The sequence below is a fragment of the Phyllobates terribilis genome, unplaced genomic scaffold (genome assembly GCF_046119375.1).
Source record: "Phyllobates terribilis strain yellow unplaced genomic scaffold, ASM4611937v1 Scaffold_13__5_contigs__length_258822181, whole genome shotgun sequence".
Taxonomy (NCBI): Eukaryota; Metazoa; Chordata; class Amphibia; order Anura; family Dendrobatidae; genus Phyllobates; species Phyllobates terribilis.
Window position 1 is genome coordinate 134,284,646 of NW_027362773.1, and position 1,153,433 is coordinate 135,438,078.

The following is a 1,153,433-nucleotide window of genomic DNA, read 5'->3' on the forward strand; positions in this document are numbered from 1 at the left end:
ATACTCCTGAATGTCAAAGAGTGATCAGCTTAACAGCAATTACTGTATTTGCAAAGTCAATATTTGCCCAGAAAATGAACTTTAACCACCAAAACACATTTCAACATCATTGCAGTCCTGCCTTAAAAGGAGCAGCTAACATCGTTTTAGTGATTGATCCATTAACACAGGTGTGGGTGTTGATGAGGACAGGGCTGGCGATCAATCAGTCATGATTAAGTAAGAATGACATCACTGGACACTTTAAAAGGAGGCTGGTTCTTGGTATCATTGTTTCTCTTCAGTTAACCATGGTTATCTCTAAAGAAACACGTGCAGCCATCATTGCACTGCACAAAAATGGCCTAACAGGGAAGAGTATCGCAGCTACCAAGATTGCACCTCAGTCAACAATCTATTGCATCATCAAGAACTTCAAAGAGAGAGCTTCCATTGTTGTCAAAAAGGCTCCAGGGCACCCAAGAAAGACCAGCAAGTGCCAGGACTGTATCTTAAAACTGTTTCAGCTGCGGGATCGGACTACCAGCAGTGCCGAGCTTGCTCAGGAATGGCAGCAGGCTGGTGTGAGTGCTTCTGCACGCACTGTGAGGTGGAGACTCTTTGAGCAAGGGCTGGTTTCAAGGAGGGCAGCAAAGAAGCCACTTCTCTCCAGAAAAAACATCAGGGACCGACTGATATTCTGCAAAAGGTACAGGGAGTGGACTGCTGAGGACTGGGGCAAAGTCATTTTCTCTGATGAATCCCCTTTTCGATTGTTTGGGACATCTGGAAAACAGCTTATTCGGAGAAGAAGAGGTGAGCGCTACCACCAGTCTTGTCTCATGCCAACTGTAAAGCATCCTGAAACCATTCATGTGTGGGGTTGCTTCTCAGCCAAGGGAATCGGCTCACTCACAGTCTTGCCTAAAAACACAGCCATGAATAAAGAATGGTACCAGAATGTCCTCCAAGAGCAACTTCTCCCAACCGTCCAAGAGCAGTTTGGCTCCCAACAATGCCTTTTCCAACATGATGGAGCACCTTGCCATAAAGCAAAGGTGATAACTAAATGGCTCATTGAACAAAACCTAGAGATTTTGGGTCCATGGCCTGGAAACTCCCCAGATCTTAATCCCATTGAGAACTTGTGGTCAATCATCAAGAGACGGGTGGACAAACAAAAACCAACAAATTCTGGCAAAATGCAAGCATTGATTATGCAAGAATGGACTGCTATCAGTCAGGATTTGGTCCAAAAGTTGATTGAGAGCATGCCAGAGATAATTACAGAGGTCTTGAAGAAGAAGGGGCAACACTGCAAATATTGACTTGCTGCATTAACTCATTCTAACTGTCAATATAACCTATTGGTACTCATAATATGATTGCAATTATATTTCTGCATGTGATATAAGCATCAGACAAACACTAATAAAAACCAGAGGCCAGCAGATCATGTGAAAATATAATTTTGGTGTCATTCTCAATACTTTTGGCCATGACTGTATATAGTTGCCCGTCGGGGCACCATAAACTGAAACTGTTACTGTATATAGTCCCCGTTGGGACCAGCAAGTGTGAACTGTTTACCCGTTTAACCCCTAAATCCCACTGACCGAGGACTGAGAGCGGTCATTCCTCCCCAATACCTGGCCGAGGACTGAGAGCGGCCATACCCCTGTAAATAGTTGCGCGTCCTAAAGCGCCCCCTACCGGTTTTATAGGAAAACCAGTTTTTCTAAGAGACTGTCGCACTTTTCCCGGACACCCGTTGCACAGTGTCCGGAGGAGGAGGAACCAGAAACAAGAGACGACGAGAATGTTATATGAAAAGTTTTATATATATATAATGTTTTATATGTTTATAAAAATTTGTATGTTTTGGTGATGTTTTATGTCTTACAGCCCGAGGACGTGCTGTGATTTATCAGGGGGGAATGTAGCACCCTGAGGATTCGGCTGCTACAGGGGTATTGCACCTCAACCCAGAGGTGTGATATTCCACTCCCGGGTAAGGATGGAGTGTGGAACTGAGCTCGGTAGGCTGCATGCACTACACACATCCCATTTCCGAGGAGCAGACCGACGGTACTCCCACTTAGAAATGTGCAGGTACGACCGAGTCTGTTCCTGGCTGGAGTGGGAGGGGGGTGGAACATCCCAAGTAGTGTAGGGGCAGATAGGGGGAGCAGCCTGGGTAAAGATAGGAGCTCATTGGGTGCTGGTCACCTGAGCTCACACATAGAGGGTGTATATAAGGTGGGCACCATCAAAGAACAGGGTCAGTCTGTCAGCCTTTGCAGAGGAGTCACAGGAAGAGGAGCAGAGCAGATCCAGAGAGAGAGAGAGGAGAAAGAAAGAGAGACCCAGAGAGGGGACAAAGAGAGGACTCTAAGAACCCAAATTCAATCCCCGGGTGAAGAGTCGGCATTAGGGTACCGGAACCCAAGCTGGTGGGGGCAAAAACACACCCCAGCCAGAGACCGGAGGCCGTGGGCAGCGTCTGCCACGGCCACCCACCACATCCACCACGAAGGCATACCACACGGAGGGTCAGGGAACCCAAGGCCAAGGGTCACCCAACAGAAGGCCCGAGGGAGCTGGACCTGGGTGGATCACTAGTGGGGACGGCCAGAGAAAGGACAGAAGGAGAGCTCAGGGTCACGCTCCGGACTCGCTTGGGGGTTGGCTGGATCCAGGACCTGGTGGACGCAGCACGGCTCGGGAGGTCACTTGAAGCTGGAGTGACCGGAACATCAGCAGTGAGTAAATACCCTAAACTGCACAACCCGACTCTGTCTTCATTTTACATCTACGCTGCACCACCACAACCCCCATCCTCTGCACCTGACCCCCTGAGGCTATACCCCACCCGTTGGGGGTTATACCACCAAAAGCTGCACCTACACCATCAGCCTCAGCGGACCCTGCTGCAGCGGCGGCCATAGTGACCGCAATACAACGGGTGGCGTAGTCGACAATAAAGAACTTATAACATCTGTAGGACTGCCACGTACAACTGAGTTTGACACCCTGGGCACGGGCCGGGTCACAGCCACTCGGAAGACTACAACTCCCATCTGATCCGGCTCCGGATATTCCCACTAACGAATATGGCCCAGGGGGCGCGTCATATACGTCTTCCTCATTCTGTTGCTGACCAATCATAAAGAGGCAGCAACAAACTAGGGAAAGAAGAATGTCCCACAATAGCAGTTATAAACAGTCTGCTCTCCTCACTGCAGAGTGACGGCATGTGCTTTAGCACAGCAGACCTGAGTGTGATTATTCAACAGCTCTCATCTATCATCTCTTGCAGTCAGTCTGGGAGGAGGGGGAGTGCTGCAAAGGTGAGTCTCATTACAAACACTTCTAGTAGCTGTCTTCACATAGTGCTGCCTGCTTTGCCAATCAGCATGTATCCACATACCAAGGTAAAAAGAACATACTCCCACCATAGATTAGAGCAGGCTCTCTGTGAGACATAATGAAACAGTCTGGTCTCCTACCTACAGAGTAATTACATGCGCCAAAGTACAGCAGATCTAAGTGTGATTAACAGCTTTCATCTCCAGCAGGCAGTGTGGGGAGAGGGACAGTACAGCAAAGTTTGCAGCACTATACTTGCTTTGGCAATTTGATCCTGCTAGTAATGTTCATTTGAATTTGAGAGGAGAGCTACTGAAAGTTTTTGTAATGAAACTGAACTTCTGCAGCACTGCCCCTCCCCCTAAGCTGACTGTCAGAGATGAGAGCTGAAAGCTGTTAGTTAATCACACTCAGCTCTACTGTGCTCCAGCACATGTCATCACACTGCAGTGATGAGAGCAGACTATTTGTCAATATATGTCTCACACTGCGACTGAGTTATGATTGGACAGCATCAGAAAAAGGAAGAAGTACATGCCTCCAGTGAAATCTCTCTGGCAATGCCCACTTGGGTTTAAAAAAGATAACTGTTTAAGTGCCAAATACTTTGATTGCTAATATCTCCACAACAAAGAGGCAAAATTAAAAGAAAAAAATGTTTTATTCTGCTCTGCAGTGCCTATTACATTGTGCAGCCAGTTCAACGTGAAAAATTTGGTGAAAAAGTCCTCTTTAAATTATCATATATCAACATATAGTACATCTCATTTCATAATAAGCCAATGCACCAGTCAGTATATTTTTTGAAGGTTGGAAGGTGAGAAGAAACTGGGGTACTAATAGAAAATGCATGTGAGTATGGAGAGATCATACGTACTGTGCAAGATATCATCGTGGTCATAGAAGATCCAAAATGAATTCTTAGTTATTAGTGTCAACCAATTAACCACAGCTGCTTTGTAGATCATAAACCTCTACTGGTTTCATAAATCAACCATGTTTAGCATTCACTGCTGAAACTTCTTAGCCGGTTTTATTTTTGGGATTCTGAAACCTCCACCAATGTCCCGATAAACTATTGGTTTCTCAAAGGAAAAATACAAAGAATACTCACAACCAAAAGCATTTATCCAGTGGATAGCTGAGAAATGTGACATTTGCTTTTAACAGGGTTGCAAACTGTGTTCTAAGCATCCTATTGCCAGAGAGCTACACATTCCGCTTGTTTAGCTGTTCCATCTGTTTCGAGCGACTGTAATTTACATCAATGAGTGCGTGCACAACAGGTTAGTGGTGCTGAAAGTTGATGAGAAGAGTTAGCTAAAGGGTCAAGTTGAGCTTGTAAGAGGACATAAAGGCCTCTATTTCATGCCACGCAGGTTTAATTGATGAGGGCAAGTGACTAGGTTGAAGCTTATGTAGCACCCTGAGGATTCGGCTGCTACAGGGGTATTGCACCTCAACCCAGAGGTGTGATATTCCACTCCCGGGTAAGGATGGAGTGTGGAACTGAGCTCAGTCAGCTGCATGCACTACACACATCCCATTTCCGGAGGGCAGACCAACGGTACTCCCACTTAGAAATGTGCAGGTACGACCGAGTCTGTCCTTGGCTGGAGTGGGAGGGGGGTGGTACATCCCAGTAGTGTAGGGGCAGATAGGGGGAGCAGCCTGGGTAAAGTTAGGAGCTCATTGGGTGCTGGTCACCTGAGCTCACACATCGAGGGAGTATTTAAGGTGGGCACCATCTAAGATCAGGGTCAGTCAGCCACAGTCAGTCTGCCACAGTCAGTCTGTGAGAAGTCAGAGAGAGACATCAGTCTTTGCAGAGGAGTGGAAGAGAGCAGAGGAGCAGAGCAGCCCCAGAGCAAGAGAGAGAGAGGAGAAAGAAAGACCCAGAGGGGGAGAAAGAAGGAACTCTGAGAACCCAAATACAAACACAGGGTGAAGAGTTGGCAACAGGGTACCGGATCCCAAACTGGTGGGGGCTACAGCATACCTCAGCCAGAGACCGGAGGCCGTGGGCAGCATCTGCCACGGCCACCCACCATATCCACCCGGAAGGCAGACCACGCGTAGGATCAGGGAACCCAGAGTCAAGGGTTACCAACAGAAGGCCCGAGGGAGCCGGACATAGGTGGATCCCTGGTGGGGAAGGCCAGAGACGAGGACAGGACAGAAAGGGAGCTCAGAACCACGCTCCAGAACTACTTGGGGGTTGGCCGAGTCCAGGACCTGGTGGACGCAGCACGGCTCGGGTGGTCACTCAAGGCCGGAGTGACCGGAACATCTGCAGTAAGTAAAGAACCCTGAACTGCACAACCCGACTCTGACTCTCATTACCATCATCCCTGCACTTCCACAACCACCATCCTCTGCACCTGACCCCCTGAGGCTATACCCCTCCCGTTGGGGGTTATACTACCTAAGCTGCACAAACACCATCAGCCTCAGCGGACCCTGCTGCAGCGGCGGCCGAAGTGACCGCAATTCAACGGGTGGCGTAGTCGACACAAAAGAACATCTAGAAACATCATAAGGACTGCCACACACTGAGCTTGACACCCTGGGCACGGACCGGGTCACAGCCACTCGGAGACTACAACCCCCATCTGATCCGGCTCCGGGTATCCCCAACAACACTGGCCCAGGGGGCGCGTCAACTTTGGCGTAGTCGGCAGGATTACGTGCCCGCAACAACCGGGTACTGCGTGCCTGAAGAAAAGTTCATCGTTACCTTAAAAAGAAGTCTCCTGCCGGTTCCGGAGGGTCCCCGCCATCGGGCCCCATCACAGGTCGTTTCCCGCCGGTTGTCCGCCATTTGCAGCTTTTTCCCGCCATCCATGGAGTTTCCCGCCACTGGGAGACGATTCCCGCCATTTCCAAAGATTTCCCGCCTTGGAAAAGCGGACGCCATTATGGGCGTGCCAGAGGGTGGCAAAAGGCCACCTCCCATCGTGGGCCAGGTCGAAGAATGGCGCCAAAAGCGGAAACCGCGCCCACCAACAGAGACTGTGATGCTGGAAGTGTCCATCAGCGTGAGAGAACTGCCCCTGGAACTGAAGTTGCCCCGGGACCACCCTCGATGTGGGCGGAGACAGAAGAAGAGAACAAAGATGGGTGTCGCTTGGAGCAGTCTGGAGAGAGTGCACCCGGAGACAAGAAGCCTGGAGCAGAGTCCAGAAAGAGCCTACCCGGAGATGGAGGGAGAGCCAGGCAGCACCGACCCAGCGGTCAGGAGCCTGATGCGGGCCGCCACTCCAGGCAGCACCGACCCAGTGGTCAGGAGCCTGTTGCCGGTCGCCACTCCAGAAGGCCTGCTGGAGACAACGAGAGGAGAGCAGAGCAGCACCGACCCGTTGGTCAGGAGCCTGCTAGAAGCAACGACCCCACTAGGCTTAGTGGAGGTCCTAACACAGCTCCCCCGAGATCGGGAGTGTGCACAGACTGTGCTGGAGGGCCTCGCACGGAGGATGGCCCGGGTGCAGCGAGAGACGTTAGCGGAGTGGAGCCGAGAGATGGCCCAGCAGACAAGAATCCGTCAGCGGAGCACGCCACCCGAGACGAGGAGACAGACCGCCTCTGAGGATGGCGCAGGAGGACTGAAGGCCGGAGACGGCGCCGAGAAGGGAGCCGAACGAAAGGAGGCAGGTAAAGGGGACGTCTCTACCCCAAAACGGGAAACCGCATACCTGCCCCAGCTCCCCGTCGCAGAGCCCGAAGTACCCCCTGCCGTGCCCGTAACCGCAACGTCACCGCCACAGACTAGGCCTCAACCGGAAGCCGCAGCCGCGACCCCTGTGACGTCACACGCCTCGACCCCGAGCGTGACCAAGCAGGAAGTACCACCAGCCTGGTCGCAGGGCCTAGTACCCCCGGGCGCCGCAATACCAACAGCGCCCCCTACCTCCGCGGAGCCACCAGCCTGGTCGCAGGGCCAAGTAGCCCAGGGCGCCGCCGTCCTTACGGTGCCCTTCACTTTCCAGGTGCCCCAGGCCTGGCCGCAAGGCCTGGTTAACCCGGGCGCCGCTACCACCACGGCGCCCATAACACCTAAAGTACCGCACCTGGGTGAGGACCTGTTCGCCCAGCATACGTGCCCGGATGGGCCGCCCTTCGTATGGCCCCAGGAATACATCCAGCTGGAGCTGCAAAAAGCAAGGGCCATGTGCGAACCCCTGATCCCGGCTCCAAAGCCCATAAAGAGGATCTCGCCCCCGCTAGAAGAGACCCAGTTTGAGTGGGACCCCACCGGAGAAGACCTTATGGGGTTCACTCAGGAGACTCGGGCAGCCGCAGCGGAGCGTGCAGAGTGCTGCCGCCAGCAGCTCGAGGTCTTTGAGAGGGAGCGGAGAGAGAGGCGGGTCCGGGAACAACAAGCCCAAATAAGGAGCGCAGAGCAGAAGAGCCGGACCAGGAGAAACCCCCGTGCAGCGCATGGTCCCCGTACCATCGGGACTGTGATAAAGTTCAATCTGCAGCATGGGTGGGGTTTCATCAGGGATCACCGCACCCCAGGCGACGTCTTCGTGACCAGGAGAGACGTTGAGTCCCACCTACCGGAGGGACACAGAGGTCGTGACCTGTATTTAGGGGACGAGGTCACCTTCACCCGGCACAAGTGTGCCAAAGGACCCTACGCCCTCCATGTGCATCGCCTGACGGAGGAGGAGCTGCGGTGTGAGGAGGAGCAAGAGGACCCGGACGGGTCTGAAACTGAAACTGTCCACAAAGAAAGAGCAGGAGGACGCCGTCGTTGAGTACGGTAGTATAGAGACTGTATATAGTTGCCCGTCGGGGCACAGTGAACCGTTGCTGCTAATATAGTCCCCGTTGGGACCAGAGAACTGAACTGTTAACCCCGTGTGTCCCATTTCCCCACTGACCGAGGACTGAGAGCGGTCAATCCTCCCTAATACCTGGCCGAGGACTGAGAGCGGCCATATCCTTTTGTATATAGTTGCGCTTCCTAAAGCGCCCCCTACCGGTTTTATAGGAAACCGTGTTTTTTCAAGAGACTGTCGCACTTTACCCGGTCACAAGTTGCACCGTGACCGGAGGTACCAGAGACAGGAATGTTTACAGGAATGTTATTTATATGAAAAGTTTATTGCTGATAATATATGTGATGTTTTATATGTTTTATATGTTTATGTTTATGAAAAAAAATTTTATGTTTTGGATGTTGTTTATATCTTGCAGCCCGAGGACGTGCTGTGATTTACCAGGGGGGAATGTAGCACCCTGAGGATTCGGCTGCTACAGGGGTATTGCACCTCAACCCAGAAGTGTGATATTCCACTCCCGGGTAAGGATGGAGTGTGGAACTGAGCTCAGTCAGCTGCATGCACTACACACATCCCATTTCCGGAGGGCAGACCAACGGTACTCCCACTTAGAAATGTGCAGGTACGACCGAGTCTGTCCTTGGCTGGAGTGGGAGGGGGGTGGTACATCCCAGTAGTGTAGGGGCAGATAGGGGGAGCAGCCTGGGTAAAGTTAGGAGCTCATTGGGTGCTGGTCACCTGAGCTCACACATAGAGGGAGTATTTAAGGTGGGCACCATCTAAGATCAGGGTCAGTCAGCCACAGTCAGTCTGCCACAGTCAGTCTGTGAGAAGTCAGAGAGAGACATCAGTCTTTGCAGAGGAGTGGAAGAGAGCAGAGGAGCAGAGCAGCCCCAGAGCAAGAGAGAGAGAGGAGAAAGAAAGACCCAGAGGGGGAGAAAGAAGGAACTCTGAGAACCCAAATACAAACACAGGGTGAAGAGTTGGCAACAGGGTACCGGATCCCAAACTGGTGGGGGCTACAGCATACCTCAGCCAGAGACCGGAGGCCGTGGGCAGCATCTGCCACGGCCACCCACCATATCCACCCGGAAGGCAGACCACGCGTAGGGTCAGGGAACCCAGAGTCAAGGGTTACCAACAGAAGGCCCGAGGGAGCCGGACATAGGTGGATCCCTGGTGGGGAAGGCCAGAGACGAGGACAGGACAGAAAGGGAGCTCAGAACCACGCTCCAGAACTACTTGGGGGTTGGCCGAGTCCAGGACCTGGTGGACGCAGCACGGCTCGGGTGGTCACTCAAGGCCGGAGTGACCGGAACATCTGCAGTAAGTAAAGAACCCTGAACTGCACAACCCGACTCTGACTCTCATTACCATCATCCCTGCACTTCCACAACCACCATCCTCTGCACCTGACCCCCTGAGGCTATACCCCTCCCGTTGGGGGTTATACTACCTAAGCTGCACAAACACCATCAGCCTCAGCGGACCCTGCTGCAGCGGCGGCCGAAGTGACCGCAATTCAACGGGTGGCGTAGTCGACACAAAAGAACATCTAGAAACATCATAAGGACTGCCACACACTGAGCTTGACACCCTGGGCACGGACCGGGTCACAGCCACTCGGAGACTACAACCCCCATCTGATCCGGCTCCGGGTATCCCCAACAACACTGGCCCAGGGGGCGCGTCACTTACAAAGGTTGCGATGGAGTAAAATGGGGGAAGAGGACACTTGTCAATTGTTGTGCTTACTAGGGATTACAGAGGGGAAATTAATCTCAGTGAACTGTCCTGGACATGAAAAGAATGAAGAAAGAATGAAGGAAGAATAGCCATGTCAGGGTAAGAGGTCATTGGGTTGAGGATGATCCTCAGAAGTAACTGGAGAGAGTAGGACCTGAGTGTGATCCACTGCAGTGAAAAATAAACCAGCAAGAGAGATATCCTGAAGTATTGAGGACTGTTGTGCGAAAGGGGCATAGAGTGTCTCTCCTCTGAGGTCCGTGTACTGTCAGTAGAAGCCCAGAGACTATAAAGCATGAGGAATCAGACTAGACTTTCTGCTCAAAAAGTCTACAGAAGCAAGGATTAGGTGGGAAAAGCTGCCCTGATGGTAAGAAAACAGCCCCTAAGCAAGTGAGATCTGGGAGAGTTGAGTGGAGGAACTGCCATGCCATCGCCTTAGCGTGAGTGACTTGATGCTGTGAAGAGAGCACTGATAGTATGGTGGAAAAAATGAACAATCTGTTTGTTTCTTCCTTCGGCCTCATTCAGAACAAATGGTACGCAAATAGGCACAGAGACATGTCCATTTTATATACTTGAGTCACAGATCAAAAATAAACATACAAGTCTATGGGTCCGTGAAAATCACAGACAGCACAGATTGCCATACATATGCAGTCCTTCATTAACATTGTAATGGATAGGAGAAGTTTTTTAAGTTTCCTTATTTTAAAAATCACTGATGAAACATTAATAGTAAAAATTGACACATGGACCAAATACTGATAAAAATTGGATCCAAAACCATGATGAAACTTGAACTGTTTTTTGCTTACCAGAAAAGTCACTTACGCCTGAATGAGTCCTTTATCTAAAAAAATTCTTAAAGGATTGGTTCAGAGAATCAGAACCTAAAATGTCCTTTCTAAATATTTATCTTTACACCCTAATCACTGTTGTAATTAGCTTTATATCATACACTTCTCCCTATCTATCTAATCAGTAGATGTGTTTTTATTACTTCACTTTCTCTGACGTTTCGTTTGAGAGGCATGTCAAACAGGACATCACAGGAGCCTGGGCTGCACTCACTTCCCTGCAGCGTCCATTACAGCTTCTGGAACAGGACGTCATTAGGGGGCGGTGCTGCAGTTACTTACTACAGTTTCATGCATCACCGCCCTCTGAAGCTGTCCCAGATCCATGAACACTGCATGAGAGATGAGTGCAGCGCCGGCACTCTGCTTCAATCTCTGCTGCTGACAAGACATCATCTAGGGGTGGAGACAGAAGCAGTGAGTGACACCCCACAGCATCTATCACCTCCCTCCAGCAAATCGTCATCAAGGGGCGATGATAAAAACAGTGCTTCTATCTCTGTCCCCTGGAGATGTCTTGTTATACAGTTAGGAGATGCTGTGGCGGAGATAGAAGCAGAGTTCAGGTGCTATGGTCACCTCTCCACCCATCGCAGCATCTATCACCATGGACCTAAGACATCTTCAGGGAACAGCATTGCAAGAAACTGTAGTAAGTAACAGCAGCACCGCCCCTGATGACATCCTGTTCCAGGAGTGGCGATGGAAGCTGGGTGGAGTGAGTGCAACCTCAGCATTTAGGGATTAACTACTGTATATAGGGAAAGTGTATGACATTTTATAATGAAGCTAATTACAAAAGTGATTAGTGTGTAAAAATAGATATTTTAGAAAGGACATTTTTAGGTACTAGACCACTCTTTTAAGACAGTGCCTCTGATTGAAATAAATAGCTTGTTTTAAACTTTCTGACTGTCTCTTGTACATTATTGTTTGTGCCTTTCTCTCTCTGGAGACCTTCTCAAACAATTTGACCTGTGTCATTGTTGGGGTGTAGCACACCATCCAGCACACCCCCCCCAATGCTATATTCATCACACAAATGAAGTCAAAAGCAAAAACATGACCAACACTTCATTCAAACTTCTCTTTGAATGGTTTGCCCATCGAGCAATGGATTGGAGTGTCCCATGGTTCAGACACTCATCAATCTAACATTTTTAGTCCATCCTGTTAAAATTGTGGATCCCAGTTTCACTATTTAGCAGAAAGCATTCGGTAGCAGTGTCCTGAACCCTACTATAGATCTCATTTCTGTCCTTAATTCTTCACCTTATTTATTGTTTTTTCCCAATAGTTATATTTTACGAGATGAATTGATATATCTTACAAAGCTAAAAGAGTTTTTGATGGTCTATTCTGAAGATAAGTCATCAATGTTTGCTGGTTGAGGTCTGGACTCTAGTTGATCAGCAGAGGGTAGGGCCAACGATACTCTTTATCTGCTACACCTGACACAGTGACCCCTATATATATATATGGCTGTGTCTGGTTCTATCGATTAGCCCCATACACATAAATGAGCGCCCCTTTACTATTTGGGAAGTGTCCAAGTTATGGGGATAAAAATAGTCTCTTTATGTAGAAGTCCAGAAAACTTATTTAAAACTAGTAATATTAGGTAATGTTATTTTAAATCATGTTTTTTGAACAGACTGAAGAACTAACTGAAGATCACACAGAATTCCTAGCTCAGGTCATTACATCTCACACAAACTATTGAGCAATAAGGACTTTTTACATACAGTACAGACCAAACGTTTGGACACACCTTCTCATTTAAAGATTTTTCTCTATTTTCATGACTATGAAAATTGTACATTCACACTGAAGGCATCAAAACTATGAATTAACACATGTGGAATTATATACTTAACAAAAAAGTGTGAAACAACTGAAAATATGTCTTATATTCTAGGTTCTTCAAAGTAGCCACCTTTTGCTTTGATGACTGCTTTGCACACTCTTGGCATTCTCTTGATGAGCTGAGAAGGTGTGTCCAAACTTTTGGTCTGTACTGTAAGTGCCATTTTATGGAAAAAAAACATTCTTTCCGGGTTTGAATCCACACCCCTGAAACACACAATGAGCTTATTATTATTTCCAGTACTGGAAGGTCAGCTAGACAGTATATACACAAAAAAAGAATATGTCCACAGATAAGGTTGTGAATACATATTTACTTTAATATGTGTGTATATATAAGTAAGGATATGTAGATGTATATTTTTGATAGTGATACTCTGCATTGCATTGTCATCCAACCCACAAAGTATTCCAAATGATAACGTGTATTGTAGGTTCACCAGATTTCCCATCCTGTACAGTTCGAAGAAACATTAATGGCTACTGGCACAAAGATTGGCAAACGGGATTTTTTAAAGGGGTGGGAACCATAACCTTTCCAATGTTCAATATTCTTTTTTGCCATGCGTGCATTTGGAATCTCATTGGTCTTATTTTCAGGCTTTATAGGTTTCTCCTGATTTAGAAAATTAATTAATAGATATGTTAAATGTTAATAAAATTGTTGTGCATAAAAAGCAAAAAAGAATTGAATTCTTGGTTTATAAGATGCATATAATCAGCATTGAGTTCCTAAACGTCTCCTGTTTCTTATTCTGGAGCACCATTAAATTTAAAATTTGCATTGTGCTGTTCCTAATTCACTGACTAATAAATTTAACTTATTATTTAATATATATCCGAATTTTTTTGTTAGGTGATTTTTTTTTCAATTTTAATTAGAATACTATTAAATGTTATATTTTATTATTGCTCCAATTAGATTAGACAGTGAATTATCATTGAGCTTTTCCTCTGTTATTTTTCCTTGAAAATATGATTAAAAAAAAAGTGTTATTACTCCTGCATTCAGGACCATGTTTTAACTTTCACATCTAGCATGTACTTTCAGGTGCTAATTTCAACCCAAATACAATATAAGTTCCTATCAATTTATTATTTTTTTTAAGGGTAGGGGAAGATCGCGGTATATTCTCTCAACCAAGATGAGATGCAAATGACACTCTGATCAAACTCTGATCCGATGTCAGCATAGTGTGATCGGATTCTCTTGGATGAGAGACTTGGAGAACACTGTGAGGAGAAGATGGAAATCAAAATGTCTTTGTCTTCTCCATTCTGCCAGTGTGCAGAAATCGGACTGCACTCGGATGTCATCTGAGTGCAGTTCAACGATTTCCACTGACTCATTGACTGGCATGGCCAAGTGTGATTCGAATATTAGATCAAACTCGGGCATGCAACAAGGAAAAAATTGTCCCAATAGAATAATATTGGTACAAGTGCGATCCTATGTTTTGTCGGAACATACTCGGACATAAATTATGGTGGAGCGAGCGAGTAAAGTACTACTTAACATATGCATCAGATCGGTGTGGACTCCTGGTCCTGAGACCCCCCCAGAGATTGTTCAACAACTATAAGGTACTGCTCAACAACCAAAACTGATGATCTTCTGCCTTAGTACACGCACAGAGGGCTGTATGGGCGTAATGGAAAGTCTATGATTCTGTACACAGAGTGAAGAACGGGCTCACATGACCTGATTCACTACAGTATTATGCCAGAATTCTGGTTTAAAACACTTTAATAAACCACAATATTTTTGCACAACTCGGAAGTTGCCCAAACATATTGCAACATTTGACATTTACACTCCAGACTCGCCCAATTATGCCAATATGGGCATAGCATGGACAGGACATTGGCAGGACAGAGTGTGGCTACGCCTGACCGTCAACTTTATGTAAAGTCACGAAAAGTCACTGACTGGAGTACATTTCGGGCGATGTTAACAGATGCAACTAATTCATTAAGTGGCACCTACCTCTTAATGAATTATGTGCATTGCACTCCACTGAGTGCCTTCATTAAGACTCACAGGCACAACGCAAAGCCAATGTTAATGAACTGGCCCCATAGACTTTCTCAGGCAGAAGCTCAGTATTTCAGCCGGCATAGCAAAGTACTGCACAGCGTCTTTTTGAGCGATGGCTGGGGGTCCCATCCTGGGAGCATGTGTAATAGAAAATGTATGAGCCCATTCTCTACTCTATATACAGGTTAATAGGCTTTCTATTGAGCCCATACATTAGCTCTGTGCTTCTACTTACTGACCAGCGTACTGCAAAACTGGTTTTCTAGCCACCCATGGTGGTCCTAGGACCTGAACACCCACCAATCTGCTGCGCCTGTTAGGCAATACGTAGGATTTTAAAAAAAAAAATGATAGATACTATTTAAGAAGGTTATAGGAAGTTTCGCCCCCAGCAGTTCGCTCCCAGCAATTTGCCCCCAGCAGTTCGCCCCCATCTGTCCGCCCCCAGGTACATTTCGCCCCCGCACATTTCGCCCCCAGGAAGATTCGCCCCCGCACGTTTCGCCCCTGCACGTTTCGCCCCCGCATGGGGGCGAACTGGGGGCGATATGTGCGGGGGTGAGATGTGCGGGGGCAAAACATCCTGGGGGCCAAATGCTGGGGACGAAATGTGCGGGGGCGAAATGTACCCGAGGGCGAATTACTGGGGGCGAACTGCTGGGGACGAAACATCCAATTCTCATTTAAGAAATCAGAGTTTTTGACAGATACGACAGCATCATGACCACATAAAATGACCATTCTGCACATTCCTACATAAGCTGCTATAGACTCTCATTGATGCTGTGGCTCAGTAATTATATCTAGCAAATATGACCAGACCTGCCATTCAATACAGTACTAAGCCTCTGCTTTTATAGAAAATTCACTACAGAATGGTGAAAAGACCATTAGCTCCCACATCTGCAGCAATGTTCAACACAGGAAACCTATTCCCATAAACACTAATGTATTCGAAGGGAAAAGTCTGAAGCCCTCCACAATATAAGATAAGACTAAACCTGGAAAATTCATGGAACCTGGAAAACCCTGGAAAATTCATCAAATTTTCTAAGTTGGAGCTATACTTGCCCCTTTGAAAAAAAAAACAGTAGACTTAAATGAGTTGTCCAGGCTTGGGGTACAAGTCTTCAGTCACTTTATGTGACTGGAGACTCAAGAATGCTCACAATGTGCACAGTGCTCGCTGTTAGGATTCTCCGCTGATGATGCTGGGGGCGGGCAGGTGCTCGACCTTATGTGATATGAATACATGCGGTCACGTGAAGATTAGATGTGCGCAGCATTGCTCAATACAAGTGAATTGAGCGAGGCCAGACACGTCTAGTTGGCATGTGGCCGGAAGTATGGAGAATACTGATAGCATGCACTGTGCGCGCTGTGAGGATTCATACGTAACTCCAAGTCTGGACAACAGCTTTCAAAGCAGATTGCTCCTTACCCAGCTTACAAATCTATATAGCTATTAGAAGTGAGATACAATGACCTGCGAAAGTATTCACCCCCTATGTTTTTTTACATATGTTGTTACATTACAACCTGTGTTTAAATATTTTTGTAATCCGATTTGTGTGTGATGCATCAACACTAAATAGTCTAAGTTGTTGAAGTGAAGTGAGAAAAATATAAGCATAAATTAAATTTATGGGATCAAATAACTAAAAATTGGCATGTGCATATGTATTCACCCCTTTTGCTATGAAGCCCCTAAAAATTTTTGGTGCAGGCAATTACCTTTATAAGTCACATGCTTAGTGAAAGGAAGTCCACCTGTGTGTAATCTAAGTGTCACATGGTCTGTTAGTATATACACTTTACCTTTTCTGAAAGGCCACAATTGCTTTAACACCATTAATGGGGTTGTCCGGTCAAAAGTGATAAGTCTACAATCACTCTGTGTGACTGCAGACTTATGAATCCCCCCAGAGTAGGCACTGTGCCCAGCTGGGATTCACCAGTATGAGACCCAGGACCGGAGGCTATGTATAGGTTATACATATCCAGGCCATTCAGCACCGCCTTGCTCCATACACTTGTATGGAACGAGGCTACGCCCTGTCTAGTGACGTGGATGGCCAGTGGATATGTCTGACTAGATCCGCGGCCTTGCTCAGTACAAATGTATAGAGAGCGAGGCCACGCCCACTGGCCAGGGGTATGTATAACATATACATAGCCTTGTTTACCGGGTCTCCTACTGGCGAATCCCCTCAGTACACAGTGCCTGCGCTGGGGGGATTCATAAGTGTGCAGTCATACAGAGTGACTGCAGACTTATCACTTTTGACTAGAGATGAGCGTTGTTCTACTCGAACTGTTCGCCAATCTCAAATTCGAGCTGTTTTGGGCGGTGTTCGAGCCGTTCGGCGAACACGAACAATTTGAGAAAAATTCGGCTGTTCGAGGTTATGTTCGATAACTGTTCGTGCACCAAAATCATAACTGGATTTTTTCTCAGTAATGATGAAAATTAATGTTAATACGCAGTTTGAGTGTACAGCGGGGCGGGGGGAGGGGCAGGGGATGGATCTCTGCAGGAACAATGAAGATCTCCATTTTTTTTTCTCTTTCCCGCATTTGCAGTGGGGAGGTGCAATCTGTCAGCCTATCAGCAGCGCACACACGGAGCGAAGTGCTTTTTTTCACACAAGCAAGGGCATGTGTGATTGGCAGTGTATGTCACATGTCCTTGCCCTATAAGACCAAGCCATTTTCCCCGTCGCCACCATTTTCTCACTGCTGCAGCTGCGTGTTAGACGGCACCGCTGTTGCTGTGTGCGCTATACCTTGTTAATTTCAAGCCAATTTTCGCACAAATATACAGATAGCTTGGGAGTAGGGAATAGTTGTGATTGCAGTCCTTTTAAGGACTAGGTTACAGCATTTCCTACGACTTTTATGAGGGAGGTCTGTGCTCTTAAATAGATAGATTGTGGGAGTAAAGACTAATTGTAATTGCAGTCCTTTTCAGGACTAGGTTACATGAGTTCCTATCAGTTTTTGCCAGGCAGGTCTGTGCCAGTGCTGTGCAAGTTTTTTTCACAGCATTTGGCTGAATCTAGCAAAGCTAATCCTTTTTGGCCTATTGCAGAGTGTGTTAGTCAGTGGAGTAGCCTATCTGTGTTGCAAGATATAACACCTGTGTATAGAATACCAATTTTTTTACTGCACCTAGTGAAGTAAAATCTTTTGGGCATAGCATCATTCTATTAGTCCATCTATACTGACCTCCATCAGGTTGCAAATTAAAACTAATTTTTATCTGCATCTACAGTACCTCTGAAAAAATATTTGGGCTTCTAGCAGTGTGTGGGACTTGTTCTATTAGTCCATCTATACTGACCTCCATCAGGTTGCAAACTGAATATATTTTTTTCTGCATCTACCTCTGAAAAAATATTGGGCTTCTAGCTGTGTGTGGGTCTTGTTCTATTAATCCATCTATACTGACCTCCATCAGGTTGCAAACTGAATATATTTTTTTCTGCATCTACCTCTGAAAAAATATTTGGCCTTCTAGTAGTGTGTCGGACTTTCTCTATTAGTCCATCTATACTGACCTCCATCAGGTTGCAAAATGAATATAATTTTTTTCTGCATCTAGCTCTGAAAAAATATTTGGCCTTCTAGTAGTGTGTCGGACTTTCTCTATTAGTCCATCTATACTGACCTCCATCAGGTTGCAAATTAAAACTAATTTTTATCTGCATCTACAGTACCTCTGAAAAAATATTTGGGCTTCTAGCTGTGTGTGGGACTTGTTGCATTAGTCCATCTATACTGACCTCCATCAGGTTGCAAACTGAATATATTTTTTTCTGCATCTACCTCTGAAAAAATATTTAGCCTTCTAGTAGTGTGTCGGACTTTCTCTATTAGTCCATCTATACTGACCTCCATCAGGTTGCAAATTAAAAATAATTTTTATCTGCATCTACAGTACCTCTGAAAAAATATTTGGGCTTCTAGCTGTGTGCGGGACTTGTTGTGTTAGTCCATCTATACTGACCTCCATCAGGTTGCAAACTGAATATATTTTTTTCTGCATCTACCTCTGAAAAAATATTTGGCCTTCTAGTAGTGTGTCGGACTTTCTCTATTAGTCCATCTATACTGACCTCCATCAGGTTGCAAATTAAAACTAATTTTTATCTGCATCTACAGTACCTCTGAAAAAATATTTGGGCTTCTAGCAGTGTGTGGGACTTGTTCTATTAGTCCATCTATACTGACCTCCATCAGGTTGCAAACTGAATATATTTTTTTCTGCATCTACCTCTGAAAAAATATTGGGCTTCTAGCTGTGTGTGGGTCTTGTTCTATTAATCCATCTATACTGACCTCCATCAGGTTGCAAACTGAATATATTTTTTTCTGCATCTACCTCTGAAAAAATATTTGGCCTTCTAGTAGTGTGTCGGACTTTCTCTATTAGTCCATCTATACTGACCTCCATCAGGTTGCAAACTGAATATAATTTTTTTTTGCATCTAGCTCTGAAAAAATATTTGGCCTTCTAGTAGTGTGTCGGACTTTCTCTATTAGTCCATCTATACTGACCTCCATCAGGTTGCAAATGAAAACTAATTTTTATCTGCATCTACAGTACCTCTGAAAAAATATTTGGGCTTCTAGCAGTGTGTGGGACTTGTTCTATTAGTCCATCTATACTGACCTCCATCAGGTTGCAAACTGAATATATTTTTTTCTGCATCTACCTCTGAAAAAATATTGGGCTTCTAGCTGTGTGTGGGTCTTGTTCTATTAATCCATCTATACTGACCTCCATCAGGTTGCAAACTGAATATAATTTTTTTCTGCATCTAGCTCTGAAAAAATATTTGGCCTTCTAGTAGTGTGTCGGACTTTCTCTATTAGTCCATCTATACTGACCTCCATCAGGTTGCAAATTAAAACTAATTTTTATCTGCATCTACAGTACCCCTGAAAAAATATTTGGGCTTCTAGCTGTGTGTGGGACTTGTTGTATTAGTCCATCTATACTGACCTCCATCAGGTTGCAAACTGAATATATTTTTTTCTGCATCTACCTCTGAAAAAATATTTGGCCTTCTAGTAGTGTGTCGGACTTTCTCTATTAGTCCATCTATACTGACCTCCATCAGGTTGCAAATTAAAACTAATTTTTATCTGCATCTACAGTACCTCTGAAAAAATATTTGGGCTTCTAGCAGTGTGTGGGACTTGTTCTATTAGTCCATCTATACTGACCTCCATCAGGTTGCAAACTGAATATATTTTTTTCTGCATCTACCTCTGAAAAAATATTGGGCTTCTAGCTGTGTGTGGGTCTTGTTCTATTAATCCATCTATACTGACCTCCATCAGGTTGCAAACTGAATATATTTTTTTCTGCATCTACCTCTGAAAAAATATTTGGCCTTCTAGTAGTGTGTCGGACTTTCTCTATTAGTCCATCTATACTGACCTCCATCAGGTTGCAAATTCAAAATAATTTTTTTCTGCATCTAACCCAGCCAATAGTTTTGGCCTAATACCACAGTTTGGCCACTCAGCTCTGCTCGGTTACCATCCATTGTTTTTTTGTGCAAACAACTCCAGAGTTGTGAATTAGTTAACCACCAAAATGAGTGGAAAAAGGCCTGCTGCTGGTGGAAAGGGGAATAGGCGTGTTGGGAAGGGGAAAAAAGGTTGTGTCCGTGGGGTAGGTGTTAAAGCAACAGTAACATCTGCAGAAGAAAGACCATCTTCCAGCCAAACTAAAATGTCTACTTCTTTTAGCGGACAATGTGATAAGATCCCTTTCTTACGGCCACGCCAATCGCTACAAATTCCAGATGAGGCACAAAAACAGCAGGTGCTTCAACGGATATCAAGTGCTCCTTTAAGTGGGCTCTCCTCCACATCAACTTCAACATCACAAATACTCCAGTCCTCAAAGGTGTCACCCAAATCGCACTTGCTTCCTCAGAGCTCCCAAATCTCCAGCTGCCCGTCTGAGTATGAGGTAGAACGGATGGTTGAGTCTGCAGAGCTTTTTACTCATACTATAGCCTGGGAATCAGAGGTTGACTCCAGCGCTTCTGTGAATCCAGACGAGGAAATGATCTGCACTGATGCCCAGAATCTTTATGAGTCGGATCCAGGACCAGACGCAGAAGGTTCTGACCATAATGTAGACCCTCATTCCCAAACTGTAACTCCTGTTGGTGGAGACAATGAGGAAGACGATGATAAGACTCAAATACCTGATTGGAGCGACAACTTTAGTTTTTTGTCAGGGCAGGAACAGGTTGGCTCTGAGGACGACGGGTGTGATAACGCACAGGGTGATGATGATGAGGTCGGAGATCCCACTTACTGTCAACCCACAGTCAGCCAAGAGATGAGGTCAGCAGAGGAGGTGGAGGAAGATGCTAGTGACGACGAGGTCAGGTTGCGCCTTCCTGGACAGAGACGTAGTACTGGAAGCACGTCAACAACTGCATCCTCAAACACAACTCTGCCTCTCACCACAAGTCGTGGTGGCTCTTCAGGTCGCATGGGTGCTAAGCCTTGCATAGCCTGGGCATTTTTTCAGATCGATAAAGATGACCCAACTCGTGTTATCTGTAACATTTGTCAGCAAAAGCTAAGTAGAGGCCAAAAAATACATAGTTTGAGTACTTCATGCATGAACCGGCACATGGACATGAAGCATAAGTTGCAGTGGGAAGCTCAGTGTGCTACAATGCGGCCTAGCTGGCCGGGCCAACCACCGTCTGCCATATCTTGTGCATCCGCGGCCTCTTCATCCTCTGTGACTGGGGGGACAGCAGTCACACCTGTTTTGGGGCGCAGACCTGCCACCTCTTTACCCGCAACAGCCAGCGTGATTGGCAGGTCATCATTTTCTTTGGAGGTGGTAACACCAGCTGGTGTTGAGCGCTGTCCGACATCGATAGCACCACCTTTGGATGAAGGCAACCTAACATGTCCGCCTGCATCTTCCTCACAGACCGGCAGTTTGCCGGGGACACCCTTATCAACCCCGTCTAAGCACAATAGCCAGCCCTCGGTCCCTCAGATGTGGACAAGTAAAAGACCATTTCCTCCTAGCCATGAGAAAGCTAAGAGGTTGAATTTCACCATCTGCAAGCTCTTGGCTACAGAAATGCTGCCTTTCCGCCTGGTGGACACAGAGGATTTTCGAGACCTTATGTCCGTCGCAGTGCCCCAGTACCAGATGCCCAGTCGGCACTACTTCTCAAAGAAAGGTGTGCCTGCGCTCCACCAGCATGTCGCACACAACATCACCGCTTCTTTGAGAAACTCTGTGTGTGACAGGGTGCATTTCACCACAGACACTTGGACGAGTAGGCATGGACAGGGGCGTTACATGTCGCTGACTGGGCACTGGGTAACTATGGTGACAGCAGGACAAGGGGCTGCTGTCCAAGTCTTGCCGTCCCCACGAGTTGTGCGTCAATCCTCTTTATGTCAAAGTTCCTCCACTGCTTCTGCCTCCTCAACCTCCTCTCGGTCTTCCACCTGCACCCAAAGCCTGTCTGGTCATGCCACAAGCTTTCTAACTGCGCAGAAGGGATCCTGCACACCTCCTTACTATGCTGGCAGTAGGGCTCAACGTCATCAGGCGGTTTTTACATTGAAATGTCTGGGAAATGTGAGTCACACAGCTGAGGAGTTGTGGTCAGCTCTGGAGAACCAATTTCATGAATGGTTGTCTCCACTGGACCTGAAACCAGGGAAGGCCGTGTGCGACAATGCTGCAAACCTGGGTGCGGCCCTTCGCCGGGGCAATGTCACACACGTGCCTTGTATGGCTCACGTGTTGAACCTGGTTGTCCAGCAATTTTTAGCCCACTATCCCAGACTAGATGGCCTTCTGCAGAGGGCACGGTCGCTGTGTGCTCACTTCCGCCGTTCGCATCCCGCAGCTCAGCGACTTACATCTCTACAGAAGTCGTTGGGCCTGCCACTTCACCGGCTAAAATGCGATGTGCCTACCCGGTGGAATTCAACTCTGCACATGTTGCAGCGACTGTGGCAGCACCGACAAGCCCTGGTGCAATACGTTCTGACGTATAGCCTGGGCCAACGAGATTCAGAGGTGGGGCAAATCACGCTGGAGGAGTGGTCTCAGATCAGGGACCTATGCACCCTTCTGCACAGTTTTGAAATGGCGACGAAGATGTTTAGTGCTGACGATGCCATTATCAGCATGACTATTCCGGTGATTTACATGCTGGAGCACATGTTAAACAGAATTCGGAGTCAGGTGGTGGCACAAGAGGAGGTGGAGGAAGTAGAGGAGGAGGAGTTGTATGCGGAAGGGCTAACATCTGCAAGGTCCAGAAGGTCGGCAGCACCAAGGCGGCAGGCATGTGAGGGTGGGGGAGATGGTTTTACCAGGGCGCATGGTAGCAGCCAAACTAGTGAGGAAGGTGCAGGAGCCCAGGAAGAAGTGGAGGACGAACTGATGGAAGACTCATCAGATGAGGGAGACCTTGATCACATTTCTGTTGTGCGAGGTTGGGGGGAGAGGACAGAGGAAGGAAGCATGATTGTTACCTTGCCACCAACACAACAGGGACTTGGTGCTCCTGGATGCGCAACACACATGAGTGCCTTCTTGCTGCACTACCTGCAACATGACCCTCGAATTGTGAGAATTAGAAATAATCCTGACTACTGGGTTGCCACACTGTTAGATCCCCGGTACAAAAGTAAATTTGCAGAAATTATTCCTGCCGTAGAAAGGGATGCACGCATGCAGGAGTATCAGCAGAGACTGTTGAAGAATCTTACATGTGCTTTTCCACAAAATACCAGTGGTGCACGTAGTGAATCTCACAGTTCCAACTTGCCAACCGTGGGACCGTCAAGTGTTCAGCACTCAAACCGTAACAGAACCACAGTATCTGCTGGTAACATCAATTTTGCGGAATCATTTCACCACTTTTTTAGCCCATCCTTTGCAAGGCCACAGGAGACAAGAAGTCTGACACATAGTCAACGCCTAGAGACGATGGTACAGGAGTATCTCCAAGTAAACATTGAAGCCACGACTGTGTCACTGGACCCTTGCTCTTTTTGGGCTTCCAATCTGGATAAATGGCCGGAGCTAGCCACTTACGCCTTGGAGATCTTGTCATGCCCCGCAGCCAGCGTTCTGTCTGAACGTGTGTTCAGCGCTGCTGGTGGTGTGCTGACAGATAAGCGCACGCGGCTCTCCACTGATAATGTAGACAGACTCACGTTCATAAAGATGAACAAATCATGGATCCGAAACGACTTTTCTACCCCTGTGTCATCCTGGGGAGAGTAAAAGCTTGATGATTGGTTAAAATCACCCTACCAAACGTTTTAAGCTTTCAAATTACTAATCATGTTTATCTGTATCTTGACTGGAAAATAATTTGGGCTTTGTAGCAGTGTGCAGCACTGATCCTATTAGGCCATCTATAATAAGCTCCACCAGATTTAAAATTAAAAATAATTTTTAGCTGCATCTAGCCCGGAAAATAATTTTGGGGCTCCGAGATGCGCAAGACACATAAGTGCCTTCTTGCTGCACTACCTGCAGCATGACCCTCATATTGTCAGAATTCGAAGTAATCATGACTACTGGGTTGCCACACTCTTAGATCCCCCAAACTTTTCGATCAACCTTTTCATTTTAATAAAGACCAAAAAAATGGTCATTTTTGAAATTATAAGCATTAGCAGGTTGTTAGAAACTGAAATCAAACAGTTTTCAACTCAAAACTTTATTCTAGGTGATGTTACATTTTCACATAGGACCCCTTGTTCGAAAGGAGCTTCTGAACTCTCTCGTCCATTGAATTTGTCAGGTTTTGGATGGTTTCTGCTTCAATTGTTTTGCATGAGGACAGAATACCCTCCCAGAGCTGTTGCTTAGATGTGAACTGCCTCCCGCCATCATAGACACTCCTTTTAATGATGCTCCAAAGGTTCTGAATGGGGTAGAGGTCAGGGGAGCATGGGGGTCACACCATAAGTTTGTCCCCTTTTATGCCCATATCAGCCAGAGATGCAGATGTTTTATGTGCAGCATGAGATGGTGCATTATCATGCAGAAAAATGATCTTGCTGTGAAATACACGGTTCTTCTTCTTGAACCATGGCAGGAAGTGCTGTTTGAGAAAATCCACATACATTATGGAGTTCATCTTTAGCGCCTTCAGGGATCCTAAAGGGGCCGACAATCTCTCTCCCCATGATTCCAGCCCAAAACATTACTCCACCTCCTCCTTGTTGGCGCTGTAGCCGTGTTTGCGTGGGGTGTCCATCAACCAGCCATCCTCCACTCCATCCATCTGGACCATCGAGCGCTGCACGGCACTCATCCGTGAACAAAACAGTTTTGAAATCAGTCTTCATGTAATGTTTGGCCCACTGGAGCCGTTTCTGCTTGTGTGAAGTGGATAGAGGAGGTCGACAGGATGGCGTATGCACAGCTGCAAACCTCTGAAGGACCCTGCATCTTGTTGTTCGGGGGACGTTGGAGGCACAAGCAGCTTCAAAAACTTGTCTGCTGCAATGACAAGGCTTTTTTGCCGCTGCTCTTTCAACCTGACGTAATTGCCTGTAGGAAAGAGTCCTCAATTTGCCCTTATCAGCACGCACACGTGTGTACTGTGAATCAGCTACATACTTCTTGATTGCCAAGACACTTCATCCTGATCATCGCACAATGTTGATTGTAGTCATGCCTTGACCTAAATACTCCACAATTTGTTGCTTCTCAGCAGCCGACACATCCTTTTTCTTTCCCATTTTGGCAGAAAATGTAGGCTGCTTAATAATGTGAGAGAGCCTTCTTAAGTAGTCTTGCCTTTCATTGGACACACCTGCCAAACTAATTAGCACAGGTGTCTGCAATTGCTTACAGTGATATAAAGAGCCCTGACACACATCACCATCAATGAGTTTAACTGACAAACAAACAAATTCTTCCCTTATCACTCCTAAACACTTTTTGCATAATAATTTGGAACGCGGTGTACATGTGCTTTTCCACAAAACACCAGCGGTTCACGTAGTGAATCTTACAGTTCTAACTTGCCAACCGTGGTCTGTATGGAATTGTTCAATAAAGGGCCCAAAATTAAGATAACATAGATGGGAGAGGTCTCTATGAATAGGAATTCCTAAGTATTTGATACCCTGTGAGGGCCAGGCAAAGGGAAAGTTGGACTGGATGGAATCCTATATGGATTTGGGGAGGGAGACATCGAGGGCCTCAGACTTCGCTGCATTGATTTTAAAATTTTACCATGTAACAAAGTGATCTATTTCAGCCATAACAGCATGGATGGATATATGTGATTGAGTGATATATACTAGGACATCATCAGCAAATAGAGAGCACTTGTACTCGGTGCCTCCCACCTCAATCCACCTAATATTGGGGTTATGGCGAATTGATGAGAGCAGGTGCTCCGTCACTAGGATGTATAAGAGAGGGGACAGAGGACATCCCTGCCTTGTCCCATTGGTGATTGTGAAAGGTGATGAAAATGTTCTGACGCACCCCCTGGGCCTTGGGACACCCGGAGCCGGACCCTTTTTGGTGGATGCTGGTGGTTGTAGTCTTCGTGGCGGCGACCCGGTTCCGTGGCTCAGGGCGGTCAAACCAGTGGCGGAACTATTTATGTGGTTTTGATGTTTAAATGTCCGACTACGCCACCCGTGGATTGCGGTCAGAGTGAACCGCCGCTACAGGGCAGACCGCTGAGGCTGGTGTTGTGGGTGCAGCAGAGCGTAGCATAACTCCCCACGGGAGGAGTATAGCCTCAGGGCAATGTATGCGGAGGATGGGGGTGATGGTGCAGGGCAGCAGCAGTAACGACACGGAGTCAGTGATGCAGTCCAGGGCCTTTACTCACAGTTCTTATTATCCAGACCACGTCTGCAGGTAACGGCTGCCCACGTCGTACTGTGCTCACCAGGTGAGGGGCTCAGACAACTCCCAGATAACTTTGGAGCACTTCACAGAACCCCCTTTGTGTGTCCTTTGTCTGGCCTTTCTTACCAACACTTCTGTCCGGCTGCCTCGGGCCTCCTCTTGGTAAACTTGGCGCCAGTTTCCCTGACCCTATGTGGTGCCTTCCTAGCGGGTGTAGCGAGGGGCTGCGCCACATAAAATGTCAGAGCCTCCGGTTTCTAGCTGAGGGTCGTTTCCTGCCTCCACTTGTTCGGGGACCGGTCTCCCCCTTTGGCCTGACCCCTCCACGCAGGTGGATTCGGGCGTGCGGTGGTGACTCGCCCGTCCGCACCCCTGGGATCCCTTCATTCCTCGTTCCTGGAGCCTTCTCCGCTCCTCTTCCTTCCTTCTCCCTCTTCCAGGCCTGGGCCTCTGTTACTAGGCCCGCCTCCGGAGCAGAGCTCATGCAGAGCCCCTGCTCCCTGCCACTTCTGCTCAGACTTCTCTGCACTGAACTAAGATGGTGCCCACCTTTTATACTCCCTTCTCAATGCACCCAGGAACTGCTTCCTCCCTGCTCCTGCACTACAGGGTTCCCCTTCCTCAGTGTTCCCTCCCCCCACTCCAGCCAGGGACAGGGACTGTCGTGCCCATCTCAGGGGCATATTGGTCGCCCTGCCCCACGGCAATGTGGTGTAATGCATGCAGGTGTCGGGTCCTGATCCACACTCCATCCTTACCTGAGAGTGAGATATCACACCTCTGGGTGAGGTGCAATACGTCTGTAGCAACCGAGCCCTCAGGGTGCTACAGTTCCATTTATCTTCAGCCTAGGTGACGTATTGCGATACAGGGCCGTGATTTTGGCTATAAAAGGGTCCCCTAGACCCCTACCCCAAGCTTTTTAAGAGAATCATATATGGCGTGCCAGGAGACTCTATGGAATGCTTTCTCAGCATCCAACGAGAGTATCTAATTACAAATTTTTAACTGCATCTAGCCCAGGAAATACTTTGTGCCTAGTAGCAGTGTCTGCTAGTCAGCGGATTATCCCGGCTGTTAAGCAAGCTACACCACCTGTAGTTTAGACACTTAATTTTTTCAAAGGAAATGCTTCGGGACCATGGGATACTCAGTGAAGAGCATCAGGAGGCACCCCAAGGCATAGGGGCTGGGACTGGCAGTAGGATGCCTTGCGGTGGACAGCCGAGCTCGATCCTTATAAAAGCTTTTTAACTGCAGCAGCTTTAGTGGACGCTACTGGAGCTGGAATTACGCGGCTGCTGGCATGAGACTTGCCCTCCAATAGATCCTTGTAAATGGATTTAAAGTGTATTCATTCAAATTAGAGAGACAATTTAAATTAAAAAGCTTAGAGCTGCCTCCACCACAGGGGGGCTCGCTCGACCCACCAGCGGACAGGCACCAGTATTGGGAGAGGGGTGCTGGCCATCAGGGTTCACCGCGGCTCTGGCACAAACCCGGCGACACGGAGGTGGCACAGGCAGGAGCGAACTGGCCGTGTCGGCTTCTCACTTTTTGGATTTTAGAAGGGCATGACATGCCTATATCTGTGTCTCCCCCTCCTTTTACTCCTCCACCTCTTTTATTTTCGCATGACTATATGTACTTGTCACTTTTCCATGTGTTAGTTGTGTCTTCTGAGCAGTTTGTCAGCTTTTGGACACCTTTGAAGGTGTTTTCTATGTGTTTCTATGTGTTTTTGTTTGCCTGCCATTGGTTTTAACGGTGTTCGAAGGTGTTCGACGAACAGTTCGACGAACAGTTCGGCGAACACACGGGTGTTCGACGAACCGAACTCGAACACTACGGGGGTGGCTCAACACTACTTTTGACTAGACAACCACTTTAAGCAAGAGGCACCACTAACCAAACACCACCATGAAGACCAAGGAGATCTCCAAACAAATCAAGGACAAAGTTGTTGAGAAGTATAAATCAGGTTTGGGTTATAAAAAAAATATCCCAATCCCTGATGATCCCCGGAGCACCATCCAATCCATTATCATCAAATGGAAAGAAGATGGTAACACACCTGCCAAGAGAGGGATGCCCACCAAAACTCTCAGCCTGAGCAAGGAGGGTTTTAATCAGAGAGGCAGCACAGAGACCAAAGATAACCCTGAAGGAGCTGCAGAGTTCCCAAGCAGAGACTGGAGTAACTGTCCATATGACCACAATAAGAAATACACTCCATAGAGGTGGCCTTTATTGAAATGTAGGCAGAAAAAAGCCTTTACTTACACAGAGAAATTGTAAGGCTCGTTTTGAGTTTGCCAAAAAACATGTGGGAGACTTACCAAATGTATGGAGGAAGGTGCTGTGGTCAGATGAGACCAAATTTTAACTTTTTTTCCACCAAGGTAAACGTTATGTCTGGCGCCAAGCCAACACAGCTCATCAACCAAGGAACACCATACCTACAGTGAAACATGTTGGTGGAAGCATAATGCTGTGGGGATATTTTTTGGTAGCACGGACAGGAAAAATGTGGAAGTCGAGGGGAAGATGGATGGTGCGAAATACAGGAATATTTTTGAGCAAAACCTGTTAAGTCTGTCAGTGATTTAAGAGTGGGACAGAGGTTCACCTTCCAACAAGACAATGACCCAAAGCATACTGCTAAAGCAACACTCGATTGGTTTAAGGGGAAATGTGTAAATGTTTTGGAATAGCCTAGTCAAAGCCCAGACATTAATCCAATTGAGAATCTGTGGTCAGATGTGAAGATCGCTGTTCACCAGAGGAAACCATCTAACTTGAAGGAGCCGGAGCAGTTTTGCCTTAAGGAATGAGCAAAGATCACAGTGGCAAGATGTGGAAAGCTCATAGAGACTTATCCAAAGTGACTTACAGCTGTAATTGTCACAAAAGGAGGCTCTACAAAGTACTAACTTTAGGGGGGTAAATAGTTATGCACACTGAAGTTTTCAGTTATTTAAATGTTCACAGTTGTAGGCATGTTCTTTATCATTTATATATCTATCATCTATCTGTCTATTATCTATATATCACTTATCTATCTATCTATGTACCTTGCTATCATCTATCAAGCTATCTATCATCCATCTATTAATCTATTGTCTATTTACCTATCTACTGATCATTTTTTCTATCTATCTATCTATCTATCTATCTATCTATCTATATTATCCATTTGATAGTGGTGCAGTATATTTCATAATTTTGTACTATAAAATTTATAATATAAAAGTATCACAAATTAACAAAGAGTTAACAACGATGTATGTATTAGGCGAAATCAATACAGATAAGGGCACAATCTATTTCCACAGACCATGATATTCATGTGAAGGAGGCATGCACATAACCAAACACACACAGGCATACAGTATACAGTCCACACCTTATTCCAGCATCCTCCTGTACACCTGCAACTTGAGGAAAAAACTGCAGCTCCACCCTTATTACCTGTGTGGAGCAATCCTGGCACAGTGCCATGTTGCTTTTACAAGTGTATATAAAGATCACCATCAGACTGACCATCCCGTTCCTTGCCTCTCCTCCACTGTAGTGCCACAGCTACTAAGAAGATGGGAACCTTCCATAGGGTCCCGCTGTGGATCCTACTGGTCATATTGGGCCCATTGAATGGTAAGTATTTATTCTAGGGAAAAATAATAATTATTCTTTATAACTGAAGACATTAACTGTAAACATTACATTTTCCAATCACTTTTTTAAAAATGTTCTATTTTAAAGTTTATGTATCATAAATCTTTCTGTATATGGAAAAATTTCAGAAATTTGAAATCTTTTGAAAGAGTACAGGTTCCAATATATCTATATATAAAACTGCCAGGGCTGTCAAATATTAGGTTATATGTATTTTATTATTGCATAAGAAGCATTAACTATAGATTCTGCTATTCTATTATTCATCATTCATTATTTATTATTATTCTACCTCAATTTCTAACCGTATATGACAGATATATGTGTATCGTTTGTCTATTGTATCATTTAAACATTTTAACTATATCTAAAATGGGAGGATATTTTTAGTTTTTTTTTCCAGTAAATCTGTGTAGAATTATAATAAATTGCGTGTTATAAAATAGGAAAAAACTTTTTGCTTGTGTGTACAGTTCATGGACCAACCCCGTAAGAGTTTTTATAGCAAAGGACAGGAGAAATAAACATTATAATATTAATAAAGAATAGATCTTAATAAATCAATCCTTACAATTGAATAATAAACCATTCATCAAACGGTCCATCTGCGTCTTTAAAGCAATGATAACACCAAGTGACTGAGCTCAGCAGAAATCTCAGTGAAATTGCATCTTATTTCCAAGCAACAGGAGCTCGGAAAACAGGTGTATCATTACATCCCAGAGCATCTAGACATGGCTTATAGGAAATAAAATGTGCAATATTGAGAGGTTTTTTTCTACATCTTTTGCGCAAGAGAAAATGAGAAAATCAGAAAACTTAAGTGTGTTCAGATTTGATCTTCAAACTGTTTAGATAACAATGAGATTGTAAGCAGATTGCAGATTGGTTTTACATGTGAGCTACCCATATTCCTTAAAGTTTTCTCTTATAGCTTCTTTATTTGGCAAAATACAATGTTTTGGATGAATAATACTAATAAGAGGTTCTTGTTCACTTAGGTTAGGTTCACACATACAGTGCTTTCTGTCGAGCACTATATTAAGGATTCTGTGGGAATCCCCCCAAAAAACTGTACATTGCCCCAATGGAGACATTTACTGAAATAAAGCCGATGGAGTCACTGCATAGCCCCCCCCCCCCCCCCCTCTGGCAATATTAGACTTTTTTGACATACAGAAAATGTGGTTGGACAAAGAAGCATACTGTCAGAATGGAGGCTTCGCCAGCTTTATCTAAGTGAATGGCATAGTTGAGGCTATGTAGGTGAATAGCACAGTTGGGACTATGTAGGTGAATAGCACAATTGGGGCTATGTAAGTGAATGGCACAGTTGGGGCTATGTAGGGGAATGGCAGAGTTGGGGATATGGAAGTGAATATCACAGTTGGGGCTATGTAGATGATAGCAAAGTTAGGGCTATGTAGGGGAATGGCACAGTTGGGGCTATGTAGATGATAGCACAGTTGGGGCTATGTAGGGGAATGGCACAGTTGGGGATATGTAGATGATAGCACAGTAGGGGCTACTTAGGGGAATGGCACAGTTGGGGGTATGGAAGTGAATATCAAATTTGGGGCTATGTAGATGATAGCACAGTTATGGCTATGTAGGGGAATGGCACAGTTGGGGCTATGTAGATGATAGCACAGTTGGGGCTATGTAGATGATAGCACAGTAGGGGCTACTTAGGGGAATGGCACAGTTGGGGGGCTATGGAAGTGAATATCAAAGTTGGGGCTATGTAGATGATAGCACAGTTAGGGCTATGTAGGGGAATGGCACAGTTTGGGCTAGGTAGGGGAATGGCACAGTTGGGGCTATGTAGGGGAATGGCACAGTTTGGGCTATGCCTGATTTCCCATCGGAATCCAATAGTTTGGGGATTCCGGCAGTCACTCTGCCGTAGTTCTTGACAGAGAGCTTTGGATAAGTGTCAACCTACCCTTATAGTTGCATGGTTAGACATAGGTCCATCATGTGCACTCTAAAATATGTTATTTAAGACTAGCCAAATATTTGTTTGCATATGTTGAAACTTACAGGAATATATTATAGATCCTTTAAAGTGGGGAATACTAAACTCTATCACCGGAGATAAACACAGATTCAAGAAGAAGGGAAATAAAAAAAATCATGATTTTTTCCTTTGTTCTCCCTATTCTCAAATTTGCTACATCTAAGATAGGCATGATTGACAGCAGCGTGAACACTAAAAATCTCTATTGTTTTTCATTTTTTTTTAATGCTAGATTGAAAACCCATCGTACTTTAGTATACAGGCTAGTAATGTAACATATATGTAACATATATTTTTTTTCTTAATTTTACTAATATATGTAGTTGCAACAAGCTATAAGCCTTAATAAACTTGATATTTGATATTCATTTTATGGTTAACGTTAATCAGTTCTAGACAATGAATCTGCAACATGTCTTTCTTTCTTAAATCCCATTTTGTTAAACGCATCTTTATTTTTTTTTTTCTAGCTCAGGATTATGGAGACTACCATGTCGATGAGACAATTGACTACGACATTCATGAGACAATGCAAGGGCAGCAACATCAAGAGCAACCAACCAGTAAGTGTTAGTTATCAATATCATATACTAATATATTTATCAAACCAATGGTTACAAAATAGTACACCATGCCAACTTGTTAGAATAGATCCTGGCAGATATATGTGAACCATCAATGATACTGACACCAAACATTATACATTGCTCTCCTAACGTCATCTCTAATTATTTGTAGTTTTGTTAACTGGACCTCCAAGAATATCAGTGATCCCCGTGGCATCAAACACTATAGTGAGAGGTAAGTCAATGAGCTTATATTAATACTCTGAAAGTATGCTAGAAAATTGTTAAACTCCCATTATACATTTTCTATACAAAGTCATATAAACTATAGAGGCGAGTGCTATGGGGGCCCTTGGGAGAGAGGGCAGAGTCAAGGTAGTCCCCATTTCCTTTGATATTGAGTTTTGAGACCCTGTGAAGGAAACCTATAAAGAAGTCTTCCCTATAGAAACTAAACAAAAGTTATGGAAATGGTTGAGGAGACCTACTAAGCACCAAACTCTTCCATGTTATCATGAGCAAGCATCATAAGGGGTACCCTACTTATTTACTGCTTCCTCTAAGTACAGCATATCTCTCCTACCATTATGTAAGTTATCAGAATGTCATTGGTGCTCATGCTGAACTGATGCATCAATTTTTTCCATTATTCTGCTTACTCGTATAAATATGTTAACTGCAATCATAGTTATATTATTCTTTTTACTTGCAGCTGTCAACAAAGCTCACAATAACAGAGTTTGCAGCACCTGGGGGAACTTCCATTTCAAGAACTTTGATGGAGACATATTCTACTTCCCCGGTACTTGTAACTATGTCTATGCATCTCACTGTCATAGCACATATGAGGACTTCAACATCCAAATCCGTCGTACTGTTGTGGACAACACTCCGGTCATTGACAAGATCACCATGAAACTTGATGGACTTGCAGTGCAGATCAATCGCAATACCGTCTCAGTAAATGGACAAGAGTGAGTGACCTTATTAATCTAGTGTGTTAATGAAAAATTAGAAATAATACGAATGTTATGTTTTTTATTAACGGCTGATCTCCTATTCTTGTACAGAGTCCAGCTGCCTTTCAGTGGTTCTGGCATTCAGATTGAGAAACATGGTGTATATCTTTCACTGACCTCCAAACTTGGTCTGGTCTTCATGTGGAACGATGATGATAGTCTACTGGTAAGAGCATTTAAGTGATATATTGACATATCTTCACCATTGTACAAGGTGGACAGGTGTAGAAGTCCTCTAATATTATGTTCCTAACAAGATCTTTTATTTTTTCCTTTTCATGCAGCTGGAACTGGATGAAAAGTATTCCAACCAGACCTGTGGGTTGTGTGGGGATTTCAACGGCATCTCTATCCACAATGAGTTCATTTCCAATGGTTAGATTTTATGTTCTCTATTATAACATGTTTGCATTATACATTATTTGTCAAGCAATATCTTAAAGGGGTTGTCTGGACTTAAACTACAAGTCTTCAGTCACTCTATGTCACTGCACGCTGTGAGGATTCTCCAGTGCCGGCACCGGGAGAGGTTATGTGACCCCAGGTATGTGATGTGCATACTCCCAGCCACATTCCAACTAGACATGCACGGTTTCACTCAATGCAAGTGTATTGAGCAAGGTCGGAAACAGTCTAGTCAGAATGTGGCAGGGAGTATGCATATCGCATACTTGTGGCCACATTACAACTGCTCCTGGCACCATATAATCCTCACAACTTGCAGTGCACGTGATGGGAGGATGCACAAGTCTGCATACACATAGAGTGACTGAAGACTTGTAGATTAAGACTAAACAACCCCTTTAATATATGTAGATTACTTCCACCCATCAATATTAATTTGTGGAACTGATACAGAGTCTACCACGCATTAAGCAATTCCAGTCCTACACATGGCAAGTTTGGATTCATCTTATAATAAATCATGTCTGTAGGAATGCAAATCACAGAATCCCAGTTTGGAAATCTCCAGAAGTTGGATGGACCCACAGAACAATGCCATGATGTGCCTCCCATACCCAAGAGCAACTGTACTGATTATGTAAGTAGAGGATCATAGCCATGGCTTTTGTAGGAAAGCAAAACATCCATTGCTAAAAGTATGAATGAAAATGTTCTACAGATGCTCTGTCTGTATGGGCGTCATAGAGGGATGTTCATTCTTAGGACCATTTCTATTAGCTGCAATAAAAGTCTACAGTATTCTCCTTGCGTAGGTGATATTGCAAATTTTCTTCCACCTTAAAATGAGCAAATAATATACTAAGTTTTATATTATACATTTGGAGCTCGTGTAACAGCATAAATGATTTTTGAAACAATTCAGTCACATTGACTTTTTAGAAGTCTTTAAGAGCCTGTTTTTGTTTATGATAGGAGAACATCTGCGAGTCGATTCTTCTGGGTGGAGCATTCTCGAAATGCCATTCAGTGGTGGCAGTCGATCAATACATTGAAGCTTGTGTGCAAGACCTGTGCCGGTGTAGTAGCAAAACTGTTGCTCTTTGCTTGTGTGACTCATTTGCTGAGTACTCAAGGCAATGTGCTCATGCTGGAGCTGAACCAGAGAACTGGAGAAATAAAGATTTGTGCCGTAAGTGTCTTCTACAGTTGTGTTTTTACTGATACAAGAATTTTGTACAATGTGTGCAAAAACCATGGTAATGGAGGTCACAGTTGTGAATGCTCTGACCTTGCTCATTAGGTACAAGGGACTATATCATTTACAATGTCCCTAATATAACACTTTTTTTTCCTTTCAGCTAAAACATGTCCATACAACATGCAGTACCAGGAATGTGGATCTCCATGTTCAGACACTTGCACCAACCCAGAGAGAAGTACTTTATGCGAAAATCACTGCTTAGAAGGTTGTTTCTGCCCTCCAGGTATGTATTTTCTATATTAGAAAGGACAAGGTATTAACATAGTAGCTACAAACCTTTTACAATGGGGGATCACCTGCCTTCCTATCGAATCTGAGAAACTATTTCATGCCTAATCCTAAAGTGACAGCATTAGAGCTGAGTGGAACTTGCAAAATTCAAATTCATCAGATCACGTGGATTTTCCTGGGAAATTCGCAGCAAGGTTATTCTCTGAAAATTGAATATCCCTTATTATACATAATAAATCTAAGATGTAGAAAACACGGCTCACCTCTCCGACCCCTCCACTCCTCACCGTACCCCGTATGGTCTTTTGCATATCTTCTTATCACCTGCGCCAAGTGCTGAAACCCTGGGCCTCTGCTCAGTAGGCTAAGTCTTCTGAATCTGATGAGCCTAGTGACATTTCTACACAAGTGTGTGTAAGGATATGACATCATGACGTCACAATGTGTGCCGTGACATGTGCAGAAACATCCAGGACCACATCAGAGTCAGAAGTCTTGGCCTAGCGTCAAGAGGCCCATGGTTTTATAACCCGGTGGTGAGAAGATGCGCCAAGGACCGAATGCGGAACAGTGAAGAGCAGAAGGGCTGGAGAGGTGAGCAGTAAGATGAGTATAAGTATTTTTTTTTTTCATTTTTACCTTTTGATGGCCCTTTACGTTAGAAGCAAATTACAAAAAAATTCTGCATTTTGGTAAATGCGGATTTTTAGAATATTCAAGTAGAATTCAATTCCACTTGAATATATTTCCTCATTTCTCATATTTAAGGTTGCTGTCTTTTGGAGAACCCCTAACTATATTCTACGGAACCCTAATTGACTACATAGAACCCAGTTTGAAAAGAAATTGACCTCCTCTTAGGAAAAATCAACTCATTTTGCTGTTTGTTATAGGGACCATATTTGATGACATCAATAACTCCGGTTGTGTCCCACTTGAACAATGCTCATGTACATTCAACAGTAACAGCTACGCTGCAGGAACATCGTACAGCACGACCTGCAGCACTTGGTGAGTGTATAATATGGCTTAAAGAGGTCGTCCACTACTTTTTCATTGATGACCTATCCTTAGGTCATAGGTCATCAATGTCTGATGTCTATCCTAAGGATAGGTCATCAATGAAAAAGTAGTGGACAACCTATTTAATAACAAAAAATGTGCAAATAATGTGCAGATTAAAAGTTGGATTGAAATGATCCATAAGGCCATACTATCATGTTATCCAGTTTCCTGTGCCAAACAAATGGTGTCCAAATAGTCACCGCTATGAGCTGGATATTTACAGACAACGGTATCAGCGGAGAGATGCCCTTTTACCAAATGGGTGGTGTTGTCATATGAGTTTGCAGCCAATCATAATATTAGCATGCACTCAGATTAATAACAACACCCTTCAATCAAACATTAAGTGATTAAGTGCAAACTCCTCTCTTTGATTAATAGATAAGTAATATGACATTCAGGGCTTGTAAGACATCGCCTCCCTGATATGCATTGTTCACAGCTTGGCTCTAATCTTTTGAGTGTTGACTTTGGCTTAGAGAGATAAGAACTTGTTCTTGGAGATTGTCAACTTTTGCTTTACCTCTCTATACATTTTGGAAGGAGGCCACCTAAACCACCAAACGTTATTTAATACTAAAGTCTAGCTCGCTATACCAAAACATGACAGCATTTTAATTCCTGTTATTTATTTTTGATGCTCCTTTCGTCTGGGTCCTCAGGGCAATTGTGTATAAATTCAGAGTCACTATGTTAGCAGTCCGTTAACATAGCAGATCATTTAACGGCACATTCCGTCCAGTTAACCAATTAAAATCATATTCTTTATTTAAAAAAAATATAACAAATAAAAAAATGGCTCCAAATCCACATAATGAGGATGTAGATGTCAAGCTTGGATAAACATGGGTAGGCAGACATTGATTTTCCTTTACTTTCTTTGGTGCCTAAATAATATCTTTCAAGAGTCAATAACGTTGTTTTAGGGCTTGTTGCGTCTTTCTTCATTTTTTTTTTGACGTAGGAAAAATGCAGCATTTTACAATCCCAGCCAAGTGATTGAGATTTCTAAAATCTCAGGCACATGTTGCTTGTTATTTTCCTTCCCGATTTGAACCTTTAAAGTGTTTTTTTCAAATTTTCAACATGTCAATTCTTTTAGCGTTTTTGCAGGGTTTTTTCACTCATTGATATGAATGGGAAAAAAGCATAAGTAAAAGTGCGTAAAAAAGCAAGCAAAAACACATAAAAAACATGCATATTTTATGCACTGTTTTTCCTGCCAACATACTATAGGTCTGAAGGTGTCCTTATAGTGCCCAAACTTCTATACTACCAATCAGTGACAAGTATTTAAAGCATCCAAATTCTAAAGAATGGTGCTTTACAGTACCTAATAAAAACATTGCTATACGAAGCCCGAAAAAGCTGATGTAGCACATCCACTTTCGGCAGCATTTTTACAATGCAAATTTATTAGCAACAAGCCAGGATGGGATCAAAAACACAAAATACTGCATTATGGCCTTTACTTTAGGGAATCTAATATCTTTTGTATAAATGGTGCAGTTGGGGCCCCAGAATTATTTAACTTTCCCCCATCAAAACTAAACCAAAAACATCAACTCTTCTCCATTCCCTTATGAGTTATTACTAGCAATTGCTGTAAATGGAATAGTTCTTAAAATATTCCAACATTTTATTGTCTTCTGTCCTTTATAACCTCACAACAAATCTCATTGTGAGTCAATATATATTAAATCAATCAGATACATTCCGGTGACTCCTGCATTCTTTTCATCATTTTCACACCCCCTGATATGCAGTTTGCAGCCTGATACAAGATTCAGATTTTTTGCTTGTGGGAATATCTCTCCCAGTAATACAAACTGGGTGTAAACTCTAACACTCCATTTATTTCCTCTTCTTATGCTTTCCTCCTTTCCTACAGCCTGTTTTCTCTCTCCTCTCTGAGACTGTACATTCTTTCTCCCCTCTCCTCACTGTGGGGATCTGTGTACAGCCTGCTACCCTTACCTGCTGCTATCTCTGACACTGAGAGAAGAGAATTAAGAGAAAATATAGAGAGCTATCACAACCAGAATCGGGAGCTCTGACAGATTTGTAAAAAATTTTCTTAATATTCAGCTAAATAAAGGACTTACAGACTGTTGCAGTAAAAAGTTGGTTAACTATGCATTTAGGTATGTGCAAAGGTATGCAGAGCCATTAAAGAGTACCTTTTGTTCCAAAAACCCACCAAGACAGGCTCTTCTATATGTATTTTAGACAAGCTGTCTATTATTTTATATCGATGTGACACTGGATCTTAATACGATCACTTATATTTTGTGCAGTGTGTGCACAGGAGGAAAGTGGAACTGCAATAACTTGCCATGCCCTGCAACCTGCTCTATTGATGGAGGATCACACATTACAACTTATGATCAAAGTCACTACGACATACACGGAGACTGTAACTACGTGCTGACAAAGGTGCGGCAAGACAATCAGCGACTAGCTTGTTTAAGAGCAACATAATTATGTTATGGAATTGACAATATACTGATGATACATCCAATCTATCTATCTATCTATCTATCTATCTATCTATCTACCCATCTATCTATCCATCCATCTATCTATCCATATATCTATCTATCTATCCATCCATCTATCTATCCATATATCTATCTATCCATATATCTATCTATCGATCTATCTCTCTATCCATATATCTATCCATATCTATCTATTATCTATATATCTAGCTATACATCTCATATCTATCTATCTATGCATTTCCTATTTATCTCTCTATCTCAAATCTATTATTTATCCATATATCTATTTATCCATATCTATCTATTATCTATATATCTTTCTACCATCTCCTATCTATCTATCTATCTATCTATCTATCATCTATCTATCCATATATCTATCTATTATCTATCTATCCATATATCTATCGATCTATCTCCCTATCCATATATCTATCCATATCTATCTATTATCTATATATCTAGCTATCCATCTCCTATCTATCTATCTATCTATCTATCTATCTATCTATCTATCTATGCATCTCCTATTTATCTCTTTATCTATCTATCTATCTATCTATCTATCTATCTAATCTATCTATCTATGTTCTGTAACATTGAATATCAATTTTCTCCATTCAGGACTGCAATGGAATTTCTTTTACCATACTGACAGAGCTGCGTAAATGTGGTCTGACCGAAAGTGAGACTTGTCTTAAGAGTGCTACCATTATCCTTAATGGAGGAGAAACAGTAAGTAATAGTCAAGCTGGGTTTCCTAGAATCTAATAAAATGTATATCTCTGTGTTCTGGACACACAACCACAATATTGCTTGAACGCTTATTTTCACTATTGTTACATAAATCCCACTGTAACCAATATTGATTGATTTTCAGCGTTGCTGTTGCTATTACCACTATGTAGAGCCTATATACTGTATATTGCTCATTTGCTATTTTTTAAAATGTGTGTAATTAAAGTATTATTTCTAAAGCATATATTTCTAGTGAATGCCGTTACTTGAGAGTGACCTGACCTTTGTGTCCCCCAGTGATTGCTATGATTAAGGGTATGCAGAACTGACAGCATGTCAGATGCTTATGGAAGCCCACATGTTGTGAAAGAACTGCAATATAGCCCCTTAGTACAGCAACTTACTGTATATGTCCAATGTTCTACTTTGTAGGCTAGGGACCTTTAATAGTCACTGATTATTAATTTTTAGAAGGATATTGTTAATGTATCTTCTTCATCACCCCTCTCCTATCTTCTTACCCAAACAGATCATTGTAATCAAGCCTTGTGGTAGCGTCTTTATAAACCAGATCTATACTCAGCTGCCGGTATCTGCAGGTAGGATATCACATTGAAATTATTTGTTATTTGGTGATAGTTTTGGTCATATAATCTGCCAAGTTTTATAAATTGTACCACCTTTTATTGCAGCCAATGCAACCATCTTCAGACCTTCATCTTTCTACATTGTTGTTGAGACATCCTTAGGAGTACAAGTGGTGGCTCAGCTGACTCCATTTATGCAGGTTTATGTGGTGATGAACCCAACATTCAAGGGTCAGACATGCGGTAGGTTTGACTTTCCTTCAATGATCTCACCTTTGCAATCGTTTTATGGATGAAGTTCTTCTTATAAGATGTTCATCTTCTTAGGTCTGTGTGGAAACTTCAATGACAAGCAGTCAGACGACTTCCAGACCATCAATGGTGTCATTGAAGGCACAGCTGCATCCTTTGCCAACACATGGAAGACCCAAGCAGATTGTCCAAATGTTAAGAACGTCTATGAAGATCCTTGCTCTCTGAGTGTTGAAAATGGTAAGATTGGCTTCAATTAATTTAGTTGCTAATGAGGAAACTGTGGTTACAGCTGAATTTTGAAGTAATATTGTCTTATATTTGATATTTTCCTAAACTACAGAGCAATATGCCCAACATTGGTGCGGTCTTATATCTGATCCATCTGGTCCATTTGCTGCCTGCCATGCTATTGTCAATCCGCAGGTTTACCAACAGGTAAGGTTATCTAATTTGCATGTATGACAAATGGAAAATTGCATTCTTGCTCATTTACGAGGAGGTCGTAAAAATATAAATAATTTACTATCATCAATAACTATGGTTTCGTTTTTCTCAGAATTGTATGTTTGACACTTGTAACTGTGAGAAAAGTGAAGCATGCATGTGTGCATCCTTGTCATCATATGTCCATGCCTGTGCAATCAAAGGAGTCATATTGACCAATTGGAGAAGTGATGTCTGCAGTAAGTCTTTAAGAAATAAATATATTGTATGTGCTTAGAAATATAAAGAGATTAATGGCTTGATATACCAATTCTCAAAGGAATCAGACTCCATTCTATACATTAAAAACAGCACTACTTTTTTCCCGTAAGGTAGCTAAGTTCCATTAATTAATCAAATAAGTGTTAATCCAATTTAATAAAAAAAAACAGACAAAGGTATACTGTATATACACAATAAATATTTTATTGAGATACACAACTACACATTAAAAATAAAATTTAAAAGTTAATAGTAAAAACAAGGAACAATGAAAGCAAAGGGAGGCCGATGAGAGACAGAGAAATATGAAAATAAGATTGCAACACAAAGGCTAGCTACCAGATGACAAAATACTACCAAGGAGTAATGATAACAGGTGTGTATAGGCACAAAGATGATTACAATACAATTCGGTGAGTTAGGTATATAGAAATTAGGTGCAATGTAGTGAATAAAAAAATAAAATCAAAAGAGAAAAAATAACGATGCAATATAATCAGACAGACCCCCAAAAATAACAATAGAATGTGTCACCACATCAGACTCCAACACAGACCCCGACGCACGTTTCAACCCTACTTCATCTGGGGGTCAAAGCGTTAAGTCCCCTTAATGTGTTGAGTGTTGAGCTGCAGTATGAAACACAACTTACAGAGGTGCTGTTTTGGGAAAAAAAGCAGATTAGTTTCATCAAAAAATTCTTACAGAAACTTCTTGAAACTGAATGATTCACATTAACCTTAACTTCTATTAATAATATATAGAATTTAATTTTCATATATATTATCCATTTTTAATAACACTTTTTCATACACAGCTAAATATATGAACAACTGCCCCAAAACATTGAGCTACACCTACTCTACCAGTACTTGCCAACCCACATGCCGATCCCTGAGTGAGCCTGATATCACCTGTAACATCAAATTTACCCCTGTGGATGGCTGCACTTGTGCCAAAGACTTCTACATGGATGACAGCGGCAAATGTGTTCCTGCCGAAGCTTGCCCATGTTACTTTAAAGGTTCCCCTGTACCTTCTGGAGAAGTTGCCCATGACAATGGGATCATGTGGTGAGTGTGACTAACCATACAGATGAGCATTTTACACCATTTATAATACAACTACTGCATCTATAAAAATATAATTTTAATATTCTCTTATTTACAGCACTTGCAATCTGGGAAAACTCACCTGCATTGGAACAGTTAAACCATGTAAGAACATTAATTTATCAACTTCCTTCTAGTTATAAATATACTATCCTGCACATGGGACATGGGAAATTTCCCCCTCTATATATAACAATCAATAGGGGGGAACTTGCACTAGCTTTTCTTTTATTAAAAAATCCTCAATGCATGGTTCTTCTCACATTATAACAAAAAAGTGCATTTTTTTTTCAAATTCCGGGAGTTAACGGGTAGAGATCAGCTAACCCAAACTTCAAAGTTCGTTGTTCGTATTGGAGACTTAGTTTTAGTGCAAAACTCCAAACACGGACTTCTCCCGAAAGTTCTTTCCAAAATGTTTGGAGGTCTGGGGGAAGTTGAGGGATGAGAGAGAGAGATCCAAAGTTCGGATCTCGATTGTTTTCAATGGGGTTCAGGTTCTGTTCAAGGTCTGGTGCAGTTCTGGTACCCAAACGGAACTTTGTCCTAAAATTCGTGTCGGGTACCAGAATGCAAGCTTCCACGGGTTCGCTCATCCCTATTAATAGGTAGTGGTTGGTCTCCACCTTTTCAAAAGGTTTATTAATACTGAAGTCAGAAAATAGTAAAAATTTTGACGCAAATCTACACTTTCGAGCAGCCTTTGTAAAATTAGTTTTCTGATCTTAGAGCATTCCAAAGGTATGTGTTAGTGGACTTCAGTGCTTTTTTTATAATGGTGTATGAAATATCAATTATAATCAACCTACCTGGTAGATTTTCTGCCATAGCCCTGTATATGAATACAATGGCCAGAACATAAATGCTTTCTGGCACCCCACTTTTACCCTGGTGCTCCACCACTGTTGTATTATTCTCATGAATCTCCTTATTATTCTATTACATTTCTCATTATCATTCTAATTTATTTCACATTTTTATCTCATTGGAATACTTATCTGTATCTTGTGTTTTCAGCTTGTACTGCTCCTATGGTTTATTTTGATTGCAAAAATGCTTCAGTGGGTACGAAGGGTGCGGAATGCCAGAAGAGCTGTCAGACCTTGGACATGGCTTGTGTGAGTATTTCTGACAGATGAGATGCAGAAAAAAAATTAAATATGCAACATAATAAATACATAAAGTTCCTAATAAGGAAATAATCCACTTTATTTAAATGTAAGACATCTAATGAGGTCAGTACTTCATTTTTATGGTACAGAACTTCAATCAGTCTATAAAACCAAAAAGTTCATTTAGAATGTTCTCTCTGCCTGCGGTCACCACTAGAGGGAGCTTAATAGCTAACTGCATACTGTTTTATTAATGAATTCAATGTATGAGTGGTATGATGGAAAGGAGGCATCCATGCTGTCTAAATGATATCATCAATAAGAATTATTTTATGTTAGAGCACTGAGATTATGGCACTAACTAAGCCAGGATGTTGGAGGATTTGTTGAATGATTAAAAGTGGTTTAGATGCCTTTACAAGTTATGTGTTCGAGATTAATGGAGATGGGTGCTTGATCCATATTATACCTGCTATGATAATTAAACACATTTTTTATATATATTTTACAGTACAGTGCAAAATGCGTATCCGGATGTGTGTGTCCTTCAGGACTGGTCTCAGATGGCAAAGGCAAGTGCATCAATGAAGATGAGTGCCCATGTATTCACAATGATGCCACATATCAACCTGGCGAGAAGATTAAGATGAAATGCAATACTTGGTAGGAGAATTCATTTCTGGTCAATAATAAACAACCCTTACCAAACCTTAATATTTAAAAGTCTGTGAAAAGTGTAATTTCTATTTTTTTCTATATGTTAATAGTACCTGCAAAGACCGTATGTGGGAATGTACCAAGGACCCCTGCCTTGCTACTTGTGCTGTGTATGGTGATGGACATTATATTACCTTTGATGGAAAACGCTACAGCTTTAATGGAGACTGTGAATATACACTTGCCCAGGTAAAATAAACTGCATGACATGAGTCAGTTGAAGCATATATATTTGTGCTCATTAATTTGCTCATTATTGATGTCTATATTGTGAATTTTAGGATCATTGTGGCAAAGATGATAGCAGCAACACCTTCAGAGTTATCACTGAGAACATTCCATGTGGAACCACTGGAACCACTTGTTCTAAAAGCATTAAAGTCTTCCTGGGGGTAAGAAATTAATATTTAGATATATTAAGAACTATTACCCAGATCTAAGGACTTCATAGAGAAGGTACACCCACTAGGGTTCCCTTTCGACATAGATTCTCCCACAGCCTGGACATGACCCATCAATAAATTTTATGGAAAGACATTCTTACAGTACTATCATCCTGAACTGGCAAAACCAGATGGTCTCCAAGCTTTCCAAGATTTAGATCTGTGTGATCAGTTGATTGCCATCTTAATCAAAAGGGTTGTTGGGACTGTCATGAGACATCTCCTTTAGCGGAAGGGTTGTTTGTATGGATTGTCATGAACTAGAAATGAATTTTCCATTTGCAGACCTTTGAGTTAATTCTTACTGAGGAGCACATTGAAGTGGTAGAACGAGGCATCGGAGGAGTCGTTCCATACAAAGTCAGGCATATGGGTATTTACCTGGTAATTGAAGCTGATAATGGCCTCATCCTCATGTGGGACAGAAAGACCAGCATTTTCATCAAGCTCAGTAAAGACTTTGAGGTAAAACTTTCCTATACATTCCGCTTTGATTGCTTATTTTTCTTTTCTCCATATGAAGAACAATATAGACTGAGTTGTAGAATGTCAACGTTAATGATTTAAACATAACAAATTGTATATATCAATATCACAGGGTAAAGTTTGTGGTCTATGTGGAAACTACGATGGAGATGGAAACAATGACTTCACCACAAGAAGTCAGTCTGTGGTTGGAGATGTTACAGAGTTTGGAAACAGCTGGAAGATGTCACAAACATGCCCTGATGCCAAAGAACCCAAAGATGCCTGCAGTGCCAACCCCTACAGGAAATCCTGGTCACAGAAACAATGTAGTATCATCAACAGTAAAGCCTTTTCTGCCTGCCATGCTCAGGTATGAGCTCACTAGTATTTCAATTATTTATTTTCATTCTTAACATGTATGGAGATGTTTTCCATTTCTATTGCATATTGTGATATACTTTTCATAATGTTGGCAAACTCTACTCCGTAGATCACCTAACTTCAGCAGAATGTTCTTATTTATCACTAAATCAAAGTTGAACTTTGAAAACTCTGGAGAAGAGAATACAGTGATGCATAACTTGCAGTCAGAACAAGCTCACTGATGATTTCAGCCAGCTATGCATTGTAATACACTAAGGTTTTAGAGACTTAAAAGTCCCAAATTTTTCCGAAAACCCTATTGAAAAAATACCAAAGAGGTGGTAGGAAAAAACTTAAACACACACGAGGAAATTATAAATAAGAGAATACTAGAATTTACATCAATGTTTCACTGCCTAAATCAAATATAATTCTCAATTAAAAATAAAATATAATTTATTATTTTTTCAGATTGACCCCTCAAAGTACTATGAAGCTTGTGTAACAGATTCTTGCGCTTGTGATTCTGGTGGAGATTGTGAATGTTTCTGTACAGCGGTGGCAGCTTACGCCCAGGCATGCGGAGAATTTGGAATTTGTGTTAGCTGGAGATCCCCCAACATCTGTCGTGAGTAGCATAATTATACACAATGTCATGTTCTAGTTAGCCATTTTTCAGGGTCGTAAGTTTCCCTGGAATTTATGATAATTTATGTATAAATATTTTTATAGTTATGTGCTTATTTATATGTAAACCAAGATTTTTGCTTTGCTTTCTAGCTCTTTTCTGCGATTATTACAACCCTGAAGGAGAGTGCGAGTGGCACTACAAACCTTGTGGAGCTCCATGCATGAAGACCTGTAGGAACCCAAGTGGAAGATGTATGCACGATCTTTCTGGTTTAGAAGGTATGAGAACATCTCCCATTTCAACCATAATGTTGATAGAATATGAAGTTATTTTCGAGTTTACATAAATGCATTTTTGGGCCAACAGGTAATCTAGAGTATAATTTCAAAACAGAAAGCTATGACACTGCTTATCTCAAGGAAAAAAACAAAGTCAAAATGCAACTGATCATATCCTTGATTTCCTCCAGTTTTATGGCAGACCACATAATATAAAAATGTTAGAAAATCCATTGATAATGGAAAAATCTAAAACCTATGTCCAGCATTATCACATGATGAAGATGGTGTCTACCCGATCCCCTTTCTTGGTAATCTAACAATATCTATTTTCTCGTAACTCACTAGGATGTTACCCAAGTTGTCCAGCAGTGAAACCATTCTTCGATGAGGAAGACATGGAGTGTGTGGCTCAGTGTGGCTGCTATGATGATAAAGAAAATCACTACAAAGTTGGACAAGATGTACCTACCACTGAGAACTGTAAGACCTGGTAAGTGATCCGGCTGACAGTTTATTGAAAAAAGGACAATATTACTGTGGAGATTTTATAGATTGGAACTTATATGTACTTTATACCTCACATCTTCTAAAGTATCTCTACCTACTCACATTCTTAAAAAATTCTGAATTTTTCTATCTACAGCACATGCAGTATGTCAGGAGTAGAATGCAAGTACCAGAAAGAAGGTAAATGTTCATTTCTATATAAAAATATGCAAATAACTATGTGAATTATGCCAATATATATATATGTATATATATATATATATATATATATATATATATATATCTAATATATATTGGATATTCCATTGTATATATTGAAAGATATAGTAATAATTTCCCATTTATATTTTTTCTATAAAGCACTTTTTTCATCTGAAAAGGTCCACATTATTTAAGCTGTTATTTTCTTAGTATATCTAAATATATCCTTGTAGTGCATAGAGCTGATTTTCTGGTACATAGTTCCAAATTCAATGATAATGTTCTGCCTGCAGCCTTCACTTAACCCAATAATGAGACAGTATTCTGTAAGCTTAGATTCTCCCCCTAGTGGTGACTTCAAGCAGCGAGAATCTTGTGAATTAACTCTCAGTGTTTGGAGCTCTGTATCAGGAAAACAGCTGCACTCTATAGATATAATCATGTGGTAATCCTAGCTTCCTTGATATAAAGATACATTTATCTATAATTGTTGAATCACATACTGTATATGTCATTATTTTTTTCTATAGGTTCGGTTATTCATTCATTTCCCAGAATTTATATGGTGCTAAAAATTTTCCTATAATCTACACATTCATTTTATTCACTTCAAAGCTAAAAATCCAATTACCCTAAATCACAAATACTTTAAGGGATTGTATATAGTGGTATAAAGAGAGAGAAAAAAAACAATAATTGCCTCCTGGACTTGTGCTGCTCTTCTGTGCTCAACACAATGTTCTCCACTGGACTCCTGAATTCCTCTTCTGGAGGAACGCAGTGCTTTCCAGGCTTGGATGAAATGTGAAGGCTGCAACCAATCAGTAGTTGCTGATTGGTTGCACCAGTCTTTTAACATCTCCAGCTGGAAGAGGAGGCCAGGATTTATGGTTGGCTGATTTAAAGATACCATTAAATGACCTCCAGTTGCCTTCCATGTAGCTGATCGTTGGTCAACGACCATGGCTGGCCCATCTTTATCTGCTCTTTGTCTTAAAATTCTGTTTATGAGTTATTTATAAATTTCATTGATGTATTACCAATTCTATTCACATTCTGTTTTTACAGCATGCCATTGTGAATACCATGGTAAAATGTATAAATACAATGATGTTATTTACAACACCACTGATGGCCTTGGAGGTTGTATGAGTGCGATCTGCAGGGAAAATGGCACCATTTACAGAGATATTCATGATGACTGCCATGTTACTACAACCACACCCTTTACCTTTTCCTCAACGCACTCCTCTACTACTACGGGTATAGTATTGAATCTCTTTTAAATATCCAAATTTTTTCATGAATACTGATGTTCTGTAAAACAGATTAATTATGCCAAAATATATCTGAACTTATTAATCTTCTTGCATAATTAACTGGTCTAACAAAGCCAGTGGTGGGCATAGCAAACAAATTGTAGTTTTTTTTTCATGGGCCAGAGTTTAAAGTAACAGAAGCTAAATAATTTTTACTCAAGTTTTCTTGGTAATTATTTATTTTTATTACAATAGTACAGTATAGCTTTCTATCTCTTTCTACTTATCTTTCATTTGATTTTTAAATTTATCTCTATATTTTAAAGTTTAATTTATACCTTTTTGTCTATAGGGACAACACATTTGAGTACAATATGTGTCAAAGAGGTCTGCGCATGGTCACAGTGGTTTGATGCCAGTTACCCTAAAGAAGGAATGGATAATGGAGATTTTGACACCTATGAAAATATAAAACATAAGGGATTTTCTATATGTAGTCATCCACAAGATATTCAGTGCAGAGCTGAGAGGTTCCCTGACACACCATTAGCAGAACTTGAGCAAGTTGTTCAGTGCAATGTGTCATTTGGACTAATTTGTTTAAATAAGCAACAGCTACCTCCTATCTGCTATAACTATCAAATCAGAGTTATGTGTTGTAACTTTGAAAAGTGTAATACAACACATCCTACAACTCCCACAACAACTACAATTACAACGGAAACACCTTCAACCACACAGCCAACTACCACAAAAGTGATAACACATCCTACAACAACACCATCTACAACAACAGTGACAACAACTTCCTCTCCAACTACCCCTCCAACCACATCTAATACTCCAACTCCAGTAGTATGTCAACCAAAATGTACATGGACAAAGTGGATTGATGTCCATTTTCCAGGAATTGGTAAAGATGAAGGAGATATTGAGACTTATGAAAATATCAGGGCAGCGGGACACAAACTTTGCTCAAAGCCTGATGGCTTACAATGCAGATCAGAGAAATTCCCAGAAACACCAATTGGTCAAATTGGGCAAGTGGTTCAATGCAATCTTACTTCTGGTCTTATTTGCAAAAATGAAGAACAAGATGGCGATTTCAAGGTATGCCTCAATTATCAAATAAAAGTGCTGTGCTGTGATGACTACAGACACTGTGAGCAGTCAACAACGCCAGCATCAACAACTACATTGTCTACTACTACTGAAACCACAACAACATCAACTACAGTTTCCACAACAACACCTGAAACAACTACAACAGCTAGTACAACTCCAACTCCTGTTGAGACTACAACCACTTCAACAACAACTGAAACAACTACTACTCCTTCCACAACTACTACCACCACAACTCCTGAAACCACTACTACTCCAACGACAACACCTGAAACTACTACAACATCAAAGACAACTACATCTCCAACAACAACTACTACATCCACTCCTGTGACCACAACCACTTCAACAACAACTGAAACAACCACAACTCCTTCCACAACTACTACAGAAACCACCACTACTCCAACAACACCAGAAACAACCACAACACCAGAGACTACTACACCAAAAACCACTACAACACCAACTACTACCACTACTACAACTACTCCAGTGCCACCAACTACAACAGAAACCACAACTACTACAACCACCACCACACCTACAACAACAAGCCCAACTACTACCACTACTACTACAACTACTCCAGTGCCTCCAACTACTACAGAAACCACAACTACAACTACCACCACCACACCTATTACTACAACAACCCCAACTACTACCACTACTACTACAACAACTCCAGTGCCTCCAACTACAACAGAAACCACAACTACAACCACCACCACACCTACAACAACAACACCACCACCAACTACTACCACTACTACTACAACTACTCCAGTTCCTCCAACTACAACAGAAACCACAACTACAACCACCACCACCACACCTACTACCACAACACCACCAACTACTACCACAACTACTCCTGGTTGCCAAGCACAATGCAAGTGGACAAAGTGGATTGATGTTGATTCTCCTACTTCTGGACTGGATGGAGGAGATAAAGAAACGTTTGAGAACATAATTGCTAAAGGCAAACAAGTCTGTAAACATCCAACAAATATTGAATGTAGAGCTGAAGATTTCCCAGAAATCAGTATTGATAATGTTGGACAGATAGTTCAGTGTGATGCCAATGTTGGTTTGGTGTGCAACAATAAAGACCAAACTGGAAAAGTTAAGCAATGCTATAATTACCAGATAAAGGTCTTATGTTGTGATGACTATAGTCATTGCAGCACAACTGCTCCTCCAACAACAACACCTACAACCACTTCAACAACAACAACCACCACCACACCTACAACAACTCCAACTACTACAACTACTCCAGTGCCTCCAACTACAACAGAAACCACAACTACAACCACCACCACACCAACTACTACAACAACCCCAACTACTACCACTACTACAGCAACTACTCCAGTGCCTCCAACTACAACAGAAACCACAACTACAACCACCACCACACCTACTACAACAACACCACCACCAACTACTACCACAACTGCTCCAGTGCCTCCAACTACAACAGAAACTACAACTACAACCACCACCACACCTACTACTACAACAACCCCAACTACTACCACTACTACTACAACTACTCCAGTGCCTCCAACTACAACAGAAACCACAACTACAACCACCACCACACCTACAACAACAACACCACCACCAACTACTACCACTACTACTACAACTACTCCAGTGCCTCCAACTACAACAGAAACCACAACTACAACCACCACCACACCTACTACTACAACACCACCAACTACTACCACCACTACTCCTACAACTCCATCAACAGGTTGCCAAGCACAATGCAAGTGGACAAAGTGGATTGATGTTGATTCTCCTACTTCTGGACTTGATGGAGGAGATAAAGAAACCTTTGAGAACATAATTGCTAAAGGCAAACAAATCTGTAAACATCCAACAAATATTGAATGTAGAGCTGAAGATTTCCCAGAAATCAGTATTGATAATGTTGGACAGATAGTTCAGTGTGATGCCAATGTTGGTTTGGTGTGCAACAATAAAGACCAAACTGGAAAAGTTAAGCAATGCTATAATTACCAGATAAAGGTCTTATGTTGTGATGACTACAGTCATTGCAGCACAACTCCTCCTCCAACAACAACACCTACAACCACTTCAACAACAACAACCACCACCACAGCTACAACAACTCCAACTACTACAACTACTCCAGTGCCTCCAACTACAACAGAAACCACAACTACAACCACCACAACACCAACTACTACAACAACCCCAACTACTACCACTACTACTGCAACTACTCCAGTGCCTCCAACTACAACAGAAACCACAACTACAACCACAACCACACCTACTACAACAACACCACCACCAACTACTACCACTACTACTACAACTACTCCAGTGCCTCCAACTACAACAGAAACCACAACTACAACCACCACCACACCTTCTACTACAACACCACCAACTACTACCACCACTACTCCTACAACTCCATCAACAGGTTGCCAAGCACAATGCAAGTGGACAAAGTGGATTGATGTTGATTCTCCTACTTCTGGACTTGATGGAGGAGATAAAGAAACCTTTGAGAACATAATTGCTAAAGGCAAACAAATCTGTAAACATCCAACAAATATTGAATGCAGAGCTGAAGATTTCCCAGAAATCAGTATTGATAATGTTGGACAGATAGTTCAGTGTGATGCCAATGTTGGTTTGGTGTGCAACAATAAAGACCAAACTGGAAAAGTTAAGCAATGCTATAATTACCAGATAAAGGTCTTATGTTGTGATGACTACAGTCATTGCAGCACAACTCCTCCTCCAACAACAACACCTACAACCACTTCAACAACAACAACCACCACCACACCTACAACAACTCCAACTACTACAACTACTCCAGTGCCTCCAACTACAACAGAAACCTCAACTACTACCACCACCACACCAACTACTACAACAACCCCAACTACTACCACTACTACTGCAACTACTCCAGTGCCTCCAACTACAACAGAAACCACAACTACAACCACAACCACACCTACTACAACAACACCACCACCAACTACTACCACTACTACTACAACTACTCCAGTGCCTCCAACTACAACAGAAACCACAACTACAACCACCACCACACCTTCTACTACAACACCACCAACTACTACCACCACTACTCCTACAACTCCATCAACAGGTTGCCAAGCACAATGCAAGTGGACAAAGTGGATTGATGTTGATTCTCCTACTTCTGGACTTGATGGAGGAGATAAAGAAACCTTTGAGAACATAATTGCTAAAGGCAAACAAATCTGTAAACATCCAACAAATATTGAATGCAGAGCTGAAGATTTCCCAGATATCAGTATTGATAATGTTGGGCAGATAGTTCATTGTGATGCCAATGTTGGTTTGGTGTGCAACAATAAAGACCAAACTGGAAACGTTAAGCAATGCTATAATTACCAGATAAAGGTCCTTTGTTGTGACGACTACAGTCATTGCAGCACAGCTCCTCCTCCAACAACAGCTACAACCACCACCACCTTACCTACAACCACTACTACTACTACTCCAGTGCCAACAACTACAACAGAAACTACAACCACTACCACTATACCTACTACTACTACTACTACTACAACAACAACAACAACAACACCTACTACTACAACTACTACAGTCCCACCAACTACAACAGAAACTACAACCACCACACCTACTACTACTACAACAACACCAACTACTACCACAACTCCATCAACTGGTTGCCAAGCACAATGCAAGTGGACAAAGTGGATTGATGTTGATAGTCCTACTTCTGGACTTGATGGAGGAGATAAAGAAACATTTGAGAACATAATGGCTAAAGGCAAACAAATCTGTAAACATCCAACAAATATTGAATGTAGAGCTGAAGATTTCCCAGAAATCAGTATTGATAATGTTGGACAGATAGTTCAGTGTGATGCTAATGTTGGTTTGGTGTGCAACAACAAAGACCAAATTGGAGAAGTTAAGCAATGCTATAATTACCAAATAAAGGTCTTATGTTGTGATGACTACAGTCATTGCAGCACAGCTCCTCCTCCAACAACATCTACAACAACACCAACTACTACCACTACTACAACTACTCCAGTGCCAACAACTACAACAGAAACCACAACTACAACCACCACCACAACAACAACAGAAACAACTACTACAAAACCTCCAACAACAACTGAGACTACGCCAACACAGACTACAAAATGTTTCTGCCATGTTGAAAATGTTGAAAGTAAAACCAAATACTTTTTACCAGGTAAGTGTAATGTTTTTTATTGCTTTGATTGATTCAACATATTGATAATTATGTTCTTAACACTTAGTTCCATCTCTTATTAAAATTTTCTTTTTCCTTCTTTTTTTTTCTTTTTTTTAGGTGAAATCATCTATAACAAGACTGATGCAGAAGGGTGCTACTTCTATGCAAAGTGCAATGACCATTGTGAAGCTGAAAGACACAAAGGACCTTGTATAGTTACAACAACTGTTAAATCCACCACAACCACGGTACCTACAACAACATCCACAAGTATTTCAACACCTACACCTGAAAAAACAACTACCACAACTACAATTGTTACAACACCGAAAGAAGGTTGCCCACCTAAGAAGGTAACAATGTTAGCTTAACTAATATCAGCTGTTTTATATGAACAACATAAGGTTACAAAACAATGAGATACAGCACCTCTCTTTTTCATAATCTGTTTCTGGTAATACAATCCTTTTCAGGTAAAATTGTCAATACGAGACATAATCCATTGACAAGAGTGATGTTATTTTGCCTATTTGCAGACAACGACGTCAATAGCACTTTACATTTTTGAGGAGCTGAAGTATTGAGAACAAATTGTATTTATTTGACCTAATTGGGAACAACTGAATTATTCAAATTTTTCTGTTTCATTGTATTTCACATTATCTAGACTAGAGAAACATGGATGATTAATAACTGTACAAAGGCCACATGCCATGGAAATAATGTTGTTACCATCGAGCCAGTGACTTGTCCGAAATTAAAGCCACTGTCCTGTGCTAACGGATTCCCCCCTGTGGAAAAGAAAACCGCAGATGGATGCTGTTCATATTACGAATGCGAATGTGAGTTTTACAAAACGCTCATTTTCCATGAAAGTAATATTATTGATAAGAAAAATTCATAAGACAGTTTACACCAGCGATCTAGAGGCTCTTTGTAAGGGAACCATAACTGCAAGGTTAGATCTGCTTTCAAATCAATTTTACTAATAACCTAATAACAAAATAACCAAGGGTTTAATGAAAGCTCCAAAAGACCTTATTACTCCATGGTGAAAAGAGTTTAGGGTAAATTATTATTAATGTGATTAGGCATCCAAAGCCAATTAGAAATTATATTATGTTTTTGTTTAAAGAAAGATATGAGATTTTATTATTAGACATAAATGTTTAATGATCTCAATCTAATTTCGTTCTTTTTGACTTCTAATAGGTGTGTGTAGCGGATGGGGTGACCCTCATTACATCACCTTTGATGGCACCTATTACACTTTCCTGGACAATTGTACATATGTTCTTGTGCAGCAGATTACTCCCAAATATGACAACTTCCGGGTCCTTGTTGACAACTACTTCTGTGATGCTGAAGATGGTTTATCCTGTCCACAATCTATCTTGATTTACTATAAATCTACTGAAATTGTCTTGACCCGTATGATGTACCAAGGAAGAATGAAAAACAGGGTAAGAGAGTGATAGAGACGCAAGTCATGATTCAAAATTTCCTACACCACCAACTAACAACTCCCAGAATATCCATGTCTATATGGCCTGGAACTATCGTATGTTACGTTGCGACCACATTGACTATTATCTATTCGCCGCTTTACAATTTCCATCCTTTGTCAACAGATTAGATTCAATAACGACTGGGTAACTCCAGGGTTCACCAAGGATGGCATTACTATATCCAGCGCTGGCATTAACATGAATGTGGAGATCCCAGAAATTGATGCATTCATCTCATTCAGTGGCATGATCTTTGTTATTAAACTGCCATTCAGTAAATTTGGCTACAACACTGAAGGACAGTGTGGTACGTGATATTTGGGATATTGTAAAGACTTTTTTTTAGCTTTAGATATATATCTCCAAAAAACCAGCAGACAAGAGCATTAACATATATTTCACATTGTGTTCCAACTTAGGTACTTGCTCAAACAACAGCACCGAAGACTGCAGATTGCCAAGTGGTGAGATAGTGAAAGATTGCTCCAAGATGGCTAACCACTGGAAGGTCAATGTAACAGGCCAGCCATATTGTTATACGCCTCCACCAACAACACCACCGCTTCACCCTACTCCACCTCCAACATGTCCACCATCAGAAATTTGTGATATCATCTTAAGCGAGTAAGTTGGAAAGTAGTTGTTCACTACATTTTGTATCATACAAATATAATAAAAATAATGCTCCTTTTATGTGTCTTCAAACTTTTCGGGTAGGTATGAAAAATTCAATTTTTTTTTCATACATGTCAACACTCTTGTCCACCGGTTGAGTCTGGTATTACAACTTAAAGAATAAACATAGTTTTAATTTTTATTTCATAAATCAAGAGTACCCTTGAAACAAACCATTCTTGCAATATATCTAATCACAGAATTTTGCCTCTTTCACCAAATGGGACTGATCTTTAACTCTTAGCTCATGGGTAATTTCTGTATTCAATAAAGACAAATTGTCCTATTACTGAGATAAGAGATGACAGTTGCTGCTCATAAAATTCTATGGAGAAGGAAGAGGGAGGAGCTAGAGGCAGAAACAGAAATTCTGCTGCAAGTTCTCCTGACAGTTGCACTTTAAGCAAATGGACTTAGCTGCAATGCTAATGTACATAATGGATTATATGCTATAATACTGGTAACTAAATCCAATCTAGTAATATACATTTAATAATATACATCTTTTCTTCTAATTTTAAAGGGTCTTTGCTGACTGTCACAAAATTATTAATCCAAATCACTACCATGAAGCATGTGCCTTTGATGCCTGTCGTATGCAGCATAACTCTGAGCCAACGGCGTGTTCCAGTTTGGAAATTTATGCCTCTTTGTGCTCTGCCAATGGAATCTGTGTGGACTGGAGAGACAAAACTAAAGGACATTGTCGTACGTTTTTTTCATTTTTTTTTTATTTAATATGATTTGCAACCACAAGGGAAGATTTATAAAAAATCAGTTTAAAGGAAAATATTTTAATAATTCCTGACCAATGAGATTGTACTTGTATTTGTTTTTCCCTTATTATAATGTCTTATCAACTGAATTGGTTTCGAGCACCAATTTTTCATGTTTTTTTCTTTGCACTGGTATATACTGTATCTCCTTCGTTGTGTCTTTGCTTAATTATAATACTCATAGCATTTTAGATAATTGGAAATATCAGTTGTTGTACATTGTACAGATTATAATCTAATTTGCTCTTTTTTGCCTGAAATATAGCATACACTTGCCCTGCTGGAAAGGTGTACGACCCTTGTGGACCAGTACATGTCAAGACCTGTGACAACAAGTAAGAATTCTTTAAAAAAAATCTCTTTATATTATTCCGCAGATATAAAATGTAAAATGATTCATTTGATCTGTAAATGAGTTAAGGTTTTAGGGAATGATTCATCACTTACCATTTTATGAGTACATATGTGAGTCATTGAGCGCAATCCCTTGGTTGGAAACCTCCCTCTATTGAAAAAGGTTGTCTGGGACTTTAAAATTGATAGCCTATTATTAGGATAGAGCATCAACATTTGATCGCTGAGGGTGCGACATCAGGTAGACCCGCCAATTAGCAATTCCTGGTGTCGGAGGCAGCCCAAACTACACAACATTTATCCGTTGACTGTATAGTGCAAGAACAATATATGGGCCCATAAATGTCCCATAGGTCATTGTAAAGCACAATTCCACCTTCTTTGGACTTGGAAATGGGCCCCCTTAGTTTCTGGACCCATAAGGTTGCACCAACAGTATGTCCACCCCTGGGCTGGACACAACTTCCCCTAGCAATAACTGTAATAGCTGGGGATTACGAGGCAAGACGCACACCAATGAATAAATCTCCAAGTTTGGTCAATGTATAAATTATATGATCTTCATGGGACATCCCCTTTAAGACTTAGATGACGGATTAACATTTAGTAAAGTATGAGACATATGTACATTTATATTTTTACTGTCATTGCAGAGAAGTTCAGAACTCTGAGTTTGACCAAACTGAAGGCTGTTTCTGTCCCAAAGGATCCACACTGTTCAACTCTTACACCGATGTCTGCGTTAATACTTGCTGTATGTATCTACAAGTACAATCACTGAAATGCTTATTAAAAATTATTGGGGAAAAAAACATTTTTAAATAATCCAGATCTATACATTAACACATATTCTGATAGTATACGTTGTGAGTGAATTAAAACTAATATTACAAATTAATTTTTCTATCTCATATTGTGCATATGGGGAATCATAGAGCACAAAAACTTGGCTAGGAGAGTAAAATATTGGAAAGATGTACAGTATAGCTCAAATGGGAAAAAGGGTAAAATACTAATTATATTTCCAAAATATATATTTATATACCTGAGTGCAGAGGTATCAGGTGGCCAAAAAATAATTCTGCATAGTCATAAAAATGCCTGATTATGATTACAGCTGTAATGTCATGTTCTGAATGTTATTAGCGGGAGTCCACCTAAAGTCCAAACTGCACAAACTAGTAAGGTATATGCTCATGCTGAAAACTAAAAAAAAATTGTAGCACATTGTTCTAAAATATTTTTGATGACAAAAAAATTAATGTGTTTTTTTCCTTTTATCTTCCAGCTTGCGTTGGCCCTGAAGGAATGCCCGTAAACGTGAGTGTCATATAATCGTTTTATAAACTGAAATGACAAAGAAACAGCCAAGAAAAAGAGGAGATAAAACAAAAAGCAAGCCCAGATAGCATATACAGATGGTACCCAGAATAATCGAAAAGAAGTTGAAATTAAAGGCAGTGTGCTCACTATTTCCTGAAGGGAGGGTCTCATCTTCTTAAATAGGCAAAATTGCAAAGTGCTTATAAACACAACTTTGCAATTTACCGCTTATACATTTTCTACCTTCTCAAGAATGGAATGTTATAACATGTCATGGTTTGGCTCTTGTTGACTAGGTTACTGGCCACTGCTGCTGGCAGTCAGTGGTGGCCAGATTGCTAGGCAAGGAGTGCAGTGCTATAAAGCTTTCAAGCTCTGCTCTGAAGCTAGCTCTGATCCGAGTTTAATCAGTGTCAGCTTAGTGTGATCCGATTCTCTCGGATGAGATAATTGTAGCACGGGTGTGGAGAAGACGGAGAACAAAAATTTTCCATCTTTTCCATTCTGTGAGTCCGCAGAAATCAGTGTCACCCGAATGCAGTTTGATGTTTAACACGCACCCATAGACATGAATGGGTGAAAGGCATCTGATTTGCACTGCAATTCACAGCATGCTGCAATTTTTTTCTTCTTATGCCGAATCGGCATGAGAAAAAAAATGCTGATCAGCACTGCCCCATAGAATAACATTGGTCTGAGTGCTATCCGATAAAACATCGTATAGCGCTCATCTGATGTATACGCTCTTGTGAGTAAGCCCTCAAAGAGGCATGGAAAAATCAAAGCTATTAGAAAGGTTCCAGGGCGATAAGCTGATTACAAAGTGTCTCACTGCTAGGACCACCATTGATCATCTGTAATCTGCAGCGAAACCTGACAATTTAATTTGTCTGCAGCACCACTAGTGGGGAAAATAGGTATTACACAGTGTTCATCACACAGTTCTGTCTGGGTTACGCAGATTAGTACAGAACCTCCAAAGAGAGAGAGATGTTAAATGTGAAAGATTATCCACTGACTATGAGATAAGGACCCTGAATAAAGGACCTTTTTTAATTCACAATATATAAATGTGAGTTTAATAAATGTGTGTTTAATCTGGATAATCATTCTCAAAATTCTCAGTTCACTGACTATAATCAAGATAGATTTTCCCATTACTGAGAAAGAAAATGAATGTCGGTGTCTGCCTCTAGCTCCTCCTCCACCTCCTCCTTTCTCCATAGAGTTTCAAAAGCACCAACAGTAATTTCCTGTGTCAGTTATATGAAAATTTAATTTTACTGAATACATATTTTACAAATTATACCCATGAATTGAGAGTAAACGATCAGTCCAGGAGGAAAAAAAAAGCAGATTTCACTGATAAAATGTATTACAAAGTTTCTTACTATCCTGTGCACTATTGATTAATGAAATAATTAATGATGACCTTGTTTTATATCACATGAAAACAATTACTGTGCCTTCGTGTTCACAGCCTGGAGAGACCTGGACAAGCCAATGCAAGCAATGTACATGTGAAAAGAACTCTCTTACTGTCCAGTGTCAGCCATTGACATGTCCTCCATTAGTTGACTTATCTTGTGAAAGGGATGGATTCATCACCAAGGAGAGACCAAATCCCGACCAGCCATGTTGCATGATAAATGAATGCAGTAAGTAAAATATTCATAACATTTCTTGACAGCTGAATGATTTCTTGATATGGAGTCGGACTCAACCATCTCTCTGTCTGTAGTATGTAACATCAGCTACTGTATGGAGAAGGAGAAGAAGTGTCCTCTAGGATTTGAGAGTGCCCCCGTGCTGTTGGAAGGTGAATGCTGCCCATCACTTAGCTGCAGTAAGTGCCACAGATCACTACATAATGTTTTTGCCAGGTTTCTATATCTTATACTGTTTTAGTGGTGAAGAAGCTCCTTTTCTTTATATATTGATTTTAATTGAAACGTTTCGATCTTCTAAAACAGATGCAACAGCGGTCTGTGTGTACGAGGACAACACGTACAAAGTAAGTGCAAAAATTGAACCTTTTAACATCTGAAATTAAAGAATAAAGTCATAGTTGGAGAAAAATAAATTAATCTGTTTTTTTTTTTTTTTTAATCTTTTTATAGCCTGGAACAAAAATCCCACATACCAAAAAAGAATGCACGGACTGTTCTTGCACCCATGACATAGATCGAGACACCTTACTATACAAAGTCGCATGTGAACCTATAAAATGCAAAACGGACTGTGGAGCGGTCAGTACCATAATTACAAATGTCCTTATCTATTCCCAACTGACTCTACATGGGCATCGTATTTAAGTGCATTTAATATTTACCAATTATTTTGCATCTTTTAGGGAATGGAACTCGTACATTCTGAAGATGATTGCTGTGGCAAATGTGTGCCTAATGCTTGTATAATGAACGGCAAAGACAACTCCACAATCATTTTGAAGGTATTCTAATTCATAAATACTCCAAAATGTGAACTTTTTTGCTGTCACTAGAAGCAATTTACTGCATTAGGATTTATAGCGTTTTATCAATGAAGGACTGAAGTGAATTTTGTGATCTTAGCTAGAATAGGTCACCCCCCATTAAACCCATTGCCATCCAAACCAACCAGGATGTTAACCATTAAAACCTTCAGTATTAGGCTAGGTGCAGACAACTGTGTCTTCTCTCATCCAAGAAAATAGGGTCAATTATGCAAATCACACTCTGATCATAGTGGGATCCTATTCTCTCGGATGAGGAAAAGATGGATAAAAAAATGTCTGCATCTTCTCCATTCCGTCAGTCGGTGGAAATCTAACTTTACTCATTTGTCATCTGAGTGCAGTCGGATGTTTTCCACACGCTCATTGACTTGCATGGCCAAGTGCATCCGAATATTGGATTAAACTTGCAGTGATTTTTTCCTCGGATCGGCTTGGTCCAAGGCAAGATTTTTGCTTGTGCACTTCACCATAGACTAACACTGATCTGAGTGAGATATATTATACTGATGAGAGCTGAAAAGCCTATAATTAAATGGGTTGTCTGGGACTTTAACATTGATGACCTATTCTTATAATAGGTTATCAATGTCTGATCTGTCGGGGTGCAACACCCGACATCTCCCACCGATCTACTGATTTTTGTGTTAGGAGCAGCTGATACTGCTCAGTTACGGATCTGATCAACTCTATCGATGGATAGTGGCCACGGTCGCATACTACACATCTAACCCCAATTGAATTGAATAGGGGGTGGATGTGAAGTACCTGTCCAGACCACTATACAGTAGACAGAGCTGTGCAGCTCCATAGCTGAGCAGTTTTGGCCACAGCCGACACCCAAAACAGATGATCGGCGGGAGTACTGACTGTCACACCCCCAACGATCATACAATGATGACCTACGCTAAGGATAGGATAATCAGTGTTAAAGTTACGGACAACCCCTTTAAATCTATAATTGGTACTCTATAAAAGCCTTTGAATTTATAGGTTGTAATTCTGCTATATATCTCTACATCTATTGACTACAGATGGTCACAGGAGAACAAAAAACAATTATCTTGAAGGAATTGTTCAAGTTAACATACTGATGACTTATCTATAGTATGAGATTAGTGGGGCTCCAGTATCCCCACAATCAGCTGATATCTGATCTGGCACTTGAATGGGAAATACTCTGCAGCACTCGGCCTACAGATTGTTCATCCATAAAGTCTCAATGGCTCAGGTTCGAGCCGAAGGTCGATAAAAAAACATTGGCCACTAAACAATGCACTTGAGCTGTGGTTTTCCACTCCGTACACTGCTATTATCTGGCTGTTGGTAGGAAAGCTATAATTGATTGTCGGGGGCGTCAACTGCTAAGTCCACCACCGTTCTCATCATGATGACATATCCCAGAGGAAATATATAAATATGTTAGTCCTAGACAACGCTTTTAATTTTGAATGCTCCATTTTGAGCACACATTTGGATTTCTAAAATTCTTAAATCTGATTAATATCTCATTTCACTGTGTATTTACAGCCTGGTGACACATGGAGCACTCCTGATAAACCATGTGTAAAGATTGAGTGCGACCACATTGAAGATCAGTATGTGCCTGTGGAATCCAGAACAGTTTGTGCCATTGAAGATTGTGAACAGGTACGATCAATTTAGTATTAGAACCTCTCTAAATCACAATGACCATGCGAAAAGAAGAGAGAAAAGAAGCACCAATTTTTTTTTTATTATTAAATGTTGGGATTTATTCACCCAAACTTTAGAGACATACTGAAGCTTGGGGAATAAATCACAACTCAACCTTGAAGTTTGGAGGGCTTTTCCTTTCCCCGAATATGCATTATTTGGGGATCTGAGTCAACCCTTGGAAGTTCTGCACCCAACTAAGTAGGACAAGTTTATAGTACTAGTCCCTCCTCACTTTCTTTGCAATAACACTGACCTATAGACTTTACAAACTACATAAATATCTTGTTCACCAGGGCTCCGTATACCAGATTGCTCCAGGCGAATGTTGTGGAAGCTGTGTAAAGGAGGCTTGTGTGATCCATCTGAGTGACAACACAACCAGAACTTTGAAGGTATTTTCAATATATACATTTCAATATATGATTTTTTTTGCTCAAAGTATGTTTTATAAATGAAACTTAAAAATTATGTTCTGCTCCTGAAACCTTGATATTGCTTTCTCCTGTGCTCATTGTCTATTATGGAAAATGCATTTTGTGTGACCTTCCAAAACAAAAAAGTCATAAATTCATTCTGCTACTGTATTCTACGTTAATACACTAGACATATGGACATTAGCAGTATGTAGTTTTATATCATTTTGTGCACAAATCTAAGGATGTGCTAAATTAATAATGATACTATTTAACTACTTTTCAGCCTGAAGAAAAGTATGTTCCACCAGAAGATAAGTGCATCACCTACACCTGTTCCAGCACCTATGATGTTGAGAAGAAAAGCATTTCATGCATACCTCTCGATCCCTCCAAGTGTATTGAGGTTTGTTCATCTTTATAGTCATATTTTCTTATGTAATCAAAATTAATTTTGATTAAAAAGGAAGTATGGAGTGTCCCAGATTCATCATCCATGAGGTTTTTTTTAGTCATCTTTCTTTTTTGCCTTGTGGTATTCACAGGCTTTTTTTTGCTCCAAGTTTTTAAAAAAACGCAAACGGGTTTATAAAATTAGCGCAAAGTCAAAAAAGGTCTTTCCTGTAATTGACCATACTTGTGACTTTTTTTGAGCAAAAAAAAGTTGCATCTTTTTCAAAATGTCTCAAAAGATGCAGCTTTTGAGAAAATGCTTAAAACGACACCAGGGAGTTAATGGACTAGAGTTGCACCAAATTTTGCGACTTTTTAAAAAGTCACAAATGATGAATCAGCCGAAAACATCTGTAATCACTAAACTCCACCCATAAAGCGGAAAGCAAAAAAAACAAACAGGCGAGCACGGATAAACTAGACTTGTAAAAAGACACAAATCGAATAAAGAATTGGGGGCAAACAATAAAAAAAAGGCGTAAAACACACAAAAATAGACAAACAAAAAGCAATAATGAATATTCTTGTCATTTCACATGACTTTTCACCATGAACTGTTGTGTCTGTTCATATATGACATTTATCACCATTAATTTTCCAGCTTCATTGTTTTAAAAATCTAAAAAGTGCTAACACTGTTTTCTGATTAAATGGTTAATTTGTTTTTATAGTCGTTAAAGCTCTTTTTTCCAGTACAGAGCATGGAATCCCATAAATAGACACAGAGGTTTATAAGCAAATTTTATTTTTTATGCAAAAAAAAAACACCCTATGCTCCCTTTATTGACAATATAGGGATCCAGATATTTAGCATTTATCTCGGTGTCTGTATCGGCATTTTGAACTTTGTATTGAAAAACAAAGTTTCAACAGAAAAGGAAATTTAAGTTATTAAACAACGAATAACGTTGGTCTGAGATGTTAAAAGTTGCACGTTCATTTTGGGTGATTTTTCTTTGTTTTAATGAAAAATACATAAATGCATCTTCATTTTGATCTATGTGTTTGTTATGCAGGGTACTATCGAGTCTGATGGCTGCTGTGAACATTGCAAACGTAAGTAATTTCTTTTCAGTCCTTCAAGTCTTTAATAATCAGTTTTGTTCCAGTAGTGTATTTGTGCTAAATAAGCATTATATAGTATAAAGCTTTATAGTAAAGAGCATAAGGGTAACAAAATGATCTTACAAAAAGAGAATAAGCCCTGCCCCAAGGTACTTCACAGCTTTACTTGTACAGTTAGAATTTTGCACAAATTAGACAAAAACACTTAAATAAATTACTGTTACCTTTTTTATAACACTTTTTTATGCAATAATAATCACTGCAAAAAGCATAACAATAGGAACTACTGACACTTGCTGCTTTATAAAGCAGTTATACCAATGCTTTTAAAACTGAACTACTGTAATACTTTCATGTTAGTAATCATATTCACATTCCTATTAAAGCTGCCCTGTCTGGATGTGAGGTTCATAAACAATCCGAGCGTGTCAGGACCAGCACTTGCGAATCAGACCAGGTTGTGGAGCTGTCCTTCTGTGGTGGAGCCTGTATGACATCTTCTATGTAAGTTGAAAGTGTTGATAATGTTAATCCTTCACATCTATAACTTTGTAAGCCATTATGGTGGCAAGGAGACATACAATATCTATGTGCAGGGAGACATATCAATGTGCAAGGAGACATATCTATGTGCAAGGAGACATATCTATGTGCAAGGAGACATACAATATCTATGTGCAGGGAGACATATCAATGTGCAAGTAGACATATCTATGTGCAGGGAGACATATCAATGTGCAAGGAGACATCAATGTGCACGGAGACATATCTATGTATAATGAGACATATCAATGTGTAAGGAGACATATCTATGTGCAGGGAGACATATCTATGTGCAAGGAGACATACAATATCTATGTGCAGGGAGACATATCAATGTGCAAGGAGACATATCTAAGTGCAAGGAGACATATCTATGTGCAAGGAGACATACAATATCTATGTGCAAGGAGACATATCAATGTGCAAGGAGACATTTATGTGCAGTGAGACATATTAATGTGCAAGGAGACATCAATGTTCATGGAGATATATCTATGTGCAAGGAGACATATCTATGTATAAGGAGACATATCAATGTGTAAGGAGACATATCTATGTGCAAGGAGACATATCTATGTGCAAGGAGACATACAATATCTATGTGCAGGGAGACATATCAATGTGCAAGGAGACATATCTATGTATAAGGAGACATATCAATGTGCAAGGAGACATATCTATGTGCAATGCAACATATCTATGTGCAAGGAGACATACAATATCTATGTGCAGGGAGACATATCAATGTGCAAGGAGACATATCTATGTGCAAGGAGACATATCTATGTGCAAGGAGACATGCAATATCTATGTGCAAGGAGACATATCAATGTGCAAGGAGACATTTATGTGCAGTGAGACATATTAATGTGCAAGGAGACATCAATGTTCATGGAGATATATCTATGTGCAAGGAGACATATCTATGTATAAGGAGACATATCAATGTGTAAGGAGACATATCTATGTGCAAGGAGACATATCTATGTGCAAGGAGACATACAATATCTATGTGCAGGGAGACATATCAATGTGCAAGGAGACATATCTATGTATAAGGAGACATATCAATGTGCAAGGAGACATATCTATGTGCAATGCAACATATCTATGTGCAAGGAGACATACAATATCTATGTGCAGGGAGACATATCTATTTGCAAGGAGACATATCTATGTATAAGGAGACATATCAATGTGTAAGGAGACATATCTATGTGGAAGGAGACATATCTATGTGCAAGGAGACATATCTATGTGCAAGGAGAGAAACAGTATTCATCTGCAAGGGGAATTACAGTATTTATGTGCAAGGACTGGAGACATTTATATGTATAAGGAGACGTATCATTGTGCAAGGAGACATGTCGATTTGCAAGGAGACACAGTATTTATGTGCAAGAAGACATATCTATGTATAAGTAGACATATCAATGTGCAAGGAGACATACAGTATCCATGTGCAAAAATACATATTTATGTGCAAGGAGACATACAGTATTTATGTGCAAGGAGACATATCTATTTGCAAGGAGACATATCCATGTGCAAAGAGACATACAGTACTTATCTGCAAGAAGAGTTTCAGTATTTATTTGCAAGGAGACTTATCTATGTACAAGGAGACTTATCTATGTACAAGGAGACATATCTATGTGCAAGGAGACATACAGTATCTAGGTACAAGGAGACATATCTATGTATAAGAAGACATACAGCACCTATGTGAAAGGACACATACAGTAACTATGTGCAAGGAGACATATCTATGTGCAAAGAGACATACAGTACCTATGTGCAAGGAGACATCCAGTACCTACGTGCAAGGAGACATACAATATTTATGTGCAAAGAGACATATCTATGTGCAAGGAGACATATCTATGTGCAAGGAGACATATCTATGTATAAGGAGACATACAGTATCTATGTGTAAGGAAACATATCTATAGTTGTCCTTGGGTTTACTCTAGACAGTTGTCTACATGTGATGTTTGAAGATATTTTCAATCTCTTTATACCCAGAACTTTTGCATGGTGCCATCCTGAGTTACCTTAGATCAGATCATAACTTTGACCTGGACAATCATGGTAGCATTTCTAAAATGTATCCTCTTTGCACAGATATTCTGCTGAGGCAAACATGATGGAGCACAAGTGCAGCTGTTGTCAGGAAGTGAAGACCAGCAAACGGGAAGTAAACCTGAAATGTCTGGATGGAACCAGCACTGTCTATACCTACATATATGCAGAGGAGTGCGGCTGTACCCACACTGAATGCCAAAGTGATGTCCAGACCTCCAGCGCACAGCAACATCAACAGGTCGAGAGTAAAGAGGACCTCCACCAGGACCTCCAGAGTCATCAAACCAACTAAATGACAGTATCAATCTAGCTAAATGAATTACACTGAATCAGAACTTTAATATGAACTCTGACTGAATATTTTATGTAACATCCGAATACTCTGGAAAACTAAACTCTACCAATGGGCTTCTAATGACCACGCTTTGCTTTTTGACTGCCAAGATCTCTTCATCGAAGCCTCCAACTTCTACTTACCTCTACGTATCGCAGGGCTTTTGGCAAATGAGCTAATTCTTGAGATTAAATAGTTTAAACCTGTAATTTTGCACAATAATATTATGTAAAACCTATTTCCCATACATTGGAATTGAACTTGAGTACACAGGTTATCATATTTTAACTCCTCGATAGTCATTCTAAAAAATATTACAGCAGATACTCCAATACTACATACAGATTGCTTTTAATCTCTAGGACACAATATATATTGTATAGACGTATCTCTAAAAAGATACTGACAGAAGGTTCATCTTCAGGTCCATGTAAGCATTTCATTATATGAAGGCAAATCTATTGCTGCTCTATGTCGTCCTGTTTACAGAATAACCAAATTAATTAAAGTTACTTAATTTATCTGCAATTAGCTAATAGGAAAATATGTAGGACTGTGTTATTTTTTTACTTTTATTGAATGTTTTGATGCATGGATGTCAGATTCTTGTTTTTTTTATTTTTATTTCTAAAGCTAAGATCTTTAATCTATTTATTGTATTTGGTTGGAGATTTCTGACATGTACGGTATCTGTTTTCTTTGTTCTTTTGCCATTGGTATTAGAGAATTATGAGTTATTGTATTGCCAGAGTATGAAATATGATTTCAATTAAAAATCTTTTAAGCATTTTAGAAAGCTTCTGAGTTTGGTTTTATGGCCAGTTCAAGTGCAAAAATATAAAAAAAAGCAAAAAAGGTGCAATAAATATTAGTATTTGAATGTTTATTGCAGTTTCACTATGTAGTTATCAAAATACTGCACATGGACCCCTTAGGCTCGATATTACCATCACATAGGTACCCGATAACCCACTCTAAGACTGACAACAGATTCACATATTTCACATTAAATGAGGAGCTGCTTTATCGGGTCACTATGTCACGGGTGTGTCAGATGTGCAGACAGTCACCCTGCAGTTGGTTTCAGAAGATCTCTTCGTTTGGCCTTACAGACACCTTCTTAGCTGTTTCACTCTAGTACTCAGCTGTTAGAACCCTCCTGTTTGTTTTTTCCATCTTGTGTTTTGCGGTCACGTGACCATCTTCCTTTATATTCCAGATCCCCCCTTCTGGCTGTGCTGGACTTCAGTGTTTGACTGTTTCTCTAGCCAGGTGCTTCTGTGCCTTTCTCTGTCAGTTTGCTTGGTCCTTCTGGGACCTCTAGTACTTTTTGTCAGTTTGTCTTTTTGTGTTCTGCAATTGCTTTTCTGTTTAGGAGGTGTCCCATTTTTGTCCCAGTCCTTAGTACTTTTAGGGACCCCTCCCGTTATGCTATAGGTCTTCTTTCAGACTAGCCGAGGACTAAGGCAGGTCTGTTCGCTAGGAACAGGCAGCCCGCTACATTGAAGGGATTCAGCTTAGTCTTACTGTAGGGACAGCTTTCCACTATCTTTCCTTAGTTCATGTTGCAGATCATAACATCAGCGGCTCCCTCCTTCCTGCTCTAATTGACATACTGGCCTGGGTGTTTAAATAGTTTCACTTTGCAGCAGGAAGGTGTCGGTGATATTCACATGTTTCCTTGTGAAGGCTTGGAGATGTTCTTACTTCCTCTCTGGTGCAAAGAGGACGTGTGTGCTTTCTCTCTGAAATCGGCTCAAGCTAAGTTACTTTCCCCCGTGTCTGTCTACCTTGTTGTCTTTAGTTGTTAGTGGGGACTGACTAGTGCTTATCCCCCCTTCTCTAGCCAGGGCCTAGCTCTAGGGAAATACAGGGTTTTAGGTTTCTGTGCGGTGATTAGTGAGGAACCATTATAGGGACGTTAGGGGAGATAGGGTGATATCAGATCAGCCTAGGAGGTCTCCACTCCCCCTTTCCCTAGTGTCTGGGCTCCCTTCCCCTCATCCTTTCGTGTTGCACTTAGTCGTTCCCACACCTTTCGTGACAAAGACTCAATGACTGTAAAGGACATATTGATACTCATATTATTCCCTAAAGGTACTGCCTCTTGGGAAGAATACCTTCATTATATGACTTAGAATATGCCATGATATCTGAGCCATACAGAGGTACAAAATAGGCCCATAGCCATCTATAAAATAGAATAATAACATAGCAACATGGGCGAACTTGAACAAACTAGCCTTGAATGGGTTTCTAGTTCTCCTGGTCTTTACGTCTGGCTATCAAATAAACTCTTAAGCATTTAAGAGCACATCCAAATGGATGTGATGTCACATAGATGGACATTATTAATGTATAGGGCCACAAAGGAGGACATTATTTATTCATGGGTTCATAAATAGGGCAAATTATTATTGCACTGGACCACAAAAGGGAGCTTTATTAATGCTTGGGACCACAAAAGGGGCTTTATTAATGCTTGGGACCACAAAGGGGGCATTATTAACTTATGGAAGCATGATATTGGGACATTAGTTATGTATGGGACCACAAATGGGGGTAATCAACTCAATATGATGTCAGAAAGGGGGGCATTATTACTCTATGGGGGAACAAAGTGGGGTATTTTTAATGTATTGAACTAAAAAGGCTGGCATACTTCACGTTTGACTCAATAGCGGATATTACTACTGCATAGGGGCCACAAGGGTGCATGCATACTGTATGAGGTCACAAATAAAGACACTACTACTATGTGGGGGCATAAAAGGTGGACATTATAGTATTGGTGCCAAGAGGTAGCAATACTATTTTATGTGGGAATAAAGAGGAATTTAACTATTGTATAGGGGCCATAAGACAGGATATACATAGTTACATAAGTTGTAAAAGATATAGGTTCAGCAGGTTAATCTTTATTCACCTGAAAGGGAACCTGACACGTAAAAAAAATGCTATTAACCTGCAGATGTGAGCTTAATCTCTTGTTAATAGAGTTCAAAAGCTGCCCAGCACCCTTTACTGAAAGCCTCGCAGCCAGGAGGAAATTAACTTTATTCCCATGTACTTCATGTGCTCCATATGGCCTCTGGTATATAGCATGTGCCCCACGTAGCCACTGATATTCTGCATGTGCCCCACATAGGTTCTAATATACAGCATGTGCCCCAAGTAGCCTCTGGTATACAGCATGTGCCCCATGTAGCCTCTGATGTACAGCATGAGCCCCACATTGCCCACCTATACACAGCATGAGCCCCACATAGCCTTTTATATACAGTATGTACCCCACATAGCCTCTGATATACAGCATGAGCCCCACATAACCAACTTATATACAGCATGAGCCACACATAGCCTCTTATATACAGCATGACCTCCATATAGCCAGTGATATACAGCATATGCCCCACATAGTCTCTTATATACAGTATGAGCCCCACATAGCCTCTTATATACAGCATGAGCCCCACAAAGCCTCTTATACACAGTATGAGCCCAACAAAGCCTTTTATATACAGCATGTGCCCCATGTAGCTCCTTATGTACAGTATGAGCCCCATATTGCCTCTTATATACAGCATGAGCCCCACATAGCCTTTTATATACAGCATGTGCCCCATGTAGCCCCTTATATACAGTATGAGCTCCACATTGCCTCTTATATAAAGCACTAGATGGTGGCCCGATTCTAATGCATCGACTATTCTAGAATAAGTATGCGGCCGACCGGGCGCGACTAATCAGCGAAGCAGTATTTAAATTGGTTGTGCACTACTTTAAATGAACCCCCCAATGTATCCCCCCGGGGCCCCTAATGAATTTTGGAGGACCGGGGAGCGAGGCCGCCGGTCGGGATACTTCTGCTGCGAGCAGCCGGGAAATGACCAGCTAGCACAGGGTGAGCGTGTGAGGGAGATGACCGGCTAGCACAGGGTGAGGGTGAGCAGGTGACGGTGTGCATGTGAGGGTGAGCATGTGAGCGTGTGTGTGTGAGCGTGTGCGGGTGTGAGCATGTGAGGGTGAGCGTGTGAGGGTGAGCGTGTGAGCGTGTGGGGGTGACCGTGTAAGGGTGAGCGTGTGCGGGTGTGAGGGTGAGCGGGTGTGAGGGTGAGCATGTGAGGGTGAGTGTGTGAGGGTGAGCGTGTGAGGGTGAGCGTGGGAGCGTGTGAGGGTGAGAGTGTGAGAGTGTGAGGGTGAGCATGTGGTCGTGACCATGTGAGGGTGACCATGTGAGCGTGTGAGGGTGAGCGTGTGATGGTGAGATTGTGAGGGTGAGATTGTGAGGGTGAGATTGTGAGGGTGAGATTGTGAGGGTGAGATTGTGAGGGTGAGCGTGTGGTCGTGAGCGTGTGAGGGTGAGCATGTGAGGATGAGCGTGTAAGGGTGAGCTTGTGGTCGTGAGCGTGTGAGCGCGTGAGGGTGAGCATGTGAGGATGAACATGTGAGGGGGTGAGGGTGTGAGGGTGAGAGTGTGAGTGTCTGTGGGTGTGCGTGTGAGCGGGTGAGGGTGAGCGTGTAAGAGTGAGCATGTGAGGGTGAGAGCGTCTGAGGGTGTGCGTGTGAGGGGGTGAGGGTGAGCTGGTGAGGGTGAGCGGGAGAGTGGGAGGGTGAGCATGTGAGGGTGAGCGTGTGAGGGTGTGCGTGTGAGGGTGTGCATGTGAGGGTGATCGGGTGAGAGTGAGGGTGAGCATGTGAGGGTGAGCGTGTGAGGGTGAGCGGATAAGGGTGAGCGGGTAAGGGTGAGCGGGTGAGGGTGAGCATGTGAGGGTGAGCGTGTGAGGGTGAGCGTGTGAGGGTGAGAGGGTGAGCGGGTGAGGATGAGCGTGTGAGGGTGAGATGGTGGGAGGGTGAGCGGGTGAGGGTGATCGGGGGAGGGTGAGCATGTGAGGGTGAGCGTGTGAGGGTTAGCGGGTGAGGGTGAGCGTGTGAGGGTGAGCGTGTGAGGGTGAGTGTGTGAGGGTGAGGGTATGCGTGTGAGGGTGTGCATGTGAGGGTGTGTGTGTGAGGGTGTGCGTGTGAGGATGAGCGTGTGAGAGTGAGGGTGAGCATCTGAGGGTGAGCGTGTGAGAGTGAGGGTGAGCGTCTGAGGGTGAGCGTGTGAGAGTAAGGGTGAGCGTCTGAGGGTGAGTGTCTGAGGGTGAGCGTGTGAGAGTGAGGGTGAGCATCTGAGGATGAGCGTGTGAGAGTGAGGGTGAGCGTCTGAGGGTGAGCGTCTGAGGGTGAGAGCATCTGAGGGTGAGCATGTGCGGGTGTGCGTGTGAGGGTGAGCGTGTGAGGGTGTGCGTAGGAGCGTCTGAGGGTGAGCGTGTGAGGGTGAGCGTTTGAGGGTGAGCGTCTGAGTGTGAGCGCCTGAGAGTGTGAGGGTGAGCGTGTGAGGGTGAGCGGGTGAGGGTGAGCGTGTGGAGGTGTGTGTGAGTGTCTGAGGGTGAGCATCTGAGGGCGAGCGTCTGAGGGTGAGAGGGTGAGCAGGTGAGGGTGTGCGTGTGAGGGTGAGCGTGTGCGTGTGGAGGTGTGCGAGGGTGAGCGTCTGAGGGTGAGTGTCTGAGGGTGAGTGTGTGAGGGTGAGAGGGTGAGCGGGTGAGGGTGTGCGTGTGAGGGTGAGCGTAGGAGCGTCTGAGGGTGAGCGTTTGAGGGTGAGAATCTGGGGGTGAGCGTGTGAGGGTGAGCGTTTGAGGGTGAGCGGGTGAGGGTGAGCGTCTGAGGGTGTGAGCGTCTGAGGGTGAGCATCTGAGGGTGAGCGTCTGAGGATGAGCGTGAGGGTGAGCGTGTGAGGGTGAGCGTTTGATTGTGTGAGCGTCTGAGGGTGAGCGTCTGAGGGTGAGCGTCTGAGGGTGAGCGTGTGTGCGTGTGAGGGTGAGCGTGTGAGGGTGAGCGTAGGAGCGACTGAGGGTGAGAGTGTGAGGGTGAGCGTCTGAGCGTGAGCGTCTGAGCGTGTGAGGGTGAGCGTGTGAGGGTGAGCGGGTGAGGGTGAGCGTGTGAAGGTGTGTGTGTGAGCGTCTGAGGGTGAGCTCTCTGAGGGTCAGCGTCTGAGGGTGAGCATCTGAGGGTGAGCGTGTGAGAGTGTGAGCGTGTGAGGGTGAGCGTTTGAGGGTGAGATGGTGGGAGGGTGAGTGGGTGAGGGTGAGCGGGGGAGGGTGAGCATGTGAGGGTGATCGTGTGAGGGTGAGCGTCTGAGCGTGTGAGGGTGAGCGTGTGAGGGTGAGCGTGTGAGGGTGAGCGGGTGAGGGTGAGCGTGTGGAGGTGTGTGTGTGAGCGTCTGAGGGTGAGCGTCTGAGGGTGAGCTCTCTGAGGGTGAGCGTCTGAGGGTGAGCGCGTGAGGGTGTGTGTGTGAGGGTGCGCGTGTGCGTGTGGAGGTGTGCGAGGGTGAGCGTCTGAGGGTGAGCGTCTGAGGGTCAGCGTCTGAGGGTGAGCGTCTGAGCGTGAGCGTCTGAGCGTGTGAGGGTGAGCGTGTGAGGGTGAGCGGGTGAGGGTGAGCGTGTGAAGGTGTGTGTGTGAGCGTCTGAGGGTGAGCTCTCTGAGGGTCAGCGTCTGAGGGTGAGCATCTGAGGGTGAGCGTGTGAGAGTGTGAGCGTGTGAGGGTGAGCGTTTGAGGGTGAGCAGGTGAGGTTGTGCATGTGAGGGTGAGCGTGTGGAGGTGTGCGTGTGAGGGTGAGCGTGTGAGCATGTGAGGGTGACCGTGTGAGGGTGTGAGGGTGAGCGTGTGCAGGTTTGAGGGTGTGCGTATGAGGGTGTGCGTGTGAGGGTGTGCGTGTGAGGGTGAGCGGGTGAAGGCGAGCGTGGAAGCGTGTAAGGGTGAGCGTGGGAGCGTGTGAGGGTGAACGTGTGCGGGTGAGGGGGTGAGGGTGTGCGTGTGAGGGTGAGCATGTGAGGGTGAGCGTGTGAGAATGAGCGTGTGAGGGTGAGCGTGTGAGGGTGAGATGGTGGGAGGGTGAGTGGGTGAGGGTGAGCGGGGGAGGGTGAGCATGTGAGGGTGATCGTGTGAGGGTGAGCGTCTGAGCGTGTGAGGGTGAGCGTGTGAGGTTGAGCGTGTGAGGGTGAGCGGGTGAGGGTGAGCGTGTGGAGGTGTGTGTGTGAGCGTCTGAGGGTGAGCGTCTGAGGGTGAGCTCTCTGAGGGTGAGCGTCTGAGGGTGAGCGCGTGAGGGTGTGTGTGTGAGGGTGCGCGTGTGCGTGTGGAGGTGTGCGAGGGTGAGCGTCTGAGGGTGAGCGTCTGAGGGTCAGCGTCTGAGGGTGAGCATCTGAGGGTGAGCGTGTGAGGGTGAGAGGGTGAGCGGGTGAGGGTGTGCGTGTGAGGGTGAGCGTAGGAGCGTCTGATGGTGAGCGTCTGAGGGTGAGAGTCTGAGGGTGAGCGTGAGGGTGAGCGTGTGAGGTTGTGCATGTGAGGGTGACCGTGTGTGTGTGGAGGTGTGCGTGTGAGGATGAGCGTGTGAGCATGTGAGGGTGACCGTGTGAGGGTGTGAGGGTGAGCGTGTGCAGGTTTGAGGGTGTGCGTATGAGGGTGTGCGTGTGAGGGTGTGCGTGTGAGGGTGAGCGGGTGAAGGCGAGCGTGGAAGCGTGTAAGGGTGAGCGTGGGAGCGTGTGAGGGTGAACGTGTGCGGGTGAGGGGGTGAGGGTGTGCGTGTGAGGGTGAGCATGTGAGGGTGAGCGTGTGAGAATGAGCGTGTGAGGGTGAGCGTGTGGAGGTGTGCGTGTGAGGGTGAGCGTGTGAGCATGTGAGGGTGACCGTGTGAGGGTGTGAGGGTGAGCGTGTGCAGGTTTGAGGGTGTGCGTATGAGGGTGTGCGTGTGAGGGTGTGCGTGTGAGGGTGAGCGGGTGAAGGCGAGCGTGGAAGCGTGTAAGGGTGAGCGTGGGAGCGTGTGAGGGTGAACGTGTGCGGGTGAGGGGGTGAGGGTGTGCGTGTGAGGGTGAGCATGTGAGGGTGAGCGTGTGAGAATGAGCGTGTGAGGGTGAGCGTGTGAGGGTGAGATGGTGGGAGGGTGAGTGGGTGAGGGTGAGCGGGGGAGGGTGAGCATGTGAGGGTGATCGTGTGAGGGTGAGCGTCTGAGCGTGTGAGGGTGAGCGTGTGAGGGTGAGCGTGTGAGGGTGAGCGGGTGAGGGTGAGCGTGTGGAGGTGTGTGTGTGAGCGTCTGAGGGTGAGCGTCTGAGGGTGAGCTCTCTGAGGGTGAGCGTCTGAGGGTGAGCGCGTGAGGGTGTGTGTGTGAGGGTGCGCGTGTGCGTGTGGAGGTGTGCGAGGGTGAGCGTCTGAGGGTGAGCGTCTGAGGGTCAGCGTCTGAGGGTGAGCATCTGAGGGTGAGCGTGTGAGGGTGAGAGGGTGAGCGGGTGAGGGTGTGCGTGTGAGGGTGAGCGTAGGAGCGTCTGATGGTGAGCGTCTGAGGGTGAGAGTCTGAGGGTGAGCGTGAGGGTGAGCGTGTGAGGTTGTGCATGTGAGGGTGACCGTGTGTGTGTGGAGGTGTGCGTGTGAGGATGAGCGTGTGAGCATGTGAGGGTGACCGTGTGAGGGCGTGAGGGTGAGCGTGTGCAGGTTTGAGGGTGTGCGTGTGAGGGTGTGCGTATGAGGGTGTGCATGTGAGGGTGTGCGTGTGAGGGTGAGCGGGTGAGGGTGAGCGTGGAAGCATGTGAGGGTGAGCGTGGGAGCGTGTGAGGGTGAACGTGTGCGGGTGAGGGGGTGAGGGTGTGCGTGTGTGGGTGAGCGTGTGAGGGTGAGATGGTGGGAGGGTGAGCGGGTGAGGGTTAGCGGGTGAGGGTGAGCGTGTGAGGGTGAGCGTGTGAGGGTGAGTGTGTGAGGGTGAGGGTATGCGTGTGAGGGTGTGCATGTGAGGGTGTGTGTGTGAGGGTTTGCGTGTGAGGATGAGCGTGTGAGAGTGAGGGTGAGCATCTGAGGGTGAGCGTGTGAGAGTGAGGGTGAGTGTCTGAGGGTGAGCGTGTGAGAGTGAGGGTGAGCATCTGAGGATGAGCGTGTGAGAGTGAGGGTGAGCGTCTGAGGGTGAGCGTCTGAGGGTGAGTGTCTGAGGGTGAGCATGTGAGAGTGAGGGTGAGCGTCTGAGGGTGAGCGTCTGAGGGTGTGAGCATCTGAGGGTGAGCATGTGCGGGTGTGCGTGTGAGGGTGAGCGTGTGAGGGTGTGCGTAGGAGCATCTGAGGGTGAGCGTCTGAGTGTGAGCGCCTGAGCGTGTGAGGGTGAGCGTGTGAGGGTGAGCGGGTGAGGGTGAGCGTGTGGAGGTGTGTGTGAGTGTCTGAGGGTGAGCATCTGAGGGCGAGCGTCTGAGGGTGAGAGGGTGAGCAGGTGAGGGTGTGCGTGTGAGGGTGAGCGTGTGCGTGTGGAGGTGTGCGAGGGTGAGCGTCTGAGGGTGAGTGTCTGAGGGTGAGTGTGTGAGGGTGAGAGGGTGAGCGGGTGAGGGTGTGCGTGTGAGGGTGAGCGTAGGAGAGTCTGAGGGTGAGCGTCTGAGGGTGAGAATCTGAGGGTCTGAGTGTGAGCGCCTGAGCGTGTGAGGGTGAGCGTGTGAGGGTGAGCGGGTGAGGGTGAGCGTGTGGAGGTGTGTGTGAGTGTCTGAGGGTGAGCATCTGAGGGCGAGCGTCTGAGGGTGAGAGGGTGAGCAGGTGAGGGTGAGCGTTTGAGGGTGAGCGGGTGAGGGTGAGCGTCTGAGGGTGTGAGCGTCTGAGGGTGAGCGTGAGGGTGAGCGTGTGAGGGTGAGCGTTTGATTGTGTGAGCGTCTGAGGGTGAGCGTCTGAGGGTGAGCGTGTGTGCGTGTGAGGGTGAGCGTGTGAGGGTGAGCGTAGGAGCGACTGAGGGTGAGAGTGTGAGGGTGAGCGTCTGAGCGTGTGAGGGTGAGCGTGTGAGGGTGAGCGGGTGAGGGTGAGCGTGTGAAGGTGTGTGTGTGAGCGTCTGAGGGTGAGCATCTGAGGGTGAGCTCTCTGAGGGTCAGCGTCTGAGGGTGAGCATCTGAGGGTGAGCGTGTGAGAGTGTGAGTGTGAGCGTGTGAGGGTGAGCGTTTGAGGGTGAGCAGGTGAGGTTGTGCATGTGAGGGTGAGCGTGTGGAGGTGTGCGTGTGAGGGTGAGCGTGTGAGCATGTGAGGGTGACCGTGTGAGGGTGAGCGTGTGCAGGTTTGAGGGTGTGCGTGTGAGGGTGTGCGTGTGAGGGTGTGCGTGTGAGGGTGAACGGGTGAGGGCGAGCGTGGAAGCGTGTAAGGGTGAGCGTGGGAGCGTGTGAGGGTGAACGTGTGCGGGTGAGGGGGTGAGGGTGTGCGTGTGAGGGTGAGCATGTGAGGGTGAGCGTGTGAGAATGAGCGTGTGAGGGTGAGGGTGAGATGGTGGGAGGGTGAGCGGGTGAGGGTGAGCGGGGGAGGGTGAGCATGTGAGGGTGATCGTGCGAGGGTGAGCGTCTGAGCGTGTGAGGGTGAGCGGGTGAGGGTGAGCGTGTGGAGGTGTGTGTGTGAGCGTCTGAGGGTGAGCGTCTGAGGGTGAGCTCTCTGAGGGTGAGCGTCTGAGGGTGAGCGTCTGAGGGTGAGAGGGTGAGCGCGTGAGGGTGTGTGTGTGAGGGTGCGCGTGTGCGTGTGGAGGTGTGCGAGGGTGAGCGTCTGAGGGTCAGCGTCTGAGAATGAGCATCTGAGGATGAGGGTGAGCATCTGAGGATGAGCGTGTGAGGGTGAGAGGGTGAGCGGGTGAGGGTGTGCATGTGAGGGTGAGCGTAGGAGCGTCTGAGGGTGAGCATCTGAGGGTGAGAGTCTGAGGGTGAGCGTGAGGGTGAGCGTGTGAGGTTGTGCATGTGAGGGTGACCGTGTGTGTGTGGAGGTGTGCGTGTGAGGGTGAGCGTGTGAGCATGTGAGGGTGACCGTGTGAGGGCGTGAGGGTGAGCGTGTGCAGGTTTGAGGGTGTGCGTGTGAGGGTGCGCGTATGAGGGTGTGCGTGTGAGGGTGTGCGTGTGAGGGTGAGCGGGTGAGGGTGAGTGTGGAAGCATGCGAGGGTGAGCGTGGGAGCGTGTGAGGGTGAACGTGTGCGGGTGAGGGGGTGAGGGTGTGCGTGTGTGGGTGAGCATGTGAGGGTGAGCGTGTGAGAATGAGCGTGTGAGGGTGAGCGTGTGAGGGTGAGATGGTGGGAGGGTGAGCGGGTGAGGGTGAGCGGGGGAGGGTGAGCATGTGAGGGTGATCGTGTGAGGGTGAGCGTCTGAGCGTGTGAGGGTGAGCGTGTGAGGGTGAGCGGGTGAGGGTGAGCGTGTGGAGGTGTGTGTGTGAGCGTCTGAGGGTGAGCGTCTGAGGGTGAGCTCTCTGAGGGTGAGCGTCTGAGGGTGAGCATCTGAGGGTGAGAGGGTGAGCGCGTGAGGGTGTGTGTGTGAGGGTGCGCGTGTGCGTGTGGAGGTGTGCGAGGGTGAGCGTCTGAGGGTGAGCGTCTGAGGGTCAGCGTCTGAGGGTGAGCATTTGAGGGTGAGCGTGTGAGGGTGAGAGGGTGAGCGGGTGAGGGTGTGCGTGTGAGGGTGAGCGTAGGAGCCTCTGAGGGTGAGTGTCTGAGGGTGAGCGTCTGAGGGTGAGAGTCTGAGGGTGAGCGTGAGGGTGAGCGTGTGAGCTTGTGCATGTGAGGGTGACCGTGTGTGTGTGGAGGTGTGCGTGTGAGGGTGAGCGTGTGAGCATGTGAGGGTGACCGTGTGAGGGTGTGAGGGTGAGCGTGTGCAGGTTTGAGGGTGTGCGTGTGAGGGTGTGCGTATGAGGGTGTGCGTGTGAGGGTGTGCGTGTGAGGGTGAGCGGGTGAGGGTGAGCGTGGAAGCATGTGAGGGTGAGCATGGGAGCGTGTGAGGGTGAACGTGTGCGGGTGAGGGGGTGAGGGTGTGCGTGTGAGGGTGAGCATGTGAGGGTGAGCGTGTGAGAATGAGCGTGTGAGGGTGAGCGTGTGAGGGTGAGATGGTGGGAGGGTGAGGGTCTGAGGGTGAGCGTCTGAGGGTGTGAGCGTCTGAGCGTGTGAGGGTGAGCGTGTGAGGGTGAGCGGGCGAGGGTGAGCGTGTGGAGGTGTCTGTGTGAGCGTCTGAGGGTGAACATCTGAGGGTGAGCGTCTGAGGGTGAGAGGGTGAGGGTGTGCGTGTGAGGGTGAGCGTGTGCGTGTGGAGGTGTGCGAGGGTGAGCGTCTGAGGGTGAGCGTGTGAGAGTGAGAGGGTGAGCGGGTGAGGGTGTGCGTGTGAGGGTGAGCGAAGGAGCAACTGAGGGTGAGCGTCTGAGGGTGAGCGTCTGAGGGTGAGCGTGAGGGTGAGCGTGTGAGGGTGAGTGTGTGAGGGTGAGCGTGTGAGGGTGAGCGTGTGAGGGTCAGCGTTTGAGGGTGAGCGGGTGAGGGTGAGCGTCTGAGGGTCTGAGCGTGACCGTGTGTGCATGTGAGGGTGAGCGTGTGAGGGTGAGCGTAGGAGAGTCTGAGGGTGAGCGTGTGAGGGTCTGAGCGTGAGCGTCTGAGCGTGTGAGGGTGAGTGTGTGAGGGTGAGCGGGTGAGGGTGAGCGCCTGAGGGTGAGCGGGTGAGGGTGTGCATGTGAGGGTGAGCGTGTGCGTGTGGAGGTGTGCGAGGGTGAGAGTCTGAGGGTGAGCGTCTGAAGGTGAGCGTGAGGGTGAGCGGGTGAGGGTGAGCGTGTGAGGGTGAGCGTGTGAGGGTGAGCGTTTGAGGGTGAGCGAGTGAGTGTGAGCGTCTGAGCATCTGAGGGTGAGCGTGTGTGCGTGTGAGGGTGAGCGTGTGAGGGTGAGCGTAGGAGCGACTGAGGGTGAGCGTGTGAGGGTCTGAGCGTGAGCGTCTGAGCGTGTGAGGGTGAGCGTGTGAGGGTGAGCGGGTGAGGGTGAGCATGTGGAGGTGTGTGTGTGAGCGTCTGAGGGTGAGCGTCTGAGGGTGAGCGTCTGAGGGTGAGCGCCTGAGGGTGAGAGGGTGAGCGGGTGAGGGTGTGCGTGTGAGGGTGAGCGTGTGCGTGTGGAGGTGTGCGAGGGTGAGCATCTGAGGGTGAGCGTCTGAGGGTGAGCGTGAGGGTGAGCGTCTGAGCGTGTGAGGGTGAGCGTGTGAGGGTGAGCGTAGGAGCGACTGAGGGTGAGCGTGTGAGGGTCTGAGCGTGAGCGTCTGAGCGTCTGAGGGTGAGCGTGTGAGGGTGAGCGGGTGAGGGTGAGCGTGTGGAGGTGTGTGTGTGAGCGTCTGAGGGTGAGCGTCTGAGGGTGAGCGTCTGAGGGTGAGCGCCTGAGGGTGAGAGGGTGGGCGCTTGAGGGTGTGCGTGTGAGGTTGAGCGTGTGCGTGTGGAGGTGTGCGAGGGTGAGCGTCTGAGGGTGAGCATCTGAGGATGAGCGTGTGAGGGTGAGAGGGTGAGCGGGTGAGGGTGTGCGTGTGAGGGTGAGCGTAGGAGCGTCTGGCGGTGAGCGTCTGAGGGTTAGAGTCTGATGGTGAGAGTCTGAGGGTGAGCGTGTGAGGGTTAGCGTGTGAGGGTGAGCGTTTGAGGGTGAGCGGGTGAGGGTGTGCGTGTGAGGGTGAGCGTGTGAGCATGTGAGGGTGACCATGTGAGGGTGTGAGGGTGAGCGTGTGCAGGTATGAGGGTGTGCGTGTGAGGGTGTGCGTGTGCGGGTGTGCATGTGAGGGTGAGCGGGTGAGGGTGAGCATGGGAGCATGTGAGGGTGAGCGTGTGTGCGTGTGAGGGTGTGCGTGTGAGGGTGTGCGTGTGCGGCTGTGCGTGTGAGGGTGAGCGGATGAGGGTGACCATGGGAGCGTCTGAGGGTGAGCGTGTGTGCGTGTGAGGGTGAGCGTGTGAGGGTGAGCGTAGGAGCGACTGAGGGTGAGCGTGTGAGGGTGAGCGTCTGAGGGTGAGCGTCTGAGTGTGAGCGTCTGAGCGTGTGAGGGTGAGCGTGTGGAGGTATGTTTGAGTGTCTGAGGGTGAGCATCTGAGGGCGAGCGTCTGAGGGTGAGAGGGTGAGCGCGTGAGGGTGTGCGTGTGAGGTTGAGCGTGTGCGTGTGGAGGTGTGCGAGGGTGAGCGTCTGAGGGTGAGTGTGAGGGTGAGTGTGTGAGGGTGAGAGGGTGAGCGGGTGAGGGTGTGCGTGTGAGAGTGAGCGTAGGAGCGTCTGAGGGTGTGAGCGTCTGAGCGTGTGAGGGTGAGCGCGTGAGGGTGAGCGGGTGAGGGTGAGCGTGTGGAGGTGTGTGTGTGAGCGTCTGAGGGTGAGTGTCTGAGGGTGAGTGTGATCGTGTGAGGGTAAGTGGGTGAGGGTGAGGGTCTGAGGGTGAGCGTCTGAGGGTGTGAGCGTCTGAGCGTGTGAGGGTGAGCGTGTGAGGGTGAGCGGGTGAGGGTGAGCGTGTGGAGGTGTGTGTGTGAGCGTCTGAGGGTGAGCATCTGAGGGTGAGCGTCTGAGGGTGAGCGTCTGAGGGTGAGAGGGTGAGCGGGTGAGGGTGTGCGTGTGAGCGTGTGCGTGTGGAGGTGTGCGAGGGTGAGCGTCTTAGGGTGAGCGTGTGAAGGTGAGAGGGTGAGCGTGTGAGGGTGAGCGTGTGAGGGAGAGCGTTTGAGGGTGAGCAGGTGAGGGTGAGCGTCTGAGGGTCTGAGCGTCTGAGGGTGAGCGTGTGTGCGTGTGAGGGTGAGCGTAGGAGCGACTGAGGGTGAGCGTGTGAGGGTGAGAGTCTGAGCGTGAGCGTCTGAGCGTGTGAGGGTGAGCTGGTGAGGGTGAGCGTGTGGAGGTGTGTGTGTGAGCGTGTGAGGGTTAGAGGGTGAGCGGGTGAGGGTGTGCGTGTGAGGGTGAGCGTAGGAGCGTCTGAGGGTGAGCGTCTGAGGGTGAGACTCAGGGTGAGCGTGAGAGGGTGAGCGTGTGAGGGTGAGTGTGTGAGGGTGAGCGTTTGAGGGTGAGCGTGTGAGGGTGAGCGTGTGTGTGTGGAGGTGTGCGTGTGAGGGTGAGCGTGTGAGCATGTGAGGGTGACCATGTGAGGGTGTGAGGGTGAGCGTGTGCAGGTATGAGGGTGTGCGTGTGAGGGTGTGCATGTGCGGGTGTGCGTGTGAGGGTGAGCGGGTGAGGGTGAGTATGGGAGCGTGTGAGGGTGAGCGTGTGTGAGTGTGAGGGTGTGCGTGTGAGGGTGTGCATGTGTGCGTGTGAGGGTGAGCGGGTGAGGGTGAACATGGGAGCGTCTGAGGGTGAGCGTGTGTGCGTGTGAGGGTGAGCGTGTGAGGGTGAGCGTATGAGCGACTGAGGGTAAGCGTGTGAAGCTGAGCGTCTGAGCGTGAGCGTCTGAGCGTGTGAGGGTGAGCGTGTGAGGGTGTGCATGTCAGGGTGAGAGGTTGAGGGTGAGCGGATGAGGGTGAGCGAGTGAGGGTGAGCGTGGGAGTGTGTGAGGGTGAGCGTGGGAGTGTGTGAGGGTGAGCGTGTGAGGGTGTGCGTGTGAGGGTGAGCATCTGAGGGTGAGCGTGTGAGGATGAGCGTGTGAGGGTGAGCGTCTGAGGGTGAGCGTGTGAGGGTGAGCATCTGAGGGTGAGCGTCTGAGGGTGTGAGGATGAGGGTGAGCGTGTGAGGGTGTGCGTGTGAGAGTGTGCGTGTGAGGGTGAGCGTGTGATGGTGAGGGTGTGAGTGTGCGGGTGTACGTGTGCGGGTGTGCTTGTGAGGCTGAGCGTGTGAGAGTGAGCCGCTAACGGCCGCCATCTTTTCCTGAAATCCCGCGTCGCTGATTGGCCGCGGCCGGACCAATCAGCGACGTGGGATTTCCTGGACAGAAGGACAGACAGACAGATGGGATAAGACAATTATATATATTAGATGAGCCCCATATAGCTTCTTATATACAGTACTAGATGGTGGCCCGATTCGAACGCATCGGGTATTCTAGAATATGTATGCGGCCGACCGGGCGCAATGAGCAGAACGTTGTTTAAATTTGGCGCCAATCTCGCTGATTGGTCGCGGTCGGCCGGCAGACGCGATCAATCAGCAGAGTGTTGTTTACATTTGGCGCCAATCTCGCTGACTGGTCGCGGTCGGCCGGCCACCGCGACCAATCAGCAAAGCGGCGTTTAAATTTGCCGCCTATATCGCTGATTGTTCGCGGCCGGCCACCGCGACCAATCAGCAGAGCGGCGTTTAAATTTGGTGCCAATCTCGCTGATTGGTCGCGGTCGGCCGGCAGACGCGATCAATCAGCAGAGTGTTGTTTACATTTGGCGCCAATCTCGCTGATTGGACGCGGTCGGCCGGCAGACGCGACCAATCAGCACAGTGGTGTTTAAATTTGGCGCCAATCTCGCTGACTGGTCGCAGTCGGCCGGCCACTGCGACCAATCAGTAAAGCGGCGTTTAAATTTGCCGCCTATATCGCTGATTGTTCGCGGCCGGCCACCGCGACCAATCAGCAGAGCGGCATTTAAATTTGGCGCCAATCTCGCTGATTGGTCGCGGTCGGCCGGCAGACGCGATCAATCAGCAGAGCGTTGTTTACATTTGGCGCCAATCTCGCTGATTGGACGCGGTCGGCCGGCAGACGCGACCAATCAGCACAGTGGTGTTTAAATTTGGCGCCAATCTCGCTGACTGGTCGCGGTCGGCCGGCCACCGCGACCAATCAGCAAAGCGGCGTTTAAATTTGCCGCCTATATTGCTGATTGTTCGCGGCCGGCCACCGCAACCAATCAGCAGAGCGGCATTTAAATTTGGCGCCAGTCTCGCTGATTGGTCGCGGTCGGCTGGCAGCCGCGACCAATCAGCAGAGCGTTGTTTAAATTTGCCGCCCATCTCGCTGATTGGTCGCGGTCAGCCGGCCGCTACCCATCAGCACAGCGGTGTTTAAATTTGCCGCCCATCTCGCTGATTGGTTGCGGTCGGCCACCGCGACCAATCAGCGTCGTATTAGTGTGGGCCCGGGAGCGGCGCTGCTTGTGCGGCTCCGTATTAGTGGGGTGCGGCGCTGCCTGTGCGGCTCCTTCTGCTGCGAGAAGCCGGGAGATGAGCGACTGCTCGCAGCAGAAGCATCCCGACAGGCGGCGCCGCTCCCCGGTCCTCCGTTAAAACTTGCTGTCGGGAGATCAGCGGGCCAAGCCGCTGATCTTCCGACGTTAGCCGCATGGAGGTCAGCGGCGCCGGTTGGGGTAGTTGTGCTGCTAGCGGCGCTCATCTCCCCGCTGCATCGCCGCTGACCTCCGTCCCGCAGATGAGCCACTAACGGCCGCCATCTTTTTTCAGAAATCCCGCGGCGCTGATTGGCCGCTGCCGGACCAATGAGCGACGCGGGATTTCCAGGACAGACAGACAGACAGACAGACAGACGGGATAAGACAATTATATAGTAGATGAGCCCCATATAACCTCTTATATACAGCATATGCCCCATGTAGCTTCTTATATACAGCATGAGCCCCTCCTATATATACAGTATGAGCCCTACACAGTCTCCCATACAAATATCTCATACACATGAAAAAAAAAAATGACAACACATACTCACTTTGCACCTGTTTCCCCTGCGCTTTGCCTCTGCTCTCTCCGATGCCCTGCCTCTCCACAGTGCACAGCTGACGCCATTAAATGTCGTCATTGTGACTGCTGGCTCACACACTCATTAGTGGAAGATGGAGCCAGCGGCACCGTCCTCCATCAATGTATTCACCGCCGTCCGCATCCAAATGATGCGGAGAGCAGTGCCAGCGAGCAGCGGCGGCAGATAGATGGCTAGTGGGGGAGGGCACGGTGCAGCCCATGGGCCACGGTTTCAGCTCTTCTGCCACACTTTGCCCAGGTCTGTCTTAATGGATTTAAATATTTTTATTGATATTTTTAATATGTAGTATAATTGGCAAATTGCAATACATCAACTTTCCACTATAGGGCAGTCTTGGAAAGATTTTAACCGATATATTCTCTTTGTCAGATCTGCACTCGGCTCCCTCAGTAGCTGCTAAAGTGGAATTTTATGACAAGTACAGTACAGCCAATGCTTAATATGGGAGAAACACCCCATGGTTCATCATGGCTACGCTGGATACCGTTGAGTAGCATTGGGTAAGGATGGAAGATCCTCTTATTAGGAGATACAGTTGCGGTGTGCCCTTAAGAGTTGATGCACTGAGTTGCTGAAGACATGGCTGAGTTATCAGTGAGAGCAATAACATACGTGCACTACCCCCTAATATTGTGCAGAGAGCATATTAGGTTCTTATATTTTGCCAGTAAAGCTTAGACATATACAGTCACAGCAAACAGGCAAAAGAAGGAAGAAGCTGTGCAACAAAGCAGAAAAACCCTGTGACTTAGCTAACTAGCAAGTGGGAGTAAGGTGCACTGACTACTATGGTGTGCAGCCCCAGGGCTTTAGAAAGGGCAAGAGAGAAGAATGTAGGGATCTCCAGCCTGATGTACCTGCCGGTGTAGTGGGTCCCACATGTCGGAGACCAACCCACCAGCAAGGAAGTACCAGAATTACTAAGAGAAAGATTTGGCACTAGTTTTGAGCGCAAGTGATTGCAACTCGAGTTTTCATCGGGTGTTCGGATATGCACAAAATATCGCAGGTGCTCGAGTGACATGCTCGACTTCCCGCCCCGCATGTTTTGTGGCTGTGTAGAACGAGCAAAAAAGCTTGTAAAAGAACTTCAACATGACGTTTCAGGGATGGAGCGAGACTGCCATCTACTGGCCAGAGACAGTAAAGCGGAACCAAAATATACAAAGGAAGTTGCAGGGAGTGCAGATTCAGAGGCTGGACCCGATCAGGTGACTTCCAGGAAGGAGTTCAGAGAGATACGAGGCCAGCGCGCCAAACCTGAGGGGTCTTTGGCGCCAAGCAGCAGAGAGGAGCAGACGTGCTCCCTGCGTCCTGAGAAACCCCGCGTGACAGGCCAAATCCAGAGGCCTGAGAGGTGCTCCAGCCGGGCACCGGTAAAAGAACTCCGGATCCCTCACAGTTGTGACTCGAGTGCTGTGCCTGCTGAGGATACTAGGAACCTGATCGCGGTGCTGAGTGAGTTCGCGGAACTCGACGTCGCCCGCCGACAGACAAGGCCTGGACCCCCCTATCCAAGGCTCGAGAGACTGCCTCCAACAGCCAAGCAGAGAGGAGCTGCATACGTGAGCAGGGCCGTCACTTCCACTGCTCACCCACGGTACCGGGGACAATTGGGTTTAAGTACTCAGGTTGGGAGGGGGACGGTTGGGGCTAAAGTAGCACAACGTGATTTAATTGAATTCATCCGGAAAGAGACTCACAGCCTAGCGGGAATAACTGGTGACCCCCGCTAGGGCCAAATTCACGGTTAAAGAACTTGTGTGGTGCTTCTCATGCTTGAGGGCATCACCTTACTTTAAGAGACTGCGCCTTATTTTAAGAGACTGCGCCTTATTTTAAGAGACTGCGCCTTACTTTGAGAAATTTCGTATTTTTCTGATATTTCAAACCACTGTTCATTACCCTTGTTGCTAATCCCTTGTTTCAGTATACCTGTTGTATAAAACTGTTTACAAACATCTCTGACTGTTCTCGCCTTGTGTCTCTGTGCGTTGCATTCCGGCACCTGCATTACATTTGGCGTAGTCGGCAGGATGCAACATTCAGATGCAGAGATGGCGGATCAGTCTGTGGCTGGGTCCGGCCGGAGCCATATACCCCTGGGGGCTATGCTCAGGCATCTTCCCAAGTTTACGGGGGATGGCATGTCACTTTGAGACTGGGCAGAAAGACTGAGAAGTATGCTACGTATGTATCCCCTTGACCCTCTAGCCCAGGCGGAGCTGGCCCTCCTAACCCTTGATGGAGAGGCCCGACAGACTGTGATGTGCCGCCCACCTGGGGACCGTGACACCGTGGATAAAGTGATAAAAATTCTAGAGGACATGCACGGTGACACTACAGATTTGGGACACTTGCGCTTACGGTTGTTTCAGCGGGTCCAAGGGGAAAATGAGACAGTAAATCAGTATGTTAATGCATTACAGGAAGTGACGGCCCATATCACTAAGAAAACTCGAGATGGGAACCGAGGACTGGGACCATTGGATGAGGTGTTGCGTGACCAACTGATTGCTGGCTTGAAAGACCCTTCCCTGAGGCAGATCCTGAAGGAACAGCTGCGATTGAGCCCTGATATGGGCTTCCTGGAGGTAGGGGCTGAAGCTAGAGTCCTGGAGAGAGAAGTTCCTGTTCTCAAAGCCACAGTTAGAAGTCATGAGGCAATTGCTCCTGGATTCACCAACCAAGAGCCTGATTGGGTACGGGAAATACGTCAGGAAATTCGAGACATTCGGGGTGAGCTGAATTCTATTAGGAAGACTCCTACTGCCCCCTTGCCGACGGACCGTACTGCTCAACGCGGACGGAGACCAGAACGAGAAAGACGTTCCTATCTGGCCCCAGCACGACATGTACCCGACCTATCGGCAGAACGAGGACCGGAGTGCTGGACCTGCGGAGGTAGGGGGCATATCTCCAAAGACTGTCCCAACCGAGAAAGGAGGAGGAGGGGACAGCCGTTAAACTAAAATGCCCCACGGCTTCAGAGAGTAGAAGAGGGAGCTCTGAAGACATTGTCTCCGAGAGGCCCATTATCTGGGCTGAATTCAATGGGCAGCGGATCCGCTGTTTGATGGACACCGGGTCTCAAGTGACCACTATGCCTGAGACGTACTTCCAAAGTCACTTTCCTGAAGTCGCTCGTTCCTGCCGGGAACCCACTGTCAAGCTGGTGGCAGCTAATCAACTACCTATCCCAGTAGCGGGAGTAGTATGGATGTCCGTGCGGGCATGTGGAAAGGACCTCGGTCGAAAAGGGATTGTACTGACCACCGGGCCCGGAGGCGATGGGCCCATTGTAACCCTGGGCATGAATGTGCTGAAAGAAGTCGGACAGTTCCTGGCTGAGGGCTGTAGCAAAAACAACTGGACCCGCGCCACTCGAGACCCAGCTAACAAGAGAGTGTTCCAGCACCTCGTGCGGGTCAGTCAGATTCAAAAGTTGCCCACTACCTCCCAGTACCTTGGTAAGGTATCGATACCGCCCGAAGCCACAATGACACTGCCGGTGGGACAGACTGTACTCACTTTGCCGGTGCTGGCACATGTGTCCTTAGAGGGCGTGGACATTCAAGTTGAACCAATGGAGGGAGAAGAAGCGCCCTCTGGACTCCTGATTGCTCGAACTCTGGCCACCGTGCGGCACGGTCGAGTACCCGTGCGCTGCATCAATTTAAGTGGCACCAGTTTACAGTTGTTGCCCCGACAAGAGGTGGCGCGAGTGTGCGTAATGCCGGAGGCCCTTACTAGAGCTGACGCTATAGGGCTGGCACCTGTGGAAGGAAAACCATGGACCCTAGAGGTGTCCCTCAATAGCCAGGAACATGGAAGAGAACCGTTGGCTGGACACCACCTCCTGGAAGAAATGGAAGCTAACCCGACTGAGTTTTCTGCTGGACAAGTAAGGCAGATCGAACAACTTCTACAGCGATATCAGGGAGTGTTTGCACAGCATGAAGATGATTTCGGGTGCACTCGGGACATTCAGCACGAAATACCCACCGGAAATACTGCTCCCATCCGAGAGAGATATCGGCAGATCCCGCCTCAAATGTACCAGGAGGTGAAAGAGCTGTTGGCCCACATGTTGCGGAACGGTGTGATCCATGAAAGCCAGAGCCCCTGGGCAGCTCCGATCGTGCTGGTCCGAAAGAAGGACGGTACCCTGAGATTCTGCGTAGACTATCGGAAGCTGAATGCCTGTACAGTGCGGGACTCCTATCCACTCCCCCGAAGAGTCTCTATCTGCACTATCGAGCGCCAAATTCTTCTCCTCCCTCGACCTGGCCAGTGGCTATTGGCAGGTCCCAGTAGCTGAGAAGGATCGTCCGAAGACAGCTTTTGTTCTCCCTATGGGCCTGTTTGAGTTCAATCGAATGCCGTTTGGACTAACAAATGCGCCAGGAACCTTCCAACGGCTGATGGAGAGATGCTTGGGGGACCTCAACTTTGAAGCCACTTTAATATATCTGGCAGATATAATTATCTATTCCGCAACGTTTGAGGATCATCTCCGCCGATTGGAACAAGTGTTAGAACGGCTACAAAGGCATGGCCTGAAAATTAAGCCTCGTAAGTGTCGTCTCTTCAAACGAGAAATTGAATATCTGGGGCACACTGTGTCCAGTGCAGGGGTGCACCCCACTGCGGAGAAAGTAGCTGCCGTGCAGAAGTGGCCCACGCCCGCCAATCTAAGGGAACTAAGGGCATTCCTGGGGCTCGCTGGATACTACCGCAGATTCAATAAAGACTTCGCTAAGATTGCGAACCCGCTCAATGAATTGCTGAGAGGAACAGCCGGGGGAGCCAAGCGGCAGCCCATTCAGTGGGGCCCACGACAAGAAGAGGCATTCCGAGCATTGAAAATGGCGCTAACAGATGCCCCGATTCTGGCCTATGCTGACTTTTCGCAGCCGTTCATGTTGTACACTGATGGAAGCTTGCATGGGCTGGGAGCAGTGCTGGCTCAAGTACAAGGAGGGAAAGAGCGAGTGATCGAGTATGCCAGCCGGTCACTCCGAGATACGGAGAAGAATCCGGACAACTACAGTTCGTTTAAGCTGGAGCTATTGGCACTGGTGTGGGCCATGACCGAGAAGTTTGCTGAGTACCTGTCAGGGTCAGAAGTGCAAGTGCGGACAGATAACAACCCTTTGGCCCACTTGGAGAATGCCAAACTGGGCGCGTTAGAACAGCGGTGGGTCGCAAGGATGTCCAAATTCCAGTATAAAATCGCCTATCGGTCCAAGGCCCTGAACACACATGCAGATGCCCTGTCCCAGGTCACTCAGGCGGGGCCGAAGAAGGACAGAGATGAGAAGCTCGAAGGCGACGAGATCCCGGATTTCAGCCAGTTCGCCGCTGCTGTGGTCGACGCCCAAGAGACCAGAGGGGAGCCGAGGCCCACTCAGATTCTGGGCCGTTCAAGAGACGAATGGATACATCTGCAGCAATCCGACCCGGAGCTAGCAAAGTTGAGAGAATGGGTCGCCCTTAATCAGAGACCCGACCAGGAAACCAGAGCCGCTTCACTTCCAACTACCCTACAAATCCTAGGCCAGTGGGAGAGGCTCCTCCTGAAGGACGGCTTGCTATGCCGAAGAATCCAGCTGCCTCGAGAGTTTGATGTTACCTGGCAAGTGGTAGTTCCAGGAGCGCTAGTAACACAGCTAGCCCAAGAAGCTCATAGAAGAGGTGCTCACTTCGGAGTAGAAAAGACCTTCCGGTGGTTGCAACGGCTGGTGTATTGGCCTCAACTGCGACAAGAAGTCGAGGGGGTCTGCCGAACATGTCGCCAGTGTGAGTTCAACAAGCCCCCGGAGCAAAGAGCTCCCATTCAGACCATCCGAACTTCTGCCCCCTTGGAAGTCTTGATGATTGACTACTTGATGGTAGGAACTTCATACAACGGTTATGGACACTGTTTAGTCATGACTGATCACTTCACCAAGTTTGCAGTAGTGACGCCCACTAAAGATCAGACGGCAGAAGCCGCAGCCAAGGCCATCTGTCAAGATTTCATCCGGATTTATGGGTGCCCGAAGCGAATACATTCTGACCAGGGGGCCTGCTTCCAAGGACGAGTGATGGATGAGCTATACCGCATCTATGGGATCGACCGTTCCCGGACAACGCCCCACCACCCGCAAGGGAACGGTGCATGCGAGCGCTTTAACCGAACCCTGTTGCAAATGTTGTGAACACTGGAAGCGGACAAAAAGATGAAGTGGCCCGAATTCGTGTCCGAGCTGGTGTGGGTGTATAATAATCGAGTTTATGCAACCACCGGCTACACACCCTACTTGTTGCTGTTTGGAAGAAGTGGCCGAGAAATCACCGAACTGGAGCTAGACTCAGAAGACCCCGGTCCGGGCAGTAGCCCAAGTACCTGGATTCGAGAACACCAGCGTCGACTCCATACCGTGAGAAGACTGGTTGCTCAGAAGTTTCAGGAAGTAGAGCATGCAGTTCGGCCCCCGACCACAGGTGGATCGCTTCAGCCAGGAGACCAGGAGTGCTGGTGAGGGCTAAACGATTTGGGAGTAAGCTGGACCATCGTTGGGAGGCAATACCATATCGGGTGATGAAGAAGGTTCACCCAGACAACCCCGTCTACGAGGTTAGGCCCGAAGGGGATGACGCCGCGACATCCAGGGTGTTGCACCGTAATATGTTGCGACCTTGCTCCTCTGAAGCAGAAGTCTGTAACAGGGCTGGGCCCTCAGACGTGTTGGCTGAAGTGCCACATACAGGAACCTTGGGGGATGAAGAAGGATGGGCCACAATGCAGTTGGGCCCGTCAGAACCGTTGGTGCCACTCCCGAGTGGAAGTCAGAATGAGTCAGGAAATGATTTGCAATCCCCAGTAGTTGATTCCTCGGATCTCCCGGAGTCTCCTCCGCAAGAAGAGCCCCGCAGAACTGAGCGGGCTAATGCTGGAATTCCTCCTAACCGGTATGCTCAGGAAGAGTTTATCTGGTCTCGAATCCAACAGAAAACGCAGGAGTGTGCCCAACTCCTGTCTGAGCTTGCACTGCCTGGAAGGAGACATCAATTCTGAGAGGAGTCCACTCGCCCGAGGACTGGCGAGCAAAAAGGAGGGAGGAATGTAGAAAGAGCAAAAAAGCTTGTAAAAGAACTTCAACATGACGTTTCAGGGATGGAGCGAGACTGCCATCTACTGGCCAGAGACAGTAAAGCGGAACCAAAATATACAAAGGAAGTTGCAGGGAGGGCAGATTCAGAGGCTGGACCCGATCAGGTGACTTCCAGGAAGGAGTTCAGAGAGATAAGAGGCCAGCGCGCCAAACCTGAGGGGTCTTTGGCGCCAAGCAGCAGAGAGGAGCAGACGTGCTCCCTGCGTCCTGAGAAACCCCGCGTGACAGGCCAAATCCAGAGGCCTGAGAGGTGCTCCAGCCGGGCACCGGTAAAAGAGCTCCGGATCCCTCACAGTTGTGACTCGAGTGCTGTGCCTGCTGAGGATACTAGGAACCTGATCGCGGAACTGAGTGAGTTCGCGGAACCCGACGTCGCCCGCCGACAGACGAGGCCTGGACCCCCCTATCCAAGGCTCGAGAGACTGCCTCCAACAGCCAAGCAGAGAGGAGCTGCATACGTGAGCAGGGCCGTCACTTCCACTGCTCACCCACGGTACCGGGGACAATTGGGTTTAAGTACTCAGGTTGGGAGGGGAACGGTTGGGGCTAAAGTAGCACAACGTGATTTAATTGAATTTATCCGGAAAGAGACTCACGGCCTAGCGGGAATAACCGGTGACCCCCGCTAGGGCCAAATTCACGGTTAAAGAACTTGTGTGGTGCTTCTCGTGCTTGAGGGCATCACCTTACTTTAAGAGACTGCGCCTTATTTTAAGTGACTGCGCCTTATTTTAAGAGACTGCGCCTTACTTTGAGAAATTTCGTATTTTTCTGATATTTCAAACCACTGTTCATTACCCTTGTTGCTAATCCCTTGTTTCAGTATACCTGTTGTATAAAACTGTTTACAAACATCTCTGACTGTTCTCGCCTTGTGTCTCTGTGCGTTGCATTCCGGCACCTGCATTACAGCTGTTTGACAGCAAAATAACATGCGGGGATTGCCTGCCATACACAGGCAATCCCCCCATGTTTTTTAAATTTCTAACAGCCGCGAAATAAGCGGGACGAGTAGTCAAGCATGTCACCCAAGCACCCGATGCAAAAAGTAGCGAGCACTTGCATTCAACACTATTTTGCACCACAAATTGGAGCATAGAGGCTTATTCCTGTAAAAGAAAAAAAAAGTGCACACATTCACTGGGGAAAAATTAGTTGCCATAATTGATAGCCTTTTTCTTGATTATGAAGATTGTCTCACCAGAGGAGTCTTAATGCCTAGGTGTGAAGAAGAGTGCTATGCTAGCAATGGCTGGAGACTGATGCCTATGTGTAAGGGTAGGCAGTGAGAGTGTGCAATTTGCCAGACAAAGCTACTACAGGGCGCTGCTGCAAAGAGAGGTGACTTTGAGGATTGGCTATGACCAGCACTTTGAAAAAGCCTAGACTGATAATCTGCTCTAGGTGGCAGATTCCCGGTGGGCCGCTCTTTCTGACATCACAGTGGCACTTCCCTGGTAAATTCATTCACTTTGCCATGAGTTGCTGGAAGTGCATAGGAAGGGCCAAGGGGAAAAGGCCTAGCTAGGCAGCAATACATTGGAGAAAAAGTCAAAAGAAACTAAACTATGGAGCGGATGGGTGAAGCTTAACACAAAAGATGAGGTTCAATGGCAGCCCCAGCAGGGCTTAGTGCCAGAAGAGATTCTGAACACAGATGCATATGGCCTGCCAGAATCCTGCCTGCCAGTTGCCAAAGAATAGAAGTCTACAAAGAAAGTAGGTGAGTATAATGCTGTTTCATGATGTTCACAAATGTGAGTGTTAGTTGTAGTCCATTTTAAGAGTGAAATAATCATTTTGTGCAAATTTTGCATGCCATGTATCTAATGTATCAATGCCATCAGTGTGCAGTCTATGTCCTATGTGTTACTGGCATGTTCTATAAATTTCTAGTGAGTTAATCAGCTGGTATGATATTTGTCCAATGTATGAGTGGTGTATACAGTACATGTCCAATTTGTGTGTTTCAGGAGTAGTATACATCCACTGTGAGCAGTGAGTGAGTGGCGTGAGCAGTATACAGTATGTGCAGCTGGTGAGTGGTGTGTGTCATTATAGTCAATGTGTGAATGGTTTAGGCTGGACATGCCCAGTGTGTGAGTGTCATGTGCAGTATTTGTCCTGTGTATGAGTGGTGTGTAATATATGTCCTGTGTGTGCCTGGTGTGTGCAATGTGTGAGTGGCAATTGCAGTATATGTTCAGTCTGTGAATGGTATATGAGATATATGTCCAGTGTTTAGATAGCATGTGTAATATATGTCCAGTGTGTGCATGATGTGCACTGTGTGTAGTACATGTGACGCGCCCCCTGGGCCAGTGTTGTTGGGGATACCCGGAGCCGGATCAGATGGGGGTTGTAGTCTCCGAGTGGCTGTGACCCGGTCCGTGCCCAGGGTGTCAAGCTCAGTGTGTGGCAGTCCTTACTGATGTTACTAAAGTTCTTTATGTCGACTACGCCACCCGTTGGATTGCGGTCACTACGGCCGCCGCTGCAGCAGGGTCCGCTGAGGCTGATGGTGTTTGTGCAGCTTAGGTGGTATAACCCCCAACGGGAGGGGTATAGCCTCAGGGGGTCAGGTGCAGAGGATGGTGGTTGTGGAAGTGCAGGGATGATGGTAATGAGAGTCAGAGTCGGGTTGTGCAGTTCAGGGTTCTTTACTTACTGCAGATGTTCCGGTCACTCCGGCCTTGAGTGACCACCCGAGCCGTGCTGCGTCCACCAGGTCCTGGACTAGGCCAACCCCCAAGTAGTTCTGGAGCGTGGTTCTGAGCTCCCGTTCTGTCCTGTCCTCGTCTCTGGCCTTCCCCACCAGGGATCCACCTAAGTCCGGCTCCCTCGGGCCTCTTGTTGGCGAACCCTTGCCTCTGGGTTCCCTGACCCTATGCGTGGTCTGCCTTCTGGGTGGATATGGTGGGTGGCCGTGGCAGATGCTGCCCACGGCCTCCGGTCTCTGGCTGAGGTATGCTGTAGCCCCCACCAGTTTGGGATCCGGTACCCTGTTGCCAACTCTTCACCCTCTGGTCTAATTTGGGCTCTTGGAGTTCCTTCTTTCTCCCCCTCTGGGTCTTTCTTTCTCCTCTCTCACTCTTGCCTTGGGGATGCTCTGCTCCTCTGCTTTCCTCCACTGCTCTGCAAAAAACTGACAGACTGACCAGCCTTCTACAAAAGACTCCTCTGCAAAAGACCCTGTCCTAAGATGGTGCCCACCTTATATACTCCCTCTATGTGTGAGCTCAGGTGACCAGCACCCAATGAGCTCCTAGCTTTACCCAGGCTGCTCCCCCTATCTGCCCCTACACTACTGGGATGTACCACCCCCCTCCCACTCCAGCCAGGAACAGACTCGGTCGTACCTGCACATTTCTAAGTGGGAGTACCGTTGGTCTGCTCCTCGGAAATGGGATATGTGTAGTGCATGCAGCTAACTGAGCTCAGTTCCACACTCCATCCTTACCCGGGAGTGGAATACCACACCTCTGGGTTGAGGTGCAATACCCCTGTAGCAGCCGAATCCTCAGGGTGCTACATTCCCCCCTGGTAAATCACAGCACGTCCTCGGGCTGTAAGATATAAACAACATCCAAAACATACAATTTTTGCATAAACAACATAATAAAACATATAAAACAACATATATTAGCAGCATCATAAAACTTTTCATATTAACATTCTTGTCTTCTGGTACCTCCGGTCACGGTGCAACTTGTGACCGGGTAAAGTGCGACAGTCTCTTGAAGAAAAATCAGTTCTTCTATAAAACCAGTAGGGGGCGCTTTAGGAAGCGCAACTATATACAAGGGAAGGTATGGCCGCTCTCAGTCCTCGGCCAGGTATTAGGAAAGGGATGACCGCTCTCAGTCCTCGGCCAGGTATTAGGAAAGGGAATAGGGACACACGGGGTTAACAGTTCAGTTCTCTGGTCCCAACGGGGACTTTATTAGCTGCAACGGTTCACTGTGCCCCGACGGGCAACTATATACAGTCTCTATACTACCGTACTCAACGACGGCGTCCTCCTGCTCTTTCTTTGTGATTGGTTCCAGGTTCTGGTTCAGACCCGTCTGGGTCCTCTTGCTCCTCCTCACACCGCAGCTCCTCCTCCGTCAGGCGATGCACATGGAGGGCGTAGGGTCCTTTGGCACACTTGTGCCGGGTGAAGGTGACCTCGTCCCCTATATAAAGGTCACGACCTCTGTGTCCCTCCAGTAGGTGGGACTCAACGTCTCTTCTTGTCACGAAGACGTCGCCTGGGGTGCGGTGATCTCTGATGAAACCCCACCCGTGCTGCATATTAAACTTGATCACAGTCCCGGTGGAAGGGGGACCATGGGCTGCACGGGGACTCCTCCTGGCCCGGCTCTTCTGCTCCGCGCTCTTTATTTGGGCTTGTTGTTCCCGGACCCGCCTCTCTCTCCGCTCCCTCTCAAAGACCTCGAGCTGCTGGCGGCAGCACTCTGCACGCTCCGCTGCAGCTGCCCAGGTCTCCTGAGTGAACCCCATGAGGTCTTCTCCGGTGGGATCCCACTCAAACTGGGTCTCTTCTAGCGGGGGTGAGGTCCTCTTTACAGGCTTCGGAGCCGGAATCAGGGGCTCGCACATGGGCCTTGCTTTTTGCAGCTCCAGCTGGATGTATTCCTGGGGCCATACGAAGGGCTGCCCATCCGGGCACGTATGCTGGGCGAACAGGTCCTCACCCAGGTGCGGTACTTTAGGTGTTATGGGCGCCGTGGTGGTAGCGGCGCCCGGGTTAACCAGGCCTTGCGACCAGGCCTGGGGCACCTTGAAAGTAAAGGGCACCGTAAGAACGGCGGCGCCCTGTGTTACTTGGCCCTGCGACCAGGCCGGGGGATCCGCGGAGGTAGGGGGCGCTGTTGGTATTGCGGCGCCCGGGGGTACTAGGCCTTGCGACCAGGCCGATGGTACTTCCTGCTTGGCCACGCTCGGGGTCGAGGCGTGTGACGTCACAGGGGTCGCGGCTTCCGTTTGAGGCCTAGTCTGCGGCGGTGACGTTGCAGCGACGGGCACGGCAGGGGGTACTTCGGGCTCTGCGACGGGGAGCTGGGGCAGGTACGCGGTTTCCCGGTTTGGGGTAGAGACGTCCCCTTTACCTGCCTCCTTTCGTTCGGCTCCCTTCTCGGCGCCGTCTCCGGCCTTCAGTCCTCCAGCGCCATCCTCAGAGGCGGTCTGTCTCCTCGTCTCGGGTGGCGTGCTCCGCTGACGGGTTCTTGTCTGCTGGGCCATCTCACGGCTCCATTCTGCTAACGTCTCTCGCTGCACCCGGGCCATCCTCCGTGCGAGGCCCTCCAACGCGGTCTGTGCACACTCCCGGTCTCGGGGGAGCTGTGCCAAGACCTCCACTAAGCCTAGTGGGGTCGTTGCTTCTAGCAGGCTCCTGACCAACGGGTCGGTGCTGCTCTGCTCTCCTCCCGTTGTCTCCAGCAGGCCTTCTGGAGTGGCGACCGGCAACAGGCTCCTGACCACTGGGTCGGTGCTGCCTGGAGTGGCGGCCCGCATCAGGCTCCTGACCGCTGGATCGGTGCTGCCTGGCTCTCCCTCCATCTCCGGGTAGGCTCTTTCTGGACTCTGCTCCAGGCTTCTTGTCTCCGGGTGCGCTCTCTCCAGACTGCTCCAGGCGACACCCATCTTTGTTCTCTTGTTCTCAGTCCTCCCACTTCGAGGGCGGTCCCGGGGCCACTTGGTGATTGTCAGCTCCAGGGGCAGTTCTTTCACGCTGACAGACACCTCTAGCATCACAGTCTCTGTTGGTGGGGGCGGTTTCCACTTTTGGCGCCATTTTCGGTCCTGGCCCACGATGGGAGGCGGCCTCTTGCCACCCTCTGGCACTCCCATAATGGCGTCCGCTCTTCCAAGGCGGGAAACCTTTGGAAATGGCGGGAATCGTCTCCCAGTGGCGGGAAACTCTGCAGATGGCGGGAAAAAGCTGTTAATGGCGGACAACCGGCGGGAATCGACCTGTGATGGAGTCCGATGGCGGGGACCCTCCGGAACCGGCAGGAGACTTCTTTTTGAGGTAAACTTGTTCTTTTCTTCAGGCACGCAGTACCCGGGTGTTGCGGGCACGTTATCCTGCCGACTACGCCAAAGTTGACGCGCCCCCTGGGCCACTGTTGTTGGGGATACCCGGAGCCGGATCAGATGGGGGTTGTAGTCTCCGAGTGGCTGTGACCCGGTCCGTGCCCAGGGTGTCAAGCTCAGTGTGTGGCAGTCCTTACTGATGTTACTAAAGTTCTTTATGTCGACTACGCCACCCGTTGGATTGCGGTCACTACGGCCGCCGCTGCAGCAGGGTCCGCTGAGGCTGATGGTGTTTGTGCAGCTTAGGTGGTATAACCCCCAACGGGAGGGGTATAGCCTCAGGGGGTCAGGTGCAGAGGATGGTGGTTGTGGAAGTGCAGGGATGATGGTAATGAGAGTCAGAGTCGGGTTGTGCAGTTCAGGGTTCTTTACTTACTGCAGATGTTCCGGTCACTCCGGCCTTGAGTGACCACCCGAGCCGTGCTGCGTCCACCAGGTCCTGGACTCGGCCAACCCCCAAGTAGTTCTGGAGCGTGGTTCTGAGCTCCCGTTCTGTCCTGTCCTCGTCTCTGGCCTTCCCCACCAGGGATCCACCTAAGTCCGGCTCCCTCGGGCCTCTTGTTGGCGAACCCTTGCCTCTGGGTTCCCTGACCCTATGCGTGGTCTGCCTTCTGGGTGGATATGGTGGGTGGCCGTGGCAGATGCTGCCCACGGCCTCCGGTCTCTGGCTGAGGTATGCTGTAGCCCCCACCAGTTTGGGATCCGGTACCCTGTTGCCAACTCTTCACCCTCTGGTCTAATTTGGGCTCTTGGAGTTCCTTCTTTCTCCCCCTCTGGGTCTTTCTTTCTCCTCTCTCACTCTTGCCTTGGGGCTGCTCTGCTCCTCTGCTTTCCTCCACTGCTCTGCAAAAGACTGACAGACTGACCAGCCTTCTACAAAAGACTCCTCTGCAAAAGACCCTGTCCTAAGATGGTGCCCACCTTATATACTCCCTCTATGTGTGAGCTCAGGTGACCAGCACCCAATGAGCTCCTAGCTTTACCCAGGCTGCTCCCCCTATCTGCCCCTACACTACTGGGATGTACCACCCCCCTCCCACTCCAGCCAGGAACAGACTCAGTCGTACCTGCACATTTCTAAGTGGGAGTACCGTTGGTCTGCTCCTCGGAAATGGGATGTGTGTAGTGCATGCAGCTAACTGAGCTCAGTTCCACACTCCATCCTTACCCGGGAGTGGAATACCACACCTCTGGGTTGAGGTGCAATACCCCTGTAGCAGCCGAATCCTCAGGGTGCTACACATGTCCTGTGTATGAGCGGTGTATGTCCTGTGTGTGAATGGTGTGCACTGTGTGTAATACGTGTCCTGTGTATGAGCGATATACTGTACGTCCAGTGTATGAATGGTGTACACAATGTGTGGTATTTGTCCAGTGTGTAAGCGATATATGACCAGTGTGTGCGTGATGTGCACTGTGTGTAGTATATGTCCTGTATATGAGCGGTGTATGTCCACTGTGTGCATGATGTGCACTGTGTGAAGTATATGTCCTGTATATGAGCGGTGTATGTCCAGTGTGTGCGTGATGTGCACTGTGTGTAGTACATGTCCTGTGTATGAGCGGTGTATGTCCAGTGTGTGCATGATGTGCACTGTGTGTAGTACATGTCCTGTGTATGAGCGGTGTATGTCCAGTGTGTGCATGATGTGCACTGTGTGAAGTATATGTCCTGTATATGAGCGGTGTATGTCCAGTGTGTGCGTGATGTGCACTGTGTGTAGTACATGTCCTGTGTATGAGCGGTGTATGTCCAGTGTGTGTGACTCGCCCCCTGGGCCTGTGTTGTTGCTGCTGTGCAGGGGGAATACCCGGAGCCGGATCGCTGGGGGTTGTAGTTCTCCGTGGCGGTGACCCGGTCCGTGCCCAGGGTGGTCAAACCAGTGGCAGTCTACTTGTATTGGAATAAGTGTCCGACTACGCCACCCGTGGATTGCGGTCAGTGGGGACCGCCGCTGCACTGCAGACCGCTGAGGCTGATGTTGTTTGTGCAGCTGAGTATGGGATGACTCCCCACGGTAGGAGTATTGCCTCAGGGCAGCTAGTGTGGATGATGGTGGTAGTGATGTTGCGAGTGTCCCAGTACTGATGGTGCTGGTGCGGCGATGAAACACAGAGACTTGTGGTGCAGTTTCCAAAGCTTTACTCACTGTTGTTGTTCAGATCACTTCGGCCAGCAGTGACCGCCCGAGCCGTGCTGCGTCCACCAGGTGAGGGACTCGGTCAACTCCCAGGCAATTCCAGAGTGCGGTTCAGAGCTCCCCTCTCTTCCTTTCTACTGGCCGTCCTCACCAGTGACCCACCTTTGTCCAGCTTCCTCGGGCCTTCTGTTGGTGAAACCTCTCTCCGGTTTCCCTGACCCTATGCGGTATGCCTTTCTGGTGGATGTGTGACACCCCAGGGGTCTGGTTGCCACAGTGATAGAGATATTACGTCTGAGAGCAGGTGGGAGGTCCTTTGGTCAGGGATCCTGTGCATGCCACACCTCCTGCCCAGTCTTGGGAGGGGAAGGACTTCCCCTATATAAACCCGGGGCTGAGGCAGAGTTAGTGAGAAAGAAGACAGAACAAGAGTAGAGAAGAGAAGTAGCATAGCAAGAAACATCAGGAGCTCTGTGGGGAGCAGTGTTACAACGAGTCAGGGGCTGGCAGCTGCAGAGCTCGCCCTGACTGAGAAGATTTCTTACCGGACCCGGAGTCCGAGGCTGTGGGGACTAACTCCTACCCAGCAGCAGAAACCGTCCGGCAGAGGATTTCAGGTCCTCTGGCCAAGAAGCCCGAAGGCACGGTCACACGCGTGGGACCAGCACCGCCATCGTGGAGCGGAAGCCATTAGAAGGCCCCGAGTCACCGGCCATACGGGTGAGCACCACACGGTACACTCAGGGACGTGGGCTACTTATTCCCGCCTCTAGCAAGGTAGCCAGAAGAGTACAGTTAGTTGGGAAGGCCTACAACTCCGCCTGGCCAGGGGAGATCCCATCTGCTCAAGGACTGACCAGGCCCCTATCACTAGCAAGTACTCCGGGAGGGTCTATCTTTGTCACCAGTAAATACCCTGAACTGCACCGCACCGTCTCTGAGTGGTTCCTGCTACCCCCATCATCCACGTCGGCTGCCCTGAGGCCATACCCCTCCCGTTGGGGGTTATACCATCCATGCTGCACCATCCTTCCACCGGCCTCAGCGGTCTGCCCTGCAGCGGCAGCTCCATAGCTGCATTCAACGGGTGGCGTAGTCACCAACCATCTACTGCTAGTACATCGCCGCTCAGTTTGACTCCCTGGGCACGGACCGGGTCGCCGCCACGAGACTACAACCCTCAAGAGATCCGGCTCCGGGTAAGCTCCCGCGTGCGCAACGCAGCGCGACACAGGCCCAGGGGCGCGTCAACTTTGGCGTAGTCGGCAGGATCTCGTGCCCGCAACCACCGGGTACTGCGTGCCTGAAAAGCAAAGACTGTTCAAACTTACCAGTGGTGAAGATTCCCGCTATCCGTGGAGGTTTCCCGCCATCCGGCGCCATCTTCGACCTTCTTCCCGCCATCCGTGGAGTTTTCCCGCCATTGGACGCCATCTTGAGGACGCCGCGCGGGAAGAAGAGGGGCGTGGACTCCGAAAGCGCGCGAGAACTGAAGCCCCGCCTCACGTCCGGACGTTGCGTAAGGTCCTGGAAGGAGCCCAGCAGACGCCGACGTCACCGGAGCGCGACGGAAGGTCCTCAACCCTGACGATCCACTGCGGAGCCGCGGCCTACGGAACAGGATCATCGCAAGGTAGGCCACGGTCCACTAGGGGGGAGGAAGATGTCGGATACGGAGGAGAGCTTCACTGCCTCAACCCCCGCCAGCGCCACCGCTGCTGCAGTTATGCCCTTCACCATGCCCTATATCCCGGGAGCAGCTTGGCTACCCCAGTACTCAGGGGAGTCACATACCCTGCATGACTTTAGAGAAAAGCTGGATAGCCTCTTCCAGGTGTACCCCCTCACAGAAGAGCAAAAAGTGAGCATCCTGGTGGCCCAACTAACCGGGGCAGCCAAAAGGGAAGTAAAATCCTGGCCACCTGGGAGGAAGACTGTCGCAGGGATACTAACCCGGCTGAAGGACAACTTTGATACCCGCACCTCAGCCGAGATTAAGCTTAGATTCTACGGGTGCAAGCAGCGAGCGCATGAGAGTATAAGGGACTATGCACTAAACCTACAAGAGGCCCTGAGGGCCATAAAGCAGACCGACCCTGATGGGGTGGGAAACGAGGACAGGCTGTTGACTGAACAATTTATAGAGGGTTTATATTGCAATGCCCACCGAACCCAGTTGCGGGCAATGGCCTTACAGGATCCCCATCTGGACTTTGCACAGTTCAAGGACAGAGCCATCCGGGTGCTCCGAGAACCGGCACCGGGTGGCGTTGTGACCCACAGGCGCCCAGCTATCACTTACCACCAGGAGGCGGCGCCCTTGTCGGCAGGGCCTGTGGGAGCTGATGCGCAGGCTTTGGACAATGACTCGGCTCCAGACCTACGCCATCAGGTCCAAGAGCTAGCTAAGAGCGTTGCTGCGCTAACCCGAACTGTGGAGTCTTTACAGGTTTCCACCCCAGGGAAGATCCAGCTGGCATCCGGACCGGAGGACATCCCGTGGCGTCGACCAAGGAGGACCCCACCGGCCAGAGGAAGACCCAGTGACCGATACAGCGAGGACGGACGACCCATCTGCCGCCGCTGCAATCAACCCGGACATATGGAAAGGTACTGTTCTTTAAACGGGCACAACCTGGGGTAGAGGGCCAACCCCCAGGAAAAAGATCACCAGGCCCATCGAACTGGCGCGACAGATATGTGGGAGGACGTCCAGTCTTGCCTGTGGTACTGGATGGCATTCCCATGAGTGCCCTACTGGACACCGGGTCACAGGTCACCACCATCCCGTACGTGCTCTTTAAGCAGTACTGGAATGACTCGGATATTACCCGCTACCCTGACGACGACTTGAGTATCATCGCCAGCAATGGCCAGCCCGTGCCACAGATCGGATTTAAAGAGGTGACCATCAAAATCGGTAGAGTCGAACTGGCAGCACAGGGACTGATCATTGTAGACATTGACAAACATGAGAGCCACCCAAAAATAACTCTAGGAACTAATGTAATTGAAAATTGTCTTGCAGAGGTGATTTTCCTTCTACAGCAGGTTGCCAAGAACGCCAGCTCCGGCGAGCAGCGAGTGCTCCAGAAAGAGATCCGGGCACTGATGCGACGGCAACAGGTGGAACTCTCCGGCGGTGAGATTGGTAGCGTAAGAATGTGTGACCCTTTCCCTATTGCCATGCCCCCAAAAAGTGAAATGATGATTTGGTGCCGGGCAGCTATTGGTCTGAGAGGTAGAGATTACCAGGCAATGGTAGAACCAGTTTACTCAGACAGTAGGCCCACCATTTTGACAGCACGGGGGGTGGTCAATGTACGCCATGGGAGGGTGCCCGTTCGCATAATCAATATCGGGGAGAGGGAAGTGTACCTGCCCCGGTATGCCACGCTAGCAAAATTATATACCATCAACCAAAACTCTATACAGTCTGTGGAACCCTTGCCTCTATCTCACCCGGAGGAAGATAACGGCTCTAAGAAAGTAATGGAGGATTGGTGTCAGCAACTACATTTGGGAACTGACTCCACTCCCTCCCACCAGAAACAGGGAGTCTACCGGGTGGTTCGAGAGTATGAGAGAGTGTTTAGTAAACACCCGTTAGACTTCGGGCGAGTCAAGGGGGTAGAACACCGCATCCCCACGGGAGATCATCCTCCCATAAAAGAGAGGTATCGACCCGTACCCCCTGCACATTACCAACACGCCAAGGGGATGCTTAGAGACATGAAGGAGGCTGGGGTAATCCGGGATAGCTGTAGCCCCTGGGCAGCCCCGCTAGTTTTAGTCAAAAAGAAAGACAACACCATGAGGATGTGTGTAGATTACCGGAAAATCAACCGTATCACACACAAGGATGCGTACCCCTTACCAAGGATAGAGGAGTCATTGGCTGCTTTAAGGTCTGCTAACTTCTTCTCTACCTTGGATCTCACTAGCGGGTACTGGCAGGTTCCTGTAGCAGAGGCGGACCGGGAGAAGACCGCATTCACCACCCCGATGGGACTTAGCGAGTTCACCTGCATGCCGTTCGGACTCTGCAACGCCCCAGGAACCTTCCAACGATTAATGGAGTGCTGTCTGGGCCACAGAAACTTCGAGACGGTCCTGTTGTACCTGGACGATGTCATCGTATACTCCAAAACTTATGAGGACCACCTGAAACACCTGGCGGAGGTGTTCGAAGCTCTGGCGAGTTACGGCCTAAAGGTGAAACCCTCCAAGTGTCACCTCCTGAAACCAAAGGTGCAGTACCTGGGACACGTGGTGAGCGCTGACGGAGTGGCTCCCGACCCCGATAAGATCACCGCAATTAAGGGATGGCCAAGCCCCTCCAGCGTAAAAGAAGTGCGGCAGTTCCTCGGGTTGGTAGGCTACTACCGAAGGTTTATTCCCGGTTTTACCAAAAAGGCAGCGCCTATGCAGGACCTCCTGATAGGCCAGTCCCGGAAGGCCAAGAACCAGAAGCCGCCCTTCAAATGGGAAGAGCTAGAAGAAGAGTCCTTCCGCCAGCTGAAGATGGCCCTCACGGGGGATGAAATCTTGGCGTACCCGGATTATAGCCAGCCCTTCATCCTCTACACCGACGCCAGTAACATCGGGCTAGGAGCCGTACTGTCCCAGATCCAGCAGGGGAAGGAACGAGTAATCGCCTACGCCAGCCGAAAACTGCGACCCACCGAAAGGAACCCCGAGAATTATAGCTCATTTAAGCTAGAGTTCCTGGCCGTGGTATGGGCAGTCACTGAGCGCTTTAAGCATTACCTTGCTTCTTCCCGGTTCACCGTGTACACGGATAACAACCCGTTGACACACCTGGACACGGCAAGACTCGGTGCCCTGGAGCAGAGGTGGATGGCCCGTCTGTCCAACTACGAGTTCATAATCAAATACCGGGCAGGGCGCTCCAATACTAACGCGGACGCCCTGTCCAGGATGCCCAACCTGCCGGACGAAGGAGAAGATCCGGAGGGACTGGAAGAAATTGAACTCCCTGCGTTCCACCGTCATGGGACTATCCAGTATTCCCACCGGGTAAGGAGTAAGCAGGCTGCTACGTTGAACCCCTTACCTCACTACAACTGGGCGGAAACGCAAGACAGCGACCCTGCCGTCCGACTGGTGAAGGAGATGCTGACTCGGCCGGAGGCTCGCCTTGAACCAGACGCTCCGGAGGAAGCCAAACAACTATGGGCAGAGAAGAGTCGACTGTTCCTTTACAAAGGGAAGTTGTGCCGCAGAATGGTTAACTCCCGGACACATGAATTACTCTGGCAAGTAGTGGTGCCACGAAGAGACGCAGCCATGGTGATGGAGGCATACCACGACGGAGCTGGACACTTCGGGTGGAAGAAGCTGGAGTTCCTGCTGCGCGAGCGATTCCACTGGGTAGGCATGAGGGGAACCATTGAGAAGTGGTGCAGAGACTGTGGCCCGTGCAACCTGAGAAGGAAGGACCGCGCCAGCCAGAAGACTCCCCTGCAGTCCATCGTCACCCGGCAACCGTTGGAACTGGTAGCCTTGGATCATGTAAAACTGACCCCAAGCAGAAGTGGCTACGTCTACGCGTTAACCATCGTGGATCATTACTCCCGGTTTCTGGTTGTCGTCCCCGTCAAGGACTTAACGGCTCAAACAGCAGCTAGAGCCTTCCAGCAGCACTTTTGCCGTCCACACGGGTACCCGGACCAAGTGCTGACGGACCAGGGACCTGCCTTTGAAGCGGAAGTCTTCCAGGAATTCTGCAATCTGTATGGCTGCCGGAAGATAAGGACGACACCCTACCATCCGCAGACTAATGGACTTTGTGAAAAAATGAACCAGGTGGTAATGGATCTTCTAAAAACGTTGCCCCTGGAAGAACGCAGTCTGTGGCCTGAAAAGTTGCCCGATCTGGTGGACCTATACAACCACATCCCGGTAGGTTCCACCAACTGTACCCCGGCTTACCTAATGAGGGCAAGACCTGGTAAGTTACCTGTTGACCTGGAAATGGGAGTCCTGATACCCGAGGACACTTCACCAGAAACAGATTGGGACACAGAGAGGCAGCAGCAGTACCGGAGAGTACAGGAGAGCGTGGAGCGAAGTCTCTGTCAGGCTAGGGAAAGACAAGAGAAAACTTACAACCAGTATGCTCCCGCTGTTCCCCTGGTACCCGGAGAGCAGGTCTTGAAGAGGAAGAGACGGCTCCACAAGTTGGACGACCAGTGGGAGAAGGACCCGTACACCGTACTGCCCTCAAGCCACGAAAACCCGAAGGTCTGTACCATCAGTAAAGACGGAGGGGAAACCACAGCCATTGTATCCCGGGACCACCTGAAGAAGTGTCCCGAACAACTGAGGAACCCTGAAGAGGAACAAGAAGACCATCGACCCGTAGAGGAAAGGGAAGATATGGTTAGTACCGTGCTCGGGGACTTCCCTCGGTCTTGGACTCAAGTCAGTGGTGCAGTTGTGGTACCCGTACTCACTTTCCTCCAACCATCATCCCAAGAACCTACGGAGCAACCGGTAGAGCTGGAAGAACAGCCGGTCCAGGAGGCAGAAGACTCTACACAAGCAGACCCGGAAAATCAACCCTCTGCTTATAGTGAGCCTGCCATACCACTAGTGAGCCAGAGGGCCCATAGACAGCTGCCCAGTTTACCCATGACAGCTCCTACACCCTGCAGTTCAGGGCCAGACAGTCAGCTCCGTCGGTCCACTAGGGCCAATAGAGGCCAGCTACCCGCACGTTGGAGGATCTAAATGTTTAAGCTATCTTATAATGTTTACTTGTTTATAGTTGCTTGTGTATAATTTTGTGTTTCTAGTTCTTTTTAGGAGTCCTTGGTGGATTTACCGGGAATCCTTGTACATAGTTGGAGCGTAACCCAGGATGGACTAAAGACTGTTAAGGACTCGGGGCAGGACAGGCCCCTACCTGGTTACGTCTCCCTGTTTTGGTGAAATGGACACCTTGCTTTTCAAAACTGCACCCGGTTGCGGACACGCCGTAACCATCTTATGTGTTTTTCTTATTGTATTGTTATTGTTATACCTTGTTATGTTTTTCTAAAAAAAAAAAATATATATGTTTAGTCCCGGAGTACTAAATTTCACTAGGGGGGAATGTGACACCCCAGGGGTCTGGTTGCCACAGTGATAGAGATATTACGTCTGAGAGCAGGTGGGAGGTCCTTTGGTCAGGGATCCTGTGCATGCCACACCTCCTGCCCAGTCTTGGGAGGGGAAGGACTTCCCCTATATAAACCCGGGGCTGAGGCAGAGTTAGTGAGAAAGAAGACAGAACAAGAGTAGAGAAGAGAAGTAGCATAGCAAGAAACATCAGGAGCTCTGTGGGGAGCAGTGTTACAACGAGTCAGGGGCTGGCAGCTGCAGAGCTCGCCCTGACTGAGAAGATTTCTTACCGGACCCGGAGTCCGAGGCTGTGGGGACTAACTCCTACCCAGCAGCAGAAACCGTCCGGCAGAGGATTTCAGGTCCTCTGGCCAAGAAGCCCGAAGGCACGGTCACACGCGTGGGACCAGCACCGCCATCGTGGAGCGGAAGCCATTAGAAGGCCCCGAGTCACCGGCCATACGGGTGAGCACCACACGGTACACTCAGGGACGTGGGCTACTTATTCCCGCCTCTAGCAAGGTAGCCAGAAGAGTACAGTTAGTTGGGAAGGCCTACAACTCCGCCTGGCCAGGGGAGATCCCATCTGCTCAAGGACTGACCAGGCCCCTATCACTAGCAAGTACTCCGGGAGGGTCTATCTTTGTCACCAGTAAAGACCCTGAACTACACCGCACCGTCTCTGAGTGGTTCCTGCTACCCCCATCATCCACGTCGGCTGCCCTGAGGCCATACCCCTCCCGTTGGGGGTTATACCATCCACGCTGCACCATCCCTCCACCGGCCTCAGCGGTCTGCCCTGCAGCGGCAGCTCCATAGCTGCATTCAACCGGTGGCGTAGTCACCAACCATCTACTGCTAGTACATCGCCGCTCAGTTTGACTCCCTGGGCACGGACCGGGTCGCCGCCACGAGACTACAACCCTCAAGAGATCCGGCTCCGGGTAAGCTCCCGCGTGCGCAACGCAGCGCGACACAGGCCCAGGGGCGCGTCAGATGTAGTGAGGGGTCGCACCAAGATGTGGTGACAACCTCCGGTTTTGGCTGAGGATTAGTCGCCTCCACCAATTTGGGTTCCGGTACCCTATTCTGCCAACCCTTCACCCAGTATCTCCTCTGGGAATATGGGGTTCCTTCGGTCCTCGTGTCTCTGGGCCTTTCTCTGTGTTCCTCGCCTCCTTTCTCCTCTGTTTCAGTTCCTTTCTTACTCTCCTTGCTGTTCCTTCTCTTCTCTCCCTCTCTGCTGTCTCAGGCCTCTACTCCAGGCCTGGCTCTGGAGCTGGGCCCAGACTGAGCCACAGCTCCCTGTCAGCCCTCTCTGGCTGAGCTCCTCTCTGAACTGACCACTGACCTAAGATGGTGCCCACCTTATATACCTCCTTCTGACGCCCGAGCCCAGGTGACTTGCAACCAATGGGAGTGGAATATCACACCTCTGGTTTGAGGTGCAATACCCCTGTAGCAGCCGAGTCCTCGGGGTGCTACATGTGCATGATGTGCACTGTGTGTAGTACATGTTCTGTGTATGAGCGGTGTATCTCCAGTGTTTGAATGGTGTGCACTGTGTGTAGTATATGTCCTGTATATGAGCGGTGTATGTCCAGTGTGTGCATGATGTGCACTGTGTGTAGTATATGTCCTGTGTATGAGCGGTGTATGTCCAGTGTGTGCATGATGTGCACTGTGTGTAGTACATGTCCTGTGTATGAGCGGTGTATGTCCAGTGTGTGCATGATGTGCACAATGTGTGGTATATGTCCAGCGTGTGAGCGATATATGACCAATGTGTGCGTGATGTGCACTGTGTGAAGTATATGTCCTGTATATGAGCTATATATGACCAGTATGTGCGTGATGTACACTGTGTGTAGTACATGTCTTGTGTATGAGCGGTGTATGTCCACTGTGTGAATGGTGTGCACTATGTGTAGTATATGTCCTGGGTATGAGCGCTATACTGTATGTCCAGTGTATGAATGGTGTGCACAATGTGTGGTATATGTCGAGTGTGTGGTCGGTATATGTCCAGTGTATGAATGATGTGCACTGTGTGTAGTATATGTCCTGTATATGAGCGGTGTATGTCCAGTGTTTGAATGGTGTGCACTATGTGTAGTACATGTCTTGTGTATGAGCGCTATACTGTATGTCCAGTGTATGAATGGTGTGCACAATGTGTGGTATATGTCCAGTGTGTGATCGGTATATGTCCAGTGTATGAATGATGTGCACTGTGTGTAGTATATGTCCTGTATATGAGCGGTGTATGTCCAGTGTGTGAATGGTGTGCACAGTGTGTAGTATATGTCCTGTGTATGAGTGGTATAAGTCGAGTGTGTGCATGATGTGCACTGTGTGTAGTACATGTCCAGTATATGAGCGGTGTATGTCCAATGTGTGAATGGTGTGCACTGTGTGTAGTACGTGTCCTGTGTATGAGCGGTGTATGTCCAGTGTGTGGATGGTGTGCACTATGTGTAGTACGTGTCCTGTGTATGAGCGATATACTGTATGTGCAGTGTATGAATGGTGTGCACAATGTGTTGTATTTGTCCAGTGTGTGAGCGATATATGACCAGTGTGTGCGTGATGTGCACTGTGTGTAGTATATGTCCTGTATATGAGCGGTGTATGTCCAGTGTGTGCATGATGTGCACTGTGTGTAGTACATGTCTTGTGTATGAGCGGTGTATGTCCAGTGTGTGAATGGTGTGCAATATGTGTTGTACGTGTCCTGTGTATGAGCGATATACTGTATGTGCAGTGTATGAATGGTGTACACAATGTGTGGTATTTGTCCAGTGTGTGAGCGATATATGACCAGTGTGTGCGTGATATGCACTGTGTGTAGTATATGTCCTGTATATGAGCGGTGTATGTCCAGTGTGTGCGTGATGTGCACTATGTGTAGTATATGGCCTGTATATGAGCGGTGTATGTCCAGTGTGTGCGTGATGTGCACTGTGTGAAGTATATGTCCTGTGTATGAGCGGTGTATGTCCAGTGTGTGCATGATGTGCACTATGTGTAGTATATGGCCTGTATATGAGCGGTGTATGTCCAGTGTGTGCGTGATGTGCACTGTGTGTAGTACATGTCTTGTGTATGAGCGGTGTATGTCCAGTGTGTGAATGGTGTGCACTGTGTGAAGTATATGTCCTGTGTATGAGCGGTGTATGTCCAGTGTGTGCATGATGTGCACTGTGTGTAGTATATGTCCTGTGTATGAGCGGTGTATGTCCAGTGTGTGCATGATGTGCACTGTGTGTAGTACATGTCCTGTGTATGAGCGGTTTATGTCCAGTGTGTGCATGATGTGCACAATGTGTGGTATATGTCCAGCGTGTGAGCGATATATGACCAGTGTGTGCGTGATGTGCACTGTGTGTAGTATATGTCCTGTATATGAGCTATATATGACCAGTGTGTGCGTGATGTACACTGTGTGTAGTACATGTCTTGTGTATGAGCGGTGTATGTCCACTGTGTGAATGGTGTGCACTATGTGTAGTATATGTCCTGGGTATGAGCGCTATACTGTATGTCCAGTGTATGAATGGTGTGCACAATGTGTGGTATATGTCGAGTGTGTGGTCGGTATATGTCCAGTGTATGAATGATGTGCACTGTGTGTAGTATATATCCTGTATATGAGCGGTGTATGTCCAGTGTTTGAATGGTGTGCACTATGTGTAGTACATGTCTTGTGTATGAGCGCTATACTGTATGTCCAGTGTATGAATGGTGTGCACAATGTGTGGTATATGTCCAGTGTGTGATCGGTATATGTCCAGTGTATGAATGATGTGGACTGTGTGTAGTATATGTCCTGTATATGAGAGGTGTATGTCCAGTGTGTGAATGGTGTGCACAGTGTGTAGTATATGTCCTGTGTATGAGTGGTATAAGTCGAGTGTGTGCATGATGTGCACTGTGTGTAGTACATGTCCAGTATATGAGCGGTGTATGTCCAATGTGTGAATGGTGTGCACTGTGTGTAGTACGTGTCCTGTGTATGAGCGGTGTATGTCCTGTGTGTGGATGGTGTGCACTATGTGTAGTACGTGTCCTGTGTATGAGCGATATACTGTATGTGCAGTGTATGAATGGTGTGCACAATGTGTTGTATTTGTCCAGTGTGTGAGCGATATATGACCAGTGTGTGCGTGATGTGCACTGTGTGTAGTACATGTCTTGTGTATGAGCGGTGTATGTCCAGTGTGTGAATGGTGTGCACTATGTGTTGTACATGTCCTGTGTATGAGCGATATACTGTATGTGCAGTGTATGAATGGTGTACACAATGTGTGGTATTTGTCCAGTGTGTGAGCGATATATGACCAGTGTGTGCGTGATGTGCACTGTGTGTAGTATATGTCCTGTATATGAGCGGTGTATGTCCAGTGTGTGCATGATGTGCACTATGTGTAGTATATGTCCTGTATATGAGCGGTGTATGTCCAGTGTGTGCATGATGTGCACAGTGTGTGGTATATGTCCAGCGTGTGAGCTGTGTATGTCCAGTGTGTGCATGATGTGCACTGTGTGTAGTATATGTCCTGTATATGAGCGGTGTATGTCCAGTGTGTGAATGGTGTGCACTGTGTGTAGTATATGTCCTGTATATGAGCGGTGTATGTCCAGTGTGTGAATGGTGTGCACAGTGTGTAGTATATGTCCTGTGTATGAGTGGTATAAGTCGAGTGTGTGCATGATGTGCACTGTGTGTAGTACATGTCCTGTGTATGAGCTGTGTATGTCCAATGTGTGAATGGTGTGCACTGTGTGTAGTACGTGTCCTGTGTATGAGCGGTGTATGTCCTGTGTGTGGATGGTGTGCACTATGTGTAGTACGTGTCCTGTGTATGAGCGATATACTGTATGTGCAGTGTATTAATGGTGTGCACAATGTGTTGTATTTGTCCAATGTGTGAGCGATATATGACCAGTGTGTGCGTGATGTGCACTGTGTGTAGTATATGTCCTGTATATGAGCGGTGTATGTCCAGTGTGTGCATGATGTGCACTATGTGTAGTATATGGCCTGTATATGAGCGGTGTATGTCCAGTGTGTGCGTGATGTGCACTGTGTGTAGTACATGTCTTGTGTATGAGCGGTGTATGTCCAGTGTGTGAATGGTGTGCACTGTGTGAAGTATATGTCCTGTGTATGAGCGGTGTATGTCCAGTGTGTGCATGATGTGCACTGTGTGTAGTATATGTCCTGTGTATGAGCGGTGTATGTCCAGTGTGTGCATGATGTGCACTGTGTGTAGTACATGTCCTGTGTATGAGCGGTGTATGTCCAGTGTATGAATGGTGTGCACTGTGTGAAGTATATGTCCTGTGTATGAGCGGTGTATGTCCAGTGTGTGCATGATGTGCACTGTGTGTAGTATATGTCCTGTGTATGAGCGGTGTATGTCCAGTGTGTGCATGATGTGCACTGTGTGTAGTACATGTCCTGTGTATGAGCGGTGTATGTCCAGTGTGTGAATGGTGTGCACTGTGTGAAGTATATGTCCTGTGTATGAGCGGTGTATGTCCAGTGTGTGCATGATGTGCACTGTGTGTAGTATATGTCCTGTATATGAGCGGTGTATGTCCAGTGTGTGCATGATGTGCACTATGTGTAGTATATGGCCTGTATATGAGCGGTGTATGTCCAGTGTGTGCGTGATGTGCACTGTGTGTAGTACATGTCTTGTGTATGAGCGGTGTATGTCCAGTGTGTGAATGGTGTGCACTGTGTGAAGTATATGTCCTGTGTATGAGCGGTGTATGTCCAGTGTGTGCATGATGTGCACTATGTGTAGTATATGTCCTGTATATGAGCGGTGTATGTCCAGTGTGTGCATGATGTGCACAATGTGTGGTATATGTCCAGCGTGTGAGCGATATAAGACCAGTGTGTGCGTGATGTGCACTGTGTGAAGTATATGTCCTGTATATGAGCTATATATGACCAGTGTGTGCGTGATGTACACTGTGTGTAGTACATGTCTTGTGTATGAGCGGTGTATGTCCACTGTGTGAATGGTGTGCACTATGTGTAGTATATGTCCTGGGTATGAGCGCTATACTGTATGTCCAGTGTATGAATGGTGTGCACAATGTGTGGTATATGTCCAGTGTGTGATCGGTATATGTCCAGTGTATGAATGATGTGCACTGTGTGTAGTATATATCCTGTATATGAGCGGTGTATGTCCAGTGTTTGAATGGTGTGCACTATGTGTAGTACATGTCTTGTGTATGAGCGCTATACTGTATGTCCAGTGTATGAATGGTGTGCACAATGTGTGGTATATGTCCAGTGTGTGATCGGTATATGTCCAGTGTATGAATGATGTGCACTGTGTGTAGTATATGTCCTGTATATGAGCGGTGTATGTCCAGTGTGTGAATGGTGTGCACTGTGTGTAGTATATGTCCTGTATATGAGCGGTGTATGTCCAGTGTGTGAATGGTGTGCACAGTGTGTAGTATATGTCCTGTGTATGAGTGGTATAAGTCGAGTGTGTGCATGATGTGCACTGTGTGTAGTACATGTCCTGTGTATGAGCGGTGTATGTCCTGTGTGTGGATGGTGTGCACTGTGCGTAGTACATGTCTTGTGTATGAGCGGTGTATGTCCTGTGTGTGGATGGTGTGCACTATGTGTAGTATGTGTCCTGTGTATGAGCGATATACTGTATGTGCAGTGTATGAATGGTGTGCACAATGTGTTGTATTTGTCCAGTGTGTGAGCGATATATGACCAGTGTGTGCGTGATGTGCACTGTGTGTAGTACATGTCTTGTGTATGAGCGGTGTATGTCCAGTGTGTGAATGGTGTGCACTATGTGTTGTACGTGTCCTGTGTATGAGCGATATACTGTATGTGCAGTGTATGAATGGTGTACACAATGTGTGGTATTTGTCCAGTGTGTGAGCGATATATGACCAGTGTGTGCATGATGTGCACTATGTGTAGTATATGTCCTGTATATGAGCGGTGTATGTCCAGTGTGTGCATGATGTGCACAATGTGTGGTATATGTCCAGCGTGTGAGCGATATATGACCAGTGTGTGCATGATGTGCACTGTGTGTAGTACATGTCCTGTGTATGAGCGGTGTATGTCCAGTGTGTGCATGATGTGCACTGTGTGTAGTACATGTCCTGTGTATGAGCGGTGTATGTCCAGTGTGTGCATGATGTGCACAGTGTGTGGTATATGTCCAGCGTGTGAGCTGTGTATGTCCAGTGTTTGAATGGTGTGCACTGTGTGTAGTATATGTCCTGTATATGAGCGGTGTATGTCCAGTGTGTGAATGGTGTGCACTGTGTGTAGTATATGTCCTGTGTATGAGCGCTATACTGTATGTCCAGTATATGAATGGTGTGCACAATGTGTGGTATATGTCCAATGTGTGATCGGTATATGTGACGCGCCCCCTGGGCCAGTGCTGTAGGGGATACCCGGAGCCGGATCTCGATGGGGGTAGTAGTCCTTGTGGCGGTGACCCGGTCCGTGCCCAGGGTGTCAAACTAAGTGGCAGTCTATGGCAGTAGATGTTAACTTGATTGTCGACTACGCCACCCGTTGAGTGCGGCTTTGAAGCCGCCGCTGCAGAGCAGTCCACTGAGGCCGGTGGTATATGTGCAGCAGTGATGGTATAACCCCCAACGGGAGGGGTATGGCCTCAGGGCAGCAGGTGTAGATGATGGGGGTTGTGCTGATGCAGCAAGAAGATTCAGAGTCAGGAGATGCAGTTCAGGGTTTTTACTTACTGGTGTTCTCTTGGTCACTCTGGCCTTGAGTGACCACCCGAGCCGTGCTGCGTCCACCAGGTCCTGGACTCGGCCAACCCCCAGGCAATTCCGGAGCATGGTCCTGAGCTCCTTTCTGACTCTCCCTTCCTCTGGCCGTTCCCACCAGGGATCCACTTTTGGCCGGCTCCCTCGGGTCTCTTGGTGGTCAAGCCTCCTCTGGGCTCCCTGACCCTATGCTCGGTGTGCCTTTCTAGTGGATTTGGTGAGGGTCGTGGCAGATCCTGCCCACAACCTCCGGTTCCTGGTTAAGGTTCGTTTTGGCCTCTGCCAGCTTGGGTTCCGGTACCCTTGTTCGCCAACCCCTCACCCTTCTGTCCTTATTCTGGGATCTTGGGGTTCCTTCTTGTTTCCTCTCTGGGTCCTTCTCACTCCTCTCTCTCTCTCTGCAGGCCTTGCTCTGGAGCTGGGCCCAGCCGGAGCCACAGCTCCCTGTCAGCCCTCCTGGCTGAGCTCCTCTGCTCTTCTCCTCCTGCCTGAACTGAACCCTGTTCTAAGATGGTGCCCACCTTATATACTCCCTCTATGTGTGAGCTCAGGTGACCAGCACCCAATGAGCTCCTATCTTTACCCAGACTACTCCCCCTATCTGCCCCTACACTACTGGGATGTTCCACCCCCCTCCCACTCCAGCCAGGGACAGACGCTGACGTACCTGCACATAAACTGGTGGGAGTACCGTCGTTCTGTCCCCCGGAAATGGGATGTATGTAGTGCATGCAGCCTACTAGCTCAGTTCCACACTCCATCCTTACCCGGGAGTGGAATACCACACCTCTGGCTTGAGGTGTAATACCCCTGTAGCAGCCGAATCCTCAGGGTGCTACATTCCCCCCTGGTAAATCACAGCACGTCCTCGGGCTGTAAAAGAGCAAAAACATCCACAAACATACAATTTTTTTTTTTTTCAAATCATCATAAACATATAAAACATTATATATATCATAAAACTTTTCATATAAAACTTTTCATATTAAACATTCTTGTCCTCTGGCCACTGGTGCAAATTGTGACCAGGTAAGTGCCACAGTCTCTGGTAGAAAAAACAGTTTCCTATAAAACCGGTAGAGGGCACTTTAGGAAGCGCAACTATATACAAGGGGAGGTATGGCCGCTCTCAGTCCTCGACCAGTGGGGAAAAGGGAAGGAATGACCGCTCTCAGTCCTCGGTCAGTGGGAAGAAGGGACACACTGGAACAGTTCACACTTGTCCCAACGGGGAACTCATTTTAATTAAGCAGCATGGCATATACCCATACGGGTAACTATATACAGTTTCAGTTCACCTCTTAATGGTGACGATGCCCTCCTGCTCCTTCCTGAGGGTAGGCTTCAGACCCGTCCGGGTCCTCTTGACCTTCCTCACACCGCAACTCCTCTTCCGTCAGGCGATGTACATGAAGTGCATAGGGTCCTTTGGCACACTGGTGCCGGGTAAAGGTGACCTCATCACCCAGGTAAAGGTCACGACCTCTGTGTCCCTCCGGTAGGTGGGACTCGACATCTCTTCTGGTCACAAAGACGTCGCCGGGGGTGTGATGATCTCGAATGAAGCCCCAACCGTGCTGCAGTTGGAATTTGATTACAGTCCCGGTGGCACGGGGACCGTGGGCTGCACGGGGGTTCCTCCTGGTCCGGCTCTTCTGTTCTGCACTTTTTATTTGCAGCCGCTGCTCGCGGACCCGCCTCTCTCTTCTTTCTCGGTCAAAGGCTTCCAACTGCTGGCGGCAGCACTCTGCACGCTCCGCTGCAGCCGCCCGGGTTTCTTGAGTGAACCCGATGAGGTCTCCTCCTGCGGGGTCCCACTCAAACTGCGCCTCCTCTAACGAGAGCGGGGTCATCTTGACGGGCGCCGGAGCCGGGATCAGGGGCTCATCCAGGGGTCTTTCTTTCCGGAGTCGGGGATGGTGGAACTCCGGTGGCCACACAAAGGGCTGCCCATCCGGGCATGTGTGCTGGGCAAATAGGTCTTCACCCAGGTGTGGCGCTGTGGACGTTGAGGTCGCTGTTGTGGTGGCGGCGCCCGGGTTCACCAGGCCTTGCGACCAGGCCTGGGGCACCCTGAATGTAAAGGGCACCGTGAAGACGGCGGCGCCCGGGGTTACCTGGCCCAGTGACCAGGCCGGTGGCTCAGTGGAGGTAGAGGGCGCTGTTGGCACTGCGGCGCCCGGGGGCACTCGGCCTTGCGACCAGGCCGGTGGCGTCTCCTGCTTGGCCGTGCTCTGGATCGAGGCGCGTGACGTCACAGGGGGCGTGACCGCGGCTCCGGCCGCTTGAGGCCTAGCTTGGAGCGATGACGCAGCGGCTACGGGAACGGTGAGTGGGGCTTCGGGCTCTGCGACGGGGAGCTGGGGCAGGTTTACGGCTTCTGGGCACGGGATATTGTCGTCCCCATTACCTGCCTTCATCTCTTCGGCTCCCTCCGCGGCGTCGTCTCCGGCCGTCGTCCCTCCTTCGCCGTCCTCAGAGGTGGACTTGCTCCTCGCTGCGGGTGGCATGCTTCGCTGGCAGGCTCCAGCCTGCAGGGCCATCTCTCGGGTCCACTCCGCCAGTGTTTCTCGCTGCACCCGGGCCATCCTTCGTGCGAGGCCCTCCAGCACGGTCTGTGCACGCTCCCGATCTCCGGGGAGCTGCGCCAGGATCTCCAGCAGGCCTTCTGGAGTTGTCGCTTGCAACAGGCTCCTGACCACTGGGTCAGTGCTGCCTGCCTCTCCCTCCATCTCCGGGTACGGCTCCTCCAGACTCCTCCAGGCTGCTCCCATCTTCTCTCTTTTGTTCTGTCTACGCCCATACTGAGGGCGGTCCTGGGGCAACTTGGTGATTGTCAGCTCCAGGGGCAGACCTCCCACGCTGATGGACATCCCAAGCATCACAGTCTCTGCTGGTGGGGGTGGTCTTCGTTTTTGGCGCCATTTTTGGTCCTGGCCCACGATGGGAGGTGGCCTCTTGCCACCCTCTGGCACGCCCATAATGGCGTCCGCTCTGCCAAGGCGGGAAATCTTCTGAAATGGCGGGAATCTTCTGTGGATGGCGGGAAAAGACTGCAGATGACGGGCAAATGGCGGGAACCGATCCGAGATGGCGTCCGATGGCGGGGACCCTCCGGAACCGGCGGGAGACTTCTTTTTGAGGTAAATGCGAACTTTTCTTCAGGCACGCAGTACCCGATGGTTGCGGGCACGTTATCCTGCCGACTACGCCAAAAGTTGACGCGCCCCCTGGGCCAGTGCTGTAGGGGATACCCGGAGCCGGATCTCGATGGGGGTAGTAGTCCTTGTGGCGGTGACCCGGTCCGTGCCCAGGGTGTCAAACTAAGTGGCAGTCTATGGCAGTAGATGTTAACTTGATTGTCGACTACGCCACCCGTTGAGTGCGGCTTTGAAGCCGCCGCTGCAGAGCAGTCCACTGAGGCCGGTGGTATATGTGCAGCAGTGATGGTATAACCCCCAACGGGAGGGGTATGGCCTCAGGGCAGCAGGTGTAGATGATGGGGGTTGTGCTGATGCAGCAAGAAGATTCAGAGTCAGGAGATGCAGTTCAGGGTTTTTACTTACTGGTGTTCTCTTGGTCACTCTGGCCTTGAGTGACCACCCGAGCCGTGCTGCGTCCACCAGGTCCTGGACTCGGCCAACCCCCAGGCAATTCCGGAGCATGGTCCTGAGCTCCTTTCTGACTCTCCATTCCTCTGGCCGTTCCCATCAGGGATCCACTTTTGGCCAGCTCCCTCGGGTCTCTTGGTGGTCAAGCCTCCTCTGGGCTCCCTGACCCTATGCTCGGTGTGCCTTTCTAGTGGATTTGGTGAGGGTCGTGGCAGATCCTGCCCACAACCTCCGGTTCCTGGTTAAGGTTCGTTTTGGCCTCTGCCAGCTTGGGTTCCGGTACCCTTGTTCGCCAACCCCTCACCCTTCTGTCCTTATTCTGGGATCTTGGGGTTCCTTCTTGTTTCCTCTCTGGGTCCTTCTCACTCCTCTCTCTCTCTCTGCAGGCCTTGCTCTGGAGCTGGGCCCAGCCGGAGCCACAGCTCCCTGTCAGCCCTCCTGGCTGAGCTCCTCTGCTCTTCTCCTCCTGCCTGAACTGAACCCTGTTCTAAGATGGTGCCCACCTTATATACTCCCTCTATGTGTGAGCTCAGGTGACCAGCACCCAATGAGCTCCTATCTTTACCCAGACTACTCCCCCTATCTGCCCCTACACTACTGGGATGTTCCACCCCCCTCCCACTCCAGCCAGGGACAGACGCTGTCGTACCTGCACATAAACTGGTGGGAGTACCGTCGTTCTGTCCCCCGGAAATGGGATGTATGTAGTGCATGCAGCCTACTAGCTCAGTTCCACACTCCATCCTTACCCGGGAGTGGAATACCACACCTCTGGCTTGAGGTGTAATACCCCTGTAGCAGCCGAATCCTCAGGGTGCTACATATGTCCAGTGTATGAATGATGTGCACTGTGTGTAGTATATGTCCTGTATATGAGCGGTGTATGTCCAGTGTTTGAATGGTGTGCACTGTGTGTAGTATATGTCCTGTATATGAGCGGTGTATGTCCAGTGTGTGAATGGTGTGCACTGTGTGTAGTATATGTCCTGTATATGAGCGGTGTATGTCCAGTGTGTGAATGGTGTGCACAGTGTGTAGTATATGTCCTGTGTATGAGTGGTATAAGTCGAGTGTGTGCATGATGTGCACTGTGTGTAGTACATGTCCAGTATATGAGCGGTGTATTTCCAGTCTGTGAATGGTGTGGACTATGTGTAGTACGTGTCCTGTGTTTCACCGTTATACTGTATGTGCAGTATATGAATGGTGTGCACAATGTGTGGTATATGTCCCGTGTGTGAGCAGTATATATCCAGTGTGTGAATGGTGTGCACTGTGTGTAGTACATATACTGTGTGTGAGCGGTATATGTCCAGTTGCAAATGATGTGCACTGTGTGTAGTACATGTCCTGTGTATGAGCGGTGTATGTCCAGTGTGTGAATGGTGTGCACTATGTGTCACACATGTTCTGTGTATGAGCATTATACTGTATGTCCAGTGTGTGCATGATGTGCACTGTGTGTAGTACATGTTCTGTGTATGAGCGGTGTATGTTCAGTGTTTGAATGGTGTGCACTGTGTGTAGTATATGTCCTGTATATGAGCGGTGTATGTCCAGTGTGTGCATGATGTGCACTGTGTGTAGTACATGTCCTGTGTATGAGCGGTGTAAGTCCAGTGTGTGCATGATGTGCACTGTGTGTAGTACATGTCCTGTGTATGAGCGGTGTATGTCCAGTGTGTGCATGATGTGCACAATGTGTGGTATATGTCCAGTGTGTGAGCGATATATGACCAGTGTGTGTGTGATGTGCACTGTGTGTAGTACATGTCTTGTGTATGAGCGGTGTATGTCCAGTGTGTGAATGGTGTGCACTATGTGTATTATATGTCCTGTGTATGAGCGATATACTGTATGTGCAGTGTATGAATGGTGTGCACAATGTGTTGTATTTGTCCAGTGTGTAAGCGATATATGACCAGTGTGTGCGTGATGTGCACTGTGTGTAGTATATGTCCTGTATATGAGCGGTGTATGTCCAGTGTGTGCGTGATGTGCACTGTGTGTCGTACATGTCTTGTGTATGAGCAGTGTATGTCCAGTGTGTGAATGGTGTGCACTATGTGTAGTACGTGTCCTGTGTATGAGCGATATACTGTATGTGCAGTGTATGAATGGTGTGCACAATGTGTGGTATTTGTCCAGTGTGTGAGCGATATATGACCAGTGTGTGCGTTATGTGCACTGTGTGTAGTATATGTCCTGTGTATGAGCAGTGTATGTCCAGTGTGTGCATGATGTGCACTGTGTGTAGTACATGTCCTATGTATGAGCGGTGTATGTCCAGAGTGTGCATGATGTAAACAATGTGTCGTATATGTCCAGCGTGTGAGCGATATATGACCAGTGTGTGCATGATGTGCACTGTGTGTAGTACTTGTCTTGTGTATGAGCGGTGTATGTCCAGTGTGTGAATGGTGTGCACTATGTGTGGTATATATCCAGTGTGTGATCGGTATATGTCCAGTGTATGAATGATGTGCACTATGTGTGGTATATGTCCAGTGTGTGATCGGTATATGTCCATTGTATGAATGATGTGCACTTTGTGTAGTATATGTCCTGTATATGAGATGTGTATGTCCAGTGTGTGAATGGTGTGCACTGTGTGTTGTATATGTCCTGTGTATGAGTGGTATAAGTCGAGTGTGTGCATGATGTGCACTGTGTGTAGTACATGTCCAGTATATGAGCGGTGTATGTCCAGTCTGTGAATGTTGTGGACTATGTGTAGTACGTGTCCTGTGTATCACCGTTATACTGTGTGTGCAGTGTATGAATGTTGTGCACAATGTGTGGTATATGTCGCGTGTGTGAGCAGTATATATCCAGTGTGTGAATGGTGTGCACTGTGTGTAGTACATATACTGTGTTTGAGCGGTATATGTCCAGCGTGCAAATGATGTGCACTGTGTGTAGTACATGTCCTGTGTATGAGCGGTGTATGTCCATTGTGTGCATGATGTGCACAATGTGTGGTATATGTCCAGTGTGTGAGCGATATATGACCAGTGTGTGTGTGATGTGCACTGTGTGTAGTACATGTCTTGTGTATGAGCGGTTTATGTCCAGTGTGTGAATGGTGTGCACTATGTGTAGTATATGTCCTGTGTATGAGCGCTATACTGTATGTTCAGTGTATGAATGGTGTGTACAATGTGTGGTATATGTCTAGTGTGTGATCGGTATATGTCCAGTGTATGAATGATGTGCACTGCGTGTAGTACTTGTCCTGTATATGAGCGGTGTATGTCCATTGTGTGAATGGTGTGCACTGTGTGTGTAGTATATGTCTTGTGTATGAGTGATATAAGTCGAGTGTGTGCATGATGTGCACTGTGTGTAGTACATGTCCAGTATATGAGCGGTGTGTACAATGTGTGGTATATGTCTAGTGTGTGAGTGGTATAAGTCCAGTCTGTGAATGGTGTGGACTATGTGTAGTACGTGTCCTGTGTATCACCGTTAAACTGTATGTGCAGTGTGTGAATGGTGTGCACAATGTGTGGTATATGTCCAGTGTGTGAGCAGTATATATCCAGTGTGTGAATGGTGTGCACTGTGTGTAGTACATATACTGTGTGTGAGCGGTATATGTCCAGTGTGCAAATGATGTGCACTGTGTGTAGTATATTTCCTGTATATGAGTAGTGTATGTCCTGTGTGTGAATGGTGTGCACTATGTGTCACACATGTTCTGTGTATGAGCATTATATTGTATGTCCAGTGTATGAATGGTGTGCACTATGTGTGGTATATGTCCAGTTTGTGATAAGTATATGTCCAGAGTGTGCATTGTATATACAGTGCCTACAAGTAGTATTCAACCCCCTGCAGATTTAGCTGGTTTGATAAGATGCAAATAAGTTAGAGCCTTCAAACTGCATTCGAGAGTAGGTTTTATGAACAGAAGCATAAATCTTACAAACCAATAAGTTATGTTGCTCAGTTGAATTTTATTAAATTTTAAACATAAAAGTGTGGGTCAATTATTATTCAACCCATATGTTTAATATTTTGTGGAATAGCCCTTGTTTGCAATTACGGCTAATAATCGTCTTTTCTAAGACCTGATCAGGCCGGCACAGGTCTGTGGAGTTATCTTGGCCCACTCCTCCATGCAGATCTTCTCCAAGTTATCTAGGTTCTTTGGGTGTCTCATGTGGACTTTATTCTTGAGCTCCTTCCACAAGTTTTCAATTGGGTTAAGGTCAGGAGACTGACTAGGCCACTCCAACACCTTGACTTTTTCCCTCTTGAACCAGGCCTTGGTTTTCTTGGCTGTGTGCTTTGGGTCGTTGTCTTGTTGGAAGATGAAATTACGACCCATCTTAAGATCCTTGATGGAGGAGTGGAGGTTCTTGGCCAAAATCTCCAGGTAGGCCGTGCTATCCATCTTCCCATGGATGCGGACCAGATGGCCAGGCCCCTTGGCTGAGAAACAGCCCCACAGCATGATGCTGCCACCACCATGCTTGACTGTAGAGATGGTATTCTTGGGGTCGTATGCAGTGCCATCCAGTCTCCAAACGTCACGTGTGTGGTTGGCACCAAAGATCTCGATCTTGGTCTCATCAGACCATAGAACCTTGAACCAGTCTGTCTCAGAGGCCTCCAAGTGATCATGAGCAAACTGTAGACGAGCCTTGACATGACGCTTTGAAAGTAAAGGTACCATGCAGGCTCGTCTGGAACGGAGACCATTGCGGTGGAGTACGTTACTTATGGTATTGACTGAAACCAATGTCCCCACTGCCATGAGATCTTCCCAGAGCTCCTTCCTTGTTGTCCTTGGGTTAGCCTTGACTCTTCGGACAAGCCTGGCCTCGGCACGGGAGGACACTTTCAAAGGCTGTCCAGGCCGTGGAAGGCTAACAGTAGTTCCATAAGCCTTCCACTTACGGATGATGCTCCCAACAGTGGAGACAGGTAGGCCCAACTCCTTGGAAAGGGTTTTGTACCCCTTGCCAGCCTTGTGACCCTCCACGATCTTGTCTCTGATGGCCTTGGAATGCTCCTTTGTCTTTCCCATGTTGACCATGTCTGAGTGCTGTTCACAAGTTTGGGGAGGGTCTTAAATAGTCAGAAAAGGCTGGCAAAAGAGATCTTTAATCCACACATGTGAAGCTCATTATTCTTGGTGCCTGAACTACTTCATAATACTTTAGGGGGACCAAACAGAATTCTTGTGGTTTGAGGGGTTGAATAATAAATGACACTCTGAATTAACTTTTAACGTTTTAAAAAAATAAATAAATAAAAAATAAAAAACAAAATTTGCTGCAGTGCATTTCCCACTTCCAGGCTGATCTACAGTACAAATGTCACAATGCCAAGTTAATTCCGCATGTGTCAACCAGCTAAATCTGCAGGGGGTTGAATACTACTTGTAGGCACTGTATTACATATCCTATATATGAGCGGTATATGTCCACTGTATGAATGGTGTGCACTGTGTGGAGTACATGTCCTGTGTATGAGCGTTATATATCCAGTGTATGAATGATGTGAAGCATGTGTGGTATGTGAAGTTTATGTCATGTGTTTGTGGCATATATAGTGTATGTCAACTGTGTGAGTGGAATTTGTAGAGTTGTATGTATGTTCTGGGTGTGAGCGACATATTTCCAATGTGCAAGTGTCATGTGCGGTTTACGTCCTTTGCTTTAATGTTGTATGTGATATGCTCAGAAGTTTTGTACTTTCCCCTGGAAACTTGTTGAATTTGTTTTTTTAATCTTTTTTAAATACATTTGTGGTAGCACGGCTCACTCTACTGCACATGGAGGTAGACACAGGTAAACTATCTCTTTAAATTTCTTGTTTGTTTATTAGAATGTGGCATAAACCAACATAGAGTCCATCAAAGTAAACACGGCTCTTTGGGCAAAACAAGAAAACAAAACAAAATGGTAACACAAAGCATAGTACTTGTGGTAGCAGGGATGCACCTGCTCAGGGTTTACCAAACAAACACTGGTTCAGTTCCAGCACAAACACCAGCACCTCTCTGGAATTAGCCTTTCTACACCTACTGAACAACTAATGTCTCAGCAGGCCATCTATTTAAACCCCAGACCACACCCTGGGGTGGAGATATGGAGAACAACCTCCCACCCGCTCTATGGTTGTTCTCAAAAACCCAGCCCTTAAAATGGCTGCTTACCCCCTAGATACTTAGTGTTCTGGAGCAAAACATCTGTGTTTCAAATCACTGAAGCTAATAGCCTCAGTGAAACATACCTCCCTTCAGCACTTTGCCACTTTGCCAGTGACTTTATCACATATCCCCCCCCCCCCCTCTGCCCAAAGCCAGGGGTTTTGACACCTTCACTTGCTAAGCAGGGAAGTATGGACAGGGCATCTTCATTACCATGTAGCTTCCGGGGCCTGTGCTCCACATGAAAATTAAAGTCCTGGAGTGCTAGAAACCACCTAGTCACCCGGACGAAACCACTGAAGTGGGGAAACGCGCATCGAGGGTTTAGGCAACACCCACCACCAGCATACCATCACCCGCATGTCCACAGGTATAGTTGTGCAGTTATGCTGATTTTCATCTTAACATGACTTATGCCACTACACTTAAGTGGGCCCCTACACATATTTAGAGATATATCTGACACCATAATTCTGTTACCAATATATTTCTGGTGTGAGCTGTTACAGCACTGTCATGTGGTATTTTACATAGCTGGTTCTGTCGGTGTAGTGTTGCGGTCTCTGTACTTATTCTGCCATTTTACTTTTTAGTCCACGTCCCCCTGTGTATATATTTTTTGGGGGGGGATTTTTAGATAAATAAACTTGGATATTTTTCGCTATCTTGAGTTCCTTCATTGCTCTTTTTCTTTGCTCTATATATCTGGAAGGGATCATCTTATGTCATTGAGGATGTTTGTTTTGTTAAGATGATCTGACATTATCCTGAACAGGTAGTGTGGCACCCCAGGGGTCTGGTTTTCCACAGTAATGTAATGTTATGTCTGAGAGCAGGTGGGAGGTCCTTTGGTCAGGGATCCTGTGCATGCCACACCTCCTGCCCAGTCTTGGGAGGGGAAGAACTTCCCCTGTATAAACCCGGGGCTGAGGCAGGGTGAGTCAGACAAGTGGAGTAGAGACAAGAAGCAGCATAGGAAACAGCAGAGTTACAAGGAGTCAGGGGCTGGCAGCTGCAGAGCTCGCCCTGACTAAGAAGACTTCTTTCCGGACCCGGAGTCCGAGGCTGTGGGGACTAACTCCTACCCAGCAGCAGAATCCGTCAGGCAGGGGATTTCAGGTCCTCTGGCCCAGAAGCCCGAAGGCACGGTCACACGCGTGGGACCAGCACCGCCATCGTGGAGCGGAAGCCATTAGAAGGCCCCGAGTCACCGGCCATACGGGTGAGCACCACACGGTACACTCAGGGACGTGGGCTACTTACATCAGCTTCTAGCAAGGTAGCCAGAAGAGTACAGTCAGTTTGGGAGGCCTACAACTACGCCTGGCCAGGGGAGATCCCATCTGCTCAAGGACTGACCAGGCCCCGTTCGCTAGCAAGTACTCCGGGAGGGTCTATCGTTGTTACCAGTAAAGACCCTGAACTACACCGTACCGTCTCTGAGTGGTTCCTGCTACCCCCATCATCCACGTCGGCTGCCCTGAGACCATACCCCTCCCGTTGGGGGTTATACTATCACGCTGCATAATCCTACCATCGGCCTCAGCGGTCTGCCCCGCAGCAGCAGCTCCCTGGCTGCACTCAACGGGTGGCGTAGTCATCAACTATTTACTACTAGTAGACTGCCGTCCAGTTTGACTCACTGGGCACGGACCGGGTCACCGCCACGAGACTACAACCCTCCACGGATCCGGCTCCGGGTAAGCTCCCGCGTGCGCACCGCAGCGCGACACAGGCCCAGGGGCGCGTCAACTTTGGCGTAGTCGGCAGGATTTCGTGCCCGCAACCACCGGGTACTGCGTGCCTGAAAAGCAAAGACTGTTCAAACTTACCAGTGGTGAAGATTCCCGCTATCCGTGGAGGTTTCCCGCCATCCGGCGCCATCTTCTACCTTCTTCCCGCCATCCGCGAAGTTTTCCCGCCATCCGGCGCCATCTTCGACCTTCGTTTTCCCGCCATTGGACGCCATCTTGAGGACGCCGCGCGGGAAGAAGAGGGGCGTGGACTCCGAAAGCGCGCGAGAACTGAAGCCCCGCCTCACGTCCGGACGTTGCGTAAGGTCCTGGAAGGAGCCCAGCAGACGCCGACGTCACAGGAGCGCGACGGAAGGTCCTCAACCCTGACGATCCACTGCGGAGCCGCGGCCTACGGAAGAGGATCATCGCAAGGTAGGCCACGGTCCACTAGGGGGGAGGAAGATGTCGGATACGGAGGAGAGCTTCACTGCCTCAACCCCCGCCAGCGCTACCGCTGCTGCAGTTATGCCCTTCACCATGCCCTATATCCCGGGAGCAGCTTGGCTACCCCAGTACTCAGGGGAGTCACATACCCTGCATGACTTTAGAGAAAAGCTGGATAGCCTCTTCCAGGTGTACCCCCTCACAGAAGAGCAAAAAGTGAGCATCCTGGTGGCCCAACTAACAGGGGCAGCCAAAAGGGAAGTAAAATCCTGGCCACCTGGGAGGAAGACTGTCGCAGGGATACTAACCCGGCTGAAGGACACCTTTGATACCCGCACCTCAGCCGAGATTAAGCTTAGATTCTACGGGTGCAAGCAGCGAGCGCATGAGAGTATAAGGGACTATGCACTAAACCTACAAGAGGCCCTGAGGGCCATAAAGCAGACCGACCCTGATGGGGTGGGAAACGAGGACAGGCTGTTGACTGAACAATTTATAGAGGGTTTATATTGCAATGCCCACCGAACCCAGTTGCGGGCAATGGCCTTACAGGATCCCCATCTGGACTTTGCACAGTTCAAGGACAGAGCCATCCGGGTGCTCCGAGAACCGGCACCAGGTAGCGTTGTGACCCACAGACGCCCCACTACCACTTACTACCAGGAGGCGGCGCCCTTGTCAGCAGGGCCTGTGGGAGCTGATACGCAGGCTTTGGACAATGACCCGGCTCCAGACCTACACCATCAGGTCCAAGAGCTAGCTAAGAGCGTTGCTGCGCTAACCCGAACTGTGCAGTCTTTACAGGTTTCCACCCCAGGGAAGATCCAGCTGGCATCCGGACCGGAGGACATCCCGTGGCGTCGACCAAGGAGGACCCCACCGGCCAGAGGAAGACCCAGTGACCGATACAGTGAGGACGGACGACCCATCTGCCGCCGCTGCAATCAACCCGGACATATGGCAAGGTACTGTTCTTTAAACGGGCACAACCTGGGGTAGAGGGCCAACCCCCAGGAAAAAGATCACCAGGCCCATCGAACTGGCGCGACAGATATGTGGGAGGACGTCCAGTCTTGCCTGTGGTACTGGATGGCATTCTCATGAGTGCCCTACTGGACACCGGGTCACAGGTCACCACCATCCCGTACGTGCTCTTCAAGCAGTACTGGAATGACTCGGATATTACCCGCTACCCCGACGACGACTTGAGTATCATCGCCAGCAATGGTCAGCCCGTGCCACAGATCGGATTTAAAGAGGTGACCATCAAAATTGGTAGAGTCGAACTGGCCGCACAGGGACTGATCATTGTAGATATTGATAAACATGAGAGTCACCCAAAAATAACTCTAGGAACTAATGTAATTGAAAATTGTCTTGCAGAGGTGATTTTCCTTTTACAGCAGGTTGCCAAGAATGCCAGCTCCGGCGAGCAGCGGGTGCTCCAGAAAGAGATCCGGGCACTGATGCAACGGCAACAAGTGGAACTCTCCGGCGGTGAGATTGGTAGCGTAAGAATGTGTGACCCTTTTCCTATTGCCATGCCCCCAAAAAGTGAAATGATGATTTGGTGCCGGGCAGCTATTGGTCTGAGAGGTAGAGATTACCAGGCAATGGTAGAACCAGTTTACTCAGACAGTAGGCCCACCATTTTGACAGCATGGGGGGTCGTCAATGTACGCCATGGGAGGGTGCCCGTTCGCATAATAAATATCGGGGAGAGGGAAGTGTACCTGCCCCGGTATGCCACGCTAGCCAAATTATATATCACTAATCAAAATTCTATACAATCTGTGGAACCCTTGCCTCCATCTCACCCGGAGGAAGGTAACGGCTCTAAGAAAGACATGGAGGACTGGTGTCAGCAACTACATCTGGGGACTGACTCCACTCCCTCACATCAGAAACAAGGAGTCTATCGGGTGGTTCAAGAGTATGAGAGAGTGTTTAGTAAACACCCGTTAGACTTCGGGCGAGTCAAGGGGGTAGAACATCGCATCCCCACGGGAGATCATCCTCCCATAAAAGAGAGGTATCGACCAGTACCCCCTGCACATTACCAACACGCCAAGGGGATGCTTAGAGACATGAAGGAGGCTGGGGTAATCCGGGATAGTTGTAGCCCCTGGGCAGCCCCATTAGTTTTAGTCAAAAAGAAAGACAACACCATGAGGATGTGTGTAGATTACCGGAAAATCAACCGTATCACACACAAGGATGCGTACCCCTTACCAAGGATAGAGGAGTCATTGGCTGCTTTAAGATCTGCTAACTTCTTCTCTACCTTGGATCTCACTAGCGGGTACTGGCAGGTTCCTGTAGCAGAGGCGGACCGGGAGAAGACCGCATTCACCACCCCGATGGGACTTAGCGAGTTCACCTGCATGCCGTTCGGACTCTGCAACGCACCAGGAACCTTCCAACGCCTAATGGAGTGTTGTCTGGGCCACAGAAACTTCGAGACGGTCCTGTTGTACCTGGACGATGTCATCGTATATTCCAAGACGTATGAGGACCACCTGAAACACCTGGCGGAAGTGTTCGAGGCTCTGGCGAGTTACGGCCTAAAGGTGAAACCCTCCAAGTGTCACCTCCTGAAACCAAAGGTGCAGTACCTGGGACACGTAGTGAGCGCTGACGGAGTGGCTCCCGACCCTGATAAAATCACCGCAATTAAGGAATGGCCAAGCCCCTCCAGCGTAAAAGGAGTGCGGCAGTTCCTCGGGTTGGTAGGCTACTACCGAAGGTTTATTCCCGGTTTCACCAAAAAGGCAGCACCTATGCAGGACCTCCTGATAGGCCAGTCCCGGAAGGCCAAGAACCAGAAGCCGCCCTTCAAATGGGAAGAGCTGGAAGAAGAGTCCTTCCGCCAGCTGAAGATGGCCCTCACGGGGGACGAAATCCTGGCGTACCCGGATTATAGCCAGCCCTTTATCCTCTACACTGACGCCAGTAACATCGGGCTAGGAGCCGTACTGTCCCAGATCCAGCAGGGGAAGGAACGAGTAATCGCCTACGCCAGCCGAAAACTGCGACCCACCGATAGGAACCCCGAGAATTACAGCTCATTTAAGTTAGAGTTCCTGGCCGTAGTATGGGCAATCACTGAGCGCTTTAAGCATTACCTCGCTTCTTCCCGGTTCACCGTGTACACGGATAACAACCCGCTGACACACCTGGACACGGCAAGACTCGGTGCCCTGGAGCAGAGGTGGATGGCCCGTCTGTCCAACTACGAGTTCACAATTAAATACCGGGCAGGACGCTCCAATACCAACGCGGACGCCCTGTCCAGGATGCCCAACCTGCCGGACGGAGGAGAAGATCCGGAGGGACTGGAAGAAGTTGAACTCCCTGCGTTCCACCGTCATGGGACTATTCAGTATTCCCACCGGGTAAGGAGTAAGCAGGCTGCTACGTTGAACCCCTTACCCCACTACAACTGGGCGGAAACGCAAGACAGCGACCCTGCCGTCCGACTGGTGAAGGAGATGCTGACTCGGCCGGAGGCTCGCCTTGAACCAGACGCTCTGGAGGAAGCCAAACAACTATGGGCAGAGAAGAGTCGACTGTTCCTTTACAAAGGGAAGTTGTGCCGCAGAATGGTTAACTCCCGGACGCATGAATTACTCTGGCAAGTAGTGGTGCCACGAAGAGACGCAGCCATGGTGATGGAGGCATACCACGACGGAGCTGGACACTTTGGGTGGAAAAAGCTGGAGTTCCTGCTGCGCGAGCGGTTCCACTGGGTAGGCATGAGGGGAACCATCGAGAAGTGGTGCAGAGATTGTGGCCTGTGCAACCTGAGAAGGAAGGACCGAGCCAGCCAGAAGACTCCCCTGCAGTCCATCGTCACCCGGCAACCGTTGGAACTGGTAGCCTTGGATCATGTAAAACTGACCCCAAGCAGAAGTGGCTACGTCTACGCGTTAACCATCGTGGATCATTACTCCCGGTTCTTGGTTGTCGTCCCCGTCAAGGACTTAACGGCTCAAACAGCAGCTAGAGCCTTCCAGCAGCACTTCTGCCGTCCACACGGGTACCCGGACCAAGTGCTGACGGACCAGGGACCTGCCTTTGAAGCGGAGGTCTTTCAGGAATTCTGCAATCTGTATGGCTGCCGGAAGATAAGGACGACACCCTACCATCCGCAGACTAATGGACTTTGTGAAAAAATGAACCAGGTGGTAATGGATCTTCTAAAAACGTTGCCCCTGGAAGAACGCAGTCTGTGGCCTGAAAAGTTGCCCGATCTGGTGGACCTATACAACCACATCCCGGTAGGTTCCACCAACTGTACCCCGGCTTACCTAATGAGGGCAAGACCTGGTAAGTTACCTGTTGACCTGGAAATGGGAGTCCTGACCCCCGAGGACACTTCACCAGAAACAGACTGGGACACAGAGAGGCAGCAGCAGTACCGGAGAGTACAGGAGAGCGTGGAGCGAAGTCTCTGTCAGGCTAGGGAAAGACAAGAGAAAACTTACAACCAGTATGCTCCCGCTGTTCCCCTGGTACCCGGAGAGCAGGTCTTGAAGAGGAAGAGACGGCTCCACAAGTTGGACGACCAGTGGGAGAAGGACCCGTACACCGTACTGCCCTCAAGCCACGAGAACCCGAAGGGCTGTACCATCAGTAAAGACGGAGGGGAAACCACAGCCATTGTATCCCGGGACCACCTGAAGAAGTGTCCCGAACAACTGAGGAACCCTGAAGAGAAAGAAGAAGACCATCAACCCGTGGAAGAAAGGGAAGATATGGTTAGTACCGTGCTCGGGGACTTCCCTCAGTCTTGGACTCAAGTCAATGGTGCAGTTGTGGTACCCGTACTCACCTTCCTCCAACCATCATCCCAAGAACCTACGGAGCAACGGGTAGAGCTGGAAGAACAGCCGGTCCAGGAGGCAGAAGACTCCACACAAGCAGAACAGGAGAATCAACCCTCTGCTTATAGTGAGCCTGCCGTACCCCTAGTGAGACAAAGAGCCGGTAGACAGCTGCCCAGTTTACCCTTGACAGCTCCTACACCCTGTAGTTCAGGGCCAGACAGTCAGCTCCGTAGGTCCACTCGGGCCACTAGAGGCCAGTTACCCGCACGCTGGAGAATTTAAAGTGTATAAATTGTTTTATTTATGTTTTTCTGTGTCTTGTTGCTTGTGTATAATTTTGTGTTTCTAGTTATTTTTAGGAATCCTTGGTGGATTTACCGGGAATCCTTGTACATAGTTGGAGCGTAACCCAGGATGGACTGGAGACTGTTAAGGACTCGGGGTAGGACAGACCCCTACCTGGTTACGTCTCCCTGTGTTGGTGAAATGGACACCTTGCTCTCTTCAGAGACTGCACCCGGTTGCGGACACGCCGTAACCATCTTTATATGTTTTCTTATTGTATTATTAATGTTTTTGCCTTGTTATGTTTTTCTAAATGTGTTTAGTCCCGGAGTACTAAATTTCACTAGGGGGGAATGTGGCACCCCAGGGGTCTGGTTTTCCACAGTAATGTAATGTTATGTCTGAGAGCAGGTGGGAGGTCCTTTGGTCAGGGATCCTGTGCATGCCACACCTCCTGCCCAGTCTTGGGAGGGGAAGAACTTCCCCTGTATAAACCCGGGGCTGAGGCAGGGTGAGTCAGACAAGTGGAGTAGAGACAAGAAGCAGCATAGGAAACAGCAGAGTTACAAGGAGTCAGGGGCTGGCAGCTGCAGAGCTCGCCCTGACTAAGAAGACTTCTTTCCGGACCCGGAGTCCGAGGCTGTGGGGACTAACTCCTACCCAGCAGCAGAATCCGTCAGGCAGGGGATTTCAGGTCCTCTGGCCCAGAAGCCCGAAGGCACGGTCACACGCGTGGGACCAGCACCGCCATCGTGGAGCGGAAGCCATTAGAAGGCCCCGAGTCACCGGCCATACGGGTGAGCACCACACGGTACACTCAGGGACGTGGGCTACTTACATCAGCTTCTAGCAAGGTAGCCAGAAGAGTACAGTCAGTTTGGGAGGCCTACAACTACGCCTGGCCAGGGGAGATCCCATCTGCTCAAGGACTGACCAGGCCCCGTTCGCTAGCAAGTACTCCGGGAGGGTCTATCGTTGTTACCAGTAAAGACCCTGAACTACACCGTACCGTCTCTGAGTGGTTCCTGCTACCCCCATCATCCACGTCGGCTGCCCTGAGACCATACCCCTCCCGTTGGGGGTTATACTATCACGCTGCATAATCCTACCATCGGCCTCAGCGGTCTGCCCCGCAGCAGCAGCTCCCTGGCTGCACTCAACGGGTGGCGCAGTCATCAACTATTTACTACTAGTAGACTGCCGTCCAGTTTGACTCCCTGGGCACGGACCGGGTCACCGCCACGAGACTACAACCCTCCACGGATCCGGCTCCGGGTAAGCTCCCGCGTGCGCACCGCAGCGCGACACAGGCCCAGGGGCGCGTCAGTAGTACCTCAGCCTGTTAATTTACCATTTGTTGGCCAAGCACTCTTTCTCTACCATGGCATAGTTTTTTTCACAGGAGGAGAGTTTCCTACTCAGGAATAGAATTGAATGTTCATCCCCATCTATTTCCTGGGACAACATAGCTCCCAAACTGACCTCGAAGGTGTCCATCTGAACCACAAATTCCTTAGTGAAGTCAGGTGCGATCAAGACCGGCTGTTTACATAGGGTGAGCTTCAATTCCTGGAACGCCATCTCCGCTTTAGATCAATGTCATCAATGACATCAATGTCTTTGTGCCTTTAAGAAGATCAGTCAGGGGGGCGGCAATAATGGCAAAATTCAGGATAAATCACTGATAGTATCCCACAATTCCCAGAAACGCCCAAACTTGCTTCTTGGAGACCTTTTGCAGACAATTTTGGATTGCCTCACCTTATTAACTTGCGGCTTTATTGCGCCCCTGCCAATGATGTAGCCCAAGTATTTTGCCTCTTCTTTCCCCATGGTGCACTTCTTAGGGTTTATGGTAAACCCTGCCTTTCTCAGTGCATCAAGTACCGCCTGGACCTTCTGCATCGGGGCTGAAGATCACAATGTCGTCCAGATGGGCTGCGGCTACTTTATGTGAGAGGCTAGGATTCTGTCCATGGCCCTCTGGAAGGTAGCTGGTGCTCCCTGCAAACCGAACAGCATCCAGGTATACTGGAAGCACCTGTCAGGTGTAGAGAAGGCCATCTTATCCTTGGCCCTTGTGGACAGGAGAATTTACCAGTACCCTTTTGTTAGCTCCAGATGTGGTGATATATCTGACTGACCTAGCTTCTCAATAAGCTCATTGACCCTGGGCATCGGATATGTGTCAAACTTGGACATCTAATTTAGCTTCCTGTTGTCATTACAGAAATGCCACTCTCCTTTCAGCCTTGGCACCAGCACAATGGGAATGGACCAACCGCTCTTTAAGTGCTTGATGAAGTCCACGCTCAGTATTCTCTTAACCTCTTTGGAGATCCCATTGAAGTGGGCTTCGGGAATTCGATGCGGCTTTTGGTTCACCCTCACATGCAGTTTCATCAAGAATTCATTCTCTACCACCTGCGTACAACCTGGCAGCTCTAAAAACAGGTCCCAGTTCTGCTAAAGCAGCTCTTGGCACTGTTGCTTTTGGGTCAGTGACAGTGTCTCTGCCACTGTGACATCCTCAACTCGGGTTTCAGGTTGGGCCCCCAGGCACGTAGCTTTCACCAGTTCTCTGTCTCGCCAAGGTTTGAGCAGGTTAACATGGTACACCTGATATGGCTTTCTTCTCCCTCAATAAATAATGAATAACCATAAAATCATTTAAAATATTCATTTAATAGATTTTTAAAAAAATACTAATATAAATGAAAATACACGTAAACTAGAAAACAGACTCAAGGATATATAATAAATACCCAAATTAATTGACTGTGGAACATAAAACAATGAAAATCAGATAGAAGGCAAATCCAGACTATGTGTTGACGTGCATAGTGCAATAAATATGTATAGCAGCAACTAGAAATAAAATAAGTAAATCACAGTGGATATATATAAATTAGAGAGCTAATCTAAATACTTAATATGCCTAAATAAACACATAGAAGGGAATAAATACCATATAAATAGGCCCCACAACCTCCAACACCTTTGCGCCGGATGGCTTTCTCAAGGAGTATATAGTAAGAAAGACCAAGAGTAATGTTATATATATATATCCCTCTGGCCAATCACAAAATGTATTAAGATAATCCCTTCAGCAAGGGGCCCACTGATAGGTGAATACTACAAACTCACTCTATATAATTTAACTTCATTGGTGGGTGGTGAAGCATAGTTAAATCCTCACATACTTGGTAATGTGCGCTCCAGCGTGGAGCACACGCTCAGACCATGCCGCCCGGAAACCAGAAGTTATGTGATCAAAAAGTACGCGTCCCATAAGTATAGAAGGTGCGTTCCACCATTGGAACGCACACATGACGCGCACTACCGGAAGCGGAAGTGACGTGCCCAATGATGGAACGCAAGCTCAGGGAAACATCCCGCAGGGCCAAACACCAGGTCAGAAACCACAGGAGCCACAGAAGGAACGTAAAGCTCAAAATACACTACATGCAGATATGATAACAAACAAGAATATGAATCAAAAACATAATATAAATATATACAGTACAGACCAAAAGTTTGGACACACCTTCTCATTTAAAGATTTTTATGTATTTTCATGACTATGAAAATTGTACATTCACACTGAAGGCATCAAAACTATGAATTAATACATGTGGAATTATATACTTAACAAAAACGTGTGAAACAACTGAAAATATGTCTTATACTCTAGGTTCTTCAAAGTAGCCACCTTTTGCTTTGATGACTGCTTTGCACACTCTTGGCATTCTCTTGATGAGCTTCAAGAGGTAGTCACCGGAAATGGTCATCCAACAATCTTGAAGGAGTTCCCAAAGATGCTTAGCACTTGTTGGCCCTTTTGCCTTCAGTCTGCGGTCCAGCTCACCCCAAACCATCTCGATTGGGTTCAGGTCTGGTGACTGTGGAGGCCAGGTCATCTGGCGTAGTACCCCATCACTTTCCTTCTTGGTCAAATAGCCCTTACACAGCCTGGAGGTGTGTTCGGGGTCATTGTCCTGTTGAAAAATAAATGTTGGTCCAACTAAACGCAAACCGGATGGAATAGCATGCCGCTGCAAGAAACTGTGGTAGCCATGCTGGTTCAGCATGCCTTCAATTTTTGAATAAATCCCCAACAGTGTCACCAGCAAAGCACCCCCACACCTCCTCCTCCATGCTTCACGGTGGGAACCAGGCATGTAGAGTCCATCCGTTCACCGTTTCTGCGTCGCACAAAGACACGGTAGTTAGAACCAAAGATTTCAAATTTGGACTCTTCAGACCAAAGCACAGATTTCCACTGGTCTTATGTCCATTCCTTGTGTTCTTTAGCCCAAACAAGTCTCTTCTGCTTGTTGCCTGTCCTTAGCAGTGGTTTCCTAGCAGCTATTTTACCATGAAGGCCTGCTGCACAAAGTCTCCTTTTAACAGTTGTTGTAGAGATGTGTCTGCTGCTAGAACTCTGTGTGGCATTGACCTGGTCTCTAATCTGAGCTGCTGTTAACCTGCGATTTCTGAGGCAGGTGACTTGGATAAACTTATCCTCAGAAGCAGAGGTGACTCTTGGTCTTCCTCTCCTGGGGCGGTCCTCATGTGAACCAGTTTCTTTGTAGCGCTTGATGGTTTTTGCAACTGCACTTGGGGACATTTTCAAAGTTTGCCCAATTTTTCGGACTGACTGACCTTCATTTCTTAAAGTAATGATGGCCACTCGTTTTTCTTTACTTATCTGCTTTTTTCTTGCCATAATGCAAATTCTAACAGTCTATTCAGTAGGACTATCAGCTGTGTATCCATCAGACTTCTGCACAACATAACTGATGGTCCCAACCCCATTTATAAGGCAAGAAATCCCACTTATTAAACCTGACAGGGCACACCTGTGAAGTGAAAATCATTTCCGGTGACTACCTCTTGAAGCTCATCAAGAGAATGCCAAGAGTGTGCAAAGCAGTCATCAAAGCAAAAGGTGGCTACTTTGAAGAACCTAGAATATAAGACATATTTTCAGTTGTTTCACACTTTTTTACTAAGTATATAATTCCATATGTGTTAATTCATAGTTTTGATGCCTTCAGTGTGAATGTACAATTTTCATAGTCATGAAAATACAGAAAAATCTTTAAATGAGAAGGTGTGTCCAAACTTTTGGTCTGTACTGTATATACATACAATATAATATGCAATGTATATTAAATAATTATATGTTAAATAAGTATGTGAAATAAATAAAAAATAAAAAATAAAAATTTATTGATTGAAAGTGCTAAGATATGAATAAATATATAAATAATAAAAGCATGGTGAAAAATTAATAAATAATAAGGGCATGCTGTGTTCCAAGGTACCAGTTGGAACACACCAGGCCAGGAAAATAGAACAAAATAGGAAAAAGTTATCAATAAATAAAATGAAGTAAGAAACCCAAAGAAGGTCATTGCTGTAAGTGAAAAAGTGAAAAGTGCTGAAAATAAAAATAAATCTATCTATCTATCTATCTATCTATCTATCTATCTATCTATCTATCTATCTATCTATATAGTGTGTACGTACAATTAAAGGTTCACATATCAATACACATAATAATAATTACACAGTAAAGTATAAAATGCATATATGTCTGTGAAGGAGAATTGTTGCGACTGGAATAAAATGCCATTATCAGGTTGAGGCCAAAGGAACAATAGCTAAAAAAAAAAAGAAAAGAATTAAAATACTTAAAACAACATACGTACAAAATCTTATTGCAGAAAGGAATTATATGAAATCTGTTCATTAAGACCATGAGGGGTAAGGGTCTTAAGCCTAAAAATCCACTTGGCTTCAATCTGAGCCAAGCGTTTTTTTATGTTCCCACCCCTTAAATTCAACAGTATGTGATCAATACCACTCACTTTTAATAGTGACGCATTACACTGATGGAACAACTTAAAATGTTTGGGTAGAGTTTTTAGTGTGTCCAAATCAGTCACAGACACAGCTGCCCTGATATCAAGCACATGTTCTCTAACTCTTCGTCTCAATTCGCGTGATGTTAAGCCGACATATTTTAAGTTACATGGGCATACATTCAATGTCATTTCTCCCGGCTTTATAGGTGAGTTTCAGATTAATGTTGTTGTTATTAAGATAATTTATGAATGTATGAAAATCCTCCATAGAACCCTGCCAAATACACAGGATATCATCAATATAACTACCCCAAAATTGTACCTTCTCAACCAATGGTATGGGTTCAGTAATAAAGATCTTTCTCTCCCACAGCCCCAGGAACAAATTTTCATATGAGGGGGCACAAGCCACCCTCATAGCAGTGCCCTTGAGCTGCAGAAAGAGATGATCATTAAAGAGGAAAAAATTGTGAGTTAACACATACTCCAATAAAGTGAGAATAAAAGAATAAAACTCACTTTCCATATTGGTCATTGAAAGGAATATTTTCACAGCTTCCAATCCATCGCAATGTTTGATAGAAGTATATAAAGATTCAATGTCACAGGTTACTAGGATCATATCCTCTTCTAGATGTAACCCATACAGTTTACACAAAACATCGTTCAAGTATAGTAAGAAGGTAAGGTTTCAACTATTGGATGAAGGACATAATCAATTAATTTGGCGATCGGTTCCATCAAATTGTTATTCCCAGAAACAATTGGCCTGCCTGGTGGACACAAAAGATTCTTATGCACCTTAGGTAACATATAGAAAGTGGCCACCATAGAATATTCAATTGTTAAGTATTCCATTTCTTTTATAATAATGATATTAGAAGCTACAGCTTTTTCCAGAATAATCTGAAGTTCAGAGCTAAACGTTAATAATGGATTGTATGTGAGTTTACGATAATTTTTTGCATCCCTTAACTGCCTATATGCTTCCTTTTCATATAGTTCACATGGCCAAATGACCACGTTTCCTCCTTTGCCTCCAAGGTCCCTGGTTGATGGACCTTGTATTTGACATCACTCAACTTTTCGACCGCCTCATATGGCCCTTGCCTCTTAACCATGAACTTACTCTCCACCATGGGCAGTATCGGACTGGGGTGCCAAGGGCCTACCAGTAACATCAACTTCGGTGACCCACTTTTCTGCTACATGCAAATATGACTTCATCCTCATTCACAAATTTCTATACAATAGATTATTGAATAAAAAAGATGCTGCCTTTGTCTATACATAGTGAATCAAGTGTATTGTGCCAAGTACTGCTCATATAAGAGATTGGTGGGCCAGTCCTGCAGAGGGGCTCACCTGTGGGACAGTCCGAGCCTGACCGTGGGGATCAACACCAACACCCAGTCTCCAGGGCTAAACTGTCTCAGTCTTGCCGACCGATTGTAGACAATTGCCTGGGCCTTTTGTGTTTGACGGAGGCTCTCCCTTACAATCGGCCTCACCTTCGCTATTTAGTCCTGCATCTGGACCACATGCTCGATGACGCTTCGGTGGGGTGTAACTTATGCTTCCCAGGTATCCTTTGCAATGTCAAGAAGTCCCTGAGGGTGCCGTTGGTATAGCAGCTCGAAGGGTGAGAACCCAGTAGAGGCCTGTGGGATTTCTCTAATGGAGAACAGTAGGTAAGGCAGTCCCAGTCTCGGCCATCCTTCTCCACAACCTTCTTAAACATAAACTTCAGGGTCTTGTTGAACCTCTCTACCAAGCCATCCATCTGCAGATGGTACACCAAAGTCCAAAGTTGGGTAATTTGGAGAGTCTTACTCAGCTCCCTCATTCCTTTGAGCATAAAAGGAGTCCCTTGATCCGTCAGGATCTCCTTCGGCAGGGCCATTCAGTAGAAGATATGGACTAGCTCTCGCACTATACTTCTGGCGGAGGAGTTTCTCAGTGGTACCGCCTCTGGCTATCATGTGGCACAGTCTGTCACCACTAGAATATAGTGGTGCCCCCTGGCTGATTTAACCAGGGGCCCGACAAGGTCCATGGCAATTCGGTCAAATGGGACCTCTATAATGGGCAATGGCACTAGGGGACTGCAGAAGTGGAATACTGGAGCAGTTAGCTGACAGGTAGAGCAAGACCAGCTGAAATGAACAATGTCTCGGTGACATCCAGGCCAGTAGAACCTCTGCAGGATGCGCTCTTGAGTTTTCTCTACTCCCAGATGCTCACCCAAGACATGAGAATGGGCCAAATCTAACACCCTATGCCTATTGGAACCCGGCACTAACAACTGCTCTATCACTTCCTCTCTTGGTTTAGTTTGTCACACAAGGTGTTGAAAAGACAAAGTTCAACACGAAGGGATGAGGGGAAGAGAGCCCAGAGGGAAAGGGGGAGTAGAGACCTCCTAGACTGATCTGATATCACCCTGTCTCCCCTATCATCCCTATATTGGTTCCTCACCAATTGCCACACAGGAATCTAAAACCCTGTATTTTTCTAGAGCTAGGCCCTAGTTAGGGAAGGGGAGGATGAGAACTAGTCAGTTCCCACTAACAACTAAGGATAACAAGGTAGATAGACACAGGGGAAAATAACTTAGCTTGAGCTGACTTCAGAGAGATAACACACACGTCCTCTTTGCACCAGAAAGGAAGTAAACAGACTGCACCTGCTCCAAGCTTTCATAAGGAAACATGTGAATATCACCGGCATCTCCCTATTGCAGACTGAAAGTATTTAAACACCTAGGCCAGGGTGTTAATCAGCAAGAAGGAGGTAGCTGCTGGGTCCTAGAGTGAGACAGATTTAAGAAGGTGTCTGTAATGCTAAACAAAGAGATCACCTGCAACCAACTGCAGGGCGACTGTCTGTCACATCTGACACACCCATGACATAGTGACCCGATAAAGCTGCTCCTCATTTAATGTGAAATATGTGAATCTGGTGTCAGCTGCTGGCTCTTGAGCAACTCCATTGATCACAGTCACATTATCATATGCCCTGTTCAATGTGAGATCCTGTATTTGAGTGGTACCAAAATGTCCCCAGAAACCCCCAATTCAGGAATCTCATCCTCATTGGTCACTGTCTCATCCTCCTCGCCAGCAAGGACACACGGGGGGAACTCGCCTGCCTCCGACTATAATGGGGATTCTTCATGGACGAACCAGCTTCGGTATGAGTTAGTGGGCACCCCTGCCTTTCCTCACAAGTCCAAGAACAGGCTAAAGTTCTGCCCAATTATCACTGGATGTTGGAAATTCCTGACTACCCCAACCTCATGAGACTAAGTTCCATGGTTCTTTTATGTAGTCACTCGGGCGAAGGGGTAGTCCTTGGCATCCCCATGGATACAACGGATGGCAATGTGTTTTCCAGGAATCAACTGGTGGGGGAGGGTCACCAAACTCTCTGAGTCCAAAAGTCCAGACACCAGTACCCCATTTTTGGTCACACAACATGTCTGCGGCCCCTCACTACGCTGGTAGTCCACACTGCAGGTGGGATTGGCATAGTTTGAGCACCGCCTCCCTATGCTGCAGTCCATTTGTTCAGAGGACATAGGACAATTAGCGGATATGTGTCCACGACCGTGACACCTCCAGCAGAGCAAGTCTTTACCGGCGGCCTTTGGCAACCCCTCAAAAACCCCTTGGGACCTTGGACCCACCCCAGTTGTCGCTCTACTACCCCTCTGTAGAGGTTTCAGCTCCTTCTGGGTACCCCAGTATGGAGATGCAACACCGCCTGGCTTCCTTAGGGACCACTCGACCACCTGCTATCTCTGCACTTAGCCAATCAGTTAATTTGCATCCCGGGGGTCTCCATGGGCAAGCCATGTCTGCACCGTAAGATACCCCCACAGAGAATTCCTCCACAGTACCTTCCACACACACAGTATGATAACCCTATGGTATTCCCGCCTGCAAAGTATGATACACCCACAGTGGCTCAACACAGTATGATGACCCCATAGTTCCTCACACACAGTATGATGGCTCAGACAAAAGCCCTCCACATTATACGTTGGCCCTCCATATAGTGTAGTGGCCTTCACATAACTCTCCACAATGTAGAATGGCCCACACACAATATAATGGCTGCCACCATCCCTCCAAACAGTACAGTGGCATGTAAAAGTTTGGGCACCCCTGGTCAAAATCACTGTTATTGTGAACAGTTAAGCAAGTTAAAGATGAAATGATCTCTAAAAGGCATATTGTTAAAGATGACATATTGCAGTTGTATTTTAGGCAAATAAGTATATAGATGGTCTTTTTTTTCATTTTAAAAAATTACAATAAGGGAAATGGGCCTATTCAAAAGTTTGGGCACCCTTGGAGATTTGTGTGCTTTGATAATTTTTAGCAAGGTTTCTGACCTTAATTAGCCTGTTAGGGTTATGGCTTGTTCACTACCATCGTTAGGAAATGCCAGGTGATGAAAATTTCCCAGCTTTATAAAAACCAAGCCTCCTCTAACTTTATGCCAAAAAAAACAGCAGCCATGGGTTCTTCTAAGCAGCTGCCTAGCACTCTGAAAATGAAAATGGTGGAGGCCCATAAAACAGGAGAAGGCTATAAGAAGATAGCAAAGTGTTTTCAAGTTGCCCTTTCCTCAGTTTGAAATGTAATTAAGAAATGGCAGTTAACAGGAACAGTGAAGGTCAAGATAAGGTCTGGAAGACCAAGCTAAATTTCAGTGAGAGCTGTTCATACGATTGCTAGAGAGGCAAATCAGAACCCCCGCTTGACCTCAAAAGACCTACAGAAAGATTTAACAGACTCTAGCTTTGTGGTTCATTGTTCTACTGTTCAGAGACACCTGCACAAATATGACCTTCATAGAAGAGTCATCAGAAGAAAACCTCTACTGCAGCCTCACCATAAAATTCAGCATCAGAAGTATGCAAAAGAACATCTAAACAAGCCTGATACATTTTGGAAACAAGTTCTGTCGACCGAAAAGGTTAAAATAGAAGTCTTTGGCCACAATGATCAAAGGTATGTGTGGAGAAAAAAGGCCACCAAATTTCCGGAAAATAACATCTCGCCAACTATTAAGCATGGGGATGGATCAGTCATGCTTTGGGGTTGTGTTGCAGCCAATGGTACAGGGGACATTTCACGGGTAGAGGGAACAATGGATTCAATGAAATTTCAACAAATTCTTGATACAAACATAACACCATCTGTAAAAAAGCTGAAGTTGAAAAGAGGATGGCTTCTACAAATGGTTAATGATCCTAAACAAACATCAAAATACTCAATAGGCTACCTCAAAAGGTGCAAGCTGAAGGTTTTACAATGGCCCTCACAGTCCCCTCTTCTGAACATCAATGAAAATCTGTGGCTAGACCTCAAAATAGCAGTGCATGCAAGATGACCAAGGAATCTCACAGAACTGGAAGGATTTTCCAAGGAAGAATGGATGAAAATCCCTCAAACAAGAATTGAAAGACTCTTGTCTTGCTACAAAAAGCTTTTACAAGCTGTGATACTTTCAAAAGGGGGTGCTACTAGGTACTAACCATGCAGGATGCCCAAACTTTTGCATTGGTCCATTTTCCTTTTTCGTCATTTTTAAAAAGTAAAAGATTAAAAAATATATATTTTTTTGCCTAAAATACAAAGGAAATCTGTTGTCTTTAACTTCAGGCCTTTTAGAGATCATTTCATCTTCAACTTGCTTAACTGTTCACAATAACACTAACTTTGACCAGGGGTGCCCAAACGTTTACATGCCACTGTATAAGGCCCCCTACACATCCCTCCATACAGTATAATGGACCCTACAAAATGCACACATTGCATTATGGCCCACATGCAGTATAATGGCCCCCACTAGCCACCCAAACAGTATAATGCCCCCTCCACATAGCCCTCCAAACAGTATGATGGCCCCCACACAGCCTTCCAAACATTATAATGGCCATCACACAGCCCTCTAAACAGTATAATTGCCCTCTTACGGTCCTCCAAACAGTATAATTGACCCACACAGCGATCAAAGCAGTATAATGGTCCCCACACAGCCCTCCAAGCAGTATAATGGCCACTTACAGCCCCCCAAACAATATAATGACCCTCACACAACCCTCCAAACTGTATAATTGGTCCCCACACAGACATCCAAATAATATAATGGACACCACACAGCCCTCAAAATAATATAATTCCCCCCAAATAGCCCTCAAAAATATATTGGCCTCCACACAGCCCTCCAAATTGTACAGTGGCCCCCACATAGTGATCCAAGTAGTATGATAGCCCCCACATAACCATCTAAATAGTGTGACAGCCCCCCACATAGCAGCCCAAATAGTACGAATCCCCCCATATAGTCCTCTAAATAGTATGATGCCCCACAAAATAGTCTTCCAAATGGTAAGATGGCCCCCACATAGTCCTTCAAATAGTATGATGGCCCCCACATAGTATTGGGAATTCTCCACAAGTTTAGCGGCAGTGTATCAGCCACGATGCATGCGGCCGAGGCTATCCGAGCATTTGCCTCAAGCATGCCGGTTCCTCTATCCGAACCCAAACACGCTCAGATAACTCCATATCCGAGCATGCTCGATCATTCCTAGTTGTATCTCCTCAGACAATTTCTTTCTCTTAAATATCAGAAAAAAAATAAAACATCCATTTTTTTTTCTCCACGGAGTTTATTATGTTCTGACAACTTTTTAAATGTGATTAACTTTATCCATGATTGTGTCACATGACATTTTTTTTTATGGTTGTGTAGTACCTCTAGTCTTTGTTCATTGGTAAGATTACATATTTCAGTAAAATGTGGGCTGCACATGCAGTGAAACAGACCACCCTTTTAGACTATGTTCATACACATTGGGTTTTTCAGCGTATTTTGCTGCAGATTTTTCTGCAAATTTTCAGCTGCGTTTTGCAGTAACAGCAAAGTCTATGAGAAACGAGAATTCTCTGTTCACACTTTTTTTTTTTACTGCGTATTTTGTTCCTTGGCTGGGTTTTTGGAAAATAGAGCATGTCACTTCTTTCAGCGTTTTTTTTAGCATTTTTTCATTGTTTTTTCACCCATAGGAAGTAATGGGTGGTGAAATAAATGCTGAAATGACGCAGCAAAAAACGCAGGTAAATTTTTTCAGCGTTTTTTTTCCACGTTTTTAATGGCAAAATACAGTAGAATGGGGTTCTTTTTTTTTCACAGAATTTATGTACATGCATAGATAGAGATAGAAGGACAGTGAAAAATACGCTGAAAAAACACATCAAAAACGCAGCAGCGTTTTTGAAGCAACTGATTTCCTGCCAGAGATCAGTTTTGCTGCAGATTTCTAACGTGAAAAAACACAACATGTGGGAACATAGCCTTAATGGCACGTCACTCGTGACAAACTGTATACTGGGCAGCTACATGGACATACAGTATATTTGGTGTGCGGAATTTGCCACAACAGGAAGAAAACATTACATTACTTGACATTTGGCCAAGTCTTGAAACGAGGACTCTCTTTAAATTGTAAGTGAATGGCAAAAGTTACTATTTTTAACACTTTTGTGGTCACTGGCTCATAAAATTGTTTATTTAGAAAAGCTGACTAAACATGAGAGATTCAGGAATTCTGCTTCATTCATTTCACAAGGAGCAGTGTCAAAAGAGGTGATATAATATTACGCATGGCCATTCAAATAAATAGCATTGTTATACAGAGAAGAATTGGGTCTGAAGTTCATGACCTTGATGTTTGACACATTAGGACTAGTGTTGAGCCACCCCCGTAGTGTTCGAGTTCGGTTCGTCGAACACCCGTGTGTTCGCCGAACTGTTCGTCGAACTGTTCGTCGAACACCTTCGAACACCGTTAAAACCAATGGCAGGCAAACAAAAACACATAGAAACACATAGAAAACACCTTCAAAGGTGTCCAGAAGCTGACAAACTGCTCAGAAGACATAACTAACACATGGAAAAGTGACAAGTACATATAGTCATGCGAAAAGAAAAGAGGTGGAGGAGTAAAAGGAGGGGGAGACACAGATATAGGCATGTCATGCCCTTCTAAAATCCAAAAAGTGAGAAGCCGACACGGCCAGTCCGTTCCTGCCCGTGCCACCTCCGTGTCGCCGGGTTTGTGCCAGAGCCGCGGTGGACCCTGACGGCCAGCCCCCCTCTCCCAATACTGGTGCCTGTCCGCTGGTGGGTCGAGCGAGCCCCCCTGTGGTGGAGGCAGCTCTAAGCTTTTTAATTTAAATTGTCTCTCTAATTTGAATGAATACACTTTAAATCCATTTACAAGGATCTATTGGAGGGCAAGTCTCATGCCAGCAGCCGCGTAATTCCAGCTCCAGTAGCGTCCACTAAAGCTGCTGCAGTTAAAAAGCTTTTATAAGGATCGAGCTCGGCTGTCCACCGCAAGGCATCCTACTGCCAGTCCCAGCCCCTATGCCTTGGGGTGCCTCCTGATGCTCTTCACTGAGTATCCCGTGGTCCCGAAGCATTTCCTTTGAAAAAATGAAGTGGTGTAGCTTGCTTAACAGCCGGGATAATCCGCTGACTAGCAGACCCTGCTACTAGGCACAAAGTATTTCCTGGGCTAGATGCAGTTAAAAATTTGTAATTAGATACTCTCATTGGATGCTGAGAAAGCATTCCATAGAGTCTCCTGGCACGCCATATATGATTCTCTTAAAAAGCTTGGGGTAGGGGTCTAGGGGACCCTTTTATAGCCAAAATCACGGCCCTGTATCGCAATACGTCACCTAGGCTGAAGATAAATGGAACTGTAGCACCCTGAGGGCTCGGTTGCTACAGAGGTATTGCACCTCACCCAGAGGTGTGATATCTCACTCTCAGGTAAGGATGTAGTGTGGATCAGGACCCGACACCTGCATGCATTACACCACATTGCCGTGGGGCAGGGCGACCAATATGCCCCTGAGATGGGCACGACAGTCCCTGTCCCTGGCTGGAGTGGGGGGAGGGAACACTGAGGAAGGGGAACCCTGTAGTGCAGGAGCAGGGAGGAAGCAGTTCCTGGGTGCATTGAGAAGGGAGTATAAAAGGTGGGCACCATCTTAGTTCAGTGCAGAGAAGTCTGAGCAGAAGTGGCAGGGAGCAGGGGCTCTGCATGAGCTCTGCTCCGGAGGCGGGCCTAGTAACAGAGGCCCAGGCCTGGAAGAGGGAGAAGGAAGGAAGAGGAGCGGAGAAGGCTCCAGGAACGAGGAACGAAGGGATCTCAGGGGTGCGGACGGGCGAGTCGCCACCGCACGCCAGAATCCACCTGCGTGGAGGGGTCAGGCCAAAGGGGGAGACCGGTCCCCGAAACTAGTGGAGGCAGGAAACGACCCTCAGCTAGAAACAGGAGGCTGTGACATTTTATGTGGCGCAGCCCCTCGCTACACCCGCTAGGAAGGCACCACATAGGGTCAGGGAAACTGGCGCCAAGTTTACCAAGAGGAGGCCCGAGGCAGCCGGACAGAAGGGTTGGTAAGAAAGGCCAGACAAAGGACACACAAAGGGGGTCCTGTGAAGCGCTCCAAAGTTATCTGGGAGTTGTCTGAGCCCCTCACCTGGTGAGCACAGTACGACGTGGGCAGACGTGGTCTGGATAATAAGAACTGTGAGTAAAGGCCCTGGACTGCATCACTGACTCCGTGTCATTACTGCTGCTGCCCTGCACCATCACCCCCATCCTCCGCATACACTGCCCTGAGGCTATACTCCTCCCGTGGGGAGTTATGCTACGCTCTGCTGCACCCACAACACCAGCCTCAGCGGTCTGCCCTGGAGCGGCGGTTCACTCTGACCGCAATCCACGGGTGGCGTAGTCGGACATTTAAACATCAAAACCACATAAATAGTTCCGCCACTGGTTTGACCGCCCTGAGCCACGGAACCGGGTTGCCGCCACGGAGACTACAACCACCAGCATCCACCAAAAAGGGTCCGGCTCCGGGTGTCCCAAGGCCCAGGGGGCGCGTCAGAACATTTTCATCACCTTTCACAATCACCAATGGGACAAGGCAGGGATGTTCTCTGTCCCCTCTCTTATACATCCTAGTGACGGAGCACCTGCTCTCATCAATTCGCCATAACCCCAATATTAGGTGGATTGAGGTGGGAGGCACCGAGTACAAGTGCTCTCTATTTGCTGATGATGTCCTAGTATATATCACTCAATCACATATATCCATCCATGCTGTTATGGCTGAAATAGATCACTTTGTTACATGGTCAAATTTTAAAATCAATGCAGCGAAGTCTGAGGCCCTCGATGTCTCCCTCCCCAAATCCATATAGGATTCCATCCAGTCCAACTTTCCCTTTGCCTGGCCCTCACAGGGTATCAAATACTTAGGAATTCCTATTCATAGAGACCTCTCCCATCTATGTTATCTTAATTTTGGGCCCTTTATTGAACAACTCCATACAGACCACGGTTGGCAAGTTAGAACTGTAAGATTCACTACGTGAACCACTGGTGTTTTGTGGAAAAGCACATGTACACTGTGTTCCAAATTATTATGCAAAAAGTGTTTAGGAGTGATAAGGGAAGAATTTGTTTGTTTGTCAGTTAAACTCATTGATGGTGATGTGTGTCAGGGCTCTTTATATCACTGTAAGCAATTGCAGACACCAGTGCTAATTAGTTTGTCAGGTGTGTCCAATGAAAGGCAAGACTACTTAAGAAGGCTCTCTCACATTATTCAGCAGCCTACATTTTCTGCCAAAATGGGAAAGAAAAAGGATGTGTCGGCTGCTGAGAAGCAACAAATTGTGGAGTGTTTAGGTCAAGGCATGACTACAATCAACATTGTGCGATGATCAGGATGAAGTGTCTTGGCAATCAAGAAGTATGTAGCTGATTCACAGTACACACGTGTGCGTGCTGATAAGGGCAAATTGAGGACTCTTTCCTACAGGCAATTACGTCAGGTTGAAAGAGCAGCGGCAAAAAAGCCTTGTCATAGCAGCAGACAAGTTTTTGAAGCTGCTTGTGCCTCCAACGTCCCCCGAACAACAAGATGCAGGGTCCTTCAGAGGTTTGCAGCTGTGCATACGCCATCCTGTCGACCTCCTCTATCCACTTCACACAAGCAGAAACGGCTCCAGTGGGCCAAACATTACATGAAGACTGATTTCTAAACTGTTTTGTTCACGGATGAGTGCCGTGCAGCGCTCGATGGTCCAGATGGATGGAGTGGAGGATGGCTGGTTGATGGACACCCCACGCAAACACGGCTACAGCGCCAACAAGGAGGAGGTGGAGTAATGTTTTGGGCTGGAATCATGGGGAGAGAGATTGTAGGCCCCTTTAGGATCCCTGAAGGCGCTAAAGATGAACTCCATAATGTATGTGGATTTTCTCAAACAGCACTTCCTGCCATGGTTCAAGAAGAAGAACCGTGTATTTCACAGCAAGATCATTTTTCTGCATGATAATGCACCATCTCATGCTGCACATAAAACATCTGCATCTCTGGCTGATATGGGCATAAAAGGGGACAAACTTATGGTGTGACCCCCATGCTCCCCTGACCTCTACCCCATTCAGAACCTTTGGAGCATCATTAAAAGGAGTGTCTATGATGGCGGGAGGCAGTTCACATCTAAGCAACAGCTCTGGGAGGGTATTCTGTCCTCATGCAAAACAATTGAAGCAGAAACCATCCAAAACCTGACGAATTCAATGGACGAGAGAGTTCAGAAGCTCCTTTCGAACAAGGGGTCCTATGTGAAAATGTAACATCACCTAGAATAAAGTTTTGAGTTGAAAACTGTTTGATTTCAGTTTCTAACAACCTGCTAATGCTTATAATTTCAAAAATGACCATTTTTTTGGTCTTTATTAAAATGAAAAGGTTGATCGAAAAGTTTGGGGGATCTAAGAGTGTGGCAACCCAGTAGTCATGATTACTTCGAATTCTGACAATATGAGGGTCATGCTGCAGGTAGTGCAGCAAGAAGGCACTTATGTGTCTTGCGCATCTCGGAGCCCCAAAATTATTTTCCGGGCTAGATGCAGCTAAAAATTATTTTTAATTTTAAATCTGGTGGAGCTTATTATAGATGGCCTAATAGGATCAGTGCTGCACACTGCTACAAAGCCCAAATTATTTTCCAGCCAAGATACAGATAAACATGATTAGTAATTTGAAAGCTTAAAACGGTTGGTAGGGTGATTTTAAACAATCATCAAGCTTTTACTCTCCCCAGGATGACACAGGGGTAGAAAAGTCGTTTCGGATCCATGATTTGTTCATCTTTATGAACGTGAGTCTGTCTACATTATCAGTGGAGAGCCGCGTGCGCTTATCTGTCAGCACACCACCAGCAGCGCTGAACACACGTTCAGACAGAACGCTGGCTGCGGGGCATGACAAGATCTCCAAGGCGTAAGTGGCTAGCTCCGGCCATTTATCCAGATTGGAAGCCCAAAAAGAGCAAGGGTCCAGTGACACAGTCGTGGCTTCAATGTTTACTTGGAGATACTCCTGTACCATCGTCTCTAGGCGTTGACTATGTGTCAGACTTCTTGTCTCCTGTGGCCTTGCAAAGGATGGGCTAAAAAAGTGGTGAAATGATTCCGCAAAATTGATGTTACCACCAGATACTGTGGTTCTGTTACGGTTTGAGTGCTGAACACTTGACGGTCCCACGGTTGGCAAGTTGGAACTGTGAGATTCACTACGTGCACCACTGGTATTTTGTGGAAAAGCACATGTAAGATTCTGCAACAGTCTCTGCTGATACTCCTGCATGCGTGCATCCCTTTCTATGGCAGGAATAATTTCTGCAAATTTACTTTTGTACCGGGGATCTAACAGTGTGGCAACCCAGTAGTCAGGATTATTTCTAATTCTCACAATTCGAGGGTCATGTTGCAGGTAGTGCAGCAAGAAGGCACTCATGTGTGTTGCGCATCCAGGAGCACCAAGTCCCTGTTGTGTTGGTGGCGAGGTAACAATCATGCTTCCTTCCTCTGTCCTCTCCCCCCAACCTCGCACAACAGAAATGTGATCAAGGTCTCCCTCATCTGATGAGTCTTCCATCAGTTCGTCCTCCACTTCTTCCTGGGCTCCTGCACCTTCCTCACTAGTTTGGCTGCTACCATGCGCCCTGGTAAAACCATCTCCCCCACCCTCACATGCCTGCCGCCTTGGTGCTGCCGACCGTCTGGACCTTGCAGATGTTAGCCCTTCCGCATACAACTCCTCCTCCTCTACTTCCTCCACCTCCTCTTGTGCCACCACCTGACTCCGAATTCTGTTTAACATGTGCTCCAGCATGTAAATCACCGGAATAGTCATGCTGATAATGGCATCGTCAGCACTAAACATCTTCGTCGCCATTTCAAAACTGTGCAGAAGGGTGCATAGGTCCCTGATCTGAGACCACTCCTCCAGCGTGATTTGCCCCACCTCTGAATCTCGTTGGCCCAGGCTATACGTCAGAACGTATTGCACCAGGGCTTGTCGGTGCTGCCACAGTCGCTGCAACATGTGCAGAGTTGAATTCCACCGGGTAGGCACATCGCATTTTAGCCGGTGAAGTGGCAGGCCCAACGACTTCTGTAGAGATGTAAGTCGCTGAGCTGCGGGATGCGAACGGCGGAAGTGAGCACACAGCGACCGTGCCCTCTGCAGAAGGCCATCTAGTCTGGGATAGTGGGCTAAAAATTGCTGGACAACCAGGTTCAACATGTGAGCCATACAAGGCACGTGTGTGACATTGCCCCGGCGAAGGGCCGCACCCAGGTTTGCAGCATTGTCGCACACGGCCTTCCCTGGTTTCAGGTCCAGTGGAGACAACCATTCATGAAATTGGTTCTCCAGAGCTGACCACAACTCCTCAGCTGTGTGACTCACATTTCCCAGACATTTCAATGTAAAAACCGCCTGATGACGTTGAGCCCTACTGCCAGCATAGTAAGGAGGTGTGCAGGATCCCTTCTGCGCAGTTAGAAAGCTTGTGGCATGACCAGACAGGCTTTGGGTGCAGGTGGAAGACCGAGAGGAGGTTGAGGAGGCAGAAGCAGTGGAGGAACTTTGACATAAAGAGGACTGACGCACAACTCGTGGGGACGGCAAGACTTGGACAGCAGCCCCTTGTCCTGCTGTCACCATAGTTACCCAGTGCCCAGTCAGCGACATGTAACGCCCCTGTCCATGCCTACTCGTCCAAGTGTCTGTGGTGAAATGCACCCTGTCACACACAGAGTTTCTCAAAGAAGCGGTGATGTTGTGTGCGACATGCTGGTGGAGCGCAGGCACACCTTTCTTTGAGAAGTAGTGCCGACTGGGCATCTGGTACTGGGGCACTGCGACGGACATAAGGTCTCGAAAATCCTCTGTGTCCACCAGGCGGAAAGGCAGCATTTCTGTAGCCAAGAGCTTGCAGATGGTGAAATTCAACCTCTTAGCTTTCTCATGGCTAGGAGGAAATGGTCTTTTACTTGTCCACATCTGAGGGACCGAGGGCTGGCTATTGTGCTTAGACGGGGTTGATAAGGGTGTCCCCGGCAAACTGCCGGTCTGTGAGGAAGATGCAGGCGGACATGTTAGGTTGCCTTGATCCAAAGGTGGTGCTATCGATGTCGGACAGCGCTCAACACCAGCTGCTGTTACCACCTCCAAAGAAAATGATGACCTGCCAATCACGCTGGCTGTTGCGGGTAAAGAGGTGGCAGGTCTGCGCCCCAAAACAGGTGAGACTGCTGTCCCCCCAGTCACAGAGGATGAAGAGGCCGCGGATGCACAAGATATGGCAGACGGTGGTTGGCCCGGCCGGCTAGGCCGCATTGTAGCACACTGAGCTTCCCACTGCAACTTATGCTTCATGTCCATGTGCCGGTTCATGCATGAAGTACTCAAACTATGTATTTTTTGGCCTCTACTTAGCTTTTGCTGACAAATGTTACAGATAACACGAGTTGGGTCATCTTTATCGATCTGAAAAAATGCCCAGGCTATGCAAGGCTTAGCACCATTGCGACCTGAAGAGCCATCACGACTTGTGGTGAGAGGCAGAGTTGTGTTTGAGGATGCAGTTGTTGACGTGCTTCCAGTACTACGTCTCTGTCCAGGAAGGCGCAACCTGACCTCGTCGTCACTAGCATCTTCCTCCACCTCCTCTGCTGACCTCATCTCTTGGCTGACTGTGGGTTGACAGTAAGTGGGATCTCCAACCTCATCATCATCACCCTGTGTGTTATCACACCCGTCGTCCTCAGAGCCAACCTGTTCCTGCCCTGACAAAAAACTAAAGTTGTCGCTCCAATCAGGTATTTGAGTCTTATCATCGTCTTCCTCATTGTCTCCACCAACAGGAGTTACAGTTTGGGAATGAGGGTCTACATTATGGTCAGAACCTTCTGCGTCTGGTCCTCATAAAGATTCTGGGCATCAGTGCAGATCATTTCCTCGTCTGGATTCACAGAAGCGCTGGAGTCGACCTCTGATTCCCAGGCTATGGTATGAGTAAACAGCTCTGCAGACTCAACCATCTGTTCTACCTCATACTCAGACGGGCAGCTGGAGATTTGGGAGCTGTGAGGAAGCAAGTGCGATTTGGGTGACACCTTTGAGGACTGGAGTATTTGTGATGTTGAAGTTGATGTGGAGGAGAGCCCACTTAAAGGAGCACTTGATATCCGTTGAAGCACCTGCTGTTTTTGTGCCTCATCTGGAATTTGTAGCGATTGGCGTGGCCGTAAGAAAGGGATCTTATCACATTGTCCGCTAAAATAAGTAGACATTTTAGTTTGGCTGGAAGATGGTCTTTCTTCTGCAGATGTTACTGTTGCTTTAACACCTACCCCACGGACACAACCTTTTTTCCCCTTCCCAACACGCCTATTCCCCTTTTCACAAGCAGCAGGCCTTTTTCCACTCATTTTGGTGGTTAACTAATTCACAACTCTGGAGTTGTTTGCACAAAAAAACAATGGATGGTAACCGAGCAGAGCTGAGTGGCCAAACTGTGGTATTAGGCCAAAACTATTGGCTGGGTTAGATGCAGAAAAAAATATATTCAGTTTGCAACCTGATGGAGGTCAGTATAGATGGACTAATAGAGAAAGTCCGACACACTGCTACAAGGCCAAATATTTTTTCAGAGGTAGATGCAGAAAAAAATTATATTCAGTTTGCAACCTGATGGAGGTCTGTATAGATGGATTAATAGAACAAGACCCACACACAGCTAGAAGCCCAATATTTTTTCAGAGGTAGATGCAGAAAAAAATATATTCAGTTTGCAACCTGATGGAGGTCAGTATAGATGGACTAATACAACAAGTCCCACACACAGCTAGAAGCCCAAATATTTTTTCAGAGGTACTGTAGATGCACATAAAAATTATTTTTAATTTGCAACCTGATGGAGGTCAGTATAGATGGATTAATACAACAAGTCCCACACACAGCTAGAAGCCCAAATATTTTTTCAGAGGTACTGTAGATGCAGATACAAATTAATTTTAATTTGCAACCTGATGGAGGTCAGTATAGATGGACTAATACAACAAGTCCCACACACAGCTAGAAGCCCAAATATTTTTTCAGAGGTAGATGCAGAAAAAAATATATTCAGTTTGCAACCTGATGGAGGTCAGTATAGATGGACTAATACAACAAGTCCCACACACAGCTAGAAGCCCAAATATTTTTTCAGAGGTACTGTAGATGCAGATAAAAATTATTTTTAATTTGCAACCTGATGGAGGTCAGTATAGATGGACTAATACAACAAGTCCCACACACAGCTAGAAGCCCAAATATTTTTTCAGAGGTAGATGCAGAAAAAAATATATTCAGTTTGCAACCTGATGGAGGTCAGTATAGATGGACTAATACAACAAGTCCCACACACAGCTAGAAGCCCAAATATTTTTTCAGAGGTACTGTAGATGCAGATACAAATTATTTTTAATTTGCAACCTGATGGAGGTCAGTATAGATGGACTAATACAACAAGTCCCACACACAGCTAGAAGCCCAAATATTTTTTCAGAGGTAGATGCAGAAAAAAATATATTCAGTTTGCAACCTGATGGAGGTCAGTATAGATGGACTAATACAACAAGTCCCACACACAGCTAGAAGCCCAAATATTTTTTCAGAGGTACTGTAGATGCAGATAAAAATTATTTTTAATTTGCAACCTGATGGAGGTCAGTATAGATGGACCAATACAACAAGTCCCACACACAGCTAGAAGCCCAAATATTTTTTCAGAGGTACTGTAGATGCAGATACAAATTATTTTTAATTTGCAACCTGATGGAGGTCAGTATAGATGGACTAATAGAGAAAGTCCGACACACTGCTAGAAGGCCAAATATTTTTTCAGTGCTAGATGCAGAAAAAAATTATATTCAGTTTGCAACCTGATGGAGGTCAGTATAGATGGATTAATAGAACAAGACCCACACACAGCTAGAAGCCCAAATATTTTTTCAGAGGTAGATGCAGAAAAAAATATATTCAGTTTGCAACCTGATGGAGGTCAGTATAGATGGACTAATACAACAAGTCCCACACACAGCTAGAAGCCCAAATATTTTTTCAGAGGTACTGTAGATGCAGATAAAAATTAGTTTTAATTTGCAACCTGATGGAGGTCAGTATAGATGGACTAATAGAATGATGCTATGCCCAAAAGATTTTACTTCACTAGGTGCAGTAAAAAAATTGGTATTCTATACACAGGTGGTATATCTTGCAGCACAGATAGGCTACTCCACTGACTAACACACTCTGCAATAGGCCAAAAAGGATTAGCTTTGCTAGATTCAGCCAAATGCTGTGAAAAAAACTTGCACAGCACTGGCACAGACCTGCCTGGCAAAAACTGATAGGAACTGATGTAACCTAGTCCTGAAAAGGACTCCAATTACAATTAGTCTTTACTCCCACAACCTATCTATTTAAGAGCACAGACCTCCCTGATAAAAGTCGTAGGAAATGCTGTAACCTAGTCCTTAAAAGGACTGCAATCACAACTATTCCCTACTCCCAAGCTATCTGTATATTTGTGCGAAAATTGGCTTGAAATTAACAAGGTATAGCGCACACAGCAACAGCGGTGCCGTCTAACACGCAGCTGCAGCAGTGAGAAAATGGTGGCGACGGGGAAAATGGCTTGGTCTTATAGGGCAAGGACATGTGACATACACTGCCAATGACACATGCCCTTGCTTGTGTGAAAAAAAGCACTTCGCTCCGTGTGTTTGGCGCACCCCCTGGGCCAGTGTTGTTAGGGATACCCGGAGCCGGATCAGATGGGGGTTGTAGTCTCCGAGTGGCTGTGACCCGGTCCGTGCCCAGGGTGTCAAGCTCAGTGTGTGGCAGTCCTTACTGATGTTACTAAAGTTCTTTATGTCGACTACGCCACCCGTTGAATTGCGGTCACTACGGCCGCCGCTGCAGCAGGGTCCGCTGAGGCTGATGGTGTTTGTGCAGCCCAGGTAGTATAACCCCCAACGGGAGGGGTATAGCCTCAGGGGGTCAGGTGCAGAGGATGGTGGTTGTGGAGGTGCAGTGAGGATGGTAATGAGAGTCAGAGTCGGGTTGTGCAGTTCAGGGTTTGTTTACTTACTGCAGTTCTTGTACCGGTCACTCCGGCCTTAAGTGACCACCCGAGCCGTGCTGCGTCCACCAGGTCCTGGACTCGGCCAACCCCCAAGTAGTTCTGGAGCGTGGTTCTGAGCTCCCTTTCTGTCCTGTCCTCGTCTCTGGCCTTCCCCACCAGGGATCCACCTAAGTCCGGCTCCCTCGGGCCTCTTGTTGGTGAACCCTTGTCTCTGGGTTCCCTGACCCTATGCGTGGTCTGCCTTCCGGGTGGATATAGTGGGTGGCCATGGCAGATCCTGCCCACGACCTCCGGTTCCTGGCTAAGGTGTGCTGTAGCCTCTGCCAGCTTGGGATCCGGTACCCTGTTGCCAACTCTTCACCCTCTGGTCTAATTTGGGCTCTTGGAGTTCCTTCTTTCTCCCCCTCTGGGTCTTTCTTTCTCCTCTCTCACTCTTGGCCTTGGGGCTGCTCTGCTCCTCTGCTTTCCTCCACTGCTCTGCAAAAGACTGACAGACTGACCAGCCTTCTACAAAAGACTCCTCTGCAAAGACCCTGTCCTAAGATGGTGCCCACCTTATATACTCCCTCTATGTGTGAGCTCAGGTGACCAGCACCCAATGAGCTCCTAGCTTTACCCAGGCTGCTCCCCCTATCTGCCCCTACACTACTGGGATGTTCCACCCCCCTCCCACTCCAGCCAGGAACAGACACTGTCGTACCTGCACATTTCTCTAGTGGGAGTACCATCGGTCTGTTCCTCGGAAATGGGATGTGTGTAGTGCATGCAGCTAACTGAGCTCAGTTCCACACTCCATCCTTACCCGGGAGTGGAATATCACACCTCTGGGTTGAGGTGCAATACCCCTGTAGCAGCCGAATCCTCAGGGTGCTACATGTGCGCTGCTGATAGGCTGACAGATTGCACCTCCCCACTGCAAATGCGGGAAAGAGAACAAAAAATGGAGATCTTCATTGTTCCTGCAGAGATCCATCCCCTGCCCCTCCCCCCACCCCGCTGTACACTCAAACTGCGTATTAACATTAATTTTCATCATTACTGAGAAAAAATCCAGTTATGATTTTGGTGCACAAACAGTTATCGAACATAACCTCGAACAGCCGAATTTTTATCAAATTGTTCGTGTTCGCCGAACGGCTCGAACACCGCCCAAAACAGCTCGAATTTGAGATTGGCGAACAGTTCGAGTAGAACAACGCTCATCTCTAATTAGGACATAACTATCATCTAAGTACCCTATGCTATTACATGTACTATTACGATTTGGAAATTAAATCCAGCTTACTTGTTGAAGAAGACATCTTAGTGGTGTTCTGTGCTTGGAAAATGCTGCTTCAAATGCATGAGGCAATCACATATGATTAAGTGTGCACAGCCACCTGAAACGCGTTGATGTCGCATATCATGTAAACTCTTTTGTTTTACTCTCTATCAAGCACTCTCATGAATAAAAGTCTGTTCACAGTCCGTTGAGCCGGTTTTTCCATTTTTCATGTGACTATTACGATTTACTTATTACTTGCGATTTACTTATTACTTACTTCAAGGTATATGCTCATTTTGTATTTTTATCTTGAGTTTTTTTCTGTGAAATGGCCATCGTGTGATCCTGCTCCCACACACTGCACGTATACCAACGTATTACTCAGGCTCATTTCTTTGGTTTTTCTGTAATTTCTTGCACTTTCTACAAACAGGGGTGTGGCTCCCCCTTTCTGAGCTAGGAAATTCATCTATAGCTTCCCATGGGCAGGTGTCTTGGGATGTCACGGCGGTCGGCTCCCAGGCCGTACCCTGGGGTCACTCTTAAAAGGGGTTGTTGCTTGAAGGGATGATAAACGGTTTTGTCTCGTGACGCCACCTGTGGTTCCTGTTAATAGGTACCAGCGCTGCTGCAGACCTCCGGGGGGTGATGGGATGGCAGCTGGGATGTTTCTGCTCCCCACAGGCGAAGCGGGCCCCCGGGGCAGGGTTGATGGAAGGGATGCAGGTGAGAGGTGGCCCAGCCAGGTCAGGGGAGAATAACAGGCATGCTCACAGGGGATTTGATTCAGTACCTTTACTGGTGTAGACGGCAGGTACGGTCCAGGGTACTTGGTAGGAAGGGTGTACTTCTGGACTCTCCCCAGTGAGCGGGTATAAGGCCTCCTTGTCTGTTTCTTCCTCTCTCTCTGAAGCTCCTGACCAGCCTGGAACTAGGCCTAGCTTCCGTACTGTTTCGCTCCCTCATCTGTCTGCTTGGTAGTAAGAACTTTTCTCTGGCTACCACTATCCCTGGACGCTGGGGCCTTCGTGGTTCCTAGTTCTGTAGATATTTGTAGCTTGAGGTTGACCAGGGGTCTGGAATCCTCCTGGTATACCGGTTATTCCTACTGGGTGTAGATGACCCTGTAGGCACGGACCCGGTGTCCGGCTTGTGTTCTGGGGTGAGCTTAAGATGCTCCTCTGCCCCCCCTTAACTTCTCTCTCCTTGCCTCCGGCCTCACTCTAGGCCCTCAGGCTTCAGCACATGCTTTAGGCCTTAACTTGCCCTCAGCACAGCTGCTAACATGTGCTGCTTCTTCGCTGCTCTACAGTGTCAGCACACTCTGCCTACCTAACTCCACCCTCCTGTATATATATCCCTAAAGGGCTCCCTCTAGTGGTATGAGGTGGAAGGGTGGAGGTGTCTGTGTGTTCTGAGGGCCTCTTGTGGAGAAGTCCGTCCATGCACCCTTTTGGGTCCTGTGGTACCTGTGTGTAGCAGGGTGCCACATATACATTGAGGTCGGCTGACACAAGGTGAGGTTTTAATATTAGAAACACGATCATCCTGATTGGCTACACCTTGTCGCTGTGGGATGGCTTTTACGCTTTTGTGACCAAAATAGTGTTAACTAAGTACCCTATGTTATTACATGTACTATTATGATTTATTTATTACTTACTTCAGGGTATATGCTCATTTTGTTTTATTTTTTTCTTGTGTTTTGTCCGTGAAATGGCCACAGTGTGAACGTGCTCCTACACATTGCCTGTATACCAACTTATATCTCATTTCTTTGGTTTCACATTGTGACATAAACAAAGGTTTTTGAAATATGAGGCAACATCCACCTTGTACTTCATCTTTCATTTGGACAGCACAATAATCCTATTGACAACACTAGTGCTAAGATTAATTAAAGTAGAAATGAAGAGGAAACACAATAGCAGGTAAGGGTAAAGAGGAAGGAATATGATTACAAGTTAATATCTACAAACATACACTTCCTTCAGCCTTGACAACCCCGATCAAGTTTGCATACGGTAATAACACAATGCTTCAATTTAAAGGGAACCTGTCAGCAGGATGTTGCTGTTTAATCTGAGAGCAGCATAATGTAGGGGCCGAGACCCTGATTCCAGTGATGTGTCACTTGCCCAGCAGCTTGCTATAGTTTCAATACAATCACAGCATGTAATTGATACAGAGATTTTTAATTAATATAGAACCCTCATATAGCAACTGGATGGAGGGAAACACAACCCTGAAATATGATAACGCTACATTACTTTTTTGATCAGTAACTATAATCATTTAAGTGCTGCGATAAAAATGACCTGACAACAAAATTCTTCAGGTCACTATGATTAGTTCAATACCAAATAGGAATAGGGCTAAGAAACAGTACTTGTAAAAAAGACTTGGGTATGCTAAAAGATTACAGAATGAACATGAGTCAACAGTGTGATGCAGCAGCAAAGAAGGCAAACACAGTTTTGGGATGTATTAAGAAAAGCAAAGAGTCTAGATCACGTGAAGTAATTATCCCCCTCTACTTCTCCTTGGTCAGACCTCATCTGAAATACTGTGTCCAGTTTTCGGCACCACATCTTAAAAAAGACATGAAGAAACTTAAGCAAGTTCAGAGAAGAGCAACCAAAATGGTGACCTCTATTGGGAATGGTTAGCTTGCAAAAGAGAAAACTGAGAGGAGACTTAATAGCTGTTTCTCAGGGGCTGTTACACTGTAGAGGGATTAGCTTTATTCTCATTTGCACAAAGAAAGACTAGAAGCAATGGGATGAAACTGAATGGGAGAAGATACAGATTAGAAATTGGAAAAAAACTTTTTGACAGTGAGGCCAATCAATCAATCAACAGACGAGCACGAGAGGTGGTGAGTTCTCCTTCAATGGAAGTCTCCAAACAGAGGCTGGAAAGACATCTGTCTGAGATGGTTTAGTGACTCCTGCATTGAGTAGGGGGTTGGGCACGATGACCCTGGAGGTCCCTTCCAACTCTAACATTCTATGATTCTATGAATCTATGAAATTTGTATAGATTTTTTCATATATTTTGTTGATTAAAAAATTAATTCAGAACTTCAAAAACTTTGGTTTGTGTCATCATATTTTCAGATATGTAACTTTTTTATTTTTCTATTGATGAAGTTGTTTGAGGGTTTGTTTTTTGGCATAGCAAGCTCTTGTTTTTATTGGTCCCATTCTGAGGGTACACACAATGTTTTGCTCCTTTTTCTTGCATTTTTGACAGAGGTGGGAGGACCAAATGTGATAGATTACATTTTTGTGGCCCTTGAGATACCAATATGTTAATTTTCATTTTTTTTATTTCTGCATTGGGAAAAGAGAGGGAGGGAAGATATTAAAACATATGGTTTATTTGAAGTTTGGCATATTTTAAAAAACATTTGTTACTGCTTTTTACCTTTTTTAGTTCCTCTAGGGAATTTGAACCTAAAATCGCTTGATCTCTAGTACTGTATACTGCGAAACATCAGCTTTTCATTATGTACTGAAATTATTTATCAGTCTCTTGCCTAGAGGTTTCTTAGGATTACAAAGATGGCTGCACATAGGTCCTTCAGAAGACCCCCACCTAAAGGCACCCCATGAGCAGGTTGTAATCATATCATGGGGGGACAATAGGCATCAAGCAGACCCCTGCCCCAAATTTCACCACTTAAATTCTGCTATCAGAGATTGACAGCAGCTTTTATGTGGTTAAACAGCAGCGATCTGAGCTAGATGTATAACACTGTCAGCATGCACCAGGCATTGTGTCTTGAGCCTACTCCATACACGTGCAGATAACATCTGCTGTACATGTGGATGTCGGAAAGGAGTAAAATAGTGTGGTATATCTGGTGTGCTTAGACCAAAAACAAGAATTTGTCAGCATCCAAAAATGTAATAAATTTATCTGATGCTTTTTTGAATCTTCTAAAAAAAACATGGGCCATAAAAGACAGAAGAGGACAAAAACCCATTTGATTATGTGTTTCAGGCCAGTCTCCACTTTAGTCATATCACGAATGGCTGAAAATACAAGTGGACTTCATGGAAGATGACCGAGAAGGAAAACTCTGAGGAAAGCAAATCATTAAAAAGCGAGACTGAAATTTGCTAAAAACTCATACTGACAAGACACAAAGCTTCTGGGAGAATGTCCTGTGGACAAATGAGGCAATACTAGAGTTGTTTAGCAAGTCATATCAACTTTATGTTCATAAACACAAAAATGAAGCAGACAAAGAGAACATTGTACCTACTGGAAAACATGGAGGAAGCTTGGTAATGTTTTGGAAAAAAAAGAAGAAAAGAAAGGTGCTCCTGTGTATACCCGGCGATCTTTGAAGGGAGGAAAATGGGAAATAGAAATTTACTAACCTTGTGTAGTTGCGCACCACTGCATAACCACGGATTAAGCCTCCGGCGTGAACCGCAAACCGCACGGGTCTCTGGCTTACCAACTGACAGAATCATATGGGGCGTGACATCACCGGAGGTCCTTGTAAACTTTTAATGAGCTGATATCTGCAGCACCCAACCACTTACCCAAAAGGGAATCAAGAATACAAAGTACAAAGTCGGTGCGGTTTTCATTGGTGCGCAAGGTAACAGCAGGCAAGGGTATTTGTTAGTACATAATTTTCTTTATTAATCAAATGGCTTCACAACATGTTTCGGCTAATACCGCCTTCATCAGGTGATAGCCAATATTACCACACAAGCACTCTATATAGAAGTTTAAACAATTAACCAAGGGGTGCAAACAATTAACCAGTTAACCCTTAAATCTCCATTACCATTATATACAGGTTCACATTCTAAGGGCCAACCTGACTTGGCTGATAACAGAGACAAAACATTAACACTAAAATAAAACTACGTGAAAAAAAAATATATATACATATAAAAGAAGAATATAAAAAGAATAAAAGCAGCATATATTAATAAATACACTGAAATATTAACTTATTAAAAACCTATTAAAAATAAATATCCACTACATTTTTCAATTCTATATAAATGGTATTACTTAGTTAATAATATTTTCAAGTGAGAGATTCCGATCTTCCGGGGATAAAGTTCCCAACTTATATAGATACAATAATTTTCACGGTTTACCAACCTTTTATATCTATCATGCACCGTATCAGATGTATGATCAATAATCGTAAGGTGCAGATATTTTGGATCTTTCTGATGTTCTAAGAAGAAGTGCTTTGACACACTATGTAACAAATATCCATTTCCGATATTCTGCCGATATTTATTTAGCCTAGTGTGCATTGATTGTGCATACTGTAGGCCACATGTGCACAAATACCCTGGCCTACTGTTACCTTGCGCCCCAATGAAAACTGCACCAACTTTGTACTTTGTATTCTTGATTATGTTTTGGGGCTGCTTTGCTTCATCTGGCACAGAAGGTCTTGAATATGTGCAGGGTACAGTGAAATCTCAAGACTATCAAGACATTCTGGAGCTAAATATGCTGCCCATTGTCAGAAAGCTTGGTCTGAATCATAGATCTTGGGATCATCAACACACAAAACACAGCTAAAAGCATCAACGAATGGCTAAGAACAAAGCATTGGATTATTTTTAAGTGGCATCCATGAGTCCTGATCTAAATCCTATTGAACATCTGTAGAAAGAGGTGAAATCGGCAGTCTGGAGAAGATACCTTCACACCTGAGACACAAGGAGCAGTTTGCTCATGAGGAGTTGGCCAAAATACTTGTGGACAGATGCAGAACTCTCATTGAGGGTTACAAACCTTTAAAAATGAAGCTGAAGGAACCATCATTTTTGTCCAGACCATTTTTATTATTTTTTTTTAGTATTTTCTGCTGACCCACAATTGGTATTCAGTAAAGTTGCATTGAAAATTAATTTTATCCATTTTATGTCATTTCATTGTGGATTTTTCTTACTTTACTAGAAGGTACCAACAAGTTTGTCCGCATGTGTACATCATTTAAATAGTAAAAAAATCAGAAAAAAAGTAATTCTAATTGATGTTCACAATTAAAATTCATATTAACCATTTATTAACCGGCTACTATGGAGGAATTCAACAGATAATGCATTAATAAATTCAAAAAGATATGTATGATAAATATTTAAATATAAGAAAGAAAGAAAGAAAAAAATTGAATTGAATAATGTACCAATAATTCTTTCTTATTATATAAACCATCCGATTGACATGTTTTCAATACAAACATCCAATAAGATTTCCTGTTTAAAAGTTTATGCCTTAAATCTTTGCCCTGGAATGGCTTAGTAACACGTTCAGTAGTTTGGCATTTTAAAGTGGTTATATTAGAAGCGTGTTTTTGAGTGATAACACTGCGGAGATGCTTTTTTAGTTTTGCCCGTACCCAAAAAATGTCACCTAACCAAGGTCTTTAAACTGCATGATGTACAATCTACGTAAGGCACTTGACATAAAGTGCTAGTAGCTAGATGAATCACATATTGTGAATTACAACTGATGTAGTGTCTGATTTGATATTCATAGTGAATGACAAGATGAAACAAATTTGGGAAACATTTAAAGCACAAGAACATTTACAGAGGGTTAAACTAAATCTGTAGCAGCCCTGTACCATAACCAAGCTGCTGCAGATTGTGGCTCATCCCTGTACAGATTTGATTATATTGATTGTTCAATACTTGCTGCTCTGCAACTCACTTCATTCCGGAATCCAATATCTTTTTACATGCTCCATCATTATATAAAATAGGTAAGTATTTACAAATAATTGCACAAACATTGCACCTGAGGAAGGCTGGATGCAGTCGAAACGTTGTTTTTTGTTTTTTTTTACATAAGCTATTATCCCTTCATCATCATTGCACCAGAGAAAGGCTGGATGCAGTCAAAATACATTGTGTTTTTCTTAGATAAAAGTATTTTTTTTATATATTTTATATTTTTTACTTTATCCATTGGAGCTATCACCCCTCCTTATGGGAACTCCTGCTATTTGGTTTCTTTTACCTCTTCAAGCTCTGTTGAAAGTTCATATGGAGAAAGTTTCCACAGTATACCAGTTTGGCTGCACCCATTGGATTTTTTACTAGTTTTTCTGGAGTTGTCCCCATAGCACAACTTCGCCATATGAGAATATTCCTTGTATTTGGATTTCACAATTTTATTCTTCAATGCTCAGAAAACGTTACTTCATTTCTTTTTTTTCTTAAAGACATACATACATTGGTATATCTGAACACTGCAGTGGGACAAGGACGTGGACGGTGATTGTTGCAAGTCTGCAATGACAGGTTCATGTCTGGAGGCATCTTCGCATGCGCCAAGGATCACTTATGATGGGCACACTCTTAGGCAGTGACCTGGGAGTTAGAGATGCTTCCAGAGGTCTTCCCCATGCTGTTCCCATGTCTTTTCAGCACAGTATGCATGTGTCTGATGATGTGTCACACACCACATGGCCAGATAAGGTTGTAAAATGTTAAAATGAAATTTCCTGGTGAATGCATTTGTCTTGGTTGAAAGCAATGCAAAAGTGCAAAAACGCATCAAAAACTCTACGTGTGAACATAGCCCAAGGTGTGGAGAAGTATTTTTGTTTTTGGTTATTTATTTTGCTTTATATACATTGTACATGTCATGGAAAGGATGCTCCTTAACATATTTCCCAGGAAAATCCATTTTGGATTAGTTTTTGTATGTTTTATTGTGAGTCCGTAAAAGTGGCGTAATACGTCTGACAACATTGTTGACAGCAGTGATCTGGGAGTCAGAAATGTTTCCAGGGGTCTTCCCCCTGCTGTTCCCATGTCATTTGAGCACTGTTCCCATCGATTTAGGCAATTTTTAGGCCCTCTGCAGACCGCCGAGGGGAGCCGCCTGAAAAATGCTCGAGTTTCACATAGACTTACATTGGGCTCGTTGCTCGGGTCGAGCACCCGAATATTCCAATTTGCTCGACCCGAGCAACGAGTACCAGAGCATTTTAGTGCTCGCTCATCACTAATTGGAATTATAAAAGCTTGCGACAAATAAAATCACTGATGTAAGTGACGCGCCCCCTGGGACATATTCCTTTTTGAGGGGAATACCCGGCACCGGATCAGATGGGGGGTTGTAGTCTCCGAGCGGCTGTGACCCGGCCCCGTGCCCAGGGCGTCAAGCTCAGTGTTATGTGGCAGCTTTACAGATGTTACTAAAGTTCTTTTGTGTCGACTACGCCACCCGTTGGGATGCGGTCACTGTGGCCGCCGCTGCAGCAGGGTCCGCTGAGGCTGATGGTGGGTGCGCAGCTTGGTGGGATAACCCCCAACGGGAGGGGTATAGCCTCAGGGGGTCAGGTGCAGAGGATGGGGGTTGTAGTGGTGCGGTGCAGCCGGCAATGAAGACAGACTCGGGTTGTGCAGTTAAGGGTGTTTACTTACTGCAGATGTTGTACTGGTCACTCCAGCTGCTAGTGACCACCCGAGCCGTGCTGCGTCCACCAGGTCCTGGATCCAGCCAACCCCCAAACAAGTCCGGAGCGTGGCCCTGAGCTCTCCCTCTGTCCTTTCTTCAGCCGTCCCCACCAGGGATTCACCTAGGTCCAGCTCCCTCGGGCCTTCTTTTGGGACACCCTTGGCCCTGGGTTCCCTGACCCTTCATGTGGTGTGCCTTCGGGGTGAATGTAGTGGGTGACCGTGACAGACACTGCCCACGGTCTCCGGTCTCTGGCTGGGGAATGTCTTTACCCCCACCAGCTTGGGTTCCGGTACCCTGATGCTGACTCCTCACCCGGTGTTCTAATTTGGGTTCTTGGGTCCCTTCAGTCTTCCCCCTCTGGGTCTTTCTCTTTCTTCCTCCTCTCTCTCTCTCTCTAGGGCTCTGCTCTGCTCCTCTTCCTGATTCTGACAGACTGACCCTGATCTCAGTTGGTGCCCACCTTATATACACCCTCTATGTGTGAGCTCAGGTGACCAGCACCCAATGAGCTCCTAACACTACCCAGACTGCTCCCCCTATCTGCCCCTACACTACATGGGATGTACCACCCCCCTCCCACTCCAGCCAGGAACAGGCTCGGTTGTACCTGCACATTTCTAAGTGGGAGTACCGTCGGCCTGCTCCTCTGAAATGGGATGTATGTAGTGCATGCAGTCTATCTGAGCTCAGTTCCACACTCCATCCTTACCCGGGAGTGGAATATCACACCTCTGGGTTGAGGTGCAATACCCCTGTAGCAGCCGAATCCTCAGGGTGCTACATTCCCCCCTGGTAAATCACAGCACGTCCTCGGGCTGTAAAGACATAAAACACCAAAACATACAAAATTTTTCATATAAACATAATAAAACATATAAAACATTATATATATATAAAACTTTTTTTTTTTATATAAACATTCTCGTAGACTTCTCTTGTCTCTGGTTCTTCCTCCGGACACTGTGCAACGTGTGTCCGGGAAAAGTGCGACAGTCTCTTAGAAAAATCTGGTTTTCTTATAAAACCAGTAGGGGGCGCTTTAGGACGCGCAACTATATACAGGGGAAGTTGGCCGCTCTCAGTCCTCGGCCAGGTAGAGGGAAGGGAATGGCTGCTCACAGTCCTCAGCCTGTAGAATGAAGGGGTTAACGGGTAAACAGTTCACTGGTCCCAACGGGGACTATTTTAGCAGCAACGGTTCACTGTGCCCCGACAGGCAACTATATACAGTCTCTACTCCCGTCCTCAACGACGGCTCCCTCCTGCTCTTTCTTGATACGGTGTTTCTTCAGACCCGTCCGGGTCCTCTGGCTATGGGCGCGGTGGTGTTAGCGCCCGGGTTGCCCGGGCCTTGCGGCCAGGCCTGGGGTATCTGGAAGGTGAAGGGCACCGTAAATACGGCGGCGCCCTGGGCTACCTGGCCTTGCGACCAGGCCGGAGGCTCCGCAGAGGTAGGGGGCGCTGTTGGTGTTGCGGCGCCCGGGAATTCTAGGCCCTGCGACCAGGCTGGTGGTACTTCCTGCTTGGTCACGCTCGGGGTCGAGGCGTGTGACGTCACAGGGGTCGCGGCGGCGGCTTCCGGTTGGGGCCTAGTCTGCGTCGGTGACATGGCGGTTACGGGCACGGACGGGGGACTTTCGGGCTCTGCGACGGGGAACCGGGGCAGGTGGGCGGTCTCTCGGTATGGGGTATAAGCGTCCCCTTTACCTGCCTCCATGCGTTCGGCTCCCTCCTCGGCGCCGTCTCCGGCCTTGGGTCCTCCCGCGCCATCCTCAGAGGCGGTCTCCTTCCTCATCTCGGCTGGCGTGCTCCGGGTCTTGGTTTCAGCTTGCTGGGCCATCTCCCGGCTCCACTCCGCCAGTATCTCACGCTGTACCCGGGCCATCCTCCTTGCGAGGCCCTCCAGGGCAGTTTGTGCACACTCCCGGTCTCGGGGGAGCTGCGCTAGGATCTCCGCTAGACCTAGCGGGGTTGTGGACTCTAGCAGGCTCCTGACCATCGGGTCGGTGCTGCTCTGCTCTGCTCTCGGCAGGCTCCTGGCCAGCGGGCCGGTGCTGCTCTGCCCTCCTTCCTCGGTCTCTAGCAGACTCCTGGCCAGCGGGCCGGTGCTGTTCTGCTTTCTCTCCATCTCCGGGTGAGCTCCTCCGCTACTCCTCGTTAGACCTCTTGCCTCCGGGTGCGCTCGCTCCAGACTGCTCCAAGCGACACCCATCTTTTCTCTTCTCTTTCGTCTCCTCCCACTTCGAGGGCGGTCCCGGGGCAACTCGGTGACTGTCAGCTCCAGGGGTAGTTCTTTCACGCTGACAGACACCTCCAGCATCACAGTCTCTGTTGGTGGGGGCGGTTTCCACTTTTGGCGCCATTTTCTGTCCTGGCCCACGATGGGAGGTGGCCTCCTGCCCTCCTTTGGCACGCCCATAATGGCGTCCGCTGCTCTTCCAAGGCGGGAAATCTGCGGTTTTGGCGGGAAGCGTCGCCCAGTGGCGGGAAACTCTGCAGATGGCGGGAACAAGCTGGAAATGGCGGACAATCGGCGGGAAACGACTGGTGATGGAGTCCGATGGCGTGGACCCTCCGGAACCGGCGGGAGACTTCTTTCTGAGGTAAACTTGCACTTTTCTTCAGGCACGCAGTACCCGGGTGTTGCGGGCACGTAATCCTGCCGACTACGCCAAAGTTGACGCGCCCCCTGGGACATATTCCTTTTTGAGGGGAATACCCGGCACCGGATCAGATGGGGGGTTGTAGTCTCCGAGCGGCTGTGACCCGGCCCCGTGCCCAGGGCGTCAAGCTCAGTGTTATGTGGCAGCTTTACAGATGTTACTAAAGTTCTTTTGTGTCGACTACGCCACCCGTTGGGATGCGGTCACTGTGGCCGCCGCTGCAGCAGGGTCCGCTGAGGCTGATGGTGGGTGCGCAGCTTGGTGGGATAACCCCCAACGGGAGGGGTATAGCCTCAGGGGGTCAGGTGCAGAGGATGGGGGTTGTAGTGGTGCGGTGCAGCCGGCAATGAAGACAGACTCGGGTTGTGCAGTTAAGGGTGTTTACTTACTGCAGATGTTGTACTGGTCACTCCAGCTGCTAGTGACCACCCGAGCCGTGCTGCGTCCACCAGGTCCTGGATCCAGCCAACCCCCAAACAAGTCCGGAGCGTGGCCCTGAGCTCTCCCTTTGTCCTTTCTTCAGCCGTCCCCACCAGGGATTCACCTAGGTCCAGCTCCCTCGGGCCTTCTTTTGGGACACCCTTGGCCCTGGGTTCCCTGACCCTTCATGTGGTGTGCCTTCGGGGTGAATGTAGTGGGTGACCGTGACAGACACTGCCCACGGTCTCCGGTCTCTGGCTGGGGAATGTCTTTACCCCCACCAGCTTGGGTTCCGGTACCCTGATGCTGACTCCTCACCCGGTGTTCTAATTTGGGTTCTTGGGTCCCTTCAGTCTTCCCCCTCTGGGTCTTTCTCTTTCTTCCTCCTCTCTCTCTCTCTCTAGGGCTCTGCTCTGCTCCTCTTCCTGATTCTGACAGACTGACCCTGATCTCAGTTGGTGCCCACCTTATATACACCCTCTATGTGTGAGCTCAGGTGACCAGCACCCAATGAGCTCCTAACACTACCCAGACTGCTCCCCCTATCTGCCCCTACACTACATGGGATGTACCACCCCCCTCCCACTCCAGCCAGGAACAGGCTCGGTTGTACCTGCACATTTCTAAGTGGGAGTACCGTCGGCCTGCTCCTCTGAAATGGGATGTATGTAGTGCATGCAGTCTATCTGAGCTCAGTTCCACACTCCATCCTTACCCGGGAGTGGAATATCACACCTCTGGGTTGAGGTGCAATACCCCTGTAGCAGCCGAATCCTCAGGGTGCTACATAAGTATTGCAGTTCACTGGTACAATGATGTTTGATGCAGATTAAGTCACTCTCTTTTCTGAAATTCGCAGTTATTTTGTTGTACTTTACTTAGATACTTTGATCTGAAAACGTAATCTCCATTGGTTGAACAGAATAATTGAATTTTATGCCACAGTACTAAAATATGCTGGCAGACAACAGGTAACAATCGTTTCATCTATAAAGCGACCAGATTAAAGAACCCAAAAAATGGATTCTGATCACTAAACACAAATTTTGACTCTCAATCGATAGCTATGAAGACAATAGTTATCGATGGGAAGAATTTTGCCCCATCGAAGCTTCAATAATTTATAGAAAAAATTGGTTATTAAGCATGAACAAAATTATGTTTATATAAATAATATACTGTACCATATAAGATCACGGGTAGAACTGCTTTATACATCTAAGGGACATTTCAAGGCAATGATTGCTGAATTTTTGGGAACAACAGTATACAAGGATACAACTTCAGCTGTGATCTAAGTATTAGTGTCACTTTGCATGACCGATTTAAATGCTGTAAAACATCCTTGGTATTTTTGATCTAACCAGGTATTTCAGAAATCAAAGGTTGCAGGAGGGAGTTCACTCAGGCACCGGTAATCTGTCAGCCCGTTATTTGCTATATAATCTGAGGGCATCATTATATAGGGTCCAACACACAGATGTCAGTGATGTGTCACTTATTTGGATGTGTGCTGTTGTTTCAGTACAATAAGTGTCTTCATCAGCAGAAGATTATCACTGTTGGACTGGTGCCTGCATGAATCCTGGTTCAACTCCACCCCCAGCACTGATTGACAGCTTCCTGCCAATATAAAATGTACACAGAAAGCTATGATGTGGGCAGGGTTAGCTTTAGAGCTCTACCACATGCTACATGTAAAAACTCTGATTGTATCTCAACTGCTGCACCCAGTAAGCTAAGTGATTCATCGCTGGATTCAGGGTTTCTGCCCCTACATTATTCTGCTTTCAGATGAGGTAGCAAAAACCTGATGATGGATTCCCTTTAAAAGTGCCTAGACAAGCTACAGTAGCTCAAAAGGGGAATGGGAAACACCCCCTATGTATTTTTGGGAAATGAACAAAGAATAGGTGTAATAGGGCACTCAACTATGCTTTGCTCTGCTTATTAATTTTTAAATAACGAATAAATGTCAAATGCTGTAATTCAGAAAGTGCAACTTGTTCTAAAAAAAAAATTAGAAATGAGGTCCAACTCAGATAGAGAGTAGTTATGAACGTACCTGCAACAGTGTCGGAGAGGTTGTCATTGGGAGTAATTCGATTGTTATTATCCCATGATTCTAAAACAGTTCCTGGAGTTGACTGTTGTTCTATATTCAAAAAATGCTTTTTTGTGGTGAAGGTTCGGAAAAACATATTAATGTCTAGTATGGTGTGTAAGGCGGGTAACGGTCGCATGGTCCATGGAAGGTATGTATCAAAGAGATTGCTGTCCTCTGTGAGGTAACCCAGAGTGTTGCTCTAGTGCACGTAAGTAGTGATGAACGAGCATGCTCGCTACTGCTCGGTGCTTGCCCGAGCATCTCACTGCTCGAGATACTCGGCGCTCACCGAGTATTTCCGGGGTTGCTCGGTGGGAGCTCTGGTCCACTCCCTGCATGTTTGGTGCTCTTTAGAGCGCCAATGAACATGCAGAGATTGTCTGCCACACACTGTAATGCCGCAGCCATATTGGTTGTGGCATTACAGTGACTGGCTGGCCATACAGTGTCATCAGGTCTATATCAGACCTGGCGCCGCCATGCTCGTCACAGTCTACTCCGGAATCAGGCAGTGTAGGGAGAGGTGCTGCTGAATTAGGGAGAGATTTGATTGTTTCTTAGTTAGTGTAGATATACCAGCATATATAATTCACATATCCATCTCAACTAACAGTCCTTCTGAGGACTAATCCAGCTGCATAGATATCAGTGCTAGGCAGGCAGGCAGTGTATGTGGCAGACTGCAGGCAAGAGTGTCCATTCCAGCTTTCTTCTGCTGGTGCTTTTACAGATATTTCTAGAAATAGCCCCAGGATTCAGGGGCCAGGAATAATTTTTTTTGGATCTTAATCCTAATTATTTGCTTAAAAAGCAATCCAGAGAACACCATTCTTCTGTTCCATTTGCTTGCTGGAAGTGCAGAATACAGCCAGATCCTTTCCATATTACAGCTCTAAAAATGCATCTATTTAAAACTGTGGTTTGTCCGTCACACGGATCACATATAAGTGCGCTGAAAATTCTGCCATTTCTGGCTTCCATTGAAATTTTGCTGCAGTGTGTTAGCGAATTTATTGATACCAGTTCACAGTTAAAAATAGTTACCTACAGGCCAGCTATTTAAAACTGTGGTTTGTCCATCACACGGATCAAATATAAGTGCGCTGAAAATTCTGCCATTTCTGGCCTCCATTGAAATTTTGTAGCAGTGTGTTAGCGAAGTTATTGACACCATTTTGCTGTTAAAAATAGTTACCTACAGGTCAGCTATTTAAAACTGTGGTTTGTCCATCACACGGATCACATATAAGTGCGCTGAAAATTCTGCCATTTCTGGCCTCCATTGAAATTTTGTTGCAGTGTGTTAGCGAAGTTATTGACCCCAGTTCACTGTTAAAAATAATTACCTATAGGCCAGCTATTTAAAATTGTGATTTGTCCGACACACGGATTACATATAAGTGCGCTGAAAATTCTGCCATTTCTGGCCTCCACTGAAATTTTGTTGCAGTGTGTTAACAAAGTTATTGACACCAGTTCGCTGTTAAAAATAGTTACCTACAGGTCAGCTATTTAAAACTGTGGTTTGTCCATCACACGGATCACATATAAATGCGCTGAAATTTCTGCTATTTCTGGCCTCCATTGAAATTTTGGTGCAGTGTGACAGTGAAGTTATTGACATGAGGTAGCTTTTAAATATAGTTACCTACAGGCCAGCTATTTAAAAGTGTGGTTTGTCCGTCACAAGTATCAAATATTACTGCGGTTAAAATCCAGCCATTTGTAATGAACGTGGAAAATATTGTCCTCCATTTAAAATGGGCAAGGGGGGTGACATGGGACGGGGAAGTGAACGTGATGGTGATGATGGTGCATGCAGAGGATGAGGCCGAGGCCATGGGCTAGCTGAAATTGTGCCACAACAAACACCCACATCGTCTCGCTCGACCTTCCTGTCACAATTAATAGTGGACCGCATAACATCACTATTGAACACAGAGCAGTGTGAAAAGGTTATTGATTGGATAGCAGATAATGCTTCCAGTCACTTAGCCACCGCCACCAACACCCTGTCTTCCACATGGTCAAGTCTCAGTAGCCGTGAGTCTGGACTGGATATTCCTCACCCTGTTCCTCCTTCCTCCCACCATGCCGAGTGCCTGGAGACAACTGATCCCACACTTGGACACTTTGAAGAGCTGTTCATTTTTCCATTTATAGATTCACTTAAAATGGGGCAAGAGGAGATCGCATGTAGCGATGCCCAAATATTTAAGCAGCCATGGTCACATGAAAGCAACAGTGGGAAACTGTAACAAGAGGTGGACGATGATGAGACACAATTGCCAGAAAGTCAGGAGGAGGACCAGGTTGCGGAAGTGGAAAACGAGGTGGTGGATGATATAGTAACTGACCCAACCTGGCAGGAGGACATACAGAGCATGGACAGCAGCACACAGGGGGAGGGAGGCATAGCACCACAACAGGCAGGAAGAAGCAGTATGATGGCCACAGACAGATGGCGGGAAACCATTCCTTGTAACATCAACACGACAGAAGTTGCCAGTACAACTGTTAGGTCATGCCGAGTCTGGTTGTTTTTTAAAGACTCTGCTGATAATCCCAAAAAGGCCTTTTGCACATCTGCCAGGCCAGCATCAGCAGAGGTAGAAAAACGACCAGCCTGACCACCACCAGCATGATCAGTCACATGGCAGCAAAGCACCCGACTAAGTGGGCCTAACACCAGGGTTTAGGAACAGTGTGTGCGGGAGGCACCATTGCTTCTTCCGCTGTTGTGCATGCAAGCCAATCCTCTGTCCATGTCACATGCGAAGATGCCTCCTGTCCTGCACCTGTCGTTGCACACTCTCAAGTAGCACCATCAGCAAGCACGTCCATGTCCTTGTCCCAGTGCAGCATTCAGTAGTCCCTACCCCAGACCTTGGAACGCAAGCACAAATATGCAGCCAACACCCCACAGGCCACACTACTAAATTGACACATTTCGTGACTGCTTGCACTTGAAGTTTTGCCTCTTAGGCTTGTGGAGACGAAAGCTTTCCACAACCTGATGGTGGCGGCCGTCCCTCGGTACTCGATCCCCAGCCGCCACTATTATTCCCAGTGTGCCGTCCTCGCTTTACACGAACATGTGTCCCACAACATTAACCGTGCCCTCAACAACGCAGTTACTGGGAAAGTCCACCTAACCACGGACACGTGGACAAGTGCTTGTGGGCAGGGACAGTACATCTCGCTGACGGTACATTAGGTTAACATAGTGGAAGCCGGGACCCAGTCGGACCTTGGGAAGGAACACGTCCTCCCAACGCTGAGGATTGCAGGCCCTGGGTCAATCAGGGTTGCCCCCATATTCTACAGCTCCTGCACCTCTTCCTCCTGCTCTTCAGCATCCATCTCCAAAATGACGACATCAGTCACGAGCTGGAAGCACTGCAGCACTGCCTCGGCCAAGTGGCAACAGGCTGTGCTAAAGCTAATATGCTTAGGTGACAAACCACACAATGCTGAAAAGTTGTGGACAGTTGTGAGAGAGCAGGCACATCTGTGTCTGACACCGCTGAACCTACAGCCAGGCACGGTAGTGTGTGATAATGGCCAGAACCTGGTGGCGGCTCTGAGGCGAGGCGAGCTCACACACGTACCATGCCTGGCCCATGTGCTTAACCTCATGGTTCAACGTTTTCTCAAAACCTACCCGGAGCTGCCGGATCTGCTTGTCAAAGTACACCACCTGTGTGCCCATTCTAGAAAGACACCTACAGCTTCTGCTGCCCTTGCTGGTTTTCAGCGGCGTTAGCAGCTTCCGGCTCACCGACTGGTGTGTGATGTCACCACGCGTTGGAACTCTACATTTCAGATGTTGGGAAGGATTTGTGAGCCGAAGAGGGCAGTTGTTGACTACCAGCATCAACAAGGCCGTCGGTATTCAGGTCAGACTCCACACATAAGACCTCAGGAATGGACATGGATGTTAGACATACAGTACAGACCAAAAGTTTGGACACACCTTCTCATTGAAAGATTTTTCTGTATTTTCATGACTTTGAAAATTGTCATGAATGCCTTGGAGGTCCTGGCCTGCCCTGCCGCTAGTGTTTTATCAGAGTGGGTTTTTAGTGACGACAGTGGAATTATAACCGATAGGCATATCTGCCTGTTAACGTAAAATGCTGACAGGCTGACTCTTATAAAAATTAACAAGGGCTGGATTGGGCCAGACTTCTCAACACCACCGAATTATAGCAGCGTAATCTAAACTCAAAAACAGTGTCTTTTTTTGGGAAGTCTAATTCTATTCCCATGCACCTCTGTCTTCACACTCAGACATGGGTATACGCTTCCTGATTTTGTCTATTTGCTCTTCTCCTCCTTCTCCTCATTCTCCATCACCATTTCTTTCACCACCATATCTAACATATCACCTCCTCTACGTGTCTTGCAAGGGTCATTGGAGTTCCTCCAAATTTTTGGCAGCTTTTGCATTCACTGCATAGGCAAACACTATGGGAGACCCACTTCCTAATAATGAGAATATTGTTTTCATGAGGCTCTCCGACCTGTACACATCTTCCAAGGGGCATTGGAGTGCCTCCAAAATTTTGGCAGCTTTTGCATTAACTGCATGGGCAAACACTATGGGAGACCCACTTCCTAATAATGGGAACATTGTTTTTAGGAGGCTCTCTGACCTCTACGTCTCTTCAAAGGGGCATTGGAGTGCCTCCAAATTTTTGGCAGCTTTTGCATTCACTGCATAGGCAAACACTATGGGAAACCCACTTCCTAGAAATGGGAACATTGTTATTAGGAGGCTCTCTTACCTCTACGTCTCTTCCAAGGGGCATTGGAATGCCTCCAATTTTTTTGCAGCTTTTGCATTAACTGCATAGGCAAACACTATGGGAGACCCACTTCCTAATAATGGGAACATTGTTTTTAGGAGACTCCCTGACCTCTACATCTCTTCCAAGGGGCATTGGAGTGCCTCCAAATTTTTGGCAGCCTTTGCAGTCACTGCATACGCAATAACACTATCGGAGACCCACTCGTTAATAATGGGAACTACAAAGCATAGCCGGCTGATGGCTCTCTAACAATAGCGAGGGCCAACTGCTGGCCCTTTAAGAATAGTAAGGGCCTCCTGATGGCCCTATAAAAATAGGCTTTTTGACTTTCAGAGTCCCTCCATCATAAATGAAATAGGATGTGTCTGATGATGTGTCACACACCATATGTCCAGATAAGGTTGTAAAATGTTAAAATGACATTTACAAGTGAATGCATTTGTTTTGATTGAAAGCAATGCAAAAGTGCAAAAACTTATCAAAAATGCTATGTGTGAACATAGCCCAAGGTGTGGAGGAACATTTTTGTATATTTATTTTGCCTTATATACAATTCATTACGCTGGAGAGGATGTTCCTTAATATATTTCCCAGGAAAATCCATTTTGGTTTCGTTTTTGTATGTTTTATTGTGAGTCCGTAAAAATGCATAATACCTCTGACAACGTTGTTGACAGCAGTGACCTGGGAGTCAGAAATGCTTCCAGGGGTCTTCCCCATGCTGTTCCCATATCATTTGAGCACTGTTCCCATCGATTTCGGCAATTTTTAGGCCCTCTGCAGACTGCCGGGGGGTTCCGCCTGAAAAATGCTCGAGTTTCCATTGACTTACATTGGGCTCGTTGCTCGGGTCGAGCACCGGAGTATTCCAATTTGCTCGACCCGAGCATCCAGCACCAGAGCATTTTAGTGCTCACCCATCGCTAGTGGTGATAGATTCCCTTTAAAAGAGCCTAGACAAGCTACAGTAGCTCAAAAGGGGAAGGGGAAGCACCCCCTATGTATTTTTGAGAAATGAACAAAGAATAGGTGTAATAGGACACTCAACTATGCTTAGCTCTGCTTATTTATTTTTAAATAACGAATAAATGGACATCCTCAAGAAGAACAGTACATATTTCTGATTGAATCTTTAAGGTGGGATCATGATTAAGTTTTAAATATGTTCAGGTATCAGATAGCAATTTGACATGTTCCCATTTATAAACTTCCATGTGAAGAACAAGAATTGCTCCCCTCATTTTGTCAGCACTTCACACCACAAGGTCACAACATATAGTAAGATTACGAAAAGACATATTTTCCCCATTGGTAAGATTATTTTACATTTTAACCTATTCAGACCAAGCATGGAGAGAGCATACAGTTTTTTTAATCATCTCCTGGAATTGATCTATGGCTGGGATGCGATACTGGACAAGGTAAAAATAGGGGTTAATTGTTTTAAGCGTAGTAGACATTTCTATTAGCTTCAGGTGTCAAATGTTGTAATTCAGAAAGTGCAACTTGTTCTAAGAAAAAAAATTAGAACTGGAGTCCAACTCAAATAGAGAGTAGTTATTAACGTACCTGCAACAGTGTCGGAGCGGTTGTCATTGGGAGTAATTCGATTATTACTATCCCATGATTCTAAAACAGTTCCTGGAGTTGACTGTTGTTCTATATTCAAAAAATGCTTTTTTACGGTGAAGGTTCGGAAAAACATGTTAATGTCTAGTATGGTGTGTAAGGCAGCTAATGGTCACAACTTTGATGGGAGGTATGTATCAAAGAGATGGCTGTCCTCTGTGAGGTAACCCAGAGTGTTGCTTTAGTGCACGTAACCACCAAAAGGACTGATTGGTGCACTTGGGATCGGGTTACGGGTAGTTAGGAGAGTTGGGCGGGTTCAGCTACCCACATACCTCACCTCTGGGTGTGGTTAAAAACCTATAAAATGGAGGCCATTTGTTTGTCACATGGTCTGTGTGTTTGGAGGGAGAAGGCCGCCTGTGTGTTGTTGTCTCCAGACCGAGCCAGAATACTGAACGCTACCCAGCCTGTGTTCCCACAGGACTGGCTAAGAAGACTTGCTTAAAGGACACTTTACTTTGTTTGCCGTAACTAAAGGTCGTTTGTATTCCTTTTGTTTTTTTTGTTTTATGAAGTAATAAACTGACATGGACTTTTAAAGGAACATGCTTCCTGTTTGCATCCCATTGCACCCAAGAGAGTAAAACCCATACAATTGGTATTAGACGTGCGGGCAGCTTTTCCAGCAGATAAGTGTGACTGCTACAAGAACGCCTGCATGTCCTGGGTAAAGTCTGCTGCAAGCCAACAAACATCGCCAGACAAAATGGAGGACCTGCTGAAACACCTGGTCCAGTCACAGCAGCACCAGCAGGAGACCAACAGGCTGTTATTACAGCTGATCCAACAGCATCAGCAGGAACAGCGGCAGCAGATGTGACTTCTGGCAAGCGCCATCCAGGGCAGGACGAGCGCCCCAACCCCAAGTCTGGCTGATGACTCCCACGTCCGGAAGGCAGTAAGATAGACCTTGCAGAAAATGACCCCGGGGGATGACATAGAGGCCTTCCTGACGGTGTTTGAAAGGGAGGGAGAAACTTCCGCCAGAGCAGTGGGTAGAGGTACTGGCGCCATACTTGATGGGGGAGCCCCAGAAGGCTTACTAAGATTTAGCTTTGCAGGACGCTAAAGAGTATAGCAAGCTAAAAACCGAGATTCTGGTGTGCTTGGGGGGTGACAATGACTATCAGGGCGCAGCGGGTCCATCGCTGGGCGTATCACCAGGACAAACCCCCTCGCTTCCAAATGTTTGACCTTTTGCACCTGGTCCAGAAGTGGCTGCAGCAGGCATCCTCTATGCCTGCACAGATAGTAGAGCGAGTGGTGATGAACCGGTTTGTGCATTCCCTGCCAAGGCCAATACACACTTGGGTTGCCCAGGGTGATCCCCAGAATTCCGATGAACTGATTGGACTGGTTGAGAGATACCAGGGTTTGAGGGTTCCTTGGGAAGGCAGCCCACTCCATACTGGGGGTCCCAACTGGGGGTGGAGGCTCAAAAGGGGGTGGGGCATCCAAGGTCCAATTGGGTGGGGGAGTTAATGCCCAAGGTCCTCACAGGTGAGGTAATTTGCTGGATACCAGATATACCACGTCAACCTCATCAAGCTGTGGCAAGACAGAGAGGCTGTTGGAGCTCCATGCTTGCTGGTCAAATCAGAAGGTGAGGTTGGAGGAGTCGAAATAGCGGAGATGCTAACGAAGGCCCAAAAACAGCAGTGTCGGGAGTTGCTGCAAAAGAACAGGGATCAGTTCTCGGAATTGCCGGGCTTCACAAGGGTCATAGAACACGACATTCTCATGGAGCCAAAAATGCGGGTGAACTTGAAGTCCTATCGGATACCTGAGGCCTGACGAGAGTTGATCTTCAAAGAAGTGGCTCGTATGCTGAAACTCGGGGTCATTGAAGAATCCAAGAGCAGTTGATCGAGCCCGATTGTCTTGGACTCAAAGCCCAATGTTGAATGAAGACTCTGTAATGACTATCAGAAGTTGAATGAGGTCTCCAAATTTGATGCATATCCCATGCCACGTGGCGATGAGCTGATCTATAGACTTGGGCCAGCAAGGTAGCTAACCACCTTGGATTTAATGAAGGGATATTGGCAGATCCAAATGGTACAGGGAGCCAAGGAGAAGACTGCATTTTCTACAGATTTTTCCAGTATGTCCGGATGCATTTGGATTGCAGGGGGCCGCTGCCACCTTCCAGAGAGCCATGGATTGAATCCTTGCACCCCATAAGAAATACGCCACGGCATACCTGGACAATATTGTTATCTTCAGCCCGGACTGGGAAAGTCATCTGGAAAAGGTCCAGGCGGTGCTTGATGCTCTAAGGCACGGTTTTCAATAAACCTGAAGAAATGTGCCATGGGGTAAGAAGAAGCCAAATACCTGGGTTATGTAGTGGGTAGAGGCAAGATGAAACCCCAAATCACTAAAGTTAAAGCGATCCACACCTGTCCGAGACCGCTGTCAAAGAAGCAAGTTAGAGCCTTCCTAGGGATCGTGGGATATCACAGGAGGATCATTCCAAACTTTGCAATTATGGCGGCACCCTTGACTGACCTCTTTAAGGGGACAAAATCAGCTATGGCCAAGTGAACTGCAGAGGCGGAGACGGCCTTTCTAGAAATTAAAGTGGCTCTTTGTAGGCAACCAGTTCTGGTTGCCCCTGACTTTAAGAAAAAATTTGTACTCCAAATGGATGCCTCAGATATCAGTTTAAGAGCAGTCCTTTCCTGGGAGATATAAGGAGAGGAGCACCCTGTTCTCTACCTGAGTAGGAAGCTGCCCTCATGCGAGAAGAATTATTCAGTCATAGAGAAGGAGTGCTTGGCCATAAAGTGGGCAGTGGACACGTTACGGTACTAACTGTTAGGATGGAAGTTTAGATTTGTATCCGACCATGCCCCACTCAGGCAGATGAAGGAAACAAAGGGGAAAATTGCTAGGGTCACCCTCTGGTTCTTAGCCCTACAAGATTTAAATTTCCATGTAGAACATAGAGCAGGGAAGCTGCATGGTAATGCCGATGCCCTCTCAAGAATCCCCTGTCTGGTTGTAGAAAGTGCCAAGCCCCATGGCTTTAGGCAGAGGGGGGAGGTATGTAAGGTGGCTAACAATCGTTGAGTGAATGGGAGATATGTATCACAGAGATAGATGTCCTCTGTGATGTAACCCAGAGTGTTGCTCTAGTGCACATAAGCACTAAGAAGACTGATTGGTGCACTTGAGGCCAGGTTACGGGTAGTTTGGAGAGCCAGGATACTGGATACTACCTAGCCTGTGTGCCCACAGGACTGGCTAAGCAGAGACCTGCTTAAAGGACACTTTACTTTGTTTGCCTTAACTAAAGGCCATTTGTATTCCTTTTGTTTTTTTTGTTTTATGAAGCAATAAACCGACTTGGACTTTTAAAGCAACACGCTTCCTGTTTGCTTCCCGTGGCACCAAAGTGAGTAAAACCCCTACAGATGTTATAAAGATTAAAGTTGAAAGTTAGAGCAAAAGACTAACCTATTAGGCAGTGTGAAGACCCGGGGTCTTCCGTGAGCATAACGCTACTCAGACAACACAGGGTGAGGGTAAAACAGCATGGTGATACTTTATTGAAACACAAAGCGGACAATAAACACATAGAACAGTCCCAGCAAATACCCAGTTGGTACAACATTACACAGTCTCACCCTCCCTTCTCTGCCCGCCTGGGATAAAACAGCTGCGACTTTGGAGATTTCAAGGGCTGACTACGTCAACCAGTGGCCCCCCGCTCCTGGTGGACCCTCAAAAAGTGAAGGTAGCGGCAAGCTTAGGAAGCTAGCAGTCCATTGAGTTACAAGGCCAGGAGACCCAAGGCTCCCACCCTGGCCACTCCGAGAGTTTCCATGGGGCCAGATGACCGGCGGGTCACAATCTGGCTTCTCTCAACGTCTCCATGGGTTGCAGGTGACTGGAGGATCCCTCCTGACAACCCCAAACAACATATCCATGGGGCCAGGTGACTTCCTCGTCCCACCTGGTCTTCCCAAAATGTATCCATGTCTCTCTGATGGTTAATGGAGTAGATCTGAATATTTCCAGTCAGGGCCGAAACCCTTAGGCTAGAATCATGTAAAATCCAAATCTGGGTCTCTTTGGATGCCATGCTATCCATCTCCTTTCCTGAAGGATGTCTCTCATTCTTCTTGTAAAGTCTTTCTGATGCTCCTTGATTCTGCTTCTAGCACTACAGACATCCCTGTTTATATTTACATGTGTGTCAGGTCATCAGTGAGACGTAAGAGGTAAAGGTGCATGGCTCACCAGGTCTCATTGTTTGAGCTAATCAATTTACATAGTTGGTATCACAGGGGCTCTTGTAAATACACATCTAGCTGACTTTAGTACAATTTGTCATTAGCATAGTAAACATGATTGTTTCCAAATGAATATATACAGGGTTATACAAATACTGGTCTGTGTTAATCAACTAAAGAAGAACACAGGTTGAAAAGTCAACATAAAGATAAAGGTATACTGCTCTTGCCATCAGAAAGTATGTCTGGCATAATTAAGATTTTACGCTGTATCGTCACAGACAGTAATGATATCAAGTCTGCAGTTAGTAGTCTTGCAGATAAATTTCTGTACTTCAACAGGTTTCAATAAAGCGGTATGGCTTATTCCCAGTATATTATTCTATCTGTTAGGCTCCATGGTGAAAACATAGATTATATATCCATAGGTAATCAAGACTGTAGCAGTATTTTCATAAATAAAAGAGCAGTAGTCAGCTCATCCTATTCACAAGGATTTTGCGCAGTTGTAGCATCAACGTAGAACAAAAATAAAGTCTGATGCCTTTACTTGGAAAATCCATTTCTGAATTTATGTATAATCCTGATAACAAAATTAGTTCCATATGAGCAGAGATACGTAGTAAGAGAGATTATGACTCCTAATATATTCAGTCTTCCCCAGCCTGAATGATAGCTGCAGCTTATACTGAGCAGCAGGAGGGACACAGAGGAGCTATAAGCCACTCTAGGTGTGCAGGAATGTAAACTGCTATGAATTTTTAAAGTATGTACACCAGCCTCATCAGATCTAAGATATCTATTTAATATTGTATGGAGTTTGTATTGTAAAAATCTTGGGCCAGTTCAGTTTTAAAGTATAGCCCCCGTCTCACAGAGCGAGATCGCTAGCAAGATCGCTGCTGAGTCACGGTTTTGGAGACGCAACAGCGACCTCACCAGTGATGTCGCTATGTGTGACACTTTGCAGTGATCAGGCCCCTGCTGTGAGGTCGCTGATCGCTGCAAAATGTCCTGGACCTTTTTTTGGTCTTTGCCCTCCCGCTGGTCAGCATACATCGCTATGTGTGACCAGCGGGACCAACGATCAGGCTGGTAACCATGATAAACAGCGGGTTACTAGGGGCACACGCGCACTTAGTAACCCGCTGTTTATCAAGGTTACCACTCTGCTATGGTGAGCGGCAACCTCCTGCTCACCGTAGCAGAGTGGTAACCATGATAAACAGCGGGTTACTAGGTGCGCGTGTGCCCCTAGTAACCCGACGTTTATCATGGTTACCAGCCTGCTCCTGCAGCAGGCTGGTAACCAGGAGCAGGACATCGTGGAAAGATTCTTTCCACGATGTCGCTGCTCCCCTGATCGCTGGTGAGCCTGCCTGTTTGACAGCTCACCAGCGATCACATAGCGACGCAGCAACGATCCCTGACAGGTCGTATCGTTGTCGAGATTGTTGTAGCGTCGCTAAGTGTGACGGGGCCTTATCACTCCATGGATAAGTCTTCTGGTCTTCTGATTTGTAATGTAACTATTGTCCATATCAGTGTTGTTAATTTGCTCAGCTATCACTGCATTTCATTGTTATCTGTTCCTTTACAGTCCTCTGATCTATATCACGTGACCTACAATGCATAGATCACACAACGTCTTATAAGTGGACATAATGAATGAATAAAAAGAAATTTCACAGCAACAAGACCTCTAATATAAGGCATACAGGTATGAATAGATTTACATTTCTATCACCTGTATGTCCACATTAGTAGGTCAGATGAGTCCCAGGGGGTGACAGATTCCCTTTAATATAATTGTTCTGTGCGCATAGAATATCATTGCTCATGGCAATATAGTTCCAATATGTTAAACAACATCACTCAAATGCGTTTTGCTTTTTCATCTAGTGATTGGCAGTATGTTTAGATAGAACGATAATCGGGAAATTCTCTGATCTAATTATCGTCTTGTGTAAATGAATCTTTAAATTTATAGGATCCAAGTTATGCATAAAAACATGCACTGTTATGTACCTGACCAAGACCTTATTCACAATGCTGTAGTACAGCACTTTATGTGCATCATGCATATATAACTGAAAAAAAAACCGGGACAGATCCCATACTACGAATTCAGGACAAACTATTTCAAAAGAATTCTGATTTAAAAATAAAGAGTTAATTACTATGTAATGTTGGAATGTCCTAAGGTGTGGCTGTGCAAATATGTGAGGGCACTGCTGTTATTAAGTCACAAATAATTTGTAGTTAACCTAACCAAACACTTCATAGAATTAATGCCAAGATAAATGTGATCAGTGTTTCCTAAAATATAATGAAATATTACTATTCAATGAAGGTATGAAGGTTAATTTATGTTGCTTAATATTCACACTGAAACAATAAAACATTTGTCCCAATTTGTTATATTATTTACATAACATATAAAGAGAAAAAGAGTACAAATAATATATACGGTAAGTGCAATAATGAAAAAATTATAATAAACCTGCATATTAAAAGTGCTCTGCTAAAGTGTAAAGAAGAATTGAAAGTATAAAAGTGAAAAAAACTAATGACAATTCAAAACAATTACTTATGCAACACTTGAAGTAATATTCCAAGGCAAAACATGTACCAACACAAAATTACCCTGCAATTTTCAGTTTTACATATACAATATTATTTTTTTTTTCTGATTTGACATATTTGTTCTTTTCACACTGACTTAAAAATCTGATGCAGTTGAGTAGATAAAGTATGTGATCTTATTCTACATAGCATACTTGTTAGCTTTAGTTTATAGATTTGGACAGAACAAGCAGATGGAGTCATTTCATTGCAACTAATATGGATGATTTAGAGGGAACAGATGAATCTTGTTTCCTGTGCAGGTGAACCCCACCGTTATAAGGGACTATAGTGAGTGCTGTTTTGTTTATGTCAAGAAGACTGGATATGTCTATTTCCTTTCTTTGGACTGGTTTATGAAGCCTGTTTTGATAAACCAGATGAAAATTTAAACAAGAAGCATTCCCGTGACTACCTCTTTAAGCAAAGAAAAAACCTGATCAAAATTATGTTAACTAAATACCCTTTATTATTTATTATTATTTTTGCACTGTGCGATTTATATATTTTCTTTTAATCATTTGGGTATTTTTCTTGTCTTTGGTTTCTCTTTGTTTAATGGCCTTGTGTGAACATGCATTTACATTTTGAATGCACATCAATTTATGTTCCAGTTCACACCTTCAGGTTTTTTCTTTGCAGTTAGTATGCTTGAGTGCATATAAAAGGGTGTGGCCGCCCTTTGTCTGGGCTGGGACGCTGATCCTGCCTCGGTTTTATGCTTGCACCAGGGATCCAGTCTCTCTGTCCTTGTCCATATGTATGTCACTTGACAAATGGTAAGGTTTTTAATATTAGAGTTAGGACTGTCCCACAAGGGATGCCGTGACGTGGCGGGACAGCTTTTACATTATTTTGATCAAAATTATGTTAACTAAATACCCTTTATTATTTATTATTATTTTTGCACTGAGCGATTTATATATTTACTTTTAATCATTTGGGTATTTTTCTTGTCTTTGGTTTCTCTTTGTTTAATGGCCTTGTGTGAACATGCATTTACATTTTGCATGCACATCAATTTATGTTCCAGTTCACACCTTCAGGTTTTTTCTTTGCAGTTAGTATGCTTGAGTGCATATAAAAGGGTGTGGCCGCCCTTTGTCTGGGCTGGGACGCTGATCCTGCCTCGGTTTTATGCTTGCACCAGGGATCCAGTCTCTCTGTCCTTGTCCATATGTATGTCACTTGACAAATGGTAAGGTTTTTAATTTTAGAGTTAGGACTGTCCCACAAGGGATGCCGTGACGTGGCGGGACAGCTTTTACATTATTTTGATCAAAATTATGTTAACTAAATACCCTTTATTATTTATTATTGTTTTTGCGCTGTGCGATTTATATATTTACTTTTAATCATTTGGGTATTTTTCTTGTCTTTGGTTTCTCTTTGTTTAATGGCCTTGTGTGAACATGCATTTACATTTTGCATGCACATCAATTTATGTTCCAGTTCACACCTTCAGGTTTTTTCTTTGCAGTTAGTATGCTTGAGTGCATATAAAAGGGTGTGGCCGCCCTTTGTCTGGGCTGGGACGCTGATCCTGCCTCGGTTTTATGCTTGCACCAGGGATCCAGTCTCTCTGTCCTTGTCCATATGTATGTCACTTGACAAATGGTAAGGTTTTTAATATTAGAGTTAGGACTGTCCCACAAGGGATGCCGTGACGTGGCGGGACAGCTTTTACATTATTTTGATCAAAATTATGTTAACTAAATACCCTTTATTATTTATTATTATTTTTGCACTGTGCGATTTATATATTTACTTTTAATCATTTGGGTATTTTTCTTGTCTTTGGTTTCTCTACCTCTTTAAGCAGCCGAGTGAGCCGATCTACCACAAGTATTGGCTAGAAGTGTGGGCAAGATCCCCATGGAGCAAGAGTGACAACTGTGGACAAACTGCATGTCCTGGGAGAGAGCGACTTTAAGGATGAAACAGCGGTCAAACAAAATGGAGAAGCTGATCAAGCACCTGGTCCAAAGCCAGCAGCAGCAACGGCAGCAGCACCAGTTGCAGCAACAGCAGCAAGCCTAGCAGGAGACAAAGAAAATCCTTATACAACAGCTACAACAGCAGCAATGGCAGATGGAAGTCCTGACAGGGGACGTTCACAGTAGAGAAACTGCCCCAATCACAAGTCCAGATAATGGTGGTAAGACGTGCCATGCAAAAGATGACCCAGGGGGATGCTGTTGAGGCATTTTTGGCGGTATTTGAAAGGGTCGCAGAGTGGGAGAAGCTGCTGCCAGAGCAGTGGGCAGAGGTGCTGGCTCTCTATCTAACTTTTGAGCCCCAAAAGGTTTATTATGACCTTGCCTTACAGGATGCAAAGGACTATGCCAAACTAAACACAGAAATATTGGCACACTTGGGAGTGACTTTGTCTGTCAGGGCACAACGGATCCACCACTGGGCGTATTTCAGCAACAAAACCCCCCACTCCCAAATGTTTGACTTGCTATGTCTGGTTCAAAAGTAGTTACAGCCGGAAACCTCCACCCCAGCCCAGGTGGTCGAGTGCATAGTAATGGACAGATTTGTTCACGCCCTCCCTAGACCGGAGCAGACCTGGGTTGCCCAAGGGAGATCCTTGGAATGCGGATGACCTGGTTGGCATAGTGGAAAGGTACCAGATGGTCGAGAAGTCATTAGGGAAACCAGGTACCATTGCCCCGCCGTACTAGGGTACCCAAAAGGAGACTGACTCTCAAAAAGAACTACTAGAGTCACAAATGGGGGGCGTCCAGGAACCCAACGGCCCGCAGGGGGTTACCGAGGGTAGGGGTTAACGACTTAATTTGTTGGAGGTGTTTGGGTCTGTGGCATAGCTGTTCATTGTCCCATGTCCCCTGAGCCGATGGACTGCAGCCTAGGGCGGCGCAGTTCGTATTATGCTTTTCCGGCTTGCAGTATGGACTGTCAACCTGTGAAAAGGCCGAAGACATGTCCTTTGACGATAAATGGAGTACTGGTGTTGGGACCCTTGTTACTGGGAGCCTACAGACCCTCGTAAAGGCCAAACTCCCTCACCAGTTGGTCCCCGGAAGAATTGTGGGTGTCCGCTGAATACACGGGGACGCTAAGGACTAATCTGTCATTTGAGTAACCATAGAAATAAACTGTGGCACTGAGCCCTTATGAGGTCAGAGTGGTCAGAGACCTGATACACCCGATTATAATAGGGTGGGACTTTTCCTTATTATGGGACCTTTGGCGAAAAGGGGAGGTGCCAAGTGACTCAGATAAGAGAAGGGTCACCCTTAAAAAACACTTATCACAGTTGGAGGCGAATGGGTTTCTCTTGTGTGTGCAATGAGGATGTGTGTGTGGGCAATGAGGATGAGACAGCGACCCCTGAGGCCTAGATCCCTGAGTTGGGGGCTTCCGTGGAGAACTTTAGGACTGCTCAACTGAAAGACCTTACGCTAAAAGGGGCATTTGATAATGTCACTGTATTAAACGGGGTTGCTCAAAAGTTGGGGACCGACAGCACGTTTCCACACTTTGCAGTAAATTGGGATTTGCTATATTGGGTGACTAAGCTAGGGGGAGAGGTATTGGAACAACTGGTAGTACCAAGGCCCTATAGGCATAGGGTGTTAGACTTGGGCCATTCTCATGTCTTGGTGGGCATCTGGGTGTAGACAAGACCCAAGAGTGGATTCTTCAAAGGTTCTACTGGCCCAGATGTCAATGAGAGATTTCTAACTATTGTAGGTTCTGTCCTACTAGCCAGCTAACCACCACAGTCTCTCACTTATGGAGTCTCCTAGTGCCATTACCCATTATAGAGATCCCGTTTGACCACATTGCCATGGATAGTCGGACCATTGGTAAAGTCTGTCCAAGGGCATCAATATATCCTGGTGGTCCTGGACTATGCGACATGGTACCTGAAGGTGGTACGCCTAAGAAACTCCTCAGCCAGAAGTATAGCCCGAGAACTGGTCCATATCTTTTCCCGGACCTGCCTGCCAAATTAGATCTTGACAGACCAAGGAACTTTGTTCATGTCCAAAGTGATGAGAGAGTTGTGTAAGACCCTCCAGATTACGCAACTCAGGACGTTGCTATATCATCCGTAAATGGACGGCCTGGTGATGAGGTTTAATAAGACCCTGAAGGCCAAGCTCAAGAAGTTCGTAGAGAAGGATGGTAAAGACTGGGACTGCCTACTCCAGTATCTACTGTTTTCCATCAGGGAAGTTCCACAGGCCTCTATGGGGTTCTCTCCATTTGAGCTTTTGTATGGCTGGCACCCTCGGGGTCTCCTGGATGCTACAAAGGAGACCTGGGAAGCAGAAGTTATACCCCACCGAAGCATCATCGATCATGTGGCCCGGATGCAGGAGAGAATTGCAGAGATAATGCCGATTGTGAGAGAGAACTCCTCCAGGCACAAGAGGCTCAGTCAAGGGTTTACAGTCGGTTGGCAAAGCTGAGACAGTTTAGCCCTGGAGATCGAGTCTTAGTCTTGATTCCCACTGTGGAAAGTACATTTCTGGCTAAGTTGCAAGGGCCATATGAAGTGGTCAGAAAACTGAGCAAAATTAACTATAAGGTCCACCAGCCAGGGAGAAGAAAACCCTATCAGGACTACCAAGTCAACGTGCTCAAACAGAGAGCCGGGGGAAGCTCCCTGTCTGGGGGCAAACCCAGGAGCCAATGTCGAGGATGTCGAAGTGTCCCCGGTTTCCAAACAACATTGCCGAGAACTGCTTCAGCAAAACCGAGACCTGTTTTCAGAGTTGCCGGGATGTACTCAGACCGTGGAACATGAAGTTCTGACAGAGCCGCACGTGTGGGTAAACCTTAAGCCATATTGAATCCCTGAAGCCCGCCGCAATGTGATTTAGAAGGAGGTGAGAAGAATGTTGAGCCTGGGCATCATTGAAGAGTCGAAAAGCGGCTGGTCCAGTCCCATTGTCCTAGTAACAAAGCCAAATGGAGAATGACAGTTTTGTAATGATTATCATAAGTTGAATGAGGTGTCCAAGTTTGATGTGTATCCGATACCCTGTGTCGATGAGCTCATTGAGAGGTTGGGGTCAGCAAGATACATCATCACCCTGGACCTAACGAAAAGGTACTGGCAAATACCCATATTCCAAATGGCTAAAGAGAAGATGGCCTTCTCTACACCTGATGGGTGTTTCCAATACACCAGGATGCCTTTTGGTCTGCAAGGAGCCTCAGCCATCTTCCAGAGGGCCATGAACTGGCTAATAACTCCTCACTAGAAATACGCTGCAGCTTACCTAGATGATACTGTGATTTTCAGCCTGGATTGGGAAAGTCATTTGCAGAAGGTACAGGCAGTACTGAACAAACTGAGGAAGGCATGGTTTACTATAAACCCAAAGAAGTGCGCCATGGGGAAGGAGGAGACCAAATACCTAGGCTATATCTTTGTTAGGGGCAAAATCAAGCCACAGGAGAAGAAGGTAGAGGCGATCCAAAATTGGCTGTAACCAGTCTCCAAGAAACAGATTGTGGGTTTCTAGGAATTGTAGAACACTATTGGCGGTTCATCCCGAATTACTCCATGAGAGCCGCACCCCTGATCAACCTCCTTAAAGGCAGAAAGTCAGCGATGGCCAAGTGGACTTTTCAGGAGTTGAATTTAGCCCTGTGTAAACAGCCAGTCTTGGACGCACTGGACTTCACAAAGGAGTTCGTGGTCCAGACGGATGCTTCAGAAGTTGAGTTGGTAGCCGAGTTGTCACGGAAATAACTGCGGAGGAACATCCAATCCTTTACCTAAGTAGGAAACTTTCCTCCTGTGAGAAAAATTATGACATCGAGGAAAAAGAATCATAGGCCATCAAATGAGCGATTGACACTTTGAAGTACTACCCAGTGGGCCGAAAGTTCAGGTTAGTGTAAGACCATGTGCCCCTGAGATGTATAAGGGAAAAGAACAGGAAGATTGCCCGGTTGACTAGGTGGTTTCTGGCACTCGAGGATTTCAGTTTCCAAGTGGAGCATAAGCCAGGGAAGCTGCACATTAATGCAGATTCCCTGTTGAGGCTTCCCTGTCTAGTGACTGAAGGTGCCAAACCTCCTGGCTTTGGGCAGAGCAGGGGATATGTAAGAAGGTCTCTGGTAATGTGTTGCAGGGGAGATATGTTTCTCTGACATTATTAGTTTAGGTTATTAGTTTATACCTGGAAGTTTTGCTCCAGCATGACAGGGCCAGGCCTATTATGAATTTGCTGAAGAGGTGGGTGGGACAGCTATTCACCCTAGGGAGGGGTCCAGGAGGTAAAAATGAAGCCTTTGGATTTAATGATTGTTCTGTGTACTCTGAAGGGGAGCTGACCTCCAGAGCTGGGCTCTGGGGAAAAAAAGCTGAATCTTGTTTCCTGTGCAGGTGAACCCTACAGTTATAAGGACTATAGTGACTGCTGGTTTGTTTATGTTAAGAATACTGAATAAGTCTATTTATTTTCTTTGGATTACTGTAGTTTATGAAGCCTGTTTTGGTAAACCAGATGAAAATTTAAGCGAGAAGCATTCCTGTGACTATCTCGTTAAGCAGCTGAGTGAGCTGATCTACCACACAGCATAATTTCTCACCCAAAATTATTTATATGCGCATGTAGCACCTTCAAAGACAAGTCTAGCAGTACATTTCCTCAGTTACTGAGAAATCAGCGTTTGAATTGATGTGCAAATGAGGCTGAAAAGCTAGTGTACATGTGAAGCCTTTGCCATTCCAGCTCTGTTCCTTGCCCAGCGCTGCCTCCTTTTGCTTTACTGACAGCTTCCACGCTGTGTGATTTCAGCAATGCAGTCATCAGTCAAGCAAGAGGTGGCGTTAAGCATGGAATAGAGCTGGAGTGACGGAGGCTTTGGAGCTATAAATAGCTATTCAGCCTCATTTACATACCAATTCAAACGCTGATTTATGGGTAATGGATGAACCGACTGGCAATGTAAATGTATTGCTGGATTTGTCTTTGAAAGAGCTAAATGCATATGTAAATAGTTTGGGAGTGAAAATCTGCTGACAGATTCCCTTTAAGGGGAATGTATTGCCAGAAAATAACTTATTGTTACAATCACATTTTTATTTTAAACTATTCTAAAATATTTTTAAACATTTTTTATTTTCCATTCCATTATCTACAGTATATTTTAAAAAAACCCTCTTTAAATCTTGCAGTTTTACTCTGACTACAGAGTCTCAAAATTAATTGACAAAAATAGTCATCACTTCCTATAGGATGGAAGGTTCATGTATGCAGTAGCTGCAATAGAAATGCAATATCAAATGCCTTACAATTCCAAATTGATTTAGGAGTGAATACTTTGGGGCTGGAGAATTGGGTAAATAAGGGTCATACCCATTTCTCAACAAAGTGGAAGACATTTAGTATGAAGAGTTTACAGTTAAATTAGCATGGATATTGGACAACTTTTATAAAAGATGTACTGTATGTCCAGCTTTATTATTCTTAAAGGGCTGGAGTGGTGACCAAATAAATTTTTCCGTAGCACCAAATTGATGCTAAATGTTCAAACCTCAAGCTGAAGCAAACTAAATGTCTTTTTCTTCACAAAAAAATTGACAAGAGACTAATGCATTATATGATTACAAGAATCCCCACTGAAATAGATCCAAGCTTAAAGCTAGGACCTCCAAGGTGGTATTCTCTGAAATACTGACTGTACCATGTGCCACACCAGAGAGGCAACTGGAGATTAGGGAGATAAATAAGTGGCTCAGGAACTGGTGTAGGAAGGAGGGGTTTGGGTTCCTGGAGAACTGGGCCGACTTCTCAGTTGGCTACAGGTTCTAAGCTATGGACGGGTTGCACCTCAATGGGGAGGGTGCAGCTGTGCTGGAGGAGAAAATGGCTAGAAGGTTGGAGGAGTGTTTAAACTAGGGATTGGGGGGGAGCGTATTCATTTTATAGGTGGGGAAGATAGTGCAGATAGTGACCTGGGCACAAATAAAGAAATTGGGGTTGGGGTTAGAACAGTCAATACAGTAAGAAGGAATACAGATACAGAGAGATACATAAAATGCATGTACACTAATGCCAGAAGCCTCACCAACAAAATGGAGGAATTAGAATTAATTTTGTTGGAAAATAATTATAACATGGTGGGGATATCTGAGACATGGCTGGACGAGAGCCATGACTGGGCAGTTAATTTACAAGGTTATAGTCTGTTCAGAAATGACCGTGCAAACAAGCGAGGGGGGTGTGTGTTTATATGTAAAATCATCCTTAAAACCCATCTTGTGTGAGAATATATGTGAATCTAATGAAAATGTAGAGTCCCTGTGGTTGGAGATAAGGGGAGGGGGAAAAAATAATAAATTACTGATAGGGTTTGTTATAAGTCTCCAAAAATAATGAAAGCAGCGGAGAATATCCTCGTAAAGCAAATAGATGAAGCAGCAACTCAAGGCAAAGTCATTATTATGGGGGACTTTAACTACCCAGAAATACATTGGGGAACAGAAACCTGTAGTTCAAGCAAAGGTAATAGGTTTTTGACAACTATGAGAGACAATTACCTTTCACAACTGGTTCGGGACCTAACAAGAAGGGGGGTACTGCTAGACCTAATATTAACGAACAGGCCAGACCGCATATCAAATATACGAGTTGGGGGTCACTTGGGTAATAGTGATCACAAAATAATAAGTTTTCATGTATCCTTTAATAAGATGAGTAGTAGAGGGGTTACAAGGACACTAAACTTCAGGAAGGCAAATTTCCAACGGTTGAGAGATGATCTTAGTGCAATAAACTGGGACGATATCCTGAGACATAAAACTACACAAAGCAAATGGGAGACATTTATTAGCATCCTGAATAGGACCTGTGCCCAATATATACCCTATGGGAATAAACATGCTAGAAATAGGAAGAAACCACTATGGCTAAATAGAGCTCTAAGGGGCGTAATAAGTGACAAAAAGAAAGTTTTTAGAGAATTAAAGCAAGTAGGTAGTGATGAGGCATTAAATAAATACAGACAATTAAACAAATTTTGTAAAAAACAAATCAAGGCAGCAAAGATTGAGACAGAGAGAATCATTGCCAGAGAAAGTAAAAATAACCCCAAAATATTCTTTAACTACATAAATAGTAAAAAACTAAAAAATGATAGTGTTGGCCCCCTTAAAAATAGTTTGGGTGAAATGGTGGATGAGGAAAAGGCCAATACGCTAAATGATTTTTTTTCAACCGTATTTACACAAGAAAATCGAATGACAGAAAATATAATCAGTGATAACAAAAATTCTCCATTAAATGTCACTTGCTTAACCCAGCAGGAAGTATGGCGGCGTCTAAAAATCACTAAAGTTGACAAATCCCCGGGCCCGGATGGGATACACCCGCGAGTACTGCAGGAATTAAGTAATGTCATAGATAGACCATTATTTTTAATCTAGATTCCATAATAACAGGGTCTGTACCACAGGACTGGCGTATAGCAAATGTGGTGCCAATATTCAAAAAGGGGACAAAAACCGAACTTGGAAATTATAGGCCAGTAAGATTAACTCTACCTTGGGTAAAATCCTGGTGGGTTTTCTAAGAGATGCTATACTAGAGTATCTGAAGAAAAATAACCTCATGACCCAATATCAACATGGATTTACGAGGGACCGTTCCTGTCAAACTAATCTGATCAGCTTTTATGAAGAGGTAAGTTCCGGACTGGACCAAGGAAATGCAGTGGATGTTGTGTATATGGAATTTTCAAAAGCTTTCGATACGGTTCCACACAAAAAGTTGATACATAAAATGAGAACAATAGGGATAAGGGAAAATATATGTATGTGGGTTAAGAACTGGCTCAGTGATAGGAAACAAAGGGTGGTTATTAATGGAAAACACTCAGATTGGGTCACAGTTAACAGTGGGGTACCACAGGGGTCAGTATAGGGCCCGCTTCTTTATAACATATTTATTAATGACCTTGTAGGGGGCATACAGAGTAGAATTTCAATACTTGCATATGACACTAAACTCTGCAGGGTAATCAATACAGAGGAGGACAATTTTATATTACAGGAGGATCTATGTAAACTAGAAGCTTGGGCTGATAAATGGCAAATGAGCTTTAATGGAGATAAATGTAAGGTAATGCACTTGGGCAGAGGAAACAAAATGTATAATTATATGCTTAATTGTAAAACACTGGGCAAAACTGTAACTGAAAAAGACCTGGGTGTATTGGTGGATGACAAGCTCACGTTTGCTGGCCAGTGTCAGGCAGCTGCAGCAAAAGCAAATAAAATAATAGGATGCATTAAAAGAGGCATAGATGCTCATGAGGAGAACATAATTTTACCTTTATACAAGTCACTAGTGCGACCACATGTAATGCAGGTGCCGGAATGCAACGCACAGAGACACAAGGCGAGAACAGTCAGAGATGATTGTAAACAGTTTTATACAACAGGTATTCTGAAACAAGGGATTAGCAACAAGGGTAATGAACAGTGGTTTGAAATATCAGCAAAATACGAAATTTCTCAAAGTAAGGCGCAGTCTCTCAAAGTAAGGTGATGCCCTCAATCATGGGAGACACCACGCAAGTTCTTTAACTGTGCATTTGGCCCTAGCGGGGGTCACCGGTTGTTCCCGCTAGGCCGTGAGTCTCTTCCGGATAAATTCAATTAGATCACGTTGTGCTACTTTAGCCCCAACCGTTCCCCTCCCAACCTGAGTACCTAAACCCAATTGTCCCCGATACCGTGGGAGAACAGTGGAAGTGACGGCCCTGTTCACGTATGCAGCTCATCTGCTTCTGCTGGCGTGACTTTCCTGGGGCAACCGTCTCTCAACTCCTCTCTGCTTGGCCGTTGGAGGCAGTCTCTCGAGCCTTGGATAGGGGGGTCCAGGCCTGGTCTGTCGGCGGGCGACGTCGGGTTCCGTGAACTCACTCAGCACCGCGATCAGTTTCCTAGTCTCCTCAGCAGGCACAGCACTCGGGTCACAACTGTGAGGGATCCGGAGCTCTTTTACCGGTGCCCGGCTGGAGCACCTCTCAGGCCTCTGGATTTGGCCTGTCACGCGGGGTTTCTCAGGACGCAAGGAGCACGTCTGCTTCTTTCTGCTGCTTGGTGCCAAAGACCCCTCAGGTTTGGCGCGCTGGCCTCTTATATCCGGGAACTCCTTCCTGGAAGTCACCTGATCGGGTCCAGCGTCTGAACCTGCTCTCCCTGCAACTTCCTTTGCATATTTTGGTTCCGCTTGACTGTGTCTGGCCAGTAGATGGCAGTCTCGCTCCATCCTTGAAACGTCATGTTAAAGTCCTTTTACAAGCTTTCTTGCCTGTTCTACATTCCTCTCTCCTTTTTGCTCGCCAGTCCTCGGGCGAGTGGACTTCTCGCAGAATTGATGTCTCCTTCCAGGCGATGCAAGCTCAGACAGGAGTTGGGCACACTCCTGCGTTTTCTGTTGGATTCGAGACCAGATAAATTCTTCCTGAGCATACCGGTTAGGAGGAATTCCGGCATTAGCCCGCTCAGTTCTGCGGGGCTCTTCTTGCAGAGGAGACTCCGGGAGATCCGAGGAATCAACTACTGGGGATTGCAAATCATTTCCCAACTCATTCTGAGTTCCACTCGGGAGTGTCACCAACAGTTCTGACGGGCCCAACTGCATTGTGGCCCATCCTTCTTCATCCCCCAAGGTTCCTGTATGTGGCACTTCAGCCAACTCGTCTGAGGACCCAACCCCGTTACAGACTTCTGATTCAGAGGAGCAAGGTCGCAACATATTGCGGTGCAACACCCTGGATGTCGCGGCGTCATCCCCTTCGGGCCTAACCTCGTAAACGGGGTTGTCTGGGTGAACCTTCTTCACCACCCGATATGGTATTGCCTCCCAACGATGGTCCAGCTTACTCCCAAATCGTTTAGCCCTCACCAGCACTCTGTCTCCTGGCTGAAGCGATCCACCTGTGGTCGGGGGCCGAACTGCATGCTCTACTTCCTGAAACTTCTGAGCAACCAGTCTTCTCACGGTATGGAGTCGACGCTGGTGTTCTCGAATCCAGGTACTTGGGCTACTGCCCGGGCCAGGGTCTTCTGAGTCTAGCTCCAGTTCGGTGATTTCTCGGCCACTTCTTCCAAACAGCAACATGTAGGGGGTGTAGCCGGTGGTTGCATGAACTCGATTATTATACACCCACACCAGCTCGGACACAAATTCGGGCCACTTCATCTTTTTGTCCGCTTCCAGTGTTTGCAACATTTGCAACAGGGTTCGGTTAAAGCGCTCGCATGCACCGTTCCCTTGCGGGTGGTAGGGCGTTGTCCAGGAACGGTCGATCCCATAGATGTGGTATAGCTCATCCATCACTCATCCTTGGAAGCAGGCTCCCTGGTCAGAATGTATTCGCTTCGGGCACCCATAAATCCGGATGAAATCTTGACAGATGGCCTTGGCTGCGGCTTCTGCCGTCTGGTCTTTAGTGCTTGTCACTACTGCGAACTTGGTGAAGTGATCAGTCATGACTAAACAGTGTCCATAACCATTGTATGAAGTTCCTACCATCAGGTAGTCAATCATCAAGACTTCCAAGGGGGCAGAAGTTCAGATGGTCTGAATGGGAGCTCTTTGCTCCGGGGGCTTGTTCAACTCACACTGGCGACATGTTCGGCAGACCCCCTCGACTTCTTGCCACAGTTGAGGCCAAGACACCAGCCGTTGCAACCACCGGAAGGTTTTTTCTACTCTGAAGTGAGCACCTCTTCTATGAGCTTCTTGGGCTAGCTGTGTTACTAGCGCTCCTGGAACTACCACTTGCCAGGTAACATCAAACTCTCGAGGCAGCTCCTTTCTGCTGCTTGGCGCCAAAGACCCCTCAGGTTTGGCGCGCTGGCCTCTTATATCCGGGAACTCCTTCCTGGAAGTCACCTGATCGGGTCCAGCCTCTGAACCTGCTCTCCCTGCAATTCCTTTGCATATTTTGGTTCTGCTTGACTGTATCTGGCCAGTAGATGGCAGTCTCGCTCCATCCTTGAAACGTCATGTTGAAGTTCTTTTACAAGCTTTCTTGCCTGTTCTACACACACTTAGAATATTTGAATCCTTCTAATTTCTATGTAGAAACAGGAGGTCAATTTTCCCTCTATGGGCTATAAGTCACTTCAAAATCCATGGCAGGAGAAGGAGTGGAGCAGCTGGGTCAGGAGTTGAAGAGAGGAATGATAAATTCAGGGACTCCTTATTTCTACAGAGAGCAGAGAAAAGAGAAGAATTAGCTGGGTAGAAAGGCAAAATGAGCAATTGTAAGTACACAGTGCCATATACACTGATGAGCAAAAGGGTAACAATTAGTGATGAACAAGCACTAAAATGCTCAGGTACTCATTGTTCGGGTTGAGCAAATTGGAATGTTCGAGTGCTCGGACCGAGTAACGAGCCCAATGTAAGTCTATGGGAAACTAAAGCATTTTTCCGGCGGCTTCCCCCGGCGGTCTGCAGGGGGCCTAACAATACCCCAAATCGATGGGAACAGTGCTCAAATGACATAGGATCAGCATGAGGAAGACCCCTGGAAGCATTTTGTATGCCCAGGACACTGCTGTCAACAATGTTGTCAGAGGTATTACGCCGCTTTTACGGACTCACAATAAAACATGCAAAAACTAAACCAAAATGGATTTTCCTGGGAAAAAATGTTAAGGAGCTTCCTTTCCAGGGTAATGACTTGTATATAAGGCAAAATAAATACCCAAAAACAAAAATGCTCTTTCACACCTTGGGCTATGCTCACACGTAGCGTTTTTGATGCATTTTTGCACTTTTGCATTGCTTTCAACCAAGACAAATGCATTCACTGGGAAATGTCATTTTAACATTTTACAACCTTATCTGGCCAAGTGGTGTGTGACACATCATCAGACACATGCATACAGTGCGGAAAAGACATGGGAACAGCATGGGGAGGACCCCTGGAAGCATCTGTGACTCCCAGATCACTACCTAAAAGTGTGCCCATCACAAGTGATCCTTGGCCCATGCGAAGATGCCTCTGTGGTTGCAGACTTGCAACAATCACGCACGTCCTTGTCCCAGCACAGCGTTCAGTTGTCCCTACTCCATTCCTTGGAATGCAAGCGCCAAATTTTTGACAGCTGCTTGCAGTTGAAATGAGGCCTTTTAGGCTCGTGGAGGCGGAAACTGTCCACAACTGCTTCTCGACAGGGTTGGACAGTCCCACTAGAGAATCCTCAGGTGGGCCCTGGCTTCTCCATCAGGAGAGTTCATGATAGCGCAAACTTTGCAGCAGCTATGGGGCTCTTGAGCAGGGGAGAATGGTGAACCCTCAGAATCAAATCCTCTGGTGGGCCCAATGTTTTTCAGTTTGAAACTGCTTCTCAGTGGGAGTTGTATTTCACCACAGCCATATTCTTTAGCTCAGTGAAAGGACTGGCATAGAGGGAAACCGTATCTACTCCTGCAGTCATTTCTCCATCGCCAGGTTCTGCCCATTGTCACACACGACTATGCCTGGCTGTATGTTCAGCGGTGAGAGCCACAGATCAGGCTGCTGTGTTACAGCTTTCAACAACTCTGCAGCAGTGGGCGGTTTGTCACCTAAGCATTAAGCATGTTATCTTCAGCACAGCCTGTTGCCGCTTGGCCAAGGCAGTGCTGCAGTGCTTTCTGCTTGTGACTGATGTGGTCATTTCGGAGATGGCGGCCGAACTGGAGGAGGATGTGCATGAGCTGAACAATGTGATTACATTGAGGTTACATTGGTGAGTCTGGTGTTTATACTAAACAAATATCCTACTGTGTTTTTTTTTTCACATTATTTTTTAAGACAAATGCATTCACCGGGAAATGTCATTTTAACATTTTACAATCTTTTCTGGCCATTTGGTGTGTGACACATCATCAGACGCATTCTGTTTCATTTATGATGGAGGGACTCTGAAAGTAACAAAGCCTATTTTTATCTGGTCATCAGGCGGCCCTTACTATTTTTAAAGGGCCAGCAACCCAATACCCCTTTGAAGAGACAAAGAGGAGGGTTACAGTAAAAAAAATGTTCCCATTATAAAGGAGCGGGTCTCCTATATTGGTAATGCCCATGCTGTGACTGCAAGGGCTGTCAAAATTTGGGAAAAACCCCACTAACAATTTAAAGACACATAGAGCAAGGCCACAGTAATGACATGTTTTCATTAGAAAGGAGAGGGACTGCTATACAGTTATAGGGTATGCAGTGAGCCCAACGGCTGCCAAAATTTAGGAAAAACCCCACTAACAATTTAAAGATACATAGAGCAGGGCCGTAGTAATGACATGTTTCCATTAGAAAGGAGAGGGTCTGCTATACAGTTATGGGGTATACAGTGAGTCTAATGGCTGCCAAAATTTAGGAAAAACCCGATTAACAATTTAAAGACATATAGAGCAGGGCCACAGTAACGACATGTTTCCATTAGAAAGAAGCGGATCTGCTATACAGTTATAGGGTATGCAGTGAGTCCAATGGCTACCAAAATTTAAGAAAAAACCCACTAACAATTTAAAGACACATAGAGCAGGGCCACAGTAATGACATGTTTCCATTAGAAAGGAGTTGGTCTCCTATACAGTTATAGGGTATGAAATGAGTCCAACGGCTGCCCAAAATTTAGGAAAAACCCCACTAACAATTTAAAGACACACAGAGCAGGGCCACAGTAATGACATGTTTCAATTAGAAAGCAGCAGGTCTGCAGTACAGTTATAGAGTAAGAAGAGAGTCCAACGGCTGCCAAAATTTAGGAAAAATCGCACTAACAATTTAAAAACACATAGAGCAGGGACACAGTAACGACATGTTTCCATTAGAAAGGAGAGGGTCTACTATACAGTTATAGGGTATGCAGTGAGTCCAATGGCTGCCAAAATTTTCGAAAAAACTCTACTAACAATTTAAATACACATGGAGCAGGGCCACAGTAATGACATGTTTCCATTAGAAAGGAGCTGGTCTGCTGTACAGTTATAGAATAAGAAGTGAGTCCAACGGCTGCCAAAATTTAGGAAAAACTCCACTAACAATATTTAAAGATACATAGAGCAGGGCCACAGTAGCGATATGCTCCCATTAGAAAGTAGAGGGTCTGCTGTACAGTTATAGGGTATGCAGTGAGTCCAACAGCTGCCAAAATTTAGGAAAAATCGCACTAACAATTTAAAGACACATAGAGCAGGGCCACAGTAATGACATGTTTCCATTAAAAAGTGAGGGCCTGCTATACAGTTATAGGGTATGAAGTGAGTCTAATGGCTGCCAAAATTTAGGAAAAACCCCAGAAACAATTTAAAGACACATAGAGCAGGGACACAGTAACGACATGTTTCCATTAGAAAGGAGCGGGTCTGCTATACAGTTATAGGGTATGCAGTGAGTCCAACGGCTGCCAAAATTTAGGAAAAACCCCACTAACAATTTGAAGACACATAGACCAGGGCCACAGTAGCAACATGTTCCGATTAGAAAGGAACAGTTCTGCTATACAGTTATAGGGTATGCAGTGAGTCCAATGGCTGCCAAAATTTAGGAAAAAACCCACTAACAATTTAAAGACACATAGAGCAGGGCCACAGTAACGACATGTTCCCATTAGAAAGGAGAGGGTCTGCTATAAAGTTATAGGGTATGAAGTGAGGCCAACGGCTGCCAAAATTTAGGAAAAACCCCACTAACAATTTAAAGACTCATACAGCAGGGCCACAGTAGTGACATGTTTCCATTAGAAACGAGCTGGTCTGCTATACAGTTATAGGGAATGCAGTGAGCCCAACTGCTGCCAAAATTTAGGAAAAACCCCACTAACAATTTAAAAACACATAGAACAGGGACACAGTAACGACATGTTCCCATTAGAAAGGAGAGGGTCTGCTATACAGTTATAGGGTATGAAGTGAGTCCAATGGCTGCCAAAATTTAGGAAAAACCCCAATAATAATTTAAAGACACATAGAGGTGGGCCTCAGTAATAACATATTCCCATTAGAAAGGAGCGGGTCTTCCATACTGTTTGCCTATGCAGTGTCTACAATAGCTGTCAAAAATTTGGAGGCACTTCAATGCCCCTTGCAAGAGACGTAGAGGTCGAAGGGCCTCCTGAAAAAAATGCTCCCATTATTAGGAAGTGGGTCTCCCATATTGTTTGCTTATGCAGTGAATGCAATGACTGTCAAAAATTTGGAGGAACTTTAATGCCCCTTGCAAGAGACATAGATATGTTGATATGGTTCTTATGGTGGTGATATGGTGGTGGAGAATGAGGATGCGGAGAAGGAGGAGGACAAGAGCAAATAGACAAAATCAGGAAGCGTATACCCATGTCTGGGTGTGAAGACAGAGGTGCATGGGAATAAATAGCAACACAACTGCCCCAAAATGGCACAATATATTACATCAGGTAATTCATTAATCTTCAATATACGACTCTCTCAAAAAACAATGAACAACCACTCAGTCATTTTAAAATTAGTCATTTAATAAATATACACATATAGATCAAAAGACATAATTACAGGAAGACAGACTCAGGGATATATAGTATAATACATATGGATATGTATATATATATATATATATTAAAGTGCTAAAAAATGCATCAGTGCTAAAGTAAACACATAGAAGGTAATAACTTCAATATAAATACCATATGGCTTCTCCGATGGAGGTGATGGGGCCTAGCCATATGGTATTTATATTGAAGTTATTCCCTTCTATGTGTTTACTTTAGCACTTTTGATGCATTTTTTAGCACTTTAATATATATATATATATATACATATCCACTGTGATTTAATTTATTTATTTTTGGGTTGCTATTATATGTATCTGTTTGCACTATGCACTTTAACACATAGTTTGGATTTGTTATTTATGATTTTCCCTTACATTGATCTATGCCCTACAACAAATTAATTATTGGGTATTTATTATACTATATATCCCTGAGTCTGTCTTCCTGTAATTATGTCTTTTGATCTATATGTGTATATTTATTAAATGAATAATTTTAAAATGATTGAGTAGTTGTTCATTGTTTTTTGAGAGAGTCGTGCATGGGAATAAAGTTAGACCTCCCCAAAAAAAGAAACTGTATTTCAGTTTATCTTACACTGCTATCATTTGGTGGTGTTGTGAAGTCTGGCCCAATACAGTCCTTGTTCATTTTTATAAGAGTCAGCCTGTCAGCATTTTCAGTTGACAGGCGGATGCGCCTATCGGTTATAATTCCACCGGCGGCACTAAAAACCTGCTCTGACAAAACGCTAGCGGCAGGGCAGGCCAGGACCTCCTAGGCGTAGAGAACCAGTTCATGCCACATGTCCTGCTTGGATACCCAATAATTATAAGGCACAGAGGAATCACGGAGGATGTTCGTACGGTCGGCAAGGTACTCCCTCACCATCTTCCGAAACTCTGCAATCCTTGTGAGAGTACCCTGTGCCTCAGGGCCTGTGATGGGAGGGTCTGAGAAAACTGTCCCAGAACTTTGACAGTGTTCCCCTACCTCTGTTGGATTGCATTTGTGTCTCTCTCACCTGTAGTCCTTGATTGTCCAACGAACTGTGACCTCTGCCGCCAGCGTTTTCAGATGGGAATTTTTTTAATAATTCTACAACAAAGGCCTTCTCATACTGCACCATTTTATTAGGCCTGTTCTGCAAGGGAATAAAAGTCATAAAGTTCTCACTGTAACGTGGATCTAGAAGTGTCACCAACCAGTAATGACTGTCACCCAAAATTTGGGCAACGCGAGAGTCACGGGAAAGGCAGCATAACATAAACTCAGCCATGTGTGCCAGAATGCAAAGAGGCAAGACTTCCGTGTCCTCACCAAGAAGATGACTGACCATGCTCTCCTGCTCATCCTCCTCCTCCTCTCTGTCCTCAGGCCATCCACGTTGAACAGACGGTATGACAGTTGTGCAGGTAGTACCGTCTATAGCGCAGGAAACTAGCTCCTGTTCTTCCTGCTCCTCCTCCTCTTCCTCATTGTCACCCAATCCACATTGTGATGAGATGAGGCTGGGCTGTGTGTAATCACCCTGTATGGATCCTTGCTCCATCTCATCATGCTCCTTCTGCAATGCATCCTCTTTAATTGAGAGCAGAGAGCGTTTCAGAAGACAGAGAAGCGGGATGGTGATGCTAATTATGGCATCATCGCTGCTCACCATCTTGGTGGAGTCCTCAAAGATCGTACAGATGTCTGACATCCATGTCCACTTCTGAGGCTTTATGTGTGGAGTCTGACCTGAATACCGACGGCCTTGTTGATGCTGGTAGTCAACAACTGCCCTCTTCATCTCATAAATCCTTCCCAACATCTGCAATGTAGAATTCCAACTCGTGGGGATATCGCAGATCAGTCTGTGAGCTGGAAACTGCAAACGCTGCTGAAGCATGGCGGCGGAAGTTGTAGGTGTCTTTCTAAAATGGGCACACTGGCAGAGTACTTTAACAAGTACATCAAGCAGACCCAGGTAGGTTTTGAGAAACCGCTGAACCACGAGGTTAAGCACATGGGCCAGGCATGGTATGTGTGTGAGCTCGCCTTAGAGCCGCCACCAGATTCTGGCCATTGTCACTCACGACCATGCCTTGCTGTAGGGTCAGCGTTGTCAGCCACAGATCTGTCTGCTCTTTCAGAGCTGTCTTCTCTTCAGCGTTGTGTGGTTTGTCACCTAAGCATATTAGCTTCAGCACAGAATGTTGCCGCTTGGCCGAGACAGTGCTGCAGTGCTTCAAGCTTGCGACTGATGTGGTCATTTCAGAGATGGATTCTGAAGAGGAGGAGGTGCAGGAGCTGTAGAATGTGGGGGCAACACTGATTGACCAGGGCCCTCAATCCTCTGTGTCGGGAAGACGTGTTCCGTCCCAGGGTCCGACTGGGTCCCAGCTTCCACTATATTAACCCAGTGTACCGTCAGCGAGATGTACCATCCCTGCCCACAAGCACTTGTCCAAGTGTCCATGGTTAGGTGGATTTTCCCAGTAACTGCATTGTTGCATGTCTAATATTGTGGGACACGTGCTCGTGTAATGCGGGAACGGCACACCAGGAGAAATAGTGGCAGCTGGGGACCGAGTACCGAGGGGCGGCCACCGCCATCAGGTTGCGGAAAGCTTCCGTCTCCATGAGCCTAAAAGGCAACATTTTGAACACAAGCATACGCGAAATGTGTGAGTTTAGTAGTGTAGCCTGAGGGCCGTTAACTGCATATTTGCGCTTGCGTTCCAACGACTGGGGTAGGGACAACTGAATGCTGCGCTGGGACAAAGATGTGGACATGCTTGCTGATGGTGCTACTTGAGAGTGTGCAATGACAGGTGCAGGGAGGGAGGCATCTTGGCATGCGCCATGGACAGGAGATTGGCGTGCACGCACAACAGCAGAAGAAGCAGTACTGTCACCCGCAGACACTTTTTCTGGACCCTGGGGTTTGGCTCACTTAGTCGGCTGCTTTGCTGCCATGTGCGTGATGATGCTGATGGTGGTCAGGCTGGTAGTTTTTCTACCCCTGCTGATGCTGGCCTGGCAGGTGGTGCAAATGGCCTTTTTGGGCTTATCTGCAGAGTTTTTAAAAAATAACCAGACTCGGTAAGACCTAACAGTTGTACTGGCAACTTCTGTTGTGTCAGCGTTACGAGGAACGCTTTTCTGTCTTGTGTCTGCGGCCACCACACTGCTTCTTCCTGCCTGTTGTGGTGCTACACCTCCCTCCCCCTGTGTGCTGCTGTCCTCGCTCTGTGTGTCCTCCTGCCAGGTTGGGTCAGTTAGTATAACATGAACCACCTCATCTTCCACTTCCGCACCCTGCTCCACCTCCTGACTTTCTGGCAATTGTGTCTCATCATCATCATCCACCTCTTGTGACAGTAATTGCACTTTACCACCGTCACGTGACCATGGCTGCTCCAGTATTTGGGCATTGTTACATGCGTTCTCCTCTTGACTCGCTTGAAGCTATCCAGGCAAGAGGCCCGAATCTACAAATGGAAAAGAGAACAGCTCTTCTGAGTGTCCAAGTGTGGGATCAGTTGTCTCCGGGCACTCGGCATGGTGGGAAGAAGGAGGATCAGGGTGAGGAATATGCGGTCCAGACTCACGGCTACTGAGACTTGACCGTCTGGAAGACAGGGTGGAGGTAGTGGTGGCCAAGTGACTGGAAGCATTATCTGCTATCCAACCAATAACCTTTTCACACTGCTGTGTGTTCAATAGTGGTGCTCTGTGGTCCCCTAGTAATTGGGACAGGAAGGTCGAGTGAGAAGATGTGGGTGCTTGTTGTGGCACAATTTCACGTTGCCCACGTCCACGTCCTCAGCCTCTGCATGCACCATCACCATCACGTCCACTTCTTCGTTCCCTTGCCACACACCTTGCCCATTTTAAATGGAGGACAATATTTTCAACGTTCACGAGAAATGGCTGATTTTGGAACGCAGTTATATGTGATACGTCTGACAGAGAACCACGATTTTAAACAGCAGGACTGTTTTACTAATTTACTAATATTATTCTACACGGAGACCTAGTGTGAATTGCTTCACCGACACACTACAACGGAATAGAAATGGAAGAAATGTATGATTTTAGAAGTCTTTTCGGTGATATGTCTGACAGAGAACCACGGCTTTAAATTGTAGGACTGTAATTTACTAATATTATTCTACATGGCGACCCAGTGTGAATAGCGTCACCGACACACTGCAACGGAATGAAAATGGAAGAAATGTATGATTTTAGAAGTATTTTCGGCGATATGTCTGGTTTTTTAAGTCTTTTCAGTGATATGTGTAGTATCGGCGTCCCTCTTACCGCCGCGTTCCCGAACCGGCGTCTTCCGGCTCTCCTGCTGCTGCTGCTGCCAGCGCGCGCAGCTTCCTGGGCACTGTGCTTAGGGCGCGCACACACGTGCTCCCTCCCTCTTAAAGGGGCCGCGCGCGCCGTCCTAAGGAGTCCCCCGCCAATGGCCGGAGGACCTCTCATGTAAAAGGCACCTCCTCCAAAATGGAGGTGCCCGTGAAAGGTTGTAGCTTTGTATCCTAAACTCTGCTTCAGCCCTTAGGTCCTGCTGCTAGTCTGACTACCAGTCCAGTCCGCCAGCCTGACTACTAGTCCAGTCCGCCAGCCTGACTACCAGTCCAGTCCGCCAGCCTGACTACTAGTCCAGTCCGCCAGCCTAACTACCAGTCCAGTCCGCCAGCCTGACTACCAGCCAAGTCCGCCAGCCTAACGTCCAGTCCGCCAGCCTGACTTCCAGTCTAGTCCGCCAGCCTGATTACCAGTTCTGTCCGCCAGCCTGACTACCAGTCCAGTCCGCCAGCCTGACTACCTGTCTCCGCCAGCCAAGTGTACTCTCCAGCCCAACGGTCTGCCTACGATTCAAACCCGCCAGTCTGTCTATGGGCCTGGCTTGCCTGCCTACCCAGAGAACGTACCAGTTACCTGCCGTGCCTATCTGTCAGTCTACCTGGAGGCTTCTACCAGTTACCTACCGTGCCTATCAGTCAGTCTACCTGGAGGCTCCTGTCTGTTACCTGCCGTGCCTACCCGGAGGCTCCTGCCAGTTACCCGTGGGAGTCACCTGCTCTCATACAAGGACGGGCCCAGAGTAGCACCTGGTCCCTCTGCTCGGTTCTTCCCTGGTTCACGGAGTCGATTGAGCCGCCGTGCGACCTTGGTCAGTCCGAGTTAATACCTAGTTACGCCCCTCTGGTCCCTCCTTGCACCGTAGCACAGAGGTTCCACCACCCGGATCCGTAACAATATGTCTGACAGACAACCACAGCTTTAAATTTTAGGCCTGTAATTTACTAATATTTTTCTACATGGAGATCTACTTTGAATAGCGTCACCGACAACTACAATGGAATGAAAATGGAACAAATGTATGATTTTAGTAGTCTTTTCAGTGATATGTCTGACAGAGAACCACGGCTTTAAATTGTAGGCCTGTAATTTACTAATATTATTCTACACGGAGACCTAGTGTGAATAGGGTCACCAAAAGACTGCAACGGAATGAAAATGGAAGAAATGTATGATTTTTGAAGTCTTTTCGGTGATATGTCTGACAGAGAACCAGGCCTTTAAATTGTAGGCCTGTAATTCACTAAATTATTCTATACAGTGACAAAGTGTGAATGGCTTCACCGACACACTGCAACGGAATGGAAAAGGAGGCCAATATTTTCCACGTTCAGTTCAAATTTCTGGATTTTTATCTCTGTAATATGGAACAGATCTGTTTTTATTTTGCAGTGATTAGAAAAATGGTGTACTCTGGATTACTTTTTAAGCAAATAACCAGGATTAAGATAAAAAAAATTGCCCTGTCCCCTGATATCTGGGGCTGTCTAGAAATATCTGTAATTATTACAGCAACAGCAGACAGGACGTTCAATGGACCCTCTTGTGCTGTATTATACACTGCAGTCTGCCACATACACTGCCTGCCTGCCTGGCTCTGATATATGTATATATACACTGCTCAAAAAAATCTCCTACCAGACCTGGACTAAAACATCAGCCAACTCCTGGACAGTCTGTGGTGCAACGTGATGCTGGTGGATGGAGCGAGACATGATGTCCCAGATGTGCTCAATCGGATTCAGGTCTGGGGAACTGGCGGGCCAGTCCATAGCTTCAATGCCTTCATCTTGCAGGAACTGCTGACACACTCCAGCCACATGAGGTCTGGCATTGTCCTGCATTAGGAGGAACCCAGGGCCAGCCGCACCAGCATATGGTCTCACAAGGGGTCTGAGGATCTCATCTTGGTACCTAATGGCAGTCAGGCTACCTCTGGCGAGCACATGGAGGGCTGTGCGGCCCTCCGAAGAAATGCTACCCCACACCATTACTGACCCACTTCCAAACCGGTCATGCTGAAGGATGTTGCAGGCAGCAGATCCCTATCCACGGCGTCTCCAGACTCTGTCATATCTGTCACATATGCTCAGTGTGAACCTGCTTTCATCTGTGAAGAGCACAGGGTGCCTGTGGCGACTTTGCCAATCCTGGTGTTCTGTGGCAAATGCCAAGCGTCCTGCACGATGTTAGGCTGTAAGCACGACCCCCATCTTTGGACATCGGGCCTTCATACTACCCTCATGGAGTCGGTTTCTAACCGTTTGTGCAGACACATGCACATCTGTGGCCTGCTGGAGGTCATTTTGCAGGGCTCTGGAAGTGCTCCTCCTGTTCCTCCTTGCACAAAGGCGGAGGTAGCGGTCCTGCTGCTGGGTTGTTGCCCTCCTACGGCCCCCTCCACGTCTCCTGGTGTACTGGCCTGTCTCCTGGTAGAGCCTCTATCCCCGGACACTACACTGACAGACACAGCAAACCTTCTTGCCACAGGTCACATTGATGTGCCATCATGGATGAGCTGCACTACCTGAGCAACTTCTGTGGGTTGTAGAGTCCGTCTTATGCTACCATGAGTGTGAAAGCACAACCAACATTCAAAAGTGACCAAAACATCAGCCAGAAAGCATTGGTACTGAGATGTGGTCTGTGGTCCCCACCTGCAGAACCACTCCTTTGAGGGTGTCTTGATAATTGCCAATAATTTCCATCTATTGTCTATTCCATTTGCACAACAGCATGTGAAATTGATTGTCAATCAGTGTTGCTTCCTAAGTGGACAGTTTGATTTCACAGAAGCTTGATTTACTTGGAGTTATATTCCGGTGTTTAAGTGTTCCTTTTATTTTTTTGAGCAGTGTGTATATATATATATATATATATATATATATATATATATATATATATATATTGTGGCAAGACGACTCGCTCGGCTCTCCCGGAGGCAGACTCAGGACACTCATTCTCAGGTTACCTTTCTGCTGGTTTATTATGGCATAAACTCATGCAGGGTTCCGCAGGAAAAATAAACAAGACCCCCTTTAGGTTAAATGGGAAAACAAAACAAAATATAGCTCAGTCCAGAGGTGAGTGGGTTTCGCCCGCTCTCGATAGCACAAACTGCACAACAAAGTCCTTGTAAAAAGCTTTGCAGCTTCCACAACACTGTCTGGAGACTTCACTCTCCAGACCACACTCCAGAGAGAGAAAAAGGGACTGAGCTTTTACACATTGCTCAGCCACACCCTGAGGGGAGGTAGGGGGGATGGTGTCCCACCCTCTTTGCCATTCCCATAACACTGCACACCCTTTAACAGAGTAAACCCACCAGCATATAACATGCTGGCAGAAATAAAGTAGGTCTTAGTTCACAGAGGAGAGCATCCTGACTGCCACATACCTCCCCTCACATATGAAACCAGTGACACTGTCATTATATATATATATATATATATATATATATATATATATATATATATATATTGTGGAATACCTAGACTAACAGGACTTTCAATGGACCCTCTTGTGCTTTATTATACACTGCAGTCTACCACATACACTGCCTGCCTGCCTAGCACTGATTATATGCAGCTGGATTAGTCCTCCGGAAGGACTGTTGGTTCAGATGGATATAGATATGTGTTGTGGAATACCTATACTAACTATGAACAAGCAAATCTCTACCTGACACAGCAGCATCTCTCCCTACTCTGCCTGATTCCGGGGTAGACTGTGACGAGCATGGCAGTGCCCTGTCTACCTGATGACGCGGCCAGCCAATCACTGTAATGCTCACAACCAACATGGCTATGGCATTACAGTGCGTGGCAGGCAATCCCTGCATATTCATTGGCTCGCTAAAGAGCGACAAACATATAGGGAGGGGACCCGAGTTCCCTCCCGAGCAACCGGGAAATACTCATCGAGCACCGAGCTCGTCGAGCACAGTGATGCTCGGGCGAGTACTGAGCAGTGGCGAGCGCATTCGCTCATCACTAGTAACAATGTTTTGAACTTTTGACTTACAGGTTCCATATCTCACCATTCACTATAGCATCAAACTTGAGACTACCATCATTTTATAGACAATTAACTTGGCAGATGCGGAGTAGATGCGATCTTTTGATCGACTGTTATTGCATTTTATTGCAATTTTGCGGAGACCAGAAAAAAATAATTCTGGCTTTTTGATTTTTTTTCTCGTTACGCCATTTACCGATTCAATTAGTTATTTTTAGATATCGGGTGATTATTTTGAATAGAGCGAAAGGGGGGTGATTTAAACTTTTATATATACAGTATATATATATATATATATTTTTAAATATTTTTAAAACATTTTTTTTTTACTTTTTACCTGCTTCAATTGTCTCCATGGGAGACTAGAAGCTACAATCGTCTGATCATCTGTGCTACACACAGCAGGGCTACAACCCTGCTGTGTTTAGGTAAGATGCTCACTTGTTATGGGCGCCAACCGCTGAACGGCGCTCTTTGCATTCTGGCAATGACAACCACAGGAGTTTCCTGCAGACCCCGGGTTGTCATACCAACCCATCGGTGACCCGCGGTCATGTGACATGGGGTCCGATGGGCGGGACTAATGACGTGATTCCAGCGCAGCGATGTTAAATTTCAGAGGTTGACAGCGGCATTTAACATGTTAACAGCCGGGGGTGGAACGTGTCCGTGGTTAGATGGACCTTCCCAGTAACTGTGTAGTGCTCGTGTAATGGCGGCTGGGAACCGAGTACCGAGGGACGGCTGCCGCCATCAGGTTGCGGAAAGATTCCGCCTCCACTAGCCTAAAAAGCAACATTTTGAGCTCAAGCATTCACGAAATGTGTGAATTTAGTAGTGTGGCCTGAGGGCCGTTAACTGCGTATTTGCACTTGCGTTCCAACAACTGGGGTAGGGGCAACTGAATGCTGCGCTGGGTCAAGGATGTGGACATGTTTGCTGATGGTGCTACTTGAGAGTGTGCAACGACAAGTGCAGGGCGGGAGGCATTTTGGCATGCGTCATGGACAGGGGATTGGCATGCATGCACAACAGCGGAAGAAGCAGTAGTGTCACCCGCAGACACTGTTTCTGGACTCTGGGGTTCGGCCCACTTAGTCGGCTGCTTTGCTGCCATGTGCCTGATCATGCTGGTGGTGGTCAGGCTGGTAGTTTTGCTACCCCTGCTGATGATGGCCTGGAAGAGGATGCAAATGGCCTTTTTGGAGTTATCTGCAGAGTCTTTAAAAAACAACCAGACTCGGGAAGACCTAACAGTTGTACTGGCAACTTCCATCGTGTTGGTGTTTAGGAAAACAGTTGCCCGCCTTGTGTCTGTGGCCACCACACTGCTTGTTCCTGCCTGTTGTGGTGCTACACCTGGTTGTGTGCTGTGGTCCCCTAGTAATTGGGACAGGAAGGTTGGGCGACAAGATGTGGGTGCTTGTTGTGGCACAATTTCAGTTCACTCACGGCCTTGACCTCGGCCTCTGCATGCACCATAATCATCACGTCCAATTCCCCATCCCTTGGCACGCGCCTTGCCCATTTTAAGTGGAGGATAATATTTTGCGTGGTCCCTACAAATGGCTTGATGTGTACAGCAGATATTTGGGATATGTCTGACGGACGCCCACGGTTTTAAATACTGGGTTTGTAGTTTGCTATTATTGGCAGCGACCACGTGTCAATAGCTTCACCGACACACTGCTGTCTAACTGTAAAAAGGAGGATAATATTTTGCATGATCCTTACAAATGGCTGGATTTGTACCATAGTTATATGGGATACGACTGACGGACGCCCATGGTTTTAAATACCAGCCTTGTAGTTTACAATTATTGGCAGTGACCACATGTGAATAGCTTCACCGACACACTGCTGCCTAACTGTAAAAGGAGGATAATATTTTCCATGATCCTTACAAATGGCTGGATTTGTACCTCCGTTATATGAAATACGTCTGACGGACGCCCACGGTTTTAAATACCGGCCTTGTAGTTTCCTATTATTGGCAGCAACCACGTGTCAATAGCTTCACCGACAAACTGCTGCCTAACTGTAAAAGGAAGATAATATTTTGCACAATGAGTACAAATGGCTGGATTTGTACCACAGTTATATGGGATACGTCTGACGGACGCCCACGGTTTTAAATACCGGCCTTGTACTTTCCTATTATTGGCAGTGACCACGTGTCAATAGCTTCACCGACACACTGCTGCCTCACTGTAAAAGGTGGATAATATTTTGCACAGTCTTTAAAAAGATCTGTCTGTAATCTGCAGTGCTAACAAGCAAATGGAGCAGTAAAAGTTAGACACTATTACTTTTCCAGAAAATAATCAGGAATAAGAGCAAAAAAGGCCCTGTTATCTAGTTCAATGGCTATTTGTAACAGGCAGCAGCAGCGAACAGAACATGCAATGGACACTATTGTGCTATATAGTGTTCACAAATTTCTCTGCCTGCCTAACACCTGCTATCACCACTGAATATATGAAGCTAAATTAGTGCTCAGAAGGACTGTTAGCTCAGATGGATACGTATCCTGGTGTGGAATACCTATATGTTAAATGCACGCCGCTAGGTTCAAATAGGGTTTCATGAATTTGTTGGAATCCTGGGGGAACCGTTAGTCAGGGAGACCATAGGCTGCAGCTTCTCTCAGGCACACGATAGATTCAGTTGCTGACCAGACACATCTGACAAGAGTCTTTTTCAACAGTTTAACAGTGAAATTTAATCTGAAGCACGGCCAGTGCAATTCAGGGATATTACAGCAACAATCTTTATTACAGTACAGTCTAATAAAGCAGGCACAGTAACGTCAGTCTATTCAGTAGTATAATTCAGCACAGATTAGATTTCTTAGCAGCACACTTCTATGCATACACAACTACAGGCTTTTCCTTCACAGGGACACAATAGTACACAGCATTCTTTATCCTGCATGGAGATGGAGGGGGGAGGTTTGATGAGGGAGATGATCCCTGTGACACAATTCCTTCCAGTCCTTATCCCTGCCTGATAATACTCTGCACTGTTAGTTCAGGGAGTTTATCTGACCTGTGGTTAGTTTCTCTCCTGATCTGAATCCTGTTCAGTTGCCTTCTGTCAGATCCAGATAACACACCAACTTTCTCTTCAGCTTCAGCCAGACTATAATAACAAGTTCCCCATAATCCCCCTGGGGCTCTGCTAAAACACTCCTTGTCTCCTGTGACTGTGTTAACCCCTCTAGTTGCTGGATGCTTCTGAAGCACAACACTTCCTGCCTCATATGCTTGTGTTATGCTTGTAGCAGTTGCTTGATGCTTTGGAAGCAACAGCACTACTTCTGCATGTCACATATACCTTACTATTACACCGCCAATTCTATCCCTCACACAGCAGCACCTCTCCCTACTCTGCCTGTCTGAAGATTAGACTGTGAAGAGCATATCGTCACCAGGTCTTATCTAGACCCGATAACGCTATGCAGCCAGCCAATCACTGTAATGTCACAACCAAGATGGCTATGGCATTGCAGTGAGTGGCAGACAATAGCTGCATGTTCATTGGCTCTCTAAAGAGCACCAAACATGCAGGGCGGGGACCCGAGCTTCCGCTCGAGCATCCCGGAAATATTAGCCAAGCGCCGAGCATCTCGAGCAGTGAGATGCTCGGGTGAGTACCTAGCAGTGACAAGTACACTGGCTCATCACTACTCACCTCTCTTACCCCTTCGATCTTCATTGTCACCTGTCTGGTCCTTGTTGCATCTTCTAATCCTCGACGCTCATGCTGAAATATCCAGGCCTCTTACAATGAGCCGGTACTTCTGGCTCTGATGAGGAACGGTTTTGCGCATGCATGCTCAAAGGTCACGGCACACGTTGTGACGTCATGACATCGTGACCTTTGTGTGCTTGTGCAGAACCTTCCCAGGCCTCATCAAATCTAGAAATTCAGCTCATCATGATGTAAAATCTGTCTTCTCTAAATACAGATTTTAACCGTGGGTTGAGAATTTAGAAAATAAACGAGCAGTCCAGGAGAGAAAGAAGCAGATTTTTCTGATAAAATATATTACAAAGTTATTTATTTTCATGTGTACTATTGATTTATGAATTAAAACTATGGTTACTCTTTAAATTAGATAAGTAAATAACTGTAAATATAGGTGTCAGGATAGATGATACAAGATTTTGCATGGATCAGAGGGGTGGCTCTTTGTCTCCTAACTTACATTACGGTGAGTGTTGCCAGGAAAACTTACATCTTTCTTATTAGTATACAGGGTGGGCCATTTATATGGATACACCTAAATAAAATGAGAATGGTTGGTGATATCAACATCCTGTTTGTGGCACATTAGTATATGGGAGGGGGAAAACTTTTCCAGATGGGTGGTGATCATGGCGGCCATTTTAAAGTTGGCCATTTTGGATCCAACTTTATTTTTTTCAATGGGAAGAGGGTCATGTGACACATCAAACCTATTAAGAATTTCATAAGAAAAACAATGGTGTGCTTGGTTTTAGCGTAACTTTATTCTTTCATGAGTTATTTATAAGTTTCTCTTTGTTTACAGTCATTGACATGTCACAGAGGTTAACACGTGAGGAGCGGATAGAAATTGTGTTGATGTCTGGTGAATGTAGTACCCAGGTCATTGCAGCAGATTTCAGTGCAAGACACCCTACGGGGCAACCCATCTCCTATGCTACAGTTAGCAAACTGCTTGCCAAATTTCGTGAAACAGGTTCAGTTTTGGATTTGCCAAAATGTGGACGCAAGAAAACTGTCGCTAATGAAGAAACATCAGTGGCTATCCTAGCTTCATTCAGCAAGAGCCCACTGCGTAGCACTTGCCGTATGTCACTGGAGAGTGGCATCAGTCGAACATCCCTTTGGCGGATATTAGCTACTCACAAATGGCTCCCTTACAAAATCCAGCAGCTGCAGCATCTCAACGAGCATGACCCAGATCGGCGCACTGAATTTGCAGAATGGGCAAAAGAAAAATTGGAACATGACCCTCAGTTTACACAGAACATTATGTTCAGTGATGAGGCAAACTTTTTTGTGAATGGTGAAGTTAACAAACAAAACCACCGCTATTGGTCTGACACTAACCCAAAGTGGATAGATCCCTCCAAGACTGTTGGAACACAAAAATTGATGGTAGGGTGTGATATAGGGGGTACAAAGATAGTGGGGCCATTCTTTATCAATGGAAACCTCTATACCACTGGATATCTGAAATTGCTACATGATGATGTGTTGCCCTCTTTATGCACTGAAGATGGCACGTTCCCTGAGTTTTTTCAACAAGATGATGCACCACCACATTATCGGTGTCAGGTCCGAGCATTCCTACATGAACAGTTTCCTGGAAAGTGGATTGGTCATCGTGAGCCAGTTGAATGGCCACCAAGGTCTCCCGATCTACGAGATGAGCAGCATCTGAAACAACAGATACTGGAAGTCTGTGCAAGCATTTCTTCTGCAGTGTTGCTATCAGTGTGTCAAGAGTGGGAGAAGAGGGTTGCATTGACAATCCAACACAATGGGCAGCACTTTGAACACATTTTATAAGTGGTCATAAACTTGTAAATAACTCATGAAAGAATAAAGTTATGTTAAAACCAAGCACACCATTGTTTTTCTTATGAAATTCTCAATAAGTTTGATTTGTCACCCTAACTATTCGTTATGCAGGGTTATTTACAATGACAATCAGTATTATAATGTTTTTCCTGATTAGTTTTATAACAAATTATTTAAAAACTAAAACCTTGTCACTGAACTTGATGTATCAAGAAGGAAATGGTGACCTGATTTTTTTCTTGGCATTTTCTAGTGTTACAAAAAGGTGGAGATCGTACAACAATGTTCCTTTCATAGCCTGGGTTAGTTTTGAATTATTATGTGTTTAACCAAATAATTTGTAATTTCTTCCTTCTACTATTTCCTTCTTTCCTTATAATTGATGCCCATGACAAAAGAAACATTGCTGTAGAACACATGGATGTATAATGCAACATTATGGAGTAAAGATATTTTATGGAGACTTTTCAAGTCACTTTTCTTTGTGACTTCTCTGCCATTATTTTCACCAAATTAATTGATGTTACATGAGCTGCAAGTATAATTATAAAAATTTGGACAACCTGTTTATCCACTTTTAAGTTGACTTTTTTCAAAGTCAGAATTCACAGATCTGACTTGCAGCTTATGTGAATAGCTAATCCTGAACCTTTGGATTGTCAGTAATACTTTCATTGCTCTAGACCCATTTTTGGTGCATGTGTCAGTCTTTACAATCGTTATTGCATTTGTCTTTCTCACATGAAAAATTAAAATCTTGGTTTTCCTACCCATCAACCCCTTTACCTCCAAAGGCTGTTTGCACGTTAATGACCGGGCCAATTTTTAAAATTCTGACCAATGTCAGTTTATGAGGTAATAACTCCGCAACGCTTCCACGGATCCCACTGATTCTGAGGCTATGTGCGCACGATCAGAATTTGAAGCAGAAATTTCTTGAGCGTTTCTGCATCTCCTTGGTACGAAAAACGCTGCAGAAATTCCGTGCGTTTTTTATGCGTTTTTGATGCGTTTTTTTAAGTGTTTTTGTACATCAATGAATGATTTTTGGAGCTAAATAAAGTTATTTGGTGGGACATTGCTTAAACTTTGGATTACCATCAGAACTGGGGTGAGTATATTGGTTAATTTAAATGATTAAAGAATGAGTCTGTTGTATTTCAAATAAAGTGTTTACTTTGTGTCTGTGTGTTTATTTAACTCTTTACTTTACTTTAATTAGGTTTGGTCATGAAAAGGTCTGATTGACACCTTGTCATCATCAAACAAAATAGCTAGGTGTCAGCTAGTCCCATTCACCAAATCTTCATTAGCATTTTTATTCATGTAATTTATGCGGCTGCTTTGAGCTGCTATTTTTAGCCTAGGAAGGTGCCATTTGCAAACATGGTCCCTGGCTATAATTGACAGATTACAGCTGGTTCTTTAGCCGCTACGTCCCCCCGATCAGCACTCAGCAGCATTTTGAATGCAGCGTATTTTTATTGCATCCAAAATGCGGTCTTCTAATGATGCACTTTAATTGTCGGTAAATGTGAAACCACTGCATATAATGACACTTCAATCAGTCAAAATTTGCAGCAGAGACTAGCGTGTCCGCTACAAAAATTGACATGCTGCGGATGAGCTTGGGTACGTGGCCACAGTCAGGAGCCGCTGCAGGTTGGACGCTACGTGTTTATACAGCGTCAAACCCGCAGTGACCAGATGTTACAGCATACTGGATGGGATCTCTAGAAATGCCATGTCCACTATGCATGCATCAGGGGCTGCGAATCACCCGTGGACACTGACATGCGGCGCATCTTTCAGGACCGCAGCATGTCAAATTCTCTTATGGAGTCGCTAGTCTCCGCAACAGAAATTTGACCACTAGAAAGTATAGAATGCGGTAAATACTCATGGTTCAGTGAACACATGTGGATTTACCTGCTTTCAATAGAATGCAATGTTTTGGACGCAGCAAAAAATATGCGTCCAAAGCGCTGCTATGTCTGGATCGTGGGCACAGAGCCTAAAATGTAAAAAAAAATGGCGTGGGCTATCATGTCATTTTTATAACCAGCAGAGGGAAAGCCGACTGATATTAGTAGCCGGGGCAGGGGCATTAGCCAAAAATGTTCTCTGGCTATTAATATAAGCCCACAGGTGTTTGTTTAGTCTTTACTGGCTAGATTACAGGGGTGGACCCCAGAAAAAAATTGACTTGGGGTCCCCCTATAAAATCTAACCAGCAAAGGCTAAACTATATAACTGCGGACCGATATTAATAGCCAGGGAAGGGGCCATGAATACTAGCCCCATCCGCGGCTATTAATATTACCCCTCAGCAGTCCCAGAAACGGCGCATCCATAAAATGAGCCAAATCTGGTGCTTAGCCTCCACTCTTCCCACTGTCCTGTAGCGGTGTCGAGTGGGTCAACGGGGTTGGGTTTCACATCAGTCTTGTATTGGCGGCTGATGTGAAGCCCAGGTTAGTAATGGAGGGCGTCTATAATATGCCCCCATTTACTAACCGCGTAGAAAAATGGTCGCCGCTTTTTCAATAAAAGACAAGGCCAGAATAAATTATTTTAATGAAATAAAAAACACACGGTTCTACAATTTTTTTTATTACCCTCTCAGTCCCCGAATCCCTTGATCTCCTGAAAAAAAACGTAAAATAACAAACAACCATATTTCTCACCTGTCCGCCGTCAACGCCGTAGTCCACGATCACCGCCAATGAGTGTCCCATGACGATCTGTGTCACTTCTACAGCAGTGACATCAGCAATCACTGATGTCACTGCTGTAGAAGATAGCAATGTATACTGACAGGAGTGTAAAATCACCCGTGTCAGTATACATGCTGCTGCAGAAGGTCAATGGGGTTCATCAGCTGAAGATCAGCTGATGAGCCCCGGTGAACTTACCACCATGGGAACGTTCTTCTGAATGCTCCCATGGTGAGGTTACGTGAGCAATCAGCTGATCGGTCACGTGAGCAATTAGCTGATCGGTCACATGACTGATCAGCTGATCGCTGACGTCACCACATGTCCTGGCAGCTCAGTACACTGCTGGTAGCCAGTGCGCTCCCGCAATTTACCACTGGCCCCCGGGAGCAGCGCATCGCCGCCGGGAAACAGGAGGACATCGGGGGTCGCCGGACAGGTGAGTATGGGGTTTTTATTTTTTTATTTTTACTTTTTTTTTCTTTTTTTCACTGTGGGCATGCGGGCTGGGCAGAGCAGACTACTGCTCCTTCCAGCCACTCCGCTCTTGCTGTTATCAGCGGGAGCGGTGGTCGGATGTGAGAAGTAGTAGTCCTCCTCTCCCGACCCGGGTACCACCCGCAAGGCATTTCCAGAGCGTTTCCCGCTCATTGGCTTTAATTGAAATGCAGAAAATACCTGGGGATTTGCTGTGCTTCTATTAAAGTCATTGGGCGGGAAACGTTCTGGAATAAATGGTCATGCTGCGTTTTTTTCCGCAATGCTAATCCTGAGCGGAAATTTCTGCATCATGTGCACAGCACATCAGGATTAGCATTGCTATTGCTGGCAGACCTATTAACAAGCGTTTTTGCAGCATTCCTGCGGCGGAAAAAACGCCGTGAAAATGCATCAAAAATACATCGTGTGCACTTAGCCTGAGATTGTTTTTTCATGACATATTGTACTTCACGATAGTGGTAAAATTTATTTGATATCACTGACCTTTATTTGAGAAAAAATCAGAAATTTGGCGAACATTTTTAAAAGCTCGCAATTTTCAAACTTTGAATTTTCATTCCCTTAAATTAGAGAGATATGTCACACAATTTTTTTTTTATTATGAAGTTAGGCTATGTGCACACGATGCAGAAATGAAGCAGAAAATTTCTGCATCATTTCTGCATCTCCCTGGCAGAAAAAACGCATGCAGATTGTGCATGCGATTTTCCTGAGGAATACATGCGGATTCACATGCGTTTCCACATGCGTTTCCGCATGTGGATTGACAAGCGCTTTCCAGGCGATTTTAGCATCACCTGGAAAGTGCTTGTGACAACTAGGTCACACTATATAAATCCATGCAACCGGCATGGATTTATATAGTGTGACCCGAGAGAGTGGTAAAAATAAAAAATAAATGTATACTTTACCATCTGATGGCCCGCGCTGTCCTGCTCAATCCGTTCTCCCTCGCCGGCAACTTTGAATTGAAAGACCTGCCGACGTCAGCGTCACGTGACCCGTCACATGACTCTGACGTCAGCGCAGGTCCTTCAACTCACTGCAAAGTGCCGGGAACCAAGCCGGAGCGGTCCGCGGGCCGACAGAAGGTAAGTATACATTTATTTTTTATTTTATTCTTGTTTTACAGCTTTTTTAATGGTACCTGGGTGTGGATGAGACTCTCCTCTCCTCCACACCCGGGTACCATCCGCACATTAGAACGCGCCAATAGCGCAAGTACGAATGCAGTCTTGCGGTATTGGCGCGTTCTAATGCAAGTCAATGGCGGTGAAAATGCCGCGTTTACGCAAAATTAATTGACATGCTGCGGATTTTTGAGAGCAGCGTTTACTCTGCGGAAAAATCCGCATCATGGGCACAGCACATGCGGATTTCAATTGGGGAACATTGCTGCCCTTCTACCATGCGTTTTTAATGCGTTTCCGCGGCGTTTACGCAACTGCAAAAACGCCGTGGAAACGCATTTAATGCGTATCGTGTGAACTGAGCCTTATAAGGGTTAAAAGTTGACCAGCAATTTCTAATTTTTTGAACAAAATTTACAAAACCATTTTTAGGGACCACATCACATTTGAAGTGACTTTGAGGGGCCTTTATGACAGAAAATACCCAAAAATTACACCATTCTAAAAACTTCATCCCTCAAGGTGCTCAAAACAACATTCAAGAAGTTTATTAACCCTTCAGGTGCTTCATAGGAATTTTTGGAGTGTGGAAGAAAACAATGAACATTTAGGGTAACAGACAATAATGAACCCCAAAATTTGTTGTGCAATTTCTCATGAGCATGCCAATACCCCATAAGTGGGTGAAAACCACTGTTTGGGCGCACGGTAGGGCTCGGAGGGGAAGGAGCGCCATTTGACTTTTTGAATGTAAAATTAGCTTGAATCATTAGCAAATGCCATGTCGCGTTTGGAGAGCCCCTGATGTGCCTAAACAGTGGAGACCCCCCACAAGTGACACCATTTTGGAAAATAGACCCCTCAGAAACTTATCTAGATGTGTGGTGAGCACCTGAACCCCCAAGTGCTTCACAAGTTCATAACATGGAGCCGTGAAAATAAAAAAAAAATCATTTTTCTCATAAAAATGTTTTTAGCCCCAATTTTTTTTATTTTCAAAGGGGTAACAGGAGAAAATGGACCCCAAAATTTGTTGTGCAATTTCTCCTAAGCACACAGATACCCCATATTTGGTTGAAAACTACTTTTTATGCACAGTGCAAAGCTCAGAAGGAAAGAAGCACCATATGGGAGTTAAGATATTGCTGGACTGGTTGAGGGTGCCATGTCACATTGGCAGAGCCTCTAAAGTGCCAGAACAGCAGACCCAAAAGACCACATTATACAAACTACACCTCTCAATTAATTAATCTATTGGTGCAGTGAGCATATTGACACCACAGGTGGATCACAGAATTTTATACCATTGGGCAGCGAAGAAAAAAATAATTACATTTTTACTACCCAAATTTTGTTTTAGCCCCAGATTGTACATTTTCATACTGGGAAATGGGTAAAAATGGCACCAAAATTTGTTCCACAATTTCTGCTGAATGTAGAAATACCCCATATATGGCTGTGCAGTACTGCTTAGCCATACGGCTAGACTTGGGAGGTACAGATCGCTATTTGCCTCCCGGAGCGCAGATTTTTCTAGAATAGTATGCGGACTCCATATACAGAGCCACAAAGTACTAGAATAGCAGAATCCGCCTCAAGTGACCCCAAATTTGGAAATTATACCCCTTTGGAAATTTATCTACAGGTGTAGTGACGATTTTGACTCCATGGGACTTTTCCAAGAACAAACAGCAGCGGATGTTGCTGAGTGAAAATTGTAAACTGCCGTTGTAATGACCAGTAAGTTGTAGTGACCAGTACGTTATGCCCAGCTCGTGCTTCTACAGAAACACACCTGTAAATTAGGTGGGCTCTCATCGCTACAGAAATGCCAAAGACGTGGACGCTAACTGCGGTTTAGGCACACTGTGGAGCTCAGAAGGGAGGGGGCATTTGGATTTGGAAGTGAAGAATTTGCTCAATTTCTTTTGGGGGGCAATGAGTCATGGCTCTTTACCAGAGCCTTTGTACTACCAGTAATGTGGAAGCCCCTGTATTTACAATAACAGATGACAGACCTGAGTGGGGACTTGCTTTTTTGGGGGGATTGAGTTGAAGCTTTTGTTGGGAACTTTTTACATAACATTTTGGATTACATTTATCCTGCGCTTTACACTGAGTACTTATATTGGGGTTTCCATCTAAATCTCCGAGTGATGTGATTCAGATTAATTCCTGAGGGATCCATTCACTATAAAGAGGCAGCAAAGTTACTCTGGACTCCATCTGGTCTCTGTTCAGCATTGTCCTTTTCAGAAGTGCCCAAAACTGTGGGCGACGGCACTTTTAAGCATGCAAAATAAAAAGACGGATGCCAACAGATCATAGGCCAAACAGCATCCACAGTGCCTCCATCTGCCTCATTATAGGGAATCTTCCGACGGGGGTTCTGACTGAATCACGTATTTCATAGATTTACAAGGAAACCCCGGTGTAAGTGACGCGCCCCCTGGGACATATTCCTTTTTGAGGGGAATACCCGGCACCGGATCAGATGGGGGGTTGTAGTCTCCGAGCGGCTGTGACCCGGTCCCGTGCCCAGGGCGTCAAGCTCAGTGTTATGTGGCAGCTTTACAGATGTTACTACAGTTCTTTTGTGTCGACTACGCCACCCGTTGTGATGCGGTCACTGTGGCCGCCGCTGCAGCAGGGTCCGCTGAGGCTGATGGTGGATGCGCAGCTTGGTGGGATAACCCCCAACGGGAGGGGTATAGCCTCAGAGGGGACAGGCGCAGAGGATGGGGGTTGTGGTGGTGCGGTGCAGCCGGCAATGAAGACAGACTCGGGTTGTGCAGTTAAGGGAGTTTACTTACTGCTGATGTTTCGGTCACTCCAGCTGTTAGTGACCACCCGAGCCGTGCTGCGTTCACCAGGTCCTGGATCCAGCCAACCCCCAAACAAGTCCGGAGCGTGGCCCTGAGCTCTCCCTCTGTCCTTTCTTCAGCTGTCCCCACCAGTGATTCACCTAGGTCCAGCTCCCTCGGGCCTTCTTTTGGGACACCCTTGGCCCTGGGTTCCCTGACCCTTCATGTGGTGTGCCTTCGGGGTGAATGTGGTGGGTGACCGTGACAGACACTGCCCACGGTCTCCGGTCTCTGGCTGGGGAATGTCTTTGCCCCCACCAGCTTGGGTTCCGGTACCCTCTTGCTGACTCCTCACCCGGTGTTCTAATTTGGGTTCTTGGGTCCCTTCAGTCTTCCCCCTCTGGGTCTTTCTCTGCTCCACTCTCTCTCTCTCTCCAGGGCTGCTGTTTCCTTCTCTCTCCTCTCCAACTGACTTGTTCTCAGCGTCTGACCCTGATCTAAGTTGGTGCCCTCCTTATATATCCCTCTATGTGTGAGCTCAGGTGACCAGCACCCAATGAGCTCCTATCACTACCCAGACTGCTCCCCCTATCTGCCCCTACACTACATGGGATGTACCACCCCCCTCCCACTCCAGCCAGGAACAGGCTCGGTTGTACCTGCACATTTCTAAGTGGGAGTACCGTCGGCCTGCTCCTCTGAAATGGGATGTATGTAGTGCATGCAGTCTATCTGAGCTCAGTTCCACACTCCATCCTTACCCGGGAGTGGAATATCACACCTCTGGGTTGAGGTGCAATACCCCTGTAGCAGCCGAATCCTCAGGGTGCTACATTCCCCCCTGGTAAATCACAGCACGTCCTCGGGCTGTAAGACATAAAACACCAAAACATACAAAATTTTTATATGAACATATAAAACATATAAACATTATATATATATAAAACTTTTTATATAAACATTCTCGTAGACTTCTCTTGTCTCTGGTTCCTCCTCCGGACACTGTGCAACGTGTGTCCGGGAAAAGTGCGACAGTCTCTTAGAAAAATCTGGTTTTCTTATAAAACCGGTAGGGGGCGCTTTAGGACGCGCAACTATTTACAGGGAAAGTTGGCCGCTCTCAGTCCTCGGCCAGGTAGAGGGTAGGGAATGGCTGCTCACAGTCCTCAGCCTGTAGGATGAAGGGGTTAACGGGTAAACAGTTCCCTGGTCCCAACGGGGACTATTTTCAACAGTTTCAGTTTCTATATACCCCGATTGGGTAACTATTTACAGCTCCTGCTCTGCCGCACTCAACGGCGTCTTCCTCCTGCTCTTTCTTGATATGATGTTTCTTCAGACCCGTCCGGGTCCTCTGGCTCCTCCTCCCCGTACCGCAACTCCTCCTCCGTCAAGCGGTGTACGTGGAGGGCGTATGGTCCTTTGGCACACTTGTGCCGGGTGAAAGTGACCTCGTCTCCGACGTAGAGGTCACGGCCTTTGTGACCTTCCGGCAGGTGGGACTCGACGTCTCTGCGGGTCACAAAAACGTCACCGCGGTTGTTACGGTCCCGAATAAAGCCCCACCCATGCTGCGGGTTGAACTTTATCACTGTCCCGATGGTGCGGGGACAATGCGCTGCACGGGGGTTCCTCCTAGTCCGGCTCTTCTGCTCCGCGCTCTGGATTTGGGCCTGTTGTTCTCTGACCCGCCTCTCCTCCCGTTCTCTCTTAAACTCTGCCAGCTGTTGACGGCAACACTCTGTACGTTCAGCTGCGGCTGCCCGAGTTTCTCCGGTGAACCCCATCAAATCTTCTCCCGTGGGGTCCCACACGAATTGGGCTTCTGCTAGAGGAGGCGAGACCCGAGCCACGGGCTTCGGAGCCGGGATCAGGGGCTCACACAAGGGCCCTCGTCTCTGTTGCCGCTCCAGCTCAGGGTACCCTTCGGGCCAGATGAAGGGCCGCCCGTCCGGCCATGTGAGCTGGCCGAAGAGGTCCTCCCCCAGGTGTGGCACCCTAGGCATTGCGGGCGCGGGCGCGGTGGTGGTGGCGCCCGGGTTGCCCAGGCCTTGCGGCCAGGCCTGGGGCACCTGGAAGGTGAAGGGCACCGTTAGGACGGCGGCGCCCTGGGCTACCTGGCCTTGCGGCCAGGCCGGAGGCTCCGCGGAAGTAGGGGGCGCTGTTGGTGGTGCGGCGCCCGGGGGTACTAGGCCTTGCGACCAGGCTGGTGGTAATTCCTGCTTTGTCACGCTCCGGGTCGGGGCGCGTGACGTCACAGGGGTCGCTGCGGCGGCTTCCGGTCGGGGCCTAGTCCATGGCGGTGACCTGGCGGCTACGGGCACAGCAGGGGGACTTTCGGGCTCTGCGACGGGGAGCTGGGGCAGGTGGGCGGTTTCTCGGCTTGGGGTATAAGCGTCCCCTTTACCTGCCTCCATGCGTTCGGCTCCCTCCTCGGCGCCGTCTCCGGCCTTGGGTCCTCCCGCGCCATCCTCAGAGGCGGTCTGCTTCCTCTTCCAGGGTAGCGTGCTCCGTTGACTGGTCTTTGCGTGCTGAGCCATCTCCCGGCTCCACTCCGCCAGTATCTCCCGCTGTACCCGGGCCATCCTCCGTGCGAGGCCCTCCAGGGCAGTTTGTGCACACTCCCGGTCTCGGGGGAGCTGCGCTAAGATCTCCGCTAGACCTAGCGGGGTTGTGGACTCTAGCAGGCTCCTGACCATCGGGTCGGTGCTGCTCTGCTCTGCTTCCGGCAGGCTCCTGGCCAGCGGGCCGGTGCTGCTCTGCCCTCCTTCCTCGGTCTCTAGCAGACTCCTGGCCAGCGGGCCGGTGCTGTTCTGCTTTTTCTCCATCTCCGGGTGAGCTCCTCCGCTACTCCTCGTTAGACCTCTTGCCTCCGGGTGCGCTCGCTCCAGACTGCTCCAAGCGACACCCATCTTTTCTCTTCTCTTTCGTCTCCTCCCACTTAGAGGGCGGTCCCGGGGCAACTCGGTGACTGTCAGCTCCAGGGGGAGTTCTTTCACGCTGACAGACACCTCCAGCATCACAGTCTCTGTTGGTGGGGGCGGTTTCCACTTTTGGCGCCATTTTCTGTCCTGGCCCACGATGGGAGGTGGCCTCTTGCCCTCCTTTGGCACGCCCATAATGGCGTCCGCTGCTCTTCCAAGGCGGGAAATCTGCGGTTTTGGCGGGAAGCGTCGCCCAGTGGCGGGAAACTCTGCAGATGGCGGGAACAAGCTGGAAATGGCGGACAATCGGCGGGAAACGACTGGTGATGGAGTCCGATGGCGTGGACCCTCCGGAACCGGCGGGAGACTTCTTTCTGAGGTAAACTTGCACTTTTCTTCAGGCACGCAGTACCCGGGTGTTGCGGGCACGTAATCCTGCCGACTACGCCAAAGTTGACGCGCCCCCTGGGACATATTCCTTTTTGAGGGGAATACCCGGCACCGGATCAGATGGGGGGTTGTAGTCTCCGAGCGGCTGTGACCCGGTCCCGTGCCCAGGGCGTCAAGCTCAGTGTTATGTGGCAGCTTTACAGATGTTACTACAGTTCTTTTGTGTCGACTACGCCACCCGTTGTGATGCGGTCACTGTGGCCGCCGCTGCAACAGGGTCCGCTGAGGCTGATGGTGGATGCGCAGCTTGGTGGGATAACCCCCAACGGGAGGGGTATAGCCTCAGAGGGGACAGGCGCAGAGGATGGGGGTTGTGGTGGTGCGGTGCAGCCGGCAATGAAGACAGACTCGGGTTGTGCAGTTAAGGGAGTTTACTTACTGCTGATGTTTCGGTCACTCCAGCTGTTAGTGACCACCCGAGCCGTGCTGCGTCCACCAGGTCCTGGATCCAGCCAACCCCCAAACAAGTCCGGAGCGTGGCCCTGAGCTCTCCCTCTGTCCTTTCTTCAGCCGTCCCCACCAGTGATTCACCTAGGTCCAGCTCCCTCGGGCCTTCTTTTGGGACACCCTTGGCCCTGGGTTCCCTGACCCTTCATGTGGTGTGCCTTCGGGGTGAATGTGGTGGGTGACCGTGACAGACACTGCCCACGGTCTCCGGTCTCTGGCTGGGGAATGTCTTTGCCCCCACCAGCTTGGGTTCCGGTACCCTCTTGCTGACTCCTCACCCGGTGTTCTAATTTGGGTTCTTGGGTCCCTTCAGTCTTCCCCCTCTGGGTCTTTCTCTGCTCCACTCTCTCTCTCTCTCCAGGGCTGCTGTTTCCTTCTCTCTCCTCTCCAACTGACTTGTTCTCAGCGTCTGACCCTGATCTAAGTTGGTGCCCTCCTTATATATCCCTCTATGTGTGAGCTCAGGTGACCAGCACCCAATGAGCTCCTATCACTACCCAGACTGCTCCCCCTATCTGCCCCTACACTACATGGGATGTACCACCCCCCTCCCACTCCAGCCAGGAACAGGCTCGGTTGTACCTGCACATTTCTAAGTGGGAGTACCGTCGGCCTGCTCCTCTGAAATGGGATGTATGTAGTGCATGCAGTCTATCTGAGCTCAGTTCCACACTCCATCCTTACCCGGGAGTGGAATATCACACCTCTGGGTTGAGGTGCAATACCCCTGTAGCAGCCGAATCCTCAGGGTGCTACATAAGCACAGAGCGCACAATAAATGTGAGCTGAGCTTTGCTGAGATCTTTGGGAGGCCGAATGAACAAATCAGCAGCAGGTGAAAAATTGGTTTTATTTATTTTTTACGCCGTTCCTCGTGCGGTATAAGTGATTAGACGACTTTATTCTTCGGGTCGGTGCGATTACAGCAATACCAGATTTATAGCGGGTTTTTATGCTTGGCATCACCATATTTTGAGAGCTATAATTTTTCCATATTTTGACTGACAGAGTCATGTGAGGGCTTGTTTTTTGCGGGATGACTTGCCGTTTTTCTTGGTACCATTTTTGGGCGCGTGACATTTTTTGATCACTTTCTATTCTGATTTTTGTTAGGCAGAATGAAAAAAAGCAGCAATTCAGGAAATGTGTTTTTTTATGTTGTTCTGCTTGTGGTAAAATTGCTAAATCAGCTTTATTCTTCGGGTCAGTATGATTACAGCAATACTACATTTATAGCATTTTTTTATGTTTTGGCACTTTTACACATTAAAAACTATTTTATAGAAAAAATAATTACTTTTTCATCTCTGAATTCTGAGAGCTATAACTTTTTTATTTTTACGTTGATGGAGTTGTATGGCAGCTTATTTTTTGCGAGACAAGATGACGTTATCAGAGGTACCATTTTTATTAAATTCGTCATTTTGATCGCGTTTTATTCCACTTTTTGCTCGGTGGTATCATGATAAAGCATCGTTTTTGGTTTTTTTGTTAACTGAAGTGGTTAACTAGTGGAACAGTTTTATAGGTCAGGTCATTCTGGACGTGATGATACCAAATATGTGTACTTTTTTTTGTTTGTTTTATTTTTTTTCATAAAAATATTTATTTATGGGTACATTATATTTTTATTTTTTTATTATTATTTTGTGATTTTTAAAAAAAATATTTTTACAATTTTTTTTTCACTTTTTTTTCACTTTTAGGCTGTGTGCCCACTATGCGTTTTTTAAGCAGCAATTCTGCTGAATTGCCAGCCGGCTTTTTTAAAGAGACGGTGCATGAAAACACTATTATTTTTTAAATAAATCCTTTAACACTAAATGACAAGTACAGTAACCAACACTGTCACTGTACTTCATATATATGTGACTGACATGTTTCTATCTATCTAATCTATGTGTGATGCTCTATTCTTTCTGTTCTAAATTGTCGGGTACCGATGCTGAATTGCCGGCTGGCTTTTTTAAAAAGAGTGTCTTCTGAACAGTTTGTCAGCTTTTGAACACCATTGAAGGTGTTTTATATGTGTTTTTAGTTGCTTGCCATTGGTTTTAACAGTGTTTGACGGTGTTCAACAGTGTTCTAAGGTGTTTGATGAACAGTTCACGAACATCCCGGTGTTCGACGAACCAAACCGAGCCCGAACAATACGGGGGTGGCTCAACACTAATTATCACTGCGGAAATTTCTGCTGCGGATTATCACTGCGGAAAAGTCTGCAGCACTACCAATTATTTTGCGGAATCGCTGCATTTTCGCCGCCATTGACTTGCATTGAACCACATGACATCCGCATCACTGCATCTGCACATGTGGATATCATGCGTTTCAATGTGCGCATGGTACCCGGGTTTGGAGAAGAGGAGACTCTCCTCCAGACCCGGGTACCATAGTACCTGTAAAAAAAAGAATAAAATAAAAAATATACATTATACTTACCTTCTCATGGCCCCCGGTGTCCTTATCTGATCCGTCCTGGCTTGCCGGCAGCTCGCTATTGTCTGAAAAGGATCTGCCATGATGTCATTTAGTCATGTGGTGGGACACGCGACCGCTGACGTCGGCGGTCGCGTGACCCGTCACATGACTAAATGACGTCATTGCAGGTCCTTTTAGACCACCGCGAGCTACCGGCAAGCCAGAACGGATCGTATAAGGACACCGGGGGCCATCAGAAGTATAATATTTATTTTTTACCATTCTTTTATGGTCACACTATATAAATCCATGCCGTTTGTATGGATTTATATAGTGTGACCAAGTTGTCAAGCACTTTCCAATTGATGCTAAAATCGCTTGGAGAGCGTTTGACAACCCACATGCGGAAATGCATGTAAAAAACGCTTCACTTCCGCTTATCCCTAGCAGGAAAAACGCATGTAAAATCTGCATGCGTTTTTTCTGCCAGGGAGAATCAGAAAAGCTCAGGAAAAATCCAGAGCATTTCTGCATTGTGGGCACATAGCCTTACACTTTATTCCACTATGGGACTTTCACTAATTGCATTTTTGTGGTGGAGGGGAGAACAATCAGTCTGCAAAAAAAAGAACTTGTGAAAAGGTACATCTCTTGTAAGGAGTACCTAATCTATCTTCCCTCCAACTCACTCAATTTTCTTACCAGATCTTTCCAACAGTAAATGACATCACGCTTTCTCGTCTCACAAGTCCACTGCCTTGGTGTAATCGTTGACTCTGCTCTGTTCTTCAAACCACACATCCAAGCCTTTGCCATCTTTTGCTGCCTCCAACTCTAAAACATATGCCCTCATCATCTCCTGCCTCAACTACTGCAATTTTCTCTTCTGTGGCCTCCCTTCTAGCACTCTTGCACCCAACAACCTATCATTAACTCTGCTGCCTGGTTAATCCTCTTCTCCCCTTGCTATTCCTCTGTTACTGCCAATCCCTTGAGTAGCTTCCAATTGTTCATAAACCCAGTTTAAATTACTAACAATAACTTACAAGGAAATCCATAATCTGTCTCCCCCATACATCTTTGAACTTATCTCCTTATACCTCCCCTCTCATAATCTCCAATCTGCTCAAGACCTCATTCTTTTCTTTGCCCTCATACGTTTCTCCCACAAGCGTCTCCAAGACTTCTTCTGGTACTCATATCTTCACCATTTTAGACTGTCTACCATGAAAGCCTTTAGCTGTAGCCTGAGAACCCATCTCTTCAGGCAGTTGCATACATAGAAATCGCAGAGTACCATAGCAAAAGTGGCCCCCTAAAACTCCCCACTCAGTATAATGGCCCCCACCAGTCACCCTCTCGGTACTAAGTCCTCCACCAGTCCCCCAATCAATATGACTGGCCCCCACCAGCCCCCAATCAATTTGATTGGCCCCCATCTGCCCCCAAATAAATATGATTGTCCCACACCAGCCCCCAATTCAGTATGATGGCCCCCACAATTACTGACATTTAATAAAACAAAAACACATTACTCACCTCACCCCATTCTCCTTGCATACTACTCCACTCTGTGCAATATGAGTACTGAGGCTCCACACTACAGGCGCAATGTAGTGATGTAATTACACCTGCACTGCACAGAGTCTAAGTCCTGCAGGCTAAATGGTGGATCATGGCTCCTTCAGCTTCCTGATCCACCATTACCAGTTTCTCAATGGTAACTGCATCTTGAGGATGCGGTACTGCTGAAATTGTGACAACAAGGGCAGGATGCCCCATACCGAGCAGCGCCACCCCATAGTAACCGCATGGGCTGCCGCTATGGACAGTATGCCCCTGTCTTCAGGAAAGCCTAACATAATGTGTCTTTCCCCAAAGTCTAATAAATTGTAACCCCACGTCATTTCTATGGGTAGCACTCATCCCCATGTTATTCTATGGGCCTGGGATTTTTCCTTGAGTCAAATTTCAAGAAATTCAAACAATTTGCTCAATAAATTTGCTCAATCCTTATGAATCCCCAAAAAAGGCCCAGTGCCATTTTACACCTTGCCAAAGATTACGCATCAGTCAGATAGAGCTCACATGATCTCAAGCTCAGTGTATCGGTTTACTGTAAATGCTATGCTATCACATCACATGTAACCAAAGAGAAAAAAGGGGGATATGCCAGGAACAACGTACAACAATGTTTATAAAAAGAAAAACACATTTTATCTAGTCAGTCAAAAAATATATATAAGCAGCAATATAGTAAAAGCAAAAAACAGATGCAACACAGACACAGGCGACAAAGAAAGTTGGTGAGTGAGCTAATCACATAGAAGATTGAGTAAGTAAGCATTTTACAGCCTTGAGAAAGGACATCAGAGTGCACAGCTAAGAATTAGGGCTCATGCACATGAACAATTATATTGGACGATTGCTATGTATGGTTTTCATGGACAGCACTCGTACACATGATATTCTATGGGGCTCTGCACATGTCTGATCAGAGTCTGATCAGAATAATAAGACCTTTTTCCTCGGATGGAGAGAAAATGGTCGTTTGCACCTAACCTTAGAGGTAGGAAGAGAAAGGGATAAATCATTAGACAATCACTGCAGAATGTGGTGTACAACTGCAGCCCTAAAGATAAAGAATAGGACTGTTAGTCAGAGAATAATACCTGAATTCAATGTACAGTATATGGGGAGAGAAAGGGGAGATGAGAGCTGACGAAGACTTTGGCCTCAAATCATCAAGACCAGTGATTTTCTCACTTCTTTTGATGAGGGGGCATGATGTAGTCAAATTGTCTTGATTCATGAAGAGGTGGACGCTTCTTCATTGATCTGAAGCATCTGACGAGTTATATGCGTCTACGAGCGCTAAATCAGAATCTTACTTCAGTCAGAGACTGAATTGAGATTTCGGGAGTATAGAATGCCTGAGCTTGTCATGAATCAGATGAGCTGTGGCATCACCCCTCTGACGTGCGTCCATCCCGTACCAGCTTCGCTCATTTTTGGCTTAAGAAAGGTTCCTATCATGACCTGAAATGTCACCACAATGGGCTATTGAAAGTCAGCCTTTTTGCTTTTGCTAATTTTTCAGCTGGTGTGTTAACAATCTACCGAGTTCATTGTTATATACATTGGTGATTGAAGATAATGTCACATTTGCATGCAGCTGAAAAGTGGGGCCTGAAGTTGGTTACTTGTAGGCCCTTGGCATCCCCTGTCTGAAACTGGACAGACAGATAGATAGATAGGTAGATAGAAGATTTGTGCAGCACAAGCAATAGCTAAATATAAAAATGTGGGTGCAAACCTTTAGCAATATCCAGGTATATAGAGTCAGAACTCAGTGGTTAGAAAAAATAGTGACAATTTTATTGACCCATAGTGATGGCAAAATCACTAACCATCACTATGGGTCAATAAAATCATCATTATTTTTCTGACCATGGAGTGCTGCCTCTATTTACCTGGATATACAGTAGATAGATAGATAGATAGATGGATAGATAGATAGATAGATAGATAGATAGATAGATAGATAGATAGATAGATAGATAGATAGATAGATAGATAGATGCATAATCAGACAGATCAGATGTAGTCTCAATGCTGTAAAAACATCACTAAGACTTCTATTTCCTAAAAGACTTAAGGGTTAAAGGATATAATAGGTTAGATACTTTGAATCCTTGGAACAATGGGATGTGCCATAAGTGTACACAGTCTGGGATGCAGCCAAGTCATAGTCAATATAAGCTGTGCTAACTAGAGATCTTTGCTTTGCACTGCAAATATGGTCCTTTTAGCTAAAGGTCCATCAAAGCTATGGCCTTGGATATGGATATTCTGTTCGTGGAGCCATATTGGTAAGTATATTCATTATTTGCATTTCTTCCAATTTCAGTAACACACACCTACAGAAAATGTGAGCAAGCTATACACAATATTATCAAAATACTATAGGTACTTTATTATATGACAGAACAAAGTGTGAAAATGAGGCATACACTTGATGGATTACCACAATATCACAATATCATGATTCAAATATCCAATGATACATGAAGAATAAGAAATGATCCTAATTAATAATTCATATGATAAAAGTAATTATATAGCTCCGAGTGGTTGGTATCCTGACAAAGTTAAGAGCAGAGGTGCACCAAACTATAATATAGAAACTATCTATAAAGGAAGTAATTATGGCAAATCAAGTAGCAAGTGCAATCACAGTGCCTGAATAATGGTAATCTTCCTATGGGGAACAGGACAGGTTCCTGTTGGTGCGTGTCCTGTTGGTCCATCAGTACCTGCACCATATAGGAAATCTGTTCTTCTACATAATAGTCTGTTGGTCTCTGCACCACATCTGGTGTTTGATCCCCCTTGGTTCAATATATATTTATGCTATATATTTATATTATGATGATTTCTTACTCTTAACACAACATTAGATCTGTGGTTCACGTTCTTATTTTCTCCCTCAAGAATTGTCACCGTTCTATCATGTGACTCATTTTCATATTTTGTCCTGTTTTATATTAAACGACTTATTTTCATAATATTATGTGTTAATTGTAATATTGCAACATTCTTGCCCTTGTTTTCTGTAGATGTGTGTATTAGACTTTTGGGGTGTATGTTATACATATTTTGCACTATGACCCCGATTTATCAAGCAGTGTTTGCCAAAACTCTTGGGGAAAATTGCTTGAGATGTCAGAAATGTCAAAAAGTTGCATCATTTATACACAAAGATCCTGACTAGTGCACAGCTCTGGTGGTGGTGCAAAGCTGTTAAACGATGCACCAAATTCATTAAGAGGTGTATATTACTTTATTACTTATATGTTCCCATTGTTAAGATTAGTGCATAAAATGGTAGTGGAAGAATGGGTCTAAGGGCTCATTAACGCATCGGTTTTAACATACAAGTGCTATTCGATTTTTTCACAGGTAACACTCATACCCATGACAGTTTATGGGGTTGTTCATAAAGCCATGATTTTTTGTTGAACGAGTGTCCTGTACAAAATCATGGAGACACGTCTGAGTGTCAGATCAAACATGGCAATGAAAGTCTATAGGTCCATGAAAAAAATCGGATAGCACTTAAAGAAGTTGTCCGGCACCATTCACTTCCGCATCAGAAGGTGATCGTCACCGATAATGTCTTATTCGCTTGGTGGCCGTACTCGATCAGCACTTATTCATGTGTTCAATTCATTGCAATACTATAGGACACGTGAATGATACCTGCTAATCGTGCATCCTTCTCGGCTGTTATGTGCTGATGTAAATTCATCAGTGCTGCTCAGTACTTGATGCAGAAGTAAAGGGCATAGACAGCACCTTTACTAGCAATATATCGCAAGTTATTGAAAAGTTGTATAATATCGTAGCACAATAAGTTACTATTTGTTAAATTTTGGAAATTTTGTACTGAATACAATATTAGGGCTAATACCCATCAGCGTTAAAAAAATCAGTCTGATGTTGTTCCTGAAAAGTCGGATGAGTGTCATGCAAGTGTCATGCGAGTACAATGTGATTTTTCTCACCTAGCATCTGAATAACAACCAAATGACATGCGAATGCAATCGGTATGCAATGCGATTTTAACATTAGCTTTTACATAGAGTAATTCTCTATGTCTTTTAAAGATAGTTTTGAAAGGAAGTATTTTTCAATACATACATAGAGAGATAGATAGAAATAGATAGATATAAATATGTGAGTGAGATATTTAATCATTGCTTTGCTTGTGTAGTTTACTGCACATGTACATAATTCATAAATAAATTAATTAATGAAAAAAATGGTGTGGGGTCCCCTGAAATTTTACTAACCAGCTGAGGGAAAGCTGACAGCTGGGTGCTGATGTTTATAGCCTGGGAAGGGGGTAATACACATGAAGCTTCACAGGCTATTAATACCAGCTCACAGCTATATACTTAGCCTTTACTGGCTATTAAAATGGGGGACCCCGCAAAAAAAATTTACGTGTGGTCCCCCATTTTAATAACAAGTAAAGGCTAAGTATACAGCTGTGAGATGATATTAATAGCCTGGGAAGCTCCATGTGTATTACCCCCTTCCCAGGCTATAAACATCATCGCCCAGCTGTCGGCTTTCCCTTAGCTAGTTAGTAAAGTTGTGTGAGATCCTATGTTTTCTTTTCCAAAAAAAAAACTATGTAAAAAGTTTTAAGTAAAAAAAAAGGAAAGAAAAAGTACACTCGACGAGAAAAAAACTAAGGTCCCTATATCCACGCCAAACTCATCCCTGCTATAGGCCTAATTATGTTTTGTAAGTACCACTTTATAAAAATGTATGCTCAGAAGTAGAATAGTTGAAAATTAATATTTAACTACAGATATGTTTAAAAAAAAAACACAAAAGTGTAAAACGAGACAAGAGCATTTTTTTAAACAAAATAAACATTTTATTACAGAATTGAACAAAAAAGAGGCATATTAATTCCGTACATCAAAAGAAAAGTAATATTTACAAAATAACCTTATGAAAATTTAAAAAGAAAAACAACAACAAAATTTACAAATTATAATAAGAAGGGAAGGGACTCAAATCAAGGCCAGTACTGGGTGTAGAAAAAGGTGGAGGAAAAGCAACTGGAATTGACACATAGGGGGTAAGTGACAGAAGGAGACTAAAGAGTGGGAAGACCCCATGGTCCAGAGTCTGTGGTAAGAAAGGGATTTCTGAACCAAATAGACCAGCCTCATGCTGTGTTTCTGGGGCATTATGTGGCTGTGCTGTTATCTCTGAACAGAATCAATCATTTGAAGATGTCCTACAGCCCTTTGCTTCTTGGTTTTGGCCCACATTCCAACCCAGAAAAGGAGATATTGACTGGAGACTTGATAGGGAGGGTCCTTTTGTGCTGCAAGATTGTTGGCTTGGAGGAGGTGGTGGTGGCTGCAGGTTGGCTGCCACTGGAGGTGGTGCTGTTGGCTTCTGCCTGGGGGCCACTGGAGGAGGTGTTGCTGGCTGGTGGTAGATTGGCTTTCGAGGTGGAGGCTGTCAGGCATGTGGCTGGGCTGATTGTCCTTCTTTGGGGTCCAATGGCCAGTTTTGGTTTTCCTGAGAAAGTTGCAACCTTTCCAGGAATTTGAAAACTGCCATTGGACAATTTGGTGGTGTGGCGGAACTCAAAACTATCTGGATTTCTGCCCTGGACCTCAGCATCAAACCAAAAGGGACATGGCAAAAATAGCAGGCCAGATTATGACAGAAATCCTCCTCACCTTCATCTGTCATAGCAACTTCAATGTCTCCACTAGCATTGATTGTGTGGGGGTCCCTCCTTTGCCAGTAGCGACGCTGGATGATGGGTGGCTGTGGGGAGGTGTCAAAGGTCTGGGTTGTGGTGGTGGTCTCCGCTGACTCATCTTCATGTTCCCCAGCTCCAGCCTCCATTTCAGATTCGTCACCGGCCTACACAACCTCCGAGCTGAGGTAGTTCACTTGTTTCCCTTGCCAGGTCTATAATGTGAGGTATGAGAGAGAAAAAAATTGACTCTGAAGCATAAATCATAAGAAAAATGTTACAAACACAAAAATGAAAAAGGTAGCCACTTATGGACATAGAGCTATCACTGAGGCCAAAAATTGGAGATGGTCGTAATAGAGGTATTGCCTCTTTTTCAGGGCCACACCCCTGCTCTTGCTCCGCTGTTGCCTCTCACGGCAGTACTGGTCCCGGCAACTCCTCCATCGTCTGGTCACTAAACGCACTGGAAAGAAAAGTTGAAGATATTTGATTTAAAAAATATTATAGGTCAAAGATGCTCTATTCAGTAACATGTATAATGTGTTTTCAAAGATCAGTGCTAGTATGGTGTATATTTATCTTTACGTTGGTGGACATTTTTTTGGTTGGGTGGTTTGTTTGTGCGTCTAAAAAACATCACACATAATGTTTAAAATTCTTAATTCCTAAATTTTTTAGTCCACACCAAACAAATAAAACATATATTAAGACAAGCATAATGTAGCGTTTCTGTTTTTGGCATACTTTCTTATATCCTCTTGGACCTGTTGTGAGCTGGTCTGAAAATTGGGAAACCGTTCGCAGCGAATGTAGGTCCAGGCTGCATGGCGCCGACTGGGGTCTCCATAACCTGTATCCCTGCTGTCCTACAATTCTGGCCACTGATGCACAAGAAGAAGCATAAACTCAATGTTAATGATGTGTGACATCCTCCTGGTTTCCATCGAGGCGTTTTTTTTTCATAGTTCCCATTTATAACATCCCTTGTGTCAAATGATGAGCTTCCTGGGTTGTCCTAATGAAATTTCCAGCCTTTTGGATACATATGTGAGATTTTTACTGATGAAATACGCATGGGATATGTATTGTCCATGTGCTGTGCAATTTTTTTCTCGCCTCCAATGACTTGCATTGGCGAGTCTCCTCTGATATATTCGGCCAAACGCTGCCTGTTGCGATCTTTTTCTCAGTCCGATCCGAGCTGAGGAAAAAATCGCAGATGAGCAGGCAATCAAAGAATAACATTAGTCAGAGTGCAATCCGATTTTTTATCAGATTGCACTCGTCCGTTTTTCCCGCAGATGAGTGTGAACCCTCAAAGGGAACCTGTCACCTGGAAAAACTTTAATAACCAGCAGATGTTTGGTTAATCTGCAGGTTGACGGACTTGTGAACCTGCCCGGCGCTACGCTGCCAGGAGGAATTTACATTTATTCCTCCAGTTAGCGTTCCGGTGTCAGTGACGGGGGCAGCGCCAGCACAGGTTTTTTCACCGCTCTGTGTATAGAGAGCGGCGGCTGTAACCGCGCAGCGGCACTGACTGACAGTAACTCAGCATTGAGTCCGGCTGTCACAGTTTACTGTGATCTGATTCTCTCAGCTGAGAGAATCGCATCACAGGTACTGAGAAAAAGGAGAGCTTAATTTTTTCATCTATTGTCTGTGTCTTAGTAAATTGGACTGCACTTGGATAACATCTGAGTGCAGTCCAATGTTTTACAAGCACCCATAGACTTGAATGGGTGCAAATGATGAGAATCCGCATGAGAAAAAAAATGCAGATCTGCACTGCTCCGTTAAATAACATTGGTCTGAGTGCTATCCGATAAAACATCGTATAGCACTTGTCTGAGTATATTCTTGTGTGAGTAAACCCTAATACTAATATCTGGCTAGAGCAGCAATATATTATACCAAGGTTTAAGGATCAGTAATATATTATGCAATGACAATTGTCAGCTTTTTTCTATACAGTGGGGAAAATAAGTATTTGATACACTGCCAATTTTGCACGTTTTCCCACCTACAAAGAATGGAGTGGTCTGTAATTTTTATCGCAGATACACTTTACCTGTGAGAGACAGAATCTAAAAAATAAAAAAACTGAAAATCACATTGTATGATTTTAAAATAATTAAATTGCATTTTATTGTATGAAATAAGTATGTGATCACCTGCCAACCAGCAAGAATTCTGTCTCTCACAGACCTGTTAGTTTTTCTTTAAGAAGTCCTCCTACTCTGCACTCATTACCTGTATCAATTGCACGTGTTTGAATTTTTTAATTGTATAAAAGACACCTGTCCACACACTCAATCAATCACACTCCAACCTCTCCACCATGGCCAAGACCAAAGGACACCATGGACAAAATTGTAGACCTGCACAAGGAGGGATTGGCTAGAGGACAATTGCCAAGTAGTTTGGTGAGAAGACAACAACTGTTGACACAATTATTAGAAAATGGAAGAAACACAAGAGGACTGTCAATCTTCGTCAGTCTGGGGCTTCTTGCAAGATTTCACCTCGTAGGGTAAGGATGATCCTGAGAAAGGTCAGGAATCAGCCCAGAACTACATGGGAGGACCTGGTCAATGACCTGAAGAGAGCTGGGACTACAGTCTCAAACATAACCGTTAGTGAGACACTAAGCTAAGATTAAGATCCTGCAGGGCTCGCAAGGACTGGCCAGAACATGTCCAGGCCATATGATGTTCGCCAATGACCATGTGGATTATCCAGAGGAGGCATGGGAGAAGGTCATGTGTTCGGATGAGACCAAAATAGAACTTTTTGGTGTCAACTCCACTCACCATGTTTTGGGGGGAAAAGAAGGATGCAGACAAACCCAAAATCATAACGTCCCAACTGTGAAGCATATTTAGGGAAACATCATACTTTTGGGGAGCTTTGATGCAAAGGGAACAGGATGACTGCACTGTATTGAAGGGAGGATGGATGGGGTCATGTATCACAAGATTTTGGCCAACAACCTCCTTCCCTCAGTAAGATCATTGAAGATGGGTTATGGCTGGGTCTTCCAGCATGACAATGACCCGAAACACACAGCCAAGGCAAATAAGGAGTGGCTCCATAAAAAGAATTTCAAGATCCTGGAGTGGCCTAGCCAGTCTCAAGACCTAAACCCAATAAAAAATCTTTGGAGGGAGCTGAAACTTAATGTTGCCCAGCGACAGCCCCGAAACCTGAAAGATCTGGAGGAGGGGCCAAAATCCCTGCTGCAATGTATGCAATCTTGATCAAGAATAGAGATGAGCGTTGTTCGACTCGAACTGTTCGCCAATCTCAAATTCGAGCTGTTTTGGGCGGTGTTCGAGCCGTTCGGCGAACACGAACGATTTGAGAAAAATTCGGCTGTTCGAGGTTATGTTCGATAACTGTTCGTGCACCAAAATCGTAACTGGATTTTTTCTCAGTAATGATGAAAATTAATGTTAATACGCAGTTTGAGTGTACAGCGGGGTGGGGGGAGGGGCAGGGGATGGATCTCTGCAGGAATAATGAAGATCTCCATTTTTTTTTCTCTTTCCCGCATTTACAGTGGGGAGGTGCAATCTGTCAGCCTATCAGCAGCGCACACACGGAGCGAAGTGCTTTTTTTCACACAAGCAAGGGCATGTGTCATTGGCAGTGTATGTCACATGTCCTTGCCCTATAAGACCAAGCCATTTTCCCCGTCGCCACCATTTTCTCACTGCTGCAGCTGCGTGTTAGACGGCACCGCTGTTGCTGTGTGCGCTATACCTTGTTAATTTCAAGCCAATTTTCGCACAAATCTACAGATAGCTTGGGAGTAGGGAATAGTTGTGATTGCAGTCCTTTTAAGGACTAGGTTACAGCATTTCCTACGACTTTTATCAGGCAGGTCTGTGCTCTTAAATAGATAGATTGTGGGAGTAAAGACTAATTGTAATTGCAGTCCTTTTCAGGACTAGGTTACATCAGTTCCTATCAGTTTTTGCCAGGCAGGTCTGTGCCAGTGCTGTGCAAGTTTTTTTCACAGCATTTGGCTGAATCTAGCAAAGCTAATCCTTTTTGGCCTATTGCAGAGTGTGTTAGTCAGTGGAGTAGCCTAACTGTGTTGCAAGATATACCACCTGTGTATAGAATACCAATTTTTTTTACTGCACCTAGTGAAGTAAAATCTTTTGGGCATAGCATCATTCTATTAGTCCATCTATACTGACCTCCATCAGGTTGCAAATTGAATATAATTTTTTTCTGCATCTAGCTCTGAAAAAATATTTGGGCTTCTAGCAGTGTGTGGGACTTGTTCTATTAGTCCATCTATACTGACCTCCATCAGGTTGCAAATTCAAAATAATTTTTTGTCTGCATCTAGCTCTGAAAAAATATTTGGCCTTCTAGCAGTGTGTGCGACTTTCTCTATTAGTCCATCTATACTGACCTCCATCAGGTTGCAAATTAAAAATAATTTTTATCTGCATCTACCTCTGAAAAAATATTTGGGCTTCTAGCTGTGTGTGGGACTTGTTCTATTAGTCCATCTATACTGACCTCCATCAGGTTGTAAACTGAATATAATTTTTTTCTGCATCTAGCTCTGAAAAAATATTTGGCCTTCTAGCTGTGTGTGGGACTTTCTCTATTAGTCCATCTATACTGACCTCCATCAGGTTGCAAATTAAAAATAATTTATATCTGCATCTAGCTCTGAAAAAATATTTGGCCTTCTAGCAGTGTGTGGGACTTGTTCTATTAGTCCATCTATACTGACCTCCATCAGGTTGCAAACTGAATATATTTTTTTTCTGCATCTACCTCTGAAAAAATATTGGGCTTCTAGCTGTGTGTGGGACTTGTTCTATTAATCCATCTATACAGACCTCCATCAGGTTGCAAACTGAATATAATTTTTTTCTGCATCTACCTCTGAAAAAATATTTGGGCTTCTAGCTGTGTGTGGGACTTATTCTATTAGTCCATCTATACTGACCTCCATCAGGTTGCAAATTAAAAATAATTTATATCTGCATCTAGCTCTGAAAAAATATTTGGCCTTCTAGCAGTGTGTGGGACTTTCTCTATTAGTCCATCTATACTGACCTCCATCAGGTTGCAAATTAAAAATAATTTTTTGTCTGCATCTAGCTCTGAAAAAATATTTGGCCTTCTAGCAGTGTGTGGGACTTTCTCTATTAGTCCATCTATACTGACCTCCATCAGGTTGCAAACTGAATATATTTTTTTTCTGCATCTACCTCTGAAAAAATATTTGGGCTTTTAGCTGTGTGTAGGACTTGTTCTATTAGTCCATCTATACTGACCTCCATCAGGTTGCAAACTGAATACAATTTTTTTCTGCATCTACCTCTGAAAAAATATTTGGGCTTCTAGCTGTGTGTGGGACTTGTTCTATTAGTCCATCTATACTGACCTCCATCAGGTTGCAAATTGAATATAATTTTTTTCTGCATCTAACCCAGCCAATAGTTTTGGCCTAATACCACAGTTTGGCCACTCAGCTCTGCTCGGTTCCCATCCATTGTTTTTTTGTGCAAACAACTCCAGAGTTGGTCGTTAACTAATTCACAAAATGAGTGGAAAAAGGCCTGCTGCTGGTGGAAAGGGGAATAGGCGTGTTGGGAAGGGGAAAAAAGGTTGTGTCTGTGGGGTAGGTGTTAAAGCAACAGTAACATCTGCAGAAGAAAGACCATCTTCCAGCCAAACTAAAATGTCTACTTCTTTTAGCGGACAGTGTGATAAGATCCCTTTCTTACGGCCACGCCAATCGCTACAAATTCCAGATGAGGCACAAAAACAGCAGGTGCTTCAACGGATATCAAGTGCTCCTTTAAGTGGGCTCTCCTCCACATCAACTTCAACATCACAAATACTCCAGTCCTCAAAGGTGTCACCCCAATCGCACTTGCTTCCTCACAGCTCCCAAATCTCCAGCTGCCCGTCTGAGTATGAGGTAGAACAGATGGTTGAGTCTGCAGAGCTGTTTACTCATACTATAGCCTGGGAATCAGAGGTCGACTCCAGCGCTTCTGTGAATCCAGACGAGGAAATGATCTGCACTGATGCCCAGAATCTTTATGAGTTGGATCCAGGACCAGACGCAGAAGGTTCTGACCATAATGTAGACCCTCATTCCCAAACTGTAACTCCTGTTGGTGGAGACAATGAGGAAGACGATGATGAGACTCAAATACCTGATTGGAGCGACAACTTTAGTTTTTTGTCAGGGCAGGAACAGGTTGGCTCTGAGGACGATGGGTGTGATAACGCACAGGGTGATGATGATGAGGTTGGAGATCCCACTTACTGTCAACCCACAGTCAGCCAAGAGATGAGGTCAGCAGAGGAGTTGGAGGAAGATGCTAGTGACGACGAGGTCAGGTTGAGCCTTCCTGGACAGAGACGTAGTACTGGAAGCACGTCAACAACTGCATCCTCAAACACAACTCTGCCTCTCACCACAAGTCGTGGTGGCTCTTCAGGTCGCATGGGTGCTAAGCCTTGCATAGCCTGGGCATTTTTTCAGATCGATAAAGATGACCCAACTCGTGTTATCTGTAACATTTGTCAGCAAAAGCTAAGTAGAGGCCAAAAAATACATAGTTTGAGTACTTCATGCATGAACCTGCACATGGACATGAAGCATAAGTTGCAGTGGGAAGCTCAGTGTGCTACAATGCGGCCTAGCCGGCCGGGCCAACCACCGTCTGCCATATCTTGTGCATCCGCGGCCTCTTCATCCTCTGTGACTGGGGGGAAAGCAGTCACACCTGTTTTGGGGCGCAGACCTGCCACCTCTTTACCCGCAACAGCCAGCGTACTTTGGCAGGTCATCATTTTCTTTGGAGGTGGTAACACCAGCTGGTGTTGAGCGCTGTCCGACATCGATAGCACCACCTTTGGATCAAGGCAACCTAACATGTCCGCCTGCATCTTCCTCACAGACCGGCAGTTTGCCGGGGACACCCTTATCAACCCTGTCTAAGCACAATAGCCAGCCCTCGGTCCCTCAGATGTGGACAAGTAAAAGACCATTTCCTCCTAGCCATGAGAAAGCTAAGAGGTTGAATTTCACCATCTGCAAGCTCTTGGCTACAGAAATGCTGCCTTTCCGCCTGGTGGACACAGAGGATTTTCGAGACCTTATGTCCGTCGCAGTGCCCCAGTACCAGATGCCCAGTCGGCACTACTTCTCAAAGAAAGGTGTGCCTGCGCTCCACCAGCATGTCGCTCACAACATCACCGCTTCTTTGAGAAACTCTGTGTGTGACAGGGTGAATTTCACCACAGACACTTGGACGAGTAGGCATGGACAGGGGCGTTACATGTCGCTGACTGGCTTGTATGGCTCACGTGTTGAACCTGGTTGTCCAGCAATTTTTAGCCCACTATCCCAGACTAGATGGCCTTCTGCAGAGGGCACGGTCGCTGTGTGCTCACTTCTGCCGTTCGCATCCCGCAGCTCAGCAACTTACATCTCTACAGAAGTCGTTGGGCCTGCCACTTCACCGGCTAAAATGCGATGTGCCTACCCGGTGGAATTCAACTCTGCACATGTTGCAGCGACTGTGGCAGCACCGACAAGCCCTGGTGCAATACGTTCTGACGTATAGCCTGAGCCAACGAGATCCAGAGGTGGGGCAAATCACGCTGGAGGAGTGGTCTCAGATCAGGGACCTATGCACCCTTCTGCACAGTTTTGAAATGGCGACGAAGATGTTTAGTGCTGACGATGCCATTTTCAGCATGACTATTCCGGTGATTTACATGCTTGAGCACATGTTAAACAGAATTCGGAGTCAGATGGTGGCACAAGAGGAGGTGGAGGAAGTAGAGGAGGAGGAGTTGTATGCGGAAGGGCTAACATCTGCAAGGTCCAGACGGTCGGCAGCACCAAGGCGGCAGGCATGTGAGGGTGGGGGAGATGGTTTTACCAGGGCGCATGGTAGCAGCCAAACTAGTGAGGAAGGTGCAGGAGCCCAGGAAGAAGTGGAGGACGAACTGATGGAAGACTCATCAGATGAGGGAGACCTTGATCACATTTCTGTTGTGCGAGGTTGGGGGGGAGAGGACAGAGGAAGGAAGCATGATTGTTACCTCGCCACCAACACAACAGGGACTTGGTGCTCCTGGATGCGCAACACACATGAGTGCCTTCTTGCTGCACTACCTGCAACATGACCCTCGAATTGTGAGAATTAGAAATAATCCTGACTACTGGGTTGCCACACTGTTAGATCCCCGGTACAAAAGTAAATTTGCCGAAATTATTCCTGCCATAGAAAGGGATGCACGCATGCAGGAGTATCAGCAGAGACTGTTGCAGAAACTTACATGTGCTTTTCCACAAAACACCAGTGGTGCACGTAGTGAATCTCACAGTTCCAACTTGCCAACCGTGGGACCGTCAAGTGTTCAGCACTCAAACCGTAACAGAACCACAGTATCTGCTGGTAACATCAATTTTGCGGAATCATTTCACCACTTTTTTAGCCCATCCTTTGCAAGGCCACAGGAGACAAAAAGTCTGACACATAGTCAATGCCTAGAGACGATGGTACAGGAGTATCTCCAAGTAAACATTGAAGCCATGACTGTGTCACTGGACCCTTGCTCTTTTTGGGCTTGCAATCTGGATAAATGGCCGGAGCTAGCCACTTACGCCTTGGAGATCTTGTCATGCCCCGCAGCCAGCGTTCTGTCTGAACGTGTGTTCAGCGCTGCTGGTGGTGTGCTGACAGATAAGCGCACGCGGCTCTCCACTGATAATGTAGACAGACTCACGTTCATAAAGATGAACAAATCATGGATCCGAAACGACTTTTCTACCCCTGTATCATCCTGGGGAGAGTAAAAGCTTGATGATTGGTTAAAATCACCCTACCAACCGTTTTAAGCTTTCAAATTACTAATCATGTTTATCTGTATCTTGGCTGGAAAATAATTTGGGCTTTATAGCAGTGTGCAGCACTGATTCTATTAGGCCATCTATAATAAGCTCCACCAGATTTAAAATTACTAATCATGTTTATCTGTATATTGACTGAAAAATAATTTGGGCTTTGTAGCAGTGTGCAGCACTGATCCTATTAGGCCATCTATACTAAGCTCCACCAGATTTAAAATTAATAATAATTTTTAGCTGCATCTAGCCCGGAAAATAATTTTGGGGCTCCGAGATGCGCAAGACACATAAGTGCCTTCTTGCTGCACTACCTGCAACATGACCCTCATATTGTCAGAATTCGAAGTAATCATGACTACTGGGTTGCCACACTCTTAGATCCCCCAAACTTTTCGATCAACCTTTTCATTTTAATAAAGACCAAAAAAATGGTCATTTTTGAAATTATAAGCATTAGCAGGTTATTAGAAACTGAAATCAAACAGTTTTCAACTCAAAACTTTATTCTAGGTGATGTTACATTTTCACATAGGACCCCTTGTTCGAAAGGAGCTTCTGAACTCTCTCGTCCATTGAATTTGTCAGGTTTTGGATGGTTTCTGCTTCAATTGTTTTGCATGAGGACAGAATACCCTCCCAGAGCTGTTGCTTAGATGTGAACTGCCTCCCGCCATCATAGACACTCCTTTTGATGATGCTCCAGAGGTTCTGAATGGGGTAGAGGTCAGGGGAGCATGGGGGTCACACCATAAGTTTGTCCCCTTTTATGCCCATATCAGCCAGAGATGCAGATGTTTTATGTGCAGCATGAGATGGTGCATTATCATGCAAAAAAATGATCTTGCTGTGAAATACACGGTTCTTCTTCTTGAACCATGGCAGGAAGTGCTGTTTGAGAAAATCCACATACATTATGGAGTTCATCTTTAGCACCTTCAGGGATCCTAAAGGGGCCGACAATCTCTCTCCCCATGATTCCAGCCCAAAACATTACTCCACCTCCTCCTTGTTGGCGCTGTAGCCGTGTTTGCGTGGGGTGTCCATCAACCAGCCATCCTCCACTCCATCCATCTGGACCATCGAGCGCTGCAAGGCACTCATCCATGAACAAAACAGTTTTGAAATCAGTCTTCATGTAATGTTTGGCCCACTGGAGCCGTTTCTGCTTGTGTGAAGTGGATAGAGGAGGTCGACAGGATGGCGTATGCACAGCTGCAAACCTCTGAAGGACCCTGCATCTTGTTGTTCGGAGGACGTTGGAGGCACCAGCAGCTTCAAAAACTTGTCTGCTGCTATGACAAGGCTTTTTTGCCGCTGCTCTTTTAACCTGACGTAATTGCCTGTAGGAAAGAGTCCTCAATTTGCCCTTATCAGCACGCACACGTGTGTACTGTGAATCAGCTACATACTTCTTGATTGCCAAGACACTTCATCCTGATCATCGCACAATGTTGATTATAGTCATGCCTTGACCTAAACACTCCACAATTTGTTGCTTCTCAGCAGCCGACACATCCTTTTTCTTTCCCATTTTGGCAGAAAATGTAGGCTGCTTAATAATGTGAGACAGCCTTCTTAAGTAGTCTTGTCTTTCATTGGACACACCTGCCAAACTAATTAGCACAGGTGTCTGCAATTGCTTACAGTGATATAAAGAGCCCTGACACACATCACCATCAATGAGTTTAACTGACAAACAAACAAATTCTTCCCTTATCACTCCTAAACACTTTTTGCATAATAATTTGGAACACAGTGTACATGTGCTTTTCCACAAAACACCAGTGGTTCACGTAGTGAATCTTACAGTTCTAACTTGCCAACCGTGGTCTGTATGGAGTTGTTCAATAAAGATAACATAGATGGGAGAGGTCTCTATGAATAGGAATTCCTAAGTATTTGATACCCTGTGAGGGCCAGGCAAAGGGAAAGTTGGACTGGATGGAATCCTATATGGATTTGGGGAGGGAGACATCGAGGGCCTCAGACTTCGCTGCATTGATTTTAAAATTTGACCATGTAACAAAGTGATCTATTTCAGCCATAACAGCATGGATGGATATATGTGATTGAGTGATATATACTAGGACATCATCAGCAAATAGAGAGCACTTGTACTCGGTGCCTCCCACCTCAATCCACCTAATATTGGGGTTATGGCGAATTGATGAGAGCAGGTGCTCCGTCACTAGGATGTATAACAGAGGGGACAGAGGACATCCCTGCCTTGTCCCATTGGTGATTGTGAAAGGTGATGAAAATGTTCTGATGCACCCCCTGGGCCTTGGGACACCTGGAGCCGGACCCTTTTTGGTGGATGCTGGTGGTTGTAGTCTTCGTGGCGGCGACCCGGTTCCGTGGCTCAGGGTGGTCAAACCAGTGGCGGAACTATTTATGTGGTTTTGATGTTTAAATGTCCGACTACGCCACCCGTGGATTGCGGTCAGAGTGAACCGCCGCTGCGGGGCAGACCGCTGAGGCTGGTGTTGTGGGTGCAGCAGAGTGTAGCATAACTCCCCACGGGAGGAGTATAGCCTCAGGGCAGTGTATGCGGAGGATGAGGGTGATGGTGCAGGGCAGCAGCAGTAATGACACGGAGTCAGTGATGCAGTCCAGGGCCTTTACTCACAGTTCTTATTATCCAGACCACATCTGTAGGTAACGGCTGCCCACGTCGTACTGTGCTCACCAGGTGAGGGGCTCAGACAACTCCCAGATAACTTTGGAGCGCTTCACAGGACCCCCTTTGTGTGTCCTTTCTCTGGCCTTTCTTACCAACCCTTCTGTCCGGCTGCCTCGGGCCTCCTCTTGGTAAACTTGGCGCCAGTTTCCCTGACCCTATGTGGTGCCTTCCTAGCGGGTGTAGCGAGGGGCTGCACCACATAAAATGTCACAGCCTCCGGTTTCTAGCTGAGGGTCGTTTCCTGCCTCCACTAGTTTCGGGGACTGGTCTCCCCCTTTGGCCTGACCCCTCCACGCAGGTGGATTCGGGCGTGCGGTGGCGACTCGCCCGTCCGCACCCCTGGGATCCCTTCATTCCTCGTTCCTGGAGCCTTCTCCGCTCCTCTTCCTTCCTTCTCCCTCTTCCAGGCCTGGGCCTCTGTTACTAGGCCCGCCTCCGGAGCAGAGCTCATGCAGAGCCCCTGCTCCCTGCCACTTCTGCTCAGACTTCTCTGCACTGAACTAAGATGGTGCCCACCTTTTATGCTCCCTTCTCAATGCACCCAGGAACTGCTTCCTCCCTGCTCCTGCACTACAGGATTCCCCTTCCTCAGTGTTCCCTCCCCCCACTCCAGCCAGGGACAGGGACTGTCGTGCCCATCTCAGAGGCATATTGGTCGCCCTGCCCAACGGCAATGTGGTGTAATGCATGCAGGTGTCGGGTCCTGATCCACACTCCATCCTTACCTGAGAGTGAGATATCACACCTCTGGGTGAGGTGCAATACCTCTGTAGCAACCGAGCCCTCAGGGTGCTACAGTTCCATTTATCTTCAGCCTAGGTGACGTATTGTGATACAGGGCCGTGATTTTGGCTATAAAAGGGTCCCCTAGACCCCTACCCCAAGCTTTTTAAGAGAATCATATATGGCGTGCCAGGAGACTCTATGGAATGCTTTCTCAGCATCCAACGAGAGTATCTAATTACAAATTTTTAACTGCATCTAGCCCAGGAAATACTTTGTGCCTAGTAGCAGTGTCTGCTAGTCAGCGGATTATCCCGGCTGTTAAGCAAGCTACACCACCTGTAGTTTGGACACTTAATTTTTTCAAAGGAAATGCTTCGGGACCACGGGATACTCAGTGAAGAGCATCAGGAGGCACCCCAAGGCATAGGGGCTGGGACTGGCAGTAGGATGCCTTGCGGTGGACAGCCGAGCTCGATCCTTATAAAAGCTTTTTAACTGCAGCAGCTTTAGTGGACGCTACTGGAGCTGGAATTACGCGGCTGCTGGCATGAGACTTGCCCTCCAATAGATCCTTGTAAATGGATTTAAAGTGTATTCATTCAAATTAGAGAGACAATTTAAATTAAAAAGCTTAGAGCTGCCTCCACCACAGGGGGGCTCGCTCGACCCACCAGCGGACAGGCACCAGTATTGGGAGAGGGGGGCTGGCCGTCAGGGTTCACCGCGGCTCTGGCACAAACCCGGCGACACGGAGGTGGCACGGGCAGGAGCGGACTGAACGTGTCGGCTTCTCACTTTTTGGATTTTAGAAGGGCATGACATGCCTATATCTGTGTCTCTCCCTCCTTTTACTCCTCCACCTCTTTTCTTTTCGCATGACTATATGTACTTGTCACTTTTCCATGTGTTAGTTGTGTCTTCTGAGCAGTTTGTCAGCTTTTGGACACCTTTGAAGGTGTTTTCTATGTGTTTCTATGTGTTTTTGTTTGCCTGCCTTTGGTTTTAACGGTGTTCGAAGGTGTTCGACGAACAGTTCGACGAACAGTTCGGCGAACACACGGGTGTTCGACGAACCGAACTCGAACACTACGGGGGTGGCTCAACACTAATCAAGAACTACAGGAAACGTCTGACCTCTGTAATTGCAAGCAAATGTTTCTGTACCAAATATTACGTTTTGTTTTTCTATTGTACCAAATACTAATTTCATGCAATAAAATGCTAATTAATTATGCAAAAACCATATAATTTGATTTTCTGGATTTTTTTTTAAGATTCTGTCTCTCACCGTTTGAGTGTATCTATGATAAAAATAACAGACAACCTCATTCTTTGTAGGTGGGAAAACTTTCAATATCGGCAGTGCATCAAATACTTATTTTCACCACTGTATAAGGTTTTTCAATGCACCAATGGTAGCATTTAGCTACAGTTGGAATTGTATTGATAGTGATTTTTGGCTGCAGAAGCCATATATTATACCTAAGATTTATGGGGTTGTCCGGTCTAAAACTACAAGTCTTGTGAATCCCTATATCGCGTGCACTGCACACTGTGCAGATTCTTTGGTGCTGGCGCTGGTAGAGGAGGAGGTGTACCCACAAGTAGGTAAGTTTGCAAAATGTTCTTTTATTTTGTTAAGCAATCTGTCAGGATTTTGAAGTAATTAACAAAACTTATTTTTGTAAAGACCTCTTCAGTTTTGGGGGGACCTTTGGAGACCTATAAATTGGAAAACCCCCAAAGTGATACCATTTTAGAAACCGAAACCCTCAACATATTCAAAACTGCTTTCAGATATTTTATTAACCCTGGTGCTTTTCAGGAATTACACTGTGTGCAGAATTATTAGGCAAGTTGTATTTTAGAGGATTATTTTTATTATTGATCAACAACTATGTTCTCAATCAACCCAAAAGACTCATAAATATTCAAGCTTAATATTTTTGGAAGTTGGAGTGTTTTTTTTTAGATTTGGCTATCTTTTGAGGATATCTGTTTGTGCAGGTAACTATTACTGTGCAGAATTATTAGGCAACTTAATAAAAACCAAATATAATCCCATCTCACTTGTTTATTTTCACCAGGAAAACCAATATCAGTGCACAAAATTTAGAAATAAACATTTCTGACATACAAAAACCAAAAAAATTAGTGATCAATATAGTCACCTTCCTTTATGATGACACTCAACAGCCTTTCATCCATAGATTCTGTCAGTTGCTTGATCTGTTTTTGATCAACATTGCGTGCAGCAGCCACCACAGCCTCTCAGACACTGTTCCGAGAGGTGTACTGTTTTCCGTCCCTCTAGATCTCACATTTTATGATGGACCACAGGTTCTCTATGGGGTTCAGATCAGGTGAATAAGGGGGCCATGCCATTATTTTTTCTTCTTTTAGACCTTTACTGGCCAGCCACGCTGTGGAGTAGTTGGATGCATGTGATGGAGCATTGTCCGGCATGAAAATCATGTTTTTCTTGAACGATACCAACTTCTTCCTGTACCACTGCTTGAAGAAGTTGTCTTCCTGAAACTGGCAGTAGGTCTGGAGCTTCACTCCATCCTCAACCCAAAAAGGTCCCACAAGTTCATCTTTGATGATACCAGCCCATACCAGTACCCCACCTCCACCTTACTGGTGTCTGAGTCGGAGTGGAGCTCTCTGCCCTTTACTGATCCAGCCTCTGGCCCATCCATCTGGCCCATCAAGAGTCACTCTCATTTCATCAGTCCATAAAACCTTTGAAAAATCAGTCTTAAGATATTTCTTGGCCCATTCTTGACGTTTTATCTTATGTTTCTTGTTCAAAGGTGGTCGTTTTTCAGCCTTCCTTACCTTGGCCATGTCCCTGAGTATTGCACACCTTGTGGTTTTTGATACTCCAGTAACGTTGCAGCTCTGAAATATGGCAAAACTGGTGGCGAATGGCATCTTGGCAGCTTCACGCTTGATTTTCCTCAATTCATGGGCAGTTATTTTGCGCCTTTTTTGGCCAACACGCTTCTTGCGACCCTGTTGGCTATTTGCCATGAAACACTTGATTGTTCGGTGATCACGCTTCAAAAGTTTGGAATTTTCAAGACTGCTGCATTCCTCTGCAAGACATCTCACAATTTTGGACTTTTCAGAGCCCGTAGGGCAACATGTATAAAAAGTATCATGTGATCAAAATACTCATTTGCCTAATAATTCGGCACACAGTGTATTGCAAAGTGGCATGACAGGAATGAAAAATGTTTATTTTTACCACCTAAATGTTGCTAACTTCGTCATTATAGGTGGTAGACTATAAGGCTATTATTTGGCCATAAATTGCCAAGGCCACACAATCATGATCTCAGGGTGTCAACAGAGTTATGGAGGAAACCGCCGCACTCTGTTAATCATCTACATACAGTAGTCACTTTTCACATCAGCATCTAAGGCACTAGGCTATGTGCCCACGATGCAGAAATGCTCCGGATTTTTGCTGAGCGTTTCTGCATCTCCCCTGGCAGAAAAAACGCATGCAGATTGTACATGCGGATTGTACATGCTCATTGTACATGCATTTTTCCTGCCAGGGACATGCGGATGTGAAGCGTTCTTCACATGCATTTCCGCATGCCGGTTGACAAGCGCTTTCCAAGCGATTTTAGTATCACTTGGAAAGTGCTTGTCAACTTGCTCACACTATATAAATCCATGCAACCGGCATGGATTTATATAGTGTGACCATAAAATGTTTAAAAATAAAAAAATAAATCTATACTTACCTTCCGATGCCCCCGGCGTCTTGCTTCGCTCGGTGCTGACTGCCGGCAGATCGTGGTACACTGAAGGACCTGCCAACATCAGCGTCTCGTGACCCGTCACATGACTATGACGTCAGCGCAGGTCCTTCAGTCCATCGCGATCTACCGGCATGAGAGGAGGAGCGGACGCGGGCCATCAGAAGGTAAGTATAACATTTATTTTTTATTTTATTCTTTTGTTTTTACAGTTTTCTATGATACCCGGGTCCGGAGGAGAGTCTACTCTCCTCTAGACCTGGGTACCATCCGCACATTGAACGCATGTATTCCGCATGTGCTTATCTAGTGAAGCGGAATGCATGCGTTCTAATGCAAGTCAATGGCGGTGAAATCGCAGCACTTCCGCAAAATAATTGGTAGTGCTGCGTTTTTTTCCGCAATAGTAATCCACAGCGGAAATTTCCGCAGCATGTGCACAGCACATGCGGATTATCATTGGGAAACATGGCAGGCCTTCTACCATGCGTTTTTTAACCGTTTCTGCAGCGTTTTTGCCGCTGCGGAGACGCTTAAAAAACGCATCGTGGGCACACAGCCTTAAACTGTTATCATTGGTGCCAACACCCATAGTGACTGATGTAGCATGGTACAAATAACAAAAGACTGACTGTCACTTCCAAACAGATAACTGGTGTGCACAGGTGCAAACTAAGTGTAGCCATCTCTATACATAACAAACAAAAAAAAGTTGCACTCTGAGGTGATATAGCTAGAGATGAGTGAACATGTTTGAAAAACGTTTGTTTTTTTTAAATTCAGCACGAACATTGCACATTCGGATTCATGATCAGACACTTGAGCGTTTTTACTGAAAATCGTCCCAATTCGGCAAAAGTGTGGGAAATTATTGCGTTTCCACTACTGTATTTATTAGGACTTTGACTAGAGTAGTGGTGCTATATGATGAGCGGGGGGGACATGTTTGATGAGTGGAAGGGGTGGGAGTGTTCAGAGTAGCGGCATGCTGTTAATCTTTTTTTTTATTAACTTAATGTGTGCAGATTCCAGCAAGCCAATCAGGGTGCAGGAACCATCCACAACGTCCAGACACAAGGGCTTCTGTCATTGGCTGCTGAAGTCACATGTCCCTCTCCATATAAAGAGTGAACGTGTAGTTTTTTTTGTCAGTGTAACAGTGCAGGGAGGCTACTCCTGACACTGCTCCTAGTTACTGAGAGATTTGAGATAGTTAGCTAGGCGGGTGATTCTAAGTCAGATAGTTTAGATAGATAGGATCCTGTGTGGCTGTGAAAATCGACCTTCCAGCAGATCAATCATTTTTGCTATTAGTGTGGTCCAGACAGAGCCAGCAGGCCACATTTCAGCATAGAACTCTGTTGTCCACTGCTGATATTGTGCTGCCATGCAGGAGAACACCTTTGAAACTCTATCTTTTTCTGTTACTACCATGCTACATACAGCAGGCCACATCTCAGCTTGTAATTTTCAGGCGGTAAAATTCAGCTGTATCCAGAGTTCATCCACAGAAAAAAAATCTATTTTTTTTCCTTTACTAACGTGATACAGCAGGCCACATCTCAGCTTGTAATTTTAAAGCTTTTATTTCTTGAAAGGGGACAAAGGTGCCTTCATTAAACAAATGGTCAATTAAGGGAGATGTATCTGCGGTCCTGTCCAAGCAGGTTAATGTGGTTTTCACAGTGTTCAGTGTGTGGCGCCCCTGAGGGTTCGGTCGCCACACAGGTACTGCACCTCACCCAGAGGTGTGGTGTCTTCCTTTCTCTCAGGTAAGGAGGGTGTGCTGCACGGAACCCCAACACCTGCATCCAACACTACACTACCCCAGGCCAGCAGGAGGGGCAAGACGCAATGTAGTTTTCTTCTGAGCCCTGACCCTGGCTGGGGTGGGGGGAACCCAAAGTTATGGGGAAACAAGTAGAGGGTGAGGGTGAAGGAAGAAGTTCATGGGAGCACTCGTACAGTAAAGGTATAAAATAGGGAAGCCATCTTAGGGTGACGGAACAGAGAGTCTAGTAGCTGGAGTACAGTCAAGGAGCGGAGTCTCTCTAGGAGCTCTGCTCCACTACAAGGGCCCAGGACTGAGGCCCAGGAGGGGAGCAGGGAGTAGGCTCCAATCTACTGAAGCGATCCTAGGGGGTACGGCGAGTGCAGGCGGCACCCGTACACCCCGAACCTGCCAAGTGTCAAGAGGATCTAGGCCGCAAGAAGGGGACCGGCCCCTGGCTCAGTCGTGCAGCTTCAAGCCTCAGCTGGAAAATACCGGAGGCTTCTGACTTCTATAGCAGAAGCCAACCTCTCACTTCAATCCAAGAGTAAGGTCGAGCAGGCCTGAGCAACTCCGACGGACAGGGGGGACCTCGCAGCACCCGAATAGGATTCACAGTGAGAAGCGCAGGGCAGGAGGGAGTAAAGACCCAGCGTCAAGTCGGTCTAGGAAGGTACATTTGAAAGTGGGGTTCTGCCAGGTACACCTGAGCTGCCTGAAGAAAGACCGAACCCCTGCCCGGTGAACGCAGTGCGACGCGGGAGGCTTGCACCAGTACTGTACACCTGAGGAACTTGTACGGAACTGTGAGTAAACTCGGATGACTGCACTGAACTGCCTCCGCTCCTTCATTTCGCCGGTACCTTTTCCCTCCCTGCACTACAAAGCCCAGCGCACCTCTTCCATCTTCTCCCACACTGCCCTGAGGCCTGCTCCACCTGTGGGGAGCTGTTCCACCACAAGCTGCCCTACCACCTGCCTCAGGGGACTGGACTGTTGCAGCGCTGGTGATCCTCACCAGACACCACAGGTGGCGTCACGAAAACCCCTATATAAAAGTATTCCCCCATTTCACTGACCGCCCTGGGTCACGGACCGGGCTAGCCACCGTGATATCCCCCTGGCAACAAGAGGCCTGGCTGCTGAGTACCCCACGGCCCAGGGGGCTCGTCAAGTGCAATAAAGTCAGATACTCGGGCAAGTGGAGAGGGGGTCGCGGAGAAAAAGTCTGCTACTGATTTCCAACAATTAACTGCTGTGAGGAAGATGTGAAACGTATTTTTGTGTATTAGTGCGGGGGAGGAGAGAATAATTGATCGCAGTGGCAGAGGAAACATATGTTCTTCTATAGAGAGCCATGGTTTCTCCCTTGGTTTCCTGATCCACTGGATAGTTCTAGAAAGTATGGCGGCTAGGTAATAATTATGAATATTGGGGGATCCCATACCGCCTAGCCTCTTAGGAAGCTAAAGGGTATGAGAACTAAGTCTCGGACGGTGCTTGTTCCAAATGTAGTTAAAGAGAGACGAGTTAATTTTGGTTAAAAATGTTTTTGGTAGTTAAATAGGTGTTACGGATCCGGGTAGTGGAACCTCTGTGCTGCGGTGCAAGGAGGGGCCCAGAGGGGAGTAACTAAGTATCAACTCGGACCGACCCTGGTCGTACGGTGGCTAACGACTCCGTGACCAGGGAGGGACCGAGCAGAGGGACCAGGTGCTACTCTGGGGACGACCTTGTAAGGGAGCAGGTGACTCCCACAGGTCAGATGGCTGAGACTGACCGATATTGCAGATGGGCACAGCAGGCAGGCTGACGAGAGGTCCAGGTAGATGAACTGGCAGAGACAGCAGGCGACAGGCAGAAGTCTCTAGGTAGGCAGTCAGGTGGTCACGGCAAGTGACGAGCAGGAGCCTCCGGGTAGGCTGACAGGTGGTCACGGCAAGTGACGGGCAGGAGCCTCCGGGTAGGCAGACAGGTGGTCACGGCAAGTGACAGGCGGAAGCCTCTAGGTAGGCTGTCAGGTGGTCACGGCAAGTGACGGGCAGGAGCCTCCGAGTAGGCTGACAGGTGGTCACGGCAAGTGACGGGCAGGAGCCTCCGGGTAGGCAGACAGGTGGTCACGGCCAGTGACGGGTAGGAGCCTCCAGGTAGGCTGACAGGTAACAGGCAGGTGCCTCCAGGTAAGCAGGTGGGTGAAGCCCATAGACAGACTGGCGGACGGAATGGAAGACAGACTGTCGGGCTGGAGAGTAGTCAGGCTGGCGGACTGGACTGACAGTCAGGCTGGGGGGCTGGACTAGTAGTCAGGCTAGCAGCGGGACCTGAGGGCTGAAGCACAGGTTAGAACACTGTGCATCAACTGTTGCTCGGGCACCTCCATTTTGGAGGAGGTGCCTTATATATGGGAGGACCTCCGGCAATTGTCCGGGGACTCCTTAGGGCGGCGCACGCGGCCACTTTAAGAGGAAGGGAGCGCGCGCACGCGCCCTAAGCACAGTGCCCGGGAAGCTGCGCGCGTCGGCAGCAGAAGCAGGAAGAGGAGCGCTGGAGGACGCCGGGCAGGAAGCGTGGCGGTGAGAGGGACAGCGTCTCTGCCTGGCAGAGGGCAAAGACGCCGATGCTACAGTACCCCCTCCCTTACGCCCCCTCTTTTTTAGGCCAGAAAGAAATTTTTCAAGAAGAAGCGGGGCATGAATGTTCTCCCTGGGTTCCCAAGTTCTCTTCTCTGGGCCAAACCCCTTCCAATCCATCAGAAAAAAGTTTTTTCCTCTTACCCTCTTGGTGGCCAGAATGTTCTCTACCACAAAAACGTCCTCAGCGGAAACCGGAGCAGGGGGAGCACCTGGATTGTTGGAAAAAGAATTAAACACAACTGGTTTGAGGAGAGATATGTGGAAGGAGTTGGGAATCCGTAAGGTGGCCGGGAGTTTTAACCTGTAGGCCACTGGGTTGATTTGTTTGAGGACTTCAAATGGGCCGATGAACCAAGGACCCAACTTGTAGGAGGATATTTTGAGCCGAACATGTTTGGAGGAGAGCCAAACCTTGTCTCCCAGATGGAATTGAGGCGGATCCAGACGTCTCTTGTCAGCATATCTCTTCATCCGCTCGGAGGACCGAAGAAGTGCGGACCTAGTATTCTCCCAAATGGTGGAAAATTCGCTGACCAGAGACTCCGCTGCAGGGTTGTCCACAGAAGCGGAGACGGGAAACGGAATCCGGGGATGTTGACCATAGACTACAAAGAACAGGGACTTGGAAGTCGATTCGCTCTCATGGTTGTTGTAGGAGAATTCGGCCCATGGTAGGAGGTCCACCCAATCGGTATGGTGAGCTTTAACAAAGTGCCGGAGGTAGCTGGTAAGGATCTGGTTGATACGCTCCACTTGGCCATTGGACTGTGGATGGTAAGCGGAGGAGAAATCCAGGGTGACATCCAGCAGCTTACACGTAGCTCTCCAGAAGCGTGAGGTGAACTGAACCCCTCGATCCGACACAATGTGGAGGGGTAGGCCATGGAGAAGGAAAATGTGAAGGAAGAAGTCCTTAGCCAGCTCTGATGCAGATGGGAGACCAGGCAGAGGGATGAAGTGGGCCATATTAGAAAAGCGGTCGGTGACCACCCAGATGACTGTACTGCTGGCAGAAACAGGGAGATCTGTAATAAAGTCCATAGCAATGTGTTGCCAAGGGGCAGCAGGTACGGGAAGAGGTAGGAGGTGGCCGGCTGGAAGATGTCTGGGAACTTTGTTGCGGGCACAAGACGAACAGGCCGAGACGAAGTCTACTACATCCTTCCGCAGAGTGGGCCACCAGTAATGCCGGGTAATGAGCAGGAAAGTTTTCTTCTGACCGGTATGGCCGGCTAGTTTGGATGAATGACCCCAGTGAAGAATCTTCTCCCGATCTGGAACTGCTACAAACGTCTTACCGGGTGGGAGACGAGTCAGATCTAAGGGGGCCATACTCATTACTTTGGAGGGGTCGATGATGTGCGTAGACTCCTCCTCTAGATTGGAGGATAGGAAGGATCGGGACAAGGCGTCAGCTTTAACATTCTTGTCCGCTGGGCGGAAATGTAGGATAAAGTCGAAGCGAGCGAAGAACAAAGACCACCGGGCCTGACGCGGATTGAGTCTTTGGGCATTCTGGAGATATGCAAGATTTTTGTGATCAGTATAGATGATCACTGGGTATAGAGCCCCTTCAAGCAGGGAACGCCACTCCTCCAGCGCCAAATTGATGGCTAGCAGTTCTCGGTCTCCTATGGAGTAATTGCGCTCAGACGAGGAGAAGAGTTTGGAGAAGAAGCCGCAGGTTACCATTCTCCCGGATGAAGATTTTTGGGTGAGCACCGCTCCGGCTCCGGAGGAGGAAGCATCAACCTCCAGGAAGAACTGTTTGTTGCAGTCCGGACGGTGCAGCACTAGGGCAGAGGAGAAGGCTTGCTTTAAGGAAAGGAAGGCCTCCTCAGCTTCGGGCGGCCATACCTTGGGATTTGCTCCCTTACGAGTGAGCGCAGAGATGGGAGCAGTCCGAGAAGAGAAGTGCGGGATGAAGAGACGGTAGTAGTTGGCGAAGCCCAGGAATCGCTGAATCGCCTTTAACCCCTCCGGACGGGGCCATTTTAAGACGGCAGAGAGCTTCCCGGGGTCCATTCGTAGACCTGTCTGGGAGATAATATAACCCAGGAACGGAAGGGAGGTCTGCTCGAAGAGGCACTTCTCAAATTTGGCATAGAGGTGATTCTGCCTGAGCCTAAACAGGACCTGACGAACATCCCTCCGGTGTGTGGGAAGGTCTGGAGAGAAGACCAAGATGTCGTCCAGATACACCACCATGCAGGAATATAGAAGATCACGGAAGATGTCATTGACTAATTCTTGGAAGACAGCGGGAGCATTGCAGAGACCGAAGGGCATCACAAGGTATTCATATATTCATAGTGACCGTCTCGGGTATTGAATGCAGTCTTCCACTCGTCTCCTTGACGGATCCGGACCAGGTTATATGCCCTACGTAAATCCAGCTTGGAAAAGATCCTAGCGCCATTGAGGTGGTCAAACAACTCGGAGATGAGTGGCAGGGGGTATTTGTTTTTGACCGTGATTTAGCTAAGTCCTCGATAGTCTATACAGGGATGTAGAGAACCATCCTTCTCCTTGACGAAGAAGAATCCGGTTCCAGCCGGGGAGGTAGATTTCCGGATGAATCCCCTAGCCAGATTCTCCTTAATGTATTCCGACATGGCCCGGGTTTCGGCCGACAACAACGGGTAAATATGCCCACGGGGTGGAGTGACACCGGGTACCAGGTCGATCGGGCAATCATACGGCCTATGAGGTGGCAGTGTCTCTGCTTCCTTTTTGTTGAAGACATCTGCATAGGACCAGAAAGGTGCCGGTAAACCGGGTAGATTAGCCGGGGTGAGGGGCGGACGAACCGGGCGGACCAGGACCAGGCAGGTCTCATGGCAATCCTGCCCCCAACGGAGAACTTCACTGGATTGCCAGTTCAGCACGGGTTCATGTCTCTGAAGCCAGGGTAGACCTAGTAATAGGGAGTGAGAGAGACCGGAAAGCACATGGAAGGAGATTCTCTCAGAGGGCAGCATTCCCACCTGCAGGGTTATAGGTTCTGTGACGAGCAGGATGGTCACCGGAAGGAGTCTTCCATCCACGGAGGCGACTGCCAATGGTTCAGCCAGAGGTTTGGTGGGAATGTGATATTTCTCTACCAGGGACTGGGAAATGAGGTTCCCAGCAGCTCCGGAATCTAGGCGTGCAATTTCAAAGTAGCGGTTCTCTCCCCAGGAGATGGAGACAGACAAAGTCAAGGAAGGAGAGGGTTTACTTTTGCCTAGGACGACCTCTCCGAGCGGTCCTAGGTACTGGCGTTTCCCGGCTTCACCGGGCAGGAAAGGATGAAGTGCTCCTTACTGCCACAATAGAAACAGCTCCCCTCGGCTCGGCGTGACTCTTGGTGAGATTTGACCATCTTGGTCTGATCAACTTGCATAGGTTCGCGCGAGTGTGCCCGGGGAGTAGCTAATTGAGAGACAGGTCTCTGGAAAGTCGGAGCAAGGCGAGGAAATCTTTGCTCCCGGGTAGTCTCTTTAGCACGTTCCAGGAAACGGATGTCGATCCGGGTAGCTAGCGACACCAGGTCATCCAGGGTGGTAGGAATGTCCCGGCCGGCCAACTCATCCTTAATTCGGCCGGAAAGGCCCTCCCAGAAGAAGGGCACCAGGGCCTCGTTGTCCCAGGCAAGCTCAGAAGCGAGGGTACGGAACTGTATGGCATACTGGCCCACGGTGAGACTCCCTTGGCGGAGACGGAGCAAAGAGGAGGCAGTAGAGGTTTTTCATCCTGGTTCATCGAAGACTTTCCGGAAAGCAGCGAGGAAAGACGATAGATCGGACACCAGGGGATCCCCTCTCTCCCACAGGGGATTAAGCCATGCCAGTGCCTCCCCAGTGAGGTGAGACATGATGAATGCCACCTTGGCCCGGTCGGAGGGAAACTGATGTGCCAAAAGTTCAAAATGCAGGGTGCACTGGTTTATGAAACCCCGAGCTAGAGCGGGGTCGCCTCCAAAACGAGGAGGTGCAGAAAGCCGGGGACCTGGGTTGGATGCCGTGGCATTGGTGGGCAGCGGCGCTGCCGGAGCGGGAGTCGCACGACTCGAGGCTGACACAGGTGGAACAGGCAGTGTGTCCAGGCGGGAGTTGACGCTCCGCAGGAAGTTCAGGATGGTTTCCTGTTGGGATCTCTGATGAGAAACCTCCTGGTACAGGTCGGAGAGCGAGGGGGCTTGGGGGCCACCGGGTTCCATGGCCCGAGCAAACTGTTATGGATCCGGGTGGTGGAACCTCTGTGCTGCGGTGCAAGGAGGGGCCCAGAGGGGCATAACTAAGTATCAACTAGGACCGACCCTGGTCGTACGGCGGCTAATGACTCCGTGACCAGGGAGGGAAAGAGTAGAGGGACCAGGTGCTACTCTGGGGACGACCTTGTAAGGGAGCAGGTGAGTCCCACGGGTCAGATGGCTGAGACTGACCGATACTGCAGATGGGCACAGCAGGCAGGCTGACAAGAGGTCCGGGTAGATGAACTGGCAGAGACAGCAGGCGACAGGCAGAAGTCTCTAGGTACGCTGTTAGGTGGTCACGGCAAGTGACGGGCAGGAGCCTCCGGGTAGGCTGACAGGTGGTCACGGCAAGTGACGGGCAGGAGCCTCCGGGTAGGCAGACAGGTGGTCACGGCAAGTGACGGGCAGGAGCCTCCAGGTAGGCTGACAGTTAACAGGCAGGTGCCTCCAGGTAAGCAGGTGGGTGAAGCCCATAGACTGACTAGCGGACTGAATGGAAGACAGACTGTCGGGCTGGAGAGTAGTCAGGCTGGCAGACTGGACTGATAGTCAGGCTGGGGGGCAGGGTTAGTAGTCAGGCTAGCAGCGGGACCTGAGGGCTGAAGCAGAGGTTAGAACACTGTGCATCAACTGTTGCTTGGCACCTCCATTTTGGAGGAGGTGCCTTATATATGGGAGGACCTCCGGCAATTGGCCAGGGACTCCTAAGGGCGGCGCGCGCGGCCCCTTTGAGAGGAAGGGAGCGCGCGCGCGCCCTAAGCACAGTGCCCGGGAAGCTGCGCGCGCCGGCAGCAGAAGCAGGAAGAGGAGCGCTTGAGGACGCCGGGTAGGAAGCGCGGCGGTGAGAGAGACGGCGTCTCTGCCTGGCAGAGGGCAGAGACGTCGATGCTACAATAGGTAACATTTGGAATAAATAAATTAATTTTGGTATGGTCTACGATTGATGTAAGAAGTGCTTTATAATTCAAATTGAATAAATTATTATAGGATGTACTTATCTTAATGCCTAGATAAGTGATATATTTGTCTTGCCAACTGAAGGAGAATTGATTTTTAAGGTGAGCTAAAGTGTGTGCGGGTACATTTATTCCTAGGGTTTCATATTTAGATGGATTTATTTTAAAGTTAGACAGGGAGCCATATCTCTCTAGGATATACATAAGGGCCGGGATGCCTTTGTGTGGTACCGGCATGGTAGTTAATAGATCATCAGCGAAGGCCATGGTTTTGTGATGTATTCCTTGTAGGATTACTCCAGTTATGTCTTCACATTCGTTTATAGATTTAATCAAGGGTTCCATCACAAGTATGAATAACAATGGTGATAGAGGACAACCTTGTCTTGTTCCATTATGTACAGTGAATGGCCTAGTGAGTTGTTAATTTTAATTCTGGCCTGAGGGGTGGGAATACATCCAAAGAATGGCAGCTGTTACTAATGGGGGAAAACTGAAACAGTTAAGAGTCTCTTGTAGGAAGATCCAGTCCACTCTGTCAAAGGCTTTCTCTGCATCGGTACCTAATAGCACCATTGGGAGCTTGTGATGAACAGAATATTGTATCAGGTGTAGGACTCGCCAGGTGTTTTGCTTGCCCTCCCTTCCCTTTACAAAGCCTGTTTGATCATGTGAGATTAGGTAAGGCACGAACTCTGCGATGCGTTTTGCAAGTAAGCTTGCGAAAGTTTTGAGGTCCATGTTTAGTAAAGAGATCGGTCTGTAATTGCTACAGTGATCTGGATCTTTACCAACCTTATGGATAAGGGATATGTGGGCTTCTAGGGTTTTGGGGGGGGGGGTACGCCTCAGAGTACCTCATTACACACTTTGAGGAAGTGCGGTTCTAGAGTCTTAGAGAAGGTTTTGTAATATAGGATAGGAAGGCCGTCCGGGCCAGGGGCTTTTCCTCTGGGGCTATTTGACAGAGTGGAATGGACTTCACCCAAGTCGAACGGTTTAGAGAGTATTGTTTGTTGCTCTGGTGAGAGCTTAGGTAGTTTAAGTCCAGATAGAAAGGATTGTATATCTGAGCGTTTTTTATCTTTGTCTGGACCAGATACGTCTGGGTGGAGATTGTATAGGTTTGAGTAGTATTATAAAAATTCTGGGGAAATCAGGTTGTGGTTTGATATACTTTGGCCACTGGAGGTTTTCAGAGAGTGAATGTAGGTTTTAGCCTGTCTTATTTTAATTAACGACATCATTAGTTTAGAAGCCTTATCAACCATACAAACATGCGGTTTTTCCAGTTTAGGTACAGTTTCGCGGATTTCTTGTTTAGCAAAGCTTTTAATTGTCTGTGTTTGGCTGTTAAAGCTTCCAAACTTTGACGTAACAAATGTTGTAATTCTAGCTTAGCTATCTCTTCATAGAGACTTTGTGTGATCTTTTCTTGCGTTGTTTAATTAAATGGGATGCTTTAAAGATCAGTTCACCTCTGACCACCGTTTTATGAGCTTCCCTCAAAATTGGGTAACTTATTTCTGGTGTGACGTTAGTTTCAAAGAAGTTGGATAGGGTAGTTTGGATACTTTGTTTGTTAGAGTCCGATGACAGGATTGATTAATTTAGTCTCCATGCGTGGTAGGTATAATGAGGTTTGGAGAGAGAGAAGCAAACTGAAACTATAGAATGATCGGAATGAACCGAAGGGAGTATTTCTGCTTTAATGGTCATTGCTAGAAGAGATCTTGGTAGAAAAACATAATCTATCCTATGATAGGAGTTGTGAGAATGAAAGAAATAGGTATAATCAAGGTCAGAGGGATGGAGGTATCGTCAGATATCAATAAGTGAGAGCGTATGGAGTGATTTTTTTTATTCTGACCAGATCTCTATGAGAAATCTGACATTTTTTTGAGGTGGAATCCAGAGAGGGATCCAGGGGAATATTAAGATCCCCTCCAAGGATTGGTGTACCTTCAATGAAAGAACGAAATTTATTCAGTTTGGATAAAATCCATTTGATTTGTTTTTCATTGGGGGCATATAGATTGCCAACAGTAATCAGGGTTCCCGCTAAAAGGCCTTTCACAAAAATAAATCGCCCTTCTGGATCGACCAGAGAATCATTTAGAAGGAAGGGGGTATCTTTAGCAAAGGCTATTGACACCATTCTAGAGCCTTTTTGGGGGGAGGTTTCATGGTACCATTGATTATAATGGGCTTTTTCAAAAGAGGGGAGTTTCCCGTTTTGGAAATGGGTGTCTTGTAGGAGGAGTATGTTGACGTTATCTTTTCTGACTCTATCTAACATTTGGAATCTCGGTATGGGAGAGTTGAGACCATGGGCGTTAAAGTTTGCTAATTTGAAATTACCTTGTCTAGAATCCGTGATGGTAAGAGTTCAGGTGTGGACATCTGTTTATAATGGCAGCAGTGGTGGACCTTGTCTGGAATCTTTGAGGGATAGAGTTAGAGCGTGGACACTTTTCTGAAGCAGTAGTGGAGACGGACCTGGGAGAAGAAAGGAATAGGGGAGGCAGAAGACTGGGGAAGTTCAGGATTATTAAAAAAATAAAAACAGTAACAACAAGAGAGATACAAATACATTTGTAAATATCAACAACAACAGTGTTGTAAAGCATAGTATTGTAGAATAATAAACAGTAGAGGGAAACGTGGTGGTGTCAATACGGTAAGCTCCGTGCATATGCAATCATTTCCAATCCTGTGGGACCAATCCTACGCCTGTATCTAAATTTAAGGGTATCACAAGCAGTACTAGAGGGGTCCCGCAGGGGGGGAAATTACAATTAGAGGCTAATGTATGGAGCTTAAGATATAGATAAGCCAGTCTTTTAGCTGATGCTGTCAAATGAAAAGGAGTCTTCACAGGTTGTACTCCACACAACGTGAGAGTAGGGTGCATAGGAGTAATAGTTCTTGAACTTGAACAATCAACTTATTACAGGAAACTGAGGCAAAGGTTGAGATAAGTCAGGTCAGGTTAGCCTGACTCACAGTTCCTTGGCTCATCCATACTCGCCGTCTTTAGGAGTAGAAGAATGCTTAGTTAGTTTGCGTTTGGAACGCTGCGATTTGGAAGGCGAAAAAACCTTCCAAGGTGTGGGCAGAGGCAAGTGGTTTAGAAAAGATGCTCAATGAGATGCTTCCAGGTCTGGGTACTTTTCAAGAGTAATTCCAAGTTCTTTGCAGGCGTCCTGGATCTCTGCCGAGATCCTGGCTTGAATTTGCTTGTCCTTAGCTGTTATTGCAATGTTCGAGGGGTAAAGACAGCGATATTGATACTGATTGTGGCATAGGGCAACAGTAAATGGTTTCAGTAGGCGTCTCTTGTTAAGGGTTGAAGAGGCTAGGTCCTGAAAAATCAAGATCGACTTGTCTTCAAACGACATACCTTCTGCTTCTCTAAACCTTTTTAAAATTAGGTCTTTAGTGCGAAAGTCCAATAGCCGATAGATGATGTCATGTGGTGGGTCTCCTGATTAAGGTCTTGGCCGCAAAGCTCTATGTGCTCTCACCATTTCAATGTGGGGGGGGGGTCTTCTGGGATCAAGATTTTGGAGAAAATTTCTATTAGCGTTGGAGTTATTGCTTCAGTTGCTACCGATTCGGGAAGGCCCTTTATGCGAAGGTTATTTAGTCTTTCTCTGTTTTCGTGGTCTTCTAGGATGGTGTATATTTGGTTAATTTGGCCTTCTTGGTTTTGAATGCAGGTTATAGTGGCATTGGATTGTTGTATTAGAGTAGAATGGGTAGTTTCTAGAGAGTCCACTCTTTGGCCTATTTGCATGATTTCCTATTTAATATCGGAAAGGTCCTTCACAATGAGTTCTAAGGATTTGGCTAGTATCCTTTTTATGAAGGATTGAGATACAGGGTGTTCACTTGTAGATCTGCAGTCATCTGCATCACTTTCTATCTCAGAGTCGGAATCGCATTGTGAATGGGGTTCTGAGGGTAGTAGGGACTTAGATTTAGATGCAGCTGATTTTGTCTGTTGTTTTTTGAGATATTTGTTCATGTCTATTTGAATGAGAGAGGCATTTGACCCTGATTGCTTATTGCCAATTTTGACCATTATGAAATATTCAAGTTAACTTTAAAGAAGTATTGTCATGACACCGATCACGTTCCCCAAAGTGTAGAGAGTGGGGGGGACTGTTACATCTTCAGAGTTGTTGCTTTATGGTAGGTGTCTTATTGCTTTGCAAGATAAGGATTTTAATGTTTCCTTTAGAGAATTAACTTTTGGAGCAGTTCTTAGAGTGTCCACTAGGTGGCTCCACGGCTTATTCTCTTCTCTAGTTGCCGACATGATCTCTATAAAGTATTTTAAAGCATTAAACATACAGTTATGTTTGTTTTAAGGGATCAGAGGAGTCTGTGCTGTGGGGGGTGGGTGCTGGATGCAGACAAGAGTGAGAACAGTATATGTTTTTCTCCAGTAGCTCTCTCTCTCTCCTCTCCTTACTGGTAAAAGAGTTGTGAATGGAGGGCCCTCTTATTAACCCCTTATTAACCTCTGACAGTCTGCCAGGTCGGGGTAGAGTGTTAGGAAATCCAGAGAGTATTAAAGACCAGAGAAGGGAGAGGGGGACAAGGGGTCAGCACCTGTTTATCTTATGTTCAAATCCGGCTCTGCAGTCTGCTATGTTAGGGTACCTGAGTGGTAAGGTTATTTAGCAGGGTGTGGTGAGAGAAAAGATGGGCACTGTGTCTGTGACAGTATCCCTCCGCCCAGTCACCGCAAGCTCTCTCAGCACTCACCGAACCTCTGAAGCCCGACCGCAACAGTGAGTCCCCCGGTCCTGGTCGTTTTGCGGTCTCCACTCTCCTGAGGTGTCCCTGGCCGCCGGCCCCTGGGTGGATCGGAGGTAAGAGTGGGGGAGGTAGCAAGACCTCCGTGGTTGCAGCCGTATCCCTCCTTCAGTCCGCAGCTGCTGCACACGCCACTCACCCGGGACCCTCCAGGCTCAGCCGCCGCCGTGATCTCCCAGTCCACGGGCACCGGCCAAGTCCTGCTCTCCCCTCGCACCGCAGATGGTAAGTTGTTTGGCGGGTTCAGAGGGGGAGGAGGGGGTTGGAGGGAGGAGAGCGAGTAAGGAGAGGAAAAAAAGTAGTCCGCAGACCACACTGGCACTGATGCTACTAGGCCCCAGCCGGGGTTCCGTTATTTATCCTCGGTCTGCGGGCAGTTAGGATGACCGCAATTATGTCCAGCGGGTTGCAGGGGAACCGAAGGCTGCGAGTTCTCTTTTTCTAGGCTTTGGGGGGGGGTTAAAAGCCTCAAGGGAGGACAAAGCTGTAGGAGCTGATGTGGAATATGTCCTCACAGCACAGGATCCAGGTGACACCGCTCGGAACACCTCTGTATACATCAGTAGATCCCCTTTAACCCCTTTACCCCCGAAGGTGGTTTGCACGTTAATGACCAGGCCATTTTTTTCAATACTGATTACTGTCACTTTATGAGGTAATAACTCTGGAACACTTCAACGGATCCCCCTGATTCTGAGAAATTGTTTTTTCATGAAATATTGTACTTCATGATAGTGGTAAAATTTCTTTGATATGATTTGCGTATCTTTGTGAAAAAAATAGAAATTTGAAGAAAATGTAGAAAATTTTACAATGTTCAAAGTTTGAATTTTCATGCCTTAAATTAGAGAGATACTGTATGTCACACAAAATAGTTAATAAATAACATCTCCAATATGTCTACTTTACATTAGCACAATTTTGGAACCAAAATTTTTTTGGGTTAGGAAGTTATAAGGGTTAAAAGTTGACCAGCGATTTCTCATCTTTCCAATCAAATTTACAAAACCATTTTTTTAGGGACCACATCTTATTTGAAGTGACTGTGAGGGGCCTTTATAACAGAAAATACCCCAAAGTGACACCATTCACCCCTCAAGGTGCTCAAAACCACATTCAAGAAGTTTATTAACCCTTCAGGTGCTTCACAGGAATTTTTGGAATATGGAAGAAAATAATGAACATTTAACTTTTTTTCACAAAGATGTTACTTTAGATCCAATTTTTTTTTTTCAAGGGTAACAGGAAAAAATGGACCACAAAATTTGTTGTTAAATTTCTCCTGAGCACGCCGATACCCCATATGTGGAGGAAAATCATTGTTTGGGCACACAGGGCTCAGAAGAGAAGGAGTGTCATTTGACTTTTTGAATGTGAAATTTGCTTGAATCATTAGTGGACGCCATGTGGTGTTTGGGGAGTGAAATTTGCTTGAATCATTAGTGGACGCCATGTGGTGTTTGGGGAGCCCCTGGTGTGCCTAAACAGTTGAAACCCCCTACAAGTGACACCATTTTGGAAATTAGACCCCTCAGGAAACTTATCTAGCTGTGTGGTGAGCACCTTGAACCCCCAGGTGCTTCACAGAAGTTTATAACGTAGAGCCGTGAAAATAAAAAAAATCAAACTTTTAACAAAAATGATCTGTTAGCCCCAATTTTTTTATTTTCGCAAGGGTAAGAAGAGAAAATGGACCACAAAAACTGTTGTGCAATTTCTCCCGATTACGCCGATACCCCATATGTGAGGAAAATGCACTGTTTGGGCACTCGGCAGGGTTCAGAAGGGAAAGAGCACTATGTGACTTTTTGAACGCAAAATTGGTTGGAATCGAGAGCGGATGCCATGTCGCATTTGGAGAGCCATTGATACACCTAAACAGTGGAAACCCCACCACAAGTGACCCCATTTTGGAAACTAGACCCCTCAAGGATTTTATCAAGGAGTATAGTGAACATTTTGAACCCAAAGATACAACACAGAATTTGAAAACATTAGGTCATCATATTGAATAAGTTGTCATTAGTCTTGAGCGCAAGTGCTTGCTACTAGAGTTTGCATCGGGTACTCGGGTATGCACCATGTATCGCGGGAGCTCGAGTGACATGTTCGAATCCCCGCCCCGCATGTTTCACGGTTGTTAGACATCCCAAAAAAAATATGCGGGGATGGCAGGCAATCCGAGGCATATTAATACGTACCTGTTCATTAAGGCCTACGTCACAGAGACATATTATTACGCCTCACATCAAAAAAGGGTTAATGCTGTAGTCTGTGTAAGTCACTAGCGTTTCAGTAAGCTGAGTCTGATGGGCACTGATGCATTCAAGTGCCTGTATCTGCCTGTCTGAATTTGTTGTCAAACTATGTGTGCGTGCACGCTCCCACCGTAATCCTCTCAGTGGACCTGAGCTCAGGACTTACCGACCTGTGTCTGGTAGCTGTGTCGTTTCAGAGATGAACCCACCTGAACAAAGGCTGTTTGACCAGATGACGAGTTTCTATCGGTGTGTGTGACTCGCCCCCTGAGCCGTGGGGCACTCGGAACCGGGCGATAGGGAGACGATGGGGGTAGTAGTGGCGACCCGGTCCCGTGGCTCAGGGTGGTCAGACCAGTGGCAGTCTTTTAGATGTTTTAAGAGATGTCCGACTACGCCACCCGTGGATTGCGGTTATTAGGAACCGCCGCTGCAGGGCAGACCGCTGGGGCTGATGATATATGCAGCTGGGATGGTGTGACTCCCCACGGGAAGAGTGCGGCCCCAGGGCAGTGTAGTGGATGGTGGGAGTGATGGTAGTGAGAGTCCCGGTGCTGATAGTGCTGGAGGAGCAAGGAGCACACAGACAACAAGTTGCAGTCCAGGGTCTTTACTAAAACAGGTAAACTGACCCATAAACAGTCCCGGCTAGGAGGGGACCTGGATGTCTGAGAGCAACGGGGAAATTGGCCCTGGTCAGGGTGAGGGTGTAGGCCTACCGTGCTTTCTGCGCTCCTTCTGGCTATCTCCTCCTGATAGGGTAACAGCCCACGTTTCCGAGCTTTCCGTGTATTCTCGCCTGCGACGTGGGTTCCTTTCTGCTCCCAGCCTTGTACGGCTTTACTGGTCCCTTCGGTTGTGGCAGGGCCTCCAGGCTTCTTAGGCCAAGGAATATACAGTCCCTTGCGGACTGGTTCTCTGCTGAGGGATGTGGAATCCTTCCAGCCTCAGACACCAAAGTCTGGTAGATTAAGTCTGTTATATGCCAAGACAGGCTCTCTTCGCCTCTTGTCTCTGGCTTGTGGCTCTCCTCCTGCCACACTTCCTCTTAGGTGCAATACAAAACTGTCTGTCCCTGCTCTGCTGAGACACGTCTCAGTCCTGAGACAGGTCATCTGGTCCTCTCTAACCCTGCCCCCAGTACCAGCTTTTATAGGGGCAGCCTGCTCCCCCTACTGGCCTGAGACAGGAGGCATTGCATGCTAATGTTCCCCTGACTAGAGAACCTCCCCCTTACTCTCAGACACAGCTTTAATACATTTTGTGACACATTCCCCCCTAGTGAAATTTAGTACTCCGGGACTAAACAATAAACAAAGACAATATGCATAACTATAAAACATTAATAGACAAACGACGCACAGATTGAGTTCTTAAGGTCACAGTGTGGCCTGTGACCGGGTGTCCATATCACCAATACAACGGGGAGCCTTAACCAGGTGGGGGTCTGTCCTACCCCAAGTCCTTCACAGTCTTAGTTCATTCCTTGGTTAGGCTCCGAATGCAGTGCATACAAGGTCCCGGTTATAAAAAGTCCATAACCTGTGAGTCCTTACGGTAGCTGCAAGAAACTGAAACACAGAATTACCAAACATGCATGTAACTTTGCAAACAATTCAACATTTGGCAACAGGGTTATTTACAATTTTAGTACACTCTATATTTTCCAGCGAGCGGGTATCTGCCCCTTTGTGCTCCTGGTTGACCTCCTTAACCCACTGTCTGGTGGTGGACTGACTTGGCTTTCCCCACTATCGTTAGGGGTACAGCTACCAGCTGGGTGTACAGGTAGGGCAGGCAGCTGTCTGCGGGTATTTTGGCTTACCGCAGGCATGGCAGGCTCACTGTCAGCAGAGGGTTGATTCTCCTGGGCTGCTGGTACAGGCTCTTCTGCTTCTGGAACCGCTTGCTCCTCTTCACCTTCCGGCTCTGGTGTTGGTTGTTGCTGTGCCGGTTGCAGGAAATGCAGGACGGGTACCACTATGGCATCATTTATGCGAGTCCAGGACTGAGGGAACTCTCCGAGAACGGTGCTGATCATTTCTTCCTTGTCCTCTGCGGGTTCAAGGTCACTCTGATCCTCTTCTGCACTACGGAGTTGCTCGGGGCACCTTTTGAGGTGGTCTCTGGAGACGACACTAGTGGTTTCTCCTCCGTCCTTGGTGATCACGCACACCTTTGGGTTGTCGTGGTCAGACTGCAGTACGGTGTAGGGTTCCCTTTCCCACTGGTCGTCCAACTTATGTAGCCTTCTTTTTCGCTTTAGGACTTGCTCACCAGGTTCTAGGGGACCAGCAGGGGCGTGTTGATTGAAGAGTTTTTCTTGCCTCTCTCTCACCTGGGCCAGGCTCTTCTCCACACTCTCCTGTACCTTCTTGTACTGCAGTTGCCTTTCCGTATCCCAGTCCGCATCCGGGGAGGTGTCCTCAGGTATTAGGACTCCCATCTCCAGGTCTACGGGCAGCTTACCTGGTCTAGCTCGCATCAGGTAAGCCGGGGTGCAGTTTGTAGCATTCACCGGGATATTGTTGTATAGGTCTATCAGGTCCGGCAGTTTTTCTGGCCACAGGCTGCGTTCCTCCAGGGGCAACGTCTTCAGGAGATCGATAACTATATTGTTCATCTTCTCACACATCCCGTTGGTTTGTGGATGGTAAGGCGTTGTCCGAATCTTCTTACAGCCATAGAGGTTGCAGAACTCCTGGAAGATTTCAGCCTCGAACGCTGGACCCTGGTCTGTCAGGACCTGTTCCGGATACCCGTGTGGACGGCAGAAGTATTGCTGGAAGGCTCTGGCCGCTGTTTGGGCTGTCAATTCCTTTACCGGGACCACCACTAGAAAACGGGAATAGTGGTCCACGATTGTCAGGGCATAGATGTATCCTGACCGGCTGGGAGACAATTTGACATGGTCCAGAGCTACCAGCTCAAGAGGCTGCGTGGTGACGATGGGCCTCAAGGGTGTCTTCTGGCTGGTGCGGTCCTTCCTCCTCAGGTGACAAGGGCCACAGTCTATGCACCACTTTTCTACAGCTCTTCTCATGCCGACCCAAAAGAGCCTTCCTCTTAGCAGGAACTCCAGTTTCTTCCAACCGAAGTGCCCCGCTCTGTCATGGTAAGCCCCCAGGATCATAGCTGCATCCCGCCTTGGGACCACGACTTGCCAGGTCAGCTCGTGCGTCCGGTGGTTGACAATCCTTCTGCACAACTTGCCTTCGTAGAGGAACAGCTTGCTCTTCTCTTTCCATAGCTGCTTGGCTTCCTCTGGGGCATCCGGATCCATGCGGGCGTCTTCCTGGGTCAGCAGATCTTTCACCAGGCGGACTGCAGGGTCACTATCTTGGGTCTCGGCCCAGCTGTGGTGAGGTAGGGGATTGATCATCACAGTTGTTAGATCCTCCTCTTTCACGCGGTGGGAGTATTGAGCGGCTCCATACCGGTGAAATGCGGGGAGTTCTACCTCCTCCAGCTCTTCTGGGTCTTCGTCACCTTCAGGTAAGTGAGGCATCCTTGATAGGGCGTCCGCGTTGGCATTGGTTTTGCCTGCCCGGTACTTGATCACGAAGTCATAGTTGGAGAGACGGGCCATCCACCGCTGTTCCAGGGCACCCAGTCTTGCATTGTCCAGGTGTGTCAACTGGTTGTTGTCCGTGTACACGGTGAACTTTGCGGAGGCCAGGTAATGCTTGAAGCGTTCCGTCACGGCCCACACCACCGCCAAGAATTCTAGCTTGAAGGAGCTGTAATTCTCCGGGTTCCTCTCGGTGGGCCTCAGCTTCCGACTGGCGTATGCGATCACCCGCTCTCTGCCCTGTTGGTTTTGGGACAGTACGGCTCCCAGTCCCACATTACTGGCATCTGTGTGGAGAATGAAAGGCTGGCCATAATCAGGGTAGGCCAGGATCTCGTCCCCTGTGAGGGCCATCTTTAGCCGGCGGAAGGACTCCTCTTCCGGTTTACCCCACTTGAAGGGCGGCTTTTGGCTCCTGGACTTAGACTGTCCGATCAGGAGGTCCTGCATAGGAGCTGCCATCTTGGTGAACCCGGGGATGAACCTTCGGTAGTAGCCTACCAACCCGAGAAACTGTCTCACCTCTTTGATGTTCGAGGGGCTTGGCCAGCTCTTGATTGCCGTGACCTTGTCAGGGTCGGGGGCCACTCCTTCCTCGCTTACCACGTGCCCTAGGTACTGGACCTTTGGTTTCAGCAGGTGACACTTCGATGGTTTCACCTTCAGGCCGTAGCCTGCCAGGGCTTCGAACACCTCGGCCAGGTGCTTTAGATGGTCCTCGTAGGTTTTCGAATAGACGATCACGTCGTCCAGGTAAAGGAGGACCGTCTCGAAGTTTCGGTGCCCTAGACAGCATTCCATCAGCCGCTGGAAGGTCCCTGGTGCGTTGCAGAGCCCGAAAGGCATACAGTTGAATTCGCTCTGTCCCATCGGGGTGGTGAAGGCGGTCTTCTCCTTGTCAGCCTCTGCCACAAGAACCTGCCAGTACCCGCTAGTAAGGTCCAAAGTAGAAAAGAAGTTAGCTGATTTTAGTGCGGCTAAAGACTCCTCTATTCTAGGCAGCGGATATGCGTCTTTGTGAGTGATACGGTTGATTTGTCTATAGTCCACGCATATTCTCATGGTGCCGTCTTTCTTTTTGACCAGAACCAAAGGGGCTGCCCAGGGGCTACAGCTGTCTCTAATGACCCCAGCTTCTTTCATCTCTCTTAGCATGCCCTTTGCGTTCTGATAATGTGCAGGGGGTACAGGCCGGTGTCACTCTTTTATTGGTGGGTGGCTCCCTGTGGGGATATGGTGTTCTATCCCTTTCACTCTGCCGAAGTCTATCGGGTGCTTACTAAAGACTCTCTCGTACTCCTGTACCACCCGGTAGACTCCTTGTTTTTGGTGCAGGGGAGTGGAGTCAGCACCCACATGGAGTTTCTGGCACCAGTCCTCCTTTTGTTTCTGGGAGCCATTACCCTCCGCCTGTGGAGATGGAGGCAAGGGTTCCACGGCCCTGATAGCTTTGTGTTCGACGACAAACAGTTTGGCGAGTGTAGCGTACCTGGGTAAGTGTACCTCCCTCTCCCCAATGTTGAGGATGCGGACGGGCACCCTCCCATGACGGACATCAACCACCCCCCGGGCTGTCAAAATGGTGGGCCTGCTGTCTGAGTACACGGGTTCTACCATGGCTTGGTAGTCTCTACCTCTCAACCCGATTGCAGTCCGACACCAGATCATCATTTCACTTTTGGGAGGCATGGAAATGGGGAATGGGTCACTCAGTCTTACTCTACCGATCTCACCACCAGACAGTTCTACCTGCTGCCGTCTCATCAGGGCTTTTATCTCCTTGTTGAGGACTCTCTGTTGGCTGGAACTAGCATTCACCGCCACCTGTTGTAAGATTACAATTACCTCTGAAAGACAATTTTCAATTACGTTAGCACCCACAGTTATTTTAGGGTGACTTTCACGTCGGTCAATGTCCACAATAATCACTCCCTGTGCCGGTAGTTCAACTTTACCAATTTTTATGGTCATCTCCTTGAACCCCATCTGCGGCACGGGTAAGCCATTACTGGCGATGATGCTCAAGTTACTGTCTGGATACCGTGTGATATCAGCATCAGTCCAATACTGCTTAAAAAGTACATAAGGGATAGTGGTTACTTGCGACCCAGTATCCAGCAAGGCGCTCATGGGGATACCGTCCAGCACCACGGGTAAAACCGGGCGCCCCCCAACGTACTTATCACACCAGTTATAAGGGCCTGGTGATCTTATGCCTGGGGGTTGGCCCTCTGCCCCAGGTTGGACCCGTTTAAATTACAGTACCTGGAAATGTGTCCGGGCTGGTTGCATCGACGGCAAATGGGCTGTCCATCCTCTGCGTAGCGGTCTGTGGGCCTCCCTCGGAACGACGGGATCCTCCTCTGTCGACGCCACGGGACATCCTCCGGACTTGAAGCCAGCTCGATGGGTCTTGACGGGTCTACTTGCAACGCCTGGACGGTCCTGGTCAACGCCGCGACGCTCCTGGTCAGCTCCTGGACTTGGTGGTGCAGGTCTTTCGACGGGGCTTGGTTCAGGGCCTGTGCATCAGCCCCCACGGGGTCCATAGAGGAGGGCGCCGCCTCCTGGTGGTAGGTGAGAGCAGGGCGCCGGGGGTTTATAGCGCCACTGGTTGCAGATTCACGGAGCACCCTTATGGCCCTGTCCTTAAATTGGGCAAAGGTCAGGTCGGGGTTCTGAAAGAACATGAGGCGCAGTTGGGCCCTGTGGGCGCTAGACAGCAGACCTTATATGAATTGTTCTGTTAGCAGCTTATCCGTATCCTGCACGCTGCCAGGGTCAGTTTGTTGAATAGCCCTCAAGGCTTCCTGCAGATTTAGGGCATAGTCTCTAATGCTGTCCTGTGCCCGCTGCTTACATCCATAGAACCTCATTTTAATCTCAGCGGAGGTATGTGTGTCAAAGGTACCCCGCAGCCGGGCCAGAATACCCTTCACAGTCCTTTTCTCCTCAGGGGGCCATGATTTTATCTCCCTTTGGGCTGCGCCAGTTAACTGCCCTGTTAGTATGCTGACCTTCTGTTCCTCTGTCAGGGGGTAAACGTGGAACAAACTGTACAGCCTTTCCTTAAAGTCAGTTAGGGCATGGGGCTCCCCTGAGTATTTGGGCAGCCAGGCCACTCCAGGGATGTAGAGCAGGGAAAAGGGCATCACCGCTGCTGCAGCTGCGTTGGTGGTAGTGGGGGCCTCTGTGTCCGACATCTTCCTCCCCCCTAGTTAAGTGTGGCCTACCTTCCGACGATCCTCTTCTGTAGGCCGCGGCTCTGCTGCTGCTGCTATGGACGAGGACCTGGCGTCGCGTCCTGATGATGTCAGCGTCGCTCTCTCTCCCTTCCAGGACCTTGCGCAGCGTCGGTGCGTGGGGCGGAGCTTCGGATCTCGCGCGGTTTTGATGTCCACGCCCCTCTTCTTCCCGCGCGGTGTCCTGAAGATGGCGTCCGATGGCGGGAAGCATCTGCGGATGGCGGGAAGACAACAGAAGACAGCGGGAAACGGTCCAAGATGGCGTCTGATGGCGGGAATCGGCTCCGGATGGCGGGAAACGACTCCGGACGGTGGGAAACTTCGCCACAGGTAAGTTACAAAAGTCTTTTTCAGGCACGCAGTACCCGGTGGTTGCGGGCACGAAATCCTGCCGACTACGCCAAAGCTGACTCGCCCCCTGAGCCGTGGGGCACTCGGAACCTTGCGATAGGGAAACGATGGGGGTAGTAGTGGCGACCCGGTCCCGTGGCTCAGGGTGGTCAGACCAGTGGCAGTCTTTTAGATGTTTTAAGAGATGTCCGACTACGCCACCCGTGGATTGCGGTTATTAGGAACCGCCGCTGCAGGGCAGACCGCTGGGGCTGATGATATATGCAGCTGGGATGGTGTGACTCCCCACGGGAAGAGTGCGGCCCCAGGGCAGTGTAGTGGATGGTGGGAGTGATGGTAGTGAGAGTCCCAGTGCTGATAGTGCTGGAGGAGCAAGGAGCACACAGACAACAAGTTGCAGTCCAGGGTCTTTACTAAAACAGGTAAACTGACCCATAAACAGTCCCGGCTAGGAGGGGACCTGGATGTCTGAGAGCAACGGGGAAATTGGCCCTGGTCAGGGTGAGGGTGTAGGCCTACCGTGCTTTCTGCGCTCCTTCTGGCTATCTCCTCGTTATAGGGTAACAGCCCACGTTTCCGAGCTTTCCGTGTATTCTCGCCTGTATGGCCTGCGACGTGGGTTCCTTTCTGCTTCCAGCCTTGTACGGCTTTACTGGTCCCTTCGGTTGTGGCAGGGCCTCCAGGCTTCTTAGGCCAAGGAATATACAGTCCCTTGCGGACTGGTTCTCTGCTGGGGGATGTGGAATCCTTCCAGCCTCAGACACCAAAGTCTGGTAGATTAAGTCTGTTATCTGCCAAGACAGGCTCTCTTCGCCTCTTGTCTCTGGCTTGTGGCTCTCCTCCTGCAACACTTCCTCTTAGGTGCAATACAAAACTGTCTGTCCCTGCTCTGCTGAGACACGTCTCAGTCCTGAGACAGGTCATCTGGTCCTCCCTAACCCTGCCCCCAGTACCAGCTTTTATAGGGGCAGTCTGCTCCCCCTACTGGCCTGAGACAGGAGGCATTGCATGCTAATGTTCCCCTGACTAGAGAACCTCCCCCTTGCTCTCAGACACAGCTTTAATACATTTTGTGGCATCCAGGCCAGGGTGACACATGTGCTACACAGCTGACTTGCTGAGGGCCCTCCGGGTGCGTCACCAATGTTGGATCCTGGTGATTTCGGCTCTGTGTATGGCACTTGAGGGAGCTGTCACATGTCCTCCTTCTTCCAGCTCTCACCTCGCTCTCCTAAGTTGGCCACCGAACCAACGTATTCCTGTCAGGCACTTCCTCCCAGTTGCCCGCACCTCCCTCTAGCTTGGGGTCCATGTGGTTCTGCCCAAATTGCAGTTCACACCAGCAGAACAGAGTCCATTTAACATAACACATTTCTCTGCCAACAAAATAGCTGTTTCTATTTCTCCTCATAGAATCCATTAACTGCCTCTCAATAAAAATCCTGCACAAACCAGTTTAAGTCAGATTCATTGAGCAGTTACCGGGGAAACAGTGGCCTCTTGTGATTAGTACTACAGGCAACAATATTGTAAATTGTACATTTATAATAAAATAGAACAGCAGCTGCAAAATACATGTAAACTGTTAATGGTAAGCGACGGCATATTCCCCATCACCTCACATAAACATGAAATATATGAAATTTGAATTGCATTACTGCTCTAGATAAGAAAAATTGTAGATGCTTAGCACATAATTTGGCCAATTCATGCATGACCAGCAGCCAATGACAAGGCGGTGACAAGGCAATATCTGGTTTGCTGGGAATCTAATGTGAGTTCTCTCTTAGGCTAAAGCCTGTATTTATGGGCAGTGTAAGGCGGCGGTGTTTACACCGTGCAGTAACGGAGGCAGTGACCCAAGCAAGTCCAACATAAACAGCTTTTATTTCATCAACTCACAGGTTAGCAGAAAGTCCTCCCGTTCGCAGCCGGGTTAACAGAAGTCCATACACAATGGTTGCCGTGGGCAACGGTCACGCCGGGCCGCTCAAAGCCTGACGGGTGCAGAGCCTTCCCAGGCCTGGGTTCAGCTATACACAGTCCTGCCGAGTTTTCCTGCTATCCTCCTAGCAGGTCCCAACACTGAACAACACTAATCCTTACTGCAGGGTTTTTAAAGGACTTGTGGCAAGAGCCACTGGAAAACCCGGGTTGGAGGGAGGAGGCCGCCCCACTGCCTTCCTGTAACCTCCTCAAAGAAATGAAGGCCCTACCGGGTTTTACTAATCTGCCTTAGCCAGATAGCCTGACTAGGTCAATGCTCACCTTCATTCCTGCATTGTAGCCGCAGGTGAGTTTGTGACTGCAATGCACTCCAATGGATTTAATAGGACTCTGTACACATTCTGGGGGATATATAACGTCCCTCGTTTACGATCCCAGTCACTGCCTCACAGTAGGTAGAATCCTGCTGCAATTAAAACGGCCACAGGCTGGATGGTGGAGTTCTCAGTCAGGTTTTAGTAATAACAAATACATCATGCACCCCTTTTTTTTACATTAAAACTTTGCAGGGAGTTTTTGTAGACAGTCATCTAATTGATCTACAAGGATGGGTTACATTCTAGAGGGAAATAATTAAGAAGTTACAACAGTTACTTGCATGTCACAACTCTATCTAGTCTGTACGGACTGCCAGAAATAGTGGTGTAATTGGCTATTCCCACTAATGCCACAAAAAAATTAACCACCACTACATTCCAAAAAGATATTTTAGAGCCTCATTCTTGCAATTGATGGGGGTTCCAATTATCAAACACAAAAAACAATGGAACAACAAAGCAATAGGGTCTTATTCCATGGACTAATTTGCATATGAGAGAGGTAAACTGCTTACTAGTGATGAGCGAACGTGCTCATTGATACTCGTATATCACTTGAGTATCTGGGTGCTCGGATGTGCTCGGCACTCAGCGAGCATTATCCGCTGCTCGAATATGAAATTGATTACTCGCTCCACATGTTTGGAGCCTGTTACACAGCCAACAAACATACGAGGATTGCCTGCAAGTCACTGTAATGCCATAGCCATCTTGGTAGTGGCATTAATGTGATTGGCTGGCCGTATTAGTTCATCAGGGGTTATAAAAAAAACAGGCACCACCATGCTCAGCACACTGACACCATTACACAGCTCAGGGACCGTTCTTATTGGAGGAAGAGAGTGCTTGTCCAGGCCTGTGTGTGCACAGTTTAACGCATCGGAGTCCTCTAGTGTTGATACTGGTGCTGATTCTGAACCATCATACTAACAGTTCTTGTAAGGGTTAAACCTGTGCTTTGCTGTTTGTATAGGATACATTCGGTGGTATATAACACTCTAATAAAGCGTTGAAAAATCTTTTTGTATTCAATTGGTCATCCATACAGCATTACGTGCTTAGTGGGTGACAAGGTAACAAAGATGGCAGACTCCAGAGGAAGCGACTGGAGGAATATTGGAGCCAGACCAACCTGGCTTGACAGTGGAGGTGGCAGGAGCCTGTAGTCCGGAACCACTAAGGCACGAACCCATGCCACAGCCTTCACTGCTGGGGTTTTTGTGGACTGCAGTCGGGAGAGCCAGAATCCAGGAACTGGAGAGCGGACTGCGGGGCCTAGGTTGGTCGGAAGAGAGAAGGAGGCGAGCCAAGACTGGGGCTGGAGACATGCTAGCGGGCTAGGTATGAACCGAGATGGAAGGGAGCAGGATGAACCCTTCTTGAAAAATGAATGGGCCTGGGTGAGGCTCTTTGAGGCGGCATAATACAGGGCTACCACCCCTGAGACACTGGGCTGTCCTTGGGGTTTCCTCACCTCATTTGCGGGAGCAAGCAATGGTGCAGGTTACATAGTTACATAGTTACATAGTTTATAAGGCCGAAAAAAGACAAGCGTCCATCCAGTTCAGCCTATTTCTTGTGCACTGCAGCTATTCCGCAGCGTTGATCCAGGGGAACGCAAAAAAAAAACAAAACAAAAAAAAAAAAAAACATGCGGTATAGGCCAATTGACATCATTGAGGAAAAAATTCACTTCCCGACACCAATCTGGATTAATTAACTATCACTAAGCATAAGATGTAATTTTATTGTTCTCAAGAAAGGCGTCCAGGCCTCTCTTGAACTCATTAAGTGAGTTGGACATCACCACTTCCTCTCCCAGAGAGTTCCAGAGTCTCACGGCTCTGACCGTAAAGAATCCCCTTCTATGCTGGTGCAGGAACCTCCTTTCCTCCAGACGCATAGTGTGCCCCCTCGTCTTTGTCACCATCCTTGGTATAAACAGGTCATGGGAGAGATCTCTGTACTGCCCCCTGATGTATTTATACATGTTTATGAGGTCTCCCCTAAGCCTTCTCTTTTCCAACGTAAATAGGCCTAATTTTGACAACCTCTCTGGGTATTCTAGTTCCTCCATTCCCTTTATTACCTTAGTCGCCCTCCTTTGTACCCTCTCTAGCTCCAATATGTCTTTCCTGAGCACCGGAGCCCAGAACTGTGCACAATATTCTAAGTGCGGCCTTACCAGCGCTTTATACAGAGGAAGAACAATGTTCTCATCATATGCCCCTATTCCTCTTCTGATGCATGCCATGACTCTATTTGCCTTCGCAGCTGCTGCCTGACACTGGGCACTCCAATTTAATTTGCTATTAACCAAGACGCCCAGGTCCTTCTCCATGTCAGATTTCCCCAACGTTTTCCCGTTTAATATGTATGGGTGACTGCTGTTTTTCTTTCCCATGTGCATGACCTTACATTTATCGGCATTGAACCCCATTTGCCATTTTTTGGCCCAACTCCCCAATTTATCTAAATCCTCCTGTAGCTGTGCCCTATCCTCATCTGTGTTAACTACTTTACAAAGTTTAGTATCATCTGCAAATATTGCTATTTTACTATGCAACCCTTCCACTAGATCATTAATAAATATATTAAATAATATAGGGCCCAAGACAGACCCTTGAGGCACCCCGCTAGTAACCCTGACACACCCTGAGCTTACTCCATTGATAACCACCCTCTGCTTTCTATCACTCAGCCAGCTATTTACCCACTTGCACACATTATCCCCCAGACCAAGCATTCTCATTTTATATACCAACCTTTTGTGTGGCACGGTATCAAACGCTTTGGAGAAGTCAAGGTATACAACATCCACTGACTCTCCCCGGTCCAGCTGTGAGCTCACCTCCTCGTAGAAGGCAATCAGGTTTGTTTGGCAGGAGCGATCTCTCATGAATCCATGTTGATATGGAGTTAGACAGTTATTATCATTAAGATATTCTACAATAGCATCTCTAAGAAATCCTTCAAACAATTTACCCACAACAGACGTTAAGCTGACTGGTCTATAGTTCCCAGGGTCACTTTTAGACCCCTTTTTGAATATTGGTACCACATTTGCTTGGCGCCAGTCTAGTGGGGCAGTCCCTGTCCATAAAGAGTGCTTGAATATAAGATACAGCGGTCTGTCTATCACATTACTTAATTCTTTTAGTACCCGGGGGTGTATGCCATCTGGGCCTGGTGACTTGTCTATTTTGATATTATTTAGGCGTTTCTGAACTTCCTCCTGGGTTAGGTGGGTGATATTTAGCGGAGGGTTTACTTTATCACTTTGCATTTCCTCCGATAAATTGTTTTCTTTTGTGAAAACAGTGGAGAAGAAGCTATTGAGCAGGTTTGCTTTACCCTCATCGCCCTCTATGATTTTACCCAGGTTATTTTTCAATGGGCCAACTCCATCAGTTTTAATCCTTTTACTGTTTATATAGTTAAAGAACAGTTTGGGATTCGTTTTACTTTCTTTGGCAATTAGTCTCTCTGTCTCCTCTTTTGCTATTCTTATTTGTTTCTTACAGATTTTGTTTTTTTCCCTATAAGTTATTAGCGCTTCCTCGCTGCCTTCTTGTTTAAGTTTACCGAAAGCCCTTTTTTTGTTTTTCATTGCCCTCTTGACTTCCTTATTTAGCCACATTGGCTTCCTCCTATTCCTAGCCCTTTTATTCCCATAAGGTATGTACCTTCTACAGTGACTATGTAGGACTGTTTTGAAAATTTCCCATTTTCTATCCGTGCTCCTATTACTGAAGATACTATCCCAGTCTATAAGGTGAAGGGCATCTCTTAGCTGATCAAACTTTGCCCTCCTGAAGTTCAGTGTTTTTGTGACTCCCTTGCTGGGCACCCTACTGAAGCACATGTGGAATTGTATAATGTTGTGGTCACTATTTCCCAGGTGCCCCCCGACCTGCACCTCAGTTATTCTGTCTGGCCTGTTAGTTAATATTAAGTCTAAAAGGGCCGTCCCTCTAGTTGGTTCCTGCACAAGTTGTGACAAATAATTGTCTTTGATAATTGACAGAAACCTGTTTCCTTTCTGAGATCTACAGCTTTCGGTTTCCCAGTCTATATCGGGGTAGTTGAAGTCCCCCATAATAATCACCTCGTTATTTTTTGCTACTTCGTCTATTTGTCTCATTAATAGACTTTCCGTGGCTTCTGCTATATTTGGTGGTTTATAACAGACTCCTATGATAATTTTATTATTGTTTTTTGCCCCATGTATCTCCACCCATAAGGACTCGACCTCCTCATTTCCCTCCCATACATCCTCCCGTATTGTAGGCTTTAGACACGTCTTTACATATAGACAGACTCCACCCCCTTTCCGATTTCTTCGATCCCTTCTAAACAGACTGTAACCCTGTAAGTTAACTGCCCAGTCATAGCTTTCATCCAACCATGTCTCGGTTATTCCCACTATGTCATAGTTACCTGTAGATATTTCTGCTTCCAGTTCATCCATCTTGTTTGTCAGGCTCCTGGCATTTGCTAGCACGCAGTTTACACGATTTTGTTTTGTTCCAATCTTCTCCCTGTGGATTGTATTAGAAATTTTCTTACCTCCCTTCCAAGTATCTTGTCTTGGACCTTCTTTGTCGCACTTCATATCTTTCATTAGTATGTCCTCTGGTTGCATGTTCATGTCTGGCGTTTTTCTTCCCATCCCCTCTTCTTCTAGTTTAACGCCCTCCTGATGAGTGTTGCGAGTCTCCTGGCGAATGTGTGTTTCCCGGGTTTGTTGAGGTGTAGTCCGTCTCTGGCAAGGAGTCCATCATAGAGGTAATTCACACCGTGGTCCAGGAATCCAAATCCTTGTTGTCTGCACCATCGTCTCAGCCAGCTGTTCACATCAAGGATCCTGTTCCATCTCCTGACGCCATGCCCGTCTACTGGAAGGATAGAAGAAAAAACTACCTGCGCATCCAGTTCTTTTACTTTCTTCCCCAATGCTTCAAAGTCCTTGCAGATTGTCGGTAGGTCCTTCTTTGCCGTGTCATTGGTGCCAACATGTATCAGAAGAAATGGGTGGACATCCTTGGGACTGATGAGCTTTGGTATCCTATCGGTAACATCCTTGATCTTCGCCCCTGGGAGGCAGCATACTTCTCTTGCGGTTATGTCCGGTCTGCAGATAGCTGCTTCTGTTCCTCTCAGTAGTGAGTCTCCCACCACCACCACTCTTCTTCCCTTCTTGGCTGTCCTTTTTCTTGTCGCTTCTGGGTGTTTCTGGGTACTCTTTTCTTTTTTGCTTGCTGGTAGTTCCTCATCCTTAGGTGTGCCATTTTCGTCCTCCACAAGTCCTTGGAATCTGTTTCTCAGTTGTGTGGTTGGTGGTGTCTCCATGGTCTTCTTGCTTCTTTTGGTCACTTGCCTCCACTTGTCTGCCTCTGGAGGTTCTCTGACGCTTCCTTCACTTTCTGTGACCAGTAGTGACGCTTCTGTTCTGTCCAGGAAGTCTTCATTTTCCTTGATGAGTTTTAATGTCGCAATTCTTTCTTCCAGTCCCCGCACCTTTTCTTCTAAAAGAGCCAGTAGTCTACACTTCTGGCAGGTGAAGTTGGTTTCAGCTTCTGGTCGATCTGTGAACATGTAGCACATGTTGCAGCTCACCATGCAGGTTGTCACATCTGCCATGCTGCTCCTTGTCCCTGACACAGGTGACACAGGTGTTGCCCATTTCTACATATCAGGGGCTATTGCACTACCCGAAGCTGGGTCACTTACAGCCCAGGCACCTGGAAATCAGGCTCCAGGAAGCAGGTGGAGGCAATCACCCCAGCCTCCTGAGGAAGGAGAAGAAGTAGCAGACACATGAAAGGGATTACTGCATTACCCTTCTTATAATTTTTACTGGCTTTGCACTTTGTGCAAAGCCTTTATGAGTTTAGGAGTATATCAACTACACTTTCAAAATATTTACATTAAAAAAAAATTCTGGATTGAATTGGTCATCCATAGAGTATTACATGCTTTGTGTTACATTACAGTTGTGTCTGAAACGCACAAAAACATTTAAATTTTTTTTATGGATTCAATTTGTCATCCATACAGTTTAACGTGCTTTGTGTAAAATGAAGGTGGTTTAAAACAGCTTGCCCTGGCGCAGATCACAAAATATTTTTGTCCCAAAAATTTACTATTGTCATACATACTGTATAACCTGCTTTGTGTGAAATTCTGTTGGTTTGAAATATAAACCTAAATTGGCCTGCTACAGGTGTACAAATTTGGTTGTTCAAAAATTGACTATTGTTATACTGTATATACTGTCAAACTTGGTTTGTGTGAAATTTCGTTGGTTGGAAATAAAAACCCAAATTGGCCTGCTACAAGTGTACAAATTTTGTCCCTCAGTATTAAGTCCCTGGCCGCCACTATTTCTTCCGGTTTGGCATTCCCGCCTTCTACCAGCACGTGTCCAGGAACATCACCCCTGCTCTTAACAAAGCGGTTACTGGGATTGCCTACTTAACAACCTACACGTGGACAAGCGCTTGTGGCAAAGGTCGCTACATTTCACTGATGGCCGGACTGGGTGAACATTGTGGGGCCGGGACCGAGTCTTACCTTGCCATGTCACATATGCTACTGACGCCAAGGATTGCTAGCCCTACTTCCACCAGGGTTGCCTCCACCTCTTACACCAGTTCCTGCCCCCCCTCCTGCTCCTCCTCATCCTCCATCTCTGATGTGCTATCTCAGAGCATGTCGTCCACATCTGCCGGAAACTGGAAGCTCTGTAACACTGCCTCAGCAAAGCAGCAACAGGCCCTACTGAAGCTAATTTGTCTAGGAGACAAACCGCACTCCACAGCAGATTTATTGAAATGAATAACAGATCAGACAGATCTGTGGCTCTTGTCAATAAACTTTAAACCAGGCATGTTTGTGTGTGATAATAGCCATAACCTAGTGGCGGCTGTGAAGCTTGGCAAGCTCACACACGTACCATGCTTGGCCCACGTGCTTAACTTGATAATTCAGCAATTTATAAAAACCTATCCAGATTTGCTAGAGCTTCTGGTCAAGGTACGCCACGTCAGAGCCTATTTCCGCAAGTCAGCTACAGGTGCTCCCGGTCTGGCACTGCTGCAGCAGTGCATGCAAGTGCTAGCTCACCGACTGGTGAGCGACATCACCACGCGCTGAAACTGCACATTGCACATGCTGGCAAGGCTTTATCAGAAAAAGAGGCCAGTTGTGAAATACCAGCTCCAACACACCCATCAGTATTCGGGTCAGCCTCTGCACATAACAACTGAAAAGTGGGCATGGATTTCTGACATTTGTGCAGTTCTCCAAGACTTTGAGGACTCCACAAAGGTGGTGAATGGCAATGATATCATCATGAGCGCAACGTTCCCACTTCTGTGCCTACTTAAACAGTCGCTGCTGACAATTAAACATGAATCTTTGCATGCTAACCAGGAGGAGATAGAGGAATACATGAGACAGGGAGATACTAACCAGCCTAGCCTCATCTCATCTGCTCAGCACAGATTAAATAACAATGAGGTGGTGGAGGCTAAAGAAGAGGAGGAGAAACAGGAGCTGGCTGAGTACAGAGGCAAGTACCCACGCAAGCTTGGTCCTGTCTCTCCTATGTTGATGGGCTGAGGAGGGGAATGAGGAGGAAGAGATGGATTAGGAGGAGATGGAAAGTAGTCATCATGGTGAAGACAGGGAAGTGTTGGCTGTAGGGAGCTTGGCACATATGGCAGACTTTATGTACCGCTGCCTTTCCTGTTACCCTCGTGTTACATTCATCTTGGCCAAAACAGAGTACTGGTTGTTCACCCTGCTAGACCCACACTACAAGGAGAACCTTCCATCTCTCCTTCCTGAGGCAGAGAGGTCTACTAAAATGGTGCTATACAAGAAGGCCATTGTGGAAAATATGTTGAAAAAATCCTATCAGGCAAAACTAGCGGCAGGGGGCAAGCATCCTCGCCCAACCAAGGAGGAGAATTGAGGGAGTCACACAGCAGCTACAGCAGAGGCAGGGGTACACTGTCAAAGGCCTGGGCCAATTTCAGGCCCTGATGACCGGGTATTTTTTGCAAGGAAGGAAACTTTTTAAAGCTGGTCATGCAATACCTGGTCAACAAAACCAGCATAGTCCCTAATTCCTCTGCGACCTTCAGCTATTGGGTCTCAAAGCTGGATACCTGGAATGAGCTGTCCCTCTATGCCTTAGAGGTGTTGTGCTGACCTGCTGCTAGCGTTTTGTCTGAGCTGGTTTTTTAGTGCTGCTGGGAGGGTCATAACAGACAGGCATTTTTGCCTGTCAACAGAAAGTGCTGACAGGCTCACTCTGATAAAAATAAACAAAGCTTGAACTAGCCCCAACTTTTCCACACATCCAGACGACAGCAGCACATAAAATGTTTTTAATCTTCAATATTGGAATGAGGTCCGCCAGTTGTTGCCTTCAAGGGTCTATGGATGACTGGATTATACTTTATAATTTTTTCCTGGCTTTACACAAAAAAACTATGAGTGTCGGAGTACATCAACTACACTTTCAAAATATTTTAATGATGCCCACAAGTTGTTGCCTTTAAGGGTCTATGGATGACGGTATTACCCTCCTTATAATTTTTTCCTGGTTTAGCACAGCCTTTATGAGTGTGGAAATGCCATAACTACACTTTCTTACATTTTTTATGAGGCACTCCAGTTGGTGCCTTGAAGAGTGTATGGATGACCCTGCTTGTAATTTTTGGCAGACGTTGCACTGTGTGCAGAGCTTTTATGAGTGTAGCAGTAGCACAACTACACTTTGTTTACAATATTTGAATGAGGTATTACAGTTGGTGCCTTCAAAGGTGTATGGATAACCCTGCTTCTAATTTCTAGCAGGCTTTGCACTGTGTGTAGAACTTTTATGAATGTAGGAGTACCACAACTATACTTTATTCACAATATTTGAATGAGATACTACAGTTGGTGCCTTCAGGGCTGTATGGATGACCCTGCTTGTAATTTTTGTCAGGCTTTACACCTAGTGCATAGCCATTATGAGTCTAGGAATATCACTATTTGACAATTTGAATAGAATGTGTATGAGGCCCTCCTTTTTGTCTAATACAGGGTGTATCTAAGCCCCTTTTCCATCTAATTTGTAACAGTTCCTGATTCCTTCATAAATTACACTGAAATTTTCAATTTTTTAATAAAAAAATAAATTTTGGTTTTCTGAAAATATTATTTTTTTAAATACTTTTTCAGTTTTGCCTTATATACAAGTCATTATACAGGAAAGAATGTTTCTTAACATTTTTTTCCTGTAAACTCCACTTTTTCCATTGATTTCAACATTTCACTGCCTCCCAGACCTCCTTGTATGGTCTGTAGGAAAAATGCTTGGATTTCCCATTGACTCCCATTATACTTGTTACTCAAATCGAGTATTAGAAATTGCTCATTTTGAGTAACGAGCATCTGTGCATTTTAGTGCTCGCTCATCCCTACTGCTCACCTTTTGAGGTTATTAAACCCACAACCAAGGAATCAAGGACTGACAGCTACTGCAATACACTCGGGTCAGGTAATCCAGCCGTATATGGCAAGTCATGGGAGGATAGGAGCAGTAGTCTGCGCTGCTAATGTAATTCAACAATTCAGAAGACATTGTACAGAATTGACCCTGCGGTTTATTCTCAACGTGTTTTGAATTTGGACCAACTTCATCAGGAGATCCACTACTTGCCAACCTTCAAAAAGTCCAAGTTCCTGTGCAGATCAATGTCATAATACCTACTGTATTTGCATTGGTTGGAGCTTAGTTTTTTTATTATCCAAATTATTGAATTTTTGCTCTCATGAATGGAACTGAGCTGTTATCATTGGTATAGCTGGTGTAAGAGAGTACCACTATATCATGTAAAATTAATGATTCACAAAATGAAAAATAACACTGCCAGATAGTACTCATCCTCCCCATCATAGAAGAGTAGCAAGAAGAAAGCCATGTTTGAAAACAAGCAATTAGAAGTCCCGTTTGCAGTTTTCAAAAAGCCATGTAGGAGACACAGCTAGCATGTGGAAGAAGGTGCTCTGGTTAAATGAGACCAAAATAGAACTTTTTGGGCTAAATTCAAAACTCTATTTGTGGCGGAAAACTAACACTGCACATCACCCTGAAAACACCATCCCCTCCATCACACATGGTGGTGGTTGCAACATGCTGTGGGGATGCTTTTATTTAGCATCGACAGCAAAGCTGGTTAGAGTTGATTGGAAGTTGGATGCAGCTAAATACAGAACAATCCTGAAGGAAAACCTGTTAGAGGCGCAAAAGATTGAGACTGGGGCATAGGTTCACCTTCCAGCAGGACAACAGCCCTAAACATACTGCCAGAGCTACAATGGATGGTTCAGATCAAAACATATTCATGTGTGTGAATGGCCATATCACAGTCCAGACTTAAATCCCTTTGAGAATCTGTGGCAAGAGTTGAAAATTGCTGTTCACAGACGCCTCCATCCAATCTCACTGAGCGAGAGCGAGTGTGCAAAGAAGAATGAGCAAAAATGTCACCACTAGATGTGCAAAGCTGGTAGAGACATACCCCAAAAGACTTACAGCAGTAATTGCAGAGAAAGGTGGTCTTACATAGTATTGACTTACACTTCACTAATACTTGCTACTTGTTGGCATATCACGTAAAATCTTAATAAAATACATTTTATTCACAATCCGAAGAATAATTAAATTGTAACCTTTTCGTTTTTTTTCATCTAAACACACTGCCAAAAATAGGTACCTGATAGTTGTGTTCCTGCATTCTCCAAAATGTACAGCTATATCCAGTCACAGAGGTGGAGATGCTCCCAAGTGAAGCCAAGCTGTCCATCTCATATATGGCTTCATCAATGTCCCATTTCTAAATTTACCTGCGAGAGGGGGTATTTTGAGTGAAAAGCTGATATTCTTAATTTCCTTTTTGGATAAGTAGTCATCACACTGTAGTTTATTGCAGTAGATAACCTGTAAGCTGTACTTCTCTTAAAGAGGTTGTCCAGGTTTGTTATGAAAGTCTTCAGTCATTCTATGTGACTGCAGACTTCTTAATCCACACAGTGCGCTCAACGCCAGCTGTCAGTGACTCACCCCCTGGGCCGTGGGGTACCCGGAACCGGGCTTCTATGCGATGCTGGGGGTAGTAGTGGCAACCCGATCCCGTGGCTCAGGGTGGTCAGACCAAATTGTGGCAGTCTATTTATCAGTGTTTTGAATATCCGACTACGTCACCCGTGGATTGCGGTCAGAGATAACCGCCGCTGCGAGGCAGACCACTGAGGCTGGTGTTGGTGTGCAGCACAGGGGTAGGACAACTCCCCACGGGAAGAGTGTAGCCTCAGGGCAGTGTAGGTGAATGCTGGGGGTGATAGTGCAGACCGCAATAGTAAGAGTTCAGAGTCCGCTTCAAACAGTCCAGGGTCTTTATTGCAGATGTTATTACTGACCCAACAGGAGTACCGGTTAGGAATGGGCCTGGGTATCTGAGAGCATTCGGGCGAGGCCCACTGATCAGGGTGAGTGTGTACGCCGGCCGTTCTCTCTCTATACTCTTGCTGACTATCCCCCTTTTCGTGGTGTAATAGCCCACGTCCCTGAGCTGGCCGTGTACTTTGCCTGTATGGCTTGCGACTCGGGCCTTGGGTACCTTTTGCTTCTCTTTGCTGTACTGGTCCCTCTGTGTGGCGGAGCCTCCAGGCTTCTTAGGCCAAGGGACTTGAAATCCCTCGCGTTTTGGTTCTCTGCTGCTGGGCTTGCAACCCTGACAGCCTCGGACCCCAATGTCCGGTGGTGTTTCTCTCAGCCAGGAACGGCTCTCGTCGCCTCTGTCCCTGGCTCGCAGTCTCTCCTCCGCCTCACGGACTCCTCAGCTGCTGCTGACCTGTCCCTCTTCTCTGAGAACCCTTCTGGACACTTCAGAAGTGGGTTCTGGTTTCTCTAACCCTGCCCCAGTTCCAGCTTTTATAGGGGCAGCCTGCTCCCCCTACTGGCCTGGGACAGGAGGTGCTGCATGCTAATGGTCCCTGACCAGGGAACCTCCCTCCTGCTCTCAGACACAGCCTTTAATATTTGTGGCATCCAGGCCTGGGGTGACACATTCCCCCCTAATAAAATTTAGTACTCCGGGACTAAGCCTTTTTGGCCAACAACAAACAGGGTATAAACAATAACATAACATATTTACAAGCACATTTTGTCCTTAAGGTCACGGCGCTTCCGTGACCGGGTGTCCATATCACCCAACAAGGTGAAGTTTTCCACGGTGTGGGGACCTGTATCCATAAACCCCAAGTTCCTGGCCTTGGGCGTGGCGACAAGGCCGAGCTGACTACTTTGGGCCACAAGGGAGCCACGCCGGACAGGTTTTTCTTCTGTGGCCATCTTCACAAGAGGGCACCACGTGCAACTATCTACAAGACAGTTCCGGCCATTCAGTGTCCATGACCTGTCAGTCCATTGTATCTAGGAAAACTGGGAAAACAGTATTAATAACCAGGGTACAAACATAAAACATTAAATATATACTTTACATTCAGATCTTCCAGCGAGCTGGTATTTGACCCCTAGTTCTCCCGGTTGACCTGCGTAACCCACTGTCTGGTGGTGATCTAACCTGGCTTTCCCCACTATCATTTAGGGTACAGCTACTAGCTGTGTTTACAGGCAGGGCAGGCAGCTGTCTGCGGGTCCTTTGGTTTACCGCAGGTATGGCAGGCTCACTGTCAGCAGGGGGTTGACTCTCCTGGGCTGCTGGCATGGGTTCTTCTGCCTCCAGGGCTGCTTGTTCCTCTTGTTCTTCCTGCTCTCCTGTAGGCTCCTGCTGGGTAGGTTGAAGGAAGTGTAGGACGGGTACCACTATGGCATCGTTTATCCGAGTCCAGGACCGGGGGAACTCTCCGAGAACGGTGCTGACCATTTCTTCCTTGTCCACTGCGGGCTCAAGGTCATCTTGATCTTCACTTGGACTCTGCAGTTGCTCGGGGCACTGTTTTAGGTGGTCTCTGGAGACAGTGCTAGTGGTTTCTCCTCCATCCTTGGTAATTACACATACCTTCGGGTTGTCGTGGTTGGACGGCAGTACTGTGGACGGGTCGCTCTCCCACTGGTCATCTAGCTTGTGAAGCCTTCTCTTCCGCTTCTGGACCTGCTCACCAGGTTCTAGGGGATCAGCAGGGGCGTGTTGGTTGAAGAGCCTCTCTTGTTTTTCTCTCGCTTGAGCCAGACTCCTCTCCACACTCTCCTGTACCTTCTTGTACTGTAGCCGCTGTTCCGTATCCCAGTCCGCATCTGGGGAGGTGTCCTCGGGTGTCAGGACTCCCATCTCCAGATCCATAGGCAGCTTACCTGGTCTTGCTCGCATCAGGTAAGCTGGGGTGCAGTTGGTAGCATTCACCGGGATATGGTTGTACAAGTCTATCAGGTCTGGCAGCTGCTCCGGCCACAGGCTGCGTTCTTCCAGGGGCAACGTCTTGAGGAGATCAATGATGATATTATTCATTTTCTCACACAGCCCGTTGGTTTGCAGGTGGAAAGGTGTTGTCCGCATCTTCCTACAGCCGTAGAGGTTGCAGAATTCCTGGAAGACTTCCGCCTCAAACGCTGGACCTTGATCTGTCAAGACCTGTTCCGGATACCCGTGTGGACGGCAGAAGTGTTGTTGGAAGGCTCTGGCCGCCGTTTGGGCCGTCAAGTCTTTAACCGGGACCACCACCAAGAACCAGGAGTAATGGTCCACAATCGTGAGGGCATAGATGTAGCCGGACCGGCTTGGAGCTAACTTCACATGGTCCAGAGCTACCAGCTCAAGAGGCTGCCTGGTGACGATGGGCCTCAAGGGTGTCTTCTGGCTGGTACAGTCATTCCTTCTGAGGTGACATGGGCCACAGTCCCTGCACCACTTCTCTATGGCCCCTCTCATACCGATCAAGTAGAACCGCTCTCTCAGTAGGAACTCCAGTTTCTTCCACCCGAAGTGTCCCGCTCTGTCATGGTTGGCCTCCAGGACCATTTCTGCATCCCGTCTCGGGACCACTACCTGCCAGGTCAGCTCGTGGGTCCGGTGGTTGACAAGCCTTCTGCATAGCTTACCTTCGTAGAGGAATAGCCTGCTTTTCTCCTTCCATAACTGCTTTGCTTCCTCTGGAGCGTCCGGGCAAGGGCTAGCGTCTGCCTGGGTTAACAGGTCTTTCACCAGGCGAACTGCAGGGTCACTATCTTGCGTTTCAGCCCAGCCGTGGTGGGGTAAGGGGTTAAACATGATGGTGGTTAGGTCTTTGTCTCTTACCCGGTGAGAATACTGAGTGGCCCCATACCGGTGGAACACAGGGAGCTCTACTTCCTCCAGCTCTTCCGAGTCTTCTTCTCCTTCGGGTAGGTGGGGCATTCTTGATAGGACGTCTGTGTTGGCGTTGGCTCTGCCTGCCCGGTATTTGATTGTGAAGTCATAATTTGATAGCCAGGCCATCCACCGCTGTTCTAGGGCACCTAGTCTTGCATTGTCCACATGTGTCAACGGGTTGTTGTCCATGTACACGGTGAACTTTGCGGAGGCCAGGTAATGTTTAAACCGTTCTGTGACGACCCACACCACTGCCAAGAATTCTAGCTTGAAGGAGCTGTAATTCTCCGGGTTTCTTTCAGTGGGCCTCAGCTTCCGGCTGGCGTACGCGATCACCCTTTCTCTGCCCTGTTGGTTTTGGGACAGTACGGCTCCTAACCCCACATTACTGGTGTCTGTGTGGAGGATAAAAGGCTGGCCATAATCAGGGTAGGCCAGGATCTCATCCCCCTTGAGGGCCATCTTCAGCAGGCGGAAGGACTCCTCTTCCGGCTTGTCCCACTTGAAGGGTGGCTTTTGACTTCTGGATTTAGACTGACCTATCAGGAGGTCCTGCATTGGAGCTGCCATCTTAGTGAACCCGGGGATGAACCTTCGGTAGTAGCCTACCAACCCGAGGAATTGCCTCACTTCTTTGATGTTAGAGGGGCTTGGCCAGCTCTTGATGGCTGTAACCTTGTCGGGGTCGGGGGCTACTCCCTCAGCACTCACCACGTGCCCCAGGTACTGTACCTTCGGCTTTAACAGGTGACACTTTGAGGGCTTCACTTTCAGGCCATAGCCTGCCAGGGCTTTGAACACCTCTGCCAAGTGTTTTAGATGGTATTCGTAGGTCTTCAAATAGACGATCACGTCGTCCAGGTAAAGTAGGACCGTCTCGAAGTTTCGGTGCCCTAGACAGCATTCCATCAGCCTCTGGAAGGTCCCAGGTGCATTGCAGAGCCCGAATGGCATACAGTTGAATTCACTTAATCCCATCGGGGTGGTGAAGGCGGTCTTCTCCTTGTCAGCCTCTGCCACAGGAACCTGCCAGTACCCGCTAGTAAGGTCCAAAGTAGAGAAGAAATTAGCTGATTTTAGTGCGGCCAAAGACTCCTCTATTCTAGGCAACGGGTATGCATCTTTATGGGTGATGCGATTGACTTGTCTATAGTCCACGCACATTCTCATAGTACCGTCTTTCTTTCTTACCAGAACCAAGGGGGCTGCCCAGGGGCTACAGCTGTCTCTAATGACCCCGGCTTCTTTCATTTCTCTCAGCATGCCCTTTGCGTTCTGATAGTGTGCAGGGGGTACAGGTCTGTGTCTCTCTTTTATTGGTGGGTGGCTCCCCGTGGGGATGTGGTGTTCCACTCCCTTTACTCGGCCGAACTCTAGTGGGTGCTTACTAAAGATTCTCTCGTACTCCTGAACCACCCGGTAGACTCCTTGTTTTTGGTGCAGGGGAGTGGAGTCAGCACCCATATGGAGTTTCTGGCACCAGTCCTCCTTGTGTTTCTGGGAGCCATTATCCTCCACCGGGGGAGATGGAGGCAAAGGTTCCACGACCCTGAGAGCATTGTGTTCGACGGCAAACAATTTGGCTAGTGTAGCGTACCGGGGCACCCTTCCATGGCGGACATCAACCACCCCCCGGGCTGTCAAAATGGTGGGCCTGCTGTCTGAGTACACGGGTTCTACCATGGCTTGGTAGTCTCTCCCTCTTAACACGATTACAGTCCAACACCAGATCATCATTTCACTTTTGGGAGGCATGGCAATGGGGAACAGGTCGCTCATCCTCACGCTACCGATCTCACCACCAGACAGTTCTACCTGTTGCCATCTCATCAGGGCTCTTATCTCCTTCTGGAGGACCCTCTGTTGGCTGGAGCTCGCATTCATCGCCAGCTGCTGCAAAATTACAATCACTTCTGAAAGACAATTTTCAATCACGTTAGTACCCAAGGTTATTTTAGGGTGACTTTCTCGATGGTCAATGTCCACAATGATCACTCCCTGTGCCGGCAGTTCAACTTTACCAATCTTAATGGTCATCTCTCTGAACCCCACCTGCGGCACGGGCTGGCCATTGCTGGCGATGATGCTCAAGTCACTGTCTGGATAGCGGGTTATGTCAGTGTCACTCCAGTACTGGTTGAAAAGTACATAGGGGATGGTAGTCACTTGGGACTCGGTGTCCAGCAGTGCACTCATGGGGATACCGTCCAGCACTATGGGTAAAACCGGGCGTCCCCCTACATACTTATCACGCCAATTAGATGGGCCTGGTGACCTTATGCCTGGGGGTTGGCCCTCTGCCCCAGGTCGGACCCATTTAAAGTACAGTACCTGGCTACGTGTCCCGGCTGGCTGCAACGGCAGCAAATCGTCTGTCCATCATCAGTGTAACGATCGGCGGGCCTCCCTCTGAACGAAGGGATCCTCCTCCGTCGATGCCACGGGACATCCTCCGGACTGGAAGCCAGCTTGATTGGTCCTGACGGGTCCATCTGTAACGACTGTACGGTCCTGGTCAATGCAGCAACACTCTTTGTTAGTTCTTGGACCTGATGGTGCAGGTTTGCAGGCGGGGATGGATTTAGGGCCTGCGCATCAGCCCCCACAAGGTCTGCAGGGTAGGGCGCTGCCTCCTGGTGGTAAGTGATGGCAGGGAGCCGGGAAACTACAGCGCAACCTGGTACGGGTTCTCGGAGCACCCGGATGGCCCTATCTTTGAACTGTGCAAAAGTCAAATCGGGGTTCTGTAGGGCCATGAGGCGCAGCTGGGTTCTGTGGGCGCTTGACAGCAGACCTTCTATGAACTGATCAGTCAACAGTTTATCGGTATCCTGCACGCTGCCAGGTTCAGCTTGTTTGATTGCTCCCAGAGCTTCTTGCAGGTTCAAGGCATAGTCTCTGATACTATCTTGGGCTCGCTGCTTACAGCCATAGAACCGCATTTTGATTTCTGCTGAGGTACGGGTGTCAAAGTTGTCCCGTAGACGGGTCAGAACCCCCCTTACAGTCCTTTTCTCCTCAGCTGTCCAAGACTTTACCTCCCGCTGGGCCGCACCAGTTAACTGCCCTATCAGTATGCTTACTTTCTGTTCTTCTGTCAGGGGGTAAACTTTGAACAGGCTATACAGCCTTTCTTTAAAGTCACCCAAGGTATGCGACTCGCCGGCATAGTGTGGCAGCCAGGCCGCTCCGGGGATGTAGGGCATGGAAAACGGCATCACAGCTGCAGCGGCTACACTGGTGGTAGAGGGTTTCTCCGCGTCCGACAGCTTCCTCCCCCCTAGTTAACCGTGGCCTACCTTCCGCCGATCCTCTTCTGTAGGCCTCGGCTCCGCTCTCGATGCTCTGGGCGAGGACCTTGCGTCGCACGGCGATGACATCGGCGTCCGTTGGATCTCCTTCCAGGACCTTGCGCAGCGTCTCAGCGTAGGGCGGGGCTTCAGGTCTCGCACGTTTTTGACATCCACGCCCCTCTTCTTCCCACGCGGCGTCCCGAAGATGGCGCCCGATGGCGGGCAACGGCTCCGATCGGCGGGAAATGGCCCCGAATGGCGGGAAACTTCACTCAGGTAAGTATAAAGTCTTTCACAGGCACGCAATACCCGTTTGTGGCGGGTTGGTCACAATCCTGCCGACTACGCCAAAGCTGACTCACCCCCTGGGCCGTGGGGTACCTGGAACCGGGCTTCTATGCGATGCTGGGGGTAGTAGTGGCAATCCGATCCCGTGGCTCAGGGTGGTCAGACCAAATTTTGGCAGTCTATTTATCAGTGTTTTGAATGTCCGACTACGCCACCCGTGGATTGCGGTCAGAGATAACCGCCGCTGCGAGGCAGACCACTGAGGCTGGTGTTGGTGTGCAGCACAGGGGTAGGACAACTCCCCACGGGAAGAGTGTAGCCTCAGGGCAGTGTAGGTGAATGCTGGGGGTGATAGTGCAGACCGCAATAGTAAGAGTTCAGAGTCCGCTTCAAACAGTCCAGGGTCTTTATTGCAGATGTTATTACTGACCCAACAGGAGTACCGGTCAGGAATGGGCCTGGGTATCTGAGAGCATTCGGGCGAGGCCCACTGACCAGGGTGAGTGTGTAGTCCTACCGTTCTCTCTCTATGTTCTTACTGACTATCCCCCTTTTCGTGGTGTAATAGCCCACGTCCCTGAGCTGGCCGTGTACTTTGTCTGTATGGCTTGCGACTCGGGACTTGGGTACCTTTTGCTTCTCCTTGCTGTACTGGTCCCTCTGTGTGGCGGAGCCCCCAGGCTTCTTAGGCCAAGGGACCTGAAATCCCTCGCTTTTTGGTTCTCTGCTGCTGGGCTTGCAACCCTGACAGCCTCGGACCCCAATGTCCGGTGGTGTTTCTCTCAGCCAGGAACGGCTCTCGTCGCCTCTGTCCCTGGCTCACAGTCTCTCCTCTGCCTCACGGACTCCTCAGCTGCTGCTGACCTGTCCCTCTTCTCTGAGAACCCTTCTGGACACTTCAGAAGTGGGTTCTGGTTTCTCTAACCCTGCCCCAGTTCCAGCTTTTATAGGGGCAACCTTCTCCCCCCTACTGACCTGGGACAGGAGGTGCTGCATGCTAATGGTCCCTGACTAGGGAACCTGCCTCCTGCTCTCAGACACAGCGTTTAATATTTGTGGCATCCAGGTCTGGGGTGACAAGAGTGGTGGGTCATGTGACTACAAATATACAATATGCTTGCTTCAATTGAATTGAGAAAGGCCATGCATGTCTAGTCGTAATGTAGCCGGGAGTATGCATATCACTTACTAGTGGTCACATGCTGTGAGGATTCAGTAGTTTCCGGTCACATAAAGTGACTGCAAACTCTCATGACAAACCTGGATATCTCTTTAAGGTACTTTTTCACTACTCAAGTAATCAAACGGTGTAAACAATCTAACAATCTGACAATCACCCAACAAACCAGCAAAAAGATTGTTCATCTGTTGAAATGATCCTTTGGTTTGCTTAAAAGATTATTGCTCTTGGCAGCATATCGTCATGTAAACATGACCTGTGCTGCCAAAAATAATGGCAGCCTATATGTGCAGAACAATTTATTACAGACTGTTCTATGTGCAAATTAAAAATGGTCTGATATATATACTGTATATAGATAGATAGATAGATAGATAGAGATATTAATGTTCATGTTACCTTAATTATGATTGTTTTGGCTGCAATGAAATATCAAATGTATGTATTGTATTCCAGGAATTGCGATGCTTGATCCAATGATGCCAACCCCAGCTCCAATACGTAAGTAACCCAAAGCTAAGACTAAAAGTTAATGTATTTGAAGATGTCTCACGTCACTTAACAGCCGATAATACACAAAAATCTTTCCACTCTCTTTGAGATCTGAATGCATCATGTATGTTCAATAGAAATCACGGTATATCTTGTATTTTACTGAAAATATTTTAAAAATACATCCTTCTTTCTGTAAAACCTACAAGACGCAAAATAAACATAAACCCTGCTGTAAATAAATAAAAAGCAAGTGCATTTAAATAAAATAGGGTTCTTAGTAACACTGTTTTTCATCAAAAACAGTATAAATACTTTCCTACCGCGACAAGGTGAACCCGTTCAGGAAAGTCCTACAGTGTCTAATATTAAAAACCTTACCATGTGTCAAAGTTGACCTCTGTGTGAATAAGGGCAGACAAAGGATCGGGTCCCAAACAGTGAACACCAACCAAGGGAAGCTTTAAATGTATTATTCAGCCCTAGGAAGGGAGGCCACACCCTAGTTTGCACAAAATGCAAATAATATAAGGAATCCTTCTATCTGTGTGGGGTAACCTTTAACAATAAGGCATGTATTACTGCAATTACAAACACAAAGTAACATCCTGACCTGAGGCACACATATAAAAAAATAAGACGCAAAAGTCCCTTAAAAAAATTATTTGGCAGTGTAGGCAGGGTTATGATGCATAGGCGCAGTCAAGGAAGTGCATGCCTCCCAACTTTTTAAGACTGAGAGAGGGAAATGAATTATGGCACATACACGGTAATTGCTACCTTATTGAAACACCTTAGTACTCTCACCTACCACGATACCCCATTCATGGCCAGCATACAGTATGAAGCACACCAAACTTCCCTTTTTACACACAAAATGACACCCTTAGGCCATGGCCCCACTATCAGTATTTAGTCAGTATTATTTCTCAGGAGTCGGATACAAAACCAGGAGTAGGTGATAAATGCAGAATTGGTGCATTTGTTTCTATTATACCTTTTCTCTGATTGTTCCTCACCTGGTTTTGGCCCCACTCCCGAGAAAAAATACTGACCGAATACTGACCAAATACTGACAGCGGGGCCGTGGCCTTATAGTGATTTCCTCAACACAATTTGCCTCGACAGAACCCCCACATGCACATTATGATGACCCTACAGTGCCCTCTACAGAGTATGATGCCACCAACAAAATGCCCACCAACAGTATAGTACCCTCATAGCTCCAACACAGTGGGATGTCCATACAGTTTTCCCACACAGTATGATGATTATCACATCTTCTCAACAAAGTAAAATGGCCCCCTTAGTTCTCCAACACAGTATGATGTATCCCACAGCCTTCTACCCACTACAGAGTATGATGCCCGGAGAGTTCCCCTCAGCACTATGATGGCTTCATTGCTTGATGACCTTCACACAGTATTATGTCCCCTCAGTTCCCACACTTCACCTAAAGTGCTGACAATGTGTAGACTGAGGCTTCACACAGCAAGTGTGATCTAGTAATGTAGGGTACAGGCAGAACAGTCGGGCATGAAGCCAACCACTCCATAGTCCATCATTTTTTAGTGGTCACGTGGTCTGCCTCTATCAAAAGTACACCAGGGACCAGTTAGTAAGCATGTTTGTGTGAAATTACCTCATTATGATAGAAGTTACATTTTGCCAGCAAATGACCAGGGCAAAATTTTAAAGGTAAGGTCATGTCACCATATTTTTTTTAAGTGTAAATATACTTTAAAAAGATGGCCAGGGACTATAGGGAATGTCTGACTAGTCCTATGAGGTTCTCGGCAAATTTCTGCCTGCAACCCTACTGCTGCTTGACAGATCTCTTCCTATGTACACATGGAACAGACCTATCAATCAACTGTAGGGGGTGCGAGAAGCCGGCAAGGGATCAGAGTAGACTAATTTAGCCTTTTTCAATCATGTATTTGTTTACTCCGAAATGCCACAGAGTTTCAGACTAAAAGATACCTGACTACAATCGCGCAGCCAGGCTCTGATTCATGCTGCCCGTGGTTGACAGGTTCCTTTTAAATCATAATGCACTGATAGCCTGTAGCTACCATTGCAGGGAGCAGAGTATCTTAGTGCTCTCACACCAACTGTGGTAAAGCGACTTGCTCGGCTCTCCAGAGGCAGACACAGGACACATGATTTAGATTAACTTCCTGATGGCTTATTCTGTGGCATAAACCCCACCAGTGTCCCATAAAAATAAAAAGACCCTCTCTGGGTTAATGGGAAAAAACAAAAAGATAAGGTATGACAGAGTCCAATAGTAAGTGAGGCTCTGCCCGCTGCTGGTAACACAGTGAAGTCTTCAGCAACACCAGTCCTCCGGTGTTGCTCTCTGGTTTCACCCAAATACAGCCTGGAGACTTCACTCTCCAAACCACAAACTCCAGAGAAACAAAGCTGACTGAGCATTTAACCCTGCTCAGCCACACCCTGAGGGGAGGTAGGGGAATGGCCTCCCACCCTCTTTGCCATTCCCATAAGCCACACCCTTTTAAGAGAGTTAACCTCCAGCATATAACATGCTGGCAGAAATTCAGTAGGTTTCAGTTCACACAGGAGAGCATCCTGAGTGGCACATATTTCCCCTCGTATATCAGACCAGTGACTCTGTCACATATTCCCCCTCTCTGCCCAAAGCCGAGGGTTTGGGCACCTTCTGATACCAGACAGGGAATCCTGGAGAGGGCATCAATGTTCCCATTTAACATTAACTATGCTCCACCTGGAAGTTAAAGTCCCGAAGACCTAGGAAGCATCTAGTTAAAATAACAAGGTACAGCAATAGGGGTTCAAGAAAACCACACAGAAAAATGAGTATTAAAGCGAGTGTAGTGCTACAAAGAGTTAAAACTTAACATTTATTACAACTGAATAAAAAAGTAATAAACAAGTCCAAAGGACCTAAAAACGAGTATAAGCCTGTCAGTGATAGTGAGTGACCCTAAAAATCAATAGCTCATTATGTCCAGGAATATAACCATATGTGATACCAACATAGTCTACCTGTAACATCACACAGTAAATGGCGGGAAAATAGTAACGGAGGTCTCAAGACAGTGTCTCAAACGTATTGTGTCTCAGCCCACAAGAACCTTAATACATTTACACAATTAATGGTGAGCCTTTAAACACCTATAAATATATTAATGGAACGACCTCACCAGATAGAATGTTGGTTCTTGCTCTCTGGCTTTAAGACAGCTCCATGTGATGGGGCATCCAAAACCTTATTCAGCCTCCAGCAACTCACAGCACACCGCTCCCAACGCGTTTCATTGCCTCAGCTAATCATCAGGGGAGAAGAGGGTGTCATGTGGTATAGAAGCTGGCATCAAACGCTCAGCTTATCCATTAGACAGTGCCGATAACAGGCAGATAGGTCCTCCTTTTGAATATGCCCGCGCTGACAAGCGGGCGCGTCACTTCCGGTTCCGGCCAGACGGCATCCGGTATGTGGAACGCAGGCGCCGGCCGTGACACGCAAACGTCACTTCCGGCTCGCGCGTCCCACAGGAAGCCAGTGCACAGACCAGGAAGCGACGAGTAGGGGAAATGAACACAGTGTGCCCACACATAGCACGCCGCGGTGGGTGGTGACAAGAACCCCCACCCACCCAAAATCACCCCCACCAGGAGGAGTGTCAGAAAAAAAGAGAACAATGTATGACACTCCTCCGGTCACATACCATATGCCGCGCAGTCTATAATGACCACGCTAGACATACCCCAGTGGTCAAAAGACTGGAGATACTTCACGGGTCAAGTCAGATCAGTGGTAATGAGGCAGAGGACAACCTCGCACACATAAAGCCCAAAAAGAAGGAAAGGTAATTTGTAAAAATAGGGAGAAAACTGGGGAGGACCGCACCTCCAGAGCAAGGGAAGGGGGAAGGGGGAGATGAGAAACGGGAGGAAGGAGAGTGGATAATGGGGCATAACGCAGGAAAAGATATTGAGCAAAAAATCAAAATCAACCAGATGAATACATCGAGGGGAGTAGAGACAGCAGAGGGGACTACACAGCCCTATTGATAAACTAGTGAGGACTGTCCCTACCTGTCAGTGGAGGTTGGCACCCTAAAACCTGCGCAAGTGGCGCCCCCACTCCGCGGCGGCTGTCCCTACTCTCCTTGCCCTATTTCGCCCTGCACTCATAAGAAGGACCTGTAGGACAACTGTTCATTTAGGCCCTGAGGGGCCATTGTCTGCAATCTAAAAATCCACTTAGTCTCCCTTTGGAGAATCAATTTGTCCCAATCACCCCCTCTTGGCGGGGCAGTCACTTTATCGATTCCCATGAATCGTATCACGTTCGTGTCGTTAGGATGCACATTGTTCACATGTCTCGCCAGGGGGGTGTCTCTTTTCAGGGCTATATCCCGTTGGTGTTCCCCCACTCTTCTTCTCAGTTCTCTTTTAGTTTTCCCCACATATTCCACCCCGCACACACAAATGGCCATATAGATTATCCCCTTGGATCTGCAATTGATAAAATGTTTGACGACAAAGGTTTCTCCGGTGACATTGCTTCTAAAGTCCTTTCCTTGTATCATAACTTTACATGATACACATCCACTACATCTGAAACTACCATTGATAGAACTTATTAACCAATTGTTTCCCAGATGACCCGTGTAGTGGCTGTGGACCAATCTGTCCCTAAGGGATCTGCCCCTTTTATAGGTAATCATGGGTCTTAAATCGACCACATCACCAATGTCTTCATCCATTTGGAGGATTGGCCAATGTTTGTGTAGTATCTCACGAACTGTATGTGCCTGATTGGAGAAGGTAGTAATAAGTCTACATGGAGCACTATCTTTGCTCGGTTTAGGGGGTGGGTGTAGTAGGGAGGTGCGGTCACTAGCCAGAATCTCACCATAAGCCTCGGCCACCACCTTCCTAGGGTAACCCCTCTCGTGAAAACGCCGACAGAGGTCACTGGCCTGAGTTCTGAAAGTGACGTCATCCGAGCAATTTCTTTGGATCATCCGAAGCATCTAGTTACCCTGTCATTTTTACCCCTCTTTTCCCTCAACCATCTTAACGGGGCATGATCTGAAACCAACTTAAACTTCCGACCTAGTAAGAGTATCTACTGCCCACTTTATGGCTACACACTCTTTCTCTACTATTGCGTAGTTCTTCTCGCATGACGAAAGTTTCCGGCTCAGGTAGAGAATGGGATACTCTTCCCCATTTATCTCTTGAGAGAGTACGGCTCCTACACAAACCTCTGAAGCATCTGTCTGGACCACAAACTGTTTCTTAAAGTTTCTTAAAGAACCGGCTGCTTACACAGTGCTTGCTTCATCTGTTGGAATGCGGTCTCTGTTTCCTCCGTCCACTTCACCATGGTTGATCTGGTGCCTTTTAGGAGATCCGTCAGTAGCGCGGCCATCATGGCAAAATTCGGGTTAAACCACCGGTAATATCCCACCATTCCCAGGAATACTCTTACTTTCTTCTTGGATAACAGTTGCGGCCAGGTCTGGATTGCCTCCACTTTATTTACTTGCGGCTTTATTTCGCCTCTTCCGACGATATAGCCCAAGTACTTGGCCTCCTCTTTTCCAATGGCACATTTTCTTGGATTTATGGTAAATCCAGCCTTTCTTAGAGCATCCAGAACGGCCTGTAGTTTAGGTAGGTGACTAGCCCAGTCTGGGCTAAAGGCTACAATGTCGTCAAGGTAGGCTGCGGCATACATCTTATGTGGGGCTAGGATCCGATCCATAGCCCTCTGGAAGGTAGCTGGGGTCCCTTGTAGTCCGAACGGCATCCGAGTGTATTGAAAGCACCCATCAGGTGTTGAGAAAGCCGTCTTCTCCGTGGTCATCTGGGACATGGGGATCTGCCAGTAGCCCTTCGTCAGGTCCAGAGTGGTGATGTACCTCTCCGGTCCAAGCCTCTCGAAGAGTTCGGGCCATCGGGTATGCGTCACACTTGGACACCTCATTCAGCCGGCGGTAGCCATTACAAAACCTCCACTCTCTGTTGGGTTTTGGTACGAGGACAATTGGGCTCAACCACCCACTCTTTGACTCCTCTATCACCCCGAGGTCTAACATCCACTTCACCTCGGCCGAGATCACCTCCCGGCGTGCTTCCGGAATCCGATACGGCTTCAGATTCACTCTTACATGTGGTTCTGTTAGCACGTCATGCTCGACCACCTGAGTATGCCCCGGCAACTCTGAGAAGAGCTACCGATTTTGCTGCAGCAGTTCTCGACACTGTTGCTTCTGGACCAGCGATAGAGTTTCTGCTATCATGACCTCCTCAACCTTGACTTCAGGAGTGGCTCCCAGGTAAGGAGTTTCCACCGCTTCCCAGTCCCGTCACAGCTTGAGAAAGTTCACATGGTATATTTGGTGCGGCTTTCTTCAGCCAGGCTGGTGGACTTTATAATTAACTTTGCTGACTTTCCCCACCACCTCGTACGGACCTTGCCATTTGGCCAGGAACTTGCTCTCAATTGTAGGGATTAGCGCAAAAACACGGTCCCTGGGCTGGAACTGCCTCAGCCTCGCCGATCGGTTATAGACCCTTACCTGGGTGTCCTGCACCTGGAGGAGATGCGTTTTCATGATCGGCATCTCTCTCGCTATTCTTTCCTGCATATGGGTGACATGTTCAATGAAGCTCCAGTGTGGCGTAACCTCGGCTTCCCGTGTTTCCTTTGCGATGTTCAGGAGCCCTCGCGGATGTCGTCTATACAGGGGCTCAAACGGAGAAAATCCGGTAGAGGCTTGTGGAACCTTCCTTACTGAGAAGAGCAGGAATGGCAGCAGGTAGTCCCAGTCACGTCCATCCTTCTCTACGACTTTCTTGAGCATCACTTTCAGGGTCTTATTAAAGCGCTCTACTAAACCGTCTGTCTGCGGATGGTAAACAGATGTCCGCAGCTTGGTAATCTGGAGAACCTTGCACTGCTCCTTCATTACCTTGCTCATGAACGGGGTCCCTTGATCCATTAGGATTTCCTTCGGCAGCCCGGTCCTGGCAAATATATGACCCAGTTCGCTGGCTATGCATTTGCTCGAAGAGTTCCTTAGCGGTACCACTTCTGGATACCAGGTCGCATAGTCCATGATTACTAGAATGTATTGGTGGCCTCGGGCTGATTTGACTAAGGGCCCTACTAGGTCCATAGCAATCCTCTCAAAGGGGACTTCTATCACTGGTAGTGGAACTAGCGGACTATGGAAGTGGGAGGAGAGAGCGGTTATTTGGCAGGTGGGACAGGACCTACAGTAGTTCAGAATTTCTCGGTAACATCCTGGCCATTAAAACCTTCTTAATATCATAGCATACTGCTATCTTTGGCGCCATTAGGACGCACACCTCGATCTCTATTTTGTTGAAGACACTGTGTGCAAATTTGTCTTCAACAAAATGGCACCGGAGATCGCACTATGTGCAGGCACGAACTCTGGTGCCACACTCCTCCAGTCTCGCTGGAGATCGAGGACACGCTGCAAGGGAGAGGGGAAAAGGTGAGTCGGAGTGTTTTTTTTATGGATGGAAGAACAGCAGAACAGGCAGGATGGGGGAGCATATACCAGGATGGGAGACCTGGATGGGGGAGCATATACCAGGATGGGAGACCTCAATGGGGGAGCATATACCAGGATGGAGGAGCATGTACCAGTATGGGGGACCTGGATGGGGGAGCATGGACCAGGATGGGGGACCCAGATAAGGGGACCATATATCAGGATGGAGGGGCATGTACCAGGTTGGGGGGAGCATATACCAGGATGGAGGAGCATGTACCAGGATGGGGGAGTTGGATGGGGGAGCATATAACAGGATGTAGGATCATATACCAGTATGGGGGACCCGGATATGGGGACCATATACCTGGATGGGGGGGAGCATGTACCAGGATGGGGGACCCGGATAAGGGGACCATTTACCAGGATGGGGGGGAGCATGTACCAGGATGGGGAACCTGGATAAGGGGACCATATACCAGGATGGGGGGGAGCATATACCAAGATGGGGGACCCGGATGGAGGAGCATATACCAGGATGGGGGAGCATTCACCGGGATGGGGGATCATTCGGTTTCAGTCATGGGGTCTGGTCCGGCATCGGTTCAGTCATTGCTTTGAGAATACAGAGCGGCCAATGTAACCCCGGCCCTGACTGACAGCTGGCCTAAATGCAGAGATAGTGTCAGTCAGTGCTGGGAGCGAGGTTATAGGGGACGCTCTGTATAATCAGAGTGGTGACCTAACCGGCACTGTCCTGCTCCCATGTCTGAAACAGAATGCTGGCGAAGAGAACAAAGTTAATTTTCTCCCTGTTGCATTCAGCTGCTGGGCTGCATAATAACGTTGTTAACCTGCAGATTAACTGTTATATATGCAGGTTAATAGTGTTATTTCTGATGAAAGGATCCCTTTAATTTTGTAGCACAATACTTCAATGAAATGGTGTCGGAGTCAGCGAATGCGCTTACCACGCTATCTGGTGCCATTTTATTGAAGACACTGTATATGCAAATTCGCAGGCAGTGTCATAAAAAAAAATGGCGCCGGAAATGTACTAAGAAAAAAGTTTGCCACCCAGTTGTAGAACGAGTTCAATAGGTGGTAGGATATACTGTGATACAGATATCAGATGTTATATACTATACACATTGTTATATCCCATCTGATGTCTGTACCACAGTATACCATACGCTAATCTGTATACTGGATATGACATTTTTTGTACAGGGATATACACTGTACTAATCACACCTGGACCTGCCTACAGGACCTCACATAGTATATATGGAGCAGTATAGTAAGTGACGTCCTGCAAGTTCAGGGTTGATCAGTCAGTGTAGGATCCTGTATGCTGATGTCTGTGGTCGCTCTGCTGGGGCTCAGTGTGATTTATTGCAGGACTCTGAATTTTCTTGCAGGTCTGGTGATGCTGGAGCCGATGATCCAGCGTGACCTGATCTGCAGCAAAGGTCAGACCCCTGCAATAAGTCACACAGAGCCCCAGCATAGCGGCCGCTGACCTGACAGTATATAATCCTGTGTTATCAGGTGAGCCGTGTCCTGCAGCCGCCTCCTCACTTCAGACATAATACCCCTGCCCCGACCTCATTTAGCGCCATCCACTGAGGTCTGATGCACAAGCTCCTCTCCGGCAGGATGATGCAGCTCGAGGCACCGCTGTGTGATGTCAGTCCTGGAGATGCAGCCACAGCGTGCAGTGCAGGGGGTGTGTCAGCCTCCCTGTGACGTGACCTGCCGGCATCTAACAGCATGTAGGTATAGTGCGGTCCCCCTGCCTCTGCCCTGCAAGGAACATTATAATGAGGGCAATCTGGTCATGGGCCCCCCCAGAGCCTTGGGCCCCGGGCAGTAGCCCAGATTGCCCTCATTATAATCCACCTATGAGGACATCCACCTGTTTCTGTGGCAAGTTCACATGTTCCTGGATCTTTGCCAGCACTCTCACGCCAACTGTGGTAAAGCGACTTGCTCAGCTCTCCAGAGGCAGACACAGGACATACAGTTTGGGTTAACTTCCTGCTGGTTTATTCTGTGGCATAAACTCCAGCAGTGTCTCATAAAAATAAACAGACCCTCTCGGGGTTAACGGGAAAAAACAAAAAGATAAGGTATGACAGAGTCCAATGGTAAGCGAGGCTGTGCCCGCTGCTGGTAACACAGTGAAGTCCTCAGCAACACCATTCCTCCGGTGTTACTCTCTGGTTTCACTCAAACACAGCCTGGAAACTTCACTCTCAAGACCCCACACTCCAGAGAAACAAAACTGACTGAGCATTTAACCCTGCTCAGCCACACCCTGAGGGGAGGTAGGGGAATGGCCTCCCACCCTCTTTGCCATTCCCATAAAACTCAGTAGGTTTCAATTCACATAGGAAAGCATCCTGAGTGGGACATACCTCCCCTCGTATATCAGACCAGTGACTGACACAGTGCATACAGTCTTTATGGATGAATTAAATGTGCAACAGGTTTCTGTAAGTGTCCTCTAGTTATGGCTGCAGGTATCCATAATGTTTTATTTTAAATATATTTCTATGCACAAGATTTGGAGACCTGTATGAAGAAACTAAAAAGTTATATATAGACTTTAAGACCTTTTAAAAATTAATAGATGTGAAGTGTAATGAACTTTACTATGCTTACCTTGTAAAAGCCTATCTCTTATTTGACCATACCAGTGATGTCACTTTATACGAGGTCTGTGATTGGCTGTGAGGGTCATATGTCAGAGAGTTGAGGTGTTATTATCATGCGCTGAAAAAAACAAGAGCAGATTGGGAACCCAGCTCACGCAGAGTGGGGATTTCCAAATGATAGCAGGATTTTAGCATTTAGGAACTCGTTATTCCCTTTATAGTTGGTGGAAAAACGACTTTAACTATATTTTAAAGTTTATTAGTTTCCTATTTAGGAGAACTTTCGGATTTTACAGACGGCAGTATAATTATTTTATAATTCATTAGCAGCAAATATAAATCAACATATAGTGGCTGTGCAAACACCAAAACATAACAACCTATAGATAGATTGCACAACAGCAATGATCCCTCGTTAAAGCCCACAGTGGCAAAACGCGCGTTGGGAAACGTGTGTGTGGGGCACCATCATCTTGGCGGTAAAGCATTTTCCATCGGTTCTTCCTTTCCAAGTATGTCTGGTATATCTTACCAACTTTGGATAATGATTTTCACGATCTTATGAGCTCTCTATTTATTATGCACATTTGCACTTTCTATGCATGGTCACTTTGCAAGATCTCCTCACTATCATTTAATAACTAGTTTTTGCATTGTCACTCAATTAATAAGTTGATAGTCTGTAGATAGGTGCTTTGCTATTTATTTATGAGCTCCCAGTACTCTTTACTAATACGGTTGATTCAGTACCATTTGGTTCGTCTCTGACCTGCCTTACGATTTTTGTACTTACTTTTATGGGTATTTTCTATTATAAAATCATGATATATAATTTACTTACAAATATTTGTGTCTACCCATTATGTAACTATATCATATTCAGTGCCTCACTCTTCAATATCACCTGTTGGATTCTGTTTTTCTGAATTTTACATAATAAAGTTGTTGAATTTGCTATTACTTGCTGTTGTGCAATCTATCTATAGGTTGTTATTTTATAATTCAGTGAAACAGGCTGAAAATGATTCATTACGTACCTACTGTGTTTCTTATATATTGTTTGTAGTTTGGTTCATTGTACTCTTGCTTATATCATTGTTTTTCGTCAATGCAGCACAATTCACAAGTCACAGTGGACAGGTTTGCAGCACATGGGGAAATGACCACTTCAAGACATTTAATGGCGATATCTACTACTTTCCGGGCACTTGCAATTACTTATTTGCTTCCAATTGCAAGAGCAACAATGAAGACTTCAACATTCAGATCCGACGCAGTGTGGAATATGGCAAGCCTATTATAACCCACATTACAGCTATTCTAGATGGAGTGGTGGTAGAAATCATGAATAAGGCTGTCATGTTGGATGGACTCTTGTAAGTTTTTCTTTTACTTCATTCACTGTCTATTGAGCCTATGAAATGGTCAATGATTACACTTTTCTTGTAGGGTGACAGAGATCCCAACTGAGAAATCTAGGGTTCGAATTGACAAACTAGGCGACAATATCAAGATCACAGCATCCAATGATATTTCTCTGATATGGAACAAAGAAGACAGTCTTCTGGTAAATGAAAATATGTTTCTCTATACATTTTGTATAGTGCTTTACACTAACACAATGGAGAGGAGTAATTGAAAAAGGGGATACAAAACTAGTCTATTCCTCTCATTAAGGGTTAATTAATATTTGCCCACTGTCTTGGACGGTCCTGGAATCCATAAAAAATATCTCTGGCCTTTACAGAGCAGTCAAATCTCCTGCAAAGCTTGTTCTCAGCTAAAATCATCTGATTTGGGGAATATAAGGCACTTAACTGTCTCTACTGTTTTTATGGGGCACTACTGTTCTTATTGTATTTTCTTTTTAAAAAAAACAAAAAAAAAATGTTCTATTAAAATGTAAGGCAAAAAAAATAATTTTAGGTTTTGTCTGTTAAATGGTCACAGTATGAACGTGCACCTACAAACGGCACTAATCCAAAAAATGTCTTGGCTCATTCATTTGGTTGGGTTGTTGATGGGTTTCTAAGTAGAAAAGACTCATATCTTTGATTCTTATGTATTTTTGAGTTGCTATTATTATCCAAACAGCCCAAATTCTGGATTTTTAAATTTAAAGAGGTTTTCTCATGAATAAATCACTCCCTATGGAAGGTCATGATGTGGTTAAATTTGTAATTTTAGGTCCTTTAGTTAGAAAAAAAATATTAAGCGTAACTGTCATTGGTCGAATATATTTTCCCTGAATGACTGACCATATAGCGCATAAATGGGCCTGGTCTACTAGAGCAATAGAGCAAGAGTCACAACCCTCTGTATTGGCTCAAAGTGGGAGGTACCAAGCAGAGAACCCAACCCTAGAAAGTCTAATTGTCCTATTAAGCCATTTGTAAAAATAAGTACTAATTTATGTTGGGGTGTAGTGATGGGTCACTATTTGAGGCTTTTGTGTTCTTTTGCAGTCCTTTCCAGAATTCACATGGATAATATATGCAAATTGTCTTTTCGGAGAGGGAGAAGACTAGAACTATATTGCCACCTATTGGATGTAGCAATCCTAAAAGTCAATATCGACCCTTAAATGAGCCTTGCCACATGTTAGAACCCTCCTGTTTGTTTTTTCTATCTTGTGGTTGCGGTCACATGACCATCTGCCTTTATATTCCAGCTCCGCCCTTCTGGCTGTGCTCGACTTCAGTGTTTTACTGTTTCTCTAGCCTAGTGCTTCTGTGCCTTTCTCTGTCTAGTTCGCTTGGTCCTCTGGGACGTCTAGTACCTTTTGTCAGTTTGTCTTTTTTTGTTCTGCAACAACTTCTGTTTAGGAGGTGTCCCATTTTTGTCCCAGTCCTTAGTTCTTTTAGGGATCCCTCCCTTACATCTATAGGTCTTCGTTCAGACTAGCCGAGGACTAAGGCGGGTCTGTTCACTAGGAACAGGCAGCCCGCTACATTGTAGGGATTCAGCTTAGTCTTACTGTAGGGACAGCTTTCCCCTATATTTCCTTAGTACATGTTGCAGATCATAATAGTAAGTCCAGCCCAAAAAACTAAAAGGAAAGAAATTCGGGGATCAGTATGGTTTCCGTTCAGGATTTGGCTCAACGCCTGCAGGGATTGTCTCTGGAGGTGGCCGAGCTCCAGCAACACGTGAGTAGCTGTTCTGGAGCGCATTTTGTCGAACCCAAGGTAGGACTGCCTGATGTATTTTATGGCAAACAGCAAGATTTTTTTTCTTTAAAAATGCTTGTTTGTTATATTTTCATTTGAGACCAAGATCCTCTGGGAATGAATCACAGTGCATTGGTTTTTTTATGTCACTTTTGCGCAATGAACCACAGGGGTGGGCCTTTTCTCTCCAGCCTAATGATCCGTGTTTAAGGTCTGTAGAAGAATTTTTTTCTGCTATGGGTCTATTATATGACGATCCTGATCGAATTTCATCTGCTGAATCAGAACTTAGACGTTTGAATCAGGGGTCAGATGATGTTGAAAATTATTGCACACACTTCAGGAGATGGGCTTCAGAAGTTAAGTGGAATGATCCGGCGCTGAGATGTTTATTTCTTGCTGGTCTGAGTGAAAGGGTTAAGGATTTTCCAATAGCATTCCCTGCACCTGAGACTCTGCAGGAAGCTATGCAGTTAGCTGTTCGTATAGACAGAAGACTGAGGTGCAGGCTCAATGAGGTAAAGACTCCTGTAATGTCAGGTCCTAGTCCCCAGAAAATCTGCTCTGACGGCGGAGAACCGATGGAGGTTGGGGCGATGTCACTCCGCTCTCAGGAAAGAGACCGGAGGTTCGCAGAGGGATTGTGTCTTTATTGTGGTAAAGCTGACCATTTGATTAAGTATTGTGAGCGTCGTTTAAGTAAAGAAAAAAAAAAAGGTCAGTTACGCCCGTATAGCTTGTTTACGCTCTGCAGGAGTGTTTCTTTCTGGGAGTACTGCTCTGCAGGGAGATTTGATTGAATTTCAGGTATTTGTGGATTGTGGTTCAACACTTAATGTGATTGATAAAGGGTTTTTGGAAAACCTTAAATTGAAATCCAAACCATTGTCATCACCTATTTCTGTGGTTGCAATTGATAACACTCCTTTGAAATGTATTACTCACTCACAAGACTGCTGCATTTCCCCTCACTATCAATGGAGTTCACCAAGAAATTTTGGACTTGGTTGTTTTGGATAATTTGCCCTCACCAGTCGTTCTAGGATTGCCTTGGTTAAGATTGCACAATCCTTTATTGGACTGGTCTACTAATGTGATTAAGTCTTCGAGTCCGAAGTGCTATGATAAATGTTGTAATGGTCGCGTTGCAGCTGTGGAAAAAGGGGAACTACCGGTACCGATTCAACATTTTTAGAGGGTTTTTTCGGAGGAGGAGTCGCAAGTTTTACCTCCTCATAGGGATTATGATTGCGCCATTGAGTTTGTTCCGGGTGCTACTCTTCCCAAAAGTCGCTTGTTTAATCTGACTATCCCTGAAAGAAAGGCCTTGGAGGAGTACATAGAGACTAGCCTGGCTGCTGGTCACATTAGACCGTCTAAGTCGCCTTTGGCAGTTGGATTCTTCTTTGTTAAAAAAAAGGACGGGGGTTTACGTCCATGTCTGGATTTTCGTGAAATTAATAAGATTACCGTACACAATTCCTACCCATTGCCGTTAATTCCTGACTTGTTTAACCAGTTAGTGGGAGCCAAGTGGTTCTCCAAAATTGATCTCCGGGGGGGCATACAATTTGTTACGTGAGAAAGAGGGTGATGAATGGAAAACTGCTTTTAACACTCCGGTAGGTCATTTTGAGAATCTGGTGATGCCTTTTGGTCTTAACAATACACCTGCATTTTTTAAGAACCTTATTAATGACATCCTGAGACATTTGATTGGTATGCTTGTGGTTGTGTATTTGGATGACATTTTGATTTATTCACCAGATCTAGAGTCCCATTGGCAGAGTGTACGTGAAGTTTTGCAGTTGTTGAGTGATAATTCACTCTTTGCTAAGCTGGAGAAATGTGAGTTCGCTGTGCAGAAAATATGTTTTTTGGGCTACATTGTCTCCAGCGAGGGCTTTGAGATGGGCGCTGTGAAGGTTCAGGCTGTGAAGGAATGGCCTAGGCTTATTGGTTTGAAATCTATATAGAGATTTGGGGTTTTTGCCAATTATTACAGGAAATTCATTAAGAATTTTTCTGTAATTGTTAAACCTCTAACCGATCTCACCAGGAAAGGTGCAAATATGGCCCAGTGGACTACTGAGGCCATTGAAGCGTTTGAGTATCTCAAAGAGAGGTTCAGTTCTGCCCCTATCCTTATGCAGCCTGATGAAACCAAGCCTTTTTTGGTCAAGGTCAATGCTTCATCGGTGAGGGTCGGAGCAGTTTTGTCTCAGGAGAACAAGGGTGGAGTACATCCTTGTGCCTTCTTTTCGAAAAAAATTTCGGAAACCGAACTGAATTATGATGTTGGAAATCGGGAGTTGCTGGCTATTAAACTTGCGTTTGAACATTGGCATCATTTTTTGGAAGGCGCTAGATTTCCTATTCAGGTTTTCACAGATCGTAAGAATTTGATCTATCTGGATGCTGCCAAGCGCTTGAATGCCCGTCAAGCTAGGTGGGCACTTTTTTTTTCTCGGTTTCATTTTTCTGTTACCTATATCCCTGGTACTAAGAATGTTAAAGCCACTGCTTTATCTCGCAGCTTCTCTCCTACGGTCGGTGCCGAGGAGGAGGAGAGCATTTTACAGAAAGGAGTTGTGGTGGCGGCTTTGGACTCCGTTTTGGAGAATGGGATTCTGAAAGCTCAAGATGATGCTCCATCTAACACTCCCCATGGGAGGTTGTTCGTGCCTAGAGCCTTCAGGAGAGATTTGTTTGTGGAGTGTCATGAGTCTCGGTTGGCAGATCATCCAGGAATTTCAGAGACTAAGAGACTTATCAGTCGCAGTTTTTGGTGGCCTGGATGGAAGAAGGAAGTCATCAAGTGGGTGCGTCAGTGTACTGTGTGTGCTAGGTCAAAGGCTTCACATACTCCTGCTGCGGGGTTGCTTTGCCCTCTGGAGGTTCCTAGTGCACCTTGGACGCATCTCACTATGGATTTTATTACTGATCTTCCTGTGTCCGAGGGTTTTACTGTCATCTGGGTGGTCGTGGACCGTTTTAGTAAGATGTGTCATTTGGTTCCATTCATTAAGTTGCCCTGCGCCAAGACACTCACTAAGGCGTTTGTTAAGGAGATTGTCAAGCTCCATGGCGTTCCTACAGATATTGTTTCTGATAGAGGACCTCAGTTTGTGCCTCACTTTTGGCGTGCTTTTTGTGACAGGTTGGGAGTCCATTTGTCATTTTCGCCTGGTTATCATCCTGAGTCTAATGGACAGACTGAAAGAAAGAACCAGGATGTTGAACAGTTTTTGCGTTGTTTTGTGGCGGACAATCAAGAGGTGTGGTCTGAGTTTCTGCCTCTCGCAGAATTTGCTCTTAACAATCATGCATCCTCCTCTGCTGGGTGTTCTCCTTTTTTTTGTTGTACTGGGAGACATCCGTCTTTTGGTTCGTTCTCCAAATTGGGGGCGGCGGTGCCGGAGGAGGAGAATGTTTCTGGTGATTTGGAGAGAGTTTGGACTAATGTACATTGTAACCTTCAAGAGGCTAACAAGAAGTCCAAGAAGTATTTTGACAGGAAACGTAAAGAGGTTTTGTTTACTGTGGGTGACATGGTTTGGTTGTCCTCGAAGAACCTGCGGTTGAGGATTCCCTCTAAAAAACTGGGTCCTAAGTTTGTGGGTCCATTTAAAGTGCTTCAGGTTGTTAACCCGTCTACTGTTAGGTTGGATGTCCCTACTTCCTGGAAGATTAATCCTGTGTTTCATGTTTCCTTGTTGAATAAGGCTGACGTATCAGATAGGGACGTCACTGTCACAGTTCCTCCTGTGGTGGAAGACGGCGAATATGAAATTTCTCGTATCTTGAATTCTAGATGGCATAGAAGGAAATTACAGTATCTTGTCTCCTGGAAGGGTTTCGGTCCCGAAGACAACTCCTGGGTAAGGACGGATGATGTCTCTGCTCCTAGGCTTATTAAAGCTTTCCATAGGAGGTTTCCTGATAGGCCTGGGCCTGGAGGATCCTCATAAAAGAGGGGGTACTGTTAGAACCCTCCTGTTTGTTTTTTCTATCTTGTGGTTGCGGTAACGTAACCATCTGCCTTTATATTCCAGCTCCGCCCTTCTGGCTGTGCTGGACTTCAGTGTTTTACTGTTTCTCTAGCCTGGTGCCTTTCTCTGTCTAGTTCGCTTGGTCCTCTGGGACCTCTAGTACTTTTTGTCAGTTTGTCTTTTTTTGTTCTGCAACAACTTCTGTTTAGGAGGTGTCCCATTTTTGTCCCAGTCCTTAGTTCTTTTAGGGATCCCTCCCTTACATCTATAGGTCTTCGTTCAGACTAGCCAAGGACTAAGTCGGGTCTGTTCACTAGGAACAGGCAGCCCGCTACATTGTAGGGATTCAGCTTCGTCTTACTGTAGGGACAGCTTTCCCCTATCTTTCCTTAGTACATGTTGCAGATCATAACACCACATGACTTAGGATAAAAGCCAAACCAGTCATGTGGCGAGGCTCATTAAAGGGTCGATATTGACTTTTAATATTGCTACAACTAATAGGTGACATTAGAGTTCTAGTACTCTCCCTCTTGCATATTTCATTTCCCAGAGGAGCATGCATGGCTTAAAAAAGTCTCCTCACATTGACATGCCATGCTTGGCATGTCACTCTCCACAAGGAGAAACATTACCCTATGGATAATATAGTCATTTTTAATCATCATTTGTAGGGATGAGCGAGTAGTGAAATAATTGGACTCGCTATACTCGTAACGAGTAGGTCCCAATACTCGGGTACTCGTTACGAGTAGCAAGTCCAATGTAAGTCAATGGGAAAAGCGAGTAAGCCAAGTAATTGTCTGCTGTAGCCTATAAAGCGGTCTGGGGGCTGAGGAAAAGGCTAAAATGGGTGCATGATTATTTAAAACCCGGCGGTAAAAAGCCGCCAGCTTTTAAACAATCACTCAGCCCCATACTGGCTTCCCCGCAGCCTTCCATCCTGATCCTCCGCTCCCCCCGCCGCCTCCCATCCCGATCCTAAGTTAGGACCGGGCGGGGAGCGCAGCACCAGGGAGCGGGGAGCAAAGGACCCGGGCGGGGAAGCCGGCAGTGAAAAGACTTCACCGCTGGCTTTCCCGTTCTGTGCTGCGCTCCCAGCTCCCTGATGTACGCTCCCTGCTCCCTGGTGCTTTGCTCCCCGCCCTCTCCTAACTTAGGAAGTCTTTTCACTGCCGGCTTCCCCACCCGGTCCCTGGTGCTGCGCTCCCCGCCCAGTCCTAAATTAGGATCGAGATGGGAGGCGGCGGGGGAGCAGAGGATCATGATGGAAGGCTGCGGGGAAGCCAGTATGGGGCTGAGTGATTGTTTAAAAGCCAGTTTTTAAACAATCATGCACCCATTTCAGCCTTTTCCTCAGCCCCCAGACCGCTTTATAGGCTCCAGCAGACAAGGCTTACTCTCATTTCCCATTGACTTACATTGTTCTCATTACTCCTAGCGAGTAATCACAAGGAAACTCGGGGAATAACGCGTAGCCCGAGTACCGAATAGTAACAAGTATACTCGCTCATCCCTAATCATTTGTTAAAATGTGTGTCCCCTAATTTCAAAGGCACAATTTGAGTAGACTTTCATCTTTTAGCTGAAACTAAACCGTGACAAATACGCAAACCAAACTTGTGGGCTGTGTGGTGATTTCAATGGTGTTCGTGGCTTCACATTAGATGGTAAGTACCAAGAACCCATTTTACTGTTCAGCATTATTTCTCCAAGTATAGTTAAAATATATTGTCTACTGATGAGAAGGGAGAAAGAAATGAAAAAGCTCAGACTCTGGTGCCAATTCATGCTATCAATAAAAGGGGTCCATCCTTAGAATTTTAAGGATGTACATGGCAAAGCAATGTACAGTACATACCTGTATGGCCGCACACAAGGTTCATATGCTTCAATAATATGGACACACAGGCTCTCCATGCGCCACCTCTTCGTGCTCCTCTAGAAGCAATGTAATTAGGGGATAAATCAAATTTAGAAACTTCTGTTTTATCTGTATAAAAAAATTGGGGGCACATAGGAATAATTTAGATTAACCTTCAGATATATATTTTTTACTAACAATTGGAGACTTTTTAAGTTGACAGCAAATTGTTCTAATCCAGTCAGAAATGCAGTAAATGGTAATGCAAAATATAATGACAAAAAAAAATCCTAAATAATTCTTTATTCAGGTGAACAGCTCACTCCAGTCCAATTTGGAAATATGCAAAAAAGGAACGGCCCAACTGAGGAATGCCTAGATGTGATCTCTTCTGCTCCAAGTGATTGCATAGATAAGGTAAAAAACTGTTTTGAGAAATTTACAGCTGGAAGCATAATAAAAGTATTTTTTATAAGAAAAAAAAACAAAACAAGTGTAAAGCATAAGAAATCATAAATCTTGATGGACATTAAATTGAATTTGTCACCATATGTTGGCTACCTCAACTGAGAGCAGCATAATGTAGGGGCAGAGATTCTGATTCCAACAATGTATCACTTAGTTTACTGGGTGCAGCAGTTATGACATAATCAGAGTTCTTAGATGTAGCATGTAGCAGGGCTGAGAAAGCTAACTCCGCCCACACCAGGCTCTCTGTGTACATAATCAGTAGAGGGGGCGTGGTCAGACAAATTGGAACCAGGCACCTAGCCAGGATAATGATAATATCCTAGTGATAAAACCTTCATTGTAACTTAACAATACCACCCAGCCGAATAAGTGACACATTGCTGAATTCAGTGTTTTAGCCTCTACATCATGCAGTCATCAGATTACATAGCAAAAACTTTCTGACAAATTCCCTTTAAATGTCCAATCTATCAAATCTATCAAATCCAAGCTGTGGATTTAAGTTTTCATCCACATTACTTTTATGATGCTCTGATTTATTGGCAGATTCAATTTCTACCTTCTATTCACTAATTGTATATAGCACCTACAGTATTTGTACTTCAGAGATTCTTTATGAAAAATCACACACACATAGGCAAGTGCAAAAATTATATTACCAATTATATTACCAGCTCTTTTTATAAGCATCATTGTAATAAGATCTGTTCTTTATCAACCACATCTATTTTTCCTGTTTAAATTATATAGAGTCCTAAATATATTGTGTAATGTTGTAAAGTACAATTTTGAAAGTACATTACTATTATTTACATAGCAAAGGTGTATTGTACAGAGTGTCACAATAAGGCAATAAGGCATGGTGCACTGAAACTCCAAGGTCCAATTGTGGGAAGCATCCTCGCTTAGTGCTTCTAATATCTAATTCTCTCAAAATTGGTCCTATCTTTTTGCATCTTTGTGCTAATAATAAAGACACTCATCCATTGCAACACATTGTAACACATTCAGTGTCGAAATGGGGTGCCAATGGCTCCCCAATAAAATCAACTTCAGGGTCCCATTTTTCAGCTACATGCAAATATGACTTTACCCTCTCGCAAATTTTTATAGCAATAAACTGGGTAGATTGTTAAATGAATAAGATGCTGCCTTTGTCTGTATGTAGTAAATCATGTATATTGTGCCAAGTACTGCTCATATAAGAGGGAGGTGGCCCACCGGATGATCCTCCTGTTCTCCTGTGGGCCAGTCCAAGCTTGAAAACATACTATATAGGATCATCAAGGTGATGCCGTTATATAATTAAAAATGCTGTTACTGACCTGACCTATAAGACTTTGGATACTTTCTCCTTTGGCCATTGTATTTCTGTATTAAAGCCCCCTCCTGCTATCTCTAAGGCTACATTCACACGTCCATGTGACTCGTCCTAGTGCTATCCATTTCTCGAACACCACACTGATCCATAGATTTTCATTGATCTATACATACAACAGTTTTAAAAACGGATTCAGTCCATGGGACTCAGAGCATGTCCTATTCTCATCCTTTTGGCAGATAAGACTCAACCATTAAAGCCTATGGGAATCCCTATAAAATGCATGACGCTCTGAAGATATGCTTTGTACTTCAATGTTTCATCCCACTTTCATCCCATCCCATATTCACTCATCCATTGTTAAGAGTCAATGGATAAATGAAACTTTAGACAGTCTATCTCCTTCAATTAATACAAATCGATGAGAAAAATAAAAAAGGCAACACCGGATGCAAAACGGATGCCACACAAATGACACATGAGAGAAAAATTGTCCATTTCTCATGGATATACAAAATTAACATGGATGTGTGACTGTAACCTAAGAGCAGGTTCACACAACTTATTTCTCCGCATCAGCGAAAAACGGTCTGATTATTCTGATCCGAGTTTGATCAGAGTTGCACCCAATTTTTTCGGACATGGAGAGAAACAAAAAAGTTTCTCCACCTTCTCTATTCTGTTAGTCCATGAAAATTGGACGGCATATGGACCCATACACTTGCATTGCTGATTTTGATCCAACAATCGGATCAAAATTGGACATGTCTCAGATTTTTTACACGGACCACTCGGAAACCACGGATATCACTCATATGAGAATATCAGTTGTGTGGATGAACCCTAGCAGGGCCTAGCTGTGTAATTGTAGAAGGTATGTCTTTCTTTGAAATGCTGTGATGTTTGAAGAACCGACTTGGGACCATAACAAGAGATTTGACTAGTCCAACATAGGAGAGACCTGTCAATCAACCAGAGCAGAGCAGGGAGAAGCTTTCCAGGCATCGTACCGGCCTAGTAAGTCTCTCCCTGTAGTCTGGGCCGGCTTTTCAGAGAAAGACATACCCGGCTACAATTGCTCAGCCAGGCTCTAACTGATGGTGCATGTGGTTCTGGTATTATGAATCTAATGACAGGTTCCCTAAAAAAATTATGTTTAGAAATCAAATGAACAATTAACAAAAATCTGTTCAAATGTGTTCATAGCCTTTAACATATACCCACTAAACATCCTTTTTTATCTTATAACATCACATGCAACTGACATAGTGAGCAGTAATGCTGCACCACAGGTTGCTACAGCCACATTGACAGGCTTTTTAGCTACTTCTCTCGCAAGAGGTTTAATATATTACACCTCCTCCCTTTTCTGTTTCTCATTAACACCAGTGAACAGAACCAAAACAAGTCATGCTAGTCCTATGTGGCTCTGCTTGAAGTAGCGCTATAGCTAATTATAACTACTAGCTGTGCAACCATTATAGATACAACTAAAGGGAACCTGTCAGAATTACATCCCCAAATTATTTATTTGTGCATGTAGTCCAGCAATACCTTTTGTGAGAAGGTCACTAGTAAAATACTGTAGGAGAGATGTGTGTCACTCAGGATGTTAGCGACAGTGATATGAACCTTGAAAAATGCTCCAGCATACTAAGAGCTGAGTAGGGGTTAATTGGCCATATTAAGGGCTAGGTTTTTGTGAACAGCTGAAGAGTGGGTGGGAGTCTGTTCACCATATCTCCACCCCAGGGTGTGGTCCAGAAGGGAAATGTGGAGTCTTTGGTTTCATTCAGTGTTCGGTGTGTATGGAGATGAGAGTTCCAAAGCTGTGCTCGTGGTAAAGATAACTGAACCTTGTTTTTGTTCCCCTGATCGGGCGGATCCCCACAGCCACACAGACTGTACTCTATGCTATTTTGTTTTTCCTGTTATGCCAGAAGGGCAGTGTTTGTTTACCTAATTTTGCACTGGTTTATGCAGTACAGTTTTAATAAACCAGTTGAAAACTTAAACAGAAAGTATTCCTGTGACTACCTTTTTAAGCAGACGAGTGAATCGATCTACCACACTTTTACATGGCCAGTCCATTCCTCCATTACTCAGAAATCAGTGTTTGATTTGCTATGCAAATAAATCTGAAGAGCTATTTGTATATCTGAAACCTCTGTCACTCCCGCTCTATGCTCTGAATCCTGCTGACAGATTCCCTTTAACTTGCATAATAGATTATTATGATGACTGGATGCAAAATATTATTGGTAACACAAAATTAACTTTACAACACAAATATATGTGTCTTGGTTACAGGGTGAAATTTGTAAGAATATTCTGACTTCTACAGCCTTCTCCGATTGTAACGCCATACTAGAACCTATGGAATACATAGATGCTTGTGTGCAGGATCTGTGTCACTGCAGTGCTGAGAACAATATGCTGTGCCTGTGCAGTATGTTTGCTGAATATTCCCGCCAGTGTACCCACTCTGGTGGAGTCCCTGGAAACTGGAGAACCCCAGAAATGTGCCGTAAGTGTAAAGAAGCATAAAATAAATAATAAAGCAATACAAATAAATGACAGCATTCTAGAGACGTCAAATACAAATGACATATTTAAACAACTGACTGATGACTCTTTAATTCCCCGTTCATACTTTTATTTTCCATTAGAAATTCTTTGCTCTTTGATAACCCAAAGGGCTCACTCATCACTATTTATTACATCACACTCTTCACCAATTTTACTTGCCTTGTCAGCTTTGGACAATCCACTTTTTTTAGAAGGATATCAGGAGGCTCACACTGGGTCCTGCTGCTGACACCCATAAGAAATTAGGAATTCTCGGCTACAAGGATTCAGTTTTTTCTGCAGCGCCATAACAGGGATAATAAAGTTGTCCACATAATGCACAGGAACAGTCCTATTAGAATTAAAATACACACTTTTCACATAGTAATTTGAAAAAGATCCTATTGTTTGTTTCTGGTACATTGATGACTATAATGTAATCTAACCAAAAATAATGTCTCGTTCTGCATCCAGCCCAGTCATGCCCTCTGTATGGTATGGAATACCAAGAATCTGGCTCTCCTTGCCCCAATACATGCTCCAATACAGAGAGAACCATGCTTTGTGAAGACCATGGCATAGATGGATGCTTCTGTCCTTCAGGTAAACCCTTGGGCAGCTGTGGACGTATATTAGATGTAGTGCAATTGGAATTTGTCTAATTGTTGGCTTTTTTATATACCAATTATGTAGATGCTTTCTCATTTCTGTTCCATTTTGGCGGACAAACAAAATGAAATAAACTGCAGTTATATTGACCCCTTTCCCAATCTTCCAAGACTTCTATTTATTGTATTATTGAAAACTGTTTTTTTGTGACTCAAACTTACAAATAGTTTGCAGAACAAATAATGAGAACCACAAAGTGATAAAAGTTGAGAAACATTTCCCTTATTCCAACAAAAGAAAGTTATCAGACAGGGAATAACTTGCTGGTCGCTGGATATCCAACTGTTGGGATCACCAGTGAACCTAAGATTGGGGCTCTGGAATCCTGACAACAAACCTGTGGAGACCCATCTTTAAAGGAGAAGAAGCACACATGCTCTATTCATTGTCAATGTGACAGATGAGTACTACTCTTGGCTATTTCTGGCAGTCCTATAAACAATGAATGGGGCTGAGGTCAAGTATGCGCACCTCCCGTTCCTCCAGAACCCCATTCTCAGGATTCTAGAAGCCCAATCTCAGGATACTGATGGTTCCGGCTGTCAGAACTTCAGTGATTATCCACTATCCTATGCTTGGGGACAACATTTAAATGTTCATACTTTCACTCTTACCTATTTACAAAAACTTTTTTTTTTACTTAGGAACTGTACTTGATGACATAAATAACGCAGGCTGTATCCACCAACAGGAATGTTCCTGTGTCTATAATAGTGAGATTTACACTCCAGGATCTTCTTTCAATACTCCATGCAGAGAATGGTAATGACAATTGCTACGTGTATGACTTTGACAATATAACAATGCCTGCATTAATAGAATGTGCCAAGTAATTTTGTTTTTTTGGCTTGCCCATAATGGAAGTCCAAAATTATTGAGTTACCAGTACTAGTAATCTGATATTTAAAAAGGTTTAGCTTTACCATGTTAATTGTACAAATGGCAAAATATTTGGTTACCAGTGTTTTTCCCATAGTTCTGTTTTGTGATTGTTACAAATATACTACATTTTCTAACATTAGTTAGATATGTAATATTGTTATTAAAGAATCCCTCCCATCAAAGTTTTTATCCTCTTAATATATTGCAGTCATCATATTATATAGCACTGTGCATTTACAATTGCTTATTTTGCCTTTGCACCCAGTTAATTCTTCTCTTTTCCATTAGGTCTATGATATAATGTGATTAAAAACTGACTAGCTGACTCCTTCTAAGCTCTATGTAGAAACAGGAGGTCTATTTCCCTGTATGAGTCACAAGTCACTGCAAAGTCCCTGGCAGAGGGAGGAGCGTAGTTGGGCCTGGAGTTGAAGGACAAATGCAGGGAAAAGAGACTTCCTGTTTCTACATAGAGCAGAGGAAAGAGAAGAATAAGCTGGGTAGAAAGGCAAAGTGAGCAATTGTGGTAGAAAGGCAAAATGAGCAATTGTAAGTATACAGTGCTATATAATACGATGGCTGAAATATATTAAGATAAAAACTTTGATGGGAGTGCTTCTTTAATGGGGCTGTCCAGTCTAAAATGACAACTATGCGCTGTGAGAATTCTCCGGTGTCAGCGATAGGAACGGCGGTCATGTGACCACATGTATGCGATATGCATACTGCCAGCCACTATCCGACTAGATAGGTGCGGCATCGCTCAGCGCAAGGGTATTGAGCGAGGCAGGAAACAGTCTAGTCAGAATAAGACTGGAAGTATGCATATACTATAATCGCGGTCACATGACATTACCTCTCCCAGCGCTGACCCCGGAGAATCTTCACTGCACGCAGTGAGGATTCACAAGTCTGCAGTCTCATAGAGTGACTGCAGACTTGTCGTTTTAGACAGGACAACCCCTTTAAAAATGTTGAATTATGCCCCATTCTGGATTGATATAAGAGGGTTTTCAATTTCACAATATACTGTGAGCTATATGATTTGTTTTATTCCTTAGTACTTGTTCCAGAGGAAAATGGAAATGTAAAGAGTTGCCTTGCACAGGAAGTTGTTCAGTAGAGGGTGGATCACATATTACAAGCTTTGATGGATCCCGTTACAGTATCAATGGGGATTGCAGTTATGTGCTTGCTAAGGTAAAATGCTAAGAATCAATTCAATGTGCTACATGTGTTAAATGGAAAGGTACAACAAAGTGACTCCATTAGAGACATCAAAGGGGTCTTGGTACTATAGAGCATGTATGGACGTCTAAGGATGTACACTACATATTCACTGGGAGTCACCTCCATACTTTTTTTTATGCTGTTTTTTTCTATGGTGGATAATGCATGATAATAGTCCGGTGGTGAAAGAGAACCTGTCAGCAGGATTTAACACTGTAAAGTAAATGGATGGCCATAATTGTGCTATGATACTGATTAAATCTATACCTTTGTTGAATGAATCTGATCAGTGGTTCTTTTTCTTATCACAGTTTTAAGTTGTCTTCTGATGACATTCTCCTGGGCAGGCCTGGGGGGGTGGGTCTTCTTCCACTCCGGTCCCTCCGCCTGCCTCCTGTGTTTCTACAGGTCACTGATCATTCAGTGACCTGTTTCCGTTTTGAAATTTTGCACCAGCGAGAGGCCTGGTGGGCGGCGCCGGAGAAGTTTGAGATTCCCCATCTGGTCTTCGGGTCTTAAATAAGATGGTGCCAGAGTCCACGTATGCGTATATCGAGTTCTTGGCTCAGATCTCAGTTTGCACATGCACTGACTCTGACACAATTTTATTTAAGACCCGGAGACCAGACGTGAAATCTTACACAGTGCACACGCCGCCCACTCAAAGATGGTGGCGGCGCAGAATTTCTAAACAAAGGTAGGTCCCTGTAGAAACACAGGAGGCAGGGGAAGGGGTCAGAGCAGAAGAAAACTCAACCTCCCCCAGGCTCGCCCCGATGCACAGAAGACGTCATTAGTAGAAAACTTAAAACCATGATTAAAAATGAACCACTGATTGGATTCTTTCAATAAAGGTATCTGTTTAATCAGTGTAATAGCGCCATTATGACCATATATTTACTTTATAGTGTTAAATCCTGCTGACAGGTTCTCTTTAATGCAGAATGTGAACCTAAACCACCAATTGTATTCCTCCTCTCCTCGATTATGAACCTAAACTATCAATTACAGTATGTTCCGCCTCTCAAATAGAGTAACCATGACTGAAGCATCAGACTACACACAGAATACATGTTTGTAGTCTGTTGCCATGGTGTCACAAAGGTTTGCATAAAAACCTGTAAGCACAAAGCGGAGGTTTTTTTTACCAATACTAATTTCACAGTTTTTTTTTTTTTTTATTCTACTGTACATGAATTGAACCAATAAAGATGGCTGCACATGTTTGTGCTCTATTAAGGTAGAATCACATTCATAAACAGTGCAGGTATTCTTCGGACATAGGCCAGGTCATGTCATTAGCCAAGTGGATAAAAAAATGAATAAGTGAAGGCTGTGTTGAAAAAAAAATGCTGAGGGGGTGAACTATCCAAAAACAGTACCCCATAGCAATCAATCACAGTGCTCCTTTCATCTTACCAGAGCAGTTTAAAGAATGAAAGCTGAGATCTGATTGGTTGTTATGGCCAACAAAACCAGTCTTTTTCTCTAACTTAGTCATTAAACTGAGCCAACCTGATGGGGTTGCACGGTCTTACAGCTCTCCCTTCCATTTCTGAGGCTAAAGATTGAGGGTCAAAGCCATGCAAGCAAATTCCAGCACAGAGGACTGAGGAGTTGCAACAGCTTAAGTATGGGTGACGGCCTAGACAGGGGAGTATATTATATTTAATTATATTTTAACCCATTTCCACCTTTCCGTTTATTATGCTTTGGGGTCTGAAGACACTCAAGAGCATGGTAAGTGTATTTTTAAGGCAATCGAGATTCTATCGATTCATACCGATTTTACTCATACTAAAACTATTCGCTAAATTGAGGGAATCTGAACAAAATGAATTTTGTGAAGTTTGATCAACTAGTCTTTTGTAAGAAAAACTTTATCCACTTGCCAACATATGACATACAGTTATGTCATGTTGGCTCCCTGACTTTGATGCAGGCTCAGAAATTGAGCAAGCATGTTTGCCGGCAAATGATGACTGAGTTATTTATGCAGATGAGCTTTGCCTGTGGCTTTTAACCTGTTAAATGCCACTGTCAATCTGTGATTGCCTGGTGTTGATTGGTTGCCGTGATGGCTAGTGGTCTGTTGAAGACCCTCGTGCCTGCCATGATGGTACTCCTGTGAAAGCTAACCCGAGACTGGAATTCATAGGAGACTATGGCATTGCTGTATATAACACAAGCAATCAGATGACTGCAGGTTCAAGTCCCCTAGGGGAACTAACAAATAGAAAAAAAAGTTTAAAAAAAAGTTAAATTAAACTTCAAAATCACCCCCCTTTCCTCCCATTAAAAATGAAAAAAGAAATTGGACATATGGGATATCCTTATATTTGTAAAAGTTTGATCTATCAAATTATAAAATGAATTAAAATGATCAGTAAATGGTGTAATGAGAAATCAATCAAAATCACATTTTTTGGCCGGCTCAGAAGCGAAAAAAGTGCAATATGCTGCTATCACAACATTTCATCTATCCCAAAATGGTATAAATACAAACGTCATCTTGGGCCCAAACAACAATCCCTAACACAGCTCCATTGCCCAAAAATTAAAATTATTACCAGTCTTGGAAAATGGTGATACACGTGATTTTTTTTTTTTTACAAATTTCTGAATTTTTCTCAATTTAAAGGGAATCTGTCAGCGGGTTTTTGCTATGTAATCTGAAGACAGCAGGAGATAGAGGATGCTGTTGTTTACTAATTGTGAAGGATTTATCACTAAGAGATTAACTTTGCTGGACTAGTCCGGCAACAACCCCTCCTGTGATAAGTACCTTACTGTCTATGGACTTTGTACACAGAGACAAAAACCTAATGAGATGAACTGGAATATATGTTTGTTATGAATACAGCTTGTAGGTGCATGTTCACACTGCCCGCTAAACAGACAAAACCTAAGATAAAAACAAAGTGACCAAATACCCTTCAGTAAATAAAGCCTTTACGCGGTGCAATGGCTTTTATAGTCTTTTTATCAAAATTATGTTACCTAAGTGCCCTATGTTATTTTCATGCACTATTGCTGTTTATTTATTGCAGAGTATTTACTCATTTTGTTTTTATATTTTGTTTTGTCTGTTTAGTGGCCAGTATCAACTTGTACCTACACGTTGCATGCATACCAATTTATATTCCAATTCATCTCTTTAGGTTTTTGTTTCAGGTTTTTGTGCTCTGTGGAAATAAGGGCATGGCCTCGCCTTTCTTTGAGATGGAAATTACTTTTATTTAGCTTCCCATTGCTAGGTTCTCGGTCCTGCTCGGCCCTTATTCACATTTACGTCATTTGATATATGGTGAGGTTTTAATACTAGAGGTTAAAACTGTCCCGAATAGGGTCACCGTTACATGGTGGGATGGCCTTTACATTTTTTTAATCAAAATTATGTTAAGTAAGTATCCTATGTTATTTTCATGCACTATTGCTATTTATTTATTTACTGCAGGGTATTTGCTTATTATGTTTATCTTAGGTTTTGTTTGTACACAAATAGCCTGGTGTGGGCGGGGTTAGCTTTCTCAGCTCTGCTTCCCTCTAAATCTAAAAGCTCTGATTATATCACAACTGCTGCGCCCAGTAAACTAAGTGATACATCAATGGATTCAGTGTCTCTTTTCCTACATTATGATGCTCTCAGATGAGGTAGCAAAAACCTGCTGACAGATTCCCTTTAAGTAAAACAAAAGCTTTGCTTATTTGGTGTGAGGATCAAATTTGGTATTTATGTAATCATATTGATGTGTAATATCCTATTTCCATGTCATCTTTACCTTATAATGAACTCTCAAAAAAACACAAAAAAATCCAAACTATTGCAGGATTTTGTTTTTTTTTTTGCTATTTCACTGCTCTTGGAATTTCCTGCTTTCCAGTAAATCACATGAAAAAAAATGATGATGTCATTAAAAAGTACAACTTGTTCCACAAAAAACAAGCCCACTGGTGGCTATATATCAATAGAAAAATAAAAAAGATATGGCTCTTGGAAGAAGAACAGGAAAAATCGAAAGAATAAAAATGAAAAATCACCTCGTTAGGAAGGTGTAAAATATATTCTTCCCATGTCCATAAGTATTTTACATTAGTTCCTAATTTATTGTTTTCTGTCTATGTTTAAAAGGTTTCATTTTGTCATACCTTCTGGCTATTATTCTGCTGTTTATGATAATACCTTTAATCCTAATCTCTTCATTACAGCACACCGCTGCCAATGATTTCAGTTTGCTTGTGGAGCTGCGTAGATCTGAAATCACTAGTACAAAATCCTCCCTGAAGAGTGTGATTTTGGGTTTAAATAAAGGAGAAACTGTAAGTATCTGTATCAACCAATTAAACTCCTGCAATGTCTGTTTATGAATTTGCCCCTACTACCTCTGCCTCTGTTACTAGGCAGTGCCCCACTTACACTGCTGGGACTTGTAGTTCCATCCAGTCTGGATCTTGTTGTTTATTACTGAGCTCTGTCATGAGTAATTATTCACTTTCTGCTGGGTGCTTTTGGTGGGATCACACCATATTTAAAGAAGCACTACTCGCATCAACATTTTTATTTACTCAGTATATTGCAATCATGGTATTATATAGCACTTTGTACTTACAATTGCTCATTTTGCCTTTCTAACCAGTCACTTCTTCTGTTTTCTCTGCGCTATGTAGAAACAGGAAGTCTCTTGTCCCTGCATTTATCATCCCCCTCTTCACCTCCTGACCCAGCTGCTCTGCTCCTCCCCCCTGCCATTGACTTTTGCAGTTACTGATGAGTCATACAGGGAAAATTGACCTCCTGTTTTTGCATAGAGCTTAGAAGGATTCAGCTACTCAGTTTTTAGTCATGTGATGTCATAGATCTAATGGAAAAGAAAATAATTAGCTGGGTATAAAGGCAAAATGAACAATTCGAACTACACAGATCTATATAATATGATGACTGAAACATTTAAGAGGATAAATATTTTGATGGGAGGAGTGCTTCTTTAAGCCCCCAGCACTCTGATGCAAGCTATCGGTTATAGTTTAATACTAACCTGGTCGCTTTTGGTCATACCCAGCTGCAAGTTTTGTTGTTGCTGCTAGTTACTGACCGTGGACTATTTGACTCTCTGATTGCCTTATGATTCTGAACCTGACTCTGTCCTCCTGGATTTGACCTTTGCTATTTATTCAACTCAACCCTGTATTATGATTTTGTCCTATTTTTTCCCTCTCTGGAAATGATCCGTCTTGATGACCCTTGTGACGATGCAACTTATAATCTTAATCAGCCAGTCAATTAGATTTGTTACGCCAAGAGAAATACACTATTGTGTTTATGTTAACTTGTGAATGTATGTGTATTTCTGTGGCTGGTCAAGAAGGACAGTGACTCAGCATGGAACAACGAATATTTGCTAAATATGTTGATTAACCTTTGTGTGGACCCTGTGGCTTGCTGACTCACAAGACAGGAGGACAAATTACTCAAAATCATTAAATGTTCAAACAATTAGATCTGAGCGCTGCCCTTTCTCCCCAACCTGTGACTGATGACCTGAGCCACATATGTAAATATAAAAAGGGTTTTTCTATCTTGCTGCAAAAAGAGTCAAAGAGAATCAGAAAGACTTTACAAGGAGAATGAGAGACATCCTTCAGGACAGCAGATGGATAGCATAGCTCCACCCAAAGAGACATAGATTTGGATTCTACATGATTCCGGCCTAAGTGTATATGTCCCAGACTGGAAAGATAAGGATCTGCTCCACTGACCATCAGAGAGCCCATGGATACATTTGGGGAGACTAGGTTGGGGTGATGAAATCACCTGGCAACACGGATATGTTTAGGGTTGCCAGGTGGGACCCTCCAGCCACCTGGAACCCATGGAGACATTCAAAGAAGCCAGATTGGGACCAGCCAGTCATTTGACCCTATGGAAACTCTCGGAGAGGCCAGGGTGGGACCCTCAGGTCTCCTGGCCTTGTACCTCGATGGACTGCTAGCTTCCTAAGCTTGCCCCTATCTCCTCTCTGTGGGGGCCTGTCAGAAGCGAGGGGCCACTGGTTGAGGTAGCTGGCCCTGGAAGTCCCAAAGTCGCAGCTGTTCTATCCCAGACAGGCCAGCGGAAGGGTGAGCACTGTGTAATGTTGTACCATCTTGGGTATATATATGCTGGGACTGTTCGTGTTTATTGTCCGTTTTGTGGTATAATAAAGTATTGCCACACTGTTTTACCGTCACCCTGTGTTGGCTGAGTAGTATTATGCCCACAGAAGACCTCCATGTCTTCACATTTTGGTGGCAACAGTGGGACACTACTCAGCCCAGCGGATCTGGGGGAGCTACAAGGGGACTAGTATTAGCACACACCGTCCAAAGGGCTCCACAACCAGAGAGGCATGTAGACAGACCCAACTGACCAAAGGTGAGGCATACACCGGGTTTCAAATGCTACCATGTCCAACCACACCAGCCCAGACTTGGGAGGAGGACCAGAGAGGATATACAGCAGCAACAAGAAATGGCAACTACAGGAGCTGTGCCAGCTTCAACGGATTGAATACTAGGCCACCGACTCTCATTGGATTTAATTCAGGAACTGCAGGATGCTGAGGATGGCATGTGTGGATGCAATGGATACCAGATGATTCTCGTCAATTAAGTGTGAAGTTTATTCGCAAGGAAGACATGCAATATGCTCTAAGGAAACTGGATGATGCCCTTTCTTTCTGCCATCTCACTTCATCAGGCAGCATCCACTCTATGAATGTAATCCAAAGGGCTCTATGTAAGTCCAGATCTCTGAAAATGTGTTAAAGGATGAAGATAAGGGTTCCTCTGGCATCCACTAAGTGCAGTGGCTTGAGCAAAGCCTGTCAGATTAATCCCATTTAAGAGCTGCCAGGTTTCGGGGTACAGCTAGCCTTATAACTCTTTACTGTTTAACTATATATAATCTTACAAAAAACAGCATTTTCTCATAAGTTTAGCTAACATCTTGATAAATGTATACAGTGGGGAAAAAAAGTATTTAGTCAGCCACCAATTGTGCAAGTTCTCCCACTTATAAAAATGAGAGAGGCCAGTAATTGACATCATAGGTAGACCTCAACTATGAGAGACAAAATGAGAAAACAAATCCTGAAAATCACATTGTCTGATTTGTAAAGAAATTTTTTTCAAATTTTGGTGTAAAATAGGTATTTGGTCAGGTACAAACAAGCAAGATTTCTGGCTCTCACAGACCTGTAACTTCTTCTTTAAGAGGCTCCTCTGTCTTCCACTCATTACCTGTAGTACTGGCACCTGTTTGAACTTGTTATCAGTATAAAAGACACCTGTCCGCAACCTCAAACAGTCACACTCCAAACTCCACTATGGTGAAGACCAAAGAGCTGTTGAAGGACACCAGAAACAAAATTGTAGCCCTGCACCAGGCTGGGAAGACTGAATCTGCAATAGGCAAGCAGCCTGGTGTGAAGAAATCAACTGTGGGAGCAATAATTAGAAAATAGAAGACATACAAGACTACTGATAATCTCCCTCGATCTGAGGCTCTACACAAGCGCTCACCCCATGGGGTCAAAATGATCTCAAGAATGGTGAGAAAAAATCCCAGAACTACACGGGGTAATCTAGTGAATGACTTGCAGAGAGTTGGAACCAACGTTACACAGGCTACCATCAGCAACACACTATGCCGCCAGGGACTCAAATCCTGCAGTGCCAGACGTGTCCCCCTGCTTAAGCCATTACATGTCCGGGCACCTCTGAAGTTTGCTGGAGAGCATTAGGATGATCCAGAAGAGTATTGGGAGAATATCCTATGGTCAGATGAAAGCAAAATAGAACTGTTTGGTAGAAACACTCGTCGTGTTTGGAGGAGAAAGAATGCTGAGTTGCAGCCAAAGAACACCATACCTACTGTGAAGAATGGGGGTGGCAACATCATGCTTTGGGGCTGTTTCTCTGCCAATGGACCAGAACGACTGATCCGTGTACATGAAAGAATGAATGGGGCCATGTATCGTGAGATTTTGAGTGCAAACCTCCTTCCATCAGCAAGGCCATTAAAGATGAAACGTGGCTGGGTCTTTCAGCATAACAATGATCCCAAGCAGACCGCCAGGGCAACGAAGGAGTGGCTTCGTAAGAAGAATTTCAAGGTCCTGGATTGGCCTAGCCAGTCTCCAGATCTAAAACCTTTGAAGGGAGTTGAAAGTCTGTGTTGCCCAGAGACAGACCCAAAACATCACTGCTCTAGAGGAGATCTGCATGGAGGAATGGGCCAACATACCAGCAACGGTGTGTGCCAACCTTGTAAAGACTTACAGAAAACGTTTGACCTCTGTCATTGTCAACAAAGGATATATAACAAAGTATTGAGATGAACTTTCGTAATTGACCAAATACTTATTTTCCACCAAAATTTGAAAAAAAAATTCTTTCCAGATCAGACAATGTGATTTTCAGGATTTGTTTTCTCATTTTGTCTCTCATAGTTGAGGTCTACCTATGATGTCAATCACAGGGCTCTCTCATCTTTTTAAGTGGGAGAACTTGCACAATTGGTGACTGATTAAATACTTTCTTCCCCACTGGAAGTAATGCTACAAATTGCACCCCACCATTGCCACACAACATCTAAAAGTCATTGGCTATTTAAAAAAAAAAGATAGCTAAACCTCTGGTGTTACTGATATTCAAAACTGGTCATTATGAGCAAGAGATGGGAAAACAATTCAAAGATACCTACCATACCATCTTTGCATTTAGACACTAATAGAAACCAATCTTAAAGAGGTTGTCCACTACTATAGAGAATGCCCCCGTCCATTTAAAAGGTATAAATAAGATTTATGTAAATACTTCCTGTGGTCATTGTTTCCTGTGAGCGGCGCTATTGCTCACACCGTCCCAGGCATCACGTTACCCCAGCTGCAGGCAACTCTGACATCCGCTGATCCCCTGATTGATGGGCTAAAGGTGGGGTTTCACCACACATCACAGCCCAGAATCCAGCCTGCGCTTTCCCAATGAATGCAGGAGAGGGAAAGCGCAAGCTGGATGCTGGGCTGTGACGCGCGGGGAAACCCCGCCCACAGCCCATCATTCAGGGGGGAGCACATCATTGGGTCACGCCCGGCTGCAGTCGGAACTTGACATGACATCAGCGGAAGTCAGAGCCGGCTGTAACCAGGGATGCCTGGTAAGTGGTCAGCAATAGCGCCGCTAACAGGCAACGATGACTTCGGGAGGTATTTACAAAGAATCTTATTTCCACCTTTTAAATGCCTATGTATAAATGGGTTCTTATTAGTGTTGCGCGAGCACTAAAATGCTCGGGTGCTCGAAGCTCGGGCCGAGCTCACCGTGATACTCGGGTGCTCGACCTGAGCAATGAGCCCAATGTTAGTCTATGGGAGACCAGAGCATTTTTGCGGCAGCACCCCCGGCAGTCTGTAGAAAGCCTAAAAAGTGCCCAAAACGATAGTGACAGTGCTCAAAAGACATGGGGACAGCATGGGCTTCGCCCCAGGAAGCATTTCTGACCCCCAGGTCACTGCTATCAACAACGTGGTCAGAGGTATTAAGCCACTTTTGCGGGCTCAAAATAAAACGTTCAAAAACGAAACTGAAATGGTTTTCCTGTGAAATATGTTAAGGAACTTCCTTTCCAGGGTAAAGACTTGTGTATAAGGTAAAATAAATAACCAAAAACAAAATACTCCTCCACACCTTGGGCTATGTTCACAAGTAGCATTTTTTATGCATTTTTGCATTTTTGTATTGCTTTCAACCGTGACAAATGCATTCACCGGGAAATGTCATTTTAATATTTTACAACCTTATCTGGCCATGTGCTGTGTGACACATGCATACAGTGCTGAAAAGACACGGGGACAGCATGGGGAAGACCCCATGGTCCTTGCCGCATCAGAAGATGCAGACTTGCAACTATCCCCATGCAAGTCCTTGTCCCAGGGCAATGTTCAATTGTACCTCCCCCATTCCTTGCAATGCAAGCGCAAGTATGTAGCCTGCCACCCACCCACCCCCAGGCTGCAATACCATACTGCTAGCTTGCACTTGAAATGGGGCCTTTTAGTTTGGAGGAGTCCGAAGCTGGCCACTACCTCATGGCTGCTTTGGCAGTGAGGTATCCATACTCAATCCCCAGCCTCCTGGCGGCCGGGTGTCCACGCTCGGTCTCCAGCTGCCAGGGGGCGGCCGGGTGTCCATAAACGGTCCCCAGCCGCCCTTATTTCACCTTGGAAGTTCCCCCCACACTTTTCTTAGCCTGGCCTGCTTTAGGGCAGCATTGGACGAGCCTACCAGAGAACCAGACTCCTCCGGTGGGCCCTGGCTTCTCTATCAGGGGAGTTGAGAGTGCCAAGGTGAGGAGCATGATGATGATGATAGAAGTTAGCATCTGCTTTGTTTTCTTGGAATGTAAGCGTAAGTGTGCAACCTGCCAACCACCCACCCCCAGGCTGCAATACCATACTGCTAGCTTGCACTTGAAATGGGGCCTTTTACTTTGGAGGAGGCTGAAGCTGGCCACTACCTCATGGCTGCTTTGGCAGTGAGGTATCCATACTCAATCCCCAGCCACCTGGCGGCCGGGTGTCCACGCTCGGTCTCCAGCTGCCAGGGGGCGGCCGGGTGTCCATAAACGGTCCCCAGCCGCCCTTATTTCTCCTTGGAAGTTCCCCCCACACTCTTCTTAGCCCGGCCTGCTTTAGGGCAGCATTGGACGAGCCCACCAGAGAACCAGACTCATCCGGTGGGCCCTGGCTTCTCTATCAGGGGAGTTGAGAGTGCCAAGGTGAGGAGCATGATGATGATGATAGAAGTTAGCATCTGCTTTGTTTTCTTGGAATGTAAGCGTAAGTGTGCAACCTGCCAACCACCCACCCCCAGGCAGCAATACCATACTGCTAGCTTGCACTTGAAATGGGGCCTTTTACTTTGGAGGAGGCCGAAGCTGGCCACTACCTCATGGCTGCTTTGGCAGTGAGGTATCCATACTCAGTCCCCAGCCGCCAGGTGGCCGGGTGTCCACGCTCGGTCCCCAGCCGCCACGGGGCGGTCGGGTGTCCATACTCGGTCCCCAGCCGCCTCGCGGCTGGGTGTCCACACACGGTTCCCAGCTGCCTGGGGGCGGCCGGGTGTTCATAAACGGTCCCCAGCCGCCCCTATTTCTCCTTGGAAGTTCCCCCCACACTTTTCTTAGCCTGGCCTGCTTTAGGGCAGCATTGGACGAGCCCACCAGAGAACCAAACTCCTCCAGTGGGCCCTGGCTTCTCCATCAGGGGAGTTGAGAGCGCCAAGGTGAGGAGCATTATGATGATGATAGAAGTTAGTGTCTGCTTTGTTTTCTTGGAATGCAAGCGTAAGTATGTAGTAGCGGCTAGGCCTGAGTTGGTCAGCATTTTGGTGCATATCCTACCTCCTCCAAGGATAGCTGGATGTTTTCCTGCTACTATCCCAGTTCTATGACTCCCGTTAAAACAAAGCTTCAGGTGATGAATGATGGATGAGGTGGTGGCAAAGGAGAAAGAGCAGGAGGAACAGGGACCATTCACATCAATATCAGGCCAGTCAACCACAAATGTCTTGTAGGATATGTTTCTGTACCAAAAGGAGCGGTTCAGCTACACAGTTATAGGGCATGCAGTGAGTGCAATGCCTACCAAAAATTTTGAGGCACTCCAATGCCCCTTGGAAGTGACATGGAGGTCAGAGTGCTTTAACTAAACCATTTTATCCATTTATAGCAACTGGGTCTCCTGTGCACAGTTGGCCTAAGCAGTGAATGGAAGGCTTTCCAAAAATTATGAGGAACTGCAATGCCCCTTGAAACAGACGTGGATTACAGCATACTAAAAACCTTCTACCCATTATTGGGGAGTGGGTCTCCCTTAGTGTTCGCCTATGTATTGAAAAGCAAAAGCTGACTAAATTAGGAGGGAATGCAATGCCCGTTGGAAGAATGGTGGAGGACGCAGTGGAATAAAAAGACAATATCAATGCCCCTTGAAAAAGTGGTGGAGGTCACAGTAGCTTAACAAGACGGTTTTAATGCCCCTTGGAAAATGGTGGAGGTCGCAGTAGCTTAACAAGACGGTTTTAATGCCCCTTGGAAAAGTGGTGGAGGTCGCAGTAACTTTACGAGACGTTTTTCATGCCCCTTACAAGAGCCATGCAATACAGCATATTAAAAACATTATTCCCATTATTGGGGAGTGGGTCTCCCATAGTCTTTGCCTATGCCTTCCAAGCAAAAGCTGCCAAAAATTAGGTCTGAGGAACTTGCAATGCTGGCAACACGGACCATGGTCACCCTGGTGGTATAGTGGTGGTGGAGGCTGAGGATAAGGAGAAGAGCAAAATACAGCTGAAATGAGGAAGCGTATACCCATGTGTGGGTGTGAAGCGGTGCATGGGAATACACCTCCCGAAATAACACAGTGGATTTGACTTTATGTTACTCTGCTGTCATTTGGTGGTGATGAGAAGTCTGGCCCAATCCAGCCCTTGTTCATTTTGATAAGGGTCAGCTTGTCAACATTGTCAGTTGACAGGCGAGTGCGCTTATCAGTTATAATTCCCCAGCGGCACCAAAAACACGCTCCGATAACACGCTAGCGGCAGGGCAGGCCAAGACCTCCAAGGCGTACAGAGCGAGTTCATTCCAAGTGTCCAGCTTGGATACCCAATAATTAAAAGGCACAAAGGAATCACGGAGGATGCTGGTACGGTCGACAAGGTACTCCCTCACCATCTTTTGAAACTTTCCACTCCTTGTGAGAGTACCCCGCGCCTCAGGGCCTGTAAGCAGGGCGGGTCTCAGAAAACTGTCCCAGAATGTTGACAATGTTCCCCTGCCTCTGCTGTATTGGAGTTGCGTCTCTCTCGCCTGTACGCCTTGTTTGGTCAACGAACTGTGACCTCTGCCGCTAGCATGTTCAGATGGGAATTTTTTTAACAGTTCTGCAGCAAGGGCCTTCTGGTACTGCCACATTTTTGTAGACCTCTCCACATCAGGAATAAGAGAGTGAAAGTTCTCCTTGTAGCGGTGGTCTAAAAGTGTCACCAACCAGTAATGACTGTCACCCAACATTTTTACAACGCGAGGGTCACTGTTAAGGCAGCGTAACATAAAGTCAGCCATGCGTGCCAGACTGGTAACGGGCAAGACTTCCGTGTCCTCAACAGACGACTGACCATGCTCTCCTCCTCCTCCTCCCCCTGTCCTCAGGCCACCCACGCTGAACCGAGTGTATGACAGTTGTACAGGTACTACCATCTACAGCGCATGATACCTGCTCCTGTTCTTCCTCCTCCTCCTCCTCTCCCTCATTGTCCCCCAATGCACATTGGGATGAGATGAGGCTGGGCTGTGTGTAATCGCCCATTACGGGTTCTTGATCCATCTCATCATACTCTGGCTGCAATGCCTCCTCTTTAATTCTCTGCAGAGAGCATTGCAAAAGACAGACAAGTGGGATGCTGACACTAATGATGGCGTCATCACCACTCATCATCTTTTGGACTCCTCAAAGCTTGTCAGGATGGTACATATGTCAGAAATCCAGGTCCACTCCTGAGGTCTTTTGTGTGGAGTCTGACCTGAATATCGACGGCCTTTTTGCAGCTGGTACTCCACAACTGCTCTCTTCTGCTCACAAATCCTTTGCAACATGTGGAGGGTAGAGTTCCAACGTGTGGGGACATCACACACCAGTCGGTGTTCTGGAAGCTGCAAACGCTGCTGTAACACAGCAAGGGCAACGGAAGCTGTAGCCGACTTCCAAAAATGAGCTGACTGGCGGTGTACTTTGACGAGCAGATCTGGCAACTCGGGGTACGATTTAAGAAACCGCTGAACCACGAGGTTAAGCACATGAGCCAGGCATGGTACGTGTGTGATCTCGCCTCGCCTCAGAGCCGCCACTAGGTTACGGCCATTGTCACACAGGACCATGCCTGGATGTAGGTTCAGCGGTCTCAGCCACAGATCTGCCTGTTCTTTCACAGCTGTCCACAACTCACAAGCAGTGTGAGGTTTATCACCTAAGCTTATGAGTTTCAGCACAGTCTGTTGCCGCTTGGCTGAGGCAGTACTGCAGTGATTCCAGCTTGTAACTGATAAGGTGATATCTGAGATGGAGGCTGAACATGAGGAGGAGGAGGACGATGATGCGCAGGAGCTGTACACTGTGGGGGCAACTCTGACTGACATAGGGCCCGCAATCCTCGGTGAGGGGAGGATGTGTTCCGTCCCAAGGTCCGACTGGGTCCCGGCTTCCACTATGTTTACCCAGTGTGCCGTCAGGGAGATGTACCATCCCTGGCCACAAGCACTTGTCCACGTGTCCGTTGTCAGGTGGACTCTCCCAGTAACTGCGTTGTTGAGGGCACAGCAGATGTTTTGGGACACGTGCTTGTGTAGTGCGGGGATGGCACACCAGGTAAAATAGTGTTGGCTGGGTACCGAGTACCGAGGGACGGCCACCGCCATAAGGTTGCGGAAGAATTCCGTCTCCACCAGCCTAAAAGGCAGCATTTCCAACGCAAGCAGTCGTGAAATGTGTGAATTTAGGACTGTGGCCTGTGGGACATTGGCTGCATATATGCGCTTTCGTTCAAAGGTCTGGGATATGGACAATTGAACGCTGCGGTGGGACGTGGACGTTGATGCTGTTTCTTGAGAAACTGCCATAACAAGTGAAGACTGAGAGGAGGGGGCATCTTTGCATGCAGTATGGACAGGTGATTGCCTTGCACGCACAACACGGGGTTCTCGTACACGCACAACAGCGGAAGAAGCAGTGGTGACACCCGCTGACACTGGTCGTGGACCGTGGGGTTCGCCCCACAAAGTGGGGTGCTTTGCTGACATGTGCCTGATCATGCTGGTGGTGGTCAGGCTGGTAGTTTTGTCACCCCTGCTGATGCTGGCATGGCAGGTGGTACAAATGGCCTTTTTGGGGTTATCAGCAGAGTCTTTAAAAAGATTCCAGACTTTGGAAGACCTACCGGTTGTTCTGGCAACATCCCTCGTGTTGGTGTTACATGGAACTGTTGCCCGCCTTCTGTGTGCGGCCACCACACTGCTTCTTCCTGCCTGTTGGGGTACTCTGCCTCCCTCCCCCGGTGTGCTGCTGGCCCGCTCTGTGTGTCCTCCTGCCATGTTGGGTCAGTTACTATATCATCCACCACCTCCTCCTCTTCCACTTGCGCACCACGATCCTCCTCCTCACTTCATGGCAATTGTGTCCACTTCCTGTGGCCATGGCTGTTCAAATATTTAGGCATCGCTACATGGGATCTCCTCTTCCACCACTTCAAGCGTAGCAGGCGAGGGGCACAAATATGTAAATGGAAAAGTGAACAGCTCTTCAGAGTGTCCAGCTGTGGGATCAGTTGCTGTCTGATGACACTCGGCATGGTGGGAGGAAGGAGCATCAAGGTGAGGAGGAGTATGCGGTCAAGACTCACAGCTACTAAAACTTAACCGTGTAGAAGACAGACCGGAGGTGGTGGTTTCCAGGTAACTGGAAGTATTATCTGCTATCCAATTAATAACCTGTTCACACTGATCAGTTCACAATACTGGTGTTGTAGTGTGCTTCCCTAGTAATTCGGTCAAGAAGTGGGAGCGAGAAGATGTGTTTGTTGGTTGTGGCACATTTTCACCTTGGCCACGGCCCCGTCCTCTACACGCACCATCACCAGAACGTCCAGTTCCACGTCCCTTGCCACGCACCTTGCCCATTGTAAATGAAGTAAAATAGCTTACACTCGCACTATCAATAGAAAAAGGGTAATAAAAAGTAGATTAGAACCGTGGAAGAGGAAAACCACAGTTCTATTTGTCTGGCCTACACCAGAATCTTTTAAACAGACATATTTGTGACTGAACAGGCAGGGGGACACTATTACAGTTTTTTTTTACGGCAAAAAATGCCAAAAGCAGGATAATACAGAGATTTGACCCGTGGAACTGCAAAACCAAAGTTCTATTTCTCTGGCCTACACCAGACTCTTTTAAACAGATATATTGGTGTCTGACCAGTCAGGGAGACACTATTACAGTTTTTTTTTACGGCAAAAAATGCCAAAAGCCGGATAATACAGAGATTTGACCCGTGGAACTGCAAAACCACAGTTATAGTTATGTGGCGTACACCAGAATCTTTTAAACAGATATATTGGTTTCTGAGCAGTCACAGACACACTCATTTTTTTTTTGTGGTGGGGGGTGGAATACCAAAAGGTTAATAAGACGCGCACTTGTACAGTCTGTCTGAGGAAAAAAAAAAAAAAGGATTTAGATGAAAAAAAAAAGGATTTTTCCTGGCCCCTGAGACCGGGGAATAAGTCTAGCAATTTGACCAGCAGGAGCACACAGGACTGTAATGCAGCGTTTGCTGGTATAACCACTGCGTCTCCTATACAGCCTGCCTGCCTGATATCTGGGATGGATATTAGTCCTGAGAAGGACTGTTTGTTTGATTTGGCAGGCTTTAGAGACCCACCACTAACTATTTCGCACTATATATCTCTCCCTAACTCAGCAGCACTCTTCCTACACTGTCTGATCCAGAGCGACTGTGTCCAAGATGGCGGCGCCCGGTTTTAAATACTCGAGGTGACGCTGTGCGGCCAGCCAATCACTGTAATGCCCACAAACAACATGGCTGCAGCATTACAGTGACTGGCTGGCAATCCCTGCATGTTCATTGGCTCTATAAAGAGCGCCAAACGTGCAGGGCGGAGACCCGAGCTCCCGCCCGAGTAACCAGAAAATGCTCGGTGCTCGCCAAACATCCCGAGTAGTGAGATGCTCGGGCGAGTAACGAACAGTATCGAGCATGCTCGCTCAACACTAGTTGTTATGTGAATTTTGTAATTTATTTTATTTTTTCTTTTCTTATTGTAAAAAGAAAGCACAAAACAAAAAAACTTTTCTATTTATCCCCAGGTGCTTGTCATTAAAGACACTGGTGCTATATTCCTTAACTGGATGCCAGTTCAGCTGCCTCTCTCTGTTGGTGAGTTGTTTTTTTTTAAAATGTATAACACATTTAATGCTGTACTGCAATGGGAAGGTTTGGAGAAAACTCAGATCACACTGTATAACCTCATAGATGCAGACTACTAGACGTCTTTGTAGCTGCCTACTTCTTGGCAGATCAAGGGACCTTGTATGTTCGCCTGCCATACATGTGGCAGTTCAAACAAATAGTCTGACCATCAACATGTCAGGGTAAAATGCAGAGGAGGCACATGTTTAAAAAAACAGGGAACCAAAGAAATGATCCGGAACATAAGTTGGTATAAGTGCAATGTGTAGGAGCATGTTCACACTGTGGCCATTAAACAGAAAATATAAGATAAAAACAAAATGAGCTTACACCCTGTAGTAAGAAAAAAAATAGTAATAGTACATGTAAATAACATAAGGTACTTCGTTAACACTATTTTGATCAATAAAGTGTAAAAGCCAACCACCATGAGAAGGTGTACCCAATCGGGATAGTCGTTTCTCTAGTATTAAAACTTCAATTTGTGTCAGCCGAGCTCAACATAGATGGGGCAGAGCAGAACCCAGGCCCGACCGTTCAGACACCTCTCCATGGGAATTCATATACTGTAGATGAATTACCTAGCTCAAAAAAGTACAAGAAACTATAGCAAAACCAAAGAAATGAGCTGGAACATAAGTTGGTATAAGTGCAATGTATAGGAGCATGTTGAACTTACACCACGTTCAAGTAAAATGCAGAGCAGGCAAATGTTTTAATAAATGTGGTAAGAAAAGGCTTGAATCTTTGATTTGCCTCATAAAGCAACTTTTCTATAATAAACAAATATGTATAACCCAGCTCATCAAGGTGTCTTGGTCCAGATGAACGGAGTATCGAGAATGCACCATACATAGAGATAAAATGTTTCCTGCATCTGATACTACAGAAAATAAAGGCTTTATAATGTATCTGAAATAATAAGAACACACTAGGCATAGAGCTGACGCATTTCAGGCTTAGCAGCCCTTCATCACGAGGAAGCCAATGTAATCACTAGCTGCACAGGTAGGACAGATATTATTATACTATAGTTATTCTCATCAATATTTTATTGTCTCTTGCAGCAAATATGACTGTCATCAGGTCTACGTCTTTCTTTATTATTATACAAACACATTTTGATGCTGTAATGCAAGTCCAGCTTACACCGACTATGCAGGTGTATATGACTCTTGGTCCATCTTATCATGATAAGACTTCCGGTAAGATTTTAATTTTACTTCATATAGAGTTGGAATAAGGGCTTGTGTTTAAATGTTGGTATTACACCTTCCCGCATCCCAATACTGCATTAACAGCGTAGATATTTCTAGATCGGGGGTGCCCAACCATCAGCTCGTTATACCATTTTGTGATGCCCCCAACCATCCGGTCACAGAAATGCTTGCCTGTGTGTGGTGGCTGTTTCATGTAGTTTCCATAGCAAAGAATAGTCATCTCTGTGTTCCCCATAAATGTCAAGAGAATGGGGTCCCTTAACCAGTCTTTGGTACTCCAGAAATATGTATATGAGTACAGGCGGCCATCTATGCTTGTACTTGTATTTAATTATGCTTTCAACGGGGAGAGCCACAGTCTCACATCGCCTTTTCCTCTCCTAAGTGCTATCTGTGGGTAACGGAGATCCTTATTATTTCCATAGGTGCAGGTTCTGATTTCTGGACTACTATCTTTAAGGCATTTATGTCATAAAATTTTGACATGCCGGAAATGTCAGAGATGATAATACCATTATAAATTTTATTGTAGCCTCTAGGAGTGATTCAATAGGACAATGGGTCTCTCAGACCAGAAATGGTCATGCACCCCTTCTGTAGATACTAATAATATTTCTGTAACTAATGCCAGTTTCAGCTGTAATACTATGCAAAACTTTCCAAAGGCGTTATTCAAAAATCTATTATTTTTTTCAATAACCTAACCATGCCTTCGCTAACTATTTTTTTTACATCTCATTTCTGGCTCTAGCTCCTCTATATCTGTGTCTTTTTGCTCAGTGTCATGTGGGTGGTCCTAAAAGTGGTATTCATATCTCCAAGATCCTATCCCAATATGTAGTAGGTGTAATAATAATAATATTAGCAAACACTTTCAATTAGAAATGTAGTATAGTTCTTTTGATAAGCTATGTTGCTTACCCCATGTGCAGGGCATTGCAGTAGCTTAGGTATGTGGCGCCCCTGCAGGTCCAGTCGCAACAGAGGTACTGTATCTCAGCCAGAGGTGTGGTACCCCACTCTCAGGTAAGGAGGGAGAACTACCCGGGACCCACACACTCACATCCAAAACTACACCACTCCTTCAGGGAAGGGCAACATTGCTACTGAGGGAGAGCACAGACCCAGTCCCTGTCTGGAGGATGGAACTAGGTAGAGGAGGTGGGTGAGGAAGTAGTTTAGAGGAGCACTGAACAAAGGACTAAAGGTAGAGGGGACCACGTAGAGTGACAGTGGGTGACGTGGGTCACATGTCAGGTAGTATAAAAGGAAAGGTATAAAGATCTAGAAAGTCAGTTAGTCAGTCAGAGCAGTTGGTGACAGGAGTCTGTCACAGGGAGTGAAGAGAGAAGACCGGAGCAGTGAGAGGCTCCAGAGACAGAGAAAGGATCTTAGGGGCACAGGAAGTGCAGAGTCCACCCATGCGCCCGAGTTCACGCCGACCGTGAAGGGATCAGGTCGCAGTAGGGGACCGGCCCCAGACTAGTGGAGGACTGCAAGACTCAGCTAGCAAACCGGAGGCTGCGATATCTCTAAGTGCCGTAGCCAAAACCACACACATTCGCTGAAAAGGTGGCCATATAGGACCAAGGGGACAGAGAGGATGTCGCCCAACAAGGCCCGCGGCCACTGGCTCGGGACACTGTGTGTGAGGCGTAGGGCAGGAGGGTGAGAGCCAGCGCAGAGAGTCGACCCGGGAAGGTACACAAGAAGGGGTCCCGATCAAGTGCACCCAAGTTATCTGATAGTTGCTGAAGCACTTCCCCGGAGGACAAAGGACTCGGTGGGCTGTTATAACATGGCTAGCATTTGTAACCTGGAGCACCGTAAAAACTGTGAGTAAAACCTGAAGACTGCACCCCGTTGTGTCCTTGACTTAATTGCTGCGTCACCTGTCTTGCACTACACCAACAACATCAAAGAATACCTATTTAACTGCCCTGGGGCCTAGCTCTACCCGTGGAGAGCTGAACCATCTCTGCTGCATCACCAACGGCCCCAGTGGATCTGAACAGCAGCGACGACCACCTATAGCCGCATACCACGGGTGGCGTCACGAAACTTTATCCCCAAAAACTTTATTCCCCTCTTTTCTTTATTCATTGACCGCCCTGGGCCACGGTCCGGGTCACTGCCACCGTGACTACCCCAATAGAAACGACCGGCCCGGCTACCGAGTACCCCACAGCCCCAGGGGCGCATCAACTATTTATGGTTCCAACCACTCAGAGAGACAGATAGTTAGTTTGTGGTCGTAACCATGGATACCTAAGCTACTGCAATGGGATAAGCGACATAGTGAATCAGAAGAACTATGCTACATTTCTAATTGGAAGTATTTGCTAATATTATTTTTATTACACCTACTACATATTGGGATAAGATATTGGGGATGAGAATACCCCTTAAAGTGCTAACCATATGACCACTTTAAACGATATTTCCTACAACCACCTGCCTCTTCTCTGGCTCCCTGCTCTCTCCGATCAACAGATATCATTAGCTACTCCTTCCCCTGCTCTGTGATCTGCTAGTGGCCTCCAGGGCAGACTTGAGACATGGTGCTGTACATAGATTCTAATATTCTGCATGAGTTTCAGATATATTGCCCCTATTTGTCCCGTCCTAGCTCCAGAAGCGGTCTTTGTTGCCCATAGAGACCAATCACAATCAGAGACGATTTTAGACAAAGTGGGGCCCTGGGCAAAAATTTAAAACGAGGACCCAAATGCTCACATATTGCTCCATGACACTCAAATATTTTGGTTGTACCTACATTCACTGAGTTCAGTCCGTTAAACGAGTGCGATCGACAATATTGAAGGCTCTTGTTTCCTGGCCTCTGTGCACCGGCTGAGGAAGAATGATGGGCACAGAACAGTCACTAGTAGATCAATCTGTCCCCATACACATCATGTTATCAGCAGCATATCTGTAGTTTTTACCGGTCGAGGTGCTGCTGAGAACCATGATTATTGTTACTCCATAAACAATCCAATCACCCGATGAATAAGCAGCATTTTGCTCCTTCATTGGACAATTGCCAACATGTTTACACCTCTGAGCTCATGTCTGCGCTGTCGGGATTTATATATGCGGATGTCACATACTGACACTGTGTGTCTATACCCAGCCATCTACAGATACTATATACAGTGGGCACGGAGAGTATTCAGACCCCTTTAAAGGGAAGGTGCCGCAGTTTTTTTTTTTTGTATTAATAATTATTGATTATATAAACAGTTATTTTTAATACAAAATTAAATTCACGGTTTGAACCGTTTTTTTATTATTATTATTTTAGTCAACAGCTGGGGGCTGCCATTGCATTTGCTGGTGTGTAACAGCAGTTACACACCTCAAATACGTCAGCCCCTGTACATAGCACTCTGCAGTCGGCCTCCGACTGCATATGCTGCATTGAAACAGCTTTAGCTGTGACCTGGGCACGCCCACTGGGCTGTCTAGGTCACACCTATGGGAGGAGATCGGCGCCATCTTTCTGAAGCCCACAGCTATGCTGTGAGCTCCAGTTTCTCCCTGGATGACGTCACAGCAGTGGGCGGGGCCTTCTCCTCCACCAGGAAGCTGCCTTGTGCTCATGTTCCCAGGCAATGTGAACTGAGGTCTAAGATGGTAGACATGCAAGAAATAGGAGCATGTTCACACTAGCAAAAAAGAAACAAAACCTACAAAAGACAAAAGACAAAAATATATCTCATACCCTACCATCATTATATATAAATGTAAAGCAAAGTTGCATAATAAATATAGGGTACTTAGTGAACTATTTTTGATCAAAAAAAGTATACAAGCCGTCCCACCAGCGGCAAGGTGACCCTAAATTGGGACGGTACCTATACTGCCTATATTAAAAACCTTACTGTATATCAAAGTTGAAGCAATGCATATAAAAGGGTAGACAAATAGGACCGGGTCCCAACTCCAGACCACCCAGGCCCGTGGTAAGCTACATATATACCAGTCAGCTCAACAAAGGGGATGCCACACCCTTAAATTGCACAGAATGCAAACAAGACAAAAAACCAGGCAATGTGAACTGAGGTCTAAGATGGTAGACATGCAAGAAATAGGAGCATGTTCACACTAGCAAAAAAGAAACAAAACCTACAAAAGACAAAAGACAAAAATATATCTCATACCCTACCATCATTATATATAAATGTAAAGCAAAGTTGCATAATAAATATACGGTACTTAGTGAACTATTTTTGATCAAAAAAAGTATACAAGCCGTCCCACCAGCGGCAAGGTGACCCTAAATTGGGACGGTACCTATACTGCCTATATTAAAAACCTTACTGTATATCAAAGTTGAAGCAATGCATATAAAAGGGTAGACAAATAGGACCGGGTCCCAACTCCAGACCACCCAGGCCCGTGGTAAGCTACATATATACCAGTCAGCTCAACAAAGGGGATGCCACACCCTTAAATTGCACAGAATGCAAACAAGACAAAAAACCAGGCAATGTGAACTGAGGTCTAAGATGGTAGACATGCAAGAAATAGGAGCATGTTCACACTAGCAAAAAAGAAACAAAACCTACAAAAGACAAAAATATATCTCATACCCTACCATCATTATATATAAATGTAAAGCAAAGTTGCATAATAAATATAGGGTACTTAGTGAACTATTTTTGATCAAAAAAAGTATACAAGCCGTCCCACCAGCGGCAAGGTGACCCTAAATTGGGACGGTACCTATACTGCCTATATTAAAAACCTTACTGTATATCAAAGTTGAAGCAATGCATATAAAAGGGTAGACAAATAGGACCGGGTCCCAACTCCAGACCACCCAGGCCCGTGGTAAGCTACATATATACCAGTCAGCTCAACAAAGGGGATGCCACACCCTTAAATTGCACAGAATGCAAACAAGACAAAAAACCAGGCAATGTGAACTGAGGTCTAAGATGGTAGACATGCAAGAAATAGGAGCATGTTCACACTAGCAAAAAAGAAACAAAACCTACAAAAGACAAAAATATATCTCATACCCTACCATCATTATATATAAATGTAAAGCAAAGTTGCATAATAAATATAGGGTACTTAGTGAACTATTTTTGATCAAAAAAAGTATACAAGCCGTCCCACCAGCGGCAAGGTGACCCTAAATTGGGACGGTACCTATACTGCCTATATTAAAAACCTTACTGTATATCAAAGTTGAAGCAATGCATATAAAAGGGTAGACAAATAGGACCGGGTCCCAACTCCAGACCACCCAGGCCCGTGGTAAGCTACATATATACCAGTCAGCTCAACAAAGGGGATGCCACACCCTTAAATTGCACAGAATGCAAACAAGACAAAAAACCAGGCAATGTGAACTGAGGTCTAAGATGGTAGACATGCAAGAAATAGGAGCATGTTCACACTAGCAAAAAAGAAACAAAACCTACAAAAGACAAAAGACAAAAATATATCTCATACCCTACCATCATTATATATAAATGTAAAGCAAAGTTGCATAATAAATATAGGGTACTTAGTGAACTATTTTTGATCAAAAAAAGTATACAAGCCGTCCCACCAGCGGCAAGGTGACCCTAAATTGGGACGGTACCTATACTGCCTATATTAAAAACCTTACTGTATATCAAAGTTGAAGCAATGCATATAAAAGGGTAGACAAATAGGACCGGGTCCCAACTCCAGACCACCCAGGCCCGTGGTAAGCTACATATACACCAGTCAGCTCAACAAAGGGGATGCCACACCCTTAAATTGCACAGAATGCAAACAAGACAAAAAACCAGGCAATGTGAACTGAGGTCTAAGATGGTAGACATGCAAGAAATAGGAGCATGTTCACACTAGCAAAAAAGAAACAAAACCTACAAAAGACAAAAGACAAAAATATATCTCATACCCTACCATCATTATATATAAATGTAAAGCAAAGTTGCATAATAAATATAGGGTACTTAGTGAACTATTTTTGATCAAAAAAAGTATACAAGCCATCCCACCAGCGGCAAGGTGACCCTAAATTGGGACGGTACCTATACTGCCTATATTAAAAACCTTACTGTATATCAAAGTTGAAGCAATGCATATAAAAGGGTAGACAAATAGGACCGGGTCCCAACTCCAGACCACCCAGGCCCGTGGTAAGCTACATATATACCAGTCAGCTCAACAAAGGGGATGCCACACCCTTAAATTGCACAGAATGCAAACAAGACAAAAAACCAGGCAATGTGAACTGAGGTCTAAGATGGTAGACATGCAAGAAATAGGAGCATGTTCACACTAGCAAAAAAGAAACAAAACCTACAAAAGACAAAAGACAAAAATATATCTCATACCCTACCATCATTTTATATAAATGTAAAGCAAAGTTGGATAATAAATATAGGGTACTTAGTGAACTATTTTTGATCAAAAAAAGTATACAAGCCGTCCCACCAGCGGCAAGGTGACCCTAAATTGGGACGGTACCTATACTGCCTATATTAAAAACCTTACTGTATATCAAAGTTGAAGCAATGCATATAAAAGGGTAGACAAATAGGACCGGGTCCCAACTCCAGACCACCCAGGCCCGTGGTAAGCTACATATATACCAGTCAGCTCAACAAAGGGGATGCCACACCCTTAAATTGCACAGAATGCAAACAAGACAAAAAACCAGGCAATGTGAACTGTGGTCTAAGATGGTAGACATGCAAGAAATAGGAGCATGTTCACACTAGCAAAAAAGAAACAAAACCTACAAAAGACAAAAATATATCTCATACCCTACCATCATTATATATAAATGTAAAGCAAAGTTGCATAATAAATATAGGGTACTTAGTGAACTATTTTTGATCAAAAAAAGTATACAAGCCGTCCCACCAGCGGCAAGGTGACCCTAAATTGGGACGGTACCTATACTGCCTATATTAAAAACCTTACTGTATATCAAAGTTGAAGCAATGCATATTAAAGGGTAGACAAATAGGACCGGGTCCCAACTCCAGACCACCCAGGCCCGTGGTAAGCTACATATATACCAGTCAGCTCAACAAAGGGGATGCCACACCCTTAAATTGCACAGAATGCAAACAAGACAAAAAACCAGGCAATGTGAACTGTGGTCTAAGATGGTAGACATGCAAGAAATAGGAGCATGTTCACACTAGCAAAAAAGAAACAAAACCTACAAAAGACAAAAGACAAAAATATATCTCATACCCTACCATCATTATATATAAATGTAAAGCAAAGTTGCATAATAAATATAGGGTACTTAGTGAACTATTTTTGATCAAAAAAAGTATACAAGCCGTCCCACCAGCGGCAAGGTGACCCTAAATTGGGACGGTACCTATACTGCCTATATTAAAAACCTTACTGTATATCAAAGTTGAAGCAATGCATATTAAAGGGTAGACAAATAGGACCGGGTCCCAACTCCAGACCACCCAGGCCCGTGGTAAGCTACATATATACCAGTCAGCTCAACAAAGGGGATGCCACACCCTTAAATTGCACAGAATGCAAACAAGACAAAAAACCAGGCAATGTGAACTGAGGTCTAAGATGGTAGACATGCAAGAAATAGGAGCATGTTCACACTAGCAAAAAAGAAACAAAACCTACAAAAGACAAAAGACAAAAATATATCTCATACCCTACCATCATTATATATAAATGTAAAGCAAAGTTGCATAATAAATATAGGGTACTTAGTGAACTATTTTTGATCAAAAAAAGTATACAAGCCGTCCCACCATCGGCAAGGTGACCCTAAATTGGGACGGTACCTATACTGCCTATATTAAAAACCTTACTGTATATCAAAGTTGAAGCAATGCATATAAAAGGGTAGACAAATAGGACCGGGTCCCAACTCCAGACCACCCAGGCCCGTGGTAAGCTACATATATACCAGTCAGCTCAACAAAGGGGATGCCACACCCTTAAATTGCACAGAATGCAAACAAGACAAAAAAGCAGGCAATGTGAACTGAGGTCTAAGATGGTAGACATGCAAGAAATAGGAGCATGTTCACACTAGCAAAAAAGAAACAAAACCTACAAAAGACAAAAGACAAAAATATATCTCATACCCTACCATCATTATATATAAATGTAAAGCAAAGTTGCATAATAAATATAGGGTACTTAGTGAACTATTTTTGATCAAAAAAAGTATACAAGCCGTCCCACCAGCGGCAAGGTGACCCTAAATTGGGACGGTACCTATACTGCCTATATTAAAAACCTTACTGTATATCAAAGTTGAAGCAATGCATATAAAAGGGTAGACAAATAGGACCGGGTCCCAACTCCAGACCACCCAGGCCCGTGGTAAGCTACATATATACCAGTCAGCTCAACAAAGGGGATGCCACACCCTTAAATTGCACAGAATGCAAACAAGACAAAAAACCAGGCAATGTGAACTGAGGTCTAAGATGGTAGACATGCAAGAAATAGGAGCATGTTCACACTAGCAAAAAAGAAACAAAACCTACAAAAGACAAAAATATATCTCATACCCTACCATCATTATATATAAATGTAAAGCAAAGTTGCATAATAAATATAGGGTACTTAGTGAACTATTTTTGATCAAAAAAAGTATACAAGCCGTCCCACCAGCGGCAAGGTGACCCTAAATTGGGACGGTACCTATACTGCCTATATTAAAAACCTTACTGTATATCAAAGTTGAAGCAATGCATATAAAAGGGTAGACAAATAGGACCGGGTCCCAACTCCAGACCACCCAGGCCCGTGGTAAGCTACATATATACCAGTCAGCTCAACAAAGGGGATGCCACACCCTTAAATTGCACAGAATGCAAACAAGACAAAAAAACAGGCAATGTGAACTGAGGTCTAAGATGGTAGACATGCAAGAAATAGGAGCATGTTCACACTAGCAAAAAAGAAACAAAACCTACAACCTTGTGCTCATGTTGCCGACTCCGAGCAGGAGGTAGGTTGTGTGAGAGCTGAGCAGCTGTATGATTGAGCTGTGGAGATGGGAGGGGGAGAGAGGGGCACAAGAGACAGACACCTCCAGAGCTGCGGTCACTATTCTGTGTCATCATGTAACGGAATAGTGAATGCTGCTCTGGAGGTGACTGGAGAATAAGACAGCACGTCTTATTCTCCAGTCATCTCCAGAGCTGCACTCACTATTCTGTTACATGATGACAGAGACTAGTGACCGCAGCTCTGGAGGATAAGACACAATCTAACAGCAGAATAGTGAGTGCAGCTCTGGAGGAAAAGACGTGATGTCCAGTCACCTCCAGAGCTGCACTCCCTATTCTGCTGTTACATCTGGTCTTATCCTCCAGTCACCTCCAGAGCTGCGCTCACTATTCTGTGTCATCATGTAACAGAATAGTGAATTCTCTGGAGGTGACTGAAGAATAAGACAGCACGTCTTATCCTCCAGTCACCTCCAGAGCTGCAGTCACTATTCTACTGTTACTTGTCACTGGTACCTAATCCATAACATGAGAGGTCACATGACTGGCGACCCTTTATATTTGCATTTATAATGAACATACAAATTATTAAATAAAACTGAAAAATTTAAATACATTATATACAAAATAAATAGTAAGAACGCAAGGACAATATTCAGTCCAGGCCTGGGCCGCAGAGCTGACGCCCTAATATTAGACCTCAGTGACCGCTCTGTACTATATACTCCTGTATATCCAGGCCTGGGCCGCAGAGCTGACGCTCTAATATCAGACCTCAGTGACCGCTCTGTACTATATACTCCTGTATATCCAGGCCTGGGCCGCAGAGCTGACGCCCTAATATCAGACCTCAGTGACCGCTCTGTACTATATACTCCTGTATATCCAGGCCTGGGCCGCAGAGCTGACGCTCTAATATCAGACCTCAGTGACCGCTCTGTACTATATACTCCTGTATATCCAGGCCTGGGCCGCAGAGCTGACGCCCTAATATCAGACCTCAGTGACCGCTCTGTACTATATACTCCTGTATATCCAGGCCTGGGCCGCAGAGCTGACGCCCTAATATCAGACCTCAGTGACCGCTCTGTACTATATACTCCTGTATATCCAGGCCTGGGCCGCAGAGCTGACGCCCTAATATCAGACCTCAGTGACCGCTCTGTACTATATACTCCTGTATATCCAGGCCTGGGCCACAGAGCTGACGCTCTAATATCAGACCTCAGTGACCGCTCTGTACTATATACTCCTGTATATCCAGGCCTGGGCCGCAGAGCTGACGCCCTAATATCAGACCTCAGTGACCGCTCTGTACTATATACTCCTGTATATCCAGGCCTGGGCCGCAGAGCTGACGCCCTAATATCAGACCTCAGTGACCGCTCTGTACTATATACTCCTGTATATCCAGGCCTGGCCCGCAGAGCTGACGCTCTAATATCAGACCTCAGTGACCGCTCTGTACTATATACTCCTGTATATCCAGGCCTGGGCCGCAGAGCTGACGCTCTAATATCAGACCTCAGTGACCGCTCTGTACTGTATATTCAGGCCTGGCCCGCAAAGCTGACGCTCTAATATCAGACCTCAGTGACTGCTCTGTACTATATACTCCTGTATATCCAGGCCTGGCCCGCAGAGCTGACGCTCTAATATCAGACCTCAGTGACCGCTCTGTACTATATACTCCTGTATATCCAGGCCTGGGCCGCAGAGCTGACGCTCTAATATCAGACCTCAGTGACCGCTCTGTGCTATATACTCCTGTATATCCAGGCCTGGGCTGCAGAGCTGATGCTCTAATATCAGACCTCAGTGACCGCTCTGTACTATATACTTCTGTATATCCAGGCCTGGGCCACAGAGCTGACGCTCTAATATCAGACGTCAGTGACCGCTCTGTACTATATACTCCTGTATATCCAGGCCTGGGCTGCAGAGCTGACGCTCTAATATCAGACGTCAGTGACCGCTCTGTACTATATACTCCTGTATATCGAGGCCTGGGCCGCAGAGCTGACGCTCTAATATCAGACGTCAGTGACCGCTCTGTACTATATACTCCTGTATATCCAGGCCTGGGCCGCAGAGCTGACGCTCTAATATCAGATCTTGCTGCATAAGGATCTGCATGTAGTTGTGTGTTGGTATCACTAGGTGTCTACGGCTGTGTGCCCACATAGCGTTTAAGAGTTTTTTCCACGTAAATTACGCAGCGCAAACACTTGAAAAACGCTAGTATATACACCCCCCATGGTCCCCTATGTGAGAACGCAAGTCATGTGCACATGCTGTTTATTTTTACGCAGCGTATTATCGCTGCGTAAAAACACGTAGCTTGTCCATTAATTTTGCGGTTACGTGGCGTAATCGCTTCCTTATGCGTATGTCCATGCCCACCATGTGTGCTTCAATATGTGTATGGTACCCGGGTCTGGAGGAGAGGGAGACTCTCCTCCAGGCCCAGGTACCATAAAACCTGTTGTAAAAAAAGAATTAAAATAATTATCGATATACTTACCCTCTGTCAGCCCACGATCGCCTCACCGCCGCTGCGTCCGAACCCAGAGATGCATTGCGGCAATGGCCTGCGATGACGTTGCGGTCATGTGACCGTGAGGTCCTCACAGGTCCTGCCGCTCTGTATCTATGGGAACAAAGCTGCCGGGGAGTAGCGGTGAGGAGACTTATTATTTTTTACATGCATATGCAGCATCAATAGTAAAAAGTTGGTCACACTTGTCAAGCACTATGCAGTGTGACCAACCTGTCAAGCACTTTTCCAAGTGATGCTAATATCGCTTGGAAAGCTCTTGACAATGTGCATGCTAAAATGCATGCAAAAACGCTTGATTTGCGCTTGTTTTGCGGGAAAACGCATGTGAATTAGGCTTGCGCTTTCCCGCAGCTGGGGGATGCGGAAATGATGCAGAAATTTCTGCTTAATTTACGCAAAGTGGGCACAGCCTAATATCAGACCTTGCTGCATAAGGATCTGCATGTAGTTGTGTTGGTATCACTTTGTGTCTACAACAAAATGGCTCCTCACTGTGAGAGATCCTAATTCCTAAACTTCATTGTCTCTTATCCATTTGTAAACACCCAGAAAGGGAGGGGGGAGGAGGAGACATCAGATATGGAGCAAATCCAGCCCAGATTTTCAGCAGTCGTAATGCATGCCAGCTCTACACAAGGTTTTCATGCCAAATTTCAGTAGGTGCTCCCCCTAGTGTTTCAAAGTGGAACATATCAAACTTTAAATTATTTTTCATATTTTACTCCATTAAAAAAATATGATAATATTGGAAAAACGAATCAAAACAATAACACTTTACGTTTTTGCAATTGTTGAAAAAAAAAATTTTTTTGATGGCACCTTCCCTTTAAATTTTTCACTCTTTGTTTTATTGCAGCCATTTGGTAAATTCTAAAAAGTTCATTTTTTTTCTCATTAAAGTAAACTCTGCACCCCATCTTGACTGAAAAAAAAACAAAAAAGGAAAAAAATTGTGCAAATTTATAAAAAACAAACAAACTGAAATATCACATGTTCATAAGTATTCAGACCCTTTGCTCAGTATTGAGTAGAAGCACCCTTTTGAGCTAGTACAGCCATGAGTCTTCTTGTGAATGATGCAACAAGTTTTTCACACCTGGATTTGGGGATCTTCTGCCATTCTTCGTTGCAGATCCTCTCCAGTTCCGGCAGGTTGGATGGTGAACGTTGGTGGACAGCCATTTTCAGGTCTCTCCAGAGATGCTCAATTGGGTTTAGGACAGGCCTCTGGCTGGGCCATTCAAGAATGGTCACAGAGTTGTTCTGAAGCCACTCCTTTGTTATTTTAGCTGTGTGCTTAGGGTCATTGTCTTGTTGGAAGGTGAATCTTCGGCCAAGTCTGAGGTCCAGAGCACTCTGGAAGAGGTTTTCATCCAGGATATCTCTGTACTTGGCCGCATTCATGTTTCCTTCAATTGCAACCAGTCGTCCTGTCCCTGCAGCTGAAAAACACCCCCATAGCATGATGTTGCCACCACCATGTTTCACTGTTGGGATTGTATTGGGCAGGTGATGAGCAGTGCCTGGTTTTCTCCACACATACCACTTAGAATTATCACCAAAAAGTTCTATCTTTGTCTCATCAGACCAGAGAATCTTATTTCTCATAGTCTGAGAGTCATTCATGTGTTTTTGAGCAAACTCTATGTGGGCTTTCATAGGTCTTGCACTGAGGAGAGGCTTCCGTCGGACCACTCTGCCATAAAGGCCCGACTGGTGGAGGGCTTTAGTGATAGTTGACTTTGTGGAACTTACTCCCATCTCCCTACTGCATCTCTGGAGCTCAGCCACAGTGATCTTGGGGTTCTTCTTTACCTCTCTCACCAAGGCTCTTCTCCCACTATTGCCCAGTTTGGCTGGACGGCCAGGTCTAGGAAGACTTCTGGTGGTCCCAAACTTCTTCCATTTAAGGATTATGGAGGCGACTGTGCTCTTGGAACCTTGAGTAATGCCGAAATTCTTTTATAACTTTGGCCAAATCAGTGCCTTGCCAGAATTCTGTCTCTGAGCTCCTTGGGCACTTCCTTTGAGCTCATGATTCTCATTTGGTCTGACATGCACTGTGAGCTGTGAGGTCTTATATAGATAGGTGTGTGCCTTTCCAAATCAAGTCTTATCAGTTTAATTAAACACAGCTGGACTTCAATGAAGGAGTAGAATCATCTCAAGGAGGATCACAAGGAAATAGACAGCATGTGACTTGAATATGAGTGTCTGAGCAAAGGGTCTGAATACTTATGACCATGTGGTATTGTAGTTTTTATTTTTTAATACAGGAAAAATATATATTTTTGTACCGTGTTAGCCAGTAGATAAAAAAATATTTAGATTTGAGAGTCCTACACACTTATATACACACATATACACGGCAAACACATGTACATGGCTCACACTTATATACACATGTACATGGCCCACGCATATACACACACACGTACATGGCACACACATACACACATGTACACGGCACACACTTATATACACACATGTACACGGCACACACTTATATACACACATGTACACGGCACACACTTATATACACACATGTACACGGCACACACTTATATACACACATGTACACGGCACACACTTATATACACACATGTACACGGCACACACTTGTACATGGCACACACTTATAAACACACGTACATGGCCCACACTTATACACACACACGTACATGGCCCACACTTATGTGCACACATACATGACCCACACTTATACACAAACATGTTCATGGCACACACTTATGCCCAAACATGTACATGGCACACACTTATATATACACGAACATGGCCCACACTTATACACAAACATGTACACAGAACACTTTTATACATACATGGCACACACTTATATATACACACATGTACATGGTCCATACTTATACACACTTATACTTACACGGCACACACTTATACATACACGGCACACACATACACACATGCATACGGCACACAATTAGGCTGTGTGCCCATGATGCGTTTTTTAAGCGTTTCCGCAGTGGCATAAACGCTGCAGAAATGCTTAAAAAACGCTTGGTAGAAGGCCTGCCATGTTCCCCAATGATAATCCGCATGTGCTGTGCACATGCTGCGGAAATTTCCGCTGCGGATTATCATTGCGGAAAAAAACGCAGCGATATCAATTATTTTGCGGAGGCGCTGCGTTTTCGCGGCCATTGACTTGCACTGAAACGCATGGATTACGTATCACTGCATCTGTACATGCGGAATTCACGCGTTTCAATGTGCGGATGGTATCCGGGTGTGGAGGACAGGAGACTCTCCTCTGGACCCGGGTACCATAGAACCTGTGAAAAAAAGAATAAAATAAAAAATATACTTGCCTTCTGATGGCTCCCGGTGTGCTCGTCCTCACTTGCCGGCAGCTCGCGGTGGACTGAAGGACCTGCGCTGACGTCATAGTCATTAGTCATGTGACGGCGGGTCCTTCAGTGTACCGCGATCTGCCGGCAGCCATCGGAAGGTAAGTATAGATTTATTTTTTTATTTTTAAACATTCTTTAAGGTCACACTATATAAATCCATGCCGGTTGCATGGATTTATATATTGTGAAGTTGACAAGCACTTTCCAAGTGATGCTAAAATCGTTTGGAAAGCGCTTGACAACCCGCATGCGGAAATGCATGTGAAGAACGCTTCACATCCGCATGTCTCTGGCAGGAAAAACGCATGTACAATCCACATGCGTTTTTTCTGCCAGGGGAGATGCAGAAACGCTCAGGAAAAATCTGGAGCATTTCTGCATCGTGGGCACATAACCTTATGCACACATGTATACGGCACACAGCATGTGCTGCACAACAAATTCTCAGTATATACACACAGAACATGTATGCAGGAAAACAAACATTCATATAAACACATACAATTATCTCATAGACAGCACACACTGTACACACACAATAGCACACACTGCACACACACAATACACACTCTGCTTTATGCTGGAAAGAATGAAGCTGTTCCTCACTATGAGCTGCAGCTTCTCCTGCTCACAGCAGCACTGTCCCAGCAGACACCTCCTTTCCTCTACTCTGCTGGGAGCTGACAAGAGCAGGAGGAGCTGACAGGAGAGGAGCTGCTTCCACCATCATCAGGAGCAGCACAGCACACAGGTGGATACAGGAGAACTTATCTCACAGCTCAGCTAGGTAGGTGCCAGGTCTTTGGCTCTCCCTCCCCCTCAGATGCTCCGTGCAGGAGGACACTGGCCAATGAGCGCTTCTATCACTGCACGCTCTTCTTTCAATGCCAGGCCTTCACCAAAGGTCCTGAAGTTCCTCAGAGTGCAAGACCTGTGATGACATCATGGTCACATGATCGTGATGTCACTACAGGTCCTAAACCAGTTTCTACATGGAACGCTTCACTGACAATGCTATCTGCGCAGTCAGAGAGGAGGAGCGTTGTTCCTTCTTTGACATTAGCGGGCAAACTATGCCAATGACCATTCTGTGCAGTGAGGACAATGCAATGACACATGAGATGAAGCGCCCAGGGGATGGGGACGACTCGGCGCCCGGGCCTTGCTGTTAGTTTTGCTGGATGTCGCGGTGGCCGGCTCCTGGGCCTGTACCCTGGGGTCACTCTTAAAAAGAAGGAATGGGGGAAAGGTGTACGGGAAAGGGGGAATGTTCGTGATGCCACCCGTGGTGTCTGGTGAGGATCACCAGCGCTGCGACAGTCCTCTGAGGCCGGTGTTCAGGCAGCTTAGTTGATGCGGCTCCCCACAGGTGGAGCGGGGCCTCAGGGCAGCGTAGGAGAAGGGATGCAGGACAGAGGGGACCCAGCCGGGTCAGAGGAAGGGTAGAAGAATAGGCACGCACACCGGAGTTCACTTCAGTACCTTTACTGGTGGTGTTTCAGGCATGATCCAGGGCACTGTAGGGTGAAGGGTGCAATCAGGACTCTCCCCAGTGGGTGGGTGTGGGGCCTCCTGTTTCTTGCCTTTTCCTGATAAGTTTATGACCTGCCTGGAGCTAGGCCTAACTTGGTCTCTGTCTTGCTCCTGCTGACCTGGTGGTAGGGCCTTCTGATGGAGATGACACTCCCTGGTCTCTTGGGCCTCTGCGACTCCTGACCCTAGTATGACAGTCAGCTTTTGCTGTTCCTGGGACATATAGTTCGCCAGAGGTTCCGGTTGTTTCTGCTGGGCCTAAGGAATCCCTGCAGACGCGGACCCGGTGTCCGGTACATGGTCTTGGGGTGAGCTGGCTAAGCTCCTCTGCCCCCTATGTAGCTTGCTTACTCCACTTGCCTTCGGCCACGCTCGGGGCCCTTGCTAGGCTTCACACGGGCAGTAGGCCTCGCTACTCTTCACCGCTCTTTTGGCGTCGGCACACCTTAGGCTCACTAATCTGAGCTCACTGAGCCTGGGCTGCACTGACAACCTCTCTGGCTGCAGCAGACTGACTGACTGCCTAGCTCCACCTTCCCTATTTATATCCCTATCCGGGCTCCCTCTGCTGGTCTGAGGTGGAAGGTGGAGGTGTGTGAATGCTATGAGGGCATCTTGTGGAGGAATCCATCCATGCACCCCTCTGGGATCTGTGGCACCAATGCGCAGCAGGGCGCCACAGAGCCATCTCACTAAAATTTAAAAAGGACAGCCATTATAGAGGAATAGCAGATATCTACTGAGCATGTGCGACCTATCATGACGGAAGTATAGGACATGGGCAACCCGATAGGCAAAAGCCTGTGACATGCAAATTTTCAGGGGGCGATATCTAGAGCAAGGCCACGGCCCCACTATCAGTATTTGGTCAGTATTCGGTCAGTATTTTTTCCCAGGAGTGGGGGCTAAAACCAGGTGAGGAACAATCAGAGAAAAGGTATAATAGAAACAAGTGCACTAATTATGCATTTATTACCCACTACTGGTTTTGGTTCCCACTCCTGAGAAAGAATACTGACCAAATACTGACAGTGAGGCCATGGCCCAAAAAGAACTTCTGGAAATTGATTACATTTGACAACTTTATTTATTTTGGGATTTTAAACTACTGAGCTATGATTCATATTATGGGAAAAACATTTTACAGAATTGTCTGATTATGAGAACCTGTGTCCTTATAGCCTATTAATATATATGCATGTAAGAGAGAGGGTGGTGCCTACTATATTGAAATGGATATCATGTAATAATACATGCCCCTAGCGATAAAGGCTCATGATCAGGAGGTTCAGGTGCCAGATTGATGACAATCAGAGAGTTGGTTGGATGGAGGTGGGGGTGGGGGGTATTACTGATACAATTCCAATAAAGAACTACTCATAGAACATTTGTGACATATCTATTATATTATATACATAAGATTTATTTTTCTTCTTACAAGGGCTGTGTGGAAACTTCAACAACATCCAGAGCGATGATTTTAAGGCGATTAGCGGAGTCACTGAAGGGACTGCTGCGAGTTTTGCTAATACGTGGAAGAGTAATAGCAACTGTCCCAATATCAAGAACAGTTACGAGGACCCATGTTCTCAAAACTTGGAGAAAGGTATGTGAATGTTGAAACACTAGTACAATGGACAAAGTTTGAAGGAGATGACCTTCTCTAACTTACGGAGTTACTAAAGCTAACGAATGCTATACTAGCAACAACTGCTCTAATTGGTCCTGTTCTTTTCCACATCAGAACAAAAGGATTTGAAAAATTGAAGTCTACCATAAATTTTTAAGAGGCATCCATTTTCTCCATTCTTCTCATAAAGATGTCAAAAAAGATCAGGGGTGGTTTGTCTTTCAAATGAGACAACACAATATAATCAGATAGGACTAGGACTTGAACGCTATCGCTACCTATTGGAAGTAGTTCAAGTCCTCTTCCTCTCTGAAGAGACAATTTGCATATTAAATTTCCCAGAGGAGCATGCAAGGCATTTAAGTCTCATATTGGTGTGCCAGACATCTCCACAAGGAGAAACCTTACCCCTTAGATCCCAGTCTTAGCCTCTCACCCAGCCAAGTCAGATCTCATACTTTGTACTGATGAGGGGTAATACCCTGAAGCACCAGGTCTACAAATTGACATTCCGATTTGGCTTTTATCCCAAGTCATATTTCAAAGCTCGTTAAAGGGTTGATATTGACTTTTGGATTGCTACTTTCAAAAGGTGGCACTAGAGTTCTAGTCCTCTTCCTCTCTGAAGAGACTATTTGCATATTTAATTACCCAGAGGAGCATGCAAGGCGTTTAAGTTTTCTCATACTGGCGTTCCAGGCGTGGCATGTCACTCTCCACAAGAAGAAACCTTACCCCTCAGATCCCAACTAAAGTACACACTTTTCTAAACCCAGCAATAAATCAATCCAACATCTGGACATATCAAAGATAACCAGGCTAGCAAGGGAAGGATAGGTCTGCTTCCAAACGTGCCTATTGTCCCATAAAGGTGCAGGACCAAAAACAGAAGCTACCAAAGCCCTTAGCATAGTATATTTGTTAGAAATATCCATCTGCCTTGGATTCCTTATGCCTCATCCAGCTTTTCATGTATAATATATATTCTTCCTTGAATCTAGTATGCATGTCTTAGAAATCTTTGGAAAATATAGCAATCCTCCCAACATAGTGTGTTGTTACTTTCTTATAAGGCATGAGTATTTTGCATAGTTTATGCACAGTGTCAATGCTACTAATATACTTTTATTTAATTAAATTGTATTTATTATTACATTGTAACCAATTTATTGCACATTGTTCTTGCTTGTAAAATTGAAAGAACTATGTCTTTTTGCAGAAAAATATGCACAACATTGGTGTGCCCTGCTGACATCTCCTACTGGACCCTTCTCCCTTTGCCACAGTGTAGAAAATCCACATGCATATTATACGGTAATAAATAGATTCAAACTCTTCGTTTGGGAAAAGAGATGCAGTATATCCATACATTTTTGCATAGAAAAGTTTTAGATGGAGCTCCCATGACAGTGTCAGTCGTAGAGCCCACTTAATACATTTAGAGGCACAATCTACTTTATAGTGACAATCACTTGGCTACCAAAGTATCCACAGGCCACCATAGAAATGACTGCCACAGTTCTCCATACAGTGACAGTTATCATACACCTTACAATGATCAAAACACTGTCTCTCCAATACAGAAAAAACTGCGGAACGGTCAGCTCACCCATAGGAAGAGTCCTCGTACGGAAAGCTTTCTGTTCATCAAGAGGAAGGCAGGAACAATAAGAAATAATCCATGAAATCTTGAGTCTTTCTTGAAAAGAATTCATTAAAAATCGCAACTTCACATCCATAAAAACAGAGTTTTCACCGAAAGAAACGTTTCGGTTGACTGACCTTATTCATTGCATGTATTCATGGATGTGAAGTTGCGATTTTTAATGAATTCTTTTCAATAAAGACTCAACATTCTATGGGAAGACGTCTTCGCTGGATTATTCCTTTTTCTTTTCCAACACAGAAACCGCCAAGGGGTTTTAAGGACTGACATAAAGGTAAAGGAATGAGATGGCCCATTTCAAATACCGAAACACATGCAGATTTTTAGTAAAAATGCCAATTCTTTTATGGGTATAATTGCTCATTTTGGAAATATTAAAATGCATAATAACTTTGCAGAACTTCATGTTAGACCATGTCTTTGGCTAATCACTTGGAAGTTATCATTTCAATAATGCATGGATCCATCTCTAATTAGTACCTTTCTCTGGTGTGTGTTGTGTTTTTTAGCACTGCCTCTCAGACACATGCAGCTGTAAAGACAGTGAGGAATGCATGTGTGCAGCTCTGGCATCATATGCCTATGCATGTGCCAAGAAAGGTGTCACTCTCAGTGGGTGGAGGGACAGTGTTTGTGGTAAGTAGTCGCCAATACTCATTTAGTCCAAGTCAATGTGCCCTGTCTTTTAGAACATTTTTTGTTCACTTTCTACTGTTCCTATTGCTTCTTGTAGACAAGTACACAAAGTCTTGCAAAGAGTCCCAAGTATACCAGCACAATGTGACAAGGTGTCAGCCTACATGCCGATCTCGGAGTAATGATGACGCAACATTCGACTTTGAATTTTCCCCGGTGGATGGTTGTGTGTGCAGAGAAGGAACATATCTGAATGACAACGGAGACTGTGTAACATCAACTTCATGTCCATGTTACTATCAAGGCAATGTCATGGATTCTGGAGAAATGGTGGAGGAGAATGGAGTTACATGGTAAGCATGGAAAATAGTGGGTTTCTTTTATCTCAAGTTTATATAGTTGTGATTCACCTTATTCTCCATTAAAAGGGTTGTCTCGTCTTAGAGTGACTGCAGACTTGTAGCCTACGTGACTGTAGACTTGTGAATCCTAACAGTGCGCAATGTGCACTGCAAACATTCTCCAGTGCTGTTAGCAGCGGGCACATGACCACAAGTATGTGATTTGCATACATGCTGTCACATGCCAACTAGATGGGCGTGGACTCACCAATGCCAGTCTACTCAATGAGGCCGGATAAAGTCTAGTCGGAATGTTGCCGGAAGTGTGCAAATCACATACTTGTGGGCTTTTCATGATCACCCGCTTCTAGCGTCGGCACCAGAAGAATCCTCAAAGTGAATAGTGCCGGCAACAGCAGGATTCACAAGTCTACAGTCACATAGAGTGACTGCAGACTTGTAGCTTAAGACCGGACAATCCCTTTAGGCATTTTAAAATTGCTTCCTAGATCTGGCCTTTTTTATAATCAAGTGCTGTCCATATTTGAATTTCAATCCTGGAAACTAATCTGGTGCCCACTGATTGCCTTATCATAGTCTATATGTATACCTGGCTGGATGTGATTTTATTCTAGCTTATTCTTTTGATATTTGTAAACTATAGCTGCCTAAAAAATAGAACATCTGTCATTTTAATGATTAATACAGTTATTGTTTCATCTTCACAGCACATGTGAAAGAGGCCATCTGACCTGTATGGGCGCAGTCATTAAAGCTCCAGGTAAATTAAAGGCACTCTCTTCAATCCTTATGGCAACGTTTTTTGAACTTACAATATTTAACCATTTTATTATTTACCAATTTTTTATATTACTAAGTAGAATTTAACAATATTGTGATTCAAATTGGATTTGGAAAACATTCTGACAAGCGTTTGCAGTTGAGTGTGCCTAAAAAAAACTTTGACAACTTTTCATTGGTGCACATTGGGGTCTTCTGTTATTAGAACGCCTATGTAGAAGACCTGTCACTGGGACAAAAGTGGCTAGTTTTTGCTAATATTTTATTTTCTCTGCTCTCCTGATTAAACAGATTTTTTTTAAATCAGCCAAATGGTTTAAAAAATATGGGCCTTTATATTTAATGCTAACTGTAATGTTTTAAGAGGGTGTGTCTCACAGGATTCTTTGGGGGAATGTCTTTAAGGTGCTCTGCATATTGAGCCATGCCTTCTTGGTAAAGACCATTAAAATTATCACAAACTAAAAGGGATCATATCTCTGGGACTGTAAGTTGGATTTAAAGAAAAACAACAGAATACTTAAGGGAGCAGTGAAAATAAAATAACAGCAAGAACTGCCCACTTTTGACCTGGCGATAGATTGTCTTTAAAAACATAATCATTTGCACCTAATAGCATTGAATTTTGAAGCAGAGTTATAGCAGTTGAATAAAGATTCCAGATTGGGGTCTAGCATTTGGTACAACAAAAGGATTACTAATGATGTAATATTCTTTTTTTAGGATGTACAAATTTTCCATTATTTCAGAGGAATTGTGGGGTACAGATCCGTGATGTACTATATGCATCAGTACAATGGCATGCATAGCTATGAGCCAATACATACTGTGATTCTCGGTCCCTAAAAACAAATGACAGCATATACAGTGGGTACAAAAAGTATTCAAACCCCTTTAAATTTTTCACTCTTTGTTTCATTGCAGCAATTTGGTAAATTCTAAAAAGTTCATTTTTTTCTCATTAAAGTACACCCTGCACCCCATCTTGACTGAAAAAAAAACAGAAATGTAGAAATTTTTGCAAATTTATTAAAAAAGAAAAACTGAAATATCACATGGTGAAAAGTATTCAGACCCTTTGCTCAGACACTCATATTTAAGTCACATGCTGTCCATTTCCTCGTGATCCTCCTTGAGATGGTTCTACTCCTTTATTGGAGTCCAGCTGTGTTTAATTAAACTGATAGTACTTGATTTGGAAAGGCACACACCTGTCTATATAAGACCTCACAGCTCACAGTGCATGTCAGACCAAATGAGAATGAGCTCAAAGGAACTTCCCAAGGAGCTCAGAGACAGAATTGTGGCAGGGCACAGATCTGGCCAAGGTTATAAAATAATTTCTGCATTACTCAAGCTTCCTAAGAGCACAGTGGCCTTCATAATCCTTAAATGGAAGAAGTTTGGGACCACCAGAAGCCTTCCTAGACCTGGCCGTCCAGCCAAACTGAGCAATCGTGGGAGAAGAGCCTTGGTGAGAGAGGTAAAGAAGAACCCCAAGACCACTGTGGCTGAGCTCCAGAGATCCAGTAGGGAGATGGGAGAAAATTTCACAAAGTCAACTATCACTGCAGCCCTCCACCAGTCGGGCCTTTATGGCAGAGTGGCCCGATGGAAGCCTTTCCTCAGTGCAAGACATATGAAAGCCTGCATAGAGTTTACTCAAAAATACATGAAGGACTCCCAGACTATGAGAAAAAAGATTCTCTGGTCTGATGAGATGAAGATAGATCTTTTTGGTGATAATTCTAAGCGGTATGTGTGGAGAAAACCAGGCACTGCTCATCACCTGCCCAATACAATCCCAACAGTGAAACATGGTGGTGGCAGCATCATGCTATGGGGGTGTTTTTCAGCTGCAGGGACAGGATGACTGGTTGCAATTGAAGGAAACATGAATGTGGCCAAGTACAGAGATATCCTGGATGAAAACCTCTTCCAGAGTGCTCTGGACCTCAGACTTGGCTGAAGGTTCACCTTCCAACAAGACAAAGACCCTAAGCACACAGCTAAAATAGCAAAGGAGTGGCTTCAGAACAACTCTGTGACCATTCTTGACTGGCCCAGCCAGAGCCCTGACCTAAACCCAATCGAGCATCTCTGGAGAGACCTGAAAATGGCTGTCCACCAACGTTCACCATCCAACCTGACGGAACTGGAGAGGATCTACAAGGAAGAATGGCAGAGGATCCCCAAATCCAGGTGTGAAAAACTTGTTGCATCATTCACAAGAAGACTCATGGCTGTACTAGCTCAAAAGGGGGCTTCTACTCAATACTGAGCAAAGGGTCTGAATACTTATGGCCATGTGATATTTCAGTTTTTCTTTTTTAATAAATTTGCAAAAATTTCTACATTTCTGTTTTTTTTCAGTCAAGATGGGGTGCAGAGTGTACTTTAATGAGAAAAAGATGAACTTTTTAGAATTTACCAAATGGCTGCAATGAAACAAAGAGTGAAAAATTTAAAGGGGTCTGAATACTTTCCGTACCCGCTGTACTGTATAAAATAATGATTTTCCAATGAATTATAGGGACGTGAGCCAATATACAATTAACTAACTCAGTGGTCTAACAGCGGCGGAACATGCGGGCGTGGGGACATGAACATGACACTCGCGCAACCCGCAATACTCGGTGCATAACCCAGGCAAACTCCAGTATCGAGCACTTGTGCTCATCACTATTAAGCACTAAGTTGAGAGAAATGGCTAAATACTTCTCTATCAGTGGTGTAGGATGGCCTCTGAAGAACAGACATGTACACATGTAGGCTTAAAGTCACATAAAGTGCTCAAAAATAATCCTTACAAATTGAATGGTCGGCACAGTTATCATTGAAAGCTGGTCAATAATGATTTTCAGCTTTGCACCCATAGTATGGCGTCACACGCATATAGTATTGTCTTATGAGAAATCTCATTGCTGTTTATCACGATGATGTGATTAGGATTTGTTGGTTTAGATTTCTGCAATGGTTATCTTTACATATTACTGAGTGATCACTTTTATCTTATCCATTTCCAATAACCAATAGCGAAATCTCTCACCAGTTTGCTCGCAGCCTCTGGTTTATCTTAATTGCTCCAGTGCTCCTAAAGGGACAAAGGGAGTGGAGTGTCAGAAGAGCTGTCACACACTGGACATGGATTGCGTAAGTAGACATGGACATTTTGGATATACCCAAAAACATGTTATTTTGGGTGAGACCATTTGTAAAAGTAAAATTTAGAAAGAAGGTTATTTTGTAGGCTCCTGAATAATAATACTTTTTTCTGGATAACTAAAGATAATTAATGCATTCTTATATGGGATCAGTAATGAAGAACAAACTTAATTTTAATCAATAGATCTTGGAATAATAATAAGTTCCACAATTGGATGAGTTTAAATAAAATGTTCCTGTGCTGAGATAATCTTATAAATGTGCCCGTGCTGTGTACTGTGTAATGGCTGTGTCTGACCGTACAGGAACATGGTCTGATCATACCACATCTCCTGGGCAGGGGAGGAAGCAAAAGAATATACAGACATTACAGCAGGGGATCACAGCTTTCACATACATTTCACATCACATTCTTTCTGTGATGTAAAACATTATTTAAAAACAGGCAGGAAAATGTTTTACCTCACAAAAAGTATCCGCTGTGATCCCAGGCTGTAATGTCTGTATAATCTTTTGCTTGCTCCCCTGCCCAGGAGATGTGGTAGGATCAGACCATGTTCCTGCACGGTCAGACACAGCCATTACACAGTACACAGCACGGGCACATTTATAAGATTGTCTCAGCACAGGAACATTTTATTTAAACACATCCAATTGTGGAAGTTATTACTCCAAGATCTAATGATTAAAATTAACTTTTGTTCGAGGGAAAACCCCTTTAACTATTTGGTTGGTGAAATTGAAGAGCTCTCTGCTGCTGATAGTGACAGTGATTAATGTCTTATATATATATAATTTCAATGTGTCAATGTTATATGACTGATCATACTGGAGCAAAAAATATTTTTTCATCGTACAAGTTGGCCAGCATACTGGCCTTGGTATTACCTTCCTCTAAAACAAAGACACACAGAACAATAGAATATTTTTTGTATATATTTTTATGTAGATATTCATAGTGCGAGGATAAAGAGCATGTCCGGAAGATGTCAGGTTAGAGGCATATTGAACCAAACTTGTAGATCCGGCCATATCCCTAGTCCCTAGTCTTATGTTTATATAGTAACTAGTGTTGAGTATTCTGATACTGAAATATCGGGTATCGACCGATATTCGCGGTATCGGAGTTCCGATACTGAGTTCCGATACTTTTAGAATATCGAATACCGGAATCGAAAGTTCCCATAATGCCTGCTCTCTGCAGTGTCTCTGAAGTAAGACAAGCTGGATGCAGCGCTCAGCTTACTGTACTTGTCATTTAGTGTAAAGGATTTATTAAAAAAAATAATAGTGTTTTCATGCACCGTCTCTTTAAAAAAGCCGGCCGGCAATTCAGCAACGGTACCCGACAATTTATAACAGAAAGAATAGAGCATCACACATAGATTAGATAGATAGAAACATGTCAGTCACATATATAATAAGTGTAGTGATAGTGTTGATTACTGTACTTGTCATTTAGTGTTAAAATAAAGGATTTATTAAAAAAAAAATTGGGTTGGGGTTCCCGTAATTTTAGGCTCTAGCGGAGGTTAAGCAGACGGCTGGGGCAGATGTTTGAAGCCTGGGAAGGGGGTAATACCCACGGAGCTTCCCAGGCTACTAATATCAGCCCCCAGCTGAATACCTAGCCTTTACTAGCTATTAAAATGGGGGACCCCCCCAAAAAAATGACGTGGGGTCCCCCGTATTTTAATAGCTAGCAAAGGCTAGGCAGACAGCTGGGGGCTGATATTAATAGCCCAGGAAGGGTGCCATGAATATTGGCCCCCTCCCAGGCTAGAAACACCAGCCGACAGCCGCCCCAGAAATGGCGCATCCATAGGATGCGCCAATTCTGGCACTTAGCCTCGCTCTTCCCACTGCCCTGTAGCGGTGGCAGTGGGGTAATAGGGCTGGGGTTGATGTCAGCTTATAATGCCAGCTGACATCAAGCCCAGGTTAGTAATGGAGAGACGTCTATAAGACACCCCCATTACTAACCCCATAGTCAAAGTTAAAAAAAAAACACAAACACCCAGAACAAAGTCCTTTAATTGAAATAAACACACAATTTTTTAATGTTATAAATTAAACCATACTTACCATCACGTCCATTCCAGCTGAAGCCAATGTCTTCTGCAATAAAAGTAAAATAATAAAGCAACATCATCCTTACCTTTCCATGGTTCCCACGACAGCTTCAGCTCTGCTACATTGACATGACAGGCTGGATCGCAACAGAACGCTGCCATCCAGCTTGCCATGACGCACACACTGAGAAGCGCAGGCATGCTTGCGCTCCTCAGTGTCTCGCTGTGACGGCATCCAGATGAGCCGAGGTCATGTCCAATGAACTCAGCTCACCTCATGCACGTCACTGACAGCGTGGGAAAATTCTCCTGCGCTCAGCGCTTCAGCAGGAGAATTCTCTCACGCTCACTGCAAGCGCAGGAGAATTTTCCCACGCGGTCAGTGACGTGCATGAGGTGAGCTCATGACCTTGGCTCATCTGGATTCCGTCACAGCGAGACACTGAGGAGCGCAAGCATGCCTGGCCTTCTCAGTGTGTGCGTCATGGCAAGCTGGAAGGCAGCGTTCTGCTGCGATTCAGCCTGTCATGTGAATGTAGCAGAGCTGGAGCCGTCGTGGGAACCATGGAAAGGTAAGGATGATGTTGCTTTATTATTTTACTTTTATTGCAGGAGATCTTTGGCTTCAGCTGGAATGGGCGTGATGGTAAGTATGGTTTAATTTAGAACAATAAAGAATTGTGTCTTTATTTCAATTAAAGGACTTTATTCTGGGTGTTTGTGTTTTTTTTTTAACTTTGCCTATGGGGTTAATAATGGGGGTGTCTTATAGACGCCTCTCCATTACTAACCTGGGCTTGAAGTCAGCTGGCATTATAAGCTGACATCAACCCCAGCCCTATTACCCCACTGCCACCGCTACAGGGCAGTGGGAAGAGCGAGGCTAAGTGCCAGAATTGGCGCATCCTATGGATGCGCCATTTCTGGGGCGGCTGTCGGCTGGTGTTTCTAGCCTGGGAGGGGGCCAATATTCATGGCACCCTTCCTGGGCTATTAATATCAGCCCCCAGCTGTCTGCCTAGCCTTTGCTAGCTATTAAAATAGGGGGGACCCCACGTCATTTTTTTGGGGTCCCCCATTTTAATAGCTAGTAAAGGCTAGGTATTCAGCTGGGGGCTAATATTAGTAGCCTGGGAAGCTCTGTGGGTATTACCCCCTTCCCAGGCTTCAAACATCTGCCCCAGCCGTCTGCTTAACCTCCGCTAGAGACTAAAATTACGGGGAACCCCACGCCAATTTTTTTTTAAATAAATCCTTTACACTAAATGACAAGTACAGTAATCAACACTATCACTGTACTTCTTATATATGTGACTGACATGTTTCTATCTATCTAATCTATGTGTGATGCTCTATTCTTTCTGTTATAAATTGTCGGGTACAGATGCTGAATTGCCGGCCGGCTTTTTTAAAGAGACGGTGCATGAAAACACTGTTATTTTTTTAAATAAATCCTTTACACTAAATGACAAGTACAGTAATCAACACTGTCACTGTACTTCATATATATGTGACTGACATGTTTCTATCTATCCAATCTATGTGTGATACTCTATTCTTTCTGTTCTAAATTATCGGGTACCGGTGTATGCCGCTGCTGAATTGCCAGCTTTTCATGTCATTCTACATTATTCTTAGTTGTTTTCCTTCATGTAGAATTAACCTACAAGGAAAGAAAGGGTTTATTTTTATTCCGATATTTGTGTCCCTTGACTTGCATTGGTTTCCGGTATCGGAATCGGCGATATCCGATACTTTTTGGGTATCAGTCCGATCCAATCCGATCCGATATTTCCCGATATCGGAAGGTATCGCTCAACACTAATAGTAGCATAAATTGACATAAGTTCAAAACAATCACTTTTGCATTGTCTGACATGTAATTTGTGTCTCCACAGTTCAGCTCTTACTGTATGTCAGGCTGTGTGTGCCCTCCAGGCTTGGTATCTGATGAAAAAGGAGGTTGTATCAGTGAGCAGCAGTGTCCATGTATACATAATGAGGCCACATATAGACCAGGAGACAGCATCTCTGTTAGTTGTAACACATGGTAAGTCTTTTATTTCGGAAACAAACATGGATGCAGCATTTTACAGTACAATAGAGGAAATTTATTTTATCTTCCTCATGTGAAAAATATGCACACATTTTGATTTTCACCATATTTGCTCAAAAATTTGCAATCTCTTACATCTAGGAACTTTTACATAGTGTTCAGAAAAGTAGATGAATTACAGGAAATATGTCAGCAGATTTTTTTTTTTTTGCTATGCAATCTGAGAGCAGCATAATGTAGGGATGAGAGCCTGATTAGAGTGATGAATCACTTACTTGGCTGTGTGTTGCTGTTTCAATAAAATCAATGTTTTATCAGCAGCAGATTATCACTACTAGACTAGGTGTTTCGTGCCTCCTAGTCAACTCTTCTGTGTAACCCTGCCCCCACTAATGATTAACAGCTTTCTGCCTATGCACAGTGTACACAGAAATATGCCACAGAGCTCAGGAATTCAGAGCTCTGCTAGGTCCACCGCAGATAAAACTGTATGAAAATGACAGCATTCTGATCAGCAAATGACTCCTCACTGGAATCAGGATCCCAGGCCTTATATCATGCTGCTCCCAGCTTACGTAGCAAAAACATGGTGACAGATTCTCTTTAATTGGGAGGAGAATGTCTTAACCTGCTCATAGGACACATCCATTTTAAAAGTCTAATTCTCAATTTGTTTTTTACTTCCTGAAAATTAAAGAGGTTTCCACTACTTTTATATCGATGACCTATCTGTAGGATAGGTCATCAATGTCTGATTGGCCGGGGTCCGACACCCGGCACCCCCACCGATCAGCTGTCATGGGTGGCTGCGGCCGCCCGCCGGAAGAAAACCAAAGCAAATCTGTAGTAAATCTATAATGACTGTACATAGGCTCATCTGCTGATTGTTCTTTCTTTTGCAGTGTATGTAAGAACAGAAGATGGCAGTGCACACATAAGCCTTGCCTTGGAACGTGTTCTGTGTATGGGGATGGACATTATATCACTTTTGACAACAGGCAATTTACCTTTAGTGGGAGCTGTGAATACATATTAGCACAGGTACATTAGTCAAACAGCTTAGAAGAGCTGAGATGAATGAAGTGTTGACGGATTATACAATGCATGCCTTTTCTTCTCTACAGGATAACTGCGGTGAGAACGGAGGTCAAAGCTCTTTCAGAGTTATCACTGAGAACGTTCCCTGCAGCACAACGGGCACCACCTGCTCAAAAAACCTCAAGTTCTTTATAGGAGTAAGAAATCATATTTCTAAACAGTTACTAATAACAACCTAAGTACTGTAATTTTGTTTTACGACTTGGTAAAAGATAGAGTTTGAAGTACCGTTGCTTTAGACTATCTAAATCCGGGATGTCAAACTCAAACACACTGAGGGCCAAAATTAAAAACTTGGACAAAGTCGCTGGTCCACCAGTATACAGTATAATGGGCCCCACATAGTCTTCCATACAAAATAATGGGCCCCACATAGTCCTCTATACGGAATAATGGGCCCCACATAGTCCTCCATTCAGAATAATGGCCCAACATAGTCCTCCATACAGAATAATGGGCTTCACAAAGTCCTCCATACAGAATAATGGCTCCACATAGTCCTCCATACAGAATAATGGGCCCACAAAGTCCTCCATACAGAATAATGGGCCCCACAAAGTCCTACATACAGAACAATGACCCCACATAGTCCTCCATACAGAATAATGGGCCCCCAAATAGTCCTACATACAGAATAATGGGCCCCACATAGTTCTCCATACAGTATGATGGCCTCATAGTTCTCCATACAGAATAATGGGACCCACATATTCCTGCATACAGAATAATGGGTCCCACATAGTCCTCCACATAGAATAATGGGCCCCACATAGTCCTGCATACAGTATAATGGGCCTCACATAGTCCTCCATACAGGTAAATGGCCTCACATAGTTCTCCATACAGAACAATGGCCCCACCTTGGGGGTGGCAGTTCTGGTGTCAGGGGTTAAATACAATCACCCTGTGGGCCAGATTTGGCCAACGAGCCGGAGTTTGACATGTCTGATCTAAATATACTTCCAGTCGGCATTCAGGAGAAAGGTGGTCATGGAATGGCGTCCCACACTTGAAAATGCACAAAAGACTGGCACTCACGAATGCTTCTAGTCAATTCAAGGTTTATTCCATATTCTTCAAAGCATCAAATGTGATGCTTTGAGACTAAACAAAATCCTTTTTCAAACAGAATCTGTTTGAAAATGGCTTTTGTTAAAGGGGTTGTTCAGTACTATTAATAATGTGCCAATCTATTTTTATGGTGAAAAGAAGCTTATTTGTAATTACCTTATGTTGCCGGTACTGCCTGTGAGCGGCGCTACCGCGGGCCACTCACAGCCACCACGAGAACCCCCGCTAATGTCACGTCAAGTGAGGCGTGACATTAGTGACGTGGTCCCCGTGGTGGCTGCTGGCTTGTGGGCAGGGTTACCCCGCGCGTCACACCCAGCATCCACTGCGCGCTTTCCCATTGAATGGGGAGAGGTAGAGCGTGCGGTGGATGCCGGGTGTGACGCAGCTGCAGCCGGGGGTCACGTGATGCCTGTGAGTGGCCAGTGATAGCGCTGCTCACAGGCAGTAACTGCAACGTAAGGTAATTACAAAGAAACTTCTATTCTTCATAAAAATAGATTGCCACATTATTAATAGTTCTGGACAACCCCTTTAAGCCGAAACACGTCACATTTGATGCTTTGGAGAATATGGAATAAACATTGCCTTCGCTATAAGCATACGTGAGTGCCGGTCTTTTGTGCATATCGCTTTATACTATTGGATGATCCAGACCCTAGCATGCACTGGAGATTTTTTTTCCATCCTATGTTTCTTTTACTTATGGGTAATACTATGTTGCAGTTGTATATACTTTTCTAAACTGGTGGACACAGACAGAAAAGGGCCCCTGTGCAAGAACAATATTTGCAGCCCAAGAGCTCATCATAATGCATAATTCCACCTGCTTTATAGGTAGAAATGGTACACCTTACCGCTTGGGCCACCAGTGATATGTCAGCCCCTGCTTTTATGAACTTCTTGATTAGCAGTAAAATAATAGGCAACAGCACTGCGACCCAGACATTATCCATTCACACCTGTGTTTTGATCCGCAGTGCTCTATACCTCTGTCAGATTTACTTCATTGCGCCTTGACATTGGTAGATTATGATCCCAATTTTGGTGCATTTTGACAAAAATTGATGCATCTAATTGTAAACTTTTTACCATGTATATAGAACACTGTCTGCTGGCCATTCATAAAGGATGTGTGACTTCAAGAGATATCTTTAAATGCAATAATGTGCGGCAAATTGTGGCAAAAATTTACGTGCCAAAAGTAAGCCAAGCCAGTGAGGGTGCAATGTTAGACATAACTGAGGATGAATTAAATGTATTATCCCATACGAGCCCCTCTGATAAATTTCGAGTTTCATTACATTGTTGCTATATGGTGACTTTGGCTGTCACACATGTCTCGCAGCCAAAGTTCTGTAGGTGTCGCTGCTACTTTGCACTGCAGTACAAGTTAATGGGGTTGCGTTGCGAACCCGATCACTACAAGCTAGTTGTAAAAAAAATCCAACGTGGTTGGTCTTTTTGCAATTTGCTTGTCGCAGTTGCAGTACCCTTGGGGTTGCAATACCACCCCATTGACTTGTATTGCACAGCAATGTAGCAACGACATCAAGTCAACTTTGGCCACATATCGTTCTGCTCAAAAACACATTTTTAATTTCCATATAGACTTATCAAATCTAAAGTCTCCTTCATTGCATATTACCTGGTCCTATGATGCTTATCCATGTGACATTTCAAGGTATCTTCCCCTTTCTCAATGCTTAGAACGAGATATCAATGTGATGCTGATTTAACCTCTGTGATTAAAAGGGTGAAGAGCTTCGTCTTGACAATGAAAAGATTGATGTGGTGAAGAGAGAAGAAGAGAACACAATTCCCTATGATGTGATGCACAGAGGCATGTATCTGATTATGAAAAGTGATAATGGGGTCATTCTCATGTGGGACATGAAGACAACCATCTATATAAAGCTTGCCTCACACTTCCAGGTAACAGACTTTTGTCCGATTCATTTTATCTAAAATTCCTTAGAGCCACTTATAATGGAATTAATGTTTTCTAATTCAGGTTATAATTTTGCTTGTAATTGAACTTACCTGTAATCTATGATTTACTTTCTTTAAAATAACTCGTTGAATTTCTACCTAATGTAATTACACCATTTAGGATATGTTCACATATCCTCTAGACTTCAATTGTCAAACACACGTCAAAAGAGAGACCTTTTGGTATATGTTTGGCTTGAATAAATATATATATATATATATATATATATATATATATATATATATATATATATATATATATATATATATATATATACACAGTACAGACCAAAAGTTTGGACACACCTTCTCATTTAAAGATTTTTCTGTATTTTCATGACTATGAAAATTGTACATTCACACTGAAGGCATCAAAACTATGAATTAACACATGTGGAATTATATACTTAACAAAAAAGTGTGAAACAACTGAAAATATGTCTTATATTCTAGGTTCTTCAAAGTAGCCACCTTTTGCTTTGATGACTGCTTTGCACACTCTTGGCATTTTCTTGATGAGCTTCAAGAGGTAGTCACCGGAAATGGTCTTCCAACAATCTTGAAGGAGTTCCCAGAGATGCTTAGCACTTGTTGGCCCTTTTGCCTTCACTCTGCGGTCCAGCTCACCCCAAACCATCTCGATTGGGTTCAGGTCTGGTGACTGTGGAAGCCAGGTCATCTGGCGTAGCACCCCATCACTCTCCTTCTTGGTCAAATAGCCCTTACACAGCCTGGAGGTGTGTTTGGGGTCATTGTCCTGTTGAAAAATAAATGATGGTCCAACTAAATGCAAACCGGATGGAATAGCATGCCGCTGCAAGATGCTGTGGTAGCCATGCTGGTTCTGTATGCCTTCAATTTTGAATATATCCCCAACAGTGTCACCAGCAAAGCACCCCCACACCATCACACCTCCTCCTTCATGCTTCACGGTGGGAACCAGGCATGTAGAGTCCATCCGTTCACCTTTTCTGCGTCTCACAAAGACACGGTGGTTGGAACCAAAGATCTCAAATTTGGACTCATCACACCAAAGCACAGATTTCCACTGGTCTAATGTCCATTCCTTGTGTTCTTTAGCCCAAACATGTCTCTTCTGCTTGCTGCCTGTCCTTAGCAGTGGTTTCCTAGTAGCTATTTTACCATGAAGGCCTGCTGCAAAAAGTCTCCTCTTAACAGTTGTTGAAGAGATGTGTCTGCTGCTAAAACTCTGTGTGGCATTGACCTGGTCTCTAATCTGAGCTGCTGTTAACCTGCGATTTCTGAGGCTGGTGACTCGGATAAACTTATCCTCAGAAGCAGAGGTGACTTTTGGTCTTCCTTTCCTGGGGTGGTCCTCATGTGAGCCAGGTTCTTTGTAGCGCTTGATGGTTTTTGCAACTGCACTTGGGGACACTTTCAAAGTTTGCCCAATTTTTCGCACTGACTGACCTTCATTTCTTAAAGTAATGATGGCCACTCGTTTTTCTTTACTTAGCTGCTTTTTTCTTGCCATAATACAAATTCTAACAGTCTAATCAGTAGGACTATCAGCTGTGTGTCCACCAGACTTCTGTACAACACAACTGATGGTCCCAACCCCATTTATATGGCAAGAAATCCCACTTATTAAACATGACAGGGCACACCTGTGAAGTGAAAACCATTTCCGGTGACTACCTCTTGAAGCTCATCAAAAGAATGCCAAGAGTGTGCAAAGCAGTCATCAAAGCAAAAGGTGGCTACTTTGAAGAACCTAGAATATAAGACATATTTTCAGTTGTTTCACACTTTTTTGTTAAGTATATAATTCCACATGTGTTAATTCATAGTTTTGATGCCTTCAGTGTGAATGTACAATTTTCATAGTCATGAAAATACAGAAAAATCTTTAAATGAGAAGGTGTGTCCAAACTTTTGGTCTGTACTGTGTATATATATATATATATATATATATACCTTCATATAAACCAAAGGTGGAAGCATTGGAAGAAGAGTTGTCTTGTTAGGCACAATAAATGCACAAACACTAACGAAAGTTGATGAGCAAAAGAAAGAGTCCATGCATAATTTTTGTGATATCTTACACCACTGATAATCAAAATAATCCTCACATAATAATGTTAATTATGGAGCGCTCTATTTGTAGAGTCTTTCAAAGTTGTCCCCTTAAAATAGGTTGTCTACAATTAATATTTATTTTCCCATAGGCTTGTAGACATAAAAATTGATAAACACACAAATTCTGAGATATTGGTAGGATATTCTAAGACAGCTGTATAAACATGACATAGGATACATTGTAATTGCTCTATATGCATCACATAGGAGACACTGATACTGCTGTATATACGTCATATAGGAGATACTGAGACTGCTGAATATATATCATATGGTAAACTGCTATCTATATCATATAGATATGAGAATGTTGTATACATATATCACATGAGGGATATGAGACTGCCGCATATACATCACATAGGATACACTGGGACTGCTGTGTATACATGACATAGGAAACTTGAGACTGCTCAAAGCACATAACATAAGAGTCATGAGACTGCTGTATGCATATAACGTTAAAGACATGAAACTGCCATTTACACATCACATAAGAGACATGAGACTGTCATATGCACATCACATTAAAAAACATGAGACTTCTGTATACACATCACATAAGGATCATGAGACTGCTATATACAGGTTGCATAAAAGACTTAAAACTGCTGTATACACATCACATAAAAGACATGAGACTGCTGTGTATACATGTCATAGGAGACATGAAACTGCCACGTACACACCACATAGGAGACACTGAGACTGCTGAATACACATCATATAGGAGACATGAGACTAATATAAACACATCCCATAGGAGACATGATTCTGGTATATACACATAGGAGACACCGTATAGAGTATATTCTCACCCAAACCCTGTACATGAAAATCTTCAGCGCTACAGAGCTGCAATGGTGGGAGCAGAACAGGAGGATAAAGTGCACTAATTCTGCCTACAAAGAACATCCTGATCCTGGTACTGGCCAGTGTTGAATGTAACCCTGTCTTCTGTGCTTGCCAGTGTTCAGTACAGAATGCTACGTGTGCACACACAGCGTTCACAAAAATTAAAGGTCCAGTGGCCCACTGTGCCTTAAAATCTGTCTTGGGCCACATTAAAAGCCATCCTGGGCCACATGCGGGTTGGATACCCCTGATCTAAACTGTCTTGAAAAAGTTGATTATACTTTACAGTATATGGGCACCCTGCTCACTATGTAATACTTGTAAAATAATATATTGATACAGTTATTGATCTAAACTGTCCTGATCTTGTAGCCCCATCATAACAATTTCAGTCATCCTGCCAAGCTGGCTAAGAAATGGGCTATATTGATCATGAATTATTAAATGGGGGGTAGTACCAAAATATTTTTTTTTCTAAGAAGAAAAGTATTTAATAATTTTCCCAAGATATAAACCAGTTAAAATCAATTGAAGCACCAGAGCAAGTATCTACTCAACTTTGGGTTTTACCCTACTAGCTACTTCTGTGTCTCAAAAAGAGATGATTTGCCTTGTATAGGAAAGTTTTTAGAGTTGTATAATAATTACCATATAAAGTTGTTAAATCTTTTGTTTATTTTCATGAAGGGAAAAGTCTGTGGGATTTGTGGTAACTACGATGGAAATGCCAACAATGATTTCACTACAAGGAGTCAATCGGTGGTGGAGAACCTGATGGAATTCGGTAACAGCTGGAAAACGTCTCCAAACTGTCCAAATGTGGATGTCGTCAAAGATCCTTGTTCTATCAACCCATACAGAAAGTCTTGGGCACTGAGACAGTGCAACATAATTACCAGTGACGTCTTTCAGAGTTGCCATGCTCAGGTGAACTTTCCTAAAATTTTCAGGGACAGTAAAAATTAATTTATTACACATGTGGTGAATCAATTCAGTAGTTAGAGGATTCCTAGACAAACTGCCACCATTGTTTAGAATTGTAAGAATTTTTGGAACTAAAAAAAAATCCCAAAATTCTATTTGTGTTGAATATACAGGCTGTCTCATGTCTTAGTGGTTATCATTTTTCCAGCACTGGAGGGTTCAGAGGTTAGCACTTATTTCCATGCTGCACTGAAGTCTTGGCTTTGAATCTAACCAAGGGCATGTGTTCTTGATTTTGCATGGGTTTCCTTCAAAATATACTGATCTATACATACTAGTCATTTTGACTTTAAATAAGATTTAGAACCCCATCGGGGATGTGGACTGATGTAATTACATATAAAGGCACCTTGTGTACACTCCTAGCTCTATATAAGCCACAGGAACTTAAAGCGGATCTGTCACCAAATTTCCCAATATAAACCGCATACATTATTATCGTAGATCTCTTACACCTAATACGATTTCTGTATTAACTATGAGACTGTAAACTCAATCTCTGCCCACCTAGGCTTATTGATTGCTCCTCAGTGTCCCTCTTGCTGCTGAGATTTCACACCGCTCAGTACTCAGTATAAGCTGCGGTTGTCAGCCAGACTGAGTTGGTGCCACAACTGTTCATGGTCACCTGCCAGCTTCAAAATAGTTACCACAAACAGGCTTGGAGCTACCTACTCTTTTTTCCACAACCCAGGGGTTCTCCTGGTCTTCACCTTTTAACCCCTGTACAGAGATCTGGACATACACAGGGTTCCATGGGCGGGGACCACGGAGTTCTGTTCGGTGGTGCAAGCTGGTAAGAAGGATACTCAGGTAGCCAGGTCACAACCTGGAGGTAACGTCAGGAACAAAATAGGGGGAAGTAAAATGTCAAGCCGAGGTGAAAAAATCAGGACAAAACACAAGAGCACAGCACAAATGTATATACCAGCACAAAGGAGCTATTGACTGGCTGTGGGAACTGAGTTACAGGGGTTTAAATAATGACCAGCACCAGTCAGTGCTCACATCAGCAATAAACCTAATAGAATTTAACCCTAAGGCTTCTGGACCGGCCAGAGTCACAAATCCCAGTAATAAAACAAGGCTACTGAATAGCCCACTCTTCGTCAACCGATGAGCGAAGCAGAAGTAGAGGGGACAGGCATAAATGTCACAGTTGGAGGGAATAGAATATCTTTGGATGCATGAGCGCTCTCACTCTATAGCTGGGCTCCTAAAATGTTCATCTTAACATCAAGATAATACAGCCATTTTGACAGGGAATCATAAAGTAATTATAGCAGTTTCATCAGGTATAAAAGATCTAATCAATAATGTGTACAAATTGTATTTGGAAATCTGGTGACAGATCCGCCTTAATGATTAATAAATGTTCCTGTGCCTGGCCACTCTTGTATGACGTGAATAGTTCCCACTACCCCTACCCTATATCCAATTAAAAGGTAGGTAATAGTAGTACACGAATTTGCCTTCTTTTATCATTTTACCAATTACAGTAACTTATTTTTTGGAGGATCAGTTCAACATACATATATGACATGCCTTAAAGTATGTTCAGGCGTAGCAGATTCTTTGCATTATATATCTTTGCATGGGGTCTTTTTCACAGTGTCTGTATAAGTTTATGGTTGTGAGTTCCTCTTTGAAGACACAGTTGTAGACCGAGGTTAATTGAAAGGATTTTACTTTCTTATTCAAACCATAATGTCTCAACTCATTTTAGGTTACAAAAGTTTGATGGTTGCAGTACATGCGAGGTGGCACTATGCTGTTGCTGTTTACACTTTGTAGTGCAGTCCACTACCCTGAAACAGCAACAATTATCTCAATCACCATCTGTTTCAGTGATTTTTTCCAAGCTTTGCTAGATGATGCCTTGCTAGGTGATGTTACTTTTGCTTATGGGACACCAAGAATGAACTCTATGTGATCCACAGCGCAGCTCCTTATGTCTTGCTCTAGCATTCAGTCCAATGATATTCCCCGATGAACAAATTACTCTGGCATCTAGCTCACTGAACTAATGAAGGACAAGCCCAAGCCTATCACAGGTCTTCTATTAACCAGAGGAGAGCCTTTTATACTCTTCCCCAATTCCGTGATGAAACATATAGGAAAGTAATAATTACTTAGATAAACGTAACCTTCAGCACTCATAGAAATACAAAAATTGATGCATAAAGTGAAAATTTTATTCACAGCCGACACAAAAGTAAGCAGATCAAATCCAACCTTTTGGCATGTTATTGCCTTTGTCAAGGTTATCTGTGTCAATATAAAACATAGCATAAAATACAGTGACCAAAATCTGAAAAGAAAAATACAGAAAGAAACAGCAAAATCTAAATCTATATATATATATATATATATATATATATATATATATATATATATATATATATAAATGCAGACTTTATAAGCAGTCATAAGATATATCCATTAATCAAACAGAGTTGCCATAATAATATGGAAAACATATGTGGGTGTGAATACATGTGTAATATAGAACTTATATAAAATAATGAACATGAAGTAGGACTGTAGCAAAAAGAACAAGTGTCATCATGAATGTAAAGGCTAAGATAACCACATATGTGGAAATAGAATTCCCTTATGAATCTCATCAGAGCTGATTTAAACCAGTGGTAATATATAGAGAGGAGGGTCCAATGTGAGACCAAAAAAATAAGTGAATACTTGAGTGGAAGTAGATAAATAGAGTGAAGAGGAGAAGATGGTGGCACCAATGCCAGTGACCTAGAAGAAGTTACATACCTGGAGTTGTGAGAGTCGGCACAAGAAATATGAAAAGTGTGTCCGTATAGAGAGGATGTGCAGGAGTGACTGACCGCGATCTTTAGATATGCCCGCCGAGCGTACCTTACTTCCTGGTGTGTGCGTCAGAGGGAAGGCAAAGCGCATGCGTGAAAGGCCAAGACGTGCCAGAAAAAGCCGAAGGCGGCCGATGGCAAAACAGCGCATAGAACGGAGAAATCCGATAGGTGCTGAAAGCTAAAAGCCGCTGGTAAGTTATCAGTGAGGATGAAGAACAAATTAAGAAGATAATAAGGGAGAAAAAGAGAAATGAACTAATAGATGAGAAAAAGCAGATAAAAGAAAATGGAAAAAAGGAAGAAAGGAAATAGAATAGAAAGTAATAATTACAACAGGGAAAAAAAATCACAAACTATAGCGCACACTATATTTGTGCCATTTGTAATGTTTTTCTCTCCATCCTAATAAATCTTAGAAAAATGCACAAAAAGTCACCTAATCAATAAAGTCTTTATTATACCTTTTACTATAAATTGATAAAAATGAAAGTACAAATCTATACAAGATCTGTGTAGATTTGTACTGATCTACACATGGCCAGAGTTTTGCTAAATTTATTAAAGGGTGTGCATTTCCAGATAGCTTCACATTAAAACTGATGTACAAAACACCAGTTTTCATACATCATAGATTCATAGATTATTATGCATTGCTTATATATCACCATTAGTTCCACAGCGCTGTACAGACGTCATCATCATCACTGTCCCCACAATCTACCTTCCTATCAGTATGTCTTTGGAGTGTGGGAGGAAACCCACGCAAACACAGGGTAGAACATACAAACTCCTTGCAGATGTTGTCCTTGGTGGGATTTGAACCCAGGATCCCAGTGCTGCACAGCAACAGTGCTAACCACTGAGCCACCTTGCTGCCCATAGATGTAACTAAATAACAATTTCTTGGTATTTTCTTCTGCTGTTAGACTACATATCTTACTATTAAATATCTGGATAAGACAACCAAAAACTCAATCTCACGGTGGGAAACTGGTGGACTTTAGCAGTCATACTAATCAGTTTATCTCTATCCACAGGTTGATCCCAGCACATATTATGAATCTTGCATTAGTGACTCATGTGCCTGTGATACCGGTGGAGATTGTGAATGCTTTTGTACTACTGTTGCGTTATATGCCCAAGCTTGCAGTGAAAATGGAATATGTATAAATTGGAGAACGCCAACTATATGCCGTAAGTCTGAATGCTATTCACATCACGATCTGAAATAAGAAATTGTGTTCAGTCCTTCATGACTTTAACCGAGAAAAATTGCCAAAAAGCAGAACCAAAAACTACATGTGTGAATACAGTCTCAGGCCAAGAAACAATGGGGCGGTGGCCACCATGCTTTCTTCCACCAATGCTACTTTTCACCTCTTAGTGGAACCTGAGTTGACCCAGAACCCACTTAAAGAAATATAGAAGTAGTCTGTAGAATGTAGAATGAATGGGACAGAGGCACTTCTACTCGGATCAGATGCGACTCTTAACAGACCCTTTCCCCAGATCACTAGGGGTTCCACTAGTTAGACTAATAGGGATCAATAAGTTATCCCCCATCCACTATCATATGTATGTCCAGGGGTACTGTTGACTATATAGCCAACCTCCAACCAACACCCATCTACCACCCACCAACCAACTTCTAAATAACCACTTAAATAAAAAAGAACATATACATGTTTGGTGTCTACGAACTCGTAATGACCTGGAGAATAATAATGGCATGTTAGTTTTAGCATTCAGTGAACGTGGTAAAAAATAAAAATAAAAAACAACTGTGGTATTGCACTTTTTTTGCAATTTCACCGCACTTGGAATTTTTTTCCCGTTTTCCCGTACACGATATGGTAAAACTAGTAATGGTGTTGAAAAGTACAACTCATTCTGCAAAAAATAAGCCCTCACACGGCCATATTGACCAAAAAATAAAAACGCTATGACTCTGGGAACAAGGGGAGCAAAAAACGAAAATGCAAAATCGCAAAATCCCAGGGATGCGAAGGGGTTAAAAGTAGTGTTGAGCCACCCCCGTAGTGTTCGGGTTCGATTCGGTTCGTCGAACACCGGGATGTTCAAGGAACTGTTCGTCGAACACCTTAGAACACCGTCGAACACCGTTAAAACCAATGGCAGGCAAACAAAAACACATAGAAACACATAGAAAACACCTTCAAAGGTGTCCAAAAGCTGAAAACTGCTCAGAAGACGCTTTCTTTAAAAAAGCCGGCCGGCAATTCAGCAGCGGCATACACCAGTACCCGACAATTTAGACAAGAAGGAATAGAGCATCACACATAGATTAGATAGAAACATGTCAGTCACACATATAAGAAGCACAGTGACAGTGTTGCTTACTGTACTTGTCATTTAGTGTAAAGGATTTATTAAAAAAAATAATAGTGTTTTCATGCACCGTCTCTTTAAAAAAGCCGGCCGGCAATTCAGCATCTGTACCCGACAATTTAGAACAGAAAGATAGAGCATCACACATAGATTAGATAGATAGAAACATGTCAGTCACATATATATGAAGTACAGTGGTAGTGTTGATTACTGTACTTGTCATTTAGTGTTAAAATAAAGGATTTATTAAAAAAAAAATTGGCGTGGGGTTCCCCGTAATTTTAGTCTCTAGCGGAGGTTAAGCAGACGGCTGGGGCAGATGTTTGAAGCCTGGGAAGGGGGTAATACCCATGGAGCTTCCCAGGCTACTAATATCAGCCCCCAGCTGAATACCTAGCCTTTACTAGCTATTAAAATGGGGGACCCCCCCAAAAAAATGACGTGGAGTCCCCCCTATTTTAACAGCTAGCAAAGGCTAGGCAGACAGCTGGGGGCTGATATTAATAGCCCAGGAAGGGTACCATGAATATTGGCCCCCTCCCAGGCTAGAAACACCAGCCGTCAGCTGTCCCAGAAATGGCGCATCCTTAGGATGCGCCAATTCTGGCACTTAGCCTCGCTCTTCCCACTGCCCTGTAGCGGTGGCAGTGGGGTAATAGTGGTGGGGTTGATGTCAGCTTATAATGCCAGCTGACATCAAGCCCAGGTTAGTAATGGAGAGGCGTCCATAAGACACCCCCATTACTAACCCCATAGTCAAAGTTAAAAAAAAAACACAAACACCCAGAATAAAGTCCTTTAATTGAAATAAAGACACAATTCTTTATTGTTCTAAATTAAACCATACTTACCGTCACGCCCATTCCAGCTGAAGCCAACGATCTCCTGCAATAAAAGTAAAATAATAAAGCAACATCATCCTTACCTTTCCATGGTTCCCACGAAAGCTTCAGCTCTGCTACATCGAGATGACAGGCTGGACCGCAGCAGAACGCTGCCATCCAGCCTGTCATCCCGCAGACACTGAGAAGCGCAGGCTTGCTTGCGCTCCTCAGTGTCTCGCTGTGACGGCATAAAGATGAGCCGAGTTCATGTCCAATGAACTCAGCTCACCTCATGCACGTCACTGACAGCGTGGGAGAATTCTCACGCTGAAGCGCTGAGTGCAGGAGAATTTTCCCACGCTGTCAGTGACGTGCATGAGGTGAGCTCATGTCCAATGAACTCAGCTCACCTCATGTACGTCACTGACAGCGTGGGAGAACTCTCACGCTGAAGCGCTGAGTGCAGGAGAATTTTCCCACGCTGTCAGTGACGTGCATGAGGCTGATATTTAAATTTGGCGCACAAATCGGTGATTGGTCGCGGGCAGCGTCCGCGACCAATCAGCACAGTAGTGTTTAACTTTGGCGGCAAGATCAGTGATTGGTCGCGCGCCAAGACCGCGACCAATCACCGATTTGGGCGCCACATTTAAATATCGGCCGCGACCAATCAGCACAGCGTTGTTTAAATGTGGATCCAAGATCGGTGATTGGTCGCGGCCGATATTTAAATTTGGCGCACAAATCTGTGATTGGTCGCGGGCAGCGTCCGCGACCAATCAGCACAGTAGTGTTTAACTTTGGCGGCAAGATCAGTGATTGGTCGCGGTCAAGATGGCGACCAATCACCGATTTGTGCGGCACATTTAAATAGCAGCCGCGACCAATTGGATGTCAGCGCCGCTCCCCGGTCCTCCCTTTACACCCTAGCCGCATGGATGTCAGCGGCGCTGCCTGTGCGGATACTTCCGCTGCGAGAACCCGGGACATGAGCGGGCGCTCGCAGCAGAAGTATCCCGACCCGCAGCGCCGCTCCCCGGTCCTCCCTTCACACCCTAGCCGCTGATGTCCCCACAGTATCCGCATGGTGTTACAAAGGTCCGGACATTTGTGTTAAAAATCGCTGATTGGTCGCTGGCGCTGCCCGCGACCAATCACCGATTTGGGCGCCAAATTTAAATATCGGCCGCAACCAATCACCCATCTTGGCTCCACATTTAAACACCGCTGTACTGATTGGTCGCGGACGCTATTTAAATGTGGCGCCAAAATCGGTGTTTGGTCGCGCCCAGGGTCGGTGACCAATCAGCACAGCGGTGTTTAAATGTGGAGCCAAGATCGGTGATTGGTTGCGGCCGATATTTAAATTTGGCGCCCAAATCGGTGATTGGTCGCGGGCAGCGCCAGCGACCAATCAGCGATTTTTAACACAAATGTCCGGATCTTTGTAACACCATGCGGATACTGTGGGGACATCCGCGGCTAGGGTGTCAAGGGAGGACCAGGGAGCGGCGCTGCGGGTCGGGATACTTCTGCTGCGAGCAGTCGCTCAACTCCTCGCTTCTCGCAGCGGAAGTATCCGACCAGGTAGCGGCGCTCCCCGGTCCTCACCAATACGATTCGCTGATTGGTCGCGCTCTCCGCACGCGACCAATCAGTGATCTTGGCGCTAAAGTTAAACACCGCTCTGCTGATTGGTCGAGGACGCTGCCCGCGACCAATCACCGATTTGGGCGCCACATTTAAATAGCGGCCGCGACCAATCAGCGAGCTTGGCGCCAAATTTAAACAACGCTCTGCTGATTGGTCGCGGACTCCAGCCGCGACCAATCAGCGAGATTGGCGCCAAATTTAAACCCCGCTCTGCTAATTGGTCGTGGATGCCGGCCGCGACTAATCAGCATTATTGGCGCCAAATTTAAACACCGCTCTGCTGATTGGTCACGGTTGCCGGCCGCGACCAATCAGCGATTTTGGCGCCAAATTTAAACCCCGCTCTGCTGATTGGTCGCGACCGCCGGCCGCGACTAATCAACATTGTTGCCGCCAAATTTAAACACCGCTCTGCTGAATGGTCGCGGTCGTGACCAATCACCATTATTGGCGCCAAATTTAAACACCGCTTTGCTGATTGGTCGCGACCGCGACCAATCAGCATTATTGGCGCAAAATTTAAACCCCGCTCTGCTGATTAGTTGCGACCGCCGGCCCTGACCAATCAGCGATATAGTCGCCAAATTTCAACACCGCTTTGCTGATTGGTCGCGTTTGCTGGCCGCGACCAGTCAGCGATTTTGGCGCCAAATTTAAACACCGCTCTGCTGATTGCTCTGGGTCTGCCGCATACATATTCTAGAATACCCGATGCGTTAGAATCGGGCCACCATCTAGTTTCATGAAATAATTTAAAAAAAATTGACGTGGGGCTTCGCACTTTATTTGTGTCCAGCCAGGTACAGCAGGCAGGAACGGGCTGCCCCCAACCACCAGCTGCCTATTTGTACCTGGCCAGACACAACAATATAGGAAAGCCCTTTTTTTCTTAATTATTTCATGAATTTCATGAAATAATTAAAAAAAAAAATACGTGGGGCTTCGCCCTATTTTTGTGTCCAGCCAGGTACAACTAGGCAGCTGGGGGCTGGAATCTGCAGCGCAGGGAGACCCAAGCTTTCTGGGCCCCACCCGCTGCAAATTGCAGTCCGCAGCCACCCCGGAAAATGGCGCGTTCATAGAAGCGCCATCTTCTGGCGCTGTACCCAACTCATCCAGGGCCCTGGTGCGGTGGCTCACTGGGTAATAAAGGGGTTAAGGCCAGCTTGGCATTATCAGCTGGCCCTAAGCCCGAAATTCATGGGGTCACACCAATATTAGACATGACCGCCATGATTTCTAGTAAAGTATTTAAAAAAAACACAGCACCCAGAATAAAGTCCTTTAATTGAAATAAACACACAATTCTTTATTGTTCTAAATTAAACCATACTTACCGTCACGCCCATTCCAGCTGAAGCCAATGTCTTCTGCAATAAAAGTAAAATAATAAAGCAACATCATCCTTACCTTTCCATGGTTCCCACGACAGCTTCAGCTCTGCTACATCGAGATGACAGGCTGGACCGCAGCAGAACGCTGCCATCCAGCCTGTCATCCCGCAGACACTGAGAAGCGCAGGCATGCTTGCGCTCCTCAGTGTCTCGCTGTGACGGCATAAAGATGAGACGAGTTCATGTCCAATGAACTCGGCGCACCTCATGCACGTCACTGGCAACGTGGGAGAATTCTCCTGCACTCAGCACTTCAGCGTGAGAATTCTCCCACGCTGTCAGTGACGTGCATGAAGTGAGCTGAGATCATTGGACCTGAATGAGCTCACCTCATGCACGTCACTGACAGCGTGGGAAAATTCTCACGCTGAAGCGCTGAGTGCAGGAGAATTCTCCCACGCTGCCAGTGACGTGCATGAGGTGCGCCGAGTTCATTGGACATGAACTCATCTCATCTTTATGCCGTCACAGCGAGACACTGAGGAGCGCAAGCATGCCTGCGCTTCTCAGTGTCTGCGGGATGACAGGCTGGATGGCAGCGTTGCCATCTCTTTATTCTGGGTGTTTGTGTTTTCTTTTAACTTTGACTATGGGGTTAGTAATGGGGGTGTCTTATAGACGCCTCTCCATTACTAACCTGGGCTTGATGTCAGCTGGCATTATAAGCTGACATCAACCCCAACCCTATTACCCCACTGCCACCGCTACAGGGCAGTGGGAAGAGCGAGGCTAAGTGCCAGAATTGGCGCATCCTATGGATGCGCCATATCTGGGGCGGCTGACGGCTGGTGTTTCTAGCCTGGGAGGGGGCCAATATTCATGGCACCCTTACTGGGCTATTAATATCAGCCCCCAGCTGTCTGCCTAGCCTTTGCTAGCTATTAAAATAGGGGGGACCCCACGTCATTTTTTGGGGGGGTTCCCCATTTTAATAGCTAGTAAAGGCTAGGTATTCCGCTGGGGGCTGATATTAGTAGCCTGGGAAGCTCCGTGGGTATTACCCCCTTCCCAGGCTTCAAACATCTGCCCCAGCTGTCTGCTTAACCTCCGCTAGAGCCTAAAATTATGGGGACCCCCACGCCAATTTTTTTTTAAATAAATCCTTTATTTTAACACTAAATGACAAGTACAGTAATCAACACTGTCACTGTACTTCATATATATGTGACTGACATGTTTCTATCTATCTAATCTATGTGTGATTCTCTATTCCTTCTATTCTAAATTGTCGGGTACAGATGCTGAATTGCCGGCCGGCTTTTTTAAAGAGACGGTGCGTGAAAACACTATTATTTTTTTTAATAAATCCTTTACACTAAATGACAAGTACAGTAAGCAACACTGTCACTGTACTTCATATATGTGTTACTGACATGTTTCTATCTATCTAATCTATGTGTGATTCTCTATTCTTTCTATTCTAAATTGTCGGGTACCGCTGCTGAATTGCCGGCCGGCTTTTTTAAAGAGAAGGTGCATGAAAACACTATTATTTTTTTTAATAAATCCTTTACACTAAATGACAAGTACAGTAAGCAACACTGTCACTGTACTTCGTATATATGTGGCTGACATGTTTCTATCTATCTAATCTATGTGTGAAGCTCTATTCTTTCGGTTCTAAATTGTCGGGTACCAGTGTATGCCGCTGCTGAATTGCCGGCTTTTCATGTTTCACTGTGAGCACTGTTCCCATCGATTTGGGCAATCACTGTAATGCCACAACCACCATGGCTGTGGCATTACAGTGAGTGGCAGACAATCCCTGCATGATTGGTGCTCAAAATAGTGCCAGACATGCAGGACACGCTTTTGGTGCACGAACAGTTATCGAACATAACCTCGAACAGCCGAATTTTTTGCAAATCGTTCGGGTTCGTCGAACAACTCGAACACCGCCCAAAACAGTTCGAATTTGAGATTGGCGAACAGTTCTAGTCGAACACCGCTCATCTCTAGTTAAAAGTTCTTACAGGAAGTCTCTGTAGGCTCTCATGCTTAACGGTTGCAATTATATATTATACACTATTTCCTTATTACACCTTAGTCCCTATAACGGACAAGGAGCTGAGCTCTGGTACTATGGGTTGATCTACGCAGCACAGTTATTGCTAATGACCTACCCGGGTCTCTAGTGTCTACCGCTGGTGTGGTGGGTGCACTATTCACTACGCTACTTGTGGACCTACGTAGTAGTGGTATACCAGATTGCCTTCTGTGAACTCCTATACTCACCATGGGACTGACAGATTCACCGCTAGCAGGGGGTAGATTCACTCGTTCCACTGCAGTTGTGGCATCTGTTGCTGGGGCCTTCTGATCTGCCTGCTATTCTAGAGTCTCTGCGGCTTCTGGTAAGACTACTTGGGGAAAGGTCAGAACAGGTACCATGATTGCTTGGTTCACCTGCATCCAAGAGCGGGGGAAATTCTCCAAGGATGGTTTGGACCGTCTCTTCCACCTTTTCTGTGTGTGCTGGGGGCTGTTTTGGTCTTCCTCTTGGTGTCTCAATTGATCAGGGCATATCTTTAGGTGGTTTCTTGAGACTGCCCCCGAAGTCTCTCCTCCATATTTACTGATGAGGCATACTTTGGTGTTGTCGAAATTTGAAGGTAAGATGGTGTATGGCTCAACCTCTCACTGATCATCTAATTTGTGAACTCGTCTCTTCCTTTTGAGTACCTGTTCTCCAGGTGACAAGGGAACTGCAGGTACGTGCTGATTATAAGTTCTTTTCTGCCTCTGTCTCGCCTGGGACAAACTTCTCTCTACACATTCTTGCACTTTGCGATATTGTTGCTGTCGCTCCGTATCCCAGTCTGCATCTGGTGCTGTCGTCTCAGGTGTTAAAACTCCCATGTCTAAGTCAATGGGTAACTTGCCAGGCCTTGCCCTCATCAAGTAGGTGGGTGTACAGTTGGTGGAGTTCACCAGGATGTGGTTATATAGGTCTACCAAATCAGGTAACTTCTCTGGCCACAGGCTACGCTCTTCAAGGGGCAGCGTTTTCATCAGGTCTATTACTACCTGGTTCATTTTCTCACATAACCTGTTGGTCTGAGGATGATACGGCGTCGTCCTTATTTTCTTGCAGCCGTACAAGTTACAGAACTCCTGAAACACTTCTGCTTCAAAGGCTGTGCCTTGGTCGGTAAGAACTCGTTCAGGGTAACCATGCGGGCGACAAAAGTGTTGTTGAAATGCTTTGGCTGCCGTCTTAGCCATCTGATCCTTCACTGGCACTGCTACCGGGAACCGGGAGTAGTGGTCTACTATAGTGAGAGCATAGACATAGCCTGACCGGCTTGGGGCTAGCTTCACGTGGTCCAAGGCTACCAGCTCAAGTGGTTGTTTGGTGACTATGGGCTGCATGGGAGCCCTCTGGCTATCACGTACTTTCCATCTCAGGTTGCATGGACCACATTACTGACACCATCTCTCGATTGCTTTCCTCATGCCAACCCAGTAGAATCGCTCACGTAGCAGGACTTCCAACTTCTTCCACCTGAAGTGTCCTGCTCCATCGCAGTACGCCTCTAAGACCATTGGCTCATTCCGCTTCGGGACTACCACCTGCCAGACCAGTTCGTGTGTCCTGGAGTTGATGCTTCTCCGACAGAGCTTTCCCTCGTAGATGAACAGCTTGCCCTTCTCCTTCCACAACTGTTGGGTCTCCTGTGGAGCATCTGGACCAGGGTGCGAGGCAACTTGTGTCAGCAACTCCTTTACTAGGCCGATAGCCGGGTCGCTATCCTGCGTCTCTACCCATCCATGGTGAGGCAATGGGTTAAACGTGGCCTCTCTGTTGGTGTAGCACTTGTCCCTCACACAGTGGGAGCACTGGGTCACCCTGTGACGATGGAAGGCCGGTAGCTCTTTCTTCTCCAGCTCTTCCGGGTCTTCTCCCCCATCTGGAACGTCGGGCTTCCTGGACAGCGCATCAGCATTAGCGTTTTTATGCCCTGCCCGATACTTGATTTTAAACTCGTAGTTGGACAGCTGGGCCATCCATCGCTGCTCCATCCATTGCTGCTCCAGCACACCTAGCTTCGCCGTTTCAAGGTGGGTCAGCCGATTTTTGTCTGTGAAAATGGTAAACTTCACTGAAGCCAGATAGTGTTAGAAGCGCTCCCTTAAAACCCAGACTATGGCTAGAAACTCCAACTTAAAGGAACTATAGTTGTCGGAGTTCCTTTCCGTGGGACGGAGCTTCCTGCTGGCGTAGGTAATCTCTCTCTCTGCCTTGCTGTACCTGGGACAGCACCGCTCCCAATCCCACATTGCTGGCATGCGTATAGAGTATAAAGGGTTGGCCATAGTCGGGGTAGGCCAGGACTTCCTCTCCCGTAAGAGCTACCTTCAGTCGAGTGAAGGATTCTTCTTCTTTTTTACCCCACTCGAACAAAGGATTCGGGTTCTTGGCCTTCTTGGACTAGCCCACTAAGAGGTCCTGCATGAGTGCCGCTATCTTGGTGAAACCCTTGATGAATCTCCTGTAGTAGCCTACCAGCCCGAGGAACTGCCGCACTTCCTTGATAGTGGAGGGTCTTGGCCAGTCCTTCATCACGGTGACTTTTTCAGGGTCTGGTGCTACACCTTCAGTGCTTACCACATGGCCTAGGTACTGCACCTTGGGCTTCAACAGGTGGCACTTGGACGGCTTTACTTTTAGGCCAAAACTTGATAAGGCCTCGAATACCTCGGCCAGGTGCTCCAGGTGGTTTTCGTACATCTTTGAGTAGACGATTACGTTGTCCAGGTACAGCAGAATGGTTTCAAAGTTTTTGTGTGCTAGGCCACACTCCATTAACCGCTGGAATGTTCCCGGGGCATTGCAGAGCCCGAATGGTATGCAGTTGAACTCGCAGAGGCCCATTGGTGTCGTAAACGCGGTCTTCTCTCTGTCCGCCTCTGCCACAGGAACCTGCCAATACCCACTGGTGAGACGTAAAGTGGAGAAATAGTTAGCGGATCTCAGTGCAGCTAATGATTCCTCAATTCTGGGTAATGGGTAGGCGTCCTTATGTGTAATGCGGTTAATCTGCCTATAATCAACACACATCCTCATTGTACCATCTTTCTTTCTAACAAGGACTAATGGAGCTGCCCAGGGGCTACAACTATCTCTGATTACCCCAGCCTCTTTTATCTCCCGTAACATTAGCTTGGCACATTGATAGTGAGCTTGGGGTACAGGCCAGTACCTCTCTTTAATGGGCAGATGATCTCCTGTGGGGATATGATGTTGGACCCCTTTTACCTGCCCATAGTCTAGTGGGTGTTTGCTAAAGACTCGCTCATATTCTTGGACCACCCGGTACACCCCATGCTGTTGGTGCGAAGGGGTGGAGTCAGTGCCTACTTGTAGCTTCTGACACCAATCCTCCATCTGCCCTTGGAGCCATTGTCCTCCACCTGTTCAGACAGAGGCAAGGGTTCAACTGCCTTTATTGCATTGCTACTGACAGTGAACAGCTTAGCAAGGGTGGCATACCGGGGTAAATGGACCTCTTTCTCCCCACAATTCAGGATGTGCATCGGTACTCTCCCCTTGCGGACATCGACTACCCTCCCCTTGCGGACATCGACTACCCTGCTGGCCGTCAAGATGGTGGACCTACTATTAGAGTACACGGATTCTACCAGAGCCTGATAATCTTGACCCCTGAGACCTATTGCTGCCCGACACCATATTAACATTTCACTCCTAGGGAGCATTGCAATGGGGAATGGATCATTCATTCTGACACTGGCAACTTCTCCACCAGACAGCTCTACCTGTTGTCTCTGCATCAGGGCTTTGATCTCCTTCTGCAGAACTCGTTGCTGACTGGAACTGGCAGCCTCTGCAACCTGTTGCAACAAAACAATAATTTCCCCAAGACAATTCTCTATCACATTGGTGCCTAAGGTTATCATAGGATGGCTTTCTCAGTGATCAATATCTACAATAATCAACCCTTGTGATGGCAATTCTACTCAGCCAACCTTTATGGTCACCTCTTTATACCCCACCTGAGGCAAGGGCTGACCATTGCAGGCAAAGATGTTAAAGTGTTCATCTGGACTGCGAGTAATGTCTGAATCAGCCCCGTACCATTTAAAAAGGATATATGGCATCGTTGTCACCTGGGAAACGGTGTCCAGTAACACGTTCACCGGGATGCCATCAAGCACGACAGGCAGGACCGGTCGTCCTCCCACGTACTTGTCTCGCCAGCTTTTTGGGCCTGGTCGTCTTACTCCTGGGGGTTGACCCTCTGTCCCAGGGGTTGCTCATTTAAATCGCAGAATCTTGCGATGTGCCCCGCTTTTTGACAGTGGCGACAGATGGGTTTTCCGTTCTGGTCGTAGCGATCGCTGTCTCTCCCTCTGATCGGTGGAATTCTTCTCTGCCATCACCACAGGACGTCATCTGGACTGGAAGCCAGCTGGATCCTTTCCTTTGGAGACACTTGCATGGCCTGCATGGTTTTGGTTAGTGTAGCCACACTTTGGTCAGCTCCTTGACCTGAAGGCGTAGGTCTGCAGAGGGGTCATTATCTATGGTCTGCGCGTCAGCCTCCACAGGTGCCGGGGAAAAGGATGCCGCCTCCTGGTGGTATGTGATAGCTGAGCGCCGGAGGGGTGCAGTGCCACTTGGGGTTGATTCTCGCAGCACCCGGATGGCCCGGTCTTTAAATTGCGCAAAGTCTAGATCAGGGTTTGCAGAGCCATAATGTTCAGCTGTGTCCGGTGACAGGAGCCCCTCAATAAACTGTTCGGTTAGCAATCTGTCCTAGTCTTGCACACTGTCGGGGTCTACCTGTTTAATGGCTCGCAGTGCCTCCTGCAGGTTTAGAGCATAGTCCCATACATTGTCCTGCACCCTTTGTTTGCACCCGTAGAACTTCATTTTAATCTCCGCTGCTATGCGGGTATCAAAGGTATCCTTCAACCTGGCCAGAATTTGCTTAACAGTTTTTTTGTCCCTGTCCGGCCAGAACTTCACCTCCCTCTGGGCTGCTTCAATTAGCTGGCCTATAAGGATGCTGACTTTTTGCTTCTCAGACAGGGGGTACACTTCGAACAAACTATGCAGTCTCTCCTCAAATTCGCTCAGGCTGTGCGACTCCCCTGAGTACTGAGGCAACCACGCTGCCCCTGGGATATACAGCATAGATAAAGGCATTACAGTTGCTGCGGCCGCGCCCGCAGCTGGATCCTCTTCTAGGTTGGGCATCTTCCTCCCCTCCCAGTGAACCTCAGCCAGGTCCTGGGTTTCTGCTGGCATACCAGTCTGCTGCTCTGCAGGCTAGAGGGATCGCTTACCCGGCGGTTCCGGACCGGGGTCTCCTGCCTCCCCCCGGCTGACGTCAAATGACTTGATTATACAGTTTAACAAAGTCTATGGCACATAGTACCCGGTTATACTGGGCTACGACAATCCTGTTCATGGCGCCAATTGGACTCGCCCCCTGGGGCCGTGGAGTACTTGGTGCCGGGCCGGTTGGTTCTTTTAGGATAGTCACGGTGGCGTGACCCGGTCCGTGACCCCGGGCGGTCAATAACAGAGGTGAATAAAGTTTTGGGGATAAAGTCCCGTGACGCCACCCGTGGTATGCGGCTATAGGTGGTCGCTTCTGCTGTTCTCATCCTCTAGGGCCGTTGGTGATGCAGTGATGGTTCAGCTCTCCATGGGTAAAGCTAGGCCCCAGGGCAGTTAAAGAGGTAGCTTTGTTGTTCATGTACTGCAAAGCAGGTGACGCAGCAATTAAGTCAAGGACATGGCGGGGTGCAGTCTTCAAGTTTTTACTCACAGTTCTTATGATGTTCCAGGTTACAACTGCCAGCTGGTTATAACAGCCTACCGAGTCCTGATAACTTGGGTGCACTAGATCGGGACCCCCCTTCTTGTGTACCTTTCCTGGGTCGTCTCTCTTTGCGCTGGCTCTCACCCTCCTGCCCTGCGCCTCATACACAGTGTCCCGAGCCAGTGGCCGCGGGCCTTGTTGGGCGACGTCCTCTCTGTCCCCTTGGTCTTATGTGGCCACCTTTTCAGCGAATGTGTGTGGTTTTGGCTACAATACTTAGAGATGCCGCAGCCTCCGGTTTGCTAGCTCAGTCTTGCAGTCCTCCTCTAGTCTGAGGCCAGTCCCCTACTGTCACCTGATCTCGTCGTGAATTCGGGCGCACGGGTGGACTCCGCACTTTCCGTGCCCCTAGGATCCCTTCTCGGTCTCTGTAGCCCTTCTCTGACTCCCTCACTCCCCTCGTTCTTTTTCCTACTGGGCCCCTCTGACAGGGCCCTGTCTCTGTCTGGATCCTACTACTCAACGGTCCTCACTCACTGGGTGCTTCTGACTGGGCCCTGTCTCTGTCTGGACCCTACTCCTCAACGATCCTCACTCACTGGGCGCTTCTAGATGTTTCTCCCTGTCTTTTTATACTGTCTGTCATGTGACCCATGTCACTAACTGTCACTCTACGTGGTCCCCTCTACATTCAGTCCTTCCTTGTGTGCTCCCCTAAACTACTTCCTCCACCCACCTCCTCTACCTAGTTCCCTCCTCCAGACAAGGACAGGGACTATGCTCTCCCTCAGGAGCAATCTCGCCCTTCCCTACTGGAGTGATGTGGTGTTGGATGTGAGTGTGTGGGTCCCGGGTAGTGCTCCCTCCTTACCCGAGAGTGGGGTACCACACCTCTGGCTGAGATGCAGTACCTCTGTGGCGACTGGACCCGCAGGGGTGCCACATTCCCGCCCCCTGTTAAACATAGCAGGTCCGCAGGCTGGAACAGAGTAAAAAGAACAAGAATTTAAGACATGCAAAATTTTTAGAATGCATTCACAGCATGTAAAACCGGTAAATAAATAACTTTTTATTCCCTTTATGGGAGGCACTTTTTCTAAAATGTTGCATAAGACTACCAGGTATATAGAACAATATTATATCTCTTTAAATAACTTTCTTTCAAATATAAAACATTATATTACTTTAAATAACACTGTTTCAAGCAAGTTCAGAAGGCTCCAGTGAGATCCCTACCAGGGTGTCTATCTCACTGTTTCAAGTTCAATATGGGGGACCCGTCCCAAAATCCCCAACGAAGGCCCTGGGCGTGGCTGCAGGGCATAACTGATCCACTCGTTGGACCACGTGTTCAACCACGCCAAACGTTTTTTTGTTCAGCGGCCTATAAAACCAACAAGAAGCACATTAAGAAGTGCCAACTTTTTACAGTAAAAGTTCTGGCTGTTCACTGTCCACTACCGTAACATCTTTTTCTTTTCTTTTTTCTACCGGGTAGTAATTATGTTAACATCACACACAATTATTAACTTATGAATTTTGATATAAACACCCAACCGGGTAACTATTTACACTCACTTCCTCTGCGGTTCCGCAGTTCAGTTCTTATTGCCCCTTCCGGGGTACCTTTTTCGAGGGTAGCACGTAATCCTCCCTGTCGTTAGATGGTGTATCCGAGTTATTTGCTGCAGCCGGGGCTGAAGCTGCTGCTTGCTGTTGGCAGGGGTCAGCGGCCCTGGATGTCAGGGGCATGTCCTCCGCACTCGCCTTCCGCACATTGAGCGCGTACCACCCCCTCTTTCCTCGATGGCAGGTGTAGGTGACTCGATCGCCAGGGTACAAGTCACTGTCAGGGTGTCCTTGTTGAAGGTGGGACTCCACGTCCCTCCTGGTGATGAAGAGATCCTGGGCAACATTGGGTTCTCTGATGAAACCCCAGCCCTTGCATAGATCAAATTTCACTATGGTGCCCAGCACTCTCACACCCTGTTTGGCAGGTTTGGCCTACAGGGCCAGGGCCTTGGCCCTCATATTCCTCTCCTCCATGGCCTGCCACCCGGTCTGCCGCTCCTTCTCCTCCTCTTCCCACATTTGGATCTGCTGCCAGCAGAACTCTTCCCATTGCAGGGTCTCCTCCGGTGTCTCCTTCACTTGGGCCTCCCCAGGGAATCCCATTAGATCGCCATCCGGGTTCTCCCACCTGTACTCTGCCCTTCCTGTACAGATGGCCTGGGTTGTTGGCTCAGGTATTAATGGGGCCGCTAGCTGATACTCTACGCGTGCGGACCAGTCACACATGGCGCTTTTGTACACCCAGCTGGGTGCAGGGGCTGCTGGTGGCCCCAGGGGTCCGATTAGGGTCTCCTCAGCTACCGGGGCAGGGGAGTTACCTGCTGCGGCTGCCTCTCCGGTGCTGCGCGTCTCCTTCTCCTTAGTCCCCTGCTCCATTTGCTGGCCCAGTTCCTGCATCTCGGGCTACAGGAACCCCAGATCCACCGGGGGTAGTTGTTTCAGAACTCCTTCTAGGTTACTGGGGGAGTTTTCTGCCTCCATGCCACAGACTGGAGTCTGGTTGCCGTTTCCCTCCATTACACGTACTGGGTTAGCTGTGACTCCTCCGCAGCCGCATGTATATCTGCCCTTCTCCCAGGGCTCCCTCCTTCCTCTCCCCTTTCGTGGGCGGATCTTTCCCATTTCACTGTCGGCCACACCAGGAGGCGGATCCCCCTGGCTGATGGACAAGTCTATTAATATGGTCGTCGTTGCAAGGGACGGTCATGGCTTTTCTCACCATTCGGCAACCCGACCCATGATGGGAGGTTTCTCTTCTTCTTTCGGCATGCACATGGTGCCTGTTCTTCTTGGGCAGGCGCCACTTCTCAGTCTCAAACACAGTCTCTGGGCGCACGTGACCCAGTGTAACTGGTTGGTACATCCTGTTCGTGACGCCAAAAATGACGCGACCCCAGGACCGTGGGGTACTCGCCACCGGGTCGGCGGTTCCTTGGGATAGTCACGGGGGCGTGACCCGGTCCGGGGCCCTGGGCGGTCAATAAAAAGGACAGTTTATTTAGGGGACAAGTTTTGTGACGCCACCAGTGGTATGAGGCTATAGGTGGCCGCCGCTGCTAAAAGAGACCGCTGGGGCCATTGGTCACGCAGCTGGGATGTATTTGCTCCCCACTGGTAGAGCGGGGCCCCAGGGCTACCGGTATGGTTTATGTAGGGGATTGTGGATGTTGGGGTGCAGGACTAAGGGTGCAGATAATGACCAGGCGACACAAGACTGGCGGTTTCCTCTACCTTTACTTGATGTTTGATGGTGCCGACCGGGGCACTGGTAACAGAAGGTAATGGACATCCGGGCAGCCTAGAAGCAATTGGGGATCGGCCTTTCTTCTGCGCTGTCCTCTTTGGCCCTGCTGCCTAAAGCTATGCTGCGGCCCTCTTTCCTGAGTGATCATTAAATCCTCGCCCGTATGGCAGGCTGCTCGAGCCTTTTACAGGTGTCGCTCCTTCGTGGCGGCCTGGGCTCTAGTATGCTGCTGAGCCGCCGAGTGTTTGGTGGGGCCAGGTGACCTGCAGTCTCCTGCCCTCTGGATTTAGCTGCCAGGACTGAACCTGAGCAACCACGGACTCCGGTGTCCGGTTTCTGGCTCTTTTCTCTGGGGCGAGCTTGGTCACAGCTCCCCTCCTCAGGTTCTCCCTCGTCTCTCTCTCCAGTCCCCAACTTACTTTTCTCACTACAACTGCCTTTTCTAACCCCCACCTCCGGGCTCCAATTTAAAGGGGAAGCTCCCCTGAAACCGGGTTAGAGCTCCCCCTTCTGGTCTGGAGCCAGGAAATATGTTGGTTGTTCGTGTTACCTGATAAGGGGACCCCTCCTTGCTACCAGGCATGGCATCACCCCCTGTGAGGGAGGCAATGCCAGTGTGGCAACTGGACTCCTGGGGTGCCACATGTCATCACATCGATAGCCCATCACAGCTGTAGATAATCTCTGAGACCGGAGCAGCGGTGATGAGCGACAGTGTACTCGGTAAGGGTAAGTATCTGCTGTGTTTGTTATTTTCAGCATTTTACAGCATTTGAGGTCCACTTTCCTGAAAGTGGACAACCTCTTTAACAGTCTATAAAGAGGCCATATACATAGAAATGAATAAACAGTGGGTCAGACAAAATTGTGTGCCTATGCTAATATAGATTTGACTGTGTTCCTGTGAAATTGTGAATACTTACAGAATTTCTCTTATTTCACCAGCTATGTTTTGTGACTACTACAATGATGTTGGAGAATGTGAATGGCATTATAAAGCCTGTGGTGATAAATGTATGAAGACTTGCCGAAACCCCAAAGGAGAGTGCCTACATGAACTTTCAGGCTGTGAAGGTAACTAGACAAATGTACTGTTTTCATGTAAATTCCATGAATTTCAGTGCAACACTATATTATGCTGTCAGAATCTAAAAAAACCTGACCATTGTGCAAAACTGAAACGATCTTTCCGATGGTTCATTACATTTTAAAAATAAATGTCTTGTATAGATTTGTAAAACAACAGTTTGGACCTCAAGGCTGTGGGGTCTAAAAGATAGGGGGAGGTCGAAGAACAAGCGCAGATCTAAGTGTAGATTTTCTATATAGATTAGAAAAAGAGAAAAGGTTATAAGCTCACCTTTAAATGATCTTGTAATACTGCATGTCAACCTCACGGTCTTGTTTCAGTGTCCAACTTCTCAGGTATGCAGCTTCATCACTGGTGTGACAGGATCTCTCAGCCAGGGATCCGTAGGATAGGATTCAGAATGAAATACCCGATAGGACTAGCGCTCCCAGACTTGCAAGGATTGGAAAATTAACTCTTTATCTTCAAAAGATTTATTTCACTCTGTTTTCTCGATATAATATATATTAAAACAATAAAACAGATAGAATTTGACTGCATCTATGCCTAAATTATGATCAATATTTGAATATAATGCATTCACATCAAGTGTCAGCATTAGATAATCCTCCCCCCATTATATAGTATTTAAATCATGAATAAGCTGTGTAGAATCTCTTAAAAAAGAGGGTAATATTTTAACATGTTCCTGGAGATAGAAATCAAGAAAATGGGATAAATAACTAGTCAATGAGTTGATCTCTGAGATGATAGGACGACCTGGGGGATTATTGGGATCCTTATGTAGTTTTGGTAAATAATAGAAAAAAGCCATGGAAAATTCTTTGTTAATCAAAAAACTTCTTTCTTTTTTGGGTCAGGATTCCTTCCATAAAAGCATTATTAATTATGGTGCGGTATTCCTTAGAAAAGGTTTTTGATGGATCTATACTTAATTTTTCATAATATTTAGGATCTGATAGGATATTTGATGTCTCTTTAAGATAGGCATCTCTATCCAATATTATGACCCCCCCTTTATCCTCTTCACGAATCACAATTTCTCTATTATTTTTTAATTAGTTATCGCTGTTTTTTCTTCAGCTGTAATATTTGCTTTGTATCTTCCATTTTGTTTAGTCATTATTTTAGTGGTTTTTCTAAAAGATGTTTTGACACCTTTTTTATTTTTCATAGAATGAAATTCCCCACCCACTAGAGCAAGAAAAGTTTCTATATAGCTCCCCCTATGGTGTATAGGATTAAAGTTGGAGCGAGTTTTCACTTCCATATGTATATTAGTATCCTCTACCATTTCAGTACCTGTAGCTATTGGTGTACTTATTTTAGTTTTTAGAGTCTGTTTATCATTATTTCTCTTCTGAAGTGCAAACTGTCTTGTGAGGGTCAGTCGTCTCACAAATCTTTTTAAGTCAAGAAAGAGATCAAAATTATTCGCCTCTTGACTGGGGCAAAAATGAAGTCCCTTTACTAATATCCTCTCCTCTGCCACTTTAAGATTGTATTTAGATAGATTGAAGATTCTTTTTTTAGGAGAATCTCCATCCTGTGTTGACCTTTCCTCTAGTGCACATATAGGAGATATTTTCGGATTTGTTTTTATTACTATTTCTTTTTTATGTCCGAAATGGTGGGATTTTTTTATATTTTTTCGGAGTTTCTGCCTCCTCTAGTCCCTCGGGGCCTTCTTTTCTTTTTCTTAAGGTAGTTATTAGTGGGGGAGAAAATTTGGTGATCTGTGATTGCGATGGGGGGATAGGCATGGATGGAATCATAGTGGGTGCTAGATTGGACTGGCTCAATATTGATGGTACTATCGTCTCCACTAGCGGTAGGGGGCGCATAGGACCAATCTCTAAAAAAGATATCTGTGAATTAAGGGAAGCGGGTGATGAGGTGGATGCTTGTACCATCGTAACAAGAGTGGATGGGGTATCTTCATTGCTATATGTAGTCAAATCATTCAAATCAAAGAAGCCATTTTCAACATCTGAAATTCCATTAGCGGTATCTCCCAAAATATCTATAGATTTTTTCAAATTGTGTAGAATAACCTGTTGTATATCACCCCGGATTATGGTCTTATCCAAAGTCGGTAATCCTGGGTTCGGTGCAGGTGGCATTAATTTCATAGGACTATTATTATCCTTGTTTTTATCTTTATTATTTGCCAGGTGGGAATTTTTATTATTAATAATCAAGGGGAAACTTTCTAGATCATATTTATGTTTGTAAACCGGAGTGGAATGATTTACATATGTTTTTTTGGGTATTGTACCTGTATGTCTCAAGGGTTTATAGGTAGTATTTTTTGCTAATTGGGAATTATAGAATGTCCGTAAATGATCTACTGTATCTCTCTGTTTTTTAGAGAGGGAATCCAAAGATTTGGATCCCAATTGATTTTTAGTGGGTCTTGATTTATTCCCAACACTTATGTTAGTTTTATTATTTAAAAAAACATCCCTACTAGTGTTGAGCGAGCACTAAAATGCTCGGGTGCTCGAAGCTCGGGCCGAGCTCACCGTGATACTCGGGTGCTCGACCCGAGCAATGAGCCCAATGTTAGTCTATGGGAGACCCGAGCATTTTTGCGGCGGCACGCCCGGCAGTCTGTAGAAAGCCTAAAAAGTGCCCAAAATGATAGTGACAAAGCTCAAATGACATAGGGACAGCATGGGCATCGCCCCAGGAAGCATTTCTGACACCCAGGTCACTGCTGTCAACAACGTGGTCAGAGGTATTAAGCCACTTTTACGGGCTCACAATAAAACATACAAAAACGAAACTGAAACTGTTTTCCTGTGAAATATGTTAAGGAACATCCTTTCCAGGGTAAAGACTTGTGTATAAGGTAAAATAAATAACCGAAAACAAAAATACTCCTCCACACCTTGGGCTATGTTCACAAGTAGCATTTTTTATGCGTTTTTGCACTTTTGTATTGCTTTCAACCGTGACAAATGCATTCACCGGGAAATGTCATTTTAACATTTTACAACTTTATCTGGCCATGTGCTGTGTGACACATGCATACAGTGCTGAAAAGACAAGGGAACAGCATGGGGAAGACCCCTGGAAGCATCTCTGACACCCAGGTCACTGCCTAAAAGTGTGCCCATCAGAAGTGGTCCTTGCCACATCAGAAGATGCAGACTTGCAACTATCCCCGTGCAAGTCCTTGTCCCAGGGCAGTGTTCAATTGTACCTCCCCCATTCCTTGCAATGCAAGCGCAAGTATGCAGTCTGCCACCCATCCCCAGGCTGCAATACCATACTGCTTGCTTGCTTGCACTTGAAATTGGGCCTTCTAGGCATGTGGAGGCGGAATCTGGCCACCACGTCATGGCTGCGTCGGCGGCCTGGTATCCATACTCAGTCCTCAACCGCCCGGCGGCCGGGTGTCCTCGCTCGGTCCCCAGCCACCAGAGGGCGGCCGTGTGTCCATACTCGGTCCCCAGCCGCCCCTATTTGTCCCGGTAACCTTCCCCACACTTTTCTTAGCCTGGCCTGCTTTAGGGCAGCCTTGGCCGAGCCCACCAGACAACCAGACTCCTCTGGTGGGCCCTGGCTTCTCCATCAGAGGAGTTGAGAGTGCCAAGGTGAGGAGCATGATGATGATGATACAAGTTAGCATCTGCTTTGTTTTCTTGGAATGCAAGCGTAAGTGTGCAGCCTGCCACCCACCCACCCCCAGGCTGCAATACCATACTGCTAGCTTGCTTGCACTTGAAATGAGGCCTTTTAAGCTTGTGGAGGCAGACGCCGGCCACCATGTCATGGCTGCGTCGGCGGTCTGGTATCCACACTCAGTCCCCAGCCGCCAGGGGGCGGCCGGGTGTACATACTCGGTCCCCAGCCGCCCCGCGGCCGGGTGCCCATACACGGTCCCCAGCCGCCTGGGGGCGGCCAGGTGTCCATAAACGGTCCCCAGCCGCCCCCATTTGTCCTGGTGTGCCTTATACACAAGCGCGCATACCAAAACATTACCTGTGCCCTCCCCAGTGCATTTATTGGGAAGGACAGCCTAAACACAAACACATGGTCAAGTGTATGTGGCCAGGGATGGTCCATCTCACTGACGCCTTCACACTGGGTTAATATTGTGGAAGCCAGGACACAGTTGGACACTGGGATGCAACATGTCCTCCAGACATAGAGGATTGCGTGTCCTGGGTCAATCAGGCTTTAACACAAAGTTCAGAAGGTAGACAGCAGCAGTGGTTGGCCTCCTACACAACGAGTAAATTATTCATGATCATGAGGCCATCCATCTCCTTAGCTTTCTGTTCTTTGGAATGCAAGCGCATGTATGTAGTAGCGGCTAGTCCTGAGGTGGTCAGCGTTTTGGCGCATATCCTACCTCCGCCGAGGATTGCTGGATATTTTCCTGCTACTTTCCCAGATCTATGACTCCCGTTAAAACAAAGCTTCAGGTGATGAATGATGGATGAGGTGGTGGCAAAGGAGAAAGAGCAGGAGGAACAGGGACCATTCACATCAATATCAGGCCAGTCAACCACACATGTCTTGTAGGATATGTTTCTGTACCAAAAGGAGCGGTTCGGCTACACAGTTATAGGGCATACAGTGAGTGCAATGCCTACCAAAAATTTCGAAGCACTCCAATGCCCCTTGGAAGTGACATGGAGGTCAGAGGGCCTTAACTAAACTGTTTTTTCCATTTATAGCAACTGGGTCTCCTGTACACTGTTGGCCTAAGCAGTGAATGGAAGGCTTTCCAAAAATTATGAGGAACTGCAATGCCTTTTGAAACAGACGTGGATTACAGCGTACTAAAAACCTTCTACCCATTATTGGGGAGTGGGTCTCCCTTAGTGTTCGCCTATGCATTGAAAAGCAAAAGCTGACTATAATTAGGAGGAAATGCAATGCCCGTTGGAAGAGTCGTGGAGGTTAGAGGTACTTAAAAACAACATTTCAATGCCCTTGGAAGAGCCATGGAGTTCAGAGTGGTTTAACAAGATGGTTTTAATGCCCCTTGGAAGAGACGTGGAGGTCACAGTAGCTTAACAAGATGGTTTTAATACCCCTTGGAAGAGTGGTGGAGGTCGCAGTGGAATAAAAAGACAATATCAATGCCCCTTGGAAGAGTGGTGGAGGTCGCAGTGGAATAAAAAGACAATATCAATGCCCCGTGGAAGAGATGTGGAGTTCACAGTAGCTTAACAAGACGGTTTTAATGCCCCTTGGAAGAGACGTGGAGGTCACAGTAGCTTAAAAAGACCGTTTTAATGCCCCTTAGAAGAGACGTGGAGATCACAGTAGCTTAACAAGACCGTTTTAATGCCCTTTGGAAGAGTGGTGGAGGTCGCAGTGGAATAAAAAGACAATATCAATGCCCCTTGGAAGAGTGGTGGAGGTCGCAGTGGAATAAAAAGACAATATCAATGCCTCTTGGAAGAGTGGTGGAGGTCGCAGTGGAATAAAAAGACAATATCAATTCCCCGTGGAAGAGATGTGGAGGTCACAGTAGCGTAACAAGACGGTTTTAATGCCCCTTGGAAGAGTGGTAGAGGTCGCAGTGGAATAAAAAGACAATATCAATGCCCCTTGGAAGAGTGGTGGAGGTCGCAGTGGAATAAAAAGACAATATCAATGCCCCTTGGAAGAGTGGTGGAGGTCGCAGTAGCTTAACAAGACGGTTTTAATGCCCCTTGGAAGAGTGGTGGAGGTCGCAGTGGAATAAAAAGACAATATCAATGCCCCTTGGAAGAGGTGTGGAGGTCACAGTAGCTTAACAAGACGGTTTTAATGCCCCTTGGAAGAGTGGTGGAGGTCACAGTGGAATAAAAAGACAATATCAATGCCCCGTGGAAGAGATGTGGAGGTCACAGTAGCTTAACAAGACGGTTTTAATGCCCCTTGGAAGAGTGGTGGAGGTCGCAGTGGAATAAAAAGACAATATCAATGCCCCTTGGAAGAGTGGTGGATGTCGCATTAGCTTAACAAGACGGTTTTAATGCCTCTTGGAAGAGATGTGGAGGTCACAGTAGCTTAAAAAGACCGTTTTAATGCCCCTTAGAAGAGACGTGGAGATCACAGTAGCTTAACAAGACCATTTTAATGCCCCTTGGAAGAGTGGTGGAGGTCGCAGTGGAATAAAAAGACAATATCAATGCCCCTTGGAAGAGTGGTGGAGGTCGCAGTGGAATAAAAAGACAATATCAATGCCTCTTGGAAGAGTGGTGGAGGTCGCAGTGGAATAAAAAGACAATATCAATTCCCCGTGGAAGAGATGTGGAGGTCACAGTAGCGTAACAAGACGGTTTTTATGCCCCTTGGAAGAGTGGTAGAGGTCGCAGTGGAATAAAAAGACAATATCAATGTCCCTTGGAAGAGTGGTGGAGGTCGCAGTGGAATAAAAAGACAATATCAATGCCCATTGGAAGAGTGGTGGAGGTCGCAGTAGCTTAACAAGACGGTTTTAATGCCCCTTGGAAGAGTGGTGGAGGTCGCAGTGGAATAAAAAGACAATATCAATGCCCCTTGGAAGAGGTGTGGAGGTCACAGTAGCTTAACAAGACGGTTTTAATGCCCCTTGGAAGAGTGGTGGAGGTCACAGTGGAATAAAAAGACAATATCAATGCCCCGTGGAAGAGATGTGGAGGTCACAGTAGCTTAACAAGACGGTTTTAATGCCCCTTGGAAGAGTGGTGGAGGTCGCAGTGGAATAAAAAGACAATATCAATGCCCCTTGGAAGAGTGGTGGATGTCGCATTAGCTTAACAAGACGGTTTTAATGCCTCTTGGAAGAGATGTGGAGGTCACAGTAGCTTAAAAAGACCGTTTTAATGCCCCTTAGAAGAGACGTGGAGATCACAGTAGCTTAACAAGACCATTTTAATGCCCCTTGGAAGAGTGGTGGAGGTCGCAGTGGAATAAAAAGACAATATCAATGCCCCTTGGAAGAGTGGTGGAGGTCGCAGTGGAATAAAAAGACAATATCAATGCCTCTTGGAAGAGTGGTGGAGGTCGCAGTGGAATAAAAAGACAATATCAATTCCCCGTGGAAGAGATGTGGAGGTCACAGTAGCGTAACAAGACGGTTTTTATGCCCCTTGGAAGAGTGGTAGAGGTCGCAGTGGAATAAAAAGACAATATCAATGCCCCTTGGAAGAGTGGTGGATGTCGCATTAGCTTAACAAGACGGTTTTAATGCCCCTTGGAAGAGATGTGGAGGTCACAGTAGCTTAACAAGATGGTTTTAATGACCTTGGAAGAGTGGTGGAGGTCGCAGTGAAATAAAAAGACAATATCAATGCCCCTTGGAAGAGTGGTGGAGGTTGCAGTGGAATAAAAAGACAATATCAATGCCCCGTGGAAGAGACGTGGAGGTCACAGTAGCTTAACAAGACGGTTTTAATGCCCCTTGGAAGAGACGTGGAGGTCACAGTAGCTTAACAAGACGGTTTTAATGCCCCTTGGAAGAGTGGTGGAGGTCGCAGTGGAATAAAAAGACAATATCAATGCCCCTTGGAAGAGTGGTGGAGGTCGCAGTGGAATAAAAAGACAATATCAATGCCCTGTGGAAGAGACGTGGAGGTCACAGTAGCTTAACAAGACGGTTTTAATGCCCCTTGGAAGAGTGGTGGAGGTCGCAGTGGAATAAAAAGACAATATCAATGCCTCTTGGAAGAGTGGTGGAGGTCGCAGTGGAATAAAAAGACAATGTAAGTGCCCCTTGGAAGAGTGGTGGATTTCGCAGTGTGTAGCATCGGCGTCTCTGCTCCGTACTAGGCAGAGACGCCGTCCCTCTCACCTCCCCGCTCCTGGCGCTGCGTCCTCCAGCGCTTCTCTCCCCGCTGCTTCCGGCACGCGCTTCTTTCCCGGCAGTATGCTTAGGGCGCGCGCGCGCGCTCCCCCTCTCTTAAAGGGACCGCGCACGCCGTCCTAAGGAGTCCCCGGCCAATTGCCGGAGGACCTCCCATATATAAGGCACCTCCTCCAAAATGGAGGTGCCCGAGCAATGTTGTTGCAAAGCCTTCACTCTGCTTCAGCCCTCAGGTCCCGTTACCAGTTACCTGCCAGTCACCTGCCAGATTCCTGCTTGTTACCTGCCAGTCACCTGCCAGATTCCTGCTTGTTACCTGCCAGTCACCTGCCAGATTCCTGCTTGATACCTGCCTGATATCCGCTTACCTGCTTGCAAGCCTGCGGTTCGACGGTCTGCCTTCCGACACCTGTCAGTCTGTCTATGGACCAGCCTGCCCGCTCACCTGGGAGCGCTCAAATATTACCTGTCTGCTAGCCTACCTGGAGGCTCCGCCGTCACATGCTGTGACCACCTGCCTGTCCAGAGACTCTTGCCCGCTCACCTGGGAGCGCTCACCTGTCACCTGCCTGCTAGCCTACCTGGAGGCTCCGCCGTCACGTGCTGTAACCACCTGCCTGTCCAGAGACTCTTGCCCACTCGCCTGGGAGCGCTCACCTGCTACCTGCCTGCTAGCCTACCTGGAGGCCCCGCCGTCACGTGCTGTGACCACCTGCCTGTCCAGGGACTCTTGCCCACTCACCTGGGAGCGCTCACCTGCTACCTGCCTGCTAGCCTACCTGGAGGCTCCGCCGTCACGTGCCGTGACCTCCTGCCCTTCTACCCAGAGACGGTCCCCGTCACTAGCCGTGACTACCTGCCCGCCTTCCCTGGGAGCCACCCGCTTCCTTACAAGGACTGCCCCCTTGTATAGTTGCTCAGAGGTTCCACCTCCCAGACCCGTTACACAGTGGAATAAAAAGACAATATCAATGCCCCTTGGAAGAGTGGTGGAGGTCGCAGTAGCTTAGCAAGATGGTTTTAATGCTCCTTGGAAGAGTGATGGAGGTCGCAGTGGAATAAAAAGACAATATCAATGCCCCTTGGAAGAGGTGTGGAGGTCACAGTAGCTTAACAAAACGGTTTTATTGCCCCTTGGAAGAGTGGTGGAGGTCGCAGTGGAATAAAAAGACAATATCAATGCCCCGTGGAAGAGACGTGGAGGTCACAGTAGCTTAACAAGACAGTTTTAATGCCCCTTGGAAGAGTGGTGGAGGTCGCAGTGGAATAAAAAGACAATATCCATGCCCCTTGGAAGAGTGGTGGAGGTTGCAGTAGCTTAACAAGACGGTTTTAATGCCCTTGGAAGAGTGGTGGAGGTCGCAGTGGAATAAAAAGACAATATCAATGCCCCTTGGAAGAGTGGTGGAGGTCGCAGTGGAATAAAAAGACAATATCAATGCCCCTTGGAAGAGTGGTGGAGGTCGCAGTAGCTTAGCAAGATGGTTTTAATGCTCCTTGGAAGAGTGATGGAGGTCGCAGTGGAATAAAAAGACAATATCAATGCCCCTTGGAAGAGGTGTGGAGGTCACAGTAGCTTAACAAAACGGTTTTATTGCCCCTTGGAAGAGTGGTGGAGGTCGCAGTGGAATAAAAAGACAATATCAATGCCCCGTGGAAGAGACGTGGAGGTCACAGTGGAATAAAAAGACAATATCAATGCCCCGTGGAAGAGACGTGGAGGTCACAGTAGCTTAACAAGACAGTTTTAATGCCCCTTGGAAGAGTGGTGGAGGTCGCAGTGGAATAAAAAGACAATATCCATGCCCCTTGGAAGAGTGGTGGAGGTTACAGTAGCTTAACAAGACGGTTTTAATGCCCCTTGGAAGAGTGGTGGAGGTCGCAGTGGAATAAAAAGACAATATCAATGCCCCTTGGAAGAGTGGTGGAGGTCGCAGTGGAATAAAAAGACAATATCAATGCCCCTTGGAATAGTGGTGGATGTCGCATTAGCTTAACAAGACGGTTTTAATGCCTCTTGGAAAAGATGTGGAGGTCACAGTGGCTTAACAAGACGGTTTTAATGGCCCTTGGAAGAGTGGTGGAGGTCGCAGTGGAATAAAAAGAAAATATCAATGCCCCTTGGAGGAGTTGTGGAGGTCGCAATGGAATAAAAAGACAATATCAATGCCCCCTGGAAGAGACGTGGAGGTCACAGTAGCTTAACAAGACTATTTTAATGCCCCTTACAAAAGCCATGCAGTACAGCATCTTAAAAACATTATTTCCATTATTGGGGCGTGGGTCTCCCATAGTCTTTGCCTAGGACGGAGGAACTTTCAATGCTGGCAACACGTACCACGGTCACCCTGGTGGTATAGTGGTGGTGGAGGCTGAGGATACGGAGAAGTGCAAAAAACAGACGGAATGAGGAAGCGTATACCCATGTGTGGGTGTGAAGCGGTGCATGGGAATACACCTCCCGAAACAACACAGTGGATTTGACTTTGTTACTCTGCTGTCATTTGGTGATGATGAGAAGTCTGGCCCAATCCAGCCCTTGTTCATTTTGATAAGGGTCAGCTTGTCTGCATTGTCAGTTGACAGGCGAATGTGCTTATCAGTTATAATTCTCCCAGCGGCACTTAAAACACGCTCCAATAACCCGCTAGCGGCAGGGCAGGCCAGGACCTCCAAGGCGTACAGAGCGAGTTCATTCCAAGTGTCCAGCTTGGATACCCAATAATTAAAAGGCACAGAGGAATCATGGAGGATGCTGGCACGGTCGGCAAGGTACTCCCTCACCATCTTTTGAAACTTTCCACTCCTTGTGAGAGTACCCCACGCCTCAGGACCTGTAAGCTGGGCGGGTCTCAGAAAACTGTCCCAGAACATTGACAGTGTACCCCTGCCTCTGCTGGATTGGAGTTGCGTCTCTCTCGCCTGTACGCCTTTGTTGGTCGACGGACTGTGACCTCTGCCGCTTGCGTGTTCAGATGGGAATTTTTTTAACAGTTCTGCAGCAAGGGCCTTCTGGTACTGCCCCATTTTTGTAGACCTCTCCACCTCAGGAATAAGAGAGTGAAAGTTCTCCTTGTAGCGGGGGTCTAAAAGTGTCACCAACCAGTAATGACTGTCACCCAACATTTTGACAACGCGAGGGTCATGGTTAAGGCAGCGTAACATAAAGTCAGCCATGCGTGCCAGACTGGTAACGGGCAAGACTTCCGTGTCCTCACCAAGATGACGACTGACCATGCTCTCCTCTTCCACCTTCTCCTCCTCCTCCCCCTTGTCCTCAGGCCACCCACGCTGAACCGACGGTATGACAGTTGTACAGGTACTACCGTCTACAGCGCATGATACCAGCTCCTGTTCTTCCTCCTCCTCCTCCTTCTCCTCTCCATCATTGTCCCCCAATGCACGTTGGGATGAGATGAGGCTGGGCTGTGTGTACTCGCCCGCTATGGCTACTTGATCCATCTCATCATATTCTGTCTGCAATGCCTCCTCTTTAATTCTCTGCAGAGAGCATTGCAAAAGACAGACAAGTGGGATTCTGACGCTAATGACGGCGTCATCGCCACTCACCATCTTGGTGGTCTCCTCAAAGTTTGTCATGATGGTACATATGTCAGACATCTAGGTCCACTCCTGAGGTCTTGTGTGGAGTCTGACCTGAATATTGACTGCCTTGTTGCAGCTGGTACTCCACAACTGCTCTCTTCTGCTCACAAATGCTTTGCAACATGTGGAGGGTAGAGTTCCAACGTGTGGGGACATCACACACCAGTCGGTGTGCCGGAAGCTGCAAACGCTGCTGCAACACAGCAAGAGCGGTGGAAGCTGTAGCCGACTTCCGAAAATGAGCTGACAGGCGGCGTACTTTGACAAGCAGATCTGGCAACTCGGGGTACGATTTAAGAAACCGCTGAACCGCGAGGTTAAGCACATGAGCCAGGCATGGCACGTGTGTGATCTCGCCTTGCCTCAGAGCCACCACCAGGTTATGGCCATAGTCACACACGACCATGCCAGGATGTAGGTTCAGCGGTCTCAGCCACAGATCTGCCTGCTCTTTCACAGCTGTCCACAACTCACAAGCAGTGTGAGGTTTATAACCTAAGCTTATGAGTTTCAGCACAGCCTGTTGCCGCTTGGCTGAGGCAGTACTGCAGTGCTTCCAGCTTGTAACTGATGTGGTGATATCTGAGATGGAGGCTGAACATGAGGAGGATGATGCGCAGGAGCTGTACACTGTGGGTGCAACTCTGACTGACATAGGGCCCGCAATCCTCGGTGTGGGGAGGATGTGTTCCCTCCCAAGGTCCGACTGGGTCCCGGCTTCTACTATGTTTACCCAGTGTGCCGTCAGGGAGATGTACCGTCCCTGGCCACAAGCACTATTCCACGTGTCCGTTGTCAGGTGGACTCTCCCAGTAACTGCGTTGTTGAGGGCACGGCAGATGTTTTGGGACACGTGCTTGTGTAGTGCGGGGATGGCAAAATAGTGTCGGCTGGGGACCGAGTACCGAGGGACGGCCACCGTCATAAGGTTGCGGAAGGATTCCGTTTCCACCAGCCTAAAAGGCAGCATTTCCAATGAAAGCAGTCGTGAAATGTGCGAATTTAGGACTGTGGCCTGTGGGGCGTTGGCTGCGAATTTGTGCTTTCGTTCAAAGCTCTGGGATATGTACAATTGAACGCTGCAGTGGGATGTGGACGTTGATGCTGTTTCTTGAGAAACTGCCATAACAAGTGAAGACTGAGAGGAGGGGCATCTTTGCATGCAGTATAGACAGGGGACTGCCTTGCACGCACAACAGCGGAAGAAGCAGTGGTGACACCCGCTGACACTGGTCATGGACCCTGGGGTTCGCCCCACAAAGTCGGGTGCTTTGCTGACATGTGCCTGATCATGCTGGTGGTGGTCAGGCTGGTAGTTTTGTCACCCCTGCTGATGCTGGCCTGGCAGGTGGTACAAATGACCTTTTTGGGGTGATCAGCAGAGTCTTTAAAAAAATTCCAGACTCTGGAAGACCTACCGCTTGTACTGGCAACGTCCCTCTTGTTGGTGTTACGGGGAACGGTTGCCCGCCTTCTGTCTGCAGCTACCACACTGCTTCTTCCTGCCTGTTGGGGTACTCTGCCTCCCTCCCCCTGTGTGCTGCTGGCCTCACTCTGCGTGTCCTCCTGCCACGTTGGGTCAGTTACTAGATCATCCACCACCTCCTCCTTTTCCACGTCCACACCACGGTCATCCTCCTCACTTCGTGACAATTGTGTCTCGTCATTGTCCACCTCTTGTGACAAATTGCCAGCGTGGCCTTCCTGTGGCCGTGGCTGTTCAAATATTTGGCCATCGCTACATGGGATCTCCTCTTCCACCACTTCAAGCGGAGTAGGCGAGGGGCCCAAATATGGAAATGGACCAGTGAACAGCTCTTCAGAGTGTCCAACTGTGGGATCAGTTGCTGTCTGATGACACTCGGCATGGTGGGAGGAAGGAGCATCAGGGTGAGGAGGAGTATGCGGTCGAGACTCACGGCTACTAACACTTGACCGTGTGGAAGACAGACCGTAGGTGGTGGTGCCCAGGTGACTGGAAGTATTATCTGCTATCCAATTAATAATCTGTTCACACTGATCAGTTCGCAATAGTGGTCTTGTTGTGTGCTTCCCTAGTAATTCGGTCAAGAACTGGGAGCGAAAAGATGTGGCTGTTGGTTTTGGCACATTTTCACCTTGACAACGGCCCCGTCCTCTGCACGCACCATCACCAGAACGTCCAGTTCCATGTCCCTTGCCACGCACCTTGCCCATTGTAAATGAAGTAAAATAGCATACACTCGCACTACCAATGGCAAAAGGGTAATAAAAAGGAGATTAGAACAGTGGAAGAGGAAAACCACAGTTCTATTTCTCTGGTCTACACTAGAATCTTTTAAACAGATATATTTGTGTCTGAACAGTCAGCGAGACACTGAAAATGTTTTTTTTTATGCAAAAAAGGCAAGCAGGTTGATAACACCCAGATTTGAACCATGGAAGAGGAAAAACACAGTTCTAGTTCTTTGGCCTACACCAGACTCTTTTAAACAGATATATTGGTGTCTGAACAGTCAGCGAGACACTGAAAATGTTTTTTTTTATGGAAAAAAGAGAAAAAGGTGGATAATACAGAGATTTGAACCGTGGAACTGCAAAACCACAGTTATAATTTCCTGGTGTATACCAGACTTGTTAAAATAGATATATTTGCGTCTAAACAGTCAGCGACACACTCAAACTGTTTTTTTTATGGAAAAAAGGCAAGCAGGTTTATAACACCCAGATTTGAACCGTGGAAGAGGAAAAACACAGTTCCAGTTCTCTGGCCTACACCAGAATCTTTTAAACAGATATATTTGAGTCTGAACACTCACAGACACACTCGTTTTTTTTTTTTTTTTTTTGGGGGGGGGGGGGGGGATACCAAAAGGTTAATAAGACAGGTATTTGTACAGTCTGACTGAGGAAAAAAAAAATCTCCCCTGAGACCTGGGGATAAGTCTAGCAATTTGACCAGCAGGAGCACACAGGATTGTAATGCAGTGTTTGTTGGTATAACCACTGTGTCTCCTATACAGCCTGCCTGCCTGCCTGATATCTGGGATGGATATTAGTCCTGAGAAGGACTGTTTGTTTGATTTGGCAGGCTTTAGAGACCCTAAACTTACTATTTTGCAGTATTAATCTCTCCCTAGCTCCGCAGCACTGACCCTACACTGTCTGATCCGGAGCGACTGTGTCCAAGATGGCGGCGCCCGGTTTTAAATACTCGAGGTGACGCTGTGCGGCCAGCCAATCACTGTAATGCCCACAAACAACATGGCTGCGGCATTACAGTGACTGACTGGCAATCCCTGCATGTTCATTGGCTTTGTAAAGAGTGACAAACATGCAGGGTGGAGACCCGAGCTCCCGCCCGAGTAACCCGGAAATGCTCGGTGCTCGCCGAACATCGCGAGTAGTGAGATGCTCAGGCGAGTACCGAGCTCTGTCGAGCATGCTCGCTCAACACTAATCCCTACGTAATTTTTTAGTTTTTGTTTCCATAAGATTATTCTCAAAATTTTTTTAAATTCTTATTCATATCACTATTCAATGTATCATAGTATGGAATCATTTTATATTGGTTGAGATCTTCAACCAGCGACTCACATTTTTTTGTTGCTTGGAGTGCTAGCTCCTTGCGTTTCAATATTAATAGTGACATTAAACCATATGAACGGGTATCCAAAATTTCTTGCTATCTGCTCGAAAAATCTGTATCCATAGGAAAAGTACTGTTAAAATGAATCTGTAAACCTTTTGGTATAGATGCAGTCAAATTCTATCTGTTTTATTGTTTTAATATATATTATATCGAGAGAACAGAGTGAAATAAATCTTTTGAAGATAAAGAGTTAATTTTCCAATCCTTGCAAGTCTGGGAGCGCTAGTCCTATCGGGTATTTCATTCTGAATCTTGTATAGATTTGTAAAATTCAGGCTGAGAGCAGCAAATGTGTTATAGAAAATTATATGAATATATAAATAAAAATAACCATTACTTACCTGTTAAATTTCTTTAGCATCAAGGTATTAAATAGGTGAATAATGAATATTTTATAATTTCAACATTTGCTGGCCTTGGGTCAGTTTTCCATATCTGAATCCTAAAACAGTTTGTGAAAGTCAGATGCGTGAAACTACATTTAGGCTTTGTTCACACATGTTGGGTTTTTTTACATCACAAATCTGAAGCAAAACTGATGTCTGCCAGGAAATCAGCTGCATCAAAAACGCAGGTTTTGCTACATTCTTTGATGCCTTTTTTGTGCATTTTTTCAGCATTTTTTTCACTGTCTGTCTCTATTTATGCATGTACATAAAGTTCTCTGAAAAAAAGAACCCCACTCTATTTTGCAATCAAAAACGCTGAAAAAACACTGATGCAAATTTTGGTGCGTTTTTTTATGCGTTTTTTTCAGCATTTTTTTCACTACCCATAACTTCCTATTAGTGAAAAAACGTTGAAAAAACGCTGAAAAAATGAAAGAAGTGACATGACTATTTTTCAAAAACCCAACCAAGGCACAAAATACACAACGAAAAAAAAAACAAGATGTGTGATGAGAATCCTGGTACTGCAAAACGCAGCTGAAAATTTGCATAAAAATCTGCAGCAAAAAATGCTGAAAAACCCAACATGTGTGAACATAGCCTTAGACAGATTTTTAAAACTCCCGGATAACCCCTTCACATTCAGAAATGGCCGATTAGTTACTGATTTTTATTGCAGATTCTGAACCAAAAATTCCTAATTAGTGGATTTTCATACTTAAAGGGGTTGTCCAGTCTTGAGCTACAAGTCTACAGACTAACAATATGCTATTGCATATTTTGCCAATTTATTATTTTCTTCATAAAGTAGGAGGTTCTTTGTGAAAAAAAGAAGTATAGATTGTAGAGTTGTATACTGTACTACTAATGTATGTTACATTCTAATTTTGGAACATACTTAACTGAACTCTTCCATTCATGCTACAGGCTGTTATCCCAAATGCCCGCCATCCAGACCCTTTTTGAATGAAGATACTATGAAGTGTGTGGCACAGTGCGGCTGCGTTGAAGATGGCATATTTTATAACTATGGTGATAAAGTACCTCGTAGCTGTTATTCTTGGTAAGAACAGAAATAAGCATTAAATTATCCTGTCATTTATCTGAATTGGGTTCCCAATGGTAAAAAGGGCTGCATACCTTCAAATGGTTACTGTACTGTCACGCAACTTGATCACATTTGATTTGATATTTATTGTTCTAAGAAGACAAAAAGTAAATTACTTCATTTAAAAATGAAGTTGTCTTACCCATGAAAAAGCACTCGAAACTGATGGCAACTAGATGTCTCTGTTCTATCTAACTTTATGTCCAATGCCTGATGTCAAGAGAATTTACCCCTTACTGGCCTGGGGCGTATTAGTACGCCACAGGCCATCACCCCCGTTTCAGCACGGGGTCAGGCGCTGAGCCCGCACTGAACCGGGCACATGTCAGCTGATTCTTACAGCTGACATGTGCCCGCAACAGCCGGGGGTGGAATCACGATCCACCCGCAGCTGTTGACCGGTTAAATGCCGCTGTCAATCTCTGACAGCGGCTTTTAAAATGTTTTAAAAAATATAAAAAAAATATAAAAGTTAACCCCCTTTCGCCCCATTCAAAATAAAATAATAATAAAAAAAAAACACATACAGATATTTGTTATCACCCGATCTATCAGTATAAAAAAAGAAAAAAATAATTAATCTGATCGGTAAACGGCGTAACAAGAAAAAGATTCTAAACGCCAGAATTTCGTTTTTTTGGTCATCACAAAATTGAAATAAAATGCAATAACGGGCGATCAAAACATAACATCTGCCCCAAAATAGTATCAATAAAAACGTCAGCTCGACGCTCAAAAAGTAAGCCCTCACCTGGCTCCAGATCCCAAAAATGAAGACGCTACGGGTCTTTGAAAATGGCGCCATTTTTTTTTTTTTTTAGCAAACTTTGGATTTTTTTTTCACTACTTAAATAAAAAAGAACCTATACATGTTTGGTGTCCGCGAACTCTTAATGACCTGGAGAAGAATAATGGCAGGTCAGTTTTAGCATTCAGTGAACGTGGTAAAAAAAAAATCCAAAAAAGAACCATGGAATTGCATGTTTTTTGCAATTTCACCGCACTTGGAATTTTATTCCTGTTTTCCAGTACGCGTTATGGTAAAACCAGTGGTGATGGCTTTCAGAAGTGCAACTTGTCCTGCAAAAAATAAGCCCTCACATGACCATATTGACTGAAAAATAAAAAGGCTATGGCTCTGGGAAGAAGGGGAGCAAGAAATGAAAACGCAAAATCAGAAAAACCCAAGGTCATTAATGGGTTAAAGGGGTACTCCAGGGAGATAAAAAAAAATTATACTGTAACTGCTCTCATTAACTAAAAAGATGAAATGGTCAGAGCAGTTATATGATCTTTTTAACCTTTGTAATTCCGTGTGGCAGAATCTGCTCTTTCACTGCTTCCCCCTCCAATCTGGGTCATTACATCTTACACTAAGTGCCGCTCCCTCCTGTAAGGAACAGCCAGCCTGAGGAGAGAGGGCATTGCCATGCCCCCTGAATCTGCATAGAAACAGCTATTAGACTGGCTGATAATAGCGGGGAGCTGCACACTGCTGTAATGTCGCAGATAGAGGTTTGAGCAGTGCTGTGAGGAGCAGCTTCTGTCACACCAGCCCCCTGATATTGGCCCCCTGTGTGCAGCACAAGGAGAAGGGGCATGTCAGAGGTGTGCACCTTTAACTAATTACACAGACGCTGAGGTAGATTACAGGATATGCAGGAAGGTCTTTGTATTTCTACAGCCTTGCTCTCTTGTCTGTCAAACTGCATACACTCTTAAGAGAAAGGTGAACTGCATGCTGGGAGGGGAGGGAAGGGAAGCTCCAGCAATCATAGTGCTGGCAAAATGCTAAAAAAGAGAAACCACTCACTGAAAAAGAATGGATGGAAAATTTAATTTCAGGGAATGAAAATCAGGACAATTTGTGTAAATATTAGACAGGTATGTGCACCAAAAATATCATTACGGGGATGAAGGCAGGAAGACCATGCTTTTGTAAAGGTTTAGTGCGAAGAATAAGTATGCTTTAAGCACTCTCTAGGATAACCTTTTCAAACCTTTTTATGGGGGTTAATGTCAGACCAATGACTTGAATGGCTCAATGAAGTAAGACTTTATCTACCTACAAAAGATCCAAGACCTAAGACCTCATCAAGTTTGCCGTCATTGGTAGTAAACTGACCGTGATCTTCCCTGAATGTAAAATAAACCCTAGAAAATGGCAATTCCACAAGTTTCCCAGATTTAAAATTGAGTCCAATTTAGTAAAGAAATTATTTACCTCTCCAGGGAGAGATGTAAAGATTATATTAAAAAGACAATTTTCCAAGTAGGACTGAAAACCATCCCCTAGCAAAAATTTTTATTCTATAATCAAATTGTGCTCCATCCAAAAGAAAAAGAAGCATGACCACCAGTACATTTACAGCAACCTTTTATAGTAGGACTTTTTTCCCTTGGAGAATAACAGATTAGTAAACCTGCATTTTTTTTCATCTGATTTACCTTTCCTTCAATAATCAATTGAAAACAGTAACCTTCCAGTTAAATGTTATTTTTTGAGATTATTTATTATGTAGTCCAATAATGAAAGTAACTCTCCCAGAAAGCCATTTATTGCATTGCACATAATGGAAATAGTTGTGATGTTAATTCCCTCATCTTCTGCTTTTAAGTGGCCCATTTCGGTCCCTCCATTATAATTTGTGACCCATAATCAGACACACTGAGTTACTCAGCTTCCTAAGACATCTGTTCTCCACCTCTTGCCCATGATTTTTCCATGCTTTTCATATCCATTATAGTTTATGGGGCTCAATTGTTTGGAGGACAAAAACAATGACATTGGATTTGTATCCGATTTGCAGATCAAAACCACCCATTTAAATCTATAAGTATGGGAAAAAAATGCACAGCACACAAATTTTTTTTCTATTTTTTGCATATTAGAAAATTGGATTCCACACTAATGGTAAAATCTGACTCATGGACCAAAAAATTGATCAAATTGGATCCAGCACCCTGATCCAAAAAGGATTAGTTTATTTCTTGCAAACAAAAAAATGGAAGTTTGAATGAACCCTAAGCGTGTCACTTTCTCTAGGAGTGCTACTTTAAGCTGCGAAACCCCCTTGAAGGGTAATTTCAGTCATCGCCAATATAGTGCAGAAATTTTTCACTTTAAATTCCTTTTATACATCTGAATGGGAAACAGTCATAGGAATTTTTGCAACAATTCTCTTACATGCAAACTTTGAAAAATAACTTAGATACTCACTATTTGTTCCACCTTCGGATGGATAACTGAGTGGCAACTGTAAAAATGTGAACGGTGTGTATAACTTTTATAAAAGTTATTCTTTCAATTTATTTTCAGTGTTTGTGCGATGGATAAGATCAGATGTCAATACGATATAAAAGGTATGTACTTCGGTCTTTTAAAGTGAATGTGTCAGTCGTTTCATGCTGTCCTATATCTGATTTCCTCTTTATAGATATTGATCAGGAGAGTGAATTTTATTGTACACATATATATAAGACTGAGAGTGCAGTCATCTGAAATCTGCTTAATGTTCTTCAGTAGGTAGGTTACATTTATCGCTAAATGCAGAAAAATGAAAAATATTAGCTCTTGTAATTTAAAAAAAACAACAAAACAAATCGTAAGTAGCTTTTTATAATGATTGTTGTTAGATAAGCCATTTAAAAAAAAAGTTTTAGAAAGCCATAAAAAAATGAAAGAAGTGATACCTACCTGACTTCCCTAAGTGGACATATGGCCTCTACAGCCAATCCCTGGCAGCAGCAATGACCCACTACTTCCAGAGATTGGAAAGGAAGAACAGAGGCTGGATCAGAATAAGATAAACTCTTATGTAAGGGTAAGACTTCTTTCATTATTTCTTGCATTAAAAGACATTTTCTTATATGATAATTCTTATAATCTGGGTGATTAAAGCAGTTGTCTCATCTTCATTAACATGTAAAATTGCAAAGTGCTTGTAAAAGAAAGAAACTTTGCAATTTACCTTTTCTCTAACAAAGTTTCTAATATTGATATTGACAATCCAATAGAAGATGACATCAATCCAAAGATAGGGCAAAATATGCTATTTTATTCATACAGTGTCTTAAATGAACTTGCGGATCTGCTCCTCTTCATCAGACTAGAAAAAAGATGTCTACCTGTGTACATTCCTATGCAGTGCTTTATCCAAAATGGCATAAGGTTTTATTGTGAAATGCAATTGTTTCTCTTTCTTGAACGTGATTTAAAAACAAAACAAAAGGTACCGCTATGGGGACATAATTTGTACCTAGTTTCACAAATTTGTTTGAAGCAATTTTCAAGGACCATCTAATCTACAAAAGCCAATAATTTTATTCAGACTGTGTAATTTATAAAAGGTTTATCGATTACATTTTTATTATTTTTAAAGGAGGGCGCAAAAAAATTAGATGAGTTCATCAACTGTATCAATAATAACAGTTTTGACCCCTCCATTTCACACACACTATATCCCAGTCTATGATTGAATTCCTTGATTTGGTAGAATCACATACGACTGAGCATTGACTGGTCATCAAACATTCATGGCTATATATAGCAACAAAAAAATAGATCAAAAGCAGCACAAGAAAAAGATTTTTTTGAAAAAAGGTGCAAAGTCCCCCAGGTACACACCAGTCCTTTAAATATCCAAGAAAAAGAATGGAGGCAGCACTCAAACTGATGATGAAAAAATTGTCTTTTAATAGCCCATGTGGCTGTGCAACGTTTCGGTCCCAAGATATGGACCTTTTTCAAGCTTGAAAAAGGTCCATATCTTGGGACCGAAACATTGCACAGCCACAAGGGCTATTAAAAGACAATTTTTTCATCATCAGTTTGAGTGCTGCCGCCATTCTTTTTCTTGTATATATAGCAACAGTTATCTCAATTTTCCTAGCTCACACTACAAAAAATGGATCCTTAATGTACCCTAAATATAGTATACAGTGTATGTAGGAATTGAACCAATAACTTGCACATAACAGAGACCACTAACCAAAGTTAAAGAAATTTTATTTTTTTCCCTTAGATAGTTGATAGCTTTTGATGCAACCGTAATGAATTCAAATGCTGTCTTTCCATTACTCTTAGGTGAAAAATATTCACATATTATACCATTAAGGAGACATGTGAGATATTGACATTGCTAAACTGTGAGTCAGTTTAAGTCATCTATCTCCTAGGGTACATGCGGCTTCCAGTATATAGAATGCACCACCCAACTTCTGTGAAGTTGTCTAAATAAACCTTAGTTTAATATCGCCAAAGGGTACTCATTACATAGAGTCTCAAGACTCATGGCAAGCCATCATAATTGCTGTTTTGTAGATTTCTCCATTACATAAATGGAACAAATTAATTCCAACAACCCCCATTGATTTGGCCACCTAAAAAAAAAGAAATGCTTTGTATATTCAAACTCCAAACCTTAAACCTAACAGGCCTCATTAAATCCATTTAGAGAATTTAATTTATACCTATGTACCAACCCCTGCCAATCATCTACTTCCCACCTTTTTTTGATATTGTAACCTATTTACACACTCCAACACCGTAAGACAGAAGGATCTATACAAATCATAATCATGATCTGGAAATCGCCACAAGCCTTTGTTCACAATAGATATGTACAGCAATATCCTATTTATTTATGTTTAATTTTCATGCAAAATTGTATTCCTCTGTTGCTTGCTGTAAGTTTTACTTTGGCGTTAACTGCTGATTATACAGTATATTGTATGTATAATTAAATATGTACTTTATTAAATTACCAAATTACCACACTAGTATTAGATTAGTATATTAATCTTCATTAGTGATGGGTGAACCACTGACTGTTCGGGTTCAGCGGGTTCCGCCATGGAACATTTGAGCCTAATGCCCCCTTCCTAGGCTATTAATATCAGCTCATAGCTGTCTGCCTAGTATTTGCTGGTTAGATTTTATAGGGGGAACCTATATGGGTTTTTTTCTGGGGTCCCCTTGTAATCTAGCCAGTTAAGGCTAATCAAACAGCTGTGAGATTTTATTAATAGCCCGGGAACATTTTGGGCTAAAGTCCCCATCCCTGGCTAGTAATATAAGCCCCCAGTGGTCGACTTTCCCTCTGCTGGTTGTGAAATGTCACGGGAGCCCACGCAGTTTTTTATTAAATTCTTTATTTTCCACCTAATGTACACTGTGGGTGCTGAGTACAACTCTCATCATTGTCGTCTGGTCATGCTGATCTCAGAGAGACCAGGCGACAATAATGTGAGCTGAACTCAGTACCCAACACTCGGCACTCTGGCATTCAACAGTCCGGCAGTAGAGCTACCGTGAGACCCAGTGGCTTGAACTCAAATAACCTTCCTTTCAGATGATCAGAGTTCAAAGTCACCTGGTCTATCGACAGCTGCGAGGCACAGAAACTAATGGGAAATTTTGAGGGATATTTAAAGTTCACTGAACTTTCCATCTGCTGCAACACATGGTGACTGTGAACTAAGGTTACTCTGGGTGTGTATTATACTGTGCTTGTTAATAAATAAAAAAATAAATGAAAAAAACGGCGTAGGCTCCCACGTAATTTTCATAACCAGCAGAGGGAAAGCTGACCATTGGGGGCTAATATTACTAGCCAGGGAAGGGGTCATTAGCCAAAGATGTTCCCTGCTATTAATAAGAGCCCGCAGCTGATTGCTTAGCGTTTGCTGGCTAGATTACAGGGGGACGCCAGAAAAAAATTGACAAAGGGTCCTCCTATAAAATCTGACCAGCAAAGGCTAGGCAGACAGCAATGAGCTGATATTAATAGCCTAAGAAGGGGGCATTAGGCTCAAATGTTCCATGGCTATTAATAACAGCTCACAGCTGTTTGATTAGCATTTACTGGCAAGTTTACAGAGGGATCCAAAAAAAATTTGACGCTGTGTCCCCCTATAAAATCTTACCAGCAAAGGCTAAACAGACAGCTGCGGGCTGATATTAATAGCCTAGGAAGGGGCCATTAGGCCCAAATGTTCCCTGGATATTAATAACAGCCCACAGCTGTTTGCTTAGCGTTTACTGGCTAAATTTCTGGGGACCCCAGAAAAAAATTGAAGTAGGGTTCCCCTATAAAATCTAACCAGCAAATCCTAGGCAGACAGCTGTGAGCTGATATTAATAGCCAGGGAAGGGGCCTTTGATTCTGGCCCCCTCTAAGGCTAAAACTATAAGCTGTCATTGGCCCCAGAAATGGTACACAAATAATTTTGGCACTTAGCCTCCCTCTTTCTACTGCCCTGAGGCAGTGGCAAGTGGAGTAATATTTGTGGGGTTGAGGTCACCTTTGTATTGTCCGGTGACATCAACCCCACATCTATAAGACGCCTCTCCATTACTAATCCTATAGTTATATTGTAAATAAAGACAAACACACAGAATAAATTCTTTTATTTGAAATAAAACACACACTGTTTTACTTTTTTATTTAAAAATAACAAATACTGTTATACTCACCTAACACCTAATCCCCGATGCCCTTGTCTCCTGTAAGAAAACAAAAATTAAAAACAACAATATCTCACACCTGTCCGAAGTTCTGTCTGACGCCGTAATCCAAGTCTGGGATAAATAGTTTTCAACCTGGACGATGCCAAGAAGCGACTGTCCCGGCTGAAAACCACTGAGGAATGAGCTGCTGCGAGCTCACCCTCACTGACTAGCAGTGACATCATAGAGTTCATCGCCGGTCATTGAGGCGCGTCGCCAGCAAGGGCAGAGAACTGCGGTGACTTCTGTGAGATCACTGCTAGTGACCTGGCTGGGATTACAGCCTCAATGACCACCGGTTTAATCTATGACATCACCGCTAGCCAGTGAGGATGAGCTTACAGCAGCGGCAGCAGCTCATTCCTCACTGGTTTTCAGCCAAGAACCGTTGTATTTTGGCACCGTCCCAGTTGAAAACTATTTATCCCAGACTTGGATTACGGCATGAGACAGAACTTCAGACAGGTGAGAGATATTGTAGCTGTGACCAAAGGTATAAAGTTTACCTCTGGTCACAGGCTTTGGCAGATGGGACTACTACACCCATGAGCCTATGCCTACTGTCGCCAATAACAGTGAGAGCAGGCGCTGATGATGGGAGTATTCATCTGCAGGCGCTTGTTTAAATTAAAAAAATTGTGTGGGTTCCCCTGTATTTTTGATAACCAGCCAGGCAAAACTGACAGCAGTGGGCTGCAACCTTCAGCTATCAGCTTTAGCAAGGCTTGTTATCAATAATAGAGGGGTGCCATGCCGTTTTTTAATCATGTAAATAAATGATTTAAAAAAATGGCTTGGGTTCCTCCCCATATTTTATAACCAGCCAGGCTAAAGCAGACAGTTGGAGGCTGGTATTCTCAGGTTGGTAAGGGGCCATGGTTATTGGCCCCAGACTAAAAACAGAGCCCGCAGCCGCCCCAGAAAAGGCGCATCTATTAGATGCACCAATTCTGGCAATTTGCCTGGCCCTACCCACTGCTCTGTGGCAGTGGCAAATGGGGCAATATTTGTGGGGTTGATGTCACCTTTGTATTATCCGGTGACATCTACATCAAGGGTTAGTAATAGCGGGGCATCTATAAGACGTCTATCCATTACTAATTCTATATTCAAAATGTTAAATAAACACAAACATCCAGAGTAAATTATTTTATTTGAAACTAAACACACTCACAGTTTTACTTTTTTATTTAAAAATAACAAACATTGTTATACTCACCTAATAACTAATCCCCGATGCCCTCATCTTCTGTAAGAAAACAAAAATAAAAACAACAATATCCCTCACCTGTCGCAGCCTCAATGACCGGCGGTGTACCCTATGACGTTACCGCTAGTCAGTGAGGCTGAGCTCAGAGCAGCTCATTCCCAGTGGCTTTCAGCCGGGGACGGCCGTTCTTGGCAGCATCCCGGTTGAAAACTATTGATGCCAGATTTGGATTACGGCATGGGACAGAACTTTGGACAGATAAGGGATATTGTTGTTTTTTATTTTTGTTTTCTTACAGGAGACGTGGGCATCGGGAAATAGGTGTTACGTGAGTATAACAGTGTTTGTTATTTCTAAATGAAAAAGTAAAACTGTGTGTGTTTTATTTCAAATAAAAAAATTATTCTGGGTGTTTGTCTTTATTTACAACATAACTGTAGGATTAGTAATGGAGAAGCATCTATAAGACACCTATCTATTACTAACCCTTGGGGTTGATGTCACCGGACAATACAAAGTTGACATCAACCCCACAAATATTACCCCACTTGCCACCACTTCAGGGCTGTGGGAAGAGTGAGGCTAAGCGCCAGAATTAAAGCAAACGGAAAAAAGGCCGCTCAATTTACTCAGACATCAGGTGCACGGAACAGCCGGCAGTACCCCGGGAGATTAGCAGGAAAAAACAAGGAGTGATCTAGCAACCAGAAATCTTCTTTAAAATCAATAATTCTTTATTGGAGAAATATTTTTAAAAAACATATCCAGAGAAGTCACAACTCCCACGGGGGGGGTGATGTACAGACGCATTTCAGACCTTATGGACTTTAATCATACTACGATGTTCACTTCTTGTTTTTTCCAAGCGCCAGAGTTGATGCGCCATTTGTGGGGCCGCTGAGAGCTGATATTTTTAGCCTCAGAGGGGGCTAGCATAAAAGGCCCCTTCCCTTGCTATTAATATCAAATCCAAAGCTCAAATATTAGACCTCAATTTCTATGTTCATACAGACACCATGCAATGCTTATTTTGACAATTACATTTTTTTATGATTTTTTTTAATAATTATATAGATTATATTTATATAAAAGTAGTTTATTCTTAATATGTATTATCATGACTTGTGAACTCATTTTGTTATGAATGTATTGGTATTTTATGTATTCATTGAGATGTCAATCAAATGATGATTCCAGAAAATTGTAGCACCGCCGCCACTCTTGTTTTTCCCTTCATTTTTGTGCCTATATTCAGTGACTGTACAAACATCTGTAGATATCTTGTTCTTGGTCTGATGAAGGAAAGTAGAATCCTGAAATGCGTAACCTTTTAAGACACTGCAGGAATAAAAATAGAATCTTTTAACATACCCCTGGACTGATGCTACATTCTGTTGGCGTGATAGAGACAATTTTAGCATCTTCTTTCTACTGTATATGTAACTGCTGGAAAAGGATCATGAGAACAACACTAAGCACTGGCTGTTTTAAATGTTATGGTTTTATTTTAGCATTGAAGAATCATATTTATCCTAAAAACATGATGACTTGTTAGGAAAAAAGAAGTTAACTATTTACCGATCAAAGTTCACAAAAGTATGAGCTAAAGGGAACCAGTCAAAAAATTTTTTACCACTAATAAATCAAAATGATTGTGGAGCCCTCTAAAACATAAGACAGTTGATCTCTTAATGACCCCAAAGCCCTGCTTATGCAGTGAGAAATCATTTTGAAGTTCTGTATACATGTATCTGGAAGTGCATTGTGTCGAGAAGATGCATTTTTAGCTTCTCAGTCTCACACTGTCTTCTCTACCTAGCAGCACGCTCCTCTGGTTGATTGACAGGTTGTTTGCTCTGGTACACAGCCACTGACCTGTCTTATCAGCTTGGAGCCTGTGCTGCTAGGAAGGGAATAGGGCATTAAGTTGAAGAGCTATAAGTCTATCACCATGCCCCAGTAAACTTCTAGACACATGCATAGAACTTAAAAACTCAATTTCTCACTTTTTGAGCAGGATTTTGGCTTCATAAGAAAATCAAATGTCAATAATCTTTTAAACGGCTACACAATGATATGAATTTTTTGGGGCGTTTAAAATTACAGGTTACTTATGTTTTAATTTTCTGCAACAGATTTTAGAGTCGATTTTGAGGAGTTACAGTACAGACCAAAAGTTTGGACACACCTTCTCATTTAAAGATTTTTCTGTATTTTCATGACTTTGAAAATTGTACATTCACACTGAAGGCATCAAAACTATGAATTAACATATGTGGAATTATATACTTAATAAAAACGTGTGAACAACTGAAAATATGTTTTATAATCTAGGTTCTTCAAAGTAGCCACCTTTTGCTTTGATGACTGCTTTGCACACTCTTGGCATTCTCATGATGAGCTTCAAGTGGTAGTCACCGAAAATGGTTTTCACTTCACAGGTGTGCCCTGTCAGGTTTAATAAGTGGGATTTCTTGCCTTATAAATGGGGTTGGGACCATGAGATGTGTTGTGCAGAAGTCATGTGGATACACAGCTGATAGTCCTACTGAATAGACTGTTACAATTTGTATTATGGAAAGAAAAAAGCAGCTAAGTAAAGAAAAACGAGTGGCCATCATTACTTTAAGAAATGAAGGTCCGTCAGTCCGAAAAATTGGGCAAACTTTGAAAGTGTCCCCAAGTGCAGTTGCAAAAACCATCAAGCGCTACAAAGAAACTGTCTCACATGAGGACCGCCCCAGGAAAGGAAGACCAAGAGTCACCTCTGCTTCTGAGGATAAGTTTATCCGAGTCACCAGCCTCAGAAATCGCAGGTTAACAGCAGCTCAGATTAGAGACCAGGTCAATGCCACACAGAGTTCTAACAGCAGACACCTCTCTACAACAACTGTTAAGAGGAGACTTGGTGCAGCCGGCCTTCATGGTAAAATAGCTGCTAGGAAACCACTGCTAAGGACAGGCTACAAGCAGAAGAGACTTGTTTGGGCTAAAGAACACAAGGAATGGACATTAGACCAGTGGAAATCTGTGCTTTGGTCTGATGAGTCCAAATTTGAGATCTTTGGTTCCAACCACCGTGTCTTTGTGAGACGCAGAAAAGATGAACGGATGGACTCTGCATGCCTGGTTCCCACCGTGAAGCATGGAGGAGGAGGTGTGATGGTGTGGGGGTGCTTTGCTGGTGAAACTGTTGGGGATTTATTCAAAATTGAAGGCATACTGAACCAGCATGGCTACCACAGCATCTTGCAGCGGCATGCTATTCCATCCGGTTTGTGTTTAGTTGGACCATCATTTATTTTTCAACAGGACAATGACCCTAAACACACCTCCAGGCTGTGTAAGGGCTATGTGTCCAAGAAGGAGAGTGATGGGGTGCTACGCCAGATGACCTGGCCTCCACAGTCACCAGACCTGAACCCAAGGCAAAAGGGCCAACAAGTGCTGAGCATCTCTGGGAACTCCTTCAAGATTGTTGGAAGACCATTTCCGATGACTACCTCTTGAACCTCATCAAGGGAATGCCAAGAGTGTGCAAAGCAGTCATCAAAGCAAAAGGTGGCTACTTTGAAGAACCTAGAATATAAGACATATTTTCAGTTGTTTCACACTTTTTTGTTAAGTATATAATTCCACATGTGTTAATTCATAGTTTTGATGCCTTCAGTGTGAATGTACAATTTTCAAAGTCATGAAAATACAGAAAAATATTTAAATGAGGTGTGTCCAAACTTTTGGTCTGTACTGTACTTTAATGGGGTTTGCCAGGTTCCACATAAATTTCTACAGTCACTATAAGTGGTTTCAGATTGTCTAATCCTGACATTTGCAATTTGCACACTGTCAAGATTCTGCTCTTCTATTATCATTTAGCAGTCGTCTTGATCTGTTCACAAGTATACAAATTGCATAACTGCGGTAACATCCCAACTAGTTTCTCGTTCACTTCCCTCAATAGAACATTGAAAAATCTGGTATAGTTGCTAATGAACAAGTAACAGCAAATATTGCATATGTGCAGTCACATGACAACTGCTCAAGCTAGCAAATGCTTAGAATCCTGACTGAAGGCAAAATGCACACTGTAAGGATTTATCAATCTGAAGTAGCAAAGACTGTAGAATGTAAATGGAACCAACCCAGAAGGAGTTTATAGATACACACGTGGACAAAATTGTAGGTACCCTTCTGGTAAAGTTAGATAAACTCACAATGGTCACTGAAATAAATTGAAACTGTCAAAACTAAATTTCAATTTAAATTTACTGAATATCAACTAATGAAATCAAGCATTGCTTTCAAATTGTAGTCCAACAGAAAACTAAAAAAAAATCACCCAATGAAAATGGCCTGGGCAAAAAATAATGGTATCCTTCAAAATGTTTGTAAATAATTTGACCATAGGGAGATGTTAAACTAAAGTGTGCTGCCTGCTGAGTCTGAGTCACAGGTTATGGGTACTTCAAAAGGATAATTAATGACTCAAAACACAGCCAAAAACCATCCTAGAATGGCTAAGAGCAAATCAATGGACTATTCTGAAGTGGCCTTCTATTAGCTCTCATCTACACCCTATGAACATCTGTTGAAGGATCTGAAACCCAGTCTGGAGAAGACACCTTCACACCCGAGACAGCTGGAGAAGTTTGCTCATGACGAGTTGGCAGAAATACCTTTAGACAGGTGCAGAAGTCTCATTAAGAGTTAGACATTGATAGTTTGCAGTGATTTCCTCAAATGTTGTGCAATAAATTATTAAATGAAAGGTACCATCTTTTTGTCCAGATAAATATCATTAGTTTTTTATTTTGCTATTTTTCTGTGGAACCACAATTCAAAACAAATGTCTAGTTTTCATTAGTTGATATTTAGTAAATGTAAATTGAAAATTACTTTTCGGAGATTCATATTATTTTAGTGACCTTTGTGGGTTCTTCTTACGTTAAGAAAAGGCTATCGAAAATTTTGTCCACATGTGTATGTCTAGAAAATGATAATGTGGGATGAAATAGAAATCATAAAAAGATTGTAAATAATGCTTAATAACAATCTGTGGATAAGGTAAGACATACTGAGCAAAGTAAGACAGAATGATTAAAATCTACAAAAAAATATATAAAATATATAATAATTATGTTTATTCTTTTAAGCTTGTCAATGCACATATGAAGACAAGTTATACAACTATGAGGACACCATTCAATTTTCCAGTGAGGAAGATAGAAAATGCCACTATATGAAATGTGAAGCAGATGGCAGAATTGTTGAAATCAATAATTGCCCAATACCACCTACATCACTTGCACTTAATTTCACGACCACAAAGGCAACAACAACCAAGAACATCATAAGAATTATGCCTACGGAGAAATTAACTACGACCAAAGGACCTACATCTGCATCACCATTAATGTCAAGCACAACCTTTAATTCTCCAACGACACAATATTATATACCAACAACACACCTAACAATGCAATCTACACCAACTTCTTCTATAGCAACACCATTTAATTATAAACTGACAGAGAGTACAAGTACTCCTACTGAATGCTACTGGACAGGGTGGGTTGATGCAAATCATCCAACACCTGACAAAACTGGAGGAGATCAAGAGACCTTTGAAATAGCCAGAAATAAAGGAATCCATGTGTGCCAAGCCAAAGAATTTATCAGAGACATTCAATGTAGATCTAGCTCATATCCAAACATTGCCATTGAAATGCTCCCTCAAAAAGTCACCTGCAATGTTGAAACAGGGTTGCTTTGTAAAAACCAAGATAATTCTGAACAAAATTTTATGTGCGATAACTATGAAGTAAAATGGTATTGCTGTGATATTGGGATTACATCGTCAACCATAGCCACATCACTCCCAACAACCCACATGAGTACATCTAGGCACAGTCCAAGTACATCAGTAAAAGTAACAACTACCAAAAAAGTTACTAATCCTACTCAAAGCACAGCTACATTTTCTACAACTTCTACTAAAGCAACAACTTCTAATTACCCAGCAACAACGTTGAGTACAAGTACTCCTCCTTCCGAATGCTACTGGACAGGGTGGATTGATGTAAATCATCCAACATCTGACAAAACTGGAGGAGATGAAGAGACCTTTGAAATAGCCAGAAATAAAGGTATCCATGTGTGCCAAGCCCAAGAATTTATCAGAGACATACAATGTAGATCTAGCTCATATCCAAACATTGCCATTGAAATGCTTCCTCAAAAAGTCACCTGCAATGTTGAAACAGGTTTGCTTTGTAAAAACCAAGATAATCCTGAGCAAAATTTTATGTGCCATAACTATGAAGTAAAATGGTATTGCTGTGATATTGGAATTACATCGTCAACCATAGCCACATCACTCCCAACAACCCACATGACTACATCACCTAGGCACAGTCCAAGTACATCAGTAAAAGTAACAACTACCAAAAATGTTGCTAATCCTACTCAAAGCACAGCTACATTTTCTACAACTTCTACTAAAGCAACAACTTCTAATTACTCAGCAACAACGCTGAGTACAAGTACTCTTCCTTCCGAATGCTACTGGACAGGGTGGTTTGATGTAAATCATCCAACATCTGACAAAACTGGAGGAGATGAAGAGACCTTTGAAATAGCCAGAAATAAAGGAATCCATGTGTGCCAAGCCAAAGAATTTATCAGAGACATACAATGTAGATCTAGCTCAAATCCAAACATTGCCATTGAAATGCTTCCTCAAAAAGTCACCTGCAATGTTGAAACTGGGTTGCTTTGTAAAAACCAAGATAATCCTGAGCAAAATTTTATGTGCGATAACTATGAAGTAAAATGGTATTGCTGTGATGTTGGGATTACATCGTCAACCATAGCCACATCACTCCCAACAACCCAAATGAGTACATCACCTAGGCACAGTCCAAGTACATCAATAAAAGTAACAACTACCAAAAAAGTTACTAATCCTACTCAAAGCACAGCTACATTTTCTACAACTTCTACTAAAGCAACAACTTCTAATTACCCAGCAACAACGCTGAGTACAAGTACTCCTCTTTCCGAATGCTACTGGACAGGGTGGTTTGATGTAAATCATCCAACATCTGACAAAATTGGAGGAGATGAAGAGACCTTTGAAATTGCCAGAAATAAAGGAATCCATGTGTGCCAAGCCAAAGAATTTATCAGAGACATACAATGTAGATCTAGCTCATATCCAAACATTGCCATTGAAATGCTTCCTCAAAAAGTCACCTGCAATGTTGAAACAGGTTTGCTTTGTAAAAACCAAGATAATCCTGAGCAAAATTTTATGTGCCATAATTATGAAGTAAAATGGTATTGCTGTGATATTGGAATTACATCGTCAACCATAGCCACATCACTCCCAACAACCCACATGAGTACATCACCTAGGCACAGTCCAAGTACATCAATAAAAGTAACAACTACCAAAAAAGTTACTAATCCTACTCAAAGCACAGCTACATTTTCTACAACTTCTACTAAAGCAACAACTTCTAATTACCCAGCAACAACGCTGAGTACAAGTACTCCTCCTTCCGAATGCTACTGGACAGGGTGGTTTGATGTAAATCATCCAACATCTGACAAAACTGGAGGAGATGAAGAGACCTTTGAAATAGCCAGAAATAAAGGAATCCATGTGTGCCAAGCCAAAGAATTTATCAGAGACATACAATGTAGATCTAGCTCAAATCCAAACATTGCCATTGAAATGCTTCCTCAAAAAGTCACCTGCAATGTTGAAACTGGGTTGCTTTGTAAAAACCAAGATAATCCTGAGCAAAATTTTACGTGCGATAACTATGAAGTAAAATGGTATTGCTGTGATGTTGGGATTACATCGTCAACCATAGCCACATCACTCCCAACAACCCACATGAGTACATCTAGGCACAGTCCAAGTACATCAATAAAAGTAACAACTACCAAAAAAGTTACTAATCCTACTCAAAGCACAGCTACATTTTCTACAACTTCTACTAAATCAACAACTTCTAATTACCCAGCAACAACGCTGAGTACAAGTACTCCTCCTTCCGAATGCTACTGGACAGGGTGGATTGATGTAAATCATCCAACATCTGACAAAACTGGAGGAGATGAAGAGACCTTTGAAATAGCCAGAAATAAAGGTATCCATGTGTGCCAAGCCCAAGAATTTATCAGAGACATACAATGTAGATCTAGCTCATATCCAAACATTGCCATTGAAATGCTTCCTCAAAAAGTCACCTGCAATGTTGAAACAGGTTTGCTTTGTAAAAACCAAGATAATCCTGAGCAAAATTTTATGTGCCATAACTATGAAGTAAAATGGTATTGCTGTGATATTGGAATTACATCGTCAACCATAGCCACATCACTCCCAACAACCCACATGACTACATCACCTAGGCACAGTCCAAGTACATCAATAAAAGTAACAACTACCAAAAAAGTTGCTAATCCTACTCAAAGCACAGCTACATTTTCTACAACTTCTACTAAAGCAACAACTTCTAATTACTCAGCAACAACGCTGAGTACAAGTACTCTTCCTTCCGAATGCTACTGGACAGGGTGGTTTGATGTAAATCATCCAACATCTGACAAAACTGGAGGAGATGAAGAGACCTTTGAAATAGCCAGAAATAAAGGAATCCATGTGTGCCAAGCCAAAGAATTTATCAGAGACATACAATGTAGATCTAGCTCAAATCCAAACATTGCCATTGAAATGCTTCCTCAAAAAGTCACCTGCAATGTTGAAACTGGGTTGCTTTGTAAAAACCAAGATAATCCTGAGCAAAATTTTATGTGCGATAACTATGAAGTAAAATGGTATTGCTGTGATGTTGGGATTACATCGTCAACCATAGCCACATCACTCCCAACAACCCAAATGAGTACATCACCTAGGCACAGTCCAAGTACATCAATAAAAGTAACAACTACCAAAAAAGTTACTAATCCTACTCAAAGCACAGCTACATTTTCTACAACTTCTACTAAAGCAACAACTTCTAATTACCCAGCAACAACGCTGAGTACAAGTACTCCTCTTTCCGAATGCTACTGGACAGGGTGGTTTGATGTAAATCATCCAACATCTGACAAAATTGGAGGAGATGAAGAGACCTTTGAAATAGCCAGAAATAAAGGAATCCATGTGTGCCAAGCCAAAGAATTTATCAGAGACATACAATGTAGATCTAGCTCATATCCAAACATTGCCATTGAAATGCTTCCTCAAAAAGTCACCTGCAATGTTGAAACAGGTTTGCTTTGTAAAAACCAAGATAATCCTGAGCAAAATTTTATGTGCCATAATTATGAAGTAAAATGGTATTGCTGTGATATTGGAATTACATCGTCAACCATAGCCACATCACTCCCAACAACCCACATGAGTACATTACCTAGGCACAGTCCAAGTACATCAATAAAAGTAACAACTACCAAAAAAGTTACTAATCCTACTCAAAGCACAGCTACATTTTCTACAACTTCTACTAAAGCAACAACTTCTAATTACCCAGCAACAACGCTGAGTACAAGTACTCCTCCTTCCGAATGCTACTGGACAGGGTGGTTTGATGTAAATCATCCAACATCTGACAAAACTGGAGGAGATGAAGAGACCTTTGAAATAGCCAGAAATAAAGGAATCCATGTGTGCCAAGCCAAAGAATTTATCAGAGACATACAATGTAGATCTAGCTCATATCCAAACATTGCCATTGAAATGCTTCCTCAAAAAGTCACCTGCAATGTTGAAACAGGTTTGCTTTGTAAAAACCAAGATAATCCTGAGCAAAATTTTATGTGCCATAACTATGAAGTAAAATGGTATTGCTGTGATATTGGAATTACATCGTCAACCATAGCCACATCACTCCCAACAACCCACATGACTACATCACCTAGGCACAGTCCAAGTACATCAATAAAAGTAACAACTACCAAAAAAGTTGCTAATCCTACTCAAAGCACAGCTACATTTTCTACAACTTCTACTAAAGCAACAACTTCTAATTACTCAGCAACAACGCTGAGTACAAGTACTCTTCCTTCCGAATGCTACTGGACAGGGTGGTTTGATGTAAATCATCCAACATCTGACAAAACTGGAGGAGATGAAGAGACCTTTGAAATAGCCAGAAATAAAGGAATCCATGTGTGCCAAGCCAAAGAATTTATCAGAGACATACAATGTAGATCTAGCTCAAATCCAAACATTGCCATTGAAATGCTTCCTCAAAAAGTCACCTGCAATGTTGAAACAGGTTTGCTTTGTAAAAACCAAGATAATCCTGAGCAAAATTTTATGTGCGATAACTATGAAGTAAAATGGTATTGCTGTGATGTTGGGATTACATCGTCAACCATAGCCACATCACTCCCAACAACCCAAATGAGTACATCACCTAGGCACAGTCCAAGTACATCAATAAAAGTAACAACTACCAAAAAAGTTACTAATCCTACTCAAAGCACAGCTACATTTTCTACAACTTCTACTAAAGCAACAACTTCTAATTACCCAGCAACAACGCTGAGTACAAGTACTCCTCTTTCCGAATGCTACTGGACAGGGTGGTTTGATGTAAATCATCCAACATCTGACAAAATTGGAGGAGATGAAGAGACCTTTGAAATAGCCAGAAATAAAGGAATCCATGTGTGCCAAGCCAAAGAATTTATCAGAGACATACAATGTAGATCTAGCTCATATCCAAACATTGCCATTGAAATGCTTCCTCAAAAAGTCACCTGCAATGTTGAAACAGGTTTGCTTTGTAAAAACCAAGATAATCCTGAGCAAAATTTTATGTGCCATAATTATGAAGTAAAATGGTATTGCTGTGATATTGGAATTACATCGTCAACCATAGCCACATCACTCCCAACAACCCACATGAGTACATCACCTAGGCACAGTCCAAGTACATCAATAAAAGTAACAACTACCAAAAAAGTTACTAATCCTACTCAAAGCACAGCTACATTTTCTACAACTTCTACTAAAGCAACAACTTCTAATTACCCAGCAACAACGCTGAGTACAAGTACTCCTCCTTCCGAATGCTACTGGACAGGGTGGTTTGATGTAAATCATCCAACATCTGACAAAACTGGAGGAGATGAAGAGACCTTTGAAATAGCCAGAAATAAAGGAATCCATGTGTGCCAAGCCAAAGAATTTATCAGAGACATACAATGTAGATCTAGCTCAAATCCAAACATTGCCATTGAAATGCTTCCTCAAAAAGTCACCTGCAATGTTGAAACTGGGTTGCTTTGTAAAAACCAAGATAATCCTGAGCAAAATTTTACGTGCGATAACTATGAAGTAAAATGGTATTGCTGTGATGTTGGGATTACATCGTCAACCATAGCCACATCACTCCCAACAACCCACATGAGTACATCTAGGCACAGTCCAAGTACATCAATAAAAGTAACAACTACCAAAAAAGTTACTAATCCTACTCAAAGCACAGCTACATTTTCTACAACTTCTACTAAAGCAACAACTTCTAATTACCCAGCAACAACGCTGAGTACAAGTACTCCTCCTTCCGAATGCTACTGGACAGGGTGGATTGATGTAAATCTTCCAACATCTGACAAAACTGGAGGAGATGAAGAGACCTTTGAAATAGCCAGAAATAAAGGTATCCATGTGTGCCAAGCCAAAGAATTTATCAGAGACATACAATGTAGATCTAGCTCATATCCAAACATTGCCATTGAAATGCTTCCTCAAAAAGTCACCTGCAATGTTGAAACAGGTTTGCTTTGTAAAAACCAAGATAATCCTGAGCAAAATTTTATGTGCCATAACTATGAAGTAAAATGGTATTGCTGTGATATTGGAATTACATCGTCAACCATAGCCACATCACTCCCAACAACCCACATGACTACATCACCTAGGCACAGTCCAAGTACATCAATAAAAGTAACAACTACCAAAAAAGTTGCTAATCCTACTCAAAGCACAGCTACATTTTCTACAACTTCTACTAAAGCAACAACTTCTAATTACTCAGCAACAACGCTGAGTACAAGTACTCTTCCTTCCGAATGCTACTGGACAGGGTGGTTTGATGTAAATCATCCAACATCTGACAAAACTGGAGGAGATGAAGAGACCTTTGAAATAGCCAGAAATAAAGGAATCCATGTGTGCCAAGCCAAAGAATTTATCAGAGACATACAATGTAGATCTAGCTCAAATCCAAACATTGCCATTGAAATGCTTCCTCAAAAAGTCACCTGCAATGTTGAAACAGGTTTGCTTTGTAAAAACCAAGATAATCCTGAGCAAAATTTTATGTGCCATAATTATGAAGTAAAATGGTATTGCTGTGATATTGGAATTGCATCGTCAACCATAGCCACATCACTCCCAACAACCCACATGAGTACATCACCTAGGCACAGTCCAAGTACATCAATAAAAGTAACAACTACCAAAAAAGTTACTAATCCTACTCAAAGCACAGCTACATTTTCTACAACTTCTACTAAAGCAACAACTTCTAATTACCCAGCAACAACGCTGAGTACAAGTACTCCTCCTTCCGAATGCTACTGGACAGGGTGGTTTGATGTAAATCATCCAACATCTGACAAAACTGGAGGAGATGAAGAGACCTTTGAAATAGCCAGAAATAAAGGAATCCATGTGTGCCAAGCCAAAGAATTTATCAGAGACATACAATGTAGATCTAGCTCAAATCCAAACATTGCCATTGAAATGCTTCCTCAAAAAGTCACCTGCAATGTTGAAACTGGGTTGCTTTGTAAAAACCAAGATAATCCTGAGCAAAATTTTACGTGCGATAACTATGAAGTAAAATGGTATTGCTGTGATATTGGAATTACATCATCAACCATAGCCACATCACTCCCAACAACCCACATGAGTACATCACCTAGGCACAGTCCAAGTACATCAATAAAAGTAACAACTACCAAAAAAGTTACTAATCCTACTCAAAGCACAGCTACATTTTCTACAACTTCTACTAAAGCAACAACTTCTAATTACCCAGCAACAACGCTGAGTACAAGTACTCCTCCTTCCGAATGCTACTGGACAGGGTGGTTTGATGTAAATCATCCAACATCTGACAAAACTGGAGGAGATGAAGAGACCTTTGAATTAGCCAGAAATAAAGGAATCCATGTGTGCCAAGCCAAAGAATTTATCAGAGACATTCAATGTCGATCTAGCTCATATCCAAACACTGCAATTGAAATGCTTCCTCAAAAAGTCACCTGCAATGTTGAAACAGGTTTGCTTTGTAAAAACCAAGATAATCCTGAGCAAAATTTTATGTGCCATAACTATGAAGTAAAATGGTATTGCTGTGATATTGGAATTACATCGTCAACAATAGCCACATCACTCCCAACAACCCAAATGAGTACATCACCTAGGCATAGTCCAAGTACATCAATAAAAGTAACAACTACCAAAAAAGTTACTAATCCTACTCAAAGCACAGCTACATTTTCTACAACTTCTACTAAAGCAAAAACTTCTAATTACCCAGCAACAACGCTGAGTACAAGTACTCCTCCTTCCGAATGCTACTGGACAGGGTGGTTTGATGTAAATCATCCAACATCTGACAAAACTGGAGGAGATGAAGAGACCTTTGAAATAGCCAGAAATAAAGGTATCCATGTGTGCCATGCCAAAGAATTTATCAGAGACATTCAATGTAGATCTAGCTCATATCCAAACATTGCCATTGAAATGCTCCCTCAAAAAGTCACCTGCAATGTTGAAACAGGGTTGCTTTGTAAAAACCAAGATAATCCTGAGCAAAATTATATGTGCTATAACTATGAAGTAAAATGGTATTGCTGTGATATTGGGATTACATCGTCAACCATAGCCACATCACTCCCAACAACCCACATGAGTACATCACCTAGGCACAGTCCAAGTACATCAATAAAAGTAACAACTACCAAAAAAGTTACTAATCCTACTCAAAGCACAGCTACATTTTCTACAACTTCTACAAAAGGAACATCGTCTAATTACCCAACAACAATACAAAATACAAGTACTCCTCCTTCCGAATGCTACTGGACAGTGTGGGTTGATGTAAATCATCCAACATCTGACAAAACTGGAGGAGATGAAGAGACCTTTGAATTAGCCAGAAATAAAGGAATCCATGTGTGCCAAGCCAAAGAATTTATCAGAGACATTCAATGTAGATCTAGCTCATATCCAAACATTGCCATTGAAATGCTTCCTCAAAAAGTCACCTGCAATGTTGAAACAGGGTTGCTTTGTAAAAACCGAGATAATCCTGGGCCAAGAAATATGTGCTTTAATTATGAAGTGAAATTCTACTGTTGTGATGACATATCGAGAAATACAACAACATTACCATCATTAACTCATCTGAGTACACCATCTATATATGTTACTCCCCCCTCAACAATAGAAACAACAGTAGAAACCACCAGTTCAAAAACATCTCCATCAAGCAGCCAAATATCAAAAACCACTTTCCCAGGTATGTTTTCTTGTTTGTAATTTTATATTATATATATTAACAAGTTCCATTTTTCTTTCTTTTTTTTTCTCTTTTGTCTTCCATATTCTTGTTTTTTAGAAATATATCAAGATTCAACTATCTTTTTTACAAAAAGTGTAATTCCCGTATTTGAAGGAATTGTTTAGATCCTATTAGGCAAAAACTGAATCTAAACATTTGTGGATTTGTAGGCAATTCTTGATTTTCTTAAATTTAGAGTAGATTATTATTTGTTGGTGTGAGGCTCATCTGATACAAGTTCAGATATTTGTTAAATACAAAAAAGACCTGTCATAAGATAGATTCTGTTTTAGAAAAGTTGTTAGTTAAGTTGTTAGTTTTATGTTTTCATATTTGGTGACATTTAAGTATTTTATTGGCCTCTCCTTAAAGGGCCTAACTGATATTGTTTTTTTATTTTTTTATTTTTGCATCTTAGGAATTTTCAATGCCAAAATTGTTTTTTTAATTTTACAATATATACCTTTAGGCTGAGTTCACACGATGCGTATTTCATGCGTTTCCGCGGCGTTTTTGCAGTTGCGTAAACGCCGCGGAAACGCATGAAAAACGCATGGTAGAAGGTAAGCAATGTTCCCCAATGGAAATCCGCATGTGCTGTGCCCATGATGCGGATTTTTCCGCAGCGTGAACGCTGCGGTCAAAAATCCGCAGCATGTCAATTAATTTTGCGGAAACGCGGCGATTTCGCCGCCATTGACTTGCATTAGAACGCGCCAATTCCGCAAGACAGCATCTGTACTTGCGCTATTGGCGCGTTCTAATATGCGGATGGTACCCGAGTGTGGAGGAGAGGAGAGTCTCATCCACACCCAGGTACCATTAAAAAAGCTGTAAAAAAAGAATAAAATAAAAAATAAATGTATTCTTACCTTCTGTCGGCCCGCACAGCGCTCCCGCTTGGTTTCCGGCACTTGCAGTGAGTTGTAGGACCTGCGCTGACGTCAGAGTCATGTGACGGGTCACGTGACGCTGACGTCGGCAGGTCTTTCAATTCAAAGTTGCCGGCAGCCGGGAGAACGGAGTGTAAAGCAGGACAGCGCGGGCCATCGGAGGTAAGTATATACACTCTCTCGGGTCACACTATATAAATCCATGCTGTTTGCATGGATTTATATAGTGTGACCTAGTTGTCAAGCACTTTCCAGGTGATGCTAAAATCGCCTGGAAAGCGCTTGTCAATCTGCATGCGGAAACGCATGTGAATCTGCATGTGGATCCGCATGTATTCTGCAGGAAAAACGCATGCACAATCTGCATGCGTTTTTTCTGCCAGGGAGATGCAGAAATGATGCAGAAATTTTCTGCTTCATTTCTGCATCGTGTGCACATACCCTTATATGGTTTTATTTGATACATTAAATATTGCAATTTTTTCAGCTACATATAACATTTTTTGTAAGTTATAGTTAAGAGAAAATGTTATTGCAAAAATAAAAAAGCAAAAATTATTACCTTTTTTATTACTGTACATTTTTCAGACTAAATAACTGTTTGATTAATTTTTGGGTGTTATTCTGCATATATAACTCTCGATTATTTGTAATTGATAAAATGTTTTTATGATTGCCTATTCATTTTGTGGTAAGCAAACCAGTTGCCGACCCCCAAAAAAGTATAATTTTTTAATCCCAGTCTAAATGCCATTACTTAATCATGCTAAAAATAGTACACCTGTTTTGTTTCACTAATTAAAGGGATAATTTTTGGACAACTTGTATAAAAGCTATGTCTACTTCATTTAAGAAAGTGATAAACTATTGATACTACTTTTGTCTGCCCTCCTGTGTATAAACAACAGCAAGGCATGTTTCTGCCCCCCGAAAGGATATTTTTTTGATTGTGTATGCAATATTAGTAGCCTACAAAATCTGAAAGTGTGGGGCTAAATAATTTGTATATTCCCCTGCTTACCATCCACTTTTCCTTAGCCAGATAGATTGAGGTCACTTGGACATTAAAAAGGCTGTGTTTACATTACAGAGCTCAAAACAGGTTCATTAGACTCCAGAGGCATAGCTAGGGGTGCAGTTTGCGGGGTTAGGGGAAGGGTAAAACATATGAGTAGGCCCTTAACTAGGACCCTGATTACAACTACAGTGGCGCAGCCTAATAGTGTGTAAAGGGGAACCTCAGTAGATGAGTGCGCCATTACTGAAAATAAATTGCCATGCAAAGGCCAACATTGATATTACCGTCATAATGTGACCATATAGTGGTAGACATCAGTCCCGCAGAATATGTAAGAGGTCACAGTACATTTATATATAGTAACTTACAGATGATGTTCTTTTTGAGTTGTTCACTTTTCTCGTCTTTTCTATCTAGCCCAGACCGACATGACAACTTTTCCAGTCACAATTCATCTGCAGAGATTACAACAAAGACACATTTGACTTCTCACATTTCCAACACCATCCCCATCTATCCTCAACCTGCACAAACTCCTAATCCTGCTGATACCCCATTGCTGAGCCGCTGCTGCCGTTTGTGTCCCTATCGCTGCACCTGTTGTGTGGTACGAAAACAGGGTTTATTTTACTGGCCCATATAATAATACCCACCACTGTGCCCCTTCGATAGTAAAATACCCTCTAGATGGTAAAAATGCCCCCTAGAAAATATGAATGCCCTGTGCAAGTGTCTTAGAAAACAGTATTCACATTGTGCCTCTAGAATGTAATAATGCCCCATGTGCACCTTTAACAGTCACAATACTCTGAGTGCCACTATAACAATAATGCTTAAGTCACCACTTAACATTTAATAATGTCCTCTGAGTCCCCCAAGGTACATCTCCCCTATACACAGTATGATGCCCCCACTGCTGCCGTATACACAGTATAATGCCCCCCCAGCTTCCCATACACAGTATAATCCCCCCTCTGCTCCCTATATACAGTGTAATGCCCCTACAGATCCCGTGTACAAGTTATAATGCCCTACAGCTTCCTATACAGAGTATTATGGGCCCACAGCTCTCCTATACACACTGTAATGCCCCCACAGCTCTCATATATGCAGTATAATGCCCCCACAGCTCCCCTGTATGCAGTATAATGGGTTCACAGCTCCCCTATACACAGTATGATGGGCCCACAGTTTCACTATACACAGTATTATGGGTCCACAGCTCCCCTATACACAGAATGATGGGTGCACAGCTCCCCTATACACAGTATGATGGGCCCACAGCTCCCATATACATAGCATGATGGACCCACAGCTCCCCTATATACAGAATGATGGCCTCACAGTTCCCTTACACATGGTATGATGTCCTCACTGCTCTCTTATACATCGTATAATGTCCTTACTGCTCCCCGAAAACAGAGTTCAATGCCCCTCACGGTAGTCCTCACACTGTCTAATGGCCCCCAAACTGTATGATGGCCCCCTCTGTAATCCCAACACTTTATGATGACCCCCACAGTAGTCCCCACGCTTTATGATGGCCTTCACAGTAGTCCCCACTTTAAGGGCCCCCACATTAGCTCCCATTCTGTTTGAAGGCCCTCAGAATAGTCCCCACACTATATGATGTCCCCCACATTATTCCACAAACTGTATATTAGCCTCCACATTAGTCTCCATACTGAATGAGGGTACCCTACAATAGTCCCTAAACTTTAAAGGCCCCAACATTTGCCCCAATACTGTATGAGGGTCTTCACAATAGTTCCTACACTATATGATGACCCCCAAACAAGCCCTTAAACTGTATGATGAACCCACATTAGCTCCCACATTGTATAAAGGTTCTGACACTTTGAGAACACCCCACAGTAGCCCCTAAACTGTATCAGAGCCCCCATCCCCACTGTATGAAGGTGCCCAACACTGTTTGATGCCCCCACAGTAACACCAAAAGTTTTAAGTAAAATATAAAACATCATATATTCACCTAATCCAGGATCCTGACGAGTCCAATGCGTTGATGTCCGTGCACTACCACTCTTAGCCAATGCAGGATGTTGCGTATGCCGATACAGTTAAGGGTAGCGTAGCTCCTGGTGGGCCCATATCTGCACGGGGCCTGAGGAAACCGGCCCCTCTGCACCCTAGTAGTTACGCTACTGATAGACACTCAGGGGAATTCACATTGTTATACACATATTGTCTAGTCAATTAGAATCTTTTTAGTTATGCAATTTGCTGCAAATCTAAATGTTTGGGAATATTCAACGAAGTTGGCAAGTTTGAATTGAAAATGATCCGCTCATCTCTAATCATAGTCATGTTTGATATTCCAAGATGGTAAAAATATGCATGGAAACAGGGGGACACATAACTGTATAATAGAACGCCCTCACTTGACCAATATAAAAGCATCTGACGAAACGAACGTTCACATTGATAACTTTCTCCCCACCAAGAAAACACCTTGCAGCTGATATTAATGTAAGTGATGAAAGTGATAATATATTCTGAGAATTTGTTCACACTGTGCCTTTTCACACATTTATTCCTCGTGTTTTTGCTGCAGAAAAAATGCAGTGTTTTACAATACTTGCAAAGTGAATTGTATTTCTGAAATCTCATGAATGTGCTGCTTAACATTTCCTTGCAGATTTGAAACATCAAAGCATTTTATCAAACCTGAAGCATGTCAATTCCTTTCGCATTTCTGTAGCGTTTTTTTACGCTTTCAAATGAAGGGGAAAAGCGCATGTAAAAACGCTTCAAAAACAAGTAAAACACACATGTATTTTACATAGCATTTTTCCTGAAAACAATCTGGATTTTGTTTCAGAAAAATCTGCTGCAAAAACTCAACAAATAGTCTAAATGGTTTGTGGAAGTGCTGTTGACAGTAGATTTTCAGGTAGTAGAAGGAGGTAGTAGAAGATAGGTCCTAGTCTATCTGGTTAAAAGTCATCTAATATCCAAAATTTAATTACACAGGTCTTCAGGGGTAAAATAGTTTGAAAAGTAAGAGGTCATTTTTATATACTGTATTTTTCAGACTATAAGATGCACCAGACCATAAGACGCACCCCAGTTTTTCAGGAGGAAAATAGTGAAAAAAAAATTGAATGCGTTAAATAGGGGTTCATCTTACAGTCTGAATTGGTTGGTAGAGATGATCAGATTGATCTGTGGAGGATCGCATATGAGTTGAGTTTCCTGAATATTGCAGTTACAAGTGAATTTGAACAAAAGGAAAAAGAGGACTTGCCCAATACCATTTCCCAAGCTGCCAAAGCACTGTTCGGCAGGCTAGTATCATTTGTTGCTGCCGTGCAGGCTTCCCCATAAAGCCCTGCAGCTGTGACCTCTAGCAGATTATGAAACTTTGTACATTGGTGGTCAGTGGTCAAAAAAAGCAATGAAATACTCATGCGAGTAGTGGGAATAATATGAAAACAAACAATGTTAACTTTTGATTTTATGACAGGTCTTTTTTAAAAGGAACCTGTCAGCTCAGCTAATGCTATTTACCTGCAGGTTTTGAATTAATCTGCAGGTTATAAGTGTTACAATGCTGTCCGCCCTTACTGAAAGTGGGGCTACTGGGAGAAAATGAACTTTGCTCCTACCAGTAACTGCCGGCTTTCAGTCATAGAGGCATTCGCAGAGCGGCTTCAGTCACTGCTTACTGTGAGCGATGGCTATAAGCACACCTCCGGACTTAAATGACGTCTGGCTATGAACAGATGCATTTCAGAGCAAGGTAATCAAAAAGTTGGGCGTCATTACAACCTGTGCTGACAGTATAGTTAGCGATGATTGTAACTGCTCTGCCAGCTTTCAGTAACGGAGATATACATGAAGTGGCTTCAGTCATCGCTCACTAAACTGTGTTTAGACGCTGCAATCAAACTCATCACTTTGATTGACAACCAGTGTTACAGTGTGTAAGAGCAATCTCATTCAAATCTCATTGAGTGCTTGCAGCCGCCGCTCAAAGTGCTGGGAGCAGTAACCGAAGCTCCTCTAGGCACCACCTTCATGACTCAAAGCTGGTGGCTCCCAGGAGGAATAAAGTTCAGTCCCTCCTGGTAGCCTCACTTTCAGTAAGGAAGACAGACAGAGTGCCTAAATATTAGACCACGGCTCCACTATCAGTATTCGGTCAGTATTTTTTCTCAGGAGTGGGAGCCAAAACCAGGAGTGGGTGATAAATGCAGAATTGGTGACTTGTTTCTATTATACCTTTTCTCTGATTGTTCCTCACCTGGTTTTGGCTCCCACTCCTGAGAAAATACTGATCGAATAAAAATCCTTGGTGCAGGCATAATTTCTTCCACATTTTCTTCCAGAATAAATAAGACATAAAATAAATGAATTAATAAGTATTGCTGTGGATTGAGTCTATATTCTTCAGATTTAGGTGTGGAAACTTCATGTAAATTTAAACATTCCTGTTATGGGTGTTTATCTGAAATTCAGAAATTACTGTGTTGTACTCAACCAGTGGCATAATAATATATCACATGTTGGATGGTGCTGTATGAAGCTGAGCCTCATACCCAGTGGGTAATGTATGTGTTATACAGCTGGGACCTGACATTAACTTCAATGATAAGAGCAATCTGCATATGCCATATAGCCACATGCTTCATAAAGTATTATAAATCATTGCAATTTATTCTACATGCAAGCAATAGATCACAGGATCAAGGTGTTTGACGTTCTAAAATAAATGTACACAGTAGTCAAAAACATTTTTAAAAATATTAAAAATACCTTAAAAGTTCAAATTTACCCCTTTTTCCCCATTATAAAAATAATATAAATAAGCATATGTGATATGGCAGCATCCATTCTTTCAAAACTACAGAATTGGCATTTTGTTGGTTGTTTTACCGCAACAAAAATTTTCATCAAAAGTGATGTCATATTTACCCTAAAATGGTCCCAATGAACTACAGATTATGGAAAAATAAAAAAGTTAAAGGGGCATTCCCATCTCCAAGATCCTATCCCAATAGGTAGTAGGTGTAATAATAATAATATTAGCAAATACCTTCAATTAGAAATGTAGTGTCGTATTTTTGATTCGCTATGTCTCTTTCCTCATGTGCAGGCATCACAGGACCTTAGGTATCCATGGTTACGACCACTAGCAACTAGCTAACTAACTGTGACTTTATCAGTGGACGTAACCATGGATACCTAAGGTTCTGCAATGCCTGCACATGAGAAAAAAGACATAGCGAATCAGAAAAAATATACTACATTTCTAATTGGAGAAATTTGCTAATATTATTATTATCACACCTACTACATATTGGGATAGGATCTTGGAGATGAGAATACCCCTTTAAGGATCATAAATTAATGTTTTCTTAAAAAAGCAGTTTTTAAAAGCTTTAAAAGACCAAAAGAACTACAGTATATAGATTTGCTATAGCAGTAATAGCACAAACCTTCACAAACAAGTTACCTAGTAATTTTTATTTTTGCAGTGAATGTCGTAAAATCAAAAATTATATTTTTTGACGATTTCACTCCATACAGGATTTAGATCACATTTTTTGAGTACTTTACACAGTAATCTGGTCTCATTCACAACCAAAACTTGTCCTATGAAAAAGAAACCCTCATGCATCCAGCTGGTAATCTTGTGCCTCACATGTCAGGATATGTTCAATCAAAAGAAAAGAAGAAGAAGAACACATATATAATTTTTTTCTTCAAAGTCAGGTGTTTAATATCCTGGGTGATTATTATTGTGTCACACATGCCATATGTAGCTTTTCTCTCCCAGAAATATTGCTTCATTCTGCATCCAATGGAGCATGCTATTGTTATTATTCCTCCACTCAGTGTGTCTCGGACTCAGTGACTGACCGCTCAATCCAATCTAGTGCAGGGGCGTGCTGAGCTGTCACTATTTTGATAGACAGCTCAGTCCTATCTAGTGCAGGGGCGTGCTGAGTTGTCAGTATTTTGATATACAGCTCAGTCCAATCTAGTGCTGGGGTGTGCTGAGCTGTCAGTATTTTGATAGACAGCTCAGTCCAATCTAGTGCAGGGGCAAGCTGAGCTGTCAGTATTTTGATAGACAGCTCAGTCCAATCTAGTGCAGGGGCGTGCTGAGTTGTCAGTATTTTGATAGACGCTCAGTCCAATCTAGTGCAGGGGCGTGCTGAGCTGTCAGTATTTTGATGGACAGCTCAATCCAATCTAGTACAGGGGCAAGCTGAGCTGTCAGTATTTTGATAGACCGCTCAGTCCAATCTAGTGCAGGGGTGTGCTAAGCTGTCAGTATTTTGATAGACAGCTCAGTCGTCCTATGTGAGACTGGGAAGTGCTGAGCTTCCTTCAGGTGTTCCCTGTTCTTAGTGATTACTCAGCTACTTAGCTAAGCAGTCAGTCCCAAATCTCTGCCAATCGTAGCATTTGCTTGGCGGTGCATATTTGTGGGCGGCGTTTCACCGCATGTCACAGCCCAGTATCCAGTGCATGCTTCTGCTCTCTCCTCTGCCTTCATTGTCCGCAAGTGCGCTCTGGATACTGGGCTATGACATGCGATGAAATGCCTCCCACAGCAAAGTCAATCAGGGGGATTGCGTTCGACTGGGTCACGCCTGGGTGAATCCAGGAAATCTGGAAGTTGACGTGACATCAGCGGCTGTCAGTGGTGGATGCAGCTGGGGTCACGTGATGCGGACTCAGCGAGCAGTGATAGCGCCACTCACAGGCACAAATGGCAGCAAAAGATATTTACAAAAATACTTAGGGAAAGGTGTAAACTGATTTGCGCATTATACAACATAGTGGACCACCTCTTTAATGTGCACAACATTGCTGATATATATAGGTTGTAAAAGCATGTAGGCCCATAACGCTCTTTCATAAACAAGTCCAGCAATATATTTTCATGGCCTTTCTGTTCCTCTGTTACTTAGAAATTAGCATTTGAATTGATATGAAAATGAGGCTGAAGTGCTTTCAGATTGTAAAAGCCTCTGTCACTCCAGCTCTATTCCTCACCCACCAACATCTTCTCCTGCTTGTCAGAGAGGAGGAGGTGGCATTGGGAAGGCAATAGTGTTGTAGTGACAGGGGGGTTGGGAAGATCTTTCACATGCTGAAAGCACTTCAGCCTCATTTACATATCCATTCCAATGCTGCTTTCTCAGTAACTAGGAACAGACTGCCTAGGTAAAGGCTTGACTTGTCTCTACCACTTTCTCTTTTTTCATATCTCAACAAACATATGTGAATTCTTGAAACTCATATATAATAATGTAGTGCATTTTCCCCCTCTACAGACTTGGTGATTGTTTGTAATTATGAAGGCTCGGAATATGAGGTAAGATGCTGAAACATTTCTTTCTAAAAAACATTTTTTTATTATTTCACAGGGTTTCAGGATAAATAAATGCCAAACTTAGCTATACTTGCCCACCACATGTCCAATGATGCTTCTCCACCACTACACGAGTCTTTGTTGATAGGCTGTAGCAATGATGTTTTGACTGTTGTGTATATGACACTTACAGCTAATCACTGGGCTCAGCAGTCTTATGACAACTACCTCAACATGAACCTAGTGATTGGCTGCAGTGGTGATGTGTGCTTTAGTCATAATGTTACTGCTGCTGCATGTCATCAATGATTGTGGGCAACAATGGAGAGGCAGTACTGGATTTGCAGTGGGTGAGTATTACATATCTTAGAAAACCCATTTAAAAATGCTTTGAACACTTTTTGTGAGATATTGATAAATCAATATCAATTATTCTAATTAGTTGTTTGAAAATAAAAGAAATGCCCAGTCTCATTGTCAGTTGCTCCTTAGTTTCTCCTTTGCAACAAACAACAACTGTGCTTTGCTCCCATTACATTTGGGTGTTATGTCTGCAGTAGACATTTAAAGATTGCTTTAGTTGCCCATGCTTCTTAATAAGGTTGCAAAAGGGAATACCGATGTATTAACATCACTTATCCAGCATAAGTTTATATACTAACAGTATGGAGACTGAATTAAATTGCCAGCCTATTATTTCCAAGGCTTTTGGGAATGTTTAGGGATGGATGATTATCTGATTACTAGAGCTTTACAATTCGGAGAACCAGAGCAATTTTCTTGAACTTTATGCAAAAGAAGAGTCCTCTTCAACTTTCTAGCAGGTTATAAACTGGAGCTACTGGGTTTGGACCTTAAAGAGAATCTGTCAGCAGAGTTTCACAACCCAAAGTACTTATATTTGCATGTAGCTCTTTCAAAGACAAGCAATACCTTCACATGTTCAATTCCTTAATCACTTTCTCCATTACTGAGAAATGAGCATTTGTATTAATATGCAAAGAAGGTTGTGCAGCTGCAGCCTTTGTCACTCCAGCTCTGTCTCCACCCTTCACCTCCTCCTCCTGCTTGAATGATGGCTCCTTTGTCTGAAGTCACACAGCACAGGGGCTGTCATTCAAGCAGAAGGAGGAGGTGGTGCTGGATGGGGAATAGAGCTGGAGTGACAAAGGCTTCAGATTTACAAATAGCTCTCCAGCCACATTTGTATATCAATTCAATTACTGATTTCTCAGGAGGAACAGACTGGCCGTGTATTGCTGGACTTGCTTTTGAAAGCGCTACATGCACATGTAAATAGCTTGGGGTGTATCATCCTGCTGACAGATTCCCATTAAGGGGTAGTGGTATCTTTAGAACTTTAAAACTTTTAATCTTTATCTTTGATAGCAATAATATGTAAAGAGAGGGCTGATTAAAGTGAAAACATTTGCACAATAACCAATTTAAAATTCACTATTTTCAGGTAGGAAGCTCTGTTGCAAAAAATCCTGAAAGCTGTGAAGAATGCAAGTGCACAATGGGAAACAGTGGCGCAAACGTGATATGCAGTCCAAAAGTGTGCCAAACTCATTGCCCAATGGTAAGTGATTTCTGTAAAACTATAAAACATTTTTATATGCTCAGAAGATAGGAAATGAATGCTATTTAGACCATCTGTATGAGTAGTTTGGGTTGACCAGTGTAAACTGTACCAATGTAAAGCAGGTGATTGGATGCAACTCGAAGAGGAACACAAGGCAGCAACAATCCATGAGCTATTTATTTCCTCAGACATAGCTGTAAATTGCAATAGTTATAACAACAGTTAACAAGATGCAACAGGGAAATCACAGGTAAATTATACAATACAGTCATGGCCAAAAGTATTGAGAATGAGACAAATAGTAATTTTTCCAAAGTTTACTGCTTCATTTTTTGTAATGGCAATTTGCATATACTCCTGAATGTCAAAGAGTGATCAGCTTAACAGCAATTACTGTACTTGCAAAGTCAATATTTGCCCAGAAAATGAACTTTAACCCCCAAAACACATTTCAACATCATTGCAGTCCTGCCTTAAAAGGAGCAGCTAACATCGTTTTAGTGATTGATCCATTAACACAGGTGTGGGTGTTGATGAGGACAGGGCTGGCGATCAATCAGTCATGATTAAGTAAGAATGACATCACTGGACACTTTAAAAGGAGGCTGGTTCTTGGTATCATTGTTTCTCTTCAGTTAACCATGGTTATCTCTAAAGAAACACGTGCAGCCATCATTGCACTGCACAAAAATGGCCTAACAGGGAAGAGTATCGCAGCTACAAAGATTGCACCTCAGTCAACAATCTATCGCATCATCAAGAACTTCAAGGAGAGAGCTTCCATTGTTGTCAAAAAGGCTCCAGGGCGCCCAAGAAAGACCAGCAAGCGCCAGGACCGTATCTTAAAACTGTTTCAGCTGCGGGATCGGACTACCAGCAGTGCCGAGCTTGCTCAGGAATGGCAGCAGGCTGGTGTGAGTGCTTCTGCACGCACTGTGAGGCGGAGACTCTTTGAGCAAGGGCTGGTTTCAAGGAGGGCAGCAAAGAAGCCACTTCTCTCCAGAAAAAACATCAGGGACCGACTGATATTCTGCAAAAGGTACAGGGAGTGGACTGCTGAGGACTGGGGCAAAGTCATTTTCTCTGATGAATCCCCTTTTCGATTGTTTGGGAAATCTGGAAAACAGCTTATTCGGAGAAGAAGAGGTGAGCGCTACCACCAGTCTTGTCTCATGCCAACTGTAAAGCATCCTGAAACCATTCATGTGTGGGGTTGCTTCTCAGCCAGGGGAATCGGCTCACTCACAGTCTTGCCTAAAAACACAGCCATGAATAAAGAATGGTACCAGAATGTCCTCCAAGAGCAACTTCTCCCAACCGTCCAAGAGCAGTTTGGCGCCCAACATTGCCTTTTCCAGCATGATGGAGCACCTTGCCATAAAGCAAAGGTGATAACTAAATGGCTCATGGAACAAAACATAGAGATTTTGGGTCCATGGCCTGGAAACTCCCCAGATCTTAATCCCATTGAGAACTTGTGGTCAATCATCAAGAGATGGGTGGACAAACAAAAACCAACAAATTCTGGCAAAATGCAAGCATTGATTATGCAAGAATGGACTGCTATCAGTCAGGATTTGGTCCAAAAGTTGATTGAGAGCATGCCAGGGAGAATTACAGAGGTCTTGAAGAAGAAGGGGCAACACTGCAAATATTGACTTGCTGCATTAACTCATTCTAACTGTCAATATAACCTATTGGTACTCATAATATGATTGCAATTATATTTCTGTATGTGATATAAACATCAGACAAACACTAATAAAAACCAGAGGTCAGCAGATCATGTGGAAATATAATTTTGGTGTCATTCTCAATACTTTTGGCCATGACTGTACACAACATGTAATGACTAGTCTTAAAATTAACTTTAAATGTTAGGAAAGCTTATTGAGGATTATGCTTATGTCCCTTTAACAAGGGTAAAATACTCGTTCCCGTGGGAGCTACTGTGCAAACTGCTCCAGTAACAATGGCCCTAGCGGGAACTTCCAATTTTTCCTGAAAGTCCGCAAGTCTTCTTGACAAAGTCTAGCAAAGCACGTTGGGCCTCCTTCACTTCAATTGACCCCCGCCCTATCCGCTGTCCCAGCCCAGGCCAACCCCTGTACGATACATCATGCTAGAAGTGACGGCCTGGTTCACTCATGCCTCACATTCACCACCGCATGCGTCCTCTTCCAGGTAAAAGCTCCTCACAGATCTTCGGTGCTTGACCGACATCGGATGTCTTCCAGGTCTGAGGGAAAGAGGGCTGAGCTCTGTCTCTTGACCAGCATCGTCTGGCCTCTGAGTCTTGACTGGTGCAGAACTGGTATTCGGGTCTTGACTGGTGTAGTCGGGACTCTGGGTTTTGACTGGCACAGATCGGGTCCTCGGGTCTTGACCTGCGCAATCTGGACTCAGGGTCTCACTTGGTGCGGCTGGTGTCCTGTTTGTAACCGGACAGCAGCCGCTGGCATACACTTCTCAATAAATCCTGTCTCTACGGCTGCAGCATCTCCTCCTGAGAATGTCTGGCCCGATTTGTCCTTTGACGACGAAACCCGCTACCCGCAAAACACAACCTAATACTCACTGGTCACTTTTCTGGCCACCCTGCTGCTTGTTACCTGCCATCCATTCCTCAGGGCTTCTTTTTTCCATCATTGTGCGCCTCAACTGCCTGTTCATCACTATAAGTTGGAATTTGCTGCCGCAACCATACTTCCAGGTCACTGCACATCATAATGTCACAACATACACCGTGAACTTACAGTACAGTGACCCCAGAAGAAGGGTTGCAGCAGGAAATCCCAGTCTATAATGAAGAACAAGCATATGAGTCACGCAAATGCTGAAAGAAGCGTCCCTGAGGACCGAATGGAGGCTAGTTAGCAGCGGGGTGGCCACAGGGATGAGCAGTGAGGTGATTACTAGTTTTCTTTTTCTATTGTTTTTGCATCTTGCATTTATTATGCTCTAGGTTCTGAAAAGACCAAAGGGCATAATAAGTAACATTCAATTCACGGCTAATAAGTTCCCTGCAAATGGAATTTCCCTTGGATTTCCTTAAAAAACTAGCAAATTTTAATTTCAAATGTATAAAACATTTTTGGAAATTATAGGTACCCTTTATTTGTTCATCAATGAATTTAATGAGCCATTGTGTCGCTGTATTCCAAGGAATGTCAGATCTAAGAACACAAATTGGGGCAAACATTCTTCTATTTTAGAAATCTAGCATAAAAGTAAAATGTGTCCAATATGCTTAATTACACTAAAGCAAGGGGAGATTAGTCTGGTCTAAGTGGAAGAAACAGTAAAGTTGATAGTGATACCAGGGCTGTGAATTGCATGAGATGTTCATATGATGAATGAAGATACTAAGGAACCAAATAATGCAAATTGTGATATCATTCTTGTATTTGAAAATGTTTATTTTTTTTAAACATTTTTTTACTTTTATTTTAAGGGATTTACATACAAACCGGAACCTGGACAATGCTGCGGAAAGTGTGTACAGGCTTCCTGTCTCCTTGAACTATCTGAAATAATGAAGGTACCATATATCTGAACTTGTGGGCTTAGATATCAGTCAGACCCAAGATATACAGAAGCATGATCATTTCCATAATGTATTTTGCTTCTTTCTTCTGTGCATGTGTATGTATATAACCTGGCATTATTAATTGCTTACAATAGATTTATTTGATAAACCCAGTGGTGGAGAACGGCAGCACAACACTTGTAGTATGGTGTTAGTAGAGCTTTCCTTTTATAGGTTGTGTTGCATTACTAGATTGTGCTGTATGAAATCATGATCTTGAATACAGAAGATCTGATTATCAAATAAAAAGCAAATACAAGAAAAGTTGTTTTTTTTCCATTCTTTGCACAAAAGTCAACTGAAGATGAGCAGCTGATCCAGTAACCCCTCTGTGTCTGTTTAGATTTGCAACCTGCCAAACACTCAAACATATTTTAATAAAGTATATACATTGTACAATGTCCTATGAAAAAAAAATATGAACTTAGCTTTTTTTTTATTTTTGAATGGACTTTGCATCACATTTTTGAGGATTTTTGCATATTTGCATTCACAACCCTGTTGCTATTACATGGCGTAAGGGTGGCAGCCATGAGCGAGGCACTCGCACGTTATATGAAAGTGGAGGTCCTGGCTGGGTGTGTGGACTTTTGCTGTGTGGGCATTATGCTTGGGCAGGCCACATGTAACCATTGCTGCAGGTTTGCCAGGACCAGGTGTTTCACAGTTCAGTGAGGGAGACCAGCATTCAAAAATAAACTCTTTACTAATGGGCAACTTGAAAAGGGTTATATATAAGGGATGGAGGGTACAAATTCTTATGAACTTTTCCTTTACAACTTGAAGCATTTTCCACACAGTTTTCTTCCATAGTAGTTTACTCCAGGGCTCTCTATGTCCACTGTTTCTCCCTACTTCCCCATAACCCAGCTTTAACACTACAGTCCTGACCAACGAGTGTCTTCTACTTGTTCTGCTGTTCCACGTCCTTTTTTCCACTGCTGGTGCCCTAGAACTCCCCATGCTCTGGACCCTTACTAGTACTCAGTCCTGTTTAGGCCTGTTACCTTCCAGCGTTACGAACTCAGGGTCTCGTGGCTAGGCTTCCTCTCCTAGGACCTGTTTCCAGAAGACCATTCTGTCTCTTTGTCACTGGTCATCCGGATCTCGCTATCCCTTCTCTTCTGTCTCCTCTCCCTTAGGGTTACCCCAGGATGAGGCACTGCTAACCTTGGACCTTTTGGTTCGCTTACTATCCACTACAGGCCCTATCTGTCTTTCCAACAGGAAACAGTAACATTCCCTATAACCAACCCCTTCCCGCTCAGGGTAGTCCCAAACATTAATTTTATCTGTTCCTACGGTTAACCTACACATATTACCAACATTACTAACATATCTAATGTATTACATTGTTTATATTACATCACAATAACGCGACTGGTGTCTTCTGGGAAAGAAAGGCGACAACAGCAGTCTACCTCGTTACATTGTTATTTTTTTATTTTTAATTATATTTTAGCATTTTGCACTGAATATTGGTTTATGAACACTCAAGAGACTGTAATAAAGCCTAATGCGATGTACATGAAAAGTATGCGTTGCCAAAGAAACTGGCAAACATAATTTCTGCCCACTTAGCAGGCATTTGTTCCACTTTTTTGTACACCAATTATACAAAGTGAGAATAAGAGTATCATAACATTGCAAATTTAAAGTATTAGGTTAGATTACAGAACATATTACTTTTCTGCCAACATTCTGTTATATTACTGTACATTGCAAAGGATTTCGGATTTTGAAATCAGAAGAATCATTTCAGTATTTACTTTTAAACATCCATCTTTTTTCCTCCTTCAGGGTCCGTCGGATAATAATTTACCAGAAGAATGTTGTCATAATTGTTCGCAGGATGTTTGTGCCATAAATAACACTGTGATGATCAAGGTATGGTGGCAATACTGTGACTAGATATCAAGTGATTATTATAATATACTGTATGTTGTACCTTTTTCAGTAAATAATGAGGCTCCATACCATGAAACACTCCCTAGGCAGGGGCATTTCAAAGCAGAGGGGGACTAGGGACATTTGCTAGATTGCTGAGTGAGGATGAGGATTATGTGACCACCCCTAGATATCTCCCTTTCTCTTAATCTGCTATTCATTGTATGTTGTTAGAGAGCATCGATCTCCCGTGAGAGGCACAGAGAAAGTGAGAGCAGTTATATCACTAAAAAATGTAGTGATGGGTATTTTTTTGGTAAGCTGGATAATTTTGCTCTGCTCATCAAAAAGAGTCAGTTTCTTTTATCCCAAAGAGATCCCTATTAAATTTGTTTGCAAGCAGGTGAACACATATTTATGGTAAAATCACCGCAGTCAGATGTTTTAGAGTATTCTTCAGGCTGAGTGAGCAGGATAGCGGTCGCATCGGTAGCCAAAAAAGGTCATTTAACCCACAGAGCAAGCCACTCAGAAACTGCAAATAGCTCTCACCAGGGTTCGGGTTCCCATAGCTCACAGGAGGGAGCCGACCAGTGGCGTACCTAGAGAACGATGGTCCCCAGTGCACAATTTGGACCTGACATCCCCCAACACCCACCCGTCCCATCCGCCCTTGCATGTTGGTCAGATATATGGACCCTTGTGGTGTTCTTAATCCTATAAGTACATATGAGTTGCCCCCCTCTCCCATTATGTAGAAATATCCCCCATCCTGGGTTCTTTCTTGGTATATATGTCCCCCATCTTGGGCCCATCCTAGTATATATTTCCCCTATCCTGGTATATATGTCCCTCATTTTTGTCTCATCCTGGTATGTATATTTTCTCCATCCTGGTCCCCATCCTGTCTGTCACATATGTTTCCTATCCTGATATAAATGTTTCCCATCCTCTGCCCATCCTGGTATACGGTATATGTTGCCCATCCTGGACCCGTCCTGGTATATATTTTCCTAATCCTGGTATATATTTTACCCATTCTGGTATAAATGTTCCTTATCCTGGTGTATATGTTCCCCATCCGGGTATATATGTCCCTAATCCTGGGCCCCATCCTGGTATATATGTTCCTCATCCTGGTATATATGTCCCTAATCCTGGGCCCCATCCTGGTATATATATCCTCCTTCCTGGTATATATGTCCCTTATCCTGGGCCCAATCCTGGTATACATGTCCCTTATCCTGGGCCCCATCCTGGCACATATGTCCTTTATCCTAGGCCCCATTCTGCTATATGTCTCTTATCCTGAGCCCCTTACTGGTATACAGATATCGCCCATCCTGGTATATGTTCCTCATTCTGCCGCTGTTATTTAATGCATAAAAAAAATGATTCTACTCACCTTCCCCCCGCTCCCCCACCGCACGGCTTACTCTTCTGAAGCCGGCAGCTGACTTGAGCGTGCAAGCGACAGGAGCACATGACGTCACTGGCATGCGCCCCCAGTCACGTGCACGCCGACATCAGCTGCTGGCCTCTGATTGGCCGGCAGCATGTATTGCGGACTCCTGCGTCAGAGGAACTGCTTAGTATACAAATTGAGGAGGCGTAAAGGTTTACCGAGCCCTTAAAACAAGGCATAAAATATGTTTTAAAAGTAATTGCAAGAATTAAATATATACTTATTTTATGTTTTTTATATATATGTTTTTAATTAGTTTAACTTTCATTTTGGCAGCGAATGACATGCTTTAAGCAGAGATATGCAGATGAGCATTCTCATCTGTCCTGGTCATGTGATAGACACATAGATGCATGGCCCAATGGCCCTCTACAAGGGACAGCTCTTAGGTCATGTTCTACAAGTATAACTGTATCCATTAAGTTCAGGTGTGTACACACAGTGGAAAACTTGAAAATTTGATACATAATGTATATGAGAAAACTAAGCTATAACATACTGACTATCAAAACTTAAAACTTAATACCCAGGACCCAAATGCATGTTCAGCATTAGGGTACTGGGACAGTGAAGTACAAGCATAAAGGTTAAATAGACTAGGTAACAAAAAGGTATTTAGTTAAAGCACCACTCCAGAGTTTTTGTATTGGTATTAGAAGTGGTGCTTCTAATGTAGGTCCCTGCCCCTGGTATTACACTCAACTATTTTTCGTCACCGCTCCGATCCTGTGGCACCATCTTGTGATGGCAACTTCTGACTGGCCAGAAGTTACTTTACAAGCTATCAATGCAAGTCTATGAGAATTAGAACAAAGCTCTCACAGACATGTATTGAGTTGTGACCTCCGGCTGGAGTGATCCGGCATGTCACAAACTGTCAGAGTCCGATGGGATCAGCTCTAATAAAAGGTGAAGACACCGTCAGGTGAGTATAAGAGTAAGGTCAAGGATTTTCGATTCAAACCACTACTCCAGTGGTAAAATAATAGAAAAAACAAACATTGGAGTGGTGCTTTAGAGTAGTTATTCGGGACTTTAACATTCATGGTTTATCCTCAGGATCAGTGGGGTGTTGACTTTTGATAAACTAGGGACTAGTGATGAGCGAGTATGTTCTGTTAATCCTTTCGATGAGTATGCTCGGGCGAGCACCGAGTAGTTACAGCTGCTCTATGATATGTTTGAATCACTCCCGTGTGCATGATTTGCGACTGTTTGACAGTTTTAACACATGTGAGGAATGTCTGCTTCTTACACATTCCTCACATGTATTAAAGCTGTCAAACAGTCGCAAATCATGCACATGGGAGTGATTCAAACATATCACCAAGCACAGTGTAAATACTCGGTGCTCGCCAAAAGGGTTAACAAAACATACTCGCTCATCACTACTAGGGACCTAAGCTCTACACTGAGTGGCACAACCTCTTCATTGTTTACCAGATGTAGTTCTACATTTTCAGTAATGGCTGTGCCTGGTGTTACTTAAAAGAGACAAAACTGTAATGAGCTGTAATACCAGGCACAGCCATCATTAAAAGTCGGTATCTGTACATTGTAAAATAAAGAGGCGATATAACACTCACTGAATCTCTGAAGGACCTATCAAACAACTGATTACCAGGGAGCCAAGATTTGGACCCCAATGATCAACATGCTTAAGGATAGGTCATTCATTTAAAAGTTGCGAATTACCCCCTTTAAGTTATGGACATGATTATCTTTTTCAGCCTGGAAACCTTTGGAGACCACCTGGTGATAACTGCACATCTTATGTCTGTGAACCAAACAAATTTGCAGTTATACGAAGAGTGATGTCATGCCCAGTGCAAACACCCTTAAAATGTGACCAGGTACGGTACAATAAATAGAATATATATGCATATATGTAGTATTTCATTTGCTATTATCATCTTTTGACAAAATGTTGTTGATGGTTTATCTGCAGGGTATACAGGTGAATTTTACAAGTGCAGATGGATGCTGTACGATACAGTACTGTGAACCACGTAAGTCTTATTTTATGCATTATTTCTAAAATTAATTTATTCATGACGACTAAAAGCGCAAGTGAAAGTCATTTACAGTGACAAATGCAGGGCTTTAAAGGGGTTTCCAAGTGTATGAGTGCCCTGACCTGAATACGAAAAATGCTTGATGAACTGAACTTTGCCAACTTTCTTCATAAATTACATACTTTACATGGAGTAAAGTTGTAAAATCTGGGAGAGCTAATGTGGCGCCCCTGCTGTGCATTGGTGCCACAGAACCCAGAAGGGTGCATGGACGGACTTCTCCACAAGAGGCCCTCACTACATTCATACACCTCCACCTTCCACCTCAGGCCAGCAGAGAGAGCCCGTTAGGGATATATAAAGGGAAGGTGGAGCCAGGCAGTGCAGTCTAGAAGTGATTCAGCAGTGAGTGTTCAGAGAGGAACACAGCTCAGAGGGAGCTGAGAGCGTGCCGGCGCTCAGAGAGCGGTGAAGATGCGGCACGCCAGCTGCCAAGTAGTGAGGGCCCCGAGTGTGGTCGACGGTGAGGAGAAGAGGAGTAAAAGAGAGTGGAACTTAGGGGGCAGAGGAGCATAGTAAGCTCACCCCGATATATATACCGGACACCGGGTTCGTGCCTACATGGACTCTCTACACCCAGTAGGAACCACCGGAACCCCTGGAGAACTACAGGTCCCAGGTCCACCTAATTCTGATTGTAGTACCAGGGCTAGGAGTCACAGAGGTCCCAGCATTCAGGGAGAGTGATCTCCAAAGAGAAGGCCCTAACACCAGGTCAGCAGGTGCAAAGAGAGACAGTAACCAAGCTAGGCCCTGCTCCAGGCAGACCAGAAGCTTAGAGAGTAAAGCAATGGATCAGGAGGCCCAATACCCGCTCACTGGGGAGAGTCCAGAAGTGCGCCCTTCACCTGGAGTACCCTGGACTGTGCCTGCAGCATCACCAGTAAAGGTACTGAAGCTTACCCCCGTATGAGTGTCCATCCTTCCTCCGGGACCGTCCTGCCGTCTCTCCCCTGCACCCCCATCCAGTACATCCCCCACACTGCCCTGAGGCCCGCTCCACCTGTGGGGAGCTGTCCCATCATTTGCTGCCCTAACATCTGCCTCAGAGGACTGTTGCAGCGCTGGTGATCCTCACCAGACTCCACAGGTGGCGTCACGAATAATTCCAAAAATCCCAAATAATAGAAGTTTCCCCATTTCACTGACCGCCCTGGGTCACGGACCGGGCCAGCCATCGTGATATTCCATGGCAACCAGAGGCCCGGCTGCCGAGTACCCCACGGCCCTGGGGGCATGTCACTAACCGTAAGTCTACCATAATACTGGTAGCCTAGAGTAGTTTAATGTCTTTATTGTTGAAGAAGAAGAAAGCGAAAGTGTTAGCATTGATATATTCTACATGGTGGTCATAAGCTAATACCTAATGTATTTTGATGTTTATTGATCCACCTTTAAACATTTATTGCAATTTTATATTATGATATTTTATTATTGTTTGTTATGAAAATAAGGGCTATGTTTTATTTTTATTTTTTTATTAAGAGCTCCAAATTCCCTGGTCCGTTTACATATCCATAGTGTAAAATGGTAAAATTCTGTATTCCCACAGCCGCCTCTAGGGGAAAATACTACATTTGCAGTTCTTTCAAAAAAAGTTGTAATCCATCAATTTATTTTGAACATACAATTCTAACTCATTAGTAATATTCTATGTCTTTAATTTAGACAGTACATTCTCTTCCCTGTAGCCAGGAAATTATTTTCAGAATTCCTGTGAACTAACGGATGACATCAACACATATCAAGTAGTGATAAGAAATCTAGTTCTTTTTGGTGAGCTGAATCATTGGTCTCTACTCACTAAAAAGAGCTAGCTCTGTTGGATCCCAAACTGATCCTTAATAAATAGGTGTTCACACACAGGTATGACGGCAGAGTTGTCAATCCTCACAGCGCACACAGTGCATGCTGTCAGGGTTCTCCGATGCTGGCCCTGAGAGATGGCGGTCATGTGACCTCAAAAATGTTTGTGCACTGTGCATGCTGTGAGGATTCACAAGTCTGCAGTCACACAGAGTGACTGCAGAATTTTAGGTTAAACCTGGACAACCCCTTTAAAGTAAATTTACCCCATCCTGATGCAATTGAAACACTGCTCACCTTCAGTTAGCCAATGTCAGTGGAATGTTAAAAATTTTTCAATTGAACCACAGGCTGGGCAGGTGGGGTTTTGGCTGCATCAGGGTCATGCTTCTGGATTCGAACCTTTAATTCTGTTTTCTGTGTTTGGCATCTCTTTCCACTAAGCCGCAGCAGATACACCTTTTCTTTGGGTGTTTTATTGCTGTTAGCTTTGTTTCTGTCAGTTTTGGGTAATAGGCGTTTTTCATTTACTCTGTTTGTCTGTCCTATCACCTTTTGGGTGCAGTTTTCAATACTTTCCCCTACTGGTGTTTCCTGCTAATTATAGACTTTGTTGGATTTAGTCACTGTTTTGTAGTTTATGTTGCTTTGTGTGTGATTCTTATTCTCCTTTGGGAACTGCTATTCTAGCAATTCTAGGAGCTGCTAAAGACATTCAGGGTGAGCCGCCGTCATGAGGGGACGCCATTGCATTACCTTAGGGTAACAACCTCGGTGGTCATCCAGGGACAGACCAGGGTCAGAGTACGGCTTTTTCTAGTCTGACCAGGGACATGTCAGGTTCAGGTTTTTGTCTTGCTGGTTGTACGTTACCCATGTGAATATGCTTTGGCAGTCATAGCAATCAGCAGTTCTGTAATTTTACCCCCAGTGTGAGCCATTCAGAAACTTCAAGAGGTTATCACTAGAGTGCCAGCTCTCATCATTCACAAAAAGAAGCCATCTCTTTGTGCCATATCATTCGCAAATTACTCATTACTAATAGGAAATCTCTTCTGTTAGCTCTCAGACACTTCCCCTCCCCACTAAACCTTGCCTTTCTTGTTCCTTTGAAGATATAATTATGTTTTTTTATATGAAAGCCTATGATGCACTATATAGGCAACAAATGCTGGAATGTTGCTTAAATATTAAATTGATATCCAGTATAAAAAAATATAGGCTTTATTTTTATTTCCTAAATTGCGCAAAGGGAGTTTTAATATTCTAGGGGTGCTCTACTTATAGGAATATTCTTATTCTTGCTATTGAGCTATAAGCTTCTTCGTCAGCTAATGTATATTGTCTGCACGCAGCACTACATTACCTGGATCTTCTTGACTAACATCCTTTATAATCCGAACTTTCAGCTCCAATTTCAAAACGTTCTCTCATGCTACACCAGTTCTCTAGAATGCACTACAGAAGACAATCTAGTTAATTACCAGTATCCAGTTTTAGGCATGCCCTAAAAACACATTTTTTAGATTGACCTCCCTTCCAAACTTTTCCTTAGAAACTGGTCCCTCTTATCATCTGATTCCAGATCCTCATACTCTCAGCTGCACTTTGAATCTATACTTACTGCATATTGAAATGGCTGATGACCAATTCATGCAGCTTACTTGAATATCACTATTTATTAGAATGATGGCTGGACCATACACAACAAGCACTTTTTTACCTCTTGGGCCCCCCTTTTTTCCTTAAAAATTGTAAGCTTTTGAGCAAGCCCCTCACTCCTTCTGTAACTGTTGAATTATATCTTACTCTGTAATGCCTTATTTTGTTCGTACATGTCCCCTATGAATAGTAAAGTGATGAAAAATATGTTGGCACTATAGAAAAAAAATATTATTATTATTATTGCTTCTGGAACTAAATACCTCTTCAATATAGAATCCGATGACACCATACATTTTAGCTACTGTGGACATATATAAATATCGATTTGGCCCCATAGACGTAATTGAATGTTGTGTCACATGTTATTACAACTTAGAAGTAGAATAGGGGCTTAAAGGGTTATTCCCATCTTTCGAAGGTATCACTTACCCATGAGATAGGTGACAACTTGCCAAGAATATGACTCTAAAATTGGAGCCAGGGAAGCATCAAATGGGGCATTTCAGAGCTGCATTTTTTGGAATAGATGGGAGTTACAACTGCTGGAGCCGTTCTAGGTGAAAACTTCTAATGATGGGCAAAACCCTTTAATATTGCTATGCATGGGATCTTACTGTGAACACGCTCTACAATCAACTAAGAAATCTCCAAAAATGTAGACTTTTTTCCAACTTTAAGCAATATTTTCTTTTTCTCCTACAGGCAAGTGTGATGTGATGAAATCATGGAAACTTATAGAAAGTGAAGGGTGTGAAGCCAATGTGACTCTAACAAACTGTGGAGGGTACTGTAACTCGATGTCCAGGTTAGTATATATTGAAATGGTTATCCATACTAGTAGAGATAAAAACCTATTTACTATAAAAATTAAAGTGATGCAACAATCTAATAAACTTTACTTAGTTATTTTTACAATGTGTATGTAGGTTAGCACTATGAATCTTTAGTCCAGGCCAGGAAAAAAATTTATTTTTTGCTTTGTTTAACTCAGAAGATTCCCTTGATTGGAGTAAATTCTCAGCTGTGACCGATTCTAGGTTTAGACGATCAAGAAACTACATTCATTGACTGCAAACAAAAATGTTGAAAAGCACTAGGAACTTTTGATTTTTTACACAATTCTGTTGTTAGACGGTCGAAAACAGATAATGAGACATTGTTTGGTTTCCCGACAAAAAGATGGCACAGAAAAGCAAGTGATGTGGTCCTCGTGCAAGACTGGACTTTGCTTAAAAACATCTAAAAAAGCCAGCACAGTTCTGGAAGAACATTCTTTGGACAGATGAAACCAAGATCAACCTCTACCAGAATGATGGAAAGAGAAAAGTATGGTGAAGGCGTGGTAAAGCTCATGATCCAAAGCATACCACATCATCTGTAAAACACGGCGGAGGCAGTGTGATGACTTGGGCATGCATGGCTGCCAGTGGCACTGGGTCACTAGTGTTTATTGATGATGTGATACAGGACAGAAGCAGTCGAATGAATTCTGATGTATTCAGAGCCATCCTGTGTGCTCAGATCCAGCCAAATGCAGCCAAACTGATTGGTCATCCTTTCATACTACAGATGGACAATGACCCAAAACATAAAGCCAAAGCAACCCAGAAGTTTATTAAAGCAAAGAAGTGGAATATTCTTGAATGGCCAAGTCAGTCACCTGATCTCAACCCAATTGAGCATGCATTTCACTTGTTAAAGACTAAACTTCAGACAGAAAGGCCCACAAACAAACAGCAACTGAAAACCACCGCAGTGAAGGCCTGGCAGAGCATCAAAAAGGAGGAAACACAGCGTCTGGTGATGTCCATGAGTTCAAGACTTCAGGCAGTCATTGCCAACAAAGGGTTTTCAACCAAGTACTAGAAATGAACATTTTATTTACAAGTATTTAATCTGTCCGATTACTTTTGGTCCCTTTAAAAACAGGGTGGCACATGTTAAGGAGCTGAAACTCCGAAACCCTTCATCCAATTTTAATGCGGATACCCTCAAATGAAAGCTGAAAGTCTGAACTTCAACTGCATCTAAATTGTTTTGTTTAAAATTCATTGTGGTAATGTCTAGAACCAAAATGAGAAAAATGTTGTCTCTGTCCAAATATATATGGACCTAACTGTATCTTTCGGATCCGACCAAGGTCGCACGACGGCATATGACGCCAGTGCACCAGGGAGGAACCGAGCAGAGGGACCAGGTGCTACTCCAGGTCAGACCCGGGACACAGCTGTTGACCCACACCGGGGAATGCAGGAACAGGCAGGTTCGGCTAGCACACAGACTGGTGGGTATAGGTAGGCACGAGTGGTATGCAGGCAGGCGGGTATGCAGAAAGAGGGTACAGGCAAGCACGGCTAGAAGTCAGACAGGGAGGCACTAGCAGGTTACAGACGGAATAAGGTCCAATACAGACTGGGACTCAGGAACAGAACCGCAGATGCGGTAGACAAACAGAGCAGAGCGAGGCCGCCGGAGCGGTGAGCAAGAGCAGAGCGGGGCGAGACCGCCGGAGTGGTGACCAAGAGCAAAGCAGGCTGAGACCGCCGGAGCAGTGAGCAAGAGCAGAGCAAGACCACCAGGAGCGGTGAGCAAAGGCAGAGCAGAGCGAGTCCGCCTGGAGTGGTGAGCAAAGACAGAGCAGAGAGGAACCCCCGGAGCGGTGAGCAAGGCAGAGCAGAGCGGAAACCGCAGGAGCGGTGAGCAAAGGCAAAGCAGGCAGAAACCGCCGGAGTGGTGAGCAAGGCAGAGTAGAGATAAACCGCCGGAGCGGTGAGCAAGGCAGAGTGGGCAGAAACCACCGGAGCGGTGAACAAGGCAGAGCGGGCAGGAACCGCTGGAGCGGTGAGCAAGGCAGAGCGGGCAGAAACCGCCGGAGCGGTGAACAAGGCAGAGCGGGCAGAAGCCGCCGGAGCGGCGAACAAGGCTGAGGGGGTAGAAACCGCCGGAGCGGCGAGCAAGGCAGAGCAGAGGGGACAGGGCTCTGTTCACACGGAATAGATTGGAAGGGAAAGGCAGAACCAGATACACACAATATACTTGCAATGAAGTAGCGAGTGGACTCTAAACTCACAAACGGAAGTACAGCGACAACGAGTAGGAGTTAGGTGCAGGTTTCGACTCTGCGGAAAAAGGGAAGGTACGGACATAAAGAAAATCAGGAAACAGGTTAGGAGACAGTTCAGACAGGAACTGTTACTGCAACAAATGCAGGAACGAGCCAAGGTAAAGCCAAGTGCTGGTTCAGACAATGCAGGAGAAAGGGAAGGTACGGACATAGGGAGAAACAGGAAGCAGGTTAGGATACATTTCAGACAGGAACAGTTACTGCAACAAAATACAGGAACGATCCAAGGTAAAGCCAAGTGCTGGTTCAGACAATGCAGGAGAAAGGGAAGGTGCGGACATAGAGAAAAACAGGAAGCAGGTTAGGAGACAGTTCAGACAGGAACTGTTACTGCAACAAATACAGGAACGAGCCAAGGTAAAGCCAAGTGCTGGTTCAGACAATGCAGGAGAAAGGGAAGGTACGGACATAGAGAGAAACAGGAAGCAAGTTAGGAGACAGTTCAGACAGGAACTGTTACTGCAACAAATGCAGGAGCGAGTCTGGGTATGCGGCCCCCAGAGGGCGGGACGAACAGGCTAGGAGTGTGTTCAGACAGGCCTGGAAATACAGCCTCCAGGAAGGCAGACAGGCAGGCAAAAAAACACAGAATAGGACCTGGCACATTCAGAGTGAAAGAGCACACTGAATGAACTCGTTGCTCAGGCACCAGCTTCCAGGTGAAGCTGGTTTAAATATCCAGTGACGGACAGCAATAGGCTGAGGACGCATTAGGGGTGTGCCCACAACAACTACAAGAAGCAGAAAGAGATTGGGAGCCGCCCTTAAGCAGCCAGAACAGAGGCAAGCAGACAGCATGTAAAGAAGCCAGGCTAGCAGACTGGCCTGGTGATCAAGTTTGCGATCTTGCATAGTGGGGGATGGAGCACTATGCAAGAACGCCACCAGGTATGTTACAGGGGGTTATAGTTAATGGTGCACATCTCTTTGGTTCCACACTGGCTCAATTCTTTAAAGAGGACCTGCCATGTAATTCATGCTGCTCAAACCACAGTCAGCACAAATCAGAGCATGGCTTCGGGATTGCAGACAAGCATATTTTGCTCTGAAACTTTCTGGTGTTCAGAGAAAATATACCTTAAAGGTTCAGCTGGGGACCATAGCTGGAGAAAAGACTAGTCTTGCTCTTACCAATACTGTTGCCATTGATTTACCTATGTACACAGGAGGGAGATACCTGTCAATCATCTACAGAGGCGCTGGGAAGAGGCGGCCTGAGGTGGATTCCGACTAGTCTATGGTCCCCGGCTGAATCTTTAAAGTATATTTTTTTCTCTGAAACGCCAAGGCATTTTTATGTAGAATATACCTAGCCGTGCTCTGATTTGTGCTGCCTGCAGTTTGGAAATCAGGTGACAGGTTCCCTTTAACGTTTAACACAATAAGATGGCAAAAATTCAACAGCTCAGAACATTGTGACTGCTCGAATTCAGTCTTGCTAGTCTAGCCAGTGTCGCAGGGAATAGGGATACCTTAGACAGTTGGTCAGAGAACCAGTGTTATAACACATCATCACTCAGCCATGTCACACAGAATCTCTAGAGACACATTAATTCCTTGCTAGTAGTCTGCAGCTTCTCTCTCCAGTCTGGCTCTCAACAACCCACACCAAGAACTCTGCAGTTCACAGACTGCCTCAAACTTTTGACTTCCAGAAGCACCAAAACCAGTTGTGTATATGTAGGCTAGGTTCTACCCTACACTGGAGACGTGCAGAGCTGCACTACATGTTCCACATGTCATCATTGACTATGAACCTCATGTGTCCTTACCTATTTGACATTTGGGTGAGAGCAACCCCATCAGTGGTTGCATTGAGTTGTAAGCTGCCAACACAATACTTTTAGTCACTTTAATGCTAGTTATTTCATCATTCTCTCTTGTTCTTGAATGGGGCAATGCTATTGTAAAAGACTAATATCATAAAACATCTGTAATGGGCTGGGTGGTGGAACCACTGTGCTGTAGACCAAGGAGAGCCTGGAGGGGCGTGACTAAATGAACACCCAACTCTTTGCTAGAGCCCCTGATGGTGAGGTGAGACTTGGCTCCAGATGAATACAAGGTGCTAGTCCAGGATAGACCACGGACTCACGTCAGGTGCCCCCAAAAGGGACAGGAAGCTATAACAGCAGGTGCAGGCACGGTAGGTATACTGAGTGGCATGGCTTATATATGGGCAGGCCGGTGCAGTCGGGCATGGCTGATATGCAGGCAGGCAGGTGCTGGTGGACACGGCTGGAATAAAGTAACACACTGCAAGCACAGGCAGATAGGTATAGGCAGATATACTGGCTAGCAGATACTTGGGACCTGAGAACTAGCAAGCGTGCAGACTACTGACATCACAAATTGCTCAGGCACCTCTCAACAGGTGAAGGTGCCTTAAATAATAAGTGTCTCCCAGCCATTGGCTGGGAACACCTTAGAATGACACCGGCTGTCCCTTTAAAATACCTGGAGCGCACACGCTCCCTAAGCATGGTGCTCGGATTATCTGTGAACAGTGTGCAGACCCTGGGCATAAGAAGGAGGAGGTGCCGGTTGAGCGTCACAGCAGTGAGTGAGTCAGCGTCCTTGCCAGGGGAGAGAGGAAGCATGCAGGGAAGCCGAAGCTTCAAAATCACTTTTACATTATGCCATTTTTAATAAATGTGGGCTAAAAACTGAATCACATGTAGCTACATAGTAAAGTTGAAAAACAACATATCTCCAACAAGTCCAGCGGATGGATGAGAAAGGATAAAGGGAATGGGGAATAGATACATCAATAATGCATGACCCAGTTTTTCCCTAAAGAGTTTATCCCTCCTGATCTTGAATGTCAATTGAGTGGATCAACATTCAATGCAAGAATTTTATACATTTACATAAGTTTATTTTCTACTAAAAAAAAATCTAAGCCTTTTCTTTAAACCATCGACCGTTCGCATTGTGACCTGTTCTACAGATTAATAGTTCTCATAGTAAAGAAGCCTTGTCTCCTATGGAATTGAAACTTTTTTGTACCTTTGTCTCTTCAGGGGTTTCATGGAATCTTTCAGAGATTTTTTGTGCATTCTGTACTATGTATATAGATTGTTGTTGAAAGCGAAATTGTGCTCATTCGTAATCAAATTGTAAAAATTGCCAATAGTTGCTTATGGAAAGTGAGATTCGCTTGTGGAAAATACATTTACTGAATTTGTATTCCTATAATATACAAAGCCTAATAATGAAATATTTTTAATTGAGTGTTCAGTTTGAGTTCCTGCCAATGACTCTGAAATAAAAGTCCTGACCATAGTGTATATACTTTGAAAAAAAGATATATACCGGAGCATCTCACAAAATTAGAATATCATAAAAAAGTTAATTCATTTCAGTTCTTCAATACAGAAAGTGAAACTCATATATTATATAGAGTCATTACACACAGAGTGATCTATTTCAAGTGTTTATTTCTGTAAATGTTGATGATTATGGCTTACAGCCAAGGAAAACACAAAAGTTATTATTTCAGTAAATGAGAATAATTAACAAAAAACACCTGTAAAGGCTTCTTAAGCATTTTAAAAAGGTCCCTTAGTCTGTTTCAGCAGGCTCCACAATCATGGGGAAGACTGCTGACTTGACAGATGTCCAGAAGGCAGTCATTGACACACTCCACAAGGTCACAGAGTTCCAATTTTCATTTGGAAATCAAGGTCCCAGAGTCTGGAGTAAGAGTGGAGAGGACACAATCCAAGCTGCTTGAGGTCTAGTGTGAAGTTTCCACAATCGGTGACGGTTTGGGGAGCCATGTCATCTGCTGGTGTAGGTCCACTGTGTTTTATCAAGACCAAAGTCAGCGCAGCCGTCTACCAGGAAATGTTAGAGCACTTCATGCTTCCCTCTGCCGACAAGCTTTTTGGAGATGGAAATTTCATTCTCCAGCAGGACTTGGCCCCTGTCCACACTGCCAAAAGTACCAATACCTGGTTTACACACAACAGTATCACTGTGCTTGATTGGCAGCAAACTCGCCTGACCTGAGAATCTGTAGGGTATTGTCAAGAGGAAGATGAGAGACACCAGACCCAACAATGCAGACGAGCTGAAGGCTGCTATCAAAGCAACCTGGGCTTCCATAACACCTCAGCAGTGCCACAGGCTGATCACCTCCAAGCCACACCGCATTGATGCAGTAATTGATGCAAAAGGATCCCCGACCAAGTATTGAGGGCATTTACTGTAGATACATTTCAGTAGGCCAACATTCCGGATTTTAAAAACATTTTTCAAGCTGTTGTTATAAATTATTCTAATTTATTGAGATAATGACTTTTGTGTTTTCATTGGCTGTAAGCCATAATCATCAACATTAACAGAAATAAACACGTGAAATAGATCACTCTGTTTGTAATGACTCTATATAATATATGAGTTTCACTTTTTGTATTGAAGAACTGAAATAAATTAACTTTTTGATGATATCCTAATTTTGTGAGATGCACCTGTATATATATTTATATATATCTATATATATATCTATATATATATATATATATATAGATATATATATGTAGTAAGTTTTATATATAGAATGTTTTGAAATAATTTATTTATAATACGGAGTGTAAAAGATGCAAAGTTTCATCTGTGTTTTCTTGTTAATTTTTCAGACACCCCAGTTTTCCGAATATGGTGGAACATGACTGCACCTGCTGCCAGCCTACAATGACCGCATCCAAGAAAATTCACCTTCTGTGTGCAGATGGGAGGAAAATATCGTACAGTTACACCGATGTCCTTCAGTGTGCATGTAGGGGCGCAGCCTGTGTCTTCACTGAATAAAAGGACTGCTATAAATGGTTTCTTTGCACAAAGAGGAAACTTATCATTTTAGTCCCTGTTTAGAATTAGTCTTATTCTTTGAAAAATATATTTTTTTCTAACGCTAATTAAATTATTCTTCAAACTTAAATTACAATATTACAGTATAAATGAAATTTAAAAGCATGTGATGAAGTATAGTTATTGTAAGTAATTAGATTATGTTGATATTCTCTATTTGTTGTGCATTATCCGATTTTGAAAATACAATGGAGGTAGAAAAATATCTTTGCACGTAAAAATCTTGCCGTTTTGCAATGCACATTTCTATTGCTAATAAACACATATTGCTCAATGCTATTCAAAGCATAATACTGATATGCGTCATGTCTTTTTTGCTGCATGTATTTTAGGAGGTTTTGCTTACAAATGTGTTCAGTTACAGTATGTTTATAAGAGGGAACATGTTCTATTAAAATAGAGCATGTACTAGATTTGTTTTGCCCTTTAAGCAGGACATTTTGAAGTCCTCATACAAAATTAGTGGACACTAAAAAAAATACTTCCATAAAAAATCACTGGAATATAAGGATGAGCAAACCAATGCTAAACAAAGCAAATCTGTTTAGCATTTCTCAAAATATGCAGATTCTAGCGAATCAGATTTTTTTGTAATTCAGTTTGGCCAATGGGCCACCATTTTGCTAAATTCATATGGTCCGGGAATGGGTTAAACTCATTAAAATATAATACTCGGCTGAGTTCCCAATCCTCCACTTGCTCTCGAAAGTACTAGCTCCTCTCTACGCTCTTCATCGGCGCTTTCATGATGATGTCATAACATGTGCTTTAGATGACTTCAGAAGTGCAAGCGAACTGTGAAGAGAAGACCACAGCAGGAGTTGGTGCTTATGGAGCAAGCGGAGGATCAGCAGGGAGCTGCACTGGCTGGGACAATTAAAGGAAAGGTGAGTATGATATTTTAGTGTTTTTTATCCCCTTTCCAGTCCAATTTTTATAATGCTTTGGAGTCAATAGCCCTTCGAGCATAATAGACATCTCTTTTATCGGCAATCAGAGCACATTTGATTCACAACAAATCCTATGCAAATCGAATTTTTTGACCGAATCTGCCAAATTTGAATTTATGCAGATTCTCTCATGCTTGCTGGAATGTTATTACATAATGTAGACAAATGAGACAGTGTCATCATCAGTGTTTAAAAATAGTAAATCAAGTATTATTCTGCAAATTTATGGCCTACATCCATCAAGCTCGAGCACTTGAGACATGTTCCCCAGCTTTAGAGCAGTTGCATGCTGCTGACCTGGCAAGCAATCTATGATACACTTTCTTTGAGTCTATTCACATGGCATTATCAGTGAATCATAGAATGTTAGAGTTGGAAGGGACCTCCAGGGTCCAACCTTCTGCTCAATGCATGGGTTCTATGTAGTGGCGTACATAATGGTTACTGGACTGTATTGAGGATCTGTAGGAACTCCATCGGCTACCGTATGATGGCTGCATAAGTCACGATATCCTCATATGGCATTGGCTTTTCTGTCTAGAGAAAAAATGTGCCGTTTCAATGGTATTTCTCTTAGAAATGTATGAGTAAATTGGCAAATGATCTCCTGGTCAAAGGCCTGTGTCGCTACACAGTCTTATATTGTCAAAAAGTTGCCAACACAGGGACACATCCCATTGACAAGGGAAATAGCAACATTCAGTTCTTAAGCAAGCCTAGGCTTTACAGATTGATTTTAACAATTCATTGAAAACTACATTTTACAAGATTACATCCAACTCACGGTATGGTATGTCAAGATTAGGGGTGAGCGGATCCGGGAAGTTCGGATCCTGGTGCCTGACCTGAACTTTAGTACAAAGTTTGGTTTGGGTACTAGAACTGTACCTGAACTTCAGCCAGATCTCGAAACCCATTGAAAACAATGAAGACCCGAATTTTTCATCTGGACAAAAAATCTCTCTCTCTCTCTCATGTACTTCCCCTGGAACGCCGAACGTTGCAACAGACTTCCGGGAGGGGTCCGTGTTCAGCGTTTAGCACCAGACACTAACTGTTCGGTATGAACCCCAAAACTTTTAAGTTCGAGTTCACTCATCTCTAGTCAAGATCCTATTTATACGTTTCTAGACTAACAATAGCAAAACTACACATCGCCTAGCTTTTAAAAAAAATGATTCTCCAGAATTGCTACATTATCTGTTTGGATACAATAGTATATGCTAAATAAGGAGCGATGACAAGTCCTTTATAAATTCAGTGACCCAAAGGTGACATTCTATATAATTAAATACATTAAATTTCCTTTCCTTCTTCATCCAACCCAGGCAATTATGATGTAATTGATGAATGTAAACAATGGATATCTTTTTTCTGTAAGACAAATGCTTTCACTGGCCATAACCAATATGGTAACTAGTAGTGTTGAGCGAGTATGTTCTATTAACCCTTTCGCCGAGTATGCTTGGGCCGAGCTCCGAGTATTTACAGCTGCTCGGGGATATGGTTGAATCGCTCCCATGTACATGATTTGCAACTGTTTGACAGCTTTAGTACATGTAAGGAATGTCTATTTCTTACATATTCCTCACATGTAATAAAACGGTCAAACAGTTGCAAATCATGCATATGGGAGCGATTCAACCATATCACTGAGCAGCTGTAAATACTCGGAGCTTGGCCCGAGCATACTCGGACAGAACATACTTGCTCAACATTAGTAACTAGTTACCATTAACCACCAAGTGTTGAAGATCACCAAAAACACTACCGTCATCCACATCAGTTTAAACTCATAGACGACCACATTTTATCCTGTCAGGAAAGCCTGAATTAATTAAGACACCTATGAAAGATGTTTCCATTTACAATCTGGCCACGGGTCGCCTGGCCTAAACTCAACAGAGTCATATATGCCTACATGGTCCTTTTTTCACGGAAGTCTTAATTCGGCCTTATTTGGATGCTGTGTAGAACTCTATATATGAGGATATCAGAGAATGTATGACTAATTATTTGGGTGCCATATTGCAATATTTATCTGCTGCTGTGTAGGATTGAACAAGACATATAAGGTCATAAAAGATTTCCTAAGTAAAATTACCATCTAGTTAAAATTCTAAATGCCTCCATACACATTAGACTAATGGTGGCTGAACCTGCTGACATCGATCGGTTCAACCTATGGTTTAAGGTGTGTGGAGACTCCGGCCGACTGATGGTCGAGAGAGATCTTGATCGTGCACATCTGAGTTTTGGACTGCCGAGTGCATTGTTCTTCTTGCGATAACCTGCCGGCTGACGTGTCTGTAGGCAACTTTCTCATAGAGAGCCTAGGAGTGCTCGGCCGAGTGCTCCTATTTGTGGGAGAGTCTGATAAGATGGCTGTCAGCTAAACAATAGGCCGTAGCATTGTTTGGCTGAGAGCCATCTAATGTCTATGGCCAACCTAAGAGACAACATTGTCCACCAACAAAAACTCATTTCACAAGTTACTCAGCTATTTAAATTTAATAGAGACACACATCCTTCATGTTCCACAATTCATGTTTGATCCAGAGAAAAGTCAAAGAAGACGTGGATGACTGCTGACATGACGACAATCAAGTAATCTGTCTAGATGTAATTGTCGTGTATCATCTGATATCCTTTTTTTGATTTAGCGTTATATCACATCACCAACTTTATTATAGTAATTATCATGATCTTAGTATGCAAAGTTACATAAAAATGTGAAGAATATCAATAAACCAAGAATAGCAACACAATTGTAAAGAAAATATTAAACAAAAGGCGTTGAGAGTATCTTTATTTGGTTTGTGAAGTATATGGTGAACAAATTGCTTTTCTAACCAACAAACATAGTGTACGACATACTATAAGTTATTCTTCAGACTGAAAGACTAAAATATAGAAAGCTCTAACAGAAAAGACAATATTCCCCTAATATCGCTTAAGGTAATCTGTCAGCAGGTTTTTGCTATTTAATCTGAAAGCAGCATAATGTAGGCTTTGAGACCTTGATTCCAGGGATGTGTCACTTATTAGGCTGTGTGCTGTAATTTCAATACAATCGCTCCCTGACTAGGTCTCACATGCAGGACAGTTGGGATAATTTGCATAACTCCACCCCCACCACTGATTGGCAGCTAGCTGACAATGCACAGTGTGCACAGGAAGCTGCCAATCAGGGGTTTGGGTGGGGTTATACACAGCTGAGCATTCTGGTCACTGCTACATCCTCAACAGGGAAAACAGGTATCTTATCCAAACTACACCAAGCAGTCCAGTAAGTGATACATTGCAGAAATCAGTGGCTCTGCCCCTATATCATGCTGCTCTCAGATTCCATAGCAAAAACCTGCTAACAGATTCCCTTTAAATAAATTTGTATTTGCCAAATTGGAAAATTTTAAAACAGCAACTTTTTCACGAATATATGCTGTAAAAATTGGAAATAGCTGTTGATTTACCTTGTAAAGGGAACCTGTCATGTGAAAAAATGAAATTAACCCTCATTGAATGTGCTGGTTAATAGCATTCTGAATCTGCCTGGCACCAGAACTTAGACCCATGCTGCCCGGAAGAAATTAACTTTATTTCTCCCTGTAGCATTTGGGTTTCAGTCATAGGGGTGGCGCTGGCACTGTGAATTGAGAGTGGTGGCTGTAACCACATCCCCAGCACTGATTGACAGCCGGCCCTAATTCTGAGCTGCTTTCAGTCAGTGCCAGGGGTGCAGTTACAGCCATTGCTGTCTATACACAGAGTGGTGACTGAAACCATGACGGCGCCTCCCCTATGCCTGAAAGCCAAACACTATTGGGAGGAATAAAATTAATTTCCTCCAGGCAGAGGGGCTTTCAGTGCAGGCACTGGGCAGGTTCAAAACGCTATTAACCTGCAGATTAACCCAATATCTGCAGGTTAATAACTTTTTTTTTTCATGACAGGTTCCCTTTAGTCTTTTTATGATTTCTTAGGAGATGGTAAAGAGGCTGATGACCCCATTTTTAGTTTTAAAAGTGTGCCAGTATGGACAAAAACAAAGAATTCCTACTGGTGAATAGACTCCTTGCCAGTCTCCTTGCTTCCTCTTCTAGAGGGTGGGGGGTATAGGGTGGACATGTGACTGCTGAGCACTAGGTAATGTATTCTGCACTTTCAGTTCTGGTAATATACACTTATGAAGGCTGCAGCCAATCCCTGGTTGCAGCTTCGCACCGGTGTGGCCAGTGATTGGCTGCAGATGTCACTTGTCCATCCCAGCAGGATGAATGAGTGAGAAGGCCATTGGGAAACCTTGCCACCACTGGAAGAGGAACAAGAAGGGATCAGTGAGTTTTCATTATTTTTTATTTTTGACCATACTGGGCACCATTTAAAAATTAAAAAGTGGGGCGGAGAACTTTAAGAGGATCGGTGTCAGACTTGAGTATCTAAGGAGCACGTCAGTCTTAAAACGTGAGGAAATTGTACAGAAGAGTCCCAAAACATGAATATTAAATCATATGTGACAGAATGTTGTATTTAATAGAATTAACATATGTGACATTACTAATGAGAACTTATTTATGATATACCAAAACTCTGCTTTAGTTTTGTCTGGATTGTAATCTGATGTCAATAAATTTAAAGCAATTTACTTGAAAGCATCAGCAAGTCATGAATGGCGTTAGGGTATAGATATTGTTGCCTTACTCCAATCTTTACAGACAGGAGGGGAACAAGCACATTCCTCTATATCGTTGTATTTATATACGAAAGACATTTCATTCTTGCATTCCAGAATTATTTGTCTTTCTGATGTCTTGGTTGGTATACAGCACGTGCATTTCTGTTCGATATTCTGATTCTGAAATGAGTACCTGGGTAGAGGAAACAAGAATTAAAATATCAATAATATAAATCCATTCAAGATAACTATAGATGTAGCTGGAATCTAGACAGATCAGCTCCGTCACATTGTATTTAGTGTAACTGTTTTGAATAAAAGAAGAACTGAAGGTATAACAGGATCTTAAAGGACATGGACACAACTGGAAGCATTCATTTACTTAATAAATTCATTTAAAGGGTAACCGTATTTTTAAGTAACTCTTCAAAATGTAGTGTCTTTTATGTATACAAGAGGAACAACACTATTTCGGGACATTATATGTCTTGTATCCTGCATTTTCCCATGCTCTAACTCTTAAAGCAGTGTTCCCAACTTGCCTTTTGAGGAACGTACTGCTCCCCAGGCTCGATAACTACTTGGTTGCTGGGGGTCGGGCAATTTGATTGACAATTCAAGGATGTCCCGCTGACTTTAACGTGTGTACTCCCGATGCAGATGTTTCAGCATTGTCTGTATCTTCATTAGAGTTTGTTCCAAACTTTATATTATTATCTCTATATTTAGTATAGAGATAACAGTATTAGAGGGGGTGCAAATTTATTTGGGAAGCTCATTCCATCAGCCACAACAGTGGTCTGTATCTGCTGGACGGGAGAAGGAGTACTGTCTTTTACCTAGTGGTGTCAACAGCTCTTCTTTATATTAGCCCACCTGGCGTGATGTCACATGTGTGATGATGTTTTGCCAGGTCAACAAATCAAAAGAAGAGCAGAGGATACTGTCAGGTAAGAGGCTATTTTCACCGCTCTCATCCAGCACCAATTGACCAATGGAATTGGACATGCAAATTGATTTGTACCAAATCTAAAGAGCATACTTTCCAATTGTCCCGGATCCAGCTGGACAGTCCCAAAACGGCAGAGCGATGTCTCAGAAGATAATAATAATCTTTTTATTTATATAGCGCCAACATATTCCACAGCGCTGTACAATTCAGACATTATCATCACTGTCCCCATTGGGGCTCACAATCTACATTCTCAGTATGTCTTTGGAGTGTGGGAGGAAACCAGAGAACTCAGAGGAAACTCACACCAACACGGGGAGAACATACAAACTACTTGCAGATGTTGTCCTTGGTGGAATTTGAACCCAGGACCCCAATGCTGCAAAGCAACAATGCTAACCGCTGAGCCACCATGCTGCCCACAGATACTGAAGATCAGGGGTATGTCCCAAATTCAACTCTTTGTCCTCAGGATCGGTAGTCAGCAGTATCTCTCAGGGACAGCACAGCCATGCAGGCTAACTGTGTCTACTGAAGATAGTGCTGTGATTTTTCACTTCCTCCTCTGTCTCAGAACCTTAGGGGAAGGGCCAGCATGTATATGTTTACCTGGTTTCAAACTCACATCTCTAGCATGGCAGGCAGCAGCTTAACCTGTGAGCCACAGTAGAGTACTGGAGACATTTATCTGCCTGAATATGTAAATAGCAGCCTTCTTCTTTACAATCACATGCTACTGGTATCTAGAGGTACACCTCAATATACCAATACAGTTCTATATTCCTGTATATTACGGGTAATATAGAAGTAAGAGATTAACATAGAGCGTCTGGAGAATTGAACGCCAAGCCTGGAAAACCCCTTTAATTTAAGTGATACTCACATAGATGATGACATGCAGTTTCCTCCACATTTAGTAACATTCACAGGTACAGAAGACAAACAGTTTTGAAAATCGATGAAGACTAAACTGCTGTGAACTTCGCAAGGTTTTTCTTGTTTTTCTGGAAGAAAGATAAGTTCATGAAGCCTGTGTAATTTCATATCGTAATGACAATTTCTTTTGCCTAGAGGATGGTGAATTTTGTAGTTTAGGAAATTCGATGGTGTCACACTCACAGTCGACAATGGTAAATGCAACTTTTTTATTGGGCTGATTGATTATTAACTTAGATTCATTTTCACGATCTGCACCTACCTTTACATTCCTTGCAACATCCCTCAGCGTCTGTAGTTATTGTTCCCTATAAATAAACATGATTTAGTAGTTTTTAGGATTTTATGCAATTGAAGATTTCCAACATGCAATAATATGAGGAAAAATTTCATTTTTTCCTTCTCATAATTATTTTTTTCAGATCAATATTTTCCTGAGTTCTCCTCCTCTCATATTTCATTAAGCCTTATTTTATTTTTATGGAAGACTTCTCAAAACCCTTGTAATATACTTATTTTAATTTATATTCCACATGAAATAACAATTTTGGGACAACTTGTCTCAGAACGTATCTTGTCTCTACAAACTTGTCATCTTGTCTCGGCAGCCTGTTTACACAGCAAGATAATTGTGAAATCAGCATTTTTTTAGCAATGCTCGTTCACGATCATCTTGCTGTGTAAAGGCAGCTTTAGCCCCCTCTAGTCACCTCTCCAGACATGTCTGTCTTAGGGTATGCTTGTATAAGGAGCATCTTTAATTAACCTCTTCTCAACATATGATGTACATTTACGTCATATGTTGTGTTCTTGACTTTAATGTAGACCATTCAGCAATTGCTAATTGGCTGCAGTTCTCCTCACACTTCCATTAGACATCTGAGATTTATCCAAGGGAGGTGTGAGTGAACCAGCCCATTATTGATGGTGATTGGTTTCAGTGTTAGTGTGACATAACAATGTCATGCAAGCTCTGGGAGACTCAGTTCCGACATCACTAGAAGAACTATTGGGTGGGAGGTAATCATCTGTTTTTTTATTTGACATTGAGGAGTATAGCATTCAAAGAGAACTTGTCAGCATGATTTTGTAATATTCAAGGGAACCTGTGAAAAACGCTATTAATCAGCAGATGTTGGCTAAATCTTCAGGTTAACAGCATTATTAACCTGCCTGGCACCTGCAGTTACCTGAATGCTGCGGGGAGAAAAGGAACTTTATTCTCCCTGATAGCATTCTGGTTTCAATCATAGGTGTGGCGCCAGCGTGAGTTCAGTCACCACTGTGAGTATACATATTGGCGGCTGTAACTGCACTCCTTTCCCTTACTGACAGCCAGCCACAATGCAAAGGCCGGAGGCATGGTTACAGTTGCCACTAAGTATTCTAAGAGTGATGACTGAAGCATCGGTGCCGCCCCCGTGACTGAAACCTGAACGCTGCCGGAGAAAATAAAGCAGCATTAGACAAAGTGCGGGAACTGGGCAGGTTAATAATTCTAATAACCTGAAGATTAACCCCAAATCTGCAGGTTTTCAGCTTTTTTTCTGGTAACAGGTTCTCTTTAAGTAAAGACATGGCAGTAATGCCACTATAATACTGATTAAAGTAATACCTTTGGTGAAGAAATCCATTTTGTTGTTCTTCTTTAATCATCACTTGAAGTTTTCTGCAAATTAGATTTCGGTGCACAGGGGCTGAGCTATGCACTGGGTCTTTTCTCTGTTTGTGATTCCCGGCCCTCTCCGTCTGCCTCCAGTCTTTCAATCCTGCCTCCTCTCTTTGAAATTTCAACAGTGACCGGTCATTCATAGACCAGAGGCAGGTGGAGAAGCTGGGGAATTACAGAGAGGGAGAAGACCCAGTGCACGGTCCAACCCCTGTGCACCGAAATGTAATGAGCAGAAAACTTCAAATGCTAATTAAAGAAAAACAAAGGGGACTTCTTCACCAAATGTATCCATTTAATCAGTATTACAGTGCTATTATGGCTATGTCTTTACTTTACATTACAAAATTGTGCTGACAAGAAAAATGTTCCCCACAAATTTATTAATATATTGTGTAGCCCTTTAAAAGATAAGCCAGTTCGTCCCTTTATGACCCCAAAGCCTTCTCCATCAGTGTGAAATAACTTATTGAGGTTCTGTCTGGAAGTGCATTGTAATAAGGTGTTGATGCACTTCCAGCTTCTCAGCCTCACCCTGTATTTTTTACTTAGCAGCACCCTCCCCTGGCTGATTGACAGGTTGTTTGCTCTGGTACATGGCCACTGACCTGTCTATCAGCTAGGTGAGTGTGCTGCTAGGTAAGAAATACAGAATGAGGCTAGAATTGCTCCATCACAACTCAATGCACTTCCAAACACAACTAATAAAGAGGTTTATTGGCTTACTTTTTAAAGGACTACACAGTTGTGTAAATTATATGGGGGTGGGTTAAAGTTTTTGACAGGTTGTTTTTTGAAGAAGGGATGGTCCATGTTGTAGACATCCTTTTTAACTGCTAATTTTCTTCTAAAATGTTTCAGGGTACTGAGTGTTGCTTCCGGCCAGGTATTTCTTTATGCATAGCATGCCTTAATTACAGGAATTAGGGTGGGGAATGATGATTGTGTTTCCAGTAGCCCTGCTGCTGCCCAAATGTGTCCAGGTCAGACTTTTAGCCTCAAAGTTATAGTTATTTTGAATCAAAGTGGAATAAATTAGCCTTTTTTAATAGCATCATGAATAGCTCCTGTGAATAAAATATAACCTGTGGAAAGTTAGAAATAGGAGAAAACTACCATGGCTAAAGAGAGTTGTAAGGGGTGCAATAAATCACAAAAAGAAAGCGTTTTTGAGAACCAAAGTAAGAGTCTAGTGACAAGGTGATGAAACAAGAGGGTAGTGATAAAGCAATTAAATATTATAGAAAGATAAAGAAAACCTGTAAAAAATCAAGGCAGCAAAGATAGACAGGGGGGAACGATGGGGGCAAATATTCTAAAATAATCTTATGTTTTTATTGAAAAGCTTTAAAATCCAAAGTTGTTCACACAGACACATAAGGATATTTATCAGGGACATCACCAACAGTGACAAAACAATCTACATTTCTAGATCAAGTTTTTTCCCCTGAGTTCATGATGAGCGCTTCACCATTTTCTTTTCTGTGAATATACTGCACTGTAACATTTCTCTTTATGGAGAGTGACATGTCAAGCCTGACATGCCAAGGTGAGGAGACTTTTAAGCTGCAATGGTACTCTGGGAAATATGCAAATTGTCTGTTCAGAGAGGAAGAGGACTAGAACTTTAGAGTTTCCTCACCTTGACATGAGAAACGTTACCCCTTGGATCTGAGTCAGACGCCTCTCACCCAGCCAAACCAGATCTCACTCTTTGCACTGATGAGGGCAGTACCCCTAAACACAGTGTCTGCAAATTGAGATTTTGATTTTCGCTTTTATCCTAAGTCATATGTCAATGATAGTTATAGAGTCAATATTGACTTCTTGGATTGCTACTTCCAATAGGCGGCACTAGAGTTCTAGTCCGCTTCCTCTCTGAAAAGACAATTTGCATATGCTGCATAGTAATTTTCTTTTCTTTTTGTTTGTTTTAGGCTGGATTTTTTTAGGCTGCTATGGCAACACAGAATCCAAATAATATAACCATACAAGGACATACTTTTTTTGTGAAACAAGTTGTGGTTTCGAATAGTGTCATTCATTTTTCCATCTTATTTTTAAAAACTTTTTCTATCATTTTTTTTACTTTAGAACTGCATTTTAGCATATAGAAAAAACATTTTTCTTATATGAACCCCAACTATAGACTAAGCTTCACATGAGGACTAAGATGGCTGCCCACAGCTGCCATGTCAACCCATTGGCAACCCATGGTCATGCCAACATCAAATTAGTCCATCAATTTCTGACAGAGTCATACAGATGGTTAAACAACAGTGAAAGGGACTAGGTTTGATCACTGTTGCTAGAGGCAAATGTCAGCTGTGTAACACTGCCTTAATCTGACAAGAAGAGGACATTCTCAGCTCTGTAACCTACATTATACATTCAGACCTGATGTATGATGAACTATTATGTCCTACATTGAAAAGGTGCTAAAAAACACACACTCTAATCCACAGACAACCGCCAGGTTGTGCGCTTCTTACCAATACATTTAGGTTGTGTTAACATATTGCAATTGAGGACTGCTCATCACATGCCTTTTCATTTTTTTCCCAAGCCCTGCACCCAGCCTTTGTGAATGCTGTAACAAACAAAGGGGTTGTGGACACTTTTGACCCCCAATAATTACTCTGAATGGTCACAGCTAGAGATGCATGTAAAATCAAATGAAAGATATGGAACCACACTAAGATTGGTGGGGTTTAAAACCCTAGAGTCTTTAGTGATGATCAGTAAAGTGGATGTAGCACTTTATTACTACCGTGAACCTTTCATTCTCCATATGGGTTGGGATCCACAGTCCAGATCACCACAAATCACTTTATAAAAATTCCATTTAAAATTTTAGCAACTTTATGAAACTGGATAATGTAATATAATGTACTAAATATGATTATCAAATTTCAGCAATGAGGCCATACCGGTTCACATTTTGATGGGTCAAATGGTGGACAAATTGTCTGAAAAGTGATCGTCTCCAGATCATAAGAACAAATATAATGGATGCATTTGTCATGCGGTGATGCATAGGATTCTCCAGGCTGTAACAAATTACCAGAAATAGATTTACAATACATGTTATCCCTGTTACAATCTTTTATTTTACAAATTATATTTTAGCCAAAAAACAACAAACTGAGGGTACAATTTTCTTCAGAAGTAGCATTAATGAAGTTGTGCACTACTTAAGATTAACCCCCCAATGTATCCCCCCGGGGCCCCTAAGATATTTTGTAAATACCTTCCGTTGCTAATAATGCCTGTAAGCGGCGCTATCACTGGCCACTAACAGGGATCACGTGACCCCCGGCTGCAGCCAGCACTTGTCGTGACGTCAGCGGATGTCAGCGCCGGCCTCAGGCGAGGGTCACGTGATCCCTGTGAGCGGCCAGTGATAGCGCCGCTTACAGGCATTATCTGCAACGGAAGGTATTTACAAAATATCTTAGGGGCCCCGGGGGGATACATTGGGGGGTAATCTTAAGTAGTGCACAACCCCTTTAAATCTACATTGTGTAAGTATATAATCTTTACAATTGTCTAAGGGATTCTGAAAAGGTAATTAAAATAAAATGAATCTATATGTTTTTCTGTCCTCTTAGGACTCGTGCATGTGACTAATTTTCTCGTACATGTGCTGTCCTTGATTTTCATGGATAGCACTCGTGCCTATGATATTCTATGGTGCAGTGCATATGTCCGATTTTTTTCTTGGATTGAGTGGTTTGCGGAAGAAATCTGATACATGTTCAATCTTGATCCAAATTGAATCAAAATCGGCAATACAAATCTATTGGTTCATGAAAAAAATTGGACCACACTCGGACTGACAGAATGAGGAATGTGGAGAAACTTATTTTTTTTATTCACATCTGAGAAAAACTGATGCGACTAGGATCAAACTCTGATCAAAGTCTGTCCAGCAAAAATCAGATTGTTTTTCTATGTGGAGAATTCAGTTGTATGAACCTACTCTTAAAGGGGTATTCCCATTTCCAAGGTCCTATCCCAATATGTAGTAGGTGTAATAATAATAAGAATAATAGCAAATACCTCCTATTAGAAATGTAGTATAGTTCTTTGGATTAGTTATGTATTTTTCCTCATGTGCAGGCATTGCAAGACCTTATCTATCCATGGTTACGACCACTAGCAACTATGTAACTAACTGTCACTATATCAGTGGTCATAAAACCATGGATACCTAAGGTCCTGTATTGCCTGCGCATGAGGAAAGAGACATAGCGAATCAGAAAAACTATATTATATTTCAAATTTGAGGTATTTGCTAATATTGTTATTATTACACCTACTACATATTGGAATAGGATCATGGAGATGGGAATACCCCTTTAAAGGTACTATCTTCTAATCTTCAAATCCATAGTATTCCAAATAAAGATAATCAAATCGATGCATTTGACTGGAGCAGAGATTACATGTACTATGTCTAATCCCTCCATAATGAATGTCAAATTTTTAACAGCAATTTGTATTCTTTTTTTTTTTTTTTAAAGAAGTACTCCTATTATTTTTTTATCCTCTTAATTTGCTGCAATCATCATATTATATAAAACTGTGTGCTTACAATTGCTCATTTTGCCTTTCTACCCAGTTAATTCTTCTGTTTTCCATTAGGTCTATGACATCACATGATTAAAAACTGACTAGCTGAATCATTCTAAGCTCTACTAGAAACAGGTAGTCTCTTTTCCCTGCATGAGTCACTGCAAATTCCCTGGCAGGGGGAGAAGGAAGCAACTGAGTTGGGAGTTGCAGAAGATGATGACTCATGCAGAGAAAAGAGACTTCCTGTTTCTACATAGTCCAGAGAAAAGAGAATAATTAACTGGGTAGAAAGGCAAAATGAGCAATTGTAAGTACACAGTGCTATATAATATGATGACTGCAACAGATTAAGAAGATGAAAACTTTGATGGGAGGAGGAGTGCTTCTTTAACTATACAGGTTCAAAATATATTTTTTTCACCAATTAATGATTTGAGACATTAGCTCAAAGCTCCATTTTTTCAAAATTGATAAGCGACACTTTACATGGTAATAATGTTTGAATACTTTCATGTATCCAATTCATTCTGATAATGTCTATTTGTGACACATTATACTTTATCTTAATAGTTCATTTAAGTTGATATAGCTTACATTTATTTATAAAAATATCCAAAATTTACAGAAAATTTGGAATACATAGCATTTTTATGAATTTAGGACTTTCTGCCCTTAAAGGTTCATTTAGAAGAGCATATAATCAGCCTGTGTGCTGCCCGTGTGCACCACAGACCTCACACAGAGAGCACATGGACCCATTATAGCCAGTGTACCAGTGAATATGGGTTCTCGTAAAAAAAATCACTGCATGCACTACATTGCCCTGTCTTACAGACTAGAATAATGCATTCAATGTAAAGGCAGCTCCTTCACCCCTCACCCAAAAAATGGATTGAATCTATACTCCCTGACAGAAGTTATGTCGCTTATGCATGTTATGTAAATAAAAGCTTACAACCTGACGTTAAATTCATCCATTGGTTTTATAAATTACTCTTTTGAAAGCTGAAACCCTCCCAAATTGGTTTAGGTTAAGAAAATAAATTGGCATCAATGCTGAAATATTGATCATTTAATGAACACAGTATGGTCAGATTTTGGCAAGACAAAAGTTTTGTCGCCCACAGAAAGTAATGTGATATTCCAACAAATAATTATCTTAAAATACAAATATATGTTGCATAACATTGGTGAATGAAGTTTTGGTGCTATTAGAGTCATATTTAATATTTTGTGTGACTTCCATGAGCTTGAAGGACTGCATCCATGCGGTTCAACAATGATTCATACAATTTATTAACGAAGTCATCAGGAATAGCAAAGAATGCAGTCTTACATGCCTCCCAGAGTTCATCTAGATTCTTTGGTTTTGTCTTCCAAGCTTCCTCTTTCATCCTACCCCAAACATGCTCAATGATGTTCATGTCTGGTGACTGGGCTGGCCAGTCCTTGAGCACTTTGGTCTTTTTTGCCTGGAGGAATGTAACCCCAGACCATGATCTTTCCACCACCAAATGTAACTGTTTTCTGGGTGTATTTTGGATCCATATGGGCTCCAGTAGGTCTCCTGTAGTATTTGCAGTGGCTGTGGTATAATTCTACTGAAGATTCATCAGAGAAATCCACCTTCTGCCACTTTTCCAGCATCCATTAAGCATAGTTTAAGCAGGCTGTGGGATACATGTTTTTTTTATCTGCCTTTTGTTTAGTGCTGGCTTCTGGGCAATGATTCGACCATGGATGCCATTTCGAGACAGAATCCTACAAACTGTTCTAGTTGACACAGGGACTTGAGGTGACCAGGCCTGTTGGAGCTCTGCTGCAGTGGAAGAGGGGAATGCTTTGAATTTTCTAACCAACAAACGTTCCTCCTGACCAGTTGTCTTGCGGGCTCTGCCGGACCTGGGCTTGTCAAACACATCTCCAGTCTCTTCAAATCTTTTTTTAATTCTTTATACTTGACATTGAGACACATTAAAGGTGCCAGCCACCTCTGCAGTGGATCTGGTCTTCAGCCTCTTGATAATCAAGGCTTTGGTCGCAGGGTGGATTTTTGGCATGTTGTCAGAGCTCAAGTTGCAGTTCAAGTGAAGGCCTGGGGTGCTGGGTTTCTTTTTATACACACCCACTAATTAACCGAACATTTACTGAGCACTGGTGAGGATGTAAACTAGGATTGGGTGCATTATATGACCAGGCGACAAAACTTTTGTCTTGCCAAAATCTGCCCATTCTGTGTTCATTAAATGATCAATATTTCAGCATTGATGCCAATTTATTTTCTTAACCTAAACCAAATTTGGGAGGATTTCAGCTTTCAAAAGAGTAATTTATAAAACCAATGGATGAATTTAACGTCAGGTTAGAAGCTTTTATTTACATAACATGGATAAGCGACATAACTTCTGTCAGGGAGTGTATTAGTGATGGAAGGCGCAGAATTCTCTTGGCATAAATATTATTGTCTTACTGCTTGTGTAAGTCAAAGATTAAAGAGGTGAGCTATATATGGGGCATGTACATTATATATTCCTAATCTTACCTGTAAGATTTTCACTGTAAGGTCTGGCAACACTATGGTGCAGTTTACTTTTATGCACTCGCCACAGCACCGACCTTCAATTTTTCGGTATTCGTATCCCTAAAGTAGGACCAAATATGTTGAATTACCCAAAGGAATAATTAGTTGGAAAACACCATTATGTAAATTTCTCAGTTAGAACTTTAAAAATGTAGGCCCCAATTTAATAAAATTGTTTAAGCCAGAATTCTGGAGTAAAACACTTTGAAAAGTTTCAACATTTTTGCACAACGCAAAGTTGGGCAAAACAATTTAGATCTTTGTCTTTTTTCCAACCTCTTTTGTCCAGCTCTGTCAAAGTGAGCAGAGATGGGGAGAAATCAGAGCGGGACGGGACATGGCAGATAAAATTGCAAAATCTTGTTGACAGTTTCTCTATAATATAGCTCTTTCAGCACAGTGTTTAAGAGAGAAGGAAGCAAAATAAAATAATAGAGTACATTACAAATATTCAAATCTATGGAAATGTTGATCATTATTGAATAAAACACGTTTTAAGTCATTGAATCTTTGAAATCATAACCACAATTGCTATGTGTGGTTTATCCGTATCCTAAAAGAAGAGACCTTACGGACATCAGAAAACAATATTCACAGTTCTTGTAACTTTTTCCGCACAGGAAATAATTGCAGTTACATGACAACTGTATTTCTATTGTAATTTTTTTATCATCTTTTGCCATTGTTTGAAAAAAAAGTATTTGCCAATACTCTATTCCTTTGTGTTAACTGACCTTAAACCGATATCTGCTCAACAATATATCTATGATATACAATACAAAGCTGGTTAGCCCAAAAGGTATCATTCTGAGAATACTTTTGACATTTTTGGGCATAAAAGTATTTACAACAATATATCTAGTAATTCATGATTGTTTTGGAGGATCTTTGTTTGCAGCAAGCAAAATGTTTTACAGTGGCTGCTGCTTCCAGATATATTAATACTTCATATACCAATGGCTGAAGAAATATTGAATGTCAGATTGAATTGAAATGAAAATTATTTCATATCACGTCAGTTCATGAAAACAAGCCTATATGCTTGAGGTATAAATCTTATATAGGAGATCATATATGCAATATACATTTAAAGTGTTATCCTACTTATATAAATATTAAAGGGGTTGTCTGGCCTTAGGCTACAGGTCTGCAGTCACTGTGTGTGACTGGAGACTTATGAATCCTCACCGCATACACTGCTGGCTGTAAAAGATTCTCTAATGTTGGTACTGAGAGCGGAGGGCACGTGACCGCAAGTTTTGGATTTGCATACATGAGGTCACGTGCCGACTAGATGGGAGCGGTCTCGCCCAATGCAAGTGTCCTGAGCGACACAATTTAGTTGGAATGTGGCCGGAAATATGAAAACCACATTCTTGTGGTCACACTGATCTAGGAAGCATTACCTTCACTAAGATAGCACAACAATGGAATAGTATTGCACAAAAAAAATTAACATTAGTCAATGGCTTGTGCAATGTTAAAAGGGTTGTCCGGGACTTTAACATTGGTGGCCTATCCTTAGGATAGATCATCAATGTTTGATCGGTGGGGATGCGACACCAGGCATCCCTGCCAATCCGCTGTTCCCTGTGTTGGAACTGCTCAGTTGTGGAGCTGCACAGTACAGCTCCGTTGACTGTATAGTGGCCGCGTCCAGGCACTGCACATCCACCACCTATTCAAATCAATAGGGGGCGGATGTTTAGTACCAGTCCGAGGCCACTATTGCATCAATGGAGCGGTGTAGCTACGTAACTATGCAGTTCCGGCCATCACAGACACTGGGAAAGCTGATTGAAGGGGAAGCCGGGTGTCACATCCCCACTGATCAGACATTGATGACCTATTCTAAGATTAGGCCATCAACGTTAAAGTCCTGGACACCACCTTTAAGTTGTTTTAATCCTATTAACTGAGTTAACCTCACTCAAGTTATCAAGATGATACCTTGTGAGTCATGCCAACCTTTACATTATCTGCATGACCAGCTAATGGCTGGAGAGATTACAGCCTGCTAAGGGTTTTGCTAGCTTGTTACAATAATCTATTGAATTTGCATAAGTCCTTAATAGTTATAAGCAAGCATTAAAATGCTCGAACGCTCAGTACTCGAGTCGAGGTCAGACGCTTGGACATGCTCTTCTCAAGTCATGAGTATAATGGAAGTCAATGGAAAACTCAAGCATTTTTCCAAAAGACCGTAACAGGAGGGCTGGGAAAGCAGTAAAATCACTGACTTGGATGGAAACAGTGGTCAAGTACAGGGTGGGCCATTTATATGGATACACCTAAATAAAATGGGAATGGTTGGTGATATCAACTTCCTGTTTGTGGCACATTAGCATATGGAAGGGGAAAAACTTTTCCAGATGGGTGGTGACCATGGTGGCCATTTTGAAGTCGGCCATTTTGGATCCAACTTTATTTTTTTCAATGGAAAGAGGGTCATGTAACACATCAAACTTAATGCAAATTTCATAAGAAAAACAATGGTGTGCTTTGTTTTAACATAACTTTATTCTTTCATGAGTTATTTACAAGTTTCTCTTTGTTTAGAGCCATTGACATATCACAGAGGTTAACACGTGAGGAGCGGATAGAAATTGTGTTGATGTTTGGTGAATGCAGTACCCGGGTCATTGCAGCAGATTTCAATGCAAGACACCCTACGAGACCACCCATCTCCCATGCTACAGTTAGCAGTTGCCCTTCTGCTCCACGGGAGGTTTCTGACCTCCCTGAGCTCGTCTTCCCATCACCAACCATTCCCATTTTATATAGGTGTATCCATACAGTGGTGGCCAAAAGTATTGACACCCCTGCAATTCTGTCAGATAATACTCAGTTTCTTCCTGAAAATGATTACAATCACAAATTCTTTGGTATTATTATCTTCATTTAATTTGCTTGCAAGGAAAAAACACAAAAGAGAATAAAGCAAAAATCAAATCGTTGATCATTTCACACAAAACTCCAAAAATGGGCCAGACAAAAAGTATTGGCACCCTCAGCCTAATACTTGGTTGCACAACCTTTAGCCAAAATAACTGCGAACAACCGCTTCTGGTAACCATCAATGAGTTTCTTACAATGCTCTGCTGGAATTGTAGACCATTCTTCTTTTGCAAACTGCTCCAGGTCCCTGATATTTGAAGGGTGCCTTCTCCAAACTGCCATTTTGAGATCTCTCCACAGGTGTTCTATGGGATTCAGGTCTAGACTCATTGCTGGCCACCTTAGAAGTCTCCAGTGCTTTCTCTCAAACCATTTTATAGTGCTTTTGGAAGTGTGTTTTAGCTCATTGTCCTGCTGGAAGACCCATGACCTCTGAGGGAGACCCAGCTTTCTCACACTGGGCCCTACATTATGCTGCAAAATTTGTTGGTAGTCTTCAGACTTCATAATGCCATGCACACGGTCAAGCAGTCCAGTTCCAGAGGCAGCAAAGCAACCCCAAAACTTCAGGGAACCTCCGCCATGTTTGACTGTAGGGACCATGTTCTTTTCTTTGAATGCCTCTTTTTTTTTCCTGTACACTCTATGTTGATGCTTCTTCCCAAAAAGCTCTACTTTTGTCTCATCTGACCAGAGAACATTCTTCCAACACGTTTTAGGCTTTCTCAGGTAAGTTTTGGCAAACTCCAGCCTGGCTTTTTTATGTCTCGGGGTAAGAAGTGGGGTCTTCCTGGGTATCCTACCATACAGTCCCTTTTCATTCAGACGCCGACGGATAGTACGGGTTGATACTGTTGTACCCTCGGACTGCAGGGCAGCTTGAACTTGTTGGGATGTTAGTCGAGGTTCTTTATCCACCATCCGCACAATCTTGCATTGAAATCTCTCGACAATTTTTCTTTTCCGTCCACATCTAGGTAGGTTAGCCACAGTGCCATTGGCTTTAAACTTCTTGATGACACTGCGCACGGAAGGCACAGGAACATTCAGGTCTTTGGAGATGGACTTGTAGCCTTGAGATTGCTCATGCTTCCTCACAATTTGGTTTCTCAAGTCCTCAGACAGTTCTTTGGTCTTCTTTCTTTTCTCCATGCTCAATGTGGTACACACAAGGACACAGGACAGAGGTTGAGTCAACTTTAATCCATGTTAACTGGCTGCAAGTGTGATTTAGCTATTGCCAACACCTGTTAGGTGCCACAGGTAAGTTACAGGTGCTGTTAATTACACGAATTAGAGAAGCATCACATGATTTTTCAAACAGTGCCAATACTTTTGTCCACCCCCTTTTTTAGGTTTGGTGTGGAATTGTATCCAATTTGGCTTTGGGACAATTCTTTTTGTGTTTTTTCATTGATGACAAATTAAATGAAGATAATAATACCAAAGAATTTATGATTGCAATCATTTTCAGGAAGAAACTGAGTATTATCTGACAGAATTGCAGGGGTGCCAATACTTTTGGCCACCACTGTATAAATGGCCCACCCTGTAGAATGGGAACAGCATGGGGAAGACACCTGGACGTATCTCTGATTCCCAAGTCGCTGCTGGGAACAATCATGTCAGAGTATTACTCCACTTGTGCGGACTGATAAAAAAAATCATACAAAACCAAAGATAAATTGAATTTTACAGGAAAAAATGTTAGGAAACATTCTTTCCTGTATAATGGCTTGCATATAATGCAAAATTAAAAAGAGAAAAAAAATGCCTCCTCTACCCCTTAATAGCCGGGCCATCTTTCACTTTATTTCGCCGTCGCTTATGACGAGAGTAGATGGCATAGTAATTATAATAACATTATAATAATTTTTATTTTTATAGTGCCAACATATTACGCATCACTTTACATTACGGAGGGGACATAAACAGAAAATAAAAACATTACAGAATGACACATAACTCAGATACCAAAAGGAGAGAGGGCCCTTCTGCTGGCAAGCTACAGTCTATGAGGAAATAGGGGGGACACGAGAGGTAAGTGGTAAAAAGTGCTTGTATTGTATGGTCCGGCCATCAATATAATACATAAGGTATACACATGACGCTGCATGAACCAGTCACCAGCCAGTATGTGTACAGTACAGACACAGAGGGCTATTAAATGCATGGAGGGTGTGAACAGATGCTAGGTGGGTCCTGGTTTTGAAGAAGATTTTGTATGGGCAAAATGGAGATAGTTAGATAAGTGAGGTGGGGCAATAGGTCGGTCAAAAAAAAGCATTTTTAGGCCACGCTTAAAACTGTGGGTATTGGGAATTAATCAGATTCTCCTGGGTAGAGTATTCCAAAGAAAGAGCATGGCGCTCGAGCACCCGCGATACTCAATTGAGTAATGAGCATACCCAAGCACCCCAATGCTTAACCAAGTATCGAGCAGTGTTGAGCACGCTCGTTCATCGCTAGTCATTACCAAAATTTTTGTACTATCTGTGGAAGAACACACTTGTACCAACAACAATCTTTCAGGTCTCTATTTTGTTTTAAAATAAAACAATTGCTTGGGTTCTGAATGACTGTAAAGACCACTCTACTATGACACAGGTTTATCTGTTAAAACATATTTTACAATAATAAAGAGTAACTTACCAATGCACAGGTTGTATTCATGCACACATATACTTTATGGACAGCTTCAGCTTTGTCTCCAGTTAAAACACATTCATAGTACGTGCAGTAATCAGGAGGCACTATCCAGGTGTCCCCAGGCTGGAAGAAATGAAAATGCTGATCTTGAGATTTCTTTTTCTTTTTGTTGACATACTGCAATTGGATGGAGCTGAAATTCTATCTCAGTGACATAAGTCTTTATGAAAAATAAGTGCAGGAATATCATTGTAATAGTTTTGCATGTTACTGCTGTTTTCCACTATCGTGATCAGAGGACTTACTTTAGATGCCATTTACATGGCAGATTCTGAAAGAATATTGTTGTTGATGTATTTTTCTCCATATATTTTCTCCACTTGTGAAATATTAATCCCTTGGTGACCCACACCATACATATACAGCGGAAATGCTCCATCAACATATGGGGCAGGCTTGGGCACTCAGTCTTCTACATACAGATGGGTGCCAGCTGCACTGTACAGCTGGCATCTGAAAGTAACTGCTGTGATCAAGTCTTAGTCCAATATGCAAATTTACCTCTTAAATGTCAGTGTCAATTTTGATGGTGGAATTTAGGAGGTTTGGGATGGAGTTGCAGGTCATATTTGGTGACCATCTCACCCCCAACATGATTACAGGGTGTTGATGAGTTGTCATGACAGCCAGGGCCTACTTTTGGGCTCTGTGTCTGGCATGTTACTATTTCTATGAAGTCCAGGCCGTGACTGGGCTTCATAGTAGAACGGAAATTATATAAATGTATTGTATAGGCTTGTCAAGCAATTGCAGGTTCAAGTTGCCTAAGGCAGTTAATATGACTTGTGAAAAAAATGAAGAAATAAACATAAAATTGAAATCACTCCCCCTTTTCCAATAATGTAAATGACAAAATATAAAAAATAACATATTTGGTATCACTACATACATAATCATCTGAACTAATAAATTGTTTAAAGGCATAGTAATTTTAGTGTATGTAAACTTTTGACTTTGCAGTAAGCAATGAAAATGCCTTAAAACATTCTCTCTCATTATTCTGACATTTGGTAAATATTAAAAATTATGGTAATCCTAATTGACCTAAAACGGGAAAGGTTTATTCTGATTTCATGTCAGATATTGAGAAAAGCATGCATATGTGTCTTTTTATATAGTGTATGTGAACTTCTGGTTTCAACTGTAAAGAAATTCATACAAATCCCCAGATAATATAAAAAACTACAGCGTTTCCAGGAAGAAAACAAGCCCTCCTACAACTCTACTGACAGAATAATTAAAAAAAAAAATGGATTATGGGTCTCAGAATATAAAGACTGAAGACAATTTTTTAAATAGTAAAAAAACAGAAATTTGGTATAAACATAACCATATTGAAATTGTAAAAAGAAAGTTACCCAGTTTGATTTTTTTTTCTTGTCCGTCAGGATATCATATGTTAAAATGAAAGGGGTTGTCCCGTGAACAAAATACATTTTAATCAATAGATCTTGGAATAAAAATAACTTCCACAATTGGATGTGTTTAAATAAAATGTTCCTGTGCTGAGATAATCTTATAAATGAGCCCCTGCTGTGTACTGTGTAATGGCCGTGTCTGACCGTACAGGAACATGGTCTGATCATACCACAGTTCCTGGACAGGGAGGGGAGAAAAAGAGTATACAGACATTACAGCATGGGATCACAGCTGGTTGTTTTTGTAAGAAAAAATATTTCCCTGCCTGTTTAAAAACTTGTTTACCTTGCAAATAGAATCAACCTTGATCCTGTGCTTTAATGTCTGTATACTCTTTTGTTCTCTTCCCCCCTGCCCAGGAGCTGTGGTATGATCAGACCTTGTTCCAGTACGGTCAGACACAGCCATTACACAGTACACAGCAGAGGCGCATTTATAAGATTATCTCAGCACAGGAACATTTTATTTAACACATAAAATAGTGGAAGTTATTATTCTTCCAAAATCTATTAATTAAAACGTACAAACCCTTTAATAATGCCATTCAAAACTACAACTTACAACGCAAAAAACAAGCCTTCAAATTGCTATGTTAAATGAAAATTACAATTATAAAGTCATGGCTCTTGGATGAAGGATAGGGAAAAAAAAAACAAAAGGGAAAAAAGGAAAAATTGACTTGCCCCTAAGGGGATAATTGATCTGACTCATTTGTTCCTAACAACATTTTTTCACTTTCTTGTACAAATAAAAATATAATATTAAGGCTGTGTTTACACAGTATGGTCAAGTTGCACTTTTTTGCCACAATTGAAACAAAAATCCAACGATTTACCAAGAGTTTCAAAATCTCCAAAAAATAAACATTGACTGCAATGTTTGAACACAGTTTAAGACTTTTAGCTTTAGTGAGAATATTAGTCTGACAGCAAACAATCCTATATCAAGTGTAGACAGAGGTTTACAATTTTCACAATAGATGGAAGCAATACTGTTACCTGCAATGTTTTGGTAAAGTTACCAATCGTTATCATGCAGACTGTCTGGACACATTCTCCACAGCATTCACCTGGAATCTTTTTGTATGTTTGTCCCTGTAGATTGTGAACATTCAATAAAAAGTATACAGAAGTTAAAAACACAAGTACAGTATGTCTTAAAAATACATTTTCCTGGTGAGAAATTGTGACAATAGTGTGCTTTTCTACGAAAATATGTCATGGTCATGTAATAAACACAGTCAGAACCATCACCAGGTGCATGTTAGTTATTACCATCAGATAGTGTCATATTCCACTGTCTACAGTCCACTCCTCGATCACCTCTACTATAATGATATTGGTCACTCAAGATGAGTAGGTCTTGGTATCTGTCCAGTTTTGCCTGGTACTGACACCTGGTAATACCTCATTTACTCAAGAGTTTACTCAAACTATGTGACCTGTGTGCCTTCAGCAAACAATGAAAGAATGAAAATTCCTATTAAATGACAAGAAACAGAGACCTTGAAAGCTACGAGGAACTAATTTAAAATAGCATAAAAAATTGGGGAACTTTTGACCATACAATGATTAAGCTTCATTGACAAAAGAAAAGAAAAAAAAAGTTTGCTTAAAGAGTAACCATAAAATTTAGATTAAGCAGCTAAAAATGTAAAAAAATAATAAAAACATTCACAATTTCTAAAAAGGACAATTGGGGAGGTTTTCTAATGCTTAGAAGGCCTTTGGAAGCCTTTGACTCTGAAAATGTTGTGTGCTTAAAGACCAAGGCATACACAGTCCAGGTTGACCTAGCCTAAAGGAACCATTTAATTCTATCAATGTATCCTGCAGAAATGGAATCTGAAAAAAGACTAGTTACTAGAAAAATCTATGTATTCGAAAAGGGTTGTCATCTCATAGATGTGGATGGTAAACAACTGATTTTGTCAACGGTAGCCCTGGCCAGAAAGTCTTTTGTAGATTTACTTGGCAGTTACTGAAATGAATGATCATTCTCATGAGACAACATGGCTGTTTCCATCATTTTAAAGGCTACTCATTAGATGGAAATTGTCTAAACCCTCCATTTCAGCAGGACCAGCTGACCTTCTAATGTATATCGGGGCCTAATAGATAATGTTGAGGATTGGGCACTTGGAATTTCAATACTTTTTATCTTCAGAGGAGGTTAGCTGATGCTTTCTCCTCTCTTCCCAATGAAAAAAAAAACATGAATGCTTGGTCAAGTTGAGTGCTCATGTGTATGTTGAGTCAAGAGAGATCGCTATTTGGCCATCTTAATAGTTTTAATGGAGTGACAGTACACATCCCTAACCAAGGCTCCATTGAAACTCTTCCTTAAATAACATAAGAATTATTCAACTCGACCATCGCCTTACTGCAAAGAGAACAAACTTCTCCTTGGTTCTAGGGAAAGTTGACATTTCTAAGCAGGTGCTACACAAACATTTCACTCACTACTCAATGAGAAAATATACAAGCCAACATTTTCTAATAAACCTCGAATTGGTTACAAGACAAATCAACGCTGGATCCAGCCATAGAGAGAACGCAATTCCAGTTTCTGAAGTGGCTTTTTTCGATGTGTAACCTATGAATTCACAGATTATAATATCCGGAAAGGAATCTACAGCGCAGGTTAAGTAAATAGTGGAAAATGTCTGCATTGTATTTATGAGATTTTCAAAATTCTATTAACTTAACTGGTACTGCATTTTGCAATGAATTTTCCACATACAAATACATTTACTCTTATGGAGCAAACATGCTTGATTCCTGCCAATCGCAAGTTCCTTAGTTTTCCATAATGAGGTGATAGTAAAACCTGACTGGTGAATTCTGGTCTTCTGGTTCCCCTTTCTTTTATAACTGAAGTGTCAGTAAGCTCTGATTAGTTGGTTATAGCCTCTGGCTGTTTAAGTACAGGTGCATCTCACTAAATTAGAATATCATCAAAAAGTTAATTTATTTCAGTTCTTCAATACAAAAAGTGAAACTCATATTATATAGAGTCATTACAAACAGAGTGATCTATTTCAAGTGTTTATTTCTGTTAATGTTGATGATTCTGGCTTACAGCCAATGAAAACACAAAAGTCATTATCTCAGTAAATTAGAAAAATTAACAAAAAACACCTGCAAAGGCTTCCTACGTGTTTAAAATGGTCCCTTAGTCTGTTTCAGTAGGCTCCACAATAATTGGGAAGACTGCTGACTTGACAGATGCCACGCCGCATTGATGCAGTAATTGATGCAAAAGGAGCCCCGACCAAGTATTGAGTGCATTTACTGAACATACATTTCAGTAGGCCAACATTTCGGATTTTAAAATCATTTTTCAAGCTGTTGTTATAAAGTATTCTAATTTACTGAGATAATGACTTTTGTGTTTTCATTGGCTGCAAGCCATAATCATCAACATTAACAGAAATAAACACTTGAAATAGATCAATCTGTTTGTAGTGACTCTATATAATATAAGAGTTTCACTTTTTGTATTGAAGAACTGAAATAAATTAACTTTTTGATGATATTCTAATTTAGTGAGATGCACCTGTAAGTGTCTTGAAGATGGTTACATTTGTGGAATAGTAAGTGTGGCACCCCAGGGATCTGGTTACCACAGTAATAGAAATTAGCAAGTGGGAGGTTTCTTGGTCAGGAGCCCTTAAGCATGTAACACCTCCTGCCCAGACCTGGGAGGGGAGGAATCTGCCCTATATAAACTGGGTCTGGGGCGGGTTAGAGAGAACAAGCAGACACAGGGAAAGAAACAGCAGGAGCTCTGTAGGAGCAGGAGCTGAGTGCCAGGGACTGGAAGCAGATATTGCTCGTCCTGGCTGAAGAGACTACTACCGGACAACGGAGTCCGAGGCTGTGGGAACCTATAAGTCCAGCAGCAGAAACCAGCCGGCAGGGGATTCCAGGTCCTCTGGCCATAGAAGCCCGGAGGCTCAGTCACAAGGAAGGGACCAGCACCGCCATCGAGGAGCGGAGGCTATCAGAAGGCCCCAAGTCACCAGCCATACGGATGAGCACCACACGGTATACTCAGGGACGTGGGCTACTTCCACTCGCTTACAGCAAGGTAGCCAGGAAGAGTGTAGCTAGACGGGGAGGCCTACAACTCCACCTGGCCAGGGGAACTCCTGCTTGCTCGCAGACTGACCAGGCCCCTTATGCTAGCCAGTACTCCCGGGAGGGTCTGCCTTAATATCATCAGTAAAGACCCTGAACTGCACTGCAAAGACTCTGAGTCGTTCCTGCTTTCTTACCGCATACAGCACTACTAGTACTGGGACGCCCGTGCACCATCACTCCCATCATCCACATTCCCTGCCCTGAGGCCATACTCTTCCCGTGGGGAGTTATCCCATCTTTAGCTGCGCACACACCAGCCTCAGCGGACTGCCTCGCAGCGGCGGTACACCCGGACCGCAATCCACGGGTGGCGTAGTCGGACATTAAACCACAAAAACCCTATAAAGACAGCCACTGGTTTGACCACCCTGAGCCATGGGACCGGGTCGACGCCACAGAGAATACAACCCCCCAGAGACACGGCTCCGGGTAACCCACACGCGTGTACACTCGGCCCAGGGGGCGCGTCAACTTTGGCGTAGTCGGCAGGATTTCGTGCCCGCAACCACCTGGTACTGCGTGCCTTCAAAAGACTGTCATACCTGCCGTGGTGAAGGTTCCCGCCATCCGGAGCCGTTTCCCACCATCTTCAGAAGTTTCCCGCCATCTTCAGAAGTTTCCCGCCATCCGCAGTCATTTTCCCGCCATCGGATGCCATCTTCGGGACGCCGCGCGGGAAGGAGAGGGGCGTGGACGCCGAAAGCGCGCGAGACCCGAAGCTCCGCTCCACGCACCGACGCTGCGCAAGGTCCTGGAAGGGAGAGAGAGCGACGCTGACGTCACCAGGATGCGACGCAAGGTCCTCGTCCGGAGCAGCACCAGCGGAGCCGCGGCCTACAGAAGAGGATCGTCGGAAGGTAGGCCACACTTAACTAGGGGGGAGGAAGATGACGGACACGGAGGGACCCTCTACCCCCAGCGCGGCCACTGCCGCAGTAATGCCATTTACAATGCCTTACATCCCCGGAGCGGCCTGGCTGCCCCAATACTCAGGGGAGTCGCATACCCTAAGCGACTTTAAAGAGAGACTGTACAGCCTATTTAAGGTATACCCCCTGACGGAGGGCCAGAAAGTGAGCATATTGATAGGCCAGCTAACCGGCGCAGCCCAGCGTGAAGTAAAGTCCTGGTCAGTCCGGGACAAGGAGATCGTAAAGGAGATCTTGGCCCATCTGAAGGACACTTTTGATACCCGCACCTCAGCCGAGATCAAAATGAGATTTTATGGGTGCAAGCAGCGGGCCCAAGACAGTATAAGAGACTATGCTTTGAGTTTGCAAGAGGCCCTGTGAGCCATTAAACAGGCAGACCCTGACAGTGTGCGGAATGCAGATGAACTGTTAACTGAGCAATTCATTGAGGGTCTGCTGTCCAACGCCCACCGAACCCAGTTGCGTGCAATGGCCTTGCAGAACCCTGGTTTAGACTTTGCAAAGTTCAAGGACAGGGCCATCCGGGTGCTCCGAGAACCGGCACCGGGTAGCGCTGTAACCCACCGGCGCCCTGCTATTACCTATCATCAAGAGGCGGCGCCCTTGTCTGCAGAGCCTGTAGGAACTGGTGCGCAGGCTTTGGACAACAACCCGGCTACAGACCTGCACCATCAGGTCCAAGAGCTAACTAAAAGCGTAGCCGCGCTAACCCGAACTGTGCAGTCTTTACAGGTCTCTCCTCCAGGAAGGATCAAGCTGGCCACCAGTCCGGAGGGCGTCCCGTGGCACCGACAGAGGAGGATCCTATCGTCCAGAGGAAGACCCAGCGACAGATACAACGAGGATGGACAACCCATCTGCCGCCGCTGCAATCAACCCGGACATATGGCAAGGTACTGTCATTTAAACGGGCACAACCTGGGGCAGAGGGCCAACCCCCAGGCATAAGATCATCAGGCCCATTGAACTGGCGTGATAAATACATAGGGGTACGTCCGGACTTGCCTGTGGTACTGGATGGCATTCCTATGAGTGCCCTACTAGACACTGGGTCACAGGTGACTACCATCCCTTACGTGCTCTTTCAGCGGTACTGGAATGACTCGGGCATAACCCGCTACCCAGATGATGACCTGAGTATCATCGCCAGCAATGGTCAGCCCGTGCCGCAGGTGGGGTTCAAAGAGGTGACCATTAAGGTCGGTAAGGTCGAACTGGCGGCACAAGGACTGATTATTGTGGACATTGACCGTCATGAGAGTCACCCTAGAATAACCTTGGGAACTAACGTGATTGAAAATTGTCTTGCAGAGGGGATTCTCATTTTACAGCAGGTTGCCAAGAACGCCAGTTCCAGCCAGCAGCGTGTCCTCCAAAAAGAAATCCGGGCACTGATGAAACGGCAACAGGTGGAATTATCTGGTGGTGAGATTGGTAGCGTGAGAATGTGTGACCCGTTCCCTATTGCCATGCCCCCGAAAAGTGAGATGATGATATGGTGCCGGGCAGCTATTGGTCTAAGAGGTAGAGACTACCAAGCAATGGTAGAGCCCATCTACTCAGACAGTAGACCCACCATTTTGACAGCACGGGGAGTGGTCGATGTACGCCATGGGAGGGTACCTGTCCGCATCGTAAATATCGGGGAGAGAGAAGTACACCTGCCCCGGTATGCCACGCTAGCCAAATTGTTTACCATAAACCAAAATTCTGTAAAGGCCATAGAACCCTTGCCTCCATCTCAACCAGAGGAAGGTAACGGCTCTAAGAAACAAATGGAGGACTGGTGTCAGCAACTGCATTTGGGTACTGACTCCACTCCCTCACACCAAAAGCAGGGAGTCTACCAGGTGGTTCAGGAGTATGAAAGAGTCTTTAGTAAACACCCGCTAGATTTTGGGCGAGTAAAGGGGGTAGAACATCACATCCCCACAGGAGACCATCCGCCCATAAAGGAAAGATACCGACCTGTACCCCCTGCACACTATCAGCATGCAAAGGGGATGTTGCGGGACATGAAGGAGGCTGGGGTAATCAGGGACAGCTGTAGCCCCTGGGCAGCTCCACTAGTTCTAGTGAAAAAGAAGGACAACACAATGAGAATGTGTGTAGACTACAGAAAGGTCAACCGTATCACACACAAAGATGCGAACCCGTTACCTAGAATAGAAGAATCTTTAGCTGCATTAAAATCTGCTAACTTCTTCTCCACTTTGGATCTTACTAGCGGGTACTGGCAGGTTCCTGTAGCAGAGGCAGACAAGGAGAAGACTGCATTCACCACCCTGATGGGTCTCAGCGAATTCAACTGTATGCCGTTCGGGCTCTGCAACGCACCAGGAACCTTCCAGCGGTTGATGGAATGCTGTCTGGGACACCGGAATTTCGAGACGGTCCTGTTATACCTGGACGATGTCATCGTTTATTCCAAAACCTACGAGGACCATTTGAAACACCTGGCAGAAGTGTTTGACGCCTTGGCAAGCTACGGCCTAAAGGTGAAACCCTCCAAGTGTCACCTGCTGAAACCAAAGGTGCAGTACCTGGGACACGTGGTGAGTGCTGACGGAGTGGCTCCCGACCCCAATAAGATCACCGTGATTAAAGACTGGCCAAGACCCTCCAGCATAAAGGAAGTGCGGCAGTTTCTCGGGTTGGTAGGCTACTACCGAAGATTCATTCCCGGTTTCACCAAAATGGCAGCTCCTATGCAGGACCTCCTGATAGGTCAATCCAGGAAGGCCAAAAGCCAGAAGCCGCCCTTCAGGTGGGAAAAACTGGAAGAGGAGTCCTTCCGCCAGCTGAAGATGGCCCTCACGGGGGATGAAATCCTGGCGTACCCTGACTACAGCCAGCCCTTTATCCTCCACAAGGACGCGAGCAACATCGGGCTAGGGGCCGTACTGTCTCAGATCCAGCAGGGGAAAGAACGGGTAATCGCTTAAGCCAGCCGAAAACTACGGCCCACAGAGAGAAACCCTGAGAATTATAGTTCATTCAAGCTAGAGTTCCTGGCAGTGGTGTGGGCAGTGACCAAACGTTTCAAGCATTACCTTGCCTCTCCCAAGTTCACCGTGTACACGGATAACAACCCGTTGACACACCTGGACACTGCAAGACTTGGTGCCCTGGAGCTGAGATGGATGGCCCGCCTGTCCAACTATGAATTCACCATCAAATACCAGGCGGGACGCACAAATGCCAATGCGGATGCCCTGTCCAGAATGCCAAACTTACCGGACGTAGGGGAAGATCCAGAAGAACTGGAAGAGGTCGAACTCCCTGCGTTCCACCGTCATGGGATTACCCTGTATTCCCACCGTGTAAGGGACAGGCGCTCTGCCACGTTCAATCCCTTACCCCACTACAGCTGGGCGGAGACACAAGACAGTGATCCCGCAGTCCGTCTGGTGAAGGAAATGCTGACACAGGCTGATGCCCGTCTTGACCCAGACGCTCCGGAGGAGACCAAGCAACTGTGGAAGGAGAAAAGTAGACTGTTTCTTTACAAGGAGAAGCTGTGCCGGAGAATGGTCAACTCAAGAACACATGAGCTGACCTGGCAGGTAGTGGTCCCAAGACGAGACGCGGCTATGGTTCTGGAGGCATACCATGATGGAGCAGGACACTTCGGATGGAAGAAGCTGGAGTTCCTGTTGCGTGGACGGTTCTACTGGGTAGGCATGAGAGGAGCCATCGAGAGGTGGTGTAGAGACTGTGGCCCATGCAACCTAAGAAGGAAGGACCGCGCCAGCCAGAAGACTCCCCTGCAGCCCATCATCACCAGAGGGCCACTGGAACTGGTAGCCCTGGACCATGTGAAACTGGCTCCAAGCAAATCTGGGTATGTCTACGCCCTCACTATCGTAGATCACTACTCCCGGTTCCTGGTGGTGGTCCCTGTCAAGGACTTAACGGCTCAAACAGCAGCTAGAGCCTTCCAGCAGCACTTCTGCCGTCCACACAGGTATCTGGAGCAAGTGTTGACTGACCAAGGGCCAGCCTTCGAAGCGGAGGTCTTCCAAGAGTTCTGCAATCTGTATGGCTGCAGGAAGATAAGAACAACGCCCTATCACCCTCAGACCAACGGACTATGTGAGAAAATGAACCAGGTGGTGATAGACTTGCTAAAAACGTTGCCCCTGGAAGAACGCAGTCTCTGGCCTGAAAAACTGCCTGATCTGGTGGACTTATATAATCACATCCCTGTAGGTTCCACCAACTGTACCCCGGCTTACCTAATGAGGGCAAGACCTGGTAAGCTGCCTATTGACCTGGATATGGGAGTCCTGACACCTGAGGACACCTCGCCAGAGGCAGACTGGGATACAGAACGGCAGCAGCAGTATCGGAAAGTACAGGAGAGCGTCGAGCGGAGTCTGTTTCAAGCAAGAGAAAGGCAAGAGAAGACTTATAACCAGCATGCTCCCGCTGTTCCACTGGTACCTGGAAAGCAGGTCTTGAAGAGAAAGAAGCGGCTCCACAAGTTGGACGACCAGTGGGAGAATGACCCGTACACCGTACTGCCCTCAAGCCATGACAATCCTAAAGTCTGTGTAATCAGTAAGGATGGAGGAGAAACCACAGCCATTGTTTCCAGAGACAACCTGAAAAAGTGTCCCGAGCAGCTGCAAAGCCCTGATGAAGATCAAGAGAACCCTCAACCCGCAGAGGAAAGGGAAGAAATGATCAGTACCATACTCTGAGAATTTCCCCGGTCCTGGACTCAAATCAACAACGCAGTCGTGGTGCCTGTCCTCATATTTCTCCAGCCAGCCCCTCAAGGGCCTACAGAAGAACAGGTAGTGTCGGAAGAGCAGCCGGCCCAAGAGGCAGAAGAATCCATACCAGCAGCCCAGGAGAATCAACCCTCTGCTAGTAGTGAGCCTGCCGTGCCCCTAGTAAGCCAAAGAGTATGCAGAAAGCTGCCAGGCCTACCCGCAACACCTCCTACACCCTGTAGTGCACGACCAGATAGTGGGTTACGTAGGTCCACCAGGAGCACTAGAAGACAGATGCCCGCTCGCTGGAAAGTCTAATGCCAAGTATATATTTACCTGTACATACGTAAATGCTGAAAAAGGTTTATGTTTTTGTTGCCTGTTCATTGATTATGTTTCTCTAGTTACCCTGCAGGTTTATTTGGACTGACAGGTTATGGACGCTGAGTAACCGGAACTACATTGTAGATAGTTGCACCTTGGTGCCTCTTGCAAAGAAGGCCGCAGAAGAGAAAAAACTGTCTGTCGTGGCCTCCTTGTGGCCCAAAGTAGCTAGCCTCAGCCTTGCAGCCATGCCCAGGGCCAACATTTGGGGTTTGCTTTGGACAGGTCCCCTACTCTGTTCCAAGACTTCACCTTGTTGGGTGACATGGACACCCGGTTACGGACACTCCGTGACCTCTAAAGACTAAAACTTCTTGTACATATGTTATGCTACTGTTATACCCTGTATTTGTGTTTTCTTAAAAATGTGTTTAGTTCCGGAGTACTAAAATTTACTAGGGGGGAATGTGGCACCCCAGGGGTCTGGTTACCACAGTAATAGAAATATTACGTCTGAGAGCAAGTGGGAGGTTTCCTGGTCAGGAGCCCTTAAGCATGCAACACCTCCTACCTACACCTGGGAGGGGAGGAATCTGCCCTATATAAACTGGGTCTGGGGCGGGGTTAGAGACAACAAGCAGACACAGGGAAAGAAACAGCAGGAGTTCTGTAGGAGCAGGAGCCGAGTGCCAGGGACTGGAAGCAGATATTGCTCGTCCTGGCTGAAGAGACTACTACCGGACAACGGAGTCCGAGGCTGTGGGAACCTCTAAGTCCAGCGGCAGAAACCTGTCACGGGTGTGTTGCCACGAAGATCGTCACGAGTACACAGCCTGACTTCTCGCAGCTGACTTGTTGGTGCTTTGTGTTTCTCGGCAGTGAGGGAGTTAATTCTCTCTCTCTCTCTGGGCTAGATGAGGTCCAGCCTCGCCCAGCTGCAATCAATACTTCTGTAGTGAGACTCCTTCATATACCTGCTGGTCTGTTTGGGAGGTGTCGGTGAAAGCATTTCATTCAGACTGACAGAGCGGATCGTGGTGTTTGGAGTTGCTGAGATAAGTGTATTTGGAAGTGTTTTTTCCCTTTCCTCGCTTTATCATTTATCTCCTTTCCCGTTGGTTTTCCCTCTGTTGTAGTTGAGAAGTTGTTTGTATGCAAGGTGGTTTTGGTTTTTCCCTTGTACTGTCTCGTTCGTCTAAATACTGTGTTTGGGCATATTATTTCTTGTTCCCTTTGGTTGTGATCGGGGTCCTTCTCAGGACTAGATTACTGAGGTGCAGGGATCTTCAGGAGGTAGGGGTTACGCTGGCGGCCTGGACCTCTGTACCTTTAACAGTACCTCCAGGTTGAGGGATTAGTCAGGGCCCCAGCTTAGGGTCAGCTTAGGCCCCCTACCTCCAGTATACAGAGACAGCGTGACATTTTCACCGACCCACTTAGTTTTTCTCCAGCTACTATGGATCCAGTAGCCGGTCTAGCTCGGCAATTGCAGAGTTTGTCCATGGAGCTGGCGGACGTTAGGTCCAAGGTTTGGCATCCTCAGGAGCAAGCCGGACCAGAACCTAAAGTAGCTCTCCCTGATAGGTTCACTGGGGGGCGGGACAAGTTTTTTGTTTTCCGGGAGGCATGTAAATTGTACTTTCGGCTGCGGCCTCGGTCATCGGGGAGTGAAGAACAAAGGGTGGGAATTGTCATCTCGCTCCTACAAGGGGACCCACAATCTTGGGCGTTCTCTCTTCCCCCGGGTTCCCCGGCTCTCCAGTCAGTGGATAGGTTTTTCGCTGCCCTGGGACTCGTATATGATGACCCAGATCGGATCTCCCTTGCTGAGTCTAAGTTACGTAGGATCCAGCAGGGAGATCGTCCGGCGGAGGAATTCTGTTTGGAGTTCCGTAGGTGGGCCACGGACACCCAGTGGAATGACCCGGCTCTTAGGAGCCAGTTTTGTCATGGTTTATCCGACAAATTACAGGATGTGTTGGCACAGTATGACTCTCCCGTGTCTCTGGAAGCCGCTATGGCCCTCGCTATTCGCGTGGACAGACGGCTTCGGGAGAGGTGCGGGATAACTCTACCCCCTGTGATGACTCCACCTCCTACAAGGTCCCCTCATATGGTGGTTCCCCTGGTCAGTCCAGAGGAGCCTATGCAATTAGGAGGGACATCATTTCGGGGGAGGGGACCGGTGGTGCGCCATAAGGCAGGAAGGTGTTTCTTCTGCGGCAGAAAGGGACATTTTATTGGGGGGTGTCCATCCCGTCCCTTGCAGAGTGAAGAGTCGTCGGAAAACTGTTGATCCCAGGTTGTGTGGTGGACGGCAATCTGGGAGTAGGTATTTCGTCCCTAGGTTCGTCTCAGTTTCTCGTACCGGCGGAGGTGGTGGTGGGTACAAGAACTGAGAGGATATCTGTTCTTCTGGATAGTGGGGCCGGGGCTAATCTGGTTGATGCTCGGTTTGCCCGGGTTCAAGGTATGCGGTTGAGTGAGTTGGCTAAACCCATCCCCATATTCTCGATCGATGCCAGGCCTCTCGGGCAGGGAAGTTTTTTGCAAGTTGTGCATGACGTAAAACTTCAAGTGGGGGCAATACATAAAGAACTGTTGTCTTGCTACGTGTTGGAGGGTCTTCCCACTCCTATTGTGTTGGGCCTTCCTTGGTTAGCTAAGCATAACCCGGTTATTAATTGGCAAACCAGGGAGATAAGCCAATGGAGTAAATTCTGTAATAAAAACTGCATGAACACGGTCATTGGTGCGGTTACTCCTTGGGTCTTACCTCCATTTCTGGCGGACTTTGAGGATGTATTCTCGGAGAAAGGGTGTCAGGAACTACCTCCTCATCGCGTGTATGACTGTTCTGTAAAACTGCTCCCTGAGGCCAAGTTACCTAAAGCTAGGTTGTATAACCTTTCTGGTCCTGAGAGGCAGGCCATGAAGGATTATATCTCAGAAAGTCTGGCTAAGGGGCATATTAGACCTTCATCTTCACCGGTGGCTGCGGGGTTCTTCTTTGTTAAGAAGAAAGATGGAGGCCTACGCCCTTGCCTGGATTTCCGTGAACTTAATCGGATTACGGTCCGAGATCCGTATCCGCTCCCACTTATTCACGATCTCTTTAATCAGATCGTGGGCGCCAAATGGTTTTCTAAGTTGGATCTCAGGGGGGCGTACAATCTGATTAGGATGAAGGAGGGGGATGAGTGGAAGACGGTGTTTAACACTCCGGAGGGGCATTATGAGAACCTTGTCATGCCATTCGGTCTGACTAATGCCCCGGCGGTGTTCCAACACTTTGTTAATGACATTTTTCGCCGCTTGGTGGGACAGTTTGTTGTCATATATCTGGATGATATCCTAATTTACTCGCCGGATCTGGTGTCTCATCAGGAGCACGTTAGGCAGGTGTTACAGATCTTGCGGGATAATAAACTGTATGCCAAGTGGGAAAAGTGTGTGTTCGCCGTACAGGAACTCCAGTTTTTAGGCTTCCTGGTTTCAGCGTCCGGTTTTCGTATGGACCCTGGGAAAGTGCGGGCAGTTCTTGAGTGGGATCGGCCAGAGAATCTTAAGGCACTACAACGTTTCCTGGGGTTTGCTAATTATTACCGGAAGTTCATTCGTAATTTCTCGTCCATGGTTAAGCCTCTCACTGACATGACTAAAAAGGGGACGGATTTTTCTAGGTGGTCTGACAAGGCTTGTCAAGCATTCTCCTCTTTGAAAAAATGTTTTGCCTCGGCGCCCATACTCATTCAACCTGATGCGTCTCAGCCATTCATTGTAGAGGTAGACGCTTCCGAGGTAGGGGTGGGAGCAGTATTGTCACAGGGTTCGTCCCCTGGTAAGTGGCATCCGTGCGCCTTTTTCTCTAAAAAATTGTCATCCGCTGAGAGGAATTACGATGTCGGCAATAGGGAACTCTTGGCCATTAAGTTAGCTTTTGAGGAGTGGCGCCATTTTCTGGAGGGGGCAGTTCATCCGGTCACCGTCATCACCGATCACAAGAACCTGCTATATCTGGAGTCCGCGAAACGTCTGAATCCCAGACAAGCTAGGTGGTCATTATTTTTTACCAGGTTTAATTTTGTCGTTACATATCGTCCTGGGTCAAAAAATGTAAAGGCGGATGCCTTATCTCGTAGTTTCCCGGGGGCCGGGAATACGGACGACCCGATTCCTATCCTTCAGGAGGGGGTGGTGGTTTTGGCAGTATGCTCTGAGCTGGAGGAGGAGGTATTGGAGGCTCAGGGGGACGCCCCTGTTGGACCTCCAGGGAGATTGTTTGTTCCAGATCAGTTGCGACAAAAGGTGATCGAGGCACACCATAACTCAGTTTTTGCAGGACACCCGGGGAGTAAAGCAACTGTGGATCTCCTCTCGCGTCGGTTTTGGTGGCCTAATTTACATAAGGAGGTGGTAACTTTTGTCGCGTCCTGTGGGGTTTGTGCGCGCTCTAAGACCTCACATACCCGTCCGTCTGGGGCCCTCTTACCTTTGAAGATCCCGGAGCGTCCTTGGACTCATCTGTCTATGGACTTTATTACGGACCTCCCTCCGTCTTCGGGTATGGTTGTCTACCAGGAATATAAAACTTAAGGTTCCCTCCTGGAAACTGGGTCCCAGGTTCATCGGGCCGTACAGAATCAGTTCTATTATTAATCCGGTGGCATTCCGTCTTGACCTCCCCCCTACGTTTAAAATTCACAACGTGTTTCACAGATCATTGCTTAAGAGGTATGTGGCGCCGGTGGTACCGTCACCTTTACCTTCCCCTCCAGTGGTTGTCAATGGTAACTTGGAGTTCCAGGTATCGAGGGTCATTGATTCACGCTTTAATCGCCGGTCCCTTCAGTACCTGGTTCATTGGAAGGGGTATGGCCCTGAGGAGAGGATGTGGGTTCCTGCGTCGGATATTAACGCAGACCGATTAGTTCGGGCCTTCCACACGACTCACCCGGATAAACCTGGCCCTGAGGGTCCGGAGGCCCCTCGTAGAAGGGGGGGTACTGTCACGGGTGTGTTGCCACGAAGATCGTCACGAGTACACAGCCTGACTTCTCGCAGCTGACTTGTTGGTGCTTTGTGTTTCTCGGCAGTGAGGGAGTTAATTCTCTCTCTCTCTCTGGGCTAGATGAGGTCCAGCCTCGCCCAGCTGCAATCAATACTTCTGTAGTGAGACTCCTTCATATACCTGCTGGTCTGTTTGGGAGGTGTCGGTGAAAGCATTTCATTCAGACTGACAGAGCGGATCGTGGTGTTTGGAGTTGCTGAGATAAGTGTATTTGGAAGTGTTTTTTCCCTTTCCTCGCTTTATCATTTATCTCCTTTCCCGTTGGTTTTCCCTCTGTTGTAGTTGAGAAGTTGTTTGTATGCAAGGTGGTTTTGGTTTTTCCCTTGTACTGTCTCGTTCGTCTAAATACTGTGTTTGGGCATATTATTTCTTGTTCCCTTTGGTTGTGATCGGGGTCCTTCTCAGGACTAGATTACTGAGGTGCAGGGATCTTCAGGAGGTAGGGGTTACGCTGGCGGCCTGGACCTCTGTACCTTTAACAGTACCTCCAGGTTGAGGGATTAGTCAGGGCCCCAGCTTAGGGTCAGCTTAGGCCCCCTACCTCCAGTATACAGAGACAGCGTGACAAAACCAGCCAGCAGGGGATTCCAGGTCCTCTGGCCATAGAAGCCCGGAGGCTCAGTCACAAGGAAGGGACCAGCACCGCCATCGAGGAGCGGAGGCTATCAGAAAGTCCCAAGTCACCAGCCATACGAGTGAGCACCACACGGTATACTCAGGGACGTGGGCTACTTCCACTCGCTTACAGCAAGGTAGCCAGGAAGAGTGCAGATAGACAGGGAGGCCTACAACTCCACCTGGCCAGGGGAACTCCTGCTTGCTCGTAGACTGACCAGGCCCCTTATGCTAGCCAGTACTCCCGGGAGGGTCTGCCTTAATATCATCAGTAAAGACCCTGAACTGCACTGCAAAGACTCTGAGTCGTTCCTGCTTTCTCACCGCATACAGCACTACTAGTACTGGGACGTCCGTGCACCATCACTCCCATCATCCACATTCCCTGCCCTGAGGCCATACTCTTCCCATGGGGAGTTATCCCATCTTTAGCTGCGCACACCACACCAGCCTCAGCGGACTGCCTCGCAGCGGCGGTACACCCTGACCGCAACCCACGGGTGGCGTAGTCGGACATTAAACCACAAAAACCCTATAAAGACTGCCACTGGTTTGACCACCCTGAGCCATGGGACCAGGTCGCCACCACGGAGACTACAACCCCCAGAGACCCGGCTCCGGGTAACCCACACGCGTGTACACTAGGCCCAGGGGTCGCGTCATAAGAAACCAGTTGTCCCCAAAAGAGACTTAAATGGGTTTTCCAAAGAACAAAGTACATTTTAATTAATAGATTTTGGAATTAAAGTAAGTTCTACAATAAGATGTGTTAAAAAATAATTCTGTGCTGAGATAACCTCATAAATGTGCCTCTACTATGTACTGTGTAATGGCTGTATCAGACCTTGCAGGAACATGCAGGATCATACCACATCTCCTGGGCAGGGAAGGAAGCCAAACAATAGGCAGACATTATAGAACGGGATATCAAATGATTCTTTTTGTCAGGTAAATTATTTCACTGCCTGATTTTAAGCAATATTTTACCTTACAAAAAAAAATCATCTTTGATCCTGTGCTGTAATGTCTGTATACTCTTTTGCATCCTCCCCTGCCCAGGAAATGTGATATGATCAGACCATGTTCCTGTATGGTCAGACACAGCCATTACACAGTACACAGCACGGGCACATTTATAAGATTATCTCAGCACAGGAACATTTTATTTAAACACATCCAATTGTGGAAGTTATTATCATTACAACATCTATTGATTAAAACATTGCTTAAACTTAACTTTGTTCATGGGAAAATCTCTTTAAAAGGGTTTTCCCACTAACGAAAGTGCATTTTAAAAATTGTCTGTGTCTCACCGTGTACAGAACATACCACATCTCCTGGGCAGGGGAGGAAGAAAAAGACAATACAGACATTGCAGCACAGGATCACTGAGGATTCATTTAAGTCTCTTCTGGACTGGGAGTGAAAATGGTGGAATATCTCTATTGAGAATGTCCCTGATTACTAGGGAAGAATTTGGCTTGGATAACTCTATGTGACTGCAGACTGCCAAATTCCCTTTTATTTCCCATGTAAGCTGGCAGTCACATGACCATATGTTTTTGATTTGCACACTTGTGGTGATGTGCCGACCAGCGGTATATGCCTTCTATTATTTCTGCTTTTTTGAGAGAAGCCAAATATGTCTAGTTGGCATGTGTCTATAGGTATGCAAATCACATACATGCAATCACGTGACTGTCCTCTTGCACTGGAAATAATGAGGAATTGTGACAGCATGCACACCACACGCTATCAGGATTCAGCAGTCTGCAGTCCTGTAAAGTAACTGCAGACTTCCTGGACATCAGCTTTTTATAAACTGGGTTCTGTGGTCATTTAAACCTAAGTCACAGGCGGTCTGTGCCTTTATTGCTCAGTGGGAGTGTAAAGTTGAACAATTCTGAGGCGAACCCCCAAAATCTCCTCATCTACCTGTCTCGAGATTAGACACTTTTTTTTTGTTTTCTTAATCCAGATGTCTTCTTTTATATGTGTACAGATATTCTTTTTTTTATGCCTCAAGCACCATCCTGACATGGTATTGTAATTGAAGGGGTAGGGGACAATAAGAAAGAGCCCTATCAGTTGAATATTTTAAGTAGATAGGAGATAAATGTTTTATGCAAGAACAACGCCTTCTGTAAAAGTTTAAATATAGGATGTCAGTTTAAAAACAAAAGTAGATCATAAGGAACTGCAGAATAATACACAATGACATAATACTGAAATAACACAGCATAAGATTTAAAAGAATGTACAGAAGAAGTGTGTACTAGGAACCTACCAGTGAGCAGTCACTTTGATTATTTACACTGCACAATGGCTCCTTTTGCTTCAAGATAAATTGTCCACTCACTTTATGACATTCATAGTATATACATGTATTATTGGGAGGGTGCCAGGTACAGTTATCCTAGTAAAATAAAATAATATTTACTTTTTAGATATAATTTATGGTAAAAAAAAAACATGACTGCTTTCTTTCAAAAATTGTGTCACATCTGCCCACCCCTATTGCGAGTTTTAGGCCTCCTAACCTAAATGTAAGGTGGTTAGTTATGCACCTTAAAGAGCTCTTCTTGAAGAAATACACTGTTGACCAGTCTGCAGGACTACTAGCTCCTGTGGTGCCCAGATGTAAACACATGGAATGCAGCTGCACTACAAAACAATGTGTAGCAGCCGCTGCTGGGTACTGCAGAAGGGCTTCTATTCTTTTGAACAGGAGCTGTTCTGCAGTGCCTGGGATTGGCTGCTACACATTGAATGGAGGTGCACAGTGCATCTCCATTCCATGTGTTTACATCTGTAGCTTGTAACAGTTGATCAGTTGTGGTACTAGCTGTTGGACCGCTACCAATCTTATATTAATGATCTGTGCTACAAACAGGTCATCAATATATTCTGACCAGACAACTCTTTCAAGCAGTCTACTAAATGGCTCATAACCTACTCAAAACTTTTATCCAACTTCTGGATTTTAAGTTATGTTCAACACAATAATTATTTAATACCAATTTTAACATATAATTATAAATATACATTGTATAACAGCCACATTTAGTTATCATTTGACAGATTAAATTAAATAACACTTCTGGCAGTAAAAAAAGTAACTTTAGTACAAAGATGATACAACTCCTAATAAAAGTAGAATATAAAGTAACACTTAACAACTAGTTAAGTAATATATACAGTATGTCCATGAATATGCGCATGAAAAGTAATCCTGTTTTGCACAAAGGTCCAAACAATGAATCACTGAATCTTGGAATTCTCATATTTAGGAATAGAAGCAGAAGTTGTAGGATCTATATATGCTTTTCAATGTAGATTGAATTGTTCTGCATATCACACTTTACTAAAAGAGAAAATTAAAATGTCCTCCAAGAAGAAACTTTTGAACATGGCACAAATTTTTCAGAAGGAAGTAACCCAGCTGACATGTAAGTGCTGAGATATGGAGCATGGACAGTGTATCCGCCTGTACGCCAAAATCGGAGGAAGAAAAGAGGTAGTCCAGCTTCACGAAATCGCAAATCTTCTTTTATTGGGTGTGCATACAAACTGGTGACAGGTTAAAATGTGAACATCTACGGTACATGTTTCTGGTGCTAAGGGCACGTTTAGTCATGATGTCTGGTGTTCCGCACTGTTGCACTTAAATAAGTTGTCCACTACTTGGACAACTCCTTGTCACACCCCTCGATTGGCCTCAATAAAATAAAATAGCTTATACCCACCTCCCTTGCCGATGCCTTTCCAAGCGGTCTCGGCACTCGGGGTCCCGCGGCTCCCATCCAGTTGTTGCGACATGTGAGCCACGCGCCCAATCAGCGCTGGCATCACTGGAAATACCATGGATGTTAAAGCATGTGAGCAAACATAGTTAACACAAATTGACCACGTATTCAATGAGGCACCCAGTTCATCGCGATTGGTGGTGGTGGCGACACACAGGAGACTACTAAAAAGTTAAAGGACTTGCTGAACAGACGCACCAGAGTTTGGTGGAATTGAGCCTTTCTCAACAAGTGTATTGAGAGGGGCCTTATACCAAGAGGCCTGAGGGTTCAGGTGTTCCCATCATTCCAGATGGAAGATGCGACATTTAAAGCCAAGTGGGAGGAGCTGGCCAGTGGTTGATCTAAGGGCTTTATGCAACTCCTCGGGGACTGGGAATCTACAGTGCCTCCACCTTTTGGACCATGGGTAATTAGTTTGTATTTCTATGATCATCTATCCCCTCATGGTATTATATTGGCGTATACTATCACACTCATATGTCAAGATTAATTATGATCTATAGGAATGAACACTACTGATTTATGTGAGACATGGTCACATCATGCATCTCACTTTATTCTCCATGGTGGCTATATTGATTATTGTTACTACAACCTTTGCCTTATATATGGTGATATGTTTATACAGTGTACTTACCTCAATTGTTTACATATAAATATATTTATCCCACTTATAGGAGACACTGTCTGATTCCTGTTCTGGGTTTTGCCTCTTTGTTGCACCCTACTAATTGTTGTGCCATCTCCCCTACCCTGCACTTCTTTCCTATCTGTCCTGATGAATTATTCATGTGTATTATTATTAGGAATGAAATAAAGTATATTTTTATATTTTCAATAGCATTTGACTCATGGTTCTCTTGTTTTTAAATGAAGAGGAAGTCAGAGATCAGCTGCAGCCCGGACTTCCTCTTCATGTTCAATTCAACAGAAGGCGGGGACAGTGACACCAGCGCTGATTGGGCGCCTGGCATACGTGTCACAGCAACCACATGGGGGATCCGGGGCCGCAAGTGCCCATACTGCTGGAACGGCGCTGGCACAAGTGGTGAGTATAAGCTTTTTTATTTTATAGGGGCCAAACATTTAGATCAAGAAGGGATTGTCCTAAAAGTGGATAATCCCTTTAAGTATTTACCTACTCTGGGGCACACGGTAGTGATATAATTAAACATTCAATTAAAAACAAAGTTGCATAAAACAGATAGAACAAAATATAGTATAGTACGTCAGTGTGTTATATTAACCATTTCTGGTACATATAATTGGCAGATAAAATTTATTACATATTAGTTTTTTAATTAAATAGTGAAAACTATAAATAGCTATTCTTAGTATATTCGATTTTTGATGGGTTATAAGAGCAATGAATGAATAGAAATATATGACAGTACAGTACAAATTTTTATTTAATAATATAGCATGATATCCTTCTTGAATCCAGCAGGTACTTGTTGATTTAATTTTAAAATCCACCATGCTTCTCTATTTTTGAGAATCTGTTACATGTCTATTTATATATTTCAGCATTTAGTTAAGAAACTAATAAGTAATCCATTTTATCTCTCTATGCCAATTATATGTACCAGAAATTGTTAATATAACACACTGAAGAACTATACAATGTTTGTACTATTTATTTTATGCAACTTTGATTTTAGTTGATTATTTAATTATACCACTATTGTGTGTATCGGAGTAGGGAACTGCTTATGTGCAACTTTGTGGAACACCAGACACCATGACTAAGGAAGCTCTAGAAACGCGTAGATGTTCACATATAAACCTGTCACCAGTTTGTATGCACACCTCATAGAAGATTTGCTTTTCCATGAAGCTGGATTACCTCTTTTTTCCTCTAAAATTTTCAGTGCAGAGTTCATACTGATAACTCTTCGTAAGTAAAGCCCTTGTATGGTTCACTATCAGGTTGGGGCATATCTACAGCTTTCTTCAAAGAAGCAGAGCAATGAATGAGATGACTGGGCTTGATTCATCTCTTGCAGAAATGGGCGGACCCCTAGATATTTGGGTCTGGGGGGTTTGGCTGAACATCAAATAAAAGTTTGTTTAGGGTACCAGGACAGCTGACAGCGCATCTTACCATCGATCAGAGATCCTGTTTCCCGCTCTGTCACATAGATGACAGCGTGGGAAACACTCAATGTTGGGGGTGCCAAACCCAAACAGTAACATGGAGTTCTTTAGGAAGTCTGTGTTCAGGGCACGTGCCCGAACACTAGGTGTTCGATGCAGACCCCGAATTTTACTGTTCGAGTTCACCCATCTGTAATCTCTTGTTGTACAACAATGTTCCACAAGGGACAAAACTGACCAAATGGGGTCTGTTGAGTTTTTGACATGATAACCAGGGGCATAAGTACAATAGGTGCAGGGGTTGCAACTGCACCGGAGGTCTTAGAGCCTAGGAGCGACCAAAAAGTCAATTTGGCCTATATACCAAGACCAATGCTGTTAAAAACTTATAACAATTGTGGGCCCCATTGGAGCTTTTTCACTAGGGCCCATGAGCTTCAATTAAGACCACTGATGATGACCAACCTAATTTAGGTATTTTTGGCCAGATCTTCAATGCGGCCTCCAAGTGGAGCCTCCATCAAGCAGCATGTGAGCAGAGTCTAATAAGTACAGACATACCAGGAGTTCTAATTGTGTTCCATTTGAAAGAATGACGATACAAGCTACTTGGACACATTCACAACAGCGTCCTTTTTCTGAGTTGAACTGGAAGCCCTGCCAAGGAACAAGTAAAAGCATTGTATATTTAATAGATGAGAAGACTGTAACTTGATGTTTCACTGTGTATAAGAGCTTCGTAACTAACATAACCAATATCTTACTTACCAGTCGACATTTTCCTTGACAGGTTCTAGTTATACATGACACCTCATTTTTCTGAGTCAAGTCATTCTTTTTACTAGTGCAATTACATTCATAACAAGGGTTATCATAAGGAGGTGGAATTGCAGTATTTGGCTGTGAAAGAAGTGAAAAGAAAAAATCAAAGACAATTAAAATTGAAAACTTTAAAATAAATTAAAATGAAAACATAAGTAAAAAACACAAAAAAAATGTAATACCATAAAAAAAGTTGTCCAAGTTATATAAAAAAACTATTTTTAATAACAAACTTAACAGATTGGGGTTGAGTTTATAGAAGGCAATACCTTAAAGGGATATTCCCATCTCCAAGATCCTATCTCAATATATAGTATGTGTAATAATAATAATAATATTAGCAAACACCTCCAATTAGAAATGTAGTATAGTATTTTTGATTCAATATGTCTCTTTCCTCATAGGCATTGAGGCAGGCATTGCAGGACCTTAGGTATCCACGATTACGACCACTAGCAGCTAGCTAACTAACTGTCACTTTATCAATGGACATAACCATGGATACCTAAGGTCCTGCGATGCCTGCACATGGGGTAAGAGACACATTGAATCAAAAATACTATACTACATTTCTAATTGTAGGTATTTGCTAATATTATTATTATTACACCATATTAGGATAGGATCTTGGAGAATACCCCTTTAACTCAAAATAGGTTTTCTACACTGGACAACCCCTTTGAGGCAAGACTACAAGTGTACACCCCAACATAGTTACCAAGGCTTTATAACATTAGCTTTCGGTTGGTTTTCCTGATTAGACCCTCTTCCAGACAGTAAAACAATGATCTTGTATGACACATAGACATACATCTTAATTAAGATCTATGAGATGTTCTATGACAAAAGTTCCTAAGTTTTTTTTAAGAAGCCACTTTAAAGTACAACATCAAAAGAGTATTTCAGGGGTTATCTGGGAGCGAAAAAATGTTGACCTTTCCTTATGGCTGAACATCAATATCAGATAGGCGGGGGTCCAATACCTGGCACTCCTTGATAAGCCGATACCTGGTACCTTAACTGCCAGAAGTACACAGTGTATGGTGGCCAAGTAATGTTAACCAAAAGACAGCAGTGTTTTTTAGACTTGCTCACCTGATAAATAGTGTTGTTGACCACACACACGTCTCCAGGAACTTATTAAAGAAAACAAAGATAAATAAATATCTTAATTTTATATAGTATTTTTCATCATAAAAAAATGTAGCACATTGCTCTATAAATATTGCAATTTATGCAGCTTGCTAATCTGATAGTAGGTTTATTAAAAAAGCTCTTTGTACATAGTATATCAGGCTGCCTGTACTGGTGGCACTTGCTGCATCATCAAACACAGCGGTTTTATTCTGCAGAAGAAAGACTTGAAGCTAACAATGTGAATTCCGCTGCAGTTTCCATTCTTTGCATGGCATAGCACTGGCATAGCTCCTTTTGCTTGACATCCCACAGCATAAATGCTGTCAGGCAGGGGAATAGAACTGGAGTGACAGAGGCTTCATATTGGCAGACTCATTTACATATCAATTCAACCACTGATTTCTCAGTAATGGACTGGCCATGTAAAGGTATCTCTGGACTTGTCATTGAAAGAGTTACATACTTATCTAATAGTTGGAGGTGAGAAATTCTGCTGACAGATTCCATTTAAGGTTCAAATCCAGTAGGTGGAAGGCGGGGAATAGAGCTGGAGTGACAAAGGCTTCAAATCAATCCACAACCTCATTTGCATATCAGTACAAATGTTGATTTCTCAGTAATGGAGAAAAGACTGGCCATGTAAAAGTATTGCTGAACTTGTCTTTGAACGAGCTACATGTGCATATAAATAGTTTGGGGTGTGAAATCCTGCTGACACATTCCCTTTTATATGTCTACTTGGATAGAACCAAACGTAAAGTTGACTTACCACACACTTTTTTTTTACAGCAAGAATTTTGTGGATCTTGAATTTCAACTATTATATAGCCTATCTCTTGACAGGGTGGAGGAACTGGTGGTAAGCATACTATCGGAAGGCAGTAGGAAGTTAATGTGATTCCATCACAGGTGCAGATGGAGCACTTGTCAGTCCACGTCTCATTAACCTGTAGGCAGTAAATAGAATTGGGGAATTGTAGTAAACTATTTTGATGGTGAAGAATACCAGAAAACAAGTTAAGTCAATGAAGAGTTTAGATCACCTACACAGGTTGAACACAATATGGGATTCGCCACACTGTACTTTCTCATTGGTATTATTACACTCTTGTAAATGCTATTTATGCAAGAATTTCATTTTATCAGTATGGTACCTTTGTATTATACCATAATACTGCATTATTTTGGAGTATGTCCTGCAAACAAAGAAAGTCTGTGTGTCTTCATATGAAAACAGAGTCAAGCAGAGCTACCATATGGGCCTCCTATAGCAATCTATAGGTGCCATATTACAGATCCAGCCAAAACAAAGCTACAACCCAGGCATCTATACAAGTCTTTTTAGATTTGAGGAATGCAAATTGTCTCTTCAGAGAGGAAGAGGACCAGAACTCTAGTGCCACCTACAGGATTTGAAGAAGATTTGAAGAAGAAATGGTAAACCTGCTGCCTGGTAGTCCTCCATGTTCATAGCATATAACTCTGACCCCACTACTGATTGGCACCTTTCTATGTAAACTGTGTTTGGGCAGAAAGCAGCCAATCAGTGGTAGGGACGGGCTTATACAGAGCTCAGCACTCAGTAAATCAAAATAACAGTAAGTAGCCCAGCAAGTGACCTATTGTAGGATTCAGGCTCACTGCCCCTACATCATGCTGCACTCAGATGGGGTAGAAAAAATTTAGTGACAGATTCCCTTTGACCCCTTCACGCCGCGGACCAATTTCCGCTTTTTCATTTTTTTTTCTCCCCTTCTTCCAAGAGCATAACTTTATTTTTATACCCACAAAGATGTATGACGACTAGTGTTGAGCATTCCGATACTGAAATATCGGGTATCGGCCGATATTCGTGGTATCGGAATTCCGATACTTAATTCCGATACTTTTACAATATCGAATACCGGAATCGGAAGTTCCCATAATGCCTGCGCTCTGCAGTGTCTCTGAACGATGACAAGCTGGGTGGCAGCGCTCAGCTGAGATCCAGCCTGTCATCAGAATGCCATCCCAGCGTGGGAGAATTCTCCTGATCGTTTAAAAGCCGGCGGGCGGTAAAAAGCCGGTGGGCGGTAAATAGCCGCCGGCTTTTAAACAATCACACCGCCCCATACTGCTTCCCCGCAGCCTCCCACCCCGATCCTCCGCTCCCCTCGCCACCTCCCATCCCGATCGTAAGTTAGGACCGGGCGGGGAGCGCAGCACCAAGGAGCAGGGAGCGAAGGACCCGGGCGGGGAAGCCGGCAGTGAAAAGACTCCACCGCCGGCTTTCCCGTTCTGTGCTGCGCTTTCCCGCCGGTTATTTCAAATGAACAGCTGAGGTATCAGGTGATGCCGATCAGCTGTTCATTTGAAGTCGCCGCGGTGCCCTCAGAGGGTTCATGTGAGTTCATGCTTGACTGCATTGCATGAACTCACATGAACTTTCCCACGGTCGCACAGGTCAGCCTCACCTCCCAGACCCGTCATGATTGGTGTGTGTGGGTGTCTGTGTGATGTGTGCGGGTGTGCGCGGTGTCTGTGCGATGTGTGCGGGTGTGCGCGGTGTCTGTGCGATGTGCACGGTGTCTGTGTGATGTGTGCGGGTGTGTGCGTGCAGGCAGACATAGGCCGATGTGACACTACTACTCCCATCGGCCTATGTCTGTCCCCCGTCCACTCGTGCCAGCAGGATCAGCTTGATGGCAGCAGTAGTTCCCATCAGCCTGATCCTGCTATTTAAATTGCCCTACTGTGTCCCCAATAAATGTTAAATACATGTCATTGGTGGCCAGTGGTTACCTACAATAAATTAGTTCATACATTACCTGTCCCCGCCGATCGCCACCTAAAATAAAGTAAAAAATAAAAAACTACACCTATACTCACCTAGACACCTAATTCCCCGAAGCCATCGATCTCCTGTAATAAAATATAAAATAATAAACCACAACCTTATCCTTACCCCTCCGTAGTAGTCCACGAGTGTCCCACGAAGATCTCCAGTTCAGTGCAGCCACATAGAATGTGACCGCTCTGAACCGCTGCCACCGCAAGAATGATGGGGCCGTAAAGCAGCCCCGTCATTGCATAAGCGGGTTCACCGGAGTTCAGGCAGCGCTGCTCCGGTTAGCTGCTTTACGGCCCTGCTGTATCGTGAGAAATTCCCACGGTACAGCACTGCCGTAAAGGAGTTCTCCGGAGCTGCGCTGCCTGAATGCACTCCGGTGACCTCAGTCAGTGGCTCCCGCTGCCGGGAGCGGACGTGTTCCCGGCAGCGTGAGCTTACAGCAGACATGTACAGCTGTCACCATCTCCAGATGTGACAGCTGTGCATGGGAGATCAGCGCAGGAACGTGGACAGGTAACTATTTTTTTTTAGTAAACTAAGAATTAAATAAAATTGTGTGTTTTATTTCAAATAAATTATTTTTTTCTTGGTGTAGTGTGTGTTTTTTCTTTTTAACACTTTGTAGGTTAGTAATGGGGGTGTCTTATAGATGCCCATCATTACTAACCTGGGCTTCATGGCAGCTGGCGCTGACATGAACCCCAGCCCTATTACCCCCTGCCACCGCACGAGGGCAACGTGGAAGAGCGAGGCTAAGTGCCAGAATTGGCGCATCCTATGGATGCGCCATTTCTGGGGCGGCTGACGGCTGGTGTTTCTAGCCTGGGAGGGGGCCAATATTCATGGCACCCTTCCTGGGCTATTAATATCAGCCCCCAGCTGTCTCTGCCTAGCCTTTGCTAGCTATTAAAATAGGGGGGACCCCACGTCATTTTTTTGGGGGGGTCCCCCATTTTAATAGCTAGTAAAGGCTAGGTATTCAGCTGGGGGCTGATATTAGTAGTCTGGGAAGATCCGTGGGTATTACCCCCTTCCCAGGCTTCAAACATCTGCCCCAGCCGTCTGCTTAACCTCCACTAGAGACTAAAATTATGGGGGATCCCACGCCAATTTTTTTTTAAATAAATCCTTTATTTTAACACTAAATGACATTTGATGAGTTAATAAAGATGCAGTCCCTAAATTATTATTTATTTTTTAATTAATTTTTCCCAAAAATTTTGACGTGGGCTTTGCCATATTTTTGTATGCCAGCCAGGTACAGCATCCAGCTTCTATGAACGCGCCATTTTCCGGGGTGGCTGCGGACTGCAATTTGCACCGGGGGGGGGGGGGGGGGGGCAGAAATCTTGGGTCTCCCTGCGCTGCGGATTCCAGCCCCCAGCTGCCTAGTTGTACCTGGCTGGACACAAAAATAGGGAGAAGCTCCACGTATTTTTTTTTTAAATTATTTCATGAAATTCATGAAATAATAAAGAAAAAAAGGGCTTCCCTATATTGTTGTGTCCGGCCAGGTACAAATAGGCAGCTGGTGGTTGGGGGCAGCCCGTTCCTGCCTGCTGTACCTGGCTGGACACAAATATAGTGCAAAGCCCCACGTCAATTTTTTTTAAATTATTTCAGGAAATTCATGAAAAAATTAAAAAAAAATTGATGTGGGGCTTCGCACTATATTTGTGTCCAGTCAGGTGCAGCAGGCAGGAACGGGCTGCCCCCAACCACCAGCTGCCTATTTGTACCTGGCCGGACACAACAATATAGGGAAGCCCTTTTTTTCTTAATTATTTCATGAATTTCATGAAATAATTAAAAAAAAAAATACGTGGGGCTTCGCCCTATTTTTGTGTCCAGCCAGGTACAACTAGGCAGCTGGGGGCTGGAATCCGCAGCGCAGGGAGGCCCAAGCTTTCTGGGCCCCACCCGCTGCAAATTGCAGTCCGCAGCCGCCCCGGAAAATGGCGCGTTCATAGAAGCGCCATCTTCTGGCGCTGTACCCAACTCATCCAGGGCCCTGGTGCGGTGGCTCACTGGGTAATAAAGGGGTTAAGGCCAGCTTGGCATTATCAGCTGGCCCTAAGCCCGAAATTCATGGGGTCACGCCAATATTAGACATGACCACCATGAATTTCTAGTAAGGTATTTAAAAAAAACACAACACCCAGAATAAAGTCCTTTAATTGAAATAAACACACAATTGTTTATTGTTCTAAATTAAACTATACTTACCATCACGCCCATTCCAGCTGAAGCCAACGATCTCCTGCAATAAAAGAAAAATAATAAACCAACCTCATCCTTACCTTCCCATGGATCCCATGACAGCTTCAGCTCTGCTACATCGAGATGACAGGCTGGACCGCAGCAGAACGCTGCCATCCAGCCTGTCATCTCGCAGACACTGAGAAGCGCAGGCATGCTTACGCTCCTTAGTGTCTCTCTGTGACGGCATAAAGATGAGCCGAGGTCATGTCCAATGAACTCGGCTCACCTCATGCACGTCACTGACAGCGTGGGAAAATTCTCCTGCACTCAGCGCTTCAGCGTGAGAATTCTCCCACGCTGTCAGTGACGTACATGAAGTGAGCTGAGTTCATTGGACATGAGCTCACCTCATGCACGTCACTGACAGCGTGGGGAAATTCTCACGCTGAAGCGCTGAGTGCAGGAGAATTTTCCCACACTGTCAGTGACGTGCATGAGGTGAGGTCATGACCAATGAACTCGGCTCACCTCATGCACGTCACTGACAGCGTGGGAAAATTCTCCTGCACTCAGCGCTTCTGCGTGAGAATTCTGCCACGCTGTCAGTGACGTGCATGAGGTGAGCCGAGTTCATTGGACATGACCTCACCTCATGCACGTCACTGACAGCGTGGGAAAATTCTCCTGCACTCAGCGCTTCAGCGTGAGAATTCTCCCACGCTGTCAGTGACGTGCATGAGGTGAGCCGAGTTCATTGTCGGCTCATCTGGATGCCGTCACAGAGAGACACTGAGGAGCGCAAGCATGCCTGCGCTTCTCAGTGTCCACGGGATGACAGGCTGGATGGCAGCGTTCTGCTGCGGTCCAGCCTGTCATCTCAATGTAGCAAAGCTGGAGCCGTCGTGGGAACCATGGAAAGGTAAGGATGATGTTGGTTTATTATTTTACTTTTATTGCAGGAGATCGTTGGCTTCAGCTGGAATGGGCGTGATGGTAAGTATGGTTTAATTTAGAACAATAAAGAATTGTGTGTTTATTTCAATTAAAGGACTTTATTCTGGGTGTTTGTGTTTTTTTTTTAACTTTCACTATGGGGTTAGTAAAGGGGGTGTCTTATAGACGCCTCTCCATTACTAACCTGGGCTTGATGTTAGCTGGCATTATAAGCTGACATCAACCCCAGCCCTATTACCCCCTGCCACCGCACCAGGGCAGCGTGGATGAGCGAGGCTAAGTGCCAGAATTGGCGCATCCTATGGATGCGCCATTTCTGGGGCGGCTGACGGCTGGTGTTTCTAGCCTGGGAGGGGGCCAATATTCATGGCTCCCTTCCTGGGCTATTAATATCAGCCCCCAGCTGTCTGCCTAGCCTTTGCTAGCTATTAAAATAGGGGGGACCCCACGTCATTTTTCTGTGGGGGTCCCCCATTTTAATAGCTAGTAAGGGCTAGGTATTCAGCTGGGGGCTGATATTAGTAGCCTGGGAAGCTCCGTGGGTATTACCCCCTTCCCAGGCTTCAAACATCTGCCCCAGCTGTCTGCTTAACCTCCGCTAGAGACTAAAATTAAGGGGAACCCCACGCCAATTTTTTTTTAAATAAATCCTTTATTTTAACACTAAATGACAAGTACAGTAATCAACACTGTCACTGTACTTCATATATATGTGACTGACATGTTTCTATCTATCTAATCTATGTATGATTCTCTATTCCTTCTATTCTAAATTGTCGGGTACAGATGCTGAATTGCCGGCCGGCTTTCTTAAAGAGACGGTGCATGAAAACACTATTATTTTTTTAAATAAATCCTTTACACTAAATGACAAGTACAGTAAGCAACACTGTCCCTGTACTTCATATATATGTGACTGACATGTTTCTATCTATCTAATCTATGTGTGAAGCTCTATTCTTTCTGTTGTAAATTGTCGGGTACCGGTGTATGCGCTGATGAATTGCCGGCTTTTCGCATAATACATTCTACATTATTCTTAGTTGTTTTACTTCATGTAGAATTAACCTACAAGGAAAGAAAGGGTTTATTTTCATTCCGATATTAGTGTCCCTTTGACTTGCATTGGTTTCCGGTATCGGAATCGGCGATATCCGATACTTTTTGAGTATCGGTCTGATCCAATCCGATACGATATTTCCTGATATCGGAAGGTATCGCTCAACACTAATGACGACTGTTTTTTTGCATAAAAAATTGTACTTTTGAATGACACCATTCATTATTAATATGTCATGCACTGGAAAGCAGGAAAAAAAAATCCAAGTGTGTTGAAATTGCAATTCTACACTTGTAGCTTGGATTTTTTATTTACCATGTTCACTATGCGGTAAAACTGACCTTGCAATATGATTCTCCATGTCTGTATGATTACGGTGATATTAAACATGTATAGCTTTTTGTTTTTTTTAAGTGGTGAAAAATAATTTGGAAATTTGTAAAAAAAAAATTTTTGCTTGTGTCGCCATTTACTGAGAGCCGTAACATTTTGAATTTTTGGGATATGGGACTGTGTGAGAGTCTATTTTTTGCATAGTGAGTTGATGTTTTTACTGATAACATTTTGGGTTAGATATGATGTTTTGATCTCTTATTGAATTTGTGTTTTATATATATATATTTTTTAAATTGCTTTATTTTTGGGGAAAAAGGGGGTGATTTGAACCTTTATTCATTTATTTATTTCATATTTTCAAAAACCTTTTTTTTCACTTTTTATTGTATTTGTTAGTCTTGTTAGGGGACTTGAACCTGCAATCATTTGTAGGATATGAGTAAGAGCCATGCTGGTTCGAAACATGTCATCCCTTCTCTAATTTTTTATTGTCCTTTTTCCCCTTAAATATGCTTTTAATTGAGTTTCATTAAATGTGAAGTTTTAAATACAATAGCTCTGCTCTGCCAGCGGCTGTCAGAGGCAGGTGATGACTGAATAATTCAGCCATCATCTGCCGGGAAATATATGGGCTTGGAGTGTGAGTTTGATTCAAAGTTAGAGACCGACATATGATGTAACTGTACACAATATGTCAGGATCACTTAAATCACTTGGACACCCAATTTAACCTTTGTGTCATAATAATGCTAAATATTGTTTAAGAGACTGCCCTGCGTCCCTTTCTAGATCTCCTGGTCTGACTATATGGCTCTGCCATCTTTGATCCCATCGGGAGGAAGCAGGATAGTCAAAAATGTTGAAATGTCTATAAGACTCAAATATACTAAAAATTCAATTAAACAATGCTGAAGTTTACAGAATATTTATGTTATTGATTCTTATTTAAAATGTAGCAATAGCTTTTTAATACATTTTAATCAGTTCTCTTAACAAGATCGACACTTTACACATATCTAAAGAATAGATGATAGCATTCTAATAATAATAGTAATAATAATATTAATCTCATAGAATAATAATCATTCTAAGAATAGAGTATGTTTTCTCTTAGAATGGAGGTCCCGTATCTTCTGTTTCAATGGAGCAATAGTCAAGCATGCAAATGGTTGCTCCATTCAAAGCACTTTGCTATCAGTCTCATGGGCAGTGAGTATTCTTGACTAGTGTTCTGTTCAAAAGGGGGACTTTCATTCTCAAGAGATTCCAGCTCATGAGGCATTTCTTATTTATCCTGTAGAGAGGTTATCAATCTTGGATCAACACCCTAAATTCGTTCTACTTAGGTGTCCATGTAAACCAGATAGAGACATTTCCATTTTCTACTGGCAGCATGAATGACAAGGGTCAATATAAGTCTATGGTTCAGCACGAATGACAAGGGCCAATACCAGTCTATAGGTGCATGTAAAACACATACAAGACACAGATGGCATCAGTGTGCCATCCATGTGCTATACATGTTTAACATTGCAAAGTATAGAAGAAGCTTTGTAATTTTTTTTGCCTTACCGGAAAAACCCTGATGGCACAATCTCCAAACATATCTGTGGAACCAGGTGACTGGATAGTCCTAACCTGGCTTTCTCTGAGTGTGTCCATGGGTTCCAGGTGACCAGATGGTCCCAATCTGGCTAACCCAAACATATACATGGGGCCAGGTGACCGGAGGATCACAATCATGGCTTTTCCACATGTCTCCATGGCACCAGGCGAATGGATGGTCCCAACCTGGCATCTTAAAACATATCTGTGACACCCCAGGGGTCTGGTTGCCACAGTGATAGAGATATTATGTCTGAGAGCAGGTGGGAGGTCCTTTGGTCAGGGATCCTGTGCATGCCACACCTCCTGCCCAGTCTTGGGAGGGGAAGAACTTCCCCTATATAAACCCGGGGCTGAAGCAGGGTGAGCAGTCAAGGAGAGTAGAGACAAGAAGCAGCATAGGAAGAAACAGCAGAAGCTCAGTGGGAGCAATACTACTACGAGTCAGGGGCTGGCAGCTGCAGAGCTCGCCCTGACTGAGAAGATTTCTTACCGGACCCGGAGTCCGAGGCTGTGGGGACTAATTCCTACCCAGCAGCAGAATCCGTCAGGCAGGGGATTTCAGGTCCTCTGGCCAAGAAGCCCGAAGGCACGGTCACACGCGTGGGACCAGCACCGCCATCGTGGAGCGGAAGCCATTAGAAGGCCCCGAGTCACCGGCCATACGGGTGAGCACCACACGGTACACTCAGGGACGTGGCTACTTATATCCGCTTCTAGCAAGGTAGCCAGAAGAGTACAGTCAGTTTGGGAGGCATACAACTCCGCCTGGCCAGGGGAGATCCCATCTGCTCAAGGACTGACCAGGCCCCGTTCGCTAGCAAGTACTCCGGGAGGGTCTATCGTTGTTACCAGTAAAGACCCTGAATTACACCGCACCGTCTCTGAGTGGTTCCTGCTACCCCCATCATCCACGTCGGCTGCCCTGAGGCCATACCCCTCCCGTTGGGGGTTATACCATCCCCGCTGCACCATCCATCCACCGGCCTCAGCGGACTGTCCTGCAGCGGCAGCTCCATAAGCTGCATTCAACGGGTGGCGTAGTCGTACTACATCTGCTGCCGTCCAGTTTGACTCCCTGGGCACGGACCGGGTCACCGCCACGAGACTACAACCCTCAAGAGATCCGGCTCCGGGTAAGCTCCTGCGTGCGCAACGCAGCGCGACACAGGCCCAGGGGCGCGTCAACTTTGGCGTAGTCGGCAGGATTTCGTGCCCGCAACCACCGGGTACTGCGTGCCTGAAAAAGAGACTTTTAAAACTTACCATCCGTGAAGTTTTCCCGCCATCGGTGAAGATTCCCGCCATCCGGCGCCATTTTCAGCCTTCTTCCCGCCATCTGTGAAGATTCCCGCCATCCGGCGCCATCTTCAGCCTTCTTCCCGCCATCCGTGGAGTTTTCCCGCCGTTGGACGCCATCTTGAGGACGCCGCGCGGGAAGAAGAGGGGCGTGGACTCCGAAAGCGCGCGAGAACTGAAGCCCCGCCTCACGTCCGGACGTTGCGTAAGGTCCTGGAAGGAGCCCAGCAGACGCCGACGTCACCGGAGCGCGACGGAAGGTCCTCAACCCTGACGATCTACTGCGGAGCCGCGGCCTACGGAACAGGATCATCGCAAGGTAGGCCACGGTCCACTAGGGGGGAGGAAGATGTCGGATGCGGAGGAGAGCTTCATTGCCTCAACCCCCGCCAGCGCCACCGCTGCTGCAGTTATGCCCTTCACCATGCCCTATATCCCGGGAGCAGCTTGGCTACCCCAGTACTCAGGGGAGTCACATACCCTGCATGACTTTAGAGAAAAGCTGGATAGCCTCTTCCAGGTGTACCCCCTCACAGAAGAGCAAAAAGTGAGCATCCTGGTGGCTCAACTAACCGGGGCAGCCAAAAGGGAAGTAAAATCCTGGCCACCTGGGAGGAAGACTGTCGCAGGGATACTAACCCGGCTGAAGGACACCTTTGATACCCGCACCTCAGCCGAGATTAAGCTTAGATTCTACGGGTGCAAGCAGCGAGCGCATGAGAGTATAAGGGACTATGCACTAAACCTACAAGAGGCCCTGAGGGCCATTAAGCAGACCGACCCTGATGGAGTGGGAAACGAGGACAGGCTCTTGACCGAACAATTTATAGAGGGACTATATTGTAATGCCCACCGAACCCAGTTGCGGGCGATGGCCTTACAGGATCCCCATCTGGGCTTTGCACAGTTCAAGGACAGAGCCATCCGGGTGCTCCGAGAACCGGCACCGGGTGGCGTTGTGACCCACAGGCGCCCAGCTATCACTTACCACCAGGAGGCGGCGCCCTTGTCGGCAGGGCCTGTGGGAGCTGATGCGCAGGCTTTGGACAATGACCCGGCTCCAGACCTACACCATCAGGTCCAAGAGCTAGCTAAGAGCGTTGCTGCGCTAACCCGAACTGTGCAGTCTTTACAGGTTTCCACCCCAGGGAAGATCCAGCTGGCATCCGGACCGGAGGACATCCCGTGGCGTCGACCAAGGAGGACCCCACCGGCCAGAGGAAGACCCAGTGACCGATACAGCGAAGACGGACGACCCATCTGCCGCCGCTGCAATCAACCCGGACATATGGCAAGGTACTGTTCTTTAAACGGGCACAACCTGGGGTAGAGGGCCAACCCCCAGGAAAAAGATCACCAGGCCCATCGAACTGGCGCGACAGATATGTGGGAGGACGTCCAGTCTTGCCTGTGGTACTGGATGGCATTCCCATGAGTGCCCTACTGGACACCGGGTCACAGGTCACCACCATCCCGTACGTGCTCTTTAAGCAGTACTGGAATGACTCGGATATTACCCGCTACCCTGACGACGACTTGAGTATCATCGCCAGCAATGGCCAGCCCGTGCCACAGATCGGATTTAAAGAGGTGACCATCAAAATCGGTAGAGTCGAACTGGCAGCACAGGGACTGATCATTGTAGATATTGACAAACATGAGAGTCACCCAAAAATAACTCTAGGAACTAATGTAATTGAAAATTGTCTTGCAGAGGTGATTTTCCTTTTACAGCAGGTTGCCAAGAACGCCAGCTCCGGCGAGCAGCGGGTGCTCCAGAAAGAGATCCGGGCACTGATGCGACGGCAACAGGTGGAACTCTCCGGCGGTGAGATTGGTAGCGTAAGAATGTGTGACCCTTTTCCTATTGCCATGCCCCCAAAAAGTGAAATGATGATTTGGTGCCGGGCAGCTATTGGTCTGAGAGATAGAGATTACCAGGCAATGGTAGAACCAGTTTACTCAGACAGTAGGCCCACCATCTTGACAGCACGGGGGGTGGTTAATGTACGCCATGGGAGGGTGCCCGTTCGCATAATCAATATCGGGAAGAGGGAAGTGTACCTGCCCCGGTATGCCACGCTAGCCAAATTATATACCATTAACCAAAATGCTATACAATCTGTGGAACCCTTGCCTCCATCTCACCCGGAGGAAGGTAATGGCTCTAAGAAAACAAAGGAGGACTGATGTCAGCAACTACATTTGGGTACTGACTCCACTCCCTCACATCAGAAACAGGGAGTCTATCGGGTGGTTCAAGAGTACGAGAGAGTGTTTAGTAAACACCCGTTAGACTTCGGGCGAGTCAAGGGGGTAGAACACCACATCCCCACGGGAGACCATCCTCCCATAAAAGAGAGGTATCGACCCGTACCCCCTGCACACTACCAACATGCCAAGGGGATGCTTAGAGACATGAAGGAGGCTGGGGTGATCAGGGATAGCTGTAGCCCCTGGGCAGCTCCACTAGTCTTAGTCAGAAAAAAAGACAACACCATGAGGATGTGTGTAGATTACCGGAAAATCAACCGTATCACACACAAGGATGCGTACCCCTTACCAAGGATAGAGGAGTCATTGGCTGCTTTAAGATCTGCTAACTTCTTCTCTACCTTGGATCTCACTAGCGGGTACTGGCAGGTTCCTGTAGCAGAGGCGGACCGGGAGAAGACCGCATTCACCACCCCGATGGGACTTAGCGAGTTCACCTGCATGCCGTTCGGACTCTGCAATGCACCAGGAACCTTCCAACGACTAATGGAGTGTTGTCTGGGCCACAGAAACTTCGAGACGGTCCTGTTGTACCTGGACGATGTCATCGTATATTCCAAGACGTATGAGGACCACCTGAAACACCTGGCGGAAGTGTTCGAAGCTCTGGCGAGTTACGGCCTAAAGGTGAAACCCTCCAAGTGTCACCTCCTGAAGCCAAAGGTGCAGTACCTGGGACACGTGGTGAGCGCTGACGGAGTGGCTCCCGACCCTGATAAGATCACCGCAATTAAGGAATGGCCAAGCCCCTCCAGCGTAAAAGAAGTGCGGCAGTTCCTCGGGTTGGTAGGCTACTACCGAAGGTTTATTCCCGGTTTCACCAAAAAGGCAGCACCTATGCAGGACCTCCTGATAGGCCAGTCCCGGAAGGCCAAGAACCAGAAGCCGCCCTTCAAATGAGAGGAGCTGGAAGAAGAGTCCTTCCGCCAGCTGAAGATGGCCCTCACGGGGGACGAAATCCTGGCGTACCCGGATTATAGCCAGCCCTTTATCCTCTACACCGACGCCAGTAACATCGGGCTAGGAGCCGTACTGTCCCAGATCCAGCAGGGGAAAGAACGAGTAATCGCCTACGCCAGCCGAAAGCTGCGACCCACCGAAAGGAATCCCGAGAATTACAGCTCATTTAAGCTAGAGTTCCTGGCCGTAGTATGGGCAGTCACCGAGCGCTTTAAGCATTACCTCGCTTCTTCCCGGTTCACCGTGTACACGGATAACAACCCGTTGACACACCTGGACACGGCAAGACTCGGTGCCCTGGAGCAGAGGTGGATGGCCCGTCTGTCCAACTACGAGTTCACAATCAAATACCGGGCCGGACGCTCCAATACCAATGCGGACGCCCTGTCCAGGATGCCCAACCTGCCGGACGAAGGAGAAGATCCGGAGGGACTGGAAGAAGTTGAACTCCCTGCGTTCCACCGTCATGGGACTATCCAGTACTCCCACCGGGTAAGGAGTAAGCAGGCTGCTACGTTGAACCCCTTACCTCACTACAACTGGGCGGAAACGCAAGACAGCGACCCTGCCGTCCGACTGGTGAAGGAGATGCTGACTCGCCCGGAGGCTTGCCTTGAACCAGACGCTCCGGAGGAAGCCAAACAACTATGGGCGGAGAGGAGTCGACTGTTCCTTTACAAGGGGAAGTTGTGCCGCAGAATGGTTAACTCCCGGACGCATGAACTACTCTGGCAAGTAGTGGTGCCACGAAGAGACGCAGCCATGGTGATGGAGGCATACCACGACGGAGCTGGACACTTCGGGTGGAAGAAGCTGGAGTTCCTGCTGCGCGAGCGATTCCACTGGGTAGGCATGAGGGGAACCATTGAGAAGTGGTGCAGAGACTGTGGCCCGTGCAACCTAAGAAGGAAGGATCGTGCCAGCCAGAAGACTCCCCTGCAGTCCATCGTCACCCGGCAGCCGTTGGAACTGGTAGCCTTGGATCATGTAAAACTGACCCCAAGCAGAAGTGGCTACGTCTACGCACTAACCATCGTGGATCACTACTCCCGGTTCTTGGTTGTCGTCCCCGTCAAGGACTTAACAGCTCGAACAGCAGCGAGAGCCTTCCAGCAGCATTTCTGCCGTCCACACGGGTACCCGGACCAAGTGTTGACAGACCAGGGACCTGCCTTTGAAGCGGAGGTCTTCCAAGAATTCTGCACTCTGTATGGCTGCCGGAAGATAAGGACGACACCCTATCATCCGCAAACTAATGGACTTTGTGAGAAAATGAACCAGGTGGTAATGGATCTTCTGAAAACGTTGCCCCTGGAAGAACGCAGTCTGTGGCCTGAGAAGCTGCCCGATCTGGTGGACCTATACAACCACATCCCGGTAGGTTCCACCAACTGTACCCCGGCTTACCTAATGAGGGCAAGACCTGGTAAGTTACCTGTTGACCTGGAAATGGGAGTCCTGACACCCGAGGACACTTCACCAGAAGCAGACTGGGACACAGAGAGGCAGCAGCAGTACCGGAGAGTACAGGAGAGCGTGGAGCGAAGTCTCTGTCAGGCTAGGGAAAGACAAGAGAAAACTTACAACCAGTATGCTCCCGCTGTTCCCCTGGTACCCGGAGAGCAGGTCTTGAAGAGGAAGAGACGGCTCCACAAGTTGGACGACCAGTGGGAGAAGGACCCGTACACCGTACTGCCCTCAAGCCACGAGAACCCGAAGGTTTGTACCATCAGTAAAGACGGAGGGGAAACTACAGCCATTGTATCCCGGGACCACCTGAAGAAGTGTCCCGAACAACTGAGGAACCCTGAAGAGGAACAAGAAGACCATCGACCCGTAGAGGAAAGGGAAGATATGGTTAGTACTGTGCTCGGGGACTTCCCTCGGTCTTGGACTCAAGTCAATGGTGCAGTTGTGGTACCCGTACTCACCTTCCTCCAACCAGCATCCCAAGCACCTACGGAGCAACAGGTAGAGCTGGAAGAGCAGCCGGTCCAGGAGGCAGAAGACTCCACACAAGCAGAACAGGAGGATCAACCCTCTGCTTATAGTGAGCCTGCCGTACCCCTAGTGAGACAAAGAGCCGGTAGACAGCTGCCCAGTTTACCCTTGACAGCTCCTACACCCTGTAGTTCAGGGCCAGACAGTCAGCTCCGTAGGTCCACTAGGGCCACTAGGGGCCAGTTACCCGCACGCTGGAGGATTTGAAGTGTATAAATTGTTTTATTTATGTTTATCTGTGTATTGTTGCTTGTGTATAATTTTGTGTTTCCAGTTATTTTTAGGAATCCTTGGTGGATTTACCGGGAATCCTTGTACATAGTTGGAGCGTAACCCAGGATGGACTAGAGACTGTTAAGGACTCGGGGTAGGACAGACCCCTACCTGGTTACGTCTCCCTGTTTTGGTGAAATGGACACCTTGCTTTCTTCAAAGACTGCACCCGGTTACGGACATGCCGTGACCACCTTTATGTGTTTCTTTATTGTATTGTTATTGTTATATCTTGTTATGTTTTTCTAAAATATGTTTAGTCCCGGAGTACTAAATTTCACTAGGGGGGAATGTGACACCCCAGGGGTCTGGTTGCCACAGTGATAGAGATATTATGTCTGAGAGCAGGTGGGAGGTCCTTTGGTCAGGGATCCTGTGCATGCCACACCTCCTGCCCAGTCTTGGGAGGGGAAGAACTTCCCCTATATAAACCCGGGGCTGAAGCAGGGTGAGCAGTCAAGGAGAGTAGAGACAAGAAGCAGCATAGGAAGAAACAGCAGAAGCTCAGTGGGAGCAATACTACTACGAGTCAGGGGCTGGCAGCTGCAGAGCTCGCCCTGACTGACAAGATTTCTTACCGGACCCGGAGTCCGAGGCTGTGGGGACTAATTCCTACCCAGCAGCAGAATCCGTCAGGCAGGGGATTTCAGGTCCTCTGGCCAAGAAGCCCGAAGGCACGGTCACACGCGTGGGACCAGCACCGCCATCGTGGAGCGGAAGCCATTAGAAGGCCCCGAGTCACCGGCCATACGGGTGAGCACCACACGGTACACTCAGGGACGTGGCTACTTATATCCGCTTCTAGCAAGGTAGCCAGAAGAGTACAGTCAGTTTGGGAGGCCTACAACTCCGCCTGGCCAGGGGAGATCCCATCTGCTCAAGGACTGACTAGGCCCCGTTCGCTAGCAAGTACTCCGGGAGGGTCTATCGTTGTTACCAGTAAAGACCCTGAATTACACCGCACCGTCTCTGAGTGGTTCCTGCTACCCCCATCATCCACGTCGGCTGCCCTGAGGCCATACCCCTCCCGTTGGGGGTTATACCATCCCCGCTGCACCACCCATCCACCGGCCTCAGCGGACTGTCCTGCAGCGGCAGCTCCATAAGCTGCATTCAACGGGTGGCGTAGTCGTACTACATCTGCTGCCGTCCAGTTTGACTCCCTGGGCACGGACCGGGTCACCGCCACGAGACTACAACCCTCAAGAGATCCGGCTCCGGGTAAGCTCCCGCGTGCGCAACGCAGCGCGACACAGGCCCAGGGGCGCGTCATATCCATGGGACCAGATGACCGGATTGTCACAACCCTGGCTTTTCCAAACATCTCCATGAGACCAGGCGACTGCATGGTGCCAACCTGCTGTCTCAGAACATATCCATGGGACCAGGTGACCGGAGGATCACAATCCTGGTTTCCCCAAATGTCTCCATAGGGTCAGTGATGGTCAATGGAGCAGATCTGTACCCTTCCAGCCAGGGCCATGTTCCCTTAAGCTGGCATCCTGTAGAATCCAAATCTGTATCCTTCTGGATGGAGCCATGCTACCAAGCTGCAGCCCTAAAGAGTCTCTCTGATTCTCTTTGCAGCATGATAGAAATCCCTTTTTATATTTACATCTGTGGCTCAGGTCATCATTCACAGGTCATGAGGGAAGGTGCAGAGCTCATGTCTCATTGTTTGAGCATTTAATCAATTTGCATAGTTTGTATCACCTTGCCCTGTAAATCAACAAACTAGCTGGTCTAGTACAATATGTAATTAGCATATTAACAAACATAATTGTTCCTCAACCCTGAGTCTCTGTCCTCCATACAATAAGTTGCAGTAAATATCAACTCAAATGACAACATTCAGGTTTATACAAATACTAGTCTGTCCTTCTTGATCCACCAAAGAAAAACACATACATTTCAAAGTCAACACAAAGATAATAATGTATTTCTCCTGGCCTACTGAATTAGACGTCTGGATAATTAAGATTAAAAGCTGTGTCATCACACATGGTAATGCTTGGACTGGCCAGCGACTCTCTTTACCCAAGTATGAAAGCCTGTATTTTTATGCAGCATTCATGCTCGGATAAGGAGGGCCACCGGCCAGTCCGTGCACTGCAATGCGATCATCTTCCCTGTTAAACGGCCATCTGACTGCGCCCTTAGTTACATTGATGATTTGATAAATTCCTCACCATTTTAAACTCTCCATGAGGCCCAACACAACCTAAGGACACAAATAAAAAAAAATAATTAGATTTAAATGTAATACGTGATAGCAATTAATTGGTCATTTAATTTGTACACGAATTACTAGAAACCTGTAATATATCTGTTTTTCAGCTTTCAAGTTTACCTGTTATTATTTCTTCAAAACATGAAATTAATGCATGTAGTTCTGGAGCTCCATTATGTGCTCATTGGTTTTAGGGCAGAATGCCCCTAAGCTCATTTCTATTTTACAGTCAACCACTTTCTGTTAGGGCAGGTGCAAATGATCGTATTATCGATCCTACAAAACTTTTCAACTCACTCAAAGAAATGTTATTCTGTGCACGTCAGATTTTTTCCTTGGATCGAGTCTGTCCGAGGAAAAAATTGCTGCAAGTTGGAGAAATTTTGTTCTCCATTTTTTTCTCATACAGAAAAATCAGATCACACTATGATCACATCTTTTAGGCAAGCAAATATGGCCATTAAATCACAACCTATATTCTGCTATTTGTTTTAGCATTCCGAGATATAGACCTATCTTCATTATAATCATTCTGCATTGGTTTTCAAGTCTGTTTGCACAAATTTAGATATTTTGCTAAGCTATGTAGAAAAGAAGAAAAGAAAGAAGATTGGTATACACGATTGGTATACACAGGTGTCTAAAAATAAAAATAAACCTGGTAGGTATAGCCACATTCATATCAACTCATTTATGCTATAAAAAAACCCAGTTAATTAGAAAAAAACTCACCGCACTTTGCAACACACATATCTTCAGTTGGACCGAATGCAAAAGTGTTATATGGGCAGATGCAGGAGTCTCCAATATAATATGGTAATTGTGCGGGAATTCTATAAAAAAATATTGGCATAAACATAATCAATGCAGGTAGCCCATCAAAGTTTTTATCCTCTTAATTTATTGCAGTTATTATATAATAAAGCACTTTGTACTTACAATTGCTCATTTTGCCTTTCTACCCAGTTATTTCTTCTCTTGTTTTTTTTATTCAAACTAACATCTGCTTTTTACAGTACCAGCCAAACCTGAGATTTCAGAAATCTCATGAACACTTTTGTTTTTTAACCTGACTGAATTTGAGAACTGCATTTTATTTTAAATCTGCAGCATGTCAACTTTTTTGGAGTTTTTGCAAAGGTCTTTAAAGCAAACAGTATTACTGATTTCTTGCACTTCTGTTTTATTAGTCTAATTTGACGTACATACATGCAGCTCCATCAAAGAAGCCTGCTGCTGGTATTTATTCACTGATTTATTTTCCCTATGCCTGGCATTTCTTCTTTTTTTGGGTGAGAAAGAGGACATTATGTTAACAATGAATAAGAAAAAAAATATTGACATGTAACTCTCTATCAGTCTAAGGCCACGGCCCCACTATCAGTATTTGGTCAGTAATTTTTCTCAGGAGTGGGAGCCAAAACCAGGTGAGGAACAATCAGAGAAAAGGTATAATAGAAACAAGTCACCAATTTTGCATTTATCACCCACTGCTGGAAGAAGGCACAGCGCCGAAACGCGCGTAGGGGCGATGGCACCAGAGACTGATACTTGCAAGAGAGTAGTGTTAGGTGATTTATTTATAACTAGGTATGGGATGCTTTTTCTGATAACATATATCATTGCACTGTGCACTTTAAAGCACTTCACATGGTCTAGACGCATGAATTGTGTAGTGACCTTTTGAGTGGTTAATTTTTAACCACTTGTTTGTCTGACTTTCATTGTTGTAACTTCTACTCATGTAGATATCTGTCTATGGTGCCTTTTTCTTTTGGCTCATTACTGATACTTGCTGCTATTTTAATGGTTTATGTCTTTGTCTATCTTTAACGATGTTATTAATAAAATTTTGTGTTCTTTTTAAAGCAGCGTTAACTGACCTCCATTGTGTGTTTCAAATCATTTCAATTTCTCTGCGGGTACACTGAGTTTCTGTGTGTAATTTCCCCATAGACTTGCATTAGGTGCGGAAATTACGCAGGTAAAAATGCTCATGCGATTTATGTGCGTTTCTGTGGAGGAAACGCATCAAAAGCACATGGAATCCCAACCTAAGAGTGTCAATAAAGTTTTTTCAAACCTAATTACTAGGAAACATCAAAAACAAAGCAGCTTTATTTAAAGCACGCAGTGTCAAAAATGTGATAGAAACACGTTAAAAAAACACACAAACAAAACAATAAAAAACACAAGTAATCATTTTTAAATAATAGGTCCAGAAATTGTACAACAAACTCAACAAAAGCTCATTGTGGCAACGTAGCTTAACTGTTAATATTTTTGTTGCTGACTTTAAATTAGTTTAATTACATTTTCTTTGTCTTATTTACTCTTAGGCCACGTGCACATGTTGAGTATTTGTTGAGTTTTTTTTAGCTCAGTATTTTTAAGCCAAAACCAGGAGTGAAACAGTCAGAGGTAAAGTATAATATAAGCACGTCACCACTTCTGTATTTTTTACCCACTCCTGGTTTTGGCTTACAAATACTGAGGTAAAAACTGACCAAATACTGAACTCGGGATGAGAGGAAAATTCCCTGTCTCTCCTCCCGGACTTCCTTAGAACTTCGAACATTAAACCAGACTTCTGTTCAGCCTTTAGCATCAGATGAGTGTCTGGTACGAACACCGAACTTATACGTTCAGGTTTGCCCATCTTTATACTGAACGTGTGAACTTCGCCTTAGGCTATGTGCACACGTAGCATTTTTGATGCATTTTCTTGGCGTTTTTTTGCCGTGGAAACGCAGCAAAAACGCTATGTAATCTGTCTGCCAGGTATTGCAATGGTAATTCTGATGTGCTGTGCACATGATGCATAAATTTCCGCTCAGGATTACCATTGCGGAAAAAAACACCGCATGACCATTTATATTTATTTGATGAATCAGATAAGTATAAGATGAATCAGATAAGTATAGGATGAATCAGATGAGTATAGGATGAATCAGATAAGTATAGGATGAATCAGATGAGTATAGGATGAATCAGATAAGTATAGGATGAATCAGATAAGTATAGGATAAATCAGATGAGTATAGGATGAATCAGATAAGTATAGGATGAATCAGATGAGTATAGGATGAATCAGATAAGTATAGGATAAATCAGATAAGTATAGGATAAATCAGATGAGTATAGGATGAATCAGATAAGTATAGGATGAATCAGATGAGTATAGGATGAATCAGATAAGTATAGGATGAATCAGATGAGTATAGGATGAATCAGATGAGTATAGGATGAATCAAATAAGTATAGGATGAATCAGATAAGTATAGGATGAATCAGATAAGTATAGGATGAATCACATGAGTATAGGATGAATCAGATAAGTATAGGATGAATCAGATGAGTATAGGATGAATCAGATAAGTATAGGATGAATCAGATGAGTATAGGATGAATCAGATGAGTATAGGATGAATCAGATAAGTATAGGATGAATCATATCAGTATAGGATGAATCAGATGAGTCACCGGCCAGTGATTCATTAAATCAGGTCATACTTGCTGCTCCTTTCTCTACACAATATGCACTTTATGTCTTCTACCTCATTTATCTATGAATTTGCAATCCTGTGCACTTTGCACTATACTTATCTGATTTATCCTTCTATATATCAATTTTCCTATGTTTATTATGGGAACAATATATTAAGCACTGTATTTAAGTAGCATATATTTTTACTATATGTTGGATGATAAAGTTCTGTGCTCTTGTGGAGTAATTTAGATGAATCTATGAACATATATATGTATAGACCATAATACCACTGGGGAATTATATATTGACTGGTCTAAACATATGATCGGAATATATCTATTTAAGCCTCTATTGTTTTTTTACTCTCTATGTATTGTGGATGAAAAATGGAACCTGGGCTCCCTCTACTGGTGCAGCATGTTATGATGGGTTTATGATTTTTTCTACAAGTATTTTTTCTCTTATTTTCACTATTTTTTTTTAATATTTTGTCAATAAAGATTTAGATGTTCTTTTACCAACTTGCCTTTTCTGGCTTCCATAAATTTGTAGGTTTCTGCTTTTATATATTATTAGTTTATATTATTATAGTGCCATTTATTGCATGGCACTTTACATGTGAAAAAATGGGTATACATAATAAAAACAATTACAATGATCTTTAACAAAACGTGACGGTGGCTAGTACAGGAGGAGAGAGGACCCTGCCCCAAGGGCTCACAGTCTATAAGGGATGGGTGAGGATACAGTAGATAAGGGTAGAGCTGGGCGTGCAGCGGTATGGTGGAGCGGTGGTTACTGCAGGTTGTAGGCTTGTCGGAAGAGGTGGGTCTTCAGATTCATTTTGAAGGTTTCCATGGTAGGCGAGAGTCTGATGTGTTGGGGTAGAGTTCCAGAGTAGGGGGGATGCACGGGAGAAATCTTGTATGCGATTGTGGGAAGAGAAGATAAGAGGGGAGTAGAGAAGGAGATCTTGTGACGATTGGAGGTTGCGTGCAGATAAGTACCGGGAGACTAGGTCACAGATGTATGGAGGAGACAGATTGTGGATGGCTTTGTATTCCATGGTTAGGGTTTTGAACTGGAGTCTCTGGGTAATGGGGAGCCAATGAAGGAATTGACAGAGAGAAGAGGCCAGGGAATAGCGGGGGGACAGGTCCAAGTCCAAGTACCGAAGTGATCCATGATAAAAAATATTTTTATTTAGACAATCAAAATATAGTTAAAAAAGCAGAATGTCCGACAGGGGACACAGTGGTGACTATAGGTGAAAAAATGCAGCAGACCTATACAAAATGAAACCCTAATAGTTAAATAGAATTATGCCATAATGATACAGTAATGCATGAGCAACACATCACAGACAAATAATCAATTCAAAATATGTCTTTAAAGCCCCCAGAAGAAGCTGGCGGTGAAACGCGTGTCGGGGTAAGGGGACGCAGCTGATGACTACTTTTACCCTCCAGGCTTACCACGTATAGCCATATATACAGGTACTACCTATTGATTATATCTTGCTGGCATTTCTTTACTTATCTTCCTAGACTTATCATATATCATATCTACTTCGCACCTAAGTGCCTTGTTTATTAACTTTATGTACTGACACTGATCCTAATCATTAGCATTATCCCTGTAATTTTTATATGCACTTGCATTTGATAATATTACTCTCTTTATATCAATCAGGATTTAGGCTATCTATGAGTGAGGGCTTCATACACATATTTCGAATTGATCATTTGTCTGGGATGTGTTGTTCATGTGAAGGAGGCATTAGATACGTGTCACAATATCAAATTGGTGGAGCTAATGAACTTAGACTAGTCATATGTAGGACAAAGGGGATTCAGTTGTACAGAATCTGAATCTCTGTCTCTATGCTTTTGACTTTCAAGGAAATGTAATACATATATTATTTTGCAATATATAAAATTTAATATTTAAATGTATTCTTTTTTTATTTGTTTTTATTTTGTTTGTACATTTTTGTATTAATTGTGTGCACAATAAGGGGGGTTTCTATCTTTTCTGAGCTTTTATTAATGGTATTTAGAGATTTGCTTTATAGCAGCTACATGGACATAGGAAAAAATGGACAGGACGTGGTCATCATTGACTTCTATTGTAGGCGGATACTTCCGGGGCAGATGAGGAACAATTTTGCACAAGCGCATGTAAGTTCATGATGTGCACTGTAACCTTGCGCGCATTCATGAAGCCATCCCATACTTTATCTGAGCAGATAGTCTCAGCCTAGTGTGAAAAGACCCAAGATTTCAGTGCATACTGCGGTCATAATAAGATGTGATGAAAACGGGACGGTGATGGTGAGGAGCAGAGGCTCCGGAGAAGTTAACCCGAAAGGTGACTATTATTGTTTTTTTTTTTATACTAACCTTTTCATGGCCCTTTTGATGGCCGGCAGCCCCCTTTTTACTGAATCTGCACAGAAGCGAATTCCAAAAATTTCCCCTTTTGGCCAATGCAAATTTTTGTAACATTCAAGTAGAATTTAATTCCACTTAGAAATATTTGCTCATCTCTAATATATATTGTACATTCATATATACATATAAATATAGATACAGTGATACAGGATTTTGGAGGTTTATTTTGTACAGATCTCCTTTATTCATGTTTTAAAGTATTGTATAGACATTCTTACCTTGAGTTGCATGTTGGCTGTTGAATGTTGTTGCAGGCTTTATAAACTTTTTCCTTAGGACATATAAAATCTGCAAATAAGCATAGATGAATATATGAATGGTACATTCTCAATTGACCAGCTGTCTACGGTAGTAAAAAGTGGTGAAAAAAAAATCCAAAGTTTGCTAAAAAAAAAAAATAAATAAAAAATTGCGACCTTTTCCGAGACCCATAGCATCTCCATTTTTCAGAATCTGGGGCCGAGTGAAGGCTTATTTTTTGCGCACCGAGCTGACGTTTTTACTGATACCATTTAGGGGTAGATCCGATGTTTTGATCGCCCGTTATTGCATTTTATTGCAATGTTGTGGCGACCAAAAAAACGTCATTCTGGAGTTTAGAATTTTTTCTCGTTACGACGTTTACCGATTGGTTTAATTCTTTATTTATATTTATATTAATAGATTGGGCGATTCTGAAAGTGGCGATATCAAATATGTGTATGTGGGTTTTTTTAATTATTTTATTTTGAATGGGGCGAAAGGGGGGTGATTTAAACTTTTATTTTTTTTATTTTTTGAATATTTTTTAAAACTTTTTTTTATGCTTTTTGCATGCTTCAATAGTCTCCATAGGAGACTAGAAGCAGCACTTGTCCGATCTCCTCTGCTGCATACAGGCGACGAGCAGATTGCCTGTATGCAGCAGAAAGGCTCACTTGCTATGAGCACCGACCACTGGGCTTCCGGTGCGTCGATGTTAAATGCCACTGTCAGAGATTGACAGCGGCATTTAACTGGTTAACAGTCGTGGATGAATCGTGATTTCACCAGCCGCTGTTGCGGGCACATGTCAGCAGTATAAATCAGCCTGCGCTAAACCGACCTTTCCGACGTGGTGCATTTCCACGTCAGGAAGGGGTTAAAAAGCACAACAGGTTTTGTGACATTAGGACAACTTACCGTAAATACCCACAATTGGTAAGTGCATTACATGAACTATTGCACATCCAAAAGCAAACAATCTTTATTGATAAAACAAATTAAAAGAAATATCAAAACTTGACATGTGGAGTTTTTACTGCAAAAAATGCCAAGAACAGGATAATACAGAGATTTGACCCGTGGAACTGCAAAACCACAGTTCTATTTTTCTGGCCTACACCAGACTCTTTTAAACAGATATATTGGAGTCTGAACAGTCAGGAAGACACTATTACTATTTTTTTTTTATGGCAAAAAATGCAAAAAGCAGGATAATACAGAGATTTGACCCGGGGCACTGCAAAACCACAGTTATAGTTATGTGGTGTACACCAGACTTTTTTAAACAGATATATTGGTGTCTGACCAGTCAGGGAGACACTATTACAGTTTTTTTTACGGCAAAAAATGCCAAAAGCAGGATAATACAGAGATTTCACCAGTGGAACTGCAAAATCACAGTTATAGTTATGTGGCGTACACCAGAATCTTTTAAACAGATATATTGGTGTCTGACCAGTCAGGGAGACACTATTACAGTTTTTTTTTACGGCAAAAAATGCCAAAAAACAGGATAATACAGAGATTTGACCCGTGGAACTGCAAAACCACAGTTCTATTTTTCTGGCCTATACCAGACTCTTTTAAACAGATATATTGGTGTCTGAACAGTCACAGACACACTCATTTTTTTTGGGGGGGGGGGGGTACCAAAAGGTTAATAAGATGCATATTTGGACTGTCTGACTGAGGGAAAAAAAAATACAGGATTTAGATGAAAAAAAAAAAATTTTTCCTGGCCCCTGAGACCTGGGGATAAGTCTAGCAATTTGACCAACAGGAGCACACAGGACTGTAATGCAGCGTTTGCTAGTATAACCACTGCTTCTCCTATACAGCCTGCCTGCCTGCCTGATATCTGGGATGGATATTAGTCCTGAGAAGGACTGTTTGTTTGATTTGGCAGGCTTTAGAGACCCTACACTACCTATTTCGCACTATATATCTCTCCCTAACTCAGCAGCACTGACCCTACACTGGCTGATCCGGAGCGACTGTGTCCAAGATGGCGGCACCCGGTTTTAAATACTCGAGGTGACGCTGTGAAGCCAGCCAATCACTGTAATGCCCACAAACAACATGGCTGCGGCATTACAGTGACTGGCTGGCAATCCCTGCATGCTCATTGGCTCTATAAAGAGCGCCAAACGTGCAGGGCGGAGACCCGAGCTCCCGCCCGAGTAACCCGGAAATGCTCGGTGCTCGCCGAACATCCCGAGTAGTGAGATGCTCGGGCGAGTAACGAGCAGTGTCGAGCATGCTCGCTCAACACTAGTAGTCATCCCAAAAAGACTGAGCCTAGTGATTGGATGCAGTGCTCTTGTGACTACACTCATGATGTCAACACTGCAGTCTGTCAACAAAGACCTGAGCAGCAGTGGAGAGGCAGCGCTGGACCTGAAGATGGTAAATATTACTGTTTTTTTTATTTTCTTTGTTTAAGAAATATACTAAGACATATAGGTTAAATTGCTTTCTGGCCAAGAGGAAATATCTACAAGCACTCATGAAAAACAACAAATGGGCAGTTTTTATAAAAACATGATTGTGTTTAGTATTTCATAAGCTCAGCAGGTAAAAAACTGCAGGTAGAGTAGACAGGTGCCCTTAAAAGAATAAAGAAACACTTACCACATGTAGTATTTGGCCGCCAGTCTGTGCAGATTTTGTGAAGTATACAATTTGATGCATAAGCTGCCACATGATCACAAAAATTATGTTCATCACAAGTGCTTTCTAAACATGCGATATTGAAATCGTTATAAGGAACAACTTTGTGGCATTCTTTAAAAATTCTGATGAAGACAACAAAATAATTTTTAAAAAGTCTCAAGTGTATATACGATAAGATAAGACTGTAACTATACTAGATGGGATTTCTTCTATACATCAACTCAATATTTTCTAAATAATGCTGTTTCACATCTTAACATCTCTATTCCCATCTCCCATTGTAAATCTTTTGCTGTCACTGATGTAACTAATCAAAATATGCCTCAAATACTCTCATTTAATTTTTCCTCATTTTTCTGAGACCGCAGCTCCAAAGCCCTGCCCTCACATGTTGCACCATATCCAGCTTTCTTCTATCATGTGTGCGACCTAACAGTAATATTAGCTATATTGTAATTAAACCATCAGGTCAAAATGGGCTCCCACAGTCTGACTTTGCACTAACCACACTGTTTAGCAGGATTTAAGGAGTTCCCAGGTAGCCACCTTTTAATCTCTTTAACTTTGTTGTATGGGCTCCCAAGTTGAGTCTGTAGTGTGGTTCCTAACTGGTGGAGCGGGATGAAGGGATACCATGGGGTTAGAACCAAAAAAACACTATACAAAGGATGTATTAGATCCAAAGAGCAAGGTTGGGAAAAAGTTTGGTAAGAATCTAGGAGAGAAAGGTAGATTATATAGGCAAATGGTCTGACATCCTAAAGGATAAACCAAACATACATGGCTTAACCCAAAAGAAGAGTCAGATAATAAAATATCATCCTAAAATGTGCACTATGAAGTATTAAAATAATACAATAATAATAATAATAATACAATAATTAGCACTGGATTAAATCAGATGCCTAGACTGGTCAGAGGTTGTGTCATTCAACCTTTTAGACCAAGTATATTGCACATCTATGGTGGCAGCTCTGTCAAAAAGAAAGGAGCGATGGCGACAAGTATCTGACAGTTTCAGTATCCTTGCTTCTGCTTTAAATCAATGATTAATAATAAATGGGCAAGTTATCACTCCTACTTGGCCCATTTTCTTTCATCATTAGAGCCAGCACCCATATAACAAATGTCCCTCTGAACAGCCCCATGAACCAAAGCCCCCTTCTCTCTTTACCAGGCTCCCATGTGCAGTAAACACTTTGTATTTCTAGTTTAGATGGGTTGCCTATTTTATCCACATTTTAACAGATTTGTTAGAGGCATGATTTATTAGTACCAACTAATATTTAAATATTACAGGTTATCTTTCTTTATGAAACTTTGCCTACTTGTTAGTTTTACCTTCCTCACAAACTACATAGCAATCCTTTCCACAAAATGGAAACTGGGGGCAGCATGTGACCAGACCTGCAAAGTGTTCCCATGTGAACTGTTTTTCTATTGGAGAAGAATCTACCAGGAGCCATTTTGTAAACATATAGCTTATGAGGAAGGCAGCACTAACAAGTTCAAGAATATAATGTGCAAAACATATATTAGAAGGAGCCACAAAACTATGGGCCCAACACATTTAGTAAAATAAAAATAAAGTGGACAACCCTTTAAAGGGTTATTCCCAAAATAACAATGTAATCTTACAATAATGTACTCTTATACTTGAATATTTATGGTAAAATAAAACATTTTTAAATCAATCTGTTTTGCATATATCCCCATCTACTCCCCCAAAGGATGCCTGCGTAGGCTGTATTCACTTTCCAGTTGCCCGTGACCCATCTTGCAGGAGTTTCACAGCTCCTGGTCGATAATGTGCAGTGAGTGCATTATCACAATTGGCTTCCTTCCAGCATAGTTCTGCTCTGGCTCAAAACTGAAAAAGTGTATTCTTGCTTTACAATACACTCTATGTTCTGTGTATTGCATGTTACTGGACACAGCTCTACCAACTGATATTATCTTATGCTATCTACATCAGTAAAGCTGCCTGCGTGTTTTAAATCAATGCTCTGTTAGCTGTTTTTCAGCAGAACTCAACTGTCCACAACTCCTCCACAATGGAGCTTCTATTAACTAGGCTCAGAAGAGCTGACAAACATAGACCTGAGCTGAGTTTGATGACTCTAGAAGACAGCTCAGTGATGGGAAATTGCAAATGCCATCTCTCTGTTGATGCATATGGCAGAAGATAATCTTTTGCCATATGCATCAACAGAGCAACATTTGTGGTTTCACATCACTGATCTGTCTACTATGGGCATCAAACACAACACAGCTGTGCTGCGCTTAGTGATCAAAAGATTCATTGTGGAGCAGTATAGGACAGTTGAGCTCTGTTGAAAACCAGTTAACAGAACAATCATGTAAAACACACAGGCAGCTATAGTGATGAAGGTTGTAGAAGATAAAATTGGACTGGCAGAGTTGGGTACAGAAGCATACAGTACACTTAATCGTAGAGAGTATTCTACTCTTAGATTAGCTTGATGATATGCCAAATATCTGTGGTGGATGCAGATGAACCATCAACTCTCCACTAACACAGGAGAAGGAGGGATGGATCTGCAGCACTGAGGAGAATCAGGGTACTGCTGGAAAAGTGTAAGAATAACACTGACTATTCAGCTTTCTGAAGCTGGATGCATAGAGGGGCAGTTAAAGATGAGAAAGAGACACAAAAGTACAAGAAAAAAATATTATGCTTTGTCTATATATTAAAAATAAGTATGATTTACTGCGCTTTGTGAAAAATAATGCCATTGTGAGAATAGCCCTTTAAAGTTATTAGTTGAGAGGTGACCAGAAGCTGCCTATAGTAAATGCTGGATTTATTAAGCATGTAGAGCCCCACATCAAGACCCACAGAATATGCTTTGCTGATAGTAGCCCAAATAAAACAAGTTAATGGCATTTAGCTAGGGCCAAAAAAATACATGATAAATTGAAGCATGATCAGTACTGGTATTCTGTCAAGAATAGAAAAAAATAGTAAATTATCACAACTACTTAGCTCTCATGAAGAAGCTTAAGTTTGTTTGTCAACAGGTTTCCAAGCTCCATTCAGGTTTCTTGTAAAAAACATATATTAGAAGGAGCCACAAAATTATTACTATGGAGGCACCCGAACATTACTATGGAGACACCCGAGCAGCTAGTATGGGGCTTTGGAGACTGGGTCCAGTTTTGGTTGGTGCTATCAATGGACTAAGTGTTTTCCAAATTATTTTCAAAATAATGATAATTATTGTTACTTACTCGCTTGATATGATATTACATATAGAAGCAGAAGTGCAATATGTTGTTACACTTTCTCGAGTTACAGTAACAGGGCTGCTTGTAATGAAGCTACAACCCGGTTTAGATAAAGATTCATCCTTCCAGTAAGAGGCCATAGAAGAACAATCGGAGATGATGCTTCCATCTGGAAGACGACAATCATCTTCCCTTTTGTTGGAACAAGTACCTAAAGAAATTATTCTAAATTAACACAAGTGAATACAAACATTGATTAATAATTATTAATCAATTTTATAATTTATTAAGATATGTGCAAAAATTTTGAACAAAGATTTCAGATGCAACTTTTGGCACCAAGAGTCGCAAGAACAGTTCAAGACGAAAAAAAAAACATTTTTGACTTTGAAATAAATTCATGAAACAATTAATTTGACGCAAAAAACACCAACTAATAGCAAAAGACAAAAAAGGAAAGTGACTTAAAAAAATGCAAATGATGAATCAGGGCCATCACGTTCACTTTATGCACCAGAAAAGCTCATGGCACACAAATCTATACATCCGTATCTACCCATTCTGGACTACTTTGCTTAGTTTGGGTAGTATCCATCAGGGCTTTGGTCTTTTTATTGTATGGATTAGCACAACAAAAGACACTGTTCAATACAGTGGCAACCTGTTAAAAAAAATTAGATTAAAATTCATCATTGCAATTGCACCTATTTTTTGTCTCGTTTTGTGTGTTTCGTGCCTTTTTTTCATTTGCATCTAATTCATAATTATATTTTGTGCTTTTTTAAGTCTATTTTATATCTTCTCACCTGTTATTCTGTTTGCTTGTTTTTCACTTTGTGGGCCGAGTTTAGCAATTTTAGATAATTTTGCCTGATTATTATCATTTTTAAAAAGTTGCAAAATTTGGCGGAATATCACTCCAGCCTCTAACTGATGTATTTTAGAGTACATCAGTATTTTGGTGTAATGTTTGTATCATTTTGCAAATTGTTTGACTTTTGGCACCAAGGACAGTAAAAAAAAATCATTTTTGACTTTGCATTAAATTCATGAATGGAGCGCACAATTTTGTAGAATTTGCCAAAAACGACAGATAATACCACAAAATAAAAATGGAAAGTGAAATCCCCAAAAAATCCAAAAATCATGAATCAGGGTCTTACCGTGCAATGTACTTTTGTTTTTTTGCAATGGAATACTATGGGTAACAAATGCCACTGTGGCTTGCATCACAGTATTTCATTACACACATATAACATTCAAAAGCAACCAACCATGCCTTATTTGAATTTTTATAATTAAATTGCAATAATTGATACATGTTTTGCATGTGCTAACATAAATACAAATACGAAAAGTTTGAATCAAACTATGACATACCACATTGTCCTTCTGTGTTGTTCTTGAACAGTGTAGATGACAATTTTATTTCGAATATTGTGCCGCTCAAACTGATGTAAGCATCAATGCTTTTTATGTATACTACCACTTTGGCATTATTGCCGCAAATTCTAATATCATTATTGATGAATTCTGGGTAAACTTTTACTGAGTCAAATGTAACCTGCGCAGAAAATAAGGTTAATAGTTTGATATTAGAAATTACTCTACATTGACTATGTAGTTGATATTTCATCAAATATAAGCATTTCTTGCTTCACTTTGGGCATATCCACTGTGAAAGTTCCATAGTGGAAAATCTGCAGTGAAATCAATAGAAAATTACTATAGCAGATTTTATTGTAGAATTCCAATTGGTTGATGGCTACATCCACAACAAGGCAGGCTGACATTTCCGACTTAAGCTGATTTACACCAAAGACATGCAGATGACCATACTTTTGGCTCGAGTGCATTCCGAAAATTGCACTCAGACCAATATTATTCTATGAGACTGTGCACATGCCCGATTTTTCCCTAGGACGGAGTCGGTCCAAGGAAAAAAATCACACAATGAATCATTTTCAACCGATATTCGGATCACACTTGGCCATGCAAGTCAATGAGTTCATGGAAAAAAACGGACCGCACTCGTATGACATCTCAGTGGAGTCCGATTTTCATGGACTGACAGAATGGAGAAGGTGGAGAATTTTTTTTCCAACTTCTCATCTGAGAAAATCAGATCACACTATGATAATAATAATAATAATAATAATATAATCACAATCTGATCTAACACCAACCAGAGTGTGATTAGCATAATAGGACCGATTTTCACAGATGAGAGAACATACAGTCCCGTGACCCTAGCCTAAGAATTATCTCCACAATGTGTACAGGAGAATTTATGAAATCTCATTCGAAAAACTGGTACTACAGTGTGCTGCGACTTTTCCATCCAGAATTTTTTTTTACTTTGGATATGCCCTGTCGGATCAAACCCTAACTGTTTGCCATATGAGTTTAGTGACATAAAACCTTACCTCATTGTAATCACCCATGCCAGTCAGCTTGATCTCATGGCTTTGATAGAAAATTATTAGAGTAAGTCTACAAGATGCAGCATATTTGGAAGAGCAGTTGGTTCTATCTAAGAGCACTCTAAAATTATATATTAGGTTAATTTCTTGTACAAGGATATCTGTGCATGTGTCATGATATTTATAAGAAGTTCCATCAAAAGTTAAATAGAAGCGACCACCCCATCCACTGCAGACACCTGAAAGAAACCGTAGACTAATTAGAATAGCTATGTCATAAACCCAACAGCCAAAAATCTCCACCAAAGGCAGAGAATCACTTTAAAATGGTTTTAAATATAAAGAAAAGTTCTATAACTTATTAATATCCTTCCATTACTCTCTGGTACTATTGAGAGGAACTGAAGGATAAAATAAATGAGAAAGTGGAAGAACTCCGTAATTGCAGCCAGAGCACCAGTTAGAACAGGGGATTAAGGGAACCCTGTGACTACACAGCTTTTCTTCTTACTTATGCCAGACATACATTCAGCAGGCCAGGAGCCATACACCATAATGTTGACTTTTGAATTTGAGTTCTTCTTTGGTTGATCAACACAGACTATTATTTGAATAAACCTGAATGTTGATCACTTGAGTTAATATTTGCTAATTGATGAATGGTTGTTATTTACCTCTTATATCAGCTCCTACAATCTATTGTCTGCCAGTTTTGCAAAGGGTCTTTGAACAATGGATGTTTGCTAGATATGTTAAACACCATTGTAGGGTGTTAGCCAGTCAACATTGGGGGATGAGCTGTAAATACTCAAGCCATGTGCAATAATATCATCATCCCTTATCCTTGACCTGTAGATATGTGCTTGAAAGGACAATTGGGAGCTATTTAAGGGGCATATGCTTCTGTATCAAAGAGCTTTTACAAAAAGAGAGCCAAGAGAGACTCTTGAGGACAGGTCACATAGCTCCATCAAGAGAAATACAGATCTGATCCACTGACTATCACTGAACTCTCATAGACTTTGTGAAGAAATCCAGGTTGGAAGAATTAGGTCACCTGGCCACATACAGTACAGACCAAAAGTTTGGACACACCTTCTCATTTAAAGATTTTTCTGTATTTTCATGACTTAGAAAATTGTACATTCACACTGAAGGCATCAAAATTATGAATTAACACATGTGGAATTATATACTTAACATAAAAGTGTGAAACTACTGAACATATGTCTTATATTCTAGGCTCTTCAAAGTAGCCACCTTTTGCTTTGATGACTGCTTTGCACACTCTTGGCATTCTCTTCATGAGCTTAAAGAGGTAGTCACCGGAAATGGTCTTCCAACAATCTTAAAGGAGTTCACAGAGATGCTTAGCACTCGTTGGCCCTTTTGCCTTCACTCTGCGGTCCAGCTCACCCCAAACCATCTCGATTGGGTTCAGGTCTGGTGACTGTCGAGGCCAGATCATCTGGCGTAGCACCCCATCACTCTCCTTCTTGGTCAAATAGCCCTTACACAGGACTCATCAGACCTAAGCACAGATTTCCACTGGTCTAATGTCCATTCCTTGTGTTCTTTAGCCCAAACAAGTCTCTTCTGCTTGTTGCCTGTCCTTAGCAGTGGTTTCCTAGCAGCTATTTTACCATGAAGGCCTGCTGCACAAAGTCTCCTCTTAACAGTTGTTGTAGAAATGTGTCTGCTGCTAGAACTCTGTGCGGCATTGACCTGGTCTCTAATCTGAGCTGCTGTTAACCTGCGATTTCTGAGGCTGGTGACTCAGATAAACTTATCCTCAGAAGCAGAGGTGACTCTTGGTCTTCCTTTCCTGGGGCGGTCCTCATGTGAGCCAGTTTCTTTGTAGCGCTTGATGGTTTTTGCAACTGCACTTGGGGACACATTCAAAGTATGCCCAATTTTTCAGACTGACTGACCTTCATTTCTTAAAGTAATGATGGCCACTTGTTTTTCTTTACTTAGCTGCTTTTTTCTTGCCATACTACAAATTCTAACAGTCTATTCAGTAGGACTATCAGCTGTTTATCCAACTGACTTCTGCACAACACAACTGATGGTCCAAACCCCATTTATAAGGCAAGAAATCCCACTTATTAAACTTGACAGGGCACACCTGTAAAGTGAAAACGATTTCCGGTGACTACCCATTGAAGCTCATCAAGAGAATGCCAAGAGTGTGCAAAGCAGTCATCAAAACAAAAGGTGGCTACTTTGAAGAACCTGGAATATAAGACATATTATCAGTTGTTTCACACTTTTTGCTAAGTATATAATTCCACATGTGTTAATTCATAGTTTGGATGCCTTCAGTGTGAATGTACAATTTTCAAAGTCATGAAAATACAGAAAAATCTTTAAATGAGAAGGTGTGTCCAAACTTTTGGTCTGTACTGTACCTCACTGCTCTATTCCCGGCAGGCCAGCGGAAGGGTGAGACTCTGTATCTGAACCATCTTGTGTATTTGCTGGGACTGTTCTATATGTTTATTGTTTCTTTGCTGGTTCAATAAAGTATTGCCACACGGTTTTACCCTCATCTTGTGTTGTCTGATAGTATTATGCCCACGGAAGGACCTGTGGCTTCACAAACGCCATACTGGGACCCGCATCTATTAGATTTTTATGGTATATCTTTTGGATATGTCATAAGATGTCTGTTGTAAGACAACCCCTTTAGCAAAAGACTGAAACACCCTTTTAGCCAGACTAAAAAATTAGGGTAGGTAATAGGCAGCTGCAATTTTGAGGTTTGGCACTGCTATGTTATTTTTTCTACTTCTAATCCCTTGACAGTGCTCACAGAAATAAAGGTGATTGCTCATGTCATTTATACCTTGGGGATACTTGTTATTTGTATTTTTACTATTATTTGTGAGTCTATCTAAAGGTTTGTGCCTGTGTACAGTATACATATGTCTATTTATGAGGTGTGTAGGCTTCTAGTCTATGACTGTATTGTACTTTATACTCTGCACTTTATTACCTTCCTTATACTGTAATTAGACCATTATTGCAATTTCTACTGCTGCCTCTTGATGCATGTTTGCTGCTTTACTGTGATGCTCCTTTTTATATATATACTGTATATCTATATACATAGTACCAGTCAAAAGTGTAGACCCTCATATTCATGCATTTGTTTTCCTTGTTCTTACTGAAATGTACACAATGTAGTTTCAGACTAACAGTAGCAAAACTATGAAGGAACATATATTGAAACAAGGAGTAAATGAACAAAAGTTAAACAAACCATAAAATATGATAAACCTTAGATTACTCAAAGTACTCCCATTTTACTCTGTTGATAGTATTACACATTGGCATTCTCTCAAGCAGCTCCACCAGATAGTCACCTGAAATGAATTTTCAACAGTCTTTATTGAGATCTTAGAGCAGCTCTTTTCTTTTCAACTCATCCTAAACCATCTCAATTGGGTTGAAGATGAGTGATTGTGGTTGCCATGTCATCTGATGCAGCACTATCTATTCTTCTTGATGACATAGTCTTTACATGGCCTAGGGGTGTATTTTAGGACAGTGTCCCGTTGCAACACAAATGATAGTCCCACGAAGTGTAATCCAGACAGGATAGTATGTCATTGTAGAATGTGGTAGCCATGCTGGGTAAATGTGCTTTGAGTTTGGAATAAATCACCAACAGTGTCTCAAGCAATGCACCCACACACCATCCTGCTTCACAGTGGCTCCAAACATGTAGAAGCCATCCACTTAACTTTTCTGCATCTCACAAAGACAAGACAATTGGCACCAAAAATCTCAAATTTTGACTTCTCAGACCAATTTACAGATTTCCACTGATCTACAGTCCAGTCTTCCTGCTGCATAGTCCAAATAAGTCTTTTCTTCTTGTTTATGGCCCTCAGTAGTTCTTTGCAGCAATTCGACCATACATGCCCAATTCTTGCAGTCTTCTCTGGGCAATTGATTTTGAGATGTGTCTGCTACTTGATGTCTGTGCATCATTTATGAGGGTTGCGTCCTGAGGTGCTGTGAATTTGCATTTTCTAAGGTTTGTAATTCTAATGAATTTATCCTTATACTGTAGATTGTAAGCTTGCAAGCAGGGCCCTTACTCCTTCTGGGACTGTTGAAATATGTGTTACTTTGTATTGTATCTATTGTCTGTACATGTCCCCGCTTAATTGTAAAGTGCTGCAGAATATGTTGGTGCTATAGAGATAAAATTATTTATTATCCTCTGCAGCAGAGGTAAATCATGCTCTTCCTTTCCTCCGCTCTGGGGGTGGGAGAGTGGGGAGAGTCCTCATGAGACATGGTTTTTAAGCACTTATGGAAACTTTTAAAGTTCTAATTTTGCTGATGTTTAAGTCTTAAAGTAATGCTGGACTGTTGTTTCTCTTTCCATAGTTAAATGGTGCTATATATAACTGTACTCCTCAACATTGAAATACTCAACAGATTGGAGAAAAAGTCATAAAATTATGAAAATCACTGGATAAGTTAATGATATGCAAATAATGAAAAATGGAAACAAAATTTTGAAACGTTTCAATATATTTAGCATCGAGTATGAGCACCAGTGCAGGAATCTAAACACATACACACCTTGGCTGTTATTAATGAGGTTATTAATGGTTGTCTGAGGAATACTTTGCCACTCTGAATGCAGTTGGGCAAATCATTAAGATCCACTGCCGGCAGCTCCCTTTGCAATGATGTCCCAGATGTGAAATATAGGATGCTGGAGAAAGCTGCAGACCATGGTAGTACATTTAGGCCATGCAGGCTGTTCCCAGTAGTACAAGCAGCATGCAACCTTGTGCTGTCATATTGAAAAACGACTCTTGGTACAATTTGGAGAAATGGCCTTACCACAGGTTCCACTATTGATCAATTCTGTACTGCAAGTGAAAATGGAAGTCCCATACCAAGCCTAAGGCATCAATCAGTGTCTACACAAACCTTCAGAAGATGTGTGCACGACATTAAGCTATGAGTCCGAGGTCCAGCTATAGGTGTTCCAATCACCTGATGCCACCATTCTCAAAAGCTAATATGGTGGTGAGTAAGATGGCAATGACAGCTGGAATAGACATCTGTCCTCTTCAGCGATGAGTCCTATTTTTGGCTGGCATGCAATGATAGCTGAAGACTGGAGACCACATGGGCAACGCCATCAATAGGTCTTCATGAGGGAATGTCACACCAGTCTTGCATTATGATGTGGAGTGTAATAATGCATGGTAGGCAAAACCTTCTAGTCTTCATTCCAGGTACACTAACTGCTCGACGTTACATTGATTTGGTTGTGAAACCAGTGGTACGGCCATTTTTTCAAAGTTACCTAGGAGTCGTTTTTCAACATGACTATGCCAGGCCACAAATTGCTCATGATACTGTGACCAGTCTGTGTGGCTTAAACATGCTATCATTGCCTGGAGTGTCTCCTGACCTGTCTCCCATTGAGCACATCTAGAACATCATTGGTTGGTCATTGCCAAGGAAGCTGCCAGCAGCGGATCTTGATGATTTGCATTCCCAAGTGCATTCAGTATGGCAGAACATTCGTCAGACAAATATTAATAACTTCATTGACAGCTGCCAAGATATGTAAGTGCAGGGATTTCTGCACGTGGTACTCATATTCGGTACTGAATATATTGAGATGTTTCTAAAAAAAATTCTGTTTGTTTTCCATTTGCATTTCATTAACATGTCTATCAATCCCGTGATTGCCATCATTTCATGACTTTTCCTTTTTTTTGTCTCAATTTTGTCCTAAAATTATTTTACACAGGATACTAAGTGCTTTTCTTTAATATTTTTTTAAAATGTGACAGATTTTTTAAACAAAATATCTCAGCATCAAATATGTGAACACAATATACCATGATTCGGCCGAGCAGTGTCACTTAGACGTGGTATAACATTGTTACTTTTGTAACTGTATGTTTGTATTATTTGATCAATGTATGGTTGTTCTTATGGCTTTGCTACTTAGTTTCTATAAGGAACTATTGTTTGGAATGTATTGAAGACCAGAACTGTTATTTTATCTTTGTATGGTCATTGTTTTTGGGTCAATACTCTATGGTGCATATTGTAGTGGAGAGAAGATTTCCCTTTTTCGGCGCTTCCAGAGGATAAGAATGGTTAGAGATGAATTCTTTTTCTCAAAATCAGATTTATTCAGACACTATACTAAGAACAAACAACGCGTTTCTGCCAGCAACGGCCTTCATCAGGTACATTATGCACATTATTATATGTAGTGCATATTTTACCTGGCAGAAACGCGTTGTTTGTTCTTAGTATAGTGTCCGAATTAATCTGATTTTGAGAAAGAGAATTCATCTGTAACCATCCTTATCCTCTGGAAGCGCGGAAAAAGGGAAATCTTCTCTCCACTACAATATCCAACATGTAAGCCTTATACCAGTGCTGAAATAGTTCCCGCATTTGTGCTGCAGACCAGAGGATTGCAAAGAGCTGATCCACTATACGGATCATTTGAATGAAAATGCAAGACATCTAAAGGGTGAGTGCAAAAAAACAAAAATTGTTGTGGCAAATGCATATATTCATCTACACTTAGACTCTGCGCCCCTCGTCTCCCCTTTTATCCTTCTTTATATCACTATGGTGCATATTGTTAGATACTATGTCGCCTATTGCTGCGGTTATTGCTGCAAATGCTGGATTTTCTTACTATGTGGACTATTTGTTTCGCACACTGTATAGCAGTACACTATATAGAAGAGAACACCATTAGAAGGTGCTACACAGGCCACAATAAAATGTATCTGCAGCCCTGATCTACACTGTAAATGACTTAGATCAGGGATGTCAAACTCAAACACAAAGAGGACCAAAATGAAAAACTTGGACAAAGTCGCAGACCAACAAGTATACAGTATAATGAGCCCCACAAAGTCTTCCATACAGAATAACTGGCCCCACATTGTCCTCCATACAGAATAATGGGCCCCACATAGTCCTCCATACAGAATAATAGGCCCTACATAGTCCTCCATACAGAATAATGGGCCCCACGTAGTCTTCCATACAGAATAATGCCCACATAGTCCTCCATACAGTATAATGGGCCCCACATAGTCCTCCATACAGAATAATGGGCCCCACATAGTCCTCCATACAGAATAATGGGCCCAACACAGTCCTCCATACAGCATAATGGGCCCCACACAGTCCTCCATACAGAATAATGGGCCCTACATAGTCCTCTATACAGAATAATGAGCCTCCAAAAAAGTCCTCCATACAGTATAATGTCCCCACATAGTCCTCCATACAGTATAATGGGCCCCACATAGTCCTCCATACAGAATAATGGGCCCCATATAGTCCTCCATACAGTATAATGGCCCCACATAGTCCTCCATACAGAATAATAGGCCAGACATAGTCCTCCTCCATACAGTATAATGGCCCCACATAGTCCTCCATACAGAATAATGGCCCCACATAGTCCTCCATACAGAATAATAGACCCCACATGGTCCTCCATACAGTATAATGGGCCCCACATAGTCCTCCATACAGAATAATGGGCCCCACATAGGGGTGGTGGTTCCGGCATCGGACCAGATTTGACCCACAGGCCAGAGTTTGACGTGTATGGCTAAGATGAATAATTGTTTACCTCTACAACCAGAGGGAAAGGGTTATTCTCTAGTTAATATTTGTATAGATGCATATTAATATTGATTAGTATACCATATAAACTATACTTATTCAGTCATATGACTTACATTCACAGTCATTTTGAAAGCAGCAGCCGCCATGTGTCCAATGGACAGTAGGTTTCACTCCACTAGCGCAGGAAAGAGTTGTTAAAGGAGGACAAGTTACGTTTTGTAAAACAACTGTATTGTCTCCTAGACATGTGGCATTTGTACAGTTGTTAATGTTCCATGTCTCGTTTACCTGTATTAAAAACAAAAAAAGGACTTAATTTACAGTTTACGGCATACAGTAAAGCAACGTCATAAAAGTAAAATAAGTTTCCTTGCATGCTCTTATCTTCAGAGGAGATAGTGATTTTTCCTATACATAGCAGTGCTGAAGCATTGCTATGTATAGCATAGGTGGTCAGTAGTGTTGAGCGAGCACTAAAATGCTCGGGTGCTCGAAGCTCGGGCCGAGCTCACTGTGATACTCGGGTGCTCGACCCGAGCAACGAGCCCAATGTTAGTCTATGGGAGACCCGAACATTTTTGCGGCGGCACCCCCGGCAGTCTGTAGACAGCCTAAAAAGTGCCCAAAACGATAGTGACAGTGCTCAAATGACATGGGGACAGCATGGGGATTGCCCCTGGAAGCATTTCTGACCCCCAGGTCACTGCTGTCAACAACATGGTCAGAGGTATTAAGCCACTTTTACAGGCTCACAATAAAACGTTCAAAAACGAAAGTGAAAGTGCTTTCCTGTGAAATATGTTAACCCCTTAACGACCATGGGTCTTTCTGTTTTTGTGTTTTCCTTTTTTGCTCCCCTTCTTCCCAGAGCCAGAACTTTTTTAATTTTTGTTCAATATGGCCATGTGAGGGCTTATTTTTTGCGGGACGAGTTGTACTTTTAAACACCATCACTGGTTTAACCATATCGTGTGCTAGAAAATGGGAAAAAAATTCCAAGTGCAGTGAAACTGCAAAAAAAATGCAATTCCACAGTTGTTTTTTGGGTCCTTTTTTTACCATGTTCACAGATTGCTAAAACTGACCTGCCATCATTATTTTCCAGGTCGTTATGAGTTCATAGACATCAAACATGTATAGGTTCTTTTTTATTTAAGTGGTGAAAAAAAAATCCAAAGCTTGCTAAAAAAACAAAAAAAATGACGCCATTTTCCGAGACCCTTAGCTTCTCCATTTTTCGGGATCTGGGGCCAGGTGAGGGCTTATTTTTTGCGTGCCGGGCTGACGTTTTTATTGATACAATTTTGGGGTAGATATGATGTTTTGATCGCCCGTTATTGCATTTTATTGCAAAGTTGTAGCGACCAAAAAAACTTAATTCTGGCGTTTAAATTTTTTTTCTCGTTACGCCGTTTACTGATTGTATTAATTCTTCTTTTATATTGATAGATCGGGCGATTCTGAACGCGGCGATACCAAATATGTGTATGTGGTTTTTTTTTTATATATATATATATTTTTTATTTTGAATGGGGCGAAAGGGGGGTGACTTAAACTTTTATATATTTTTTATTTTTTTTATTTTTTAAAAAACTTTTTTTTACACTTTCTGCTTGCTTCTATAGTCTCCAAAGGAGACTAGAAGCAGCAGTTGTCTGATTGCTTCTACTGCATACAAGCGATGAGCAGATCGCTTGTAAGCAGGAGAAAATGCTCACTTGCTATGAGCGCTGACCACTAGGTGGCGCTCATAGCAATTGAGACATGACAACCACAGGCGTCTGCTGCAGACCCTGAGTTGTCATGCCCACCCATTGGTGACCCACGATCACGTGACGGGGTCACTGATGGGCGGGGCTTAGGACTCCCGGAAGCGCGAGTTAAATGCCACTGTCAGAGATTTAACATATTAACAGCCGCGGGTGGATTGCGATTCCAATAATCAGCTGACATGTGCTCACTTCAGTGTGGGCTCACCGCCTGATCCCCCGCTGAACCGGCCTTCCCGACCTGGTGCGTACTATTACTGACCAGGTCGGAAAGGGGTTAAGGAACATCCTTTCCAGGGTAAAGACTTGTGTATAAGGTAAAATAAATAACCAAAAACAAAAATACTCCTTCACACCTTGGGCTATGTTCACAAGTTGCATTTTTTATGTGTTTTTGCATGTTTGTATTGCTTTCAACCGTGACAAATGCATTCACCGGGAAATGTCATTTTAACATTTTACAACCTTATCTGGCCATGTGCTGTGTGACACATGCATACAGTGCTAAAAAGACATGGGAACAGCATGGGGAAGACCCCTGGAAGCATCTCTGACACCCAGGTCACTGCCTAAAAGTGTGCCCATCAGAAGTGATCCTTGCCGCATCAGAAGATGCAGACTTGCAACTATCCCCGTGCAAGTCCTTGTCCCAGGGCAGTGTTCAATTGTACCTCCCCCATAACTTGCAATACAAGCGCAAGTATGCAGCCTGCCACCCACCCACCCCCCAGGCTGCAATACCATACTGCTAGCTTGCTTGCACTTGAAATTGGGCCTTTTAGGCATGTGGAGGTAGAATCTGGCCACCACGTCATGGCAGCGTCGGTAGCCTGGTATTCATACTCAGTCCCCAGCCGCCCGGCGGCCGGGTGTCCACGCTTGGTCCCCAGCCGCCAGGGGGCGGCCGGGTGTCCATACTCAGTCCCCAGCCGCCCCGCGGCCGGGTGCCCACACACAGTCCCCAGCCGCGTGGGGGTGGCCTGGTGTTCATAAACGGTCCCCAGCCGCCCCTATTTGTCCCGGTGCGCCTTATACACAAGCGCGCATACCAAAACTTTACCTGTGCCCTCCCCAGTGCATTTAGTGGGAAGGACAGCCTAACCACAAACACGTGGACAAGTGAATGCGGCCAGGAATGGTCCATCTCACTGACGCCTTCACACTGGGTTAATATTGTGGAAGCCGGGACACAGTTGGACACTGGGATGCAACACGTCCTCCAGACATAGAGGATTGCGAGTCCTGGGTCAATCAGGCTTCAACACAAAGTTCAGAAGGTAGACAGCAGCAGTGGTCGGCCTCCTACACAACGAGTAAATTATTCATGATCATGAGGCCATCCACCTCCTTAGCTTTCTGTTCCTTGGAATGCAAGCGCATGTATGTAGTAGCAGCTAGGCCTGAGGTGGTCAGCGTTTTGGCGCATATTCTACCTCCTTCGAGGATTGCTGGATGTTTTCCTGCTACTATCCCAGTTCTATGACTCCCGTTAAAACAAAGCTTCAGGTGATGAATGATGGATGAGGTGGTGGCAAAGGAGAAAGAGCAGGAGGAACAGGGACCATTCACATCAATATCAGGCCAGCCAACCACACGTCTTGTAGGATATGTTTCCATACCAAAATGAGCGGTTCAGCTACACAGTTATAAGGCATACAGTGAATGCAATGCCTACCAAAAATTTCGAGGCACTCCAATGCCCCTTGGAAGTGACATGGAGGTCAGAGGGCCTTAACTAAACCGTTTTTTCCATTTATAGCAACTGGGTCTCCTGTACACTGTTGGCCTAAGCAGGGAATGGAAGGCTTTCCAAAAATTATTAGGCACTGCAATGCCCCTTGAAACAGACGTGGATTACAGCGTATTAAAAACCTTCTACCCATTATTGGGGAGTGGGTCTCCCTTAGTGTTCGCCTATGCATTGAAAAGCAAAAGCTGACAAAAATTAGTAGGAAATGCAATGCCTGTTGCAAGAGTCGTGGAGGTTAGAGGTAATTAAAAACAACATGTCAATGCCCCTTGGAAGAGCTGTGGAGTTCAGAGTGGTTTAACAAGACGGTTTTAATGCCCCTTAGAAGAGACGTGGAGTTCAGAGTGGTTTAACAAGACAGTTTTAATGCCCATTGGAAGAGATGTGGAGGTCACAGTAGCTTAACAAGATGGTTTTAATGCCCCTTGGAAGAGACGTGGAGTTCAGAGTGGTTTAACAAGACAGTTTTAATGCCCCTTAGAAGAGTGGTGGAGGTTACAGTGGAATAAAAAGACAATATCAATGCCCCGTGGAAGAGACGTGGAGGTCACAGTAGCTTAACAAGACGGTTTTAATGCCCCTTGGAAGAGTGGTGGAGGTCGCAGTGGAATAAAAAGACAATATCAATGCCCCTTGGAAGAGTGGTGGAGGTTACAGTGGAATAAAAAGACAATATCAACGCCCTGTGGAAGAGACGTGGAGGTCACAGTAGCTTAACAAGATGCTTTTAATGCCCCTTGGAAGAGTGGTGGAGGTCGCAGTGGAATAAAAAGACAATATTAACGACCCTTGGAAGAGACGTGGAGGTCACAGTAGCTTAACAAGACGATTTTAATGCCCCTTACAAGAGCCATGCAGTACAGCATATTAAAAACATTATTCCCATTATTGGGGAGTTTGTCTCCCATAGTCTTTACCTATGCCTTCCAAGCAAAAGCTGCCAAAAATTAGGACAGAGGAACTTGCAATGCTGGCAACATGGACCACGGTCACCCTGGTGGTATAGTGGTCGTGGAGGCTGAAGATAAGGAGAAGAGCAAAAAACAGCCGAAATGAGAAAGCGTATACCCATGTGTGGGTGTGAAGCGATGCATGGGAATACACCTCCCGAAATAACACAGTGGATTTGACTTTATGTTACTCTGCTGTCATTTGGTGGTTTCGAGAAGTCTGGCCCAATCCAGCCCTTGTTCATTTTGATAAGGGTCAGCTTGTCAGCATTGTCAGTTGACAGGCGAGTGCACTTATCAGTTATAATTCCCCCAGCGGTACTAAAAACACGCTCCGATAACATGCTAGCGGCAGGGCAGGCCAGGACCTCCAAGGCATACAGAGTGAGTTCATTCCAAGTGTCCAACTTGGATACCCAATAATTAAAAGGCACAGAGGAATCACGGAGGATGCTGGTACTCCCTCACCATCTTTTGAAACTTTCCACTCCTTGTGAGAGTACCCTGCGCCTCAGGGCCTGTAAGCTGGGCAGGTCTCAGAAAACTGTCCTAGAACATTGACAGTGTTCCCCTGCCTCTGCTGGATTGGAGTTGCGTCTCTCTCGCCTGTATGCCATAGTTGGGCAGCGAACTGTGACCTCTGCCGCTACCGTGTTCAGATGGGAATTTTTTTAATAGTTCTGCAGCAAGGGCCTTCTGGTACTGCCCCATTTTTGTAGACCTCTCCAACTCAGGAATAAGAGAGTGAAAGTTCTCCTTGTAGAGGGGGTCTAAAAGTGTCATCAACCAGTAATGATTGTCACCCAACATTTTGACAATGCGAGGGTCACGGTTAAGGCAGCGTAACATAAAGTCAGCCATGGGTGCCAGACTGGTAACGGGCAAGAATTCCGTGTCCTCACCAAGATGACGACTGATAGTGTTGAGCGATCACTAAAATGCTCGGGTGCTCGAAGCTGGGGCCGAGCTTACCGTGATACTCGGGTGCTCGACCCGAGCAACGAGCCCAATGTTAGTCTATGAGAGACCCGAGCATTTTTGCGGCAGCACCCCCGGCAGTCTGTAGAAAGCCTAAAAAGTGCCCAAAACGATAGTGACAGTGCTCAAAAGACATAGGGGCAGCATGGGGATCGCCCCTGGAAGCATTTCTGACCCCCAGTACACTGCTGTCAACAACGTGGTCAGAGGTATTAAGCCACTTTTGCCGGCTCACAATAAAACGTTCAAAAACGAAACTGAAATGGTTTTCCTGTGAAATATGTTAAGGAATTTCCTTTCCAGGGTAAAAACTTGTGTATAAGGTAAAATAAATAACCAAAAACAAAAATACTCCTCCACACCTTGGGCTATGTTCACAAGTAGCATTTTTCATGCGTTTTTGCACTTTTGTATTGCTTTCAACCGTGACAAATGCGTTCACCGGGAAATGTCATTTTAACATTTTACAACCTTATCTGGCCATGTGCTGTGTGACACATGCATACAGTGCTGAAAAGACAAGGGATCAGCATGGGGAAGACCCCTGGAAGCATCTCTGACACCCAGGTCACTGTCTAAAAGTGTGCCCATCAGAAGTGATCCTTGCCGCATCAGAAGATGCAGACTTGCAACTATCCCCGTGCAAGTCCTTGTCCCAGGGCAGTGTTCAATTGTACCTCCCCCATTCCTTGCAATGCAAGCGAAAATATACAGCCAACCACCCACCCACTCGCAGGCTGCAATACCATACTGCTAGCTTTCACTTGAAATGGGGCCTTTTAGTTTGGAGGAGGTCGAAGCTGGCCACTACCTCATGGCCGCTTCGGCAGCGAGGTATCCATACTCTGTCCCCAGCCGCCCGGCGGCCGGGTGTCCACGCTCAGTCCCCAGCTGCCAGGTGGCGGCCAGGTGTCCATACTCGGTCCCCAGCCGCCCTGATTTCTTCTGTCACCTTCCCCCACACGTTTCTTAGCCTGGCCTGCTTTAGGGCAGCATTGGACGAGCCCACCAGAGAACCAGACTCCTCCGGTGGGCCCTGGCTTCTCCATCAGGGGAGTTGAGAGTGCCTAGGTGAGGAGCATGATGATGATGATAGAAGTTAGCATCTGCTTTGTTTTCTTGGAATGCAAGCGCATGTATGTAGTAGCGGCTAGGCCTGAGGTGGTCCGCGTTTTGGCGCATATCCTACCTCCTCAGAGGATTGCTGGATGTTTTCCTGCTACTATCCCAGTTCTATGACTCCCGTTAAAAGAAAGCTTCAGGTGATAAATGATGGATGAGGTGGTGGCAAAGGAGAAAGAGCAGGAGGAACAGGGACCATTCACATCAATATCAGGCCAGTCAACCAGATATGTCTTGTAGGATATGTTTCTGTAACAAAAGGAGCGGTTCGGCTACACAGTTATAGGGCATACAGTGAGTGCAATGCCTACCAAAAATTTCGAGCCACTCCAATGCCCCTTGGAAATGACATGGAGGTCAGAGGGCGTTAACTAAACCTTTTTTTCGATTTATAGCAACTGGGTCTCCCGTGCACTGTTGGCCTAAGCAGTGAATGGAAGGCTTTCCAAAAATTATGAGGAACTGCAATGCCCCTTACAAGAGCCATGTGTGGCACCCCAGGGGTCTGGTCACAACAGTAATAGAGATATTACGTCGGAGAGCAAGTGGGAGGTTTCCTGGTCAGGATCCGTTAAACATGCAACATCCTCCTGCCCCAGTCCTGGGAGGGGAGAATTCTGCCCTTATAAACTGGATCTGGGGCGGGGTTGAGTGAGTCAGAGAACAGTCAGAGTCAGAGTGAGAGCAAGGGAAAGTAACAGCAAGGAGCTCTGTAGGAGCTAGGAGCTAAAGACCAGGGGCTGGAAGCTGAGCAGAGCTCGCCCTGGCAGAAGACAATAGGAACCGGACACAGGAGTCCGAAGCTGTGAGGACTTATATATCCAGCAGCAGAAACCAGCCGGCACGGGATTTCAGGTCCTCTGGCCATAGAAGCCCGGAGGCTCAGTCACAAGCAAGGGACCAGCACCGCCGTCGTGGAGCGGAGGCTAACAGAAGGCACCAAGTCACCAGCCATACGGGTGAGCACTACACGGTACACTCAGGGACGTGGGCTACTTCTACCCGCTTACAGCAAGGTAGCCAGGAAGAGTGCAGACAGACGGGGAGGCCTACAACTACACCTGGCCAGGGGAACTCCTGCTTGCTCACAGACTGACCAGGCCTCTTATGCTAGCCAGTACTCCCGGGAGGGTCTACCTTATAATCATCAGTAAAGACCCTGAACTGCACTGCAAAGACTCTGAGTCATTCCTGCTGCGCTCATGCACCATCACCCCCATCATCCACACTCACTGCCCTGAGGCTATACTCCTCCCGAGGGGAGTTATCCCATTCTATGCTGCGCACACAACACCAGCCTCAGCGGTCTGCCTCGCAGCGGTGGTACTCCCTGACCGCAACCCACGGGTGGCGCAGTCGGACAATTAACCTCAAAACCTAAGAAAGACTGCCACTGGTTTGACCAGCCTGAGCCACGGGACCGGGTCACCGCCACGGAGACTACAGACCCCAGAGACCCGGCTCCGGGTATCCCACACACGTGTACACACGGCCCAGGGGGCGCGTCACATGCAGTACAGCATATTACAAACATAAGTCCCATTATTGGGGAGTGGGTGTCCCATAGTATTTGCTTATGCCTTGCAAGCAAAAGCTGCCAAAAATTAGGACGGAGCAACTTGCAATGCCCCTTACAAGAGCCATGCAGTACAGCATATTACAAACATAAGTCCCATTATTGGGGAGTGGGTCTCCCATAGTATTTGCTTATGCTTTCCCAGCAAAAGCTGCCAAAAATTAGGACGGAGCAACTTGCAATGCGCCTTACAAGAGCCATGCAGTACAGCATATTACAAACATAAGTCCCATTATTGGGGAGTGGGTCTCCCATAGTATTTGCTTATGCTTTCCCAGCAAAAGCTGCCACAAATTAGGACGGAGCAACTTGCAATGCTGGCACCCTGGTGGTATAGTGGTGGTGGAGGCTGAGGATAAGGAGAAGAAGATTAAACAGCCGAAACGAGGAAGCGTATACCCATTGTTATGCACACGCCCGGACTGACTGGTGTGTGCGGGTGTTGTGGTTCCACTGGACCATGGACCGGAGAGTGCCTGGAGGGGCGTGACTAAGTATCTGGCCGATCCGACCAAGGTGGCACGACGGCATACGACGCCAGTGCACCAGGGAGAAACTGGGCAGAGGGACCAGGTGCTACTCCAGGTCAAACTCCGGACACGGGGGTTGACCCACACTGGGATTACTGGAACAGGCAGGTTAGGCTGGCACAGACTGGTGGATGTAAGCAAACACGGCAGGTATGCAGATGGGTGGATACAGGCGAGTATGCAGGCAGGGAGGTACTGGCCGAAAGGACGGGCTGGAGCACAGAGAGGTTAAGACCCAGTACAGACTGGGTCACAGAACCGCAGATGCGGTAGACAACCACAGCAGAGAGGGAACGCCCGAAGCGGTGGGCAAGAACAGAGCAGGACGGGGCTGCAGGAGCAGCGAGCACAAGCAGGGCAGGACAGGACTGCCGGAGCAGCGGGCAGAAGCAGGGCAGGGCGGAAACCGCAGAAGCAGTAAGCAAGATAAGAGCAGAGCAGAAACCGCAGGAGCGGCAAGCAAGGCAGGAGCAGAGTGAAAACCGCAAGAGCGGCAAGCTAAGCAGGAGCAGAGCGGACACCGCAGAGCGGTAAACAAGGCAGGAGCAGAGCAGAAACCGCAAGAGCGGCAAGCTAAGCAGGAGCAGAGCGGACACCGCAGAGCGGTAAACAAGGCAGGAGCAGAGCAGAAACCGCAAGAGCGGCAAGCTAAGCAGGAGCAGAGCGGACACCGCAGAGCGGTAAACAAGGCAGGAGCAGAGCAGAAACCGCAAGAGCGGCAAGCTAAGCAGGAGCAGAGCAGACACCGCAGAGCGGTAAACAAGGCAGGAGCAGAGCAGAAACCGCAAGAGCGGCAAGCTAAGCAGGAGCAGGGCGGACACCGCAGAGCGGTAAACAAGGCAGGAGCAGAGCAGAAACCGCAAGAGCGGCAAGCTAAGCAGGAGCAGAGCGGACACCGCAGAGCGGTAAACAAGGCAGGAGCAGAGCAGAAACCGCAAGAGCGGCAAGCTAAGCAGGAGCAGAGCGGACACCGCAGAGCGGTAAACAAGGCAGGAGCAGAGCAGAAACCGCAAGAGCGGCAAGCTAAGCAGGAGCAGAGCGGACACCGCAGAGCGGTAAACAAGGCAGGAGCAGAGCAGAAACCGCAAGAGCGGCAAGCTAAGCAGGAGCAGAGCGGACACCGCAGAGCGGTAAACAAGGCAGGAGCAGAGCAGAAACCGCAAGAGCGGCAAGCTAAGCAGGAGCAGAGCGGACACCGCAGAGCAGTAAACAAGGCAAGGGGATAGGACTCTGTTCACAAAGAACAGACGAAGAAGGAAAGGCAGAACCAGAAGCACGCACAGTACTTACATAGAAGTAGCGAGCGTACACTAAATTCACAACAGAGGTACAGAGACGACGAGAAGGAATTTAGGAGCGGGTTCAGACTCTGCAGAAAGACGCAGAAAACAGACATAGAGGGAAAAGGGAGACAAGGTTAAAGTAGAAACGAGGCACAGACAACAGGGAACAGAGGAACGGGAACAGAGACAGCAAGGCAGGAACACAAACAGGACTCTGTTCAGACGGGAACAGATACCGCAAGGCAGGAACACAAACAGGACTCTGTTCAGACGGGAACAGATACCGCAAGGCAGGGACACAAACAGGACTCTGTTCAGACGGGAACAGATACCGCAAGGCACAGACAGGCAGATCTAGGAATACGGCCCCTAGAAGGCGAAAGAACAGGCAAGAAGCGTGTTCACAAGAAAAGACCACAGTTCAGACACAGAACTGGAAAACAGGCAGGAAAACAGGATAGGACCTGGCATGTCAGAGACAAAAAGCCAACTGACAAGAAACAATGCTCAGGCAGGGATAGATGGGAGCAGCTGAGCTATATACCAGGTGACAGACAGCAATAGGCTGAGGACGCACAAGGGGTGTGACCCACAGCAGGTACAAAAAGCAGGAAGTGATCGGGCGCCGCCCTTAAGCAGCAGAAACAGACACAAACAGACAGCATGGAGGGAAGCCAGAGAGACATTCTGGACTGGAGATCAAGTGCGCGGTCTTGCACAGTGGGAGATGGACCACCATGCAAGGACGCCGCCAGGTATGTTACACCCATGTGTGGGTGTGAAGCGGTGCATGTGAATACACCTCCCGAAATAACACAGTGGATTTGACTTTATGTTACTCTGCTGTCATTTGGTGGTGATGAGAAGTCTGGCCCAATCCAGCCCTTGTTCATTTTGATAAGGGTCAGCTTGTCAGCATTGTCAGTTGACAGGCGAGTGCGCTTATCAGTTATAATTCCCCCAGTGGCACTAAAAACACGCTCCGATAGCACGCTAGCGGCAGGGCAGGCCAGGACCTCCAAGGCGTACAGATCGAGTTCATTCCAAGTGTCCAGCTTGGATACCCAATAATTAAAAGGCACAGAGGAATCACGGAGGATGCTGGTACGATCGGCAAGGTACTCCCTCACCATCTTTTGAAACTTTCCACTTCTTGTGAGAGTACCCCGCGCCTCAGGGCCTGTAAGCTGGGCGGGTGTCAGAAAACTGTCCCAGAACATTGACAGTGTTCCCCTGCCTCTGCTGGATTGGAGTTGCATCTCTCTTGCCTGTACGCCTTGGTTGGGCAACGAACTGTGACCTCTGCCGCTAGCGTGTTCAGATGGGAATTTTTTTAAGAGTTCTGCAGCAAGGGCCTTCTGGTATTGCCCCATTTTTGTAGACCTCTCCACCTCAGGAATAAGAGAGTGAAAGTTCTCCTTGTAGCGGGGGTCTACAAGGGTCACCAACCAGTAATGACTGTCACCCAACATTTTGACAACGCGAGGGTCACGGTTAAGGCAGCGTAACATAAAGTTATCCATGCGTGCCAGACTGGTAACGGGCAAGATTTCCGTGTCCTCATCAAGATGACGACTGACCATGCTCTCCTCCTCCTCTTCCTCCTCCCCCCTGTCCTCAGGCCACCCACGCTGAACCGACGGTATGACACTTGTACAGGTACTACCGTCTACAACGCATGATAGCAGCTCCTGTTCTTCCTTCTCCTCCTCCTCCTCTCCCTCATTGTCCCCCAATACACGTTGGGATGAGATGAGGCTGGGCTGTGTGTAATCGCCCGCTACGGCTTCTTGATCCATCTCATCATACTCTGGCTGCAATACCTCCTCTTTAATTCTCTGCAGAGAGCGTTGCAAAAGACAGACAAGTGGGATGCTGACACTAATGATGGCGTCATCGCCACTCACCATCTTGGTGGCCTCCTCAAAGTTTGTCAGGATGGTACATATGTCAGACATCCAGGTCCACTCCTGAGGTCTTATGTGTGGAGTCTGACCTGAATATCGACGGCCTTGTTGCAGCTGGTACTCCACAACTGCTCTCTTCTGCTCACAAATCCTTTGCAACATGTGGAGGGTAGAGTTCCAACGTGTGGGGACATCACACACCAGTCGGTGTGACGGAAGCTGCAAACGCTGCTGCAACACAGCAAGGGCGGCGGAAGCTGTAGCCGACTTGCGAAAATGAGCTGACAGGTGGCGTACTTTCACGAGCAGATCTGGCAACTCGGGGTACGATTTAAGAAACCGCTGAACAACGAGGTTAAGCACATGAGCCAGGCATGGTACGTGTGTGATCTCACCTCGCTTCAGAGCCGCCACCAGGTTACGACCATTGTCACACACGACCATGCCGGGATGTAGGTTCAGCGGTCTCAGCCACAGATCTGCCTGCTCTTTCACAGCTGTCCACAACTCACAAGCAGTGTGAGGTTTATCACCTAAGCTTATGAGTTTCAGCACAGCCTGTTGCCGCTTGGAGGAGGCAGTACTGCAATGCTTCCAGCTTGTAACTGATGTGGTGATATCTGAGATGGAGGCTGAACATGAGGAGGAGGAGGGGGAGGAGGAGGATGCGCAGGAGCTGTACACTGTGGGGGCAACTCTGACTGACATAGGGCCCGCAATCCTCGGTGTGGGGAGGATGTGTTCCGTCCCAAGGTCCGACTGGGTCCCGGTTTCCACTATGTTTACCCAGTGTGCCGTCAGAGAGATGTACCGTCCCTGGCCACAAGCACTTGTCCACGTGTCCGTTGTCAGGTGGACTCTCCCAGTAACTGCATTGTTGAGGGCACGGCAGATGCTTTGGGACACGTGCTTGTGTAGTGCGGGGATGGCACACCGGGCAAAATAGTGTCGGCTGGGGACCGAGTACCGAGGGACGGCCACCGCCATAAGATTGCGGAAGGATTCCGTCTCCACCAGCCTAAAAGGCAGCATTTCCAATGCAAGCAGTCGTGAAATGTGCGAATTTAGGACTGTGGCCTGTGGGGCGTTAGCTGCGAATTTCTGCTTTCGTTCAAAGGTCTGGGATATGGACAATTGAACGCTGCGGTGGGACGTGGACGTGGACGTTGATGCTGTTTCTTGAGAGACTGCCATAACAAGTGAAGACTGAGAGGAGGGGGCATCTTTACATGCAGTATGGACAGGGGATTGCCTTGCACACACAACAGGGGGTTCTATTGCACGCACAACAGTGGAAGAAGCAGTGGTGACACCCGCTGACACTGGTCGTGGACCCTGGGTTTCGCCCCAAAAAGTCGGGTGCTTTGCTGCCATGTGCCTGATCATGCTGGTGGTGGTCAGGCTGGTAGTTTTGTCACCCCTGCTGATGCTGGCATGGCAGGTGGAACATATGGCCTTTTTGGGGTTATCAGCAGAGTCTTTAAAAAAATTCAAGACTCTGGAAGACCTACCGCTTGTACTGGCAACGTCCCTCGTGTTGGTGTTACGGGGAACGGTTGCCTGCCTTCTGTCTGCGGCCACCACACTGCTACTTCCTGCCTGTTGGGGTACTCTGCCTCCCTCCCCCTGTGTCCTGCTGGCCTCACTCTGCATGTCCTCCTTCCAAGTTGGGTCAGTTACTAGATCATCCACCACCTCCTCCTCTTCCACTTGCGCACCACGATCCTCCTCCTCACTTCCTGGCAATTGTGTCTCGTCATCGTCCACCTCTTGTGACATTGCCAACGTCGACTTCCTGTGGCCGTGGCTGTTCAAATATTTGGGCATCGCAACATGGGATCTCCTCTTCCACCACTTCAAGCGTATCAGACGAGGGGCCCAAATATGGAAATGGACCAGTGAACAGCTCTTCAGAGTGTCCAAGTGTGGGAACACTTGCTGTCTGATGACACTCGGCATGGTGGGAGGAAGGAGCATCAGGGTGAGGAGGAGTATGCGGTCGAGACTCACGGCTACTAAGAGTTGACCGTGTGGAAGACAGACCGGAGGTGGTGGTGCCCAGGTAACTGGAAGTATTGTCTGCTATCCAATTAATAACCTGTTCACACTGATCAGTTCTCAATACTGGTGTTGTTCTGTGCTTCCCTAGTAATTCGGTCAAGAAGTGGGAGCGAGAAGATGTGGCTGTTGGTTGTGGCACATTTTCACCTTGGCCACGGCCCCGTCCTCTGCACGAACCATCACCAGAACGTCCACTTCCACGTCCCTTGCCCACGCGCCTTGCCCATTGTAAATGAAGTAAAATAGCTTACACTTGCACTATCAATGGAAAAAGGGTAATAAAGAGTAGATTAGAACCGTGGAAGAGGAAAACCACAGTTATTGTTTACTGGGGTATACCACACTTTTTTAAATAGAGATATTTGCGGCTGAACAGTGAGCGACACACTCAAACTGCTTTTTTTTTTAGATACCAAAGGCCCAAAACTGGATAGTACAGCGATTTGACCCGTGGAACTGCGAAACCACACTGGGATGTCGGGCCTACACAAGACTATTTTCAACAGATATATTTTTGTGTCACAACAGTCAGGAGACACTACTGTTTTTCTTTACGGAAAAAACTACCAAAACCTGAATAATAGAGATTTTTTACCGTGGAACATCAAAACCACAGTAATAATTTACTGGTGTATAACAGGCTTTTTAAAATATATATATATTTGCGGCTGAACAGTGAGCGACACACTCAAACTGTTTTTTTTAGATACAAATGGCCCAAAAGTGGATAATACAGCGGTTTGTACCATGGAACTGCAAAACCACACTTGTATTTCTCGGGCCTACACCAGACTATTTTCAACAGATATATTTGTGTCTGAAAAATCAGGGAGACACTATTTTTTTTTTTTTTACAGCAAAAAATGCAAAAAGCAGGATAATAGAGATTTTTTACCGTGGAACAGCAAAAGCACACTTCTGTCTCTCTGGCCTACACCAGACTATTTTCAACAGATATATTTGTGTCTGAAAAATCAGGGAGACACTATTTTTTTTTTTTTACAGCAAAAAATGCAAAAAGCAGGATAATAGAGATTTTTTACCGTGGAACAGCAAAAGCACACTTCTGTCTCTCTGGCCTACACCAGACTATTTTCACAGATATATTTGTGTCTGAAAAATCAGGGAGACACTATTTTTATTTTTTTTTACAGCAAAAAATGCAAAAAGCAGGATAATAAAGATTTTTTACCGTGGAACATCAAAACCACAGTAATAATTTACTGGTGTATACCAGGCTTTTTAAAATATATATATATTTGCGGCTGAACAGTGAGCGACACACTCAAACTGTTTTTTTTAGATACAAATGGCCCAAAAGTGGATAATACAGAGGTTTGTACCGTGGAACTGCAAAACCACACTTGTATTTCTCGGGCCTACACCAGACTATTTTCAACAGATATATTTGTGTCTGAAAAATCAGGGAGACACTATTTATTTTTTTTTTTACAGCAAAAAATGCAAAAAGCAGGATAATAGAGATTTTTTACCGTGGAACAGCAAAAGCACACTTCTGTCTCTCTGGCCTACACCAGACTATTTTCAACAGATATATTTGTGTCTGAAAAATCAGGGAGACACTATTTTTTTTTTTTACAGCAAAAAATGCAAAAAGCAGGAAAATAGAGATTTTTTAACGTGGAACAGCAAAAGCACACTTCTGTCTCTCTGGCCTACACCAGACTATTTTCAACAGATATATTTGTGTCTGAAAAATCAGAGGCACACTTTTTTTTTGGGGGGGGGGGCACCAAAAGGTTAATAAGATGGGTATTTGTACATTGTGAAGGAGGAAAAAAAAAAGAGGATTTAGATAAAAAAAAAGGATTTTTCCTGGCCCCCGGGACCTGGAGCTAAGTCCAGCAATTTCAGCAACAGGAGCAGCACACAGGACTGTAATGCAGCGTTTGCTGGTATAACCACTGTGTCTCCTATACAGCCTGCCTGCCTGATATACCTAGGATGGATATTAGTCCTGAGAAGGACTGTTTGTTTGATCTGGCAGCCTTTACAGACCCTACACTAACTATTTTTCAGGATATATCTCTCCCTAAATCAGCAGCGCTGTCCCTACACTGTCTGATCCGGAGTGACTGTGTCCAAGATGGCGGCGCCCGGTTTTAAATACTCGAGGTGACGCTGTGCGGCCAGCCAATCACTGTAATGCCCACAAACAACATGGCTGCGGCATTACAGTGACTGGCTGGCAATCCCTGCATGTTCATTGGCTCTGTAAAGAGCGCCAAACATGCAGGGCGGAGACCCGAGCTCCCGCCCGAGTAACCCGGAAATGCTCGGTGCTCGCCGAACATCCCGAGTAGCGTGATGCTCGGGCGAGTACCGAGCAGTGTCGAGCATGTTCGCTCAACACTAGTGGTCAGACAATCGCAGCTTCAAGTCTCCTAAAGGGACTATTAAATACAGTAAAAAGTAAAAAAAAAGTTTTAAAAAATATTAAAAAACCCCCAGAAAAGTCCAAATCACCTCTCTTTTTCCCCATTAAAAATTTAGCAATAAAAAAAGTAAAATATCAACATATTTGGTATCGCTGCGTTCAGAAATGTCTGATACATCAAAATATAAAATAAATTACAGGGTTTGTCCACTACTAGGTCAACGGCTTTTTTAACTAAATGTTTGGCCCCAATAAAATAAAAAAACTATAATCACCTCCAGTGCCGGCGCCGTTCCAGCGGTGTCAGCACTCACGGTACCAAGGCTGTGATGTGGTGGAATGACTCTTAGCGCCCGGCTCCCAATCAGCGCCGTTGTCACTGTCCCCATCGTTGAACAAATCAAACATGAAGAGGAAGTCCAGGCTGCAGCTGATCTCTGACTTCCTATTCATGTTCAATTCGACAGGAGGCGGGGACAGTGACGCCAGTGCTGATTGGGTGCCGGGCACCATATGTCATTCTATTGCATCACAGCCCCGGACAGCGAGAGCTGACACCGCTGGAATGGCGCCAGCTCGGGAGGTGAGTATAGGATTTTTATTTTATTGGGGCCAAACATTTAGTTCAAGAAGGGGTTGTCCTAGTAGTGGACAACCCCTTTAATCTGATCGGTAAACGGCAACAAGAAAAAAAATTAAAACTCTATAATTACGGTTTGTTAGTCATCACAACATTGCAATAAAATGCAATAAAAGGCGATCAAAACTTCATATCTACCGCAAAATGGTATCAGTAAAAATGTCAGCTCTGGGTACAAAATATAAGCCCTCACACAGCCCCAGATCCCATAAATTAAGAAATTTGCTTGCCCAGGAAAATGGCAACAAAAGCAACATTTTATTTTTGACAAATTTCTGAATTTGTTTTCACCATTTAAATAAAAAACTGTACACGTTTGGTATCTGCATACTTGTACTGGCCTGGGGAATAATATTGCCATGTCAGTTTTACCATATATTGAACATGGTAAGTAAAAAAAACCCCAAAATCATTGTGAAATTGCACTTTTGTTGCACTTTCACTGCACTTGTAATTCTTTTCCCGTTTTCCAGTACACTATGGGGCACAATGAATGGTGTCATTTAAAAGTAAAACTTCTGAACCTTGACCTGTTATCCTGCTGTAAGCTCCGGACAATTCAGAGCTGTGCACCTGCTAGTCAAGTGTATGTAAATCAAAAGTGAATACTCACCCCTACTCCTGCCCATAATTCTGTCCACTCCTCTGCGCTAACATCTGTGACAGTTAGGGTGCAGTTAGACGGCTGTAGTACTCATGCGAAGATCTTTTCGCAATTCCCGGACTGGCCGTCGGCTTTCCTAACCTGAGCGTGACAGCATGTGTTTTTATGCAGCTGTCAAGCTCAGGTCAGGAGAACCGACAATTTATCTTTAAGAAAGAAGGTACACAGAGCTGAGTAAATTTGCCAAAATTGCCAAAATTTGATGTGGACAAATCCCTTCAATTCAAAGGCAAAAACACAGTCCTGTGTGACTCTGGAAAAAGTTGGGGTGACTCTGAAACGCATTGACATTAAACCATCATTCCTTCATTCCTGTTTTAGATTGTCATTGTTTTTCAGCAGGATACTTCCTTCTTCCCTAACATAATTCATAAACAAATTGCATACTCACATCTCCTCCACCCTCTTAGTGCCTGTTCTACCAACTACTACTGCCGGATGTATGACTATCTCTTCTAAAGTCTATCTTTCTTCTAGCTAGGATTTGCCACATGGGGTGAAACGCATGTCAATGATGTGCATTGTGCAGCATGGGGTCACATGGAGTGTGACACACATCATTGATTTGCTTTGCATTACATGTGACCACATAGGGGCTGGTGAATGAATGAACTGTTAGAAGCTAAAAGATAGAAGAGACAATCATAGAATAGAGATGAGCGAACACAGACTATTTCCAGAGGTCCGTGTTAGTGTTTGGAGTTTGGATGCTCAATAAAGCTTGTTGAAAGGCTGCAGTCAATCAACAAGTTTTTAGGCTATTGGTTCTTCCTCAGCCATCACAACCATACTGAGTATTGGTATGGCTGTGATAGGCTGGCACACCACGTGACTCGGCCTGTATAACCATGTAAAAAAGAAATAATTAACTAAAAATAACAATGTGGATTCACCCCTATTTTTAATAACCAGCCGAGAGAAAACAGACAGCTGTCAGCTGGTCTAATTAAGCTGGGGGGAAACCTAAAAAATGATGTGGTGCTCCTCCTATTTTTAATAACGAGCAAAGGAAAAGCAGACCGCTGGGGGCTGATATTAATAGGCTGGAAAGTCCATGGACATTGGCCCCTTCGCAGACTAATAAGACCAGTCTTCAGCCACCCCAGAAATGGTGCATCCATTAAATGCGCCAACTCTGGCGATAAGCCTTGGCCCTTCCTGGTTGCCCTGATGTGGTGGCAATCAGGGTAATGGGATTGTAGAGTTGATGTCAGCAGCTGGCTTACATTAAGCCCAGGGGTTAGTAATGGAGAGGCACCTATCAGACACCCCCATTTATAACTCCATATTTAAAAATGAAAAGACACACACAGAAAAAAAAAGTTTATTTGAATAAAGACTCCCCGACACATTCCCTGGTTCAACCATTTATTATTAAAAAAATAATCCCCGCAAGTCCGATGTTATCCATGACATTCCCATGACGTCCACCGATTCTCTTACTAACACCTGGGCATAATGATACCTGACATTACACAGCTGACATCAACCCCAAAAACTATTACCTCAATTGCCAACGCACCAGGGCAATCAGGAAGAGCCGGGCAAAGCGCCAGAATAGGGGGGGAACCCCCACGCCATTTTTTATAACCACCAAAGGCAAAACAAATAGCTGTGAGCTGATATTAAAAAACTGGGAAAGTCCATGGATATTGGATTATTATTGTTATTTTTTAATGTTATTTTAAGTAATTTTCCTATCCACATTTGTTTGCAAGGCAATTCTCCTGTTCTTACCCCCATTTTGCTTACTTTCATAGCCCCCTAGCCCTTACTATGACCATTTTACAGCAATTTTACAGCACTAAAGTTCGGGTCCCCATTGGCTTTTATGTTATTTGGGTTCAGGTCAAGTTCTGGTACCCGAACTTTGGACAACAGTTTGATCGATCCCAATGAACTCGAACATCCACGGGTCCACTCATCCCTATCAGAGGATCAACAGAGGTGAGACAGGTATAAGAAGAACCCAGGAGAGGCAAGGTTTTTTAACCCCTTTCTAGCCTTTTATAATTCAACAAAATGGAGGTCATCTGCTTGCCATTTTTCAGATTTTTTTCTAACTAAAATATATGGATTCTTTTGAAAAACTCTAAAGGTAAAACATCATAAATACCTGCAAAAAAACACATGTTGGCAAAAACAAACAATTTTTCTGAAAAAAAATTCATGCTCAATCAATTTGAAAATTAATTTAGAATCCATTTACCCATCTTTGGAATACATCAATATCACATGTTTGAAATTAAATTTTGCTGAATTCAGGAAATTAATAGTTGAATCGATTTAGCTGTTGTATACTATGGGTTGGATGGAATGAGCCGATACGTGAACGGTGCAAATAATTTTGCTAAACTGCAAATATAAGGAAAATTTGTTGCTTACACACAAACAGACACATTTACTTTCATTTAGTCACCTTTCTTCCATTGCAATCATGTAGCGAAGTAGTTGTTTGTTCTGAAGTGGTTATTTGGCTAGTTGATGTCCTTATGGTAGTAGTTTTAGTTGTTGATGTACTAGTAGATGGGGTTGTTGTTTTACTGGTAGTTTGAGTAGTTGTTGCTGTTTTGGTAGAAGATGGAGTGGTAGTTATAATATAAGGAGTAGTTGTTCTAGTGGTAGTTTGAGTTGTTGAAGTTGATGAGGAGGTTGTACTCGGTTTAGGTGTAGTGGTAGAGGAAATAGTTTCAGGAGTAGTAAGAGTAGTTAATTGAGTAGTTGTTGAGGCAGTGGAAGGTGGCATAGTAGTTTTTGCTGTGGTTGAAGTTTGTGAAGTTGTTGATGTTTTGGCTGTAGTTTTAGTAGTTGATGCTGTTGTGGTTTCTTGTGGTGTTGTAACGGTTGTTGTTATTGAAGTGGTAGGTGAAGTCCTTGTTGTGGCACTTGAAGTAGTGAGACAGAACCGAAATTTACGAACTTCACATTTCTCACTGCACACTTCAGAAATATTGCAACCGCTACTATCTTTTCCAATTAAAATGGTGTCACCTGAAAAAATAAAAATAATGAAAAATACAAATATACCCAACGTATTTAATGAATTTAAGCAAGAATGTTCTCATTCACTGAAAATAAACAAATATTTTGAAAACGCATTTCAGCATGTTGCCTGACAGACAAAACGGGGGGGGGGGGAGCTTACTGTATATAGTTTAGTGCTATAATGTATACCGTACATCTATTTGTGGATAGTTCCCTTAGAGATGGCTGCATTTAGTCTTTTATCTACAAATATTCAAGTCAGAAAAATAAAACAGCTCACCTCTAATACTGTATATTATGTATATTATGAACTTAGCCCATTAAAGATCAGGAAATTTTTCATTTTTGAGCTTTTGTTTTTTTCCATGCCTTCTTTAAAGAGCCATAACTGTTTTATTTTTCCGTTGACATAGCTGTATCTGGACTTGGTTTATTTGTGAGACGAGTTGTTGTTTTGAATGGCACCATTCATTCTTTTACCATACAATGTACAGAAAAATGGCAAAAAAATTCTGAGTGTGATGAAATGGTGAAAAAAATGCAATTTCACTTCTTGAGGGGGTTGGGGTCATTTTTATATTGTACACTGTGTAGTATAAATATAATTATCTATGTCAATCTGATTGTGGTGATACCAAACATGTGTGGATTTTTTTTCTATATAAGTGATGAAAAAAATTCAGAATATTGTGAAATTTATTTTTTTTGCTTTCAGTCGCCATTTTCCGATACCTTCAACATTTTAATTTTTCTGTTTTTTGAGGCTGAGTGAGGGCTTGTTTCATGCACGGTGAGTTGACATTTTTTATACCAATTTTGTGTACATATGCTACTTTTATTGCTTATTATTTATTTTTTTTAAAGAGATGAGGATACCAAAAAACATAATTCTGGCATTCTAAAGCTTTCTATATTTGTGGTTTACAGATCTGGTTAATTAATTTCATATTTTAATAGATTGGACTTTTACAAACACGGCAATACCAAAAATGTTTTCCTTTCTTTATTTTAAACAGTGGAAAAGTGGGGTGATTTGAACTTTTAAATATTTTTTTCATTTTGAGTTTTTTTTTAAAACTTTTTCCTTTAAATTTGTTTGTCCCCTTAGGGGACTTGAACCTGGGTTCATTTGATGATGTTGCACTTGTACAATATACTTCAATATCATAGTATTGCAGTATATAATGAAAATATTGATATGCTCTGGAGCTCAGCCTGCAACTAAACTTATCACAAGGACTGAGAACAGCAGTGGAGGTCTACAGCAAATACCTGTCTGTCATAGTAACCCATTGGACCCTACTATCATGTCGCAGGGAGCTGATGAGAGACTGCACGCGGTGATCGGTATGGGTTCCATTTATATGATGCTGAAAGAGGCATTTAAGTGGTTAACAGCTGTAGCTAGGCACCAACCACGGCTGGTAGAGACGGATACTGGGTATTTTAACTAGCTAGTATCCCAGTATCTTCAGCGTATGAAGGGAGCTTAGCTCCTGAGCTCCCTCCACACATGAGAACTCATTCCCAGAATTTGGATAACACATAGATTTGCGGGAAGGGCTTATTTAACAAACTAGTTTAGGATCTAAAAACAAAACAGGCATTACAGTTAAAATGTGAGGAATTGGGAGCAGGGTCTTTCTACATTTCTATTGGAGAGCTATAATTTCTTGCATGCACCTTTTCTCTATGTTAGTCTAATGAGTAAGATTTATGGATGTTCTATAAACATAATACTCAGTGACATACATACATAAAACATACATGTAGAGTATGAATTTCACATACCTGGTTTGAATACTTTATCTCCCACGTAGCAATTGCACATTGTTGTTGATAATGTTGTAGTTTTTGGGGTTGTGCTTGTTTGAGTTGTTGTCCTGGTTGTGGTCATTGTTGTTGTTGGTGTTATATTTGCTGATGTTGTCACTCTGGTTGTGGGTGTTGTGATTTTTGGAGTTGTTATGAGAATTGTCGTTGTTAGGGTTGAGGATTTTGTGAGTGTTGTGGTTGTTTTGTATGTTGTAGTTGGGGTTGTTCTTGTTGTTGTGGGTGTTGTGGCTGTTGGGGTTGTGCTTGTGGGCCTTGTGGTTGTTGGAGTGGTGGATATGGTAGACATTGTAGTTGTTGGCATTGTGGTTCTTGTCGTTATGGATATTGTAGTTGGGGTTGTGGACTTTGGAGTTGTGATTGTTGGGGTTGTGGTTATGGACATGGTGGTTGTTGGAAATGTGGTTGTTGGGGTTTCGGTTTTGGGTGTTGTGGTTTTGGTTATTGTGGTTGATGGGGTTGTTAGAATTGTGATTGTGGGTGTTATGGTTTTGGCTGTGGACTTTGTGGTTGTTAGGGTTGTAGTTATTGGGGTTGTGGTAGTGGAACTCGTGGTTGTGGTTGCAGGTGTTGATGTTTTTGGTGTGGTTGTTGGTGTTGTGGTTGTGAATGTTGAGGTTTTTGGAGTTGTGGATGTTGTAGTTGTGATTGTGGAGATCCTGGTTGTGGGTGTTGAGGTTGTTGGGGTTGTGGATGATGTGATTGTGGGTGTTGTTCTTGTTGGGGTTGTGGTTGCAGACTTTGTGGTTGTTGGGGTTGTGGTTGCGGATGTTGTGATTGTGGTTGAAGGCAATGTGGTTTTTGTGATTGTGGTTGTCTTTGTTGTGGTTGTTAGAACTGTAGTTGTGGTAGTTTTGGGCGTTGTAGTTGTTTGGGTTGTAATTATTGGAGTTGTGGTTATGGGTGTTGTGGTTGGGGTTCTGGTTGTGGATGTTGAGGTTGTGAACCTCGTGGTTATGGGTGTTGTTGTTTTGGTTGTGGATATTGTGGTTGTGGGTGTTGTTTTTGGAGTTGGAGTTGTGAGTGCTGTGCTTGTGGTTTTGGGTGTTGTAGTTGTGGGGTTTGTGGTTGTGGGCGTTGTTGTTCTGATTGTAGTTTTTGGAGTTGTGGTTGGGGGCAATGTAGTTGTTGGGGTTCTGGTTGTGGTCATTGTGGTTGTGAACATCGTGGTTATCGGTGTTGTTGTTTGGGTTGTGGACATTGTGGTTGTTGTTTTTGGAGTTGTGGTTGTGGGTGCGGTGCTTGGTGGGGTTGTGGTTTTGGGTGTTGTAGTTGTGGGAATTGTGGTTGTGGGCGTTGTTGCTCTGCTTGTAGTTATTAGAGTTGTGATTGAGGGCGTTGTGGTTGTTTGGGTTCTGGTTGTGGTCATTGTGGTTGTGAACCTCGTGGTTGTGGGTATTGTTTGGGTTGTGGACATTGTGGTTTTTGGAGTTGTGGTTGTGGGTGCAGTGCTTATTGGAGTTGTGGTTTTGGGTGTTGTAGTTGTGGGCTTTGTGGTTGTGGGCGTTGTTGTTCTGATTGTAGTAATAGGAGTTGTGGTTGTGGGCATTGTGGTTGTTGGGGTTCTGGTTGTGGTCATTGTGGTTGTGAAACTTGTGGTTGTGGGTGTTGTTGTTTGGGTTGTGGACATTGTAGTTTTTGTAGTTGTAGTTGTGGTTGTAGGTGCTGTGCTTGTTGGGGTTGTGGTTTTGGGTGTTGTAGTTGTGGGATTTGTGGTTGTGGTCATTGTTGTTCTGATTGTAGTAATTGGAGTTGTGGTTGTGGGCATTGTGGTTGTTGGGGTTCTGGTTGTGGTCATTGTGGTTGTGAACCTTGTGGTTGTGGGTGTTGTTGTTTGGGTTGTGGACATTGTGGTTTTTGGAGTTGTGGTTGTAGGTGCTGTGCTTGTTGGGGTTGTGGTTTTGGGTGTTGTAGTTGTGGGCTTTGTGGTTGTGGGTGTTGTTGTTCTGATTGTAGTTATTGGAGTTGTGGTTGTGGGCATTGTGGTTGTTGGGGTTCTGGTTGTGGTAATTGTGGTTGTGAAACTTGTGGTTGTGGGTGTTGTTGTTTGGGCTGTGGACATTGTGGTTTTTGGAGTTGTGGTTGTGGGTGCTGTGCTTGTTGGGGTTGTGGTTTTGGGTGTTGCAGTTGTGGGCTTTGTCGTTGTGGGTGTTGTTGTTCTTATTGTAGTTATTGGAGTTGTGGTTGTGGGCATTGTGGTTGTTGGGGTTCTGGTTGTGGTAATTGTGGTTGTGAAACTTGTGGTTGTGGGTGTTGTTGTTTGGGTTGTGGACATTGTGGTTTTTGGAGTTGTGGTTGTGGGTGCTGTGCTTGTTGGGGTTGTGGTTTTGGGTGTTGCAGTTGTGGGCTTTGTCGTTGTGGGTGTTGTTGTTCTTATTGTAGTTATTGGAGTTGTGGTTGTGGGCATTGTGGTTGTTGGGGTTATGGTCAGTGTGGTTGTGAACCTCGGGGTTGTAGGTGTTGTTGTTTGGGTTGTGGACATTGTAGTTGTTGTTTTTGGAGTTGGGGTTGTGGGTGCGGTGCTTGGTGGAGTTGTGGTATTGGGTGTTGTAGTTGTGGGCTTTGTGGCTGTGGGCGTTGTTGTTCTGATTGTAGTTATTGGAGTTGTGGTTGTTGGGGTTCTGGTTGTGGTCATTGTGGTTGTGAACTTTGTGGTTGTGGGTGTTGTCATTTGGGTTGTGGACATTGTGGTTGTGGGTGTTGTTTTTGGAGTTGTGGTTGTGGGTGCTGTGCTTGTTGGGGTTGTGGTTTTAGGTGTTGTAGTTGTGGGTGTTTTGATTGTTGGAGTGGTGGTTGGATTTATAGTTGTAGAGGATGTTGTTGTAGGTGTTGTGGTTTTTGGAGTTGTTGTTTTTATGGATGTAGTTTCACAGTAAGGCTTACAGCAAAGATAGCTGACCTCATATTCATAGCATGTAAAAAAATGTGTATATTGATGCATATTTTCACATATCAAACCTTGTTTTAGGCTACAAATAATTATTTGCTGTTTATATTTGTTATTTGTTGTTCTGCAGTCAATATTTTTTGGATTTTCACATATTGCAATACCAGCATTTTTTATTTGGGTAAGATTTTCCATGTCCCCTCCATTGTGTCCGTATGTAACATTATGTAAATTATAATACTGCGTCCAGTCACATATTTCTTTACAGACTGTAGTTGGTGAAGTAGTCTGTGTTGTAGTTTTACTTGTTGTAGATGTACTTGTAAGTATTGTTTTTGTTGAAGAGTATGTGGTAGTAAGGGTAGATGTGGTGGTTGTCTTTACTGTAGAAAAAATAAAAAAGAAGAAAATGATGCATTTCTGTAGAAAGCAATAACTTATGACATTTATCCTGTTTGTACCAAAGTATAAATTAATATTTGTAATAGCCCTTATATCAATTTTTTTTATATGAATTAAAGGAATTCCAGCACTTATCCCCTATTCTATCACCTGTACAATTAGTGATAAATGTTAGATTTTTGAGGGCCCATTGGCAACTTATTACTATTACTAGATAAACCTAGAATAAAGCCTTTGTATTTATGGCACTTCAATCAAATATTTAACCTACAGCAACATAGAAGCACAAGTCATTGCAATATAAATACATCAATCTTTATTTAATTAAATTAGGCATATAAAATCAAATTTAAAAGGGGAAAACATAGCAGAATAAACCCCATCAATCAGCAAAACCAATTCATTCCACAAGATGAAGCTCAAACATCTTATACAGACTAATGTGTCTCTCAGCAAAAGTATTTACAACTACCAGATGGCTAATATATCAATGTACTCCTCAGAATTGTTAAATCCTAAATGAAAAAAGAGGATATATAAAGTGCATATGTGTTAAATTGTAAATAATATAGTATATCATGCTCATCTAAATCCATGCGATGTTGTTACAAGAAGGAGTGCTTGAGTATAAAATCATGCAGTGTATAATTATATACTTATAATAGAGGGGAACAAAATGCAAGATGCTTATGCGGAAAATTAATCCTACTATCAATAGTATAGGAATTTATTCAATAATGCATCATTTAGTCCCTCAGTATAAAGTGCCTAACATAGTGCAAAGATGTATAGAGAAACCTATAGAGTATACACCATATGGGAGGTCATAAGAATTAAATTGCTGGGAATGAAATGTACAACCTGTTTGAAGTGTTCCTTGTCCCGACACGCATTTTGCTGTATGTTTCTTCCTGGGGAGATAGATCTTTGATCTTTGATCTATTCACCCAGTAAGAAGCATACCGAGAAACGCACTCCTTCTTTTAACAACATCGCATGGATTTAGATGAGCATGATATACTACTATTTACAATTTGGCACATATGCACTTTATATATCCTCTTTTTTCATTTAGGATTTAACAATTCTGAGGAGTACATTGATATAATAGCATTCTGGTAGTTGTCAATACTTGTGCTGAGAGACACATTAGTCTGTATATGGAGTTTGAGCTTCATCTTGTGGAATGAATTGGTATTGCTTATTGATGGGGTTTATTCTGCTATATTTTCCCCTTTTAAATGTGATTTTATATGTATAATTTAATTAAATAAAGATTGGTGTATTTATACTGCAATGGCTTGTGCTTCTATGTTGCTGTAGGTTTAATCATTACTATTACTAGTATATGGGTCTGGAGTTTCTGTTCACTGACATATAATGAGGAGGAGGTTGTTTCCAGCAGTGGTTAAGTAAATTTTCAATGGTGTGTGGTAAAGGGTTAAAATAAGGATTAATTTTGTGTGATATGTGTAAGATATGTGAGGTATATGTGTGGAAAAGAAAAATATAATAATTGATAAATTCCTAAATACTTTTAACTCCTTACCATCGAAAACTGTTTTGACCTTCCTGACAAAGGGCTTTTTTTAAAACCTGACATCAATTTTAGTGATTTTAGATATGAATAGTGGTAAATTTAGACAACTGAAAAGAGCAGCACTTCCACAGGGGAAATAAAAGCACTATTTTATTTCTTTAAACCATAAAACCCGACATACAGAGATAAAAAACTGACGCGTTTCTGGAGTCCTAGAATCATAGTATAGTAATGAAATGACAATTGTTAGAACTCTCCTGTTAGGTTTTTTCTATTTTGCTGGTCACATGACCTTTTTGCCTATTTAATCCTGCTCCGCCCTTCTGGCCGTGCTGGACTTCATTGTAATTTCTACTCTTAAGCTAGCCAGGTGCTTTGTAACCTTTCTCAGTCAGTTTAGCTAGGTCTTTTGACCTTTATGTTCTATGTTGTGTGTTTGTCTTTTTACTGCTACAATTTCTGCTAGGAGGTGTCCATCTTTCTCCCAGTCCCTAGTTCTTGTAGGGATCCCTCCCTCACATCTATAGGTCTTCGTTCAGACTAGCTGAGGACTTTAGCGGGTCTGATCGCAGGATCAGGTTCCTCGTTACATCGTAGGGATCTAGCTTAGTTCTATTGTAGGGACAGATCTCCTGTCTTTCCTTAGTGCTTGTAGCCTATCATAAGAGTAAGTCCAGCCCAAAAATATCTCTAAGGAAAGACCTCCAGTTTCCATCATGGTGTCGGTTCAGGATTTGGCTCAACGCCTGCAGGGACTCTCTCTGGAGGTGGCCGAGCTCCAACAACACGTGAGTAGCTGTTCTGGAGCGCATTTTGTGGAGCCAAAGGTACGATTGCCTGATTTATTTTTTGGTGAACAACAAGATTTTTTTTCCTTTAAAAATGCTTGTTTATTGTATTTTCGTTTGAGACCCAGATCCTCTGGTGATGAATCACAGCGCATAGGGTTCATAATGTCACTTTTGCGCAAAGAACCTCAGGGATGGGCCTTTTCTCTCCAACCTAGTGATCCGTGCTTTAGATCAGTGGATAGTTTTTTTTCTGCTTTGGGGTTGTTGTATGATGATCCTGATCGTGTCTCATCAGCTGAGACGGAATTGAGACTTTTGAGACAGGGATCAGGTAATGTGGAAAATTATTGTACTTACTTCCGTCGGTGGTCTGCTCAGGTGGGGTGGAACGATTCAGCTCTGAAAAGTTTGTTTCTTGCTGGGCTAGGTGAAAGGGTTAAGGATCTGCTTATTGCTTATCCTACACCTGGAAACTTGCAGGAGGCAATGCAATTAGCTATACGGGTGGACAGAAGACTGCATGCAAGGGTTAATGAGAATAAATCCTTTGCCATGTCAGCTCCTAGTCTTGAGAGGGTCTGTACTGACATTGGAGAGCCGATGGAGATTGGGGCGATGTCACCCCGCTCTCAGGAAAAAGACCGCAGGTTTTCTGAAGGTTTGTGCTTTTATTGCGGAAAATCTGACCATTTCATTAAGAACTGTGTGCTTCGTATGAACAAAGAAAAAAAAAGGTCAGTTACGCCCGTATAGCCTGTTTAAACACTAAGGGGGTATTTCTTTCTGCTACTACTGCAGCTCAGGAAGAATTAATTGAATTTCGGGTATTTGTGGATTGTGGTTCTACTCTGAATGTGATTGATGGGGGATTCTTGGAAAAACTTAAATTAAAACCCAAACTTTTGTCATCCCCTATTGCCGTGGTTTCTGTCGATGGCTCTCCCTTGAAATGTGTTACTCACAAGGTTTATGAATTTCCCCTCTCTATTAATGGTATTCACCAAGAAAATTTGGATTTGGTAGTATTAAATAATTTGCCTTCTCCAGTAATTTTGGGGTTACCCTGGTTAAAATTGCACAATCCTGTACTGGATTGGTCTACTAATGAAATTAAGTCCTGGAGCCCTAAGTGTTATGACAAGTGTTGTAATGGGCGCATTGCTGCTGTGGATAAAGGGGAATTATCTGTACCTATTCAGGATTTTTGGAAAGTTTTTTCTGAGGAGGAGTCGCAAATTTTGCCTCCCCATAGAGACTATGATTGTACCATTGAATTTGTCCCTGGAGCGACTCTTCCTAAAAGTCGTTTATTTAATCTTACTAGTCCTGAGAGAAAGGCTTTGGAGGAATACATACAGACGAGCTTGGCCGCCGGTCATATCAGACCCTCTAAGTCACCTGTGGCTGTTGGATTTTTTTTTGTTAAAAAAAAGGACGGCGGTTTACGTCCTTGTCTGGACTTTCGCGAGATTAATAAAATTACTGTACGTAATTCCTACCCACTGCCATTGATTCCTGATTTGTTTAACCAGTTAGTGGGGGCCAAGTGGTTCTCTAAAATTGATCTCCGGGGGGCATACAATTTGTTGCGCATGAAGGAGGGTGATGAATGGAAGACTGCTTTTAACACTCCTGTGGGTCATTTTGAGAATCTGGTTATGCCTTTTGGTCTTACCAATGCACCAGCATTTTTTCAGAATCTTATTAATGACATCCTTAGACCTTTGATCGGCAAAAATGTGGTTGTGTATTTGGATGACATTTTGATTTATTCGCCTGATCTGGAGTCTCATTGGTGGAGCGTACGTGAGGTATTACAGTTATTAATTGACAGTTCGCTTTTTGCTAAGCTAGAGAAATGTGAGTTCGCTGTACAGAGAATTAGTTTTTTGGGCTACATTATCTCCAGCGAGGGCTTTGAGATGGACCCGGTTAAAGTTCAAGCTGTGCAGGAATGGCCTAGGCCTATTGGTTTTAAATCGATACAGAGGTTTTTGGGTTTCGCCAATTATTACAGAAAATTCATAAAAAATTTTTCTATTATTGTTAAACCACTGACCGATCTCACCAGGAAAGGTGCTAATATGGTTCAGTGGACTACTGAGGCCATTGAAGCGTTTGTGTTTCTAAAGGAGAGGTTCAGCTCTGCCCCCATCATTAAGCAGCCTGATGTGACTAAGCCGTTTTTGGTTGAGGTTGATGCTTCTTCTGTGGGGGTCGGTACGGTGTTGTCTCAGGAAAACAAGGATGGAGTACATCCCTGTGGCTTTTTTTCAAAAAAATTTTCTGAGACTGAACTTAATTACGATATTGGTAATCGGGAATTGCTGGCTATTAAACTCGCATTTGAACACTGGCATCATCTCTTGGAAGGTGCTGAATTTCCCATTCAGGTTTTCACTGATCATAAAAATCTGATCTATCTTGATGCTGCCAAGCACTTAAATGCCCGTCAGGCTAGGTGGGCACTTTTTTTTTCGCGGTTTAATTTTTCCGTTACTTACATCCCGGGTACCAAGAATGTTAAAGCTGATGCGTTGTCTCGCAGCTTTTCTCCCATGGTCGGTGCTGAGGAGGAGGAGAGCATTTTACAAGAAGGTGTTGTGATTGCTGCATTGGACTCCGTTTTGGAAGATGAGATTCTTAAAGCACAGGAGAATGCCCCATCTAACACTCCCCGTGGGAGGTTGTTTGTGCCTAGGACCTTTAGGAGAGATTTGTTTGTTGAGTGTCATGAGTCTCGGTTGGCAGGTCATCCAGGAATTTCTGAGACCAAGAGACTTGTGGGTCGCAGTTTTTGGTGGCCTGGATGCCAGAAGGAAGTCATTAAGTGGGTGTGTCAATGTACTGTGTGTGCTAGATCTAAGTCTTCTCATACTCCTGCTGCGGGGTTGCTTTGCCCTCTGGAGGTTCTTAGTGCACCTTGGACACATCTGGCTATGGACTTTATTACTGACCTTCCCTCCTCTGAGGGTTTCACGGTCATCTGGGTGGTCGTGGACCGTATTAGCAAGATGTGTCACTTGGTTCCCTTCATCAAACTGCCCTGCGCTAAGACAATCGCTAAGGCGTTTGTCAAGGAAATTGTCAGACTCCATGGTGTTCCTACTGACATTGTTTCTGATAGGGGACCTCAGTTCGTGGCTCGTTTTTGGCGTGCCTTTTGTGACAGGTTGGGAGTTAATTTGTCGTTTTCATCTGGATATCATCCTGAGTCTAATGGCCAGACAGAAAGGAAGAATCAGGATGTTGAGCAGTTCTTGCGTTGTTTTGTGGCAGACAATCAAGAGGGGTGGTCTGAGTTTCTGCCGCTTGCTGAATTTGCTCTTAACAACCATACATCCTCTTCTGCTGGGTGTTCGCCTTTTTTTTGTTGTTCTGGGAGACATCTGTCTTTTGGGTCATTCTCCAAATTGGTATCAGCTGTGCCTGAGGAGGAGAGTTTTTCCGGTGATTTGGAGAGAGTTTGGACGGATGTGCGTGGTAATCTTCAGGAGGCTAACAAAAAATCTAAGAGGTACTTTGACAGGAAACGTCAAGAGGTTTTGTTTACGGTTGGTGACATGGTTTGGTTGTCCTCTAAGAATCTGCGGTTGAGGATTCCTTCTAAAAAATTGGGTCCCAAGTTTGTAGGGCCCTTTAAGGTGCTTCAGGTAGTTAACCAATCTGCTGTTAGGTTGGAGGTTCCTACCTCCTGGAAGATTAATCCGGTGTTTCATGTTTCTCTATTGAAAAAAGCTGATGTATCAGATAGAGACGCCATTGCCACTGTTCCTCCGGTGGTGGAGGACGGGGAATATGAAATTTCCCGCATCCTTAATTCTAGATGGTATAGGGGGAGTTTGCAGTATCTCGTCGCTTGGAAGGGTTTCGGTCCCGAGGATAACTCATGGGCGAGGGCGGATGATGTTTCTGCTTCCAGACTTGTCAGAGCGTTTCACAAGAGGTTTCCTGACAAGCCTGGTCCTAGGGGATCCGGAGGATCCTCTTAGAAGAGGGGGTACTGTTAGAACTCTCCTGTTAGGTTTTTTCTATTTTGCTGGTCACATGACCTTTTTGCCTATTTAATCCTGCTCCGCCCTTCTGGCCATGCTGGATTTCATTGTAATTTCTACTCTTAAGCTAGCCAGGTGCTTTGTAACCTTTCTCAGTCGGTTTAGCTAGGTCTTTTGACCTTTATGTTCTATGTTGTGTGTTTGTCTTTTTACTGCTACAATTTCTGCTAGGAGGTGTCCATCTTTCTCCCAGTCCCTAGTTCTTGTAGGGATCCCTCCCTCACATCTATAGGTCTTCGTTCAGACTAGCTGAGGACTTTAGCGGGTCTGATCGCAGGATCAGGTTCCCCGTTACATCATAGGGATCTAGCTTAGTTCTATTGTAGGGACAGATCTCCTGTCTTTCCTTAGTGCTTGTAGCCTATCATAACAACAATGGTCTTGTTTTAAGCTAAACACAGCCAATCAGAGAGAGGCTGAAAATAACTTGTGTAATTAGTAGGTGTGCAAAAGCAAAAAACATGCAATGATATATGTATTGATCCTCTAGTTCATATATATGAATTATTTTGCTGTCCAAATTTGATACGAAACATGGAGCGTACAGTAATGTACATAGAATGACAAATTAATAAATATAAAAGAGATCTCTCCTATAATTCATACCTTTCTGTTTAACTGTAACCCTTTTCCGACCAAGTGAGTAATAGTACATAGCTGTGCCCTGGGACTTATGGACCAGCTACGTACTATTACGCATAATGAAATCACGCCCACACACAAGTGGTGCGGTGTAACAGCTGACACCCAGTGCTATGTGCAGGGAGCGGTCCCGCAGCGCTCCCAGCACATTAACCCCCGCAATGCTGCGATCAAAGTCGATTGCAGCATTGCGGGGGCAAGCGGGGAGGTAAGCTCCGGTACTCACCTTGTCTGCGGCGGCTCCCGGATGTTGTCATGATGACCCAATGTCATCATGACAACATCTGGGTCACCAGGAGGCAGGAAGTTACTTTGGTCATGCGCAGTGCATGACCAAAGTAATATCTCCCTGTGTGCAGTGCTGACAGGCTGCATGGCATAGGGAGCTGCTGCTCTCTATGCTATACAGCCAATCAGGCTGAAAAAAGTGAAAGTCACATAGTGGGACAATATGTAAAAGTAAAAAAAAAGGTAGGAAAGTGAAAAAAAAAAATTTTAAAAATTTAAAAAAATAAAAAAAATGAAAAAAATAATCTCCAAAAAATAAAAATATATTGTACCCATAATATTTATTTATTATGAAAAAATAAATAAAGCAATAAAAGTACACATATTTGCTATCGCCGCATCTGGAACGACCTGACCTATAAAATTGTCCAACTAGTTAACCCATTTAGTGAGCACGGTAAAAAAAAAAAAAAAAAAAGAAGCAAAAAACAATACTTTATCATCATGCCGCCAAACAAAAAATGGAATAACATGCGATCAAAAAGACGAATATAAATAAAAATGGTACCACTGAAAACATCATCTTGTCCCGCAATAAAACAAGCCATACAGCTCCATCAGCCGAAAAATAAAAGTTATAGCTATCAGAATAAAGCGATACAAAAAAGTAATTTTTTCTAGAAAATAGTTTTTATTGTGTAAAATCTCCAAAACATGAAAAAATATATAAATGCGGTACCGCTGTAAACGTACTGACTCGAAGGATAAAGCTGCCTTATCAATTTTACCACACGCGGTATGGCATAAAAAAAAAAAATTCCGGAATTGCAGGTTTTTGTTTATTCTGCCTCCCAAAAATCGGTATAGAAAGCGATCAAAAAATGTCACATGCCCGAAGATGGTACCAATAAAAATGTCAAATTGTCCCGCAAAAACAAGCCGTGACATGACTCCGTTGGCCAAAATATGGAAAAATTATAGCTCTCAAAATATGTTGATGCAAAAACTAGTCTTTGTAAAAAAAATAGCGTCTTTTAGTGTGTGACAGCTGTCAATCATAAAAACCCGATATGAATCTGGTATCACTGTAATCGCACCGACCCAACGAATAAAGTCGTCTAATCACTTATACCACATGAGAAATGACGTAAAAAATAAACTCTAGGGTTAGGGTTGTGCTAGTGTTAGGGTTAGGGTTGTATTAGGGTTGGGGTTAGCGTTGTGCTAGAGTTAGGGTTGGGCTAGGGGTTAGGGTTGGGCTAGGGTTAGAGTTGGGGTCGTATTAGGGTTGGGGTTAGGACTGCGATTTTTCAAAAGCAAAGAAAAAAAAAATTAAGATGATTTGGTGACCAGTGTTGAGCGAAAGTGCTCGCTACTTGAGCTGGCATCAGGTGCTCGCGTATGCATTGAGTATCGCGGGTATTCGAGTGACATGCTTGAGTTTCTGCTGTTATGTTCTGTAACAAATACTAAGGAAAGATTGGGGAAAGCTGTCCCTACAGTAAGACTAAGCTGAATCCCTATGATGTTGCGGGCTGCCTGTTCCTAGCAAACAGACCCGCCTTAGTCCTCGGCTAGTCTGAACGAAGACCTATAGGATAAGGGGAGTGGTCCCTAAAAGAACTAAGGACTGGGCCAAAAATGGGACTCCTCCTAAACAGAGAAGTTGTTGCAGAACACAAAAAGACAAACAGACAAAAAGGTACTAGAGGTCCCAGAAGGACCAAACGAACTGACAGAGAAAGGCACAGAAGCACCTGGCTAGAGAAACAGTCAAACACTGAAGTCCAGCACAGCCAGGAGGGCGGAGCTGGAATATAAAGGCAGGTGGTCACGTGACCGCAAAACACAAGATGGAAAAACAAACAGGAGGGTTCTAACAGTACCCGCTCTTTTATGAGGATCCTCCGGATGCTCCAGGCCCAGGCCTATCCGGAAACCTCCTGTGGAAAGCTCTAACAAGCCTAGGAGCAGAGACATCATCCGCCCTTACCCAGGAGTTATCTTCGGGACCAAAACCCTTCCAGGAGACAAGATACTATAATCTCCCTCTATGCCATGTAGAATTCAGAATACGAGAAATTTCATATTCGCCATCTTCCACCACAGGAGGAACTGTGACAGTGGAATCCCTATCTGATACATCAGCCTTTTTCAACAAGGAAACATGAAACACAGAATTAATCTTCCAAGAAGTAGGGATATCCAACCTAACAGCAGACGGGTTAACAACCTGAAGCACTTTAAATGGACCCACAAACTTAGGACCCAGTTTTTTAGAGGGAATCCTCAACCGCAGGTTCTTTGAGGACAACCAAACCATGTCACCCACAGTAAACAAAACCTCCTTACATTTCCTGTCAAAATACTTCTTCGACTTCTTGTTAGTCTCTTGAAGGTTGCAACGTACATTAGTCCAAACTCTCTCCAAATCACCGGAAAAATTCTCCTCCTCCGGCACCTCCGCCCCCAATTTGGAGAACAAACCAAAAGACGAATGTCTCCCAGTACAACAAAAAAAAGGAGAACACCCAGCAGAGGAGGATGTATGATTGTTAAGAGCAAATTCTGCGAGAGGCAGAAACTCAGACCACACCTCTTGATTGTCCGCCACAAAACAACGCAAAAACTGTTCAACATCCTGGTTCTTTCTTTCAGTCTGTCCATTAGACTCAGGATGACACCCAGACGAAAATGACAAATGAACTCCCAACCTGTCACAAAAAGCACGCCAAAAGCGAGCCACAAATTGAGGTCCTCTATCAGAAACAATATCCGTGGGAACACCATGAATCTTGACAATCTCCTTAAGAAATGTCTTAGCGAGTGTCTTGGCGCAGGGCAACTTAATGAATGGAACCAAATGACACATCTTACTAAAACAGTCCATGACCACCCAGATGACAGAAAACCCTCGGACACAGAAAGATCAGTAATAAAATCCATTGTGAGATGCGTCCAAGGCGCACTAGAAACCTCCAGAGGGCAAAGCAACCCCACAGCAGGAGTATGTGAAGCCTTTGACCTAGCACACACAGTACATTGACGCACCCACTTGATAACTTCCTTCTGCCATCCAGGCCACCAAAAACTGAGACTGATAAGTCTCTTAGTCTCTGAAATTCCTGGATGATCTGCCAACCGAGACTCATGACACGCCACAAACAAATCTCTCCTAAAGGCTCTAGGCATGAACAACCTCCCATGGGGAGTGTTAGATGGAGCATCATCTTGAGCTTTCAGAATCCCATTCTCGAAAACGGAGTCCAATGCTGCCACCACAACTCCTTTCTGTAAAATGCTCTCCTCCTCCTCGGCACCGACCGTAGGAGAGAAGCTGCGAGATAAAGCATCGGCTTTAAAATTCTTAGTACCAGGGATATAGGTAACAGAAAAATGAAACCGAGAAAAAAAAAATGTGCCCACCTAGCTTGATGGGCATTCAAGCACTTGGCAGCATCCAGGTAGATCAAATTCTTATGATCTGTGAACACCTGAATAGGAAATCTAGCGCCTTCCAAAAAATAACGGCAATGTTCAAACACGAGTTTAATAGCCAGCAACTCCCGATTTCCAACATCATAATTCAGTTCGGTTTCCGAAATTTTTTTTTCGAAAAGAAGGCACAAGGATGTACTCTATCCTTGTTCTCCTGAGACAAAACTGCTCCGACCCCCACCGATGAAGCATCGACCTCTACCAAAAAAGGCTTGGTCTCATCAGGCTGCATAAGGATAGGGGCAGAACTGAACCTCTCTTTGAGATACTGAAACGCTTCAATGGCCTCAGTAGTCCACTGGACCATATTCGCACCTTTCCTGGTGAGATCGGTCAGAGGTTTAACAATTACAGAAAGCTGCCATCCAGCTTGCCATGCCGCAGACACTGAGAAGCGCAGGCATGTTTGTGCTCCTCAGTGTCTGGCTGTAATGGCATCCAGATGAGTCAAGTTCATGTCCAATGAACTCGGCTCACCTCATTAACGTCACTGATAAGCAAAGCGCAGCAAAGCGCAGCAAAGCGCAAGCGCAGGAGAATTTTCCCGCGCTGTCAGTGACGTGCATGAGGTGAGCAGAGTTCATTGAACATGCACTCAGCTCATCTGGATGCCGTCCTGGGAACCATGGAAAGGTAAGGATGATGTTGGTTTATTATTTTACTTTTATAGCAGGAGATCGTTGGCTTCAGCTGGAATGGGCGTGATGGTAAGTATGGTTTAATTTACAACATTAAAAAATTGTGTGTTTATTTCAATTAAAGGACTTTATTCTGGGTGTTGTGTATTTTTTAAATACTTTACTAGAAATTCATGGCGGTCGTGTCTAATATTGGCGTGACCCCATGAATTTCGGGCTTAGGGCCAGCTGATAATACCAAGCTGGCCCTAACCCCTTTATTACCCAGTGAGCCACCGCACCAGGGCCCTGGATGAGTTGGGCACAGCGCCAGAAGATGGCGCTTCTATGAACGCGCCATTTTCTTGGGTGGCTGTGGACTGCAATTTGCAGCGGGGGTGACGGGGCCCAGAAAGCTTGGGCCTCCCTGCGCTGCAGATTCCAGCCCCCAGCTGCCTAGTTGTACCTGGCTGGACACAAAAATAGGGCGAAGCACCACGTATTTTTTTTTTTAAATTATTTAAAATAAACACACAATTTTTTAATGTTCTAAATTAAACGATACTTACCATTAGTGTTGAGCCACCCCCGTAGTGTTCGAGTTCGGTTCGGTTCGTCGAACACCCGTGTGTTCGCCGAACTGTTCGTCGAACTGTTCGTCGAACACCTTCGAACACCGTTAAAACCAATGGCAGGCAAGCAAAAACACATAGAAACACATAGAAAACACCTTCAAAAAAGCTGACAAACTGCTCAGAAGACACAACTAACACATGGAAAAGTGACAAGTACATATAGTCATGCGAAAAGAAAAGAGGTGGAGGAGTAAAAGGAGGGGGAGACACAGATATAGGCATGTCATGCCCTTCTAAAATCCAAAAAGTGAGAAGCCGACACGTTCAGTCCGCTCCTGCCCGTGCCACCTCCGTGTCGCCGGGTTTGTGCCAGAGCCGCGGTGAACCCTGACGGCCAGCCCCCCTCTCCCAATACTGGTGCCTGTCCGCTGGTGGGTCGAGCGAGCCCCCCTGTGGTGGAGGCAGCTCTAAGCTTTTTAATTTAAATTGTCTCTCTAATTTGAATGAATACACTTTAAATCCATTTACAAGGATCTATTGGAGGGCAAGTCTCATGCCAGCAGCCGCGTAATTCCAGCTCCAGTAGCGTCCACTAAAGCTGCTGCAGTTAAAAAGCTTTTATAAGGATCGAGCTCGGCTGTCCACCGCAAGGCATCCTACTGCCAGTCCCAGCCCCTATGCCTTGGGGTGCCTCCTGATGCTCTTCACTGAGTATCCCGTGGTCCCGAAGCATTTCCTTTGAAAAAATTAAGTGTCCAAACTACAGGTGGTGTAGCTTGCTTAACAGCCGGGATAATCCGCTGACTAGCAGACACTGCTACTAGGCACAAAGTATTTCCTGGGCTAGATGCAGTTAAAAATTTGTAATTAGATACTCTCGTTGGATGCTGAGAAAGCATTCCATAGAGTCTCCTGGCACGCCATATATGATTCTCTTAAAAAGCTTGGGGTAGGGGTCTAGGGGACCCTTTTATAGCCAAAATCACGGACCTGTATCACAATACGTCACCTAGGCTGAAGATAAATGGAACTGTACCACCCTGAGGGCACGGTTGCTACAGAGGTATTGCACCTCACCCAGAGGTTTGATATCTCACTCTCAGGTAAGGATGGAGTGTGGATCAGGACCCGACACCTGCATGCATTACACCACATTGCCGTGGGGCAGGGCGACCAATATGCCTCTGAGATGGGCACGACAGTCCCTGTCCCTGGCTGGAGTGGGGGGGAGGGAAGACTGAGGAAGGGGAACCCTGTAGTGCAGGAGCAGGGAGGAAGCAGTTCCTGGGTGCATTGAGAAGGGAGTATAAAAGGTGGGCACTATCTTAGTTCAGTGCAGAGAAGTCTGAGCAGAAGTGGCAGGGAGCAGGGGCTCTGCATGAGCTCTGCTCCGGAGGCGGGCCTAGTAACAGAGGCCCAGGCCTGGAAGAGGGAGAAGGAAGGAAGAGGAGCGGAGAAGGCTCCAGGAACGAGGAACGAAGGGATCCCAGGGGTGCGGACGGGCGAGTCGCCACCGCACACCCGAATCCACCTGCATGGAGGGGTCAGGCCAAAGGGGGAGACCGGTCCCCGAAACTAGTGGAGGCAGGAAACGACCCTCAGCTAGAAACCGGAGGCTGTGACATTTTATGTGGCGCAGCCCCTCGCTACACCCGCTAGGAGGGCAGCACATAGGGTCAGGGAAACTGGCGCCAAGTTTACCAAGAGGAGGCCCGAGGCAGCCGGACAGAAGGGTTGGTAAGAAAGGCCAGACAAAGGACACACAAATGGGGTCCTGTGAAGCGCTCCAAAGTTATCTGGGAGTTGTCTGAGCCCCTCACCTGGTGAGCACAGTATGACGTGGGCAGCCGTTACCTGCAGACGTGGTCTGGATAATAAGAACTGTGAGTAAAGGCCCTGGACTGCATCACTGACTCCGTGTCGTTACTGCTGCTGCCCTGCACCATCACCCCCATCCTCCGCATACACTGCCCTGAGGCTATACTCCTCCCGTGGGGAGTTATGCTACGCTCTGCTGCACCCACAACACCAGCCTCAGCGGTCTGCCCTGCAGCGGCGGTTCACTCTGACCGCAATCCACGGGTGGTTAGTCGGACATTTAAACATCAAAACCACATAAATAGTTCCGCCACTGGTTTGACCACCCTGAGCCACGGAACCGGGTCGCCGCCACGAAGACTACAACCACCAGCATCCACCAAAAAGGGTCCGGCTCCGGGTGTCCCAAGGCCCAGGGGGTGCATCAGAACATTTTCATCACCTTTCACAATCACCAATGGGACAAGGCAGGGATGTCCTCTGTCCCCTCTCTTATACATCCTAGTGACGGAACACCTCCTCTCATCAATTCGCCATAACCCCAATATTAGGTGGATTGAGGTGGGAGGCACCGAGTACAAGTGCTCTCTATTTGCTGATGATGTACTAGTATATATCACTCAACCACATATATCCATCCATGCTGTTATGGCTGAAATAGATCACTTTGTTACATGGTCAAATTTTAAAATCAATGCAGCGAAGTCTGAGGCCCTCGATGTCTCCCTCCCCAAATCCATATAGGATTCCATCCAGTCCAACTTTCCCTTTGCCTGGCCCTCACAGGGTATCAAATACTTAGGAATTCCTATTCATAGAGACCTCTCCCATCTATGTTATCTTAATTTTGGGCCCTTTATTGAACAACTCCATACAGACCACGGTTGGCAAGTTAGAACTGTAAGATTCACTACGTGAACCACTGGTGTTTTGTGGAAAAGCACACGTACACTGTGTTCCAAATTATTATGCAAAAAGTGTTTAGGAGTGATAAGGGAAGAATTTGTTTGTTTGTCAGTTAAACTCAATGATGGTGATGTGTGTCAGGGCTCTTTATATCACTGTAAGCAATTGCAGACACCTGTGCTAATTAGTTTGGCAGGTGTGTCCAATGAAAGGCAAGACTACTTAAGAAGGCTGTCTCACATTATTAAGCAGCCTACATTTTCTGCCAAAATGGGAAAGAAAAAGGATGTGTCGGCTGCTGAGAAGCAACAAATTGTGGAGTGTTTAGGTCAAGGCATGACTACAATCAACCTTGTGCGATGATCAGGATGAAGTGTCTTGGCAATCAAGAAGTATGTAGCTGATTCACAGTACACACGTCTGCGTGCTGATAAGGGCAAATTGAGGACTCTTTCCTACAGGCAATTACGTCAGGTTAAAAGAGCAGCGGCAAAAAAGCCTTGTCATAGCAGCAGACAAGTTTTTGAAGCTGCTGGTGCCTCCAACGTCCCCCGAACAACAAGATGCAGGGTCCTTCAGAGGTTTGCAGCTGTGCATATGCCATCCTGTCGACCTCCTCTATTCACTTCACACAAGCAGAAACCGCTCCAGTGGGCCAAACATTACATGAAGACTGATTTCAAAACTGTTTTGTTCACGGATGAGTGCCGTGCAGCGCTCGATGGTCCAGATGGATGGAGTGGAGGATGGCTGGTTGATGGACACCCCACGCAAACACGGCTACAGCGCCAACAAGGAGGAGGTGGAGTAATGTTTTGGGCTGGAATCATGGGGAGAGAGATTGTCGGCCCCTTTAGGATCCCTGAAGGCGCTAAAGATGAACTCCATAATGTATGTGGATTTTCTCAAACAGCACTTCCTGCCATGTTTCAAGAAGAAGAACCATGTATTTCACAGCAAGATCATTTTTTTGCATGATAATGCACCATCTCATGCTGCACATAAAACATCTGCATCTCTGGCTGATATGGGCATAAAAGGGGACAAACTTATTGTGTGACCCCCATGCTCCCCTGACCTCTATCCCATTCAGAACCTCTGGAGCATCATCAAAAGGAGTGTCTATGATGGCGGGAGGCAGTTCACATCTAAGCAACAGCTCTGGGAGGGTATTCTGTCCTCATGCAAAACAATTGAAGCAGAAACCATCCAAAACCTGACAAATTCAATGGACGAGAGAGTTCAGAAGCTCCTTTCGAACAAGGGGTCCTATGTGAAAATGTAACATCATCTAGAATAAAGTTTTGAGTTGAAAACTGTTTGATTTCAGTTTCTAATAACCTGCTAATGCTTATAATTTCAAAAATGACCATTTTTTTGGTCTTTATTAAAATGAAAAGGTTGATCGAAAAGTTTGGGGGATCTAAGAGTGTGGCAACCCAGTAGTCATGATTACTTCGAATTCTGACAATATGAGGGTCATGTTGCAGGTAGTGCAACAAGAAGGCACTTATGTGTCTTGCGCATCTCGGAGCCCCAAAATTATTTTCCGGGCTAGATGCAGCTACAAATTATTATTAATTTTAAATCTGGTGGAGCTTAGTATAGATGAGCTAATAGGATCAGTGCTGCACACTGCTACAAAGCCCAAATTATTTTCCAGTCAAGATACAGATAAACATGATTAGTAATTTGAAAGCTTAAAACGGTTGGTAGGGTGATTTTAACCAATCATCAAGCTTTTACTCTCCCCAGGATGACACAGGGGTAGAAAAGTCGTTTCGGATCCATGATTTGTTCATCTTTATGAACGTGAGTCTGTCTACATTATCAGTGGAGAGCCACGTGCGCTTATCTGTCAGCACACCACCAGCAGCGCTGAACACACGTTCAGACAGAACGCTGGCTGCGGGGCATGACAAGATCTCCAAGGCGTAAGTGGCTAGCTCCGGCCATTTATCCAGATTGGAAGCCCAAAAAGAGCAAGGGTCCAGTGACACAGTCATGGCTTCAATGTTTACTTGGAGATACTCCTGTACCATCGTCTCTAGGCGTTGACTATGTGTCAGACTTCTTGTCTCCTGTGGCCTTGCAAAGGATGGGCTAAAAAAGTGGTGAAATGATTCCGCAAAATTGATGTTACCAGCAGATACTGTGGTTCTGTTACGGTTTGAGTGCTGAACACTTGACGGTCCCATGGTTGGCAAGTTGGAACTGTGAGATTCACTACGTGCACCACTGGTGTTTTGTGGAAAAGCACATGTAAGATTCTGCAACAGTCTCTGCTGATACTCCTGCATGCGTGCATCCCTTTCTATGGCAGGAATAATTTCTGCAAATTTACTTTTGTACCGGGGATCTAACAGTGTGGCAACCCAGTAGTCAGGATTATTTCTAATTCTCACAATTCGAGGGTCATGTTGCAGGTAGTGCAGCAAGAAGGCACTCATGTGTGTTGCGCATCCAGGAGCACCAAGTCCCTGTTGTGTTGGTGGCGAGGTAACAATCATGCTTCCTTCCTCTGTCCTCTCCCCCCAACCTCGCACAACAGAAATGTGATCAAGGTCTCCCTCATCTGATGAGTCTTCCATCAGTTCGTCCTCCACTTCTTCCTGGGCTCCTGCACCTTCCTCACTAGTTTGGCTGCTACCATGCGCCCTGGTAAAACCATCTCCCCCACCCTCACATGCCTGCCGCCTTGGTGCTGCCGAGCGTCTGGACCTTGCAGATGTTAGCCCCTCCGCATACAACTCCTCCTCCTCTACTTCCTCCACCTCCTCTTGTGCCACCACCTGACTCCGAATTCTGTTTAACATGTGCTCCAGCATGTAAATCACCGGAATAGTCATGCTGATAATGGCATCGTCAGCACTAAACATCTTCGTCGCCATTTCAAAACTGTGCAGAAGGGTGCATAGGTCCCTGATCTGAGACAACTCCTCCAGCGTGATTTGCCCTACATCCGGATCTCGTTGGCCCAGGCTATACGTCAGAACGTATTGCACCAGGGCTTGTTGGTGCTGCCACAGTCGCTGCAACATGTGCAGAGTTGAATTCCACCGGGTAGGCACATCGCATTTTAGCCGGTGAAGTGGCAGGCCCAACGACTTCTGTAGAGATGTAAGTCGCTGAGCTGCGGGATGCGAACGGCGGAAGTGAGCACACAGCGACCGTGCCCTCTGCAGAAGGCCATCTAGTCTGGGATAGTGGGCTAAAAATTGCTGGACAACCAGGTTCAACACGTGAGCCATACAAGGCACGTGTGTGACATTGCCCCGGCGAAGGGCCGCACCCAGGTTTGCAGCATTGTCGCACACGGCCTTCCCTGGTTTCAGGTCCAGTGGAGACAACCATTCATGAAATTGGTTCTCCAGAGCTGACCACAACTCCTCAGCTGTGTGACTCACATTTCCCAGACATTTCAAAGTAAAAACCGCCTGATGACGTTGAGCCCTACTGCCAGCATAGTAAGGAGGTGTGCAGGATCCCTTCTGCGCAGTTAGAAAGCTTGTGGCATGACCAGACAGGCTTTGGGTGCAGGTGGAAGACCGAGAGGAGGTTGAGGAGGCAGAAGCAGTGGAGGAACTTTGACATAAAGAGGATTGACGCACAACTCGTGGGGATGGCAAGACTTGGACAGCAGCCCCTTGTCCTGCTGTCACCATAGTTACCCAGTGCCCAGTCAGCGACATGTAACGCCCCTGTCCATGCCTACTCGTCCAAGTGTCTGTGGTGAAATGCACCCTGTCACACACAGAGTTTCTCAAAGAAGCGGTGATGTTGTGTGCGACATGCTGGTGGAGCGCAGGCACACCTTTCTTTGAGAAGTAGTGCCGACTGGGCATCTGGTACTGGGGCACTGCGACGGACATAAGGTCTCGAAAATCCTCTGTGTCCACCAGGCGGAAAGGCAGCATTTCTGTAGCCAAGAGCTTGCAGATGGTGAAATTCAACCTCTTAGCTTTCTCATGGCTAGGAGGAAATAGTCTTTTACTTGTCCATATCTCAGGGACCGAGGGCTGGCTATTGTGCTTAGACGGGGTTGATAAGGGTGTCCCCGGCAAACTGCCGGTCTGTGAGGAAGATGCAGGCGGACATGTTAGGTTGCCTTGATCCAAAGGTGGTGCTATCGATGTCGGACAGCGCTCAACACCAGCTGGTGTTACCACCTCCAAAGAAAATGATGACCTGCCAATCACGCTGGCTGTTGCGGGTAAAGAGGTGGCAGGTCTGCGCCCCAAAACAGGTGTGACTGCTGTCCCCCCAGTCACAGAGGATGAAGAGGCCGCGGATGCACAAGATATGGCAGACGGTGGTTGGCCCGGCCGGCTAGGCCGCATTGTAGCACACTGAGCTTCCCACTGCAACTTATGCTTCATGTCCATGTGCCGGTTCATGCATGAAGTACTCAAACTATGTATTTTTTGGCCTCTACTTAGCTTTTGCTGACAAATGTTACAGATAACACGAGTTGGGTCATCTTTATCGATCTGAAAAAATGCCCAGGCTATGCAAGGCTTAGCACCCATGCGACCTGAAGAGCCACCACGACTTGTGGTGAGAGGCAGAGTTGTGTTTGAGGATGCAGTTGTTGACGTGCTTCCAGTACTACGTCTCTGTCCAGGAAGGCGCAACCTGACTTCGTCGTCACTAGCATCTTCCTCCACCTCCTCTGCTGACCTCATCTCTTGGCTGACTGTGGGTTGACAGTAAGTGGGATCTCCAACCTCATCATCATCACCCTGTGCGTTATCACACCCGTCGTCCTCAGAGCCAACCTGTTCCTGCCCTGACAAAAAACTAAAGTTGTCGCTCCAATCAGGTATTTGAGTCTCATCATTGTCTTCCTCATTGTCTCCACCAACAGGAGTTACAGTTTGGGAATGAGGGTCTACATCAGGGGTCTCAAACACGCGGCCCGCGGGCCGCATGCGGCCCCTGAGGCTGCTTTATGCGGCCCGCAGGCACAGACCCCTTGACGATCCCGACCTGGTCCAGGAGGAGCCGCCGACAGCAGCGCTGCATTGCCGCACAGAGACTGTTTCCCAGCACTGCATTTCCAATGCCAGCCGCTGGCCAATCAGAGGCCAGCAGCTGATATCTGCGTGTCGGCGCAGCGAGTATGACGTCATTGCCATATGCAGATGTCAGCTGCTGGCCTCTGATTGGCCGGCGGCTTACATTGAAAATGCTGTGCTGGGAGACAGTCTCTGTGCGGCAATGCAGCGCTGCTGTCGGCGGCTCCTCCTGGACCAGGTCGGGATCGTCAAGGGGTCGGACTCTGTGGTGCCTGCGGGCCACATCTGCAGGAAGGTCGCCGAGGGAACGGAGGACAGGTGAGAATCATCTTTTTTTTTTTTATTTTATGTGTGTGAAGAACAGCACAGGGGGCACAGAGCCACAACATGGGGACCGGGATGGGGCACAGAGCCACAAGAGGGGACCTGGATGGGGCACATAGCCACAAGAGGGGACCTGGATGGGGCACATAGCCACAGGATGGGGACCTGGATGGGGCACATAGCCACAGGATGGGGACCTGGATGGGGCACAGAGCCTCAAGATGTGGACCTGGATGGGGCACAGAGCCTCAAGATGTGGACCTGGATGGGGCACATAGCACAAGATGGGGACCTGGATGGGGCACAGAGCCACAAGATGGGGACCTGGATGGGGCACATAGCCACAAGATGGGGACCTGGATGGGGAACATTGCCACAGGATGGGGACCTGGATGGGGCACATAGCCCCAAGATGGGGACCTGGATGAGGCACATTAGTACAAGATGGGCGCCAGGATGGGGAACGTTGCCACAGGATGGGGACCTGGATGGGGCACAGAGCCACAAGATGGGGACCTGGATGGGGCACAGAGCCACAAGATGGGGACCTGGATGGGGCACAGAGCCACAAGATTGGGCACAGAGCCACAAGATGGGGCACAGAGCCACAAGATGGGGACCAGAGCCACAAGATGGGGACCTGGATGGGGAACATTGCCACAGGATGGGGACCTGGATGGGGCACATTGCCCCAAGATGGGGACCTGGATGAGGTACATTAGTACAAGATGGGCGCCAGGATGGGGAACGTTGCCACAGGATGGGGACCTGGATGGGGCACATAGCCACAGGATGGGGACCTGGATGGGGCACAGAGCCACAAGATGGGGACCTGGATGGGGCACATAGCCACAAGATGGGGACCTGGATGGGGAACATTGCCACAGGATGGGGACCTGGATGGGGCACATAGCCCCAAGATGGGGACCTGGATGAGGCACATTAGTACAAGATGGGCGCCAGGATGGGGAACGTTGCCACAGGATGGGGACCTGGATGGGGCACAGAGCCACAAGATGGGGACCTGGATGGGGCACAGAGCCACAAGATGGGGACCTGGATGGGGCACAGAGCCACAAGATTGGGCACAGAGCCACAAGATGGGGCACAGAGCCACAAGATGGGGACCAGAGCCACAAGATGGGGACCAGAGCCACAAGATGGGGACCTGGATGGGGAACATTGCCACAGGATGGGGACCTGGATGGGGCACATTGCCCCAAGATGGGGACCTGGATGAGGCACATTAGTACAAGATGGGCGCCAGGATGGGGAACGTTGCCACAGGATGGGGACCTGGATGGGGCACATAGCCACAGGATGGGGACCTGGATGGGGCACATAGCCACAGGATGGGGACCTGGATGGGGCACATAGCCACAGGATGGGGACCTGGATGGGGCACATTAGTACAAGATGTTTTCCATTATTACTATATGATGCTAATTGTAAGACAATATTACTGTATATGGCCAATTGGGGGAAATAAAATTGTAAAAAAAATAAAAAATAAAATAAAGCATGAAAAAATATTGGGCACTAAAAATGCTGTTTTATATGTAAACTAAAGTAAACACAAAAAGTGCACGTTTATTATCGCCACATCCATAACGACCCAAGCCATAAAAAAATAAACACGGCAAAAATGTTCAAAAGGTGTATACAATAAAAATGGTATCACTAAAAATGTCACATTGAACAAAGAATGCGGCCCCCCAAATTCAAATTTTTTCCATGTGCGGCCCATATACCCAGCCGAGTTTGAGACCCCTGGTCTACATTATGGTCAGAACCTTCTGCGTCTGGTCCTGGATCCGATTCATAAAGATTCTGGGCATCAGTGCAGATCATTTCCTCGTCTGGATTCACAGAAGCGCTGGAGTCGACCTCTGATTCCCAGGCTATAGTATGAGTAAACAGCTCTGCAGACTCAACCATCTGTTCTACCTCATACTCAGACGGGCAGCTGGAGATTTGGGAGCTGTGAGGAAGCAAGTGCGATTGGGGTGACACCTTTGAGGACTGGAGTATTTGTGATGTTGAAGTTGATGTGGAGGAGAGCCCACTTAAAAGAGCACTTGATATCAGTTGAAGCACCTGCTGTTTTTGTGCCTCATCTGGAATTTGTAGCGATTGGCGTGGCCGTAAGAAAGGGATCTTATCACATTGTCCGCTAAAAGAAGTAGACATTTTAGTTTGGCTGGAAGATGGTCTTTCTTCTGCAGATGTTACTGTTGCTTTAACAGCTACCCCACGGACACAACCTTTTTTCCCCTTCCCAACACGCCTATTCCCCTTTCCACCAGCAGCAGGCCTTTTTCCACTCATTTTGGTGGTTAACTAATTCACAACTCTGGAGTTGTTTGCACAAAAAAACAATGGATGGGAACTGAGCAGAGCTGAGTGGCCAAACTGTGGTATTAGGCCAAAATTATTGGCTGGGTTAGATGCAGAAAAAAATTATATTCAATTTGCAACCTGATGGAGGTCAGTATAGATGGACTAATCGAGAAAGTCCCACACACAGCTAGAAGCCCAAATATTTTTTCAGAGGTAGATGCAGAAAAAAAATATATTCAGTTTGCAACCTGATGGAGGTCAGTATAGATGGACTAATAGAGAAAGTCCCACACACTGCTAGAAGGCCAAATATTTTTTCAGAGGTAGATGCAGAAAAAAATTATATTCAGTTTGCAACCTGATGGAGGTCAGTATAGATGGACTAATAGAACAAGTCCCACACACAGCTAGAAGGCCAAATATTTTTTCAGAGGTAGATGCAGATAAAAATTATTTTTAATTTGCAACCTGATGGAGGTCAGTATAGATGGACTAATAGAGAAAGTCCCACACACTGCTAGAAGGCCAAATATTTTTTCAGAGCTAGATGCAGAAAAAAAATTATTTTCAGTTTGCAACCTGATGGAGGTCAGTATAGATGGACTAATAGAACAAGTCCCACACACTGCTAGAAGCCCAAATATTTTTTCAGAGGTAGATGCAGAAAAAAATTATATTCAGTTTGCAACCTGATGGAGGTCTGTATAGATGGATTAATAGAACAAGTCCCACACACAGCTAGAAGCCCAATATTTTTTCAGAGGTAGATGCAGAAAAAAAATATATTCAGTTTGCAACCTGATGGAGGTCAGTATAGATGGACTAATAGAGAAAGTCCCACACACTGCTAGAAGGCCAAATATTTTTTCAGAGCTAGATGCAGACAAAAAAATTATTTTTAATTTGCAACCTGATGGAGGTCAGTATAGATGGACTAATAGAGAAAGTCCCACACACTGCTAGAAGGCCAAATATTTTTTCAGAGCTGGATGCAGATAAAAATTATTTTTAATTTGCAACCTGATGGAGGTCAGTATAGATGGACTAATAGAGAAAGTCCCACACACTGCTAGAAGGCCAAATATTTTTTCAGAGCTAGATGCAGAAAAAAATTATATTCAGTTTGCAACCTGATGGAGGTCAGTATAGATGGACTAATAGAACAAGTCCCACACACTGCTAGAAGCCCAAATATTTTTTCAGAGGTAGATGCAGATAAAAATTATTTTTAATTTGCAACCTGATGGAGGTCAGTATAGATGGACTAATAGAGAAAGTCCCACACACTGCTAGAAGGCCAAATATTTTTTCAGAGCTAGATGCAGACAAAAAAATATTTTCAGTTTGCAACCTGATGGAGGTCAGTATAGATGGACTAATAGAACAAGTCCCACACACAGCTAGAAGCCCAAATATTTTTTCAGAGGTAGATGCAGAAAAAAATTATATTCAGTTTGCAACCTGATGGAGGTCTGTATAGATGGATTAATAGAGAAAGTCCCACACACTGCTAGAAGGCCAAGTATTTTTTCAGAGGTAGTTGGAGATAAAAATTATTTTTAATTTGCAGCCTGATGGAGGTCAGTATAGATAAACTAATAGAGAAAGTCCCACACACTGCTAGAAGCCCAAATATTTTTTCCGAGCTAGATGCAGAAAAAAAATTATATTCAGTTTGCAACCTGATGGAGGTCAGTATAGATGGACTAATAGAACAAGTCCCACACACAGCTAGAAGCCCAAATATTTTTTCAGAGGTAGATGCAGATAAAAATTATTTTTAATTTGCAACCTGATGGAGGTCAGTATGGATGGACTAATAGAACAAGCCCCACACACAGCTAGAAGCCCAAATATTTTTTCAGAGGTAGATGCAGAAAAAAATTATATTCAGTTTGCAACCTGATGGAGGTCTGTATAGATGGATTAATAGAACAAGTCCCACACACAGCTAGAAGCCCAATATTTTTTCAGAGGTAGATGCAGAAAAAAAATATATTCAGTTTGCAACCTGATGGAGGTCAGTATAGATGGACTAATAGAGAAAGTCCCACACACTGCTAGAAGGCCAAATATTTTTTCAGAGCTAGATGCAGAAAAAAATTATATTCAGTTTGCAACCTGATGGAGGTCAGTATAGATGGACTAATAGAACAAGTCCCACACACTGCTAGAAGCCCAAATATTTTTTCAGAGCTAGATGCAGAAAAAAATTATATTCAATTTGCAACCTGATGGAGGTCAGTATAGATGAACTAATAGAATGATGCTATGCCCAAAAGATTTTACTTCACTAGGTGCAGTAAAAAAATTGGTATTCTATACACATGTGGTATATCTTGCAACACAGATAGGCTACTCCACTGACTAACACACTCTGCAATAGGCCAAAAAGGATTAGCTTTGCTAGATTCAGCCAAATGCTGTGAAAAAAACTTGCACAGCACTGGCACAGACCTGCCTGGCAAAAACTGATAGGAACTGATGTAACCTAGTCCTGAAAAGGACTGCAATTACAATTAGTCTTTACTCCCACAATCTATCTATTTAAGAGCACAGACCTGCCTGATAAAAGTCATAGGAAATGCTGTAACCTAGTCCTTAAAAGGACTGCAATCACAACTATTCCCTACTCCCAAGCTATCTGTAGATTTGTGCGAAAATTGGCTTGAAATTAACAAGGTATAGCGCACACAGCAACAGCGGTGCCGTCTAACATGCAGCTGCAGCAGTGAGAAAATGGTGGCGACGGGGAAAATGGCTTGGTCTTATAGGGCAAGGACATGTAACATACACTGCCAATGACACATGCCCTTGCTTGTGTGAAAAAAGCACTTCGCTCCGTGTGTGCGCTGCTGATAGGCTGACAGATTGCACCTCCCCACTGTAAATGCGGGAAAGAGAAAAAAAAATGGAGATCTTCATTTTTCCTGCAGAGATCCATCCCCAGCCCCTCCTCCGACCCCGCTGTACACTCAAACTGCGTATTAACATTAATTTTCATCATTACTGAGAAAAAATCCAGTTATGATTTTGGTGCACGAACAGTTATCGAACATAACCTCGAACAGCCGAATTTTTCTCAAATCGTTCGTGTTCGCCGAACGGCTCGAACACCGCCCAAAACAGCTCGATTTTGAGATTGGCGAATAGTTCGAGTAGAACAACGCTCATCTCTACTTACCATCACGCCCATTCCAGCTGAAGCCAATGTCTTCTGCAATAAAAGTAAAATAATAAACCAACATCATCCTTACCTTTCCATGGTTCCCAGGACGGCTCCTGCTCTGCTACATTCGCATGACAGGCTGGATCGCAGCCGAAAGCTGCCATCCAGCTTGCCATGCCGCAGACACTGAGAAGCGCTGGCATGCTTGAGCTCCTCAGTGTCTGGCTGTGATGGCATCCAGATGAGCCGAGTTCATGTTCAATGAACTCAGCTCACCTCATGCACGTCACTGACAGCGTGGGAAATTTCTCCTGCGCTTTCCGTGAGCGCAGGAGAATTCTCTCACGCTCACCGCATGCGCAGGAGAATTCTCCCACGCTGTCAGTGACGTGCGTGAGGTGAGCTGAGTTCATTGGACATGATGAACTCGGCTCATCTGGATGCCGTCACAGCCAGACACTGAGGAGGGCAAACATGCCTGCGCTTCTCAGTGTCTGCTGCATGGCAAGCTGGATGGCAGCTTTCGGTTGCGATCCATCCTGTCATGTGAATGTAGCAGAGCTGGAGCCATCCTGGGAACCATGGAAAGGTAAGGATGAGGTTGCTTTATTATTTTACTTTTATTGCAGAAGACATTGGCTTCAGCTGGAATGGGCGTGATGGTAAGTATGGTTTAATTTAGAACAATAAAGAATTGTGTGTTTATTTCAATTAAAGGACTTTATTCTGGGTGTTTGTATTTTTTTTTTTAACTTTGACTATGGGGTTAGTAATGGGGGTGTCTTATAGACGCCTCTCCATTACTAACCTGGGCTTGATGTCAGCTGGCATTTTAAGCTGACATCAACCCCAGCCCTATTACCCCACTGCCACCGCTACAGGGCTGTGGGAAGAACAAGAGTAAGTGCTAGAATTGGCGCATCCTATGGATGCGCCATTTCTGGGGCGGCAGACGGCTGGTGTTTCTAGCCTGGGAGGGGGCCAATATTCATGGCACCCTTCCTGGGCTATTAATATCAGCCCCCAGTTGTCTGCCTAGTCTCTGCTAGCTATTAAAATAGGGGGGACCCAACGTCATTTTTTGGGGGGGTCCTCCATTTTAATAGCTAGTAAAGGCTAGGTATTCAGCTGGGGGCTGATATTAGTAGCCTGGGAAGCTCCGTGGGTATTACCCCTTTCCCAGGCTTCAAACATCTGCCCCAGCTGTATGCTTAACCTCCGCTAGAGACTAAAATTACGGGGAACCCCACGCCAATTTTTTTTTGTAATAAATCCTTTATTTTAACACTTAATGACAAGTACAGTAATCAACACTATCACTGTACTTATTATATATGTGACTGGCATGTTTATATCTATCTAATCTATGTGTGATGCTCTATTCTTTCTATTCTAAATTGTCGGGTACCAATGCTGAATTGCCTGCTGGCATTTTTAAAGAGACGGTGCATGAAAACACTATTATTTTTTTTAATAAATCATTTAACACTATATGACAAGTACAGTAACCAATACTGTCACTGTTCTTCTTATATATGTGACTGACATGTTTATATCTATCTAATCAAAGTGTGTGATGCTCTTTTCTTTATGTTCTAAATTGTCGGGTACCGGTGTATGCCGCTGCTGAATTGCCGGCTTTTCATGTTTCACTGTGAGCACTGTTCCCATCGATTTGGACAATCACTGTAATGCCACAACCACCATAGCTGTGGCATTACAGTGAGTGGCAGACAATCCCTGCATGATGTGAAAAAATCCAGTTACGCTTTTGGTGCATGAACAGTTATCGAACATAACCTCGAATAGCCAAATTTTTTGCAAATAGTTTGCGTTCGTCGAACGACTCGAACACCGCCCAAAACAGCTCAAATTTGAGATTGGCGAACAGTTCGAGTCGAACAACGCTCATCTCTACTCACCACACATCTAGATAAGTTTCCTGAGGGGTCTAGTCTCCAAAATGGTGTCACTTGTGGGGGGTTTCCACTGTTTTGGCACATCAGGTGCTCTCTAAACGCAACATGGCGTCCGCTAATTATTCAAGCAAATTTTACATTCAAAAAGTCTAATGGCGCTCCTTCCCTTCTGAGTCCTGCCGTGCGCCAAAACAGTGGTTTTTCCCCACGTATCTGTGTGCTCAGGGGAAATTGCACAACAAATGTTGGGGTCCATTTTTTCCTGTTACCCCTGCAAAAATAAAAAAATTGGGGTCTAAAGTAACATTTTTGTGAAAAAATTCCTGTGAAGTACCTGAAGGGTTAATAAACTTTTTGAATGTGGTTTTGAGAACCTTGAGGGGTGCAGTTTTTAGAATGGTGTCACTTTTGGGTATTTTCTCTCATAAAGGCCCCTCTAAGTCACTTCAAATGTGATGTGGTCCCTAAAAAAATGGTTTTGTAAATTTTGTTGTAAAAATGAGAAATCACTGGTCAAATTTTAACCCTTATAGCGCACTAATAAAGAAAATGTCGCTTCCAAAATTGTGCTGATGTAAAGTAGACATGTGGGAAATGTTATTTATTAACTATTTTGTGTGACATATCGCTCTGATTTAAGGGCATAAAAATTAAAATTTTGAAAATTGTGACATTTTCAAAATTTTCGCCAAATTTCTGATTTTTTCACAAATAAATGCAAGTGATATCAAAGAAATTTTACCACAATCATGAAGGACAATATGTCACGAAAAAACAGTCTCATAATCAGCGGGATCCATTGAAGCGTCCCAGAGTAATTACCTCATAAAATGACAGTAGTCAGATTTGTAAAAATTGGCCCGGTCATTAACGTGCAAACCACCCTCGGGGGTAAAGGGGTTAATATCCAAAATGCTTCTCGCAGCATAAGGCATTTTTGCCAACTCCCTCCTCTGGGGGGATATGGGACTCTTTCTATACCGAAGAATTTTAAGTGTGTTGAATCACCATTATGCATAGTAACAAAATGTTTGACAGCCCCAAAATATGATCCATTTTTTTAAGATATAGTTTTAAAGGGGTTTTCCCACGTACAAAGGTTAATTTTAAAAATTGTCTGAGTCTGATCACGTATGGAGCATACCACATCTCCTGGGCAGGGGAGGAAGCAAAAGAGTATACAGACAGTACAGCAGGAGATCGCAGATGATTCATTTTGTGAGGTAAAATATTGTTTAAAAACAGGCTGTGAAATGTTTTACTTCACAAAATGAATCCTCTGCGATCCCCTGCTGTAATGTCTGTATTGTCTTTTGTTTTGTCCCCTGCCCAGGAGCACAGACAATTTTTAAAATGAACTTTCGTTAGTGGGAAAACCCCTTTAAGTGTTTGGAAATCTGCTGTTTTTAATTTTTACATAAATCACAAAAAATAAAATATACTACATGGTGGGTATCGCAACTGATGAATTTGTGAATATGATGAATATCTCCTTGATAAGAATGAAAGCTTTTTGTTTTGTCGGCAGCAAAGGCGCACATGTTACATCGGTTTCCATTACACTTGAAAAAACCTTTGGGTTTTAAACAACAGGTCTTTTTGGTCGGACTTGACAAAAGCATGTTGCCCAAGGTCCGACCTCTTTTTGCCACAAATCTATAGCCCTGAGATATGATTTTTCTAAATGTGTCTTCTTGGTTGATGACTTGAAGAATTTTTTGGATAATATTTTTGACTTGATTATATTGTAGGGTGTACGATGTGGAAAAATTTATAGATGCGTCATTTGTCATATTTGGTGAAATTTTTTTCTTATTGGATAGGAGTTGATTTCTTGTCTTGTTTTTTACTTTGGTGAATGCACCCTGAATCAACTGACTTCCATATTCCCTTTCTCGCAATCTGTTATGTACAACATTGCTCTCCACAAGAAAGCGGTTGTCAGCTGAACAAGTGCGTGCCTCTTCGAAGTGCATGTAAGTGGATGACGTCTCTCAGTCTCGCTCCTGCGCAGTGGAATCACTGGCTGTTCAATAAGGCACAGTGATGCATGCCTGCGCAGCTCTCCGTTTCCACTGCGCAGGCGCAAGACTTCAGGCACTACATGGCTAACAGAGAGATGTCATCCACTTACATGCACTTAGAAGAGGCGGCGTTTGAAGAGACTGGGGGCGGTATTTGAAGGGACTGGGCTGGCTCTGTTTACAATGTGGAGACACCCATTGGACCAGAATTTACATACATCGCGGGACAAGTTTAAAACACTTCTTCTGAGGATATAATGGGGTTGCAGGAACCCCATTCTGATGATCTTAAAGCTGATGGGCAGTCTTTATTGGCCAAAAAACTGGTGACAGGTTCCCTTTAAACTAAAATGTTGTTTTAGCCTTATTTTTTTATTTTCAAAACCTGTATTGAAAAAAATATGAATCCAAAAAATTGTTATGCAATATATACTGAATGCAGTGATATCCCATATGTGATCAAAATTAACTTTTTGGGAACACAACACAGCACATAAGATAGAGTGCACTATTTGACTTTTTGACTTTTGGCTACAATAGATAATGGACACTGTGTTGCATTTGCAGAGCCCCCAACATGCAAAAACAACAGAAAATCACAACAGTGATCTGATTTTGAAAATATACCCCTCAAGGAATTCATCTAGGATGTGGTGACCATTTTGGACCCACAGGTGCTTCTCAGAAGTTTATAAAATTGGGACGTGAAAATGAAAAATAGTTTTTTCCCATGAAAATAAATATTGTTATACTCCCAAATGTTTCATTTTCATTAATGTAGCAGGAGAAAATTGACCCCACAATTTGTAAATCAAGTTCTCTTCAGTACGCCGATTCCACTCTGATTACAGAATCTAAAGTTTGGCCAAACTGCAGGGCTCTGATGAGAAGGAGCACTATTTCACTTTTTGAGTGCAATTTGGCTGAAATAGATTGTGGACACCATGTTGTATTTGCAGTTCCCCATAACATGACATAACGACAGAAACCTCCACAAGTGACTCTATTTTAAAATCTACAGCCCTCAAGGAATTCACCTAGGGGTGTAGTGACCTTTTTGATTCCACAGGTACTTCACAAACTGGGGCGCTAAAATAGAAATTATGTTTTTGCCATGAAAATATTTTTTGTACTACAAATGTTTCATTTTCACAAGGATAGCAGAAGAAAATTGGGCCCAAAAATTGTAAATATTTTTTTCTAGAGCATGCGGATACCCCATATGTTTACAGAAACATAGATACACGGCTATATCTGGCAGCTTCCAGCAGTAAGCTGGAAGGTTAAGTAGGGTGTGGTGCTCTCCAACTGGCTGGAACAGGGAGCTGATAACTCCAGCTGGACGGCACACACACATCCATACTGTCAGACAGCACTTCAAGTCCCAGCCATCCTAATCTAAATAGATGGATAGAGCCTGCGCCATGCATAGCTTCTGTTTCCAAAGTCTTTTCTATCATCAGCGCCACACGTAGAATGAATATGGTGGCATCTGCTGACAGAAGGAGACATCGCAGGAGCAGGTCCTGGTGGAGATGTGACAGATGTACTACCACTGTTTTGTTATTTTTTTCTCTTTTTTTCTTTTAAATCTTGCTTGCAGCTTACTGTCGCCTGCATCTTCTTAATTTGTATTTTCATAGCACATACGCAGTTGAAAGAAACAGAGGAACAAGGAAGCCCAATTATTTTGGTTTTGATGATATTGAAGCACCAATATGTGTCAGGATGCTTATACACAATTAGGACATGGACTAGACAAGATCTGCTTCCTGTGTATTCGATGTGACTACTTATGTGCAATTTGCATACTTTTCATCATACTTTCTCTTCCTCTTCTCACAATGCTATATAACATTATTAGACTATCTCGCTAGATTTACAAATGGCCTGGAAAATCCCTTTGAAAGAAAGCATTATTAAATCTGCAGTATTTCAGATGGGAATATTTCACAAGGTTTGTGTTAAGCTGGCACTTTATCGGATTACTATTTGTATTGCGGTATCATTGGTTATATTGGGTTTATAGAGTAGCAGCATACATTTATACCTGATCAGTTAAAGTGCCTTTACTAACTAAAAAATCAAAGACTTCCCATATACAGTGCTATTAGAGTGCCCTGCATAAATAGTGATAGCTGAGGACAACCATAAGTTGTGCAAGAAAACAATAAATTATTATTATTACGTCTCACCTGTATGTGTGGTTTGTGTAGTAGTGAGGCAGGTGTAGACCACTTCATGGATGGTTCCATTTTCTTTGCATATACCAGTGACACATTCTTTTTTGCCATTAGTAGAGTGGTATACAGTTTCATTGTATTTGTAGGTATTACCGTTGTAGAGACACGTGCATTCTATAATTAAATATAATGTATTCAGAACAGGAAGATTTTTAAGAAAAAAAAATTGCTGAAAAATCTTAAAGCATTTAACTTATTTGCAAAACTTGAAATAGAAAACTTTGGACCATGAATGTGGTGGTAGGAAAGTATGAAGGGGGTATAAAATAATAAAGGACTCATCTAATGAATGGACTGCCATTCCAGCTCTGTTTCTTCGGCCATCCCCATTCATTTTCGTTAGGCTACATTCACACATTCAATATTTGGTCAGTATTTTACATCAGTATTTTTAAGTTAAAACCAGGAAAGGAACAATCAGAGGAAAAGTATAATAGAAAAACGTCACCACTTCTGTATTTTTCACCCACTCCTGGTTGTTTTGGCTTACAAAAACTGATGTAAAATACATAACAAATGCTGAATGTGTGAACGTTGGGTTATGGTGTCTGCATGTCAGCATCATGTTAGAAATATCAGTGACTGTCTGCAGCAATCACATGTGTAGTTAGGGATGTCAAAAAGGGTATGCACACTGAAAAAAGTGTTCAGAAAATGCTCAAAAGAATGAACATATACATTTCTATGTAAAAGTGGCTGGCTGTAAATATACTGAGGTTTTAACCATTTTTTCTACATCACTGTAAAGTCCCTGGCAGCTCAGCTCCACCCACTCATCAACTCCTGGCTCATTTGCTCCGCTCCTCCCCTGTCAGGGACTCTGCAGATATGTAGAATTGTAGTTCTAATCATGACTCAATCAAGGGAAAGTGACTTCATTTTTCTACTCAGAGAAGAATTCAGCTAGTTTGTTTTTAATCTTGTGATGTCTTAGACCTAATGGAAAAGAGAAGAATTACTGGGTAGAAGGGAAAAATGAGCAATTGTAAGTACACAGTGCAATATAATATGATGATTGCAATATATTAAGAGGATAAAAATTTTGATGGGAGAAGTGCTTCTTAAATAAAAAATAAAGACCTGCGCTGGAGCTGGGGAGGGTAACAGCAGTGTTTGTTATTTTATATGTTTTATCTTTGATGAGATAAAAATTTATCCCGGAAATCATCTTTAATTAGTAGGTCATTTTCTGATGGTACATTCTCTTTAAATGGCAATTATTTTTTTTCATATAGCTATATAGCTAATAAATTTTGTTATGCATTTACTTTTTTTCTGCTATTTTGATCTATTAGGTTTTTCAATAAGCCAGAAAATGTGACGTCTAAAATGGAACAAATCCTTTTTCGTAGCATCCTCTCTATTAGCCAGATCAAGTTTTTGCTTTAGCTTTAATCAGCCTATTTATCAAAACAATTATTTCACTCTATATTCGGAAAACTTACCATGAACAACATAAATGCAAAGTATGCCTTCCATAGTACAGTTACTGCGGAGAAAGATATATTAGCAGGTTTTTATTGGACATTTAGAAGAAGTGAAAGTTTAAAAAACAGTTTAATTACTATTTGAAATGAACATTTCTTTTGAAATTGAAATTCACCAGATTTGCTAAGTTTTAACAGGAAATTCGATTTGCAATGAACCTATTTGCTGCAAATCAAAACTACTCCAAAACGTTCAATTTGCCCTGAAAAGACACGAGTGACTCTCCTGTCTCTCTCTCCCTATCAATTAAACCTGTATTCTCTTTTCCTCACACATTATTCTTCAGTTTTTTATACCTTTTCCTCCCCATCTCTATAGATAAACTGTGAACTGCGATGTCCTCTCACTATCCAGATTCACCACAAAATGGCTGCTGCATTTTCTGCTTCTGTTTTTACATAGGCTGCACTAATCCCTCCAGATTGGCTGTGCTATACCATCTGATGTCATAGTTTCAGTACAAGGCATTAAGCAGAAGCCCACCCGGCCATGTCTGAGCTCATGTCATCCATCTCTGGTAGATGCAATCCAGTAGAATGTGTGGCCATTTTAGGCAATTTTTACAAAGTGATTTGCATATTGGTGGAATTTGCCATGTTTAGTGAATTTCTTATCTAGTCAACTCAAACTTGTTTTGCATTACATCCATATGCTCATCTTTATTAGAAACTTCAAAGGGTTGTCTATGATGAGAAAATATTGCTACTCTGTTGCTTAACACTTTAATACCTAGGATAAGACATCACATCTTTGCCAATTTAGATGCTGCAGTCAATGCTGAATAAACGCTCTCATAACAGCCCACAACAGAATTGCAGGGTGTTGATGTGACGCTCGCAAGCCCTGCCCTGGGAAGATGGGGAGACTCGGAGCCGGGTCAGATGTTGAGGGGGATGCAGCCGTGGCCTGGACCCATTCCGTGCCCAGGGCCGTCACATTAAAAATGGTGTTACGGCTTTCCGGGTTGAGTGGTAATTGTCGACTACGCCACCTGTGGTGTCTGGTGATGGGGCCACCAGCGCCGCTACAGTCCACTGGGGCCCGGTGTCATGGCGGCTAAGTTCTCGCTGCTCCCCACAGGCGGAGCATGGCCTCAGGGCAGGCAAGGCAGGATGGAGGGGGGTTAGTAGTGCGGGGAGTAAAGGCACCGCGTCGCATGGTATGGCGCGTAATTAACAGTCTGCAGGCCATAGGGATGAACTTCCAAGGCTTTACTCACAGTTCTCTCAAGCAGCGCAAGGCTTCTCCCTGCTCCTTGCGGAGTCCTGTGGCCACCAGGGACAGGGTCCGACTACCTCCGAGGAAGTCCAGTGTGAGGTAGCATCCCTACACCAGAGTGTTCCTGCACTACAGACTTTACCCTTTCCCGTCTGTGCGTGTGTAGATAGGCCGGGTCTCCCTCTGAGCTCCTCTCAGGTGTAGGGCTCGGGTGGCAATTCCTCTCCATCCGAGGCCCGTCGGGATCCTCAGGGCCTAACCGGGCTTTCCCATCCTGGACATAGAGTACGAGGTCAGTTGTCGGGGGCCGGTACCCTCTTGCAGCCGGAATCCCTCTGAATAGATCAGGTAGGCGAGGACAGGTGGCGTGCTCCGCTCCGTCTGCATCCTCCCCGGGACCCATTTGCTAGGGAGCCACACTCTAAAGCTCCCGGGCCTTCTTGATCCCGGTCCTTGGCCGGGTTGAGACATTCCTTGTCTGCAACCTTCCTCTCGTCCCATAGATCGGGGTACGAGGGCTGTGTCCCATACCGGTGCAGGCCCACACAGGATCTGCGCTCCCGGAGGGAAGTCACATTACAAACAGTAGTTTGACAGCACAGTACGACCATTTGACAGACTGCCAGAGACCAGAGAACAGACCAAGATCAAAGATGGCATTCTATTAAATATGAAATTTGAAGTGTAACTAACTAGTGTTCCTCCACCCACACCCACTAACTGGTTCCTACCACTTTGTGGTCCCCAGTCTCCCTGTAACCAGGGGAGCAGCACTAGTGCATACTAGCTCCCTCTGGTAGAATGTGGTGTTGGATGCAAAAGGCTAGGTCACTGCCATCACACTAGGCTTACCTCAGAGGAGGAACACCACACTCCATTAAAGAAGTGCAGCATTCCTGTGGCGGTCGAACCCTCAGGGGCACCACTTTGACAAGCAGCCAATTTCAGCTGGTGGCCTAAAAATGTCCTCCAGACCTGGTAAGTACAGATGTTTAATAGGTAGAGATAAGCAAATTTATTTTAGCAGAATTGAATGTGTCATGAATTTTGCAGAAATTTGTATTCTCCAATATTGTCCTCGCAAAGTCAGCAAAATGGCAGTCCTCAATGTCTCTTCTTTTCAAATTCCTCAGTCATGTGCATTCTCTTCTGCCTCTTTACTCCAGGTCTTCTGGCTCAAACAGATTTCTGATGTCACAGTGCGCCATGCCATTGTGGTGCAAGGTTGCAATGCACATCACTTGAGTAATTGCACAGAGTTCTTTGACATCTGTGACCAAGTCAAGCCATTAGACCTGGCCTGGAGTGAAGAGGCCAAAGAGAATGCATGTAATTGGCTAGAGAAGAAATGTTAAAGACTGGAAGGTGGGCTGTGAGGTCAGTTGGACAGGTGAGCTGTGAGTATTTGTAATTTCTTTTATATTCTACATGGCAGAAGGAACATTCAATTTGTAAAGTATACTTCACTGCTAATTGAATTTTCCTGTAAAATAGGTAAGATTTGGTGAAATCGAGTCTTGGCAGATTTGATCATCATCACTACTAGACCATGCCTTCTTATGCATAGAAAAGCATCTTCCAAATATGCTGAAATAGGGAAAAACTGATAGGGATCCACTCAGATGATTCTTCTACCCATTCCTGGCTAATTTTTAAGACACATTTTTCACTGAAACCCCGCAATATTTAAGACTAAAACATGGTGGCTTATAACAAGGAAGCCTTTTAATATTTATTTCTGCCTATGAATCTTGCAATTTGAATCTCCTGACAGGTTTCCTTTTTCTAATAATACTACCAAAATCAAATTTTTTGAAAATTTCATTGAATTAGTATGACGGAATTAGTAGAAATTGGCAAATTTATTTGAGTGGAATTGAATTCTACTCGAAATTAACAAAGTACATAGTCTCCAAAATATGTATTTTTTGTAATTCGTTCTGAGAAAAATCAGCAAAATGGTGGCTTTAAAATAAAGCTAAAAATAGTAACCTTCACCTTTCTACTCTCCTCCATTGCTCACTGCCCACCTTACAGTCCTCTGCATCTCTTTTTTTCACCATCATACAGCTTTACTACATGTGAGGAATGTCTATTTCTTACACATTCCTCACATGTATTAAAGCTGTCGAACAGTCGCAAATCATGCACACGGGAGTGATTCAAACATAACACCGATCAGCTGTAACTACTCGGTCCTCGGCCCGAGCATCCTCGGCGAAAGGGTTAACAAAACATACTCTCTCATCACTAGTGATGAGCGATTGTGCTCGCCACTACTCGGTACTCGCCCAAGCATCATGGTGCTCGGCGCTCGGCGAGTATTTCTGGGTTGCTCGGGCAGGAACTCGGGTCCCCTCCCTGCATGTTTGGCGTTCTTTAGAGAGCCAATGAACATGCAGGGATTGCCAGCCATGCACTGTAATGCCGTAGCCATGTTGGTTGTGGGCATTACAGTGATTGGCTGGCCGCACAGCGTCATCAGGTGTATATCAGACCTGGCGTCGCCATGCTCGTCACAGTCACTCCAGATCAGACAGTGTAGGGAGAGCTGCTGCTGTGTCAGGGAGAGATTTGCTTGTGTATTAGGTAGCATAGGGAGAAAAACCGTACATCACACATATCTATCTTAACAAACAGTCCTTTTGAGGACTAACTAATCCATCTGCAGAGATATCAGGCAGGCAGTGTATATAGGCAGGCAGGCAGTGTATATAGCAGACTGCTGTGAACATAGCACAAGAGGCTCCATTCCAATTCTGTCGGCTGCTGCTGTTAGATATTTCTGGAAATAGGCCCAGGTCTCTGGGGCCAGGAATAATTTTTTTTGCATCTTAATCCTCATAATTTGCTTAAAAAGCAATCCAGAGAACACGGTTTTTCTGCGCCATTTGCTTGTTGGCACTGCAGAATACAGCCAGGTCCTTTCCATATTACAGCGCTAAAAATCCATCTATTTAAAACTGTGTTTTCTCCATCACACGGATCACATATACGTTTTTAGAAAATACTGCCATTTCTGGCCTCCATTGAAAAATTTTGTCAGTGTGTCAGCAAAGTTTTTGACACTGGTTTGCTGTTCAAAACAGTTACCTACAGGCCAGGTATTTAAAACTGTGTTTTCTCCATCACACGGCTCACATATACGTTGTCAGAAAATACTGCCATTTCTGGCCTCCATTAAAAATTTATTTCAGTGTGTCAGTGAAGCAATTCACAGCAGTTTGCTGGTCAAACTACTTACGTACAGGCCAGGTATTTAAAACTCTGTTTTCTCCGTCACACCGATCACATATAAATTCGCTCCAAACTCAGTCATTTGTAGTGAGCGTGGAAGATACTGTCCTCCATTTAAAATGGGCAAGGCATGTGGCAAGGGATGGGGAACTGGATGTGATGGTAATGGTGCATGCAGAGGCCGAGGACAAGGCCGTGGGCAGGCTGAAATTGTGCCACAACAAACACCCACATCTTCTCGCCTGACCTTCCTGTCCCAATTTCTAGGGGACCGCAGCACACCACTATTGAACCCAGAGCAGTGTCAAAAGGTTGTTGGTTGGATAGCGGATAATGTTTCCAGCCACCACCACCCTGTCTTCCACACGGTCAAGTCTCAGTAGCCGTGAGTCTGAACCACATATTCCTCACCCTGATCCTCCTTCCTCCCACCATGCCGAGTACCCAGAGACAACTGATCCCACACTTGGACACTCTGAAGAGCTGTTCACTTTTCTATTTATAGATTCGGGCCTCTCGCCCGGTCCACTTGAAGCGGGCCAAGAGGAGATCGCGTGTAGCAATGCCCAAATATTTGAGCAGCCACGGTAACATGAAGGCAACGGTGGGAAAGTGTCAAAGAGGTGGACGATGATGAGACACAATTGCCAGAAAGTCAGGAGGAGGACCAGGGTGTGGAAGTGGAAGACTAGGTGGAGGATGATATAGTAATTGACCCAACCTGGCAGGAGGACATGCAGAGCAAGGACAGCAGCACACAGGGGGAGGGAGGTAGAGCACCCCAACAGGCAGGAAGAAGCAGTGTGGTGGCCGCAGGCAGAAGGCAGTCAACCATTCCCCGTAACACCAGCACGAAGGAAGTTGCCAGTACAACTGTTAGGTCTTCCCGAGTCTGGGTGTTTTTTAAAGACTCTGCCGATAACCCCAAAAATGCCATTTGCAACACCTGCCAGGCCAGCATCAGCAGGGGTGACAAAACGACCAGCCTGACCACCACCAGCATGATCAGGCACATGGCAGCAAAGCACTCGACTTTGTGGGCCGAACCCCAGGGTCCAGGAACAGTGTCTGGGGGAGGCACCATTACTTCTTCCGCTGTTGTGCATGCAAGCCAATCCCCTGTCCATGGTGCAAGCGAAGATGCCTACTGCCCTGCTCCTGTCATTGCACACTCTCAAGTAGCAGCATCAGGAAGCACGTCCAAGTCCTTGCCCCAGAGCAGCGTTCAGTTGTCCATACCCCAGTCCTTGGAACGCAAGCGCAAATATGCAGCCAATGCCCCACAGGCCACACTACTAAATTCTCACATTTCACGACTGCTTGCGCTCGAAATGTTGCCTTTTAGGCTCGTGGAGACGGAAGCATTCCGCAACCTGATGGCGGCGGCCGTCCCTCGGTACTCGGTCCCCAGCCGCCACTATTTCTCCTGGTGTGCCGTCCCCGCATTACACAAGCACGTGTCCCAAAACATTAGCCGTGTTCTCAACAACGCAGTTACCAGTAAAGTCCACCTAACCACGGACACATGGACAAGTGCTTGTGGGCAGGTACGGTACATCTCGCTGACGGCACACTAGGTTAACATAGTGGAAGCCGAGACCCAGTCAGAACTTGGGACGGAACACGTCCTCCCGACGCCAAGGATTGTGGGCCCTAGGTCAATCAGGGTTGCTCCCACGCTCTACAGCTCCTGCACCTCATCCTCCTCAGCCTCCTCCTCCTCTGGGCAGTTGTTGAGTACCAGCATCAACAAGTCCGTCGGTATTCAGTTCAGACTCCACACATAAGACCTCAGAAGTGGACATGGATGTCAGACATATGTACCATTCTCCAAAACTTTGAGGACTCCACCAAGATGATGAGTGGCGATGAGGCCATAATTAGCGTCACCATCCCGCTTCTCCGTCTTCTGAAATGCTCTTTGCTCACAATCAAAGAGGATGCATTGCAGGCGGAGTACGATGAGATGGAGCAAGGAACCATACAGAGTGATTACACACAGCCAAGCCTCATCTTATCCCAACGTGGATTGGGTGACAATGAGGAAGAGGTGGAGGAGGAAGGACAGGAGCTAGTTTCATGCACTATAAATGGTACTACCTGCACAGCTGTCATACCGTCTGTTCAGCATGGATGGCCAGAGGACAGAGAGGAAGAGGAGGAGGAGAGCATGGTCAGTCATCCTCTTGGTGAGGACATGGAAGTCTTGCCTGTTAGTAGTCTCGCACGCATGGCCGAGTTTGTTACGCTGCCTTTCCCATGAACCTCGCGTTCTCAAAATTTTGGGTGACAGTCATTACTGGTTGGTGACACTTCTAGACCCACAATACAAGGAGAACTTTATATCTCTTATTCCTGAGGCGGACAGGTCTACAAAAATGGGGCTGTGCCAGAAGGCCCTTGTTGCGGAACTATTAAAAAAATTCCCATCTGAAAACTCTGGTGGCAGAGGGCACACTTCGTTGGACAACAAAGTAGTACAGGCGAGAGAGACACAACTTCAATCCAGCAGAGGCAGGGGAACACTGTCAAAGTTCTGGGAGAGTTTTCTCAGACCCTCCCATCGGACAGGCCCTGAGGCACGGGGTACTCTCACAAGGAGTGCAAAGTTTGGGAAGATGCTGAGGGAGTACCTTTCCGACCGTACCAACGTCCTCCGTGATTCCACTGTGTCTTATAATTATTGGGTATCCAAGCTGGATACATGGAATGAACTGGCTCTCTATGCCTTGGAGGTCCTGGCCTGCCCTGCCGCCAGCGTTTTATCAGACCGGGTTTTTAGTGCCGCTGGTGGAATTATAACTGATAAGTGCATCCGCCTGTCAACTGAAAATGCTGACAGGCTGACTCTTATAAAAATGAACAAGGGCTGGATTGGGCCAGACTTCTCAACACCACCGAATGATAGCAGCGTAACATAAACTCCCATTCAGTGTCTTTTCTTGGGAGGTGTATTCCCATGCACCTTTTCACACCCACACAAGGGTATACGCTTCCTGATTTTGGCTATTTGCTCCTGTCCTCCTCCTTCTCCTCATCCTCCACCACCATATCACCAGGGTGACCTTAGTCCGTGATGCAACACCCACCTAATTTGTCTAAAGGGTGTTTATGTTGCCGGTAAAAAAATTTTTTATACAGTATGTTCATGTATACCCCCCAGGGGTAAATATTTGTCAGCCCATACACTTAGTGCACGGGCATTACAAGTATAGGGGCATTGAAGTGCCTCCAAATTTTTTTCAGCCCTTGCATTCACTGCATAGGCCAACACTATGGGAGACTCACTCCTTTCTAATGGGAATTTGTCGCTACTGTGGCCCTGTTCTGTGTGTCTTTAAATTCTTAGTGGGGTTTTTCCTAAAATTGTCAGCCGTTGGACTCACTGCATACCCTATAAGTGTAAAACCTACAAAAGACAAAAAATATATCACATACCCTACCATCATTATATATAAATGTAAAGCAAACTTGCATATAAAATATAGGGTACTTAGTGAACTATTTTTGATCAAAAAAGTATACAAGCCGTCCCACCAGCGACACTGGTATAGCAGACTCTCTCATTTCTAATGGGAACATGTCATACCTTGTTACTGTGGCCCTGCTCTGTGTGTCTTTAAATTCTTAGTGGGGTTTTTCTTAAAATTGTCAGCCGTTGGACTCACTGCATACCCTATAACTGTAAAGCGGACTCTCTCCTTTCTAATGGGAACATGTCGTACCTTGTTACTGTGGCTCTGCTCTGTGTGTCTTTAAATTCTTAGTGGGCTTTTTCCTAAAATTGTCAGCCGTTTGACTCACTGCACACCCTATAACTGTATAGCAGACTCTCTCCTTTCTAATGGGAACATGTCGTACCTTGTTACTGTGACCCTGCTCTGTGTGTCTTTAAATTCTTAGTGGGGTTTTTCTTAAAATTGTCAGCCGTTGAACTCACTGCATACCCTATAACTGTATAGCATACTCTCTCCTTTCTAATGGGAACATGTCGTACCTTGTTACTAGTGTTGAGCCACCCCCGTAGTGTTCGAGTTCGGTTCGGTTCGTCGAACACCCGTGTGTTCGCCGAACACCTTCGAACACCGTTAAAACCAATGGCAGGCAAACAAAAACACATAGAAACACATAGAAAACACCTTCAAAGGTGTCCAAAAGCTGACAAACTGCTCAGAAGACACAACTAACACATGGAAAAGTGACAAGTACATATAATCATGCGAAAAGAAAAGAGGTGGAGGAGTAAAAGGAGGGGGAGACACAGATATAGGCATGTCATGCCCTTCTAAAATCCAAAAAGTGAGAAGCCGACACGGCCAGTCCGCTCCTGCCCGTGCCACGTCCGTGTCGCCGGGTTTGTGCCAGGGCCGCGGTGAACCCTGACGGCCAGCCCCCCTCTCCCAATACTGGTGCCTGTCCGCTGGTGGATCGAGCGAGACCCCCTGTGGTGGAGGCAGCTCTAAGCTTTTTAATTTAAATTGTCTCTCTAATTTGAATGAATACACTTTAAATCCATTTACAAGGATCTATTGGAGGGCAAGTCTCATGCCAGCAGCCGCGTAATTCCAGCTCCAGTAGCGTCCACTAATGCTGCTGCAGTTAAATAGCTTTTATAAGGATCGAGCTCGGCTGTCCACAGCAAGGCATCCTACTGCCAGTCCCAGCCCCTATGCCTTGGGGTGCCTCCTGATGCTCTTCACTGAGTATCCAGTGGTCCCGAAGCATTTCCTTTGAAAAAATTAAGTGTCCAAACTACAGGTGGTGTAGCTTGCTTAACAGCCGGGATAATCCGCTGACTAGCAGACATTGCTACTAGGTACAAAGTATTTCCTGGGCTAGATGCAGTTAAAAATTTGTAATTAGATACTCTCGTTGGATGCTGAGAAAGCATTCCATAGAGTCTCCTGGCACGCCATATATGATTCTCTTAAAAAACTTGGGGTAGGGGTCTAGGGGACCCTTTTATAGCCAAAATAATGGCCCTGTATCGCAATACGTCATCTAGGCTGAAGATAAATGGAACTGTAGCACCCTGAGGGCTCGGTTGCTACAGAGGTATTGCACCTCACCCAGAGGTGTGATATCTCACTCTCAGGTAAGGATGGAGTGTGGATCAGGACCCGACACCTGCATGCATTACACCACATTGCCATGGGGCAGGGCGACCAATATGCCCCTGAGATGGGCACGACAGTCCCTGTCCCTGGCTGGAGTGGGGGGAGGGAACACTGAGGAAGGGGAACCCTGTAGTGCAGGAGCAGGGAGGAAGCAGTTCCTGGGTGCATTGAGAAGGGAGTATAAAAGGTGGGCACCATCTTAGTTCAGTGCAGAGAAGTCTGAGCAGAAGTGGCAGGGAGCAGGGGCTCTGCATGAGCTCTGCTCCGGAGGCGGGCCTAGTAACAGAGGCCCAGGCCTGGAAGAGGGAGAAGGAAGGAAGAGGAGCGGAGAAGGCTCCAGGAATGAGGAACGAAGGGATCCCAGGGGTGCAGACGGGCGAGTCGCCACCGCACGCCAGAATCCACCTGCGTGGAGGGGTCAGGCCAAAGGGGGAGACCGGTCCCCGAAACTAGTGGAGGCAGGAAACGACCCTCAGCTAGAAACCGGAGGCTGTGACATTTTATGTGGCGCAGCCCCTCGCTACACCCGCTAGGAAGGCACCATATAGGGTCAGGGAAACTGGCGCCAAGTTTACCAAGAGGAGGCCCGAGGCAGCCGGACAGAAGGGTTGGTAAGAAAGGCCAGACAAAGGACACACAAAGGGGGTCCTGTGAAGCGCTCCAAAGTTATCTGGGAGTTGTCTGAGCCCCTCACCTGGTGAGCACAGTACGACATGGGCAGCCGTTACCTGCAGAAGTGGTCTGGATAATAAGAACTGTGAGTAAAGGCCCTGGACTGCATCACTGACTCCGTGTCGTTACTGCTGCTGCCCTGCACCATCACCCCCATCCTCCGCATACACTGCCCTGAGGCTATACTCTTCACGTGGGGAGTTATGCTACGCTCTGCTGCACCCACAACACCAGCCTCAGCGGTCTGCCCTGCAGCGGCGGTTCACTCTGACCACAATCCACGGGTGGCGTAGTCGGACATTTAAACATCAAAACCACATAAATAGTTCCGCCACTGGTTTGACCGCCCTGAGCCACGGAACCGGGTCGCCGCCACGGAGACTACAACCACCAGCATCCACCAAAAAGGGTCCGGCTCCGGGTGTCCTAAGGTCCAGGGGGTGCATCAGAACATTTTCATCACCTTTCACAATCACCAATGGGACAAGGCAGGGATGTCCTCTGTCCCCTCTCTTATACATCCTAGTGACGGAGCACCTGCTCTCATCAATTCGCCATAACCCCAATATTAGGTGGATTGAGGTGGGAGGCACCGAGTACAAGTGCTCTCTATTTGCTGATGATGTCCTAGTATATATCACTCAATCACATATATCCATCCATGCTGTTATGGCTGAAATAGATCACTTTGTTACATGGTCAAATTTTAAAATCAATGCAGCGAAGTCTGAGGCCCTCGATGTCTCCCTCCCCAAATCCATACAGGATTCCATCCAGTCCAACTTTCCCTTTGCCTGGCCCTCACAGGGTATCAAATACTTAGGAATTCCTATTCATAGAGACCTCTCCCATCTATGTTATCTTAATTTTGGGCCCTTTATTGAACAACTCCATACAGACCACGGTTGGCAAGTTAGAACTGTAAGATTCACTACGTGAACCACTGGTGTTTTGTGGAAAAGCACATGTATACTGTGTTCCAAATTATTATGCAAAAAGTGTTTAGGAGTGATAAGGGAAGAATTTGTTTGTTTGTCAGTTAAACTCATTGATGGTGATGTGTGTCAGGGCTCTATATATCACTGTAAGCAATTGCAGACACCTGTGCTAATTAGTTTGGCAGGTGTGTCCAATGAAAGGCAAGACTACTTAAGAAGGCTGTCCCACATTATTAAGCAGCCTACATTTTCTGCCAAAATGGGAAAGAAAAAGGATGTGTCGGCTCGTGAGTAGCAACAAATTGTGGAGTGTTTAGGTCAAGGCATGATTGCAATCAACATTGTGCGATGATCAGGATGATGTGTCTTGGCATTCAAGAAGTATGTAGCTGATTCACAGTACCCACGTGTGCGTGCTGATAAGGGCAAATTGAGGACTCTTTCCTACAGGCAATTACGTCAGGTTAAAAGAGCAGCGGCAAAAAAGCCTTGTCATAGCAGCAGACAAGTTTTTGAAGCTGCTTGTGCCTCCAACGTCCCCCGAACAACAAGATGCAGGGTCCTTCAGAGGTTTGCAGCTGTGCAAACGCCATCCTGTCGACCTCCTCTATCCACTTCACACAAGCAGAAACGGCTCCAGTGGGCCAAACATTACATGAACACTGATTTCAAAACTGTTTTGCTCACGGATGAGTGCCGTGCAACGCTAGATGGTCCAGATGGATGGAGTGGAGGATGGCTGGTTGATGGACACCCCACGCAAACACGGCTACAGCGCCAACAAGGAGGAGGTGGAGTAATGTTTTGGGCTGGAATCATGGCGAGAGAGATTGTCGTCCCCTTTAGGATCCCTGAAGGGGTAAATATGAACTCCATAATGTATGTGGAGTTTCTCAAACAGCACTTCCTGCCATGGTTCAAGAAGAAGAACCGTGTATTCCACAGCAAGATAATTTTTATGCATGATAATGCACCATCTCATGCTGCACATAAAACATCTGCATCTCTGGCTGATATGAGCATAAAAGGGGATAAACTTATGGTGTGACCCCCATGCTCCCCTGACCTCTACCCCATTCAGAACCTCTGGAGCATCATCAAAAGGAGTGTCTATGATGGCGGGAGGCAGTTCACATCTAAGCAACAGCTCTGGGAGGGTATTCTGTCCTCATGCAAAACAATTGAAGCAGAAACCATCCAAAACCTGACAAATTCAATGGACGAGAGAGTTCAGAAGCTCCTTTCGAACAAGGGGTCCTATGTGAAAATGTAACATCACCTAGAATAAAGTTTTGAGTTGAAAACTGTTTGATTTCAGTTTCTAATAACCGGTTAATGCTTATAATTTCAAAAATGACCATTTTTTTGGTCTTTATTAAAATGAAAAGGTTGATCGAAAAGTTTGGGGGATCTAAGAGTGTGGCAACCCAGTATTCAGGATTACTTCGAATTCTGACAATATGATGGTCATGTTGCAGGTAGTGCAGCAAGAAGGCACTTATGTGTCTTTCGCATCTCGGAGCCCCAAAATTATTTTCCGGGCTAGATGCAGCTAAAAATTATTATTAATTTTAAATCTGGTGGAGCTTAGTATAGATAGCCTAATAGAATCAGTGCTGCACACTGCTACAAAGCCCAAATTATTTTCCAGCCAAGGTACAGATAAACATGATTAGTAATTTTAAATCTGGTGGAGCTTAGTATAGATGGCCTAATAGAATCAGTACTGCGCACTGCTACAAAGCCCAAATTATTTTCCAGCCAAGATACAGATAAACATGATTAGTAATTTTAAATCTGGTGGAGCTTAGTATAGATGGCCTAATAGAATCAGTGCTGCACACTGCTACAAAGCCCAAATTATTTTCCAGCCAAGATACAGATAAACATGATTAGTAATTTGAAAGCTTAAAACGGTTGGTGAGGTGATTTTAACCAATCATCAAGCTTTTACTCTCCCCAGGATGACACTGGGGTAGAAAAGTTGTTTCGGATCCATGATTTGTTCATCTTTATGAACGTGAGTCTGTCTACATTATCAGTGGAGAGCCGCGTGCGCTTATCTGTCAGCACACCACCAGCAGCGCTGAACACACGTTCAGACAGAGCGCTGGCTGCGGGGCATGACAAGATCTCCAAGGCGTAAGTGGCTAGCTCCGGCCATTTATCCAGATTGGAAGCTCAAAAAGAGCAAGGGTACAGTGACACAGTCATGGGTTCAATGTTTACTTGGAGATACTCCTGTTCCATAGTCTCTAGGCGTTGACTATGTGTCAGACTTCTTGTCTCCTGTGGCCTTGCAAAGGATGGGCTAAAAAAGTGGTGAAATGATTCTGCAAAATTGATGTTACCAGCAGATACTGTGGTTCTGTTACGGTTTGAGTGCTGAACACTCGACGGTCCCACGGTTGGCAAGTTGGAACTGTGAGATTCACTACGTGCACCACTGGTGTTTTGTGGAAAAGCACATGTAAGATTCTGCAACAGTCTCTGCTGATACTCCTGCATGCGTGCATCCCTTTCTATGGCAGGAATAATTTCTGCAAATTTACTTTTGTACTGGGGATCTAACAGTGTGGCAACCCAGTAGTCAGGATTATTTCTAATTCTCACAATTCTAGGGTCATGTTGCAGGTAGTGCAGCAAGAAGGCACTCATGTGTGTTGCGCATCCAGGAGCACCAAGTCCCTGTTGTGTTGGTGGCGAGGTAACAATCATGCTTCCTTCCTCTGTCCTCTCCCCCCAACCTCGCACAACAGAAATGTGATCAAGGTCTCCCTCATCTGATGAGTCTTCCATCAGTTCATCCTCCACTTCTTCCTGGGCTCCTGCACCTTCCTCACTAGTTTGGCTGCTACCATGTGCCCTGGTAAAACCATCTCCCCCACCCTCACATGCCTGCCGCCTTGGTGCTGCCGACCGTCTGGACCTTGCAGATGTTAGCCCTTCCGCATACAACTCCTCCTCCTCTACTTCCTCCACCTCCTCTTGTGCCACCACCTGACTCCGAATTCTGTTTAACATGTGCTCCAGCATTTAAATCACCGGAATAGTCATGCTGATAATGGCATCGTCAGCACTAAACATCTTCGTCGCCATTTCAAAACTGTGCAGAAGGGTGCATAGGTCCCTGATCTGAGACCACTCCTCCAGCGTGATTTGCCCCACCTCTGGATCTCGTTGGCCTAGGCTATACGTCAGAACGTATTGCACCAGGGCTTGTCGGTGCTGCCACAGTCGCTGCAACATGTGCAGAGTTGAATTCCACCGGGTAGGCGCATCGCATTTTAGCCGGTGAAGTGGCAGGCCCAACGACTTCTGTAAAGATGTAAGTCGCTGAGCTGCGGGATGCGAATGGCGGAAGTGAGCACACAGCGACCGTGCCCTCTGCAGAAGGCCATCTAGTCCGGGATAGTGGGCTAAAAATTGCTGGACAACCAGGTTCAACACGTGAGCCATACAAGGCACGTGTGTGACATTGCCCCGGCGAAGGGCCGCACCCAGGTTTGCAGCATTGTCGCACACGGCCTTCCCTGGTTTCAGGACCAGTGGAGACAACCATTCATGAAATTGGTTCTCCAGAGCTGACCACAACTCCTCAGCTGTGTGACTCACATTTCCCAGACATTTCAAAGTAAAAAAAGCCTGATGACGTTGAGCCCTACTGCCAGCATAGTAAGGAGGTGTGCAGGATCCCTTCTGCGCAGTTAGAAAGCTTGTGGCATGACCAGACAGGCTTTGGGTGCAGGTGGAGGACCGAGAGGAGGTTGAGGAGGCAGAAGCAGTGGAGGAACTTTGAGATAAAGAGGATTGACGCACAACTCGTGGGGACGGCAAGACTTGGACAGCAGCCCCTTGTCCTGCTGTCACCATAGTTACCCAGTGCCCAGTCAGCGACATGTAACGCCCCTGTCCATGCCTACTCGTCCAAGTGTCTGTGGTGAAATGCACCCTGTCACACACAGAGTTTCTCAAAGAAGCGGTGATGTTGTGTGCGACATGCTGGTGGAGCGCAGGCACACCTTTCTTTGAGAAGTAGTGCCGACTGGGCATCTGGTACTGGGGCACTGCGACGGACATAAGGTCTCGAAAATCCTCTGTGTCCACCAGGCGGAAAGGCAGCATTTCTGTAGCCAAGAGCTTGCAGATGGTGAAATTCAACCTCTTAGCTTTCTCATGGCTAGGAGGAAATGGTCTTTTACTTGTCCACATCTGAGGGACCGAGGGCTGGCTATTGTGCTTAGACGGGGTTGATAAGGGTGTCCCCGGCAAACTGCCGGTCTGTGAGGAAGATGCAGGCGGACATGTTAGGTTGCCTTGATCCAAAGGTGGTGCTATCGATGTCGGACAGCGCTCAACACCAGCTGGTGTTACCACCTCCAAAGAAAATGATGACCTGCCAATCACGCTGGCTGTTGCGGGTAAAGATGTGGCAGGTCTGCGCCCCAAAACAGGTGTGACTGCTGTCCCCCCAGTCACAGAGGATGAAGAGGCCGCGGATGCACAAGATATGGCAGACGGTGGTTGGCCCGGCCGGCTAGGCCGCATTGTAGCACAGTGAGCTTCCCACTGCAACTTATGTTTCATGTCCATGTGCCGGTTCATGCATGAAGTACTCAAACTATGTATTTTTTGGCCTCTACTTAGCTTTTGCTGACAAATGTTACAGATAACACGAGTTGGGTCATATTTATCGATCTGAAAAAATGCCCAGGCTATGCAAGGCTTAGCACCCATGCGACCTGAAGAGCCACCACGACTTGTGGTGAGAGGCAGAGTTGTGTTTGAGGATGCAGTTGTTGACGTGCTTCCTGTACTACGTCTCTGTCCAGGAAGGCGCAACCTGACCTCGTCGTCACTAGCACCCTCCTCCACCTCCTCTGCTGACCTCATCTCTTGGCTGACTGTGGGTTGACAGTAAGTGGGATCTCCAACCTCATCATCATCACCCTGTGCGTTATCACACCCATCGTCCTCAGAGCCAACCTGTTCCTGCCCTGACAAAAAACTAAAGTTGTCGCTCCAATCAGGTATTTGAGTCTCATCATCGTCTTCCTCATTGTCTCCACCAACAGGAGTTACAGTTTGGGAATGAGGGTCTACATTATGGTCAGAACCTTCTGCGTCTGGTCCTGGATCCGACTCATAAAGATTCTGGGCATCAGTGCAGATCATTTCTTCGTCTGGATTCACAGAAGCGCTGGAGTCGACCTCTGATTCCCAGGCTATAGTATGAGTAAACAGCTCTGCAGACTCAACCATCTGTTCTACCTCATACTCCGAAGGGCAGCTGGAGATTTGGGAGCTGTGAGGAAGCAAGTGCGATTGGGGTGACACCTTTGAGGACTGGAGTATTTGTGATGTTGAAGTTGATGTGGAGGAGAGCCCACTTAAAGGAGCACTTGAAATCCGTTGAAGCACCTGCTGTTTTTGTGCCTCATCTGGAATTTGTAGCGATTGGCGTGGCCGTAAGAAAGGGATCTTATCACATTGTCCGCTAAAAGAAGTAGACATTTTAGTTTGGCTGGAAGATGGTCTTTCTTCTGTAGATGTTACTGTTGCTTTAACACCTACCCCACGGACACAACCTTTTTCCCCTTCCCAACACGCCTATTCCCCTTTCCACAAGCAGCAGGCCTTTTTCCACTCATTTTGGTGGTTAACTAATTCACAACTCTGGAGTTGTTTGCACAAAAAAACAATGGATGGGAACCGAGCAGAGCTGAGTGGCCAAACTGTGGTATTAGGCCAAAACTATTGGCTGGGTTAGATGCAGAAAAAAATTATATTCAATTTGCAACCTGATGGAGGTCAGTATACATGGACTAATAGAACAAGTCCCACACACAGCTAGAAGGCCAAATATTTTTTCAGAGCTAGATGCAGATAAAAATTATTTTTAATTTGCAACCTGATGGAGGTCAGTATAGATGGACTAATAGAGAAAGTCCCACACACTGCTAGAAGGCCAAATATTTTTTCAGAGCTAGATGCAGATAAAAATTATTTTTAATTTGCAACCTGATGGAGGTCAGTATAGATGGACTAATACAGAAAGTCCCACACACTGCTAGAAGGCCAAATATTTTTTCAGAGCTAGATGCAGACAAAAAAATATTTTTAATTTGCAACCTGATGGAGGTCAGTATAGATGGACTAATAGAGAAAGTCCCACACACTGCTAGAAGGCCAAATATTTTTTCAGAGCTAGGTGCAGATAAAAATTATTTTTAATTTGCAACCTGATGGAGGTCAGTATAGATGGACTAATAGAGAAAGTCCCACACACTGCTAGAAGGCCAAATATTTTTTCAGAGCTAGATGCAGATAAAAATTATTTTTAATTTGCAACCTGATGGAGGTCAGTATAGATGGACTAATAGAGAAAGTCTCACACACTGCTAGAAGGCCAAATATTTTTTGAAAGCTAGATGCAGAAAAAAATTATATTCAGTTTGCAAACTGATGGAGGTCAGTATAGATGGACTAATAGAACAAGTCCCACACACTGCTAGAAGCCCAAATATTTTTTCAGAGCTAGATGCAGAAAAAAATTATATTCAATTTGCAACCTGATGGAGGTCAGTATAGATGGACTAATAGAGAAAGTCCCACACACTGCTAGAAGGCGAAATATTTTTTCAGAGCTAGATGCAGACAAAAATTATTTTGAATTTGCAACCTGATGGAGGTCAGTATAGGTGGACTAATAGAACAAGTCCCACACACTGCTAGAAGGCCAAATATTTTTTCAGAGCTAGATGCAGAAAAAAATTATATTCAGTTTGCAACCTAATGGAGGTCAGTATAGATGGACTAATAGAACAAGTCCCACACACAGCTAGAAGCCCAAATATTTTTTCAGAGGTAGATGCAGAAAAAAATTATATTCAGTTTTCAACCTGATGGAGTTCAGTATAGATGGACTAATAGAGAAAGTCCCACACACTGCTAGAAGGCCAAATATTTTTTCAGAGCTAGATGCAGACAAAAAATTATTTTTAATTTGCAACCTGATGGAGGTCAGTATAGATGGACTAATAGAGAAAGTCCCACACACTGCTAGAAGGCCAAATATTTTTTCAGAGCTAGATGCAGACAAAAAATTATTTTGAATTTGCAACGTGATGGAGGTCAGTATAGATGGACTTTTAGAACAAGTCCCACACACTGCTAGAAGGCCAAATATTTTTTCAGAGCTAGATGCAGAAAAAAATTATATTCAGTTTGCAACCTGATGGAGGTCAGTATAGATGGACTAATAGAACAAGTCCCACACACTGCTAGAAGCCCAAATATTTTTTCAGAGCTAGATGCAGAAAAAAATTATATTCAATTTGCAACCTGATGGAGGTCAGTATAGATGGACTAATAGAATGATGCTTTGCCCAAAAGATTTTACTTCACTAGGTGCAGTAAAAAAATTGGTATTCTATACACAGGTGGTGTAGCTTGCAACACAGATAGGCTACTCCACTGACTAACACACTCTGCAATAGGCCAAAAAGGATTAGCTTTGCTAGATTCAGCCAAATGCTGTGAAAAAAACTTGCACAGCACTGGCACAGACCTGCCTGGCAAAAACTGATAGGAACTGATGTAACCTAGTCCTGAAAAGGACTGCAATTACAATTAGTCTTTACTCCCACAACCTATCTATTTAAGAGAACAGACCTGCCTGATAAAAGTAGTAGGAAATGCTGTAACCTAGTCCTTAAAAGGACTGCAATCACAACTATTCCCTACTCCCAAGCTATCTGTAGATTTGTGCGAAAATTGGCTTCAAATTAACAAGGTATAGCGCACACAGCAACAGCGGTGCCGTCTAACACGCAGCTGCAGCAGTGAGAAAATGGTGGCGACGGGGAAAATGGCTTGGTCTTATAGGGCAAGGACATGTGACATACACTGCCAATGACACGTGCCCTTGCTTGTGTGAAAAAAAGCACTTCGCTCCGTGTGTGCGCTGCTGATAGGCTGACAGATTGCACCTCCCCACTGTAAATGCGGGAAAGAGAAAAAAAAATGGAGATCTTCATTATTCCTGCAGAGATCTATCCCCTGCCCTTCCCCCCGCCCCGCTGTACACTCAAACTGCGTATTAACATTAATTTTCAGCATTACTGAGAAAAAATCCAGTTATGATTTTGGTGCACGAACAGTTATCGAACATAACCTCGAACAGCCGAATTTTTCTCAAATCGTTCGTGTTCGCCGAACGGCTCGAACACCGCCCAAAACAGCTCGAATTTGAGATTGGCGAACAGTTCGAGTCGAACAACGCTCATCTCTACTTGTTACTGTGGCCCTGCTCTGTGTGTTTTTAAATTCTTAGTGGGTTTTTTCCTAAAATTGTCAGCCGTTGGACTCACTGCATACCCTATAACTGTATAGCAGACTTTCTCCTTTCTAATGGGAACATGTCGTACCTTGTTACTGTGGCCCTGCTCTGTGTGTCTTTAAATTCTTAGTGGAGTTTTTCCTAAAATTGTCAGCCGTTGGACTCACTGCATACCCTATAACTGTATAGCAGACCCTTTCCTTTCTAATGGTAACATGTCATACTTGTTACTTTGGCCCTGCTCCATGTGTCTTTAAATTGTTAGTGGTGTTTTTAATAAAATTGGTCAGCTGTTGGACTCACTGCATACCCTATAACTGTATAGAAGACCCTCTACTTTCTAATGGGAACATGTCGTACTAGTTACTGAGGCCCTGCTCCATGTGTCTTTAAATTCTTAGTGGGGTTTTTCCTAAAATTGTCAGCTGTTGGACTCATTGCATACCCTATAACTGTATAGCAGACCCTCTCCTTTCTAAGGGGAACATGTCATACCTTGTTACTGTGGCCCTGCTCCATGTGTCTTTAAATTCTTAGTGGTGTTTTTACTAAAATTGGTCAGCCGTTGGACTCACTGCATACCTTATAACTGTATAGCAGACCCTCTCCTTTCTAAGGGGAACATGTCATACCTTGTTACTGTGGCCCTGCTCCATGTGTCTTTAAATTCTTAGTGGAGTTTTTCCTAAAATTGTCAGCCGTCAGACTCACTGTATACCCTATAACTGTATAGCAGATCCTCTCCTTTCTAATGGGAACATGCCGTACCTTGTTACTGTGGCCCTGCTTCATGTGTCTTTAAATTCTTAGTGGTGTTTTTCCTAAAATTGGTCAGCGTTGGACTCACTGCATACCCTATAACTGTATAGCAGACCCTTTCCTTTCTAATGGGAACATGATATACCTTGTTACTGTGGCCCTGCTCTATGTGTCTTTAAATTCTTAGTGGGGTTTTTCCCAATATTTGGCAGCCCTTGCAGTCACAGCATGGGCATTACCACTATAGGAGACCCGCTCCTTTATAATGGGAACATTTTTTTTACTGAGACCCTCCTCTATGTCTCTTCAAAGGGGTATTGGGTTGCGTCCAAATTTTTGGCAGCGCTTGCAGTCACTGGATATGCAATAACAGTATTGGAGACTCACTTGTTAATAATGGGAACAACAAAGAATAGCCGGCTGATGGCTCTCTAACAATAGCTAGGCCCGACTGCTGGCCTTTTTAGAATAGTAAGGGCAATCTGATGTCCCTATAAAATAGGCTTTATGACTTTCAGAGTCCCTCCATCATAAATAAAACAGGATGTGTCTGATGATGTGTCACACACCACATTGCCAGATAAGGTTGTAAAATGATAAAATGACATTTCCCGGTGAATGCATTTGTCTTAAAAAAAACCTGTAAAAAATACAAAACAATAGGATCTTTCTTTAGTATAAAAAACAGCGTCACCAATTTAATAACAATGTAATCACATTGTTCAGCTCATGCACCTCCTCCTCCATCTCCAAAATGACCACATCAGTCACAAGCTGACAGCACTGCAGCACTGCCTTGGCCAAGCGGCAACAGGCTGTGCTGCAGATAACATGCTTAATGCTTAATTGACAAACTGCCCAGCGCTGCAGAGTTGTTGAAAGCTGTAACACAGCAGCCTGATCTGTGGCTCTTATTGCTGAATATACAGCCAGGCATGGTCGTGTGTGACAATCGGCAGAACCTTGTGATGGAGAAATGACAGCTGGCGTAGATGCGGTTTCTCTCTATGTCAGTCCTTTCACCGAGCTAATGAATATGGCGGTGGTGAAATACAACTCCCACTGAGAAGCTGTTTCAGATTGAAAAAAATTGTGCCCACCAGAGGATTTGATTCTCAGGGCTAACCTCTCTCCCCCACTCAAGAGCCCCATAGCAGCTGCAAAGTTAGTGCTATCATGAACTCTCCTGAGGTAGAAGCCAAGGCACACCAGAGGTTTCTCTGGTGGGGCCGTCCAACCCTGCCAAGAAGCAGTCCTGTCTAAGAAAAGTGTGTGGAAAGGTTCCCGGACACTATGGCTGCTTTTTTACTGAGGAGGAAACACACGCAAACACGTGGAGAACATACAAAGTCCTAGGATCCCAGGGCTGCAAGTCTTCAGTGCTAACCACTGATCAAATGTGCTATTGTTCACCCTTTAATATCTAACAGGCTGGAGAAACTTGCACCTACTGCCACTCTATCTTCAGCTCCTTTGTGAGAAAATGTATTTGGGCAGCCACCCAGTCTACCAAATAAAATTCCTGAGAAGGAAATTGGGGATGGCTTTGCTACTGGTACTGGGGGCAGTGCTAATACCATGGCGTCATACCATAGTTTGCTGGAAATATTCCAGGCTGGTAGGAGGCAAGCAAATTCCCACAGAAAAGTACCAGCAGTAATGTTCAGGGACCCGCGCTTGTAGAAAACGGAGACAACACCGGGAGAAAAAGTGACAGCTGGGGAACGAGTATGGACACGAGGCATGAGGCATGTGGTTGTGAAAAACTTCCGCCTCTATGAGCCTAAAAGGCCACATATCAAGTGAAAGAAGCTTTACAGGACTTCCTGTGAGAAATGACATGCAGGGTAGATAGGGTTTACCTCTATGCCAGTCCTTTCACCGAGCTAAATACAACTGTCAGCAAAAAAACTTGTGGACTGGCTCCGTACTGTCCCTGGCCACATTCACCTGTCCACGTGTTTGTGGTTAGGCGGTCCTTCTCAGTAAGTGCACTGGGGAGGGCACGGGTAATGTTGTGGGACCCGTGCTTGTGGAAGGTGGAGGCGATACCGGGAAATATGGGGTGGGTGGCTGGCTGCCTGCATACTGGCGCTTGCATTCCAAGGAATGGGGTAGGGACAACTGAACGCTGCAGTGGGACAAGGACGTGGACGGTGATTGTTGCAAGTCTGCAATGACAGGTTCATGGTGGGAGGCATCTTCGCATGATCACTTATGATGGGCACACTTTTAGGAAGTGACCTGGGAGTCAGAGATGCTTCCAGAGGTCTTCCCCATGCTGTTCCCATGACTTTTCAGCACTGTATGGATGTGTCTGATGATGTGTCACACACCACATGGCCAGATAAGGTTGTAAAATGTTAAAATGAAATTTCCTGGTGAATGCATTTGTCTTGGTTTAAAGCAATGCAAAAGTGCAAAAACGCATCAAAAACGCTACATGTGAACATAGCCCAAGGTGTGGAGGAGTATTTTTGTTTTTGGTTATTTATTTTGCTTTATATACGTTGTACATGTCATGGAAAGGATGTTCCTTAACATATTTCCCAGGAAAATACATTTTGCTTTCGTTTTGGTATGTTTTATTGTGAGTCCGTAAAAGTGGCGTAATACCTCTGACAACGTTGTTGACAGAAGTGACCTGGGAGTCAGAAATGCTTCCAGAGGTCTTCTCCAAGTTTAGGCCCTCTGCAGACCGCCGTGGGGAGCCGCCTGAAAAATGCTCGAGTTTCCCATAGACTTACATTGGGCTCGTTGCTCGGTTCAAGCACCCGAGTATTCCAATTTGCTCGACCTGAGCAACGAGTACTCGAGCATTTTAGTGCTCGCTCATCACTAGTCACCACGATGCGTGGAGGAATCCAAAGCCTAGTTGCACCCGGATGTTCTATCCTAGATTGAAGACCCTGCAGGTGCGGCATGCCATGGAAGAAAGAAGAGCCATAGAAGACTAGACAGCAAGAAGCAAGCTTTGGTGACAGCCAGAAAGGTGAATATTAGGCTATTTTTTATTTATTTTTTTTGTTTTACATCTTATGTTTTTTGTGCTTTTGAGTATGGAGAGACCCAAAAGCATAATAAGGAACATTGAATTCGGAGAGAGCAATTTTGCTGGGAATCAAATTTCCCTGAAAAATCTGCACAAATTTGGTGAATTTGAATCTTACTAGATCTGCTCATCTCTAGGAATCAGTTAATTATTTCAGATCTATAAAAATCAAAATAAGTAATATGCTCCATAAACAGCTGTATTATACAGTTGACATCCTCCTGTAACCACTAGTGGTGATCGAGCACTAAAATGCTCGGGTGCTCGAAGCTCGGGCCGAGCTCACTGTGATACTCGGGTGTTCGACCCGAGCAATGACCCCAATGTTAGTCTATGGGAGACCCGAGCATTTTTGCGGCGGCACCCCAAGCAGTCTGTAGAAAGCCTAAAAAGTGCCCAAAACGATAGTGACAGTGCTCAAATGACATGGGGACAGCATGGGGATCGCCCCAGGAAGCATTTCTGACCCCCAGGTCACTGCTGTCAACAACGTGGTCAGAGGTATTAAGCCACTTTTACGGGCTCACAATAAAACATTCAAAAACGAAACTGAAACTGTTTTCCTGTGAAATATGTTAAGGAACATCCTTTCCAGGGTAAAGACTTGTGTATAAGGTAAAATAAATAACCAATAACAAAAATACTCCTCCACACCTTGGGCTATGTCCACAAGTAGCATTTTTTATGCGTTTTTGCACTTTTGTATTGCTTTCAACCGTGACAAATGCATTCACTGGGAGATGTCATTTTAACATTTTACAACCTTATCTGGCCATGTGCTATGTGACACATGCATACCGTGCTGAAAAGACATGGGAACAGCATGGGGAATACCCCTGGAAGCATCTCTGACCCCCAGGTCACTGCCTAAAAGTGTGCCCATCAGAAGTCATTCTTGCCGCATCAGAAGATTGTAGTATCAGCATCTCTGCCCCCTGACAGGCAGAGACGCCATCCCTCTTACCGCCGCGCTCCCCACCAGGAGTCCTCCGGCACTCCTACTTCTGCTACCGGAGGACCTCTCATATAAAAGGCACCTCCTCCAAAATGGAGGTGCCCATGCAAGGTTGTAGCTTTGTGTGTGATACTCTGCTTCAGCCCTCAGGTCCCGCTGCTAGCTTGACGACAAGTCCAGTCCGCCAGCCTGACTCCAAGTCCAGTCCGCCAGCCTGACTCCAAGTCCAGTCCGCCAGCCTGACTCCAAGTCCAGTCCGCCTGCCTGACTCCAAGTCCAGTCCGCCTGCCTGACTCCAAGTCCAGTCCGCCTGCCTGACTCCAAGTCCAGTCCGCCTGCCTGACTCCAAGTCCAGTCCGCCAGCCTGACTACAAGTCCAGTCTGCCTGCTTGTCTACTCTCCAGCCCGATAGTCTGCCTACAGTCCAGTCCACCAGTCTGTCTATGGGCTCTGCCCGCCTGCTTACCTGGTAGCACCTGCCTGTTACCTGCCGTGCCTACCAGCCAGCCTACCTGGAGGCTCCTGCTTGTTACCTGCCGTGCCTGCCAGCCCGCCTACCTGGAAGCACCTGCCTGTTACCTGCTGTGCCTGCCAGCCCGCTTACCTAGAAGCACCTGCCTGTTACCTACCATGCCTACCAGCCTGTCTACCTGGAGGCTCCTGCTTGTTACCTGCCGTGCCTGCCAGTCCGTATACCCGGATTACCCGTCAGCCTGCCTGCCGTGCTCATCTGCCGTACCGGTCAGTCCCTGCCTTCTGACCTGTGGGAGTCACCTGCTCTCATACAAGGTCGGTCCCCAGAGTAGCACCTGGTCCCTTTGCTCGGTTCTTCCCTGGTCACAGAGTCAATTGAGCCGCCGTACGACCTTAGTCGGTTCGAGTTGATACCTAGTTACGCCCCTCTGCTCTGGTCCCTCCTTGCACTGCAGCACAGAGGTTCCACCAACCGGATCCGTAACAAAGATGCAGACTTGCAACTATCTCCGTGCAAGTCCTTGTCCCAGGGCAGTGTTCAATTGTACCTCCCCCATTCCTTGCAATGCAAGCGCAAGTATGCAGCCTGCCACCCACCCATCCCCAGGCTGCAAAACCATAATGCTTGCTTGCACTTGAAATTGGGCCTTTTAGGCATGTGGAGGCAGAATCTGGCCACCACGTCATGGCTGCGTCGGTGGATTGGTATCCATATCCAGTCCCCAGCCGCCCGGCGGCCGGGTGTCCACGCTTGGTCCCCAGCCACAAGGGGGTGGCCGGGTGTCCATACTCGGTCCCCAGCCGCCCCGCGGCCGGGTGCCCACATGGTCCCCAGCCGCCTGGTGGCCGCCGGGTATCCATAAACGGTCCCCAGCCGCCCCTATTTGTCCCGGTGCGCCTTATACACAAGCGCGCATACCAAAACATTACCTGTGCCCTCCCCAGTGCATTTAGTTGGAAGGTCAGCCCAACCACAAACACCTGGACAAGTGAATGTGGCCAGGGATGGTCCATCTCACTGACGCCTTCACACTGGGTTAATATTGTGGAAGCCGGGACACAGTTGGACACTGGGATGCAACAAGTCCTCCAGACATAGAGGATTGCGGGTCCTGGGTCAATCAGGCTTCTTCACAAAGTTCAGAAGGTAGACAGCAGCAGTGGTCTGCCTCCAACACAATGAGTAAATTATTCATGATCATGAGGCCATCCATCTCCTTAGCTTTCTGTTCCTTGGAATGCAAGCGCATGTATGTAGTAGCGGCTAGGTGAGGTGAGCTGAGGTGGTCAGCGTTTTGGCGCATATCCTACCTCCTCCGAGGATTGCTGGATGTTTTCCTGCTAGTATACCAGTTCTATGACTCCCGTTAAAACAAAGCTTCAGGTGATGAATGATGGATGAGGTAGTGGCAAAGGAGAAAGAGCAGGAGGAACAGGGACCATTTACATCAATATCAGGCCAGTCAACCACACATGTCTTGTAGGATATGTTTTTTTACCAAAGGGAGCGGTTCAGCTACACAGTTATAGGGCATACAGTGAGTGCAATGCCTACCAAAAATTTCGAGGCACTCCAATGCCCCTTGGAAGTGACATGGAGGTCAGAGGGCCTTAACTAAACCGTTTTATCCATTTATAGCAACTGGGTCTCCTGTACACTGTTGGCCTAAGCAGTGAATGGAAGGCTTTCCAAAAATTATGAGGAACTGCAATGCCCCTTGAAATAGACGTGGATTACAGCGTACTAAAAACCTTCTACCCATTATTGGGGAGTGGGTCTCCCTTAGTGTTCACCTATGCATTGAAAAGCAAAAGCTGACTAAAATTAGGAGGAAATGCAATGCCCGTTAGAAGAGTCGTAGAGGTTATAGGTAATTAAAAACAACATTTCAATGCCCCTTGAAAGAGCTGTGGAGTTCAGAGTGGTTTAACAAGATGGTTTTAATGCCCCTTGGAAGAGACATGGAGGTCACAGTAGCTTAACAAGACGGTTTTAATGTCCCTTGGAAGAGACGTGGAGTTCAGAGTGGTTTAACAAGACTGTTTTAATGCCCCTTGGAAGAGACGTGGAGGTCCCAGTGGAATAAAAAGACAATATCAATGCCCCTTGGAAGAGTGGTGGAGGTCGCAGTGTAATAAAAATACAATATCAATGCCCTTTAGAAGAGTGGTGGAGGTCGCAGTGGAATAATAAAACAATATCAATGCCCCTTGGAAGAATGGTGGAGGTCCCAGTGGAATAAAAAGACAATATCAATGACCCTTAGAAGAGGCGTGGAGGTCACAGTAGCTTAACAAGAAGATTTTAATGCCCCTTGGAAGAGAAGTGGAGTTCAGAGTGCTTTAACGAGACTGTTTTAATGCCCCTTGGAAGAGACGTGGAGGTCCCAGTGGAATAAAAAGACAATATCAATGCCCCGTGGAAGAGTGGTGGAGGTCGCAGTGGAATAAAAAGACAATGTCAATGCCCCTTGGAAGAGTGGTGGAGGTCCCAGTGGAATAAAAAGACAATATCAATGACCCTTGGAAGAGACGTGGAGGTCACAGTAGCTTAACAAGACAATTTTAATGCCCCTTGGAAGAGACGTGGAGTTCAGAGTGGTTTAACAAGATGGTTTTAATGCCCCTTGGAAGAGACGTGGAGGACCCAGTGGAAAACAAAGACAATATCAATGCCCCTTGGAAGAGTGGTGGAGGTCTTAGTGGAATGAAAATACAATATCAATGCCCCTTGGAAAAGTGGTGGAGGTCGCAGTGGAATAAAAAGACAATATCAATGACCCTTGGAAGAGACTTGGGGGTCACAGTAGCTTAACAAGACGGTTTTAATGCCCCTTGGAAGAGACGTGGAGGTCACAGTATCTTAACAAGATGGTTTTAATGCCCCTTGGAAGAAACGTGAAGGTCCCAGTGGAATAAAAAGACAATATCAATGAACCTTGGAAGAGACGTGGAGGTCACAGTAGCTTAACAATACGATTTTAATGCGCCTTACAAGAGCCATGAAGTACAGCATATTAAAAACATTATTCCCATTATTGGGGAGTGGGTCTCCCATAGTCTTTGCCTATACCTTCCATGCAAAAGCTGCCAAAATTAGGACTGAGGAACTTGCAATGCCCCTTACAAGAGCCATGCAGTACAGCATATTAAAAAAATTATTCCCATTATTGGGGAGTGGGTCTCCCATAGTCTTTGCCTATGCCTTCCAAGCAAAAGCAGCCAAAAATTAGGACGGAGGAACTTGCAATGCCCCTTACAAGAGCCATGCAGTACAGCATATTAAAAACATTATTCCCATTATTGGAGAGTGGGTCTCCCATAGTCTTTGCCTATGCCTTCCAAGCAAAAGCTGCCAAAAATTAGGACGGAGGAACTTGCAATGCCCCTTACAAAAGCCATGCAGTACAGCATATTTAAAACATTATTCCCATTATTGGGGAGTGGGTCTCGCATAGTCTTTGCCTATGCTTTCCAAGCAAAAGCTGCCAAAATTAGGATGGAGGAACTTGCAATGCTGGCAGCACAGACCACGGTCACCCTAGTGGTATAGTGGTGGCGGAGGCTGAGGATAAGGAGAAGAGCAAAAAACAGACGAAATGAGGAAGTGTATACCCATGTGTGGGTGTGAAGCGGTGCATGGGAATACACCTCCCAAAATCATACAGTGGATTTGACTTTATGTTACTCTGCTGTCATTTGATGGTGATGAGAAGTCTGGCCCAATCCAGCCCTTGTTCATTGTGATAAGGGTCAGCTTGTCAGCATTGTCAGTTGACAGGCGAGTGCGCTTATCAGTTATAATTCCCCCAGCGGCACTAAAAACACGCTCCGATAATACGCTAGCGGCAGGGCAGGCCATTACCTCGAAGGCATACAGAGCAAGTTCATTCCAAGTGTCCAGCTTGGATACCCAATAATTAAATACACAGAGGAATCACGGAGGACGCTGGTACGGTCGGCAAGGTACTCCCTCACCATCTTTAGAAACTTTCCACTCCTTGTGAGAGTACTCCGCGCCTCAGGGCCTGTAAGCTGGGCGGGTCTCAGAAAACTGTCCCAGAACGTTGACAGTGTTCCCCTGCCTCTGCTGGATTGGAGTTGCATCTCTCTCGCCTGTATGCCTTGGTTGGGCTACGAACTGTGACCTCTGCCGCTAGCATGTTCAGATGGGAATTTTTTTAACAGTTCTGCAGCATGGGCCTTCTGGTACTGCCCCATTTTTTGTAGACCTCTCCACCTCAGGAATAAGAGAGTGAAAGTTCTCCTTGTAGCGGGGTCTAAAAGTGTCACCAACCAGTAATGACTGTCACCTAACATTTTGACAACGCGAGGGTCACGGTTAAGGCAGCGTAACATAAAGTCAGCCATGCGTGCCAGACTGGTAACGGGCAAGACTTCCGTGTCCTCACCAAGATGACGACTGACCATGCTCTCCTCCTCCTCCTCCTTTCCCCTGTCCTCAGGCCACCCACGCTGAACTGATGGTATGACAGTTGTACTGGTACTACCGTCTACAGCGCATGATACCAGCTCCTGTTTTTCCTCCTCCTCCTCCTCCTCTCCCTCATTGTCCGCCAGTGCAAGTTGGGATGAGATGAGGCTGGGCTGTGTGTAATCGCCCGCTATGGCTTCTTGATCCATTTCATCATACTCTGGCTGCAATGTCTCCTCTTTAATTCTCTGCAGAGAGCGTTGCAAAAGACAGACTAGTGGGATGCTCACGCTAATGATGGCATCATCGCCACTTACCATCTTGGTGGACTCCTCAAAGTTTGTCAGGTTGGTACATATGTCAGACATCCAGGTCCTCTCCTGAGATCTTATGTGTGGAATCTGACCTGAATATCGACGGCCTTGTTGCAGCTGGTACTCCACAACTGCTCTCTTCTGCTCACAAATCCTTTGCAACATGTGGAGGGTAGAGTTCCAACATGTGGAGACATCACACACCAGTCAGTGTGCCGGAAGCTGAAAACGCTGCAGCAATACAGCAAGGGCAGCTGAAGCTGTGGCCAACTTCCGAAAATGAGCTGACAGGCGGCGTACTTTGACGAGCAGATCTGGCAACTCGGGGTACGATTTAAGAAACCGCTGAACCACGAGGTTAAGCACTTGAGCTAGGCATAGTACATGTGTGATCTCGCCTCAGAGCCGCCACCAGGTTACGGCCATTGTCACACACGATCATGCCTGGATGTAGGTTCAGTGGTCTCAGCCACAGATCGGCCTGCTCTTTCACAGATGTCCACAACTCACAAGCAGTGTTAGGTTTTTCACCTAAGTTTATGAGTTTCAGCACAGCCTATTGCCGCTTGGCTGAGGCAGTACTGCAGTGCTTCCAGCTTGTAACTGATGTGGTAATATCTGAGATGGAGGCTGAACATGAGGAGGAGGAGGAGGATGATGCGCAGGAGCTGTACACTGTGGGGGCAACGCTGACTGACATAGGGCCCGCAATCCTCTGTGTGGGAAAGATGTGTTCCGTCCCAAGGTCCGACTGGGTCCCAGATTCCACTATGTTTACTCAGTGTGCCGTCAGGAGGATGTACCATCCCTGGCCACAAGCACTTGTCCACGTGTCCGTTGTCAGGTGGACTCTCCCAGTAACTGCATTGTTGATGGCACGGCAGATGTTTTGGGACACGTGCTTGTGTAGTGCGGGGAATGCACAAAATAGTGTCGCTGGGGACCGAGTACCGAGGGACGGCTATCGCCATAAGGTTGCGGAAGGATTCTGTCTCCACCAGCCTAAAAGGCAGCATTTCCAACGCAAGCAGTCGTGAAATGTGCAAATTTAGGACTGCGGCCTGTGGGGCGTTGGCTGCGAATTTGCGCTTTCATTCAAAGGTCTGGGATATGGACAATTGAACGCTGCGGTGGGACATGGAGGTTGATGCTGTTTCTTGAGAAACTGCCATAACAAGTGAAGACTGAGAGGAGGGGGCATCTTTGCATGCAGTATGGACAGGGGGTCCGGGGGGGCTATGGCTGGATTGCCCTCATTATATGAGCGGTCCCGCGGCACATACCGGCAGACATTGGCGGGGGGGGCGGACCACTCCCCCAGCAGCGGTGCTCGGCTGCTGCTTCTTCTTCGGCTGGGCCAGCACTGCAGCAGTTAACTTCCTTGTGTGCTGACCCGGCCGCATCACTGCTAGGAGACACGGCCCTGTGCGCGGCCGTGTCTCCTAGCTGTGACGTCACGCAGTGCGCGCCCGGCCTGCACTGCTACTTACCACCGGAGAGGAACAGGAGCCAGGAGGACTGGAGCCGAGCCGAGGGATGGTGAGTGTGTGTGTGAGAGAGAGAGTGTGTATGTGTGAGAGTGAGTGTGTGTGTGTGTGTGTATGTATGTATGTATGTGTGTGCAGGCAGATATCATTGTGTGATGTCTGTTTATATGTATTTTTGTGTTTCAAATGTGTTTATGCGTGTATGTATATGTCTGTATATGTTTGTGTGCGTGTCTGCGTGCGGCCTCCTGCTGAGTATAGATGGCGCCGTGCGGCCTCCTGATGTCTCTGGAGGGGGGGCCGTGCGTCCTCCCACTGTGTATAGATGGCACCGTGCGGCTCCCTGCTGTGTATAAATGGCTCCGTGTGGCCTCCCGCTGTGTATAGATTGCTCTGCGCGGCCTCCCGCTGTGTACAGATGGCTTCGTGTGGCCTCCCACTGTGTATAGATGGCGCCGTGCGGCCTCCCGCTGTGTATAGATGGCTACGTGCGGCCTCCCGCTGTGTATAGATGGCTCCGTGCGGCCTCCCGCTGTGTATAGATGGCTCCGTGCGGCCTCCCGCTGTGTATAGATGGCTCCGTGCGGCCTCCGGCTGTGTATAGATGGCTCCGTGCGGCCTCCCGCTGTGTACAGATGGCTCCGTGCGGCCTCCCGCTGTGTATAGATGGCGCAGTGCGGCCTCCTGCTGTGTATAGATGGCTACGTGCGGCCTCCCGCTGTGTATAGATGGCTCCGTGCGGCCTCCCGCTGTGTACAGATGGCTACGTGCGGCCTCCCGCTGGGTATAGATGGCGCCGTGTGGCCTCCCGCTGTGTATAGATGGCTACGTGCGGCTTCCCGCTGTGTATAGATGGCTACGTGCGGCCTCCCGCTGTGTGTAGATGGCTCCGTGCGGCCTCCCGCTGTGTATAAATGGCTCCGTGCGGCCTCCCACTGTGTATAGATGGCTCCGTGCGGCCTCCCGCTGTGTATAGATGGCGCCGTGCGGCCTCCCGCTGTGTATAGATGGCGCCGTGCGGCCTCCCGCTGTGTATAGATGGCTAAGTGCGGCCTCCCGCTGTGTATAGATGGCACCGTGCGGCCTCCCGCTGTGTATAGATGGCTAAGTGCGGCCTCCCGCTGTGTATAGATGGCTACGTGCGGCCTCCCGACTGTGTATAGATGGCTCCGTGCGGCCTCCCGCTTTGTATAGATGGCTACGTGCGGCCTCCTGCCGTGTATAGATGGCTCCGTGCGGCCTCCCGCCTTGTATAGATGGCTCCGTGCGGCCTCCTGCCGTGTATAGATGGCTCCGTGCAGCCTCCTGCCGTGTATAGATGGCTACATGCGGCTTCCCGCTTTGTATAGATGGCTCCGTGCGGCCTCCTGCCATGTATAGATGGCTCCGTGTGGCCTCCTGCCGTGTATAGATGGCTCCGTGCGGCCTCCTGCCGTGTATAGATGGCTCCGTGCGGCCTCCTGCTGTGTATAGATGGCTACGTGTGCTCAATATTGAGTCATACAATTAATGTAAGGCTATGTGCCCACGATGCAGAAATGCTCCGGATTTTTTTTGAGGGTTTCTCCATCTCCCTGGTAGAAAAAATGCATGCGGATTGTACATGCGTTTTTCCTGCCAGGGACATGCGGATGTGAAGCGTTCTTCACATGCATTTCCGCATGCGGGTTGACAAGCGCTTTCCAAGCGATTTTAGCATCACTTGGAAAGTGCTTAACAACTTGGTCACACTATATAAATCCATGCAACCGGCATGGATTTATATAGTGTGACCGTCAAAGAATGGTAAAAAATAAATATATACTTACCTTCTGATGGCCTGCCGACGTCAGCGGTCGCATGACCCGTCACATGACTAAATGACATCACGGCAGGTCCTTTTCAGACCATCGCCAGCTGCCGGCAAGCCAGAACGCATCGGATAAAGACACCGGGGGCCATCAGAAGGTAAGTATAATATTTATTTTTTATTTTATTCTTTTTTTTACAGGTTCTATGGTACCCGGGTCCGGAGGAGAGTCTCCTCTTCACCAGACTAGAGTACCATCCGCACATTGAAACGCATGGATTCTGCATGCACAGATGCAGTCTTGCGGATTACATGCATTCCAATGCAAGTCAATGGCGGTGAAAGCGCCGCGCTTCCGCAAAATAATTGTTAGTGCTGCGGATTTTTCCGCAATGATAATCCGCAGCGGAAATTTCCGGAGCATGTGCACAGCACATGCGGATTATCATTGGGGAACATGGCAGACCTTCGACCAAGCGTTTTATAAGCGTTTCCGCAGCGGAATTGCCGCTGCGGAAACGCTTAAAAAACGCGTAGTGGGCACACAGCCTAAAAAAATTATTATAATTAATATTGTGGCAAATTAATTTCACATGAACTATCACATGATCTATCACAGGGGATCATGTGACATGTCACGTGATACATCAGGTGTGTGTGTGTGGGGTTGGGGGCCCGCGCCTTCTAAACTGCCCGGGGCCCTTGCTACTCTTAATCCACCCCTGAGTATTATATGCTATCCAATTAATAACCTGTTCACACTGATCAGTTCGCAATAGTGGTGTTGTTGTGTGCTTCCCTAGTAATTCGGTCAAGAACTGGGAGCGAGACGTTGTGGCTTTTGGTTGTGGCACATTTTCACCTTGGCCACTGCCCCGTCCTCTACACGCACCATCACTAGAACGTCCAGTTCCACGTCCCTTGCCACGCGCCTTGCCCATTGTAAATGAAGTAAAATACCTTACACTCACACTATCAATGGCAAAAGAGTAATAAAAAGGAGATTTGAACCTTCACCAAAATCTTTTAAACAGATATATTTGTGTCTGAACAGTCAGTGAGACACTCAAACTGTTTTTTTTATGCAAAAAGGTGGATTACACCCAGATTTGAACCGTGGATGAGGAAAACCACAGTTCTACTTCTCTGGCCTACACCAGAATCTTTTAAACAGACATACTGTATTTGTGTCTGAACAGTCAGCGAGACACTCAAACTGTTTTTTTTTATGTAAAAAAGGCAAAAAGGTGGATTACACCCAGATTTGAAAGGTGGAAAAGGAAAACCACAGTTCTAGTTCTCTGGTCTACACCAGAATATTTTAAACAGATACATTTGTGTCTGAACAGTCAGCGAGACACTCAAACTGTTTTTTTTATGCAATAAGGTGAATTACACCTAGATTTGAACCGTGGAAGAGGAAAACCACAATTCTAGTTCTCTGGCCTACACCAGAATCTTTTAAACAGATATATTTGTGTCTGAACAGTCAGCGAGACACTCAAACTGTTTTTTTTATGTAAAAAAGGCAAAAAGGTGGATTACACCCAGATTTGAATCGCAGAAGAGGAAAACCACAGTTCTAGTTCTCTGGCCTACACCAGAATCTTTTAAACAGATATATTTTTGTCTGAACAGTCAGCGAGACACTGAAACTTTTTTTTTTATGCAAAAAGGTGGATTACACCCAGATTTGAACCGTGGAAGAGGAAAACCACAGTTCTATTTCTCTGGCCTACACCAGAATCTTTTAATCAGATATATTTGTGTCTGAACAGTGAGCGAGACACTCAAACTGTTTTTTTTTATGGAAAAAAGGCAAAAAAGTAGATAATACAGAGATTTGAACCGTGGAACTGCAATACCACAGTTCTAGTTATCTGGCCGAAACCAGACTCTTTTAAACAGATATTTTTGTGTCAGAACTAGTGTTGAGCCACCCCCGTAGTGTTCGAGTTCGGTTCGGTTCGTCGAACACCCGTGTGTTCGCCGAACTGTTCGTCGAACTGTTCGTCGAACACCTTCGAACACCGTTAAAACCAATGGCAGGCAAACAAAAACACATAGAAACACATAGAAAACACCTTCAAAGGTGTCCAAAAGCTGACAAACTGCTCAGAAGACATAACTAACACATGGAAAAGTGACAAGTACATATAGTCATGCGAAAATAAAAGAGGTGGAGGAATAAAAGGAGGGGGAGACACAGATATAGGCATGTCATGCCCTTGTAAAATCCAAAAAGTGAGAAGCCGACACGGCCAGTCCGCTCCTGCCCGTGCCACCTCCGTGTCGCCGGGTTTGTGCCAGAGCCGCGGTGAACCCTGATGGCCAGCACCCCTCTCCCAATACTGGTGCCTGTCCGCTGGTGGGTCGAGCGAGCCCCCCTGTGGTGGAGGCAGCTCTAAGCTTTTTAATTTAAATTGTCTCTCTAATTTGAATGAATACACTTTAAATCCATTTACAAGGATCTATTGGAGGGCAAGTCTCATGCCAGCAGCCGCGTAATTCCAGCTCCAGTAGCGTCCACTAAAGCTGCTGCAGTTAAAAAGCTTTTATAAGGATCGAGCTCGGCTGTCCACCACAAGGCATCCTACTGCCAGTCCCAGCCCCTATGCCTTGGGGTGCCTCCTGATGCTCTTCACTGAGTATCCCGTGGTCCCGAAGCATTTCCTTTGAAAAAATGAAGTGTCCAAACTACAGGTGGTGTAGCTTGCTTAACAGCCGGGATAATCAGCTGACTAGCAGACCCTGCTACTAGGCACAAAGTATTTCCTGGGCTAGATGCAGTTAAAAATTTGTAATTAGATACTCTCGTTGGATGCTGAGAAAGCATTCCATAGAGTCTCCTGGCACGCCATATATGATTCTCTTAAAAAGTTTGGGGTAGGGGTCTAGGGGACCCTTTTATAGCCAAAATCACAGCCCTGTATCGCAATACGTCACCTAGGCTGAAGATAAATGGAACTGTAGCACCCTGAGGGCTCGGTTGCTACAGAGGTATTGCACCTCACCCAGAGGTGTGATATCTCACTCTCAGGTAAGGATGTAGTGTGGATCAGGACCCGACACCTGCATGCATTACACCACATTGCCGTGGGGCAGGGCGACCAATATGCCCCTGAGATGGGCACGACAGTCCCTGTCCCTGGCTGGAGTGGGGGGAGGGAACACTGAGGAAGGGGAACCCTGTAGTGCAGGAGCAGGGAGGAAGCAGTTCCTGGGTGCATTGAGAAGGGAGTATAAAAGGTGGGCACCATCTTAGTTCAGTGCAGAGAAGTCTGAGCAGAAGTGGCAGGGAGCAGGGGCTCTGCATGAGCTCTGCTCCAGAGGCGGGCCTAGTAACAGAGGCCCAGGCCTGGAAGAGGGAGAAGGAAGGAAGAGGAGCGGAGAAGGCTCCAGGAACGAGGAACGAAGAGATCTCAGGGGTGCGGACGGGCGAGTCGCCACCGCACGCCAGAATCCACCTGCGTGGAGGGGTCAGGCTAAAGGGAGAGACCGGTCCCCGAAACTAGTGGAGGCAGGAAACGACCCTCAGCTAGAAACAGGAGGCTGTGACATTTTATGTGGCACAGCCCCTCGCTACACCCGCTAGGAAGGCACCACATAGGGTCAGGGAAACTGGCGCCAAGTTTACCAAGAGGAGGCCCGAGGCAGCCGGACAGAAGGGTTGGTAAGAAAGGCCAGACAAAGGACACACAAAGGGGGTCCTGTGAAGCGCTCCAAAGTTATCTGGGAGTTGTCTGAGCCCCTCACCTGGTGAGCACAGTACGACGTGGGCAGCCGTTACCTGCAGACGTGGTCTGGATAATAAGAACTGTGAGTAAAGGCCCTGGACTGCATCACTGACTCCGTGTCATTACTGCTGCTGCCCTGCACCATCACCCCCATCCTCCGCATACACTGCCCTGAGGCTATAGTCCTCCCATGGGGAGTTATGCTACGCTCTGCTGCACCCACAACACCAGCCTCAGCGGTCTGCCCTGGAGCGGCGGTTCACTCTGACCGCAATCCACGGGTGGCGTAGTCGGACATTTAAACATCAAAACCACATAAATAGTTCCGCCACTGGTTTGACCGCCCTGAGCCACGGAACCGGGTTGCCACCAGGGAGACTACAACCACCAGCATCCACCAAAAAGGGTCCGGCTCCGGGTGTCCCAAGGCCCAGGGGGCGCGTCAGAACATTTTCATCACCTTTCACAATCACCAATGGGACAAGGCAGGGATGTTCTCTGTCCCCTCTCTTATACATCCTAGTGACGGAGCACCTGCTCTCATCAATTCGCCATAACCCCAATATTAGGTGGATTGAGGTGGGAGGCACCGAGTACAAGTGCTCTCTATTTGCTGATGATGTCCTAGTATATATCACTCAATCACATATATCCATCCATGCTGTTATGGCTGAAATAGATCACTTTGTTACATGGTCAAATTTTAAAATCAATGCAGCGAAGTCTGAGGCCCTCGATGTCTCCCTCCCCAAATCCATACAGGATTCCATCCAGTCCAACTTTCCCTTTGCCTGGCCCTCACAGGGTATCAAATACTTAGGAATTCCTATTCATAGAGACCTCTCCCATCTATGTTATCTTAATTTTGGGCCCTTTATTGAACAACTCCATACAGACCACGGTTGGCAAGTTAGAACTGTAAGATTCACTACGTGAACCACTGGTGTTTTGTGGAAAAGCACATGTACACTGTGTTCCAAATTATTATGCAAAAAGTGTTTAGGAGTGATAAGGGAAGAATTTGTTTGTTTGTCAGTTAAACTCATTGATGGTGATGTGTGTCAGGGCTCTTTATATCACTGTAAGCAATTGCAGACACCAGTGCTAATTAGTTTGTCAGGTGTGTCCAATGAAAGGCAAGACTACTTAAGAAGGCTCTCTCACATTATTCAGCAGCCTACATTTTCTGCCAAAATGGGAAAGAAAAAGGATGTGTCGGCTGCTGAGAAGCAACAAATTGTGGAGTGTTTAGGTCAAGGCATGACTACAATCAACATTGTGCGATGATCAGGATGAAGTGTCTTGGCAATCAAGAAGTATGTAGCTGATTCACAGTACACACGTGTGCGTGCTGATAAGGGCAAATTGAGGACTCTTTCCTACAGGCAATTACATGTGAAAAGAAAAGAAAGGGCGCATGTGTAGACTCACAGGGCTATTTGCTGAATTTAAAAAGTGCCAGTACACTCACCTGTGAAGGTTGTGTACGTCTACACAACCAAGATTAAGCGTGTAATTAATGAGGCTCCGGGTCACCTCTATTTGTAGTACCGTCCTGTCGGTGTTTGCCTCGCAACTCCGTGCTCCTCAAGTGGTCACACGATCCTGCTGGACCACATACCACGTCACCGCAGGTCCTCAGTAGTTTAACCCGGTGGTTGGATACCGCAGGTCCTCAAACATCCAAATAGACCAGGCCGCTCCTGCCGCTTTAGCTCCGCATGGAGATATCTCACAAGTTTACTTCTACAGGCAATTACGTCAGGTTGAAAGAGCAGCGGCAAAAAAGCCTTGTCATAGCAGCAGACAAGTTTTTGAAGCTGCTTGTGCCTCCAACGTCCCCCGAACAACAAGATGCAGGGTCCTTCAGAGGTTTGCAGCTGTGCATACGCCATCCTGTCGACCTCCTCTATCCACTTCACACAAGCAGAAACGGCTCCAGTGGGCCAAACATTACATGAAGACTGATTTCAAAACTGTTTTGTTCACGGATGAGTGCCGTGCAGCGCTCGATGGTCCAGATGGATGGAGTGGAGGATGGCTGGTTGATGGACACCCCACGCAAACACGGCTACAGCGCCAACAAGGAGGAGGTGGAGTAATGTTTTGGGCTGGAATCATGGGGAGAGAGATTGTCGGCCCCTTTAGGATCCCTGAAGGCGCTAAAGGTGAACTCCATAATGTATGTGGATTTTCTCAAACAGCACTTCCTGCCATGGTTCAAGAAGAAGAACCGTGTATTTCACAGCAAGATCATTTTTCTGCATGATAATGCACCATCTCATGCTGCACATAAAACATCTGCATCTCTGGCTGATATGGGCATAAAAGGGGACAAACTTATGGTGTGACCCCCATGCTCCCCTGACCTCTACCCCATTCAGAACCTTTGGAGCATCATTAAAAGGAGTGTCTATGATGGCGGGAGGCAGTTCACATCTAAGCAACAGCTCTGGGAGGGTATTCTGTCCTCATGCAAAACAATTGAAGCAGAAACCATCCAAAACCTGACAAATTCAATGGACGAGAGAGTTCAGAAGCTCCTTTCGAACAAGGGGTCCTATGTGAAAATGTAACATCACCTAGAATAAAGTTTTGAGTTGAAAACTGTTTGATTTCAGTTTCTAACAACCTGCTAACGCTTATAATTTCAAAAATGACCATTTTTTTGGTCTTTATTAAAATGAAAAGGTTGATCGAAAAGTTTGGGGGATCTAAGAGTGTAGCAACCCAGTAGTCATGATTACTTCGAATTCTGACAATATGAGGGTCATGCTGCAGGTAGTGCAGCAAGAAGGCACTTATGTGTCTTGCGCATCTCGGAGCCCCAAAATTATTTTCCGGGCTAGATGCAGCTAAAAATTATTTTTAATTTTAAATCTGGTGGAGCTTATTATAGATGGCCTAATAGGATCAGTGCTGCACACTGCTACAAAGCCCAAATTATTTTCCAGTCAAGATACAGATAAACATGATTAGTAATTTGAAAGCTTAAAACGGTTGGTAGGGTGATTTTAAACAATCAACAAGCTTTTACTCTCCCCAGGATGACACAGGGGTAGAAAAGTCGTTTCGGATCCATGATTTGTTCATCTTTATGAACGTGAGTCTGTCTACATTATCAGTGGAGAGCCGCGTGCGCTTATCTGTCAGCACACCACCAGCAGCGCTGAACACACGTTCAGACAGAACGCTGGCTGCGGGGCATGACAAGATCTCCAAGGCGTAAGTGGCTAGCTCCGGCCATTTATCCAGATTGGAAGCCCAAAAAGAGCAAGGGTCCAGTGACACAGTCATGGCTTCAATGTTTACTTGGAGATACTCCTGTACCATCGTCTCTAGGCGTTGACTATGTGTCAGACTTCTTGTCTCCTGTGGCCTTACAAAGGATGGGCTAAAAAAGTGGTGAAATGATTCCGCAAAATTGATGTTACCACCAGATACTGTGGTTCTGTTACGGTTTGAGTGCTGAACACTTGACGGTCCCACGGTTGGCAAGTTGGAACTGTGAGATTCACTACGTGCACCACTGGTATTTTGTGGAAAAGCACATGTAAGATTCTGCAACAGTCTCTGCTGATACTCCTGCATGCGTGCATCCCTTTCTATGGCAGGAATAATTTCTGCAAATTTACTTTTGTACCGGGGATCTAACAGTGTGGCAACCCAGTAGTCAGGATTATTTCTAATTCTCACAATTCGAGGGTCATGTTGCAGGTAGTGCAGCAAGAAGGCACTCATGTGTGTTGCGCATCCAGGAGCACCAAGTCCCTGTTGTGTTGGTGGCGAGGTAACAATCATGCTTCCTTCCTCTGTCCTCTCCCCCCAACCTCGCACAACAGAAATGTGATCAAGGTCTCCCTCATCTGATGAGTCTTCCATCAGTTCGTCCTCCACTTCTTCCTGGGCTCCTGCACCTTCCTCACTAGTTTGGCTGCTACCATGCGCCCTGGTAAAACCATCTCCCCCACCCTCACATGCCTGCCGCCTTGGTGCTGCCGACCGTCTGGACCTTGCAGATGTTAGCCCTTCCGCATACAACTCCTCCTCCTCTACTTCCTCCACCTCCTCTTGTGCCACCACCTGACTCCGAATTCTGTTTAACATGTGCTCCAGCATGTAAATCACCGGAATAGTCATGCTGATAATGGCATCATCAGCACTAAACATCTTCGTCGCCATTTCAAAACTGTGCAGAAGGGTGCATAGGTCCCTGATCTGAGACCACTCCTCCAGCGTGATTTGCCCCACCTCTGAATCCCGTTGGCCCAGGCTATACGTCAGAACGTATTGCAAAAGGGCTTGTTGGTGCTGCCACAGTCGCTGCAACATGTGCAGAGTTGAATTCCACTGGGTAGGCACATCGCATTTTAGCCGGTGAAGTGGCAGGCCCAACGACTTCTGTAGAGATGTAAGTCGCTGAGCTGCGGGATGCGAACGGCGGAAGTGAGCACACAGCGACCGTGCCCTCTGCAGAAGGCCATCTAGTCTGGGATAGTGGGCTAAAAATTGCTGGACAACCAGGTTCAACACGTGAGCCATACAAGGCACGTGTGTGACATTGCCCCGGCGAAGGGCCGCACCCAGGTTTGCAGCATTGTCGCACACGGCGTTCCCTGGTTTCAGGTCCAGTGGAGACAACCATTCATGAAATTGGTTCTCCAGAGCTGACCACAACTCCTCAGCTGTGTGACTCACATTTCCCAGACATTTCAATGTAAAAACCGCCTGATGACGTTGAGCCCTACTGCCAGCATAGTAAGGAGGTGTGCAGGATCCCTTCTGCGCAGTTAGAAAGCTTGTGGCATGACCAGACAGGCTTTGGGTGCAGATGGAAGACCGAGAGGAGGTTGAGGAGGCAGAAGCAGTGGAGGAACTTTGACATAAAGAGGATTGACGCACAACTCGTGGGGACGGCAAGACTTGGACAGCAGCCCCTTGTCCTGCTGTCACCATAGTTACCCAGTGCCCAGTCAGCGACATGTAACGCCCCTGTCCATGCCTACTCGTCCAAGTGTCTGTGGTGAAATGCACCCTGTCACACACAGAGTTTCTCAAAGAAGCGGTGATGTTGTGTGCGACATGCTGGTGGAGCGCAGGCACACCTTTCTTTGAGAAGTAGTGCCGACTGGGCATCTGGTACTGGAGCACAGCGACGGACATAAGGTCTCGAAAATCCTCTGTGTCCACCAGGCGGAAAGGCAGCATTTCTGTAGCCAAGAGCTTGCAGATGGTGAAATTCAACCTCTTAGCTTTCTCATGGCTAGGAGGAAATGGTCTTTTACTTGTCCACATCTGAGGGACCGAGGGCTGGCTATTGTGCTTAGACGGGGTTGATAAGGGTGTCCCCGGCAAACTGCCGGTCTGTGAGGAAGATGCAGGCGGACATGTTAGGTTGCCTTGATCCAAAGGTGGTGCTATCGATGTCGGACAGCGCTCAACACCAGCTGCTGTTACCACCTCCAAAGAAAATGATGACCTGCCAATGACGCTGGCTGTTGCAGGTAAAGAGGTGGCAGGTCTGCGCCCCAAAACAGGTGTGACTGCTGTCCCCCCAGTCACAGAGGATGAAGAGGCCGCGGATGCACAAGATATGGCAGACGGTGGTTGGCCCGGCCGGCTAGGCCGCATTGTAGCACAATGAGCTTCCCACTGCAACTTATGCTTCATGTCCATGTGCCGGTTCATGCATGAAGTACTCAAACTATGTATTTTTTGGCCTCTACTTAGCTTTTGCTGACAAATGTTACAGATAACACGAGTTGGGTCATCTTTATCGATCTGAAAAAATGCCCAGGCTATGCAAGGCTTAGCACCCATGTGACCTGAAGAGCCACCACGACTTGTGGTGAGAGGCAGAGTTGTGTTTGAGGATGCAGTTGTTGACGTGCTTCCAGTACTACGTCTCTGTCCAGGAAGGCGCAACCTGACCTCGTCGTCACTAGCATCTTCCTCCACCTCCTCTGCTGACCTCATCTCTTGGCTGACTGTGGGTTGACAGTAAGTGGGATCTCCAACCTCATCATCATCACCCTGTGTGTTATCACACCCGTCGTCCTCAGAGCCAACCTGTTCCTGCCCTGACAAAAAACTAAAGTTGTCGCTCCAATCAGGTATTTGAGTCTTATCATCGTATTCCTCATTGTCTCCACGAACAGGAGTTACAGTTTGGGAATGAGGGTCTACATTATGGTCAGAACCTTCTGCGTCTGGTCCTGGATCCGACTCATAAAGATTCTGGGCATCAGTGCAGATCATTTCCTCGTCTGGATTCACAGAAGCGCTGGAGTCGACCTCTGATTCCCAGGCTATAGTATGAGTAAACAGCTCTGCAGACTCAACCATCTGTTCTACCTCATACTCAGATGGGCAGCTGGAGATTTGGGAGCTGTGAGGAAGCAAGTGCGATTGGGGTGACACCTTTGAGGACTGGAGTATTTGTGATGTTGAAGTTGATGTGGAGGAGAGCCCACTTAAAGGAGCACTTGATATCCGTTGAAGCACCTGCTGTTTTTGTGCCTCATCTGGAATTTGTAGCGATTGGCGTGGCCGTAAGAAAGGGATCTTATCACATTGTCCGCTAAAAGAAGTAGACATTTTAGTTTGGCTGGAAGATAGTCTTTCTTCTGCAGATGTTACTGTTGCTTTAACACCTACCCCACGGACACAACCTTTTTTCCCCTTCCCAACACGCCTATTCCCCTTTCCACCAGCAGCAGGCCTTTTTCCACTCATTTTGGTGGTTAACTAATTCACAACTCTGGAGTTGTTTGCACAAAAAAACAATGGATGGTAACCGAGCAGAGCTGAGTGGCCAAACTGTGGTATTAGGCCAAAACTATTGGCTGGGTTAGATGCAGAAAAAAATATATTCAGTTTGCAACCTGATGGAGGTCAGTATAGATGGACTAATACAACAAGTCCCACACACAGCTAGAAGCCCAAATATTTTTTCAGAGGTACTGTAGATGCAGATAAAAATTATTTTTAATTTGCAACCTGATGGAGGTCAGTATAGATGGACTAATACAACAAGTCCCACACACAGCTAGAAGCCCAAATATTTTTTCAGAGGTACTGTAGATGCAGATACAAATTATTTTTAATTTGCAACCTGATGGAGGTCAGTATAGATGGACTAATACAACAAGTCCCACACACAGCTAGAAGCCCAAATATTTTTTCAGAGGTACTGTAGATGCAGATAAAAATTATTTTTAATTTGCAACCTTATGGAGGTCAGTATAGATGGACTAATACAACAAGTCCCACACACAGCTAGAAGCCCAAATATTTTTTCAGAGGTACTGTAGATGCAGATAAAAATTATTTTTAATTTGCAACCTGATGGAGGTCAGTATAGATGGACTAATACAACAAGTCCCACACACAGCTAGAAGCCCAAATATTTTTTCAGAGGTACTGTAGATGCAGATACAAATTATTTTTAATTTGCAACCTGATGGAGGTCAGTATAGATGGACTAATACAACAAGTCCCACACACAGCTAGAAGCCCAAATATTTTTTCAGAGGTAGATGCAGAAAAAAATATATTCAGTTTGCAACCTGATGGAGGTCAGTATAGATGGACTAATACAACAAGTCCCACACACAGCTAGAAGCCCAAATATTTTTTCAGAGGTACTGTAGATGCAGATACAAATTATTTTTAATTTGCAACCTGATGGAGGTCAGTATAGATGGACTAATACAACAAGTCCCACACACAGCTAGAAGCCCAAATTTTTTTTCAGAGGTAGATGCAGAAAAAAATATATTCAGTTTGCAACCTGATGGAGGTCAGTATAGATGGACTAATACAACAAGTCCCACACACAGCTAGAAGCCCAAATATTTTTTCAGAGGTACTGTAGATGCAGATACAAATTATTTTTAATTTGCAACCTGATGGAGGTCAGTATAGATGGACTAATACAACAAGTCCCACACACAGCTAGAAGCCCAAATATTTTTTCAGAGGTAGATGCAGAAAAAAATATATTCAGTTTGCAACCTGATGGAGGTCAGTATAGATGGACTAATACAACAAGTCCCACACACAGCTAGAAGCCCAAATATTTTTTCAGAGGTACTGTAGATGCAGATACAAATTATTTTTAATTTGCAACCTGATGGAGGTCAGTATAGATGGACTAATAGAGAAAGTCCGACACACTGCTAGAAGGCCAAATATTTTTTCAGAGCTAGATGCAGAAAAAATTATATTCAGTTTGCAACCTGATGGAGGTCAGTATAGATGGATTAATACAACAAGTCCCACACACTGCTAGAAGCCCAAATATTTTTTCAGAGGTACTGTAGATGCAGATAAAAATTTGTTTTAATTTGCAACCTGATGGAGGTCAGTATAGATGGACTAATAGAATGATGCTATGCCCAAAAGATTTTACTTCACTAGGTGCAGTAAAAAAATTGGTATTCTATACACAGGTGGTATATCTTGCAGCACAGATAGGCTACTCCACTGACTAACACACTCTGCAATAGGCCAAAAAGGATTAGCTTTGCTAGATTCAGCCAAATGCTGTGAAAAAAACTTGCACAGCACTGGCACAGACCTGCCTGGCAAAAACTGATAGGAACTGATGTAACCTAGTCCTGAAAAGGACTCCAATTACAATTAGTCTTTACTCCCACAACCTATCTATTTAAGAGCACAGACCTCCCTGATAAAAGTCGTAGGAAATGCTGTAACCTAGTCCTTAAAAGGACTGCAATCACAACTATTCCCTACTCCCAAGCTATCTGTATATTTGTGCGAAAATTGGCTTGAAATTAACAAGGTATAGCGCTCACAGCAACAGCGGTGCCGTCTAACACGCAGCTGCAGCAGTGAGAGAATGGTGGCGACGGGGAAAATGGCTTGGTCTTATAGGGCAAGGACATGTGACATACACTGCCAATGACACATGCCCTTGCTTGTGTGAAAAAAAGCACTTCGCTCCGTGTGTGCGCTGCTGATAGGCTGACAGATTGCACCTCCCCACTGCAAATGCGGGAAAGAGAAAAAAATATGGAGATCTTCATTGTTCCTGCAGAGATCCATCCCCTGCCCCTCCCCCCACCCCGCTGTACACTCAAACTGCGTATTAACATTAATTTTCATCATTACTGAGAAAAAATCCAGTTATGATTTTGGTGCACGAACAGTTATCGAACATAACCTCGAACAGCCGAATTTTTATCAAATTGTTCGTGTTCGCCGAACGGCTCGAACACCGCCCAAAACAGCTCGAATTTGAGATTGGCGAACAGTTCGAGTAGAACAACGCTCATCTCTAGTCAGACCGCTCACAGACACGCTCAATTTTTTTTTTTGGGCGGAAAAATTACCAAAAGGTTAATAAGACGGGTATTTGCATAGTCTGACTGAGGAAAAATAAAAGAAAAGAGGATTCATGTGAAAAAAAAATGATTTTTCCTGGCCTCTGAGACCTGGGGCTAAGTCTAGCAATTTGAGAAGCAGCACACAGGACTTTAATGCAGTGCTTGTTGGTATAACCACTGCATCTCCTATACAGCCTGCCTGCGTGCCTGATATCTGGGATGGATATTTGTCCTGAGAAGGACTGTTTCTTTGATTTTGCAGGCTTTGGAGACCCTACACTACCTATTTCGCAGTATAAATCTCTCCCTAGCTCAGCAGCACTCTCCCTACACGGTCTGATCCGGAGCGATTGTGTCCAAGATGGCGGCGCCCCATTTTAAATACTTGAGGTGACGCTGTGCGGCCAGCCAATCACTGTAATGCCCATAACCAACATGGCTCCAGCATTACAGTGACTGGCTGACAATCCCTGCATGTTCATTGGCTCTGTAAAGAGCCCCAAACATGCAGGGCGGAGACCCGAGCTCCCGCCCGAGTAACCGTAAAATGCTCGGTGCTCGCCGAACATCCCGAGTAGTGAGATGCTCGGGCAAGTACTGAGCAGTGTCGAGCACTAGTATCCACCATTTCAGCACACTCTGACCATAACTGTCTAACTCTTTAGCTGCAGCACTCTCAATCATTTAAATACGCCTTCTCACCTGTTTGGTTTCTATCTATCTCTACCCTCCTCTGGCCCTATGAAACCAGAGTTTTCAATGAAAATTTAATTGAATAGGAGGCGGTTGTCCAGTACCCCGTGGCGGCCACTACAGCTAGATGGCCAAGCTCCGCAAGTAAGCACTTCTGGCCGGCAGTTGCCGCCACCGGCACCGATAACAGTTGATCGGCGGGGTGTCGGGTGCGGGGAGCAGGCCGATCAGACATTGATGCGCTATCCCATGGGGCATCAATGTAAAAGTGGTTGACAACTTCTTTAAGATATCAGCCAATTTAAAGCACAAAATGTCGATCTTTACCAACAACCCAGAATGTTTAAGTCCTTTTTGTGATATGAGTTATATTTTTTTAAATGTTTAAAATTAAAACAAAAATACCAAATATAGCAGTTTTTATGACTTGGAACATTTGCCCCCAGTTTGTAGTGTTTTCTGTCCTCATCAAAGCAACCACATATTGCAACACACTTCATTTCATCTTCATCAAAATAAGGATGTTCTGGAGGACATGTAGGGTAACATCCTGTAAAAAATGACAATAGTATAAAAAGATTATACTTTTATTTTTCCCAATATCACCATGGAAAGGTATGGTAAGTTTCACTAGTTAAAAATACATCTATCAACAGGGTCACAGTACATTTACCTTCTAGGCCTCTTATGTGATAACTGCATGTTCCATTTGGATTTCTACAGGTTTTCATGCAGGGAACACCACAAGCTTTATAGTGCCACTCGCAACCATTTTCTTCATTGTAGTAGTCACAGAAGAGAGCTGTTTATAAAGATAAAAGAAGCATTTACTGTAAAGATTATCTGGAAATTGAAGGTTTTGTCAGGAGACTGGTTTAAATAGTAAGTAGCGATGAGGGAATACATTTGAGTGGAATTGAATTCAACTCAAATTTTACAAAAATCTGCATTCATCAAAATACGTCTTTTTTTGCAATGCACTTCCACATGGGTTCAGAAAACTGGCCAACATTTTTCTAAACCATAAGGGGCCATCAAAATGTTAAAAAAAAATAAAAAAATCTTATACTCACTTCAGAGTTCACCTCCCCGGCCCCTTTGCTACTCACTGCCACCTGTCCAGTCTTCGTTGGATCTTCTCATTCCCCGCTACTGATATTCCCGAGATGGTTCAGAATGTGCTCACAGGAAGTCACACCATCACAGCACCCCATGAAAGTCAGAAGTGCCAGAATTGGTGACGGAATGTGATACGCCCGGAGAATCCAGCATGAGCGGAGGGAGATCAAAAGATGGAATGAAGTCCAGACGGGTGATGGTGATAAGTCAAGGGACCAATGAGGTGAGCTATGTTTTTTTTCTTTTTTAAGATATTATGTTCATTATTCTGTGGGTCTGGTGGGACCCCAGAGCAGGATAAGGGACATTAAATTTGCAGAGAACAACTTCTCCACAAATCGAATTTCCCAGGAAAAAATGCACAAAGAAGCGAATTTGAATTTTGCCGGATCCGCTCATCTCCAAAAATAAGCTAAATTGGCATAAAAATATATATGATTTGCTTACGGCAGATAAATGGAGTTCTCCAGGAGATGCATATTCCGTATTCTCCACAAGCCTGTGCGTAGGCAGCAACTGCGGTACAGAAACACTCACAATCTCCACCAGTATTACAAGCACATGAATCAGTCACACATGCAACATTGTACCTCATGGAGTCAACCTAAAATTACAAAAAAAAATTAATAAACTAACTTGAACATAGCCAACTGTTTTTCATATTCAATGGTATATGGTAGAAGAATACTAGTTTTTTAAAAATTTATTATACATACAACTGCATGACAAGCTGAGAAGACTTCACTGTTTATGATACTGCACTGTTTCTGTGCCCATGACATTCTATATGGGTTCAATGAACAAGGATCCCTGTGGGTTTGGGCATCAGGACAGGTTAGGGCTTGCTTCCAACTGTTTCCAAACTCTACTACATTTCCAACAATAGCATTGTTGCGAGTTGTAAAATCATTGTTTGCATTTCCATCATAGTTTCCGCATAGTCCACAAAGTTGCCCCTAAGAAATATGAAAAACACATTAACAGATTTTGTTCCAGCTAACTGGCAACATATAACTCCAGGTCAGTACAATCATATCAATACCAAACTTGTATAGCTTTTTATTATTTTGGTGGCTTAAAAAAGTCTGAACTTTGTGAAAAATATAAATCTATTTTGTATCGCCATTTTCTGATACCCATTAATTTTTTTCACATTTCCATTCAAGAAACTGTATGAGGGCTTGTCCATGGTGAGCTGTAGTTTTTGCAGTGACAAAAAAATCAGAAAATCCGAAAAATATGCATTTACAATATTGGTTAAGTAATTTTATATTTTACTGTATGGATTAAAACATTTTATATTTTGATTTTGACTTTTATGGATACAGCAAGACTGAAAATGTGTTTTTATTGTTTTTATTTTTAACTTGGGCAAAGAAGAAATTAAAATTTTTAGAGTTTTTTAGTTATTTAATTTGTTTACTTTATATTTTAATTTTAAGCCTCATAAGGGACATGAAACTGAAATTGTTTGATCGCTTATTTTCTTTCATTGTGGTGTTGCAGTGTATTGTGAAGAAGAAAAAACTCTCTTTTGAAGCCCAATGTTTTGCACCTGTCCTGTCTTCAGCACTGGCCCCTGCTCCCTTCTCTTCTCCAATGGCTGCTTTCCTTTGCTGTGATCAATATCCAAGGCTTTTTAAGCCTGACTCAAACACCCAAGGATCTAAGTATTAGGTAAACTCTGGTTTCAGTTACCATGTGCTTGGGAGTTTGCCTCATCATTCCTCTCAGCTGGCAATCATCTCAGCAACTCCTGTTTGTTTCTTCAATCTGCATTTATTTGCTGGCTCAGACCTGCCACAAACCCTTTGTCTGCTGTTAGCATAACAAACCCCTCTCTGGACTTGTTCACATTACATATACTGCTGTATATTTTTTCAAATTAGTTTGCCTATTCATCACTGCTGCCAGCAACTATCCATTTGTTTGCTAATTAACCCTTTGTCTGTTGTAAGTATAACAAACTCTCCTCTTGGGAAGTTCACTCTACAACAGGCCTGCAAACCCTGCACTGACTATACATATTCAGTTCTTGTGTATGTCTACACTCTTGGCTCTTTCTTTTGGTGTTTCATGCTCAGCTCATCTGCCTGCTGCCCTGGAGTTTCGATATGCCATCTGGAAAATCATGCCCACTGTTCAAGTGCCTTTTCTCCATACAGTTCATACTGACCTTGGCTTAGACAATCCACCTCACCAGGTGAGGCCATAACACCCAGCAATAAGTTTGACTTCATAGAAGTAAGAACATGATAAGCATGGGGCTTTCAGCATACTCCCGACTGATGCTTTAACAAATTGGCTCCCAGCTGTTGCACTGCGGGGGGATCATGGGTGCCAAGAAGCCCTTAATGGAATCACACTGTTTAAATGTTGCTGTCTGTAACTGAAATCAGCATCTAAACGGTTATACAGCAGCAACTGGAGCTAGCTTAATTTGATCCAGTTAGAGGAAGATGTTGGCTGTATAACAAAACCCACTCCATACAACTGCCTCAGCATAATGATGAACTGGTAATATGAAGAAATATTGGTCTTGGCGAATAACAATATATCCAAATGTTATATTTCATTTCAGATTCTTACAGAACTCTAAGTGCCACTGTACAAGACTGAATGCAGGTTGAGGTAAAGATCCATACCCCATGGATCTGTAATACAGTCGTGTGCATGATTCTTGAGTCTTTACAAGACCCATCAGGAAGACGGATAGCTATTTGTCATCAATCTCAAGCTTTTCATATACATAGCGCAGTATAACTAGCCGCTTGGAGTGATACTCCATGTCCTAAATAAGTCAAACATTTACTAAAATCTTCAAAAGAATATACTGGCAATCAGTATTGCATATTTTATATACAGATAAATCTTTCCTCACCTTTTCTTTTAACATATCTCAAAATGTTTTGAATAGGATGGCTATCTTTAAAAAAAAAAAACATGATTTCCCAATACTGTGGAGATATTTGTGCCATGTGTCTCTATGTGACCACCCAGTAATTGTGATATGAATTGCAATCTGTTAAGGGTTCTGCTGTCATGTAACAATAGTACATTGAATTTTATTGTGAGAAATTGAAGTCCTCAACGGGAGTCTGTCAGCAGGTTTTTGCTATGTAATCTGACTACAGTATGGTATTGGGACAAAGACTTTGATTCCAGCAATGCATAACTTACTTTAGTGTGAGCACCAATTGTGATAGAACTAGTGTTGCAGATCTAGCTGAGCTCTGAATGCTGAGCTTTATAACCCCACCCACACCACTGATTGGCAGCTTTCTGAGTGCACTGTATATTGATAGAAAGCTGCTAATCAGTAGTGGGGGTGTGGTAGGACCAGGAGGAACGAAACACCTAGTCCTGTAGTAATAATCTCTTGCTGATAAAACACAAATTTTATTGAAAAAGCAAAACACAGCCTAGTAAGTGACACATCAGTGCAATTAGACTCTCTGCCCCTATATCATGCTGCCCTCAGATTACATAGCAAAAACTTACAGCCAGATTTTGTTTAATAAATACTTGGGGCATGTCTATAGCATGAATAACACAAATTACATTTTGTCTGTGTCTTAATCAATATTCATATTTTTTAGATGTTATGCTTTTTTTATATTATTTAATTAAGCATCTCCCTCTGCAAATTAACAGCTGTTTGGCCTGTAAAGTGGGCTTACATTTACTTGAGTAAATTTATTTAGGTAAGAATGTTTTCTTGTTTTTTTTGTATACATGTATAGGATGTTTGCATGTATATAGGAAGTTTTATGGGGACTCATACTGTGTATAGGAGGCTATGTGGGGGCTCATACTGTATATAAGAGGTTTATGGGGATTCATACTGTATATAGGAGGCTATGTGGGGGCTCCTACTGTATATAGGGGAGTATGTGGGGGCTCATAATTTATATAAGATGCTTTGTGGGGGCTCATACTGTATAAAGGGGCTATGTGAGGGCTTATACTGTATATAGGAGGCTGCGTGTGGGATCACACTGTACACCGGGGGCTATATGAGGAGTCTATGTGGCAGCTCATACTGCACATTGGAAGCTATGTGGTGCTCATATTGTATATAGAGGACTATGTGAGAGTTCATATTGTATATAGGAGGCTATGTGAGGGCTTAAACTGAATATAGGAGGCTATGTTGGGATTCATACTGTATATATGAGGCTATGTGGGTGCTCCTACTGTATATAGGGGCTATGGGGGTAGGGGGCTTTGTAAGGGCTCATACTGTATATAGGGGGCTATGTGTGGCCTCATATGGTATATAGGGTGATGTCAGCATGCTTAATTATCCTCAATATTGAGTGATAATATTCATATAAAATAATAATTATAATAAATATGTTAATGTTAATATTGAGCAGAATTAATTTCAGCCTATTGGCTCGGCCCTCGGCCTCTCATGTGGCCTCTCGGGAAATGAATTGCCCACACCTGCTATTACTCATAAAAATGTGAAAGCTACTCATTAATAAAGCTTTCATGGTTTTGATTTTTTTTTCTCTTCTCTGAGCACAAGTTTCTTTATTTCTTTATGTTTTTAAATACGAGATATTAACAAGTGGACGACATTAAATTTGAATTCTATTTACAATTAATTTTGGCTCAAGTTTCTGCCAACCTACTAAACAAAGACATAAGTTTTGTGGAAGACACACTGCTATTTTTATAATGGGGTGGATTTTGTCAATGATGTTATTGGTGTGTTAATTATGTCTGCGCCCTACAAATATGTTACTTTCAACACATAACAAAGATTCACCTTAAATTCTTTAGTGACTTTGATGAAGATGCTTGTCTTCCTATCCCATAACAATACCAGACCACTTTTTGTCTCAACAACCAAGTAGCTACCCATCAGTCGTACCCTGTAAGGTACAATGTTACCTGGGCCTTTGTGGACCACATTCAGATGGTCATCAACCAGGATTAACTCGTAACCCTATGAAGAGAAAATTAAAGAGACAAGTATATGAAGGAGGTTATTATTTTATAGTCTGATTTATATACTATAGTTTGGTTTACTGACCCCAAGAAACATTTTAATAGACTTTGAGCAGGTAGCTCCTGTGGTTCCACAAGGAATATTTTCTGTTACAATCCGAAATGTACTGCTGCTGTCATTTAGTGAGCAACGGTCCTTGAGTTGAAAAAAAAGTATTGCATTAAAAGCACAAATGTTTGTATTTACAAAATACATCATTATTATGAGTACTCAATATACATATAGACTAAATACATAAATAGACTTAGACATATATGGACTAAAATGGAGAAAAAAACAAACCTCAAAAGCAATAAGTGTATATCACAGGCCAGAAGAAATAAAAATACTGAGACCTTGTAAACTGATCCAGGAATACAGTCTTGTTGCTTTCTTGTAATGTTTAAACGAAACCTGTAATCTTGGAAAATGCTATTTACCTGCAGATACAGGGTTAATCGGCAGGTAAATAGCATTACAATGCTGCCGGGCTACCATATTGAAAGTGCGGTGACTGGGAGAAAATTAACATATCTTCCCTGGAGCCGTCGGCTTTCAGTCATGGGGTGCAGTGGCTTCACCACTCACAGGCTGTAAATATGCCCTGGCACTTTAATTGACAGCTCACTCTACACAAATGTGCTGCAGAGACAACTGTCAATCAAAGTCCTGGGGCATGCTTACAGCCACCACTCGCAATATAGGAAGCAGTGTGGTGCACGGTGATGGTAATTATTAGTGTTGAGCGAGCATGCTCGACACTGCTCCTTACTCGCCCGAGTATCTCACTACTCGGGAGCATTTCCGGGTTACTCGTGCGGGAGCTCGGGTCTCCGCCCTGCACGTTTGGCACTCTTTACAGAGCCAATGAACATGCAGGGATTGCCAGCCAGTCACTGTAATGCCGCAGCCATGTTGCTTGTGGGCATTACAGTGATTGGCTGGCCGCACAGCGTCACCTCGATTTAAAACTGGGCGCTGCCATCTTGGACACAGTCGCTCAGGATCAGACAGTGTAGAGAGGGTGCTGCTGAGCTAGGGAGAGATATATAGTGCAAAATAGGTAGTGTAGGGTCTCTAAAGCCTGCTAAATCAAACAAACAGTCCTTCTCAGGACTAATATCCATCCCAGATATCAGGCAGGCAGGCTGTATAGGAGATGCAGTGGTTATACCAGCAAACACTGCATTACAGTCCTGTGTGCTCCTGTTGGTCAAATTGCTAGACTTATCACCCCGGTCTCAGGGGCCAGGAAAAATTATTATTTTTTTCATCTAACTCCTGTATTTTTTTTCCTCAGTCAGACTGTACAAATACGCGTCTTATTAACCTTTTGGTATCCCCCCCCCCAAAAAAAGAAATTGAGTGTGTCTGTGACTGTTCAGACACCAATATATCTGTTTAAAAGAGTCTGGTGTAGGCCAGAAAAATACAACTGTGGTTTTGCAGTTCCACGGGTCAAATCTCTGAATTATCCTGTTTTTGGCATTTGTTGCCGTAAAAAAAACTGTAATAGTGTCTCCCTGACTGGTCAGACACCAATATATCTGTTTAAAAGATTCTGGTGTACGCCACATAACTATAACTGTGGTTTTGCAGTTCCATGGGTCAAATCTCAGTATTATCCTGTTTTTGGCATTTTTTGCCATAAAAAAAAAAACTGTAATAGTGTCTCCCTGACTGGTCAGACACCAATATATCTGGTTAAAAGAGTCTGGTGTACGCCACATAACTTTAACTGTGGTTTTGCAGAGTCTGGTGTAGGCCAGAAAAATACAACTGTGGTTTTGCAGTTCCACGGGTCAAATCTCTGTATTATCCTGCTTTTGGCATTTTTTGCCGTAAAAAAACCTGTAATAGTGTCTCCCTGACTGGTCAGACACCAATATATCTGTTTAAAACAGTCTGGTGTAGGCCAGAGAAATAGAACTGTGGTTTTCCTCTTCTACGGTTCTAATCTCCTTTTTATTACCCTTTTTCCATTGATAGTGCGAGTGTAAGCTATTTTACATCATTTACAATGAGCAAGGTGCGTGGCAAGGGATGTGGAACTGGACGTTCTGGCGATGGTGCGTGTAGAGGATGGGGCCGAGGCCAAGGTGAAAATGTGCCACAACCAACAGCCACATCTTCTCGCTCCCAGTTCTTGACCGAATTACTAGGGAAGCACACTACAACACCAGTATTGCGAACTGATCAGTGTGAACAGGTTATTAATTGGATAGCAGATAATACTTCCAGTTACCTGGGCACCACCACCTCCGGTCTGTCTTCCACACAGTTAAGTTTTAGTAGTCGTGAGTCTCGACTGCATAATCCTCCTCATCCTGATGCTCCTTCCTCCCACCATGCCGAGTGTCGTCAGACAGCAACTGATCCCACACTGGGACACTCTGAAAAGCTGCTCACTGGTCCATTTCCATATTTGGGCCCCTCGCCTGCTCCGCTTGAAGTGGTGGAAGAGGAGATCCCATGTAGCGATGCCCAAATATTTGAGCAGCCACGGCCACAGGATGTCGACGGTGGCAATTTGTCACAAGAGGTGGACGATGACGAGACACAATTGCCACGAAGTGAGGAGGAGGATCTTGGTGCGCAAGTGGAAGAGGAGGAGGTGGTGGATTATCTAGTTACTGACCCAACATGGCAGGAGGACACACAGAGCGAGGCCAGCAGCACACAGGGGGAGGGAGGCAGAGTACCCCAACAGGCAGGAAGGAGCAGTGTGGTGGCCGCACACAGAAGGCGGGCAACAGTTCCCCGTAACACCAACACGAGGGATGTTGCCAGTACAACCAGTAGGTCTTCCAGAGTGTGGGATTTTTTTAAAGACTCTGCTGATAACCCCAAAAAGGCCATTTGTACCACCTGCCATGCCAGCATCAGCAGGGGTGACAAAACTACCAGCCTGACCACCACCAGTATGATCAGGCACATGTCAGAAAAGCACCCGACTTTATGGGGCGAACCCCAGGGTCCACAACCAGTGTCAGCGGGTGTCACCACTGCTTCTTCCGCTGTTGTGCGTGTAATAGAACCCCCTGTTGTGCGTGCAAGGCAATCCCCTGTCCATACTGCATGCAAAGATGCCCCCACCTCTCAGTCTTCACTTGTTACGGCAGTCTCTCAAGAAACAGCATCAACGTCCACGTCCACGTCCCACCGCAGCGTTCAATTGTCCATATCCCAGAGCTTTGAACGAAAGTGCAAATTCGCAGCCAACGCCCCACAGGCCACAGTCCTAAATTCGGACATTTCATGACTGTTGCGTTGGAAATGCTGCCTTTTAGGCTGGTGGAGACGGAATCCTTCCGCAACTTTATGGCAGTGGCCGTCCCTCAGTACTCGGTCCCCAGTCGACACTATTTTGCCCGGTGTGCCATACCCGCACTACACAAGCACGTGTCCCAAAACATCTGCCGTGCCCTCAACAACGCAGTTGCTGGGAGAGTCCACAGGACAACGGACACGTGGACAAGTGCTTGTGGCTAGGGACGGTACATCTCCCTGACAACACACTGGGTAAACATAGTGGAAGCCGGGACCCAGTCAGACCTTGGGACGGAACACATCCTCCCCACACCGAGGATTGCGGGCCCTATGTCAGTCAGAGTTGCCGCCACAGTGTACAGCTCCTGCGCATCATCCTCCTCCTCCTCCTCATGTTCAGCCCCCATCTCAGATATCACACTGTAATATCCCTGGCGGTGTGCTTGCATAGTGCACCACCTCCCACTATGCAAGAGCGCAATCTTATCCATCAGTCCAGCCTACAAACCTTGCTCCAGTTCATGCTGTGTGCATGTCTCTTGTCTGATTGCTTATGGCGGCGGCCCGGTTACTTCCTGATTCTTATAGCTGCTGTGGGCATGCTCCTAATGTGTCCCCAGCCTATTGCTGTGAGTCACTGGATATTTAAACCCCCTCCACCCAGAAGGAGGTGCCTGAGCAACACCTTCACTCAGTTTGTCTTTGCAATTGAATTGACAGGTCCTGTCCTGTATCTTGTCTGTTTCTGCCACCCTGGGGGCTGCATACTCAGGCCCGTTATCTCTGACTTCTAGTCTGTTTCCGCCACTCTGGGGGCTGCATACCCATACCTGGTATCTCTGACTTCTAGTCTATTTCCGCCACTCTGGGAGCTGTATACCCAGGCCTGTTACCTGTGACTTCTAGTCTGTTTCTGCCACCCTTGGGGCTGTATACCCAGGCTCATTCTTGTATCTTTTTGCAGTAGCAGTTCCTGTCTGAACAGTATCCTAGCCTGTTATCTGTTTGTCTCTATGTCCGTACCTTCCCTTTTGCTGCAGTATCTGAATATGCACCTAACTCCAACTCGTCTCTGTACTTCTGTTTGTGAGTTTTGTGTCCACTCGCTACTTCATAGTAAGTACCTTGTGTGTATCTTATTCTGCTTGTCCCTTTTCCCTTCCTCTGTATCTTCCTCCTGTGTTCTAGCCATCTTCCTGTATTTTCCAGTCTGTTCCATGTGAACAGAGCCCTGTCCTCTCTGCCTGCACCTTCAGCCCTGTTCGGCTCTGCTTGCTCACCACGCCAGCGGTTTCTCTCTGCTCTGACTTGCCCACCGCTCCAGGGGCAGCCCGATGCTCTGCCTTACCCACCGCTCCGGTGGCTTCTCTCTGCTCTGAATTGTCAACCACTCCGGCGGCTTCTCTCTGCTCTGCCTTGCTCACCGCGCCAGCGGTTTTGCTCTGCTCTGCCTTGTCCACCGCACCTGCAGTTTCACTCTGCTCTGCCTTGTCCACTGCACCTGCAGTTTCGTTCTGCTCTGCCTTGTTCACCGCACCTGCGGTTTTGCTCTGCTCTGCCTTGTCCACTGCTCCGACGGTTCCTCTCTGCTCTGCCTTGATCACCACTCCGGCAGTTCCTCTCTGCTCTGCCTTGTCCACCGCTCCAGCGGTTCCATTCTGCTCTGCCTTGCCCACCGCACCAGCGGTTTTCGCTCCGCTCTGCTTGCTCAACGCACCGGCGGTTCCTCTCTGCTCTGCCTTGTCCTCCGCTCCAGTGGTTTCGCTTTACTCTGCTTGTCTACCGCATCTGCAGCTCTGTTCCTGTCTCCCAGTCTGTAATTGACCCTATCCAGCCTGCGCTCCAACCTGCTAGTAAGTCCCTGTCTGCACTCCAGCCGTGCTTGCCAGTATCGCCCTGTCTGCACTCCAGCCGTGCTTGCCAGTACCCACCTGTCTGCATACCAGCCGTGCTTGCCAGCGCCCACCTGTCTGCATACCAGCCGTGCTTGCCAGTGCCCCCCTGTCTGCATAACAGCCGTGCTTGCCAGTATCCACCTGTCTGCATACCAGCCGTGCCTGCCAATACTCACCTGCCTGTATGCCCATCTAACCTGCCTGTTCCTGCATTCCCCGGTGTGGGTCAACAGCTGTGACCAGGGTCTGACCTGGAGTAGCACCTGGTCCCTCTGCTCGGTTCCTCCTTGGTTCATGGAGTCGACTGAGCCGCCGTGCGACCTTGGTCGGATCGGGTTGATACTTAGTTACGCCCCTCCAGGCACTCCTCAGTTCATAATACAGTGGGATCACTAATCACGCTCACACCAGTCAGTCTGGGCGCTAGTGTAACACACCACATCAGTTACAAGCTGGAAGCACTGCAGTACTGCCTCAGGCACGCGGCAACAGGTTGTGCTGAAGCTTATAAGCTTAGTTGATAAACCTCACACTGCTTGTGAGTTGTGGACAGCTGTGAAAGAGCAGGCAGATCTGTGACTGAGACCACTGAACCTACATACAGGCATGGTCATGTGTGACAATGGCCGTAACCTGGTGGCGGCTCTGAGGCGAGGCGAGATAACACATGTACCATGCCTGGCTCATGTGCTTAACCTCGTGGTTCAGCGGTTTCTTAAATCGTACCCCGAGTTGCCAGATCTGCTCGGCAAAGTACGCCACCTGTCAGCTCATTTTCGCAAGTTGGCTACCTCTTCCGCCGCCCTTTCTGTGTTGCAGCAGCGTTTGCAGCTTCCGTCACACTGACTGGTGTGTGATGTCCCCACACGTTGGAACTATACCCTCCACATATTGCAAAGGATTTGTGAGCAGAAGAGAGCAGTTGTGGAGTACCAGCTGCAACAAGCCATCGATATTCAGGTCAGACTCCACACTTAAGACCTCAGGAGTGAACATGGATGTCTGACATATGTACCATCCTGACAAACTTTGAGGAGTCCACCAAGATGGTGAGTGGCGATGACGCTATCATTAGCATCAGCATCCCACTTGTCTGTCTTTTGCAACGCTCTCTGCAGAGAATTAAAGAGGAGGCATTGCAGCCAGAGTATGATGAGATGGATCAAGAACCCGTAATGGGCGATTACACACAGCGCAGCCTAATCTCATCTCAATGTGCATTGGGGGACAATGAGGGAGAGGAGGAGGAGGAACAAAAGAAGCTTGATCGTGCGCTGTAGACGCATGGTCAGTCGTCATCTTGGTGAGGACACGGAAGTTATGCCAGCTACCAGTCTGGCACGCATGGCTGACATTATGCTACGCTGCCTTAACCGTGACCCTCGCGTTGTCAAAATGTAAAATGTTGGGTGACAGTCATTACTGGTTGGTGACACTTTTAGACCCCCGCTACAAGGAGAACTTTCACTCTCTTATTCCTGAGGTGGAGAGGTCTACAAAAATGGGGCAGTACCAGAAGGCCCTTGCTGCAGAACTGTTAAAAAAATTCCCATCTGAACACGCTAGCAGCAGAGGTCACAGTTCGTTGACCAACCAAGGCGTACAGGTGAGAGAGACGCAAATCCAATCCAGCAGAGGCAGGGAAACACTGTCAATATTCTGGGACAGTTTTCTGAGACCCGCCCAGCTTACAGGCCCTGAGGTGCGGGGTACTCTCACAAGGAGTGGAAAGTTTCAAAAGATGGTGAGGGAGTACCTTGCCGACCGTACGAGCGTCCTCCGTGATTCCTCTGTGCCTTTTAATTATTGGGTATCCAAGCTGGACACTTGGAATGAACTCGCTCTGTACGCCTTGGAGGTCCTGGCCTGCCCTGCCGCTAGCGTGTTATCGGAGCAGGTTTTTAGTGCCGCTGAGGGAATTATAACTGATAAGCGCACTCGCCTGTCAACTGACATTGCTGACAAGCTGACCCTTATCAAAATGAACACGGGCTGGATTGGGCCAGACTTCTCATCACCACCAAATGACAGCAGAGTAACATAAAGTCAAAACCACTGTGTTATTTCAGGAGGTGTATTCCCATGCATCGCTTCACACCCACACATGGGTATACGCTTCCTCATTTCGGCTGTATTTTGTGCCTCTCCTTATCCTCAGCCTCCACTATACCACCAGGGTGACCTTGGTCCATGTTGCCAGCATTGCAAGTTCCTCCCTCCTAATTTTTGGCAGCTTTTGCTTGGAAGGCATAGGCAAAGACTATGCGAGACCCACTCCCCAATAATGGGAATAATGTTTTTAAGATGCTGTACTCCATGGCTCTTGTAAGGGGCATGAAAACCGTCTTGTTAAGCAACTACGACCTCCACCACTTTTCCCAGGGGCATTGATATTGTCTTTTTATTCCACTGCGACTTCCACCACTTTTCCCAGGGGCATTAACACCATCTTGTTAAGCTACTGTGACCTCCACGTCTCTTGCAAGGGGCATTAAAACCATCTTGTTAAGCTACTACGACCTCCACGTCTTTTCCAAGGGGCATTAAAACCATCTTGTTAAGCTACTGCGACCTCCACCACTTTACCCAGGGGCATTGATATTGTATTTTTATTCCAATGCGACCTTCACGTCTCTTCCAAGGGGCATTAAAACCATCCTGTTAAGCTACTGCAACCTCCATCACTTTTCCCAGGGGCATTGATAATGTCTTTTTATGCCACTGCGACCTCCACGTCTCTTCCAAGGGACATTAAAACCGTCTTGTTAAGCTACTGCGACCTCCACCACTTTATCATGGGGCATTGATATTGTCTTTTTATTCGACTGCGACCTCCACCACTTTTCCCACAGGCATTAAAACTGTCTTATTAAGCTACTGCAACCTCCACCACTTTTCCAAGGGGCATTAAAACCGTCTTGTTAAGCTACTGCGACCTCCACGTCTCTTTAAAGGGGCATTAAAACCGTCTTGTTAAGCTACTGAGACCTTCACGTCTCTTCCAAGGGGCATTAAAACCATCTTGTTTAGCTACTGCGACCTCCACCACTTTTACCAGGGGCATTGATATTGTCTTTTTATTCCACTGCGACCTCCACGTCTCTTCCAAGTGGCATTAAAACCATCTTGTTAAGCTACTGCGACCTCCACCACTTTTCCCAGGGGCATTAAAACCGTCTTGTTAAGCTACTGCGACCTCCACCATTCTTCCAAGGGGCATTAAAACCGTCTTGTTAAGCTACTGCGAACTCCATGTGTTTTCCAAGGGGCATTAAAACCGTCTTGTTAAGCTACTGCGACCTCCACCACTTTTCCCAGGGGCATTGATATTGTCTTTTTATTCCACTGCGACCTCCACGTCTCTTCCAAGGGGCATTAAAACCGTCTTGATAAGCTACTGCGACCTCCACCACATTTCCCAGGGGCATTAAAACCGTCTTGCTAAGCTACTGCAACCTCCACCATTCTTCCAAGGGGCATTAAAACCGTCTTGTTAAGCTACTGCGACCTTCACCACTTTTCCCAGTGGCATTAAGACCCTCTTGTTAAGCTACTGCGACCTCCATCATTCTTCCAAGGGGCATTAAAACCATCTTGTTAAGCTACTGTGACCTCTACGTCTCTTCGAAGGGGCATTAAAACCGTCTTGTTAAGCTACTGCGACCTCCACCACTTTTCCCAGGGGCATTAAAACCTTCTTGTTAAGCTATTGCGACCTCCAACACTTTTTCAAGGGGCATTGATATTGTCTTTTTATTCCACTGCGACCTCCACCACTTTTCCCAGGGGCATTAAAACCGTCTTCTTAGTCTACTGCGACCTCGACCACTTTTCCCAGGCGCATTAAAACCGTCTTGTTAAGCTACTGCGACCTCCACCATTCTTCCAAGAGGCATTAAAACTGTCTTGTTATGCTACTGCGACCTCCACCATTTTTCCAAGGGGCATTAAAACTGTCTTCTTAAGCTACTGCGACCTCCACCATTCTTCCAAGGGGCATTAAAACCATCTTGTTAAGCTACTGCGACCTCCACATCACTTCTAAGGGGCATTAAAACCATCTTGTTAAGCTACTACGACCTCCACGTCTCTTCCAAGGGGCATTAAAACCGTCTTGTTAAGCTACTGCGACCTCCACCATTCTTCCAAGGGGCATTAAAACCATCTTGTTAAGCTACTGCGACTTCCACCATTCTTCCAAGGGGCATTAAAACCGTCTTGTTAAGCTACTGCGACCTCCAAGTCTCTTCCATGGGGCATTAAAACCATCTTGTTAAGCTACTGCAACTTCCACGTCTCTTCCAAGGGGCATTAAAACCGTCTTGTTAAGCTACTGTGACCTCCACCACTTTTCCCAGGGGCATTGATATTGACTTTTTATTCCACTGTGAACTCCACCATTCTTCCAACGGGCATTGCATTTTCTCCTAATTTTAGTCAGCTTTTCCTTTTCAATGCATAGGAGAACACTAAGGGAGCCCCACTCCCCAATAATGGGTAGAAGGTTTTTAGCATGCTGTAATCCACTTCTGTATCAAGGGGCATTGCAGTTTCTCATAATTTTTGGAAAGCCTTCCACTCACTGCTAAGGCCAACAGTGCACAGGAGACACAGTTGCTATAAATGGAAAAAACGGTTTAGTTAAGGCTCTCTGACCTCCATGTCACTTCCAACGGGCATTGGAGTGCCTCGAAATTTTTGGTAGGCATTGCACTCACTGCATGCCCTATAACTGTGTAGCTGAACCGCTCCTTTTGGTACAGAAACATATCCTACAAGACATGTGTGGTTGACTGGCCAGATATTGATGTGAATGGTCCCTGCTCCCCCTGCTCTTTCTCCTTTGCCACCACCTCATCCATCATTCATCACCTGAAGCTTTGTTTTAACGGGAGTCATAGAACTGGGATAGTAGCAGGAAAACATCCAGCAATTCTCGGAGGAAGTAGGATATCCGCCAAAATGCTGACCACCTCAGGCCTAGCCGCTACTGCATACATGCGCTTGCACTCCAAGAAAACAAAGCAGATGCTAACTTCTATCATCATCATTATGCTCCTCACCATTAGTGTTGAGCCACCCCCGTAGTGTTCGAGTTCGGTTTGGTTCGTCGAACACCCTTGTGTTCGCCGAACTGTTCATCGAACTGTTCGTCGAACACCTTCGAACACCGTTAAAACCAATGGCAGGCAAACAAAAACACATAGAAACACATAGAAAACACCTTCAAAGGTGTCCAAAAGCTGACAAACTGCTCAGAAGACATAACTAACACATGGAAAAGTGACAAGTACATATAGTCATGCGAAAAGAAAAGAGGTGGAGGAGTAAAAGGAGGGGGAGACACAGATATAGGCATGTCATGCCCTTCTAAAATCCAAAAAGTGAGAAGCCGACACAGCCAGTCCGTTCCTGCCCGTGCCACCTCCGTGTCGCCGGGTTTGTGCCAGAGCCGCGGTGGACCCTGACGGCCAGCCCCCCTCTCCCAATACTGGTGCCTGTCAACTGGTGGGTCGAGCGAGCCCCCCTGTGGTGGAGGCAGCTCTAAGCTTTTTAATTTAAATTGTCTCTCTAATTTGAATGAATACACTTTAAATCCTTTTACAAGGATCTATTGAAGGGCAAGTCTCATGCCAGCAGCTGCGTAATTCCAGCTCCAGTAGCGTCCACTAAAGCTGCTGCAGTTAAAAAGCTTTTATAAGGATCGAGCTCGGCTGTCCACTGCAAGGCGTCATACCGCCAGTCCCAGCCCCTGTGCCTTGGGGTGCCTCCTGATGCTCTTCACTGAGTATCCCGTGGTCCCGAAGCATTTCCTTTGAAAAAATTAAGTGTCCAAACTACAGGTGGTGTAGCTTGCTTAACAGCTGGGATAATCCGCTGACTAGCAGACACTGTAATTAGATACTCTCGTTGGATGCTGAGAAAGCATTCCATAGAGTCTCCTGGCACGCCATATATTATTCTCTTGAAAAGCTTGGGGTAGGGGTCTAGGGGATATTTTTATAGCCAAAATCACAGTCCTGTATCGCAATACGTCACCTAGGCTGAAGATAAATGGAACTGTAGCACCCCGAGGGCTCGGTTGCTACAGAGGTATTGCACCTCACCCAGAGGTGTGATATCTCACTCTCAGGTAAGGATGGAGTGTGGATCAGGACCCGACACCTGCATGCATTACACCACATTGCCGTGGGGCAGGGCGACCAATATGCCCCTGAGATGGGCACGACAGTCCTTTTCCCTGGCTGGAGTGGGGGGAGGGAACACTGAGGAAGGGGAACCCTGTAGTGCAGGAGCAGGGAGGAAGCAGTTCCTGGGTGCATTGAGAAGGGAGTATAAAAGGTGGGCACCATCTTAGTTCAGTGCAGAGAAGTCTGAGCAGAAGTGACAGGGAGCAGGGGCTCTGCATGAGCTCTGCTCCGGAGACGGGCCTAGTAACAGAGGCCCAGGCCTGGAAGAGGGAGAAGGAAGGAGGAGGAGTGGAGAAGGCTCCAGGAACGAGGAACGAAGGGATCCCAGGGGTGTGGACGGGTGAGTCACCACCGCACGCCCGAATCCACCTGCGTGGAGGGGTCAGGCCAAAGGGGGAGACCGGTCCCCGAAACTAGTGGAGGCGGGAAACGACCCTCAGCTAGAAACCGGAAGCTGTGACATTTTATGTGGCGCAGCCCCTCGCTACACCCTATAGGAGGGCAGCACATAGGGTCAGGGAAACTGGCGCCAAGTTTACCAAGAGGAGGCCCGAGGCAGCCGGACAGAAGGGTTGGTCAGAAAGGCCAGACAAAGGACACACAAAGGGGGTCCTGTGAAGCGCTCCAAAGTTATCTGGGAGTTGTCTGAGCCCCTCACCGGGTGAGCACAGTACGACGTGGGCAGCCGTTACCTGCAGAAGTGGTCTGGATAATAAGAACTGTGAGTAAAGGCCTAGGACTGCATCACTGACTCCGTGTCGTTACTGCTGCTGCCCTGCACCATCACCCCCATCCTCCGCATACATTGCCCTGAGGCTATACTCCTCCCGTGGGGAGTTATGCTACGCTCTGCTGCACCCACAACACCAGCCTCAGCGGTCTGCCCTGCAGCGGCGGTTCACTCTGACCGCAATCCACGGGTGGCGTAGTCGGACATTTAAACAGCAAAACCACATAAATAGTTCCGCCACTGGTTTGACCGCCCTGAGCCACGGAACGGGGTCGCCGCCACGGTGACTACAACCACCAGCATTCACCAAAAAGGGTCCGGCTCCGGATGTCCCAAGGCCCAGGGGGCGCGTCAGAACATTTTCATCACCTTTCATAATCACCAATGGGACAAGGCAGGGATGTCCTCTGTCCCCTCTCTTAAACATCCTAGTGACGGAGCACCTGCTCTCATCAATTCGCCATAACCCCAATATTAGGTGGATTGAGGTGGGAGGCACCGAGTACAAGTGCTCTCTGTTTGCTGATGATGTCCTAGTATATATCACTCAATCACATATATCCATCCCTGCTGTTATGGCTGAAATAGATCACTTTGTTACATGGTCAAATTTTAAAATCAATGCAGCGAAGTCTGAGGCCCTCGATGTCTCCCTCCCCAAATCCATACAGGATTCCATCCAGTCCAACTTTCCCTTTGCCTGGCCCTCATAGGGTATCAAATTCTTAGGAATTCCTATTCATAGAGACCTCTCCCGTCTATGTTATCTTAATTTTGGGCCCTTTATTGAACAACTCCATACAGACCACGGTTGGCAAGTTAGAACTGTAAGATTCACTACATGAACCACTGGTGTTTTGTGGAAAAGCGCATGTACACTGTGTTCCAAATTATTATGCATAAAGTGTTTAGAAGTGATAAGGGAAGAATTTGTTTGTTTGTCAGTTAAACTCATTGATGGTGATGTGTGTCAGGGCTCTTTATATCACTGTAAGCAATTGCAGACACCTGTGCTAATTAGTTTGGCAGGTGTGTCCAATGAACTGCAAGACTACTTAAGAAGGCTGTCCCACATTATTAAGCAGCCTACATTTTCTGGCAAAATGTGAAAGAAAAAGGATGTGTCGGCTGCTGAGAAGCAACAAATTGTGGAGTGTTTAGGTCAAGGCATGACTACAATCAACATTGTGCGATGATCAGGATGAAGTGTCTTGGCAATCAAGAAGTATGTAGCTGATTCACAGTACACACGTGTGCGTGCTGATAAGGGCAAATTGAGGACTCTTTCCTACAGGCAATTACGTCAGGTTAAAAGAGCAGTGGCAAAAAAGCCTTGTCATAGCAGCAGTCAAGTTTTTGAAGCTGCTGGTGCCTCCAACGTCCCCCGAACAACAAGATGCAGGGTCCTTCAGAGGTTTGCAGCTGTGCGTACGCCATCCTGTCGACCTCCCCTATCCACGGCACACAAGCAGAAACGGCTCCAGTGGGCCAAACAATACATGAAGACTGACTTAAAAACTGTTTTGTTCACAGATGAGTGCCGTGCAACGCTCGATGGTCCAGATGGATGGAGTGGAGGATGGCTGGTTGATAGACACCCCACGCAAACACGGCTACAGCGCCAACAAGGAGGAGGTGGAGTAATGTTTTGGACTGGAATCATGGGGAGAGAGATTGCCGCCCCCTTTAGGATCCCTGAAGGGGTAAAGATGAACTCCATAATGTATGTGGAGTTTCTCAAACAGCACTTCCTGCCATGGTTCAAGAAGAAGAACCGTGTATTCCACAGCAACATCATTTTCATGCATGATAATGCACCGTCTCATTCTGCACATAACACATCTGCATCTCTGGCTGATATGGGCATAAAAGGGGACAAACTTATGGTGTGACCCCCATGCTCCCCTGACCTCTACCCCATTCAGAACCTCTGGAGCATTATCAAAAGGAGTGTCTATGATGGCGGGAGGCAGTTCATATCTAAGCAACAGCTCTGGGAGGGTATTCTGTCCTCATGCAAAACAATTGAAGCAGAAACCATCCAAAACCTGACAAATTCAATGGATGAGAGAGTTCAGAAGCTCCTTTCGAACAAGGGGTCCTATGTGCAAATGTAACATAACCTAGAATAAAGTTTTGAGTTGAAAACTGTTTGATTTCAGTTTCTAATAACCTGCTAATGCTTATAATTTCAAAAATGACCATTTTTTTGGTCTTTATTAAAATGAAAAGGTTGATCGAAGAGTGTGGGGGACCTAAGAATGTGGCAACCCAGTAGTCAGGATTACTTCGAATTCTGACAATCTGAGGGTCATGTTGCAGGTAGTGCAGCAAGAAGGCACTTATGTGTCTTGCGCATCTCGGAGCGCCAAAATTATTTTCCAGGCTAGATGCAGCTAAAAAGTATTATTAATTTTAAATCTGGTGGAGCTTAGTATAGATGGCTTAATAGAATCAGTACTGCACACTGCTACAAAGCCCAAATTATTTTCCAGCCAAGATAGAGATAAACATGAGTAGTAATTTGAAAGCTTAAAACGGTTGGTGAGGTGATTTTAACCAATCATCAAGCTTTTACTCTCCCCAGGATGACACAGGGGTAGAAAAGTAGTTTTGGATCCATGATTTGTTCATCTTTATGAACGTGAGTCTGTCTACATTATCAGTGGAGAGCCGCGTGCGCTTATCTGTCAGCACACCACCAGGAGCACTGAACACACGTTCAGACAGAACGCTGGCTGCAGGGCATGACAAGATCTCCAAGGCGTAAGTGGCGAGCTCCGGCCATTTATCCAGATTGGAAGCCCAGAAAGAGCAAGGGTCCAGTGACACAGTCATGGCTTCAATGTTTACTTGGACATACTCCTGTACCATCGTCTCTAGGCGTTGACTATGTGTCAGACTTCTTGTCTCCTGTGGCCTTGCAAAGGATGGGCTAAAAAAGTGGTGAAATGATTCCGCAAAATTGATGTTACCAGCAGATACTGTGTCTCTGTTACGGTTTGAGTGCTGAACACTCAACGGTCCCACGGTTGGCAAGTTGGAACTGTGAGATTCACTACGTGCACCACTAGTGTTTTGGGGAAAAGCACAAGAAAGATTCTGCAACAGTCTCTGCTGATACTCCTGCATGCGTGCATCTCTTTCTATGGCAGGAATAATTTCTGCAAATTTACTTGCATTTAAATTGCAACTCGTGGGGACGGCAAGACTTGGACAGCAGCCCCTTGTTGTCACCATAGTTACCCAGTGCCCAGTCAGCGACATATAACGCCCTTGTCCATGCCTACTCGTCCAAGTGTCTGTGGTGAAATGCACCCTGTCACACACAGAATTTCTCAAAGAAGCGGTGATGTTGTGTGCGACATGCTGGTGGAGCGCAGGCACACCTTTCTTTGAGAAGTAGTGCCGACAGGGCATCTGGTACTGGGGCACTGCGACGGACATAAGGTCTCGAAAATCCTCTGTGTCCACCAGGCGGAAAGGCAGCATTTCTGTAGCCAAGAGTTTGCACAAGGTGAAATTCAACCTCTTAGCTTTCTCATGGCTAGGAGGAAATGGTCTTTTACTTGTCCACATCTGAGGGACCGAGGGCTGGCTGTTGTGCTTAGACGGGGTTGATAAGGGTGTCCCCGGCAAACTGCCGGTCTGTGAGGAAAATGCAGGCGGACATGTTCGGTTGCCTTGATCCAAAGGTGGTGCTATCGATGTCGGACAGCGCTCAACACAAGCTGGTGTTACCACCTCCAAAGAAAATGATGACCTGCCAATCACGCTGGCTGTTGCGGGTAAAGAGGTGGCAGGTCTGCGTCCCAAAACAGGTGTGACTGCTGTCCCCCCAGTCACAGAGGATGAAGAGGCCGCAGATGCACAAGATGGTGCAGATGGCGGTTGGCCCGGCCGTCTAGGCCGCATTGTAGCACAGTGAGCTTCCCACTGCAACTTATGCTTCATGTTCATGTGCCGGTTCATGCATGAAGTACTCAAACTATGTATTTTTTGGCCTCTACTTAGCTTTTGTTGACAAATGTTACAGATAACACGAGTTGGGTCATCTTTATCGATCTGAAAAAATGCCCAGGCTATGCAAGGCTTAGCACCCATGCGACCTGAAGAGCCACCACGACTTGTGGTCAGAGGCAGAGTTGTGTTTGAGGATGCAGTTGTTGACGTGCTTCCAGTACTACGTCTCTGTCCAGGAAGGCGCAACCTGACCTCGTCGTCACTAGCATCCTCCTCCACCTCCTCTGCTGACCTCATCTCTTGGCTGACTGTGGGTTGACAGTAAGTGGGATCTCCAACCTCATCATCATCACCCTGTGTGTTATCACACCCGTCGTCCTCAGAGCCAACCTGTTCCTGCCCTGACAAAAAACTAAAGTTGTCGCTCCAATCAGGTATTTGAGTCTCATCATCGTCTTCCTCATTGTGTCCACCAACAGGAGTTACAGTTTGGGAATTAGGGTCTACATTATTTTCAGAACCTTCTGCATCTGGTCCTGGATCCGACTCATAAAGATTCTGGGCATCAGTGCAGATCATTTCCTCATCTGGATTCACAGAAGTTCTGGAGCCGACCTCTGATTCCCAGGCTATAGTATGAGTAAACAGCTCTGCAGACTCAACCATCTGTTCTACCTCATACTCAGTTGGGCAGCTGGAGATTTGGGAGCTGTGAGGAAGCATGTGCGATTGGGGTGACACCTCTGAGGACTGGAGTATTTGTGATGTTGAAGTTGATGTGGAGGAGAGCCCACTTAAAGGAGCACTTGATATCCGTTGAAGCACCTGCTGTTTTTGTGCCTCATCTGGAATTTGTAGCGATTGGCGTGGCAGTAAGAAAGGGATCTTATCACATTGTCCGCTTAAAGAAGTAGACATTTTAGTTTGGCTGGAAGATGGTCTTTCTTCTGCAGATGTTACTGTTGCTTTAACACCTACCCCACGGACACAACCTTTTTTCCCCTTCCCAACACGCCTATTCCCCTTTCCACCAGCAGCAGGCCTTTTTCCACTCATTTTGGTGGTTAACTAATTCACAACTCTGGAGTTGTTTGCACAAAAGAACAATGGATGGGAACCGAGCAGAGCTGAGTGGCCAAACTGTGGTATTAGGCCAAAACTATCGTCTGGGTTAGATGCAGAAAAAAAATATATTCAATTTGCAACCTGATGGAGGTCATTATAGATGGACTAATAGAACAAGTCCCACACACTGCTAGAAGCCCAAATATTTTTTCAGAGCTAGATGCAGAAAAAAATTCTATTCAATTTGCAACCTGATGGAGGTTAGTATAGATGGACTAATAGATCAAGTCCCACACACTGCTAGAAGGCCAAATATTTTTTTCAGAGCTAGATGCAGATAAAAAATATTTTTAATTTGCAACGTGATGGAGGTCAGTATAGATGGACTAATAGAACAAGTCCCACACACTGCTAGAAGGGCAAATATTTTTTCAGAGCTAGATGGAGATAAAAATTATTTTTAATTTGCAACCTGATGGAGGTCAGTATAGATGGACTAATAGAACAAGTCCCACACACTGCAATAAGGCCAAATATTTTTTCAGAGCTAGATGCAGATAAAAATTATTTTTAATTTGCAACCTGATGGAGGTCAATATAGATGGACTAATAGAACAAGTCCCACACACTGCTAGAAGAGCAAATAATTTTTCAGAGCTAGATGCAAATAAAAATTGCTTTTAATTTGCAACCTGATGGAGGTCAGTATAGATGGACTAATAGAACAAGTCCCACACACTGCTAGAAGGCCAAATATTTTTTCAGAGCTAGATGCAGATAAAAATTATTTTTAATTTGCAACCTGATAGAGGTCAGTATAGATGGACTAATAGAACAAGTCCCACACACTGCTAGAAGGGCAAATATTTTTTCAGAGCTAGATGCAGATAAAAATTATTTTTAATCTGCAACTTGATGGAGGTCATTATAGATGGACTAATAGAACAAGTCCCACACACTGCTAGAAGGCCAAATATTTTTTCAGAGCTAGATGCAGATAAAAATTATTTTTAATTTGCAACCTGATGGAGGTCAGTATAGATGGACTAATAGAACAAGTCCCACACACTGCTAGAAGGGCAAATATTTTTTCAGAGCTAGATGCAGACAAAAAAATATTTTTAATTTGCAACCTGATGGAGGTCAGTATAGATGGACTAATAGAACAAGTCCCACACACTGCTAGAAGGGTAAATATTTTTTCAGAGTTTGATGCAGACAAAAAATTATTTTTAATTTGCAACCTGATGGAGGTCAGTATAGATGGACTAACAGAACAAGCCCCACACACTGCTAGAAGGCCAAATATTTTTTCAGAGCTAGATGCAGATAAAAATTATTTTTAATTTGCAACCTGATGGAGGTCAGTATAGATGGACTAATAGAACAAGTCCCACACACTGTTAGAAGGGCAAATATTTTTTCAGAGCTAGATGCAGACAAAAAATTATTTTGAATTTGCAACCTGATGGAGGTCAGTATAGATGGACTAATAGAACAAGTCCCACACACTGCTAGAAGGCCAAATATTTTTTCAGAGCTAGATGCAGAAAAAAAATATTTTTAATTTGAAACCTGATGGAGGTCAGTATAGATGGACTAATAGAACAATCCCACACACTGCTAGAAGGGCAAATATTTTTTCAGAGCTAGATGGAGATAAAAATTATTTTTAATTTGCAACCTGATGGAGGTCAGTATAGATGGACTAATAGAACAAGTCCCACACACTGCTAGAAGGGCAAATATTTTTTCAGAGCTAGATGCAGAAAAAAATTATATTCAATTTGCAACCTGATGGAGGTCAGTATAGATGGACTAATAGAACAAGTCCCACACACTGCTAGAAGGCCAAATATTTTTTCAGAGCTAGATGCAGATAAAAATTATTTTTAATTTTCAACCTGATGGAGGTCAGTATAGATGGACTAATAGACCAAGTCCCACACACTGCTAGAAGCCCAAATATTTTTTCAGAGCTAGATGCAGAAAAAAATTATATTCAATTTGCAACCTGATGGAGGTCAGTATAGATGGTCTAATAGACCAAGTCCCACACACTGCTAGAAGCCCAAATATTTTTTCAGAGCTAGATGCAGAAAAAAATTATATTCAATTTGCAAACTGATGGAGGTCAGTATAGATGGACTAATAGAATGATGCTATGCCCAAAAGGTTTTACTTCACTAGGTGCAGTAAAAAAATTGGTATTCTATACACAGGTGGTGTAGCTTGCAACACAGATAGGCTACTCCACTGACTAACACACTCTGCAATAGGCCAAAAAGGATTAGCTTTGCTAAATTTAGCCAAATGCTGTGAAAAAAACTTGCACAGCACTGGCACAGACCTGCCTGGCAAAAATTGATAGGAACTGATGTAACTTAGTCCTGAAAAGGACTGCAATTGCAATTAGTCTTTACTCCCATCCTATCTATTTAAGAGCACAGACCTGCCTGATAAAAGTCATAGGAAATGCTGTAACCTAGTCCTTAAAAGGACTGCAATCACAACTATTCCCTACTCCCAAGCTATCTGTAGATTTGTGCGAAAATTGGCTTGAAATTAACAAGGTATAGCGCACACAGCAACAGCGGTACCGTCTAACACGCAGCTGCAGCAGTGAGAAAATGGTGGTGACCGGGAAAATGGCTGGGTCTTATAGGGCAAGGACATGTGACATACACTGCCAATGACACATGCCCTTGCTTGTGTGAAAAAAAGCAGTTCGCTCCGTGTGTGCTCTGCTGTTAGGCTGACAGATTGCACCTCCCCGCTGTAAATGCGGGAAAGAGAAAAAAAAAATGGAGATCTTCATTATTCCTGCAGAGATCCATCCCCTGCCCCTCCCCCCGCCCCGCTGTACACTCAAACTGCGTATTAACATTAATTTTCAGCATTACTGAGAAAAAATCCAGTTATGATTTTGGTGCACTAATAGTTATCGAACAAAACCTCGAACAACCGAATTTTTTTCAAATCGTTCGTGTTCGCCGAACGGCTCGAACACCGCCCAAAACAGCTCGAATTTGAGATTGGCGAACAGTTCGAGACGAACAACGCTCATCTCTACTCACCATGGCACTCTCAACTCCCTGATGGAGAATCCAGGGCCCACCGGAGGAGTCTGGTTCTCTGGTGGGCTCGTCCAATGCTGCCCTAAAGCAGGCCGGGCTAAGAAAAGTGTGCGGGGAAGTTCCAAGGAGAAATAGGGGCGGCTGGGGACCGTTTATGGACACCCGGCTGCCCCCAGGTGGCTGGGGACCGTGCGTGGACACCCAACCATGGGGCGGCTGGGGACCGAGTATGGACACCCGGATGCCCCCTGGCGGCTGGGGACCGAGCGTGGACACCCGGCCGCTGGGCGGCTGGGGACTGAGTATGGATACCAGGCTGCCGACGCAGCAATGACATGGTGGCCCGTGTCTGCCCCCACATGCAAAAACGGCCCAATTTCAAGTGCAAGCAAGCTAGCAGTATGGTATTGCAGCCTCGGGGTGGGTGGCAGGTTGCACACTTACGCTTGCATTCCAAGAAAACAAAGCAGATGCTAACTTCTATCATCATCATCATGCTTCTCACCTTGTCACTCTCAACTCCCCTGATGGAGAAGCCAGGGCCCACCGGAGGAGTCTGGTTCTCTGGTGGGCTCGTCCAATGCTGCCCTAAAGCAGGCCGGGCAAAGAAAAGTGTGGGGGGAAGTTCCAAGGAGAAATAGGGGCGGCTGGGGACCGTTTATGGACACCCGGCTGCCCCCAGGCGGCAGGGGACCATGTGTGGACACCCGGCCGCGGGGTGGCTGGGGACCGAGCATGGACACCCCGCCACCCCTTGGCGGCTGAGGACCGAGCGTGGACACCCGGCCGCCGGGCGGTTGGGGACTGAGTATGGATACCAGGCCGCCAACGCAGCCATGACATGGTGGCCGGCGTCTGCCTCCACATGCCTAAAAGGCCCAATTTCGAATGCAAGCAAGCTAGCAGTATGGTATTGCAGCCTGGGTGTGGGTGGGTGGCAGGTTGCACACTTACGCTTGCATTCCAAGAAAACAAAGCAGATGCTAACTTCTATCATCATCATCATGCTCCTCACTTTGGCACTCTCAACTCACCTGATGGAGAAGCCAGGGCCCACCGGAGGAGTCTGGTTCTCTGGTGGGCTCGTCCAATGCTGCCCTAAAGCAGGCCGGGCTAAGAAAAGTGTGGGGGGAAGTTCCAAGGAGAAATAGGGGCGGCTGGGGACCGTTTATGGACACCCAGCCGCCCCCAGGCGGCTGGGGACCGTGTGTGGACACCCGTCCGCGGGGCGGCTGGGAACCTAGTATGGACACCCGGCCGCCCCCTGGCGGCTGGGGACCGAGCGTGGACACCCAGCCGCCGGGTGGCTGGGGACTGAGTATGGATACCTGGCTGCCAAAGCAGCCATCAGGTAGTGGCCAGCTTCGGCCTCCTCCAAACTAAAAGGCCCCATTTCAAGTGCAAGCAAGCAGTATGGTATTGCAGCCTGGGGGTGGATGAGTGGCAGGCTGCATACTTGCGCTTGCATTGCAAGGAATGGTGAAGTACAATTGAACACTGCCCTGGGACAAGAACTTGCACGGGGATAGTTGGAAGTCTGCATCTTCTGATGCGGCAAAGATCACTTCTGATGGGCACACTTTTAGGCAGTGACCTGGGTGTCAGAGATTCTTCCAGGAGTCTTCCCCATGCTGTTCCCATGTCTTTTCAGCACTGTATGCATGTGTCACACAGCACATGGCCAGATAAGATTGTAAAATGTTAAAATGAAATTTACCGGTGAATGCATTTGTCATTTGAAAGCAATACAAAAGTGCAAAAAAGCATAAAAAATGCTACTTGTGAACATAGCCCAAGGTGTGGAGAAGTATTTTTGTTTGTAGTTATTTATTTTACCTTATACACAAGCCTTTACCCTGGAAAGGAACTTACTTAACATATTTCACAGGAAAACCGTTTCAGTTTCGTTTTTGAACGTTTTATTGTGAGCCCGTAAAAGTGGCTTAATACCTCTGACCACGTTGTTGACAGCAATGACCTGGGGGTCAGAAATGCTTCCTGGGGCGATTCCCATGCTGTTCCCATGTCTTTTGAGCACTGTCACTATTGTTTTGAGCACATTTTAGGCTTTCTACAGACAGCCGGGGGAGCCGCCGCAAAAATGCTCGGGTCTCCCATAGACTAACATTGGGCTCGTTGCTCGGGTCGAGCACCCGAGTATCACGGTGAGCTCGGCCCGAGCTTCGAGCACCCGAGCATTTTAGTGCTCGCTCAACACTAGTAATTACCTTGTATACGCCACAATGACTGAAAGATAAAATAAATTCTAAGGACTAAATTCTATGGACTAAATAAATTCATTTTCTCCTAGTTTTCGTAGTTTCAGGCAGGCAGCATTGTAATATTTTTCACTTGTGAGATTAAATACCTTTTTCCAAGGTCACAGGTTCCTTTTCGGGTAGGTGCAAATGACTGTAGATTCTCTCATCTAAGAGAATTGGGTCAATTATGGAAATGACACTCTAATCAAACTCTGATCAGAGTTGGGTCAGAGTGTGATTATAGAGTGATCCATTTGTCTCGGATGCAGAGAATATGGAGAAAAAAATGTATCCATATTTTCCATTCTGTCAGTCCACGGAAATTGTATTGAACTGAGATATCATCTGAGTGCAGTCCGATATTTTCCACACACACATTGACTTGCATAGCCGAGTGCGATCTGAATATCGGATCAAATTAAGATATGCTGCAATTCTTTCCCCGTTCAGGCTCTGTGCAAGAAAAAATCAGACATGTGTACGGACTAGTGTTGAGCCACCCCCGTAGTGTTCGAGTTCGGTTCGGTTCGTCGAACACCCGTGTGTTCGCCGAACTGTTCGTCGAACTGTTCGTCGAACACCTTCGAACACCGTTAAAACCAATGGCAGGCAAACAAAAATACATAGAAACACATAGAAAACACCTTCAAAGGTGTCCAAAAGCTGACAAACTGCTCAGAAGACACAACTAACACATGGAAAAGTGACAAGTACATATAGTCATGCGAAAAGAAAAGAGGTGGAGGAGTAAAAGGAGGGGGAGACACAAATATAGGCATGTCATGCCCTTCTAAAATCCAAAAAGTGAGAAGCCGACACGTTCAGTCCGCTCCTGCCCGTGCCACCTCCGTGTCGCCGGGTTTGTGCCAGAGCCGCGGTGAACCCTGACTGCCAGCCCCCCTCTCCCAATACTGGTGCCTGTCCGCTGGTGGGTCGAGCGAGCCCCCCTGTGGTGGAGGCAGCTCTAAACTTTTTAATTTAAATTGTCTCTCTAATTTGAATGAATACACTTTAAATCCATTTACAAGGATCTATTGGAGGGCAAGTCTCATGCCAGCAGCCGCGTAATTCCAGCTCCAGTAGCGTCCACTAAAGCTGCTGCAGTTAAAAAGCTTTTATAAGGATCGAGCTCGGCTGTCCACCGCAAGGCATCCTACTGCCAGTCCCAGCCCCTATGCCTTGGGGTGCCTCCTGATGCTCTTCACTGAGTATCCCGTGGTCCCGAAGCATTTCCTTTGAAAAAATTAAGTGTCCATACTACAGGTGGTGTAGCTTGCTTAACAGCCGGGATAATCCGCTGACTAGCAGACACTGCTACTAGGCACAAAGTATTTCCTGGGCTAGATGCAGTTAAAAATTTGTAATTAGATACTCTCGTTGGATGCTGAGAAAGCATTCCATAGAGTCTCCTGGCACGCCATATATGATTCTCTTAAAAAGCTTGGGGTAGGGGTCTAGGGGAGCCTTTTATAGCCAAAATCACGGCCCTGTATCACAATACGTCACCTAGGCTGAAGATAAATGGAACTGTAGCACCCTGAGGGCTCGGTTGCTACAGAGGTATTGCACCTCACCCAGAGGTGTGATATCTCACTCTCATTTAAGGATGGAGTGTGGATCAGGACCCGACACCTGCATGCATTACACCACATTGCCGTGGGGCAGGGCGACCAATATGCCTCTGAGATGGGCACGACAGTCCCTGTCCCTGGCTGGAGTGGGGGGAGGGAACACTGAGGAAGGGGAACCCTGTAGTGCAGGAGCAGGGAGGAAGCAGTTCCTGGGTGCATTGAGAAGGGAGTATAAAAGGTGGGCACCATCTTAGTTCAGTGCAGAGAAGTCTGAGCAGAAGTGGCAGGGAGCAGGGGCTCTGCGTGAGCTCTGCTCCGGAGGCGGGCCTAGTAACAGAGGCCCAGGCCTGGAAGAGGGAGAAGGAAGGAAGAGGAGCGGAGAAGGCTCCAGGAATGAGGAATGAAGGGATCCCAGGGGTGCGGACGGGCGAGTCGCCACCGCACGCCCGAATCCACCTGCGTGGAGGGGTCAGGCCAAAGGGGGAGACCGGTCCCCGAAACTAGTGGAGGCAGGAAACGACCCTCAGCTAGAAACCGGAGGCTCTGACATTTTATGTGGCGCAGCCCCTCGCTACACCCGCTAGGAAGGCACCACATAGGGTCAGGGAAACTGGCGCCAAGTTTACCAAGAGGAGGCCCGAGGCAGCCGGACAGAAGGGTTGGTAAGAAAGGCCAGACAAAGGACACACAAAGGGGGTCCTGTGAAGCGCTCCAAAGTTATCTGGGAGTTGTCTGAGCCCCTCACCTGGTGAGCACAGTACGACGTGGGCAGCCGTTACCTGCAGACGTGGTCTGGATAATAAGAACTGTGAGTAAAGGCCCTGGACTGCATCACTGACTCCGTGTCGTTACTGCTGCTGCCCTGCACCATCACCCCCATCCTCCGCATACACTGCCCTGAGGCTATACTCCTCCTGTGGGGAGTTATGCTACGCTCTGCTGCACCCACAACACCAGCCTCAGCGGTCTGCCCTGCAGCGGCGGTTCACTCTGACCGCAATCCACGGGTGGCGTAGTCGGACATTTAAACATCAAAACCACATAAATAGTTCCGCCACTGGTTTGACCACCCTGAGCCACGGAACCGGGTCGCCGCCACGAAGACTACAACCACCAGCATCCACCAAAAAGGGTCCGGCTCCGGGTGTCCCAAGGCCCAGGGGGTGCATCAGAACATTTTCATCACCTTTCACAATCACCAATGGGACAAGGCAGGGATGTCCTCTGTCCCCTCTCTTATACATCCTAGTGACGGAGCACCTGCTCTCATCAATTCGCCATAACCCCAATATTAGGTGGATTGAGGTGGGAGGCACCGAGTACAAGTGCTCTCTATTTGCTGATGATGTCCTAGTATATATCACTCAATCACATATATCCATCCATGCTGTTATGGCTGAAATAGATCACTTTGTTACATGGTCAAATTTTAAAATCAATGCAGCGAAGTCTGAGGCCCTCGATGTCTCCCTCCCCAAATCCATATAGGATTCCATCCAGTCCAACTTTCCCTTTGCCTGGCCCTCACAGGGTATCAAATACTTAGGAATTCCTATTCATAGAGACCTCTCCCATCTATGTTATCTTAATTTTGGGCCTTTTATTGAACAACTCCATACAGACCACGGTTGGCAAGTTAGAACTGTAAGATTCACTACGTGAACCACTGGTGTTTTGTGGAAAAGCACATGTACACTGTGTTCCAAATTATTATGCAAAAAGTGTTTAGGAGTGATAAGGGAAGAATTTGTTTGTTTGTCAGTTAAACTCATTGATGGTGATGTGTGTCAGGGCTCTTTATATCACTGTAAGCAATTGCAGACACCTGTGCTAATTAGTTTGGCAGGTGTGTCCAATGAAAGGCAATACTACTTAAGAAGGCTGTCTCACATTATTAAGCAGCCTACATTTTCTGCCAAAATGGGAAAGAAAAAGGATGTGTCGGCTGCTGAGAAGCAACAAATTGTGGAGTGTTTAGGTCAAGGCATGACTACAATCAGCATTGTGCGATGATCAGGATGAAGTGTGTTGGCAATCAACAAGTATGTAGCTGATTCACAGTACACACGTGTGCGTGCTGATAAGGGCAAATTGAGGACTCTTTCCTACAGGCAATTACGTCAGGTTAAAAGAGCAGCGGCAAAATAGCCTTGTCATAGCAGCAGACAAGTTTTTGAAGCTGCTGGTGCCTCCAATGTCCCCCGAACAACAAGATGCAGGGTCCTTCAGAGGTTTGCAGCTGTGCATACGCCATCCTGTCGACCTCCTCTATCCACTGCACACAAGCAGAAACGGCTCCAGTGGGCTAAACATTACATGAAGACTGATTTCAAAACTGTTTTGTTCACGGATGAGTGCCGTGCAGCGCTCGATGGTCCAGATGGATGGAGTGGAGGATGGCTGGTTGATGGACACCCCACGCAAACACGGCTACAGCGCCAACAAGGAGGAGGTGGAGTAATGTTTTGGGCTGGAATCATGGGGAGAGAGATTGTCGGCCCCTTTAGGATCCCTGAAGGCGCTAAAGATGAACTCCATAATGTATGTGGATTTTTTCAAACAGCCATGGTTCAAGAAGAAGAACCGTGTATTTCACAGCAAGATCATTTTTTTGCATGATAATGCACCATCTCATGCTGCACATAAAACATCTGCATCTCTGGCTGATATGGGCATAAAAGGGGACAAACTTATGGTGTGACCCCCATGCTCCCCTGACCTCTACCCCATTCAGAACCTCTGGAGCATCATCAAAAGGAGTGTCTATGATGGCGGGAGGCAGTTCACATCTAAGCAACACCTCTGGGAGGGTATTCTGTCCTTATGCAAAACAATTGAAGCAGAAACCATCCAAAACCTGACAAATTCAATGGACGAGAGAGTTCAGAAGCTCCTTTCGAACAAGGGGTCCTATGTGAAAATGTAACATCACCTAGAATAAAGTTTTGAGTTGAAAACTGTTTGATTTCAGTTTCTAATAACCTGCTAATGCTTATAATTTCAAAAATGACCATTTTTTTGGTCTTTATTAAAATGAAAAGGTTGATCGAAAAGTTTGGGGGATCTAAGAGTGTGGCAACCCGGTAGTCATGATTACTTCGAATTCTGACAATATGAGGGTCATGTTGCAGGTAGTGCAGCAAGAAGGCACTTATGTGTCTTGCGCATCTCGGAGCCCCAAAATTATTTTCCGGGCTAGATGCAGCTAAAAATTATTATTAATTTTATATCTGGTGGAGCTTAGTATAGATGGCCTAATAGGATCAGTGCTGCACACTGCTACAAAGCCCAAATTATTTTCCAGCCAAGATACAGATAAACATGATTAGTAATTTTAAATCTGGTGGAGCTTATTATAGATGGCCTAATAGAATCAGTGCTGCACACTGCTACAAAGCCCAAATTATTTTCCAGCCAAGATACAGATAAACATGATTAGTAATTTGAAAGCTTAAAACGGTTGGTAGGGTGATTTTAACCAATCATCAAGCTTTTACTCTCCCCAGGATGACACAGGGGTAGAAAAGTCGTTTCGGATCCATGATTTGTTCATCTTTATGAACGTGAGTCTGTCTACATTATCAGTGGAGAGCCGCGTGCGCTTATCTGTCAGCACACCACCAGCAGCGCTGAACACACGTTCAGACAGAACGCTGGCTGCGGGGCATGACAAGATCTCCAAGGCGTAAGTGGCTAGCTCCGGCCATTTATCCAGATTGGAAGCCCAAAAAGAGCAAGGGTCCAGTGACACAGTCATTGCTTCAATGTTTACTTGGAGATACTCCTGTACCATCGTCTCTAGGCGTTGACTATGTGTCAGACTTCTTGTCTCCTGTGGCCTTACAAAGGATGGGCTAAAAAAGTGGTGAAATGATTCCGCAAAATTGATGTTACCAGCAGATACTGTGGTTCTGTTACGGTTTGAGTGCTGAACACTTGACGGTCCCACGGTTGGCAAGTTGGAACTGTGAGATTCACTACGTGCACCACTGGTGTTTTGTGGAAAAGCACATGTAAGATTCTGCAACAGTCTCTGCTGATACTCCTGCATGCGTGCATCCCTTTCTATGGCAGGAATAATTTCGGCAAATTTACTTTTGTACCGGGGATCCAACAGTGTGGCAAGCCAGTAGTCAGGATTATTTCTAATTCTCACAATTCGAGGGTCATGTTGCAGGTAGTGCAGCAAGAAGGCACTCATGTGTGTTGCGCATCCAGGAGCACCAAGTCCCTGTTGTGTTGGTGGCGAGGTAACAATCATGCTTCCTTCCTCTGTCCTCTCCCCCCCAACCTTGCACAACAGAAATGTGATCAAGGTCTCCCTCATCTGATGAGTCTTCCATCAGTTCGTCCTCCACTTCTTCCTGGGCTCCTGCACCTTCCTCACTAGTTTGGCTGCTACCATGCGCCCTGGTAAAACCATCTCCCCCACCCTCACATGCCTGCCGCCTTGGTGCTGCCGACCGTCTGGACCTTGCAGATGTTAGCCCTTCCGCATACAACTCCTCCTCCTCTACTTCCTCCACCTCCTCTTGTGCCACCACCTGACTCCGAATTCTGTTTAACATGTGCTCCAGCATGTAAATCACCGGAATAGTCATGCTGATAATGGCATCGTCAGCACTAAACATCTTCGTCGCCATTTCAAAACTGTGCAGAAGGGTGCATAGGTCCCTGATCTGAGACCACTCCTCCAGCGTGATTTGCCCCACCTCTGGATCTCGTTGGCCCAGGCTATACGTCAGAGCGTATTGCACCAGGGCTTGTCGGTGCTGCCACAGTCGCTGCAACATGTGCAGAGTTGAATTCCACCGGGTAGGCACATCGCATTTTAGCCGGTGAAGTGGCAGGCCCAACGACTTCTGTAGAGATGTAAGTCGCTGAGCTGCGGGATGCGAATGGCGGAAGTGAGCACACAGCGACCGTGCCCTCTGCAGAAGGCCATCTAGTCTGGGATAGTGGGCTAAAAATTGCTGGACAACCAGGTTCAACACGTGAGCCATACAAGGCACGTGTGTGACATTGCCCCGGCGAAGGGCCGCACCCAGGTTTGCAGCATTGTCGCACACGGCCTTCCCTGGTTTCAGGTCCAGTGGAGACAACCATTCATGAAATTGGTTCTCCAGAGCTGACCACAACTCCTCAGCTGTGTGACTCACATTTCCCAGACATTTCAAAGTAAAAACCGCCTGATGACGTTGAGCCCTACTGCCAGCATAGTAAGGAGGTGTGCAGGATCCCTTCTGCGCAGTTAGAAAGCTTGTGGCATGACCAGACAGGCTTTGGGTGCAGGTGGAAGACCGAGAGGAGGTTGAGGAGGCAGAAGCAGTGGAGGAACTTTGACATAAAGAGGATTGACGCACAACTCGTGGGGACGGCAAGACTTGGACAGCAGCCCCTTGTCCTGCTGTCACCATAGTTACCCAGTGCCCAGTCAGCGACATGTAACGCCCCTGTCCATGCCTACTCGTCCAAGTGTCTGTGGTGAAATGCACCCTGTCACACACAGAGTTTCTCAAAGAAGCGGTGATGTTGTGTGCGACATGCTGGTGGAGCGCAGGCACACCTTTCTTTGAGAAGTAGTGCCGACTGGGCATCTGGTACTGGGGCACTGCGACGGACATAAGGTCTCGAAAATCCTCTGTGTCCACCAGGCGGAAAGGCAGCATTTCTGTAGCCAAGAGCTTGCAGATGGTGAAATTCAACCTCTTAGCTTTCTCATGGCTAGGAGGAAATGGTCTTTTACTTGTCCACATCTGAGGGATCGAGGGCTGGCTATTGTGCTTAGACGGGGTTGATAAGGGTGTCCCCGGCAAACTGCCGGTCTGTGAGGAAGATGCAGGCGGACATGTTAGGTTGCCTTGATCCAAAGGTGGTGCTATCGATGTCGGACAGCGCTCAACACCAGCTGGTGTTACCACCTCCAAAGAAAATGATGACCTGCCAATCACGCTGGCTGTTGCGGGTAAAGAGGTGGCAGGTCTGCGCCCCAAAACAGGTGTGACTGCTGTCCCCCCAGTCACAGAGGATGAAGAAGCCGCGGATGCACAAGATATGGCAGACGGTGGTTGGCCCGGCCGGCTAGGCCGCATTGTAGCACACTGAGCTTCCCACTGCAACTTATGCTTCAAGTCCATGTGCCGGTTCATGCATGAAGTACTCAAACTATTTTTTTTTTGGCCTCTACTTAGCTTTTGCTGACAAATGTTACAGATAACACGAGTTGGGTCATCTTTATCGATCTGAAAAAATGCTCAGGCTATGCAAGGCTTAGCACCCATGCGACCTGAAGAGCCACCACGACTTGTGGTGAGAGGCAGAGTTGTGTTTGAGGATGCAGTTGTTGACGTGCTTCCAGTACTACGTCTCTGTCCAGGAAGGCGCAACCTGACCTCGTCGTCACTAGCATCTTCCTCCACCTCCTCTGCTGACCTCATCTCTTGGCTGACTGTGGGTTGACAGTAAGTGGGATCTCCAACCTCATCATCATCACCCTGTGCGTTATCACACCCGTCGTCCTCAGAGCCAACCTGTTCCTGCCCTGACAAAAAACTAAAGTTGTCGCTCAAATCAGGTATTTGAGTCTCATCATCGTCTTCCTCATTGTCTCCACCAACAGGAGTTACAGTTTGGGAATGAGGGTCTACATTATGGTCAGAACCTTCTGCGTCTGGTCCTGGATAGAGATGAGCGTTGTTCTACTCGAACTGTTCGCCAATCTCAAATTCGAGCTGTTTTGGGCGGTGTTCGAGCCGTTCGGCGAACACGAACAATTTGGGAAAAATTCGGCTGTTCGAGGTTATGTTCGATAACTGTTCGTGCACCAAAATCATAACTGGATTTTTTCTCAGTAATGATGAAAATTAATGTTAATACGCAGTTTGAGTGTACAGCGGGGTGGGGGGAGGGGCAGGGGATGGATCTCTGCAGGAACAATGAAGATCTCCATTTTTTTTTCTCTTTCCCGCATTTGCAGTGGGGAGGTGCAATCTGTCAGCCTATCAGCAGCGCACACACGGAGCGAAGTGCTTTTTTTCACACAAGCAAGGGCATGTGTCATTGGCAGTGTATGTCACATGTCCTTGCCCTATAAGACCAAGCCATTTTCCCCGTCGCCACCATTTTCTCACTGCTGCAGCTGCGTGTTAGACGGCACCGCTGTTACTGTGTGCGCTATACCTTGTTAATTTCAAGCCAATTTTCGCACAAATATACAGATAGCTTGGGAGTAGGGAATAGTTGTGATTGCAGTCCTTTTAAGGACTAGGTTACGGCATTTCCTATGACTTTTATCAAGTAGGTCTGTGCTCTTAAATAGATAGATTGTGGGAGTAAAGACTAATTGTAATTGGAGTCCTTTTCAGGACTAGGTTACATCAGTTCCTATCAGTTTTTGCCAGGCAGGTCTGTGCCAGTGCTGTGCAAGTTTTTTTCACAGCATTTGGCTGAATCTAGCAAAGCTAATCCTTTTTGGCCTATTGCAGAGTGTGTTAGTCAGTGGAGTAGCCTATCTGTGTTGCAAGATATACCACCTGTGTATAGAATACCAATTTTTTTACTGCACCTAGTGAAGTAAAATTATTTGGGCATAGCATCATTCTATTAGTCCATCTATACTGACCTCCATCAGGTTGCAAACTGAATATAATTTTTTTCTGCATCTAGCTCTGAAAAAATATTTGGCCTTCTAGCAGTGTGTCGGACTTTCTCTATTAGTCCATCTATACTGACCTCCATCAGGTTGCAAATTCAAAATAATTTTTATCTGCATCTACAGTACCTCTGAAAAAATATTTGAGCTTCTAGCTGTGTGTGGGACTTGTTGTATTAGTCCATCTATACTGACCTCCATCAGGTTGCAAACTGAATATATTTTTTTCTGCATCTACCTCTGAAAAAATATTGGGCTTCAAGCTGTGTGTGGGTCTTGTTCTATTAATCCATCTATACAGACCTCCATCAGGTTGCAAACTGAATATAATTTTTTTCTGCATCTAGCTCTGAAAAAATATTTGGCCTTCTAGCAGTGTGTGGGACTTTCTCTATTAGTCCACCTATACTGACCTCCATCAGGTTGCAAATTCAAAATAATTTTTTGTATGCATCTAGCTCTGAAAAAATATTTGGCCTTCTAGTAGTGTGTGGGACTTTCTCTGTTAGTCCATCTATACTGACCTCCATCAGGTTGCAAACTGAATATAATTTTTTTCTGCATCTAGCTCTGAAAAAATATTTGGCCTTCTAGCAGTGTGTGGGACTTGTTGCATTAGTCCATCTATACTGACCTCCATCAGGTTGCAAACTGAAAATATTTTTTTCTGCATCTACCTCTGAAAAAATATTGGGCTTCTAGCTGTGTGTGGGACTTGTTGTATTAGTCCATCTATACTGACCTCCATCAGGTTGCAAACTGAATAGATTTTTTTCTGCATCTACCTCTGAAAAAATATTGGGCTTCTAGCTGTGTGTGGGACTTGTTGTATTAGTCCATCTATACTGACCTCCATCAGGTTGCAAACTGAATATATTTTTTTCTGCATCTAGCTCTGAAAAAATATTGGGCTTCTAGCTGTGTGGGACTTGTTGTATTAGTCCATCTATACTGACCTCCATCAGGTTGCAAACTGAATATATTTTTTTCTGCATCTACCTCTGAAAAAATATTGGGCTTCTAGCTGTGTGTGGGTCTTGTTCTATTAATCCATCTATACAGACCTCCATCAGGTTGCAAACTGAATATAATTTTTTTCTGCATCTAGCTCTGAAAAAATATTTGGCCTTCTAGCAGTGTGTGGGACTTTCTCTATTAGTCCACCTATACTGACCTCCATCAGGTTGCAAATTGAAAATAATTTTTTGTATGCATCTAGCTCTGAAAAAATATTTGGCCTTCTAGTAGTGTGTGGGACTTTCTCTGTTAGTCCATCTATACTGACCTCCATCAGGTTGCAAACTGAATATAATTTTTTTCTGCATCTAGCTCTGAAAAAATATTTGGCCTTCTAGCAGTGTGTGGGACTTGTTGTATTAGTCCATCTATACTGACCTCCATCAGGTTGCAAACTGAATATATTTTTTTCTGCATCTACCTCTGAAAAAATATTGGGCTTCTAGCTGTGTGTGGGACTTGTTGTATTAGTCCATCTATACTGACCTCCATCAGGTTGCAAACTGAATAGATTTTTTTCTGCATCTACCTCTGAAAAAATATTGGGCTTCTAGCTGTGTGTGGGACTTGTTCTATTAATCCATCTATACAGACCTCCATCAGGTTGCAAACTGAATATATTTTTTTCTGCATCTACCTCTGAAAAAATATTGGGCTTCTAGCTGTGTGTGGGACTTGTTGTATTAGTCCATCTATACTGACCTCCATCAGGTTGCAAACTGAATATATTTTTTTCTGCATCTACCTCTGAAAAAAAATTGGGCTTCTAGCTGTGTGTGGGACTTGTTGTATTAGTCCATCTATACTGACCTCCATCATTTTGCAAATTGAATATAATTTTTTTCTGCATCTAACCCAGCCAATAGCTTTGGCCTAATACCACAGTTTGGCCACTCAGCTCTGCTCGGTTACCATCCATTGTTTTTTTGTGCAAACAACTCCAGAGTTGTGAATTAGTTAACCACCAAAATGAGTGGAAAAAGGCCTGCTGCTGGTGGAAAGGGGAATAGGTGTGTTGGGAAGGGGAAAAAAGGTTGTGTCCGTGGGGTAGGTGTTAAAGCAACAGTAACATCTGCAGAAGAAAGACCATCTTCCAGCCAAACTAAAATGTCTACTTCTTTTAGCGGACAATTTGATAAGATCCCTTTCTTACGGCCACGCCAATCGCTACAAATTCCAGATGAGGCACAAAAACAGCAGGTGCTTCAACGGATATCAAGTGCTCCTTTAAGTGGGCTCTCCTCCACATCAACTTCAACATCACAAATACTCCAGTCCTCAAAGGTGTCACCCCAATCGCACTTGCTTCCTCACAGCTCCCAAATCTCCAGCTGCCCGTCTGAGTATGAGGTAGAACAGATGGTTGAGTCTGCAGAGCTGTTTACTCATACTATAGCCTGGGAATCAGAGGTCGACTCCAGCGCTTCTGTGAATCCAGACGAGGATATGATCTGCACTGATGCCCAGAATCTTTATGAGTCGGATCCAGGACCAGACGCAGAAGGTTCTGACCATAATATAGACCCTCATTCCCAAACTGTAACTCCTGTTGGTGGAGACAATGAGGAAGACGATGATAAGACTCAAATACCTGATTGGAGCGACAACTTTAGTTTTTTGTCAGGGCAGGAACAGGTTGGCTCTGAGGACGACGGGTGTGATAACGCACAGGGTGATGATGATGAGGTTGGAGATCCCACTTACTGTCAACCCACAGTCAGCCAAGAGATGAGGTCAGCAGAGGAGGTGGAGGAAGATGCTAGTGACAACGAGGTCAGGTTGCGCCTTCCTGGACAGAGACGTAGTACTGGAAGCACGTCAACAACTGCATCCTCAAACACAACTCTGCCTCTCACCACAAGTCGTGGTGGCTCTTCAGGTCGCATGGGTGCTAAGCCTTGCATAGCCTGGGCATTTTTTCAGATCGATAAAGATGACCCAACTCGTGTTATCTGTTACATTTGTCAGCAAAAGCTAAGTAGAGGCCAAAAAATACATAGTTTGAGTACTTCATGCATGAACCGGCACATGGACATGAAGCATAAGTTGCAGTGGGAAGCTCAGTGTGCTACAATGCGGCCTAGCCGGCCGGGCCAACCACCGTCTGCCATATCTTGTGCATCCGCGGCCTCTTCATCCTCTGTGACTGGGGGGACAGCAGTCACACCTGTTTTGGGACGCAGACCTGCCACCTCTTTACCCGCAACAGCCAGCGTGATTGGCAGGTCATCATTTTCTTTGGAGGTGGTAACACCAGCTCATGTTGAGCGCTGTCCGACATCGATAGCACCACCTTTGGATCAAGGCAACCTAACATGTCCGCCTGCATCTTCCTCACAGACCGGCAGTTTGCCGGGGACACCCTTATCAACCCCGTCTAAGCACAATAGCCAGCCCTCGGTCCCTCAGATGTGGACAAGTAAAAGACCATTTCCTCCTAGCCATGAGAAAGCTAAGAGGTTGAATTTCACCATCTGCAAGCTCTTGGCTACAGAAATGCTGCCTTTCCGCCTGGTGGACACAGAGGATTTTCGAGACCTTATGTCCGTCGCAGTGCCCCAGTACCAGATGCCCAGTCGGCACTACTTCTCAAAGAAAGGTGTGCCTGCGCTCCACCAGCATGTCTCACACAACATCACCGCTTCTTTGAGAAACTCTGTGTGTGACAGGGTGCATTTCACCACAGACACTTGGACGAGTAGGCATGGATAGGGGCGTTACATGTCGCTGACTGGGCATTGGGTAACTATGGTGACAGCAGGACAAGGGGCTGCTGTCCAAGTCTTGCCGTCCCCACGAGTTGTGCGTCAATCCTCTTTATGTCAAAGTTCCTCCACTGCTTCTGCCTCCTCAACCTCCTCTCGGTCTTCCACATGCACCCAAAGCCTGTCTGGTCATGCCACAAGCTTTCTAACTGCGCAGAAGGGATCCTGCACACCTCCTTACTATGCTGGCAGTAGGGCTCAACGTCATCAGGCGGTTTTTACATTGAAATGTCTGGGAAATGTGAGTCACACAGCTGAGGAGTTGTGGTCAGCTCTGGAGAACCAATTTCATGAATGGTTGTCTCCACTGGACCTGAAACCAGGGAAGGCCGTGTGCGACAATGCTGCAAACCTGGGTGCGGCCCTTCGCCGGGGCAATGTCACACACGTGCCTTGTATGGCTCACGTGTTGAACCTGGTTGTCCAGCAATTTTTAGCCCACTATCCCAGACTAGATGGCCTTCTGCAGAGGGCACGGTCGCTGTGTGCTCACTTCCGCCGTTCGCATCCCGCAGCTCAGCGACTTACATCTCTACAGAAGTCGTTGGGCCTGCCACTTCACCGGCTAAAATGCGATGTGCCTACCCGGTGGAATTCAACTCTGCACATGTTGCAGCGACTGTGGCAGCACCAACAAGCCCTGGTGCAATACGTTCTGACGTATAGCCTGGGCCAACGAGATTCAGAGGTGGGGCAAATCACGCTGGAGGAGTGGTCTCAGATCAGGGACCTATGCACCCTTCTGCACAGTTTTGAAATGGCGACGAAGATGTTTAGTGCTGACGATGCCATTATCAGCATGACTATTCCGGTGATTTACATGCTGGAGCACATGTTAAACAGAATTCGGAGTCAGGTGGTGGCACAAGAGGAGGTGGAGGAAGTAGAGGAGGAGGAGTTGTATGCGGAAGGGCTAACATCTGCAAGGTCCAGACGGTCGGCAGCACCAAGGCGGCAGGCATGTGAGGGTGGGGGAGATGGTTTTACCAGGGCGCATGGTAGCAGCCAAACTAGTGAGGAAGGTGCAGGAGCCCAGGAAGAAGTGGAGGACGAACTGATGGAAGACTCATCAGATGAGGGAGACCTTGATCACATTTCTGTTGTGCGAGGTTGGGGGGAGAGGACAGAGGAAGGAAGCATGATTGTTACCTCGCCACCAACACAACAGGGACTTGGTGCTTCTGGATGCGCAACACACATGAGTGCCTTCTTGCTGCACTACCTGCAACATGACCCTCGAATTGTGAGAATTAGAAATAATCCTGACTACTGGGTTGCCACACTGTTAGATCCCCGGTACAAAAGTAAATTTGCAGAAATTATTCCTGCCATAGAAAGGGATGCACGCATGCAGGAGTATCAGCAGAGACTGTTGCAGAATCTTACATGTGCTTTTCCACAAAATACCAGTGGTGCACGTAGTGAATCTCACAGTTCCAACTTGCCAACCGTGGGACCGTCAAGTGTTCAGCACTCAAACCGTAACAGAACCACAGTATCTGCTGGTAAGATCAATTTTGCGGAATCATTTCACCAATTTTTTAGCCCATCCTTTGCAAGGCCACAGGAGACAAGAAGTCTGACACATAGTCAACGCCTAGAGACGATGGTACAGGAGTATCTCCAAGTAAACATTGAAGCCACGACTGTGTCACTGGACCCTTGCTCTTTTTGGGCTTCCAATCTGGATAAATGGCCGGAGCTAGCCACTTACGCCTTGGAGATCTTGTCATGCCCCGCAGCCAGCGTTCTGTCTGAACGTGTGTTCAGCGCTGCTGGTGGTGTGCTGACAGATAAGCGCACGCGGCTCTCCACTGATAATGTAGACAGACTCACGTTCATAAAGATGAACAAATCATGGATCCGAAACGACTTTTCTACCCCTGTGTCATCCTGGGGAGAGTAAAAGCTTGATGATTGGTTAAAATCAACCTACCAACCGTTTTAACCTTTCAAATTACTAATCATGTTTATCTGTATCTTGACTGGAAAATAATTTGGGCTTTGTAGCAGTGTGCAGCACTGATCCTATTAGGCCATCTATACTAAAGCTTCACCAGATTTAAAATTAAAAATAATTTTTAGCTGCATCTGGCCCGGAAAATAATTTTGGGGCTCCGAGATGCGCAAGGCACATAAGTGCCTTCTTGCTGCACTACCTGCAGCATGACCCTCATATTGTCAGAATTCGAAGTAATCATGACTACTGGGTTGCCACACTCTTAGATCCCCCAAACTTTTCGATCAACCTTTTCATTTTAATAAAGACCAAAAAATGGTCATTTTTGAAATTATAAGCATTAGCAGGTTGTTAGAAACTGAAATCAAACAGTTTTCAACTCAAAACTTTATTCTAGGTGATGTTACATTTTCACATAGGACCCCTTGTTCGAAAGAAGCTTCTGAACTCTCTCGTCCATTGAATTTGTCAGGTTTTGGATGGTTTCTGCTTCAATTGTTTTGCATGAGGACAGAATACCCTCCCAGAGCTGTTGCTTAGATGTGAACTGCCTCCCGCCATCATAGACACTCCTTTTAATGATGCTCCAAAGGTTCTGAATGGGGTAGACGTCAGGGGAGCATGGGGGTCACACCATAAGTTTGTCCCCTTTTATGCCCATATCAGCCAGAGATGCAGATGTTTTATGTGCAGCATGAGATGGTGCATTATCATGCAGAAAAATGATCTTGCTGTGAAATACACGGTTCTTCTTCTTGAACCATGGCAGGAAGTGCTGTTTGAGAAAATCCACATACATTATGGAGTTCATCTTTAGCGCCTTCAGGGATCCTAAAGGGGCCGACAATCTCTCTCCCCATGATTCCAGCCCAAAACATTACTCCACCTCCTCCTTGTTGGCGCTGTAGCCGTGTTTGCGTGGGGTGTCCATCAACCAGCCATCCTCCACTCCATCCATCTGGACCATCGAGCGCTGCACGGCACTCATCCGTGAACAAAACAGTTTTGAAATCAGTCTTCATGTAATGTTTGGCCCACTGGAGCCGTTTCTGCTTGTGTGAAGTGGATAGAGGAGGTCGACAGGATGGCGCATGCACAGCTGCAAACCTCTGAAGGACCCTGCATCTTGTTGTTCGGGGGACGTTGGAGGCACAAGCAGCTTCAAAAACTTGTCTGCTGCTATGACAACGCTTTTTTGCCGCTGCTCTTTCAACCTGACGTAATTGCCTGTAGGAAAGAGTCCTCAATTTGCCCTTATCAGCACGCACACGTGTGTACTGTGAATCAGCTACATACTTCTTCATTGCCAAGACACTTCATCCTGATCATCGCACAATGTTGATTGTAGTCATGCCTTACATAGTACATAGTTTGTAAAGCCGAATAAAGACTTGCGTCCATCAAGTTCGACCTGTAAGTTCTGTAGTTGCTCAAGTTGATCCAGAGGAGGGCAAAAACCCCAAATGATTTAGCCAATCTTCACCTGAGGAAAAATTCCCTCCCGACTCTGAAACCAGCAGTCAGAATAAATCCCTGTATCAACCTACTATTTTATTCTATTTTTAAGTATATGCAGAAATCTGCCTGGTATCTAGAAAAGCATCCAGTCCCCGCTTGAACTGGTGTAGTGAATCCGACATTACCGTCTCCTCGCTCAGTGAATTCCATATTCTCACTGCTCTTACCGTAAAGAACCCCTTCCTATGCTGGTGCTGAAACCTTTTCTCTTCCAGTCTTAGTGAGTGCCCTCTTGTTACCGTAATATCCCTCCTTTTGAACAAATCCCGGGCAAGGTCTCTATACTGTCCCCTAACATATTTGTACACATTTATTATGTCCCCCCTCAACCTTCTCTTTTCCAGGCTGAATAGTCCTAGTTTTGCCAACCTCTCTGGGTATTGCAGTCCCTCCATTCCCTTTATTAATTTTGTTGCCCTCCTTTGTACCTTTTCAAGCTCATTTATATCCTTTCTATATATTGGGGCCCATAACTGAGCACAGTATTCCAAGTGTGGTCTGACCAGTGCTTTGTACAGTGGAAGAACAATGTTCTCATCCTTTGCAGCTATACCTCTTCTGATACATCCCATTACCCTGTTTGCCCTTACAGCAGCGGCCTGACTTTGGGCACTCCAATTTAGTTTGCTATCAATCAAGATGCCCAAGTCCTTCTCCATCTCTGAATTCCCCAATGATTTCCCATTCAGTGAGTACTGGTGACTTCCATTTTTCCTTCCCATATGTATGACCTTACATTTCTCCTCGTTAAACCTCATTTGCCATTTAATGCTCCACCTACCCAGCTTATCCAAATCCCTCTGAAGGTCTTCACTATCCTCTTTTGTATTAATTGTTTTACATAACTTTGTGTCATCTGCAAATATTGATATTTTACTATTTATCCCGTTGACTATGTCGTTAATAAAGATATTAAATAACATTGGGCCTAGTACAGACCCCTGTGGTACCCCACTAGTGACGCTTACCCAATCTGAGTATATTCCATTTATAACCACCCTCTGCCTTCTATCCTTTAGCCAGTTAGCTACCCACTTGCAGACATTTTCCCCCAGCCCCATCATTCTCATTTTGTATACCAACCTATTATGTGGCACGCTATCGAACGCTTTTGAGAAGTCGAGATACACGACATCCACTGGTTCCCCCTGATCTACTCGAGAGCTAACCTCCTCGTAGAAGTCAATCAGGTTTGTTTGGCAGGAGCGATTCCTCATGAATCCATGTTGGTTCGGGGTTAATAGATTATTAGCGTCAAGATGCTCCATGATTGCCTCATTAATAAAGCCTTCAAAAATTTTGCCCACAACGGACGTCAGACTCACCGGCCGATAGTTTCCGGCGTCACTTTTTGCTCCCTTTTTGAATATTGGCACTACATTCGCCTGTCGCCAATCAAGTGGTACAGACCCAGTCTCAACAGAGTCCTTAAATATAAGATATAACGGTCTGTCTATCACATTACTTAGTTCCCTTAGTACCCGTGGGTGTATGCCATCAGGTCCTGGTGATTTGTTTATTTTAATGTTACTGAGGCGTTTCTGTACCCCAGCTTGGGTTAGATTTGTCATACTTAGTGGAGGATTAAGCTTGTCACTTCTCATTTCGCCTGTTAGTTCTTTTTCCTTTGTGAAAGTTGACGAAAAAAATTTATTTAATAGATTAGCTTTATCCTCATCTTTCTCTATGATTTTGCCTTCATCACTTTTTATCGGTCCAATATTATTCGATTTAATCCTTTTACTATTTATATACGTAAAGAACAGTTTGGGATTTGATCTACTTTCCCTAGCAATACGTCTCTCTGTTTCCTCCTTTGCTATTTTTATTTGTTTTTTGCAGGTTCTCGTTTTTTCCTTGTAACACATTAGTGCCTCCTTGCTGTTTTCCTGTTTTAATCTCTTGAATGCCTCTTTTTTGCTATTTAACGCCCCTTTTACGTTCTTATTCAACCATATTGGTTTCCTCTTATTTCTGGCCCTTTTATTCCCATACGGTATATACCTCTCGCACTGAGTATTCAGAATTCTTTTGAAGGTTTCCCATTTACTATTCGTATTTCCTTGATTAAGAACTTTGTCCCAGTCTATAAGTTGAAGGTTTTCTTTCAGCTGATCAAACTTCGCCCTCCTAAAGTTTAATGTTTTAGTTGTTCCCTTATTGATAACCCTACTGAAGGGCATTTTGAAATTGATAATATTATGATCGCTATTACCTAGGTGCCCCCCTATCTGTACCTCAGTTATTCTATCAGGCCTATTAGTCAATATTAAGTCCAACACTGCCTTCCCTCTCGTTGGTTCCTGCACTAGTTGGGAGAGATAATTATCCTTGATATTTGTCAAGAACCTTTTTCCTTTCTGCGATCTACAGGTTTCTGTTTCCCAGTCAATATCCGGGTAGTTGAAGTCCCCCATTACAATCACCTCATTATGTTTTGCTACTTTGTCTATTTGTCCTAATAGCAGTTTCTCATTCTCCTCTGTTATATTGGGTGGCTTATAGCAGACCCCCAGTAATATTTTATTATTATTTTTTGCCCCCTCTATCTCTACCCACATGGACTCGACCCCCTCTTCTCCCTCTCCTATATCTTCCCTTAGTCTGGGCTTTAGACGTGACTTTACATATAAGCAGACTCCTCCGCCCTTCCCCTGTTTCCGGTCCCTTCTAAATAAACTATAATCTGTTAAATTTACCGCCCAGTCGTAGCTATCGTCTAGCCAAGTCTCTGTTATACCTACGATGTCATACCTCTCCTCCGATATAAGCGCCCGCAGCTCATCCGCCTTATTGGTCAGGCTTCTTGCGTTGGTCAGCATGCAAGATAAAACTTTGGGGTTATTTAGCATCCTATTCTTCTCTAACGATCTAACTGTACTATCCCCACCCCCCTCTCCACCCTCATTATATTCACTTCTCCCCTTCCCCCTTGCTTGCCTCCCATCCCACCTATTTCCTTGGTTTCCCCCCCCCGTCTCTAGTTTAAAAACTCCTCCAACCTATTAGCCTTGACCTAAACACTCCACAATTTGTTGCTTCTCAGCAGCCGACACATCCTTTTTCTTTCCCATTTTGGCAGAAAATGTAGGCTGCTTAATAATGTGAGAGAGCCTTCTTAAGTAGTCTTGCCTTTCATTGGACACACCTGCCAAACTAATTAGCACAGGTGTCTGCAATTGCTTACAGTGATATAAAGAGCCCTGACACACATCACCATCAATGAGTTTAACTGACAAACAAACAAATTCTTCCCTTATCACTCCTAAACACTTTTTGCATAATAATTTGGAACGCAGTGTACATGTGCTTTTCCACAAAACACCAGTGGTTCACGTAGTGAATCTTACAGTTCTAACTTGCCAACTGTGGTCTGTATGGAGTTGTTCAATAAAGGGCCCAAAATTAAGATAACATAGATGGGAGAGGTCTCTATGAATAGGAATTCCTAAGTATTTGATACCCTGTGAGGGCCAGGCAAAGGGAAAGTTGGACTGGATGGAATCCTATATGGATTTGGGGAGGGAGACATCGAGGGCCTCAGACTTCGCTGCATTGATTTTAAAATTTTACCATGTAACAAAGTGATCTATTTCAGCCATAACAGCATGGATGGATATATGTGATTGAGTGATATATACTAGGACATCATCAGCAAATAGAGAGCACTTGTACTCGGTGCCTCCCACCTCAATCCACCTAATATTGGGGTTATGGCGAATTGATGAGAGCAGGTGCTCCGTCACTAGGATGTATAAGAGAGGGGACAGAGGACATCACTGCCTTGTCCCATTGGTGATTGTGAAAGGTGATGAAAATGTTCTGACGCACCCCCTGGGCCTTGGGACACCCGGAGCCGGACCCTTTTTGGTGGATGCTGGTGGTTGTAGTCTTCGTGGCGGCGACCCGGTTCTGTGGCTCAGGGCGGTCAAACCAGTGGCAGAACTATTTATGTGGTTTTGATGTTTAAATGTCCGACTACGCCACCCGTGGATTGCGGTCAGAGTGAACCGCCGCTACAGGGCAGACCGCTGAGGCTGGTGTTGTGGGTGCAGCAGAGCATAGCATAACTCCCCACGGGAGGAGTATAGCCTCAGGGCAGTGTATGCGGAGGATGGGGGTGATGGTGCAGGGCAGCAGCAGTAACGACACGGAGTCAGTGATGCAGTTCAGGGCCTTTACTCACAGTTCTTATTATCCAGACCATGTCTGCAGGTAACGGCTGCCCACGTCGTACTGTGCTCACCAGGTGAGGGGCTCAGACAACTCCCAGATAACTTTGGAGCACTTCACAGGACCCCCTTTGTGTGTCCTTTGTCTGGCCTTTCTTACCAACACTTCTGTCCGGCTGCCTCGGGCCTCCTCTTGGTAAACTTGGCGCCAGTTTCCCTGACCCTATGTGGTGCCTTCCTAGCGGGTGTAGCGAGGGGCTGCGCCACATAAAATGTCAGAGCCTCCGGTTTCTAGCTGAGGGTCGTTTCCTGCCTCCACTAGTTCGGGGACCGGTCTCCCCCTTTGGCCTGACCCCTCCACGCAGGTGGATTCGGGCGTGCGGTGGCGACTCGCCCGTCCGCACCCCTGGGATCCCTTCATTCCCCGTTCCTGGAGCCTTCTCCGCTCCTCTTCCTTCCTTCTCCCTCTTCCAGGCCTGGGCCTCTGTTACTAGGCCCGCCTCCGGAGCAGAGCTCATGCAGAGCCCCTGCTCCCTGCCACTTCTGCTCAGACTTCTCTGCACTGAATTATGATGGTGCCCACCTTTTATACTCCCTTCTCAATGCACCCAGGAACTGCTTCCTCCCTGCTCCTGCACTACAGGGTTCCCCTTCCTCAGTGTTCCCTCCCCCCACTCCAGCCAGGGACAGGGACTGTCGTGCCCATCTCAGGGGCATATTGGTCGCCCTGCCCCACGGCAATGTGGTGTAATGCATGCAGGTGTCGGGTCCTGATCCACACTCCATCCTTACCTGAGAGTGAGATATCACACCTCTGGGTGAGGTGCAATACGTCTGTAGCAACCGAGCCCTCAGGGTGCTACAGTTCCATTTATCTTCAGCCTAGGTGACGTATTGTAATACAGGGCCGTGATTTTGGCTATATAAGGGTCCCCTGGACCCCTACCCCAAGCTTTTTAAGAGAATCATATATGGCGTGCCAGGAGACTCAATGGAATGCTTTCTCAGCATCCAACGAGAGTATCTAATTACAAATTTTTAACTGCATCTAGCCCAGGAAATACTTTGTGCCTAATAGCAGTGTCTGCTAGTCAGCGGATTATCCCGGCTGTTAAGCAAGCTACACCACCTGTAGTTTAGACACTTAATTTTTTCAAAGGAAATGCTTCGGGACCATGGGATACTTAGTGAAGAGCATCAGGAGGCACCCCAAGGCATAGGGGCTGGGACTGGCAGTAGGATGCCTTGCGGTGGACAGCCGAGCTCGATCCTTATAAAAGCTTTTTAACTGCAGCAGCTTTAGTGAACGCTACTGGAGCTGGAATTATGCGGCTGCTGGCATGAGACTTGCCCTCCAATAGATCCTTGTAAATGGATTTAAAGTGTATTCATTCAAATTAGAGAGACAATTTAAATTAAAAAGCTTAGAGCTGCCTCCACCACAGGGGGGCTCGCTCGACCCACCAGCGGACAGGCACCAGTATTGGGAGAGGGGGGCTGGCCATCAGGGTTCACCGTGGCTCTGGCACAAACCCGGCGACACGGAGGTGGCACGGGCAGGAGCGGACTGGCCGTGTCGGCTTCTCACTTTTTGGATTCTAGAAGGGCATGACATGCCTATATCTGTGTCTCCCCCTCCTTTTACTCCTCCACCTCTTTTATTTTCGCATGACTATATGTACTTGTCACTTTTCCATGTGTTAGTTATGTCTTCTGAGCAGTTTGTCAGCTTTTGGACACCTTTGAAGGTGTTTTCTATGTGTTTCTATGTGTTTTTGTTTGCCTGCCATTGGTTTTAACGGTGTTCGAAGGTGTTCGACGAACAGTTCGACGAACAGTTCGGCGAACACACGGGTGTTCGACGAACCGAACCGAACTCGAACACTACGGGGGTGGCTCAACACTAGTCCTGGATCCGACTCATAAAGATTCTGGGCATCAGTGCAGATCATTTCCTCGTCTGGATTCACAGAAGCGCTGGAGTCGACCTCTGATTCCCAGGCTATAGTATGAGTAAACAGCTCTGCAGACTCAACCATCTGTTCTACCTCATACTCAGACGGGCAGCTGGAGATTTGGGAGCTGTGAGGAAGCAAGTGCGATTGGGGTGACACCTTTGAGGACTGGAGTATTTGTGATGTTGAAGTTGATGTGGAGGAGAGCCCACTTAAAGGAGCACTTGATATCCGTTGAAGCACCTGCTGTTTTTGTGCCTCATCTGGAATTTGTAGCGATTGGCGTGGCCGTAAGAAAGGGATCTTATCACATTGTCCGCTAAAAGAAGTAGACATTTTAGTTTGGCTGGAAGATGGTCTTTCTTCTGCAGATGTTACTGTTGCTTTAACACCTACCCCACGGACACAACCTTTTTTCCCCTTCCCAACACGCCTATTCCCCTTTCCACCAGCAGCAGGCCTTTTTCCACTCATTTTGGTGGTTAACTAATTCACAACTCTGGAGTTGTTTGCATAAAAAAACAATGGATGGGAACCGAGCAGAGCTGAGTGGCCAAACTGTATTATTAGGCCAAAACTATTGGCTGGGTTAGATGGAGAAAAAAATTATATTCGATTTGCAACCTGATGGAGGTCAGTATAGATGGACTAATAGAACAAGTCCCACACACAGCTAGAAGCCCAAATATTTTTTCAGAGGTAGATGCAGAAAAAATATATATTCAGTTTGCAACCTGATGGAGGTCAGTATAGATGGACTAATAGAGAAAGTCCCACACACTGCTAGAAGGCCAAATATTTTTTCAGAGCTAGATGTAGACAAAAAATTATTTTGAATTTGCAACTTGATGGAGGTCAGTATAGGTGGACTAATAGAACAAGTCCCACACACTGCTAGAAGGCCAAATATTTTTTCAGAGCTAGATGCAGAAAAAAATTATATTCAGTTTACAACCTGATGGAGGTCAGTATAGATGGACTAATAGAACAAGTCCCACACACAGCTAGAAGCCCAAATATTTTTTCAGAGGTAGATGCAGAAAAAAATTATATTCAGTTTGCAACCTGATGGAGGTCTGTATAGATGGATTAATAGAACAAGTCCCACACACAGCTAGAAGCCCAATATTTTTTCAGAGGTAGATGCAGATAAAAATTATTTTTAATTTGCAACCTGATGGAGGTCAGTATAGATGGACTAATAGAGAAAGTCCCACACACTGCTAGAAGGCCAAATAATTTTTCAGAGCTAGATGCAGATAAAAATTATTTTTAATTTGCAACCTGATGGAGGTCAGTATAGATGAACTAATAGAGAAAGTCCCACACACTGCTAGAAGGCCAAATATTTTTTCAGAGCTAGATACAGATAAAAATTATTTTTAATTTGCAACCTGATGGAGGTCAGTATAGATGGACTAATAGAGAAAGTCTCACACACTGCTAGAAGGCCAAATATTTTTTCAGAGCTAGATGCAGAAAAAAATTATTTTTAATTTGCAACCTGATGGAGGTCAGTATAGATGGACTAATAGAGAAAGTCCCACACACTGCTAGAAGGCCAAATATTTTTTCAGAGCTAGATGCAGATAAAAATTATTTTTAATTCGCAACCTGATGGAGGTCAGTATAGATGGACTAATAGAGAAAGTCCCACACACTGCGAGAAGGCCAAATATTTTTTCAGAGCTAGATGCAGATAAAAATTATTTTTAATTTGCAACCTGATGGAGGTCAGTATAGATGGACTAATAGAGAAAGTCCCACACACTGCTAGAAGGCCAAATATTTTTTCAGAGCTAGATGCAGAAAACAATTATATTCAGTTTGCAACCTGATGGAGGTCAGTATAGATGGACTAATAGAACAAGTCCCACACACAGCTAGAGGCCCAAATATTTTTTCAGAGGTTGATGCAGATAAAAATTATTTTTAATTTGCAACCTGATGGAGGTCAGTATAGATGGACTAATAGAGAAAGTCCCACACACTGCTAGAAGGCCAAATATTTTTTCAGAGCTAGATGCAGATAAAAATTATTTTTAATTTGCAACCTGATGGAGGTCAGTATAGATGGACTAATAGAGAAAGTCCCACACACTGCTAGATGGCCAAATATTTTTTCAGAGCTAGATGCAGATAAAAATTATTTTTAATTTGCAACCTGATGGAGGTCAGTATAGATGGACTAATAGAGAAAGTCCCACACACTGCTAGAAGGCCAAATATTTTTTCAGAGCTAGATGCAGAAAAAAATTATATTCAGTTTGCAACCTGATGGAGGTCAGTATAGATGGACTAATAGAACAAATCCCACACACAGCTAGAAGCCCAAATATTTTTTCAGAGGTAGATGCAGATAAAAATTATGTTTAATTTGCAACCTGATGGAGGTCAGTATAGATGGACTAATAGAGAAAGTCCCACACACTGCTAGAAGGCCAAATATTTTTTCAGAGCTAGATGCAGATAAAAATTATTTTTAATTTGCAACCTGATGGAGGTCAGTATAGATGGACTAATAGAGAAAGTCCCACACACTACTAGAAGGCCAAATATTTTTTCAGAGCTAGATGCAGAAAAAAATTATATTCAGTTTGCAACCTGATGGAGGTCAGTAAAGATGGACTAATAGAACAAGTCCCACACAGAGCTAGAAGCCCAAATATTTTTTCAGAGGTAGATGCAGATAAAAATTATTTTTAATTTGCAACCTGATGGAGGTCAGTATAGATGGACTAATAGAGAAAGTCCCACACACTGCTAGAAGGCCAAATATTTTTTCAGAGCTAGATGCAGATAAAAATTATTTTTAATTTGCAACCTGATGGAGGTCAGTATAGATGGACTAATAGAGAAAGTCCCACACACTGCTAGAAGGCCAAGTATTTTTTCAGAGCTAGATGCAGAAAAAAATTATATTCAGTTTGCAACCTGATGGAGGTCTGTATAGATGGATTAATAGAACAAGTCCCACACACAGCTAGAAGCCCAATATTTTTTCAGAGGTAGATGCAGAAAAAAAATATATTCAGTTTGCAACCTGATGGAGGTCTGTATAGATGGATTAATAGAACAAGTCCCACACACAGCTAGAAGCCCAAATATTTTTTCAGAGGTAGATGCAGATAAAAATTATTTTTAATTTGCAACCTGATGGAGGTCAGTATAGATGGACTAATAGAGAAAGTCCCACACACTGCTAGAAGGCCAAATATTTTTTCAGAGCTAGATGCAGATAAAAATTATTTTTAATTTGCAACCTGATGGAGGTCAGTATAGATGGACTAATAGAGAAAGTCCCACACACTGCTAGAAGGCCAACTATTTTTTCAGAGCTAGATGCAGAAAAAAATTATATTCAGTTTGCAACCTGATGGAGGTCTGTATAGATGGATTAATAGAACAAGTCCCACACACAGCTAGAAGCCCAATATTTTTTCAGAGGTAGATGCAGAAAAAAAATATATTCAGTTTGCAACCTGATGGAGGTCTGTATAGATGGATTAATAGAACAAGTCCTACACACAGCTAAAAGCCCAATATTTTTTCAGAGGTAGATGCAGATAAAAATTATTTTTAATTTGCAACCTGATGGAGGTCAGTATAGATGGACTAATAGAGAAAGTCCCACACACTGGTAGAAGGCCAAATATTTTTTCAGAGGTAGATGCAGATAAAAATTATTTTTAATTTGCAACCTGATGGAGGTCAGTATAGATGGACTAATAGAGAAAGTCCCACACACTGCTAGAAGGCCAAATATTTTTTCAGAGCTAGATGCAGATAAAAATTATTTTTAATTTGCAACCTGATGGAGGTCAGTATAGATGGACTAATAGAGAAAGTCCCACACACTGCTAGAAGGCCAAATATTTTTTCAGAGCTAGATGCAGATAAAAATTATTTTTAATTTGCAACCTGATGGAGGTCAGTATAGATGGACTAATAGAGAAAGTCCCACACACTGCTAGATGGCCAAATATTTTTTCAGAGCTAGATGCAGATAAAAATTATTTTTAATTTGCAACCTGATGGAGGTCAGTATAGATGGACTAATAGAGAAAGTCCCACACACTGCTAGAAGGCCAAATATTTTTTCAGAGCTAGATGCAGAAAAAAATTATATTCAGTTTGCAACCTGATGGAGGTCAGTATAGATGGACTAATAGAACAAATCCCACACACAGCTAGAAGCCCAAATATTTTTTCAGAGGTAGATGCAGATAAAAATTATGTTTAATTTGCAACCTGATGGAGGTCAGTATAGATGGACTAATAGAGAAAGTCCCACACACTGCTAGAAGGCCAAATATTTTTTCAGAGCTAGATGCAGATAAAAATTATTTTTAATTTGCAACCTGATGGAGGTCAGTATAGATGGACTAATAGAGAAAGTCCCACACACTACTAGAAGGCCAAATATTTTTTCAGAGCTAGATGCAGAAAAAAATTATATTCAGTTTGCAACCTGATGGAGGTCAGTAAAGATGGACTAATAGAACAAGTCCCACACAGAGCTAGAAGCCCAAATATTTTTTCAGAGGTAGATGCAGATAAAAATTATTTTTAATTTGCAACCTGATGGAGGTCAGTATAGATGGACTAATAGAGAAAGTCCCACACACTGCTAGAAGGCCAAATATTTTTTCAGAGCTAGATGCAGATAAAAATTATTTTTAATTTGCAACCTGATGGAGGTCAGTATAGATGGACTAATAGAGAAAGTCCCACACACTGCTAGAAGGCCAACTATTTTTTCAGAGCTAGATGCAGAAAAAAATTATATTCAGTTTGCAACCTGATGGAGGTCTGTATAGATGGATTAATAGAACAAGTCCCACACACAGCTAGAAGCCCAATATTTTTTCAGAGGTAGATGCAGAAAAAAAATATATTCAGTTTGCAACCTGATGGAGGTCTGTATAGATGGATTAATAGAACAAGTCCCACACACAGCTAGAAGCCCAAATATTTTTTCAGAGGTAGATGCAGATAAAAATTATTTTTAATTTGCAACCTGATGGAGGTCAGTATTGATGGACTAATAGAGAAAGTCCCACACACTGCTAGAAGGCCAAATATTTTTTCAGAGCTAGATGCAGATAAAAATTATTTTTAATTTGCAACCTGATGGAGGTCAGTATAGATGGACTAATAGAGAAAGTCCCACACACTGCTAGAAGGCCAACTATTTTTTCAGAGCTAGATGCAGAAAAAAATTATATTCAGTTTGCAACCTGATGGAGGTCTGTATAGATGGATTAATAGAACAAGTCCCACACACAGCTAGAAGCCCAATATTTTTTCAGAGGTAGATGCAGAAAAAAAATATATTCAGTTTGCAACCTGATGGAGGTCTGTATAGATGGATTAATAGAACAAGTCCTACACACAGCTAAAAGCCCAATATTTTTTCAGAGGTAGATGCAGATAAAAATTATTTTTAATTTGCAACCTGATGGAGGTCAGTATAGATGGACTAATAGAGAAAGTCCCACACACTGGTAGAAGGCCAAATATTTTTTCAGAGGTAGATGCAGATAAAAATTATTTTTAATTTGCAACCTGATGGAGGTCAGTATAGATGGACTAATAGAGAAAGTCCCACACACTGCTAGAAGGCCAAATATTTTTTCAGAGCTAGATGCAGATAAAAATTATTTTTAATTTGCAACCTGATGGAGGTCAGTATAGATGGACTAATAGAGAAAGTCCCACACACTGCTAGAAGGCCAAATACTTTTTAAGAGCTAGATGCAGATAAAAATTATTTTAATTTGCAACCTGATGGAGGTCAGTATAGATGGACTAATAGAGAAAGTCCCACACACTGCTAGAAGGCCAAATATTTTTTCAGAGCTAGATGCAGATAAAAATTATTTTTAATTTGCAACCTGATGGAGGTCAGTATAGATGGACTAATAGAGAAAGTCCCACACATTGCTAGAAGGCCAAATATTTTTTCAGAGCTAGATGCAGATAAAAATTATTTTTAATTTGCAACCTGATGGTCGTCAGTATAGATGGACTAATAGAGAAAGTCCCACACACTGCTAGAAGGCCAAATATTTTTTCAGAGCTAGATGCAGAAAAAAATTATATTCAGTTTGCAACCTGATGGAGGTCAGTATAGATGGACTAATAGAACAAGTCCCACACACAGCTAGAAGCCCAAATATTTTTTCAGAGGTAGATGCAGATAAAAATTATTTTTAATTTGCAACCTGATGGAGGTCAGTATAGATGGACTAATAGAGAAAGTCCCACACACTGCTAGAAGGCCAAATATTTTTTCAGAGCTAGATGCAGATAAAAATTATTTTTAATTTGCAACCTGATGGAGGTCGGTATAGATGGACTAATAGAGAAAGTCCCACACACTGCTAGAAGGCCAAATATTTTTTCAGAGCTAGATGCAGAAAAAAATTATATTCAGTTTGCAACCTGATGGAGGTCAGTATAGATGGACTAATAGAACAAGTCCCACACACTGCTAGAAGCCCAAATATTTTTTCAGAGGTAGATGCAGATAAAAATTATTTTTAATTTGCAACCTGATGGAGGTCAGTATAGATGGACTAATAGAGAAAGTCCCACACACTGCTAGAAGGCCAAATATTTTTTCAGAGCTAGATGCAGATAAAAATTATTTTTAATTTGCAACCTGATGGAGGTCAGTATAGATGGACTAATAGAGAAAGTCCCACACACTGCTAGAAGGCCAACTATATTTTCAGCGCTAGATGCAGAAAAAAATTATATTCAGTTTGCAACCTGATGGAGGTCTGTATAGATGGATTAATAGAACAAGTCCCACACACAGCTAGAAGCCCAATATTTTTTCAGAGGTAGATGCAGAAAAAAAATATATTCAGTTTGCAACCTGATGGAGGTCTGTATAGATGGATTAATAGAACAAGTCCCACACACAGCAAGAAGCCCAATATTTTTTTCAGAGGTATATGCAGAAAAAAAAATATTCAGTTTGCAACCTGATGGAGGTCAGTATAGAAGGACTAATAGAGAAAGTCCCACACACTGCTAGAAGGCCAAATATTTTTTCAGAGCTAGATGCAGAAAAAAATTATATTCAGTTTGCAACCTGATGGAGGTCAGTATAGATGGACTAATAGAACAAGTCCCACACACAGCTAAAAGCCCAAATATTTTTTCAGAGGTAGATGCAGATAAAAATTATTTTTAATTTGCAACCTGATGGAGGTCAGTATAGATGGACTAATAGAGAAAGTCCCACACACTGCTAGAAGGACAAATATTTTTTCAGAGCTAGATGCAGAAAAAAATTATATTCAGTTTGCAACCTGATGGAGGTCAGTTTAGATGGACTAATAGAACAAGTCCCACACACTGCTAGAAGCCCAAATATTTTTTCAGAGCTAGATGTAGAAAAAAATTATATTCAATTTGCAACCTGATGGAGGTCAGTATAGATGGACTAATAGAATGATGCTATGCCCAAAAGGTTTTACTTCACTAGGTGCAGTAAAAAAATTGGTATTCTATACACAGGTGGTGTAGCTTGCAACACAGATAGGCTACTCCACTGACTAACACACTCTGCAATAGGCCAAAAAGGATTAGCTTTGCTAGATTCAGCCAAATGCTGTGAAAAAAACTTGCACAGCACTGGCACAGACCTGCCTGGCAAAAACTGATAGGAACTGATGTAACCTAGTCCTGAAAAGGACTGCAATTACAATTAGTCTTTACTCCCACAATCTATCTATTTAAGAGCACAGACCTGCCTGATAAAAGTCGTAGGAAATGCTGTAACCTAGTTCTTAAAAGGACTGCAATCACAACTATTCCCTACTCCCAAGCTATCTGTATATTTGTGCGAAAATTGGCTTGAAATTAACAAGGTATAGCGCACACAGCAACAGCGGTGCCGTCTAACACGCAGCTGCAGCAGTGAGAAAATGGTGGCGACGGGGAAAATGGCTTGGTCTTATAGGGCAAGGACATGTGACATATACTGCCAATGACACATGCCCTTGCTTGTGTGAAAAACAGCAGTTCGCTCCGTGTGTGCGCTGCTGATAGGCTGACAGACTGCACCTCCCCACTGCCAATGCGGGAAAGAGAAAAAAAAATGGAGATCTTCATTATTCCTGCAGAGATCCATCCCCTGCCCCTCCCCCCACCCCGCTGTACACTCACACTGCGTATTAACATTAATTTTCATCATTACTGAGAAAAAATCCAGTTATGATTTTGGTGCACAAACAGTTATCGAACATAACCTCGAACAGCCGAATTTTTCTCAAATCGTTCGTGTTCGCCGAATGGCTCGAACACCGCCCAAAACAGCTCGAATTTGAGATTGGCGAACAGTTCGAGTAGAACAACGCTCATCTCTAGTACGGGCCCATAGACTAACATTGGTCCGACTGCGATGCAATGTTTTGCTGGATCGCACTTGGACTGATAATATGGTCGTCTGCACCTACACATAAGCTGTGCCATTAATAATAATGGTATCATCCTTCTAAAAGGATCTCAAGAATGATTCATAGTATTATTGTTATGCAGCAAAGTTGTGAGATGGTAATTCAGTATGAGCACAATTTAGGGACATTTACCAACCCTATAGGATTTACAATTATTCAAATATATCAATCTGTAAAAATAGCAAAAATTGCACCAAATTTATCAAAATAGTTTGCATGGTTTAATTTATTTAGCAAAACTAAAGGCAAGTGTAGATAAGTCATTTGACTAATGTACATATAAGCCAAAATTTTGTGACAAAATGTATATCTAAAGTATCTGTGTTTAATAAACATAATAATTAGTGATGGGTGAGCGTGTTCGGCACTGCTCGATACTCGATCAAGCTTCGGAGTGCTCGATGACGTATTGAGCAGTTCCGAGTGTTGTGTGGTACTCGAGTGCTCTAGTCCTCGTAAGAAGCTTATTTGAATCATCTGAGTCATGCGCCACACTGAATGCAGGCACCAAGGGACTCCTCTGTCAGCCTGACTCTTTGTATGCTGTAGAACTCAGGGGACAGAGAGAGAGATGGAAAAATTCTTGAGTTTTACATTCACTTACATTATGTTCACTACTCAAGTAGAGCACGTCAGAGCGTCCGAGTACGTGATTCGAGTACCGCGCACTCGAGTATTTCAGTGCTCAATCAACACTAATAATAATTTATCTTTATTTATGTAGCAGAAATCAAATTGCTCACTAAAAACACTCCAGAACTACTAGGTTTAGCCAACTTTTATCTGTATGATCAGTATTCATCTGTATGATTAGCTTTATGCATTATACATTATTATTTTACTTATTTATTATTAATGTATTTATATATACATAAATACATTCAGAAATAAAATAATCACAAGTCAAGTTGTAGTCTACCTCTTATACATTTTTTGACAAAATTCTTACATTTTTGTTCACACCAGCATAAAAAAATTAAAAAAACAGTCCAACTGAATCCAATTGTTATTTAGACAATACCTGTGCCAGGATATATTGGCATTCTCCATTAAAGAGATAGAGTTTTCCATCAAAGGTGATATAATGTCCATTCCCGTAAACAGTGCAAGTTGCTAAACAAGTATTGCTTGTACATTCCCATCTTCTTTTCTCGCAAACGCTGTAAAACAATAAAAGTAATATACCTTCCCGAAAATGTCTTTTTCATTAGTTAGATGTAATTCTGCAGAACAAAAATAATTGTAATAATTTGTAAACTTGTCTAAAAGTAACAACTGTCTTTATTGCCTTAAAAATGTTGACATTTCTAGAAAGTGTGAGGAACGGCAGTATCTTGGCAGTTTCATGATGTGTGGCTCGCGGCTGTCTGGCAACTTTTGGATCCAATACATTAAACATGAAATTTAAAAAAAAAGAAAAAACTTTGGATTTTTTTCAAACCTTCGAAAACATAATTAATTGTGATCGAAAAATTTGGACATGTGCACAGCCCCATTGAATAACATTGATCCAAGTGCGATCCAATGCTTTGACGGATCGCACTCAGACCAAAACTACGGCCGTCTGCATGAGCCATATAACTAGCTAGAATTCTCACTGGGCATCTCATGTTTTAACATCACAGATACAGATTTCTCAGGTCTCTTTAAAGCTCCTGTGACATTTCTGGTACTGACACATTATGAAGGAGGAAATGCTGATAATTGCATATCTGTTTAATGAGCACTGATGGTGTCTCAAGAACTTTTTAAAATGTAATTTTTAAAATGTAAAACATGAAAATATATATTTTTTGCCTAAACACAAGGTAAATGTGTTATCTTTAACTTTTAGCCTTTTAGAGATCATTTCATCTTCGACTTGCTGAAATGTTCACAATAAGAGTAATTTTGACCAGGGGTGCCCAAACTTTTACATGCCACTGAAGTTCCTATGTGGATTTTTCTGGGATTTTTATTTTATTTTTATTGATACCTCCATTAAACATTTCCAGTTGTTGTTTATTTCTGTAAATAAAGTACTGGAATTCTTTTGACTTTTGTTTCTATACTTTTGTGTACATTTGGGGACCTGTGGTAAAGGGTTCCAATGAGAAAGGCACCACAACAACATGCCGTCATAGTTATAGCCTCAAAATAAAGTTACCTAATTTGTAAAAATTATATATATATTTATCATACAAACCTGATTTAAATAATACATCAGATTTTCATAATAGTTTTCCTCTCTTTGCAATCCCACAATAATATTATCAAAAGCTGTAAGCTACACATACCAGGTGTTACACTTGACTTGGATCTCCTGTCCTGAGCTATACATAGCTCCATTGTGTATGCATGGACAGTTATCTTCTGTAATGCATCCTCCATGGTCATTAGATACAAGTCCAGGTGGACAGACACAGCCTGGCATACACGTAGTGGCATACTGGGGAATTCAAACAGAACAATTGCAAATAATTGTAAAAGTTTAATATTTATTTTTTGGAAAAAGGCAATATAGACAATATATTTAGATTTAATAACTGCTGATGTCTTAAAAATGTTAACATTTCTAGAAAGTGTGAAGAATGGCATGAAGATTATCTTGGCAATTCCATGGAGTTTAGGTTATCTATTGGATCTCACCCAACATTGTGAGAAAATTTTATTCTATGGGAAGCTTTTAAGTTTTGAGATTTAAGGTTATTCTTTTCTGTAATGACAGTTATATACTTATTTCAGAAAACTTTTCTTTTTCTTTTTAAAGATCTCTACTTGCAATCATTCGATAAGCACTTTCATTGTTTACTTCCAGTGGCCATGTAAGAATCCTACAAATGTTCACACAAGTTCATCATGTGGCCACTACAGATTTGTATCCAAATGTTCTGCCTTTTAGATCATCAGTGATTTGGAATGCTAGTCTCTACTAGTGTTGAGCCACCCCCGTAGTGTTCGGGTTCGGTTCGGTTCGTCGAACACCGGGATGTTCGAGGAACTGTTCGTCGAACTGTTCGTCGAACACCTTAGAACACCGTCGAACACCGTTAAAACCAATGGCAGGCAAACAAAAACACATAGAAACACATAGAAAACATCTGCAAAGGTGTCCAAAAGCTGACAAACTGCTCAGAAGACACTCTCTTTAAAAAAGCCGGCCGGCAAATTCAGCAGCGGCATACACCGGTACCCGACAATTTAGACAAGAAGGAATAGAGCATCACACATAGATTAGATAGATAGAAACATGTCAGTCACACATATAAGAAGCACAGTGACAGTGTTGGTTACTGCACTTGTCATTTAGTGTAAAGGATTTATTAAAAAAAAAAAAAGTGTTTTCATGCACCGTCTCTTTAAAAAAGCCGGCCGGCAATTCAGCAGCGGTACCCGACAATTTAGAACAGAAAGAATAGAGCTTCACACATAGATAAGATAGATAGAAACATGTCAGTCACATATATAATAAGTACAGGCACAGTGTTGCTTACTGTACTTGTCATTTAGTGTAAAGGATTTATTTAAAAAAATAATAGTGTTTTCATGCACTGTCTCTTTAAAAAAGCCGGCCGGCAATTCAGCACCGGTACCCGACAATTTAGAACAGAAAGATAGAGCATCACACATAGATTAGATAGATAGAAACATGTCAGTCACATTTATAATAAGTACAGTGACAGTGTTGGTTACTGTACTTGTCATTTAGTGTTAAAATAAAGGATTTATTAAAATAAAAATTGGCGTGGGGATCCCCCATAATTTTAGGCTCTAGCGAAGGTTAAGCAGACGGCTGGGGCAGATGTTTGAAGCCTCGGAAGGGGGTAATACCCACGGAGCTTACCAGGCTACTAATATCAGCCCCCAGCTGAATACTTAGCCTTTACTAGCTATTAAAATGGGGGACCCCCCCAAAAAAATGACGTGGGGTCCCACCTATTTTAATAGCTAGCAAAGGCTAGGCAGACAGCTGGGGGCTGATATTAATAGCTCAGGAAGGGTGCCATGAATATTGGCCCCCTCCCAGGCTAGAAACACCAGCCGTCAGCCGCCCCAGAAATGGCGCATCCATAGGATGCGCCAATTCTGGCACTTAGCCTCGCTCTTCCCACTGCCCTGTAGTGGTGGCAGTGGGGTAATAGGGCTGGGGTTGATGTCAGCTTATAATGCCAGCTGACATCAAGCCCAGGTTAGTAATGGAGAGGCGTCTATAAGACACCCCCATTACTAACCCCATAGTCAAAGTTAAAAAAAACACAAACACCCAGAATAAAGTCCTTTAATTGAAATAAACACACAATTCTTTATTGTTCTAAATTAAACTATACTTACCGTCACGCCCATTCCAGCTGAAGCCAACGATCTGTAATAAAAATAAAATAATAAACCAACATCATCCTTACCTTTCCATGGTTCCCAGGACAGCTCCAGCTCTGCTACATCGAGATGACTGGCTGGACCGCAGCAGAACGCTGCCATCCAGCCTGTCATCCCGCAGACACTGAGAAGCGCAGGCATGCTTGCACTCCTCAGTGTCTCGCTGTGACGGCATCCAGATGAGCCGAGTTCATGTCCAATGAACTCGGCTCACCTCATGCACGTCACTTACAGCGTGGGAGAATTCTCACGCTGAAGCGCTGAGTGCAGGAGAATTTTCCCACGCTGTCAGTGAGGTGCATGAGGTGAGCTGAGTTCATTGGACATGAGCTCACCTCATGCACGTCACTGACAGCGTGGGAGAATTCTCCTGCACTCAGCACTTCAGCGTGAGAATTTTCCCACGCTGTCAGTGACGTGCATGAGGTGAGCCGAGTTCATTGGACATGACCTCGGCTCATCTGGATGCCGTCACAGAGAGACACTGAGAAGCGCAAGCATGCCTGCTCTTCTCAGTGTCTGCGGGATGACAGGCTGGATGGCAGCTTTCTGCTGCGGTCCAGCCTGTCATCTCGATATAGCAGAGCTGAAGCTGTCGTGGGAACCATGGAAAGGTAAGGATGAGGTTGGTTTATTATTTTTCTTTTATTGCAGGAGATCGTTGGCTTCAGCTGGAATGGGCGTGATGGTAAGTATGGTTTAATTTAGAACAATAAAGAATTGTGTGTTTATTTCAATTAAAGGACTTTATTCTGGGTGTTGTGTTTTTTTTAAATACTTTACTAGAAATTCATGGTGGTCATGTCTAATACTGGCGTGACCCCATGAATTTTGGGCTTGGGGCCAGCTGATAATACCAAGCTGGCCCTAACCCCTTTATTACCCAGTGAGCCACCGCACGAGGGCCCTGGATGAGTTGGGTACAGCGCCAGAAGATGGCGCTTCTATGAACGCGCCATTTTCCGGGGTGGCTGCGGACTGCAATTTGCAGCGGGGGGGCCCAGAAAGCTTGGGCCTCCCTGCGCTGCAGATTCCAGCCCCCAGCTGCCTAGTTGTACCTGGCTGGACACAAAAATAGGGCGAAGCCCCATGTATTTTTTTTTTAATTATTTCATGAAATTCATGAAATAATTAAGAAAAAAAGGCCTTCCCTATATTGTTGTGTCCGGCCAGGTACAAATAGTCAGCTGGTGGTTGGGGGCAGCCCGTTCCTGCCTGCTGTACCTGGCTGGACACAAATATAGTGCGAAGCCCCACTTCAATTTTTTTTAATTATTTCATGAAATTCATGAAATAATTAAGAAAAAAAGGCCTTCCCTATATTGTTGTGTTCGGCCAAGTACAAATAGTCAGCTGGTGGTTGGGGGCAGCCCGTTCCTGCCTGCTGTACCTGGCTGGACACAAATATAGTGCGAAGCCCCACTTCAATTTTTTTTAATTATTTCATGAAATTCATGAAATAATTAAGAAAAAAAGGCCTTCCCTATATTGTTGTGTCCGGCCAGGTACAAATAGGCAGCTGGTGGTTGGGGGCAGCCCGTTCCTGCCTGCTGCACCTGACTGGACACAAATATAGTGCGAAGCCCCACGTCAATTTTTTTTTATTTATGAAATAATTAAAAAAAAATTGACGTGGGGCTTCGCACTATATTTGTGTCCAGTCAGGTGCAGCAGGCAGGAACGGGCTGCCCCCAACCACCAGCTGCCTATTTGTACCTGGCCGGACACAACAATATAGGGAAGCCCTTTTTTTCTTAATTATTTCATGAAATAATTTAAAGAAAATTGACGTGGGGCTTCGCCCTGTTTTTGTGTCCAGCCAGGTACAACTAGGCAGCTGGGGGCTGGAATCCGCAGCGCAGGGAGGCCCAAGCTTTCTGGGCCACCCCCGCAGCAAATTGCAGTCCGCAGCCACCCCGGAAAATGGCGCGTTCATAGAAGCGCCATCTTCTGGCGCTGTACCCAACTCATCCAGGGCCCTGATGCGGTGGCTCACTGGGTAATAAAGGGGTTAGGGCCAGCTTGGCATTATCAGCTGGCCCTAAGCCCGAAATTCATGGGGTCACGCCAATATTAGACATGACCACCATGAATTTCTAGTAAAGTATTTAAAAAAAACACAACACCCAGAAAAAAGTCCTTTAATTGAAATAAACACACAATTCTTTATTGTTCTAAATTAAACCATACTTACCGTCACGCCCATTCCAGCTGAAGCCAACGATCTCCTGAAATAAAAGAAAAATAATAAAGCAACATCATCCTTACCTTTCCATGGTTCCCATGACAGCTTCAGCTCTGCTACATCGAGATGACAGGCTGGACCGCAGCAGAACGCTGCCATCCAGCCTGTCATCCCGCAGACACTGAGAATCTCAGGCTTGCTTGCGCTCCACAGTGTCTCTCTGTGAGGGCATCCAGATGAGCCGAGTTAATGTCCAATGAACTCGGCTCACCTCATGCATGTCACTGACAGCGTGGGAAAATTCTCCTGCACTCAGCGCTTCAGCATGGGAGAATTCTCACACTGAAGCGCTGAGTGCAGGAGAATTCTCCCACGCTGTCAGTGACGTGCAGGAGGTGAGCTGAGTTCATTGGACATGAGCTCACCTTATGCACGTCACTGACAGCGTGGGAAAATTCTCCTGCACTCAGCGCTTCAGCGTGGGAGAATTCTCACGCTGAAGCGCTCAGTGCAGGAGAATTCTCCCACGCTGTCAGTGACGTGCAGGAGGTGAGCTGAGTTCATTGGACATGAGCTCACCTTATGCACGTCACTGACAGCGTGGGAGAATTCTCCTGCACTCAGCGCTTCAGCGTGAGAATTTTCCCACGCTGTCAGTGACGTGCATGAGGTGAGCCGAGTTCATTGGACATGAACTCGGCTCATCTGGATGCCGTCACAGAGAGACGCTGAGGAGCGCAAGCAAGCCTGCGCTTCTCAGTGTCTGCGGGATGACAGGCTGGATGGCAGCTTTCTGCTGCGGTCTAGCCTGTCATCTCGATGTAGCAGAGCTGAAGCTGTCGTGGGAACCATGGGAAGGTAAGGATTATGTTGCTTTATTATTTTCTTTTATTGCAGGGGATCGTTGGCTTCAGCTGGAATGGGCGTGATTGTAAGTATGGTTTAATTTAGAACAATAAAGAATTGTGTCTTTATTTCAATTAAAGGACTTTATTCTGGGTGTTTGTGTTTTTTTTTAACTTTGACTATGGTGTTAGTAATGGGGGTGTCTTATAGACGCCTCTCCATTACTAACCTGGGCTTGATGTCAGCTGGCATTATAAGCTGACATCAACCCCAGCCCTATTACCCCACTGCCACCGCTACAGGGCAGTGGGAAGAGCGAGGCTAAGTGCCAGAATTGGCGCATCCTATGGATGTGCCATTTCTGGGGCGGCTGACGGCTGGTGTTTCTAGCCTGGGAGGGGGCCAATATTCATGGCACCCTTCCTGGGCTAGTAATATTAGCCCCCAGCTGTCTGCCTAGCCTTTGCTAGCTATTAAAATAGGTGGGACCCCACGTCAATTTTTTGGGGGGTCCCCCATTTTAATAGCTAGTAAAGGCTAGGCATTCAGCTGGGGGCTGATATTAGTAGCCTGGGAAGCTCCGTGGGTATTACCCCTTCCCAGGCTTCAAACATCTGCCCCAGCCGTCTGCTTAACCTCCGCTAGAGACTAAAATTATGGGGGATCCCACGCCAATTTTTTTTTAAATAAATCCTTTATTTTAACCCTAAATGACAAGTACAGTAATCAACACTGTCACTGTGCTTCATATATATGTGACTGACATGTTTCTATCTATCTAATCTATGTGTGATGCTCTATTGCTTCCATTCTAAATTGTCGGGTACCGCTGCTGAATTGCCGGCCGGCTTTTTTAAAGAGACGGTGCATGAAAACACTATTATTTTATTTAATAAATCCTTTACACTAAATGGCAAGTACAGTAATCAACACTGTCACTGTACTTCTTATATATGTGACTGACATGTTTCTATCTATCTAATCTATGTGTGATTCTCTATTCCTTCTATTCTAAATTGTCGGGTACCGCTGCTGAATTGCCGGCCGGCTTTTTTAAAGAGACGGTGCATGAAAACACTAATATTTTTTTTTATAAATCCTTTACACTAAATGACAAGTACAGTAATCAACACTGTCACTGTACTTCATATATATGTGACTGACATGTTTCTATCTATCTAATCTATGTGTGAAGCTCTATTCTTTCGGTTCTAAATTGTCGGGTACCGGTGTACGCCGCTGCTGAATTGCCGGCTTTTCATGTTTCACTGTGAGCACAGTTCCCATCGATTTGGGCAATCACTCTAATGCCACAACCACCATGGCTGTGGCATTACAGCGAGTGGCAGACAATCCCTGCATGATTGGTGCTCTAAATAGTGCCAGACATGCAGGACACGCTTTTGGTGCACGAACAGTTATCGAACATAACCTCGAACAGCCGAATTTTTTGCAAATCGTTTGGGTTCGTCGAACAACTCGAACACCGCCCAAAACAGCTCGAATTTGAGATTGGCGAACAGTTCTAGTCGAACACCGCTCATCTCTATTCTCTACCTCCTCTCTGGAGCTCTGCATTTTCAGATTGAAGATACCAGATAAAAAGAAGGGTAGGTTCAACCATCACTTATTAACCCTAATGTCATATTTAACCTCCATTAGGTGCATTTGATGCCCTTCTTGGATTGATTAACCAGTATTCTGACCCAGCTTTTTCCTTGTCCTTGTTTTGAAACATCCCCTAACACTCCAAGCTGATTTGATTTGGGACACTTTGCCAATTATTGCACCTGAACTTTAGGACCCTGACTTGGCAATTGCTTACTATGCTTTTGGATTAGATTTGTCCTTAAAATGATCTTCTGGTTCTTATTTCAACCCTTTGTTTTTTTTCCATCAGCTTGCTCTACCAGCCTACAACTACTCTCCAGTCATAAATTGTGGCAAAGAACAGAATCCTGTATAAGCATTCAAGGGTGATAACTAGTGATGAGTGAACGTACTCGCCACTACTCGGTACTCACCCGAGCATCATGGTGCTTGACAAGTTCGGCGAGTATTTTCGGTTTGCTTGGGCGGGAGCTCGGGTCCCCGCCCTGCATGTTTGGCACTCTTTAGAGAGCCAATTAACATGCAGGGTTTGCTTGCCAAGCACTGTAATGCCAAAGCCATGTTGGTTATGACATTACAGTGATTGGCTGGCTGCATACCGTCAACAGGTCTAATTAAGACCCGGAGACACTAGGTTCATCACAGTCTACCCCGGAAAGAAGCAGAGTAGAGAGAGATGCTGCTGCATGAGGGAGAGAGTTGCTTATTTATTAGTTGGTGTAGGTATTCCACAACATATCTATATATCCAACTAAACTAACAGTCCTTCTGAGGACTAATCCAGCTGAATACAGTACAGACCAAAAGTTTGGACACACCTTCTCATTTAAAGATTTTTCTGTATTTTCATGACTATGAAAATTGTACATTTACACTGAAGGCATCAAAACTATGAATTAACACATGTGGAATTTTATACTTAGCAAAAAAGTGTGAAACCACTGAAAATATGTCTTATATTCTAGGTTATTCAAAGTAGCCACTAGAGATGAGCGGTGTTCGACTAGAACTGTTCGCCAATCTCAAATTCGAGCTGTTTTGGGCGGTGTTCGAGTTGTTCGACGAACCCGAACGATTTGCAAAAAATTCGGCTGTTCGAGGTTATGTTCGATAAATGTTCGTGCACCAAAAGCGTGTCCTGCATGTCTGGCACTATTTAGAGCACCAATCATGCAGGGATTGTCTGCCACTCACTGTAATGCCACAGCCATGGTGGTTGTGGCATTAGAGTGATTGCCCAAATCGATGGGAACTGTGCTCACAGTGAAACATGAAAAGCCGGCAATTCAGCAGCGGCGTACACCGGTACCCGACAATTTAGAACCGAAAGAATAGAGCTTCACACATAGATTAGATAGATAGAAACATGTCAGTCACATATATATGAAGTACAGTGACAGTGTTGATTACTGTACTTGTCATTTAGTGTAAAGGATTTATAAAAAAAAATATTAGTGTTTTCATGCACCGTCTCTTTAAAAAAGCCAGCCGGCAATTCAGCAGCGGTACCCGACAATTTACAATAGAAGGAATAGAGAATCACACATAGATTAGATAGATAGAAACATGTTAGTCACATATATAAGAAGTACAGTGACAGTGTTGATTACTGTACTTGCCATTTAGTGTAAAGGATTTATTTAAAAAAATAATAGTGTTTTCATGCACCGTCTCTTTAAAAAAGCCGGCCGGCAATTCAGCAGCGGTACCCGACAATTTAGAATGGAAGCAATAGAGCATCACACATAGATTAGATAGATAGAAACATGTCAGTCACATATATATGAAGTACAGTGACAGTGTTGATTACTGTACTTGTCATTTAGTGTTAAAATAAAGGATTTATTTAAAAAAAAATTGGCGTGGGATCCCCCATAATTTTAGTCTCTAGCGTAGGTTAAGCAGACGGATGGGGCAGATGTTTGAAGCATGGGAAGGGGTAATACCCACGGAGCTTCCCAGGCTACTAATATCAGCCCCCAGCTGAATGCCTAGCCTTTACTAGCTATTAAAATGGGGGACCCCCCAAAAAATTGACGTGGGGTCCCCCCTATTTTAATAGCTAGCAAAGGCTAGGCAGACAGCTGGGGGCTGATATTAATAGCCCAGGAAGGGTGCCATGAATATTGGCCCCCTCCCAGGCTAGAAACACCAGCCGTCAGCCGCCCCAGAAATGGCACATCCATAGGATGCGCCAATTCTGGCACTTAGCCTCGCTCTTCCCACTGCCCTGTAGCGGTGGCAGTGGGGTAATAGGGCTGGGGTTGATGTCAGCTTATAATGCCAGCTGACATCAAGCCCAGGTTAGTAATGAAGAGGCGTCTATAAGACACCCCCATTGCTAACCCCATAGTCAAAATTAAAAAAAAACACAAACACCCAGAATAAAGTCCTTTAATTGAAATAAAGACACAATTCTTTATTGTTCTAAATTAAACCATACTTACAATCACGCCCATTCCAGCTGAAGCCAACGATCCCCTGCAATAAAAGAAAAATAATAAAGCAACATAATCCTTACCTTCCCATGGTTCCCACGACAGCTTCAGCTCTGCTACATCGAGATGACAGGCTGGACCGCAGCAGAAAGCTGCCATCCAGCCTGTCATCCCGCAGACACTGAGAAGCGCAGGCTTGCTTGCGCTCCTCAGCGTCTCTCTGTGACGGCATCCAGATGAGCCGAGTTCATGTCCAATGAACTCGGCTCACCTCATGCACGTCACTGACAGCGTGGGAAAATTCTCACGCTGAAGCGCTGAGTGCAGGAGAATTCTCCCACGCTGTCAGTGACGTGCATAAGGTGAGCTCATGTCCAATGAACTCAGCTCACCTCCTGCACGTCACTGACAGCGTGGGAGAATTCTCCTGCACTGAGCGCTTCAGCGTGAGAATTCTCCCACGCTGAAGCGCTGAGTGCAGGAGAATTTTCCCACGCTGTCAGTGACGTGCATAAGGTGAGCTCATGTCCAATGAACTCAGCTCACCTCCTGCACGTCACTGACAGCGTGGGAGAATTCTCCTGCACTCAGCGCTTCAGTGTGAGAATTCTCCCATGCTGAAGCGCTGAGTGCAGGAGAATTTTCCCACGCTGTCAGTGACATGCATGAGGTGAGCCGAGTTCATTGGACATTAACTCGGCTCATCTGGATGCCCTCACAGAGAGACACTGTGGAGCGCAAGCAAGCCTGCGCTTCTCAGTGTCTGCGGGATGACAGGCTGGATGGCAGCGTTCTGCTGCGGTCCAGCCTGTCATCTCGATGTAGCAGAGCTGAAGCTGTCATGGGAACCATGGAAAGGTAAGGATGATGTTGCTTTATTATTTTTCTTTTATTTCAGGAGATCGTTGGCTTCAGCTGGAATGGGCGTGACGGTAAGTATGGTTTAATTTAGAACAATAAAGAATTGTGTGTTTATTTCAATTAAAGGACTTTTTTCTGGGTGTTGTGTTTTTTTAAATACTTTACTAGAAATTCATGGTGGTCATGTCTAATATTGGCGTGACCCCATGAATTTCGGGCTTAGGGCCAGCTGATAATGCCAAGCTGGCCCTAACCCCTTTATTACCCAGTGAGCCACCGCATCAGGGCCCTGGATGAGTTGGGTACAGCGCCAGAAGATGGCGCTTCTATGAACGCGCCATTTTCCGGGGTGGCTGCGGACTGCAATTTGCAGCGGGGGTGGCCCAGAAATCTTGGGCCTCCCTGCGCTGCGGATTCCAGCCCCCAGCTGCCTAGTTGTACCTGGCTGGACACAAAAACAGGGCGAAGCCCCACGTCAATTTTCTTTAAATTATTTCATGAAATAATTAAGAAAAAAAGGGCTTCCCTATATTGTTGTGTCCGGCCAGGTACAAATAGGCAGCTGGTGGTTGGGGGCAGCCCGTTCCTGCCTGCTGCACCTGACTGGACACAAATATAGTGCGAAGCCCCACGTCAATTTTTTTTTAATTATTTCATGAATTTCCTGAAATAATTTAAAAAAATTGAAGTGGGGCTTCACACTATATTTGTGTCCAGCCAGGTACAGCAGGCAGGAACGGGCTGCCCCCAACCACCAGCTGACTGTTTGTACCTGGCCGGACACAACAATATAGGGAAGGCCTTTTTTTCTTAATTATTTCATGAATTTCATGAAATAATTAAAAAAAATTGAAGTGGGGCTTCGCACTATATTTGTGTCCAGCCAGGTACAGCAGGCAGGAACGGGCTGCCCCCAACCACCAGCTGACTATTTGTACCTGGCCGGACACAACAATATAGGGAAGGCCTTTTTTCCTTAATTATTTCATGAATTTCATGAAATAATTAAAAAAAATTGAAGTGGGGCTTCGCACTATATTTGTGTCCAGCCAGGTACAGCAGGCAGGAACGGGCTGCCCCCAACCACCAGCTGACTATTTGTACCTGGCCGGACACAACAATATAGGGAAGGCCTTTTTTTCTTAATTATTTCATGAATTTCATGAAATAATTAAAAAAAAAATACGTGGGGCTTCGCCCTATTTTTGTGTCCAGCCAGGTACAACTAGGCAGCTGGGGGCTGGAATCTGCAGCGCAGGGAGGCCCAAGCTTTCTGGGCCCCCCCCGCTGCAAATTGCAGTCCGCAGCCACCCCGGAAAATGGCGCGTTCATAGAAGCGCCATCTTCTGGCGCTTTACCCAACTCATCCAGGGCCCTGGTGCGGTGGCTCACTGGGTAATAAAGGGGTTAGGGCCAGCTTGGTATTATCAGCTGGCCCCAAGCCCAAATTTCATGGGGTCACGCCATTATTAGACATGACCACCATGAATTTCTAGTAAAGTATTTAAAAAAAACACAACACCCAGAATAAAGTCTTTTAATTGAAATAAACACACAATTCTTTATTGTTCTAAATTAAACCATACTTACCATCACGCCCATTCCAGCTGAAGCCAACGATCTCCTGCAATAAAAGAAAAATAATAAACCAACCTCATCCTTACCTTTCCATGGTTCCCACGACAGCTTCAGCTCTGCTATATCGAGATGACAGACTGGACCGCAGCAGAAAGCTGCCATCCAGCCTGTCATCCCGCAGACACTGAGAAGAGCAGGCATGCTTGCGCTCCTCAGTGTCTCTCTGTGACGGCATCCAGATGAGCCGAGGTCATGTCCAATGAACTCGGCTCACCTCATGCACGTCACTGAAAGCGTGGGAAAATTCTCACGCTGAAGTGCTGAGTGCAGGAGAATTCTCCCACGCTGTCAGTGACGTGCATGAGGTGAGCTCATGTCCAATGAACTCAGCTCACCTCATGCACCTCACTGACAGCGTGGGAAAATTCTCCTGCACTCAGCGCTTCAGCGTGAGAATTCTCCCACGCTGTAAGTGACGTGCATGAGGTGAGCCGAGTTCATTGGACATGAACTCGGCTCATCTGGATGCCGTCACAGCGAGACACTGAGGAGCGCAAGCATGCCTGCGCTTCTCAGTGTCTGCGGGATGACAGGCTGGATGGCAGCGTTCTGCTGCGGTCCAGCCAGTCATCTCGATGTAGCAGAGCTGGAGCTGTCCTGGGAACCATGGAAAGGTAAGGATGATGTTGGTTTATTATTTTATTTTTATTACAGGAGATCGTTGGCTTCAGCTGGAATGGGCGTGACGGTAAGTATAGTTTAATTTAGAACAATAAAGAATTGTGTCTTTATTTCAATTAAAGGACTTTATTCTGGGTGTTTGTGTTTTTTTTAACTTTGACTATTGGGTTAGTAATGGGGGTGTCTTATAGACGCCTCTCCATTACTAACCTGGGCTTGATGTCAGCTGGCATTATAAGCTGACATCAACCCCAGCCCTATTACCCCACTGCCACCGCTACAGGGCAGTGGGAAGAGCGAGGCTAAGTGCCAGAATTGGCGCATCCTATGGATGCGCCATTTCTGGGGCGGCTGACGGCTGGTGTTTCTAGCCTGGGAGGGGGCCAATATTCATGGCACCCTTCCTGAGCTATTAATATCAGCCCCCAGCTGTCTGCCTAGCCTTTGCTAGCTATTAAAATAGAGGGGACCCCACGTCATTTTTTTGGGGGGGTCCCCCATTTTAATAGCAAGTAAAGGCTAAGTATTCAGCTGTGGGCTGATATTAGTAGCCTGGTAAGCTCCGTGGGTATTACCCCCTTCCGAGGCTTCAAACATCTGCCCCAGCCGTCTGCTTAACCTCCGCTAGAGCCTAAAATTATGGGGGATCCCCACGCCAATTTTTATTTTAATAAATCCTTTATTTTAACACTAAATGACAAGCACAGTAACCAACACTGTCACTGTACTTATTATAAATGTGACTGACATGTTTCTATCTATCTAATCTATGTGTGATGCTCTATCTTTCTGTTCTAAATTGTCGGGTACCGCTGATGAATTGCCGACCGGCTTTTTTAAAGAGACAGTACATGAAAACACTATTATTTTTTTAAATAAATCCTTTACACTAAATGACAAGTACAGTAAGCAACACTGTCACTGTACTTATTATATATGTGACTGACATGTTTCTATCTATCTTATCTATGTGTGAAGCTCTATTCTTTCTGTTCTAAATTGTCGGGTACCGCTGCTGAATTGCCGGCTGGCTTTTTTAAAGAGACGGTGCATGAAAACACTAATATTTTTTTTAATAAATCCTTTACACTAAATGACAAGTGCAGTAACCAACACTGTCACTGTGCTTCTTATATGTGTGACTGACATGTTTCTATCTATCTAATCTATGTGTGATGCTCTATTCCTTCTTGTCTAAATTGTCGGGTACCGATGGATGCCGCTGCTGAATTTGCCGGCCGGCTTTTTTAAAGAGAGTGTCTTCTGAGCAGTTTGTCAGCTTTTGGACACCTTTGCAGGTGTTTTCTATGTGTTTCTATGTGTTTTTGTTTGCCTGCCATTGGTTTTAACGGTGTTCGACGGTGTTCTAAGGTGTTCGACGAACAGTTCCTCGAACATCCCGGTGTTCGACGAACCGAACCGAACCCGAACACTACGGGGGTGGCTCAACAATAGTAGCCACCTTTTGCTTTGATGACTGCTTTGCAAACTCTTGGCATTCTCTTGATGAGTTTCAAGAGGTAGTCACCAGAAATGGTCTTCCAACAATCTTGAAGGAGTTCCCAGAGATGCTTAGCACTTGTTGGCCCTTTTTCCTTCACTCTGCGGTCCAGCTCACCCCAAACCATCTCGATTGGGTTCAGGTCTGGTGACTGTGGAGGCCAGGTCATCTGGCGTAACACCCCATCACTTTCCCTCTTGGTCAAATAGCCCTTACACAGCCAGGAGGTGTGTTTGGGGTCATTGTCCTGTTGAAAAATAAATGATGGTCCAACTAAACGCAAACCGGATGGAATAGCATGCCGCTGCAGGATGCTGTGGTTGCCATGCTGGTTCAGTATGCCTTCAATTTTGAATAAATCCCCAACAGTGTCACCAGCAAAGCACCCCCAAACCATCACACCTCCTCCTCCATGCTTCACGGTGGGAACCAGGCATGTAGAGTCCATCCATTCACTTTTTCTGCGTTGCACAAAGACACCGTGATTGGAACCAAAGATCTCAAATTTGGACTCATCAGACCAAAGCACAGATTTCCACTGGTTGAATGTCCATTCCTTGTGTTCTTTAGCCCAAACAAGTCTCTTCTGCTTGTTGCCTGTCCTTAGCAGTGGTTTCCTAACAGCTATTTTACCATGAAGGCCTGCTGCACAAAGTCTCCTCTTAACAGTTGTTGTAGAGATGTGTCTGCTGCTAAAACTCTGTGTGGCATTGACCTGGTCTCTAATCTGAGCTGCTGCTAACCTGTGATTTCTGAGGCTGGTGACTCAGATAAACTTATCCTCAGAAGCAGAGGTGACTCTTGGTCTTCCTATCCTGGGGCGGTCTTCATGTGAGCCAGTTTCTTTGTAGCGCTTGATGTTTTTTGCAACTGCACTTGGGGACACTTTCAAAGTTTGCCCAATTTTTCGGACTGACTGTCATTCATTTCTTAAAGTAACGATGGCCACTCGTTTTTCTTTACTTAGCTGCTTTTTTCTTGCCATAATACAAATTCTAACAGTCTATTCAGTAGGACAATCAGCTGTGTATCCACCTGACTTCTGCACAACACAACTGATAGTCCCAACCCCATTTATAAGGCAAGAAATCCCACTTATTAAACCTTACAGGGCACACCTGTGAAGTGAAAACCATTTCCGGTGACTACCTCTTGAAGCTCATCAAGAGAATGCCAAGAGTGTGCAAAGCAGTCATCAAAGCAAAAGGTGGCTACTTTGAAGAACCAAGAATATAAGACATATTTTCAGTTGTTTCACACTTTTTTGTTAAGTATATAATTCCACTTGTGTTAATTCATAGTTTTGATGCCTTCAGTGAGAATGTACATTTTTCAAAGTCATGAAAATACAGAAAAATCTTTAAATGAGAAGGTGTGTCCAAACTTTTGGTCTGTACTGTATATTCAGTGGTGATAGCAGGAGTTAGGCAAGCAGGCAGGGTTTGTGGCAGTGTATACAGCACAAGAGGGTCCATTGCACATTCTGTCTGCTGCTGCTGTTACAGATATTTGTAGACATAGCCCCAGATACCAGGGGCCAGGGCTAATTTTTTTTATCTTAATCCTTATTATTTGCTTAAAAAGCAATCCAGAGTACACCATTTTTCTGGTCCATTTGCTTTTTAGTACTGTAGAATACAGCCAGATCTTTTCCATATTACAGCGATAAGAATTCAGAAATTTTTAGTGAACGTGGAAAATATTGGCCTCCATTTACAGTTTGTAGCAGTGTGTCAGTGAAGATATTCACACATGGTCACTGTGAAGAATAGTAAACTACAGGCCCGCTATTTAAAACTTTGGTTGTCCGTCAGATGTATCACATTTAACTTCGGTCCAAATTCAGCCATTTTTGTCCTCCATTTACAGTTCGTAGCAATGTGTCAGTGAAGCTATTCACAAGTGGTCACTGTGAAGAATAGTAAACTACAGGGCGGCTTTTTAAAACCTTGGGAGTCCATCAGACGTATCACTTATAACTGCGATACAAATCCAGCTATTTCTGTCCTCTATTTACAGTTTGTAGCAGTGTGTCAGTGAAGCTATTCACACGTGGTCGCTGTGAAGAATAGTAAACTACAGGGCCGCTATTTAAAACTGTGGGCGTCCATCAGCCGTATCACATATAACTGTGGTTTAAATCCAGTCATTTGTAGTGAACGTGGAAAATATTGTCCTCCATTTAGAGTTTTGCATCAGTGTGTCAGTGAAGCTATTCATACTCGGTCGCTGTGAAGAATAGTAAACTACAAGCCCACTATCTAAAACCATGGTTGGCTGTCAGACGCATCACATATAACTGTGGTCCAAATTCAGACATTTCTGTCCTCCATTTACAGTTTGTAGCAGTGTGTCAGTAAAGCTATTCACACGCGGTTGCTTTGAAGAATAGTAACCTACAGGACCTCCATTTAAAACTGTGGGCGTCCGTCAGTCGTATCACATATAACTGTGGTTCAAATCCAGTCATTTGTAGTGAACGTGGAAATTATTGTCCTCCATTTAGAGTTTTGCATCAGTGTGTCAGTGAAGCTATTCACACATGGTCGCTGTGTAGAATAGTAAACTACAGGGCCGCTATTTAAAACCTTGGGTGTCCGTCAGACGTATCACATATAACTGCGGTACAAATTCAGCCATTTCTGTCCTCCATTAACAGTTTGTAGCAGTGTGTTAGTGAAGCTATTCACATGTGGTCTCTGTGAAGAATAGTAAACTACATGCCCACTATTTAAAACCGTGGTTGTCCATCAGACGTGTCACATATAACTACAGTCCAAATCCAGCCATTTGTAGTGAATGTGGAAATTAGTATCCTCCATTTAAAATAGGCAAGGCTCGTGGCAGGGGATGGGGAAGTGAACGTGATGGTGATGGTGAAAGATGAAATTGTGCCACAACAAACACCCACATCTTGTCGCCCGACCTTCCTGTCCCAATTACTAGGGGACCGCAGAACACCACTATTGAACCCAGAGCGTGTGAAAAGGTTATTGGTTGGATAGCAGGTAATGCTTCCAGTCACTTTGCCACCACCAACACCACCCTGTGTTTCACACGGTCAAGTCTCTGTAGTCTTGTAGTCTGTAGTCATATTCCTCAATCTGATCCTCCTTCCTCCCACCATGCTGAGTGCCCGGATACAACTGATTCCACACTTGGAAACTTTGAAGAGTTGTTCACTTTTCCATTTATAGATTCGGGCCTTTTGCCCGGCCAACTTCAAGCGGAGAAAGAGGAGAACACGTGTAGCGATGCCCAAAATATTTGAGCAACCATGTTCACATGAAGGTGACGGTGGGAAAGGGCAATTACTGTCGCAAAAGGTGGATGATGATGAGACACAATTGCCAGAAAGTCAGTAGAAGGACCAGGGTGCAGAAATGGAAGACGAGGTGGTGGACGATGAAGACACTGACCCAACCTGGCCAGGTGACATGCAGAGCGAGGACAGCAGCACACAGGGGGAGGGAGGTGTAGCACAACAACAGGCAAGAACAAGCAGTATGGTGGCCACAGACACAAGGTGGGCAACCGTTCCCCTGAGCACCAACAAGACGGAAGTTGCCAGTACAACTGTTAGGTTTTCCCGAGTCTGGTTGTTTTTTAAAGACTCTGCATATAACCTCAAAAAGGCCATTTTCACCACCTGCCAGACCAGCATCAGCAGGGTTAGCAAAACTAGCAGCCTGACCGCCACCAGCATGATCAGGCACATGGCAGCAAAGCACACGACTAAGTGAGCCGAACCCCAGGGGCCAGAAACAGTGGCTGCGGTGGACACCACTGCTTGTTCCGCTGTTGTGCATGCATGCCAATCCCCTGTCCAGGGCGCATGCAAAGATGCCTCCCACCCTGCACCTGTCATTGCACACTCTCATCTAGCACCATTAGCAACCACGTCTTTGTCCCAGAACAGCGTTCAGTTGTCCCTACCCCAGTCCTTGGAACACAAGTGCAAAAATGCAGACAACGCTCTACAGGCCACACTACTAACCTCACACATATCGTGAATGCTTGCGCTCAAATGTTGCCTTTTAGGCTCGTGGAGATGGAAGCTTTCTGCTACCTGATGGTGGTGGCTCTCCCTCGGTACTCGGTCCTCAGCCATCAGTATTTCTCCCGGTGTGCCGTCCCCGCATTACACAAGCACGTGTCCCAGAACATTAGCCGTGTCCTCAACAACGCAGCTACTGGGAAGGTCCACCTAACCACGAACACGTGGACAAGTGCTTGTGAGCAGAGATGGCATATCTCGCTGATGGCACACTAGGTTAATATGGTGGAAGCCGGGACCCAGATGGACCTTGGGCTGAAACACTTCCTCCCGACACCAAGGATTGCGGGCCCTGGGTCAATCAGGATTGCCCCCACATTGTACAACTCCTGCACTTCCTCCTCCTCTTCAGCCTCCATGTCTCAAATTACCACATCAGACCCAAGCTGGAAGCATTGCAGCACTTGGCCAACAGGCTGTGCTGAAGCTAATATGCTTAGATGACAAACCGCACAATGCTGAAGAGTTGTGGACAGCTCTGAAAGTGCAGGCAGATCTGTGGCTGATACCGCTGAACCTACAGCCAGGCATGGTCGTGTGTGACAATGGCCAGAACCAGTTGGTGACTCTGAAGCAAGACGAGCTCACACAGGTACCATGCCTGGCCCATCTGCTTAACCTCATGGTTCAGCGGTTCCTCAAAACCTACCCAGATCTGCTGTATCTACTTGTCAAAGTAGGCCTTGTGTGTGCCCATTTCAGAAAGTCAGCTACAGCTTCTGCCTCCCTTTCCGTGCTTCAATAGTGTTTGCAGCTTATGGCTCACCGACCGGTGTGCGATGTCCCCATGTGTTGGAACTCAAAGTTGCAGATGTTGGGAAGGATTTGTGAGCAGCAGAGGGCAGTTATTGACTACAAGCATCAACACAGCCGTCGGTATTCAGGTCAGCCGGTACACTTAAGACCACTGGAGTGGGCATGGATGTCAGACATCTGTGCCATCCTCCAAAACTTTGAGGACTCCACCAAGATGGTGAGCGGCGATGGCGCCATAATTAGCGTCACCATCCCGCTTCTCTATCTTCTGAAACACTCGCTGCTCACAATTAAAGAGGAGGCATTGCAGGCAGAACACGATGAGATGGAGCAAGGAACCATACAGGGTGATTCCATATAGTCCAGCCTCATCTCATTCCAACGTGGATTGGGTGACAATGAGGAAGAGGAGGAGGAGGAAGAACAGGAGCTATTTTCCTGTGCTATAGACGGTACTACCTGCACAACTGTCATACCATCTGTTCAATGTGGATGGCCTGATGAGAGGGAGGAGGAGGAGGATGAGGTGGAGAGCATGGTCAGTCGTCCTCTTGGTGAGGACATGGAAGTTTTGCCTGTTAGCAGTCTGGCACACATGGCTGAGTTTATGTTACGCTGCCTTTCCCGTGACCCTCGCGTTGTCCAAATTTTGGGTGAAAGTCATTACTGGTTGGTGACACTTCTAGACCCATGCTACAAGGACAACTTTCTATCTTTTATTCGCGTGGCGGACACGTCTAATAAAATTGGGCAGTACCAGAAGGCCCTTGTTGCGGAATTATAAAAAAAATTCCCATCTGAAAACGCTGGCGGCAGAGGTCACAGTTCATTGGACAACCAAGGAGTACAGGAGAAAGAGACACAAATCCAGTCCAGCAGAGACACTGTCAATGTTCTGGGACAGTTTTCTCAGACCCTCCCATCGCACAGGCCCTGATGTGTGGGGTACTTTCACAAGGAGGGAACAGTTTGGGAAGATGCTGAAGGAGTACCTTGCCGACCGTACCAACGTCCTCCGTGATTCCTCTGTGCCTTATAATTATTGGGTATCAAAGCTGGATACGTGGAATGAACTGTCTCTCTATGCCTTGAAGGTCCTGGCCTGCCCTTCCGCTAGCGTTTTGTCAGAAAGAGTTTTTAGTACCACTGGTAGAATTATAATTGGTAGGCGCATCCGCCTGTCAACTGAAGATGCTGACAGGCTGACTCTTGTAAAAATGAACAAGGGCTGGATTGGGCCAGACTTCTCAACACCACCAAATGATAGCAGCATAACAAACTCAAATCTAGTGTCTTTTTTTGGGAGGTCTATTCTCATGCACCTCTTCACACCCACACATGGGTATACGCTTCCTGATTTTGTCTATTCGCTCTTGTACTCCTCTTTCTCCTCATCCTCATCCTCCACCGCCATGTTGCCACCATCATATGTACCATATCACCATATCTGTGTCTCTTGTAAGGGGAATTGGAGTGCCTCCAAATTTTTGGCAGCCCTTTCATTCACTGCATAGGCAATAACAGTGTGGGAGACCCACTTCCTAATAATGGGAACATTTTATTCATGAGGCCCTCCTGTACATCTCTTCCAAGGGGCATTGGAGTGCGTCCAAAATTTTTGGCAGCCGTTGCAGTCACTGCATAGACATTAACACTATAGGAGTCCCACTCCTTTCTAATGGGAACAAGTCATTACTGAGGCCCACCTCTATGTGTCTTTAAATTGGCATTGGGGTTTTTCACAAATTTAGGCAGCCGTTGTAGTCACTGCATACCCTATAACTATAGCAGAACCGCTCCTTTCTAATCGGAGCATGTCGTTACTGAGGCCCACCACTATGTGTCTTTAAATTCGCATTGGGGCTTTTCCCAAATTTAGGCAGTCATTGGACTCACTGCATACCCTATAACTATATAGCAGAATCACTACTTTCTAATGGGAACATATCGTTACTAAGGCCCATCTCTATGTGTGTTCAAATTGGTATTGGGGTATTTCACAAATTTAGGCAGCTCTTGCAGTCACAGCATGGGCATTTCCACTATAGGAGACCCACTGCATTCACCGCATACGCAATAACAGTATAGGAGACCCACTAGTTAATAATGGGAAAAACAAAGCATAGCCAGCTGATGGCTCTCTATCAATAGCGAGGGCCGACTGCTGGCCCTTTAAGAATAGTAAGGGCCGCCTGATGGCCCTACAAAAATTGGCTTTGTGACTTTCAGAGTCCCGCCTTCATAAATGAAACAGGATGTGTCGGATCATATCTCACACACAACATGGCCAGATAAGGTAGCAAAATATTAAAATGACATTTACCGATGAATGTTTTTTCACCGTTGAAAGCAATCCAAAAGTGCAAAAACACTATGTATGAACATAGCCCAATGTGTGGAGGAAAATTATTGTTTTTGCATGTTTATTTTGCTTTATTTACAAGTCATTACCCTGGAAAGAATGCTGCTTAACATTTTTACTAGGAAAATAAGTCTGTAAACATTGTTGACAGCAGTGACCTGGGAGTCAGAAATGCTTCCAGGGGTCTTCCCCATGCTGTTTCCATGTCATTTGAGCACTGTTCCCATCGATTCTGGCAATTTTTAGGCCCTCTGCAGATCGCCAGGGGGCCGCCAGAAAAATGCTTGACTTTCCCATAGACTTACATTGGGCTCATTGCTCAGATTGACCACTTGAGACTTCCAATTTGCTCGACTCGAGCAACGAATACCCGCGCATTTTAGTGCTCGCTCATCACTAGTGATAACGAAGGAGCAGATTGTTAACGGCATGCTTGTTTTTTATACAGTAAAGCACTTTTTTTTTACAGATAGGGTATAGTTATTCATTGTTCACACTTAGTGTCGTATATTTCATTGTTTCTATTTATTTATTTTTTTTATGCATATGAAAAAATTTATAAAAACTGTCATTCTAAACTTCTTTAAAGTGGCATAAAATGCTTGAAGAATTTCCATACAATATTTGTTTCCCTTAGGCCACGTGTACACATTGAGTATTTGGTCAGTATTTTACATCAGTATCTGTAAGCCAAAACCAAGAATGGGTGATAAATACAGAAGTGGTGACGTGTTTCTATTGTACTTTCCCTCTGATTGTTCCACTCCTGATTTTGGCTTACAAATACTGAGGTAAAATATTGACCAATTACTCAACGTTTGCATGAGGCCTTACAATTAGGTTTCATTTGCACAATGAGTTTTTGATGTTGCAGATTTTCTCTAACATTTCTGCACCTATTATGTGAATTAAGTTACTTGCATTTTTAGTGCATTTTTTGTCATTTACATTAAATAAAACTGCTTTGTTTTTTGATACTTCTTTAGATTTTCTTTAGCACAACTTTATTAATACAGTCAAATGTGGATTACGTGCATTTTTAATGCAAATCCACACAGAAACAAACTAAAAACACATACAGTGCATTGTGAAAGTATTTGGCCCCCTTGAACTTTTCTACCTTTTGCCACATTTCTGGCTTCAAACATAAAGATATAAAATTCTAATTTTTTTTTCGGAAGAATCAACATCAAGTGGGACACAATCGTGAAGTGGAACGAAATTTATTGGATATTTTAAACTTTTTTAACAAATTAAAAACTGAAAAGTGGGGCATGCAATATTATTCGGCCCCCTTGAGTTAATACTTTATAGTGTCACCTTTTGCTGCGATTACAGCTGCAAGTCGCTTGGGGTATGTCTCTATCAGTTTGAAAGGCTGAAATTCTTGCCCATTCTTCCTTGCAAAACAGCTCGAGCTCACTGAGGTTGGATGGAGGGCGTTTGTGAACAGCAGTTTTCAGCTCTTTCCACAGATTCTCGATTGGATTCAGATCTAGACTTTGACTTGGCATTCTAACACCTGGATACGTTTATTTTTGAACCATTCCATTGTAGATTTTGCTTTATGTTTGGGATCATTGTCTTGTTGGAAGATAAATATCCGTCCCAGTCTCAGGTCTTTTGCAGACTCCAACAGGTTTTCTGCCAGAATGGTCCTGTATTTGGCTCCGTCCATCTTCCCATCAATTTTAACCATCTTCCCTGTCCCTGCTGAAGAAAAGCAGGCCCAAACCATGATGCTGCCACCACTATGTTTGACAGTGGGGATGGTGTTTTGAGGGTGATGAGCTGTGTTGCTTTTACGCCAAACATATCATTTTGCATTGTGGCCAAAAAGTTCGATTTTGGTTTCATCTGACCAGAGCACCTTATTCCACATGTTTGTTGTGTCTCCCAGGTGGCTTGTGGCAAACTTGAAAAGAGGCTTTTTATAGATATCTTTGAGAAATGGCTTTCTTCTTGCCACTCTTCCATAAAGGCCAGAATTGTGCAGTATACGACTGATTGTTGCCCTAAGGACAGACTCTCTCACCTCAGCTGTAGATCTCTGGAGTTCATGCAGAGTGATCATGGGCCTTTTGGCTGCATCACTGATCAGTCTTCTCCTTGTTCGAGATGTAAGTTTAGAGGGGCTGGCCGGGTCTTGGTAGATTTGCAGTGGTCTGATACTCCTTCCATTTCAATATGATCATTTGCACAGTGCTCCTTGAGATGTTTAAAGCTTGGGAAATCTTTTTGTATCCAAATCCGGCTTTAAACTTCACCACAACAATATCTCGGACCTGCCTGGTGTGTTCCTTGGTCTTCATGATGCACTCTGCTCTCTATCACAGAGCAGGTGCATTTATACGGAGACTTGATTACACACAGGTGGATTCTATTTATCATTACCATTCATTTAGGACAACATTGGATCATTCAGAGATCCTCACTGAACTTCTGGAGTGAGTTTGCTGCACTGAAAGTAAAGGGGCCGAATAATATTGCACGCACCACTTTTCAGTTTTTAATTTGTTAAAAAAGTTTAAAATATCCAATAAATTTCGTTCCACTTCACGATTGTGTCCCACTTGTTGTTGATTCTTCCCCCAAAAAATAGAATTTTATATCTTTATGTTTGAAGCCAGAAATGTGGCAAAAGGTAGAAAAGTTCAAGGGGGCCAAATACTTTCACAATGCACTGTATATGGTTTTTACCTGCAGAATTTACAAATCTAATGCAAGTCTATGTTGGAAATCTGCACATAAAACTCAGCGTACTCGCAAGAGAAATTAACTTGTTGCGGATTTCAAACATGCACCGCAGATCATTTTACTCGTATAAGAAAAAAAGCACAAAGGGCGTGATTTTCTTTTAATCCCACGCACTTTGCTGGAACTGTAAGTCGCTGTGCTTTTTCCATTTTTTTGCGAAAATATGCAGCATGCAAAACTCACCAAAAACTCATTGTGGAAACTTAACCTTAGAGTATGTGAACACTGAGCCTTTTTGCTTAATTGGAGTGTAAACATGCCATTAATAGCTTTTTAGAGTGTCTCAAAGTAATGGATGTTTTTTAGCTTAAAGTACTGTATTTTTTTCTAAGATAATACAGGAAAACTGTAAAATAGAATTTATTTTTATATCCATTAGCATTTAACATTAATTTCATTTTAAAACATGACCTAGTTAGTGGAATTGCAGGGGGTTCATGCTTCAGACATATCAGAAGGGTGTAATTTTATTTTCATTTTAATTTATTTATAACTTTAATATTTTAATATAACCACAGTATTGATTTTCCTCAATAAGATGAAAACAACACATTTTCACTTTCGATGTATACAAGCAGAGGTCTTGAAAAATGTAAGAAATTGATAACTAAATGATAGTATTAGAAAACTGCAGAAACCATATCACAAAGAATAAACTAAAATACCACTTTATCATTTTATACCCATCATACTCACACAATGCATGTCCAGAGTGTGACAACTTTTGGCACACTCCATTCCTATGTCTCCTTGAGAAGTACAGTTTACAAAAGTCATTGGAAAATTGCATTCTAAAGATTGGGGGGAAAATAATAAGAAGCTTTAGTACAAAGGCATAAACAAAATATTATAAATAGATTACAGAATGTTATAGTACAGAAGAAAAAAAATCATTGGTGGTTTTATGTTTTAATACATTAAAGGCAGATTGCTTATTCAAGATGGTAAGGTAACATCATGTCTTCAAGTTTAATAATTACTCTCCTTCAAATACTGAAGATGTGAGAGTCTGTCTAATATTTCTTTTGTATTTCGTTTATGTTATTTTTAGTGATGAGCGAGCACTAAAATGCTCGGGTACTCGTTGCTCGGGTCGAGAAAATTGGAATACTTGGGCTCTCGACCCGAGCAACGAGCCCAATGTAAGTCTATGGGAAACGCGAGCATTTTTCAAACGGCTGCCCCCCGGCGGTCTGCAGAGGGCCTAAAAATTGCCCAAATCGATGGGAACAGTGCTAAAATGACATGGGCACAGCATGGGGAAGACCACTGGAAGCATTTATGACTCCCAGGTCACTTCTCTCAACAATATTGTCAGAGGTATTACGCCACTTTTACGGACTCACAGTAAAACATACCAAAACTAAACCAAAATGGATTTTCCTGGGAAATATGTTAAGGAACATACTTTCCATGACAGGTACAATGTATATAAATCAAACTAAATAACCAAAAACAAAAATTCTCCTCCACACCTTGGGCTATGTTCACACATAGCGTTTTTGATGCGTTTTTGCACTTTTGCATTGCTTTCAACCAAGACAAATGCATTCACCAGGAAATTTCATTTTAACATTTTGCAACCTTATCTGGCCATGTGGTGTGTGACACTTTATCAGACACATGCATACAGTGCTGAAAAGTCATGGGAACAGCATGAGGAAGGCCTCTGGAAGCATCTCTGACTCCCAGGTCACTGCCTAAAAGTGTGCCCATCATAAGTGATCCTTGGCGCATGCGAAGATGCCTCCCGCCATGAACCTGTCATTGCAGACTTGCAACAATCACCGTCCACGTCCTTGTCCCATTGCAGCGTTCAGTTGTCCCTACCCCATTCCTTGGAATGCAAGCGCAAGTATGCAGGCAGCCAGCCACCCACCCACAGGCTGCAATACTATACTGCCAAATTTTTGACAGCTGCTTGCACTTGAAATGTGGCCTTTTAGGCTCGTGGAGGCGGAAGCTTTTCACAACCTCATGCCGGCGGCGGCAAGTCCATACTCTGTCCCCAGCCGCCACTATATTTCCCGGTATCGTCTCCGCCTTCCACAAGCACGGGTCCCACAATATTACCCGTACTCTCCCCAGTGCACTTACTGGAAAGGACCGCCTAACCACAAACACGTGGACAGTTTAATGTGGCCAGGGACGGTACAGAGCCAGTCCACAACTTTTTTTGCTGACAGTTGTATTTAGCTCGGTGAAAGGACTGGCATAGAGGGAAACCCTATCTACCCTGCATGTCATTTCTCACAGGAAGTCCTCTAATGCAGCTTGTTGCAGAAGCAATGGCAGCCCATCCAACATCAACTCACCCTTGTTGGTGGTGCTTTGACACACACACATCTTTCTTTGCTCATTTAATTTCTTAAATACAGAGTTGGACAATGGCCTGATCTGTAATGCAGTTTGAGAAATAACATGCATAAGCATGGCTGATCCACATTAAAAAAGCAGCCATAGAGTGTCCGGGAATCATTCCTCACTCTTGTCTTAGCCAGGGCTGGTTTTCGGCAGGGTTGGAGGGGCCCACCAGAGAACCGAAGACTCCTCCGGCAGGCCCTGGCTTCTCTTTCAGGAGAGTTCATAGTGCCGAGGTGAGGCCATGATGATGATAGAGGTCACCATCTGCTTAGTTTTCTGTTACTTGGAATGCAAGTGCAAGTATGCAGCCAGCCACCCACCCACAGGCGGCAACACTAAACTGCCAGATTTCTGGGCAGATTTTTGCACTTGAAATATGGCCTTTTAAGCTCGTGGAGGCAGAAGCTTTTCACAACCTCATGCTGGCGGCGGCCGGGTGTCCATACTCGGTCACCAGCCGCCACTATATTTCCCTGTATCGCCACCGCCTTCCACAAGCATGGGTCCCACAACATTACCCGTGCCCTCCCCAGTGCACTTACTGGGAAGGACCACCTAACCACAAACACGTGGATAGGTGAATGTGGCCAGGGACGGTACGGAGCCAGTCCACAACTTTTTTTGCTGACTGTTGTATTTAGCTTGGTGAAAGGACTGGCATATAGGGAAACCCTATCTACCCTGCGTGTCATTTCTCACAGGAAGTCCTGTAAAGCTGATTTCACTTGAAATGTGGCCTTTTAGGCTCGTGGAGGCAGAAGTTTTTCACAACCACATGCCTCATGCCGTGTGTCAATACTTGGTCCCCAGCCATCACTATTTCTCCCGGTGTTGTCTCCATCTTCTACAAGCGCGGGTCCCTGAACATTACTGCTGGTACTTTTCTGTGGGAATTTGCTTGCCTTCTACCAGCCTGGAATATTTACAGCAAACTATGGTACGATGCCATGGTATTAGCACTGCCCCCAGTACCACTAGCGAAGCCATCCCCAATTTCCTTCTCAGGAATTTTATTTGGTAGACTGAGTGGCTGCCCAAATACATTTTCTCACAAAGTAGCTGAAGATAGAGTGGCAGTAGGTGCAAGTTTCTCCAGCCTGTTAGATATTAAAGGGTGAACGGCAGCACATTGGATCAGTGGTTAGCACTGAAGACTTGCAGAAATCCCAGCAAAGACAACATATACAAGGACTTTGTATGTTCTCCCCTTGTTTGTGTGTGTTTCCTCCTCAGTAAAAAAGGCAACCATAGAGTGTCCGGGAATCTTTCCACACACTTTACTTAGCCAGGACTGCTTCTTGGCAGGGTTGGATGGTCCCACCAGAGAATCCTCTGGTGTGCCTTGGCTTCTACCTCAGGAGAGTTCATGATAGCGCTAACTTTGCAGCTGCTATGGGGCTCTTGAGCGGGGGAGAAATATTAGCCCTCAGAATCAAATCCTCTGGTGGGCACAATGTTTTTCAATCTGAAACAGCTTCTCAGTGGGAATTGTATTTCACCACAGCCATATTCTTTAGCTCGGTGAAAGGACTGGCATAGAGGGAAACCATATCTACCCCAACTGTCATTTCTCTGTCAGCAGGTTCCGCCCATTGTCATACACAACCATGCCTGGCTGTATGTTCAGCAGTGAGAGCCACAGATCAGGCTGCTGTGTTTAAGCTTTCAACAACTCTGCAGCACTGGGCGGTTTGTCAATTAAGCATTAAGCATGTTATCTTCAGCACAGCCTGTTGCCGCTTGGCCAAGGCCGAGCTGCAGTGCTGCCAGGTTGTGACTGATGTGGTCATTTGGGAGATAAAGGAGGAGGTGCATGAGCTGAACAATGTGATTACATTGTTGTTAAATTGGTGACACTGTTTTTTATACTAAAGAAAGATCTTATAGTTTTGTTTTTGTTCCTTTTTTTTTAAGACAAATGCATTCACCGGGAAATGTAATTTTAACATTTTACAGCCTTATCTGGCATTATGGTGTGTGACACATCATCAGACACATCCTGTTTTATTTATGATGGAGAGACTCTGAATGTCATAAAGCCTATTTTTATAGGGAAATCAGACGGCCCTTACTATTCTTAAAAGGCTAGCAGTCGGCCCTAGCTATTGTTAGAAAGCCATCAGCCGGCTATGCTTTGTTGTTCCCATTATTAACAAGTGGGTGTCCTATGCTGTTATTGCGTATCCAGTGACTGCAAGGGCTGCCAAAAATTTGGACGCAACCCAATACTCCTTTGAAGAGACATAGAGCAGGGTCTCAGTAAAAAAATGTTCCCATTATAAAGGAGCGGGTCTCCTATAGTGGTAATGCACATGCTGTGACTGCAAGGGCTGCCAAAATTTGGAAAAAGCCCCACTAAGAATTTAAAGACACATAGAGCAGGACCACAGTAACAAGGTATGACATGTTCCCATTAGAAAGGAGAGGGTCTGCTATACAGTTATAGGGTATGCAGTGAGTCCAACGGCTGACAATTTTAGGAAAAACCCCACTAAGAATTTAAAGACACACAGAGCAGGGCCACAGTAACAAGGTACGACATGTTCCCATTAGAAAGGAGAGGGTCTGCTATACAGTTATAGGGTATGCACTGAGTCCAATGGCTGACCAACTTTAGTAAAAACACCAGTAAGAATTTAGAAACACATGGAGCAGGGCCACAGTAACAAATGCGACATGTTCCCATTAGAAAGGAGAGAGTCTCCTATACAGTTATAGGGTATGCAGTAAGTCCAACGGCTGACAGTTTTAGAAAAAAAACCTTAGAATTTAAAGACACAAAGAGCAGGGCCACAGTAACAAGGTACGACATGTTCCCATTAGAAAGGAGAGAGTCTGCTATTCAGTTATAGAGGTATGCAGTGAGTCCAACGGTTGACAATTTTAGAAAAGACCCCGCTAAGAATTTAAAGACACACAGAGCAGGGCCACAGTAACAAGGTACGACATGTTACCATTAGAAAGGAGAGAGTCTGCTATACAGTTATGAGGAATGCAGTGAGTCCAGCAGCTGATCAATTTTAGGAAAAACCCCACTAAGAATTTAAAAACACACAGAGCAGGGCCACAGTAACGACAAATTCCCATTAGAAAGGAGAGAGTTTGCTTTAGAGTTTTAGGGTATGCAGTGAGTCCATAAGCTGACCAATTTTAGGAAAAACCCCACTAAGAATTAGAAATGGAGAGAGTCTCCCATAGTGTTGGCCTATGCACTGAATGCAAGGGCTGCCAAAAATTTGGTGGCACTGCAATACCCCTTGGAAGAGACGTGGAGGAGGGCTTCATAAAAAAAAGTTTCCGTTAGAAAGGAGCGGGCCTCCTATACTTGTAGTGCCCATGCACTAAATGTATGGGCTGACAAACATTTACCCCTGGGGGGTATACATGAACATACTGTATAAAAAATTTTTTTTACGGGCATAATAAACACCCTTTATAAAAATTAGGTGCGTGTTGCATCATGGACCATGGTCACCCTGGTGATATGGTGGTGGAGGATGAGGAGAAGGAGGAGGACAAGAGCAAATAGCCAAAATCAGGAAGCATATACCCATGTGTGGCTGTGAAAAGGTGCATGGGGTTACACCTCCCAAGAAAAGACGCTGGATTGGAGTTTATGTTTCGCTGCTATCATTCGGTGGTGTTGAGAAGTCTGGCCCAATCCAGCCCTGGTTCATTTTTATAAGAGTCAGCCTGTCAGCATTTTCAGTTGACAGGCCGATGCGCTTATCAGTTATAATTCCACAAGCGGCACTAAATCCCGCTTTGATAAAAAGCTGGCGGCAGGGCAGGCCAGGACCTCCAAGGCATAGAGAGCCAGTTCATTCCACGTATCCAGCTTGGATTCCCAATAATTATAAGGCACAGCGGAATCACGGAGGACTTTGGTACGGTCGGCAAGCTACTCCCTCAGCATCTTCCCAAACTTTGCACTCTTTGTGAGAGTACCCATGCCTCAGGGCCTGTCCGATGGAAGGGTCTGAGCAAACTCTCCCAGAAATTTGACAGTGTTCCACTGCCTCTGCTGAATTAAAGTTGTGTCTCTCTCCCCCGTACTCCTATGTTGTCCAAAAGAAGTGTGACCTCTGCAGCCAGCGTTTTCAGAAGGGAATTTTTTAATATTTCCGCATCAAGGGCCTTCTGGTACAGCCCCATTTTTGTAGACCTGTCCACCTCAATAATAAGAGATATAAAGTTCTCCTTGTAGCATGGGTCTAGAAGTGTCACCAATCAGTAATGACTGTCACCCAAATTTTGAGAACGCGAGGGTCATGGAAAAGGCAGCGTAACATAAACTCGGCCATGCGTGCCAGACTACTAACAGGCAAGACTTCCGAGTCCTTATCAAGAGGATGACTGACCATGCTCTTCTCCTCCTCCTCCTCCTCTCTGTCCTTTGGCCATCCAAGCTGAACAGACGGTATGACAGCTGTGCAGGTAGTACCGTGTATAGTGCATGAAACTGGCTCCTGTCCTTCCTCCTCCTCTTCCTCATTGTCACCCAATCCACGTTGGGATGAGATGAGGCTTGGCTGTGTGTAATCACCCTGCATGGTTCCTTGCTCCATCTCATCCTGCTCCGCCTACAATGCATCCTCTTTGATTGTGAGCAGAGAGGGTTTCAGAATACAGAGAAGCGGGATGGTGACGCTAATTATGGTGTCATTGCCGCTCACCATCTTGGTGGGGTCCTCAAAGTTTTGGAGGATGGTATATATGTCTGACATCCATGTCCACTCCTGAGGTCTTACGTGTGGAGTCTGAAATGAATACTGATGGCCTTGTTGATGCTGGTACTCAACAACTGCCCTCTTCTGCTCACAAATCCTTTCCAACATCTGCAGTGTAGAGTTCCAACGCGTGGGAACATCACACACCAGTCTGTGAGCCGGAAGCTGCAAATGCTGCTGAAACACGCCAAGTGCGGCGGACGTTGTAGGTGACTTTCTAAAATGGGCACACAGGCGGCTTACTTTAACAAGAAGATTCTGCAGCTCCGGGTAGGATTTGAGAAACCGCTGAACCATGAGGTTAAGCACATGGGCCAGGCATGGTACGTGTGTGAGCTCGCCTCGCCTCAGAGCCGCCACCAGGTTCCGGCCATTGTAACACATGACCATGCCTGGCTGTAGGTTCAGCGGTGTGAGCCACAGATCTGCCTGCTCTTTCAGATCTGTCCACATCTCTTCAGCATTGTGTGTTTTTTCACCTAAGCATATTAGCTGCAGCACAGCCTGTTGCTGCTTGGCCGAGGCAGTGCTTCAGTGCTTCCAGCTTGTGACTGATGTGGTCATTTCGAAGATGGAGGCTGAAGAGGAGGAGGTGGCTGAGGAGGATGAGGTGCAGGAGCTGTAGACCGTGAGGGCAACCCTGATTGATCTAGGGCCCGCAATCCTTGGTGTCGGGAGGACGTGTTCCGTCCCAAGGTCCGACTGGGTCCCGGCTTCCACTATGTTAACCCAGTGTGCCATCAGCGAGATGCACTGTCCCTGCCCACAAGTACTTGTCCATGTGTCCGTGGTTAGGTGGACTTTACCGGTAACTGCGTTGTTGAGATCACAGCTAATGTTTTGTGATACATGCTTGTGTAATGCTGGGATGGCACACCGGGAGATATAGTGGCGGCTGGGGACCGAGTACTGAGGGGCGGCCACCGCCATCAGGTTGCGGAATTCTTCCGTCTCCACGAGCCTAAAAGGCAACATTTAGAGCGCAAGCAATTGTGAAATGTGAGAATTTAGTAGTGTGGCTTGTGGGGCGTTGGCTGCATATTTGTGCTTGCGTTCCAAGGACTGGGGTATGTACAACTGAATGCTGCGCTGGGACAAGGACATGGACGTGCTTCCTGATGCTGCTACTTGAGAGTGTGCAATGACAGGTGCAGGGCAGGAGGCATCTTCGCATGCTCCATGGACAGGGGATTGGCTTGCATGCACAACAGCGGAAGAAGCAGTGGTGCAACATGTAGACACTGTTCCTGGACCCTGGGGTTCTGCCCACAAAGTCAGGTGCTTTGCTGCCATGTGCCTTATCATGCTGGTGGCGGTCAGGCTGGTCGTTTTGCCACCCCTGCTGATGCTGGCCTGGCAGGTGTTGCAAATGGCCTTTTTGGGGTTATCAGCAGAGTCTTTAAAAAACAACCAGACTCGGGAAGACCTAACAGTTGTACTGGCAACTTCCTTCGTGTTGGTGTTACGGGGAACGGTTGCCTGCCTTCTGTCTGCGGCCACCACACTGCTTCTTCCTGCCTGTTGGGGTGCTCTGCCTCCCTCCCTCTGTGTGCTGCTGTCCTTGCTCTGTATGTCCTCCTGCCAGGTTGGATCAGTTACTGTATCATCCACCACCTCGTCTTCCACTTCCGCACCCTGGACCTCCTCCTGACTTTCTGGCAATAGTGTCTCATCATCGTCCACCTCTTGTGACACTTTCCTACCGTCGCCTTCATGTGACCATGGCTGCTCAAATATTTGGACATCGCTACACGCGATCTCCTCTTGCCCCGCTTTAAGTGGACCGGGAGAGAGGCCCGAATCCATAAATGGAAAAGTGAACAGCTCTTCAGAGTGTCCAAGTGTGGGATCACTTGTCTCTGGGTACTCGGCATGGTGGGAGGAAGGAGGATCAGGGTGAGGAACCCTTCTAACCTTATACCCATCTTCCCAGTCCCAGCTTCCCCAGTACATCTAACAGGAGATCTATGGAACGCTCGCTCCATCAGCTACAAACTTTCCTACATGCACGATCTCTTCATCACTAACAAGCTTTCCTTCCTCTGCATCACTGAAACGTGGCTCACCGACACGGCCACTCCTGCTGCACCTTCGTATGGTAGATTCCACCTTTCCCACACCCCCTGACACAATGGCAAGCATGGTGGAGGAGTAGGTTTTCTCCAGTCAGACAACTGCTCCTTCACCCAAATCCCACTGCCACCTTCCATTACTCTCTCTTCTTTTGAAGTGAACTGCGTGCGCATTTACTCCCCCTCCAACCTCCAACTGGCTGTCATTTACCGCCCCCCAGGATCAACCACCACCTTCTTTGACCACTTCAGCACCTGGCTACTTAATTTCCTCTCCGTTGACATCCCCACTATCCTCATCGGTGACTTCAACATCCCTATTGACACTTCCCTCCCAGCTCTTTCTAAGCTTCTATCCCTCACTTCCTCCTTCAGCCTTACTCAGTGGTCTTCCACTGTCACTCACAAAGAAAGCCACACACTGGACCTCATCTTCACCCACCTCTGTATCCTATTTAACCTCTCTAACTCACCTCTCCCTCTTTCTGACCACAACCTACTTACATTCTCTACCCTCTTCTCTCCAGGGCAACACTCCTCACTCCACAAACTTGCACACCTTCACAGAAATCTTAAACACCTTAACCTACACTCACTCTCTGAATCCCTTCTCTCTCTTACAGACATTAGTTCCTTACATGATGCATATGTTGCTGCCACTTTATACAACACCACAACAGCAGCAGCTCTCAATTCGGTCGCCCCCCTTACACATATAAAACAAAACTCACACAATCAACAGACAACCCTGCTGAGCGTATAAGGAAAAGGTCCCACTCCAATGAGCACTTCATCGCATTCAAACAGCCCCTCACTACCTTCAAGTCCACACTCACTGCAGCAAAACACACATACTTCTCATCTCTCATATCCTCCCTGTCTCACAACCCCAAACAACTATTAAACAACTTCAATTCTCTCCTCCATCCCCCAGTGCCTCCACCCTCTCCTCTTATTTCAGCCCAAGACTTTGCCTCATTCTTCAAGCAGAAGATTGACACCATCAGACAAAACTTTTGCCTAAAGTCCCAGAGCCACTCCCCACACGTACTCGACCCTTCTCCTCCAAAACCACCTTCTCCACCATTACGGAAGATCAACTTTCCTCTTTACTCTCCAAATCACACCTCACCTCCTGTGAACTTGACCCAATCCCGTCTCACCTCATCCAAAACTTTACCACTATCTTCATCCCAACCCTAGCCCACCTCTTCAACCTGTCACTAAAAACTGGCATCTTCCCCTCATGCTTCAAACATGCCTCGATCACAGCCATCCTCAAAAAGCCCTCCCTTGACCCATTCTCTCTGACTTGCTATCGCCCCATATCATTTCTCTCCTATGCCTCAAAACTACTGGAACAACACATCCATTCTGAACTGTCCTCCCACCTCTCCTCTTGCTCCCTCTTTGACAGCCTACAATCTGGTTTTTGACCTCACAATTCTACTTAAACTGCACTGACTAAAATCACCAACGGCCTACTAACTGCCAAATCCAAGCAACACTACTCTGTCCTCCTCCCCCTAGACCTGTCATCTGCCTTCGACACAGTGGACCATTCCCTCTTACTACAAACTCTCTCATCTCTCAGCATCACAGACTTGGCCCTATCCTGGATCTCCTCATACCTAACAGACTGGACATTCAATGTCTCCCACTCACAGACCACCTCCTCATCTCGTCCCCTATCTGTCGGTGTCCCCCAAGTTTCAGTTCTAGGACCCCTACTCTTCTCAATCTACACCTTAGACCTGGAACAGCTCATAGAGTCTCATGGCTTTCATTATCACCTCTATGCTAATGACACACAGATCTACCTCTCTGGACTCGATATCTCCTCTCTACTAACCAAAATCCCACAATGTCTGTCCGCTATTTCATCCTTCTTCTCTGCTAGATTTCTAAAACTTAACATGGACAAAACAGAATTCATCATCTTTCCACCACCTCATTCAACCCCCGAACTAACCTATCTATCTACGTCAATGGCTGTCCACTCTCTCCAGTCCCTCAAGCTTGCTGCCTTGGGGTAACCCTGGACTCTGAACTCTCCTTCAAACCACATATCCAAGCTCCTTCCACTTCCTGCCGACCCCAACTCAAAAATATCTCCCGGATCCACACATTCCTCAACCATGAATCTGCAAACACACTAGTGCACGTCCTCATCATCCCCTGCCTTGACTACTGCAACCTCCTGCTCTGTGGCCTCCCTTCCAACACTCTTACACCCCTCCAATCCATCCTAAACTGTCCTCTCTGTCAATCTCTTCACTGGCTCCCCATTACTCAGAGACTCCAGTTCAAAACCCTAACCATGACATACAAAGCCATTCACAACCTGTCTCCTCCATATATCTCTGACCTAGTCTCCCGCTACATACCCGCACGCAACCTCTGATCCTCACTAGATCTCCTTCTCTACTCTCCTCTAATATCCTCCTCCCACAATTGCATACAAGATTTCTCCCGTGCTACCCCCCTACTCTGGAACTCTCTACCCCAACACATCAGACTCTCGTCGGCCATGGAAACCTTCAAAAAGAGCCTGAAGACCCACCTCTTCCGACAAGACTACAACCTGCAGTAAAAGTTAATTTTCCTTTTTTAGGTTTTCCAGGGGTTGCAGCACTCTAATGTAGTGTTCCCCAACTCCATACCTCAAGGTCTACCAACAGGTCATGTTTACAGGATTTTCTTAGCATTGCACAGGTGATGGAATTATTGCCTGTGCAAGTGATGTAATTATCACCTGGGCAATACTAAGGAAATCCTGAAAACATGACCTGTTGGTGGGCCTTGACAGCTGGAGTTGGGAAACACTGCTCCAATGGGACTTGAAGTCGGAGCAGTCATGGCAATACAATGCCACACTGGAGGAGGCTCAAATAGACATATTACAAATTTAAAACTTATTTCTGTGCTAAAACGCAGAATGATGGGCATTGATGGTAATGGAAGTGTAGTGAATTTGGTGAAACTCTTAGAGGCACATTTAGAGTTTTACCTTTGAACCTACGACTTCTGCTATGACTTCAACTATGTAAAATGCTATAAGTAATATATTTAATAAAATTAATATTGAACACTTTGTTTTTACCTTTAGCAGGAGGTCCCACACACTTTAGTTTTCCTTTGTCACAGACACTATAAAATTAAAAAGAAAATCTTATATCCTAATAAGAAATTGTAATCTTTTACTTATAATTTTACTAAATGTAGCTGCAATATGTCTAATACAAATGGTTATGGAACACAATAATTTAGAATAATGGTAGTGCAGAAACACATCATTGATTATAGTTACATACAGATGTGAAGAAATTGTGAGGAGCCTGACATGCATAAATGAAATTTAGAATACTCACCAAATGATTCCATTATCAGTTATGGATTGGCCAGGGAGAATCTCTTTGCCTCTGTAGTAACATGGACAGGAAGAAGCCGGGATACAGATATCAGAACTGTTTCGATAATACCCATGCTTACATGTACATCCAACCAATGGATCAAAATGAACTCTGCAGAGAATGTCAGGTTCACTTAAAGAGCGACAAGTGGGTAGACATGAGCTAATCCTGTAGCTATACACCTGTGTTCTAGGACAGTTTGCTGAATACTTGCCTGCAAATACATATAAAATACAGTTGTTGGAAAAAATAAATAATATCAAAACCTATGTTATGTTATTATGGTGCGAAAAAGTGTTTGCCCCTTTCCTGATTTCTTATTCTTTTGCATGGTTGTCACACTTAAATGTTTCAGATCACAAAACAAATTTAAATATTAGACAAAAATAACACAAGTAAACACAAAATTCATTTTTTAAAAGAAGGTCTTTCTTATTAAGGGATAAAGAAATCCAAACCTACAGGGCCCTATGTGAAAAAGTGATTGGAATCTAAACCTAAAAACTGGTTGGCCAACAATTAGCAGCAACAACTGCAATCAAGCGCTTGCGATAACTGGCAATGAGTATTTTACAATGCTCTGGAGGAATTTTGGCCCATTCATCTTTACAAAATTCAGACACATTGGTAGGTTTCCGAGCATGAACCACCTTTTGAAGGTCATGCCACAGCATCTCAATAGGATTAAGGTCTGGACTTTGAGTAGGTCACTCCAAAGTCTTAATTTTGTTTTTCTTAAGCCATTCAGAAATGAACTTGCTGGTGTGTTTTGGATCATTGCAGCATAACCCAAGTGCGCTTCAGCTTGAGGTCATGAACAGATGGCCGGACATTCTTCAGGATTTTTTGGTAGACAGCAGAATTCTTGGTTTCAATTACCACAGCAAGTCTTCCAGGTGCTGAAGCAGCAAAACGGTCCCAGACCATCATACTATCACCACCATATTTTACTGTTGGTATGATAATACTTTTCTAAAATGCTGTGTTACTTCTACACCAGATGTAATGGAACATACACCTTCCAAAAAGTTTAACCTTTGTCTCGTCAGTCCGCAGAGTATTCTCCCAAAAGTCTCGGCAATCATCAAGATGTTTTCTGGCAAAACTGAGAGAATCCTTTAAGTTTTTTTTTGCTCAGCAGTGGTTTTCATCTTGGAACTCTACCATGCATGCCATGTTTGCCCAGTCTCTTTCTTATGGTGGAGTCATGAACACTGACCTTAAAGGGAATCTGTCACCCCCTGGGAGATATAGAAAAGTAAATCTATACATACCTCTATGGCCAATAGTAGAGGTCTGCTTGCAGTGAAATGGAGTTTTATAAAATCTGTTTTCACATGCTTGGCATGTGCACTGGTCTAACTCATTTCCCGTGCATGCACAATGTGACGCTCACATTAGGAGCGCTTTGTTTCCTCCCAGCCCTGTTTGTCTCTGCACTGTTCCACATTGTTCTGGTGCGCCGGGGAGCCCGCTAAATAAGCAGATAGGTGGGTATTTCTTGGCGTCTGGGGTTCAAGCTCAACTTGCCAATGAGTTGAACTTAGTTCAACTCATTGCATGCATGGGAAAATACTCAGTGCACATGTGCTGACCTAATTTGCCGGCAATACACTGAGTCAGTGTATTGCCAGCAAATGAACAGAGCAGTCACATACAATGTGGCTGTTCTGTTCATAGGATATTCATGGGACCCTCGTTACTTGGACTGTGTCGGAAAGTTAAGGTTGAGGTTGGTTTATCATTTTACTTTTATCATAGGTGATCATGGGCTTCGGGGATTAGGTGTAAGGTGAGTGTATGGTGTTTTTTTATTTTTTTGTAGGGGCGGCGAACATCGGGGACAAGGTGTAAGTGAGCATAAAGTGCATTATTTTTATTTTTTTTTATTCATTTTAACATTTTTTTTTTTACATTCAGCTCAGCACAGCCGCCAGCGGATGGGAGACTACTGCTCCCACCCAGCGGCGCCTGTGCTCGCTGTTTCCTATGGCATGAGGCACCATCTGATGGTGGTAGTAGTACAATCAGCCAGCACCTATGACCTGTGGTAAGCTTTTTGCCGCCGGGTCACTGTCACAGCTGTGGCATCATACTGACACCCATCAGCGCTCTGACCGCGGTAATGATATTACTGCCGATCAGAGTTTGTGTTTCCTGCACTGAAATGCAAATTACAGCGTGGGAAAATAGGTAAATTCCGGTATCCTATTCAAATGAATGGGGTCCTTTTTTGGGTTTGTGGTTAGGGTACTGTTCTGGTACCCAAACCCGAACATTTAAAAAACAGTTCGGTGTTCGACTATATTAGCCGAACCCGAAAAGTCACGGGTTCGCCCATCACTAATTGAGAGTCATTTCTATGGTGAAATTTCTATTCATCATTAGCATAATCTAAAATAAAACAAGGAACACTATTATAATGTTATATTGTATTGGCCACAAATGTCAGCTTGCTGTTTTTCATGTTTTCTCTATATGACATAATTGTCTATAAGTGCATAAAGCCCAAATATACAAACCAATGCCTCACTTACTGCAAACGGTATTTTGCCAGTTGTTTATTATACTCCCTTTTGCTGCACATTTTTTAGTATAAGAAAAGAGGGCAGCGCACATGCAGTCTTCACTGTTATCACAGCTACAGGTGTCCATCAGACAGTTCTGCAAATAAATGATATTTTCATGCAATAAAAATGTTTTATGTGGGTTCCTATCTATACACACAATGTAAGTAATGGAAACAAGAAACCAACATTTAAAAAAATAACATTTTTTTAATTCTCTATTTTTCAGTATTCCTAAAAGAAGATGAGATGACCTTGAAAGGCACAGAACAGTATAGTTGTGTTTAATATATACATCTGGCCGCTGCAAGAGCTTGTAACAGCTGATTGGAGGAGGTGCCAAGCCCCGTACTAGTATGATATTGGTGACCTGAATCATAAATATTATGTTATCGGACAACCCTTTCATTTATTATGTAATATAAAATTCTGTTATAAATAAATATATATTTTTTGTATGGAGATTATTTATCCTAACTGGATACTACTACTACTACTACTAATAATAATAATAGTAATCATTTTGGTTGCCCCAATGGGATATTATTAGTAATAATAATATTATTATTTTTGGCTGCTCCAACCGGATATTAATCCCATTATGTCCAATGACATGGGTAGCCCGTCATGGCCGGGTGTCAGTTCCTGCACCATAACAGGCTATCCTGTAAGCATGCAGTGACAGTTCAGTGCTGACAGCTGTCAGTGACACCTGAGCACCACGAGAAGAGGTGTGGGGACCCATGCCAGAGGTCCATGTGTGTCACCCCAGGCCTGGATGCTACAAACATTAAAGGCTGTGTCTGAGAGCAGGAGGGAGGTTCCCTGGTCAGGGACCATTAGCCAGCAGCACCTCCTGTCCCAGGCCAGTAGGGGGAGCAGGCTGCCCCTATAAAAGCTGGAACTGAGGGCAGGATTAGAGAGACCAGGACCCACTTCTGAAGCATCCAGAAGGGTTCCCAGAGGAAAGGGACAGGTCAGCAGCAGCTGAGGAGTCCGGGAGGCAGAGGAGGAACAGCAAGCCAGGGACAGAGGCAACGAGAGCCGGTCCTGGCTGAGAGAGAACTACACAACCGGACACTGGGGTCCGAGGCTGTCAGGATTGCAAGCCCGGCAGCAGATAACCAACCCGCGAGGGATTTCAGGTCCCTTGGCCTAAGATGCCTGGAGGCTCCGCCACACAGAGGGACTGGTACAGCACGGAGAAGCAACAGGTACCTAAGGCCCGAGTCGCAAGCCATACAGGCATAGTACACGGCCAGCTCAGGGGCGTGGGCTATCACACCACAAAAAGGGGGATAGTCAGCAAGGGCAGAGAGAGAACGGTAGGTCTACCCACTCACCCTGACCAGTGGGGCTCGCCCGAATGCTCTCAGACACCCAGGCCCATTCCTACCCTGTACTCCTGTTGGGTCATTAGTACTACCTACAATAAAGACCCTGGACTGTTTGAAGCAGACTCTGAACCCTTATTACTGCGGCCTGCACCATCACCCCCAGCATCCTATTACACTGCCCTGAGGCTACACTCTTCCCGTGGGGAGTTATCCTATCCCTGTGCTGCATACCAACATCAGCCTCAGCGGTCTGCCTTGCAGCGGCGATCATCCCTGACCGCAATCCACTGGTGGCATAGTCGGACATTCAAAATCCTACAAATAGACTTCCACAGCATTTGGTCTGACCACCCTGAGCCATGGGATCGGGTTGCCACTACTACCCCCCAGCATCGCACAGAAGCCCGGTTCCGAGTGCCCCACGGCCCAGGGGGTGAGTCAGCTTTGGCGTAGTCGGCAGGATTGTGACCAACCCGCCACAAATGGATATTGCGCGCCTGAAAAGACTGTGTGCGTACCTTAAAAAGATATTTCCCGCCATTCGGAGCCGTTTCCCGCCATCTTCAGCCGTTTTCCCGCCATCGGACGCCATCTTCGGGACGCTGCGCGGGAAGAAGAGGGGCGTGGACGTCCAAACCGCGCAAGACCTGAAGCCCCGCCCTAAGCACCGACGCTGCGCAAGGTCCTGGAAGGAGAGAGAGCGACGCTGACGTCACCAGGACGCGACGCAAGGTCCTCGCCCGGAGCAGCACCAGCGGAGCCGCGGCCTACGGAAGAGGATCAACGGAAGGTAGGCCACGATTAACTAGAAGGGAGGAAGATGACGGACGCGGAGGGACCTTCTACCACCAGCGTGGCTGCAGCAGCGGTGATGCCGTTCTCCATGCCCTACATCCCCGGAGCAGCCTGGCTGCCCCAATACTCAGGGGAATCCCATACATTAACTGACTTTAAGGAAAGACTGCACAGTTTATTTAAAGTTTATCCCCTGACAGAAGAAAAGAAAGTGAGCATTCTGACGGGGCAGCTCACCGATGCAGCACAGCAGGAAGTGAAATCATGTTCAGATGAGGAGAAAAGGACTGTAAAGGACATTCTGACCCGGCTGCGGATTACCTTTGATAGCCGTACCTCGGCAGAAATCAAAATGCGGTTCTATGGCTGTAAGCAGCGAGCCCAAGATAGTATCAGAGACTATGCCTTGAACCTGCAAGAATCCCTGGGAGCAATCAAACAAGCTGACCCTGGCAGCGTGCAGGACACCGATAAACTGTTGACTGACCAGTTCATAGAAGGTCTGCTGTCCAGCGCCCACAGGACTCAGCTGTGCCTGATGGCCCTACAGAACTCCGATTTGACTTTTGCACAGTTCAAAGATAGGGCAATCCGGGTGCTCCGAGAACCCGCACAAGGTGGCACTGTAGCTTCCCGGCGCCCTGCCATCACTTACCACCAGGGGGCGGCGCCCTACCCTGCAGACCTTGTGGGGGCTGATGCACAGGCCCTAAATCCATCCCAGCCTGCAAACCAGCACCATCAGGTCCAAGAGCTAACAAAGAGTGTGGCTGCATTGACCAGGACCGTACAATCGTTGCAGGTGGAACCGTCAAGACCAATCAAGCTGGCTTCCAGTCCGGAGGATGACCCATGGCGTCGACAGAGGAGGATCCCGTCGTTCAGAGGGAGGCCCGCCGACCGTTACACTGAGGCTGGACAGCCGATTTGCCGTCGTTGCAGCCAGCCAGGACACATAGCAAGGTACTGTACTTTAAATGGGTCCGACCTGGTGCAGAGGGCCAACCCCCAGGCATAAGATCACCAGGCCCGTCTAATTGGCGCGATAATTACGTGGGGGGACGCCCGGTTTTACCTGTAGTGCTGGACGGTATCCCCATGAGTGCACTGCTGGACATCGGGTCCCAAGTGACTACCATCCCCTACGTACTTTTCAAGCGGTACTGGAGTGACGCTGACATAACCCGCTATCCAGACGATGACTTAAGCATCATCGCCAGCGATGGCCAACCCGTGCCGCAGGTGGGGTTCAGAGAGATGATCATCAAGATTGGTAAGGTTGAACTGCCGGCACAGGGAGTGATCATTGTGGACATTGACCGTCATGAAAGTCACCCTAAAATAACCTTGGGTACTAATGTGATTGAAAACTGTCTTTCAGAAGTAATTGTGATTTTGCAGAAGGTGGCGATGAATGCGAGCTCCAGCCAACAGAGGGTCTTCCAGAAAGACCTGTTCCCCATTGCCATGCTACCCAAAAGCGAAATGATGATCTGGTGTCGGACTGCAATCGTGTTAAGAGGGAGAGACTACCAAGCCATGGTAGAACCCGTGTACTCAGACAGCAGGCCCACCATTTTGACAGCCCAGAGGATGCTTGATGTCCGCCATGGAAGGGTGCCTGTCCGGATCTTAAACATCGGGGAAAGGGAGGTACAGTTGCCCTGGTACGCTACACTAGCCAAATTGTTTGCCGTCGAACACAATGATATCAGGGTCGTGGAACCCTTGCCTCCATCTCCCCCGGTGGAGAGTAATGGCTCCCAGAAACACAAGGAAGACTGGTGCCAGAAACTCCATGTGGGTGCTGACTCCACTCCCCTGCACCAAAAACAAGGAGTCTACCGGGTGGTTTAGGAGTACGAGAGAATTTTTAGTAAGCACCCGCTAGACTTCAGCTGAGTAAAGGGAGTAGAACATCACATTCCCAGGGGGAGCCACCCACCAATAAAAGAGAGACACAGACCTGTACCTCCTGCACATTATCAGAACGCAAAGGGCATGCTGAGAGAAATGAAAGAAGCTGGGGTCATTAGAGATAGCTGTAGCCCCTGGGCAGCTCCCTTAGTTTTGGTAAAAAAGAAAGACGGTACCATGAGAATGTGCGTGGACTATAGGAAGATCAATCGTATCACCCATAAAGACACATACCCGTTACCTAGGATAGAGGAGTCTTTAGCCGCACTAAAATCAGCTAACTTCTTCTCTACTTTGGATCTTACTAGCGGGTACTGGCAGGTTCCTGTGGCAGAGGCTGACAAGGAGAAGACCGCCTTCACCACCCCGATGGGATTAAGCGAGTTCAATTGTATGCCCTTCGGGCTCTGCAACGCACAAGGGGTCTTCCAGAGGCTGATGGAATGCTGTCTAGGGCACCGAACCATCGACACGGTCCTACTCTTCCTGGACGACGTGATTGTCTATTCGAAGACTTACGAGGACCATCTAAAGCACCTGGCCGAGGTGTTCGAAGCCCTGGCAGGCTATGGCCTGAAGGTGAAACCCTCAAAGTGTCACCTGTTGAAGCCGAAGGTCCAGTACCTAGGACAAGTGGTGAGTGCAGAGGGAGTAGCCCCCGACCCCGATAAAGTTACAGCCATCAAGAGCTGGCCAAGCCCCTCTAACATCAAAGAAGTGAGGCAATTCCTCGGGTTGGTTGGCTACTACCGAAGGTTCATCCCCGGGTTCACAAAGATGGTAGCTCCAATGCAGGACCTCCTGATAGGCCAGTCTAAATCCAGAAGTCACAAGCCACCATGCAAGTGGGACAAGCCGAAAGAGGAGTCCTTCCGCCAGTTGAAGATGGCCCTCACGGGGGATGAGATCCTGGCCTACCCCGATTATGGCCAGCCTTTTATCCTCCACACAGATGCCAGTAATGTGGGGCTGGGAACTGTACTGTCACAGAACCAACAAGGCAGAGAAAGGGTGATAGCATACGCTAGCCGGAAGCTGAGGCCCACTGAAAGAAACCCGGAGAATTACAGCTCCTTCAAGCTAGAATTCTTGGCAGTGGTGTGGGCCATCACAGAACGGTTTAAGCATTACCTGGCCTCCGCAAAGTTCACCGTGTACACGGACAACAACCCGTTGACACACCTGGGCAATGCAAGACTAGGTGCCCTAGAACAGCGGTGGATGGCCCGGCTATCCAATTATGACTTCACAATCAAATACCAGGCAGGCAGAACCAACGCCAGTGCAGACACCCTATCAAGAATGCCCCACCTACCTGAAGGAGAAGAAGACTCGGAAGAGCTGGAGGAAGTAGAGCTCCCTGCGTTCCACCGGTATGGGGCCACTCAATATTCTCACCGTGTAAGAGACAAAGACCTGACCACCGTCATGTTCAACCCCTTAACCCACCACGGCTGGGCTGAAACGCAAGATAGTGACCCCGCAATTTGCCTGGTGAAAGACCTGTTAACCCAGGCAGACGCTAGCCCTGGCCCGGACGCTCCAGAGGAAGCCAAGCAGTTATGGAAGGAGAAAAGCAGGCTATTCCTCTACGAAGGTAAGCTGTGCAAAAGGCTTGTCAACCACCGGACGCACGAGCTGACCTGGCAGGTAGTGGTCCCAAGGCGAGATGCAGCAATGGTCCTGGAGGCCTACCATGACAGAGCGGGACACTTTGGGTGGAAGAAACTGGAGTTACTACTGAGAGAGCGGTTCTACTGGGTCGGTATGAGAAGGGCCATAGAGAAGTGGAGCAGGGACTGCGGCCCATGTCACCTCAGAAGGAAGGACCGCACCAGCCAGAAGACACCCTTGAGGCCCATCATCACCAGGCAGCCTCTTGAGCTAGTAGCTCTGGACCATGTGAAGTTGGCTCCAAGCCGGTCGGGCTACGTCTATGCTCTGACAATTGTGGACCATTACTCCCGGTTCCTGGTGGTGGTTCATGTTAAAGACCTGACAGCCCAAACAGCGGCCAGAGGCTTCCAGCAACACTTCTGCCGTCCACATGGGTATCCGGAACAGGTCTCGACAGATCAAGGTCCAGCGTTTGAGGCTGAAGTATTCCAGGAGTTCTGCAACCTCTACAGCTGTAGGAAGATTCGGACAACGCCTTACCACCCGCAAACCAACGGGCTGTGTGAGAAAATGAACAATATCGTCATTGATCTCCTCAAGGCGTTGCCCCTGGAAGAACGCAGCCTGTGGCCGGAGAAGCTGCCAGACCTGATTGACTTGTACAACCACATCCCGGTGAATGCTACAAATTGCACCCCGGCTTACCTGATGCGAGCGAGACCAGGTAAGCTGCCGATAGACCTGGAGATGGGAGTCCTGACACCCGAGGACACCTCCCCAGACGCGGACAGGGATACGGAACTGCGGCTACAGTACAAGAAGGTACAGGAGAGTGTGGAGAGGAGTCTGGCTCAAGCGAGAGAAAAGCAAGAGAGGCTCTTCAACCAACACACCCCTGCTGGTCCCCTGGAACCTAGAGAGCAGGTCCTGAAGCGGAAGAGAAGGCTTCACAAGCTGGATGACCAGTGGGAGAGAGACCCGTACACAGTACTGCAGTCTGACCACAACAACCCGAAGGTATGTGTGATCACCAAGGATGGAGGAGAAACAACAAGCACCGTCTCCAGAGACCACCTAAAACGGTGCCCCGAGCAACTACAGAGTCCAAGTGAAGATCAAGATGACCTAGAACACACAGAGGACAAGGAAGAAATGATCAGCACTGTTCTTGGAGAGTTCCCCCGGACCTGGACTCGAATAAATGACGCGATAGTCGTACCCGTCCTACACTTCCTTCAGCCAACCCAGCAGGAGCCTACAGGAGAGCAGGAAGAACAAGAAGAACAAGCAGCCCCGAGGCAGAAGAACCCATGTCAGCAGCCCTGGAGAGTCAACCCTCTGCTGACAGTGAGCCTGCCATGCCTGTGAACCCAGCTGGTAGCTGTACCCTTAATGAGAGTGGGGAAAGCCAGGTTAGACCACCACCAGACAGTGGGTTATGCAGGTCAACCCGGAGCACTAGGGGTCAAGTACCAGCTTGCTGGAAGATCTAAATGCACAATGTATATATTTAATGTTTTATGTTTGTTACCCTGGTTATTAATACTGTTTTTCCAGTTTTCTAGATACAATGGACTGACAGGTTATGGACAGTGAATAACCGGAACTACCATGTAGATAGTTGCACCTGGTGCCCTCTTGTAAAGTTGGCCACAGAAGAAAAACCTGTCCGGCGTGGCCCCCTTGTGGCCCAAAGTAGGTAGCTCAGCCTTGTCGCCACGCCCAAGGCCAGGAACTTGGGGTTTATGGAGACAGGTCCCCACATCGCTCAAAAACTTCGCCTTATTGGGTGAAATGGACACCCGGTCACCGATCATACTGTGACCCTCTTCTTTTCTTGGTGAAATGGACACCCGGTCACAGACCACACTGTGACCTAAAGAACTCAATATGTGATGTTGTTTGTTATTTCTTCCCATGTTGTGTTTATGGTCATGCATTTATACCCTGTATTTGTGTTTTATGTTCAGTCCCGGAGTACTAAAATTTACTAGGGGGGAATGTGTCACCCCAGGCCTGGATGCCACAAACATTAAAGGCTGTGTCTGAGAGCAGGAGGGACGTTCCCTGGTCAGGGACCATTAGCATGTAGCACCTCCTGTCCAAGGCCAGTAGGGGGCGCAGGCTGCCCCTATAAAAGCTGGAACTGAGGGCAGGGTTAGAGAGACCAGGACCCACTTCTGAAGCATCCAGAAGGGTTCCCAGAGGAAAGGGACAGGTCAGCAGCAGCTGAGGAGTCCGGGAGGCAGAGGAGGAACAGCAAGCCAGGGACAGAGGCGACAAGAGCCGATCCTGGCTGAGAGAGAACTACACAACCGAACACTGGGGTCCGAGGCTGTCAGGGTTGCAAGCCCGGCAGCAGATAACCAACCCGTGAGGGATTTCAGGTCCCTTGGCCTAAGAAGCTGGAGGCTCCGCCACACAGAGGGACCGGTACAGCACGGAGAAGCAACAGGTACCTAAGGCCCGAGTCGCAAGCCATACAGGCGTAGTACACGGCCAGCTCAGGGACGTGGGCTATCACACCACAAAAAGGGGGATAGTCAGCAAGGGCAGAGAGAGAACGGTAGGCCTACCCACTCACCCTGACCAGTGGGGCTCGCCCGAATGCTCTCAGACACCCAGGCCCATTCCTACCCTGTACTCCTGTTGGGTCATTAGTACTACCTACAATAAAGACCATGGACTGTTTGAAGCAGACTCTGAACCCTTATTACTGCGGCCTGCACCATCACCCCCAGCATCCTATTACACTGCCCTGAGGCTACACTCTTCCCGTGGGGAGTTATCCTATCCCTGTGCTGCATACCAACATCAGCCTCAGCGGTCTGCCTTGCAGCGGCGGTCATCCCTGACCGCAATCCACTGGTGGCATAGTCGGACATTCAAAACCCTACAAATAGACTGCCACAGCATTTGGTCTGACCACCCTGAGCCACGGGATCGGGTTGCCACTACTACCCCCCAGCATCGCACAGAAGCCCGGTTCCGAGTGCCCCACGGCCCAGGGGCGAGTCACATGCACCCAGATCACTGTGGTCAGTCAGTCAATCTGACTGACCAATCACAGCATGATGGCGCCGGAGATGCTGAAATATCAGCACCTCCAGCCCAATCAGAGCAGGAGCACAGCACTGCCAGTGGCTGAGCTCCTGCACAAAACAGCCAGGAGCAGTGTCTGCGCCTCCCCTGGCTGTTAACCAACTAATTGCTGCAATCACAACATTCAGGAGCAAGGCAGAGGGACGGGAGCTCCCTCTACCTTCAGATTGGCGCCCCCGCGACATCATCGCTGGGGCCCGTTCGTTGCCATGGTGACCCACAGCATGGCCTCAGAAGTTTTCTGTACAGGTATAATGCACTGCAATCTAGTGCATTGCAATGCATTATACCTGTGAAAAAAGTGAAAGTCCCATAGTTTAAAAAAAAGTAAAAAAAAATTGTAAAAATCTAAAAAAAAATGTTAAAAAATGTTAAAAAATATTACACTAATAAGTACACATTTTTATATAAAAAATGTAAAATAAACAAAAAAAAGTACACATATTTGGTATTGCCGCATCCGGAATGACCCAATCTATAAACATGTCACACTAGTTAACTCCTTCAGAGAACAGCATAAAAAAAATGGCAAACTATGCGTTTTCATCATACCGCTGGAAAAAAGTGGAATAAAACGAGATCAAAAAGACAAATGTAAATAAAAATGGTATAACTGAAAACGTCATCTTGTCCAGCAAAAAACTATTCTAGGAAAATCTGCGCTCCAGCAGGCAAATAGCACTCTGTCCGTTCTGAGTCTCGCCATGTGGCTAAGCAGTACTGTACAGCCACATCTGGGGTAATGCCGGATTCGGCAGTAATTGTGTGACACATTTTGGTGCCATTTTTTTTACCAGTTTCCCTGTGTGAAAATGTAAAATCTGGGGCTACAACAACATTTTAGTGGTAATTATTCTTTCTTCACCGCCCAATGGTATAAATTTCTGTGAGGCACTTGTGATGTTAACATCCTCACTGCACGCCTAGATGAATTCATTGAGAGGTGTAGTTTGTAAAATTACGTCACTTATGGGGGTTCTGCTGTTCTGACACCTCTCGGGCTCTTCCAATGTGACAAGGCACCCTCAAACCATTCCATCAAAATTTAAACTCCTATATAGTGGTTCTTCCCTTCTGAGCTTGACACAGAAGTAGTTTTCGACCACACATGGGGTATTGATGCACTGAAGAGAAATTGCACAACAAACTTTGAGGCCCATTTGCTCTTGTTCCCCTTGTGAAAATAAAATATTTGGAGTTAAAAAATAATTTTTGTGGAAAAAATTAGATTTTTTTATTTTCACGGATGTACGTTATAAATTTTTGTGAAGCATCTGAGGGTTCAAGGTGCTCACCACATATCTAGACAAGTTTGTTGAGGGGTCTAGCTTCGAAAATGGGGTCACTTGTGGGGTTTTTCCACTGTTTAGGCAAATCAGAGGCTATCCAAACACGACATGGCATCCGCACTCGATTTTGAGTTCAAAAAGTCAAACGATACTCCTTCCCTTCAAAACCCTGCTGTGCTCCCAAATAGTAGTTTTCCTCCACTTATGGGGTATCAGCGTACCCAGTAGAAATTGCACAAGACTTCTTGGGGTCCATTGTCTCCTGTTACCATTGTGAACATAAAAAATTGGGGGCTAAAAGATCATTTTTGTGGAAAAAAATGTAATTTTTATTTTCACGGCTCTACGTTATAAACGTCTGTGAAGCAACTGGGGGTTCAAGGTGCTCATCATACATCTAAATACGTTCTTTGAGGGGTCTATTTTCCAAAATGGGGTCACTTGTGAGGTGTTTCCACTGTTTAGGCACATCAGGGACACTCGAAACATGGTGTTCGCTCTTGATTCCAGCCAATTTTATGTTGAAATAGTCAAACGAAGCTCCTTCCCTTCCGAGCCCTTTCGTGCACCCAAGCAGTGGTTTTCCCCCACTTTTGGGGTTTTGGCATACTCAGCAGAAATTGCACACTAAATGTTGAGATCCATTTTCTCGTTTCCCTTGTGAAAATTAAAAAAATGTGGTTTAAATATCATATTTGTGGAAAAAAATTGATTTTTTATTTTCACAGCTCTGTTATAAACTTCTGTGAAGCACCTGGGACTTCAAGATACTCACCACACATCTAGATAAGTTCCGTGAGGGGTCTAGTTTCTAAAATTGGGGCACTTGTGGTTTTTTTTCCACTGTTTAGGCACATCAGGGGCTCTCCAAACATGACATGGCGTCTGCACTCGATTCCAGCCAATTTACGTTCAAAAAGTCAAATGGTGCTCCTTCCCTTTCGAGCCCTGTCATGCACCCAAGCAGTGGTATTCTCCCACATATGGGGTATCGGCATGCTCAGGAGAAATTGCACAAGAAATTTGGAGATTAATTTTTGTGTGATACCCTTGTGAAAATAAAAAAGTTGAGTCTAAAGGAAAATTTTTGTGAAAAAAAGTTAACTGTTCATTTTTTCCTTTCAAGTTGCTTCAGTTCCTGTGAAGCACCTGAAGGGTTAATAAACTTCTTGAATGTGGTTTTGAGCATCTTGAGAGATGATGTTTTTAAAGTGCTGTAACTTTTTGGGTATTCTCTGTCATATAGACCCCTCAAAGTCACTTTCAATGTGATGTGGTCCCTAAAAAAATGGTTTTGTAAATTTTGTTGAAAAAATGAGAAATCGCTAGTCAACTTTTATCCCTTATAACTTCCTATCAAAAATCAATTATGTTTCAAAAATTGTGCTGATGAAAAGTAGACATCTGGGAAATGTTATTTATTAACTATTTTGTGTGACATATCTCTCTGATTTAAAGGCATGAAAATTCAAAGTTTGAAAATTGTGAAATTTTCAAAAGTTTTGCCAAATATACAATTTTTTCACAAATAAACGCAAGTCTTATAGAAAACTGTTACCAATATCATGAAGTACAATATGTCACAAAAAAACAAATTATATAAAGGTGTTATAGGGTTGTTAATATCAGTTTCGTGGCTTTTGTTTATAATGTTTAAGTGACATACCATGTACAGAATACTTTCAAGTAACCTTTCAGAACAAGCTGTCCTGTGTGTTTATATGGTGAGCAACATTATTTTTGGTCAATATATAACTTTTATTCTGTATTTTCACCATATTTTTGCAGGCTCTGTTTCTAATTTGCAATTGTCACAGTGCTAGTTGGAAGAGACTAAGTGCTATGAATAGTGAGCATGTTCTCTACTGGTCGGTGCTCACCCGAGCATCTCACTGCTCGACATGTTTGGCGCTCGCCGAGAATTTCAGGGACTGCTCGGCGGGAGCTCGGGTCTCCTCCCTGCATGTTTGGCACTCTTTAGCGAGCCAATAAATATGCAGGGATTGCCTGCCACTCACTATAATGCTGTAGCCATGTTTGTTTTGGCATTACAGTGACTGGCTGGCCACACAGCGTCATCAGGTCTTTATCAGATCTGGCGCCGCCATGCTCGTCACAGTCACTCCGGAAATCAGACAGTGTAGGGAGAGCTGCTGCTGAGCTAGGGAGACATTTGCTTGTTTCTAGTTAGTGTAGGTGTACAGACTATATTAGAGAGACATATCCATCTCAACAAACAGTACTTCTGAGGACTAATCCATCTGCAGAGATATCAGGCAGGCAGTGTATATAGGCAGGCAGGGTATATAGCAGACTGCAGTGCACATAGCATAAGAGGCTCAATTCCAGTTCTGCCTTCTGCTGCTGTTAGATATTTCTAGACAAAGGCCGAGGTCTCAGGGGCCAGGAATAATTTTTTTTAGATCTTAATCCTCATTATTTGCTTAAAAAGCAATCCAGAGAACACCGTTTTTCTGCGTCATTTGCTTGTTGGCACTGCAGAATGCAGCCAGGTTCTTTCCATATTACAGCGCTAAAAATCCAGCTATTTAAAACTGTGTTTTCTCCATCACACGGATCACATATACTTTTTCAGAAAATACTGCCATTTATGGCCTCCATTAATTTTTTTTTTCTGTGTGTCAGTGTGGCGCTCCTGTGGGTTCAGCTGCCACAGAGGTACTGCATCTCACCGAGAGGTGTGGTGCCCCACTCTCAGGTAGGGAAGGAGTACTGCCCGGGACCCACCCACCTGCATCCAACACTAGGCAGCAGGCAGGGGCAAGATGCAAATGTACAATGCTGGGCCCTGCCCCTGGTGGGAAGTGGTGGGGGGACTGAGAGAGGGGGAACCATGTAGTGGGTGTGGGTGGAGGAAGTAGGACAGGGAGCACCGTCAGGAAGAGTATAATAAGAAAGGGAAACTTCTAGAAACAGCCAGTCCTGCTCAGGAGAGCAGTGGAGGGGGAGTCCAGGCTCCTGGTTCCAGTGCTTGGAGCAGGAGTTGAATGGAGAGAGAGGAGTCGGGCCTAGTCTAAGAGGCCCAGGAGAGAGAGTGAGAGAGGACGGGAGCAGAGAGAAGGCTCCAGAGACAGAGGGGATCCCAGGTGCATGGTGAGTGCAGATGCCACCCGTGCGACCGAATCTACACGGACGTGGAGGGATCAGGCCCCAGAGGGGACCGGCCCCTAACTAGTGGAGAACTACAAGGCTCAGCTAGATAACTGGAGGCTGCTGTACTTTCAAGGTGCAACTGCCCAAAACCACAATTACATCGCCGAAAAGGTGGCCGCATAGGATTCAGGGGACAGCACGTCGCCCGACAAGATCCGAGGCTACTGGCTTGGGACACTGATTTTGAGGCACATGGTAGGAGAGCGAGAACCAGTGCAGGAAGACGACCGAGGAAGGCACACAAAACGGGGTCCTGTTTAAATGCTCCTGAGATACTTGAGAGATTGCTAAACTCCTTCCTTGGTGAACGCAGGACAACGTGGGAGGTTACACACTGGCGCTGGTAACCTGAAGTCTTGAACGACTGTGAGTAAAACCTTGAAGACTGCACCCCACTGTGTCATAGAATTATTGCTGCGCCATCACGAGCCTTGCACTACACAGCACCAGCAACATCTACGTCATAACATCACTATACTGCCCTGGAGCTTAGCTCTGCCTGTGGAGAGCTGTAACAAAAATGCTGCGTCACCATCAGCTCCAGAGGATCTGCACCGCGGTGGCGGCCCCATATAGCCGCATACCACAGTGCCATCACAAACATTATATATAAAAACTTTATTCCTTTTACTTTATTCCCCTTTTACTTTTCCCCTTTAGCTGACCACCCTGGGTCAAGGACCGGGTCTCTGCCACCGTGACATCCCCCAGCATCGACCGGCCCGGCTACAGAGTACCCCACGGCCCAGGGGGCGCGTCATCAGTATAGTTTTTGACACCGGTTTGCTGTTCAAAATAGTTACCTACAGGCCAGGTATTTAAAACTGTGTTTTCTCCGTCACACGGATCAAATACACGATTTCAGAAAATACTGCCATTTCGGATCTTCATTAAAAATTTGCTGCAGTGTGTCAGTGAAGCAATTGACACCAGATTGCTGTTAAAAATAGTTACCTACAGGCCAGGTGTTTAAAACTATGCTTTCTCCGTCACACGGAGCACATATATACGTTTTCAGAAAATACTGCAATTTCTGGCCTCCATTAAAAATGTGTTTCAGTGTGTCAGTGAAGAAATTCACTGCAGATTGCTGTTCACAATAGTTACCTACAGGCCAGGTATTTAAAACCGTGTTTTCTCCGTCACACGGATCACATATACGTATTTAGAAAATGCTGCCACTTCTGGCCTCCATTAAAAATTTCTTTTAGTGTGTCAGTGAAGCAATTGACACCAGTTTTCTGTTCAAAATAGTTACCTACAGGTCAGGTATTTAAAACTGTGGTTTGTCTGTCACATGGATCACATATAAGTTCGCTCCAAATTCAGTAATTTGTTGTGAGCGTGGAAGATACTGTCGAGAAAAGAGGAAAATCTCCAGCTTAGGATAAATTTAAAACATAGTAATTTATAGAGTCCAAGACAAAAAATCTTTGAGTTCATCCAAGAAATACAAGCATCAAATCAATCTGCTCCAGTGAGGAATTACATCAGTCAAATTGACGCGTTTCAACTCAGAGGAGTCTTATTCATGATCTATAGTCAAAAAGAGGCAACTCACATATATAGGGTTAGAAAAGCCACCATCCAGAGACAGGTGCACTCATTAGTGAATGAAATAACAAGCTGTCTAAATGGGAGGAAAAGGGTTAAAATCAGCAATACAGCTAGCAGGCAATGTGAGGAATGTGAGCTCCACAAGAAAAGACAACTGATAAAAACAATACCCAGAAAACCAACTCATGAATTAACTAACATCAGTTGTACTGTAGAATTAAATCCTGGCGAGTGTTTAAACCATAAGGGATACGGGTCTGTAATGTAAAAATCCAAAAACTCTCTCTATGCAGAATTTTTCTCCTGAGGTCACCACCTATGACGGGTTTATTCTATATCCATGTATTTTAGATATCGAGTTTCTCCCCCTTGGTTAGCGGCAAAGTGCTTTGAAACCACAGAGATATTAGTCGCAGAAGTGCTAGTAGTGTCAGAAATATTCTATGAATGCGTTTTTTAAGAGGACCTGTAGTACATCCTACATATTGGATTTTACACATCACACATTCTATTAAATAAACCACAGAAGTCATATTGCAGTTTATGAAACTCTTAATAGAACATTCACGTCCATTGGTTGAAGATACAAAGATTGGGGAAACATTTGCATAATTGCAGGACTTACAAATATTATGACCACATCTAAAAAAGCTTTTTGTAGATAACCATGTGCCTGTATTATTGGCGGGTAATGATTTATCCATATAATAGCTAGGTGAAAGAATATTACCCAAAGTACAGGCTTTTTTAGCTACAAATCTTATATACGTGTTATGTAAAATTTGTGCCAGTTTAATATCATGATTCAGCATAAAGGAATCTTTTAATAATCAAAACTATTTTATGGAATTCAGTGCTATATTGTGTGGAGAATGTAACTTGCGCTCGAAATGTTGCCTTTTAGGCTCGTGGAGACAGAAGCATTCCGCAACCTGATGGTGGCGGCCGTCCCTTGGTACTCGGTCCCCAGCCACCACTATTTCTCCTGGTGTGCTGTCGCTGCATTACACAAGCACGTGTCTCAAAACATTAGCCATGCCCTCAACAACGCAGTTGCCGGGAAAGTTCACCTAACCACAGACACGTGGACAAGTGCTTGTGGGCAGGGACGGTACATCTTGCTGACGGCACACTGGGTTAACATAGTGGAAGCCGGGACCCAGTCGGACCTTGGGACGGAACCGAGGATTGCGGACACTAGGTCAATGAGGGTTGCCCACACAGTCTACAGCTCATGCACCTCATCCTCCTCAGCCTCCTCCTCCTCTTCAACCTCCATCTCCGAAATGACAACATCAGTCACAAGCTGGAAGCACTGAAGCACTGCCTTGACCAAGCGGTAACAGGCTGTGCTGAAGCTAATACGCTTAGGTGACAAACGGTACAATGCTGAAGAGTTGTGGACAGCACTGAAAGAGCAAGCAGATCTGTGGCTCACATTGATTAACCTACAGCCAGGCATGGTCGTGTGTGACAATGGCCAGAACCTGGTGGCGGCTCTGAGGCGAGGCGAGCTCACACACGTACCATGCCTGGCCCATCTGCTTAACCTCATGGTTTAGCGGTTTCTCAAATCCTATCCAGAGCTGCAGGATCTACTTATTAAAGTACACCGCCTGTGTGCCCATTTTAGAAAGTCACCTACAGCGTCCGCCGCCCTTACCGTGTTTCAGCAGCATTTGTAGCTTCCAGCTCACAGACTGGTATGTAATGTCCCCACGCATTGGAAGTCTACACTGCAGATGTTGGGAAAGATTTGTGAGCAGAAGAGGGCAGTTGTTGAGTACCAGCATCAACAAGGCCGTCGGTATTCAGTTCAGACGCCACACATAGGACCTCAGGAGTGGACATGGATGTCAGACATATGTACCATCAAGATGGTGAGCGGCAATGACGCCATAATCAGCGTCACCATCTCGCTTCTCTGTCTTCTGAAACGCTCTCTGCTCACAATCAAAGAAGATGCATTGCAGTCGGTGCACGATGAGACGGAGCAAGGAACCATACAGGTTGATTACACACAGCCAAGCCTCATCTCATCCCAACGTGGATTGGGTGACAATGAGGAAGAGGAGGAGGAAGAACAGGAGCTAGTTTCATGCACTATAGATGGTAATACCTGCACAACTGTCATACCGTCTGAACAGCGTGGATGGCCAGAGGACAGAGAGGAAGAAGAGGAGGAGGAAGAGGAGAGCATGGTCAGTCATCCTCTTGGTGAGGACACGGAAGTCTTGCCTGTTAGCAGTCTGGAACGCATTGCTGAGTTTATGTTATGCTGCCTTTCCCATGACCCTCGCGTTCTCAAAATTTTGGTTGACAGTCACTACTGGTTGGTGACGCTTCTAGATGACCCACGCTACAAGGAGAACTTTATATCTGTTATTCCTGAGGCGGACAGGTGTACAAAGATAGGGCAGTACCAGAAGGCCCTTGTTGCGCAAATATTAAAAAAATTCCCATCTGAAAATGCTGGCAGCAGAGGTCACAGTTCGTTGGACAACCAAGGAGTACAGGCGAGAGAGACACAACTTCAATCCAGCAGAGGCAGAGGAACACTGTCAAAGTTCTGGGACAGTTTTCTCAGACCCTCCCATCGCAGAGGTCCTGAAGTGCAGGGTACTCTCACAAGGAGTACAAAATTTGGGAAGATGCTGAGAGAGTACCTTGCCGACCATACCAATGTCCTCCGTGATTCCTCTGTACCTTTTAATTATTGGGTTTTCAAGCTGGATACGTGGAATGGCTCTCAACGCCTTGGAGGTCCTGGGCTGCCCTGCCGCTAACGTTTTATCAGAGCGGGTTTTTAGTGCTGCTGGTGGAATTATAACTGATAAGCGCATCCGCCTGTCAACTGAAAATGCTGACAGGCTGACTCTTATAAAAATGAACAAGGGCTGGATTGGGCCAGACTTCTCAACACCATCGAATGATAGCAGCGTAACATTAACTCAAATCCAGTGTCTTTTTTTGGGAGGTGTATTCCCATGTACCTCTTCACACCCACACATGGGTATACGCTTCCTGACTTTGACTATTTGCTCTTGTCCTACTCCTTCTCCTCATCCTCTTCCTCCACCACAATATCACCAGGATGACCGTGGTCCGTGATGCAACACTAACATAATTTTTATAAAGGTTGTTAATGATACCAGTAAAAAAAATATATATATATACAGTATGTTCATATATACCCCCCAGGGATAAATATTTGTCAGCCCATACACTTAGTGCATGGGTATTCCAAGTATAGGAGACCCGTTCCTTTCTAATGGGAACATTTTTTTATGAGGCCCTCTAAGTCTTTTCCAAGGGGCATTGGAGTGCCCCCCAATTTTTGGCAGCCCTTGCATTCACTGCATAGGCCAACACTATGGGAGACCCTTTCTTTTTTAATGAGAATTTGTCGTTACTGTGGCTCTGCTCTATGTGTCTTTAACCCCTTAAGCCCCGAGGGTGGTTTGCACGTTAATGACCAGGCCAATTTTTGCAATTCTGACCACTGTCAATTTATGAGGTAATTACTCTGGAACGCTTCAACGGATCCCCCTGATTCTGAGATTGTTTTTCGTGACATATTGTACTTCATGATTGTGGTAAAATTTCTTCGATATCACTTGCGTTTATTTGTGAAAAAAATGGAAATTTGGCAAAAATTTTGAAAATTTTGCAATTTTCAAAATTTTAATTTTTATGCTCTTAAATCAGAGAGATATGTCACACAAAAGAGTTAATAAATAACATTTCCCACATGTCTACTTTACATCAGCACAATTTTGGAACCAAAATTTTTTTATGTTAGGGAGCTATAAGGGTTAAAAGTTGATCAGCGATTTCTCATTTTTCCATCAAAATTTACAAAACCATTTTTTTAGGGACCACATCACATTTGAAGTCACTTTGAGAGGTCTTTATGACAGAAAATACCCAAAATTGACACCATTCTAAAAACTGCACCCCTCAAGGTGCTCAAAACCACATTCAAGAACTTTATTAACCCTTCAGGTGCTTCACAGGAATTTTTTGAATGTGGAAGAAAAAAATGAACATTTAACTTTTTTCACAAAAATGTTACTATGGACCCAATTTTTTTTTATTTTCACAGGGGTAACAAGAAAACACACAGGGACTCTCCAAATGCAACATGGTATTCGCTAACAAATTGAATGGAAAATTGGCTCAAATTGTTAGCGGACACCATGTTGCGTTTGGAGAGCCCCTGTGTGCCCAAACATTGGAGCTCCTCCACAAGTGACCACATTTTGGAAACTAGACCCCCCAAGGCACCTATATAGATGCATAGTGAGCACTTGGAACCCCCAGGTGCTTCACAAATTGATTCGTAAAAATGAAAAAGTGAAAAAAAAAACACTTTTTCATTTTTATGAATCAATTTGTGAAGCACCTTGGGGTTCCAAGTGCTCACTATGCATCTAGATAGGTGCCTTGGGGGGTCTAGTTTCCAAAATGGGGTCACTTGTGGGGGAGCTCCAATGTTTGGGCACACAGGGACTCTCCAAATGCAACATGATATCCGCTAACAAATTGTCAGCTCAAATTGTTAGCGGACACGTTGCATTTGGAGAGCCCCTGTGTGCCCAAACATTGGAGCTCCCCCAAAAGTGACCCCATTTTGGAAACTAGACCCCCCAAGGCACCTATCTAGATGCATAGTGAGCACTTGGAACCCCCAGGTGCTTCACAAATTGATTCGTAAAAATGAAAAAGTGTTTTTTTTTCACTTTTTCATTTTTATGAATCAATTTGTGAAGCACCTGGGGGTTCCAAGTGCTCACTATGCATCTAGATAGGTGCCTTGGGGGGTCTAGTTTCCAAAATGTGGTCACTTGTGGGGGAGCTCCAATTTTTGGGCACACAGGGGCTCTCCAAACGCAACATGGTGTCCGCTAACAATTTGAGCCGACAATTTGTTAGCGGACACCATGTTGCATTTGAAGAGTCCCTGTGTGCCCAAACATTGGAGCTCCCCCACAAGTGACCTCATTTTGGAAACTATACCCCTCAAGGATTTTATTAAGGTGTATAGTGAACATTTTGAACCCAGAGGTACGACACAGAATTTGTTTACATTAGGTCATCATATTGAATAAGTTGTCATTAGTCTTGAGCGCAAGTGCTCGCTACGTGAGTTTGCATCAGGTACACGGGTATGCACCATGTATCACGGGTGCTCGAGTGACATGCTCGAGTCCCTGCTCCGCATGTTTCATGGTTTTTAGACACCCAAAAAAAAACATGCGGGGATCGCTTGTGCATGGCAGGCAATCCCCGTAAAGTTTTTTTGGCCGCGAAGCATATGGGGCAGAGACTCAAGCATGTCATTCAAATACCCACGATACTCAATGCATACCAGAGCACCCGATGCAAACTCAAGTAGCGAGCACTTGTGCTCAACACTAGTCGCCATATCGTCATCTTTTTTTCTTACTTTTGAAAAAAATCCCAACCCCATCACAACCCTAACCCCAACCCTAACCCCAGCCCTAACCCTAGCACAACCCTAACCGTAGCACAACCCTAACCCTAGCACAACCCTAGCCCTAGCACAACCCTAGCCCTAGCACAACCCTAACCCCAAACCCAGCCCTAACCCTAGCCCAATCCTAACCCAAGAGTTTATTTTTGACGTCGTTCCTTGTGCGGTATAAGTGATTAGACGACTTTATTCTTCGGGTCGGTGTGATTACAGCAATACCAGAATCATATGGGGTTTTTATGACTGACAGCTGTCACACACTAAAAGACGCATTTTTTGTAAAATCTAGTTTTTGCATCGCCATATTTTGAGAGCGATAATTTTTCCAGATTTTGGCAGACAGTCATGTGACGGCTCGCTTTTTGCGGGATGACTTGACGTTGCTATTGGTGCCATTTTCAGGCACGTGACATTTTTTGATCGCTTTCTATTCCGATTTTTGGGAGGCAGAATAAACAAAAACAAACAATTCAGGAATTGTTTTTTTTTTTTTTTTTAATTCTGTTCTGCGTGTGGTAAAATTTATAAGGTAGCTTTATTCTTCGGGTCAGTACATTTACAGCGGTACCACATTTATATAGTTTTTCTATGTTTTGCACTTTTACATAATAAAAGCAATTTTATAGAAAAAAATATTTTTTAGCATCGCTTTATTCTGAGAGCTACAACTTATTTATTTTTCGGCTGATGGAGCTGTATGGCAGCTTGTTTTTTGCGGGACGAGATGACGTTTTCAGCGGTACCATTTTTATTTATATTTGTCTTTTTGATCGCGTGTTATTCCATTTTTTGTTTGGCGGTATGGTGATAAAGCATTGTTTTTTGCTTGTTTTTTTTTTTATTTTACCGTATTCACTGAAGGGGTTAACTAGTGGGACAGTTTTATAGGTCAGGTTGTTCCGGACGCGGCAATACCAAATATGTGTACTTTTATTGTTTTTTTTTGTTTTTTTTTATAATAATATTTATTGATGGGTACATTATATTTTTATTTTTGGTGGATTATTTTTTTTTATTTTTTTCTTATATTTCTGCAATTTTTTTTTTTCACTTTCTGGAAGTTTATATAGTTTATTACTTTGTCCCACTCTGGGACCTTCACTTTTTTTTCTCTGATCGCCTGAATGGCACAGGAATGCAGCACCATCCCTGTGCCATGCAGGCTGTCAGCGCTGGACAGGGAGAAGATTGTTTGGAGATGCACTGCGCATGTCCAAACAATCTTCCTGCTGTCTGGTGACCCGGATGTTGTCATGACGACATCGGGTCGTCATGGCAACACCCGGGAAGCCTTTGCAGACTGCGCTGGAAGCAGGAAGAGGAGGTGAGTATCGGCGATCACCTCCACTTGCCCCCGCAATGCTGCGATCGACTTCGATCGACTTCGATCGCAGCATCATGGGGGTTAATGTGCTGGGAGCGGTGCAGGACTGCTCCCTGCACATAGTACCGGGTGTCAGCAGTGACAATCAGCTGACACCCGGCGGCGATCGCGCCCGCACAGCCTGTGTGCGCGCGCGATCGCCATGACGTACTAATACGGGTCTGGCTCTTAAGTCCCAGGGCACAGATGCGTATTAGTATGTCAGATGTTGTTAAGGGGTTAAATTCTTAGTGGGATTTTTCCTAAAATTGGTCAGCCTTTGGACTCACTGCATACCCTATAACTGTATAGCAGACTCTCTCCTTTCTAATGGGAATTTGGCATTATTGTGGCCCTGCTCTATGTGTCTTTAAATTCTTAGTGGGGTTTTTCTTAAAATTGGTCAGCCTTTGGACTCACTGCATACCCTATAACTGTATAGCAGACTCTCTCCTTTCTAACGGGAATTTGTCATTATTGTGGCCCTGCTCTATGTGTCTTTAAATTCTAAGTGGGGTTTTTCCTAAAATTAGTCAGCCGTTGGACTCACTGCATACAATATAACTGTATAGCAGACCCTCTCCTTTCTAATGGGAACATGTCGTACCTTGTTACTGTGGCCCTGCTCTATGTGTCTTTAATTTCTTAGTGAGGTTTTTCCTAAAATTGGACAGCCATTGGACTCATTGCATACCCTATAACTGTATAGCAGACCCTCTCTTTTCTAATGGGAAAATGTCGTACCTTGTTACTGTGGCCCTGCTCTGTGTCTTTAAATTGTTAGTGGGGTTTTTCCTAAAATTGATCAGCTGTTGGACTCACTGCATACCCTATAACTGTATAGCAGACTCTCTCCTATCTAATGGGAATTTGTCGTTACTGTGGCCCTGCTCTATGTGTCTTTAATTTATTAGTGGGGTTTTTCCTAAAATTGTCAGCCGTTGGACTCACTGCATACCCTATAACTGTATAGCACACCCTCTCCTTTCTAATTGGAACATATCGTACTTGTTACTGTGGCCCTGCTCAATGTGTCTTTAAATTCTTAGTGGGGTTTTTCCTAAAATTGTCAGCCGTTGGACTCACTGCATACCCTATAACTCTATAGCAGACTCTCTCATTTCTAATGGGAATTTGTCATTACTGTGTCCCTGCTCTATGTGTCTTTAAATTCTTAATGGGGTTTTTCCTAAAATTAGTCAGCCGTTGGACTCACTGCATACCCTATAACTGTATAGCAGACCCTCTCCTTTCTAATGGAAACTTGTCGTACTTGAAATTGTGGCCCTGCTCTATGTGTTTTTAAATTCTTAGTGGGGTTTTTCCCAAATTTTGGCAGCCCTTGCAGTCACAACATGGGCATTACCACTAGAGATGAGCGGTGTTCGACGAGAACTGTTGGCCAATCTCAAATTTGAGCTGTTTTGGGCGGTGTTCGAGCCGTTTGGCGAACCCAAACGATTTGAAATAAATTCGGCTGTTCAAGGTTATGTTCGATAACTGTTCGTGCACCAAAATCATAACTGGATTTTTTCTCAGTAATGCTGAAAATTAATGTTAATAAGCAGTTTGAGTGTACAGCGGGGCGGGGGGAGGGACAGAGGATGGATCTCTGCAGAAATAATGAAGATCTCCATTTTTTTTCTCTTTCCCGCATTTACAGTGGAGAGGTGCAATCTGTCAGCCTATCAGCAGCGCACACACGGAGCGAACTGCTTTTTTTCACACAAGCAAGGGCATGTGTCATTGGCAGTGTATGTCACATGTCCTTGCCCTATAAGACCAAGCCATTTTCCACGTAGCCACCATTTTCTCACTGCTGCAGCTGAGTGTTAGACCGCACCGCTGTTGCTGTGTGCGCTATACCTTGTTAATTTCAAGCCAATTTTCGCACAAATCTACAGATAGCTTGGGAGTAGGGAAGAGTTGTGATTGCAGTCCTTTTAAGGACTAGGTTACATCATTTCCTATGACTTTTATCAGGCTGGTCTGTGCTCTTAAATAGATAGGTTGGGAGTAAAGACTAATTGTAATTGCAGTCCTTTTCAGGACTAAGTTACATCAATTCCTATCACTTTTTGCCAGGCAGGTCTGTGCCAGTGCTGTGCAAGTTTTTTTACAGCATTTGGCTAAATCTAGCAAAGCAAATCCTTTGTGGCCTATTGCAGAGTGTGATAGTCAGTGGAGTAGCCTATCTGTGTTGCAAGCTACACCACCTGTGCATAGAATACAATTTTTTTTACTGCACCTAGTGAAGTACAACCTTTTGGGCATAGCATCATTCTATTAGGCCATCTATACTAACCTCCATCAGGTTGCAAATTCAATCTAATTTTTTTCTGCATCTAGCTCTGAAAAAATATTTAGGCTTCTAGCAGTGTGTGGGACTTGTTCTATTAGTCTATCTATACTATCCTCCACCAGGTTGCAAATTCAATCTAATTTTTTTCTGCATCTAGCTCTGAAAAAATGGTTCAGCTTGTAGCAGTGTGTGGGACTTGTTCTATTAGTCCATCTATACTAACCTCCACCAGGTTGCAAATTCAATCAAATTTTTTTCTGCATCTAGCTCTGAAAAAAATATTTCGGCTTCTAGCAGTATGTGGGACTTGTTCTATTAGTCCATCTATACTAACTTCCACCAGGTTGCAAATTCAATCAAATTTTTTTCTGCATCTAGCTCTGAAAAAATATTTCGGCTTCTAGCAGTGTGTGGGACTTGTTCTATTAGTCCATCTATAATAACCTCCATCAGGTTGCAAATTCAATATAATTTTTTTCTGCATCTAGCTCTGAAAAAATATTTCGGCGTCTAGCAGTGTGTGGGACTTGTTCTATTAGTCCATCAATACTGACCTCCATCAGGTTGCAAATTCAATCTTATTTTTTTCTGCATCTAGCTCTGAAAAAATATTTCGGCTTCTAGCAGTGTGTGGGACTTGTTCTATTAGTCCATCTATACTAACCTCCACCAGGTTGCAAATTCAATCTAATTTTTTTCTGCATCTAGAATAATGAAGATCTCCATTTTTTTTTCTCTTTCCCGCATTTGCAGTGGAGAGGTGCAATCTGTCAGCCTATCAGCAGCGCACACACGGAGCGAACTGCTTTTTTTCACACAAGCAAGGGCATGTGTCATTGGCAGTGTATGTCACATGTCCTTGCCCTAAAAGACCAAGCCATTTTCCACGTAGCCACCATTTTCTCACTGCTGCAGCTGAGTGTTAGACCGCACCGCTGTTGCTGTGTGCGCTACACCTTGTTAATTTCAAGCCAATTTTCGCACAAATCTACAGATAGCTTGGGAGTAGGGAAGAGTTATAATTGCAGTCCTTTTAAGGACTAGGTTACATCATTTCCTATGACTTTTATCAGGCAGGTCTGTGCTCTTAAATAGATAGGTTGGGAGTAAACACTAATTGTAATTGCAGTCCTTTTCAGGACTAAGTTACATCAATTCCTATCACTTTTTGCCAGGCACGTCTGTGCCAGTGCTGTGCAAATTTTTTTACAGCATTTGGCTAAATCTAGCAAATCAAATCCTTTGTGGCCTATTGCAGAGTGTGATAGTCAGTGGAGTAGCCTATCTGTGTTGCAAGCTACACCACCTGTGTATAGAAAACAATTTTTTTTACTGCACCTAGTGAAGTACAACCTTTTGGGCATAGCATCATTCTATTAGGCCATCTATACTAACCTCCATCAGGTTGCAAATTCAATCTAATTTTTTTCTGCATCTAGCTCTGAAAAAATATTTAGGCTTCTAGCAGTGTGTGGGACTTGTTCTATTAGTCCATCTATACTAACCTCCATCAGGTTGCAAATTCAATATAATTTTTTTCTGCATCTAGCTCTGAAAAAATATTTCGGCTTCTAGTAGTATGTGGGACTTGTTCTATTTGTCCATCTATACCAACCTTCTTCAGGTTGCAAATTCAATATAATTTTTTTCTGCATCTAGCTCTGAAAAAATATTTCGGCTTCTAGCAGTGCGTGGGACTTGTTCTATTAGTCCATCTATACTAACCTCCACCAGGTTGCAAATTCAATCTTATTTTTTTCTGCATCTAGCTCTAATAAAATATTTCAGCTTCTAGCAGTGTGTGGGACTTGTTCTATTAGTCCATCTATACTAACCTCCATCAGGTTGCAAATTCTATCTATTTTTTTTCTGCATCTAGCTCTGAAAAAAATATTTCGGCTTCTAGCAGTATGTGGGACTTGTTCTATTAGTCCATCTATACTAACTTCCACCAGGTTGCAAATTCAATCAAATTTTTTTCTGCATCTAGCTCTGAAAAAATATTTCGGCTTCTAGCAGTGTGTGGGACTTGTTCTATTAGTCCATCTATACTAACCTCCATCAGGTTGCAAATTCAATATAATTTTTTTCTGCATCTAGCTCTGAAAAAATATTTCGGCTTCTAGAAGTGTGTGGGACTTGTTCTATTAGTCCATCTATACTAACCTCCATCAGGTTGCAAATTCAATCTAATTTTTTTCTGCATCTAGCTCTGAAAAAATATTTCGGCGTCTAGCAGTGTGTGGGACTTGTTCTATTAGTCCATCAATACTGACCTCCATCAGGTTGCAAATTCAATCTTATTTTTTTCTGCATCTAGCTCTGAAAAAATATTTGGGCTTCTAGCAGTGTGTGGGACTTGTTCTATTAGTCCATCTATACTAACCTCCATCAGGTTGCAAATTCAATCTATTTTTTTTCTGCATCTAGCTCTGAAAAAATATTTCGGCTTCTAGCAGTGTGTGGGACTTGTTCTATTAGTCCATCTATACTAACCTCCACCAGGTTGCAAATTCAATCTAATTTTTTTCTGCATCTAGAATAATGAAGATCTCCATTTTTTTTTCTCTTTCCCGCATTTACAGTGGAGAGGTGCAATCTGTCAGCCTATCAGCAGCGCACACACGGAGCGAACTGCTTTTTTTCACACAAGCAAGGGCATGTGTCATTGGCAGTGTATGTCACATGTCCTTGCCCTATAAGACCAAGCCATTTTCCACGTAGCCACCATTTTCTCACTGCTGCAGCTGAGTGTTAGACCGCACCGCTGTTGCTGTGTGCGCTATACCTTGTTAATTTCAAGCCAATTTTCGCACAAATCTACAGATAGCTTGGGAGTAGGGAAGATTTGTGATTGCAGTCCTTTTAAGGACTAGGTTACATCATTTCCTATGACTTTTATCAGGCAGGTCTGTGCTCTTAAATAGATAGGTTGGGAGTAAAGACTAATTGTAATTGCAGTCCTTTTCAGGACTAAGTTACATCAATTCCTATCACTTTTTGCCAGGCAGGTCTGTGCCAGTGCTGTGCAAATTTTTTTACAGCATTTGGCTAAATCTAGCAAATCAAATCCTTTGTGGCCTATTGCAGAGTGTGATAGTCAGTGGAGTAGCCTATCTGTGTTGCAAGCTACACCACCTGTGTATAGAAAACAATTTTTTTTACTGCACCTAGTGAAGTACAACCTTTTGGGCATAGCATCATTCTATTAGGCCATCTATACTAACCTCCATCAGGTTGCAAATTCAATCTATTTTTTTTCTGCATCTAGCTCTGAAAAAATATTTAGGCTTCTAGCAGTGTGTGGGACTTGTTCTATTAGTCCATCTATACTATCCTCCACCAGGTTGCAAATTCAATCTAATTTTTTTCTGCATCTAGCTCTGAAACAATGGTTCAGCTTGTAGCAGTGTGTGGGACTTGTTCTATTAGTCCATCTATACTAACCTCTACCAGGTTGCAAATTCAATCAAATTTTTTTCTGCATCTAGCTCTGAAAAAAATATTTCGGCTTCTAGCAGTATGTGGGACTTGTTCTATTAGTCCATCTATACTAACTTCCACCAGGTTGCAAATTCAATCAAATTTTTTTCTGCATCTAGCCCTGAAAAAATATTTTGGCTTCTAGCAGTGTGTGGGACTTGTTCTATTAGTCCATCTATACTAACCTCCATCAGGTTGCAAATTCAATATAATTTTTTTCTGCATCTAGCTCTGAAAAAATATTTCGGCTTCTAGCAGTATGTGGCACTTGTTCTATTTGTCCATCTATACCAACCTTCTTCAGGTTGCAAATTCAATATAATTTTTTTCTGCATCTAGCTCTGAAAAAATATTTCGGCTTCTAGAAGTGTGTGGGACTTGTTCTATTAGTCCATCTATACTAACCTCCATCAGGTTGCAAATTCAATCTAATTTTTTTCTGCATCTAGCTCTGAAAAAATATTTCGGCGTCTAGCAGTGTGTGGGACTTGTTCTATTAGTCCATCAATACTGACCTCCATCAGGTTGCAAATTCAATCTTATTTTTTTCTGCATCTAGCTCTGAAAAAATATTTCGGCTTCTGGCAGTGTGTGGGACTTGTTCTATTAGTCCATCTATACTAACCTCCATCAGGTTGCAAATTCAATCTATTTTTTTTCTGCATCTAGCTCTGAAAAAATATTTCGGCTTCTAGCAGTGTGTGAGACTTGTTCTATTAGTCCATCTATACTAACCTCCACCAGGTTGCAAATTCAATCTAATTTTTTTCTGCATCTAGAATAATGAAGATCTCCATTTTTTTTTCTCTTTCCCGCATTTACAGTGGAGAGGTGCAATCTGTCAGCCTATCAGCAGCGCACACACGGAGCGAACTGCTTTTTTTCACACAAGCAAGGGCATGTGTCATTGGCAGTGTATGTCACATGTCCTTGCCCTATAAGACCAAGCCATTTTCCACGTAGCCACCATTTTCTCACTGCTGCAGCTGAGTGTTAGACCGCACCGCTGTTGCTGTGTGCGCTATACCTTGTTAATTTCAAGCCAATTTTCGCACAAATCTACAGATAGCTTGGGAGTAGGGAAGATTTGTGATTGCAGTCCTTTTAAGGACTAGGTTACATCATTTCCTATGACTTTTATCAGGCAGGTCTGTGCTCTTAAATAGATAGGTTGGGAGTAAAGACTAATTGTAATTGCAGTCCTTTTCAGGACTAAGTTACATCAATTCCTATCACTTTTTGCCAGGCAGGTCTGTGCCAGTGCTGTGCAAATTTTTTTACAGCATTTGGCTAAATCTAGCAAATCAAATCCTTTGTGGCCTATTGCAGAGTGTGATAGTCAGTGGAGTAGCCTATCTGTGTTGCAAGCTACACCACCTGTGTATAGAAAACAATTTTTTTTACTGCACCTAGTGAAGTACAACCTTTTGGGCATAGCATCATTCTATTAGGCCATCTATACTAACCTCCATCAGGTTGCAAATTCAATCTAATTTTTTTCTGCATCTAGCTCTGAAAAAATATTTAGGCTTCTAGCAGTGTGTGGGACTTGTTCTATTAGTCCATCTATACTATCCTCCACCAGGTTGCAAATTCAATCTAATTTTTTTCTGCATCTAGCTCTGAAACAATGGTTCAGCTTGTAGCAGTGTGTGGGACTTGTTCTATTAGTCCATCTATACTAACCTCTACCAGGTTGCAAATTCAATCAAATTTTTTTCTGCATCTAGCTCTGAAAAAAATATTTCGGCTTCTAGCAGTATGTGGGACTTGTTCTATTAGTCCATCTATACTAACTTCCACCAGGTTGCAAATTCAATCAAATTTTTTTCTGCATCTAGCTCTGAAAAAATATTTCGGCTTCTAGCAGTGTGTGGGACTTGTTCTATTAGTCCATCTATACTAACCTCCATCAGGTTGCAAATTCAATATCATTTTTTTCTGCATCTAGCTCTGAAAAAATATTTCAGCTTCTAGCAGTATGTGGGACTTGTTCTATTTGTCCATCTATACCAACCTTCTTCAGGTTGCAAATTCAATATAATTTTTTTCTGCATCTAGCTCTGAAAAAATATTTCGGCTTCTAGCAGTGCGTGGGACTTGTTCTATTAGTCCATCTATACTAACCTCCACCAGGTTGCAAATTGAATCTTATTTTTTTCTGCATCTAGCTCTAATAAAATATTTCGGCTTCTAGCAGTGTGTGGGACTTGTTCTATTAGTCCATCTATACTAACCTCCATCAGGTTGCAAATTCTATCTATTTTTTTTCTGCATCTAGCTCTGAAAAAAATATTTCGGCTTCTAGCAGTATGTGGGACTTGTTCTATTAGTCCATCTATACTAACTTCCACCAGGTTGCAAATTCAATCAAATTTTTTTCTGCATCTAGCTCTGAAAAAATATTTCGGCTTCTAGCAGTGTGTGGGACTTGTTCTATTAGTCCATCTATACTAACCTCAATCAGGTTGCAAATTCAATATAATTTTTTTCTGCATCTAGCTCTGAAAAAATATTTCGGCTTCTAGAAGTGTGTGGGACTTGTTCTATTAGTCCATCTATACTAACCTCCATCAGGTTGCAAATTCAATCTAATTTTTTTCTGCATCTAGCTCTGAAAAAATATTTCGGCGTCTAGCAGTGTGTGGGACTTGTTCTATTAGTCCATCAATACTGACCTCCATCAGGTTGCAAAATCAATCTTATTTTTTTCTGCATCTAGCTCTGAAAAAATATTTCGGCTTCTAGCAGTGTGTGGGACTTGTTCTATTAGTCCATCTATACTAACCTCCATCAGGTTGCAAATTCAATCTATTTTTTTTCTGCATCTAGCTCTGAAAAAATATTTCGGCTTCTAGCAGTGTGTGGGACTTGTTCTATTAGTCCATCTATACTAACCTCCACCAGGTTGCAAATTCAATCTAATTTTTTTCTGCATCTAGAATAATGAAGATCTCCATTTTTTTTTCTCTTTCCCGCATTTACAGTGGAGAGGTGCAATCTGTCAGCCTATCAGCAGCGCACACACGGAGCGAACTGCTTTTTTTCACACAAGCAAGGGCATGTGTCATTGGCAGTGTATGTCACATGTCCTTGCCCTATAAGACCAAGCCATTTTCCACGTAGCCACCATTTTCTCACTGCTGCAGCTGAGTGTTAGACCGCACCGCTGTTGCTGTGTGCGCTATACCTTGTTAATTTCAAGCCAATTTTCGCACAAATCTACAGATAGCTTGGGAGTAGGGAAGATTTGTGATTGCAGTCCTTTTAAGGACTAGGTTACATCATTTCCTATGACTTTTATCAGGCAGGTCTGTGCTCTTAAATAGATAGGTTGGGAGTAAAGACTAATTGTAATTGCAGTCCTTTTCAGGACTAAGTTACATCAATTCCTATCACTTTTTGCCAGGCAGGTCTGTGCCAATGCTGTGCAAATTTTTTTACAGCATTTGGCTAAATCTAGCAAATCAAATCCTTTGTGGCCTATTGCAGAGTGTGATAGTCAGTGGAGTAGCCTATCTGTGTTGCAAGCTACACCACCTGTGTATAGAAAACAATTTTTTTTACTGCACCTAGTGAAGTACAACCTTTTGGGCATAGCATCATTCTATTAGGCCATCTATACTAACCTCCATCAGGTTGCAAATTCAATCTAATTTTTTTCTGCATCTAGCTCTGAAAAAATATTTAGGCTTCTAGCAGTGTGTGGGACTTGTTCTATTAGTCCATCTATACTATCCTCCACCAGGTTGCAAATTCAATCTAATTTTTTTCTGCATCTAGCTCTGAAAAAATGGTTCAGCTTGTAGCAGTGTGTGGGACTTGTTCTATTAGTCCATCTATACTAACCTCTACCAGGTTGCAAATTCAATCAAATTTTTTTCTGCATCTAGCTCTGAAAAAAATATTTCGGCTTCTAGCAGTATGTGGGACTTGTTCTATTAGTCCATCTATACTAACTTCCACCAGGTTGCAAATTCAATCAAATTTTTTTCTGCATCTAGCTCTGAAAAAATATTTCGGCTTCTAGCAGTGTGTGGGACTTGTTCTATTAGTCCATCTATACTAACCTCCATCAGGTTGCAAATTCAATATAATTTTTTTCTGCATCTAGCTCTGAAAAAATATTTCGGCTTCTAGAAGTGTGTGGGACTTGTTCTATTAGTCCATCTATACTAACCTCCATCAGGTTGCAAATTCAATCTAATTTTTTTCTGCATCTAGCTCTGAAAAAATATTTCGGCGTCTAGCAGTGTGTGGGACTTGTTCTATTAGTCCATCTATACTAACCTCCATCAGGTTGCAAATTCAATATCATTTTTTTCTGCATCTAGCTCTGAAAAAATATTTCGGCTTCTAGCAGTATGTGGGACTTGTTCTATTTGTCCATCTATACTAACCTTCTTCAGGTTACAAATTCAATATAATATTTTTCTGCATCTAGCTCTGAAAAAATATTTCGGCTTCTAGCAGTGTGTGGGACTTGTTCTATTAGTACATCTATACTAACCTCCACCAGGTTGCAAATTCAATCTTATTTTTTTCTGCATCTAGCTCTAAAAAAATATTTCGGCTTCTAGCAGTGTGTGGGACTTGTTCTATTAGTCCATCTATACTAACCTCCATCAATTTGCAAATTCAATCTATTTTTTTTCTGCATCTAGCTCTGAAAAAATATTTCGACTTCTAGCAGTGTGTGGGACTTGTTCTATTAGTCCATCTATACTAACCTCCACCAGGTTGCAAATTCAATCTAATTTTTTTCTGCATCTAGCTCTGAAAAAATATTTCGGCTTCTAGCAGTGTGTGGGACTTGTTCTATTAGTCCATCTATACTAACCTCCATCAGGTTGCAAATTCAATATAATTTTTTTTTGCATCTAGCTCTGAAAAAATATTTCGGCTTCTAGCAGTGTGTGGGACTTGTTATATTTGTCCATCTATACTATCCTCCATCAGGTTACAAATTCAATATAATTTTTTTCTGCATCTAGCTCTAAAAAAATATTTTGGCTTCTAGCAGTGTGTGGGACTTGTTCTATTAGTCCATCCATACTAACCTCCATCAGGTTGCCAATTCAATCTAATTTTTTTCTGCTTCTAGCTCTGAAAAAATATTTCGGCTTCTAGCAGTGTGTGGGACTTGTTCTATTAGTCCGTCTATACTAACCTCCACCAGGTTGCAAATTCAATCTAATATTTTTCTGCATCTAGCTCTGAAAAAAAATTTCGGCTTCTAGCAGTGTGTGGGACTTGTTCTATTAGTCCATCTATACTAATCTCCACCAGGTTGCAAATTCAATCTAATTTTTTTCTGCATCTAACCCAGCCAATACTTTTGGGCTAATACCACAGGTTGGCCACTCAGCTCTGCTCGGTTACCATCCATTGTTTTTTGTGCAAACAACTCCAGAGTTGTCAATTAATTAACCACCAAAATGAGTGGAAAAAGGCCTGCTGCTGGTGGAAAGGGGAATAGGCGTGTTGGGAAGGGAAAAAAAGGTTGTTTCTGTGGGGTAGGTGTTAAAGCAACAGTAACATCTGCAGAAGAAAGACCATCTTCCAGCCAAACTAAAATGTCTACTTCTTTTAGCGGACAATGTGATAAGATTCCTTTCTTACGGCCACGCCAATCGCTACAAATTCCAGATGAGGCACAAATACAGCAGGTGCTTCAACAGATATCAAGTGCTCACAACATCACCGCTTCTTTGAGAAACTCTGTGTGTGACAGGGTGCATTTCACCACAGACACTTGGACGAGTAGGCATGGACAGGGGCGTTGCATGTCGCTGACTGGGCACTGGGTAACTATGGTGACAGCAGGACAAGGGGCTGCTGTCCAAGTCTTGCCGTCCCCACGAGTTGTGCGTCAATCCTATTTATCTCAAAGTTCCTCCACTGCTTCTGCCTCCTCAACCTCCTCTCGGTCCTCCACCTGCACCCAAAGCCTGTCTGGTCATGCCACAAGCTTTCTAACTGCGCAGAAGGGATCCTGCACACCTCCTTACTATGCTGGCAGCAGGGCTCAACGTCATCAGGCGGTTTTTACTTTGAAATGTCTGGGAAATGTGAGTTATACAGCTGAGGAGTTGTGGTCAGCTCTGGAGAACCAGTTTCATTTATGGTTGTCTCCACTGGACCTGAAACCAGGGAAGGCCGTGTGCGACAATGCTGCAAACCTCGGTGTGGCCCTTCACCGGGGCAATGTCACACACGTGCCTCGTATGGCTCACGTGTTGAACCTGGTTGTCCAGCAATTTTTAGCCCACTATCCCGGACTAGATAGCTTTCTGAAGACGGCACAGTCGCTGTGTGCTCACTTCCGCCGTTCGCATCCCGCAGTTCAGCGACTTACATCTCTACAGAAGTCGTTGGGCCTGCCACTTCACCGGCTAAAATGCAATGTGCCTACCTGGTGGAATTCAACTCTGCACATGTTGCAGCGACTGTGGCAGCACAGACAAGCCCTGGTGCAATACGTTGTGACGTATAGCATGGGCCAACGAGATCCAGAGGTGGGGTAAATCACGCTGGAGGAGTGGTCTCAGATCAGGAACCTATGCACCCTTCTGCACAGTTTTGAAATGGCGACAAAGATGTTTAGTGCTGACGATGCCATTATCAGCATGACTATTCCGGTGATTTACATGCTGGAGCACATGTTAAACAAAATTCGGAGTCAGGTGGTGGCACAAGAGGAGGTGGAGGAAGTAGAGGAGGAGGAGTTGTATGCGGAAGGGCTAACATCTGCAAGGTCCAGACGGTCGGCAGCACCAAAGAGGCAGGCATGTGAGGGTGGGGGAGATGGTTTTACCAGGGTGCATGGTAGCAGCCAAACTAGTGAGGAAGGTGCAGGAGCCCAGGAAGAAGTGGAGGACGAACTGATGGAAGACTCATCAGATGAGGGAGACCTTGATCACATTTCTGTTGTGCGAGGTTGGGGGGAGAGGGCAGAGGAAGGAAGCATGATTGTTACCTTGCCACCAACACAACAGGGACTTGGTGCTCCTGGATGCGCAAGACACATGAGTGCCTTCTTGCTGCACTACCTGCAACATGACCCTCGAATTGTGAGAATTAGAAATAATCCTGACTACTGGGTTGCCACACTGTTAGATCCCCGGTACAAAAGTAAATTTGCAGAAATTATTCCTGCCATAGAAAGAGATGCACGCATGCAGGAGTATCAGCAGAGACTGTTTCAGAATCTTACATGTGCTAATCTCCCCAAAACACTAGTGGTGCACGTAGTGAATCTCATAGTTCCAACTTGCCAACCGTGGGACCGTCGAGTGTTCAGCACTCAAACCGTAACAGAAACACATTATCTGCTGGTAACATCAATTTTGTGGAATCATTTCACCACTTTTTTAGCCCATCCTTTGCAAGGCCACAGGAGACAAGAAGTCTTACACATAGTCAACACCTAGAGAAGATGGTACAGGAGTATCTCCAAGTAAACATTGAATCCATGACTGTGTCACTGGACCCTTGCTCTTTTTGGGCTTCCAATCTGGATAAATGACCGGATCTCGCCACTTACGCCTTGGAGATCTTGTCATGCCCCGCAGCCAGCGTTCTGTCTGAACGTGTGTTCAGCGCTGCTGGTGGTGTGCTGACAGATAAGCGCAATCGGCCCTCCACTGATAATGTAGACAGACTCACGTTCATAAAGATGAACAAATCATGGATCCGAAATGACTTTTCTACCCCTGTGTCATCCTGGGGAGAGTAAAATCTTGATGATTTGTTGAAATCACCTCACCAACTGTTTTAAGCTTTCAAATTACTAATCATGTTTATCTGTATCTTGGCTGGAAAATAATTTGGGCTTTGTAGCAGTTTGCAGGATTGATTCTATTAGGCCATCTATACTAAGCTCCACCAGCTTTCAAATTAATAATATTTTTTAGCTGCATCTAGCTCGGAAAATAATTTTGGGGCTCCTAGATGCGCAAGACACACGAGTGCCTTCTTGCTGCACTACCTGCAACATGACCCTCAGATTGTCAGAATTCGAAATAATCCTGACTACTGGGTTGCCACACTCTTAGATCCCCCACACTCTTCGATCAACCTTTTCATTTTAATAAAGAACAAAAAATGGTTATTTTTGAAATTATAAGCATTAGCAGGTTATTAGAAACTGAAATCAAACAGTTTTCAACTCAAAACTTTATTCTAGGTGATGTTACATTTGCACATAGGACCCCTTGTTCGAAAGGAGCTTATGAATAGAGATGAGCGTTGTTCTACTCGAACTGTTCGCCAATCTCAAATTCGAGCTGTTTTGGGCGGTGTTCGAGCCGATCGGCGAACACGAACAATTTGAGAAAAATTCGGCTGTTCGAGGTTATGTTCGATAACTGTTCGTGCACCAAAATCATAACTGGATTTTTTCTCAGTAATGATGAAAATTAATGTTAATACGCAGTTTGAGTGTACAGCGGGGTGGGGGGAGGGGCAGGGAATGGATCTCTGCAGGAACAATGAAGATCTCCATTTTTTTTTCTCTTTACCGCATTTGCAGTGGGGAGGTGCAATCTGTCAGCCTATCAGCAGCGCACACACGGAGCGAAGTGCTTTTTTTCACACAAGCAAGGGCATGTGTGATTGGCAGTGTATGTCACATGTCCTTGCCCTATAAGACCAAGCCATTTTCCCCGTCGCCACCATTTTCTCACTGCTGCAGCTGCGTGTTAGACGGCACCGTTGTTGCTGTGTGCGCTATACCTTGTTAATTTCAAGCAAATTTTCGCACAAATATACAGATAGCTTGGGAGTAGGGAATAGTTGTGATTGCAGTCCTTTTAAGGACTAGGTTACAGCATTTCCTACGACTTTTATCAGGCAGGTCTGTGCTCTTAAATAGATAGATTGTGGGAGTAAAGACTAATTGTAATTGGAGTCCTTTTCAGGACTAGGTTACATCAGTTCCTATCAGTTTTTGCCAGGCAGGTCTGTGCCAGTGCTGTGCAAGTTTTTTTCACAGCATTTGGCTGAATCTAGCAAAGCTAATCCTTTTTGGCCTATTGCAGAGTGTGTTAGTCAGTGGAGTAGCCTATCTGTGTTGCAAGATATACCACCTGTGTATAGAATACCAATTTTTTTACTGCACCTAGTGAAGTAAAATCTTTTGGGCATAGCATCATTCTATTAGTCCATCTATACTGACCTCCATCAGGTTGCAAACTGAATATAATTTTTTTCTGCATCTAGCTCTGAAAAAATATTTGGGCTTCTAGCAGTGTGTGGGACTTGGTCTATTAGTCCATCTATACTGACCTCCATCAGGTTGCAAATTAAAAAGATTTTTTTTCTTCATTTAGGTCTGAAAAAATATTTGGGCTTCTAGCAGTGTGTGGGACTTGTTCTATTAGTCCTTCTATACTGACCTCCAGCAGGTTGCAAATTGAATATAATTTTTTTCTGCATCTAGCTCTGAAAAAATATTTGGGCTTCTAGCGGTGTGTGGGACTTGGTCTATTAGTCCATCTATACTGACCTCCATCAGGTTGCAAATTAAAAATAATTTTTTTCTGCATCTAGCTCTGAAAAAATATTTGGGCTTCTAGCAGCGTGTGGGACTTGTTCTATTAGTCCATCTATACTGACCTCCATCAGGTTGCAAATTAAAAATAATTTTTTTCTGCATCTAGCTCTGAAAAAATATTTGGGCTTCTAGCAGTGTGTGGGACTTGGTCTATTAGTCCATCTATACTGACCTCCATCAGGTTGCAAATTAAAAATAATTTTTTTCTTCATTTATCTCTGAAAAAATATTTGGGCTTCTAGCAGCGTGTGGGACTTGTTCTATTAGTCCATCTATACTGACCTCCATCAGGTTGCAAATTAAAAATAATTTTTTTCTGCATCTAGCTCTGAAAAAATATTTGGGCTTCTAGCAGTGTGTGGGACTTGGTCTATTAGTCCATCTATACTGACCTCCATCAGGTTGCAAATTGAAGAAAAAAATTTTCTGCATCTAGCTCTGAAAAAATATTTGGGCTTCTAGCGGTGTGTGGGACTTGGTCTATTAGTCCATCTATACTGACCTCCATCAGGTTGCAAATTAAAAATAATTTTTTTCTGCATCTAGCTCTGAAAAAATATTTGGGCTTCTAGCGGTGTGTGGGACTTGGTCTATTAGTCCATCTATACTGACCTCCATCAGGTTGCAAATTAAAAATAATTTTTTTCTGCATCTAGCTCTGAAAAAATATTTGGGCTTCTAGCAGTGTGTGGGACTTGGTCTATTAGTCCATCTATACTGACCTCCATCAGGTTGCAAATTAAAAATAATTTTTTTCTTCATTTATCTCTGAAAAAATATTTGGGCTTCTAGCAGCGTGTGGGACTTGTTCTATTAGTCCATCTATACTGACCTCCATCAGGTTGCAAATTAAAAATAATTTTTTTCTGCATCTAGCTCTGAAAAAATATTTGGGCTTCTAGCAGTGTGTGGGACTTGGTCTATTAGTCCATCTATACTGACCTCCATCAGGTTGCAAATTGAATAAAAAAATTTTCTGCATCTAGCTCTGAAAAAATATTTGGGCTTCTAGCGGTGTGTGGGACTTGGTCTATTAGTCCATCTATACTGACCTCCATCAGGTTGCAAATTAAAAATAATTTTTTTCTGCATCTAGCTCTGAAAAAATATTTGGGCTTCTAGCAGTGTGTGGGACTTGGTCTATTAGTCCATCTATACTGACCTCCATCAGGTTGCAAATTGAATAAAAAAAATTTCTGCATCTAGCTCTGAAAAAATATTTGGGCTTCTAGCGGTGTGTGGGACTTGGTCTATTAGTCCATCTATACTGACCTCCATCAGGTTGCAAATTAAAAATATTTTTTTTCTGCATCTAGCTCTGAAAAAATATTTGGGCTTCTAGCAGTGTGTGGGACTTGGTCTATTAGTCCATCTATACTGACCTCCATCAGGTTGCAAATTAAAAATAATTTTTTTCTTCATTTAGCTCTGAAAAAATATTTGGGCTTCTAGCAGTGTGTGGGACTTGGTCTATTAGTCCATCTATACTGACCTCCATCAGGTTGCAAATTAAAAATAATTTTTTTCTGCATCTAGCTCTGAAAAAATATTTGGGCTTCTAGCAGTGTGTGGGACTTGGTCTATTAGTCCATCTATACTCACCTCCATCAGGTTGCAAATTAAAAATAATTTTTTTCTTCATTTAGCTCTGAAAAAATATTTGGGCTTCTAGCAGTGTGTGGGACTTGTTCTATTAGTCGTTCTATACTGACCTCCAGCAGGTTGCAAATTGAATATAATTTTTTTCTGCATCTAGCTCTGAAAAAATATTTGGGCTTCTAGCGGTGTGTGGGACTTGTTCTATTAGTCCATCTATACTGACCTCCATCAGGTTGCAAATTAAAAATAATTTTTTTCTGCATCTAGCTCTGAAAAAATATTTGGGCTTCTAGCAGTGTGTGGGACTTGGTCTATTAGTCCATCTATACTGACCTCCATCAGGTTGCAAATTAAAAATAATTTTTTTCTTCATTTAGCTCTGAAAAAATATTTGGGCTTCTAGCAGTGTGTGGGACTTGTTCTATTAGTCCTTCTATACTGACCTCCAGCAGGTTGCAAATTGAATATAATTTTTTTCTGCATCTAGCTCTGAAAAAATATTTGGGCTTCTAGCGGTGTGTGGGACTTCTTCTATTAGTCCATCTATACTGACCTCCATCAGGTTGCAAATTAAAAATATTTTTTTTCTGCATCTAGCTCTGAAAAAATATTTGGGCTTCTAGCGGTGTGTGGGACTTGGTCTATTAGTCCATCTATACTGACCTCCATCAGGTTGCAAATTAAAAATAATTTTTTTCTGCATCTAGCTCTGAAAAAATATTTGGGCTTCTAGCAGTGTGTGGGACTTGGTCTATTAGTCCATCTATACTGACCTCCATCAGGTTGCAAATTAAAAATAATTTTTTTCTTCATTTAGCTCTGAAAAAATATTTGGGCTTCTAGCAGTGTGTGGGACTTGTTCTATTAGTCCTTCTATACTGACGTCCAGCAGGTTGCAAATTGAATATAATTTTTTTCTGCATCTAGCTCTGAAAAAATATTTGGGCTTCTAGCGGTGTGTGGGACTTGGTCTATTAGTCCATCTATACTGACCTCCATCAGGTTGCAAATTAAAAATAATTTTTTTCTGCATCTAGCTCTGAAAAAATATTTGGGCTTCTAGCAGTGTGTGGGACTTGGTCTATTAGTCCATCTATACTGACCTCCATCAGGTTGCAAATTAAAAATAATTTTTTTCTGCATCTAGCTCTGAAAAAATATTTGGGCTTCTAGCAGTGTGTGGGACTTGGTCTATTAGTCCATCTATACTGACCTCCATCAGGTTGCAAATTAAAAATAATTTTTTTCTTCATTTAGCTCTGAAAAAATATTTGGGCTTCTAGCAGTGTGTGGGACTTGTTCTATTAGTCCTTCTATACTGACCTCCAGCAGGTTGCAAATTGAATATAATTTTTTTCTGCATCTAGCTCTGAAAAAATATTTGGGCTTCTAGCGGTGTGTGGGACTTGGTCTATTAGTCCATCTATACTGACCTCCATCAGGTTGCAAATTAAAAATAATTTTTTTCTGCATCTAGCTCTGAAAAAATATTTGGGCTTCTAGCAGTGTGTGGGACTTGGTCTATTAGTCCATCTATACTGACCTCCATCAGGTTGCAAATTAAAAATAATGTTTTTCTTCATTTAGCTCTGAAAAAATATTTGGGCTTCTAGCAGTGTGTGGGACTTGTTCTATTAGTCCTTCTATACTGACCTCCAGCAGGTTGCAAATTGAATATAATTTTTTTCTGCATCTAGCTCTGAAAAAATATTTGGGCTTCTAGCGGTGTGTGGGACTTGGTCTATTAGTCCATCTATACTGACCTCCATCAGGTTGCAAATTAAAAATATTTTTTTTCTGCATCTAGCTCTGAAAAAATATTTGGGCTTCTAGCGGTGTGTGGGACTTGGTCTATTAGTCCATCTATACTGACCTCCATCAGGTTGCAAATTAAAAATAATTTTTTTCTGCATCTAGCTCTGAAAAAATATTTGGGCTTCTAGCAGTGTGTGGGACTTGGTCTATTAGTCCATCTATACTGACCTCCATCAGGTTGCAAATTAAAAATAATTTTTTTCTTCATTTAGCTCTGAAAAAATATTTGGGCTTCTAGCAATGTGTGGGACTTGTTCTATTAGTCCTTCTATACTGACCTCCAGCAGGTTGCAAATTGAATATAATTTTTTTCTGCATCTAGCTCTGAAAAAATATTTGGGCTTCTAGCGGTGTGTGGGACTTGGTCTATTAGTCCATCTATACTGACCTCCATCAGGTTGCAAATTAAAAATAATTTTTTTCTGCATCTAGATCTGAAAAAATATTTGGGCTTCTAGCAGTGTGTGGGACTTGGTCTATTAGTCCATCTATACTGACCTCCATCAGGTTGCAAATTAAAAATAATTTTTTTCTTCATTTAGCTCTGAAAAAATATTTGGGCTGCTAGCAGTGTGTGGGACTTGTTCTATTAGTCCTTCTATACTGACCTCCAGCAGGTTGCAAATTGAATATAATTTTTTTCTGCATCTAGCTCTGAAAAAATATTTGGGCTTCTAGCGGTGTGTGGGACTTGGTCTATTAGTCCATCTATACTGACCTCCATCAGGTTGCAAATTAAAAATAATTTTTTTCTGCATCTAGCTCTGAAAAAATATTTGGGCTTCTAGCGGTGTGTGGGACTTGGTCTATTAGTCCATCTATACTGACCTCCATCAGATTGCAAATTAAAAATAATTTTTTTCTGCATCAAGCTCTGAAAAAATATTTGGGCTTCTAGCAGTGTGTGGGACTTGGTCTATTAGTCCATCTATACTGACCTCCATCAGGTTGCAAATTGAATGAAAAAAATTTTCTGCATCTAGCTCTGAAAAAATATTTGGGCTTCTAGCGGTGTGTGGGACTTGGTCTATTAGTCCACCTATACTGACCTCCATCAGGTTGCAAATTAAAAATAATTTTTTTCTGCATCTAGCTCTGAAAAAATATTTGGGCTTCTAGCAGTGTGTGGGACTTGGTCTATTAGTCCATCTATACTGACCTCCATCAGGTTGCAAATTGAATAAAAAAAATTTCTGCATCTAGCTCTGAAAAAATATTTGGGCTTCTAGCGGTGTGTGGGACTTGGTCTATTAGTCCATCTATACTGACCTCCATCAGGTTGCAAATTAAAAATAATTTTTTTCTGCATCTAACCCAGCCAATAGTTTTGGCCTAATACCACAGTTTGGCCACTCAGCTCTGCTCGGTTACCATCCATTGTTTTTTTGTGCAAACAACTCCAGAGTTGTGAATTAGTTAACCACCAAAATGAGTGGAAAAAGGCCTGCTGCTGGTGGAAAGGGGAATAGGCATGTTGGGAAGGGGAAAAAAGGTTGTGTCCGTGGGGTAGGTGCAGAAGAAAGACCATCTTCCAGCCAAACTAAAATGTCTACTTCTTTTAGCGGACAATGTGATAAGATCCCTTTCTTACGGCCACGCCAATCGCTACAAATTCCAGATGAGGCACAAAAACAGCAGGTGCTTTAACGGATATCAAGTGCTCCTTTAAGTGGGCTCTCCTCCACATCAACTTCAATATCACAAATACTCCAGTCCTCAAAGGTGTCACCCAAATCGCACTTGCTTCCTCACAGCTCCCAAATCTCCAGCTGCCCGTCTGAGTATGAGGTAGAACAGATGGTTGAGTCTGCAGAGCTGTTTACTCATACTATAGCCTGGGAATCAGAGGTCGACTCCAGCGCTTCTGTGAATCCAGACGAGGAAATGATCTGCACTGATGCCCAGAATCTTTATGAGTCGGATCCAGGACCAGACGCAGAAGGTTCTGACCATAATGTAGACCCTCATTCCCAAACTGTAACTCCTGTTGGTGGAGACAATGATTAAGACGATGATAAGACTCAAATACCTGATTGGAGCGACAACTTTAGTTTTTTGTCAGGGCAGGAACAGGTTGGCTCTGAGGACGACGGGTGTGATAACGCACAGGGTGATGATGATGAGGTCGGAGATCCCACTTACTGTCAACCTACAGTCAGCCAAGAGATGAGGTCAGCAGAGGAGGTGGAGGAAAATGCTAGTGACGACGAGGTCAGGTTGCGCCTTCCTGGACAGAGACGTAGTACTGGAAGCACGTCAACAACTGCATCCTCAAACACAACTCTGCCTCTCACCACAAGTCGTGGTGGCTCTTCAGGTCGCATGGGTGCTAAGCCTTGCATAGCCTGGGCATTTTTTCAGATCGATAAAGATGACCCAACTCGTGTTATCTGTAACATTTGTCAGCAAAAGCTAAGTAGAGGCCAAAAAATACATAGTTTGAGTACTTCATGCATGAACCGGCACATGGACATGAAGCATAAGTTGCAGTGGGAAGCTCAGTGTGCTACAATGCGGTCTAGCCGGCCGGGCCAACCACTGTCTGCCATATCTTGTGCATCCGCGGCCTCTTCATCCTCTGTGACTGGGGGGACAGCAGTCACACCTGTTTTGGGGCGCAGACCTGCCACCTCTTTACCCGCAACAGCCAGCGTGATTGGCAGGTCATCATTTTCTTTGGAGGTGGTAACACCAGCTGGTCTTGAGCGCTGTCCGACATCGATAGCACCACCTTTGGATCAAGGCAACCTAACATGTCCGCCTGCATCTTCCTCACAGACCGGCAGTTTGCCGGGGACACCCTTATCAACCCCGTCTAAGCACAATAGCCAGCCCTCGGTCCCTCAGATGTGGACAAGTAAAAGACCATTTCCTCCTAGCCATGAGAAAGCTAAGAGGTTGAATTTCACCATCTGCAAGCTCTTGGCTACAGAAATGCTGCCTTTCCGCCTGGTGGACACAGAGGATTTTCGAGACCTTATGTCCGTCGCAGTGCCCCAGTACCAGATGCCCAGTCGGCACTACTTCTCAAAGAAAGGTGTGCCTGCGCTCCACCAGCATGTTGCACACAACATCACCGCTTCTTTGAGAAACTCTGTGTGTGACAGGGTGCATTTCACCACAGACACTTGGACGAGTAGGCATGGACAGGCGCGTTACATGTCGCTGACTGGGCACTGGGTAACTATGGTGACAGCAGGACAAGGGGCTGCTGTCCAAGTCTTGCCGTCCCCACGAGTTGTGCGTCAATTCTCTTTATGTCATTTTTCCTCCACTGCTTCTGCCTCCTCAACCTCCTCTCGGTCTTCCACCTGCACCCAAAGCCTGTCTGGTCATGCCACAAGCTTTCTAACTGCGCAGAAGGGATCCTGCACACCTCCTTACTATGCTGGCAGTAGGGCTCAACGTCATCAGGCGGTTTTTACATTGAAATGTCTGGGAAATGTGAGTCACACAGCTGAGGAGTTGTGGTCAGCTCTGGAGAACCAATTTCATGAATGGTTGTCTCCACTGGACCTGAAACCAGGGAAGGCCGTGTGCGACAATGCTGCAAACCTGGGTGCGGCCCTTCGCCGGGGCAATGTCACACACGTGCCTTGTATGGCTCACGTGTTGAACCTGGTTGTCCAGCAATTTTTAGCCCACTATCCCAGACTAGATGGCCTTCTGCAGAGGGCACGGTCGCTGTGTGCTCACTTCCGCCGTTCGCATCCCGCAGCTCAGCGACTTACATCTCTACAGAAGTCGTTGGGCCTGCCACTTCACCGGCTAAAATGCGATGTGCCTACCTGGTGGAATTCAACTCTGCACATGTTGCAGCGACTGTGGCAGCACCGACAAGCCCTGGTGCAATACGTTCTGACGTATAGCCTGGGCCAACGAGATTCAGAGGTGGGGCAAATCACGCTGGAGGAGTGGTCTCAGATCAGGGACCTATGCACCCTTCTGCACAGTTTTGAAATGGCGACGAAGATGTTTAGTGCTGACGATGCCATTATCAGCATGACTATTCCGGTGATTTATATGCTGGAGCACATGTTAAACAGAATTCGGAGTCAGGTGGTGGCACAAGAGGAGGTGGAGGAAGTAGAGGAGGAGGAGTTGTATGCGGAAGGGCTAACATCTGCAAGGTCCAGACGGTCGGCAGCACCAAGGCGGCAGGCATGTGAGGGTGGGGGAGATGATTTTACCAGGGCGCATGGTAGCAGCCAAACTAGTGAGGAAGGTGCAGGAGCCCAGGAAGAAGTGGAGGACGAACTGATGGAAGACTCATCAGATGAGGGAGACCTTGATCACATTTCTGTTGTGCGAGGTTGGGGGGAGAGGACAGAGGAAGGAAGCATGATTGCTACCTCGCCACCAACACAACAGGGACTTGGTGCTCCTGGATGCGCAACACACATGAGTGCCTTCTTGCTGCACTACCTGCAACATGACCCTCGAATTGTGAGAATTAGAAATAATCCTGACTACTGGGTTGCCACACTGTTAGATCCCCGGTACAAAAGTAAATTTGCAGAAATTATTCCTGCCATAGAAAGGGATGCACGCATGCAGGAGTATCAGCAGAGACTGTTGCAGAATCTTACATGTGCCTTTCCACAAAATACCAGTGGTGCACGTAGTGAATAGAGATGAGCGGTGTTCGACTAGAACTGTTCGCCAATCTCAAATTCGAGCTGTTTTGGGCGGTGTTCGAGTTGTTCCACGAACCCGAACGATTTGCAAAAAATTCGGCTGTTCGAGGTTATGTTCGATAACTGTTCGTGCACCAAAAGCGTGTCCTGCATGTCTGGCGCTATTTAAAGCACCAATCATGCAGGGATTGTCTGCCACTCACTGTAATGCCACAGCCATGGTGGTTGTGGCATTACAGTGGTTGCCCAAATCGATGGGAACAGTGCCAACAGTGAAACATGAAAAGCCGGCAATTCAGCAGCGGCATACACCTGTACCCGACAATTTAGAACCGAAAGAATAGGGCATCACACATAGATTAGATAGATAGAAACATGTCAGCCACATATATACGAAGTACAGTGAAAGTGTTGCTTACTGTACTTGTCATTTAGTGTAAATGATTTATCAAAAAAAATAATAGTGTTTTCATGCACCGTCTCTTTAAAAAAGCCGGCCGGCAATTCAACAGCGGTACCCGACAATTTATAACAGACAGAATAGAGCTTCACACATAGATTAGATAGATAGAAACATGTCAGCCACATATATACGAAGTACAGTGACAGTGTTGCTTACTGTACTTGTCATTTAGCGTAAAGGATTTATCAAAAAAAATAATAGTGTTTTCATGCACTGTCTCTTTAAAAAAGCCGGCCGGCAATTCAGCAGCGGTACCCGACAATTTATAACAGACAGAATAGAGCTTCACACATAGATTAGATAGATAGAAACATGTCAGTCACATATATATGAAGTACAGTGATAGTGTTGGTTACTGTACTTGTCATTTAGTATTAAAATAAAGGATTTATTATTAAAAAAATTGGCGTGGGGTTCCCCTTAATTTTAGGCTCTAGCGGAGGTTAAGCAGACGGCTGGGGCAGATGTTTGAAGCCTGGGAAGGGGGTAATACCCACGGAGCTTCCCAGGCTACTAATATCAGCCCCCAGCTGAATACATAGCCTTTACTAGCTATTAAAATGAGGGACACCCCAAAAAAAATGACGTGGGGTCCCCCCTAATTTAATAGCTAGCAAAGGCTAGGCAGACAGCTGGGGGCTGATATTAATAGCCCAGGAAGGGAGCCATGAATATTGGCCCCCTCCCAGGCTAGAAACACCAGCCGTCAGCCGCCCCAGAAATGGCGCATTCATAGGATGCGCCAATTCTGGCACTTAGCCTCGCTCTTCCACGCTGCCCTGGTGCGGTGGCAGGGGGTAATAGGGTTGGGGTTGATGTCAGCTTATAATGCCAGCTGACATCAAGCCCAGGTTAGTAATGGAGAGGCGTCTATAAGACACCCCCATTACTAACCCCATAGTCAAAGTTAAAAAAAACACAAACACCCAGAATAAAGTCCTTTAATTGAAATAAAGACACAATCCTTTATTGTTCTAAATTAAACCATACTTACTGTCACGCCCATTCCAGCTGAAGCCAACGATCTCCTGCAATAAAAGAAAAATAATAAAGCAACCTCATCCTTACCTTTCCATGGTTCCCACGACAGCTTCAGCTCTGCTACATCGAGATGACAGGCTGGACCGCAGCAGAACGCTGCCATCCAGCCTCTCATCCCGCAGACATTGAGAAGCGCAGGCTTGCTTGCGCTGCTCAGCGTCTCTCTGTGACGACATCCAGATGAGCCGAGTTCATGTCCAATGAACTCGGCTCACCTCATGCACGTCACTGACAGCGTGGGAAAATTCTCACGCTGAAGCGGTGAGTGCAGGAGAATTCTCCCACGCTGTCAGTGACGTGCATAAGGTGAGCTCATGTCCAATGAACTCAGCTCACCTCCTGCACTTCACTGACAGCGTGGGAGAATTCTCCTGCACTCAGCGCTTCAGCGTGAGAATTCTCCCACGCTGAAGCGCTGAGTGCAGGAGAATTTTCCCACGCTGTCAGTGACGTGCATAAGGTGAGCTCATGTCCAATGAACTCAGCTCACCTCCTGCACGTCACTGACAGCGTGGGAGAATTCTCCTGCACTCAGCGCTTCAGTGTGAGAATTCTCCCACGCTGAAGCGCTGAGTGCAGGAGAATTTTCCCACGCTGTCAGTGACGTGCATGAGGTGAGCCGAGTTCATTGGACATTAACTCGGCTCATCTGGATGCCCTCACAGAGAGACACTGTGGAGCGCAAGCAAGCCTGCTCTTCTCAGTGTCTGCGGGATGAGAGGCTGGATGGCAGCGTTCTGCTGCGGTCCAGCCTGTCATCTCGATGTAGCAGAGCTGAAGCTGTCATGGGAACCATGGAAAGGTAAGGATGATGTTGCTTTATTATTTTTCTTTTATTTCAGGAGATCGTTGGCTTCAGCTGGAATGGGCGTGATGGTAAGTATGGTTTAATTTAGAACAATAAAGAATTGTGTGTTTATTTCAATTAAAGGACTTTTTTCTGGGTGTTGTGTTTTTTTTTAAATACTTTACTAGAAATTCATGGTGGTCATGTCTAATATTGGCGTGACCCCATGAATTTCGGGCTTAGGGCCAGCTGATAATGCCAAGCTGGCCCTAACCCCTTTATTACCCAGTGAGCCACCGCACCAGGGCCCTGGATGAGTTGGGTACAGCGCCAGAAGATGGCGCTTCTATGAACGCGCCATTTTCCGGGGTGGCTGCGGACTGCAATTTGTAGCGGGGGGGGGCCCAGAAAGCTTGGGCCTCCCTGCGCTGCAGATTCCAGCCCCCAGCTGCCTAGTTGTACCTGGCTGGACACAAAAATAGGGCGAAGCCCCACGTACTTTTTTTTTAATTATTTCATGAATTTCATGAAATAATTAAGAAAAAAAGGCCTTCCCTATATTGTTGTGTCCGGCCAGGTACAAATAGGCAGCTGGTGGTTGGGGGCAGCCCGTTCCTGCCTGCTGTACCTGGCTGGACACAAATATAGTGCGAAGCCCAACTTCAATTTTTTTAAATTATTTCAGGAAATTCATGAAATAATTTAAAAAAAATTGACGTGGGGCTTCGCACTATATTTGTGTCCAGCCAGGTACAGCAGGCAGGAACGGGCTGCCCCCAACCACCAGCTGCCTATTTGTACCTGGCCGGACACAACAATATAGGGAAGGCCTTTTTTTCTTAATTATTTCATGAAATTCATGAAATAATTAAAAAAAAAGTACGTGGGGCTTCGCCCTATTTTTGTGTCCAGCCAGGTACAACTAGGCAGCTGGGGGCTGGAATCTGCAGCGCAGGGAGGCCCAAGCTTTCTGGGCCCCCCCCCCGCTACAAATTGCAGTCCGCAGCCACCCCGGAAAATGGCGCGTTCATAGAAGCGCCATCTTCTGGCGCTGTACCCAACTCATCCAGGGCCCTGGTGCGGTGGCTCACTGGGTAATAAAGGGGTTAGGGCCAGCTTGGTATTATCAGCTGGCCCCAAGCCCAAAATTCATGGGGTCACGCCAGTATTAGACATGACCGCCATGAATTTCTAGTAAAGTATTTAAAAAAAACACAACACCCAGAATAAAGTCCTTTAATTGAAATAAAGACACAATTCTTTATTGTTCTAAATTAAACCATACTTACCATCACACCCATTCCAGCTGAAGCCAACGATCTCCTGCAATAAAAGAAAAATAATAAACCAACCTCATCCTTACCTTTCCATGGTTCCCACGACAGCTTCAGCTCTGCTACATCGAGATGACTGGCTGGACCGCAGCAGAACGCTGCCATCCAGTCTGTCATCCCGCAGACACTGAGAAGCGCAGGCATGCTTGCGCTCCTCACTGTCTCGCTGTGACGGCATCCAGATGAGCCGAGTTCATTGGACATGAACTCGGCTCATCTGGATGTCGTCACAGAGAGACGCTGAGCAGCGCAAGCAAGCCTGCGCTTCTCAATGTCTGCGGGATGAGAGGCTGGATGGCGGCGTTCTGCTGCGGTCCAGCCTGTCATCTCGATGTAGCAGAGCTGAAGCTGTCGTGGGAACCATGGAAAGGTAAGGATGAGGTTGCTTTATTATTTTTCTTTTATTGCAGGAGATCGTTGGCTTCAGCTGGAATGGGCGTGATGGTAGGTATGGTTTAATTTAGAACAATAAAGGATTGTGTCTTTATTTCAATTAAAGGACTTTATTCTGGGTGTTTGTGTTTTTTTTAACTTTGACTATGGGGTTAGTAATGGGGGTGTCTTATAGACGCCTCTCCATTACTAACCTGGGCTTGATGTCAGCTGGCATTATAAGCTGACATCAACCCCAACCCTATTACCCCCTGCCACCGCACCAGGGCAGCGTGGAAGAGCGAGGCTAAGTGCCAGAATTGGCGCATCCTATGAATGCGCCATTTCTGGGGCGGCTGACGGCTGGTGTTTCTAGCCTGGGAGGGGGCCAATATTCATGGCTCCCTTCCTGGGCTATTAATATCAGCCCTCAGCTGTCTGCCTAGCCTTTGCTAGCTATTAAATTAGGGGGGACCCCACGTCATTTTTTTGGGGGGGTCCCCCATTTTAATAGCTAGTAAAGGCTATGTATTCAGCTGGGGGCTGATATTAGTAGCCTGGGAAGCTCCGTGGGTATTACCCCCTTCCCAGGCTTCAAACATCTGCCCCAGCCGTCTGCTTAACCTCCGCTAGAGCCTAAAATTAAGGGGAACCCCACGCCAATTTTTTTAATAATAAATCCTTTATTTTAATACTAAATGACAAGTACAGTAACCAACACTATCACTGTACTTCATATATATGTGACTGACATGTTTCTATCTATCTAATCTATGTGTGATGCTCTATCTTTCTGTTCTAAATTGTCGGGTACCGCTGCTGAATTGCCGGCCGGCTTTTTTAAAGAGACAGTGCATGAAAACACTATTATTTTTTTAAATAAATCCTTTACACTAAATGACAAGTACAGTAAGCAACACTATCACTGTACTTATTATATATGTGACTGACATGTTTCTATCTATCTAATCTATGTGTGAAGCTCTATTCTTTCTGTTCTAAATTGTCGGGTACAGATGCTGAATTGCCGGCCGGCTTTTTTAAAGAGACGGTGCATGAAAACACTAATATTTTTTTTAATAAATCCTTTACACTAAATGACAAATGCAGTAACCAACACTGTCACTGTGCTTCTTATATGTGTGACTGACATGTTTCTATCTATCTAATCTATGTGTGATGCTCTATTCCTTCTTGTCTAAATTGTCGGGTACCGGTGTATGCCGCTGCTGAATTTGCCGGCCGGCTTTTTTAAACAGAGTGTCTTCTGAGCAGTTTGTCAGCTTTTGGACACCTTTGCAGGTGTTTTCTATGTGTTTCTATGTGTTTTTGTTTGCCTGCCATTGGTTTTAACGGTGTTCGACGGTGTTCTAAGGTGTTCGACGAACAGTTCGACGAACAGTTCCTCGAACATCCCGGTGTTCGACGAACCGAACCGAACCCGAACATTACGGGGGTGGCTCAACACTAGTAGTGAATCTCACAGTTCCAACTTGCCAACCGTGGGACCGTCAAGTGTTCAGCACTCAAACCGTAACAGAACCACAGTATCTGCTGGTAACATCAATTTTGCGGAATCATTTCACCACTTTTTTAGCCCATCCTTTGCAAGGCCACAGGAGACAAGAAGTCTGACACATAGTCAACGCCTAGAGACGATGGTACAGGAGTATCTCCAAGTAAACATTGAAGCCACGACTGTGTCACTGGACCCTTTCTCTTTTTGGGCTTCCAATCTGGATAAATGGCCGGAGCTAGCCACTTACGCCTTGGAGATCTTGTCATGCCCCGCAGCCAGCGTTCTGTCTGAACGTGTGTTCAGCGCTGCTGGTGGTGTGCTGACAGATAAGCGCACGCGGCTCTCCACTGATAATGTAGACAGACTCACGTTCATAAAGATGAACAAATCATGGATCCGAAACGTCTTTTCTACCCCTGTGTCATCCTGGGGAGAGTAAAAGCTTGATGATTGGTTAAAATCACCCTACCAACTGTTTTAAGCTTTCAAATTACTAATCATGTTTATCTGTATCTTGACTGGAAAATAATTTGGGCTTTGTAGCAGTGTGCAGCACTGATCCTATTAGGCCATCTATAATAAGCTTCACCAGATTTAAAATTAAAAATAATTTTTAGCTGCATCTAGCCCGGAAAATAATTTTGGGGCTCCGAGATGCGCAAGACACATAAGTGCCTTCTTGCTGCACTACCTGCAGCATGACCCTCATATTGTCAGAATTCGAAGTAATCATGACTACTGGGTTGCCACACTCTTAGATCGCCCAAACTTTTCGATCAACCTTTTCATTTTAATAAAGACCAAAAAAATGGTCATTTTTGAAATTATAAGCATTAGCAGGTTGTTAGAAACTGAAATCAAACAGTTTTCAACTCAAAACTTTATTCTAGGTGATGTTACATTTTCACATAGGACCCCTTGTTCGAAAGGAGCTTCTGAACTCTCTCGTCCATTGAATTTGTCAGGTTTTGGATGGTTTCTGCTTCAATTGTTTTGCATGAGGACAGAATACCCTCCCAGAGCTGTTGCTTAGATGTGAACTGCCTCCCGCCATCATAGACACTCCTTTTAATGATGCTCCAAAGGTTCTGAATGGGGTAGAGGTCAGGGGAGCATGGGGGTCACACCATAAGTTTGTCCCCTTTTATGCCCATATCAGCCAGAGATGCAGATGTTTTATGTGCAGCATGAGATGGTGCATTATCATGCAGAAAAATGATCTTGCTGTGAAATACACGGTTCTTCTTCTTGAACCATGGCAGGAAGTGCTGTTTGAGAAAATCCACATACATTATGGAGTTCATCTTTAGCGCCTTCAGGGATCCTAAAGGGGCCGACAATCTCTCTCCCCATGATTCCAGCCCAAAACATTACTCCACCTCCTCCTTGTTGGCGCTGTAGCCGTGTTTGCTTGGGGTGTCCATCAACCAGCCATCCTCCACTCCATTCATCTGGACCATCGAGCGCTGCACGGCACTCATCCGTGAACAAAACAGTTTTGAAATCAGTCTTCATGTAATGTTTGGCCCACTGGAGCCGTTTCTGCTTGTGTGAAGTGGATAGAGGAGGTCGACAGGATGGCATATGCACAGCTGCAAACCTCTGAAGGACCCTGCATCTTGTTGTTCGGGGGACGTTGGAGGCACAAGCAGCTTCAAAAACTTGTCTGCTGCTATGACAAGGCTTTTTTGCCGCTGCTGTTTCAACCTGACGTAATTGCCTGTAGGAAAGAGTCCTCAATTTGCCCTTATCAGCACGCACACGTGTGTACTGTGAATCAGCTACATACTTCTTGATTGCCAAGACACTTCATCCTGATCATCGCACAATGTTGATTGTAGTCATGCCTTGACCTAAACACTCCACAATTTGTTGCTTCTCAGCAGCCGACACATCCTTTTTCTTTCCCATTTTGGCAGAAGATGTAGGCTGCTTAATAATGTGAGAGAGCCTTCTTAAGTAGTCTTGCCTTTCATTGGACACACCTGCCAAACTAATTAGCACAGGTGTCTGCAATTGCTTACAGTGATATAAAGAGCCCTGACACACATCACCATCAATGAGTTTAACTGACAAACAAACAAATTCTTCCCTTATCACTCCTAAACACTTTTTGCATAATAATTTGGAACGCGGTGTACATGTGCTTTTCCACAAAACACCAGTGGTTCACGTAGTGAATCTTACAGTTCTAACTTGCCAACCGTGGTCTGTATGGAATTGTTCAATAAAGGGCCCAAAATTAAGATAACATAGATGGGAGAGGTCTCTATGAATAGGAATTCCTAAGTATTTGATACCCTGTGAGGGCCAGGCAAAGGGAAAGTTGGACTGGATGGAATCCTATATGGATTTAGGGAGGGAGACATCGAGGGCCTCAGACTTCGCTGCATTGATTTTAAAATTTTACCATGTAACAAAGTGATCTATTTCAGCCATAACAGCAGGGATGGATATATGTGATTGAGTGATATATACTAGGACAACATCAGCAAATAGAGAGCACTTGTACTCGGTGCCTCCCACCTCAATCCACCTAATATTGGGGTTATGGCGAATTGATGAGAGCAGGTGCTCCGTCACTAGGATGTATAAGAGAGGGGACAGAGGACATCCCTGCCTTGTCCCATTGGTGATTGTGAAAGGTGATGAAAATGTTCTGACGCACCCCCTGGGCCTTGGGACACCCGGAGCCGGACCCTTTTTGGTGGATGCTGGTGGTTGTAGTCTTCGTGGCGGCGATCCGGTTCCGTGGCTCAGGGCGGTCAAACCAGTGGCGGAACTATTTATGTGGTTTTGATGTTTAAATGTCCGACTACGCCACCCGTGGATTGCGGTCAGAGTGAACCGCCGCTACAGGGCAGACCGCTAAGACTGGTGTTGTGGGTGCAGCAGAGCGTAGCATAACTCCCCACGGGAGGAGTATAGCCTCAGGGCAGTGTATGCGGAGGATGGGGGTGATGGTGCAGGGCAGCAGCAGTAACGACACGGAGTCAGTGATGCAGTTCAGGGCCTTTACTCACAGTTCTTATTATCCAGACCACGTCTGCAGGTAACGGCTGCCCACGTCGTACTGTGCTCACCAGGTGAGGGGCTCAGACAACTCCCAGATAACTTTGGAGCGCTTCACAGGACCCCCTTTGTGTGTCCTTTGTCTGGCCTTTCTTACCAACACTTCTGTCCGGCTGCCTCGGGCCTCCTCTTGGTAAACTTGGCGCCAGTTTCCCTGACCCTATGTGGTGCCTTCCTAGCGGGTGGAGCAAGGGGCTGCGCCACATAAAATGTCAGAGCCTCCGGTTTCTAGCTGAGGGTCGTTTCCTGCCTCCACTAGTTCGGGGACCGGTCTCCCCCTTTGGCCTGACCCCTCCACGCAGGTGGATTCGGGCGTGCGGTGGCGACTCGCCCGTCCGCACCCCTGGGATCCCTTCATTCCTCGTTCCTGGAGCCTTCTCCGCTCCTCTTCCTTCCTTCTCCCTCTTGCAGGCCTGGGCCTCTGTTACTAGGCCCGCCTCCGGAGCAGAGCTCATGCAGAGCCCCTGCTCCCTGCCACTTCTGCTCAGACTTCTCTGCACTGAACTAAGATGGTGCCCACCTTTTATACTCCCTTCTCAATGCACCCAGGAACTGCTTCCTCCCTGCTCCTGCACTGCAGGGTTCCCCTTCCTCAGTGTTCCCTCCCCCCACTCCAGCCAGGGACAGGGACTGTCGTGCCCATCTCAGGGGCATATTGGTCGCCCTGCCCCACGGCAATGTGGTGTAATGCATGCAGGTGTCGGGTCCTGATCCACACTCCATCCTTATCTGAGAGTGAGATATCACACCTCTGGGTGAGGTGCAATACGTCTGTAGCAACCGAGCCCTCGGTGCTACAGTTCCATTTATCTTCAGCCTAGGTGACGTATTGTGATACAGGGCCGTGATTTTGGCTATAAAAGGGTCCCCTAGACCCCTACCCCAAGCTTTTTAAGAGAATCATATATGGCGTGCCAGGAGACTCTATGGAATGCTTTCTCAGCATCCAACGAGAGTATCTACTTACAAATTTTTAACTGCATCTAGCCCAGGAAATACTTTGTGCCTAGTAGCAGTGTCTGCTAGTCAGCGGATTATCCCGGCTGTTAAGCAAGCTACACCACCTGTAGTTTGGACACTTAATTTTTTCAAAGGAAATGCTTCGGGACCACGGGATACTTAGTGAAGAGCATCAGGAGGCACCCCAAGGCATAGGGGCTGGGACTGGCACTAGGATGCCTTGCGGTGGACAGCCGAGCTCGATCCTTATAAAAGCTTTTTAACTGCAGCAGCTTTAGTGGACGCTACTGGAGCTGGAATTACGCGGCTGCTGGCATGAGACTTGCCCTCCAATAGATCCTCGTAAATGGATTTAAAGTGTATTCATTTAAATTAGAGGGACAATTTAAATTAAAAAGCTTAGAGCTGCCTCCACCACAGGGGGGCTCTCTCGACCCACCAGCGGACAGGCACCAGTATTGGGAGAGGGGGGCTGGCCGTCAGGGTTCACCGCGGCTCTGGCACAAACCCGGCGACACCGAGGTGGCACGGGCAGGAGCGGACTGGCCGTCTCGGCTTCTCACTTTTTGGATTTTAGAAGGGCATGACATGCCTATATCTGTGTCTCCCCCTCCTTTTACTCCTCCACCTCTTTTCTTTTCGCATGACTATATGTACTTGTCACTTTTCCATGTGTTAGTTGTGTCTTCTGAGCAGTTTGTCAGCTTTTGGACACCTTTGAAGGTGTTTTCTATGTGTTTCTATGTGTTTTTGTTTGCCTGCCATTGGTTTTAACGGTGTTCGAAGGTGTTCGACGAACAGTTCGACGAACAGTTCGGCGAACACACGGGTGTTCGACGAACCGAACCGAACTCGAACACTACGGGGGTGGCTCAACACTACTTATGAACTGTCTCGTCCATTGAATTTGTCCGGTTTTGGATGGTGTCTACTTCAATTGTTTTGCATGAGGACAGAATACCCTCCGAGAGCTGTTGCTTAGATGTGAACTGCCTCCCGCCATCATAGACACTCCTTTTGATGATGCTCCAGAGGTTCTCAATGGGGTTGAGGTCAGGGGAGCATGGGGGTCACAACATAAGTTTGTCCCCTTTTATGCCCATATCAGCCAGAGATGCAGATGTGTTATGTGCAGCATGAGACGGTGCAGTATCATGAAAATGATCTTGCTGCGGAATACACGGTTCTTCTTCTTGAACCATGGCAGGAAGTGCTGTTTGAGAAACTCCACATTCATTATGGAGTTCATCTTTACCCCTTCAGGGATCCTAAAGGGGCCGACAATCTCTCTCCCCATGATTCCAGCCCAAAACATTACTCCACCTCCTCCTTGTTGGCTCCGTAGCCTTGTTTGCGTGGGGTGTCCATCAACCAGCCATCCTCCACTCCATCCATCTGGACCATCGAGCGTTGCACGGCACTCATCCGTGAACAAAACAGTTTTGAAGTCAGTCTTCATGTATTGTTTGGCCCACTAGAGCCGTTTCTGCTTGTGTGCAGTGGATAGAGGAGGTCGACAGGATGGCTTACACACAGCTGCAATCCTCTGAAAGACACTGCATCTTGTTGTTCGGGGGACGTTGGAGGCACCAGCAGCTTCAAAAACTTGTCTGCTGCTATGACAAGGCTTTTTTGCCGCTGCTCTTTTAACCTGACATAATCGCCTGTAGGAAAGAGTCCTCAATTTTCCCTTATCAGCATACACACGTGTGTGCTGTGAATCAGCTACATACTTCTTGATTGTGCGATCATCAGGTTGAAGTGTCTTGGCAATGTTGATTGTAGTCATGCCTTGACCTAAACACTCCATAATTTGTTGTTTCTCAGCAGCCAACACATCCCTTTCTTTCCCATTTTGGCAGAAAATGTAGGCTGCTTAATAATGTGGGTGTTATGATCTGCTACAAGCACTAAGGAAAGACTGGAGATCTGTCCCTACAATAGAACTAAGCTTGATCCCTACGATGTAACGGGGAACCTGATCCTGCGATCAGACCCGCTAAAGTCCTCAGCTAGTCTGTACGAAGACCTATAGCTGTGAGGGAGGGATCCCGTCAAGAACTAGGGATTGGGAGTAAGATGGACACCTCCTAGCGGAAATTGTAGCAGAAAAGGACAAACAAACAACATAGAAAATATAGGTCAAGAGACCTAGCTAAACTAACGGAGTAAGGTAACAAAGCACCTGGCTAGTTTAAGAGTTGAAATTACAATGAAGTCCAGCAAGGCCAGAAGGACGGAGCAGGATTAAATAGGCAAAAAAGGTCATGTGACCAGCAAACTAGAAAAAACCTAACAGGATAGTTTTAACAGTACCCCCTCTTCTATGAGGATCCTCCAGATCCCCTAGGCCCAGGCTTATCAGGAAACCTCCTTTGAAACGCTCTGACAAGTCTGGAAGCAGAAACATCATCCCCCCTCACCCATGAGTTATCCTCGGGACCGAAACCCTTCCAAGCGACGAGATACTGCAAACTCCCTCTATACCGTCTAGAATTAAGGATGCAGGAAATTTCATATTCCCCGTCCTCCACCACCGGAGGAACAGTGGCAGTGGCGTCTCTATCAGATACATCAGCTTTTTTCAATAGAGAAACATGGAACACCGGATTAATCTTCCAGGAGGTGGGAATCTCCAACCTAACAGCAGATTGGTTGACTACCTGAAGCACCTTAAAGGGCCCTACAAACTTGGGACTCAATTTTTTAGAAGGAATCCTCAACCGCAGATTCTTAGAGGACAACCAAACCATGTCACCAGCCGTAAACAAAACCTCTTGACGTTTCCTGTCAAAATACCTCTTAGATTTTTTGTTAGCCTCCTGTAGATTACCACGCACATCCATCCAAACTCTTTCCAAATCACCGGAAAAACTCTCCTCCTCAGGCACAGCCGATACCAATTTGGAGAATGACCCAAAAGACGGAGGTCTCCCAGAACAACAAAAAAAAGGCGAGCACCCAGCAGAAGAGGATATATGGTTGTTAAGAGCAAATTCAGCAAGCGCCAGAAACTCAGACCGCCCTTCTTGATTGTCTGCCACAAAACAACGCAAAAACTGCTCAACATCCTGGTTCTTCCTTTCTGTCTGGCCATTAGACTCAGGATGATATCTAGATGAAAATGACAAATGAACTCCCAACCTGTCACAAAAGGCACGCCAAAAACGAGCCACAAACTGAGGTCCCCTATCAGAAACAATGTCAGTAGGAAGACCATGGAGTCTGACAATCTCCTTGACAAAGGCCTTAGCGAGTGTCTTAGCGCAGGGCAGTTTGATGAAGGGAACCAAGTGACACATCTTGCTAAAATGGTCCATGACCACCCAGATGACCGTGAAACCCTCAGAGGGGGGAAGGTCAGTAATAAAGTCCATAGCCAGATGTGTCCAAGGTGCACTAGGAACCTCCAGAGGGCAAAGCAACCCCGCAGCAGGAGCATGCGAAGACTTAGACCTAGCACACACAGTACATTGACGCACCCACTTAATGACTTCCTTCTGCCATCCAGGCCACCAAAAACTGCGACCCACAAGTCTCTTGGTCTCAGAAATTCCTGGATGACCTGCCAACCGAGACTCATGACACTCAACAAACAAATCTCTCCTAAAGGTCCTAGGCACAAACAACCTCCCATGGGGAGTGTTAAATGGGGCATTCTCCTGAGCTTTAAGAATCTTATCTTCCAACACGGAGTCCAATGCAGCAATCACCACACCTTCTTGTAAAATGCTCTCCTCCTCCTCAGCACCGACCATGGGAGAAAAGCTGCGAGACAAAGCATCAGCTTTAACATTCTTGGTACCCGGGATGTAAGTAACGGAAAAATTAAACCGCGAAAAAAAAAGTGCCCACCTAGCCTGACGGGCATTCAAGCGCTTGGCAGCATCAAGATAGATCAGATTTTTATGATCAGTGAAAACCTGAATGGGAAATTCAGCACCTTCCAAGAGATGACGCCAGTGTTCAAATGCGAGTTTAATAGCCAGCAATTCCCGATTACCAATATCGTAATTAAGTTCCGTCTCAGAAATTTTTTTTGAAAAAAAGGCACAGGGATGTACTCCATCCTTGATTTCCTGAGACAAAACCGCACCGACCCCCACAGAAGAAGCATCAACCTCAACCAAAAACGGCTTAGTCACATCAGGCTGCATAAGGATGGGGGCAGAGCTGAACCTCTCCTTTAGAAACACAAAAGCTTCAATGGCCTCAGTAGTCCACTGAACCGTATTAGCACCTTTCCTGGTGAGATCGGTCAGTGGTTTAACAATAATAGAAACATTTTTAATGAATTTTCTGTAGTAATTGGCGAAACCCAAAAACCTCTGTATCGATTTCAAACCATTAGACCTAGGCCATTCCTGCACAGCTTGAACTTTCACAGGGTCCATCTCAAAACCCTCACGGGAGATAATGTAGCCCAAAAAACTAATTCTCTGTACAGCGAACTCACAATTCTCCAGCTTAGCAAAAAGCGAATTGTCAATCAATAACTGCAATACCTCACGTACGCTTCGCCAATGAGACTCCAGATCAGGCGAATAAATAAAAATGTCATCCAAATACACAACCACATTTTTGCCGATCAAAGGTCTAAGGATGTCATTAATAAGATTCTGAAAAAATGCTGGAGCATTGGTAACACCAAAAGGCATAACCAGATTCTCAAAATGACCCACAGGAGTGTTAAAAGCAGTTTTCCATTTATCACCTTCCTTCATGCGCAACAAATTGTATGCCCCCCGGAGATCAATTTTAGAGAACCATTTGGCCCCCACTAACTGGTTAAACAAATCAGGAATCAATGGCAGTGGGTAGGGATTGCATACAGTAATTTTATTAATCTCGCGAAAGTCCAGACAAGGACGTAAACCGCTGTCCTTTTTTTTAACAAAAAAAAATCCAACAGCCACAGGTGACTTAGAGGGTCTGATATGACCGGCGGCCAAGCTCGTCTGTATGTATTCCTCCAAAGCCTTTCTCTCAGGAATAGTAAGATTAAATAAACGACTTTTAGGGAGAGTCGCTCCAGGGACAAATTCAATGGTACAATCATAGTCTCTATGAGGAGGCAAAATTTGCGACTCCTCCTCAGAAAAAACTTTCCAAAAATCCTGAATAGGTACAGGTAATTCCCCTTTATTGTGCAATTTTAACCAGGGCAAACCCAAAACTACTGGAGAAGGCAAATTATTTAATACCACCAAATCCAAATTTTCTTGGTGAATACCATTAATAGTGAGGGGAAATTCATAAACCTTGTGAGTAACACATTTCAAGGGAGAAGCATCGACAGAAACCACGGCAATAGGGGATGACAAAGGTTTGGGTTTTAATTTAAGTTTTTCCAAGAATCCCCCATCAATCACATTCAGAGTAGAACCACAATCCACAAATACCCGAAATTCAATTAATTCTTCCTGAGCAGCGGTAGTAGCAGAAAGAAATACCCCCTTAGTATTTAAACAGGCTATACGGGCGTAACTGACCTTTTTTTTTTCTTTGTTCATACGAAGCACACAGTTCTTAATGAAATGGTCAGATTTTCTGCAATAAAAGCACAAACCTTCAGAAAATCTGCGGTCGTTTTCCTGAGAGCAGGGTGACATCGCCCCAATCTCCATCGACTCTCCAATGTCAGTACAGACCCTCTCAGAACTCGGAGCTGACATGGCAGAGGATTTACTCTCATTAACCCTTGCATGCAGTCTCCTGTCCACCTGTATAGCTAATTGCATTGCCTCCTGCAAGTTTCCAGGTGTAGGATTAGCAATCAGCAGATCCTTAACCCTTTCACCTAGCCCGGCAAGAAACAAACTTTTCAGAGCAGAATCGTTCCACTCCACCTGAGCAGACCACCGACGGAAGTGAGTACAATAATTTTCCACATTACCTGATCCCTGCCTCAAATGTCTCAATTCCATCTCAGCTGATGAGACACGATCAGGATCATCATACAAAAACCCCAAAGCAGAAAAAAAACTATCCACTGATCTAAAGCACGGATAACTAGGTTGGAGAGAAAAGGCCCATCCCTGAGGTTCCTTGCGCAAAAGTGACATTATGAACCCTATGCACTGTGATTCATCACCAGAGGATCTGGGTCTTAAATGAAAATACAATAAACAAGCATTTTTAAAGGAAAAAAAATCTTGTTGTTCACCAAAAAATAAATCAGGCAAACGTACCTTTGGCTCTACAAAATGCGCTCCAGAACAGCTACTCATGTGTTGTTGGAGCTCGGCCACCTGCAGAGAGAGTCCCTGCAAGCGTTGAGCCAAATTCTGAACCGACACCATGATGGAACTGGAGGTCTTTCCTTAGAGAAATTTTTGGGCTGGACTTACTGTTATGATCTGCTACAAGCACTAAGGAAAGACAGGAGATCTGTCCCTACAATAGAACTAAGCTTGATCCCTACGATGTAACGGGGAACCTGATCCTGCGATCAGACCCGCTAAAGTCCTCAGCTAGTCTGTACGAAGACCTATAGCTGTGAGGGAGGGATCCCTACAAGAACTAGGGACTGGGAGTAAGATGGACACCTCCTAGCAGAAATTGTAGCAGAAAAGGACAAACAAACAACATAGAAAATAGAGGTCAAGAGACCTAGCTAAACGGAGTAAGGTAACAAAGCACCTGGCTAGTTTAAGAGTTCAAATTACAATGAAGTCCAACAAGGCCAGAAGGGCGGAGAAGGATTAAATAGGCAAAAAAGGTCATGTGACCAGCAAACTAGAAAAAACCTAACAGGAGAGTTCTAACAGTGGGACAGCCTTCTTAAGTAGTCTTGCCTTTCATTGGACACACCTGCCAAACTAATTAGCACAGGTGTCTGCAATTGCTTACAGTGATATAAAGAGCCCTGACACACATCACCATCAATGAGTTTAACTGACAAACAAACAAATTCTTCCCTTATCACTCCTAAACACTTTTTGCATAATAATTTGGAACACAGTGTACATGTGCTTTTCCACAAAACACCAGTGGTTCACGTAGTGAATCTTACAGTTCTAACTTGCCAACCGTGGTCTGTATGGAGTTGTTCAATAAAGGGCCCAAAATTAAGATAACATAGACGGGAAAGGTCTCTATGAATACGAATTCCTAAGTATTTGATACCCTGTGAGGGCCAGGCAAAGGGAAAGTTGGACTGGATGGAATCCTGTATGGATTTGGGGTGGGAGACATCGAGGGCCTCAGACTTTGCTGCATTAATTTTAAAATTTGACCACGTAACAAAGTGATCTATTTCAGCCATAACAGCAGGGATGGATATATGTGATTGAGTGATATATACTAGGACATCATCAGCAAATGCAGAGCACTTGTACTCGGTGCCTCCCACCTCAATCCACCTAATATTGGAGTTATGGCGAATTGATGAGAGCAGGTGCTCCGTCACTAGGATGTATAAGAGAGGGGACAGAGGACATCCCTGCCTTGTACCATTGGAGATTATGAAAGGTGATGAAAATGTTCCATTTATCTTCAGCCTAGGTGATGTATTGCGATACAGGGCCGTGATTTTGGCTATAAAAGGGTCCCCTTGACCCCTACCCCAAGCTTTTTAAGAGAATAATATATGGCGTGCCAGGAGACTCTATGGAATCCTATGGGACCCGTGAGCTGAGGAGAGCGGTGTCAGCGCCCGCCTCCCCCCCCCACTTGCTCAGGGACCCGGCACAATACTTTCCCCTCCCCGTGCCTCCGCAGCAGTTCCTGCATCCTCCGCGGCTGCTGCACTGTGACTTCTCAGGTCAGATGGTGCGGTGACGTCTTTACACCACACTCTCTCCTGAGCAGTCACAGCGCAGAGCGGGATGAGGCCGGCGATGCTGGAGTCCGGAGCAGCGGCAGCAGGTGAGACATGGGGTGAGTATTTGATTTTTTTTTTTATTGTATGGAGGCCTGTGGCAGTATAAGGGAGGGGGGTGAGGTGGACGTGTGTGACATCCTGCTTGGGGCATTATAAGGAAGGGGGTGTGTGTGACATCCTGCATGGGGCATTATAAGGAAGGGGGGGTGTCATCCTGCATGGGGCATTATAAGGGGGGGTGACATCCTATATGGGGGGAACAGCCTGCATGGGGCATTATGTGGGGGGAACAGCCTGCATGGGGCATTATGTGTGGGGAACAGCCTGCATGGAGCGTTATATGGGGGCCAGTATTCTGTATGGAGCATTATATGGGGGCCAATGTCCTGCATGGAGCATTATATGGGGACCAGTATCCTGCATGGAGCGTTATATGGGGGCCAGTATTCTGTATGGAGCGTTATATGGGGGCCAGCATCCTTTATGGAGCGTTCTATGGGGGCCAGTATTCCGTATGGAGCGTTATATGAGGGCCAGTATCCTGTATGAAGTGTTATATGGGGGCCAGTCTTCTGTATGGAGCATTATATGGGGGCCAGTATTCTGTATGGAGCGTTATATGGGGGCCAGTATCCTGTATGGAGCGTTATTTGGGGACCAGTATCCTGCATGGAGCATTTTATGGGGGCCAGTATTCTGCATGGAGCATTTAATGGGGGCCAGTATACTGTATGGAGCATTTAATGGGGGCCAGTATACTGTGTGAAGTGATTCACTGGTTTCTGAGCTATTGTGGAATGTACAATAGATATCACTCATGTAATGTAAGAAGTGAAATCTATGCATTGTACTATATATATATTTCTCTTCGGTATCTGTGCATCATGAATCGTGGTATGTGTTAAAAGGGCCCACTGAGACTCTTTCGCCCTGGGCCCACAAAAACCTGGAGCCGGCCCTGGGCCCCTGGCCCCATGATGAGCGCTAAGCGCTGGGACATCTCAGCGCTGCTTTCCTCTGTGTAATAGGGCAGCTCTGCCGCGGCAGCGCCTTTATGATTCCCCTGACTTCCGGTCATGTGACGGCGCCGTCACTTGGCCGGAAGTCAAGAGAACCTGGTGGCAGCGATGGGGGGGGGAGAGAGCTGCACATGGGGGGGATGAGAGATGCACGGGGGGAGGAGAGATGCACGGGGGGATGAGAGATGCACATGGGGGGATGAGAGCTGCACATGGGGGGGTGAGAGATGCACATGGGGGGGTTATGTTTACATAACTTTGTTGCCCTATGAAGGGCAGGGGGGGGGGCCCAAAAATTTCTTGCACAGGGGCCCACTACAGTCTGTGTCCACCCCTGGTCTCAGGTCAGAGGGTGCGATGACGTCTTTACACTACGCTCTCTCCTGAGCAGTCACAGTGCAGAGCGGGATGAGGCTGGCGACGCTGGAGTCCGGAGCAGCGGCAGCAGGTGAGACGTGAGGTGAGTATTTGATTTTTTTTTTTTATTGTATGGAGGCCTGTGGCAGTATAAGGGAGGGGGGTGAGGTGGGGGTGTGTGACATCCTACATGGGGCATTATAACGGGGGGGTGACATCCTGCATGGGGCATTATAAGGGAGGGAGGGGTGACATCCTGCATGGGGCATTATAAGGGAGGGTGTGTGTGTGACATCCTGCAAGGGGCATTATAAGGAAGAGGGTGTGTGTGACATCCTGCATGGGGCATTATAAGGAAGGGGGGGGGTGTTATCCTGCATGGGGCATTATAAGGGGGGGTGACATCCTATATGGGGGGGGATCAGCCTGCATGGGGCATTATGTGGGGGGAACAGCCCGCGTGGGGAATTATATGTGGGGAACAGCCTGCATGGAGCGTTATATGGGGGCCAGTATTCTGTATGGAGCGTTATATGGGGGCCAGCATCCTGCATAAGCATTATATGGGGGCCAGTATTCCGTATGGAGTGTTATATGAGGGCCCACTGAGACTCTTTTGCTGGGGGCCCACAAAAACCTGGAGCCGGCCCTGGGACCCCGGACCCATACTGAGCGCTAAGAGCTGGGACATCTCAGCGCTGCTTTCCTCTGTGTAGCAGTGCAGCGCTGCTGGGGTAGCGCTGCTGTGGCAGCGCCTTCATAATTCCCCTGACTTCCGGTCATGTGACGGCGCCGTCACATGGCCGGAAGTCAGGACAACCTGGTGGCAGCAACGTGGACGAGCGCCAGGATTCTGGAGGGATCGCATGGGGGTAAGTATAACAAGTTTTATTTTTTTTTAAATACAATTAATTAACTAGGAGTGGGGAGAATCAGAGATGCACAGGGGGATGAGAGATGCACATGGGGGGGATGAGATGTACATGGGGGGGATGAGAGATGCACGGGGGGGATGAGATGCATGGGGAGGGTGAGATGCACGGGGGAAGTAAGTGCACTGGGGAGTGCACGGGTAATGTTGTGGGACCCGTGCTTATGGAAGGCGGAGAGGATACCGGAAAAAATCGTGGCGGTTGGGGACCTAGTATGGATACCCGGTCGGCGCCGCCATAAGATTGTGGACAGCTTCCGCGTCCACGAGCCTAAAAGGCAACATTTCAAGTGCAAGCAGCTGCCAAGAAATCTGGCAGTTTAGTATTGTGGCCTGTGGGAGGGTGGGTGGCTGGCTGCATACTTGCACTTGTGTAGCACCCCGAGGGCTCGGCTGCTACAGGGGTATTGCACCTCGAACCAGAGGTGTGGTATTCCACTCCCGGGTAAGGATGGAGTGTGGACTAGAATTCAGTTAGCTGCATGCACGACATACATCCCATTTCCGGGGGACAGATCAACGGTACTCCCACCAGATAGATGTGCAGGTACGACAGCGTCTGTCCCTGGCTGGAGTGGGAGGGGGGGAGGAATATCCCAGTGGTGCAGGAGCAGAGAGGGGAGGGACTCTTGGCATAGGAAGGAGCCCATTGGTGGCTAGTCACCTGGGCTCGGGTGTCAGAGAGAGTATAAAAGGTGGGCACCATCTTAGGAGTGAGGGGAGTTCAGTCAGACAGAAGAAGAGGAGAAGAGTAGTGACAGGGAGCAGCAGCCCTGTCTGGGTGCTGCTCCTGAAGGGAGCAAGAGAGAGAAAGACAAAAGGAACAAGGAACAAGGAAGGAATGGAACCTGGAGAAAGGCCCAGAGACATGAAGGAAGAGGGAACCCTAACACGCTAGGAGTCTGCGGGTGAAGGGTTGGCAGATCAGGGTACCGAATCCCAAACTGGTGGAGGCCACTTATCCTCAGCCAGGAACCGGAGTCATGGCCACGTCTTGGCGCGACCACTCACTACACTCACCACGAAGGCACGCCACATAGGGTCAGGGAAACCGGAGAAAGGTTTCGCCACCAGAAGGCCCGAGGAAGCTGGACATGGGTGGGTCCCTAGTGGGGACGGCCAGAGAAAGGAACGGAGAAAGGAGTTCAAGGTCACACTCTGGAACTGCCTGGGGGTTGGTCGAGCCCCGTACCTGGTGGACGCAGCACGGCTCGGGTCGTCATCACCTGCAGGACTGACACTGATAACATCTGTGAGTAAAGCATTGAAAACTGCAATCAGTCTCTGTGTTCCATCGCACTACCAGCACTAAAGGTACCGGGACGCTCTTTCTATCACTCCCTTCACCCGCACCAGCTGCCCTGAGGCCATACCTCTCCCGTTGGGGGTTATACCACCATTGCTGCACACATACCGCCGGCCTCAGCGGACTGTTCTGCAGCGGCGGCCTTGCGACCGCAAATCAACGGGTGGCGTAGTCGACACTTAAACAACATCTACAAAGACTGCCACACACTTAGTTTGACCACCCTGGGCACGGACCGGGTCCCCGCCACTCGGAGACTACTACCCCCATCGGATCCGGCTCCGGGTATTCCCCCGCGCACACGTGCGCCGCACTACAGCACTGGCCCAGGGGGCGCGTCAACTTTGGCGTAGTCGGCAGGATCTCGTGCCCGTAACCACCGGGTACTGCGTGCCTGAAAAAGAGACTTTTTACTTGCCTGTGGTGAAGTTTCCCGCCGTCCGGGGTCGTTTCCCGCCATCCGGAGCCGATTCCCGCCATCCGACGCCATCTTCTGCCTTCTTCCCGCCATCCGTGGAGTTTTCCCGCCATTGGACGCCATCTTGAGGACGCCGCGCGGGAAGAAGAGGGGCGTGGAATCCGAAAGCCCGCGAGAACTGAAGCCCCGCCTCACGTCCGGACGTTGCGTAAGGTCCTGGAAGGAGCCCAGCGACGCCGACGTCACAGGAGCGCGACGGAAGGTCCTCAACCCTGACGATCCACTGCGGAGCCGCGGCCTACGGAAGAGGATCATCGCCAGGTAGGCCACGGTCCATTAGGGGGGAGGAGGATGTCGGATACGGAGGAGAACTTCACCGCCACAGCCGCCATACCAGATTGCAGAGCTGCTAGCGGTGCTCCAGAAGGAAGAACCGGAGTACGCGCAGGCCGCGCTGGAGGAGCTGAACAGGAGGATGACCTGGGCGCAACGAGACGTGCTCGCCGGGTGGAAGGAGGAGTTGACCCGGCGCACGCTGACCTGCCAACCGGAGGTGCAGCCACCATCCAGCACCGCGTCCATCCCGAGAGGCAGCAGAAGCGGACCGGAGGCCGGGGACGACGCCGCGGGGGAGGCCGCAACGACAAGTAAGGGGAAAGCCGTTACTCCGGGCCCTGAGGCCGCGGACCTGCCCCTACCTCCCGCCGCGGGACCCAAAGCTCTGGGTGCCGCACCGCCCACCGTACCTCCACCACCAGTAGTCAGCCCTCCAGCAGCAAGCTCTGCAGCGGAGCCTCGCCCTGAACCGTGCTCCCCAACACCGGGCACGATCAGAAAGTCACCGGCCTGGTTAAAAGGCCGAGTGCCCGCGGGCGCTGCACCCCAGCCGGGGCCCCCAGTCGTGCCATCATTGGGGAAAGACCTGTATGAGCAGCACACCTGCCCGGATGGGACACCATTCGTCTGGCCGCCTGGGTACACCAACCCCCGCTCCAGGAAGAGTCACCCCGTAGGAGTGGCTCCACATTAAAAACGTGGAGCAGAAGACAAAGGGCCGCCAGGACCCCCTCCCCGTACAGCTCATGGTCCCCGAGTCACCGGGACTGTTGTTAAGTTTCACATGGCATGTGGCTGGGGCATCATCTAAGACCTGAAGACCATAAGCCGGGTGTTTGTTAACCGGAGCGACGTAGAGTCCCACCTACCGGAGGGGCACAGTGGACGGGACCTGGTGCCTGGAGATACCGTCACCTATACCAGGCATAAGGGAGTGAAGGGGTGGTACGCCCTTCATGTCCACCGGGTCAAGGAGGAGGAGGAGCTATCGTACCAGGAGGAGAAGAAAGAGGGCCCGGACGGGTCTGAACCTGAGGAAGAGAAAGGAGCGTGTGGAGGACACCGTTAATCGTAAACGGTAAAAGAGGAGATGTAAATAGTTACCCGACCGGGTATAAGGACTGTTGTGGGACTGTTTCCACTAAGAGTGTGGTCCCCGTTGGGACAGAAAGAGAACTGTTGCCTATTTTTGCCCTAATCCCTAACCTGACCGAGGACTGAGAGCGGTCATCCCTTCCCTCTACCTGGCCGAAGACTGAGAGCGGCCAGATCCCAAGATCCCAAGAACCCGAGAATTCAAGAATGTTTTATTTGAGAATGCCTTAATGTGAAATTTGATATGATGCCAAAGTTTTACATAGTGTTTTTGTAAAAGAGTTCCGGTGGCATTAGCCAGCTGTTGAGAAAACCTCCCATAAAGGGATGGATGAAAGTTGATGTGTTTTATGTGTACGTACACTTTAAAAATTGTTTTTACTCTATTTCAGCCCGAGGACGTGCTGTGGTTTACCAGGGGGGAATGTAGCACCCCGAGGGCTCGGCTGCTACAGGGGAATTGCACCTCGAACCAGAGGTGTGGTAATCCACTCCCGGGTAAGGATGGAGTGTGGACTAGAATTCAGTTAGCTGCATGCACCACATACATCCCATTTCCGGGGGACAGATCAACGGTACTCCCACCAGATAGATGTGCAGGTACGACAGCGTCTGTCCCTGGCTGGAGTGGGAGGGGGGGAGGAATATCCCAGTGGTGCAGGAGCAGAGAGGGGAGGGACTCTGGGCATAGGAAGGAGCCCATTGGTGGCTAGTCACCTGGGCTCGGGTGTCAGAGAGAGTATAAAAGGTGGGCACCATCTTAGGAGTGAGGGGAGTTCAGTCAGACAGAAGAAGAGGAGAAGAGTAGTGACAGGGAGCAGCAGCCCTGTCTGGGTGCTGCTCCTGAAGGGAGCAAGAGAGAGAAAGACAAAAGGAACAAGGAACAAGGAAGGAATGGAACCTGGAGAAAGGCCCAGAGACATGAAGGAAGAGGGAACCCTAACACGCTAGGAGTCTGCGGGTGAAGGGTTGGCAGATCAGGGTACCGGATCCCAAACTGGTGGAGGCCACTTATCCTCAGCCAGGAACCGGAGGTCGTGGCCACGTCTTGGCGCGACCACTCACTACACTCACCACGAAGGCACGCCACATAGGGTCAGGGAAACCGGAGAAAGGTTTCGCCACCAGAAGGCCCGAGGAAGCTGGACATGGGTGGGTCCCTAGTGGGGACGGCCAGAGAAAGGAACGGAGAAAGGAGTTCAAGGTCACACTCTGGAACTGCCTGGGGGTTGGTCGAGCCCCGTACCTGGTGGACGCAGCACGGCTCGGGTCGTCATCACCTGCAGGACTGACACTGATAACATCTGTGAGTAAAGCATTGAAAACTGCAATCAGTCTCTGTGTTCCATCGCACTACCAGCACTAAAGGTACCGGGATGCTCTTTCTATCACTCCCTTCACCCGCACCAGCTGCCCTGAGGCCATACCTCTCCCGTTGGGGGTTATACCACCATTGCTGCACACATACCGCCGGCCTCAGCGGACTGTTCTGCAGCGGCGGCCTTGCGACCGCAAATCAACGGGTGGCGTAGTCGACACTTAAACAACATCTACAAAGACTGCCACACACTTAGTTTGACCACCCTGGGCACGGACCGGGTCCCCGCCACTCGGAGACTACTACCCCCATCGGATCCGGCTCTGGGTATTCCCCCGCGCACACGTGCGCCGCACTACAGCACTGGCCCAGGGGGCGCGTCACTTGCATTCCAAGTAACAGAAAACTAAGCAGATGGTAGCCTCTATCATCGTCATGGCCTCACCTCGGCACTATGAACTCTACTGAAGGAGAAGCCAAGGCCCACCAGAGGAGTTTCCAGTTCTCTGGTGGGCCCATTCAGTCCTGCCGAGAAGCAGCCCTGGCAATCAAAAGTGTGGGGGAAGGTTCCCGGACACTCTATGGCTGCTTTTTTAATGTGGATTGGACATGCTTATGCATATTATTTCTCAAACCGCATTGCAGATCAGGCCATTGCCCAACACTGTATTCATGAAATTAAATGTGCAAAGAAAGATGTTTGTATGTCAAAGCACCACCGACAAGTGTGAGTTGATGTTGGACGGGCTGCCATTGCTTCTGCAACAACCTGCATTAGAGGACTTCCTGGGAGAAATACCACCCAGGGTGGATACATTTTCCCTCTATGCCAGTCCTTTCACCGAGATAAATACAACTGTCAGCAAAAAAATCTGTGGACTGGCTTCGTATCATCCCTGGCCACATTCATCTGGAGAAATAGTGGAGGATGAGGACGGAGTATGGGCATCCGGTCGCCGCCACCATAAGATTGTGGACAGCTTCCATCTCCACAAGCCTAAAAGGCCACATTTCAAGTGCAAGCAGCCGCCCAGAAATCTGGCAGTTTAGTATTGCGGCCTGTGGGATTGTGGGTGGCTGGCTGCATACTTGCGCTTGCATTCGAAGTAACAGAAAACTAAGCAGATGGTGGCCTCTATCATCGTCATGGCCTCACCTCAGCACTATGAACTCTCCTGAAGGAGAAGCCAAGGCCCACCAGAGTTGTTTCCGGTTCTCTGGTGGGCCAGTCCAGCCCTGCCAAGAAGCAGCTTTGGCAATGAAAAGTGTGGGGGAAGGTTCCCGGACACTCTTTGGCTGCTTTTTTTATGTGGATCGGCCATGCTTATGTATGTTATTTCTCAAACCGTATTGCAGATCAGTCCATTGCCCAACTCTGTAGTCATGAAATTAAATGCGCAAAGAAAGATGTTTGTGTGTCAAAGCACCACCGACAAGTGCGAGTTGATGTTGGACGGGCTGCCATTGCTTCTGCAACAAGCTGCATTAGAGGACTTACTGGGAAAAATAACACCCAGGGTAGATACAGTTTCCCTCTATGCCAGTCTGTTCACCGAGCTAAATACAACTCTCAGCAAAAAAAAGCTGTGGACTGGCTCCGTACCATCCCTGGCCACATTTACCTGGAGAAATAGTGGCGGCTGAGGACGGAGTATGGACACCCGGTCGCCGCCGCCATAAGATTGTGGACAGCTTCCGTCTCCACGAGCCTACAAGGCCACATTTCAAGTGCAAGTAACTGTCGAAAATTTGGCAGTATAGTATTGCAGCCTGTGGGTGGGTGGCTGCATACTTGCGTTTGCATATCAAGGAATGGGTTTAGGGACAACTGAACGCTGCTCTGGGACAAGGACGTGGACGGTGATTGCTGCAAGTCTGCAATGACAGGTGCATGGTGGGAGGCATCTTTGCATGCGCCAAGGGTCAGTTATGATGGGCACACTTTTAGGCAGTGACCTGGGAGTCAAAGATGCTTCCAGAGGTCTTTCCCATGACTTTTCAGGACTGTATGTATGTGTCTGAGGAGCTGTCACACACCACAAGGCCAGATAAGGTTGTAAAATGTTAAAATGAAATTTCCTGGTGAATGCATTTGTCTTGGTTGAAAGCAATGCAAAAGTGCAAAAACGCATCAAAAACGCTACGTGTGAACATATCCCAAGGTGTGGAGGGGTATTTTTGGTTTTGGTTATTTATTTTGCCTTGTATGCAAGTCATTACCCTGGAAAGGATGTTCCTTAACATATGTCCCAGGAAAATCCATTTTGGTTTCGGTTTTGTATGTTTTATTGTGAGTCCGTAAAAGTGGCATAATACTCTGACAACGTTGTTGACAACAGTGACCTGGGAGTCAGAAATGCTTCAAGGGGTCTTCCACATGCTGTTCCCATGTCATTTGAGCACTGTTTCCATCGATTTGGGCAATTTTTAGTCCCTCTAAAGACCGCCGGCGGGAGCCGCCTGAAAAATGCACGCGTTTCCCATAGACTTACATTGGGCTCATTGCTCGGGTCGAGCACCCGAGTATTCCAATTTGCTTGACCCGAGCAACGAGTACCCGAGCATTTTAGTGCTCGCTCATCACTAGCTATGAAATTTCTCATACAGATCACAGCACACACATTTCTTATTACACAAACAGCAGTAACAACAATATGGAGGAGATTATACAACAGTACTGAGCAGTGCAGATGTGAGTACAACTCTTGAGTGTGGGAAAAAAAACCTCAGAAGTCTTATTGGAAGGCTTGGCATGATATTTCTGCATTTCTCTGCTTGTCGTCTCACTCAGCTTCTCATTCCAATTATCTCTCTCTTCTCCATAGAGTATAATAGGAGGTGTAACTTAGCCACCTCACTGTGCTAGAAGTTCATCTTATCTTTAGCTAGACAGAGTTATTAAAGCTGTTTTTTTTTGTTTTTTTTCATAGTGGACAGTGAATTCAAGATTAAGGGAAAAAAAAGTGACTCATCAGTGGAGAAAAAAGCAGAATTCTCTGATAAGACATGTTACAAAGTTTTTTATCTTCCCTTGATCAATTGGTTTATGCAAAGTCTGTTGGAAATACAACTTTTATTCATTTTGTTTGCCACTTGTTTCTTACCGACGCTGATAGATCCTATTGAATTTAAATATGATTGCTCAGGTTTAGATCTTTGTATTTTGTTGGAATAAATAGAATAAAAAAAAATAAAGTAAACTATAGTTTATTTCAAATAAAAATTATTTACCCTGTAGTACATATTTGGCTCCACTAGAGGATGACATGGGCTGAACACCCCAGTAGGATCCACAAGTAGTCCACACCAATGCCTCGCATATTGAGCTGAAAAATAAAAATTTGAAGAATTTCTGATTTCAGAATTTTTTCTTTTCATTCACATAGGAAAAGGTTTATCTGTTAGCCTATCTCACACAAACATGCCTTTGAGCCAATAGAATAGGAAGCCAATAATATCATCAAGTTATTTTTTTGGATGTTTGTATGCTTTTGGTTCTAGCTCCCTTACACAAAGATAATGAGCAATTATCAATTTAGGCTATGTACACACGCAACATTTTTTTATGCAGAAAATAAGCTGTGTCTTACAGTACAAACAAAAGCTATGAGATTTTAGAAAGCTCATGCACGTTTGTTTTTTGTCCTCTCTGAATTTACGCACTACAGCATTTTTAAATTCTGGAGCGTGTCAGTTTTTTCAGTGTTCTTGCAGCATTTTTTTTTTCCAAAGTGGAGGGTGAATTCAGTATTAAGGGAAAAGAGAAGTGACTCATAAGTGGAGAAAAAAGCAGAATAGAAAGCAATGAGGCAATGAGGGCTTGCCGCATTTTTGCAGTGTTTTTGTGGTGTTTTTTGGTGAATAAAACTAACTTTATCAAACCATACATATATTCCGCACCCCCCCCCCCAAAAAATGGAATACAAAAGCACCAAAAAAAGAGAAATAAAATCCAGCAAAATCTGCATTTTGATTGTATTTTTACTACCAATAGAGCAGGTTTTGGCTGCAGAAAAAATGCTGCGTGTGAACTATGGCAGCTAGGCTATGCTTCCACGATGAGCATTTGGTGCATTTTCTTTAGTATTTAGATAGATTATGTTACTTCCCTTTTCATTGAATTTTTTTGGCATCTTTTACTTGCGTTTTTATTGCATTTTTTCCTCTGCAGATTTTGTTTCCTCCTGGTATGTGAAATTTTAAATAAAATAACTTTGTTTTGGAAACTTCCTCATTGCTGACTTTATGGAAAAAGTCATGTGCACCTTACAAGTGTTTTTACTGTGAAAAAAGAATAATAACGCATGTGCATTGTTTATATGTAGATTTTCTGCATCTCTTTTAAGTTTATGGGGAGAATCTTCAAATAAAATACACATTAACCGCAAGAAGACTTGAAATGCTACAAAATACAACAGGTCAAATTCGAAAACATTAAAAAAATCTCATCTACTTTGCTGGAATTGTGATACACATATTTTATGTGCGAAAAAGATGTAGTAGTAAAAATGCACCAAATACTTATCATGGTAACTTAGCCTTAAAGAGGGATTGTCCAGGTTTGGCATGAAAGTCGGCAGTAACTGTAGAATTGCAAATCCTCACAGCACTCATAGTGTGCACTGTCAGGATTTTCCGATGCCGGCGGTGATACTGGGCAGTCATGTGAAGGCAAGGATGCAATTTTTACATACTTCCGGTCACATTCCCACTAGACCTGAGCAGCCTTGCTCAGAACCCTTGTGTAAGGGGGAAGACCGGAGTGTAAGTACTTTCAGAACAAGGGATCCGGAACTACCAGGGCCGTGCCTCTGGTTGCAGGGGGAAGACAGACTGCGAGCACAGGAATAAGGTGACAGGGAAGCTGGGGGCGTGTCCAGAGCCAGAGCTCAGGGGTCAGGTGACCGGGGAGCTGGAGGCGTGTCTAGGAAGAGGGAGAAAAAGGAATTTTGCAAAAAGCAGGCAGTTGACAGTGGGAGTAAAGCCCGACTAGAGGGAGAAGAGACACAGGGTCCGTGGAGCCGAGCAAGTGAGGTGCAGTGTTATGGGCTAGGGGCTCAGTGGGTCAAACCGGAGACTGCCCGCTGCCACCAGAAGATGTGGAGCCGAGCAAGTGAGGTGCAGTGTTATGGACTAGGGGATCAGTGGGTCAAACCATAGACCGCCCGCTGCTGCCAGAAGACGGAGCATTGTTTAGGTGGGGAAGCCAGAAGAAAACAACAGCATCAGCTGGCATCTGCCTTGTTAGGAATAAGAGTCAGCAAAGTGTAAAACTGCCGATTACAACCGTGTCGACTCTACTACATCTAGCCAAACTGTGAATTGTCGTTTATAGTCTGTTACCTGCTGCTCCCCTTGTTGTCCCTATATTTCCCCATATTTCCCCTGTTACTCCCTGCGTGGAGATTGACCCTGTTACAGTAAATCCCCCTTGTTTATTAACCCTATACTGGCTGCTCTGTGTTTCTGTGTCTCTGCATCTAAAGTACCTGTGTTACACTTGTATTGAGTGAGGCCGCACACATATAGTCGGAATGTGGCCGGAAGTATGTATATCACATACTCGCTGTCACATTATGGATTACATCATTGTAGCTCATTTAATTTTCAAGGCTACTATTAGGTTATGTGCGCTCTATGTCTTCAAGCCACACACTGTGGATTTTGTTCTCTAAGTTTCAGCCAATGGGGTTGTTTCAGACAAATGGCACAATTACAGAACTTGCCGTAGCAAAACCTGCAGCAAATATGCAACGTGTGAACAAACTCTAAGTCGCTTAAAGAGATTATGGATGACATCAATTACCCACCATTTTCTACAGAAAGACTACACGGATCGTCAATTATGTCATGAATGCTTGGACAATCAGAACTCAATCTCCATGTGTTGACAAAAGCGGCCGCCGTGCCCTCGGTAATATTAATCATAGTCTTGAAGTCATCATCTTGCTTGTTGTTGAAATTTCCACAAAGTCCTGAAAAATAGGTCAATGTTAGCGGAATACATAAATGCATTATTATTGGCTAATAGGTAATTTGATAACATTTGACATCATTTGTATTAATCAAGGCTCATAAAAAAGCCATAGACATTTCCATGCAGTAAAAAAAGTATTTTGCAAAACGTTAAATTGTTGTTGCAGCAATGATATTTTTAAATTTACTAATACCAAACTTAATAAGTTGTCAATCGGGTTGACTGGGACTTAGATATTGATGGGAATGCATTTTATTTCTCATTCAAGTGAATAACGTACCCCACTATGGCCATGAAACAATGTATAGGGCTGTTGTATTCTGCCTCATACATTGCTTATATCTGGCAACTGCTGGAGCAGATGTCAGCAGATCAATGGGGATCCCCACCAATTTCATATTGGTAGTTTATCAATATCTATGTCCTACACAAACCCTTTAAAGGGGTGGCCCAAAATACAAATTAATTCTCATCCTAAATCTCTATCTATTTAATGCCATAATCTAAGCTATTTTCTAATTACTTAAATTAAAAATTCCCTATCCCTCCTTAACTATACTACCTAACTGCTTTTCTTTTTTTATCCTTCTTCCTTTTTCATGATGCTTTGTTTGATAATTCTAGTGCACGCTGAGATACTCAAACGAAGCGTCATCAGAGGCCTCAGCCACTGCCCCCTTTGTTGCCAGCTCATTACTACTGATCTGAGCCAGCGAGAAAGCGTGCTGTCATTGTGCACATCACACAGTTACAGAGAAGGGACTAGCCCAGTGTAGCATACCTGGCGGCGTTCTTGCATAGGGCACCATCTCCCACTATGCAAGATCGCAAACTTGATCATCAGTCCAGTCTGCTAGCCTGGCTTCTTTCCATGCTGTCTGTTTGTCTCTGTTATGACTGCCTAGGGCAGCGGCCCGGTCACTTCCTGTTTCTTGTAGCTGCTGTGGGCACACCCCTAATGCGTCCTCAGCCTATTGCTGTCATTCATGGATATTTAAACCAGCTTCACCTGGAGGCTGATGCCTGAGCAACGCTATCATTCAGTGTTCTGCCTTTCTCTGAATGTGCCAGGTCCTGTTCTGTTCTTGTCTGTTTCCACCACTCTGGGGACTGTATTCCCAGACTGGCTCCTGTATCTCCTTCAGTAGCAGTTCCTGTCTGAACTGTATCCTAGCCTGTTCGTCCCGCCTTCTAGGGGCCGCATATCTAGACCTGTTGTCTGTGTTTTCTTGCCTGTCTGTCCACCTTCCTGGAGGCTGTATTTCCAGGCCAGTCTGAACACGCTCCTAGCCTGTTCGTTCCACCTTTTCTGGGGGCCGCATACCCAGACTCGCTCCTGTATCTCACTGCAGTGTCAGTTTCTGTCTGAAGACTCAGTTCCTGTCTGAACACTCTCCTAGCCTGTTTCCTGTTTTTCTCTATGTCCGTACCTTCCCTTTTTCTGCAGAGTCTGAACCTGCACCTAACTCCTACTCGTTGTCGCTGTACTTCCGTTTGTGAGTTTAGAAGTACAGACTGCAGACTGCCCGCCTGTCTGCATATCTTTCGTGCCTGCCTATACCCACCAGTCAGTGTGCCAGCCTAACCTGCATGTTCCAGTATTCTCCGGTGTGGGTCAACAGCCATGTCCGGAGTCTGACCTGGAGTAGCACCTGGTCCCTCTGCTCGGTTCCTCCCTGGTGCACTGGCGTCGTTAGCCGTCGTGCGACCTTGGTCGGATCGGGTAGATACTTAGTTACGCCCCTCCAGGCACTCTCCGGTTCATGGTCCAGTGGGATCACTAAACATGCCTATGCCAGTCAGTCCGGGCGTGTGCATAACACCCAGCCCGTGAAATGGGTGTCACTGATGATGCTTCATTTCAGGAAGGGGGCAGGGAGTGAAACAGTGACTATAGCCTCTGCCTCCTGATGACGCTTTATTTGAGTAACCCAGCATGCACTGGGATTCTTAAACGGAGCGTCTTAAAAAAGGAAGTAGGAAAACAAAAAAAATTGTGCATTTAGGGAAGGATAGGGAATTGTTACTTCAAGTATAATAGAAAATAGTTTACATTATGGCACTAAATAGATAGGGATTTAGGATGAAAATTCATTTGTCTTTCAAACCACGCCTTTAGCTAAAGATGCATGCACATTTTATTTCAGGTTCAAGTACTGCACTGGAGTATCTCAGTAGCACAATGTGTAGACCAATCAAGAAATTAATTGGCCACATACTATTCTTTGCTTCAGCCATAGCCACTGGGGAACCATATTTCATCTCTTATGTGTCCTTTTTTACCTAATCTGTTGGTTCAACATGTTTGGCTTTAAAATTAATACTCTGTCACAAGATGTCTATGCTATTTATGTCTGTGTGTGGCTAACCCAATGGCTGTGATGTGAATTGCAGCCCGTCCTTAACCAAATTCTAGAAAAGGTAAGTAAAGGCAAGTAAAACAAATTGAAGGCTATGCGTCTCTTAGCTGACTCTTATCAAGAACGGACATTTCTTCATTTTTTTTTTTTTTTTTCTGCTACTCAGTCCACAAAAAACATGGACATGTCAACAGCCTCATGGACTATTAGAGGTACATTTTCTTTCTGTATAAAACATGAAAAGACATCATATGTGAAAAAAGGATGTCTGAATTGGTTCCCCATCTAGGTGTCTGTCCCAGGGACAAGTAGTCTCTGAATTACTAGTAGGAAATTGATATTAGGTAATTCTCTAATTTTGGACTGGGCAAGTGTCACCTGCTGAAAGGAAGCACAATATATAGCAAAGAGTATAAAATGATGGAGGAAAAAGAGGCAGGAAAAAAATGGAAATCCATGTTTGACATTTTAACAGTTTGTAATAACTGGATGATGAATGGATTTGCAGCTATCTAATAATAGCTTATCTTCCAGCCATGGGGCAGCAGCAGCTGGTTTTCTTCATGCCTTCATTGGGGTTGTGCCTGTCACAAGTCCATCAGGTGAGTGTAACCAGCACTCTCTTACTCTCCCTCCATAGGGTATCACCCTATTATGCGCTCTGTTTCCCACATTTAGATCTACACTAATAATAGCTAGCATAGCTTCTTTTAAAGGGGATTGTCCTGTTAAACCAACCCCTTTAAGGACATCTCAAAAATATGAAGTAATTAATGCACACAATTTTGATTGGCAAACTCAAGGCATAAAAGTGTGTATATGGTAAATAAGGCCTACTTGACAGCAAATGTTATCCTACAATTAGCTGCAATGTACAGTGGGGAAAATAAGTATTTGATACACTGACGATTTTGCAAGTTTTCCCACCCACAAAGATTGGAGAGGTCAGTCATTTTTATCATAGGTAAACTTCAACTGTGAGAGACAGAATATTTTCAAAAAATCCAGAAAATCACATTGTATGATTTTTACAAAACTAATTTGTATTTTATTGCATGAAATAAGTATTTTATACAATAGAAAAACAGAATTCAATATTTGGTACTGAAACCTTTGTTTGCAGTTACAGAAGCCAGATGTTTCCTGTTGTTCTTGACCAAGTTTGCACACACTGCAGCAGGAATTTTGGCCCATTGATCCATAAAGATCTTCTCCAGATATTTCAGGTTTCGGGGCTCTTACTGGGCAACATTGAGATTCAGCTTCCTCCAAAGATTTTCCATTGGGTTTAGGTCTGGAGATTGGCTAGGCCACTCCAGGACCTTGAAATGCTTCCTATGGAGCCACTCCTTAATTACCCTGACTGTATGTTTTGGGTCATTGTCATGCTGGAAGATCCAGACACCACCCATTTTCAATGCTCTTACTGAGGTAAGAAGGTTGCTGGCCAAAATCTTGTGATAAATGACCTCATCCATCCTCCCTTCAATACGGTACAGTCGTCATGTGCCCATTGCAGAAAAGCACCCCCAAAGTATGACGTTTCCCCCATCATGCTTCACGGTTGGTTCAGTGTTCTTCGGGTGGTGCTCATTCTTCTTCTTCTTCCAAATACGGCGAGTGGAGTTGATACCAAAAAATTCTATTTTTGTCTCATCTGACCACATGACCTTCTCCCATATCTCCTCTTGATCATCAAGATGGTCATTGGTGAAATTCAAAAGTGCCTGGACATGTGGTGGTGTGTGCACTGCAGGAATTTAATCCATGACAGCATAGTGTGGTACTAACAGTAATGTTTGAGACTGTGGTCCCAGATCTCTTCAGATCATTGACCACGTCTTCCCATGCAGTTCTGGGCTGATTCCTGACCTTTCTCAGAATCATTCAAAAAGGTGAGATTTTGAATGGAGCCCCATATCGAGGAAGATTGACAGTCATCTTGTCTTTCTTACATTTTCTAATAATTGTGCCACCAGTTGTTACCTTCTCATTAAGCTGCTTGCCTATTGTCCTGTAGCCAATCCCAGCCTTGTGCAGGTCTACAATTTTGTCCCTGGTGTCCTTAGACAGCTCAATAGTCTTGGCCATGGTGGAGAGATTAGAGTGATTGATTGAGTGTGTTGACAGGTGCAGATCAGGAGGGTTTTTTAATTTAAAACAAGGAGGTCTGTGAGAGCCAGAATTCTTGCTGGTTTGTAGGTGATCAAATACTTATTTCATGCAATAAAATGCAATTTAATTATTTAAAAAACTTAAAATTTGATTTTCTGATTTTTATTTTTAGATTCTGTTTCTCATAATTGAAGTGTACCTATGATAAAAATGAAAGACCTCTCCATTCTTTGTAGGTGGGAAATCTTGCAAAATCGACAGATATTATTTTCCCCACTGTATGTCGAAGAAAGCAGGACATAGACGTTACAAACATCAGAATGTACAAACATCTTCTAAATTCTATTTTATTTGCTGTTTACATGAAGATTCATTCTTACCACAAGTGCAAGTTTCAAATGAGGGGTCCAGTACCACGTATAGCTGCATTATGGGTGATAATTGGACCACCACCTGAAGACCAAAGTTGGTTGACTGCACAACAATGAAGAAGGCTGAAGGCTGAAACATGATGTATTTTTCTGAGACTAAATTCAGACAGACAAAAAAAAAATAATCATAGAAAATTAGTCACTTTTTGTTTAAAGCGAGACATTTTCTGCTGTATTTTTTAACTTAGTATTTCTAAAAACTGTGATATAAAATATGGGTTTACCTGACAATCTAATGTGAAAGTGAGTCCCGGACAATTTATCAATCCAGCATATTGAATATTGGTCTGCTGATCATAGTGTCTCCCTGCAAAAAGCCACCGCCAGACATGGTGACAGCTCTGATAGAGAACACTGGAGTACTTGGCTGAACAAGTGCTCCCGTGTATGCAAGACAAGGCCAATATGGCTGCCAGCTGAATGAGCAGCTGACCAAATGTTTGGCTGACAGACATCTAATGTGTATGGTGGCCTTAACACATTCTCATTAATTAAAGTAAGATCTGCCTTTAGAAGGCTGAACTCACACTTCTCATAAGATATATTGTATGTCAAAATTATTCCAAGGCTGACATTCATCCAAATGGAGGTAAAAAAAAGAATCCTTTTTGGCCTCCATTTGGTTTGCCTACTTTTTTCATGGAACCATATAAACAATTTAAGCCACTGCATGGTTATACAGTTGCCTATTTTGGAGGCATCTGTTGGAGGTATATGTGGAGAGAAATAATTTTTATGGTACTATGTGTGGATTGCTGAGAAAAAAAATATTAGTATGTTAGACAATAGCCTCATGCCTAAAATTAAGACTAAATTCTGGTTCCATGTCAATTGAGATAAAACTCATTCACTTTGCTGGTACAGTATAAGGATGGTACGTCGATTTTACTTAGCAGTAGGTAAGTCCGAACTGGCCATTGGGCAAGTTTGGCAAATGGCAAGTGGGCCGGTCTGGCTGATGGCAGCATCGATTTCGACACTGTTAACAGTATCGGTGTCCTCAAGTGCATACTTTATTTTTTTAGTAGGAAAAGGGAAAAAGCCACTGTCAGACACCTCTATCAGTAGATCATCCCCTGCAAAGCCAGAAATATCTAACATTTAACATGTCCAGTTCTTTTTTCTCCACATATCTGCCACCCCCATATATATAAAACAGCCATACATTCCTGCCAAAATTAGCCAGATACTTTAGGCCAACCTTTACTTTTTGTACATGGATCACTTTGATTTGGTTTCACACACAGGGGGGACATAATCATGAGGAAATTATTTGGGGTCAGTTTTTAAACTCATCATACTTTTTATCAATTATTTGTTGACAAAATTATTAAACAGGCACACCATGAATGTTAAATTTAGGGGTGTGAAAGGGCATGAAAAAAAAAACAGTAAAAAACAAGTTCATTCCTTAAAACGAAGTAAATAGAAATAATGGTAAATGATGTAAGGCTCTGGTCATATCATGTCTGAGCCTATATCAAAAGTTAATCAGAAGGCTATTTTTTTAGGGGGTGAAGTAGAGTGGTAGTGTCTTTGCATAGAAAAGTACAGGTAATTCTGTTTATTTTTCTACAAGTAAAAAAAAAATACAGAAATGCTTATTAGTCAAAATAATGCACTATTTGCCTTCTTTCAGTTACTGTGCCCTTTGGATATGTTTAAAGGGAATCTGTCAGCAGATTTTTGCTACTTCATCTGAGAACAGCGTAATGTAGGAAAAGAGACCCTAATTCCATTGATGTATCACTTAGTCTACTGGGTCCAATGGTTGTGATGCAATTAGAGTTTTTAAACGTAGTATGGAGCAGAGCTCAGAAAACGAAGCCCGCCCACACCACAGCTTTTAGTATGCATTGTCAATTAACAGTGAGCTGCTTATCAGAGGAGGGAGACTGGTCAGACCACTTGGCATGAGGGAGCTAGTCTGGGTAATGATAATATCCTGGTGGTCAAACAGGGGCATACATAGAAATCATGGGGCCCCATAGCAGAAGCTCTAATCCCCCCCCCCGCCCCAAATAAATAAATATTTGTCTGTGTCACAGAAGAGCAGATCTCACAACTTTCCAGCCTTTACATAGTAATTTTCCTTCTGCTAAAGTCCTAGATCCCTCTTTCATTTCCCCATAAAGTATGATGCCAACAAAAGTGCCCCCCAAACACAGTATGACACCCCCATGGTGCCTTCCTCCACATTAGCCTCCACATGCACAGTATAATGACCCTACAGTACCCCAATTCAACTCTCAAGGCAAAGTATACATACAGTATAATGGCCTGCACTAGCCTTCCAAACAGTATAATGGCCCCCCACATAGCCCTCAAAATATTATAATGGCCCCACATAGCCTTCCATAGAGTATAATACGCCACTGATAATCCTCCATATAGTATTATGCGCCCCCCATAATCCTTCATATAGTATAATGAACTTCCCATGGTCCTCCATAGAATATAATTCACTCCCCACAGTCCTCCATACAGTATATTACACACCCCATAGGGTAAAATGCCGCCCCCATATAGTATAATGCACCCCACAGTCCTGCAGTATTATGGGCACCACATACTCACTGATTTTTAAAATACTGTATATTTTAAATAAGCCGACCCGTGTACAAGCCGAGGCCCCTAATTTTACTACAAAAACCTGGAAAAACGTATTGACTCGAGTGTAAGCATAGGGTGGGAAATGCAGCAGCTAATAGTAAATTTCCCAATCCTGGTAAGTATGGCACCCCTCATCCCCCAATCCTGGTATGTATGGCACCCATCATCCCCCAATCCTGGTATGTGTGGTCTCCTCAATCCCCCAATCCTGGTATGTGTGGCCTCTTCAATCCCCCAATCCTGGTATGTGTGGCCTCCTCAATCCCCCAATCCTGTTATGTGTGGCTTCCTCAATCCCCCAATCCTGGTATGTGTGGCCTCCTCAATCCCCCAATCCTGGTATGTGTGGCCTCCCAAAACCCCCAATCCTGGTATGTGTGGCCTCCTCAATCCCCAAATCCTGGTATGTGTGGCCTCCTCAATCCCTCAATCCTGGTATGTGTGGACTCCTCAATCCCCCAATTCTGGTATGTGTGGCCTCCTCAATCCCCCATTCCTGGTATATGTGGTCCCCTCAATCCCCCAATCTTGGTATGTGTGCCCCCCCCAAACCCCCAATCCTGGTATATATGGCCCCCTCATCCCCCAATCACTGCACACACAAAAAAAAATAAACACTACTCACCTTCCTTCCTCACCTCTCCTCCAGTGCTGCATCCTGTTTCCTGCAGCTCATGTCGGCATCTGAGCAACGCGCGCTCTCAGATCCCGAGGTGAGCTACTGCTGCCGGCATATTCACTCCTCTCCATGCCAGGACTATGGGCATGGAGAAGCGTGAATATGCATTTTCTTTAGTAGCAGGCACTGTCAGCAGGAGCTGCGACTCAGCGCTCCTCTGTGCCCACTACTAAAGAGAATGAATGTTCCCTCTTCTCCACGCCCATGGGAGTGGAGAAGAGGGAATATTCATGTTCCTTTAGCAGCGGGCACACGTGATGTGCTCCGCTCCGCCGCAACCTGCCTCCCCCCACCACTATCCACCAATACTCACCTATACAACTTGTCCCCACGCTGCTTGGGTCACCCCGCTGCTTGGGGCCCCTTGGCTCACGGGCCCCCCGTGGTCACAGGCCCCATAGCAGTGGTGGTACACCACTGTGATCAAATATTCATTGTATGGAAACAACGGCACACTGCTTGATAAGTGCCACATCCTTGAAGTCTGTGTCTCAGCCCTACTTAAGCCTATCCTCAGATTGCATAGCAAAAACCTGCTGAAAGATTCCCTTTAATGCCAATGCCAGGCGGTTCCTGGAGTATACAGCATATGTAGAGATTAAGTGAACAAAGCATTTTATTTGAACATGTGATTGGTTTGTCACTATCACAACCTATTCTCTATCATTGAAAGTATCAGTCTTATACCTGAATGTACAGGCAGCGTACTAATCATTCCATTCACAAAGACTTGGCCGGAATTTGCAATATCCAGTCTCTAAAAAAAAGAATACAAAATATATAAACTACTTCAAAGTACATTTTTATTGCTGTTGCTGCACAGCTTTTAGTGGAAAATGTAAATGTCAATTTTGTATTAAATAGATTATTGCAGACAATTTTAGGTAAAATATAACTAGAATGTTTTTGAACATAACACAGACTGTTTAAAATGACTAATTGTTACAAAATTTTCTGCATATATTTCACATTTTCAATACGTATGCTAAAAAATTTGTTACAAAACATAGTTCTGTTAACTGTACAGTTATTAGCACCTACAGAATCAGGAGTATTACGATCAAAGTATCTACAAATATATAAAAAATTATTGAAATTATTATAATTATTATTTATTTCTATAGCAAATAGCACGTCAAGTTGTGCAGCAGCTGGTCTCCTCTCCTCCACTCTCTGGCCATAGGTAATTACCTAGTATGTGCACAATATTCAGTATAATCTGTTGAGATTTTTTTATTATTTTGTGATCCTTTCGGCATTGTGGGATGAGACTTGTAGATATTTTTATGGCTATTACAGTGTGCATTACAGATATTCTCTGGTCGCTGGTTCATATCTGCAGTTGTGTATAATTCATTGCACATTTATTGTATATGTGCCTATATAATAATATTTTTTATTTCTATAGCGCCTGCATATTCCTCAGCACTTCACAATTTTAGAGGGGACATGTACAGACAAAAAAGACATTAAAGAATAACCCAAACTCAGATGCAAAAAGAAGTGAGGGCCCTGCTCGCAAGCTTACAATCTATGACATGCATTTCCTACCCATGTATATGGACTTGTAACAGAGCCACTGCTGTGCTTTGCTGTTTCTTGCATTTCTGTCAATGTTATCTATTGATTTTACTACAAACAGTATTTTTGCTGTTTTTTGTATATATTTTGTTGATTTCAATACATTTTGCTAGATACTCGGATCATAATACTCCTTCTTGTGACGCTGAAGGTGCTATTAATTCTTTTGAAGAGATCAGTGATTTATTATTTTGAGGGTTTCTATTTTATATAAATGTACAGTAATTAGTCTATGAGCGAAATTAAATAAGACCTGTGATTTTTACCCCAGCCTGGAATAAGATTCGCCTAATTTATCCAGAGGTGAACATGCTCCAGAAAATCAAACCACAGGCGCAGAGTTACACTATAATTCAAACGAATTTTTATCATACATTAGAATAAATTTATTTCTTGGGCAGTGCATGACCCTGAATCCTTCTGCTAAGCTTGATCACTTTATATAAAATATATTTTCCACTGGTTGTAAAAAATGTTAAAAAAAAAGTGTTGCATGATAGCAAACAGAGATTGTGGGGAACTGAGGCAGAAACTATATTTCTGTATACCGTATTTTTCGCTTTATAAGACGCACTTTTTTCCCCTCAAAGTGAAGTGGTGAAGTGAGCAGCCAGCGGGCTCTGCACCGGCGAGCTCTGTGATGCGGCCAGTGGGCTCTGCAGTGGCGAGCTCTGTGATGCGGCCGGTGGGCTCTGCAGCGGCGAGCTCTGTGGTGTGGCCGGTGGGCTCTGCAGTGGCGAGCTCTGTGATGTGGCCGGTGGGCTCTGCAGTGGCGAGCTCTGTGATGCGGGCGGCGGGCTCTGCAGCGGCGAGCTCTGTGGTGTGGCCGGTGGGCTCTGCAGCGGCGAGCTCTGTGATGCGGCCGGTGGGCTCTGCAGTGGCGAGCTCTGTGATGCGGCCGGTGGGCTCTGCAGCGGCGAGCTCTGTGGTGTGGCCGGTGGGCTCTGCAGTGGCGAGCTCTGTGATGTGGCCGGTGGGCTCTGCAGTGGCGAGCTCTGTGATGCGGGCGGCGGGCTCTGCAGCGGCGAGCTCTGTGGTGTGGCCGGTGGGCTCTGCAGCGGCGAGCTCTGTGATGCGGCCAGTGGGCTCTGCAGTGGCGAGCTCTGTGATGCGGCCGGTGGGCTCTGCAGCGGCGAGCTCTGTGGTGTGGCCGGTGGGCTCTGCAGTGGCGAGCTCTGTGATGTGGCCGGTGGGCTCTGCAGTGGCGAGCTCTGTGATGTGGCCGGTGGGCTCTGCAGTGGCGAGCTCTGTGATGCGGGCGGCGGGCTCTGCTGCGGCCGGGCTGTTCATTAACTTCATTATAGCAGCAGCACGCAAGCAAGCACAACGCCACTAAATCCTCCTCCCCCTATGAAGGCCCGGATGACGTCGGCTGCATTTAGTACTCCGCAGCAGCTGGGACCTTCAGAGAGAGAGGAGAGAGGACAGCGATTCTCCTTCCCCTCTGCAGGGCTGGATGCTGATTGGTGGAGGGACCTGTTGCTAATCAGCCTCCACTAGTGATGAGCGAGTACCGTAATATTCATAATCGCTATACTCATAACGAGTACTTTGTAATAATCGCGTATTCGTTCCGAATAGCGAGTACAATGCAAGTCAATGGGAAATGCGAGCAATTTTCTGCTGGACCCAACAAAGGGGTCTGGGGGCCTGAGGAAAAGGCTGAAATGGATGGGAAAGTGATGAAACAGAATGGGAAGAGCCTGGAGAATATGCCTGCATGCATTTCTGACTCACATATGGTTTCTGGGAATAAGTTTGTCGCAGTATTACGCCACTTTTACAGACACACAAGAACAACTACCAAACCTAGCTTAAATTGCATTTAACAGGCCAAAAAGGTTAAAAAACTGTTTTTCCTGCACAATCACTTTTATACAAGGCTAAATAAACCAGATAAACAAAAAAAATATCCCATTTAGCGCTTGTTCACGCATACTGTTGTGGCTTTTGTTCGCCTTTTACAATTGGGAGGGCCCTGACTTTCACATTATGTAGGTCCCTCTGTCATACATCATTTTTAGTTCGCTATTCCCCAGCACTTTACAAGCACAGCTAGAACGTATTAGTAGTTATGTTGATCTTTGAGCTGAGAGGCCTCAGGTGGCTCTGTAACATGCGTTTTGGAGGGACAGCTGTTACTAAGACATTTGGGCGGTCCCTCAATCATTGACACTCAGATAGTGGAATACATATTCAATAGCAGTTTACAATGTGCCCATTGTAGCGTTGGGCTTGACCCTCCTCCTCCTCCTCCTCCACCACCATGTGACACTGCGGCCCTAAATTCAAATGTTCAGCGGGCCTGCGGTAGCTGACTTTTGTGAGAGCCCTCGTGTGGCCCTGTAACATACATTTTGAAGTGTCCTCCTCTAGAGATTTTGGAGGTCCCTCTTGTGTACAATACATTTGAGAGTGCCCTCACTTATTCATATTGTAGGGCCCTCACTCTATTATTTAACTCATTTAAGGGCAGAGACTACAGAGAAAAAGGAAAAGAGATATGAAGTACTACAAGGTAGCAGTAATTGCGGCCTGCGATCCGCAGGTATAGCTGAGCTCTGTGAACCGGAAAAATAAAGCTTCACTAGTCAACTGGATGACGAACTCAAATATATCACTTGTGCAAGTCAATGGACAAAGGATATATGGTGCCCCCCCTCCAGGATGGGTTGGAGAAGCTTCTCCAAATGGCTCAGAGATTTTGATTGTCAATATTCCCCAGATTATATAGGAAGAGATACTGTACTACTTGATCCAGTGCAGAATGTGCATCGTATTTTCAAAAATTACTCCTGGGGGCTGTGTCATAGGTGAAGGAAGATTCCATGACAAGGGCCTCCCTTGACAAACATTATATACGATGGAGTACTGTAGTAGTTGTGGCCCTCAATTCAAGTTTTCAGAGGGCCATCAGTCGGTCATCAACAGTCAGTGTAAATTTCTATTGAATATGTATCCCCTATCTCAGTCACAATTTGGCACAACCTGTGACAAGAGCCTCCAATGACAAATATTACTTTGGTAGTACCACTGTACATTCCAGATTTGTCCACTTCACAATGTGCATAGTGTTTGTAAAAACTAGCCCTATGGGCTGAGTGAAAGTTGACGCAGGAGGCCACCATCCCAAGGGCCTCCAATCACAAATAGTAGTTAGGCTGGAGTAGGAATACTGTCCTGGTTTGTCCACTGCACAATGTGCATAGGGTTTGTAAAAATTAGCCCTATGGGCTGAGTCATGGTTGACTCACTATTTTGGCTGTGACAGCTAGCTTGGCTTGTGCCATCAACATCTGATAATCTGTCAACAAAACCCAAAATGCCAAAATAGCCTGTTGTTAAGGGATGTGAACGCGAACATGGTGTTGTCAGTGGTGCGCGAGAAGGCACTCAGTCTGTGTCAGGTCAGAAGAAGCTTGATGCATTCACTATGTTCCTGGAAAAATTTCCCAGTCTGGAACATAAATGTGTGTGGAAGCCAGAAGAGTGAGAGCAGATTCTGTCTTGGATAGAAGACAAGGCCTCTACGCATTTGCCAAGCAGCAACAAATCTTCCATGACCACAGAGTCTACTGTGGATACACAGAAAGCTGGCCCATCCAATCCTGAAGCTGGTTCTCCTTCCTCCCGCCATTATCATTTACAGGAGACATATGACCCCAAGCTTGTCCACTCCGAGGATCTGTTTGGTACCTATCTTCTGGTTGGCTCTGGCCTATCACCGTGCAGCTTTGAAGAGGGACAAGAGGAGGTGGCATGCGTTGATGCTCAAGTATTTGAGGACATACGGCCAGAAGAAAGCCACTTGGAGGAACGTCATTTACTGTCTCCAGAGGTGGAGGCTGATGATGATGAGCCACAGTTGCCATCAGGTCAGCCTACAATGTCAACTGGGAAGGAGGATGAGATGGAAGACGAGGTGGTCGATGATGAGTCCACAGATCCGACCTGGAACGTTGGCACGCATAGCCATGACAGCAACACAGAGGAAGATGGATATGTATCACCAACACAAGCACCAAGGGGTCGTGGTTTGCCCAGAGTGAGAACTGGGTCAACTGTTCTCAAGAGCATCCCCGCTGTGCGCCAAGTCAGGGCAAGGAGGCGTTCAGCTGCTGTGTGGAATTTTTTTTCTGAAAGTCCTTCAGAGAAAAACATTGTAGTCTGTAGCATCTGCCATACCAAGTTGAGCAGAGGCCAGGGCAAAGGCAACCTGAGCACCACCAGTATGCAAAACCACATGGCAGCCAAGCACCCCAGTAGGTGGGCGGAACACCAGGGTACCAAATCTGCATCTGCAGATCAAACCAATGGTATGTTGCCTGGGCTATGTCCTTCAGCATCTGCTGTTCACGTAGCAGGCACTCATACCTCCTGCTCACAAACTGCTGTTGCTCACACACAACAAACATTAATCACATCCACTTCCTTGTCCCAGCGAAGCGTCCAATTGTCCGTGCCTGAGAGCTTGGAAAGAAAGCGTAAATACCCAGCCACCCATAGGCACAAATACTAAACTCGCACATTGCCAAATTGCTAGCTCTGGAGAATTTGCCATTTAGGCTTGTGGGAACACAGTCTTTCCATGATCTCTTGGCTGTGGCTGCTCCAGGATACAGTGTTCCCAGCTGCCACTATTTTGCCCGATGTGCCGTCCCTGCGTTATACAAGCACGTGTTAAGCAATCTGAACCGTGCTCTCACCAAGGCCGCAACCGGGAAGGTCTACCTAACAACAGACACCTGAACAAGTTGTTGGGGACAGGGATGATATATTTCTGTCACGGCACACTGAGTGAACCTGGTGGAGGGTGGGACAAAGGTGCAAACTGGAACATCAGACATCCTACCCACACCAAGAATAGCAGGCCCAACTTCTGTCAGGGTTTCCGCCTCTTCATATTCCACTTCCTCTTTCCCCTCCTCCTGGTCCTCATCCTTTGCTGAATTACCCTCCCCATCACTGCCAAGCTGGGACCTGTGCAGCAGCCCATCAGCAAAGCAGCAACATGCTCTGCTGAAGCTGATCTGTTTAGGTCAGAAAGCACACACTGCAGCAGAGCTTTTGCAAGCTTGAAAACAACAGATCGATCAGTGGCTCTCCTCACTGCACCTCCAATCCGGTCTGGTCGTCTGCGATAATGGGCGTAATTTGGTGGCGTCTTTAAAGGTCGGCAAGCTGGTACACGTGCCATGCATGGCTCACGTGCTGAACCTAGTTATTCAGAAATTTCTGAAAACTTACTGTGACTTGCTGTACCTATTTGAGAAGGTATGCCATATTAGCGCCCATTTCCACCATTCCTCTACTGCTTTTGCTGCTTTTACAGCACAGCAAAAGCGCTTGAATTTGCCATGCCACCGACTCATTTGGAACCTGCCAACGCGGTTGAACTCAACCTATCATATGGTGGCGAGGATTAGTGAACAGCAAAGGGCAGTAGCTGAATACTAGCTTAAACATGTCCGTCAGACTGAAAGTCAGCCACCACACATAACAACTGTCGAGTGGGTGTGGATCGCTGACAGTTGTGAGGTTCTTAAGAACTTTGAGTACTGTACCAACCTCGTGAGCGATGATCAGGCTATTATCAGCGTAACCATCCCACTGCTGTGTCTCTTGAAACAATCACAGCATAATCTCAAAGAAGAAGCTTTGAGTGCCCAGCATGTTGGTATGGAGCCAAATATCCCAATGGGTGATACTACCCAGCCCAGCCAATATTCTGAGGCAACATTGGGTGATGAGGAGGAAGATGAGGAGGGAGAGGACTTGTTTTTCTGTGCTACCAAGGGGACTCGTAATGCTCCAGAGGGGACACCCAACCCAAGCTTCATGTCTGTCCAGCCTGGATGGGCTGGAGAGGAAGAGGTGGAGCAGGAGGAGGCGAGTCAGCATGAGGAGAAGATGGGTACTGTTTCTACTGTTGGGGACACAGAACATTTGCCTTTTTGCAGCTTGGCACAGTTCATGTGTAAGTGTATGTAGCAAGACCCTTGCATGATACACATTTTATCCAACAATAATAATAATAATAATTTTTATTTATATAGCGCAAACATATTCTGCAAAACTTTACAATTAAGCGAGGACATGTACATATAATAAATTCAATACAAGGTAATACAGTTTAAACAATTAGATTAGGAGTGAGGTCCCTGCTCGCAAGCTTACATTCTACAAGGAAATGGGTGGGCACAATAGGTGAAAAGTGCCTGTTATTTCAGGTCTGGTGATTATAATAAGTAGGCATTTTCATGTAAATCTGCATGATAAGGTCATTAGCCAGTATGCTTAAGTACAATAATCAAGTATTGAGTGCAGTTATCGTGTGCATGGAGGGTGCGGAGACAGGTAAATAGTAGGGTGCAGATTCTGAATAATATTTAGAAGGAGGGAACAGGGGAAAGTTAGTTTACTGAGTAGTTGAGGTGGTAGGCTTGTTTAAAGAGATGGGTTTTTAAAGTGCGCTTGAAGACGTGGGGGCTAGGCATCAGTCGGATCATCTGGGGTAGAGCATTCCAGAAAATTGGTGCAGCATGAGAGAAGTCTTGGAGACGGAGGTGCGAGGTTCGGACTATGGGGGATGTTAGACTTAGGTCATTTGTAGAACAGAGGTCATGTGTAGGGCGATAGGCAGAGATGAGAGAGGAGAAATAAGGCGGTGCAGAACTGTGGAGAGCTTTGTGGGTGAGAGTGATGAGTTTATATTGGACCCTGTAGCGAATGGGCAACCAGTGTAATGACTGGCACAAGGTGGAGGCATCGGTGAAACGGCTGGACAGAAATACGACCCTAGCTGCTGCATTCAGTATGGATTGGAGATGAGAAAGTTTGGTAAGAGGGAGATCGATCAGAAGAGAGTTGCAGTAGTCCAGACGAGAGTGAATAAGAGCGACAGTAAGAATTTTAGCAGTTTCAAAGGTGAGTAAAGGTCGGATTCTTGAGATGTTTTTAAGATGCAGGTGACAAGAGCGACCTATAATGGTTGGCCACCTTTCTCGATCCACAGTACAAGGAGAAATTTCCTTCTCTCCTTTTGGAGTCACCATAGAGTTTTACAATGGAATTGTTCAAGAGAGCCATTGTAGATCAGTTGCTGAAAACATCACCCTCAGACAATGCTGGTGGCAGAGGTACCAGCTCTTTTCAACACCAAGGAATAATGGGGAGAGACACGAACACCAGAGGTGGGGGGAAATGTGCACAAATTGGGCAATTTTCAATAAACCAGCACAACAGCAAGGGCTATCTGTGCCTGTAACAATGCCAAGGAGGGATAAGTTGCAGAACATGGTCAAGGGGTACTTAAGTGACCATACGTGCGTCCTTTCTGACGCTTCAGTTCCCTTTAATTATTGTGTGTCTAAGCTGAACACTTGGCCCGACCTCTCCTTATATGCTTTGGAGGTTCTGGCCTGCCTGGCTGCTAGTGTGGTGTCAGAGCGTGTTTTCAGTCCAGCTGGGGCAATTATCACTGATAGGCGCACACGCCTCTCCACGGAAAATGCAGACAGACTTACTCTGATTAAATTCAACAAGGACTGGATATCTCCACAGTTTGTAATCCCTCCAGATAACAGCAAGCCAACCTAAATTCACCAAAAATGCAGATCATGCTACTGCTGTTAACATCACCCCCTCCCATAAAAAACAGTTTCCTTCCTTCGTCAAGGAAACCCTTTGCACATTGTGCAGTGGACAAACCAGGATAGTATTCCTACTCCAGCCTAACTACTATTTGTGGTTGGAGGCCCTTGGGTTGGTGGCTTCCTGAGTCAACCATGACTCAGCCCATAGGGCTAATTTTTACAAACCCTATGCACATTGCACAGTGGATAAACCAGGACAGTATTGCTACTCCAACCTAACTACTATTTGTGATTGGTGGCCCTTGGGATGGTGGCTTCCAAAATAGTGGGTAAAATGGCCTGGTGCGTGCTTGGTAGCAGGCAGTAGGAAATGTTTGGACTACTGCTTTGTGTAGGGCACTAAACGCCTTTTAAGTGGACTAATGTGGACAGAAGACAGGCTGTCACCCCTAAAACAGTGGGGAAAATGGGCTGGTGCGTGCTTGGTAGCACGCAGTAGGAAATGTTTGGACTACTGCTTTGCATTGTGCACTAACCGCCTTTTTAAGTGGACTAATGTGGACAGCAGAAGCCAGGCTCTGACCCCTAAAACAGCAGAGAAAATAGACCAGTGCTTTTAAAAATAAATGCAGCACAAAATGCTACTACTCTGTGTGGTGGAAAAATATTGCTTAGCCTCTGACAAGAGCTGTTTTAAGATGGACACTGGAAGAATACTTTAACCTCTCCCTACCTAATATACAATCTCTTCCTCCCTGTACTCTGACTTTGTTGTGTGTCTTCAGCTCTGAAAAGAGCTATTTTTTGGTGGTATTACGGAGCTAGTGAGCGGCTCCTTTAACCCCTTAACAACATCTGACGTACTAATACGCGTCTGTGCCCTGGGACATAAGAGCCAGACCCGTATTAGTACGTCATCGCGATCGCGCGCGCACACAGGCTATGCGGGCGCGATCGCCGCCGGGTGTCAGCTGATTGTCACAGCTGACACCCGGTACTATGTGCAGGGAGCGGTCCTGCACCGCTCCCAGCACATTAACCCCTGCGATGCTGTGATCGAAGTCAATCGAAGTCGATCGCTGCATTGCGGGGGCAAGGGGAGGTGATCGCCGATACTCACCTCCTCTTCCGGCTTCCAGCGCAGTCTGCAAAGGCTTCCCGGGTGTTGCCATGACGACCCGATGTCGTCATGACAACATCCGGGTCACCAGACAGCAGGAAGATTGTTTGGACATGCGCAGTGCATCCCCAAACAATCTTCACACTGTGCACCGCTGACAGCCTGCATGGCATAGGGATGGTGCTCCATTCCTATGCCATGCAGGCGATCAGAGAAAAAAAAGTGAAAGTCCCAGAGTGGGACAAAGTAATAAAGTGTATAAACTGTCTGAAAGTGGAAAAAAAAAAAAAAAAAAATTGCAAAAATATAAAAAAAAAAATAATCCACCAAAAATAAAAATATAATGTACCCATCAATAAATATTATTATAAAAAAAAAAAAAACAATAAAAGTACACATATTTTGTATCACCGCGTCCGGAACAACCTGACCTATAAAACTGTCCCACTAGTTAACCCCTTCAGTGAACACGGTAAAAAAAAAAAAAAAAAAACAAAGCAAAAAACAATGCTTTATCACCATACCGCCAAACAAAAAGTGGAATAACACGCGATCAAAAAGACACATATAAATAAAAATGGTACCGCTGAAAATGTCATCTCGTCCCGCAAAAAACAAGCTGCCATACAGCTCCATCAGCCGAAAAATAAAAAAGTTATAGCTCTCAGAATAAAGCGATGCTAAAAAATATTTTTTTCTATAAAATAGCTTTTATTGTGTATAAGCGCCAAAACATAGAAAAATGATACAAATGTGGTACCGCTGTAAACGTACTGACCCGAAGAATAAAGCTACCTCATCAATTTTACCACACGCGGAACAGAATGAAAAAAAAAAAAAAATAACAATTCCTGAATTGTTGGTTTTTGTTTATTCTGCCTCCCAAAAATCGGAATAGAAAGCGATCAAAAAATGTCACGTGCCTGAAAATGGCACCAATAACAACGTCAAGTCATCCCGCAAAAAACGAGCTGTCACATGACTGTCTGCCAAAATCTGGAAAAATTATAGCTCTCAAAATATGGCGATGCAAAAACTAGATTTTACAAAAAATGCGTCTTTTAGTGTGTGACAGCTGTCAGTCATAAAAACCCCATATGATTCTGGCATTGCTGTAATCACACCGACCTAAAGAATAAAGTCGTCTAATCACTTATACCGCACAAGGAACGGCGTCAAAAATAAACTCTTGGGTTAGCATTGGGCTAGGGTTAGGGCTGGGTTTGGGGCTAGGGTTGTGCTGGGGCTAGGGTTGTGCTGGGGCTAGGGTTGTGCTGGGGCTAGGGTTGTGCTAGGGCTTGGGTTGTGCTATGGTTAGGGTTGTGCTAGGGTTAGGGCTGGGGTTGGGATTTTTTTCAAAAGTAAGAAAAAAAGATGACGATATGGCGACTAGTGTTGAACGCAAGTGCTCGCTACTTGAGTTTGCATCAGGTGCTCTGGTATGCATTGAGTATCGTGGGTATTTGAGTGACATGCTCGAGTCTCTGCCCCATATGCTTCGCGGCCAAAAACTTTACGGGGATTGCCTGCCATGCACGAGCGATCCCCGCATGTTTTTTTTTGGGTGTCTAATAACCGTGAAACATGCGGAGCAGGGACTCGAGCATGTCACTCGAGCACACGCTGTACATGGTGCATACCTGAGTACCCGATGCAAACTCAAGTAGCGAGCACTTGCGCTCAAGAATAATGACAACTTATTCAATATGATGACCTTATGTAAACAAATTCTGTGCCGTACCTCTGGGTTCAAAATGTTCACTATACACCTTAATAAAATCCTTGAAGGGTATAGTTTCCAAAATGGGGACACTTGTGGGGGAGCTCCACTGTTTAGGCACATCACAGGCTCTCCAAACGCGACATGGTGTCCGCTAACGAATTGAATGGAAAATCGGCTCAAATTGTTAGCGGATGCCATGTTGCGTTTGGAGAGCCCCTGTGTGCCCAAACTTTGGAGCTCCCCCACAAGTGACCCCATTTTGGAAACTAGACCCCCAAAAGGCACCTATCTAGATGCATAGTGAGCACTTGGAACCCCCAGGTGCTTCACAAATTTATTCGGAAAAATGAAAAAGTGTTTTTTTTTCACTTTTTCATTTTTACGAATCAATTTGTGAATCACTTGTGGGGGATCTCCAAAGTTTGGGCACACAGGGGCTCTCCAAACACAACATGGCGTCCGCTAATTATTCAAGCAAATTTTACAATCAAAAAGTCAAATGGCGCTCCTTCCCTTCCGAGCCCTGCCGTGCGCCCAAACAGTGTTTTTTCCCCAAATATTGGGTATCTGCGTGCCCAGGGGAAATTGCTCAACAAATTTTGCGGTCCATTTTTTCTTGTTACCCCTGTGAAAATAAAAAAAAATGGGTCTAAAGTAACATTTTTGTGAAAAAAGTTAAATGTTCATTTTTTTCTTCCACATTCAAAAAATTCCTGTGAAGCACCTGAAGGGTTAATAAAGTTCTTGAATGTGGTTTTGAGCACCTTGAGGAGTGCAGTTTTTAGAATGGTGACACTTTTGGGTATTTTCTGTCATAAAGACCTCTCAAAGTGACTTCAAATGTGATGTGGTCCCTAAAAAAATGGTTTTGTAAATTTTGTTGGAAAAATGAGAAATCGCTGGTCAACTTTTAACCCTTATAGCTAACTAACAAAAAAAATTTTGGTTCCAAAACTGTGCTGATGTAAAGTAGACATGTGGGAAATGTTATTTATTAACTCTTTTGTGTGACATATCTCTCTGATTTCAGGGCTTAAAAATTAAAATTTTGAAAATTGCAAAATTTTCAAAATTTTTGCCAAATTTCCATTTTTTTCACAAATAAACGCAAGTGATATCGAAGAAATTTTTCCACAATCATGAAGTACAATATGTCACGAAAAAAACAATCTCAGAATCAGGGGGATCCGTTGAAGCGTTCCAGAGTAAATAACTCATAAAGTGACAGTGGTCAGAATTGTAAAAATTGGCCTGGTTATTAACGTGCAAACCACCCTCGGGGCTTAAGGGGTTAAACAGTCCCTGCTCGAGTATCTGTACCTCCCTACTCTACACTGGTATATATAAACTATATAAACTAGTATACACTGCAGGTAGCCCTGAAAAGGGCTTTTGCATTATCAAGAGGCCTAAACAGTCTCCCTAGCAGCTCAGTGATCTCTCCCTCTGCTTGTAGAATGCAGGCTCCGGACACAATGTGTTCAAAATGGCAGTGGCAGGTTTTAAATAGACCCTATGATGCTGGGCGGCCAGCCAATCACAGTAGTGCCACAACCAAGATGTCTGTGGCATTACTGTGATTGGTTAAGAAGCCAGCATTTTTAGTGGCTGCAAAGGAGGCACCAAAACTGCCGGGCGGGACATCCAAATATAGGGAGGCGAGTACACAAATACTCGCAATATAACTAGTAACTCGCTCATCACTAGCCTCCACATATCAGTGATCTGTCAGTGACAGAAAAGTGTCACGTGTATGAAAGGTTCTGTAGGCTAAAGCTTTAATAGACATCTACAGCTTTATAGGTGAGCACTGCAGCAGAGACACTGAAGGGGAGTAACTACAGCCACCATCATCCTTCAGTCTATACTGTACCAATTGGTATATTCTGAAGGATGATATTGATTGTAGTCATATTTAGTATGGTACACTGCCTGGACTGTTTATAAGTGGCCAAAGTACTGTTTATTGTAAATGTGACTACCACCCCCCTCATCTTTCTGAATATACTCATGTACAGTGGGTACAGAAAGTATTCAGACCCCTTTAATTTTTTCACTCTTTGTTTCATTGCAGATATTAGGTAAATTCTAAAAAGTTCATTTTTTTCTCATTAAAGTACACTCTGCACCCCATCTTGACTGAAAAAAACAAATGTAGAAATGTTTGCAAATTTATTAAAAAACAAAAACTGAAATATCACATGGTCATAAGTATTTAGACCCTTTGCTCAGACACTCATATTTAAGTCACATGCTGTCCATTTCCTTGTGATCCTCCTTGAGATGGTTCTACTTCTTCATTGGAGTTCATCTGTGTTTAATTAAACTGATAGGACTTGATTTGGAAAGGCACACACTTGTCTATATAAGACCTCACAGCTCACAGTGCATGTCAGACTAAATGAGAATCATGAGCTAAAAGGAACTGCCCAAGGAGTTCAGAGACTGAATTGTGGCAAGGCACAGATCTGGCCAAGGTTACAAAAGAATTTCTGCATTATTCAAGGTTCCTAAGAGCACAGTGGCCTCCATAATCCTTAAATGGAAGAAGTTTGGGACCACCTGAAGTCTTCCTAGACCTGCCTGTCCAGCCAAACTGAGCAATTGTGGGAGAAGAGACTTGGTGAGAGAAGTAAAGAAGAACCCCAAGATCACTGTGGCTCATCTCCAGAGATGCAGTTGGGAGATGGAAGAAAGTTCCACAAAGTCAACTATCAGCCCTCCACCAGTCGGGCGTTTATAGCAGAGTGGCCCAAAGGAAGCCTCTCCTCAGTGCAAAACATATGAAAGCCCGCATAGAGTTTGCTCAAAAACACACGAAAGACTCCCAGACTATGAGAAATAAGATTCTCTGGTCTAATGAGAACTTTTTGGTGATAATTCTAAGCGGTATGTGTGGAGAAAACCAAGCACTGCTCATCACCTGCCCAATACAATCCCAACAGAGAAACATGGTGGTGGCAGCATCATCCTATGGGGGTGTTTTTCAGCTGCAGGGACAGGACGACTGGTTACAATTGAAGGAAACATGAATGCGGCCAAGTCCAGAGATATCTTGGGTGAAAACCTCTTCCAGAGTGCTCTGGATCTCAGACTTGGCCGAAGGTTCACCTTCCAACAACACAATGACCCTAAGCACACAGCTAAAATAACAAAGGAGTGGCTTCAGAACAACTCTGTGACCATTCTTGACTGGCCCAGCTAGAGTCCTGACCTAAACCCAATTGAGCATCTCTGAAGAAACCTGAAAATGGCTGTCCACCAACGTTCACCATCCAACCTGACGGAACTGGAGGGGATCTGCAAGGAAGAATTGCAAAAGATCCCCAAATCCAGGTATGAAAAACTTGTTGCATCATTCCCAAGAAAACTTATGGCTGTACTAGCTCAAAAGGGTGCTTCTACTCAATACTGAGCATAGGTTCTGAATACTTATGACCATGTGATATTTCAATTTTTCTTTTTTAATAAATTTGCAAAAAATTCTACATTATTGTTTTTTTTCAGTCAAGATGGGGTGCAGAGTGTACTTTAATGAGAAAAAAAATCAACTTTTTAGAATTCACCAAATGGCTGCAATGAAACAAAGAGTGAAAAATTTAAAGGGGTCTGAATACTTTCCGTACCCACTGTATACAGTACATGGGTGTATTCTTAAGGATGAGGGGGGTGGTGGTCAAAATGTGACTACCATCCCCGTCATTCTTTAGAATACACTCATATGTACAGTACGTGGGTGTATTCCTAAGGATGAGGGGGTGATGGTCAAACAGGGACTGCACTGCAGGGTAATAGGTCCAAATGTTTTTTGTATTTTAATATGACAATAACCCTTGTCATCCTTAAGAATGCATCCACACCGTGGATACGGTAGGAGAATTCTAAATGGATGATGGGAGCTGTAGCCCCATTTAATGTACCGTAAACACAAATCTCCCACAACAGCGTGTCCTCCGCTGATCCCCACAACAGTGTGTCCTCCGCAGATAACCACAACAGTGTGTCCTCCACAGATCCCCACAACAGCGCATACTCTGAAGATCCCCACAACAGCGCATCCTCCACAGATCCCCACAACAGCGCATCCTCCGCAGATCCCCCTTAACAGCTCGTCATCTGCAGATCCCGATATTTCGCTCAAAATATATTTTTTTCTTATTTTCCTCCTCTAAAACTAGGTGCGTTTTATAATCAGGTGCGTCTTATAAAGCGAAAAATATGATACTTTATATTTTCTAAATAATATATATTATCTGCTTACAATGGAATATCCCTTAAAACAAACCTTGAAAATGTTGATCTTACATTTTTTTTTAATTTGGAATAAAATGTCTACTCTCCTGTAAGATAATCCTTAAGTGTACATGCACATGTATCGAAAATGCAGTGCATTTTTCACTACGTTTTCACTAAGAGTGATTTCACATTGAGTTCAGGGACACACTTGGTGGCCCCCTCGGGGCATATGTTCGAACTCCCTGCAAAACAGGATTTGGATGTATGCGCCAATGGGGTGATAGACTGTAATGGTGCTGGCAGACTGAACACGCACTCTGACGTGCAACATTTTTGGGAGTGTACGCCTACTGGATGCGTACACTCATATGCAGTTTTGCTGTGGATTAGGATGTATGCCCCGAAAGGGCCACTGAGCATGTCCCTAAACTGAATGTGAAAGCACCCTTATGAAACATTTTAGAATCAGCATATTTTGCTCGAGATTAGAGATGAGCGGTATTCGACTAGAACTGTTCGCCAATCTCAAATTCGAGCTGTTTTGGGCGGTGTTCTAGTCGTTCGACGAATGCGAACGATTTGCAAAAAATTCAGCTGTTCGAGGTTATGTTCAATAACTGTTCGCGCACCAAAAGCGTTACTGGATTTTTTCACATCATGCAGAGATTGCCTGCCACTCACTCTAATGCCACAGCCATGGTAGTTGTGGCATTACAATGGTTGCCCAAATCGATGGGAACAGTGCTCACAGTGAAACATGAAAAGCCGGCAATTCATTAGCGGCATACACCGGTATCCGACAATTTAGAACAGAAAGAATAGAGCATCACACATAGATTTGATAGATAAAAACATGTCAGTCACATATATAAGAAGTACAGTGACAGTGTTGCTTACTGTACTTGTCATTTAGTGTAAAGGATTTATTAAAAAACATAATAGTGTTTTCATGCACCCTCCCTTTAAAAAAGCTGGCAGGCAATTCAGCATCAGTACCCGACAATTTAGAACAGAAAGAATAGAGCATCACGCATAGATTAGATAGATAGAAACATGTCAGTCACATATATAATAAGTACAAAGATAGTGTTGATTACTGTACTTGTCATTTAGTGTTATAATAAAGGATTTATTAAAAAAAAATGGGCGTGGGGTTCCCCGTAATTTTAGTCTCTAGAGGAGGTTAAGCAGACGGCTGGGGCAGATGTTTGAAGCCTGGGAAGGGGGTAATACCCATGGAGCTTCCCAGGCTACTAATATCAGCCCCCAGCTGAATACCTAGATACCTACCTAGACATGTCCAATGAACTCAGCTCAATTCATGCACATCACTGACAGCATGGGAAAATTCTCCTGCGCTTAAGGTGAGCGTGAGAGAATTCTCCTGCGCTCACTGCAAGCGCAGGAGAATTTCCCCATGCTGTCAGTGACGTGCATGAGGTGAGCTGAGTTCATTGGACATGAACTCGGCTCATCTGGATGCCGTCACAGCCAGACACTGAGGAGCACAAGCATGCCTGCGCTTCTCAGTGTCTGCTGCATGGCAAGCTCGATGGCAGCTTTCGGCTGCGATCCAGCCTGTCATGTGAATGTAGCAGAGCTAAATCTGTCCTGGGAACCATGGAAAGGTAAGGATGAAGTTGGTTTATTATTTTATTTTTATTGCAGGAGATCGTTGGCTTCAGCTGGAGTGGGCGTGACGGTAATTATGGTTTAATTTAGAACATTAAAGAATTGTGTGTTTATTTCAATTAAAGGACTTCATTCTGTGTGTTTGTGTTTTTTTTTTACTTTGACTATGGGGTTAGTAATGGGGGTGTCTTATAGACGCCTCTCCATTACTAACCTGGGCTTGATGTCAGCTGGCATTATAAGCTGACATCAACCCCAGCCCTATTACCCCACTGCCACCGCTACAGGGCAGTGGGAAGAGTGAAGCTAAGTGCCAGAATTGGCACATCCTATGGATGCGCCATTTATGGGGTGGCTGACGGCTGGTGTTTCTAGCCTGGGAGGGGGCCAATATTCATGGCACCCTTCCTAGGCTATTAATATCAGCCCCAAGCTGTTTGCCTAGCCTTTGCTAGCTATTAAAATAGGGGGGACCCCACGTCATTTTTTTTTTTTGGGTCCCCCATTTTAATAGCTAGTAAAGGCTAGGTATTCAGCTGGGGGCTAATATTAGTAGCCTGGGAAGCTCCGTGGGTATTACCCCCTTCCCAGGCTTCAAACATCTGCCCCAGCCGTCTGCTTAACCTCCGCTAGAGACTAAAATTATGGGGAACCTGATGCCAATTTTTTTTTAAATAAATCCTTTATTTTAACACTAAATGACAAGTACAGTAATCAACACTATCACTGTACTTATTATATATTTGACTGACATGTTTCTATCTATCTAATCTATGTGTGATGCTCTAATCTTTCTGTTATAAATTGTTGGGTACCGATGCTGAATTGCCAGCCGGCTTTTTTACAGAGACGATGCATGAAAACACTTTTATTTTTTTTTGTAAATCCTTTAACACTAAATGACAAGTACAGTAACCAACACTGTCACTGTATGTTCTTATATATGTGACTGACATGTTTCTATCTATCTAATCTATGTGTGATGCTCTATTCTTTCTGTTCTAAATTGTCGGGCACCGATGCTGAATTGCCGGCCGGCTTTTTTAAAGAGAGTGTCTTCTGAGCAGTTTGTCAGCTTTTGGACACCTTTGAAGGTGTTTTCTATGTGTTTTTGTTTGCCTGCCATTGGTTTTAATGGTGTTCGACAGTGTTCTAAGGTGTTCAACGAACAGTTCCAAGAACATCCCTGTGTTCGACGAACCGAACCGAACCCGAACACTACGGGGGTGGCTCAACACTACTCGAGATTTTTAAGAAATCTTAAGCGTACACTGTGAGAAATATCTGCAGCATAAATTGACCAATGCGATTGATTTGAAATCTGCAGCATGTGAATTTATCCTATGGATGTCATTGTATATTTCACCCTTCACAATGCATAGGATGGAATGTGCAGTGTACCTGTGCCTTTTTTTCCCTCAATGATTTCACTGTGACATCTCTATTTTGTGGGAGGTACGCAGTCGAGAATCTATGTGGGAACATACACAAAAAACGGATACATGTCTCTGTGTGTTTCCATTCCACTCATCAGTAGCATGTGTCCGGAGATAATACAACTGTTCAACCCAGTGGTGTAGCTTGAAGCCCTGGGCCCCAATGCACATTATCCAATATAGCCCCATCTATCATTGGTTTTTAATAAAATTGGTCCTCTCATAAGGGGCAAAGGGACCTTGAAACTCAAAGAAACGGGTGCAACTGCAACCCTGCACCCACTACAGTTACGACCTCGGTCCAGCTATGATCATGTATAACTATATGCTGTTGAGAAAATGAAATGGTAGTTCCCAGTTTTCTATTTATTCATACATTTCAAGAAGCTATTGCAAAGATCTACAAAAGTTGATCCAAAATTGTTACTAAAAGGAGAATAGAAGGAGAGCTGAAAGGTTTTCCTAAAAGATATAATCACTATTGTATTTATGTTTGCTCAAATATAAGCAACTTCCATATACAAATAACAAAAGAGCTTGTTGCATATCTAAGAAAGGGAGAGGCACAACACTGATCATGCACCGTGGATCACCCGAAAATTCAACTCCAATAGCAAGATGTGAAAAAAATTAAATTAATTAAGCATCATTAAAATGTAAAGATATTTAGCAAACAATAGTAAGGCAAAAAGACAGCAGTCCACCATAAGTAAACAACATCACATAAGAGAGTACAATGTATATGGCACGTGTAAATGTGGCAGACAACCCCAAAACAAAAACCTCTGTAAGGTCAATTGCAAAGTGCACAAAGAAACCAATAGTCACAATATAATATGGGGTATAGGGAGGGCGGCGGTCTTACCACCTTGGGGTTGATAATGCAGGTGAAATACCGAGGGTATGTAGGAGTAACCTGACGCGCGTTTTGCGTTATCCAAACGATTTCTCAAGGGTCACCTGGATATTCCTTTCAAATTACTTATGAATGTAACATCTAAAACCTTTAAAGCTAATGTGGCGCCCCTGAGGGTTCGACCGCCACAGGGATGCTGCACTTCTTTAATGGGGTGTAGTGTTCCTCCTTTGAGGTAAGAACAGTGCGATGGTCAGGACCCCACCTCCACATCCAACACCACACTTCTACCCCCTACTGGAAGTTGGGAGACTGGAGAACCAAGAGATAGGGGAACCAACTAGTGGGTGAGGGTGGAGGATTCACATTTTAGTGACACTTTAAATTCACATTTTAGTGACACTTTAAATTTCATATTTAATACACAGCCATCTTGACTCTGGGTTCTTTGATTGTGATCTCCCTCCCTGAACGTGGATCCTGTGTGGACCTGCAGCGGATGGAGACACGGCCCTCGTACCCTGGCCTTGGGTCGAGGGGCAGGTTGCAGATATTGTGTGTCTCAGCCCGGTCAAGGACCATGACCAACAAGGCCCGGAGCTCAGGAGTGTAGCTCCACCGCAAATGGATCCCAGGGGGATGCAGACGGAGCGGTATACACCACCTGTCCTCGCTATTCTGATCCAGTCAGAGGGATTAAGGCTGCAAGAGGGGTACCGGCCCCCGACACCTGACCTTGCTACTCTACGTCCTGGTCAGGGAAGCCCAGTAGGCCCAAAGGATCCCACCGGGTAACGGAAGGAGCGGAGCTGCCACCCGTACCCTTTTTCTGAGCGAAGTCCAGAGGGAGACCCGGCCTATCTACCCACACACAGACAGGAAAGGACCCGGTCTGTAGTCTAGGAACACTCTGGTGTGCAGTCCTGATCAAACACTTGACTTACTCGGAGGTTGTCGGACCCCCCCGTCTCTGGTGACCGCAGAACTCCGCAAGGAGCAGGGAGAAGCATTTCAACTGCACTCCCCACCATGAGTAAAAACCCTGGAAGTTAACCCCTATGGCCTCCGGACTCTTTATTCTGCACTACACCGCACTACATGGCACCAGGACTCCTACACTACAACCCCCTCCATCCTGCCTCTCTGTCCTGAGGCCCTGCTCCGCCTGTGAGGAGTAGTATCAACGCCGGCTGCCACAACGTCCCGCCTCAGAGGACTGCAGCAGCACTGGTGGCCTTCACCAGGTACCACAGGTGGCGTAGTCGAGATCAGCCACTCAACCCGGATAAACCCCCCCATCGACAACATAGGACCCGGCTCCGAGTCCCCCATCTCCCAGGGTAGGGCTTCCAGCATCACACACTAAGTCCCGGAGAACCCCTTTAACAAGTGGGGAATGGTTTCTAGTGTAATACTAGTAGATACTGGTGTGCACATAGCAATGATCAAATTTGACCCTATTTTATTATTTTAGTGTAGATTTTGCCACTGAGTTCAGCCCAACCTGTTGCTTGTTTCCAATCCTCCTATTTTCTCACTTACAATACATTTCTTTTTGAGAAGGGAGACCTGTACAAGTTCTCACAACAAAGTAGTGCAGGGTATTTGAATAACCAGGGATCCCTCTCATCAAGGACACTAAAACAGCCACACAGTATGCCTGTATGGTAGGTACGTATGTCTGCAATACTGGAAAAATTAACAAAAGTTGCTAAGGTGCAAAAGCTTGGAAACATTTCTTTTTGATGTTATAGCGTTATTTTTATTTTTTGGCAGCACTGAATTTACTTGTTACTGTAGGTTTTAATCTAAGGGTTTAACTGGATGTTTGTGTAAACGTTTGCACATATTCAATTTTCTTTAGAAAATGTTTAAATATATCTACTGTATATTTGTGTTCCCAGCCCATGTGGTGTTAAAGGAGTTTATTTAGATTTAGGAAAAGAGAGTTTTATTAATGAAAAGGGACACAAACTTCTAATTTATTTAAGTTTGAATTTTTTGCATTCTTTTAGATCTAGTTTTGATGACAAAATTTAAATTAAAAATATTCTTAAAAATTCTAACATTATGAGCAGATCACTTACCGTCATTTCATTATTTAAGACAATGGTGACACTTGTAAGACAGACTTCTGTCTGTCTTAATCCACATTGTCTTATGTTCCCCAAGATAGCATAAAGAGAAGTCTTGCAATCCTAAGAAATTAATACATTTCATTAGAAAATTCATGAAAACTTGACTATGTGTTGCATCTATGACTGTTCATACCTGTGTTCTGTGAATTCCCATCAGTCCTATTCTTAGCATGAAAAATGCATTAACATCTAAAAAGTCTGTAAAGGCCCTTTAAAAATAGAACCTGAAGACCCGTTTATGCAACTTTTTAATATGCAAATTGTCTCTTCAATTTGCATATTTAATTTCCCAAAGGAGCATACATGGCTTTTAAGTCTCCTCACTCTCACATGCCAGGCTTGGCTTGTTACTCTCCACAAGGAGAAACTTTAACCTTTAGATCTCCTATGCAACTTTTTAAAATGTTTAAAATAATAAATTAAGTAAAATCAGTCTCTCTAATGGAACTTTTTCAGACATAAATCCATAAAAGTGCAAAAAATATGTTTAATGAGATGAAAAAAACACCCCAAATGCCATAAAAAGCTTCAAACAAAACTTGATGATTCGCTTACAAAGCTAACACCTCCCATTAGTTGGCTTAGTGTATGTTAGAAATTTGGACAACATTTTGACTCATTTTTCTGCATGTGGTGTTGTATGTTAAACCAAGCTTCTATTTCAGAACTCATCTTTTCAGGCAAGCCAGGACTATTCGTCAATAAAGGAACAGAAAACGGGTAATTTTTTAGCTCAAATTTTGCCCAAATTATTTCAAATTTTGCTGAATAAATCTACTCACTATTTTATTTCCGTAGGTAAGTTAAAAACATTTAAATTAGTCATTGAAGCAATGCAAGAGACTGGGATCTTGATGCTACTTTGTTTTTTGAGCACATATTGCTATACAAATGATACTTATTTTTAATTTGTTCTAAGTATTTATGATGCAAAATTATCAGGTTTTTTTTTTTTGTTCAATGGATTCTAAGACTGATGTCATTAAGTGGAGACTTCAAATATTTAAAGGGACTCTGTCAGCATAGAATGACTGTTCAAACGAAGTACCACCAATTTGTGCTTCACGGCGGGGCCAATCATTTAAATACACCTTCAGACCTGCTTGTTTGCCATTAATCTCCACCCAGTCTCTTCTTTGATTGACAGCTCTGGCATTATAGGGCCGCAGTAGGGCGCAGATAAATGGAAAACAAGCAAGTAGGAAGATGTGTTTCAATGACTGGCCATGCCAAGGGTTGCGCCAAGAGCCTGTACTAGGCTGGCCAGTTTCCCTTTTAGGGTGTTATATGAGTACCATTTTAGTACTGTATTGAGTCTTATGATGAAATAAATAAGAGATGACATTGAAGTGCCAGAAATTCATTGATGTTCACTGCTTGGCTTGATCCTGGAACCCTTGGAGCCCTGTAGCCCTTGGAGTGAGATGCACCACATTTTTTAAAAGGATAATCAATTTGGTGCATCCTTTGGTTGCCTGCGCACCAAAAAATGAAATATACACCAGTCACAAGCTGGCATAAATTACAGTAATTTTTTTTGCATGATTGTAGCTAAACTGACTTTTGCTAAGACCTGGAAAAAAAGTGTGAGGAATGAAGCAAAAGGAAAAAAAAGAATAATTTTTTCTGCCGCAACATCTCAAGTAAAATTATTGTAGAGATATAATAATGTTCATACCTTAGAAATCACATATTCACAGTCCCCTTGCATATGATATTGCAGCTGATCAAAAGTTGTTATATGGGAGCCGCCTTCTATAGAACAGGTTGCAGAACACGGAATGGCTGTACAATTCCATTTGCCACTATAACATGAACTGTATAGAAAGCATAGTCAAAAGTTCTCGTAAATATGGATTGGATTAGCACAGCATTGATTTTATATTGTAGTATGCTAAGGGGGAAAAAAGGGATGGGTCGTTGGTAGCTCACCACGTCTCCTAATACGATTCCAGATAGCCACATGGAGTTGCTCCTGTGGGTGTCATATCCGCTGGTGATTGCAGCCGTGGTGTAAACAGAAGAGAGGATTTTCAAGGCACGTCCGACCAGGAGGAATAAAATTCAATCTTTATTGGAAAACTTTAAAATTGCATGTTAAAAACATAGAAACCTGGCGTGTTTCCGGTGCATATCAGCAACTGTACTCAAAGGATACTAGTAAAGCTAAAAACCATCATATATATATATATATACAGTACAGACCAAAAGTTTGGACACACCTTCTCATTTAAAGATTTTTCTGCATTTTCATGACTATGAAAATTGTACATTCACACTGAAAGCATCAAAACTATGAATTAACACATGTGGAATTATATACTTAACAAAAAAGTGTGAAACAACTGAAAATATGTCTTATATTCTAGGTTCTTCAAAGTAGCCACCTTTTGCTTTGATGACTGCTTTGCACACTCTTGGCATTCTCTTGATGAGCTTCAAGACGTAGTCACCGGAAATGGTTTTCACTTCACAGTTGTCCCCTGTCAGGTTTAATAAGTGGGATTTCTTGCCTTATAAATAGAGATGAGCGTTGTTCTACTCGAACTGTTCGCCAATCTCAAATTCGAGCTGTTTTGGGCGGTGTTCGAGCCGTTCGGCGAACACGAACAATTTGAGAAAAATTCGGCTGTTCGAGGTTATGTTCGATAACTGTTCGTGCACCAAAATCATAACTGGATTTTTTCTCAGTAATGATGAAAATTAATGTTAATACGCAGTTTGAGTGTACTGCGGGGTGGGGGGAGGGGCAGGGGATGGATCTCTGCAGGAACAATGAAGATCTCCATTTTTTTTTTTCTCTTTCCCGCATTTACAGTGGGGAGGTGCAATCTGTCAGCCTATCAGCAGCGCACACACGGAGCGAAGTGCTTTTTTTCACACAAGCAAGGGCATGTGTCATTGGCAGTGTATGTCACATGTCCTTGCCCTATAAGACCAAGCCATTTTCCCCGTCGCCACCATTTTCTCACTGCTGCAGCTGCGTGTTAGACGGCACCGCTGTTGCTGTGTGCGCTATACCTTGTTAATTTCAAGCCAATTTTCGCACAAATCTACAGATAGCTTGGGAGTAGGGAATAGTTGTGATTGCAGTCCTTTTAAGGACTAGGTTACAGCATTTCCTATGACTTTTATCAGGCAGGTCTGTGCTCTTAAATAGATAGGTTGTGGGAGTAAAGACTAATTGTAATTGGAGTCCTTTTCAGGACTAGGTTACATCAGTTCCTATCAGTTTTTGCCAGGCAGGTCTGTGCCAGTGCTGTGCAAGTTTTTTTCACAGCATTTGGCTGAATCTAGCAAAGCTAATCCTTTTTGGATTATTGCAGAGTGTGTTAGTCAGTGGAGTAGCCTATCTGTGTTGCAAAATATACCACCTGTGTATAGAATACCAATTTTTTTACTGCACCTAGTGAAGTAAAATCTTTTGGGCATAGCATCATTCTATTAGTCCATCTATACTGACCTCCATCAGGTTGCAAATTGAATATAATTTTTTTCTGCATCTAGCTCTGAAAAAATATTGGGCTTCTAGCTGTGTGTGGGACTTGTTGTATTAGTCCATCTATACTGACCTCCATCAGGTTGCAAACTGAATATATTTTTTTCTGCATCTACCTCTGAAAAAATATTGGGCTTCTAGCTGTGTGTGGGACTTGTTCTATTAATCCATCTATACAGACCTCCATCAGGTTGCAAACTGAATATATTTTTTTCTGCATCTACCTCTGAAAAAATATTGGGCTTCTAGCTGTGTGTGGGACTTGTTGTATTAGTCCATCTATACTGACCTCCATCAGGTTGCAAATTAAAAATAATTTTTATCTGCATCTACAGTACCTCTGAAAAAATATTTGGGCTTCTATCTGTGTGTGGGACTTGTTCTATTAGTCCATCTATACTGACCTCCGTCAGGTTGCAAATTGAATATAATTTTTATCTGCATCTAGCTCTGAAAAAATATTTGGCCTTCTAGCAGTGTGTGGGACTTTCTCTATTAGTCCATCTATACTGACCTCCATCAGGTTGCAAATTAAAAATAATTTTTATCTGCATCTACCTCTGAAAAAATATTTGGGCTTCTAGCTGTGTGTGGGACTTGTTCTATTAATCCATCTATACAGACCTCCATCAGATTGCAAACTGAATATATTTTTTTCTGCATCTACCTCTGAAAAAATATGTGGCCTTCTAGCAGTGTGTGGGACTTTCTCTATTAGTCCATCTATACTGACCTCCATCAGGTTGCAAACTGAATATAATTTTTTTCTGCATCTAGCTCTGAAAAAATATTTGGCCTTCTAGCAGTGTGTGGGACTTTCTCTATTAGTCCATCTATACTGACCTCCATCAGGTTGCAAATTCAAAATAATTTTTTGTCTGCATCTAGCTCTGAAAAAATATTGGGCTTCTAGCTGTGTGTGGGACTTGTTGTATTAGTCCATCTATACTGACCTCCATCAGGTTGCAAATTAAAAATAATTTTTATCTGCATCTACAGTACCTCTGAAAAAATATTTGGGCTTCTAGCTGTGTGTGGGACTTGTTGTATTAGTCCATCTATACTGACCTCCATCAGGTTACAAACTGAATATATTTTTTTCTGCATCTACCTCTGAAAAAATATTGGGCTTCTAGCTGTGTGTGGGACTTGTTCTATTAATCCATCTATACAGACCTCCATCAGGTTGCAAACTGAATATATTTTTTTCTGCATCTACCTCTGAAAAAATATGTGGCCTTCTAGCAGTGTGTGGGACTTTCTCTATTAGTCCATCTATACTGACCTCCATCAGGTTGCAAATTCAAAATAATTTTTTGTCTGCATCTAGCTCTGAAAAAATATTGGGCTTCTAGCTGTGTGTGGGACTTATTGTATTAGTCCATCTATACTGACCTCCATCAGGTTGCAAACTGAATATATTTTTTTCTGCATCTACCTCTGAAAAAATATTGGGCTTCTAGCTGTGTGTGGGACTTGTTCTATTAATCCATCTATACAGACCTCCATCAGGTTGCAAACTGAATATATTTTTTTCTGCATCTACCTCTGAAAAAATATTGGGCTTCTAGCTGTGTGTGGGACTTGTTCTATTAATCCATCTATACAGACCTCCATCAGGTTGCAAACTGAATATATTTTTTTCTGCATCTACCTCTGAAAAAATATTGGGCTTCTAGCTGTGTGTGGGACTTGTTCTATTAATCCATCTATACAGACCTCCATCAGGTTGCAAACTGAATATATTTTTTTCTGCATCTACCTCTGAAAAAATATTGGGCTTCTAGCTGTGTGTGGGACTTGTTCTATTAATCCATCTATACAGACCTCCATCAGGTTGCAAACTGAATATATTTTTTTCTGCATCTACCTCTGAAAAAATATTGGGCTTCTAGCTGTGTGTGGGACTTGTTGCATTAGTCCATCTATACTGACCTCCATCAGGTTGCAAACTGAATATATTTTTTTCTGCATCTACCTCTGAAAAAATATGTGGCCTTCTAGCAGTGTGTGGGACTTTCTCTATTAGTCCATCTATACTGACCTCCATCAGGTTGCAAATTCAAAATAATTTTTTGTCTGCATCTAGCTCTGAAAAAATATTGGGCTTCTAGCTGTGTGTGGGACTTGTTGTATTAGTCCATCTATACTGACCTCCATCAGGTTGCAAATTAAAAATAATTTTTATCTGCATCTAGCTCTGAAAAAATATTTGGCCTTCTAGCAGTGTGTGGGACTTTCTCTATTAGTCCATCTATACTGACCTCCATCAGGTTGCAAATTGAATATAATTTTTATCTGCATCTAGCTCTGAAAAATTATTTGGCCTTCTAGCAGTGTGTGGGACTTTCTCTATTAGTCCATCTATACTGACCTCCATCAGGTTGCAAATTGAATATAATTTTTATCTGCATTTAGCTCTGAAAAAATATTTGGCCTTCTAGCAGTGTGTGGGACTTTCTCTATTAGTCCATCTATACTGACCTCCATCAGATTGCAAATTAAAAATAATTTTTATCTGCATCTACCTCTGAAAAAATATTTGGGCTTCTAGCAGTGTGTGGGACTCATTGTATTAGGCCATCTATACCAAGCTCCACCAGCTTTGAAATTAATAATAATTTTTAGCTGCATCTAGCCCTGAAAATAATTTTTCACAATAGTGGTAGCAATAGAAATATGGGGCGCGTGCCTGGCTAACAAAAATATACGCTTCATAACACAAAACACCAGCCTAGCGCACTGCATTAATAAGATGGCATCATCGTCTCTCCCAGTGCTAGGCCTACTGCGCAGGCTAGTATTCCTGTGCCTAAAACACAATGTATGGGTCCGCGCTAGCCACTATGCTGAGGGGTATAAAGCTGCTGCTAGCGCCTTATAACAATTCAATTGGCAGATTTTCACAGAGCTCTTCCACAACGCCCACCCATCGGGCAACAGTTGCCCACCCTCCCTATGGGATCTAGTGGCGAATAGTTGATGCCATTAATCAGAGCGTCAGTTGCCCCGTCAACGTGGCAAGCATACGGTAAGGCATGGGAAGAGTGGAAACGACTAGTAGCAGGCAGACGGGTTGACCAATGTGAACAAGCCAGATCACAAGTCACCATAGAATTTCTCCACCAGCTAATGATGAGGGGCATATCAGGGGCATATCAGGGGCATCAGCGCAGCGGTGTCTGACCGGAGTAGCATTTCACTTCCAACTACTGAATTGGGGAGATGTGACAAAGATTCATCATCAGACAATCCATAAAAGGGTGGAAAAGGGGTCAGCCAAGTCAGGAATGTAGACGTCCCGTCCCGTGTCACTAAAACTGATTTCTCACATCTTATCCCTAACACCATTAACATGACACTCACAATTTGAAGCAACACTAATGTCTACTGCATTTGTGATCGCCTTCTTCGGGGCGCAATGTATAAGCGAATTAGTCCCTCAATCCAAAATTACCACCAGTGGACGCTTATTACACCAGGAAGTAGTCATAGCCAATAATGCAATACGTGTACGCATACACCAATCGAAAACGGTTCCAGCGGGCAGGGGTATTTGGGTACTTCTACAACCCACAAACGGTACACTGAGTCGGGTAACAATAGTAAAAACATATCTAACCATCAGATCACAAAGTAATTTCTTCGTATCACACATTGATGGAACGCCATTATCAAGATACCTGTTCCAAGCTATATTTAATAAATGCATAACATCGGCAGGGAACCACCCCAAAGATTACGGGACACACTCATTCCGCATAGGTGCGGCCACAGAAGCAGCAAGAGCAGGACTGTCAGAAACGGAAGTTCAGAGGATAGGGAGATGGCGATCCACGTGTTTGGCGAGATACATAAGACCGGACTTGTTATCCTAACGTGGTTTGTTTCTTTTACAGGTGACGCTAAGCCAACAGTGTGAGTGATAGGCCACTCGTATATATATTGGGCACAAAAAAGGGCGAAAGTCCGCCCAGGCGGGAGGAAATTAGAGTTTCATAACACATATTTCAACTGGAGAGGTATTAGAGGCCTGCTATGGCCACAGGTACTAATGGAGGTAATCAAGGTAGGGAGAGAGGCAAGAGGTCCAGTCATCTTAGTTATACAGGCCGGGGGAAACAACCTAGGTCATCACAAGAGCGCATAACTAATGGCAATAATGAAACTAGACACTGAGTGCTTCAGAGAATTTTTCACAAAATTAGCTATAGTATGGTCAGAAATTGTGCCGATAGCGGTATGGCAAGGTGCGCGAGACATCACGGCCATCGAATGGACAAGGCGGGTAATAAATATTCGGATGGCAAAATTTAGAAGAGACAGAGGCGGTGTAGTGATACGACACCGACAACTGGAAGGAGATAAAGCAGGCCTCATACGGCCCGACGGTGTTCACTTAATAGATATTGGACTGGACATATTCCTGTCAGGACTCCAGGACGGAGTGGAACAAGCGTTAAGAGTGATGGGTGGGGGTCAGAGTCCTGCATACGAGTACACTGGATCCTCCGTGGCCTGGAAATAGAAAGGACATGTTGGAGAGTTACACTTGTTGGCCAACTTGCCGGAGTGGGGACCCAGGGCATGCTGCAACAAGCTGAATTATTTTAGAAATAAAATGCCTTTCTAATGGAATGAGTATAAAGAGTTAATAAAGCTGTGACCGATCCTCACCCATCCAGTTGTAAGAGTTACATTATTGGGTTGTCCATGAAAGGGGGGCGGTAGGGGGGCTGAGCATCTGGGTTTGGTTGGGGGTCCCCACAGTCTGCCTAGGCTAGATTAATTTAAAAATTCTTATTAGATACACAGGCGGTGCAGCTTGCTTCGCAGCTGGGCTACTACGCCCAAAGTATTGCCTAGGCTAGATGCAGTTAAAAATTCTATGCTGACTAGCAGACACTGAAGATTTGGAGCAGACCTCTGAGTAAACAGCTCTTCAGACTCAACCATCTGTGTTACCCCAAGCCATAGTGTATGTAGTTTCTTACAGTTAAAAGGGGGGGGTGCGACCCAACCCACCTGGAATTGACGATGCCAACGTCACGTAAGACACAGCAAGGGGACTCCCAAAATTGTGGCACAGACACAACTTAACCCTAGAACGCATACCTGTGGCATTGCAGGCCCGCCAGTTAATTGTTTTCTATTTTCTGCAAGATTGCTTTAGTTAGAATTTTGAAACTTTAGGTATTCTTCATGTATATAGTTGTTTGTCATTTGAGTTTGAGTTATTCCATGTTATTTGCACACGGGCCTAAAGGGCCCCAGGTATGTGAAAGTGTAGATTTTTATGGTCATGCGTTCTAGGGTTAAGTGGCATCAATTGCCCCACTGTTGCTTAAAACGGTTGGTGAGGTGATTTTACCAAATCCCCAAGCTTTTAGTCTCCCAAGGATGACACAGGGGTAGAAATGTCCTTGCGAATCCATGATTTGATCATCTTTATGAACGTGAGTCTGTCTACATTCTCAGTGGACAGCCGCGTGCGCTTATCTGTCAGCACACCACCAGCAGCGCTGAACACACGTTCAGAGAGAACGCTGGCTGCATGGCATGACAAGATCTCCAAGGCGTGAGTGGCGAGCTCCGGCGATTTTTCAAGATTGGAATACCAAAATGAGCAAGGGTCCAGTGACACAGTCATGGCTTCGATGTTCACTTGGAGATTCTCCTGTACCATCCTCTCTAGGCATTGACTATGTGTCAGACTTCTTGTCTCCTGTGGCCTTGCAAAGGATGGTCTAAAAAAGTGGTGAAACGATTCCACAAAATTGCTGTTATCAGCAGATACTGTGTTACTGTTACTGTTTGAGTGATGAAGACTCGACAGTCCCACCGTTGGCAAGTTAGAACTGTGAGATTCACTACGTGCACCACTGGTGTTTTGTGGAAAAGCACATGTAAGATTCTGCAACAGATACTCCTGCATTCGTCAATACCTTTTTATGGCAGGAATTATTTCGGCAAATATACTTTTGTACCGGGGATCTAAGAGTGTGGCAACCCAGTAGTCGGGATTACTTCGAATTCTGACAATCCGGTGGTCATGTTGCCGGTAGTGCAGCAAGAAGGCACTCATGTGTCTTGCGCATCCAGAAGGACCAAGTCCTTGTTGTGTTGGTAGCGAGGTAAGAATCATGCTTCCTTCCTCTGCCCTCTCCCTCCAACCTCGCACAACAGAAATGTGATCAAGGTCTCCCTCATCTGATGAGTCTTCCATGCCCATTGCCAGTTCGTCCTCCACTTCTTCCTCGGCTCCTGCACCTTCCTCAACAGTTTGGCTGCTACCATGCGCCCTGGTTAATCCCTCTCCCCCACCCTCCCATGCCTGCCGCCTTGGTGCTGCCAACCGTCTGGACCTTGGAGATGTTATCCCTTCCGCATACGACTCCTCCTCTACTTCCTCCACCTCCTCTTGTCCCACCACCTGACTCCGAATTCTGTTTAACATGTGCTCCAGCATGTAAATCACCGTAATAGTCATGCTGATAATGGCATCGTCAGCACTAAACATCTTCGTCGCCATTTCAAGACTGTGCAGAAGGGTGCATAGGTCCCTGATCTGAGACCACTCCTCCAGCGTGATTTGCCCCACCTCTGGATCTCGTTGGCCCAGGCTATACGTCAGAACGTATTGCACCAGGGCTTGTCAGTGCTGCCACAGTCGCTGCAACATGTGCAGAGTTGAATTCCACCGTGTCGGCACATCGCGTTTCAGCCGGTGAACTGGCAGGCCCAACGACTTCTGTAGAGATGTAAGTCGTTGAACTGCGGGATGCGAACGGCGGAAGTGAGCACACAGCGACCGTGCACTCTGCAGAAGGCCATCTAGTCCGGGATAGTGGGCTAAAAATTGCTGGACAACCAGGTTCAACACGTGAGCCATACAAGGCACGTGTGTGACATTGCCCCGGCGAAGTGCCGCACCCAGGTTTGCAGCATTGTCGCACATGGCCTTCCCTAGTTGCAGGTCCAGTGGAGACAACCTTTCATGAAACTGGGTCTCCAGAGCTGACCAAAACTCCTCAGCTGTGTGACTCACATTTCCCAGACATTTCAAAGTAAACACTGATGCGTTGAGCCCTGCTGCCAGCATAGTAAGGAGGTGTGCAGGATTCCTTCTGCGCAGTTAGAAAGCAGGTGGCATTACCAGACAGGCTTTGGGTGCAGGTGGAGGACAGAGAGGAGGTTGAGGAGGCAGAAGCAGTGGAGGAAGTTTGAGATAAATAGGATTAACACACAACTCATGGGGACGGTAAGACTTGGACAGCAGCCCCTTGTCCTGCTGTCACCATAGTTACCCAGTGCCCAGTCAGCGACATGTAACGCCCCTGTCCATGCCTTCTCGTCCAAGTGTCTGTGGTGAAATGCACCCTGTCACACACAGAGTTTCTCAAAGAAGCGGTGATGTTGTGTGCGACATGCTAGTGGAGCGCAGGCACACCTTTCTTTGAGAAGTAGTGCCGACTGGGCATCTGGTACTGGGGCACTGTGACGGACATAAGGTCTTGAAAATCCTCTGTGTCCTCCAGGTGGAAAGGCAGCATTTCTGTAGCCAACAGCTTGCAGATGGTGAAATTCAACCTCTTAGCTTTCTCATGGCTAGGAGGAAATGGTCTTTTACTTTTCCACATCTGAGGGACCGAGGGCTGGCTGTTGTGCTTAGACGGTGTTGAGTATGGTGTCCCCGGCAACTGCCGGTCTGTGAGGAAGATGCAGGCGGACATGTTAGGTTGCCTTGATCCAAAGGTGGTGCTCTCGATGTCGGAGAGCGCTCAACACTAGCAGGTGTTTCCACTTCCCAATGAACTGACGACCTGCCAATCACACTGGCTGTTGCGGGTAAAGAGGTGGCAGGTCTGCGTCCAAAAACATGTGTGACTGCTGTCCCCCCAGTCACAGAGGATGAAGAGGCTGCGGATGCACAAGATGGGGCAGACGGTGGTTGGCCCAGCCGGCTAGGCCGCATTGTAGCACAGTGAGCTTCCCACTGCAACTTATGCTTCATATCCATGTGACGGTACATGCATGAAGTACTCAAACTATGTATTTTTTGGCCTCTACTTAGCTTTTGCTGACAAATATTACAGATAACACGAGTTGGGTCATCCTTATTGATCTGAATAAATGCCCAGGCTATGCAAGGCTTAGAGCCCATGTGACCTGAAGAGCCACTACGACTTGTGGTCAGAGGCAGAGTTGTGGTTGAGGATGCAGTTGTTGACATGCTTCCAGTACTCCGTCTCTGTTCAGGTAGGCGCAACCTAACCTCGTCGTCAATAGCATCTGTGATGCCCCGCTGCGCTTGGTATCACAGATCCTGCAAGAGTGCATTGATGGAATCCTCCACAAGAGGCCCCCATAAACATTCACACATCTCCACCTTCCACCTCAGACCAGCAGAGGGAGCCCGTTGGGGATATAAATAGGGAAGGTGGAGCTAGGCAGTTCAGTTCCTCTGAAGAGTTCCTGCAGTAGAGAAGCCTAAGAGAGGTCAGTCTGCAGTGGAGCTCAGTCTAGTCTAGAGAACGCAGTTAATAGTTCAGCAGTGGAGCACGAGGCTCCTGCTTGCTAGATTCAGGGAGCCCAGATAGAGCTTAAGGTGTGCCGGTGCCGTAAGATAGTGAAGCGCGGCAAGCTGCCGTTAGTGTGTATAGCCTAGTGAGGGCCGGAGTAGGCCAAAGGCGAGTGGCGAGTTAGTACATAAGGGGCAGAGGAGCTTAACCAGCTCACCCCGAAGCATTTACCGGACACAGGATCCGAGCTTACCGGTATCTCTATGACCCAGTAAGGCATAACCGGAATCCCTGGAGAACTACAAGTCCCAGGATCGCTAAGGTGCTGATATGTAACAGAGCCAGGAGACGCTTAGGCCCCGCATACTGGGAGCGTGAACTCCAAGAGAAGCCCCTACCACAAGGTCAGCCAGCGCAGGACAGAGACAAAGTTAGGCCTAGCTCCAGGCAGGTCAGAAACTTACTACGCAGAGGCAAGAAACAGGAGGCCCTACACCCGCTCATTGGGGAGGATCCTGATATGCACCCTTCACCCTACAGTGCTCCGGGATGTGCCTGAATTTCCACCAGTAAAAGGTATTGAAGTGACTACCGTGTCCGTTCCTGTTCTTGCTCTGACCCAGCTGGGTCTCGCCTGTCCTGCATTCCCCCTGCATACGCTGCCCTGAGACCTAGGTCCACCTGTGGGGAGCTATACCATCGAGCTGCCTTATCACCGGCCTCAGTGGACTGCTGCAGCGCTGGTGCTTGTCACCAGATACCACAGGTGGCGTCATGAACTCTTATAAAATTAACAATTATCCACCCTTTTAAAGAAAGACCCCAGGGTACGGGCCAGGGAGCCGACCACCGCGACATCCCCAAGGCCAGGCAAATGCCCGGGTACCGAGTCATCCCCATCCCCAGGGCTAGTCACATCCTCCTCCACCTCCTCTGCTGACCTCATCGACTGTCTGACTGTGGGTTGACAGTAAGTGGGATCTCCAACCTCGTCATCATCACCCTGTGTGTTATCACACTCGTCGCCCTCAGAGCCAACCTCTTCCTGCCCTGACCGAAAAGTCAAGTTGTCGCTCCAATCAGGTATTTGAGTCTCATCATCGTCTTCATCATTGTCTCCACCAACATTAGTTACAGTTTGGGAACAAGGGTCTACATTATGCTCAGAACCTTCTTCATCTGGTCCTGGATCCAACTTATAAAAATTCTGGGCATCGGATCAGATCATTTCCTCATCTGGATTAACAGAAGCTCTGGAGCAGACCTCCGTTTCCCAGGCTATAGTATGAGTAAACAGCTGGGCAGACTCAGCCATCTGTGTTACCCCATACTCAGACGGGCAGCTGGAGACTTGGGAGCTGTGAGGAAGCAAGTGCGATTGGGGTGACACCTCTGAGGACTGGAGTATTTGTGATGTTGAAATTGAGGTGATGGAGAGCCCACTTGAAGGAGCACTTGATATCCGTTGAAGCACCTGCTGTTTTTGTGCCTCATCTAGAATTTGTAGCGATGGGCGTGTCCGTAAGAATGGGATCGTATCACATTGTCCACGAAAAGAAGTCGACATCTTAGTTTGGCTGGAAGATGGTCTTTCTTCTGCAGATGTTACTCCCCCCCCCCACCGTGGGGGGCCTCGACCCACCGGCGGACAGGCACCAGTATTGGGATAGGGGGGCTGGCCGTCAGGGTCCACCGCGGCTCTGGCACAAACCCGGCGACACAGAGGTGGCACAGGCAGGAACGGACTGGCCGTGTCGGCTTCTCACTTTTTGGATTTTAGAAGGGCATGACATGCCTATATCTGTGTCTCCCCCTCCTTTTACTCCTCCACCTCTTTTCTTTTCGCATGACTATATGCACTTGTCACTTTTCCATGTGTTAGTTGTGTCTTCTGAGCAGTTTGTCAGCTTTTGGACACCTTTGAAGGTGTTTTCTATGTGTTTCTATGTGTTTTTGTTTGCCTGCCATTGGTTTTAACGGTGTTCGAAGGTGTTCGACGAACAGTTCGACGAACCGAACCGAACTCGAACACTACGGGGGTGGCTCAACACTACTTATAAATGGGGTTGGGACCATCAGTTGTGTTGTGCAGAAGTCTGGTGGATACACAGCTGATAGTCCTACTGAATAGACTGTTAGAATTTGTATTATGGCAAGAAAAAAGCAGCTAAGTAAAGAAAAACGAGTGTCCATCATTACTTTAAGAAATGAAGGTCAGTCAGTCTGAAAAATTTGGAAAACTTTGAAAGTGTCCCCAAGTGCAGTTGCAAAAACCATCAAGCGCTACAAAGAAACTGTCTCACATGAGGACCGCCCCAAGAAAGGAAGACCAAGAGTCACCTCTGCTTCTGAGAATAAGTTTATCCGAGTCACCAGCCTCAGAAATGGCAGGTTACCAGCAGCTCAGATTAGAGACCAGGTCAATGCCAAACAGAGTTCTAGCAGCAGACTCATCTCTTCAACAACTGTTAAGATGAGACTTTGTGCAGCAGGCCATCATGGTAAAATAGCTACTAGGAAACCACCGCTAAGGACAGGCAACAAGCAGAAGAGACTTGTTTGGGCTAAAGAACACAAGGAATGGACATTAGACCAGTGGAAATCTGTGCTTTGATCTGATGAGTCCAAATTTGAGATCTTTGGTTCCAACCACCGTGTCTTTGCGCGACGCAGAAAAGGTGAACGGATGGACTCTACATGCCTGGTTCCCACCGTGAAGCATGGAGGAGGAGGTGTGATGGTGTGGGGGTGCTTTGCTGGTGGCACTGTTGGGGATTTATTCAAAATTAAAGGTACACTGAACCAGCATGGCTACCACAGCATCTTGCAGTGGCATGCTATTCCATCCAGTTTGCGTTTAGTTGGACCATCATTTATTTTTCAACAGGACAATGACCCCAAACACACCTCCAGGCTGTATAAGGGCTATTTGACCAAGAAGGAGAGTGATGGGGTGCTGCGCCAGATGACCTGGCCTCCACAGTAAAAAGACCTGAACCCAATCGAGATGGTTTGGGGTGAGCTGGACCGCAGAGTGAAGGCAAAAGGGCCAACAAGTGGTAAGCATCTCTGGGAACTCCTTCAAGATTGTTGGAAGACCATCTCCGGTGACTACCTCTTGAAGCTCATCAAGAGAATGCCAAGAGTGTGCAAAGCAGTCATCAAGGCAAAAGGTGGCTATTTTGAAGAACCTAGAATATAAGACATATTTTCAGTTTTTTCACACTTTTTTGTTAAGTATGTAATTCCACATGTGTTAATTCATAGTTTTGATGCTTTCAGTGTGAATGTACAATTTTCATAGTCATGAAAATGCAGAAAAATCTTTAAATGAGAAGGTGTGTCCAAACTTTTGGTCTATACGGTATATACAGCTCTGGCAAAAATTAAGCAACCACTGCAAAAATTTCATTTTATCAGAATTTTCTCTTTCTAAGTATATTTTTGAGTAAAATGTACATTGTTGTTTTAGTCTATAAACTACTGACAACATGTCTCCGAAATTCAAATCTAAAAGTTTTGCATTTATTTGCATCCAATGATAAAGCATCAAAATACTAAAAAAGAAACAGTGCTTTCAGACCTCAAATTACTCATGTTTTAACTGTGAAATCAATATTTGGTGGACTAACCATGATTTTTAATCACAGCTTTCATGCGTCTTGGCATGCTTTCCACCAGTCTTTCCATGCTTTCCAATAAAAAACTATTCAGTGGTCTCTTAATTTTTTTCCAGAGCTGTATATATGATGGTTTTTAGCTTTTTTAGTGTCCTATGAGTAAGGGTGCTGATATGCACCTGAAACGCGTCAGGTTTCTATGTTTTTAACATGCGATTTTAACATTTTCCAATAAAGATTGAATTTTATTCCTCCTGGTTCGGACGTGCCTTGAAAATCCTCTCTTCTGTTTACACCATGGCAGTATATTGTAGTACTGTACATATATTTTTACTTTGGGATCCAATTGGCAACATATGCCACTGTATAGTTCTTATATAAGAAGATAAAGTGCATCCAGAATGACTCCAAACAAGTATAGAAATATTTCAGTGTTGGTTACGAGTATAAAGCACAAAGACAATGTTGTTGCTCCACTTTCCAAGACTAATAGTCCAATATGTATTAGTGGAGATAAGTGATTCTATTTCAAATTAATCAAATTCATTTTGACTTTATTCAAATTTGTGGATTCAGGTGAATCTATATACTGGGGGATTCATTAAAAAAAGAATAAAACTTACCTCGACTTATCTCTTGGCTGTCCAGCAACCCCTTTCTGTTACGTTCTTCAGACGTCTTTTTCCAACACATCACTACTTCATGTTTAGCTCCTCTGCACTAGCCAGGTGTCAAAACATAAGGCATAGTAACTGTATAACGTGGGGTGACATCATTACATTTTGAACCCTAGTTAGTGCAGAGGGGGATTGATGTGATAGGAAAAGACATCTGAAGACCGAACTATATAGAGGCTGCATGGTTGGATCTGTACATACTAGGACAATTTAACTAAATAGACTTCAGTGCATAATAAGGTTAACCCATTTTGCAGCATACAATTGTATTTCCTAACCAAGTTCAAGCAGATTTGCCAAATCGAATATCAGCAGATTTGCTCATCAGTAGTAACTAGTGAAGAAGTGACACTCACCAAGCATTTTGAAGTGAATCTGACAGCAGGATCAACACCTAGAATCTAATTACATTGTTGCATTTGCCATTGAAAGTTTACAGTATTTCCTGATTCTCACTTTATCAAGCTTCTTTTGCCACATATTCAAATGACAAGGTTTTCAACAGGTACGGTACATGTGTAAAGAAGTGAATGACCAAACATGGGGTGAAGATTATATTGAAGCTATTGTTTTTTTTTGGCTTTTACTAAGTACCTTTTCTGTTATACTGAAATCAACGCATAATGCATGCATTAATTAAATATCAGAAATGAAACAAATGGATTAAAACTGCGCTGCCGGTAATGGCATGGAAAAGGAATCCAGGAATGCAGTTTATTAGTCAATCTTCCTGGATTCTGTTTTTCTTTCCCATCATATTACTGGCAGTGCAATTTTAACCTATTCATTCCATTTCTGATGTTATCTTAGGCGTGGGTCACACAACCACACCAAGTGAGTACTATTTCCTTTTGATCTCCCCATTTTTATCTAGATAAGACCCTATTGCACTTATTTTTATTCCAGCTTTTACCTTATATTAATTGAATGTAATTATGTGTTTTATGTCTGAAATAAGTGGTTTTCTTTGCCTATAGTGTAAAATATACAAGGACTTTTGGCAAAATCGACTGATCATAATTGGTACTTGAAGCATGACTGAGCAATAGTTGACTATGCAGAATAATCTTGAAGATGGGGAGTGGTCCAGACTGCATACAGTGGGGAAAAAAGTATTTAGTCAGCCACCAAGTGTGCAAGTTCTCCCACTTAAAAAGAGAGACCTGTAATTGACATCATAGGTAGACCTCAACTATGAGAGATTAAATGAGAAAACAAATCCTGAAAATTACATTGTCTGATTTGGAAAGAATTTTTTTTTCAAATTTTGGTGGAAAATAAGTATTTGGTCAATTACAAAAGTTCATCTCAATACTTTGTTATATATTCTTTGTAGGCAATGACAGAGGTCAAACGTTTTCTGTAAGTCTTCACAAGGTTGGCACACACTGTTGTTGATATGTTGGCCCATTCCTCCATGCAGATATCCTCTAGAGCAGTCATGTTTTGGGGCTGTTGCTGGGCAACACGGACTTTCAACTTCCTCCAAAGGTTTTCTATAGGTTTTAGATCTGAAGACTGGCTAGGCCACTCCAGGACCTTGAAATGCTTCTTGCGAAGCCACTGCTATGTTGCTCTGGTGGTGTGCTTGGAATCATTGTCATGCTGAAAGACCAAGCCACATTTCATCTTCAATGCCCTTGCTGATGGAAGGAGGTTTGCACGCAAAATCTCACGATACATGGCCCCATTCATTCTTTCCTGTGCATTGATCAGTTGTCCTGGTCCCTTGGCAGAGAAACAGCCCCAAAGCATGATGTTGCCACCCCCATGCTTCACAGTAGGTATGGTGTTCTTTGGATGCAACTCAGCATTCTTTCTCCTCCAAACACGCCGAATTGTGTTTCTACCAAACAGTTCTACTTTGGTTTTATCTGACCATATGACATTCTCCCAATACTCTTCTGGATCATCCAAATACTCTCTAGCAAACTTCAGACGGGTCCGGACATGTAATGGCTTAAGCAGTGGGACATATCTGGCACTGCAGGATCTGAGTCCCTGGCGGCGTAGTGTGTTACTGATGGTAGCCTGTGTAACGTTGGTCCCAGCTCTCTGCAGGTCATTCACTAGGTCCCCCTGTGTGGTTCTGGGAGTTTTGCTCATCGTTCTTGAGATCATTTTGACCCCACGGGGTGAGATCTTGTGTGGAGCCACAGATCGAGGGAGATTATCAGTGGTCTTGTATGTCTTCCATTTTCTAATTATTGCTCCCACAGTTAATTTCTTCACACCAAGCTGCTTGCCTATTGCAGATTCAGTCTTCCCAGCCTGGTGCAGGGCAACAATTTTGTTTCTGGTGTCCTTCATCAGCTCTTTGGTCTTCACCATAGTGGAGTTTGGAGTGTGACTGTTTGAGGTTGTGGACAGGTGTCTTTTATACTGATAACAAGTTCAAACAGGTGCCAATACTACAGGTAATGAATGGGGGACAGAGGAGCATCTTAAAGAAGAAGTTACAGGTCTGTGAGAGCCAGAAATCTTGCTTGTTTGTAATTGACCAAATACTTATTTTCCACCAAAATTTGAAAACAAATTCTTTCCAAATCAGACAATGTGATTTTCAGGATTTGCTTTCTCATTTTGTCTCTCATAGTTGAGGTCTACCTATGATGTCAATTACAGACCTCTCTCATCTTTTTAAGTGGGAGAACTTGCACAATTGGTGGCTGACTAAATACTTTTTTCCCCCACTGTATATAGAGCCATGGGTGTGGGCATAGTTCAGTCAGTGTGCAGTGTTCAGAGTGTTCAGTATGAAGTCCACAAGGAAAGTGTGACAGTTTAGGCCACGCCGTGTGTGTGAAAGTAAAATAGGGATAACATGAAAATAACTTATTTCAATGTGCCAGTTTGGATCCCAGATATGACCAGAACATCTTTGATGTACTGGAAAATGGAACAGTGATAAAGAAAAGCTCAGCTACAGCAGTTATGGAGCTGGGAGATCAGATGTGCAACGCTGTGGGTTTGTGGGGACCTTGAGACAGAAAGGGCAAAATTAGGGCTGAGGCAAAGTGTATGCTGGACAAGATTGTGCTAGTGCCAAGTCGGGGCACCAGTACTGCACAGAAGTTCAACTCATGCTTACAGGAACATCAAACAGTTGACCAAGCTGATAATAACCAATGAGATACACTGTAGCATAATGTGTGCTTTTTATGAACTTATCTGAATCTACTGCTTCCAAAGAAAGCAGCACAATACTTTCACCAGAGTACCAACACATACAATAAGTCTTTTCAACCAGTTCTACCATTAACAATCTTCCCCTCTTTTCTTTCAATCTGATAACTAGAGAAAAATGGAGGCACATTGGCTCTAATAATGATGCTTTGTAGAACCTTCTTAATCACAAAAAGGTTTTATTCTACTTACCAACAAGCTTATATAAATAAGTTTGCAAATTCACCTAGCAGTTTCTCCTTGGGGCCCTAAAGCAAAACTGCAAGTCAGGCAAGCAAATGACCTGGTTTGAATGGGAGTTTATAGGCGTGTTTTGCAATTTTTATATAGACATATCATCCGTTGCAGCACTCTGGCGAGAGTTTAAATTGTTTTCCAATGCTGTAATTGTTTCTTTGGATTTAGTGGATTGAGATAAGTCCACAACTAGCTAGCTAGCAGACATTATCTTATCTCACTATGGAATATGATGTCACTATAGATGTTGTAAGTAAAGATTTATATTTTAAGATTATTATTATGTAGCCAACTAAAACCAGCAAACGAATTTGCTTTAACTTACCAAATCCTACAGGAAGTAGAATAATACTCTCCTTGTTCATAAATATTGCTATTGTAGCTACAAGGACATTCCTCAACCAGTATGCACTCATTGCTGCTCACATCATCAAATATAAGACCTTTAAAAATGCAGTAAATATGTTAAAAACTAAAATGAAAATCTATTAATTACACACAGTAAAATATTTTATGTTTGATTCTTAATTTTATGGCAAAAAGGATCAACTACCTCAGTATCATTTCTACACTTCAGTTATTTGATCAATTTCCCATAATTTCTTTTGGGAATGTTGAAACATTGAAGGTCTTATGTTTCAATGATAAATATAATTTTCTCTCCTGTTTCCTACACCTGAAAACTTAGACTGCAACTTTTGAACATATTTGGACACACCTTGTCACAATGTATATTTACCATGCAATAGTCACAATAATGGCAATTTTACATATGTGCAAAACAGTATATTCCTTTAATATTTTTATATTCCTTTAAGGGATAAACTTCTTGCTACTCGGGGCAAAGGTAGCTATGTCCATTTTCTGTTCTTAAAGATCAGCCTAATAACTGTCAGATTATTCACTCACAGTTGAAACATGAACATTTAACTTTGATCAGCATCTAGTGAATTTTTGTGAATGGAACAACCATGTCGGAAAAGTGTCACAAAGCATTATCAACTGCGAAGACAAAGCATCCAATTATTTAGGCTTTTGGGTCTCGGCAGCACATTTCCTGTTGATAAAGGGTGATGTGTTGCCTGGTAATATGATTTTTGAAAAGGCTTAAAATTGATTTCCCTCAACAAATGAAGGTTTTGTTAGGATATTAGGAGACTGGCAGCCTGTTTCCGATAATCGACCAGTGAAAATTCACCATTTTTCAAAATCTCCTAAGTCATCACTGGAGCAGACAGTTAGTTGTAGAACTCACATTGTTAGTCTTATTGATGTGTAGATAAGATCGTTTAAGCTATTAAAGTAGAAAAAAACACCCATATCTCAAAGGTCTGACTGCAGATATTTGAGAGTCCTGACAAAATGGAATAGTTGGAGAATGAACATACAAAATATAGTGATAAAAGATATCAGTCATGGAAATGAAAAATAGAAAATTGATAAAAAAAAATTAAAACAAATATGGCAAGCTGTTAATTTGCCCAGATAGAGGGAACTTTCAAAGTTGAACGATCCTTCATGGAAGAATTTAATCAAGTGGCTGCAAATAGTGCCCATACACCTTCAATAGCTCTTGGCTGAACACTTGTTTCACCAACAGCAGCTCTTCCCAGCCCTCTCATACTCGTGCACTCTCAGCTCTGCCAACAATGCACATTTATTAAGAGTGACGTTAAGAATGATGAAATTATTTTCATTAAAAGGCACTTGACCCAATCCTGTCCCACCTCATCCCAAACCTTACCACTATCTTCATCCCAACCCTAGCCCACCTCTTCAACCTGTCATTAACAACTGGTGTCTTCCCCTCATGCTTCAAACATGCCTCAATCACTCCCATCCTCAAAAAGCCCTCCCTTGACCCATCCTCTGTGTCTAGCTATCGCCCCATATTACTTCTCCCCTATGCCTCAAAACTACTGGAACAACATGTCCATTCTGAACTGTCCTCCCACCTCTCCTCCTGCTCCCTCTTTGACCTCCTACAATCTGGTTTCCGACCGCATCATTCTACTGAAACCGCACTTACTAAAGTCACAAATGACCTACTAACCGCCAAATCTAAGCGACACTACTCTGTCCTCCTCCTCCTCGACCTGTCATCTGCCTTCGACACAGTGGACCATTCCCTCTTACTCCAGACTCTCTCATCTCTTGGCATCACAGACTTGGCTCTATCCTGGATCTCCTCATACCTAACAGACCGGACATTCAGTGTCTCCCACTCACACACCACCTCCTCATCTCGCCCCCTATCTGTCGGTGTCCCCCAAGGTTCAGTTCTAGGACCCCTGCTCTTCTCCATCTACACCTTAGGCCTGGGAGAGCTCATAGAGTCTCATGGCTTTCATTATCACCTCTATGCTGATGACACACAGATCTACCTCTCTGGACCCGATATCACCTCCTTATTAACCAAAATCCCACAATGTCTGTCTGCTATTTCATCCTTTTTCTCTGCCAGATTTCTAAAACTTAACATGGACAAAACAGAATTCATCATCTTTCCACCATCTCATTCAACCCTCCCAACTGACCTATCTATCAACGTCAATGGCTGCCCACTCTCCCCAGTCCCTCAAGCTCGCTGCCTTGGGGTAACCCTGGACTCGGAACTCTCCTTCAAACCACATATCCAAGCCCTTTCCACTTCCTGCCGACTCCAACTCAAAAATATCTCCCGGATCCGCACATTCCTAAACCATGAATCTGCAAAAACACTAGTGCACGCCCTCATCATCTCCCGCCTTGACTACTGCAACCTCCTGCTCTGTGGCCTCCCCTCTAACACTCTCGCACCCCTCCAATCTATCCTAAACTCTGCTGCTCGACTAATCAACCTGTCCCCTCACTATTCCCCGGCCTCTCCTGTTATGTTCTGCTACCAGAGCTAAGGAAAGAGAAGAGATCTGTCCCTACGATAGAACTCAGCTTAATCCCTACGATGTAACAGGGGACCTGATCCTGCGATTAGACCTGCTAAAGTCCTAAGCTAGTCTGTACGAAGACCTATAGATGTGGGGAGGGAATCCCTACAAGTACTAAGGACTGGGAGGAATATGGGACACCTCCTAACAGAAATAGTAGCAGACAGACGAACAAACAAAATATATAGAACATAGAGGTCAGTAGACCAAGCAAACTAACAGAGCAAGACACAGAGCACAGGCTAGCTAGAAAGTAGATATACAATGAAGTCCAGCAAAGCCAGAGGGGCGGAGCAGGATTAAATAGGCCAACAATGTCATGTGACCAGCAAAGGAAAAAAAACCTAACAGCAAGGTTCTAACAGTACCCCCCCTTCTAAGAGGATCCTCCGGATCCCCTAGGACCAGGCTTATCAGGAAATCTCCTGTGAAACGCTCTGATAAGTCTGGACGCGGAAACATCATCTGACCTCACCCAAGAGTTATCCTCGGGTCCGAAACCTTTCCAGGCCACAAGATACTGCAAACTACCTCTATACCGTCTAGAGTTAAGGATGCGAGAAATTTCATATTCCCCGTCCTCCACCACCGGAGGAACAGAGGCAGAGGCGTCACCATCCGACACAACAGCTTTTTTTAACAGAGAGACATGAAAGACCGGATTAATTCTCCAGGAGGTAGGAACCTCCAACCTAACAGCAGATTGGTTGACAACCTGAAGCACCTTAAAGGGCCCTACAAACTTGGGACCCAATTTCTTAGAAGGAATCCTCAACCGCAGATTCCTAGAGGACAACCAAACCATGTCACCAACAGCGAACAAAACCTCCTGTCGTTTCCTATCAAAGTAGTCTTTAGATTTTCTGTTGGCCTCCTGAAGATTACCACGCACATCCGTCCAAACTCTTTCCAAATCACCGGAAAAATTCTCCTCCTCAGGCACGGCAGATCCCAACTTGGAGAACGACCCAAACGACGGATGTCTCCCAGAACAACAAAAAAAAGGCGAACAACCAGCAGAAGAAGATGTATGATTGTTCAGAGCAAATTCGGCAAGTGGCAGAAACTCAGACCACCCCTCTTGATTGTCTGCCACAAAACAACGCAAGAACTGCTCAACATCCTGGTTTTTCCTTTCTGTCTGGCCATTAGATTCAGGATGATATTCGGACGAAAACGACAAATGAATTCCCAACCTGTCACAAAAGGCACGCCAAAAACGAGCCACGAACTGAGGACCCCTATCAGAAACAATGTCAGTAGGAACGCCATGAAGTCTGACAATTTCCTTGACAAAGGCCTTAGCGAGAGTTTTAGCGCAGGGCAGTTTGACGAAGGGAACCAAGTGACACATCTTGCTAAAACGGTCCACGACCACCCAGATGACAGTAAAACCCTCAGAGGGGGGAAGGTCAGTTATAAAGTCCATAGCCAAATGTGTCCAAGGAGCACTGGGGACCTCCAAAGGACAAAGCAACCCCGCAGCAGGAGTATGTGAGGACTTAGATCTAGCACATACAGTACATTGGCGCACCCACTTAATGACTTCCTTCTGCCATCCAGGCCACCAAAAACTGCGACCCACCAGTCTCTTGGTCTCAGAGATTCCGGGATGACCTGCCAACCGAGATTCGTGACACTCAACAAACAAATCTCTCCTAAAGGTCCCAGGCACAAACAACCTCCCATGAGGAGTGTTAGATGGGGCATTCTCCTGAGCTTTAAGAATCTCATCTTCCAAAACGGAGTCTAAAGCAGCTATCACAACACCTTCTTGTAAAATGTTTTCCTCTTTCTCAGCACCGACTATGGGAGAAAAACTGCGAGACAAGGCATCCGCCTTAACATTCTTAGTACCAGGGATGTAAGTAACGGAGAAATTAACCCGCGAGAAAAACAGTGCCCACCTAGCCTGACGGGCATTCAGGCGCTTGGCAGCGTCAAGATATATCAGATTTTTATGATCCGTAAGAACCTGAACGGGAAATTCCGCACCTTCCAAGAAGTGGCGCCAGTGTTCAAATGCGAGTTTAATAGCCAATAATTCCCGATTACCAATATCGTAATTCAATTCAGTCTCCGAAAATTTTTTTGAAAAAAAGGCACAGGGATGTAATCCATCCCCGTTATCCTGAGACAATACTGCGCCAACCCCCACAGAGGAAGCATCAACCTCAACCAAAAACGGCCTAGTAACATCAGGCTGCATAAGGATGGGAGCAGAGGTGAACCTCTCCTTGAGATACACAAAAGCTTCAATGGCCTCAGAAGACCACTGAACCGCATCAGCACCTTTCCTGGTGAGATCAGTCAGAGGTTTGACAATACTAGAAATTTTTTTTATGAATTTTCTATAGTAATTGGCGAAACCCAAAAACCTCTGTATCGATTTCAAACCAATAGGCCTAGGCCATTCCTGCACAGCCTGAACCTTAACCGGATCCATCTCAAAACCTTTGCTGGAGATAATGTAGCCCAAAAAACTAATTCTCTGTACAGCGAACTCACATTTCTCCAGCTTAGCAAAAAGCGAATTGTCCATTAATAACTGTAATACCTCACGCACGCTCCGCCAATGAGACTCCAGATCTGGCGAATAAATCAAAATGTCATCCAAATACACAACCACATTTTTACCGATCAAAGGTCTAAGGATGTCATTAATCAGATTCTGAAAAAATGCAGGAGCATTAGTAAGACCAAAAGGCATAACCAGATTCTCAAAATGACCCACAGGAGTGTTAAAAGCAGTCTTCCATTCATCACCCTCCTTCATGCGCAACAGATTGTATGCCCCCTTAAGGTCAATTTTAGAGAACCACTTGGCCCCCAATAACTGGTTAAACAGATCAGGAATCAATGGCAGTGGGTAAGGATTGCGTACCGTAATTTTGTTAATCTCACGAAAATCCAGACAAGGACGTAAACCGCCGTCCTTTTTTTTTACAAAAAAAAATCCAACCGCCACAGGAGACTTAGAGGGCCTAATGTGACCGGCGGCCAAACTTGTCTGTATGTATTCCTCCAAAGCCTTCCTCTCAGGAATAGTAAGGTTAAATAAACGACTTTTAGGAAGAGTCGCTCCAGGGACAAATTCAATAGAACAATCATAGTCTCTATGGGGAGGCAAAACCTGCGATTCCTTCTCAGAAAAAACTCTCCAAAAATCCTGAATAGGAACAGGCAATTCTCCCCTATCCAAAGCTGCAATGCGCCCGTTACAACACTTGTCATAACATTTATAGCTCCAGGATTTAATTTCACTGGTAGACCAATCCAGTACAGGATTGTGAAATTTTAACCAGGGCAAACCCAATATTACTGGAGAAGGCAAGTTATTCAACACTACCAAATCCAATTTCTCATGGTGAACACCATTAATAGTGAGAGGAAATTCACTGACCTTGAGAGTAATATTCTTCAAAGGGGAGCCATCCACAGAAACCACAGCAATGGGGGATGATAAAGGTTCAGGTTTTAAATTGAGTTTTTCCACGAATCCCCCATCAATTACATTCAGTGTAGACCCGCAATCAACAAACACCCGAAATTCCATTAATTTTTCCTGAGCAATCGTGGAAGCAGCTAAAAATATACCCTTGGAATTTAAACAGGCAATACGGGCGTGACTGACCATTTTTTTTTCTTTCTTCATACGAAGCTCACAGCCTTTAATCAAATGACCAGATTTTCCGCAATAGAAACACAAGCCTTCCGAAAAACGACGGTCTTTTTCTTGAGAGCGAGGTGCCACCGATCCAATCTCCATCGGTTCACCACTGTTAGTACACACATTATCATAACCAGAAACTGACATAGCAGAGGATTTGCTCTCATTAACCCTAGCACGCAGTCTTCTATCCACCCGTATAGCTAATTGCATAGCCTGTTGCAAATCCTCAGGTGTAGGATAAGCAATTAGCAGGTCTTTAACCCTTTCACTGAGCCCAGCAAGAAATAGACTTTTCAGAGCAGAATCGTTCCACCCTGTTTGAGTGGACCAACGACGAAAATGAGTACAATATTTTTCGACATTACCTGATCCTTGTTTTAAACGTCTCAACTCAGTCTCAGCTGATGCCACACGGTCAGGATCATCATATAATAGTCCTAAAGCAGAAATAAAACTATCCACTGATCTGAAGCATGTATCACTAGGTTGCAAAGAAAAGGCCCACTCCTGAGGCTCTTTGCGCAAAAGTGACATTATGAACCCTACGCGCTGGGATTCATCCCCAGAGGACTTGGGTCTCAAACGAAAATACAATAAGCAAGCATTTTTAAATGAAAAAAATTCTCCATGTTCACCAAAAAATAAATCCGGCAAACATACCTTAGGCTCCAAGAAATATGCTCCAGGACAGTTACTCACGTGCTGACGGAGCTCGGCCACTTCCAGAGAGAGTCCCTGCAGGTGTTTAGCCAAATCCTGAACCGACACCATGATGGAACAAAAAAAATCTTTCCTTAGAGATTTTGCAGGCTGGACTTACTGTTATGTTCTGCTACCAGAGCTAAGGAAAGAGAGGAGATCTGTCCCTACGATAGAACTCAGCTTAATCCCTACGATGTAACAGGGGACCTGATCCTGCGATCAGACCTGCTAAAGTCCTAAGCTAGTCTGTACGAAGACCTATAGATGTGGGGAGGGAATCCCTACAAGTACTAAGGACTGGGAGGAATATGGGACACCTCCTAACAGAAATAGTAGCAGACAGACGAACAAACAAAATATATAGAACATAGAGGTCAGTAGACCAAGCAAACTAACAGAGCAAGACACAGAGCACAGGCTAGCTAGAAAGTAGATATACAATGAAGTCCAGCAAAGCCAGAGGGGCGGAGCAGGATTAAATAGGCCAACAAGGTCATGTGACCAGCAAAGGAAAAAAAACCTAACAGCAAGGTTCTAACATCTCCTCTCTGTCAATCTCTTCACTTGCTCCCCATTGCTCAGAGACTCCAGTTCAAAACCGTAACCATGACATACAAAGCCATTCACAACCTGTCTCCTCCATATATCTCCGACCTAGTCTCCCGTTACATACCTGCACGCAACCTCCGATCCTCACAAGATCTCTTTCTCTACTCCTCTCTCCTCCTCCCACAATCGCATACAAGATTTCTCCCGTGCATCCCCCCTACTCTGGAACTCTCTACCCCAACGTATCAGACTCTCGCCTACCGTGGAAACCTTCAAAAGGAACATGAAGACCCACCTCTTCCGACAAGCCTACAACCTGCAGTAACCACCGCTCCACCATACCGCTGCACGACCAGCTCTACCCTCACCTACTGTATCCTCACCCATCCCTCGTAGATTGTGAGCCCTCACGGGCAGGGTCCTCGCTCCTCCTGTACCAGTCGCTGTCACATTGTGTTCAAGATTATTGTAATTGTTCTTGTATTATACCCCTTTTTCACATGTAAAGCGCCTTGGAATAAATGGTGCTATAATAATAAATAATAATATTAATAATAATAATAATAATAAAGTGCCTCACAGATAAGTCTATGTGACTGCAGACTTAGGAATCCACCCAGTGCACACGCTGTGCACTGCGGGGATTTGCTGGTTTCCGACCCAGGACCGGAGGACATGTATGGGTTATACATACTCCCAGACAGTGGGCGTGACATTGCCCTCCGTGCACTTGTATGGAGAGAGGCCGTGCCCTCTAGTCGGACATGCCCACGTGCTGGCAGCGTCACTGGTTGGGCGCGGTCTTGACTCTACACAAGTGTATGGTGTGAGGCAGTGCCAACTGTTCAGGAGTATGTATAACTCATACATACCCTCTGGTATGGAGTCAGAAACAGATGAATTCCCGCAGCGCACGTTGCATGCGCTGGGGGAATTCATAAGTCTGCAGTCACACAGAGTGACTGCAAACTTTTTGATTTGGACCAGACAACCCTTTTAATACAATAGATGCATTTTGAAATGTCTTAAAATCATAAAATTAAATTTACCCCTTCTATAGAGATTTAACAATCCTAAAGGGAATGAGTGAGGTTCACTACCCTGATATACCATAGTTGCACACCTATTGTATTTTTGTAGCCAGTCGCCAATTTACTTTGTATAAGAGTGTCCATGCTAAACAAATAGTGTAGACACCACAGCACAACAAGGCAGTTTGCCATATTCAAAAAGGACTCTGATACACTGAAAATCAGATGCAGATTTGCCACCAAATTTATATCATTTTTCAACCTCAGTACTTGTTGAAAAGTGAAGACTGTGCCTACTTCGGGTAAATGCTAATGACTTTTCTTGCCAATAAAAATGGCAAGAGTGAAGAAAAGTCATGAATTATTGCACAAACAATGGAGTGTGCCATAATTTGAAACTGGCACAAAAAGTTTAACCGCTTCCAGACCGCCCACTGTACCTCTGTGCAGAGCCGACATTTATGAATGGTCGGTGGTCCCGCAGCCCTCACGACCTCCAAGGTCCGGCAAGTGCTGTGTGTGCGGTGCAGAGCGACAGCTCTGACAGGGGACATCTTTGGGACCTGATTGGATCAGGTCCCAATGATGTTAATATTTTGCTATCTTCTATATGCCGCGATCTATAGTGATCGAGGCATTTAGAAGATAGTGAGAGGAGAGGGGGTCATCCACTTACCTCTCCGACGGCCCCATGATGTCTTACAGGACCTGCCGTTGTCATGGCAGCCGGAGGTCACATGACCACCTCTGGAACTGCCATATATGGTGTCCTGCTGGGCTCAGCCTGCAGCTGAAGTCTAGCAGGAGACAGACAGTGTAAAACTGTCAGCAGAGCTCTCATGCAATGCAATACATGTCTATTGCATTGCATGAGAACAGTGATTAGAAAAATAAAAATTAATGTCCCATACAGGGACTAAGTAAAAATGTAAAAACAGTTTTCAAACTGTTAAAAAAAAAATCACAAAATAAAGAAAAATAAATAAATAAAATATTAAAACAATAAATCCGTATATTTATACAAAAACAAGAAAAGTACACATATTTGGGATCGCCACGTCCGAACCAACCCGCTCTATAAAACTGTCACACTAATTAACTCCTTCTGTGCACACCGTAATAAAAAAAATAAAGAACGGAGCAAAAAACTATGCATTTTCATCATATCGCCAAACAAAAAAATGCGATCAAAAAGCAAAATGGAAATCAAAATGGTACCGCTGAAAACTTCATCTTGTTCTGCAAAAAAAAGGCCACTATACAGCTTCATCAGCCAAAAAATAAAAAAGTTATCTCTCTCAGAATAAAGCGATGCAAAAAAAATAATTTTTCTATAAAATTTTTTTATTGTGTTAAAGCGCCAAAACATAAAAAAAATATACAGTAAGTGTTGTATCGCTGTAAATGTACTGACCCGAAGAATAACGCTGCTTTATCACTTTTACCACACGCAGAACGGCCTAAAAAAAAAACCTCAAAAAACAATTCCTGAATTGTTGGTTTTTGTTAATTTTACCTCCCATAAAACGGAATAGAAAGCTATCAAAAAATGTCATGTACCCAAAAATGGTACCAATAAAAATGTCAACTCGTTCCACAAAAAACAAGCCATCACATGACTCTGTTGGCCGAAATATGGAAAAATTATAGCTCTCAAAATATGGTGATGCAAAAACTAGATTTTGCAAAAAAAGCGTCTTTTAGTGTGTGACAGCTGTCAGTGATATAAACCTGATATAAATCTGGTATCTTTGTAATAGCACCGACCCGAAGAATAAAGTAATCTCATCACTTATACCGCACGATGAATGGCGTAAAAAGTAAATAAAACCAATTCTTCACCTGCTACTGATTTGTTTATTATGTCTCCCAAAGATCGCAGTAAGGTTCTGCTCACATTTATCCTGCGCTCTGCGCTGAGCACTTACACCAGAGTTTCCGTGTAAATCTCTGAAATACGTGATTCAGAAGGAACCCACGGCAGAAGATTCCTGTAATGAGGCAGATATAGGCCACTGTGGATGCCGTCTGGCCTGTGATCCCACGGTGTCAGTTTTTTTAGGCGTGCATAAAAATGCGGTTGGCCACAGTTTTGTGCACTTCTGAAAAAAAGGACACCATTAAACAGAGGCCAGACGGAGTCCAGAGTAACTCTGCTGCCTCATTACAGTGAATGAATCCCGCAGGGGTTTCATCTGAATTACATCACTTGGAAATTTAGATGGAAACCCCGATCTAAGTGCTCAGCATAGAGCGCCAGATAAACAATATGTAAAATGTTCCCAATAAAAGCTTTAACTCAGTCCTCAAAAAAAGCTAGTCCCCACTCAGGTCCGTTATCTGTTAAAAATATAAGGGACTTCCAAGTTACTGGTAGCAGAAAGGCTCTGGAAAAGCGAAATTGCCTTTGTCCCCCAAAAGAAATTCAGAAAATTTTGTGCTCCCAAATCCAAATGCCTATTCTACAATAATTTGTTCTCCAATTGTCAAATAGTGCTCCGTCACTCCCAGATCTTGCCGTATGGCTAAGTGGTACGATACAGCCACATATGGGGTATTGCCACTTTTAGAAGAAATTGTGTGACACATTTCAGCACCATTTTGACCCATTGCCTTGTGTGAAAATGTAAAATCTGAGGGTAAAACATTTTTTGTGGTAAAAATATAATTATGTTTTCTTCACTGCCCAATGGTATAAATTTAAAAATTAAAAAATACTCACTACTTCCCTAGATGAATTCCTTGAGAGGTGCAGTTTACAAAATGGGGTCACTTGTGGGGGTTTCTGCTGTTTCGGCATGTCAGCGACTCTTCAAATGTGACATGGTGTCTGCAACCTATCCCAGCCAACATAGAGCTCATTTCTCTTCCGAACCCTGCCGTACACCAAAGCAGTGGTTTTCACCCACATATGGGGTATCGGCGTACTCAGGAGAAATTGCACAACAAATTTGATGGTGCAATTTCTCCTGTTATCCTTATAATAATGCAAAATTAGGGGATGAAAAACATTTTTTGTGGGAAAAATGTGAAAATTTTATTTTTATGACTCAATATTATAAACTTCTGTGAAGCACCTGGGGGTGCAAGGTGCTCACCACACATCTAGATAAGCTCCCTAAGGGGTCTAGTTTCCAAAATCGTGTCAATTGTGGGGGGTTTCCACTGTTTAGGAACATCAGGGGCTCCCCAAAGGCAACATGGCATCAACTAATTATTCAAGCAAATTTTACATTCAAAAAGTCAAATGGCGTTCCTTCCCTTCCAAACCCTGCCGTGCGCCCAAACAGTGGTTTTCCTCCACATATGGGTTATCAGCGTGTTCAGGAGAAATTGAACAACAAATTTCATGATGCAATTTATCCTATTACCCTTATGATAATGCAAAATTAAGGGATGAAAAACGTTTTTGTGGGAAAAATGTGAAAATTTTATTTTTACAGCTCAATATAATAAATTTCTGTGAAGCACCTTGGGGTTCAAGGTGCTCACCACACATCTAGATAAGTTCCCTAAGGGGTCTAGTTTCCAAAATGGGGTCACTTGTGGGGGGTTTCTACTGTTTAGGCACATCAGGAGCTCTCCAAACGCAACATGGTATCCGCTAATTCTTCAAACAAATTTTACATTCAAAAAGTCTAATGGCGCTCATTCCCTTCCGAACCCTGCAGTGCACCCAAACAGTGGTTTTCTCTCACATATGGGGTATCAGCGCGCTCATGAGAAATTGTACTACAAATTATGTAGTCCATTTTTTCCTGTTACCCTTGTGAAAATAAAAAAATTTGGTCTAAAATAACATTTTTGCGAAAAAAAGTTAAATGTTCATTATTTTCTTCCACATTCCAAAAATTCCTGTGAAACACCTGAAGGGTTAATAAACTTCTTGAATGTGGTTTTGAGCACCTTGAGGGGTGCCGTTTTTAGAATGGTGTCACTTTTGGGTATTTTCTGTCATAAAGACCCCTCAAAGTCACTTCAAATAAGATGTGGTCCCTAAAAAAATGTTTTCGTAAATTTTGTTGGAAAAATGAGAAATCGCTGGTCAACTTTTAACCCTTATAGCTTCCTAACAAAAAAAAATTTGGGTTCCAAAATTGTGCTTATGTAAAGTAGACATGTAGGAAATGTTATTTATTAACTATTTTGTTTGACATATCTCGCTTATTTAAGGGCATGAAAATTCAAAGTTTGAAAATTGCAAAATTTTCAAAATTTTCACCAAATTTCCAATTTTTTCACAAATAAATGCAAGTGATATCAAAGAAATTTTACCACTATCATGAAATACAATATGTCACGAAAAAACATTCTTAGAATCAGTTGAATCCGTTGAAGCGTTCCAGAGTAATTGCTTCATAAAGTGACAGTGGTCAGAATTGAAAAAATTGGCCCGGTCACGAAAGCAAAAACAGGCTCTGGCGCGAAGTGGTTAATAAATTCACACTATCTTTGTCTTCATATAATTGTTGCTTGATGTGATGTATGAAGAGTACACAGACTCCATAAACTATTCCAAGAGTCCCAATGATTGAATATTGCAAGTATAGTTTTTGAGACAAATATTTTAAAGAATAGAAAACTCACTAACCCCGAGGACAGGAGCAGCCTTCCACACAATGTTCATCACACACAAATTGTCTTTCTGGATCAGAACAGGTGTTCATACAAGGTGAGTCACACTCGTTATAGTTCATGTCGAATGGACACGATTTGTCTAGAAGAGAAAAGTTCCATGTTGTATTTAATGAACAAGTAGACAGCTAATATCCCATCCTAATCTGCCTTCCAACAGTTGATATTAATAATAAATGGTGGTGAGCTCAAATGTTTGTTACTCAAGTTTGCCAAGGGTGCTCTGCATGCACCGAGTATTGCGGGTGCTCGAGTGACATGTTAGAGTCCCCACGGCAGCATGTTTTGCAGCTGTTAGGTTGTAATAAAACATGCAGGGATTGCCTGACCCTGCATGTTTTGTGACTGTCTAACAGTCGAGAAACATGCGGCCACGGGAACTCTAACATCTGTATGAAGCCAGCTATCACTCAGGCCGTGGTCATAACCACTGCCCAGTTCATACAGAAAGCCGGAGGCTGCCTAGAGGAATAAAGTACATTTCCTACTGATAATCTCACTTTCAGTACTTTCAGTGGCATGGCCACACAGTATTAGAGCTCTATTAACCTGCAGATTAACCCTATATCTGCAAGTTAATAGCATTTGGGGACATGACAAGTTCCCCTTAAGAAGGTACAATAGAGCCTCCTAGTCTTTGGTTAGTGCCATGTAATGTGTCTGTACAAATTACACAGCAAAATGTGTATACATACGACAAAACTCCAGACTTCTCCAGTTGTGTGGCTGTCCTTTATGAAGAATGCACTGGTGGGAATACTGAGCAACAGTTGGACAAATGCAGGATGTCGGGTCAGTTTCCAGACATTTGCAGAACTCTTTTCTGCAAGCTTCTATATATGGCTCAACATCAAGCCGTTCATTACAATTTTCAAAATTTGCACTTTTCAGTATGATTCCACATATGGTGTCCTAAAAAATATAAAAATGCAATCAAATGCCAAGATTCTGTCATATCATTGTGTGAGTAGGTGCTAAATTTAAAACGCGTTATGCTAGTTCACTTAATGATCTGGTGCATGTATATGTAGCACCCTGAGGACTCGGCTGCTACAGGGGTATTACACCTCAAGCCAGAGGTGTGGTATTCCACTCCCGGGTAAGGATGGAGTGTGGAACTGAGCTTAGTAGGCTGCATGCACTACATACATCCCATTTCCGGGGGACAGAACGACGGTACTCCCACCAAGTTTATGTGCAGGTACGACAGCGTCTGTCCCTGGCTGGAGTGGGAGGGGGGTGGAACATCCCAGTAGTGTAGGGGCAGATAGGGGGAGTAGTCTGGGTAAAGTTAGGAGTTCATTGGGTGCTGGTCACCTGGGCTCACACATAGAGGGAGTATATAAGGTGGGCACCATCTTAGAACAGGGTCAGTCAGTCTGTGAGGAGAGTTCAGAGCAGAAGAGCTCAGCCAGGAGGGCTGACAGGGAGCTGTGGCTCCGGCTGGGCCCAGCTCCAGAGCAGAGCCTGCAGAAAAAGGGAGAGAGGAGTAAGAAGGACCCAGAGAGAAAGACAAGAAGGAAACCCCAAGATCCCAGAATAAAGACAGAAGGGTGAAGGGTTGGCGGACAAGGGTACCGGATCCCAAGCTGGCAGAGGCCAAAACAAACCTTAGCCAGGAACCGGAGGTCATGGTCAGGATCTGCCACAACCCTCACCAAATCCACCAGAATGGCACACCGAGCATAGGGTCAGGGAAGCCAAGGAAGGTTCAACCAACAAGAGACCCGAGGGAGCCGGACACAGGTGGATCCCTGGTGGGGACGGCCAGAGAGAGGGAGAGTCAGAAAGGAGCTCAGGACCACGCTCCAGAATTGCCTGGGGGTTGGCCGAGTCCAGGACCTGGTGGACGCAGCACGGCTCGGGTGGTCACTCCAGGCCAGAGTGACCAAAAGAACACCAGTAAGTAAAAACCCTGAACTGCATCTCCCGACTCTGAGTCTTCTTACTGCACCGTCACAACCCCCATCTTCCACACCTGCTGCCCTGAGGCCATACCCCTCCCGTTGGGGGTTATACCATCACTGCTGCACATATACCACCGGCCTCAGCGGACTGCTCTGCAGCGGCGGCTTCAAAGCCGCACTCAACGGGTGGCGTAGTCGACAACCAAGTTAACATCTACTGCCATAGACTGCCACTTAGTTTGACACCCTGGGCACGGACCGGGTCCCCGCCACTCGGAGACTACTACCCCCATCGGATCCGGCTCCGGGTATTCCCCCGCGCACACGTGTGCCGCACTACAGCACTGGCCCAGGGGGCGCGTCAACTTTTGGCGTAGTCGGCAGGATTTCGTGCCCGCAACCACCGGGTACTGCGTGCCTGAAAAAGAGACTTTTAAAACTTACCTGTGGTGAAGATTCCCGCCATCTGGCGCCAGCTTCAGCCTTCTTCCCGCAATCGGTGAAGATTCCCGCCATCCACGGAGTTTCCCGCCACTGGGAGGCGATTCCCGCCATTTCAGAAGATTTCCCGCCCTGGCCGAGCGGACGCCATTATGGGCGTGCCAGAGGGTGGCAAGAGGCAACCTCCCATCGTGGGCCAGGTCCAGGAATGGCACCAAAAGCGGAAACCGCCCCCACCAGCAGAGACTGTGATGCTTGAGATGTCCATCAGCGTGGGGGGTCTGCCCCTGGAACTGACAATCACCAAGTTGCCCCGGGACCACCCTCAATGTGGGCGGACCAAGAACAAAAGAGAGAAGATGGGTGCAGCCTGGAGGAGTCTGGAGAGGAGTCCGGAGAAGTCGCACCCGGAGATGGAGGGAGAGTCAGGCAGCACCGACCCTGTGGTCAGGAGCCTCCTGCAAGCAACCACCCCACTAGGCCTGGTGGAGATCCTGGCACAGCTCCCCCGAGACCGGGAGTGTGCGCAGACCGCGCTGGAGCGCCTCGCACGGAGGATGGCCCAGGTGCAGCGAGAAACGCTGACGGAGTGGAGCAGAGAGATGGCCCTGCAGGCTGGAACCCGCCAGCGGAGCACGCCTCCCGAGACGAGGAGTCAGACCGCCTCTGAGGATGGTGCAGGAGGAATCAAGGCCGGAGACGACGCCGAGGAAGGAGCTAAAGAAACGGAGGCAGGTAAAGGGGACGTCACTACCCCGAGCCGAGAAGCCGTGAGCCTGCCCCAGCTCCCCGTCGCAGAGCCCGAAATTTCCCCTGCCGTGCCCGTCGTTGCACCATCACCGCTCCCGACTAGGCCTCAAACAGAAGCCGCGGCCACGCCCCCTGTGACGTCACGCGCCGCAGTGCCAACAGCGCCCTCTACCTCCAATGGGCCACCGGCCTGGTCGCAAGGCCGAGTGCCCCCGGGCGCCGCAGTGCCAACAGCGCCCTCTACCTCCACTGAGCCACCGGCCTGGTCGCTGGGCCAAGTAACCCCGGGCGCCGCCGTCTTCACGGTGCCCTTTACGTTCAGGGTGCCCCAAGCCTTGTCGCAAGGCCTGGTGAACCCGGGCGCCGCTACCACCACCGCGCCCTCAACTTCCACAGCGCCACACCTGGGCGAAGACCTATTTGCCCAGCACACTTGCCCGGATGGGCAGCCCTTTGTGTGGCCACCGGAGTACCACCATCCCCGACTCCGGAAAGAAAGACCCCTGTGCGAGCCCCTGATCCCGGCTCCGGCGCCCGTCAAGATGACCCCGCTCTCGTTAGAGGTGGCGCAGTTTTAGTGGGACCCCGCAGGAGGAGATCTCATCGGGTTCACTCAGGAGACCCGGGCGGCCGCAGCTGAGCGTGCGGAGTGCTGCCGCCAGCAGTTGGAAGTCTTTGAGCGAGAACGGAGAGAGAGACGGGTCCGCAAGGAGCGGCTGCAAGTAAGGAGCGCAGAACAAAAGAGTCGGACCAGAAGGAACCCCCGTGCAGCCCACGGTCCCCGTACCACCGGGACTGTAATTAAATTCCAATTGCAGCACGGTTGGGGCTTCATCAGGGATCATCACACCCCCGGCGACGTCTTCGTGACCAGAAGAGATGTCAAATCCCACCTACCGGAGGGACACAGAGGTCGTGACCTTTACCTGGGTGATGAGGTCACCTTTACCCGGCACCAATGTGCCAAAGGACCCTATGCCCTTCATGTACACCGGCTGACAGAGGAAGAGCTGAGGTGTCAGGAGGAGCAAGAGGATCCAGACGGATCTGAAGGGTACACGGAGGAAGCATCAGGAGGACGCCGCTACTAAAAGTACGGTAAATGGAACTGTAAAATAGTTACCCGTCAGGGTACAGGAACTGTTACCGTTATAGTCCCCGTTGGGACCAGCAAATTAAACTGTTACCTGTATGTCCCTTAATCCCACTGACCGAGGACTGAGAGCGGTCATTCTCTCCTAATCCCACTGGCCGAGGACTGAGAGCGGCCACACCTCCCCTTGTATATAGTTGCGCTTTCTAAGGCGCCCCCTACTGGTTTTATAAGGAACTGTTTTTCTTTCCAGAAGAGACTGTTGCACTTTACCCGGTCACAAGTTGCACCGTGGCCGGAGGAACAAGAAAAGTTTTAGATGAAAAAGTCTTATGCTGCTGATAATATATATATAGTGTTTTACATGTTTATGATGTTTTGAAAAAAAAGAATTGTATGTTTTGGATGTTTTTATTCTTTACAGCCCGAGGACGTGCTGTGGTTTACCAGGGGGGAATGTAGCACCTCGAGGACTCGGCTGCTACAGGGGTATTACACCTCAAGCCAGAGGTGTGGTATTCCACTCCCGGGTAAGGATGGAGTGTGGAACTGAGCTTAGTAGGCTGCATGCACTACATACATCCCATTTCCGGGGGACAGAACGACGGTACTCCCACCAAGTTTATGTGCAGGTACGACAGCGTCTGTCCCTGGCTGGAGTGGGAGGGGGGTGGAACATCCCAGTAGTGTAGGGGCAGATAGGGGGAGTAGTCTGGGTAAAGTTAGGAGTTCATTGGGTGCTGGTCACCTGGGCTCACACATAGAGGGAGTATATAAGGTGGGCACCATCTTAGAACAGGGTCAGTCAGTCTGTGAGGAGAGTTCAGAGCAGAAGAGCTCAGCCAGGAGGGCTGACAGGGAGCTGTGGCTCCGGCTGGGCCCAGCTCCAGAGCAGAGCCTGCAGAAAAAGGGAGAGAGGAGTAAGAAGGACCCAGAGAGAAAGACAAGAAGGAAACCCCAAGATCCCAGAATAAAGACAGAAGGGTGAAGGGTTGGCGGACAAGGGTACCGGATCCCAAGCTGGCAGAGGCCAAAACAAACATTAGCCAGGAACTGGAGGTCGTGGTCAGGATCTGCCACGACCCTCACCAAATCCACCAGAATGGCACACCGAGCATAGGGTCAGGGAAGCCAAGGAAGGTTCAACCAACAAGAGACCCGAGGGAGCCGGACACAGGTGGATCCCTGGTGGGGACGGCCAGAGAGAGGGAGAGTCAGAAAGGAGCTCAGGACCACGCTCCAGAATTGCCTGGGGGTTGGCCGAGTCCAGGACCTGGTGGACGCAGCACGGCTCGGGTGGTCACTCCAGGCCAGAGTGACCAAAAGAACACCAGTAAGTAAAAACCCTGAACTGCATCTCCCGACTCTGAGTCTTCTTACTGCACCGTCACAACCCCCATCTTCCACACCTGCTGCCCTGAGGCTATACCCCTCCCGTTGGGGGTTATACCATCACTGCTGCACATATACCACCGGCCTCAGCGGACTGCTCTGCAGCGGCGGCTTCAAAGCCGCACTCAACGGGTGGCGTAGTCGACAACCAAGTTAACATCTACTGCCATAGACTGCCACTTAGTTTGACACCCTGGGCACGGACCGGGTCCCCGCCACTCGGAGACTACTACCCCCATCGGATCCGGCTCCGGGTATTCCCCCGCGCACACGTGCGCCGCACTACAGCACTGGCCCAGGGGGCGCGTCATATATAGCAACAGTCAGAGCCAACATAATAAAGTCATAGCTGCATGAATGTAATAGATATAGTTTGTACTCACAATGTATCTTACTGTAGTGTGTATTAATGTGTATTAAAGCTTCCTATTTTTTGCAAAGGAATAAAATATGCAATGGATATGCTACAGATGGGCACACTTATATGGAATTGCATTCTAATTGAATTTTACAAAAATCTGTATTCTTCAGAGGACTGATTTTTGAGTAATTTGTTCCACATGAATTGTAGCGGGCCGACAAAAAGTAAAAAAAAAAAAGGCTAATATTCACCTCAATGCTCACCAGTCTGGCCACTTCTGCTGCTTAATGCCCTCCATCCAGTCCTCTGCTCCTCTTCTTTCCATCACTGTGCGACAGATCTCTGATGTCTTAACTTTGGTAGTTCTAAACATGCGACCAAACTTCCTTTATTATGATTGTTATTATTTATTACACCTCTGCTTATTATACACTGGGGACTGGAAAGACCCCGAAGTATAATAAGGAACATTCAATTCAGGGAGAAGAGCTTTGTTACAATGCCAGCTTGTGCCTCAGACAGCAGCATGACAAGCCAAGCTCCTCCCGCTGCTGTTAGCTACTTGCATGCTGCTAACAGTCTCTGACAGTGACATTTAAGGTGCGCAGTCTGGGGAGTACACCATTCCCATCATGGTGTACTGATGTGCTGCTAATGCATCTGGCCTGCTTAAGGCCTCTGTTGCAGACATGATGGTACTGCTGTGTAGATTAGTCTTACATAAGTTATTGGTAATTTCAGGATGGACACATCTTTAATGCTTCAACTGGTCAAAACATAAGAGTATAGTTACATTCACTGCAGAACAGTCACTCCAGTCTGGATCAATTGGATCTGGACAGTTTTCATTTAGGCCATCAACTTTGTGAAGATTTCCAAACTCTGTCTCTGTAAGTAAGTTGTCTACAAAATAAAAGCATCAATTAGATAATTAAAACTTTTTAAAATAAAATTTGAAGAAATCAAATCTGTTCTGTGTAACATCACTACAGATATTAAATAAAAAGTGGGATTTTTTTCTAGTAGCTATTATTTTCAGTATCGTCGAGTGGGCACTTCATCTTCTTCCTGCAGTTTCTGTTCACATTGGCTTGTTATTGGCTACTATGATAATGTGTAGTGTTGAGCGAGCATGCTCGACAATGCTCGGTACTCGCCCGAGCATCTCATTACTCGAGATGTTTGGCGAGCATCGAGCATTTCCGGGTTACTTGGGCCGGAGCTCAGGTCTCCGCCCTGCATGTTTGGCGCTCTTTACAGAGCCAATGAACATGCAGGGATTGCCAGCCAGTCACTATAATGCTGCAGCCATGTTGGTTGTGGGCATTACAGTGATTGGCTGGCCACACATCCTTAACTCGAGTATTTAAAACTGGGCGCCGCCATCTTGGACACAGTCGCTCCGGATCAGACGGTGTAGGGAGAATGCTGCTGAGTTAGGGAGAGATTTATACTGCAAAACAGGTAGTGTAGGGTCTCTAAAGCCTGCAAAATCAAACAAACAGTCCTTCTTAGGACTAATATCCATCCCAGATATCAGGCAGGCAGGCAGGCAGGCAGGCTGTAAAGGAGACGCAGTGGTTATACCAACAAACACTGCATTACAGTCCTGTGTGCTGCTTTTCAAATTGCTAGACTTAGCCTCAGGTCTCAGGGGCGAGGAAAAATCCTTTTTTTTCATCTAAATCCTCTTTTTTTTTCTTTTATCCTCAGTCAGACTGTAAAAATACCCGTCTTATTAACCTTTTGGTATCCCCCCCCCCCAAAAAAAAAAGTCGAGTGTGTCTGTGAGTGTTCAGACACAAATATATCTGTTTAAAAGATTCTGGTGTAGGCCAGAAAACTAGAACTGTGGTTTTCCTCTTACACGGTTCAAATCAGTGTTTATTCCACCTTTTTGCATAAAAAAAAACATTTTGAGTGTCTCGCTGACTGTTCAGACACAAATATATCTGTTTAAAAGAGTCTAGTGCAGGCCAGATAACTAGAACTGTGGTTTTCCTCTTCCACGGTTCAAATCTCTGTATTATCCACTTTTTTGCCTTTTTTGAATAAAAAAAAAACAGTTTGAGTGTCTCGCTGCCTGTTCAGACACAAATATATCTGTTTAAAAGATTATGGTGTAGGCCAGATAACTAGAACTGTGGTTTTCTTCTTCCACGTTTCAAATCTGGGTGTAATCCACCTTTTTGCATAAAAAAAAACATCTCTTCCAAGGGGCATTAAAACCGTCTTGTTAAGCTACTGTGACCTCCACGTCTCTTCCAAGGGGCATTAAAACCATATTGTTAAACCACTCTGACCTCCACGTCTCTTCCAAGGGGCATTAAAACCATCTTGTTAAGCTACTGTGACCTCCATGTCTCTTCCAAGGGTCATTAAAACCGTCTTGTTAAACCACTCTGAACTCCACATCTCTTCCAAGGGGCATTAAAACAGTCTTGTTAAGCTACTGTGACCTCCACGTCTATTCCAAGGGGCATTAAAACCGTCTTGTTTAGCTACTGTGACCTCCACATCTCTTCAAAGGGGCATTAAAACCATCATGTTAAGCTACTGTGACCTCCACATCTCTACCAAGGGGCATTAAAAGGATCTTGTTAAACCACTCTGACCTCCACGTCTCTTCCAAGGGGCATTAAAACCATCTCGTTAAGCTACTGTGACCTCCACGTCTCTTCCAAGGGGCATTAAAACCGTCTTTTTAAACCACTCTCACCTCCATGTCTCTTCCAAGGGGCATTAAAACCGTCTTGTTAAGCTACTGTGACCTCCACATCTCTTTCAAGGGGCATTAAAACTGTCTTGTTAAACCACTCTGAACTCTACGTCTCTTCCAAGGGGCATTAAAACATCTTGTTAAACCACTCTGAACTCCACGTCTCTTCCAAGGGGCATTAAAACCGTCTTGTTAAGCTACTGTGACCTCCACGTCTCTTCCAAGGGGCATTAAAACCATCTTGTAAAACCACACTGATCTCCACATCTCTTCCAAGGGACATTGAAACCATTTTGATAAGCTGCTGTGACCTCCACGTCTCTTCCAAGGGGCATTTAAACCGTCTTGTTAAACCACTCTGAACTCCACGTCTCTTCCAACGGGCATTAAAACCATCTTGCTAAGCTACTGTGACCTCCACGTTTCTTCCAAGGGGCATTAAAACAGTCTTGTTAAACCACTCTGACCTCCACGTCTCTTCCAAGGGGCATTAAAACCATTTTGTTGAGCTACTGTGACCTCCACGTCTCTTCCAAGGTTCATTAAAACCATCTTGTTAAGCTACTATTACCTCCACGTCTCTTCCAAGGGGCATTAAAAACGTCTTGTTAAACCACACTGACCTCCACATCTTTTCCAAGGGGCATTAAAACCATCTTGTTAAACCACTATGAACTCCACAGCTTTTCCAAGGGGCACTGAAATATTTTTTTTAATCAACTCTAACCTCCACGACTCTTAAAACGGGCATTGCATTTCCTCCTAATTTTAATCAGCTTTTGCTTTTCAATGCATAGACGAACACTAATGGAGACCCTCTCCTCAATAATGGGTAGATGGTTTTTATTACGCTGTAATCCACGTCTGTTTCAAGGGGTATTGCAGTTCCTCATAATTTTTGGAAAGCCTTCCATTCACTGCTTAGGCCAACAGTATACAGGAGACCCAGTTGCTATAAATGGAAAAACCGGTTCAGTTAAGGCCCTCTGACGTCCATGTCACTTGCAAGGGGCATTGGAGTGCCTCAAAATTTTTGGTAGGCATTGCACTCTCTGTATGCCCTATAACTGTGTAGCCGAACCGCTCCTTTTGGTACAGAAACATATCCTACAAGACATGTGTAGTTGACTGGCCTGATATTGATGTGAATGGTCCCTGTTCCTCCTGCTCTTTCTCCTTTGCCACCACCTCATCCATCATTCATCACCTAAAGCTTTGTTTTAATGGGAGTCATAGAACTGGGATAGTAGCAGGAACACATCCAGCAATCCTCGGAGGAGGTAGGATATGCGCCAAAACGCTCACCACCTTAGGCCTAGCCGCTACTACATACATGCGCTTGCATTCAAAGGAACAGAAAGCTAAGGTGATGGATGGCCTCATGATTATGAATAATTTACTTGTCGTGTAGGAGGCTGACCACTGCTGCTGTCTACGTTCTGAACTTTGTGTTGAAGCCTGATTGACCCAGGGCCCACAATCCTCTATGTCTGGAGGACGAGTTGCATCCCAGTGTCCAACTGTGTCCCGGCTTCCACAATATTAAACCAGTGTGAAGGCGTCAGTGAGATGGACCATCCCTGGCCACATTCACTTGCCCACGTGTTTGTGGTTAGGCTGTCCTTCCTGCTAAATGCACTGGGAAGGGCACAGGTAATGTTTTGGTAAGCGCGCTTGTGTATAAGGCTCACCGGGACAATTAGGGGCGGCTGGGGACCGTTTATGGACACCTGGCCTCCCTCTGGAGGCTGGGGACCGTGTGTGGGCACCCTACCGCGGGGCGGCTTGGGACCGAGTATGGATACCAGGCCGCCGCCGCAGCTATGACGTGGTGGCCAGATTCCGCCTCCACATGCCTAAAAGGCCCAATTTCAAGTGCAAGCAAGTAAGCAGTATGGCATTGCAGCCTGGGGGTGGGTTGGTGGCAGGCTGCATACTTGCTCTTGCATTGCAAGGAATGGGGGAGGTACAATTGAACACTGCCCTGGGACAAGGACTTGCACAGGGATAGTTGCAAGTCTGCATCTTCTGATGCGGCAAGGATCACTTCTGATGGGCACACTTTTAGGCAGTGATCTGGGTGTCAGAGATGCTTCCAGGGGTTTTCCCCATGCTGTTCCCATGTCTTTTCAGCACTGTATGCATGTGTCACACAGCACATGGCCAGATAAGGTTGTAAAATGTTAAAATGACATTTCCCGGTGAATGCATTTGTCACGGTTGAAAGCAATACAAAAGTGCAAAAATGCATAAAAAATAGTACTTGTGAACATAGCCCAAGGTGTGGAGTAGTATTTTTGCTTTTGGTTATTTATTTTACCTATACTCAAGTCTTTACCTTGGAAAGGATGTTCCGTAACATATTTTACAGGAAAGCAGTTTCAGTTTCGTTTTTGAACGTTTTATTGTGAGCCCGTAAAAGTAGCTTAAAACCTCTAACCACGTTGTTGACAGCAGTGACCTAGGGGTCAGAAATGGGGCGATCCCCATGCTGTCCCCATGTCATTTTGTCATTTAAGCACTGTCACTATAGTTTTGGGCACTTTTTAGGCTTTCTACCGACTGCGGGGGTGCCGCCGCAAAAATGCTCGGGTCTCCCATAGATTAACATAGGGCTCGTTGCTTGGGTTGAGCACCCGAGTATCACGGTGAGCTCGGCCCGAGCTTCGAGCACCTGAGCATTTTAGTGCTCGCTCAACAATAATAATGTGGCTTATACTGTTGATGTCACGCTCTAAGGTCTTGCTATGAAGAAAGACTTACAGGCAGTAAGATTACTCCCATCACTACGGCCGCACACACTGTCTACATTCAGATGCTGGGGCTTACGCTGATGCATCTCAACATGACAGTAGAGAAAAACTGAAAAACTTGGGGATTGCTTCATTCGGGGAGGTTTTCATTGTACTCAGGCGATTTGACAACTTTTCCAGGAGTCTGGGATGACTCTCTTATTTTGTACTGCTCGGTGTCTTCTTTTCTGTTTCCTTCTGCTCACTATTGACACATACTGACTCAGGGCCAGAACATTAAGGCAGGTGTTGTTCATGCTGGTCTTGATGAATAGATGGCTTGAAGTAAAATGTTCATGATTCTTGTAGAGTTGTTTGCCTTTTCATGAATCAGGTCCAGTTGTAGGTGTAATGCAGGTGTCAGAATGCAACGCGCAGAGTCACAAAATGAGGGCAGTCAAATAGCTATAAATAAAAATTTATACGTATACATATATTTACCTGACAGGGATTGCAGCAGGGGTTATTAATGAGAACACTATCACAATAGCAATAACAATAGTAATAACACACAATACATCACAATAGCAATAACAATAGCAATAAAATCCTTCTCTGAAATACTGTATCTAGCCCAAATATGGGATTAGCACCGAAGTCCATTGGTTCTGCAAATGGCCCTAGCAGGGGTCTCGGGTAATTTCCGCTAGGCCTTTAAGTCTTTTTCTGACAAAGTCAATTAGATCCCGTTTGGCTTGTTCCACCTCACCTGTCCCCCTCCCAACCTGATACCCTAAGCCTGATTGTTTCCGGTACCGTGAGAGAGCGGTTGAAGTGACAGCCCTGTTCAGTGATGACACTCGTAGGCTTCTGGTGATGAGATCTCTCCAGCACGACTCGTTTCTATCTTCTCTTTGTCCTGTCAATCGGGGCGGTTTACCACGTCGCGGGTAGGAGGGTCTTGTACATTTCCTTAATGTCGTATCCAAGTCCCGGTCCTCTTCCGCAGGCGTGACACCCGAGGGATCGCTGCGCTGAATCCCACGCTCGTTCACAAGCAACCACCAGTCTTACCTTACGGGTCTCTCATCCCAGTGTCTCTCGCTGGTTCCTTCAGCGCTTCCGGCCTGTGTCACGTCTCTCTCTGTGTCTGGCGCCGAAATCACCTCTGGCACTGAGCAATCGAACGTTAAATTTTGAAATCCTCTGCTGGAGGTCACCTGACGAGGTCCAGCATGAAAACTTGAAATGCTCACCAGATGGTGCTTTTTCTCCTTATTACATACAACTCACTATGATTCTCTGAAAGACTTTTCTCCTTCTATTACATTCCTCCCTCCTTTTTGATCGCCAGCCCCAGTGCGAGTGGATTCTTTGCAAGATCGATGTCGCCTTCGAGGCAGCGTAAGTTCAGACAAGAGTTGAGCACACTCTTCTGTTTTCTGTTGAATCTGAGACCAGATAAACTCCTCTTGAGAATATCGGTTAGGAGGGATCCCGGCATTAACCCGTTCGGTTCTGCGGGTTTCTTCCCGCGAAGGTGATTCCGGGGTATCTGATAAATCAAGCAGTGAAGTTTGTAAATCACCTCCTGTTCTGTTTTCTATCTCAATTGGGACTGAAGAGCTCAATTGCATTGTAGCCCATCCTTCTTCGTCTCCCAGAGTCACCATGTGTGGCACTTCAGTTAGTTTTTCCGCAGGCTCAATTCTGTTACAGCTCGTAGCATATTACGGTGCAGCACCCTAGATGTCGTGGCATCACCCCCTTCAAGCCTAACCTCGTAGACTGAATTCTTTGGATGTCTCTGCGTCACCACTCGATATGGTACCTCCTCCCAATGATGGTCTAGCTTACTCCCAACCCGTTTGGCCCTTACTAGCACACCATCTCCTGGTCAGAGTGGACTCACTGAAATCGGGGCCACCCTGTATGCTCTATTTCATGAAATTTCTGCGCAACCAGCTTTCTCACTGTATGAAGCCACGGTCTGTGTTCTCGAAACCAGGTACTCAGACTGTTGTACGGACCGGAATCTTCCTTCCAAACAGCAGCATATAGAGTGTGTAACCAGTAGTCTCATGAATGCGATTATTATACACCCACACCTACTCGGACACAAACTCGGGTCATTTCATTTTCTTGGCCGCTTCTAATTTCCGTAACATCTGCAACAAGGTTCGGTTGAAGCGCTCACATGCCCCATTTCCCTGGGAGTGATAGGGCGTTGTTCAAGATCTGTTGATCCCATACATATAATATAACTCATCCATGACTTGCCCTTGGAAGCAGGCCCCTTAGTCAGAATGTATCCGCTTCGGTCCCCCATAGATCCGAATTAAATCTTGACAAATGGCCTTGGCTGTGGTTTCTGCCATCTGATCACGAGTAGGTGTCACCACTGCAAACTTGGTGAAGTGATTGCTCATTACCAAACAATGCCCGTAGCCTTTGTATGAAGCTCCGATCATCAGATAATCGATCATCAGAACCTCTAATGGTGCAGAAGTTCGGATGGTCTGAATGGGAGCTCTTTGTTCAGGAGGCTTGCTCAACTCACATTGTCGACACTTTCGGCAAACTTCTTCGATTTCTTGCCGCAGTTGGGGCCAATATACCAGTTGTTGTAACCACCGGAAGGTCTTCTCCAAGCCAAAATGGGCACCTCTTCCATGAGCCTCATTGTCTAATTGTGTTACTAGTGTTCCTGGGACTAATACCTGACAGGTCATGTCAAACTTTCGAGGTAGCTGGATTTTCTGGCATAGCAAGCCATCCTTCAAGAAGAGTCTCTCCCACTGACCTAAGATTTGTAGGGTAGTTGGGAGTGAAGCAGCTCTAGCTTCCTGGTTGGGTCTCTGACTTAGAGTGACCCATTCCCTAACTTTGCCAACTCTGGGTCGAACTGTTGCAATTTATCCACTCGTCTCTTGAGCGACACAGGATTTGAGTGGGCCTTGCCTTTTCTTTGGAGTTCTGAGCATCGATTACAGCTGCAGCAAATTGACAAAAATCCAGAGTCTCATCACCTTCCAGCTCTTCATCTATATCTCTCTTCGACCCCATCTGAGTGACCAAGGACAGAGCATCTGCATGGGTGTTCAGGGCCTTAGACCGATAAGCGATTTTGTACTGATATTTAGACATCCTTGGAACCCACCGTTGTTCCAATGCACTCAACTTTGCATTTTCCAAATGAGCCAAAGGATTATTGTTCATCCGCACTTGTACTTCTGAACCTGACAAGTACGCCGCAAATTTCTCAGTCATGGCTCATACCGGTGCCAGTAGCTCCAGTTTGAACGAACAGTAGTTATCTGGTTTCTTCTCAGTGTCCTGAAGTGACCGACTGGCATACGCAATCACCCGCTCTTTTCCTTCTTGTACTTGAGCCAACACTGCTCCCAGTCCATGTAGACTTCCATCAGTGTACAATATAAAAGGCTGTGAGAAATCAGCATAGGCCACTATTTGAGCGTTCGTTAGCGCCATTTTCAATGCTGAAACGCCTCTTCTTGTCGTGGTCCCCACTGAATAGGTTAACGCTTTGATCCTCCAGCCGTTCCCCTCAGTAATTCATTGAGCGGGACTGCAATCTTTTATGAATCTGCGGTAATATCCAGGGAGTCCTAGAAATGCTCTCAACTCCCTTAAGTTGACTGGTGGGGGCCACTTCTGCACTGCAGCTACTTTCTCAGCAGTGGGATACACTCCCACACTGGACACAGTGTGCTCCAAATATTCAATTCCTCGATTGAAAAGATGACACGAGGCTTGATTTTCAATCCATGCTTCTGAAGTCATTCTAGCACTTGTTCCAGTCGGCAGAGAAGATCTTCAAACGTGGCTGAATAAATAATTATATCATCCAGATAAATTAAAGTAGCTTTGTAGTTGAGGTCCCCCAAGCATCTCTCCATCAATCTTTGGAATGTTCCTGGTGCATTTGTCAGCCCGAACGGCATACGGTTAAACTCAAACAAACCCATAGGAAGAACAAAGGCAGTTTTTGGACGATCTTTCTCAGCTATTGGGACCTGCCAATAGCCACTGGCCAGGTCAAGAGATGAGAAGAATTTAGCACTTCCTAATGCGGATAGAGATTCTTCTATTCGGGGTAATGGGTAAGAGTCTTGCACAGTACAAGCATTCAATTTCCGATGATCTACGTAAAATCTCAGAGTACTGTCTTTTTTTTGAATTAGCACAATAGGAGCTGCCCAAGGACTCTGACTTTCGCGAATTACACCATTCTGCAGCATATGGAATAAAAGTTCTTTCACCTCCTGGTACATTTGAGGTGGGATCTGCCGATACTTTTCCCGAATGGTAGCCATATTTCCTGTGGGTATTTAGTGTTGAATATCTCGAGTGCACCCGAAATCATCTTCATGTTGTGCAAACACTCCCTTTTAACACTGTAAAATTGCTCGATCTGCTTAACTTGTCCAGCCGAGAACTCAGTGAGATTAGCCTCCATTTGCTCTAAGAGGCGACGCCCAGCCAAAGGTTCCCTTTTGACTTCTTGCCTGTGAAGGGACATCTCTAGGATCCATGGTTCTCCATCCATGGGCTCCAACTCTATAGCATCCGCTCTGGTTAGGTCCTCTGGCATTATGCAAACCCATGATATGTCTTGGCAGGGCAACAACTGTAGGCTAGTGCCACTTAGGTTAATACAGCGTACGGGTACTCGACCCTGACGCACAGTAGCCAGTGTGCGAGCAACCAGAAGTCCAGCAGGCGCTTCTTCTCCTTCCATTGGTTCTATCTGAATGTCCATAACCTCTAATGTTACATGTGCCAGCACCGGCAGAGTGAGCACAGTCTGTCCTACTAGCAATGTTGCTTTAGCTTCAGACGGCATAGACACTCTACCAAGATACTGAGAAGTAACACGCAATTTTTGAATTTGACTGACTTGTATGAGGTGTTGAAAGACCCTCTTGCTGGCTGGGTCACAAGTGGTGCAGGTCCAGTTATTTCTATCAGAACCCTCAGCCAGGAACTGTCCGACCTCCTCAAGTACATTCCTGTCCAGGGTTACAATGGGCCCGTCACCTCCAGATCCTGTGGTTAGTATTATCCCCTTTCAGCCGAGGTCCTTTCCACATGCCCGGACCAACATCCATACTAGCCCTGCCCCCGGGATAGGTAATTGGTTAGCTGCTACCAATTTGATGGTAGGTTCCTTCCAGGAACGAGCAACCTCTTGAAAATGACTTTGAAAATATTCTTCAGGCATAGTGGTCACTTGAGACCCAGTGTCCATTAAATTTAAACAACGAATCCGCTGTCCATTGAGTTCAGCTCAAATAATAGGCCTCTAGGAGACAATGTCTTCAGAGGTTCTCCTTACACGCCCTGAAGTTTGAAACCCCACGGTATACTCCACGACCGTGGGGCGTCTTAGTTTAATGGCTGCAATCGTCTTCTCTTTTCTTTATTCGGACAGTCTCTGGAGGTATGACCTCTACCGCCACAGGTCCAACACTGCGGTCGTCACTCTACCGGTGGACTGAGTGCACGACTCGTTGGAACCTAATAGGAAAATCTTCCTCGCTCTTGTCTCCGTCCACGTGAGGCAGTGTGGTCCATTAACAAGGGGGGCTGCAGGGCTCTCTCTAGTAGTGTTCAGTTAATTTCGAAGGTCTCGAAGCTCTTGACGTATCTCTTCTGCCCAATCGGGCAACTGACTGAAAGCTGCGTGCTGAGAAGAGGGGTTATTGCCTCATGACTTCTGACATTGTTCTTGAGAACAGGAAATTCTTCCTCCAAGACTCTAGCTTCCGCCCCACTCTTTAAGAAACCTAGGCCGGGCCTCAGGAGTAGCCGCTCCTTTAAGATCTGTTTCAGGGAAGTGTCTTTAAAGCTAGCAATCAATTGGTCACGCAATATTTCATCTAATAATCCCAGTCCTTGATTCCCATCTTGAGCCTTCTTAATGATATGGGCTGTCACTTCCTGCAATTCATTAATATATTGATTAATAGTCTCATTTTCCTTTTGAACTTTCTGAAATAACCGCAACCGTAAATGCCCCAGATCCGTAGTATCACCGTGTATGTCTTCCAGAATTTTGATCACTTTGTCTACAGTGTCACGGTTTCCGGGTGGGCGGTACATTACAGTCATTTGGGCTTTCCCATCAAGGGTTAAAAGGGCCAACCAACTCAGCCTGGGCTAGGGGATTAAGGGGATACATGCTTAGCATACTTTTCAATCTCTCTACCCAGTCCCACAGTGAAGTACTGTAGCACCCCGGGGACTCGGCTGCTACAGGGGTATTGCACCTCGACCCAGAGGTGTGGTATTCCACTCCCGGGTAAGGATGGAGTGTGGGACTGAGCTCAGATAGCTGCATGCACTACACTCATCCCATTTCCGGGGGACAGAACTACGGTACTCCCACCAGTTAGATGTGCAGGTACGACAGCGTCTGTCCCTGGCTGGAGTGGGAGGGGGGTGGAACATCCCAGTAGTGTAGGGGCAGATAGGGGAGGGACTCTGGGCATAGAAGTAGGAGCCCATTGGGTGCTAGTCACCTGGGCTCACACATAGAGGGAGTATATATGGTGGGCACCATCTTAGGACAGGGTCAGTCAGTCTGAGGAGGAGCAGAGCAGAGAAGCTCAGCCAGGAGGGCTGACAGGGAGCTGTGGCTCCGGCTGGGCCAAGCTCCAGGGCCAGGCCTGTAGTGGAGAGAAGGAGGAAGAAAGGCCCAGAGACACAAGACAAGAGGGAACCCTGAGATCCCAGAATTAAGCCAGAAGGGTGAAGGGTTGGCGGAAACGGGTACCGGAACCCAAACTGGCAGAGGCTAATGATCCTTAGCCAGGAACCGGAGGTCGTGGTCAAGTTTTGCCACGACCCTCACCATATCCACCAGGAAGGCAGACCACGAATAGGGTCAGGAAAGCCAGAGAAGGTTTTACCACCAAGAGGCCCGAGGGAGCCGGACAAAGGTGGATCCCTGGTGGGGACGGCCAGCAGAGAGAGAGAGAGAAGGGAGCTCAGGACCACGCTCCGGAACTGCCTGGGGGTTAGCCGAGTCCCGCACCTGGTGAACGCAGTACGGCTCGGGTGGTCACTCTCGGCCGAAGTGACTGAAGCAACATCTGTGAGTAAAAACCCTGAAACTGCATTAGACGTTTCTGAGTCTCCTTGCTGCACCATCACTACCTCCATCATTCACGTCTGCTGCCCTGAGGCCATACCCCTCCCGTTGGGGGTTATACCATCTACGCTGCACAATCATAACACCGGCCTCAGCGGACTGTCCTGCAGCGGCAGCCCCATAGCTGCATTCAACGGGTGGCGTAGTCGTTCAACACCTTACTATTCAAGACACTGCCGCTCAGCTTGACTCCCTGGGCACGGACCGGGTCACCGCCACGAGACTACTACCCCCATCTGATCCGGCTCCGGGTAAGCCCCCGTGCGCGCGATGCCGCACGACACAGAAGGCCCAGGGGCGCGTCAGTACCATCCCCTGTAAATTTGGGAAGGTGACTGAGCATAGCCCCCAAGGGTATATGTCCACTGACAGACCCGGTCACAGACTGATCCCCCATCTCTGCATCTGAATGTTGCATCCTGCCGACTACCCCAAATGTAATGCAGGTGTCAGAATGCAACGCGTAGAGTCACAAAATGAGGGCAGTCAAATAACTATAAATAACAATTTATATGTATATATATATTAACCAAGCTGACAGGGATTGCAACAAGGGTTAACAATGAGAACACTATCACAATAGCAATAACAATAGCAATAACACACAATACATCACAATAGCAATAACAATAGCAATAAAATCCTTCTCTGAAATACTGTATCTAGCCCAAATATGGGATTAGAACTGAAGTCCATTGGTTCTGCAAATGGCCCTAGCGGGGGTCTCTGGTTATTCCCGCTAGGCCTCTAAGTCTTTTTCTGACAAAGTCAATTAGATCCCGTTTGGCTTGTTCCACCTCATCCGTCCCCCTCCCAACCTGATACCCTAAACCCGATTGTTCCCGATACCGTGAGGGAGCGTTTGAAGTGACAGCCCTTTTCAGTGATGACACTCGTTGGCTTCTGCAGACGAGATCTCTCCAGCACGACTCGTTTCTATCGTCTCTTTGTCCTGTCAATTGGGGAAGTTTACCACGTCGTGGGTAGGAGGGTCTCATACATTTCCTTAATGTCATATCTAAATCCCGGTCCTCTTCCGTAGCCGTGACACCCGAAGCACTGCTGTGCTGAATCCCGCGCTCGTTCACCGGCAACCACCCATCATGCCTTACAGGTCTCTCACCCCGGTCTCTCTCGCTGGTTCCTTCAGCGCGTCCGGCCTGCGTCACGTCTCTCTCTGTGTCTGGCGCCGAAATGACCTCAGGCACTGCATGCTCGACTGTTAAATTTTGAAATCCTCTGCTGGAGGTCACCTGACCAGGTCCAGCATGCAAACTTGAAATGCTCACCAGATGGCGTTATTTCTCCTTATTACATACATCTCGCATTGATCCTCTTAAAGACTTTTCTCCTTCTATTACATAGGTATAGTAGCAAACCTAGCATCCTCTGGTATATCCACATAGTTCCAGGCCTGTTGCCAGCTCAGTAGTGCTGTAAGTGGGGTTATTGAAGAGGCTTCAATGAAAACACTTTTGACCAAAACATTTGAAGACACGCCCATGACTTCATGAATAAAAAAGAGAACAACATTTTATGGTGCAGGATTCTACCTTCTACAATTCAGCCCTTGTTCAGGGGGAAAATTGACTCACAAAAGTCTTCTTCAATGCACAGAAACTTGAGATGTGTTCCAGGAGACTGAGAGTCTCCCAATTTTGGAGTGTTGCCAAGTATTTTGTATATAGACTGGCATACAGTCTACTGGAACTGATGCCACGTTTAGTTACAAAATGAAAAAATGGACAGGTGCATCTCACAAAATTAGAATGTCATCAAAAAGTCAATTTATTTCAGTTCTTCAATACAAAAAGTGAAACTCATATACTATAAAGAGTCATTACAAACAGAGTAATCTATTTCATGTGTTTATTTCTATTAGTGTTGATGATTATGGCTTACAGCCAATGAAAACACAAAAGTCATTATCTCAGCAAATTAAAATAATTAACAAAAACACCTGCAAAGGCTTCCTAAGCATTTAAAAAGGTCCCTTAGTCTCTTTCAGTAGGTTCCACAATCATGGGAAAGACGGCTGACTTGACAGATGTCCAGAAGGCAGTCATTGACACACTCCACAAGGTCCCAGAGTTCCAATTCATTTCATTTGGAAATCAAAGTCCCAGAGTCTGGAGGAAGAGTGGAGAGGCATATAAATCAAGCTGCCTGAGGTCTAGTGTGAAGTTTCCACAATCAGTGATGGTTTAGGGAGCCATGTCATCTGCTGGTGTAGGTCCATTGTGTTTTATCAAGACCAAAGTCAGCGCAGCCATCTACCAGGAAATTTTAGAGCACTTCATGCTTCCCTCTGCTGACAAGCTTTTTGGAGATGGAAATGTCATTCTCCAGCAGGACTTGCCACCTGTCCACGCTGCCAATAGTACCAATACCTAGTTTAAAAACAACAACTGTGCTTGATTGGCCCAGCAAACTCGCCTGTCCTTAATCCCATAGAGAATCTATGGGGTATTGTCAAGAGGAAGATGAGAGACACCAGACCCAACAATGCAGACGAGCTGAAGGCTGCTATCAAAGCATCCTGGGCTTCCATAACACCTCAGCAGTGCCACAGGCTGATCACCTCCATGCCATGCCACATTGATGCAGTAATTGATGCAAAAGGAGCCACGACCAAGTATTGAGTGCATTTACTAAACATACATTTCAGTAGGCCAACATTTCGGATTTTAAAAACATTTTTCAATCTGTTGTTATAAAGTATTCTAATTTACTGAGATAATGACTTTTGTGTTTTCATTGGCTGTAAGCCATAATCATCAACATTAACAGAAATAAACACTTGAAATAGATCACTCTGTTTGTAATGACTCTATATAATATATGAGTTTCACTTTTTGTATTGAAGAACTGAAATAAATTAACTTTTTGATGGTATTCTAATTTTGTGAGATGCACCTGTAGTTTGTACATGACAATTTCTTCTAAGGTATTCTGCTCAGAAGTGTTTCATAAGATTTTTTTTTATATAAAGACTATATGGTCTTCTCCTTACCATTTGAGTCAATCAAACTGGTCCCCATAAGGTTTCCACAAAGTCCACAAGTCTGATTAACGTATTTGCCATCAAGTTGGAGCTAAATTGTAAAAAAGTAAAAAAATGTTAAGTTAAATACATATATTGATTTAATTTTAGTTCTAGACTCATTACTTGCCTGATTTAGCCAGTGAAGAGGATGCACCATTTTTCTTTTTTTCCTCCTTCTACTTATTTAGTGAGGAAAGATTTCAGCTAAGACTCGCTACGACTGTAGTTGAGGCCACCCTCAAAATAATTTGTTCCGTATGAACCCAATCCACTAAAGTTTTGAGCTTTAGATTTCTTAATTTTATGGGCAGCCTAGGAATTTAATTTTCTAATTTGATCCTGCAGGTCTCACTGAAATTGACTTTTTCAATGTCTTCTTCATTGAGGATTTTGTAAATATAATGTTAACCTGGACTAATTTCTATACCCAAGAGTTTTTCGCCCAAAATCCCATATTATCATTTGCTAGATGGTCTACTGTAAATGCAGCAGAAAATATGATATTTTGAGGAATTATACTGCATATGGGCATATTAAAAAACATATCAGAGATTTTACAATATTTGATTGCTTATATTTTATACAACACTTCACCTTTTCATGAACGGGACATGATTTGAAGTATTCCTTAAATTTTTTGCATTAAAACAAGGTGGGGCTTAAATTCCGACAAAATTTGCCCAGTAAGAGGGCAAGATATGGTATAAAAATTTACAAACTGTGCGAGGGTACCCACAAATTTAGGGATTACGAAGGAAAGAATTACCCTCCTGGGAGTGTCTTACCTTCCTGGGAGTGTCTTACCCTCCTGGAAGTGTCTTACCCTCCTGTGATTGATTGGGAAAACTGTGTGGGATTTGGTGCAGCCAATGCTGGACAAGAATTTCTACTTTTATGTGAATATCTCCAACACCATGTGGATATTTTTTACTGTGCTGAAGGAGAGAATTTTATCAGAAGTTACAGAGCATTTAAACTAGGGATGAGGAGAGAAGACAAGGTAGAAAATAAGAGTAGGTAGGTTAGAGAAGTGTCAGATTTTATTGGAAGGTGGAGATGTGAACTGTGGGGGAAGAATTAGATCAGTGGCAGGGTTGGGCTAAATATCTTCCACTGAAATATAATTCTACTTTCTATTTTCTAGAATATGGACATGAACTCAGTAAAATGGCAGTAAGCTGGTATAGAAGACAAGATTAGTAGTTTTGTCTATTTTTGCAGATGACATGAAGCTATGTAGTACAGTGCAGTCTATGGAAGATTTTCATAAGTTAAAGGGTGATTTGGACTAATTGAATGTTTGTCATCCACGTGGCAAATGAAATATAATGTGGAGAAATTTCAAGTTATGTACATGACCACTAATATTATGAAGGCATTATATATGTTCTAGGGGATACAAAACAAGGAGGGTCACTCGTAGAAAAGGATCTGGGTGTAATTGTAGAACACAGACTAAATAACTGCAAGCAATATCAATTAGAAGCTTCTGAGGCCAGCAGATTTTGTCGTGTATGAAGAAAAGTATAAATTCGCAGAACAGGGACATAATACTACCACTTTATATAGCATTAGTGCAACCCTGTATGGAAAATGCAGTTCAGGTTTGGGTAACAGTTCATAGAAAAGATGCCCAGAGTCAGAAAAGGCACAAAGAAAAGTGACAAAACTGATAAGGGGTGGGGGGGGGTGGAGGATCTTGGTTATGAGCTAAAATCAAAATAATTAGTATAGTCTTGAGAAGAGACATCTGTGGAGGGACATGACTTAACTGTATGAGTGTATAAAAGATCCATAGTAAAAGTATGGTCAAAACAAGCTGTTTTATTTAAAATCTCCTCAAAAGACAAGGTGACACTCCCTCCATTTGGGGAAACAATGGTTTTACCTCTAGCGGGGACAAGTCTTCTTTACCATAAGTACTACTAATTTGTGGAATAGTCTATCCCAAGAGATGGTCATAGTGAGAGCCATTATTGGCATAAAAAGGCGTAGATACTTTACTTTCTTTTCTAAATGTTGTGTCTTGTGGATCTACAATTGGGCTCAGGAGGGGTCAATTCACTTTTTTGGGGTACACTGGAGCATGTTTTTGGTTGTGCATGTTCTACTTCTCTTTATCCTTCCAAATCCATCTGTTGGACTTGATGAACATTTTTCTTTTTTCAACTGTATTAACTACGTAACTATGTACTTAGTAATTTGTCCCATTTCTTTGACGTACCCCTCCAGAAATGGGTACTTACGTGATACTCAAATTTACGCAACTTCACACAACTCATTAAAGAAGCATTCATATCAAAGTTTTTATCGTCATAGTATATTGCAGTCATAATGGCACTGTGTAATTAAAATTGTTCATTTTGCCTCTCTACCCAGCTCATTCTTCTGTTTTACATTAGGTCTATGACATCACATCATTAAAAACTGACTAGCTCAGGGGTCCTCAAACTTTTTAAACAGGGGGCCAGTTCACAGTCCCTCAGACCATTGGAGGGCCGGAATATAGTTTTTTAAAAAAACTGTGAACAAATTCCTATGCACACTGCACATATCTTATTTTGTAGTTAAAAAAACAATACAGGAACAAATACAATATTTAAAATTAGTGTTGAGCGAGCACTAAAATGCTCGGGTGCTCGAAGCTCGGGCCGAGCTCACTGTGATTCTCGGGTGCTCGACCCGAGCAACGAGCCCAATGTTAGTCTATGGGAGACCCGAACATTTTTGCGGCGGCTCCCCCGGCAGTCTGTAGAAAGCCTAAAAAGTGCCCAAAACGATAGTGACAGTGCTCAAATGACATGGGGACAGCATGGGGATCGCCCCTGGAAGCATTTCTGACCCCCAGGTCACTGCTGTCAACAATGTGGTCAGAGGTATTAAGCCACTTTTACAGGCTCACAATAAAACGTTCAAAAACGAAAGTGAAAGTGCTTTTCTGTGAAATATGTTAACCCCTTAACGAACATGGGTCTTTCTGTTTTTGTGTTTTCCTTTTTTGCTCCCCTTCTTCCCAGAGCCAGAACTTTTTTAATTTTCGTTCAATATGGCCATATGAGGGCTTATTTTTTGCGGGACGAGTTGTACTTTTAAACACCATCACTGGTTTTACCATATCGTGTGCTGGAAAATGGGAAAAAAATTCCAAGTGCAGTGAAACTGCAAAAAAAATGCAATTCCACAGTTGTTTTTTTGGTCCTTTTTTTACCACGTTCACAGATTGCTAAAACTGACCTGCCATCATTATTTTCCAGGTCGTTACGAGTTCATAGACACCAAACATGTATAGGTTCTTTTTTATTTAAGTGGTGAAAAAAAAATCCAAAGCTTGCTAAAAAAAACAAAAAAAATGACGCCATTTTCTGAGACCCTTAGCTTCTCCATTTTTCGGGATCTGGGGCCAGGTGAGGGCTTATTTTTTGCGTGCCGGGCTGACGCTTTTATTGATACCATTTTGGGGTAGATCCGATGTTTTGATCGCCCGTTATTGCATTTTATTGCAAAGTTGTAGCGGCCAAAAAAACTTAATTCTGGCGTTTAAAATTTTTTTCTCGTTACGCCGTTTACTGATTGTATTAATTCTTCTTTTATATTGATAGATCGGGCGATTCTGAACGCGGCGATACCAAATATGTGTATGTGTTTTTTTTTTATATATATATATTTTATTTTGAATGGGGCGAAAGGGGGGTGACTTAAACTTTTATATATTTTTTATTTTTTTAATATTTTTAAAAACTTTTTTTTTACACTTTCTGTTTGCTTCTATAGTCTCCAGAGGAGACTAGAAGCAGCAGCTGTCTGATTGCTTATACTGCATACAAGCGATGAGCAGATCGCTTGTATGCAGGAGAAATGCTCACTTGCTATGAGCGCTGACCTCATAGCAATTGAGACATGACAACCACAGGCGTCTGCTGCAGACCCTGAGTTGTCATGCCCACCCATTGGTGACCCGCGATCACGTGACCGGGTCACTGATGGGCGGGGCTTAGGACTCCCGGAAGCGCGAGTTAAATGCCACTGTCAGAGATTTAACATGTTAACAGCCGCGGGTGGATTGTGATTCCAATAATCAGCTGACATGTGCTCGCTTCAGTGCGGGCTCACCGCCGGAGCCCCCGCTGAACCAGCCTTCCCGACCTGGTGCGTACTATTACTGACCAGGTCGGAAAGGGGTTAAGGAACATCCTTTCCAGGGTAAAGACTTGTGTATAAGGTAAAATAATTGTACCTCACCCATAACTTGCAATACAAGCGCAAGTATGCAGCCTGCCACCCACCCACCCCCAGGCTGCAATACCATACTGCTAGCTTGCTTGCACTTAAAATTGGGCCTTTTAGGCATGTGGAGGTGGAATCTGGCCACCACGTCATGGCTGCGTCGGTAGCCTGGTATTCATACTCAGTCCCCAGCCGCCCGGTGACCCGGTGTCCACGCTTGGTCCCCAGCTGCCCCGCGGCCGGGTGCCCACACACAGTCCCCAGCCGCGTGGGGGTGGCCGGGTGTCCATAAACGGTCCCCAGCCGCCCCTATTTGTCCCGGTGCGCCTTATACACAAGCGCGCATACCAAAACATTACCTGTGCCCTCCCCAGTGCATTTAGTGGGAAGGACAGCCTAACCACAAACACGTGGACAAGTGAATGTGGCCAGGAATAGTCCATCTCACTGACGCCTTCACACTGGGTTAATATTGTGGAAGCCGGGACACAGTTGGACACTGGGATGCAACACGTCCTCCAGACATAGAGGATTGCGGGTCCTGGGTCAATCAGGCTTCAACACAAAGTTCAGAAGGTAGACAGCAGCAGTGGTCGGCCTCCTACACAACGAGTAAATTATTCATGATCATGAGGCCATCCACCTCCTTAGCTTTCTGTTCCTTGGAATGCAAGAGCATGTATGTAGTAGCAGCTAGTCCTGAGGTGGTCTGCGTTTTGGCGCATATTCTACCTCCTTTGAGGATTGCTGGATGTTTTCCTGCTACTATCCCAGTTCTATGACTCCCGTTAAAACAAAGCTTCAGGTGATGAATAATGGATGAGGTGGTGGCAAAGGAGAAAGAGCAAGAGGAACAGGGACCATTCACATCAATATCAGGCCAGCCAACCACACATGTCTTGTAGGATATGTTTCTGTACCAAAAGGAGCGGTTCAGCTACACAGTTATAAGGCATACAGTGAATGCAATGCCTACCAAAAATTTTGAGGCACTTCAATGCCCCTTGGAAGTGACATGGAGGTCAGAGGGCCTTAACTAAACCGTTTTTTCCATTTATAGCAACTGGGTCTCCTGTACACTGTTGGCCTAAGCAGGGAATGGAAGGCTTTCCAAAAATTATTAGGCACTGCAATGCCCCTTGAAACAGACGTGGATTACAGTGTATTAAAAACCTTCTACCCATTATTGGGGAGTGGGTCTCCCTTAGTGTTCGCCTATGCATTGAAAAGCAAAAGCTGACAAAATTTAGGAGGAAATGCAATGCCCGTTGCAAGAGTCGTGGAGGTTAGAGGTAATTAAAAACAACATGTCAATGCCCCTTGGAAGAGCTGTGGAGTTCAGAGTGGTTTAACAAGACGGTTTTAATGCCCCTTAGAAGAGACGTGGAGTTCAGAGTGGTTTAACAAGACAGTTTTAATGCCCCTTGGAAGAGATGTGGAGGTCACAGTAGCTTAACAAGATGGTTTTAATGCCCCTTGGAAGAGACGTGGAGTTCAGAGTGGTTTAAAAAGACAGTTTTAATGCCCCTTGGAAGAGTGGTGGAGGTTACAGTGGAATAAAAAGACAATATCAATGCCCCGTGGAAGAGACGTGGAGGTCACAGTAGCTTAACAAGACGGTTTTAATGCCCCTTGGAAGAGTGGTGGAGGTCGCAGTGGAATAAAAAGACAATATCAATGCCCCTTGGAAGAGTGGTGGAGGTTACAGTGGAATAAAAAGACAATATCAACGCCCTGTGGAAGAGACGTGGAGGTCACAGTAGCTTAACAAGACGCTTTTAATGCCCCTTGGAAGAGTGGTGGAGGTCGCAGTGGAATAAAAAGACAATGTTAACGACCCTTAGAAGAGACGTGAAGGTCACAGTAGCTTAAAAAGACGATTTTATTGCCCCTTACAAGAGCCATGCAGTACAGCATATTAAAAACATTATTCCCATTATTGGGGAGTGGGTCTCCCATAGTCTTTGCCTATGCCTTCCAAGCAAAAGCTGCCAAAAATTAGGACAGAGGAACTTGCAATGCTGGCAACATGGACCACGGTCACCCTGGTGGTATAGTGGTCGTGGAGGGAGAGGATAAGGAGAAGAGCAAAAAACAGCCGAAATGAGGAAGCGTATACCCATGTGTGGGTGTGAAGCGATGCATGGGAATACACCTCCCGAAATAACACAGTGGATTTAACTTTATGTTACTCTGCTGTCATTTGGTGGTGATGAGAAGTCTGGCCAAATCCAGCCCTTGTTCATTTTGATAAGGGTCAGCTTGTCAGCATTGTCAGTTGACAGGCGAGTGCGCTTATCAGTTATAATTCCCCCAGCGGCACTAAAAACACGCTCCGATAACATGCTAGCGGCAGGGCAGGCCAGGACCTCCAAGGCATACAGAATGAGTTCATTACAAGTGTCCAGCTTGGATACCCAATAATTAAAAGGCACAGAGGAATCACGGAGGACGCTGGTACTCCCTCACCATCTTTTGAAACTTTCCACTCCTTGTGAGAGTACCCTGCGCCTCAGGACCTGTAAGCTGGGCAGGTCTCAGAAATCTGTCCTAGAACATTGACAGTGTTCCCCTGCCTCTGCTGGAATGGAGTTGCGTCTCTCTCGCCTGTATGCCTTAGTTGGGCAGCGAACTGTGACCTCTGCCGCTACCGTGTTCAGATGGGAATTTTTTTAAGAGTTCTGCAGCAAGGGCCTTCTGGTATTGCCCCATTTTTGTAGACCTCTCCACCTCAGGAATAAGAGAGTGAAAGTTCTCCTTGTAGCGGGGGTCTACACGTGTCACCAACCAGTAATGACTGTCACCCAACATTTTGACAACGCGAGGGTCACGGTTAAGGCAGCGTAACATAAAGTCAGCCATGCGTGCCAGACTGGTAACGGGCAAGATTTCCGTGTCCTCACCAAGATGACGACTGACCATGCTCTCCTCCTCCTCCTCTTCCTCCTCCCCCCTGTCCTCAGGCCACCCACGCTGAACCGACGGTATGACACTTGTACAGGTACTACCGTCTACAACGCATGATAGCAGCTCCTGTTCTTCCTCCTCCTCCTCCTCCTCTCCCTCATTGTCCCCCAATGCACGTTGGGATGAGATGAGGCTGGGCTGTGTGTAATCGCCCGCTACGGCTTCTTGATCCATCTCATCATACTCTGGCTGCAATGCCTCCTCTTTAATTCTCTGCAGAGAGCGTTGCAAAAGACAGACAAGTGGGATGCTGACACTAATGATGGCGTCATCGCCACTCACCATCTTGGTGGCCTCCTCAAAGTTTGTCAGGCTGGTACATATGTCAGACATCCAGGTCCACTCCTGAGGTCTTATGTGTGGAGTCTGACCTGAATATCGACGGCCTTGTTGCAGCTGGTACTCCACAACTGCTCTCTTCTGCTCACAAATCCTTTGCAACATGTGGAGGGTAGAGTTCCAACGTGTGGGGACATCACACAACAGTCGGTGTGCCGGAAGCTGCAAACGCTGCTGCAACACAGCAAGGGCGGCGGAAGCGAAAATGAGCTGACAGGCGGCGTACTTTCACGAGCAGATCTGGCAACTCGGGGTACGATTTAAGAAACCGCTGAACCATGAGGTTAAGCACATGAGCCAGGCATGGTACGTGTGTGATCTCACCTCGCCTCAGAGCCGCCACCAGGTTACGGCCATTGTCACACACGACCATGCCAGGATGTAGGTTCAGTGGTCTCAGACACAGATCTGCCTGCTCTTTCATAGCTGTCCACAACTCACAAGCAGTGTGAGGTTTATCACCTAAGCTTATGAGTTTCAGCACAGCCTGTTGCCGCTTGGCGGAGGCAGTACTGCAATGCTTCCAGCTTGTGTAACTGATGTGGTGATATCTGAGATGAAGGCTGAACATGAGGAGGAGGAGGAGGATGCGCAGGAGCTGTACACTGTGGGGGCAACTCTGACTGACATAGGGCCCGCAATCCTCGGTGTGGGGAGGATGTGTTCCGTCCCAAGGTCCGACTGGGTCCCGGCTTCCACTATGTTTACCCAGTGTGCCGTCAGAGAGATGTACCGTTCCTGGCCACAAGCACTTGTCCACGTGTCCGTTGTCAGGTGGACTCTCCCAGTAACTGCGTTGTTGAGGGCACGGCAGAGGCTTTGGGACACGTGCTTGTGTAGTGCGGGGATGGCACACCGGGCAAAATAGTGTCGGCTGGGGACCGAGTACCGAGGGACGGCCACCGCCATAAGATTGCGGAAGGATTCCGTCTCCACCAGCCTAAAAGGCAGCATTTCCAATGCAAGCAGTCATGAAATGTGCGAATTTAGGACTGTGGCCTGTGGGGCGTTAGCTGTGAATTTCCGCTTTCGTTCAAAGGTCTGGGATATGGACAATTGAACGCTGCGGTGGGAGGTGGACGTGGATGTTGATGCTGTTTCTTGAGAAACTGCAATAACAAGTGAAGACTGAGAGGAGGGGGCATCTTTACATGCAGTATGGACAGGGCATTGCCTTGCACACACAACAGGGGGTTCTATTGCATGCACAACAGCGGAAGAATCAGTGGTGACACCCGCTGACACTGGTCGTGGACCCTGGGTTTCGCCCCACAAAGTCGGGTGCTTTGCTGCCATGTGCCTGATCATGCTGGTGGTGGTCAGCAGGGCCGGCGTCAGCACCCGGCGCACCCGGGCAAATGCCGGGGCCCTGAGCAGGCAGAGGGGCCCACTGGCGGTCGCGCACCCCGCTGGGCTATGGGCGGAGGAGAGCGGTGTCAGCGCCCGCCCTTCTCCGCCGCTTGCTCAGGGCCCCGGCAGCCCGATACTCACCTCTCCCCGTGCCTCCGCAGATCAGCTGTCTTCCTGCTCTGAGCTCCCTGTGACGTCTCAGGTCAGAGGGCGCGGTGACGTCTTTACACCGCGCCCTCCCCTGAGCCATCACAGGGAGCGCTGAGCGGGAAGACGCCGACAGCGCTGGAGTTCGAAGCCGAGCAGCGAGCGGCGGGCAGCAGGCAGCGGGTAGCAGGTGAGGAGAAGGGAGGTGAGTATTTGATTTTTTTTTTTTTTAATGTATGGAGGCATGGGACAGTATAAAGAGGGGAGGGGAGGGGGGGGGGGCATCCTGCATGGGGCATTATAAGGTGGGGAACAGCCTGCATGGGGCATTATAAAGAGGGGGGGATTCCTGGTTGGGGCATTATAATGAGGAGGGGTGACAGCCTGCATGGGGCATTATAAGGTGGGGAACAGCCTGCATGGGGCATTATAAAGAGGGGGGGATTCCTGCTTGGGGCATTATAATGAGGAGGGGTGACAGCCTGCATGGGGCATTATAAGGTGGGGAACAGCCTGCATGGGGCATTATAAAGAGGGGGGGATTCCTGCTTGGGGCATTATAATGAGGAGGGGTGACAGCCTGCATGGGGCATTATAAGGTGGGGACCAGCCTGCATGGGGCATTATAAGGTGGGGAACAGCCTGCACGGGGCATTATAAAGAGAGGGGGGGACATCCTGCATGGGGCATTATAAAGAGGAGGGGTGACAGCCTGCGTGGGGCAGTATAAAGAGGAGGGGTGACAGCCTGCATGGGGCATTATAAAGAGGAGGGGTGACAGCCTGCATGGGGCAGTATAAAGAGGAGGGGTGACAGCCTGCATGGGGCATTATAAGGTGGGGAACAGCCTGCATGGGGCATTATAAAGAGAGGGGGGGACATCCTGCATGGGGCATTATAAAGAGGAGGGGTGACAGCCTGTATGGGGCAGTATAAAGAGGAGGGGTGACAGCCTGCATGGAGCATTATAAAGAGGAGGGGTGACAGCCTGCATGGGGCATTATAAAGAGGGGGGGCAGCCTGTATGGGGCATTATGTGGGGGGTAACAGCCTGCATGGAGCATTAAAAGGGGGGGGCCTGTATGGGGCATTATGTGGGGGGGAACAGCCTGCATGGAGCATTATAAGGGGGGGGGCAGCCTGTATGGGGCATTATGTGGGGGGTAACAGCCTGCATGGAGCATTATAAGGGGGGGCAGCCTGTATGGGGCATTATGTGGGGGGTAACAGCCTGCATGGAGCATTAAAAGGGAGGGACCTGTATGGGGCATTATGTGGGGGGTAACAGCCTGCATGGAGCATTATAAGGGGGGGACAGCCTGTATGGGGCATTATGTGGGGGGTAACAGCCTGCATGCAGCATTATATGGGGACCGGTATCCTGTATGGAGCGTTATATGGGGGCCAGTATCCTGTATGGAGCGTTATATGGGGGCCAGTATTCTGTATGGAGCCTTATATGGGGGCCAGTATTCCGTATGGAGCCTTATATGTAAGCCAGTATTCCGTATGGAGCCTTATATGGGGGCCAGTATTCCATATGGGGGCCAGTATTCCATATGGGGGCCAGTATTCCGTATGGAGCCTTATATGGGGGCCAGTATTCCGTATGGAGCCTTATATGGGGGCCAGTATTCCGTATGGAGCCTTATATGGGGGCCAGTATTCCATATGGAGCCTTATATAGGGGCCAGTATTCCATATGGGGCCTTATATGGGGGCCAGTATTCCGTATGGAGCCTTATATGGGGGCCAGTATTCCGTATGGAGCCTTATATGGGGGCCAGTATTCCGCATGGAGCCTTATATGGGGGTCAGTATTCCGCATGGAGCCTTATATGGGGGTCAGTATTCCGCATGGAGCCTTATATGGGGGTCAGTATTCCGCATGGAGCCTTATATGGGGGTCAGTATTCCGCATGGAGCCTTATATGGGGGTCAGTATTCCGTATGGGGCCTTATATGGGGGCCAGTATTCTGTATGGGGTCTTATATGGGGGCCAGTATTCCGTATGGGGTCTTATATGGGGGCCAGTATTCCGTATGGGGTCTTATATGGGGGCCAGTATTCCGTATGGGGTCTTATATGGGGGCCAGTATTCCGTATGGGGCCTTATATGGGGGCCAGTATTCCGTATGGGGCCTTATATGGGGGCCAGTATTCCGTATGGGGTCTTATATGGGGGCCAGTATTCCGTATGGGGTCTTATATGGGGGCCAGTATTCCGTATGGGGCCTTATATGGGGGCAAGTATTCCGTATGGGGCCTTATATGGGGGCCAGTATTCCGTATGGGGCCTTATATGGGGGCCAGTATTCCGTATGAAGCGTTATATGGGGGCCAGTATTCCGTATGGGCGTTATATGGGGACCAGTATTCCGTATGGAGCCTTATATGGGGGCCACTATTCTGTGTGGAGCGATTCACCGGTTTCTGAGCTATTGTGGAATTTACAATAGATATCACTCATGAAGTGAAATCTTTGCATTGTACTATATATATATATTTCTCCGCCGTATCTCTGCATCATGAATCGTGGTATGTGTTAAAGGGGCCCACTGAGACTCTTTCGCCCGGGGCCCAGAAAAACCTGGAGCCGGCCCTGGTGGTCAGGCTGGTAGTTTTGTCACCCCTGCTGATGCTGGCATGGCAGGTGGAACATATGGCCTTTTTGGGGTTATCAGCAGAGTCTTTAAAAAAATTCCAGACTCTGGAAGACCTACCGCATGTACTGGCAACGTCCCTCGTGTTGGTGTTACGGGGAACGGTTGCCTGCCTTCTGTCTGCGGCCACCACACTGCTTCTTCCTGCCTGTTGGGGTACTCTGCCTCCCTCCCCCTGTGTGCTGCTGGCCTCACTCTGCATGTCCTCCTTCCACGTTGGGTCAGTTACTAGATCATCCACCACCTCCTCCTCTTCCACTTGCGCACCACGATCCTCCTCCTCACTTCCTGGCAATTGTGTCTCGTCATCGTCCACCTCTTGTGATTGCCAACGTCGACTTCCTGTGGCCATGGCTGTTCAAATATTTGGGCATCGCAACATGGGATCTCCTCTTCCACCACTTCAAGCGTATCAGGCGAGGGGCCCAAATATTGAAATGGACCAGTGAACAGCTCTTCAGAGTGTCCAAGTGTGGGATCACTTGCTGTCTGACGACACTCGGCATGGTGGGAGGAAGGAGCATCAGGGTGAGGAGGAGTATGCGGTCGAGACTCACGGCTACTAAGAGTTGACCGTGTGGAAGACAGACCGGAGGTGGTGGTGCCCAGGTAACTGGAAGTATTGTCTGCTATCCAATTAATAACCTGTTCACACTGATCAGTTCTCAATACTGGTGTTGTTCTGTGCTTCCCTAGTAATTTGGTCAAGAAGTGGGATCGAGAAGATGTGGCTGTTTGTTGTGGCACATTTTCACCTTGGCCACGGCCCCGTCCTCTGCACGAACCATCACCAGAACGTCCACTTCCACGTCCCTTGCCACGCGCCTTGCCCATTGTAAATGAAGTAAAATAGCTTACACTTGCACTATCAATGGAAAAAAGGTAATAAAGAGTAGATTAGAACCGTGGAAGAGGAAAACCACAGTTATTGTTTACTGGGGTATACCACACTTTTTTAAATAGAGATATTTGCGGCTGAACAGTGAGCGACACACTCAAACTGCTTTTTTTTTAGATACCAAAGGCCCAAAACTGGATAGTACAGCGATTTGACCCGTGGAACTGCGAAACCACACTGGGATGTCGGGCCTACACAAGACTATTTTCAACAGATATATTTTTGTGTCACAACAGTCTGGAGACACTACTGTTTTTCTTTATGGAAAAAACTACCAAAACCTGAATAATAGAGATTTTTTACCGTGGGATGGCAAAACCACAGTTATTGTTTACTGGGGTATACCACGCTTTTTTAAATAGAGATATTTGCGGCTGAACAGTGAGCGACACACTGAAACTGCTTTTTTTTTAGATACCAAAGGCCAAAAACTGGATAGTACAGCGATTTGACCCGTGGAACTGCGAAACCACACTGGGATGTCGGGCCTACACAAGACTATTTTCAACAGATATATTTGTGTCTGAAAAATCAGGCAGACACTATTTTTTTTTATACAGCAAAAAATGCCAAAAACAGGATAATAGAGATGTTTTACCGTGGAACATCAAAACCACAGTAATAATTTACTGGTGTATACCAGGCTTTTTAAAATATATATATATATATTTGCGGCTGAACAGTGAGCGACACACTCAAACTGTTTTTTTTAGATACAAATGGCCCAAAAGTGGATAATACAGAGGTTTGTACCGTGGAACTGCAAAACCACACTTGTATTTCTCGGGCCTACACCAGACTATTTTCAACAGATATACTTGTGTCTGAAAAATCAGGGAGACACTATTTTTTTTTTTTTACAGCAAAAAATGCAAAAAGCAGGATAATAGAGATTTTTTACCGTGGAACAGCAAAAGCACACTTCTGTCTGTCTGGCCTACACCAGACTATTTTCAACAGATATATTTGTATCTGAAAAATCAGGGAGACACTATTATTATTTTTATACAGCAAAAAAATGCCAAAAACAGGATAATAGAGATGTTTTACGGTGGAACATCAAAACCACAGTAATAATTTACTGGTGTATACCAGGCTTTTTAACATATATATATATATTTGCGGCTGAACAGTGAGCGACACACTCAAACTGTTTTTTTAGATACAAATGGCCCATAAAACTGCAAAACCACACTTCTATTTCTCTGGCCTACACCAGACTATTTTCAACAGATATATTTGTGTCTGAAAAATCAGAGGCACACTTTTTTTTTTGGGGGGGGGGGCACCAAAAGGTTAATAAGATGGGTATTTGTACATTGTGAAGGAGGGAAAAAAAAAAGAGGATTTAGATTAAAAAAAGGATTTTTCCTGGCCCCCGGGACCTGGAGCTAAGTCCAGCAATTTCAGCAACAGGAGCAGCACACAGGACTGTAATGCAGCGTTTGCTGGTATAACCACTGCGTCTTCTATACAGCCTGCCTGCCTGATATACCTTTGATGGATATTAGTCCTGAGAAGAACTGTTCGTTTGATCTGGCAGCCTTTACAGACCCTACACTAACTATTTTGCAGGATATATCTCTCCCTAAATCAGCAGTGCTGTCCCTACACTGTCTGATCCGGAGCGACTGTGTCCAAGATGGCGGCGCCCGGTTTTAAATACTCGAGGTGATGCTGTGCGGCCAGCCAATCACTGTAATGCCCCCAAACAATGGCTGCGGCATTACAGTGACTGTCTGGCAATCCCTGCATGTTCATTGGCTCTGTAAAGAGCACCAAACATGCAGGGCGGGGACCTGAGCTCCCGCCCGAGTAACCCGGAAATGCTCGGTGCTCGCCGAACATCCCGAGTAGCGTGATGCTCGGGCGAGTACCGAGCAGTGTCGAGCATGTTCGCTCAACACTATTTAAAATGAAGAACAAGTAAAGTTAAATCAACCGGTATTTCAATAGGTAGGTAACTGTACCCAATAGGCAGCATAGGTCCTCAATAGGCAGGTAAATGTCCCCAATAGGCAGGTAAATGTCCCCAATAGGCAGGTAAATATCCCCAATAGGCAGCATAGGTCCCCAATAGGCAGGTAAATGTACCCAATAGGCAGCATAGGTCCCCAATAGGCAGGTAAATGTCCCCTATAGGCAGGTAAATGTCCCCAATAGGCAGGTAAATATACCCAATAGGCAGCATAGGTCCTCTATGGGCAGGTAAATGTTCCCAATAGGCAGGCTGTTTCCCCCTTATAATGCCATATGCAGGCTGTTTCACCCCTTATAATGCCCCATGCAGGCTGTTCCCCCCTTATAATGCCCCATGCTGTATGCCACCCCCCATATAATGCCCCATGCTGTATGCCACCCCCCATATAATGCCCCATGCAGCATGTCACCCCCCCATATAATGCCCCATGCAGCATGTCACCCCCCCATATTATGCCCCATGCAGCATGTCACCCCCCCATATAATGCCCCATGCAGCATGTCACCCCCCCATATTATGCCCCATGCAGCATGTCACCCCCCCATATTATGCCCCATGCAGGATGTCCCTTTCCCCCCAGATAATGCCCCATGCAGGAAGTCCCTTCCTCCCCATATAATGCCCCATGCAGGATGTCACCCCCCATATAATGCCCAATGCAGGATGTCACCCCCCATATAATGCCCCATGCAGGATGTCACCCCCCATATAATGCCCCATGCAGGATATCACTCACCTGTCTTTCTAATGCCCCATGCAGCATGTCACCCCCCATATAATGCCCCATGCAGCATGTAACCCCTCATATAATGCCCCATGCAGCATGTCACACCCCCCATATAATGCCCTATGCAGAATATCACTCCCCTGTCTTTATAATGCCCCATGCAGCATGTCACCCCCCATATAATGCCCCATGCAGCATGTCACCCCCCCATATAATGCCCCATGCAGCATGTCACCCCCCATATAATGCCCCATGCAGCATGTCACCCCCCCATATAATGCCCCATGCAGCATGTCATCCCCCCATATAATGCCACATGCAGCATGTCACCCCCCCATATAATGCTACATGCAGCATGTCACTCCCCCCATATTATACCCCTTGCAGGATGTCACCCCCCATATAATGACCTATGCCTTCATACATTAAAAAAAAAAAAAAAATCCAATACTCACCTCACTTCTCACTTGCTGCCTCTGCCGCTGCTCTGGTCGGAACTCCAGCGTCGCGGCGGCGGTGTCCCACTCGGGAGGGCGCGGTGTAAAGACGTCACTGCGCCCTCTGACCTGAGACATCACAGGAAGCGCAGAGCAGGAAGACAGCGGATCTGCGGAGGCACGAGGAGAGGTAAGTATCCGCCTGCCGGGGCCCTGAGCAAGCGGGGGAGAAGGGCGGGCGCTGACACCGCTCCCCTGTCCTCCGCCCATAGCCCGGTGGGCCGGATAAAAGTCCTCCGCGGGCCGCATGTGGCCCGCGGGCCGTAGTTTGAGGACCCCTGGACTAGCTGAATCCTTCAAAGCTCTATGTAAAAACAAGAAGTCTATTTTCCCTGGATGAGTCATGAGTCACTGCAAAAGTTCATGGCAGGAGGAAGCAGCTGGGCCAGGAGCTGAAGAAGGGAATGATAAATGCCGGGAAAAGAGACTTCCTGCTTCTACACTGAGCAGTGAAAAGAGAGGAAATAGCTGGGTAGAAAGGCAAAATGAGCAATTGTAAGTACACAGTGCTATATAATATGATGACTGCAATATATTAAGAAGATAAAAACTTTGATGGGAGGAGTGCTTTAATTAACACTGTTGAGAGTTTAGATCTGACTGATGTCTTCTTCTTTACTAGCAATCTAATATCCCTCATGAACAAAGTCTCTGATGCCCACAAGTCAGATGATTTTTCTTCTTGACCGCATAGCATTTATTCTCATCAATAATATATTTGAGTTTGACTAGTGCCTTTATTAAAAAAAATATAAGGACCTGTGCGATGAGAAGAAATCCTACGCTAACCTTTGTATGGAAGTGTTTGAAGAACTAATCCCTTTCTCATATCATCTGATATCATCTTTATATCGACAAACTTTTCTTCCCATGGAGGGGTGATGAGGTGGCAGCACAGTAGTCCACTTTAATTCACATGCTCTCTTTCATTGATGCCCTGCCATTCTCACCCTTTCTTCATGTATTATATTACCTCAAAATTGCCTTCATTGTACATCTTGAACATAAATCCAATTGTTGAAGTTATTTGCAAGTACTGCTCCATTTTCTGAATTATTATTGTTGATATAGTGTAGGGTGGATTGACACTGAGAAAGAAAAGCAGATTACTGTCTTTGCTAATTTTTGATAATTTCTATCTAATTAATTTTTGTAATGAGTTATTTTTCTAGAAACTATTACATGCTAATATTCACATAGGATCAGGCTAAGTTCTCATGAATGTGTTTGAGTTCTGTCTGTGAAATCCATGCCAAAAAGGACAAGTTTGCTAATTAATGCAATTAAAAAAAAACCCGGAGGGACCCATGGGGTTTTGCTGGGTTCTGTTTTTGTGTAAGAATTTTAAAGTGGAAGAAAAAGTTCTTCATCCAGGAATAAAAACAGACTCCAAACTAGATGGATCACATAGTAGTCAATTGGAACACTCTTCTTCTATTTGCATCAGTTAGCGCTTAAGCGACCATTTGTTGTGAAGTTTGCTTTGCGGTCCCAAAGCCCCCGATTATGGTACCTCTGAGTGTGTGTATGTGATATAGAAGGTTGCTGACTACCCCTATTCAGGCCACAAGTGATTTGATGTTATAGGGACTTTCAAAATATCCGGCCAATCAGGGAAACTAGAGTCTGATGTAAAAAGAGAAAAATATCTTTACTTCAATTCATTAAGCAGAACTGTAATAAATGATAGCAGGTAAAATACTTTTGGTACATCTCTTCTGTATCATACAGATGCTCTCTTCTTATATGTAACACACATGGCATTTCAATGATAATGTTATTATTTGTGAGTAACACAGTACTCTTTAACACTAGAACTACCGGAGAGGTCATTTTGACCCTTTTGCTATTTATTTTTCCTATAATTTCTAAAATTTTAACAAATGAGTGCTGAGTTTTTGAGACTTTTCTTTATTCATGGTATTGTATATTTTAGGACACAAAAATGAATTGTATTTTTTTCAGGGGCCCGTATTTTACAATTCATACCTCTAAGTACTGAAGGGGTCAATTTGACCCCATACATAAAAGTAGTAGTAGGCAAGTTACCTAATATTACAGAGTACAGAAAATCACAGTGCTTCTCCCTAGTTGTAGAGTGTAATTGTGTCTTTGCATATCAGGGATGATTCAGCATTTTGTTTTGTCTAAACTTGTCTGAACATGTTTGATACATGTCTCTTCTAGCGATTTCTGTCTGCACTTCAGTAGCAAACATTACAGTTGAAGCTACAACTCTGCATGTTTGTAAAGTGTCGTTTTATTACTTCTGTGATCTTACAAGTCCCTTTTTGTGACGTATATTTGAAGCATGAGTAAGCAGAGGGGTCTGACAAGTGATGAAATTTTGAAATGTCTTCAGAATTTATCTGAAAATGAGTCAGAAGAAGAAAATCAGGAACAAATAGACTCAGAGTCTGATGAAGAATATTTTCCTCATGATATTTCCGAAGAATCAGATTCAAGCAGTAACAGTGATATAATTGACGATACCGAAGATTCTGGAGAGGATGATGGACGTCCTACTAAGTCAACAAGATGTACGGCCACACCACAATTGTGGAGAGGTAGAGGAAGAGGGATCCAATCACAATATTTTGGATACGGAGGGAGAAAGAAAGGTACAGTGGACATTCCACCTGCTGTGGGTCATAAAGAGACTTGTCGAGATGGAACTGTGTGGGAAGTTGTCCCAATTAGAGATGAGCGTTGTTCGACTCGAACTGTTCGCCAATCTCAAATTCGAGCTGTTTTGGGCGGTGTTCAAGCCGTTCGGCGAACACAAACGATTTGAGAAAAATTCGGCAGGAATAATGAAGATCTCCATTTTTTTTTTCTCTTTCCCGCATTTACAGTGGGGAGGTGCAATCTGTCAGCCTATCAGCAGCGTACACACGGAGTGAAGTGCTTTTTTTCACACAAGCAAGGGCATGTGTCATTGGCAGTGTATGTCACATGTCCTTGCCCTATAAGACCAAGCCATTTTCCCAGTCGCCACCATTTTCTCATTGCTGCAGCTGCGTGTTAGGCGGCACCGCTGTTGCTGTGTGCGCTATACCTTGTTAATTTCAAGCCAATTTTCGCACAAATCTACAGATAGCTTGGGAGTAGGGAATAGTTGTGATTGCAGTCCTTTTAAGGACTAGGTTACAGCATTTCCTACGACTTTTATCAGGCAGGTCTGTGCTCTTAAATAGATAGATTGTGGGAGTAAAGACTAATTGTAATTGCAGTCCTTTTCAGGACTAGTTTACATCAGTTCCTATCAGTTTTTGCCAGGCAGGTCTGTGCCAGTGCTGTGCAAGTTTTTTTCACAGCATTTGGCTGAATCTAGCAAAGCTAATCCTTTTTGGCCTATTGCAGAGTGTGTTAGTCAGTGGAGTAGCCTATCAGTGTTGCAAGATATACCACCTGTGTATAGAATACCAATTTTTTTACTGCACCTAGTGAAGTAACATCTTTTGGGCATAGCATCATTCTATTAGTCCATCTATACTGACCTCCATCAGGTTGCAAATTGAATATAATTTTTTTCTGCATCTAGCTCTGAAAACATATTTGGGCTTCTAGCAGTGTGTGGGACTTGTTCTATTAGTCCATCTATACTGACCTCCATCAGGTTGCAAACTAAATATAATTTTTTTCTGCATCTAGCTCTGAAAAAATATTTGGCTTTCTAGCTGTGTGTGGGACTTGTTCTATTAGTCCATCTATACTGACCTCCATCACGTTGCAAATTCAAAATAATTTTTTATCTGCATCTAGCTCTGAAAAAATATTTGGCTTCTAGCAGTGTGTGGGACTTGTTCTATTAGTCCATCTATACTGACCTCCATCACGTTGCAAATTCAAAATATTTTTTTATCTGCATCTAGCTCTGAAAAAATATTTGGCCTTCTAGCAGTGTGTGGGACTTTCTCTATTAGTCCATCTATACTGACCTCCATCAGGTTGCAAATTAAAAATCACTTTTTGTCTGCATCTAGCTCTGAAAAAATATTTGGCCTTCTTGCAGTGTATGGGACTTTCTCTATTAGTCCATCTATACTGACCTCCATCAGGTTGCAAATTAAAAATATTTTTTTGTCTGCATCTAGCTCTGAAAAAATATTTGGCCTTCTAGCAGTGTGTGGGACTTTCTCTATTAGTCCATCTATACTGACCTCCATCAGGTTGGAAACTGAATATATATTTTTTCTGCATCTACCTCTGAAAAAATATTTGGCCTTCTAGCTGTGTGTGGGACTTGTTCTATTAGTCTATCTATACTGACCTCCATCAGGTTGCAAACTGAATATAATTTTTTTCTGCATCTAGCTTTGAAAAAATATTTGGCCTTCTATCAGTGTGTGGGACTTTCTCTATTAGTCCATCTATACTGACCTCCATCAGGTTGCAAATTAAAAATAATGTATATCTGCATCTTGCTCTGAAAAAATATTTGGCCTTCTAGCAGTGTGTGGGACTTGTTCTATTAATCCATCTATACTGACCTCCATCAGGTTGCAAACTGAATATAATTTTTTTCTGCATCTACCTCTGAAAAAATATTTGGCCTTCTAGCAGTGTGTGGGACTTGTTCTATTAGTCCATCTATACTGACCTGCATCAGGTTGCAAATTAAAAATAATTTATTTCTGCATCTAGCTCTGAAAAATTATTTGGCCTTCTAGCAGTGTGTGGGGCATTCTTTATTAGTCCATCTATACTGACCTCCATCAGGTTGCAAATTCAAAATAAATTTTTGTCTGCATCTACCTCAGAAAAAATATTTGGCCTTCTAGCAGTGTGTGGGACTTTCTCTATTAGTCCATCTATACTGACCTCCATCAGGTTGAAAATTAAAAATAATTTTTATCTGCTTCTACCTCTGAAAAAATATTTGGCCTTCTAGCTGTGTGTGGGACTTGTTCTATTAGTCCATCTATACTGACCTCCATCAGGTTGCAAACTGAATATAATTTTTTTCTGAATCTAGCTCTGAAAAAATATTTAGCCTTCTAGCAGTGTGTGGGACTTTCTCTATTAGTCCATCTATACTGACCTCCATCAGGTAGCAAATTAAAAATAATTTATATTTGCATCTTGCTCTGAAAAAATATTTGGCCTTCTAGCAGTGTGTGGGACTTTCTCTATTAGTCCATCCATACTGACCTCCATCAGGTTGCAAATTAAAAATTATATTTTGTCTGCATCTAGCTCTGAAAAAAATATTTGGCCTTCTAGCAGTGTGTGGGACTTTCTCTATTAGTCCATCTATACTGACCTCCATCAGGTTGAAAACTGAATATATTTTTTTCTGCATCTACCTCTGAAAAAATATTGGGCTTCTAGCTGTGTGTGGGACTTGTTCTATTAATCCATTTATACAGACCTCCATCAGGTTGCAAACTAAATATAATTTTTTTCTGCATCTAGCTCTGAAAAAATATTTGGCCTTCAAGCAGTGTGTGGAACTTTCTCTATTAGTCCATCTATACTGACCTCTATCAGGTTGCAAATTAAAAATAATTTTTATCTGCATCTACCTCTGAAAAAATATTTGGGCTTCTAGCTGTGTGTGGGACTTTCTCTATTAGTCCATCTATACTGACCTCCATCAGGTTGCAAACTGAATATATTTTTTTTCTGCATCTACCTCTGAAAAAATATTGGGCTTCTAGCTGTGTGTGGGACTTGCTCTATTAATCCATCTATACAGACCTCCATCAGGTTGCAAACTGAATATATTTTTTTTCTGCATCTACCTCTGAAAAAATATTGGGCTTCTAGCTGTGTGTGGGACTTGTTCTATTAATCCATCTATACAGACCTCCATCAGGTTGCAAACTGAATATAATTTTTTTCTGCATCTAGCTCTGAAAAATATTTGGCCTTCTAGCAGTGTGTGGGACTTTCTCTATTAGTCCATCTATACTGACCTCCATCAGGTTGCAAATTAAAAATAATTTTTATCTGCATCTAGCTCTGAAAAAATATTTGGTCTTCTAGCAGTGTGTGGGACTTTCTCTATTAGTCCATCTATACTGACCTCCATCAGGTTGCAAATTAAAAATCATTTTTTGTCTGCATCTAGCTCTGAAAAAATATTTGGCCTTCTAGCAGTGTGTGGGACATTCTCTATTAGTCCATCTATACTGACCACCATCAGGTTGCAAATTAAAAATATTTTTTTGTCTGCATCTAGCTCTGAAAAAATATTTGGCCTTCTAGCAGTGTGTGGGACTTTCTCTATTAGTCCATCTATACAGACCTCCATCAGGTTGCAAACTGAATATATTTTTTTTCTGCATCTACCTCTGAAAAAATATTGGGCTTCTAGCTGTGAGTGGGACTTGTTCTATTAATCCATCTATACAGACCTCCATCAGGTTGCAAACTGAATATAATTTTTTTGTGCATCTAGCTCTGAAAAAGTATTTGGCCTTCTAGCAGTGTGTGGGACTTTCTCTATTAGTCCATCTATACTGACCTCCATCAGGTTGCAAATTAAAAATAATTTTTATCTGCATCTAGCTCTGAAAAAATATTTGGCCTTCTAGCAGTGTGTGGGACTTTCTCTATTAGTCCATCTATACTGACCTCCATCAGGTTGCAAATTAAAAATCATTTTTTGTCTGCATCTAGCTCTGAAAAAATATTTGGCCTTCTAGCAGTGTGTGGGACTTTCTCTATTAGTCTATCTATACTGACCTCCATCAGGTTGCAAATTAAAAATATTTTTTTGTCTGCATATAGCTATGAAAAAATATTTGGCCTTCTAGCAGAGTGTGGGACTTTCTCTATTAGTCCATCTATACTGACCTCCATCAGGTTGCAAACTGAATATAATTTTTTTCTGCATCTAGCTCTGAAAAAATATTTGGCCTTCTAGCAGTGTGTGGAACTTTCTCTATTAGTCCATCTATACTGACCTCCATCAGGTTGCAAATTAAAATTAATTTTTATCTGCATCTACCTGTGAAAATATATTTGGGCTTCTAGCTGTGTGTGGGTCTTTTTCTATTAGTCCATCTATACTGACCTCCATCAGGTTGCAAACTGAATATAATTTTTTTCTGCATCAAGCTCTGAAAAAATATTTGGCCTTCTAGCAGTGTGTGGGACTTTCTCTATTAGTCCATCTATACTGACCTCCATCAGGTTGCAAATTTAAAATAATTTTTAGCTGCATCTAGCTCTGAAAAAATATTTGGCCTTCTAGCAGTGTGTGGGACTTTCTCTATTAGTCCATCTATACTGACCTCCATCTGGTTGCAAATTAAAAATATTTTTTTTTCTGCATCTAGCTCTGAAAAAATATTTGGCCTTCTAGCAGTGTGTGGGACTTTCTCTATTAGTCCATCTATACTGACCTCCATCAGGTTGCAAACTGAATATATTTTTTTTCTGCATCTACCTCTGAAAAAATATTTGGGCTTCTAGCTGTGTGTGGGACTTGTTCTATTAGTCCATCTATACTGACCTCCATCAGGTTGCAAACTGAATATATTTTTTTTCTGCATCTACATCTGAAAAAATATTTGGCCTTCTAGCAGTGTGTGGGACTTTCTCTTTTAGTCCATCTATACTGACCTCCATCAGGTTGCAAATTCAAAATAATTTTTTGTCTGCATCTAGCTCTGAAAAAATATTTGGCCTTCTAGCAGTGTGTGGGACTTTCTCTATTAGTCCATCTATACTGACCTCCATCAGGTTGCAAATTAAAAATATTTTTTAGTTGCATCTATCTCTGAAAAAATATTTGGTCTTCCAGCTGTGTGTGGGACTTGTTCTATTAGTCCATCTATACTGACCTCCATCAGGTTGCAAACTGAATATAGTTTTTTTCTGCATCTAGCTCTGAAAAAATATTTGGCCTTCTAGCAGTGTGTGGGACTTTCTCTGTTAGTCCATCTATACTGACCTCCATCAGGTTGCAAATTAAAAATAATTTATATCTGCATCTAGCGCTGACAAAATATTTGGCCTTCTAGCAAGTGTGTGGGCCTTTCTCTATTAGTCCATCTATACTGACCTCCATCAGGTTGCAAATTAAAAATATTTTTTATCTGCATCTATCTCTGAAAAAATATTTGGCCTTCCAGCTGTGTGTGGGACTTGTTCTATTAGTCCATCTATACTGACCTCCATCAGGTAGCAAACTGAATATAATTTTTTTCTGCTTCTGTCTCTGAAAAAATATTTGGCCTTCTAGCAGTGTGTGCGACTTTCTCTATTAGTCCATCTATACTGACCTCCATCAGGTTGCAAATTAAAAATAATTTTTATCTGCACCTACCTCTGAAAAAATATTTGGGCTTCTAGCTGTGTGTGGGACTTGTTCTATTAGTCCATCTATACTGACCTCCATCAGGTTGCAAACTGAATATAATTTTTTCTGCATCTAGCCATGAAAAAATATTTGGCCTTCTAGCAGTGTGTGGGACTTTCTCTATTAGTCCATCTATACTGACCTCCATCAGGTTGCAAATTAAAAATATTTTTTTGTCTGCATCTAGCTCTGAAAAAATATTTGGGCTTCTAGCTGTGTGTGGGCCTTTTTCTATTAGTCCATCTATACTGACCTTCATCAGGTTGCAACAAACTGAATATATTTTTTTTCTGCATCTACCTCTGAAAAAATATTTGGGCTTCTAGCTGTGTGTGGGACTTGTTCTATTAGTCCATCTATACTGACCTCCATGAGGTTGCAAACTGAATATAATTTTTTTCTGCATCTACCTCTGAAAAAATATTTGGCCTTCTAGCAGTGTGTGGGACTTTCTCTATTAGTCCATCTATACTGACCTCCATCAGGTTGCAAATTAAAAATAATTTTTATCTGCATCTACCTCTGAAAAAATATTTGGCCTTCCAGCTGTGTGTGGGACTTGGTCTATTAGTCCATCTATACTGACCTCCATCAGGTTGCAAACTGAATATAGTTTTTTTCTGCATCTAGCTCTGAAAAAATATTTGGCCTTCTAGCAGTGTGTGGGACTTTCTCTATTAGTCCATCTATACTGACCTCCATCAGGTTGCAAATTAAAAATATTTTTTTGTCTGCATCTAGCTCTGAAAAAATATTTGGGCTTCTAGCTGTGTGTGGGCCTTTTTCTAGTAGTCCATCTATACTGACCTCCATCAGGTTGCAACAAACTGAATATATTTTTTTTCTGCATCTACCTCTGAAAAAATATTTGGGCTTCTAGCTGTGTGTGGGACTTGCTCTATTAGTCCATCTATACTGACCTCCATGAGGTTGCAAACTGAATATAATTTTTTTCTGCATCTACCTCTGAAAAAATATTTGGCCTTCTAGCAGTGTGTGGGACTTTCTCTATTAGTCCATCTATACTGACCTCCATCAGGTTGCAAATTAAAAATAATTTTTATCTGCATCTACCTCTGAAAAAATATTTGGCCTTCCAGCTGTGTGTGGGACTTGTTCTATTAGTCCATCTATACTGACCTCCATCAGGTTGCAAACTGAATATAGTTTTTTTCTGCATCTAGCTCTGAAAAAATATTTGGCCTTCTAGCAGTGTGTGGGACTTTCTCTATTAGTCCATCTATACTGACCTCCATCAGGTTGCAAATTAAAAATAATTTATATCTGCATCTAGCTCTGACAAAATATTTGGCCTTCTAGCAGTGTGTGGGCCTTTCTCTATTAGTCCATCTATACTGACCTCCATCAGGTTGCACATTAAAAATAATTTTTTGTCTGCATCTAGCTCTGAAAAAATATTTGGCCTTCTAGCAGTGTGTGGGACTTTCTCTATTAGTCCATCTATACTGACCTCCCTCAGGTTGCAAACTGAGTATATTTTTTTTCTGCATCTACCTCTGAAAAAATAATGGGCTTCTAGCTGTGTGTGGGACTTGTTCTATTAATCCATCCATACAGACCTCCATCAGGTTGCAAACTGAATATAATTTTTTTCTGCATCTACCTCTGAAAAAATATTTGGGCTTCTAGCTGTGTGTGGGACTTGTTCTATTAGTCCATCTATACTGACCTCCATCAGGTTGCAAACTGAATATAATTTTTTTCTGCATCTAGCTCTGAAAAAATATTTGTCCTTCTAGAAGTGTGTGGGACATGTTCTATTAGTCCACCTATACTGACCTCCATCAGGTTGCAAATTCAAAATAATTTTTTGTCTCCATCTAGCTCTGAAAAAATATTTGGCCTTCTAGCAGTGTGTGGGACTTTATCTATTAGTCGATCTATACTGACCTCCATCAGGTTGCAAACTGAATAGATTTGTTTCCTGCATCTAGCTCTGAAAAAATATTTGGCCTTCTAGCAGTGTGTGGGACTTTCTCTATTAGTCCATCTATACTGACCTCCATCAGGTTGCAAATTAAAAATAATTTATATCTGCATCTAGCTCTGAAAAAATATTTGGCCTTCTAGCAGTGTGTGGGACTTTCTCTATTAGTCCATCTATACTGACCTGAATCAGGTTGCAAATTAAAAATAATTTTTTGTCTGCATCTAGCTCTGAAAAAATATTTGGCCTTCTAGCAGTGTGTGGGACTTTCTCTATTAGTCCATCTATACTGACCTCCATCAGGTTGCAAACTGAATATATTTTTTTTCTGCATCTACCTCTGAAAAAATATTGGGCTTCAAGCTGTGTGTGGGAATTATTCTATTAATCCATCTATACTGACCTCCATCAGGTTGCAAACTGAATATAATTTTTTTCTGCATCTAGCTCTGAAAAAATATTTGGCCTTCTAGCAGTGTGTGGGACTTGTTCTATTAGTCCATCTATACTGACCTGCATCAGGTTGCAAATTAAAAATAATTTATATCTGCATCTAGCTCTGAAAAAATATTTGGCCTTCTAGCAGTGTGTGGGACATTCTCTATTAGTCCATCTATACTGACCTCCATCAGGTTGCAAATTAAAAATTATTTTTTGTCTGCATCTAGCTCTGAAAAAATATTTGGCCTTCTAGCAGTGTGTGGGACTTTCTCTATTAGCCCATCTATACTGACCTCCATCAGGTTGAAAACTGAATATATTTTTTTCTGCATCTACCTCTGAAAAAATATTGGGCTTCTAGCTGTGTGTGGGACTTGTTCTATTAATCCATCTATACAGACCTCCATCAGGTTGCAAACTGAATATAATTTTTTTCTGCATCTAGCTCTGAAAAAATATTTGGCCTTCTAGCAGTGTGTGGGACTTTCTCTATTAGTCCATCTATACTGACCTCCATCAGGTTGAAAACTGAATATATTTTTTTCTGCATGTACCTTTGAAAAAATATTGGGCTTCTAGCTGTGTGTGGGACTTGTTCTATTTTTCCATCTATACTGACCTAAATCAGGTTGCAAACTGAATATAATTTTTTTCTGCATCTAGCTCTGAAAAAATATTTGGCCTTCTAGCAGTGTGTGGAACTTTCTCTATTATTCCATCTATACTGACCTCCATCAGGTTGCAAATTAAAAATAATTTTTATCTGCATCTACCTCTGAAAAAATATTTGGGCTTCTAGCTGTGTGTGGGACTTGTTCTATTAGTCCATCTATACTGACCTCCATCAGGTTGCAAACTGAATATAATTTTTTTCTGCATCTAGCTCTGAAAAAATATTTGGCCTTCTAGCAGTGTGTGGGACTTTCTCTATTAGTCCATCTATACTGACCTCCATCAGGTTGCAAATTAAAAATATTTTTTTGTCTGCTTCTAGCTCTGAAAAAATATTTGGCCTTCTAGCAGTGTGTGGGACTTGTTCTATTAATCCATCCATACAGACCTCCATCAGGTTGCAAACTGAATATAATTTTTTTCTGCATCTACCTCTGAAAAAATATTTGGGCTTCTAGCTGTGTGTGGGACTTGTTCTATTAGTCCATCTATACTGACCTCCATCAGGTTGCAAACTGAATATAATTTTTTTCTGCATCTAGCTCTGAAAAAATATTTGTCCTTCTAGAAGTGTGTGGGACATGTTCTATTAGTCCACCTATACTGACCTCCATCAGGTTGCAAATTCAAAATAATTTTTTGTCTCCATCTAGCTCTGAAAAAATATTTGGCCTTCTAGCAGTGTGTGGGACTTTATCTATTAGTCGATCTATACTGACCTCCATCAGGTTGCAAACTGAATAGATTTGTTTCCTGCATCTAGCTCTGAAAAAATATTTGGCCTTCTAGCAGTGTGTGGGACTTTCTCTATTAGTCCATCTATACTGACCTCCATCAGGTTGCAAATTAAAAATAATTTATATCTGCATCTAGCTCTGAAAAAATATTTGGCCTTCTAGCAGTGTGTGGGACTTTCTCTATTAGTCCATCTATACTGACCTGAATCAGGTTGCAAATTAAAAATAATTTTTTGTCTGCATCTAGCTCTGAAAAAATATTTGGCCTTCTAGCAGTGTGTGGGACTTTCTCTATTAGTCCATCTATACTGACCTCCATCAGGTTGCAAACTGAATATATTTTTTTTCTGCATCTACCTCTGAAAAAATATTGGGCTTCAAGCTGTGTGTGGGAATTATTCTATTAATCCATCTATACTGACCTCCATCAGGTTGCAAACTGAATATAATTTTTTTCTGCATCTAGCTCTGAAAAAATATTTGGCCTTCTAGCAGTGTGTGGGACTTGTTCTATTAGTCCATCTATACTGACCTGCATCAGGTTGCAAATTAAAAATAATTTATATCTGCATCTAGCTCTGAAAAAATATTTGGCCTTCTAGCAGTGTGTGGGACATTCTCTATTAGTCCATCTATACTGACCTCCATCAGGTTGCAAATTAAAAATTATTTTTTGTCTGCATCTAGCTCTGAAAAAATATTTGGCCTTCTAGCAGTGTTTGGGACTTTCTCTATTAGCCCATCTATACTGACCTCCATCAGGTTGAAAACTGAATATATTTTTTTCTGCATCTACCTCTGAAAAAATATTGGGCTTCTAGCTGTGTGTGGGACTTGTTCTATTAATCCATCTATACAGACCTCCATCAGGTTGCAAACTGAATATAATTTTTTTCTGCATCTAGCTCTGAAAAAATATTTGGCCTTCTAGCAGTGTGTGGGACTTTCTCTATTAGTCCATCTATACTGACCTCCATCAGGTTGAAAACTGAATATATTTTTTTCTGCATGTACCTTTGAAAAAATATTGGGCTTCTAGCTGTGTGTGGGACTTGTTCTATTTTTCCATCTATACTGACCTAAATCAGGTTGCAAACTGAATATAATTTTTTTCTGCATCTAGCTCTGAAAAAATATTTGGCCTTCTAGCAGTGTGTGGAACTTTCTCTATTATTCCATCTATACTGACCTCCATCAGGTTGCAAATTAAAAATAATTTTTATCTGCATCTACCTCTGAAAAAATATTTGGGCTTCTAGCTGTGTGTGGGACTTGTTCTATTAGTCCATCTATACTGACCTCCATCAGGTTGCAAACTGAATATAATTTTTTTCTGCATCTAGCTCTGAAAAAATATTTGGCCTTCTAGCAGTGTGTGGGACTTTCTCTATTAGTCCATCTATACTGACCTCCATCAGGTTGCAAATTAAAAATATTTTTTTGTCTGCTTCTAGCTCTGAAAAAATATTTGGCCTTCTAGCAGTGTGTGGGACTTTCTCTATTAGTCCATCTATACTGACCTCCATCAGGTTGCAAACTGAATATATTTTTTTTCTGCATCTACCTCTGAAAAAATATTGGGCTTCTAGCTGTGTGTGGGACTTGTTCTATTAATCCATCTATACAGACCTCCATCAGGTTGCAAACTGAATATATTTTTTTTCTGCATCTAGCTCTGAAAAAATATTTGGCCTTCTAGCAGTGTGTGGGACTTTCTCTATAAGTCCATCTATACTGACCTCTATCAGGTTGCAAACTGAATATATTTTTTTTCTGCATCTACCTCTGAAAAAATATTGGGCTTCTAGCTGTGTGTGGGACTTGTTCTATTAATCCATCTATACAGACCTCCATCAGGTTGCAAACTGAATATAATTTTTTTCTGCATCTAGCTCTGAAAAAATATTTGGCCTTCTAGCAGTGTGTGGGACTTTCTCTATTAGTCCATCTATACTGACCTCCATCAGGTTGCAAATTAAAAATAATTTTTATCTGCATCTAGCTCTGAAAAAATATTTGGCCTTCTAGCAGTGTGTGGGACTTTCTCTATTAGTCCATCTATACTCACCTCCATCAGGTTGCAAATTAAAAATAATTTTTATCTGTATCTACCTCTGAAAAAATACTTGAGCTTCTAGCTGTGTGTGGGACTTGTTCTATTAGTCCATCTATACTGATCTCCATCAGGTTGCAAACTGAATATAATTTTTTTCTGCATCTAGCTCTGAAAAAATATTTGGCCTTCTACCAGTGTGTGGTACTTTCTCTATTAGTCCATCTATACTGACCTCCATCAGGTTGCAAATTAAAAATAATTTTTAGCTGCATCTAGCTCTGAAAAAATATTTGGCCTTCTAGCAGTGTGTGGGACTTTCTCTATTAGTCCATCTATACTGACCTCCATCTGGTTGCAAATTAAAAATATTTTTTTGTCTGCATCTAGCTCTGAAAAAATATTTGGCCTTCTAGCAGTGTGTGGAACTTTCTCTATTAGTCCATCTATACTGACCTCCATCAGGTTGCAAACTGAATATATTTTTTTTCTGCGTCTACCTCTGAAAAAATATTTGGGCTTCTAGCTTTGTGTGGGACTTGTTCTATTAGTCCATCTATACTGACCTCCATCAGGTTGCAAACTGAATATATTTTTTTTCTGCATCTACCTCTGAAAAAATATTTGGCCTTCTAGCAGTGTGTGGGACTTTCTCTATTAGTCCATCTATACTGACCTCCATCAGGTTGCAAATTCAAAATAATTTTTTGTCTGCATCTAGCTCTGAAAAAATATTTGGCCTTCTAGCAGTGTGTGGGCCTTTCTCTATTAGTCCATCTATACTGACCTCCATCAGGTTGCAAATTAAAAATAATTTTTTGTCTGCATCTAGCTCTGAAGAAATATTTGGCCTTCTAGCAGTGTGTGGGACTTTCTCTATTAGTCCATCTATACTGACCTCCATCAGGTTGCAAACTGAATATATTTTTTTTCTGCATATACCTCTGAAAAAATATTGGGCTTCTAGCTGTGTGTGGGACTTGTTCTATTAATCCATCTATATAGACCTCCATCAGTTTGCAAACTGAATATAATTTTTTTCTGCATCTACCTCTGAAAAAATATTTGGCCTTCTAGCAGTGTGTGAAACTTTCTCTATTAGTCCATCTATACTGACCTCCATCAGGTTGCAAACTGAATATATTTTTTTTCTGCATCTACCTCTGAAAAAATATTTGGGCTTCTAGCTGTGTGTGGGACTTGTTCTATTAGTCCATCTATACTGACCTCCATCAGGTTGCAAACTGAATATATTTTTTTTCTGCATCTACCTCTGAAAAAATATTTGGCCTTCTAGCAGTGTGTGGGACTTTCTCTATTAGTCCATCTATACTGACCTCCATCAGGTTGCAAATTCAAAATAATTTTTTGTCTGCATCTAGCTCTGAAAAAATATTTGGCCTTCTAGCAGTGTGTGGGCCTTTCTCTATTAGTCCATCTATACTGACCTCCATCAGGTTGCAAATTAAAAATAATTTTTTGTCTGCATCTAGCTCTGAAGAAATATTTGGCCTTCTAGCAGTGTGTGGGACTTTCTCTATTAGTCCATCTATACTGACCTCCATCAGGTTGCAAACTGAATATATTTTTTTTCTGCATATACCTCTGAAAAAATATTGGGCTTCTAGCTGTGTGTGGGACTTGTTCTATTAATCCATCTATATAGACCTCCATCAGGTTGCAAACTGAATATAATTTTTTTCTGCATCTACCTCTGAAAAAATATTTGGGCTTCTAGCTGTGTGTGGGACTTGTTCTATTAGTCCATCTATACTGACCTCCATCATGTTGCAAACTGAATATAATTTTTTTCTGCATTTAGCTCTGAAAAAATATTTGGCCTTCTAGAAGTGTGTGGGACTTGTTCTATTAGTCCGCCTATACTGACCTCCATCAGGTTGCAAATTCAAAATAATTTTTTGTCTCCATCTAGCTCTGAAAAAATATTTGGCCTTCTAGCAGTATGTGGGACTTTATCTATTAGTCCATCTATACTGACCTCCATCAGGATGCAAACTGAATATATTTTTTTTCTGCATCTACCTCTGAAAAAATATTGGGCTTCTAGCTGTGTGTGGGACTTGTTCTATTAATCCATCTATACAGACCTCCATCAGGTTGCAAACTGAATATAATTTTTTTCTGCATCTAGCTCTGAAAAAATATTTGGCCTTCTAGCAGTGTGTGGGACTTTCTCTATTAGTCCATCTATACTGACCTCCATCAGGTTGCAAATTAAAAATAATTTTTATCTGCATCTAGCTCTGAAAAAATATTTGGCCTTCTAGCAGTGTGTGGGACTTTCTCTATTAGTCCATCTATACTCACCTCCATCAGGTTGCAAATTAAAAATAATTTTTATCTGTATCTACCTCTGAAAAAATACTTGAGCTTCTAGCTGTGTGTGGGACTTGTTCTATTAGTCCATCTATACTGATCTCCATCAGGTTGCAAACTGAATATAATTTTTTTCTGCATCTAGCTCTGAAAAAATATTTGGCCTTCTACCAGTGTGTGGTACTTTCTCTATTAGTCCATCTATACTGACCTCCATCAGGTTGCAAATTAAAAATAATTTTTAGCTGCATCTAGCTCTGAAAAAATATTTGGCCTTCTAGCAGTGTGTGGGACTTTCTCTATTAGTCCATCTATACTGACCTCCATCTGGTTGCAAATTAAAAATATTTTTTTGTCTGCATCTAGCTCTGAAAAAATATTTGGCCTTCTAGCAGTGTGTGGAACTTTCTCTATTAGTCCATCTATACTGACCTCCATCAGGTTGCAAACTGAATATATTTTTTTCCTGCATCTACCTCTGAAAAAATATTTGGGCTTCTAGCTGTGTGTGGGACCTGTTCTATTAGTCCATCTATACTGACCTCCATCAGGCTGCAAACTGAATATAATTTTTTTCTGCATCTAGCTCTGAAAAAATATTTGTGCTTCTAGCTGTGTGTGGGACTTTTTCTATTAGTCCATCTATACTGACCTCCATCAGGTTGCAAATTGAAAATAATTTATATCTGCATCTAGCTCTGAAAAAATATTTGGCCTTCTAGCAGTGTGTGGGACTTTCTCTATTAGTCCATCTATACTGACCTCCATCAGGTTGCAAACTGAATATATGTTTTTTTCTGCATCTACCTCTGAAAAAATATTGGGCTTCTAGCTGTGTGTGGGACTTGTTCTATTAATCCATCTATACAGACCTCCATCAGGTTGCAAACTGAATATCATTTTTTTCTGCATCTACCTCTGAAAAAATATTTGGGCTTCTAGCTGTGTGTGGGACTTGTTCTATTAGTCCATCTATACTGACCTCCATGAGGTTGCAAACTGAATATAATTTTTTTCTGCATCTAGCTCTGAAAAAATATTTGGCCTTCTAGCAGTGTGTGGGACTTGTTCTATTTGTCCACCTATACTGACCTCCATCAGGTTGCAAATTCAAAATAATTTTTTGTCTGCATCTAGCTCTGAAAAAAATATTTGGCCTTCCAGCAGTGTGTGGGACTTTCTCTATTAGTCCATCTATACTGACCTCCATCAGGTTGCAAACTGAATATATTTTTTTTCTGCATCTACCTCTGAAAAAATATTTGGGCTACTAGTTGTGTGTGGGACTTGTTCTATTAGTCCATCTATACTGACCTCCATCAGGTTGCAAACTGAATATAATTTTTTTCTGCATCTACCTCTGAAAAAATATTTGGGCTTCTAGCTGTGTGTGGGACTTGTTCTATTAGTCCATCTATACTGACCTCCATCAGGTTGCAAACTGAATACAATTTTTTTCTGCATCTACCTCTGAAAAAATATTTGGGCTTCTAGCTGTGTGTGGGACTTGTTCTATTAGTCCATCTATACTGACCTCCATCAGGTTGCAAATTGAATATAATTTTTTTCTGCATCTAACCCAGCCAATAGTTTTGGCCTAATACCACAGTTTGGCCACTCAGCTCTGCTCAGTTCCCATCCATTGTTTTTTTGTGCAAACAACTCCAGAGTTGTGAATTAGTTAACCACCAAAATGAGTGCAAAAAGGCCTGCTGCTGGTGGAAAGGGGAATAGGCGTGTTGGGAAGGGGAAAAAAGGTTGTGTCCGTGGGATAGGTGTTAAAGCAACAGGAACATCTACAGAAGAAAGACCATCTTCCAGCCAAACTAAAATGTCTACTTCTTTTATCGGTCAATGTGATAAGATCCCTTTCTTACGGCCACGCCAATCGCTACAAATTCCAGATGAGGCACAAAAACAGCAGGTGCTTCAACGGATATCAAGTGCTCCTTTAAGTGGGCTCTCCTCCACATCAACTTCAACATCACAAATACTCCAGTCCTCAAAGGTGTCACCCCAATCGCACTTGCTTCCTCACAGCTCCCAAATCTCTAGCTGCCCGTCTGAGTATGAGGTAGAACAGATGGTTGAGTCTGCAGAGCTGTTTACTCATACTATAGCCTGGGAATCAGAGGTCGACTCCAGCGCTTCTGTGAATCCAGACGAGGAAATGATCTGCACTGATGCCCAGAATCTTTATGAGTCGGATCCAGGACCAGACGCAGAAGGTTCTGACCATAATGTAGACCCTCATTCCCAAACTGTAACTCCTGTTGGTGGAGACAATGAGGAAGACGATGATGAGACTCAAATACCTGATTGGAGCGAAAACTTTAGTTTTTTGTCAGGGCAGGAACAGGTTGGCTCTGAGGACGACGGGTGTGATAACGCACAGGGTGATGATGATGAGGTTGGAGATCCCACTTACTGTCAACCCACAGTCAGCCAAGAGATGAGGTCAGCAGAGGAGGTGGAGGAGGTGGAGGAGGATGCTAGTGACGACGAGGTCAGGTTGCGCCTTCCTGGACAGAGACATAGTACTGGAAGCACGTCAGCAACTGCATCCTCAAACACAACTCTGCCTCTCACCACAAGTCGTGGTGGCTCTTCAGGTCGCAAGGGAGCTAAGCCTTGCATAGCCTGGGCATTTTTTAAGATCGATAAAGATGACCCAACTCGTGTTATCTGTAACATTTGCCAGCAAAAGCTAAGTAGAGGCCAAAAAATACATAGTTTGAGTACTTCATGCATGAACCAGCACATGGACATGAAGCATAAGTTGCAGTGGGAAGCTCACTGTGCTACAATGCGGCCTAGCCGGCCGGGCCAACCACCGTCTGCCATATCTTGTGCATCTGCGGCCTCTTCATCCTCTGTGACTGGGGGGACAGCAGTCACACCTGTTTTGGGGCGCAGACCTGCCACCTCTTTACCCGCAACAGCCAGCGTGATTGGCAGGTCATCATTTTCTTTGGAGGTGGTAACACCAGCTGGTGTTGAGCGCTGTTGGACATCGATAGCACCACCTTTGGATCAAGGCAACCTAACATGTCCGCCTGCATCTTCCTCACAGACCGGCAGTTTGCTGGGGACACCCTTATCAACCCCGTCTAAGCACAATAGCCAGCCCTCGGTCCCTCAGATGTGGACAAGTAAAAGACCATTTCCTCCTAGCCATGAGAAAGCTAAGAGGTTGAATTTCACCATCTGCAAGCTCTTGGCTACAGAAATGCTGCCTTTCCGCCTGGTGGACACAGAGGATTTTTGAGACCTTATGTCCGTCGCAGTGCCCCAGTACCAGATGCCCAGTCGGCACTACTTCTCAAAGAAAGGTGCGCCTACGCTCCACCAGTATGTCGCACACAACATCACCGCTTCTTTGAGAAACTCTGTGTGTGACAGGGTGCATTTCACCACAGACACTTGGACGAGTAGGCATGGACAGGGGTGTTACATGTCGCTGACTGGGCACTGGGTAACTATGGTGACAGCAGGACAAGGGGCTGCTGTCCAAGTCTTGCCGTCCCCACGAGTTGTGCGTCAATCCTCTTTATGTCAAAGTTCCTCCACTGCTTCTCCCTCCTCAACCTCCTCTCAGTCCTCCACCTGCACCCAAAGCCTGTCTGGTCATGCCACAAGCTTTCTAACTGCGCAGAAGGGATCCTGCACACCTCCTTACTATGCTGGCAGTAGGGCTCAATGTCATCAGGCGGTTTTTACTTTGAAATGTCTGGGAAATGTGAGTCACACAGCTGAGGAGTTGAGGTCAGCTCTGGAGAACCAATTTCATGAATGGTTGTCTCCACTGGACATGAAACCAGGGAAGGCCGTGTGCGACAATGCTGCAAACCTGGGTGCGGCCCTTCGCCGGGGCAATGTCACACACGTGCCTTGTATGGCTCACGTGTTGAACCTGGTTGTCCAGCAATTTTTAGCCCACTATCCCGGACTAGATGGCCTTCTGCAGAGGGCACGGTCGCTGTGTGCTCACTTCCGCCGTTCGCATCCCGCAGCTCAGCGACTTACATCTCTACAGAAGTCGTTGGGCCTGCCACTTCACCGGCTAAAATGCGATGTGCCTACCCGGTGGAATTCAACTCTGCTCATGTTGCAGCGACTGTGGCAGCACCGACAAGCCCTGGTGCAATACGTTCTGACGTATAGCCTGGGCCAACGAGTTCCAGAGGTGGGGCAAATCACGCTGGAGGAGTGGTCTCTGATCAGGGACCTATGCACCCTTCTGCACAGTTTTGAAATGGCGACGAAGATGTTTAGTGCTGACGATGCCATTATCAGCATGACTATTCCGGTGATTTACATGCTGGAGCACATGTTAAACAGAATTCGGAGTCAGGTGGTGGCACAAGAGGAGGTGGAGGAAGTAGAGGAGGAGGAGTTGTATACGCAAGGGCTAACATCTGCAAGGTCCAGACGGTCGGCAGCACCAAGGCGGCAGGCATGTGAGGGTGGGGGAGATGGTTTTACCAGTGCGCATGCTAGCAGCCAAACTAGTGAGGAAGGTGCAGGAGCCCAGGAAGAAGTGGAGGACGAACTGATGGAAGACTCATCAGATGAGGGAGACCTTGATCACATTTCTGTTGTGCGAGGTTGGGGGGAGAGGACAGAGGAAGGAAGCATGATTGTTACCTCGCCACCAACACAACAGGGACTTGGTGCTCCTGGATGCGCAACACACATGAGTGCCTTCTTCCTGCACTACCTGCAACATGACCCTCGAATTGTGAGAATTAGAATAATCCTGACTACTGGGTTGCCACACTGTTAGATCCCCGGTACAAAAGTAAATTTGCAGAAATTATTCCTGCCATAGAAAGGGATGCACGCATGCAGGAGTATCAGCAGAGACTGTTGCAGAATCTTACATATGCTTTTCCACAAAACACCAGTGGTGCACGTAGTGAATCTCACAGTTCCAACTTGCCAACCGTGGGACCGTCGAGTGTTCAGCACTCAAACCGTAACAGAACCACAGTATCTGCTGGTAACATCAATTTTGCGGAATCATTTCACCACTTTTTTAGCCCATCCTTTGCAAGGCCACAGGAGACAAGAAGTCTGACACATAGTCAACGCCTAGAGACGATGGTACAGGAGTATCTCCAAGTAAACATTGAAGCCGTGACTGTGTCACTGGACCCTTGCTCTTTTTGGGCTTCCAATCTGGATAAATGGCTGGAGCTAGCCACTTACGCCTTGGAAATCTTGTCATGCCCCGCAGCCAGCGTTCTGTCTGAACGTGTGTTCAGCGTTGCTGGTGGTGTGCTGACAGATAAGCGCACGCGGCTCTCCACTGATAATGTAGACAGACTCACGTTCATAAAGATGAACAAATCATGGATCTGAAACGACTTTTCTACCCCTGTGTCATCCTGGGGAGAGTAAAAGCTTGATGATTGGTTAAAATCACCTTACCAACCGTTTTAAGCTTTCAAATTACTAATCATGTTTTTCTGTATCTTGGCAGGAAAATAATTTGGGCTTTGTAGCAGTGTGCAGCACTGATTCTATTAGGCCATCTATAATAAGCTCCACCAGATTTAAAATTACTAATCATGTTTATCTGTATCTTGGCTGGAAAATAATTTGGGCTTTGTAGCAGTGTGCAGCACTGATCCTATTAGGCCATCTATACTAAGCTCCACCAGATTTAAAATTAATAATAATTTTTAGCTGCATCTAGCCCGGAAAATAATTTTGGGGCTCCGAGATGCGCAAGACACATAAGTGCCTTCTTGCTGCACTACCTGCAACATGACCCTCATATTGTCAGAATTCGAAGTAATCATGACTACTGGGTTGCCACACTCTTAGATCCCCCAAACTTTTCGATCAACCTTTTCATTTTAATAAAGACCAAAAATATGGTCATTTTTGAAATTATAAGCATTAGCAGGTAATTAGAAACTGAAATCAAACAGTTTTCAACTCAAAACTTTATTCTAGGTGATGTTACATTTTCACATAGGACCCCTTGTTCGAAAGGAGCTTCTGAACTCTCTCGTCCATTGAATTTGTCAGGTTTTGGATGGTTTCTGCTTCAATTGTTTTGCATGAGGACAGAATACCGTCCCAGAGCTGTTGCTTAGATGTGAACTGCCTCCCGCCATCATAGACACTCCTTTTGATGATGCTCCAGAGGTTCTCAATGGGGTAGAAGTCAGGGGAGCATGGGGGTCACACCATAAGTTTGTCCCCTTTTATGCCCATATCAGCCAGAGATGCAGATGTTTTATGTGCAGCATGAGATGGTGCATTATCATGCATAAAAATGATCTTGCTGTGGAATACACGGTTCTTCTTCTTGAACCATGGCAGGAAGTGCTGTTTGAGAAAATCCACATACATTATGGAGTTCATCTTTACCCCTTCAGGGATCCTAAAGGGGCCGACAATCTCTCTCCCCATGATTCCAGCCCAAAACATTACTCCACCTCCTCCTTGTTGGCGCTGTAGCCGTGTTTGCGTGGGGTGTCCATCAACCAGCCATCCTCCACTCCATCCATCTGGACCATCGAGCGCTGCACGGCACTCATCCGTGAACAAAACAGTTTTGAAATCAGTCTTCATGTAATGTTTGGCCCACTGGAGCCGTTTCTGCTTGTGTGCAGTGTATAGAGGAGGTCGACAGGATGGCGTATGCACAGCTGCAAACCTCTGAAGGACCCTGCATCTTGTTTTTCGGGGGATGTTGGAGGCACCAGCAGCTTCAAAAACTTGTCTGCTGCTATGACAAGGCTTTTTTGCCGCTGCTCTTTTAACCTGACGTAATTGCCTGGAGGAAAGAGTCCTCAATTTGCCCTTATCAGCACGCACACGTGTGTACTGTGAATCAGCTACATACTTCTTGATTGCCAAGACACTTCATCCTGATCATCGCACAATGTTGATTGTAGTCATGCCTTGACTTAAACACTCCACAATTTGTTGCTTCTCAGCAGCCGACACATCCTTTTTCTTTCCCATTTTGGCAGAAAATGTAGGCTGCTTAATAATGTGAGACAGCCTTCTTAAGTAGTCTTGCCTTTCATTGGACACACCTGCCAAAGTAATTAGCACAGGTGTCTGCAATTGCTTACAGTGATATAAAGAGCCCTGACACACATCACCATCAATGAGTTTAACTGACAAACAAACAAATTCTTCCCTCATCACTCCTAAACACTTTTTGCATAATAATTTGGAACACAGTGTACATGTGCTTTACCACAAAACACCAGTGGTTCACGTAGTGAATCTTACAGTTCTAACTTGCCAACCATGGTCTGTATGGAGATGTTCAATAAAGGGCCCAAAATTAAGATAACATAGATGGGAGAGGTCTCTATGAATAGGAATTCCTAAGTATTTGATACCCTGTGAGGGCCAGGCAAAGGGAAAGTTGGACTGGATGGAATCCTGTATGGATTTGGGGAGGGAGACATCGAGGGCCTCAGACTTCGCTGCATTGATTTTAAAATTTGACCATGTAACAAAGTGATCTATTTCAGCCATAACAGCATGGATGGATATATGTGATTGAGTGATATATACTAGGACATCATCAGCAAATAGAGAGCACTTGTACTCGGTGCCTCCCACCTCAATCCACCTAATATTGGGGTTATGGTGAATTGATGAGAGCAGGTGCTCCGTCACTAGGATGTATAAGAGAGGGGACAGAGGACATCCCTGCCTTGTCCCATTGGTGATTGTGAAAGGTGATGAAAATGTTCTGATGCACCCCCTGGGCCTTGGGACACCCGGAGCCGGACCCTTTTTGGTGGATGCTGGTGGTTGTAGTCTCCGTGGCGGCGACCCGGTTCCGTGGCTCAGGGTGGTCAAACCAGTGGCGGAACTATTTATGTGGTTTTGATGTTTAAATGTCCGACTAACCACCCGTGGATTGCGGTCAGAGTGAACCGCCGCTGCAGGGCAGACCGCTGAGGCTGGTGTTGTGGGTGCAGCAGAGCGTAGCATAACTCCCCACGGGAGGAGTATAGCCTCAGGGCAGTGTATGCGGAGGATGGGGGTGATGGTGCAGGGCAGCAGCAGTAACGACACGGAGTCAGTGATGCAGTCCAGGGCCTTTACTCACAGTTCTTATTATCCAGACCACGTCTGCAGGTAACGGCTGCCCACGTCGTACTGTGCTCACCAGGTGAGGGGCTCAGACAACTCCCAGATAACTTTGGAGCGCTTCACAGGACCCCCTTTGTGTGTCCTTTGTCTGGCCTTTCTTACCAACCCTTCTGTCCGGCTGCCTCGGGCCTCCTCTTGCTAAACTTGGCGCCAGTTTCCCTGACCCTATATGGTGCCTTCCTAGCGGGTGTAGCAAGGGGCTGCACCACATAAAATGTCACAGCCTCCGGTTTCTAGCTGAGGGTCGTTTCCTGCCTCCACTAGTTTCGGGGACCGGTCTCCCCCTTTGGCCTGACCCCTCCACAAAGGTGGATTCGGGTGTGCGGTGGCGACTCGCCCATCCGCACCGCTGGGATCCCTTCGTTCCTCGCTCCTGGAGCCTTCTCCGCTCCTCTTCCTTCCTTCTGTTACAACTCTCCTGTTAGGTTTTTTTTAGTTTGCTGGTCACATGACCATTTTTGCCTATTTAATCTGGCTACACCCTTCTGGCATTGCTGGACTTCATTGTATTTACTACTTTTGAGCTAGCTTGGTGCTCTGTTGCCGTTCTCTGTTAGTTTTGCTAGGTCTTCTGACCTCTATGCTTTTTGTTGTGTGTTTGTCTTTGACTGCTACGATTTCTGCTAGGGGGTGTCCAACTTATCCCAGTCCCTAGTTCTTGTAGGGATCCCTCCCTCACATCTATAGGTCTTCGTACAGACTAGCCGAGGACTTTAGCGGGTCTGATCGCAGGATCAGGTTCCCCGTTACATCGTAGGGATCTAGTTTAGTTCTATTGTAGGGACAGATCTCCTGTCTTTCCTTAGTCTCTGTAGCAGATCATAACAGTAAGTCCAGCCATAAAAGAAAAAAAAAAAAAATTTCTCTAAGGAAAGACCTCCAGTTTTCCATCATGGTCTCGGTGCAAGATTTGGCTCAACGCTTGCAGGGACTCTCTCTGGAGGTGGCCAAGCTTCAACAACACGTGAGTAGCTGTTCTGGAGCGCATTTTGTTGAACCAAAGGTACGTCTGCCTAATCTATTTTTTGGCGAACAACAAGATTTTTTTTCTTTTAAAAATGCTTGTCTATTATATTTTCGTTTGAGACCCGGATCCTCTGGTGATGAATAACAGCGCATAGGGTTCATAATGTCACTTTTGCGCAAAGATCCTCAGGGATGGGCCTTCTCTCTCCAACCTAGTGATCCGTGCTTTAGATCAGTGGATAGTTTTTTTTCTGCTTTGGGTTTGTTGTACGATGATCCTGATCGTGTCTCATCTGCTGAGTCTGAATTAAGACGTTTGAGGCAGGGATCAGGTAATGTGGAAAAATATTGTTCTCACTTCCGTCGGTGGTCTGCCCAGGTGGGGTGGAACGATTCAGCTCTGAAAAGCTTGTTTCTTGCAGGGCTAGGTGAAAGGGTTAAGGATTTACTGATTGCTTATCCCACACCTGGAAACTTGCAGGAGGCAATGCAATTAGCTATACGGGTGGACAGGATACTGCGTGCAAGGGTTAATGAGAGCAAATCCTCTGCTATGTCAGCTCCGAGTCCTGAGAGGGTCTGTGCTGACAATGGAGAGCCGATGGAGATTAGGGCGATGGCACCCCACTCTCAGGAAAAAGACCGCCGGCTTTCTGAAGGCTTGTGCTTCTATTGCGGAAAGTCTGGTCATTTTATTAAGAGCTGTGTGCTTCGTATGAAGAAAGGAAAAAAAATGGTCAGTCATGCCCGTATTGCCTGTTTAAATTCTAAGGGAGTATTCCTATCTGCCACTACTGCTGCTCAGGATGAATTAATTGAATTTCGGGTATTTGTGGATTGTGGTTCTACTCTGAATGTGATTGATGGGGGATTCTTGGAAAAACTTAGATTAGAACCTAAAACTTTGTCATCCCCTATTGCTGTGGTTTCTGTCGATGGCTCTCCCTTGAAGAGTGTTACTCACAAGGTCTGTGAATTTCCCCTCACTATTAATGGTATTCATCAAGAGAATTTGGATTTGGTGGTATTGGATAATTTGCCTTCTCCAGTTATATTGGGGTTACCCTGGTTAAAATTGCACAATCCTGTACTGGATTGGTCTACCAATGAAATTAAGTCCTGGAGCCCTAAGTGTTATGACAAGTGTTGTAACTGGCGCATTGCTGCTGTGGATAGAGGGGAATTGCCTGTACCTATTCAGGATTTTTGGAGAGTTTTTTCTGAGGAGGAGTCGCAGGTTTTGCCTCCCAATAGAGACTATGATTGTACCATTGAATTTGTCCCTGGAGCGACTCTTCCTAAGAGTCGTTTATTTAATCTTACTATTCCTGAGAGAAAGGCTTTGGAGGAATACATACAGACAAGCTTGGCCGCCGGTCACATTAGGCCTTCCAAGTCTCCTGTGGCTGTTGGATTTTTTTTTTGTAAAAAAAAAAGATGGCGGTTTACGTCCTTGTCTGGACTTTCGTGAGATTAATAAAATTACTGTACGCAATCCTTACCCTCTGCCATTGATTCCTGATTTATTTAACCAGTTGGTGGGGGCCAGGTGGTTCTCTAAAATTGATCTCCGGGGGGCATACAATTTGTTGCGCATGAAGGAGGGTGATGAATGGAAGACTGCTTTTAACACTCCTGTGGGTCATTTTGAGAATCTGGTTATGCCTTTTGGTCTCACCAATGCTCCAGCATTTTTTCAGAATCTTATTAATGATATCCTTAGACCTTTAATCGGCAAAAATGTGGTTGTGTATTTGGATGACATTTTGATTTATTCGCCGGATCTGGAGTCTCATTGGCGGAGCATACGTGAGGTATTACAGTTATTAATGGACAATTCGCTTTTTGCTAAGCTGGAGAAATGTGAGTTCGCTGTACAGAGAATTAGTTTTTTGGGCTACATTATCTCCAGTGAAGGTTTTAAGATGGACCCGGTTAAAGTTCAAGCTGTGCAGGAATGGCCTAGGCCTATTGGTTTGAAATCGATACAGAGGTTTTTGGGTTTCGCCAATTATTACAGAAAATTCATAAAAAATTTTTCTATTATTGTCAAACCGCTGACCGATCTCACCAGGAAAGGTGCTAATGCGGTTCAGTGGACTTCTGAGGCCATTGAAGCTTTTGTGTTTCTAAAGGAGAGGTTCACCTCTGCTCCCATCCTTATGCAGCCTGATGTGACTAAGCCGTTTTTGGTTGAGGTTGATGCTTCTTCGGTGGGGGTTGATGTGGTGTTGTCTCAGGAAAACAAGGATGGAGTACATCCCTGTGCCTTTTTTTCAAAAAAATTTTCTGAGACTGAACTTAATTCCGATATTGGTAATCGGGAATTGCTGGCGATTAAACTCGCATTTGAACACTGGCGTCACCTCTTGGAAGGTGCTGAATTTCCCATTCAGGTTTTCACTGATCATAAAAATCTGATCTATCTTGATGCTGCCAAGCGCTTGAATGCCCGTCAGGCTAGGTGGGCACTTTTTTTCTCGCGGTTTAATTTTTCCGTTACTTACATCCCGGGTACCAAGAATGTTAAAGCGGATGCTTTGTCTCGCAGCTTTTCTCCCATGGTCGGTGTTGAGGAGGAAGAGGAGACCATTTTACAAGAAGGTGTTGTGATTGCTGCTTTGGACTCCGTTTTGGAGGGTGAGATTCTTAAAATACAGGAGAATGCCCCATCTAACACTCCCCATGGGAGGTTGTTTGTGCCTAGGACCTTTAGGAGAGATTTGTTTGTTGAGTGTCATGAGTCTCGGTTGGCAGGTCATCCAGGAATTTCTGAGACCAAGAGACTTGTGGGTCGCAGTTTTTGGTGTCCTGGATGGCAGAAGGAAGTCATTAAGTGGGTGCGCCAATGTACTGTGTGTGCAAGATCCAAGTCTTCGCATGCTCCTGCTGCGGGGTTGCTTTGCCCTCTAGAGGTTCCTAGTGCACCTTGGACACATCTGGCTATGGACTTTATTACTGACCTTCCTCCCTCTGAAGGTTTCACGGTCATCTGGGTGGTCGTGGACCGTTTTAGCAAGATGTGTCACTTGGTTCCCTTCATCAAACTGCCTTGCGCTAAGACACTCGCTAAGGCCTTTGTCAAGGAAATTGTCTGACTACATGGTGTTCCTACTGACATTGTTTCTGATAGGGGACCTCAGTTCGTGGCTCGTTTTTGGCGTGCCTTTTGTGACAGGTTGGGAGTTCATTTGTCGTTTTCATCCGGATATCATCCTGAGTCTAATGGCCAGACAGAAAGGAAGAACCAGGATGTTGAGCAGTTCTTGCGTTGTTTTGTGGCAGACAATCAAGAGGGGTGGTCTGAGTTTCTGCCACTTGCTGAATTTGCTCTTAACAACCATACATCCTCTTCTGCTGGGTGTTCGCTTTTTTTTTGTTGTTCTGGGAAACATCCGTCTTTTGGGTCATTCTCCAAATTGGTTTCGGCTGTGCCTGAGGAGGAGAGTTTTTCCGGTGATTTGGAGAGAGTTTGGACGGATGTGCGTGGTAATCTTCAGAAGGCTAACAAAAAATCTAAGAGGTACTTTGATAGGAAACGGCAAGAGGTTTTGTTTGCTGTTGGTGACATGGTTTGGTTGTCCTCTAAGAATCTGCGATTGAGAATTCCTTCTAAAAAATTGGGTCCCAAGTTCGTAGGGCCCTTTAAGGTGCTTCAGATAGTTAACCAATCTGCTGTTAGGCTGGAGGTTCCTACGTCCTGGAGGATTAATCCGGTGTTTCATGTTTCTCTGTTGAAAAAAGCTGATGTGTCGGATGGTGACGCCTCTGCCACTGTTCCTCCGGTGGTGGAGGACGGGGAATATGAAATTTCCCGCATCCTAAATTCTAGACGGTATAGAGGGAGTTTGCAGTATCTCGTCGCTTGGAAGGGTTTCGGACCTGAGGATAACTCATGGGTGAGGGCGGATGATGTTTCTGCTTCAAGACTTGTCAGAGCATTTCACAGGAGGTTTCCTGGTAAGCCTGGGCCTAGGGGATCCGGAGGATCCTCTTAGAAGAGGGGGTACTGTTACAACTCTCCTGTTAGGTTTTTTTTAATTTGCTGGTCACATGACCATTTTTGCCTATTTAATCCGGCTCCGCCCTTCTGGCATTGCTGGACTTCATTGTATTTACTACTGTTGAGCTAGCTTGGTGCTCTGTTGCCGTTCTCTGTTAGTTTTGCTAGGTCTTCTGACCTCTATGCTTTTTGTTGTGTGTTTGTCTTTGACTGCTACGATTTCTGCTAGGGGGTGTCCAACTTATCCCAGTCCCTAGTTTTTGTAGGGATCCCTCCCTCACATCTATAGGTCTTCGTACAGACTAGCCGAGGACTTTAGCGGGTCTGATCGCAGGATCAGGTTCCCCGTTACATCGTAGGGATCTAATTTAGTTCTATTGTAGGGACAGATCTCATGTCTTTCCTTAGTCTCTGTAGCAGATCATAACACCTTCTCCCTCTTCCAGGCCTGGGCCTCTGTTACTAGGCCCACCTCCGGAGCAGAGCTCATGCAGAGCCCCTGCTCCCTGCCACTTCTGCTCAGACTTCTCTGCACTGAACTAAGATGGTGCCCACCTTTTATACTCCCTTCTCAATGCACCCAGGAACTGCTTCCTCCCTGCTCCTGCACTACAGGGTTCCCCTTCCTCAGTGTTCCCTCGCCCCACTCCAGCCAGGGACAGGGACTGTCGTGCCCATCTCAGGGGCATATTGGTCTCCCTGCCCCACGGCAATGTTGTGTAATGCATGCAGGTGTCGGGTCCTGATCCACACTCCATCCTTACCTGAGAGTGAGATATCACACCTCTGGGTGAGGTGCAATACCTCTGTAGCAACAGAGCCCTCAGGGTGCTACAATTCCATTTATCTTCAGCCTAGGTGACGTATTGCGATACAGGGCCGTGATTTTGGCTATAAAAGGGTCCCCTAGACCCCTACCCCAAGCTTTTTAAGAGAATCATATATGGCGTGCCAGGAGACTCTATGGAATGCTTTCTCAGCATCCAACGAGAGTATCTAATTACAAATTTTTAACTGCATCTAGCCCAGGAAATACTTTGTGCCTAGTAGCAGTGTCTGCTAGTCAGCGGATTATCCCGGCTGTTAAGCAAGCTACACCACCTGTAGTTTGGACACTTAATTTTTTCAAAGGAAATGCTTCGGGACCACGGGATACTCAGTGAAGAGCATCAGGAGGCACCCCAAGGCATAGGGGCTGGGACTGGCAGTAGGATGCCTTGCGGTGGACAGCCGAGCTCGATCCTTATAAAAGCTTTTTAACTGCAGCAGCTTTAGTGGACGCTACTGGAGCTGGAATTACGCGGCTGCTGGCATGAGACTTGCCCTCCAATAGATCCTTGTAAATGGATTTAAAGTTTATTCATTCAAATTAGAGAGACAATTTAAATTAAAAAGCTTAGAGCTGCCTCCACCACAGGGGGGCTCGCTCGACCCACCAGCGGACAGGCACCAGTATTGGGAGAGGGGGGCTGGCCGTCAGGAGGGTTCACCGCGGCTCTGGCACAAACCCGGCGACACGGAGGTGGCACGGGCAGGAGCGGACTGAACATGTCGGCTTCTCACTTTTTGGATTTTAGAAGGGCATGACATGCCTATATCTGTGTCTCCCCCTCCTTTTACTCCTCCACCTCTTTTCTTTTCGCATGACTATATGTACTTGTCACTTTTCCATGTGTTAGTTGTGTCTTCTGAGCAGTTTGTCAGCTTTTGGACACCTTTGAAGGTGTTTTCTATGTGTTTCTATGTGTTTTTCTTTGCCTGCCATTGGTTTTAACAGTGTTCGAAGGTGTTCGACGAACAGTATGACGAACAGTTCGGCGAACACACGGGTGTTCGACGAACCGAAACGAACTCGAACACTACGGGGGTGGCTCAACACTAGTCCCAATTGCTTCTGCATCTACTGACCGACTGTCCCAACAAAACATTCTACGAGAAATAGCTGGACCCACCCCTTATGCCAAACGGGAGATCATAAATGGGAATGTATCAAGTGCATGGAGGTTGCTAATTGATGAACTTATACTTCGCCACATAAAAAAGTGTACAGAAATGGAGGCTCATCTGAAACTTGAAGATGATAAATGGACAGTTTCTCTAATCGAGCTTGATGCATTTACTGCAATATTATATGCGAGGGGCGCATATAATGCAAATGGTCTTTCTGTAGAAACCTTGTGGTCAAGTAATTAGGGTCCTCGCTTCTTTCAAGACACTATGCCGAGAAGTAGGTTCGAAGAATTGATGCGATTTGTATGATTTGACATCAAATCCACCCGATCTGATACATTGAAGAATGACAAGTTTGCTTTATTTTCTGAAGTGTGGAATCGCTTCATTGGAACTTGTATACTGTGTTACAAACCTGGACAAAACCTGACAGTTGATGAACAGCTTTTTCCAACTAAATCAAGATGTCCTTTCACCCAATATATAGCCAATAAGCCAGACAAATTTGGAATAAAATTCTGGCTGGTAGCTGACGTAGAATCCAAATACCTCTGCAACGGGTTTCCATATTTGGGAAAAGATGAACAACGATCGGCTTATCGGTCTCTTGCACAACACATTGTTCTCAAACTAATGGATCCATTTTTGAACAAGGGAAGAAATGTTACTACAGATAATTTTTTCACTTCATTGAAACTTGCCAATACACTGAAAGCCAAGAGAACAAGCATTATGAGAACGATGAACCGTGCAAGAAAAGAGATTCCATCTTTGGCAAAAAAACTAGGAACAAATACATATGAGACTACTCTGATGAAGAATGGTGACATCACTCTTACAGTTTACCAAGGTAAACCAAATAAGAATGTCATTTTGCTCAGCAGTCTTCACCCAGATGTAGCAGTTGGAAACGACAAGAAAAAAAAAACGGAAACGGTAAAATTTTACAATAAAACAAAGGTTGGAGTGGACACAGTAGACCAGATGGATCGAAAGTACACCACAAAATCTGGAAGCAGCCGATGGCCTGTTCAGGTGTTTTGTAATGTACTTGATTTAGCAGCAATAAACGCAACCATACTCTATAAAACAGCAACTGGGAGTCAAATTAGCAGACGGGAGTTCAATCTTCAGCTGGCATTAGACCTTCACAAGAATTATTTGGAATCAAGAAGTGGCCCATCATCCGCAATGTCTGAACCACAAACAAAAGGACAAGAAATCAGCAAGCGTCGAAAATGTGGAGTTGGAAGATGCAACGAAAACAAAACAATTAAAACTTGCGCAAGCTGTAACAAACCAGTTTGTGGAAAATGCACTGGGAAAGAGGAAGAAAGTACTGTTTGTGTTAACTGTTGGACACCGCATGCTATGACCATGTAAAAGGAAAATGCGTTTAAACTGCTGTACTTGATCTTAACACTGTTCCTGTTATGATCTGCTACAGAGACTAAGGAAAGACAGGAGATCTGTCCCTACAATAGAACTAAACTAGATCCCTACGATGTAACGGGGAACCTGATCCTGCGATCAGACCCGCTAAAGTCCTCGGCTAGTCTGTACGAAGACCTATAGATGTGAGGGAGGGATCCCTACAAGAACTAGGGACTGGGATAAGTTGGACACCCCCTAGCAGAAATCATAGCAGTCAAAGACAAACACACAACAAAAAGCATAGAGGTCAGAAGACCTAGCAAAACTAACAGAGAACGGCAACAGAGCACCAAGCTAGCTCAACAGTAGTAAATACAATGAAGTCCAGCAATGCCAGGAGGGCGGAGCCGGATTAAATAGGCAAAAATGGTCATGTGACCAGCAAACTAAAAAAACCTAACAGGAGAGTTGTAACAGTTCCTACTAAGTTAAATTAATGTTCTTTAATTTGTTGGCAAAAAAAAGTTATTTTTACTCCAGAGTCAGTACTTTTGAATGGGGGTCAAAATGACCCCTAATGGTAGTTATAGGTATTATGAAACATGCGGTAGTTCTAGTGTTAAGGTTTTTAGCTCTGACCTTCACTTTCCTTATCCTCCAATGCAATGGTACCATATTTACCCTTCTGGTTGGAATATCAATTCTCTAAAACGCCAGAATTGGCTAACATGATGCCTTCTTGTAGCCCACTCCTTCTAACTGCCTAGAAAAATTGTGCCTCCCTCAGCTCTATTTTCTATTGGCTGCACTCACTGTGGGTGTCAGAAACCATCTGATTACTCTTCCTCTCCCAATCTCTGCACTCTGGCCATGAAAAAAATCAATCACTCTAGAGCTTGCAACCCTTAGATCTTTTGACCCTGAACACACTCCCCTCTTGTGGTCTATAATCTAGACTATAGAATATAGCACTTATTTCTTGTTAGTTGAGAGGTGGATAGAAGCTACTGGAAAATAAATAAGTTCCTACATACCCTCTCTGAAGAAGCGACAGTGCGAAATGCGTGTTAGGGGAATACATAACACGCATTAGGGGGAATACAAGTCCTGGTAACCTTACTCTGCTTTCATAATTTTATGTATCTTGACCTTGTTAATATGTACTGGCTAAACATTTGTGTGCACCACTATATTCTTATATAGTGGCTACCTAGTTACTGTCTAAATATTTTGTGCACTTTATCTAGATACTATTACTCTGATACAGCACACCTTGCATTTTTTGCATGATTAGCTTATATTCATCAGCCTAGGTCTGCTTTTGAGTGCTATAAATACATTGCATTCTGATTTTTTTATGGCAATCCCACATGGTTCCACTAGAGGTAGATAAAACTATATGAATTGACACTTATATATGGTACTTTTTGTAAATTTATGTATATTCACCAGGCACTTTATATTAATATACAGATATACAAAGTGATCATATAGCTTGCATCTACTTAAATCTCACTATGGAAATATATTGTGTAATAATTCTGTGATACTACTTGTATATTTGTTTATGATCTGTACTGATATTTATATGTTTGTGTATGGTGTTATACAGTATTTCTCCATGTGGATTGAGGTATATATATATATTTTTTCCATATCTTGCATAACAAGTATAACATCATTTACCTGTGACTTGTTCATTTGCAGTAGGTTTCCTTTCTTTTATTTGTTTTTTACTTGTGTGTTATTGAAATATATGTTTAATAAAATGTATACATTTTACTATATTGCTTTATTAATCTTCCTTCTCATAGGAGTTTTTCTTTTGGCTTGGAACAGAAAGAAGTTCCTACATACCCTCCTAACTCCCCCCAACCTGGGGTGGCTCTAAACAGTTAACTCTGTCACTTCTACATAACCAGGAAACTGCAGCCACATGAGAATAAATCACATAAAACAGCAGGTCAATAGAATAATATACAGTATGAGAAGTCTTCAGAGAGGGTGTTTAGACGACTTTTCTACTTTTACAAGCGAATGGATCCATTTGTCTGCTCCTTAAACAGAACACAAGTGGAACTCCCAAACAGACATGAATAGAGCCTTTATTGATAGACAATTTATACTTTTCATTAATGATGAGAAACAATGGTTCGGCTGATCAGACGACTGACAACAATCTCAAATGACTTTCCCATACACAGGAGCACTTGTTCGACAGAACCCTCCTGTGTTCTCAATGAGAATGCCGCCGGTCGCCATGTTACCTCCGGGAGAACAATGTGATCGTCAGCCCAAAATCAGACATGCTCGATTTCACATGACATAAGGAATAAATTTTTTAACATTGCATATTGTCACATGGCTGCCCGCAGGCAATCACCTTGGCCAACTGGTGACCCTGTGGTTACCTTCATCCCACTATCAGGTTGTATATTGTTGCACCTTATGCATGTTACTTGTATGTCTAAGCTTTAATTGCAATACCATTTTTTGGTGAACCTGGGATCTTTCCTATTGTTTTGATGGTCCAGGTGATTGCCCGCAGGCATAGACATCCATGTGACAATATGCAATGTTAAAAAATGTATTCCTTATTTCATGTGACTTCACCATACCCTCCAAATTCTTGAATCTATATTGTCACATGCTGCTCTGCATGTCACTCACCTTTGTGTGCTTCAGTGAGCACGTGCGGGGACCCGCGGCTCATAGTGCATGCGCAGTGAAGCTGCAAACTACACAGCCTTACTACACACGCGCGGGGACCTGAGGCCAGACATTTAAAACTACACATGCGCCCCAATAATAAAAGCACTTCCCAAGAGCAATATTCAAATACGTGAGCGGCGCCCACAGTGACTGAATGCAGCGCCGCCTCTGACTGAATAGCAGAATCACACCCCTATGACTGAAAATGAGCAGGTAGGACACAGTATATAAAATGTTATAAAATCATTATAATACCTCCTATTTTAATGAAAAAAGCTTGTTAGTGATGCACATTGCATCACTGACAAAGCAAAGGGGGCAGTGTAGATAGTAGCTAGGATGTGACAGGTTCCCTTTAAATGCCATTGTGAGAGCATGATAGTGGTTTCTAAATGGCCATACAACAGTGATCGGAGCTAAATATGTTGGCTACTTTTAGAGCTTTCTGTATGAAACAGAAAAATTGAGCACAAAGTACACCTGTACCAGACTGACATCTTCAGAAAGGGTTAAATTCAGGTGATCAGTGAGAGACCCAGCATTAATACCCCTGCTGAACTCTATGTTATGACCTACTCAGAAGATAGGTAATAATTGAGTATTCTGGTAGAAAAGAGGTAAGTGTTGATGAACAATGAGAAATGGAGAACCATTGGCAGAAATTGTCCTTTTTACCCTCCCTATAATACAGCCCTGATTGTTTATTCATTAGTAATCTTATCTACAAAAAATATACTTACACTTCATCTTTGACCAGCACAGTACCATTGAATAATAAGATTATGATGTCATCAATTTTCACGGTAACATTGGTATATAACACAACATTATCCATAGTTGTTATATGTGTGATCAGTATGACAAAGTCTTCATAATTGTTCTGACAGTGATAAGCAAAATCATAGGTGCAATTTCCAGGGAAGTAGTAAACCTTATCACTGAAAGTCTTGTAGTGAAAATGATTCCAGTAACTGCACACCTTATCAAAATTGATGCCCAGTGCTGATGGCAAAAATAAGCTCACAGTCAGGTGTACATGCAAGAAAAACAATATCAACAAAATCACAAAATAAAATAATAATACATAAATAATAAATAAAAAAATAAAAATAAACACATTTATCAATAGCCCTTTGTCAATGCAATAGATTTTGAACAAATGAGTCATATTTATGGTGTATTTCAGATTATTTATTTATTTTTAATTAGTCGTGTGGGGTCCATTGTACCAAAAGGGAGTTTCTTACGTCATATTTCTGCAAGTATGGAAAGTAGTAGGTAATGTTTGTTTTGGTAGCTTCCTATCTTGTGCGCCCTCCCTTCTCAATGCATCGCGAGACACGGTATAACTACACGTGCCACAGCAAAATGCTTGGGGTCCAACGGACCCAGCATGACTCATACTATAATCTGTGCAAAACTTATAATAAAGTCTCTCGGCACACTAAGAGATGGCCAATGGTCATATTTTATAATTTCTTCAATGTATCAGCAATAAATGCTTATATTATTTATAACATGAATAATGTGACTAAAGTTAACCAAAGAGAATTTCTAAAACTTTTGTGGACGGAACTCGTAAGAGCTCATGAAAGTATGAGGACATAAATTTCCACCTTGCCATGTTTCCCGAAAAGACGACTCAATGGTGACACTGAGCCCTTTTGTTCTGGAACTGGAAGTAACCTAAGTCCTGTCAACGATCAATGTCATTTGTGTGTGAGATCTAGTGACGGAAAAAACAAAACTAAGTGAGATAATTGCAGGGAATTTATATGCAGTAAGCACCATATGAAGATATGTGATTCTTGTGCCAAATAATTGCTTGTTTTTTCATAGTACATAAGTAAATGTTTAAATTTTGTTGATTACTAAAATGTAATATTATTCTGTAGCTTAGATCTTGTACCTTATGTTCCTAAGTAAACTAAAAACTCTTCTTTAATATATGCTATTTGTTTTTCAGTGTGAAAACTGGGCCCCACAAGACTAATAGTTTAAGTATTTTGGCGTCACTAACTGAAGGTTAATATATAGCAGGGGTGCATATAAATATATATATATATATATATTTATGTATATATATATATATATATATATATATATATATATATACACATATACATAAACACACACATATATACAGTACAGACCGTTTGGATACACCTTCTCATTTAAAGATTTTTCTGTATTTTCATGACTATGAAAATTGTACATTCACACTGAAGGCATCAAAACTATGAATTAACACCTGTGGAATTATATACTTAACTAAAAAGTGTGAAACAACTGAAAATATGTCTTATATTCTAGGTTCTTCAAAGTAGCCACCTTTTGCTTTGATGACTGCTTTGCACACTCTTGGCATTCTCTTGATGAGCTTCAAGAGGTAGTCACCGGAAATGGTTTTCACTTCACAGGTGTGCCCTGTCAGCTTTAATAAGTGGGATTTTTGCCTTATAAATGGGGTTGGGACCATCAGTTGTGTTGTGCAGAAGTCTGGTGGATACACAGCTGATGGTCCTACTGAATAGACTGTTAGAATTTTCAATCTTTAAATGAGAAGGTGTGTCCAAACTTTTGGTCTGTACTGTATGTATTTTGAACATATTTTATGCAAATTATACAGCTCCAAGCTGCATAAAAATGAATGTTTTTTGATTTGAAGTACTTTTATGTTAAGTCTAAAGGAGAGGTCTAAATATATCAAGACTCTTTTTTAAGCTGTGCAGAATTATTAGGCAGCTTATTTTCCTCTGGCAAAATGAGTCAAAAAAGAGATTTAACTGACTCTGAAAAGTCAAAAATTGATATGTCTTATATAGGGATGCAGCACTCTTGAAATTGCTAAGTTATTGGGGCACGATCACAGAGTCATCAAAAGGTTTTTTTTTTTTAAATAATCAACAAGGTAACAAAAAATGTGTTGAGAAAAAAGATGAACATTAACTGCCAAATATTTGAGGAGACTCCAACGTGAAGTGACCAGAAACCGATCATCCTCTTGTGCTATCATATTGCAAAGCTGCATGCTCCCTGGAATTCCCAGAAGTACATGGTGTTCAGTGCTTAGAGACATGGTCGAGGCATGGAAGGCTGAAACCTGATCACCACTGAACAAGATACAGAAGGGAAAACATCAAGACTGGACCAAGAAACATCTGAAGACAGATTTTTCAAAGGTTTTATGGACTGATGAGAAGAGTGAATTTTGATAGTCCATGGCTGCATCAGTAAAGGGCACAGATCTCCACTTCGACTCAAACACCAGAAAGGTAGAGGTGGTGTATTGCGATGGGATGGTATTATTGAAAATAAGCTTGTTGGACCTTTTTAGGTTGAAGATGGACTCAAACCAACTCCCAAACCTACTGTCAGTATTTTAGAAGACACTTTCATCAAGCTGGGGTACAGGAAAAAGTCTGCATCTTTCAAGAAAATCATTATTTTTATACAGGACAATGTTCCATTGCAGCATTGAAGTCTCCACTGTAGCCTGCCAGTAAAGTCCTTTAAAGGTGAAAGAATAAAGACATGGCCCCTTCCTCACTTGACCTAAACCCTAGTGAGAACTTTGTGGGCCCTTCTTGAATGGCATTTACGTTGATGGAACAGAACAGTGTCTGGGAGGCAGTGGTTGATGCTGAACAAAAATTTGATCATCAACAGATAAAGAAACTGACAGACTCCATGGATGGAGCTTATGACTGTTAGAGAACAGAAGGGTGAATATATAGATCACTGATATTTTTTTCTGAAATGTAAGTAATGTCATTTGCACATTTTGAGTTGTTTGGTTATTATTCTCACTTTAACAACTGGTAATAAACAATTGAGATGGGAAAATTTACATTTTTCATTTAGTTATATAATAATTGTGCACACTAATAATTGCCCAATAATTCTGCACACAGAGATATTCTAATAAGAAAGAGAAAACCTCACTTTTACTTTCTTAAATATTCAGGTTTCAAGTTTAATAACTTTTTGGATTGACCAACAACACTAGAGATGTTCAATAATAAAATTAATAATGCAAATTGCCAAATAATTCTACACACACTGTGTGAGACTCTAAAGTATGATCATTCATTATGAAGACTGGCAATTTTCTCACCGGTCTTGACGAGGGGGCATGGTGGAGTCAAACACTACTGATTCATGAAGAGTTGCACGCCGCTCCATGAATCTGGAGTGCCTGACGAGTGGCTTGCGCCTCTTTGCACTACACCAGAAATCTCACTCCAACCAGAGAATTAGATGAGCTGTGGTGTTATGCCCCTGCTGCATCCAAGTCCTTCCCCAGTTCCGCCTAAATCGGCAGTGCTGTAAGAAACTTCCGTTAAAACAACAAAAGTTGAAAAGTTTGGGCATAACGAGTTGCAATGAAATTTTTTCAGCTTTTCAAAGCTTAAAAAACTTTAAAGAATCGTCCCCTATGTTTTTTTTATATTTGTATGTTTTTGATAATATTTATCATATGGCCAGATATTTAACACAGTCCTACAACTTTGTAGGATTTGCAAAGATCAATGATGTCAATTTTATAGTGTCGTTTGTGCTTTGCTGTTGATGTTGTAAAGATATTATTTTTTACTTACATATAATATTACGGCTGTTCAAAGCTAAAAAGTCTGCATTATCGGATAGAGATCTTAACCCCTTAAACCCTGTAAAAAGAAGAAAAGATTGTACAGATCAATAAAATTAGTAGAAAGATAAATCAAAAGGTTACATATTTACTTCAGGAAATGCTGATAAAGTGTGATAAGCATTGTAAAGGGCCTGAGAGGGCAGTGCAGAAAGTTGAATATAGAAATTACTTTATGTACTTTGACTTCCGACAAAATATTGTATAGGAAATTTATCATCTAGATTGTGTCTATTAATTTTTTTACATCTTATGCTCTTTTTAAACACATTCTAAAAGTTGTTCACCATTTTCAATACATTTTGCGCCAAGCCCGTCGTTTTTATATTGAGCATGTTAAATGACTTGTCATTTTTCATTTTTTTTAGCCATTTTCTTTGACTTGCGCATTTTATTAAAATGTTATATCTTAAAATCTGCCAAATTTATCATAAATCATGAAACACTTTGATAAATTTGGCACAAATAAGGCATCCATAATCAAAACTGACTTCCAAAACTCCCTTCATGATAAATTCTCCAGTGTATCTATTTTTCAGTAACGATCCTTTAAATCTGCATTTCAGAGATCCAATAAGGCCACGTTCAAATGTTGTTCAGTATTTGGTCAGTATTTCACATCAGTATTTGTAAGCTAAAACCAGGTGAGGAACGATCAGAGGAAAAGTATAATAGAAACACATCACCACTTCTGCATTTTTCACCCACTCCTGGTTTTGGATTACAAATACTGAGGTAAAATACTGACCGAATACTCAGCGTGTGTATGTGGCCTAAGGGAGATTTATTAAGCTAAATCATTTATGCTGTATTTACTATGTGTTCGCAATTTCACAAGAAGGGTTGGCCTATGCAGAAAAGGGGTGTAGCTTAATTTGCAACGCTGTGAGCCAAAAAGGTCTCCAAAATTGTGACATTTTTCTGTTCAAGCATGATCGCTTGCATTTCCTCCCAGTTCAGTTTAATCCCACATTCCAAAGGCATACTTATAGGGAATTCAGATTGTGAGCCCCAATGGGGACAGTGATGTAAATGTATGTAAAGTGCTGCAGACTATGGTGGCACTATAAAAGCAAAGCAAAATAATAAATGGGAGCTCCAAAAATTGTCTAATGCACTGAATAACCAATTTTTAACACTCTTATAGAAATGAAAGGCTAGATCTTGTATTCGCACCTACATCCCTGTTCCTTACAAGCCATGAAGGAGCTTTCATTTTTTTCTTCTCATCTAAGAGTCATAGGTTATTATTGGGGAACAAAGAAAGCGCAATACGTTATTTTTAGTGATGAGCGAATGTGCTCGCCACTACTCGGTACTCGCCTGAGCATCATGGTGCTCGACAAGCTCGACGAGCTCCCTGCATGTTTGGCGCTCTTTAGAGAGCCAATGAACATGCAGGGATTGCCTACCATGCACTGTAATGCCGTAGCCATGTTGGTTGTGGGCATTACATTGATTGGCTGGCCGCACAGCGACAGCAGGTCTATATTTGACCTGGCACTGCCATGCTCATCTCAGTCACTCCGGATCAGACAGTGTAGGGAGAGCTGCTGCTGTGTCAGGGAGAGATTTGATCGTGTATTAGGTAGTGTAGGGAGAAAAACCATACATTACACATATCCATCTTAACAAACAGTGCTTCTGAGGACTAATCCATCTGCAGAGATATCAGGCAGGCAGTGTATATAGGCAGGCAGGTAGGGCATATAACAGACTGCAGTGCACATAGCACAAGAGGCTCCATTCCAGTTCCGTTGGCTGCTGCTGTTAGATATTTCTGGAAATAGGCCCAGGTCTCAGGAGCCAGGAATAATTTTTTTTGCATCTTAATCCTCATTATTTGCTTAAAAAGCAATCCAGAGAACACGTTTTTTCTGCGCCATTTGCTTGTTGGCACTGCAGAATACAGCCAGGTCCTTTCCATATTACAGCACTAAAAATCCATCTATTCAAAACTGTGCTTTCTCCGTCACACAGATCACATGTAGCGTCGGCGTCCCTGCCTCCTGCTAGGCAGGGACGCTGTTCCCCTCACCTCTCCGCTCCGTGCCCGGCGTCTTCCTCCCGCTCTGCTGGCAGCGCGCGCTGCTTCCCGGCCACGGTGCTTAGGGTGCGCGCGCGCTCCCCCTCTCTTAAAGGGGCCGCGCGCGCCGTCCTAAGGAGTCCCCGGCCAATGGCCGGAGGACTTCACCATATATAAGGCACCTCCTCCAAAAGGAGGTGCCCGAGCAATGTTGTTGCAAAGCCTTCACTCTGCTTCAGCCCTCAGGTCCCGTTACCAGTTACCTGCCAGTCACCTGCCAGATTCCTGCTTGTTCCCTGCCAGTCACCTGCCAGATTTCTGCCTGTTACCTGCCAGTCACCTGCCAGATTCCTGCTTGATACCTGCCTGATATCCGTTTACCTGCTTGCAAGCCTGGGGTCCGACGGTCTGCCTTCCGACACCTGTCAGTCTGTCTATGGACCAGCCTGCCCGCTCACCTGGGAGCGCTCACCTGCTACCTGCCTGCTAGCCTACCTGGAGGCTCTGCCGTCACTTGCCGTGACCACCTGCCCGTCCAGAGACTCTTGCCCGCTCACCTGGGAGCGCTCACCTGCTACCTGTCTGCTAGCCTACCTGGAGGCTCTGCCGTCACTTGCCGTGACCACCTGCCTGTCCAAAGACTCTTGCCTGCTCACCTGGGAGCGCTCACCAGCCACCTGCCTGCTGTCCTTCTACCCAGAGACTGTCCCTGTCACTTGCCGTGAGTACCCGTCCTTCTACTCAGAGACTGTCCCTGTCACTTGCCGTGACTACCTGCCCTTCTACCCAAAGACTGTCCCTGTCACTTGCCGTGACTACCTGCCCTTCTACCCAGAGACTGTCCCTGTCACTTGCCGTGAATACCTGCCCGTCTACCCTGGGAGCCACCCGCTTCCTTACAAGGACCGCCCCCTTGTATAGTTGCTCAGAGGTTCCGCCTCCCAGACCCGTTACATCACATATACGTTTTCAGAAAATACTGCCATTTCTGGCCTCCATTATATATTTTTTTCAGTGTGTCAGCAAAGTTTTTGACACTGGTTTGCTGTTCAAAACAGTTACCTACAGGCCAGGTATTTAAAACTGTGTTTTCTCCGTCACACGGATCACATATACGTTTTCAGAAAATACTGCCATTTCTGGCCTCCATTAAAAAAATTTTTCAATGTGTCAGCAAAGTTTTTGACACTGGTTTGCTGTTCAAAACAGTTACCTACAGGCCAGGTATTCAAAATTGTGTTTTCTCCGTCACACGGCTCACATTTACATTGTCAGAAAATACTGCCATTTCTGGCTTCCATTACATTTTTTTTTCAGTGTGTCAGCAAAGTTTTTGACACTGGTTTGCTGTTCAAAACAGTTACCTACAGGCCAGGTATTTAAAACTGTGTTTTCTCCGTCACACGGATTACATATACGTTTTCAGAAAATACTGCCATCTCTGGCCTCCATTAAAAAAAATTTTCAGTGTGTCAGTGAAGCAATTGACACCAGATTGTTGTTCAAAATAGTTACCTACAGGCCAGGTATTTAAAACGTGTTTTCTCCTTCACACGGCTCACATATACGTTGTCAGAAAATACTACCATTTCTGGCCTCCATTAAAAATTTCTTTCAGTGTGTCAGTGAAGCAATTCACACCAGTTTGCTGGTCAAACTACTTACCTACAGGCCAGGTATTTAAAACTCTGTTTTCTACGTCGCATGAATCACATATAAATTCTCTCCAAACTCAGTCATTTGTAGTGAGCGTGGAAGATACTGTCCTCCATTCAAAATGGGCAAAGTACCTGGCAAGGGACGGGGAACTGGATGTGATGGTAATGGTGCATGCAGATACCGAGGACAAGGCCGTGGGCAAGCTGAAATTGTGCCACAACAAACACCAACATTTTCTCGCCAAACCTTCCTGTCCCAATTTCTAGGGGACCGCATCACACCAGTATTGCACCCAGAGCAGTGTCAAAAGGTTGTTGGTTGGATAGCGGATAATGCTTCCAGTCACTTAGCCACCACCACCACGACCCTGTCTTCCACACAGTAAAGTCTCAGTAGCCGTGAGTCCTCTCCCTGATCTTCCTTCCTCCTACCATGCCGAGTACCCAGAGACAACTGATCCCATACTTGGACACTCTTCCATTTGTAGATTCGGACCTCTCGCCCAGTCCACTTGAAGTGGGGCAAGAGGAGATCGCGTGTAACGATGCCCAAATATTTGAGCAGCCACGGTCACACGAAGGCGACCGTGGGAAAGTGTCACAAGAGGTGGACGATGATGAGACACAATTGCCTGAAAGTCAGGAGGAGGACCAGGGTGCGGAAGTGGAAGACGAGGTGGTGGATGATATAGTAACTGACCCAACCTGGCAGGAGAACATGCAGAGCGAGGACAGCAGCACACAGGGGGATGAAGTCAGAGCAACCCAATAGGCAGAAAGAAGTAGTGTGGTGGCCGCAGACAGAAGGCAGGCAACCGTTCCCCGTAACACCAACACGCAGGAAGTTGTCAGTACAACTGTTAGGTCTGGTTGTTTTTTAAAGATTCTGCCAATAACCCCAAAAAGGCCATTTGCAACACCTGCCAGGCCAGCATCAGCAGGGGTGGCAAAACGATCAGCCTGATCACCACCAGCATGATCAGGCACATGGCAGCAAAGCACCCGACTTTGTGGGCTGAACCCCAGGGTCCAGGAATAGTGTCTGTGGGTGGCACTATTGCTTCTTCCACTGTTGTGCATGCAAGCCAATCCCCTGTCCATGGTGCATGTGAAGATGCCTCCTGCCCTGCACCTGTCATTGCACACTCTCAAGTAGCAGCATCAGAAAGCACGTCCATGTCCTTGTCCCAGCACAGCATTCAGTTGTCCATACCCCAGTCCTTGGAACGCAAGCGCAAATATGCAGCCAACGCCCCACAGACCACAGCACTAAAGTCTCACATTTCACGACTGCTTGCGCTCGAAATGTTGCCTTTTAGGCTCGTGGAGACGGAAGCATTCCCCAACCTGATGGCGGGGGCCGTCCCTCTGTACTCGGTCCCCAGCCACCACTATTTCTCCCAGTGTGCCGCCCCCGAATAACACAAGCACGTGTCCCAAAACATTAGCCGTGCTTTCAACAACGCAGTTACCGGTAAAGTCCACCTAACCACTGACACGTGGACAAGTGCTTGTGGGTAGGGACGATACTTCTCGCTGACGGCACACTGGGTTAACATAGTGGAAGCCGGGACCCAGTCGGACCTTGGGAAGGAACACGTCCTCCCGAAGCCAAGGATTGCGGGCCCTAGATCAATCAAGGTTGCCCCCATGGTCTACAGCTCCTGCACCTTATCCTCCTCAGCCTCCTCCTCCTCTTCAGCCTCCATCTTCGAAATTACCACATCAGTCACAAGCTGGAAGCACTGCAGCACTGCCTCGGCCAAGCGGCAACAGGTTGTGCTAAAGGTAATATGCTTAGGTGAAAAACCGCACAATGCTGAAGAGTTGTGGACAGCTGTGAAAGAGCAGGCAGATCTGTGGCTCACACCGCTGAAACTACAGCCCGGCATGGTCGTGTGTGACAATGGCCAGAACCTTGTGGCAGCTCTGAAGCGAGGAGAGCTCACACACATACCATGCCTGGCCCATGTGTTTAACCTCGTGGTTCAGCGGTTTCTCAAATCCTACCCGGAGCTGCCGAATCTGCTTGTTAAAGTACGCCGCCTGTGTGCCCATTTTAGAAAGTCAGCTACAGCTTCCGCCGCCCTTGCAGTGTTTCAGCAGCGTTTGCAGCTTCCGGCTCACAGACTGGTGTGTGATGTCCCCATGCGTTGGAACTCTACACTGCAGATGTTGGGAAGGATTTGTGAGCAGAAGAGGGCAGTTGTTGAGTACCAGCATCAACAAAGCCGTCGGTATTCAGCTCAGACTCCACACATAAGAACTCAGGAGTGGACATGGATGTCAGACATATGTACCATCCTCCAAAACTTTGAGGACTCCACCAAGATGGTGAGCGGCGATTACGCCATAATTTATGTCACCATCCCGCTTCTCTGTCTTCTGAAACGCTCTCTGCTCACAATCAAAGAGGATGCATTGCAGGCGGAGCACGATGAGATGGAGCAAGGAACTATACAGGGTGATTACACACAGCCAAGCCTCATCTCATCCCAACGTGGATTGGGTGACAATGAGGAAAAGGAGGAGGAGGAAGGACAGGAGCTAGTTTCATGCACTAAAGACGGTACTACCTGCACAGCTGTCATACCGTCTGTTCATAGTGGATGGCCAGAGGACAGAGAGGAGGAGGAGGAGGAGGAAGAGAGCATGGTCAGTCATCCTCTTGGTGAGAACACGGAAGTTAGTAGTTAGTACCTGTTAGTAGTCTGGCACGCATGGCCGAGATTATGTTACGCTGCCTTTCCCATGACCCTCACGTTCTCAAAATTTTGGGTGACAGTCATTACTGGTTGGTGACACTTCTAGACTCACTCTACAAGGAGAACTTTATATCTCTTATTCCTGAGGCGGACTGGTCTACAAAAATGGGGCTGTACCAGAAGGCCCTTGTTGCGGAACTATTAAAAAAATTCCCATCTGAAAACGCTGGCGGCAGAGGGCACACTTCGTTGGACAACCAAGGAGTACAGGCGAGAGAGATACAACTTCAATCAAGCAGAGGCAGGGGAACACTGTCAAAGTTCTGGGAGAGTTTTCTCAGACCCTCCCATCGGACAGGCCCTGAGGTGCGGGGTACTCTCACAAGGAGTGCAAAGTTTGGGAAGATGCTGAGGGAGTAACTTGCCGACCGTACCAACGTCCTACGTGATTCCGCTGTACCTTATAATTATTGGGTATCCAAGCTGGATATGTGGAATGAACTGGCTCTCTATGCCTTGGAGGTCCGGCCTGCCCTCCCCCAGTGTTTTATCAGAGCGGGTTTTTAGTGCCACGGGTGGAATTATTACTGATAAGCGCATCCGCCTGTCAACTGAAAATGCTGACAGGCTGACTCTTATAAAAATGAACAAGGACTGGATTGAGCCAGACTTCTCAACACCACCGAATGATAGCATCGTAACATAAACTCCAACCCAGTTTCTTTTCTTGGGAGGTGCATTCCCATGCATCTTTTCACACCCACACATGGGTATACACTTCCTGATTTTGGCAATTTGCTCTTGTCCTCCTCCTTCTCCTCATCCTCCACCACTATATCACCAGGGTGAACGTGGTCCGTGATGCAACACCCACTTAATTTTTTTAAAGGATGTTTATGATGCCCTTAAATTTTTTTTTTATACAGTATGTTCATGTATACTCCCTAGGGGTAAATGTTTGTCAGCCCATACGCTTAGTGCATGGGCATTACAAGTATAGAAGGCCCGCTCCTTTCTAATGGGAACATTTTTTTATGCGGCCCTCCTCCACATCTCTTCCAAGGGGCATTGAAGTGCCTCCAAATTTTTGGCAGCCCCTGCATTCACTGCATAGTCCAACACTATGGGAGACTCTCTCCTTTCTATTGGGAATTTGTCATTACTGTGGCCCTGCTCTGTGTGTCTTTAAATTCTTAGTGGGGTTTTTCCTAAAATTGGTCAGCCGTTGAACTCACTGCATACCCTATAACTGTATAGCAGACTCTCTCCTTTCTAATGGGAACATGTCGTACTTGTTACTGTGGCCCTGCTCCATGTGTCTTTAAATTCTTAGTGGGGTTTTTCCTAAAATTGTCAGCCTTTGGACTCACTGCATACCCTATAGCTGTATAACAGACCCCCTCCTTTCTAATGGGAACATGTCATACCTTGTTACTGTGGCCCTGCTCCATGTGTCTTTAAATTCCTAGTGGTGTTTTTACTAAAATTGGTCAGCCGTTGGACTCACTGCATACCCTATAACTGTATAGCAGACCCTCTCCTTTCTAATGGGAACATGTCGTACCTTGTCACTGTGGCCCTGCTCTGTGTGTCTTTAAATTCTTAGTTGGGTTTTTCCAAAAACTGTTAGCAGTTGGACTCACTGCATACCCTATAACGGTATAGCAGACCCTCTCCTTTCTAATGGGAACATGTCGTACCTTATTATTGTGGCCCTGCTCCTTGTATCTTTAAATTCTTAGTGGAGTTTTTCCTAAAATTGTCAGCCGTTGGACTCACTGCATACCCTATAACTGTATAGCAGACGCTCTCCTTTCTAATGGGAACACAATCGTACCTTGTTACTGTGGCCCTGCTCCATGTGTCTTTAAATTCTTAGTGTTGTTTTTACTAAAATTGCTCAGCTGTTGGACTCACTGCATACCCTATAACTGTATAGTAGACCCTCTCCTTTCTAATGGGAACATGTTGTACCTTGTTACTGTGGCCCTGCTCTATGTGTCTTTAAATTCTTAGTGGGGTTTTTCCCAAATTTTGGCAGCCCTTGCAGTCACAGCATAGGCATTACCACTATAGGAGGCCCGCTCCTTTATAATGGGAACATTTTTTTTACTGAGACCCTCCTCTATGTCTCTTCAAAGGGGTATTGGGTTGCGATCAAATTTTTGGAAGCCCTTGCAGTTACTGGATACGCAATAACAGTATAGGAGACCCACTTGTTAATAATGGGAACTACAAAGCATAGCCGGCTGATGGCTCTCTAACAATAGCTAGGGCCGACTGCTGGCCTTTTAAGAATAGTAAGGGCCGTCTGATGTCCCTATAAAAATAGGCTTTATGACTTTCAGAGTCCCTCCATCATAAATAAAACAGGATGTGTCTGATGATGTGTCACACACCACATTGCCAGATAAGGTTGTAAAATGTTAAAATGACATTTCCCGGTGAATGCATTTGTCTTAAAAAAAAAAAAACGTAAAAAAAACAAAACAATAGGATCTTCCTTTAGTATAAAAAACAGCGTCACCAATTTAACAACAATGTAATCACATTGTTTAGCTCATGCCCCTCCTCCTCCATCTCCGAAATGACCACGTCAGTCACAAGCTGACAGCACTACAGCACTGCCTTGGCCAAGCGGCAACAGGCTGTGCTGAAGATAACATGCTTAATGCTTAATTGACAAACCGCCCAGTGCTGCAGAGTTGTTGAAAGCTGTAACACAGCAGCTTGATCTGTGGCTCTAACCGCTGAACATACAGCCAGGCATGGTCATGTGTGACAATGGGCGGAACCTGGTGACGGAGAAATGACAGCCGGGGTAGATGTGGTTTCCCTCTATGCCAGTGCTTTCACCGAGCTAAAGAATATGGCTGTGGTGAAATACAACTTCCACTGAGAAGCTGTTTCAGATTGAAAAACATTGTGCTCACCAGAGGATTTGATTCTGAGGGCTAACCTTTCTCCCCCACTCAAGAGCCCCATAGCAGCTGCAAAGTTAGCGCTATCATGAACTCTCCTAAGGTAGAAGCCAAGGCACACGAGAGGATTCTCTGGTGGGACCGTCCAACCCTGCCAAGAAGCAGTCCTGGCTAAGAAAAGTGTGTGGAAAGGTTCCCGGACACTCTATGGCTACACACGCAAACACGGCGAGAACATACAAAGTCCTTACAGATGTTGTCCTTGCTGGGATTTGAACCCAGGATCCTAGCGCTGCAAGTCTTCAGTGCTAACCACTGATCCAATGTGCTGCCGTTCACCCTCTAATATCTAACAGGCTGGAGAAACTTGCACCTACTGCTACTCTATCTTCAGCTCCTTTGTGAGAAAATATATTTGGGCAGCAACTCAGTCTACCAAATAAAATTACTGAGAAGGAAATTGGGGATGGCTTCGCTACTGGTACTGGGGGCAGTGCTAATACCATGGCGTCGCACCATAGTTTGCTGGAAATATTCCAGGCTGGTAGGAGGCAAGCAAATTCCCACGGAAAAGTGCCAGCAGTAATGTTCAGGGACTCGCGCTTGTAGAAGACGGAGACAACACCAGGAGTAATAGTGACGGCTGGGGACCGAGTATGGACACGAGGCATGAGGCACGTGGTTGTGAAAAGCTTCCACCTCCTTAAATTGAATGCAGCTTTACAGGACTTCCTGTGAGAAATGACACGCAGGGTAGATAAAGTTTCCCTCTATGCCAGTCCTTTCACCAAGCTAAATACAACTGTCAGCAAAAAAAGTTGTGGACTGCCTCTGTACTGTCCCTGGCCACATTCACCTGTCCACGTGTTTGTGGTAAGGCGGTCCTTCCCAGTAATGCACTGGGGAGGGCACGGGTAATGTTTTGGGACTCGTGCTTGTGGAAGGCGGAGGCGATACCGGGAAATATAGTGGCGGCTGGGGAACGATTATGGACACCCGGCCGCCGCCGACATGAGGTTGTGAAAAGCTTCCGCCTCCACGAGCTTAAAAGGCCATATTTCAAGTGCAAAAAGCTGCCCAGAAATCTGGCAGTTTAGTGTTGCGGCCTATGGGTGGGTGGGTGGCTGGCTGCATACTTGCACTTGCATTCCAAGTAACAGAAAACTAAGCAGATGGTGGCCTCTATCATCATCATGGCCTCACCTCGGCACTATGAACTCTACTGAAGGAAAAGCCAGGGCCCGCCGGAGGAGTCTCCAGTTCTCTGGTGGGCCTGTCCAACCCTGCCGAAAAGCAGCCCTGGCTAAGAAAAGCATGGGGGAAGGTTACCGGACACTCTTTGGCTGCTTTTTTAATGTGGATTGGCCATGCTTATGCATATTATTTCTCAAACCACATTACAGGTCAGGCCATTGTCCAACTCTGTATTCAAGAAATTAAATGCGCAAAGAAAGATGTGTGTGTGTCAAAGCGAGTTGATGTTGGATGGGCTGCCATTGCTTCTGCAACAAGCTGCATTACAGGACTTCCTGTGAGAAACTACATGCAGGGTAGATAGGGTTTTCCTCTATGCCAGTCCTTTCACCGAGCTAAATACAACTATCAGCAAAAAAAGTCGTGGACTGACTCTGTACCGTCCCTGGCCACATTCACCTGTCCACGTGTTTGTGGTTAGGCGGTCCTTCCCAGTAAGTGCACTGGGGTGGGCACGGGTAATGTTGTGGGACCCGTGCTTGTGGAAGGCGGAGGCGATACCGGGAAATATAGTGGCAGCTGGGGACCGAGTATGGACACCCGGCTGCCGCTGGCATGAGGTTATGAAAAGCTTACGCCTCCACCAGCCTAAAGGGCCACATTTCAAGTGCAAGCAGCTGTTAAAAATTTGGCAGTATAGTATTGCAGCCTGTTGGTGGGTGGGTGGCTGGCTGCCTGCATACTTGCGCTTGCATTCCAAGGAATTGGGTAGGGACAACTAAATGCTGTGCTGGGACAAGGATGTGGAAGTTGATTGTTGCAAGTCTGCAAAGAGAGGTGCATTGCGGGAGGCATCTATGCATGCGCCAATTATCACTTATGATGGACACACTTTTAGGCAGTGACCTGGGAGTCAGAGATGCTTCCAGAGGTCTTCCCCATGCTGATCCCATGACTTTTTAGCACTGTATGCATGTGTCTGATGATGTGTCACACACCACATGGCCAGATAAGGTTGTAAAATGTTAAAATGAAATGTCCTGGTGAATGAATTTGTCTTGGTTGAAAGCAATGCAAAAGTTCAAAAACACATGAAAAACGCTACGTGTGAACATAGCCAAAGGTGTGGAGGAGTATTGTTGTTTTTCGTTATTTATTTTGCTTTATATACATTGTACATGTCATTGAAAGGATGTTCCTTAACATATTTCCCAGGAAAATCCATTTTGGTTTGGTCTTGGTATGTTTTATTGTGAGTCCTTAAAGGGGCGTAATACCTCTGACAATGTTGTTGACAGTAGTGATCTGGAAGTCAGAAATCCTTCCAGGGATCTTCCCCATGCTGTCTCCATGTCATTTGAGCACTGTTCCCATTGATTTGGGCAATTTTTAGGCCCTCTGCAGACCGCCGGGGGGAGCCACCTGAAAAATGCTCGAGTTTCCCATAGACTTACATTGGGCTGATTGCTCTGGTCGAGCACTCAAGTATTCCAATTTGCTCGACCCGAGCAACGAGTACCCAAGCATTTTAGTGCTCGCTCATCACTAGTTATCCAATTTAACGTGGCAATCAGAGGTTGTTCCGCTCACCTGATGGGGACATACAGTCATATGAAAAAGTTTGGGCACCCCTATTAATCTTAAGCTTAATGTTTTATAAAAATTGGTGTTTTTGCAACAGCTATTTCAGTTTGATATATGTAATAACTGTTGGACACAGTAATGTTTCTGCCTTGAAATGAGGTTTATTGTACTAACAGAAAATGTGCAATCTGCATTCAAACAAAATTTGAAAGGTGCATAAGTATGGGCACCCTTATCATTTTCTTGTTTTAAATACTCCTACCTACTTTTTACTGACTTACTAAAGCACTTTTTTGGTTTTGTAACCTCATGGAGCTTTGAACTTTATAGCCAGGTGTATGCAATCATGAGAAAAGCTACTTAAAGTGGCCACTTGCAAGTTGTTCTCCTGTTTGAATCTCCTCTGAAGAGTGGCATCATGTGCTCCTCAAAACAACTGTCAAATGATCTGAAAACAAAGATTATTCAACATAGTTGTTCAGGGGAAGCATACAAAAAGCTGTCTCTGAGATTTAACCTGTCAGTTTCCACTGTGAGGAACATAGTAAGGAAATGGAAGAACACAGGGACAGTTCTTGTTAAGGCCAGAAGTGGCAGGCCAAGAAAAACATCAGAAAGGCAGAGAAGAAGAATGGTGAGATCAGTCAAGGACAATCCTCAGACCACCTCCAGAGAGCTGCAGCATCAACTTGCTGCAGATGGTGTCACTGTGCATCGGTCAACTATACAAGGCACTTTGCACAAGGAGAAGCTGTATGGGAGAGTGATGCGAAAGAAGCCGTTTCTGCAAGCACGCCACAAACAGAGTTGGCTGAGGTATGCAAAAGCACATTTGGAGAAGCCAATTTCTTTTTGGAAGAAGGTCCTGTGGACTGATGAAATCAAGATTGAATTATTTGGTCATACAAAAAGGCGTTATGCATGGTGGCAAAAAAACACAGCATTCCAAGAAAAACACTTGCTACCCACAGTAAAATTTGGTGGAGGTTCCATCATGCTTTGGGGCTGTGTGGTCAATGCTGGCACTAGGAATCTTGTTAAAGTTGAGGGACGCATGGATTCCACTCAGTATCAGCAGATTCTTGACAATAGTGTTCAAGAATCAGTGATAAATATGAAGTTACAAAGTGGATGGATCTTTCAGCAAGACAATGATCCAAAACACCGCTCCAAATCTACTCAGGCATTCATGCAGAGGAACAACTACAATGTTCTGGAATGGCCATCCCAGTCCCCAGACCTGAATATCATTGAACATCTGTGGGATCATTTGAAGAGGGCTGTCCATGCTCGATGACCATCAAACTTAACTGAACTGGAATTGTTTTGTAAAGAGGAATGGTCAAAAATACCTTCATCCAGGATCCAGGAACTCATTAAAAGCTACAGGAAGCGACTAGAGGCTGTTTTTTTGCAAAAGGAGGATCTACTAACTATTAATGTCACTTTTCTGGTGAGGTGCCCATACTTATGCACCTGTCAAATTTTGTTTGAATGCAGATTGCACATTTTCTGTTAGTACAATGAACCTCATTTCAAGGCAGAAACATTACTGTATCCAACAGTTATTACATATATCAAACTGAAATAGCTGTTGCAAAAACACCAATTTTTATAGAACATTAAGCTTAAGATTAATAGGGGTGCCCAAACTTTTTCATATGACTGTAACTCTGAAAAGTTATCAATAATGGTTACATCTTACTACAGCCTCTCTGGTTGGTAGATCCGAAGTAGTAATGTAAGTGATAAGAGATAGTAGGTAATCTGGACTGCTGGTGTACAACCAAACAAGGAGTCAGGATAAAGCAAGGAGCTTTGTCTGTGTGCTTTATTCTCAACGTATTTCGAAGTATTACAACTTCTTCAGGAAAACTGCAAAGATCTTTGTGGTTCTCCTGAAGAAGAAGTTGCAATACTTCAAAATGTGTTGAGAATAAATGACACTGACAAATCTCCTTGCTTGATACTGACTCCTTGTTCGGTTGTACACCAGCAATGCAGATTACCCACCATCTCCAATCACTTGCATCTAAGAGACATAACATTTTTATTTTTCTGGTGACATTGCCATGTGAGGGTTTCTTTATTGGAGGATGATATGTTAATTTGATTCACAACATTCATTTTACCATAAGATCCCAAATGGAGTGAACTGGTGAAAAAGTGCATTTTCTTTTTTACGTTTCTCTACGATGTTCATTGTGTGGTATCATTGACCTGACAATATGATTCTTGATGTTAGTACAATTACAGTGATACTACACTCACTTGTTTAGTTTTTTTTAATATGTTAATGGTTAAAAAATGTAGAACTTTATTTATTTATTTTACCCACTTACCGTATATAGCGCATTTAATTTCACAGTGCTTTACAGACATTATTGGCACTGTCCCCATCAGGGCTCACAATCTAAATTCCTATCAGTGTGTCTTTGGAGTGTGGGAGGAAAGCGGAGAACCTGGAGGAAACCCATGCAAACACAGGGAGAACATACAAACTTCTTGCAGATGTTGTACTTGGTGGGATTTTAACTCAGTACCCCAGAGCTGCAAGGGTACAGTGCTAACCACTGAGCCACCATGCCGCCTATGTAAAGAAAATTGGATTTGTGCCAATTTCTGAGACCCGTAACTTTTTTATTTTTTTTTTCATAAATGAGGACTTTTTTTGTATAGCAAGCTAATGTTGGTACCATTTTGAAGTACATAAAATATTTTTTTGATTTTTATTCCATTTTTGAGGAAAAGTGTAGTGAGTAGTGACTAAAAAAAGGTAATTGTGTCCCTTCAATTTTTACTTTAAACTCTATGGGTCATTTTAGATTTTAACAGACTTGTATGAATTTGGTGATGCCAAATATGTTTAACTGCTAACTGTAATTGCAACAAATGAGCACTCTGCAATCATATAGAGAAAGGGTGGGACAATGAGTGATGGAAAGGAAGCTCATCAGCTTCATTCCACTTAAATGTCATAGAGATAGCTCCTATAGCTACTGTCAGGTGCCAGCTGCACAATGCAGTTGGCACCAGCCCTTTATGGAATAGTGTCAGCACCATACAGGGCTGGTTGGGAAAAGTTTAAGATACTACAGGTGAGAGTGCTAGAAGGGTGACCCCCATCTATCGAGCATATAAAAGGGTCATTCTCAATATTTAAAGTTATTCGCAGTTACTACCTATTCACAGTGTTTGACCTCCACCAATCTGGAGAAAAAGGCTTTGAAATGCACAATTTAAATATAGCTATGATTACTTATGTGCATCTTGACGACATGCACTGTCTGTGGGACTGGCGGAGATAGTCAAGTAGAGGGACTGGTTTTCTCTAGTAGACCTATAGATAATAAATAGGACAATATGCAACCACTGTTCCACTCTGAAGGGGCACTTCAACCTTTATTCTGCCTATAGTGTTAACTTGTAATGTTGGGATTATCCCATTAACTCAGTATGCTCCAATAGAATATTTGATAATGAGTTTTCTATGGTGAACATGTGGGTTTGCAGAAGTTCATGCATGTGCTGCAGAAATATTTTATTTGCATAAATAATATGGATTTCTCACTTGTATAACTTCAGCAATGAATTTGCAATGTGTGTATCTAACATGTAAGAATTTTTTTTATCAGAATTTTACAACAAACGCTATTCAACTTTTCAATACGTAGACAAATGCCACCATTATTTTATTCTGGTATAATCATAGCCTGACACTATTTTATGTTTCCTACATGGTTGAATTGTCACAAAGGATGTTAAACAAAGGAACAACCTGACCGTCCTGTTCTGCTCTGTGCTTTCTCCCTTTATAAAACCACTTCAAATACTCTTAGAATTAGATTTCAATCTATTTTACAGCAAATGTTATTTTTCAACATGTAGTTAAAAACATGTCATTTCTTTGAGCAGGATTCCTAGCGGAATCTGCAACAAACTTGCCATTGAAGACAAAAGATTTAAAATAAAAAAGTGCTAAAAAAAGCTGCAAAAACACATACTAACTGAAAACTCCATTGAAAACTTGCATTGATTTATGATATGATGTAAGTTTCTCTTGAAAGCCATGAAAGACTTGCACACTTCCAAAAATCTCTATGCGATTTTACTGTACTCGGCTGATGAAATGTCTGGTTTCCTATGGGATGGGTGCGTAAAAATCACAGTTTCTTTCTCACACCCATTGACTTGCATTGGCGATTCTCGTCCGATATGCGTGGCCACTTTTAGCATGCTGAGATCTGATCCAAGCTGAGAAAAAAATTGCAGATGAATACAGATTCACTGACTAACATTTGTCAGAGTGCAATTCAATTTTTTAGCGGACTGCACTCGTCCATTTTAAATGCAGATGAGTATAAGCCTTAGGCTACGGCCCCACTATCAGTATTTGGTCAGTATTTTTTCTCAGGAGTGGGAGATAGAGCCAGGTTAGGAACAATTAGGGAAAAGATATAATAGAAAAAAGTCACCATTTTTGCATTTTTGACCCCCTCCTGCTTTTGGCTCCCACTCTGAGAAAAAATACTGACCAAATACTGATAGTGGGGTCGTGGCCTTAAACCGCATTTCTGGATACCAATTACCTTGCATCCACAGACAGTGCAGAATTAATTAACCCTTTCTTTCCAGTTTTTGTTTATATCGATTTGTGGGTCTGCAGCAGCCTTAATCCTTTTAGTGGTTGTGGTCACACAACCACACCAGGTGAGTACCATTGACATTGGTGTCCCACTGTTACTCAAATAAAACCTTATTGCACTTTTGTTATTTCAATTTTATTTACCTAAGCAACACAGTTTAACAAATGCTGTTTTATGCTGTTTTCATGTGTACTCTCACCTATCCCGGCACAAAAAAAGAAGTCAGTATGGCTTTGAAACGCATTGTATTTTTTACTTTGCTTCTTTTTTATTCAATGAAACTAGTCATAACCTCTTGTGGTGAGCTTAGCCTCTTACTGTGCTGTGATTGTGGTATTTTACAACCATGTCTACATCCACATGCAGCGCCCATAGCAGATAGATTTATTCTTTTTTGGCATCTTGCTTTCCTTGGACAGCATCATTCCATTAAGGAGGTCTTCTAGTTTAGCAGATTGGAAAAATCTATTTTTTTTTCATATTTTTTCATGCATTTAGTGTGGAAAATATATCTGCAAAACAATTTAGCTCGATTCGCAATATTAAAAAAGTCATGGCACCTTATAGGGAGCGATCTCCGGTGCGCTCGGTGCCCGAACCATGCAGCGCACAACGAAGCACTCTGTTGGCCTTGTGTGTCTATATGTCTTCTTACAGTACCTTTTGGATTAAGTTGCCCAATAGATCGTCTTAGCCTATGAATTGTAAAGCGCTGCGGAATATGTTGGCGCTATATAAATAAAGATTATTATTATTATTTTTTTTGAGTGGCATTTTAAAAAAAACAGTCCTTAGTATTATGACCCTTAGTAATCACCTCTCACTGATCAGCGATCTAATAGATTGAAAACAGAAAATGTGTGTCCTTAAGGATCTCAAAACTCAGTTACGAAAACTGCCTAATTTTTCCCATAGTAACCAATCAGAGCTCAGCTTTCACTTTACTCCAGCAGCTTCAATGCTGAAAGCTGCACTCTGTTTGCTATGGGCGATCTGCGTTGAATGTCGAGGAGAGTGGACACTAGTAAAGTTATTCGGGAATTTCAGAAGCTTAAAAAATTAGTGGAAATGGATGAAAAAGGGTCGAGAGATTACAAAGCGCATACATATCGTTCTAAAAAATGGATATTTTGAGGCAACCAACACACAAGTGAATAGGATTCACAGTTTGCGAGCACGTTGGCAAAAAAATGAAGAACTTTGAAAAATATAGAGTTGCCGGTTTAGAGAGAAGTTGGTTACTGCATTCTGAATTATTTCACAGTGTTTTTGACAATTGCATCACTCGTAACTAGTGTTGAGCCACCCCCGTAGTGTTCGGGTTCGGTTCGGTTCGTCGAACACCCGTGTGTTCGCCGAACTGTTCGTCGAACTGTTCGTCGAACACCTTCGAACACCGTTAAAACCAATGGCAGGCAAACATAAACACATAGAAACACATAGAAAACACCTTCAAAGGTGTCCAAAAGCTGACAAACTGCTCAGAAGACACAACTAACACATGGAAAAGTGACAAGTACATATAGTCATGCGAAAAGAAAAAGAGGTGGAGGAGTAAAAGGAGGGGGAGACACAGATATAGGCATGTCATGCCCTTCTAAAATCCAAAAAGTGAGAAGCCGACACGGCCAGTCCGCTCCTGTCCGTGCCACCTCCGTGTCACCGGGTTTGTGCCAGAGCCGCGGTGAACCCTGACGGCCAGCCCCCCTCTCCCAATACTGGTGCCTGTCCGCTGGTGGGTCGAGCGAGCCCCCCTGTGGTGGAGGCAGCTCTAAGCTTTTTAATTTAAATTGTCTCTCTAATTTGAATGAATACACTTTAAATCCATTTACAAGGATCTATTGGAGGGCAAGTCTCATGCCAGCAGCCACGTAATTCCAGCTCCAGTAGCGTCCACTAAAGCTGCTGCAGTTAAAAAGCTTTTATAAGGATCGAGCTCGGCTGTCCACCGCAAGGCATCCTACTGCCAGTCCCAGCCCCTATGCCTTGGGGTGCCTCCTGATGCTCTTCACTGAGTATCCCGTGGTCCCGAAGCATTTCCTTTGAAAAAATTAAGTGTCCAAACTACAGGTGGTGTAGCTTGCTTAACAGCCGGGATAATCCGCTGACTAGCAGACACTGCTACTAGGCACAAAGTATTTCCTGGGCTAGATGCAGTTAAAAATTTGTAATTAGATACTCTCGTTGGATGCTGAGAAAGCATTCCATAGAGTCTCCTGGCACGCCATATATGATTCTCTTAAAAAGCTTGGGATAGGGGTCTAGGGTACCCTTTTATAGCGAAAATCACGGCCCTGTATCGCAATACGTCACCTAGGCTGAAGATAAATGGAACTGTAGCACCCTGAGGGCTCGGTTGCTACAGAGGTATTGCACCTCACCCAGAGGTGTGATATCTCACTCTCAGGTAAGGATGGAGGGGGATCAGGACCCAACACCTGCATGCATTACACCACATTGCCGTGGGGCAGGGCGACCAATATGCCCCTGAGATGGGCACGACAGTCCCTGTCCCTGGCTGGAGTGGGGGGAGGGAACACTGAGGAAGGGGAACCCTGTAGTGCAGGAGCAGGGAGGAAGCAGTTCCTGGGTGCATTGAGAAGGGAGTATAAAAGGTGGGCTCCATCTTAGAGAAGTCTGAGCAGAAGTGACAGGGAGCAGGGGCTCTGCATGAGCTCTGCTCCGGAGGTGGGCCTAGTAACAGAGGCCCAGGCCTGGAAGAGGGAGAAGGAAGGAAGAGGAGCGGAGAAGGCTCCAGGAATGAGGAACGAAGGGATCCCAGGGGTGCGGACGGGCGAGTCGCCACCGCACGCCCGAATCCACCTGCATGGAGGGGTCAGGCCAAAGGGGGAGACCGGTCCCCGAAACTAGTGGAGGCGGGAAATGACCCTCAGCTAGAAACCGGAGGCTGTGACATTTTATGTGGCGCAGCCCCTCGCTACACCCGCTAGGAAGGCACCACATAGGGTCAGGGAAACTGGCGCCAAGTTTACCAAGAGGAGGCCCGAGGCAGCCGGACAGAAGGGTTGGTAAGAAAGGCCAGACAAAGGACACACAAAGGGGGTCCTGTGAAGCGCTCCAAAGTTATCTGGGAGTTGTCTGAGTCCCTCTCCTGGTGAGCACAGTACGACGTGGGCAGCCGTTACCTGCAGAAGTGGTCTGGATAATAAGAACTGTGAGTAAAGGCCCTGGACTGCATCACTGACTCCGTGTCATTACTGCTGCTGCCCTGCACCATCACCCCCATCCTCTGCATACACAGGCCTGAGGCTATACTCCTCCCGTGGGGAGTTATGCTACGCTCTGCTGCACCCACAACACCAGCCACAGCGGTCTGCCCTGCAGTGGCGGTTCACTCTGACCGCAATCAACGGGTGGCGTAGTCGGACATTTAAACATCAAAACCACATAAATAGTTCCGCCACTGGTTTGACCGCCCTGAGTCACGAAACCGGGTCGCCGCCACGGAGACTACAACCACCAGCATCCACCAAAAAGGGTCCGGCTCCGGGTGTCCCAAGGCCCAGGGGGTGCGTCAGAACATTTTCATCACCTTTCATAATCACCAATGGGACAAAGCAGTGATGTCCTCTGTCCCCTCTCTTATACATCCTAGTGACGGAGCACCTGCTCTCATCAATTCGCCATAACCACAATATTAGGTGGATTGAGGTGGGAGGCTCCGAGTACAAGTGCTCTGCATTTGCTGATGATGTCCTAGTATATATTACTCAATCACATATATCCATCCCTGCTGTTATGGCTGAAATAGATCACTTTGTTACATGGTCAAATTTTAAAATCAATGCAGCGAAGTCTGAGGCCCTCGATGTCTCCCTCCCCAAATCCATACAGGATTCCATCCAGTCCAACTTTCCCTTTGCCTGGCCATCACAGGGTATCAAATACTTAGGAATTCCTATTCATAGAGACCTCTCCCATCTATGTTATCTTAATTTTGGGCCCTTTATTGAACAACTCCATACAGACCACAGTTGGCAAGTTAGAACTGTAAGATTCACTACGTGAACCACTGGTGTTTTGTGGAAAAGCACATGTACACTGTGTTCCAAATTATTATGCAAAAAGTGTTTAGGAGTGATAAGGGAAGAATTTGTTTGTTTGTCAGTTAAACTCATTGATGGTGATGTGTGTCAGGGCTCTTTATATCACTGTAAGCAATTGCAGACACCTGTGCTAATTAGTTTGGCAGGTGTGTCCAATGAAAGACAAAACTACTTAAGAAGGCTGTCCCACATTATTAAGCAGCCTACATTTTCTGCCAAAATGGGAAAGAAAAAGGATGTGTCGGCTGCTGAGAAGCAACAAATTGTGGTGTGTTTAGGTCAAGGCATGACTACAATCAACATTGTGCGATGATCAGGATGAAGTGTCTTGGCAATCAAGAAGTACGTAGCTGATTCACAGTACACACTTGTGCGTGCTGATAAGGGCAAATTGAGGACTCTTTACTACAGGCAATTACGTCAGGTTAAAAGAGCAGCGGCAAAAAAGCCTTGTCATAGCAGCAGACAAGTTTTTGAAGCTGCTGGTGCCTCCAAAGTCCCCCGAACAACAAGATGCAGGGTCCTTCAGAGGTTTGCAGCTGTGCATAAGCCATCCTGTCGACCTCCTCTATCCACTGCACACAAGCAGAAATGGCTCCAGTGGGCCAAACATTACATGAAGACTGACTTCAAAACTGTTTTGTTCACGGATGAGTGCCGTGCAACGCTCGATGGTCCAGATGGATGGAGTGGAGGATGGCTGGTTGATGGACACCCCAAGCAAACACGGCTACAGCGCCAACAAGGAGGAGGTGGAGTAATGTTTTGGGCTGGAATCATGGGGAGAGAGATTGTCGGCCCCTTTAGGATCCCTGAAGGGGTAAAGATGAACTCCATAATGTATGTGGAGTTTCTCAAACAGCACTTCCTGCCATGGTTCAAGAAAAAGAACCGTGTATTCCACAGCAAGATCATTTTCATGCATGATAACGCACCGTCTCATGCTGCACATAACACATCTGCATCTCTGGCTGATATGGGCATAAAAGGGGACAAACTTATGGTGTGACCCCCATGCTCCCCTGACCTCAACCCCATTGAGAACCTCTGGAGCATCATCAAAAGGAGTGTCTATGATGGCGGGAGGCAGTTCACATCTAAGCAACAGCTCTGGGAGGGTATTCTGTCCTCATGCAAAACAATTGAAGCAGAAACCATCCAAAACCTGACAAATTCAATGGATGAGAGAGTTCAGCAGCTCCTTTCGAACAAGGGGTCCTATGTGCAAATGCAACATCACCTAGAATAAAGTTTTGAGCTGAAAACTGTTTGAGTTCAGTTTCTAATAACCTTCTAATGCTTATAATTTCAAAAATGACCATTTTTTTGTTCTTTATTAAAATGAAAAGGTTGATCCAAGAGTGTGGTGGATCTAAGAGTGTGGCAACCCAGTAGTCAGGATTACTTCGAATTCTGACAATCTGATGGTCATATTGCAGGTAGTGCAGCAAAAAGGCACTCATGTGTCTTGCGCATCTAGGAGCCCCAAAATTATTTTCCGGGCTAGATGCAGCTAAAAATTATTATTAATTTTAAATCTGGTGGAGCTTAGTATAGATGGCCTAATAGAATCATTACTGCACACTGCTACAAAGCCCAAATAATTTTCCAGCCAACATACAGATAAACATAACTAGTAATTTTAAATCTGGTGGAGCTTAGTATAGATGGCCTAATAGAATCTCTACTGCACACTGCTTTAAAGCCCAAATTATTTTCCAGCCAAGATACAGATAAACATGATTAGTAATTTTAAATCTGGTGGAGCTTAGTATAGATGGCCTAATAGAATCATTACTGCACACTGCTACAAAGCCCAAATTATTTTCCAGCCAACATACAGATAAACATGATTAGTAATTTTAAATCTGGTGGAGCTTAGAATAGATGGCCTAATAGAATCTTTACTGCACACTGCTACAAAGCCCAAATAATTTTCCAGCCAAGATACAGATAAACATGATTAGTAATTTTAAATCTGATGGAGCTTAGTATAGATGGCCTAATAGAATCATTACTGCACACTGCTACAAAGCCCAAATAATTTTCCAGCCAAGATACAGATAAACATGATTAGTAATTTTAAATCTAGTGGAGCTTAGTATAGATGGCCTAATAGAATCATTACTGCACACTGCTACAAAGCCCAAATTATTTTCCAGCCAAGATACAGATAAACATGATTAGTAATTTTAAATCTGGTGGAGCTTAGTATAGATGGCCTAATAGAATCAGTACTGCACACTGCTACAAAGCCCAAATAATTTTCCAGCCAACGTACAGATAAACATGATTAGTAATTTGAAAGCTTAAAACGGTTGGTGAGGTGATTTTAACCAATCATCAAGCTTTTACTCTGACCAGGATGGCACAGGGGTAGAAAAGTCTTTTCGGATCCATGATTTGTTCATCTTTATGAACGTGAGTCTGTCTACATTATCAGTGGAGAGCCGCGTGCGCTTATCTGTCAGCACACCACCAGCAGCGCTGAACACACGTTCAGACAGAACGCTGGCTGCGGTGCATGACAAGATCTCCAAGGCGTAAGTGGCGAGCTCCGGCCATTTATCCAGATTGGATGCACAAAAAGAGCAAGGGTCCAGTGACACAGTCATGGCTTCAATGATTACTTGGAGATACTCCTGTACCATCGTCTCTAGGCGTTGACTATGTGTCAGACTTCTTGTCTCCTGCTGCCTTGCAAAGGATGGGCTAAAAAGTGGTGAAATGATTCCGCAAAATTGATGTTACCAGCAGATACTGTGTTTCTGTTACGGTTTGAGTGCTGAACACTCGACGGTCCCACGGTTGGCAAGTTGGAACTGTGAGATTCACTACGTGCACCACTGGTGTTTTGTGGAAAAGCACATGTAAGATTCTGCAACAGTCTCTGCTGATACTCCTGCATGCGTGCATCCCTTTCTATGGCAGGAATAATTTCTGCAAATTTACTTTTGTACCGGGGTTCTAACAGTGTGGCAACCCAGTAGTCAGGATAATTTCTAATTCTCACCATTCGAGGGTCATGTTGCAGGTAGTGCAGCAAGAAGGCACTCATGTGTAGAGATGAGCGGTGTTCGACTAGAACTGTTCGCCAATCTCAAATTCGAGCTGTTTTGGGCGGTGTTCGAGTTGTTCGACGAACCCGAACGATTTGCAAAAAATTCGGCTGTTCGAGGTTATGTTCGATAACTGTTCGTGCACCAAAAGCGTGTCCTGCATGTCTGGCGCTATTTAGAGCACCAATCATGCAGGGATTGTCTGCCACTCACTGTAATGCCACAGCCATGGTGGTTGTGGCATTACAGTGATTGCCCAAATCGATGGGAACAGTGCCAACAGTGAAACATGAAAAGCCGGCAATTCAGCAGCGGCATACACCTGTACCCGACAATTTAGAACCGAAAGAATAGAGCTTCACACATAGATTAGATAGATATAAACATGTCAGCCACATATATACGAAGTACAGTGAAAGTGCTGCTTACTGTACTTGTCATTTAGCGTAAAGGATTTATCAAAAAAAATAATAGTGTTTTCATGCACCGTCTCTTTAAAAAAGCCGGCCGGCAATTCAGCAGCGGTACCCGACAATTTAGAATAGAAAGAATAGAGAATCACACATAGATTAGATAGATAGAAACATGTCAGTCACATATATATGAAGTACAGTGACAGTGCTGCTTACTGTACTTGTCATTTAGCGTAAAGGATTTATCAAAAAAAATAATAGTGTTTTCATGCACCGTCTCTTTAAAAAAGCCGGCCGGCAATTCAGCAGCGGTACCCGACAATTTATAACAGACAGAATAGAGCTTCACACATAGATTAGATAGATAGAAACATGTCAGTCACATATATATGAAGTACAGTGATAGTGTTGGTTACTGTACTTGTCATTTAGTATTAAAATAAAGGATTTATTATTAAAAAAATTGGCGTGGGGTTCCCCTTAATTTTAGGCTCTAGCGGAGGTTAAGCAGACGGCTGGGGCAGATGTTTGAAGCCTGGGAAGGGGGTAATACCCACGGAGCTTCCCAGGCTACTAATATCAGCCCCCAGCTGAATACATAGCCTTTACTAGCTATTAAAATGGGGGACCCCCCCAAAAAAATGACGTGGGGTCCCCCCTAATTTAATAGCTAGCAAAGGCTAGGCAGACAGCTGGGGGCTGATATTAATAGCCCAGGAAGGGAGCCATGAATATTGGCCCCCTCCCAGGCTAGAAACACCAGCCGTCAGCCGCCCCAGAAATGGCGCATTCATAGGATGCGCCAATTCTGGCACTTAGCCTCGCTCTTCCACGCTGCCCTGGTGCGGTGGCAGGGGGTAATAGGGTTGGGGTTGATGTCAGCTTATAATGCCAGCTGACATCAAGCCCAGGTTAGTAATGGAGAGGCGTCTATAAGACACCCCCATTACTAACCCCATAGTCAAAGTTAAAAAAAACACAAACACCCAGAATAAAGTCCTTTAATTGAAATAAAGACACAATCCTTTATTGTTCTAAATTAAACCATACTTACCGTCACGCCCATTCCAGCTGAAGCCAACGATCTCCTGCAATAAAAGAAAAATAATAAAGCAACCTCATCCTTACCTTTCCATGGTTCCCACGACAGCTTCAGCTCTGCTACATCGAGATGACAGGCTGGACCGCAGCAGAACGCTGCCATCCAGCCTCTCATCCCGCAGACACTGAGAAGCGCAGGCTTGCTTGCGCTGCTCAGCGTCTCTCTGTGACGACATCCAGATGAGCCGAGTTCATGTCCAATGAACTCGGCTCACCTCATGCACGTCACTGACAGCGTGGGAAAATTCTCACGCTGAAGCGGTGAGTGCAGGAGAATTCTCCCACGCTGTCAGTGACGTGCATAAGTTGAGCTCATGTCCAATGAACTTAGCTCACCTCCTGCACGTCACTGACAGCGTGGGAGAATTCTCCTGCACTCAGCGCTTCAGCGTGAGAATTCTCCCACGCTGAAGCGCTGAGTGCAGGAGAATTTTCCCACGCTGTCAGTGACGTGCATAAGGTGAGCTCATGTCCAATGAACTCAGCTCACCTCCTGCACGTCACTGACAGCGTGGGAGAATTCTCCTGCACTCAGCGCTTCAGTGTGAGAATTCTCCCACGCTGAAGCGCTGAGTGCAGGAGAATTTTCCCACGCTGTCAGTGACGTGCATGAGGTGAGCCGAGTTCATTGGACATTAACTCGGCTCATCTGGATGCCCTCACAGAGAGACACTGTGGAGCGCAAGCAAGCCTGCGCTTCTCAGTGTCTGCGGGATGACAGGCTGGATGGCAGCGTTCTGCTGCGGTCCAGCCTGTCATCTCGATGTAGCAGAGCTGAAGCTGTCATGGGAACCATGGAAAGGTAAGGATGATGTTGCTTTATTATTTTTCTTTTATTTCAGGAGATCGTTGGCTTCAGCTGGAATGGGCGTGATGGTAAGTATGGTTTAATTTAGAACAATAAAGAATTGTGTGTTTATTTCAATTAAAGGACTTTTTTCTGGGTGTTGTGTTTTTTTTAAATACTTTACTAGAAATTCATGGTGGTCATGTCTAATATTGGCGTGACCCCATGAATTTCAGGCTTAGGGCCGGCTGATAATGCCAAGCTGGCCCTAACCCCTTTATTACCCAGTGAGCCACCGCATCAGGGCCCTGGATGAGTTGGGTACAGCGCCAGAAGATGGCGCTTCTATGAACGCGCCATTTTCCGGGGTGGCTGCGGACTGCAATTTGCAGCGGGGGTGGCCCAGAAAGCTTGGGCCTCCCTGCGCTGCGGATTCCAGCCCCCAGCTGCCTAGTTGTACCTGGCTGGACACAAAAACAGGGCGAAGCCCCACGTCAATTTTCTTTAAATTATTTCATGAAATAATTAAGAAAAAAAGGGCTTCCCTATATTGTTGTGTCCGGCCAGGTACAAATAGGCAGCTGGTGGTTGGGGGCAGCCCGTTCCTGCCTGCTGTACCTGGCTGGACACAAATATAGTGCGAAGCCCCACGTCAATTTTTTTTAAATTATTTCATGAATTTCCTGAAATAATTTAAATAAATTGAAGTGGGGCTTCGCACTATATTTGTGTCCAGCCAGGTACAGCAGGCAGGAACGGGCTGCCCCCATCCACCAGCTGCCTATTTGTACCTGGCCGGACACAACAATATAGGGAAGCCCTTTTTTTCTTAATTATTTCATGAATTTCATGAAATAATTAAAAAAAATTGAAGTGGGGCTTCGCACAATATTTGTGTCCAGCCAGGTACAGCAGGCAGGAACGGGCTGCCCCCAACCACCAGCTGCCTATTTGTACCTGGCCGGACACAACAATATAGGGAAGGCCTTTTTTTCTTAATTATTTCATGAATTTCATGAAATAATTAAAAAAAAAGTACGTGGGGCTTCGCCCTATTTTTGTGTCCAGCCAGGTACAACTAGGCAGCTGGGGGCTGGAATCTGCAGCGCAGGGAGGCCCAAGCTTTCTGGGCCCCCCCCACTACAAATTGCAGTCCGCAGCCACCCCGGAAAATGGCGCGTTCATAGAAGCGCCATCTTCTGGCGCTGTACCCAACTCATCCAGGGCCCTGGTGCGGTGGCTCACTGGGTAATAAAGGGGTTAGGGCCAGCTTGGTATTATCAGCTGGCCCCAAGCCCAAAATTCATGGGGTCACGCCAGTATTAGACATGACCGCCATGAATTTCTAGTAAAGTATTTAAAAAAAACACAACACCCAGAATAAAGTCCTTTAATTGAAATAAAGACACAATTCTTTATTGTTCTAAATTAAACCATACTTACCATCACACCCATTCCAGCTGAAGCCAACGATCTCCTGCAATAAAAGAAAAATAATAAACCAACCTCATACTTACCTTTCCATGGTTCCCACGACAGCTTCAGCTCTGCTACATCGAGATGACTGGCTGGACCGCAGCAGAACGCTGCCATCCAGTCTGTCATCCCGCAGACACTGAGAAGCGCAGGCATGCTTGCGCTCCTCACTGTCTCGCTGTGACGGCATCCAGATGAGCCGAGGTCATGTCCAATGAACTCGGCTCACCTCATGCACGTCACTGACAGCGTGGGAAAATTCTCACGCTGAAGTGCTGAGTGCAGGAGAATTCTCCCACGCTGTCAGTGATGTGCATGAGGTGAGCTCATGTCCAATGAACTCAGCTCACCTCCTGCACGTCACTGACAGCGTGGGAAAATTCTCCTGCAATCAGCGCTTCAGCGTGAGAATTTTCCCACGCTGTCAGTGACGTGCATGAGGTGAGCCGAGTTCATTGGACATGAACTCGGCTCCTCTGGATGTCGTCACAGAGAGACGCTGAGCAGCGCAAGCAAGCCTGCGCTTCTCAGTGTCTGCGGGATGACAGGCTGGATGGCAGCGTTCTGCTGCGGTCCAGCCTGTCATCTCGATGTAGCAGAGCTGAAGCTGTCGTGGGAACCATGGAAAGGTAAGGATGAGGTTGCTTTATTATTTTTCTTTTATTGCAGGAGATCGTTGGCTTCAGCTGGAATGGGCGTGATGGTAAGTATGGTTTAATTTAGAACAATAAAGGATTGTGTCTTTATTTCAATTAAAGGACTTTATTCTGGGTGTTTGTGTTTTTTTTAACTTTGACTATGGGGTTAGTAATGGGGGTGTCTTATAGACGCCTCTCCATTACTAACCTGGGCTTGATGTCAGCTGGCATTATAAGCTGACATCAACCCCAACCCTATTACCCCCTGCCACCGCACCAGGGCAGCGTGGAAGAGCGAGGCTAAGTGCCAGAATTGGCGCATCCTATGAATGCGCCATTTCTGGGGCGGCTGACGGCTGGTGTTTCTAGCCTGGGAGGGGGCCAATATTCATGGCTCCCTTCCTGGGCTATTAATATCAGCCCCCAGCTGTCTGCCTAGCCTTTGCTAGCTATTAAATTAGGGGAGACCCCACGTCATTTTTTTTGGGGGGTCCCCCATTTTAATAGCTAGTAAAGGCTATGTATTCAGCTGGGGGCTGATATTAGTAGCCTGGGAAGCTCCGTGGGTATTACCCCCTTCCCAGGCTTCAAACATCTGCCCCAGCCGTCTGCTTAACCTCCGCTAGAGCCTAAAATTAAGGGGAACCCCACGCCAATTTTTTTAATAATAAATCCTTTATTTTAATACTAAATGACAAGTACAGTAACCAACACTATCACTGTACTTCATATATATGTGACTGACATGTTTCTATCTATCTAATCTATGTGTGATGCTCTATCTTTCTGTTCTAAATTGTCGGGTACCGCTGCTGAATTGCCGGCCGGCTTTTTTAAAGACACAGTGCATGAAAACACTATTATTTTTTTAAATAAATCCTTTACACTAAATGACAAGTACAGTAACCAACACTATCACTGTACTTATTATATATGTGACTGACATGTTTCTATCTATCTAATCTATGTGTGAAGCTCTATTCTTTCTGTTCTAAATTGTCGGGTACAGATGCTGAATTGCCGGCCGGCTTTTTTAAAGAGACGGTGCATGAAAACACTAATATTTTTTTTAATAAATCCTTTACACTAAATGACAAGTGCAGTAACCAACACTGTCACTGTGCTTCTTATATGTATGACTGACATGTTTCTATCTATCTAATCTATGTGTGATGCTCTATTCCTTCTTGTCTAAATTGTCGGGTACCGGTGTATGCTGCTGCTGAATTTGCCGGCCGGCTTTTTTAAAGAGAGTGTCTTCTGAGCAGTTTGTCAGCTTTTGGACACCTTTGCAGGTGTTTTCTATGTGTTTCTATGTGTTTTTGTTTGCCTGCCATTGGTTTTAACGGTGTTCGACGGTGTTCTAAGGTGTTCGACGAACAGTTCCACGAACAGTTCCTCGAACATCCCGGTGTTCGACGAACCGAACCGAACCCGAACACTACGGGGGTGGCTCAACACTACTCATGTGTCTTGCGCATCCAGGAGCACCAAGTCCCTGTTGTGTTGGTGGCGAGGTAACAATCATGCTTTCTTCCTCTGTCCTCTCCCCCCAACCTCGCACAACAGAAATGTGATCAAGGTCTCCCTCATCTGATGAGTCTTCCATCAGTTCGTCCTCCACTTCTTCCGGGGCTCCTGCACCTTCCTCACTAGTTTGGCTGCTACCATGCACCCTGGTAAAACCATCTCCCCCACCCTCACATGCCTGCCGCCTTGGTGCTGCCGACCGTCTGGACCTTACAGATGTTAGGTCTTCCACATACAACTTCTCCTCCTCTACTTCCTGCACCTCCTCTTGTGCCACCACCTGACTCCGAATTCTGTTTAACATGTGCTCCAGCATGTAAATCACCGGAATAGTCATGCTGATAATGGCATCGTCAGCACTAAACATCTTCGTCGCCATTTCAAAACTGTGCAGAAGGGTGCATAGGTCCCTGATCCGAGACCACTCCTCCAGCGTGATTTGACCCCACCTCTGGATCTCGTTGGCCCAGACTATACGTCAGAACTTATTGCACCAGGGCTTGTCGGTGCTGCCACAGTCGCTGCAACATGTGCAGAGTTGAATTCCACCCGGTAGGCACATCGCATTTTAGCCGGTGAAGTGACAGGCCCAACGACTTCTATAGAGATGTAAGTCGCTGAGCTGCGGGATGCGAACGGCGGAAGTGAGCACACAGCGACCATACCCTCTGCAAAAGGCCATCTAGTCCGGGATAGTGGGCTAAAAATTGCTGGACAACCAGGTTCAACACGTGAGCCATACAAGGCACGTGTGTGACATTGCCCCGGCGAAGGGCCGCAACCAGGTTTGCAGCATTGTCGCACACGGCCTTCCCTGGTTTCATGTCCAGTGGAGACAACCATTCATGAAATTGGTTCTCCAGAGCTGACCACAACTCCTCAGCTGTGTGACTCACATTTCCCAGACATTTTAAAGTAAAAACCGCCTGATGACGTTGAGCCCTACTGCCAGCATAGTAAGGAGGAGTGCAGGATCCCTTCTGCGCAGTTAGAAAGCTTTTGGCATGACCAGACAGGCTTTGGGTGCAGATGGAGGACCGAGAGGAGGTTGTGGAGGCAGAAGCAGTGGAGGAACTTTGAGATAAAGAGGATTGACGCACAACTCGTGGGGACGGCAGGACTTGGACAGCAGCCCCTTGTCCTGCTGTCACCATAGTTACCCAGTGTCCAGTCAGCGACATGTAACGCCCCTGTCCATGCCTACTCGTCCAAGTGTCTGTGGTGAAATGCACCCTGTCACACACAGAGTTTCTCAAAGAAGCGGTGATGTTGTGTGCGACATGCTGGTGGAGCGCAGGCACACCTTTCTTTGAGAAATAGTGCCGACTGGGCATCTGGTACTGGGGCACTGCGACGGCATAAGGTCTCGAAAATCCTCTGTGTCCACCAGGCGGAAAGGCAGCATTTCTGTAGCCAAGAGCTTGCAGATGGTGAAATTCAACCTCTTAGCTTTCTCATGGCTAGGAGGAAATGGTCTTTTACTTGTCCACATCTGAGGGACCGAGGACTGGCTGTTGTGCTTAGACGGGGTTGATAAGGGTGTCCCCGGCAAACTGCCTGTCTGTGAGGAAGATGCAGGCGGACATGTTAGGTTGCCTTGAACCAAAGGTGGTGCTATCGATGTCGGACAGTGCTCAAAACCAGCTGGTGTTACTACCTCTAAAGAAAATGATGACCTGCCAATCACGCTGGCTGTTGCGGGTAAAGAGGTGGCAGGTCTGCGTCCCAAAACAGGTGTGACTGCTGTCCCCCCAGTCACAGAGGATGAAGAGGCCGCGGATGCACAAGATGTGGCAGACGGTGGTTGGCCCGACCGGCTAGGCCGCATTGTAGCACAGTGAGCTTCCCACTGCAACTTATGCTTCATGTCCATGTGCCGGTTCATGCATGAAGTACTCAAACTATGTATTTTTTGGCCTCTACTTAGCTTTTGTTGACAAATGTTACAGATAACACGAGTTGGGTTATCTTTATCGATCTGAAAAAATGCCCAGGCTATGCAAGGCTTAGCACACATGCGACCTGAAGAGCCACCACGACTTGTGGTCAGAGGCAGAGTTGTGTTTGAGGATGCAGTTGTTGACGTGCTTCCAGTACTACGTCTCTGTCCAGGAAGGCGCAACCTGACCTCGTCATCACTAGCATCCTCCTCCACCTCCTCTGCTGACCTCATCTCTTGGCTGACTGTGGGTTGACAGTAAGTGGGATCTCCAACCTCATCATCATCACCCTGTGTGTTATCACACCCATCGTCCAAAGAGCCAACCTGTTCCTGCCCTGACAAAAAACTAAAGTTGTCGCTCCAATCAGGTATTTGAGTCTCATCATCGTCTTCCTCATTGTCTCCACCAACAGGAGTTACAGTTTGGGAATGAGGGTCTACATTATGGTCAGAACCTTCTGCGTCTGGTCCTGGATCCGACTCATAAAGATTCTGGGCATCAGTGCAGATCATTTCCTCGTCTGGATTCACAGAAGCGCTGGAGTCGACCTCTGATTCCCAGGCTATAGTATGAGTAAACAGCTCTGCAGACTCAACCATCTGTTCTACCTCATACTCAGATGGGCAGCTGGAGATTTGGGAGCTGTGAGGAAGCAAGTGCGATTGGGGTGACACCTTTGAGGACTGGAGTATTTGTGATGTTGAAGTTGATGTGGAGGAGAGCCCACTTAAAGGAGCACTTGATATCCGTTGAAGCACCTGCTGTTTTTGTGCCTCATCTGGAATTTGTAGCGATTGGCGTGGCCGTAAGAAAGGGAACTTATCACATTGTCTGCTAAAAGAAGTAGACATTTTAGCTTGGCTGGAAGATGGTCTTTCTTCTGCAGATGTTACTGTTGCTTTAACACCTACCCCACGGACACAACCTTTTTTCCCCTTCCCAACACGCCTATTCCCCTTTCCACCAGCAGCAGGCCTTTTTCCACTCATTTTGGTGGTTAACTAATTCACAACTCTGGAGTTGTTTGCACAAAAAAATAATGGATGGGAACCGAGCAGAGCTAAGTGGCCAAACTATGGTATGAGTCCAAAACTATTGTCTGGGTTAGATGCAGAAAAAAGTTATATTCAATTTGCAACCTGATGAAGGTCAGTATAGATGGACTAATAGAACAAGTCCCACACACTGCTAGAAGCCCAAATATTTTTTCAGAGCTAGATGCAGAAAAAAATTATATTCAATTTGCAACCTGATGGAGGTCAGTATAGATGGACTAATAGAACAAGTCCCACACACTGCTAGAAGCCCAAATATTTTTTCAGAGCTAGATGCAGAAAAAAATTATATTCAATTTGCAACCTGATGGAGGTCAGTATAGATGGACTAATAGAATGATGCTATGCCCAAAAGGTTTTACTTCACTAGGTGCAGTAAAAAAATTGGTATTCTGTACACAGGTGGTGTAGCTTGCAACACAGATAGGCTACTCCACTGACTAACACACTCTGCAATAGGCCAAAAAGGATTAGCTTTGCTATATTTAGCCAAATGCTGTGAAAAAAACTTGCACAGCACTGGCACAGACCTGCCTTGGCAAAAACTGATAGGAACTGATGTAACTTAGTCCTGAAAAGGACTGCAATTACAATTAGTCTTTACTCCTAACCTATCTATTTAAGAGCACAGACCTACCTGATAAAAGTCGTACTAAATGCTGTAACCTAGTCCTTAAAAGGACTGCAATCACAACTATTCCCTACTCCCAAGCTATCTGTAGATTTGTGCGAAAATTGGCTTTAAATTAACAAGGTATATCGCACACAGCAACAGCGGTGCCGTCTAACACGCAGCTGCAGCAGTGAGAAAATGGTGGCGACGGGGAAAATGGCTGGGTCTTATAGGGCAAGGACATGTGACATACACTGTCAATGACACATGCCCTTGCTTGTGTGAAAAAAAGCAGTTTGCTCCGTGTGTGCTCTGCTGATAGGCTGACAGATTGCACCTCCCCACTGTAAATGCGGGAAAGAGAAAAAAAAATGGAGATCTTCATTATTCCTGCAGAGATCCACCCCCTGCCCCTCCCCCCGCCCCACTGTACACTCAAACTGCGTATTAACATTAATTTTCAGCATTACTGAGAAAAAATCCAGTCATGATTTTGGTGCACGAACAGTTATCGAACATAACCTCGAACAACCGAATTTTTTTCAAATCGTTCGAGTTCGCCGAACGGCTTGAACACCGCCCAAAACAGCTCGAATTTGCGATTGGCGAACAGTTCGAGTCGAACAACGCTCATCTCTAATTAGTAGCCTGGGAAGCTCCATGGATATTATCTCATTCTCAGGCTTCAAACATCTGCCCCAGCTGTCTGCTTAACTTCTGCTAGAGTATAAAATTATGGGGGACCCCACGGCAATTTTTTTTTTTAAAAATCTTTAATTTAGCAATAAATGACAAGTACAGTAACCAACACTGTCACTGTACAAATTATATATGTGACTGACATTTTTCTATCTATCTATTCTATTTGTGTAGATCTATTCTTTCTATTCTAAATTGTCGGGTACCGCTGTAACTGTATGCTGCTGATGAATTAATGGCTTTTAAAGAGAGGGGTGCATGAAAATCAGATGGCATTCGCATAGTCCGAGTGACGTGTGATTTTTTTAACACACCCATTGACTTGCATTGGCGAGTCTTGTCCGAGTTACGTTGCAAATCGCAGCATGAATCAGCCGCAACGTCTGTATGCTGGATCTGAAAGGATATTTTATTGGCATCCATTGGTGAGTGCTATTTTTTCATACTTCTTTGGACATTTGATTAGCACTGCTTATTTAGACATAGCACCTCCTGATGTGGATAGCCGAGGGCTAAAAATAAAACAAATAAAAAAAGTCATAGAGGTTTTTTTGACTAAACAGGCAAGATTTGGGAACTAGCGACGGCATACTTCACTTCTATGTGGTTGGTCAGAATAAATATTTAATAAGGTATCAGGTTTAGTCGATCCCTATTTGTTTTTTTACCTCTGGCTATTCCTTAGATTGCCACCACAATTTTTCATCATGGTGGGTCTAAGATCTGATCGTGGTGACAATATCTTTAATAATGCTATATCTTGTGCTGGTATCCTCTGTGTGGCTTTGCCCCACTGCCGTCTTGCACAAGTGTGGTAATTGTATCACCTGATCTGGGAATGTCTCACCTAAATAGCCTGGCTATTCAATTCATTTAGTCATATATTCTACTTAAATATTCTAGCGTTTCATCTTTCTTATATGGGACTGTTATGATCATCAGGAGCTCACAGTTTATGATATTTCTTGATATAATGACGCAATAGTTTTACAATGAACTTATCGGCAGGGAAGAAAGCTGCTCCAATAATCACGAAGGCAGTGAGGGTAAAATGGAGATCAACGCTATCACTGAAATTTTTTTGAGATTGCAGGAGAAGCACGGAGTTCTTTATTAGTGTTGAGCCACCCCCGTAGTGTTCGAGTTCGGTTCGGTTCGTCGAACACCCGTGTGTTCGCCGAACTGTTCGTCGAACTGTTCGTCGAACACCTTCGAACACCGTTAAAACCAATGGCAGGCAAACAAAAACACATAGAAACACATAGAAAACACCTTCAAAGGTGTCCAAAAGCTGACAAACTGCTCAGAAGACACAACTAACACATGGAAAAGTGACAAGTACATATAGTCATGCGAAAAGAAAAGAGGTGGAGGAGTAAAAGGAGGGGGAGACACAAATATAGGCATGTCATGCCCTTCTAAAATCCAAAAAGTGAGAAGCCGACACGTTCAGTCCGCTCCAGCCCGTGCCACCTCCGTGTCGCCGGGTTTGTGCCAGAGCCGCGGTGAACCCTGACGGCCAGCCCCCCTCTCCCAATACTGGTGCCTGTCCGCTGGTGGGTCGAGCGAGCCCCCCTGTGGTGGAGGCAGCTCTAAGCTTTTTAATTTAAATTGTCTCTCTAATTTGAATGAATACACTTTAAATCCATTTACAAGGATCTATTGGAGGGCAAGTCTCATGCCAGCAGCTGAGTAATTCCAGCTCCAGTAGCGTCCACTAAAGCTGCTGCAGTTAAAAAGCTTTTATAAGGATCGAGCTCGGCTGTCCACCGCAAGGCATCCTACTGCCAGTCCCAGCCCCTATGCCTTGGGGTGCCTCCTGATGCTCTTCACTGAGTATCCCGTGGTCCCGAAGCATTTCCTTTGAAAAAAATAAGTGTCCAAACTACAGGTGGTGTAGCTTGCTTAACAGCCGGGATAATCCGCTGACTAGCAGACACTGCTACTAGGCACAAAGTATTTCCTGGGCTAGATGCAGTTAAAAATTTGTAATTAGATACTCTCGTTGGATGCTGAGAAAGCATTCCATAGAGTCTCCTGGCACGCCATATATGATTCTCTTAAAAAGCTTGGGGTAGGGGTCTAGGGGACCCTTTTATAGCCAAAATCACGGCCCTGTATCACAATACGTCACCTAGGCTGAAGATAAATGGAACTGTAGCACCCTGAGGGCTCGGTTGCTACAGAGGTATTGCACCTCACCCAGAGGTGTGATATCTCACTCTCAGGTAAGGATGGAGTGTGGATCAGGACCCTACACCTGCATGCATTACACCACATTGCCGTGGGGCAGGGCGACCAATATGCCTCTGAGATGGGCACGACAGTCCCTCTCCCTGGCTGGAGTGGGGGGAGGGAACACTGAGGAAGGGGAACCCTGTAGTGCAGGAGCAGGGAGGAAGCAGTTCCTGGGTGCATTGAGAAGGGAGTATAAAAGGTGGGCACCATCTTAGTTCAGTGCAGAGAAGTCTGAGCAGAAGTGGCAGGGAGCAGGGGCTCTGCATGAGCTCTGCTCCGGAGGCGGGCCTAGTAACAGAGGCCCAGGCCTGGAAGAGGGAGAAGGAAGGAAGAGGAGCGGAGAAGGCTCCAGGAACGAGGAATGAAGGGATCCCAGGGGTGCGGACGGGCGAGTCGCCACCGCACGCCCGAATCCACCTGCGTGGAGGGGTCAGGCCAAAGGGGGAAACCGGTTCCCGAAACTAGTGGAGGCAGGAAACGACCCTCAGCTAGAAACCAGAGGCTCTGACATTTTATGTGGCGCAGCCCCTCGCTACACCCGCTAGGAAGGCACCACATAGGGTCAGGGAAACTGGTGCCAAGTTTACCAAGAGGAGGCCCGAGGCAGCTGGACAGAAGGGTTGGTAAGAAAGGCCAGACAAAGGACACACAAAGGGGGTCCTGTGAAGCGCTCCAAAGTTTTCTGGGAGTTGTCTGAGCCCCTCACCTGGTGAGCACAGTACGACGTGGGCAGCCGTTACCTGCAGACGTGGTCTGGATAATAAGAACTGTGAGTAAAGGCCCTGGACTGCATCACTGACTCCGTGTCGTTACTGCTGCTGCCCTGCACCATCACCCCCATCCTCCGCATACACTGCCCTGAGGCTATACTCCTCCCGTGGGGAGTTATGCTACGCTCTGCTGCACCCACAAAACCAGCCTCAGCGGTCTGCCCTGCAGCGGCGGTTCACTCTGACCGCAATCCACGGGTGGCATAGTCGGACATTTAAACATCAAAACCACATAAATAGTTCCGCCACTGGTTTGACCACCCTGAGCCACGGAACCTGGTCGCCGCCACGAAGACTACAACCACCAGCATACACCAAAAAGGGTCCGGCTCCGGGTGTCCCAAGGCCCAGGGGGTGCATCAGAACATTTTCATCACCTTTCACAATCACCAATGGGACAAGGCAGGGATGTCCTCTGTCCCCTCTCTTATACATCCTAGTGATGGAGCACCTGCTCTCATCAATTCGCCATAACCCCATTATTAGGTGGATTGAGGTGGGAGGCACAGAGTACAAGTGATCTCTATTTGCTGATGATGTCCTAGTATATATCACTCAATCACATATATCCATCCATGCTGTTATGGCTGAAATAGATCACTTTGTTACATGGTCAAATTTTAAAATCAATGCAGCGAAGTCTGAGGCCCTCGATATCTCCCTCCCCAAATCTATATAGGATTCCATCCAGTCCAACTTTCCCTTTGCCTGGCCCTCACAGGGTATCAAATACTTAGGAATTCCTATTCATAGAGACCTCTCCCATCTATGTTATCTTAATTTTGGGCCCTTTATTGAACAACTCCATACAGACCACGGTTGGCAAGTTAGAACTGTAAGATTCACTACGTGAACCACTGGTGTTTTGTGGAAAAGCACATGTACACTGTGTTCCAAATTATTATGCAAAAAGTGTTTAGGAGTGATAAGGGAAGAATTTGTTTGTTTGTCAGTTAAATTCATTGATGGTGATGTGTGTCAGGGCTCTTTATATCACTGTAAGCAATTGCAGACACCTGTGCTAATTAGTTTGGCAGGTGTGTCCAATGAAAGGCAAGACTACTTAAGAAGGCTGTCTCACATTATTAAGCAGCCTACATTTTCTGCCAAAATGGGAAAGAAAAAGGATGTGTCGGCTGCTGAGAAGCAACAAATTGTGGAGTGTTTAGGTCAAGGCATGACTACAATCAACATTGTGCGATGATCAGGATGAAGTGTCTTGGCAATCAACAAGTATGTAGCTGATTCACAGTACACACGTGTGCGTGCTGATAAGGGCAAATTGAGGACTCTTTCCTACAGGCAATTACGTCAGGTTAAAAGAGCAGCGGCAAAAAAGCCTTGTCATAGCAGCAGACAAGTTTTTCAAGCTGCTGGTGCCTCCAACGTCCCCCGAACAACAAGATGCAGGGTCCTTCAGAGGTTTGCAGCTGTGCATATGCCATCCTGTCGACCTCCTCTATCCACTTCACACAAGCAGAAACGGCTCCAGTGGGCTAAACATTACATGAAGACTGATTTCAAAACTGTTTTGTTCACGGATGAGTACCGTGCAGCGCTCGATGGTCCAGATGGATGGAGTGGAGGATGGCTGGTTGATGGACACCCCACGCAAACACGGCTACAGCGCCAACAAGGAGGAGGTGGAGTAATGTTTTGGGCTGGAATCATGGGGAGAGAGATTGTCGGCCCCTAAAGGATCCCTGAAGGCGCTAAAGATGAACTCCATAATGTATGTGGATTTTCTCAAACAGCACTTCCTGCCATGGTTCAAGAAGAAGAACCGTGTATTTCACAGCAAGATCATTTTTTTGCATGATAATGCACCATCTCATGCTGCACATAAAACATCTGCATCTCTGGCTGATATGGGCATAAAAGGGGACAAACTTATGGTGTGACCCCCATGATCCCCTGACCTCTACCCCATTCAGAACCTCTGGAGCATCATCAAAAGGAGTGTCTATGATGGCGGGAGGCAGTTCACATCTAAGCAACAGCTCTGGGAGGGTATTCTGTCCTCATGCAAAACAATTGAAGCAGAAACCATCCAAAACCTGACAAATTCAATGGACGAGAGAGTTCAGAAGCTCCTTTCGAACAAGGGGTCCTATGTGAAAATGTAACATCACCTAGAATAAAGTTTTGAGTTGAAAACTGTTTGATTTCAATTTCTAATAACCTGCTAATGCTTATAATTTCAAAAATGACCATTTTTTTGGTCTTTATTAAAAGGAAAAGGTTGATCGAAAAGTTTGGGGGATCTAAGAGTGTGGCAACCCAGTAGTCATGATTACTTCGAATTCTGACAATATGAGGGTCATGTTGCAGGTAGTGCAGCAAGAAGGCACTTATGTGTCTTGCGCATCTCGGAGCCCCAAAATTATTTTCCGGGCTAGATGCAGCTAAAAATTATTATTAATTTTAAATCTGGTGGAGCTTAGTATAGATGGCCTAATAGGATCAGTGCTGCACACTGCTACAAAGCCCAAATTATTTTCCAGCCAAGATACAGATAAACATGATTAGTAATTTTAAATCTGGTGGAGCTTATTATAGATGGCCTAATAGAATCAGTGCTGCACACTGCTACAAAGCCCAAATTATTTTCCAGCCAAGATACAGATAAACATGATTAGTAATTTGAAAGCTTAAAACGGTTGGTAGGGTGATTTTAACCAATCATCAAGCTTTTACTCTCCCCAGGATGACACAGGGGTAGAAAAGTCGTTTCGGATCCATGATTCGTTCATCTTTATGAACGTGAGTCTGTCTACATTATCAGTGGAGAGCCGCGTGCGCTTATCTGTCAGCACACCACCAGCAGCGCTGAACACACGTTCAGACAGAACGCTGGCTGCGGGGCATGACAAGATCTCCAAGGCGTAAGTGGCTAGCTCCGGCCATTTATCCAGATTGGAAGCCCAAAAAGAGCAAGGGTCCAGTGACACAGTCATGGCTTCAATGTTTACTTGGAGATACTCCTGTACCATCGTCTCTAGGCGTTGACTTTGTGTCAGACTTCTTGTCTCCTGTGGCCTTGCAAAGGATGGGCTAAAAAAGTGGTGAAATGATTCCGCAAAATTGATGTTACCAGCAGATACTGTGGTTCTGTTACGGTTTGAGTGCTGAACACTTGACGGTCCCACGGTTGGCAAGTTGGAACTGTGAGATTCACTACGTGCACCACTGGTGTTTTGTGGAAAAGCACATGTAAGATTCTGCAACAGTCTCTGCTGATACTCCTGCATGCGTGCATCCTTTTCTATGGCAGGAATAATTTCGGCAAATTTACTTTTGTACCGGGGATCTAACAGTGTGGCAACCCAGTAGTCAGGATTATTTCTAATTCTCACAATTCGAGGGTCATGTTGCAGGTAGTGCAGCAAGAAGGCACTCATGTGTGTTGCTCATCCAGGAGCACCAAGTCCCTGTTGTGTTGGTAGCGAGGTAACAATCATGCTTCCTTCCTCTGTCCTCTCCCCCCAACCTCGCACAACAGAAATGTGATCAAGGTCTCCCTCATCTGATGAGTCTTCCATCAGTTCGTCCTCCACTTCTTCCTGGGCTCCTGCACCTTCCTCACTAGTTTGGCTGCTACCATGCGCCCTGGTAAAACCATCTCCCCCACCATCACATGCCTGCCGCCTTGGTGCTGCCGACCGTCTGGACCTTGCAGATGTTAGCCCTTCCGCATACAACTCCTCCTCCTCTACTTCCTCCACCTCCTCTTGTGCCACCACCTGACTCCGAATTCTGTTTAACATGTGCTCCAGCATGTAAATCACCGGAATAGTCATGCTGATAATGGCATCGTCAGCACTAAACATCTTCGTCGCCATTTCAAAACTGTGCAGAAGGGTGCATAGGTCCCTGATCTGAGACCACTCCTCCAGCGTGATTTGCCCCACCTCTGGATCTCGTTGGCCCAGGCTATACGTCAGAACGTATTGCACCAGGGCTTGTCGGTGCTGCCACAGTCGCTGCAACATGTGCAGAGTTGAATTCCACCAGGTAGGCACATCGCATTTTAGCCGGTGAAGTGGCAGGCCCAACGACTTCTGTAGAGATGTAAGTCGCTGAGCTGCGGGATGCGAACGGCAGAAGTGAGCACACAGCGACCGTGCCCTCTGCAGAAGGCCATCTAGTCTGGGATAGTGGGCTAAAAATTGCTGGACAACCAGGTTCAACACGTGAGCCATACAAGGCACGTGTGTGACATTGCCCGGCGAAGGGCCGCACCCAGGTTTGCAGCATTGTCGCACACGGCCTTCCCTGGTTTCAGGTCCAGTGGAGACAACCATTCATGAAATTGGTTCTCCAGAGCTGACCACAACTCCTCAGCTGTGTGACTCACATTTCCCAGACATTTCAAAGTAAAAACCGCCTGATGACGTTGAGCCCTACTGCCAGCATAGTAAGGAGGTGTGCAGGATCCCTTCTGCGCAGTTAGAAAGCTTGTGGCATGACCAGACAGGCTTTGGGTGCAGGTGGAAGACCGAGAGGAGGTTGAGGAGGCAGAAGCAGTGGAGGAACTTTGACATAAAGAGGATTGACGCACAACTCGTGGGGACGGCAAGACTTGGACAGCAGCCCCTTGTCCTGCTGTCACCATAGTTACCCAGTGCCCAGTCAGCGACATGTAACGCCCCTGTCCATGCCTACTCGTCCAAGTGTCTGTGGTGAAATGCACCCTGTCACACACAGAGTTTCTCAAAGAAGCGGTGATGTTGTGTGCGACATGCTGGTGGAGCGCAGGCACACCTTTCTTTGAGAAGTAGTGCCGACTGGGCATCTGGTACTGGGGCACTGCGACGGACATAAGGTCTCGAAAATCCTCTGTGTCAACCAGGCGGAAAGGCAGCATTTCTGTAGCCAAGAGCTTGCAGATGGTGAAATTCAACCTCTTAGCTTTCTCATGGCTAGGAGGAAATGGTCTTTTACTTGTCCACATCTGAGGGACCGAGGGCTGGCTATTGTGCTTAGACGGGGTTGATAAGGGTGTCCCCGGCAAACTGCCAGTCTGTGAGGAAGATGCAGGCGGACATGTTAGGTTGCCTTGATCCAAAGGTGGTGCTATCGATGTCGGACAGCGCTCAACACCAGCTGGTGTTACCACCTCCAAAGAAAATGATGACCTGCCAAATACGCTGGCTGTTGCGGGTAAAGAGGTGGCAGGTCCGCGCCCCAAAACAGGTGTGACTGCTGTCCCCCCAGTCACAGAGGATGAAGAGGCCGCGGATGCACAAGATATGGCAGACGGTGGTTGGCCCCGGCCGGCTAGGCCGCATTGTAGCACACTGAGCTTCCCACTGCAACTTATGCTTCATGTCCATGTGCCGGTTCATGCATGAAGTACTCAAACTATGTATTTTTTGGCCTCTACTTAGCTTTTGCTGTCAAATGTTACAGATAACACGAGTTGGGTCATCTTTATCGATCTGAAAAAATGCCCAGGCTATGCAAGGCTTAGCACCCATGCGACCTGAAGAGCCACCACGACTTGTGGTGAGAGGCAGAGTTGTGTTTGAGGATGCAGTTGTTGACGTGCTTCCAGTACTACGTCTCTGTCCAGGAAGGCGCAACCTGACCTCGTCGTCACTAGCATCTTCCTCCACCTCCTCTGCTGACCTCATCTCTTGGCTTACTGTGGGTTGACAGTAAGTGGGATCTCCAACCTCATCATCATCACCCTGTGCGTTATCACACCCGTCGTCCTCAGAGCCAACCTGTTCCTGCCCTGACAAAAAACTAAAGTTGTCGCTCCAATCAGGTATTTGAGTCTCATCATCGTCTTCCTCATTGTCCCCACCAACAGGAGTTACAGTTTGGGAATAAGGGTCTACATTATGGTCAGAACCTTCTGCGTCTGGTCCTGGATCCGACTCATAAAGATTCTGGGCATCAGTGCAGATCTTTTCCTCGTCTGGATTCACGGAAGCGCTGGAGTCGACCTCTGATTCCCAGGCTATAGTATGAGTAAACAGCTCTGCAGACTCAACCATCTGTTCTACCTCATACTCAGACGGGCAGCTGGAGATTTGGGAGCTGTGAGGAAGCAAGTGCGATTGGGGTGACACCTTTGAGGACTGGAGTATTTGTGATGTTGAAGTTGATGTGGAGGAGAGCCCACTTAAAGGAGCACTTGATATCCGTTGAAGCAACTGCTGTTTTTGTGCCTCATCTGGAATTTGTAGCGATTGGCGTGGCCGTAAGAAAGGGATCTTATCACATTGTCCGCTAAAAGAAGTAGACATTTTAGTTTGGCTGGAAGATGGTCTTTCTTCTGCAGATGTTACTGTTGCTTTAACACCTACCCACGGACACAACCTTTTTTCCCCTTCCCAACACGCCTATTCCCCTTTCCACCAGCAGCAGGCCTTTTTTCACTCATTTTGGTGGTTAACTAATTCACAACTCAGGAGTTGTTTGCACAAAAAACAATGGATGGGAACCGAGCAGAGCTGAGTGGCCAAACTGTGGTATTAGGCCAAAACTATTGGCTGGGTTAGATGGAGAAAAAAATTATATTCGATTTGCAACCTCATGGAGGTCAGTATAGATGGACTAATAGAACAAGTCCCACACACAGCTAGAAGCCCAAATATTTTTTCAGAGGTAGATGCAGAAAAAAAATATATTCAGTTTGCAACCTGATGGAGGTCAGTATAGATGGACTAATAGAGAAAGTCCCACACACTGCTAGAAGGCCAAATATTTTTGAAGAGCTAGATGCAGACAAAAAATTATTTTGAATTTGCAACCTGATGGAGGTCAGTATAGGTGGTCTAATAGAACAAGTCCCACACACTGCTAGAAGGCCAAATATTTTTTCAGAGCTAGATGCAGAAAAAAATTATATTCAGTTTGCAACCTGATGGAGGTCAGTATAGATGGACTAGAAGAACAAGTCCCACACACAGCTAGAAACCCAAATATTTTTTCAGAGGTAGATGCAGAAAAAAATTATATTCAGTTTGCAACCTGATGGAGGTCTGTATAGATGGATTAATAGAACAAGTCCCACACACAGCTAGAAGCCCAATATTTTTTCAGAGGTAGATGCAGAAAAAAAATTATTTTTAATTTGCAACCTGATGGAGGTCAGTATAGATGGACTAATAGAGAAAGTCCCACACACTGCTAGAAGGCCAAATATTTTTTCAGAGCTAGATGCAGAAAAAAATTATATTCAGTTTGCAACCTGATGGAGGTCAGTATAGATGGACTAATAGAACAAGTCCCACACACAGCTAGAAGCCCAAATAATTTTTCAGAGGTAGATGCAGATAAAAATTATTTTTAATTTGCAACTTGATGGAGGTCAGTATATATGGACTAATAGAGAAAGTCCCACACACTGCTAGAAGGCCAAATATTTTTTCAGAGCTAGATGCAGATAAAAATTATTTTTAATTTGCAACCTGATGGAGGTCAGTATAGATGGACTAATAGAGAAAGTCCCACACACTGCTAGAAGGCCAGATATTTTTTCAGAGCTAGATGCAGATAAAAATTAGTTTTAATTTGCAACCTGATGGAGGTCAGTATAGATGGACTAATAGAGAAAGTCCCACACACTGCTAGAAGGCCAAATGTTTTTTCAGAGCTAGATGCAGAAAAAAATTATATTCAGTTTGCAACCTGATGGAGGTCAGTATAGATGGACTAATAGAACAAGTCCCACACACAGCTAGAAGCCCAAATATTTTTTCAGAGGTAGATGCAGATAAAAATTATTTTTAATTTGCAACCTGATGGAGGTCAGTATAGATGGACTAATAGAGAAAGTCCCACACACTGCTAGAAGGCCAAATATTTTTTCAGAGCTAGATGCAGATAAAAATTATTTTTAACTTGCAACCTGATGGAGGTCAGTATAGATGGACTAATAGAGAAAGTCCCACACACTGCTAGAAGGCCAACTATTTTTTCAGAGCTAGATGCAGAAAAAAATTATATTCAGTTTGCAACCTGATGGAGGTCTGTATAGATGGATTAATAGAACAAGTCCCACACACAGCTAGAAGCCCAATATTTTTTCAGAGGTAGATGCAGAAAAAAAATATATTCAGTTTGCAACCTGATGGAGGTCTGTATAGATGGATTAATAGAACAAGTCCCACACACGGCTAGAAGCCCAATATTTTTTCAGAGGTAGATGCAGAAAAAAAATATATTCAGTTTGCAACCTGATGGAGGTCAGTATAGATGGACTAATAGAGAAAGTCCCACACACTGCTAGAAGGCCAAATATTTTTTCAGAGCTAGATGCAGAAAAAAATTATATTCAGTTTGCAACCTGATGGAGGTCAGTATAGATGGACTAATAGAACAAGTCCCACACACAGCTAGAAGCCCAAATATTTTTTCAGAGGTAGATGCAGATAAAAATTACTTTTAATTTGCAACCTGATGGAGGTCAGTATAGATGGACTAATAGAGAAAGTCCCACACACTGCTAGAAGGCCAAATATTTTTTCAGATCTAGATGCAGATAAAAATTATTTTTAATTTGCAACCTGATGGAGGTCAGTATAGATGGACTAATAGAGAAAGTCCCACACACTGCTAGAAGGCCAAATATTTTTTCAGAGCTAGATGCAGAAAAAAATTATATTCAGTTTGCAACCTGATGGAGGTCACTATAGATGGACTAATAGAACAAGTCCCACACACTGCTAGAAGCCCAAATATTTTTTCAGAGCTACATGCAGAAAAAAATTATATTCAATTTGCAACCTGATGGAGGTCAGTATAGATGGACTAATAGAATGATGCTATGCCCAAAAGATTTTACTTCACTAGGTGCAGTAAAAAAATTGGTATTCTATACACAGGTGGTATATCTTGCAACACAGATAGGCTACTCCACTGACTAACACACTCTGCAATAGGCCAAAAAGGATTAGCTTTGCTAGATTCAGCCAAATGCTGTGAAAAAAACTTGCACAGCACTGGCACAGACCTGCCTGTCAAAAACTGATAGGAACTGATGTAACCTAGTCCTGAAAAGGACTGCAATTACAATTAGTCTTTACTCCCACAATCTATCTATTTAAGAGCACAGACCTGCCTGATAAAAGTCATAGGAAATGCTGTAACCTAGTCCTTAAAAGGACTGCAATCACAACTATTCCCTACTCCCAAGCTATCTGTAGATTTGTGCGAAAATTGGCTTGAAATTAACAAGGTATAGCGCACACAGCAACAGCGGTGCCGTCTAACACGCAGCTGCAGCAGTGAGAAAATGGTGGCGACGGGGAAAATGGCTTGGTCTTATAGGGCAAGGACATGTGACATACACTGCCAATGACACATGCCCTTGCTTGTGTGAAAAACAGCAGTTCGCTCCGTGTGTGCGCTGCTGATAGGCTGACAGACTGCACCTCCCCACTGCAAATGCGGGAAAGAGAAAAAAAAATGGAGATCTTCATTATTCCTGCAGAGATCCATCCCCTGCCCCTCCCCCCACCCCGCTGTACACTCAAACTGCGTATTAACATTAATTTTCATCATTACTGAGAAAAAATCCAGTTATGATTTTGGTGCACGAACAGTTATCGAACATAACCTCGAACAGCCGAATTTTTCTCAAATCGTTCGTGTTCGCCGAACGGCTCGAACACCGCCCAAAACAGCTCGAATTTGAGATTGGCGAACAGTTCGAGTAGAACAACGCTCATCTCTATTCTTTACAAAAAGTACATTGGAGATGGGGACAGAAAAACATTTCTGTGGAATTTTAAATGCGAATCCGTATGAAGATGAAGCTACTATCACAAAAAAAGAATGTGTCGGCCACATTGAAAAAAGAATTGGCATGAGACTGCAAGCCAAAAAAAATAGCAAAGGTATCTGTGGAAAAGGTGCTGGAAAGTTAACTGATACAGTTATTGGTGAACTCACTAAGTATTATGGCTTGGTTAATCGAAGACATGCAGACTCCATCGAGAAAATGAGGAAAGAAATATGGGTCATGTACTATCCTAAAAGTTCCAACGACTGCAACTTGCAAACTGCAACATGACATCTGCCCCATGGATAAAGAGAGCTGGTGCAAGTGGCGTTAAGCCGAATGTACACTCGTAACCTTCCATTATGATAAATCACCTCTTACTGCGAAGGTATTGGAAGTAATAAAGCCAATTTATGAAGAGTTCTCATATGACGATTTGCTGGAACCAGAAATACAAAATAACAACGAATCACTCAACTCACTCATTTGGACCTTTGCTCCGAAATATCTTCATTTGGGTGCTAACTACATTTGTGGCAATAATTATCTTTAACGAGTGATTTATGCCAATTCTTAAAGTAATGGATGTAATGGAAATGCAGTAAGTGAATAGTGAGTAAGCTATGGTGAGTGCTACCTTTCTTCTATTCACTTACTGCATATACATGGATTCTGAGTATTAGCATGACTGACCCTAGGCTGCTGTTCCAGCAGTAAATCTCTCCTGAGGACATCTGCTCTGCATGAATGAGTTCTTTTGCTGGCTTAACTCTTTCATAGATGTAATGGGAATGACTATTGGACAGCAAGAGGAGATGTATGCTCACACTCAGGACGAAGCTCATTTAAGTCGCTTGGAGTGACATTTGTCTGACTCTCTTCGGGATGACAGATCTCATCGCAGAAAAAAAGGGAGCAGCTCTGCAGAAATTTTATGAGCACGAGGAAGGATCACTCTATGGTCCTGGAATAGTTGATTGTTATTAAGTAAATGTGTCTCTGTGTAATCAGTACGAAAAACTTAAATGCATTTTTCTCAAAGCCACTATTTTCAAATCAGTGGCCACACAATCTCAAAAACCAGATGGTCAATTAAGTATTAAATTGCATATCTCCTGTACCATAATCAAGTCGAAAACTTTTTTTTTTAATTTTGACAGGCATTCACTGCATTTTACAGTACTTATTTATACTCTTTTCATGATTTCCAAAAATTGTAAGCATACTTCAAACATGTGTAAATATATTGTAAAAAAATCCATACCAAAAAATCCTAAAGCCTTTTCTGCAAAAAAATTGCAAATATAGCATAAAAAGTGTGCGCCTTGACTAGAAGGATCTGATGGCAATAGGAGCTACATGCAAATGCTCCTATTTGTAGACTCAACATAACTCTTTGGCAGGTGAGTTGCTAACCTACTCCATTCCCATTCTCCTCTTTATATCGGATGGTATTTTATGGGCATGGGTGTAAGTTATTCCATTGTTTCTATATTCAGTTGTCTTAAGTTGTCAAGAGATGTTATCTGCTTCTCTTAGCTGAGCTCCAGCCAGGTATCTAATCATTCACCTCCTCTAGTGCTGACTTCCATGATACAAGCAGATATATTTCCAAGCTCAATCTAGGTTATTTAAGTGTTGTCCACATCAGCCTCTCAGCAAGTCACCAACTGTTCATACATGGGAGCTGCAATTAAGGTAACATATCTCTTCAAGTGAATCTCCAGTTTGCCTATACTTCATTTCATTTACTTGTCTGTTACACCATTACTATTAACAATTGTAATTGAGAAGATTCCAGACTGCATTCCTGTTATTAACTTCTTCCCTGCTAGATGTTACCAGTTTCCTATGCTGCTACTGTTCCTTTGTGTATCTACACACCCGACTCTGCTATTCTATACTACCTGCCATATTTGTTTGTTTGCAATCCTACATACCCTGCATTTTTTGGTCTTCAATTATCTACATGTGATCTGTCAAGGCCCGCACTGCTGAACTGTTGCCTCTGGTCCACACTAGTCACTCAGATCTATGGCTCAGAGAATGTGTTAGGGAATCCACCACCAGGTTAGCTCATAACGGTTTATTTGCTAATGGCCACATGGTCATAAAGCAAACTGTCATTTTACCATATGGGCATTAATAATGACATATGAAAGTGATACCCATGATGCCAATTTGATCAAAGTTTTTAAGTCAAAGTCATTGTGTTCAAGCAGAGATGCAGCTTTAAGATACAAAGTGTGAATCTATTATACTCGTAACTAAAGTAAGGTTGAATACTTTTTAATGTTTCTCTGGGGCTTAAAAAACAAACTCAAGCATCATCTGCAGTGGGAACATTAGAAAATGCCCAATACAATTGTTTTCTTTTGCATACATCATTATGCATTATAGATTTTTTTTTATTCTAGATCATTTTTATTATCTACAATGTACAAATATAAATTATACAATGGATATTTTTGCGTATAATTCAAAATTACTTATCATATTATAGACAATTTTTGGATATTATAGACCATTTTTGGAAATATTCTAGGCTTCATATAACTTAGACATAAACCTCCTGAATTATTTTCGACCCACATGCTAAACACCCTGGTGTCTGGCCTGGAGGTGATTTCCAAGTTTAAATATTTAGGCATCTATATGACTATAAATTTTAGTCAAGTTCTCTCCCTTAATGAAAACCCTCTAATCCCTTTATTTAAAGATACATTTAAAATATACACAGATTTGCCATTATCAGTGGATGATTGCTTGAAAATCCTAAAAATAGTTGTATTGCCTAAATGTCTATATATTCTGCAACATATTTTCCCCCATATACCTAAATCTATCTTTCAATCTCGATGATTTTCTCCTCTAATGGGGTCCTCAAGGTCAATTTTACAACAGCTCTAGCTAAATTGCGAAGGCTTAAATATCTAGCTGACTTGACTTTCCCTGATTCACATCTCTACTATTGGGTGGGTCAATTCATCTATTTGGTGGAATGGATGTTACCCTCTTCACCAGCAGCTCCTGACCAACTTCTGGCAGACAATTTTAATGTAACATTGTTGTGACCTTTATTAGACTCTAGTTCATCATCTACTAAGAAATGACTACCTCTATATAACGTGACTCAAAGTTTGTAAAACTGCTATCTACAATTGACTCCTATCTTAGTGTTACTGCCGAGACACCTTTGTGGAAAAATGTTACCTGGTCACAACTGAATATACTAACCAAAAGATCCTCATGGATCCAACATCTTATTGAGGTATTGGAGGACCTAATCCAAAGTGATAGATCAATTACAGGAAGAATATCAAAGACCCAGAATCCATTTCTATAGATATTTCCAACTTCCACATTCCCTAAACATTAAATTCCCAAACCCTTGATTACTAATTTATCCCTACCCTTTAATAGAAGTCATCTGCACCTAAGGTCCAGTTTGTCTTATCCCCACAATTTACCATGAATACCAGAATACTAAAATGACTCAACACCCTTGATATTGATTAACTCCATTTTATGGAGTGACCATGATCATGTTGTTTTAGAACTGCAGCGCTGGTTAGTATTTTCAGTCTTTCTTCATATTTCCTCATACTTGCATGCAATAAATAATAAGCTCATCCATCTCTACTAAATCCATTGGAGTTATAATACTCCTGTGAAGCTATACATAAAGGACCAAATACCCAGCCCAGATTGCCCTATATGTGTTTTTGCACCTTCTTATTTTTAGTACATTGTATGGACCTTTTCTGCTATAGTATATAAACCTTCTGGACTGAGGTCACAAATTGCAATCTACAACTATAGATTTGACTCTTCCTAAAAACACATTGATTTTTTTTTTTTTGGGGGGGGGGTCCTTAATGAAAAGCAAATCCTATGAGAGATTAGTTTTGTTACACAGAAAATGCCCCATTCAATTTCAATAAATGAGGGGCCATTGGTGTAACTTTTTTATTATTATTATTATTATTAATAATTTATATAGCGCCATTGATTCCATGGTGCTGTACATAAGGGGTTACATACAAAATACAAATATCACTTACAGTAAACAATACAGGAAACACTGATAGACTGGTACGGAGGGAAGAGGACCCTGCCCATGCAGGCTTACATTCTACAGGAATGGGTAGGAGACAGTAGGTTGGGGGGGTTTCAGTAGCTCCGGTGTTGAGGAGGCAGTGTGGTCATTGCAGGTTGTAAGCTTTCTTGAAGAGATGGGTTTTCAGGTTCCATCTGAAGGATCCAGATGTGGTGGGTAATCGGACGTGTTGAGTAGTGTTGAGCCACCCCCGTAGTGTTCGAGTTCGGTTCGGTTCGTCGAACACCCGTGTGTTCGCCGAACTGTTCGTCGAACTGTTCGTCGAACACCTTCGAACACCGTTAAAACCAATGGCAGGCAAACAAAAACACATAGAAACACATAGAAAACACCTTCAAAGGTGTCCAAAAGCTGACAAACTGCTCAGAAGACATAACTAACACATGGAAAAGTGACAAGTACATATAGTCATGCGAAAATAAAAGAGGTGGAGGAGTAAAAGGAGGGGGAGACACAGATATAGGCATGTCATGCCCTTCTAAAATCCAAAAAGTGAGAAGCCGACACGGCCAGTCCGCTCCTGCCCGTGCCACCTCCGTGTCGCCGGGTTTGTGCCAGAGCCGCGGTGAACCCTGACGGCCAGCCCCCCTCTCCCAATACTGGTGCCTGTCCGCTGGTGGGTCGAGCGAGCCCCCCTGTGGTGGAGGCAGCTCTAAGCTTTTTAATTTAAATTGTCTCTCTAATTTGAATGAATACACTTTAAATCCATTTACAAGGATCTATTGGAGGGCAAGTCTCATGCCAGCAGCCGCGGTAATTCCAGCTCCAGTAGCGTCCACTAAAGCTGCTGCAGTTAAAAAGCTTTTATAAGGATCGAGCTCGGCTGTCCACCGCAAGGCATCCTACTGCCAGTCCCAGCCCCTATGCCTTGGGGTGCCTCCTGATGCTCTTCACTAAGTATCCCATGGTCCCGAAGCATTTCCTTTGAAAAAATTAAGTGTCTAAACTACAGGTGGTGCAGCTTGCTTAACAGCCGGGATAATCCGCTCACTAGCAGACACTGCTACTAGGCACAAAGTATTTCCTGGGCTAGATGCAGTTAAAAATTTGTAATTAGATACTCTCGTTGGATGCTGAGAAAGCATTAAATAGAGTCTCCTGGCACGCCATATATGATTCTCTTAAAAAGCTTGGGGTAGGGGTCTAGGGGACCCTTTTATAGCCAAAATCACGGCCCTGTATCGCAATATGTCACCTAGGCTGAAGATAAATGGAACTGTAGCACCCTGAGGGCTCGGTTGCTACAGACGTATTGCACCTCACCCAGAGGTGTGATATCTCACTCTCAGGTAAGGATGGAGTGTGGATCAGGACCCGACACCTGCATGCATTACACCACATTGCCGTGGGGCAGGGCGACCAATATGCCCCTGAGATGGGCACGACAGTCCCTGTCCCTGGCTGGAGTGGGGGGAGGGAACATTGAGGAAGGGGAACCCTGTAGTGCAGGAGCAGGGAGGAAGCAGTTCCTGGGTGCATTGAGAAGGGAGTATAAAAGGTGGGCACCATCTTAGTTCAGTGCAGAGAAGTCTGAGCAGAAGTGGCAGGGAGCAGGGGCTCTGCATGAGCTCTGCTCCGGAGGCGGGCCTAGTAACAGAGGCCCAGGAAGAGGGAGAAGGAAGGAAGAGGAGCGGAGAAGGCTCCAGGAACGAGGAATGAAGGGATCCCAGGGGTGCGGACGGGCGAGTCGCCACCGCACGCCCGAATCCACCTGCGTGGAGGGGTCAGGCCAAAGGGGGAGACCGGTCCCCGAACTAGTGGAGGCAGGAAACGACCCTCAGCTAGAAACCGGAGGCTCTGACATTTTATGTGGCGCAGCCCCTCGCTACACCCGCTAGGAAGGCACCACATAGGGTCAGGGAAACTGGCGCCAAGTTTACCAAGAGGAGGCCCGAGGCAGCCGGACAGAAGTGTTGGTAAGAAAGGCCAGACAAAGGACACACAAAGGGGGTCCTGTGAAGTGCTCCAAAGTTATCTGGGAGTTGTCTAAGCCCCTCACCTGGTGAGCACAGTACGACGTGGGCAGCCGTTACCTGCAGACGTGGTCTGGATAATAAGAACTGTGAGTAAAGGCCCTGAACTGCATCACTGACTCCGTGTCGTTACTGCTGCTGCCCTGCACCATCACCCCCATCCTCCGCATACACTGCCCTGAGGCTATACTCCTCCCGTGGGGAGTTATGCTACGCTCTGCTGCACCCACAACACCAGCCTCAGTGGTCTGCCCTGTAGCGGCGGTTCACTCTGACCGCAATCCACGGGTGGCATAGTCGGACATTTAAACATGAAAACCACATAAATAGTTCCGCCACTGGTTTGACCGCCCTGAGCCACGGAACTGGGTCGCCGCCACGAAGACTACAACCACCAGCATCCACCAAAAAGGGTCCGGCTCCGGGTGTCCCAAGGCCCAGGGGGTGCGTCAGAACATTTTCATCACCTTTCAAAATCACCAATGGGACAAGGCAGTGATGTCCTCTGTCCCCTCTCTTATACGTCCTAGTGACGGAGCACCTGCTCTCATCAATTCGCCATAACCCAAATATTAGGTGGATTGAGGTGGGAGGCACCGAGTACAAGTGCTCTCTATTTGCTGATGATGTCCTAGTATATATCACTCAATCACATATATCCATCCATGCTGTTATGGCTGAAATAGATCACTTTGTTACATGGTAAAATTTTAAAATCAATGCAGCGAAGTCTGAGGCCCTCGATGTCTCCCTCCCCAAATCCATATAGGATTCCATCCAGTCCAACTTTCCCTTTGCCTGGCCCTCACAGGGTATCAAATACTTAGGAATTCCTATTCATAGAGACCTCTCCCATCTATGTTATCTTAATTTTGGGCCCTTTATTGAACAACTCCATACAGACCACGGTTGGCAAGTTAGAACTGTAAGATTCACTACGTGAACCACTGGTGTTTTGTGGAAAAGCACATGTACACTGCATTCCAAATTATTATACAAAAAGTGTTTAGGAGTGATAAGGGAAGAATTTGTTTGTTTGTCAGTTAAACTCATTGATGGTGATGTGTGTCAGGGCTCTTTATATCACTGTAAGCAATTGCAGACACCTGTGCTAATTAGTTTGGCAGGTGTGTCCAATGAAAGGCAAGACTACTTAAGAAGGCTCTCTCACATTATTAAGCAGCCTACATTTTCTGCCAAAATGGGAAAGAAAAAGGATGTGTCGGCTGCTGAGAAGCAACAAATTGTGGAGTGTTTAGGTCAAGGCATGACTACAATCAACATTGTGCGATGATCAGGATGAAGTGTCTTGGCAATCAAGAAGTATGTAGCTGATTCACAGAACACACGTGTGCGTGCTGATAAGGGCAAATTGAGGACTCTTTCCTACAGGCAATTACGTCAGGTTGAAAGAGCAGCGGCAAAAAAGCCTTGTCATAGCAGCAGACAAGTTTTTGAAGCTACTTGTGCCTCCAACGTCCCCCGAACAACAAGATGCAGGGTCCTTCAGAGGTTTGCAGCTGTGCATGCGCCATCCTGTCGACCTCCTCTATCCACTTCACACAAGCAGAAACGGCTCCAGTGGGCCAAACATTACATGAAGACTGATTTCAAAACTGTTTTGTTCACGGATGAGTGCCGTGCAGCGCTCGATGGTCCAGATGGATGGAGTGGAGGATGGCTGGTTGATGGACACCCCACGCAAACACGGCTACAGCGCCAACAAGGAGGAGGTGGAGTAATGTTTTGGGCTGGAATCATGGGGAGAGAGATTGTCGGCCCCTTTAGGATCCCTGAAGGCGCTAAAGATGAACTCCATAATGTATGTGGATTTTCTCAAACAGCACTTCCTGCCATGGTTCAAGAAGAAGAACCGTGTATTTCACAGCAAGATCATTTTTCTGCATGATAATGCACCATCTCATGCTGCACATAAAACATCTGCATCTCTGGCTGATATGGGCATAAAAGGGGACAAACTTATGGTGTGACCTCCATGCTCCCCTGACCTCTACCCCATTCAGAACCTTTGGAGCATCATTAAAAGGAGTGTCTATGATGGCGGGAGGCAGTTCACATCTAAGCAACAGCTCTGGGAGGGTATTCTGTCCTCATGCAAAACAATTGAAGCAGAAACCATCCAAAACCTGACAAATTCAATGGAAGAGAGAGTTCAGAAGCTCCATTCGAACAAGGGGTCCTATGTGAAAATGTAACATCACCTAGAATAAAGTTTTGAGTTGAAAACTGTTTGATTTCAGTTTCTAACAACCTGCTAATGCTTATAATTTCAAAAATGACCATTTTTTTGGTCTTTATTAAAATGAAAAGGTTGATCGAAAAGTTTGGGGGATCTAAGAGTGTGGCAACCCAGTAGTCATGATTACGTCGAATTCTGACAATATGAGGGTCATGCTGCAGGTAGTGCAGCAAGAAGGCACTTATGTGCCTTGCGCATCTCGGAGCCCCAAAATTATTTTCCGGGCTAGATGCAGCTAAAAATTATTTTTAATTTTAAATCTGGTGAAGCTTTAGTATAGATGGCCTAATAGGATCAGTGCTGCACACTGCTACAAAGCCCAAATTATTTTCCAGTCAAGATACAGATAAACATGATTAGTAATTTGAAAGCTTAAAACGGTTGGTAGGGTGATTTTAACCAATCATCAAGCTTTTACTCTCCCCAGGATGACACAGGGGTAGAAAAGTCGTTTCGGATCCATGATTTGTTCATCTTTATGAACGTGAGTCTGTCTACCTTATCAGTGGAGAGCCGCGTGCGCTTATCTGTCAGCACACCACCAGCAGCGCTGAACACACGTTCAGACAGAACGCTGGCTGCGGGGCATGACAAGATCTCCAAGGCGTAAGTGGCTAGCTCCGGCCATTTATCCAGATTGGAAGCCCAAAAAGAGCAAGGGTCCAGTGACACAGTCGTGGCTTCAATGTTTACTTGGAGATACTCCTGTACCATCGTCTCTAGGCGTTGACTATGTGTCAGACTTCTTGTCTCCTGTGGCCTTGCAAAGGATGGGCTAAAAAAGTGGTGAAATGATTCCGCAAAATTGATGTTACCAGCAGATACTGTGGTTCTGTTACGGTTTGAGTGCTGAACACTTGACGGTCCCACGGTTGGCAAGTTGGAACTGTGAGATTCACTACGTGCACCACTGGTATTTTGTGGAAAAGCACATGTAAGATTCTGCAACAGTCTCTGCTGATACTCCTGCATGCGTGCATCCCTTTCTATGGCAGGAATAATTTCTGCAAATTTACTTTTGTACCGGGGATCTAACAGTGTGGCAACCCAGTAGTCAGGATTATTTCTAATTCTCACAATTCGAGGGTCATGTTGCAGGTAGTGCAGCAAGAAGGCACTCATGTGTGTTGCGCATCCAGGAGCACCAAGTCCCTGTTGTGTTGGTGGCGAGGTAACAATCATGCTTCCTTCCTCTGTCCTCTCCCCCCAACCTCGCACAACAGAAATGTGATCAAGGTCTCCCTCATCTGATGAGTCTTCCATCAGTTTGTCCTCCACTTCTTCCTGGGCTCCTGCACCTTCCTCACTAGTTTGGCTGCTACCATGCGCCCTGGTAAAACCATCTCCCCCACCCTCACATGCCTGCCGCCTTGGTGCTGCCGACCGTCTGGACCTTGCAGATGTTAGCCCTTCCGCATACAACTCCTCCTCCTCTACTTCCTCCACCTCCTCTTGTGCCACCACCTGACTCCGAATTCTGTTTAACATGTGCTCCAGCATGTAAATCACCGGAATAGTCATGCTGATAATGGCATCGTCAGCACTAAACATCTTCGTCGCCATTTCAAAACTGTGCAGAAGGGTGCATAGGTCCCTGATCTGAGACCACTCCTCCAGCGTGATTTGCCCCACCTCTGAATCTCGTTGGCCCAGGCTATACGTCAGAACGTATTGCACCAGGGCTTGTCAGTGCTGCAACAGTCGCTGCAACATGTGCAGAGTTGAATTCCACCGGGTAGGCACATCGCATTTTAGCCGGTGAAGTGGCAGGCCCAACGACTTCTGTAGAGATGTAAGTCGCTGAGCTGCGGGATGCGAACGGCGGAAGTGAGCACACAGCGACCGTGCCCTCTGCAGAAGGCCATCTAGTCTGGGATAGTGGGCTAAAAATTGCTGGACAACCAGGTTCAACACGTGAGCCATACAAGGCACGTGTGTGACATTGCCCCGGCGAAGGGCCGCACCCAGGTTTGCAGCATTGTCGCACACGGCCTTCCCTGGTTTCAGGTCCAGTGGAGACAACCATTCATGAAATTGGTTCTCCAGAGCTGACCACAACTCCTCAGCTGTGTGACTCACATTTCCCAGACATTTCAATGTAAAAACCGCCTGATGACGTTGAGCCCTACTGCCAGCATAGTAAGGAGGTGTGCAGGATCCCTTCTGCGCAGTTAGAAAGCTTGTGGCATGACCAGACAGGCTTTGGGTGCAGGTGGAAGACCGAGAGGAGGTTGAGGAGGCAGAAGCAGTGGAGGAACTTTGACATAAAGAGGATTGACGCACAACTCGTGGGGACGGCAAGACTTGGACAGCAGCCCCTTGTCCTGCTGTCACCATAGTTACCCAGTGCCCAGTCAGCGACATGTAACGCCCCTGTCCATGCCTACTCGTCCAAGTGTCTGTGGTGAAATGCACCCTGTCACACACAGAGTTTCTCAAAGAAGCGGTGATGTTGTGTGCGACATGCTGGTGGAGCGCAGGCACACCTTTCTTTGAGAAGTAGTGCCGACTGGGCATCTGGTACTGGGGCACTGCGACGGACATAAGGTCTCGAAAATCCTCTGTGTCCACCAGGCGGAAAGGCAGCATTTCTGTAGCCAAGAGCTTGCAGATGGTGAAATTCAACCTCTTAGCTTTCTCATGGCTAGGAGGAAATGGTCTTTTACTTGTCCACATCTGAGGGACCGAGGGCTGGCTATTGTGATTAGACGGGGTTGATAAGGGTGTCCCCGGCAAACTGCCGGTCTGTGAGGAAGATGCAGGCGGACATGTTAGGTTGCCTTCATCCAAAGGTGGTGCTATCGATGTCGGACAGCGCTCAACACCAGCTGGTGTTACCACCTCCAAAGAAAATGATGACCTGCCAATCACGCTGGCTGTTGCGGGTAAAGAGGTGGCAGGTCTGCTCCCCAAAACAGGTGTGACTGCTGTCCCCCCAGTCACAGAGGATGAAGAGGCCGCGGATGCACAAGATATGGCAGACGGTGATTGGCCCGGCCGGCTAGGCCGCATTGTAGCACACTGAGCTTCCCACTGCAACTTATGCTTCATGTCCATGTGCCGGTTCATGCATGAAGTACTCAAACTATGTATTTTTTGGCCTCTACTTAGCTTTTGCTGACAAATGTTACAGATAACACGAGTTGGGTCATCTTTATCGATCTGAAAAAATGCCCAGGCTATGCAAGGCTTAGCACCCATGCGACCTGAAGAGCCACCACGACTTGTGGTGAGAGGCAGAGTTGTGTTTGAGGATGCAGTTGTTGACGTGCTTCCAGTACTACGTCTCTGTCCAGGAAGGCGCAACCTGACCTCGTCGTCACTAGCATCTTCCTCCACCTCCTCTGCTGACCTCATCTCTTGGCTGACTGTGGGTTGACAGTAAGTGGGATCTCCGACCTCATCATCATCACCCTGTGCGTTATCACACCCGTCGTCCTCAGAGCCAACCTGTTCCTGCCCTGACAAAAAACTAAAGTTGTCGCTCCAATCAGGTATTTGAGTCTTATCATCGTCTTCCTCATTGTCTCCACCAACAGGAGTTACAGTTTGGGAATGAGGGTCTACATTATGGTCAGAACCTTCTGCGTCTGGTCCTGGATCCGACTCATAAAGATTCTGGGCATCAGTGCAGATCATTTCCTCGTCTGGATTCACAGAAGCGCTGGAGTCGACCTCTGATTCCCAGGCTATAGTATGAGTAAACAGCTCTGCAGACTCAACCATCTGTTCTACCTCATACTCAGACGGGCAGCTGGAGATTTGGGAGCTGTGAGGAAGCAAGTGCGATTTGGGTGACACCTTTGAGGACTGGAGTATTTGTGATGTTGAAGTTGATGTGGAGGAGAGCCCACTTAAAGGAGCACTTGATATCCGTTGAAGCACCTGCTGTTTTTGTGCCTCATCTGGAATTTGTAGCGATTGGCGTGGCCGTAAGAAAGGGATCTTATCACATTGTCCGCTAAAAGAAGTAGACATTTTAGTTTGGCTGGAAGATGGTCTTTCTTCTGCAGATGTTACTGTTGCTTTAACACCTACCCCACGGACACAACCTTTTTTCCCCTTCCCAACACGCCTATTCCTCTTTCCACCAGCAGCAGGCCTTTTTCCACTCTTTTTGGTGGTTAACTAATTCACAACTCTGGAGTTGTTTGCACAAAAAAACAATGGATGGTAACCGAGCAGAGCTGAGTGGCCAAACTGTGGTATTAGGCCAAAACTATTGGCTGGGTTAGATGCAGAAAAAAATTATTTTGAATTTGCAACCTGATGGAGGTCAGTATAGATGGACTAATACAAATAGTCCCACACACTGCTAGAAGCCCAAATATTTTTTCAGAGGTACTGTAGATGCAGATAAAAATTATTTTTAATTTGCAACCTGATGGAGGTCAGTATAGATGGACTAATAGACCAAGTCCCACACACTGCTAGAAGCCCAAATATTTTTTCAGAGCTAGATGCAGAAAAAAATTATTTTTAATTTGCAACCTGATGGAGGTCAGTATAGATGGACTAATAGACCAAGTCCCACACACCGCTAGAAGCCCAACTATTTTTTCAGAGCTAGATGCAGAAAAAAATTATATTCAATTTGCAACCTGCTGGAGGTCAGTATAGAAGGACTAATAGAACAAGTCCCACACACTGCTAGAAGCCCAAATATTTTTTCAGAGCTAAATGAAGAAAAAAATTATTTTTAATTTGCAACCTGATGGAGGTCAGTATAGATGGACTAATAGACCAAGTCCCACACACTGCTAGAAGCCCAAATATTTTTTCAGAGCTAGATGCAGAAAAAAATTATTTTTAATTTGCAACCTGATGGAGGTCAGTATAGATGGACTAATAGACCAAGTCCCACACACCGCTAGAAGCCCAAATATTTTTTCAGAGCTAGATGCAGAAAAAAAATATTTTTAATTTGCAACCTGATGGAGGTCAGTATAGATGGACTAATAGACCAAGTCCCACACACTGCTAGAAGCCCAAATATTTTTTCAGAGCTAGATGCAGAAAAAAATTATTTTTAATTTGCAACCTGATGGAGGTCAGTATAGATGGACTAATAGACCAAGTCCCACACACCGCTAGAAGCCCAAATATTTTTTCAGAGCTAGATGCAGAAAAAAAATATTTTTAATTTGCAACCTGATGAAGGTCAGTATAGATGGACTAATAGACCAAGTCCCACACACTGCTAGAAGCCCAACTATTTTTTCAGAGCTAGATGAAGAAAAAAATTATATTCAGTTTGCAACCTGCTGGAGGTCAGTATAGAAGGACTAATAGAACAAGTCCCACACACTGCTAGAAGCCCAAATATTTTTTCAGAGCTAAATGAAGAAAAAAATTATTTTTAATTTGCAACCTGATGGAGGTCAGTATAGATGGACTAATAGACCAAGTCCCACACACTGCTAGAAGCCCAAATATTTTTTCAGAGCTAGATGCAGAAAAAAATTATTTTTAATTTGCAACCTGATGGAGGTCAGTATAGATGGACTAATAGACCAAGTCCCACACACTGCTAGAAGCCCAAATATTTTTTCAGAGCTAGATGCAGAAAAAAATTATTTTTAATTTGCAACCTGATGGAGGTCAGTATAGATGGACTAATAGACCAAGTCCCACACACTGCTAGAAGCCCAAATATTTTTTCAGAGCTAGATGCAGAAAAAAATTATTTTTAATTTGCAACCTGATGGAGGTCAGTATAGATGGACTAATAGACCAAGTCCCACACACCGCTAGAAGCCCAACTATTTTTTCAGAGCTAGATGCAGAAAAAAATTATATTCAATTTGCAAGCTGCTGGAGGTCAGTATAGAAGGACTAATAGAACAAGTCCCACACACTGCTAGAAGCCCAAATATTTTTTCAGAGCTAAATGAAGAAAAAAATTATTTTTAATTTGCAACCTGATGGAGGTTAGTATAGATGGAATAATAGACCAAGTCCCACACACTGCTAGAAGCCCAAATATTTTTTCAGAGCTAGATGCAGAAAAAAATTATATTCAGTTTGCAACCTGATTGAGGTCAGTATAGATGGACTAATAGAATGATGCTATGCCCAAAAGATTTTACTTCACTAGGTGCAGTAAAAAAATTGGTATTCTATACACAGGTGTTATATCTTGCAACACAGATAGGCTACTCCACTGACTAACACACTCTGCAATAGGCCAAAAAGGATTAGCTTTGCTAGATTCAGCCAAATGCTGTGAAAAAAACTTGCACAGCACTGGCACAGACCTGCCTGGCAAAAACTGATAGGAACTCATGTAACCTAGTCCTGAAAAGGACTCCAATGACAATGACACATGCCCTTGCTTGTGTGAAAAAAAGCACTTCGCTCCGTGTGTGCGCTGCTGATAGGCTGACAGATTGCACCTCCCCACTGCAAATGCGGGAAAGAGAAAAAAAAATGGAGATCTTCATTGTTCCTGCAGAGATCCATCCCCTGCCCCTCCCCCCACCCCGCTGTACACTCAAACTGCGTATTAACATTAATTTTCATCATTACTGAGAAAAAATCCAGTTATGATTTTGGTGCACGAACAGTTATCGAACATAACCTCGAACAGCCGAATTTTTCTCAAATTGTTCGTGTTCGCCGAACGGCTCGAACACCGCCAAAAACAGCTCGAATTTGAGATTGGCGAACAGTTCGAGTAGAACAACGCTCATCTCTAGTGTTGAGGCACCGAGTTCCATGTTGGGTCGTATTATTTACCACAAGAATTGACGAAATCCATTCAAGTCCTGAAGGCAGTTATTTTTCCCTCCTACCCACTGTGTAATCGTTTGTCACATTTAAATGTTTCAGATCACAAAACAAATTTAAATATTAGACACAGATAACGCAAGCAAACAAGAAAGGCAGTTTTTAAATGAATGTCTTTATTATTAAGGGAAAAAGAAATCCAAACCTACAGGACCCTGTGTGAAAAAGTGATTGCCCCCCCATAAAACATAAATTGGCAGTGATTTATCACATTTTTGAGAAGCCGAGTTCAATTTCACTAGCCACACACGAGCCTGATTACTGACACACCTGTTCTCAATCAAGAAATCACTTAAATACGACCAGCCTGACAAAGTGAAGTAGACCAAAAGATCCTCAAAAGCTAGACATCATGCTGCAATCCAAAGAAATTCAGGAACAAATGAGAAAAAAGTTAATGAGATCTGTCAGTCTGCAAAAGGTTATAAAGCAATTTCTAAAGCTTTGGGACTCCAGCGAACCACATTGAGAGCAATTATCCACAAATAGCAAAAACATGGAACAGTGATGAACCTTTCTAGGAGTGGCCGGACAACCAAAATTACCCCAAGAGTGCAGCAAGGACTCATCCAAGAAGTCACAAAGACCCCACAACAACATCTAAAGAACTGCAGGCCTCACATGCCTTAGTTAAGGTCAGTGTTCAGGACTTCACCATAAGAAAGAAACTGGGAAAAATGGCATGCATGACAGAGTTCCAAGATGAAAACTGCTACTGAGCAAAAGAACATAAAGGCTCATCTCAGCTTTGCCAGAAAACATCTTGATGATTGCCAAGACTTTTTGGAGAATACTCTGTGGACTGATGAGACAAAAATTTCACTTTTTGGAAGGTGCATGTACCATTACATCTGGCGCAGCAGTAACACAGCATTTCAGAATAGAAACATCATACCAACAGTAAAATATGGTTGTGGTAGTGTGATGGTCTTGCTGCTTCAGGACATAGAAGACTTGCTGTTGTAAATGGAACCATGAATTCTGCTGTCTACCAAAAAATCCTGAAGGAAGATGTACCGCCATCTGTTCGTGACTAGTGATGAGTGAGTATGTGCTGTTAACCCTTTCGGCGAGAATGCTCGGGTGCTCGCCGAGTATCTTCAGCATGCACTGGTGTTATGTTTCAGTCACTCCGTGCGCATGATTTGCGACTGTTTGAAATCTTTAATACATGTGAGGAATGCCTAAGAAATAGGCATTCCTCACATGTATTAAAGATATCAAACAGTCGCAAATCATGGGCACGGAGTGACTGAAATATAACACCCGAGCACGCTGAAGATACTCGGAAAACACCCGAACATGCTCGTAAATTTCGAGTAACGAGCATGCTCGCTCATCACTATTTGTGACCTCAAACTGAAGCACACTTGGGTTATACAGCAGGACAATGATCCAAAACACACCAGCAAGTGCACCTCACAATGGCCTAAGAAAAGCAAAATTAAGACTTTGGAGTGGCCTAGTCAAAGTCTTGACCTTAATCTGATTATGATGCTCTCCAATGGGGCTGAATTACAACAATTTTGCAAAGATGATTGGGCCAAAATTCCTCCAGAACGGTGTAAAAGACTCTTTGCCAGTTATCGCAAATGCTTGATTGCAGTTGTTGCTGCTAAGGGTGGCCCAACCAGTTATTAGGTTTAGGGGGCATTCACTTTTTCACACAGGGCCCTGTAGGTATGAATTTCTTTTTCCCTTAATAATAAAGACCTTTATTTAAAAATTTTATTTTTTGTTTACTTGTGTTATTTTTGTCAAATATTTAAATTTGTTTTGAGATCTGAGACATTTTAAGTGTGACAAACGTGCAAAAGAAAAAGAAATCAGGAAGAGGGGAAACATTTTCTCACTACTGTATGAATAAATCTTGTGCTGTTTTGTGTCCTTCAATAAAATGATTTTCTAAAAATATCATTAATGGTACACTCATCCTCAGGTTCCTGCATGATTCTATTCCTCTTACTTCCTAGGCTTTTGTGAATCAGAGAAAATGTTTAACCCCTTAAGCCCCGCGGGTGGTTTGCACGTTAATGACCGGGCCAATTTTTACAATTCTGACCACTGTCACTTTATGAGGTAATTACTCTGGAACGCTTCAACGGATCCCCCTGATTCTGAGATTGTTTTTTCGTGACATATTGTACTTCATGATTGTGGAAAAATTTCTTCGATATCACTTGCGTTTATTTGTGAAAAAAAACTGAAATTTGGCAAAAATTTTGAAAATTTTGCAATTTTCAAAATTTGAATTTTTAAGCCCTGAAATCAGAGCGATATGTCACACAAAAGAGTTAATAAATAACATTTCCCACATGTCTACTTTACATCAGCACAATTTTGGAACCAAAATTTTTTTTTGTTAGGGAGCTATAAGGGTTAAAAGTTGACCAGCGATTTCTCATTTTTCCAACAAAATTTACAAAACCACTTTTTTAGGGACCACATCACATTTGAAGTCACTTGGAGAGGTCTTTTTGACAGAAAATACCCAAAAGTGACACCATTCTAAAAACTGCACGCCTCAATGTGCTCAAAACCACATTCAAGAACTTTATTAACCCTTCAGGTGCTTCACAGGAATTTTTTGAATGTGGAAGAAAAAAATGAACATTTAACTTTTTTCACAAAAATGTTACTTTAGACCCAATTTTTTTTATTTTCACAGGGGTAGCAAGAAAAAATGGACCCCAAAATTTGTTGTGCAATTTCCCCTGGGCACGCAGATACCCAATATTTGGGGAAAAAACACTGTTTGGGCGCATGGCAGGGCTCAGAAGGGAAGGAGCGCCATTTGACTTTTTGATTGTAAAATTTGCTTGAATAATTAGCGGACGCCATGTTGTGTTTGGAGAGCCCCTGTGTGCCCAAACTTTGGAGCTCCCCCACAAGTGACCCTATTTTGGAAACTAGACCCCCCAAGGCACCTTTATAGATGCATAGTGAGCACTTGGAACCCCCAGGTGCTTCACAAATTGATTCGTAAAAATGAAAAAGTGAAAAAAAAAACACTTTTTCATATTTACGAATCAATTTGTGAAGCACCTAGGGGATCCAAGTGCTCACTATGCATCTAGATAGGTGCCTTGGGGGGTCTAGTTTCCAAAATGGGGTCACTTGTGGGGGAGCTCCAATGTTTGGACACACAGGGACTCTCTAAATACAACATGGTATCCGCTAACAAATTGAATGGAAAATCGGCTCAAATTGTTAGCGGACACCACATTGCGTTTGGAGAGCCCCTCTGTGCCCAAACTTTGGAGCTCCCCCACAAGTGACCCCATTTTGGAAACTAGACCCCCCAAGGCACCTTTCTAGATGCATAGTGAGCACTTGTAACCCCCAGGTGCTTCACAAATTGATTCGTAAAATGAAAAAGTGAAAAAAAAACACTTTTTCATTTTTACGAATCAATTAGTGAAGCACCTAGGGGTTGCAAGTGCTCACTATGCATCTAGATAGGTGCCTTGGGGGGTCTAGTTTCCAAAATGGGGTCACTTGTGGGGGAGCTCCAATGTTTGGGCACACAGGGACTCTCTAAATGCAACATGGTATCCGCTAACAAATTGAATGGAAAATCGGCTCAAATTGTTAGCGGACACCACATTGCGTTTGGAGAGCCCCTCTGTGCCCAAACTTTGGAGCTCCCCCACAAGTGACCCCATTTTGGAAACTAGACCCCCCAAGGCACCTTTCTAGATGCATAGTGAGCACTTGGAACCCCCAGGTGCTTCACAAATTGATTCGTAAAAATGAAAAAGTGAAAAAAAAAACACTTTTTCATTTTTATGAATCAATTTGTGAAACACCTGGGGTTCCAAGTGCTCACTATGCATCTAGAAAGGTGCCTTGGGGGGTCTAGTTTCCAAAATGGGGTCACTTGTGGGGGAGCTCCAATGTTTGGGCACACAGGGACTCTCCAAATGCAACATGATATCCGCTAACAAATTGAGCCGACAATTTGTTAGCGGATATCATGTTGCATTTGGAGAGTCCCTGTGTGCCCAAACATTGGAGCTCCCTCACAAGTGACCCCATTTTGGAAACTAGACCCCCCAACGCACCTATCTAGATTCATAGTGAGCACTTGGATCCCCAGGTGCTTCACAAATTGATTCATAAAAATGAAAAAGTGTTTTTTTTTTCACTTTTTCATTTTTACGAATCAATTTGTGAAGCACCTGGGGGTTCCAAGTGCTCACTATGCATCTAGATAGGTGCCTTGGGGGGTCTAGTTTCCAAAATGGGGTCACTTGTGGGGGAGCTCCAATGTTTGGGCACACAGGGGCTCTCCAAACGCAACATGGCGTCCGCTAACAATTTGAGCCGATTTTCCATTCAATTTGTTAGCGGACACCATGTCGCGTTTGGAGAGCCCGTGATGTGCCTAAACAGTGGAGCACCCCCACAAGTGTCCCCATTTTGGAAACTATACCCCTCAAGGATTTTATTAAGGTGTATAGTGAACATTTTGAACCCAGAGGTACGGCACATAATTTGTTTACATTAGGTCATCATATTGAATAAGTTGTCATTATTCTTGAGCGCAAGTGCTCGCTACTTGAGTTTGCATCGGGTACTCAGGTATGCACCATGTACAGCGTGTGCTCGAGTGACATGCTCGAGTCCCTGCTCCGCATGTTTCACGGTTATTAGACACCCAAAAAAAAACATGCGGGGATCGCTCGTGCATGGCAGGCAATCCCCGTAAAGTTTTTTGGCCGCGAAGCATATGGGGCAGAGACTCGAGCATGTCACTCAAATACCCACGATACTCAATGCATACCAGAGCACTCGATGCAAACTCAAGTAGCGAGCACTTGCTCTCAACACTAGTCTCCATATCGTCATCTTTTTTTCTTACTTTTGAAAAAAATCCCAACCCCAGCCCTAACCCTAGCACGACCCTAGCCCCAGCACAACCCTAGCCCCAGCACAACCCTAGCCCCAGCACAACCCTATCCCCAAACCCAGCCCTAACCCTAGCCCAATCCTAACCCAAGAGTTTATTTTTGACGCCGTTCCTTGTGCGGTATAAGTGATTAGACGACTTTATTCTTCGGGTCGGTGTGATTACAGCAATGCCAGAATCATATGGGGTTTTTATGACTAACAGCTGTCACACACTAAAAGACGCATTTTTTGTAAAATCTAGTTTTTGCATCGCCATATTTTGAGAGCTATAATTTTTCCAGATTTTGGCAGACAGTCATGTGACGGCTCGTTTTTTGCGGGATGACTTGACGTTGTTATTGGTGCCATTTTCAGGCACGTGACATTTTTTGATCGCTTTCTATTCCGATTTTTGGGAGGCAGAATAAACAAAAACCAACAATTCAGGAATTGTTTTTTTTTTTTTTTTTTATTCTGTTCCGCGTGTGGTAAAATTGATGAGGTAGCTTTATTCTTCGGGTCAGTACGTTTACAGCGGTACCACATTTGTATCATTTTTCTATGTTTTGGCGCTTATACACAATAAAAGCTATTTTATAGAAAAAAATATTTTTTAGCATAGCTTTATTCTGAGAGCTATAACTTTTTTATTTTTCGGCTGATGGAGTGGTATGGTGGCTTGTTTTTTGCGGGACGAGATGATGTTTTCAGCGGTATCATTTTTATTTATATGCGTCTTTTTGATAGCGTGTTATTCCACTTTGTGTTTGGCGGTATGGTGATAAAGCATTGTTTTTTGCTTCGTTTTTTTTTTTAACCGTGTTCACTGAAGGGGTTAACTAGTGGGACAGTTTTATAGGTCAGGTTGTTCCGGACGCGGCGATACCAAATATGTGTACTTTTATTGTTTTTTTTTTTATAATAATATTTATTGATGGGTACATTATATTTTTATTTTTGGTGTATTATTTTTTTTATTTTTTTATAATATTTTTGCACATTTTTTTTTTTTTCCACTTTCACACAGTTTATACACTTTATTACTTTGTCCCACTCTGGGACTTTCACTTTTTTTTTCCTGATCGCCTGCATGGCACAGGAATGAAGCACCATCCCTATGCCATGAAGGCTGTTAGAAGTGCACAGTGTGAAGATTGCTTGGAGATGCACTGCGCATGCCCAAGCAATCTTCCTGCTCTCTGGTGACCCGGATGTTGTCATGACGACATCGGGTCGTCATGGCAATGTGGCACCCCAGGGGTCTGGTTTCCACAGTAACAGCAATGTTATGTCTGAGAGCAGGTGGGAGGTCTCTTGGTCAGGGATCCTGTGCATGCCACACCTCCTGCCCAGTCCCTGGGAGGGGAAGAACTTCCCCTATATAAACCTAGGGCTGAGGCAGGGTTAGTGAGTAGAGAAGAAGTAGAGAGAGAGAAGCAGATATAGGAAAAGAACATCAGGAGCTCTGTGGGAGCAGTGATACAAGAAGTCAGGGGCTGGCAGCTGCAGAGCTCGCCCTGACTGAGAAGTTATCACCGGACCCGGAGTCCGAAGCTGTGGGGACTAACTCCTATCCAGCAGCAGAAACCGACCGGCAGGGGATTGCAGGTCCTCTGGCCCAGAAACCCGAAGGCACGGTCACACGCGTGGGACCAGCACCGCCGTCGTGGAGCGGAAGCCACTAGAAGGCCCCGAGTCACCGGCCATACGGGTGAGCACCACACGGTACACTCAGGGATGTGGGCTACTTATACCCGCCTCTAACAAGGTAGCCAGAAGAGTATCGTTAGTTTGGGAGGCCTACAACTCCGCCTGGCCAGGGGAGATCCCATCTGCTCAAGGACTGACCAGGCCCCAATCGCTAGCCAGTACTCCGGGAGGGTCTATCGTTGTCACCAGTGAAGACCCTGAACTACACCGTACCGTCTCCGAGTGGTTCCTGCTACCCCCATCATCCACGTCGGCTGCCCTGAGGCCATACCCCTCCCGTTGGGGGTTATACTATCACGCTGCACAATCCTACCACCGGCCTCAGCGGTCTGCCCTGCAGCAGCAGCTCCTTAGCTGTACTCAATGGGTGGCGTAGTCGTCCAACATCTACCGCTAATACAGCGCCACTTAGTCTGACTCCCTGGGCACGGACCGGATCACCGCCACGAGACTACAACCCTCAAGAGATCCGGCTCCGGGTAAGCTCCCGCGTGCGCAACGCAGCGCGACACAGGCCCAGGGGCGCGTCAACTTTTGGCGTAGTCGGCAGGATTTCGTGCCCGCAACCACCGGGTACTGCGTGCCTGAAAAAGACTGTTCAAACTTACCTTTGGTGAAGATTCCCGCCATCCGGCGCCATCTTCCGCTTCCTTCCCGCCATCGGTGGAGTTTTCCCGCCATCCGGCGCCATCTTCAGCCTTCTTCCCGCCATACGTGGAGTTTTCCCGCCATTGGACGCCATCTTGAGGACGCCGCGCGGGAAGAAGAAGGGCGTGGACTCCGAAAGCGCGCGAGAACTGAAGCCCCGCCTCACGTCCGGACGTTGCGTGAGGTCCTGGAAGGAGCCTAGCAGACGCCGACGTCACAGGAGCGCGACGGAAGGTCCTCAACCCTGACGATCCACTGCGGAGCCGCGGCCTACGGAAGAGGATCATCGCAAGGTAGGCCACGGTCCACTAGGGGGGAGAAGGATGCCGGATACGGAGGAGAGCTTCACCGCTTCAACCCCCGCCAGCGCCACCGCTGTTGCGGTCATGCCTTTCACCATGCCCTATATCCCGGGGGCAGCCTGGCTACCCCAGTACTCAGGGGAGTCACATACCCTGCATGACTTTAGAGAAAAGCTGGATAGCCTCTTCCAGGTGTACCCCCTCACAGAGGAGCAAAAAGTGAGCATCCTGGTGGCCCAATTAACCGGGGCAGCCCAAAGGGAGGTAAAGTCCTGGCCACCTGGGGGGAGGACTGTCGCAGGGATACTAACCCGGCTGAGGGACACCTTTGATACCCGCACCTCAGCCGAGATCAAGCTTAGATTCTACGGGTGCAAACAGCGGGCACATGAGAGTATAAGGGACTATGCCCTGAACCTACAAGAGGCCCTGAGAGCCATTAAGCAGACCGACCCTGACGGCGTGGGAGACGAGGACAGGCTGTTGACTGAACAATTTATAGAGGGTTTATATTGCAATGCCCACCGAACCCAGTTGCGGGCAATGGCCTTACAGGACCCTCATCTGGGATTTGCACAGTTCAAGGACAGAGCCATCCGGGTGCTTCGAGAACCGGCACCAGGTGGCGTTGTGACCCCCAGAAGCCCCACTACCACTTACCACCAGGAGGCGGCGCCCTTGTCAGCAGGGCCTGTGGGAGCTGATGCGCAGGCTTTGAACAATGACCCGGCTCCAGACCTGCACCATCAGGTCCAAAAGCTAGCTAAAAGCGTTGCTGCGCTAACCCGAACTGTGCAGTCTTTACAGGTTTCCACTCCAGGGAAGATCCAGCTGGCATCCGGACCGGAGGACATCCCGTGGCGTCGACCAAGGAGGACCCCACCGGCCAGAGGAAAACCCAGCGACCGATACAACGAGGACGGACGACCCATCTGCCGCCGCTGCAATCAACCCGGACATATGGCAAGGTACTGTCCTTTAAACTGGCACAACCTGGGGTAGAGGGCCAACCCCCAGGAAAAAGATCACCAGGCCCATCGAACTGGCGCGACAAATATGTGGGAGGACGTCCAGTCTTACCCGTGGTACTGGATGGCATTCCTATGAGTGCCCTACTGGACACCGGGTCACAGGTCACCACCATCCCGTACGTGCTCTTCAAGCAGTACTGGAATGACTCGGATATCACCCGCTACCCTGACGACGACTTGAGTATCATCGCCAGCAATGGTCAGCCCGTGCCACAGATTGGATTTAAAGAGGTGACCATTAAAATCGGTAGAGTCAAACTGGCAGCACAGGGACTGATCATTGTAGACATTGACAAACACGAGAGTCACCCAAAGATAACTCTAGGAACTAATGTAATTGAAAATTGTCTTGCAGAGGTGATTTTCCTTTTACAGCAGGTTGCCAAGAACGCCAGCTCCGGCCAGCAGCGAGTGCTCCAGAAAGAGATTCGGGCACTGATGCGACGGCAACAGCTAGAACTCTCCGGTGGTGAGATTGGTAGCGTGCGAATGTGTGACCCTTTCCCTATTGCCATGCCCCCGAAAAGTGAAATGATGATTTGGTGCCGGGCAGCTATTGGTCTGAGAGGTAGAGATTACCAGGCAATGGTAGAACCAGTTTACTCAGATAGTAGGCCCACCATTTTGACAGCACGGGGGGTGGTCAATGTACGCCATGGGAGGGTGCCCGTTCGCATAATAAATATCGGGAAGAGGGAAGTGTACCTGCCCCGGTATGCCACGCTAGCCAAATTGTATACCATCAATCAAGATTCCATACAGTCCGTAGAACCCTTGCCTCCATCTTCCCCGGAGGAAGGTAACGGCTCTCAGAAAACAATGGAGGACTGGTGTCAGCAACTACATTTGGGTACTGACTCCACTCCCTCACACCAGAAACAGGGAGTCTATCGGGTGGTTCAAGAGTACGAGAGAGTGTTTAGTAAACACCCGTTAGACTTCGGGCGAGTCAAGGGGGTAGAACACCACATCCCCACGGGAGACCATCCTCCCATAAAAGAGAGGTATCGACCCGTACCCCCTGCACACTACCAACACGCCAAGGGGATGCTTAGAGACATGAAGGAGGCTGGGGTGATCAGGGATAGCTGTAGCCCCTGGGCAGCTCCACTAGTCTTAGTCAAAAAGAAAGACAACACCATGAGGATGTGTGTAGATTACCGGAAAATCAACCGTATCACACACAAGGATGCGTACCCCTTACCAAGGATAGAGGAGTCTTTGGCTGCTTTAAGATCTGCTAACTTCTTCTCTACCTTGGATCTCACTAGCGGGTACTGGCAGGTTCCTGTAGCAAAGGCGGACCGGGAGAAGACCGCATTCACCACCCCAATGGGACTTAGCGAGTTTACCTGCATGCCGTTCGGACTCTGCAATGCACCAGGAACCTTCCAACGATTAATGGAGTGCTGTCTGGGCCACAGAAACTTCGAGGCGGTCCTGTTGTACCTGGACGATGTCATTGTATATTCCAAGACGTATGAGGACCACCTGAAACACCTGGCGGAAGTGTTCGAAGCTCTGGCAAGCTACGGCCTAAAGGTGAAACCCTCCAAGTGTCACCTCCTGAAACCAAAGGTGCAGTACCTGGGACACGTGGTGAGCGCTGATGGAGTGGCTCCCGACCCTGATAAGATCACCGCAATTAAGGAATGGCCAAGTCCCTCCAGTGTAAAGGAAGTGTGGCAGTTCCTCGGGTTGGTAGGCTATTACCGCAGATTCATCCCCGGTTTCACCAAAAAGCAGCTCCTATGCAGGACCTCCTGATAGGCCAGTCCCGGAAGGCCAAGAACCAGAAGCCACCCTTCAGATGGGAGAAGTTAGAAGAAGAGTCCTTCCGCCAGCTGAAGATGGCCCTCACGGGGGATGAAATCCTGGCATACCCTGATTACAGCCAGCCCTTTATCCTCTACACCGACGCAAGTAACATCGGGCTAGGAGCCGTGCTGTCCCAGATCCAGCAGGGGAAAGAACGAGTAATCGCTTACGCCAGCCGAAAACTGCGACCCACCGAAAGAAACCCTGAGAATTACAGCTCATTTAAGCTAGAGTTCCTGGCAGTGGTGTGGGCAGTCACCGAACGCTTTAAGCACTACCTCGCTTCTTCCCGGTTCACCGTGTACACCAGGGGTCTCAAACACACGGCCCGCGGGCCGCATGCGGCCCCTGAGGCTGCTTTATGCGGCCCGCAGGCACAGACCCCTTGACGATCCCGACCTGGTCCATGAGGAGCCGCCGACAGCAGCGCTGCATTGCCGCACAGAGACTGTTTCCCAGCACTGCATTTCCAATGCCAGCCGCCGGCCAATCAGAGGCCAGCAGCTGATATCTGCGTGTCGGCGCAGCGAGTATGACGTCATTGCCATATGCAGATGTCAGCTGCTGGCCTCTGATTGGCCGGCGGCTGACATTGAAAATGCTGTGCTGGGAGACGGTCTCTGTGCGGCAATGCAGCGCTGCTGTCGGCGGCTCCTCCTGGACCAGGTCGGGATCGTCAAGGGGTCTGACTCTGTGGTGCCTGCGGGCCACATCTGCAGGAAGGCCGCTGAGGGAACGGAGGACAGGTGAGAATCATCTTTTTTTTTTTTTTTTTTTTTTATGTGTGTGAAGAACAGCACAGGGGGCACATAGCCACAAGAGGGGACCTGGATGGGGCACATAGCCACAACATGGGGACCTGGATGGGGCACATAGCCACAACATGGGGACCTGGATGGGGCACATAGCATCAAGAGGGGACCTGGATGGGGCACATAGCCACAAGATGGGGACCTGGATGGGGCACATAGCCACAAGATGGGGACCTGGATGGGGCACATAGCCACAGGATGGGGACCTGGATGGGGCACATAGCCACAGGATGGGGACCTGGATGGGGCACATAGCCACAGGATGGGGACCTGGATGGGGCACATAGCCACAGGATGGGGACCTGGATGGGGCACATAGCCACAAGATGGGGACCTGGATGGGGCACATAGCCACAAGATGGGGACCTGGATGGGGCACATAGCCACAAGATGGGGACCTGGATGAGGCACATAGCCACAGGATGGGGACCTGGATGGGGCACATTAGTACAAGATGGGGACTTGGATGGGGAACATTACTACAAGATGTTTGCCATTATTACTATATGATGCTAATTGTAAGACAATATTACTGTATGTGGCCAATTGGGGGAAACAAAATTGTAAAAATCAAAAAAATAAAAATAAAGCCTGAAAAAATATTGGGCACTAAAAATGCTGTTTTATATGTAAACTAAAGTAAACACAAAAAAGTGCACGTTTATTATCGCCACATCCATAACGACCCAAGCTATAAAAAAATAAACACGGCAAAAATGTTCAAAAGGTGTATACAAAAAAAAATGGTATCACTAAAAATGTCACATTGAACAAAGAATGCGGCCCCCCAAATTCAAATTTTTTCCATGTGCGGCCCATATACCCAGCCGAGTTTGAGACCCCTGGTGTACACGGATAACAACCCGTTGACACACCTGGACACGGCAAGACTCGGTGCCCTAGAGCAGAGATGGATGGCCCGTCTGTCCAACTACGAGTTCACAATCAAATACCGGGCAGGACGCTCCAATACCAACGCGGACGCCCTGTCCAGGATGCCAAACCTACCGGACGTAGGAGAAGATCCAGAGGGACTGGAAGAAGTCGAACTCCCCGCGTTCCACCGTCATGGGACTATCCAGTATTCCCATCGGGTAAGGAGTAAGCAAGCCGCTACGTTTAACCCCTTGCCTCACTACAACTGGGAGGAAACGCAAGACAGTGACCCTGCCGTCCGGCTGGTGAAGGAGATGCTGACTCGGCCAGAGGCTTGCCTTGACTCAGACGCTCCGGAGGAAGCCAAGCAACTGTGGGCTGAGAAGAGTCGACTGTTCCTTTACAAGGGGAAGTTGTGCCGCAGAATGGTTAACTCCCGGACGCATGAACTAATCTGGCAAGTAGTGGTGCCACGGAGAGACGCAGCCATGGTGATGGAAGCATACCACGACGGGGCTGGACACTTCGGATGGAAGAAGCTGGAGTTCCTGCTGCGTGGGCGGTTCCACTGGGTAGGCATGAGGGGAACCATCGAGAGGTGGTGCAGAGACTGTGGCCCGTGCAACCTAAGAAGGAAGGACCGTGCCAGCCAGAAGACTCCCCTGCAGTCCATCATCACCCGGCAGCTGTTGGAACTGGTAGCCTTGGATCATGTAAAACTGACCCCAAGCAGAAGTGGCTACGTCTACGCGTTAACCATTGTGGATCATTACTCCCGGTTCTTGGTTGTCGTCCCCGTTAAGGACTTAACGGCTCAAACAGCAGCTAGAGCCTTCCAGCAGCACTTCTGCCGTCCACACGGGTACCCGGACCAAGTGCTGACGGACCAGGGACCTGCCTTTGAAGCGGAGGTCTTCCAGGAATTCTGCAATCTGTATGGCTGCCGGAAGATAAGGACGACACCCTATCATCCGCAAACTAATGGACTTTGTGAGAAAATGAGCCAGGTGGTAATGGATCTCCTGAAAACGTTGCCCCTGGAAGAACGCAGTCTGTGGCCTGAGAAGCTGCCCGATCTGGTGGACCTATACAACCACATCCCGGTAGGTTCCACCAACTGTACCCCGGCTTACCTAATGAGGGCGAGACCTGGTAAGTTACCTGTTGACCTGGAAATGGGAGTCCTGACACCCGAGGACACTTCACCAGAAACAGACTGGGACACAGAGAGGCAGCAGCAGTACCGGAAAGTACAGGAGAGCATGGAGCGAAGTCTCTGTCAGGCTAGGGAAAGACAAGAGAAAACTTACAACCAGTATGCTCCCGCTGTTCCCCTGGTACCCGGAGAGCAGGTCTTGAAGAGGAAAAGACGGCTCCACAAGTTGGACGACCAGTGGGAGAAGGACCCGTACACCGTACTGCCCTCAAGCCACGAGAACCCGAAAGTCTGTACCATCAGTAAAGACGGAGGGGAGACCATAGCCATTGTATCCCGGGATCACCTGAAGAAGTGTCCTGAACAGCTACGGAACCCTGAAGAGGAACAAGAAGACCATCGACCCGTAGAGGAAAGGGAAGATATGGTTAGTACTGTGCTCGGAGACTTCCCTCGGTCCTGGACTCAAGTCAATGGTGCAGTTGTGGTACCCGTCCTCACGTTCCTCCAACCAGCATCCCAAGTGCCTACGGAGCAACAGGTAGAGCTGGAAGAGCAGCCGGTCCAGGAGGCAGAAGACTCCACACAAGCAGAACAGGAGGATCAACCCTCTGCTTATAGTGAGCCTGCCGTACCCCTAGTGAGCCAAAGAGCCGGTAGACAGCTGCCCAGTTTACCCTTGACAGCTCTTACACCCTGTAGTTCAGGGCTAGACAGTCAGCTCCGTAGGTCCACTAGGGCCACTAGAGGCCAGTTACCCGCACGTTGGAGGATTTGAAGTGTATAAATTGTTTTATTTGTGGTTACCTGTTTTTCTTGTTGCTTGTGTATAATTATGTGTTTCTAGTTATTTATAGGAGTCCTTGGTGGATTTACTGGGAATCCTTGTACATGGTTGGAGCGTAACCTAGGAATGGACTAAAGACTGTTAAGGACTCGGGGCAGGACAGACCCCTACCTGGTTACGTCTCCCTGTTTTGGTGAAATGGACACCTTGCTTTTCTTCAAAAACTGCACCCGGTTGCGGACACGCCGTGACCATCTTTATATGTTTTTCTTATTGTACTATTATTGTTTATACCTTGTTATGTTTAAAAATATGTTTAGTCCCGGAGTACTAAATTTCACTAGGGGGGAATGTGGCACCCCAGGGGTCTGGTTTCCACAGTAACAGCAATGTTATGTCTGAGAGCAGGTGGGAGGTCTCTTGGTCAGGGATCCTGTGCATGCCACACCTCCTGCCCAGTCCCTGGGAGGGGAAGAACTTCCCCTATATAAACCTAGGGCTGAGGCAGGGTTAGTGAGTAGAGAAGAAGTAGAGACAGAGAAGCAGATATAGGAAAAGAACATCAGGAGCTCTGTGGGAGCAGTGCTACAAGGAGTCAGGGGCTGGCAGCTGCAGAGCTCGCCCTGACTGAGAAGTTATCACCGGACCCGGAGTCTGAGGCTGTGGGGACTAACTCCTATCCAGCAGCAGAAACCGACCGGCAGGGGATTGCAGGTCCTCTGGCCCAGAAACCCGAAGGCACGGTCACACACGTGGGACCAGCACCGCCGTCGTGGAGCGGAAGCCACTAGAAGGCCCCGAGTCACCGGCCATACGGGTGAGCACCACACGGTACACTCAGGGACGTGGGCTACTTATACCCGCCTCTAGCAAGGTAGCCAGAAGAGTATCGTTAGTTTGGGAGGCCTACAACTCCGCCTGGCCAGGGGAGATCCCATCTGCTCAAGGACTGACCAGGCCCCAATCGCTAGCCAGTACTCCGGGAGGGTCTATCGTTGTCACCAGTAAAGACCCTGAACTACACCGTACCGTCTCCGAGTGGTTCCTGCTACCCCCATCATCCACGTCGGCTGCCCTGAGGCCATACCCCTCCCGTTGGGGGTTATACTATCATGCTGCACAATCCTACCACCGGCCTCAGCGGTCTGCCCTGCAGCAGCAGCTCCTTAGCTGTACTCAACGGGTGGCGTAGTCGTCCAACATCTACCGCTAATACAGCGCCACTTAGTCTGACTCCCTGGGCACGGACCGGATCACCGCCACGAGACTACAACCCTCAAGAGATCCGGCTCCGGGTAAGCTCCCGCGTGCGCAACGCAGCACGACACAGGCCCAGGGGCGCGTCAGCAACACCCGGGAAGCCTTTGCAGACTGCGCTAGAAGCCGGAAGAGGAGGTGAGTATCGCCGATCACCTCCCCTTGCCCCCGCAATGCCGCGATCGACTTCGATCGCAGCATCGCGGGGGTTAATGTGCTGGGAGCGGTGCAGGACCGCTCCCTGCACATAGTACCGGGTGTCAGCTGTGACAATCAGCTGACACCCGGCGGCGATCGCGCCCGCACAGCCTGTGTGCGCGCACGATCGCCATGACGTACTAATACGGGTCTGGCTCTTAAGTCCCAGGGCACAGACGCGTATTAGTACGTCAGATGTTATTAAGGGGTTAAAGTTTTCCCACAAACAAAAGTTCATTTTAATCAATAGATCTTGTAATAATAATAACTTCCACAATTGGATGTGTTTAAATAAAATGTCCCTGTGCTGAGATAATCTTACAAATGTTCCTTAGTGTAAAGGCTGTGTCTGACCGTGTAAGGAACATGGTCTGATCATACCACATCTCCTGGGCAGGGGAGGAAGCAAAAGAGTATAAAGATATTACAGCAGGGGATTGCAGCTGATTCTTTCTGTGAGGTAAAACATTTCCCTGCCTGTTTTTAAACAATGTTTTGCTTGAAAGAAAGAACCCTCTGTGATCCTGTGCTGTAATGTTTGTATAGTTTTTGCTTCCCCTCCCTGCCCAGGAGATGTGGTATGATCAGACCATGTTCCTGCATGGTCAGACACAGCCATTACACAGTACACAGCAGGGGCACATTTATAAGATTATCTAAGCACAGGAACATTTTATTTAAATACATTCAATTGAGGAAATTATTATTATTCCAAGATCTATTGAATAAAATGAACTTTTGTTTGTGAGAAAACCCCTTTAACCCCTTATTAACATCTGACGTACTAATACGCGTCTGTGCCCTGGGACTTAAGAGCCAGACCCATATTAGTACGTCATCGCGATCGCGCGCGCACACAGGCTGTGCGGGCGCGATCGCCGCCGGGTGTCAGCTGATTGTCACAGCTGACACCCGGTACTATGTGCAGGGAGCGGTCCTGCACCGCTCCCAGCACATTAACCCCCGCGATGCTGCGATCGAAGTCGATCGCGGCATTGCGGGGGCAAGGGGAGGTGATCGGCGATACTCACCTCCTCTTCCAGCTTCCAGCGCAGTCTGCAAAGGCTTCCCAGGTGTTGCCATGACGACCCGATGTCGTCATGACAACATCCGGGTCACCAGAGAGCAGGAAGATTGCTTGGACATGCGCAGTGCATCTCCAAGCAATCTTCACACTGTGCACTTCTGACAGCCTTCATGGCATAGGGATGGTGCTCCATTCCTGTGCCATGCAGGCGATCAGAAAAAAAAAAGTGAAAGTCCCAGAGTGGGACAAAGTAATAAAGTGTATAAACTGTGTGAAAGTGGAAAAAAAAAAAAAATGTGCAAAAATATTATAAAAAAATAAAAAAAATAATACACCAAAAATAAAAATATAATGTACCCATCAATAAATATTACTATAAAAAAATAAAAAAAAAACAATAAAAGTACACATATTTGGTATCGCCGCGTCCGGAACAACCTGACCTATAAAACAGTCCCACTAGTTAACCCCTTCAGTGAACACGGTAAAAAAAAAAAAAAAAAAACAAAGCAAAAAACAATGCTTTATCACCATACCGCCAAACACAAAGTGGAATAACACGCGATCAAAAAGACGCATATAAATAAAAATGATACCGCTGAAAACGTCATCTCGTCCCGCAAAAAACAAGCTGCCATACAGCTCCATCAGCCGAAAAATAAAAAAGTTATAGCTCTCAGAATAAAGCGATACTAAAAAATATTTTTTTCTATAAAATAGCTTTTATTGTGTATAAGCGCCAAAACATAGAAAAATGATACAAATGTGGTACCGCTGTAAACATACTGACCCGAAGAATAAAGCTACCTCATCAATTTTACCACACGCGGAACAGAATAAAAAAAAAAAAAAAAAAACAATTCCTGAATTGTTGGTTTTTGTTTATTCTGCCTCCCAAAAATCGGAATAGAAAGCGATCAAAAAATGTCACGTGCCTGAAAATGGCACCAATAACAACGTCAAGTCATCCCGCAAATAACGAGCTGTCACATGACTGTCTGCCAAAATCTGGAAAAATTATAGCTCTCAAAATATGGCGATGCAAAAACTAGATTTTACAAAAAATGCGTCTTTTAGTGTGTGACAGCTGTCAGTCATAAAAACCCCATATGATTCTGGCATTGCTGTAATCACACCGACCCGAAGAATAAAGTCGTCTAATCAATTATACCGCACAAGGAACGGCGTCAAAAATAAACTCTTGGGTTAGGATTGGGCTAGGGTTAGGGCTGGGTTTGGAGCTAGGGTTGTGATGGGGCTAGGGTTGTGCTGGGGCTAGGGTTGTGCTGGGGCTAGGGTTGTGCTGGGGCTAGGGTTGTGCTGGGGCTAGGGTTGTGCTAGGGATAGGGCTGGGGTTGGGATTTTTTTCAAAAGTAAGAAAAAAAGATGACGATATGGCGACTAGTGTTGAGAGCAAGTGCTCGCTACTTGAGTTTGCATCGGGTGCTCTGGTATGCATTGAGTATCGTGGGTATTTGAGTGACATGCTCGAGTCTCTGCCCCATATGCTTCGCGGCCAAAAAACTTTACGGGGATTGCCTGCCATGCACGAGCGATCCCCGCATGTTTTTTTTTGGGTGTCTAATAACTGTGAAACATGCGGAGCAGGGACTCGAGCATGTCACTCGAGCACACGCTGTACATGGTGCATACCTGAGTACCCGATGCAAACTCAAGTACCGAGCACTTGCGCTCAAGAATAATGACAACTTATTCAATATGATGAACTAATGTAAACAAATTCTGTGCCGTACCTCTGGGTTCAAAATGTTCACTATACACCTTAATAAAATCCTTGAGGGGTATAGTTTCCAAAATGGGGACACTTGTGGGGGAGCTCCACTGTTTAGGCACATCACGGGCTCTCCAAACGCGACATGGTGTCCGCTAACAAATTGAATGGAAAATCGGCTCAAATTGTTAGCGGACGCCATGTTGCGTTTGGAGAGCCCCTGTGTGCCCAAACATTGGAGCTCCCCCACAAGTGACCCCATTTTGGAAACTAGACCCCCCAAGGCACCTATCTAGATGCATAGTGAGCACTTGGAATCCCCAGGTGCTTCACAAATTGATTCGTAAAAATGAAAAAGTGAAAAAAAAAACAGTTTTTCATTTTTATGAATCAATTTGTGAAGCACCTGGGGTTCCAAGTGCTCACTATGAATCTAGATAGGTGCCTTGGGGGGTCTATTTTCCAAAATGGGGTCACTTGTGGGGGAGCTCCAATGTTTGGGCATGCAGGGACTCTCTAAATGCAACATGGTATCCGCTAACAAATTGAATGGAAAATCGGCTCAAATTGTTAGTGGACACCACATTGCGTTTGGAGAGCCCCTCTGTGCCCAAACTTTGGAGCTCCCCCACAAGTGACCCCATTTTGGAAACTAGACCCCCCAAGGCACCTTTCTAGATGCATAGTGAGCACTTGGAACCCCCAGGTGCTTCACAAATTGATTCGTAATAATGAAAAAGTGAAAAAAAAAAACACTTTTTCAATTTTATGAATCAATTTGTGAAGCACCTGGGGTTTCAAGTGCTCACTATGAATCTAGATAGGTGTCTTGGGGGGTCTAGTTTCCAAAATGGGGTCACTTTTGGGGGAGCTCCAATGTTTGGGCACACAGGGACTCTCCAAATGCAACATGATATCCGCTAACAAATTGTCGGCTCAAATTGTTAGCGGATATCATGTTGCATTTGGAGAGTCCCTGTGTGCCCAAACATTGGAGCTCCCCCACAAGTGACCCCATTTTGGAAACTAGACCCCCCAAGGCACCTATCTAGATGCATAGTGAGCACTTGGAACCCCAGGTGCTTCACAAATTGATTCATAAAAATGAAAAAGTGTTTTTTTTTTCACTTTTTAATTATTACGAATCAATTTGTGAAGCACCTGGGGGTTCCAAGTGCTCACTATGCATCTAGAAAGGTGCCTTGGGGGGTCTAGTTTCCAAAATGGGGTCACTTGTGGGGGAGTTCCAAAGTTTGGGCACAGAGGGGCTCTCCAAACGCAATGTGGTGTCCGCTAACAATTTGAGACGATTTTCCATTCAATTTGTTAGCGGATACCATGTTGCATTTAGAGAGTCCCTGTGTGCCCAAACATTGGAGCTCCCCCACAAGTGACCCCATTTTGGAAACTAGACCCCCCAAGGCACCTATCTAGATGCATAGTGAGCAGTTGGAACCCCCAGGTGCTTCACAAATTGATTCGTAACAATGAAAAAGTGTTTTTTTTTTCACTTTTTCATTTTTACGAATCAATTTGTGAAGCACCTGGGGGTTGCAACTGCTCACTATGCATCTAGATAGGTGCCTTGGGGGGTCTAGTTTCCAAAATGGGGTCACTTGTGGGGGAGCTCCAATGTTTGGGCACACAGGGGCTCTCTAAACGCAACATGGTGTCCGCTAATTATTCAAGCAAATTTTACAATCAAAAAGTCAAATGGCGCTCCTTCCCTTCCGAGCCCTACAGTGCGCCCAAACAGTGTTTTTTCCCCAAATTTTGGGTATCTGCGTGCCCAGGGGAAATTGCACAACAAATTTTGTGGTCCATTTTTTCTTGTTACCCCTGTGAAAATAAAAAAAACTGGGTCTAAAGTAACACTTTTGTGAAAAAAGTTAAATGTTCATTTTTTTCTTCCACATTCAAAAAATTCCTATGAAGCACTTGAAGGGTTAATAAAGTTCTTGAATGTGGTTTTGAGCACCTAGAGGGGTGCAATTTTTAGAATGGTGTCACTTTTGGGTATTTTCTGTCATAAAGACCTCTCAAAGTTACTTCAAATGTGATGTGGTCCCTACAAAAATGGTTTTGTAAATTTTGTTGGAAAAATGAGAAATCGCTGGTCAACTTTTAACCCTTATAGCTCCCTAACAAAAAAAATTTTGGTTCCAAAATTGTGCTGATGTAAAGTAGACATGTGGGAAATGTTATTTATTAACTCTTTTGTGTGACATATCGCTCTGATTTCAGGGCTTAAAAATTCAAATTTTGAAAATTGCAAAATTTTCAAAATTTTCGCCAAATTTTCGTTTTTTTCACAAATAAACGCAAGTGATATCGAAGAAATTTTTCCACAATCATGAAGTACAATATGTCACGAAAAAACAATCTCAGAATCAGGGGGATCCATTGAAGCGTTCCAGAGTAATTACCTCATAAATTGACAGTGGTCAGAATTGTAAAAATTGGCCCGGTCATTAACGTGTAAACCACCCGCGGGGCTTAAGGGGTTAATCTATAGGTCCTGGCACTGCTTGAAGATAAGATTATTATCCTCACTGGCCCTGTTATGAATTTTTGGTGTTTCATTGCTTTTGAACTTCTTACTAACCAAGGCTAGTATTCTGACATTCCCCTTGCTTTACCATTTGGATTGATATTTGACATTTTACGTTTTCTGATTTTGATTTTTTGCTTGCTTCTGATCATAATTGTTCTTGATGGCAAAAATGGAAGCTGGCACGTTCAGGTGGCTGCGCTGCAGGAATAAAGAGCCTTGGGATTCCAAAACGTTTTTTATTAATACCAATACGTTTTTATACCTTGTGAAAGGTGCCAGTCTGGCGCAGAAACACGTTGGTATTAATAAACAAACGTTTTGGAATTCCATTCTTCATTCTCGCAGCGCAGCCTGCCTAAATGTGCCAGCTTCCATTTTTGCCATTATACCTTAGGGAGAGCCTTTTCCTCTAGCCACAAGGCAGCAGCAGCGGCTTTCCATGCCTTTATAAGTGTTATGCCTGCACACAACACCTTTAGGTGCATGCTAACATTGATTATTCTTATCCCTTACAGATGGTATTGCCCTATTTTGTGTGCGCCTCTGTCCCTTTCCAGAGCTTCTTAATTTTTCTTGATGTTTCACTTATGAACCAGACTACCTGTTCATGACACCAAGATAATCACTGACTACATTTTATTCATTGCGCACTAATTCCAGTTATCCATACCTACTCAGGAGATCATGACCTGGGTATTCCCTGCAGTGAAGTCCACATCCTTGTTAAAGGGTAAAGACCAATGATACATATGGCAGTCGAGCCTTCACACCCTCCTGCTGCTTTGTTCAATATGTTTCCCATGTCATCTCCCAGCATAATGACTTATCTATGGACTTACCACCTTTCCTCCCCGACCCTATACACTTTAACAGTAACTATGTTCTCCTGGGTTTTCAGTTATAAGTGTGCTGTGCATGTACAGTTTCACTCTGACAGTTGCATTCATTTTTTTCTGCTTATATGATTTCTACAGTTAGTGTAGGTAAGGGTGTGGCCTCCCTTTCTTTAAGCTGGACATTATATTTATATAGCTTCTCATTTTGCTGCGTACTTATGTTCGGGACCCAGTCCTGCTCAGCCCTTATTCAGACTGACGGATAAACTAAGTGGAAAGTGGTCTATGGAGCGCTAATAATGATCACCAATGGGACAATGTTTAGGGCTGAAAAATGTTTTCATTGGCCCTCTCCACAACGCGTTTCGATAGCTATACTATCTTCATCAGGTGGTACAGGGGTTTGAACAGGGAAAAAACATTTGTAGGGGAGGTATAACAATGAATGATTACCAAACTAATTGGTTAATCATAGATTCTAAACACCCTTTGTGGGCCAGTGTATAAGTACATCTCATATCAATACATAGACAGCTAGCACATGAATAGTGTTGAGCCCCCCCGTAGTGTTCGAGTTCGGTTCGGTTCGTCGAACACCCGTGTGTTCGCCGAACTGTTCGTCGAACTGTTCGTCGAACACCTTCGAACACCGTTAAAACCAATGGCAGGCAAACAAAAACACATAGAAACACATAGAAAACACCTTCAAAGGTGTCCAAAAGCTGACAAACTGCTCAGAAGACACAACTAACACATGGAAAAGTGACAAGTACATATAGTCATGCGAAAAGAAAAGAGGTGGAGGAGTAAAAGGAGGGGGAGACACAGATATAGGCATGTCATGCCCTTCTAAAATCCAAAAAGCGAGAAGCCGACACGGCCAGTCCGCTCCTGCCCGTGCCACTTCCGTGTCGCCGGGTTTGTGCCAGAGCCGCGGTGAACCCTGATGGCCAGCCCCCCTCTCCCAATACTGGTGCCTGTCCGCTGGTGGGTCGAGCGAGCCCCCCTGTGGTGGAGGCAGCTCTAAGCTTTTTAATTTAAATTGTCTCTCTAATTTGAATGAATACACTTTAAATCCATTTACAAGGATCTATTGGAGGGCAAGTCTCATGCCAGCAGCCGCGTAATTCCAGCTCCAGTAGCGTCCACTAAAGCTGCTGCAGTTAAAAAGCTTTTATAAGGATCGAGCTCGGCTGTCCACCGCAAGGCATCCTACTGCCAGTCCCAGCCCCTATGCCTTGGGGTGCCTCCTGATGCTCTTCACTGAGTATCCCATGGTCCCGAAGCATTTCCTTTGAAAAAATTAAGTGTCTAAACTACAGGTGGTGTAGCTTGCTTAACAGCCAGGATAATCCGCTGACTAGCAGACACTGCTACTAGGCACAAAGTATTTCCTGGGCTAGATGCAGTTAAAAATTTGTAATTAGATACTCTCGTTGGATGCTGAGAAAGCATTCCATAGAGTCTCCTGGCACGCCATATATGATTCTCTTAAAAAGCTTGGGGTAGGGGTCTAGGGGACCCTTTTATAGCCAAAATCACGGCCCTGTATCGCAATACGTCACCTAGGCTGAAGATAAATGGAACTGTAGCACCCTGAGGGCTCGGTTGCTACAGACGTATTGCACCTCACCCAGAGGTGTGATATCTCACTCTCAGGTAAGGATGGAGTGTGGATCAGGACCCCGACACCTGCATGCATTACACCACATTGCCGTGGGGCAGGGCGACCAATATGCCCCTGAGATGGGCACGACAGTCCCTGTCCCTGGCTGGAGTGGGGGGAGGGAACACTGAGGAAGGGGAACCCTGTAGTGCAGGAGCAGGGAGGAAGCAGTTCCTGGGTGCATTGAGAAGGGAGTATAAAAGGTGGGCACCATCTTAGTTCAGTGCAGAGAAGCCTGAGCAGAAGTGAGAGGGAGCAGGGGCTCTGCATGAGCTCTGCTCCAGAGGCGGGCCTAGTAACAGAGGCCCAGGCCTGGAAGAGGGAGAAGGAAGGAAGAGGAGCGGAGAAGGCTCCAGGAACGAGGAATGAAGGGATCCCAGGGGTGCGGACGGGCGAGTCGCCACCGCACGCCCGAATCCACCTCCGTGGAGGGGTCAGGCCAAAGGGGGAGACCGGTCCCCGAACTAGTGGAGGCAGGAAACGACCCTCAGCTAGAAACCGGAGGCTCTGACATTTTATGTGGCGCAGCCCCTCGCTACACCCGCTAGGAAGGCACCACATAGGGTCAGGGAAACTGGCGCCAAGTTTACCAAGAGGAGGCCCGAGGCAGCCGGACAGAAGTGTTGGTAAGAAAGGCCAGACAAAGGACACACAAAGGGGGTCCTGTGAAGTGCTCCAAAGTTATCTGGGAGTTGTCTGAGCCCCTCACCTGGTGAGCACAGTACGACGTGGGCAGCCGTTACCTGCAGACGTGGTCTGGATAATAAGAACTGTGAGTAAAGGCCCTGGACTGCATCACTGACTCCGTGTCGTTACTGCTGCTGCCCTGCACCATCACCCCCATCCTCCGCATACACTGCCCTGAGGCTATACTCCTCCCGTGGGGAGTTATGCTACGCTCTGCTGCACCCACAACACCAGCCTCAGCGGTCTGCCCTGTAGCGGCGGTTCACTCTGACCGCAATCCACGGGTGGCGTAGTCGGACATTTAAACATCAAAACCACATAAATAGTTCCGCCACTGGTTTGACCGCCCTGAGCCACGGAACCGGGTCGCCGCCACGAAGACTACAACCACCAGCATCCACCAAAAAGGGTCCGGCTCCGGGTGTCCCAAGGCCCAGGGGGCGCGTCAGAACATTTTCATCACCTTTCAAAATCACCAATGGGACAAGGCAGGGATGTTCTCTGTCCCCTCTCTTATACATCCTAGTGACGGAGCACCTGCTCTCATCAATTCGCCATAACCCCAATATTAGGTGGATTGAGGTGGGAGGCACCGAGTACAAGTGCTCTCTATTTGCTGATGATGTCCTAGTAGATATCACTCAATCACATATATCCATCCATGCTGTTATGGCTGAAATAGATCACTTTGTTACATGGTCAAATTTTAAAATCAATGCAGCGAAGTCTGAGGCCCTCGATGTCTCCCTCTCCAAATCCATATAGGATTCCATTCAGTCCAACTTTCCCTTTGCCTGACCCTCACAGGGTATCAAATACTTAGGAATTCCTATTCATAGAGACCTCTCCCATCTATGTTATCTTAATTTTGGGCCCTTTATTGAACAACTCCATACAGACCACGGTTGGCAAGTTAGAACTGTAAGATTCACTACGTGAACCACTGGTGTTTTGTGGAAAAGCACATGTACACTGTGTTCCAAATTATTATGCAAAAAGTGTTTAGGAGTGATAAGGGAAGAATTTGTTTGTTTGTCAGTTAAACTCATTGATGGTGATGTGTGTCAGGGCTCTTTATATCACTGTAAGCAATTGCAGACACCAGTGCTAATTAGTTTGTCAGGTGTGTCCAATGAAAGGCAAGACTACTTAAGAAGGCTCTCTCACATTATTCAGCAGCCTACATTTTCTGCCAAAATGGGAAAGAAAAAGGATGTGTCGGCTGCTGAGAAGCAACAAATTGTGGAGTGTTTAGGTCAAGGCATGACTACAATCAACATTGTGCGATGATCAGGATGAAGTGTCTTGGCAATCAAGAAGTATGTAGCTGATTCACAGTACACACGTGTGCGTGCTGATAAAGGCAAATTGAGGACTCTTTCCTACAGGCAATTACGTCAGGTTGAAAGAGCAGCGGCAAAAAAGCCTTGTCATAGCAGCAGACAAGTTTTTGAAGCTGCTTGTGCCTCCAACGTCCCCCGAACAACAAGATGCAGGGTCCTTCAGAGGTTTGCAGCTGTGCATACGCCATCCTGTCGACCTCCTCTATCCACTTCACACAAGCAGAAACGGCTCCAGTGGGCCAAACATTACATGAAGACTGATTTCAAAACTGTTTTGTTCACGGATGAGTGCCGTGCAGCGCTTGATGGTCCAGATGGATGGAGTGGAGGATGGCTGGTTGATGGACACCCCACGCAAACACGGCTACAGCGCCAACAAGGAGGAGGTGGAGTAATGTTTTGGGCTGGAATCATGGGGAGAGAGATTGTCGGCCCCTTTAGGATCCCTGAAGGCGCTAAAGATGAACTCCATAATGTATGTGGATTTTCTCAAACAGCACTTCCTGCCATGGTTCAAGAAGAAGAACCGTGTATTTCACAGCAAGATCATTTTTCTGCATGATAATGCACCATCTCATGCTGCACATAAAACATCTGCATCTCTGGCTGATATGGGCATAAAAGGGGACAAACTTATGGTGTGACCCCCATGCTCCCCTGACCTCTACCCCATTCCGAACCTTTGGAGCATCATTAAAAGGAGTGTCTATGATGGCGGGAGGCAGTTCACATCTAAGCAACAGCTCTAGGAGGGTATTCTGTCCTCATGCAAAACAATTGAAGCAGAAACCATCCAAAACCTGACAAATTCAATGGACGAGAGAGTTCAGAAGCTCCTTTCGAACAAGGGGTCCTATGTGAAAATGTAACATCACCTAGAATAAAGTTTTGAGTTGAAAACTGTTTGATTTCAGTTTCTAACAACCTGCTAATGCTTATAATTTCAAAAATGACCATTTTTTTGGTCTTTATTAAAATGAAAAGGTTGATCGAAAAGTTTGGGGGATCTAAGAGTGTGGCAACCCAGTAGTCATGATTACTTCGAATTCTGACAATATGAGGGTCATGCTGCAGGTAGTGCAGCAAGAAGGCACTTATGTGTCTTGCGCATCTCGGAGCCCCAAAATTATTTTCCGGGCTAGATGCAGCTAAAAATAATTATTAATTTTAAATCTGGTGAAGCTTTAGTATAGATGGCCTAATAGGATCAGTGCTGCACACTGCTACAAAGCCCAAATTATTTTCCAGTCAAGATACAGATAAACATGATTAGTAATTTGAAAGCTTAAAACGTTTGGTAGGGTGATTTTAACCAATCATCAAGCTTTTACTCTCCCCAGGATGACACAGGGGTAGAAAAGTCGTTTCGGATCCATGATTTGTTCATCTTTATGAACGTGAGTCTGTCTACATTATCAGTGGAGAGCCGCATGCGCTTATCTGTCAGCACACCACCAGCAGCGCTGAACACACGTTCAGACAGAACGCTGGCTGCGGGGCATGACAAGATCTCCAAGGCGTAAGTGGCTAGCTCCGGCCATTTATCCAGATTGGAAGCCCAAAAAGAGCAAGGGTCCAGTGACACAGTCGTGGCTTCAATGTTTACTTGGAGATACTCCTGTACCATCGTCTCTAGGCGTTGACTATGTGTCAGACTTCTTGTCTCCTGTGGCCTTGCAAAGGATGGGCTAAAAAAGTGGTGAAATGATTCCGCAAAATTGATGTTACCAGCAGATACTGTGGTTCTGTTACGGTTTGAGTGCTGAACACTTGACGGTCCCACGGTTGGCAAGTTGGAACTGTGAGATTCACTACGTGCACCACTGGTATTTTGTGGAAAAGCACATGTAAGATTCTGCAACAGTCTCTGCTGATACTCCTGCATGCGTGCATCCCTTTCTATGGCAGGAATAATTTCTGCAAATTTACTTTTGTAACGGGGATCTAACAGTGTGGCAACCCAGTAGTCAGGATTATTTCTAATTCTCACAATTCGAGGGTCATGTTGCAGGTAGTGCAGCAAGAAGGCACTCATGTGTGTTGCGCATCCAGGAGCACCAAGTCCCTGTTGTGTTGGTGGCGAGGTAACAATCATGCTTCCTTCCTCTGTCCTCTCCCCCCAACCTCACACAACAGAAATGTGATCAAGGTCTCCCTCATCTGATGAGTCTTCCATCAGTTCGTCCTCCACTTCTTCCTGGGCTCCTGCACCTTCCTCACTAGTTTGGCTGCTACCATGCGCCCTGGTAAAACCATCTCCCCCACCCTCACATGCCTGCCGCCTTGTTGCTGCCGACCGTCTGGACCTTGCAGATGTTAGCCCTTCCGCATACAACTCCTCCTCCTCTACTTCCTCCACCTCCTCTTGTGCCACCACCTGACTCCGAATTCTGTTTAACATGTGCTCCAGCATGTAAATCACCGGAATAGTCATGCTGATAATGGCATCGTCAGCACTAAACATCTTCGTCGCCATTTCAAAACTGTGCAGAAGGGTGCATAGGTCCCTGATCTGAGACCACTCCTCCAGCGTGATTTGCCCCACCTCTGAATCTCGTTGGCCCAGGCTATACGTCAGAACGTATTGCACCAGGGCTTGTCGGTGCTGCCACAGTCGCTGCAACATGTGCAGAGTTGAATTCCACCGGGTAGGCACATCGCATTTTAGCCGGTGAAGTGGCAGGCCCAACGACTTCTGTAGAGATGTAAGTCGCTGAGCTGCGGGATGCGAACGGCGGAAGTGAGCACACAGCGACCGTGCCCTCTGCAGAAGGCCATCTAGTCTGGGATAGTGGGCTAAAAATTGCTGGACAACCAGGTTCAACACGTGAGCCATACAAGGCACGTGTGTGACATTGCCCCGGCGAAGGGCCGCACCCAGGTTTGCAGCATTGTCGCACACGGCCTTCCCTGGTTTCAGGTCCAGTGGAGACAACCATTCATGAAATTGGCTCTCCAGAGCTGACCACAACTCCTCAGCTGTGTGACTCACATTTCCCAGACATTTCAATGTAAAAACCGCCTGATGACGTTGAGCCCTACTGCCAGCATAGTAAGGAGGTGTGCAGGATCCCTTCTGCGCAGTTAGAAAGCTTGTGGCATGACCAGACAGGCTTTGGGTGCAGGTGGAAGACCGAGAGGAGGTTGAGGAGGCAGAAGCAGTGGAGGAACTTTGACATAAAGAGGATTGACGCACAACTCGTGGGGACGGCAAGACTTGGACAGCAGCCCCTTGTCCTGCTGTCACCATAGTTACCCAGTGCCCAGTCAGCGACATGTAACGCCCCTGTCCATGCCTACTCGTCCAAGTGTCTGTGGTGAAATGCACCCTGTCACACACAGAGTTTCTCAAAGAAGCGGTGATGTTGTGTGCGACATGCTGGTGGAGCGCAGGCACACCTTTCTTTGAGAAGTAGTGCCGACTGGGCATCTGGTACTGGGGCACTGCGACGGACATAAGGTCTCGAAAATCCTCTGTGTCCACCAGGCGGAAAGGCAGCATTTCTGTAGCCAAGAGCTTGCAGATGGTGAAATTCAACCTCTTAGCTTTCTCATGGCTAGGAGGAAATGGTCTTTTACTTGTCCACATCTGAGGGACCGAGGGCTGGCTATTGTGCTTAGACGGGGTTGATAAGGGTGTCCCCGGCAAACTGCCGGTCTGTGAGGAAGATGCAGGCGGACATGTTAGGTTGCCTTCATCCAAAGGTGGTGCTATCGATGTCGGACAGCGCTCAACACCAGCTGGTGTTACCACCTCCAAAGAAAATGATGACCTGCCAATCACGCTGGCTGTTGCGGGTAAAGAGGTGGCAGGTCTGTGCCCCAAAACAGGTGTGACTGCTGTCCCCCCTGTCACAGAGGATGAAGAGGCCGCGGATGCACAAGATTTGGCAGACGGTGGTTGGCCCGGCTGGCTAGGCCGCATTGTAGCACACTGAGCTTCCCACTGCAACTTATGCTTCATGTCCATGTGCCGGTTCATGCATGAAGTACTCAAACTATGTATTTTTTGGCCTCTACTTAGCTTTTGCTGACAAATGTTACAGATAACACGAGTTGGGTCATCTTTATCGATCTGAAAAAATGCCCAGGCTATGCAAGGCTTAGCACCCATGCGACCTGAAGAGCCACCACGACTTGTGGTGAGAGGCAGAGTTGTGTTTGAGGATGCAGTTGTTGACGTGCTTCCAGTACTACGTCTCTGTCCAGGAAGGCGCAACCTGACCTCGTCGTCACTAGCATCTTCCTCCACCTCCTCTGCTGACCTCATCTCTTGGCTGACTGTGGGTTGACAGTAAGTGGGATCTCCGACCTCATCATCATCACCCTGTGCGTTATCACACCCGTCGTCCTCAGAGCCAACCTGTTCCTGCCCTGACAAAAAACTAAAGTTGTCGCTCCAATCAGGTATTTGAGTCTTATCATCGTCTTCCTCATTGTCTCCACCAACAGGAGTTACAGTTTGGGAATGAGGGTCTACATTATGGTCAGAACCTTCTGCGTCTGGTCCTGGATCGGACTCATAAAGACTCTGGGCATCAGTGCAGATCATTTCCTCGTCTGGATTCACAGAAGCGCTGGAGTCGACCTCTGATTCCCAGGCTATAGTATGAGTAAACAGCTCTGCAGACTCAACCATCTGTTCTACCTCATACTCAGACGGGCAGCTGGAGATTTGGGAGCTGTGAGGAAGCAAGTGCGATTTGGGTGACACCTTTGAGGACTGGAGTATTTGTGATGTTGAAGTTGATGTGGAGGAGAGCCCACTTAAAGGAGCACTTGATATCCGTTGAAGCACCTGCTGTTTTTGTGCCTCATCTGGAATTTGTAGCGATTGGCGTGGCCGTAAGAAAGGGATCTTATCACATTGTCCGCTAAAAGAAGTAGACATTTTAGTTTGGCTGGAAGATGGTCTTTTCTTCAGGCAGATGTTACTGTTGCTTTAACACCTACCCCACGGACACAACCTTTTTTCCCCTTCCCAACACGCCTATTCCCCTTTCCACCAGCAGCAGGCCTTTTTCCACTCATTTTGGTGGTTAACTAATTCACAACTCTGGAGTTGTTTGCACAAAAAAACAATGGATGGTAACCGAGCAGAGCTGAGTGGCCAAACTGTGGTATTAGGCCAAAACTATTGGCTGGGTTAGATGCAGAAAAAAATTATTTTGAATTTGCAACCTGATGGAGGTCAGTATAGATGGACTAATACAACAAGTCCCGCACACAGCTAGAAGCCCAAATATTTTTTCTGAGGTACTGTAGATGCAGATAAAAATTATTTTTAATTTGCAACCTGATGGAGGTCAGTATAGATGGACTAATAGAGAAAGTCCGACACACTACTAGAAGGCCAAATATTTTTTCAGAGGTAGATGCAGAAAAAAATATATTCAGTTTGCAACCTGATGGAGGTCAGTATAGATGGACTAATACAACAAGTCCCGCACACAGCTAGAAGCCCAAATATTTTTTCAGAGGTACTGTAGATGCAGATAAAAATTATTTTTAATTTGCAACCTGATGGAGGTCAGTATAGATGGACTAATAGAGAAAGTCCGACACACTACTAGAAGGCCAAATATTTTTTCAGAGGTAGATGCAGAAAAAAATATATTCAGTTTGCAACCTGATGGAGGTCAGTATAGATGGACTAATACAACAAGTCCCGCACACAGCTAGAAGCCCAAATATTTTTTCAGAGGTACTGTAGATGCAGATAAAAATTATTTTTAATTTGCAACCTGATGGAGGTCAGTATAGATGGACTAATAGAGAAAGTCCGACACACTACTAGAAGGCCAAATATTTTTTCAGAGGTAGATGCAGAAAAAAATATATTCAGTTTGCAACCTGATGGAGGTCAGTATAGATGGACTAATACAACAAGTCCCGCACACAGCTAGAAGCCCAAATATTTTTTCAGAGGTACTGTAGATGCAGATAAAAATTATTTTTAATTTGCAACCTGATGGAGGTCAGTATAGATGGACTAATAGAGAAAGTCCGACACACTGCTAGAAGGCCAAATATTTTTTCAGAGGTAGCTGCAGAAAAAAATATATTCAGTTTGCAACCTGATGGAGGTCAGTATAGATGGACTAATAGAACAAGTCCCACACACAGCTAGAAGCCCAAATATTTTTTCAGAGGTACTGTAGATGCAGATAAAAATTATTTTTAATTTGCAACCTGATGGAGGTCAGTATAGATGGACTAATAGAGAAAGTCCGACACAGTACTAGAAGGCCAAATATTTTTTCAGAGGTAGATGCAGAAAAAAATATATTCAGTTTGCAACCTGATGGAGGTCAGTATAGATGGACTAATACAACAAATCCCACACACTGCTAGAAGCCCAAATATTTTTTCAGAGGTACTGTAGATGCAGATAAAAATTATTTTTAATTTGCAACCTGATGGAGGTCAGTATAGATGGACTAATAGAGAAAGTCCGACACACTACTAGAAGGCCAAATATTTTTTCAGAGGTAGATGCAGAAAAAAATATATTCAGTTTGCAACCTGATGGAGGTCAGTATAGATGGACTAATACAACAAGTCCCACACACAGCTAGAAGCCCAAATATTTTTTCAGAGGTACTGTAGATGCAGATAAAAATTATTTTTAATTTGCAACCTGATGGAGGTCTGTATAAATGGACTAATAGAGAAAGTCCGACACACTACTAGAAGGCCAAATATTTTTTCAGAGGTAGATGCAGAAAAAAATATATTCAGTTTGCAACCTGATGGAGGTCAGTATAGATGGACTAATACAACAAGTCCCGCACACAGCTAGAAGCCCAAATATTTTTTCAGAGGTACTGTAGATGCAGATAAAAATTATTTTTAATTTGCAACCTGATGGAGGTCAGTATAGATGGACTAATAGAGAAAGTCCGACACACTACTAGAAGGCCAAATATTTTTTCAGAGGTAGATGCAGAAAAAAATATATTCAGTTTGCAACCTGATGGAGGTCAGTATAGATGGACTAATACAACAAGTCCCGCACACAGCTAGAAGCCCAAATATTTTTTCAGAGGTACTGTAGATGCAGATAAAAATTATTTTTAATTTGCAACCTGATGGAGGTCAGTATAGATGGACTAATAGAGAAAGTCCGACACACTACTAGAAGGCCAAATATTTTTTCAGAGGTAGATGCAGAAAAAAATATATTCAGTTTGCAACCTGATGGAGGTCAGTATAGATGGACTAATACAACAAGTCCCACACACTGCTAGAAGCCCAAATATTTTTTCAGAGGTACTGTAGATGCAGATAAAAATTATTTTTAATTTGCAACCTGATGGAGGTCAGTATAGATGGACTAATAGAGAAAGTCCGACACACTACTAGAAGGCCAAATATTTTTTCAGAGGTAGATGCAGAAAAAAATATATTCAGTTTGCAACCTGATGGAGGTCAGTATAGATGGACTAATACAACAAGTCCCACACACTGCTAGAAGCCCAAATATTTTTTCAGAGGTACTGTAGATGCAGATAAAAATTATTTTTAATTTGCAACCTGATGGAGGTCAGTATAGATGGACTAATAGAGAAAGTCCGACACACTACTAGAAGGCCAAATATTTTTTCAGAGGTAGATGCAGAAAAAAATATATTCAATTTGCAACCTGATGGAGGTCAGTATAGATGGACTAATACAACAAGTCCCACACACAGCTAGAAGCCCAAATATTTTTTCAGAGGTACTGTAGATGCAGATAAAAATTATTTTTAATTTGCAACCTGATGGAGGTCAGTATAGATGGACTAATAGAGAAAGTCCGACACACTACTAGAAGGCCAAATATTTTTTCAGAGGTAGATGCAGAAAAAAATATATTCAGTTTGCAACCTGATGGAGGTCAGTATAGATGGACTAATACAACAAGTCCCGCACACAGCTAGAAGCCCAAATATTTTTTCAGAGGTACTGTAGATGCAGATAAAAATTATTTTTAATTTGCAACCTGATGGAGGTCAGTATAGATGGACTAATAGAGAAAGTCCGACACACTACTAGAAGGCCAAATATTTTTTCAGAGGTAGATGCAGAAAAAAATATATTCAGTTTGCAACCTGATGGAGGTCAGTATAGATGCACTAATACAACAAGTCCCGCACACAGCTAGAAGCCCAAATATTTTTTCAGAGGTACTGTAGATGCAGATAAAAATTATTTTTAATTTGCAACCTGATGGAGGTCAGTATAGATGGACTAATAGAGAAAGTCCGACACACTACTAGAAGGCCAAATATTTTTTCAGAGGTAGATGCAGAAAAAAATATATTCAGTTTGCAACCTGATGGAGGTCAGTATAGATGGACTAATACAACAAGTCCCACACACTGCTAGAAGCCCAAATATTTTTTCAGAGGTACTGTAGATGCAGATAAAAATTATTTTTAATTTGCAACCTGATGGAGGTCAGTATAGATGGACTAATAGAGAAAGTCCGACACACTACTAGAAGGCCAAATATTTTTTCAGAGGTAGATGCAGAAAAAAATATATTCAGTTTGCAACCTGATGGAGGTCAGTATAGATGGACTAATACAACAAATCCCACACACAGCTAGAAGCCCAAATATTTTTTCAGAGGTACTGTAGATGCAGATAAAAATTTGTTTTAATTTGCAACCTGATGGAGTTCAGTATAGATGGACTAATAGAATGATGCTATGCCCAAAAGATTTTACTTCACTAGGTGCAGTAAAAAAATTGGTATTCTATACACAGGTGGTATATCTTGCAACACAGATAGGCTACTCCACTGACTAACACACTCTGCAATAGGCCAAAAAGGATTAGCTTTGCTAGATTCAGCCAAATGCTGTGAAAAAAACTTGCACAGCACTGGCACAGACCTGCCTGGCAAAAACTGATAGGAACTCATGTAACCTAGTCCTGAAAAGGACTCCAATTACAATTAGTCTTTACTCCCAAAACCTATCTATTTAAAAGCACAGACCTCCCTGATAAAAGTCGTAGGAAATGCTGTAACCTAGTCCTTAAAAGGACTGCAATCACAACTATTCCCTACTCCCAAGCTATCTGTATATTTGTGCGAAAATTGGCTTGAAATTAACAAGGTATAGCGCACACAGCAACAGCGGTGCCGTCTAACACGCAGCTGCAGCAGTGAGAAAATGGTGGCGACGGGGAAAATGGCTTGGTCTTATAGGGCAAGGACATGTGACATACACTGCCAATGACACATGCCCTTGCTTGTGTGAAAAAAAGCACTTCGCTCCGTGTGTGCGCTGCTGATAGGCTGACAGATTGCACCTCCCCACTGTAAATGCGGGAAAGAGAAAAAAAAATGGAGATCTTCATTGTTCCTGCAGAGATCCATCCCCTGCCCCTCCCCCCACCCCGCTGTACACTCAAACTGCGTATTAACATTAATTTTCATCATTACTGAGAAAAAATCCAGTTATGATTTTGGTGCACGAACAGTTATCGAACATAACCTCGAACAGCCGAATTTTTCTCAAATTGTTCGTGTTCGCCGAACGGCTCGAACACCGCCCAAAACAGCTCGAATTTGAGATTGGCGAACAGTTCGAGTAGAACAACGCTCATCTCTACACATGAATTCACAGAACAGTGGAATATGGACATAAAAACAATGAAATACAGTGATCCATATTACTGAAGAATATTAGTAATCACAATATAAAAAATATAAAATGCAATATTAAATATACAATAATGAAATATGACATAATGAGAATGAAAATAAAAGTAATAATGATGAGGATTAAAAAAAAACTGAGGGGGAAGGGGGGTGAGATCACCTGCAAGATCAAAAATGGCCACTAAGAGCTGACCACATTCTCAATGGCCAAATTTAAACCTTCAGGGGCTAAGGTACCCAGTTTAAAAATCCAGACACTAACCTTATTCATTAGACTAGCTAACCAATCTGGAACAGTATCTATTATATGATCAATGATCGTAAGCCTCATATATTTTGGATCTTTTTGGTTGACAATACTAAAGTGTTTAGATACACTATATAATTGATACCCTATTCGTATATTATGTCTATTTTTATTAAGGGGTGCGTGCATGGCTTGTATCGTGTGGCCCACATATTGGAGGTTACACGTACATTCCAGTATGTAAATTACATGTGTTGATTGACAATTCATATCATGTCTGATAGAAAAAATTTCACCTGTAGTTTGTGATGAAAAAAATTTTTGAACACCATTTTGAATGGTTTTGCAACACAAGCATTTTGGCGTATTACAAGAGTGGCAGCCCAAACAGGAGCTATCATGTGATTTATGCATTTTTTGCTTCAAAGATGTATTACTTGGTGCAATTAAACTTCACAGGTTTTTATACTTTCTATAAATTATTCTTGGTTTATTGGGTATACATTGCCCTAAAATTGGATCCCCCTTCAAAATAAACTGAAATTTATTTGAAAGGTTCTGAACGGTGACTCTGGATTGACTAAACGTGGTGACCATACTCCATTTAGCCAATTCAGAGACCGCCTTGCTTTTGCCAGTGGATGATTCTATCCTGTCAATACAAATATCCTGAGTCAGGACTCTTGTCCTGGAGAAAGCATAATTTAGCAGTCTTTTTGGGTAACCTTTTTGTATAAACCGTTTCCTCAGTATTTTTGATTCTACTAGAAATTCAGAATCTCTAGTGCAGTTTTTTCGAACCCTCAAATATTGGCCATAGGGGACATTGGTGATCCATTTTGGAAGATGTCCACTATCAAACCTCAAATAGCTGTTTACATCCACCGGTTTAAACAAGGTTGATGTGAACAATTTTCCCGTGGTGTCAAACTGTACCATTAAGTCCAAAAATTGGAGGGCAATTTCCGAGATGATTGCTATAAAGGATAGGCCCCAAGAATTGGAATTTAGCTCATCAACAAATTTGAGTGCACTCTCACTTGTTCCCCTCCACAAGAAAAAAAAATCATCTATATAACGACGATAAAAGACCACATGGTCCACCGCCATGGGGAACTGTGCGATGAAGATGGATTCGAAGACCCCCATAAACAAGTTGGCGTAACTCGGGGCAAATCTCATCCCCATCGCACAGCCCCTCAACTGGCGGTAAACCGACCCCTCAAATATGAACAAGTTATTATTCAATATGAACATAATAGACGTCTTAAGGAAATTCTTTTTTTCTGTTGGGATGTTGTTATCAGTCAAGTAATGATCGACTGCTTTCAACCCCAAGTTATGGGATATGTTACTATACAGTGCACTGACATCAAGGGTCAGAATAAGACAGTTGTTCATAGGGGTAGACCTCTTAAAAGCTTAATCAGTTGGGAGGAATCTCTCAGATAAGAATCAAGTTTGAGGACATACTTTTGAAGGAAAAGGTCAACATAATGTGAAAGATTACTGGTGATAGAGCCAATACCCGAAATTATTGGGCGGCCAGGGGTTAGTGGGAATTTTATGTATCTTGGGGAGGAAATAAAAGAAGGGGACCCTAAATTGTGCTATATCCAGGAACTTATTTTCTTTTTTGTTTAAGAGGCCACTAGTGTGTGCAGTTTTCACAAGTTCTTTATATCTGTCATGGTTGTGTCGCCACGAAGATCGTCACGATTGCACAGCCTGACTTCTCGCAGCTGAGTTTTTGGTGCTTTGTGCTTTTCGGCAGTGAGGGAGTTAACTCTCTCTCTCTCTCTGTGCTAGACAAGGTCCAGCCTCGCCCAGCTGCAATCAATTCTGCTGTAGTGAGATTCCTTCATATGTCTGCTGCTCTGTTAGGGAAGTGTCGGTGAAAGCATTTCATGCAGACTAACAGAGCGGATCGTGGTATTTGGAGTTTCAGAGAGAAGTGTATTTGGAGTGTTTTTTCCCTTCCTCGCTTTATCATTTATCTCCTTTCCCGTTGGTGTTCCCTCTGTTGTAGTTGTGTAGTTTTTGTATGCAAGGTGGTTTTGGTTTTACCCTTGTACTGTCTCGTTCGTCTAAGTACTGAGTGTTGGCATATTATTACCTGTCCCCTTTTGTTGTGATCGGGGTCCTTCTCAGGACTAGATTACTTAGGTGCAGGGATCCTCAGGAGGTAGGGGATACGCTGGCGGCCTGGACCTCTGTACCTTTAACAGTACCTCCAGGTAGAGGGATTAGTCAGGGCCCCAGCTCAGGGTCAGCTTAGGCCCCCTGCCTCCAGTACACAGAGACAGCGTGACATTTTCACCGACCCCCTTAGATTTTCTCCAGCTACCATGGATCCAGTAGCCGGTCTAGCTTGGCAGTTGCAGAGTTTGTCCATGGAGCTGGCGGACGTTAGGTCCAAGGTTTTGTGTCCCCAGGAGCAAGCTGGACCAGAACCTAAGGTAGCTCTCCCTGACAGGTTCACTGGGGGGCGGGACAAGTTTTTTGTTTTCCGAGAGGCATGCAAGTTGTACTTTCGGCTGCGGCCTCGGTCATCGGGGAGTGAAGAACAAAGGGTGGGAATTGTCATCTCGCTCCTACAAGGGGACCCACAATCTTGGGCGTTCTCTCTTCCCCCGGGCTCCCCGGCTCTCCAGTCAGTGGATAGGTTTTTTGCTGCTCTGGGTCTTGTATATGATGACCCGGATCGGATCTCCCTTGCTGAATCTAAGTTACGTAGGATCCAGCAGGGAGATCGTCCGGCGGAGGAATTCTGTTCGGAGTTCCGTAGGTGGGCCACTGACACCCAGTGGAATGACCCGGCTCTTAGGAGCCAGTTTTGTCAAGGTTTGTCCGACAAATTAAAGGATGTGTTGGCACAGTATGACTCTCCCGCGTCACTGGAAGCTGCTATGGCCCTTGCTATTCGTATTGACAGACGGCTTCGGGAGAGGTGCGGGATAACTCCACCCCCTGTGATGACTCCACCTCCTACAAGGTCCCCTCATTTGGTGGTTCCCCTGGTCAGTCCAGAGGAGCCTATGCAATTAGGAGGGACATCATTTCGGGGGAGGGGACCGGTGGCACACCACAAGACTGGAAGGTGTTTCTTCTGCGGGAGAAAGGGACATTTTATTGGGGGGTGTCCATCCCGTCCTTTGCAGAGTAAAGAGTCGTCGGAAAACTTTTAATCCCAGGTTGTGTGGTGGACGGCAATCTGGGAGTAGGTATTTCGTCCCTGGGGTCATCTCAGTTTCTCGTACCGGCGGAGGTGGTGGTGGGTATGAGAACTGAGAAGATATCTGTTCTTTTAGATAGTGGGGCCGGGGCTAATCTGGTGGACGCTCGGTTTGCCCGGGTTCAAGGTATGCATTTGAGTGAGTTGGCTAAACCCATCCCCATATTCTCGATCGATGCCAGGCCCCTCGGTCAGGGAAGTTTTTTGCATGTTGTGCATAACGTAAAACTTCAAGTGGGGGCGATACATAATGAACTGTTGTCTTGCTACGTGTTGGAGGGTCTTCCCACTCCTATAGTGTTGGGCCTTCCTTGGTTAACTAAGCATAACCCGGTTATTAATTGGCAATCCAGAGAGATAAGCCAATGGAGTAATTTCTGTAATAAAAACTGCATGAATACGGTCATCGGTGCTGTCACTCCTAGGGTCTTGCCTCCATTTTTGGTGGACTTTGAGGATGTATTCTCGGAGAAGGGGTGTCGGGAACTACCTCCTCATCGCGAGTATGACTGTTCTGTTAAACTGCTCCCTGAGGCCAAGTTACCTAAATCTAGGTTGTATAACCTTTCTGGTCCTGAGAGGCAGGCCATGAAGGATTATATTTCTGAAAGTCTGGCTAAGGGGCATATTAGACCTTCATCTTCCCCGGTGGCCGCGGGGTTCTTCTTTGTGAAGAAGAAGGATGGAGGCCTACGCCCTTGCCTGGATTTCCGTGAACTTAATCGGATTACGGTCCGAGATCCGTACCCGCTCCCACTTATTCCCGATCTCTTTAATCAGATCGTGGGCGCCAAATGGTTCTCTAAGTTGGATCTCAGGGGGGCGTACAATCTGATTAGAATGAAGGAGGGGGATGAGTGGAAGACGGCGTTTAACACTCCGGAGGGGCATTATGAGAACCTTGTCATGCCATTCGGTCTGACTAATGCCCCGGCGGTGTTCCAACACTTTGTTAATGACATTTTTCGCCGCCTGGTTGGACAGTTTGTTGTCATATATCTGGATGATATCTTAATTTACTCGCCTGATCTGGTGTCTCATCAGGAGCACGTTAGGCAGGTGTTACAAATCTTGCGGGATAATAAACTGTATGCTAAATGGGAAAAGTGTGTGTTCGCCGTACAGGAACTCCAGTTTTTAGGTTTCCTGGTTTCAGCGTCTGGTTTTCGTATGGACCCTGGGAAAGTGCGGGCAGTTCTTGAGTGGGATCTGCCTGAGAATCTTAAGGCACTACAACGTTTCCTGGGGTTTGCTAATTATTACCGGAAGTTCATTCGTAATTTCTCGTCCATGGTTAAACCTCTCACTGACATGACAAAAAAGGGGACGGATTTTTCTAGGTGGTCTGACAAGGCTTGTCAAGCTTTCTCCTCCTTGAAAAAATGTTTTGCCTCAGCACCCATACTCATTCAACCTGATGCGTCACAGCCATTCATTGTAGAGGTAGACGCTTCCGAGGTAGGGGTGGGAGCAGTGTTGTCACAAGGTTCGTCCCCTGGTAAGTGGCATCCGTGCGCCTTTTTCTCTAAAAAATTGTCGTCCGCCGAGAGGAATTACGATGTCGGCAATAGGGAACTCTTGGCCATTAAGTTAGCTTTTGAGGAGTGGCGCCATTTTTTGGAGGGGGCAGTCCATCCGGTCACCGTCATCACCGATCACAAGAACCTGCTTTATCTGGAGTCTGCAAAACGTCTGAATCCCAGACAAGCCAGGTGGTCGTTGTTTTTTACCAGGTTTAATTTTGTCGTTACGTTTCGTCCTGGGTCAAAAAATGTGAAGGCGGATGCCTTGTCTCGTAGTTTCCCTGGGGCCGGGAATACGGATGACCCGGTTCCTATCCTTCAAGAGGGGGTGGTGGTGTCGGCAGTATGCTCTGAGCTTGAGGAGGAGGTATTGGAGGCTCAGGGGGACGCCCCTGTTGGACCTCCAGGGAGACTGTTTGTTCCAGATCAGCTACGACAAAAGGTGATCGAGGCACACCATAACTCAGCTTTAGCAGGACACCCAGGGAGTAAAGCAACTGTGGATCTCCTCTCGCGTCGATTTTGGTGGCCTAACTTACATAAGGAGGTGGTAACTTTTGTTACGTCCTGTGGGGTTTGTGCGCGCTCTAAGACCCCACATACCCGTCCGTCTGGGGCCCTCTTACCTTTGAAGATCCCGGAGCGTCCTTGGACTCATCTGTCTATGGACTTTCTTACGGACCTCCCGCCGTCTTCGGGTAAAACTGTCATTCTCGTTGTAGTAGACAGGTTCAGCAAGATGGCACATTTTATCGCTCTTCCTGCTCTTCCTAATGCTAAAACTCTTGCGCAGGTGTTCATTGGGGAGATTGTGAGGCTTCACGGGGTACCCTCCGATGTGGTGTCGGATCGGGGGTCTCAGTTTGTGTCCAAGTTCTGGAAGGCATTTTGTACTCGGCGGGGGATGCATTTGTCGTTCTCATCGGCTTTTCATCCCCAGACCAATGGTCAGACGGAACGTCTGAACCAGAGTTTGGAGACATATCTCCGGTGTTTTGTGTCAGAGAACCAGGAGGACTGGGCTTCTTTCTTACCTCTGGCGGAGTTTGCTCTTAATAATAGGCGGAGCGAGTCCACTGGTAAGTCCCCGTTTTTTGGGGCATATGGTTTTCACCCCCAGTTTTGTACTTTCAGTAGAGGGGGCTCTTCGGGGGTTCCTGAGGAGGAACGATTTTCGTCATCACTCGCTTCTGTATGGAGAGGGGTACTGAATAATCTGAGTACTATGGGGAACCGTTACAAACGTATGGCTGACAGGAGGAGAGTGTCTGGTCCGGACCCAAGTGTGAACGATCTGGTATGGTTGTCTACTAAGAATATAAAACTTAAGGTTCCTTCCTGGAAACTGGGTCCCAGGTTCATCGGGCCGTACAGGATCAGTTCTATAATTAATCCGGTGGCATTCCGTCTTGATCTCCCCCCTACGTTTAAAATTCACAACGTGTTCCACAGATCGTTGCTTAAGAGGTATGTGGCGCCGGTGATACCGTCACCTTTACCTCCGCCTCCAGTGGTGGTCAATGGTAACTTGGAGTTCCAGGTATCGAAGGTCATCGATTCACGCTTTAATCGTCGGTCCCTTCAGTACCTGGTTCATTGGAAGGGGTATGGTCCTGAGGAGAGGATGTGGGTTCCTGCGTCAGATATTAACGCAGACCGGTTAATTCGGGCCTTCCACACGACTCACCCGGATAAACCTGGCCCTGAGGGTCCGGAGGCCCCTCGTAGAAGGGGGGGTACTGTCATGGTTGTGTCGCCACGAAGATCGTCACGATTGCACAGCCTGACTTCTCGCAGCTGAGTTTTTGGTGCTTTGTGCTTTTCGGCAGTGAGGGAGTTAACTCTCTCTCTCTCTCTGTGCTAGACAAGGTCCAGCCTCGCCCAGCTGCAATCAATTCTGCTGTAGTGAGATTCCTTCATATGTCTGCTGCTCTGTTAGGGAAGTGTCGGTGAAAGCATTTCATGCAGACTAACAGAGCGGATCGTGGTATTTGGAGTTTCAGAGATAAGTGTATTTGGAGTGTTTTTTCCCTTCCTCGCTTTATCATTTATCTCCTTTCCCGTTGGTGTTCCCTCTGTTGTAGTTGTGTAGTTTTTGTATGCAAGGTGGTTTTGGTTTTACCCTTGTACTGCCTCGTTCGTCTAAGTACTGAGTGTTGGCATATTATTACCTGTCCCCTTTTGTTGTGATCGGGGTCCTTCTCAGGACTAGATTACTTAGGTGCAGGGATCCTCAGGAGGTAGGGGATACGCTGGCGGCCTGGACCTCTGTACCTTTAACAGTACCTCCAGGTAGAGGGATTAGTCAGGGCCCCAGCTCAGGGTCAGCTTAGGCCCCCTACCTCCAGTACACAGAGACAGCGTGACAATATCTCAAAAAAATTTAAACAGAGGGATCATGAGGCAAAGTTTCGTAATATCACTCAGGATCCTTTTTCCCTCCCCAAGATACCAACCTCTATTCATCAACACTATACCCCCCCTTTATCCGCATTCTTGATAATGATATTGTTAGGAGGGCGGTTGCAGACAACTTTATTATAATGGAACGCAACCGACCCCGGGGTCCGCGATGCAGCCTGGTGGACTGCTGCCGAACACTTTGCGGGTGAAAAGGAAAGCAACCAACTTAAAGGATAAACACTTCCATGTTACTGCACACAGGAACGGGTATAGCGGTTCGCTCTATCTCCGTTAACTGCACAGGAGATGCGCGACCGGGGAAGTAGCTGTAACCCTGTTAACTACACAGGGACTACACTGGCGGCGCTACGATGCGTGTGTTTCTACGCCGACGGGTACACGTGCCTCCAGCCGGCGTGCTACCGGACTGAAGGGTACTACTCCACGTGGCTGACAGGCGATAGCCGTGGATAGGACGTCTGCAGGCTGCTCGGGGTGTTAGGCGACCCCTTTGGCAGAGTCAGACTGCTAGACGAAGCTACCTGCCTATTTCCACTACACCTGCCTATGGAAACTACGTGGAACACAGTCGTCCACACATCAGCATCACTGCTCAATGATCAAAGCGTGCCGCCATGTTTGTGGGCGGGTCATTTAAAGACTAAGCCCTGCCCACCTTTGCACTATTGGTGGCGTCACCCGCGACCAATCAGGCGGTGCCAGGTCACAGGATCAGGTGGTTGCTAAACCACCAATCACTGTCCGCCAGGTCACGGACATGCTCAGAGCGGAGAATCCTGGACTTAGGCTCCAACAACCCTGTCTCCCTCCGCAACCTATGCTTAACATTGCTAGGCACAAGTACCCGAGAGACAATCTGTACATCTTGTGGACCAGCTAGGCGTTGGGGTTGACACCAATGCTGAGCAGCATCATCCCTGGCTGGACCAGAATGAGAGACCACAGAAGTTTCTGGACCCATTTTTAATCCATCAACAGACCGACGCCTTACATTATCCCCCCTTCTAACATCCCCCTCCACTTGATGCTCATTTTCCTCAACGAGCAGGGGAGCATGAATGTGGTCCACCGGGTCACAGAGAAGATCCTCAGAACCGTGACCCCTCCGGTGTACAGGGTACCCTTTTTTAAAGCGGGGGCAAACTTAGCAGACTCCCCGCATACTTTAGTATTGCGAGCCGTTAGCCACACTCTGTCGCCCGCATAGAATACGGGGGCAGGAAGACGAGAAGTGACAAATGACTCTCTATGTGTGGAGTCCGTCACGGGTGACAGATGGAGAAGACCAGCCGGACTTTGACGGAAAGATTTATCTCTCGCACAGACGGGACTCGTGAGAACAAAGTCCTTGATGTCCTGGCGCCACCGGGGCCACCAATAGGACCGTTAAAGGGACTTAGTGGTACGTTTGACCCCCAGATGAGCTCTGATCTTAAGGGCATTAGCCCAGGAGAGCACCATATTTTGTAGATTTGGAGAAACAAACGTCCTCCCCGACGGAACCTGGTTAGAGGACACTGCAGCCACCCTCTCTTCCTGAGGGTTCTTTTTGACTTAGTCTGACAAGACCCGGGTCCTGGGGACAGACAAAGAATCTGTACCAGAAGCCACAATGGTAGAGGGATCAGAGACTACCCTTCCGGTGACTGTGACCATACACTGAGAAGCACAATTCTCACTCCAGGAAGAAATTCTCCCCGTATTCCAGTCAATGTGTGGAGTATGACAATGTAGCCACGGGAGACCCAATAACACCTGGTCTAATCCACCGGGAATAATAAGAATTGAGATGACCTCCCGGTGGCCCTGAGGAGATGACATGGTGAGGGGAATCGACTGGTGGGTGATTTGCACGTCCAGGAGTGAACTATTGATAACACTAATGTTCATTGGTCTTGACAGTAACTCAATAGGGATGGCATGCCTCTGGGCAAACGTAGATGATAAAAAATTGCCATCAGCACCAGAGTCCACCCACGCCTTGGCATTAACTGCAGATGTACCAAAGGACAATGTCACAATATATAATAATTTGGAGGAAGAAGTCCCAGAATCTAATACACCTCCTCCAACGATGGTAAGACCTACTCGTTCTCCCGACTGCTTGGAACCCTTATTTACGGGGTACTCCAAGAGATGTGCAGGTCGGGAACGAGAGGGACTAGACTCAGTCCAACTATATCCATAGCCTCAGGCTCCGGGTCGGGGTCGCGAGTTCGGAAATGGGTCTAGAGAAGGATGGGGCCAATCAATACTGAGGTTTGGCGACCTCCAGGTCTAGCCTGTGTTCTGCATGACGCAAATCAATTCGGTTTGCGAGAGATACTAACTCCTCCAGGGAGGTTGGAATCTCTCTGGTAGATAGAGCATTTTTAACAGGACCAGCCAGACCCTTCCAGAACACAGGAATAAGCGACCGCTCAGACCAATCCAGTTCAGCCGCTAGGGTTCTAATCTGGATGGCATAGTGGCTGGCGGTGGCCGAACCCTGGATCAACACAGGAAGCTTAAGGGCCGTATCATGCGTGACCTGAGGACCAAGGAATAGACTTTTTAGGGTCTTAAGGAAAAGACCCGCATTTGCTACAATCGGATCATTCCGCTCCCATAGAGGAGTAGCCCACTCCAGAGCCCTGTGGGAGAGTAATGAGATTACATAACCCACTTTGGCTCTTTCGGAAGTGCATTGAGGTGAAGGGTGCATTGCTGGAAAAGGGAAAAAAAAACAAAACTCTTTAAATCTCTTAATTTGCGAGTGTGAATGAGCGGAGTGTGACCGAAGCGTAAGTGCAAATGAAAGTAAGTGTGTGACTTGTTTTTCAGTGACTTGGATTCAGGGAGTTTGGAAGGGAGGACTTTGGACTGAATTGCTGTCTGTATTTCATTAATTCTTTACTTTTCTTTTTACTTAACATTCTGTCTATTGCAATCCCCATTAGAAAATGAGCTCCATTATTGACAATGCTATCCAGTGTACATCTTGCCACATGTATGCATTCCTTGAACAGCCGGTCGGGGTTGCTTACTGCTGCGCGAGATGTGTGCATGTTGTGCGTTTGGAAGCCCAGATACTGGATCTAAATGAGCAGCTGGCAACACTGAGATCCATTGACAACATGGAAAGGAGTCTGCTGCTCACTGAGCAGCAGCTCACTGGGGTAGATGTGGGAGAGGGTGGTAGTCGGGAGCTGCAGGACAGGGAGGCCGCTAGTTGGCTGACAGAAGGGGGGGTAGAGGGAAGAGTGCCAGGGAGGCTAGTCCTGATCTGGCACACCCCAATAAGTTTGCCAAGTTGGCAGATGAGGGGAGTGACTTTACAGGGGTAGCACTGCTGCAGCGAGGCATGTCCCCTGAAAGCTGGAGGAGTGTCAGCTCCAGTAAAGAGGGAAATAGGAGAGTAGGGCAGGCTAGGCAGGTGCTGGTAGTGGGGGACTCAATTATTAGGGGAACAGATAGGGCAATCTGTCACAAAGACAGGGATCGTCGAACAGTGTGCTGCCTACCTGGCGCTCGAGTCCGGCACATCGCTGATCTGGTTGATAGATTACTGGGAGGGGCTTGTGAGGACCCAGCTGTCATGGTGCACATTGGCACAAATGACAAAGTTAAAGATAGGTGGAAGGTCCTTAAAGATGATTTCAGGGAATTAGGCTGCAAGCTGAAAGCAAAGACCTCCAAGGTGGTATTCTCTGAAATACTACCGGTACCACGTGCCACACCAGAGAGGCAACGGGAGATTAGGGAGATAAATAAGTGGCTCAAGAACTGGTGTAGGAAGGAGGGATTTGGGTTCCTGGAGAACTGGGCCGACTTCTCAGTTGGCTACAAACTCTATGCTAGGGACCGGCTGCACGTTAATGGGGAGGGTGCAGCTGTGCTGGGGGAGAAAATGGCTAGAAGGTTGGAGGAGTGTTTAAACTAGGGATTGGGGGGGAGGGTATTCATTTTATAGGTGGGGAAGATAGTGCAGATAGTGACCTGGGCATAAATAAAGAAATTGGGGGTGGGGTTAGAACAGTCAAGAAGGAATAGAGGTACAGAGAGATACATAAAATGCATGTACACTAATGCCAGAAGCCTCACCAACAAAATGGAGGAATTTTGGAGGAATTTTGTTGGAAAATAATTATGACATGGTAGGGATTTCTGAGACGTGGCTGGACGAGAGCCATGACTGGGCAGTTAATTTACAGGGCTATAGTCTGTTCAGAAATGACCGTACAAACAAGCGAGGGGGGGGTGTTTATATGTAAAATCATCCTTAAAACCTGTCTTGCGGGAGGATATATGTGAATCTAATGAAAATGTAGAGTCCCTGTGGGTGGAGATAAGGGGAGGGGGAAAAAAAAATAAATTACTGATAGGGGTTTGTTATAAGTGTCCAAAAATAATGGAAGTAGCGGAGAATATTCTCGTAAAGCAAATAGATGAAGCAGCGACTCAAGGAGAAGTCATTATTATGGGAGACTTCAACTACCCTGAAATACATTGGGGGACAGAAACATGTAGTTCAAGCAAAGGTAATAGGTTTTTTGACAACTATGAGGGACAATTACCTTTCACAACTGGTTCAGGACCCAACAAGAAGGGGGGCACTGCTAGACCTAATATTAACCCCTTAACAACATTTGACGTACTAATACGCGTCTGTGCCCTGGGACTTAAGAGCCAGACCCGTATTAGTACGTTATGGCGATCGCGCGCGCACATAGGCTGTGCGGGCGCGATCGCCGCCGGGTGTCAGCTGATTGTCACAGCTGTCACCCGATACTGATACTATGTGCACCGCTCCCAGCACATTAACCCCCGCGTTGTCAAAGTCGATCGCAGCATTGCGGGGGCAAGGGGAGGTGATCGCAGATACTCACCTCCTCTTCCGGCTCCCAGCGCTGTCTGACGCGGCTTCCCGGGTGTTGCAATGATGACCTGATGTTGTCATGACAACATCCGTGTCACCAGACAGCAGGAAGATTGTTTGGACATGCGCAGTGCATCTCCAAACAATCTTCTCCCTGTCCAGAGCTGACAGCCTGCATGGCACAGGGATGGTGCTGCATTCCTGTGCCATGCAGGCGATCAGAGAAAAAAAAGTGAAAGTCCCATAGTGGGACAAAGTAATAAAGTATATAAACTTTCAGAAAGTGAAAAAAAAAAAAAAATTGCAAAAATATAAAAATAAATAAATAAATAATAATCCACCAAAAATAAAAATATAATGTACCCATCAATAAATATTATAATAAAAAAAAATAAAAAAAACAATAAAAGTACACATATTTGGTATTGTCGCGTCCGTAACAACCTGACCTATAAAACTGTCCCACTAGTTAACCCCTTCAGTGAACACGGTAAAAAATAAAAATAAAAAACGAAGCAAAAAACAATGCTTTATCACCATACCGCCAAACAAAAAATGGAATAACACGTGATCAAAAAGACAACTATAAATAAAAATGGTACCACTGAAAACATCATCTCGTCCCGCAAAAAACAAGCCAACATACAGCTCCATCAGCCGAAAAATAAAAAAGTTATAGCTCTCAGAATAAAGCTATGCTAAAAAATAATTTTTTCTATAAAATTGCTTTTATTATGTAAAAGTGCAAAACATAGAAAAACAATATAAATGTGGTACCACTGTAAACATACTGACCCGAAGAATAAAGCTGCCTTATCAATTTTACCACACGCGGAACCGAATAAAAAAAAAAAATAAAAAAAATTTCTGAATTGTTGGTTTTTGTTTATTCTGCCTCCCAAAAATCGGAATAGAAAGCGATCAAAAAATGTCACTTGCCTGAAAATGGCACCAATAACAACGTCAACTCATTCCGCAAAAAACGAGCCATCACATGACTGTCTGCCAAAATCTGGAAAAATTATAGCTCTCAAAATATGGCAATGCAAAAACTAGATTTTACAAAAAATGCGTCTTTTAGTGTGTGACAGCTGTCAGTCATAAAAACCCCATATGATTCTGGTATTGCTGTAATCACACCGACCCGAAGAATAAAGTCGTCTAATCACTTATACCGCACGAGGAACGGCATCAAAAATAAACTCTCGGGTTAGGGTTGGGCTAGGGTTAGGGCTGGGTTTGGGGTTAGGGTTGTGATGGGGTTGAGATTTTTTTCAAAAGTAAGAAAAAAAGATGACGATATGGCGACTAGTGTTGAGCGCAAATGCTCGCTACTTGAGTTTGCATCGGGTGCTCTGGTATGCATTGAGTATCGTGGGTATTTGAGTGACATGCTCGAGTCTCCGCCCCATATGCTTCGCGGCCAAAAAAAACTTTACAGGGATTGCCTGCCATGCACGAGCAATCCCCGCATGGTTTTTTTTAGGTGTCTAATAACCGTGAAACATGCGGAGCAGGGACTCGAGAATGTCACTCGAGCACACGCTGTACATGGTGCATACCTGATTACCCGATGCAAACTCAAGTAGCGAGCACTTACGCTCAAGTCTAATGACAACTTATTCAATATGATGACCTAATGCTATCAAACTCTGTGTCGTACCTCTGGGTTCAAAATGTTCACTATACACCTTAATAAAATCCTTGAGGGGTATAGTTTCCAAAATGGGGTCACTTGTGGGGGAGCTCCACTGTTTAGGCACATCACGGGCTCTCCAAACGCGACATGGTGTCCGCTAACAAATTGAATGGAAAATCGGCTCAAATTGTTAGCGGACGCCATGTTGCGTTTGGAGAGCCCCTGCGTGCCCAAACATTGGAGCTGCCCCACAAGTGACCACATTTTGGAAACTAGACCCCCAAGGCACCTATCTAGATGCATAGTGAGCACTTGGAACCACCAGGTGCTTCACAAATTGATTCATAAAAATGAAAAAGTGTTTTTTTTTTCACTTTTTCATTTTTATGAATCAATTTGTGAAGCACCTGGGGGTTCCAAGTGCTCACTATGCATCTAGATAGGTGCCTTGGGGGGTCTAGTTTCCAAAATGGGGTCACTTGTGGGGGAGCTCCAATGTTTGGGCACACAGGGGCTCACCAAACGCAACATGGCGTCCGCTAATTAGTCAAGCAAATTTTACATTCAATAAGTCAAATGGCGCTCCTTCCCCTCCGAGCCCTGCCGTGCGCCCAAACAGTGTTTTTTCCCCACATATTGGGTATCTGCGTGCCCAGGGGAAATTGCACAACACATTTTGTGGTCCATTTTTTCTTCTTACCCCTGTGAAAATAAAAAAAATTGGGTCTAAAGTAACATTTTTGTGAAAAAAGTTAAATGTTCATTTTTTTCAACTTATTCAATATGATGACCTAATGCTATCAAATTCTGTGTCGTACCTCTGGGTTCAAAATGTTCACTTTACACCTTAATAAAATCCTTGAGCGGTATAGTTTCCAAAATTGGGTCACTTGTGTCGGAGCTCCACTGTTTAGGCACATCACGGGCTCTCCAAACGCGACATGGTGTCTGCTAACAAATTGAATGGAAAATCGGCTCAAATTGTTAGCGGACGCCATGTTGCGTTTGGAGAGCCCCTGCGTGCCCAAACATTGGAGCTCCCCCACAAGTGACCCCATTTTGGAAACTAGACCCCCAAGGCACCTATCTAGATGTATAGTGAGCACTTGGAACCCCCAGGTGCTTCACAAATTGATTCATAAAAATGAAAAAGTGTTTTTTTTTTTTACTTTTTCATTTTTACGAATCAATTTGTGAAGCACCTGGGGGTTCCAAGTGCTCACTATGCATCTAGATATGTGCCTTCGGGGGTCTAGTTTCCAAAATGGGGTCACTTGTGGGGGAGCTCCAATGTTTGGGCACACAGGGGCTCTCCAAACACAACATGGCGTCCGCTAATTAGTCAAGCAAATTTTACATTCAATAAGTCAAATGGCGCTCCTTCACTTCCGAGCCCTGCCGTGCGCCCAAACAGTGTTTTTTCCCCACATATTGGGTATCTGCGTGCCCAGGGGAAATTGCACAACACATTTTGGGGTCCATTTTTTCTTATTACCCCTGTGAAAATAAAAAAAATTGGGTCTAAAGTAACATTTTTGTGAAAAAAGTTAAATGTTCATTTTTTTCTTCCACATTCCAAAAATTCCTGTGAAGCACCTGAAGGGTTAATAAAGTTCTTGAATGTGATTTTGAGCACCTTGAGGGGTGAAGTTTTTAGAATGGTGTCACTTTTGGGTATTTTCTGTCATAAAGACCTCTCAAAGTGACTTCAAATGTGATGTGGTCCCTAAAAAAATGGTTTTGTAAATTTTGTTGGAAAAATGAGAAATCGCTGGTCAACTTTTAACCCTTATAGCTCCCTAAAAAAAAAATTTTGGTTCCAAAATTGTGCTGATGTAAAGTAGACATGTGGGAAATGTTATTTATTAACTCTTTTGTGTGACATATCTCTCTGATTTAAGGGCATAAAAATTCAAATTTTGAAAATTGCCAAATTTTCAAAATTTTTTCCAAATTTCCATTTTTTTCACAAATAAACGCAAGTGATATCGAAGAAATTTTACCACAATCATGAAGTACAATATGTCGCGAAAAAACATTCTCAGAATCAGGCGGATCCTTTGAAGCGTTCCAGAGTAATTACCTCATAAAGTGACAGTGGTCAGAATTGTAAAAATTGGCCTGGTCATTAACGTGCAAACCACCCTCGGGGGTTAAGGGGTTAACCAATAGGCCAGACAGCATATCAAATATACGAGTTGGGGGTCACTTGGGTAATAGTGGTCACAAAATAATACGTTTTCATGTAACCTTTAATAAGATGTGTAGTAGAGGGGTTACAAGGACACTAAACTTCAGGAAGGCTAATTTCCAACGGTTGAGAGATGATCTTAGTGCAATAAACTGGGACGATATCCTGAGACATAAAGCTACAAAAAGCAAATGGGGGACATTTATTAACATCCTGAATAGTACCTGTGCACAATATATACCATTTGGGAATAAACATGCTAGAAATAGGAGGAAACCACTATGGCTAAATAGAGCTGTAAGGGGAGCAATAAGTGACAAAAAGAAAGCATTTAGAGAACTAAAGAAAGTAGGTAGTGATGAGGCATTAAATAAATATAGAAAATTAAATAAATTATGTAAAAAACAAATCAAGGCAGCAAATATTGAGGCAGAGAGAATTGTTGCCAGAGAAAGTAAAAATAACCCCAAAATATTCTTTAACTACATAAATAGTAAAAAACTAAAAAATGATAGTGTTGGCCCCCTTAAAAATAGTCTGGGTGAAATGGTGGATGAGGATGAGGAAAAAGCCAATATGCTAAATGATTTTTTTTCAACCGTATTTCCACAAGAAAATCGCATGACAGAAAACATGATTAGTGATAACAAAAATTCTCCATTAAATGTCACTTGCTTAACCCAGCAGGAAGTACGGCGGCATCTAAAAATCACTAAAGTTGACAAATCCCGGGGCCCGGATGGGATACACCCGCGAGTACTGCAGGAATTAAGTAACGTCATAGATAGACCATTATTTTTAATCTTTAAAGATTTCATAATAACAGGGTCTGTACCACAGGACTGGCGTATAGCAAAATGTGGTGCCAATATTCAAAAAGGGGGCAAAAACTGAACTTGGAAATTATAGGCCGGTAAGCTTAACCTCTACTGTGGTTAAAATCCTGGAGGGTTTCCTAAGAGATGCTATAATAGAGTATCTGAAGAAGAATAACCTCATGCCCAATATCAACATGGGTTTACGAGGGACCGTTCCTGTCAAACTAATCTGATCAGTTTTTATGAGGAGGCAAGTTCTGGACTGGACCAAGGAAATGCAGTGGATGTTGTGTATATGGACTTTTCAAAAGCTTTTGATACGGTTCCACACAAAAGGTTGATACATAAAATGAGAACAATGGGGATAGGGGAAAATATATGTATGTGGGTTAAGAATTCAGTGATAGGAAACAAAGGGTGGTTATTAAAGGAAAACACTCAGACTGGGTCTCAGTTAACAGTGGGGTACCACAGGGGTCAGTATTGGGCCCCCTTCTTTTTAACATATTTATTAATGACCTTGTAGGGGGCATACAGCGTAATATTTCAATATTTGCAGATGACACTAAACTCTGCAGGGTAATCAATACAGAGGAGGACAATTTTATATTACAGGAGGATCTATGTAAACTAGAAGCTTGGGCTGATAAATGGCAAATGAGCTTTAATGGGGATAAATGTAAGGTAATGCACTTGGGCAGAGGAAATAAAATGTATAATTATATGCTTAATTGTAAAACACTGGGCAAAACTGTAACTGAAAAAGACCTGGGTGTATTGGTGGATGACAAGCTCACGTTTAGTGGCCAGTGTCAGGCAGCTGCTGCAAAGGCAAATAAAATAATGGGATGCATTAACAGAGGCATAGATGCTCATGAGGAGAACATAATTTTACCTCTATACAAGTCATTAGTGCGACCACACTTAGAATACTGTGTACAGTTCTGGTCTCCGGTGTATAAGAAAGACATAGCTGAACTAGAGCGGGTGCAGAGAAGAGCGACCAAGGTTATTAGAGGACTGGGGGGTCTGCAATACCAAGACAGGTTATTACACTTGGGGTTATTTACTGTGGAAAAAAGAAGACTTAGGGGTGATCTTATTACTATGTACAAGTATATGAGGGGACAGTACAAAGACCTTTCTACTGATCTTTTTACTCTAAGGCCTGAGACGGGGACAAGGGGGCATCCTCTACGTCTGGAGGTAAGAAGGCTTAATCATAATCACAGACGGGGATTCTTTACTGTAAGAGCAGTGAGACTATGGAACTCTCTGCCGCATGATGTTGTAATTAGTGATTCACTGTTAAAATTTAAGAAGGGCATGGATGCCTTTCTTGAAAAGTATAATATTACAGGTTATAAATACTAGATTCCTTGATAGGGCGTTGATCCAGGGAACTAGTCTGATTGTCGTATGGAGTCGGGAAGGAATTTTTTTTCCCCAATGTGGAGCTTAGTGTTTGCCACATGGTTTTTTTTTTACTTCCTCTGGATCAACATGTTAGGCTAGGGGTTGAACTAGATGGACTTAGTCTTCCTTCAACCTTAAAAACTATGTTACTATGTTACTATCATCTCCAAGTGAATGGAGCATAAATTAATAAAACCCCTGCAAAATTTACTGTCCCCAGAAAATTTTTCCGGGAGGGCAAAACGGGGTAATGGCGCACTTGCAGTGGTTGTAGTATTCACCGCAGCCGAGTTAATAATATTGACTGCTAAAGAAGCCACCTGGGTAGCTACTGCAGTGATATCAGCGACTGGGACAGCTTGTTCCAGAGACTTAAGTCTGGCCTCAATTCGCTGTATAAAGTGCAGCAGTTGCTGGTTGTTGGCCATGTTCGGCAAGACCCTGACGCTCTGATACTGTTAGGAGGGCGGTTGCAGACTTTATTATAATGGAACGCAGCTACCTGCCTATTTCCACTAGTCTGCCTATTTCCACTACACCTGCCTATGGAAACTACGTGGAACACAGTCGTCCACACATCAGCATCACTGCTCAATTATCAGAGCGCGCCGCCATGTTTGTGGGCGGGTCTTTTAAAGACTAAGCCCTGCCCACCTTCATACTATAGGTGGCGTCACCCGCGACCAATCAGGCGGTGCCAGGTCACAGGATCAGGTGGTTGCCAAACCACCAATCACGGTCCACCAGGTCACGGACATGCTCAGTGCGGAGAATCCTGGACTTAGGCTCCAACAGCCCTGTCTCCCTCCGCAACCTATGCTTAACATTGCTAGGCACAAATACTCAATAGACAATTGGTACATCTTGTGGACCAGCTAGGTGTTGGGGCTGACAATGATGCTGAGCAGCATCAGCCCTGGCTGGACTGGAATGGGAGACCACAGAAGGTTCTGGACCCCTTTTAAATCCAGCAACAGCCTGACACCTAACAGATTTTCTGATTATCCCTAAGTGAAGTGACTGCTCAGATTGTCTCTGATTTTCAAATGCTCAAAAGACCGAATGTCTTTTAAGATAAGTTTTTGGAATGTTTCAATATTTGAACCTTTATGGTGTAACGGATAGAATTTACTGAAATGTCCAAATACATCTACATGTACGGGTTCAATATCTAGATCGCTTGTAGAGGGAGGATTTTGTGGGGATGGAACAATCAACTTTTTTCTCCTCTCTTCTAATGGAAAATGTCGTTGTATAGTTAATTTTCAAAAAAAAAATCATTAAGATCAAGATAAAGGGAAAAAACATTCATTGGGGAATTGGGACAAAAGGATAAGCAATAGGACTTCATCCTTAGTCAAGATATGATCTGACAAATTGAAAATTCTTAGTTACCGCTTCTTCTGGGATGCATCTGGTAAAACCCCTGTTAAGTCAGCAGGAATTTCCCCTGCCTCCTCTGCAGCCCCGTTTTTTCTTTTTCTCTTCGGGTGGCGTCCTGGAGTCACCCGAAAAAACTGTGTGATCTTGGATTCCTTTAGGCTATAATTCTGATTAGTGGTTAGGTTACAGTTCTCTCAATAGATGGAAAAATGAACTTTATTTATTGATTCCTGTACTGATGGAGTCAAATCTAATGTTGACAACACATTTTTGGGGGAAGGTAGGGGAGCCGATAAATGAGTGATATCGACAGTGATAGAATCATTATCAGAGGAATTAGGGCCCTTATCATTAATGACACATTCAATAAGAGAATTTTCTTTTAGTGGATTCAGACTATTAAGCAACAATTGTTCACTATTTAAGTTTGACAAAGCTAGTTTATTTATATTGGCTGCTGTAGGTACTATTGAAGGTTCAAAATGTTCAGTCTGCAAGGATGTATTGTTATGCACTGTTAATAAAGACAGATTGATAGGGTCAATATAATCCTCTTTTTGTGTGGATGTGACCATAGGTGAATGACTCACTCCAAAATCTAATGGAAATTGGACTATATCTTTATCAATTAATTGATCTGCTATATCAATATCTGAAGATGTAAGATTTTGGTCAGAATTAGATTGTAGCGGTTGCATGGTATTTGGATTTGCGCTATTATATAATTCCTTACTAGTATTTTCCAGCATGATTTCGATTTTTTCCATTTTTTGTCTCATGGGGACAGTTAATAATGTTTTTTTGTGTTGTTCATAAAAAGTTTTCTGTTTAGTAGATTTAAGAAATTTAAGGGACATATTTTTATCTTTTTGTTGTTTCATGTTGGAAAAGAAAGATTTGAATTGATGATAGGATTAGAGTTAGACTTATTGATCACCATAGCTGATTATTGCCAAGGGTGAGCGGGAATATCTATGGTTTCATCAGTTACAAGTATTTCCTTCCTATCTCGTAATAATTTTGCTGCTACAAGGCCAACTTGTTTATGGGGGCCTTTGAATCCGTCTTCGTCGCACAGTCCCCCATGGCGGCAAACCATGCGGTCTTTTATCGTCGTTATATTGATGATCTTTCTTTCTTGAGGAGGGGAACAAGTCAGAGTGCACTCAAATTTGTTGATGAGCTAAATTCCAATTCTTGGGGCCTATCTTTCACAGAAACCATCTCGGAAACTGCCCTCCAATTTTTGGACTTAATGGTACAGTTTGACACCACGGGAAGATTGTTCACATCAACCTTTTTTAATACTGTCGATGTAAACAGCTATTTGAGGTTTTATAGTGGACATCTTCCAAAATTGATTGCCAATGTCCCCTACGGCCAATATTTGAGGGTTCGAAAAAACTGCACTAGAGATTCAGAATTTCTAGTAGAATCAAAAATACTGAGGAAACGGTTTATACAAAAAGGTTACCCAAAAAGTCTGCTAAATGATGCTTTCTCCAGGACAAGAGTCCTGACTCAGGATATTTGTATTGACAGGATAGAATCATCCACTGGCAAAAGCAAGGCGGTCTCTGGATTGGCTTAATGGAGTATGGTCACCACGTTTAGTCAATCCAGAGTCACCGTTCAGAACCTTTTAAATAAATTTTGGTTTATTTTGAAGGGGGATCCAATTTTAGGGCAATGTATACCCAATAGACCAAGAATCATTTATAGAAAGAATAAAAACCTGCGAAGTTTAATTGCACCAAGTAATACATCTTTGAAGCAAAAAATGCATAAATCACACGATAGCTCCTGTTTGGGCTGCCACTCTTGTAATACGCCAAAATGCTTGTGTTGCAAAACCATTCAAAATGGTGTTCAAAAATTTTTTTCATCACAAACTACAGGTGAAATTTTTTTTATTAGACATGATGTGAATTGTCAATCAACACATATAATTTACTTACTGGAATGTACGTGTAACCTCCAATATGTGGGCCGCACGATACAAGCCATGCACGCACACCTTAATAAACATACACATAATATACGAATAGGGTATCAATTACATAGTATATCTAAACACTTTAGTATTATCCACCAAAAAGATCCAAAATTTTTGAGGCTTACTATCATTGATCATGTAATAGATACTGTTCCAGATCGGTTAGCTAGTCTAATGAATATGGAGAGTATATGGATTTTTAAACTGGGTACCTTAGCCCCTGAAGGTTTAAATTTGGCCATAGAGAATGTGGTCAGCTCTCATTGGCCATTTTTGAGCTTGTGGGTGATCTCACCCCACTTCCCCCTCCCTTTATTTTATCCTCATCTTTATTACTTTTATTTTCATTTTCATTATGTCATATTTCATTATTGCATATTTAATATTGCATTTTATATCTTTTATATTGTGATTACTAATATTCTTCAGTAATATGGATCACTGTATTTTATTGTTTTTATGTCCATATTCCCCTGTTCTGTGAATTTATGTGCTAGCTGTCTATGTATTGATATGAGAAGTACTTACACCCTGGCCCACGAAGCGTTTTAGAATCTATGATTAACCAATTAGTTTGGTAACCAATCATTATGATACCTCCCCTATAAATGTTTTTTCCCTGTTCAAAACCCTGTGCTACCTGATGAAGAGAGTATAGCTATCAAAAAGCGTTGTGGCGAGGGCTAATTAAAAGATTTTTCAGCCCTAAACATTGTGCCCTTGGTGATCATTATTAGCGCTCCATAGACCGTTTTCCACTTAGTTTATCCATTTCCTTTCCTTCCTTGAGGGTAGGCGGCAGAAGCAGCTGTTGATCACATAACAGTTGATTATATAACCCTTCCTTTAATCCAATTGAGGACCTGCAGCACCGGAGCTACCACCTCCAATCCAGAGGACCTGCGGTGACGCAACACCAGCTTCCAGTCTCATGGTCCGCGACCAGAATGCGGAAGCAGCAGTGACAGACGGCGGTCTGCAGCACGTTGTGCGAGCACCAGTCCCTCAGCCTCAAGGTGTTTACTGGGTTGTGCAAGGGTGCACAACCCCTCTAGGTGAGTGGCCAATTTGGCACCCTATATTTCACAATCCATCCATCTGTTTCTTCACATAGCGCACTCAAATTCTTCTTTTCTTTCTTAATCACACTGACGTCACTTTGACACATGGTAAGGTTTTAATACTAGTGTAACGGGTCTGGGAGGCGGAACCTCTGAGCTACTATACAAGGGGGCGGCCCTTGTAAGGAAGCGGGTGGCGCCCAGGGAAGACGGGCAGGTAGTCACAGCAAGTGACAGGGACAGTCTCTGGGTAAACGGGCAGGTGGTCACGGCAAGTGACCGGGACAGTCTCTGGGTAAACGGGCAGGTGGTCACGGCAAGTGACAGGGACAGTCTCTGGGTAAATGGGCAGGTGGTCACGGCAAGTGACCGGGACAGTCTCTGGGTAAATGGGCAGGGGATCACAGCAAGTGACCGGGACAGTCTCTTGACAGGCGGGTGGTCACCGCAAGTGACGGCAGAGCCTCCAGGTAGGCTAGCAGGCTGGTAGCAGGTGGACGCTCCCAGGTAAGCGAGCAAGAGTCTCTGGACAGGCAGGTGGTCACAGCACGTGACGGCAGAGCCTCCAGGTAGGCTAACAGGCAGGTAGCAGATGTGCGCTCCCAGGTGAGTGGGCAGACGGATCCATAGACAGACAGGCAGGGCTGGTAGGCAGACTGTCGGACCGCAGGAATAGTAGAAGGTAGACACGAGACAGGCAGGTATCAGACAGGAAACTGGCAGGTAACTGGCAGGAAACTGGCAGGTAACTGGAAACGGGACCTGAGGGCTGAAGCAGAGTGATGAACTGTGCTACAACATTGCTCGGGCAGCTCCATTTTGGAGGAGGTGCCTTATATATGGTGAAGTCCTCCGGCCATTGGCCGGGGACTCCTTAGGACGGTGCGCGCGGCCCCTTTAAGAGAGAGGGAGCGCGCGCGCGCCCTAAGCACCGTGGCCGGGAAGGAGCGCGCGCTGCCAGCAGAGCGGGAGGAAGACGCCGGGCACGGAGCGGAGAGGTGAGGGGAACAGCGTCCCTGCCTAGCAGGAGGCAGGGACGCCGACGCTACAGTACCCCCCCCTTTAGGCCCCCCCTTTTTTAGGCCAGACAGAAATTTAGCAAGGATGAGAGGGGCATGGATGTTCTCCCGGGGCTCCCACGTTCTCTCCTCAGGACCAAACCCCTTCCAATCTACTAGAAAGAAGGTCTTTCCTCTCACCCTTTTGGTGGCCAGAATGTTCTCTACCTCAAACTCGTTTTCAGCGGAAACCGGAGCAGGAGGCGTACCTGTAGACTTGGAAAAAGAGTTAAATACCACGGGTTTGAGGAGAGATACATGGAAGGAGTTAGGGATCCGCAAGTTGGCCGGGAGTTTCAATTTATAGGCCACCGGGTTGATCTGATTGATAACCTCCAGTGGGCCGATGAACCGAGGCCTAACTTGTAGGAAGGAACCTTGAGCCGGACATACTTGGACGAGAGCCAGACTTTATCTCCAAGACGGAATTGTGGAGGATCCAGGCGTTTTTTGTCAGCGTGTTTTTTCATCCGCTCGGACGACTGTAGGAGTGCGGATCGGGTACTCTCCCAAATGGAGGAAAATTCGCTAACGAGAGATTCCGCAGCCGGATTATCCACTGAGGTGGAGACGGGAAATGGGATCCGAGGATGCTGACCGAAGACTACAAAAAACAGGGATTTGGAGGAAGATTCGCTCTCGTGATTGTTGTAAGAGAATTCGGCCCATGGCAGGAGATCCACCCAGTCTGAATGGTGGGCATTAACGAAGTGCCGGAGGTACTTGGTCAGGATCTGATTGATCCGCTCCACTTGACCATTGGACTGTGGATGGTAAGCGGAGGAGAAGTCCAGGGTGACGTCTAGCAATATACATGTGGCTCTCCAGAAGCGTGAGGTGAACTGAACCCCACGATCTGACACGATGTGGAGGGGCAGGCCATGAAGACGGAAGATGTGGCGGATAAAGTCTTTAGTAGAGATGAGCGGTGTTCGACTAGAACTGTTCGCCAATCTCAAATTCGAGCTGTTTTGGGCGGTGTTCGAGTTGTTCGACGAACCCGAACGATTTGCAAAAAATTCGGCTGTTCGAGGTTATGTTCGATAACTGTTCGTGCACCAAAAGCGTGTCCTGCATGTCTGGCGCTATTTAGAGCACCAATCTTGCAGGGATTGTCTGCCACTCACTGTAATGCCACAGCCATGGTGGTTGTGGCATTACAGTGATTGCCCAAATCGATGGGAACAGTGCCAACAGTGAAACATGAAAAGCTGGCAATTCAGCAGCGGCATACACCTGTACCCGACAATTTACAACCGAAAGAATAGAGCTTCACACATAGATTAGATAGATATAAACATGTCAGCCACATATATACGAAGTACAGTGAAAGTGCTGCTTACTGTACTTGTCATTTAGCGTAAAGGATTTATCAAAAAAAATAATAGTGTTTTCATGCACCGTCTCTTTAAAAAAGCCGGCCGGCAATTCAGCAGCGGTACCCGACAATTTAGAATAGAAAGAATAGAGAATCACACATAGATTAGATAGATAGAAACATGTCAGTCACATATATATGAAGTACAGTGACAGTGCTGCTTACTGTACTTGTCATTTAGCGTAAAGGATTTATCAAAAAAAATAATAGTGTTTTCATGCACCGTCTCTTTAAAAAAGCCGGCCGGCAATTCAGCAGCGGTACCCGACAATTTATAACAGACAGAATAGAGCTTCACACATAGATTAGATAGATAGAAACATGTCAGTCACATATATATGAAGTACAGTGATAGTGTTGGTTACTGTACTTGTCATTTAGTATTAAAATAAAGGATTTATTATTAAAAAAATTGGCGTGGGGTTCCCCTTAATTTTAGGCTCTAGCGGAGGTTAAGCAGACGGCTGGGGCAGATGTTTGAAGCCTGGGAAGGGGGTAATACCCACGGAGCTTCCCAGGCTACTAATATCAGCCCCCAGCTGAATACATAGCCTTTACTAGCTATTAAAATGGGGGACACCCCAAAAAAAAATGACGTGGGGTCCCCCCTAATTTAATAGCTAGCAAAGGCTAGGCAGACAGTTGGGGGCTGATATTAATAGCCCAGGAAGGGAGCCATGAATATTGGCCCCCTCCCAGGCTAGAAACACCAGCCGTCAGCCGCCCCAGAAATGGCGCATTCATAGGATGCGCCAATTCTGGCACTTAGCCTCGCTCTTCCACGCTGCCCTGGTGCGGTGGCAGGGGGTAATAATGTTGGGGTTGATGTCAGCTTATAATGCCAGCTGACATCAAGCCCAGGTTAGTAATGGAGAGGCGTCTATAAGACACACCCATTACTAACCCCATAGTCAAAGTTAAAAAAACACAAACACCCAGAATAAAGTCCTTTAATTGAAATAAAGACACAATCCTTTATTGTTCTAAATTAAACCATACTTACCGTCACGCCCATTCCAGCTGAAGCCAACGATCTCCTGCAATAAAAGAAAAATAATAAAGCAACCTCATCCTTACCTTTCCATGGTTCCCACGACAGCTTCAGCTCTGCTACATCGAGATGACAGGCTGGACCGCAGCAGAACGCTGCCATCCAGCCTCTCATCCCGCAGACACTGAGAAGCGCAGGCTTGCTTGCGCTGCTCAGCGTCTCTCTGTGACGACATCCAGATGAGCCGAGTTCATGTCCAATGAACTCGGCTCACCTCATGCACGTCACTGACAGCGTGGGAAAATTCTCACGCTGAAGCGGTGAGTGCAGGAGAATTCTCCCACGCTGTCAGTGACGTGCATAAGGTGAGCTCATGTCCAATGAACTCAGCTCACCTCCTGCACGTCACTGACAGCGTGGGAGAATTCTCCTGCACTCAGCGCTTCAGCGTGAGAATTCTCCCACGCTGAAGCGCTGAGTGCAGGAGAATTTTCCCACGCTGTCAGTGACGTGCATAAGGTGAGCTCATGTCCAATGAACTCAGCTCACCTCCTGCACGTCACTGACAGCGTGGGAGAATTCTCCTGCACTCAGCGCTTCAGTGTGAGAATTCTCCCACGCTGAAGCGCTGAGTGCAGGAGAATTTTCCCACGCTGTCAGTGACGTGCATGAGGTGAGCCGAGTTCATTGGACATTAACTCGGCTCATCTGGATGCCCTCACAGAGAGACACTGTGGAGCGCAAGCAAGCCTGCGCTTCTCAGTGTCTGCGGGATGAGAGGCTGGATGGCAGCGTTCTGCTGCGGTCCAGCCTGTCATCTCGATGTAGCAGAGCTGAAGCTGTCATGGGAACCATGGAAAGGTAAGGATGATGTTGCTTTATTATTTTTCTTTTATTTCAGGAGATCGTTGGCTTCAGCTGGAATGGGCTTGATGGTAAGTATGGTTTAATTTAGAACAATAAAGAATTGTGTGTTTATTTCAATTAAAGGACTTTTTTCTGGGTGTTGTGTTTTTTTTAAATACTTTACTAGAAATTCATGGTGGTCATGTCTAATATTGGCGTGACCCCATGAATTTCGGGCTTAGGGCCAGCTGATAATGCCAAGCTGGCCCTAACCCCTTTATTACCCAGTGAGCCACCGCATCAGGGCCCTGGATGAGTTGGGTACAGCGCCAGAAGATGGCGCTTCTATGAACGCGCCATTTTCCGGGGTGGCTGCGGACTGCAATTTGCAGCGGGGGTGGCCCAGAAAGCTTGGGCCTCCCTGCGCTGCGGATTCCAGCCCCCAGCTGCCTAGTTGTACCTGGCTGGACACAAAAACAGGGCGAAGCCCCACGTCAATTTTCTTTAAATTATTTCATGAAATAATTAAGAAAAAAAGGGCTTCCCTATATTGTTGTGTCCGGCCAGGTACAAATAGGCAGCTGGTGGTTGGGGGCAGCCCGTTCCTCCCTGCTGTACCTGGCTGGACACAAATATAGTGCGAAGCCCCACGTCAATTTTTTTTAAATTATTTCATGAATTTCCTGAAATAATTTAAAAAAATTGAAGTGGGGCTTCGCACTATATTTGTGTCCAGCCAGGTACAGCAGGCAGGAACGGGCTGCCCCCATCCACCAGCTGCCTATTTGTACCTGGCCGGGCACAACAATATAGGGAAGCCCTTTTTTTCTTAATTATTTCATGAATTTCATGAAATAATTAAAAAAAAAGTACGTGGGGCTTCGCCCTATTTTTGTGTCCAGCCAGGTATACCTAGGCAGCTGGGGGCTGGAATCTGCAGCGCAGGGAGGCCCAAGCTTTCTGGGCCCCCCCCGCTACAAATTGCAGTCCGCAGCCACCCCGGAAAATGGCGCGTTCATAGAAGCGCCATCTTCTGGCGCTGTACCCAACTCATCCAGGGCCCTGGTGCGGTGGCTCACTGGGTAATAAAGGGGTTAGGGCCAGCTTGGTATTATCAGCTGGCCCCAAGCCCAAAATTCATGGGGTCACGCCAGTATTAGACATGACCGCCATGAATTTCTAGTAAAGTATTTAAAAAAAACACAACACCCAGAATAAAGTCCTTTAATTGAAATAAAGACACAATTCTTTATTGTTCTAAATTAAACCATACTTACCATCACACCCATTCCAGCTGAAGCCAACGATCTCCTGCAATAAAAGAAAAATAATAAACCAACCTCATCCTTACCTTTCCATGGTTCCCACGACAGCTTCAGCTCTGCTACATCGAGATGACTGGCTGGACCGCAGTAGAACGCTGCCATCCAGTCTGTCATCCCGCAGACACTGAGAAGCGCAGGCATGCTTGCGCTCCTCACTGTCTCGCTGTGACGGCATCCAGATGAGCCGAGGTCATGTCCAATGAACTCGGCTCACCTCATGCACGTCACTGACAGCGTGGGAAAATTCTCACGCTGAAGTGCTGAGTGCAGGAGAATTCTCCCACGCTGTCAGTGATGGCATGAGGTGAGCTCATGTCCAATGAACTCAGCTCACCTCCTGCACGTCACTGACAGCGTGGGAAAATTCTCCTGCAATCAGCGCTTCAGCGTGAGAATTTTCCCACGCTGTCAGTGACGTGCATGAGGTGAGCCGAGTTCATTGGACATGAACTCGGCTCATCTGGATGTCGTCACAGAGAGACGCTGAGCAGCGCAAGCAAGCCTGCGCTTCTCAGTATCTGCGGGATGACAGGCTGGATGGCAGCGTTCTGCTGCGGTCCAGCCTGTCATCTCGATGTAGCAGAGCTGAAGCTGTCGTGGGAACCATGGAAAGGTAAGGATGAGGTTGCTTTATTATTTTTCTTTTATTGCAGGAGATCGTTGGCTTCAGCTGGAATGGGCGTGATGGTAAGTATGGTTTAATTTAGAACAATAAAGGATTGTGTCTTTATTTCAATTAAAGGACTTTATTCTGGGTGTTTGTGTTTTTTTTAACTTTGACTATGGGGTTAGTAATGGGGGTGTCTTATAGACGCCTCTCCATTACTAACCTGGGCTTGATGTCAGCTGGCATTATAAGCTGACATCAACCCCAACCCTATTACCCCCTGCCACCGCACCAGGGCAGCGTGGAAGAGCGAGGCTAAGTGCCAGAATTGGCGCATCCTATGAATGCGCCATTTCTGGGGCGGCTGACGGCTGGTGTTTCTAGCCTGGGAGGGGGCCAATATTCATGGCTCCCTTCCTGGGCTATTAATATCAGCCCCCAGCTGTCTGCCTAGCCTTTGCTAGCTATTAAATTAGGGGGGACCCCACGTCATTTTTTTTGGGGGGTCCCCCATTTTAATAGCTAGTAAAGGCTATGTATTCAGCTGGGGGCTGATATTAGTAGCCTGGGAAGCTCCGTGGGTATTACCCCCTTCCCAGGCTTCAAACATCTGCCCCAGCCGTCTGCTTAACCTCCGCTAGAGCCTAAAATTAAGGGGAACCCCACGCCAATTTTTTTAATAATAAATCCTTTATTTTAATACTAAATGACAAGTACAGTAACCAACACTATCACTGTACTTCATATATATGTGACTGACATGTTTCTATCTATCTAATCTATGTGTGATGCTCTATCTTTCTGTTCTAAATTGTCGGGTACCGCTGCTGAATTGCCGGCCGGCTTTTTTAAAGAGACAGTGCATGAAAACACTATTATTTTTTTAAATAAATCCTTTACACTAAATGACAAGTACAGTAAGCAACACTATCACTGTACTTATTATATATGTGACTGACATGTTTCTATCTATCTAATCTATGTGTGAAGCTCTATTCTTTCTGTTCTAAATTGTCGGGTACAGATGCTGAATTGCCGGCCGGCTTTTTTAAAGAGACGGTGCATGAAAACACTAATATTTTTTTTAATAAATCCTTTACACTAAATGACAAGTGCAGTAACCAACACTGTCACTGTGCTTCTTATATGTGTGACTGACATGTTTCTATCTATCTAATCTATGTGTGATGCTCTATTCCTTCTTGTCTAAATTGTCGGGTACCGGTGTATGCCGCTGCTGAATTTGCCGGCCGGCTTTTTTAAAGAGAGTGTCTTCTGAGCAGTTTGTCAGCTTTTGGACACCTTTGCAGGTGTTTTCTATGTGTTTCTATGTGTTTTTGTTTGCCTGCCATTGGTTTTAACGGTGTTCGACGGTGTTCTAAGGTGTTCGACGAACAGTTCGACGAACAGTTCCTCGAACATCCCGGTGTTCGACGAACCGAACCGAACCCGAACACTACGGGGGTGGCTCAACACTAGTCTTTAGCCAGCTCGGGTGCAGACGGGAGGCCTGGCAGGGGAATGAAATGAGCCATTTTGGAAAAGCGGTCAGTGACCACCCAAATGACTGTACAACCGGCAGAGACAGGGAGATCTGTTATGAAGTCCATAGCAATATGCTGCCACGGGGCTGCAGGTACAGGAAGCGGAAGGAGGCGACAGGCTGGCAGGTGTCTCGGAACCTTGTTGCGGACGCAGGACACACAGGCAGAAACAAAGTCTATTACGTCCTTGTGCAGGGTAGGCCACCAGTAGTGCCGGGTAATAAGCTGGAGGGTCTTTTTCTGACCGGCGTGGCCAGCTAGTTTAGATGAGTGACCCCAGTGTAGGATCTTCTCCCGATCAGGTACCGTTACGAACGTCTTACCGGGAGGGAGACAATTTAGACTCACGGGAGCCACCTGCATTACTCTGGCGGGATCGATGATGTGTTTAGGTTCCTCCTCGAGATCAGACACCAGAAAGGATCGGGACAAGGCGTCCGCTTTGATGTTTTTGTCAGCCGGGCGAAAATGAAGAATAAAATCAAAGCGAGCAAAAAACATGGACCACCGGGCTTGGCGCGGGTTAAGTCTCTGGGCTCTCTGGAGGTAAGCCAAGTTCTTGTGGTCAGTGAAGAGCCCCCTCGAGCAGGTAATGCCACTCCTCCAATGCCAGCCTAATGGCCAATAACTCTCGGTCTCCTATAGAATAGTTGTGCTCAGAAGAGGAGAAGAGTTTGGAGAAGAAGCCGCAAGTTACCATTCTCCCGGAAGACGATTTTTGGGTAAGTACCGCTCCGGCTCCAGAGGAGGAGGCGTCAACTTCCAGGAAGAACTGCTTGTTGCCGTCCGGGTGATGCAGCACCGGGGCGGAAGAGAAAGCCTGTTTTAAGGAAAGAAAGGCTTCCTCTGCTTCGGGCGGCCATTCTCTGGGATTAGTGCCCTTACGGGTGAGCGCGGAAATTGGGGTAGTCCGGGAAGAGAAATGCGGTATGAAGAGGCGGTAGTAGTTGGCGAAGCCCAGGAACCGCTGAATAGCCTTCAACCCCTCTGGTCGAGGCCACTTCTCGATGGCAGACAGTTTCTCAGGATCCATTTGTAGGCCGGTCTAAGAAATTATGTAGCCCAAAAACGGAAGCGAGGTCTGTTCAAAGAGGCACTTCTCATATTTAGCATAGAGGTGGTTCTGCCTGAGCCTGAGCAGGACCTGACGAACATCCCTCCGGTGAGTCTGGAGATCCGGAGAGAAGACCAAGATGTCATCCAGGTACACCACTACGCAGGAGTAGAGAAGGTCCCGGAAGATGTCATTGACCAACTCTTGAAAGACGGTGGGAGCATTACAGAGACCGAAGGGCATTACAAGGTATTCATAGTGGCCGTCCCGGGTGTTGAATGCCGTCTTCCACTCATCCCCCTGACGGATACGGACCAGGTTATACGCCCCACGGAGATCCAGCTTGGTGAAGATTCTAGCCCCCCTCAGACGGTCAAATAATTCCAGAATGAGTGGAAGGGGGTATTTATTCTTCACCGTGATCTGGTTAAGGCCTCTATAGTCTATACAGGGACGGATAGAGCCGTCCTTCTTTTTAACGAAGAAGAAGCCTGCTCCCGCCGGGGAGGTAGATTTCCGGATAAATCCCCGGGCCAGATTCTCCTCAATATATTCAGACATAGACCGGGTATCAGCAGCGGACAATGGGTAAATACGCCCACGGGGAGGAGTAGTACCGGGTAACAGGTCAATTGGGCAGTCGTATGGTCTATGAGGGGGTAATGTCTCTGCCTCCTTTTTATTAAAGACATCAGCATATGACCAATAAGGAATCGGAAGTCCAGGTAGATTAGCTGGGGTAGGAGAAGGATGGACGGGATGGACGGGAACCAAACAAGTCTTATGGCAGTCCTGTCCCCAGCGCAGGACTTCTCCGGTCTGCCAGTCAAGCACGGGTGCATGTTTCTGGAGCCAAGGTAGGCCTAGCAAGAGGGCGTGAGAGAGTCCAGGCAGAACATGAAAGAAGATGCTCTCAGAGTGCAGCATTCCCACCTGCAGAGTAATGAATTCGGTGATGAGTTGGATGGGACGTGGTAAGAGGCCCCCATCCACGGCAGCGACAGATAAGGGTACAGCCAGAGGTTTGGTGGGAATGCGGTATTTCTCTACCAGGGACTGAGAAATGAGATTCCCGGCAGCTCCAGAGTCAAGTTGGGCTAGTTCAAAATAACGGTTCTCCCCGCAGATGATAGAGACTGACAGCAGCAGAGATGGAGAGCGTTTATTCTTGTCTAGGACGGCCTCTCTGAGCGATCCTAGACACAGGCGTTTCCCGACCTCTCTGGGCAGGTACGGATCCGGTGCTCCTTACTGCCACAGTAGAAGCAGCTCCCCCCGGCACGGCATAAGTCTTGACGGGTTTTGACCATCTTGGTCTGGTCGACCTGCATAGGCTCAGGTGAGTGTGCCTGGGGAGTAACGGAGGGAGTGACGGGTTTCTGGAAGGTGGGGGCTAGACGTGGAAACCTCCTCTCATGGGTGACCTCTTTGGCGCGCTCCTGGAACCGGATGTCAATCCGGGTGGCAAGTGTTATTAAGTCGTCGAGAGTGGTAGGAATGTCTCGACTGGCGAGTTCATCTTTAATACGGCCGGACAGACCCTCCCAGAAGACAGGCACCAGAGCGACGTTATCCCAGGCCAGCTCCGAAGCAAGGGTACGGAACCGTATGGCATATTGGCCCACGGTGAGATTTCCTTGACGGAGGCATAGCAGAGACGATGCGGATGAGGTCTTCCGTCCGGGTTCGTCGAAGACTTTCCGGAAAGCCGTGAGAAAGGCTGGCAAGTCGGACACCAGGGGGTCTCCTCTCTCCCATAGAGGATTTAGCCAAGCCAGAGCCTCCCCCGAGAGGTGAGACATGATAAAGGTCACTTTGGACCGGTCGGAGATAAACTGGTGGGACAAGAGTTCAAAGTGCAGGGTGCACTGGTTTATGAAGCCCCGAGCTTGAGCGGAGTCGCCTCCGAAGCGAGGAGGTGCAGAAAGCCGGCGTCCAGGACTGGATACCATGGTATTGGTGGGCAGCGGCGCTGCCGGATTGCGAGTCATGACACTAGCGGTGGTTGCTGGTGGAGCAGTCAGAGTGTCCAGGCGAGAGTTGACATTCCGCAGGTGACCCAGGATGGACTCCTGTTGGGACCTCTGACGGGACAGTTCATGACATAGGTCCGAGAGCGAGGGAGCTTGGGTGCCACCGGGTTCCATAGCCCGAGCAAACTGTAACGGGTCTGGGAGGCGGAACCTCTGAGCTACTATACAAGGGGGTGGCCCTTGTAAGGAAGCGGGTGGCGCCCAGGGAAGACGGGCAGGTGGTCACGGCAAGTGACCGGGACAGTCTCTGGGTAAACGGGCAGGTGGTCACGGCAAGTGACCGGGACAGTCTCTGGGTAAATGGGCAGGGGATCACAGCAAGTGACCGGGACAGTCTCTTGACAGGCGGGTGGTCACAGCAAGTGACGGCAGAGCCTCCAGGTAGGCTAGCAGGCTGGTAGCAGGTGGACGCTCCCAGGTGAGCGAGCAAGAGTCTCTGGACAGGCAGGTGGTCACAGCACGTGACGGCAGAGCCTCCAGGTAGGCTAACAGGCAGGTAGCAGATGAGCGCTCAGAGGTGAGCGGGCAAGAGTCTCTGGACAGGCAGGTGGTCACAGCACGTGACGGCGGAGCCTCCAGGTAGACTAGCAGACAGGTAACAGATGAGCGCTCCCAGGTGAGCGGGCAAGAGTCTCTGGACAGGCAAGTGGTCACAGCACGTGACGGCGGAGCCTCCAGGTAGGCTAGCAGACAGGTAGCAGGTGAGCACTCCCAGGTGAGCGGGCAAGAGTCTCTGGACAGGCAGGTGGTCACAGCACGTGACGGCGGAGCCTCCAGGTAGGCTAGCAGGCAGGTAGCAGATGTGCGCTCCCAGGTGAGCGGGCAGACGGATCCATAGACAGACAGGCAGGGCTGGTAGGCAGACTGTCGGACCGCAGGAATAGTAGCAGGTAGACACGAGACAGGCAGGTATCAGACAGGAAACTGGCAGGTAACTGGCAGGAAACTGGCAGGTATCTGGAAACGGGACCTGAGGGTTGAAGCAGAGTGATGAACTGTGCTACAACATTGCTCGGGCACCTCCATTTTGGAGGAGGTGCCTTATATATGGTGAAGTCCTCCGGCCATTGGCCGGGGACTCCTTAGGACGGCGCGCGTGGCCCCTTTAAGAGAGAGGGAGCGCGCGCGCGCGCGCGCCCTAAGCACCGTGGCCGGGAAGGAGCGCGCGCTGCCAGCAGAGCGGGAGGAGGACGCCGGGCACGGAGCGGAGAGGTGAGGGGAACAGCGTCCCTGCCTAGCAGGAGGCAGGGATGCCGACATTACAACTAGAAGTTAGGACCATCCCAAATTTGGGTGCACCTTGACGCTGGTGGGATACCTTTTATGCCTTTTTTCATTAAAACGGTGTTTACTAAGCACCCTACTTTTTTTAAAAGCACTATTGCTTTTACTTATTTACTTACAGCAGGATGTATGTTTGTCATGAATTCCAACACACACTGAGGGACGAAATCGGGAAGATCACGCAATATCTCACCGTGCCATCACGCTGTCTGTATTTCATCTGTAGTTGCGAGCACGCGATCCGGACTTCTCTCTACGTAGGTATCGGTAAGCAACCAGTGAGCGCATGACGTCACACCTCGGGGATTAGAAAGCCTGGAATCCGTGCTTCGTAGGGTCACTGTCAGCTTCGCGATAGCCCAATTATTATTATTCTCTGCCACCACCGTCCGAGTTTGAAATATAATACAGGCCTGGCCAGAAGCCTGCGTTTTGGTAGTGTATATGGCTTCAGGGAAGGGAACGATTACAGAACAAAAGAAATAGGAATATTAAATTTTATTTTTAATCCAAAAGGGAGGCAGTGTTTAGGAAAAATATATACAAGGATGTTAGAAAGAAGACATTAAACTACATAGGCAATTACATAACAGGATAAAAGAAGATAAAAGAATATAACTTACACTATACGATCATGGAGACGATTCAATATAGGTGGAGGAGGGGCTCCCCAGTTGGATTATGCTGTTATTGAACACGACCCATTGCTTATAATTCTTATTCCCCCCTGGCAATGAGTGCTCCAGTCTTCTCCATGGATTCTCTTATACCTAAGGGGAGATCTGGCGACACGCTCCTGGTTGTGACATCATGTGGGCCGTTCTCCAGGCTGTACATTTTTATTAAAACCGCTAACTTCTACAATAACTAATCGCTTGCTGATCGCAGAAGCTTACAAATTACGCCATTTTTTCCCTTATTATTTTATCTTTATTTAGAGACCACACATCACATAACTGCGGTCTGCTATTCTGGTGTGCTACAGCTCCCTGATTTTGCTTACAGCACTGGAAAACTACATATACAATCCAGGGCTGATTTGGTCACTACCCATATGAATCCCGTTACTGTCGGACGTATGGAACTCACAATATTTCATAGTTCCTATCGGAGTCATCGCGTCTGCAAATTTCCCTTTGAGGCTCGGGAAGCAGCCTCACGGTTACACACAAATTAGTGCAAGCCAGCGTTTTCATTACCTCATGCATCTTTCAGAGACAAGATGCTTGCTTCCTAACGAGGTTATAACACTCCTTGGCTGGCATTGTTTGCATAAACTATTTCTCAGGTGGTCGCTAATTGGAGCTTTTGTGTTGAGGAAAATGGGACAGCTTGGTGCTGACAAGTGGTGAGGGGAGTAAGGGAGGGGGGTGAACATCTTTGTCAGGCAAATATGGAAGAACATTTTCCTGTCATCTTTCCCTCTTTGAGGTGGCATAAGGGGTGATTTACAGATCGCACCCTTTAGCCCACCTCCTGGCCCACCCTTCCTGCTGATCCGACAAGCCGCAGATCCACTTGCCCACCAACCTAAGGGTCCATCTTTCCGATCACCCTGAGCGGTTTGGGATACTTTTTCCCCACACCTCTGACAGGCTATGTGTACCTTCTTCCTATACTCCTGTCAGACAGGGGGACACACTTTCCTGTTACCTCACCTGGTTGTGGGGCCTACCTTTAAACCGGTCATCATCTTTACCTTGGGAGCTGGGCTCTCTACGGGGAGCTAAGACCGGCCATGTCACAGTCCGTCGTGACACTGGTCGTCGGCACAGGACCACTTTTCCTATGATCCGTGTGTTTCTCCCCATCCTTCCACATCACCTCTGGAACCGTGCTAGTCATGGGGCAGCTACCATTGACCATGCCACTATCTGGCATGACATTGGTCACCTGCACGGGATGACCTGCTTCCTGGTGTCCGTGCCTGCTCCCCTTGCCCCTAGCACTTATGCTGGCTTGCTTTAGGGGATCCTCAGCAGCATCACCCTGTGGGGTAAGGCGGCTGAGTTCCCCTTTACCACAACACACACTTTTATTAGAAATCCCATTGACATTTTTGACAGTGACATTACATGACATATCAGGTCTGGGAGGGTTGTCAGGGATGTATCGGGCAACCAACTGTCCCAGATCAGTTCCCAATAGCACATTAGTGGGGAGATTCTCCGAAACCCCCACTTCCCTTAACCCCCTCCCCGCACCCCAGTCCAGGAAAACTCGGGCCATCGGTATGGGATGGCGAACACCCCCAAACCCGGTGACAGTCAGAATCTTCCCCGGAATGAATTCCTCTGGTAACACCTGTTCAGGGTGGATCAGGGTGCATTCTGCGCCTGTGTCATTAAGGACGACAGTGACAGTGGTGCCCATGGTAACGGCTTGTAAGTTTTCCCGGGCCTGGCTAACCGCTCCACCCACAAAAAGAATGGCTGCAGTAGACCCTGGAGCCTCAGGTGTGGGGTTCATCTTCTGCCTCTCTGGGCAGACAAGGCTGATGTGACCCATTAGGTCACAAGTATAGCACTTACAGGAGTCAAGCGCAGTCCAGAAGATGGGGTAGAACCCGATGAGGGCCGGCTGGTTGAGACACTGAGGGTAGTTGTACGTTTACCCCCTTTCAAGCTGGTGGCGGCTGACTTCCGTGCCTCATAGGTATCCGCGATCTGGGCTGCTTGGGTGGCTTCCTTTGGCTCGCGGTCCAGCACAAACTGTCGCACTTCCACGGGGCAAAGATGAAGAAACTGGTCCTTCACCATCAGATCCTTCAGGTCCTCGAAGGTGGTAACGGACAGTCCTTGGACCCACTGTTCAAAGTTGGTTCTAAGCCCATCCACCAAATCACTGTAGCTGTCATGTGGTCCACGTTGGAGGGCTCTAAACTTTTTCCGATAAACCTCCGGAGTCAGCTGGTACTTTTTTATCAGGGCCTCCTTGACGGCCTCGTAGTCTCCATCTTGTTTCTGAGAGAGAGAAGCAAACACCTCCAGGGCTTTTCCTCTGAGCCCGGGGGTTAAGTACCTTGCCCACTGGTCCACGGGCAGCTGGTACTGTCTGCAGGTCTTTTCAAAGCCTCGCAGAAATTTGTCCAAGTCCCCATACTTTTCCATCACAGGGAAATGTTCAGGATGGGGTTTAAAGCAGTTGGCACTGTTGGACTCACGGGTCTGTGTGGTGGATGACTCCTTCTGAATCCAGGCTAGCTCCAGCTGGAGTTGTCGGTCAGCTTGTGCCTGGCGCTCCGCTCACTTCTGGAACTTCACGATCAGCTGCAGTCGTCCGTCCTGATAAACTGCTGCGAGCTGCTCCAAGGCCATCTGCAGGTGGGTTTCCACACTACGCTGGCTACGGGTATGGCTGGCAAACACAGGTGGGACCCCTGTGGCAGAACCATCCGGGCCTTGGTTGGCCGCCCCATCATCACAGCTCTGCTGTTGGACAGGCTCTGCATCACCTTGCTACAGTTCAGCAATCATTTTCGCCTTGATTTTGCCCATTGGGTCAATCTGCCTCAGCTCACAGAGGGCAGTGATAGTGGTCTTCGCCTGCTAGTGATATCAGGGCTCTCCACGTGTAGCCACTATTGCCAAATAAAATATAGGACAGAAAAACAAGAGAAGGGAAAGGGATGCCTCTGATACACGTATAGTAATGTCCCAGATAAAAAATATTAAAACACTGAGTCTCATTTCTTAAAACTCTGCACAGAATTCTCGCAAGAACTGTGCAAGTTTTCAGTAACAGGAATGATTGCTCAATCCAGTCACTGATGTTCTGTAATATCCCACCGCTTGCCACCAATTTGTCATGAATTCCAACACACACAGAGGGACGACAGCGGAGAGATCACGCAATATCTCACCGTGCCGTCACGCTGTCCGTATTTTGTCTGTAGTCGTGAGCACGCGATCCAGACTACTCTCTACTTAGGTATCGGTAAGCAACCAGTGAGATTATGGCGTCACACCTCGGGGATTCCAAAGCCTGGAATCCGTGTTTAATGCCCTTAAACAAATGCCCTTAGGTCACTGTCGGCTTCACGATAGCCTAATTATTATTATTCTCTGTCACCACCGGCTGAGTTTGAAATATAATACAGGCCTGGCCGGACGCTTGCGTTTTGGTAGCGTATATGGCTTCGGGGAAGGGAACGATTACAGAACAAAAGAAACGGGACTATTAAATTTTATATTTAATCCAAAAGAGATGCAGTGTTTAGGAAAAATACATACAAGGATGTTACAAAGGAGACATTAAAATACATAGGCAGTTACATAAAATAAACAGGAAAAAAGAAGATAACTTGCACTATACGATCACGGAGATGATTCAATATAGGTGGAGGGGGGGCTCCCCAGTTGGATTATGCTGTTATTAAACAGGACCCATTGCTTATAATTCTTATTCCCCCTTGGCAATAAGTGCTCCTGTCTTCTCCATGGATTCTCTTATACCTAAATGGGAAATCTGGGAGATCTGGCCACACGCTTCTGGTGGTGACATCATGTGGGCCGGTCTCTAGCCTGTACATTTTATTAAAACCGCTAACTTCTACAATAACTCATCGCTCATTGATTGCAGAAGCTTGCAACCTACGCCATTTTTTCCCTTATGATTTTATCTTTATTTAGAGACCCCACTTCACATAGCTGCAGTCTGCTATTCTGGTGTTTTTGCGCTACAGCTCCCTGATTTTGCTTACAGCACTGGAAAACTACATATACATTCCTGGGCTGATTTGGTCACTCCCATTTGGGTCCCATTACTGTCGGACATATGGAACTCACAATATTTCATAGTTCATATCGGAGTCAGCGCGTCTGCAAATTTCCCTTTGATGCTCGGGAAGCAGCCTCACGGTTACTCGCAAATTATTGCAAGCCAGCGTTTTAATTACCTCCTGCGTTTTTCAGAGACAAGATGCTTGCTTCCTATCTAAGTTATAACACTCCTTGGCTGGCATTGTTTGCATAAGCTATTTCTCAGGCGTGTGCTAATTGGGGCTTTTATGCTGAGGAAAATGGGACAGCTCAGTGCTGACAAGTGGTGAGAGGAGTAAGGGAGGGGGGTGAACATGTATGTCAGGCAAATATGGAAGAACATTTTCCTGACAATGTTCATTTTGTTTCTGTCTTAGGTTTTTTTTGTTTAATGGCCAATGTGAACATGTCAATATTTTGCATGCATACCAACTTATACTCCAGTTCATTTTTTTGGGTTAATTTACAGCATATTTAGATGCCATTATACTTTCCTTGATTTCCATCTTAATGCTCTTCTGCAAAGTCTTTGAAAAACCACCCCTTTATTCACAATCACTCCTTTACATCTGTAACATGGGACCTCAAAAATGTGACAATATTCCATCAAATTCCCCATATTAAGACCATATTCATTACCTACTATGCCTGTCCTATTAAACACAGATTGGAAACATGAGCTCTCCATACCTACCAAAGGTGAGATGGTGCCTAGAACGTTCAATTCCTTGACAACAGGACTCAATCTAACAACTGGATTTATGACTCACTACATGGATTCAATTCACACCTCCACCAGATGGTCTCCAGATAAATAAACATTCCCCGCAGACTTGCCATTTGCAACTAAAACCCCTAAATTTGATCTCTTTGGCTTATCATTAGGAGGCATCATCCCTTATACCTCATGAACAAATGTCTTTCTGTAATATCTCTTAAATGTTGTATCTTTTGTCTTATCAATTCATTTGTAATATTATCTGAAGAAAGGACCTTTGTGCTCTGAAAGCTTGCATATATATATTTTTTCTGGTTAGCCAATAAAAGTATCACTCCGAGAATGCTTTTGTTATTTTTGGACATAAAAGTATTTACATTGATTTTTCTGGCTAACAGGGTACCACAATATAACTTTGTATTGCACTTTAAGATTTATTTAAATGAGATTTTCCTTGATTTATTAATATCCCATTGTATTTTTCAATGCAGACCCATCATTTCTATCTTTGTTCTGCTTCAATTTATGCATGGAAAGCTCCTTGTGTGCCATATTGAGGAAATACCAAGAGCGGTGCTTGGAAGTTTATTAATAATGTTGGGTGAACGTGCTCGGATAAGGAGTTTTCCGAGCAAGCTCGAGTCCTAACCTAGTATCTTCGGCATACTCGCAAAATATGTTTGCGTCGCCACGGCTGCATGATTCTCAGCTGTTTGACATCCACGAGACATGCAGAGATTGCCTGACGAACAAGCAATCCCAGCATGTGTCACAGCTGTTTGACAGCCGTGACACATGCAACTGTGGTGACATGAACATATTTTGCGAGCATGTTGAAGATACTCGGTTAGGACTTGAGCGTGCTTGGATAATTCCTTATCGGAGCACATTCACGTAACACTAGTTATGAACTTTTCAGAACTTTTCCTATTTTTGCATGAACTGGACCTAAAACTACATCAGATTTTCAAACAAATCCTAAAAGTAGATAAAGAGAACCAAATAAAGAAAATGTGTCAAAAATATTAGGCTTTGTCAAGAGGGGAGCATGGTCACATGAGACAGATAAACTAGACTCATGACCTTTTTTTGTCTCTCATGACCATGTCACTTTTCTGGCACTTTCTGTTAGTAAAGTACCAGGAGAGAAGGTGGACAGCAGCATCAGCGTTACGAGCATTGCGAGAGAAACAGGACCAAGGGCGTGTAAGTATCACACTGGCACATTTGCTGACCTTAGTGGCCTTTTCAGTTTGGTTAGAACTGTGGGTCTCATTGTGTACTTCTTATTTCTACCTATGGAAGCTGCCTCTTTATGATTGAACAGTGTCATAGCGAGATAAAATTCCACGCAAACAGAGCTGAACAAAATGAAATGCCCAGGTAAAATATTAAAAAATTTACAGGCTCCTGAAATTTTAGTGCCCAGTATCTGCACAATGGTGTGGAGAAAAAGATAAATGTAAAAAAAAATTATGTATACTGTATTTCTGCTACTATTTGCAGGAATGTACATATTATAAGGCAAAAATTGGTGAAAGGTCCTCTTTCAAGCTATTCAAAAATTTCTAGCGCTCATTAATCTGGAATTATTCCAGTGGTTACACCACTCTCATAAATGAGCTAATACTTTTGCCTAGAGATGGACAACATTATTTGAGTGGAATTGAATGAAACTTAAATTTTATAAAAAACATTTTTGTAATTCGCTGCATCACATTTAACTATGTGGCCATCATTTTACTGAGCTCTAGAAGGCTGGCAACAGGTTAAAAAAAACAAGGATTATCTCACCACTTACCTACCTGGCTCATTGCCTTCCGATGAGCCTCAGTGCCTCTTATGACCACCATTGTGAACCAAAATCTTGGACCTCTTTAAGTGAAGCTGGGCCTTCCAGCCTTGACCAGTCCTGGAATGTCTTTGTGCCTGGGCATTATAAGATGGCAATGCATGTTTACCAGGTAAAGAGTAGTGTTGAGCCACCCCCGTAGTGTTCGAGTTCGGTTCGGTTCGTCGAACACCCGTGTGTTCGCCGAACTGTTCGTCGAACTGTTCGTCGAACACCTTCGAACACCGTTAAAACCAATGGCAGGCAAACAAAAACACATAGAAACACATAGAAAACACCTTCAAAGGTGTCCAAAAGCTGACAAACTGCTCAGAAGACACAACTAACACATGGAAAAGTGACAAGTACATATAGTCATGCGAAAAGAAAAGAGGTGGAGGAGTAAAAGGAGGGGGAGACACAGATATAGGCATGTCATGCCCTACTAAAATCCAAAAAGCGAGAAGCCGACACGGCCAGTCCGCTCCTGCCCGTGCCACCTCCGTGTCGCCGGGTTTGTGCCAGAGCCGCGGTGAACCCTGATGGCCAGCCCCCCTCTCCCAATACTGGTGCCTGTCCGCTGGTGGGTCGAGCGAGCCCCCCTGTGGTGGAGGCAGCTCTAAGCTTTTTAATTTAAATTGTCTCTCTAATTTGAATGAATACACTTTAAATCCATTTACAAGGATCTATTGGAGGGCAAGTCTCATGCCAGCAGCCGCGTAATTCCAGCTCCAGTGGCGTCCACTAAAGCTGCTGCAGTTAAAAAGCTTTTATAAGGATCGAGCTCGGCTGTCCACCGCAAGGCATCCTACTGCCAGTCCCAGCCCCTATGCCTTGGGGTGCCTCCTGATGCTCTTCACTGAGTATCCCATGGTCCCGAAGCATTTCCTTTCAAAAAATTAAGTGTCTAAACTACAGGTGGTGTAGCTTGCTTAACAGCCGGGATAATCCGCTGACTAGCAGACACTGCTACTAGGCACAAAGTATTTCCTGGGCTAGATGCAGTTAAAAATTTGTAATTAGATACTCTCGTTGGATGCTGAGAAAGCATTCCATAGAGTCTCCTGGCACGCCATATATGATTCTCTTAAAAAGCTTGGGGTAGGGGTCTAGGGGACCCTTTTATAGCCAAAATCACGGCCCTGTATCGCAATACGTCACCTAGGCTGAAGATAAATGGAACTGTAGCACCCTGAGGGCTCGGTTGCTACAGACGTATTGCACCTCACCCAGAGGTGTGATATCTCACTCTCAGGTAAGGATGGAGTGTGGATCAGGACCCCGACACCTGCATGCATTACACCACATTGCCGTGGGGCAGGGCGACCAATATGCCCCTGAGATGGGCACGACAGTCCCTGTCCCTGGCTGGAGTGGGGGGAGGGAACACTGAGGAAGGGGAACCCTGTAGTGCAGGAGCAGGGAGGAAGCAGTTCCTGGGTGCATTGAGAAGGGAGTATAAAAGGTGGGCACCATCTTAGTTCAGTGCAGAGAAGCCTGAGCAGAAGTGAGAGGGAGCAGGGGCTCTGCATGAGCTCTGCTCCAGAGGCGGGCCTAGTAACAGAGGCCCAGGCCTGAAAGAGGGAGAAGGAAGGAAGAGGAGCGGAGAAGGCTCCAGGAACGAGGAATGAAGGGATCCCAGGGGTGCGGACGGGCGAGTCGCCACCGCACGCCCGAATCCACCTGCGTGGAGGGGTCAGGCCAAAGGGGGAGACCGGTCCCCGAACTAGTGGAGGCAGGAAACGAACCTCAGCTAGAAACCGGAGGCTCCGACATTTTATGTGGCGCAGCCCCTCACTACACCCGCTAGGAAGGCACCACATAGGGTCAGGGAAACTGGCGCCAAGTTTACCAAGAGGAGGCCCGAGGCAGCCGGACAGAAGTGTTGGTAAGAAAGGCCAGACAAAGGACACACAAAGGGGGTCCTGTGAAGTGCTCCAAAGTTATCTGGGAGATGTCTGAGCCCCTCACCTGGTGAGCACAGTACGACGTGGGCAGCCGTTACCTGCAGACGTGGTCTGGATAATAAGAACTGTGAGTAAAGGCCCTGGACTGCATCACTGACTCCGTGTCGTTACTGCTGCTGCCCTGCACCATCACCCCCATCCTCCGCATACACTGCCCTGAGGCTATACTCCTCCTGTGGGGAGTTATGCTACGCTCTGCTGCACCCACAACACCAGCCTCAGCGGTCTGCCCTGTAGCGGCGGTTCACTCTGACCGCAATCCACGGGTGGCGTAGTCGGACATTTAAACATCAAAACCACATAAATAGTTCCGCCACTGGTTTGACCGCCCTGAGCCACGGAACCGGGTCGCCGCCACGAAGACTACAACCACCAGCATCCACCAAAAAGGGTCCGGCTCCGGGTGTCCCAAGGCCCAGGGGGCGCGTCAGAACATTTTCATCACCTTTCACAATCACCAATGGGACAAGGCAGGGATGTTCTCTGTCCCCTCTCTTATACATCCTAGTGACGGAGCACCTGCTCTCATCAATTCGCCATAACCCCAATATTAGGTGGATTGAGGTGGGAGGCACCGAGTAGAAGTGCTCTCTATTTGCTGATGATGTCCTAGTATATATCACTCAATCACATATATCCATCCATGCTGTTATGGCTGAAATAGATCACTTTGTTACATGGTCAAATTTTAAAATCAATGCAGCGAAGTCTGAGGCCCTCGATGTCTCCCTCCCCAAATCCATATAGGATTCCATCCAGTCCAACTTTCCCTTTGCCTGGCCCTCACAGGGTATCAAATACTTAGGAATTCCTATTCATAGAGACCTCTCCCATCTATGTTATCTTAATTTTGGGCCCTTTATTGAACAACTCCATACAGACCACGGTTGGCAAGTTAGAACTGTAAGATTCACTACGTGAACCACTGGTGTTTTGTGGAAAAGCACATGTACACTGTGTTCCAAATTATTATGCAAAAAGTGTTTAGGAGTGATAAGGGAAGAATTTGTTTGTTTGTCAGTTAAACTCATTGATGGTGATGTGTGTCAGGGCTCTTTATATCACTGTAAGCAATTGCAGACACCAGTCCTAATTAGTTTGGCAGGTGTGTCCAATGAAAGGCAAGACTACTTAAGAAGGCTCTCTCACATTATTCAGCAGCCTACATTTTCTGCCAAAATGGGAAAGAAAAAGGATGTGTCGGCTGCTGAGAAGCAACAAATTGTGGAGTGTTTAGGTCAAGGCATGACTACAATCAACATTGTGCGATGATCAGGATGAAGTGTCTTGGCAATCAAGAAGTATGTAGCTGATTCACAGTACACACGTGTGCGTGCTGATAAGGGCAAATTGAGGACTCTTTCCTACAGGCAATTACGTCAGGTTGAAAGAGCAGCGGCAAAAAAGCCTTGTCATAGCAGCAGACAAGTTTTTGAAGCTGCTTGTGCCTCCAACGTCCCCCGAACAACAAGATGCAGGGTCCTTCAGAGGTTTGCAGCTGTGCATACGCCATCCTGTCGACCTCCTCTATCCACTTCACACAAGCAGAAACGGCTCCAGTGGGCCAAACATTACATGAAGACTGATTTCAAAACTGTTTTGTTCACGGATGAGTGCCATGCAGCGCTCGATGGTCCAGATGGATGGAGTGGAGGATGGCTGGTTGATGGACACCCCACGCAAACACGGCTACAGCGCCAACAAGGAGGAGGTGGAGTAATATTTTTGGCTGGAATCATGGGGAGAGAGATTGTCGGCCCCTTTAGGATCCCTGAAGGCGCTAAATATGAACTCCATAATGTATGTGGATTTTCTCAAACAGCACTTCCTGCCATGGTTCAAGAAGAAGAACCGTGTATTTCACAGAAAGATCATTTTTCTGCATGATAATGCACCATCTCATGCTGCACATAAAACATCTGCATCTCTGGCTGATATGGGCATAAAATGGGACAAACTTATGGTGTGACCCCCATGCTCCCCTGACCTCTACCCCATTCCGAACCTTTGGAGCATCATTAAAAGGAGTGTCTATGATGGCGGGAGGCAGTTCACATCTAAGCAACAGCTCTGGGAGGGTATTCTGTCCTCATGCAAAACAATTGAAGCAGAAACCATCCAAAACCTGACAAATTCAATGGACGAGAGAGTTCAGAAGCTCCTTTCGAACAAGGGGTCCTATGTGAAAATGTAACATCACCTAGAATAAAGTTTTGAGTTGAAAACTGTTTGATTTCAGTTTCTAACAACCTGCTAATGCTTATAATTTCAAAAATGACCATTTTTTTGGTCTTTATTAAAATGAAAAGGTTGATCGAAAAGTTTGGGGGATCTAAGAGTGTGGCAACCCAGTAGTCATGATTACTTCGAATTCTGACAATATGAGGGTCATGCTGCAGGTAGTGCAGCAAGAAGGCACTTATGTGTCTTGCGCATCTCGGAACCCCAAAATTATTTTCCGGGCTAGATGCAGCTAAAAATTATTTTTAATTTTAAATCTGGTGGAGCTTATTATAGATGGCCTAATAGGATCAGTGCTGCACACTGCTACAAAGCCCAAATTATTTTCCAGTCAAGATACAGATAAACATGATTAGTAATTTGAAAGCTTAAAACGTTTGGTAGGGTGATTTTAACCAATCATCAAGCTTTTACTCTCCCCAGGATGACACAGGGGTAGAAAAGTCGTTTCGGATCCATGATTTGTTCATCTTTATGAACGTGAGTCTGTCTACATTATCAGTGGAGAGCCGCGTGCGCTTATCTGTCAGCACACCACCAGCAGCGCTGAACACACGTTCAGACAGAACGCTGGCTGCGGGGCATGACAAGATCTCCAAGGCGTAAGTGGCTAGCTCCGGCCATTTATCCAGATTGGAAGCCCAAAAAGAGCAAGGGTCCAGTGACACAGTCGTGGCTTCAATGTTTACTTGGAGATACTCCTGTACCATCGTCTCTAGGCGTTGACTATGTGTCAGACTTCTTGTCTCCTGTGGCCTTGCAAAGGATGGGCTAAAAAAGTGGTGAAATGATTCCGCAAAATTGATGTTACCAGCAGATACTGTGGTTCTGTTACGGTTTGAGTGCTGAACACTTGACGGTCCCACGGTTGGCAAGTTGGAACTGTGAGATTCACTACGTGCACCACTGGTATTTTGTGGAAAAGCACATGTAAGATTCTGCAACAGTCTCTGCTGATACTCCTGCATGCGTGCATCCCTTTCTATGGCAGGAATAATTTCTGCAAATTTACTTTTGTACCGGGGATCTAACAGTGTGGCAACCCAGTAGTCAGGATTATTTCTAATTCTCACAATTCGAGGGTCATGTTGCAAGTAGTGCAGCAAGAAGGCACTCATGTGTGTTGCGCATCCAGGAGCACCAAGTCCCTGTTGTGTTGGTGGCGAGGTAACAATCATGCTTCCTTCCTCTGTCCTCTCCCCCCAACCTCGCACAACAGAAATGTGATCAAGGTCTCCCTCATCTGATGAGTCTTCCATCAGTTCGTCCTCCACTTATTCCTGGGCTCCTGCACCTTCCTCACTAGTTTGGCTGCTACCATGCGCCCTGGTAAAACCATCTCCCCCACCCTCACATGCCTGCCGCCTTGGTGCTGCCGACCTTCTGGACCTTGCAGATGTTAGCCCTTCCGCATACAACTCCTCCTCCTCTACTTCCTCCACCTCCTCTTGTGCCACCACCTGACTCCGAATTCTGTTTAACATGTGCTCCAGCATGTAAATCACCGGAATAGTCATGCTGATAATGGCATCGTCAGCACTAAACATCTTCGTCGCCATTTCAAAACTGTGCAGAAGGGTGCATAGGTCCCTGATCTGAGACCACTCCTCCAGCGTGATTTGCCCCACCTCTGAATCTCGTTGGCCCAGGCTATACGTCAGAACGTATTGCACCAGGGCTTGTCGGTGCTGCCACAGTCGCTGCAACATGTGCAGAGTTGAATTCCACCGGGTAGGCACATCGCATTTTAGCCGGTGAAGTGGCAGGCCCAACGACTTCTGTAGAGATGTAAGTCGCTGAGCTGCGGGATGCAAACGGCAGAAGTGAGCACACAGCGACCGTGCCCTCTGCAGAAGGCCATCTAGTCTGGGATAGTGGGCTAAAAATTGCTGGACAACCAGGTTAAACACGTGAGCCATACAAGGCACGTGTGTGACATTGCCCCGGCGAAGGGCCGCACCCAGGTTTGCAGCATTGTCGCACACGGCCTTCCCTGGTTTCAGGTCCAGTGGAGACAACCATTCATGAAATTGGTTCTCCAGAGCTGACCACAACTCCTCAGCTGTGTGACTCAAATTTCCCAGACATTTCAATGTAAAAACCGCCTGATGACGTTGAGCCCTACTGCCAGCATAGTAAGGAGGTGTGCAGGATCCCTTCTGCGCAGTTAGAAAGCTTGTGGCATGACGAGACAGGCTTTGGGTGCAGGTGGAAGACCGAGAGGATGTTGAGGAGGCAGAAGCAGTGGAGGAACTTTGACATAAAGAGGATTGACGCACAACTCGTGGGGACGGCAAGACTTGGACAGCAGCCCCTTGTCCTGCTGTCACCATAGTTACCCAGTGCCCAGTCAGCGACATGTAACGCCCCTGTCCATGCCTACTCGTCCAAGTGTCTGTGGTGAAATGCACCCTGTCACACACAGAGATTCTCAAAGAAGCGGTGATGTTGTGTGCGACATGCTGGTGGAGCGCAGGCACACCTTTCTTTGAGAAGTAGTGCCGACTGGGCATCTGGTACTGGGGCACTGCGACGGACATAAGGTCTCGAAAATCCTCTGTGTCCACCAGGCGGAAAGGCAGCATTTCTGTAGCCAAGAGCTTGCAGATGGTGAAATTCAACCTCTTAGCTTTCTCATGGCTAGGTGGAAATGGTCTTTTACTTGTCCACATCTGAGGGACCGAGGGCTGGCTATTGTGCTTAGACGGGGTTGATAAGGGTGTCCCCGGCAAACTGCCGGTCTGTGAGGAAGATGCAGGCGGACATGTTAGGTTGCCTTCATCCAAAGGTGGTGCTATCGATGTCGGACAGCGCTCAACACCAGCTGGTGTTACCACCTCCAAAGAAAATGATGACCTGCCAATCACGCTGGCTGTTGCGGGTAAAGAGGTGGGAGGTCTGCGCCCCAAAACAGGTGTGACTGCTGTCCCCCCAGTCACAGAGGATGAAGAGGCCGCGGATGCACAAGATATGGCAGACGGTGGTTGGCCCGGCCGGCTAGGCCGCATTGTAGCACACTGAGCTTCCCACTGCAACTTATGCTTCATGTCCATGTGCCGGTTCATGCATGAAGTACTCAAACTATGTATTTTTTGGCCTCTACTTAGCTTTTGCTGACAAATGTTACAGATAACACGAGTTGGGTCATCTTTATCGATCTGAAAAAATGCCCAGGCTATGCAAGGCTTAGCACCCATGCGACCTGAAGAGCCACCACGACTTGTGGTGAGAGGCAGAGTTGTGTTTGAGGATGCAGTTGTTGACGTGCTTCCAGTACTACGTCTCTGTCCAGGAAGGCGTAACCTGACCTCGTCGTCACTAGCATCTTCCTCCACCTCCTCTGCTGACCTCATCTCTTGGCTGACTGTGGGTTGACAGTAAGTGGGATCTCCGACCTCATCATCATCACCCTGTGCGTTATCACACCCGTCGTCCTCAGAGCCAACCTGTTCCTGCCCTGACAAAAAACTAAAGTTGTCGCTCCAATCAGGTATTTGAGTCTTATCATCGTCTTCCTCATTGTCTCCACCAACAGGAGTTACAGTTTGGGAATGAGGGTCTACATTATGGTCAGAACCTTCTGCGTCTGGTCCTGGATCCGACTCATAAAGATTCTGGGCATCAGTGCAGATCATTTCCTCGTCTGGATTCACAGAAGCGCTGGAGTCGACCTCTGATTCCCAGGCTATAGTATGAGTAAACAGCTCTGCAGACTCAACCATCTGTTCTACCTCATACTCAGACGGGCAGCTGGAGAATTGGGAGCTGTGAGGAAGCAAGTGCGATTTGGGTGACACATTTGAGGACTGGAGTATTTGTGATGTTGAAGTTGATGTGGAGGAGAGCCCACTTAAAGGAGCACTTGATATCCGTTGAAACACCTGCTGTTTTTGTGCTTCATCTGGAATTTGTAGCGATTGGCGTGGCCGTAAGAAAGGGATCTTATCACATTGTCCGCTAAAAGAAGTAGACATTTTAGTTTGGCTGGAAGATGCTCTTTCTTCTGCAGATGTTACTGTTGCTTTAACACCTACCCCACGGACACAACCTTTTTTCCCCTTCCCAACACGCCTATTCCCCTTTCCACCAGCAGCAGGCCTTTTTCCACTCATTTTGGTGGATACCTAATTCACAACTCTGGAGTTGTTTGCACAAAAAAACAATGGATGGTAACCGAGCAGAGCTGAGTGGCCAAACTGTGGTATTAGGCCAAAACTATTGGCTGGGTTAGATGCAGAAAAAAATTATTTTGAATTTGCAACCTGATGGAGGTCAGTATAGATGGACTAATACAACAAGTCCCGCACACAGCTAGAAGCCCAAATATTTTTTCTGAGGTACTGTAGATGCAGATAAAAATTATTTTTAATTTGCAACCTGATGGAGGTCAGTATAGATGGACTAATAGAGAAAGTCCGACACACTACTAGAAGGCCAAATATTTTTTCAGAGGTAGATGCAGAAAAAAATATATTCAGTTTGCAACCTGATGGAGGTCAGTATAGATGGACTAATACAACAAGTCCCGCACACAGCTAGAAGCCCAAATATTTTTTCAGAGGTACTGTAGATGCAGATAAAAATTATTTTTAATTTGCAACCTGATGGAGGTCAGTATAGATGGACTAATAGAGAAAGTCCGACACACTACTAGAAGGCCAAATATTTTTTCAGAGGTAGATGCAGAAAAAAATATATTCAGTTTGCAACCTGATGGAGGTCAGTATAGATGGACTAATACAACAAGTCCCGCACACAGCTAGAAGCCCAAATATTTTTTCAGAGGTACTGTAGATGCAGATAAAAATTATTTTTAATTTGCAACCTGATGGAGGTCAGTATAGATGGACTAATAGAGAAAGTCCGACACACTACTAGAAGGCCAAATATTTTTTCAGAGGTAGATGCAGAAAAAAATATATTCAGTTTGCAACCTGATGGAGGTCAGTATAGATGGACTAATACAACAAGTCCCACACACAGCTAGAAGCCCAAATATTTTTTCAGAGGTACTGTAGATGCAGATAAAAATTAGTTTTAATTTGCAACCTGATGGAGGTCAGTATAGATGGACTAATAGAGAAAGTCCGACACACTACTAGAAGGCCAAATATTTTTTCAGAGGTAGATGCAGAAAAAAATATATTCAGTTTGCAACCTGATGGAGGTCAGTATAGATGGACTAATACAACAAGTCCCGCACACAGCTAGAAGCCCAAATATTTTTTCAGAGGTACTGTAGATGCAGATAAAAATTATTTTTAATTTGCAACCTGATGGAGGTCAGTATAGATGGACTAATAGAGAAAGTCCGACACACTACTAGAAGGCCAAATATTTTTTCAGAGGTAGATGCAGAAAAAAATATTTTCAGTTTGCAACCTGATGGAGGTCAGTATAGATGGACTAATACAACAAGTCCCACACACTGCTAGAAGCCCAAATATTTTTTCAGAGGTACTGTAGATGCAGATAAAAATTATTTTTAATTTGCAACCTGATGGAGGTCAGTATAGATGGACTAATAGAGAAAGTCCGACACACTACTAGAAGGCCAAATATTTTTTCAGAGGTAGATGCAGAAAAAAATATATTCAGTTTGCAACCTGATGGAGGTCAGTATAGATGGACTAATACAACAAATCCTACACACAGCTAGAAGCCCAAATATTTTTTCAGAGGTACTGTAGATGCAGATAAAAATTATTTTTAATTTGCAACCTGATGGAGGTCAGTATAGATGGACTAATAGAATGATGCTATGCCCAAAAGATTTTACTTCACTAGGTGCAGTAAAAAAATTGGTATTCTATACACAGGTGGTATATCTTGCAACACAGATAGGCTACTCCACTGACTAACACACTCTGCAATAGGCCAAAAAGGATTAGCTTTGCTAGATTCAGCCAAATGCTGTGAAAAAAAGCTTGCACAGCACTGGCACAGACCTGCCTGGCAAAAACTGATAGGAACTCATGTAACCTAGTCCTGAAAAGGACTCCAATTACAATTAGTCTTTACTCCCACAACCTATCTATTTAAGAGCACAGACCTCCCTGATAAAAGTCGTAGGAAATGCTGTAACCTAGTCCTTAAAAGGACTGCAATCACAACTATTCCCTACTCCCAAGCTATCTGTATATTTGTGCGAAAATTGGCTTGAAATTAACAAGGTATAGCGCACACAGCAACAGCGGTGCCGTCTAACACGCAGCTGCAGCAGTGAGAAAATGGTGGCGACGGGGAAAATGGCTTGGTCTTATAGGGCAAGGACATGTGACATACACTGCCAATGACACATGCCCTTGCTTGTGTGAAAAAAAGCACTTCGCTCCGTGTGTGCGCTGCTGATAGGCTGACAGATTGCACCTCCCCACTGTAAATGCGGGAAAGAGAAAAAAAAATGGAGATCTTCATTGTTCCTGCAGAGATCCATCCCCTGCCCCTCCCCCCACCCCGCTGTACACTCAAACTGCGTATTAACATTAATTTTCATCATTACTGAGAAAAAATCCAGTTATGATTTTGGTGCACGAACAGTTATCGAACATAACCTCGAACAGCCGAATTTTTCTCAAATTGTTCGTGTTCGCCGAACGGCTCGAACACCGCCCAAAACAGCTCGAATTTGAGATTGGCGAACAGTTCGAGTAGAACAACGCTCATCTCTAGTAAAGAGACATCCCGGTCCTGGTCATGGCAGGAAGTATCTGCCTAACGCTAGTTGGCTCAAATTTTCACTGTGACCTTGGTAAGAAGAGACATCATAAACTGGACAGTGAGCAATGATCAGAAGGTGCAGCCAAAGAGTAGACTAGTAAGTTGAGTATTAGTTTTTTTAATGTGTTTTTACGGTATTATGCTCTAGGGTTGGAAGAGAGCATAATAAGGAACATTTAATTCAGAGAGAATATCTTTTGCAAATCGAAGTGATCATTAATTGCTGAAAGGGAAACATCTTTTGGAGGTACGTTGCCATCTTCTGGAAGTAAACATGTTTTGAGTGACAATATTTACTTAACACAAGCATTTTGAATGGCTTTAATCTATGATGGGCATTCTTCTTGCTTTCATTTTGGCCTTACCTATTGGCCTACAAAAAATAACCATACTCCCGTTGCTCCTTGTAGAATTTTTGTCTTGATTTCCTCCAAAAAAGTTTTACCTTCTAACACAGTTTATCATCCTAGTGAAGAAATCTCTTTCTGCTTCTAGTGGCTGAACAATAGACAAGAACTTGTGGGACCAAGTTCTGGCTGTGTCCATTTAAAGTATTTTTGGCAAGCACCATCAGATATTTTCCAACCTCTGTTCATTCCTGAGAAACAATGATCTGAGATTTCTCTAGATTTCAGTTCTGATTTACCTTCTGCTCAGGGATTGACTGTCATGTAGGTAGTAATTAATCGATGCTGAAAGATGGCCCATTTTGTGCCCTTGTTGGAAATTAATCTTGCTCTCAATTTACTCAGATCTTTTCTTTAAAGAGATCTTTTATCATTATGGCCTGTCTACAAATGCATTGTTTCTGACCGTGGTATGCAATTTGTCTCTAAACTCTGGAGAACATTGTGTAAAGCTGTGAAAATCAATTAAGGTGTATATTAATGATCCATTGTTCATCAAGAGACACCATTCAAAGTTTTCCTCAAGACTCATTATATCCCTTCAGGGAAGAAGCTCTAACGAGATAAAGGGAGAGGTACTCTTAAGCCCCCGTCTCACATAGCGATATCGCTAGCGAGATCGCTGCTGAGTCACGGTTTTGGTGACTCACCAGCGACCTCTCCAGCGATGTCGCTATGTGTGACACTTTGCAACGATCAGGCCCCTGCTGTGAGGTCGCTGATCGCTGCAAAGTGTCCTGGACCATTTTTTGGTCGTTGGCCTCCCGCTGGCCAGCACACATCGCTGTGTGTGACCAGCGGGACCAGCGATCTGGCTGGTAACTATGGTAAACATCGGGTTACTAGGGGCACGCGCGCACTTAGTAACCCGCTGTTTACCATGGATACCACTCTGCTACGGTGCGCGGAGGCTCCCGCGCACCGTAGCAGAGTGGTATCCATGGTAAACAGCGGGTTACTAGGGGCACACTCGCACTTAGTAACCCGATGTTTACCATAGTTACCAGCCTGCTCCTGCTTAAGCAGCAGGCTGGTAACGGGAGCAGGACATCGTGGAACGATTGTTTCCATGATATCGCTGCTCCCCTGATCGCTGGTGAGCCTGCCTGTTTGACAGCTCACCAGCGATGTATTAGCGATGCAGCAATGATCCCTGACAGGTCGTATCGTTGTCGGGATCGCTGCTGCATCGCTTAGTGTGACGGGTCCTTTACTTTAATTCACATATTTTTCCTCTTATCTTACACACAACACATAAAGAGCTCGTCTGGGATTATCAAAAAGTTGGACTACTGCAAGTAGTAATGAAAGAGCCGCTGTTAAATCCCCCTCAGCTCAAGTGCCACTGCTCTGGAGATACTGCTGTTTCTGAAGTCCGAGAATAAGCCTCATTGGTCACTCAAATATCACTATTGAGGTCAATGACTTGTTGCAGTGGTCATGTAACCATTAGATTTATCAAGACTATAAGACCTATGGAAGTCACTGGAGCTGTGGTGCTGAAGCATAAAGGAGATAAACTGGGATTTTCTTTGACTTTTTTTACTTTTCAAAGTCTCAAACAACCCTTTCAATTCTACGGGTTCTGAGATCTATGATTTTGCAGGTGTTCTAACTTACTGAATTTATAAGTATTTTTTTGCAGGTCCTGTTATTACTTTGTCCTTTATCTTTGCTTCGGTGCATGATGCTGACTAGGCTAAGTATTCTGACAGTCTCCTTGATTTAACCTTTGGACTGATGTTTGACACTAGTACCTCCTCACCGGTATTGACTGGCTCAGTTCTGACTTTGGCTGTGTATTAACATTTTCTTACAAATTTGACAACTTGTTGATGATCTTTAGCTAGCCCCTGACTTTCTTGCATTCTGCCTTACCACTCCCAAATTAAGATTGCTACTCTTGGAAACATGACTTGGATATTCCCTGCAAGCAAGGTCCATGAAAGATGGTTTAAGGGTGAAAACAAAGCAAATCAAATACTTAGACTCTAGATTAGAAAAGATGTAGAAGATATGATCATCTCACCTATCCACAAGTGCACAGGATCCCAAATCCAAGGAAAGGCAGTTCACGAAAGAAAATAGTAGATCCAGCATGAAACATCCCTGGCGGCATGCTGGCATGGCTTACCATCTCCCACCATGCAAGACCGCCAACTTAGATTTGGAGAAAGTAATGAATCACCTGGAAGCACTCCCTGACAAACTGGAAACTCTTTCTTGCTCTTTCTGATGAGTCTCCTCCAAGGGAGCTCGTTTTATTTGTTTTTGAGCTGCAGGCCAGCAGATCCAGATAACTACTCCACTCCCTAAAGACAGGGTTACATGCTGGATAACAAGACACCACAAAGGAGAGATCAATTTTTAATTTTAATTCGATATTACTAATATACTATACTTAGATCTGCGCCCCCCTTTCTTTTCTCCTTTTTCTTTTTTTATTCAAGTATAGATTTTACGAAAGTCAAACGCAGTCCAGGTGCCGGAAGATGGGGTAGAACCCGATGAGGGTCTCCTGGCTGGGACACTGGGGGTAGTTGTAGGTTTACCCCCTTTCCAGCTGGCGGCGGCTGACTTCCATGCCTCATAGGTATCCACGATCTGGGCTGCTTGGGTGGCTTCCTTTGGCTCGCGGTCAAGCACAAACTGTTGCACTTCCACTGGGCAAAGATGAAGAAACTGGTCCTTCACCATCAGATCCTTTAGGTCCTCGAAGGTGGTAACGGACAGTCCTTGGACCCACTGTTCAAAGTTGATTCTGAGCCCATCCACCAAATCACTGTAGCTGTCATGTGGTCCACGTTGGAGGGCTCTGAACTTTTTCCGGTAAACCTCCGGAGTCAGCTGGTACTTTTTTATCAGGGCCTCCTTGACGGCCTCGTAGTCTCAATCTTGTTTCTGAGGGAGAGAAGCAAACACCTCCAGGGCTTTTCCTCTGAGCCCGGGGTTTAAGTTGCCCTGGGTTCAGCTGCCCATGCACCCACTGGTGCATGGGCAGCTGATACTGTCTGCAGGCCTTTTCAAAGCCTCGCAGAAATATGTCCAAGTCCCCATCCTTTTCCATCACAGGGAAATGTTCAGGACGGGGTTTAAAGCAGTTTGCACTGTTGGACTCATGGGTCTGTGTGGAGGATGACTCCTTCTGAATCCGGGCTAGCTTCAGCTGGTGTTGTCGGTCAGCTTGTGCCTGGCACTCCGCTCACTCCTGGAACTTCAGGATCAGCTGCAGTTGTCCGTCATGATCATCTGCGGCGAGCTGCTCCAAGGCCATCTACAGGTGGGGGTCCACACTACCCTGGCTGTGGGAATGGATGGCAATCACAGGTGGGACCCCTGCAGCAACAACATCCGGGCCTTGGCTGACCGCCCCATCATCACGGCTCTGCTGTCGGACAGGTTCTGCATCACCTTACAACAGTTCAGCAATCATTTTGGCCTTGGTTTTTCCCGTGGGGTCAATCTGCCTCAGCTCACAGAGGGCAGTGATAGTGGTCTTCGCCTGCTGGTGATACCAGGGCTCTCCACGTGTAGCCATTATTGCCAAATAAAAAATAGGACAGAAAAACAAGAGAAGGGAAGGGGTTGCAACTGCTACACATATAGTAATATCCCAGATAAAAAATTTTTAAAACACTGATTGTGATTTCTTAAAACTCTGCACAGAATTCTCACAAGAATCGTTCAAGTTTTCTGTAACAGGAATGATTGCTCAATCCAACCACTGATGTGCTGAAATATCCCACCGCTTGCCACCAATTTGTCATGAATTCCAACACACACAGAGGGACGACACCAGTGAGATCATGCAATATCTCGCTGTGCCGTCACGCTGTCCGTATTTCATCTGCAGTCACGAGCACGCGATCCAGACTACTCTCTACGTAGGTATCGGTAAGCAACCAGTGAGCATATGGCGTCACACCTCGGAGATTCCAAAGCCTGGAATCCGTGTTTAACGCCCTTCGTAAGGTCACTGTCAGCTTCGTGATAGCCTATTTATTATTATTCTCTGCCACCACCAGCTGAGTTTGAAATATAATACAGGCCTGGCCGGACACCTGCATTTTGGTAGCGTATATGGCTTCGGGGAAGGGAATGATTACAGAACAAAAGAAACGGGACTATTAAATTTTATATTTAATCCAAAAGAGAGGCAGTGTTTAGGAAAAATATATACAAGGATGTTACAAAGGAGACATTATAATACATAGGCAGTTACATAAAATAAACAGGATAAAAGAAGATAACTTACACTATGCGATCACGGAGATGATTCGATATACTGTAGGTGGAGGAGGGGCCCCCCAGTTGGATTATGCTGTTGTTGAACAGGACCCGTTGCTTATAATTCTTATTCCCCCCTGGCAATGAGTGCTCCTGTCTTCTCCATGGATTCTCTTATACCTAAGGGGAGATCTGGCCACACGCTCCTGGTGGTGACATCATGTGGGCCAGTCTCCAGCCTGTACATTTTTATTAAAACCGCTAACTTCTGCAATAACTCATCGCTCGTTGATTGCAGAAGCTTGGAACCTACGCCATTTTTTCCCTTATGATTTTATCTTTATTTAGAGACCCCACATCACATAGGTGCAGTCTGTTATTCTGGTATTTTTGCATTACAGCTCCCTGATTTTGCTTACAGCACTGGAAAACTACATATACATTCCTGGGCTGATTTGGTCACTACCTATATGGGTCCCATTGCTGTCGGACATATGGAACTCACAATATTTCATAGTTCATATCGAAGTCAGCGCGTCTGCAAATTTCCCTTTGAGGCTCGGGAAGCAGCCTCACGGTTACACGCAAATTATTGCAAGCCAGCGTTTTAATTACCTCATGCATCTTTCAGAGGCAAGATGCTTGCTACCTAATGAAGTTATAACACTCCTTGGCTGGCATTGTTTGCATAAGCTATTTCTGAGGCGTGTGCTAATTGGCGCTTTTGTGCTGGGGAAAATGGGACATCTCGGTGCTGACAAATGGTGAGGGGAGTAAGGGAGGGGGGTGAACATCTATGTCAGGCAAATATGGAAGAACATTTTCCTGACAATGTTCATTTTGTTTCTGTCTTAGGTTTTTTTTGTTTAATGGCCAATGTGAACATGTCAATATTTTGCATGCATACCAACTTATACTCCAGTTAATTTTTTTGGTTTAATTTACAGCATATTTAGATGCCATTAAACTTTCCTTGATTTTCTTTTTAATGCCCTACTGCAAAGTCTCTGAAGGACCACCCCTTAATTCACAGTCACTCCTTTACATCTGTAACATGGGAACTCAAAAATGTGACAATATTCCATTAAGTTCCCAATATTAAGACCATATTCATTACCTTCTATGCCTGTCCTATTAAACACAAATTGGCAAGATGAGCTCTCTATACCTACAAAGGTGAGATGGTGCCTATAATGTTCAATTCCTTGACAACAGGACTCTAACACCTGTATTTATGACTCACTACATGGATTCAATACACACCTCCACCAGATGGTCTCCAGATAAATAAACATTCCCACAGACTTGCCATTTGCAACTAAAACCCCTAAATTTGATCTCTTTGGCTTATCATTAGGAGGTATCACCCATAAACACCTCATGAACAAATGTATTTCTGTAACATCTCTTAAATGTTGTGTCTTTTGTCTTATCCATTCATTTGTAATATTGCCTGAAGAAAGAGCCTTTGTGCTCTGAAAGCTTGCATATATATATTTTTTTCTGGTTAGCCAATAAAGGTATCACTCCTAGAATGCTTCTGTTGTTTTTGGGCATACAAGTATTTACACTGATGTTTCTGGCTAACAGGGTACCACAATATAACTTTGTATTGTACTTTAAGATTTATTTAAATTAGATTTTCCCTGATTTCCTTTATTAATATCCCATTGTATTTTTCAATGCAGACCCATCATTTCTATCTTTGTTCTGCTTCAATTTATGCATGGAAAGCTCCTTGTGTGCCATATTGAAGAAATACCAAGAGCGATGCTTGGAAGTTTATTAATAGTGTTGGGTGAACGTGCTCAGATAAGGGGTTTTCCGAGCAAGCTCGAGTCCTAACGGCGTATCTTCAGCGTGCTCACAAAATATGTTTGCGTCGACGCGGCTACATGATTCTCAGCTGTTTGACAGCCACGAGACATGCAGAAATTCCCTGACAAACAAGCAATCCCAGCATGTGTCACAGCTTTTTTGACAGCCGTGATACATGCAACTGTGGTGACACGAACATATTTTGCGAGCATGTTGAAGATACTCGGTTAGGACTTGAGCGTGCTTGGATAATTCCTTATCCGAGCACATTCAAGTAACACTATTTATGAACTCTTCAGAATTTTTTCTATTTTTGCATAAACTGAACCTAAAACTACATCAGATTTTCAATCAAGTCCTAAAAGTAGATAAAGAGGACCAAATAAAGAAAATGTGTCAAAAATATTAGGCTTTGTCAAGAGGGATGCAAGGTCACATGAGACAGATAAACTAGACTGATGACTTTTTTTGTCTCTCATGACCAAGCCACTTTCCTGGCACTTTCTGTTGGTAAAGTACCAGGAGAGAAGGTGGACAGCAGCATCAGCATTAAGAGCATTGCGAGAGAAGCTGAGGACCAAGGGCGTGTAAGTATCACACTGGCACATTTGCTGACCTTAGTGGCCTTTTCAGTTTGGTTAGAACTGTGGGTCTCATTGTGTACTTGTTATTTCTACCTATGGAAGTTGCCTCTTTATGATTGAACAGTGTCATAGCGAGAGAAAAGTCCACGCAAACAGAGCTGAACAAAATGAAATGCCCAGGTGAAATATTAAAAAATTTACAGGCTCCTGAAATTTTAGTGCCCAGTATCAGCACAATGGTGTGGAGAAAAAGATAAATGTAAAAAAAAAAATTATGTATACTGTATTTCTGCTACTATTTGCAGGAATGTACATTTTATAAGGCAAAAATTGGTGATCGGTCCTCTTTCAAGCAATTCAAATATTTCTAGTGCTCGTTAATCTGGAATTATTCCAGTGGTTACACCACTCTCATAAATGAGCTAATACTTTTGCCTAGAGATGGACAACATTATTTGAGTGGAATTGAATGATACTTAAATTTTATAAAAAACATTTTTGCAATTCACTGCAACACATTTAACTATGTGGCAACCATTTTGCTGAACTCTAGAAGGCTGGCAACAGGTTAAAAAAAACAATGATCATCTCACCACTTACCTACCTGGCTCACTGCCTTCCATTGACCCTCAGTGCCTCTTATGACCACCATTGTGAACCAAAATCTTGGACCGCTTCAAGCGAAGCTGGGCCTTCCAGCCTTGACCAGTCCTGGAATGTCCTTGTTCCTTTGCATTATAAGATGACAATGCATGTTTAGCAGGTAAAGAGACATCCCGGTCCTGGTCATGGCTGGAAGTATCTGCCTAACGCTAGTTGGCTCAAAGTTTCACTGTGACCTTGGTAAGAAGAGCCTTCACAAAACGGACAGTGGGCAATGATCAGAAGGTGCAGCCAAAGAGGAGACTAGTAAGTTGAGTATTAGTTTTTTTAATGTGTTTTTATGATATTATGCTCTAGGGTTGGAAGAGAGCATAATAATGAATATTTAATTCAGAGAGAATATCTTTTGCAAATCGAAGTGACCATTAATTGCTGAAAGTGAAACATCTTTTGGAGGTACGTTGCCATCTTCTGGAAGTAAACATGTTTTGAGTGACAATATTTACTTAACACAAGCATTTTGAATGGCTTTAATCTATGATGGGCATTCTTCTCGCTTTCATTTTGTCCTTACCTATTGCCCTACAAAAAAATAACCATACACCTGATGCTCCTAGTAGATTTTTTGTCTTGATTTCCCCCAAAAAATGTTTTACCTTCTAACACAGTTTATCACCCTAGTGAAGAAATCTCTTTCTGCTTCCAGTGGCTGAACTATAGACAAGAACTTGTGGGACCAAGTTCTGGCTGTGTCCATTTAAAGTATTTTTGGCAAGCACCATCAGATATTTTCCAACCTCTGTTCATTCCTGAGAAACAATGATCTGAGATTTCTATAGATTTAAGTTCTGATTTACCTTCTGCTCAAGGATTGACTGTCATGTAGGTAGTAATTAGTCGATGCTCAAACATGGCCCATTTTGTGCCCTTGTTGGAAATTAATCTTGCTCTCAATTTACTCAGGTCTTTTCTTTAAAGAGATCTTTTATCATTATGGCCTGTCTACAAATGCATTGTTTCTGACCGTGGTATGCAATTTGTCTCTAAACTCTGGAGAACATTGTGTAAAGCTGTGAAAATCAATTAAGGTGTATATTAATGATTCATTGTTCAGCAAGAGACACCATTCAAAGTTTTCCTCAAGATTCATTATATCCCTTCAGGGAAGAAGCTCTAACGAGATAAGGGGAGAGGTACTCTTACTTTAATTCACATATTTTTCCTCTTATCTCACACACAATACATAAAGAGCTCGTCTGGGATTATCAAAAAGTTGGACTACTGCAAGTACCGCCGTTAAATCCCCCTCAGCTCAAGTGCCACTGCTCTGGAGATACTGCTGGTTCTAAAGTCCAAGCACAAACCTCATTGGTCACTCAAATATCACTATTGAGGTCGATGACTTGTTGCAGTGGTCATGTAACCATTAGATTTATCAAGACTATAAGACCTATGGAAGTCACTGGAGCTGTGGTGCTGAAGCATAAAGGAGATAAACAGGGATTTTCTTTGACTTTTTTTACTTTTCAAAGTCTCAAACAACCCTTTCAATTCTACGGGTTCTGAGATCTACGATTTCGCAGGTGATCCAACTTAGTGAATTTATAAGTATTTTCTTTGCAGGTCCTGTTATTACTTTGCCCTTTATCTTTGCTTCTGCGCATGATGCTGACTAGGCTTAGTATTCTGACACTCCTTGATTTAACCTTTGGACTGATGTTTGACACTAGTACCTCCTCAGTGGTATTGACTGGTTCAGTTCTGACTTTGGTTGTGTATTAACATTTCTTACGAATTTGACAACTTGTTGATGATCTTTAGCTAGCCCCTGACTTTCTTGCATTCTGCCTTACCACTCCCAAATTAAGATTGCTACTTTTGGAACCATGACTTGGATATCCCCTGCAAGCAAGGTCCATGAAACATGGTTTAAGAGTGAAATCAAAGCAAATCAAATACTTAGACTCTAGATTAGAAAAGATATAGAAGATATGATCATCTCACCTATCCACAAGTGCACAGGTTCCCAAATCCAAGGAAAGGCAGTTCACGAAAGAAAATAGTAGATCCAGCATGAAACATCCCTGGCGGCATGCTGGCATGGCTTACCATCTCCCACCATGCAAGACGGCCAACTTACCTATCAGTCCAGGCTGCACACTTTGCTCCATTACCTCCTGTGTGCATGTCTCTTGTCTGATTGCTTAGGGTGGCAGCGCGGTTACTGCCTGATTCTTAAAGTTACAGTGTGTGCAGTCCTAATGCCTCCCCAGTCTATTGCTCTGAGTCACTGTATACTTAAACCCCCTCCACCCAGTAGGAGGTGCCTGAGCAACACTTTCTTTCAGTGTGTTCTGTGCAACTGAGTTGCCAGGTCCTGTCCTACATCTAGTTTGTTCCGCCACCCTGGGGACTGTATACCCAGCCACGTTACCTGTATCTGTGACTTCTTGTCTGTTTCCGCCTCCCTGATTTGCTGAGTACCCAGGCTTGTTCCTGTATCTTGTTCCTGCTTCAGTTCCTGTCTGATCTGTGTCCTAGCCTGTTACCTGTTTGTCTCTATGTCCGTACCTTCCCTTTTCCTGCAGTGTCTGAACCTGCACCTAACTCCAACTCATTGTCTCTGTACTTCTGTTTGTGAGTTTTGTGTCCACTCGCTACTTCATTGTAATTACCTTGTGTGTATCTGGTTCTGCTTGTCCCTTTTCCCTGCCTCCGTATCTACCTCCAGTGTTCTAACTATCTTCCTGTGTTTCCCAGTCTGTTCCATGTTAGCAGTGCCCTGTCCTGTCTGCCTGCACCTTTTGCTCTGTGGTTTCGCACTGCTCTGTTCTGCTCCGCTTGTTCCTCCGCACTTGCGGTTTCGCTCTGCTCTCTTCTGCCTCGCTTGTGGTTAGTGATCCCACTGGACCATGAACCGAGGAGTGCCTGGAGGGGAGTGACTAAGTATCAACCCTGTCCGACCAAGGTCGCACGGTGGCTCAGTCGACTCCGTGAACCAGGGAGGAGCCGAGCAGAGGGAACAGGTGCTACTCCAGGTCAGACCCTGGTCACAGCTGTTGACCCACATCCGGGAATGCAGGACCAGGCAGGTTAGATTTGCATATAGACAGGAGGGTACTGGCAGGCACGGCTGGTATGCAGACAGGTGGTTATTGGCAGGCACGGCTGTTATGCAGACAGGTGGGCACTGGCAGGCACGGCTGGAATGCAGACAGATGGGCACTGGCAGGCACAGTTGGCATGCAGGCAAGATAGGGACCAGTACAGACTGGGATACAGAAACGGAGCCGCAGGTACAGTAGACAAGCAGAGCAGAGCAAAACCTGCAGATGCGTTAGACAAGCAGAGCAGAGCAAAACCTGCAGATGCAGTAGACAAGCAGAGCAGAGCAAAACCCGCAGGTGCGGTAGAAAAGCAGAGCAGGGCAAAATCCGCAGGAGCGGTAGACAAGCAGAGCAAAACGCACAGGTGCAGTAGACAAGCAGAGCAGAGCAAAACCTGCAGGTGCGGTAGACAAGTAGAGCAGAGCAAAACCCACAGGTGCGGTAGACAAGCAGAGCAGAGCAAAACCCGCAGGTGCGGTAGACAAGCAGAGCAGAGCAAAACCTGCAGATGTGGTAGACAAGCAGAGCAGAGCAAAACCCGCTGATGCAGTAGACTAGCAGAGCAGAGCGAAACCCGCAGGTGCAGTAGACAAGCAGTGCAAAGCAAAACCCGCAGGTGCGGTAGACAAGCAGAGTAGAGCAAAACCCGCAGATGCGTCAGACAAGCATAGCTGAGCAAAACCCACAGATGCAGTAGACGAGCAGAGCAGAGCAAAACCCACAGGTGCGGTAGACAAGCAGAGCAGAGCAAAACCCAAAGGTGCGGTAAACAAGGTTCAGACACTGCAGGAAAAGGGAAGGTTCGGACATAGAGACAAACAGGCAATGGGCTAGGACACAGTTCAGACAGGAACTGAACCAGGAACAAGATACAGGAATGAGCCTGGGAACTCAGCCCCCAGGGTGGCGGAGACAGACTAGAAGTCACAGATACAGGTACCAGGAATGGGTATACAGCCCCCAGGTGTGGAACAGACAAGATACAGGACAGGACCTGGCAACTCAGTTGCAAGGAACACACTTTAGAAAAGTGTTGCTCAGGTACCCCCTACTGGGTGGAGGGGGTTTAAGTATCCAGTGACTCACAGCAATAGGATAGGGAGGCATTAGGAGTGCGCACACAGTAACTATAAGAATCAGGCAGTATCTGCGCCCTAAGCAATCAGACAAGAGACACAGCAGGTACTGGAGCAAAGTGTGCAGCCTGGATTGATAGGTAAAATGGTGGTCTTGCATGGTGGGAGGTGGTAATCCATGCCAGCACGCCGCCAGGGATGTTACAGTTTGTCCTCCACACTTGCGGTTTCGCTCTGCTCTGTTTTGCCTGACTTGTCCTCTGCACCTGCGGTTTCACTCTGCCTCACTTGTCCTCCACACCTGCGGTTTCGCTCTACTTTGTTCTGCCTCGCCTGTCCTCCGCACCTGCGGTTTCGCTCTGCTCTGTTATGCCCTGCTTGTCCTCCACACCTGCGGTTTCGCTCTGCTCTGCTTGTCCTCTGCACCTGCGGTTTTTACTCTGCTTGTCCTCTGCACCTGCGGTTTTCACTCTGCTCTGCTTGTCCTTTGCACCTGCGGTTTTCGCTCTGCTCTGCTTGTCCTCCACACCTGCGGTTTCACTCTGCTCTGCTTGTCCTCTGCTCCTGCGGTTTCGCTCTGCTTGTCCTCTGCACCTGCGGTTTCACTCTGCTATGCTTGTCCTCCGCACCTGTAGTTTCGCTCTGCTCTGCTTGTACTCCGTACCTGCTGTTTCGCTCTGCTCTGCTTGTCCTCCGCACCTGTGGTTTTGCTCTGCTCTGCTAGTCCTCTGCACCTGCGGTTTGTTCCTGTATCGCAGTCTGTACTGGTCCCTATCCAGCCTGCTTTCCTACCTGCCAGTACCCACCTGTCTGCATACCTGCCAGTACCCACCTGTCTACATACCAGCCATGCCTGCCAGTACCCACCTGTCTGCATATCAGTCATGCCTGCCAGTACCCACCTGTCTGCATGCCAGCCGTGCCAGCCAATACCCACCTGTCTGCATACCAGCTGTGCCTGCCAGTACCCACCTGTCTGCATATCAGCCGTGCCTGCCCGTTCCTGTATTCCCCGGTGTGGGTCAACAGCTGTGACCGGGGTCTGACCTGGAGTAGCACCTGGGCCACCTCTCATGTCCCTCCTCAGACCACGGAGTCGATTAAGTCGCCGTGTGTTCGTGGTCTGATCTGGCGAGGCCCCTAGTCACGTCCTTCCAGGCACTCCTCGGTTCATGGCAAAGTGGTACCACTAACCATGCTCACACCAGTCAGTCCAGGCGTGAGCGTAACACAGCACTTCAAATAAGATGCAAAAGTTTTTTTTATTCCTATAATGTTCCAAAAGTAAAAACATAGCAAATCCACATCACCAACTGGAGAAACATATCATCCGAGGATAAAAGTCCCAAGAGAATGAGTATTCAGAGTTCAGGTTGACGCATTTCGAAGTGATACTTCTTATTCATAACCTGAATAATGAATAATGAAGTATCACTTCGAAATGCGTTAACCAGGACTATGAATACTCATTCTCTTGAGACTTTTATCCTCGGATAATATGTTTCTCCAGTTGATGATGTAGGTTTGCTATGTTTTTACTTATGGAACATTATTGGAATAAAAAAAATCTTTTGCATCTTATCTGAAGTTTTGGATCTACTATTTTCTTTCGTGGACAGACACTAGGTTAACCAGCGCCAATTGGACTGAGGTTTTGAAGATCCACTTTCAATTCAAGTAAAACAAAATTGACATAAACTGCAGTGAAGTGTGTAAGGCTCTGTTCACACCTAGGGGTTTTAGTCCTGTTTCTCTGTTCTGTCTTAGGATCAGAACTCAGATTGCAGGTGTGAACAGAGCCTAACAGTTTCTAACAAGCAGCAATTATTAGCACTGTAAATATTTATTCTTTGTAATATTTCTTGTTAGGACACAATGTTATGTTCTACATCTTCCTTCTATGTTCACAAATCTAGTTACATTTCCCCCACAAATTCAATCTATAGCTAAAATCACATAAGGATGAGGAATATGTAGCTGCAGCTTATCATTGACTGTTTTAGTGAATCAGTATGAAGAGAAAAGAGGGAGTAATGTATTTCAGTTCAGTTATAAAAATGGACCTTTAAAGGTGTTCTACACTGTCTTAAATTTTTTTGATATTAGCTACTGTAGCTATAATAAAAAAAAGTAGTACTTAGTCCCTGGGTCATTTACAAGCTCTTGACATTAGCACTGCAGCCAATCACTGAGCTCAGCAGTTCATGCTATCTACAAAATCTGAGCAGCTGAAATCAGTGACTGGCTGCAGTGATGTTGACGTGACATCAATGCTGCAAACAAGCAACACAGACCGGAGAAGCATTGGAGAGCAAATAGAAGAACGTTTTGTAAAATTGGACAGTGCTTTAATGGACATTTGAAACATATCTTAGACAGTACAAAAATGTTTTTGCCATTTTTGCAACACTTACATATTAAATACATATATATATATATATATATATATATATATAATGTTTACAAACTTATACCTTAAAAATTGCCTATGAAATAATAAAGATAATAATTGATACATTTATGACTACCAAAATGTAATTACCGTACTGCTCGTTAAAGAAATATAAATCTTCATCAGAAGACACAAGTTCTGCCACAAAAGCTGTAAAATAAAAGAGAGCAAATATATTTATTTTTGAAATTGTACAACATTCTTTATCACACAAATATTTATTACACAGGATAATAATCTACGTCTTCTGATTGCAGAATATTCTATAAACAATAAAAACATATTAATACTATTTGTGGAGAGATCATTAGATGATTGATGGAATGATTGTTTTTAGCACTTGTTATGGCTGAGGTCACGTGACAATTAACCAATTAGGCTAATAACACTCAGCTCAAACTCTGAGTTTGATCTGGGTGTAAAGTTAGCGTGATCTGTTTCTCCGATCCGATTCCCTCGCTTTCGAGAAACGGAGCACAGGTGCAGAAAAGATGGAGAACTTAATTTCTCCATCTTTTCCATTGTCTTTGTCCGCAGTAACTGGACTCTACTTGGATGACATCCGAATGCAGTCTGATGTTACACACACACCCCTAGACTTGAAGATCTAAGCTTCGGAATATCGCAGATCTACACTGCCCCATGATATAACATTATGTAGAGTGCTATTCGATAAAACATTGGATAGCAGTAGGCCATGTTATACGCTAGTGTAAGCGAGCCCTAAAGGAAACCTGTCAGCAGGATTTCACACCCCATACTATTTATATGAGCAAGTAACTCTTTCAAAGTCAAGACCAGCAATACCTTTACATGGCCAAACCATTACTCTATTACTGAGAAATGAGCTTTTGAATTGCTATATAAATGGCTAAGGTAGATCTGAAGCCTCTGTCACACCAGCTGTATACCCTATGCCCTATCGAGCACCACCTCCTACTCCTGTTTTACTCATGGCTTCTTTGTCGGAAATTACACAGCATAGGGGCTATCAATCAAGCCGGAGAAGGCAGTGCTGGGCAAGAAATAGAGTTGGCATGCCAAAAGTTTCAGATCTTCCACAGCCATTTGCCTATCAATTCAAGTGCTGATTTTCTCAGTAGCAGAGTAATGGACTGGCCATGTAAAGGTTTTGCTGGTCTTGTCTTTGAAAGAGCTACTAGTGCTTATAAATAGTTTGGGGTGTGAAATCATGCTATGATGCTTCCTTTAAAGTTGTAAAAGATAAATAGGGTAATTAGAATGCATTTCAAAATCTCTTTGAATAAGCTACCTATTGATATCATTAGGAAAACATTCCTATGGTACATACGATGCCATTTTGTTCCAAATGCTATTTTAAAAACTGAAGTAGACAATTATAATCAATTATAGTCAATTATTGAGACACTACTGTGTGAAATACAGCTCTAATTTTGACCACTGAAAAATAAAAATATGTTCACACAATTTTTTTACGCAGATTTTTCAAACTAAAAAAAAAATATAAAGAATATTTAAAAAAATGACTTGATGTCGATTTTGATGTGATTTTCATCTATGGGTAATTTCTATTCTGCTTCTTATCACTTAGTGGTAAAGTGTGCATGAATTGTAGCACAACTCTATTTCCTTGAATTAGCCTGAAATTGTAATCTGTTAAAGAGATGTTTTACTTAATAAAAGGGGCTGTCCATTTTAGAAAACCTTTTTTACATTTACTCTTTTAGGGATTTTAGAGTTTATAGAAAGGTGTCCTCTATTTAGGATAGAGTGGAAAGCGGATACAAAGGCTAATATAACATTAGTGTAAAATCAGGATATATACAAATGCCCCTGTAAACTGTCCTGATTACGATGACAAGTAGAGACGAACAAATATGCAAAGATACCAAGTCAGCAAATCACACAGATTTAACAAGGAAATTTTATTTGCAGCAAAGTTATTTGATGCAAATTATTTGTTCAATATTATGCTTTGGGGTCTTTCCAGAACTTTAGAAATGTTTAATTAAAAAAAAATTATAGTAATAGACAGCTTACCTGTCCTGTCACCCCCTAAGACCAAGGATCCTGTCCTTCATGCCTCTTCTTTTCCCCTTCACTTGTTGCATGCATCCTCCTTTGCTCCTTGACTCCATGTGCAGACTTCTAGTGCCGATCAGGTCTCTGATGACTCTGCGCCTTGTTCTGTCAGGGCACATGTTCTGATGTACAGTGTCATCACATGCCTGGTCAGTACCAGGAGTCTGTGGATGGAGTGAAGTGGCAGAGGAGGTTTCGAGCAATGGGTAAAGGAGAAAAGAAGATGCACAGAAGACAGAGTGGTGGGGTGAATGAGCTGGTGGGGTGGCAGAATACGTGCATATTAGTTTTATCTTTAGCCATTTGCCTGGCCCACCTGCTATCTACCTGCCTGTTCTACTGATCACCAGCTCAGAGCAGTCACTGTCCACTCCTGCTGGTGATTTTGCTGCTTCATGTGAACTGAGCAGCTCTTCCTCTGTCAGGATGCTCTGTCGATGAGGCGTGACTACCGGTGTTGTGCTGATTGATTGCTGGCTACCCGCAGTTAGGTGGTGGGGAGCTGGCTATGAGTCAGCATGACATTGGTAGACATGCCCCACCAAAAGAGCAGAGTGGAAGAGAAGCAGCTGCTCTGTGGCTGTGACATCAGTGGTAGCCACAGAATCTCCAGCAGGACTAGTCTTTGACCACTCTGAGCAGGCAGAGATTGGTGCTGGGCATAACAGGTAAGTAGTTAGAAACTGCCTACCTGTTAGTTATTAGGCCCATAGAAAAAAAAATCGTCTCAGATAACCCCTTTAATAAACGTTTAGTGAAATGCAATCAAAGATGAATGCCTCTACTGTCAGTATCTAAAAACATACAGTACGTCAAGACAATATAATTGAAACATTAATGTGCTAAGATGATCCTTAAAAATACGTAACTATCAGGAACGAGAATTCTAGAAATGTGTTCTTAACCAATTACACTATATAAAACTTTTCCTAACCTATTCAATACAATGTACAAAAGTTACAGCAAAAGAAAAAGGGGAAAAAGAGGACTTGTACTCTATAGCGCCTCCTATTGGAAGCAGCAATCCTACAAGTCACAATCAACCCTTTAACGAGTCGTACAATATGACTTAGAATAAAAGCCAAATCAGAATCTCAATTTGCAGACACGGTGTTTCGGGCTGTTGGCCCTCGTCAGTGCAAAGTATGAGAACTGATTTGGCTAGGTGAGAGGCTCTGGACTGAGGTCTAAGGGGTAACGTTTCTCCTTATGGAGAGTGACACACCAGCTCTGGGACGTCAAGGTAAGGAGGCTTATTTGCCATGCAATGCTCCTCTGGGAAATTTAATATGCAAATTGCCTCTTCAGAGAAAAAGATGACTTGTACTCTATAGCGCCACCTATTCATATTAAATTTCCCAGAGGAGTATTGCATGGAGAATAAGCCTCCTTACCTTGACGTGCCAGAGGTGGTGTGTCACTCTCCATAAGGAAAAACGTTACCCCTTAGACCTCAGCAAGAGAAAATAAATTATAAAATATACAAACTATATACACTATCGTTCAAAAGTTTGGGGTCACGCAGACAATTTTGTGTTTTCCATGAAAACTCATACCTTTATTTATCAAATGAGTTGCAAAATGAATAGAAAATATAGTCCAGACATTGACAAGGTTAGAAATAATGATTGTTATTTGAAAGAATAATTTTCTCCTTCAAACTTTGCTTTCGTCAAAGAATGCTCTCTTTGCAGCAATTACAGCATTGCAGACCTTTGGCATTCTAGCTGTTAATTTGCTGAGGTAATCTTGAGAAATTTCACCCCATGCTGCCTGAAGCCCCTCCCACAAGTTGGATTGGCTTGATGGGCACTTTTTGCATACTATACTGTCAAGCTGCTCTCACAACAGCTCAATTGGGTTGAGATCTGGTGACTGCACTGGCCACTCCATTACAGAAAGAATACCAGCCGCAGGCTTCTTCCCTAAATAGTTCATGATCAATTTAGAGGTGTGCTCTGGGTCATTGTTCCATTGTAGGATGAAATTGGCTCCAATCAAGCACTGTCCACAGGGTATGGCATGGCATTGCAAAATGGAGTGATAGCCTTCCTTATTCAAAATCCCATTTACCTTGTACAAATCTCCCACTTTACCAGCATCAAAGCAACCCAGACCATCACATTACCTCCATCATGCTTGACAGATGGCGTCAGGCACTCTTCCAGCATCTTTTAAGTTGTTCTGCGTCTCACAAATGTTCTTTTGTGTTATCCAAACACCTCAAACTTTGATTCGTCTGTCCATAAAACTTTTTTCCAATCTTCCTCTGTCCTATGTCTGTGTTCTTTTGCCCATATTAATCTTTTCCTTTTGTTAGCCACTCTCAGATATGGCTTTTTCTTTGCCACTTTGCCCTGAAGGCCAGCAATCCGGAGTCGCCTCTTCAATGTAGATTTTAACACTGGCATTTTGCATGTACTATTTAATGAAGCTGCCAGTTGAGGAGCTGTGAAGCATCAATTTCTCAAACTGGAGACTCTAATGTACTTGTCTTGTTGCTCAGTTGTGCAGCGGGGCCTCTCACTTCTCTTTCTACTCTGGTTAGAGCCTGTTTGTGCTCACCTCTGAAGGGAGTAGTACACACCGTTGTAGGAAATCTTCAGTTTCTTGGCAATTTTTCGCATGGAATAGCCTTCATTTCTAAGAACAAGAATAGACTGTCGAGTTTCACATGAAAGTTCTCTTTTTCTGGCCATTTTGCGAGTTTCATAGAATAAACAAATGAAATGCTCCAGATTCTCAACTAGCTCAAAGGAAGGTCAATTTTATAGCTTCTCAAATCAGCCAAACCGTTTTCAGCTGGGCTAACATACTTGTGCAAGGGTTTTCGAAACATCCATTAGCCTTCTTACACAGTTAGCAAACACAATGTACCACTAAAACACTGGAGTGTTGGTTGTTGGAAATGGGCTTCTATACACCTAAGTAGATATTGCAATAAAAACAAGACGTTTGAAGCTAGAATAGTCATTTACAACATTAACAATGTATAGAGTGTATTTCTGATTCATTTAATGTTAGCTTCATTGAAAAAAAATAATGAAATTTCTAAATGACCCCAAACTTTTGAACGGTAGTGTATGGCGAAAAAATAAAGAACAGAAATAAGAAATTAAGATGATTATTTCCCAAGTCTTTATAGCGTAAAAGGAAAGAATGCGTGACTTGACTTCTGGGTTTTCCAGCCCATATGAATTTTATTAGTAGAGAGGACATGTAGGAAAAAAAACAGCTGTGGAATAAATATAGGAATGACCCCCAAAAACAGAAAATTCTGATTAACATGT

General features: G+C 45.0%; 5 protein-coding genes across 7 annotated transcripts; 2 read left to right on the plus strand and 3 right to left on the minus strand.

Moving 5' to 3' along the window:
- Positions 1 to 30,058: 30,058 nt before the first annotated feature.
- MUC5AC (mucin 5AC, oligomeric mucus/gel-forming) lies at positions 30,059 to 68,611 on the plus strand. Its single transcript, XM_073658709.1, has 51 exons — positions 30,059 to 30,213; positions 32,725 to 32,817; positions 32,993 to 33,055; positions 33,533 to 33,794; positions 33,891 to 34,005; positions 34,124 to 34,214; positions 34,775 to 34,881; positions 35,217 to 35,433; positions 35,603 to 35,728; positions 36,630 to 36,747; positions 39,099 to 39,237; positions 39,930 to 40,040; positions 40,573 to 40,642; positions 40,736 to 40,873; positions 40,958 to 41,122; positions 41,226 to 41,320; positions 41,442 to 41,568; positions 42,408 to 42,663; positions 42,761 to 42,807; positions 43,720 to 43,820; positions 44,326 to 44,477; positions 44,582 to 44,720; positions 44,813 to 44,923; positions 45,260 to 45,439; positions 45,573 to 45,812; positions 46,277 to 46,433; positions 46,586 to 46,714; positions 47,063 to 47,207; positions 47,361 to 47,404; positions 48,494 to 48,688; positions 49,037 to 54,091; positions 54,212 to 54,447; positions 54,762 to 54,936; positions 55,307 to 55,557; positions 55,726 to 55,909; positions 56,022 to 56,226; positions 56,801 to 56,985; positions 57,319 to 57,388; positions 58,061 to 58,161; positions 58,696 to 58,727; positions 60,211 to 60,388; positions 60,472 to 60,576; positions 60,704 to 60,744; positions 60,851 to 60,979; positions 61,084 to 61,182; positions 62,755 to 62,874; positions 63,216 to 63,314; positions 63,622 to 63,741; positions 64,805 to 64,844; positions 65,240 to 65,357; positions 67,521 to 68,611. Exons 1-51 carry the CDS (start codon positions 30,153 to 30,155, stop codon positions 67,771 to 67,773), a joined length of 11,790 nt encoding a protein of 3,929 aa, XP_073514810.1. The 5' UTR covers positions 30,059 to 30,152; the 3' UTR covers positions 67,774 to 68,611.
- Positions 68,612 to 234,006: 165,395 nt separating this feature from the next.
- Positions 234,007 to 473,695, plus strand: LOC141174071 (uncharacterized). Of its 3 annotated transcripts, none has more exons than XM_073658712.1 (38): positions 234,007 to 234,135; positions 299,422 to 299,466; positions 310,761 to 311,022; positions 311,096 to 311,213; positions 318,394 to 318,478; positions 318,983 to 319,089; positions 322,775 to 322,991; positions 323,507 to 323,635; positions 324,346 to 324,463; positions 325,645 to 325,783; positions 330,023 to 330,133; positions 342,795 to 342,864; positions 343,965 to 344,102; positions 362,013 to 362,177; positions 363,421 to 363,515; positions 364,377 to 364,503; positions 364,601 to 364,856; positions 365,573 to 365,625; positions 368,698 to 368,798; positions 372,781 to 372,932; positions 373,841 to 373,979; positions 374,063 to 374,173; positions 376,863 to 377,042; positions 380,742 to 380,981; positions 384,913 to 385,069; positions 402,150 to 402,278; positions 418,643 to 418,778; positions 422,143 to 422,186; positions 432,697 to 440,335; positions 440,840 to 442,101; positions 451,368 to 451,408; positions 452,871 to 452,987; positions 456,445 to 456,531; positions 458,380 to 458,466; positions 461,662 to 461,784; positions 461,880 to 461,940; positions 466,180 to 466,282; positions 473,245 to 473,695. In XM_073658712.1, the coding sequence occupies exons 1-38, from the start codon at positions 234,063 to 234,065 to the stop codon at positions 473,414 to 473,416; spliced, it is 13,389 nt and encodes a 4,462-aa protein (XP_073514813.1). In that variant the 5' UTR covers positions 234,007 to 234,062; the 3' UTR covers positions 473,417 to 473,695. The 3 variants fall into 3 exon arrangements, with proteins under 3 accessions (XP_073514813.1, XP_073514812.1, XP_073514811.1); XM_073658711.1 differs by having other exon boundaries at positions 432,697 to 435,301; positions 435,803 to 442,101; positions 473,245 to 473,694; XM_073658710.1 differs by having other exon boundaries at positions 432,697 to 442,101; positions 473,245 to 473,694.
- A 4,340-nt stretch (positions 473,696 to 478,035) lies between these two features.
- On the minus strand, positions 478,036 to 847,155 carry LOC141174072 (uncharacterized). Its single transcript, XM_073658713.1, has 39 exons — positions 847,039 to 847,155; positions 842,017 to 842,181; positions 839,438 to 839,532; positions 766,984 to 767,110; positions 764,405 to 764,660; positions 764,137 to 764,183; positions 752,564 to 752,658; positions 728,155 to 728,306; positions 726,900 to 727,038; positions 672,389 to 672,499; positions 672,122 to 672,301; positions 668,061 to 668,300; positions 667,792 to 667,948; positions 666,899 to 667,027; positions 666,631 to 666,775; positions 619,615 to 619,658; positions 618,122 to 618,283; positions 583,132 to 586,443; positions 580,775 to 581,346; positions 560,841 to 561,015; positions 553,075 to 553,310; positions 552,029 to 552,212; positions 550,652 to 550,859; positions 547,358 to 547,521; positions 544,702 to 544,771; positions 539,273 to 539,373; positions 538,500 to 538,531; positions 521,286 to 521,463; positions 520,475 to 520,515; positions 519,326 to 519,457; positions 519,119 to 519,214; positions 514,939 to 515,067; positions 497,842 to 497,937; positions 495,368 to 495,487; positions 489,779 to 489,877; positions 485,589 to 485,708; positions 481,252 to 481,297; positions 480,937 to 481,057; positions 478,036 to 479,294 (listed from the first exon to the last, which is right to left on the minus strand). The coding sequence occupies exons 1-39, from the start codon at positions 847,085 to 847,087 to the stop codon at positions 479,102 to 479,104; spliced, it is 8,718 nt and encodes a 2,905-aa protein (XP_073514814.1). The 5' UTR covers positions 847,088 to 847,155; the 3' UTR covers positions 478,036 to 479,101.
- A 3,776-nt stretch (positions 847,156 to 850,931) lies between these two features.
- On the minus strand, positions 850,932 to 893,382 carry LOC141173624 (mucin-2-like). Its single transcript, XM_073657925.1, has 6 exons — positions 893,349 to 893,382; positions 892,765 to 892,882; positions 874,377 to 874,515; positions 872,648 to 872,758; positions 851,069 to 851,138; positions 850,932 to 850,954 (listed from the first exon to the last, which is right to left on the minus strand). The coding sequence occupies exons 1-6, from the start codon at positions 893,380 to 893,382 to the stop codon at positions 850,932 to 850,934; spliced, it is 495 nt and encodes a 164-aa protein (XP_073514026.1).
- Positions 893,383 to 905,907: 12,525 nt separating this feature from the next.
- LOC141173625 (mucin-2-like) lies at positions 905,908 to 929,907 on the minus strand. The gene is made up of 5 exons (XM_073657926.1): positions 929,821 to 929,907; positions 927,542 to 927,623; positions 912,694 to 912,803; positions 906,652 to 906,868; positions 905,908 to 906,038 (listed from the first exon to the last, which is right to left on the minus strand). The coding sequence occupies exons 1-5, from the start codon at positions 929,905 to 929,907 to the stop codon at positions 905,908 to 905,910; spliced, it is 627 nt and encodes a 208-aa protein (XP_073514027.1).
- Positions 929,908 to 1,153,433: the final 223,526 nt, after the last annotated feature.

Coding starts and splice junctions, on each gene's coding strand:
- LOC141173624 (XM_073657925.1), bottom strand. CDS start 893,382: ATGCTGATCAAAGTTAAATGTTCATGTTTCAACT. Junction 892,883..893,348: donor TAAATGTTCATGTTTCAACT/GTGAGTGAATAA, acceptor GCATTTTTAAAG/GTCTTATATTTGATGATGTG. Junction 850,955..851,068: donor TACGCTGCCTGTACATTCAG/GTATAAGACTGA, acceptor TGTATACTCCAG/GAACCGCCTGGCATTGGCAT.
- LOC141173625 (XM_073657926.1), bottom strand. CDS start 929,907: ATGACTGCAATATACTATGACGATAAAAACTTTGATATGAATGCTTCT. Junction 906,869..912,693: donor GTGACTGTTCTGCAGTGAAT/GTAACTATACTC, acceptor TATATTTTTTAG/GACACCATATGTGGAATCAT. Junction 906,039..906,651: donor GAGAAGTCTGGAGTTTTGTC/GTATGTATACAC, acceptor TTTCTCTTCTAG/ACAAATCGTGTCCATTCGAC.
- LOC141174071 (XM_073658710.1), top strand. CDS start 234,063: ATGGTCCTTTTAGCTAAAGGTCCATCAAAGCTATGGCCTTGGATATGG. Junction 362,178..363,420: donor TTCTCAAAACTTGGAGAAAG/GTATGTGAATGT, acceptor GTCTTTTTGCAG/AAAAATATGCACAACATTGG. Junction 456,532..458,379: donor AACTATCTGAAATAATGAAG/GTACCATATATC, acceptor TTCCTCCTTCAG/GGTCCGTCGGATAATAATTT.
- LOC141174072 (XM_073658713.1), bottom strand. CDS start 847,087: ATGCAGCTATACGTGGTACTGGACCCCTCATTTGAAACTTGCACTTGT. Junction 764,661..766,983: donor CTGGCAAAATACCGTTTGCA/GTAAGTGAGGCA, acceptor ATGTATTTGCAG/GCAAGTATTCAGCAAACTGT. Junction 489,878..495,367: donor TGAATACAACCTGTGCATTG/GTAAGTTACTCT, acceptor GTCCTACTTTAG/GGATACGAATACCGAAAAAT.
- MUC5AC (XM_073658709.1), top strand. CDS start 30,153: ATGGGAACCTTCCATAGGGTCCCGCTGTGGATCCTACTGGTCATATTG. Junction 41,569..42,407: donor TTGGAGAAGTGATGTCTGCA/GTAAGTCTTTAA, acceptor TTTCATACACAG/CTAAATATATGAACAACTGC. Junction 65,358..67,520: donor GCCTGTATGACATCTTCTAT/GTAAGTTGAAAG, acceptor CTCTTTGCACAG/ATATTCTGCTGAGGCAAACA.